The sequence below is a fragment of the Agelaius phoeniceus genome, chromosome 6 (assembly GCF_051311805.1).
Source record: "Agelaius phoeniceus isolate bAgePho1 chromosome 6, bAgePho1.hap1, whole genome shotgun sequence".
Taxonomy (NCBI): Eukaryota; Metazoa; Chordata; class Aves; order Passeriformes; family Icteridae; genus Agelaius; species Agelaius phoeniceus.
Window position 1 is genome coordinate 40989888 of NC_135270.1, and position 1146291 is coordinate 42136178.

General features: G+C 44.1%; 28 protein-coding genes and 6 long non-coding RNA genes across 78 annotated transcripts; 18 read left to right on the forward strand and 16 right to left on the reverse strand.

Annotated features, from left to right (window-relative positions):
• The first annotated feature begins 210 nt into the window (after window positions 1–210).
• On the forward strand, window positions 211–45845 carry YLPM1 (YLP motif containing 1). Of its 6 annotated transcripts, none has more exons than XM_077180488.1 (21): window positions 211–1295; window positions 6374–6610; window positions 7521–7715; window positions 8946–9688; window positions 11776–14091; window positions 16427–16532; window positions 18851–19328; window positions 20522–20614; window positions 20983–21157; window positions 21316–21461; window positions 21807–21994; window positions 22641–22703; window positions 22996–23115; window positions 23407–23583; window positions 23799–23882; window positions 24109–24192; window positions 25660–25746; window positions 28714–28765; window positions 33567–33697; window positions 35159–35338; window positions 35708–45845. In XM_077180488.1, exons 1-20 carry the CDS (start codon window positions 267–269, stop codon window positions 35303–35305), a joined length of 6651 nt encoding a protein of 2216 aa, XP_077036603.1. In that variant the 5' UTR covers window positions 211–266; the 3' UTR covers window positions 35306–35338; window positions 35708–45845. The 6 variants fall into 6 exon arrangements, 5 of the variants coding, with proteins under 5 accessions (XP_077036603.1, XP_077036605.1, XP_054490105.2 ...); XM_054634130.2 differs by having other exon boundaries at window positions 212–1295; window positions 19085–19328; XM_054634131.2 differs by having other exon boundaries at window positions 212–1295; window positions 19085–19328; window positions 21840–21994.
• Window positions 45846–50324: 4479 nt separating this feature from the next.
• On the reverse strand, window positions 50325–53136 carry LOC129121864 (prospero homeobox protein 2). The gene is made up of 3 exons (XM_054635374.2): window positions 52978–53136; window positions 52333–52527; window positions 50325–52233 (listed from the first exon to the last, which is right to left on the reverse strand). The coding sequence occupies exons 1-3, from the start codon at window positions 53134–53136 to the stop codon at window positions 52048–52050; spliced, it is 540 nt and encodes a 179-aa protein (XP_054491349.2). The 3' UTR covers window positions 50325–52047.
• Window positions 53137–53583: 447 nt separating this feature from the next.
• Window positions 53584–55318, reverse strand: LOC143694376 (prospero homeobox protein 2-like). The gene has a single exon (XM_077180494.1). The coding sequence runs from the start codon at window positions 55114–55116 to the stop codon at window positions 53587–53589; it is 1530 nt and encodes a 509-aa protein (XP_077036609.1). The 5' UTR covers window positions 55117–55318; the 3' UTR covers window positions 53584–53586.
• Window positions 55319–60113: 4795 nt separating this feature from the next.
• Window positions 60114–76143, forward strand: DLST (dihydrolipoamide S-succinyltransferase). The gene is made up of 15 exons (XM_054634339.2): window positions 60114–60267; window positions 64733–64766; window positions 65935–65983; window positions 67035–67090; window positions 67445–67519; window positions 67905–67960; window positions 68654–68765; window positions 69251–69406; window positions 69692–69777; window positions 70441–70538; window positions 72397–72527; window positions 73123–73196; window positions 74053–74136; window positions 74649–74816; window positions 75276–76143. The coding sequence occupies exons 1-15, from the start codon at window positions 60199–60201 to the stop codon at window positions 75408–75410; spliced, it is 1383 nt and encodes a 460-aa protein (XP_054490314.1). The 5' UTR covers window positions 60114–60198; the 3' UTR covers window positions 75411–76143.
• Window positions 76144–78526: 2383 nt separating this feature from the next.
• Window positions 78527–86625, reverse strand: RPS6KL1 (ribosomal protein S6 kinase like 1). Its single transcript, XM_054634338.2, has 10 exons — window positions 86191–86625; window positions 85798–85922; window positions 84844–84936; window positions 84023–84070; window positions 83129–83261; window positions 80870–81766; window positions 79954–80043; window positions 79718–79800; window positions 79338–79433; window positions 78527–79212 (listed from the first exon to the last, which is right to left on the reverse strand). The coding sequence occupies exons 1-10, from the start codon at window positions 86426–86428 to the stop codon at window positions 79102–79104; spliced, it is 1914 nt and encodes a 637-aa protein (XP_054490313.2). The 5' UTR covers window positions 86429–86625; the 3' UTR covers window positions 78527–79101.
• A 167-nt stretch (window positions 86626–86792) lies between these two features.
• Window positions 86793–97216, reverse strand: PGF (placental growth factor). The gene is made up of 7 exons (XM_054635375.2): window positions 97006–97216; window positions 96817–96856; window positions 95977–96173; window positions 94483–94559; window positions 92823–92852; window positions 92670–92732; window positions 86793–91968 (listed from the first exon to the last, which is right to left on the reverse strand). The coding sequence occupies exons 1-7, from the start codon at window positions 97069–97071 to the stop codon at window positions 91947–91949; spliced, it is 495 nt and encodes a 164-aa protein (XP_054491350.2). The 5' UTR covers window positions 97072–97216; the 3' UTR covers window positions 86793–91946.
• A 9491-nt stretch (window positions 97217–106707) lies between these two features.
• Window positions 106708–112660, forward strand: EIF2B2 (eukaryotic translation initiation factor 2B subunit beta). The gene is made up of 8 exons (XM_054634801.2): window positions 106708–106907; window positions 107527–107647; window positions 108166–108314; window positions 109026–109189; window positions 109462–109557; window positions 110417–110554; window positions 111200–111266; window positions 112169–112660. The coding sequence occupies exons 1-8, from the start codon at window positions 106745–106747 to the stop codon at window positions 112324–112326; spliced, it is 1056 nt and encodes a 351-aa protein (XP_054490776.2). The 5' UTR covers window positions 106708–106744; the 3' UTR covers window positions 112327–112660.
• Window positions 112661–113007: 347 nt separating this feature from the next.
• Window positions 113008–133376, reverse strand: MLH3 (mutL homolog 3). Of its 3 annotated transcripts, none has more exons than XM_054634798.2 (13): window positions 133258–133376; window positions 129143–132478; window positions 125551–125649; window positions 124815–124885; window positions 123734–123838; window positions 121641–121713; window positions 120926–120997; window positions 119847–119955; window positions 116587–116746; window positions 115919–115942; window positions 115640–115721; window positions 114203–114354; window positions 113008–113495 (listed from the first exon to the last, which is right to left on the reverse strand). In XM_054634798.2, exons 2-13 carry the CDS (start codon window positions 132417–132419, stop codon window positions 113418–113420), a joined length of 4302 nt encoding a protein of 1433 aa, XP_054490773.2. In that variant the 5' UTR covers window positions 132420–132478; window positions 133258–133376; the 3' UTR covers window positions 113008–113417. The 3 variants fall into 3 exon arrangements, with proteins under 3 accessions (XP_054490773.2, XP_077036612.1, XP_077036611.1); XM_077180497.1 differs by lacking the exon at window positions 133258–133376 and adding an exon at window positions 132992–133196; XM_077180496.1 differs by lacking the exon at window positions 125551–125649.
• A 172-nt stretch (window positions 133377–133548) lies between these two features.
• On the reverse strand, window positions 133549–134937 carry ACYP1 (acylphosphatase 1). The gene is given in 3 exon segments (XM_054634804.2): window positions 133549–134197; window positions 134554–134675; window positions 134678–134937. Coding segments are annotated over 3 exon segments (459 nt in total). The 5' UTR covers window positions 134799–134937; the 3' UTR covers window positions 133549–133981.
• A 133-nt stretch (window positions 134938–135070) lies between these two features.
• On the forward strand, window positions 135071–139233 carry ZC2HC1C (zinc finger C2HC-type containing 1C). 2 transcript variants are annotated; one of them, XM_054634800.2, is made up of 3 exons: window positions 135071–135209; window positions 135660–136899; window positions 137553–139233. In XM_054634800.2, the coding sequence occupies exons 2-3, from the start codon at window positions 135667–135669 to the stop codon at window positions 137817–137819; spliced, it is 1500 nt and encodes a 499-aa protein (XP_054490775.2). In that variant the 5' UTR covers window positions 135071–135209; window positions 135660–135666; the 3' UTR covers window positions 137820–139233. The 2 variants fall into 2 exon arrangements, with proteins under 2 accessions (XP_054490775.2, XP_077036615.1); XM_077180500.1 differs by having other exon boundaries at window positions 135075–135209; window positions 135648–136899.
• Window positions 139234–140035: 802 nt separating this feature from the next.
• Window positions 140036–167003, reverse strand: NEK9 (NIMA related kinase 9). 2 transcript variants are annotated; one of them, XM_077180499.1, is made up of 23 exons: window positions 166723–167003; window positions 166279–166308; window positions 165332–165509; window positions 162430–162485; window positions 161493–161563; window positions 157644–157749; window positions 154573–154704; window positions 153486–153596; window positions 152859–152923; window positions 151828–151878; window positions 150982–151174; window positions 149614–149758; window positions 148431–148631; window positions 148002–148048; window positions 147013–147168; window positions 146477–146585; window positions 145785–145946; window positions 145239–145409; window positions 144967–145026; window positions 144214–144404; window positions 143824–143988; window positions 142945–143157; window positions 140036–142546 (listed from the first exon to the last, which is right to left on the reverse strand). In XM_077180499.1, the coding sequence occupies exons 1-23, from the start codon at window positions 166909–166911 to the stop codon at window positions 142424–142426; spliced, it is 2925 nt and encodes a 974-aa protein (XP_077036614.1). In that variant the 5' UTR covers window positions 166912–167003; the 3' UTR covers window positions 140036–142423. The 2 variants fall into 2 exon arrangements, with proteins under 2 accessions (XP_077036614.1, XP_054490774.1); XM_054634799.2 differs by lacking the exon at window positions 166279–166308.
• A 4312-nt stretch (window positions 167004–171315) lies between these two features.
• TMED10 (transmembrane p24 trafficking protein 10) lies at window positions 171316–187180 on the reverse strand. The gene is made up of 5 exons (XM_054634803.2): window positions 186897–187180; window positions 182784–182904; window positions 178351–178424; window positions 174004–174130; window positions 171316–173561 (listed from the first exon to the last, which is right to left on the reverse strand). Exons 1-5 carry the CDS (start codon window positions 187122–187124, stop codon window positions 173440–173442), a joined length of 672 nt encoding a protein of 223 aa, XP_054490778.1. The 5' UTR covers window positions 187125–187180; the 3' UTR covers window positions 171316–173439.
• A 22928-nt stretch (window positions 187181–210108) lies between these two features.
• FOS (Fos proto-oncogene, AP-1 transcription factor subunit) lies at window positions 210109–212801 on the forward strand. The gene is made up of 4 exons (XM_054634753.2): window positions 210109–210417; window positions 210818–211066; window positions 211181–211288; window positions 211403–212801. Exons 1-4 carry the CDS (start codon window positions 210277–210279, stop codon window positions 212015–212017), a joined length of 1113 nt encoding a protein of 370 aa, XP_054490728.1. The 5' UTR covers window positions 210109–210276; the 3' UTR covers window positions 212018–212801.
• A 2569-nt stretch (window positions 212802–215370) lies between these two features.
• On the forward strand, window positions 215371–218270 carry LOC129121710 (uncharacterized). Its single transcript, XR_013182578.1, has 3 exons — window positions 215371–215737; window positions 215862–215913; window positions 217848–218270. It is a non-coding gene; the product is annotated as an uncharacterized LOC129121710 (long non-coding RNA).
• Window positions 218271–252121: 33851 nt separating this feature from the next.
• JDP2 (Jun dimerization protein 2) lies at window positions 252122–270202 on the forward strand. 2 transcript variants are annotated; one of them, XM_054635581.2, is made up of 4 exons: window positions 252299–252438; window positions 263511–263734; window positions 268202–268306; window positions 269150–270202. In XM_054635581.2, the coding sequence occupies exons 2-4, from the start codon at window positions 263534–263536 to the stop codon at window positions 269333–269335; spliced, it is 492 nt and encodes a 163-aa protein (XP_054491556.1). In that variant the 5' UTR covers window positions 252299–252438; window positions 263511–263533; the 3' UTR covers window positions 269336–270202. The 2 variants fall into 2 exon arrangements, with proteins under 2 accessions (XP_077036620.1, XP_054491556.1); XM_077180505.1 differs by lacking the exon at window positions 263511–263734 and having other exon boundaries at window positions 252122–252438.
• Window positions 270203–273432: 3230 nt separating this feature from the next.
• BATF (basic leucine zipper ATF-like transcription factor) lies at window positions 273433–290332 on the forward strand. 4 transcript variants are annotated; one of them, XM_077180502.1, is made up of 5 exons: window positions 273433–280340; window positions 281948–282050; window positions 283776–283869; window positions 287165–287269; window positions 289683–290332. In XM_077180502.1, the coding sequence occupies exons 1-5, from the start codon at window positions 280316–280318 to the stop codon at window positions 289887–289889; spliced, it is 534 nt and encodes a 177-aa protein (XP_077036617.1). In that variant the 5' UTR covers window positions 273433–280315; the 3' UTR covers window positions 289890–290332. The 4 variants fall into 4 exon arrangements, with proteins under 4 accessions (XP_077036617.1, XP_077036619.1, XP_077036618.1 ...); XM_077180503.1 differs by lacking the exons at window positions 273433–280340; window positions 281948–282050 and adding an exon at window positions 285025–285380 and having other exon boundaries at window positions 283761–283869; XM_077180504.1 differs by lacking the exons at window positions 281948–282050; window positions 283776–283869 and having other exon boundaries at window positions 274086–280340.
• A 9630-nt stretch (window positions 290333–299962) lies between these two features.
• On the forward strand, window positions 299963–334816 carry FLVCR2 (FLVCR choline and putative heme transporter 2). Of its 3 annotated transcripts, XM_077180506.1 has the most exons (12): window positions 299963–300597; window positions 311321–311462; window positions 312643–312783; window positions 317710–317777; window positions 318480–318583; window positions 325213–325323; window positions 325715–325820; window positions 326285–326396; window positions 327345–327400; window positions 328958–329054; window positions 332028–332046; window positions 333149–334816. In XM_077180506.1, exons 1-12 carry the CDS (start codon window positions 300085–300087, stop codon window positions 333180–333182), a joined length of 1503 nt encoding a protein of 500 aa, XP_077036621.1. In that variant the 5' UTR covers window positions 299963–300084; the 3' UTR covers window positions 333183–334816. The 3 variants fall into 3 exon arrangements, 2 of the variants coding, with proteins under 2 accessions (XP_077036621.1, XP_054491495.1); XR_013182843.1 differs by lacking the exon at window positions 333149–334816 and having other exon boundaries at window positions 327345–328802; XM_054635520.2 differs by lacking the exons at window positions 328958–329054; window positions 332028–332046 and having other exon boundaries at window positions 300002–300597.
• A 389-nt stretch (window positions 334817–335205) lies between these two features.
• On the reverse strand, window positions 335206–337748 carry ERG28 (ergosterol biosynthesis 28 homolog). The gene is made up of 4 exons (XM_054635137.2): window positions 337537–337748; window positions 337257–337347; window positions 335884–336002; window positions 335206–335736 (listed from the first exon to the last, which is right to left on the reverse strand). The coding sequence occupies exons 1-4, from the start codon at window positions 337667–337669 to the stop codon at window positions 335657–335659; spliced, it is 423 nt and encodes a 140-aa protein (XP_054491112.1). The 5' UTR covers window positions 337670–337748; the 3' UTR covers window positions 335206–335656.
• Window positions 337749–337945: 197 nt separating this feature from the next.
• On the forward strand, window positions 337946–461927 carry TTLL5 (tubulin tyrosine ligase like 5). Of its 7 annotated transcripts, XM_054634658.2 has the most exons (34): window positions 337946–338060; window positions 338584–338713; window positions 342390–342499; window positions 344300–344382; window positions 345158–345264; window positions 345838–345968; window positions 346530–346612; window positions 348946–349015; window positions 349317–349401; window positions 360013–360114; window positions 360226–360317; window positions 362343–362450; window positions 370381–370462; window positions 371349–371410; window positions 372121–372212; window positions 375052–375093; window positions 377912–378025; window positions 378395–378486; window positions 379098–379160; window positions 380109–380147; window positions 381081–381226; window positions 382185–382476; window positions 386470–386590; window positions 388162–388308; window positions 390479–390570; window positions 393398–393531; window positions 394147–394260; window positions 394630–395037; window positions 396467–396651; window positions 411495–411649; window positions 436668–436842; window positions 444412–444632; window positions 451663–451748; window positions 461362–461927. In XM_054634658.2, exons 2-34 carry the CDS (start codon window positions 338634–338636, stop codon window positions 461400–461402), a joined length of 3954 nt encoding a protein of 1317 aa, XP_054490633.2. In that variant the 5' UTR covers window positions 337946–338060; window positions 338584–338633; the 3' UTR covers window positions 461403–461927. The 7 variants fall into 7 exon arrangements, 5 of the variants coding, with proteins under 5 accessions (XP_054490633.2, XP_077036630.1, XP_077036633.1 ...); XR_013182845.1 differs by lacking the exon at window positions 444412–444632; XM_077180515.1 differs by lacking the exon at window positions 375052–375093.
• On the reverse strand, window positions 429483–899527 carry LOC143694378 (uncharacterized). 6 transcript variants are annotated; one of them, XR_013182847.1, is made up of 8 exons: window positions 899324–899505; window positions 895034–895153; window positions 891547–891694; window positions 865101–865292; window positions 861999–862104; window positions 845439–845502; window positions 825266–825380; window positions 789214–789560 (listed from the first exon to the last, which is right to left on the reverse strand). XR_013182847.1 is itself a non-coding variant. In XM_077180521.1 (7 exons), exons 4-7 carry the CDS (start codon window positions 865240–865242, stop codon window positions 776788–776790), a joined length of 417 nt encoding a protein of 138 aa, XP_077036636.1. In that variant the 5' UTR covers window positions 865243–865292; window positions 891547–891694; window positions 895034–895153; window positions 899324–899506; the 3' UTR covers window positions 776230–776787. The 6 variants fall into 6 exon arrangements, 1 of the variants encoding a protein (XP_077036636.1); XR_013182851.1 differs by lacking the exons at window positions 789214–789560; window positions 825266–825380; window positions 845439–845502 and adding exons at window positions 429483–429495; window positions 857615–861873 and having other exon boundaries at window positions 899324–899527; XM_077180521.1 differs by lacking the exons at window positions 825266–825380; window positions 861999–862104 and adding an exon at window positions 776230–776910 and having other exon boundaries at window positions 789473–789560; window positions 899324–899506.
• TGFB3 (transforming growth factor beta 3) lies at window positions 470589–488421 on the reverse strand. The gene is made up of 7 exons (XM_054634796.2): window positions 487394–488421; window positions 481866–482029; window positions 480457–480586; window positions 478854–478961; window positions 477903–478074; window positions 477296–477449; window positions 470589–474981 (listed from the first exon to the last, which is right to left on the reverse strand). Exons 1-7 carry the CDS (start codon window positions 488106–488108, stop codon window positions 474823–474825), a joined length of 1602 nt encoding a protein of 533 aa, XP_054490771.2. The 5' UTR covers window positions 488109–488421; the 3' UTR covers window positions 470589–474822.
• Window positions 493807–537944, forward strand: IFT43 (intraflagellar transport 43). Of its 2 annotated transcripts, XM_054634941.2 has the most exons (10): window positions 493809–493998; window positions 494372–494461; window positions 501026–501055; window positions 510403–510470; window positions 522838–522870; window positions 523343–523389; window positions 534847–534919; window positions 536341–536416; window positions 536757–536819; window positions 537606–537944. In XM_054634941.2, exons 1-10 carry the CDS (start codon window positions 493945–493947, stop codon window positions 537714–537716), a joined length of 645 nt encoding a protein of 214 aa, XP_054490916.2. In that variant the 5' UTR covers window positions 493809–493944; the 3' UTR covers window positions 537717–537944. The 2 variants fall into 2 exon arrangements, with proteins under 2 accessions (XP_054490918.2, XP_054490916.2); XM_054634943.2 differs by lacking the exon at window positions 501026–501055 and having other exon boundaries at window positions 493807–493998.
• GPATCH2L (G-patch domain containing 2 like) lies at window positions 537622–622163 on the forward strand. Of its 14 annotated transcripts, none has more exons than XR_008534553.2 (12): window positions 579555–579601; window positions 580076–580395; window positions 580501–581171; window positions 587369–587433; window positions 590793–590969; window positions 591342–591421; window positions 593505–593572; window positions 594394–594433; window positions 596572–596657; window positions 606114–606205; window positions 611189–611551; window positions 618380–622163. XR_008534553.2 is itself a non-coding variant. In XM_077180507.1 (11 exons), exons 3-11 carry the CDS (start codon window positions 580513–580515, stop codon window positions 611359–611361), a joined length of 1440 nt encoding a protein of 479 aa, XP_077036622.1. In that variant the 5' UTR covers window positions 579555–579601; window positions 580076–580395; window positions 580501–580512; the 3' UTR covers window positions 611362–622163. The 14 variants fall into 14 exon arrangements, 12 of the variants coding, with proteins under 12 accessions (XP_077036625.1, XP_077036626.1, XP_054491929.2 ...); XR_008534552.2 differs by having other exon boundaries at window positions 611189–613299; window positions 618380–618877; XM_077180507.1 differs by having other exon boundaries at window positions 611189–622163.
• Window positions 539955–568126, reverse strand: LOC143694377 (uncharacterized). Its single transcript, XR_013182844.1, has 3 exons — window positions 568062–568126; window positions 561229–561342; window positions 539955–540021 (listed from the first exon to the last, which is right to left on the reverse strand). It is a non-coding gene; the product is annotated as an uncharacterized LOC143694377 (long non-coding RNA).
• Window positions 662315–790137, forward strand: ESRRB (estrogen related receptor beta). Of its 3 annotated transcripts, none has more exons than XM_077180519.1 (7): window positions 662315–662504; window positions 748744–749153; window positions 758125–758241; window positions 772518–772628; window positions 773253–773414; window positions 779267–779536; window positions 785730–790137. In XM_077180519.1, coding segments are annotated over exons 1-7 (1317 nt in total). In that variant the 5' UTR covers window positions 662315–662502; the 3' UTR covers window positions 785975–790137. The 3 variants fall into 3 exon arrangements, with proteins under 3 accessions (XP_077036634.1, XP_077036635.1, XP_054489980.1); XM_077180520.1 differs by lacking the exon at window positions 662315–662504 and adding an exon at window positions 699541–699722; XM_054634005.2 differs by lacking the exon at window positions 662315–662504 and adding an exon at window positions 707281–707587.
• Window positions 899528–899942: 415 nt separating the features above from the next.
• On the forward strand, window positions 899943–915272 carry VASH1 (vasohibin 1). Its single transcript, XM_054634207.2, has 7 exons — window positions 899943–900452; window positions 905327–905415; window positions 906505–906561; window positions 907569–907643; window positions 908625–909006; window positions 909419–909531; window positions 910125–915272. The coding sequence occupies exons 1-7, from the start codon at window positions 900192–900194 to the stop codon at window positions 910195–910197; spliced, it is 1050 nt and encodes a 349-aa protein (XP_054490182.1). The 5' UTR covers window positions 899943–900191; the 3' UTR covers window positions 910198–915272.
• On the forward strand, window positions 900707–905019 carry LOC143694379 (uncharacterized). Its single transcript, XR_013182852.1, has 2 exons — window positions 900707–900778; window positions 901615–905019. It is a non-coding gene; the product is annotated as an uncharacterized LOC143694379 (long non-coding RNA).
• A 5185-nt stretch (window positions 915273–920457) lies between the features above and the next one.
• Window positions 920458–931322, reverse strand: ANGEL1 (angel homolog 1). Of its 2 annotated transcripts, none has more exons than XM_054634206.2 (10): window positions 931188–931322; window positions 928754–929353; window positions 928014–928240; window positions 927383–927452; window positions 926556–926989; window positions 925767–925893; window positions 924812–924922; window positions 923571–923640; window positions 922997–923154; window positions 920458–922158 (listed from the first exon to the last, which is right to left on the reverse strand). In XM_054634206.2, exons 2-10 carry the CDS (start codon window positions 929118–929120, stop codon window positions 921989–921991), a joined length of 1734 nt encoding a protein of 577 aa, XP_054490181.1. In that variant the 5' UTR covers window positions 929121–929353; window positions 931188–931322; the 3' UTR covers window positions 920458–921988. The 2 variants fall into 2 exon arrangements, with proteins under 2 accessions (XP_054490181.1, XP_054490178.1); XM_054634203.2 differs by lacking the exon at window positions 931188–931322 and adding an exon at window positions 931009–931158.
• A 17339-nt stretch (window positions 931323–948661) lies between these two features.
• LOC143694224 (uncharacterized) lies at window positions 948662–1104956 on the reverse strand. The gene is made up of 4 exons (XR_013182579.1): window positions 1104762–1104956; window positions 963420–963542; window positions 949814–949901; window positions 948662–948786 (listed from the first exon to the last, which is right to left on the reverse strand). It is a non-coding gene; the product is annotated as an uncharacterized LOC143694224 (long non-coding RNA).
• On the reverse strand, window positions 1049134–1052787 carry IRF2BPL (interferon regulatory factor 2 binding protein like). Its single transcript, XM_054635771.2, has one exon. The coding sequence runs from the start codon at window positions 1052082–1052084 to the stop codon at window positions 1049871–1049873; it is 2214 nt and encodes a 737-aa protein (XP_054491746.1). The 5' UTR covers window positions 1052085–1052787; the 3' UTR covers window positions 1049134–1049870.
• LOC143694380 (uncharacterized) lies at window positions 1059089–1094067 on the forward strand. The gene is made up of 3 exons (XR_013182853.1): window positions 1059089–1059276; window positions 1077560–1077736; window positions 1093175–1094067. It is a non-coding gene; the product is annotated as an uncharacterized LOC143694380 (long non-coding RNA).
• A 2142-nt stretch (window positions 1104957–1107098) lies between the features above and the next one.
• CIPC (CLOCK interacting pacemaker) lies at window positions 1107099–1116527 on the forward strand. Of its 2 annotated transcripts, none has more exons than XM_054634251.2 (4): window positions 1107099–1107221; window positions 1109110–1109284; window positions 1110189–1110358; window positions 1113853–1116527. In XM_054634251.2, the coding sequence occupies exons 1-4, from the start codon at window positions 1107105–1107107 to the stop codon at window positions 1114729–1114731; spliced, it is 1341 nt and encodes a 446-aa protein (XP_054490226.2). In that variant the 5' UTR covers window positions 1107099–1107104; the 3' UTR covers window positions 1114732–1116527. The 2 variants fall into 2 exon arrangements, with proteins under 2 accessions (XP_054490226.2, XP_054490227.1); XM_054634252.2 differs by lacking the exon at window positions 1107099–1107221 and adding an exon at window positions 1107267–1107606.
• Window positions 1116528–1129231: 12704 nt separating this feature from the next.
• Window positions 1129232–1136637, reverse strand: ZDHHC22 (zDHHC palmitoyltransferase 22). The gene is made up of 2 exons (XM_054635218.2): window positions 1135563–1136637; window positions 1129232–1131432 (listed from the first exon to the last, which is right to left on the reverse strand). The coding sequence occupies exons 1-2, from the start codon at window positions 1136119–1136121 to the stop codon at window positions 1131167–1131169; spliced, it is 825 nt and encodes a 274-aa protein (XP_054491193.1). The 5' UTR covers window positions 1136122–1136637; the 3' UTR covers window positions 1129232–1131166.
• Window positions 1136352–1138786, forward strand: LOC143694381 (uncharacterized). Its single transcript, XR_013182854.1, has 3 exons — window positions 1136352–1136491; window positions 1137252–1137621; window positions 1138204–1138786. It is a non-coding gene; the product is annotated as an uncharacterized LOC143694381 (long non-coding RNA).
• The last annotated feature ends 7505 nt before the right edge of the window (window positions 1138787–1146291 follow it).

Consider the following 1146291-nt stretch of genomic DNA (forward strand, 5'->3'; position numbering starts at 1 on the left):
TGTGGCCAGCCTCGTCCCGCCTCCTGCCCCGGGGAGCGGGGCGGGCGCGATATCTGTCTGTCTGTCTGTCTGTTTGTCTGTCTGTCGCTCCGGACTCGCCTCGGCCCCGCGCTGCAGGCAGCTGTCCGCCAGGCGGCGCTGCCACCCGCCCAGCGGGGCGCTCTGGCGCGGCGCTCACGCTCGACTGCCCGGCGGGGGTGGGGCCTCACCGCGCAGGCGCCGTGCGCCGCCCGCCGCCGCGGCCTGTGTCCGCTCCGCGCTCCGCCATGTACCCGGCCTGGGGCTTGTACGGGGCGGCCGGGCACTACCCGCCGCCCCCCACCTCCATCCCGCCCCCGCCGCTGCCCATCCCTCCCCCCAGCGTGCCGCCTCCCGCCGTTCCGCCGATGCCGCTCCCCAGCTACCCGCCGCCGGGGCCCGCGCCCCCCGCCGCCGCGCCGCCGCCCGCCGGTTCCTCGGGGTTCCTGAGCCTGCAGGAGCAGCACCTGGCCCAGCTGCAGCAGCTCCAGCAGATGCACCAGAAGCAGCTGCAGTCCGTACTCTTGGGTCCCCCGCCGCCGCCAGGCCCGCCCCCGCCGGGGCTGCCACCGCCGCCGCTGCCCGGCTCCTTCACCGACTGGCAGCAGCAGCCGCCGGTGCCGCCAGTGCCGCCGCCGGTCCGGAGCTACCAGAAGCAGTACGGCCACCGTGAGCCGCCGCCGCGCAAGCCGCCCCCCGCGGCCCGGGACCGTGACGGGCAGGAGCCGCCGGGCGGGCACGGCGACTGGGGCGAGCCGGTGCCCGCCGAGCCGGTGCCCATGGACATGGAGCTGTCCTCGCCGCCGCAGTCCCCGCAGCCCGGCGCCCAGCCCTACCTGCCCCCCGCCCAGCCCTACCTGCCGCCACCCCAGACCGAGCCTTACCTGCCCCCCGCCCAGCCGCCCCCCGCCCAGTCCCCGCCGCTCCAGCCCTACCTGCCCCGGGCGCAGCCCTCCCAGCCGCCCCCCTCCTTCTCCGAGCCCCCGCCCTCCTACCTGGAGCCCCCGACGGCCACCGCCTCCCAGCCCTACCTGCCGCCTCCTGCCCAGGGCTACATGGCACATGCCCAGCCCTACCTGCTCTCCTCCCAGGCCTCTCCTTCCCAGCCCGCCCTGGCCCCCTCCATCCCTCCCCCGGTGAAGCCATCGCAGGCTCATTTCCCCCCGCCCCAGACGTCCCTGCCCCCGCCCGCCGCTGCCCCGCCGGAGGCCGCGCAAGGTGCCGCCAAGGAGGGCGGTGGCACGGAGCAGCCGGACCCCTCCACCATGACTCCCCAGGTAAGGCCGCCCGGCTGGCAGCGGTGGCGATGAGCCGCTGGGTACTGAGTGTTGCAAAGGTCCCCGAGTAAGGGCAGTTAATAAACACACCGTATTTGCATAATATTGAAAGGATTTGGACGCAATCCGTGGAAGTGTGACAATGGCACAGCTCAGGGGAACCTTCATAAAGACTGATTTATCCAGTGGTGTTGGTAGGTTGGTGGTAGGTTGGTAGGGATGCAACAAATTGTCATTTCCCGAGAAAAATTGTTTAGGGAAAAATGTAAATCCTGGCTGGCTTTAATTTTCTTGAGCGTGCTTTAGTCTCTGGAGAATGTATTCCAAAGTACAGCGTGTGTGTGACCCGCCCCTAACCCCTGTTGGCTTTGTCTGGCCAGTTGTGAGATGCAGCAGTCTGTTTCCTTCTTGCAGGTTGCAGGATGTCACTTGCTTTTAAAGTGTTGAGTTGCAGTTGTCTGCCTGATCAGTGTAGAATGGTGACTATTTAGTCTTAGCACACACAGTTAAAGCTGCAAAAATGTTTCTGTTGCAGTACGTACTTGCCCTCTACTTACACTTAATCCCCCGTTTTGTGCTACATGTGTTTGATCTTCCAGTATAAAATTCCATAGGGCATTGGAGGGAAATGTTCTGCAATGCCTTGAAGTGAAAAATGTTATAGCTGTGTGATTTTTATGTGTACACTAGGGCCAAAATGCTGCAAAATGTTTGTGTGCTTCACTTCCTAAATGAGACCAGTTGCAGTGAACTTGATGGGACCATTCATCTGCATTGTCAGGGACAATCCAGGCTTGAGGTTCAGCATGCACAGTGAGGCACGAGTGTTGTGAGGCTCTCAGCTGTGTACATGGTCAGGCAGATTCACTTAGGCTTTTGCATGGGTTTAGAGTTATCTTATTGGCATCCACCTGCAAGAACAAAATTGAACTGCATTCTTTGAAATTCCTTTATTTAAATCTGTTTTTTTGGTAAATTGATCTTAGGGTTCTGATTTGAAGCTAGGTTTGCAAAAATCCTATTGTGTCATATTGAAGTCACTGACACTTTAAATTTGCTGATTGCTGGAATATGCCATTTTTACATTTGTACCATATAACTACTGCCTGGCAAAGTAGTGCTTTCAGTTCATTTCACTTACTTTTATGAAGGTTTTGGACAGTACTAATTGATCTTTTACAGTGGTAACAACAAGATTTAATTTTTTAATGACAAAAGCAAAACCTCAAAAAGTCATGTGTAGAAAGTGGTGTTAATTTGGTATTGAGTCAGCTTGTTGTCTTCTTAAATTATTGAGCTCAGTGATAAAATATCTCCAGAAGAGTTGCAAATAATACTTTATTGTGGTGCACACATGGAAGCAGCAGAACAGTGCTGAAGTTTACATTGTCTGGTTTATGAGTGTTTATACAAACAGCTTCTATTTTGAGTAGTTTGCTTGCTCTCATTCACAGTTCAGTGTTAATTCAAAAGGAATATATTTTCCTGGTCATAACTTTGTTATAACAGACTGATATAATTTTGGCTATCTTAGACTGTAAAATCAGACAAGATTTGGAGTAACAAGTTTTTACACTATAAGGAATAGGAAAGCTAAGTGTAGTGATGCTTTCATGCCTTTTAGTAATCTGAAAAGCCAAGCGAGGAAACAGCGTAATTTCTCATTGTAGTATCCTATTAAGCTGTTGTTTAAACTGGCAATTGAAAGCAATTATTTCTGTTCCTCATCCCACAGTAACAGTGGCTGCAGACAAATATATCAGTGTTTTTCTCTTAACTCAGAAGATATTATGCAATTTGCCATGAGTTGGTGTTTTATTATTTTCCTTTGCAGTCTAAGATACTGTTCTTTGCCTTGACAGTATCATGAGCTTAGTGTAGTTTCTTCCGTGGGTATATAGTTTGATTAAATTGCTGGATTCTTGTCAAATCTGGTTAAAATAACTGTGGTATTTCCTTAATGTTCCCTCTGATATTTGGGTAATGTGTGCTGCTATTTGTTTACCATATCACAGACTGGGTAAGGTTGGAAGGGAGCAGAGAGGGTCATCTGGTTCAACCTCCCTGCTCAAGCAGGTTCATCCCAGAGCACATGGCACAGAGTTGTGTATTCCAAACAGTTCTTGAATATCTTCAGTGAGAGACTCCACAGTCTCTCTGGGCAATCTGATACAGTGCTCAGTCACCTACATGTAAAAAATCTCATATTCAGGTGGAACTTCCTGTGCATCAGTTTCTGCCCATTGCCCCTTTCCTTGTCCCTTGGCACCACCAAGAGCCTTGGCACCCTCCCTTTAGATACTTTTGTACATTGACAAGGTCCCCTCTCAGTTGTCTTCTCATGGCTCACCAGTCCCAGCTCCCTCAGCCTGTTCTTATTAGAGAGAGATGCTCCACACCCTTGGCATCTTCCAGGAGTTCAAGTCTCTCTTGTGTTGAGGAGCCCAGAACTGGACACAGCACTCCAGGTGTGGCCTCACTAGGGCTGAACAGAGGGACAGGATCACCTCCCTCAACCTGCTGGCAATGCTCTTCCTACTCCAAGGATGCATGGGTATATCTGTACCCATAAATATGCATTAATCTACATCTGTTAAAGCTACCTCAGCTTTACAACCTCACCATTTAACAGACTGCTGCTCTCTTTAAACAGCCCCTTTGTTTTGTAGAAGGTGCTAAATCATTCTTTTGCAGTTTTCACCTGGAAAGGACATAGTATCCCCCAAAACAGGTATTATGTTATGGCCTAAGGTCACCTGTATTAGCTTTGGAGTAGTCCTTTGGTGTGGACTTCACATTAACTTATTTGGTGCCATGTCCTGTGGCCAGGAGCTGATAGTGGTGGTTTCATGTTCCTGTAAAATGCAACAGGCATTGTCTCTTGGTCAGCCAGAGATGGAAAAGGCCTCTGTTGATGCTCATGTTTTCCTTGGGCTAGAGGATTATAATTGGACTTGAAAGATGACAAGTCCAGTTGAATGACAAGTCATTGTGAGGAGGTGAGCACTCAATAACTGAATTCTTCATCATGAAAAATTTTCTACACTAGCACTTCTGTTTTGTTACAACTAAGCTGTAAAGATCTACCTTTCTGCTTTTCTTATACTTTCCAGATAGCACAGTAATAGATGTCACAGACTCATCTGCTGAAAATAATAGGTAATTATATTACCATAGCTCTGGAAAGCCCATGTCATGTTATGAGTTCTAGCCCTATGTCCAGTTGGTGGAACGAGGAGGAAACAAGATGGATCTGTGGAGACAATTTTGTGGCAGTAGAACATGTGCTCACCCATCATAGCACCGAGCACCATGATGACAAATCATCTTATAGTGAGTGCCTTTTGAGATGGATAATTGAATCAGGCTTTGTATAGCTGGGAAAGTATGCTCCTCCCTTGAGTTGCACTTATTTCAGCATGTTGTTGAATGTTTCTGACAGTCTGTGCTGCAGTGTAAATGCATATCTTCCACCCAAAACTATGGAACTCTTCTGAGACATATTCTTGTTAAAAAGATTCATGGCAGGAATAGTTGCATGATCAATTTAAAGTCTGTGAAGCATAGTCTCTCATTTCATTGACCTCATTTCCAAGTTACAGAAGTATTTTTAAAAAAAATACAGCTCCATATTTGTGTTACCTACCAAGAGAAAACATAATTTCTGATCTGAGCATGAGGTAGGTTTCTAGCAGAAAGTTACTCTTCTTCTAAACCTATTTAAGATGGGCAGAGTGATTAGCTTGTGAGAAATCTCATCAGACAGCACTTGCTGTTTTGATGTTGTCACACTTTTATTTTGAAATGCCTGCACCTTTGGATTCTTTTCTGACTGGGCTTTATATAGGTGTTTTTTCTTAACTGTGCATGCTTGGATGGAAAAGAAGAACAGAAGGTATAAAGAATGGAGATCAGTCACAGATTCTCAGAGGTAATGAAATTGAGAGCACAAGAATGGTTGCACTAGGTTAGACCAAAAATTAGAGTACTTTATCATTCTGTCTTTGATGGTGACTAAAAGCAGATGTTAAGAGAACAACTTAAAAATCAAGGGTATAGCAATACTTTCCTAGGATACAGGAGCTGCCTTAGCTGTAAATGGTGTATTTATTTTCAAACTATGTAGATTTTTCTGAGCTATGACTTGAATCCACAAAATTTTAGCCCTCGGAGAGATCTCTAGTAGGGACTCTGGTGGCACAAGACCATGTCAGGTGAAGAGTAGCCTCCCACAGATGTCTTTCTATTAATTTGATGACAGATATTTCTCATATTGGAAGAGAGATACAGAACTGTTGGTTCTTATTCATGCCTCTTTAAGACACTACTGCTTAAGTGTTGAGATACTTATCTCTAGTCTTGTTCTTTATGTTAGTGGCAGCTTACTTTTTGAAGCTTCTGTCATCTCCCTTGAGTACTCTTAATTCTACCCTGAAATATTTAAAACTGAAAGCTTATTATTTCTTAAACAGATCATTTTTTTGGGATGGAACCATATCCACTTCCCTCTTCAGCTGTTGAATGAGTCAGAATTAATGAGAATTCAGATTATACATAATCTTCAGTATATACTGGCTCTGATTCTTCTTTTTCTTTCCATAGCTTTGTTCAAATATCTTCACCCCAATTTCTCAGCTGCCATTTTCAGTCTACTTGATATCTGTGTTCTCTGTTCATCCTCTTCATCTCTTCCGTACATTTCCTTCTTTTTCTCTTTACTGTAGTTCTTAGTTATAAAAAGCTCTAAAACCAATAAACATGGTACTTATAGCTTGTCTGTAGTCATTTTGCTTATTATTGCCTGTGCTCCAGATTTTTGTTAGTATTGTTTGCTATAGTTAGAGAATAGTAAGCTTGTTGGGGTAAAAAGTAAATTCTGTTGTGGGTTCTGTGCATCACATAACGGTTTATGAATTTTGATTTAATTTTCTGACATCCATTGCAATACTGTTGCTGAAGAAGTGAGTTTTTCCTCAAAACAGTTTTAAAAACTTTTCTACAGTATGATTCTAATGGCTATCATTAATGATTTTCTATTGTTTTTCTTGTGAAACTTAGAAAATCTACATCTATTACAGGAACAGCAGCAATACTGGTACCAGCAGCACCTGCTTAGCCTGCAGCAAAGGGCAAAGGCCCATGCTCAGGGACAGCAGCAGATGAAAAGTCCAGTAGTGAAGGATGAGCAGAGAGCAAAGTCTGAAGAAGAGAAAATGAGTGCTTCAACTCAGCAGTCTGAACCTCCTGCTCTTAATGAATCCCTGCCTCCAGCATCCAAAGAAGAGGAGTCTTCTCTTACATCCACTGAAACTCAGGTAAGGCTTTGTAAAGTGATGCCACTCCATTTGTGTCCTAGTTGAGCCAAAACCCCAGGAAAATTAATGCCATCAAATTATCTTGTATACTTTGTAACAATAACTAAATGTTGTGAAGCAGTCTTAAAAAAGAACATTTGCTAAAGCTGCACCAATTAGAAAATACACTTCTTGTATATAAAATTACGTATTCACCCACACGTCACCAAGCAAGTCTGAGCTGACTCCCTTGCACCATCCACAACATTGTCTGTGAGAACACCTCATGATATCGAAGTGCAAAACCAGGTAGGTACTCAGTTCTTGAGGAATGCTATGTTTAAGACACTATTTTTTAATTTCTCTCTGGCACTTTGTGAATTCTGGCTCCCCTTCTCTCTGTGTGTTAGAGTTGGTCTGAAAGCCGAGAATTTTGCACAGAGGTTTTTTAATCAGCATGCTCAGTAACAGTTACTGTATAATAGATGGAGGTCATGATTGATGTTTGAACAGTGTGTGCTCCACTTTAACTTACAGCATGCAGGTTCCTACAAAGTGACAGAAATAATGCACTTGGAGTTACTTTATCTCATAATGAAAAACCAGTTTCCCATTGCATTTGCTGTGAGTGGCAGATAACAGATTTTCATTACTCTCTTTCCTGTAGGTAGTTTCTTTATGTATGAATAACTTAATTGCCATCAGCCTAGCCTTTAGATTAGACTGTTCACATTAAGAAACTATGTGTTCACATTCAGAAAAGGTGGGATAAAAATCAGCCTTCCAAAAGCTGTGGGTGGCTGGCACACTGAAATAGAGTGATAAAGTAAGGAACAGTGAGAAAGTTCCTGTAAAATGTGTAGTGACCTAGTGTATTTTTTTCTGACAGACGCAACTTTCCTTTGTTTATAGTATTTACCTTTTTCTGTAGCTCAATATTGAACCTCCTGATGACCCTGAGGAGGATTTGAGATTGCAGCAATTGCAAGCAGCAGCAGCTCAATGGCAGCAGCACCCCCATCAGCGGGTTGGGTTCCAATATCAGAGAATAATGCAGAAGCACGCTCAGCTGCAGCAGATAGTACAGCAGTATCAACAGATCATGCAACAGCCTCCACACTTAGAGGTGAGACACTAAGGAGGTGGTTTGATATACATCCTGGGTGACCCAGCACTCACATTCTGCTGAAAAATACATAGTTGAATAATTTGTAATAGTTGGCTCATTTGTCTGGCTAATTTGTCTGCTTGGGTAGAGGTTTATATCCTCTGCCCAAGGAGGTTTATAAATAAACCTATAAAGGTTTATAAATAAACCTATAGAGGTTTATTTTTTCCTACTGTCACTCAACTTCAGAATGAAAAAAACATTGGCAGATGGTGATGAAGCTTCAGTAGGATGAGAAATACAATGTTTTACACTTCTTGTGAGATTTTTTCGGATGTACCTAGGTGATACAGGAGCAAAGCTGAACACAATATTGAACTTACTCAGCTTTGAGTGTTTTGCCACTGGAGAAACAATTCAGAAAAGTCATGTAAACAGATGATTTCACAGAGTAATTTGGAAGCTGCTCTATTTTACAAAAATAAATATGTACAATTATAAATGTAGATGACAAAAATAGACAGGAAATGTAGTTTTAAAAATCAGTATCTCACATTATTTTTAACTCAAGTAATCAGTTGAAACCTTTTGTAACCTTTAAGCTTTTAAGTAGAAGTTGATTATTGTATTAGAGAGTTGAGTCAACTCTTATTGGGTTGGTGGAGTTTGTACATTAGACATTTCTTGGTAGGTTAGGCTGTCTGCGTTTGTTCTTGGTTTGGTTTTTTTTTAATCTCTTTGGGTAAACTTTAAAAATCTCAGGCAAAATCAAGCCTGATATCCTCACATAACGAAAGACAGAATTTGAAAGAAGCTTCATTTGTGCAAATAAGATCTGGCAAAGGCTTAGAGAAAAATAATGGCAGACAGCTGAGGCAATTCTGAGCAGATTAATAGCAAAAACTGAAACCTTGAGAAATAGACACATAATGTATATATGTGAAGATTGATTTGAGCTTTATCCATTGTTAGGATGCAGTAATAATACAGTTTATACAGATTATAGGTTTCTTCAGCTGTCCTGTTCAAGTCTTCTATACATAGATATAGACTATAGTCATAAAATATATAAATTTTCACAATGTCTTTAGATGTCACTGTTGGTGTTCACTTTTGTTTTGGTGTAGTTCTTCCTCAACCTTGCACCCAAGTCATCAGAAATTGTGATAAGTGATACTGAAATACTCGGCTCTGAGAGTAACTGACTATCTAAGGTATTTTGAACCTGTTCTTGTCATCTCATTGCAGACAATGTCAGTGGACATGCAGCTGCGACATTATGAGGCACAGCAAAAACAGTTCCAGCAGCTTCATAAAGATTGGGAGCGATCAATGAACCAGCAGTGGCAGCATCAGCTTCAAACCTACCCTCACAAAGACCAGCTTCAAGAGTATGAGAAACAGTGGAAAGCATGGGATGAACAGATGAAGGTTACTCAGTCACATCTGCAGGAAAAAGTGACCTCACTCCAAAATCTGAAGAATCAATATCCTGCAAATGTGTCGCTGCCACCTCCATTTATTCCATATTCCCAAACTGGTCAAGGTGGCATTCCTATTATGCCTCCAACTTTACCTTCAACTACACCTCCACTGGTTCCCCCGCCTCTCTCTTCTGTTTCTCAGTTATCCAATTCCTCTGTCCCTTCAGGATCCAGTTCTCAAAGCAGTCAAGCTACTGAAACACCAAGGCCAGCCCTCCTTCCCACCCCTGGTACCTATGCATCAAAAATAGCTAGTTCAACTAGCTATTCACCTTACCATTCTCAAGCAGGTTCATCCTTTGGCTCATCTGACCATGGAAAATCTCAAGGTCATCTTAGTAAACAAACTGTAAATATTTCATCTGAACAGCAGTGTGGGGAACTGAAAGGCACTTCTGCAGTGTCTTCGACACACACACCTGTTGTGCAGGATAAACCAGTGAGGTCAGGTGGATTGCTTCCAGATCCTCCCAGATCAGCACGTTTTGAAGGCCCTAGAGGCCCTAGGTAAGAAAGTTTTTGTTGATTTATACATATTCCAGGCTACAAGATTTTCAGAGATTTATTAAGAAATGAAATATATATCTTTTTCTCAAATCTTTGTGAGGTTGTGGGAAGTGTGTATTTCAGTGGAGGTTTTGTTTTTAATGTATGTACACCATACTCTCTGTATTTATATTTTTAAAGCAAGGATACATAGATGGCTTTCACCTGAGCATAATCTAGAGTACTTTGCTTTTTTTTGGGGGGGGGATAAAGTGCTTGAGGATGCTGCCCCTTTTTAGTCACAAAGACACAATGCTCCTTCTTTGAAAATAGGAAAGCTGTTGTAAATATTTTATGTCTTTGCTGATTTTATACCTGCTATATAATTTAATCCAAGATCTTGGTTTTTTGAGTGTTTTTCTTTAATACATGATACCAGGGTTTAAAAACAACATCTGTTCTATCTGCTGGTTAGTTCTAGATGGGTTGGTGTGATGTCTGCACAATCAAAGGGCAGTGGTGTTCTGCTCAATTGTTTCTATCCTTGCGTACTCTGCTAGACTTTACAGTAATATCTTTGTGGTTATTCCCCTTCTCTTTGCTTCCAAAGTGATCAATCATGAATAATAATTTGTGAATTGCTAGCAATGTACATGAGCTTTATATAAATGAAACATTTTTACCTCCTGGTAGTTTTTAAAAAGTGTTTCTGGTCTGAGGATTTGTTGGATGTACAGTTCTGAACAGACTGTTTTCATTACTTGCTAGTGCATGTCTTTTATGTGTGTTGGTTTAGAGCTCAGTGATATTCAATGATAGGCCCAGGTTGTCTTTCTGGGCTGTGAGCAGACATTTCTGGTTCATGTCCAGCTTTTCATCCACTGTAATCCCAAGTCCTTCTTGGCAGGGCTGCTCTCAATCCCATCACCCAGCCTATACTGAGACCAGGGGCTGCCCTGACCCTTGTACTTGGCCACATGAGGTTCCCTCATGTGTTCACATGGGCCTACTTCTCAAACTTTTCTAGGCACCTCTGGATGGCATCCTGTCCATCAGGCATGTCACCCACACCACTCGGTGTTTGGTGTCCTCTGCAAGCTTGCTGAAGGTGCACTCAGTGCCACTGTCTACGTCATTGATGAAGATAAAAAACAGTGTCCAGTCATCTGAGGGACACACTTATCACTGATCTGTGTCTGGACGTTGAGCCATTGTCCCCTATCCTCTAGATGCAACCATCCTGCCGGTTCCTCATCCACTAAATAGTCCCATCCATCAAATCCATCTCTTTAGAAAGAAGGATGTTTTGGGGGTGCACGGAAAAGGCCTTAAAAAAGTCCAGACAGATGACATCGATAGCCCTTCCTTTATCCATTAGTCAATCCATCATAGAAGGCCACTGGGTTGATCAGGCAGAACTTGCCCTTGATGAATCCGTGCTGGTTGTCTCCAATAACCTCCCTGTCCTCCATGTGCCTTGGCCTAGCTTCTTGTATGATCTTCCCAGGCAGAGGTGAGACTCACAGGTTAGTTTCCAGGGTCCTTCTTTCTACCGTCTTTTAAAACAGATGCAGTGTTTTCCTTCTCACAGTCACCAGGTACTTCACTGACTGTCGCCATTTTCTAGATATCATGGCTTGGCAAGTATGGTAGCAAATTCCCTGAGTATTCTGGGATGTATCTCATCAAGTCACATAGACTTACATATATTCAGGTTCTTCAGGTCATCATGAACCTGATCTTCTCTTACTGTGGGAGTGACTTTGCACCCTTAGTGCTTGTTTTGCAGTCCATCCACTCAGGAGGCATAGGGTTGTCAGTGAAGACTAAGGCAAAAAAGTTGTTGAGTATCTGAGTCTTTTCCTCATGCATTTTTACCAGTTTGCCAGTTGTGTTTATCCAAGGGGTGCACTTTCTGTGACCTTTCTTTTCTGGCTGATGGGCATGCTTTGGCCTTCCTGATTCGTCTAGTGATGTACAACTGTGAATCCCAGACATCTAAGCAACTTGACTTTAGACATGAGTTCTCTATTTTGTGTGAAATTAATCTATAGGACTTTAATATGACATGTTCATTTGAATAACATTTACTGTTGTGTCATCTGTAGATTTGATGGACCTCGAGGAAGAGGATATGACAAGTTTGAAGGCTCAAGGCAGAGAGGACCTCGTTTTGACTCCCAGCGCTCAGAAGGATACAGGTCACGTTTCGACCGACAGAATACAGATGGACAGTCTTCAAGTAGATGGGGCTCTATCCCACGAGGACCAGCAGGACAATTTTATACAGCAAATGCATCGCATGGACACGGTTCCCGACCTAGTGGTCCACGGTGGATGGGGCCCAGGCCTCATTTGGGACAGCAGCAGCAGCAGCAGCAGACACAGGTAGACTCACAGTCAGAAAGCAAAGAACCTTTTACAGACACAGCTGGTGATCAGCAGTCTGTAAGCAGAACTGAGTCTACTCCTGACGCACAGAGTACAGGTCCCATTGAGCCAAATGAGGACCTGACAAACACTCAACAGGAGCCATCCAAAGCTGAAGTCAAAGAACCTAGTTCAGACCCTCCTAAAAAGTGGACATGGAGTTCACATGATCCCAACCAGCAAGGAGAAGAGTCCAAGGCACCCTCCCCACCTATTCAGAACCAGAATACAGTACCCCCTGCAGAAGGAAATGAGGATTTGGATTCACCAGATGGCCAGCTGACTGCTTCAGATAGCACCCAGGGCCTACCTGGACCGGAAGGCAGAGGAAAAGGGCCATTCATGCATGAAGATAGAGGAAAGGGACCAGGAGGCAGAGGAAGGGGCCGTGGCAGAGGGCAGGGGGATGGCCGCGGCTGGGGAATGGGCCGTGGCCGGGGAATGGGAAGGATGGATGGTGGCCGGAGAATGGGAAGGATGGACGGTGGTTGGGGAATGGGCAGGATGGACGATGGCCATGGCCGGGGAATGGGCAGGATGGACGATGGCCGTGGTAGAGGATATGTATACAGAGGCAGGGGGCAGGCTAGGCAGCCATCCATCCGTGGCAGGGGAGCGTTCAGGAGGGCAGACAGCAGGGAGAGGATGCCAGATAGACGGTCAGGCAGCAGGGAGAGGATGCCAGATGGACAGTCAGGCAGCCGAGAGAGGGGGCTAGGTGGACGGTCAGATAGCCATGAGAGGGTATTCTCTAACCGAGACAGAGAGCCACCTGGACGGACAGGCAGCTGGGACAGGGGACGGGCAGGAAGCCGGGAGAGAGGCCCGGTGAGACGCGCCTCTAGCCGGGAAAGAGAGCCCATGCGGCGGGCAGGTAGCCGGGAGAGGGAGCCCATGCGGCGGGCGGGTAGCCGGGAGAGGGTCCCCGTCAGGCGGGCAGGTAGCCGGGAGAGGGTCCCCATCAGGCGGGCAGGTAGCCGGGAGAGGGACCTGGGCAGGCGGGCAGGTAGCCGGGAGAGATGTCCCATCAGAAGGGGAGATAGCCATGAGAGGGAAGCAGGAAGATCTGAAACAGGCAGTATGGGTAAACCCATTCACCTAGGAGATGACCCTGACAAATTGCCTCCGTACCATCGAGATGAAACATTCAGGGGTTCTTGGGGTCACGAAGATGATACAATGCAGGAGGAATTTCCTTTAGATAGTCAAGATGACCCGTCTTTGGAGCATGAGCAGTTGGATGAGTGGGAAAGAGAACAATACTGGAGAGATCATAACTCTGATTATCAGGATGATTCTGTACATGTGTATGACAGAGATGACAGGTTGCAATCCCACCATTCACTGCCCCCACTGTCTCCCCTACCACCACTACCTCCTTTATCATCTGATCACGACAGACGAGATTCGTGGTGGGATGACTGGAAAAGGCCAAGAGAAAGGGAACTGGAGAGAGATCTAGATAGAACTGGAAGATCCTCAGATATTTATGATCAAGATTTAGACAAAGAATGGGATAGAGACTGGGACATGAGACCTATGGATAACAGAGAAATGGGGAATCGTGACCTGGATATCCCCCCTCTACCACCATTACCACCCCTTCCACCTCTGGACAGGTATCGTGAAGATAGGTGGAGGGACGATAGGAACAGAGATCATTATGACAGAGATCTCCGAGACAGGGGCGAGCTTAGGATTCGAGAATATCCGGAGAGATATGACACGTGGCGGGAGAAGCAAGACTACCTTCCTGAAAGGACTGACTGGGAGAGGGAACGCTTGTCAGATAGGTGGTATCCAGATGATGGAGAGAGACTGAGGTCCCTGGATGACCACTCAGAGACATCCCTTCCTCCCCCTTCACATTCCTCTGATATGCTGGGAGCAGATTCAAACCTGGACTCTGACCAGTCCTTGGGAGGAGTGATGGTCCTAAGCCAAAGACAGCATGAGATAATTCTGAAGGCTGCCCAGGAGCTCAAAATGCTTCGGTGAGTTACCTGGTTCTGTGATTTTGAATAGGAATCCCATACTGTGGGATCCATTTGAATCAACACAGTAATGGCTTCATTTCTTTTACCTGCAGCAGGATAGTAGGAGCTCATGTGGAAGAAGTTATTTGGAGTACTTTTACCACAGTTTTTTAGATGGACTTTTTTCTTAAATAGATGATTGTCCCTTTCCCTGTGAGTATGGTGCTCCGTATGTTACGTTCCAGGAAGAGATCTTCCCATCATCTGACCAATCTTTTTGTTATCCTCAAATAAACTTGTGGATAATTGCTTTTCAGTATTTTTGGTAGTATCAGATGAGCTTAGTGATAATTGCTTTTTAGTACTTACCCCTCAAGACCTACATTAATGTAATTCTTAAGACCTAGTTTTTTCATATTGCTCACTTTTAAGTTAAAACATAGGTGGGTTTTTGTTCGTTTGTTTGGTTTTTTACAGAGCCTCCTCATTTGAAACCAAATATTGTCAGTGAACAATTTTCTCAAATTTGGTTGATCTTAAGTTCTGGGAATCAGCATAAAAGGAGTGATATAACAGTTAGGAAGATATGAATGCAAGAGTTTATCAAGACTGCATTTTTAGAAAGCAGCTACTAGACTTCCTAAGTGTTTATTATGAAATTGGTAATAGGAGAGATGGGGCTGTATGATGCTTTCAGCAACCTAATCTAGTGAAAGGAAGGCTGGAACTAGATGATTTTTAAAGTCCCATCTCAATCCATTTCATGATAGAGATGTTTTGCACTTTTCTTCAGACTGTTTTGTTTTCAGATTTGTAAGATTGCTGAGCACCTGTCCCATATAGAAGGTCTTAGATGCATGCCAAAATGCAAGAAAAATAATTTTTTTAAAGGGAGAACTTTTATTCTGAATAATTTAATAACTTACTACAGTCAGATTAATTCAATGGTGTTATTAACTGTGAAGTCTGTGTTATAAAGTAGTATTTGCTGAAAGTTTGGAGTAACATTATTTTCAGCTTCCTGACTTTCTCATTGCCTCAGTTGCCCAGCATATGTTTTGCTGTTTTTTGTGTCTAGCTGCAAGCCAGTCACTTAGGCTAAGGAACATAGTTTGAGAATCACTATGAGAGAAATTTATTAGGGCTTAAATAATTTAAAAATAGTCACTAAAATGTTTTATGTAAAAAGTGGTTACCTATGCATCTTTCAAAGCCAATAAAAAGGGGAAATATAAACATGATACTGATTTTTAATAGAATATGAGAGTAATCTTCATATTAGTTACACTGCTACTTCTCATTAGGTTCTTATGGGCAGATGATTTAAGTCTGAACAGTAGGAACAACTTTATGGAGATTACTTAGTAATTTTTATGGGGATTTTTTGAGCCAAGAGTTATACCAGTAGTGTGGTATATAATTGCTTTCATCTCCAAAACTAAAGCCTTCATCTGGCTTTGCTTTTATCGTGTGTAAAACAGCATGGTCTCAGCTGCAGCCTGCTCTGTATTTGTGATCTAGTGTAGTGCTCAGTTTACTCTTTTGTATTTACAAAATGCTGAGGATTCTTTTCTTTGAGCCAAGTTCCCCTTCTGCTGAACACTGAACTGGTGCATTACTGGTTAGTGTGGTTTCTGTTACGCCTTGTTACAGAGGTATCCCATTCCTAGCTGTCATTTTGAAACTGCTTCAATACACAGAGTTATTAGCAATTGAAAAACCTAGATTAAAAAATGCTAACAATAACTGAAGGGAAAGGAAATCATATTCACTAGAACTTTGTAATCCAGTGATTGTAGTACTCACAGCTGAACCTGTTCTCTGCTCTGTAGAGTATGTATTGGTTGTGTATTAAATAGCATTTTGATATATAAACCAAAGAAGCAAAAGTTAGACTCATTGTTTGGTTTTTTATATATTGGAATCTCTTGTGCTTTGTTGGCCTCAATCCTGTTACCATGTGAACCAGAGCAAGTAACTGAGAGCACTTAGATATGTGTTTCCAAGGGGTTTCTTGCTTGCAGAAGGTGTTGACAAAAACCAAAAATCAGCTTTTCTCTTTGCTGTTCAAATGGAGTGATTCTGGCAAAGCACAAAAGCATAACTACATGTCTCAGGAAACTTGTGATCAAAAAGCGTGCAGCTAATACACTGAATGCCTCCATGGTTAGGTGGATGTGAAACAGGGATTTCTGAATCACAGCATTGCCCATATAAAGCCTGCTGTGTCCTTTTCTTCTTTTGGTTTTGTCTCTGGTACTAGTGTAATACGTGTTCTCACCAAGAGCATTGATTTCTTTAATTTTTCATTTAAGCTATAGACTGATAACACTTTCTTATGATGCATGTGCAGGGAGCAAAAAGAACAGCTACAGAAGTTGAAGGAGTTCAAACCTGACATTTCCACCCAAGACTCTCCAAGATCACAGAGCACAAGCACAAGGCCAGGTGCCTTTCAGGTAAATTCATCTTACACTGATAACATGTTGGTAGGAATTACTGTTTATCTATGTTGAACCAGTTCTACACACTGATGGTCCAATTTCTCTCTGGAGTGCTTCCCCAGCAATCCTTACAACCTTAGCTGTCTTCTGTTGAGGCAAAACAACTTCTTTGTTTCTTTAAATTTTCCAAAGCATTTTCTGCTCAGTCTGTTGCAGCAGACCTCTCGTTAGGGGTTGAAATGAGCCAAGGCACGGACTCTCATTTAAAACCTGAAAAGGGTCCTGGTTTATTCTTCTTTACAGCTTAGCCATCCTGACTCTGACTACAGCAAACTCCTGCTGTTGCTTCTCTGACAGACTGACTGCTGGCTATTTCCTGCTGGAATAGGACTGCAAGTATTTCATTGCTGTCTCTGACTGCAGGCTTTTACCTAGCTCAGCTATGACTGCAGGCTCCAACAGTAGGCTCTAACTATCAAACCCAGACTGACCTCTCAGCAGATCTTTTGCAGCAGCAACTCTCTTCCTTGTTTTGTTCTTCTTTGTGTCTCTCTGGATCATTCCTTTTTCTTCAGGCCTTCTCTACCTCCTCAAGGTCCTCTTCCTCAAGGCTCTCCCTGACTGGCCAACCCATGCCTTCTATCACACTTACCTTTATTAGTCAGACCCCATTAAGGGCAAGGCTATTCTTCTTTGGTAATTAGTACAACTGTGACTTAGCAGGGGCGAGGACCCTTGTAATCCCTCCTTCTACACCTACAAGTCCACCATGTCTTCTGAGTATGACCCATCAGGGATGGTTGCACATAAAACAGTCTACATTGCTGTAGGATAATTTGTGAAAAGAGGCGAGCTCTCCCAAAACAGGGACGTAAGGTTCACAAGAAGACCCTGTTTTTCTTTGCTTAAGTTCTTTCAATTTGCACTGCTTTTCCTACTCCAGGAGCTATCTCCTCTTTGAAGTTGGGAAAACTTGAAGATACATCCATCAGAAATGGAGATATTTCAATGTAGCATGGGCATTGGCCTTCTGTTTGCTGTTTTTATTGGGAATTTTTATTACCTTCTAGAATATCATGAAGTGCCTGGAAACTCATGTTTGTGTACCTCCATCCTGTTGTGATGCAACTACTCCTCTACTGCTTAATTTCCTGTGCAGTTCTGGTAACTGTTCTCAGATGCTTATATTTGGCTTTTTTGATAATTCAGAAATCAACTGAACTTCTGCAGTCGTGCTAACTCAGGTTTATAAATCATTCCTAGAATGAGTAAACAGTTTCGTTAAATGTGTATTGGAGGAGACATCTGAGTTGATGCACCATCTTTGTTCTTCATCACATCTTAACCCCAAAGTTGCTTACACCAATAAATTTAGCCATAAGGTCTTCTGGCTCTGACATTTAGCCAGACCAACCTTTTTTTGTCCCTCCGTCCAGGGAAGTGTTATGCAGTGAATGAGGCACTGCAAGTTTTCTTTTTGCTTAGGTGACCTCTTCCTTGTTTACAGTGTCTGTAAAGTAAAATAATGGAGCTGGTTTGCTACCAAGATATGTTGATGCCTTTAGGAAGTTAGAAAATATCAAAATAAAATATCTCAGACTACTTCACTTGTCTGCCTAGAGGTTTTCAAACAACTTTTGTCTTTCTTGGAATTCTTCCTTCCAGATATTTCTGCCGTGACTTTGAGGTTGTTATTACAGAGCTCAGCTTTGTATCTACAACCTTCCTGCAATTTTTGTTGTATGTTGCTAATAAGGCTGTCTGTAACTTGGCATCTGCTCTGATGCTGAAAAGTCTTGTAATGTGGGGGGTTTCTTGTGGATGTTTGGTTTGGTTTGGTTTTCGACTAGGCAAGACCTTCCAATTTCTTATGTTCTTCTGATATTTATTTTATTAAGGTTTTTCCAGGTATTTCTGCTCTCTGAATTTTTCCAGTGGTTTCCACAAAGAAACTGGCTTTATCAATCCTTTTGCATCTCACCAAGCTGCCCTACTTTCAGATTTTCAGCCTTCACACAGACAGCAGGAATCTTTGCAGACAGCAGGAGTCTTTGGAAATAAACAGTAGACACATTTGAACTGAGATAGGCCTACTGGAGCTAAAATTGGTAAGGTTATTTTGAAGAAAATCAGTAGTGTTTAAGCCTTCACATAGTGAGCAAATGCAAAATTAAATCAGGCCGCCAGCTTTAAAAAATAGTCCTCCTACCTGTAGCACCTTGATGGAGGTTCTAGAAAATGTGTATGGTTTGACTACCAATTGCCATTGCACATACTGAGGATGAGAGAAGGTTAGTTTGCAGATCTACATTAAAAGTGCTTTCTGCATCTAGGTCTCTTCTCAGCTATCTTCAGAGGCACCAGTAGAAGCCCAAGCTATTAAGCCTTCTGCTGTTATTATAAAGCCTCCCGTGTTGTTCAGACAGTCCACCCCTGTGGCAAGACCAAGTGCCCCACTGGCAAGGCCTACTACACCTATGACAAAGCCACATGCTCCACTTTCTACTCCAACTACAACCCCAAGTCATGGTCAGTCTTTAAAACCATCACCTTCTACTGTGGAACAGGAACGCTGGGATGAGGACTCTTTCCACGGACTGTGGGACACAAATGAGGATAAAGGTGCCAATATGGAGTACGAGCTGTGTAAGCAGGAGTCCATGATGCCTCCCCCTGTCTCCTCACCCGTGAAGGTACCTGCTGTCCACACCTCCATTCCACCAGCTGTACCAGTGTCCCTTTCTCCGGTTATTCCAGCGGTTCCCAAAGCACCCATCATTCAGCAAACGGTGGATTATGGCCACGGGCGAGGTGGGTATCACAGTGCATTTGATATGTATCAAAGAGCTAATTAGTCCTCCTGATGTTTTGTTTTTTTTTTTTTTTAAGGAGTGTGCCATGCAAAGTATGCATGTTCTGCAGTTGATGTGTAGGCTTGTGTGCATTAATGATGTAATGCTGATCAGTTATAAGGAGTCTCTAACCTTTAACCAGTTATGACTCTGAGTTTAGTGTTTATCTTGATGCTTTTAGAAAGAGCTATTTCATGTTGGTGAACAGTGTATATTCTATGGTTACTATTCCATGAATGGTGTATAGCCATGGGTGCTTCTAGTAAGTACAGTGTTTATTATTGTACTTACTAGAAGCACCCATGTGCTTCTAGTTATGTTCTGTATTTAGGTTGATAGTGTTACTTTCCTTTAATCCCTTTGTAGGTGAGTATGGAAATAATTAGGCTAGAAGGTACTTCAGATGGTTAGAGTTCTTAGATGTGACTTAAAACAGAATGTGGCTGGTGTTTGCATTATTGATATACTGCATAATGGGTGTGAGGTACCCTCTAGGCAGAGGGGGAGGCAGAGTCTGGTTCTGAAGGGCATGCACCCTATACAGTTGTTTAACACATAGGTAAATAGTAGAGGGCTCTGCTCTTTACTATTGAGCTTACCAAGGCTAAAATTCAACACTAGTTTTTAATAGAATTGATCCCCCTCCTTTAAGAGGAGTGAAATCATGTCATAAAGAAGTTCTTAAATTGCGCATTGTCATTTAAAGACTGTTTTTTCTCTCTCTAAAGTACATAACAGGACTGGAAGCCATATCTGTTCCATTAAGTAGATGTTTTGCTAAAAGCTGTTTGAAAAATGTGATTGTTGTGAGACTTTCAGTTACTATTCTTGACATTACAGTAACTCTGTGAGTTATTAAAACTTACAGAGCATTTTAATGTTTAGAATTTTCTGACACTGCATGCTACCTGAACTCACCAGAAAAAGCAGAAGTCCCATTGCTAAGATAGAGTGGTTTACATACACACACACAGACCCACTTCATCCTTTAAAAACCATGGTGCTGTTTATTTATATAAAGCTCTTTTTGCATTTTCCACTAAAAGAAATTATGGTAGCTTGTTCTAGTCACTTTTGACTGATTACTTTTCAAGAGGAAAGAAAATACAAGACATGTGTTTTAAAACCTTAGGATTTTTTTTTTTCAACCAGATATAACCACGAGTAAAGTGGAACAGATTCCATATGGGGAGAGGGTAACCCTTCGTCCAGAACCTCTACCGGACAGGCAAACATTTCAAAAAGGTAGGAGGTGCTTGGCTAGCTTTCAAAGAGTTAGTTAGCTCTTAAGAAAAGTTGTAAGATGCTAAAAGCTTGTTCAAATTAAGTAGCTCTTGTTTAAGCTAGAACCACTTTATTTTCTTCAGAGGTCCATAAGAATAACAGTTTATATTTTCAAGAGGAGTACTGCAGTCAATAACCTAGCCACTTTAAAAACTCAGTTTGTAGCTTTAAGTAGGACTGCATGGTATGGTTGTCTCTTGTACAGTTTAGAAAAGAGTGTCTGATAAAGTGCATCCTAGCTCACATACCATATACTTTTTTTGCACTCTTACCTGTTGCCTTCTTTTTCCAAAACAGTAGTTTGGATTTCTATGGGTTTCTCCCTTCAGAGCATCCAGGTCGCTACAATAGAGAAAGAGATCGTGAGCCTTATTTTGAGCGTCAGGGTAATTCCAGCACAGATCATCGGGATTTCAAGAGGGAGCGGGAATTGCACAGAGACCGAGGCTCTGTGGACTACGAACGAGAGAGGTTTGACAAGGAGCGGCATCCCCGAGACGATAGGTACGTGGTTTTGGAACCCTATGGACACCAATACAGTTGAGGCTGTATTGTGTATCAGGCTGTCCATTTTGCCTGTGAAGTACATGTTCCTTTCACTCTGGAATCCACAGTGGAAATTCACAAAAATACACAAAATACACTAAATACTTTTTTGGCAGGGTTCTTCCTACCACACCTTCAAGGACTCAGTCTTACCGTGACAAGAAGGACCATCCATCCTCCAGGCGAGGTGGTTTTGACAGACCACCATATGAACGAAAGACAGATCGTCCAGCATATGATCATGGGCCTTCTATGTTTGGAGGTACAGTTTCTCTACCTTAAAGTCTTGCTAGAATATTATAAAAAATAATGGACTTGCAGAGGTGAAGATTAATTGGTAGAAGATTGATTTGCAGTATTTGTTTGTTCAAAATATATAATTCAGGAAAATCTCTTTAGGTGGTGGTATTTAGTTTTGTTTCTCTGTGGTGTTGAGATCATGAATGAAACCATTATATACTCTGCTAAAAACTGTCTTTGATTGCAGTAGGTTTAAGATTAGAAATTTTAATTATTTATGAGGACATATCTGTTAATTTAAGTTAAAATAATGAAGGTGTTTAAATCAGCTCAGAACATCCTAATTTTTTTATTTTACTGAACTAAGAAAATTCTTCTGTCCAAACACTGGAATTTGAAGGTGATCGTAGAAATTACCCTGAGGAAAGGATTCCTATTTCTGCTCCATCAATGCCTCGTCAGCCACCACCTGCTCCACGAGTAGAAAGGAAGCCAGAATCTAAAAATGTAGATGATATTTTAAAGCCACCAGGACGGGATAGCAGGCCAGAGAGGGTGAGTCTACATTCTGAAAGCAGCAATCAGTTTGAACAAGGTCTGTATTCAGATAGAATGCTGGTGGATGTACTATGTTGGGAACAAGTGTCCATTTGAGGAAGCTCTGGAAATTAGCTTGGTTCCTTTGCAAACACCTGGAGTGTTGTAGCATAGCTATTAGGAGTCCACAGAGGTGGTAAACTTCATTGGAATGCTCAAAGCAAATTGGTGTGTAATATTAAGGTATTTTGGCCTCTTCTGAGGTCTTCACTTTGGTTTTTGATGTATCAGGGGAAAAACTTGTTTTTACCCAGGGATTTGGCAATGCACCATATTATATAAGAAAGAACACAATTTAGGCTATAAAACATTTAGGTAAGTTTCATTCAGTTGAATGAAAGAAGTTAGTGAAACTGAGCCAGATCTATAGCATGCAGCCTAAACTGCTGTGGTGATTAACATCAAAAACTCTGAATTATGTGGAGCTACTACCATTTCTCACAGCCTGGTTTCTAAAACAGACAGTGAGTGCTTGATGATATGCAAAATTCTGGAGAATTATGTGTTGTGAGCCCACACGTAATTCTCCAGAAGAAAATATTTTCAAAAAAGAGTCTGTTAATATAGTACAGTATCATATCTGCTTACATGATCTTTGTTTCAGATTGTGATCATCATGAGAGGGTTACCTGGCAGTGGAAAGACACATGTAGCAAAACTCATCAGGGTATGTAAACAGGCACTCACTGTGTAGTGCTGCTTGTCTTTTACATGTGCTTCTACTGTTTGCTTTCTGTTTGCCTAGAATTCAAGTCTGTTGTTATTTCATGTTCCATGTCTTCATTTGCTATGTGAATCTCCACCAGTATTAGCAAGCAGGAGGGATACTTCTTGTTTTTACTATTGAGCAGGGAACTGCTGTTGACTAAAAATATTTTGAAGATTTTGAAGTATTTTGAAGTGTAGCAGAATGGAATTTTTACAGCAAATGTATATGCTTTTTTTTGCTTTCTTCCCAGGATAAGGAGGTAGAATGTGGAGGACCTGCACCAAGAGTGCTCAGCCTGGATGACTACTTTATCACTGAAGTGGAGAAAGAGGAGAGAGACCCAGATACAGGGAAAAAAGTTAAAAAGAAGGTAGTCTTAATTCTCTTGCTTTTCTTGACAAAGAAACAAGACATTCTGGAAAAACAGTGGCAATCAGAATTCCAGTCTGTGGGTTGGGAAGAGTGCAGAGGTCTCTGGGCTGTTTTTCAAAACAAGCCAATATAACTTAGGGTTATATTAGGGTGGTATGAGCAAATTCTTAAAAACTGTCCTGAAAGGTGTTTTTCCCACACCAGTGTACTTTGTGGTCATGCCATTCAGATGTTCAATTTAGCCATTTTATAGATGTCCTCTTTCTTAATGCTTTTGTCCTTGGTAAAGGTGATGGAGTATGAATATGAGGCTGATATGGAGGAGACCTACCGTACCAGCATGTTTAAAACTTTCAAAAAGACCTTGGACGACGGCTTCTTTCCCTTCATTATCCTTGATGCTATCAATGATAGAGTGCGACACTTTGAACAGTTTTGGAGTGCTGCAAAAACAAAGGGGTTTGAGGTAATGGAGCCTAAATAGCATTTGAACTTGCTGACAGCCATATGCTGATGTTTCTAAACTTTTGAATGGAAAAGTCTCCTACATTCAGGAAAAATGCTGTGGTTTACAGTTACAAATTTACCTTTCTTTAAGCGTACAAATGCAGGGTGTATCACAAGGTAGACAAAGAGCTCTAAAAATTGGTTTACAATATTTAATAGTCTTTTTCTTTCTAGGTGTACTTAGCTGAAATGAGTGCAGATAACCAGACGTGTTCCAAGAGGAATATTCATGGGCGCAAGCTAAAGGATATCAGCAGGGTAACTATATACATCTGGAGTCATACTGTGCTTTGGGGCTGCTGTTGTTTGAAAACTATAGACTACATAATGCTTACACTTTTCCTCTAAGAAATACTGGTAGTTATTTCATGGGATTGATTAAAATTACTGAAGTACAGATACATCCTGTTAGCAATCAGGAACCAAATTTTCCAATTAATCTGTTAGATTTTTAGAGGTGCTTCATTTTTGTGTGTTTTGTTAGATGTCTGATCACTGGGAGGCAGCACCACGCCACATGATGCGCCTGGACATTCGTTCTCTGTTGCAGGATGCTGCTATTGAAGAGGTGAGAATCTCTGTGCTTGTTAAAACTGCAGATTAGGTCAATGTGACTGTACTGAAAATATGAAGCTGACAAAGATGTGATCACAGCAAGGCACTTTAGAAAGCCAGAATCACTGTCAGGAAAGTGTATTTTGTTATTATGAATTACCCCAAACATGAATGTATATTTTTACCTTTTATCACCTTTTTGAAGCTCAGACTTGGGCATCTTTGAGCAAAAGTCACTTTGCTCTTAGCAACTGTTGAATATCAATTAAGGAGATTAAAGAGAAACTTTGTACTTTTAGATGAAGCTCAGCACTTTTTACAGGTTACTGAGTTATTTAGATCACATTTTGAGAAAGTAGTTGGAGAAAGTAAGATAAGGAAATAAACAAATTTTAACATGGTCCTTGTTTTGAGAAATACAGGTGTTTAGCAGAGAATGAAGAAATAAATAACATGTAGCAGAAGGCTGTAATTGCCTTTGCATTTCATTTGCAGTTTGCCATGACATGCATCTTTGGTGTATCAGCTTACTGTATTGTTGCCTTCTTCAGCAGTTGTGAGGAACTGTGGGCATAAATTAGTGTTTAGTTGTGTAGTCTTTGTGAATAAACCATATCTTTATATGTTTATTATGCTGTTAGAGCTGTTAGAACAGCTCCTGACACAGCCATAGAAACAGATGAACTGCTGAAGTAGACAGAGGGTCTTTGCAGGTTGTCACAATGTTAGCAAGTTATTATTACATCTTCAAATTCTTTGTACTGGAAAATAGTAATCTTCAAGAGGACAGCAAAAGGTTCCACTCTGAAGTAGGCTCAGAGAACAGCAGATTGGGATTTACAAGGTTTTGCAAATTATGTAAAGGACTGTACAGACTTGGGGAGTTCTACATATTCCAGAGTATATGCATGGGTCCCCAGTACAGCTGCGGAGCCCAGACAGTATTGCATTAGATGAGCAGAGTTAGATATTATGTCTTCATTCTTCTATTGTTATGCTGAACTCTGTGGTTACTATTATTCTTTACTGTGATTAAAAAAAAAAACATAAAAGATAAAGGCTCAGTAGTGGTGTTCTATGCAGAGGCAGCCATTCCAGGTATATACAAATGGCAAGTTTAAGAACTTTTTCTGAAACTGCAAGTTTTGAAATGTGATTGTGTGGGAAGCAAGAGAAGTATCTTGCTGTCACAGATAGTGGTAACACAATGAATGCATGTGAAGGAAGGAATGAAAAATTTTTGCTTTTCCCCAGAAAATCTTTGTAAAGAATATTCTTTGTCACTCTGTTGCTAGAAGAGAACATGCTTCTTACGAAAGCCAGAATGGATACAGGGTTCATATATATTGCATCACCATACTTTCAAAGATGAATACTTTCTTTTCAATTTGAATTTGGACATCTCTACTTATTCTGTTAAAAAGAAAATAATTAAAATCCAGACACTGCCCTGTAAGTCTGTGCATGTGCTTTGGAACAGGTGGAGATGGAGGATTTTGATGCAAATATTGAAGACCAGAAAGAAGAAGCAAAGAAGGACACAGCAGAGGAAGAAGAAAGTGAACTGGTAGGAGACACATCAGCCATCCCTAACAAATTGTTCATTAATGTGTCTGAGAGAGAATCTCAGTCTTACAAATGCCAACCCATTGCCGTTCTTAGGAGTGCGATCTTAACACACATGTTTCTAGCAGTTTTTTACTTAAACATTTCTAGGAGAACTTTAATGATAAATTCTATTATTTCTTCCTAATTTATTTCTAAGAATATGTGAGTATGTGCTACAAACAGTATTGTCTATAGAGCATGATAACATGCCTCATAGAGATATTTTAAAATGCAGTACATAATAGCGCTGTCTTCGAGATAATCTAAGAATGACACAAAGTAGAGGGATGGGAACAGTGGGCAAAGATTAATTTAGCTTATTTCCTTTCATGTGTCTAAAGAACTCTCCTCAACTGTCACAGTATATAGTAACAATTATGAAGACTGCTTTTTCTGCCACGGTTGACTGACTTTGTTTGTCAGGTGGTATTTCCAAGGTGAGGCATTAGGTCTCTTGGATAAATAAAGGTTACAGAATTGCCCTGAGGGCTGGCTTTTTTAGGTATGTATTTAAAAGGCTACGAAAGGCTTCCTGCTGTAACTTCTTGGTATGTGTTGGAGCTGCAACTGGTCTGTGCTTGATGAGCTGAATGTCTCAAATCTTGGTGCCCACAACCAAGCAGTTAAAGTTCAATAAACAGGAAGTAACCAAAAATGTTTGAGTTGAGCAAAGTGTTTTTCCTTGATGGAAATTTACTATTTGTCAGGAGTGGCAGGTCAGAAAGCAATTGAAATCAGAATTTTAAAAAGCTTAGGAAAAGTGGATTCTAATAAACATCTATTTCTTTCAACATGACTCATTTATTCTCTTTACTAAATTATTCTTTGGCGCAGAAAATGAGACTGCATAAAGTGTGGTTAGAACATTTCAAAGATGCATCCATGTTTACAAGAATATGGCTGCTAGTCCTGTTTCCATGAGCTATAGTTAAAAGAAAAAGTTGTCTTTAACTTTTGAGACATCTGTGCATAACTCTGTGTGTGTATGTGTGTGTTTATGGGTTCTGGAGAGTGTCCTAATGTACAGCACTTATAACAATAGGCCTTTTCTTTGGGACAAAGAGAAAGCAAATAGTAATCTGCATATACGAATGTGTTCTATTCAGATGCACAAGATATGAAAAAGAGCATTATCTGCTGTGGGTAATCTCTTGAATTCAGTCAGATGGCTAATCTCAGAGAATTATGTCAGACAGAAAGTGGAACAGGACACTGTATTCACTATCTCTTGCCCTTTTGAGAACATTTGATAAGGGTTATGCAATTCATTTTGCTGCATTTAATCCTGTGAGAAAAGGGAGGTCTGAAGCTCCTGCCATCTGGCAGATGTCTTTGAAATATCCAACTGTCTTGTACCAAAGGATAAAGTCTGAATCTTTGCTTATCCTATTTGAGAACCAGGATATTGTATAGATTCAGCACACAATAGGCCATTTCACACCATCAAAGTCACTCTTCTTGCTATTATCAACTCCCATAGGATTGTTTGTAGCATTCAGACAATTCCTGCTTTTCTGTGCTTGATGGTATGAATTACTGATACATTTAACTTAGTGTTCTCACCAGTGTATCCCACATCACTTTGTTTAATGCAGGCTTTTAGCTGTGGTGTAAACTCTCTGAGCAAGCTTTAAAGTGCAAGTTGGTTTAAATGTATAAACATATGTATATACATGAAGTTTATTTATTTGTTACAAGGAAACATTGCAGCACAAACTGTTTTGGTTTGCATTAATTACAAATTTGATTAAAACCAAGAAAATCCAGAGATCCGATAACCTCGAGTCACTGATATATGTTTGATAGAAAAAGGTCATTCAAGGATTTTTTAAGAGCAGTGCTGAATATAATCAAATGCAGTGTGGCTCTCTGGAATTTACTGGAATACACGAATTTAGTAACACATAGTATTAACAAATACACATATATTTTTACCACAGTGGAAGCAACCTATAAATAAAGCAGGAAAGAAGTTAGTGTAATAAAACTGGTTTGTGGATTGTTTTCTTCTTGAAATCTTCTAGAGTAGTTCTTTTCCCTCTCTGTTAAAAAACATTCTAAAAAATAATTAAATTCTCTTGGAGGGCTTCCATTTACTACCTTGAACTTTTTTATGTGGTTGCAGAGGAACATAAGTACTTTTATACCAAAACTGAACAGCTGAAATGAGGGTTGCTTAGTAACAATTTACTCGTCAAAGAATATAAAAAGAAAATACAACAAGAGGCTAACTAAAATAAATACCTTTTTGCCAAATTTATTTTCATTATGCTCATTTACAAAGAATAAACTGCTAAAGATCATTACACATGGTGACATTATTTGTAGGGCAGAATTGTTTTATAAGAATCATTGCACTAAGAGTACTATTTTAAAATGAAAAGTAATACTTAAATCCTAGTGGCTCAGCAGATTCTCTCATTTAAACAAAAAAAGTTGTTTAATTGTGGATTAACCACTCATACATTAATTTAGTATGTCCCTTCAAAAGGCGTAAGTGAAACTTGTGTGTACTAAATCTGGGAATGTGTTCATAAAAACTTATGGTAACGTTTTCATTTGTGTTTGTAAAGCTTTGAATATTCTTTATGCCTGAAAGTTGTGTGACTTTGCCACCTGGAATAATACAATACAGTAACTGCACACTTCAGTGTGCGTTTGCTGTCTGTCAGACTCATTCTGGAGTTCTGTGTTTGCAGAGGGCAGCACTCTTGTAATGATTTACAAGGGCTACTGAAATCACTGAATGGCAAGTGGATGCAGAAGTTCTGAAATACCGAGTAATTGGTCTCCATCTGATAATGAGACTTGTGCCTTACAAAAAGAAATACCTTGAACTCCCGTTGTAATGCTGTTTCCAGTTCAAAAGTGATATGCATGTGTGTCTCTCTCTAATCCTCCGAGCTTCTTTCTGTGTATGATTTAGGGTTACATTCCGAAAAGCAAATGGGAGATGGACACTTCTGAGGCAAAGCTAGGTGGGTATTTATTTTTTCCTGTTTCTTATAGTTGGTATCTAATGATATGTGCAAGACTTGAATTTTTGTTTTTACTGTGCCTCCTTGCAAATACAAATAAATGCGTTGATTTCATACATGTGTCTGAAACTGCAAAAGCGTCTATACAGAACAGGAATTCATCTTCTGCTAGAGGCAGGAGACTTTACTACTTTCTAATCATCACTATTATATATTCATTAATTGTTGTTTCATTTGGTCAAGGAAAGTACTTTGTCTTCAAATTTGAAAAAAACAGTATTTATATTCTTCATCTTTCTGTGTTTATTATTTTTATATAAGCAAAGAGTCAACTCACATCACACTGTACTCTCTTTCATATTGCATACCTTTTTTCCTAAGTGTCATCAGTAACTTCTTGCATTCTTGGAGACATGCCTCATAGCTGAACTGTATTGAAGATGCTTCTCACTTTTCAAAATTAACATCTGTGAGGACAAAGTAGTGGCATGCTTTGAAATTGGTTCTGAATGATTAGGTGTCAGTATATCTTTTCAGCATCTTAGGCATTGAAAAGTTTAAAGTTCATTATGCTTTGCAGTTCCAGGGGAGCAATAGAATTCTTCTTAGTAGCATGTAAAATGGACTTTCCAGGAGCACAAGGACACAATTTTTGCTGTACTTTTTTGTTCTCATAGTGCTGATATTAGGATTCTGTCAAAGTCAAAAGCAACTTTCAGGCAGAAATGCATGCACCACAGCTATGGTGAAAGGATTATTCATGGAAGGGGGTTTCTGGTCATTATGATCAGTTTTGTTGTGGGGTTTTTTTTTACTGAACAGTATAAGTTCTAAATGAAGGTTTTATCTAGGCAGTCTGCTTAGAACTGCTATTTTTGTATCATGTCCATGAGAAGTCACAAATAGCTAAATGGGACACAGCATTTCTTAACATTTTGTGGTTTGCTTCTTCATGTGTGGTACAGCCCTGTGCATCATAACTTTCCAATAACCAAAATCACAACTGCACCATAGAAATAGAGTTTGGAGGTCTAGTTTGCATAAAACAGCCTTTCACCTTTTGCTGTTAAGGGCTTAGCTACACCATCTCTTCTCCTGCTGTGCTCTCTTTTAAGTCATAGAAATAGTTGTGGATTATGTTGTTGATGTGGCACCTGCAGTACAAGCAGAGGCACCTTGTACTCTATGATTTTGGCATACCAAACAGCTAGGCAGTTAGACAATTAAGCTAGGATTGGTCTGCATTTTTCTTTTAAGCAATGATTTTTTTTAATAATGTAAAATTATTTCTGAAGTTCATGCTAAGAACTGTGTTATGTTTCCTTCCATAATGAAAACTCCATCATGTAAAAACCATGATTTTTATATGGTCTCCACTTAAATGTAAAATGGGGAGCAAGCAGCAGAGTCACTTTTATGCTAAAGTTACTTGACAAACTGTTGAAATAATCCTTTAACAGGCTGGATGTTAGCATACTGGAAGACAGATGCTAACAGATCCAGGTGCTGAGAAGGGCTTTCTATTAAATCCACATTTACAATTTTACTTTTATTACTACCCTCTAGATTCAGTTTCATATATATATATATAAGTCTATAGATTAAAAATAAATTCTGACAGAACTTAGGTTTTAAAAAAGCCAGGCATTCCTATGTAAAAAAATGCAGTTTCTTTGGAAAATTACTCTGCCAGGACAGTCAACATTTAGCTTAAGGAGTACATTAGAAGCACTTGCAGTCTGTGAATAAGAGTTACTATATTTAATTCACAATAAGGCTTCATTGTAGATGATCAATTATAATTATTTCTGGAAAGGCATGTAAGCTGTGGTGTGCATTACTTACTCCAAGACTGAGTTATTTCCTGGGAGGTGGCCTGCCCATTGGGTTTATTGCTTTAGTCCCAGAGGGCACACATTTGCAGAATGATGTACGTGCAGACTCCAAAAATTATGCTCTGAGTCTTGTTTTGCTTTTTTTTATTTTCTTTCTGAGTAGATGTTGTTTACAGGAGAGCACAGTAAGGTCTTGCTGATTGTAATAAACCTCAGAAAATGTCTGAAAAGTTTGAGTTCTAACTGCAAACACTGACTTGTGACAATTGCCAAGCATATGACCCAGAGCTCTCGCTTTAGCACAGACTTACTTTATTCTTACATTCCTCTTGAGTGCGTGTGTGATTTATCCTTTCCTTATATGCTGTGCACAGCCATAATTTCATTCTGAAAGTCTATTCATGGGTCTTCTCAGTGCATAATGCACAAAGGTTCTTATGTTGAAATTTAAAGTAATCGACTCTAATTTTTAAAATTTGACTGTAGTGTTTAGTGCAGTCCTTTGTTTCAAGGTGTGGCTTAGTGGCAAGTTCTACAAACTTTCAGGAATGGAGAAATGGGCTCTGGTGTACCTGAAACTTTGATACTGTTGTACAATTTGCTCTAGAATACAAATGAGATTCTACATAAAACTTCGTGGCTTTTGTATAACAAGGGCAAAATTTAACTGATTCATTTATTTAGATTTTGAAGGAGCTAATTAAATTAGTTGCTTTTATATGTTACTTTAAAAATTTTAAAGGTGAGTTTTTAAGTTTTGTGGGTTTTCAGAAATGCTTCTGCTTTGTTGTTTTTAAACATGAAATGATAAAATGATGTTCAGTAGTTTAACACTAAATAATCAACAGCCATAAATAATCATAAGCACCAGTGTTACAAAATGACACCTTGTCTCATTTTCAGAAAAGAACATTCTGAAATAATCCTTTGGGGCAGGTTTTTGACATTTGTGTAGTGTCTGCTGCACGACACATGTACCTTGAACTGCAATAGTATGGATGGAAGCAGACCTCTCTGGAAAAGCAATCCAGCTTCAAACATGAAAGGACATAACTTTTTAAAATAAATCCTGTGTAGCAGTAACAAAAAGGGACAGAGAGGAACTGCATATTCAGAACAGCTTCTGAGCTCTGTACTGACATTTGGGCATTACACATTTCTTGGCAATGTTTTCAGTTGTTTGGTGTGCAGCAGGGAGTGGGAAACTTAACTTACTTTCACATTGGTAATGAGGTGAGCTTGTATCATAGTTTCCTTCCAACAGGAATATGTCTGTCTACAGGTACTTGCCAACAGAGAACTCCTACGTTTTCACTTTTTCATGTTCCTAAATGCTCCTCAATGAGTTTGTTGATCTCCTTTTCAATGTTATTCTTTTCTGGAAAATGCTGAATGCCACAAATTATCTACACTTATTGAATGTAGCTGGAGTAATAGAGGAATATTGTATAAATCAATTTTGTCTTCTAGAGGGAGTGTCGCCTTTCTATGGAGATTGAGCATCAAATTTGGCAGATTTAACTTAGAGCAAAAGAAGAACCTTAACTAAATAATGTAATAGATACAAATATTCCGAACATTTTTCTTAAATGTTGGCTATTTTAAGAAGCAGGGGGATTATAATGTTTTATTAGAAGAAGTTCTGTATCTGTTCCAGGGAAATGGGGCAGAGGTGGAGTCTTTAAAAGGTTTTGAGGTGTGTGAGGGAGAAATAACTTCATTAGTTTATGGACTTTAAATTATACTAGCATGTCTACAGTACCATTGCCTCACATTATCTCCATTGTTACTCTTCTCTCTCCCATATTAAGTAAAAAAACTCATCTCTGAACTGAGTTTCTTTAAGTACATACCTTTGAATATCATCTTCTGCTATCCAAAAAATAATGCTGCCTTGTATTTGGTCTATTTCTGAGGCCTTTTTTGGGTGAATTTAATTACAACAGTGACTTCTGAAACAGTATTTCTAACATCACTGGTAATGGTTTAATGAATGTAATTGCCAAGAATAGTGTTCCTTCTACACATACTTGAATTGTTTGCTTATAAAGTGGTAGTTTACATCGACAGAAGTAACAGAATTTCCTTTGACTTGTAGAGCCGGTTTTCCTTTTCATGCTTTGTTGTTCATAATTTTCCAATGAATGTTTCATCTCCTTTCCAAAGACAGTTTGCCACATAATTTCAAGAAGGTGTTGTTTTCTTTACTGAGAATAAGTGTCTAAAGTGGAACAAAATTTTAGAAACTAGGAACGGAATTGTTCCTCCACATGTATCGGTTCAATAAGAAAAAGAAGAAAATGAGGACTGTTGGACAAATGTACTGTTCAAATATTCATGACTGACCTCTTACACCATGAAAGAAAAGATTCTGAGATATTTTTCTCCCAGTCCTGGAAGACTTTTTAAGTGGTTTGCCTTATGGGGAGAGAAAAAGAAAGGGGAGGATCAGGCTTTCTAAGGAGCGTTTTTGTTTAGCAGAAACAGTATCTCAAAAACTTGTCTTTGATGCATTAAGTTATATAATTGCCACTTGTTCCCTGAAACTGCATGTATGCAATGTTTGACACAGTATTGATCGCCAAATTTGGGAAAAATGCTACACCTTTTAGTATTGTGTTCAAATACAGAAAGATGGATCTGTGGTTCCCAGCTATTGTTGGCTATGTTGTACCTGTAAGGGCAGACTCCATGTAGATCTGGAAGAGCAAACCTTTTCTCCCTCATATAGAAAACAACACTGGGTGTTATTGCCACACAGTTAACATGAAAGATCAATAAAACTTGAAAACTGTGTTGAGTCTTCTTTAGTTTATTTCAACTCTCATCATTGCACCTATCAAGACAAGCTGGATGTACAAATTCTGCTGCTCGTTCTTTTAAAAACTTTTCCACTCTCGTCTTGTTTGTGTGAATAATAGAAAAAATAATCTCCCTTAACACTGAGGCTCTGTGTTTGTTCTCAGACAAACTGGATGGTTTGCGGACTGGCACTAAGAGAAAGCGTGACTGGGAAGCAATTGCCAGCAGAATAGAAGATTATCTGCAGCTTCCAGATGACTATGATACACGTGCTTCTGAACCTGGAAAGAAAAGGGTAATAAATTTTCAAATGACTTACTCTCTGTATATAACCCTTTAATGGTCTCTGTGAAAGAGAGCTTATATCAAGTCATTCATTGTCTGTGAATATGGGAATTTCATTGACTCCCTTTTCATTTTGCTGTTGCATTAGATTCTGTAAGAAATTATGCCTGCAAGTAGGGTCTTCCAGAGGTAAACATATTAGTTATAACAGAGCTAGGAATTGTAGATAATACAGATTAACTATGCATGACACGGTCTGAATACCAAGTGCTGCTGCATGTTTAAATTCTGTTGTGAAAAAAGGGGAAAATCATAGAGGGAGATGAAAGATGTCATAGAAGGAGGTGGTAATGTTTTTTTTTTTTCCCTCTCTGCGAAATAGAAAGACCAGCTTTTGCCACTAGCAGTAATCTGAATTAGCTGTCAGTGTTTGGGTATTGTTTTGCTCTGTAATGTCAAATAGAAAACTGATAGTACTTGATGTCTGAGAGAAATGGAGGTACTTAAGGCACTAGCAGAGGAGATGATGGTGGAGGAAAACTGACATTGCTTATCAGCAGAAATGTCAGGGGAAATCCAAGTAGACTGAGGATAGGGAGGTGCTGGCGGATAATTGATAAGGCTACATTTCCCAGTAACACACAGGCCTGAGTGAGACTAATCAGTGTGCAGAGAAGAGCTTTTCACTTACTGTTTTTTATTGTCCTGCAATAGTGTGTTTCAGCTGAGTTTCTAGCCTGGAGCCCTTCTTCATTGCACCTCTCCCCTCCCTCCTTCCTGTTGCTCTCCCTCCCATTGGTGTCTTGTTTTGGCAGTGTCACTGTGTATGTTAAGCAGGATAAATTAAAGGGATCTGCGTTGCCACGAAGAGGTGCAGTGCAGATAAGGAGATGTAAGATGGGGAAATAACTTATGTATGAAAAAGGTACTTAGTGTAAAGAAATAGTGGAAAATTTTAAATAGAAATATATCATGGAAGATAGATAAGAAAAACTATCCTTCATTCATTTATTCATTGCTGACTTGCTCTTTAACACTGTCTTTCTGTAGTTTCATAGTCATCTTCTAGACGTTTCCATTGTGCATTTGAAAGACAGATTTCCCAGAAAAATAAAACAGTAAATAATAATAAATAGTAACAGTAAATAAAACAGTCTTGGATAATTCTTCCCGCAGAAAGTGTTGCTTTGAACAGAGAAATTATTGTAGTAGTTACACTTCAACTCTCAGAGCTGTAGCACTGAAATGGAAAAAGCTTATCATCTATACCTTTTGTCTACTCTGTAGAACACCTGGTCCATTCAGTTAAAAATAATTTCCCTCTTTACCTATCAGAAAAAACATAATACTTACCTGTTCTAAGGAAAATGAGTAGAAATTAGTATTCTTGTATTCTTACTTGCAGTGGAAAGCCTAGATTCATACCTGGATTTCTTGGAAGATTATTGTACTGATAGGATGTTCTCCATAGGTACGATGGGCAGATCTAGAAGAAAAAAAAGATGCTGACAGGAAAAGGGCCATCGGTTTTGTTGTTGGACAGACTGACTGGGAGAAGATAACAGATGAAAGTGGTCACCTTGCCGAGAGAGCCCTCAACCGCACCAAGTATATATGAAAAAGTGGTTAAGTGGATTTTTGTGCCTTTAAGGTAAATATTCATCTTCCATTGTTCCATCAATGTTTGTAGCCTTGCTGTTTTTCAAGAGTTGAGGCTGAGTTCACCCCATTGTTAGGATTCTCCCAGACAAGGTTATTTGATTTGAAACTTGGTATAGTAGGTGTCAGCTGTGCCTATGTTGACATGCACCCTTCTGTACAGCACCTGACAATAAAGGGGGAAGGATTATCAGCTCTCAGATCTCCCAGCCTTATTACAGGAAGCTTGTGGTTCCATTTAGAGTAGTTTAGCTGTGTGCCTATTAGTCCTGTTGAGTTCAGATGTTGCTTATTATATCTTAATTCTAACCATGTTAATTGCTGGTTTACATGACATAACAAACTTTTCCTTTCTTTACAGGCCATTTGCTCTGCGGAGAAGTGAACCAAGGTGTCATGAGCATCTTGCATGGGTCATGTCACTCCCACCTTCACAGTTTTTCTTTGTTACTTTAATTTCAGCAATTTTCTTGAGATACTGGCAGATAACTGGCAGTGCCCTCAAAAAACTCATTGAATCCCACTATTCCTAAGTGAGAGAGAAAGTTTACTTTTTAATATTTTTGGAGGGGAGGGAGGGGGAGGGTCAGTAGTTTTAGCTGCTCCTTGTGGGATAAAGTGGAAGGATTAGACAGATGTTACCTCCACTGTACCATCACAGAATGTTTATCACCTTTGCTCTGTGGATGTTCTCGTTTTATACTGTATGTACCTTGTAGCTTATTGTATTAGGAAGCAGAACAATAAATTTCACTATAAACTCAGTGTTCTTGGTGGACCATGTAGTATGGTTTTTGTTTGACATTTTGAATGTGGTCTGTGTTCACATGTTAGTGCTCAGAACCATCCTTACCTGGAAGACATACTGTGCTCATATTCTGGAATGTGTCCTGTCTTCTAGGTTTTTCACCTGCTCTTCTTCTCATAGACAGATCCATTAAGACCTCTGGTCTTGCTGGCCTTTAGGAGTTCACGTTCCTGGAAAGCAGGAATATCATTATGTTTGGAACCTAGTTTCTCAGTTATGTCAAATTTTCGTTACTACGTGAGTATGAATTCTGTTGGGTGGTTTTGTAATGTTCAAGGTAGCAGTGTATGAAAAACTTGTCTTTAATGCTCTATATGAAAACAGGTACTATAGAATTTTCTGAGGGACAGCCTAGAAAATTTGGTCTTCTTATGTCTTTTATTCAACACTAATCCCTATCAGGGTATTTAATTCTATTCGTAAGTCTACTGAGTCATAATGATACATCATTAAAAGAAGTGACAAAGACCAGAAGTTATACCCTTCTTTTCCTTTGATAAATACGTTAAGCTTGATGCAAAAAAAGATGAGTGAATAACAGTCCACACTACTAAAAGTGGTACAGATTCTTCATAAATGCTTCTGCAGAGCATTGAGTTTGCTGGTGAAAACTTTCTTTTGTCCTCACAGGTTTCAAAGCAAATGCTTTGCATTTATGATGTCATAGCAGGAAGGATGTTTAAATTTGAAAATAATTGCTGTTTTAATATTGAATTGAATTTTTCTCCTGATCTTTCTGAGGAAAGAAAATGAAGTCCTGAATTTTCCTTCTCTGTTGTGTGATTACATTGTACTTTGCGTCTAGGTTGGTAAATCAGCTTGTTCTGGTGTGGTGGTATAGTTTAGGTTGTTAAAGGAGAGCATGGTTGTAATAGATGGCTTTGTTTGCCATTCTAATGTTTTGGTTTATTGGCTGCTTCTCAGCCTTCTCCATGGTGCATGATTAAAAGTTCTTCAGTAAACAAGGAGAATAGCTGAACTTGTATTATGCCCCAAATATGTTTAATACAAGAAAATTGAGCTCCCTGAATGCAGCATTTTTAAAATAGAAGGTATTAAATGTACATTTTCTGCATACATTTACTTTACATAGCATATATGCTTCTAAAATGTTGCTCAGTAAGTACTCTTTGAATTGTGACGGAGAATTGTTGACAAAAGAAAACTAATAGTTAACAAGAAATGAGTACTGTGTATTGCTGTGGAAATCAGGTGAGCTTCACTTTGGAGAAGTTACTCTCAGGTATGTGTAAAATGGGTTTCAGTCTATACTCAGTTTTTTATAACAAAACTGTAGTTCTTGTGGCACACTGTGAGTTGATGCTGCTTCTTGACTCTTAAGAACTGATAGTGATTTTATCTGTATTTTTGGTAATACAACTGTACCAGATCCTTTTCTAACATTTTTCTTTTCAGACTAAAGAGTACTTCTGGAGCATTCAAATGGATAGTGTCTGTCAGAAGTTATAATATTGTTTACTGGTTTTACAAATTTTGAAATTATTTTAGCAGATAATACTGAGAGGTTATGCCATGCTGTTTATTCTGTGGTGCATGTAGAACTAAAGAAAAATGAGCAGAGAATATACATAAAAATACACTTTACTCTGATGAGAATTGACAGAAAATATATCAGTCTTGAAGTTTAAAGCAAAATTCAGTTATGAAAACATACCATTGTGGACTGTTGTCAGACTGTTTGACCAGAAAAGGCTGAAGGGCTTGGATTTTGTTGTTTTCCTGAAGTTCAGTTGTTTTCCCCTTCTTTTGTACAGAAATAGCAATATATCTGTAATCTTTGCCATTTGTTTCAGTTGGTTTGAACGCTTAGCAAATCACTCTTCAACTTTTTGATGGGAAGTGGCTCTGAAAGAAAATAACTTATGCCAGAACAACAACCTATAGCAGATTCTACATACTCCAGACATTCAGTGACTGAAGAAATCAAGCAAAAAAAGAAAAATTCATCATTGCTGCTGGCAGAACTGAAATAGCTAGCTAGTTCCTTGCTTGGCTCCTAACCATAGGTTGGTGATTAGTGATTTTGCTTTTGTCTGGGAAGTCCTTAAGTACAGAATACATTGTCTTGATCCTGATTTAGCTCTTACTCTTATGCTCGCTGAAATTGTCAGTAGAACCTTTCACAGTACTGAGCAGAATGAATTCCAGCTTTCATTGATATCTAAATAGGAAGATATGCATCTAGCACTCTCATGTAGTGATCCGTCTTTGACCATGCATGCAACTGTGCTAACTCTAAGTTAGCTGTTTCTGTGCATCACATTGAAAAATTCAGCTCTGAAAAAAACATCAGCTACTGCAGAATGGAGTTGCTACCTTCTCAGCAAAGTTGACTGTTAAAACAGTATTTTCTGTGAATTATAGTTTCTTATGACGCTTCAGTTTTTTCAAGTCAGTTTGCTTTTTTAATATTGAAGCTACCTGTCTCATGAGAGAAGTACATGTGGTTTTTACAAGGCAATGTGCAACATGCTGTGCTATGTGAATAGAGCACTGTTGTCATCTTCAGTCACCTTGTGTTTTACTGTAGGATTGCTCATGGAGTGTGATGGTCGGACTAGGGAAGAAAGAGCGAAATAATAGCTGAGAGTATTAGGTCAGTTCTAGAAATTTGTTTTTCTGTTTCCTCAAGTGTTTACATCAACAAAGATAAATAACTTACCTTGCATTATTAGTTCCCAGTCTTTTGAAGGGAAGAATTGGTATTGGTACAAGTTAGTTTTACTTTTCACACACACGTCAAGTTGGGTTTGGCATTTTTTGGACTTTGCTTCAGTCATCTTTGTTAACCCTGTCCATTAGTTTTTCCGTGCTTGTCGATACATAGACTACATCACTGCTCTTTTCTCTTTGTAAGGCATTGTTTTAAATATTTTCAGAAGCCTTCTAATCTCTGAGCAACCGTTTAGGTAATAATGGGGATACTGAGAGGATTTCAGTAGAATCTTTTCTGAAATAGTTGAATTGGCAAAGTGGAATTGTAACATTACACTGAAATATATATGAACCTATCCCCAAAAAGCCCACTCTAATGCAGTTGAATAGTTAAAAACTATCATAGAACTGTAAGTTGCGAGTCATATTAGAAAGTGTGATTCCTACAGAAGTATAGTCTGTTGGTAGTGTGCTTTCAAGTGAGAGAGAAGAACATGACCTCACAGCCAAAATTACTTTTTCCCAATTTGAGATTTCAGCATCATTGGAACACTTTGAAAATCCTTTTGAAAAGAATGAAGTAATTCTGCCTGTGGGACGCCTTGCTGTCATCTAAACAAATTTATTATTACTAGAAGAAAAAATACTTTGTTCATTTATATAAATGCAGCTGTCATGGTGAATCTTTTTTTGCCCTTAGAACACATTTTCCCTTATCAGACTGGACCATCTCATGTTGCTGCCACCCACGCAATACTGGACAGACCTTGGGATTTGAGGAAATATGGTTGAGCTGGGTTTGGAAGCAAAATATGCTTTTTTGCTATGAAGTTCGTGGTGTCTCTGGCAGCATGCAGCTAGTTAGCTGTGAGCTGACTGAACTGAAGGCCTGGAGCTCTCCTGGGAGTATTGTAATTCAGCATTCGAGGACTGGAAAGGAGAAGCAATACTGCATTTTCTTTGCTTATGGAATGTTCGAATGGCATGCATCCTCAGGAAGCTAAATAGTGATGGATACATGGTGCTTTCTGTTATGTCTCACTTCACTGTTTAATGTTTCCCAGATTACTTATGGAAAATGAGTTCTAAATTCTGATCTTGGGTCCACTGACAATTTGTGATCAAACTGCAGCAGGACAACTTGCATACTATGAGGTAAAATATTTGAGGAGCAGACGTGACCATCTCACTTGAGATCTGTACACTTGGAGCATCAGCTATTCTTAAACTGTGGTTATACTTAGTTTTCTTGTCATAATAGAAATGAGAAGACAAAGAACAAAAGTTTCATAGAATTTAAAATATGAATGGCACATTTCTGGTTTTGAGCCTCTAGGGCAATCATCTTTATTCTCTTGTAAAACTTAAATCAAAATTGTTTTCTCTTCTGTTCATCTATTTCTACATGCGGGAGTCAGAATCCTTCAACAAACTAAAGGACTGTTTACTCTAAGGAACACTTATAATTTCTGCTCAAGATTAATCACTTACTTCTTCATGATGAAACTGCTTTGTTTTATTCTTACATCTGAAGTGTTCCAGCAACTGCGATTTCTCTTCCAAATTTGCATGGTACTGAGTCTGCAGCCTGGAGCCTTAAGTCTTCCTCTTGCTTGTAGATTGGAAAATTAGTAACAACAATATTCCATTCAGATGAATTATCACCTTCTAGCTCATTAATACTTTTTGGAAGAAGAATGTATTTTTATTCACAATTTTGCTTAAATCAGGTAAGCTGAAGTACTGTAACCAAACAAAGGCACAGCAAGTTAGTGCAAATGGAGAGGCAAAAGTGTTTTGAAGTTGCTTATATTTTCTATTCTGTGTCAGGTTTCTTGACAGGAGGCTCTAGTCTCTTTGAATTTAGGATTTAGTATTTCAATATGCAAAACCAAAGGTGTAAAGTTGTCTTGGTGGAAATGACACAGTTTCATTTTTTCCTAAGATTTTTCTACCTCATGGAACTCTCAGATTGAATCTTTTTGGGAGGGGAGACCTCTCCCTACGCCTTGTGCTCTGGAGTGTCTGTCAGTCAAATGTTTCTCTGTACTGTTTCCCTTGTACGTGTGTACAGGGACAACTTTTATTTCCATAACTGATCAATATACACCTGTGTGAATGGATGTTCAGCTTTACACAAGAAATTCCTTGTGCTGTGCTTTAGGAGGGCATCTGAACTGTCTGCTGGGACCAGTATATTCCTATATGAAGTTACTGTTTGAACAGTTAGTACTCTTAAAAATACCTGAAGACTGCAAGGTTGTCATCATCAATTCCTGTGATGTTGCTGTCTTTGGAGAGAAATTATAACTGCAGTGGTCCTTGGGGGGAAAAAACCAAACCCAAAGAAGGAAAAGGAGTTCAGGTAGTTTTACTCTAATTATCAGAGCTGGAATCTGTCTTGTGTGGGTAGAATGTGCTAGCAGCTCCACTGTCTGAGATGTCTGATTTAGCTACTGGCTGCAAATATGTTTATGGAGGAGAATCTTAAATTAATCCCTGCCATTTTTTGCCTGCAGGTCAAGAGTATAGTTGAGCAAGCTGATTTAGAAAGCAGTTTGTCTTGAAGAAGCTTTTTAAGGGTTACATGTAAACTGAAACATTACCAAAGGAAAGAAAAAAGTCTTTGAAATCTAAAATGTTTTGTGTTTAAATCTTGTAGGATGTTAATTCTCTGCAATTAGCACAGGACTGGAACAGAGCAGCAAGTCTTCCTGTGTCAGAGTGTAAATAGCTTTTAATTGCAGAAACTCAATATTTCTATTTAAAATTACTTCAGTGGTGACATACACTGTATGTGGATGACAAGATATCTTAAACAGCAGTTCAGGGGGTTTTTTTTCTGTTTTGGTAAGTTTGATGCAAATAGTAATAAAAGTTTTATTTGACTACTGTTACTGACCCAGGTACAAGCCTTTGTATGTATGTGGCTTCTGGTTTTTTGAGGAGACCGTATTACTGTTTGAAGGCCAGAAAACCTTGCTGACCAGCACCTACATTGTTTCAATGTATTCATCTGTGGATGCCCAAAACTCTCGTGCAAGTGATGAGTCTTTACTGCTATGCTTTGAGGTCCAATTTCCATTGAACTACAGTTGCCAAATTCTTTTCTTTGAAGGTGTGGACAGATCAACTAATCTGGTACCAGATCTCCTCAATTAGTCACACAGAAATCAAGAGTTTTCAGGTAATGACAATCAGATGGCACTAAAGCATTGAATTCATGTTAGGATTAAATTGGGGGAAAAAAACATTATATTGATTACACAATAATTTAATTTTTCTGGTTTCATATTGCCTGATACAGTTATAAACCAGTAACTTCTACTTCATGAGAGAAAGGCTACTTTTTAATGAAAAAAAAATCAGTGATGAACATTGTGCTGTTGTGTAGACTATCACTTGCAGGTCACAGTCAAGATTTTGTGCTTCATTGAACCTGCAGAGTATAAACATGGAACAAGATCTTTCTTCTGCTTTAGTGAGAGGCATCAAAATTAAATGGTCATATATATCCTCCTAAAAACCTTTACAACTGCTGACTTCTAATGGAAAATGGGTTTTAACTTTCTAATATCTGCTTTTGGAGTGTTAAGTCTTTAAATATACTGTAGTAAGAAATAATGCTTCTGAAGCCTTCCAGAGTTTCTTATTGCATCTTTTGTGGGTTTTGGTTTTGGATTTTTTCTTCTTGGAGTGAAGAAAAATAAGGATAAATATCCAAGCCAAAACACTAAGGATACTTCTTGTAGAAGAACCTGCTAATTTTTCTCTGCTAAGAAGGCTCAGAACTTCAGCTGGATCCAGAGGCACTACGGAGATCTGTCACAATGGAACAAACTTGCAGCTCTAATGGCAACTGTTTGTGCAAACCTATTCAATGTGCAGTATGAGTGCTGCACAGTTTGCAGGAGGTACTTTACAGTTAGGAGGAACATGAATATTCTTTTCCAAGAAGTTGGCAATCTACATGTTGCTTTATTAAGAATATAACTATCTGTATCTCCTTTCCCTTCTCTCAATAGCCAAAGAAAGTCTGCTGTAAGGCTGAAGGGATGGCCCTGAAGTTAACTTGGCCATAAACAGCCTCATTTTTACTCCAAAGCCTACCTGTTATAGTCTCGTTGCAGTGTATATGGTTCAGATGTAGCTTGAGAAGAATATTCAGGTGCCTTTAAAGCAATTCTTTTACTGATCTTTGGATCTCCCTCTTCCATTTTGCATTTGGGGGAATGCTCCATCTTTGTGCAGGATGGTGGATGATGTCTTGTCATTTGGAACTGTGTGGGATGTGGATTCATGTGCTGAGGCACACCCAGTGTCTGAAGGCATGGTATGGTCAAGTGTATTGATAACATAACTGTGTGCTCAATCTTATCAGTGCAGAAATCAGTTGTCATGCCAGGACACTTTCCCAGTGCTACAGCTGTGTTTAAATATCTTATGGGGAAAAACAGACATTGGAGAGGCAACTGCACAAAACCTTCCTCCCTGTTAATTCTCAGTGCTCCTTTATTTGTACCAGGATTTAGAGCTATCACATGTAGATTTTTCCCAGGTAGGACTGGATTTTTTGGAACGCCATACTTCCCTTGTCATTACTTCTACAGATTTCTGTTTTACACCTGCATGATATCTGAGTTACATCAACAGTACTTGCATTTCTCTATCCTCTCTACCTCCTTCTCCCCCAGATTTCTTAATTATTATTTTCTAAGTCTGAGAATCCTTTCTTGGCTTTAGCTTTCAGTGTGCTAGAGATGTTATGTTTTGGGTGTGGACTTGCAATTCTATGGTTTATTTCCCGTGGAAAAAGTCACCGAATGGTTGCAAATATATTCAATAATAGACTGAATTCCATTCAATAATAGACTGAATAAATACAATTGAACTGGCACAAAAGGCTTATAGGAACAGCTTTGAGAAATGGTGAACTGAGTTTTGTGAACTGCCAAAGCAGCAAGATCCTTGGATCATGGCTATGTCTCAGGGATGATGCAAGGCACAGTAAAATTTTCTGAAAAGGCCTTTGGGGCACTACATACTGCTTTTGGGTGATGTCAGTGCAATGCTCCCAAAGAATACCTCCCTCACTGGTTCCAGCATCGTTTACAATAAGAAGCTGCTCTGCCAAGGACTGCTACTGCCACTATTTGCCAGAGAACAGCCTCTGCAGAAAAAACAGTTGGATGGCCCTGAGGTGGATGGTTGGCTGTGGCTAACATAACAGGCCACACAGTAATATTAAGAGAGGTAAGATCTTGTATTGATAAATGTGGTTACTGACTGAGGCCTTGATACTCATTATTTGTCAAGTTAGAGTATTCCCACATAAGTGTTGGCCTGTGATTCATGACACAGTGAAGAGCTAAACTTGCTTTTCATTGGCAATAAATTTGGAGGCAAATCATCACCAATGGTGGTGTGGTGTTTGGAGTATATCAATACCACTAGTTACCAGGGAATGGGATAGTCATTGGTGTTGCTGAGGGTGTAAGGAAAGAAATTACTTTTTTTTTTTTTTTTTTGCTTGAAATACCCAAAGCAGTTTTATAGAAACAGCCTTACAGCAGCTCAAGAGACAGATGATTCTGTAGTTTTGTCTTTGCTATTCAAGAGTTCACACAACAACAATTTGTTCTGCACCAAGCAGATGCTCTGTGCCACTGCAATCTTCTCCAGTGTAGCTTGTCAAGAAACACCAATCCAAAGGTAATTCCTCCTAGCATGAGGTGGCCCCTTCTAAAAAATGACGTGCAGTCATCTTTATGAGTAAGCCCAGGACCTGCAAGGATTTTGTTTCCCTGGTTAGTATGAGTATTCAAATGCAGAAAACATTGCCAGCAGCATCCTGGTTACATTGCAGTTTGGAAGATGCTTACACAAGCAAGTCATACAGTGTTAATGGACATGTCTCCAGTTACATGGGTGAGTATGGTATTGTCACCTCTGTACATTTCAATAAATAATCAAAGCTCTGTGAAGTTTTTGAAGCAGAACATTTCTCACCAGATCACACACTCCCGCCTTGGCCTGGTCTGCTACAACTTCATTACAGCCAAGAACTGTGCCATGAATGCTGCCACTGACGAGACCGTTACCGAGATGATGTTTCTTACTTCCTGATCCGTCCAGTTCCTGTAAGAATTGCCCTGGTGTTTTGGATTACATTGCTTATTAAAAGTTTAGTCAGAAATGGAGGTGATTGCTGTGAAGCTCAGGGGTTAGATAGCTGCAGAATAAGTGGTTTGTTTGAAGTCACAGAAAAAATGTTTTGTTTGAAGTCACAGAGCAGTGGAGCTCTGACAGCAGCGGTGACTCTGGGTGCTACAGTGGAGCTTGTGCTTTCCCAAGAGGTTATTTGAAGAGCACTGCCAAGTAAAAAGCACCTGGTTTTCTGTGCTCAGAAGGAAATGCCATTGTATGGGCACAGCCTTCCAACAAACTGAAGATCTTTGGGCTCACAGCTGCAGCCTGAGACATTGGGAAACATGAACAGGTGATAGTTCAGCTTTATAATGATTGTGCAAGAGGGGCAAGCACTCTGGGTTTTAAAAATACCATTTTACAGCATTACCTCTTTGTAACTGTAGGTACTATCCCAAAAGCATTTTATCTAAAACCAGCCTTTGTAATTGTTTTTATTTCAACACAGGTTGCAATGCCAATAATAGGGACTCAGTACATGCAGAGATCTATAGGGCTGGCCTCATTTTTCCCTTGAGCCTGAATTCTTAGTGGCTTTTATTATTCTCCTTATGGTTACTTTTTCTTGAAACCCTGGAAACTAGACATAAAAAACAATTACTTAAGCTGTTGTATAGTCTGTGTTTGCTCTCTGAGAACCAAATGAGGAGAAGTTTTCTATTGAGATGTATAGATATATGTTTATATGTGTACATGTTAGGTAATTTTTTAAAAAATACGAAGTATTTTTATCATTTCTTTGTGAAAAGCTATGGGTGACACAAATGTGCTTTGGAAAATGCAGTAAAATATCTTCCTTGAAGTGTCACATTTTTTTCCTCTATTTGTAGTTTTCATATACTCACCTTTTCACTTCACCACTTAGTTTTACCTGCTTATTTTCTATGATTGCAGTAAGATAAAAATATTGAGCTGTTGGGTACAGACTGGCACATTTAAAAATTATCCTTTTAAATCTAGTAAAACAACTAGAGAGAAAGCAATAAACATGAGGAGGGAAGATGCCATTTCAGTTCATGCTAGTTGGACTTTATGCTGTGTCATTAAGAGTTGCTTAGTAGGTCATCTGTACTGCCTGTTTTATTGGATTAGCAAAACCAAGAACAGTGTTTAGCCCTTGTACATAAAGTGAAAATTACCCTATAAACTTTTAATCAAAAGCCTAGTGCCAAATAACATGACTAAATTTGGAAAGCCTGTAGAAATACTGCAGATGATGATGATGACAGAGGTGGGATTGCTTGCTGTAAAAATGCTAAACACTACCTAAAGGAAAGAAAAACAGAAATTTTCTCAAATTTTAGGTCTAAAGTTTGTATGTTACCAGAAAAAGGAAAAAATTGAACATCGGACTTCACCTTCCACTCAGCAACCCGTATCATTAGATAAGAAGGAATTAGTATATGAATATGAACTCTGTCCTCACAAGTGTTGAGTGCTGACTTAAATCTGCTTTTCCTTCAGATCTGTGCACAGCTCTCCCTGGTTTTACTTGAATAGCCATTCTCAATCCTTCTCTATCAGGCCTGCTTTTAAAAACTGATTTATTGGTTTGATGTATGTGTATGCATGGACATGTGTGCTTTTTCTCTCACAGCCTGTCTGTCCTCCCACCCCAGCCACCCCCGTCCAGGACAAGCACCAGCCTGTGGGGTTTGGGTGGTGGAGACAGCTTCCAGCAGAGGCTGGCTGTGCTCACTCCTTTGTGTGCCCTTGATCAGAGTATCTCCCTCAAAAGCCCCTGGGTTACAGGATGGCCTCCCTGTCATGGTGTCCAGCCTATGGTGTCATGTCTGGGCAAAGCTCCAGTCTCCCTTCTCCAGCATGCTCATCTCTGCACCTGAGCTTTTGTGCTTGCACCTGAGCTGCTACAGCAGGCTGATGAGCCAGGGCAGCCATGGCTCTGGGGCTCCTTTCCCACTGGCAAAACAGGGCTTTCATTGAGTAAGTCAAGGGAGAACAGCTCACCTGGCTGCTGCTCTGCCATGGCACCTGGCAGAGCCCCAGTTCACATGTCCTGGTCCATGGTTCAACTAATACATTATTTCTTGGTGTGCAAAAGGAAAAAGCTTTTGCTATCAGCTAGACATACCAGTCTGTCCTGAGTGACCGACAGCCTGTTTTATTCTCAGGACTGCTCTCCACAGTCTCTCCATGCATTGCTTCACCTTCTCCCCAGGTGGTGCTAGGTCTGCAGCACAGGCAGCACTGTGCTCAAGAGGCAGAGGAAGGGCTGTCTTCTCCAGTGAAAAGTCACATCTCTCAAATGTGGTAATTGTACACTGGATTAATCTGTCCTTCCAGTGCTTATAATGGGACAGCAAATACTGAGTTTTCATGAACATGGACCACTGGCTCACTAAGGGATATTTATGTGGAGAGCTGCCCTGATGTCAAATAAGAATCTGACATGTGTGTTCGAGGAAAGGACCCTTTCACAAACATTTTTTTATCTGGGACCTTCTAGGGCTGGTTCAGTCACTGTAGACACGTGCAAGTCATTAAACATATTTTTGTTTATTTCTTCTATTTTATTGTCAATTTCCCCCAAACTATTTTGGCATACAGGGCAAACATTCAGTAGGAACTTCTTCAAGCTCTACTTAGCTACACATGAGTAATAAGGGCTCTTATGGTAGGTATTAATATAGAGGAGTATATAAGGGCTCTCAGGCCCTTGCCAGCTTAGTCAGTGTGGTCACACCTCCGTCTTTCAGCAGCCACAGCCTGGAGGCAGGAATCAGTGATTTTAAATATTTAGCAGCCTTTGCTGCTGTATAGTTGTGTGGACTCGTGTGTTGTGGATGGGCTGGGAATGCAATTGGAAATGTAAAAGGATAGCCCTGAGGAATTATTCCCGGAGGAGATAGTTATGAGTGCCTGTGGGCTTTTTGCATATACCACAGAAATTTGGATAGAGGGAAGGAAAGGATTTTTTTATTTAAAGATGAAACTCAGCAGTAGTGACTGCACTACCCAAATTACTTCCTTGGCTAATTAGTGGGAAATGGTGAAGAAAGAGCCCAGCAAGCCTGGGAGTCATGACCATAGTCTCTGTGTGGGCAGCAGCTCTCCCTTCTCCCCTCAGCCCTCCAGGCAGACTCACTTTTTCAGTAGGACTCTCTCTGTGGTGGCATCCATTAGGCTTTGTTTGAAAACTAGCTTCTATGTCTTGGGTACAACTAGAACATAAATGATGTTACACATCACACCCTGCACAGCACAGGTAGTGAAACCTTCATTTCATAGAAGCACAGAATATGCTGAGTTGGAAAGGACTCATCAGGATCATCCCGTTCAACTCCCCTCTCTGCCCAGAACACCCCAAGAGTTACACCATGGCTGAGAGATTGTTCAAATAATTCTTGAACGCTGTTAAACCTGGGGCTGTGACCACTTCCCTTGGGAGTCTGTGTCAGTTTCCAACCACCCCCAGGGTAAAACACCTTTTCCTGATATCTAACCTAAACTGACTCAGCCTCATGCCATTTCCTCAAGTCCTGTCACTGGTCACCAGAGAAGAAATCAGTGCCTGCCCCTCTGCTTCACCTTCTGAGGATGGTGGAGACACACAACCAGGCTTACCCCATCCCAGGTGCAGAGTCCACCACTTGCCCTTGTTCAGCTTCATACAACTGGTGCCCATCTGTCTGATTTGTTGAGGTCTCTCTGCAGGACCTCTCTGCCCTCAAGGGGGTTAACATTGGCAAACTTAGTATTCTGAGTATTCTTTTGATCCTGAGTCTAAGTCATTGAGATGTTGAAGAGACTGGAGCCCTGCAGAACCCCACCAGTAACTGGACAGTGTTGGAATTCACGCCCTATTTCCCTCACTCTTCAGGCTCCATTGTCCCTAGAGTAATTCCAGCTTTCCCCACCTCCCAGCAGATGTACTGCCTTCTCCATATCAGTACTTTGTGACTCAGGTAGGAGGGAAGGCAGTGTGAGTTCCTTCTTTCTCAGCTGGCTGCTGCTCTCCAAGGCTCTCACAGGAGCACAAGGCTCTTTGATTCAGCTCACTCGGCTTCAGCAGCAGAGTTGTGCCTGTCTGAGTGCAACCCCCTTGCTTCCAAACAGACAAGTGGCCCTGGAGGAGACAGCTGCACTCCAGGCTCCCCAGGCAGGATCTCTGCTTGCAGGAGGACCACAGGGTGACAAAAAGATGGGCAGATTCTACCTCTGCACCTCTGACACTTCTGTGGTCTCTGTCGCACTTGGCTGAAGGTAGACAGAGGTTAAAAAGCTGCCAAAGAAGATGCCAGCCAATGGTTCAAGTGTCCTGTAATCTGAGTCCTTTGCAGTCTCTCTAGCCATGCTGGGGGCCTTTTTGTTTTGTTTTCTGGGGGTTTGTTTTGGTTTTGTTGTTGTTGTTTTGGGGGGGATGTTGTGGGGGTTTTTTGTCTATTTTGGGGTTTCTTGGGGTTTTTTTTAGCATCTTTGTTGGATGGGAAATCTACATGGGTAGAATTGAACCCATGGATACAAGTAGGGAGACCTCATCACAGGCAAAGGATAACTGGTGCCAGATGCTGTTTGTCGTGGTCATACTGGCCCACATTTCCCAAAAAACAGTGTAATACACAGCTCTTTAGTTCCCACTTGTAATTATAGGGCAACCAGTGGAGCAAAAATACTGCTGCAAATAGTCCAGTCCTGTTAAATGTCTTCATTAATGTGTGTTTGAGGGAAGGACCCTTTCACGAACATTCCCTCCTTAGAGACACTTAAAACCCCTCCTGACATGGTCCTGGGCAGCCATCTCAGTGGCCCTGCTAGAGCAGGGGGTTTGACAAAATGACCTCCAGACATCTCCTACAACCTCAGCCACTGCGTGACTGCGATTTGGGGCACTGTCTTGTCCTCAGTCCCCCATCTGCTGTTTTACTGACACTCCTGGACTTGCATGTTACCACAGGAAGCAAGAAACTGCTACCCCCACCAGGAACTCTGTGTGAAAGGCTTTGTGTCAGCAGGATGCCTCCAGTAAACCTGTACCTTATGTTCCCTAATTATTTAGCTTGAACAGATGAATTTGCTGACCCTTCCCTAAGCCAGCCATCATTCCCCTTTCCAGCAGCTTTGGTTTTGCCTATCCAAAGGATTACTTAAGCTCTGGGGTCATTATTGCCTGCAGGAATGGCACATTCATGGTACCACCAGCAGCATTTATCTGATGTTGTACATTTGAGTCCAGACCCTTAAGCTTTGGGATATGGCTCTGTGTGCCTCCAGCCCCCCTTCCTGATCCTCACAAGTTGCACTTCAGAGCAGACTAATCATGAGGCACTGGGGTGAGGGGGCAGGTTTAAAGGAGCTGGTGTTGGTTAGTGGGGCCTGCTTGACCCCACAGAGGTGCTGGCAGAAGGACTGCCCTTTTTCTGCAGTGTTATTTTTCCCAACAAAAAGCCAGAAATTTCTAGGATAACTCTTTAGAACAGACATCATCAAATAGGTCTTCAGGGATGTAAAGGGGTAGCTTAAACAATGTGTTTATTTTAAAAGGAATCATGTAAATTTGGTGTTGGTGTTGTAAAATATACAAACTTGGAGAAATAAATATACAAAAAGAAGCAGGAAATCTGCATGGCCACACTCGTAATGGGGGGAACCATTATCAAACTGCCCCTATTTCGGAGCTCCCCATTATGTCCTGATGTTTCCACTTCTTTACTCCTGGAGATGCATTGCCTGTGGATCACCCCATGCATTTGTCTGATGCTGGAGCTGTGATTCTTCTCTCAAGAGTCACTTGCTGCACTCTAGTACCAACTGACATCTTACAGCACACCCAAAATTAACTTGGCCTTTTCCCAGTCTTCTTCTCCCTGAGGGTTTTGTGTGAGTATCTTGTGGCTCATCACTGCCCTCCCGGTGCCCTCATGCCATGCCTCTGTCAGGACTCCCTCCTCTTCACAGCCTTTTCCTCTCCACTGCCACCACTGTCAGGATTAGAGAGCCCTTAACACAAAACACTTCTCCATCAGGTAGAAAAGTGGTCTCTAAGTCTTGGCCACAGGGTAAAGAAACTTCCTTGAGTTTACAGCCCTTACAGCAATGGGGTTGTAGATGTCAAGGCCCAGTTCTTCCCCAGCTTGTGTTAAACCCACAGGGACTAATGGATCTCAAATCACATTCTACTCTTTCACCAGGGGCAGAGTACAGAACAGAGATGCTTGGGGCAGCTTTGCAAGCAGGAGCACGGTGTGAGGGAACGTGGATGGGTGTTTAACATGGAGCTGTTCTCCCAGGTGATGAGCTGATGGAGGCTCTTTGGAGTGCCAAGCAGAGCTGGCTGTGCACCCTGCTCTGCTCCAGCATGCCAGAGAACACTGCTGGAGAGTACACACTGCTTGGCCACAGCACACAGCTGCACGGGGGGGTCTGGTCTAACAGCACAGGGGAGGTGGAGGAGACTGTTATTCTTGTTGGCTACAACAAACATAGTTTTTACATATCCCAGACAGGAACAGCTATCCCCATGGAGTGCTTGAAGCGCTGGAATTCACCAGCTGTTTTCTTTGGACACTGGTGTGTTGTATCTGGACAGAATCTGAGTCATGCTTTTGGACTCAGTACATCCGCTAGTCTGCTGTGCCAAGGAAACTTTGCCCACTACTAGGACCTCTTCCTGTTTTATAAACAGCAAGGCTGTTTGCCCTGGTATTTGACCCTCTGAAAGAGAGAATGAAGGCAGCTCAGTCAGGATCATAGGGAGAGCTGGGACAGGGCAACTTCTCAGGCTCCAACCTGATGGCTTCATCTCTGTCCCTCCCTTCTGGTGGTCCTCACCAGTTCTGAGCAGCAGAATAAAAGGCGCATAATGCAGCATATGCAATGCAGCATAAAATCCCAGCACATGAGGCAAGTGATAGGCCTCACCTAAGGAGCTGTCTTACAGAGAGTGCATGGCTCTCAGAGAGAGAATACCCCAAAAAACAGGTACTGTACAGAGTGCCCATGAGGTGCACATGGTGGCTGCACACACAACCCAGGGCTGCTTTCACAGAGACTCAGCTGTGGAGCAGTTCCTGGGAGCAGCCAGCAGCTTTGAACCCTTCTGGGATGTCACTGTCCAGTTTGGAAATGATTTTGTAAATGGGTTTCTTCCAGGAGGGGTCAGCATCCTTGCCTGCCCTGACGGCACTGAAGAACTCCTGCAGTGTCAGGCTGGCCACCTCCAGGAAGCGCCCTGGCACCTGCAGCAAGACAGGCATCAGCCAGTGACACCACCATGTCATGGTACCTCCTGATCCCCACAAACACCACCACCCCCTTTCCCCCATCCCCCTCCTCACCTCGAAGTCATTCCCCTTGTTGTAGTGCATGTTGAGGGCACGGAAGAGCTCTGAGTCCCGGGAGACCTGGAGAGTGCAAGCGTCCACAACACCCTCCAGCAGGGCCTGCCGGGCAAACTTCTCCACCTGGATGTAGTAAAACTCACGGAAGTTGCTGAACCACTTGATGAGCTGGGAGGTGATGCAGCGGCTGAACTGGTGGGGGGACAGCCAGAGGATGGTGTTAGGCCAGCTTGGATCCTCCCTCCCCACGAGCCCCTGCACACCCAACCAGGCACTGCTGGACTGGCCCAAACCCAGCCCTGCCCCAAGTTGGGGAAATGACATCAGCGTGTCCCAGGTGTTCTCCACACTGGGATTCGGATCCCAGCTGCCCTGCAGTGAGAAGGCACATTCATGGGGTGCTTTAATCTGAATAACTCGATTGCACAGAGTGAAGAGCTGACAGCCCATGTCTGCCACCACCCTGTGCACCTGCTCCTGGGCAGCCCATGCTGAAATAAATGGGTGCTGTCCCCCATCTCCTGCCAGCAGGGCAGGGGGACACAAGAGCAGCCCTTTCCTCATGGTTCCCAGGGAGGCAGGCTAGGTGCCACACCACATGGGAGCCCTGCCCAGCAGCAGTTCTGGCTGCTGCTCTTTTACCTGCACGTCAAGGAAGTAGGTCTTCAGCAGAGTGGAGCTGGGGTAGCGGGTGAAGAAAAACATCAGCTTGGCCTTCTTCAGGTGCCCGGGGGTCAGCGCCTCCTGTATCTGCCCTGGGGTCAAGGAAAGCCTGCACGTAGCCAATCCCGAGCTCGGCATGTCCCTGAGCACCACCCCTGACACACCATGCCCAGTGCCCTCAATAGCGCCTCATGGCCTGTAAGGGGGGCAGAGGGGGTTCATCCTTGGCTGGACAGCCTCTGTTTTTTTCCTTGAGAATCCCTGAGGAAGCTGATGCTCCCCACAGCACTTCACAGTCTTGTGAGAGCCAGAATTTCTATGAGACTCCTGCTCATGGTTTAAGATGACAGGACCCCCAGTACAGCCCAAGAGGAGGCTTGGTAGCTCCTGGCTTGTACCCACAGCTATGCTACAGCATCTGGCCAACCCTGAGGAGTGGCAGTGCCCCTCCATGGCTTAGGGCTCCTTTCCTGCCCACACCTGTTTAGCCCCTGTAGAGCAGCAGGGACCTTGGCCCTGTGGAGACCAGCAGGGGCAGTGCCAAGCTGTGGCTCCAGAGGACAAGGGGACCACATTCCCCAGGGACCTCTAGCTGCCCCCAAAGGATATGTGGGTCGAGGCAAAGGGTGTTCCATCATTTGCAGCTGGCAGCTCACCATGGCCATCCCTGCCAGCTGGCAGCAGTGCCAGGCTCTCCATGCTGGCAGGGCTCAGGGGCAGGGGATGGTGCTGCTGCTGTCTCGCAATCGATGACCTCAGTTTAACAGATCCCCAGGACAGCTTGAGGGGCTCTGGACAACCCCTCTCCAGAGCAGATGGGCTCTCACAAGAGTCGCTGCCCCAGGGGCTGTGCTGGCCATAGCCCAACAGCTGGCTCAGCAGCTGTCTGTGCTGGACAGGCGTGGCTGAGCCCAGGGAATAACCCATGCTGGGTACCCGAGAGGATTTTTTGACCCCCTTTGAGCTGAAGGAGGCAGCATAAGAACCCAGGCTCTTCCCCAAAGCTCCTGTCAGGGCCTCAGCCTGGGGTGAGCCCAGGGAGCCTGGTGCATTCATGGCAGATGGCTTAGCAAGTGGCTTTCTGCATTTCCCACCAGCAGAATACTCTCTCCTGGCATCTGGCCCCAGCATCGGAAGGCTGTGGAGCTGCTTCTGGATGTGGCTGTCTGCCTTTGGCCAGAGAGTCTTCAGGACAGAGTCCACTACCTGGCATGTCACCACAGACAGCTCATGCTTCAGTGCCTGTGAGAGTACCCTCACTGACGAGGGCAGGCCACCTGTGTCACCTCTGTCCTCAGCCTCCTCCAGCCCACACGCCTCCAGGACACTCCTCCTGAGAGGCACTCGGCGTGGGTTGCTGGTGGCAGTGGCACTGTCCTTGTTCAGTCTGTCTTCAGGCTTTCCAGGCAGTGGCTGCACTTTCTCTGAATCTTCCTGTGTTTGGGCAGCATCCTCAGAGTCACAGACTTGGTAGAACTTCTCCTGAAGCCACCTCAGCTGCTGCTCTAAGAAGCAGAGCTGCTCTTTCAGCTGCTGGCAGCCCTTGGCATGGGAGCTGCCCCCTGTGGGAGCCACTCTTCCAGCTGCCCCCATGCCCTGCTGGGGCACTCTTGGCTTCCTCTTGCTCTCCTGGGGCATTTCCCCACCCCTTTCCCTCTCATGCCCAAAAGCTGCCTCCAGGCTCATGTCAGATGCCTGCGGGGTTGGTGGGAGGCTCATGCCCTGGATGATGCTCTCCACCCTGGCCCGCTTGGCTCGTAGGTGCTGGTCACAGAGCTGCTCCTGTGGGTGCTGGTTGGAGAGCTCATCCCCACCACCAGCACAGGGCAGGGGAGCTGGGACACGGGTCCTGGGGAAAGCCAGGGCTTGTGCTTCTTCTCCAGGACATGCACCACATTTGTAGTCATGAGGCAGGGCCACTGCCTGAGAGGAAGGGAAAAGAATGGTGGGATCCATGTTCCTGCCAACCATTGTGTGGCTGAGGAGCTGTGGAATCAGGGATGCACTGGGGGAAGGCAGGAGAGAGTTAGTCTGGAAACAGGGCTCCAGTTTCAGCCCCTGGCCATGCCCTGAAGTGGCACGGTCTCTATCCCGCTCAAAGCCAGTCCTGCTGTCCATCGTATCTTCTTCCTGCCTGGACAGACTGGCAGGCTTCCAGATGTTTGATGTTTCAGCCTGCTAGTGCTGTGGAACTGGAGAAAGAGCAAGAAAGAAGACCTCATACAGAGCAGTTTTCCAAGCACAGGGCCAGAGATTTTTTTTTTTCTCCCAGATTTCCATGGCATCCCTGCTCCCCTGCAAAAACTATTTCACCAGGGAACGACTCAGACAGAAACCTCCAGGCACTGCAAAACCTGTGAGCAGACTGTCAGATGTCACACGCCAGCAGCAATGCCCTGGGCACCACCCCACCACCCACCTACCAGCCAGGCATTCATCGTGCCCAGAGTACATTTCACCTTGTGAAAAATGCATATTTTATTAATGGCTTTTCACAAATATTAAAATTAATATTATATGTATTGTGTTAGAAAGTAATGCTGTATTAATTCTTTTAAGTAGTGTGTTAAATATAGTTTTAGGTTATGAAAAAATGTTAGAATAGAAATTATGCTATGTAGGATACTTTTTTTTAAGAAAGGACTCGCAGCACGATAGCAGCCACAAGACACCTGAATCTTTCAGAGAAAAAGAATTTATTGCCCTCTTATCAGAAGAAATTATCTTCTTCCCACCTCAAAGGCACTGTTAGGATTCAGAGGAAGAAATTGACAATGACCAGACAGAATCCTCTATTTGAATGGAATTTATGCATCATGTATGGGGTGTATGAATATGCAACAGGTTATTGTTTTTAAGGGTTAATCCTTTGTCAACGAGGGTCCTTTTTTGGGCTTATGCTGCCCAGAAAAAGGTACCTGGATGTCCATAACTCTTTGTTTCTATTGTCTCATATTGTCCTAATCCAAATTGTCCAAATTATTATTACTCTAATTGTATTACTATTTTTATAACCATTTTATTACTATTAAACTTTTAAAATTTTAAAAACAAGTGATTGGTATTTTTCACAACCGGCTTTGGGCCCGGCAGTGCCTGGCAGCACAAACTTCCCACATCACCAGCTGCATCTGCACCAGAGGCATTTGGGGAGACTGCCCTCTGGGCTTGTGGACTCTGCTGTGAGGGCAGGGAGCAGCAGGCAGAGCCCTTTGCCACGTACACCTGGGCAAAGGGTGGGTTTGGTGCTCCTGGGTGCTGGCAGAGCGCAGAGGAGCAGCTGCATCCCTGGTGAAGGTATTGACACAGCCAGCTAGGCCATGGGTGCTGCCAGCTCTGCTGGCCCCAACACCCCCAGAGAGCCCCCAGGGCTCGGGGAAGGGTGGCAGCACCTGGGGCTGGGCGAGCACAAAGAGCCTGGTGGAGGAGGGCACAGAGAGGGTAAAAGTGCAGTGTGACCTGCTGTGAGCAAGATGCATCGAGATGTTCAGGCTAATGCAGCATGGGGTTCCTAAGGGCTTGGCAAAACACTGAATAAAATAAATGAGGATGGGGATTATCAGGGAAGAGAAAAAATACTGAGCCAGCAGCCTCAGGCTTAAAATTGTCATGCTGGCTCCAAGCAGGGATTCACCCCCTCCGCTCATTCCCCCCTTGCACAGCTTTGCAAAAGTGTAAAACATTGTATCCTAGGCGATTACACAGTAACCATCCCTGAGGGATGTTTCTTCCTTATCCACATTAATTAGCAGCAGCTTTGCACCGCTAAATTAGGACAGCTCTTGTCTTTTCCGGACACCTTTTAAAGTCTGAGATTCTTTTGCTGTTCCCAGAAATACCTGATCATTTTCAACACCATCAGTCTCCTGTCCCTGTAGCTGCTCCAGGCCAAGTCCTCCAGGCAGTGTAGAAAATGGGTTTCTTCTCAGGGGGTTTTAGCAGGTTGCCTTTCTTCAAACACCCTGAATTCCAGGCAGGTGCCTGGGAGACTCTACCTTTTGCAGAGCCATAGTCTTGACAAACCAAGTATTTTCTGGGTTATCTGACACCACATGTTGATCTGTGTTGCCTCCCCACCCATCCACACCATTAGGGTTTCATTTTCCTAAGAGTCTGGTGTAGGGCCTTTCAAACTGCTCAGTTTATCCTCAGCCAGCACAAGGGTGGGGTGCCAGCAGCTCTCACCATCCTGCCTTGCCCTTGTGTTACAAGCTTGACCATTGCCTGCAGCTGCCTCTCAGCCTGCCCTCTGCACCCAGCACAGTCACACAGCAAACACACTGCAGTCACAGATTCCATCCAGCCTTAATCCTTCCTCAGTGGTGTGGTCCTGTAACCTCACTGTTTTTCTACAGAAACACCTTATTTTGACACTTGCTCACAATTTCTCTCATCTGCTGTGCTCAACAGCAGGGTCAGTCAGGAGCTTGCCTGTCCCCTGGGCTGAGGTTTCCCAGTCCCCTGGAACCTGTGATACATCCCTTTTAAACAGATCAACTCAGAGCTGGCAAGGTGACCTCCACCTGCTTGAGATTTCCAGCATCGCGTTCTTTCTTCTGGAGATTTGGAGGGAGGGAGCAGAGCCTCCTGTCCCAGGCCACAGCAGCCTGCTGTGGGTGGCCCTGGCTCCCCCTCGCAGCATCCCTGGCACCGCCGGACCAGCAGGTGCTGCCCTAAGCAAACTCCTCCTGCTGATGCAGCTCTTTCCCCACGAAGTTAGCGGGTGCGTGCTTTGGTTCCCACTCTTACTGGCAGCTTTCACTAGTGCCACCCTCCAGAACACTAAAAAGCAGCCGAGACTCCTCCTACCTGAAGAAAAAGGAACGGAACGAAGATGCTCAGAAGACGAGGGCAGTGTGCCTTCTCCAAAATTGAAGCCGCCGCCCCTCGTGGGCTCCCTGAGTGCTCCTCGGTGGGACAGCCGTGCACGGAGCGGCGGGCTGTCCGTCCGGACGGAAATTCCCCGCAGCGCCTTCCCCGGCCGCCGCATGGCTCTGGCCGGGGGCACCGGTGCCCGAGCCGAGCCGCGGGCAGCCCCGGGAGCGCGGTGCCCGAGGGCAGCCCCGGGAGCGCGGTGCCCGAGGGCAGCCCCGGGAGCGCGGGGAGCGCGGTGCCCAAAAGCAGCCCCGGGAGCCCCGGAGGCGCGGTGCCCGAGGGCAGCCCCGGGAGCACCGGGAGCGCGGGGAGCGCGGTGCCCGAGGGCAGCCCCGGGAGCGCCGGGAGCCACAGAGGCAGTGCCGGCGCGTCCTCCCGCCGCGCTCAGGGCCTTTAAAGAGGGAGTGGGGAGGCCGGAGGCAGCCAACCAGCTGGAAACGACTTCTGAATATGCAGATGGACAGCCAGGAGGTCAGGTCCAACACCAGCGTCCGGCCACCTTCCCTGCTGTGTGCCGCAGTCGTAGCCCCTGGAGCCAGACAGGCAAGGGCTATCAGGTGCCGAGCTGCTGGCTGCCCAGGTGGGCAGAGGCCCAGAGGAGCAATTTTGGCCTGGAATTTGGCCGGAAGCCCCATTCAGGACCCAGGATAGTGAAATGTTAGTGAGACAATGCAAATACAGCAGGCTGACAAGCCGTGCCACAGGCAAGGAAGGAGCTGGCCCAGATCCCACCAGCTACCCATCTTCCATGGAAGGTGGCCAGGTATTTCCCACATCCCACACCATGCAGGCACGGAGGCAATTTGGCTGTCCTGGAGGTCTACAGCATAGGACATGGGCAAAAAATGGGACAACACAGGAGAAGCAGCAGCACGGAGTCCCTTGTTTGTCACAGGGTGCTTTACAGACAGCACCAGCAGAGCTGGCATCACTCCCAGCTGAGCACATCCTCGCCCCAGCCCCAGGGCAAACCCACCTGCCCCAGCAGCACACCAGTGGTTGTCAGACACTTCTCCTCATGCAGGAGCTGTGGGTGGGTAGGCAAAGCCTAGCCATGCATGCCACTCCTGGGGCTTCATCTACTGTGCTTCCACAGGCTAACTGAGCATGGCAATGCCTGGTGTATTCACTGGGGAGGCAGGAGGCTGTGGTTAAAGGCAGTTGACATCAGGTGGTCAATACTGTTCAAGGCAAGAACAACAAGATCTGTCTTCGAAAGATGGATCACAGAGAAATCCCTGGCAGAGAGCCTTTCTGGCTCAGTTACCTTTTATTAGAGCAGTCAGCTCATCCTCAAAGCCTCAGAGACTATCCCCTGTTGATTTTTATTCAACCTCTTTCCTTTGAAAATGATCTCATATTTTGAAGCTTGCAGTTAACCATTCATGTATTATTAAGCAGTGGCTAAATTAAGCACATGTGCATAACCCAGACTTGGCTCCTTGAGAGATGCCTGGCTGCCAGACAGCCCTTTGTAACTATCCTGAGCTGATTCTCAGAATCTGTAAATAGGTTCCTTGGGTTTTCCTCCACCTGTGGTTCCCTGCCTGGAAGCAGGCAGAAAACAGGAGCTAGCTGGGGAATTCTCAAATGTTTTCAACATACAGAGTGCAGCTGAAGAACAGGGCTTACTTGTGGGCTCATTTTCCTGTTTGCCATGGTGAATGACCTAATGAGGTCATTCTAACCATGCAGCATCCCACGGGGTGATGCCTGCGGCAATGTCACCACACACAGCGCCGCGGTTTGCCAAGGTGAGCAGGGAAAACACGGCCACAGCTGCCCTGCAGCGACCCAGGGCTGCTTCAGAGCACAGCGTCATGAAACGGCACTCTTCGTAATGCACGGGGTTATTTATTACACATATATATATGCCATTACGTATAATAACATCTATATGTACGCATACGTGTTTATATAAGCCTGTGTAATACAGAGATATATGTATGTCATCTATAAGTAATAGTATTCAATATCACATATATTATAAAGGATGTGTTAATACCTATATCATTACGTATATGGTAACACACAGCAATATTATGAGCAGGCCCCATCCCGCCTGGCCCTGCCCCGCAGCCCGGCCGTGCCCCACAGCCCGGCCCTGTTCCACAGCCCGGCCCCGCAGCCCAGCCCGGCCCCACAGCCCGGCCCCACGGCCCTGCTCCGCAGCCCCACAGCCCAGCCCCGCCGCGATGGTCCCGCCCCGGCTGCTCCCCCCGCTCTGGGCGCTTGGTCCGGCCCCCCGCGCTTCCGCCTCGCGCCGGGCCTGGTTCCGGTGTCCGCCCTGCGGCCCCTCCCGCCGCCGCCGCTGCCGCCGCCGCGATGGTGCCGCTGTGGCGGTCCCGCTGCCTCGGCCGCGCGCTGGGCCGCTCGCTGCGCGCCCTCCGACAGGTACGGCCCGCGGGCACCGGCCGCGGGGAGCGGGGCAGCGAGGGAGGGCGGCGGCCGGGCGGGCGAGGTCGGCGGCGCCAAGGGCACCGGGACGCGTCCCCTGCTGCCTGGCGCTGGGCACCGCCGCCCCGGGGACACGGCGGGGCCGGGCACGGGAAGGGGCGGCGAGGCTGTTCCGCAGCAGGGGCCGCGGTGAGCGCGGCGCTGCCCCTTCCCCGCGGGTGCCGCTGCCCCGCTGCCAGGCCCGGCCCCGCGGGAAGGGCGGTGGCGCCCGGCACCGGGCCGGGCTGACCCGCGGGAAGGGCGGCGGCGCCCGGCACCGGGCAGGGCTGACCCGCGGGAAAGGCTTCCGAAAGCCGCCGCTCTCGGGCTCTGCCGTCTCCGCCTGTCAGTGGCTGTCGCGTTCGGGGCCCTCGCTGCTGGCAGCCACCGGCCTGCGCTGGCAGAGACCCCCCCGGCCGGGGTGCGCCCGGTGCAGATCGGCCACAAACCGGTGTGCGGTTTGTTGTGTAAATTCTGTGCTCGGTTCTCAGGGCAGTCATTGAACCGCTGCAAAGGGTGGTAACCTCTGCTGCTGCAGCGGGGGCTGACAGAGCCGGGAGCTGCTTAACCCTGGGGCTGCCCTTGGCCAGCTGGGTCGTGTGTCCTGCCGCACACATCATCCGTTTGAACAGCAAACATGGCCAGCTCCATGTGCACACACATATGTGTGCATACCTTCGGGATGGGAAGGATCGCTTCTCTTCCCCTGACCAGCTGGAGCCTTTGAGCATGAGTCTTGATTTTAGACATCTTGCAAATGTAGGCGAGCAAGTGTTGACAACCGATCATAATGTAAAGACACCCTTGTGTTATAAATGTGTGCGTATACACGTAAAACTGTGTTATGAACAACTTACAAGTACCTATATAAGCTACAGTTTGAAATGTAGAGACAAATTGATTATAATGCAGTTTAAACAAGCTTATTAAAGTGGCATTTTAGTGATATTTGACCTTTGTCAGCTCTCAGTGGTGCTGTGTAATTATAAAGAACAGAAAGAAGTCAGGTGGAATATTCAAGCCTTTTACAAAACTAGTCTGAAAATCAGGAGGTTTTAGGATGAATGCTAGTTAACCTGTTAGATGTACTGGAAGAGTTATAGTAGTAGTTTGATCTCCATTTGAACAGTGATATAGGAAGTAAATTCTGATTATGATGTAATGCAGGCTTTTTGGAGAGATAGAAAGAAATTCCAGGACCTGGCAAACCTCTGATGGCAGATGTGAGCACAGTAGACATGTACAAAATTCAGAAGTGGAGGATTGAATTGGAGAAGAGTGGAGTCACTGAGGATGAGGAAAGGTTGGCTGGGTTTTGACTGACTGTAAAAGAAGAGGTCCTGAATTCATATCAAGTGGAAAACAATGAATGTGCATCAATAGCCTGTAGCACGTAAGAGTCAGGGCAGGGGTAGGCAGACCTTGAAGGCTACGTGAAAAAGTCCAGAGAAAAGCTAGTCTGGAAAAGATAGATTTGATCAGGAGCTGTGTAAAATGCTTTGAGAATCAAATTCTTCTGTTTATCTGGGCAGGAGTTTGTAAAGAACTTCTTCTTCCCTGTTTGATCCTCCCCTCATGCTGGAAGAGTTCTGAGCTTGTTAGTAACAGTATCCACCACTCAGCATTGTTATCTCCATCCCATCTCAGCATCTGCCCTCCGGTGCTGTATATAATGTTTTGATACCCATGAAAGCCATGCAGTGGGGGTTTTGTGTGTAGCAGGGCTTTGTGCTCATCCTTGTCGAAGCAGCAGCTGCTTTGCTCTCAAGAAGCCATGGCTGGAGAACCAATTGCTGCTGTGCTTGTTGTTGGAGCTGCACAGCACTGACCTTCTGGTGTGCCTCTGTTGAAATGAGCTGTACTGTCAAGTTCATCAGATTCCTTGCCTGAACTGGTCCCTACTGTTGGTATACAGGCTGTTGCTGTAGCTGATGTATTCCATCCTTTATTTCAGTGTGTAGTGACCTGCTGGAAGGTGATGGCTCCTTGAAAGGTGTGGCCTGGGCAGCGCATGCCAGGGTCACTTTGACATAATAACAGTTACAAAAACAATTCTGAGAAGTCATATGAAATGAGAGGGAAATATTAATCACTTGGTACATGAGTCACTGGCTAATTAGACCAAGACTTTTTTTCCCCAAATGAAGGCTGTCTTTTTAAACTGACCCAAAGTGCTAATGCCACGTGGCAAAACTGAAACATTTCCATTCTCGCTGAAAAAGCTCCAATAGAAGGCAGAGGGCAAATTTAGCCAAGTGATCCAGGAAGAGGTGCAATCAGAAGGATTCCTTCTGGGGCAAAAGGGAACAGGAAGCAGCCCTGTCCAGTGTCTCCTGAAGCTGCGTGTTCATCTGAGGTACTGTGGTTAAGATACAGACACACAGCAGTTCTGCAGAATGTAAGCCAGAGAAATCACAGTATCTTTTATTACTGGCTTCCTCATCACATTAAGCTCTTACCCTAATTTCTTAGTCTTAAAGGCAAAGGGTAGAGTGATACCATTTTTTTCTTTAATTTTGCTGCAGTTGTTGAACACAGACTTGACACCACTGGTGGAAGAGAGCTGCAGATGTTTTCTCACAGTGATTATTTTTAGGACAGACCTTCTAAACTTTTATTTTTGTTTTAACTCTACGGTAAACTGGTCCTGAGCAAATAAAATTGTCTGGTTTTGCATCAGCCTGAGGCTGTTCCTTTCTTAACAATTTATTGTCTGGCATGCAAGGAATGACTTTAACCACTTAAAGCACCCAGGGAAACATTAATGGATAAAGGGGAACTCAGGTTGCTTGATACTCAATTTGTGATTGACTCCATGCTATCTGGGACACTACAGAAAGTGGGAAAAATATGATCAATACAGAGTGCTGAGGATTGTGGTGCTCTAGAGAGCTGACCCAGTGGAGTTAAACTGGAGTTTGTCTTGCTGATCCTGGCTTAGAGCTGGCTTTACACAAACCAGATCTGAATTAGCAGGGTCAGTGCTGCACCAAGATTAGGCATTGTAGCATTCAAGATGACTCTACCAAGTCTGCACAGTGCTTCCTGCTTTCCCTTGCCCAGCCTGACTTGGGGCAGGGGCTCAGCAGGCCCTGCCACAAGCTGGTTTTGCAGCACTGTTGGTTCAGGATCACTGATCCCTGCAGTGAAGTGGCAAGCAGGGTGGCTGCATGGTGTTATGCTGGAGCTTAGCAGTAAGTCAGACTGGCTGCCTGCATCCTCAGCACAGCTAATTATAACCCTGTTGAATTGCCCATTGATCATTGAGTTGTCTCTGCGTTAATATCCAACAAGTCAAATCCATTTATAAGCTTGGATAATTAAACCAAGGGCTTGATTCCAGGCCTGTTAGTTTTGATACAAAGTGTTCATTGAATCTGTTTTTGTATGCTGCAGCACTCAGTCCTGTAGATGGTGTGCCAAGCTTAAGTATATTGTTGGTCTTTGGTCTCTGTTGTCTTGCCACACAGCTCCTCAAATTATTTTGATATTTAAGGTCAGTTATATCCCATCCTGCTTGCTTTGCTGAAGCTGAAATCAGGGCTTGTATGCAAACTTCAGATCCTGAAGGTATGAAGGAAATCTAACTTTTAACTTAGCTGCTGGATAAGGGTGCTTTGAGCTCTTGAGTTGCTGGTCATTCTAAGTCAGTAAAGTGCATTTCCATCATGGCTACAGTGCTATTTTCCAATTGCTTTTAAAGAGTTCTTATCTTCTCCAATCCTGCAGGTTTGATGTGAGAGAAATATGTAATAACAGTAGAGGGAAGTAATTGAATTTTTTGAAATTGAATATTTTGAAATGTCTTCTACTTTTGAGCTCTGTTATGCTGAGCTAGGAGTGCAGTCAATGATTACACAGGTATGAAGTGAAACATCAACACAGGTATGAAGTGAAACATCAAAGACTGTGGAATTCCTGACTAACTGACGGCAGTAGAAATTTTGCCACTGAGAGGAGTTCTGGTCTTTGGGAGTTCAAAGGCTCCATAGCTTTAGAAAAAAATTTTAAAACCCCTAGATGCTGCATTCATGACTGTAGGAGTAAACATCATGGGATGTTTTATCATCATATCCAGTAGGTATCCTTTATCTTCTCATTCAAAGCAAATTCTATTGGAAATCTGTTCCTTCTTAAAGAGGAAAGTGCATGAGAAGGTCAAAACTTCTGGACCAAGAACTGGAAGATGCAAGCACCAAATTTAACATCACTGCATCATAAAGCACCCTGGGAGGAGACAAAGGATAAAGAAGGGCATAGGTATTCTCCTGCTCTAGCACACTGTAGGAAAGTGGCATGCCTGCAGACTGGAGCATGGGAATGGTGGATCCTGTGTCTGATTCAGATCTCAGGGAAAAAACAAAGTCCTTCTAGGATGGGTTTGTCTTCTTGCAATACTGATACATCCTTTTCTCTCTGACAGGGGAACTGTACTCTGGCAAGATCCCCTCTGTCTGGTGAGTCTTACACTTTACCTAGAAAGAACAGAGCTGATGATGGAGGTTGGTAATAGGTCTGATTGGGGTTTGTTTCTGTCAGTCTGTAGTGAAGAAGGAGTGGAATGAGCTAAGTTTCCATGGGAGTGCCTCCCTTGCCTGAGGTACATGCTGCCTGATCCATTTGGCTCTGGTGAAGGTTTCACAGCAGCAGCAGCACAGTGTATTTCAGGCGTTGCAGTGCTCAAAGCACATGCTGTTGCAGAGCCATAGCTCTCTAAAAAGCTCCCTTGAAAATAATGGATGAATATTAAGTGACATGTCAGATCTGGTGTGCCTGTGAACTCCACTTCTATGCTTAAACTGTTTTTCCTTAGAGCTCTGTTTTTTTCTAGCTGTGCTGTAGAAATTGTGCTGCTTTTTTAAAAAATCAAGTGAGGAAATGGTTCTTCCCTCTGGCATTGTGTAATTTGAGATAATTATGTCCTCCAGTTACTACGCTGACTCTCTTTAAGATCAGTCTGGAAGACTGCCCAGTGCCCTGTGACAAAGGACAGGAGTCCAGCTCATAATAAAAAATGCAGTGTCAGGGCATACGAGCAGTGTGGGAAGGGGACAGTGGGGTATGTGAAACTGGGAAGCTGTGCAAATATTTCCCTATTGTGAGTTTTGGAAACTAATTTTCTCTGGACAGGGAGTGAGCAGAGAAGAGGGATGATGGTGGCTCAATTCTCTGCCCCACACTCTCTTTTCAGTCCTTTTTTTCCTCCTTAGCTGTCTCTGGGGCTGCGAGACTTTCTGGGGTGCCTCTTGCAGAGCTGATACCTTGCTCCATACTTCATATGGGTGTGGATACTCAGCAGTTCTGGAGGTGGTTCCTCATAGCTCTTTCCTGATTTTGCTCTGAATGCTCTGCTTCGTTTTCCCATTTCAATGTTATCATTATTATCTTTGTTGTCAAGCTATAACTGTTTTCCCCATCCCTATAAATCTAGATGAAGACAAAACCACTGTTCTTGGCAAGCTCTGGGCAGGTTTGATGGCACTGAGGTGTCTCAGCATGGATATATTCCCCATTTGGTCCCAAACTTCTTTCAGGATGGGCAACAGTGTCCTCTCCTTTCTTTTATCTGATGAGGATACTTGAGGGTTGGACAGCTGGATAATATAACTCCTTTCTCATTCACAGGTGTGTCTGGGAGCCAAGGACTGGCTTACACAAACAGCAGGAAGCTTATGTAAGTATCCACAGGAAAACTGTCATGTGGGGAGACTGGGGTTGCTCTTGCTCTAGCCATGATAAGATTTGAGGTCTGAGGAACAGAATATGGTTGGCTGTCATGAAATCCTTGTGCACATTGTAGTAGTATGGAGTTAGCCCTAAAAAAAATCTAGGTTTTGCAGGTTGGGAACTGAAAACAAGCTCTGTGTGCAACCAGGTACTGGGAAGGGACAGGAGTGAGGAAACCAGCGATAAATGGATTTCTACTCTGATTATCTGACTAGAGGTGTTGTTTGCTCTATGATGGTCTCCTGGTAGATCTTCTCTTGGGAGAAGTGGGGTCATTCACAGCACTGTTGTTCATATGTCAGGGTTTGCACTAATGAGGTGGTCTTATAAAATGTATTTGGGGAGATAACCTTAAGAGTACATGCATAAAAGCCTGAAATACTTTGAAATCCTTTGTTTGTTCAAAGTAGCCTGTGCTAGAGGAAATGCTAAAGCACATTCTTTTCAGTTTTGAAAATATGATGTCAGTAGATATAAAAATCATCCTTAGGATTGGGATTGCCAGCTCCCTGTGAAGAAACATGGTGGAGAGAAATAGCTAGTTTTTGGATGCATTGCCATAAGCAATTTATGGTGCTTTTCTTTTATTTTGGAGCAATCTAACAACTTCTGTAGAGATGACAGTCCTAATCTGGAGGTTTAACAAAAAAATTGTTGCTGCACTAGTCTTGGGCATTGTATGGGCTGGCCAGGTCACCCTTTAATCAGTATTTAAACTATGAGGGTTCTGTTGGGTTGTCTGTCTAAATGGAAATTCCATAAGTGTCAGTTCTCACTGAGTTTCTGAGACCAGAAGTGATGGTAGGATGTAATGCTTCCTTTCTGGCTGGATTGTTGCAGCTTGAATAGTAAATAGGAGTCCTTTGCACCAAATACATCAGAACAGCTGAGCAGCCTTTCACATCAGTTAAGCAAGTGTAAATTCTGTACTTGAGCTTGGTGCTGGCAGCCTGCAGAGGAATGTTCTGCTGTGTTCATACTTTTCTCTCTTTCTGCAGAGTAAATAGCTCCAGTGTCTTCACTGTCCGCTACTTCAGAACCACTGCGGTACATAGTAAGTAAGAAGGCAGGAATCAGCATGATGCTTCTTTTGCTACCTCTTGCTGTCCTGCCAGCAGCTACCTTCCATCCTTGGTCAAGGCTCACTGCTGTCCTGCCTGCATGGATGACTCAGGGTTTATATCCCCAGGGCCCTAAAGATTTTGTCTGGATTCCAGTCACATTGTGGCTTTCGGTCAGATATGAATTTCTCGGGTGATTAAATGTTGATCAGTGTTGAAGAAAGGAGATGGACAGCAATTGATGTCTGATGGCCTACCCCCTTTAGCAGAGTCGTGATGACAAGAATGAAGCAATACCATAAATTTTTAGCTCTGAAAGCAGTCAAGTCTGTTTGTCTCTCTCACAGGGGATGACGTGGTTACGGTGAACACACCAGCCTTTGCAGAGTCAGTCACAGAAGGAGATGTCAGGTGGGAGAAAGGTAAGCAATTGCCTGAAATTCTCATCGCTGTTACTGCTGTGTTGGACACCTTGGGGATGCATTACAGTTCACTGGCTGACATCCTGCTCTGTGCCTTTCAGTCTGTGACAAATGAGGCATTTAATTGCAGCTCTCCTAAGGGGTTAAGAATTGCAGTTACTGCCTCATCAACTCTTTGTCGGGGTAATGTTAGATGAAGGGAGATGTTTAAGCTGGAATCAGACTCTTAACTGTGCAGTAGATTGCTTGAGCTAGTCTTTTCTTTAGAAGTTGTGGAGAAGTGGGATGAAGAAGTTATGGGTTAGTGTGGGAAACTGCTGTGGGTAAAGAGGGGAGGCCAGAGCACACCTCCCTCCTCACAGTGGTCTTCATATCTGTCATTCAGCTGTTGGAGACACAGTGGCGGAAGATGAAGTGGTGTGTGAGATTGAAACAGACAAGGTAGGAGTTTCTGGACCAAAACTTTTTCTAGTTCTGTAGCAGGTACCCTGTATGGCTTCTCTCCTGCTAAGAGCTCCTAGAGCCTGCAGGGCCCTGACTGTGTCTCCTGCTCTCTTCATGGAGAAAAGCTTTTCTCATCTAGTATAAAACTTGCTGTGCCTTAAGTGAGAATTCTTGATAACCCTTATTCATCCATTTGATTAATCATCACTGGTGGTGTTTATTGGAGCTGTAATTTTACTTCTCCTTCCGATTTGAGTGCTTTGAGTTTTGAAACCTGTTTGTGCTTAAACAAAGGAGAAATCTGCCAGCCATAGGTTGTCTTCAGATCATTTAAAATTGAGGCTTTACATTCATCCACTCCTGAAAGGACTGTTAAGCCTTGAAGTTCTTGCTGAATTCTCTGCTGAGTTCTGTTTTCAGCTTTGCTGTCAGGAAGATGCTGGCAGTGGGTCAGTTCTTGACTGTATCCTGGAAATCAGGCTATACATTACACTGCCAGCATCTCCTAAAGCTTCTAACTATTGGCACAAAATCCTGGTGGAGGGTGTGAAAACTGGTGCAAATAGTGTGAGACACAGCTGCTGTCTGTGCCAAATTGCAATGTGTATCTGCACATATTGGCATCTTCTCTTGGGCACTTGGTCTCCAACTGATGTTTGGGAGAATTTCACTGACTTTCTTTTTTTTCAGACATCAGTGCAAGTTCCAGCCCCAGCAGCTGGTGTGATTGAAGCCCTTCTGGTACCTGATGGTGGCAAAGTGGAAGGGGGGACACCTCTATTCAAACTCAGGAAAACTGGAGGTAAGTCAGGCATGTGTAACTTGCATAGGCCTTGTGCTTCCATCAGTTTTTTTCTGAAGATTTAAGCATTTAGAATAAAATGCCTTTTAGCATTTAGCAAAGCATTGTAGAGGGATCCTGAGAAAATACTCCTATTCTGTTGTCCATTAGAAAAGCATAATTTTAGTCCTTCTGAGGGGGATCTTATCTTTTGTTCCCTCTGGAGGAGACTAAACTGTTAGCTATAACTAGTTGAGAATTCCCCTAACTCCCTTCTGTGCCCTCTTCTCTGTAGCATCCAGCCTCCTCCAGCGAGGAGGTCAAGGATGTTGATGAGTAAAACACTTTCACAATCACTTTCTCTTTTGGTGACTTCTGTCAGCTCAGTAGTGCTGAGAACATAAAGGCACTCTGCCTGAGGGTTTACTTTTGTTAGGTTGGTTGGACTCACAGATCTCTGCCAGTGGAAGCTGGTGCCCTTACCATGGTTCTTCCTTGTCTTTCAGCTGCTCCTGCCAAGGCTAAACCAGCAGCAGCCCCTCCTCCTCCTGCAGCCCCTGAACCTGCAGCTGCACCTGCTCCTCCCCCTGCTGCAGCACCAATTCCCACTACAATGCCACCAGTGCCGCCTGTGTCAACTCAGCCCATCGACAGCAAACCAGGTGAGGCAACAGCCATTTGTTCCTGTTCTTGAGTCTCTCTGCTTGGGGGGACAGTGTATAAGGTTAAAGACATCAAACAGAGGCATTTGTGGTGAAGGCCTCCTGCAGTACAGCCCTGCTTGCTCCAGACTAGACTGCTCAACTATGCCTAGAACCTTCCCAGCCTAATTCAAGGCTGCTTCCATGCTGCGTCACTTAAGCAAGGAGCTCAAATATGCTTTCTATTTCAGGGCTTTTTCTACCTGGCTTCTGTTTTTGACTGATGTGTTTTTCCCCTCCCCTCAGTGTCTGCTGTGAAGCCGGCTGCAGCCCCAGCGGCAGCCCCTCCTGGGGAGGCAGTGCCCACCAAAGGTGCCAGATCAGAGCATAGGGTAAGCTGTGGGAGCAGGGACCTTGCCAGCACTTCTGTTGCTAGGTGATAATCTGTTCTGGCTGGAGCTTGCCGGATGTGTCCATATCCACCTGTACACATCCAGCTCAGTAGGGCTGTGACAGGTGGGAAAATTCTCTACATGCAGGAACTGCTTACAGGTGGTGTGGAGGAAGAGCCTGGACCTATCTGGCATGGGTCTTTTCTAGGCAAAAGTCTTGTCTTGAGCTCTGCTGATTCGGGACAGAAGGACTCAGTGTGATCTGCTTGGTTTGTCCACAAGCCCTCAGCAAAGGGTTGAGGCTGCTGAAACTGCTTTGTGCATTCTTAAGAGAGCATGGTTGAGCAACCTTCTTTCTTAGCAGTCTTGCCCTTCTCACGTTAGCCACATGGACACCTATGCATGCTTGGAGGTGTTGAGGAATGCAGAGGTCAGAAGTAGCTGTACTGTGATGCATTTCAGCACTGCTTTTCAAGTGAACTGTGCGTTGAGCTGAGCAGTGAAATAAACTCCTCAGCCTATTGTCTCCTGACTTAGAGTGAAAACCTTGGCCCTAGGCATCCAGTCAATCAGATGGCAAGAGGAGAGCCTTTTGAGTTTCTTATGCATTTTGCCCTTAGATGAGCTTTAGGCAACTTCTGCTTATACCTTTTTAATTTGCAGGTGAAAATGAATAGGATGCGTCAGCGTATTGCTCAGCGGCTGAAAGAGGCTCAGAATACTTGTGCCATGCTGACCACTTTCAATGAGATTGATATGAGGTGAGGAGTAAACCTCTTTTTCCCTTTATGAGTAGAAACAGATTAAGGCAGTAATCTTTAAATAGCAGTCAAAACCTTGCAGGTTTTCTTTGGAGAGATTGGCAGCAAGTCTTTTGGGCCCTCTTTCTTAGGTATGTACCACAGTCTGTGCAGCTTCTTCAGAACCACATTGGTGTTGTGGTATGAGGGGCTACAGAGCTTCCTAATGGCCTGTTCCTTGGGAGTCACCTGCTACTTGTAATAGGGGTAGTTTCTGATTCCTTTTCTGTGGGCTTTTTGGTAGAAGACTGGTAAATGTTGAGCAGAAGACCAGAAGGGGCTAGTATCACTTGCATATAGTGGCTGTTAGAAGACAGCAAGATATAGCATCTGCTTTCTGCCACTCCACTAGGTTACTGCTTTTGGAGGTGTTTAACTTGCAGTGAGTTGGTTCTCCAGGGCTCATCAGCCTTTCAGGTGGGCATTGCTTAGGCCTAAGGCCTTTGCTGTCAGATGGTACAGCTTTCTAGAGACAGACCAGCACCCTTCCCCATCCTCTCAAGCAGGTGGGGGGCTCCTGACTCAAGTGCTTGCATGGACTGAGCACACTAATGTCTTTGGAGGGTGGGCAGCTTATGTTACAGTGCATTAAGGGGAAATTGTGCTCAAATCAAATTGCCTTGTGAAATCCTATGCTACTCCTTAAGAGAAAACATGTAAATATTTGGGTCTCAGAACAATAAGGCTGGCAAAATAATCTTGATTGGAGGGAAGTGCTGCAGCTTTATCTCCTCTCAGAGGCTCATTGAGGTGTCGCTTTACGCCAGCCTGGGGCTCTCATTGCATCTGGTAATGTGGTTTGGATTGATTACTGTGAAGTTGATTTGTGAAGACCTATGCTGGGGCCTCTTGCTTCCCACGGGGGTCAGTGTCTGAAAGGAGGAGGCCTTAATGAGGCAGTTCCATAGCAGGTTGTATTCTCATGGCTGCAGCCCTTGTGTCTTGGGAGGCACTAATGTCTTTGGGTCGTAATCCTAACTCTAAACAAGGTTAGACACAGGAAAACAAACACTCTAAACCATGGAAAATCCTGCTCCTTGGTGAAAATGTCTCTTCAAAGACTGAAGGTTTCTGAAGGGGGAAGGGATGAACTATGCAATTCCACAGCATCTGATGTTAGACTAGAATAGGCAGAGCTTTTTGCCACAGCTTGGTTGATGTTTTGTAAATGGCCTCAATTTTGATTAATAGAAACAGTGGGAAAACATGATTTGTCTGGTCAAGAGCTATGGGTGGACTGGCACCCACTACCATAAGCTCCTGGGAAAATTCCTTTAATGTTCGGTCAACTCCTAAAGCCAGAGAGTTGGGTACAAAAGTGGTGTTGTGCTGTCTGGTGCTGAATTTGCAGAGTGGTTGAGGTCTTTTCCTTTGATCACTTTGATTTTATTTCCTGCATGTTTACTGCTTTTGCCAAATTCTGGTTTTTCACCCTTCTGTGTCAGTCCAGCCACACCTGCATTTGCTGTCTGTGGTGCCACACTGGTATGAGCACTGTTGTCTCCAGAGAATAGGTGGCAGCATCAGGCCTAAGCAGGAAATATACCATGCCACACCTTACTTCTGTTCTTGGCAGTGTGGGCCTTGCAGGTTTACCCTGGCTGTGGAGCTCGTGGTCCAGGACCAGTTTCTGTTTGATCCTTTGGCAGGAACCTTAGATCCATGTTTATGTCACATGTGAAGGCTTTTGCAGCAGACTGGAGGTTTCCCATTTGGTGTGCAGATTTGCATCCTTGGGGCTGGCCCTGAAATCTGTTACTCAGAGGGAATGGTGTTTTCTTGGACTCCCGGTTTACCAGCGTTACTGTGTGTTTCACAGCAACATCCGGGAGATGAGAGCTGTACACAAGGATACCTTTCTGAAAAAGCACAACCTGAAGCTAGGTTTCATGTCAGCTTTTGTGAAAGCTGCAGCCTTTGCTCTGCAGGACCAGCCTGTTGTGAATGCAGGTGAGTGGTGACCCTTGCTGGTGACTTGCATATCTAGGGACCATTGCAAAATGGGGGAAAGGCAATGGCCAAGTCCATGGCAGGAGTAGTAGCTTGGAGAAGCAAGTCAAATGCACAGAAAGCATAGGGACAGTCCTGCATGCTGCTGCTGATTTTGCTAAAGCCACTTACATAGGTAGAGGTCAGCTTGCCAAGAGGGGCTCGATTAAGAAGGGGTGACCAGGGGTGAGGCTGGGGCCGTGCATATGCAGCCTGCAGAGGGCAGAGCCTGCTGGTTGTGTACAGGTGACTCCTGTAGGCACAGTGCAGTTCCTGGGCATGTCAGAGGTGCTTGCTGAAACAGAAGAACAGAATAACCAAGGGGAAAATAACTGAGGAGGACTGAGCAGTGTGGACTGTTTTCTTTCTGTCTGTCCTGGTGCCTCTCCCACAGGTACAGCAAGGAATCATTCTTCTCTGGAGTTATGTTTAAGCTAGATGTGAGCAAGTTGTTATGATTTTTTAGCTAGTCAAACCTTTGATCTTAGTTTCATATGAAGTTAAGTTGATCTTAGTTTCATGTGTCATATGTAACACAAGTTTTTTCTCTTTCTAGTGATTGATGACACGACCAAAGAGATTGTGTACAGGGACTATGTGGACATCAGTGTTGCTGTAGCAACTCCCCGGGTAGGTACCTTGGAGCTTTGTCCATGCTTCCTGCAGCCTTTCATATGGGATGATCATATACTTTGAGTCAGCCCAGCTTTGTGCTCTGCAGCAGCAGAAATTAACTGATAAGACTGATTCTGTAAATGAGACACCTGCTGCATTATGGACTGCTGAGATGGGTTTTGAGGGAACGTGGAGGACCAAGAATATTCTACCACTATATTCATCTTAATAAAAGATCTGGTAACTGGGTCAATATAGATCTCAGTTGTTAATGAATAGGGCCAGGTTAGGGAACCCCTTTGCTGTCATGAATCCATGACATAGGCAGTAAAAGCTTTGAACGTCCTGTCCTCTGGCTAACTTTGCTGTGCTGTTCCACAGAGATGTTTCTGTCCAGGGAGAGTATGGGATGGAGTTACAGATGTTGAATTAGTCAATTACCTTCTTGATTAGAAGGTTCTGCTATGAAGCAGAGGTTTGACAAGGACTGAAGTTCTGTCACTGTCTTCTCCCGAAGTCTAGGGGAGGCCCAGCAAAAAGAGGTGAGAGAAAGAGGTGCCAGCTGAAATCTCCCAGTGCCTTACCTGGGAATTTATCAATGTGGAGCTGGCTCCAGACAGACCTGGTTGATTTATGAGATAGGCTAGCAAAGGCAAAGATGATTGCTCAATTTACGGTGTCAGCCTTTGATGTGTGTCATGCCAGGTTTCCTGTCAGGCTACCAGGGTGTGAGGCAGCTCTGCCAACCAGCTGCTGTGGGCCAAGGAGGAGGCAGGAGCTCTCTGGGGCTGTGTCCAGATTCCTGCTGCATGACAGCTATCTGTGTGTTGCTGCACTGAATTTGCTATTCATGGACTTTGCTTCTCCCCAGGGTCTGGTGGTCCCTGTGGTTAGGAATGTAGAAAACATGAACTTTGCTGACATAGAGCGTGCTATCTACGAGTTGGGGGAGAAGGTAAGGAAAGTTTTCTGAAGAGGGTTGGGAGGAATGGAAAGAACTGGAAATGCTGGATCGGCATGTATTGATTTGGTCTCTATGTCATCATCTCTGACCCCTAACACACTGTGGGGAGTGATCCAGTTACATGGCTGGCTGTGCCTTTGCCTTCTAGGACAGCTCTACTCGTTGCCCATCCAGAAGACTGCAGTCTACATTAGGGACATGGTGTATCTTCACCTTTGTCTTTAGAGGCCAAGGCTGAACTGCCCTGGGGTAGAAGTCCCTGTGTCTGTCTCCTGCAAAAGCAGGAGTTGGAAGCAAAGGCGAGAGAATCCTTCCCCAAAGCCACTAGATGCTCACTCTAAAGACAGGATGCATTTTTGAGCAATTTGTGTTGGTTTTCAGCTGAACAAATCAATAAGCAAAGCTCTTGCAATCAGTATTCCTGGAAAGAGTGGATGTCCAAACCCTCGTTGTTTGCTCTGTGTGGTCTCTGTGGCTTTCTAAGACCTTATTTTTACTTCTAGGCACGGAAGAATGAACTGGCCATTGAAGACATGGATGGTGGCACTTTCACAATCAGCAATGGTGGGGTTTTTGGGTCACTCTTTGGAACACCTATCATTAACCCACCCCAGTCTGCCATCTTAGGCATGCATGCCATCTTTGACAGGCCTGTGGCTGTGGGAGGCAAGGTAGGTGGACCTGCACAGGAGGTTTTAGGGAACAAAGGACAGGGCTCAGCAGACTGAGGACCTTTTTCTAAGGGGTTGGTGTCACTTCTGAAACACTTCAGTGTGAAGAAGGAGCAGAGACTAATGGGTATAGGGCACCTTTGCTGGCCCTGGTACTTGCCTGAGCTGTGCAGGGGACTTTGTCCTATCTGTGAGTGGGCAAACTGGTTATAATCTTAAGTGTGGGAAGGAGGAGCTTGTAGCCTTTGTGATAGGGAGCAGTTCCAGGAAGAGCCCTTATCTTGTATGTGGCATGGACCCAGCCTGGGGTGGGTGGGTAGATAATTTTGCCATGAAGGACAAATCCAGGAGGGCCTGAACACAGGATTTGGGGTGGGAAAAAGCCAGGTCTTCCCTGAGTTCACAGGAGGGGAGCATGCAGGCAGGAGCACTGAGCTCACTAACCCTGTCCCTGCCCAGATCGAGGTGCGGCCGATGATGTACGTGGCGCTGACCTACGATCACCGGCTCATCGACGGCAGAGAGGCCGTCACCTTCCTGCGCAAGATCAAGGCAGCGGTGGAGGATCCCCGCGTGCTGCTGCTCGACCTGTAGGGCAGCCACACCCCCACACAACCCACCCAGGACAGGGCAGCACCAGCAGGGACGATGCAGGGCATTCAGGAACTGGCAGGGGTCATTCCAGTCTTTCTCCCTCCGCTGTGATTGGAGCTGTCCCAAAGGGAATTACGGGAATAGCTCCTACCTCCTTTCCTATTTTGTTTAATGAAGGTTTACTATCTCACGAGAACTTGCCGTGCAGTGGGCCAACCACTGAATGGCATTGCCTTTCCAGAGCCATCTGTGTGGCATCCTCTCCCTCACAGCACCAAACTCTCACCTCTAGCTTGTCCTATACCACTGGAAACTGCTTGCTGCTGCTGTGCTAGGGTACCCTTCCCTGCCCCTCCATGGCAGGTTCAGCTTTACTGCCTAGCACTGAGGTTCCTGGGAGGGAGAGGACAGGAAAGGCTACTGTCCTGTCCATGTTTTGCTTGAAAATATTTCACACTCATCAGCCTTGCAAGGGTCTGACCCCGAGGCCACTTGCAGGAAAAGTTTTGGTCAGAGCAGGGCTTGAGGTAGGTGTCATGCTTCTGGCAGTGCCCTGGTTACACTCCCTCCACAGACAGTAACACGGGGTGGCAGCTCCCCTACTTTCCCTTGGCGATTGTCTCTCACCAGCCCAGTCACGGTGGTGTGAATGTCCTTGTTGGGGTGGGCAGAGCCCGTGACCTCTGTGGAGGCAGCACTGTTCCTGGGGACAGCCCTTTCACCATTACATGCCCGACAGGGGGGTGAGAACCAGCCCCCAGCAGCTGTCCTTGGCACACAGCTCACTGGGTGTGACTGCTGGCTTCCTGCGTGCTCCCAGCCCACACCCAGCTGGGGGGCCAGGCCTTTCACTGAAATGTACATCCCAGCCCACGGGTGCTGGTTTGGGGGGAGGGGGGCAGTTCTGAATCCGATAGCGCACACATGAATTGAGGGGTGAGGGGGTTGCTAGTGCCTGCAGAGTCTATTACTCTTACCCCCTACACAGAACTTGTAACAAAAATATTTAACACAGCGGATTTTAAATGAAATAAAACTGTGCAACGACTGCAAGGTGGGGTGTGTTTGAGTGGGTGAGGACTCTGGCATCAGCAGCATCCTGAGTGTAGTGCAAGAGTCCTGTTATCTCGTGGTGAGAGAAAAGAGGCAATGGGAGCTGAGCCCATTGCTGGTGGTATTAAATTGAGTCTTCTCTGCCTGTGAACACTGGTGGCCTCAAACTCTCTGCCAAAGAATTAGCTTTTCCCAGCAAAGAGGAGGTTTTTAGGGCTGGAAGTCATCCTTTTTTAGCAACAGAACTGTAATAGATGGTGAGGAATTCCCAGTATTAGCTAAAGGGCATGATGGCCAAGAGAGAGACCTGAGACAGGCCCATAAAGTTTTTCAGAAGTTGAATTTTTACTGCTGCAATGGAAGAGTTGGAATTCATGCAAGTGTGGAAAGGCTGTTGCAGAGGGAGAAAGGAAGCAAGAACAAGGGACAGTGTAACCTGTCTGTGGTGCTGGGTGTTTCCCTAACAAGATGTCCTTGTTGGGACAACACAAAATCATTTCTGGATCATGGCAGGGTTTTCCCAGCTCTGACATCAACTTCAGAGATGGTTTACCCTTCCCAGCTACAGCTGAAGAGGGCAACCCCTTCTAACAGAAAATGACTGCGCTCACAGCTGCAAAGCAGATGAAAGGGAGAGCAGTTCCTGGTACTGGTGCCTTCATTTTCCTGGCAGCTAGGGACAAAGAGTGCAGAGTCAGCTTTTTTGCTTGGCCCTGGCTAAGGTAGATTAGGGGGAGAGGAAAAATCCCTTCCTTGTTCTGGGAAGGGTAGAGAGTCTAATTCTTGCACAAATAAGTTGAGTGAAAGAGAAGGTTTTGATTAAAAAATGCTGCTTGCACTCAGCCTCTCTGCTGGTTTAGGATACAGAGGGTCCACCTTGACTTTGTACATGAGCCTTTATTTTGTCTGGAGCTGCAATAAATGAAGCCTTCGAACCAATCAGGAAGGGAATATACAGTCAAACTCTTAAAATTATGCAAACTGCTTTATTTAATCTGCCCTGTCAAGGCTTGCTGTAAGAGAGTAGTGCTTGAAACTTCCTTTTGACTCTTTGGGTGACACCATGGCACTGAGTTGCAAGATGCCATGCTATGGCTTTGGACACAGGGTCCTTCCTCCTGAACCTCCCCTGAATCACAGGACTAGGACGCTGGTGGCCAGGAGTGCAAAGGTGCAGCTAAAGGGTTCAGCCAGTTCGGGCTGCCATGGCGAGGAAAAGCCCCAGGCTCAGCTGCTCCTGCTCAGTCCTCCAGTTTCTGCACAGCAATTGAGGTGTCCACCTTTGCTGGTGTAGATGAGTTTCTCCAGAGCTTTGCTTCCCTCTGGTGGATGAGCACTCCTGCTGCTGCCTGGGAGGGTGTCTGCTGTTGTGGGCAGGCAGGAGCTGGAACCAGCAGCCACAGAGACGTGTCTGTGGTACCAGTCATTCCTTGCTATGGGAGATAAGTGAGCAGTGTGAGGGGTGCTAGGAGAGGAGGGCCAGAACCAAACTGCTGCCATTGCCACCTCAGCCTTCAGCCTGTGGCTTTTACTTGCACCACTGAGCACAGCAGCCTCCACCTTGGGCTGTCAGCAGACACATGTGTTTGTGCTTTTTCTTTAATCCAGAATCTTTATACATGTAGCCTCCTTCCTTCTGTGCTGGCTCTCAGAGTTCCCCCTTTTAAACCCTCACTGTGTGGTCCACCAGCAGTGAGGGTGCTCAAAGCATGGTTGGCAGGGCTGCTGTCCTGCCAGGTGAAAGGAGGCCACATGTACAAAGATTCTGGAAGGCTGAAGGATGGAGCCCCAACACCTAACAATGACAAAGGGCTGGAAGACAACCCAGGCATTTCTCCCACGTCTGAGCTGCAGCCAAACAGCTGTGCAGACCTGGGAGGCTGTGAGGCAGGCAGCAGCACAAGGACAGAAGGCCAGGCACTCGCTGCCACCTTCTGGGGTTTGGCTGCAGGGTGCTCATGGCTGGGGGTGACACCAACCAGGGCGCCCAGGCAGGTTTCAGAAACACATCTGGGGCTCTCTGTCACTCAGCAGACTTGGCCTACACCCGGCTGATGCAGCTCAGAAAGAAAAGGACAATTCTCTAAGTGATACTGAGTAGTTTATTTTTTTCAGAGGGCCAGGGGGAGAAGAGCAGAGGGCTCCTTGTGTCACCCCTGCAGCAGGGATGACCCCCACACACACACATGCAATCAGGGAGGGGCAGAGACCGCAGGCTTGGGCTCCAGCCAGCAGGGCCCAGCGGGGCTGCATTTGAAAGCCACAAAACGTAACAGAGCAGGGGGGTCACTGTGGTAGCAGCAGAGATAAAAAACACAGGGAGGGAGTTCCAGGGCAGGGTGCTGAGCTGAAGAAGAGATGCCCCAAGAAGGGGAACACCACCACTTCCTGGAAGTGCACCCAGGTTCCTGTTCCCCCCAGGGAGGACCTGGAGAAGACAGGTCCAGCCTGACGCCTCCTCTTTGGAGATGGAGCAAACAGAAGCAGAGACAGAAGGACATGTAAGGCTGCAGAATCTCGAGTCCCCCAGCTCAGGGCAGCCCTTGAGGCAAGCCTTCCCCAGCAGGCAGTGCTGCCAGTGCCACAAGTGCCAGGGAAGTAGCCCAGGGCCCAGCTCCCTGGGGGAAGGAGAGCCTGCCTAGCCCACCAGCTTGTTCCAGGGGACTGTGCTGAAGAAGGAGTGAGACTTCAGCTTTGTTATGCCGCCTCCTCCAGAGCCCAAGCGTCGTTTGGGATTGTACTGCAGGAGCTGCAGAGAAAAGCAATGGGACAGGAGGATGGGGAGAGGAGGACACTGGAAATGGTTCCAGGCTGGACCCTGCCTTTCCCCAACCTCTATTCCCATTCTCCCCCCCATCCACCTGAGCCCCTCACCTCAGTGAGCAGCGATGTAGCAGCCAGGCTGAGGCCCTCTGGCAGATACAGCTGGGTGTGAGGCTGAATCCCTGATGGATGATTTTGGGAGAGTGGCTGCAGGAGGCAGAGGGTGATGGTAAGCAGAGGCACCAAGGAGAGTTGGAGCACCCTGTTGAATCTTCATTGCCACACAACCCCAGTTCTACACAGCAGCATTTAAGAGCCAGGGCCCTTAACACCCAGAGACCATGCACAGGCACTGGGAATCGCATGTCTAAAGGAACCTGGCCAAGAACCGAGGTGCCAGCAGGGCAAGGCACCCTCCCAGCCCCACACAGCAGGCAGCCCTTAAGCCTCCTCCTCCCCTGTCCTCCTTACAGAGCTCCTCAGCCTCTTACCACTCCTGTCAGCAACTCATACAGGAGAGAGCCAAAGCTCCAGCAGTCAGCTGCTTCAGTGGGCTCCACGATCCCCCCCACTTCTGCAGAAAGAGACAGAGAGGGGTTAGAGCTGGAGGCAGGGAGCACCAGTGACCACACTGTGCTGGACACATCTCACTGCCTGCAGAAGCCCCCTCTGTCTAATTGGAGCCACTGTGCAGCGAGCTGGAGAAGCCAGGGGACACATCCCTTACCTGGAGCACTGTACAGCTCTTCCCGTGCCTGGCTGCAGTACTGGGGCTCCACCTCTGTCCACTGGCCAAAGAAGGTGAGACGGACATGACCTGCAGAGCAGCACCAGAGTCAAAAGCAGGAGTATTAGGAAAGACTGGGGACTCTGGTCATAGCACAAAGCCAAGCCATATCCCTGCCCCTGGGAGCAGCCAGGGCACTGGGGCCCTGTCATGCCCTGAGCACAGAGGAACTGAGCATCCCCTGGCACCACACACCCTCTACTGGCCTCCCAGTGCTTGCCCCAGGTGCACAACAGGTAAGACTGCTTGGGCAGGCTCCAAGCTCCCAGATCTCAGTGCAGGCTGTGGTGAGGGAAGAAGAAGGCTTTAAAGGGGAAGGGGGGGAGAAGGTTAGCTTTCTCCTTGCACAACTCTCTGCATTTTTCTTTTCTTAAGCAATTTGTAGCTCTCCAATTTGTTCCAGATGCTGCCAGCTGAGCAGGGACTTGTACTGACAGCAAGACATGGCTCAGAGGGATGGGACAGCTCCAGAACATCCCCAGCAGGCAGTTACTATAAGCAGGGGAAAACTAACCCACTAGTCCCACTAACCTCAGACACTGTTCAGCTGGTCTCAGCTTCCCCAGACTGGGATTTCCCAGGCAGCCAACCCCCATGTGGGAGCAGGGGCAATGCATTTCTGTGGCTATGGCCCTTGACTCTCCTGCTGCAGAGCCATCTCTTGTAATAATTACTTGGAAAACCTAAGTGAGATCACACTTCCAATTTCAGAAATACTAAACCTTCCCAGACTCCCACCCTCCTCCAAAGCAAACACAAGAAAGTCCACATCTTCTGGAAATGGGTGAAGCAGCAGTCTCCCAGCTGGGAGACCAATTTCCTCCTCCTTGGGGCAGCAGCATAGGGCATTACCTACCAGCTGAATCAAGCAGCAGGTTCCTGGGGTTGAGGTCCCGACACAATACACCCTGTTGGTGAAGTCCCTCCAAGGCCAGGAGGATTTCTGCTGCCCACAGCTGCACCTGCTCTTCCTTCACAGCCCAGGCTCTCCGGCTGTGCCCATGGGAAGCCAAAGCCCTGCATTGTCCTGATGGTGGCTGTTTGCTGAGGCAGCCACAGGTCAGGCTTGCTCCCCAAGAGGGCTCCCACACGGCTGGGTCAGGCACACTGTGTTTGCCAGACCTGGACAGGGCAACTCCTGCAGGAAGCTGCCTCTCACCCAGGGTCAGGAGGGGCTGAGCCTGGGAGGCCTCAGACACTTTCTTAGTTGGCAGTTGCCCTGCCCCTGGCTGGCCCCCTCTCACAGTCTTTGGTACAGGGACAAGCCCCTGGGGAAGCCTGGGGCCTTGTTGGGAGGCTGTTCTCTCAGATATGCAGCCTGTGCTGCTGGTTAAATCATTCCATGGGTAGAGAGCCAGGCCCTGGCCAGGGCATTTGGCTGACGCTGCTGGAAAATGGTCCACACCACCAGACACAGTCTGTGTCACACTCAGATCCTGTCCTCCAGGTGCAGCCCCACTGCCACCAGCAGGAGCCAGGAGAAGCTGGCAGTGGTTCCCTGAGCCAGAGTCTGTGGGGCCAGGGGACTGCTCCTGAGGGAGTGAGGCATCAGTGTTTCCCAATACTTGGTAGTTGACAGAGCCTGGGAGGCCACTGCCTGTCCAAACAGGGAGGATGGATACTTGGCTGCCACCCTGGGACTTTCCCACACCATCCTCTGTGCCGTGGTGCTGGAGGGCTTGAATGGTGTTTGAACCGGCACAGTCCTGCTGGACACAGTACTTGGAGCGGAGGTGAGACCACAGTGTCCCCCCTGGAAAGCAGAAAGGAGAACAAGTGATGAGGCAGAAATTATCTCTGGTTCTCCCACTGCTGACATGGCCCAATCAGGGGCCCAGGCCAAAGTGGGGTCATGATGGAGCATCATAAATCTCCCCAGCAGCAAAGCTCAAGTCTATGCAGAATGCACCCCCGCCCTACAAGCACACCATGCCCAATGCCACAGTTTCCCTAGGACCTGGCACACCTAAGTCCCATTCCCTCCTCCTTTAGCAGCCCTCTCCCCATTCTACAGAGTCTCTTTGATCCCACCTCTGCCACTTCCATGTCACAGACAAGCAGCAAATACTCCTGACCCCACTGCCATCCCCACTTCCCCCTTAAAGCCTTTCCTTCCTGTGTGACAGAAATGCCAGAGAGCTCCCACAGCATGGCACAAGGCCATGGATCAGCAAGGAGCCAGAGCAGCAGACCCTGGTGCCGACAGCATGTTGCCAGGGCTTCCCAGCCTCACTATATTCAGTGCTGGCTTCTTTCTGCAAACTCAGCCTATAGCAGTGCACAAGGAGTTGAGCCTGTTCTCCACATCAGCCTCCATTTGTTGTTACTGGACTCCAGCTGCTGTTCCCTACACATCCATTCAACCAGCAGAGTAAATAAGCTCCATGGACAAGCCTCCACCTTGGCATACACTTCTTCACCAGGATCTGGGACAGCCTCAAGTAAGCCTCCTCAATGTACCAAACCCCAGTATGCTCACTGCCCTTTAAGCCCTAATTTTCCATTTCCTCTCTTTGGTATGATCTCAAAATCTAGTCTCACCTTTTGTAACCAAAAAAAAAAAAAAAAAAAAAAAAAAAAAAAAAAAAGTTTCATAAAGGTCTTGTCAAAAGATGGTTTTGTTCTACAAGTCAGGTGAACTACCTCACTTCGTTTTCCTTCTCCATCACCTTCCTGTTATGGTCAGACAATGCCAGTAAAATGGAGAGGTTTTTCTTTCCAAGATGCTGAATCACATCAACTTCATTACCCAAAGGCATGACTGCTCCTCCCATGAGGCACAGTGGCTCATCTCTCTAAAGACTGAGGCTGGTTTCTGTATAACACATCCACACACAATTTCTTTCTTCTTGTGGGTCTCCATAGGCCCATTTCTAGGTTACATCCCCAGCCAGTTCTTATCAAACCTCTGCAATTCACAGCTGAACTCCTCTGTTCACTAAGTCTCCAAGCCCTGGTACCCACCACCCTTCTGTGAAGAGGACAGCTTAAATTATCACCATAAAAAACAGTCCCAAAACAGGAGGAAAGCCCAAAACTTTGGGCTTTAAAGAAAGGACAGTTTGGGATAAATCAGGATGCTTCACAGATGGAAGGCAAGGCTGTCCTCACTCACCCTGCACGTGCTCCAGATGGAGGAAGATGGAGTCCTCGCTCACATAGTAGCACAACAGCTTGACCATGAAGGGGACCCCATGAGGGATGATGGTCTGTCGCGCACGGGTCTCAACATGGCATTTGGGGAGGCTCTGAGGAGGGACAGGCAGATGGGTATAGCATGGCAGGGACTTGGACTCTGTGCAGCCTAGCACCTGGCAGGGCTGGAGGCCAGGCAGAATGTGCCTTCTGCCAAGCCCCATGGCTGCTCCCAGGTCACCACCCCTGATGGAGCTCCCCCATCTGCACAAACTCGTGGCTCATACAGCTCTGTCAGTCCCCAGCACCCAGCTGTGAGAAGGCAGGGCTCTGCAAAGCTCTGCCAAGGTAGGGCACTCCCCATCTGCACTGTGGGACCCAGAGGGCACAGCTGCTCCAAAGGCACTGACTCCTCTGCAACCACCCTGCTCCCTTCAGGAAGGAACCTGCCATCCCAACCCTTTCTCCTCCTCTCCTGGAAATGATGCTTCTCCCTCTTGTGCCAGATCCTCCTTGTATAGTTAATGAAGTACTTCATTGTTAGTTCTGGGGCACTAAAAATACTGAAAAGGACACTGAAAAATACTCTAGGACTTGTAATGAGCACCTCTCACAACCTGTTTCAGGGGTTGACTCAGTTTCACACAGGCTTGAAGTGTTAAAAGTCAGAGAAATGGATGACCAAGGAGAACTACTTCCCTTTTGATCACAGAGGGTGGTTGAGGCAGCCAAAAGAAGATTTTTGAACCATGAACTTCATCCAGCCTCTGAGAGCTGCTATTTGTCATCCCCTCATCTGCCCCAGCCATCAGCTTGGACAAGGTGGCCCTAGCCTGAGAGGGAGAAGCAGGCAGATGGAACTGAAAACACCCACCTTGAGTATAAAGGTCTCACCAGTGGCTGGATCCTGGACAATCTGCACCTGGGGCAGTACATACAGAATGGTCAGAAGTGGTGACCCAACACACAGCCTACAGGAATGACCCAAGGGTCTCATCTCTGGAACTGTAACAAACTCCCACCCAACTGGAAGAGTTTTGTGAGGCTCAGACCCCTGTTTTTGAAAGGCAAAACACAGGTTATTGGCAAGGAGATAGCCATGCAACCAAGAAGCAGAAATTAAACCAAGAGGAGGCTTCCATGCCAGTTTTATTTCCTTCACACTGAAGGGTTTCACAGTGCTCTTTCTGGGCTGAAACTGGGCCTTGGCAGGACAGGAGGATCCCATCAGTCCTGACAAACTGAGATGTGTGAACAGTAGTGGAGAGCAATGTGCCGTGTGTGTGGATACAGTAAGTCTGGCACCTTCACTCCAAGATCATGAACTCCTAATTAGTTTATTTCCAGACAGTTCAGCTTTTGCTGAAGTCTAGATTATCCACAGGAGGCCACCATTGTGGCACCTGGGCACAAAACACAATTCCATATGTGGGAAAGAACGAGGTGCATAAACCTTCCTGTCAATATCTTGGGAGGTATGGTAAGCAAAAGTGATAGGAACATTAACAGATTTCCCAAATCAACTCCTTAAGAGGTCTTGAGTCCTCTCCTATGAATTTTTCTGGGTAGGAATGGTGTGGATGGATACCCCAACATCGCTTGATGGATGTGCTGAGGGCTGGCACCCCCATTCCAGCTGCTAGGACCCTCTGGTCCAGCCCCAGCCTCACCCCCCTCTCCAGGTGAAGTCATTACCTTATCAATCACTCCCACAACCTTGCACCGTCTCAGGTTCTCCACTGCTGAGCTCAGTGTCCTGATGGGCCGGAAGCGCAGGCTGCTGTAGCCCTGCAGGGTGGTAAGGGAAGAGGAGGTAGGACCTAGAAATGCTGTTGTTCATTACAGTGGCTGAAAAAAGCCCCTGCATTTTCCAGAGTACACAGAAATACTGTCCAGCTGGTCAACATGCAAAGAAAACACTCCTTGATGGAGTGTTTCTCCAATGGCCATGATTCATTTCTAACATCAGCTGAACTATTTTCTTGGCCAACCCCTGGATTTCTCTCTTTTCTAGGGAAAGCTTGCACTTGCAGCAGATTTAAAAATCACACCAAAATTTGAAGCTAGACCTGGACTGTTTCAACATTAAGGAGATCTGTGTGGAAGGTAGTTGTCTTTCTCCCTGCATTCTTCCCACCAGGCTCTGACCTTGCCCTGCCTCACTCCCCTCTCCCTTCTTTAACCACCTCCTTCCCACAATGCAGAAAGCAGCCACTGTGTTTGGTTTCCATGCAGATGGAAACAATGACAGATGGGAAGAGGACATTTCTAACATTTGACAGGATGGTTCCCTGCAGTGGCTTCAGTCTCCACAAAAATGTCCATACCCACTATGGTGGCAGCAAGCTAAGCATACACACTTTGGAGGGTGGGGTCCTGGAAGCACCCTGGGGAGCCTGGGCCCACCTCGGCTGCTTGATCCAGGCAGGGCGAAGAGCTGCCAGCTCCCTTGCAGCCACTGGCAGGCCAGGACCCTCGGCAGCTCCGTGTGCCTGCTGTTTTCTCCACACATCTTAGCGTGGTATCTGGCAGAGGCAGACGTGGAGGACCACTGGGGCTGCTTTATCTGCGTGTCCCCATCCCCACCCCGTTTCCCGGTGTCACAGCACCGCTGCCATCCCCCCGCGCGGCCCCACGCCAGCCCCTCACCGTGGCAGCGGTGCTGCCGCCCCCCGCCGCCCGCTGCAGGTGGCAATTGAAGATTTCCTCGGCGCGCCGCAGGTACTGGGTGATCTTCCGCTTCACGGCCTCCCGCCGCTCCTTGTTGGGGTCAACTGCGGCCGGTGCAAAGGGTGGCTGTGAGGGGCCTGGCTCGGCCCCGAAGGACTGGCCACAGTCCCCAGGGGATGTCCCAGCCCTCTCGCCCTTCTCCCGGTAGGGATGCACTCCCTGGACAGATGCCCCTAGCGGGATTTTCCCGTCCCCTCGTCATTCTCCCTGCAGGGATACCTTGGCCCTCTCACAGGTATGAATGCCCCAGTGCCCCGGCTGGTGTCCCCGGAGGGATGCCCCGGTCCGCTGCCCCCGGGAGGCCGCACACACCCTGCACGCCGCGGAGCAGCACGTCCACGCCGTTCTGGTAGTGGTTGAAGGCCTCCTCGTAGTCCTCGCTGACGTCGCGCTCCAGCGCCAGCCGCAGCTGCCGCGCCGCCTCCACCAGGTAATCCCGGCGCCCGCCGCCCTCGGGCCCCGCGGGCGCCACGCGGCCCCGCAGCTGCCCCAGGTAGACGCGGGCCTGCGCCAGCGCCCGGGAGCAGGGCTCGGCCTCCGCGCGGCTCATGGCCCCGCCGGGACACCGGCAGCGGGGCTGCGCGCTCCGCCGGGGAGCGACGCCCGCCCCGGCCCCGCCGCTTACCCGCGGTGCCCCCCCGGCACGGGCCCCGGTCCCCCAGCCCCGCCGTGCCGCGCCCGGGCAGCGCCGCCGCCAGCATCCCCCGGCGCCACCGGGCGGGGCGGCAGGGGCGCGGCAGGGGCGGGCGGTGCTGATTGGCCGCGGATGAGATCATCATCATCATCATCATCATCATCATCATCATCATCATCATCATCATCATCATCATCGCCCCCCGCGGGATCCGTGCCCGGGTCCCCCCGCCGGGGTCCCGCCCCCGCCAGAGGCAGGCGCTCCACCTCCCCGTTAACGCGCGGTAGGCGTCGCTCCACTAGCTTTATTATCATCCTTATTCACCATTAATTGCCCTTAATTAACCAAGCTCCCGTTCATTAAATTGTGCCTTCGCAGCCGTGTTTCCTTCCTCCCATAACGCTTAATTAGCTGTGCTTTAATTAGCCTTTGTTGCTGCCATCCACCCGACAGGTGCACCCATTCCAGCAGCTCCCCACTGCCACAGTTACAATGGTGAGTGTCTTGCTACTTCACCACGGCCAGCCCAGGGTACCCCTGGCTCTTCCCGATTTCTTCTTTCAAGTGAGTGCCATTGGCCCTGACACTGAGCTCTCAGCCAGACCTACCAGCTCTTGCAGACTCTTCGGGTTTTACCAACTTATTCTAAATCTACAGCACAGGGAAGATCAGCACAAGTGCATTACGGTGCAGCAAAATGACAGCGTAATCAATATCCCAGCTGGTTAACAAATGCTTTGTGTGTGAAAAATACCGGTCTTTGGCTTATTCTAGAAACATGTATTCCTGCCCTCCTGGCTGGCTTTTTGGAAGGCCAGAAGGCCTTGCAGGGCCTGCTAGATCATTGCACTTCTTAGTCAAGGAGATTTGCTGAACCTGGAGTGCTCAAGTGGTTACTACCAACTGGCCAGCTGGTTTGCTCTGTCTGTGGGATGGTTGGTCCCAGATTAAATAACTGCCTTACCACTGGCATGGCAGGGGACCTGCAAAGGGAGAAGGGCTGGAATGAAAGCTAAGGGATACCCTTGGAAAAACCGTTCTAAGATTGCCTGGGAAGAGGGAGGCCCCTGCATCTTTGTCCATCCCTTGCTAACCTATGTGCATGTCCCACTACAAGAGGAAAAGATCCTAAGATGGGGGTTTTCATTCTGTCAGGAGCTGGCCCTGTGCTGTGCCATCACAGCCACACCAGCCTGGTCAGTCACTGTGTCCAGCTCCTGCTGGACCTGGTACTTGCTGTGAAACTGGCAGAGGGGGCACCCCTTTGTGCCAGACCCGTGGTTACCTTGCACACACTTGTAGGGGATCTCCCTGGGCTCAGGTGCCCTGGGCAGCTCTTGTGCACAGCCCAGCCTGTTAACAACAGCACAGGGCAGTAAAGCCCGTGCCCACAGCTCAGCTCAGCATCCAGCACCAAACACTGTCTCTCTTACAAAGACCATTTCTTTGGGAGTATGAAAGTATTAACTGTTCCTCAGAGGCCAGGTCTAGGAGGATGCAAAGCCATCTGCTTTGTAAGACAACTCGCTGCCCAAACACGATTGATGTACTTGGTTCTTTGGTTTCTTCTCAAAACACTTCCAGGTTCCTTTTCCAGTCTCTGCCTAACAGAGACCAATTTTTTCTGCCCTATTTACACCCCACAGTCTTTGTGGTCTTTTAATTCCCACCAGAGACTGGAGGCTTCTCCTTGAAGTGAAAAGTCTGAGCAGGCAAGAAGTGAAGGAGAGCCAGGGATGAGAGCAGGGGTGCTGCTGGCACAACTCACCTGCCTGGCTTCAGCAGATCTGTGTGGGCCTGGAGAGGACAGAGCGCAGGAAAACCACAAAATCCAGCACAATCTATCTGTAGAGTGGTTTGGATATTGAGGTGATGGTGGCAGGGAGATGTGGGAAGAGGAGTCACCAGGAGGGTATAAAACTCAGTTAAGTTCTTCATTGAACATCTCTGGAGCAGCCAGAAGAGAGTGAGCCGAAGGCATCAGTGGGAAGTGCCTCAAGGATGCTCCTGTGAGGAAAAGCCTTGCAAGGGAAGAAGACTTGTACCAGCCCTGAGGCACAACTGCCTTTACCTGTGGGCTTCCAGGTTTCCATGTCAGTGCTGGACAGAGTACCTTAAATTTGGGGGATTACTTTTAGATTAACCTGTTGAAGAGCTTGTGCTCCTTGTTGGGAAGTGGGAACTGCCAAAGCAGAACCAGCACAGACAAAGAGCAGGGAGAGGAGTGAGAGCTGCCTTTTTTCTCACAAGCTAAAATTGACACATGAGAGCTGGTAAAAGCTTAAAATACGCCGAGACTGCAAACATCATTGGCTTCAACAGGCAGGATTATGCCAAATTTTGTGAGGGTGCAAAAGACTTGTAAGTCACAATCAAGAAGTTAGGACCTCAGTGTTTCTTTATTTGCATGGAGACATGCAGGAGACCTGCCTGGGCATGGCTGGAAGACACTGCTGGGCGGCAGAGCTCTGATGGCAGCTTGTGCTCAGGGACACCAGAGGTGACAGGGAAGCTTCAACATCAGGGCTTCATCAGCTACAATGCTACATCTCTGGGCCAATGCCCACATCACCTTTACAGTTACTTCCCAAAAAATGTAAAATATTTTTCCTGGTGCATGAGGCTGCTTTATGTTTTGTCTCCCTATAACTATCCTCCTAAACCATCTTGCTGCAGCTCCTAAAGCCTTATTAAACAAACCTTTGCCCTGTAAGGCTGGAAGACACAGGGAGCCCAGGGACACTGATAACCCAGTGGTGTGCTGTTCCTGGGCTCTGTGGAACAGCTGCAAGGGGTTCTCAGGCAGGGAAAGGATGAGGGATTTGGGAGCACTGGGGCTGGAACATGTTTACTGCCTGTCCATGGTGGATGCTGCTGTCTTTGGGGCTGGGATATGTCAGGGTCCCTTCACAAGGGCACCTACAGCCCTGCACTGTAGTACCTGGGGACATGGGGTTCTGTAGATGTAGCTGATCTTGTCAGAGTGCTCACACATCTGCTGTGGCCAAGGAGAGCTCCCAGGAGCTAGTGGTATAAAAAAAGCTACAAGTGGGACCACACAGAGGGACAGGCAGACAGTGGGGGGTCCCCTTGAGAGGAAACATGGGCATTGGACACAAGCCCTGAAGCCAGGAACCCCTCTGCCCCTCAGAGCAGCAGTCCCCCACCCTGATCCTCATCCTTCCATTGGGTGGGAGATCCTGCTGGCAGTCCCTGCCACCCTGGAGTGAGGAGGGTCTGAGGACTCTCCCCTCTGGCAGGGACAGGGAAAGGAGCTAGCACTCCCCTGGACATGTGATGCCTGCAGCAATCACAGGAACTTCATGGGCTAGGGCTCATTAGGTTCCTGTTACCTCCATGGAGCTGGAGGGAGCCCTGACAGCTGGAGCTGCAGCTCCCAAACCTCCTGTGTAAGTGATGTTTCCCCTTGCTCCAGACCTGCCCCAGCTATTCTGCTCATCATGGCTGCAGTGGGACAGCCATATCCCTCCCAGCACTCACATTTTTGCTATCCAACACCCCATGACACGGGAGGAGCAGGGGACAAGGCCACAAACAGCACCCAGGTGATGGAGGGAGAGAAGCAACACAGGGGTCTGTGCAAGGCAGAGGTCTGGCCCTGCCATGTCTGATGGGCAGAACTGCCTGGAATATCTCAGTGCCAGACAGTGGCCAAAGAGACACCAGGAACTGTGTACAGGAAAAGCCACTGTGTGTTAGTGTGTTTGAATTTGTTTTAATCCTAAGCATGAGTCTTGATAAACTTATTTTTATTAATTAACATACTTGATTTATGTAGCTTCCTTTTTTAAACATGTAATACTACCGGGGTATTAAAGACAATACAGAAACCATCACATACATCCTCAAGTGCTGCACTTGGTCCTCCTTGGCCTCAGAGCAGAGCCAGCCAGGCAGAAATGACACACAGTGGTAGGGAAAGCCTGTGTGGACCAGGCCAGCACATGGTCCACACAGACTTTGAGTGATATGGGAAGGGGAGCAGCGAGTTCCCCTCATCTGTGAGGTAGTGAAGGAGGAACTTCATGAGCTATTTTTGAGGCAAAGGCCATGTTGGCTGTGCTCCGGGACACTATGGATGCCTGGAAATGGGATCCAAAAGGGATCCAGCAAGCTCCTGAACAATATGCCTAGCTGCACAATTACAACTCACACAGTCCATTCCCTGCTATATGATGGCAGTATGCAGGTTCACTAACCTCAACACCCACCTCCAGCTTTCCCTGGCAGGTTTCTGCCCTGTCCCCATGTCCCCAGCCTCAGGCAACACCAGCATTATGGAGAGTCATAATGTAACCCCTATCACAGGCAGCCCTGTCAGGTGTGGCAAGGAGCCACCTTGGACCCCAGTTCTTGCTGTGTTAGGCTCCACTCTTGTTCCTCAGAGCAGGATAAACCACAGGTCCCATCATTTAAGGGTAACCTTGAAACCTTTGCAGATCTTGCCCTCCAGTCTTTTGTTTGAAGCTTTCAAACAAAAAAAGAGAAGGGGTGAGAACAGGATGGGCAGGGTGAACAGGGAGAGGTACCAGTCCCACACTGTGGTGTGGAGGGGAAGAGCAGCTCACCCAAGGGTCTCCCAGTACCCAGCTGAACTGCAGTACAAGAACAGCCCCCAGCCCAGGGAGCAACCTGCTGGTTGCCCATCTCCAGCAGCACACCAAGGGCAGTCCCTTGGTGCTGCAGGATTGGTGATGGGGACAAACCCTGGGTCACTGCCCTATTCCAGCCTGAGTGGGTGCCCATGGGGAAGTTCCCCTGCCTTGTTGGAAAGCAGACAGGAGCTGGCAGCTCCCATGTCTGACCAGCTTTTCTTGAGCAGGGCAAAGCTGAGATGCAGCTGTGAATACATGAGGAGCCCAGTTCCCTTCTGTTCCCAAGCAGAACAGCTTCCCAGGCAAGATCCCTGGCACCTGCCCGGGCTGCCCCGTGCCAAAACTGGGACGGATGCAGCCCTACAGCCTTGCCTGCCCCAGGTTTCCTTCCTCCCCAGCTGCAGAGTGCTGGCAGGACAGAGAGCTTTTGCAGGTGCAGCCTTGTGAGCCATCTCCACTCACTGCCACATCATGCTGTCCTCCCCAGCCAGTTCCAGCAGCACATGCACCAGCTTAGCTCCTCATTGTCCCTAGAATGTCCTCAAACACCAGCACACTGCTTGAGCTCCTCATCTTCAGCCCCAGGCTTGGTCACAAGTCCTTTTCTCTTGCTGCCAGTGGGGCAGATGGGGCAAGGGAGTCCTTGGTGCCAGGCTGTGCTCCCACCAGGGCCAAGCAAGAGTAACAGTCAGCTCTTCCGTGCTGGAGTCCTGCTCCCGCTGCAGCTTGGAGGGACACGACTCCACAGGTGCCCGCGCTGGGGACGAGGGCAGCTGGCTCAGCCCAGTGGTGGGAGCGGGGCTGGGGCAGGGCAGGGGCTACCTGCGGGGTGTGCCACATCTGCAAAGAGAGCAGGGCACGGGCTGAGCACTGCCAGCACGGGAGCCTCACCTGCTCTGCCCTGGGCCCCCCCTTTGTGCCTGGGACACATAACTGCAGGGGTAGGGCCTGCAGGCAGCCTCTTCGTGGGGAGCAGTGAGGGTGGTGGGGCTGGCACTGCTGAGCCCCCAACAGCAGCCTTCAGACAAAAGGGGGAAACGCTAGAGCAAACTGCTGGCCACAGGTGTCACACCTCAAAAGTGCCCACAATGAGTCCAGCCTGTGCTGTTACAGCAAGGAGTTTGAGAAAGTGAGATAAAGGATGGAAAGAGTAGAGTAACCCAAACAACAATCAGTCAAGGACAGCAGTAAGGACACAACTGGCAGCAAGATGAGGCTGAAACTGGAAATTCATGGATCCATGAAATCCAGCATGGTCTGTGATGGCAATAGAGCAAAACACCATCAAGTCACCAAGCCCATCCATCCCCATTCTGCCCAGCTTTGAGCTGCTGAGCCTGGAGACTACCAGGTACCTCCCGAGTCTTTGGCAGAAGGCCTGTTTCCCCACAGCCACTGTCCCCTCCTGCTTACTTCTGTGTCTGCTCTGCACAAACCCTTCACTGCTCACAGTGTCAGTAAAGATCTAAATGCTTAATGAAGACACATCTCAAGAAAATTAACCCAGAAGACACCACCCATACCTGCCCCTGCTCACTTACAGTTCACAGTCTTTCCGTCCCTTCTTGTCTTGTCTTCTCTTACCTCGGCCCTTGGACCTCCTCCTTCAGAAGGAAAGTACCACAAGAAGGGCTGATGAGTGGGAGATGAGACCCACAATCCCAGCCAGTAACAAAGCCCCTGGTGTCACTTACCTTCCCAGCCTCATCAGGTCCTGCCGGGGCCTGCAGAGTGGGAAAATGACAGAGAGAAGTGGTTATTGGGCAATGCTGCATGTTGAGCTGCAGGAGCTGGCCCCAGGACATGCCCCAATACACTGCACAATCTACCTGTCATCATTCATGTTTAAAACAGACAAAATATCTCTTCTCTTGACCTTATCAAGCCCTCAGTCAGGAGCTGGTTGCAGCAGGCAGAGAGCAGGCAGAGACAGCAAAGGGGCTGGTTGGCTTGGGATGTGACATTTTGCCAGTGAGGCTGGGGAGGGCAAGCTCAGCCTTAGCTGCTCCCAGTGGCAGGTTTCACATGCCATAGTGAAACAAGGTGGAGCATCCTGAGTGACAAACATGGGGGATTTGCTGCAAAGTTCTGGTAGTGGGTTCTCAGCCATGACCTACCTCCCCTGTGGGGGTCACAGCCAGGACATCTGCCACACCTACACTAACTACAAAAGGCAGCGATGTACAGGTGTGGAAAGCAGATTAGGAAGAAGCCAAAAACTGCTTCAGAGAGCAGCCTGCACAAGTGCTCATAGGAGATCCCCTGAAAGTTACCCTAGGGAGGAAAAGCACAAAAGGCTTAGGAAATTCCCTGCATGGGAAATAGCTGGAAGCAGAGAAGGAGGCAAGTAATATATCTGCTTCTTCCCATTCTCCCTTCTGCATCTACTGACAGAGACCATGTGGAGCTGGGTTTGCTCCAGTACAGCTACTCATAAAGCTGCAGGGGAATACCAATCTGGGAATCCTCAGAGTCTTCTTCCAGGAAAGGATCACGTCTAATGGCTGCCCAGCAGGACACTCATCCCCCAGTTTTCACAATACTGAATCACCCTTGGATCACAATGAAGAGTGATGACCAGGGCCCCCCATGCAGGCAGTACTGGAGTCTCTACGGCAAGGACCAGCTGCAGGCAGCACCAGAGCTGCTCCCACAGCACTGCAGAGGCCCCATCCTGCCCAGGCTTTCACCACTTTTGGGACACAGTGAGCACCCCAAGGGGTTGACAGGTGCCAGAAGCCTGCGGCAGGCAGGTGCTGTGCATCCATTCTAGGCCAGCACTGCATATCCAGGCCAGGCTGGCACTGTGTGTTTTAAGCTTTCATTTGTTGGCTTGGATGTAAACCTTTGCTGTACCCCCAGGTCTGTATGGGGTAGTCTTTCTTAAATGGTGGCCCCAAGACTCAGCTATTGAGCTTTCTCTTTGGGCCACAGTCACATCCAGGCATGCCAAGCCACGGAGCTCGCTGCAGAGCCACCACCTTGGACATGCTATCACACACCAAACTGCTGCCACAGAGCCACCAGCCTTGCTCCATTACAGAGGCAGATCCTTTGGCTAAAGGAGCATAGACCAGGCATGCCAAGGCAGCTGCAGGCTTGGGGAGCACAGCCCTGCAGACAGTGCATGGAGCCTGACCTGTGTTCACAATGGCACACACCCCGTTGTCTGCGGGGAGCAGGTGCAGAGATGTGCTGCAGCCTGCAGCTGGACAAGGGCCACAAGCACCAGCAAGCCCTAGTGCAAAGACAGCAAGAGGGGTGCCAGCCCAGCCAGGGTGCCCAGAGAGTGCCCCTGCTCCACACACAGGGTGAGCTGGCAGGCTTGCTCGTGCTGGAACCAGGAGTCCCTACCTGCACTCGCACTGCTTGTGCTCGGTGAACGCCATCTCCACATAGGGTGCCTCCCCGTTTGGCTTTATCTTCAGGAGCTGAAAGAAGAGCAAAGGTTACTTCTCAGGCAGTGGCAGGAGGGGGCTGGAAAGACTCCTGAGCCACTGCCTTGCCACCCTAGGCTCTTGGGAAGATGCATGTCTAACCTGTTCCTCGAGACCTCCAACAACAGAGTCCACCTCCACACGTAGGCAGCACTGGCCAGGCCCAGCTGCCCCGGCAGCTTGGGAGGCTCTGCCAGTGCCACCCCTTGTCTTCAGGGCTTTAATTTAAGTCCCATGGTCCTGGGAGTTCCCAGCCTTAGAAAAGATTTTTCAGTCTCTACCTTTCTGGATAATTTTCACATATCTGACCCCTTTGCACACCTCCCTTCTCTGACAGAAATATCCTCCCAGTTGTGTTTTTCAGGCCAATCCCACTGCTGCTGCCTCCTCCTGGACACTTTTCCTACAGCACTGAGTTGGAATTGACTGGAGTCAGTACCACAGTGCCTCCCCAGCCCAGGGGTACACATGTCACAGCCCAGCCTGAAGTTCAGGTTGGACATCCAAGGGCCTTACAGGATACATTCATCATTGCTGTGATCCACACTAGCCCCTGCGGAAGTGTCTGGCATTTCCACCCTGCACACAGCAGCAGGATCCCTCCCACAGAGGGAGACCTGTGCTTGGGGAGCTGCCTCCTGTTCACACCAGGCTTTTGATCCACCCCAGCCAAGAGCTTTTTGCCATCTTGCCTTCCAACACACTTTCAGCCTCTGAGACCAAAATCACTGGTGGTTTATTGCAGGCATTCCCTAGTCCATAATCCATGGCAAAGCAGAGCATTTCCCTGGTCCCTGCAGCATTGATCTCTGGCAGCTCAGTGCAGGGGCTGCAGTGTGAGGACAGCTGCTGTCTGGTACATGGGGAAGAGTTGAACATCCCAGGACCTCCCACCCTGCATCTCACAGCTCACACAGGGGTGACTGAAAACTCGGTTGGCTCAGCCCTTCATGCTCACCATGCCCCAGTGTGGGGGCATCCATGTCAGCACCACCCCGAGCATCACCTGACAGAGGAGAGCCTCACTCCTCCCTTGATTCAAGGGTAGTACCTGCTTTGTCCCAATAGGCAGCCACAGCTAACTGGAACACCCCCCCAGCCCCACCACAGGACAGGAAAGGTCTGGAAAAATGACAGCAATGAGTCAGAGAGACCACACAGAGAGAAGTCAGGGGAGGAGGGAGTGAGGCCAGTACCACCAGGGGTGACACCTGACCTCTGGGCCAAGCCCAAAGAGCAGGCAGAGGGACCCTACTGGCTTGGCTTGCATTTCAGCAGTTGTAAGCCCTCTCCCTTGCTAGCCACACTGCTACAATGCCTAGAGGATGCAAAGCTGCAAGTTCACTTCCCGGCGCTCGGTGAGCCCCGCTCCAGCTGTGCGGCCCGGCCCCGCCGCAGCAGCAGCTCGTACCTGCATGGTGACCGTGCTCGTCTCCACGGGCACGCAGCGAAGACCCTCGTCCCCACAACAGCCTCCGCAGCGCTGCAGGGAGACGCAGGAGGGTCTGAAAATGTACTCCACCTCGTTGGGAAATTCGGTAATGACGTCCACCAGCTGCTCCAGAGGCCGGCAGAAACTACGATTCCAGATCTCCCGAAAGGTAAGGACTGCAAGAGACAGGGACAGGGACTGTCAGGAGGCGCCCAGGGAGGCAGAGCCCAGCCGGGCCGCTGCCGGGCAGGTGCAGCAGCCGCGGGGGGGTCCTGCAGCCACCACGGAGCACAGGGAAGCAAAGGACCACTTTGTGCTCCCAGTAAGTCCGTCACTGTACTGTGCACATCACTGTGCGGGGGCTCACACAGCCGCCCCGACAAGCTCTTTCTCCCTCTATCCGCCAGCTCCGTCTCCTGCCCAGGCTCTCTGCTCACCCCCGAGCTCGGCCGCGAAGGGGCTCCCCCGCACCTCGCCCGGCCGGACAGCCGTCCCCTGGGGCTTTCCAGCAGGGAGAGCTGAAGCGGAGCTCTCTCGCCCGGCACCCCGCATGCCGGCAACGGAGGGGCTGCACTTTAGGGACTGGGCTGCGCTCCGCTCCGGCCCGCGGCGGTACCCGGTGCCCGAGGACGGCTGGGGGCGTCAGGTTGCTCCGAGCCTCGGCACAGCTCCCGGCTACCTTCCCGGCTGTCACCACGGGGCTCCAGAGGTAACACAGACCCGGGTAGTACCCAACGCGCCCCGGCCTTGCGCGAAGCCTTCCCTGGGTTGCTGCCCCCTCCCAGCCGGGGCACCGGCGGCCGCCCATTACCAACTCACCGGGAGACTCCGTGCTGGCGGTCCCCCGTTCCTCCGGGGCCTGCAGGAGGGAAAGGCGAGCTCTGGGGGGGCAGCACGGGGTGACCCGCTGCCGCCCCCCGCCCAGCGCCGGGAGGAGCCGTCCCGGCCTTCGCGGCCGCCCCGGGCGGCCCCCGTGCTCCGACCCCCCTCCCGCCCCTCGGGTCTCACCGGGGCGGGCGGTGCCCCCAGCGTCCCGGCCACCAGCAGCCGCAGGAAGGCGCCGAGCAGCCGCATCGCCGCTCCCGCCGCCCCGATACAGACTCGGCGCCGCCACTACCGCCCTGCCGCCCCCGGCATGCCGCCCCCGCCGCCGGGCCGCCGGCCCCGCCGTGCCGCCTCCGCCGCCGCCGGGCCATGGGAGCGCGCCCCGCTCCGCCGCCGTATTTCACCGCCACCGCCCCGCCGCCGCCCCGCCCCGGCCCCGCCGCGGGGCGGGAGCAGGTGCCCGGCCCCGGCGGCCGCGGGCACGGCCGGTGCTCCCGGACGCGGCGGAGCCCTCTCCTCCAGCGCTCCCGCACCGCCTCCGGTCACCGCTCCATCGGGCTCTCCCGGCGCTTCCATTCACCGTCCCGTGCCCGATGAATCCCCGGCCGGCGGGAACCACCGGGGCTGTGCTGGGCTTCTCGGCTTGCTGTTTTCGCTGCCCCATGCCCATCCACCGACGCGCCCACCTGGCTCCTGCCCCCATACAACAGCCCCTTTCCCACCATCCTCTTCATTCCTCTACTGATGCCCTGTTCCCACCCAAACTTCCCGTGCCTGTCCACCCACCCTCTTCCCCCTCAAGCTGCCCTGTGCCTGTTCCATCAGCCCCTGCCGTTGGACCCCTGCCAAAGGGTTTCCAGCCCCCCAGCCTCAGGGACAGCATCCTGGTTCTGGTCTACAGCTTGGAAGGGAAGGGGGCACAGCAGGTCTTGGGTCAAACCCTTCTGCCAACCCAAAGGAGCTCTGTTGGCCTTTTCTGTTCTATTTTTAAGCCCCAGAGGCCAGGGAAGCTGGAACTATGGGAGGTGTGATGAGATGCCGACAGGCAACACGATCCCCCACGGGCTGCAGGTCCCAGGGAAATAACGAGCTCTGTGTCCGTGCCAGGATTCACGTCCTCCTGGGAGAGTGGGGAGGCTGCTTCAGGGCTTCCCTACCTAACACCATGTGAGGTCTGTCCCTGCAGCATGAGGATGCCAGCGATCTGCTCCCAAGCCTGTGGGATCTGTCCCCAGGGGATGCAGGACATGCCAGCTGCCTGTCCTCAGCCCCACTGGGCCATGCAAGTGGCAGTGACTCAGGCATCAGCAGGAGCTGGGCTCAGTCAGGAGCTTCTAGGCATTGGTACCACTGAGTGTGTCACAAAGCTGCTGGAGCAAGGCCTGGCAAATTAGCATGGAGATGCTGCAGAGATAAGCACAGAGAACTCCCAGCCCCACCGCAGGGAGGGTGTGCTGCAGTTCATCACTCAGCACCAACTCAGCAGCTGCTGGGGCTGCTGTGGCAGTGTCAGTGCCTGTTCATGCTCCTTCTCCTGGCTGGGCAGCAAAAAGCAGGTAACATCCTTAAAGTGGTCACTGGAGCGTGCCTGTGGTCTCCCTCGGCCACCCTACAGACCCTCCTGGGCCAAGGGGACCCCCTTCCCACTTCCCCAGGGATGGTTGTGAGATGGGGTGAAGAGAGCATTTCCTCCCACCCGAGAGCAGAGGCCGCCCTGAGCAGCAGCTGCTGCCAACTCACTGGACAGACAGAATCCTGTTATTGCAAAGACTGTGACCACACGGGGCCTCATGCCTGTCCTTGCAGGAAGGTCCCTTGGGGCCACCTCTCAGACACAAGGCCAGCCTCTGGCGCTGGAGCAAAGGGCTCTCCCCCAGGAGCTGTGTGGCTGGGGAGACCAGCCCTTAATTGCTGAGTGCAGTCCTGTTCCTGGTCTGAAGCTATTTCCTCAGAGGCCTTGGGCAGAGTTTACATTCCTGGGATGAGCATCTACTTTCTAGGCAATGTGGAACAGAGACAGGAGAAGAGAAATAATATTTGGACACCGGTAACCTGTGATCAGCAACATCCTCCTGCATATGGGAGAAACATCAAGCTGGCTGGGGTCACAGCTGCTGGCTTTCCCCTCTGCCATGCTCCTCCCTGGGGGGCCAAATGTGCCCTTCCCCAGCTGCAGGACAGGGCTGGAGGTCGATGCTATAAATGCACGAGCATGTCCCTCACGCCGCCTCCCACTCGGCTCTGGGGAGCAGAGTTACGCATTTGGGAGCAAGGGACAGAGGAAGCTCAGGGAACCAGCCAGGGACATGAGGCAAACAGAGACATTTCCTTAAAGAGCAAATGCCTCCCTGCAGTGAGCCCCACGCAGTGGCTGCTGACTGGGAGCATCACCTCGAATATGGCACTGTCGGTGCCACCTCCCTGCCCTGCTCACCGAGCTGAGGAAGGAGGTGGGTGGGGAATGATGGAGTGTTCTTGCTGTGGGTGAGCCCTGGCTGTCAGGTGGGGAAGGCCAGCCCTGGTACTCAGCTGCAAGCATGCCATGGCACAGCCCTGCCAGGGAACAGGGTCACCTCCATGCCTCCTACACCTTCAGGGTGAGGGGCAAGAGCAGGGACCCTGGCTGCCCAGGGGCACTGAAGGAGCCCAGAGCAAGCAGCTGCTCTTCCCTGCAAACCCCACCCTGCTCATTGCCGGCAAGGTCCCTCCGAAGTAATCTTTTCCATGAAACAGCCCCATGTCAGCATCAGAGTTCTCTCACGGGCATCTTATGCTCTGCAAAATCCCACCTTTGGCATCTCACATGGAAAGAACCCAATAAAAGCTTGTCCCTGCATCATTCTTTAACTGACTGCAGCCAGGACCTCCTGCGTCACCCCTGAAGCCCTCGGAGAACACCTCTGAAATCCTCAGGGCATTATTTTTGTTCTGCTGCTATTTAGGACAGATAACTCAGTCTCGTCAAAGCTATAGGCTTCTACCAAGGGAAGGGCCAGTCCATCCATGATCCAGTGCCCAGCACAGTCACCCTCTTGTGTTTGACCCCAGTAGGCAAGAACCCCACCAGCAGCTCCCTATATCCTGCATTGTGACAGGACTCCTGAGGTCAAAGCAGCAGGAGGATGTAGGGCACTGGGCTCCTCACACCTGCCCATCATCCCAGAGCCCCCAGATCTCACCCTCGCTGTTTGATTGCTTTCTCTGCTTCTGTGATCTCTTCTCTGAGAGTCTCCTAAGCTCCTCTAGCACAGAGTCAGTCCATGCTAGCGCTGAGATAAACCAAGTCAATCATCTGCAGTTTGTATCTCCGCAGTGAGAATGAGGATGGGAATGGGCTGGCTGGGGCATCCCCAGCTCCAGCCTCTTGGCACAGGTAACCCAGGCCTCTCTCTCAGCTGACTGCTGCTGACTTCTGAGAAATGCAGGGATCTCCAATGCCCTTGCAGGCAAGCAGAGCTGCACCAATGACCCCTGAACAATCAGGGCTGCTCCTCAAGGAAACAGCTTGCAAACAACCTGCCTGGGCACCTGGGCCCCAAAGGACTCCTCAGAGCTGTGCTGCAGCAGCTCCAACTCCGAGATGCCCTCGGCAGCACATCCCCTGTCCCTGGCGGCTGCTGCGGTGGCGTCAGCGCCTGTCCCAGCCCAGGTGTGCAGGGGGATGTGTTTGCCGAGGGGGAGGCTGACAATAGGGGGAAATGGGCCGGGCTGTGCACCCCGATGGTGGCGGCCCCCAGCCCCGGCCCGCGGAAGCGTCCGGCCTTAGTCAGTGCCGGCCGCACGTGGCAGGAACTCTGCTGTTTGTTTTGGTTCCTGGGGAGGGGAGCTCAGCCTCCCTGGGGACCCACAACCAAACCTGCAGGCACCTGACAGTCCAGCTCCATGCCTGGGGACAGCAGGGTCTGTTCCCCATGGGTCACGGGCACTGCAGGCTGGCCTAGGTCAGATGTGAGTTTTGGAGGGACATGGGATGAGCACCAGGACTGCCTGAGAGCACTCCAGGCAAAGAACCAGAGCAAGGGGAATCCTTGGCAAGCCTGGGTCCTGCTTTCAGACACTAATCCCTCGTGGGGACGATGCTACCAAGAAGGGTGTCCCTGAGACTGCCAGACCCAAGCCCTGGGTTGGGCGTGTGCAGCCCTCGTCCAGCCAGCATTCCAGGAACAGATCAGCGTTGGCAGACCTAGTGCCACTCGGCTCAGTGCTCAGTGGCAGTGGCTGGGCAGCCCCACGCTGTGGGGACTGGCCAGGCCACGGGTGTTTGCAGAAAAGCACAGCCCTGGAGCAGGATGAGGCACTGGAGAGCCACACCACAGCCCCAAGCATACGTGGGCACCTACAGGTAAGCGTTCAGTCAGCAGCCCTGACAGCGAGAACAGTCACCGTGCCAAAACAGCAGCCCCATGCACACCAAGTGCCTGAGAGACCAGAGCAGGAAGCAGAGACAGTAATCACAGCACAGCTCACCCTGCTCTGCCCAAGCTCCTCTCCTGAAGCCCTGGGTGGGAGCTGCAGCTTCAAGTCCCAGAAAGCCTGCAGGAATTTCTCTCCAGCAGCTGTAGAGTGCTATGCTTGGGAAAAACAAGGCTGAGAGCAGAATGGACTGGTGCAGCAGTGTGCATGACCTTCTGCCACTGGCAGAGACAGAACACCCTGGGCTCGCACCGGCCGGAGGCACAGGGAATGGCAACCGTGGGAGGGGTGAGATTCTCCCAGCAGGAGCTGAACAGCCCTCTCCTCAGGAAAGACACAGAGGTTACTTTTCCACCAGAGAACCAAGCATATTCTGCACATTAATCACATTTCATCTACCCTGGGGAAAAGGCAGTGAGCACTGAACAAGGGGAGAGGCACACAGGCACAAACCGACTGCTGCTCTGCTGCTGCTGCCCCTGCTCTCCAGCTTTCCCAGCCCAGCCTGTCGGTGGGCAGGGGCTGCCAGGCGCTTTTCTCCCCTGCCAAACTGGAACCCAACCCACACCCAGCCCAGAGCCTCTGGCCGCTTATCATGTGGATGCAGTTCTCCTGCTTTTAGTTGTCATAATATTGACACAAAGCAAAATAATAGTGATGGCGAGACTCTGCCTGGCTCTGGAAGGCAAACAGGCAAGGAGACGGGGAGTAGCAGACTCCGCTATTGTGTGGGACAGGGCAGCAGCCAGGGCTGCTTCCCAGCTCTGCTCCTCAGCATCACTCCTGCTGATAAGAGGGGATGTGGGATGCGGGCGGAGGGGGAATATAAGCTCCACAGCACACCCTCCCTGCTGAGGAGAGTGGACGTGTGTATCGGCAGGGCTTCATCCCAGAGGCTTTCCTAGAATGTGGGTGGAGGAGTGGCTCATCTCTCCCTTTCCCCGAAACCTGGCAGCTGCTGAATAGCTGCCATCACCCGCAGCAGACAATGAGCAGAGGGAGCCCGGGGCCAGCTGCAGCGCCGGCAGCGCGGGAGCAGAGGAACTGCGGGGAGCTGGCTGGTGACCAGGAAGCAGCCCAGACTGCTGGTGTTACGGACCCCTTGGTGACCACACGGCGTCCGGGCTGCACTTTGTCTCGCTCCAAGGGCCCGGCTTCCTGCAGCCACACCAGGTTTGCTCCAGGGCTTCTCTGAAGCCAGCCCAGAGGGATGAGCCCCCAGCAGCACCTCCTCTGTGGCCCAGGCAGAGTGCCATGTGCCATGCACCCTCAAAGTGGTGGCAGGGCCACAGCCAACACCTGCATGGTGCCACTGGGTTTTCTGAGCACTTGCGCCTTTGGTGGCAGCGAAAAAAGCCAATGCCTTTTCAGGGTGTGAAGGTCCAGGACACTAATAGCAATGCTGAGGACAACAGCTCCCAGCCAGCTCTCTCATCCCTTGCTAGAGCTTGTTTTCCTACATGACATGCCGTGACTTCCCACACTTCCCTCACCTCTTCCTGACCAGCCTGGCCTTTGAACCAACTGCCTCCAGCTGCCTGTATCACGAGGGGAGACCTGGGCTACTGCCATAGATGAATGAGCCGATGAGTGAGGCTCCACATCCAGGGCAGGCATTGGGACGCCAGCTTCCCATGCCTCTCCCAGGGGCTGGGAAGAGCAAGAGGCCGCCCAGCCTGCTCTGGTTCCACAACAAGCCCTAGAAAAACCTTCATGCTTCCCAGCCTTGGTCTCTATTTTTAAGGCTCCTAAAAGGAGGGGGGCGCAAATTACAAACTTGCTGGCAGGAGAGACGGTCCCTGGGCCGGATTCAGAACCGCCTACTCATTTTCCATAGGGATTGTGGACTCCATTGGTACCACAAGGGTCTGGCTTTGGGCTTGGCCTGCCTGTATGTGCTGTGCTGACGTGAGGATGAGACAGCAGCCATTTTCCAGGCAGGGACAAGCGCACGTACATGCAGGCGGCCAAGCCAGGAGCTGCCCCATATCCTTTGCTAACCTGAGGTACTGAATCCATCCTGTCATTCCCCTTAGCAATCCCTGCCTGTTTCCCCTTGGCCACCCAGGCAGTCATGGCAGCCAGGCTTTCCTGAGGATGACCAGTTTGGAGACAGAGTGATCAGCGAGGACCTGCAGAACACATGCCCTGGTACCTGCAGTGTCAGACTGAATTTCAAGCATGCCAAAGCTGCCGATGACTCAGACAATGTGCGTGCGCCTGAACAGCCACAGAGCTCAGCCTTCCAGCTACTCACGTACCTGCAGTGGATCAGCAGCTGTTTGTTTGGGCTTTTTGTCTTCTTTCCCTGGAAGCTTGAGTTTTAAACATGCATTCCACACTCAGTTCAGCTTACCATTTCCATCCCCTTCACTTACTAAGTGCCCTGCTTTCTCCCCTATAGCACACAGAAAACACTGGTTTGGGCTCCCTTCAGCAGATTCATTCCTGCCTCTCCATCTGTGACTACAAAAGCTTTGGTCTTGCCTTGTTTTTGTCCCAGGCCTTTGAGTACAGGTTTTCTAAAGAGCAATCAAATCACACCAAAGATACCTTAGTGCATCCTTCCCTTTAGACTGTGCTTTGTGTTCTCCCCACACCCATGCACTGCGACCTCCTTAATTCAGTCACTTGTGCTCAGCAAGTGGCTTAGGCACCCAGCAGTAATGCTGCTTCTGCCCATGTCACCCACCCAGCCTTCACAGTCCATGCTGAGCTGACAGCCTGCCCTGCTGCTCCTGCTGGGCCATGGCTCAGCTGGCTCTCCTCTGCTGGCTCCTTCTCTTTGCCTGTGCTGAGCGTGAGCAGCTCACTTTGCAGATGAGTCCAATTACTGGAGTTCAGCAAACTGATTCTCCTCCCTGGCATTTTATCCAGCCCACTTATCCACTAAGAGTTTCTAATCCAAACAGCCTCCCAGCACATGATGTTCCAGTCCTCCCAGGCTCTACCCAGCCTCTGTCCTGCCTTGTCCTCTCTCACATGAGCACTTGGGGGATGACATTCAGCCCCCAGGGATGCAGAATTCCCTGGCAGAGGGAAGCAGTGTCTCCAGCAGTCAGCCCTGATGGCAGAGAGCAGGATGCCATCCTGGCTAGGCTGGCAGCTCTCCAAGGAGGTGAGACAGTTTTCAGCTCCCCTGCAGGCCCATAAAACGTGCTGCCATGCTCGGCTGGCCAGCTCATTCCCTGCTCAGCTCTTTTGTGCACATGACCAGCACTGTCTGCACTGTGCCAGCCTCCTCGCTTGCTTGTGCACCAGCTGGGGAGCTGCAGCCACCAGCTCTGCCCAGGGAAGGGAAGGGAAGGGAAGGGAAGGGAAGGGAAGGGAAGGGAAGGGAAGGGAAGGGAAGGGAAGGGAAGGGAAGGGAAGGGAAGGGAAGGAGGGTGGGCTGTGCAGGAGACAGCTCTCTGTGGCTATGGCAGCAGAGGGGGTCCTGCTCCATAACACCCAGCAGCTGTGGAGCAGCAGGTGAGTCTCCTTCCAGTTGTACAGGGCTGCACCTCCCCACCCCCCATCCCTTCTGCACCCTGCCACAGCCTCAAGGCAGTGGGATTTTAGCAGACTGCACCAGGGCACCAACATGCATCTTTCCTTCCCCACTTGCCCTACAGTCCCTGTGCTGTCTTTGCTGCCCATCCTCCTCCTCAATGCCTCCTTTTCAGTCCTGCTGGACAGTCCCTGTCTGACTCCTTGGGTCCTGGCAGCAGCACTGGCTGCTGACAGTTGGATATCTCGTAGCCATGGTCCCTGTGAGCAGCCTGAGATTTGCCTGCAGCTCTCCAGAGAGCCCCAGGCTTTGGCTCAGCTCAACTCTGCAGAGCTAACGGCTCTGAAATCCCCATTCAGAGGCTTTCATTCATGAAACACAGGGCAGCAGACCAAGCACAGGACTCTGTCCCTCAAGGGACACCAGACTGCCAGCTGCCTAAACTGGCTGTGGCAGCAGTGCCCAGCAGAAAGTGCTACAGGGGAAAGAACAGAAACAGCACAAACGGGAAAAACTCTTCAGCCTGGCAAAGCACTGGGAAAAAACTGTCCTGCAGTAGTTACTGGGACCAAAGCAGGGAATGTAAACAGCCCAGCATCCACAAGGAGGTCATAACCTCAGAGCCCTGTTTCCCTTCCTCTTCTTCATCCTGCCTAATCTCCAAGAGCTGCTCTGTTTACTAGCAAGATAAGTAAACAAACAAAGGAAAGTTCCAACGCAGTGATTTTTATTTTTCTGGCCAATCCACAGGTCCCAGTCCCTGGGTGCACATGTGGGAGCTGTTTCTGCACACCAAGGCAGCTGGCACACAGCCCTGCAGGACCAGCAGCAAGCAGCTGATGGGGACAGTGCATGCCAGTAAGTGGCTGTGCAGAGGGGCAAAGGGGGAATGGGGTTTCCCTGCACAAATGCAGAGCTGGGCAGACCTTGCTCCAGGGAGCCTCTGATTTACACACTGTGGAAGAAAACATACACCTAAATCTCGGGAGAAGGAGGAGACAATGCAGTGGGAACCAGGATGTGTCCAGCTGGGACAGTGGGGCCCAGCACAGTGGAGCCAATAGCTGGGCAAACCCTGTCACCCTCTACTGACTTTCTCCAGAGGCAAAGAATGGCACAAGCTCATCATGGAGTGAAGCTCTGACTTCAGCTGGGCTGCAGGGCTGCACTCCCCCAAGCACATCCAGCCAAACTCAGATGCGCGGCCTTTTGCCAGGCATTGGAGGCATGCAGCGAGCTCCCCCCGCCCCAGGCTGCTGGTCTCTCTGGCTTCCAGGCACACAAGGGCACTTGAAGAAGCAGGAGGAAAAGAGAGGCATGGAAGGACTCTCAGTCCCCTACAGGCTTTGGGTGACAAATCACCTGCATTAAGTGATCGGAGCCAGCACACCAGCTGTTGGTGTTTTGCTGGGGACCCAGCAGCCCTTGAACAGGAGCTGGCTGTAGGGTGAGTCCTAAGCTAACCAGACGAATGCAAAGATGTCATGAACATCCAAGACCCTACCGGCCTCGCCATGAAGCAATCACTGAAAGCTTCCAGCATAAACCTGTTCGCTTTTATTTCCTAATCTCAAACAACAGGACACAGACCAGAGCGATAGAGTAAAGCAGTACAGCAATGAGAATTATTCCATGGCTCCAGGAACTAGACACAAAGGAGCTACATTCCTGCCTTATCCAGGGCCGGTTCTGGCTCTGCCAGCAAGAACAATTGCGCTGCCAGGAACTGCGCCTTTCCCAGCCCGTTTGATTTGGCCCTTCGGAGGCCGGCACGGCGCGCTCCAAACCAAACTCTTCCGTGCGCGCTCCAAAGCGAACCCGCCCGTGCGCGCTGCCGAGCAGAGCAGAGCCGCCCGTGCGCGCTCCCACCACCCCAGGCACCGCCCGTCCCCGGCCGCGGCACCGCCCACCGCCGGACGCGCCTCTCATTGGCCGAGCCGCCGCCGGGGGGCGGGCACAGCTCCGCGATCTCCGCCAATGGAACGGCGGGAGGGCGGAGGAAGCGGAAGTGCTGCCGCCATGCCGGGCGCCGCGGAACGCGGCTCGGAGCTCTCCGAGCAGATCGAGGCCTTCGCCGCGCGGCTGCGGCGCGGTGGGGAGCGGCCGCGCTCCGAGGACACGGCGCGGCAGACGCTCTCGCTACTGCGGAAGATCGTCGGGCACGGGCGATGGAGCCGGGCCGGTGAGGGCCGGGCGGCGGCGGGCGGACGCAGAGCTTTCCCTGGGCGATTGCGGCTCCCCAGCTCCGGGAGCGAGGCGGCGGCGGGGTGAGCCGCGGGAGGGCGGCTGCGCCCCGGTCGCGGCTGTCGGGCGCGGAGGGATCCGCAGAGCCGGGGCGGGCCCGAGGCGGCGCCGCTGGCGCTGGGGCCTCGCTGTCAGCGCCCAGCGCGTTCGCAGTGGCTGCCCTGGCGCGGCGGAGCCCTTCCCGGGCCTGCCGTGCGCACGGCCGCGGTACCTGCGGAGCTGCCCTGCTCCAGCCGTGCTCTCCCCTCCGCGGCGGCAGTCCGCGCACGGGCCTTTCCAGCAGCACGCCGTTTCCTCTTTCAAAGGAAAGGCCAAATGCACTGCTGTTGGCCTTCTCTTAGGTCTGTGTTGTGTCCAAGCGTTTCAGACTACAAAACCCACCAGTGGAACCGGCTGCTTCGTGAGGGCTCTCTGCTTGCCCCTTCCTGGTGTTTCTTGGTGCTGTGGTCCTTGTGCTGGAGCAGCTGCTGGCCCTGGGCTATTGAGGGGGTGCACTGGTTTGATGCTCACATGGGCTTGCTCTGGGCAGCGCTAACCAAGGCCCTCCCCTCTTTTAGGGGAGCTCATGGATCTGATCCGGACAGAGGGCCAGAGGATGATAGCAGCTCAGCCGTCGGAGACAACAGTGGGCAACATGGTGCGACGGGTACTGAAGGTCATTCGTGAGGAATATGGCCGGTAAAGTGCCCGCTTGCTCCCTGTATCTCTCTGAAAACCCAGAACTGCTCTTTTAAGCTGCTTCTGTAAAACTCCTTAAGCTTCCACCACCCCCTTTTCCCTCCTCTCCTAGAGAGGTATTCAGGGAGTTTAACGCCAAAGGAAACCCTGTTGTTTCCACTGTAGGTGGTCACATTTCTTCTTTAGAAACCCCTTGGTGTATGTGTTGTGAGTGCATGACAAGTCTGTGCCCTGGCCTTGGGTTGTTCTCCCTCTCTGTACCTAGGGGGGTCCATCCCACTGGAGCAGTAGACTTGAGCCTGCTCCTTGTCTGTGGACAGCAGTGTTTGCACATGTCTTAAGAAGGCACTTTCTGGCAGAGATTTGGATGTTTTTCTGCCAAGGCAGCTATGGAGACTCTTTGGTGTGGCATGGTGTGCCTCCTGTGGGTGGTTTTCCTTCCTGTCTCTTCACATCCAGGTGTGCCAGCTCAGCCCTGTGCTCTTTCCTGAGGCTAAAGAGGCCACTTCTCTCCACAGGCTTCACGGGCGCAGTGAGGAAAGTGACCAGCAAGAATCCCTGCACAAACTCCTGACTTCTGGAGGACTGAGCGAAGATTTCAGAACCCCTTATCCCTCCCTCAGAGCTAATGTTATTGAAGCTATTAATGAGATGCTAATTGAGCTAGGTACGGATGGGTCTGAATTGCACCTGAGTGAAAATTCTTATGGGATGGGACTGATGCTTCCCCCTTCTCTATGTGAAATAAAACAATAAGGATCTGGGAAGCTTAATCTGAAGGAACCAAGGGACTGAAGCCCTGCTGCTCCCATAAATTAGTTTTAAGTCCTCTTTGGCTTATGGGGAGATGGGTAGATTGTGGAAGGAGCAATATGGGGGGCTGTAGGCTATGCTCTTGGTCTTCTGGGAAGTCTTGAGTCCTGTGAAGAAGAGTGTAAAATCCCTGTGCACATATAACCTGACCCTTGTCACAAAGAACTGTGATACAATTTTCTTTTTCTGTGATTCTTGTGACAAATCAGGCACCCAACTGACCTTCTGAGGCCCAAGTTGCCCCACTATTGAACTACAAAAATGTTGAAGTTTTGTGGGTCTCGTGGTTATCTGGAGCAGTGCTGACACAATCCACTCCCTCACAATGGAGTTTTCAGTACAGCTGTTGTTATATATAATGAGGGATAGCTAGGGAGCATGAGGCATTCAAGGGCCAGCTTCTTGGTTCCACTCCACTGGCAAAAAGAATGGATAGAAACACTGCTCCTGCTCTACCAGTGCTAATAACATTGCTTTAGTGAAAAATCTCTTGTAGGACAGTCCTAGCAGCACAAGTGTTGCTTTTGCTGGCTGCCTCTACACCCACGTGTTGCTTGTGTTCCAGAGGGCACGACTGATAACATTGCAATGCAGGCCCTGGAGCACATCCACTCCAATGAGGTGATCATGACCATTGGCTACTCGCGCACGGTCGAGGCCTTCCTGAAGGAAGCTGCTCGCAAGCGCAAGTTCCAGGTCATCGTGGCAGAGTGTGCGCCCTTCTGCCAGGTAAGGCCCAGGCTGGCTGGACCCTATGTCCCACATGTTCTTACTGAAGTCTTGTGTCTGGAATCAAGGTGAACATTATGGAAATTCCTCTGCAGTTGAGAGATTGGAGATAGCTCATTTTCCTACCCCAGCATCCTTGAGTTGAAGGGCCGTGTTCAGGTTTCATCACTTGGTATTTTTGTAGTTCAGACAAGAATTGAGTGCTGATACCTTTACAGTTATACTGCAGGAGCTATGTCACAGGGAACCAATTGGATTCTTCCTCTTTTTAGGGTCATGAAATGGCTGTCCGACTGTCTAAAGAGGGTATTGAAACTACTGTGATGAGTGATGCAGCTATTTTTGCTGTCATGTCTCGAGTCAACAAGGTAAGGAGGGCTCCATTGGGGGGAGGGATTTCATGGCAGATTGGGTGCTTAGGCCTCTCAAATCAGCTGCAAGTCCCAGCAGTGATGGAGGTGTCTCTTCACTGAAAACTCAGAATTGTAATTGTCCCTGTTCACTGCTGGGGTGGGGATTCAGTAGGAGCTCCAAGTCAGTGTGATGACTGACTGAATGATGACAGGTTTTTCTGGCTTAGTGGCTACACTTACAAGAGAGCCTCAAAGGATTAGCCTCAGTTTTCAAAGGAGATGGAATAAAAAGCAGCATTTCTAAAGGGAAGAAACACCCCTTTGCCAGAAACAGAAGATGACTGTTGAAGGGAATAATTAAGATTTGTCTTGTTAAACAGACATGTTCTGTATTTTTAGAGATGAAAACTTGGCACCCCAAAATGGGGAGAAAAAAAAGTACTTGTAACATATTAAAATGCAGCCACATTAGTTCTTATCTATATATTTTGAGCTGCTTTATATTACTCCCTCAAGCATAACGCAAGGGAATTTTTGCAGTGAGTAGTCAAGTTACTTGTACAAAGCTCACTTTGTAGGTTTTTAGAAAAGGGACCACAGCCCAGTTTCTGCTTGGTGTTCCTTGCAGTAGAACATACATTTCTTCTGAAGTTCTCCAGGCTGGAGTCATGCTCTTGTTAGTGAGGAACGTCTCAGTGCAGAGCCAGTGCCAGATGAAACAGATCAGGCATTCAGCTGCCCTAGAACTCCAGCTGCTGGCTGGCTCTACTGACACAGTCTTCCTCCAGCTCATCTGTCAGGGTCTGAGCCAGGAAGTGTTTCTTCCCCAGTTTGCTGTGGAACATGCTATCCAATTCTGATTTGCCCTTTTAAGGTCATCATTGGTACAAAGACAATCCTGGCCAATGGAGCCCTGATTGCTGTGAGTGGGACTCACACTCTGGCACTGGCAGCTAAACACCACTCCACTCCACTCATCGTGTGTGCCCCCATGTTCAAGCTTTCACCACAGGTAAGTACAGCAGCTCTTCAGGACTGCACCTGCAGGGGCTTTTGCTTGTAGGAGCTTAGGGTGGAGAACACCATCTGTCCCAAGGCCAGGTCAGTAAATGAGCCATCTCCCCCATCTAGCACTGTTACTTCAGAGAGGAGATCCTTACCCAAATGTGGCACACCTCAGGATCTCTGTGAAGCACCTCTGCAAAGCAGTACATTGGATATCAGGATGTAGACCACTGCCTAGACTGATGAGACTGGCATTGCCACACTTATTTTTCTTCAACCATGACAGATTTCAGTTTATACCATTAGTGTTGAAAGGCAGAGAATGTAGAATGAGACTCTTTCTTACACTCAGTACTTTTTTAATATTGTCAGTGTGAAGTTGCAGACTGAGGAAGTCACTCCTCCAGTTCACTAGGCTTTGGTAAGGGCAGCCACATCATAGAAGGCTCTGAAAGCTTTGAGGAAAACCTTCTACCCATAAATGTTAGAGAGGTTGTAGACACAAGCACTGTGTAGTTTTTGTAAAAGGAGTTAATATCACCTGGCAAGTCATCTTCCTCTGCATTAATTCCTTCCAGTGCCAGGATCTGTTTTCACAAGGATAAAAAGGTAGGGCTTTTTTCCTGATCTTCCTGTCCTCTTTCTCATTTAGTTCCCTAATGAAGAAGATTCATTCCACAAGTTTGTGTCACCACAGGAAGTGCTGCCATTCACAGAAGGTACTGGTTATTCTTTATACATCTGGTCAAGCTGGTTCAGGCTTTTTTTTTTTTTTTTTTGTAACTCATTTGTAACTCATACAAAAAATTAAACATCAGACCATGTTAAAACCCAAGACAGAAAATCCTTTTTTTACTGTCTTTGACAGAAAAGAGTGCTGTGAACCATTCAGTTTTATAACTGTATATTACGTTAAGTAGAGAAAAAGTATTTATTTTGAACACTGTCTTGGCAGTTTTGCTTCTTCTTTGAAACTGTTTTATTATAGGATGGTGATAATGATGCCAGGTAGGCAGCAGTTTCCTGTGGGACAGGGCAGATGCCCAACACCAAGGGCAGCTTCCATTCTTTCCTGTAACTCCTTGAAACTTTGTAACATGATACAGCTATTGAAACATCAGTGTCTCTGCCATGGGCTTCTCACAAGCACCATCTTTAGAAAGGCATCAGTGGCCAAGCCCATTTTCAGTTAGCAAAGTCTCTTTCAAAGCCCCATTTCTATGTGACAAAAAAGCAAGACAGCAGGCTTGGCAGCAGATTTTAGTTTTGTCCTTCTGAGCATTTCTTTAAATAATAACTTTGGCAGTATCAGGATTCTTGTCTTACATATTGGTAGGGTTTTTTGGCAGTTAGTCAGTCTACTACAGTCTACATCAGAGGGGATCTGGGGTTTCTACCAGCAAAAATGACCAGAAACAGAGTATTGCCATTCATTGAAGATTGCTGTATAGCTGTAATTTGATGACATCAGCGAAGAAGTTGGAAAGTATTCAGGATGTTCAGGTACTGACTTCAGGGTGGCATGTGCATATCCAGTTTGTTTAGGGACTCCAGAAGGTGTGCAAAAGACTAACTGTACTTTGAGTTGCTTTGACTGATATTGCTGCTATTCACTTTACAGGGGAGATCCTGGCAAAAATCAATGTTCACTGCCCAGTGTTTGACTACGTCCCTCCGGAGCTCATTACTCTCTTCATTTCTAACATTGGGGGTAACGCACCTTCCTACATCTACCGCCTGATGAGCGAGCTCTACCATCCCGATGACTATGAACTCTAATGCTGTGAAGCACATCACTGTTCAGGCTCTTTTATCTTTCTCTTTAGAGAGATACAACAGCTAATTAAAGTATATGTTGCAAAGACAAGTTGCTGTGGGGAGCCAGTGGGAATTTGCTCAGCAATGTCTTTTCTACCCAAAAGCATAAGAAGGCCGAGTTCTTGTACAGGTTTATATCACATGCTGTGTCAGAGACCATGTGGAGCTGCTAACACACTTTGATTTTGAAATAGTAAGGCATATGTGTAACTCTGGGGCAGCTAAGCTGTTACTTCAAAGTATGCTGCAATAAAGGCTGTTTACAGTGATCTCACTGTTAAGCACATTTTCCATATGCAGTCGTTATGTTTATTTAACTAGCAGGAGTTTTACCAGTGTAGTCAGTTGCCTGCACTCACTGCATGATGCAGTAGCTGGCTTTACAGTGTGCTTTCACATGTAAATGTGGTAGGAGTAGGAACCTATCAACAGTTGTCTTCAAAATGGATATTTAGCTAATCAGTTATTTCTGTGGGGCTAGGTGGGGATTTAGAATCTCTCACTCAAGAACACAAACTGCAAGGAGTTGGAAAAGGCAGCTGTGTGTGTCATTCATTGCCAAGTTAAGTGTTTCTTGAGTCTAAGTTGGCCTATATATACTATGAAGCTGGTCGATCCTCATTCCAACCACAGCCCAAGGAGTGAGTTGAGTGTGAACTTTATTAAGAAATACCTTCCAATTTTCAAAGTACTATAAAATACACTAATTAAAATTCTCATCTCTATTATGCAGAATTATGCTGTGCTTGCAGAAAAGAAGTGCTTTGCTTCAGTAGCTGCAAGTGGCTGCAACTCCTTATACCCAGCAGTGCAGCACTGACATAGCGCCCAGACTTCCAGTGCTATTCCTTAATGTTGAAGATGCTTCTCCAGGCTCCAAGGGTGGGCTCATCCTGCCATGTTCTCCTGGCTGGTCTCTGCTTCTTCGGTCAGTAGTCAGAGGAGAGCTTTGGTGACTGCAGTGGCTCAGAACTTGGCTCCACACAGGGTAGTCTAACCACAGGATCATGGATCATACCAATGCTTCTAGTGGTTGCACTTTAAACTTTTTTTTAAATAGGTTCTTTTTTTTTTCCAAATAGCTGCCATGCTCTTGCCATCTTCCTAAGTCTAGTCAAATTAGGTTTAGGCTGGAGGGAGAAAAATTAAGCACAAGTCATAACTAAGTAAATAAGTTTCAGTGTTTTCATACTCTTTGCCTTAATACAGTCATTCCTAAGTTAATATCTAATTCTAAGTCCCACCTGACTTTCAACAAAATCCAATTTAATAACAATAAAGTACAGTAAAAGCAAAAGGGAGGAATAATGATTTTGTTTTAAATTTGAATGTAACCTTATTTAGTGGAAGGTGTTTGTAGTCATGGCAACAAGATGATCGTTGAGGTCCCTTTCAACCCAAACCATTCTATGATTTTTCTAATAAATGTTGCTGTTCCTGTGCTTTATCCCCATTTTATAGCACCTTAAACTTTGGAAAAGTAAGCATTAGTTTAATTAGCATCTTTGCCACTAGCAGAATTTCAGAATTTCCATGTTTTCCAAATTTTACACTTCAAAACTGCAAGCACTTTAAATGTATGCTTAACCTTAAGGACACTATTCAAGTCAGTGTGACTATTCAAATACTATATGGTACGATCCTTGCTAAAGTATTTACAGGACAGATGGCTTTTGTCCTGAAGTTTCATTTTATTGATAACAATATGTAACAAGTCAAGTAATATAAGGCCAGTGGTGGTGGTTTCAAACGGGATGATCTTAGTTCTAGCACACATACGTGATGCGCCTCTGATAACCCAGAGCACGGATTAGCAGAGGTGTGTCCCACACAGTACCTGTTTTTCCTGCTGTAGATGGTCTATGTCTGCAAGAGGCAGCATTGAAGGTCTTCCATGAGCACACTGGAAGGGTAGCTTACAAGATGACAAAGCTTCAATAAGCCTGCAGCTCTCTTCCAAAGTCAAATGCTCATTAAACTTAATAGCTCCTGAAAAAGAGAGACACATTCTTGCCCCTGCTGCCAAAGAGGACTCCACTTCCTTCTACAGCTGTGGTTTTCAGTGAAAACTTTGCCCGAGATTAGCTGAGAGGCTGCAAAGTCAACCCACAGCCTGCAGTGTGGCAAACTTGAGGCTTGGCTCAGTTAAAGAGTCTGCTGTATAAGGAGATCAGCTTTTCATGGCTTAAACTTTAACATAGTCCAAGTCTGATGGACGGTAAGATTATTACATTTTGGCATTCCAGGTAATGTTGCAAGAGGCAAATGGGCTTTGTGTGTGTGTGTGTTACTGAAATTGGAAATAGCTGAAATTGGAAACAGTTCACAAATCAAGAAATATTAAACCAAGACAACAGTTAATAACAGTTTCACAGGCTTGAGTGGCTCTCCGTGGCTGCGAGGGACAGGTATCACTTCTGAAACCAAGTGCTAGCCCTGCCACTGAGTCCATTCTCACAAGTGAGCACTTAAAGGCGTCCAGAGGAAATTCAAGCAGAATATTGGGGAGTTATTCCAGAGGTGTTTGCAAACTTCAGCCTTCACAGATGCAAAAGACCATCTGCAATATGCTTTCAGCCTTGAGACTTTTTTAGACACAAAAACCCAAAACCTATTGACTGCCAATTGAAAACTGAGACACTGTTGAGAAAACAGATACTTCTGGTTCACATTTGCCCTTTCAGTGTGATCTTGTTGATACTGTATATGGCACAGGAATTGCAACAAGATGCTGGAGCTACTGCAGTCAAGACCAAAAAGGCCTGCTCATTGCCAGGTGCTGGAAAGCAACAGTTCCCTGAGATGTAAATTTTTACCACACTCCTTCCAAAAGTACTTGAAATGTTGCAGGCACACTTAAACTACCACTTGGGATACTTAAAATAAATTAAAAATTTGGAAACAGTGGCTAAGTGTTCTTTCCTGCATGATTTCAAGCAGATTCTAGCACCTTCCCCCTTGGCCCATCATAGAGCTGTTATTTGAATGGTTTAGAGCACACACAGATGAATGCATCTCAGAACTGTGTGTTTCACTTGAAGGCTGGGAAGTATGTTAGGCCCATACATGAATAAACTGGGGGAGTATTGCTTATCCCTTAGTGCTGTCCATGAGCATTACCTCCTCATCCCTAAGAAATAGTCTTTAACCCTACAATAGCTGCAAACACATCCAAACACTGCCCCAGGGAGGATGATGCGTAGATACAAAGGTTTGGGGGGGGGGAAAAAAAGCCAAAAAGAGACAGAATGAAAGAAAAGTACAGTTTCCCTACCATGACAGGCCTGGGAAGCTAGCACCTTCAGAAACGTCAGAGGCAGTGTCCCTCGCGCTCCTCCTCTTGTGGTCTGCAATAGCTAAAGGCAGTAAAGGAACATCATGTTACTTTCCATTTAATATGAGAAAAAAGAACTGTAACACAAACGAAACTAAAAATGAGGAAAAGCTAGGGGATTATTTAGTCCACTCTCATTTGAAGCTCAGCAGGCTCCCTTTGATTCACGCAGTAAGCATTGGATGTTCCAGTCAACTCTAGAAGTAGACAGCAACTCACCTCAACTTGTTCTTGAATAAGCTCCTAGAAGAAAAAAGGTAATGTCATCAGTTGCTATTTTTCCCTTCCATCCTCCTACCCTACTTTGTTTACATCTGTGTATAATTTACTGTGGACTGCCTGAATAAGAAAAGGTCATACGGTTTGTAGTACACTGACCACAGTGTGGAAGATCTAGGTGGAAGTCCTGACCTCCCACTGCAAGTAATCACTTCAGAAATTTCTCCCTCAAACTGCAGAACATCTGAAACAGTGGTTTTTAGAAAGCCCTACTGACCATGTTGAGATTTCATGGAAGCAACTTTAATGTTACTGATACATAAATATTATTTGTTATGACTTATTCATTTTACTGTTCCTTCATTTAATATTTTTTCTGTTCCTTCAAGCATTTACTGTTTATTCAAGCATCCATGTGCACTAAACTGTTAAAATATCTTTGCTATATACAGTTTTTCTTAGCTTCTCCTCTAGTCCGAATCTGAAACAGTCTTCTATCATTTCAGTTATAGTTCAGTGATTTCAGTTTGGGGACTATTTAGCTACTAAAAGGGACGGCATTCACATTTGCCACATGTGTCTCCTTCATAACAGAGAACCTGTCATACCCTGGGCCATGAATACAGAACAAGACCCACTATCATAACTTCACCATATGCACAGCTGACCTCCACAATACTTTTAGTGATAGGTTGTCTTTTCCGTCGTAATTCGTTGGCTTCTCTTTCTATAAAACACATTGGCACTTTCCTCACAAGAATCAAGGAGTTGTTTGTCTCAGGAAATGATAATTCAAGACCCAAGTCCTCCAAATTTTTGTAGCAGCATCTGAGGAAAAAAACCCAACAGAAATAAGACATCAACCACTGTATCTATGACTCCACAGTACATGTAAACATTTCTGTATTTCTGTCCACATACATGGTTTCTCATATCACTTCCTGTAACAGTTTCCCATCTCAAAATCCATGCCTCATGAAATTCCAAGTAATTTTGCCTTTTCAGCTTACATTCAGACATGGTTTTTTCACTCCAATAACCGTGCATTTTTCATGTTCCACAACTACAAGATCTAAGAGTTCCTGTGTTATATGATGAGAGGCTTTATTTCTAAATCTATAAATCTGCCTTTTCTGAAGATGTCTGGTTCAACATACAAACATTCCAAATATTGAAATTACACAGCATTAAGACTATTTTAAGTCTAATCTAAAAGAACTGTGATTTCAATTAACACATATTAGCAAATTCTTAAAATGGAAAAATATTTTAAGAAATTTAGGATGGTTTAATGAACTTTATATCCTGTTAAGCAAAGAGAATACAGGAAAGAACAACCTCTAGTTAATTATGACATATGTCAGCCTGTGGATGGAAAAATACACACAAAAATGAGACTTCACAGACAGATGAGAGCTTATCTCCAAAATGAAAACAACTGTAACAATATATACTTTATTAATTCAGGGAGTATTCACTTAAAACAAAGGTGGTAAAGGTTAGTTCTAGAAAAGAAATTCTTTGAGCAAAAAATAGAAAGAAGCAAATCTAAACTTCCTAAATCAATAAGGAAAATAGTACAATTATTAGCCTCCTTATGAACATGGCTTGTGAAATTCTATTTTAAAAAAAAGAAGACATGTATAGCCTTCAGCAGGCTATACAGAAAGAAAGACAAAAAGCCTATTGTGAATGAAATTACAAAATCTAAGCAGCTATTGAAATCAACTGGCCTTTTCTATTTTTTTAAATTATTATTAAAAGAAAAAATAAAGAAGGAAGTTCAAGAGAGTCAACAGAACAATGCATTACGACAATGCCTAGTAGATAAATAACAGAACCAAAGCTGCAGGTGAACCAGAAGTCCAGCTGAACAATTAAATTGCAAGCATAGCTGAAGTGAAAGGTCTTTTAGACAAGTTATTTTATTGTATTACACCAAACTTTACCACAGAATACAGTCACAGTCTGAGAGTAACAATAACAGTAGAATTTAGATTTTCACATAATACTTTTAATTCCTAATTTTTTAGTAATGATAGTCTCACAGAGCAATGGCCAAGGGATGAACTGCTAATACATACTGAAAAATTATTAAGTCACACAATAAAAGTACTAGTAAGCTAGCACTAGTGAGCTTCTTGCTGAAAATCACAACTGGCATCCCTCTGTACTGAATATTCAACCAGTGTCCTTAGAAGAAACACATGCCTTTTTGAGTTACTTCCTTACTCAGTTCTGTAGAATGTTTGTGATTTACCTGATGAAAATAGTAGCTCTCATAATTTATTAGCTCTTTCAAAAAGTCATGTCACCACTTAAAAGTAGATAAAAGAGGAAATGCAAAAGGTTGTCATGGATAGAGAAGGAACATCTATTATGATTTAGAGACTACGGAAGCAAGGTGTGCTGGCAACAGATGGTCAGTGTTCAACACGAGTCCTGATCTGTATCTTTGTGATTGTTTATTAATGATGTGGAAAAGAAGAAGCATGGTCAAGCAAGCAAATTTGTAGAAAGCACAAAATTATTTCGGTCAGCTGAGACTAGATAGAGACAAAGTTGAACTCAATCAGAATTTAAAACAAGTAGAAAAATAGAAGAAAAATAGATTAGAAATCAGTAGGATGAATGAAAAATGGGCAGAAAACCAGAATTTACTCCACCTAAAGACAAATAAATACAAATTATCAGAAGTAATTTAATCTATTTCTACTTTTGGCTGGCTTCTACATAAACAACAGAAATTCAAAAAATAACCTCCATTACTCTGTTTCTTTGCCTTGACCATCCACATAGAAGCAGCTTATGCAAGCAGCAGCAGACAAAAAAGGAGACAAAATATCAGGTGTGGATATAATAAACAGAAAACATGGGCACAGCTGCAAAGCTCCTGTACAAATCAATGGGATTCTCCCACTTGGAATATTGTATTCAATTTTAGCCGTCCATTCTCTAAAGTAGATCTATTAGAAATGAAAGACATTCATAGATGAGAGCAAAAATAAATCAAAGTTGAACAAGAGGCATTACAAATATTGTGATGTTAGCAACAACATCATTGAGACGTGGGAACAAAAAAAATCCCAATATTACTGAAATATGAACAACACTAAGCAAGTGTATCCCTGTACTAGGCAACAATCTTAATAAGGACTGAATCAGCAGCTGCTGAGCTTGCCACAGGAATCACAAAAAAGAAAAAAGAACAGTAATGAAGTAATACTGACAGAACTTCATCTAAAAATTCAGAACAATTCACTAAAAAACCTCAAAAATGAATGTGGCAGGCGACAGACAGGGATGTGGGGGGAAAGAAAGTTTGATGAGTGTCCAATAGGTCTGCAATAGTCCAACAAGAAATCTGTATCTAAACTCTTGAAGAACAAAAGTTAAATATCCTAATTGTAGCTAGGTCACCATTCTGAAACATCTGGGAAACAGTGTTCATTAGTTACTCTTGGCAGTCACCTAGGAAAAAGGAATGTGTTTTTGAAGGATTCACAATACAGACTTTCCATACCCCATCCTCCTCTTCTCAAAAAGTGTCTGTAAAGTCAGTACCTAGGTTGACAGTCTGGGCACTGCAGTCCTTTGTGCACTCCCAGGTCCTGAGCCCCAGACAGGAGGAACTGTTGGAAGCTGCTTTGGCAGTCTTCTGGCCCACACATGAAGGTTTACTTTCCCAGGGAAATCAGAGCACATTGCAAAGACACAAAAATGGCACACCCCAGGGTTTTGTCTTGAGATGTTGTAAGAATGTGCCTAAGAAGTGTATCTGTTTCCCTCAGTACAGACAGAGCCAACTGGGCTCTGCTCAGGAAAGAATCAACAATTTTTCTCCTGAGTTTCATGGTCACAATATATAGGTATCTTACTGATCAACAGAGCCATCCCCCAAAATTGAGAGCTATTTGTCACTACTAACCGTAGAAATCTTCTTTGTTCTTCAGTAACTTCAATCTCCAAAGGGGGAGAGATGGAGGATGACAGTATTTTCTTCTTGCCACATGCTGCAGCTTCCTTCTCATAGGAATCTGTGAATGAAACATTTAGAAGTAACCCTCTTAAAATATTTACGGAGGCATTACCCTTAATGACCCTCTGGTTTGGCATGTAATCCCCTGCTTGGATTAAAAAATGACCACAGAATGCCTTCTCTTGAAACTTGTGGAGGACTGGGAATGTCACAAACCAGACATCCAGTCTCTGGGGAAGGGTTGGTTAATGCCACTTTGTTTTTTCCCACCAGTTCCAAAAAAGAGTCACCCTAAATAGCAAAACAACCTACTGATATATTTGGTTCAACTCAGAGAGAACAATTTTTCCACAGAAAGTCAGATATAAATGGAGTTAAAATACTATTCATTAAGCATTTCTCCCTTCAGTCTTTACCTTTTTTCAGTACCTGACCAAAAGGAGCAGAGTTCCTGGAACACTCGGCAGGAACTGCGCAGTGTTTGTTGATGTAAGAGAAGGTCAATGATTTTTAAGTGCTTGATGGATGGCTATTGTGCTTTTTAACACTGAAACCAATGGCTAATGAGCTTACACAGAAGACTATTATCCCTTTGCAAACAGTCAGACTGTGGAAATTTTAGGCTTTAAGCACAGTATTTAGCTAAAAAGGAACCAAATGAACTAGAGTCTTTATTCAGCATCCCATGTCTTATTCTTCACAGTATAACCACACAAACTTATTGATGTTGTTTTATTTCCTCTTCATTGTTTTTCCTATCAGTCTTCCTGCTCTTTCATTATGTCAGGACTATTTTAGTTCAATAGTTCTGTGGGTAGGGAGCATATCTTTTATTTTTGGAAAGGCTGTAAGAATTTTCAGCTGCCAATATTATGATTGCTACAGATACTGAATGTCTGCACTCTTCTAGGGATCAGGATAAAGATGTTAAATGGATAGATATCCTATTGGTTCTGTACATCCCAGAGAGCTCATTTGTACTTTTCTGTGCACTGATGATCTGTTTCTTAGACCACCTGAATCCTCACCTGCAATCAGCTGCTCCAAGCGGATCCGTTCATGAGCTGCATGTTGGTCCACCAAAATCAAGAGGTTTCCATCTAAAAATGTACCACAACAGATGAGAAATAGGCAACTTTGTACCAGACAACTGCAGGGGTCAGAAAGAATAACCACTTCCCAGAGGCCACATTTAGAAGATAAGTATCAGCTTGTTTCACAGAAACAAAGTGAGGAGGAGGCTGTGTTGGCAGAACATAAAGTTACCACAGAACAGAAATTCAGTGGTCCAAAATGGTGGTTAAATTAGGTAACTAAATTGAGTCAGAAACTCTTGTCTATTGACATCTTCATCTAACTTCAGAATAGAGCTGAGATCACCTATAAACTGTTCTGCTTGACACTGTCTTTTAAAATGTTACAAAACCTACTGATTTTGAATGCCTTTTTTGTACAGCTTCAGAAAGCTTCAACAATGAATATGTCCAGACACTGTGAACAGAGACTGAAAGATATTAGCAATTTGAGTACATCTATTTTTATAACATTAATCTGAAGGCGGTAGGAACACTCAACAATGTCCAAAATAAAGATAAAGAAGATCCAAGAAATTTCAAGCAAAGACTAAGGTTTTCCTCTACTAACAATATCAGCCCAAGGCAAGAAGAGATTACAAATAGGACAGTGCTCCCTCTGCAGTCCACTTGACAGCCACCTCAACTTCATGCTATTAACCAGTCTTACCTGCCTTTTTTTCCATTCCGTTCCTAGTGTTAATTAAACAAGCGATAAATTTATTGTCCACTTGCTGAAGAACCTGTAAGATACTCATAAAACTCATTATAGGGCAGTACGATTATTTTTAAAATGAAGGCAAACAAAAGAAACAACAATAAAAATGGATCAAGACCAACAAATAGCTAGTATGATGACTAGAGGACTGGAAGCCACATCTTTCCTAACCCAAAAGGCCTAGCAAAACTGGACCAAGAAGCTAGATAGTTATTCTTTATCAATACAGTGGGGAACTAAATATGGAAAAAGCAGACATTATTTAAGCTAAAAGGTAATATTGGCAGAAGGTCAAATGACCATTAAATGGTCATGAAACAGTTTCGTCTGGATCTAAGAGAAAGTTTCAAAATATATTTTTAAAAATCTGGATAAACTTTTTCAAAGATAATAATAAGGGCATGAGTACTAACTGTTCTGAGGTGAATGAAATGGCCATGTAGAAACCTCCTTGAGCTGGGAATGAAAGCTGTGCACAGTGACTCTGAGTAATTGATCTGTTGCTATCAGCAAAAGAGAATGTAAACAACTTCTGTTTAACTTGCTAATCATCTGCAGAAGAAAGGAAGCAGTTTTTCCCTTCATTTTTTCATGTAGAATTTGCTTCTGTGACTTGATTCCACTTTCTCCTCAAGCATCAGAAATCAACCAGAGCAACATGCAATACTGAGATGAGGTGCACAATGCTTTCAGTATCTTATTGTTAGATTTCAAATATACAGATATGGTGTTATGGAGGAATTTCTCCCAATGTTACACAGACAGCTCACCCTCAATTCTCTGTTTCACAACATGTGCATTGTTCACCTGGTAGGTAAAAATTAATGGATGACTCTATTTCTTTGCAGGGATACAAGACTAATGATCCTTTTTATTCTTTTCCTGTTGCATGATACAACATTTTCTGCTTTTAATCTTTTGTAGAGATTCTCAAAATTGGTATAGGGTACTGAAGGCAGTATTTCGTTTTTCAGAGATAGGAAGTAGTAATTTCCTCTAGTATTGCCTTCTTAAAAACATAGAAAGGAAAACATGATACAGGTAATCACAGAAACATTCAGTAAGTTTTAATGAACAGTTCTTATTATGAGAAAACAGACAAATGGTACCTTCCATTCTCCATCTTTCCTCTCTTGGCTTTGTGAAACAAAAGAAGCTGTTCACAACAGTAACTTTATTTACTCCTATTATTTATGCACTCACAACATAAGTAAGGGAATCATTTGAATCCTTGTCCACTCTGGAGATGAACTCTCCACTCTGGAGATGAACATTACCATGCCTCACACAGCCAGAACCTGCAATCTCAAAGTGAGCAACCTGACTGCATAAGAGTAGTGCCAGCTGGACCTGTAGGCCTTTTGTCACTGGGATGCAGGAGAGGAAGAGAATCCACTCTGGCATTTCTACCCAAGCAAACTATCACATATGTAAGCTGAAGACTTATATTTACATTAGCTTTTAAGCTAACACTCAAAACATTTGATTAAAAAAAACAGTGAAATAATAAAACTTGATGTTATTATGCCACTATTAAAAATCACTTTTAAGTGCAGACATAAATTTTAGGGTGAAATTTCAAGTTTTCCATTAAATCTTGGATTTGATTTTGAAATCACTCTACTAAGGAATTGAATTTCTAAGGTAAGTAAAAAATTAAGATAAGGGCACAGATTTAATAGAAATATGAACTAAGAAAATGCTAAACGACAAATATAAAAACTGTATTTTGAACTATCATTTAGTTAATAATGTTTCTAAGCAGCAGTAACAGGGCTATCTCTTGATTTTGATCTAATCATACTAGTCAAGCAATTTTAGAGTCACTTGCAGATAGCTGGTTAACCATGAGATGATACTAGGATATGGATGACACACATGTCTGCTGGTATCACACATGACCAAGAATTCTGTTAGTGCTTGTGAAAATTAGGAATGTGAACTGTTTTCCTGGATATTTCTTTCCTACCAGGTAGAAACATCAGCAAATCCCATCTGCTGCCTAGGATTTCGGGGATGAAAGCAAGTAATAGATTATATTGTACCTGCATTGAATGAACCATGTCTTTGGTGAAACGATAAGGATACAAGATATTGTGAATTTTCACAGCCAGACTGTCAGCCTGACCGCTGGTCACATCAACTGCAATCTGTAAAAACAGGATTCCATGTCAAGGAAAGGCTCAACAATGCAGCAAAAAACCCCAAACACACAGAGCAAATACTCCCAATGAACCAGTTTTAACAAAAACTAGAAATAACTCTGCATTTCACAAACGCAGCTTTCCATACAAGAATAACAGCAACTAAAAAACCATCTGGCAATACCTGTGCTTTTACGCCCGCGTATCTTTCCCATCTGGCTATTACCTGCTAATTTCAATGCATCCAGCTAATTCCAAGTACCTATCAAAAGCTGAAGTTAATGATCAGCCTACGTGAGCTCTCAGGGGATGGTATTACAAAGGATGTATGACCCGAGAATGAGTCAGAGAACACGTCACTGCAAGGCTGAACAGAAGTGTTCCCTTCCAGAAACTCACCAGCAGGTGGTTTGCAGCTCCATGCCTATTGTTTGCAGGTGGAAATGGTTACATACATATGTTTACACACACACAACATGAGGATTAAAGATAATGCTGCCTCATGACAGCAAAGGAAGTTTTTCTAAAAGCTCCAACATTGTTTCCCTCTCACATGCTGTAATCCTGCCAGGCTTTAAAAACAGCTATGGTAAAATACATTTTTAAGACCTGTTCAAAGCTGGGTTATTTTATCTCTGTCCACAAAGCAGACAGACACTATATTACAATTTTGCCATTCGATAACTTTTAATTTTGAGATGACTATCTCTGTAGAGGGAAAGACAGTTTACAATGTTTTGGTTTTGGAATTATGTAAAATGAAAGATTAGCCTGATACCTGCCTCTCTTTGAATAAACCCACAACAATGACTTGCATCTAAACAGTCTGTAAAAACCAAAACTTCCAGGTCCATAGTGTAATATACCCTTGGATAACTTATATGCAACAATCATTATATTTGCAATTTTGGACCCAATGTCAGAAAATAACAAAAATCTAAAATTATTCCTACTTCAGCATGAGATGCAAGGTAATACTTACCTCTGGGCAGGGAACAAAAACAGGATTATCCCATTCCAAAAGCAACGACTGGAGGGACTCCCCTTCAGCATCTAGGAACGAGCACATAGAGGAACTACCACCATCTGTCAATAGACTGTTCACTGGGGACCTCAACCTCACACAAGTATTATTTCTTTTTTTTCCTTCACAAAAAGGGGAGAGTGTACAAATAAATAATGGAACATGGCACTAGGCTTCTGTACTGTTTACTTTAACCAGGTAGGGCAGTGTGCATCCTTCTGACTCCTAAAAATGCTGCAGCACTATTCAATAGGCCTGTCTAAGGGGTGGAGGGATGGTAGGGAAAGAAAGACTTGTTTAGCTACCCATTCCCTCTGGACAAAGTTACATACCAAAAAGATTATTTCATCCTTTCCACCGCAAAAAAAAAAAAAAAAAAAAAAAAAAAAAAAGTGTGAGGATTGAAGCTATTTTTCACATTCCAAGGCTGGAATAAGTACAAAGAAGGGAGTAGGTAATTATTCTTTAAACTCATGACATAATTCAACAAAGAACTGGGTATTTCATCCTGTAAATAAGTATTCTTTAACCTGCCTTCAACCCAAAAATTTTTTTCCAGTTCTAGATCTGAGATGACTCACACAGTCCCATTGTTAACAGACCTTGAGTAATTCTGGTTCCTGTTGGGACATCTGGGAGAATTTTTTGATTTGTTTTTACCACAGAACACTGTGTCCTGGAAAGCTGGCCCTACCTCTCAGATTCTGGCTTGTCTGTGTCTTCTCTTTTTGAGGTCTAGGAAGGAAGGGAAGCACAATCTCACTTCTAAAGGGATGGCATCTGAACTGAAACCCTAAACAAAGAAATAAATTTACTGCTGCATAATAAGCAGCATGCAAAATTAGTAAAAGCTATACATCTATTATATTTTTATGAAGGAGCATGTGCTCTGCCCTGGAAAATTTTGGTATCATGCAGATTTTGCAACCTAATATTGAGAAATAACAACACATATGTAAAAAGCTGAGAATTATCAGACATACACACCTTGGGAAATGTAAACATATTACCATGGTTTCTGCAGGACTGTATTTAAAAATTGGCTGCTACCTTAAACTTGTAACAATTATTTCCAGAATTAGTGCAACCAGAAGTGTTTTCCCCAAAGAGAAAGGATGCATATAGTAGTCTATCAGAGATCAAAACATTGTTGAATTCCCTCTGTTAAGGAGCAGCAAAACTGTCAGTCTATCACCATTCCTAGCAATACTTAATACAGTTATCAGGAATTTTTAAAACTGAAAACTACAAGTCAGTGAGCCCACATGAGGTAACAGAGTTAGTCCAACAATATGTTCTCACCCACCCAGAAATGATTTAATATTACAAACTTGTATTGTTATCAAGAATATTAAGAGAAGTGGCTCAGATTTCCAGCACATTGGTAAACATTTCACCCTTCCTTTGGTACAACTCAGTCTTCTATTCTTTGTGAAATAATAATGAATTAATAAAGTTCCTTTCTACCAAGAAATTAAGGGTGTGCATTCAGGAAAAGAGGCAGAGTGATAATGCCAAAGAAAACGAGCTGTGTGCTGATAAGCTCAGTGTGAAAAGGCTCTATAAAATCTTAGGCCAGTCCATAGACTCCTGACTGTTGGCTCCATTCCAGTGAGGACTAGTGACCCTGGGGACTGAGAATCCTTTCAAGAATCCAAATGGGCAGTCCAGCACTGGAGAGTACCTCAGCATCCCATTGTCACAAAACCCAGAGGAAAGGACAAAATGGCCTGATGTAGCTCCTGCTAAACTGTGGCAAATTGAAGAATGCTGCCTATTTCAGACTTTGGCAGAACTTTTATAACTATTGTCATGAAAAAACAATATCTCTCAAGTTCACAGAAGAATCTACCATCTGTAACAACCCAAGTCCAGTACTTTATACATGTAATAGACAAAGAGTCATCTCCCTGTTTTTTCTTGAAGGAAAAATCCTTGTTCAAGATATATATTGCTCAGAAAGTTAGGATTTACTTGCTCCAAGGCTGGTGAGACTTCAGACTTGGCAGAGATATTATTAATATTGATTCTTCTGGCAAGTAACATCAAAAAAGGTGGTGAAGATAGTAAGGTATACACTTCATGTAGGCAAACCCCATACAATTACCATACTTGAGCATTCATTTTCACTTGGCTCAGTTAGATCATGAAGATATTCCAGTGTAATGACACAGCATAATGTAAGGAACAAAAATTGCAAATATAGCTGGCATAACAACAAAGACCGGGTTGAGCTAGGATAGTTTCCTACTACAAATGCATTGTTAAAAAAGGTATCCAATGGTGAAATTAAGTTTGATGAATTTTCCTGTAGCAATCAGTTTAATCAGTATGAAGATGCCTGGGTCTGGCCTACAAAATCCAACATCTCTGTTGAGCATGTGGCTTGTGGCTGGAAAAGATGTCAGACAGCCACTGCTGTCATGAAAAAGAGGGTATGGATTATTCTTACCTACTTCCACCTATTGCTAAGCAGTGTAACTTCCCTAGAATTGTGTACAAGATGCTATTTTTAGAGGCTATGAAATTCTAAGTCAACACCATGGGGTTACTGACACTACTCTAAAAACCAAAATGAAAGCATACAAGTGAGGAAATTATTTTGCTCCCGGGTCGTAACAGCAGTCCAAAACAGTGCTCAACATTAAGAGACATGAATGCTGTGTTAGGACACAGTTATGTTTATTCCTATGGCTGAAAGGAGCAAACATCCTTTGCTTCAAAAACATATGAAAGAATGTGTTTGTTGAACTTTGAAAACCTAAGACTTACAGGATCTAGCCACAGTTCAAACACCTTGTGAAGATTTGGGAGGTCCAGCTCTTAACCTAAGTAAAGAATAAAATCAGACATGTTGCCAAAGAACTGGCAGAGTTAGAAAGACTGGCACCACTGATACAACGGAGAGTAACACCAATGCTAAGGCTAAGAACCATGCCATGGGAGGTAAAAAGATGCAATACAATACATGTCTTCAAAGCCTACAGACAGTACATCATCTGAAAGCATAAGAGTACATGAGGTATTATCTCTATAAACATGAATGCACTATCCAACATTTTGGATAGAAGGTCAAGTTCTGCATCTCAGGGCTTTTACTGGTTACTAAAGAGTACTGTGAGCAACAAAATTAGTATACCACAGAAACTAAAATGTTAGTCAAAAAGCGTATATTTGTGCTTGCAAGTAGTTTTGCTTAATAAAAACTTGCATCAAATTTTCTTCAGATAATTAGATAGATATTAAAAGCTTCTGGCATCAATTATTGTACATAAAGGGGAATAGCTCAACAACTGAAACACCTACTGCACCAGTGTCAAATGAGGAAGTAACAGACAAAAATGGAACAAACCAAAGGCCATGACAACTGATTACACAAACTTTTAACATGATAACTAGAAGGAAGTCCAAACTACTTTTTCAAAATAATTTATGTAGTAGAAAATAAAGTCTACACCAAGAATGGCTGCATCTTCATAAAATCTACCTACACACAGAATGAGCAACAACGAGAACACAGATATATCCCTAGAAGGGAAAATTATCAAAGACAGTACCAGACAGACAAACTAGATCAGGAATATAGAGTCAAAACCCAACAGACAGATCTGTGAAGACTCATGAACACTGTGCCCCTGAAAAAATAATACAATGCAGGATTCTTTCACTAGTGGAAAAGGTCCATCACCAAAACAGCAACAACGCTGTACAACATCTGCTATGAAGTGTGAAAGAACAGCCTGCCTTCTAAAATCCATGTACCAGAGACTACATATTCTCAATGAAGTTAGATTTTTTTATTCATCTTTCAAGGGTTGCTTTAAATTTTTTATGCAGTTTAAAAAAAGATCATTTTAATATAAGGTTCTCTTTGACTACACATTCTTAGAAACATAACTGTTTAGGACAAAATGGTAAAAAACACGGTATTTTTCTGGTACACTTCCTTTGAAGTATGTTCCTCATTTTATATGTGACAACAGTTATATGCAACTGTTGTCACAGAGAATGTCATGATGCCCATGAAAAGTAGGCAGCTATCAGTTAATTGTCATGCTGCTGACATTTATTTTTATAATTTTATTTAAAAAGATCTTTTAATATCTTTACTGTTATTGTTTTACTGTCTCCATAGTTCCCAACACTTTCTTGTTTTCCATGCAGCTATTAGCTATAAGGTAGTGACTAATGCAGTAAAAGCTCTCAGGTACTGCTAGCAAGATTATTTTATGCACGTAGAAGAACAGTTTTCCTCATCCCATTTTTACAACCACCACCCCTCTTACCATTCTCTGAAACAACATTCACAGCCATTGTTGTTATATCTTGAATGCAGGCAGTCTGAAATCCTTCACGAGGAGTGCCGTAGGTGCTGAGTCCAGTTGCTTTATTGATGTACACTGTCTTACCGGTTAAAGCATCAAAATCTTGGAGCCAGACAGAACATGAATCATTCCTGGGATTGCCTGTGCTTGTGTTGTCATCAGAGAATTCCAAGTTCCTTTGTAAAGTCACATGGGGAACTTCAGTATCTTTCATATTTTGTTCTGAGGATTGACCTAACGTACTTTTGTCTTTACAGATGATGTCAGTACAATCATTTTTAGCAGGTAATGCTAAAACTGAAGAGACTGTGTACTCTCCTTCTATACTGCTGAGTGGTGATGAGCTGACAGGACTCTTCACAGCCTCTGCTATCACACCATCTGATTGCGAGCACACAGCCTCCTTAGAAATGCTGGACTTACACTCCATTTTTTCCACTGAGGATTTATATGTTTGACAAACATTATACAAAAAATTATTATTTGAGGATTCACAATCAAAAGAATGGACATTTCTTCTATTTGAGTCTGTTTGGAACTGTTCACCAAATTGTTCTACTTCTTTGTGATCAGTTTTCATTCTGGACAGTTTGGATGATAATGATCCTGGAGATCTTCTACAACTTGTAGTTTTGTTACTGACCAGAGAGTAATCAGACAATGTCAAAGGACTCTGACAAAGGGCTCGTTTGTCCTGTGACATTTGTCCACTGCAAAATAAAGTCTTTTCCAAGGAACCAAAACCTTGGCTAATATTATTAGAATCATTATCTTCTGCAGGTGGAGTTTCATAACTGCCAAAGTTATCATGATTGCCATTCCCATCCTTTGAAAAGTCACAGTTAGTTTCTGAATTAAGAACTGGGAGACCACATTCATTTTGCTCTGATGTGGGTGTTGGCAGTGTAGACTTAACTCTCCCATAATACCTCCTGAACTTTTCTAATGATCCCAGCTGTGTGGACAAGCTCAGTTTCTTAGAGGGCTGCGATCTTGGCACAGCTATCTGTCTTGTAGTGTTTTTGATAACAATTTTCTTGTGAGGAATACCTGAAGAAGTTGCCAGTGGCAATTCTGCGCTGTTTGATGTTCCATAAGGTCGTTTATTGGTAGCAGCAGGCAGAGCTCTCTCATCCCTCACCCAATGTGATAAAGCTTTGTTCTCATGACCATCAGTCTTGCATACTTCTCTGGTAAGAGAAGTTGTATATTCTTTATTAGCATTACTGGAAATACCCTTAGCATTTGAAGACTGAATCACAACATTCACTTTATGGTCAAAAATATCCTTGGCACTGACAGGGCCTGGCCTACACTGTGTGTTTGATGCAAGATTTGTTTCTGTCTGTTCACAGTCATGTGGGGACTCATTTTGCATAACACTTTTTATGAGGCTTGTAAGGCACAACTTTAATGGCATTGAACTAACAGCCCCTCCTCTGGCATCATCTATCACTTCAGCTGTTCCCCTGTTTCTTCTTGCATTACACAGTCTTATTAATGAACTTCCAGAGACAGTTTCAGGTCCCACTGCTGTTTCAGTGGGGTCTTCTCTCTCAAGCAGTGACTGAATAACATCCTTATTTAAGACAAGAACCTTATTGCTTTCCTGCATTACTTGACCTTGATGGCTGCCCCCATCTTTTATATTATTCTCTGCACAATCCCCTAAGTCACCACAACCATCTATTTCCCTTATTTCTGATCTGGCTCCTCCACTGAAAGAGGAACAAAGATGTTCTGAAGGTTTCAGATGAGTATCAGATACTTTTTGGGAACTGTTAGTGTATTTTGACTTCTGTTCTGAGGTATTTGATTTAATTAAATCAGAAACTGTGTCATCTTTGCTTGACAATGGAATCTCTGCTTTATTGTTTCTACATGGATCAGATGATTCAGCAGTGTTTTGAACTGGGGCATTTTTAGTTTCCTGTACATTTTTACTTGACTCTGTAAGACTTGAACTTTTTTTCCCAGTAATGGATTTCCTCTTGACATCTTTTGATTGCAAGCTACATATTTCATAAGAATCCACAATTTCATTACATGCTTTCTTAAAGTTTTCCTGTATGCTCTTCTCATCAAGAATTGAAGGCTTCAGAACTGGAGCATTATGTAAACGAAAGTCATTGTGTTCATTAAATTCTCTGATGTCCTCACTACATGGTTCAATAAATAAATGCTCTCGTTTCAAAAATATTTTCACTCCTTCCTCTATGCAAGTTAGAAGAACATCCCAGTTCTGGAACTCAATCAGAGTCTTTGCAGGTTCCAGGCACACATCGTAGTCACTGTATGCACAGGTTACATTGAGAATAAAGATCCCATACAACTCTGGCCCACAGCGATGGCGACCGGGACTTGAATTAGCCTGTCGGCTTGCAGGGACACTCTTTGCCTTGCAAATTACACTTTCTTTTCTTAATAAAAAATCAATTAGTTTATGTAGTCTTGTCTTTAAAACAAGCCTCCTATTCACATACAAGAACTGCATATTCTTATTGTAATGTCCCTCAGTACTGATAAAACCACTTATCTCAAATCCCCCAGACTTGTGATTTATTTCTCGCAACTTCTGGGACCTGCCCAGTCCATAAATTTGACAAAACCGAGAGTACACATCTCTTGTCTTAGGGAGCTGAAGCACCATGGAACAAGAAACATCGTTTCTTAAAGAAAGAGAAACAGAAGGATGCATTAGCGAAACAGCCTCTACCTTCTGTCTCACTCTCTCAATTTCCAGTACAGGATCCATACACTTTCTCCTCACTGGTAACTGATGGAACAGATTGCACACGGTGACTGTAGTTCCGCCACTTGGTCTGTTCAACTCAGCTTCACATACTTCCAGTGCTTGCCCATTGTGAAACAGTTTCATAAATGTTTTTGCTGTCCTGCTGGTCTTAGATGAGATTTCCACTACACTGGCCATGTTGGCTATACTTGCCAAAGCCTCTCCTCTGAAGCCATAGAAAGTCAGGTTCTCCAAGTCTCTCACTGAGCTGCACTTGCTGGTGAAGTAGCGCTTTCCAACAGCTTTTAGGTCCTCCTTCCCCATCCCGGAGCCATTGTCCACCACCTGGATCTTGAAAGCTTCCAAATCCACCCTGATAGCTACACATGTTGCTTTGGCATCGATGCTATTGAGGACAAGCTCCTCAACACAGTGTCCGAGTGAGTTGACAGTGACTCCAGAACGCAGCCTGGCTCGCACATCTTCCACCAAACGTTTGATCATGTCAAAATCTGATAGATGAGAGCCACAAGAAACTGCAGGGAGCTCACTGCTCCATATTCCTTAAAACAGAGAGATAAAGGGGGACAAATTAAATAAATACAAATTAAAGACCTGAAAAGGCTTTGATTTATTTCATTCACCCTCACAGATACACTTTTCTTAGTTTTCTTGGCATTCAGAGGCTTTTTCTGTGATTACTTTCATGCTCGTGCTCTGACTACACATTGTCAGCGCCTTCAGGGTAGACGGCCAGAGCCTGAGCCTAAGCTCCTTACTAACAACATGCTGTGTTCTCAAACTTAACATATCCAAATCACACTCCTACCGTGTGAGACAAAACTCAAAGAACCTGCAAGCAAAAGGCTTCTACTGCAATTTTCATCAGAATTATAGAGTAAATATCACCAAGACCTGGGCAGAAAGATGCTTTTATCCTGTTTTTACATCCCCACAAAAATTGACAGTCCTGGTCAAATAGCATCTGCTGCTACTTACGCAGGAAAGGAGTAAAGCAAGCTTAGCAATGGGTGTCAGGCACAAAGAGAAAGCTGTTTATGCGAAAGGGAACCCACTGTTTTCAAGTCCTTGGCGCCTAGTGGTTTCCTAGTGGCATTCAAGGGGCCTGCTAGCCGTGCCTGGGGACGCGGTGCGGCCACTGGGACAGGTCTGCCGATGCTCCCTGGCCGCGGGGGCTGAGGAGGGCAGCGCGGACCCGCGGCTCAGCTCGCCAGCACACGATGTTCGTGCCCTCCCCTCACGGGCGGAGCGCCCTCTGCTTCCTCTCCCCGGCCGCCCCGGGCCCCGTTCCCGCCTCCCGCCCTGGCCCCTCAGCACCCACCGGACCGGGGCGGGCCCGCAACGGCCGCGGCGCGAGACCGCCGGGGCCGGGCCCCCGTGCTCCTCGCGCGGGCCGACGGCGCGTGCGCAGCCGCGAGCGGGCAGGGCCCGGCTAAGAGCACGCCGGGAATTGTAGTTCCCCCCCCCCCGACTGGGCCCAAGGAGGCCGGGGAAGGCGGGAGCTCGGCCCGGCTTCCCCCTGGCCATTCCCGCACAGCGGCACCGAGCGGGGAGACAGAGGGGCAGATCATCCACTCAGCCCCTCCATCTGACATCCATTCCACAGAGAAGGTGGAATCCAAGCAATTTTATTCTACAGCAAATATGAAGTTCTGGGATAAAATAAATTGTTTCTGAGACATTTAGTACACAGAAATAATGTTTTTAGTGATGTTTTCTAGTGGCACTGACCTTGTGATTTTCTTCACATGAGCACCACACTACAAATTTCAGTTTTATCTCATGTACAGCTCCCGAAACCACATACACTTGGAAACAGAGGTTCTGGCCCTGAACAGCCCTTTTAACAGAGACAACGTAGCTCTTCCTCTATCCACAGGAATTCTGCGAAAAGCTGAGCATCAAACTAACAAAACAATAAATTAGAAATTTAATAAAATAAAGTTCTCTAGAGCTGAACATTGGCTGACTGAACGAGTGAGGAAGAGGGGCAGTGTTCCGTGAGCACAGCTCACGCTCCAGAATTTGCTTCTTCCTGGACAAAGTCACTTCAAAATCTGGAATTCCTTGTGCTCCAGCGCCTGGATCTTCTTCTCATTGCTGAACTCTGCTCGGCTGATACGGGACTGGGGACTTCCTATCTTCTTGAGCCATTCCTGCAGCTCCCGCACCCTAGCAGTCGGACCCTGGATTTGCCCTTGAACAGTGCCGTGACTGGTATTCTGGACCCAGCCAACAAGCCCCAGCCTCTTAGCCTCTCCCTGAGAAGACAATGCAGAGCAAAATGAGGTTAATCCAAACTCTAAGAGAGCAATAGAACAGCATTCGCATACAGGAGCCAATTTTGTTGGCAAGATACAGACCTCCAAGGAAGTTCCTGTGGCTCAGGCAATAGGAAAGCAGCAGAGGATTCACTCCACTACTCAATATATTCTTTCACGCGAAAAACTGGGGCTGAAGCTCTCTCTTCAGTCATGCTTACATAACCCGGCCGGGCTGCCAGCAGCACCGCGATGCCGGCCCCCATTCAGCAGCAGCCGGAGCGCAGCCCTCGGCCGCGGGCTCGGCCCCTCCAAGGCGCCCACAGCGGGCACGCCCCCGGGACCGCGGCACGCACCTGAGTGTACTTGCGGAAGAACACGCCTTGCACCTTGCCGTGCACCTCGTAGTCCACGGACACCAAGCCCTCGCCGTCCGCCATGGCGGCACCACCGCCGCCGCCTCCCGCTCCTCCGGCTGCCGCAGCCGCCGCGCGCCCCGCTGCGCCTGCGCCGCGCGCCGGCCGCCGGGGGCGTGGCCTCCCTCCCTTGGCCAATGAAGAGCCGTAGCGGGGTCGGGCCGGTTCCTCATTCGCCGCCTCATGAATAATGCATATCCGACCGCCTCACGAATAATGCATATCGGATCGCCTCACGAATAATGCGTATCGGATCCCCTCACGAATAATGCATCTCGGACTACCTCATGAATAATGCCTCAGGGCCGCCCACGGGCGCCGCGCTCGTGCCGCGGTGGAACGGCCGCGCGGCCGGGAACGATCCAGGGGCGCGCGCCGGCCGGGGCGGCACCGGTCTCCCGGCAACAGTCGCCGGCAGCGCGAGGGCGGCGCGGCGGGCACGGCCTCGCGGCGGGCACAGCTCCGCGCCGGGGCCCCGGGAGCCGCGGGCAGCGGCAGCAGCAGAAGGGGTCGGGTCTCTCGGGCCGTGAGCGCAGCGTGCGGCGCGCAGCTTGCCGAGGAGGGCGGCCGGCGGAGCGCCGGGCGCAGCCCCGCAGGTAACCCCGCTCGCCCCGCCGCGCCTCGGGGGATGTGGTGGAACGAGCCACAGGAAGATCGTGCCGAGCTTGGTCGGACTCCTGCATGTCCGATGTGGGTGACAGAGTGAAGGGACACGTTATGGGAAACTGGCTGGGTACTATAACAGTTCCTCTGTCATTGCAGTATATTTCTGCTGCTACCATGGTAAGGAAGGGCTCAGACAGAAAGAGAAATAAAAGTGTGTCTTATTTCTGTCTGCATAAACGGTTGAGACTAGAAGAGGCAGCATGGAAACTCCCTAGATGGAAGGAATGTAAAGATTTATAGAAAGCAGGAAAGTTACAAAACCTTTACTAATACTTATTACCTCTGTCTGCAGTGTCCATAAACTGTTAGGAGAAGATTTGTCCAGTTTTGGATAAAATTGTTTGTAATGGCTTTGCTTCTAACCTCAGGCTCTTTCTCAGGCACTGAATGGATTTTTTTCCTCCGGTGGCTCCTGTGGTGGAAGCTACTAAGTTTTCTCCTGGTTCCCAACTGAAATACCAGAAGGACAACTTTCAGCGTGGATTCATACTTGACAAAGAGGAAAGTTTAAAATATCTCTATGCACAAAAGAACCAAAGATATTCCTACTCTATGTCTGCAGAAAGCACTCAGGACAAGCCCAGGCATGGAGGCTTTCAGTCAGGTGGACTAGAGAGCAAGTATCTCATCAACCAGACCTGTACTCTGTCAGCTAAATCCTTAGGCAGACATAAAGAAGGAGTGGACCGTGCATATCCCCTGCAACCAATTTCTCACCGCAAGAGTGCAAGCGATCCACTGCTCAGCACTGGAAGTTCCCCCCACGTGCAGGAAGCTCCAAATAGTAAATCAAGCTCAATAAGCAAAGAGATGGTTCCAGCTGGGAGATCTCAGTTAGCTGCAGTGCTCTGCCCTTGGACACGAGAGCCTGAACCATCAACTCTCTATCGCTACAGGAGAGAGCTGGCCTACATCCTAAAGCTGGAGGAAGATAGAAGGGACCTAGAAGAGGCAATTCAAAAGAAAAAGGCCCTTCTTGGAGAGAAGCTAAAGAGGACAGAGGAGACACTTAGGAGGATTCAAAGAGAGAAGGAGCTTATCAAGGTAGAGGAGAGAAGAGAAAGTGAAGTGGAGAGGACCCATGAGCAAAAGGCCACGAGGCACCCTGAAGAGAAAACTTTCAGAGCTGCAGACATGCCAGGTGTTGGGATCTTCAGCGGGACACAGTCTGCAGAGGACTCCATCCCCAAGTCTGGCACCACTCCCCACCCCCAAGAGCTGGCTGTGGGGAACCTCAAGGAGTGGCTGGGGGCCGCAAAACACAACAAAACAAACAACAGCAAAATACAAGACAACATCCCCATGGAGCATTTAGCTTCTTGTTCAAAACTGGTCCCCAAACAGAGCCCTTCTCTCTCTGCCCTCTCAGACCAAGATTCTGACGACCACCCATCTGCAGAGATGATTCACATGCAGGCTGCCAGTGCTGTGGAGCAAGAGGGCTTTGGACAGTGCAGCTTCTGCAAACGTAAGTTTCTCTGCACAAGGCTTGAGAAACACATGAGTATCTGTGGCAAGAACCAAGACTCCAAGAGGAAAGTGTTTGACTCTAGCAAGGCCAGAGCTAGGGGAACAGAACTGGAACAGTATCAGCAGCAGAAGAGCTCAAGGAGTCCTCAGGTAAAGTGCAGTCCCTTTGCCTCCCTGGATCCACATCTACTGTTCCCACTCCTTCCACTTCAACCTCTGACTGAGGTGCAAGCACCTTCCCATGTACATGGGGCCAAGGGATACAATGCAGCTATTGTCTCTGAAAGGTTCTTGCCAAATGGATAAATAGATCAATTTAAAATCTCATAGGTGGAGGCAGGACTCCTGACTTGGCTTTATAACGTGTCAAGGGTGTACTACTGGAGAAGGCTCACTTCCTTGCTGTAGTTAGGATGCAGAGTGGTTCTGCTGCAGTAAAGCTCTGTGACACCAGGAGCTGCAGGGAGCTGACTGAAAATCCAGATAATAGCACAGTCTGTTAATGAAGGCAGTGGAAACAGGCAGCTCTGTTCCTGCAAAGGAGATGTAGCAACCCTCTTTAGTTCCTTGGCCCTACTGCTTGCTTTTCTGGTTATCCTGAAGCTCTTTCTAAGTACTGATGTTTCCATCAGTATTTCCTTTACATCCTCCTTTGTGCTAGTCTTTCTGACTCCCTCTCAGGCTGGGTTTTATGTCAACAGGGAATGCACAGGACAGGTGACATGGGTGGGGCTCTGAGTGTAAGTTTGAGGATGGAGGCTGATGGTGGTCCCAGTTGCCCTGACTGCCTTTCCCTTCCACAGAGTAAAACACCACCCAGAAAGAACAACTGGAAACAGAAGCACGAGGCTCTCATCCACATCATGTCACAGGCCCGCCAGGTGGAGCAAACCCTCGCTAAGGGGAGTAAGGTCTCTGGCCTGCCCCCGCTGCCTCCCATCGACAATCCAGACTATGTTGCCTGCACCTACTGCGGACGAAAGTTTGCTCCCCGAGTAGCTGAGAGGCACATTCCCAAATGCAAAAACATAAGGAATAGGCCCCCACCTCCACCGCAGAGGAGGCGCTGATGAGGCAGTGCCAGCTGTATCTGCTGCTGTGATTCCCTGCCTGGTTTTTGCCAGATTCACAGTTATGCACATTTGTGTTTGTGTTGGCTGCAAGCTTCTATGTACAGCCAGTGAACAGCTCAGGATGAATTAGGTGAAAAACAGAAATTGTATACTTTGACCTGCACCCTAGGTTGCCCCACAAAAGATGCCCCTTTCCTCAGCATAAGAAGCTCAGGATCAGAAATTCCAGGGGTTAGAAAAGCTAGCAATAGCAGGCACTTGCTGTTTAAATCCTTATGTCAATTCATGTGCATAGAACAAGGATACTCTGAATCAGCCAGGCCCTTGAGGCAACAGAACAACCATAACAAACAGATTTTAAAAAATGGAGTTTTCTTCCTGCAGGCCAAGTTGCTAGGAACCTCTAAAAGCAAAGCTTTCACCCTTCCTGAAGTCATCTGCTTATTTCATCTTGGTTGCTGCAGTGGGAGGGAATTATGACAAAAATATATCCCTTGTTTTCTTCTCGAGATGCTATTTTTCTAGATTCTGATTATTAAATATATTAAACTAGTTATCTTGTGTAAAAGTTATTTTAAATGGTCACAGAGTGGTCTGTGTTCTCACAGTAAGAATGACTACTTTGTATGAGAAAGTTGCAACAAGAAGCGAACAAGGAATAAAAAAGCTCCAGAAGCTCCTTTTGCAAGTCCTCTGGTAGCAATAGCAGCAGCTCATGGGAACCTAGGGAAAGATCTAAAGCAACTAGATTAAGCTGGAATAGTCAGAAGCTGAATATGAAGAAATACTTCAGCTTTCAATGAGTGATCCAGCCACAATGACTGAACCTGACTCCTGAAAGAGGTTGGAGAGCTTCTGTCCTATGGATATGCGAGCAGAAATCTCAGTCCCTTGGCACACCCTGGAAAAGCATGAAGGTCCCAGAAAGGATCATTGCTGCACTGTGCCAGCCAACAACCCGTGTACAAACCTGAGAGAAAAAGCAGACTCAAAAGAAGGGAAAATAATTTACTGTATCCGAACTGATTGGAGAAGCAAGACCAATGCTTTAACTTGAGAGTTTTGAAAAACAGGATAGCAAGAGGTAGGAAAGGGGTAAATTGAAACCTTTATGCCAGCCTCCTTGAATTCATGAAAGGAACAAGTGATTTGAACACACTAGTTAAAAAATTCAGCACCACTGCCTGTCTTCTAATATTAACACTGTTTCCCTTGCACTGTGTTTTATTGACTATATTTAGTGGACCCTAAAGGTCAGCAGTGTAAATGGTGACATGTGGATACACACTAAAAAGCATTGATGCTGTAAAATAAACCCATGTTTTGGGGACTTCTCATAACTGACAGGCAAATGGCTGAGATTGAAAAGATTGACACTGTAGATTAAATAAAAGTTATTAAAATTAAATCACCAGGCTTCATTGTTACATGTTTTGGAGCTAAGATAGGCAGTTCACCCCTCCTTGCTATTGTTTCAGTATCCAGAAAGTCTCTGATAACTGGTTTAAAACTTAGTAACATGTCAGACCAAGTATCAGGGTCAGCACAGAGATTTAGGGTGCTGCTTTGCTATCATGGTTAGTTACCCTGACACTACTCAAGCTGTGTTACTCATGACAGCTCAGCTTCCTCTTTTGCTCCTGCAGTACAATCCCCCTCTCAGAGACATGCTGCATTTTCAGCATCCAAATCTCTAGTGGATTTTAAATCTTTAACTCTGCTCTGCCTGTCAAGATATTTTACAATTTAATACCATTTCTGATGAAAGTGACAGTGCGCAGGAACAGTTGGCTGAGCAGGTGTCAGGCAGGTTTTCCTTTCTGTAGGCCTTAATGATCAGTGAAGATATTCTGAGGAAAACAGGTACTTCTTCCCTTTAAGCCTCTCTTCCCATTACTTATTTCCCCACTTGGCATTCAAACTGTGGAAATAAACACACACACACAAGCTCCTGACGTCACTAGGAGGAGATGTAGCAGTATGAGAAAAGAATGGGTTTTTTGTTTGGTTGTTGTTGGTTTCTTTTAATGAAGGGACACAGAAACTGACTTTTTTTTTTTAACCAGAGCAAAGAATCTAAAAGCCCTTTCACCCTCTTTCTATAAGCAAAAGAAAATAACCAAAACCAGAATGCCAAAAAAACAGATGACTGTATGAATATTTCCCTTTCCTTTCTTGGAAAAAAAAAAAGAAAAGGAGTTCAAACACAGGAGTATGAGTTTAAACATTTATTTAAACAGAAATTCCAAACCACTCCACCCTTTAACCTTTCAAAGAAAGACAATGACAAACTAGTTTTCAGCCAGAGTGTCAGAGCAGGCATAAGTTGTGTTCCACTACAACAACTCAGTAGCAATACTAGCAGGAGACCAACACATATGGAGCTAGCACTGCAAGAAGGGGAGAAGTAAAAAGGGTTTGAAACTGCTCAAAGGCACTTCTGCCTGCCTGCCTTTCCATTTTCAGCCCAAGACAAAGGTGCTACCTTTAAACTGCTTTTTTTTTGTTGCATAGCTGGCTGGTGTGAAATCTGTGTTCTGTAACAGGCACAACCTGGATAGCGTGAATCCTCTAAGGCACATATGAGATTGTGGAGCACAGGGCATCCTCTGTCAGGAGCCCTAATCCTCCACTAGATCCAAGGGGAATCCAGTCTGTGCACCTAGCTTCCCAACTGCAGAGCATTGAGAAATGAGGATAGCAGTGCACTGCAGGAGAGCGACTCTCATCAGCTTGGTGCTTGCTTATTGGACATGGCTCAGGCTCAACGTTTCAGTCCTCAAAGGCACTGTTGCACTTGAACAACGACCCTCAAGCCAGGACCCTAACCTGAGAACTGGCTCCAATGCACGGGGGGGAAAGGAGAGCAGAGCCACAAGGGCAAACAAGCCTGGCTGTACCAGGGCACCTGATTCTCACTGCCTCCCAGGAGGGCTCTCCTCCTGCCCTGCTTCTGGTAGCAGTGGACAGGCACTCTGGAACGATTCTTGCCCTGGACACTGCATTGGGAAGACAGCACTTGATTCAGCTCCCAGATACTAGCAATAGGCACCAAATAAGTATTTAAGGAGCATTATGTTACGAGCAAATGGTTTGGCATCCACCTCTAGAGACAAATAGGGAATGCTGGATTCCCCAAAATAGTCTCTCAAAAGAAGCCTGTCAGAGGTGATATGATATTCACCTCCAGTAGACCTAAGGCAATTCTAGTAACATGCCATCAACGGGGATCATTTAAACCTGATGAAATCATAATCCCACTCTCACAGCAAAGGTGAGAGGAACTTAGGACTCCTTGGAGGCACCAAGGCAGGGGAGGCTAGCTGCTCCCGGGGATCCTACCAATCCCATAAGCTTTACTTCAAAGTCAGTTTGCTAATAAATTTAAGGGGAATAAAATTAACCTTGTTCTCTAACAGAAAATGAATAAATCTTGAGCATCAGACCATGCCTCTTCCCATCTCCAATTTTCTTGGGAAAAAGTCTCACTTCTTGAAAGAAGGTGAATTCCGGACTAAGATTTGATCATTCATGGTCTTTGGAGAAGGCTGCATCCTGAGACCACAGCAGTAGTGACCTATTCTGGGTAGGAAATGGCATTCCAGCTTCATCAGAACACTGAGTGGAAAAACACGGATTTTTCCCACACCCACACAGAGTGTAGGCACAGGGACTGAGCAGAAGAGAAGCCAAGCAGGGAGCAGCTACAGGCTTATGCCAAGAAACCAGAAACTCTGGCACCCAAACCAAGTTGAGCAGCTGGAGCAAGAAACAGGTAACTTAGTCTGAGGCCCAGATGCTTGGCATCTGGTTGGGAGACATGTGGTCTGAAACCAAGAAATACAGATCCAATCTCAGACAGTCCCCACTACTGCTACGGGAAACACCCGATTCACTCATCTTGGTGCATCGCCTGGAAGTTGGAAAGCCCTCAGCACCCAGAATAAAGCCTTCAAACTCTGTCTATACAGACCAGTGGACTCAGCCATATGGCCAGAAGCTATGCTTCGAGGCCAGGGACATGCTGTCTACCATGATCTCCCTAAGAGGAACAACTCCACTGCCTCCAGAATGACACATTCGCTGGTCCCTCTGCGCCTGAGCAGAGGGAAGCAGCCTCACTGCCGGGGCCTTACCACGTGGTAAGGAGAGGATCCTAGTCCTTCACCCCTCTGAAGTGAAGGTGGCAAGTCCTAGGCCTCAGCCAGCTTCAGTACAGAACATGTTTCCTCCTCTCATCTAGAGATGCAGTGATGAATACTGGGGTCCCAAAGGCAGCTCCCAGGAAACAGTGAAACAATGAAAGGGCCACAAGCTGCTACTGGAGCCATCGCCATAATGGGGCCGTTCTGCCTCACATGCAGAACTGACAGGTAAGGTACAAAGAGGAACTGCTGCTGCTTCAATCACTGAGCTGGCCTAGAGCTCAAGGGCCCTCCCCCTCTCAAACTCACTCCTAGTTCATATCAAACGTACATGGGTGCTGCTCTGGAGCCTCCGGCCTCGCTCCTTGTCCGCGAGTGACCTGACGCCAGAAAAGCCGCTCTCTGCATTCGGTTAGTGTGCTGTGAAGTTAGATGGATCCCAGTGGGCTCAGGAGACTAGAGGTTGGAGCGGCACGAGTCCGTTCCCAGGAGACACCAGGAATCTGAATCCACATCAGGTTTTGGATCCACTTCCATCTCCTCTTTGGTTGTCTGTGTTCCTTTGGAATGAACCTTCACCTGCCAAAACACACAGCAGTTACCCAAACAGTGCCAGGACAAGCTGCACAAAAGCTAGAAGCTGCACAAGGCCCAGTTTGTGTTCTCCACAGCCATTAGTTACTCTTTGCAACGTATGACTGACCATCACTTCTCATCAAGAGAAATAAAGGGAAATCCCAGGTCCTCAAAACAGTGCGCTGTCCTCAGAGAAACTCTTTCGGCTTCATTCCTGTTTTGCTACTATCAGAGCCTGCATCAGCAGCTTATAAAAGAAACAGGCATCTTTCTTAGTCCCACCAAATTCTGTTCTGATAGAGATGGCTGTTAAGAGTTGCTCTCTTCTGCACAGCCTCCACAATCTGCAGGAGCATGGTGAGCCCTGAGCACGGATGTGCACCCAAATGACGGATTCTCACCTGCTGCATTTCGTCCATTCTCCTGCAGAACCGCTGGAGTTGGGCACTCAGATGAATGGTTTCCTGCTGCAGCTTCTTCTGATCCTCCAGACACTGTAAAACCAGGCCTCGCAGGTGTGTCACCTCCACTTGCAGAGCACTGCACATGCAGCCTGCACCAGGAGATGCATCCTTCCCTTCACCACATGGTAAGGCTGGACTCAGGCAAGTAGGCTGCAGAGACATAGAAGGAAGTCAGGCCAGGTTTGAGTGCAAGGCCAGGAGCTGTATATGCCACAAGAAAAAAAACACACCCAGAGTGTTATCCCAGCTTGTTCCCTGACTTGCCAAATTTCTAGCAGGCAGGGTCAACAAGATGCTTCTCCTTCTGTCCTCTGTACAAAGCCACTAGCTTCCTTCTTTTCCTGGGAAGGCCATTCCTATCCTCCTAGCACCAAAATCCATACAGTTTACCCCCTTTCCCTAAGTGTAGGATCCATGCCTCCCTTGGGACAGAAAACTCCTGAAGTTAGGTAGTCTCACAGGTTGTAATTTCTCATTGATTTTCTGTATCAATTCTTCTTCCTATCTCTGCTTTCTAAATTTTTGTTTTCTGCTAGGCTTCTGAGCCCTCAGCTTCTCTTTTTTTCCAATTGCTTTATACACATTTTCCCACAGAACTGATCTCATTACTTTAAATCTGACCAAGAATCAGCTTTGTACTCCCAAAAAATCCTTGAGAATTTGCAGCATCATCTCTGATTATCACCAGCCCTCTCTTCCTCATCCAGATGAATTAGGCCTATCCAACAGTCTCTTCTCAGCTCTCCCCATAATTCAAACATTGCCATTTATGGTCCCCAAGAGCTTTTAGCCAAGCATTCACTTTGATAACATTACCCAGGGCTCTGTTTTGGGCTTGTTTAATCCAACGGGTTCCTCAGAGGCCACTTTGAGTCCTTGAAGTTTTTGGTAAGGAAGAGTCTCCTTCTCAGGCTCTGAAGATGCCATGCTCAGAGGAAAGGGGCTGTCAGGCATGGGGATGAATTCAGCGTTCTCCAGCTCCTGGATACACAAAAGAAGCTCTCTCAGGCCTGCCAACTTCCTGCAGGTCATTTAATCTCAATCGATGCACCAACACCCTCTTGTGGTTAAACTGGCAGCGAGGCCTTAAGGGCTCTGTGCAACACGGCTCTAAGAACCTACCAGAGTATCCCTCAAAGGTGGAAGGGGCCACCCAGCTTCCCCAGCCTAGATCCCCTTTAAGGCATTTCTGAGAAGCCACGTTACCTTCCGCAGCCAGCCAGGGCAGGAGCTGCTGTCAGCACTGTTGCCTCCTGTAGCTTCCGTGGTGCTGATCCAGCCCCCCAGCTCACGATCTGCTTCCATGGTTCCCCGAAAGCCTCCACTGGGATTGGGAGTTTCTGCTTCCTGTTCATGATCCTCTTCCTCTCCTCCCCCAGTTGTGCAGCTCTGAGGCACTAGCAAACAAAAAGGAAAACTTTATACTTTTCCCACCTCTGCTATTCCTGTTGCAAACCCCAGATGGAGCAGAGAAGATGCATAAATGTGTACTGTATGCCCATGGTGAGAGCACATGCTAGCATTATCCCCCTCAGCAGTTTAGCTCCTAACACTGCCTACAGGCCTCTCCACAAGGGCTTGTGTGCAGCAGTCTTTTGCAGTTTCTTGGCCCCAGCCCTCCCACAGGTCCAAGAAACTGGACTCCACCTCTCCAGCAACTATAGCCCCTTCTCATATCAGTTCCCTTCAGTGAATTCCTCTCAGCTTTTCCTTGTCAAATTGAAGTTCCTCAACAACAAAGGCCTCTCTGCACCCATGCTGTTTATCCTGTTTCACTTGTTGCTTTCTCGGGTTTAGGCCATCCCTTCCTGTGCATGGCACCAACCAGATTTCTTCCCTTTGAGCTCTTCAGTGAGGCCTTTCAAACACAGAGAAACCGTGCTGCAGGACCAAACTTCCTCCACTCAAACTAACCACTGAGTGGACTTAAACCAGAGCTCCTCAGGGCATGTTACTTACCAGTACCAATGGACAGACCACTGCTGTTGGATCGTATTGTTTTGGAGTTCAACACCTTTTCTGCAAGGAGAGAAGCGTGCTTTCAGTCAGAGTGCCATACAGAAAGCAGGATCACTCCTACAAAGCCAGTGTTGCAGGCCTATGGCTCAGAGCAGCTTGCCACATTTCCCCCAGAAATCTGACCTGTTCTCAGGCAAGATTTATACTCTCCTGGCAAAAGAATATATCATCATAAACAAGATCCCAAAACTACATCCTAAATTTACACTTACCAACAATGATGATGGTGTGCCAGCCACGGCATGACAGGTCTGGAACATGATGCAATGATCCAAATATTGGCCGAGGCCACGAGGTACAAATATCTGAGCCGTGAGTTCTCTCAGTTGAGGTCATTGCCAGACGCCCGTTCCCGCCATTACCCCAAGCAAAGATGTGGTTGTCTGAGGAGAGAGAAATTCAGGGGCTCAACTCCCTCCCTCCTTCTCAGCCTGCAGTTGCTGTAGGGATCAGTCTTTCTGCTGTAGCTGCTATCCCAAAGTATCTAATCCACCAGCTCCATTTTGACAGTGGGAGAACAAACCAGTAACAAACCTAACAGGCAGCCACCAAGTCAGTACTCTGCAGCCTTGGGGACAGCAATATCTTGGGCTGCACAGGGGCGATTAACACGGCAAGACAGCCCCAGGCCAGAAGGATTTCTTTATTTCAGGGCTGTGCTGCGGGGCTGGTAAAAGAAACAATCAGTAGGAGCCAGTTAACCCCTCTGCAGATTAAGTTTAAAGTAACCCACTGCAACTTGGCAAAGAGCCACTCACCGTCAGTAGCAGCTATGGTGAATTCATCTCCACATGAAACCCTGATCACCTGCTTACCCCCCAAGGGGCCTCCCAGCAGGTTTATTCCCAGGTGCTTCTTATAGTCCCCGACACCAAGCTGTCCACACTTGTTGGAGCCGAAGGTCAGCAGGCGGCCTCGCTCTGCAAGGAGGAAGGAGGAGGAGACAGTCACAGTGAGGGCCCAGCTCTGCCAGCAGCCATGAGACAGAGCACAGGCAACAACAGGAACAGCTCTGCTGAGCAGCCAGCCAGGCTGGAAGGGGACAGTGCCAACCAAAAGGAATGGGTTTAGCCTGGAAACACCTCCCCAATTCCTTTTCCCATTGCTTCCCTTTTCTGATGCTGGGGGCTGGGACTCCTCACAGTTCTCTGACTGATGTGGCTTGGGCAAAGCCTAAGTTGATCACAAATGATCCCTCTGCTAGCCCAGAGTATAATACTTCCCAAAACTTTTTTTTCTCCCCTCTAAAAAAACAGGAAGGCTGACATTGCTGCTTCAGCTGGCCAGGAAACAAGACTGCTGAGAAACAGGAATCCTGAGTTCCTGGAGCAGGCATGAACCTTGCTACCAAGAGCAAAATCCCCAGTGTCAAGGGCCAGGCTGAAAGGGCAAAGTTGATGTAATGTAATTCAGCAACCAGAATTCAGTTCTTACTGCACTAGGCTCTCACCATCAATAGAAGCTGTGTGTGTCTTCCCTGGAGAAATGGTACGGATCTTGTAGAAGGACAGCTGCTTGGCCAAAGTAAGGGAAGTGGCGTATGGCACCTCACAGTATGTCTGACAAAAGATGTGGGTAAGCACAGAGTGAAAAAATCACACATTCATCAGCTAAGACCTACTCAAGCGAGCTCATAGCTGACCACAATATTAAACTTAAAGTTTAGGTTTAATGGACATAAAGTCTACGTTTTAGGACCTAAAGACAGTCCTAAAACAAGTATGATAAAAAACTGCCAGAATCTGTATCACTGGATAAGCCACCAGAGCAGCTCACTCTGTTTCACCACCTCAGATCTGACATAAGCCCACAGGGCAGACAGAAAACTGAGGAACAAATTGCCCCTTCCCACAATCCCAGTATCCATTGTCTTGACTGGAATTAAAGCATTGGCAGGAAGCTAATGAGCACTTTGTCAGAGAACTTCCATTTCCCCATATACTACTGATTGCTGGGAGCTGGAGCCAGGCATCCAAACACACTCACATCATGATTGATTATCCCTGCTGTGCACTGATTCAGGCCCAGTTTGTTGAACTCGTTGAGTCCACATGCCAAGACTTTGCCTGTCTGGGTAAGCAGGAAAGTTCCATCACAGCCACAGTGAACGGACACAATGTTTAAGGTCTTCGGAACATCCACCTAGGTGGAAGAAATACATCCTAAGAAAATAAAAATCCCAGCACCTATTACATGGAAGCTGGCACATAGAAAACATATGAGGGTAGAGCATTGGCACAGCTAGTCTGGACAGACATTATCAATAGCCAACACAGTTACTTTGAATGAAGCTGTAAGAATACCATAAAGTCTGTAGCATATGGAAACTCTAGTCACAATGCAGATATTCAAGGCAGACACCAGTGACCAGCACAGGAACCTGAAATATGATGCATAGGCAACCTGGCCAGATGAGCTCTACAAAGAGCAAACAGTTAGGTGAGCAGGACTGGGTTTGTGTCTGTGCCATGTGGGTGTGATACTGTGTGATCACAGATACTTGGCTTCCAGGCACATCCTTATTTGTTTCTAACCCACAGTGGGTTGGAATACTGCAGTTACCTCAGCACTGTATTTCAAGAGGGTTCTACTTTCAACTAATCTTTAACTCATTATATTAGATTCAAAGACTCGCAGTAGTTGCACTGCTGTGAGTTTCCTCTACAGACCCAAGGTAAGCCATTTGGTATTTCTCACTATGATTTCTACAACATCTGGCATTTCCAGTTCCATCATGGAAATCAGTGCAATGAAGCTCTAAGCTATGATGCTGTCTGGTTTGTGAGTGGTATGACTCTGCCATGATTGCTAGGAGAGAAATGAAGCAAAATGAAGGGAAGAAGCAAAGTTAAAACCCTTGAAAATTCTATAATGTCTCAGAAAAAACACCTGAGCCTCAGAGAGATAGTATTTCCAAACAGCAACTAATTTGGATTTATGCCCTTGCAGATTTTAAGAAGTAGTCACAGCCCTACCTTCTGAGGGGTGTAGTGATCTTCTTCTGAATCCAAGCCCAAGCGTCCTGCATCAATGAAAAGACTGCAGTTAAAATGGCCTTCCCAAGTGCCCATATCTAAGAACTGGTGTTGCCTCTCCACAGTCTCAAAATAATCTCCCTACAGAACTAGAATCTCCCTGCTCCCCTACACCCATCATCGCCCACCAACCCCACTCACAGAACCATTGGGAAGCCAAGTGGCACCTTAGAGCTTTCCAAAGTTCTAAGGCTTCAGTCTCCAGTTCCCCATTTTTAAAGGAAAGAAAGTCCCAAATAAACAATGTTTTTTGCCCCCAGGGTATATACCAGGCAGCCCTCACCCAGGCCCTGCATTGCACACCTGCAGCAGGCCACTTTCCAGCAGGCACGTCCCAGTCCCTTTAGGGATCAGGGAGACCCCACTTACCGTACTCTCCACAGCCCCACGTGTAGACTTCTCTGTTCCTGGTCAGCACTGCCACATGGTTATCCCCACATGAGACCTGCTCCACAGCATTGGTAAGAAAGAAATCCAGCTGCAGGGGCTCAAGCACTTCAGAGCCATAAGCCTTGTCAACGCCAATGCATCCATAATAGTCTGAGCCAAAGGCATACACCTGGCCCTCATCTGAAGGACAGAAGGGAAGCTTGGTGAGCACACGGGGCTCCTGTTAGGCTGCATATTAACTTCTTAGGACATGGTCAGAGCAACTTCTTTTCTGCAATATTCTCCTTTAGTGCAGAAGAATGTCATCAGGAGACTATGGAGTCCTTTCTTGTTCATGTTAAGATGGATCTTACATGACAACCTGTAGCTACCTCTATGCCAAAAAACCTTTGTCTGAACCTGCCAATTTCTTTAACAGTAACGCACAAATTGATTCTGTGGCCATCTAAGTCACTCCTTCCTCAAAATGAATGAGCTTATCTCTGTCAAATTTCTGCCTTTTCAGCACTGGAAAAATAAGCTTTTTGAGAATAATTTCCATGGGTAAAGCAGAGTCAGATTCTTCTATAATAGACAACACCACACCTAACACATCCTTTAAAGAAGGAGCAGGGTTAGAACTAGAGACAGCTACCAGATGTCAAGCATTCCAAATTAAACAGTAAATCCTAGATACACATTCTTTTTCATCACTGGGTGATTCTTTCCCCACACAGTCCAAAGAGAGTTTCAAATATATCCGCATTCTTGATTTCAGGCTTCACTGTCTTTAGTGTGAGCATGAATGGAGGCAACACATGCACAGGTAAAAGCAGAAACTCTGTACAGACACGTAGATTTGTGGTCAACACCCAGCTTTATCACCAAAAAGTAGCACATCCTTAGCAAAACCCCATCCTTCTTGGGAGTCAATATCTTCCTCTGTGTAATAATGTTGAGCTATCTCAAATGTTGAGATACAATCTATCCCAAATGTAATAATGTTGGTACTATCCTCCAAATTGAGGGATGAGTAACATACGGGGCTTTCTCCTTTGTGCATGAAGCTGCTTTGCTAATCTCATGGCGAAGGCAAACACCTCCAACAGCTCAGCAAAGTGACAGGATTTGTCAATGCCTACATATCCTTAATAGTCTGAGCCAAAGGAGTTGCAGCTCTCACCTGTGATGCACACTGTGAAATCATCTCCACAGGACACCTGGCGAATGGCTTTGCCCTGAAGCTTCTCAACGTGCTTTGGCTGCCGGTAGGAAGCTCGGTCTCCATGTCCCAGCTGCCCGTGCAGCTTGGTGCCCCCCTGCATATTCTGCAAGACAGAAACCCCTGGTGAGGTTACATTCCCAGAATCCCACAGATGGTGTCAATAGTTAACAGTAAACAACAGAAGCAAACAACAGAAGGCAGCAAGGAGCAAGAGAAAATGTTCTGTCTGCTCTTGGGAAGAGACTGCCATCTCTGAACATACAGCAGGCAACAATCTCAGTCGCAGCACAGACTTTAGTGCAGTGATGCACTAACAAGGAGGGATCCAGCCTCAGGTCAGCACCTGGTGAGGAATCCCTGCTCCTTCCTCATCTGCCAGGCTACAGAATCTGCTCCCTGCTGCAGGACTGAAATTCATCCTTCAGCTTTTTGAACTACTTTTCTAAATCCTAATGGCTGCAAAGAAATGCACAACCTGAAACAAATGTCATTGACATGGCCTGACATAGCAATTATACAGGAAAATTATATAAAACAAGTACTGTTGAAACAAAAACTACTAAAAGCCAGCTGAAAGTTTTTAGTGGTTGTTCTTGCAGGAACATGCAGCAAATTAGTCCAAGTTGGTCTCCTCCTATTTGGATCTCTTTCCTTTCTTACTGACTTCTAACCTGTTTTAACAGACTCTGTATAATCAATATAAAAACCTATGGAAGCCAGGATATGACCTCCATGGGAGAGACCATCTCAACCAGAGAAGACTGAATTCAATTGTTTAAAATGCATTATATGCCAACATTTTTTATTCACTTTAAACTATTCCAGAATTTCCACTAATCATAAAAGGCAGAGCTGTTTAGCATGCCTTTGCTTTCAGATGGAAGTTGCCTTGCAGCTGACAACTGTATTACAAAAAGGTCACTCATCCCACCCATTCTGATCTTGAAAAACCTCCTAGAAAATACAAAAACTGAGAATCACTAAGTCTCCACTGCACGTCTAAGTAGTCAGGAATGGAATGAACATCTCAGGAAGAGATGTTTGACTCAGTGTTTGGGCATTCAAGACCACCATCTACAAACCTCAAGTGCACCGCAAGTCTCCAAGACACTTCCTGTCACAACAGAAAATGTCTCCCAGAAAAACCCTTGCCTTGGGAGACTTGTGTTTGCCCCAGCTCAGATGGCCTCAGTGTCCACTGTAGTTGGAATTCTCCCTTTCCAAGCTCCCTGCCCATCTGATTCAAACAAGCTCATGAACAGTCAGCAGTAGATGTGAACCCCCCTTTCCCACCCTGACACGCTTCCTGCAGCTTGTCTCACTTACCACCCAGGTGTAGAGCTCCTTCTCCACCGTCACCACAGCGAAGTGAGTGTTACCAGCACACACCTGGCGGGCACTGCAGCCACTTTTGATGGCATCCAGCTTCTGGGGGGTGGACTTGCCACCACCCCAAACATACACCTCACTAGTGCGGGAAGTCACCACGGCAATGGGAGCCTCGTTCACGGTACTTGACCTGCACAAGACCCCCCCCCACAAAACATACATGCTTTCATGAGTTTGCATTCCCTGTCATCATCCATTTTCCTGCTGTTGTCTAGCAGTTTCCTCTTCACAACCACTCATGGTTTTAATTTTCAAAAATAAAATTCAAAATAAAAACCAAATTCTATTTGATAAATAACAGACAACCAGCTATACATGTCACAGAAGCTAACTGCTTCACAGAGCAGCCCTGCTTACAGGATTGCTGGGAACTGTGCTGAAGCTATGCTATATCAGGTTTTATAGAAGATATTTATTTATATTAATGTAATATTCATCATTCAGACAGTCATGTTCCTCCTGCTGAAGGGAATCTGTGTGAAAGGAGAGATCTACATTACAACTCAGATATGTAGGCTGCAAAGATGACATCCTCAGTAGGACAGATTAGAGCAGGATGGGACCTGCTGAGGTACAGCTCCAGCCATACAAATAAGTAGGATATAAAAAGGCAGAGTAAAGCACAGGACAATAAACATGCTACTGCTGTGTCAAACTTCTAGCATTCAGGGATCCTCTAAACTACACTGTTCCATTAAGGTTGTCACAGGCTAACACTCTCAGTTCCTCTCTGGGGAGCTGTTCTCTCCATACTTCCTTTCAAGCACATGTCTAAATAATTACCTTGGTCGCTTATTTGGCCCATTAAGCAGCGTGACTTTCTCTTCCATCTCCCTGCCAAGGGAGAAAAAGGATTTTAGGAAACAGCAACATTGTCTATGCAATTTACTGACAAGCAGCACACACAGACTGTTTTCCTTTCCAATAAAATGCTGCTGCCTCTTGGAGGAAGCATGGCAGCTGTTTACCAGCTCGCAGCAATACACAGTAAGTAGGGCAGAAGTAATGTAGCACACAGCTAACAAACTTCTAGAGAGCTGAGGAAAACAAACTATGTCTGCATGAAAATGCAGCCAACCAATACCCATATTGCACAAGAATAACCTTAAAAGGCTAAATATTATCAGGATTTGGGCTTTTACCAATGCCTATAGTGAGACAAAACTCAAACTCCGCTGATTACCAAGCAAAAGAGTATTGCTATAAAGGACTAAGTCTGCTGTCCCCAAATAAATAAATGTGGAATAAAAACAGCCCAGAATTACTGTCTTGGTCATGACAAGATAGTGTGTGCAGGCTGATGGTCTAAACTAAGCTAACATGGGCCACTTTCAATGCAAGTCTCTCTCAAAGAGGGAGACAACAAAAGGAAAAAGTGGAGGTCTCTGTATATTGAAAGAATATATATCATTCTCTATACTGAATGATCCATATATTTTGAATATATATATTCAAAATGGCTTTTTCCAACGACTGCAAGAGGATCTCTGTGACTCTTCGTTCACAGAAATTTGAAGAGTAAGAAGAAGCATTCCTCAAACAGTGTCAGAATGGAATACCTCAAGGTTCTCAATACAAAAGCTTCTAAGGATGCAGACCTTTCCCACGCACCAACAGAACATCAGACCAGAAGACAAGACTGCAAAAATGCGCTTTTCCCCTAAAGAAAATGAAGTACTTAAATATCTGCCTCACATCAGTCTAAATTCACTTAAGAAGGTTACTATGAAAGCATAAACACCACCAGTCTGCACAACTCCTCCTGTGTTCCCTGTCAGCCATCCAGGTTTTCAGGCAAGACCATCTGAGATTACCTCCTGCGTTTGCTGAGGAGGGGATGTTCGAGCAATTCATCTGCAGTGGGTCTCTTTTCTGGGTCCTGAAAGAAGAAAGCAACAAGTAATTCTCTGGGAAATACTCATCATCTACAACAAAATCTTGGGCCAGAAGACTCATTCATGCCTGCATGGACTTCCTTCCTTGACTCCCTTCAGACCGAAAAGGAATCCATTCAAACATTTAGAGTGAACAGGGATAAATACTGCAGATGTGCAGGAGGGACTTGCATGCTCCAAAGGTATTAATACTATGTTTGCTCTCAATAAATTAATTCCCTACAGAAAGCCAGAGCCCTGAGAGACTGTACTGAGATGATGCTCCTACCTTCACAGCACTGCATTAAAAAATAATTGCTTCTACCAGCCCATTAAATACTTGTGATCACAGTAAACCCAGCACACCTCCAGAGCCTGCAGGACTGAGACAAAGTTTTCAGAGGACTGGAGAAAGCCCAACCTTAGTGATGCCTCAGGCCCCACAAAAATTACTCTGCATCAACAGCTCACATACTGAAACAGGCATGTCATTCCCCTTCACTCATGAATTCCATGGCTGAGACAGCTGGGAATGGGCATCTGAAAGTTATAAAATATTTCACCAACCTGATCAAGGCAGGAGTTCACCATCTGGATCAGCTCCCAGGAGTAGACAGTGGAATCCACCTCCATGGCACGATTTCCCTGTACAATCTTCACACAAAGGTTCAAGGGATTCTAGGCAGAAACCAGAAACCAGTCATAATGGAACCAAACTGGACAATGTGTCCAATGGGGAGAGATGCCACCACTACTTTCTTCCTCCATCTCTGATCAGGACACATCCCTCTTCTTCCCTTCCTAGCAGGTTCTCCAGAAATCTAATAACAATTCCTGCAGAAATGGTACCTCTGATAGATAGGACTTGGCAACATCCAGCCTTTCACCAAATTCTCTAACAGGGCAGGGAGATCAAGCTTCTCTTTGCATGAAATCTCCTCTGTGGTACATTGCCCTTAAACACAGCACAGCAGCAAAGCCTGGACTTGAGAGCCATCACTGGAGAAAGTCAGGAAAGGGTGGTATTTTCACATCTTCTCTTTCAGGGTTACAAAATCTTGCCTACAACAACTAGCAGCTTCTCCCATCATATGGCACAAACTAGCAAATCACATGTGTCAGCCAACAATGCTCCTTTCACCCTCCCCTAAGCCAACTTGACCAGGCTTCTCTTGCAGCCAAATTTTGAGAAAGAGTAACAGGATCTAATCCTATGAAATGTGAAGGCCAGAACCTTTTCCTACAGAATGCTACACAGAAAATTCACAGCTAGTAATGCTAAAAGGGCAAGAAGACTACACAGTCACAAACCTCCTCCTTGTAGTGAAAAGGACACTTCCTTCACAACCATGATACAAATTAGCACAGTTATTATTCTGCATCTAACAAACATGAGCTGCAGACAAGGGTGGGTTTGGCAGAAGCCAGGAAGGCTGCTGCATGAAGGCAGGAGGGAAATCTGCATGAAGGATAAGGGGAATCATGCAGACATTTTCTCTGGCTATAGCTGTCACTCTCAGGCCACTGTTTTTTTAATTAGCAGGTTTAAACAACAACAAAAGAAAAAAATGACTGAGGAAAACAATGAGCTGAGTGTGAATCTTAGAACAATAAAAAATAAGGTTATTCAGTCCATATTGGTTTGAAGACTTACAGTAGCATCAAAGGTCCTCTTCAGGGTAAGCAGCTCAAAGATGACACAGCCCACAGCCCAAATATCTGATTTGAAGTTGTATTTCACACCCTGGCAGAGTTCTGGGGACATGTAATATGGAGTTCCCACCAGCTAGGAAAAAAAAACATTTAAAAATCAGAAATGATCCAGCAGCTTTCAATTCAGGAACTCTGTACCCATTCTGTTCACACAGGACAGAGCTAGACACAGCACTGGTGATACACCTCCCTAATGTCCTGGAGGGATGGGAACAATAAGCACACTTTTTCTCCTGTCACCCACAAACCTGTCTGGCCTCGAGCTTCCTAAAAGATCCTAGACACCTCTCTTCTCATGTACCTGATATGGTACAGACTTCTCACTAAAGTAATAGTCACAAAAACACAGCAAGGACTTTCCCCTCTCATAAATATACATCATTTAGGGGTACTCAGGGCCTTATGTACTGACCAGGCATATGGAAACCATCACATGAGGCTGAAGAAAAAAGGATCTAGCAAAGCTTCTACATACAGATGCCAGACCTTGGCTATGGAGCCACGGTGATCACAAGATAGTGCCAGGACAAAGGCTGCTCTGTCTCAAAGAAAAAGAAGGGTTCCTTTTGGGTCAGTACGTAGAAAACTGGCTTGAGTCCCACCCAAAAGGCCTTCACTTCAGAAGTGGACTTTCCTGAACAATTCCTTTGTGTAGGACAAACACCCCCACCACACAAAAATCCAAACCCCTGCACATAAAAACAAAAGCCTCCCAGGTACTGCAGAAGCAGTGGCTTAGCTCAAAGTCACAACAAGGAGACACAGAACAAACGTGATAAAAGATGTAAGAATGAAGCTTCCAGATGAATGGAGCTCACTCCTTAGAAAGAAACTAGACAGCAAAACAAAGTAAGAGAGAATTTAGAAAAGGGAGAAATATTTATAGATGACCTCTTTTCAACTCTCTCAGCAAAGCTCCAAGGAGCTTTACAAAGCCTGCCCTTCATGAGGCTCTGCAAGTACACTGGATACCTAATGGGCACATTGAGAGTGTGCCATCTCCCTCCCATTTCCTGTCACAGAGCCTGACCACTGCAGAGCTACACAAATCCCTGCCATGGGAAGGTTCAGGAGCCCTGAGATTCTGAGTATCACATAGAGAACTGGGACATTGCACCTAAACCTTTTTTAAGCAAAGGATAATGTAAGCTTTCTCTAAGACAGATGTATTTTCTGTATCTTCTTTGGTAAATGGTAGAAAATGATAAATTAAGAAATCAGTGTTTAGTAAGAAAGATGTGAATATTCTACAAAATCACAATTTGACTGCTACAATTACAAATACTGATAATAACATGTTTTGCACTCATTTCCCAAAAAATTGCTTCCAGTCTGCCACTGGTCATTAGGTTACAGATTGAGCAACTAGACCAAAGGATAGCCAGCATGAAAAAATCAAAATATGGTTGAAGGTGTGTAGTTCAAAATTTTTCATAGGTGAAAAGGGAAAAAACAATGTTTGCAGGTCTAGTAGGTATAAATGAATACAGACAACACAGGCGAAAACAAACCTGGAAATTCACAGCACAGACTGAACTGCCTCTGAAAGTCAGGCCATGAAAAGTGTGAAAAACAGAAGTGACTCTACTGCAGTGCAGCCTAGTGAAGGCTTTATGCAGCAGCCTTGAGTCCCCACTTCCAGTGGAACTGCACAATAGTGCTCATGTTCTGGAAGGAGACTGGCAAGTATTTAACTACACATCCTAACAGAACACCAATGCCTGGCCTTAAATTGAATGATACAGGCTGGTAAGAGGAAGTGTGAGCTGGCTTGTGTCCCAAACTATAATAAAGGCTTTAGCAGACAGGAACCTCAGACAATGTCTCCCTTTCCAAGCCTAACACTCACCACAGATATTAATGGAGCTGAGAAATCCAAGCTGAACCTTGTAAGTGCCTGCAATACAGCTTACCCTGTGTCATAACTGGCTGCAAAAATGCTTTCTGGCGGGGTCTGGAACAAGACCAAGTTTGACAGTCTTCTGGCAGAATTAATCTCTCCTACAAAGTTTTGTCCCCCTTCAGGAACATTACCAATAAGCCATACATCTGGTTACCATAAGAAACACAAGTGCCTTTCTTGCTTCTTCACAATCCAGTTCAGAGCCTGAATATTAAAGAGATTTGAGACATGCCTGTGGCACAGTGCAATGTCAGGCACACACATCCAAGCTATCTCAGATCCACCTGAGGCAAAATTTACCTGTTAGCACAGCAGCATGACAAAATTACTGTAATTTGTTAAGCTGGCCTTAACTAGCCCAGAGGGAGAGCATTGCTCTGATGTGACTATAGTGCTGTCTCTGTCCTTCAGCTAACACTGCCTTCCTGTTACACAGACTCACCTTTAGAAGTACCGTGCCTAGGGGAAAGAAGAGCAGTGCTCTCTAGCATGGCTACACCAGCTCTGGTACAATTCTATTCCCATAGTGGCACCTATCTTTAGTCTGCTGCTGCTTTCCAGAGAGACAGACCTCCAAAAGGTAACCTGGAAGCAAGGATAACTGGAGGCTGCAACACATCAGCAAATATGGCAAAGTTAGTGAGACAAAGTTAGGAAGTAAAGTTGTAGCAAGGTGGGTGCCAGTCTCCAAGTAATAAGTGACAGGACAAGAAGAACTGGCCCCAAGTTGCACCAGAGGAGGTTTACATAAAATACTAGGAAAAATTTCTTCACTGAAAGGGTCAAGCATTGGAACAAGATGCCCAAAAAAGTAGTTGAGTCACCATTTCTGGAAGTGTTCAAAACAACCTGTGGATGTAGCACTTGGGGACATGGTTTAGTGATGAACAGAGCAGTGCTGCGTTAACAGTTGGACTAAATGATCTTAGAGGTCTTTTCCAGCCTTAATTCTATGATACCATAACACCAAGGGAAACTGAGGGGTGGGGGAAAGGAAAGTAACAGAAAACAAGCAGCAAGAACGTACAGCATCCCTGGTCTTCTGCAAGGCATGCAGAGATGAAAGAAAAACACAACTCAGTTTGCACACAAAGATGGCAGATACTCACAGTCTCAGCCATAGAGTACTCAGAGTTCAGCTTCTTTGCCAACCCATAGTCTCCCAATTTAATCAGGTTTGCCTTGGTTAGAAAGATATTTAATGTCTTTATGTCTCTGAAACGAGAAAAAGAAATTCAAACACTTGAATACGCTTACAGATTTCACGGTTTTTCACAGATTAATATATTTTCCCCCTAAAATGAGCTACTTGCTACTCTGCCAGCACTCTGTCACACATATGTACACAGAGTTCTCCAAAGGCAATTCTGCCCCAAGTACCAGGGCAGTAACTGCAGTTGTCCATGTTTTATCACATTCCCACACAAACACAACACAGTTGCAGAAGCTCAGGCTCAGACACCTATGTAAAGGCCACAGATCAAAGATAGTTCTTTCTCCCCTCTCAGTTTCTTCTCATATGAAGGTCATTGAGCAGGTCTTATTTTTGCTAGTTTTATAAATAGACCCAAGCCAGGAGACGCTGAGCTCACTAAAAACATAAGTGTAAGTATGAATATGTATGTATGCAAATATAAACACATACACAGAGGGTGTGAAACAGATGCCACTCTAGAACTTAAGCATAATGTCTTTACTCCTCAAGAAGAACTCTTTATAACATGACACAGGATTTTAGCCCATGAGTTGGCTGGGCTGACTGAGAAGGCTTAGTCTAGATTTGAAGGGGGAAGGGGGTAAGAGCAGGCTGGTTAAACAGGAGCCTGTGGGCTGCATGCCAGTGTTGGGGGTGAAATCCATAGCCCAGGTGAAGTGCATCTGCACCAACACACACAGCATGGGTAACAAACAGGAGGTCCTGGAAGCCACTGTGCAGCAGGGAAGCTGTGACACAGCTGCCACCATGGAAATGGGGTGGGGGGACCACTGGAGTGCTGCAGTGCAGCTCTTCATAAGGGACAGGCTGCAAGGACAGGCATGGGGTGGCTCTGAATGCTGGGGAGCGTTTTGACTGCACAGAGCCCAGGGTCAGAGACAATATGGCATGGTGCCTGGAGGTGAGAATCAGGGGGAGGATCACCCAGGCAGGATGAAGACCCAGATGAGATTCCACAAGCAGCTGGCTGATGTTTCATGATCACCAGTTTTTGTGGGAGATTTTACCCTGCTGCATGTCTGCTGGAAACTCAGCACAGCACAGAGGAGGCAGTCTGGGAGCTTCTTGGAGGATGGATGTGGAGATAACTTCCTGACACATCTGGTCAGAAAGCCTACTGGGGCAGTGCCTGCTGTTTCTGAACAGGGAAGGGCTGGTGGGAGATGTGGTGGCCAGAGGCCATCTTTGGTAGTGGCCACAAAATTAGTTTTCAATTCTTGGTGAAGTAAGGAAGGGGGTCAACCAAACCTCTACATCTTGGGAGTTCTGGAGGGCAGACTTTGGTCTTTTCAGGACACTGGTTCAGACAGACCCTTGGGAAACTGCTCTTAAAAACAAAGGAGTCTAGGAAGGCTGGACATACTTTAGGAAGGAAATTTTAGAGATGCAGGAGCAGGCTGTTGGAGAAGCTGGCAGCCCATGGCTTGTGTAAGTGCACTCTTTGCTGGGTTAAAAACTGCCTGGGTGGCCGGGCACAGAGCATGGTGGTGATGGGTGCCACATCCAGGTGTCAGTCAGTAACCAGTGGGGTTCCCCAGGGCACAGTGTTGGGCCAGTCCTGTTTAATACCTTTATCAATATTTTGGACGAGAGGATTAAGTGCACCCTCAGTTTGCAGACAACACCAAGCTGGGCAGGAGTGCAGATGGGTTGGATGGTAGGGTAGGTTCTAGAGTGGGATCTAGACAGGCTAGATCCATGGGCTGAGGCCAGTTGTAGAGGTTCAGTAAGGTGAAATGTCAGGTCCTGCACCTGGGCCACAACAGTGGCAGTGCTACAGGCTGGGGGCAGAATGGCTGGAAAGCTGCCCAGCAGAAAAGGACCTGGGGATGCTGGTTGACAGCAGCTAAACATGAGCCAGTGTGTGCCCAGGTCACCAAGAAGGCCAGTGGCATCCTGACCAGTATCAGAAGAAGCGTGCCTTCTTGTTTAAAACAAATAGGATTGTTCCTCTATTCTCGGCACTGGCAAGTCCACACTTCAAGTCCAGTTCTGGGCCCCTCACTGCATGAAAGACATTGAGGGGCTGGAGTGTGTCCTGAGAAGGGCAACACAGCTGATGAAGGGTCTGGAGCACAAGTCTGATGAGAAGCAACTGAGGGAGCTGGGGGTCTTTAGCCTGGAGAAAAGGAGGCTCAGGGGAGAACTTTCCACTCTCTACCACTGCCTGAAAGGAAGGTGCAGCAAGATGGAGGTCAGTCTCTTTTCCAAGGTAACTGATGACAGTTTTCACAAGAGGAAATTGCCTCAGGACACACTGGGAGAGGTTCAGGTTGGCTATCAGAAGAATTTCTTCACTGAAAGGGTTGTTAAGCATTGAATGGGCTGTCCAGGGAAGTGGTAAAACCATCATCTCTGGAAGCATTCAAGAAACAACTAGATATAGCACTTAGTGCTATGGTTTAGTTGACATGGTGATGTTCAGTTTGACTCTTGAGATCTTGAAGGTCTTTTTCAGCCCTAATGATACCATGATTCTAGGTACTATGACCAAGAGGTCGAAAGGCTGATGGCCAAAACTGATAGAAAACTCTCTCAGACAGAGTAATCCGTGTGTAGTTTCACAGATCAACACAAGAGGCTGGAAATAGAGAGGAAGCCCTGGCAGCATGATATGCTTTTCATGGCCAACACTTCTGAACACCCACTTTTCCTAATGTACCATCAACAACTTCCCAGTGTAGGTCAGGAAAACATCAAGTAAAGCAGCACTTTGCATTCATCCACTTGGGCCATCACAAAGCCCTGGGTCACTCTGACAATGTCTGCAGCAGAAAGAAATCACTGCAAACATTTAAATAATTGTTCAATTTGTTATTATGGAAGGATTTGGGGCCACACATGTTCAGAGGTGGTAAGCAGGAAATCACTGCAAAGCAGGAGAGACATGGCATTTGCTTCAGGCCAAAAACTTAGGCACTATTTGCTGAGTGTAGGCTACCAGCCCCTCATTAGCAAGGCTTGCCAATTACTAAAGATTCAGAATGGCAGCAGCCAGGATGCTATCCTACAGAAAACATCCTCACACAGCTAACCCCATAAGTTAGTGCAGCACATGATCCAACTGTGCTGGAGGTGGCTGTCTACATGTGCAGTATCCCCCGGAACATCATGGCCTCCTTGAAACACACATAAGATGTGAAATTTACTGCTCCCAAACAGAAAAGGGCAACAAAAAAAAAGTAATTAGCTACACATTAAAATCTCAGAATAACTGTCAAAATCACCACTACAAGCTAACAGACTGTCCTAGCTTCTTAAGTAACAGGCCACAGAAATAAGATTCAGACAAATGCAGGACAAATCTTCAGGTTATATTAGAGCAATGGACAAATGCAGAGTCTTCATCACCATTAGCCTCCAGGAATTACAGAATGATGTACACATTGGCTTGCAGCTATTAACTCTGGAACAGCTCAGAAGTACCTTTGCCCTGTGGTAAATGCTCTTCCTACCCACTTTAACAAACATCATTTATGTGCTATCGCAATAAAGGGCAAATTTACTTCCTTCCTATGTGGATAAACTCTTTGTTCATACAGCTGCAGTTCCAACTTCAAATACGAGATTTCCTGCACATTTATCACAAGATGGTTTCTAGCCCAATAAAAAAGGGATTCTTGACATCTAGGAGATCCTATTACACTGTGGAGAGAAGCTTGGTGCTTGCTTCAAACAAAAGAGCAAAGAAGTTCTTCACTGACCGCCATGAACTGCACTGGTTTCTGCATGCCACACTTACCTGTGAAGAATTCCAGCTCGATGAATGCAGCTCACAGCTGAGGCAATTTGAAAGAGATACCAAACCACCATCTGCACAGGGAGAAATATAAGTATAATGTGAGGCTTGAAAAAAATTAAAAAACCACAAAACCCTACACGTCCCTGTCCCACTGAGGCACAGCAAGATGGCCTGGCCATACCATTTAGATGCCCTTTCAGAAGTATGAAAATTTTAGAATTTTCTGGTTTGGAAATCTCTAAAACAGATATTTCCATAGGTAGATTGCTCTACTTCCATTCATAGTGTCTGTCCTGACAAGCATTAGAGATCCAATAAGTGAAAAGACTTCAGAATGACAACTAATGACCACTTGGGAAACACCTACAGTTGTGCTCTCCAAAATATGAACTGGGATCATTAAATACTCTCCATGAGCCAGAAAGCCTTAGAAGTCACTATATAAGACAAGTAAGTGTAATCTAAAACTAATCAGCTCAGCATGCAGTGAAAGCAGACGGCAAACAGTAAGTTTTAAATAAAATAAAGACAGAAAATGAGAAGATAGATTCAATGAAATTACTTGAAAAAAAATATGTACAAAATTGTTAAGAAGGGACAGAAACAGAGGGTCCACTAGGAAGAAACACAGAAAGAGGTTTAAAAGTTAAATGTTTGCCAAGATGATAAGGTGAAGAAAGCCAGCTCTCTTTCATTATTCCTCCCTTGGAACTATATACTGCTTATAGACAATTTAAAAGGAAAATAAGTTTCAGATAGTCCATAAATGCTTGCAATATTGAACAAGGAGGATACCAGCCCCCAGATAAACACAGAAATTCCCCACCATCACAATGAAAAAAATTTGAAGAAATACACAAATAATCCTACAGATTATTTGTGTATTTGCCAGAACATTAGGCCAGCCCCACTGCTCCCTCAAACCACTCCAAATTACCTCTTCTTCAAATAACTTGTCTTTCTGTCGCAGAATCTTATCGTAGAGGTTCCCTCCTGTAATTATAAGTGAGTGAGAAAGACAGAGATGTTCATCTTAGTTAATGGCAGCAGTTACTCTGCTCAAGTGCTGCTGGGAATACTCAACCCCCCTAAGAGATCTGATCCATCACTACAGCTCTCTCACAGCATTCTTCACTTAAACTCATCAGGCACTCACAAAATTAAGTTCTTCTTCCATCTAAGAACTTCAGTGTGTGTTTAAGCCTAAGCAGAGACAATTCTCTAACACCACCCTTTAATACTCTCTGAAAAGCAAACCAGTAAGCTCAGCCAGCAGTCCCTACTTTTTTTATTTATCTTTTTAAGTGTTTTCTTGGAGTATGTAAACATGTATTAGGTGTACACCAAATCACATGAGATTGTCCTGTTCAGCATTATATATACAAATAATACATTAAAAAAGAGAAAGAAAACAATTTTTAAGTCAGAGTAGTCCCTGAAAGCACAATTTACTGTCTTTCCCTACCTATTCCCTCTGGACTGGCCTCTCCTTTATCTGCCTTGCCAAATACACTGGTGCAGAATTCACAAAGCACTGACAACAACAGTACCACTAACAGAAGCCTGAAATCAGCAGAAATCTTTGGTGCACCCCATGACTTCAAGAGAGCAGACTGAAAATCAAGGAGAGCTAAAAGAAATCATGCTGAGGGCTGCAGGTATTTAAACTCTCTGTCAGATCAGCACCCAAACAGTAAATCCCAAAACTCTGATCACCTCCTGCTGTTATTCCAAATCCCAATTATCATATATTATATATATTTCTTCTCATTCAGCCTTGCTGTAACTTCTCAGCATTTCTTTTTTCTGCCTTATGTTCACATTTACAAATTAGCTACAAACCACTTTCACACTCACAATTTAACCAAAGTATTCACTTCTGCCTCTTCTTATGAATATCTTTTCTAACCATTCAAATTTTGCAGGTTTTTAGTCAATTGTGTTTTTCATCTCTCTTTTTTTCTCCCATCTTTTTTGCAGCTTTTTGGAACAAAAGAGCAGCATGATAGGTACTACATTGCCAAAATCCTACCCAAGGAGACAAGTTAGCTCTTGACTCATACAACCAGTACTTCTATGCACACATACAAAAACCAAATTAATTTTGTATTTGTTTCATCTACTCACATCTAACCTTCCAATGCAGGTTATTCTCTTTTCAATTACTGTATTTTATAGGATATTTCTTTCCAAATGTATTTCATTTGTATTCACTGATGTTATCCCATGGTAAATCCAAGTCTTACAGTACCACGATGTACACATGGAACCAAAAGCAAATAAATCAATAACTTGCCTTGCTCCTCTGTAAAACAGGGGCAACATTTACTGAAATTTGAAATTCTTTTCTAGATCTTCAGAAGAGACAAGCCAATTAAACAGTAAAAGCTTTGGATTCTGAGAAGTGTCTGAAAGTGACTAGTCCAGCTTTACTTTAAAAATTACTCACAAATTATCTTGGGCTTGTACACTGTAAAAAAAAGCCAAAGAAACAACTCTTTATGCATTGGCACAACCACTACGTGGAAGTCCAAAGAAGATTTCCTCTTTCTCATGTCCCTTGTTCTCTGCCATTCAGACACATTCAGGCAACACCAGCTATACACTCATCTCTTGGTTATTATCCCAAAGCCAACAGAGGCATTTACAAATGTGCACAGACATCAAGACTACACAGCTTTTCTCTATGCACTCCAACAAATTTATCATGGCCTCAAGCATGCAGTCTTTCCACGGCAAGTAAGCAATTGACACAGAGAGAGAACGCCTAAAATAAAAGGCGCCTCAAAGAGCTAACATTCCCCTATGCTTGCACTGGGCTCCGTCCTCCATAAGAACAAAAAGCAGAGAAGAAAAACCAGCTTTGGCCAAGCTGCCAACCATGATATCTGACACCCTTCTAAAGGACCTTGCACAACTCTGTGGTGCTCTCCAACCTGTTCCAGTGAAAGCAATCTGCTGTATAAGGTAATCACAACACGACTATACCCTTTTCCAGCAAAAAATGTTTCTACCAATGAGCCAAGGCTTAATGCAAGCCCTATACAAACACCAGATACTCTGCCTGGGGAGCTGTCCCACTCACCCAAACAGAAGCCACACTGCAGTTCCAGGCATGTATCCTGTTCCAGCAGTGTAAACTGTCTATGGGCTCCTCTTCCTGCCATCTAAGAGCAACAGCTGGTCACAGCCTCATTGCAAATCCTGCTCTCGCTCTATCTGAGCTAGGATTGCCTTCCCTACCAACTCCAAACACCATCATCTGAGCTACTCTTGGACAGAATTTCAAAACTTTCTCCACCACCAGAAGGACCAGGTTCGTTGTTTGGGGTTTTTTAATAGTAAATGTAAAAGCTGAAAGCAGAAATCAGGAAAAAGACCTGACTGCAGCGTACCACGACATTTTTAAGCTCTGATTTATAAATGCCAAATTATAAACCTTTTTAAGTAACAGTACTGAAAAAACAGCCCCATTCTACATGGCTAGAGATGCCCAGAGAGTCTCCCAGTCTTTTCCCACTGCCCTCCTAAAAGAACACAGCAAGATGCACTGGAAGTGTTTATCACCAGTAATCCAATCCTTTCAGCACACCAGCCATTCAGAAAACTCAAGAAATCATCAACTGCATAGACTGCCTCCACTAACTACTGGGCTTCTTTTTTTAGCATCTGAGACACAAATCAGAAGGGTTCTCAGTCTCCTCTTCAGGAGCTATGCAGCAGAATTCACCACCACTCCTTTGCTCTCCAGACCCCAGAAACACTTGCTGCAGGTTCTGCAGGAGAGTGACCCGGACACATGGCAGCTGCCTGTTCACAGATGGGAGTAGGGATCTCACCATTACAGTATTCCAGCTCAATCAGGAGCGTGGTGTTATCCATGAAGTGATTGTAGTATGCAATGATGTTCTCATGCTGCAACAGGGCCAGGATAACGATTTCATTCAGAGCATCACGACGCTCCTTTTCTGACAGCCGGGTCAGGTCCACCTCCTTCCACACTACAAGCGAGTCATCCTGAAACACAAAAACATCTTTCAATTAAAAAAACACTCTTATGAAGAGAACAGTATGTGCCTTTATACCAGGGAATAAAAATACTAGGAAAATTAAAAGACTTTCCTGTCTCTTACATATTTCAGAAAAATATTCCTCACAACTTAAGTTTTGAGGTTTGCAGTTTGTCATTAGAAATAGTAATGGCCTGAAGCCATCTTGCTAGCTGGCAAATACTCACTCTGGGGAAAAAAAAACCAAAACCAAACACCAAACCAAGGGAAAGACACAGGGTTTGTCTTATTTCAATAAAGACTAAACTTACTCGAGTAAAGGGAGAACACTGTACTTTTAGTGCTGTAACTGTAGGATATTGTACAAGAGCATAAGCTGTCACAAATATTCAAAGGAAAAAGCCTAAAGAAAAAAAAAAACAAAAAAAAACCAAAACAAAAAACCTCTCCAAAACAAGCCAATAAGGAAACCAGAATGAATTTAGATTTAGTTTGCCCTTGTTAGGCCCACACACGTTATCAGGCATGCTATGAGTGATCTCTCAAGTGAACAGTGTTCACTTATACCTGTGCAAGCCATGGCACCTCAAGGTGGCCAGAAAAAAATTGAAGAACTTTCCTTTGGAACTAAATCGAGCATTTTTCCTTGACAGCCACTAAAACCACAACTACAATTGAACTGGATGGTATTGAACGAGTTGGGAGCAACGGGAGGACTGGCTTCTCATCCAGTCACCCCAGATTACACTGAAATGCTGAGCATGTGAGACAGTTACCTGTATGAGATGACCCCATGTCCTCTGTAACTGGAACAAAACACAGAAAAATGAGTAGTCTACTAGCGTGGGAAGAACCTCCACATCTCCCTGCCAAACTTCAGGGGACCCAGAGACTGGCAGTGCCCAAACGCTACAAAGCCCAGACCCTGCACCCCCGGACACTGAGGGCTGAAGCTGTCACTTCGTATCCGGGCTGTTCCCAGAGCGGTGCCGGGGGATGTCACCCTGGGGGCTGTCAGTGCCCCCCTGGGGGCTGTCGGTCACCCCAGGGGCCGGGCCCAGCTGAGGCTCGTCGGCCACCAGCGCCTTCGAGGACCGGCCCCTGCCGACCGCCCCTCCGGCCCTGGCAGCGGCCCCCGCCCCTCTCGGAGCGGCCCCGGGGCCCCTGGGCGGGGGCGGCGGCACGGAGCCCTTCCGCCGCCGCCGGGGCCGCGCACCTACCTCGGTGCGGCGGTACAGGGTGGCCTCGCCGAAGGCGCCGCGGCCCAGGGTGCGGATGGGGATGTAGTGCAGCTCCTCCTGCTCGCCGGGCACGCCGCCGCCGCCGCGGGAGCCGCCCCTGCCCGAGGACTCGTTGCCGAAGTCGGAGCTGATGGAGTCGCAGTGCCGCTCGTACTCGCCCAGCGACATGGCGACGGCGGCCCCGCTCGGCCCGGCGCTCCCTCAGCGCGGCCCCGCGGGCTCCATGTCGGCTCCCGACGGCGACCCGGAACCGCTTCCCGCCGCTGCCGCCGCCGCGACCTCCGCGCTCCCGCCCCGCCGGGCCCGGCCCCCGCCCCGCCCGCCGCCGGGCTCGGGGCGCACGGAGCCGCCGCTGTGCGCCGGTTCCCTGCCCGAGGAGAAAAGCGTCCAGCGTTAGTTTCCTAGGAAGCTTTTAGAAATAAAAAACTGTCTGAAGTAACTGATTTATATAAAAAAGTAATTACTATTTCTTATTGTACAGTTGGTAATGTTTCTTTTTGCTTAGCCGTGCTATGCATAATATACATTATTGAAAAATAATTGACACAAGGGAGAACACACACATTGATAAACACCATGACTGTACCCCAAGCACAAAGATCTGCTGGGGCAGTGAGAGCACTTGCAGTGGATACACATTTCACACTGTTAATAAAGCATAGCCATCTCCCTTTCTGTGCCACTCACAGTTCATGGATTCTCTCTCTACTGAAAAAAATAAACTAAAAGCTTATAAATCGTAGACCTGAAGCTGCAATGGCTTCTCTGTCATGAAGAAGTATTTGCAATCCTACTCTTAGCTTTGAGATTCATTTTCTTCACAAATGATGCACACCATCATAATTTCAATGTTTTATTTTCAAGGTTCTGCAGTCACAACTACAGGTGAGAAAGCGGAGAACGTTCACTTCAGGACAGGTGATCCAATGCTTACAAGAGACCTCAGGAGATGAAGCACAAAGCCCTAAACCCAAACACAACAGAGCCCAGTCAGCTCTTATTTCACTACCTTGGGAAGATGCTTGAAGGAATGAGCAAAGCTCCTTGCAAGGTGCTGAAGGTTAAACAGCTGTTTGGCATTATATACACCTATTTGTAAGTTATACATCAACATCTATTTGTTGTGCATTGAAACTATTTCCACACAAAGATGATGTCCTTAGGAGCAGCAAAGACAGCATGTCAGTTTTAGGATAAAGAAGCTTGCAGTAATGGATGAAAAAGCTTGGATGTGTCTTGCTAAAGATCATTTGCTTCCTCCATTGGAAGGAGAGTACTTGGGAAAATGTCACCTGGCAAATAGTAATAGTTTTTTTTTAAATCTACATGACAAAAATCTCCTGAAAATGGGATTAAGGGATTTGGAACAGTTGTAGAAAATCGTAAGACTAATTGAAAAAGTCAGTCTTCATTTTTCCTATTTGAAAAGTAGAGCCATCTTGACCATTATTATCTACAGTATCTTACAAATTCTTCCACAAAATGCTTACAAGTAGTAGCTACAATCAAGTTTAGCCACCCCACAGCATTGCCTTTACTGCCCTTTAAGAAGCAGGCAATAATTCTCACAGCAAAATGCCCCCAAGGTAAGTAGCAGTCACAGTGCACATAGGTTTATTGGAATATGACTGAAGAATGCCTACCTGACTTTACACTGTATTTTTCACTCAAGCATTTAAAGAAATCAGACCATCAAGCCCCATCAAGGGGCAATGTGTCATTTTCTCTCTTGCAAAATGAGTACTGAAGGAAGAATTTGGGTAAGGGCAGAAAAACTGTCATTTAAACCAAATCATAGCAAGCATCTGCCTTACTTCAAAGATCTCATTCATGGTTTTCAGAGTCAAGGCAGTACATTAGTTATATTACTAAGGAAATAACAGTTCACATATTAAAGGAAAATCAGCCCATGCTGAGAAAGAAGTGACAGGGCATCTACATAGTTAATTATAGTTAAGGAGACAACACCATGAAAATCCTTTTGCATATATATAGCAAATACTTTATGTGTGAAGGAAGATTATTCAAACAAAGTACACTGGGGGAAAGAAAAGCCCAAGCAGCCTGGTATGGGTGAGAAAATGCTAGAGGGTAAAACTCTACAGCAGGTCAGACCAGAGCTGCCATGGGATATAGCAGGAAAACACAAGCACCTTGTCTCCTCTGCTTGCCTCATCTATTGGCCGCTGTAGAAACAGCATCCAGCAAACGACGAAGGAAAAATAAGTTCTTACCATTACAGTTCTAACAGAACATCTTGGTGCAGTTTATGCAAAGATCACATCATGCAATCAATTTAAAAACTCAGGGGAAAGCTACCTCAGGAATACCAGTTGTGAAAGGAATTTAAGTGACAGGAAACCATGGAAGTGAGAGAAAGCAATGTGAGCATGGTCATGTCATTGCTTTTTTGGGGGTTATGTGCACCCAAAGGAAGTTATTCAACATGTTCATTTTATTGCAGAAACTGAAGTGCTAGACAAATTAGTCCTTTAGGAGATAGCAGCTTTCTCCAACCATGAGCTAAATCAATGATCCTCACAGCAAAGATCACTGGGATGGACACCAAGAGATCACTGCTCCTCTGGCAGGCTGTGTCATCGAGCTGAAATACAAATGCTAATGCATTGAGTTTGAGGTGATGGACCTTTGGCAATAGAAGAACAGAACAGCAATCTGTTACTACAGTTTTGCAGAAAGTTTAAGGCACTTCAGCTGAACAGAGGAATTTCTAGCTCCTGACAATCCTTCTAGTGCAAAGCAAAATAGGATTTCTACAAACATTACTGAGCAAATACAAATGTTTTAGTGCAATGGCAAAGGCTTGGGGTCAGTTGTTTCAGGTTAACAAAAAGGTGCAAGAAAAGCCAACTCACAGTTTTTCTAATCCCTCTGCTCTTTCCAGGCTCCTCAGAGAAAGGTTACCTGGCTCTGGTCTGCCGAGCTACCACACCATCACATGCAGTGATTTGGGGGAAGAAAAAACAAGCACAAGTCTGACAAATTTTCCAGGTGGATAAGGGGCAGCAGAAAAAACCTGTCAACACAAAACTCCTGTAGTCTTCAACAGACCCAACCTTTTTTTTTCTTCTCTGAAAGATTTATCCATTTCAGGTTTGTGGTCTCTCTTTCCAATAAGACACCTTCAACTTAAAGAGTTTATTTCCCAAAGACTTTCTTCACTAAAATTATGGCTATCTCAGGCACCTGAAAGACAAGTACAGCATAAGGACACAACTAAAGATATGGGAGACAAAAATATACCACATGAATTGACAGAGGTAAAGAGAGGCCAAGCTACTTTCCCAAACTTCTGCCTCAGGACCCACCAAAAAGTACGGGCAGGAATCCCCTCATGATCTTGACAACCAGTTGCCAAACCAGTTTGAGTCAAATGTCTCTCAGCTGCCAGTCAGAAGATAACACAGATGTTGTACACTTGGGTTACTTCTCACATACCTGAGCAGCTTCTTGAAAATGAGCAAGTGTGTAAAATGCTCATCCCCTCCCACATGTAGGCAAACAGCAGCTGCAGTGGGCACCCGCTACGGGGTGCAGCCCACGCTGGCAGAGCACACAAAGATAAACCTTACTTGGGAATGCTCACGTGCTGAGTTAAGTACTGTGATAATTAAATCGTTAGTCACATTGACAAGTGGGTGGAAGAGGCTGCAAACGTCTGATGCAGTTTGCTACAGGCAATCACGGATTTACCACTGATGCATCTGTCACACACAAAGATGGGCTCAGACCCAAGCATCTGCAGCAGCTCAACTTTAGGCTATTTCCCAGAAGTGAAATGGAACGAAGACACCAGCCCTGCACCCCCAGTGCTGTAAAACCACCAAGACCCATTACCAACCTACCGCATGCAAGCAGCTGTATGATTTCACATACTGAAAATATTCATCCGGGGAAAGAACTTGCAGAGGCTAATCCTTATCGAGGGATCTGGGAATTTCCCTTCCTGAAATCCTCCCTGATAGTACTAACTAGTTATCCAGCATTTTTATGTCCCCAGTCTTGTTATGTGGCATATTTCACTTGGCTACTGCATAGCAAAAGGCTTGCAGGGTCAGCAGAGATCTGAAGAATTTCAGTAAATACCTAACCACCCTCTTCCCCTCTTCAGTATCTGCCACTCACATAATACCAACTCATCTTTGCAATAGTTTTCAATCTCCTCTGAAGTACAAAACTGAAAGTACTTCTGTTTGTCTTAATGAACAAAATTTTACGTGAGAGCTGCTGGTGAAAAATTGGATCTTGTACCCCAGAGCACCAGCCCTTGTTTCACTACCAGCCTCAAAATTCCTCCCCCTAGAGCAATATAATTAGAAAGGGGGGAGGGAGAAAGGCAAAAAATGGTAACCTGTACTGGGACACCTCACTTGCTGTGTTAGTCCCACTTCACAGAGAAGCCCGTGCACCATTCCCAAGCCTAGAATTAATTGTTACTAGAGAAGCCTAAGGCTTGTGGAGACTCTGTTTACTTGCTACTTCCTGCAACAGGTCAACTTTCAGGGAACAGCAGCCTGTAGGAACATGCACAAAGAGGACAAGACTCACAGCAACAAGGTGAGGTGGGTTGTTTTTCCCCCAAAAATTTTTATTTGAGAAAGCTGACAAAAGTCTCCCAACCAATCATTACAGGTAAATCCACACCAGTCCCCCGCACCTGCTCCCCAGTAACTACTCCACTACAGTGAAGATCAAAACATAACACCAGAACAATGAGAGTGTAACAGTCACCTGGGGAACTTAAGGCCTCACCATCATTTTTAAGATAACTTTGTACTCAGATAAGGATGGGGAGAGGATATCAAAACAGACAAGACCGGAAAAGACCCTTTTTTGTACTATCTTTTCAAGTTATATAAAAACAAAAGCAAAACCTTAACAGATCTACAGGCTTCAAACTGTAGGACCTAAAACTACCTTCAAATGACTTCTGTAATTCAGTCCTGTGGCACTGCTGCTGTTTCTGCACTGTAACAGCTTTCAAGAACATACAAGGATAAAATGGATACAAGGGCAAAGGAGCAGACTTAGGATCCTAATATGGCCTTATCAAAAACCAAACAAATTAAAAGCAATCAAAGTATTTGCAGTGGAATTAACAACTCCAGGAACTGGGAAATGGCAAAGAACTAATGTATTTAGATGACAGGAGATCATCTTTACATCCTCTTTTCCACTGCCTCACCCTGGACAACTGTTTCCTTCCAAGCAATAGATCAGACTCAGGTGAGAAATTATAAAACTATGCTTTTTTTGAAACTGCTAGGCTGGGTCCAGGGCCATGACAACCCCATCCCTACCCAGAAGTATCCAGACACAGGACACCAGAATGCTGTGCTGCTGAACCACTGCTCTGAAGGAATGTAGAGACGATGACAGAATTGTAATCACAGCCTAAAAACTGCAACAAGTCCAGGAAGTTAACCTGCCTGCTTTTTCTCAGCCTGGCTTTTTTAACATAGTGCCACATGGACAGCTGAGAAATGGTGAGAAGCTGCTGGCTCTTACTATTTAGTACTGCACAGGAAAATAACAGGTCTGTTGAGGGCACAGTACAGACTGCCCCCTCAGATGTCGAATTAGCCTATTCCCACCCTGTACTGCCTTTTTTCAGTTCATCCACATTCTTCCAACTCCTCTGCTACCCTGCACAGACTACTGTATACCCTCAGACCTCAATGCAGGGTACAGGCCCTCATACCTCATGTTGGCATCAGCTCACCCTGCTTTGAGGTCTCATGAAATGACATTCAGCCAGCTGCCTGGATAGATGAGAAGTCTCCTGCTTAATGTAAGAGCAAATTTCCTAGCATGACCTGCTCCCATCTGCTCTGTGACTGTATCTGACTGAGGCCTCCTGCACAAAAGGCTGTTCCTGACCAAGGTTTTCAGGAAAGCTGCTGCACCATTTCAAAACAAGAGAGGCAAATCCAAGACAAACATGTGGGGGAAGGGTGGGACCAAGGCTGGATAGCTTAATTGAGCAAAGCAGGCTTCTTTCCAAGCTCAAGTACACTTCCAAGCCTGCCTTAGAAGGTTCCCCTTCCTCCAGGCTGAATCACCATATGCTCAAGTGCCCTGACCTGTCAGCACAAAGACACCAGCTCCCACAGGGAGAAACACAGAGGTCCACAACAGGGACCAAACCTTGGAAGACCCTCTATTCTCAGGCCCTGCTGGAATGATGAATCCTATTGCTTTGCACTCATCTCCATTTGCTCGAGGCTTAGATCCCAGCTGGTGAGGACAGGGAATTGCCCTGCTCTGCCCCAGTGTGACCTGCATGCCACCTAAAGAGTGCAGCAGGGTCAGGTGGTTCTGAGTAACACTGCAGTCACAGACAGATGGGAGACATCATCAAGCCATGATTATAGAAGGAGAATAGACAGCGCAGAAAACTTGCTGCAGCTGTCATGGAAACATCTTTTTTTATTTAATCGCTGCCCCAGGAATACCCAAACCCAGCATGACCTCCCCCACCCTCAAGATCCAACAGGATTTCACAAGTCCCCCATTGCCTCCGATGTTCAGGCTCCCCTCCCCCTTTAAGGTCCAAGTTCCTCCAGAAAAGCTCCAGTCAGTGGGTATCCTCTGTGAGATCGCTCCAGGAGGCCATGGCTAGGTCCCAGCGGTGTCCAGCTGGGTCTGAGAGGAGGGGGAAGAAGATTTGCTCCTTTACTCAATCAGCTTCTTGGCCTTGAAGAAGCGACGCAGGTAGAAAACTTGCCAGGTGGCCAGGCCAATGAGACAGCACATGGAGAAGATGCTGAAGTACAGAACCCGTGTGTTTGTCGACTCTGAAACAGACAACAAACCATTGCACCTGAGGCTGGCATCGCAGGATGCACCCAAGACGGCAAAATTCCCAGGACTTCTTCTCCTCCCCCATGCAAAAGCAAGATAGCATGAAGGCAAGGGCACCTGAGAACCAGCAGCACTTGAGAATAAAAGCAGAGGGAACAACAAGAAGGATAATAAGAGGGAACAAGGTGAAGCTGTGGTTAATGGGCAGCATTGAATGGAACAGAGTAATTCCCATTAGGAATGGAGACAGAAAGAAATGATTTCTAGAGACAGAACAACAAGACTCAGTGACTGCTCCAGGTTTCCCTTACTAGGAACAGAACAGGCAGAGACCACCATAATTGCTTGATCTCCAAATGCTGCCCTAATAACACCTTTAACAGAAATGAGGGTTTTTAGAGTTCCATCCCTCTGAAGGGGCACACAGTCTCTCACCATTTGTGTCCCTCATCTCCTCTTCTCGTTTCTTCATATAGGCAAAGTCATTAACGATGGACTCTGAAAGATCTTCCAAACGTCTCAATTCTACTTCCAGGGGTTTCAACTTCTCCACTTTAGCAATCTAGAAAACAGGAGAGTCAAATCACTGAACCAAAACCAAAAGCTCCCACATGGGTTTTTACTGCCAGTTTGAACCACTCCTCCCCACGCGCTACAGATCTGGGGCATCCTTCCCCTCGGGAAATACCTCTACGAGCCAGAAACTACCATTGCATAAAACACTATCACTTCTCCCACCTGTTTTCTGAAACACACTTTCCTACTACTCCTCCTACACAATGGAGGAGCACAGCATGCATGCAAGCACACTTCTTCCTTATTCGGCTTCATGTTAGCTAATTCACAGTTGGCTTCTGAGGAGTGGGTAGAAGCTCTTGCCACATGACAAAACCTCCAGTGAGTGTAAGTCACAGACTGAGATACAGGTGACTAACTTACGTATGTATTCGATACAGTTCCGTAGGCACACAGCCCATTAGCACTGAGACTCCCTTCGCTAGTGCCCCAGAGAGCCCAGGCAGCCCGGTTCCCAGCAGCAGCGGCTTCATTATCCCACAAGAGCTCGGGGCTTTTATCCCTCAGACAGAACCTCTAGCTCCTGGCAGGGACCCCGAGCCGCCGGGTGGCGCTGCGGGGCCGCTGCGGGGCCCGGCTCTCGTCGGGAACAACGCGCTTCCTCCCCCGGAGCGCTGGGCCAGGCGGGACATCGCTGCTGTGCACAGCGCCCGGCCCGCGGCTCACGTGCTCGGCATCCAAAAACAAAAATCCGCTGCAAATTCAATTACAAAGGACGGCACACAACAGCAACTGTTCAAGTTGAATGTGCAGACGTGTCTCTGCCCCAGCTGTGGCTATAACCTTACACACGTGTTACATAAAACGTGCGACACAAGGACACTCAAAGGAAGCTAAATGCAATTCCTGACACTTCTCCAGGGTTTGGGTAACTGCGGTTCTTGAATAGAATTTGTCACTATTACCAAGAAGTGACAGGCCCCTGCTATGAAGGCTGGATGCTGTGCCCCCAAGTAATGCAGCAGAGGAAAAATTAGTTAGAGAAAACACACAAAGCACCTGCAGTTCACCACCAGTCTCAGCCTCACAGGATTATTCAGATATAAGCTGCATGATGGCCATCTCTCAGTGCTCCATGCTGACAGGCAGGCAAGAGGGCACCCAGCACGAAGGTATCCCCAAACTGCCACTTCCAGATGCAGCTGCCTGGGGATCAGAGCCAGAGCTGAAGAGATGCTCATGACCAAGCCAGTGCTAGCTAATCAGCCCTTCCACTGAAGGGTCTCCACATGACACGTATCCTGGCAAGCAGCAAGCCATCAAACAATCATCTGAGGGTTTTATGCTGAGGCAAGCTGTATATTATAGCTCTGCCAGCACAGCAGTGTTAGTTTGGAGTGTTTGAGAGGAGGGGTAGGAAGGAGTAGGTTAACCCCCTCCTGCTTTCTAGCCAATAGATTGTAATGAAAAAACCCTGTGGCCTGGCCACGTATCTGCCAGCAGAGACCTTTTCTGAAAAGCTAGCACCAGAGTTTGCATGCCTGCAGCCCAGACTCTGCTGACACTGCTAGAGCAGCAGGTCTGTAACACACACAGGGTCCTGGGCAGCTGTACTGACAAGCTAGCCTTGCACTGACCAGCTCCATTATCTTCCTTGAGGCCTCATTTCCTCATTCACATAAGGCTACAAGGGTTCCACTGGGAAAAATCAAGGTTTATCTGCTCCATCTGCATCCCATCAGCTGCTCTTAATAGGTGTAACTAGAATTTAATAGCTACTTTTAGTCCTGCATTATTCTAAGATGTGTATCCTGCATCATGGAATCAATTAGAGTGGAAAAGACCTCTTAGATCAAGTCCAACCTAAGACCTAACACCACCATGACAACTAGGCCATGGCACTAAGTACCATGTCCAGTCTTTGCTTAACCACAACCTTCCTGGGCAGTCCTGGAACCTTTTACCCCTAATGAACCCAATATGCACAGCTGCTCCAAGAGATTTTGTAAAAAAGCCCACCAGGCATCTGTGATAGTGGAACATCATCATCTTAGAAAGAACATCTGGAGTACCAGCACCAGGATAACAACTCCAATGAGCTTCCCAGTGGTCACTTAAAAGATTTGTCAAAGCCTAACTCTCTTCTAGCATAGAAAGAGATACACTATAGCCAAGAATTGATAAGAAGTAGTCAATGTGGAAAAAAACCTAGATCATCAAGCATGCTTAGTGCCACCAGAAATATATTCTTTTATAAATCTTCATTTCTACTTCTTGAATGGATAAAATTATTCCTCCCAAACTCAGATAATTAAGATATGACATTGCAGTTAGATTCTCTAATCTGGCTCACTATTCCAGCTGCTTTGCTCCAAGAATGTCTGGATCTATGAAAGTTTATGAAGCCAGACTTGGACAGTATCAGAGACCCTCATTAAACTCCCTGAATCAAGTCTCCTTGCAGCAATTCAACAAGAAGGACTAGGGCTGTACAACAGATCACTGTTACCCAACAACACATGAACATCACAAGCAAAAGGCTCAAAAAGACTGCAATTCCACAAGAGAAACCCAAGCAACATTCCTGCCCTCTGAGACCCTACAGCAACCTGTCAAGTCAAAACTCACAACTACTACAGCAAACTGAGAAGAGAGATGGTGAAAAAAAAAAACCACATTGCAAAGCAGTGTGGTTAAACATCTATAGCAGCTATATAAATAATAAGTCAGTTTGAGTCCTTTGTAGACATCAACAAGGCTCGATACAGTCTACAACTTTGAGAGGTCCTCACAAGTCAAGGATGATTGCCAGGGCTGCCAAGATCTGCATTTGGTATCAAGTGGGACTGCAAGTCTAAATTCTTCTTTTCTTGTATTTGTCCATGGACCTTTTCCCTCAATGAGCATAAGAGATGCATTTATTCCCAGACAGTTTTATCAGTACAGCCAGTGAGTATGTAGATACACAGGCATAAGAGAACCTTTCTGCACAGCAATGGTGCTTCTGGGTAGCACTACAGTAAATTAACTCTAGAGTATGCTGTGGGGTGGTATTTAAAGGGATTTTGTAAATATAGCAAACATAATCCTCCCAGCTATGCTCTCAGGGATTCACCCCACAAAATTTCAGCATCTTGCAATCCCTCAGTAGCAGGTTGACAAGCAGCTGGCCCTATGAGTGCTCCATTCTTCCCTGACCCCCAGCACATTTTTTACTCTCCATGTAGGATGTGCTCCCAACTGACTTAAGCTATGATTGCTCTGCTCTTCCCTGACCCCAAGCACCTCCTTACAGTCCACATAGGAAGTGCTCCCAGCCAACTTAAACCACACAAGACCAGACAGCCCAAAGTTTGAAAGGAAGGTGAAAACACCAGCATTATCATCTCAGATTTTTGTCAATTTTCTATCTGGAACCATGCACAGCCTCCTCTGCTACCCACTCTCCCCTCTATGGCATCTCCCATGCCCTTATGCACAGTGGACACAACAATCATCCGTGGGACTCTTTCTCCACCAATAATTCTCATTTTCTCAGGCACAGGCTCTGTACTGGGGGATGATTGATCCCAAATTCTAGTGAGCCAAAAGCATGATAGCTGCCATAAAAATTCAGCATCCAAACCAGTCAGGACTGTCTCAGCCACAAAATAACTGCTACTCTACAGCCAGCTCTTGGGCCTAAGCAAGCCATGTCCTCCTAAGATGGAAATGCTGAGGCTTTTATGCCTATTTCCAATGTCACGCCTTCAAACCAAATACCCATTTCACAGCAGCTACTACTCTGCCAAACACCTTTACACTGATACACTGCCAGTTCTTAGAAACACACAAGAGCCATTTCAGGCCTGCTGAGCCAGTACATCTTACAGGCAGGAAGGTAAGAATAGTAACATAGAAACTTGACCTTTAAGAGAGGGTCTGATATTAAATTCAGATGACCTCTGCTTCAGGGGCTGGGGAAACTTCACCTCTCAGTGTCTTGTTGCCTCTAAATACCTATGCCCAGAAGCTGGCTCATGCTGTCCTAGTGAAGAAATTCACACATTAGGCTCCAGTTCCCAGAGTACAGAATCAATTCTAGTTGATGTTTGTCTTTTTATTTTTTTCTCCTGTAACACACAAAGCTTCACTGCAATTGTAGTTTGCAGACAGGCTTTCATCACCACTGGGAAAACAGCTTCCCACCACGAGCCCAGATCTACAAAAGCATCACGTGAGTGCTGGGAAAGGGAAGCCTGCAGTGCAGGCAGCCAGGGGACATACCTCCTCATAGTTCTTTGCTTCAACGCCATGCTTCATATCCAGAGTCACGAGCTGGTCCGGCATCCTCCCTGTTCCTGGAAGCATAATGAAAGGATTCCTTGTGTGAAACAGTCAGCCTGCCAGGAAATCACCAGCTCTTCCCACCAGTGAGGAAGAACTCAAATCCCTCCCCTCCCCTCCCTCCATGTCTGCAGCTAACTGCGGAGGCAGCACAGTCCAGCCTAAAAATACAGAGACTCCACAATAAATCCTGGCTGAAGGAGAGCCTCCCAAATATAATGAGAACAAGCTGTAACCAAAAGCACTGAGCGTCTACAAGATGCAAATCACTGTAAAAACTGCAGAGGATTAGAACATGAGCACCAGCTGCTATGAGACAGCCTAGTGAAAGACAAGTCACCGGAGGGACAAATATTCAACTGGGAGGCCCACGTTCACAGGAAGTGAACAAGCAACTTGTCAAGGTTACTGGGGCTGTAAATGGCTTTAAATGGCTGTAAATGGCATTCAAAGGAGCAAATGATAAACTGCTCCAACTGAGGAACATGGCCTATGAGGCCTTACATACTGGAGAATCTACAGAAGCCAAGGCCATCCCTTCACCAACCATCTCAGATAGCCAAGAACCACACTGCTAATGCAAACCCTGAGAGAGCAAGAGGCTTCTGAAGCTGGGAAAACACTGCCCCAGAGAGCTGCCAGCTGGAGCCACACTAACAGCCAATAAGGCTGCAGTCACCAGCAGAGCAGGTATCTTTCAAGGCTGATACCCCCAGGCTAGGGAAACCTGTGGCTTATAGCTTCTTTCAACTGCTACAAACTGTCACATCTGAGAACATTCACAAGAGGGAAAAAAAATTATAAGATAGCCATATCAGATACTCTCAAAAATGCTGCACATCAGCTTATCTGAGTATCATTCTCTACCACCCACCAAGAAAATACGTCTGTATGTAACACATTTCCAAATCCCAGCATGTTAGGACATATAGCTGTCCTCAACTGGCTGCCAGCAAAACACAACATCTGAATTTACTTAAACTATGAATTTCAGAGTCTCTATCCAGGAGCATGTCCAATACTCACATTTTGTCTAAGAAGGCTGCCAGGTGGGCATTCCCTCAGTCCACAAACAAATTCAATGTACAGGTTATGCTGGGTCACTCCAGTTGGAGCTAGGAAGATATTCCAGACCTTTGATACAACATCCCCAATTTTTCTTTTACCCACTCACTGAACAGCTCTTCAACACCAGAGTAGAATCACCTTTTACTGCTAGCAGGACAATGAATAATCCACTGATAAAATGGATTATCAACTACTAAACCGCTTCCTAAGTTTCTTTATGGAAATGCACTAATAAGAGCCCAAAAATAAATTATGATTAGGATGGGATTTTGTCGTTTCCTTATAGAAGACTGGTTACTGTAAGAAACCCCTGAAGTCCCAGCACTGTTCTTTAACAGACAGGCTGTATACAACCCCCAGTACTCCTTTCCCCAACCAAAAGTTCTGACTGCTTATGCCACACACGTTACTGGCACGCATGGAGACAGGCAGGTAGGACAGACAACTGTAGCTGTAGAAAAAAAATTCACAGCACACAGTTCAATGAGAGGTTTTTTTTAACGGTGCTCAAATTATAGCAACTTGATTTCAGAGCTGAAGTTTGCAGGAAGACATGTGAAAGATGAAAAGACCAGTGAACAGAAGAACAGAGCTAGAAGAATTAATTTGCTAGACTGGAAGGGACAGCTGCCAAAAGGCAGTAAGAAACCAGAAACCTTAAAGCTGCCAGGTGCAAAGGGATGGAGAGCAGACATTTTGAAAGAGGTTAACATTGTCAGGAACTGGCATGGAAAAACTCAAGCCGCCCTCCTGTAAGTTCACTAAACTCAAGGCAGCTCCCTTCACAGACATCAAATCCTCAGAAACCCCTTGCTTCTGTGGCAGCCAAGGCTCACCAGAGCAAGCTGGATCAGCAGCAAAGAGAAAAACAGTCGAGATTCAGAGATCATGAACTAAACTGATGCCTACATTCCTGATACCTACACTCCTCAGGTCTTCAAGAGGTCATCTCACAAGAGCACTGAACTGTTTCCTGGGAAATTAGGGGAGCTCTTAATTTACAAAGTCAGTGGAAAAGCAGGATGGTTGAACTGAACATCAAAAAGTTTTCCCACAGGAATTCCAAAAGAAATGAGTCCTAACGCTCTTAAAAGTTTGGGAAGAGAAGGATTACAGAAGGAGGATGCAGTTAAAGATTAGCACACAGAAGAGCCCTAAAGGGAGAACGCAGTGAGGCCAGGCTGTTCACCTGAGATGGGAGAGTAAATGTGCCTGGGAGCAGAGCACTGGTCAGGAAGACAGGACTATACTGCCTGGAAGAGGGTAAAAAGCCCATCATGCAAATACCCACAGCTCCAAAAAGCACCCTAAGAACTCCTCCACTCTGATAAGGTGAACCCTCGATACAGGATCTCTCTCTCACTTCCTCTTCCTCATTTCTGTGGTTAGGGATTGAGAAATCCCAGTTGCTTGGACCCTTAAGATCCAACTGCTCTAGGTTTCCTCTACCAACAGTTTGTCTCTTTCAATACTCCACAAACATCCTCCTTGGCTGCTGCCCTAAGTCCTGATTACTTGCTCGATGAGACTGGGAAAAAGACCCTAATCTTTAAAGAGAAACATGGGAATTAAAGAGACTTGGTATGTTCCCCCACTCCCATGCTGACCTTAGAGAGAAAACAAGGTACTTCCTTGTGACGTGGTCACTTCTTTCCAAGTACCTTAACCAAGTCCTGCAGATGATCAAGCCTCACAGTGTCATGTCCCTTACTTTAATACTTCCTTGACTTCCAGCACAGACATGGGAGGTCTGGAAATACTCCAGGTGGAATTTGGGGCACCTGGGTCCAAAAAGAAAGCCTCCAGAAGAGGATCCAGTTGCTCAGTTGATGAGCTCTATATTTTGGCAGCTCAGTGCCCCACAGGTCATCAAGGTAGTAACTGCATTTAGAAATACTTACTCCTCAACCATATTGAAAGCTTTAAAACAAACTTGCAACAAGGGAGTCAGGGATCAAACATTTGCTACAATCAAAACAGTTGTAAGGGGCTTGGTCTAGGCAAGAAACCTCTACTCAAAAGCACTGAACTAAGAGTCTAGACACAACTAAAGAAAGAAACCTTTCCCACTTCAGTGTGTGATCACATGGAAGCTATGAAAAGGTCTGCAGGACTGTCTGGAGACTTCTCAAATACCCAGGTGTTGGAAAGTAAATAGCGTGAGTGACTCCCAGATGAGTCACTAGTGCCTGCATGTCTCAATGTGTTAGGGAACATTTGGAAGTCCTACCTTTGGAGTAAAATAAAAACATAATCCTGAGCATTTCGAATCACTATTTTATCTGTAAAATACCATAGAAGAGGTGTTACAAGCCAGATCCCTCCCAATCCCAGCAAAGAATACAGCCTTCTCTTTCTGTAAAGTTCTCTTCAACTTGCAAACTATTTACATCTTATATATGGAGCAGAAATAGCAAAACAGCAGCTGCCTTTCAACTGATTTGAGGAATGCTGCTAGTGAAAGCTCTGTGAAACACTCTGGGATCTTTTAGGGTAAGACCTAAGAAAAACCAGGCCCAAGGAGCAGAACTCTGACAGTAATCATGAAAATATGGAGCACCTCCAAACTTGCATGCACTCACAGCACCACTGATGAGACTTTTGCCCACACATTGGCCACTTTCAGCACGTTTGCCCTGAAGCTGAGCTCAGGCAATACATGCGTCACACTCACAGGAAACAAGCCTCAGCCCTCGTTAGGCAACCATCCTTGTAGCACAAATGCAAAGCTGACGTCCCTGTTCATTTCCCCTTCCCTTTACTGACCACTTAAAGAGCAGCTGTGGGTGCAAATCAAGGACACATTCCCTATACACACAAATCCAACCTCATTCAACAGCTGTCAACCTGGTAGCAGGATAGCTACCAAGAACACATTGTGCATAGATCACATTCTAACAAATGGGGAAGAAATGGCCTAGTGGGGTGAAAGAGAGGTCCTGGAGATGATAGCACCCAGCTCTGCCCTGTCTCAACTGCAAGACAGGGAGAAGCATGAACTGGCAAAAGAAGTGTGGTTTGCTCACTGGTACTGCCACTCACTGCAACTGTGGTGACCTCTGCAGGAGAATTGCCCAATTCCCCTTTCAGAGGAAACCCAACTGCTCTACACAACAACCACAGATGATTACTTCAAATGCAACACACAGAGCAGATGTTCTGCAGTGAGACTGGCCACAACCTCCTGAAAATCAGCTTTAAAAGTCAAAAGGTGTTCTGTGAACCACTTTACTCATATTCCTAATCCACACAGCTACACAAACTTGATCAGAAGCTAGAAACAGCCAGCACTTCATTTCACTTACCCACAGGAAGCTTGCTCTCAAAGCAGGCCTCAAACATATCATAGTCTTCAGTGGTGAAGGCAAACTTGCCCTTGCTGGCATCCTCCTTGGCATACAGGATGTGCCCAGCTGAGTCAGTTATCTGTAAGTGGAACAATGAAGGTAAGAAACACAGTACTTTGCTGCTGTGAGCTCATGCTGCCTGTGCAGCAAGAGTAATCCTAGCCTCCCCTTTGGATCTGCTGCTTTCTCCTTTCAACAGTTTCCTTCCTTCTTTGTGACTACATCAATTCCTCCCCTCCTTATCCACACACCAGGTGCTGACAAAGAGTGACTAAGAAGTAATTATTGACTCTTAGATCCAAAAACCACCAATCAACCAAAAAACAACACTCCCCCCCCCAAAAAAAACCAACAAAAAACCACCAAAAATCTATTGCCCAAAGAATCAAAAAAATCCCAAACTAAACCCCACTAATTTCTCTTCCTCCTATGAATCCCAAATATATACTACATGTAAGAATTGGAGCTGAACAAAACTGTCATTCATTGCCTTTATTTTGCAAGCAAAATTCATGAATTCCCATAGCAACAGAGAAAGGGAGAAGACTTATGGGACAAGAGTCACATTCCTCAGAAGATGAAATAGAGAAGGGTACATCTGTTGCTCTAGAAACGAACCATGAGTGTGGCCCTGAATTACACAAGGTTTGGGTGCCAAGATCCATAAAAGTGGCCACTTCAGAGGACAATTCAGACTACACAGACAGAATAATGACTGCTTTGCACTAAGTCTATAAAACTACTAAGAATAGGCAAAAACTGTGGAAGGTCTACAAAAATGCTTCAACAAAGAGTATAAAAAGAAAGGACACGAATTTCATGACGCAAACTTGAGAATAATTGTGCTCAATTAAAGGTTCCATCCAGCTGAAACACTGACTGGGGAGAGGGGTGAAAAAAAACCAAAGGTGTTACAACACTGCATGAAAACGAACAGTGTGCAATCCACTGGAGTGCTTGCCTTTTTCCCTCAATGCTAATTTATAACAGGTATGTCTGAAACAGCATGGACACTAAAGTTACTAGGGGTCTTTGAAACTCTTAAGAGACAAATAAAGTAAAAAGCTTGGGAAAAAATAATTTTAATAATAAGACCAAAGTACACAAAATAATTTGTGGCATGGAAAAGGTAAGTCAGACATTCTCTTTTATTCCAGTCTTTTCCCTGTACAAAGGTCATGCAAAAGGGCTATATACCCAGAACTATTCTACAGAAACACTCTTTATTCTTGTTAGAGCACTTAATTAACTCTGGCACTGGATTTGAAACAAGTGTGGACCTACCCATGGATGAGAGCTGCTGCACTAGGCAGGAAAAACAATCAACTATATAAACTCTCACACTTTATGGTCTAAACCATAGCAGGCAAGACTTTAGGAACAAGCTTCCTCTATATACACATTATCCCACAATGGCCTGTTAAGAGATTTGTTGTAGCTGCCCCTGCACCATATGCTGTCAAGTGTCTGAGAACAATGAGGAGCACTGTTCCCCATACAGCAGCTCAGAGCTGTACCTGTTTTCCAGTGGCAAGCAGATGAAAGCACACCTGCACAGCCAGGTGCAGGCAGCTGTGCTGCCATCTCCTTGCCACAAGCCACCAGCTACCTCCTGTCTGGAATTCACCAGGCACTGGGAAGCACTGGGCCCAAGTGAGCAGGCCGTTCTGCAGTAAAGGACTGTGTATGTTTCATGACATGGCATGTGCTGTTTTAGTGGAGGAGTCATAATTAACCAAGATGCCTCATCAGCATGACGTCACACATTCTGTACACCAGGTTCTCCATCACAAAAACTAGTTAGAACAACTTAGCTCTCAGATGCCCCTATTATTTTGAGCACTATTTTTGTATGCCTTTGTAAGCACCAGAGCTAATCTTTATGCAGCTTGGTCCACTTTTGCCCTTTGCAGCTCGTGAACAGCATTCTGGACAGTAAAAGCACTGCTATCCGCTTTCATCAAAACTGAATAGCATTACCCAAATCAGCCACATACACTGCCCATTCAGCCGGGGGTGCGAGGGCGGGAGAAGCTGCTAATAGCCCAGCCAGAACGCTTGTGGGGGAGCCGACCTGAAAGGAATTTTTCATGCTATTCTAACGTTATTTACGGTAAGGCAATCCCCTACAGACAGGGCATTGTTTGCCCTTGACAAACAGCCCGATAGGGTCGGGCTCCACAATGGGGCAGAGGCAGGCGGCTGCCAAGCAGCGCTCAGGCGCCCCACGCCCCCCGCAGCAGGCAGCGCCCGCGGGCTCCCCCAGAACAGAGGGTGCCGCTGTCAGCGCTGAGCTAGCACACACACAGATCCCAACTGAGCCGGGACACGGGTACCTACCGCCCTCCTCCCTCCTCTGTCCGCTGGCCCAATCCAAGGGGCCAGAGCAGACCATCCAGTGCAGAACAGAGAGTACCTGCAGGCATCATGCCCTGAACTGACCCTTCCCGCACAAACCACAGAGAAAGCAGGCACTATCAGAGAGGTTTCAGCACTTAGAACAAGCCCAGCATATTGGGAGGACACAGTATACCTGAACAATAAGAAGGAAAGCAAGAACTGCATTCATTATTTTTTCTCCTTTGCAGCTTTTCAAACTATTTCATTTTATGGTTTGAACAAAAAAGAACATCTGTAAGCAGTACCACCTGGATACCAGCTTCATCAGCAAAGCCAACCAAGGCTCAAACATGGGATTCATTGGTTCACCATCACCTCCCTAGATAAGTCCTGTGTCATAAAATTGAGTTTTGGAAGAGACCTTGGGGTCAACTGACCTATGAGTGGGGAACCTGAGAACAAGGAGGGTTGGTTACCAAGCACTAAGAGACAGATGGGAACACGGCACTCTGTCTCAAATACTTGTGCCTTACCAAGCAAATACTACATCCATATTTTAAAGCCTTAATGCTGCTTGGCTCTGCCTATACACAGATGAGTTTCCTCTAACAAATGAAGCAAGAACAGAACAACATGATTTTTTAAAAAGTAAGACTCCAGAAGAAGCCTTCCCCAGCCATAAGCAAGTACAACTGTCAATAATGCCAGCACCTTCAGGCATTGGTAGGCAGATGCTGGAAAGGCAACCTGGTTTCACGAGGTCTGAAATACTCAAGAACACCAAGTTCAGAAACTCCTGAGCAGACCAGTCTGTCTCTGGTTGTGTGCTTAGTATTGAAACCTTTGGGAATGCAGACAGAAATAAAAAAGGGGGAGGAAAGCTTGTAATGAACTAAGTAGCAACAGACCTTATTCGGCTAGGTTGGAATTTTGAAAAAAGCCTAGGAAAGGCAGACTGTGGGCAGAATTTAAGTGAAGTTGTTGAATTAAAGTGAAGCTGTTGAAGTTTTATAGCTGCATGTCACACATGTGTCATGAATATTCTGCCAATCCTGTACTTCCTGAAGATCCTTCAGGATCATTTTCTTCCCTGCAACAAATATCTGCCTACCTAAAAACCATGCAAGCCACGACACAGCAAGATGAGAATAGCCATTTTGGGTACCAGAATCTGGTACAGCAAAATGTTCTCAGCACCCATTGCACTGTGCCAGGATCCCGTTGTGCCAGGCCCTCCGCATGGAGGGAGCCCTCGGAAAGCCACGTCACCAGAACTCTTTCCTGCTCACACGGTGTCCGCAGCCTGGCTACAGCTTTATCGCAGCGGCCCATCTCGCCAGGCGCCGGATAATCTGCATCTGCGCGGATTAAATGGCAGACTGTGGGACGGGCCGCTGCAACCCCATCTTTGGGGAGAAAATGCTCCTATTTGGCTCCGGCTAAAACGCCGCCCTGGTCCCTCGCTGCCCAGCACCCGGAGCTCCTGGGCGGGCTGGTGGCCCCTCGCACAGGGCGAGTCCCGCGGTGCGGTGCGGTGCAGGCCGGGGCCGGGCGGCTGTCGGCTCACGCGTGGGCCGGTGTCACGCGTGGAACACGTCACCCCTCTCTTCCTTCCTTCCTTCCTTCCATCCTTCCATCCATCCATCCCCGCCCCGCATGGCCGGCGAGGGGAGGCGGGGCGGCGCCGCCCGCCCCGGCCACCCCCGCCCCCCCGGCCGGCCGGGGCCGCACCTTGAGGTTGGCCGAGGGTCCGCTGGAGGAGCCCGGCGGGGCGCTGATCTCGTACTCGCCCGTGACCAGCGTGTCGCGGTGGATCTCCTCCCGCAGGCACTTCCGCGCCTTGCCCGGCAGCTGGAAGGAGATGGGCCGCGCCGGGCCCACCAGCAGGAGCAGCAGGAGCAGCGGCAGGAGCGGGGCCCGCCCGAGGCGGGGGCGGCCGGGCAGCGGCGGCAGCGGCATGGCGGCGGCTCCGAGTGCGGCGGGCCGGGCCTGCCTCCGCCGCACGTGACCGCGCCGCCGCCGCCGCCGCTGCGTCACCGCGGGGCGGGGCCGCCTGACGGGGCGCGGGCCGCGGTGTGAGCTCCTCAGGGGGATGCTTGGTTATGAAACAAATGAGTAATGAAGTTCATCCAGTAATAACGGAGGGGAGCGAGTAATAATGATTTCGCTCGTTAAAGAATTGGAAAATTGGAGCAAAACCGAGCCGTGCTCTGAGGCACAGGAGCATTCTGGGGATCTCTGTGAGGCTGCCTGGTGGCTGAGGTCCTTCCCTGGGAGAGACGCTTGCTGTTTATTGTATGGGGGTTTTTTCCATTTTTTGAAGACTAACTTCCCTCTTGACTTCTTCACACAAGAAAATTCGGTTTTATCAGATGTCTCTCTTCTTTGCATCAATGCCTTGTAAATACCATTCAGTAGCAGTATCCAAGTGTTTTTAAAAGCAAATAAAATTATGATGATTTTTGAAGACAGAGCATTACTTTTTTTCTCTCCTTTTCCAGCACACGCTTAGATCTACTTTTTCTTTTTTTTTTTTTTTTCGCCTCTTGATACATTTTACTCTTTGGGAAGACAGCATTAAGTAGGCACTGACCAGCTTTGGGCTGCTGCTTCCCCTGGCACCACACCACCCCCATTCCCAGCCTCCTGGCCCGGCAGTGCAGCTGCCAGGAAGAACAGGCACAGGTGGGAGCAGTGACTGTTCTGTGGCATAACCTGCAAACAGCAAGGAGGAAAATTGCACACGTGTGTGGTTATGATCACCACGATTGCAGTCAGCTCCTGGGATCAGCTGCAAATATTTGGGTGTGCTAAGATGCAAGGAAAAGCAGGAAGAAATAAATGGATAGTAATATTGCTAGAAAGCAAAATATCTTTTTGATTTCTGTTCGCTTGAGTAAAAAATATTACACCATTGTTCCACTTTTATTCCTTGAACATCACCAGCTGTGTTCTCTCTCTGGTCAAAACATGTCTTTAATGACAAGCAATAACAAGGAGTCAGTACAAACTTTAATCTAAAGAGGCTTTAAGCGGCAAATTTCATGCTTGGATGTTCACCTGCAGAGCATTTTAAAGAACAGTTCAGCGCTTCTTGCCTGCTTGTGCTCACACTTACTGAGAAAATATGGTGAAGGTCTCCTGCAGAAACAGGCACTAAGCCCAAATGTACAGTGGTGGAGTGACCTCATTACTTGGAGAGAAATAAAAAAAACTTTCACCAAAAAATAATTCACTAAAAAGCCCCCTAAACAATAAAAACCTCCTAGCATTAGACCTTTGCCCTTACTTTACGCTCCAGTTTATTGTTTGAAGTGGGATTTTCAGTCACTTGATGGACATTTCAATACATTTTTAATTCTCTTATCAGTTCACAAACCTTCCCTTACTTGGACAATTAAATTATTTGGAAATGTAGCCATAATAAAATAAATATTTGGCTCTTTCTGCAATATGTCAAAGTATATTTGCAAATGAAAACATTCTTTCCATTGCAGCACTTAAGGCAGAAAGAACTATTTCACAAACTTTAAGAAACACAGATTGCTAGGATATGAAGATATGAAATGTTGTACCATAAAATTCCTGATAAAGCTGGCACAGCATGACAAATTTCTTCATGCAGGACATCCCTCAAACCAGTGATATGTATCCAGCCTTCTACATGTTTAAAACATTCAATACTGCCTTATTTTCCAGAGGAAGTGGCTCATCCATGTTAAAGTAGCCTCGTTTTCTAAAATCAAAGTGTGAACTCAACCACCAAAAAGCAAATATATGACTGACTACAATCCCTTTCTATTGTGGCCATTTTGTCACAGTACATTTTTAGATGAGTTACATTTATGACCAACAAATTTATCCCCTGCTTTCTGTTGTAGTCTCCTCCTGTGGATGCATTATTCTAGAAACTGCCACACAGGCAACTTCAGATCTAATTATAAAACCCCCTCAGAGATCCTTTAGTGCTTCAACGTGTTATGAAATAAAATGGTACAGAGCTGCTGTGAGTCTCTTCACAATCCCCAGCTTTTTTTAAAAGCACTTAAACATGCAATGGGGCAATTTCCCTTGAGTGTGCAAAGAAACTTAGAGCAGAGGGAAAGCATTTGAAGATCCTTTCAGCTGCAGGTTAGGAAATAACAATCTTGCAGGGACATGCCTTAATATTTCCACATAGTGGAGGCTAACAAAATGAAATGCTTCCTGTAATTCAAAAACCCTGAACAGAGGTGAAGGAGAGATTGATAACTTGTTACACAACTTTCCAGATGAAGCCATGACCTATTTTAGCTTAATCTGCTGTGTTAAGCGCTGTGGGAGCTTGGCAGTCAGCTGGAGGCAGGTATTCCTTCTCTCTACCACCAACCCATCAACAAATGGGTGTATCCCCAAAATAAACATTAATATCAGCTGCCAATCATGACACACTGACAAAATTCAAACCATTTTGTTCGTGTGATAAAAGATATCTTTTATATTTCCAAATATCCCTAATGCAGTTTTATCACTGTCTTGAAAGTGATGAAGAGCACAATGAATTATTCAGCTTTCAGTTCTGTTTTAGCAAAAGAGCAATGGAAACCTTTGGATTTCTAAATAGTCTGAGACAGCAAAGGCCATTGAAGAAAATGTGCCTTTTTTCACCAAATTTCTAATTTTTTCCCAACTGACAAAGTTCACAGAGTGTTAGCAGTAGTCAATTCCCGCCACACCAAAATGTATCTTTTATCTATGGTAAATGGCAGAAAGCAACACTAATTTGCTTTCTCCATGAAACAATGTGTATGAATGTGTATGAATTACGTAATTAGACTTTTTTTTTACTGCTTTTGCGTCAGCTGCTGTGGCATTTTTGCATTTTCTTCTTTTGGACAATAAAAAGTTGAAACAATGTTCCTCTTAAAAACTATTCTAGACTTACTTTTATGTTCTAATCCTTTAGCATTCTGCCTTGCACCTGGCAATCCACTACAAGCTACTGAGAAAATGCTGTAAAAATTACAAATGCTTTACAATGCTAATCAGTGTTTTTACTAACCATGCAAAATTATCCATCCACCGCTTCTAGAAAGTGCAAGGCCATTCCTTTTAAGGGGCTATATTTGAACTCATTGCTGGGATATAACTCTCACAGTCATCATTGTGATCACAATCCAGATAGAGATGCTATTCAACCAACTAAAAATAAATCAGTGCCTAAACAGCCATAGAACAGCATTGCACTGCTTTGTCTCTGCTGTAATCTGTCCCAGAGATGACATATTCTGTGTGCTGGCCATATAGATAAAATATATGGCATTTGGGGAAGAGGCATGGAACAAAACAACTTTAGATAGCCAGAATCATTCAGAGTTGAATCCTTTGAGGAGATGAACTACTGTTACAGTATATTTATATGTATCTGCTTCCATTTCACCAAGTGACTAAAGTTACTCCTACAAAGTACTTCAAAATCCTTCATGGATGTGAATTGCTTGAAATCAACTGTATGGGGCTCACTCTAAATTATGAGTTCATTTAGGGAAACAAAATATCCTTCATCACAGACAGCCCAGATTCAATCACAAACAAACTACTTTGAGGAAGCGAGCATTCATGACTCTTCTCTCATCTCTCCCCAGAGCTTTTCCTGCTGCCAGACAGGTTTTCAACTTTTAAGTAATAGCCTGACAGCCCTCCCATCTTTTTGAGGAAACCACCCACTTCACTTCCTAGCAACCTTCACCTACTGCCCTCCTGGAGTTCAAGGGAGGCCCATATCCCTTTCCATTCCCAATGGATGGCTCCAGGCAAAGCCCTGCTTCTCCCACAGCCCCAGCAGCTTGAACCATGTCCAGCAGAGGCCTGCTGGCCTTTCCTTCTCACCAGCAACACTGTTGGGATTAACTTTTCCAGCAAACACCAGTACAGAGTTCACCTAGATACCCCCAACCTCTGCAAGAAGCAGCTGGCTTGTTACCTCCTCTCAAGTGCCAGCCCTGTCCTCCTCTGACCTTTGTGATAAACATGCCTCTGCTCAGGGAAGGTAACAAATCACTGTTTGCACAGGCTTTCAAGAATCTCTGCAAAAGAGGTTTTGTTACCTAAGCCACAACTTTAAAAAAATAGAAGCTTGGGGTATTGTCTTGTCTCAATAGGCAAATTCTCCAGTGTTAAGTCATACCATTATTTTTCTTTCAGTTGTGAATCACAGTGCAGGCTCAAAACAAGGCACAAGAGAGTACATTTGATGTTTGGGGCGTAACTTTATAGTTACTTTTTCTTAAAAGATCGTAGCTGAGATCCATCTGATTAAATGCATATCTCTGCATCTCAAGGGCTGTGGGGGCTGCATTCCCTTACCAAGCAATGGGGAGAAATAAGTTCAGGTCTCCTCATCCTGAACCAGACATCTAAATCTGGTTAGATAAATCTCACTCTAGGTTTCTTCAAACTGAATTTATGCTGAAATCAAGGTCTAATCAGCACTTACCTTGTGTAGTGATGCTCTGCACGAGTCTGACTGTGCTGTCAGGCAGACAGCTGTCCTTGCCCAGTGCACAGCATCTTAAATAACAGCTGCTTGGCCAGGTCCACCTCAATGCAGCTCAGCTCCAGCCCTCACTCACCTCGTCCCTACCAACTGATGGGGACCCCCAGACCACTCAGACCAGCTCCTCCACTGTCCTCTCTCACTGATAAAGGCTACAGATGGATATGGCATAGGACAATGGAGAAGTCCACAGCAGAAAGACAGGATATATTTGCTCCAGCATCAAACAACTGTGAGTTAGACCTAACTGGAGGCTCTCAGAAGAAGACTTACTATCCTTTTTAAAACATACACTCATTTTTAAAAATCTGTATCTTTCTGCCAGCCATATAAATTTCAATGCTTTTTAATATTGCTGAACTCTCTAATCAGATGCTTTCCTGAGGTGCTGGCCAATGTCTGTAAAGGTATTTCCTTAGAATCAGTTTCAGATTTTGATAACTGCAATCCTGTCACAGAACCTATCCTCCAGTTGTACCTGATGGGAACATGGTTGATTTCACTCTCAAGAAAGGTGTCTGCCTAAGCTGCGAGGAGACAGCAACGGAGGGAAATAGATGAGGAAAAGTAACAGATCAGCTACCAGGAAAGGCTTGAGTATCAGTGTGTCTAAGGGCAGCTCTTCCAAATGATTCCCAGCTAAGACAAGCTGTGACTTCAGTGGTATTTTTAAAAGAAAAATTCTGAACTGAATTCTTAATGTAAACATCCAGAGAGACTTTCACATGTCAAAAGTAATGTGAAAAATATTCAGGAATTAAAAAAGTAAATGCTCTTGTGTAGGCTTTGCACATGATAGCAAGAAGCTTTTATTGTGTAGGAAGCCTGAAGTCTTTTTATTATTCTACGACAGTGATGATTAAATGTTGAAACATTTTGTTACTGGAGGCTGTATTTCTTCAAGGCCTAAGTTTAATTATTTTTTAACTATTCAGATATTTAGCATTTTTATCTGTCTGTTCTCAGACCTTTCCTTCTTATACATAGAGAGCAAGTGCAAGAACACTGGGGAGGAAATACCAAGGCAATAGAGAGTTGGAATTTCTAATTTGAAACACACAACTAATCTCAGCTGTAGCTATGGAGCCATGATTTCTGAATTATATTATCCTCATATCACCTGGTAAGAATAAAAAAAGACATCTATGCACAGCAATGATATCTATTTCAAAGATATCTTCATTCTAGATTTAATGGAGAGTATCAAGCTATGTTCCCCACTGAAGAGAATGCTTAATGAATTCTTCCAGACTCACATATTTTTTTCAACTCAGAACCACCTTGCTGATTATTTGAAGATTAGCATGAAGAACATTCCTTCCTGCAACTCATCAGAATGGCCAGCACCTAGCAAAAGCCATGATGAATATGAGCTCTTGTATATCAACAGCAGCGCAGCTGAATGCTGCTCAAGTCACCAGTTCTTGGGAGGAGGCTTGGCAGCAAAGGCAGCAGTTAGATGGGATGTTTATTGGATGTCTTCCACCAGCTGCACTGCGTGGTGGCTTGACTGTTGGATTATAAATATTTCCCCTTGTGAAAAAGGGAAGTTGGCTGTATGAACACTGATTCAGCAGGACATATTCATAGCCTCGACAGAGATTGGTGTGTAAGAAAGCAGGAATGGGAAGCATTGAATTAGGCCTGGGAAGTCCCCTCTCTCCACAGGCACATGAGCAGAGCACTTATCTCTGGAAGCTAGTCAGCATGGCACGTGGGCAATAGGAATATTAATAACTCCTCTAAAGCAAGATTTCTGGGGGCAGGATGGCTCACCCAAACCACAGCCTCCGTGGCCACTTGGTGCAGATGGGCAACTTCTGCATTGAGAAGTTCCTTCTGCAAAGGCAAAGTGAGCTGCTGGGCTGGGAGGGGGGGCAGGAGGCACCCCAAAACCCAGGGAAAAGGTACTTTGGAGATAGTGCTTTGCTCACTGTTGAACAAGGCACTGAGTCATTCCTAAGCACTGTATCCAAGGCCGGTGGGCCATGGGAGCCTTGCCAGCGTGGCTGTCTCAGTGAGCACCAAAGACCTGGCTGGCCACTGCAATGTCTGATACAGAGAGTATCAGGTGACAGCCCTTTGGAGAGCTGCACAAGGAGTGCATTCTAGCTGGAGGGAATGGAAAAACACACAGTGAGATGGATAGGATGTGTAATCACAGGTTCTCATCCATGCTGCAGCATGGCTATGAAGACTGATGAGGATCAATTGGTAAGAGCAAAGTGGAAATTTCCTTTGCCCCGCAGAAGCCTTTCCCAGAGGTGTCAGAGTGCTGGGATAGCTCTGGAGTTTGCCTCAGTGCTGGCTTTGTGCAAGTGGCTCTGACTCACCAGGGCAATTCTGGACCAGGGGGTTTTCCAGGAGGCAGGGGCTGAAATCCCCAGGGATGTTGGTCTAGACAGAGTGCTCTTCCCTTTGACCTCATTGAGGGCCTCAGCTTCCTCTTCATGCAAGTAACACCAGCTGCCAGGACAGGTTATTTTGAGCTACAGAACAGTTATGAAAGAGGAATATGCTGAGAGTTTGAGGAAAAAGATGCTCCTGTTATAAGTATCCTTTTCAAACCACAGTTGTGCCAGGATACTCATCGCTGCTGCTCACAGGAAACAATTTTTATTCCTGACATCTAAAGAGACTTAAACAGCCTGAGTATGGCGCTTTGCCTGACACTGGGCGAGAGCTGTAGAATGATCTCCATTTCCCCCAGGATAATCAGAGGGAAATCCCAGTCATTAAGTCTTCTGTCAAGTGTTGACGTAAGAGGGATTGCAAATGAATCCTGCTTCCCATTCATCTCATCCCAGCAGAGATCCCGCTAGTAAAACCCGTCCTCCAACAGCCTCGGGGAAATCCCAGACCATATCACAATGCTCTCCTGCCTTTTCCTGCAGCAAATACACCCTGATATTTCATGTGCATTTGTTACATCTTCCAATCCTCAAGAGCTGATTTGTAAGAGAAGGCACAGGCAAGGTGTGAGTGCAGTGGAAGCACAAAAGATTTACAATATTCTGGGCCATGGAGATGTGTGACCCTCTCCCCACTTTCCCAGCAGCTGGTCCCTGGCTGCCTCACCTACCTTTGGTGTCTCAAAACTCTTCAGCAAGAGCCAGCCTGGCCTGAGCAGGGCTGACTTGTGGCTTGTGGGGAAAGGACAGGTTTTGTGGCCCCTTCTGGCCTGTCCCATCCTTTCCACTTCTGTATACTCTGCTCTCTCAGAGGCTTTCTGCTACAAATACGCAATTTCAGTGGAGTCAAAGACCTGGCAACCTGGGCAGCCAGAAGATGGATGCCCCCTGCCTAGTGGCAGGAAGCACCAGGAGCTCTGCCTGCATGTGGGATGGGCAGTACTGGGCAGGAGCCACTGGGATTAGCATCACAGGGGTGTGAGGCTGCTCTGAGTTGTGCATTGAGGAGTTTGTGGCTGGGGGAGTCACCCAGACCTTGGTACCAACCCAGGAAAGCTGGATTTTGCTGTACAGCCCTTTGATTGCCAAACACACTTTCTGAACTGCCTCACTGATTACACAACACCAGTCTGTGCCACTCCAGGCATTCCATACCCTATTGCATTGTCATGGGCCAAAGGAGAAAAAGATAACAGAAGACATGAGGGACACACCAGGTGTTCTGCACTGTATGGTTGACATTTGGATTGCAGCAAGGCAATTCCTCAGAAACCAGTGAGATAACACTCATCAGTGGACACTCAGCAAACAATTTCCCCAAGGATACACAAGCAACTTCCAGCTGGCCTTGCCAAGCTGAGGGCAGGACTGAGTGAGCAGGGACATCACCATGTGACACGGATATTCCTCCTCTTATCCAGCCACTTCATTCCTGTTGAGCTTTCACCTCCAGGAACTCATGGAGAAGATGAACAGACTTTATTTGTTCTGAGTGGTTTGGGGTTTGAGTTTTTTTGAGCCCAGCATGAGGAACTGCTCCTGTGGCTGCCCCACTCACCTCTTGCTATGCTGCTATATTTGTGTATGTATATATATATATATATATATATATCAGTGATTCCTGTCTCCAGGATCTGTCTGGGATCCGAGCCATCTCTCCAAAAGGAGATGTATTCAGCACTGTCATATGACAGAGGTGGAGGGAGACGGTGGCAGAGGTCCAGGGGACGCAGCATATATTACCTTCACAAGCAGGCACATGCCCCTCAAGGTAGGAGAACAGTTTTTGTCTTTTGTTGTTGTTTTTCCATAAATAATGAAAAACACGGCCATTTTCTCCAGGGCTTTTCTCATCTTTAATTTATGACATTGCATTAACTTGCTCCCCTTCACAAGTCTTCAACATGTCAGTTAAATGAGGATAGAGAATATTAGCCCCAGAATTCAGGATGGGACACCAAAGCCCCTATACAGACACACAGACATCAGGTAAAGTTGTGCCCAAAGTCACAGACAAGAGCAATGTCACAGAATAACAGATTACCACATTCCTGGCTCCTCTCCTCTGTTCAGACTGGTAAACCAGGCAAAAAATATCAAAGCCAATACATCCAGAAGAGAAGTTAGACACCTTCATCTGTGTGTGCTTTGGACAATGATACTATTACTTTTACCTAGTAATCAGGAGCTTTGAGCAACTGAGACTTCTCATGTCAGCAGGGAAAGTCTCAGACCTAATCTATGTGTTTGTGCAGGAGTGTGAGTGATTGTTTTCCAGCTTGTTTCTAGGCTTTTCTCCTGGCTTTATTTCCCTGTTCTTTTTTCTTTCTTAAAAGGGTCTGAGTCTCCACACAGTGTTTTCAGAGTCAGCTTTTCACCTCCTTTCAGTACTACACAGCCTGTGGCTCTACCAGGTTGCAAAGTCAGCAGACAAGGGGACCTGGCCGGCTCTGCAGGTCACCTCCCAGGGGACAGCAGCAGCTCCACGTTCCAGCCCACAGAAACAAGTTTGCTAGAAAGCTCTGGCAGAAGTACTCCTATTCCAGTACTCCTCTGCTCGGGAGTTTGGCCTCAGACACGGTGAATCCAGAGCCTCCAGAGAAGCCCTGCTCCGCCCACGGTGGTGTCCACGCTGGAAAAGCGAGGGTCAGCGCAGCGCTGAAGCCCAGCTTGCGTGTGAGCGCTCAGCCTGCGTTCCCCAAAGGCAGCGATGAGGCATGGAGCCGTCCCCGTGAGCCTTCGGCAGCCGTGCTCCCCCCTGCCGCCTCCTCTTCCACACATCTATCCCCTGCGGCCACACACCAGCCTTGCTGACAGATCTTACTTGAAAGCTCTGGCAGGCTGTGCCACTAATGGCAGAGCCCTGAGCCGGCTCCCTCCGTCTCCCTGGAGTCCCTGCGCAGACGTAGGTGCACGTCACGGCCTGCTCTAATTTTATCCGTGTTTGATGGAAGAGACGAACTGAGCAGCAGGGAGGCAGCTATTTTGGTTTTCTCTGTGGCGGTGGGTTATATAAAGCATCTTGCCGTGACCCGCGTCGCTTGGGAGCTGCTTTGCTTTCAAACCCGAGGCTCGGAGGCTCGCTGCCGGCAGCCGAGACCTCCGTGCGGCAGCTGCGTGGGCCAGGTGTGCCGAGCGTGTGCCGTGTGTGCCGTGTGTGAGTGCGTACAGAGATGGAGAGAGAGGCAACGAGATTCAGGGGCGACCATCTATAGGGAGAGCCTGGCTCTCCTCCTTGCCGTGCGGTGTGGCATACACCCAGAGCCTTCACCGTTCCAGCGCCAGCCCATCATACGTGCTCCCCCGGCAGCGCAGCGGGCACAAGCGGCTGCGGGATGCCCGCGGTGGGCAAGCTCCGGCCGCCGCCGCAGAGCACTGCCGCTCTCATCTCACCCGGGCAAGAGGAGCGGCTCCATTAGGTGGCAGCAGCTGCAGCAGCCACAGCAGGAGGAAGCTGCTCTCCCGGTGGAACCTGTGCGGGTGTGCAGGAGGCCCACGGGGCCACAGATGTGCCTGGCACAGTCAGGCAAGCACCGGCACTGGGTGCTGGGCAGCTTGCTACCATGGGATGCAGGAGATGTGGACGGCTCTTGCCCTAGCTCCCTGTGGGTCCTGGTACTCGGGGATACCTCTGTCTGACTCTGGCCGAGCCGCTGTGCCACCCCAGGGGCCGCTCCCGGGGCTGCCCTCCGGCACGTAAGGCACCACGTGGTGAGCAGCCGCTGGGTGCTGCCCCTTGCTAGCTGAGCTGAGCGCAGCGCCCAGCCTCGGCGCGATGGCCATTTCCCAACCGCGGGGAGCGGAGGCATTACGCAGGGTTGCTTGCCCGTGTGGGCTGTGGCTCCTCCACGCCTGGCCCTCGCGGGTGGTGCATTCGTCAGAGATGCTCCGGTGCTTGGTCCCAGGCTAGCGAGGCAGGGCAACGAGCTTTGGGCTTGCCGGCTTGGGAATTTTTGGCAAGAGGCGGCATGACCAGGACTCCTTTCTGCGTCTGACATTGGAAGAGTCTGCCAACATCTGGGCAAGGTGCTAGAGCCCACTGCCTGGAGGGAGTTTTGGGGAATGTCTCTTGCTTTTGTTTCTTGTACAAGCAAGCAAATTTAATAGCACAAGCTAAAGTAATTAGGACGCGTCACGATGTTGATTGGCACCTCCCTGCTTCTCCAGTCTCTGGGTGCTGCTTACCCTGTGCTCAGCTCTCCTGCTGACTCATGTCAAAGCCGCCTTCTCCCTAATGACCAGGGGTCAGGCTAGGACCCAGCCTGCTCCGTGGCTCTCCTCGCTCCCACGCAGTTCCCGCTGGGCCTCCCGCCGTGGCACCGGCAGGACGCACCCACTTCCTAAAGAGTCACCTCCTGGGAACACCGCCGAGCCTCTGCGGTGGCCACGGCATCCGACTCCCTCCCCCTCCGGGCATGTGCCTGCCTGAATGCCCATACCTTCTGTCTGGCTGCTCCCGAGGAACTGCTGGGCGAGGGATAACCCGCAGGACAAGGGGGCTGCGGTCCTTGATCAACCACCACCCACCCGCCCAATCTGCGACTGGCTGGGGTGGGAGAACTACATCCTTGGGGTGTTCCCAACAGGACCCATATCTGTCTTGCTCATGCGTCCTCCACTGGCGCCAGGAGCCCCAGCCCCCTCAGCACACCACCGCATCCCCTTTGCTGGCATGATCCCCGGGGAAAGCGGCGGGCGCAAAAGGCATGCCGGAGGAGGGCCGGGTGTGCGTGCAGGAGCGTGCATATGTGCACGTCAGGGAGAAGGAAGCGGGGTTGTGAGCGCTGGAGGCGTTGTGAGCGCCAGGCACAGGCTGACAGGCAAAGGCTGCCGCTCCCGTAGGAAGATAAACTGTTTCACAACAGTCACGATCGCAGTGAGTAGTTCACTCCAGAGTGCTCCTTCTTGCTAGGGAGGGAGAGGATAATCAGAGCCGAGAGGAGGAGTGTAGGATGCGGGGGAGCATCCCAAAGATTATGCGAGTGTGTGTGGAGGGAGAGTATTTGTGTGGAGAGAGCAGCAGCTCTGTAAGCCCCTACACACGGGGTGCGGACACAGGAGAGGAGTAATGCTATTGCACAGTAATGCAGTAATGCAGCCCCCTCAACACTGATGTGGAATGCTGCCCGGGGGCAGAGGTCACTAAACCTGCCAAAACTGGCACCAGAGCAAACAAGAAAGGCACGAAAACTAAAATACTTCAGGGAGTGAAAATATTACAGACTTGGAATATACTGAAATGGGAGAGCAGCCAACTAGCCTCCTATCAGTTCTGCAGAGAAGTGCAAATATATTCAAATATTGTGTGAAAGGACAAGTCCTCCTGCAGGAGCTCAGATCCATCTCTCCTTTCCTAGTGCAGCAATTCAGTAAAGATGTCTCTGAGTCCCAGGCTTGGACTCAGAGACTCTGCTGATAACTGGAGCCCTGTCAGCTTGAAGTTGCCTCTGTGGCCATGCTTACCCTTTTTTGGTGCTGAGACTGTTTGAAGTGGTGTAAGCAATACCAATTCCACAGAGCTCACTCAGATCCTCCCTGTTGTGCCAGCACAACACTATACACAACTGCCTGGCAAACCAGATCCAGGAGCTGTTCTGGCAGAGGAGCCATCATCTTTTGTCTTTCTGGGGTTAGTTGTCTTCCAGCACAGCTCACTGTGAGGCTCCTGAGCAGCACCGGGCACCCCGGCTTTGCTCAGAAGGAGCTGGCTGTGCCTCCCAGATTTGAATCAGCTGATATGGAGGGAGTGGGGTGGCTGCCAGCACCACACCCTGTGTCGTGCCAGCACAGGTGAGTGCCCATGCACCCAAGTTGCAGCTCTGCAGCAATGCACACCAAGCTGTCGTGGGCTGGCTTTTCCCACTCCTCCTGGCATGGAAAGCCTTCTCCATGCACTAGCTGACTCTTGACTCTGCTCTCAATCACCACACCATGATAAAATGGCAGAGGACAGATTGACAAAAGACAGCAAAGAGTTTTCTCTTGGGCTAACAAAAGAGGGCAACTTACCACCCCGCAGCTGAGAACTGGACCTGGCAAGGAACGGGAATGAGGTCCCCCAGTGGTGAAGGTACCCTGACAGTTCAGCCCACGGCAAGCCTGAGCAGCAAGCGGCCTGAGCTGACCTTCAACCTGCTGAAATAAAGTGTTCTGTTTCCATCCAGGTCAGCTCTCTGAACTGGCTTGCCACATGTCTACATGCTCCTATGTCTAGTGCAAAGAAATGAAACATGTGACTTGAGCAGGAGGGGACTAGGAGCACCCAGGGCTACATTGCCCACCAACCTTCCATCTCTGGTGTCCAGCTGCTTGCTCTTGTCCCACAGCATCACTCAGCTGGGCCTGTGTGACACAGGACAGGAGAGATTTGGGATGGAGCAGCAGGAGCAGGGTTGGGCAGATGCACTTCTGGATGTTGAACTCTGTCCTCTGTACTGCCGGTCCTTCCCTGTCCTCTGCCCCACTGCTCCCTCCCTTTCTGCAGGTGAGGCCCCATAGCAGACAGGGTGGCAACCCAGTAGCAGCCCTGGCTGGCAGGATAGGGCACACTGAAAAGAGCCAGTTGATTGAGATGAGGCATGAGCAAATGAGGACACTGGGCTAATTGGTGTCTGTGACTCCCTGCAGCCCAGGAGCTGCGAGCGCCTGTGCAAGCAGCACCACTGTGGGTGCCCTGGGATGGGATGGGGCCAGAAGGCTGACAGCCTGTTTTGGGACAAGGGGAGCAGCAAGAATAATTGGTGTGATTAGTGGCATCTCTCCTTTCTCGTGCCAACGTCAAACACGGAGGAGAAGCCCTCACGCCATAGGCACCAGCTGCCTGGATGCATCAGACGCATCCCCCCTGTGTGTCAGTGGCAGGCACTGCCCGCGGCAAAGGCTGTGGGAGGCTACATGTCCTGGTGGGACATCCCTCCAGCCCTGGCGACTGGTGACTTTGGACACGCTCTGCATTGCGGCCCCGAACCCCAGGCGTGATCCCTGCCTTTGACCACCTACCCACACTTTCCCACACGGCCAGCGGTCTCCGGGAGCAGGTGACCGGCTACCCCCGGAATGCGGAACGCTGCCGTGACCGTGCGGATAGCCTTTTCTCACGCCCGCTGATTACCTTCCCAAACACCGGCACTTCAGGCTTGCCCTTGAGAAGCAAACACTAATTTCAGCCGCGCCCTTTCCTGCCCCGGGGCTGCAGGGCGAGGGTATCCTCAGCGTACGCCGTGTTCCCCACCGAGGGGTGTGGGACAGGAACCAGCCCTCGTAAAATCGCCCGGATTGAACCTGCTGCCCTCAGCCTGCCAAACTAAACAGAGCTGATGTAAAGCCAAGAGCAATGACAAGAGCCTGGCTGCTGGCGAGGGTTGGGCAAGCAGCTGGTTTCCAGTTTGCTGGCCTCAGCAGATGGCGGCGGCGGGAACAGTCGCTGGGAGTTCCCACCCCGCAGGCACCCGGCTCAGCGGCCGAGGCCGGGGCGGACCCGAGGTTCCCTCCTCTCCCGTCTGCCAGCAGCTCCTGCGCAACCCCCAGTGCAAAGACAGCTTTTGGGATTTCAAGGAGCCACCCAGCCGGCCCTGGCACGGGGAAACCGGGGATGCCGGTGGGTGGGTCCCTCCGCCAGCCGCTCTCTCCATGGGGTGTTTTACCTAGCAGGGCTCTGGCCGCCACACATTGTGAGGGAGGAAGCTGATGTCAGAGAAAAAGGCGCCCAAAGGAACACTCAAAGGTCGGCTGCCGGGGAGGAAACAATGTACGCGGAACAGGGCTCTTTGGAGCAGCCCCTGCTGCCCCGGAATGCAAGGAGAGCATTTGGTCTGTCTGGCCTCTGCTGGGCACTCCCGCTGCTGGTGACAAGAGTGTGGATGGCACTGGGCAGTCTGCTGGGCAACTTTGGCAGAGCAGGCTTTTCAGAGGATGCTGCTGGCAAAGGATGCTGAGGGATCAGGCCACTCTTTAAGAGATGGACCAGAAAACACTGCAACATCTGTGATTCACTTCTTAGTTTCTTTCCACTTATTTCAAGGCTAGATTTCTCAGGTTTGCTGGACATTCACTTTACATCCACACTCCACTCAGCAAGCTGGATGATGGGCACAGCAGACCTGTTCACATGTGCTGGGGGTGCTCAGCCAGTACCTGCAGCAGGGCAGGAGCTCATGTACACTTCTTTCAGAGCAGTGCCTGCACAATGGCCTCTGTGGCCTGTCCGTCCATCCATCCATCCAGCTCCGGGCTCTTCCTGCAGCTGGGCTGTTCGCACTGCCGGCCAGGGCAGAGGGCTGCACCGCTGTTCCCAGTTAAAAATAAACCCACCTTCTCAGCGGCATTATTTTTAATCTCGGGCCCATCTCCCTGCTCAGGTTACCAGCCCGCGCCCTCCCGGCGCACGGAGGAAGGGCGCCCAGCCGCCCGTGGGGCTGCCGGCTGGAGGGACCTCTGCTAACCCACAGGCCACACCGCTGCCTCCTGCCCTGGGGGGAACCCTGGCCTGCGGGGCTGCCCAGGCTCGGCCGGGCCGAGGTGCCCCGCCGGCAGCCGCGTGGGCAGGAGCCGGCGGGGGGGCCGGGGCCGCCGCAGGCCCCGCCCGGCCGGGCCACCGCCTCCCAAACAAACAACAGCCGCTCCCGCTGCCGTGGCGACCGCGCCCCGCCCACCGCCCGGCCCCGCCCCTCCCGCGCGGCTGACGCGCGCTCCGGCGGGGGGGTGGGAGGGGGAGGCGATGACGTCGCCATTCCGTTTCCACGGGAACCACGCGCCGACGTCACGGGTTTGTGTGTTGTCAACGTCCCGTCGTCTCCCGGGCAACGTCAGGCGCCGGGCCCGGCCCCGGCAACAGCGCCGCGATTGGCCGGGGGGCCGCGGGGCGGGGCCCGCGCGCGCAGCGACCGCCCCCTCGCCGGGCCGCGCCTGGGACCGGGCCGCGCCTGGGGTGGGCCCGGGACCGGGGGGCCCAGCGGCCACAGGAGGGACTGCTGGGGCTCAAGCCCGGGTGGAAGTCAAGCACCACGGCCTCTCGCTCAGCTCCCCTCTCTCCCTGCTATCCTAGTGAAATGGGGAGGAGGCAAGCTTGTAGGTTGAGATAAGAACAGTATAATAATTGAAAACAAAGTTACATGCAATAATAATGGCAAATAATGGTAGTAAAAGGGAAAGGAGGTAAAACCAAACAAATGATGCACAATATAAATGCTCACCACCCGCTGGCCAGTGCCAGACCCCAGCACATCACTGTTTTGTGTCTCTCTGGGGTTGCCAGGTTGGCACCACTGCTTTTTACAATATTTTACTGTTTTTTCTGGATTCTGCACTTGTCTGGGGATAAGGTACAGACACATTTTGTGTGTCCACTGCCCTGTGCACTTGCTCATACAATCCCACGCCCACTGCTGCCACTCTGAACCTGCAGGCTGTCAGGGTGGGGAGATCTGGAAGCCTGGCTGGGATGTTGACTTCAGCAAGCACCCCAAAACTCCAGTGCCTAGTCCAGGTGGGCCTGGCAGCCTGGAGAGTCCTGCACAGCTGTGCCCCATGGCAGGAGGGAGACACTGGGCCCTGTGGGGGTGGTGTGGGCTGGGTGGGGCCAAGTGCATGGTGCCCCATTTCAGCCGCAAGAGACCAAACTCACAGCTCCATACTCCAGTTCCTCTCCAGCACCACGCCATCTCCAGCTCCCTGGGAAATGCTGGGTTTGCTTGGAGAAGGCAGGAGGGAACCCCTGACTAGAGGAACCAGGGATGGAGACCCCTCCAGGCCACCTTACTGGGGCTCTGCTGGAGCACAGGGTGCCTTTCTCTCCAGGCTGGCGCCTGCCTACATCCACACTGGCACTCGGTGGGAGGCCAGCACCTTCCAGTGGTGTCTCACATGGGTGAGAGGTGCCAGATTTGCAGCCTGCTGAGCTCTACTGAGATCCTAAAGCAAACAGTGACAAAGCAAGTTAACCTGACCCCACTGGCTTGGCAGTTGTGCCCCTGGCAGGAAAGTACAGAGGACAGGTTCTCCATGTGCAATCACCAAGTGAAACAGTCCCAAACTGGACTGCTGTACCTCTTCTGTGGAAGGTCCTTGAGTTTCCAGGCCTAGACTCTCTGGCATGTTTATTGTCTACATGTTTAACATGTGACCTTGACAGGAAAGAAAATGGAGAGTCTGGTATGGGCCTGGATGATGGCAAGAGCTTTTCTCAGCTCGGGATGAGCTGGGAGCTGCTAGCAGTGAGCACGAGAGACTCTCCTCCAGACCCTGTTCACTGTGCCGAGCTGGAGCAGAGCACACAGATGATCTGTCAATGTCCTACTCCCAGGTCTCTCTGCACAGGCATATGCTTAACTCTGGCTGTGCAGATACTTAGGAATGAGTTAACACAAAAGATGTTTCCTCTTCCAGCAGCTATCCCTTGCCAAACCAAATTGCTTGGCAGATCTGGATGCATGGGGAGGATCAAAGCCTCGGGGCTGGGCTGGCAGTGCTCTGCACTGTTTACATGTTTACGTATTCATGGCACTGTTAACCCCAGACGATTTAATAATACTGAATTTTGTATTTGTTACATTTCTTAAATACCATCTAAGGAACCTCAGCTTCCTGGGGTATTCCCAATGTTTGTTCCTAGGGCAGAGAAGGCCAACTCACTGCGTAGCCATGGCCATGCCTTATTATTTATTCTCTTTCTCCATTCCTGGGGTCTCCATTCCTGCAGTAGCAGCATCTTAGCACTGAGCTGACTGCTCCCTTTGGCTCTGCCTTGAGTGCAGCCTCGCTGTCCAGCCAAAGGCATGGCTCAGTTGGAGAAGGGTGCAAACACCTTGCTTTCAAGTCTTGCCATTTCCTTTCAGCAGCAGCAACTGAATGTGACTTGATGGTGGGCCAGGGCAGGCTGAGTCTCTGTGAGTCCCTTGACAGCTCCATCACTACAAGAGTTGAGGACTCAAAAAGGGAGACCTTACTTGTGTTCATGACTGTCCTCCTGGGCAGCCAGCCCACCTGGCATGCTGGTGTCTGACACTGAATGGCACAGGAGAAAGGTGACCTGGGGACTATCTCCAGTGAAGCAGGGCTGTTTCTCCAGGCAGTGACAAAGGCTCAGGGTGTCTTTCTTCCTCCCAGACTATCCTTTGCGATCCTTTGTCTATCCTAAGTTGCCTTGAGCCTTTTTTCCCCAGAGCCTTCCCCAGTCACAACAACTAGAAGGTTTCTTTCTGTCCTGTGCAAAACAATCTTCAACATCCTGTCCCTTCACTTCAGCTGCTTTGTTCTCCATGTGTAACAAAATCTCCTTAGCTAAGCACAGTGGCATTTTCCTCCTTCTTCTCAGCACTTCCTCCTTTGCTACCTTTGACCCATTTTACTCAAGAGCCACTACACCAATAGAGGAGCAGGACCCCTATACCCAGCCCCAGTCCTTTTACCCAGCACAAGCATCAGTATTGCCCAACCACACAGGAAAGAGATAGCTTGTGCAAGGTGACCATTCAGCTCCTACCTCCAGAAAGCTCTTGGACACAACAGGAAGCCTAAGCTTTCACTTGATTGTGTGGGTTTTTATTGCAGGCATCTTGTAGGGTTCCATCAAGGAAATAAGTCACAGCTGTGCTTGCCTTGTTTGGATCTTGTCTGATAATCAGAAAAGTCCTGCATCATCCTGTCTGTCACTGGCCTTGAACATACTGCCTTTCACTGAGCATGTTTTCCTCTCCTCCCCTCCCAGCTGATCAGTGCCTAGGAACTATACCTGTGAGCATGCATAATACCCTGGGATGAGCCTGTGGTGCTGGAGCTGGTAAGAGGCTAGCTTGGCCATGGCACACATGGTACATTGGTGGTGGCAGCAGCAGGCGTTTTGGAGTTTTATCAGGAGAACTTTGTGCTTAAATTACTCAGGGTTATGAACCCTGGCTCGTGGGGTGACAGCTGCCAGCCTGGCCTTGGGCAAGAGGGCGCAGAGGAAATGCTGCGATGGGCGAAGCTCTTTCACACCTGCTGGCTGTGAGCAGTGCATGGGTTCCTCAGCGTGGGCAGCAAGGTCCAGCTGTGCCTGGTGAGTTTGTATCCACCATGGTGCAGGCAAAGAGTGGTGACAATGAGTGGGATGGCACAACAGCATCATTCACAGTAATTGGCGGCCCATGGCATGCGGCTGTGCGACCACGAGATGCCGGGATGTCTCTGCTCGTGGTGTTTATTCTTTAGGATGTCCCTGTCACACACCCAGCTGCTGTGATTATTAATTACTATTTATACTTTGCTTTGGGTATGCACTGTACCTTTAAGACCAGCAGAGGTGGGAACCCTGCCCTCCTGGAGGCTCCCAGGCTGGGTGGGAGGGTGACGGCTGCAGTGAGTCTTTGGGGGAGTTCAGGACACTTGGATAACATACTATGAGCCCTTCCTCCACCCTTTGCTCCCCAGCCACATCAACAGAGGGGCCAGGCTCCCACCACTGGGTTTTCAACCCCCTTTTCTGCTTCTCCATCCTGTTTTCTTCTAAGTCCTGCAGCCTCTGCCTGGCTTTAAAAGCCTCTCTGGGGCCAAGGGGAAGGATGGGATTCCTTGTGCTGAGAGTGAATGCATTGTGGGACAGCAGGAGCAGTGGGTGTGCAGGTGTGTGTGGGGAGAATTTCACAAATGCCTCTGGATCTTGCCCATAAAATCTGTACTGCAACAGGTGCTCAGGTTATTGATCATCTGTCAGTATAGGCAGGACGCTTCGCCAGGCAGTGATGACTTCTCAGTGCAGGGAGCTATTAATGGTGTCACAGCAGTGCCCCATGCATGCTAGTTCTGCTGCTGAACTCTGGCTGTCTGGTCTCCTTCCCAATGACCCCAACAGTCCCTGGTTAGCTGGAAGCAGATGCCCATCATGTTGTGTGTCTAGAGAGGGAATATGGAGCCATGCTGCAGTCAGTGCTGCTGACAGAGAGTAGGTTGAGGCAGTCATGTGACTACCAAAGGGCCATGTTGCTGGCATGAACTTTCCCCTGGTGCATGGCCAAATTTAGGCACAGCCATCTCTTGCCCCTGAAGTGGGTTTTGGCTGTGCAGTTGCACTGGCCCACACACCCCAGGTGCTTTTCTGCGGTGGTTTTGCAAGGCCGACCTGAGTTGCAAACATGGATGAAGGATGGCTGTGAAAGTAGGGCCAAGTTCCAGTGTTGCACTCTGAGGTTTAGGATCTCACTGTTCTGTTGTAAGCCTCAGAGCTGCAAGCTTTCCCATCTCCCTGCTTGATAGGAGGAAAAGTGGAGGCCAGTAAAGTGGAGAAGTTCTGTTGGTATGCAGGACAAGATCCTCACTGGATGGATGCTGTCCTTCTGCCCTGCCGGCACCATTGTGATGCCCAAGAAGGGCAGTGGGAATGGCCTCTTCTGTCTGGCCAGGCATCTGGGAAAAGCCATCTCCCTGCTGGTGACAGTCAGCAGCCACCTCCTCCTCACCAGCATGGGACCCAGAGGTTCAGTGGGCTTGTCTAAAGCAAGGGAATAGTCCCTGGAGGGGTGTGTCCCTGCAGATGAGGCCCGGTCAAGCACCACCAGAGCCTGGCAAAACCCTGCTGGCCCTGGTTGTACAGGTTTAATAATGTTGTAGTGTTCACTGAACTCATGGTCCACTCCACAGATCACACTAATTTATGAGGGTCTAGTGCCTCTTCCCATTCCCAGCTGGCAGGGGAGGTGAGGAACCTCCATCAGCCTGGCATGCTGGTGAGGGCAACCCTCACCCAGGCAGGAGGGTTCATGCTCTGACTCTGTTTTGTCACTGTGGTACCGCCTGCTTCCTTTTTTTGTTCTCACACATACTGTGGTAAAACGTGTGCACCCTGTGTTTGGAGCAAACAACAAACCCACGTCATGTGTTTTCGCTTTCTCTGTTTCGTTGCCTCCACGTGTTAGAGCTGTGCGGCATCCGTGCACTTTCCGTTTGGTACAAACAGATCATGCTTGGTCACCAGTGGAGATGGCAACAGGTGGTTTGCATGGGCACCACAAAAATATTGTGGGCTTTGGTGAGGTGGATTCCCCCCCTGATTTCCAGACACTTCTTTTGGGGAAAGTATTTTGGGTAGAGGAACCCTGGGGCAGTTTCTAGAGAGAAGGGATAAACTGTGTTTTTCTGAAATGTGCCTGGCAAATGTCTGAGACTGGAAACTGTGTCAGAGGCTCTTGCCCATGCTGGGCACCGATGTGTCGATCTAGGCCCTGTGGCTGCAGAGGTTTGGCCTTTTGCTCACTGCTGGCAGGGATGGCAGGGTCATGGCTTTGCTAATTTGCTGGCAATGCCTCCTCTGGGCATTGCTGAAGGTCTCCTCACCTGCAGCCTGGGGCTGCCAAAGAGACCATGCTTGCCCCACTGTTTCAGTAACTGGCATGAGGGGAGTGCTGGCCGGGGCAAAGAACCGGTGGCAACACAGGAACCTGGGCTGACAGATGCCTGCCCCGGGATGGACTGGCCCACGGGCCAGCACTGAGCTGCTGAGAGCAGCACGGGCCCCCACAGGTCCTTTTCCAGGGAGCGGCAGGGGCCGTGAGCTGCGGCAGTCCTTGGCTGTCCCCTCTGCTCTGACGGGCAGTTCAGAAATAGCAGCTGGCCCAGTTCTCCCGCCCCCGTGGCCCAGATCTCTAAGAACGGAGGTTGCTCGCGCAGCAACAGCAACAGCAGCAGCATCAAGCGCTGCATTTAGCCCATGAGCTCAAACAGAGGGAGCGGCTGCCAGCAGGATCCCAGCCTGGCTGGGTGACGCTCCTGCCTGGAGACTGCGCTGCAGGCTCTGTTTGTTGCTGTAAACACGCTCCCTGCTGCAGCTTCCCTGTTACTATCTATAGCCGCGATCTCTTGGCTCCCGTGCAAGGCGAGTCTGCGGTCTGGCTCCCACCTTAGCCTGACCTGAGCCAGGGCTGCCGACATCCCCGTCGTGGGTGGGTGTCTCCGGGCTTCGCTGCAACAAGGATCAAAACAAAACCCAAACTGGAGGAAAGGACGAGCCTCGCCCCTTTCTCTCCTCGTCGGTGGTTTCCCGGTGGCCTCCTGCCCATGCTCTTGGCGGCTATCCCAGTCCCCCCCCCCCACCATCCCGAGCACTGCTCCCAAGCTCTCCCAACCTTCTCGGAGGGCTGTGGCCCCCTCAGGCTTCCCTGGCAGGGCTTCCCATCGCCCTCTGCCATTACCCTCACTCTCGATAATTACAAATACACATAATAGGGAAGTCAATAGTGACACATGATCATAACGCGCTCCTCGCTGCAGGGACGGGTGTTAAGCTGAGCTTTCCCTGCGTGGGGCCCGCCGAGTACCTGTGCCCAGCTACGGGCAGACCCCGCTCAGTGCTGACGATGGGGCTTGACTTGCAGCGCAAAGCGCATCCCCGGCCCGCCGGGCCCCTTCTTCGCCGCCTTCCTTGGAGCACCTTGCTCCAAGGCTGCAAGGCTGTGCGGGGCTCCGCTGAGAGAGGGGATCACTTGCGGCCGGACGGCGCCCCCGGGGAGGGGGTCACCTGCTGCGAGACGGCATCCCCCATGGCGGTGCCCCCATGGCGGTGCCCCCATGGCGGTGCCCCCATGGCGGTGCCCCCGCAGGGTGTCGCCAAGCGAGGGGGGGAGGGGGAGGGGCCGTCGCGTCCCGAACCGTCCCGTCCCGTCCCGCGCGCCGCCCGCCCGCCCGCCGCACTTGGCTGCAGCCTGGAGCGCTTCCCGTCAGTCACGCCCCCTCGCACAGGATGTATCCCATATAAGGATATCTGCGTCAGTGGGTTCCCGAGCCCGGCCGTACCACTCCTCGCGGGGGGGGAAGCTCTATGGCCTCTCCCTCCTGCTCTGCCCTGGGACCCCCCCCGGCCCTGCCGCCACCCCCCGCCCCGTGCCGTGGGTCTCTTCCGCGGGGAGCGGGGGCAGACGGCGCGCGGGGCGACCCTTGAGAGGCGCGGGGCGGGCGCGGGGCGGGCGGCCCCCCCCAGAGGCGCGGGTGGCGCTTCCCCTGTGACGTCGCGGGAGGGTATAAAAGGGAGGCACGGCGCGGTACTCCAGCAGCTCAGGCAGCCCCGGCGGCGGAGCGGAGAGACGCGCGGCGCGGACCGGCACAGGGACGCACGCAGCCGACCCCTCCTCGCTTCATCCCCAAGGACGCTTCGCCACCGTCGCATCACTTCTCACTTTCGGCTTGCGCGCACCGAGCCGACATGATGTATCAGGGCTTCGCTGGAGAGTACGAGGCACCGTCCTCCCGCTGCAGCAGCGCTTCCCCGGCCGGGGACAGCCTCACCTATTACCCCTCTCCGGCGGACTCTTTCTCGAGCATGGGCTCGCCTGTCAACCCGCAGGTGAGTTGCTGAGCGTGCCGGCTGCGCTCTTGGCCGGGGCAGGAGCGCTTACGAGGGAATGGGATGGGAGCGGGTGGCGCGGGGCTGGCCGTGTCCGCGGAGGAGGTCAGGCTGGGGACTGGCATGGGGAGCGGCCCCGGTGCCGAGGCGGGGCGGTCGGGGGGTGCCGTAGCCCGGGCCGCGCTCTGCGGCGGGTGTGTAAAGCGGCTTCATTGATAAAACGCGAGTTCATTGAGGAGACTCCGGAGCGGCGTCTGCGTCAGCGCGGACGTCAGAGATATTTATAACAGGCCGCTCTCGTGTGGAGCCGGCGCTGGCAGCGCGGCGCCGCGGCCCCGGGGACGGCGGGGAGCGGCCCGGGCGCTCCGCTGACGGCAGCCCCCCTTTCTCTGACCTACAGGACTTCTGCACCGACCTGGCCGCCTCCAGCGCCAGCTTTGTGCCTACGGTGACGGCTATCTCCACCAGCCCCGACCTGCAGTGGCTGGTGCAGCCCACTCTCATCTCTTCAGTGGCCCCCTCCCAGAGCCGCGGGCACCCCTACGGCGTCTCGGCGGCCGCCCCCACCACCTCCTACTCCCGCCCCGCAGTGCTGAAGGCGCCGGGCGGCCGCGGACAGAGCATCGGCCGCCGGGGCAAAGTCGAACAGGTGAGTGCGGATCGAGTTGTTGGGGGGGATTGGGGAGACGCACCGCCGGCGGGTTGCCCTGGCCGGGGGGCATCGGGCTGGCAGCGGGACTGAGCTGTCTCTCTCTGCCCGCAGCTGTCCCCGGAGGAGGAGGAAAAGAGAAGGATTCGCCGGGAACGGAACAAGATGGCAGCGGCCAAGTGCCGCAACCGGCGGCGGGAGCTCACCGACACGCTGCAGGCGGTAAGTGCTGCCCGGGAGGTGGCGGGGGAAGTACCGGGGGCGGGGATGACAGGAGGAAGGGGACTCCAGCTGGGAGTGATGCCGGCCCTGGCTGACAGCCTGCTCTCTCTGCAGGAGACCGACCAGCTGGAGGAGGAGAAGTCCGCGCTGCAGGCGGAGATTGCTAACCTGCTGAAGGAGAAGGAGAAACTGGAGTTTATCCTGGCGGCCCACCGTCCCGCCTGCAAGATGCCCGAGGAGTTGTGCTTCTCCGAGGAGCTGGCAGCTGCCAGCGCCGCTACCGCGCTGGACCTGGGCACCCCCAGCCCCCCCATGACCGAGGAGGCTGCCTTTGCTCTGCCGCTGATGCCTGAAGCGCCGCCGGCCGTGCCGCCCAAGGAGACCGGCAGCAGCGGGCTGGAGCTCAAGGCTGAGCCCTTCGACGAGCTGCTCTTCTCCACGGGGCCGCGGGAGGCCTCCCGCTCTGTGCCCGACATGGACCTGCCTGGGGCCTCCTTCTACCCGTCGGACTGGGAGTCGCTGACTGCCGGGACCAGCGGTGAGCTGGAGCCCCTCTGCACCCCTGTGGTGACCTGCACTCCGTGCCCCAGCACCTACACCTCCACCTTCGTCTTCACCTACCCCGAGGCAGAGGCCTTCCCCAGCTGCGCTGCCGCGCACCGGAAGGGCAGCAGCAGCAACGAGCCCTCGTCCGACTCCCTCAGCTCCCCCACCCTGCTGGCTTTGTGAAGGGCTCCAGCACTGACTGACCTGCTGGGCCCCCTCCCCTGCCCACGCACCCCCACGGACTTGCAGCTGTGCCCCATGGGGCTCCCCAGGCCTGGGGAGGGCCCTGCCACCGCCACCCCCTGTCTGGCCTGGCGCCCCGGGGCCTGGCAGAGCGTCATGCACCGAGGTCTCTTACCTCTTCCAGAGATGTAGCAAATCGCATGGAGTTTGTCTTGTCCCCAGTGGCCCATCCATGAGAGCTGGTAGTCTGTAGCATGTCCCACATGGCTGGGTAGGTGACTCCCTCCCCTCCTTAGTATCACTAGCATTAACTAATTAATCTCTTGGTTTTAAATGATTGGAATTTAACCTGGTGCTGGGTATCTCCAACTCGTATCTAGTGCAGCTGATTAACAATAACTACTGTGTTCCTGGCAATATCGTGTTCTGATGACTTAGCAATGACCCATCTTATGTGGGGGGAAAGAGACTCTATTTTATTTTCTAGTAGGTAGATGAATAGCTATATCCATGTACTGTAGTTCTACATTGATGTTCATTGTAACTTTACTGATCATGCATTGTTGAGGTGGTCTGAATGTTCTGACATAAGTTTTCCATGAAAACGTTTTTATTGTGTTTTTAATTTATTTATTAAGACGGATTATCAGATATTTATATTTTTATTTTATTTTTTTCTACCTTGAGGTCTTTTTTGACATGTGGAAAGTGAATTTGGATGAAACTTAAGCATTGTTTGCTTATTATTGTTCAGAGACATTGTCAATAAAAGCATTTAAGTTGACTGCTGGAGCTGTCCTTGTGTTACCTTTTGCACCTGCTTCTCTGTGACCTCAAAGGCGTTCTCTAGCCTCTAATTTTGTCTGGGCTTTATAAACTGCAGACACCTGCAATCTGCCTGAGACTAAGGGTGCATAAGGGTGGCAATACCATTTAGGCCAGCCCTGTCCTTGTCCTGGTGCTAGTCAGGGCTGGCTGTGGTTACACCCATTCCAGCAGGCACCAAGGTCACGCCCTATGGCCTTTCCCAGCTGAGCTGTCTGGGTCTGGTCCCCTTCTGTATCTGTGTGTCACCTGCTGTGGCCTTTCACCAGCTAGCTGGAGGTCTTGCTGGAAAGTGCTGAAAGGGCATCTCTGGGGCCCACATGATCATTTCCATGTCCCTAACAGCTCAACTTCCTTGTCCCTGGATGTGGTCTGGTTCCTCTAGGAGTAACTGTGGCCTATCTTCTTTGGACATGAGGGGATGAGAAAGGCTTGTGCACTCCTCACTGTGGGGTGAGTGGTATAAAGGCAAACCACTGGCTCTACAGTTTCTATTAAAGCCAGCCCAGTCCTTGAATGAATGAGTTCTAGCAAATGGCACGCACGTTCTAGGAACATGCTGCCTCCTTGGGGTCTCTGGAAATGTGGTCTCTCCTGCTGAGTCAGTTAAGAAAGGCTGCTTCCCTCTGTCAGCCCTGCTGCTCGTGCAGTGAAATGTGCTCTGCTGGCAGGACAGCAGCTGGGCCAGGTTATCCCTGCTTGCAGAGCAGTGGTCTGCTCCCTCCCTGATGGCTGCACGTGAAGGGTCCCCTGAGAGTGGCAAGGCCTCCCTGACAGCCTCCAGCCCTGCCACTCCAACTTGAGAACTTTCTCAAAGTGAAAGCAAAGATGTCACCTGTGCTGGTATGTGTGTCCAGCTGAAGGCCATCCTGACACCATGGTCTCAGGGAATCACTGTAGGCTGCCATTCAGGGTCAGGTTTCTCTAAGTCCACATCTCCTGGTCACTGCAGCAGGCTTATTTCCACCCCTTCCCTAATGAGAACACACACAGGATCCATCTCATCTCAGCACTGAGTGTTGCAGCTTCATGACTTGCTCAACAAGGCCTGCCCTGTGTAAAAGCAAATATTACGAGTGCAGTTTCCCATCTTTCAACATTAATCTGTAGGCAGAGCTGACAAGTGATGAAGACTAATCCCACTTGCTACTAAGCAGCAGCTACTTTCACATAGCCACTTGAGTTTACACGGGCAACACCCAGCCACAGCAAATGCACAGCAGCACTGAACCATGACAGGAGAGTCAGACTTATGTGACAGGTAACCCTGTGAAGTCAGCAAATCTGGAATGACAATGTGATGTCTTGCTGAAACACCATCAAGTTCAGAGCTGAACAATTCAGGTCTCTGGGAGCCCATGCATGCTGCTGAAATCACCAGACGTTCAGCAGAGGCTGAAAGCAAACTGGTCCACAAAGTCCAAAAATACCACATGGTTCAAAAGTAGCTTCTACCTCAAATTAGGTAGAGTGATCCTGGCCCCATCATCTCTCATGATCATCGGACAGGCTAAAGCAAAATCTAGAGTTAAATTCAGAGAGCAGTCCTGCAGCCTAACCAAGGCTTCTCTTTTTAACAGAAATGATAGCAAGTGCCAAGTCTAAGCGACAGCTTTTGCATTTGTTATGCAAAGATGTCAGATTCAGGGGTGGCGCTACATGAGACACTTTATGTCTAACCCCAGGCTCCAGCCTTACTCCTTGCCTTCAGCCACAAACAATCCAGAATTCAGGATGTTTTACATAAAACTTATACTGTGTTATGAACATGATTTATCTGCTTCCTGGCATTTGAGAATTATATAGTGAAGTCGCACTTAAAACAGGGAGAATCTTGCCACTATCTTCAACTGAGGAATAATGCAGCAATCTCCGCCTGCAATGTGTTATAAGCATGTGCTTCAATTACAAGCTGTATCTGATCCATCACACAGATACCAGCACAAAGCTTTGTGAAACACAACAATGGAACGAGATAAGACACGTAGGGAACCCTCGTGTTATTTCTGACGCCTCCTGTGCTCCTGATCCCTCTGAGGGCGGTCGTGTAATTAATTCTTAGAAATGCAACTGCAACGCAACGCAAGGCACAGTGGAATTGTTAGGAATTTCAGAAAGCAGAGCTGTAAAACAACGTGAAGGTCCTTAAACGCGTTTATGGCAGAACACAGCAGGGCTGCCCAGCCCAGCAGCACGTCCTGCCCGGCCGCAGAAGGGTGCTGCGGCTCCAGGGCAGCTCCGGTGCAGACAGCAGCGGCAGTCCCGACACGCTGCTGAGCGCACGGCCCGCACCCCGCCTGCGGCTCGTGCCCCGGGGCCGGTACCTGCCATCAGCGCGGGGCTCCCGCGTCGCACCGGCCCCGCCGCAGCCCCGCCCCGCCTCTCTGCGCCTGCGCGCGCCCGTGTTTACTGTTTGGTTGCCGGGGCGCCGCGCGCGGGCGCGCCGGGGACGTGACGTGACGTCCCGCTCCCCGCGGGGACGCCGCGAGCCAGCGCCGTGACGCGCGCGCTTCCGGCCGTGCCCATATATGGCAAGGCGGCGGCGGGAAGGAGCCCGAGGGCGGGACGGGCACCGGGACGGGCGGCCGTGCTCCCCGGCCGTGGCCCCGCGGCCCGGGACACCGCTCCCTGCCTTGCCCCACCCGGCTCCTCGCAGGTGGAGCCCCCGGGTGGGCTGAGCAGGCAGCCCGGCCTCCGTTCCGCCGCCTCCGGCGCTCCCGTTGCCCTTGCAGGGTAAAGCGTCAGGAGAAGCCACGGGCATTTCAAGCAGCTGGGTGCTGAGTCCCGGGCGAGCTCACACGCGGCGGTTTGCAGCTCTCGCTGTCCCTAGCTAGGCTTCCGTGGCATCACCCCCTCCCGGAAATCTCCATAGCCATCAAGAATTGATCCGTGATGGTGGGAAAACAAAACGAAACAAACCACCCCAACCTCCCCCATAGCTGACAACTGGCTTTTATCTCCAGTAGGTGGAAGAATTACCTATTACTTTTTTTTTTTTTTTTTTTTTTTTTACCTGCAGTTGCAGCACGAGAGCACAAGAGCTGCCCTATGAACGTGGCTGCAGTTACCGGGTGAGCAGACACCCACATCCTCGCTCTGCTAGTCCTCCTGCCATCTGTCTTTTTGTTACTTTTTGTTACTATTTTGTTACAAAAATCCGACTCTACCGCTTTCCGTCAAAATAGAACAGAAAGTTTGCCAAAAGAGGTATCAGAGCCAGTGGACAGTCAAAATAAAAATGGATTATTCAGAGGAGATAAGGTTCTGGAGAAAAATTAAATTAAGATTTTGCTCTATGCTCATTGTAGAGGAACCTAAGAATATTCCCATACTTATACTTGATTTTATGAAAGATTTATCAGAGGATCTGTTTCAAACTGAAGGTCTGTAGAAAAGGTAGTGAAACAAATGGCTAAAACAAAAAGTGTTGAACAATTGGATTGCATTATATTCACCCAAGAGTTTTAAGAGAAGTCAAGACTGAAAAAGCTGAGCTGCTTACTAATGGTTTTTGTGTAACATTGCATTCAGAAGGGCTTTGGTAACAGAAACAGGGAAGATAGTTAATATGCCAATTAAAAAAAAAATACCAGCAGCCTGAAAAATTCTGTAGAGCTGCTGAGCAATGAGCCTGTTCTCTGTACCAGCCAAGTTAATAAAAACTTTAAAAAGTGAACTAGTGGATGCAGGGAGAAAATGAGGTACTGTGAAAGATGGCAGAGAGGAGTTCTAATGAGAACTCCTGGCCTCAGAGATTGTTTGGAGTCATGTGAGGAGTCAGCAAAGCATGTGGACAAGAGACATTGAGCTGGTATTTCCTACTTGGGTTTCTTAAAAGTATTCAACAAAATCTGTGAGCAAAACCTTCTGAAGGAACTGTAGAATAAGAGATGCTTTCATGTGGATAGATGACATTGCATTAAAGACAGGTCTCTGTAAGACAGAACAAAACTATTTCTCCATGGATTGAGCCAACATGCAAAGTTCCACAAGGATCTGAATTGGAGCTTGTGAACCGAGAGAAAATGTAGCAAAACATCACAATACAAAGTGAGTGGGTGGTACAATTTGATGTACATACATGTAAAGTGTTTTAAATGGGAGATTAACAGTCCATTTCAATCATACAGAAACAGCCTAGAAGCTGATTTATCACTTGGGAACAAGCTCTTGGCATAATAATAGTTCTGTGAAAACCCCAGTTCAAGGCTTGGTAAATGAACAAATCGAGTGTTAGGAGATAAGGAATTAGAGCAAGAGAATAAAAGCAAAGAGTGTCATCATGGCACAGGATAAATCCATGGTGTGCCAGTGCTTTGAATGTTGTGTACAGTTCTGATCTTTAGAAGCACAGAGAACATTGTAAGAGGTTCAGACAAATGTTAGGAAGTGTGGGACAGCTTCTAGGTCAGAAGCAGGTAAGGTAACTAGGACTCTTCAGCTTCACAGACACAAGTTGGGGGAGGTTTCTTTCAGTACAACAAGCAAAACTTGGGAAACGTGGAATAAAACCAGATTTGACAAGGTTGCTCATTCTGTGGGTACTTGTAGAAAACATTTTTGCCTGATTTTGTGGATACTACAAGGTATTTTGTTTTTTGGGGTTTTTTTTTGAGATGAAAACTCCAGAAAATGAACACAAATAAAAGCTAGTGAGGACTATTAAAGACACAAATATACCCATTGGCTGTGCAAGTCCTGATTTTGAAATTTCTGGGACCTTAGGGAATACTGTGGTGAGGCAGCACTACACACTGACCACTAATTTTGTCCTCACTACTTTCTTCAAGTGGTTGCTACCAGGTAATGTCAGAACACTGTGGTTGATAACAGAGAGGGGCAAAAGCTGTGCTTGATTTCATCAAATATGACTATTTCTATGTGGGTTTGTAGGGATTTAGCTGAACTTTTGCTTTTTCCTGTGCTTCCATATTATAATGGCGTTTGAATTGTTTAAATTACCAGAAGATGTGATCTCATATGTCCGTGCACCTTATCTGTTCAGATCTTTTGCTGATAAGGTTGTTCTTTGGAGCTGCATCCGGGAGCCTTTCCAGGCAGAGGTAGGCTGGTGACCCAGTGAGGGGCTGAAATGAAACCAACACCACCCATTCTTCTCATTTGGAAACAGCGGATGTTCACAAGGGACCTGGAATTATATCAACAGGATATCATGGGAAAACAAAAGAAGGCTGGAACTAGCATGTGGACAATGTAGCTTTATCATTTCCAATTAAGGAGCTCTTGTTCTGTGGAGTGGTGTCCTGTCCTCTGCCACTCCCTGGCATCTTTAGTCTGCACAACAACAGATTTTCAGGTCTCCTTTACTGATTAGATTTGAGCTCTGTTTTTATACAAATGTTTTGTATCTTGGTCTGTTGGCTATGGACAACCAGCTGCAACATTAAAGGACTAATTTTAATTCTGATTGCATTGCATCTTTCACTTGGTAAGGATTGAGTGCTTTTCAAATAGCCCATCTTGAATCTTCTCATGCTCGGGAAGAAGGGAAGAGAAACCAACTCATAATATAGTATTTATCTGGTTTTGTTCGCAAAATTAAATATTTTCCTTGAATAATGGTATTGCAAAGGCCATAAAATGCAGTAGCAGTGTTAATCCTAAAGCATATAATCTGAAAGGTACATGGAATTCAGATATTGTGAGGGTATTTGGGTTTTTAAATAAAACACTCTTTTGACACTGCTTTGAAGTATATTGGGTGCTTCAGCATGAGAGTGATGATATTCCTGTATGAAGCATTTGAATTCTAATGGTAGGAAAAATAACAGTTGCCAGTAGCACAGGGGAGAAGGACAAGCTCTGTTGCAGCATTTAGGCATGTGGTATGGCAGTCGAATTAAAATAGCAACGTAACCTAATGGTGATGTGTCACTAACCTCGAGGACACCAGGGAAGATAAAACAAAGTAATTTGCTGTCATTACATAAGAACTGAGTACAAAGCCAAGAATGGGGTTTCGGCACAGATAAGGATTCCACTCCAAGACTTTCAAAGAATTCAGCTCTTCAAAGCTTTAACTATCCACGGGCCTCTCAGATCCTCCCATCCTCTTCATTCTCTTCCCCCCTCCCCCCATGGCTGTGTTTTTTTGCTGCTATTTGTCAGCAATTTCCAGGTGCCACCAGCCTGGGTCCCTTGGCTATGCCTGTGCTGCTGAATCAAAGAGGGGAGGAATCAAGCTTGGGCATTTGACTCCTGCTTGTCCACTGTGCTCTGCCACACATTAATGATTCTGGTTTCTGAAACAGTCTTGGCATGTGTCAAGCAGCAATCTCCAAGATGATGGTTGGGGGTAGCTCAGAGGGTAGTATGTGTCCAGTGAGCAGTGAGCAAGACTCTGAGACTGGACCCCCTCCACTCTTTTGGGTGATACAGCAACATCCCAGCAGGTTTCATACTATCAAACACACCTCTGTGCTGTGGCACATGACAAGTCCTTTAGCTTCATGTTGTAAATCATCCCCCTGGGCTATGGCATAAGCTGTCTTTTATTAAAATCTGCCTGTTTGAAATAACACTCCTGAAATAATACTCATTTAAGACCACGTGTAGTTTGGAGGTGACCGCCAGCCAGGTGCTGTGTGGTGTGGATGGGTGAGTGACTGCCCAGCCCTTCCAGCACACAACAGTTCCTGGCCCAGCTTCACTTGGCATTGTAGATGCTGCCTGTGCCAGGCTATAAACAAGCTCTGGCAGGTTAGAGGATTTACCTTGTTGTAAGGGTTGTGTAACATGTTCAGCGCTCCAGAAGGAATCCCTATGACTGCAGTGTTTGATAAATTATCTCCAAATCATCCTAAATATGGAGTGGGATTAAAGGGAAACACGAACTGATGTTTTTCACTGAATGGCAGACACGTAGCTGTAACTGGTGGAAAACATGGTAAAATAACACACATGGAAACATGTTATTCTACCTGGATACATATTTTCAAGATCTTTGTTTCTGTCTGGGAGCTAAGCCAAGGGGCATGGCAAGCTGATGGGATGGTTTCCACCCTTTAAGAACCATGAAATAATAGTCACATGAGCTGCATCTCTCAGAAGGGATGATCCTGATGAGGATCATTTATTTGAGAAAAGTTTTATCCATATTCTACATATCTTTAGATTCCAAGGGCAAATGTTTCACTGGATCTTAGTCCTGACACATTTAGTCAGGACCTAATGAAATTCTTGTTGTTGTTGTTTTACTCCTTATTGCAGAAAGGCACTACAAGAATGCAAGACTCTTGCTCATCACACCAGAATAGTATTAACATGTCTTCTTCATAAACCTGCCATAGAGTTATATGTCATTTACATAAGTCAAGATTTGCCAAGAAAGCTTTAGCACTTCAGAATTGAGGGGGTTCTTTTCATATCTTTTAGAATGTATAATATGAGAAGGATTTTACTATGCAAGTATTTTCATGCCAAAATAAATGCATTTTTTTTTCTTATTCCTTATAGAGTAGGTAGGGATGGTTCTGGAACCAATGAGATGGTTCTGGAATGGTGATACTTCTGTGTTTGCGGTAAAAGTGCCAACCTATTCCATTTGCTGGATATATGGAATAGAGTGTAACTCCATGCAGTCAAACCAAGCAAAATCTCTCTTTTCCAAATCACTCTATGGCCAAAGTTGGCAATATTTTTCGACTCTGTGCCACTTTGTCACTTGTTGTTGTATCATCAGAGAGTAACTGTGGCTGAAGGCCTAAACATGGGTTGGGTGCATGTGAAAATGATTATCATAGCTAGCTTAAGGCACGTGTACTAGCACAGGGAATGACTTCACAGCTTCCAATCTTATAATAAATATAGCTTAATTACTGGATATTGCATGACAGCTTGTGCCCTGCAGGTGAGCAGGCACAGAATGTGGTAAGGACAGGCTCTGACTTCTAAGCAAAGGTTTGTATTTCCTTTTAAGATGCATTATGCACTGAAATAATCATCTGTGTTTAAGAGAATGAAGTATATATTATATAATGATTTCCACCTGAGGATCTTGGAACTCCTTATGGGCACTGATGATTGAAGGGTTCTGTTCTAGTTTGCAGCTTACCATGAACTATTCAAAGCAGCATCTGAACACTTTCCCATTAACCTCAAAAGTGACTAATACACAAATGTGTGGTTTGTTCCCCTCTCCTCTCCCCAGTGGATTTTGTGTTGCAATGTGTTTGTGCTACAGGTGTAAGCAGCAGAGCTTGCAGTCTGAATGGGCAGAAGGGTCCTTAGCCCTTGGGGAAGTCATTCTCCAAATTTTGGAAAATTGTGTCCCTTGCAAAGGTCAATATTACATTATTGCAGAGAAGCTACAGTTTCAGAAGATCTTCACGCATGTCATTCTGTTTTATTCTTGGCTTGTACACAGTTACTTGCCTGACCTCTCAATTAAATGGTCCAGGAAGTTACACTGGCACAATGAATGTATTTATGTGGTGGAGTTAGGCTGCACTGAATCCCTGACCAAAGTTACTGCAGAACCAGTCAAGTGCTGTAGCTGACAGAACTGTATAAACTCCTGTGGAACAGCATATCCAGGACCTAAGTGATTTGCCTAAGCTCAGTTTGGAGTGTTCAGTCTTCAGAGCATGTGCTAAAATCCTTATGTTTTACCATGAAAGTGGCCAAACACTGGAGCAGGTTGTGTGGAGAGGCTGTAGAACCTCCAGCCTTGGAGGTAATCAAAACTGGACTGGCTGAAGCCCTGAGCCACCCTCTGCTTTGAGGGGAAGGGTGGCCTTCAGAGACCCCTTCCAACTTTTGTTGATGCACTGAGTGCGTGAATGGCTGGATCAATTGTATCACAGAGAGCCAAGTAATGCCCTGGTGGTGTGTGTGAAAGCAGCTGAGTGGTAACACACAGGGTTTGTGGCAAGGAACTACTCCAGATGTATGAAATATCTCTATGTATATGTATGAGCATCTCTAAGATCTGGATGTCATGCTCTGACAGATCTAACTAGCAATTTAAAATACTATCTTTGCTGTCTACAGTGCGTTGCCAGCTCTCCTGGCTGACAGACTGTGCTGTACCCTTGCCCATGCCCAGAGCTATTAGCTAACCAAGTGACTGAGGAAAGGGGCTTGTGCAGAGCTCCCTGATGCCCAGTGACAAGGACTGATGTTCCCATTCTTCTTCTGCCTCCCCTGGAACAGGTGTGTTAGCCCAGGACAGGAGAGCAGGGTGGAGAGACTTAGATGGGAATGCCTGCAACCACCCTAGTCATAGTCATTCACCCCAGAGTTAAACCCCTGAGGCAGCATTTCTAAGCTCAGACACCTCTAAACCCAGACTTTTGGGGTCCCAGGACATCCATTTGCTGGGACTTCTTTTTGTCCTGTGTCTGATTTTCTGTAGGTGTCATTTGTGGATAAAGTTCTATAGTTTAAATCAACATGCTGTAATTTATACTGGAACTGAGAGCAGCATGCAAATATCTTTGTGGCCTTGGTGCTCATTTGCACAATGGATGTAAGCATTATCCTGACCTGTAGCAAAGCTGACCAGCAAAATGGTCAGTGTCTCTTGGATATTGGCAGGTCCGTTGTCAGTGGAAGAGCCTTGATGCTTCTTGGGATTTCATCATCGCAGTGCCTGGAGTCATGTGGTTATGTAAGAATTTAGATTTCGGTTTTTGTTAAGCATGTGTTTATATCTCGAGATCAAAGGGGACAGTTGGGCAATACGAACCTTGTAGCCCCAGACGCTTGAAGCAACAAGCACCGTCCAACGCTGACAGCAGCAATATCGGGAAGATCACCGCAGTTCTGGGGCTCAGGCTCGTGGGCTGGCACCCGTGGGTGCAGCCAGCTGGGCAGCCCCTCCGCCCGACCCTCCGGCTATAGGAAACACCCCCGGACTCTGCGTCCCTTGGCCAGGTCCCCGAGACAGTCGCCACCCGCGCTCCCGGCCGCCTGCTCGGCCCTCGCGTCCCCGCTCCCCGCCGGAGCTCCCGGCCCTGCCCGTGCCCGGGGGGCGCATTCCGCAATGCCCTTTCTTGGCCGGTGGCTGGCCGGGGCCCTTTCCCGCTTCCCTGGGCTGGGCATTCAGAACTTCAGCGCTGGGCGCTCCCGGCATGTCTGCAGCCTTGCAGGAATGCGGCTGGTCCGGTGGGTAAGTCTTCATTCCTCGCCTTTCACTGCTCCCTGCTGGTCTCCGGGAAGCTGAGCGCCGGAGGAGGAAAGCAGAGGCGGCCAGTCGCACTTGGGGAGTATTGAATCAGGGTGCTCTGACCCCAGAGGTGCCTACTCCAGCCACCGGCTGAAAGCAGGTCAAACGAGAGTGTTGCTCACTGTGCTGTCCAGTTGGATTTCAGATATCCCTGGGAATGGGGTTTCTACAACATTTATGGGCGACTTGATCTAGTGTTTGATCAGTCTTACGGTAAATAGTCAGGATCTTGGGGGCATGTATTGAAGAGTTAGTATTTCCTTGATGCTTTCCCAAACTTTTTTCAAATGCCAAACACTTTTTCAGTGGAGTGGCTCCTCAGCCAGGTGGCACTCAGTACTGTTTTATGGAGTTATTCTCTCCCAGGTGAGGGAGTTGCATTTGATTATTTTTTTCATGAAATTGTTATCAGCCATTCCTCCAGCCTATTTGGATTCCTCCAAGTGGAAGCACTGCTCTCTAACCATGTCAGACACTACCCCTGATTTGGTGCTGTGCACTAATTTGCTGTTTGTAAGCTTTGTCACACTCTTCAGAATGTTACTAAGGGCATCACAGAGTACTGACCCTTAAGAGGTACCACTAGAGTCCCCTGGTTGTCACTTGGGTTTTGTACCACTCACTGATGTTGAGTGTGGTGATCCAGACAGCTTCCAACCCACCTCATTATTCATGAGGCAAATATGTGCCTCACTAATTTGTCTCTAAACTTAGTTGTGGGGGTAAATGGCATTGTGAGCTTAATTAAAGTCAGTTATTGGCTCAATGAGAACAAGGAACTGATGCTCCATCTCCAGTGCAGCAGTCTGCTTTGCCAGGACCCTCTAGTCCTCTCCACAAAATCCCTTTCCTAGTCACTCACCTGATCCCATCTCCCATCTGCACTGACAGTGCTCTCAGGCTGCCCTCCTTCCTCTCACCAACCTGCTTTCCCACGACTGCCAAGCCTCACAAGGGACCTGGGGTGGGACCAAGTAGGCAGGTAGGCTTTTCATGGGATGGACAGGTGGTTGATACATGGCCAGACTTGTTCTCAGAGTCCTTTGCCTTGCTGTGTATCTGCTGTGCAGTCTGATAATTGAAATGCCTTTTGATGAATCTTGTTCTTAATCCTCTCAAATATGTACATGTGCTGATACTGAGTGTAGTTTATCTAATGAAGCTTTGGATAGAGTGGTATGTTCCTGTAAACACCATACAGACCAGGGGCCTGGCAACCTCTTATCGGATTTTGCCCTAGGAAATAGTAAAAAGTCAGAGAGACTGTAAAGTGGGATCTGACAGGGGCTGTGGGGCTGAGATCTGGCATTTGTGGGAAGTGCTGGGGGCTAAAGCACACCACACAAGGGGCTTGGACAGCACAGGCTGTGCTAGTCAGGGGAAGAGCCTTGCTTTTGTTTATTTTACTGTTTTTTGACTCTTTGAGCTGTGTTCTGCAGGAAGAACTTAGAGAGGTTTTGGGTTAAGCATGTCTTGGGCCAGTGAGAGAGCACAATACAGAAGTGTTGACAGGGACTAGAAGGGGTGTCTTGCTGTAATTACTGTGCTGGATGTTCAGGTGGCACTGAGGCTGAAGGGTTCACAGGAGGCTGTTGGGTCTGCAATTTCTAAGGCAGTTCCAGAAATAGTCATGCTTCTTGTTGTTTTTCTTTTCTTGCTCTCGTCTAGGAACATGTATAGGTTGAAGCTAATCTGATCTCTCAACTTCCCTTGTACCTAACAATCTGCCGTGTCCAGCTGCTCACCATGCCAGATCAGAGCACTAACCCCGAGTAATTTGAGATACAATCCCTTTGTTGCGCTTGTTTGGCTTGATTGGCTGTTTGTGTCCTGTCTCCAGAGAGGCCCATGGAGGTCCCTCTTCAAAACAACATAACCACTTTAATTATTTTATTTTCTTGCAAGGACCACCTTTCTTCACCCCTACCTGCTGACACTCTGCATGTTGATAGCAGAACAGCGTGAGCTCTGGTCATCGCAGTAAGACAACCATTGCAGTGGTTGCAGCCATGCGATAGAAATTGCCACTGTTGCACTTGTAGTGGTGAGTAAATACCTGAGCACTTATTCAGCTACAGAGTCTCACCTGTCTTACAATCTGCTATGTTCTCAAATCCTTCAGAATAAAAATGGAGGCATAGTGGAAAGTACAGGCAGTAACAAATGCTGCCTCTTGTTTTGTTGATGCTGGGAGCAGGGGCATTTTGCTGTGCTGAGTTTCCTTGTGAAGGTAATAGTCCTTGAGAAATTTCCTTCCTCTCCTGAGGAATGTCAGGCACATTCCTGACCTTCCCTTTTGGAGGCCTGCACTGGAGTTGCCAAGCTATGTATGTAGAATTACCCCAGTAATTCTGAAGGAGCTGGCTTTGTTGAGCAGGTTCAATAGCTGCAGTACCTAGGGAGGCTCCTCTGTTTGCTGACCCTGACAGGAAGGTCCTTCTGCTCCTGCTAATGGCCTCTGCCCAAATCCCTCCGTACATGAGCTAGCTCCTGTCAGAGCTGGAGAGCCTGGGTGAGTCCAGCCAGGTGTTTGGATAACGCTTTACATGGAGCAAGCTTTTCCTTTGCTTCCCTCTACCCTGCAAACCTTCTGCTGACAGGCAAGATATTAAAATAAAGACTGTGTGGCCCTTATTGATTCTACCCAAGGCTTTTCTTTTTTTTTTTTTTTTCCCTGTGCAAGCCTGACACGCAAAGTCTTGCACTGGGCTTTTTAAATCAGGCTCTGGATCAAGTCTTGCAAAGATTGTGTGCAGCTGCAAGACTGCTGGAGGGGTTTTTATCCTCACATCAGATAGAGCTGGGGCAAAAAAAAAAAGAAAAAAAGCCAAACCAAAACAAGGGTAAATCACAGAGCCAGCAACTTTCTTGGCATCTCTGGGATTGTGGCTCCTCCTGCCCCTCCAGCCTTCAGAAATGTACTTGGCAGAGCTGCCCACATAGAAAAACAAATGCTTCCCAAACCAAAACAGAGTTGGGTGTTGGTAGTGAATGGGCCAACACTGCGTGCTGGCGTCATCTCTGCCCACTGCCAGCATGTTGTCATAGGAACAGCTGGATTATTTTACAATCCAGCTGTGGAGCCAATTCTCCAAAGGAGTAGCCTGGAGGGTGGAGAGAGGGGCAGGCACTGCTGTATTTTCTGGTAACTGGAGGGAGGAGGATTATTAATGGAGAGAGGGAGGGAAGGGTTACCAGTGAGTGCCATCTTTCACAGCCTGAAACCACAACTAGTCATTTCCAGCTAACTGACTGCTTTTAGCTGCATCTGGGAATTACAGGCTGCCCTGTGAGAGAAGGGTGGTGAGGAAAACAGCAAATCTTTTTGTGTTGAGGCTGATAATGTGTCTCACAGCTTGCTGTCCTGCAGAGACCATGACTTGCCAACTGTGGGGAGTGCTGTGCACCTGTACAGGTTCCCACCACCCAGAAATTTGTAGCTGATCAATTAATGGGTCTCAGCTTACCACAAAAATGATTCATCACTGTTTCCCTTGCCCTCTTTGCAATGTTTGCTGCCCTCTTTCCTTCTGGAAGCTCCTTGAATCCTCTTTTGAGGCTGCAGAGCACTGAGGGCATTGTAGGTGCCTAAGCAGAGGTTTAGTCTTTGTGCTGGTGGAGGCTGTCACACAAAAGTGAACACACTTGGTCCGATGGAAGAATGTCTGCTCTTAAGTGAACTCCGGGCCTTGCGGTTTAGCAAATCACACTGGTTTGGGGCTTGATGAGTACCCACAATAAAGATTTGATGACAAAAGCCAGGAACCTGCAGCAGCTGCGAGAATAGAGCCCTTTACTCTGATACAGCGGGGGCTGCTGCTCTTCTGAAAGGGGAGGAATTTGTCTGCCGCCACGGTGCTCCTGGCGCAGGGAGAAGTGAGAGGAGGCAGGGAGGCTTGGCCGGAGCCGGTGGCGTTAGCAGGTCACTGCTGGGCCGTGTCCAGGCCGTGGATACACTCGTGGCGCCTGCAGTGAGGCGGCCCCATCCCGTTCCACGGTCCAAGTGCCGTGGCGCCGTCCCGGGACGAGGTGGCGAGGGCGGCGGGGGCTGCCGGCGAGCGTGGCCGGCAGAGGGCGCAGGCGGCGGCCCGGGAGCCCCGGCCCGGCCTGGGCTGGGCTGCTGCGGGCGGCCCGGGAGCTGCAGCTGCTGGGCACGGCCTGAGGGCCCCGGCACGGACAGACAGCCGCCCCGGCCCTGCGCTCCCGCTAGCCGGGGAAGCAGGGGCCGGCAGCCGCCTCTCAGCTCCGCCAGCGTGGTGCTCTGCAGCCTGGCTTGGCTCGAGGTCTCCTTCCATCAGTCACACGAAGGGATGTTCGAGCAAGAGCTGGCCGTGGGTCATTGCCCGGACAGGTGAATGAACCTTGATCTCCCTTGCCAAACGATGTGGCCGCTCTGATAGGCGTGACTGGTTTGGGGACCCCTTCCCTCTGTTTGCAGATGTCACCAGGCTGGGGGAGTGTTGGTTTGCTGGAGGTTGGGAAGGTGCTGCAAGGGGGATCTGAACAGGCCGGATTGATGGGCTGAGGCCAATGGTACGAGGTTTGACAAGGTCAAGTGCCAGGTCCTGCCCTTGGGTCACAACAACCCCTGCAGTGCTACAGGCTGAGGGCAGAATGACTGGAAAGCTGCCCAGGAGAAAAGGGCCTGGGGGTGCTGGTGTTGAGCTGCTGAACACGAGCCAGTGTGGGCCCAGGTGAGCAAGAGGGCCAGTGGCATCCTGGCTTGTGCCAGAAATAGTGTGGCCAGCAGGACTAGGGCAGGGATTGACTCCCTGTACTTGGCACTGGTAATGCCACACCTCAGATCCTGTGTCAGTTTTGGACCCCTCACAACAGGAAAGACATTGAGGTGCTCGAATGTACCCAGAGAAGGACAACAGAGCTGGGGAAGGGTCTGGAGCACAAGTCCTGTGAGGAGCACCTGAAGGAGCTGGGGTTGTTTAGCCTGGAGAAAAGGAGGCTCAAGGGAGACCTTTTTACTCTCTACAACAACCTGAAGGGAGGTCATAGTGAGCTGGGGATGAGTCTCCTCTCCCAAGTAACCAGCAACAAGGACAAGAGGAAACAACCTCAAGTTACACCATGGGAGATTTACATTGAGTATTGGGAAAATTTCTTCACTGAAAAGGTTGTCAAGCATTGGAACAGGCTGCTTAGGGAAATGTTAGAGTCACCATCCCTGGAGGTATTTATAAGACATGTAGATGCAGTTTTTAGGGACATGGCTTAGTGGTGGACTTGGCAGTGCTGGGTTTATAGTTGGACTCAATGATCTTAAGGGTCTTAATTATGCAGCCTGAATAATTCTGATTCTCACATGCAGTTTTTGCCAGAGCTGGAAGGCCAGGTCCAATTTTATTTCTTGATTTTAAAGTGTGACAGATAAGAACCATAGAATGCCAGTGATAAGAACCACATGCCAGAATGCCATGTGAGAAGACTCTCACATAGTGATTTGGCCCTTTGTCAGAGCTCAGAAAAGATACTGAGCCTTTTTCCATACTTCACTTGGCATTTTTGTTTATCTCATATAGGGGTTGATGCTGTATGTGCAGCCTAGGGTCTAGGAGAGATTTAAAAGGGCAATACCTGTCCTGTAACTTATTGGTTCTTAACATTTTAATTAAATACAAGTCAGATTTGCAAAGAAATATTTTAGGCATTGCAGTACCTTCTTCCATCCCTCCTTTCTCCATTCTTCTGGCTCCTCCCAGTGGTCTCTGTTGACCCCACCAGTGAAGACTTGCAGTCCCCTTTAGGGGCACAGTTGATAGGACCTTGAGTACTCACATCCAGCACACAGCTTTCAGCATATGTGCTTCTTTATCAACATCTCCAAACTTGTCAGAGAAGCTCTAGTGAGAACTGGCATCTTTAAATTATTTTCAGGATTTGAACTAGTGAAGGTACCTATTTGAAGAAAACGACTTCTGGGCCTTTTTAGTAGTGCAGTTCTGGACCTGGTTCCTGTTCTATAGGAGTTATTTGCAGATGAAAATAGCAGATAAAAATCTTGTAAAATATACAGAGAAAATGCTTTACATGGTATCCAAACTGCCACTCCAGTTAATTCCACATTTTTGAGGAGGTAGAGAGATTCCTCTTTTCTCATTTTATTTTTGGTCTCTACTGCTTTGAGGACATTTTTAAGGAGGCAAACTGCAGGCAGTGACTAATGAAGTGTCTCAGATGTCTTTCCATGATAAGACAGTCACCAGTGTGGAAAATTCTACACTTCTTCTGAGGGGAATTTTGCCTCTTGCTTTCTGCTATAAGGAACCCATTTTCCTGTTCTTCTTTATTTTAGGCTTCAGCAGAGAAGGAAGATTTAGGGGGTTTTAGGCAAGTCAGGAGGATGTTTTCTTCTAGAGTTTCAGCAGCTTCTCATCACTGTGGTGCTGAGGTAGACTTTCTTTTCCAAGTTATGCCAGTGTGAACTGTTACATATTTACCTTGCTTCATCTCCCATGCAGCCTGTCACCCTGGTGCTGTGCCATCGCTTGGTAAGCCTTGCCAGCTGTGTGGCTGTTGTGGATAATCTGTTGAGCTGAGTGATTTGGCCAGAGCAGTGGCACAGGTCAGTGCAGTGCAGCCCCAAGCCTGCTGATGTGCAGATAGGCAGCTGTTCCCAGATTGTGGATCAGCTCTTGTGATGTGTGTAATGAGGGCAGCAATTGCTGCTCCCCAAGTTTTACATGGATGCAATGCAGGATCTCTAGTTGCTTGTGGTATAGCTGTGTGGAGCTTTTACTTTCCAAAAGGTTGGTGTTGATAGATAACAGGACTACCCACCAGTAGAAATGACTGAATAGGAGATATGGAAGCTGGGGCAGAATATGGGAAGGAAGCAGAAAGAAGAAAATAAAATTGATACAGGGTAATTGTGGGAGGGAAGGGGAGGTGGGACACTGGCTTTTATGGGGAGTTATTAGTGTGGGTCCAGGGAGGAGTAGCTGAGAATTGTCCTGTGGAATTACTTAATCCATGTTGGCACTTTGAGGGTGCTATGTGGTGGCTGGACCCCAGCTCTGCTCCAGGAGTTCCCCAGCAATTCCAGGTCCCTGGTGGGTGAACCAAGACCTTTAAATGAGGCAATGTTCAGCACTCAGGCTGCTGTGCCCCTGCTCCTGCCAGTGGTGCTGGTGATGTCAGTGTGGGAAACACGCAGCAGTCAGAGTGTGCTGCTGCCAAGCTCCTTCTGCCTTTCAGGTTCTTTCTCTTCTTAAACGGTCCTGTGTGGTGTCCTTGTGGCCAGTGATGGATCCTGTACTTCATGCTGCATTCCCAGAAAATAAGCAATTCAGCAGTGAACCAGTGCTAAGCTGCACTCTCCGACAGAACTGCCCTTGCAAAAATGAGCAGTTCAGGCACTCCAGTGCATTGTTTGATTAGGGTTTCCCAGACTCCTGTGTTTGAGACTCTTGTAAGGTGTCCAAATGGTTTTCTTGAAAAGGGTCATCAACAGACAGTCCTGCAGAGCCCCTAAATGTGTTTGTTGTCTTGAACCCCAAACATAGATAGGTGTTTGATGTTGCTGGTATGATGTTGCTGGCTCTTGGCATTTGGTACCCATCCAAGCATCAAGTATACCATTGGCATTCAAGTTGCAAGGCATTAAAAAATAATAATATATCATGTCAGAGTTGATTCTTCTTTCTCTGACTCCAAGAATTTTTCTGCTTGCAAGCATTTCATTTTGCTAAGCTAGGCTTTTGGTTGTGGTGGGGGTTTTTTGTTTGGTTGGGTTTTTTTTTTGGTGTTTTTTTTTTTTTTTAAGTAAACATGCTCAGGTCAGTTTTGACCCTCTAATGTAGTCATTAGCTAGTAGCAAACTTATTGGAATACTTGATGATAAAAAAATAAGTTATCAAGTGAAGACTTCTAGACTTTTTCCAAAAAAATCAAGCATGCCTTTGCTCATCATGCTTACAATCTTGGTATTGCAGTAATGAAATCCTGTAAAAGAGAAAGGCTTAAAAGTATGGACAAATATGAAACGAATTAGCTTGCTGTCATTGTCCAAGCTGAATGAAGTGCTGAAAGAAAATAAACATTCACAGTGAAACACAGCATGGATCTAAACAAATTCTTTTAGCTTTAGTAATAATCTGTAGGGCTTCCTTACTAAACTAATGACTGGAGAATTTTTTATTTTAAAGCTGGGTTTGTGCTCTGACCCCATCAGCACTGAAGCTGTTCAGCATGGACCTGCTCTTGCCACAGAGGCGAGACTCTCTCCTGTCAAAGTGTTTCTTTTTGCAGGCAATCATGGTAGCTGCATGTGTCTTCTAAGCATGCAGCTGCACACAAAGATTTGATTTGGACTCTTGTCTTTGAAAGATCAGGCTATGAGTGATTATGGTTTTTAAATTTCCTTTGGAACTAGTACAATCCCTCAGATTGCCTTCATTTCCAGAAGTAGCTGGTCAATGGATTTTTCTTTAGATAAAGAAATTTCTATACTCTGGCCTGAGTGGAACTTGTCAGCTGCAGGAAGGATTGTAGCTGCAGTTGTGTGCTGTGAAGTTCCCAAGATTCCCATCGCCACCTTCGTTTAAACATCCCCCAGCCCTGCTATAAACAAGGGAGAGACACTCACCCTGCACCCTGGCTTTGAGCCAGGGATATCAGAGCTCTGGCTGGAGACAGAAGGGGAGAACAGAAAATAGTGTCAACTCATGAATCATCTCAGTGAGGACAGACACCCACCATGAGCAAAACCAGACAAACCTGGGGTTGCTGCTTAATAAGCAGTTTATTTCTTGCGCATGTTACAATGTGCAAGTGAGCTGCAAAGGCAGCAAAGCACCAGCTGCCTGTGCTCCATGCACAAAGAGCACCTTCTTGGCCAGTCCTGTTGCAGCAAGGTACCTGTAGGGCTGTGGATGTAGTGTATGAGGCTCTTGGCTGGTTTTGGATGGTTTCCTAAGATGACAAAGTTTATGTAATCATGCTGTTTACCGTGGGGCCCTTCTGGCAACTTTTGAACATGTGGAACAGTTTCAACCAAATTTGAGATAAGAGCAGAAATTCCCAAGGTTGTTACATTTCTACAGGTTTTGTGAGGTTCTGCAGGTGGATGGAAGAATCAGGCCTGGTTGAGTGCCAGGCCATGGAAAAGATGGAGAGTGCAGTTGGTTTGGACCCTGGTCTGGCAACCAGGGATGTACAGGCACCCTGTAAATGCAGGGTGTATGTGTTAGTACCACAGCCAGCACACACATGCATCAGAACTAGCCAGAACTGGGGATGGGAGAGGTGGGAAGAGGAAGCCAGGATCAATGTTGTGTGGCAGAGGCATTCAAAGGCAGGGGACACCAGTGTGGAAACTGGCTCACCTGCTTTCTTCTGTTCCAAGATCCTTATCTAGACTAGCTTGTGCTTCTTAATACTGGAGAGAAATCTTGACAGTCTGTGCTCACGAGTGAAGATTTAGATACACCTCTCTGCAGTTTCATGCACTTGAGAATAAGACTCTCTTGGTTGGCTGCATTTTCTAAGCTCTTCTTTAATCAGGCTTGAACCTTGAAAGCAGTGCCTGTATCCTGAGGGACTTTGCAGGGATTTAGGTGCAGCCCATCAGCTCTTGGCAAGTTTTCAAGGTGGCATGGCTTCCTTTTGTGGGAAGTCTTCACTGTCTGGTCTATATATGCTGTCCCCTTGCATCAGGTTTATGTGTCAAAAAGACTAGGAGGGTGCTGCACAGTAGCTGGAGTTCTTTTGGGTACTGCTTATAAACTTCAGGAACCATAGATTCTGCCTTATGGAGCACCTTACTACATTACTCTGGGAGGGCTGTAGCTCAGTTTTGCAAGTTGATCTGGTGTACAACTGTTACCACTGGATCCTTGAGATTATTTGCATACCTTGGGAGTTCCTCCTTCATCTGTGCCACACTGCAGTGGGTGTTATCTGAGCTGGTTTGCTGAGTTGGCCCAGTGCCTCTGGGGTCACCTTGACTGTCCACCCTCCTCTGTGGATCTGGAGTGCATGGCCTCCTGTCTGTGGTTCAAGGGTGTAGCCAGCCCCCTCTGGTTGCCATGCTCCCTCCTTCTGCAAGGTTATACAAGGAAAGCTGAAACTTTCTTGCCAGAGGCAGGGGAGCAAATTCAGTCTCTGGCAGACCTGGAACAATGAACAGCTTGGAGAAGGTGTGCTTCCAGGACACATGCCAGCACTGAACCAGCACCAGTGGCAGCTTTACAGAAATGCCACAGGCAAAACGAGAGCTCTGGCAATTCACAAGCTCCCCAGGTTTGACAGGCAATCATCCAGCCTCACCTCTTGTGTAAGACTGGCCCCTTCATTTCAAGCAGTTTCCTCTGTCCCACACCCAATAATATGGGTTTGCCAGCTTTTGGGAGGCTAAGCAGCCTCAGTGCAGAATGCAATGGAGACAGGGATCTACCCTGTGCAGGGATTGATCAGCCACACTCTACAAAGCAGTGCTTTAGTTCTAATCAAAGGTTGCCTGGCAATGGCATCCGGCTGTGGTTCCCATATTCCTTTCTTCAGGAGATTAAAGACTTTTTGAGTACTCCATGTTTACTCCCTGGGCTTACAGTGGAATAAAGACGCTTTCTTCTAAGCGTGCAAGATGCTAAAGAGGCTGAGCTTACTGTGGGGCAAATAGTGCAGCTCTCAGCCATTGCAGTCTCTCTTCCTCCTCCATTCCTCAGTGGTCAACATCCCTTTTAAAGTAGGGAAGTGATGCTTTTCCCAGAACTGTACACTAGCATCCATGTACTTTCTTTACCCCTACCCACTATGTTCTTCTCTGACTGTCTCCTGTGAGGACTCAGGCTGGTTTTTTATCCATAATCCCAATGGGAAGTGCTTGGAGCTATTTTATAGGATGCAAGGTGCATTTTAAATCAGAGAGGGATAAAACCAGCAGTAAAAGAAAATCTCTTCTGAGTTGTAAGGGCCAAAAGGAATTAATCACTGCAGGGAAATGGGCCCTCTTGTCTACACAGAGGGTGGGAGAGAGAGAAAAGGAAGTGCCTTAGAATGGAGAAAGGAAAGAAAGGTCCTTGCAGTGTCCCTGTCAGTACTAAAATAAATCTCTGAAGAGAGAGAAGGGGGAAACAATAGCAGCAGAAAGCTGCCAGAGTGATGGAAGAGCAGAGCTTTAGGAGCAGATCTCTTCCTGGTGAAAGGCTGCCAGCTCAGGACCTTTGTGGTTAGTTTGCTTTGGTGAACTGAGTAACTTCTGGCATGCGCTTGTCTTTCTCATCCGTGGACTGCTTGCTAAGTAGGCAGAGTGGTGATACTGAGGGCAATATCCTAGCAGGGATGTAGCTGAGCCATTGGATCAAATACTGGATTTGAACTAATCCAGTCTTGTTTTGGAACAACCAAACTGTCTGGTGGGCTGGAAAAACTCTGGGGAACCTTGACTAAGGTTGCTAGAGAGCAATGTAGCAGAGAGTTTCCATCCAAAAAGGATCCAGGCAACATGTCCTTACAGTAAACAGAAGAAAGCCTTGCAATTCTGTGATCCTTAAGCATAAGGGGGAGTGGATGAGGCTGCTGGGAGCAGGCTGACAGCCCTGGGATGTTTTATACTGACAGAGCACATCTGTAGAGCAGAGCTGCCAGGCTGTCGTGCAAACCCACTGGGGGACACTTCAAGCACATGCTGTCTGCAACTCTGGGGCTCCTCACACCTTCCTGGGCGTGACTGCAGCAGGGAAGCAGGTCAACCATCAGCATTATTAACAGCGAATCTGACATCTGTGCTGGCCAGTGGAACAGCCCAGGCATTTGGTTTGTTTATTTTTCTTCTGCCTTTGGCACTTTTTCTCTCTACAGAAGGCGCCCTGAGTGCGTTGCTAACACACTGCTTGGGGTAAGCACTAAACGAAACTTCCACTATTTTGAGGAACCCAGCTCAGGAATTTTTTAATGACGGCTGCTTTTTTGTGATTCTTGGACAAATTGAAACTAAAACCTCTTCGCTGACATGCTTTTTTTGTCTGTTCTGCTGGTAGGCTGCTCTGTGGCTGCAAATCTCCACCATACCCAGATTCTGCTCTTGGCCTAATTTGACACTCTGAGCTAATTTCATTAATGTCAAGGGAGACATTTCCTCTTTATGCTGGTGCAGAGCTAGTTTGGACATGAGCCCCACCATACCTAGAGGAGAACTGCAACTATCAAGACATGTGCAACAGAAGTTCTGGAGTGCAGAATGTGAGCACATAACTGCTGGGGACTACAAAGAGCTGCTCTCCTTCCTTCACCTTGCAAGTAGCTTTGCCAAGAGCAGGTTTTCAACTTTTGAGCTGTTAATTTGCCCAGGACTTGCTCTGCAGCTCTAGGGAAACAGACCTTTGCATTGACCTTGGCCTGGTTGGAGATATCCTTCAGAGGCACCTGCTATCCTCCCTCTTCCTATTTCCAAACCTACCTGTCAGCATCCTGGCATCATGAGCTACTTGCTTTCTTGGTCTTAAAAACAGTGGGACTCAGAATGTTAGGCTCTTTGGAGCAATTACAGTCTATTTTTAGCTGAGCAGACTTTGAGGGCATTTGCTTAGGTATAGGTACAGTGTTCAGGGATGAGGTCTTGGAGGCTTGTGACTGCTAAGATGCTGAACAGAGGTCTGGTGGGTCTGGCAGTGGGGGTTCACTGGTCTCTTTGGGGGTGTTGCAGGGAGGGGGCTGGGGTGGGTGTAGCTGGTCATATGTATCAGCAGCCAAAACCTGGTGTTGTAATGTCTGAGACGCTCTGAGTTTGGAAAAGGCCCCGATGATATCACCCTGCAGAACTGTTAATAATGCAGGAAAGGAAATGTTCACAAGGCTTTTCCAGATCTTTAATGGAGAGGAATTAATACACTCTCTTCCTATGCCCATTACTCTGTTTGGAAATGGCTTTCTCTCACTACCAGGCATCAAAAGGGATGGTTCTTTCCCTTTTTTTCCTTCTCCTTGCTGTTGCAATATCCCTACCACATGTAGCAGTGAGTGTTGAGGGCTAAGAGTGTGAGACCAGTAGCTTTTGTGCACGAGTTCCCTGTGAGGACACTGAACTCTGCATACCATCCTTCAGTTTTGCTTAATCCACTTCCAGAAGAGATAAACAAGCAATGGCGCTTTTAGTGCTGCTACAGAATATGCAAAAAAAGAGATTTAGTTCTGCAGCAGCTCTCCCATGCTACTTCTCCTTTGTGGCTCCTCTGTCCCTGCAGTTCTCCATACCCCACACCAGCCCAGCATGCCCACCAGCCCTCGTCAGAGCCCCTTTCAAATCCTGCAGTGGAGACCTGCTCGACTGCAAGATATTCCTTGTTCATTTTGGCTCTAGCCTGCTCCTTAAGAAAGCATCTCTTTCCTGGAAGTGGGGAGTGATACCATGCAGAGATTGCTTAGTTGCTTTCAGCTCTGCTTTTTTATCATGATCCACCCACTGTCACAAGATTCTTGGAAGAGTGGGAAGTAAAAGTCCAAAGCTGGAGCCAGTTAATGTGAATTAAGCGAGCAGTACCCCACATGGCACAAAGAGCATGAGGAATTATGTCAACCAGTGACTGCATGAACTAGGCAATTATCTCTTTGATTTTTCTCAACCAGAATGTGAAGAACTTAATGCAGTAAGACTTATAGACTGACTGAACTGGTGTGTTGTACTGAGAACAAGTGAAAATAAGCCCTTTAATCTGCTTTGCTGGGGGAGCTTTCTCTTGTAGCCAGTTGCTCATTGCCAATCATAGAGACTTGCTTCCCCCTTCCCTAGTGCATGGGCTGGTCTTCTTTCTGCCATCTGTGATGGATGAGATCAGTGTGGAGCTCCCGCCCTCCTGCATGCAAGAGAGACAAAGTTGTGGGCAATTTGAGAAAGGGGCAAAACAGATAACAACTGTGGCTTTCACAAAACTTCATGTCCTGGACTCATAGATTCCAGCATGGACTTGCCTGCCAACTGGCTGAAAAAGGACTCTGATAATTTGTTTATGCTTGTCAGCAGCAACTTGGAGCAGGCAAGGTCCTACCCTTACAGAAACAGAAAGATAGGAGAAGGAATTGACTTTCTAATAACTTTCATAATTTTTGGAGTGCAGCCCAAAGGACAGCAGTGGGGAGCAGGTCAGGCAGGGGGTCTGTGTTACGTTATGCTTGCGAGAAAGATGCCAGTGGGATTTTCCTCTTGAGGAGGGGAGTAAGGATCTCTCTTGAACAGTTTACCAAATATTGTGATCTGAACTGGGGGAAACTGAAGGTGTTGACAGGCAGGGGAGATAGATTGAACACAATGCTAACCAATTTAGCCAAAAGATGACATAGGTGGGGGAAGCATCGCTGTCTCCAAACATCTGTGAGGAGATGGAGATTGCGTTAGCAAAAGAGGAAAATTTAGACTTAGCATCAGGAAAGTACTTCCTAGAAGTGAGCTGTGTCTCCACAGGGAGGGGGTGGGAGTCCCATATCTGGCAAGATGGAAAGAGCAATAATAATGAATCTGATTACTTGCTATGTAATGATAACAAATAATGTAAAATGAGTCTTGATAAAGAGCTAGATTTCTCTGATAGCAACCAAATGCACTAGCCAGGGATGATCAGGGTGGGACTTGGCAGGAGTCTGATGCTGACAAGGGTGCATCTGGGAGTTCTGTTGACTTCTTTGAGCCACAAAGCCTGTATTTACGTTTTTGTTCACTTAATACTTCAGAGCAGAGAGAAGTTCAATTCCTGGCCCTTTCTCTGAGGTTTTTCATTTGAAGGAGAATTTTGGGACAGCAGTGATAGTTTGTGCTTTATTTGCTGGCAGTGGAATCCCAGAGACCTGCCCCCACCAGCTTGATTCATTCACATGCTGTTTGGAGTGGAAGGATGTCCCAGCAAAGAATGCAGAAAGGCAAATTTTTGGTTGGGGGCTGTTCTATGAGAAGAGCCAAGGGCTGGAGTGGAGTCTTAAATGGTCAATCACATCCAGAAATATGTGAGAATCATCTCTGAGATGTGGCCAAGATCCTAGACACCCTGGTAAAGGAAGCCCTGCCTACAGAGCAGGCAGAGTTGTAGGTGAGGAGAGCACCTTAGTCTATGGACCCAAGTGAGCCCCAGACACCCAGACTACAGAGCCAAGACCCCGGCTTTCTCTGCAGCTGCTTTCTTGGAAACAGACCAGCAGCAGTCTCCTATTAATACACCACTCAAAAAGATGGGGCTAAGTGCAGTGTTTGGGGGCTTTTGGTTTTGGTGACTGATGAGACCTTGATTTGCTTTGGTAACCCAGGAGCAAGATGGCAGCATTTCATTTTCCTCCAAAATTAAAGCCTTGGTTTTGTTTAGCATGGTTTATAGTGCCAGCCCTGGAGCGTTAAGATGTGAAAGGGGAATGCCCTTCACCTGTGCCCTTAGACCTGGTCTGCTGATGATAATGTCCTAAACAGTAGTCATAAAATAATAGGAAAATTATGACTGAGGAGGTGCTGGGAGAACTGTGCCACTCCTGGTGCATCACCTGCCCCATGAGTGGAAGAGGAAATGGGTGACTCAGGGCCTGGGAGCACAGCTGTGGCACTTGTTTTACAGGGTCTGGTCTCAGGGTGGCTGAATGCTCTCCATGGGGATCAGTCTCTGTCCACAACAAGCTGTGTGAGGGCTGAAGGAGAGGAGTTTCCAGCCCTGCATTATAGCAGCCCTGCAGCACAAAATTGTCAGACCAGAGGCACCTGACTGTGCAAATGTGAAGCATGGACAAACATGGGGAAAAGAAGACTAGAAAATGGGCTGGTGGTTGAAGACATTTTTTACCCTGAAGCACGATTGTTGGAGTACACAAAGAGTCCTCTCACAATCCACGGGAAAGCAAGCACAAAGGGAAAATAAACTCCAAGAATCAGGCATCTCAACAGCCAGATCAGCAGGCTGTTGTCCACAGTTCCCCCAAAATAGGCTGTGTCATTTCAGAGACACTTCCACTCCCCCTAGTCCTGCTGCCTTCATTCATGAGCAGCCTCCCAGTGTGCTCCTACCAGGTAATTGTTCAGCTGCAGTGTGGAGCTCGGGGGAGCTGAATGCAGAGGGGAAAGGGTGAAGAGTGAGTGCTGGCTTCAATGTGGTGGCCAGCCTGGGCAGGAGGAACACAGCATGCTTGCTTGGAGATCCCTCTGGATCTGTGGAGATCCAGCTGATGCAGGCTCTCGGCTTCCCCAGGATCTTATGGGATGGCTACAAACCATTGCTTCTAAGGATGCTTCCATCTTGCCCTGATGTGCAAACCATACCTCCTCTTCCTCTATGGCACTTCCTCAGCTAAAGGCTCTCTTTTTTGTGCTGTGAAGGGTTCAGCTCCCTGTGTCCTTGAGACTGAAATGATGAAAGTAATACCCAATGCTGTCAGGTCTGTTTTCCACCATAAGAAGCCATGTGGCTTACCCAGAGCAAGTGTGTAGAAATGGATCAAGAGGAGTGGCCAGTCATGAGACAGAGCCAGCCTGCAATGGCAGCATACCTCCAGTGCAAAATGTGGTGGTCAGCTTTTCTCTCAGGTGTGACAAGTGGGTAAAGAGAGCCCCAGCTGGCAGCATGCACACCATGTGCACTTTGGAAGGAGCCTCAAAGCTGTGTGAAATCCATTAGCAATGTCACCTGTCACTTGTGTCTGGCTTGTGGCTGAGAGCTGACCGATTGGTCCATCAGGTCCAGCTCTTTTTGGTGATAGTGGTATCTAAACCAAGCAAGCCCTGAGCTCACTTGTAGTGAAAGGTCTCCCCTGTCTGGCTCCTGAACTGGTGTGGCACTGCTCAGGAATGTTGCACAGTGGGAGGCCAAACTGATCTGTCACAAGAAGAGGAACCACCACAGCCAGCACAGCCAGCCTGGCTTTGTACACCACTCATGAGGGCAAGCACTTGGGGAATGGTCATCCCTCCACCCTCCTGCAAGTCTGCTGCTACAGCCTGGCCTGATTTAAAGGCTGGATACTAAAATGTCTAAGGAATGAATGGAGAATCCCATGAGGCCACCACTGGGAATGATCTGGAGTGCAAATTTCCCTCATTCCCTTCCTAAAGCAGACTTGCCCTGGGTGCCATAAGGGCCATGGAGAAGTTAACTCTGCAGCTGGGGAGACATCTGCAATTTGGTGAGGATAGGTTCTTTCCACAGAGGCTGCTAATTCTGCATGACCTAATCTGGGTTTTTTGCTTCTCTGCACTGTGAGTCACAGTGTGCACAGTCCTTTGGTCACTGTGGCAGGCTGCAGGACTTCACAGTGGCTTTTTGCTCTTCCTACAGACAATGACTGTCTTTGACTTGGCTGTCATATGCTGTTTGATGCTTTCCATTTATATCTAATAAGATCACCACAATCTGCAGCAACTGTAAGTTGTCATACTAAGACCTTCACAGCAACAAGTGATATATTAGCTGGTCAGGAGACACACTGGTCCAGAACAAAGCCTGTATGAAAAAAATTCCCCAAAGAAGCCACTGATAACTCTCAGGAATTGAAAGCCTTAGTGTGGCTGTCTTGTGAAGGTAAAGCTTTACAGAGCTGGGTGGAGGGGAAAAAACTTTTGGTTTAAAAATAAAGCAGAAGTTGATCATTCATTGAAAGGTGAGTGCTGTCTTCCTTATCAGCCTGCCCAGCAGTCATGGAAAAGCTGGTGCCATCAGTAAATCCAGCCTCTTGACCGGAGGGCTCTCTGCCCTACCCTGCACCTACTGGGACAGCTGAGCCCTGAAACTGCAGATTCCCAAGCTGCAAGCACTGGGACGTGGGTACCAGATTAGCTCTTTTTATTTCCTTTCATTTAGCAGGATCCTGCAGAGCTGGGTAGCTGCCAGTCAGTCTGTCAAGACGTGAACTATTTTGGGAGTTTTTATGATGGAACAATATTTTTTTGGTAAACAAACGGAAAGCTGTTAAACAGGGACCTTCACCTCACAGCTCCCGGTTCAGCTCCCTCACTGCTGCCATGCCACAGTGACTGTACTGTCCACTCTGCAGAGCTCCCTTCATGGCTCCTGCAGGGGCAAAACAAATAGCAGCTCTTTTTTTTTTTTTTTCTTTTTACTAACTCCTCAACAAAAAACCAGAAAAAATCCAAAAAGCCACAACCCCTGCTGCCAAAAAAACCCAACAACAAACAAACAACCCCCCCCCCCCCAAAAAAAAAAAGAACCAAAGAAAACCCAAACAAAACCAAAACCAACAAAAAAACCAAGAGAGAGAAGAAAAAGAGCAAATTTGGTTTAGGCAGCAGAAGCAGTTGCTTGGTGGACTTAACCCCTAACACACCTGAGGGCAAGCTCTATATTGTCTCTGTGTGTCATGTTATGTGACCATGTAGCAGCTAACCACATCCCAGGCTGGATTTCCTCAGGGCTACTGGTGACACATGAATCCAACCAGCAGTGACACAGGGCTGACTGTGTACAACAGGAAGACTTCCTTTTTCACAGTGCCTGTTAGTAGGAAACCCTGATGGAGTCACAGAGTGCACAGAGGAAGATTTTTGTCCGGAAGAATTGAGCAGGGAAAGAAAGGGCAGAAACATTTCCCGCTCTAAAATGGATGTAGTGTGCTCAGGAGAAAAACCCAAAGGGGCCAGTGAGTCCTTCCTGCTGCCATGAGCTAAAATTAGTTTTGCTATTCCTAGGTACTGGTGGCAGTGGAGAATCTAGTCTTACATGGGCTATATCTGCCCCAGCCTTTGGGGGAACTGATTGATGGCTATCAGTTGGAATGAGCCAAGCTTTTGTATGCTCCACATGTTTGTCCACGTCACAAAGGCAGTTTGTGGTTTTCCTCGGTTCCTGGAAAGTCCAGTCCAGTTTGTACAACAGTGCTGGCTCACACAGTCCCTACTGGGAGCCCATTAATTCCAGAGCAGGCAGATCGCTGAAGAATCTCAAGGGATGCCATTCTTCTTCTCTCTCTACCCCTTGATCCACTCTCAGACTTACCAAGGAGTTGGAGTTTGCCCCACAGACAACTCACACAATGGGATCTTTTGCTTACACCATGTTGATTCTGCCTTGGGATCTCTCCTTTAACTAACTATTCTTACTCTGACACTCTGCTACTAATGATTTTTGGAGGAGCCTTCAGTAAGTTGACTGTGGGCAAGGGCACCTTCTCCCTGGCCAGCTGTCTGCCCTTCTCTGTGGGCAGTTGCAACCCCTGCACTTCCCTCTCTCATTCTCCAGTTTCTAGGGATTTTTGTTTGCTTTTGCAGCCTCAGCAGGTCAGCTCTGGTCCTTAGCCTTCTCCATTTCATTCTGATACTTCCTGGGATTCTTCCTGTGTCCATGCATGTGCATGAGCCTCTTCTCACCTATAGGTCTTCAGCACCCTCCCAGGGCAGTTTCCCCAACCCGCTGTTCCTGCTCTTCCTGCCCTCTGCACGAAGTGCCTTCCTTGGCACTGTGGTTTGCTTTCTGCCATGTAGGAGCAGAATTCACCTGGCCCCACCATGAGAGTGCCTGTGCTGTACATGAGGTCTGAGAGTCCCAGGACTGCTGGGAGGACATAGGTTGAGCATCTTGGGAACTGCAGCAGCGATGCAGTGGCAGAGATGCACACCAGTCCTCAAGCTCTTTGGCATTTAAGGCACCCCCATTCTGCAGCTGAATGTACAGACACACATTTACTCAGGTCTTTTAGATTCCAAGCCTGCGTTTTAAGCAGATATCTAAGCTGTCAGGAGTCCTGCAGTTCATATATGCTGTGACTACAGCTTCTGCCTTCAGCTATTGGAATCTCACTCCTATTTCCTCTTTAATGGCTTCTCTGTCTTTACCCACTAGCATCCCCTCTCTTCATTGCACCCCACATTTAGCCCCATGTTTTGAACTTAAGTGTGCTTAGTTGGTCCATCTGCCCCACAGGGAACATACTTCATCATCAGTAAATAGCTCAGCTCTCTTCCTTTTGATCTCTTTTCTCCTGAACTGTGTGTGCTCTTCTGTGGGGCTTTATCTCTTAGCACTCAATGGCTTACCTGAATTGGTCGCTTATGTCTGTCACTCCTGCTCCTCCTGCTCAGCCTCATTCCTTCCTTAAAGAAGGCTTATGTTTCTGCTGTAATTTTATTTCTCCAGCTTTTCTTCATCTTGGTTTCCCCCAGGTTCAAGTGCACTTAGTTTTCTATGTAAGTTGGGGAGCTATGCTCCATAAGGATCACCACATGGGAGAGGGGACAATCCTACAAGTCATGGCAATCTAATGTGTTTTGCTTATGTTTATCTTGTGCTTCTTTGGGCCTTAGCCTATAATTGTCCAGCTCTGTTTTCTTTGTATCAGACCATCAGAGCCCGCTTTATGATCCCCTGCTTGGGTTTGAGCACTTGTCACATGGAGGTGCAGCAGAATGCATGGGTTTTGCCCCAGCAATGCCTCTGCTGTGACTTGTAGCTCTAGACCCAGGGCACCAGAAGGATGCTCTGCATCTCTGATTTTTATGGCTGTTCCTTCAGTCAGGTTGTAGATAAAGATACTCACAAAGCTGTAAGGCAACCTAGCCCCTCTGCAGCTGTGACAACATCCAGCTGTACTACATGGTCAGGGTGCCTTGTGCTTGGGGCAGCAGGGAAGAGGTTTCAGATGGTCACACTGGCAAAAGCAGCACCCTTGGCAAGAGCTCGGAGTCCTGCCTCATCAGTCCACCTTTGCCTTCGTGAAGGATGATCTTCCTCTCAGCTTCCAACCTGCAGGCATCTCCTGGTCCTCTCTTGTTTATAATAGTGCAATTTGTTGCCTTGGAAATAAGTGCTGGTTTATCCCAAACAGAGCCTACAGTTTCACAGCGCAGTCAAGGGAGAGGAGCAGATGGCTACCCCATCTCTTCTGTTGTGTTTCCCATTATCCTCATCCACAGTTGGATGACAGGAATCTCTGATTCAGTGCAAGTATCTGTGACCCAGCTGCATCTACCCATGTAAGCTGGGGAGCCATGTTTCTGCTGGGATATGACATGCCTTTGTGTCTAGCATCACTATTTTGGCTTCCTGCAAATGGAATTTGACCAAAAAGTAAAAAAAACCCCAATCTTCTTGCTTACTTCAGTGGTGTCTAGGATCAAGGGGCAGAAGGAAAGTTCAATACCTGCAGTTTCTGTTTCCCAGGGCTTTTTAGTATCTATCCTTAAGCGTTTGACCCTCTGCAACCTCATTTTACTGTTTTATATGTTGAACTTTGGACAATATACACCTTCTACTCTCCGTAGACACCAGCATTCTCCTTTCCTGCAGTTCTCCTGGGCTGAAGCTGCAATTTGGCAGCAGCTGTGCTAGGCAGGGCTCAGGGAACTGAATGGAGGCTAGATATTCATTCAAATGCTTTGCTTGGAAGCACCTTCCAAAAGAGCTGGTGGTCCAGAGACACAGTGGTGTCATGGTCCTAATATGCACTTGGAGAATGGAAGAGATGTGGGGACTCTACAGGGTTCAGGAGCCTTCAGGATCTGAAATGGCTGGGAGAATCAGCACTTCCAAGCCCAAGATTAATTGCTTTGCAAACAGTTCTGCTTTCATTCCTCAGTGCTATTCTTTGTGATTCAGTCTGATTTGTTTGAATTCTGTTCTGAGGCTTATGTCCTACCCAGCACTTTGCTGCATGAGTGCTGTCTTTCCTTGCCTGAGCAAATTTAGGATGGAGATTAATAGAATATTTTTTCCTTTCCAAGTAGTAAGGGCAGCTTTCTAGTGAGAACAGGGAGAGCAAAATTCCACTTGGTTTCAAGATTGAGCCTGGTTAGTTTATGAAGGGAATTATATAAGTTAGTCCTTATGGCTGGATTTAGTGATTTGGTGTCTCTTCTAGTTTACCTTTCTGGGAGACAGCTATGTTAAAAATTCATTTGAAGAAGGGAAAATTATCCTCCAGGTTGAAATATTCTGCATTAAAAATGGAAAATGGAGCAGAGGAGATTGAAAACTGGTTCTTGCCTAGCAGCAGACAGGCTACAGAGCCAGGTCAAGAAAGGAGGTTGGACTGTGGAAAGAAAGAGAATTGCTCTAGTTCAGTGTAGAGATGTGGCTTGGGGAGGGCCAGGCTGGGCCCTGGGGTGGGCAGTTGTGAGTGGTGAGGCCAGGCAGGAGGGCCAAGTGCATCACTGGAGTATGGGTGCAGGCCTGTGAGACACTGGAGGAGGAGAAGGGAAGAGAGTTGCTGCTGCTCCTTTCCTGCACAGGCCATATCTGGCTCTTTTGCTTATCACCGAGCTTATCCTTTCTGCAATGGGTAACTGACTAAGGCTCCTTGTGCTGCTCCATTAATCTGTGGCTTTCCATTAACAGGCAGGTGCTTGTACCCGGGGGACCACCGTGCTGACTGCCAGAGATTCCTGGCACTGGGTACTACAGAGTTAAGCAGCCAGGCTGGAGTGTGCAAACAAACAGTGAGACCTGTACTAACAGCCCTGCTTTGTGTTAGTGGGAAGCACAGGCTCCAACTTCTTCCGATTTCTCACCTGTCCAGACTGGTACAGAAAGAAAATGCCTCTTGGAGTTTCAGAGAAAACCACACCTATTTACAGTGGATTCCCCAGGGCCCTCCTGTGGGGTATTAACCCTTCATCCCCAGGCCCACAGCCTTTGGTAGGAAGAATTCCCCAATATCCCTGGGGAAGTCAGCCCTTCTACCTCCACTGCAGGGATTTCTCCTGCTTGTCCCCAGGGCATTGGCCCATCCACTCCCTAGAGCAAGTCCCTAGAGCAATTTCTGGTTTCTCCCATCTGTACAGTTATCCCTGTCCTTTGCACAGCTGTATACTGGGACTCTCTCTGTGTGAACTGGGCTTTCTAACCCAGCTCCTTCCCCAAGAAAGCAGAACTTGCTCTTTTGTGTTTGGGTTGGAGCTGTGATCGTGTCGTTGTGTTTGTCTCAAACCCCACAAAGTTTCCCTGAGATACCAGCTCATCCCTCCCCCTTGAAATATCCATGCTTTCTTTAGATTTCTTCCTGGTCTCACTGTTTGCTTTCCCTCCTTTCCCTGGTTTCTGAGTTTTCTCGGAAGGAATCCCGTGCTCTGGCCTCCTCAGGCTGGAGTGTTGTGTTGTTGTTTTTCCTTTCGTCGCTATGGGCAGGGATTTTGAGTACTGAGCCAAGGAGAGGGAGGGAAGAAGAGAGGCAGTGAAAAAAGGAGGGAGTAAAAGGGGGGGGGGGGGGGGGGGAGAATGAAGAAAGCCAGAAAAGTGAGAAAGCAAAGTGTTCAGGGGAGCAGGGTAAGGAAGAGATGGTGGAGAAATGAAATGGAGATGGAGGAGAGGGGGCACTGAGGAGAGAAAGAGTTTTGGATAAATATCAGATCTTTTTCATTGGTTCTTTTATTAATAATACTATTGCCATGGACAAAGATATCCAGAGGAAGGCAAGGAGCCCACACTTCTCCCTGCCCCAAACCCCTCTAGGACACAAAGCATGGGAGATCCTTCAGAAAATGAATGTTTAAATCTAAAGCAGCCAGTAGGTGCACAGGCTGCAGTAGGGAATATATTAGATGTGAACCTGGCAGGTAGGGAGAGAATGCAAAGCACAAAGACCCAGTAAAAATTATAGGATCTTCATTCAGCCTATTGAAAGTAGGAAGCCTGTGAGAGGACTGACACATTTTGGGAACAGGGAAAAAAGTAGAGTACCTAAGGAAGCTTAAGACACTGCAGAGAAGCTAAGTAATTCCTACACCTAAAAGGAAAAGAGACAAATCTCCCTAATAGTGCTTCTCAGTTGCTACAGAGAAGGCACCTTCAGGCAGCGAGAACTTCTAAAAGCAAGGGTGGTGTCTTAAGAAACAACAGATCTCAGGACTGGGCATAAGCACCTGAGGAGCAGAGTGCTAAAGAATGTGCAGCAATGGGGTAGGGCAGACAGAGCCAAGGAATTGCAGACTTAGGTCTTATTTCTATCCCAGGTAAATTGGTGGATGCTCATTATGGGTCTGCAGGCCCCCGTGTACCTGACTGGCTACATTGCAGCAAGAAATTTACAGTTCATTTTCTCTGCTAAGGAAAATCACACTCCTGGAGCTGCTAGAAGTTATGGAGTGTTTCCTGCTGTAGGAAATAACAGCAGGACATGGGTTTTCCAAAAGCTAGGAGCACTGTCTTTCACAAGAGCTTCTTGACAAGGCTAAGTGGCCACCAGGTGATTTGTGCTGGCACTGCTGAAATAGTACAGAGCAGAAACTGTGGGCCCTGAAGGCTCAGAGCAGTCTGCCTCTGGGAGACATGCAAGGGTGGCTTTATAGTAGAAAGGATACAAATTCAATAGTGAATTTGGGATAGACCTCCAGCTGGAATACTCTGTATGCTTCTCATCACCCATGTGGGGAAAAAAGGGGAAATAAGGTAGATAAAGAAAGTTAGTAAAAAGATGAAACTCCTTCCACATGAGCAGGGACTGCAAGGGATACAACATCAGTTTACAGAGAAGATAAATGGGGAAGGGATATGAATTAGATAGAACTGTAACTTTTTAAGGAGACATATATATTTCAAAGTTTAGGCCAATGTCTAACTGACAAAGATAAGAAAGAAATTCCTTTTTGAAGAGGTTATTCCACAACTGTCCAACACAAAGATTATTTCACTTAAGGATCTAGCACTGTCAGAGACAAGCTCTTGCACAGCATTTTCCAGCTCTGGTATCTAATCTAATCAGTCCTGTTTTTATAAACAAGCAATGTGGAGATCACTCAGCCAATCAGCCTGTGTGGCACTGTCTGATGACTGTGGTAGTGACCACTCAGACCTTAGCACTGCCACCAGCCCAGACACAGCTGCTTTCCCTCAGTGACTTAGGGGCAATTTACCATCCTCTCACTCCTACTGCTTGTGTGATTTTTCTTTTCTCCACCCAATTCTGAAAAATGACTGGAAGTAACGGGTTGTTTTTTTAATAAGACTAGAAATGAGTTAGGGATTAATGAAGGAAACAGTTAAATCAGAACTGAGTTGTGGCCAAGGGGTGGTGTGACATGTAGCCAGAGGTGGCCAAATGGCAGCTATGTTTTGTATCACCACCATTCTCTCCTGCAGGGTGAAGCAGATAGGTATTGTACTGTGGCTTACAGGAGTTTGAATGCTAAAAGTCCTAGGTCACATCCTTCAGTGAATGGTTTTCAGAACTGGCCATCAGGATTGCATACTAATACTTCAAACAAAGGTCAGGGAAAAGGGAAGCAGATTCATGAGGATTTGGATGATTAAAGTTGGTGGGTAACAGGTGAAATGCGCTGTTTCATATAGCAAATGTCGGATGGCAATTGTGTGAGCGAGAAGCAGGTCTGAGGAATCCCAGTTAGGCAGAGACACGGCACAGCTCTCTCAGCCTCAGTGGGTGGGAGATCATTAATCCTGTCAGCCTGCACTGAGAGGCAATGCCAGAGAGAATTTTACATGTAGGACATCAATATGGCTTTGTATCTGCCAGGCATGTCCCATGTGCATGTTGTTGTGCTAGTCAGCCCTGAAGAGATTGCAGAAGGGTGAACTGGAATGGCTAATGTCCTGATTAGACTTAGAATATTGATTAATTTCAAGCACATAGAACTCTGCTTGGTCATACAACAGAGATGTTTAGGTCTAGTGTATCATTTGCTTCCTGGCCAAGAATATCTCAGGGAGGTTACTGTGAGCTCATCACTACTGACAGTGGCATCAGGAGGGTGCAAAGGGCAAGCAAAGGACTACCATTGCTGGGGTCTGAAATATGGTCTCAGTGCATTTGGACAGGGCACATTAAATGTCAAGGACCCTCAGGAGCCTTGCCCATGCTGTGGCTCCTGTCGCTGTGTTCAGACAGGGCTGTAACAGGTTCCAGAGAGAAACCTGGCAGGAGGGACCAGAACTGACTCTGCCTCCCCTGCCCACCTTCAGATGACACGGGCCTGCCCCAGGGCAGTGTCCACTCCAGCTGTGAGAGGGCCACCAGACAATCCAGAAGAGGGTGGAAAACAGGGGTGGTTGTGGAGCTGTTTTGTGGTGGCCTGGCCGAGGCCTAAACGCAGCCGATGAGCGGCACAGTTCATCCGTGTGGAGAAGGCAGAGGAATGCAAGCTGGCAGGCCAAAAGCAAAGACTTTTCCTGAGGACTGAGAGCAGCTCCTTTGTAGTCAAACTTCTGTGCTGCAGCAGCTCTGTTTTGCTCTAGAGTTCTCTCTGTTCCTGATAACTTTCTGGCCCCATGTTGTGTTGCAGGGGCTGTGTTTCCACATCCATGAGCCTTCACCTTCCACACACTTTATTTTGGACAAAAATATGCAAATCATCCCTTTCATCTGAAGAGAAAGCCATCTGCCAAGCAGCAAGGTACTGACAGCTTTTTATGTTCTGTGCAGTGGAACTTTTGCTTTTTTTCTCAACAGCTCCTGTCTCCATTGCAAATGTTGCCATTCACATTTGATTAATTTGTCTTTGTCAGCACATGTTTCCACTGCAGTGGCAAGACTGACCAGCCCTGGTAGGGCCAGACGTGTTTATCTGCATCATTCAGCAAACAGACTGTTGTAGGTGACTTTTTTGTTCACTTTTACCCACTGAAGCCACAAATTCTCAATTAATTGTTACGTCTTTTCTAGCCAAAGTGAAACTATCTGAAAAGTAAACATATTTGGTGTTTACATGAGGCAAAACCCAGCTTGGGAAAAGAACAGCTCAAGCATAGGCGGCTGCAAGAGCAGGGAAAATTCCCCTGTGAGACAAGAGCTCCCAAGTCAAGGAAGAATGATGCAAGTTTGTCCCTTTAAACATGTGCGTAAGCACTGTCCCAGGCAAGGATTGCTTCCCTGGAAGTAGTTCTTCAATAGGTAACTTAAGTAAGTCCCAGTTAGGACTAACTTGCATTATTGTAATAATGGAGGCTCAGCTGTCTCCAGGACCTGCAGTGGGGAAACAGGGAAGGAAAAAAATTGTAGGCTGATGGGCTCTCCTTCCCATTTCCCAGCCTTCTTCAGCACAGTCTTGAAATCAGTACTGCAAACATGCTGCAAATGCAGCAGACCAGTGGATGTTGGATCCCTGCTCCCATCCTGTGGAGGCTGTCTGGGAGAGAAAGGGCCAATACTCAAGGCTGGGGCAATAGATGTCTGTGCTGCAATGAGATCTCCCAGCTCTGCCCACCAGTGAAAGGGAAATGAAAAAGGCAAAAACGGTGGAAGACAGAGCAGGGAGAGCCCTCCTTCTTCCAACCCCCTGCTAAGAAGGGGAAATGGCACTTTCCCACCTTCCCCAGGGTAGGGAAAGGCTGCAGGAGGAACTATGTGCTGGACAGGACCTTGCTTAACCAGGTCATCAGCCTCTTCTGAAATCCCTCTGGTTTGTCCTCTTCCCTTCCCTCAGGATGCAGCAGTTGAGAGGAAGCTGCCATGCCCTGAAGGCAACTTGTCTGATTTGCTAGAGAGAGATGTTGTTTGTCAACCCCACTGGGATACCTGGAGCTTAAAGCAATATAAAAGTCTGTCCTATCTGATGCTGGAAGGAATGCATATGGAAAAAATATATCTTGGCTGACATTTCTCCTTTCCCCCAAGATGAGGTGCCAAGATTAAGGAAATATTGGGGTTGGATGCAAAAGTGTATAAAAAGTATTCTGCCTCTCTGAAAACAAAACAAACAAACAAAAGAACAACAGCATAAGATGATTAGTAAGGAAGATATATGTGCAGTGTCCTGCCAAGCCAAGATGTTAGCTATTTCTGTAGGACAGCTTGGGCAGGTTATATCCTATTCTGAACACAGCATTTCTAATCCCATGTTCCTGCTCAGTCTCAGATCTCTCTGAATTCTTTCTCTTGCTGAGGTACAGATGAAGAGGACAAGGCTGGAACTGCTGATGGCAAGACCTTGTAGATGATGAATAGTGTGAATCCTCAGTTGTGAAAAGAAATTAAATTGGTGAATGCTGAAAAGAAACAATGACTGACAAGTCAGGGGAAGGAAAATGAGGTAGGGTGGATGATGCCTCTCTGTGGTGTTAGGTGGGTCAGAGAGGTGGCACTGTCACTTAGCCGGGTAGTGCTGCTCAGCCTGGTGGTTTTGTTAACTACTCTTAGAATGCTGTCTTTCCAAAGGAAAGGGAGCCTTTCTGTCCCAAAATGCTGTAGGAGCAACAGCCCTGGAGCATCCAGTACCTATGGCAGATCCAGCATGGTCCTCCAGCTGTGCAAAGCTTTGCTTCCCCAGAAGGGTTTGGCTGATGCAGCTGGGAAGAGGCCAATGTTAGAGAGAAAGAGGAAAGAAACAAACACAAATCAGTTATCAGGAAGGCCCCAGTCTGTCACCTGCTCCATGATTCCCATCCGACATCAAGGTGCTAGAACACTGGGCACCATGGGTGTACCTGTGCTTCTGGCAATGTCTCATCCTGACATCCCATTGATGATAAGGAAACAAAACAGCTGGGAAGAGGTGCCTTGAACCCCTCTGCTTCTGCCTGGTTACTCTCCAGGCCAAGAGTCAAGGGAGTGGTGGAGCTGGGGCTGACAGCCCTCAGCCCTTGTATGAGGGAGCCAGTGTTGTGTGGGGCATGAGCCGGCCAGGCTGGGGAGGGATGAGATGAGAGGGTTCTTGCCTCCCACAGGACAGTGGAGTGACCCTGCAGCCCTGAACCCCTGCCCCTGTGCCTTTGCTGCCCTGGGTGAGGTGTGCTTGATGCTTGGGAGCACTGGATAGTCTCTCTGGTCCTTTGCCTCTTTTTCCCAGGCTCGGGACTGAGGAACGGAGGCTCCGCACAAATCGGGCTAGCTCGGGCACGGCTGTGGCAGCTGCCCGGGACGGTGTCCAGGCGTGCGCCGGGGAACGAGAGCGACCGGAGGGAAGCAGAGAGTGTGCGGAGGGGCGCAATAGGAGCGCGGGGAAGATGCGCACCCAGTCGGGGTGCGAGGTCCGGAGGCGCCGTGGTGCGGAGGGGTCAAGAGCTGCGGGAGCGTGCGGGGATGCCGGCTGCGAGGGCAGAGGGTGGCCGAGGGGTGCCGGGTGCGGAGTCCCGGGGTGCAGGATGCGGAGATGCCGGGCCATGAGGTGTGGGACGCCTGGCCGTGGGGTGCGGGATGCCGAGGTGCGGGATGTCGAGGTGCCCGGGCTGGTCCCACCCCTGCGCGGCGCTCCCCGCCCCGCGGCCCCGCTCCCCCGCCCTCCCTGACGTGTGGCGCTGGCAGCCCGGCCGGTTCCGCATTCCCGACCCCTCCCCGCAGCCCAGGGGCCGCTATATAACCGGGGCTGATGCAACCCACCCCGCCGCCTGCCACAGCCTGCGGGAGGCGCGTACCGGGGCGGCGGGCGGTGGCGGGCCGAGGCGCCCCGGCGGCGGCCGGCACCCGGCACCCACATCGGCACCCGGCGGGGCCCGGGGGTCGGGGCAGCGGCGGAGGCGGCGGGGCTGAGCCTGCAGCCCGCGCCCGGCCCCTACGGCCGGGCCCCGCGGGCACCCCGGCAGCCCGGTCGCTCTGCACGGTGGGTACGGGCGCGGGCGGGGGACGCGCCGGGCGGGCCGGGACTGCGGCAGGGGCGGGCGGCGGCGCGGGGCTCCGCGGGGGTGGCGGACAGCGGCGGCGGGGGCTGGAGCGGGGGGCGCCCGGAGGAGCATCCCGTGTCCCGCGGCAGCGGGCAGGTTGCCGCTGTCCGGGCGGCCGGGCGCACGGCGGAGATGCCGGCAGACCCTGCGCGGGGGCGGGCACAGCCGCATGGGCGGCTCAGAGCCGGGCTGCTGCCCCCGCAGCCCGCGACGCGCGGGGGCTGGAGGTGCCGGGCTCGGGGCTGCTGCCGCACCGAGGAGCTGCGGGGCGGCGGGGGCGGCCTCCCCCGCTCCTCAGGCGCCGCTGCCTCCCTCCCTTCACCTGCCGGCTGGGCGCGCAGGTGAGGGGCGCGGGTCCCCGCCGCTGCCGGCCCTGCTGTCGCCAGCCGTGTCTCCAGCCCGGGAGGCCCGGGGAAGGAAAGGGGCCCTGGAGGTGCCCCCGCCGCGCGGTCCCAAGTCCGCTTTAGCAGTCAGGCATGGAGTTGAATGGAAGTTGCATTCTTTTGCACGCTCTGCTCCAGGAGGCACTTTTCTTTTTTCCATGGAAGGGAAATAGGTTTGAGAGCAAATTGGGGGAAAGGGAGAAATACCAGGGGAACGAGAGCTACATTATGTTTCCATTTTCCTTTAATGAAGGCCCTGTGGAGGTGTATTTGAAAACACAGAGTCTCCTATGCCTTCAAGGAGGGTGAGAACACTGTGCTGGCTGGTTCCAGGGCCATATGCAGCGTATGGTGGCCAATGAAACAGGGCCTGGCTCGTTCTCTTGCTTGTCTTGGCAGCCTGCTCCATGGCTTGCATTACCAGCCCTGGAACACAACCACTGCCAAACTGTGAGTGTGTGTGTGTGTGTGTGCTTGGACTCCAAGAACTCAGCAGAAGCAAATGCTTCTGCAGCTCAAACCAGGATTTTTTAGCTAGTTTTGGGAAAACTTGCATAAAAATCTGTGTGTGGAGGCTCTCTTGACAGAGTATGCCCTGGGAATTTGTTGCTAAAAGCTTGTGTGAGGGCATCTGTGAATGGCAGTCTTTGGAGTTCAGATTCTTAGTATTAGTCCTAGTGATTTAAAAATGCAAAAACCTGCCCATCTAGGGGATGAGTGTGTGGGTGCAGGAGCTGCCATCCACATCGTTACTGGATCATGCAGCAATTGGTTGCCCCTGGTGTCTGTGGAATTTACAAAATCTGCCGAATTAGTGTGCAGGTTATTGCCTCTGCTTCCTCATTGAGATGCCTATGGATGCTTTTTCTGCATCTTCACAGTTGAGTATTTCCCTCCTTACAGGATGCAGAGGTCCCTGTGCTACATTCCTTGCCAAGGAGGAGTAAATACTCCCTCAGACCTCTTGCCTCCTCCTGCCCTGTCCATCTGAGCAGTGTGTCCAACTGCTCAAGGAGCACTGAGCATCTGTTCTGTGGTCTCCTTCCCTGTGCTAGTGTTTGCTACTTCAGCTGCATTGCCTGGGCCAGGTTCTTGGCAGCATGCAGTGCCTTGAATGTGAAGCTGTAAGAGGCTCTTTTCACTGTAGTGGCTGTTCCTAGTGGGCCTGGCCTCAAGAGCAAGGGAGGCAGAGCCATGGTGAGGCGTGGGACCCCTTGCCAGCATGTGTACGTATCCTGCAGTGCCGTGCAGCTAGGAGGGGGCACTGCAAACCTGATGCCATCTGTCTTTGGCTGCATGTCTCAGTTGCTTGGACTGTCCAGAGCATCAGTCCAAACATTGCAGGCTATTTTAACATGCAGACAGAGAGCTGAAGGCACATACAGGCCTCTGAGCTGAGCAGTGCTGCTGCAAACTAGCCAGAGCTGGTCTTTATATGGATTAGAGGTCTTTGTGGATGACCCTGGCATTTAAGGCATAATTTTGAGGAGTTTGTAGGGGGTGTGGGGGCTGTCATCTCTGAGGCTGTCCTTGGCCCCTGAGGGCAGAGCTTTGTGCTGGAGCACGATTGTCTTCTTGAAGAAGGTTCTAGCCCTGACCACATGTGGTTATGGAAGGTCCTTGGTGATTTCAACAAGTCAGTTGTTAGGCTGCAGCTCAGACACTGAGGTTTTCTCAGACCAGGATATTCCTTCCTTCTCAAATCCCTTTGAGCTGCTTCAGGTACAAATAGTCTAACTTTTACCTTCCTGCTCTGCACTGCTGTCCAGTGGGTGGTGCAACCTCAAATAATTAATTGCAATCTTAATAATACTGTGATACGTAATGACATTTTTTTGCAGTTATTGCAATTAACTATGGCAGTAGGGGAGCCTTGCTATGGTAGGTGCTGTACAAAACCCTGCTGTCGCAGGTTGCTTGGAAGTCAATCGCTGCATTGCAGTGGTGGGAGCAGCTAAACTGGAGCTTTTTGCTGCCCTGTGAAGGTATGGAGGAAAATGCTCAGGGAGGAAGGGCTGTGAGCTGACTGCTTTGCTAATGGCAAATGGAGATTATTTCTAAGGCTGAGGACTGGAGAACCAGTATCCCCCCTCCTCACAAAAGGGACAAGAAGTCAAAGCATTAGACAGGCAGGTGTGGAGGCCTAATGGTGAGACTCAGCTGGACAAGGGCTGCAAAATGGCATTTCTGCCAAGGAGATGCTATCTGCTCTGGGCTGCCCCGTGTGCACATGTAGGAAGCTCTGAGCTTCCCTAATGGAAGAGAGGAGGGAGGGCAGCAGGGCTCTTTGCATTCCTGTTTTTAGAAAGCTTCTCATAGCCCTCTGTCTGTCAATGACTCGGATGATCCTCCTGCCAGCTAGAAGTGCAGGACTGAGCCAGAATGTTCCCACTCATGAAGTAGGTTTAGAATTCCACCTCCTGAGGAACAGTTCTTCATAGCTCCTCCTGTTCAGCATTGTGGCCCCCCACTCACTCTGAACTAGGGGTGGGAGGTTACATGTATGGGAGTTCACAAGCCCTGCAACTCTTCTCCCACCACGTGGGGTTGCCTGTGGGAGGAAAGGAACAGCAAGAATGACAGCTTGGAGTGTCTGTGGGAAGGGCACAGATGAGTCTTTGGACCTGCAATCCTAGAACCTGGTTGTAGGAGCTGTCTCTCCCTCCCGGGATGGAAAATGGGGTGTGGGGGCACTACAGTGAGTAGTGAGGTACTGCAGCATCCTGCATTCTGAGGTGCTGTGCTCTGCCTCAGTGCTCTTGATGGGCCATGCTGTGAGCATGCCTTTACCTGGCCTTTCAACAAGGGGGACTTCTGTGATGCCATAAAACAGTAAGTAATGTTAGGTGCTCAGTAGAGAGAGACATAGGCGTTTTTATCCCAGCTGGTGTCACTGCAGCTTTTCAGTATGCTATAGGTGGTGGGTTCCTTGGCATCAACAGGTTCAGCAACTGATTGAATGAATACACCATGGCTGTAGTTAAAGTCCATGTTTGCCAGAGCTACTGCATGGGGACCTGAAAAGACTGGTTACCCCCAAAGGGCTTGTCTGCTGCTGTGTTCTGATGTTTGGCAAATAACTTTGATCACTGGGGTGCTTGGCACTGGCCCTGCAAGTTTCTGTTTTTAACAGTGCAGAGCAGAAGCAGCTAGCCAGAAGGTATGACTGTAAGGTGCTACTCAAAATTAAATACCTCTAGAGCGGATAGAATTGTGTGGCAATGGGAGAGTCTCATGTTTTAGATAGCAGAAGAAAGCTCTAATTGCATGGGAAGGTACTTGTGGCACTGGGAATATGGGGTAGTGTCTTTCTGCCTTCATCTGTTCCCACTGGGGCCTGAACCTTGAAGTGGAAGTGGAAGAAGGTCTGTAGGCTTCAGATCATCAGCACTCTGCAGTCTCCTCAGAAGAGTCCAGATGGAAAAAAGCAAGTGGCTCAGAGCTTCAGAGAAAGAGTGGTAGACAACTGCCCTGTCTTTGTTTCAGAAGTTACATTCTTGGTTCATGAGAAGTTGGGTATGTCAGGAAAGGGCTTTCCTATAAATCATCCTTCTGCTCACAGAAGGAACTAGATAGATTCAATGTGTGACATACAGACTGAAGTAGCTTGATAGCCAGGAGTTAAAAAAAAATTTAAAATGGCAGCAAAGCAGAATAGAATCTAAGGAACTATATGCTAGTAGTGCTGCTTCTGATCTCCAAATCAGAATTATTGTTCCCTGTTGGCCAGGAGCAGATGAAAGGCCAGTTACTGTGACTTAGGTGCTCCAAGACAGTACATACAAATGGCAATGTTGTGCTAGGTGCTAACACACTGATGAAGAGTTCAAAGATTGCTTGTATGGGGCTTACAGACTCCAGCAGTGCTCTGATGCGTGGCAGCTGACAAGCAATGGCAGGCACCCAGGCTGAGCCTGCTGAGAGAATAGCAGGCAAGCATGGCCTTTATTCTGCAGGCAGCATGGAGAAGGGCTGGTAGGACAGACTATGCCTTAGTGCAGTGCTTAACATGGGCAAAAGAGAAACATGCTGGTAGGTACAGAGTGTCAGAATCTGCTGGCTGGCAATATTAGATGCTAGACTGGCTCTCTGAGCATCAAAAGGGTACTTGGATCAGCCATTATAAATGTCAGCACATGTGAAATAGCTTATGTTGTAAGAAACTGTGATTGTATTATAGACAGCAAAACTGATAATAAGGCTGCAAATAGTCCTCACTCTCACCAAGGAAGCTGACACCAGAGATAAGGCAGTAATGACAAGTTAAATTGAAGTGTGACTGTCAGAGCCTGCTTTGGGATGTCATGGCCATCTCTGCAGGATGATGCTCACGGTACAACAGTAGCAGCTGCATTTGGTTTTTAAAGAAACAAACAACACCTCTGGATGCATAGGATGATGGATACAAACTGAGGCAGTCTGTGTGCAGGGAATTGAATGCATGATTTCAACACAGGTAGGCATTCCTGTGCCAGTTTTAGTCTGGGTAAGAATAGCAGTGAGGAGGTGGCAGGAGGGGTGTGAATACAGGCTAGCAAGGGGAGCACAAGCTCCCTGGGCTATACGAATTATGCCTACACATGTTAGATTTATGCTGTAACTGCTGTGCAAACATCAGCTTCTTAAAAAAAAAAAACCAAACACAAACCCAAAGAGTCCCCTGAAAAAGCAGCAGACAAATCAGTATAGGAAGAGGAAAAAACCCAACCCATTAAAAAAAAAAAAGCCCAAGAACGTGAAGATTAGAACTGCAGGAGAAAGAATAGAAAGGTACGTGGGGGCAGTGTCACTGAGGAAGCTGGGCAACTGTATGGGACAGAAACAACTTGGTAAAGCTTCTTCCCTCTAGGCTGTGGTTTCCAGAAGATAACAGACTCTGGCAGTAGGAGAAAAACTAAGAGTAATGGGTGCTGCCTTTAAGAAATATTAAATCAACCAGTGTCACAGAATGCTGACCATAGGGACATAATTAGGGAACAAAGCATGCAAACACTTGAAACTGGTGGGAAAGATGCAGAAAAACCAAGGTGAGCAAAGAAAGCTGTACTGCTGTCAGCTTTTTGAGTATGAGACTGCTGATAAAATAACTGAGTTGATTAAGTCCACAGGAAGAACAGTGCCAAAGCAAGGATGCAAAAGTTACTGCAATTATCAGGAGGGTTTACAGACATTTCGGCAAGAGGTCAAGTCTTGTGTTACAGCATTTTAACCAGAATAAGGGAGTGTAGAGGCAAAGCTAAGAAATAAAAACTAAATTTTGACCAGTGAAATCATGTGTTGACCAGATTTTTGCTGCAAAGATGGTTGCTGAACAGAGCAATGAATGGTGTAAAGTATTAATCATTGAACTGAAGTTGTAAGAAAGCCTTCTCTCTCCTAATTCACTCTGGAGCATCTTGATGTCATGGCACAAAACAATGAATAGTGTTGGTGCAGAAGGCAGAGTAATAGTGAATGTAAACTCAAGAAGCTGGTGTCATGCTGATCCAATGGTCCTGTGCAAGACTGCACATTCTCTTTCCCCTTGATGTGTTGCTATTGGCTTCATTATGTGCAAAAGCATAGCTGTTACAATGCATACAAAAGAATTGTGGGGTTCAAATACAGGACAGCAGAAAGCTAGGTTGTACTGAAGACATGACATTTCCAAGCTCGTGTAAGGAGATGTTGAAACACCATCTGGCATTGAGGGAAAAAGGCTGTGTTATTTATCAGTTCTGAAAAGAAAAAAAAAATATAATAAGAATCCCAACTAAAGCACTATGTTAGAAAGAATGAATATAGAGGTGAGTTGGTTCATGTGCCTTAGAAATAGCAAATGCTGCAAGGGAATATCCAGAAACCAATTAAGAATTGGCAAGGCACCAGCTGTATTCACCCCATCCAGCCAGAGGTGGCTGTTGAAGAGCTGCAACTAAAAGATCAAACTCAGATCCTGAGCTTTAAAGTTCTGCCCTACCATGTGAACGTGGTACCAGTATGCTGGAGCTATAGGTAGGCATGTCCATGTCTGCCAGGATAACAGCTTTGGGAGGAAGATGAAAGTAATAAATAGAATTCCATACTCTGGCTTTTTTACGTTATCAACTTAGCTCTGGCACTCACCAGATAAGAATGGGAAAGTATCTGGGACTTGGGGTGAAAAGAAAGTTGTGCTTACATTAGGAAGAAGCAAAGGAGTGGAACAAACTTGGAGTTTGTTCGAGTCCTTTCAATCAGCAGCAGTGACAGTGCCTGGGGCTGAGGGCCCTCAAGAATTGGGGAGATGATCTGTTACTGCACCCCTGCTCTGCAGACAGGGATGGCACCTCTCCTCATTCCTTTCTATTTCCATGGTTATAGCCCTGCTGGGAATGGTGTTACGTTCCTCCCCAAGGCTTACCTCAGCTTGACTCTTGGCAGTTCTCAATGTGCTCCTGAGCTTTCTGGCCCCTGAGCAAGCTCTCACCTGTAGAAGACACTTTCCCCCCTTTCTACCTAGTTCTCAGCTCATCTTAATGTGCAGGTTTATGGTTATCCAGAAGGCTTCTGGCACTTTGGTTTGATGAGCTTAAAATTTAGTTTCCACTGATGCAGGTGTGATGTGGGCTTTGGCACTGCAGTCCCTGGATCCAGGATAAATTTTTAGAGCATATTGGATACTGGGCCAGCCCCTTCACTCTGACCTGTGTTGTGTGTTACACTGGTACAGAGGCTAATTCAAGGCCTATCAAGCTACCAGATCAAAGATGCAGAAGGAGAAGATGTGCTGGAGGAAAAAAAGTGGTTTCTCAAATCTTTAGCCACTTGTCCTCAGGGACCTGCCCCAGGCTCAGGAGTGCATGGGGAGGGTGCTCAGTGGTCAGGTTGGCCCACAGCCCAAAGAATGGGTTTCTCCTTGCTCCTTATTTCAAAAACTGCAGTGACCTTATATTCAGTCTGCCTGAGGACCTGGACTGTCTAGCCTGGGTGCTGTCAGCTGCATGTCATGATGGAAGAAAATTAAGCACAGCATGGCCAGCCAGTCAAGGGAGGGGATTGTCCTGCTCTGCTCCACACACATGTGGCCTTGCCTTGAATGCTGTGAGCAGTTTTGGGCACCACAATAGAGAAAAGAGGTGAAGCCATTAGAGGGCATCCAAAGGAGGGCCATGAGGATGGTGAAGGGCCTGGAGGAGAAACTGTATGAGGAGTGGCTGAGGTCACTTGGTCTGTTTAGCCTAGAGAAGAAGAGACTGAGGGGAGACCTCACTGCAGTTACAACTTCCCTGTGAGGGGAAGAGGAGGGGCAGGTACTCTTGTGACCAGTGACAGGACTTGAGGAAATGGCATGAAGCTGAGGCAGAGGAGGTTTAGGTTGGATATCAGAAAAAGGTTTTTCATCCAGAGGGTGGTTGGGTGCTAGAACAGGCTCCACAAGGAAGTAGTCACAGAACCAAGCCTGACAGAGTTCAGTAAGTGTCTGGACAACAGTCTAAGGCACATGGTGTGATTCTTGGGCTATCCTGTGCAGTGTCAGGAGCTGGACTCGATGATCCTGATGGGTCCCTCCAACTCAGCATATTCTGTGATTCTATGAATAAATTAAAACCAAGTCCTCCAAGTCCAGAACAGATTTTAGCATCCAGTGCTGGGTTCAAGTCAATTCTCATGCTGAAGCCTGTGAAAGGGTGGGTCAGGGCCCCAAATCAGTCTGTGAGAGACTTCAAGTGGCTGCTCATATACTTTTGCTACTGATTATTTTTCTATTTTATTTTTTTAAATTTTGACATAAACTGTTCAAGCTGGGGATGGACATCTGTGGGATTGCTGGCTTGGGCTCTGCTGCTGTTGGCAGGTGTCTTCCCCAGTGCCACAGCATGTCACCTTGGTGGCAGCATCAGGGAAATGGCCAGCTCTGTAGTGTATGCAGCTATCCCAAAATGGTAGACTGGATTTAACCCCATACAGCTCTGTCTTGTGTCAGGGGGTCCTGGGAAGAACCTCTGGATTCACCTCCCCTTTGTCATCCACCTCATTGACCAGGTGCCTTCCTGCTGTAGAGGGATGATCTCTGAGGAAGGTGGTTGGGATTTAGCCACATTCCCTAAATGACTTGTGTTTTCCTGTCTGGAGTGCAGCCTAAGGGTGTGATGGTACTTATTTCTGGAGCAGTGGAGCATCTTAGCCTTGTGTAGGCCTGAAAGGAAGGGGGAGGGAGGTATAGCTTGCAGCTTCAGAGCCCAGCTGCATTGGGCATCTCTGGGCACCTTAGAAGATGTTGGTGCAGATTCTGGTACAAGATGTCAGTACAAGATTGCACTGCAAATGTGGAATTACATTTTTCTAGTTTAGAGATCTCTGTGGAAGAATGAATACTTTGCATCAGCTTAGGTCCTTGCAGTCTCATGGAGTTGACTTGTAGTCTTTTTGGAGGTCAAGTATCATTACCAAGTATTTTGTCTTTCTTTTCTGTCACCAAATAGGCAAGAGTCCATTTCATCAGGGAGTATCTCTTCTCTTGGGAAGTTACTTGTCTGTCTTTCCTGTCTTCTCTTCAGGCTTTAATGACCTTATGCAGATCACCTCCTCCCTGCCCAGCTTCCTCTCCCCACAGCAGTGCTCCCAGCACTGCTGAACACTGGCTTGCTCTCCCCTTTTCTAGTCTCCTAAAGGATGACTGGAGCAGAGGGCTTGATTCCCCTTTATGGTTTCTGTCTTGCTGTGTCTGCTTTCCCTGCTCTTTCCCAAGTCTTCTTGGTCACAGCTGAGCAAACCCTGCCAGGGGACATCTCATGCTGACACCTGGACCTCTTCATTGGCAGATTAGACTGTTTGACAGCTCACTGCAGGTTGAAGACACTCTCTGCTGCAAATCAGTCTGCCTGTCACACCAATGCAGCTTGCAGAGCACCCGTGCTGGATGCTGTGGAGCTTGCATTAGCCTCTCTGCCCTTGACTAGCCTCTATGCTTGTTTTTCCTCTCCTTCTGCTGCTTATCTCTGGTTCCTTCACATTAACAAATATATTAAATAATCTCATGGGAAAAGGGATGTGCCAGTGCCAAGAAATCCTTAACTTCTCTGTTTGTCATGATTAACCCTGTTCAGCCTGCTCCCACTGACTCCACCTGAGCAGGGCAGTTGGACCAGGCAATCTCCAGAGATCCCTCCCAGCCTCAGCTGTTCTGTGATTCTGTGATCCAGCAGTTCTATCTCACATGCAGCTTTACTCAAGTCTTCAGCCTGGTACTGACATAGATTTGTCTCCCTAGGATGGCAAATGCTGAGCAGCTGTAGCAGCTGGCTTGGCTGAGTGTGTGTGAGTCTGCACAGCTCTACTGCCTGGGCCAGAAATCTGTATCTCCTGTTACCTGGTCCCTCAGGAGATGAGAGTGGATGCTTTGGAAAGAGCAGGGCAAGTGCCTGTTATCCCTCATTTAAGGCTCCTCCTTTCTCTGACACTTGGTGCTGTGAGAGCCTCCATGAGTTTCCCCAGCTGTTTGCTGAATCCTGCCTTCTGACTGGCTCTTGTGGTTGCAGGAAGCTGCACACAGAGATTATGGGTCCACTCCTTTAGTCTGTTTCTCTCCTGACATTGCTGGTCCCTGCTGTGTTGGTACCTCCTGCACAGGGGCAGAATGGGGTGGGTGCCTGGAGGCTCCTACAGTGTGCTAGGACTTCTCTGGGTGGGTAGGGCAAGGAGAGCAGTGCACACACACTGGGACGTGGTTGAGCAGTGCACACACACTGGGACGTGGTTGAGTTGAAGAAGAGGGGAAAATGGCAGCTGTGTGGACAGCAGTGAATGTTGTAAGTAGGTAACTTGTGAATGTCCCAGGCCAGTTGCACAGCAGGGATGTACCTGCATTGCAGCCAACAGCCATCTGCTCCAATGGCTTTTGGACTGATGTAACAGCTCCAGCTCTATGGACTTCCCATTTTAGGTTTAATTTTATTATATCTTTGCTGCTTGTTCTTCATAGTTATTGATAACTCCTTTTCATCAAAAAGGAGTAAAATAAGTGACTTGCTGAAGTTTGCCTTGATCCTATTCTCACTTTTTTTCTTTCATGATAGAAGAGGACTTTTGAACCTTGCACCATTTCCCTTCCCCTCCAGCCTTTGTTTCCTCATGTCTGTGCTGAGAGATGTTTGTACAGTGGCGGGTATTTTTTCTTGCAGTTTTATCTGTGGTCTTTGTGTGCTGTGTTCCAGCCCTGACCAGTGGCTGAGCCTGCCCAGAAAGAATCCAGCCTAGGGCATATTATAGTCCTATTTGTGCCATTTTCTTCTTGTACTAATAATCCACACATTAATTAATCAAAATTCAGCTAAAAGCAAACCTTGATCTCCTTTTCTCCAGAGAAAGGTGTCCATGGGATCACATCACTGTCATTGCAGCCAGCTCCTGTTCTTCTGGTGCTTTGCCTCTCAGGTCTCTTCCCTTCCTGATCTACACCCCAGTGGCCTATTCTTCCTCGCAGGATTCATATATTTGGTTTCTATAATACAGATTCTGCTTATTCTCTGCTGTTGCCCTTCCTGGGGGAGAATGTCGGCCTTGCTTCATACCCCTGTAGGTGATGGGACTGTAGGATGAGTTAGTCCTGTGCTGTGTGACGAGGCCCTGTCACTGGGTTGTAATGGGATGTGTCTGTCCCCCTGCAGCCCAGGAAGCCGCGTCCCCTGCTATGATGCCAGGGCAGATCCCCGACCCGTCGCTGACGGCCGGAGCGCTGCCTGGGCTGGGCCCCCTGACGGGGCTGCCGGGCACAGCCCTGACCGCCGAGGAGCTCAAGTGCGCCGACATCCGCAACATCGGGGCCATGATCTCGCCTCTCCAGTTCCTGGAGGTGAAGCTTGGCAAGAGACCCCAGCCTGTCAAAAGCGAGGTGAGTATTGGAGGCTGCTGGCTGCAGGTGGCCCTGCAGGGCTGGTATCTGTATTTGTGTGGGTTTCCCTCCTGCCTGTGCTTGGCTGTAGTAGCAGTGGCCAGCAGTGTGTTTTATAAGCTCCCTGTTTGGTGATGTGCATGCATGTTAGCAGCTGCTCCACTAGCTGCCTCTCCTCCCTGCCTGATTTCCTGTCCCTGGCTGGCAGTGGTGGCCTCAGCATCCCAGACCTGGTCCAGTGCAGCAATTGGCAGCCATCTGAACTCAAACTCTGCGTGTGGAATGGGGTCTGCTGCAGCCAACATGTCCCTAGGTTGGGGCATGCACCCAGAGTAGAAGTCACACAGCCTGTCACCCATGTCAACAAGCCCTTGGTGCTTCTGTCATTTGTGTTGCCTTTCCAGCAGGAATGGGGTGTGTGGAGCAGTGACTCAGCCTGTGCTGCAGGTGCTGCTGACTGGGAGCTGCCCCTGCCCCATTGCTTGAGGTGGGCCCTGGCTTCACCTTGATTTTCCTGGGATGGGGAAAATGGGTGGTTTCTGCTTGGTACCACAGGCTGCCATGTCAGAACCAGGCTGAAGGGACCAGGGAAATGCTTGGGCAGTGTTTTCCTTATGTCCCATGTGTTGGTTGTCTGGTCTTTGACTCTGGCTGAGCTGGTGGTGAGTGTTTGCACCTCCTACTGCCTGCAGATGGAGCTGGGAATGCACCATTTCGGAGGTCCCATGGTGGCGAAGGTGCTGGCTGCTGTTAGAAGGTCCAATATACAGCCTTCTGAACAGCATTTGCTCTGGGTGAGGTTACCTCAGATGATGACATATGAGGATGGGGTGATGTGTGTTCTCTAGCAGCATGAGCATGGAGGTGCTGGATGATGTGAAAAGCTGCCTGTGATGAGCTGAGAGCTGAAAGGAGTAAAATAGGAGTTCCAGGGGGTAACCTCCTCTCCAAATGGTGCTGACACTTGATTTAGCCCAATTTTTTAGCAGAAGCTCAGCAGCAGCCACCTGTGCAGAGCATCCCTGTTCTTTCCCCCCAGCTGTTTGAGGTGGACTCCTGTGGGTAGAACTGGTATGATGTAGCTCATCTGAGCACCTTGCACAGGAGCTCTGTGCCCAAGAGAGTGTCCAGTCAGCTTGTGCAGCCTGGAGGTTGCCTGGGAAGGGCTGGACAGCTCTGCAGAGGGAAGAGCTGAGGCTAGGATACTGTGGGAGGCCATTGTGAGGCCCTGGGCATGCTGATGGCTTTCGTTCCTCTGTGGGCAAAGCAGTCACGGATTTGCAGCTGAAGCCAAATTCTCTTCCAAGCTCTTGGCCTGGGTATTAATCTAGCAAATGGTCTGCAGTGCCTGCCTTGCTTCATGGCTTGGGGAAGAAAGAGGGTGACTCTGTGGCTATGCTGTCTTTCCAGGCTCAGCTCCTTTTCTGGGGCATTTTGGGCACCTCTGAGCTGGCCCTGCAGCCACTGCGTTTGCTTTTTGTGGGCATGGGTATGTGATGTCACTGGCATCTGTGTGACAGGGACAGGGCAGTTCTGCCCCACAGCAGGTACTGGAATTGCTGATTGTCCTCTGAGCCAGCTGTTGAGGCACAATGTGGAGGAAAGCTAAGAGAAAACCCAGACAGCCCTTGCTCAGCTACTTTCCATGCAGCTGGTTCCTCCCCTGCATGGCCCATGAAGCTGAGGAGTTGAAGACAGCAAATGGAGCTGCCCTTGGCAAGGCTTTGCAGCAAAAGCCTGAGGGAGCTGTTGCAGTAGCTGCTTATCCCATGAGTAGCCAAGAAGCTGCCCACGCACAGTTTTGCAATGCAGCCTGCAGCTGCTTTCCTCTTGCAGGGTGCTGGAGCCCAGGAATGCTGGGTGCTGGTGTGCCACTCTGTGGTGCCTGGCAGGACAGGCTGCCTGCCATGAGCCTGGCCAAGGCATCTCTCTCTGCTCTGCTGGGGGCACCAGCATCTCCTGGCATTGGGGTCTGTGTGCCTGGGGACACACACAAAACCCACCCAGTGCGTGTTGGGGGTCAGCTTCTCTGCAGGGTGATGGACAGCCCCACTGGGAAAGCTGCTCTCCTCTTGGACAGCTGTAGACAGATGCTGCTGGGCTCCTCCACCACTGAATCCCACCTGGGGTGCTCCTCTGGGACTGAGCCGTGCCCCTTAGGCAGATGATCACCTCAGTCTCTGAGGCTGCTGACTGAAGCAGTTCAGGAGGCATCCCCACAGGGACTTCTACCCACAGGGATCCATCCCCTGGAGATCAGCTGCTGGGAAGTGCTATTGGGTGACACATCATCACTGTCCCATGTGCCTCTCAATAACCTCCTAACCCTCAGCACCAGGGCTGTGTCACCTTTTTGAATTGAAATCAAGCAGAAGCAGATGGGAAAAAAACCTGCTGTCTTGAAAAGAGAACTTCTCAGCACTGAGAATTTGTGGATTCCTCATACCTGGAAGTGTTCAAGACTAGGCTGGACAGGGCTTTTAGCAACTGCTGTACTGGAAGAGGTCCCTGCCTATGGTAGGGGGGTTGACACTAAGTGATCTTTAAGATCTTATTCAAACCTTTCTATTTTCTATGAAGCTACAGGAGCTGTGCTCAAAATACAGAACCAAGGGTTCAAGCTTCTTCTGTCTGTGTTGAGCCACCTTCCTTGGACATCTGTATTCCATCTAAAGGACACAGACCTTTGCTGGGCCCTCTGTGGGGTGGAGGGTCATTTATTCTGTAATTCTGGTTGAATAGACCAACAGGGCATGGAAATGTCAGGCAGTTTCCAGGGCTGGTGCAGTTGCTGGTTGCTCTTCCAGTTGCTGTTAGGCCCCAAGATGTACTTTTGAAGCCAAGTTTGGGGGTGTTTTTTGAGCTTTGGAGCTGTGAGCACAAATGACTTCTATGCACTCTCCTAGTAATCCTGGAACTAACAGACCGGGAAGCTGTCTTAGGGGTAGATGAGTAGTTGGTAAATGTGCAGAGGGGAATTGCATCTACCCTGATGTCCACCTCCTCTTAATTTCTGTCAGGAACTTTTATAAGACCTGGAAGTCAAATGTAGAGTTAGTGCCTTCCAGATTACTCCTGCTAACCTGTCACATCTAATTTATGTGGGTGCAGTGTGAGCTGTCCATTTCTGACTGGACTTGGGCGTATCAGTGCAGTTCCCATTGTAGTTCTCACAGGTGTGGTACATTGGTGCCCCATGGCACTACGTGGCAGCCTGGCATTATGGAAGTCTGTGCATAGCTTGTGCTGGCTTTGCTTAATATTTTCACTGCAGCTGAAATAGCAACTGTGGTATAATGCTTGCAAAGCAAGGTAGAAAAGATGCAAAACTGTTAGTGCTGTAAAGCTCAGACATTGCCTTCTACAGCATGCTGTGTACAGGACATGCAGCTTGCTTAAGCCACCCCTTCATCCTGCCTCTGCTGAGTCCACATTTCTTCCAGTCCTTGTGCATCACACTGGGATGTTTTGATTAGTGGGTTTTGGAGTTGGTGACTGTTAGCAGTGTGCACAGTCTACTGTGGATGATGGCCCCTGCAGCCTTCATTGGCATCAGGCACTGCTGGTGTGTCTGCATGGGGGGTGATCTTGTGGTATCAGTCAATAGGAATGAGGCAGTTCAGTCTGACAGCTCAAATTTCAGACACCCAGGCCAAATGTGGATGAAGGCACTGGGGACCTTTTCTTCTCTATCCATGCTGCAAAGTATAACCTGACTTTGCAGGGCTTTCCAGCACTCAGATTTTTCTTGAAGGAGCATGTAGGCATGTAGGCCATTTACACAGGCCTTGCAGCATATATCAGTAAATACTTTGATTATGGTTTTCTGACTCATAGGGCCTATTGGCTTGGCCTGTGTGGTTTGAGTCAAAGAGCACAGAGAACTGAGTCATGGCAAACAGTGCAGGTAGTGCTGTGTCCTGCCCCCTCACAGGGCATGCAGGACCTGTCCCCACCTTACTGTGGTGGCCCTGTGACTCAGACAGTGCTGAAGATGCAGCAGACAGTCCCAGATACTGGAATGGGGCAGGCTCAGCTGGGATATCTTCTGGGTTTTTCTGCCTCTTGTCCTTGGCTCTGTGTGTGATGCTTTCAATGTCTGTGCTAACAGAGCTGAGCCTGTAGATGTCTGTGTGACAAACCACCCTTGTAGAAACAAGGAGGGAGCTCTATTCTGTCCCTTCCCTTTCTCAGGGAGGGAGCAGCCCTGTGAAGGGCTGTCTGTCCCCTACCAGCCATCTCCTCAGCTCTGGGTACAGGTCTCCCTCTCTGTGTTTGCACATGGAGGTAGAGGCTGTAGCAGCAGCATACCTGGTTCCATGAGGATTAAGTCGTGCTGCTGGTGGCCTGTGACCAGGTGGCTGCCACATTGCCCTGCCGTGGGTGGGGCTGCCACATGCTCACCCCTACCTCCTGCCCCATCCCACATCTGCTGGCTCTGATCTGGGTTTCTCTGTCTTGTTATAGCTGGATGAGGAAGAAGAGAGGAGGAAAAGGCGCCGGGAGAAAAACAAAGTAGCGGCAGCACGATGTCGTAACAAGAAGAAGGAGAGGACAGAGTTCCTGCAGCGGGTGGGTGTCCCAATCTATCCTAGGGCACAGCAGGGACCTCCCTAGAACAGTGCTCCAGCTACAGGAAGCATTGCCTCCTGAGCTTCCCCTCTGCCACCCCTTGCTCCAGTGCCTTTATCTGGGAAAATAGAGCTCCTGCTTTTGGTGAGGCTGTGAAGGTGGTGGCCATGTACATGCCCAGGCAGAGCTTACCCATGGTACCAGGGCTGGAGAAGGCTGGAGGTTGACTCCAGGCTTGTGGTGAGAGAGGAATAATAATGGCTCTGCCATGGTGCTGGAGCAGGAACACCCATATGAGTGTGGCACAGGACAGGGGCTGGCAGTGTGCTGGCCCCTTGACTGAAGTCCTAAAGATTTTCCCACTCAGAGGCCAGATGCCCACTCCATCTCTAACCCCAGGGCAGAAAATCTGTCACAGCACCTTGCTGTTTTTCTGCAAACAGTGGTGAGACATGGGTGGATGACACAACTTGGAAGGAGTCATTTCACAAGGGCAGATGCATACAGATGGGCTGGGTGAAAACTTAAGCATGGGTTTGTCCCCAAATACCTTACCAGAGCACGGAAAGCAGCCGGGCACAGGTTTTGCTGGGGTGCGGCAGAGACCTGCCCCAGCTGGTGGCTGTGTGTTTCTGTGTGATGGCACAAAGTGCCAAGCACGAGGCAGCAGGGCTGGGGATGAACTGCCTGGAGGGATGTGATGCCTTGGCAGGTCTTCAGCCTGCTCCCCTGCTGCAGGGGCTGAGGGACAGCACCGAGCAGAGGTGGCATGTTGGCCAAATTGTTTCTTGTGTCTTGTCCTGCTAGATAAAGTCACATGCGGTTGTGTTCCTGTCCTGCTAGGAGTCTGAGCGTCTAGAGCTCATGAATGCTGAGCTGAAGGCCCAGATAGAAGAGCTGAAACAGGAGAGGCAGCAGCTCATCCTGATGCTGAACCGGCACCGTCCCACCTGCATCGTGCGGACAGACAGCATCAAGACGCCTGAGAGCGAAGCCAACCCACTGCTGGAGCAGCTAGAGAAGAAGTGAAGGTGGCACGGGGCCACGAGGAGGAGACAGTGGCACAGGGTCTTCCAGGGTCTCTAATGTATGTACTGTATGAAGAACTGTACACCCAGGCCTGGTGCAGCCAGGACCCAGTGGGCTTCCTTGGGAACTATGGACCAAACATGGGAACAGAGAAGATCGGGAACCTGCCAACCATGTACTCTGAGGCTGAACCTGGGAGCAGGGCTGGTGGTACCAGTGAGGGCAGCCTCCCAGTGATACATCATCACAACCCTTCAGCCTGCTCTCAGCCCTGGGACCCACAAAGCCACAGCGTGTCCTGCAAGGAGCAGGCAGCCCGTGGGTAGCAGGGGCTGCAGGCTGAGGAGTGGCAGCTGGGCAGTGCCCACCAGCACGCTGCCCAGAGGCTGCTGCTGCTCCTGGCACGCTCCAGAGGGAAACCTAAACCCAAGAACCACAAACACTTGATGCAGCCCCATCTGGTGGGCAGGCCTGTCGGGGCTCGGTGGCGCAGGCGCCCCCCACAAGCACACTCAGTATAATGTTTACAGCCCAGCTGTCCGTGTCGGCCGTGCTTTTGAATGCACATTTTTACACTTTTTTAAAGTATTTTTTACAAAGTTTTTATACAGTGATCTCTATATGGATTTATATAATCACTAGATGTGATCCCATAGAAATGTATGTTATAATGGTCTGTTTGTTACAAACACATATGCCACAGTTATCTCCATTGTGTTACTTGTCCGGTAGCATCCAGCTCCTTTCCTGGCATGCTGGGAAGGGGGTGCAAGCTGCCCTCTGCAGTGGTGTTGCTGCCCTCTCCATCCATGTATGTCCTTCATAATACTCAGTTCTGTATCTCTCAGTAAATGTTACCTTTGCGTATGCTGTCCTCCTGTAGCTCTGTTTGGGTCAGCACTGCCGCAGCAGTGGGTTCCTGGCTGAGTGGCACAGTGGAGCAGATCCCAGAGCTGGTTTGATGATTGTGTTAGCAGCTGTGGGCCAGGAGAATTCACCCTAGAATGCTGGCAGCCTTGGAGGCAGCTCTGACTATTGTCAAGCAAGAAGTAGCTCATTGCTGCACCAAAGAGATTAGGTAGGCATGGCTTGCCACTTGGAAAGGTGGAGGGAGACCATGTCATCCTTAACTGGTCCTTTGTGTTTCAGTCCCAAATACAGCAGTTTGAACTCATTTCAGGGATGAGAAAGAGACAGGGCACCTGTCACAATGTCCTTGTGCTGGTGATCCCTTTATGTGCCTTTGTGCTTCCTTCTGCCCAGCCTGTGGAGTTCATGGCAAAGATCTGACCCATTCCTCAGCTGCTGTCAGGAGCCAATCTTCATTCTTTGAAAAACATGATACCTCTGCCTTTTATTAAGCTCTGCTGAAAAGATGGGCCTCCTTGTCTTTTCTCTTTATTTCCCTCTGCAAAGTGTACATGGTAATAAATTCCCTCTTTGGTAGTCAGTGGGAGCTCCTTGGGGATACCAGATGATCCAGGCATCTTGTCCACAGGCATCTTGTACTTTTTGCTCACCTGGATAGCCTGTGTGCTCATCTCCACTCCACTGGCAGTGCTGTGGGTGCAGGTGATGGCCTTTCTCTGATGAATAGCCACATTGCAGTAAAAATTTCTTCTATGGAAACAGCTGGCTTCGAAGAGAAGTAAAAGGTGCCCTTTGAAACCCAGCATGCTAGAAGCAGTGAGCAAAGGTAGCAGCAGAAGAGTGATGTATCTACATCAGTTTAATGCTCAGCTATTCCAGCCAAGGCTTGGGCAGGAACTGAATCCTAGCAAGGCCCGGGGTTGGAATGCAATTATCTTTAAGGTCCTTCCTAACCCAGTCCACTCCCTGATTCTGTCACCCAACCAACCTTCTGCTTTATTTCAGTCAGTACTAAGGTGTTTGACACTCAAAGTTTAGGGCATTTATTTTTCAGGTAACTTGTTTGGGCTGTAAAACAATAAAGTTAAAGCAGAGGGTTTGGGCCTCTTCCCCTTTATGCCACAGCCTGTGACTATTGAACAGAAAAGGTTCCATCTCTCTGCAGTGCAAAGTTCCATCTCTGTATACTGCAAACCCCTCCTGGTTCCTGTACAGGAGACCGGCTATTTGATGGTCTTTTCTTTGGTAGCATCCGTCCTCTCAAAACCCAGCTCCCACCTTCTCAGAATTAAAAATTTTACTATGGGAGAGATGGTCCACTGGACAGGCTTGTGCATTGCAGTGGCATCTCCTGTGCAGGAGTGGAAGGCACATGCCAGGCACAGCCTGTGTTGCCATGTGCCCGAACACGCTCCCAACCTAAAATGCAATGGTTCTGCCTATGGCAGCGTCCTTTCACTTGGATCCGCTTCATGCACGGACTGGTCGCGTGGATTTGCTTGGAAAAGTCAACTGACACTTTTCAAAGGCCAGGAAGCCCCCTCCTGGCCATCCCACACCACCCCACCCTGTCTCAGGTGCAGTGTGGACCACTACTGGAGCAGAGCTGAAGGGATCTCGTACTTCTGGGACAGGGCTTGGTGCCGGTGCTGCTGCAGCCGGTAGCCTGGGAGTTGTGGGGCTGTTGCCAGCCCCACGTCCTCGGTCCTGCCAGCCGTCGGGCTGCATCCCTCGTTCTGCTGGGCGCACACACGGATCCCTCCCGTGGGTAGCTGGAGCTGGCTGTAGAGCCGCAGTTGGCTCTGAAACGCAGAGAGCCCTGAGGACGGCCGTGGCTGCTGGCACACAGCTCTCGTCTCGCTCGCTGGCTGCTGCAGCCCGAGGCTCTCCCGTGCCCACCCAAACCGCACACGAGGCGTCAGCAGACGGATGCGGCATTGCGCGGGATGCGGCAGTGCGCGGGCACCGGGCAGGGGCGGCCGCTCCCTCTCCCTGCCGGCAGGAGGCGCCGCGCGGCCGCGGGAGCGCCGGGGCCGGGCCGGGCCGGGCTGGGCTGGGCTGGGCTGGGCTGGGCTGGGCTGTGCGGCCGGACGGTGCCGGCTCCGCTCCCGCCCGGTCACGGCCCTGCAGAATCATCTGTCCGCAGCAACGGGCAGAGGGAGGGAGCACCTCTGCTGTGAGAAAAGGCAGCGAGAGCTGGGGCTGCTCAGCCGGGAGGAGGGGGGACCTCAGAGCACCTTTCCAGTACCTAAAGGTCTCTGGGCAAGCTGGAGAGGGACATTTTACCAGGGCTTGTGGACAAGGAGCAAGTTTTAAATTGAAAGGGGATTTGGATTGTATATAAGAACATTTTAAAATGAGGGGAGTGAGGCACTGGAACAGGTTGTCCAGGGAAGTGATGAATGCCCCATCACTGGAACTCTTATTGGACAGGGCTCTGAGCAACCCAGTCTAGTGGAAGGAGTCCCTGCACATGGTAGGGGGTTGGAACTAGATGACCTTTAAAGATCCCATTCAATTCAAACCTTTCTGTCATTCTGTCGTTCATGGTGCCATCCCATGGTTCCATCAGATAGTTCTTGTTAAACATGTGAGCCCACCTGGCAACACTGGTGCTTCCTGGCTATTTCACCTGCAGGACTCTCTGCTTCTGAGATACCTGAGGTAGCTTAACAACCAGGACCACCAGCAGGAATTTCCAGGGTGCCAGCAAGCCTCCTCCAGGACATGCCCATCTTCTATTTTATGAGATCCCCATTCAGGTCATGGCTCTTGTGCTCCTTCTCACACTTGCTAGTAGTTCAGGCCAGAGCTCTCCCCAGAGTGGTGTGATACCATATTTTTCCTGAATCCCAGGTAGGTCAGCTGCATTACTTTTCCATTGTTTAGATGCTTGTAACAGCTCTCTGGTGCCCTTCACATATTATCCCCATTCCCTCTGCAAAGCCACCCTTTCCTCTTCACTCCTAAGGAAAGGTAGGTACCACTTTGCCCAAAATTACCAGGCCTGAGCCAGTGGGGGATAAACTGGCTGGGAGTCCAGCTACAGTAGTTTGGTGTGAGTGCTCTACACTGCATGCCTGACTATCTTCTTCTTGCTGGACCCCTGACAGGTGTCAGGACCCATGGGCAGTGAGAATTCTGTTTCCCCAGAAGTGTCTTGCCAGCTCCTCTCCCCTCTCTCCTGCAATCAGCTCACCCCAAAGAGGTTGAGCTCCCAAAGCTTCATTATGCCCCTCTTCCTTTCCTCCTCATCCTCTCCTGACCCACTCCCCCTATCCTCTTGTAGGCAAGATATGTATGCAGTGCTGGGGACGGGGTATCCAGCCCCTCCCTCCCTTGGCTTGCAGCAGAGGATGCTTGGGGGTCATTACTTTGCATTTTCATAGTATTGTTCTCACATTGTCTATGAAAAATGCCTCCTCTGCCCTTCTTGTCAGCAGCTGAGGGCAACTCCCTAGCTCTGTGGTAAGTGGTATTAACTAACCTTTGCCAGTGACCTGTCTGTCTTGTTTCATTTTGAGCCAAGGGCAACAGGTATTCATTTGTCTTTGTCCTTATTGGTTCTTCTACTCAACTTGCTGGAAAACAAGCCCCAGAAATCCCCAGCCTTGATATTTACCAAGAGTAATGGAAACTGCTTTGATTACCATGGGTGCCACACTCTGCTGAACGCTCCTGGTACCCGCACGGCCCATGGCTGGGTGCAGGACTGGAGCTGGGGAGAACTGTGCTGCCAGGATGCTCACAGAGAAATGAGAAAAACCAACTGCTGCTTCCCTGAGCCTGGAAGCATCACCTGGCTCCCCAGGACTTTGCACACTTTTTGCTTATTTGTGATCACTGGTTGCTGGCAGTTGAAGTGGGGGAGGGCAAGAGGGTGGGAGGTGGGCACAAGTGAAGGAAATGCGTCCATGTGCATCCCGTGCTCACATGGAGGCATCATGCTCCTGCTGGCTCAGGAAACTGCTCTGTGGGCAGAGCTGGGTGGGTCACTTGTCCCTGGTTAGGGGCATGAGTCTTCCCAAGCCATGCAGCTGGTGGGGTGGCCAGGGTCATCTCTCAGGTGGGTGATGGAGGCAGGCAGGGCAGCTGCTGTCAGGGGTGTAGCCAGCCCCACGGGCAGGGAGCTTGCTGTCAGCAGCTCTGTCACCAACCCTTTCCATACCAGGAAAAGATCCTTCCCTGCAGCCAGAAGGTCTTGCCGGTCAGGGACACCAGGAAGGGCTGGCACCCATGACATAATGGCTGGAGTTTTCCTTTTCTCCACATCTGAATCCTTGGGAGCACCTGTCAGCTCAGGCTGACTCCTCCACTGCAACAGAGTTGTAATTCCAGGCACAGCCAGTGCCTGTGATGCTTCCCCAAGCCTCAGCACCTATGACAGCCTCAGTGGCTCTGACTGCATGCAGCTGGTTCTCCTGCCCCGCACAGCTATTTCAGCTGCTCACCACTTGGGGAGAAGGTGGTGAAGGAGTTGGTGCTGAGGCTGACAGGGAGACACAGAGCAGCTCACAAAGGCCAGAACCAGGCTTTGCAGCCCATGCATCACCTAGGGCTGAGTTTAGGCTGAAGATGCAGTGTGTGCTTGTGGGATGAGAGAGCTTAATGATGTTGAGCCTTTGGTTTTATCTGTCAGGGTCAGCAAGAAGTTATTCCCAATAAGCTAAAGTGATGGGCTAATTTGGTGGTGAAAAGCCCTGCTCCAGATGCCTTGCTGTGGAGTTAAAGTGGGTTTTCTTTGGTTTGGTTTAAGTGGAGTAACCAACTCAAGTAGACTTCAGCCCAGGGATATATTTGGTAGAGCAGGCAGTGGTATGACTGCCTGGGCTGAAAATTTGTTTGTGAGCAAAACCTACCCAGGGGGCAGGGAGTGAGCCCAGTTGTACTAGGATGGCTTTAATGCTGATTGAGAACATCTGCCAAGGAGTTTGTTGACCTTCAGTCACTTCCAAGAAGGAAGGAAGGACTTTCCCCTCTCCAGTCCTGTGTCCTGCTGTGCTTGTGCAGAGTGTAAGTAAGTGGGGTGCCATGCGGATTGGAGAAAGGTTGGGCCCTGAGGAGAAGGAAAAGCTTTTGCTGCTCAAGGCAGGAGGTGGGTCACTGTGGGTGAGACTGACAGCTCTGCATCCCTGTGTAGTTCAAGGGACTCTGCTAGACAAAAAGGCCCTGTGTTAGCAAGGTGATGGACTTTTCCAGCCCTGGCCCCCAGCTTTGTGCCCTGGAGCTCCTAGGAAATACCAGCATGAAGCTACTTCCAGAAGCCCACATGTGTTTCAGCAGAAGCAGAGTTTGGGTCTGCTTGACAAAAGGGTTTCACAGCAGCCTGCCACGTCTCAGATGAAGCTTCAGGAACAGGATCGTTTGCCAGTAACTACCACCTTGTGCTGATGTTATCTAGTTTCTGCAGAATGAACTTGCTGAGTTGTCATGTGTGACTGTCAGGGGAAGTCCTGACTCCTGACGCTGCAGTTCCTGCCTCTGCTTTGCCATGGCCCCAATTCCAGCAGCATCATCTGGGCCGGTTGGATTTGCTGGATACCTGCTTGTGCTGAAATGTCATGGGGTTGTCAGAAAGAACTGGGCAGCAAGGCTGTGCTGCAGGGCTGTGGGCTCCCAAATCCAATGGAGACACCAGCAGGCTAGTATGTAGTTTCTGGCTGAGGATAAAATGGCTCCTGACAGCTCATCTATGCAAGGTGGTGCTGGGCACTCAGTGACTAGACAAGCAGCAAGAGGGGGTTTGCCCTAGAGCTAATGTGTGGGTATTGGCAAGTGCCTCTCAGTACGTGGGCTACTGACCTCTGTGACAGAGGCAAACTCCGTGGGTGCCAAGCAGAGGCACTGCTGCATTTTGCAGGTGTTTGCCAAGTGAGGCATCCCTTTTCTTCTGAGCAGACCTTCCTCAGAGGCAGTGACCTGTTTCACTCTCTAGCTCCAGACAGCAGGTAATGGATGAGTGGCTAAGGTAGTCAGGTGCTAGTGCATGCTGGCACTGCTGTATGAGTGGGCAGCACGATGGCACCCCATGCAGGCAGTGTAACAGGCTGGCAAAGCCATACTCACTGGTCCAAACAAACCCCTCAGCTGCAGATGCAGGGTGTTCTCCATGTCTGCAAAGTGGATGTAGGCAGCTGTTCCACTGTCTGTTCAAAACCTGCAGGTTGCTGGATCACGTGCACAAGTTTTAAGAGCAATGCAAGCAGCCAGTGTAGCCTGTGTGACATGGAGCCTCATTCAGGCAGGGCCTTGGAGCAGCACATTTCTTCATCTGACAGCAACCATCTGCTGTGGCTGCAAGGTCCCACACTGCTTGGCAGCTGAGTTTGCATGCTGGGGTAGCACCAGCTCTGCATTTCTCCCAGCCATGCTCGGGAGTGTGCCTAAGTGCCAGCTGGTACCTGGGTGGTTTGGATGTGAGTGTCAAAGGGTTCAAGGCTGTGCTCCAAATTCAAGATAGAGCTACCTGGTGGGTCCCTCTCACTGAGCAGCAGTGGGGAAAGGAGGAAGGCTGCATGAGGAATAGGATGAAGAAGAGTACATCCATCCTTTATAACTGTAATGCCATGGTAGATAGGGGGAAGCTTCCCTGGGCTACTCTGTGTGCTTCTGTCTTCCTTTCTGTGAAGTCAGTAGACATCCAAAGATGGGTGCTGACCTAAATGAGGGCTGCAGGAAAATTTCTCTATGCAGGGACTAAAAGTCCCAGTAGTTTAGAGTGGAAACTAGTGAAATGCCGCGTGATAGAGATGTGCAGAGCAATTCCTGGCTTAGAGATAAGTCTGTTCCTCTGCTCACCCCCTCACAAGATGTTCAAAGAAATGGAAAGACAACTCATTTCACACTGGTAAACTGACACACTTCTCACAGAGCCAGCAAACTGGTTTGTGCAGGTGGACAAGATGCCCTGCTGGCCAACAGTTTCAGATGGCTTACAAAGGATCAGGTATTGAGATGAAAAACAAGGATACCCAAAACTGAAGTAAAAAACTTCAGCTTAAATTAGATAGATGGCATGATTCTTGGACATCTACTTTGGGGTTCAGGTAAAGAATGGTGGCAAGGAGTTCCGATTTTCCTCTCCCTTCTTTGAAACCAATTTTGGCATTATTTGTGACACCAGGAGGACCAAGTCTTCAAATCAGGGCCTTGCACTATCACTGCTGGCATGGCTTAAGGTGTAGCACATCTCCGTTGTCCCACCTCCAAAGCACCATGAGGGATGAGGTGCCATGGGAGGCTGCAGGTCACCTGTGTCTGGGCACTGGTGTTGGCAGCCACATACAAAGCTGTAGGAAAAGTAGCCATGTCCCTGGAGGCTGATTACAGAACACCTCTCTTGCCAGGGTACCAAAATGCAAGAGTGGAAAGCACAGGATTGGTGATCATCCTTTTCCCTCCCTCCCTCCATCTGCTGCTCCGAGCCCCCAGAGGAAACCTGTGGGACTTTACAAGCCCTCTGAAATAGCCAGCACTAAGCAAGTCCTCCCTTGGTGTTTGGGTGTTTGACTGTGGGCCTCCTTCCTTGTGTTTCTCTCAAACAGGCATTGAAGGGCCCTGGCTGGGGGCTCTGGGGGATGGACCAGGTTTGGGTCAGGGGCTCAGCCCTGCCACTGCCTCCCTCAGCAGCCTGCTCTGAGGCTCTGGGTTGTCTCCCAGAGAGCTGGCAGTAGGCGAGAGCTGTGTGTGCCAGGGTGTGACAGTATGTGCCAGTGCTCTGTCCAGGCCGCTGGGGCTTATACCCATTTGTGTATTTTGGTAACTCTGCCAGCATGGTTCTGCCATTCAGTGCTACTTGCACAGGCACCAAGTGTGCCTTCTGCACAGCTCCCCTGTCCCCTCCTGCACAGTCACTCTGCCCCACACTGCCTCCAACAATGTGCTGGGCTCCAGCACTGCCTGTACAAGCACCACGCGTGCCTGGGCACAGGCTCACTGCATGTGAGCCCATCGGCACAGCTGCTTCTGCTGCACACCTCCTCCAGTCATGCTGCGTGAGCTGAAGGATTTGGGAAGCTCTTGTTCCTACCAAATGGGGTGAAGAGAAGGGAAAACTGGTGTACACACCCCCGTAATCCAAAAGTGAAGCAGATCCCAGTGGGGTGAAAGTACAGTGCTAGCATGAGTGTTGTTGACAGCCATCTCCTGCTGAGGTGGGAGTCTCAGAGTCTATCTGCAAGAACATGCCCTAAATAAGCTGTACTCAATCCTTGGGAGTCTTGAATATGTTTTGTGGTGATGGGTGGTGTTGAAGGACATTTTCCTCTGAATGGAGTCATGAAGCAGCAATGTAATACACTCAGGAGTCATATATTAATTTAAGAAACACCATCCACCCCATGCCATGGATCATGGCTTCAACCAGAGCCCTGTGAACATCAAATCCTCCATCAGGCATTGTTCATCCCCTGGGAGCACAATATTTGCTGCTTGGTTGCTGTAGTTGGATTCACTGCAGCAGCAGCAGAATCCCAAGGTTGAGTCCTGTGGCTGAATAGCCACGTGTGCCTCTCCTGCTCGTGCATCGCCTGGAAATGCACACACTGGGAAGCACAAAGGAAGCTGGGGCCACAGCCCCTTGCCATCACCAGTAAGTCTACCCCTGGGTGGATCAGCCCTTCTGGTTAAACGGGTCACTGCCCTTCCTCTTTGGGCCTTCCCCATCATCACTGAACGAGACTGCCAGCGAGATGAGTCAAACCGTCAGACACCATCTGTACCCTGCACACAGCACGTCCATGGATAGCTCACCTGGGGGGCTCAGCCCGGGCAGCGGAAGCACAGAAACCCTGGCTGACTGGGGGGTGTCTGGTAGCTGAACCTTTTCAGTGTCCCAGGCACAGCTGGGTGATCTGGTTCATTTCTGATCCCAGAAGGTAGGCAAGGCCTGTGAAGACAGCAGTGAGAGGAAGTTTGGCCTTGAATGGATGTACTCTACCAGGGTTTGAGATCTGCTGTCCTGAAGACTCTTGTAAGTGTACATCTGAGTACTTGCTTATGAGCTGCTAAGTCCTTGCCAGGAACAGATTAGAGGTTGCTCAACTAAATACACAACCAGTTGATCTGTACAGGACAGGAGAAGGAGAATGTGGTTCATCCCTTCAAAATAGCCTGGGGTGAACTCTAATGGTTGGTGTCTTGAGACTGAAACTCACCGATGTGCAGGAGGTCTGACCCTGCCAACCTCCTGTCAATCCCTCAGCTCTAGTCAAACTTGCTCTTCCTCTCCAGTGGGGTCAGATGGACCCATCTACCTGGATCTTGGTGTCCATGTCTGGAAAGCTAGCACATTCGGCATTTTCTTTCTACGGTTTCCTTCTTTTAAAATATGGACAAAAAATAAGAGCATTAGTAATGACATTCAAAAAACCCCACATAGAAGTGACAAAGCCAAATACCAAAGACCTAGAAATTGCCAGAAATGGGTTTGCCTAGGCAGCCTAGCTTCAGCTGTCTTGTGCATATGATCACTTCCTGCATTTTGCCCTGGATTGCCACCTCTTCAGCACCCAGGCTGGACCTTAGCTGGAGGGAGCAATAAGCTGGACAGCTAGGCTGCTTCCTTTCTTAGCAGGGCTGGGAAACTCCTATCAAGTTGGTGAAGCAAGAGACTGCAGAAAGAAAGGTGGTTCTCCTGGGTAGACAGCTGATGCCTCCCTGGAAAGCTTGGTCTGTGTCTACCCTGCCTTGAAGTTATTCTGTGAGTTGGTGAGCCACATGAGCAAGAGCTTTCACAGGAGCAGCCACGTCTTCCTCATTTCCCAAGCTGCTTTACAGAAGTGCTAAAGATTTGCAGATGCAGTCAGACATCAGGATCTGGGGTTTGACTAAACTAAGTGCTGTAGAGTGCCAAAACCATCAAAAAATTTAGATCCTAGTTGGTTCAAAATGTGTATCCAAAATGAATGAGTACTTATGACCTAAATCTCCTTTGTCTCTTATTTTGCACCTGTTAAATAGGTATAACTCCATTTCTTCATCCTCACCTCTGGACCTGAAAAGGTTCCTGAGAAAACAGCTTCATTAATAACCCTGAAGCAGTCACTCAGTGCTGAAGTGCCAAGCATTAGAAAGAGTCTGTGAAGAAATGGAAAAGCAGGATGTTGGAGCATGCTGACTGCAGGACAAGATGAAGGTAACATGGCCATCCCAGGGAATAAACCCTAGTGGATCATACAGCTACAGAGCACAGCATGTTACACAGCATGAGGGCGTAAATGCTGTGTGCTTTAGGGATTTAATTGTGGGATTTCCATACTTTTAAGTGCTTGACTTACAGCCCTTGTCATTTATCTGACATTCTGGGTGTAAAGTACCTGTTTTCCTGTACTTTGGCTGGTTGCACCCAGTAAGGACTGAAAGTGTTGGTGTTTGCTCTGTGCTAAGTGGGATGAATCTGGTGGGACTGTGCTTCAGCTCTCCTGGCACAACCTCACTCTCACACTCAGCTCAGTCAAGATGAAATAGCCCTGGTGACAGAGACTGGGGAAGCTGCACGCGTTGCAGACAGGACAACAGGTGCTGGCAGAACTGGACATGGCAGAAGCACCTGGCAGAGAGCAGGGACTTTGTTCAACACAGCCATTCTCAGCACTGATTTTTGCAAAAGTCTTCAAACTCATGAGGAATTATAAACAAGTCAGTGCAATTGTCCAAATATTGTAAGAAATTATTTGCATAAAATGCTACATTTGAAGCAGAAACAACCTCGGTGGTTTACAGGAGGCTGAAGTTGGTAACTGCTCTAGGTTGGATTTTTAAATAGCGCTCTGCACTGAATGGCCTTGCAAACGAGATGAGTGAGGCTGAGATGCTGTTTTGAATGTTGCTGTCATAAGCCTGCTGCAGGCAAGAGCTCTGGAGCAGCAGGTTTATAAGGAAACTCCAGCACTCACCTGTGCTGAGGAAGCTGGTTGCATAGGTGGGACATAGGGAGAGAGGCTTTGAAGCAAAGCTCGTTGAAAAATACCCCATGTGATCTCTTGGTTCTGAGGAACCCATCCTAGTAACACACTTTTTTCTACCCCCCCCCCCCTTTTTTTTTTTTCCTTTTTCCTTATTTAAAACCCTGGAAACATAATTCATAACATAATCCATCCCACAGAGGCAGGATTCAACTTGGATTTCTTTTGAGAGAGGTTTCTTCCCAGCCACTTCATATAAAGGGGCTTGAATAACTTTCCTGAATTGCCATCCCAAGGTCTTCCTAACCTCAACTTGCTTCGAATATCAGACCTCCACCTTTCCTGCTGCAGTTGGAGCCTGTTGGTTCTTACCCTGCTTTGGCTGCACAGAAACCAGCTGGCCACCCTTTCCATTACAACATATGAAGGACTGTTCCTTCCTCACCACCCACTTCCCACCCCCAAGACTTCTCTTTTCTAGGCTAAATGGGCACAATTTCTTCACTCCTTCTCTTAGGGCAATATTTTTGTGTGTTTATCCTTTGTATTTTCTTCCAGACTACTCCACTCCTTGGCCTGGGACTCTGAAAGTGTCCTGCACAGGCAGCACAAGGCAATCATCTCCTCCTCCCTGCCCAGAACTCCAAGTCAATACCTGACCCATTTGCTGCTAGCAAAACTTCAGTTTTCAGTGCTCTGCAACCCCTGGATTTTTGCCTCCTATTTTGCTGCCCCATGGGTTATTCCCCAGATCTTCTACCTACAGCTCGCTTCACTTTACATTTGCATTTGTTCTTGCTGACCTGCATCTTGCTGCTATCAAACCATTTCTCTGCAGATCACGCTGAGCCCAGGCCCCAAGTCCCTGCAGCCACTCTGTCCTGGGAGAACAAGACTTCCTTCAGCATTGCCTGCTGTAATTTACAAGGGACAAGTACAAGGTTGGTCCTGTCCTTCCCCTAAAAACCTTTGGAACCATCCTTTCTCCATCAAGCTGCTGGTATGGCAGTAGCCTAACACTGGTGAGTTTTCCCAGTGCCACTGACAGTGATTTCACAGCTCCTGTGATTAAGATCAAAGAAAACTAAATGATTCCAGAGAGGAAGTCAGGGAATGTTATTGACAGTGTAAATTTAGACACCTAAGTCATGTACAGAGATTAGGAGACTGACTCCTGAAGCTCTCCCTCATAGAGGGGGGGAGCCTGGGCAGGAAATCAGCTCCCCATGCTGTGCCTGCAGCAGGTGCCCAGATCAGTTCCCACAAAGCTGTGAGCAGATGCTGGTGGAGCCATACTGGTGGTTTCTGCTGCTCTGGGTTGGGGGAATCACATCTCTGACCAGAGAAATGGCAGGGGGCTCTCTCTGCCTATGAGGAGAAAACGTGGGTCCAGACGAGCCCAGAGAAGAATTGTGAAGGTTCTGCCCATCTTCCCAGCAGGAGACACTTGTCTCTCTTACAGATGTTCATAAGTGGCAGGAATTCATTGACATCCTAGCCAGTTCAAGAGAAAAGAGTGTGTTTGGACAAGGCAAGGAAAGGGATGCTCTCTTATTGCTGCTCAGAAAGACCGAGTGTCAGACCCTCTCCCATGCTGTTGCTCTCTCCTGAGATATCTTCATCAGCTGTTCATAATAGCCCAGCTCTGGGCAAATCAAGTTGCACTCAAAACCTTCCTCCTCCTCAAAGCACAGCCTTTGCCATAGCCACATTCTGGACAGTTTTGCACTGACTGTCCAGCTCCTGCCAGGACACTCAGCTTCCCTCTCTACCTTCTGCCAACAGCCCCACCACCTTCCCAACTGCCTCCCAGACGCTGGCCCTGCTGGGTACAAAAGGAATGAGTTCAGCTAATCTGTCAAATAATGGAACAAGGATATTTTTCTCTGAGGAGGGAGCTCCCTCCATCCAGCAGCCTGCAGAGCAGGACAGGCCAGGCAGTCTCTGAGAGCTGCTCACCAGCAGAGGAGTGTGGTTTCCTCGGGAGAGTGGGAATCCAGCAGTGTGCTTCCTGGAAAGGAGGTGCCACACAGGGTTGCAGAGTTCAGAGGAAGTGTAGTGATGCAGTGAGCTAATGGATCCTTCAAGGGTTGTGCTGCTAGCCAGTGCCTTGGGAGGCCTGAACTCAACACCTCTCACCTCACTGATCCCTTTGGCTACTCCATTTCTGGAGCCAGCTGCACCAGAAGAGCCCTGCGTGCTACAGGGGGGCTGCACTTCCAGGAAATTGGGTCCCTCAGTGTGGGTCATGCCAAGCAAACCCTTGCAGTCATGTTAAAAAGTGGTGGATCCTAGCAGATCCATACAGCACGTCAGGAGGAAAAATACACTCACTGCTGTGAAATGTTCCGATAAAAGGGCTAAGAGTAGAACACCAGTGGCACAGGATGTTTCTAAAAAGGGAAATGGGTCAAATGGAGTAGTTTTGCTATTGGAGCTAAATCAGGAGATTTCCCTGAGCCACCCAGCCTGCAGCAGTTCTTGATTTTGGCCATATTTGCTCCTCTGTTCGCTCCATGAGTGGCAGGGATGGGAAGAAATGCTGGCAGTGCCCATGCAAGTCTGCACTGTCTTCCAAGCTCATGCTTCTCTGCAAGTGTGTTTTCTGTGCTGCAATATAGAAATTATTTCCAATACTCTTTCCCAAACGATGACTGCATCTCAAGTGCCCTTACCTATGGCCTGCTGCTGAGACTTGCCAGCTGCTCCTGCCTGAGGCAGGAGAAACTCAACCAAAAGACCCACAGACAACAAAAAACAGTAAGTTGGGAACTGGGAATTGCTGTTTTCCACGGGAGTGAGTTACTGTACATGGGTTCATGCCTGTTTCTAGGTCTGCTCCTTATTGCACATGCAAGAACTTAATGCTGCACATGCAGCTCTGAAGTCGTGTGCTTCTGTCTGTGGATGGAGAGCCTGTTGGCATGTTGCTCACCCTGCTGGATCTGGTGACATGAGCAGATCAGAAAGCGAATGGTCCCTGCTTTGGCACTTCCTACTCCTGCATTGTCACCTCTAGAGCCACTAGCATGAAGTACTCTGAGGGTACCCCTGAAGCACTGCTGTCCTGGGGGCTGATTGAACATCTTTAGTCTTCTGAGACTCATACTAAGGGCAAAAGTAGTCCCAGGGAACACAGACTGGGGGACAAAGAAGGGGATCCAAAGGAGCTTCTCCTTGCTCCTGTCTGCATGGGCTGATCCATAGATTGTTACATTTCCAGCACTTTGTCTGCCAGGGCGGCTATTCCCTTATGGCCAGTGGTGACATACTAATGAATGTTTTAAAGTGCTAAATAGCTTTGCTTTACAGAAAATACTAGTCCTACCCAACCCAGTCCAAATGTTCTATGATCCTGAGCCTTTCTTCTTAACTGGGACTGGTGCTACATCGTGCCCACATGAGCCACCTGCACGAGCAGTGTTGATGTGGCAGCTGCCGAGGGTGCCCGTCCCCTCCCCGGGACCCGCGTCAGTGCTGTTGGGGGCGGCAGGAGGGGGTGGGTGGCTTGTGGGGACATGTGTGCCTGCTTGGGAATTTCCTCAGCTGTGCTGGGGCTCTGAGGTTGCCTGGAGCTGGACTGACCTCCTGCCTGCGTAGGGTTAGCATGGGACACAGTAGCCCTGGAATTTCTGGGGCTCCCAGTGTCACCTCCTCCGCACAGCCCTCCTCTGAGGGTCCAAGTTTCACAGCCAGAGCTGGGGCTTTTCTTCCTTTCCATCTCTGCTGTTTGTATCAGAGAAAACCCATCGTGCTGTTTTTCAACTGCCTGAAGGTGTTTTTCGGGGGTTTTTCAGGCTATTTTGAAGTTCGTTTTTCCCAGATGTGCTTTTTTTTCTTCTTCTTTTTTTTTTTTTTCTTAATTGGTTTAAAAAAAAAATTTCTTCTTCTGTAACTTTACTTCTTGTCTTAAAGTTTCCGGCCACGTGACTTTCAGCTTACATCCCTGAGGTTCTGTGAAACCACAGGAGGTTGAGACCTAAAGACCTAAAGGGAGGTGCAGAGGCTGTGAGAGGAGAGGCAGCGAAAGTGTCGGAGTGCTGGGCAGGAGGACAGAGAGCTCCTGGGACTGGGGAGAGTAGGAAGCCAAGGGCCACATCAGAGGTGACACAGGAGGACAGAGAGGCAGAGAAGCAAGACAGAGAGCAGGCACACCAAGAGCATAAAGGAAGCTGAAGAGACCCTGGGAGCCAGAAGCTGCAGCTATGCCCCACAGCTCTGACAGCAGTGATTCCAGCAGCTTCAGCCAGTCTCCCCCTCCCAGCAAGCAGGTAAAGCAGGGGCCCTTCCCCAGCTCTGCCCAGCTACTTCAGGGTGGGCCACGGGTGGGCAGGAAGTAGGGTGGCACCCACTGTCTGTGTTTTCACAGTGCAATGTGGCAGAGCTTTCTAAGAATGGCTGTAGGGAGAGAGATGCAGGGCTCAGCCAGGGGCCCTGGCAGAACTCCAGCCACTGAGCTGGATATGGGCAGAGAGAGATGACCTGGTTCCCTGGGGCTACACCAGGGGCAGCTGGGGGCCCAGGACCCCCTGGCATGGTGGATCCTGTGATACATGCCAGACAGGCAGGAAGTTTTAGTGTGACTTGGTGCTCTGGTGAGCAGCCTGAGCAGGCACCTCCTGGCTGTGGAGCAGGGCAGCTCAGGGGCAACCTGCCTGCTTCCTGCTTCTCTGGACAGCACCTGGGACCCAGAAAAGCTTTGCTACTTTGGATCTGCTTTCTTTACTGTTCAGCCTCAGCAGTTTTTCATGTCAGTGATGCTTCACAGAGGGATTTTGTTTTGTTGCATGGCATACCTTAATGGTAGGTCTTTTGCTGGCAGATACAGACACGAGTCTGAGGTATTCTCACTGCCTTTTCTGGCTAACCTTTATTTTATCTGTCATTTGCCATTTCTCTAGGGCTGGCAACAAGAGCAAGTGCCTGAGACTTTGCTCAGAAATCTTGGGGTTCATCAAAGCAGATGATTTTTTGGCTTCCAAACAAGGATGGGAATGCATCCTGGCTTGCATCCTAGTAAAGACAGGGATAAAGCACAAGGATTTCTAAAGGATAGGGACTGCACTTGATGCAGGATATGGGAGGTGCAATATCTGAGACGTTTTCAGGGTATTGAAGGCAAGGATAAAACGGTTAAGTTCAAAGAAAAATATCTTGGGTTTGGGGGAGGGGGGAGAGGATGTGGACAGATAAATGGGCTGGGAAGATAACTTTTGTGGCTGAGTTTTGTAGTCTTGTGGAGAAGTGGTGGTGTGAATGTTAAAGAGTCCACAAGAGGGGCAGTGCAATATGAAAATAGAAGATGAAAGTCTGTGTGACAGTTTCAACTGTCAGAAGGCAGCATTAGGACCAGATCTCAGCAGAGAATGGCTGGTGCATGAAGCCTGGAGACCTCTGTCCTCCCCTGCCTAAGGGGCTTGGGAGTGTTGCAGTCAGCACTGCAGGCATTGCTAACAGGGGACTCCAGAAAAGAGTAAGGACAGAGATAAGAGAGGTGGAGCAAATAAGATCTGTGTTAAAAACAAAAGCTCTGAGTCTGTCTCGTTGAACAAAGCAGGGGCCATATTGAGCAACAAATAAAGCCTGAGACAGAAGGGTGATGGAGAAGGGAGGGACCAACAGGGGTGAAAAGAGGAAAACACAGGCTGAATATCTGGGAAAATGGTATAGCCAAGGAGCTGGAATGTCTGCAGTGTCATTGCCCTGAAGAGAGACAGGAAAGGAAATGGTTTTCTGTATAAGAATTCAAATTGTCTTTTTCCAGAGGGAGGTCCTTACTCTGGTCCATCAAACTATATCCCAGGCCAGTGTGTTGGTCAAGAAAGAGTGGTCATTTCCCAGCTGTGCTGGGATCCCCAAGGATGTCAGATGTGCCCCTCCTGGCAACAGGGGTACTAAAGGCATCACATCCCCTGGCCCACAGCTTTGTACTGTTGTAGAGGGTGTGTCCTGTGCTTCAATGGTGTTATCTGCTGTGTCCCTTTCCCAACTACTGCCCTGCAGGAGGAGGGTAAGGGAGAGAATACCCAGTCATTTCCATGCTTTGTTTCCCTAGGACTCTTCTGATGACATGAGGAAAGTCCAAAGGAGGGAGAAGAATCGCATTGCTGCCCAGAAGAGCCGCCTGAGGCAGACCCAGAAAGCAGACACACTGCACTTGGTGAGCACTCCCACCCTTTCTCCTCCCTGGTGCTTAGGACTCATAGGAGATACCTGTGCTTTTCCCCTGGGACTCGGAGCAGAGATGCTCAGTGGAGTCAGGACAGGAGAAGTGAGGCCAGGGCAGGATGTAGGAGTCAGTGCTTGCAGTGAGAGCACACAGCCCAGGATGACTGCCACTGAAGCGTTTAGTTTTGCAACTAGTTTTGAATCCATCTTTATCTCTCAGTCTTTCATTAGTAATTTCCTTTCCCAGCCTCTTCTGACTGAGCTCTTTGAAAGCATAGTCTCACCTGGCTTAGCTCTCCCCAGGTTTGAGATTCATGCCACCACTTATGCAGAGGTGCAACAGCATACAAATATACTTTTCTGTGCCACTGTGGGCACCCCCAACAACTCTTCCCAGTGTGAGGGATTAGATATCTGCCTTTCAGGAGGGATGGTCACTTCTGGCTGTGTGTGTTTGGGCAGGTGTATGGGGTCAGTGCTTGAGTATAAGGGCTGGGATGCTCTGCATTTTGCACATGGATAAATGTGTCCCATGTATTTTGGGCCACTCATGGAAAGGATGAAGAACATGCAGCTTGCAGGGGCAGAAACCATCTTTATCCCTGTGCTGGGCCTGGCTGTCTTTTGAAAAGTGGTAGCTGAGCTCATGTTTGAAAATCATCCTTTAATTTAGCAGTCTCCATGTTCCCATAACTGGAAATAATTATTGAGAATCCATTTCTGAACCTTCCTCCTTACATAGTGCCCTTAGTCCACGGTTGGAGCTAGGTTTAAGGGAGAGATTTCACTCTTTTCTCAGTAGCTGATGAGCCTTCTTGAGCTGACATGGTTCTAGGCTGATTGCATTACATCAGCCTGCAGCAGTGGCTCTGGGCAGCTGTGTCTGAGAGAGGTGAGAAAATACCCTTTCCTTGGGGTCAGTGCTCTCTCTACAGTAATCCTAGAGGTAGGTATGGGCTCTGAGCTTCCTCCAGGAAAATCCTGCCTAGCTGTGCACCAAGCAGGACTGGGCTGCTTTTCTTAGAGCACTTGCTTATGAGATTACTGTTGCTCAGCTACCACTGATAGCACACAGTCCCTGCCTTCCCATTGGGATGGGGCAGTGGGGCTAAGTCCATTTTAGATCCCAACAGGCAGATGAAAAATGCAGGGAGGCAAGTAGATGATGGATGGTAAATTTCTGCTAGGTTCTTTTCAGTTCCAGTGGACAGTGACCCCCTGTTGCTCCTGGGTTCATTCCCTGAGCACCCTTTGCCTTTGGATGTTTCTGCATCAGGGACTTCGTTTCTCTGATGTGGTTTTTCACAGAAAAGCATGGCTCTTTTTGAGCTATGGTTGTATGAAAGGAGCCACCAGCTCCATCTGCCCCAGGGTTTTCTAGCTTGTGTTTTGAGGGGAATGAGTCATAGGAAAGCTGGGACTCCTGGCCCCTGGGTGATTCCCATCAGTTCCTGAGTTCAACAACAGTCATGATTTCCAAACCAGATGGTCTCCCCTGAGAGATGCTGTTTGCTGTGTGAGTTCCTGCTGTGGGAGCAGCTGTAATTGCTGGATGCATTTCAACCTGTGCACAGAGTGGGCACTATCTGGAATCAGCATGGCAGCAGAGGGGCAAGCAGAAAGTTTGCTTTGCAAAGGTGGTGGTGCAGCTTTCCAGAGCCTCCAAGTGCTGGGTCTTGCTTTAGCACTCTCAACTGAGTTTCCAATCCTCTGCTCCTGCCCAGGCTGCTGGCTTCATGGTCAGTTGATGCCTGCAATGCTTCAGCCTGGAGCTGGCTGCACTTCAGCAGAAGCAGAGGTATCAAAGGCTTTGATGCTCTCAGTATTGTTGAGACAAGGCTGAGCATCATTATTAACCCCTTTGTTGTTATTCTCATTCATACCAGTATTAATTCAGTTCTTCTGAGGCCTTAGTTTCTCTTTTCTTCTGACTCAAACGTCTCCTCTTCCTCCCCAAAGGCCGCTGCTTTCCTTGAGGCCAGCAGGAAGCAGTGAGTCTCTTCTTTCCAGGGCCATGACAGGTTTCCTGTGGCAGGTGGTTTTCTGGTTAAAGACGGCAGTTATTCAACGTGCTCTCCCCGGGGGCTGGGCTGCCCGGGAAGTGCCCGGAGATGTGTGTGTGCATGAGCGGGAGCGAGAAAGCCTGGGCGGGAGCAAGCCACAGGCACTTCTCGTAAGCCGGGCCCGGGGAGCGTGGCTGGGGCTGCCGGCATCGCACCCACACCCGGCCTGGCCAGCTGGGGGAGGAGGGTTTGCCCAGGCGTGGCTCTGTGATGAATTTACCAGAAATATATCGTTCTGGAAATTCTGTGGGGCAGAGAGGCGAAGGACCACAACTCTCATGTCCCTAGCTCATCCCTGTGGGTCCGCATACTGAGGAAGCCCCTGTGGTTTTGTCTTCTCAGGAGAGTGAAGACTTAGAGAGACAGAATGCTGCCCTGCGCCGGGAGATCAAGCAGCTGACAGAGGAAATGAAGCACTTCACCTCGATGCTGAGCTCCCATGAACCGTTCTGCTCCATCCTGACATCCCCTCCACCACCTCCAGAAGTGCTTTATGCCACACACTCTTTTCACCAGCCCCACATCAGCTCCCCACGCTTCCAGCACTGAGCCAGCCAGGAGGACAGCAGCCTGCCAGCTCCACTGATGGCAAGAAGTAACTTTGTGGGGCTTGCTTTCCCATCCAAGGGAAGGAATTGGACAGACAGACCTTCCTTCTTAAAGTATGTATTCTGAGTGATTTGCCTAAGACTTGCTCCCTGTGCAGAAATGGCAGAGCCACCATGAGGCATCTTTGGACAGTTTCCAGCTTGGATTCTGGGAGGAAGAGGCAGTCACAAAAGGGCACCATCCCCCTTCTCTGCTCCTTGTCTGGGGAGACTCACAGGAGTGTGCAGCTCTGGCAGCCTCCATAAGAGCAGCTGGCTGTGTCACGCAACAGCCAGACCTCCAGGAAGAGGAAAGGGAGCAGGGGTGGAGGGGAAGGTTGGGGGCCACAGAGTGTCAGGGCAAAACTGGTTTATTTTTGTAAAATAAAGATTGAAAATGCTTAACTCTTTGTTTCTAAAATAGGATTTGAGTTACTCCTAAGGCCTGGTGTGATACAGTGAAGACACAGGCAGCAGGATGGGATAACCTGGGGCCCAGAAAGCAGCCCTGTATGCACAGGAGTCTAACCCAGGGCCAGCAATCAGAGCCCCACTTTTAGAAGGGGGGCCCATGCACATAGGCTGGGCAGGCTGAGGAGCAATGGTTTGTGGGGTGATGAGGTCCCTGGGGAGGATGGGTCCCTCTTTGCTGCAGGGCTCAACCTGGCTAAAGAGTGTGCCATGCCATGTAGTACCACAGGTCTCTTCCCTGCTGACCCTCTCAGCTCCCTGCTGCTGGTGGCTATGCCTCCACATGCTCCCTTGCATGAGTTGAGGTGCACTGCCATGCCGTGTCAGCTTCCAGGTCTTGGTGGGCTGGTGGAGCCTTCAGTTAGGCCAGCAGCACAGCTGGGAAGGAGCACCATGGTATGAAGGGAGCTGGTGGTGTTTTTCTGGAGTGCATGGGAGAACACAGGACCTAGCAGGACTCTTGCTCCAAGGTACCCTGCTAAGGAATGTAGCTGCAGCCTACATTCTTTCCCCTTGCCCATCAGTTACAGCTCCACAAAAGGCTGCTGCACTATCTCATGCATTGAAACAGATGAAACCTGAAAGGTCACAGAGGAGTAGATTAGTACTCCTGAGTCTGATTTATTGGAAACATGAGCCAGTCCATACAGGCAGTCTCTGCACCTTAGCCCACAGCAGCCAGCAGCTCACTTATCAGCCTCACTCTGTACACAAGGCTGAAGCCCACCTACCAGTGGTTCTGTTGCTAACAGTGGCTCAGGACTGCTGCCATCTTCAAGGAGCACCAGCTGCAATCTTTTCAGCATAGAGTACCACAAGTAGTGCTGCTTAGGAAGGCTTTTAAATGAGGGAAATAGACCAAATTTGTAGATATCCTTCTTGCAGGCACAGAGAAGCAGCCTATTTCCAGATAGGTTTTGGCCCATCATCATAGCCCTCAAGAAGTGAAGTCTGTAATGTGCCATGCTGTGCATATTTTCTCTCTCTGGTTTGCAATAGCAAGATGATAACCAAATACTGTCTTGTCTCAGCAAGCTGTCCTCAGGATAGGTGCAGGTAGCACTGTGCTTTCTCCTGCCATGATCTGCTCAGAGGTTTGTGAGCTTCCTACCTCCAGTGTCTGTGCCAGCATGGGAGGCACTGTGGTCAGAGATGCCTGGTGCCAGCACACTGGCCTGGGTGCCACCACCTACAAAAGCAGTGCAGAGGCAATGGGTGATTGCACTGGCCTGTCTGTGTAGCTCTGGGATGAGGGATGAGCACATTCAGGGAAGGACATAGGGAATGATGGTGGTTATTCCAGCCAGGTAGCTAGGTTTCTGCATATATGACATGCAGAATACATCTACAGGAACAATTTCATTGTGTCTTACACCACCCCTCTCTGCTAGATCTCACACCAATAGGCTTCACTCTAACCATCAGTTCAACAAACACCTCCTGATTCCTTGCACAGCCTATGCTTTGAGCCAGTCAGGCTACACAGGCTCTGCTCAAGGTGCTTTTCTCTGGAATTTGTCCTTTTAAGCCTGAGAGAGACAACTGACTCCAGCTCTAGATGAGCTTGTCTTTATAGGCTCTGCTTCTGCTCCTTGAGCTTCTGGTGGATTTTCTCCCAGATTTTTCACTTTCACTTTTGCTGTTCCTTAGGGTTCTGATGCTCCCATGCTTCCTGGTTTACAGTCAGAGAAAAAAGCTACTGCTGCCTTGATTGGGTTTGCTGTGGAGGTCACTGCAGGCTCATGCTCTTCACTGGAGGATGCAAGAGAGTCCCATTGAAGCTTGCAGAGTTGCATACCTGAGAGATCCCCATCCTTGCTGTGACCTTTGTATTTTCTCCTGGCTATAAAATGCTAAGCTTTGTTTTAGCTGCAGATGGAGAAGGTCCTACTGTGAGGTATATGTGACCTATGCCCACATAGATACAGAGCCAATATTTCTGCTGCAAAGCTGCTGAAATCTAGATCCTTCAGGCTGGGTGGGGTTTCTGTGTAATGCCTGCAGAGTTGCTAGACCCAGCACTGGTAATGTCTCAGACATATTACTGCAACTCAGAACGAAAATAAACAGCCAGTGGTGACACCAGGAGACGAGTTTGCAACAACATCCTCTCCAAAACCTAAACAATACTCTTGGCATCATCAGTCAGTGTGTCCTCCCTCTGCACGGCTGACTGTGAGCTGGAAGGCCTCCTACCTGTGTTGTGCTCAGCCATTCTGGCCAAACCAAGCCATTCTGGTGTTTGCTGGTCCTAGGAGACACACCTTCCAATCTGACCTGGCTTTGCCCCAGTTTTTCCCACAAAAACCTGATCACATAACATGATCTGCATGGTTCAAGCCAGTTTTAACCTCTGGTTTTTTTTCTGTAATTGTGAGGTGTCTGGGGGGCAAGTCTCTCAGTTAGAAAGAATGGTTATCCTGGGAGAATACCCTTATCAGCCAAGCAGTAGGGGACAACATATCCTTTCTGCCATTTTAAACAGTGTAGGGAAAAAAAATATCTTTTCCTAAGGCTATTTCCAGAGCTGCACGAACTGCTTGCTCCAGCTGTGTGAGGCGATTCCTTCACTTCCGTACTGGTGCTGTCTCTTGCTTCTCCTTCCCGGGCTCCCGGCCCCTCCTCAAGGCTCCTCACACTTTTCATTTAATTCATCTGCTTTTCATTCCTGAGTAGGGACGTGCCTGTCCTCTGGTGTGGCCCTCACTGCTGTCCGCAAATGAACTGCAAACGATCCTAAACGAGGAGCAAGGTGCAGGGAGGTGGCCAGGGCAATCACTGCCGATTGCTTTCGATTGTCTGCTTCTCCCAGCAACGCAATTCCTGTAATTTTCATTTCCTTGGCATCTGGCATTTCTCAAGTGTTGTGTGCGTTATCTGGCCATGCCCAGCCTTCAGGAGCACTGAGTTGCTGGCTGCTCCAAGGGAAGGGGATGCTTCTGGGCACACAGCTGGATAAACCAGGTGATGTCCGGGCCTGTGGAAGCCTGTCCCTGCCCCAGCAGAATGTCAGCGCCTTTCTGCTGTGCTACAGAGCTTCTCACTGGAAACCTCTCTCAAAGCAGTACATAAACGAGGGCTCACAGGAGGCTGAGAGACTTCCCCAGCCGGGGAAGGGCGGACAGGAGAGACAGCTCAGCCCTGCAAGGGCAGCCTGCGAACACCGCGTGTGTGCTGGCCTCTGCTGGGCGAAGCTGAGCGCTCCCAGCCCGCTCCTGCGCTCCTCTCGGCACAGCCGCTTCGGCAAGGGACCGACTGAGCAGCTCTCTCGCCCATTTCGCTGTGGCTCCAAAGTACTTATGCACTTGTTTCACAAACCCCCTCCCAGAATTCACTTCTGTTAGAGCTGCCAGCCTGCATCAGCAAGAGGATAACCTCCTGCATGCTGAACCAAAGCAGCAGCCCACAGAAGGGACCCTCTCTCTGCTTCCTGCGATGATCATAGTGTACAAAGCAGCACTAGTCATACAAAAATGCTGCCTGGATGCTAATACTTCAGCACACAGAGATCCAAGAAGATCAGGAATCACTGCTAAGAGACAAAGTATTTTTATAAATCACAAGATGTCAAGAAGAGAAAAACCAAGGCAGGTCATGAAATGGCAAGAGTTTCTCTGAGTGAATAACCCTGCGCTCACTTTGTCTGTGTTCTGCTGTTTTTGCCACCTTATTGATTATTGATCTGGAGGATATTTGAGCAGTGAGGCAGAGTTATAGGTATCCATGAAGTTTTTTTAGGTTACTCAAAAACCCTACCCAACTAAATGTTAGGCAGTACATATTCATTGCTTGCCAGGGCAGGGCTACAATCAGTGTGTTAAGGTTAGAATATGAGACTATAATTTTTCAGCAGACATCAGCTCCTGAGAGTTCTTCTGCCTCAGAAACATCCACACAGTGACAACACACCTTCCCCCCAACTCTTGTACCACTTCTGTGCTTTTTGCTAAGACACAAGCAACTTTTCTCCCCTCACAACAGTGGTGGTTTGGTGCTGTGGTCCTCAGAACTTTTCCCAGGTTTGGTTTTATTGCTGCAGTGTGAGTGGGAGGAAGATGAGGGACATGCCTGAGTTCAGCAGTGAGGCTACGCACATTTCCAGCACTCTTTTGTTATTAATTAATGTCAGCTGCAAGCAATAGAAGATTAAAATCTTTTTCTCATGTCATTTCTCATGCCATGAACTAGTATGACCCGCTGAGATGGAGGCTGGAGGATGCTGAGTAAGAAGGGCTTATATACTTCAAGCTTTGACATTTGGGGTTAATCTGTGACCCTGATCTGGACTGGGTGTGGAAATCTAGACTATGGCTGAGTTTTTTGGCAAACTCAATCTTTTTTCACGTCTTTTATTCTGAGCTGAACAAAGAGAATTGTATCTCATGTGCATGCCTGGTGCACAGTAGAGGAGTGAGGTGTGTTTGCTCCAATAACAGAGCTCATGCACAGCTTTCCTTACAGCTGTCTATATCTCCACAGCTTTTCACAAGCAAAGGTTGAGAGCTGGGCTTAGATACGCAAGCAGCACAGCAGGCTAACCACAGCTACACAGTTTTTAGATTAGAGCCAGTTCTCATCCGGCCTGATCAGAGGATGGGGCAGAGCAGGTTGGTATGTTTGCAGAAGGCCATGCAGAGGTAGCACAAGCACCCTGTGCCCAGAGCGGGTGTGCACTAACCAGGAAAAGGCACCTTTGAGGTGCCTTGTGCCCAAGTGCTCTTCCATCCTGTGCACTCCTTCTACATCTTGTTCTTGCTGCAAGGAGGCAGCTGTGAATATTAGCACTTCAGCCATGCCCTCCCATCTACTCTTCACAGTTCAGACTTACAGGATCCACCCACACAAACATCATATCTGAACTGGACAGGGTTAAATTAAAGCCATTGCTCTGTTAAAGCCAGGCTTTGAATAGGGAGATTGGATTTGCAAAGTGATAAATTCAAGCTGCTCTTGGGCAAGCCCTTGCAGCCCAGGCTGGAGGGTGTCAAACTGGAAAAAAATCCTGCCCCTGGCAAGGCCACACAAACCACTATAACTCTTTGTGGCCCTGTAAAATAGACACAGATGATGCATCCTCGCCAAAGCTCCCAGAGAGTGAGAGCTACACATGAAATATGCTGAAGGGGAGCAAAACATTACTTCCTTCCCCTGAGTTGTACTTTTGAAAGGCTTAAAGCTTTGGACAGTACAGGTTTGGTGCTCAAAGTTAGCCCCTGCACAACTTTGGTTGTTCTGAGGTCTGCAGTCTTCTTCAGTTGAGATTTTAGACTGTGCAACTAAGCCATTGTGTTTTGTGTAGAGGAAGGTAATTTTTGCAAAATCTTGAGTGCTGCAGAGGTTGCCTGCTGCACTGTTTTGAATGGAGTTGTCCATGACTGTTCATGTACCCAGACCTTCATACTGAAAATGTAACAGGAAAGATTCTTAAGGGTTTAGGGTATCAAAATAACTGTGTATCTAAACTACAGTAATAAACGAATCCATTGCCTTTAGTAATAAACTAATCCACTGCCTTTATAAGATGTATTCTGGGTGGCTCTTGGGATGCAGAAAGCTCTGGATGCCAGCAGAGGGCTTGCAGGGTTCTCTGCTCCATCGGGGAACACCACTGGCTTTGTCCAGAGCAGCAGCCCTGCCAGCCCATGCTTCACCGTGTGTCTCCAGCTGAGCACTGCATCCAGGTGTGACCCCCAAATGAGGGCTCTGCCAGCTATTCGAGTCTTGTCATTTGGTCTGATGCTACAACTACCTAACCTCCAAAGAACTTCACTAAAGCAGTTTAGGTGCTGAACCCAAAAGAAAACCTTCTCTCTCCACTAACAAAGATCTTGTATTCTTTCCTACAATGTCTGTTGTGAAAAGTTGTGTGTGATATCTGCTGACAGTTCTTCTAGACCTAAATGCTATCAGTCAAAATGTGATAGGGCCACCTAAGAGGTAAGCTAGTTAGGCTTTGTAAGTGCAATGATGAAATTTAGAGGCACAAATAACAAGGCTGACAGGTTGAAAGCAAGGGACATCCTGTGATCCTTTCAGGTTAGATAGCTCCCATTTAAAGGGAACCTAAAGAACTGCATGGATGTAAGATTTGGCAGATCCTCGAGTACTTGCTTTTCCTTAGCAGTTTTCTTCTTTTGTTCACCTACTCCTGGGATCTCTGAACCAATGTGGAGAGAAAAGACACCAAGGAATTATACTTTCCAGAATAATTTTCTACAATACCTTTGTACACCCTCCAAGCTAATTTTCCTCATCCATTCATATCACCTTGCTTGTTATTGAGGCCTGTTGCCATCTGGATTATCATTGCTGTCACCATTCCTAGCATTTGTATTTATTGGGTGGACTTTGAGAATAGTAAGCTTGTTGCAAGGCTTTACATAACATAAAGGAACTAATTTAGTATGTACTAATTGGTCATAAAGGCAGCATATATTCCAAGACTGTCAGTGTTGGATTTCTTGAGATCAGTAGGGAAGCTTACAGAGGTTAGGTTCTACCTGATGGCCTGTATTCTAACACTTAATTTAGGTCCTGCTTTTTCCTCTGATTTTGTGCATTCCAATCTTCACAGATACTTTGGCACTTCTGTTAATCTCCATGTAAAGGAGATTTCCCTCTAGCTTTAAAATCCACTTCAAGGGGTTGTCCTGAAATATAAATAATTTTTCATGGCTAAGAAATTTTTATATAAATATGCTGTGATGAGGGAAATCCAAAAGCAGCTGCTCTGTTGCTTCAAGAAGGGAAAGAGGCATGTGAGTAGAAACAGATGCAGCAATAGAGGAGGAAATGCAAAGCACAGGGGTTTTATTTTAGTATTTTATAATTAGAAATTGGCAAATTATATAAAGGGGTGATTGAGTAGTTCACAGAGTTAGTAACAAAACAGCCCTGAAATCCAAGGACAGGAGTTCAAGGAAGTGTGGGCCTATGGGTATGAAAAACCCTTGTCTGAGTTGGCTTTGAGGAGCCAGTGTTGCTTCTCTGCCTGGCTCTTGTTCACTTGACAGGCTGTAGTCACCAGCAGCTGGGCACTGCTTTCATGCAACTCATTTCAGCAGAAGTCCTCATGTTATTTTCAGCAGAATCTGTGTTTTAGTCATTCTTGACTTCCCATTTGACTTTTCTGACAGGACTAAGACATGGGAACAAATGGCTCCTTGCTTGGCAGGCTCTGACTTCTTACAGATCTTATGTTGATGCTGAGTAAACCCAAGGATTTTTGAGAGAAATTTAGGAGCTGAAGGTGGAACAAAAACAAAACTCAGGATGACAGACTGTTTTAGACCCCAGTGTGGAGTACAGCTGGCAGGAGGCAAAGGACCCAATGTGTGTCTCAGTCATCTCCCATATATCTGATAATTTGTCTATTGTGTGTGTGTTCTTTTCTAAGTACTATATTAAGAAATTTAACTGTTCTCTATGTCCTTCTGGTGTGTGACAGTATCTCCTCAATTCCTAATTTATTTTCTTTATACTTTTTCTGCTTATTCTTTTTCTAAAAACCACATTCAGTCACTGATATCTTCCTCTTTCCTGCCCAGAGACCTTATGACAGCAGTTTGCCATACAGTACCTAATTCCATTATCCTGCATTTATCTGAGTTTACAAATTAAGGATGCCATGGACTATGATAATAGTTTCAGTTACAGACAGCTAAAGCTATAGTCCTAAAGTCATTCCAGCCTTAATACAACATGTAGGTGACATATTTAAGTTAGGCTTGACTAACTCAATAATGTCTTAACCATCTGCAAATTTTATTCCTTACAGCGCTAAAGGGATAATAAATGATGGTCCTCTGAACAAACCCAGATTGCCATCCTAAAAGTTGCCTGTACATTTATTTTCTTGACTTTGCTTTTCAACTGCTCTTTGATCAATGATAGTGATTACCTCTGTGTAATTTTGATTTCTGTATAATATTGTGGAGAATTTTATAAAGATATTTTCAAGTCTTATCAGCCCAGAAGTTAATCTTCTGTACTATCTCACTGTTTTATTGTTAGAGTTCTCAGACTAAGCAATTGCTGAACCATAATAGTCTTATTCCTGCTCCATTTCACCTCTGCCCTACCTGCACTGCTGTCACTCATTGCATTCCTAATAACATTTAGATTACAAATTTGTTATACCAAATTCCTCTGTTCATTCTGTTGTTTCAGTGCAGAGCTTCGAGTTAACTTTGGTTGCCTAATTTAGAAACAAATGGGATTGAAAACCTCTTTTCTGCTTTTGCTTCTGAATTTGCCTCTCTTACTATGTAAAAGGGCTACATTATGACTATGCTGTACTGTTGTGAGAAGCATCCCAGTTGAGGTTCGTTGGCAAAGCTGTGGGCTGTGGAGGGAGAGAGTAGGATGGTTTGCAGCTCTGCCCTGTGGAACTTTCAGCAGAGTACATAGGGAAGACTGCACTGGCTCTGCTCATCTCCAGCTCTGCTTCTGGCCACCGCTGGGAGTAGGAAACCCAAGCAGGTGACAAGAAACAAACTCTGTGAGGATACACAGCAAGAACCACTTAAACTGATATCTGTGCTCCTTGCAATAATTTGTGCAAAGCTTTTTTGTTTTGGGGTTTTGTTTGTTTTCTTTCATGGTAAATAAGAACATAAAGGCATCAAAGCTGTCTGTCTTTGCTCCTGACAGTAGATAACTCGGAGGACAGCAGCAACAACCTCTGACAGTGCTCCACCAAATGTGTAAAAGGGCTATGTTATGATGCAGCTATCAAGTAAATAGAAGCCAGAAAAACTTCACTTTTTCATACTCTGTATTCCTTTGTTTCAGGACTACAACATCCAAAAGACACGGCTCCCATTTTTCCAAATGAATTTTGACCTCTGTATTAAATGCTGAAAGAAATCTGAACACCAGCAAATTTGTATCCTTGTGCTGAGAAATCTTTATGCAATTTAGGTAACGTGATGCTAATTAAATGAATTGTAGGTCATAAATGATCTCCAGGCAGGCATCTCCCAGTGGTGTGTTGCTCAAGTAATGGGAAAACAAGCGCTGACTCATTAACTGCGAATTCCTCATGAGAATGGAAACAAACACCACTTTTGGCTCTTTTACTTCAGTGACGCCGAGATGTTTTAAATTTTCACTTCACTGGATATTTTCACTCTCTAGTGTGCCATGTTGTGAGAAAAACCGTCAGAGGCCAACCCAAACGAAACCCAAACCCGTTCCTCCTGCAGGACTCCACCTTGGCACCTCTGGCGGCGTCGGGCATTGCCCACAGGCTCACAGCCTCCCCCAGGTTCTGCTCAGCCCACGTCCCGTTCATCTTTGGCGGCCGAAGCCTCTCCTGCCCCCGGCCGTCGGAACGCCGGGGGGGCCTCTCGGCGGGGCCGGGCAGGGGCGGGGGGCGGCCGTGGGGAGGGGTGGCGGCCCCTCTGCTGCGGGGCGGGCAGGGCAGCGGCAGGACCCGGGCAGGGCAGCGGCCCCGTCAGTGCCCCGGCCCTATGGGTCGCGCTGCGCCCCCCGGGCGGCCCGAGCCCTCCCCGGCCTGGCGGCGGGGCGGGGCGGAGGGCGGGGAGGGCCGGGCCGGGGGCACCTCCCCGCGTGGCGGCCGCCAGTGAGCGCGGCGGGGGCGGGCGGCCGGCCGGGTGTTTTGGGCAGGTGGTGCCGGCGGGGAGCCGAGCCTGGCCGGGCCGGGTGCGGCCCGCGGTGCCGGCATGGTGTTGCAGGAGCCCGCCGGGACGCCGAGTCCGTTGACTGCGGCGGGAGGGGTGGGTGATGCCGCCGCCGAGGTGCAGCTGTCCCGGCTTCGCTGGGCCGTGCTGCTGCTCTTCAGCAGCTACTCCCTGTGCAACGCCTTCCAGTGGATCCAGTACGGCAGCATCAACAACGTCTTCGTGCGCTTCTACGGCGTGAACGCCTTCGCCATCGACTGGCTTTCCATGAGCTACATGCTCATCTACATCCCCCTGCTCTTCCCCGTCGCCTGGCTGCTGGACAAGAAGGGCCTGCGCCTCATCGCCCTGGCCGGCTCGGCCCTCAATGCCATTGGTGCCTGGGTGAAGCTGGGCAGCCTGAAGCCGCACCTCTTCCCCGTCACTGTCCTGGGACAGGTCATCTGTGGCCTGGCCCAGGTCTTCATCCTGGGCATGCCCTCACGCATCGCCTCGGTCTGGTTTGGCTCCCAGGAGGTCTCCACTGCCTGCTCCATTGCGGTCTTTGGGAACCAGGTAATGGGCAGCTGCACCCCGGCTGGCTGCGCTTGTGGGGCGGGCTGTCAGCTGCCTGGCCGGACTCTGGAAGTGCTGAGGGAGCAAACCAGGGAGGGGCGAGGGATGCACAGGGCCTGGAGGGCAGCCGCAGGGATAACACGAACTTACATGAAGTTCCCTCTGGAAAATGCATCTCGTATTTGGAAGGATGCCACTCGTGTTAGCCTGAGGGCTGATAGTGGGCAGAGGCAAATGGGACCTCCATCTACAAAGTTCAGGGCAGCATGCGGGTTAGGTATGATTCTGGCTTTGAGAGGTCTTTGGCTGAGGCTCTTCTCCAGTGCCCTCCACTTCCTGTGTGTGTGTGAGTCCCCAAGTCCAGGGCTCTGATTCAGTAGCCTGCGGGGGAAGGCGCAGTGCTGAGAAACTGCTTCAGGCAGAGTGCCTTTCAGACCTGCAGTTGCATCTGGACTTGACACTGCGATGTCCTCTTTCTGCCGACAACTAGATGGGACAAAGGAGATTAGCTCTCTGCTGAAAGCATTGTCATTGGGCTCTGGAGGAAAAGGACTTTAGCACTTTCATACCTCTTAAAAGTAGGTACAGTGCTTACACAAGCAGTTGCTCTGAGAAAAAGAAAAGTTCCATCAGGCCAGTGTGAGGTGAGCTCCCTGAACACTCTTTTATCAATACAGGTGTCTGAGGCCAGCGATCCACACTTGCTCAAGCTGTAAGTCTCTTCTTGTAGGCAGAGGAGATAATTTTTTACACAGCTTTGAAAGGATCAGGGAAATATCTTCTTGACCCTTGCACCGGAACACCTGCTCATTCAGCTGAATGAAGTAAATAAGCCAATACTGATGCAATGAGGCGTAAGTGAAGTGAGCCTGCCTCTGCAGCCCTGACCCAAAGAAGAGGAAAGTGAAATGTGGCATTGGCTGCTGGGCCTGTGCCCCTTACTTTGAGATGCAGTGTACTCCTCTGCATGTGACACTGTGCTCTACCCTGGACCGTTCAGCCTGTGAGTGCCATTCTGATTTGAATGGTTTTCAATTCAGGTAGCTTCTAGTGCAGACTGCTTCTTCCTGTGCTTCTGTATTTATCTAGATACTGCTGCAGTAAAAAGAGGTGATTACTTGGAGATGGTATTTGAGGAACAGAAGTTTGCAGAACAGCACTAGGGAATTAAGGGGACTGCTTTACATCTTCAGGAGAGAGAAAACATACTTCTCTTTACTTGAGTGCACCTAAGCTGTCCTTTTTGCTCTTATCATCCCTTCTAGTGGGCTGGTTTTTATGTGTTTTTAAATGAATCTTTAGAGTGGAAGGCATCTAACTTGGCATGAGCAAATAAGTAACTGAGCATTTTGCTGTCAGACTTCTAAAAAATTATTCAGGTGGAGTTACACAACAGTGTGGATTAGAAATCCAAACAATGAGGCTGTCTGCCTGTGCTATATGGCTGTGTGGAGTCATGAGCATCCCAAAAGGAGTGGCTTAGTGTAACGGTTGTGAAAAGCAAACTTTAGCTGCCCTTTTGGTGCTCCACACTGCTCTGGTGGTTGCACTGACACGACAATAAGACCTCAGTTCAGTACACAGACTTTGCTTTGTACGCCCAGACTTTCCTTTTAGAGAATCGGAGAAGTCAGAAATGGTAGTGACTAAAGACAGAGCATACTCCATAGGGAAGCCCTATGTATTCCCATAGTCAGGCATAATCCCCGTGAATGAAAACTAGCTATTTTGTTTATTGGTGAGGTTGGGCAGGGAGAAGAAATAGAGGCATACATTTTTTTCCTGACTGTAGTTAAAGACTGTAGTAGAGAGTGTTAGCAAAGGGTATAGTACAGTGGTTTTGTAATTGCAGTATGGTAAATTATTCCCTCTGCTCATTTCTCTACAACTGCATGGTCTTCCTTTCCTTGCCATGTCACTTAGTTTAATTATTATTATTATTGAATACCAAGCACTGTTGTCGCTCTCCATTAAGAATTGCAAACAACTGCATGAAGAAGTAGGGAAGTGTCACTGCTTCTTTAGTTGGTATACCTGCCCTCTTTCTGCTCTTGCTCTCTTGGCCTCAGGCTGCACGTCAGCAGTGCTGTCCTGAGGGAAGCTCTGGAAGCTCTGTCGGGTCTGCCAGGGCTGTGTTTGCTCAGGATACTGCCTCTGCTTGCTGACTGATGGTAACCTTCAAGTTCAAAGTTAGCCCTGAAGAGTAAATGATTGAATCAATCAGACCAGGTGTTAAATGCCCTTAAAAAAAAAAAACAAAACCAAACAATCCCTAGTAAGGTATTAGAATCACCTCACCTGTTTCTGGCCATATGTTGGCTGTGGTATCTGAAGTGCAAAAAAAGATTAGATTGAGGACTCTTGAATCAGTGCCAAGAGCTTCTAGAAGAGTGTGAACACCTGTGGACATGATCACATTCTCTTGTTTACCCCCTGCTGGTTTTCATGACATTTTACTTTTCCACATTTTAAGAGGAAGATACCTAGGTGTTTTTCCATTCTTTTTCCTTGTCGTGGAAGCTCATATGTAGGGAGGTATAGGATAAAGTTTGCCTATAAGATGCCTTGGCATTAATATATTAGTGTTATTGAAATACTACTGGCTTCTCATTGCTTGAAAGACTAGGAAAAATCTATATGAGGACTCTTCCTCATGCTGAAGATCTGGGGTAAAGAAGCAGAAGTGTTAAGGAGAGTTCACTAATGTTCTTCAGACATATTTTAATACTGTCAGGGATTTGTCTGACATGCTTAATATATAGCTGTCAGTAAATAGTGTTCCTGCTACATCAGCAGTGCTCCCTGTGGAGCACCTTGGTGCTGGATATCTGAAGTCCCACACACAGGTGGGTAGGAGAGAGCAGTCTGAGTAAGGCCATGCTGTTACCATTTAGTTGTATTGATTCATCATCTGTGTCCCTATTTGGGACTGTGTTTCACACCTGGCAGGCAGCAGCAAACAGGCTTCTGACCTTCTGTGCTGATGGCAGACTGTCCATCACTCTCGCTGGTGACAGGACTGCTGTGGGAAGGAGCCTGAGATAGTGGCATTTGCAGGAGTGTGTGCTTGCTGGAGCATCAGGTCTTGCCCCTTCATTGAGCACACTTGCTCTTCTGGAATGTGGGGATGAGGAAGCACGTGGTCCTTTGGCATGACAGAACTAACATGCTGGTGGGGATGTTTAGGTAGCGAGGGAAGTTTTCATGGCATTTTGAAATTGATAAGTGGGAGTCTGGTGGCCAGGTACCAGCTCTGTCCTTCAGCTGCCATGGTGCATGCTGAACTGCTGTGCCTGAGTTTTATGCATATCTCACTCTTACTAGTTTATTTTGTGTGAGATATACATAAAACCCAAGCACAGCAGTTTGTCACTTGATGGGCAAGGGGCATGGACAGCATTCAGAAAAGTATATAACTGTGTTGCACACAGACAAAGAACATTTGTGGATTTGATTTGTATTGCTTTGCTGCCAGTATTGGGTTTTTTGTTGGTTGAGAGAGACCTTGTTCCTGTTTCTTGCTGTTTTGACAAAGAAACAAGCCACTGATAGGCTTGGGAGTAAGGATGCGAGCCTGTTAAATTATCTTTTTGCAGTAATTTTGCCTTTTTTTCTATTTTTTTTAAGCATGACTTGAAAAAAAGTGATGTGATTTGGGAGGAAAGAAAACTTCAGCCTTATATTAAGCTCTGCTTTAGAGAAAAAAATCATGCAGCACCTTACTGATCTTAGGATCTGTCCCTATTTTGATATAGCTGCAATGTGACTTTAGATATTTAGGGCTTTCATAACAGAAACAGCCTGAGGCAGTAGTTTTAGGTGCTATCTGCAGCCTGCTGGGAGTGCCAGTCTTGAAGTGTTTAGGTGATGGCTTTTGAAATGGACAAACCTGGTGATAAGCTGTGAATTAAATTCATGGAAATGTTCTCTCTGTCACTCCTGGAGGGTCCTCTCATCTGTTTTGAATTGGGGGAAAGAGTCTGCCTGGGGTAGTGGCTGAGGTGGGTTTTGCCATGTAGTTGGGTCTGCAACATCTGAATAGCCATTGCTTTTGAGCTGGTGATCCTACATTGCTGTTTGTGCTGGGCATGTGCCATTATTTGATGCCTCACTGATAACTTTGTTCTGTATCTTTTGCCCTTCAGGGAAGGCAGCATCTTAAAGTCTAAGAAGCATTTTGGAAATGTATCATGTCCTGTGGAGTCCCTGTCTTCCAGTCTTTGAGTGGACTTCTAGATCTTCTTTGGCTGCTCTGTCTCTGCTGGAGGATTCCCATCCCTTCAAATGATTCCTTGTTAGAAATATGGACAGGATCTGTCTCACAGCTCTCTAGCTTGGCCCTGTATCTCTCAGTTTTAGCTATCAGAATAGAGAAGATTTTAGTGGCGGTAGCTAATGTTGGCGTAGTTGCTTGTAGTGATAGTATTAATGGTTGATATTCTCCAGCCTTGTCTCCTTTCCCTCCCTGACAAAAAAAGAGCAGGGTGGATCAGAGCACTTGGATCTCAAGGAGTGCTCTATGGCTAACTCTCCAAGATCCTGCATGTGGCTCAGTGTGGGAGGGTGTGCTGACCACATAGCAATGTGGCTTTTGCAGGAATGCCTCCGTTTCTATAAATGGACATGAGAGCCTTAAATGAACTTTTTCTACCCATTTCATCTGGTGCTCCCTTCCCAGACATACACCTAAGGCAGCTGTCCTTTCTCTCTCACAGAACTTGGCTTTTGGGTTAAGTTCTGCGTGGGAGTTTAAATGAATGTCTGCAGTGTTTCTGATGGGAGGCCCAGCAAGCACCCTCAGCACTTGCCCTGCAGGATATCCAGGATTGTCTGTGTTAGGTGACTGGAGTAGGTCCTTGACCAAAGCATATCCCCACTGAGGATTCAGGTAGCAGCTGAGATAGCTGTCAGAGCTGAAACCCCTCTGTTTTGTTCTCCCTCCTGTCTACTGCTGTTTTATTTGCTGTGTTGCATTTCTTTCCCAGCAGACTGGGGGAAGGTGCATTCAAGGCTGCCAGGCCCTGAATGACTTGCACAGGGGAATTCTGACCAGTCTTCACTGTACAGCATTGCACCATATGAAGCATTATGAGATGATGCCACAGAAGCAGAAGTGTGATGTGGAAGGGATTTTGCTGTGTTTGCACATGAGCTTTGGTTGTGCAAGTGTGGTTTGAAGAAGCAAAGTGTCTCCCACATTAGTGGGAAAGTAAATAGAGCTTAAGCCCTGTCTTTTCTCATCACAAGGCTCAATTACAATTTTTCCTTCCACAACTTGTGTTCTTCTTTACTTTTTCTTAAAACACTGCAAGAAAGTTATGCAAACTGTGCAAAAATGTACATTGGCTTCCCGACTATCTGGATTTCAATAGGCTCTTCTAATTTTGCTGTCAGTGGTATGGAAGAAGCATATTCTGAGCACCAATTCATACAGAAGTTTACTGTGTAGGAACTGGGAGTTTCTGCTTAAACAGCACCTCAGTTGGGCATTTTTAATTCTCCTGTAGCCTTTTATATGGCTGGGACCTGTGCTGATAGCAAAGTGTTGGGGAGCCAATGTGCAGTTGGGAGGCACAGGGTGTGAGAAGGGGATAGCTGTCTGTGCTCTGCAAGTCATGGTATATGAATTATAGGGTCAGAAGGTTCAGCTGCTCTGGTGAGATGTCATGGTTACAGTTTGAGGGGCACCTGTAGTTAGAAAAGGAGGGAGGGCCTAGGACAGAGCTTTGATACCCAGACAAGAATATAAGAGGATCCTGTGTTGTCCAGGAACACAGAGCTCTGGAACAAGCATCTCAAAGGAGTTTGACTGGGTGAATCCAGAGGGAATCTGGAGTGTATCCTACTCACTCTCCAAAGTCTTGGCTTGGGAACTTGCTAAGACCATACTGAAATCATGGTTTCTGAAAAGCCTGTTGTATTGGTGTTTATCAAAGCATAGATCTTTTGATTGCTACACTTTCTGTCCACTTGGCCAAACCAGCTGGCTGCTGGTTTCGGGATTTCCTGGGACTTCTGTTTATGCTGAGCCTCCTAAAAATTAGCATTACTTTTCTTTTCCTGCATTCCCAATTTGAATATTTGGTAACAGACCATTTGGTATGTTTGTGTGCAAGTAGTGTGGATTTTCTGTTGAGTTGTTCTTTTGAACTTGTAAATGAATACCAACTGGTCCCGATGCCTCATAGAAGAAATTAGTTTAAAAAAATTGAGTAATATCTTCCACTCATAAGGCATCATGTCATGAATGATGGTCCGAGACCTTTTCTTGAATCTACTCCTTCCACACTGATCATCTTTTGACCCTTCTGTCAGGTTTCCTGATTATGTTGTGTTTGAAGAGTTTTGACTTAGTTTGTAAAGCTGTTCTGGTGCCTCTTTTGGCCTAATTATGGTTTTGCTTTAGCTTGGTCCAGCTTCCTGTCATTTTTCTTTGCTTGAAGGAATAATGTCCAGTTTTAGAGATGGTGGTTTATGTTCTTGTTGGTGGTTTTTTTCTTTTTTTTTTTTGTGTTTTTTTGGGGGGGAGGTTTGTTTGTTGGGTTTTTTGTCTTTATTTTGTGCTTAATTGTGGTTCCTTTATTCTAAAATATTTTGCTAATATTCTCTAGGCTTACAGTGAGCCTCTGACTCAGTGTTTTTTCACAATCCTAGTGACACTTAAAAGCATTTAATTTCTTAGGATTTTCTTCTTCATTTCCATTGAACACACTTTTTTCCTTTTAGGCAGCTTCCTCTTTTGAGTTATATATTGCTGTAGTGTTTTGGAGGGTGTTTCCTTTTTTTCGTCACTGTTGCAAGGCAACTGAATTTTAGTCCAGTACAGAACCATTCTGTAATACTGATCATAGTCACACTGTGCTGTTCTGGGTTGAAATCACAAATTGTGCTGCCTCTTTTAAGTTTTCCTCAGAAGAGGGTATTTATGGAATCCAAAAATGCAGTCTCTGCATCATCCCTGTCATGACACTTATTTAGCTTGCAAGGGCATTGTCAAAATTTCTAACTGTTGTGTATTTTTGCTTTTGCAGCATCTCTCTGTCTTTTAACATTTTAATTGACCTTCTGTATTTGGTGGTCCCCTCTGTCAACATTTATACCTATAGGTAGGTATAAATGGTATATATGGAATTTTACAGGGCTTCTGTGTTCCTGTTGCTGACTTGTAGTTTTCTTTGAGGTGGAGGTCCACTCCTGCACTCCTCCATTGATCACTCATTTACAGTTTTTATGCTGATACACCACTGGTTATCTTCCATCAGGAGACTCTTGGCAGCTAACCTTAGACATGTCATTTTCTGTTTCAAGACTTTGGGCACATTTATACCACCTTCTTAGCTAGTTGCTCTTGGTTTTGTTGCCTGCTCTTGTGCACACTTAAATATTGAATATAATGTTGTTGTGACTGATCCTTCACAAATTTCAGGTAGGAAATACATTCCTTCTATCTTTTACTAGTCTCTAAAGAGTAAGTCATCTGAACAGTGCTCTCTGTTGTAGTTGTTGACTTTCCTGGTACTGTGTTTAAAAATTACCCCAAAGACTTATTAAAATAACGTGCCAGCAGCCTGATCTCCTGGAGAGATCCTCAGAGATCAGGACAGTGCTGGGTGTTTTGGGTGAGAGGATTCTGAGTGATGTACCAAATTTTGAGAACAAGCTTACCTGTATAGGCATTGGAGACCTATCTGCCTGTACAGAGGTTGGAGATGCAAATTAAGTAAGAAGGTCCCTTATGATCCCTTATTATGATCCCTTATGACTGATGGTGTCTGTGAGGAGGGTAGCATGGACTTTTACAGAACTATAACCTTATTTTTACATTGCTTTATTTTCCCTGATGTGCAAGGTGTGGAGAAGGGAGAGGTGATTTTTCCCTTTTTAAGGCATCTTCTAAATTTTCTGGTTAATTGGTTACAGTGTTTCTGTGGGCTGATGGTAATGTGCACACTAATCTGCTGAAAACCAGGCTAAAAATCTCCTTGTGAAAGGTAAAGTATATGCAGTGTAATAGTCATCATGTTGTTGTTGGGAGCTTGTCTTTGCTAAAAATGATATGAATAATCCAGGGTCTGTGAGTGTTCAGGAAATCTTCAGTTTTAGTCAAAGGCCCTTATCTTCATGGAATTAAGAGCATGAGTTGCTCTGAAATATAAAATGTAGCTCCTGTTGCTATGATTTTTTTGTCCATTCTGCTACCTGATTCTTATGAAAGGTATAATGAACTTCTAATGGATAAAAGTTGCTTCTTTTGGGGGGAGGAGAAGAGAAAGCACAAAACATCTGTTTGTGGTTAGAAAAGTTGTTCAGGAAAATCCTTCTGAAAAGGCCAACAAGTAGTTCAAGAAAGCTGGGCAAGTCTGTGGCCCATTGGGTAAGTGATGACTGTAGGACCTCCCAGAAAAAGATTTCTAAACAATTTGCAACACAGACTATCAATACCTTCTCTGCTAGGTAGATCAGATAGATCCTTTTTCAGGACTGAACAGCTGGAGGGAGACTGGAAAAGATTGAATCTCAACTGTGGTCCTGGAGAAACTTGTGTCAGAGGTCAGAATAAAGTATGGGTCTCTCCTCTCCTGTTGGTTTGCTCCTGTTCAGCAGCTCATGTGATTGCATGTGACTGCAGAGAGAAGGAAGCCAAGAAGTACCTAGCACAGGAATCCAGCTTAGTTCTTCCAAGAATGAAACAGTGGGAAGACAAAAGGTCAGTTTCCAGTAAGGTGTTTGTAAACTTTACTTGGGAAAGGGTGGGGGGCACATGGAAAACCTGATCTATGAGACTCAATAGGATTCTTCCCTCAGATGGAGAGGAGCAATATTGAGAGTCTCTTCCTCAAAGGTTAAATCTTCAGAAACGCTCTGGAGATAGGAGTGAAGCCCAGGCTGGCTGTGTCCTGGGCTGACCAGGCACACCAGAGGCACAGGCCTGCACTTGGCCACAAGGAGGGCAAAATAAATGTGCTGCAGAGGCAAGCAGGCTTCTGCCCTGTACCAGCCATCTCTGAGAGCTTCTGTGCTTGATGCCATTACCTTTTCTGTGCAGCTACAGGCTTGTGTAGGGAAGGGGAGGCATGCAGTTTGATGGAGATTAGAGCTTGAAGCCTCTAAACCATGATAGTTGTGCTCACTGTGGTCAGTGGGCAGTGCAGAGGAGGAGAGTCAGCCTGAGTCGCTGTGATGAGAGGCTGGGCATAGGTCATATCTGAGCAAAACTGGGCTCTGGCAAGTTTAGTCCTGTGTCAGAGTCTGTCTGTACCATGTGGGATTTAGGAAGGTTTATCCTTCCTAATGATCTTTGAAGTTTCCTCCTAAACTCAGTCCTTGACTTGCTATCTGCGATGGCACAGCTTGGGTTTGTCTTCAGTCTATGTAACCAAACCTCAAATGTTCTTATTCTTGACAGTGCCTTGAACTGGTGGGGCACATCTGAAATCTCTCAATGGCTCTTCTCACTAGCTCCCTGCAATGTCTGAGAGAATGAATGTAGTGTAGATATCTGTTGCTCATTCTGACCCAGGATATTCCAGGTCCCAGTGGAGGGTTATGTTTGACACAGAAGTTTGGCCAGACGTGGTTGAAAGTCACTTTTTTGTAAGCTAAATATGGTGCCTGAGGGCAGCAGATTGCTTAGGATTCAAACAGAGCTTTCTTCCTATCTGAAAGATACACCACCTGGATGGAGGGGTAGGGATTTTGTGGAGAGTTTTCTGGGGCTGGGGCGCACAAGCTGATTTTTAGCCAAAATATGCGATATGGCAACTGAAATATATTTGTTCTGAGATCTTTGTCTTGACCAGTAAGTCAAGTCTTCCAGAATGAGTCTATCAGCATCCCAGAAACACGGAGATATGTCTGAGAAAGCACAAGGAGGTTTTGCTAGAAGACAGCCTGGGAAAGTTGTCCAAGCTCATGCCTGGGTCACAGGGCTCTTGGGTCTTCTGCTCTGTGCTGACATGCTTCAGCGAGGTTTATGGGCTGCACAGAACTTATCTTCCTTAGTCCTTGCTTTCTGTACACTTCAGAGCAGTTTATGCAGGGACAGTTGCCAAGCTCCATTACTAAAACAACCTCGACATTGTCAACACTTCCTTTGCTTTCAACCCTGATGCTCTTCTAGGTTCTCCTGGTGGTCACAGGATGAGCCTTGTCCTGGGAGGCTGCTCATTTGAAACTGTATCAAAGTTGGCTGAAACAGATTAATATCTCAGTTATGTAGAGTGGTCAGGTGTCTCGGCCCTTGCAGTTATGTTGTTGGAAAACAAATTGGTTCAACTCATTAACCCAGCAAGTATTTTGGTTGGTTTTGACGGTCTTGTTTTCTGCTATTTTTAATGAGCAAAATTGGATTACCAGGTGATCAGGCCAGCTCTAGAGCAGGGGCAAGGTAAGGAATGGGATGTGTATGTGAACAGGAACATATATTTGTGGGGGAGGTCAGGGCAGGCAAGACCTCCTCTTTGATGAAGCCAAGTATTCATTCTTCTCAATTGTGTTGTAAAATCTTGCCTTGAATATCCTGACAGTTGTAATTGCAGTGGGGAAACCTCTCTTATGGCCTAATTGAAATGGGTATCTGACTTTTAATTGTTGGGTGGTAAAGAAGATTTTTATCTTGATTGTGAAATTGGATTAGGCTCAGTTGAGCCTGCACTGAGCTGTAGGGTAGTGGCACTGTTGTGGTTTCATGTCATCCCTCTGTTTATCCCCTCTCTGTCCTCAGCTTGGCATTGCTGCAGGCTTTCTGGTCCCTCCAGTTCTGATCCCTAATGTGGAGGATGTGGAGAAACTGGCCTACCACATCAGCATCATGTTCTTCATGACTGCAGGTGTGGCATCAGCCCTGTTCATCCTGGTCGTTATAGGTAAGGACGTGGGAGTGTGCACATGAAACCAGATGGGACTGAGATCAGTTGATGTGTGATGGGGGCCTGTGTGCCAGGAGATGGGCTGGGCAGGCCATCTGGGGAGGTGTCCTACTATGCAGCTGACAGGCTCATGCAATACTGTATCTGCTGCTTCAAACCCTTGATGAACAGCACATGTTGAAGGGAGGTTGTCAGCAAGCCTGCCAAATTGTTAGTTTTGTCCATTGCTTGCATAATAAATTCCAGGCATGAGTAAGTCCTTTAAAAACCAACAGAAATCTTTCATAGTCATCTTCCCTACAAACAGGGTTCTTGGGTTATGTCTGGGGCCTGCCTGCCTTCCCCTTAAGAGCAGAAAGATGCAGATTATATGGCATCACAGGAACAAGCTGCTCCCAGTTATGAGTGGAGAGAAAAAAGCATGAAGGACAGTAGCAGGACACAAGAGGTGCAATTCCCTGCTTAACACATGAAGTCGAAGCCAGATCTTTAGCATGAGAGACTGGCAGGCTCACTGGAGAGCTGAGTTTAGTTGCTGAATTCCATGCAATTTTTTTGATAGGCTCCTCTTGCCAGTTTGTTCATGTTGCTGATGGCTGAATCAGATGTAGCTTCAAATAGTGTGGGGCAGGGAATAGACAAGGTACAAAAATGCCTGCCTAGCACCTGGCACAGCAGTATGGCCTGTGACTGGGATTTCTGGATGCTACCTTAATGACAGTAAGGGGCAGCAGATGGCTTGGCCTGAAATAAAACCTGACAAAGGTTATTGTTCCTTGGGCACTGGCCACTGCACAACATTAGGCCACCTTTGTCAACTGACTTGTCCAGTTCTGCTTTGACATAACACTTTTGCACCTGGATGGTCATCCTTCTAGAGACAAAGACTGATAATAATCTTGAGAACTCTTTTGGTGCTGCTGGACACTGCCTACACAAAAATCTAATTGAAGGCAAGATGTTTCCCTTGGGAAGGTGACAGGAGCTACTGCTGGAAGAGAGTTGTTCTTTCCTTTTCCTGGATAAGTTCATGCATGGAGATCAAAGCTTAAGGAAAATGGTGTGTTTTGTACACTTGGTTCTAGGAGCCCCTCTGCCATTCCTCAAATGGCACAGTGTGTGCTCAGGCCCCTCAACTGCACCATTACAAACAGGTGTACTTTGTGTCTGCTTTCAGTCTTCAAAGAGAAACCCCCGAACCCTCCAAGCCGAGCTCAGGCCTTGATCCAGTCAAGACCAGCTGCAGAGTATTCCTACGTGCAGTCAATCCTCCGCCTGCTCCGCAATGCCAACTTTTTGCTGCTTATGGTCACTTACGGTAAGGTCTGGTCTCCTTTCTTCTTGTGAAGTTATCACAGCTTTTTCCTTCCTCTCTGTGCTCTGCTGAGGCAGTAACTGGCTTGAGTTGTTCTAGGGGAACATAAAGATAGCTCCCCTGTGCTGCCACAGACCAGGAATCCTTATAGCCCAGTACTCTTCAGCAGTGGATATCAGTGAATGCAGCAGGGAAGAACAAAAGGAAGGCAAGCACTCAGAGGATGATATGCCCCTATAACTGTTCTCCCAGTCTTTGACTGTTTGCTGTCTAGGGGATTTCCTTATCTGTTCTTTTTTTCTGGTAATTTAGCTAATTGCAGCAAACCAATCGAAATGCTTACATAAGAAATATATGGAAGTGTCTGAGTGCAAGTCATAGAACTGAGTGAAAGTCATTTCTGAAGGCAAGGACATGAATATGACTGCCAGGCATCTCTGTAGAGGTCATATAGAGTATGCAGATGTGCAGACTGTCAGCTTTCTAGGCGGTCCCGGTGAAGCAATTGGGAGGAAGGACTAGAGAATATCTTATGCCATCTGTCCTTGCATGCTGAATTTGCTGCTTGCTTCTCTTCAGTATTCTCAGTCTGTTTGTTTGAGGGCAGTGTGATGTGTTGAATCTATTCCCTGATGCTGAATTGGCATATGGAGAAATGTTTTTCTTACTAGCAGAAAGGCCATTGTGGTCTCTGCCTGGCTGCATAATAGGGTATACTGTAGCCAGTTAGTCTGTGGTTAGTTTTGTCCTCAGTCTTCCTACCAGCTTGCTATGGAAGCTTCTCAGGGGGACAGTTAAATATTGCTGAAAGTTCTGCACATTCTGCCAACAATTGTATCTGAAAGACCTTGTGGATGAGTGGGCAGGTTGGAGAGAGTCAGATGGTGGCTTTGTCCTTGCTGAGGATGCTAATGGTCTTTGGAGTTGCTGGAATCTCTGCTCCCTTCTTTCTCAGTGCAGTAGAAATGCCCCTCTCAGATTGCTCTTAAACTCTCCGGGTTTGCATTGCAGCTGCTGGGTTTGGCTTTTTTTCCCCATACTACATAATACCCTCTCAGAAAGTGAAGACAGAAAAATCTGTCAGGCAGACTGTGTCTAAAGTTGGATTGTATCATCTGCTCAGTTCACATTTACCCTTCAGGAAAAAGAAAGGGGAAAGCATTTGCTCTAACAGGTATAAACAAGTCCTAGAGGAGAGAGGAGGGCTCTCAGTACAAAGAACATGTTTAGAATCTGACCTTCCTGGGATAATTCTTTTCTGGCAGTCACAAAGAGTGTGGAAAATCTGTTCAGTGGCTCATAATACATTTTCTCTTGCTGCTGGTCTGTGCATTTTTTCTGTTCCTCTCTGTGTCAGCCTCCTGCCAATCTCCAGCTTGACTTGAGATGGTGACTGTTACTCAGAGAGGGAACTATGCTGTGAAACTTTTTTTTTTTTTATAGCCTGTCTGGGTTTAAAATGGTGACAGTTTTTCCTACTCAAGTCAAAAGTTACGTTGGCCGAGATTTAAGACATCTGCAGCCACATGAGTGCAACTGAGTCATCCTGCCTACCAAACACAAAGATATCTGCAGTGTGTTGGCTTTTGTGCTAGCATACTATGTATCAGGGGAGAGAGGGGCTAACCTGCTGCTTGTCCATCTCGCCTGGCTGTAGAAAGAATGAGGATCCTTCCACAATGACAGGTCAGAATACATCTGCAGACCTCTAAGGTCTTGGCATTACCAGCAGCCAATGATTCCTTTCTTGTGGCAAGACTTGCAGTGCTGGACACAGTGGTGTCACTGCTGCTGTGTCAGGTGCTCGTGAACTGATTTTCAGGAAACCCTCAGAGAACCTTTTCCCCAAGGCTGCTGACCTTGCTTCCATAAAACTGAGGTATAACATGGAATGGGCATTAAGGAATTCTAAGTCTATGGGGTTGGGCTTTGCATTGGAGAGCATGCTTCTAGTCAGAGGCAGGAAAAGGGTGAGAAATTCTGGGAAAGGGTAATAGAATGGGAGTCATGAGACAGTGTTAAAGAATCAGCATTTGGAATGGTGATGGGGCAGTGAGGAGGAGGCAGGGCAGTGGGACCTGCATAAGGAGCCATTGTTGGGGAGTATTACATGGGTGAACAAGAGAGAGTCTGGCAAGTAGGTAATAGGCTGCTTACCTGTGGGAGACCTGGGTTCTAGTCTCAGGCTTAATAAGGGCTCTGTTTGGAGCTGTAGGCAATAAACTTCCCTTTTCTGGCCTCTATAAAATAGAGGAGACACTGGGGTATCAAAAACATTATTCTACATTACAAGCAAACCATGATAACTAGCTAAAGAATCAGGTGGTGCTGGACCTTCAGATGTCCTGCTCCCTGCTACTAGTTCTGGTTTCCCTCATCTGGATGGGCAAATGGCCACTTTCCCGTTGGAAGCAACCATTACCTGTTTTATGGTCATTCAAACAGCTGTAATTCTCAGAGAAGCTTCACTGAGCAGCTGTGACATAAGAAGTGCCTACAACTTTTCTCAGCCCTCACATATGCAAATTTGACACATTGTCTTGATTCCTAGAATGTTTTACCTGACTCTGGTGCCAAGTGTTGCTGCCAACTCTTACTTTTTGCCCAGCTTGGGAGCAGAGGCTCTTCCCTGTCTTGGAAATCACAAGGATCACAGGGCTGCTGTAAAGCTGGTTTACTGACAGTGGTAGTTAACAGAGCAGCATCTGGCTGTCTTCACAAGGCTGCTGTCCTCTTGCCTGGGTGACAAATAGAGGTGCACAAATGAGTGGTTAATGCTTATGCCCAGCTTTGAAGTGAAGAAACAGAAGGACTGTGCTGATCTGCCATTCTCCCGTGTCTTTGCACTGCAGCTTGTGGTGTCGCCTAGTGGGCGGGGTGCTCTAGAGGTGGAGGTAGGATGAAGCTGATTTAGGGTGTGTTAGCTGTTTGCCATAGCCAAGTGTTGCAAAGAGACAGCTTTTAAGGCTGGAGGGCGCCTCCTTGCTGTGAGATCTCCAGTTGTTCTCCCCCATCCTTGGCTGCTGGCCCTGCTCAAGTTTCCAGTCTTTTGGGTAACTCTTAGTAAGGATTGGGTCGATTCTCCTGCCTAATGAGCATGTCACTCAATTTACTAGCCTCTCCTGTAATCTTCTGACAGAGAATTCTGAAGTGGGAAACATTGTCACAGGCAATATTTGGGATCACTTGCATAAGAGTCTTTGCCTGTTGTCTGTGCCATACAGCTGTGGAGTGAGCTTTGCTTAATCATGGAATGGTTTAGAATCATGAGAAGGGCTCTTAAAGATCATCTAGTTCTAACCGCCATGCCATGTGCCAGGACACCTTCCTCTAGACCTGATCACTCACAGTCCAGTCCAGCCTGGCCTTAAACATTTCCATCTGTCTTTGGGCAGCCTGTTCCAGTGCCTCACCACCCTCACAGTAAATTGTAATGTTGTCAGAGATGGTGTGTGAAGGTAGCACCCTCCAGCTTCCAATCTTGTGGCTGCTCATAGTGCTGTATACTGCAACAGACATCCAGTGCTCAGTGGAAGACTCGGCTAGGTGCAGGATTGCTAAGTACTTAAGGGGAGATAGGGGACTTCAGGGTTAGCAGATCTCAGAGCTTTGTTCACTCTGTCAGAGCTCTGCCTGCTAGACTGCACTTCTGTATCCTGTGTTGTTAGTTTTGTTAGTTTCTGCTTTTAGCTGAGGCTTAGAGAGGAAAAGTAGGAAGGGGGAACTTGACATGTATCTGTTTTGTCAGGATTTCAGGCATCTGTGCCAGACTTTAAAACCATGTCTCCTTTTGGAGCCTATGGATGTGTGAGCTGCAGTGGTAAAATCTGTCCCTTTCCCTCCACCCATCAGAATCACTGAAGCCTTGAAGAGAAACCAACTGCAAATGTAAATGACTTTCTGAGAAGAAAGTTAGATACTGACTGTTACAGACCTCATCAACCTGGGGAAGGTTTCTCAGTATCACCCAAGGTGAGAGTGGAGCCGTTGCAGTACTGCTGGTCCAGTGCACATGTGTATGTTGCTGCCTGCTGAACAAAGCTGTTGGGTTTTCTGCCCTTTGGGGAAGGCATTTAACCAATGAGAACTGCATGTAAGATGCAGCTGAGTGTCTGAATAGGGCTTGACCAGTATCACTCCGACAGTTTCATTCTCACCTTGGGTGATACTGAGAAACCTTCACCAGGTGGTTGATCCTTGTAACAGTTTAATGTAAGTTAAGTTCTCTTTCAGAAACACAATTACTTTCACGGGTTTTTTTTCAGGCCTCAGTGATAGCTTTTAAAATGCAAGACTTTTCCCATGCAGACACAAAGCCCAGGTGCCTGAGGGTAGTGCTGTCTGTGCTTCACCAATCAGCTTTGCTCCTACTTGTCTTCTGGCATTTCTTGCCTTGGAGAGAATGTTATTTACTGGCTGTCAGCAGGGAGAATGCTGACAGGCTCTTCTCTGGGAGGAAAATACACAGGTCAATGACACTGTTGTTAATTGAATCTCAGGTCCTTGTTCAAGGTATGATGCTGAGGCAGATGCTTTTCTAGTTTTCTGACTTGGCTGGGAGCAGAGGAGAAAATTGCAGTGCTAAAAGATGAATCTGGCTGCTCACAGCGTTGCTCAGAGGGTTGAAACTCTGTGAAGGAGTTGTAAGACCTTTCAGTACCAGAAATGTGCACAGCCCTTCCTCTACCTGCTTAGGTAGGAACCATTCTGAAACTGCAGGCTTCTTCCTTCTGCATGCTAAGGCCTGGATGTTGGTCTGCATTTCTTTCAGTATCCTCTATCTGCCAGTCTGGCTCACTCTCCTGAGACACTGCAGCCTTGTTCTGGGTTGATGGTCCCAAAGATTTCTCCCTCTGCGTTTCTACCATTTTGCAGCCCAGCAGGAGAGGAGCAGGCTCTGAATGTGCTGCATTTTTATCCCCTTCTCAGGTCTGAATGTAGGTTGTTTCTACGCCTTGTCCACTCTGCTGAACCGCATGGTGATCCATCACTACCCAGTAAGTGCATCCAACCCTCATGGCCCTCTCTGATGCTTGCTGCTGTCCAACACAAGTTGGCTGTTCTTTTTGCCTTTGCACCACCCCATGCAAAAGCTGATGAGCTCTAGAAAAGACAGCTCCTTTGCACCTTAATTGAAATCATTTACTTGTGACAAAATCTTCCAGTAATTTCTTCTCCTTGTTTCTAACTGTGATTTCTGCCGGGACATCTGTTCCAGGAGGTTGCCCATGCTCATGCTCTGGTGGCAGAAGGGTGGGGTGCTTCTGTACCTGAGCTATTGTACAGCTCACTGCTGGTGCTGCATGCCACAGAGCTCCTTTCTGTTCTGCCTTATAGTGAGTCCCAGTATTTCCTAGTCAATCTGGTCCAAATCCTAACAGCAAACTTCATAGAGTTTATGCTAACTCCTTTGAGACTCTCTGCTCACACTGGCCAGTACACACATTTTTCTCAGAGTTGGCTCAGACATAATTGCTACACCACTTTTTTTTTTTTTTTCATGGACCAGAAAGCACTGGCTCAAAATGGGCCCAAAAGTGTTCCTGCAAAGGCTAGTTCTGGTTAGTGTGTTACCAGCAGAAAGCATGTGAGAAGACTAACTTTGCTGGCTCTTCCTCTCTGGCTTTTGTGCACTTTGCTTTTTGTTGGCTATGAGTTAGCTCCTGCACTTGTGTGAGTGTGTATGTGTCTCACCACAGGGGGAGGAGGTGAATGCTGGCAGGATTGGACTCACCATTATACTGTCGGGGATGACTGGGGCTCTGATCTCCGGCATCTGGCTGGACAAAACCAAAACCTACAAGTAAGTCCCTTGTTTGCCCCTGTGCCCTGGTGACTGTGCTCTTCCTCCATACTGTGCAAGGAGGAACCCTGTGCAGTTGCAAGTTGCCACTGTAGAGACTGAATCATTGGGAGGATTTGTAAGGAAAAAAATAGGGTTCTTCAAAACCCAGTTGGTGTAAGGTGAAGTTTGGAGCTGCACATTAGCCAGCACTGGGCCCATACAAGATCTGGTGTTGGCAGTCCCTAGGGAGGCTCACAGAGAAGATGAGATGGCCCAATAACTGCTTTGTCAGGGATGAGAGAATTCTTGGCACAAGCAGAATCAAGACTGTACCAGACCATTTGTCAGCCCTTACAAACCAGCCTCTGTGAATTTTTGTCCAGTTAATGAAAGGCACATTGAATCCAGTACCCAGAGGCATTGTGTTGGTGGCGTGCTGCTGTATTTAGGGCAGGCATAAGGTTATTGGGGTTACGGGTGGATGAGTCTGTGTTTGTTGCCCTGTGAGTTGGGAAGGCAGATCTGGCCAGCATGCCTTGCCATCTGCAAAGGGACAGTTAAGAATTTTTGCTTGTCTTACAGTTCCTGGTCCTCAGAAACACCTCTGTAGAATATCCCAGGTGATACAGAGAGACTCTTGTGTATTATACTGGGGTCCATCCAGCTTTTTGATTTCTCTGCTGGCTTTGAGAACTGTGCTACAACCTCTTGTCTGAGCAGGTTGGGTGAGAGGGGGCTCTACTGGTGATGTGCTGGTAATGACTTGAAAGCAATTTCAGAGTTTTATTCCTTGCAGCAGCTTTTCATCTGGGGGAGTCCTACTGCCATTATCCTACCTTATATCTTGGGCCAGAAATGCACATTCTCATTGTAGACAGCTTAGATTAATCTGGCTGGCTGTGAGCTTGCAACTTCTGAAGTGGCCTCTGGCCCTAGCTCCCTGTGAAGTACAGGGATCAGAAATAGAAAACTGGCTTCTCTAATAAGAAAGAACAGTAGGTGAGGACTTCTGGGATTGGAAGGTTGTTTGTTGCTGTGTCTAGATGGTTGTGGCACTGAGTAGTACTCATATGGGAGTCCTGGGAAATAGAAATACAACTGTTAGAACTGCACTGCTTACCATGCAATGTCACTTCTCTCTTTCCAGCCCAGGTCTAGTGTTAAGGTAGCCTCAGCTGGCACTGCTAGACTGGATGATCTTCCTGGTTCTCCATAAGTGAGGTTAGGTTGCAGCATGAAGGCTTGAAGAACTCTGTGACTCACCATGCAGAACTGGGACTTGAAATTTGGGAGAATGGGAGAGAGACAAAAATCCACAAATTCCGTATTTGTTCTGTGTCCACTCCTTCCTTGGAGGGATTACATAGGTAGGCAAAGCTGGCTAACAGTGCAGAAGAATAGGACAATGTCATCCATGGAGTTTATTCTATAGACCCCCAGGACCTATTGGGAGATAGTTTTAGCCTTAGGTGAGGAAAAACCCTGCTAAGAATTTGTTCTCCATTACAGCCTACAAAATGGATTTCTGTGAAACTAGCACATTTTTTTTTCTGAGTGCTACATAGTCTTTATTTAGCCCCATTTAAAAGTCTATTTAAAAAAACTGTCAAGATGCCAGATGTTCTAGGTGGGTACCCTCCCCCTTCCCTCTGTTGCTGAGATAGTGTCAAGAATAAAATGGTAAGCACATGAAAATCAGGAAGGAAAGATATTAAGTCCTTTTTTTAGTCAGCTTGGAGAGAGAGGGAAGCAAATGAATGGGATCCAGCTGTGATTGAGGGGAGCAGGGGAAGGTTAATAACAGAAGGAATTGCAGAGCTCTACATGCATGTTTGATCTTTACTGTACCATCAGCAGTTCCTTGAAAGGGTGAGGCTCTGCTAAGTCAGGCTTTCCCCATCTGTCATGCTTGGGCACCAAATGGCCTTGCACTCTTGCTTTTATTTGGCAGGCAAGTCCCTGCACTGTTCTTGTTTTTGGAATAGCAGGTGCAAATTTGGTCCATTAAAATAAATACATGGGTTATGTAGTGATGAGCGAGCAGTGCAGGAATTGAGGTTGTCTTTGGTGGTATGGCTTGTTGAGAGCAGCCCATCTCTTTGAATCATAGAATCAGGAGAAGACCCTTATAGTTTTGACATCAAGTTCCTGGCTCAGAGGGCAGATGAAGTTGTGACACCTGGAGACTACTGGGTGCATTGGTGTTGGTAGGGTAGTCTGGCTCAGAATGAGGTGTTTGGGAACTGAATTAATCAGCACTTCTCTTTGGTTATGCTTTTCTCTAAAGTGCAGTGTTCACATGGCCTCAGATCAAGCTGGTTGCAGTCTGCACTCTCTGCTTTCATTGCTGCATCTCTATAAGGCAAGATGTCAGAAATATCCATCTCTCTCTCCATTGACTAGGCAGAAGACCCCAAGAGGTGTTTTAGGTCTGTACAGATGCAAAGTAGAAAAATTTGGGGGAGGGAGAAAAGATGGTGGAGGATGGGGCACTTGGCTCACTTCCAAGTGAGAAGGTGAGTGCTCTCTCAGCTTAGCCTGACCAGCAATTTGAGCCTTCTTATCATAGCCTGTTTTACACAAGGTTAGTCCTTGTGTAGTGGATATGTCTTCACTCTGTCCTGCCATATGTCTTATATAAATAATTTACCAAGACTGTCCTTTCTTCTGACCTTCATACAGGAAGAAAGTGGCATAAAACTGAATGCCAAAGGATAAGGGCATGGTGAAAACCAAAGCAGTCTTCTCCAATTCATCCCTTTCTCCAGCATCTGACACCTCTCTCTCTTCAGCAATGAGATCTCCTGGGAGTATAGGATCAAGGGCTTTGTTTGGGTTTGTGTGCAGCCTGGAATGTGCTGTCCTTATGGCAAAGCTGTGGAGGCCATCTGTCATCCTTTTCCATACAGGAGAGCATGCTGGAGCTGCACACAACATCCCTGTGAGCAGCTAAAACTGTTGTATGTGCCTGTGCCCCTCATCCCACCTCCTGCTCCCAGCTTGTTCATTTGTTGCCTCAGATGTTGCTTGACTTTATTGTTTTTGCAGCTGCAATCCCTTCGTGTCACTTGCTTTCTTTGTCCAAGTGACCTTGTGAGACAAGGCTGGGCTGGGCCATACCCATTCCTTACTCTGAGGCTTCTTCTGGAGCTGACTGAACAGCAGGAGATGTGTTCTTCATTTCAACCCTGTTCCCTGCTGGTGCTGGCCCTGCCTGGCTTTTTTCCCCCAAGGTCTCTTTTTTTCTCACAGTCCCTTGTGCGGGCTCTCTAATCTGCCTCTTCAGAAGGTTTGGGAGTGTGACTGGGAAGGCAGATGAATGTCAGGGCTGGTTAGGTTCATCTAAGTGACAAGTGTGTCAGGTCCTTCACAGATCTCCCCCTGGCTCTGCCACGGAGACTTGGCACTGGTGCCTTTGTAGCAATGCTTCCTTCCCAGAGCACAGGGTTGGGTTAATCTCAGTTTCTCTAAGGTAGTGTGGCAGGATGCCCAACTTCCAGCCTGTACTCACTGCACTAATCAGCCCGTTAAGTAGACAGTCTCTGTTCCCTGTTCCAGGCAATGAAAATTGTCAGTCCCTGTAGAGCCATCATGGGAGTAGGTTGCTAAAAACACCAGAATGCAGTGCTGATGGGCTCTGTGAATCTGCTTCTCCTCCTTTATGCTTTTCTCATTCCCATGAGATTTATGGCTATGATAAGAGGCTTATTAAGCTTATAAACCTGGGCATTTTTCCATGCCCTAGTGCCCCTAGGGCCACAGAGTATTCTTGTTCTCTAGTGAACAGGGTGTCAAAGGCCACTTCATGAGAACACTCTGCCTCTGTGCCTTTCCCCAGGGGATTTTGTTTCCCTGTGCACCAGTGTCTACCAGTATCTCAGTTAAAACCTATTCAAAATTTTGTGTCTTTCTTGGACTGCTGAGCTCTAAATCTCCTTTTCTTGTCATCAGTGGTATGCTCGGGAGAGCAGGGTTTTGCTGAAGTCTAAGTCTTAAGCCTTTCGGGTTTAGAAGTCTGCTTGTGTGATTAAGGCTGTTTCCTGCAGCAGGATTTGCATTCACTGCTCTCTGTTCAGATCCTGTGAGGGTGTGTGGTGAGCAGGCAGCAGTTCATGGCTTCAGGGTGCTTCCTGGTCTGTATTTCCCACAACATTCAAGCCTGTGGTCTTGTTCTTTTACAAAGGTCTGTTGATTAATTTTGTCCTTCTGCAGCCTAATGATTCAGGGAGGTCAGTGAGGAAAACTTGATAGATGAGGTACCCCTGGCAGGATCAGTTTTCTCCATTTTGTCCTCTACACAGTTCTGCACTTTCAGTGAAGAACACCTTCAAGAGTTTGCCTGCAGCTATGAGTCTGCCTGCTCTAGCTCTCTGTGGGGCACAGCACGTTCTGGGAACTGAACTCCTCTCTTGCAGCTTGACTAATGACATCGCATCAATGTGAAACAAAGTCTTGACCACATCTGGTCACTGTCTCATTCTTCACCTTTGCCTGGAGATGAAGGGCGAAGTGCAACACTTGGCAGCTGTCATGACACTGAATAAGATACAAATCCCTTGGAATACTTGAACCATAAGCCTAGAAAACTGAGTGAGATTTTGTGTGACTATCCTGACACCTCTGCACTGAGCCCAAACTGGCTGTGGTGAGAAAAAAATTATAAAACTCCAGTCACTGCTGGCAGTGACTAAACTTCAACCAAAGGCTGCAGCCACCTCTTGGAGGCCTGCACAGTATTTTAGCACTAACTGCTATGTAGTTTGGAGATTCCTGTTTATGGAAGGAGCACCCAGTTCAAACTTGGTTCATGTAGCCCAAGTACAGAACTGTAGTTCTAGCTTTGAGCTCCTTTCCTAATCATCTCTTATCTCCATGGCTGCTTCTCAGGGCATGAGAGGCATAAGAACTCATGGGACATACCTGAGGAGCCTGTATTGAGCAGAAAGAAGCTTTTACTTCCATCTCTTTCACTCTCTGGGGCTGCTCTTTGTTCAGTCAGTCTTTCAGCTCTTCTCCTTCTGCAGCCTCCAGGCACTGTGCCAACCATGTAGCAGCTCTCTGCAATGGATTATAACAGAAGTAAGCAGTCCCTTTACGCTGCCTTCACAGCTGAATTTTTCCTTCAGTGAAAACTTTGGAAAGAACATGCTCTAGAAATGATACAGCATTGGAGGTTAAGAGATTTAACTACTCCTTTGATACACAACAAAATTACAAAACAAAATACACAACATGCTCGCCACAGCATGTTGTTTAGTCTTTCAATATATTAAATGAGCTTGGTGAACCTTGTAAGTATGGATCAATAGCTGAAGGCTGAAATTAGCTTCTCAGGCCTGTGTTTGGGCAAGAATTGACATATGGGCATGAGCCCCACTGACTGCAGTCATTGCAGCAGTGAAGGAGGACAGAACCTTAGCTGGAACAGTCTGGATTTATCTGTAGTAATTCAGTGTACTGGAAACATTTTCTTACACGTTGTAATACTTACTGCCTACTTAGGTTAGATTTTTGACAGTGATCATTTACATTAAAAAGGAAAAGTGAAAATAGTTTGAGATTTAGTTTCTTCAGTGGAATTCTAGGAACTGATATCAAACACATTCCTTAATGGATTAAGACTTAAGTTTGGGAGAAAGTACACAAGTAGCTTGTGGTAATACATGTAACTTCTTCCTAAAAGATAGTGATCAAAAGGTTTTATCAACTCTGGTAACTGTTTTGCTTTCAAAATTGTGGTGGAATTTCAGTCAGGTAAAGTATTTACCTTTTCCTCCTTTCCCTCCTTTTCCTCATCAAAACTATGTACTGGGAAGACTTACTGCTGCCTCTTGTACTAAAAAGAGCCTTGGTTTTTTTAATGTGGGAAGGGTTTTCTTGGTGTGTAGTCAAGGATGACAATTGCTAAATGTTGTGGTGAAAGGTGGCCTGGGCTGCTGCCCGTGTTTCACAGTGCTGATCTCACTGATGATCCTTGCACAGCCTGGCTGCAGGTTTGGCTGTTCCCAGGGTGTTACTGGCATACTTCCTGAGCACAGGGTGTCTGTCTCCTCTGCACCCAGACAAGAGCTTGTGGCTCAGCTGCTGTTGGCTGGATGCTAAATGCTCATGTGGCTTGAGGGTGAGACTGTGAGGGCAACCTGGCTTGCATGTCACCTCTCCAAGTACAGCAGGTAGTTTAAACAACAGAAAGGAGCAGCAACGAAAGCTGTTTCAGACAGCACTGAAAAATATAGGCCCATAAGACTAGCAGTGTTGACATCTCTTTACTTTCCTGCTTGAGAGTGCTTGATCTCCTTGGCTCCTGCTTATAAGTAAGTATATTCAACTCACTATAGTACAGAGGATGCCCAAGAAAGATTAATGATCTCCTTAATTGGCTCTTGTTCTCTCCCTCAAGTGCCATGTACCATATATGACCAGGCACCTGTCAACCTGTGGTAGGATCTTTCTTCTTCTGCTGTGCTGCTCTGTGTGCAGGCCTTTCCATGCTGTCTGTCAGTCCAGTTCCTCTGTCTGTGTGTGAGTGCCCAGAGTGCAACTTTTAAACGCTTTTTTTTTTTACCCATGTGCTACAAGCTATACTAAGATCTGCGGGCAAAAAGGAAGACTGGATTAAATAAAACCCTGTTTGCTTTTTCTTGCAGGCAAACAACGCTAGTTGTCTATATCATGTCTCTGGTGGGAATGATAGTCTATACCTTCACTCTGAGCCTGGGCCACCTCTGGGTGGTCTTTGTGACTGCTGGGTTGCTGGGGTAAGTCCATGGTGCAGGCTGCTTTCCTCAGCATGTGATGGGAGGGGATAAGCAGGGAGGAAGAACTCCTGCTGTGGGAGGGACTTGGAAGAGCCATAGCATCTGAATGGCTCCTATTTGCCCTTCTCATCTCTCACTTGTATGTGTCTCATTTGAGTCAGGACATTATGGTGACCCTGCTCAGCTTAATTGTTCCAGGTAAGTGGAAGCTTTTGGGAAGCACGTGGTACCCACAGCTCCATAGATGACAGTGGACAAGAGTGAAAAGCTTGTGGGCTGGCATGGCTGTTTGTGCTGGGGGTGATGCTGCTTAGAGTTACAGTCTATATTGTTCCTCTTCAGTCTTCCTTTGGCAGTTGCTGAGTCTTCCTTTCTGTGTACTTCATTGCAGGTTTTTCATGACAGGATACCTTCCCCTGGGCTTTGAGTTTGCTGCAGAGTTGACATATCCAGAATCAGAAGGAACATCATCAGGGCTCCTTAATGTCTCGGCACAGGTAGGTGTGCTGTTTTTCCTTTGCTTGCCTCCTTTTAGGCAAAGAGATTCAATTGTAGTTCCAAGTCTGGAGTCCTATTTCTTGTCCATTATTGGTGTAATGTACTGCAGATCTAAGCAGCCTGGGACCTGTTTTTTTGAATGATGTTCCTCATGGCATTTCTGTAGTTGCACTCATTCTGTTTAAGAAAATACTTCAGGGTGCCAGTCATCCTTGCCTTTTCCAACATAGCTCTTAACAGTTCTGGTTTGTCTCCAGTGAGAGGTGAGATTCCACCCATCACGGTCATCTGTCACTCCATTAGCTGCAAGGAGATGCCCTGGATGTGTTTATAATCAAACTTCAGCCTGACTAGGCCAACTGTTTGACTGGCCTGTATGCTCTGATACTTTGGTAAAATTGGAAAGAGTTTGGGCTGCTTTATAATAGCAGTATAGCTTGACATTACCTTTGTTTGTTTGTAGATTTTTGGTATTGCCTTGACCATTGGCCAAGGGCAAATCATGGATCGCTTTGGGACAAAGGCAGGAAACCTCTTGCTTTGTTCTGTCCTGTTCCTCGGGACCATTATGACAGGTAATTAAGATTTTCAGTCTTCTGCTCTGACTTTGCCTTGGGCTTGACACATTTGTTGGAGGCTTTTGTGTGCAGTTGAGTCAAGAGGTTAAGTTAGAAATGTAGTTAGCAAAGATCATATGCTGTGATTAGAGCTTAACAAGGAAACCAACTGATACCGGGTGGGGATAACTGAAACAAGGTTGGGAATGACAGGTGATAAATGAAGTATTGTAAGAGTGCAGGAACCATAAATACCACTGGATTCTAAGAATGAGAGGAGGTTTGGACTGTGACCAGCAAGTCAAGGAGCCCTGCCCACTAGACACAGATTAAGAGTTTGCCATGAGGAAGATATCTTACTTCCTCCCCAGAGGGCCACTGACCCAATTAAAGAGGACAATCGCGCAGCTGTAATGGATGTTCAGCTAATTATAATACCAGGCAACCATCCTGGAAACCATTTGAGTATGTAAAACCTTTTTGGATAAATAGAGAGCAGGAGCTTGTGACTTTTTTGCACATGCCTTTGGAAATGATTCTGCACGTATCCAGTGCTGTAATAACGTACCCTTTTTTCAACTTAATTCATTGAAGAGTCATCTGTCTGTGCTTCACAGTGCCTGCAGGAAAGGGCAGAACCCACACAGCAGTCCCATAGCAGTGCTGTTCCTCTTTAAGCATCTGCTCTGCTTACAAAGAAGAGCCAAGGCTTTTTTCCCTGGCTCTGGCTGGGGTCTCAAAGTTGCATCTTCTACACACTGCAATAAAGAATCTCTATCCTGCCTGTTTCAGAAGTGTTCTCAGCCTTGTCCAGGAGACTGATTTCTCTTGCTCATTGTAATATGTTTCAATATGTTTCTGTCTCTTCTGGGGCTTCTGCTGCTCCTTTGAGTCCTGGGGAAATTGACTTGGGCCCTGCATGGTGACTTGACTGCCTTCACATTTCTCTTCCTCCCTCTGTTCCAGCATTCATTAAGGCTGATCTCCGAAGACAACAGGCCAATTTGGAAAATGAACAGACAGTGAGTAAACCCCCCTTCAATCCCTGCTGTGCCCCTGCTATTAGCTCAGGACAACACCCAACCTCTCTCCTTTCTAGGAAAAGGGGTGGCTTGTGGGGAAGCTCTTTGTTGGCATTTTCAAACTGGATGTAATCCCAGCTCTGCCAGCTGCTGGGGCCTCTATTTGCTCAGTGTTAATGTCATGCAGAATTTGTAGGCTCTGGGGTTCTGCAGGGTTTCACACATCTTCATACCAGCTAGGGCCAGATGTGGGGCAGTGCTGTGCTTGCTTCTCTCCCTTGACAATGTGTTGAGGCCTTCAGTGCTTTGCTCTTTTGTAGAGCTGAATAACTATTGTTCTAGGCCCCTAGGCTGTCAGGTTATTCCTCTTACTCCTTGCCCTTAGCTGCCAATTGGGGTTCAGTGTATGTGACTGGAGGAAGCTAAGGTGCCTAAGTGAGGACTTGAGCAACCTGGCTGCTCACACTTTGCATAGTGCTGCTGACAAGGCTGCTAGTTCATACTTGCACACCAGAGCTTGGGGTGTAATGTACTGTGCAATAAATGCAGTTGTTTGCACGTGGGTGAACTAATTGCAGTGGATACTGTCAGAAAATGCAGGGAAAGGGAGGGGACTGGTTGCTTGAGGCTATTTTCCGTATTACTCTGGGCTCCTCTTCTAGGATGTTAGCAGAGATATCCACTCAATGCTCAGGCAACCATCAGCAACCATGACTAGCAAAGTGTGAAAATCTCAGTTCTCTGCTGTCTTGAGTCAGCTCTATTCAGAAGACAGTGCTGCCCTTCTCCAATGCTGGTGGCACTGTGAGCTGAATTCATAACATGGATGTGGAAGGCCCAGGAAAGGGCCTGAGGTCCTTTGGCAGTGAAGGTGTGATGCCTTCTAGTAGTAGGTCCTTTCCTTTTGTCAGACATTTCTCTCATCAGATGAACTGTACATTTTTGCCTAAGCCCTTTTTAGTATAAATCCTTTTCAGTCTGAGTACTATTGTAAGAGCTTGCTGCTGCATGGGGAAGAGTGTTGCAACCAGAGCAAAGGTGGTGCAATGTCAATTTTATAATCCTCAAAGTCTCCAGAATTGACAGTAGTTAGAACCAGAGGGATGTGTGTGAGATAACAGGTCTCAGTCAGTCAAAAATTTCACTGGCAGCTCCTTCCCCCTGAGGAGACATGCTTGAAAGAAGTCATGTTGCACGCCCCACCAACACCCCCAAATGTGTCCTCCACATGGCTGAGCTCACCTGAGTATTCTCAAACTTAACAACCAACTGCAGGTGCTCAACTGACTGATGGTAGGCTGAATCTGGTATTCTGCATTAAGATGGAAGCCTCGGCCAGGGGATCAGCCAGCTGGGCTTGGGTGCTGTGTGCTGCTTTTGTGGAGAGCTCTGGCAAAGTCAGGTACTGGGGCTTTTCTATGTGGCACAGCTGCCTTACACATGCTTGGGTGATTTTACTGGTTTCTTCCATTGTCTGCTTCCCTTCCTTATTTTGCTCCGCTTTAATTTCTTTTCCTACTTGCCTCCATATTTTCTGACTTGTGACTGTCATTACAGAGACTCCAAGGCAATCAGATCATGGATTATGGGACTGTAGCTTGTAAATCTAACCCCATCAATTGCCACTCCTGCTCACTAGCTTATACATACCAAGGTAGGAGAATTGCACTAATCTACTTCTCTGAACGCTCACAGGCATGAAGCCAATGGCATTTCTGGGGTGACTGCAATGGCTGTAGAGTATCAAGAATCTTTCTGGTCTTCTCAGGTACTCAGCTGAGAGGAAAGACAAGACAGCCTCCAAGAACAGAGTGGAGATCCCCCTAGATTCATGTCAGACAGAGATGTAGGGATTCAGCTAGGTGCAGCAAAGCAAAGCCTGGTGCTGGAGCAGATTAAGAACTGAACTGTCAGTCATTTGTTAGGGAGAGGAGGTGCAGACATTTGGAGTCACTTCTCTGTCATTTTTACAGTCCAGATTCTTGGCTGGAGGTGATACTAGGAACCCTTTAAAGAACTGGTTTTGGGGTGGTATGCTTTACTACTCACTGTCCTCTGTGCCACAGGCTGGTCTACTAAGTTATCCATGCTACCCTTTGCTTTTCAAGGTGTGATAGACTGTGTGTGTATCATACAGTGCCACAGCCAACAGGACTAACAGGCAAAAAACAGAGCGAGTTGATTGGGAAAACCAGCCTTAACCTGCTAAGATTAGGGCATGTTCTGCAGGGACCATGAAGCTGCTATACTTTGATGGAAGTGTGAGGAAGGGTCCCATGGGCAGGGAGAGTGTTGGTAAATGGAGTTATATCCAGCTGGCATCAGGTCACCAGTGCTGTGCCCCTAGGCTCAGTATTGGGGGCAGTCCTGTTTAATGCCTTTGTTGACCTGTATGAGGGGATCAAGTCCACCCTTAGTCAGTTTGCAGACCAAACACCAAGTTGGGCAGGAGTGTTGTTGGAGGGTTGGAAGGCTCTGCAGAGGGACCTGGACAGGCTGGATCCATGGGTTGAGATCATTTATGAGGTTCAACAAGGTGAGTGCTGGGTCCTGCAGCTGGGTCACAACAGCCTCAAGCAGTGCTACAGGCTTGGAGAAGAGCAGCTGGAAAATTGCCCATTGGAAAAAGATCTGGAGGTGCTGGTCAGCAGCCACTGAACACGAGCCAGTGTGTGCCCAGGTAGCCAAGAGGGCCAGTGGCATCCTGGCTTATGTCAGAAATAGTGTGGCCAGCAGGACCAGGGAAGGGTTTGTCCACCTGTACTTGGTGAGGCTGCACCTCAAGTCCTGTATCCAATTTTGGGCCCCTCACTACAAGGAGGACATTGAGGTGCTGGGGCATATCCAGAGAAGGACAACAGAGCTGGGGAAGGGTCTGGAGCACAAGTCCTGTGAGGAGCACCTGAAGGAGCTGGGGTTGTTTAGCCTGGAGAAAAGGAGGCTCAAGGGAGACCTTTTTACTCTCTACAACAACCTGAAGGGAGGTCATAGTGAGCTGGGGATCAGTATCCTCTCCCAAGTAACCAGCAATAGGACAAGAGGAAACAACCTCAAGTTACACCATGGGAGATTTAGATTGGATATTAGGAAAATTTCTTCACTGAAAAGGTTGTCAAGCATTGGAACAGGCTGCTTAGGGAAATGTTAGAGTCACCATCCCTGGAGGTATTTATAAGACATGTAGATGCAGTTTTTAGGGACACGGTTTAGTGGTGGACTTGGCAGTGCTGGGTAAATGGTTGGACTTGGTGATCTTAAGAGTCTTCTTCAGCTTAAACAATTCTGTGGTTGTTGCAAGAAGAAGACTCAGTCAGAGTCAGTTGTGAGCTTCCCGAGCATGCAGAGCTGTGGAGTTGTGCAGATCTCACTTTCCATTGAAGCACTGTACCATTGGCTGTGTAGCAGTTTGTCTTCTATTGGTGCCCTCATCTGCTGTGGTTATAATTAAACAAGTGTTGCAGTTAGTAGATTAAATTAACCTAATGGCCTTGTGTACACCTTGTCCTCTATTAATTAAGCTGTAATGTGGTCCCAACAATCCTCCCCACTTTTGTCTCTGCCTCAGTTCCCAGAGCTCCATCTGGGTTAGCTTTCTGTATCTCTGGATACTTGGATCAAATGCCTGTTTTATGTGACAGCGAAGCTCTTTGTGTGCTGCCTTTGTTGTAAATCCATCTGAAGCTATTCCAGAGTTGTGCCTTAAGATTTCATAGTAGTGTCAGTTGATTCAGCACTCACATTATACTCGTGAATATGCTGTGTACTGCTTGTGCTCGTTTGCTTGTGATTTGTAGCATCCATGCAAACCTTTTTGTACTGTTCCTTTGCATTAAGAAAAAGTATCTTTGCTGATCTTCCATAGTTTGTTAGGACAAGTGTACACCCTCAGTAGCTTACTGGATTCTCAGTAGCTTTCTGGATACTGGAAGCTGCACCATGCTTAGCCTCTAGTGAAATACTGCCAATAAAAAAATGCTGGAATTTTGTGTAGTAGGCACAAACAATGTGTACCCATTCTCTGCTTCCCAAACTTTCCTACTCCATTTCCTGTTTACTGTGTGGCAAGCAGCCTCCTCCTGTCCCAAAGCCATAGGTAGACCATCTATATGCCCTTTTCCAGTACTGTGACTCACAGCTGTGAGAGAAGCTTTCCTTCCCCAAGGTGGTGGAGCCCTGCAGACTGTCTGATCTAAATCTCTGCTCCTATAGCTCCACAGCAGATGACTGGTGCTGAGACCCCAGAGGTGCTTGGGGAACCTGGTCTGAGTTGCTTGAGTGCTTCCATGGTGCATTCTGGTGGAGTTTCTGAAGTCTAAGTGCAGATTTCCCCTTATTCCTACCTCTTGCACCACTTCATGCACCCCCCCCTACCCTTCCGGCTTGTTGAAGTTCCCTCTTTGCACTTCCTGCCTTTTGCTTTCAGACATGTCTTTGGCACTTTCCTTATCTCACTCTCTGCTTTGGGATATTGCTGCTGACTTCTGTAAAACCTTTTCACCTACAGATTGTGTAAGAGCCTACTCAAAATGAGACTGTTTCGTATCTCTTCCTTCCATGCTGCCTGGATTTCTCTTGAACTGCACTGGGGATGTGAACCTCTTTCCTGTGCACCTGATTTCTGCCTCAGATATCAGTCTTGCCTTACAGTGAGTAAACTCAGAGCCCAGGCTGCAGGAGACTCTATATTAACCCTTACATGTGTGTTGTCTTGTGAATTGGTGACAGCTGGGCAGTCTCACTGTAAGCAGAATTAGAACTTGAGAAGTATGCTTTCCAAAATCCACTAGGGGAAGAAAAAGTCTCAAGTTTAATCCTAACACACCCCAGAAAGGCTCAGAAGCTGAGCTTGTCAAACTCCACCCAGGAAAGCTGAACTGGAATTAAAAGAGTTTGGCTGTTCCATGAAACTGAGGATGGGGTGGTAACTGGGCAGCAGTCTCCATTTTCCTTGCTTTTCCTCTGGGAAAAGCCCCCTCCATCTTAAGGCTCCAAAAAGTTAGGTTAGTTCTTTTACAGGATTTATGGAGAAAAAAATCTTTTGTATGTTTGCCTCTTATTTCTTACATCTCTTTAAGATACAAGTAGTGAACTTTGAAGAAGACACTGCTTTGTGGAATTATCTCAGCCATAAATCCAAGCTGGGGAAAGGGAAGAAGCAGGACAGAGGGGGCCAACACTTCAATGGGCAGTGGGGGTGGGGATGAAAAGACTTGGAAGAAGAGCAAGATAAGCAATGTGCCTGGGAGCTGAAGAGGCTTCAAACATGCTGGAGTAAGAACACAGGGGAACTAGTGGTTGTGCTGAGCCTCCTGAGGAGGTAAAGAAAGCAAGTTCTCTCTGGTGTTTGCACAGACACTGTACTGCCTGATGGCATGGAGTGCACTTTCCATTGCCCAGGGAACTGGCCCTGCAACTTCATGCTTGAAGCTGAGCTTGGGTCACAGTGAAATTTTGTTGGTGAGCTGGCTGTGGGTCTGATCCCTCTGATGGTATCAGCCCCACAGTGAATTATCAGACCACAGTAGTGGTCTGAAGACTACAGCAAGTAGCTTAAACAGTTGGATGTTGCACTGCCCCAGTGCCTTTTGCCTGGGCAGTGAAAGTGGCAAGAGAAGGAAGAGGGAACCAGCAGCACTCTCTGGGGATGGTGATTCTTCTTGGGGGATTTCTGCAGTAGTAGGGAGCTCTGAACTACCCAGGCTCTGGCCAGCCAGGATCCTAACCATACTGTTTTTCTCTGACTTGCAGAAAGTGTTGCCAGAAGCCTACACTAATCCCATAGTCCTTGAGGAATCACGGCTGTGAAATGAAGGGGTGGCAAACCTGGGAGATACAGCCCCCCTCATTCCCGTCTTTTCTACCTGCACCATCCTCCTGTCATGTGCATGCCATGGGAGGGGAGCAGCCTCAGGACAGGAGCCCTGTGAACTGCTTGTGGAAAGTGTGAAAGAGCAAAACAAGAGGGGGGGTTGCTTTCATCAGTTTTAGCCTTGCATCATGCTGTTTTGGTGTTTGGGAGGAAAAGTTGGGAAAATCTGCTGTGTCTCCCCAGTCCCACCATGTATGCTTGGAAAAAGCATATGTGCTGAGAGAAAAGCCACAGTACCAGCCTAACCCTGAGCATGATGGTGGCACCCTGCATGTGGCTGTGAGGTGGAAGGCAGAAGCTGGATCACACTTAACTCTGTGAGCAGCCCTGGAAGAGGTGGCTCTAGGGAAACGGGATTGCTCTGCTCTGGTTCCCATGGTGCTCTGTGTTGCACAGGTAGTAGTAGAGGCCTCAGTACATTACCAGCAAGTGCAAAGCAGTGCACCAGTTGCTGCCAGCTCTTCTTTTATTATTTGGCTTTCCCAGATGAAGCACTTTAGTCTGGATAAACTTCTACTCAGAATTCACTGGGGTTGCCCTGATGTTCCTACATATTAGGAGTAATTAAGAGATACCATTATGCCTCCTTCTAGCTCGAGGAAAGGACTAGTTCTGCAGCCTAAATCTAGCTCATCACTACATTAAGAACAAAAGTGAGTCAAACCACTATTTCCCTGGGCTGAGGACCATGTCTTCATCCTTAACAATAAGGTGCCTTTTGCATGTTTCAACATTACATGCAAACTTTTGTGAAGTGTTATATTGAGAAAACCAGCCAAGGCTGTGTTGCTCTTCACAGCCACAGAGAGGGGTATGATGGGAATCCAGCTTTGCTCCAGTATGGAAGCTTCTCACTTCATAATAGAGAAGAAGAGAAGGTGCCTACTCACCAGCATTTGTGTCTTATAGACACAGCCCATCTGAATGCTGTTTATCTTCTAAACACAGCTGTAGATCCTTTTATCACTTCTCCATCCTTTCCAGCATCCCACCCTTGCTGGAGACATCAAGTGTCCTAATATGCCTTAAATCATGCTGTTACTTAGGTATTATTTGAGGCAGGGGACAAAACCTGCACTGAGGTGAAATGGTTAAAAATATTCCTCTCTGACAAACTATTTTTGACAAAACATTTTTTTTTGCTGAAATTTTAACATTTTTTGATACACTACATTTTGATACAGCCCGAGTTCAGTAAGTGTTTAGACAACACTCTCAGGCACATGGTGTGATTCTTAGGGGTCCTGTGCAGGGCCAGGAGTTGGACTGTAATCCTGATAAATTCCTTCCCATTCAGCATATTCTATGATTGAAGTCCTATCTTTGCTAGTTTGGGATTGAGGATGGGGGTTTAGAATGATTTTCAATAGAAATTTTAATGTAAAATATAAACATTTGAAGTATACAATGAAATCTGACATATTCATATTAAATGACTGGAAACAGTCTACATGTGGCTCATTAAATGTTCTGCAGAATGGAAGAAACATCTTTCTGCCCAGTGCTACTGCTGTGTTCTTTTCCTTTGTTTAGTCTTTCTTCTGCATGTGAATTGTCTTACCAGCTAGGAGTTCCTGCTGTTTTTTTTCTGCATTCTGTGTGCTGCCCACTGTTTTGGGCATTATTTTCTCTAGATCTAAGGAACCCGTTCCTGTTTTCTCCATCTTCTGTAGTTACAACTTGCTATAAAGGAAGCTCAGTCCTCGCTCACAGATTCATAGTTTGAGTTTGCTGTCACCAGCATGCTGCAGAAAGAGAGCATCAACAACATGTGGTTATATGAGCAGTCAGACCTGGAACTCTGTGGCAAGGACTCAGGGAAAGGTAGGTTTGTGTAAAGAGAGATGATGTATTCTGCAGCATACAGTGGAAGAAGGTGCTGTTGGCTCTGTTCTTCTACCCACTGCTGTGTAGCAGAAAGACAAACATAGCCCACTGCAGTTTTTTGTCATTTATTAGAAATGGCCCCTGGGGAACACACACATGCAAGTTAGACAGCAATGCCAGGGGTAGCACCCATTCTCTCTTTCTGGTTGAAAGTGTTCAGCACATCCTGGATAGTTCTGCACCTTGTCCCCACAGGTACACTGGGAGAGAAGTCCTTAGTGCTCTGGGCATGCCAGAGGCTTTGCCTGCTACCCAGGGACTCAGTTACCAACTGCCTCCCATAAGCTTTGACACAAACTCCTCTGGGACTTGGTCTTTGACATCAGTCAGTTGGAATGTTGCCTGGACAAGACAAAAACAACTTGATAATGACAGTGATTGACAGAGTCCAACATTGACCCACCAGCGGGACTGGTGTCCTGGAGAAGTTCAGCTGAGCTTTCGTGGAAGTCTGGCAGTGAAGGTAGAAGATGACACTGACCCACTAAAAGCCCTCAACTTCAGTTTTTCTTCTTGTTTTGTGATAGTGCTTCTACCTCCAGGTACTGCAGTCCAATCAACATCCCCATAATAGAGAAACCTATGATAGAGATAGAGGATGAATTGTGTAGAAAATGCTGGACAAGAGATGAGGCATCCCCTCAGCCCATAGCTGCACAGGGAGTTTTTCTGGGCTGTCATAGCTCCAAGGAGAGTATGCAGGGGGAGGATGCAGAGCTCTACTTACTTGCTACCATGAGGGGTGCCATGACTCCAATTGTCAGGGCTGCAGTGTGGTATACGAAGACCTCAGAGAGGAAGTGAGCAAGGGCCAAGAAGAAGGTAAAGAGTGTGATGTGATAGAGGCTGTTGAAGAGCAGAAAAAAGCAGGTTATCATATCATACTATGGGCATGAATATGGCTGAGTGGGAAAAAGTGCAAATCTGCATGCTGCTGTATCTGATCTCACTGGCAGCACAGAGGGGACTTTGCCCCTTGCCTAGTGAGGTGCAAAATCTCCCTGGGCAACGGCTGAGAGGAGAATGGGGCAGCATGTTCAATGGTGCATTGAAAGTCACAGGCATTATCTGGCCTGAAGGAAGGTGAAGAGCATGAGTAGGGCACCAGTGAAATGAGAAGTATGTGCACACACAAAAAGAAGGTGAGAACTGGACGAGCAGAGAACTAGGTTGGCAGGACTTGGCTGACTTCAGGCTTCATCACCCACTGTCTTCCCACCTGTGCTCTGCTACCCTCTATGGGCCACGGCTGGTGAAAAGGAAGCAGGTTCAAGAGATGCAAGATAAAATTCCTCAACGAAACAACTGATCCTTTATACATGGCACTGCCACCACCCCCTAAAAACATATCATTTAGTCCCTGCACCTCCCTACCTCAGATAACCCTGGGCAACCCAAGCACCTACTGCCAGGTGAACAGTGACTTCTGCTGCAGGGCTGAGGGAAGCACTGACCAAAGCATTTTAGCAATCTCCAATAAAGGCTTTGTCTAGCACAGGCCTCAAGTCATCTTGCTTGGAAACCCCTCTCGGAAACCCCTCTCAGAAACCCCTCCCTTCTGTTAGCACAGGGAGAAATGGTGTGTCTCCCAGTCAGCATGAGGCTGCCCCTCAGGCCTTGTTGTCAGCCCCAGGTAAGTGTAGGAAAGAAAGCAACCGGTTCAGACCACTGCAATGGGGCACCTAAAACTGTCCCAGCCTTTAGCTGAGCTGTCATAGTAAAAAAAAAAACAAACAGTCACACCACAGCATTGGCAATTGCTTAATTAACAGAGCAGCAACGGCATTCAGAAAATGCTTTCCAAGCTGGAGCTCAGAAATTGGTGACAGTAAGAGAAGGAAGAGGTTCTCAGATCTACCCGTTTCTGACTGAGCTAAGAACAGAATTCAAACGCGCAGCCTGTCCCCACAGAGGAAGAAGGGGGCAGCAGCTACCGCACAAATCCCACACTGCTATTTGAGCTTCTTCAAGGCAATGCTGTCAACACTATCGAAAGTTCAGGAATAGCTTTTGATTCCCCACCTTCTCTGTGCTGCCCCCTAAGCTCAGGCTGTGCCTAGCAAGCAAACCAATGGATTTCTCGGGCGCTGCTTTACATACGTCCTGTTACGGATGTCGATTGCGCAGAGGCAGCGGATCACGGATGACAGGAGGGTCCAGACGCCGAAGGTCCGAGCCTGGAGCCCATTCACTGCGTAAAGAAGGAGGGAGCACATGGAGACCACGCATGGCCCTGCCTGCCACCCCCCGTCCCACCGTGGAGGCGCACTCCGGGGCAGTGGGCAGTTCCCGGGCCCCAGAGGTGGGACCCCGAGCACAGTCCAAGGCCCCCGGCTGGAAGGCGACCTCCAGGCGCCAGGGCGGCCAGCGCGGCCCTTACCGAGGCCGGGGCTGGCGGTGTACAGCTTCTCTGAGAGGAAGCCGTGATCGCGGAAGCTCTGGAGGGTGTTCCCGGCGGCAATGACCGACACCATCACCAGCCAGCTGCGCAGCACGTTCAGGAACCGGCTCATCCTCCCGGCCGGCTCCAAGCGCGCCCGCCGGGCCCAGGCCGAGTCCCCGCCCGCTACCGGCGGCGCTCCCGCCCGCGCCACCGCCCAGCGCTCCGATTGGCCGCTGCGCGCCTCTCCATGCGCGCGCCACGGCACGTAACACCGCCTCCCGCCAATCGGATCCTTCCTCGCGCGGGAGGCGTGCCCGCCCCGTCTCCGCCCACCTCGCTGGAGTAGGTGGGAGCGCCGGCAGGGGGCGGTGTCGAGCGCGCCTGCGCAGTGAGGCGGCGGGGGTGGCTGCGCGCCGGGGCGGGGCCGCCGCCCGTCGGTTGTTGTAGTAACGGGGAAGCGGCGGGAGGGGTCGGGGCTGCCTTGTGCGCCCGGCCCGGCGCGGCCCAGCGTGCGGGGGCAGGTACGGCTCGCACGGGGACCCGCTGCCTTGGGCGCTCCCCGCCGCTCTTGCTTCCTCTGGGGCCGCTGGAGGTCGCCGTGCTTAGCCTGGCGCGGGGTAGGCCGGGCCGCAGCCGCCCTCCACGGGCCGAGGGCCGCTCCTGCGCCGGTGGAGGCGTTACGGTGTCCCGCTGTCCCCGGGCGGCGGGCCGGGCTTGGCGGGCGGTTCCCGTTGGGCTGGGCCGGCCTGGCGTGGGTCTGCGGCCCGAGGCGAGGCAGGGCAGGGCAGGGCAGGGCGGGGCAGAGACGCGCGTTACCGGTAAGTGCCCGAGTGGTTCTCACGGGCAGGTGCGGAATGATCTGCTGGAAGGTGATGCTGCTTTCTGCACTCGCGTGGCTCGGAGGTGATGTTTAACAAATCGCAGATGTTTAACAGACTTGTTGATAGTATTGTGAGAAATACGTACTGGCAGGAGGTGGTAGTTACCTGATAGCTCTCGCTGTCCTGCTCATCTGTTCATTCCTGCTTTTAATCCTTATTGCAGGTAACTGCTCTTGCAACTAGGACTGGGCTGTATGAAAACTCCCAAAGGAAATGCCAGTTGGGATGGCTAAAGATCTGGAGGAAACTGGCTCATCCTCAGAGGAGGAAGAAGATCCTATAGATGCACTGGAGTAAGTAGGAAAAAACCTCTGAACTGTGTCTATGTCTCTGTGCTTTCTGGTGGATCTGTAGTAGTTTGAAAAGACAGATGCATTCCTTTCCTTCCTACCTATGAAGTAGAAGATGATCTGTTTGGGCCTTAAGCCTATGGGGAGGCTATCTACATCTGCAACCTAAAAGACCCCCACATTCATTGGGGTTGGATGTGCAGCTTTTCTTTGGCTGCTCTGAAGTCGATATTTTCATGGATTTCTTTTTGTCATGTTCCTAAAAGGGGAATGTTTTTGAGGATATTGTGGTTTTTGTAGCTTTTATTTTTTTAGTTTTTACTGCTGCAGAGATTAGAAATCTGCTGTACAGTAGATTGATATACAATGCTTTATACCCTGTCTTGTGGTAACTCATCTACTAGACTTCATATTTCTTACTTCTTCTTATTTCTTCTTAGTAGCAAGTCATAATGTTTGTTCCATCTTTGCTTGGTAACTTCTTTTAGCTTTGCTTGTGAAGGACTTGCTCCCTTATTCATTCCCATAGCAGAATCACTTTAGTTTCACCTGGACCTGCTTCACTGTGTCCTGTTAGGGTTTTTTTGGATGCACATTGTGACTGAGTGCTCAGCTGCAGACTAGAGTGACTTAAGACGTTTAGAGGATTGTTGCTTCATAGCAAGTGGTTGGCTTGGGTTTGCTAGATCCTCATGGCTGGAAAGATCCTGAACTAGCTTCACCTGGAACGTAGCTGTAACAGTATGTCTGCATCAAGTGACCAGGGGTCATCCTAGGAATGAATGACTGTCACCTGGAGGATTGAGCCTTGCTGCAAATCCTCACGACAGGCTTAGTATAAACTCCTGTCTTGTTGCCTCAGCTCATTTTCCACTTACATAAGGCTCTGGCCTGTAGTGTAAATTCTGGAGGCTTCTTGGGTCCCTCCCAATCTGAATAGCTAATTACACCCCAGTTGTAGATTTTTTTAAAAAATATTTTGTTAAGGTAGCAGAAGCAGGTAGGAGTGCTGTGAATTTAGTTTGTCTGGGTGATAATGGTAGTAGCTTCGTTAAGAAGACCAAGGCTACCCTTAAGAACCCTTGTCCTAGCATCAGAAAGTTGCCCTTCTATCTCTGTTCCTTTGTTCTGAGTGTTGGAGGTGTTTTGTCTTGTGTACCTTCTCCAAACCTTTGGCAGACAATGATCTTTCGTATTCTATAGACAAATGCTTTTGTATATTACTGTCAGTCTTTGTATTTCTTCTTGTTAGTGTAGGCATGTCTCTCCAACCCCTCAGTCTCTGTTTTCTCATGTTTTAAAAAAAAGTTAATTTTTTAATGTTTTTTATTTCCTTGTGCAGTGTTTATAAACAGCCCAAGTTTTATTTGCCTAGGGAAGTTGACAGTTTTTCTTTGTGTGATCCTAGAATTTGATATAACAGGTCTTGATTTTTTTTTTTTTTGTATGTCCTTAATTCCTCTGAGGAGATGATATTTTCCAGTCTCCTCTTGTTGTTTGGTACAGAACTGATCACTGCATCTCAGAGCCTGTAGCTTAAGTGGTGCACTGGGGGGCATTGTTCTTGAATTCTGGTCTTGCATTCCACTGTATCTTTAATATCCACAGGAATTAAAAAGGAAGAGTACACAGCTTTATCCATTCTGTTAAGCCAAGTCTGTTCTAGTCTCTCAAACTCTGCATTATTGCTTTTTCTGTGTACTTCAGACTCCAATATTACAGCCAGGCTGACTGCACTGATCTGCAGTTCTAAAATTGGAGGCTGGAACCTGCATTGCAAGGTCTGGTTGTGTGGATACCAGCAATTGTGGTTTATCATGAATTATAGATCTTGTTTTCAGGCTATAAATTCAGAGAACTGTAGCTGTGAAAGCTCACGAGGCCTCTCCTAAATTGTACCCACTAAAATAAATACAGAACTAAACAGGATTAAACAGAACTCAGACTGGCAAGACCAGCTCTAAAAGAGGGTGATCTGGAAGATTCCCTTTATAGCTGAGTGCCAAGGGTGCTGTATTGCCTTTGTGTGGCCAGGTTTTGGTAGTGGGAGGGCTGTGGTGGTGGGTTCTGTGAGAAGTTGCTAGAAGCTTCCTCTGTGTCTGACAGAGCCAGTGCTCCAATATGGACCTGCCACTGGTCAAGATGGAGTCCAGCAATGGTGGTAGAAACACCACTGTGATAACATATCTATGAAGAGAAAAAAAAAAAAAGATATTGTATGGGGGTAATAGTGCTCAGAAAAGAGAGGAGTGAGAATATGTGACAGCAGCCACTAAGATCAGAAGGCAAGGAGGTGCTCCAGGTGCCAGAGACGGCATTCCCTGCAGTCTGTGGTGAAGGCCGTGGTGAGGTAGTTGTGCCCCTGCAGTCCATGAATATCTGTGGGGGTGCAGAGATCCACCTACAGCTTGTGGAGGAGCCCCACACTGAAGCAGGTGTATGCTCAAAAGAAGGTTGGGATCCCAAGGAAAGCCTGCACTGGAACAGGCTCCTGGGAGGGACCTCCAGACCCATGGAGAGAGGAGCCTACCCTGGAGCAGATTTGCTGACAGGACTTGTAGCCCTGTGGGGGACCCATGCTGGAGCAGCCTTTTCTTTAAGTACTGCGCCCTGTGGAAAGGGATGCATGCTGAAGCAGTTCATGAAGAATTGTAGCCCATGGACAGGATTCACACTGGAGAAGTTTGTGAGGGACTGTCTGCTATGGGAGGGACCCCATGCTGGAGCAGGGTATGGGCTGTCCCTGAGGAGGAAGCAATGGCAGAAACAGCATGTGATGAACTGGCTGTACCCCCATTCCACATTTCCCTGCTCTGCTCAGGGGAAGGAGGTAGAGATTCAGGAGTAAAGTTAAGCTTGGGAAGGAGGGAGGGGTGGGGGGAAGCTGTTTTTAAGATTTTATCTACTTCTCATTATCCTGCTCTCATTTTGATTGGTAGTAAGTTCAGTTAGTTTCCACAAGTTGAGTCTCTTTTTCCTGTGACTGTAATTGGTGAGTGATCCCTCCCTGTCTGTAACTCGTGAGTCTTTTGGTAAATTTTTTCTCACCTGTCCAGTTTTGGTGGGTGCCTGGCATCTCGCCGGGGTGCAACCTGGAACCACCACAGATGCCTAGCATGTGTGTGTGTTGAGTCAGCACAGGCAGGGCTTAGGGACAAGTACACAAGACTGTGTCTGAAATGCAAAGAGTAAATTTCTTTTTGTTTCCTTGCTCACTGGGGGATCCCCAAAGCAGCAAGCAGAGGCAGTCACTGTGGAGCTTGGTCCTTGCTAGAGAATCACGGAAGCTGCTGCTCATTTTTCAGGGATTCTTGCAGGTGTATTTTACCACTGTGCTTTGACCTTGCCCACCGTAGGGCAGGAGTCTCAAGCATGTTTGATAGAGTGCCTTGAAGTCTGTTGCAGTGCTGTGCTATCTGACTTCAGAGGTTCTGCTTGTGAAACACACAAAGACAACAGTTAGTATGTCACCTGTATTATTCTACACCCAAGCTGTAAGTCACTCAGGCATGTTTACAGTCCTCCTCACCATCTTCCACTGTTTTCCCCAGCATGTTTGCTTATGTCCTGCCCACTGGCTAGGTGGGTAAGTATGGAGAAATGCTGTGTCATTGTTGTAACTAACTGCTGCATGTATGAGGCTCAGCAGTTGTTTATACTGACTGTCTTGTCATTGCAGGGGTCATCCATGTATCAAGTGGACAGGTGGTGGCTGCAGGCGGGTCCCTGTCTTGGTGTTTCATGCTGAAGCCATTCTGGCCAAGGACAGCTACCTCCGTCTAATTGGAGGTGGGTGCTACTACGTGCCAGCTTTTAAAAGGCTTGAAGGCTTGAGGTAAAAGTCTCTTACCTGATGGTCCCTTCACTTTGTGGTGGGAAGAGAAACATAGTAGGAAATTGGAATCCTCTCTAGTCTCTGACCACTGAGACATTCAGAAGTGCTTAATCTATTGATGAATGCTTATAATGTCTTTGGACTGTGGTAGTGTCTGTCCCTCCACTGGGTCCTGATGTGTTTTAAAATGGAACTGTCTGCTTGCAAATTGAACTTGGAGGCCATGCTAGAACTTAAAACCAGAATACAAATTCACCATTGCTAAGACCTTAAAATCAATCATTGTGGTGAGTTTTGAGAGCATTTGACTGGAAAATAAAGCAGCCAGCCCCACAGTTGAACAATAATAAGCTGTCGTAACAAATCTGAGTCTACAGCCTCACAACCCCTAGAAGGCCATAAACAAAATGGTTCATGGCAGTACTTGAGTTGGGAGACCAAACCTGTCTAGTGTCTAATACGGGAGAGCCTCTGAAGAGGCTGGGTTGTTATAAACAGTCACTTTGGATTTAAAAAGTTAGTACTTGTGGGTGTGTACAGCTGGGAGCTTGTTCTGGATGTGCTGAGTTGGAGAAAAGCTAAAGTGTATTCAGCTTCCTTTTGTGAAGGTGCTGACACTTCTTTCTTCTCTTGCTTTTCCTTTCTTAGGTAATTGGTGCTTTCATTTCTAATATCCTATCTAAGCAGAAATGCTTCTGGCTCGTTGGGGTAAGGGGTGGAGAAGGTGGTTTATATGTGGAAACTCCTGATCCGTTTCATGTGAGTTACAAACATACTTGGATGGTGCCAGAAGCTGATGGTAATTGTTACTCACATTTTTACTGCAGCGTGAGGTCTCTTCTGCTTTTTCTCACACAATTTAACAAGTTTATTGCTGAATAGTGAAACTTGTTAAATTTCCTCCAGCTTTGTCTTGTTCCTGATTATGATATTTCTTGCTTTTTTGATTTACTTTTGTTAGTAGAACATATTTCCAGAAGTTTAAATTAATCTTCACCCTTTTATACTCAGTTTGAATACATTTGTAAACTGCCTTTTCTAGGCAATTCTGTATTCTAGCGTTGCAATTTCTTTCTGTACTGTCTTTGAACTTTTTTTTTTGGATTACCACATCCTTTTATATTACAACTGACCTCTAGTCTTCCAACTTGCTTTTGTTTTATCTTATACCTCTGGGGCTGCTGATTGTCTTTGTTTTTATGACCTTCTACTTCCATAGTGAGTTTTTATTTCCTTGTACTATTTACTTCATTTCTTACTGTATTTCAGTTATTTGTTGGAAGATTGGTACAGGTGAATGAGATGTAAACAAAAATTCAGTGCTTTATTTTGGGTTTTCAGGATCTAAGAAGTGATCACATAAGCAAGCCATATCAGTGAGGGGTATTAGACATAATGACTTTTAGATAGAAATAGCAATATTGACTAGAGAAGAAAGCTGAAATAATGTTTGGAGTGTTCTCAAGCAGTCTGTATAATTGAACAGTTAAAAAAATCTGGGTATTTTTCAGGCTGTCCTGTGCTTTATTTTTATATGATGGGGTTCTGTGATGCTACTATATTATAGCTAAGGATTGATGTCAGTTCAGTGATGCTGATGTTGGCATTTCCTATCTCCCTTTGCCTGTTATGTGCTGCTACTCTCTGTGAATTAAGTGCAGCTGTACTGTCTGAGTCCTTTTCTTTGGTAGCATGACTTTGGTTTATTCTCCCAGGTGCAGACTCTAATCCTGTGTCTCTTTGCCTCCTCACAGAGCGCTTCCACATGTCCTATAAGATTGTGCGGACAGACAGCCGGCTGGTTCGGAGCATTCTGACTGCCCATGGATTCCATGAGGTGGGTGCAACAAACTTCTGTCTGTTTTTGTGCTGGGCTGGGAGGTGATGGTAATGTTTCTGGATTTTTTGTGTGTGGTTTTTTTTTTTTTTTTTTATTCTGCAGGGTTAGAACCAGGAAGTTGCTGTGGAAGTGGCCTCCCTTGAGATTTTTTGTTTTGTCTTTTAATGTACTCTGCTAGTCAGACTGAAAATAGGTCATTTTGCTCCCTCAAAGGAGAACCCATTAGTCTTAAGCCTTCAAAAATAGGAGAAAAGAAATGCTGGAGTTTGGTTATGTGATGCTTTTAAAGCATCACACCCTTGGGAAAATCTGAAGGATTTAATTTCTCAGCCTTTACAAGCTTTCAGAAGTATTGATGTAGTATTTCACACTTCTCTTCTAGCACCTGTCTTACTCTGAAGAGTGTCCTGTATGCAGCTAATGACAATTTGAGAGATGTGTAGGGTTGATTTTTTTTTTCAGAATAACAGCAACTTAAGGAATTGATCTGACAAGTTTCTGGCAGAGGTTAAAGCTGTTTTACAAACTGTGTTTAAACCATCTATGAAAATAACAGTCTTACAACTTTTTTTTAAAAATCTGACATGGTTATTTCCCAGCATGGGAATACCTTAGGGTAGCAGTTTGGCTGGAGTTGCCCTTATATTGGAGATAGTAGAGGAGATTGTCTTAGATTAGAGTTGCTTTGGCCTTGTAGATCTAGGGACAAGGTGGTATTGCTTTTCATTAGTTCAATGTTTTTGTATGTGGTGTTTTTTATGCTGCTTTTCAGGTTCACCCTAATAGCAATGATTATAATCTCATGTGGACAGGATCACACTTGAAGCCCTGCTTGCTGCGTTCCCTTACTGATGTTCAGAAAGTCAACCATTTCCCTAGGTAAGGCCTTGATACCACATTTTGTTGAACATCATTGTGGTGATTTGCAAAAATCTGAACATAGATACCCCCCAAAAAATAGAGCATGCATGGTACTGTAAAATCTCAACAGATTGGGCCAGTTCCACCTGCTGTCTCATTCTTAATGGTCTTGGGGGCTTTCAGGGAATAGTATATCAATGGAAATGTTGTTTGTAGCTCAAATATTGGATTTTTAATTTTATTTTCTTTATTTGATGATAAATTATTTGTGGCTTCAGTTTTTAGTTAGAGGGATGGTCCTATGTCCCCTGCTAGTTTATATACCACTGTTATAACCAGTTTGTTTATAGCCACCATTATAACAGGTTGCTGTGCTTCAGTCTGTCTTGGGAATTGCAAAAAGTGCCACAAGGGATATTAATACAGCCATAAGGTAGAGGCAGTAAAGCTTGAGAATCAGTTAGGGTTTAGACATCTGACAGGTTAGGGCTTAGACATCTAACAAAGCTACAGATACTTCAGTAACTAGGACAAAGGGTTGCTGTAATGTTGGGGAATAAATAGATACAGTCTCTTGTTTTGGGACTCCAGGTCGTATGAACTGACACGAAAGGACAGACTGTACAAGAATGTCTGCCGAATGCAGCTCACCCATGGGTTCAAGACATTCCATATCTTACCTCAGACCTTTATCCTCCCAACAGAGTACCAGGAGTTCTGCAGTAAGTGAACGGATGATGATGCCCAGACATAAAATAATGGGATGTGGGGGGAAAGAAATTATTTTTAATATACTAACCTTTTGATCATGCCAGTGGTTAAGGTAACAAAATTAGAGGAAGCTAGGGAAACAGTAGAAAAGGTCCACATGACTTCTTTATGTAATTTCTACTGTTCTGTTTACTCCATGCCTGTGTAAGTTTCCAAAAAGTTGATGTGGGGTTAAGATTCCAAAATGGAGGAGTTTTTATGTGCACAGTGTTGTTGATGATCAGCTTCACAATATTGCTGCCTAATGCCTGGGGGTGCTGAAGTGAGAAGTGCCAAAAGGAGGCGTAGGGCAGAAGAATGAATCAATCAGAGCACCGTGGGGGGCTTCAGGGAGGGGCTGTATTAATTGCAATAATTCCACAGGGGTGAAATAGCATATTTGAAAAGCAGACTTTGATCTCCCTATGGAGTTCTCTAAAGTGTTTACCATAGGCAGCATTCTTGACTCTTACTCCCCTGTTAATAAGCAAAATGGAAAATGTTGCAGACTTGTGCTGTTTTCTTTTAAACAGATACCTATTCTAAGGACAGAGGCCCATGGATAGTGAAGCCTGTGGCTTCTTCCAGAGGTCGGGGTGTCTACCTGATAAATAATGTAAGTGTTCACGGAAAGGACTGCTCTTCAGTATCAGTGCCTTCAAAACTATGTTGGCTTCCAGGCAAGAGGCATGGAGGCATCTAACTGGACACTGGCATTACTCTCAATTTCAGCCATATATTGGTGAGCAATTCAACAGCCCCGAGCAGCTTGGAAGGCCTGCCTGGGCCTGTGCTGTGTAACCAAAAGCAGTCTATCTCTTTGTATGCTGTGCTCATCTTGCAATCTACCTGCAAGTCTTAGCTTATTAGGAGCAGGTTTATACTCCCTGAGACAGTTTGGGAAGCTGTGCTGCTTCATGCTCTCTTTGTGGCTGACAGTAAGCTGACCTTGTGGAGATTTCCAGAACTCTCCTTAGTTGTTTCCCTGTGTGACCTAAACAGTTCTCAAACAGACCCCTTGTCTCACACGGCCCCGTGGAAAAGACCAGTTTAAACAAACCTTGATAGAGTAGCAGGTATATCAGTCTTAAAGCTATGTCATCTAAAAGCCAGTCTGTCCTTCCTGAGGTGTAATGGGGATTGTTCTTTGAAATCAATATGCAGGTTGTAGTGCCTTTTGCTGTTTGTGAGCTTTGCAGGGAGTTAGGTTGTCATAGGTAACAAATACATCTGAACTGGAGCCAAACACATGAGGGGATTCCAATAAATATGCTCAACAGCAAAATGACTGTTGAGTCATTTTGTTTTCACTCATTCAAACCCCTTTAGCCTTCCCTGCACTGAAGGGGTCATGCTGCCTCATCTGTTCTCTACTTGGATCATTTCCCATAAAATGAGGGAGCAATTTGCCAAGTGTATGAGGTAAGTATTTCCAGAGCTACACTCAGTTTTTTCTTTGCTTGAAAGGGAGGAATGAGCTAAGGCTCACATGGCAGTTGGCCATGACCTGGGGAAAATACCCTTCTGGGACCAATATCCCTTTGTGTATTTCTGTTTAAGAAACACTGCAGCTAGTTTGGCCCACAGGCCTTTTTCCTTCAGTGTGATGCCATTAAAAGAGTGTCTTTTAGAATCTCATCACAAAAGTTTTTGAACAACAATAACCCCTCCAAACAAATAACAAACTTTTGCATTTCCCTGATCCATATAGAACAGTGTGTTGCTTTTGTGTGATATTCTGAGGGAAGTTGAACTTGTTCTCTCTCACGTTCTATATAAACATTTTATATGCTTAGGTTTTCTGCTCATCGTGCTGGTGTTGTGGCTGAATGGATACAAAATTGAATAAAGGCAGAATCCTGTGATTCTCTTGCCTCTTCCGCAAACTGAGGGCAAGAAAGTGTTGTGCAAGAAACTGGTTACAAGAGAGCCTTGCATACAGCGAAAAGTAAAAGCTTTTTCAACAGATCCCATAACTTTGTGACATGTATTTGTCGTAGTTTGAGCTTTCTGTTCTTACCTACAAGTGTAGCTTCTTTTGGGTACAGGAGCTCCTGCTGTGAACTGAGACTCAGTATAAGGTGGGCAAAAACGTTGGATACCAGCCCAGGATGTAGTTATAAAGATCACAAGTTGAGTGATTTTCCTCACTTGTGGCTTCTTCACCATCTGTAGTTACATACTCCATCCTGGGTCTTGTAAACCTCTTCTCCACGTGTTTGGTTAAACCATTGAGAAGCAAACAGAGTAACAATTACTCCTTAGATGTGGGGTTTTTTTTCTCTGCCTATTTTACATCATTGCCCACGTGGCTGTTAAATCTGTATGCTACTCTGAGTATTTTACTGGAAAATTCAATGAGCAGGTTTTTTGGCAATGTAATCATTCTCTTTAGGATCTAAATACCTTAAATATGTTGTGACTGACAGTTCTGTGTAGGTACAGAGTTTGTGGTAATTGGGAGTGGGGCTGAGGCCAAGCCTCATCCCCAATGGGCTACAGCTGTGAGAAGCAGGTGAGCAGCATTGACAGCAAAGGGACATGGAGTGCCCAGGGGCACTAACCAGCCACCAAAGGAAACAGAGGGCACACAGGTGCAATGCATCAACATGAGGGGTATAAAAGGTTGGACTAGAGAACAAGAAGGGCCGATGTCTGGAGCCTTCTGATGTGGTAAGGTGTTGCTCTGTATGGGTTGAAGCCTTCTGATATTGTATGGTGATACTCTGTGTATGGTGGCTGTCTCAACTGTGGCATATGCTGTGATAGTTATGTTTTTTCATTTTGATTTTATTTCTTCCTTCCCCAGACATAGTTATTGGTACAAGGTGGCTGTACCAACCTCCTTTAGGAGGGAAAGGCAAGAAAAAAACGGTGGATTTAATCTAATTTCTTCTTATTTCTTACCTCTGCTGTTTTTTTCACTCTTAAATTTCTGTTCTTTTGCAGCCAAACCAAATTGTAGTGGAAGACAATATCTTGGTGTCTCGTTACATCAGCAATCCCTTGCTCATAGATGGTGAGTGTGCTTAGGAATTGCTTTTCTCCCTTCTCCTGGCCCTGCATGTGAGGATCTCTGTAACCTTTGGAGGAGTTTAGTTGAATAATTGAGTGGTCTAGCTTGGTCTAGCATCAGACTGTAACTAAATGTAACTAGAGAATTTATTAAAACCTGGAAGCTTTACAGCTGGGATAGATTGAGGAACCTATGTCAGCAGCAGGTAATGGTTTATTGCTCTTAGAGTCTGTTGAAATTCCTCAACTAGTTATGATGTCTGAAAGATATGTGCAGTCACTGACTCTTGACAACTCTATTTCAGATTTCAAGTTTGATGTGCGTCTCTATGTTCTGGTTACATCCTATGATCCCCTTGTTGTCTATCTCTACGAGGAAGGATTGGCCAGGTATGGAAGAAGTCTTTGTTTTTTGGTGTACCTGCATTTGGTGATCCAGACATTTCTTGGCTTGCCTCTCTACTCCTGAAACAATAGTAAAATGAGGAAAGTGCCAGTTAAGGAATTCTGCAGAGTTCAAATAGATGATACTTCACTGTGCAGTGTCCCATCAGGTTTCTTCATATAGATTATAAGACCTTGAGTGAGGGATTTTATTGTTTTTATATATAATTAATAAAGCAAGTTTTCAACTCTCAAGGGTTAAATCGCCAAACAGATTGTCACTGGCATGTTTATTCTCAAGGCTGAGTACTTCTTGAAGCTTGGGATTGTTGATACTGTAGAGCCTCTTATCCATCCTCTGAGGGGAAGGGAATCTAAGATTTCTTAAATTTGTCTTAAAAAAAAGCAGTTGCAGACCTGCTTTGAATGAATGAGCTCAGTGACTCATTCACTTCAATGACTCTTCTAAATTTTAGGTCAGCATTTTATTTTCTGCAATATCTACTAAATGGTTTTAGGCTAGTTCACTGTTTTTACTCTGCAAGATAACAATTTTCCTTTGCATGTAAGTCATGAAAGACACCTAGAATCAATACTCTTCTGCCAAAAATACCTGTTTTTCTTCATCCCAGAAGTTTAGCAAAATATTTGTCTGTAGTAACAAATGGATTTGAAGCAATCACCCCTCTGAATTCCCTACAGATCAGAATTTTAACTGTACTGCTGTTTGAGAAAAGAGCACCAGACAACTGTTTCAGCAACAGTTTTAAGTAATGCAGTGTCTTTCTTATAAGCATATTTGATTTATTCAGAATATCTCTAGGGTTCACACCTGACATAGCTCTGACTTGGGTAGATACTGAATCCAAATTCTTTGTCTCAAGAACATAGTGAATCCCAAAGAATACAGAAATAATGATCCCACAAGAAATATCCATTAAATTGATGAACACTCTTCAGGTGTGTTGTGATGTGCCTCTGCCTGCAAAGATAATGTGAATGTGTTTTTTCCCTAAAAGGAGGTAGAAAGGGGAAGCTCATCTTTGTAAGTGTAAAGCTTAACAACTATTTTCACTTTAGAAAGGGAGCCTTAAACATGCCAGTCATGCAAGACTTTTCTCTTGGGAACTGGCAGCTTAATGCTAGCTGCTAATAACTGCTTGTTTTTGGAAAGTGAAGAGGGAAACAAGATAGTGTAGAATTCCAGCATGTTCTCAGAATGGGCAGTACATAGCAGGCCTTCAAAAATAGGATTTGCACCATCATTAATATCTTAAAGATGGTTCTGCTGAACTTGTAACAAAGGAGTTTCAAGAGAGATTTCTGAGCTATGGGGAGTCGCTCTGGTTCTGTTAGTAAACATCAACAGCCCACTGAGCAGTTTCAGCTGAAGTGTCAGCTGTGGCTAAACACTTGTAGTTGAATGCTTTCACATGATAGCTGTACGTTTATTGCAGACAGTATCTTTAATTATCCTTGAGCTTTTCCCATCTACTGTGGCTGTTCAGCTGGTATGTTCATGCTGCAAGTGCTGGCAAGCTCTCCTTGGAGGACAAGGCTGAAGGTGAGCAGAGGCTGATAAAACTTTAGGTGGGCTGTTCTGGGTGGCCTCCAGATGGCACTAGTGGACTTCAGTTGGAGCGATTCAGGTTTTCCCTATACTCTGCATTTGCAGATTCAGTTGGTGAGAGGTAAAGAACCTGGAGTTACTGAATTATGGCTTCCTGTTTAGTTGTTTTGCCATTCATTTTCGTGGGAATTATGTGCCGGGAGACACCATTGTATTCCCTCACATAGCAAAATGCTTTGGTTTAAAGCTAGGACAAAAGTTTAGCTCTGCAGGGAGAGGGAAGTGTTTTAACCTTGGTGTGTAGAAGCTGCTTTTAATACTTTGCTTAAGGAATAAAAAATCCCATGCTGCTTAAGGGTAGAAACAATTTCTAGCAGAGAACCGGGAGGTAATGTTAGGGCCTGGAATCAAAGGTGGTATAGATGCAATCCAAGGTGAAAAATACCAGCAGAACAAAGCAATCTGGTTTTGGAACCTCAGCTAGTGCCTGTGGTGTGCTGTGGTGACTTCCATGTTTTGAATTTGCTTTCTGAAGGCAGATAGTCTGTGAAGTGTAGTAAGGATGACCTAGCTTAGTGTTTTAATTTTTTGTTTCTATTTTCTTAGTCTGTCTGAAAGGTCATGTTCCTCTCTAGTGTTATGCTTTGCATATTCCAAGAGGAACCTGACTGCTTTGGTAAATTTGGTGGCCTCTACCAGAAAAGGAGTGCTATGAGGAAACCATAAGATGTAATGATCTTTACAAGGAACAAACTTGGTATACCAAACATTTGTGATGTTTGACTAGATAGTTCCTTAGGCCTTGTTTCTTCTGGCACAGCTAGACTTGTCATGACATGATCTAGAGTGGAATTTGAAGCTTTAGAGCTGAGAAGAAGTAAGAGATTGTGGATCCAACATTTTTGTATCTTCTTTTCCACTTTCCAATTTTCATCTAAAGGAGATAGGAAGGGTATGTACCCAAGTGTGTGTAACAAGGCCTTCAGCTGTTGTGCTGGAAGTACTAAATAACTATTTGGTTTGCCTATGCCAAAGTTCTCTCTCTCTTTTTTTATTAATTTTTTTAAATGCAGTTTTTCAGGAAGATGATGACCTCAATGTTTATGTCAGGGTTGTTTTTGTTTTTTTTTTTTTTTTTTTTTTTTTGTGTGGCTTTTTGTTTTGTTTTATTTGGTTTTTTTGTTTAGGTTTTTTTTTGTTTATCCTCTGAAAGAATACTGAATAGAATGTAGGAAGCATTGATGTTGAGTAGGTTCTTTTTCTAGCTATTTCCACCCTGCTCATGTGGAATAAGCTGTATAAAGGGACAGAGCCTCAAGTGAGCAGAGTCAACTATCAGACTTCTGGAGAGTTTTTAAGAGTGGTATCAGTGAACATGCTGTGGCTTTATCTTTTGTTACAATTCAGCTTTTCTAGTCATGCCTTCTTCAAACTCTGTCAAAATTCCTTGCATGTTTTGTGCCTGGTGGACCTTTAGAAGGAATGCTGCTAATAGATTAATTTGGAGATATTCAATGATCTGTTTGGAGGGAGTGGAGTGGGGTGGGGATTTTCTTTTCTTACTTGAGGCTTGAAACAAGGCTGAAGCTGTGCATAAGACAAAGCAGCCCTGGGTGACTTAAGATCCTCCTGTTGGATTGAAAAGTGTGTTGAACACTTTTCTAGTACATATTAAAAAAAAGTAGACACAGTGTGCTGCCATACATCTGGTATATTGGCAGATATTTAGCAACTTCATACTGGAAAAGACAATTATAATCTAGATCTGTTGTCTGTGATCAGAGTCTGGAGGATTGTAGCTGGGACCCTTGCATTGAGGGTATAGGTTTGGAAAATGAGATGGTCATGGCAAGCTTGGTCCAGGTTTGCCTGAGGGTGTAACTCTGTCATCTGATCATACATTAAAAATCTTGGTAGTTTTATTTATCTGAGATTTCCAAAACAGACAGTGTAATATATTTATTGACATACCTTTTGTATCTTAGTTTGAATAAGAGGTACATTGTTAATAAACTACAGTCTTAATTAAAAACTTTTGACAGCGACTCACCAAGCCCAGTTATGTGGGAGTCCCAAGGCTTCACTTAGAGCCAGCTGCTGAATTGGTGCATTATGCTGGATTTTGGAGGGGCAGTCATGTAAGTGGGGAATAACAAGCCTGACTTGTGCCTGAAGTACAGCTGAAGAGAGCACAGGGCCAGGAATAGCTTGTGCTGTTTTTGAGCCTTCCCTGTTGTGCTGCTTCTCTCTCCTGTTGAACTTCCTCTTCTTCTGTGTGACAGAAAGGAGCCTGGTGGACCTTTCTTGCTTGGTGCCTGCAGGATGATGAGGGCTTGACACATAGTGTGGGGAATTCATAGTGAAACGGCTCCTTGTTTTGGGGAGACCTCTTGATTGACTGCTTTTTCTCCTGAACCATGTTTAGACAGCCCTGTTTCTGAGCTTGAATAGCTGGAAGGTTCATAGGCCATCAGGAACTTGCCATTCAGTTTTTCACTGAATTTGAGAAATAGATTAGAGAAAAAGAATCAAAACTGATCTGAAACCCAAACATTCTTGCAAAAGGCCCAAGGAGAGCAGCAGCTTGGGGGGACTTTCCAGTGAGACACAAGGGTTTGCTCTGGGCTTAGAATGCTGGGCTTTGCAGCACCTGCCACTAGCTGCCATGAGCCACCTGATCTCACACCACTCAGCCTTGTGACACCCTTCCTTCAGTAGCCTGGCTTCCTAATTGACACTAGCTCCTCTGGGATATTCACCATTTCTGTGCTGGATTCCTGTGGTTTCCAAAGAATTCAGGTATTTGTTTTGAGCCAAGGAATTCACATTAGCTCACAGGCTGTACTTAGGCCAGAGCTGGCTGAGGCAGCTGCAGCAGCCCCATCCCTCTTGCAGTAACCCCTGCCCAGCAGCTCTGCTGCTGAGGGAGTGCAGCTCATTTGTTTCTGCACCCCCCACCTGGGGGTAGGCTGCAGCCACTTCAGCTGACATTGCCCCATGCAGAAGCTGTGGAGCAGTGTTATTCACTAGATGTACCTGCTGGGCTTCAGGCCAGTGGATAGACTATCAAGCCACACAGCTTTATGTTGCTTCCTTACTTTTTAATGAAGATAATCAGATTCAGATCACTGAGGTGTGATCTGAACATGACCCTACTGTTGTGCTTAACAGACAGGCTACTAAGCAGTTGTTAAATTTGGTCAGCTCAGTTGTTAATGCTGCTGACAGTCTAAACAATGAGAAACCAGAGAATGTGAGAAAGAGAACATGAGAGGTTCACCAAATCACAGAGTAGCTGAGGTTGAAGGGATCTGGTCCAACCCCCTGCTCAAGTGGGACCATATAGGTCTGGTTGCCCAGGACCATGTCCAGATGGCTTTTGAGTATCTCCAAGGATGGAGACTTCACAACCTCCCAGGGAGGCCTGTGCCAGTGCTTTGTTATCCTCATGGTGTTTTCTTGTGCTCTGAAGGTTCAAAATCCCATTAATGTCAATGCATAAATTGAAAATATGCAAATTTGTTGTGAAAATATTTAAAAAGTCTTTAGTTTTTCTCCTGTTCCTGCAGACATCTGGTAACACTGCTTCTGGATCTTGTTCTTTGACACAGAACTGTTGGAGTAATTTTATTCAGCTTTGATTAGAGAAATTGCCATCATAGAGGTGTCACCAAAACTGCTTTTTATGTTTAGTAATTCTCTTACAAACTTTAGCTCCTGTTCATATTCGATTGCTAACTGACATATCAGGTGAATGATGTGAAACATATTAATGTTGGATGTAGGGGGATTGTGCTGGTCTTTAGACTTCTGTTTTCTGTCCTGTACTGTAAGGAGGAACTATGTTCCCTAAACAATGTGGCAGCTAATAGACTGACAGGGAAGCTAAAGTTTAATGCATGGGGGAGGAGTGAGGGACTGGGAAAGTGACTCCAAGCATAAAACGTGAGGAGCATGCTTGTAAAAGCACTACACTGATTATTTCCAGGACATTTATGCAGGAACTCTGTGTGCAGTCATGGAAAAGTCGATTATAATGCGTGCTTTTTTTGTAGAACTCATTTGAGAGAAGAGGGATTAACTATTCTTTCCTTCTTCCCACTCGAGTCTTTTCCCTTCTCCTCTTTTCCCAGGCTCCAACTAGATGCCTCAAATAAGCATTCCAGAGCTGTCAGGTTTCATGCAAAACCATGTAACATCTTCTGTAAATATTTAAGGATCCAGTTTACATGTTTCTGAAATGACTTGCAAACTTTACCTTGTGGTTAATTCATTTCCTGAAGTAATGCTGGAGATAAGGCAAAGAGCATTGTACAATCCCTTGGGTAATGTCCTGCCTAAAATTGTGACAGTAAAAGGGTAGTTGCTTAGGTTAAGGCAGTGTGGGGATGTGGGTTAGGGGCCAAAGTTTGGTGTGGTGGATTTGGGGACTTTTCAGTCTGAGCTCTGGCATGTTTTGTAGACTGCTAGCTGAGCAGGGAAAAAGCTTGCATGGCACTTGCAGAGAAGGTGACCTATAGCAGGTAGAGCTTAAGTGTGATTATTAGGCTTTTAATGAACTCTCACAAGAAAGGGAAGGAAGATTGGAATTTGTCAGTGTCTGAATACCAAAGATGAACCTGAGGCATGACAGAGAGGCAGGGAGCTGGGATGTCTCTGGATGTTATACTATGAGTCTGGAGGATTTTTCCCTTAATTTTCTTTTTGTACTGCCCAGGCTACCTGCTGCTGCTGTTGTCACCCTTCTGCTTGCTTTTGATTGTTCTTTCATCCTCTCTGATCCAAGACAAAGTACAGCCAGAGGGAAGGGAAATGTGCTGTTGGGGAAGGTGAGCAGTGTAGCAGTGCATAGTTGCTGGTAAGAGAATGGGTTGTTGCCTTCATCCAAGTTGCAATGTGCCTGTGTCACATGGCTGTGACCAGCTGAGACACGAGCAGAGGTATCAGAACAGTGGAATGCATGATTATCACTTCTCAGTTCTAAGCTTTGAATTCAGAAATGAAGGGCATCTCCTCTGTCCTGCTCGAGAAGGAGAAGCTGCAGTGAAAGGGAGGGAGGCTGCCAGGGCTGTTTCCAATATGAGTGCAGCTACTTCTGCCTGGGAGGCTGTATTACAGGCAGCATTTCATGTGGAAGCTGAACAATGCACAGCCAGCCTCAGTTTAACCTTTCCTCTTTCCAGCTGTAGTTTTGAGGTTGAAACTGTCCTATAATATTTCTGCTTAGAGGCTTTTGGAATCTAATCTCTTGTAGACTATGTTAGAATGTATCCTTAATTTTCTTAACTTAGCCCTTTCCTCAGACATTAAAATGACAAGATTCATTAGAAGGGGAGGATCTTAGGGAGGATGGGACTGTAGTAAGGCCAGGTAAACAAGTTAATGAAAGTGAGTATCTTTAGTATCACTTGGAGTTAATTTTCAACAGTGAATACAAGCAATACATAACATCAGGACATGGGAAGGTACTTTCTGTATTCCTGCTGCTGTGAACTGTGTTACCTCTGTTTAATACATATCTCAGAGATGACCCAAGTCAATGCTGTCAGAGAGGACCTTTCCTCCTGCATCATCTTCTCCTGCACCCTCTCCAAGTACATTGGCAGGTGAAAGAAGGTTCAGTCATTCAACTTTGAAAACTGGTGGTTAGAATTTATGTAACAGAGAAAGCAAATCTGTATTCAGGCCAAAACAGAGTTGATGTTCTTCTGATGGTGGATACAGAACAGACACTCATTCCTTTCTTGGCTACCTGTATAATATTTCACATTGTTAACAATAAGAAGAACTGCTGGTTTAGATGAAGTGGGGACAGAAGAATGCACTGAAGTGGCAGAAAACCTTCCTGTCTGACTAGTAGTGGAAAATTTTACCTTTTCCTAGGTTTTTTTCACTTGACAAGTCATATAGAAGAATTTAAAAGAATTAAGAATTAAAAGCAGTGTGAATCTCATTGTTGAACGACTCAGTCCATGCACACTTTATCAGCAATACCTGTTAATATGTTGGGTCTCTTCATTGCAAGGCCTATGAGGTAGTCCAGAACTTGGACAGGAACAGACCACAGTGGGGGGAAATGACAGTTGCTTGAAGCAGAGTAAGAAGAGATGGTATTAGTAAGCACAAGATAGTGTTTAGATGAGTTTGCCTTGATAAAATAGTTTTTTTTTTGGCTGAAGGGGGGCCCCCACGTGTGGACAGTCCAGCCTCTGGTTTAGGAGTACTCCTGGATTCCTGTGTGGTTGCAGGCTCCCACATAGCAGCATCCACGAGTAATGCTTTGGCTCAGAAGCAGTCCTGTCCTGGCAGATGGGGATCTGGACTCGTGTACTTGTGCCTTCATCACTCTTTGGCTGGATTATAGCAATATGAGACACCTGGGCATGAAGCCTTTAGTGTTTAGAAAAATAGTTCATGCAGAATATTGCAGCATATGCTTGTGGTAAGTTCTGTTACTAGGAAAACATGAGGCTTGCCCTTTATTTTCTGTCCCTGCTTAGCATATAGTTTTTGAATTGCTTTTAGGATCTTGGCCCTTATCTTTTGAGTAACATATATTCTATTCTTAGTAGTGGCCCAGAATGAAATTGGAAAAGAATGTTGCCCTTAAATGAAGTAATCTTCTAAAAGATTGTAAGATTCCTCAGGAGTTTATTCTAATTTCAGGTTAACACCAAGAAAAATTTTACAAGCACTGTTTTTCTATTTTTCACTATTACTGTAAGGCTTTTTCCTATGACCTTGGTTTCTCTAAAGTAAAAGTAAATTTCTGCTGAAGCAAGACAATCTGTAGCCTGCATGTCTCTTCTCCTTCCTGGAGAGAAAAAGTGTGGTGGATGAGCAGCATAGTTACTACAGGGGCAGAAAGATACAATAAAGTATACTCTGAAAAGCTGCAGAACTGAAGAGTACTGAAGGTAATTGTGACTGGTATTTCAGAGGTAGTAACACTCTTCCATCTCATGTGAGTGCAGAACACAGAAGTGTAGGGAGTGTGGGCTATTTGCTTGCACTGTACTTGTGATCTGTTACTACTTTGGCATCCAGAAGCTATTGATAGAAGCTCTAGAAATAGCTTGGATTTTCCATTTGCAGACTTGCACTTAGCATGAAGCTGGTCAAACCAGCTCTGGGTGAATGTATTAAACATTGGATTATGTTGTTTAAAGCTTGGGCTTTTTAGATAGTGGATATGAGTAATTTCGTGTTTTGGAGGTTTTTGGTGCATTGCTGAAGTTGCTTATGATGTCCTTCAAGATGATAGCATCCTAGCAAAAGAGAAAGCTTAGCTACTGGGAGCTCTAGAACACAGTGAGATATCTTCTGAATAGACAATCCCCATGGAAATGTAAAATTCTGAGCATGGAGCTCAGACCACCTAATAATTCAGGATGGTCTCTGTAGAAGGAAGTTAATGCAAGCATACATGAAGGTACAGAAACACTTTTGTTTAGAGTACTGTCTGTCTGCCAGGGGTTCCTATTCTTTTATTTGAGGATGAAAAATTAAAAGCATAAGCTGAAAAACATGGTGAACCTAATTGCCCTCTGCTTGGAAGTACCAAGGGAGACTTGAAATGGCTCTCTGATTGTGCTCAGTATCTTCCAGGATCTGGCTGAAAGTATATTTCAACAAATACTTCTGGTATGCTGCCAGTAAATGATTGTTAAGATGGAGATTATGAAATCATAAATAAGAACCAAATATATGACAGGGCTTTTGTCACTGTTTTCAAAACAGAAGTGCTAAATCCAGGAAACTTACAGTTAAACTGAAAAGAAATTCAAATACTTTAAGCTGTGGAAATATGTGGAAAGGGGATCCAACTTCCAAATGCTTTTGTTGCCAGCTGCTCTGAGTTTGTACGTAGTTTAAGCTGAGAAAAATATTTTTCCCTCTTTTAACCTTGCCACTCAAAATTAGTTATATCACGGGGGGTTTGTTTCCCCCTCCCCTGCTTCCACACATGTATTTAAGGATAAGTTTAAGCATTTTTGTGGATTTGCTGGTATAGTTCTTATGGCAATAGGTATTTCTCAAAATGGCTACCAAGTGAGGGCAGTAATGGCATAGTTTTAACTGAGAAATAAGGTCTTTGTTTTTTTGGCAGTTCTTTCTAAAGGAAGGATTATGGGGATTTTTGTCTTTGGTGATTGTTTGTTTGTTTGTTTGTTTTTGTAACGTGTTAGCTGTCTTTGTGTAGTTCAGCTTCTTCTGAGCTATGGGCAATAATTGGGGAAGGATGAAGAGAGATGACTATTAATGAAAAAAATTGGAGGTGCATTCTTTTCTGAACATTATTTCATTGCATAACCAGATGATCCAACTTTCTCTCACTCTTCCATTTTTCCAGAATCCTGTCTCCTTTTTCCTGTGTTGAGGCTTCCCCCATATCTACTCCCCTTTTTGTGCAGCTAGCCCTGCTGTGTTTGGTATATACTTTTCCTCTTGCTGGGGCTTGTTTGGGTAGCATGTGTTTGACTCTCCCCTCAGCCTTTCTTACTCCCCTTATCTCTTTTGAGACATTGGCATCTTAAGCTCTTGTGGTACAGGGGGATTGTCAGAGTGAAGGTGTTTTTTCTCTTGTTGGTTTTTTGAACTGGAGCATGCTTGCTGTTATGAGTGGTGGTGATTATCAGTGGCTCATACTGGTCATTCTACCTACCAGATGCTCTGGTTTCTGCCCTCAATTTTTTAAAATTGATTTTTCTCCACAGTCTGAGACCTAAATTATGTATTGAATCAGGATTACATGTGGTGTAAGAAAATTATTGCAGTTGGGCTAGATTACTGTTGTAGTTCCTTTCCAGCTGCAGCTATTCTATTGCATTATATTCACATTCTATGATATTATTTTTTCTTGATGTGTCCTTTGAGGATAAATGGTATTTTGCATTTGATGAAGTCTCATTACATCCATTCTCTCCCTGGGTGTTGCTGTTGAGTGGTCTCTATGGTGGTCTGTGATTTGTAATGACATGCTTGCTGAATTGAGCAAGAATGCCACTTGCTCAAGAAATACTGTGAATTTTTATTCCTCTTTACAGATTTGCAACAGTGAGGTATGACCAGGCATCCAAGAACATTAAAAACCAGTTCATGCATCTGACCAACTACAGTGTCAACAAGAAGAGTGGAGATTATGTCAGGTACTTGGCTGGAAAATAGAACCCATTCTTCAGAGGTTGGGTCAGTTTACCTGAGTTGTCTAATGCTGATCCATAGAGGTAGGCCAATCTCCTCCTTTCATTTATTTTTAGCTGTGATGATCCTGAAGTAGAGGATTATGGAAACAAATGGAGCATGAGTGCAATGCTGAGGTACTTAAAACAAGAGGGGAGAGACACTGCAGGTCAGTAAAAATCTTGTTCTGTTATTTCTTTGTTGGATCTTGATCATCTCAGTAGTGTGAATTCTAAGCAGTCAAGGAAGAGCCCCAGTGAGTCCCATTTAGCACCAGAGCAGGGTGGAGGGAAGCATTGTTCCTTACTCATGAGAGCTGTGCATTTATTCCCTATCCCCAGAGATAAGGCTTAACCCCTTCCTTTTTGCAACTAGTGTTCTGAGACTTTCTCAGGGTGTGTTTCTTAATATTTTACCTACATTTCCCCTTTCTTAAGGTCATTCCATTCCTTCTAAAAGCTTCCCTCCCTCTACTGCTCCCATGGCCTGTTCGGTCTGATGAGTGACCAACCTCTGGACAGCTGTGCCAGTTTGAATGACTCTTGGATGTGGTGTCATCTTTCCATGGCTCAGGTTTTTGCTGGGTGTTTTCATTTAGTCTGTGTTTCATATAAAAGAGCTCCCTCTTCCACACCTTTGCCAGGTCTGCTGGTAGTAACTGCATCTGCAGAGTAGAATCCAGGTATATCCTTTAAGGGATAATTTACCTGTGATACTGAGGCATCAGTAAAATTACTGATAGCAGCTATGGCCCATATTGCTAATGTTGCCAAGGAACACTCAATGTTGGAGAAAGGGGTTTGAATCTGGCTTTCAGATGGAAGTAGACTTTTTTTCCATCATGTGTGTGCATGGCAGTCCAATCGCTTGCACCATATGTGTTCAGCCAGCTGTGAATGTGCAGTTATTAATATTAATACATCTCCACACCTCACCCCAACCTCAAGTATAAAATATACTCTCTTAATAATTAAGCAAACTACTGAGCAATGCAAGCAGATTTCTTTAACTATCCATTACAAGACATGCACCTTTCTCTGATGCATCTGGTTCTGGCCATAGAGAGGCAGAATGCTGGCTGAAAAGTGCTGGCCTTGTCTGGGCTGGCAGGGTTTTTGTGCTCTGGGTTGTTTATGTGTGCTGGGATGTTTCCATGCTGTGTTGGTTCCACTTAGTTGTTTTCTGGTACAGAAGTTCACATCTGAATTTGCTTGCATGATCTTTCTGTAATTGTTCAGGTCCCTGCATGTCATCATGTGAGCATGAGAAATAGTAATTGTAGAACTAAAGTAAACTCTAGTCAAGTGGTTTCTAGAAGATACTCTTTGAAGTAGTGATTGCCAGATGTCTGTGTGGATTTGCTTGTGCTCCCTTTGAGGGGTGGGGAAGGCTGTCCTTTCATCTTTATTAACTTTTGAGACTATGAATCCAGTATTTGTTCACTTCTCCCTTCTCTCAGTTCTCTATTGCTTGTCCTTGAAAACAAAACCAGTGTGGTGTTCTTTCTATCACGTGACTCATCCCAAGTCCAGTGTAGAATCCAGGTCTATGTCTAATGTACATCTTTTCTTGCCTTTTGCTTCCTCTGTCTGCTTAGACTCCTGTTCCTGAGCTCTTCACAGGCTCATGCAGGAGCTGGAGAGCTTTCTTACTATAGGTCAGCAGGACTGGGAGCTGTCACCAGTCATAAAATTTTGAAAAGATTTATGAACTTTGGTATGGGAACAGCTGCTTTAGAGGAAGGTGCAGTGTCACAGAAGAGTTATCTCATAAAAGTTCACAAGAAACATTTTTATATCTCAGTGCTATGGCTTATTCTCTGTAGTTTGAGGGCTTATCTCACTAACCCACTCCTGTCTAACTTTTGTTTAATCCTTCCTATACTCTGAGTGGGCAGTGGTCAGACTCCAGCTGACTTGTGCTGGTGTGTTTGCCATATGTTCGTTTACCTGCACTTATCATTCTCACATTCTCATTTGTGAATATTTTTGCACTAAGATATGTATGCATGTCTATTTACTTAGGCTTGCATGGATTTCCAAGCATCATTGCTTTGTCATCCATAGGGTCTCATGTGCTTTGATTCACAAAGGTGTATCTACATTTGCATATTCTCATATTTTCCTGGATATTATGTGTTACTTCACAATCTACTTTTTTCCTTTTTCCTCCTCCCTCCCTCCCCTCCTTGCAGCACTGATGGCCAGCGTGGAGGACCTGATTATCAAGACTCTAGTTTCTGCTGAGCTGTCCATTGCATCAGCTTGTAAAAGTTTTCTTTCACATCGTGGCAGCTGCTTTGGTAAGACACTGGGGACATCTTTGCTGATTGCCTGTTGAATACTGTTTGGAACCTCCAGCTTTGTCATGCTAGAGAGAAAGTGCATTCCCTAGTGCAAGAAAGCTGAATGCTATTTTGGTTGGTTGGTTTGGTTGTTTTTTTGGTTTTTTTTTTTTTTTTTTTTTTTTTAGCATAAGCCTTGGTGAGGGCAAGGTGCATCAAATCTCAGTTGACCCTGTGTCAGCACCATTGATCAGAGAGAGTCTCATGCAAGAAAATGAAAATAGGATGATGAAAAAGGACTTGAAAGGGAACTTGGGGAAGTGCTGGAAAGTTGGTGATTTACCAGTGCCCTTGCAAAGAATGGCTGTGGGTGATTAAACACGTTTTTAGAGCATTTTCTATTTTCCCTTGAGCCACCTAGCAGTGTAGTTTTGCCTTTTCCTGGTGTGTGTGAGGATGGGAGAAGCCGTGTGCGGCAGGCAGTGCCTGCAGCGCCGCTGGCGGGGATGCAGCGAGTGCCGCGCGGGGGCGGCCGAGGCCGCTGCTGGCCGGAGCTGCGCTGGGCGCTGGCAGCGGCTCTGCAGAGCTCCCTGCCAGCACAGGCTGGGAGCAGCTCCAGAAAGCAGCGGCTGGTACCACAGTGTGCCTTCTCCCACTTTCCAGTGGCTGCTTCCCAACCTTCCCTAAAGAGGCCTCCTCCTGCTCCTAGCCGACCTTCACTCATGTGGATGCATGCACGAAGATGAAGTCTCAGTCAGTGCTTAAACCAAAGGCCAAGCTTGGCTTAGGCTATCCTGTGTTTAGGTATTGGGACTTATATTTAAACTAGCTGTGACAGGTCAAATCCCTTTATGTGGTCCTTGAGTTGCACTTAGATACTGACAATTCTGCAGCTTTCAACACTCCAGCATAAATGCATCTTTGGATATTTGAGAGTGATAAGACAGTCAGGAATCAAGGAGCCATGACTGATAGGTTGTTTAGTTACCTTCCAAAACTAGCTACCTCTCTGACCATAGTTTCTCCTGACTGACTCTGGTGCCTGTGTTGTAAGTTGAAGGACCTGGTCATACATGGGGATTTATGAGTTAGATAATAGTCTCAGTGAAATGGCACTTTATTGGCTAGTTGAAAAAAGACATGTCAAAACCACTTTAGCTGCCCCTTTTTTTGGTTTCTCTCTTTTCCTTCCTCAGTTGTGTCTCCAGAGCTGTGTATATGGAAACTAATGTTCCTAATGTACTTTCTGCTGGGCCTGGCTCTGAGGTTATCCCACTTCCTGCTGCCTCCCCAGGGCTGCACTAACCACCCTCTCAGATGCTCCCCCACAAATAAACTGTTTTGTTCCATTTATTTCAGTGTAAACATAAATTAAGAGCTTCCCAGGAAAGAGAGCTTAAGTAGGAGCCATACTGCTTCCCTAGGGAGACTTAGGCATTTCCAGAGCTCAGTACTTTCTGCCACCTTCCCCCCACAATTAAGTGTGGTCCTTGTCTCAAGGATTTGAACTTCCATCATGCTCTGTGTTTCATTTGTCATCTGTGTGTCTTGTTCTGACACTTTTGGGTTGTATGACTTCTAACCTTGTAAATTTTCAGTTTTTCTAGCTGGAAGTGTTCATAATGGTTCATAGTTGTTAGCATGAAGGAGAAAGCTGCAAACGAAGACTTCAAGGCAGTGTGTTGAGTCTCAGACAAGAGCCTTTTTAAATTTTTTTTTTCATTCTGAGCTCTGAACAATGAAACTGAGTGTGTGTCCTGAGGAGGGCTGATCATGTGAAAAGTATCTCAGACTTCAGAAACCTTTATCTGAAGTTCAGATGCAGAGATGGGTCTTGTTTGGAAAACTCCTAAAAAATATAACTAAGTTGTATTCTACTCTAGTGCTTGTAATGCTGTTATAGGGAATAGAACTCCTGTACAATTGCCATTTTCTTCCTAAAAAATTAAATCACAAGTACTTATTTGTCCAGATGAGGTTGCCCACTTTATTTCTCTAATTGTTTAGTACTGCACAACTGTAGTAAGTTTCTTTCACAAGTAAGTGTTTTTATACGTAGTGTACTTGATTCCAGGATTTAAAGGAAGAGAGTTTATTCATGGCTTCTTCATTTTCTGGGACTGGTGAGACAGGCTGATTCCTGCTACCAATGCATGCCTAGAAAGAGAGTGCTAGGTCAGGAGGGTCCTTTTTCTCATGTCAAAACAGAGTGCTGGTGACAGTTTGTGTAAAGAGTGAGTTCCATTTTGGCCATGTAATGTGAGCTATTTACTGCATTCTAGTAATAATCGGTTTCCAAAGGACTTGGGATGCTCAGTTTTGTTCCTCTGAAGTGCATCACAGAAGCACTGCAAGTACTACATGATTTTGTTGCCTTGTTCATGCACTGTTATTAACAAAGTTATCCCAGTCATCTGTTTTGTTCTTTGTAATTAGCTAATAATTCCTTATGTAAAATTAAGCTCCTAGTAATAATTGTTTCAACCAGTAAGTAATTCCAGAGGAGAGCATGCTGCAACTCTCCAGATCACTTCCCTGTCCTGAAGCTGGTCACTAGCTGAGTCAATGGTCACCTCTGGAGCCTTCTTTAAGAGAAAGATAGATAGATTTTACACTTATTTAAGGGATGTGACATCTCAGTGTGGGAACAGGAGGTACACATGCCCAAGATGATTACAGACTGCATTTTTCTCCCTCCTGAAGTAAGCATGTCTGGGTAGGCTAGAATAGGCAGTAAGGCCTGCTGTCAGGCAGAATGAAAAATCTCCCTGTGGGATTGGTTTAGTCGGGTAGGAAATGAAGGTGGCTGGGTGCAGCACATATTTTTGCCAGCAGCCAGGTAGCAGCATTTTCTGCACTCACTGAAATGTGAGCCTAAAGAAGCAACAGATTGAAGTCCTCTTGTTTCATTTACATTCTAGGAAGCCCAGCTGTGACACTGTTGAGCTTGTCTGCAATTAAGAAGGCAGGCCAGGATAGGGTAATGGGCATATTGATCCCACCAAAGCAATGAGTTTCTTATTTAGCTGCTTCTGTGTCTTAAGGCTGAATTGGTCAGGCTTTTGCTTCTAATCACATCTATATTGAGATAAAAGCAAACAATATGCTATTGTATGACTTGAGTGGTGGTGAGCTGGAGCTAAATGCTTTAAAAAGTCTTCATTTGTGCCAAATCATCAGTTTCTCAACTGCCTGTGTTGCTGTTCTTCATGAACATTTAGCTTTCTTAGTGGTGGCAGTTGACCTATTTAGGGGAAGCCTTTTGTGGTTTTGAACAGTGCTGACCTGCTCCATCATGAGTTTTCCAGGGCACTAAAAACTTGAGATTCTTAAGGAGTTTCTCTACACACTTACTTGATTTGAGGTGAGCCTATGCTTAGTGACTTAAGTCAACCATACACGTACCACACATATTTCCTATGTTTTTCTAGTTTCTTACATGACATGTGACAGAAAAAGAAAAGCTGAACAGGGATTTCCTTATTTCCTACCATTATCTTTTTTTTTTTTACGAAGCTTAATCCATTCTATTTTTATAGCATTAGCATCAGTCTTTGCTTTGAAGCCAGTATGTAAAGATGGCATTGGAATCTGAAAAAGGTTGTAGATTCCTCTGGCTACAAGCAGATTCAGGATGCCTATACCCTTCATGACAGGCGTTTTGATGATCTGATTGGCGAGGTAGATTTTATAATGTAACTATATCTTCAAATTTGACTAAACTGTCAGCTGAGTGTGAAGGGTAAAATGAGTTCAAGGGATAGGTCTTCTAGTCATAGCTTCTATAGGAACGGGGGGGTCTATCCCTGCACTGTTTTTCTTACGTGTCACTTCATGGCTTTAAGTGGTACCCGTCTGATATTGATGATTTAGTACCCAGAGCTTGGTTGAAAGACTCAAGATCCCTGTTGATGCAGAAACTTTCTGTTTCTTTAGGAAGTTGTTCTCAGCTTAGTAGCACCAGTTTTCTTCCTCAGAAGGCTGGAGCAGACCTAAAAAGCTTTTATGGCTGTTTTTGGGTCACTTAGGAAATGACCAGCACTGTCAATTTATCATCAATGGACTTGTGTTACCAAAGTCAGAATCAATCCTGGCTTCTCATTCTGTCTTCTACTGCCACTGATTCCCCTGGTGGCATTAGGGTCTTCACCAGATAGGTGACATCAAAGTGAGGAACACGAGTTTATTCTTGCCTCATGGCTTTCTTGGAGTGTAAGAGCTTGAAATTGGAACTAATGAGGTTGGGAAACATGCTCTCTTTGTCCTTCACTTCATGTATTCATCTAGAGAGTCAGATGGCTTTTATTGTAGTCTACCTGGTATTATATTTTGTTAATTTGTGCACTTGAGTTTGTTGAGGACCAAGTAGCCACATATCTACTCTTAAGTTCCTCAGTGCTGGAAGGGAAGTTAAGTGGTGTCCTCAAGTGGTTACTGGAATATTAACGTCTTTGCTCACTCTGGTATCACACACTGGGTTGAACAGTGTGTTTTATACCCTGTGGGTGATAATTTATTTACTCAGTAAGATTAGGATTGCAAAGGCAGCTGAATCTGCACCAAGACTCCTATTCTTTGATGTTAGCCTTGAAGCTACTTGTCCTCTCTTATTGGGTCCTTTTCTGTAATAAGATAGAGATAAAACCTTTTTCTGTTAAAATAAAGTTCTCTTAAAAAGAGAATTAATCCTTAATATAAAACCAGAATGAATAGGAAAGAAGAATGGAAGACTTGAATTTCAGTGGCAAAATTTCCTTGCATTAGAAATGTCTGTAACTATGCTCCTACATAAAATGAGGAGATAGGTTTTTATTGTGATATCAAGAAAGAGTTACGTGCTGTGCAATTTTCTTCCCACTGTTTGTGTCCCTTCATAACATCAGGTTATCTCCATTTAATTGTAGAGTATGTACTTTGCAGTAAAGCTTTTTTTTTTTTCTCTAGGGAACAAGCTGCAAAGAAAGACGAGAGTTACAGTGACCCTTTAGGAACTGAGCTTATTCATGCTGTGGAAAAACATGAAAAATTTCTTTATGCTACTGTGCTATCACTTGTAACTTAGTTTCTGTACTTAGAATAACAAATTCTTTGGGGATATTTTGTAAAAGAGAGTGCTGGTACAGTCTTGGAGAGGATTGTAAGATAAACTTGGAATACATGGGAGTTTACCAGAACCAAAAAGCCTGAGACTATCTCTCTAGCCTTTGTCTTAGTCTTAGATAATGTCATTGGCAAAAAAATCTCTGGCTGATCTGTTGCTGTTAGACTGCACACTGAAGCTAGGCCTTCTTTTGGGAGTGGGAAGCTCAGCCAGCAGTGAATTCTCTTTGGGCATTAGAGAAGGAACAGGCAGGCTGTTCCTGCTGAGTCTTGGAAACAGTTGGTACCTCCTGATATAATTCCAGTCTTTAGCAAACCTTAGGGGTGAAACATGCTATTGTGGATTCAAGTAGCAAGAGAAGGCACTATGGAAACTTGGTATCTTAGTTTCTTCTGTTCTTCCCTTATAACAGTAGTGGCACTAGGTGGCTTGTCATGAACCTAGCATTGCCACAGTATGAGACGTGCTTTGCTCTTTCAGTCGTTGTTCTCTTTACCCTCTCTGCAGAGGGAAATCGCAGCCTTGCTGAAGTTGGTAATTGCAGAGGATATACTTTTAATTTTCCTATTAATATCCTATCGTGTGACTCCACATCTTTGTCCTGCCTGTGTATTTATTTTTTCAAGTGGTAGTGGAGTTTCACAGTGGAAGGGGTACTGTGACTACTGTGTTTTATCTAGGAAGTACATTTTCCAGATGTGGAAGAGGGCCAGCAAGATATTTCTGAGTAAACTTTTGATTGTTCTGAGCAGATCTTTGTGCTAAGCCTTGCATGGAATCTGTGAGGCTTGATTCAATTGCTAGAACATGGATATTATGTAGCTCCTGATGCCGTGAGGCAAGCAGAGACATCTGTCTAGGGCTTGTAGACATGTCTCAGAATATGTGAAACTTGGGGCATTACAGAGCAACAATGGAGACTTCCTAGGAGACCCTAAGTCATTGCGAGTGGCTTTAGAATCTGTGTTTAACAATGGACTTGAGTCAACAGAGATACCCTGAAGAACTTATTGTCCTAATAAATAAGGCAGACACAAGGGAAAGGAATGTGAAGCTCCAGCAGCATGGTTAAAGCTAGCTGAGGTCAAAAGGTTTCCCATGTGTATTTGAAAAAATGGACAGAATGACTAACTGGGTGGGAAAGATGGAGCTTTAAAGAGCCAGCAATTTGCAAGAGAATTGTGTGGGAGAGGAGCACAAAGTCAGAGAAGCCAAAACACTAGGAAAGGGCCTCCAAGGGGCCAAGGAAGGGAATGGCCAGCAGCAAAAGAAGCAGGAGCTAGTCAAAACAAAATGCATTTCTTCCTGCCTGGGGCTGGGAGGCTGCAGACCAGCAGCTGCTGCAGACCCACTCAGTGCTTCTCTGCCTTGGGCACAAGCTGCTGAGTTTTCTGTGCTGTTAATAGTCATGGGTCTTCACCAAACCTGAGACTGTATTTTGAAATGTATTAAAGTAATTCGAAAGTTTCTCCTGGTCAAAATGCTTTGCTAATATTTACACTTAGTATCCCCACCTTCTCCTTTTCCCTCTACTGCAGCCATCCCTGTCTGGGGAGCAAGAGAGCAAAATGTAGATTCAACCTCATTTCTTTGGAGTGAACCAGTTCTTTAACTCTCTGCTGTTTTTGTTTCCCATTCAATGTCTGGCTACAGACTCTAGAAGAGTGAGCAGGCAATGCTCACTGTTCTGCCATTTCCCCCCTTCCAAGCCTCCCCCCTGACCCTAGCTCATTGACTTCCCATTTTAAGCTGCATGAGCTTTTGCACAGCTGCCTGCATAGGAAGATCTTGTCAAGCAGTCCAGCTCCCCAGAGCCAGCATCAACGTCAGGCAGGCGACAAAAGGCCAGGGCCAGAATTGAAGGAAAGAAACATGGCAAAGAAGTTCTCCTGCTTTTATTTCAGGCACTAGGGAACTGGTTAATTCCATGAAAATCCTTCTCTGCCAATACCCTGTTTTGTGGTGTTTAAAAAAAAAAGTTTAAGTTCCCTGATGATTACAAAGTCTATTTCTTAATGCTGAAGGAAGGAATTGCATTAATGCCAGCTTCTGATTTACACTCATCTTTGTGCATCCTTCTTGCAACTCTTTCCAAACTAGAGAAAACCTGTATAGAGAGTGAAATAGTAAAATCAGATTTGGAATGGGAAGCTGGCTCCCATCTGACCTGTGTAGAGCAGAACACATGTAGCAGATGTAATATGTTATGACTGTTTTAGAAACTAAGGAAAAAATATTTCTGTTGTGGTTTGCTTCAAAGTGGCAAGCTATCAATAAGCTAAAAAGTTATGGGAGGTTGTCCATGTAGATGGAGTTGCTGAGGAGAAGTCTGCTGTAACCCCATGGGATGTTGCAGAAAACAGACAAGAATAATTAAAAAGAAGCTGATGCTTGAAAGAAGCAAGATTTTCTCTAGCTGACTGGAACAATGAATAAAGGGATTAAAAAGTGGACAGGAGAATGAAATTTTGTTGTTTCCAGGATCCGGTGGAAGAAGTAGATTTAACCTGCTATTCTTGTGTCAATTCTATGTGAAAGCAAGTAGTAGAGTTCTGTATGAACTACAGCTTGTGAGCAGTAAAGAGATTTTTATTTTTCTACATAATACTTTCCTAATATTTTTGTTCCCCTGTTCCCCCCTGCCGCCAGGGCAGAATATACTTAAGTTTAATTCTGAGGATGTGAAATTGCCACTTGAGGAATGTTATTATTTGTTCACCCCTAGAGAGTTTACTGGATTTAACATATATAATTTAGATAGAAATGACCTGGTAGAAACTAATGTTGGACCTTATGTGAATGTTTAAAGATGCAGTGAGGTAAACTTAGTGTCTGCTGTGTTCTCAGAGCTCTATGGTTTTGATGTCCTTATTGATGACACTCTGAAACCCTGGCTGTTGGAAGTGAACCTGTCCCCATCATTGGCCTGGTAAGTGATTCCCAATTTAATATCAGGCAGGGACTGTTGCTGGAGATGGTTGTCTTGGAAACATGTGGTCCAAGGAGGGCATGGTTTCCTGATGCCTGCAGATCTTGTTCCACAGCTGATTGGCAGAGAGGATACTCCTTTGCTTTTTTTCCTTTGGATAAACAAACTTACCGCAGCAATAGGTTTTGAAAGAGCCCAGTTGGGTTTCCATTTACTTTTTAATTATTTCTTTTCCGTTGTCACTGTTAATGGTTCATAATCTCTCATTATAGATAAATTTTGGAGCTCTGTCAGACGATTGTGTTGGATTTCAATCTTCTTGGCTGATAGAAGCTTTTAGATTTTGGAGTCCAAGCAGAGTTCAATCAGTTACACTTTACTTGAGTATGTAGAGGAGTTCTTGGGCTCAGTCTAGTACTCTAATCAGATAAATTCTAAAGAGTGAGTGTTGACTTGGCCCTTATGCTGACCCTCATGCTCTAATGGAAATTGAGGATTTATTTTGGTAGGTCTCTCAGCTATAACTTTATGTGGAAGAGGCATAGTTAAGTGTGGTTTTTAAGACTTCTACAACAGTAATTTTTATCTACTTCATGAAATGTAACATACATACATTCAAAGAAAAAGTTTCTAGCCCTAAGAGTTAAACAAAGCTGTATGTGTCTGCATTAGGACACTACAAGCTGTGGAAAAAGGATAAACAGATCAAGCCATTGCTCTCTGATCTTTACCTATGTATGTGAAAATCACCTGATTTTCTTCTTGTTTTTACCTGTTTTAAGAAGGCAAGGAAACTATATTGAAATATATACTAAATGCTGATGCATTCCTCTCATTTAATGCCAGACAAATAATTCCTGTTATCCTCTGTTGCATGTGGGGACAGTGATGCTCCTTTGGACCTGAAGATCAAAGCTAGCATGCTTTCAGATATGTTCACTCTTGTAGGTGAGTGAAACAAAAAAATCTTTCAGTCCTTCCCTCATTTAAAACCAATTAAAGGTAGGTTTATGAGTTGCATGTTACTAGATGAGTATAATAGATGTGAACTCTAGTTAAGGAGAGCAGGTGTATTTAGCACTGAGAAGTGATATATGGACATTTCAACTTCAGAATAATCATCTGTTTGTGATGCTTAGGTGGTTTTAAGAGTCCCTAATTTGGTATTTGAAGACACTGCTCTCTTTAGCTTTCAGAGTTAGTATTCATGCATTTTTTAAGTTGAATGTATCGGTTTTGGTTGGGTGACTAGACTTGGAGTACTGTCTAGAGCACAGTGTCCCCTGCATCTTGATTAAGTTGCTTGATGCAGTTTGCCTTAGTAGTGAAAGAAGTAAAATTGTCATCAGGTATTCTGCTCAGCTGTTTAAAAAATCAAGTCTATCTCTGCTATTCAGTAACTGATTCAGTGCTGCTATTCAGTAACCCATTTATTGATTTAAGTACTTGGTCTTGAAGCAAGTTTTTGTTCAAAAAATGTAATGCAATTACAGTTTAGGATTAAACAAAGCAAGGTATAAAAAAGAAAAGGATCCTTATTGGTCCTTGGGCAGGGACAAGAAGGTCATGTATAGACTGAGATTGTGAACAGAAATGCTAGATTCATCTCTCAGGGTTTGTCTGTCTTCAAGTTCTCATGCAGCTCTTGGTGCCCATAGGCTTTGTATGCCAGGACCCAGGCCAGCGGTCAAGCCGGAGCATTTATCATTCGTCTGAATCTGTCAGAAGAAATCCATACCAGAAGCTGCAGGTAAGTGAATTTTACAGGCCCTGGCTGAGGAGCATAGGAGGAAGTCATTCTCATAGAATTTGACTCATGAGTGAGAGAGGCAGTGAGTGAGATTATCTGGATTTCTAGCATAACTATGGAAGATGAAATCTTTAACTGTGGGGGTGGTGGGGCACTGAAACGCGTTGCCCAAAGAGTTTGTGGACTCTGTATCCCTGGAGGTGTTCAAGACCAGGCTGTATGGGGCTTTGAGCACCTTGTTCTACTGGAAGCTTCCCTCCCTGTGGCAGGGGAGTTGGATCTAGATAATCTTTAAGGTCTTTCCAACCCAAACCATTCTGTGGTTCTCAGGGGACACACCTGTGTTCTGGGCTGTTCAACCACTTTGATTTTTGTTGTGGACAACAAGCTTACAGGACCCTGGAGCTTTATGCATGTCTCTCCAAGACCTTCTCCTAGGTAAAAAACTTGTTGCATTTGAAGTTTAAGGCTTCTTTCCCATTCTCTTTTGGAATCTCTCTTTCCCATGGATCATTGGACTGAGGCCTCATGTATCTTGCTGTCACTGCCCCATGTCTTTTCTGTTGAGGTAGTGCTTTCTCAGCACTGTAATGTGAAAGGACAGTTGTTCTCCATCTCTTTTTGTCTATGAAATGGATTCCATAGATATCTGTGGAAATAGAGCATTCACAAAGGGCAGGGAGATCTGTTACATCATTGGACTTTCAACTCATTTCTCCTCAGGCAAATAGGCAGATGGTGTTCTTTGACATCTCTGCAGCTGGTGGTGCTGTGATGGACATGCAACATGGCTGTGTAGCTCAAGTTCAGTTAGGAAATGACAAGGCATTTTTGTTCAGTGACAGTGTACCAAGACACTGTCCATTTTGGTATAGGGAAAGCTCACAGAAATTGCAATGTTTTGTCTCTTGTAAAACTCAAGAGTCTTTAGTCACTGAGAGAGGTGAATAGCTGGTACGATGAGATTTGAGTGTCTTTAGGATGCATGTCTGAGTCTGAAACTTCTAAGACAAATATAATAGTGCCTTGAATACAGATCACTCTGACTGTATAGGTGCTCTTTGTAGCAGACAAAGGGTATGTGAGATAAATTAGAAACCATTCAAAAGAATTACCCTTCTTAGAGTAATAGGATCCTGATGATTTGACAAAATTATACAAGACAGTCTCAGAAAATTATGCTGTTGTAAAGAATTGAATTTTAATGAGGCTTTCAACTTTGCTTTGCTTAACAAATACCCACAAAGAGATGTAAGGCTGGCCAGTTGAAAATTGCAAAGATTCATATGACAGTGCATTGATTATGAGACAGGATTAGGTGGTTCCCCTAACTTAACCTATGTTTAATAGGAGCAGGTTTGTAATGCAGTGATAGTTGTACAGCATTTTTTTTTCTTAAGTACCTAAGTGGAAATCCCATGGCTAGATAGGTGTTTAGATCTTTCCATGGTCCCAGAATGTTTTAGCTTGTTCTTTGCTGAATACGTTCTATCTCAGATTTTTGGATTTTCAATACCTGTTCCAATTTTCTATTGCAAAGGCTATATGTAATCTTTTGGTTTTTCCTACCACCTTCATGATGTCTTAAGTTTTGATCATTCACATAGGCCATTTTTAATCATTGTAAAAGTTGCTGCTTGAAAAACAACTGTTGGTGCCTGTACTCTTGAGAGTGCTCTTGAATAATTATCTTGAGATGGTTACTCTCTTTTCTGAGTTTCACCAGACTGGACTGCAAGTTTCTTGTGCAATTTCTTTGGTTTGGCTCTTTGAGCATTTCTCCCTCTAGGGAAATCAACAATTTTGCTGCTTCCTTTGTAACTTCTTGTGGATTTGGGTTGGAGCTCTTTCAGTTAATTGTAAGCAATGGAGGGACCTTGATCTGTTTTGAGTAGGCCAACTGTAGAGAGGAACTTGTCAGTACTACAGCTAGAAATGATAGATAGGTCTCCTGAGAATCCTTTCTTCCACCATTTTCTCCTCTTGGGTATTGGAAAAGAGGAAGACACACTGAATACCACTGAAGGCAAGAAAAATCTCAGCTCTGATGATTGTTTTCTTTTGAACCTGTCCTTAAACTGGTTTTACTTGTAGGCCTGATACCAGGTAAGTAATACAGGGTACTTCTTGACATTCTGATGTTTCTACACCTGTGTTAGAATGTTAAGTAGTATCTTTTTTCTCCACGAGAACTGGAATATTGTTGGTATATTTAAATGAAAGTACTTGCAAAACTACAGGATTTTTACTTTTTTCCTCCCTCTGTTCTGTGAACAATTTTACTTGACAGCATCTCTTTCTCCTTGATGTATAGCTGTTAAATATTTTTATATGGGTGACTCTTACTTTACAAAAATACGAATTTTGCTCATCATAGTTGAGTTCAGTGTGCTTTTGGAAACCATATGTCCAGGTGCATTCTGCACAGTTGAGCACATCTGAGCTTAGAATGAATGCTGTGTTTGGAATGGGGACAGGATACATTTGTGCAGGATATGAGGGAGATATAAGAGATGGTTAGCTTTATCTCTGGACTTCAGTTATCATAGAATCATAGAGTGCTTTGGATTGCAAAGTACTTTAAAGATTATCAAATTCCAACCTCCACTGCTTGGACAGGGACACCTTCCTCTAGACCAGGTTGTTCCAAGCCCCATCCACCTGTCTTTGAACAGTTCCAGGGCTGGCACAGCTTCTCTGATCAACTTGTTCCAGTGCCTCACCACCCTTTGCTTATACTGTTTTGTTTAGGGTACTTGCCAGTCCTCAACAAGTCAGGCAGGGATCATAGTGTCTTGGAGAACACAAGATTTTTATTCTCTTTGTGTGTCTCTTGCAGCGTCCTGTGTCTGCACAGTCACAAAGAGCAAACAGCAGATCAGTAAGTACCCTTCAGCTCCATCACCCATGTAAGGGCTACACTTTCAAATGTTATTGTGTGCAATGCTTTTGGCATTGTTAATCCCCAAATATATTTTACAGTTTGAGTAGCCTGGGGCAGGGGGATGGGGGTGAGAGGGAAGTCAACATGAGAAGAGGACATGGCACCAGCATGTTTCCATGCAGCAAAAACAAATGTTGAAAAAAAAAATATTTACATCGCTTCTAGTAGCTTAAAAAGAAAAGTAGGTGAAGCTTGCTGAGAGTCAAGATCAGCTTGATCAAGATCAAATCCCTCAAAGTTTTTAAGACTATAAGTCTGAATGATAAGGTAAGCACAGGAGAATCTGTGCTGACAAAATTCAGGTGGCCCTACAGGAGAAGTAATCATTTTCTTTGAGACAGTCCTCTGAAGGACACTGCAAAAGTTTGAGAGTGAACTGGGTCAAAATAGATGCAGAGAAAAGAAGGATTTCTTAAAGTTAATGGAAAAATATGGGACTATTTTTAGCCTAAGTGAGACTGATCTACCTTTCTAAGTATTATGTTTCTAACCCTTCTTGCAAGCCATATAGACAAATCAAAATTAGTTTACAATTCTAAGCTATTGGCCACGTGGAGACATGTTAGGCATTATTTTGCAGCTGGGCTTCCTGCACAAATGTAGTAGGAGTTATTATTATTTTTTTAATGGGGTTTCCCCATCAGGAAGAAAAAGTATATGGAATCATCTTGAGAACCTAATTCAGTCTATTCCCTGCTGTTTGTCATTCTGAGTAAGTTTAGCTGAGGCTCAGAGGAAAGAGTATTACTGAATTACAAGGTATTGTAGAGAATAGGAATGATCTTTGTGCCAACTGCTGTCAGTGCTTATTAAATTAGAATCATGATTTGGGAACCAAGGATACTTGCAGAATTGGAGATATACCAGAGTGGTTGGATTTATCTATACTTGTATAGATAAGCTGGGTCAGAGAGGAAACAAGATCTCTGAAGTTGGAGACATTTCTGTGCTACAGCCAGAGGGTATTCTGTAGTGAAACATGGAAAAAACTGTGCAGGAAGCCCAGCAAAGAGAGTTTTCTCTAGAATTTTGACAGCCATGTAGTTTTGCTCTCAGGGAGGAGTCAGAGCTTCCCAATACGTAGACATACATTTACTTTTGTATTTAATGTAATCATCTCTGTTGTGTTGAGACAATGGAAATGATTTCATTGAAGTGTTTCCTTTAGTAAAGCAGGTAATTTAATAGATTGAAGAATTTCCTGTAATATTCTCTTGGAACAGCAGTTCTCACATGATGATGGATTGTTATGGTAGTGCCAGGAAATGAGAAATGGTTTTTAAGAGAAGGTTACCGCTCAGGTTTTAGAGAAAGTTGTTAAGCAACATTTTTGAGCTGTGGATTAGAAATGGAAGGAAGCTTAGAAAGAAAGACTAAAAGTCTTTCTTTCTAAAACTTAGTGCCATCCAAAGCATCAAGCAAACCTGTTTGATTTCTGGCATTTTTATTTCTTCTACAGATGTTTGTGTCTCCTGCCTTCTCATCCAGATTGTCTTGTTTTATCTTATCTTTTTAATCAGTTAGACTTAACAAAATGTTACAGCTGGTACCTGCTATGTCTGTTTTTTCTTTGTATTTTTCTGTGCCAATCACTGCAGTATTACCTATTCTAGTGCAATGCCTGTTGCTTTTGCTGTTGCTTCATCTACAGATTCTGAGTAGCCGCTTCTCATTTCTATTGAAACAGAGAGAATGGAATTAAATTCCCCTAGTCTTTACAAATAAAGATGCTTCCTGATCTTGCCATGGAATTTTTTTTGTGTGTCTGAGCAGTATGGGATATTCCCCTGGACTTACCCACCTTAAGGTTTCTGTCATGTTTTTCTCTTCTTTCTAGATTAAGGCTTTCTGTGCATTCTTTGCTCAGTATAGAGCTAAAATAAACTTTTGAATTTAGTAAAAATGCTTGAGACCTTCTCAGTAGACTCTTTTAGTGCTGTTTTTGCAGAGGTGGTTTATCTAAACTGAGCCTAAGACCATCTTGAATGTACTTGAGAGCAAGTTCAAAGATTTTTCTTGCTTGGATTTTAAAATTTTATAATCCTGATGATTTGAAGACATTTTGAATTCCTATTCTTTTGTTAGAATTGGCCAGGACTACCCATCAGGTTGAAAATAAGCTTAGTGACACTGTCTGCAAATTATTGCTTATTTTTAAAAATTTGCATATGTATGCAAATTTGCATGATGTATCTGTGTATATCTGCAGAATGTGTCTGTTAAGTTTGAGAAGTAGCAAGTTGAAATTCAGCAGTATAGCAACAATAGAATAACAGGCAGTGAACTTTTCCCTGCAGCTTTTATCTCACCGGGGAATCACAGTTCTGCTGTTCTAGTATAGCAACACAGCTAGAACAGAGAATCATGGTTCTGTTACCATTGATGTGTGAATCCATTTGGTTCTTGTGAATGCTGACTCCAGTGCCCCTTGGGTGAGGATTTTCCTGTATGACATTCTGACTTTGCTGTTTTTTGTATGCCTCCTGTTTTTCCGGAAGGGGCCAGAGGTGTAAATACTGGCAGTGATGCCTGAATTGTGCCTGCTGTGCTAAAATCTAAGAATCTGAATACTCGCATGTAGTGACATTTAGGCTGTAGACTCTTCAACAGCTGGGGTATGGAATTGTGAATTCTGGCTGTAGTGCTCTGAAGTGTAGATCCTGCTACGAATGGGGTCCTGGAAGTTGAATGTAATTTTTTTAATATGAAAATTGAGAGAGGAAAAAAAAAATCTGGATTCACACTGTCTCTACAGCATACCCGTCCTCTGTCTGCCGGCGATGCTGAAGTGAAAAGCTCGATGCCCTTAGGCAGGGAAAAGGCAGCAGGAAGGCACAGCAGCTCTATGCTAGGCCTCTCCATGGAGGAGGTAAGGAGGCTATTAAATAGCTTTTATTTACCTTGGCTTTCATGCAGTATGTGGGGCTATTTGCTCAACAAATGGCAAGTGCATGTAAATGAAAAATGTGACAGAAGAAGAGTAATTTTTGAAGCAGCATTTGAGTTTTACTGCTCGTATTGCCCTTGCCCTCAATCATGCCAAGCAGAGATGTGCTTGAAGCAGTGATAGATTCCTTCCAAATTTAAGTGCAAGACAAAATTCCTTAAGGATATCATTATCTACTCAGTCCATTTGCAGGACTGAATAGTCTTTTTCTGAAATTCAGAGATTTTTGGAAGGTTTATTTTTCATTGTTATCTATTTTGCTGACTGTTCTCTATTTTTCTTTTTAATCAGATCAAAGTTCTTCGACGAGTGAGGGAGGAAAATGAGCGGAGAGGAGGCTTCATCCGGATATTCCCTACCCCATTAACATGGGACCTTTATGGGTAAGAATAAAAATCTGATAGGATGGCACTGATGCTCCATGTTGAGGAATATTCTGTGTTAGAAATGTGTAGATCAGCTATCTTGGCATTTAAAAAGAGGTATTAAAAGTTTTGGCAAAGTTTATTTTAGCCTTGAATATTGTTTTTTCTGATCCTTTGTCCAGAAAAAGGGATCAGCTGCTGCTTTGCATAACTGCACCCCATGAAAAGCTGTTGGACGTTATTTCTGGTACTGCTTTTCTGTTATAATAAAAATGTCTTCCTTTCAGATTTTTGCCATCTACTTTTACATCCTCAAGCTGTGCACTGTGTACTCTTGTCATTAGGCCATAAATGCCATATAGGACTCACTCCTTCTGAAAGTTATACTGTATTAGAGTTTTCTAAGTTTATTTTTCTAGTCTGTAATGTTTTCTCTCTCTCTTGCATCACCAGGAACTTCTGAAGAAATGATAGCTCTCCTCCTTTTGTCTTTTCTGTTGTGGTGCAGCATGTTGTCTGAATCCCCTTCTGGGATATTTTTTAGAGGCCATTTATTTCTGCACTGTACTGCCTTTCATTGAGTGGAGCTCTGTCTTGATAATCCTCTTTTTTTTTTTTCCTTTTCCTAGATCTTTTCTAGAGCATAAGACATCAATGAACTACATGCTGGCTACACGTCTGTTTAAGGACAGGTAGAAAGCTTCTCTGTTTGGGAGAGAGGTAAAGGGCACAAACAGTACAAAAAGGATTGCTTCCTCACTTATCCAATGTTATAAACACAAGTCTGGGATTTATAGGAGTGCTGATAATTGTGCATCTCTTCTCTAGTGTGCAAATGATTGTTGGTCATATGTGTTGGTCATATATTTATGTGTTGGTTTATGTGTTTTCTGAAACCAAGGGCAAAAAGGACAATACTCAAAAGGCATGGGAATCATTGGAGTACTAATATTACTATAGACATGAAAAAACTTCAAGCACATAGATGATTTTTTTCTCTATGAAAGGCTTATAGGTGTCCTTTTTTGTTTCAAATTTCAAATCACATTAAAGTTTGTCTTCATGTACAGTAAGCCCTGAAATTGACTTCTCCAGTGGTTTAGTATCCCTGTGTCTTGATCTGTGCAGTCATGATTTGATGATTCTTTTTCTGGGTGGTGGTTGGAACAGTTCATGCCACTAGCTGAGCTTCCACTGAGAGTCGTATGCAGTGTCTTTCACTGTGTCTTTAATGCCCTTCCTTATCAACATTTCTTCTTGTGCAAATTTGAAATCCACTATGAAGTAACTACCAAGTAAAGACAAGGTGACTGAGAAGGGAGATAGTATTTACAGAAGTTCTTCCAGCATCAGTGCTGTACAATTTTTTTCTCTGTGTATGTTCAGGGACGTGTATTAAGAGTTCTTCTAAATTATGCCTTCTCCAGCTTAAGCCAGACAAATGCAAGCATCAATTGTAGTACAGCTGCTCAGGGCTCCTCTTTTGGAGCACTTTTTTTTTCTTCTTCTTCTTTGAGATAGAACTCACGAGTAATCCTGTAAATACGGTCTTGACATTGTATATGTGAAAGACTAGGAAGGCTTTTTAATCAAGGCTGATCTGGTATGGAGAGTAATTTTTTACCTTTCTCTCTATGTAGGAGCAAGACAAAAAGAGACTTCATCACTGGAAGATCCCGGTAAATAGCTTCTTAATTAATAATTTGTGCTCTGTGGGATTTATTATAAATTTAGATTTCCTTAGCTTCGTCTTTCAAGTTGTGAGTCAACACCTTTCCTACCTGAAATCCATGAAAATAACTTCAGAAACATAAATACTGAAGTGCAAAAAGAATATACCCAGATGTGACAGCTCATGTTTTCATTGGATCTTAAAATTTCTCCTCATACACTTCTCACTTTGGTATTTCTACCATATAGATAAGGCTCATCATTGAGCTCTCTTGAAAGATCTTGTAATGCACAAGGATTTGGACTTCATATACTCATATATTCACTTTGTTAGAACTGAAAAGATAAATGAAACAATAAGCATTTTTTATGCTTGTTTACACTTATATCATGGGGAGCACTTTCCTGGATTTTTGTGCCCTGGCAGAAAATTGTTACTTTTGATGTTTCCGTTCTGGAATCTGGCAGGGCTCCTTATCCCTTGTCTTAGGTCGAACTTGTAGAAAGTTTGGCATTTTCCACTTTTATTATGTTAAAATGCTTATATCTGATCAGTGAAGAACAAGCTGTCTACATAAATGGTTCAGACAACCAGATTGATGTCAATATGCTCTCTTGCCATTCCCCTTCTCTATTTTGTACTCTTTCAATGTCCTCTGTTAATTGTGCCCTGAGATGTTGCATGGTGGGCAGAGGCTGCTCAGTCATGAAAGTGTTGACACTAGGTGAGTGTGTCTTGGAGCTTTGAGAGGTGATGTTCTGTGGGGTACATACAAGACTCTCTTCAAACATTTACAGGCTTAAGTAGAGTAGAGTTAGACTGATGGTAAATATTTTTTCTGTGTATCAGCAAGAATGTTTCTTCAAGTTTGGTCTCTAGTGTTATCAGGGAGAGAAAGATAAAGGGAGACTGAGGGATATCTGTGTACTGTGCTTCCCAGAGCAGGTCTCCATGGAAGGCTGGATAGGAGGATGGAAGTTGTGGGCTCTCATGCTCTCTTTTATGAGAGGAAGCTCGTTTCACTGGAGTTACGGAAACGGCGGCGGTACCATGGCAAGGTTGGAGCAGCACAGGCAAGAGCATTAGGTATGCATGGCTAGAGTTTTAAATGAGCAGCTGGTAAAAAAAAAAAAAGGCAAGCAAAGGACTTTTTCATTTGAAATGTGCGTGAATGGGGTTGTTCTGTTTCAAATGTTAATAGTTTTCACTTCATTCTAGTTCTGAGCTTCTTGTTTGTTTAGTGCCTTGAATTTCATTCCCACCTTCCCACACTCCCATGTGTATGATTAAAGGTAATCAGTGCTTATTTAGAGATGAGCTTGTTTGTTGCATTTTGGGTAAAGAATTCCACAGTATGTGTGCCTCTGTAATTCTTCAGCTTTTCAGAGAAAGATTGGATCTTTCAGACTGATTCTCCTAGACAGCTGTGACTCTTAAGCTGTTGGGAACAGGGGTACAGAGGTGACTGATCCCCACAAGTGACTCTTCCTGCCTTTATCTAAACTCTTTCTAATAGCTGTGTGATACTGACTGCAGTAGGAGAGATTGGATGTTATAAGATGGTTTTTGCTGCTGTGTTAAGCTCTATGATCTTTATTGGCTCATGTGGAAGTTTAGATTTTTGTAGCTTTGTTTTATTTGACACACAACATACAAAAATTTGTGTATATATATATATATATATATCAAGGATGGGTGTAGGTATGTCAGTATGTATGTAAGAATCAGGATAAAAATAGAGGAAAATGTCTTTACCTCTTTGATTTTGTGTGGGTATTCTTTTTTAATTTGTAAGGCTAAAACAAGAATCTTGGTGTTCTTCTATATTCTGTATTACTGGGAAAATGGGCTTCTCAACTGATGTACAAGATGAAAGACAGAATAATATAGAACAATCATACTTAAGATGGTGTTCTGAGATGGCAGTGTTCTGTCCTCCTAGCAGAAAAGAGTTTAGGGGTAAACCAAAGGGTATAAGCAGTAGACAGTCCTCTCCACTTCCTTTTTTTCTTAATCAGCATAAGTGATTTCTCCTCTACTACAGGCACATCAGAACCAACAAAGCTGTCCCTCAAGTCAGACACGGAAGGTGAGGAGGAAGAGGAGATGGATGAGGATGAAGATGAAGACGTAGATAGAAGTGTTTGCTCTCTTTCGGATACCCAGGTGAAAAACAAGCCAAAGCTCTCTGACTCGGTGAAAACTGCTTGTAAGGAGAGGTTACCAAAAAAACATAACAAAAAAACTGGAAATGGAGAAAAGCTGTTTCTGCAAAAACCAGACTCAAAATCTCAGTTTAACTTGCTTCAGATTCTTCAAAATCAAGGAAATTTGAGGTGAGAGTTTTCTGCATATTGCCTCTAGTTTTGACTTGAAGCTAATATGAGTTAAAACATGGAGGATGCACATTATGAATGTGAAGGGATAAGAAGGCCCTAGAGAAGGGCCTAGATTTTTGTCTAACTGTGGGCTGCCTTAACATCTTGTTGGCAGAGAAGGGAGACCATTGCAAAGTCTGACAGTTTACCCGAGTGCCTGACCCGTTGGATCAGTGTAAAGCATGACCCTATAGTTTCCATTGCTGTTCTTTAATCTGATGATGTAAGCTGTTCTTTGTCAGCTCAGGCTTCTAAAATGCCTCTTTGCCTTAATGCAGGATGTCTGCTACTGAATTCTAATATTTTTCTTCTCATTCTTTGCATTTGCCAAGAAGTGGTTATAAACATACGTTAAATTCTCCAGGAAGGGTTGGATAGGAGTATCTCAGTGCTGTCTCTCTGTAAAATTAGTTTTCTCATTTTGTGCTTTTATTTTTGATGATAGAATTTTTGCCTCTGGTAGTAATCTTTGCTCAAGGTCATTGCCTTCTGAGAGCAAAATTAGGAAGTAATTTGAGAATGACAAATTACTGAAACATCTCATTGCATGTTGTTGAGTAGGACGGTGTGGAATAGAGTTATGTTCTGATGCATGACTCTTTCTTAGAAAAAGGGAGGTACTGGAGGAGATTCTATAGAAAAACACCAAGCAAGGTTTTAACCAGATGTTTTGAAATATGATCCTCCCCTTGAATGTGGGTAGCAAAACTGTCTAATTGCAGATGGGCAGAAAGTACAAAAAGAAAGGATGATCATATATACCTGAGTAGGAAGACTTTACATCTTCTAGACAAGAAGCAGCATTATGTTCTCTGTGAAAAATAGAGGTAGAGAAAATGTTTCTTGTTGTTGCTTTCTTAGTTTAGTTTCTGGGAGAAACTATGAATTTTTTAACAGCTTTGGGGATTGTTCTGATGTCTAATTGTGGCAAGGACATTTGCTGCTGTGACAGGGAAGATTCTGAAACCTCTTTTGAGGATAAACATAGCAATGCTGCGTCTATATCTCTATATATATATATAGAACTGGCTCCTGCCAAGAACATAATCTCTGTCTGATGTTCCTGGCAGAATCTTGCTCAGCACCCAGCACTGTTGGGATTCCCCACAGAAGGGTATAAGGCTTGTGGTGACCTCTTGTTCTAAGATTGTGTTGGGCTTGGCCCCATCTGGGGTGTCATTGATGTAAGCTTTGCTTATGGGCTGAACAGGCAGAGGAGCTGAATAAAATTTTCATCCAAGAGAAACCAGGCCCATTCTAGTCAGTTTTTGTAAGTGGTAGGACTTTTCTCTCCTTTAGTCAGCCTGATGAGGAAATATCTACCTTCCACACTTTGGGCGTTACTGGTAAAGAAATGATAGTCAAAGAAAACATGTTCCCCCAACTCTGCCATTCCCAAGGAAGTAAAATAAAAAGGAAGTTACTTGTTTCTGAATTTAAGGCCTCAGGTTTCAATATCACCCCCACAAAAGGAGAGGCAGTGTTAAACAAAAGCCTTCTGTAGTTTTTAGTCATAGAAATTTCAGGTGCAGGCCAAGACTTGTATTATTGTGCTGATGTTGATAATGGGGGCTTCTTATCAAGCACAAATCTTTACCTGGTCATGAGATGTTTGAGTTGTACCTACACCAAAACTGGAGCTCTAGAAAGCCAAGGTGAGAGCTTTTTCTGATACATGGTGGCCTGATGTAGAGCATATCAGTTCTCAGCAGGGATTCAGAGAGTTCTCCCAGTGTTCCACACATGTAGAAAGAAAAGGTAGATGTAGTGATTAGTAGCATGCAGAGCTCAGAGGTGTTACAAGGCCTGCTGTGCATTCTGGAGTTCACTGAAGTTCCTCGAAGACAGAAATTGTAACCATGTATAGTTGCTGCAGTATAGCTATTAACAGGATGTGCACTTGTCATTGGCTTAGCCCTTCTCTGGCCCTGTGTGACCTTCCAAAAGCATCAAAAGTTGATGATTAAGCTGATACATGGATACTTCCAATGTATTTTATTTTAGCTTCAATTCTTACCTAAATGGATGCATTGATCTCTCTAAGTGTTGCTATGGTATGATTTCTGTGTAACACTAACATAATGTTCCTGAAATTTTTAGACCTATAAACCAGAAAGACTTAATTGCTGCACAGAGTTTTTAATAGCATTTCAAGGACTTGTGTACCTGGAGTCATAAGGACTATATAAGTATGTGAGAATATTTGTAAGGAGCAGAATACAAGTAGAAAAAAATATGGTGAGGTTCCTCAGGAATTGGTCTGAGGCTGATTATATAACCAATTCAATAATGACACAAAATGTACAAATGTGCTAATGAAATTTGCTGATAGAAAATATTTGGGAGTTATTACCATGAGAAAAAAGTAGTGGACTACATATGAGAAACTGGATGACCTTGAGGATATAAATAATATAACTAGGATGAAATTTGGTAGCACAAAGTACAACGGGATGCTTATAAGAACTAATAATTTACACCAGAAGTTCTGTCAGCTGGGTGTTCATCAACTAGAAATTAATTATAAGGAAAAATATCTTGCATGCTGGTTGATCAGAGGAAGTTTCTGAAGTCCTAGCTCATGCATGCATGAAAACACCAAATGTGTTCCAGGGCTTATCACTTGACATACTTCTGAGACTTGATGTGGAGTATTGTATCACCCATATTCATGGAAGGCAAATTGTGAGTGGAGCACAGGTGGAGGTGAGCTGCTGGTCTCATCATGTCACCATTGTGGGTGCTTTGTTAGAGGACACTGGCAAATGTGGATAGTTCACATTAATAAAAGGAAAACTATGAAAGGATGTAACTCAGTTAACAAAAACATTCAAGGTGGGAGATCTGTCAGGGATTATATTTAAGGTACAGGACAATGTTGGAGAAAGAAAAAGCAATTATAATCTGCTCATAAGTGAAGCTGCACTGGGCAGTCAGAGGAGATTCCTATTTATTAGAACAGTAAGTTCTGGAATAATATTTCAGGAAAGTAATGGGTTCAAAACTCTAGTTTATTTAAGATGAAACTTAAAATTCTACAGAGCATATTAGGACACTTCCTGTGATAGAAAGGGAAATCTGTTGCTGACACTAAGGCCAATCTGCTGCTATATCCTTATGAAAAGCTTCTAGCAACTGTGGGGAAAACAATGAGGAAGAGCAGAGGCTGGGAGAGCAGAATGTTTGAGGATAAGGTTTGGACCAAGAGGACAATGAACAGAATTAGGCAGAGCTTTCAGCAGTTTCTCTCACAACAGATGCATATACTAAAGTGCCTACTATTGTGAGGGAATGAGAAGCTGTGTCCCTCCCAGTCTTCTCCTCAGTTCATGCTTACAGCTTCCCAACATGTTCAGCCAGCTGCACAGCAGATTTTGCTGATGTTCCCTCATTCCTCAGTGGTGCCTTGCTCAATGAAATTTGGCTTGTATCCCTGAGCTAGCAGGGGAAGAGCTCACTTTCACAGATTTAATTCTTTCATTTCTAATGGGAATTGCAGGGCCTTTGTTATAGCTCTGGCACCAGTACCAAGCCTTTTGTTTATTTTGTGGTCTGTTGTTGTGGTGTTCAAAATGTTTGTGAAAACAGAGGCCCAGTAGAGCCTTGAATTTGTTTTAAAAATATGGTTTTGCTGATGTCCATGTTACTGGCTTTTGAGGAGAGTAACCAAGGCTGTAAAAGGCAGGAAGAACATTCCATTTTTAGAATTTATCTGAGAGAGTATGTATTATCTTTTGTACCTCCTGCAATACCTACCACCCCATCTTGGTGAACTGAAGGTCTGCTTGAAAATGCTGATGGGGTGAAGGGGTTCTCCTTTCTTTGAGCTTCAGCATTAGTGCACTTAGGAGGACCTTGCTGACTGTACTTTGGTTCCTAAGCTGTGCCTGACTGCTGTAACTCTTCCCATTCCTGTTCTGAAGACAACTGGTTGATTCTTTTTGTCCCCAGCAAAGTTCAAGCTCGTGCAGCTTTCTCTGCCTATCTACGGCACGTTCAGCTCCGACTGGTGAAGGAGGCTGGCGAACAGATCCAGAATCCTGCCTGGGCTGCCAAAGAGGATGAGCAAATGGTAAGAAGCTTTGTGTTGGCCAGACTGAGAAGCCAAGTTGGAATCTACCTTGAGAGTTTTGAAGTCAGTTCCTATCTTGCAAGTACAGAAGTCCAACTGAGATGATGGTTGTTCATCTTTGTCTAGCTGCCAGTGCTGTATTTTTAATATACCAATGTGGTAGGACTGCTAACAGACCTCAGAGCAATGATGGACAGCTCTTAATGACTAGATTCTGTTGACATTCAGGTTCCTCAGATCTCATGTTGAGATTTCTGAGCTTACCTGCTCTTGAATTCTTCTCTAGAAGATTCTTTGAGAGTACTTGTTAGGATCTGGTTTGTGCTGCATTAAGCAAAGCCTTTGTCTATTCAAATAGAGCAGGTACCCAGTTGAGCTTTTTCTCTTACGTACTGTTATAATATATCCAGACATCTGTGTTTATGAATCTTACTTGCATTCTAGATAGAGGAAATTAAAGTAAAAGCCACTGAGAAGAGAAGGCAAAAGTGATAGACTTTTCAAGGCAGTATTTTGAAGTCCTGTGTTTGATATGTATGCATTTTAAAAAGCACAGCTATCCCAGATCCTTTCACAAACCTTCCTAAAAGAGCTTTGTACAGTAGGCTCTAGAGCTTTCTGCATATATTCTCACTGAGTGTGTGTTGCAGGGAAAATGTAGTTCAGAGATAAAATTGTGTGTCAAGAATAATCATTCAACTCAGTGGAAAATGTTACCTCTGCTCTTTCCAAGTGGAAATTAAAACGGGCTTTTTGAGAGTCACTTTGTCTGCTGTACTGTAAAGAATAATGTTTAAAATAACAGATCAAACCAGCCTGGAGTAATGGCAGTGAGAGGCGAGCTGTGAAATCCAATAGTTTGGCTGTGAGGCTGCTCATTTATGCATTAGCAGAGCTCCTAAGCAAAAGCAAATCCAGAGGCGAGACAGAAAGGGTTCAAAACACCCACAGGATGCATCTTGCCTTAGGATCTGCCTTGCCATATGTTTCCCCCACCAGAGGTCAAACAGACATGGTGAGGGACTGGAATTACATGGCTGTAGATGTAGACGTCTAGTGCTATGGAGAGGATGTGGCAATAGCATATAGTTGAAAAATGATGAAATGGGGTTACCCACTGTAGTGGAGATATCTGACCAAGATCCCCTTTCCTGTGGTACTGCTGAGAGAGTTTTATGTCAGTGCACTTTCCACAGGCTGCCTTTAACACATTGCATGTGGGTTTTTGGAAACATTCTCCTAAGATACTGGACTTTACAGGTGTGTCACTGCATTTTGCTGATTGGTTATTTTTTCCTTTATCTGCTATACTTTTGAGACAAACACTTCCTAAGTGTTGAAAATTCTGACCCACTTCAGGCAAGATACACCACTGTTTTTCTCCCCCACATTGGATTTATAGGGCTGTATTAAAAGTGCATATTGCAGAATGCCTTTGCCTGCCAGTTTCAGCTCATTTTCTCAGGACAATGTGCATAGTTCCTGCCAGTCCTTAGCTGCTGTAGTATCTCTATTCTCTTCTCCCCACACCTTGCAGACAGCACGTTGTTAGCTCCATCTCTTGCTTGCAGGACCTCATCATCCGCTTTCTGAAGCGAGCTGCCAGCAACCTGCGTCCGTCTCTGAGGCTGCTGCTCCCCAGCCGTCACGTCGGACTGACGGACAGGCGGCGCATCCTGGCTCGCCAGCTGGGCGAGTTCATCATCTGCTACAACAAGGTGACTTACACTTTTTGAAATGGGTTTTCTGGTTCCTCTTTTCTGCTTACAAAGTGTTTTTTGCAGGCTGTTTCAAAGGCACTCTTCTATTATTTACATGATCTGCTTGCAGCTGTATATCCAACAATGGTACTTTGTTGAAATTGTCAGATAGACAACGATATTATTACATAATATATGCAGGCCAGTAATTATGTGCATAAAAAGAAGTGGTGAAATGAAGTGGAATTTAACTGGCAGTGTGCTTTTTCTTTGCCTTGTCTTTGATTCTAATGCTTTGTAATGCCTCTTCCCACTTCTTATTTATATGGGGCTTCTTTAAATATATTTTATTTTATACAGAACGGCATGAAATATGTATTTTACGATTTACTTGCTATACTGAGGGACTGCTACATATCTATAGTAATGTACTCTGCATGCTCAGTGTAAAGGAGTTGTGGGTCCTAATTTAAATAATTTTCACATCTTTAGATGTAGGTGGTGTTGTTCTTAGCATAGTGGTTTCAACCTAATCTTCCTCCTGCAAGGACAGCTTCCCCTTTGCTTTGCCCCCTAGCATTTCTTCAGTGTTAGAACAAGGGTAATTGAAATTCAGCTTTCAGGGCCAGCTGTGCAGAGGCCTTCAAGCTTCTACTCGTTAGGAGAGGATGTTCACTTACATTGCCTTGTCAGAACTGACATCTGGTAACTTGATCTGTCTAATCAGGGTTGGTATTGAACCAGGTCTGTTCCAGGGAGTGCCTTGTATGCCTAATGCTCACTGAAGTACTCTGTTAGGAGGAGCCACAAAGCACTTGGGTGGCTCTGTGGTGATTGAAGAATGCAGCTGCTTTGGATATAATTTCCACTCAAATTGTATTCAAACATTAGGATTTTCTGCTAACTCTTGAGTAAATTCACAAAATAAAGCTGTGTAGCTGGTAATAAATCAGTCCATAAACATATTTTCTCAGTTATAAAAAGTGAGAACATATCACTTGAGGTTTCAGGGCATATGTGTTTAATCCCTTGAGAAACTGTTAGGCTGTTGTGAGGCTTTTTGATTTTGGATTCCAGCATACAGACTTCTTTCATTGGCTTGTAACTTCAGATTTAATATGAGTAGATTTAATATATTGAACGGCAAATTTAATACTTGCTGTTGTATATCAGCTATAATGACACAGAATAATACAGCTCCAGCAAATTAAGTCAAACCCATCACATATTATCCAGACATTTACTTAAGTAGTAAATGGTAAAGATGTCCCAAACTGGCTTTAACTTCCCTGTCTTGAATTATGTTTTAAAATATGTACCTGACCCTTTTTTCCTGGGAATGCTCAGGGTAACAGCAGGAAGAAATGAAGTGGAGGTCAAGTCTGGTCAGATAAAGTTTTTAAACTGGTACTGGTATTTCAGACAGGTCTGAAGGTTTTTCTGATGAACAGATATGTTTGGATCAATCCAACATCTAGTGCCAGCCTGTTCTACTGGTGTAAAATAGACCGTTTGTATCTGAAAATTTGCTCCTGTTTTCACCCACAAAGGCTTATCATTTATTCCAGTAGATTTCAATGTATAAGCACATTTGCCATAGGCTGTACTGTTTTACTTTCTTAGTCTTTGCTAAAGCAGTGGGGTTTTGGTATGTGTATAAGCCCTCAATTTGCTGCTTGACAGAAGAAATTAACTCAAGAGAACTACTAGTTTATAGTAGAAAATCTGTTGATTTTTCTACAGACATCCTTCAGTTTCTTTAAGATTAATTTTATACTTTCTTCCTTCTATCTGTCTACTTCTGGGACAAATGCATTGATAAAAGCTGTTTGGAGGAGCTCTGTGGCAGGAACAACAAAATGGAGAGGGGACCCAATATCTGTAATGAATGATTTAAATTTTTTTTCCCTTCCATACTTCCTTATGTTCTAGCAAAGAGCGTAGTTGAAGGAACAGCACGCATTTTTGAAGACTTGATCTTTTCTCAGCAAATCATTTGTGTCAGGTGGAGGAATGGACTTTAGCGTATGCTTAGGATGCTGTCTCTGGGGCTCTCTATATTTATTCATGTTGTTGCATGTAGCAATGTTCTTTTTTTCTTAGCTCTTATGGAATGGGGTTTTGTGTTCCGGGAGCTGTAGCTATGCCATGGAACATAGAGACACTTACTGATGCTGCTTCTTAACAGGAAACAGAGCTGATGGTTCAGAAACAATCAAAAAAGGAAGAGGAGGAGGGAGTGAATCCTCAAGATTTTCAGAACTTCATTGCCAGAGCAAGGTAGGAATAGATTTTATTCCCCTTAATAAATGATCTTTTAGCCTTGAAGCATTGTTCTAAAGATGATTTGATTGATCTAAAGCCTCTACATACCTTTATTAACTGTAAGACCAATTCCTGCTGAGGGACAGAGAGCTTGTCTTCTCTTGTCTCTTCCAGCAACCAAACACTTGTAACATCAGCATGTGGTGCATAGGGAAGAACATACAATAGATGTTTTGACCATTAAGTTAACTTCCCAAAGGACAGCAGTGGTTGCCCTGGCCTGTGTAAATTTCCAACTGCTGCTGCTTAATGGTTTCCTCTCCTGTGATGCTGGACCAAATAAGGCAGTACTTCAGAAGGAGAGTGAAACTAGAACTGCTGCTCAGATGATCTGGAGCTGCTGTGGTTGAACAGTTGTTACAGCTCTGACTCAAGTTTCTGCCCTCAGAAACAAATCTCATGCTTGCTGCCTCTCTTCAGGAATTTTCCAGGTCTGGATTTTCTGAGATGAGCAAGGAAGGGAGTTAGGCCTCTTATTTGGCCTGCTAAGGCAGTTCAGTTCAAGCAGTTACTTTCACAATGGAAATGTAGCATTTTCTATCAGTGCACTCTATCTGCTTTAAACTTTAAAAAGTCTGCTAAGAAGCATATTTTGAAAATAGTTGAGTATTCCTTAGGGCCTGTAGCATTGTATGAAGAACAATGGTATTATAACTATCTAACTGTGGAGAGGTCTGAAATTATTCAGTGAACCACAATTATGTTCTCAAACTCTCCAATTCTTGAGGACAAAAAGCAATTCCTCTTGACTCCATTATTTGGTCAATATATGACATGCCTATATAGGCAAGAACCCCTGTCAATATCTGGACAGAGTTTACCTGCCTTTTCAATGTCCATCTTCTTTTTTTCTGTGAAGATTATGGATTATGGTCACTTCTTTTGTGTGACTGCTTATTAAAGTGTTCTTTCTTTTTCTCTTTGGATAGCAGTAATAGTGAATGATTAGAAGTGGGTGGTAGCCGAGGCATCCTAAGTTCAGGTGGTTTCACAGTCTGTCTTGATACGTTCTTATGAAAACAAGTATTTTACCTTTTGCTAATATAATTGATTGAGTCATTAGTGCAACAGATTTACAGGATTGCAGAAAAATCTTTATCTAAGATGCCTGACTGCCATACACCATAGGATCTACTGCTCTTGCTAGAAATGCATATTATGTGGGCCCAGGCTTTTGGGTCTCTGAACATTCTGGCCATGAAATATCTTTTGTGTCCCAGGCAGATAATTTTCCTTTTTGCAACAGAAATGAGAAGAGATAGCTGCATGGAACAGATCTGCAAATTCTCCTGTTTTGATATTATTGGCTACCATGCCATCATGGCCTGATGCACAGTCTAGGCTGGGGCTGGAGATTTTTGCTGGGTTGTGTGAGTGAGTGATATAGAATAGTTTGCCAATGATCAGACAATTTCTAGGGATGATCTTTCTGCTTCTTATGAAGTATGAGGTGTGTTTGAAAACTCTGATATCTGACACTACTTGTCATGGTGCTTCAGACTTAAATCAGTGAGCAAGTCATTTGGACCCAAGCAAAGGGGATAGATTTCCACTTCAAGTGTTCATTCTGCAGTACAGTGAATGCAGCAGTGGAGAAAATGGGTGATAAAGGTTGCTTCTTAATTGAGATGGTCTTATTGACTCTCTAACTTTGATATCACATGGATGTCATTGTGTTTAGTTGTATGTAGGCTATGGCCAGTGATTCTAAACGTCCTCAATGCATTGTAAAAACACATACATACTGGTAAATTCATTTAAAAGCTTAAAGCACCTTTCCACATACAACTTCTCATTCTTGTATTTCCTTTTCACTTTTCCTCCCAGAATAGCAGTGAAGTTTGGATCTTCAGGGCATGCTGCAAACTTCAGTGTATCAGCTTTAGACGTGGTTTTTACCAAAGCTTAAGCTAGCTAACGCTAGTTACAATTGTGATATTCAGAGGATATTTTGAAAGATTCTAACTGCTGCTCTGCTACTTTATACTCCTGTGTTACATTTTCTTGTAGTGTTGGTGGCACTACACTACTTGCTTTGGTGTTTGCCGTGCCACACAGCTACTTGCTGATGCTGAGGCAACACTATAAAGCAAAAGGAAAGCATTTTAGATACCAAACAACCAGAACTACAGCTTGCACAAGCTCTAATAGGAATGGCCAAGTAACTGATACTGGTTTGGGACTAATAGATGTTTAGGATATTGGGGCTGTCCCACTTTGTTCTTGTAAGGAAAATAAGAAACATAGGCAAGTTTTGTGAGTTTCCTAAAAATATTGACTGTTCTGGTTGTCCTGCAGTTTTGGCTAATTAACAAGCTTTTGCCTTCTTTCCCTTTCTCCCCCTACTGCTGAACAGAAACTACTAATGGTGACTATAAAACAGAGACTGAGCTGAATTCTCTCATGAGAAAATAGCTGCTCATTCTAAAGAGCACCTGCAGAAGATTGACAAATTTAGCTGTGAATGGAATCTCTCATGTTGAGCTAATCTCCCCAGATGTGTTCGAAGTATTCACTTGCTCTTTATCCTGGGAAGGCTCGTGAATTTCCTACTGCATAAGAAGACAATATTTTAGTGGGAATCTCAGGTTTAACCAGGGCATGTTGCCTTCCTTTTGCTCTTACCCTGTAGAACTGAGCAAATCATTAGCTTGTCTAGTGTCACCTTTTTTTTTCCCCACTCCACTCTTCAGTTTCCTTATCGTTTATTGCCTTTGATTGTTACACGAATGCAGAAAAGCTGTGTCCTCACTCTACATCCATTCTTCTCTCCTTATTGCAGTGAAAGTGACCTGGAGGAAGTACTGACTTTTTACACACAGAAAAACAAATCAGCAAGTGTCTTCCTAGGAACAAAATCCACAACCACAAAACACAGCAACAGCAGTCACCAGTTAGAGAAGCAGCCCCAAGGTGGTAAGTTTTGGAGGCAGTTCTGAGATGATGTTGTCCAGACAAATCTAGTTTAATTTATGTCTATGAAAAGAGAACAACCTCTCCACAATATTACTCAAGTTTTCTGAGGTTACGTATATTTTTGGTTTTTTTCTTCTTTTTAGCTCAGTCTTATGTGAAGACTAGAGTAGCTTCACTCCTGCCTTCTTTTCCTGAAGTGAAATAGGTTGAATTTAGACTGGTATTTATAAGGAGCTAGATATGGTAGTTCATGACTGAAATGAGAATGTGCAAACGAAGGCAATAAGAACTGAAATGAACAGAGAATCCTGAAATCAAAGTAAGGGATTAATGAAATCAAGATCTTAAATTTTGCTGCCTTCAGTGAGTGTATCCATTGGAGTGCAGAGAGTGTATATTTGAGCCTAATTAGGCATTCTATGGTAAGAAGAGTGTGCAAGCCATATGTATCTAGTAGTCCATACTACTATACATGACAGCATAATTGTCATCAATGAAGTTCTGTGGTCTACAGGAAGTATTAGCAATAAAGTCAATCACAGCAAGGGTAAATTCTGCAGCATTGTTCAAGTGATTTGCAATGTTCTACTTCCTAACTCCTTGATTTTGTTATAGAGCATCCTGAGACGGTGAAAAACATAAAAGGTGATCACTCCAAAAGTTCAGTTGCAGATTTGTCTGCAGAAGGAGCACTAAAAGGCTGTAAACCCAAAGAAGCTAAATCAAGCTGTAAGTGAACTGACTTAAATAATCATAAAAAAAAAAAAAATTGACTGCATATACTCTTTTAAAGAAAGGTTGGAACCTTTGGGTTCAAACGGAGATACAAATGCCCAGTTTGTACTTTTAAACACAAGAGAAGATACTGTAGAGTGGGTAGTGGGAAAGAGTTAGCTGCCCCTCCCTGGGGGGGATGATCTAGATATGGCAGGCTTTGAAAGAAGGTATTTATCATGTAGAGCCTCTTCTTGTCTCTGCTGGTAGATGAGGTCATTTTGGCTTCAGTGGGTCTGAGTGCAGGCATTTGATGTGTTGTTATTATCAAAGGACCTAAAAAGCAGATTTTCCTCATGTAGTATGTTTATTATCTTTGTATAGTTCCAGAAGGACTCACCTTCTCCTTAAATGCCGAAGTGAAATTACCTCAGTGCAGCCCTCCTGGTGCTTCTTCCTCTGTTCCTGGTGCCACGATGCAGAGAAGTACCAGTTCTTTGATGCCATCTCAGCCTGCAGCCTCTGAAAACCCAAAGGTGTCTGGTCAGCCTTCATTGCCGGCCCCTCCAGCTGGTCCCAGACTGATTCAGTCCCCACCCCCACTGCACTCCTTGCAGAGCACAGCTCCTGACAGCTCTTCTGTCCTCACAAACTCCGTGTCCACTGAGACTTGTAGCCTTGCAGGGTTACATCGTCGTTCTGGTAACTACACTATTGGCCCATTCTCATCTTTTCAGAGAGCTGTTCAAATCTACAGCCAAAGATTGTCCCAAATACCCTCTGCAAAAATAGGTGAGTGCTCTGGGATTCATAATAACCTGCTAGTTCAGTACAGAGACTGTGTAATTTCTGTTGTGGAGTAGGTAGAAATTTTACATTTCCAGAATTGAGTCTTGTTGGATGGTGCTAAATTTCTTACAGAAAGCAGGAGTACAGGATGCAGCACTTGATAGACAGATGCCCTTTTATTGACCAAATGAACAGGCAATCATACAATCATTTGGGTTCAAAAAGACCTTTCAGATCACCAGGTCAAACAATTGATGCTTCCAAGTCCAGCATTAACCAGATCCCTAAGAGCTCCATTTACTCCATGTCTTTTAAGTATCTTTGTGGTTTGTGACTCAGCCACTACCTAGCAGCCTGTTCCAGTGCTTGACAACCCTTTTTCCTAAAATTCAGTCTAAATCTTCCCTGGTACAACTTGAGGTCATTTCCTCTTGTCCTGTTGTTTGTTATTTGGGAGAGGAGGCTGACCCCTACCTCATAAAAACCTCTTTTTTGGTAGTTGTAGTGATAAGGTCTCCCCTCAGCCTTGTGCTTTGAACTCAGCCTTTGAACTTGTTCAAAAAGAGCTGTGAAATTAAGTATTGTATATTTTCTTTATTATGTTACTGAGCTCATCTATCTTTAGTGGGTTTAATGTTGTTTTCATTAGCAGAAGTCCTGTCTCAGTCTATGTGCTGTTCTTAGTACTCTGGTTGTCTATCAAACAGAGAAATACTGTAATGAAACTGCATAAGTGTTGAATACTTAAAGGTGTGTCAAGACCTCCAGAAAAGAAGGATCTGAATGAATCATTACAATATCTCATTCTCTAGGGTGTTTTAGCACTGCCATATCCAAGGGTATCCCAAAACCAAAATTTAGAGATCTATCATGCTGTCATAGTACTCACTTAAGCAATGCAGCTTTAGAGTGTAAAGAACCTGAAGCATAGTAGAAACAGTAGGAATTTGCATGCAGACTGTAGTCTATTGGGAATCTATTGTTGGGAACCACATAGAGGCTAACAGCTGTGATTCCTGATAATACTAATTTTGTATTTTGATGGTATGTATTTGTTCTAGGTTGTGTGTCAGGGTCAGCACATGTTTGCTAGGGTTGCTGTATATATATTGCCAACCCCTCAAGCATTAAAATACATCTTACTTCCCAACTGAGTAGCTTACTTAAAGAGATCCATTTGTTTTTAAGGAAAAACTACAGTTTTAACTTGGGTAACAGCTGCCAACACCTCTGGAATTGGGTGCTGTTAGATCCATTGTAATAAAGAGAATACGGGTTTGGAATTGCTAATTGTTCATTTGGGCAATACTCATGCAGAATATGTCTATTCTGTATTCTTCTTGGTGTCTTATCTGCTTTTGTGTGTCTGTGATCAGCAGGCTGAGGGTCTGACACCTTGCTCATGGAGCACATTGCAATGTTTGTTTGGTAGGTCTCCATCGCAGCTCCAGTGGGCCGTGTGTGGGCTCAGCCAGGATGCAGAAGGATGCAGAACACCCTGCCCAGGCCAAACGTCAGGGGCCCACTGTGGCAGCAGCAGAAGTGCAGCAGCTGGCAGAAAAACAAGCAGCCTGCCAGCATTCCCCACCAAGCCATGTCAGTCTCGTTACACAGCAGGTATGTAAGCACTGAAGTAGAGTCCCTGTGCAAGGGAGAAGTTCTGTGTGAGCACTAGGCTGGCTGAGATAGGCTGCATGCAGTAAATCTCATGAAAATTCATCTCTGTCCTGTTGTTTCAAAGTGTTTACAGCCACCAAAATTTTGATTTTTCTGTAAGTTGACAAGAATGTCTTAAAGTCATTTCATAGAAGAAAAGGCAGAGGATTACAAAATATGTTACAAAAAATGGAATCCATGCTTTCTTACTAGATAATAAACCAAAGTCTTCTCAGATTTGTGCTTCCATGCAGTTTGCTTCCTTGTTCCTCCAGTGTGTCATCACAATGTTGGCAATGAAAGTCTGCAGAATGGGTTCTGATGTAAATTCTATATTTCAATAACACTGTAAAGACAGAATGAAATACTTACTAGCATGATAATCCTTTTGTCAAACATAGTGATTACATGATTGAATTCTGGTAGCATTCCACTTGGTTTCTTGTTTCATGTTGAATTATGTCCTAAATGGCTACACAGAAATATTTTTTTTGCTTTATAATATGCTATAGTTGAACTCATCAAAGGTGTTCAAGTTGAGCATTTCTCAGTTAATTAAGATGCCAACTGCAGATTTTCTAGCATAGGCACTTTGCCTTGGACAGTAATTTTTTTTCTGTAACTTGCTGGAGACAGAGGATTTGAATGTCTTAGATTCTTGTATTTTGGAATTACTGTTTTAATGGTTATATTTTGCTGAGTTTTCTGAGGCATGTTTAATAGTTGCAACGGCTGCTGGTATTTGCTTCTCTTTGCTTCTTTCAATTTTATTATTATGTTTAGATTTTGAATAACTAGTTATGCTATTGGAAATATATTTCATAATGTGGACTACATTTATAACTTTAGAAAGCTGAATAGGTTTTTCTTTGCAGATAGGTCTTTAATTTTTAAAGGATATGTCAAATAATAAAGTCCCTTCTTGTTGATAGACTCAGGAGAGGCTGTGAGCACCAGCTGTACTGGTGATGCTGAGGTCTGCTCTAGCATAAGGCCAGATCCTATTTAGACAATTTGTTCTTGTCTAGTAATACTTAGAGCTATCAGTCTGGTTCTCAGCTGGTTTTAAGTGAGATATTGTCAGTAAAACTATTCAAAAACTTTGATGGTGAAACATTTTCATTCAGGAAATGCTGATTTGTTGAAAGCTAAATGTATGATGGAAACTACCTTCTTGGATAAAAGTTACTATCTAAACAACTACTTGGGGGGAAAAAAATTGAAACGTATCTATTTAATTTCAATCTTTCCAGAATAGAATTTTGAAAAATAAGTTCATAGACTTTTTTCCCTAAAATCATTCATTAGCCATTCTACTTCAACTTTGTTGTTTGTTAGGTCTGTCTGGAGAACCCAATGTGTCTTCTTGTAGCCATTTGTGTAGCTGCAAAAATGAAATTATTTTTAAACTCCTGTATTCCTACCATGGCTAGTTACTCCTAGATAAATTAGAAAGTATAAAAGGGGAGTTCAGAGGGGAATTCAGGAAGATCTGCATGGGAAGGCCATTGCAGTTTCCTGAGCACAGCTGTGTTGGGTGGCAAAGGAGCATACTCTGGTGGCAGCTGAAACCTGTTTAGCCAGCAGTCAGTCTCTATGGGTATACTCAGGAGTGAAAGTGGCTGTGAAGTGCATGGGTAGCCTGGAAATGTACTGGCTGCAGTAAATGTATCTGCATTGCTTTTGCTTCTGGGTTCTTCCAAGATACTTGCCCACAGAAGAGATGGGAATTGGATAGTAGGAAAATGATGGTGCTAATTTGCTTTGCAACAAGCAAACTCAGCTCCTACACACTGCTGATTTTCTCACTCTGCTGTCTTTTGTATTCAACTATGCAGTGTTTGCACAGACTTTGTTTCAGTAGTGAAATATAGAAACATGTGTTGGGTTATGTCTTTGTCATCTTCTGTCATCATGAAAAAGATCAGTGTAGAAAGGAATTCTTAAGCCAGTGAGAAGTTTAGAGCTGGAGTTCTATCTGACAAAGAGTTTCCTTCCTGAGCCTGTGTCCATTCAGTTTTAGACATCTGCTCTGTACTGTGATTTTTCTGGCCATGTTTTTTAAATAATGCCTTTGGAAAGATGAAATCTGAATCTGAAGTTTGCTTAGTATGAAAATTTGGATTTAGCTGAGAATAGTTTTTAAGGCAATCTGTTTCTTCAGTACTGAATCTATGGCACATAGCAATTTCTAAACTGAGACCATTATTTTTAAGCACACTTGAAACAGTGATGTTTTGGAAGGTTCAGATGTAGCTGCAAGGCCCAGTGTACAATAACTAAAGCATGCAGTTCCTACTTATGCTTTTTTTTTCTTTCACATGGACATATTTTGCTCTTCTGTCAGTCGTTAAAGAGTCATTTGGATTATTTTTTGATCCAGCCTGGATTTTAAATCCTGTCTTGCAAGAAGGGCCCAGGGGTTTTGTGAGAAGACAGGGCTGCCAAGACAACAAGGGCAGTAAGAGGTATCAGCATACAATAAAACACAATAGTAGGGCAGCAAGGCTTGGGCTTTTGTTGAGGGACCTGGAACCAGGATATCTGACTTTGAACTGCTAGGCATGGATGTAGGTTGGAAGCAGGGGCATTGAGTAAATAGAAGTGCAGGAATTGCAGAGTAGGCTGGCAGTTTGGAAAGTGATTTGCAGACCAACAGGTACTGTTGAAGCTACCTGGGTGTGCTACATGGTTTTAGATTTGGGCAGACCAGGATTTGGCCTGAACCAGGGAGGGGAAAGGCAAGGACAGATGAGACAGAGAAACAGGTGGGAGAGGATTTAGTAAACACCTGGAGAGAACTGGGAAGTCAAAGACTATTGGTATGAGATGAAAGAGGGAAAGGCTTGAGATGGGAGTGTTTGTGGGTTCTGGGTTATGAAACTGATTGCTTTAGGACAGGAGAATTAAGGGATGGAAAACTGAGAGGAGCGTAGAGAAAGGGCTCATATCAGGATCACTTAATTAAACAGAGCACTACTTTCCTATCCATTTCTAGACAGGAAACTCTGAATTATTTTCCCCCTTTTCACTTCTGTAAAACCACTTTAAAACACTTGAAATATGATAGTATTTTTTAAAAAGCAGTCTTAAATAAATTGGCATGAAGATTAGAACATTACTTATCTAATAATAAAAATAGTACATTTGTTTAAAGCCATTCCAGAAACTTGGAGTTAGTCTACCTTGCTGGAAAGTACCTGGCTGGTATGAAAAGGACTTGATATATGGATTTAATTATGTTTCATGATAAGATTAGGACCATTGATTTGGAGGGGGTATATGAAAGAGTGACTTGAAAATACTGGTGTTGCTGCGGACTGTATTTTTGTGGGGGTTTTTGGTTTGTGTGTTTTGGGTTTTTTTCCCCCAAGGGCAAGAACTTCTATGTGAGAGTTGAATGCATTGGTTCCCTGTGTTGCACCAAGCTGTGTCTTGTAGGCTGGGGTGCTCTGAATACATACCTCCTTCCAAGAGCAGCTGAGAAGCTTGTTTTCCATTCCTGTTTTTGTGAGAATTGCTTCTGGTATCCATACAGTAGTGTGGGTCTCTGGGGTTCCCAAGAATGTAGCCTCAGCAGCTGTGCTTGGAATGGTGTCATTCTAGTTGGGAATCCACCTCTGTCCCTCTCCAGTCCCTGCTGTTCTTCACTGTTTTCTACCCATGCCCAAAGCACCTGTTTTGTGTTTCCTCTTTTAAACTCTTGTTTTCTCGCCTCTGTATTAAATTAGTTTATTGTTGAGGTTTTTTTTATTGATATAATTTTATTGATATTATTGATACTACTTTATTATCTATTACTAAAATACTAATGTCCAAAGGGAAAATTTCAAGTATCTGATGAACTTTGAAAAAGATGTTTAAGATCTGTTCTCTGAAGAAAAGATTTTTGTGTTTACATCAGCTTTCTCTTTTGTCGGACCTTTTCATTCTTTTCTGCAAGATCAGAAAGGAACTTCACACTGATACTCATAACATATACAATTCTTAGCATATGAGAGATTGAGATGTAGGAAGGTAAGGCCTTACTGATGTGCAGTTTTTTTCTGTTGTACTCAGTTTTTAGTCCTCACAGACAGTCACACAAAGTGTGTAGGAACACTTTGCCTTTCATTAAGTTGTGTATTTCTACTATTTCTATTTTTTGTCTAATAAAAAAGCTCATTTTGAGATCATGACAGCAGTGGGAGTTAGGTACCTCTATCCATACTGTACATTTCAGACATTGCCTGATTTTTGCAGTATGTGCAGTCTAACTATAGTTACTCTACAGCATCCAAAAATAGAAGGATGTGCCTCTCATTAGCTACCCAATGTGTCTGGGAGCAAGCAACAGAGATCTCTATGGTAAATGTGCCTTTGAGGGTCCAGCATTAAACTGGTAAGGCAGGGGCTGAGTAGGCTAATAAGGAGGTATCTGATCTCCAATGGCCATAAGAAAGTGAATAATCTATTATGTCCTATCTATTAGAGTTCTTTGAACTGAGAAAAACAGCACTCAGTTTAGCTTGTTCATATTCAAACTTCCAAAAAGGTTTTTGACAAGCTTTCATCAAGTACTGTTAAGATGGACAGGTGTCTGTAGGATGACAAAGGAAGTTTTATTACAGATCAAAAAAAGGATAAAAAGCAAACAAAAAAATAGTCAGTTTGCCATAGCAGGGGGATAACTGAAGATACATAATACAGAATGTACACGATCCAGTGTAAAATTAAAGGTTTGAAAGAAGGAGGTTCATAAAGGTATTAATAAAGCATTTTATTACTTAAAGAATGAATTTAAAAGCAAGTTATTGCCAGGTAGTATAGGTGTGAATTTACAGTAGATTAACTACTCTGTAGTGTTCATCCGTGTTTGTGCAGCTCATTTTTACTACATGGGGTAATTTCTTGTTACCTTCAGTGTAATGTAGGCTGCAAGAGTCTCGTGTTCAGTTATAATGAAGTCAGGTGTGTGCTGTAAACTTAAACTTGAGCCTACCTCCTGGTAATTTGTCACTGTTTCCATTCTTTTTTTAATTATTATGAGTAAAACTAATAGAAATTTAAGAGCTGCCTTAATTAGGTGAGACACTGGCAGATGAAGTTCAGAGTTTATAATTAACTGACTATATGATAAGCAATAATTTTGACCTCTTGAATGATTAATCTAAACTTTATTTCTTTAGGGAAGGAAAAAAAAAATATTTCATTGAAAACTCAGTGCAGATACCTGTTTTGAGTTAAGCAGTAAAGTCAGCAAAGAAAAATGATTAGTGTGTTTAAGGAACAAGATAGCATATGTTATGTTTAGTGTAAGCACCAATTACAACCTCCCTCAAAACTGTTTTCACTTCTGGGTGACATTTCTGAAGTGAATTTAGGAAAAATAACTGTGTTTAAAATTATTGACTGCAAATGCTGTTTTAATGAGATGGTGAAAACAGAGTTTTTTGAGGGAGGAGATAAGTGTGAAGGAATTACATAGAGCAATCAAAGACAAGGTAAATAAGGTTTATTTTATTCATGTTTCTCGTAATACGAGGAGGATATTCAGTTTACCAGGAAGATATTGGAGTAAAAAGTTATAGTAAAAGTGAATAGTTATTGTCACAGGATTTATTTACCTTCTGAAACTTCCCAAAATGGGATACCATTAAGGCTGAAAAATTAATAGGCCATAGTTTCATCAGACAGAATAATGAGCATTTTGCAAAGGATAGATCCCTAGGTTTTACAGAAATAAAAAATTATTTGCCTTATCAGTAAGATGTTTGTTATATGCATGGAAACCAATATTGTTTTCATCTTCTGAAATATGTCAGACAGGATGGTGAGTTTGCTGGGCCATTGATCTGAATTGACCTTTTATGCTGAAGAGCATGTGCTGTGCTGCTGCTTCCATGTTTATGGGATTTTCTTTGTTCCATTTCTTTACTGTAGTCAGCCTTTTCGTTATGATAAGGGGGTTTCTGAGACACTTGTGAGGAACCAAGTATCTGAAACTGGCGATTTCCCTAGTTATGTCAATTGGATGCTAGCTAATTATTTTTACAGAGTGATTATGTCTTTGTCAATGTGTGCAGTGTAGTGGTTAATGGTGCATGGTAAAACAGTTTTTCAGTTTCCTGAAATGTTCTTGTTCAGTTTGCACATTGGCTCGCATGAGCCTAGGATGGTGACAGTAGTATTGGGGAAACAAGGCAGGTTTGTTGGTAGTGAGTTGGGGAAGGAGACCTGAGGGATACAGTTCAGCAAGCCCATTTCATTGGAGAGGAATTTTATTGCCTTTTTTGCCTTGATTTTATGATGTAGAGATCTTACTGACTACTTTGTGGCTTCTGCACAGCTGAACTAAGAGGGGTTTTTTACCTGTACCTAGCGTAACCCATTGGCCTTTCTTGATGGACAGATGGATGAAGGCTTATCCAGGCTTATCTACTTTTCCTTTTATACCAGGCTTTATTTCATGTGTGTTTAGCATAAAATATTTCCACGTGTTTGCATTGCAAGACTTTCTGCAGGGAGGACATGAAAATATACAGCATGTGTGTACATCCAGAGCCAGGTGGCTGGATCCTGGATGCATGTGAGTGTTTTTCTTTGTAAATAGCATGCTACTTCTTTCTGAAGCATGCTGTAAGGTAAAAATTCTTCTGCAAGGCTGTATCTGTGTGAGGTCCCTATCAGTGCCTGGTGATGGAAGGGAGCTGGAGTTGATATCTAGCAGGCTGTAGTACTTTGTGGTTATTAATGCTAGGGAGCTGAAGAATGTGTTGAATTGGCCAGCTTGACCAAGAGGAGGAGGAAGAGAAGGAGGGGAAACCTGATGGGAGCTCTGACTCTGTGTGTGTGGGAGAGTGAGCGATTTCAGGTCCCAGCTATCATCAGGAATAGCTCCAAATCTTGCAGCCGGGGAGTTTAATCACAGGGATAACATCAGACCACCCAGGCAAGGGCTATACAGAGCTGCCTCCTTCTGTGCTATGCAGCCAGTCAGTGCCCAAGATCCAGCAGCCAGGATTTCTGCAAACATGCTGACAGATCCAGTGGAGGATGGGGCACTTGTCTTATTCTACGTTTTTCATTTAGACAGAAGGTAGAAATGAGAAAGAAGCAGGTGAGTTTACTGAACCTTAGGACCAGGGAGAGGGAGTGAAGAAGAATTGAATGGAGCATTTTACAGTGTCCCAGAGGAACCCTGCATATGCTACGGGAATCCCAAAATAGTGAGCTTCATCTTGACATGAGCTACAGCAATATTGGAAGCCACACCACTCCTCATTTAACTGTTTTAGTTACACAGTGTGGTACCCTCACCTGCTTTGTCCTCGACACAGCAAAACTGCCAGTCTGCCAAAACACCCTGTACAGGTCCCAGTGGGCATCAGCTCCTTCCTGTCTAGACCTGAACAGCACAACAAGAGCATTAAATTTAGGGTGCAGCAAATATTTACAGAAATTCAGTGAGGGTGTTTTCCCCACTGAAGAGCTTTGGGTTTTTTCCAGTGATGTTCCCTTGGTTCGACTCAACCCACTTTATCTGAGTCTTAGTTTCAGTTTCCTTATGTGACTGTTTCTTTGGTTTTTACACTCCCACTGATGGAGAGAAAGGGAAGTGTAAAGAAAAAAGGCATCTTACTGTAACTAGTAAGAGAAGCAAGAAGCAGGCAATCACCTCTGAGGGGTATTTTTCTTTCCTCTCTCACACACTTCTGCACTGCTGCAGGGTCCCATCTTCTCCTCACTCAAGCTGTTCACTCAGGAGCTGGAATTACTTTTATTACTACTGGTTTAGCAGCATCAGTAATGTAACCAGTTGTCTCAGCAGAGGTTGTAGGAAGTGAAAATATCACTGTAGTTTCTGCAGTGCTTATGTTGAACTCCTTCTGCTCTGAGGCTCCACAGGGAATAGAAGCAGAGGGTTTTGTTATGATGCAGCAACATCTGCAGATAGTCACCAAACAGGCCAGGCTGAACAGCTAGGTCTCATGTTATGGGAAAGATTACACCCTGATCATCAAACTTTTGGCAGGATTGTGCCTTGTAAAAAGCACTCCCACTGGAAGTTTTGAGGCAGAGAGTGTCTAAATCAAAGCCTGACTTTTTCAGGAGAAGGAAGAAGGGGGAGTTCAACCATCCACAGCAGCAGCACTAACTTGAGTTTTCTTTTTTCATTGTTAAATGGATGCATATGCTGGAGACACTACAAAGGAATTTGTGAATTTGTCAGGTTTCCCAGGAATGTCTTTGGCAGGTCTTTGTCTGGAACATTTTCTGGAGACTGGAACACTTGTGCTCTGTATGCATATGTATATCCTGTAAGCTGGTAAGCTCAGAGAGCAAAGAAGGAATGTCACAGGCCTTTCTTTGGCCAGATCAGCCTTGGTGCACGCACAGATTTCACACTTCCTAGCCTGTTAGCCCCAGTTCTTCCCTCCGGGCCAGTTGTTACTGCAAATTCAAAGGTGCTTTAGTATGGAGTGTGGTCAGCAAGATGGCCTCTGGGTAACAGAAAGGTGGTTTTAGAAAAATCTGTTTGTATTGCATGATTTCCTCATGGAATTTGGAGTGGTACATTTTGTTACGCTGTTCACACAGTGGTTGTGTGTGTGTATGTCTTATTTGTGATTTGGGGTTTCCTTTGTCTCTGAAGAGGCATGTTAAGATAGTGTGATTTTTTAATTTTTTTATTTCTTTCCCCCCCTATGCTGGGATAGCCTGTTGGATTCCAGTATCTTGATGCATTAAGGAAGGCAAGGCAGCTGACTGCTTCCAGTAGTACTGGCAGACCTGCCAGTAAGCTGTTAGACCAAGTCATGGTAGCCTGTTCTGGATCTCAGATGTACCTGGGAGCTCTATGGTAAAGCTAGGAAAAAAGCAACACACTCTAGGGAGAGGACAGGTTAACAGTGAGTATTTATATTGTTGTAGTAGTCAGTCATCTCTGAAGGCTGAAGGAAGAAAAATAACTGAAAGAATACAGCAAAATTTCTTTCCTTTTTTTTTTTTTTTTCTCTTCTCTCATGGCAAGTTCTTAGCTCTTCCCTTCTGTTAAAGATTTCATGGATCTTGAAAGCCTTAGGGGTATCTCTGTTTGAGGAAGGCTTGGCAAGTGAAAATACTTGTGACTATGAAAGCCAGGTAATGAAAGAAAAAGCACATTTCATTTGCAAGCTGCTGGATAACATTGGCATTGCTGGATGAATAATAAGCAATAAAATGGAGGATTAGGGATTGACTGAAGGGTCGTGAAGGAGTCAAACTGGATAAACTTATGGATACATATACTTACAGAGCATATGGTATAAATAGATTGAAAGGCAAAGGAGAACACACTACAAATAATGAAATATTTTGCACATTTTCAGTTTTCAAGTGGAATGATTCCCTCTTTGGGCTCATGATACAGTGTCATCTTGTCCTGCCTGACTCATCAAAATTTAAAGATTCTGGTCTGATCCTAAGGCAGAGGAGTAGTAATCTTATGTGTATCTTATCATGATCTTGTCCAATCCTTCTTTAAACAAAAAGGTTTCTCATTAAACAGTTTATTCATGTATGCCTTTGTTGATAGGGTTTATTGTGCTGAAAACTGTCTCCTCCTGTTTCTGATTGTGAAAATTGTATCATTTTGAAGGGGTTTTTTGAAGAGACGGAGTAGGCGTATGGCTACTGCATTCTTTTGGCATATCTTTTATATGTGACATGTGAAATATAGCTTGAGCTCTGGACCCCTTTTCCTCCTCACCAGTCAGAAACATCCAAATGGAAATGTGAGATGTATATACTGCAGAGGATGCAGTGTGGCTCCAAGTAAGAGAAATGATCTTTAGACTTTGTAGATCCCCAAGCTCCACCACTTTTTAGGCAACATGACTGACTTCTGCCAGGAAAGTACTAAAACGGCCAACTGGAGAGGATCAAGTAGGTAATTTATAGTGTATTGCTTGTTGTAACATGTTGACCAGTGAAACTTTGGGTCTGCTGTTCAGGATGTTGGTAATGAAAATTTAAGTCACTTTTTCACTGCCTGCCAAGAGGGGCAGAGTAATAGCTTCTAGTGGTGATGTGTCCCTGTTCACCCTGGTTGACTCCTAGAAACTAGTAAGAGAAGCATTCAGGGCTTCAGGAGGCTGTTCCTTAAACCATGGAGGCTGATCTGCAACACTCATTATTATTGGGTTTTTTCCTGATTGTTATAATTGATGGCTTTAGCTTATTTCAGCCATTAGAGAAGATCAAAAAGAAAATATTAAATTTATTGTAGAAAAAAGATTATTGAGTATGATAATGGGCAAGTCCTGAAGAACTAGTATAATATGGATCAGAAAAGTGAAAGATATTAAACTCTTTTTCTGACTCTTGCTTGTGATTTCTTAGAAGTACTATACAATGGATCTTTGTCTGTAGGCTGCTATTAATTGGAAGCAAATTCTATCCTGAAGGTTTTATTCCTATCTGTACTTGGAGAGTTCATATTTCATATTGAATTTTAAAAGCAGATTAACAAAAACAAACCCCTCAACTCCCTATATTCAGCACTTTGGGATATCATTCTGTGTTGTGGCCCTGCTTTCAGTCTTAATTTTTCTTTTCAGAAATATATTTCTCTGAATAAGGCATGACCATAGAAATCAGTTCTGTTAAGCTTATGTCGCTCTGCTGGCAAGGCAAGTGTATTGCAGTCATAAACCTTCCTTGTAACATTTTAAAATAAAAATAAATGTAGAAAGGTACTTTGGCATTATGCAATAATTTGTCTTTTGGCTTATTAGCATTATATTGAAGTAAATGTAACAGTACATATAAGTACTGTTTTTAACAGGGGTCTCTATTGATATGGGTGTGACAACCCATATGTTCTTCTCCCCTCCCCCCATTTTTTCATGTTGTATCATAAATAGAAGTATATCAAGTGGGCTCTTTTCCTTCTGTGAAAGCTTTTAGGGATTTGCTGTATCATGGTGTTCTTCAGTCAGCATGTTCCTTTCAGCTTCTGACATCTTTGCTGTTCCAATCAGTTTAAAAATTGCAACAAAACTTTATGAATCCTTCTGTCATGAGAGATTAGGTGCCTATTGTCTTGCCTTTTGCAAGGTCCACAAAGAATGTGTAGATGTGACAAGAGAAGTTTGAAAATTGAGATGTTTGAAGTGTGCAGGGTAGGCCACACAGGTTTCCTGTCATACTGTCAGTGTCAGGAAAAATATTCTCAAGTCCATCACTGCTAATGAGAACCAGGAGTCTTACCAAGCAGGAGAGTTTGAGCAACTCAAATTGAAAACCATCTTAATTCTTATAGATACACACCAATAACCACCTTCTCTGTTGAGCTCCACTAGCCTTTCTTGGTTTTGGAGAGATTTTATTTTTTTTGGTTTTGCTCCATTAGTACTATTTCTGAAGCTACAAGCTTTTCTATATGGGTATTTTGGTCCAGGTGCTCTACATGACCTTTTACACCAAAGTACCAACTGATTTGCTGCTAAGTGTTTGCCTCTGTAAAGGGAAGAAGAATGCAGTTCCATCAGGTGCACAGGAAGATTAGAAAATGAAGCCACTGCTGAGCACAGATGTGTTGGGGGTGCCTCAGTAATCCTCCCAAACATCCTGGCCAGCTAATTATAGCAGCTGAGATGTCTCAAAGCATGGCATAGTAACAAGCAGTAACACCTGTCTGGGTGGGCTGGCTGCAGATAAACCTTGTATTCTTGCTGGTGTTCTCTCTCTCTTTCTGAATCCCTTGCCTGTTTTTAATCCTTCTGTAGTTTAAACACCTGTCTGTCTGGAATGTGTGAAATGTCACTATTATCCATGCTAAGCTATTTGCTCATCTGCTTAAAAAGACAGCTTTTAAATAAGCGATGATACATTGATACAATGATAATTAAAGAGGAAAGCATGTCACAGTAATAGAGTAGGATTGAGGTCGTAATTCATCAGACTAAGTGGTTCTTGGCATCAAGATAATGAGGAGAGAACATTGGATGAAGTCATTTTCATTTCACACATTGGATGTGTTAGCAACGTTGTGATCGCTGTTGCTGACAAGCTACGAATTGTATATAACCTGTTTTATTTACCATGTTGCCTTCTGTGTTTGCATCATTTACCATTCTTCCTTCTTTTCAGACAATAAATTCTTTGTGACCAGCAGCTGTCATTGTTAGGTATTTGTATAGCGCCTGGCACAATCAGAACTAAATCTAATTTGAAGCTTTCTGTTACTGCAATGAAGATGCTTTAAATTTTAATTAAATTCTATGGAACACAGCAATGTTAAGGGTGAGCTAGAGGCACCAAAATGTCACCTAATATTGTTTTTTGTATAAGGTGGATGGTGGATAACACTACCCATTGCTAAGCTTGCCTGATAATGCCCCACTGGAAGATCTTGTCTTAAATTGCTTACGGTGTTCTGGAACTTTATTTATTTGAATTAATTTTTTCTGTGCTTATTGTTCAATTTTCAGAACACTTCAGGCAAGGTGAGGTATTCTAGCCAAAACCAAGGCTAGATTAAACAAATATTTTGTGCATTTTAATATCTGTGGAACTTTTCTTTCAAATCTCTTCATCTCCCATGCTTTGAAATAGCAATTTGGAATTCAGAATTTTGTTGAAGCTTGATTGCAGAGTAACTATTGAAAAATCTTCAGGTGTAATGTACTTAGCAAGACCTGCTAGACCTTCTCAGCTTCCTGAAGGTTCCCTCCACACTGAAGATGCTGAATTGAATTTCTCTGTATTTGCACCTCTAAAATGTACTTTGGCTCAAGCTTCTGTTCTCCTGTGTTTTCAGTAACCTGGTCCATGCTGGACTGGGACCAGGTTATGCAGACAGGTCTGACTTGACTGCAGAATTAGTAGGAGTTCTGCCAGGTATGGAGAACAGCTAGGATATGGAGGCTGTGAAATTTGTATCTGGACATAATTTAGGAGAGGACACTGAGAGCCATTCAGACAGAAGAACAGAAATGGATGGAGTGGTAGTGTGGTAAATGTGGCCCAGTGAGCAGCCCACATTCAAGGACTGGATGAACAAAGAGGTTGGCAAAAGGAGTGGACTGGGGAGGGGAATAAAACCCTAACTACTAGCATAGAGGATGTGTGAGAAACCAAGAATGGAAGTGTGGAAAGACAGATCAAGTGGATTTCCACTCCTGTGGAAAGTTCCAGACCTGAGATAATGTGGGTCAGGTTCCAGATGTAGTGAGGAAGCTAGTGCTGGAGGTCTGTAGGAATGAAACTGTACTGAGGAAAACAAAGGAGAATGACATCTGAAATGTAGAAGCTGAGACTGACTGTGTGAGAAAAATGACACACAGATGAGGAGCAAGGATGGGAAAGATAAACCTGAGAAGGGATGAGGTAAAAGTGGCTGCTTTTGGAGAAGTGGGCAGAATCCTAGGGTATAGCCACTAGAATTTAATCCTGTCCAGAACTTGAAGCAGAAGTTCTGAACCTACAACATGCTTAGGTGCCTTGTACTACTAAAACACAGGGAGGGACTACCTACTGTGTAGTCCATGGCAATATTTATGGTCCAGAGTTCAGTGAGAGGACTGTCTGTAGTGCTGAACGAGCCCATTTTAAATATGAGTATATTGTATTGCAATGAAGGTGGTATGTACTTGTTTGAGTAATTGCACACCAATTCTGTTAGGAGAACATCGTTAAACTATACTTAAGTCACACTTGAAGTGTCTTAATAAGCATCCCCTTTGATATCTGGAGCAGATGCAGGGCTAGTTGTTAGACTCTTCTTTGTGTCCTATGTTTCATTGGACACATGCCTTCCAATTGCTACAGAAGTGAGGGCGGCCAGTACGGGTTCCCCTGACTATGATCCTAGGCATTGTGCAGGCCCCGATGTTTCTGTTGTTCCTAAAAAATAGCATATGATCATGTAATTTGAAGTAGTTGCATGTCAGAGCCTGACTAGGAGGCCTTTGCAAAGCTGGCTTTCCAACTTTTCTATTGTTTTGTTACTTTTTTTTTTGAAATGTAAACTGTTATACTGCTATAGTAGATCCATTGCATTATGTATTGCTTCAGTACATCAACAGATAGTGTCTACATGCAGAGTTTGATCTGTCAAGAGTATAAGCAGCACAGGAGGAGTGCTTGTAGAAAGAAACAATGGAATACATGTTATATGCTTAAAAACTTACAGGTTTTAGAGCTTGATATTGCAAATATACACCTAACATTATTTTTGTGCATTTACTTGTGTGAACATGGTATTTGTAGGTGGTTGTGTGAGCAGTTTCTTTAATGTTTGGTTGAGTTTTGGTTTGAATTTTATATCCAAGGTACTTATGCTTTGGGTTATGCCTGTATGTTTGTATGAAGAGAGGTAGAGACATGACAGGTGTGTATGGTTGGCTTACTGACACAGCTCACCATTACTGGAGAGGTACTCTGGTTCCTTGCTCAGTGTAATATAAGCTTCTAGCTTTTGATCAATGCATGTGGAGTTTGTTTTTCACATGGCAGGAACTTTCTTACTTTGGGATTTTTGCCCCATCTTTGTCCTTTTCCTCCTCTGTTCTGTGGCTGGAAGGGCTGTAATTTTCATGCTGGCCCCTGAATTCATATCAGGCACGGTGGATGCTGGTGTCATTGCTCACTGCTTTATGCAACTAGTACAGTGCTTTTGTATTTGAGTATTCCATATTCTAGCAATTTCACTTCTCGTGGTACATACTCTATCCCATTTACTTAGTGATGCCTTTTTCCCTTTTCTTAGCTTTTAATTGTCTCTGATAGTTTGGGTTTGTTTTTGTTTTGTTTCTTTTTTTTTTTTTTTGCCTCCTTAGTTAACAAACCTGGACTTGGCAAGTGGAGCTATAAGCAAGGGGAATGCAGCTGCCCCACAGAGCTACTGGTCACCACTCAAAAAAAGAGGGTCACTGTGGCCTGTTCAGTCAGACACTCATAGAGATGACAAAAGATCTGTCTCTTCAGCAGTCAGGTAAGTTAAAATTGCTGCTCTAGCTTTTTGGAGAAGAATGCAATGCACTGCACTCATTGGTCATTTGTAATTTGTGTTTGGCTTCTTGCTCAGATGCAGGGGTGTGTCCACAGAAGGGCAGTGGAGCTGGTGAAGGGTTGGGAGCCCAAGTCTGATGTGCAGCAGCTAAGGGAGCTGCTTAAGGGAGGTTGCTTATCCTAGAGAAAAGGAGTCTTGGGGAGTGGGGGGCACAATATTGCTCTGTACAACTCCTTCCAAGGAAGTTGTAGCAAGGTGCATGTTGTTCTCTTCTCCTAAATAACAAACTATAGGACATGAGGAAATGACCTCAAGTTGCATCTTGAGGAAGTTTAGATTAGATATTAGGAAAAATGTATTCACCAAAATTATTATAAAGTATTGAAACAGGCCACCTAGGGAGGCGGTGGAGTCACCTGAGGGTTTTTAATACATGTGTAGATGTGGTACTTAGGGACATGTTTTAATGGTGGACTTGGTAGAGTTAAGGTTAACAGCTGGACTTGAGGATCTTAAAAGGAGGATCCTTTCCAGCACTAAACAATTCTCTTTCTTAGGGCTTAGTAATGGTTCCTCTCAGGTCTAAAAACTAGCCCTGTGAAAATAGCTGTGTTCCCAGAACTGTCAGGTTCATGGTGAACTAAGGGCATAAATGAACATGGTGGATTAGAAGGAAATGTCTGTTTTTCCTTGATTATTTCCCATCCCTGTAAGTTCAGGTTTGCTGGCATTGAGACATATATGCAGAATGCAAACTTAGACCTTAAGGCATCTTCATGCTTTTTCCTTAAATATCAAGTGTAGATTGTTCAAAGATAGAACAGTGTTTATCAGAGTTTCTTTTTCAGATCTCTTCTTTATACCTTATATTAATTTTGGGCACTGGAATTTCTAGTTATGGCTTATACACTCCTGGGAATCAGGGCAGAGAACTGATTCTATGGTAAAACTATTTTTCCTGTGATTCAAAGAGCAGCAAGATTTACTTGCAGGAGTCTGAATCTTGGAAGCTAGGAACAAGGCAAACTTGCTGCAGTAACCAGGCAGGAATACAGGCTCAGGACTGCTGGAGATTTGAGTTCTTCCTTTGCCATTCCAGTAAATAATATTGAGTCCTTTGCCTAGGTTCATTTTTGTCTTCTAAAACCAGATAATAAAGCAGAGCTTCTCCAAGACATGAATTTAGGTCTGGAAAGCATTATGTACATGAAAATACTGATTTTTATCAGTGGTGCCTGAATGCTACTGCAAGATGGAGAGAAGTGAGAGAGGGAGAAACACAGTGCAGAAGGCATGTGATCTGAGGGGTGATCCTTTCCCAAATGGGTCCTTCAATAGAAAGATTGTAATGGGATTTGGAAAGCTCAAGTAAAATTGTTCTTATTTCATCAGTCACTACTTTTCATCCTGCCTCAAGAAGAGGAATGTGAGAAATGAATTCCTGGCCTCTTTCTGTTCCAGCACAATGCTTGCCTCAGGGGTTTAAAGTTATTGAGAGAAGTGGTGGTGATTCTGCTCTTGGACCCCATCCAGGCAAGCTATTACCTAGTCCAAATACAGAACCTATCCAACAGGTGTAAATTGCCTTCCCCTCCTACGTGCCTTGGAAGAGCAGCAGCATGCAGGCTGTCCTAGAGCTTTCATTCCCTTTTCAGCTGTTTGCACCTTTGCATGGGCTCACAGACAGAGCTGCAAACCCCACCACTAATGCCCAGAACTGCACTCTGAATGACATCCAGGGCGGTGCCTCATCTAGCATTGTGTGCATAGTTTAATTGTGCCTTTAGTTAGAGTTTGTGTTTTATTTTGTACAGTAATCTGAAAATACTTCGGAGTTTTCCAGTCACAACTGATAGAAGATTCCATCTTCAAACCTTTTATGAGTCATTTAGTCTTTCATTACTTCAGTTGCTCTGTTTTCTATCCTCAGAACAAGAGTCAGAAAGATGCCTTAAGACTCTCTATTGAATTATCTTCATGGCTGCTTTTATTGAATGGCCAAAATACTGGGAGTTAAGAGTTTTGTGTAAATCTGGAAATGGAAAAAAAATTCTTGAGGCAGTGCTGGATTACTTGGTCTGTGAACTTGTGTTTAATGAGAGAATTCCAAAAGGAATATCAAGGCCATGGTATATGGGGATGGCTATCTTGTATTGTAAATGCCTTTTTTGCTGCTTGATTTGTTACATTGGAGCAAGCAATTCATAGAGGGTCATCTATGGGTGTCAGCCTGTGCTCAGCACTGCATGACTGAAGAAAAGCTTCCTGTTTTGAGATTGAGATTCTTGTCTATGGGTTGCAGAATTCAGCAAGGATGGAATTGTTCTGTGAATGGATCTCTTATCTGGCTTGCACTTAGCTCCAGGTCAAGCATCTGTCTCTGAAGTACAGTTTTTGTATGGCTCACTCAGTTTTTGTATGGCTCTGTGCTGCTGAAGTTGGTTAGAAGATGCTCGCAAAGCTGTAGGATTTTTTGCCGCTTTCCATAAGCAATTGGCGCTGTTTCCACTCAAATGATGGCCTAGCCTGTTGCTGCACCTCAGACAAAGACACCTGCTGGGCTGCACAAGAGGTGAAATGTTCCAAATTGTATGTGGCCTTACTTCTGACTACTGTGATGTGACTGTCAGCCTCTGCCACGTTTGCTGCAGACCTGCCTTGTTGCCCTCTGTATATCAATGAAATTATGCCAAATCAAGAGCTGCTCTTGAAAAAGCATTCTTCTGAAAGCATTCTTGGTTTCATAATAAAGGTAAAAAATCAGGTGTTTAACAGCATGAAACTTGTTGATTCAGAACATAAACTGGCTTTGAAGTATCTGTTAGCAAATAGCTGTGTTATCCCTACTTGTGAGGACAGTAGATGGAGGTTGGTGGAGGTTTCTGGCATTGGAATTTGCAGCTGCTTTCCACTTGTATTTGAAAAAGACAATGGATTTTGTCACCAAGAATTACTTGGGCTCTGCAGGTCACAAAATCTTTAAGACCTGGACCAAAACTAGCAAGAAAGATTTCTTTCTAGCTGGTACAGATTTCTGTGTTTTCAGTGGGCACCTTGTATTCAGCAGCAGCCATCCTTGCTCATGTTCATCTCATAGGGGCAGTAAATTGGCAAGAATTCAGCAGTGAAAATGGTCAGTGTGTTCTCAGATCTGTTTTATTAGCTTCCTGCTCATTCATAACATCTATCCCAAACCTGAAGACTGACTTGACACTTCCAAACTGCTCAGCATATTTTTTTCCTTGGATTTTCTGACAGACTTATCTAATTTGGTTAGGGCAGGCAGGCAAGCTTCCTTGTCATCTGTCAGAGGGTAGAATGGCAGTTGAATTTATGTTAGCGAGCCTGTGAGGCGCTACTGCAGTCAGAGAAAAGGGATTCTCCTCTTTTCCTTGCTTGACATGTCTGAAATACTTTTTAGCTCATAATTTCTGCCAAGGTGCTCAGGTTCATCAAGAAATGTTTTGTTGGTAGACTTGTCTAATCTGGTTTAAATTTATATAAACACATGCTTTTTCAATTTTCTGATCTAAGGGGGTTTTAAGTATCATTTACTTTGGTATCACTCTCAGTGATAGTAATAGCAGCAGCTCTCAGGGCCTGACAGGCTGTGTTCATGTACCTGCTGTATGTCCAGGTTCCCAAACAATCTCTGCTTTGGCTATTTTTGTTTTTATTTTTCCTTCCTAGAAGTATAGACTAGGTGGAAAACCAGAAAAAGCTGTCTAGACTTTTATCATCTCAGATGCTTCTGGGTTGCATTTGCATATATTTACTGCTCATGTACAGATCAACAATGGAGGTGCAGGAAATCCAGTACTACTTAAAAAGCTTCCTGTGCCTGCTCTAATAGAAAATATGTATCAATTTACATCCCAAAAATTCTACAGCAAAATGATTGTACACTCTGCTCACTTGCACATTCCAGTTCACAAAAACAGTCTCCCAAATCAGGACCCTCCTTTCAATTGCTGGCCTTCCTTAGCCCTGGCTGGGTAGTGGGTAGTTTATATTCTGATTCCCCACCTAGTGCCTGCTGTTGCTTCATGCCAGTTTCTTTTACTGCTAGGGGTGCATGTACTATGTGTTCTAGGTTTGAGATGCTCTGATCACACCCAGTATATATCCTTTGGATTTATGAGGAAGAATCCCAGATCTCTTTGGAAGGTTTTCTCTGAGCTGGTATATTTGGCTTCTGTAGTTTCACTGCATCTTTGAGTTTTGTCAGAAAGACCCCAGACAGCAATCAGCAGCTAATTGTGGTTCATTGGTTTCAGTCCTTTGTGTCAGAGGGGCAGCTGGCTGTGTTTGACATGCAGGGAAGGTAAAAGTGGCTTTGTTATTTCCTTAGTTTTTATTTTCAATTTTGGAGCTGTGGAATGTGAAATAAAAAATTGTGCTTGGATCCTGACTAGACAGGCTCTGAAGAGCAATGAGAAAAGGGAGACTGAAATAGACAAAAGATGTGCAGGGTGATTCTTACAAGGATAGAAGGGTTGAGCACTTGATGGGACAGTCTTGCTTTTTGCAAGATTCTTGAGCTAGACTAGGGTGGGCTTAGCATGGCAGAAGCAGCATGGGTGTTGCAGTTGAGGCTGTGGGAAAGAGTTAACTATGTATGGGCTTGCAGCTAGAAGTAAAGACAAGAGAATTTCCTGGGATGTTTGTAGCTAGCACCAAGTTTTTATAAGAATAAATATCTTCTCTATGTGACATATGTGTTGCCTTGTAGTTCTGGCTTGATGGTAACTTTATTCTCTTCCAAATTGTTTTTTCAAGCTCCCTGCAGTTTTTTGCAAAGTGGAGACTACCTGACTGCTCTCCAGTGCTGCATTTGCCAAGTGTTCAGGGCCTATTTGTTTGCACAGCATCTAGGTGTAAGGTGATTTGGAGGCTCTGCTATGCTGCTGCCTGTGGAGGAAATGAAGGGATAAAGCGGCAAGCACTGAGGGTTACACAGTAGGTCCACAGTTCAGTCTGAGCAAACTGCAGTGACCTTAACACCTCCCTGGCTAAGCACTACACAAGTGCCAGAGCAGCAGCAGCCCAACAGCCCTGACTCCAGCCCTCTGCTAGCACAAGTCTGTTCCTTGTTCCCCACAGTGCTTGTTCTCTTTTCCCTTTACCTTGATGCCTGAATTAATTTGCTTCCTTTATTTGAGGTAGAGAAGTAATTCAGGGTGGGTTCAGTGATTTTTCTCTAATCTCTGCATTGCCTCAGTGGCTCTGTCATGCTGATTCTACCTGTGGGCCATGAGAGAGGCAGCATTTCTGAGAGCCCTGAATTTGGGGTTTATTACTTCCTGCTCAGAGGAGGGCAGGTGAAAAATAGAACTACTACCTGGGTAGCTGTACATTTTTACAAGTCTGTTTCCAGTTTGGGCATGTTCTTTTCCCTGTGCATCCATGCATATTTGTGCCTGTATTTCCTGCCTTAACAACCTCTTACCTTTAGTTGCATTTTTTTGTTTTTTTTTTTCTCCCCGTGCATGTCTCCCAGGGTCACCAGTGACAACTTGTTGAGTGTGGAAGTGAATTGTCTGACTTAAACTTCAGAAATACATGGCTCACCTTGTATTTTTTTTTTATATATATATATATTGGTCACACTAAGGAAAATTGTCAGGGCCAATTGCTCTCCATCCTGATTGGAAATTGCTCTGGGCCTCAGCACCATGGATTGGCAGTGTCCTCAAGGATCCCAGCTTCCCACAGCTAGGCCTTGGCTCTGTGTGTGTGGAGGCTGCAGAGAGGAAAGGCGCAGAGCTCGTGACTGGCCCAGACAGTCTGAGGCCTGGCCCCGCAGCTCAGCTCCCCAGACACTGTTGAGTCGGACTTGGCTGGCGGCCGCCGCGCTGTTCCTTTGCCGAGGTAATAAGTGAGATTAATCACAGGACCCTTTCCAGAGGCAGAGGAGGTTTGTGCTGCGTGCAGGGAGACCGTAGGAGCCAGTGCTGGGAGCTGGAGGCAAAATCTGAGGCCTCACAGCGGGGCAGAGCAGGGCACTGGTGAAGCTGTGCAAGTGCAGCCTCTCTCTCTGCTCAGCTGCTTCTGAGAAGCGCTGCTGGAGCTGCAGCCTGCTGCCTCCCCTGAGCACAGGGGGCTCAGCCACTGCATTGCCTTTGTCTGCTGGCCTTGGACAATTACATTTTCTGCAAATAACTCAGAATTTGAGGGGGAGCAAGCTTCTTTTTGACTGTGTGACTTCTAGAGGAGATAAGAGGATCTTTCCTGCTATTCCCTACAGCACACTGTGGAGAGCAAGCAGCCCATGTTGATAGATGGAGTGGAGGGGAGTGACAGGGATCTCCTACCTTCTCCCAAACTAATACTGCATAATGATTTTGGGTTTCCTTTTCAGCTGCCTCCACAAACTGACCTTACCCTGATGTAAACACAGGATTTGCTATCCTAGACTGGGCTGCTAATCTCTTCAGTACTCCCATCCTCTGCTTCAGAGCAACTATCTCCAACATCATCAGTACAAAAAATGTTCTGATGGGCAGCAGGGAAATTCCCTTTCTGAAGGGAAGATAGATTTCGCCCTCTAACTGTTAGCAGCTGGCATGTACTTCTTGCAATACTTTTTTCTGCATAGTCTAGTGTGGATATTGTCATTAATAATATTTTACCTTCTGCAGAAAATGTAGTCCCATTGAGTTGTAGCAATGAGTTCCATGGGTGGTGCATATTATGCAAAAGTTTCCTTTTTAATTTTTTCCCAAATTTTGCCAAAAGTCTGTGTACCTGTAACAAGATCACATGAAGGCAAACAGAAATGCTTGTTTTATTTTCTGTCCTATTTATTCTGTCTTTTTATCGTCTCCCTTCTTGTTTGTCTCTCCTAAACTAAACAGTTCCATTCTTTTCAAATTCTAAATGGAAATTGTCCTGGCCATCTAATAATTGTCTGGCTATCTTTACAGAGATGACAAGAGATGAAAACAGTACCTCAAGAAGGGGTAAAACATTAGTTTTATGTAAATAACACTAGTATATCTTTAATTTCTATCTCATTAGATATAGGAATATCTTGTTGGTTTCTGACCATGCTAAACACTGATTTTTTTTTTTTTATTAATATGCAGTTGTTTCTCTTTGATTCTTACAGTAAACGTTGAACTGAACAACAGGTATAAGTAGTTAATTTTTCCAGGGATTTTTTTTTTCTTTCCCCATTCCTAGGCAACTCTTCTTTTCCTGCACTGGTGGATTTTGTTGGCTGTGGTGGAAGTTGCTGGATCTTTTCTGTTCTGTTGAACACCTAATTCAATATGGAACAAGTTGCAATCTTCTTGTGTTTTGCCCTAGACTCAAAATGTTCCCCCAGTTTTCCCTGATCTCAGAGGTCTTTGAAATACACCGTATCAGTTCTAGATACTTCATGTTGCAAAGTGACCCGCACATCTTCCTTTCCTCTGCATTTATTTAACTCCCACTCACCATTAAAATAGTTGTTTTCTGGAGTGGTTTTCAGAGGGTTAATGTGCCTGTAGTTCTCATGGGGGAGATCTACTCTGCTCCTTACATTCTTGTAGGAATGAGGGGACCCTATATTCTGGTGCCCTGTAGGAGTGGCTCTGCCTCCAGCAGCCCTCCTCTCTGAAGGAGTTCTGAAAGGGTTACAAGGGAGCCTTGGCTGTTTCTTTGAGCTATTTGGAAAGGACTGGCCTCAGACAGCTTGGCAGGAACCTGAGGCCCTGTTTTTTCCAGCCCAGCCCTTCCTTCTGCACAGAGCTGTCAGGGAATCCCACGAATGTCTGGTTTTTCCCCCTTTCCTAATTCTTTTAACAATATTTTTATCCATCTGTGACTCTTCCTGACACAAGGATCTCAAATTTTATCCATTGATTTGCTTTGCACGTAGTGAAGTATAAATGAAAGCTGTGCTACCATGCCATAGCTGTTGGAATTGGTTCACAGTTATGCAGCTGAAAAGGGCATTGGGAAGTTTCCCAGAAGAATGTCCTTTCTGGCATTGATCTTAGGGCAGGTCCATCTGGACTAAGAACAGAGGGATTGAGTGGGCCCATCTTTGAACTGTGCTATTCCTGTGTGTTACAGTGAGGCACTCTGAAATCTTGGGGCTGCATGTTCTGTATCCTCCCTATCAGACATACAGAATGCTGCTTTGTAGAAATAGAAATCCCCTTTGTAAGCCAGGCTTATGAAAGACAAGATAGGGTTAGGGTTAGGGTTAGTGACTTTTCCTTCATTTGCCTCACTCTGTCCAGGACTGCCCTGAAGTTGAACACATTGTGACTATTTTGGAGATTTCCAAGTCTCCCTGTACCTTTTCACTTCAAGTAAATGGAAGTGTAGTGGGTAGTGTGAGAAGGGAAGTTTGGTTACTTGTGAGAGCAAAGGTCTTGAACAGCTGTATTGAAGACATTGGTGTTGCATAGCTGAGGAAGAGAAGTTGAATTGGGGTTATATGGCTATCTCAGTAGGCCCGTCCAGTGCTGGGAGTTGGGTGTGATCTGAGTTCCATGTAGAAAGACTTCCATTAGGCAGCCCTCCTGTGGGCCAGTCCCTGGACAACCCTACCAAGTCAGCAGCCAAAGAGCCTGGAATCAAGCTCAGTTAAGGGTTTCAGTGGCCAAGTACAAATGCCAGAGCAGGAGATAGCAAAAGGGGCCAAAGGGTTTTTTCTTCCTACTCGGCTTTGTTTTGGAGCTATCTTCCATTATATAGTGAGCTTTCCACCAGCAATGCACATTCATATTTTCTATCCAGACCAAGGTCATGCATTAGCTTGGCCTCCTCAACAGATGAACATTCTTCTTTTTGGTGTTTTGTACTGTGATATTAATGGGAAATCCCTGCAAAAGCACGAAGAAACCCCTTTCCTGTCCCTGAAAGTGTTAGTTGGCCTTTCCTGTGAAGATTCTGCTTTCACCTAATTTCCCCTAGCTTTGTGACTGGTAAAGTTTTGTGGCTGGCACCAGAGTTTGCAAATTGCACACTGTTGGCTCTAAGTCAGCCTGTTATTCTCTAGGGTTTCTCTGAGCTGCAGGTATCAAGCAGCAGCTGTTTGTGAACCATGCAGAGATCCAGTATTTAACAAGAATGTCTTTTGAAAATGGGGAAGGGAGAAATGTAAAAGTCAGGATTATTTCAGTTCCCCTATGTATGTGGTGACAGCTTTGCTTGGTGATCCTGTTCAGTAGGTCTGGGGTAGGTGTGTTTTACAATCTGAAGAAGATGCAGCAACCAGAACTCCACTGTGGAGCACGAACTTTGTGTAGGGATTAGTGTGGTTTATAATAATGAGTAACATTTTTGGTTACAGGTACTTTTTTAGTATCTACCTGGATACTATCAGCCATTGAGTAGCTTGACCAAAATGCCCTGGATAGGAGAACTTTGGTTGGTAATGAGCAAGAAAGCTCACTCAAAAAAACTTATTACTGGATTGTGCAGAACCAGTGCCAATTACAAGAATTTCTAAATGCTCTGTTAGGGCTGGACTGTGCAGTGTCAGGATGGAAATGTCAAGAATCCTTTATTACAAGCAGTTATTTCTAGGATTTCATTCTTAACAGTAGTTGAAAGATATATTCTTAAAAAAAGAAAAGGCGGAGGTGAGTGAGCTAAAAAGGCTAGGTAGTGCTAAAAGTTACCAGTTTCCAGACACCCTCCTATTGCACACATGGCATTTTTATGAATATTTCTTATCCAAGAACTGTTCACAGCAAACCAGGTGGGGAGATGCCAGGCCAGCCTGGCTGATTCAAATCTATTTAAAACTGGCACTTAGACAAGAACCTTTAGTGAAAGGAATTTAAAACTAAGAGAGCTCTGCTGGATGGTTGGGCATGTGAACAGGCTCCCCAGGGAAGTGGGGAGCCTGCCAGAGTGTTTGAACAATCCTCTTGGGCACACAGTGTTACGCTTGGGGTGTCCTGTACACAGCCAGGAGTTGGATGTCAATGATCCTTGTGGGTCCCTTCCAACTCAGGCTGTTCTATGATTCTGTGTTGCTTGGCTTCTTTGCTTGAATTTCAGATTGTGTCTGGCTCAGTACATGTCTTCCACTCCCCTTTCTATCTTTCTGCTCTCTGGCACATGGGACTTAACTGAAAAGTTAGTCAAGGAAGATCTGGCAGTGCTGCTATTGGCAGCTGTCTGTCAGGGATACTTTGCCTGGGCAAGATTCATTTAAAGCAAAAGGGCTGTGACTTTCTTGGTGCAAACCTTTTGTATGCATAAAGATTTCTCTATTTGCTTTCTACTGGGAAAAAAAAAAAAAAGAATCTTCCCTGTGAATAATGTAGCCAAGTTGGGCCATGAATGTCTTCAGCACTGAAAATTTGAGTTTTCTCAAAATTCAGCTGAGAAATTTTTCATGCTTGGTAGACTATCTAAAAAGGAGGAGGAAATCTCAAGTCTAGACCATCTGTTTCTTTTTTGATATTGAGATAAAGATGCTGGTGGGTAAAGAGGTGTCAACTTATCTTCATTTAGCATTTTGATAAGTTGAAGATGCAGAGACTTGAAATTGAGTAAGTTTAGGCATTACCATTTCTTGGTACTGGTAGTTCAGCAAAACTTTTCACAGTCAAATTCTGAATTTCAAATGAGAATTTTTCACTACTATTAAAGACAATGTACTCCTTAGTGAAGGGACTTATGCTTCCCATTACAGTTTCCTACAACTTTTCAAGCTGTGGTGTTAGAAACAGTGTGAAATAACTTGTTAGAAAGAATGTTCTGTTCAATAAATTTCTGATCTCAGCTCCACTAGACACTTGGGCGTGATTCTTTCACAGTCTCATAATGCTAAAGATTCTGGCTTCTCTGTAAATATCTTTGGATGGATCATAATTTGAGCAACAATTAAAGGCTTTCTGATTCAGGCAGTCGACATGGCAAAGAGAACAGAATCTCATCTTTTGTGAAGAAATCAGTAAATCAAGCAGTATATGTGAGAGATTTAAGCACAAGCACAAAAACTCAGCCCCAAAAGTGATTCTTCATCGACTTTGCTGTTCTTAAGATTCAGTCTTTTGATGAACACATTTCTTTCTAGTAAGGAACTGTGTATAATATCTCCAGGATATTCTCCAGGAGGGTGAGATTTGGATTTCTACTATTTGTGATCCCCCTAGCCTTCTGTTTTCACAGTTCCTTACCAGAAGTTCAAGGAAGTTTAGACTTATCCCTTAGGAGCAATTCCAGCAAAGGTTGCCAATTTGTCTTTCATAGAGATTGATTTTGCATATTGACAATTTGCTTATCTTTCTTCAAAGCTGAAAAACCTCAAGAAGGAGCTGTGTTTTAATGCAGAATTAGTTTTGCTAAAAAGTCAATGGGAATAATAACTTCTCTCTTATTGAAGTTCACAAATATCTTAATTTTTTATTTCAGTTTCTACAAGTAAGCACATATAATACATTTTAAAGTATTAACTAAAATGATTTTGAAGACCCAGTTTTAATAGTTGGATTATTCTGGTATATTTAAAGAAACTTGGATCCAGTCCATCTTTAGTCATTTAAATATTTTGTTTTTCTGTTCAGGACATTGTTTGCATAACTCATTTTGCTTTTTTCAAAGGTCAGAGTGGTGTTTTCATTTGTTTCTGAAGTCCCACTTTGCTGCTGCTGATAATAATGTGAATGATTTAAATATGAAAGTATCCTCCACTATAAAGAGAACAAAATATATACATCAATTCCTAGGTTGTTTTGTGGTGTAGGGCACAGACTATGGTTCATGTAGTGCAGAGGTTTTCTCTACTGATATTTTCTAAATAGAAAAAAAAAGAAAGGTTAACATTCTGTGTTCTCTAAAGAATTGCAAATCCTGAATATGAGTGTAGACATTACTGAGAGCATTTCTATGACAGGGAAAAGAGCTGTGATGCTGGGAGTTTTGCTGTTTGCATGTTCCTCTCTGAAATTACCTAAACTCCTGGTATCATGTAACACTATGAATTGTGAATTGTTAGCTTGTTGCTACACAAGGCATAGTTGTTTGTGTATTGTTTTTGGTGTTTATTGTTCGGTAGCAAAACCAGGTACTGACTACTCCTGTCATTTACTTTCAGGTTTTTTCTAACACTGTTACCTTTATGTGAGGGCTTGCTTATGGTCTTATACTCCAACTGGTCTCTAGAGCCTTAAACACTCTCAACATGAAAGTTAACCTCTTTGCAAGTGTTTCTGTGTTCACCTCAAGCCTTCTGGAGGCCTTGTTTGGACTCCTATCTGCCTGTACTGCAGATGAATTTTCTCTGAAATGTGCCAGTTATGGCCTTTGAGTCTGCTCTATTCAGAATATTTGCTGAAACGTCAAGAAAGGCATTGAGGCTAAAGAAGCAATATGTAATGGAGATTTCTTGATGGACACTGTTATTTTCCTTGCTTGATGTGTCCTGTCTATGATAGGAGGGAAGTCTTGAAAGGACATTGTTCCATGAATGGCAGGGGTATTTTAGCCTGCCCTTTTAAGGGATTAGCATCTGCATCTTTGTGTTCATGCTCAGAATTACATTCAATCACTTGGTGGAATTCCTGGGGTGGAGATTCCATGTTTCCCATCTGTGTTCTTGGGTCTGGGAGCTTCTGACTAATTATACCATTTTCTCTGTACTTGTAGGAAACAATTTCATTTTGGCTCTAGAAAAAGGGATTGGGTTGGAATGGAATATAGGATTGTGTAACTTTTTTCATGTTTAACCACAAATTCCAAAAATGAAAGCTATTGCACTTCCTCTGAAGATACCTACTCTTGGCTTTTGGTTTTCAGAGTCAGTAGAAATATTCAAACCCCATAAAGAGTCCAAAAAGACCTATCAATTGAAAGGCTTACCCAAAATCTGTCATTAATGAATCCAGCAAAATTGCATCTCTAAGGAAAGAGCACCATTCCTAGATGCCTATTCTCAATCCCCAGGTGGAAAAGATTGGTGTAGTATGCAGTTGGGATGACCAGCAGAACTGGCACAAATGCATCATAGACTTCTCTGTCCATGCTGGAGGAGAAAACATCACTAACACAGGTGTCTGGTCAAATGGAGATAGGAAAAAAGCTTTTAAGCTAAGTGTTGTAACAAAACTAGTGCTTAGTCTCTACCTCCTATCTTACAGTTGTAGGTAGAGACAGAAATCTCATGAAAAATGATTTAGGCAGTGGGTGATCAGGTAAGTTTTGTGCAGTGTGAATGTCTTCTGCAGACAGGATCTGACAGAGAGGGATCTTTCAATGAATACTGGACAAGTCTGGGAACTACATTTTAAAATGTGCTGTCTCATCTCTTGGTACTTTACAATATAATTATCTTAACATCCTTTTACTCATCTTCCTCTAATGACAGACTTTGTCTGTCATCAGATGTATCAGTTTCCTGGAGAAAGATTTTGTTGACCCAGTTTACCAAGATAAGCCTGAGCCTTTTCTGTAGTTTCAGAGATTTAATTACAAATCTCCTGTTCTCAATGCTTAATTGTTTTCTGTCAGCTGGCCTTCTTGGTCAGCATGTGTGTTGCTGCCTGCTGGGGCAAAGGAGATAAAGGAGATAACTGAATGATTTGGGGCTCTCCCATGATTTTCCACTGCACCACCTGTTTTGGAAGTGGTTGTAGAATTGCCAAACACGCTGAAGTGGTTACATGTACCAGCTCCTAAAGAAGCTGAATGGGAGGAGTGGTTCTTGCCTGATGGGTTTTCAAAGGGAGCTGAGACTTTGATGTTCTGTTTTAGCAGCTGCTAGATATAGTGCCTCAGCCCTGTGCAGCACTTGTGCCCCAGCCTTTAGGCATGGTATTCTTCTTTACACTGCCAGAATGGAGAGAAGAAAATAAAATAAACCAAGAGTGTGGGCATTACCAGGAGTGTTGCTTTGTTATATTTTACACTTCTAGTACCTTGTGTCTCATGCCAGGGAGTACCTTGGATTTAACTGGGTTTGTTAGAGTAAAAAATTTACTTCACTTCAGCTTTCTCTGCTTTTCTAATTGCTTCTTCCTCACCTCTTCTGTTTTATGTCTGCTTCTGAAATAATGGTAGTAATTTTAGTCTTTTGTTCTGTAACGGCCGCATAAAATAGGGGGAGATTTACATGTGTGGTGCACCAGAATTCCTTGCTTAGACTAGAGGGACTGGATCATCTTTCCCATAAGGATTGAGGGAGACAGAGCACTGTAATGGCTGAAACAAGCCACTACAGTTAAAGCAAGAACAGACAACACTCCACTGTATCTGCTGAAGGCAGTTCGCTGGGAATTTCCCTTTTACTCACTTAACTCTTCACTGCCAGAAATAAGATGCTGTAACTCAATTTATTCTATTAATATTGAACTTCTTTGTGGTAATGTGGACTCCTCTCTGATTTTGCTTGTTGAAATATTGGTTTACTGGAAACACTGGAGGCCGAGCTCTGTTGTCAGGTGAAGAGGCTGATAGATTCCATTTGTGGGAGTGGAAGGGGGACTGTATTCTGTGTAGTTTAAAACAGAGAGGCCAATATTGTGGTAAACTGGAATGGTCTCTTTTGGCAAGGCAATACACTTCTGTGGTATTTATCTCTGGAGGACAGAGTCCAAGAACATGTGGAGATTCTTGCTCTGCGGTACTCATTTTTCCAGGTAAGGCTGTATAAATAAATACAAGCCTTTCTAGTCTTTTCTTGCAGTTCTTTATAATACAATTCTGATGTGTCATCACCCAGGCAATAAGGGGGACAGATGTACAGAAGTTTTTGGGAAGGAAATGTCACTATTAGTTTTCTGTCTTTGTTCTAGTGCTGGCTATAGAATTTCTAAATTTTTTCTCTTCCCAATATTAAAAATCCATAACACCTAAATCAAAATGGAACCTACCATTCCATTCTCCATTCATTCCAAGAATTTTTTTCTTAGGCTGCATTTTAGCTATCAACAAAACTCAACATATTTGCTCTTTTCTGAAAAGTAGTTTCCTTCAAGTAGGGTGTCTCTTGAGGCTTCTCAGAAGGAGCACTACAGACCTGGAAAACTTCTGTCACTTTTGGCCTGAGAAAATTATTGCTAGGAATTTGTGCTATCTTGGTTGAAATAATAAACACTTTTATAAAGTATCTTCCATTTCCTCCAAGGACGTTGGGTGGAGTGAGGGAAAAATAGCACTTTTTACAATACAAAAACAGTGCTTTGTGGCCATCAATGAGGCTTGCAGTGATTAAAAAAAAAAAAAAAAAAGCTGTGAAAGAACTAGCATCACACCTCTGGTGTTGCTTTGGTGTCAGTGTGCTGTACTGCTCTTAGGATGGCTGAATGTCTATATCGTGATAGTATCCATCTGTGGTGTCTCTATAAGTAGCTTTTTTTTCTTATATTTTTTAGTTTCCTGCAATATGTGGGATAGGATGATCTTGCCTATGCAGCATATACAGTCACTGAGCCAGCTTCTTCAATAGATAACAACTCATGCTAGATTCTCTGTGTATCTGAGCATATTCCACCAACATCCCCTGATTATATTTTACCTAACTTTGTAACAGACTTTAGGAAGTGTGTGCTGTCAGATATAGTCACTTCCTCCTCCAGTCCATTGTTAAAAGTTCAGGGAGCCAGGGCAGGTGAGTCAATCTTTGTACAGGAGGTAGAAGTAGAAGAATTCTCCCTTAGCTCCAGCATAAATGAACTGCAAAAGGAGCCTGAGGAGGAAAAAAATTCAGTGTAACAGGTGGAATCACTCTCAGACACAGTCTATTTTGTATTATACCTTATTACCTTAGAAACCCCCTTGAGGGATAAGGAAAGCAGAAACTATGTATACATATGGAATTGAGTTTCTAACACTGGGCAGATAAGAATGCTAGAGGCACCACTTTGGCCAGCATGTGAATATTGTCAAGCTTAGGGGACTGTGCAATCTATCTTTTTATTGGCAAACTAACTCAGTTTTATTACATTGGATGTAGGTTGATAAAATTCAGTTGTTTAAGGGTAGAAGTCTCTTTAGGACCTTTACTTTGCACTTGTATCAGTGCTTGGGGAATTATTCAGAAACAAGAGACTTAACCACAAGCCCCCAGCCTCACAGCAAGGACCCAGATAAGTGACCTTCAGTTCTCATTTTGTATCTTTTGTCTTCTTTTACTTTATTTCAGCAGCTAGATATTATACAGCTTCAGTTGTGTTACTGAATGGTAGCACAGCAGATGCATCTTACTGGTGCCATGCTGTTTCTCTACCTCTTTTACCTGGAACATTTATATTAAGATAACTGTTGCCAGCTGGCTTTCAGGTGACACTTTCCACAATCCCTGATAAGGATGAATTTGTAGATGTTTGCTCAGTAAGTGCAGAACAGATTCTAGCCTTCCCTTTAGGTGTATGTAGATTATAAATGTAAAGTATTGCTTCTTTTGTGAAGTTTTTTTGTCTGGCTATAATTCTTGAAATATGCAGTCATGATGCCAGGCAACTGTATGCTTCAACTGCCATGTCCCCATAGACCATCTAAGCTGCCAGATTTATCAAATCTTCTCTAAGAGACACTCATAAGAGCTTTCAATTACCACATAACAAGGTGGAAGTTGTACTGGATGTCAAGCCAAGTTAGTTGACATCCACTTTAATTCCAGTGCAAACGTTGTGAAATCTAGGGGCTTGATGTGCTCTCTCTAGAGGTTTCAGTATACTAGGTCTTTAATATTTAGACAACAAAATAGCCAAAGTAAAGTGCATGAGATGTCTCTACTACTTGGTCACATGGCACTAAAAATTTGTTTGGGCCTCAAGTGGATTGATATCTGGACAGCACAACCCTTAGGAATCCTTAAGGCCCTCTAGTGTAACACCATCCTGTGCTATGTCTTTTGGGATACTGATGTGGCTGGGGCATTTAGCTCTGGGCAGGGGCAGGGCTTTGAGTACTCTTCCCCCATCTCATGAATCCTAACCCTGAAAAACTCAACAGCCTGTTTTTTGTTTGTTTGTTTATTCTTCTCAAGTGCTCTAGATTTCACCAGTTTAGCCCAATTGTAACTTTTCACTTGCCTCTTGGGATTTAAAGAGGAGCCTGAGCTGCTTTCTTCATTCCCCCTTTTCTTACTCATTGGGATCTTGCAGCTGCTGCTTGAGCACATATAGCAAAGAGCACCACACTCCAGGAAAGCTTACACAGGAGGAAGCTTAATGGAAAATATGAAAGGGAAAAAAATGTGTTTGATGGACTTTTAATATAAAAAGGGGGTAAGAAAAGAAAAGGAGGAGGGGGAGATTTATTTGCTGTAATAGGAACCAAATGTTGGCTGGGACAGCAGCAAGTCTCACTCTTTCCCTGTAAACTCTGTGAGCGGCTTTTCAAAGGCATTACGGGGTGCAGGGCTAATTTAGTGGTCCTGACTTAACCCCTGCCTCTCTAGAGAGAGGTAAGGAGTATGGGTTTTCAGGAGAGATTAGTGACTTTAATTCAGTCAAAAGCATATTCTAGACAGATAACAGTGCCCATTTATTGTTTTCATCCTTGTGTGCTACTTCTGCTATCCACCCATAAAATGCAAAATCTGCTTGCATAAAGCACTAAAAAAGGCTTTCTCTCTAGAAAAAAATAGAGTCTGTAAGTCTCTTTCAGTTTGGTTTTCAATAAACTTGTCTACAGTGAAAGAGAGAAAGTAGAAGAATGTCGTTACAACTCATCTTCATCAAGTTGGTCTAGAAGAATGTCGTTACAACTCATCTTCATCAAGTTGGTCCACTTGATTCATGCTAGGCTTTTGCAGTGGAACCTCCTCAGTGAGGAGTACCTTTCCCACCTCTAAGTTGTGCAATACTGCATCTAATTTTCTGGTACTTTGGATTCTGTGAAGTGTGTATATTCACACCAGGAAACTCTGCCTGGATTAGAATAATAGTCTGAATTACTTACTTTAATAAAAACAGATCCTGACAGTACAGTGAGGTAAATTAATTGGGTCCACCCTGCTCTGTCTGAACTTCCTTAATTAATTAAAACTGGGAGTAGGGTGTGTGGGACCACGCAACACACTTCAGGCCATTGCATGTCAGAGTTAAGCAGGTAATCCCCCCAAAACTCCCTTATGATAGCAAATGATACCAGGTTTCTATTTTAGACTTACTGTATATATGCCTTGCTGTTAAAATATTTTTGCAGGCTCTGTGTTTGTAGGTGTGGAAATGTGTGCAAGAAACATGAAGCCAGAAGAGCCTTCCACTCAGTAAAGCTCAACCCTGTGTTTGCACTTATTGAGGGTGGAAAGGCTTGTGATTTTGTTAGTCTCACTTGGAGGAGATATGCTCAGTTACCTTCCTTACCTTTCCAGTGACCTGATGAGCCACAATGGGATGAAGACACTGAACTTTCTAGTCAGCTGATTCAGCCTTTCTGCTAGTGAATTTCAGAGCTGCCGTGTGTAAAGAGGAAGAAAAACAAAAGTGTTGCTTGTTTACCTGCCAAGTATTCCCCAGACCAGAGAGACTTGACAGTATTTTGTAACAGGCACAAAGGGATGCTACTAGGGTCCCAACAAAAATTGTCTCCACTAAAGGGTAAAGATTAGATTTTATTTGCTGACACTAGCATGTTTAGGGCTTCTGACTGATAATGCCAGCTAAATCCAGGAGTAGCTGAGATAGGTTAGGCCTTTCCTGAAGAGGTTATCCAGTGCTCCATAATCTCGTTCTGCCCTTTCCCTCCTAGACTATCAGAAGGCTGTTTTGATGCGCCTCATTTCTAACATAGCAGGTTAGACACTTAGCACTCATGATCTTTCCTGTACATGGAGACCTAGGATGTAAAAGGCATTTAATTCCCAATCTCTATTGCCTTTGTTATAAGAAAATACTGATGTTCCAAAACCCAGGTTTATCAATGGCAAGGAAACAGCAAGAATAATTTTCAGAAGCGAGGGAGCAGGAAATAAATTATCCAGCAACATATACCAGAAAAGAAGGAAGCCTGTGGACTTTGATAGTTGTTGTAGAAAAAAGTGAAGAGCAAGAAGGCAGTGGGCTTTCCATATATAGCAATTGTGCATGCACATCTGGAATAATAAAGTGGAAAAAGTTCACGGAAAAACAATGTGCAATCAAGGCCAGAAGGGACTGAGTTGAGGAAAAAGAAGAGAGCTAAGTGTGCCAAGGCTGGCTGAGCTCAAAAGAGGCATGCATAGTTCTAGTAGTGAAGGCTTAGTCCTGAAATAAGAGGAATGTCATATACTAAAACAGTGAAAATGTAAGTTTAATTGGGAATGTTGGGGGAAATTCTTTACGCTGGATACGTACCTGCTTGTGGAGTTGTGCAGCTGAGTGTGACACATGGACTCCTACAGCTACTGAAACGTTTTGATCCTGCATCACAAGGAGATAAGCTGGATGCCTTTACTCACATATTTGTTTCTGAGTAAAATTCTTACAGCAATATCAGTTCTCTCAGCTGAAAGGGGGAAGTGCGAGAATAGCAGAGGGGGACTCTTGGCATTTGCTAGATATTATGCATATTAAAATGTTCTGGAATGCTTGAACTGTGCCTCTGGTAGCTCTTAGAGTTAACCTGTGAATGGATTTGGAAATTGCAGTTAAATGCACAAAACTTTTCATGTTTTTTGCCTAAACCAACTCAGTCCTCAGGTTTTGCACGTGAATATTATACATCTTCTGTTTTCTCATGACACAAATACACTGATGGTAAGAGCCCCTTCTGTAAGTAAAAGTAGCTTGAGCTACTTGGAAAAGAGGGAGAAGAACTAAGGCTGAAACTATTTCATGATGCCTTGTCAATAATAGAGGTAAGTTTGATTGATGGTCTGTGACAGAAACTCCCCTGCATCTCTGCACCAGGTCTACCATGGGAGACTGTGCTTTTCATTTTGAACTGGATTTGAACCCAAAATGGAGTTCTGCAGGTTTCTTGTGCCAATGCAACCTTAACAAGCCTCTCATTAACTTTAGAAGCTTTTCCTTAGCTTCTTTTGATGAGTACAAAAGTAGATTGCAGGTCAGGTGATGGCATCATCATTTTATACAGGCCAGCTGCTTCCTGCCCCTTCCCTGTCTCCAAGTACCTGTACCATGGGGAGTTCTGGACAGCTCACAGTGCCTCAGATCTCCAAAATCCCAGGCTTAGCTCTTACAGAAATATTCAAAATGCTTTGTTCACCCCTGGTGTTTTGTGAAACTGTTTTTCTTTACCTTTGTAAGACAGCTCATGCTATGTTACAAAGCAGGAGGTTTTTACAGGCTTGCATGTTCCAGCAAACAGAGCTCCAGTCCTTGCTAAAATGTAGACTATGCTGACTAAACTGCACCAAAGTCACTCTTTCATAGACACTCCTGATAACAGCAGAGGCCAGGAGCAAACCATTCTCAAAGACTTGGTGTTCTGTTTTACAGTTTTTAATTTATTGCTTTTGAAGCTGAGGGGAAGGAAAAAGGAAGAAAGACAAAGAAAGGCCTTGAGGCAAGTGAGAGGCCCAAAACTCCTGCATCCCAGCCAGGACCCCAGCGTCCTGGGCTTCATCCCACTCTGTTTATCATTGCTCTGTAGCCAGCCCCAATCTAGGACCTATTGTTAGGGATGGAAGAAGCACATAGTGTGCCAAAGAAAATGTTCTGTGTTTTTCTGAGTGCCTGAACATAAGTCAGCAGGATGCTGGGAGCTGCTGCACTAGACAAAATCATTAGTTACTATGCCAACTACTTTCTAGCAGCTGGTGCTCACCAAGGATTTGTACTGAAAACTTCCTAGACTTGTCATACCATCTGAATGCCCTGTGGGAAGGAAACTGCTGCCCAAGATTGTCTTGCATTCTGTGGCAAGGTGGGAGCACTGATTTATAAATGCACTGTGTTCCCTTATTGCCAGCAATGGCTCTTGTTCCTCCACAGCTCCAGTCTTTACAGGAAAGGATGCAAAGTAATTTCATTGTTTCCTTGCTTAGTAGGAAAAAAAAAACTTGTTTCCTTGTTTAGTAGGAAAGTAGTATTTTTCTCAATTTGCTAGACCTCCAGACATACTGATTTCTGCTGTGATCTTATCAGTTCTCCCAAACTAAGTAGGCTTAAACAGAGGAATATTCTTCATGAATGCTGAAGTTTCATTTACACAATAATTTAAGCCAGTTTGCACTGCCTTTCAATAGGATGTAGACACTTTTCAAGTATTTCAAAAGTGCCTGCTTAGTGAGTGATATATGGAGAACACCAGTGTACTTCATGAATTGGTATTGTTGCCTGCCACACAGGAATTGGTATCAAGCAAGTGCCCAGCTGTGCCATTGGAAGAAGGCTTCAGCTGAAATATAAATGTAAGCCTGATGTGTCATTCTTTTAGTACAGACTTGCTGTTTGTCCTATAGTTCTTTGTAACTATAAGATCCTCAGAGACTGGTGTTCTGGGGTCTGATCTTGTCTACAACTTCAGTCCTTGGAATTGCCTTCAAATTATTTTGAAATGGAAACAGAAGCCAGCTCTGTCCTCTCTTGTAAGAGCTGATACTCACATCCCTTCTGTATGGAGACTGGATTTCATAGAGATCTTTTTTTTCTGAAATCAGTGAAAAAATGCATTAACCTTTTGTTAGTATTTTAGTACACTAACATTAGATTCTAGTACAGGTGTAAATAGTTGATTACATAAAGGCTGCTTACATCAGAAAAAGGGCCAATGGATTGGAAAAGGGAACTAGAGTAGAAAGGGAGTTTGGAACCAGAAAACCTGGAGATGAATGTATGGTCTTCTAGCACTTTTGGACTGGATCCCAATCATAATCACATGGTGATTTGTTGAAAATGGTCTCACAAACAAACCTGTATCTTTTGTGGTACAAAAAACTGCAGCAGAGAGGTTTTATGCTGTCAGTAATTTGGAAGAGAGAATTCTGGCCCAGCCTTTATGAAAACTACAGTTGAAAGAAAGGAATACTGTGGGTTTCTTGCCAGTAATACTGAGTAGCCTGAAGAGCTGCTGGAAGGACAGAATCTTGCTTACAAAGGATGGGCCATAATGCCAAAGGCTGAGATTTCCTGTGCATAGTGAAGGCCTGAATCCTGGCCAGGTCTCTAAACTAAGCAACTCATAAATAATTCTGAGCAAGCTGTGAGAAGATTGTTCACAACCAGCCTGGCTGACAGAATGAAACCAAATCTTTTCTGGTGGCACAGTCAGGAATTTCTGTTTCCCATTTGCATGTGTGTGCATCTTTGCCTAAATCTGTTGTCTCTACATGTGAAGAAATGAATATTCAATCATTAGTGTTTAAGCAATAATCCTGAATTTGAAAACAAGCAGATCTGGGAGTACTGACTCTACAATTCTCATTTCCATTAGGGGTGTGGAGGTTTTTTCTGGTTATTTTTGGCTTTGCCTGAAACAGTGTAAGTTTTGAGAAAGCTTTTAATTCAGTTTGGGGTATTTATCCAGCCCTCTTAACAAGTGAACTCTTTAATATCCATTAAGGTGTGAGGTCCTCTACTGCTTTTTTGCAGCCTTCATTATGGTGCTGAAGCAGCTGTAATTTCCTTAAGCAGAACTAATTTCTGCTTCAGGATGCAGAAGTGTTGTCATGCTGTAATAAATCATCCAACAGGAGAGACTGAGGATAGGAGATGCTCCTTGATGCATTCCTGTGAGCATGGCAAATAGACTGAGAGCTGGAGCCTGTCTCTGGCAGCAGAGTATTGAGTCTCAGATCCTAAGCCTCTTCTGTAGCAGGGCAAACATCACCTTAGATGTAATATCAGCACTTGATAACATGTTATGTGGGGATTTAACAAAGCTGCAGATGAAGTATCTCTTTATGAAAGTGATCCCAAGACTGGCAAATACTGGCTTGCTGTTGTCAAGTATTGTATGTTTATATTATAGAAAGTTGAAGTTATGTTTTGCAACATAATACATAAATGCAGAATAATGCATTTACTTTGATTTCTGTCTGTAAATAAGGAAAACCCATAGAAGCCAACAGAAGAAGGATTCTGCAGGCCAGGAGGATAAAATCTGCTTAGGCAAGCAACAGTGTTTTCAATATAGTGTCTAGAAAAAAAGTAAGTGTTTTTTTGTTGTGTCATGTGGAGAGAAGGTATTGAAACTGCAGGGAGTTGTGTACGAGATTGTTGCCCAAAAAAATCTTAGCCAAAGTTTTGTAGTTTTGTTTGTTATTTTTAAATTTAGTTTTTCCTAAAGGTTTAATAATGGAGTTGCAACAGTGTTTTCCTGGTAATATAACCCAAGTTTACCTGGGCAATACTATGTCCATTGTATTGGTTGAAATTGAAAAAGTGAATTAAAGCAAGTTAGAAATCCTGTGAGAGAATTTGAGAGTTCATTGAATTGGACAAAGATTGGGGAAAGGCAGCAATCTTGGTGCATTTTTAATAAGTCATACTTAAGTATTTGTAATTCCATAAGTTAATCCTTTGCTAGATAGCTCAAAACAGAAGAAATGAGAATTAGGGAAATGTTACTAAAATGTTGCCATTTAGATAGTGGCCGACATAGTGCTGCAGTCATTGCACATTATCTTTGTGCCACAAAATCTGGCTATTGGCAGGTCCAGTTTTAGTGGAGTTGTCATTCATATCAGTTTTGTCTCCTCCATTTTGTTTTCACTGTTATATTTTGGAAGTAATCACTGAGTCCTGAGCTTCTTAAGCATTCTTTTGGATCAAAGGATGAATTTTAGGCATTGCAGGTTCTGAGCTGGAGGTAGATATGGGAGGAGTTGGAAGAGATATTAGTTTCTAGAATGAATAATATAACTTGAATAAATAGCTTAAAGACTGCTTGAGTGAATTCTTTCTGAATGTTTTAAGGGTTTGCTATGACAAAGCTTTTGAGGGAAGGAGCAACACATTCAAGGCAAGCTGAGATGTGTTTAAACAATCTAGGTTGTAAGTTGTGATAGGTTCCTGAAGCAAAGAGATTGCAGTGAACTCCCTTGCCAAAGCCATGACCTACACTCCAAACCGTGGCATGAAAGGCACCAATTATCTTTTATGTCCCTGTTACGTATGATGTAGATAGGGAATGCAAGGGAGGCCTGCCCTGGGAATCCAAAGGACATATTTGGGAGGGGTGGTGTAGAGAAATGTCTGAGATCAACAGACACTTTGGAAGTTCAGGCCTTGAGGCTTGAAGGTTATATTAGCCAGCGTGTCAGGATTCAGTGGGTCATACAACATCTGTGGTGTGAGCATAGAATGTGTGGATTGGCTGGGCTTCTGGAGCCTCTTCAGGACACCCCGTGGTCCTGTCAGTCCTGAGAGCCACCTGCTCTCTGCAAAGCCCCTCAGCCTTGTGTAGATGTGTGTTGGTGCTGCCTTCTCGCCAGGGCTTACAAACTTCAAAGCAAGCTAGTGAGCTTCTGTTGGTACTTATCATGTTGCAGCCACAGCTGAAATCCTACCATGTAAGCCTGGGCTGCTAGAGCTCCTGTCTCTTTGCAGGAGGCCTTTTGTCCTCTAAGAAAAGCTGGCATTTCTCTGAGGATGAAAGAAACGAGCCTATCTCGCTCCCCCCAAGCCTTTTGGATTGTAACTGTATGGAGTCAGTAGGTATCCTAGTTCCAACCTCACCCAACCAGTCCATTATCCTCTCTGGATGTTGTACTGCATGTCTGTTTCTATTCCATTGTCACTGCAGCATGGATGTGCTTAGTGTAAGCCTTGTGTTACTGTATTAAAGCCTCTACAAATCTAAATAAATAGTTATCTCATTAGGGATGGGAATCATCTTTTTTCCTGCTGCTATTCTCCCTGTCTTCAATGCTAATCAGCCACAGAAATGTTCTAGTTTAGCGTTCTTAATTTCCTTTCCTTTTTATTCCTCAAGAGAATGTCTAGTAATATAGTCCCTGCCTACAGTCAAGAAAGTGCTTAGCAGGAAGCAGTTGGCACATGACACCTCTAGCAGGTGTTGTGCTTGCTAAAGCCATGTAGTACAAATTCATAGCTGGCTAAATATTAAGAGATTTCTTTGAGGCAGTAGTGCCTTATAGGCAGGAGTCCTTAGATGCAGAGTAGTGAAAACTTGGTCTCTCTTCTTTCCTCAGGGCTCCAGAGAATCATCATTTTGCCTTGGAAGGAGAGATGGAGAACAGTGTTTACAAGGTGACACGGGGTCCTGTGGCACATCCCAGCTATCAGCTTCAGTTTGCTGTGCAGCAGCTTCAGCAACAGAAACTTCAGTCAAGACAGCTGGGGGAGCAAAACCAAGCACGGCAACAGGTAACTAAGAAAAATTCCTGCCTGGGATGTAGCAGTGCTGGCTGAGTCTTAGATGTGAAAACAAACTCAGAGACAGTACAGATGGCAGAGGTTTTGTCAAGGAAGTAGCTCTTAAAGTGGGTTGCAACAAAACCAGTATTACCTGCAGTGATTTTGATAGCATTTTGATACTATGTTTCCCAATAGCTTCTTCCATTTTGTTGACATCTTAAGAGCTGGAGAATATATGAAAAAGAGCTGGTATTATTGATGTTCTGGATGATTCCTAGGTCCCAAAGGTGGACCACTGTGTGTGGAACAGTATTTTCATTCTGCTGGGAGAAGCTTTCAATGTTATAATGACTTAATTGATACACTTGTTACCTTCCTTTGTTATTATGAAGAGAGAGAGATGTATTCTGAGTGATGTCCAAAATGCTTCCCTGCTAAAAGGAAGGAAGCCTTTGGGTGATCAAACCTTCATTCAAAACAACTTGGTCTCCAGTAGCAAGGAGCTACTTGTTAGCAGTCTGGCATGACTGGACTCCCATGACCAGACCTAACACATGGAGGTCTGGACACCCACCCTCCCTCCTGTGATGCTGATGAGTCATTAGTCAGGGCCCTTGGGAATAGGTTATAGGCAAATTGGGAGTAATCCTTTTCTGGGAGTATCTTGAAAGAGAGGCCTGCTTTTTGCTGCTTGCTCTCCTTCTTTCAAGGCCCTTACTTAGCCTTGTAGTTACCACCCTCAACTTCTCTCACCTACAGTCTTCTTGTTCTCACTTTATTTCATCTCTGTCCACTGGGCTCTGGGTGGGCAGATGTGGCTGCTCACAAGTTCAGGAAAGAGCCATAAACTGGCTTGTGCCTGTGAGGAGGCTGGAGCTGGCCATGGGGCCTGGCTGAGCCCTCTTCTAACTGCTGACATTGAGCTGATGTTATTCTTGGCCTGGGGCAGAGCCATTACTCAGGAGTTTCTGTTAAAATGATTCTTTGTTAAACCTCCTCTCACCCCCACAACGTCCCCCCTCCTTTCTCTCCCTCCCTTCTCCTTCTGAGCCAAGCATTTTGGAGTTGCTGTGTTGAGGCTATTGCCATGCTGCAGGACTCAGGCTGCACTGAATTTGATGTTACTGAAGAAAAATACTTGCTGAACATGGGAGCTTTCAGACTTTCTGTCATGAATAAAATGTCATCTTAAAATGATTGTCTCTCAGACACTTCCTGTCATGACATTGTATGGAGCCAGCCAACCCTCCTCTTCCAATAACAGTTGCATCAATCCTCTGATGCCCACCCTGCCAGTCATGACACTACCCTTGCCTTCCCTTGCACCCTCTCTAGCTTTCTATCACTGACCTTTTTGCTAGTTAGCTTCTCAGACTTTAGTCCTTTAACTTGGCCTTTATAAGAACTGCCTTCTCTTTTCTGCTGCTTATGCATTCTCTGACCTACATCTTCCCATTCACACTGCTTTGACTTTTGCACCATCCTTTCATGCTGACCCTCATTTGTCCTCCCCTTTTAGGCAGAGTTCATGTAGCTTTTCCTAGCCTGCATGGCTTTACCACATTTCCTTGTCAGTGTCACCTATGCTACCTATCTCCCATTGCCTGCTGTTTTGTTCTCTTCCTTCCCATGTATTGAGATCTACATCATCCTTTGTTGTCTTGCCATTTTACATTCAAATATGTCAGTCTCCCCTCAGCAGAAGAAATATATCCCCCAAGACTGAAGACCTATCACTTGAAAGAGTGTTGTCATCTCTCTACTTCAGGGAATGTGTGCAGGATATCCCTGAGACTGTTTCATCTGATTTTTCAGGTTCTTGTTATGGTTAGAAAGCAGACTAGCCATTTGTCAGTAGCTGAAGTACATCTATTCATGAATATATCTTGAGCTGCTCCCTGAGCGTGGTATGACCATGCAACATGACTAGGTGCCAGTCTTTTGTCTCTAGCAAAGGGACTAGTTACACATGTAACTACATATATGTGATCAAGTAACAGAAGCAGCATGATTAATAACACAGCAAATGCTTCTCCTGTACATTAACCTGCTCAGTATGTTGGAGATGAGATGGAAAGCATGGCTTTTTTAATCAAGTATTTGTGTCATAAGAATCCCTCCATTTACCAGGCAGTAGATCTGTCTTATCATGTGTGTTAACATGAAGGCTTGTTGTCTGCTTTGTTGCAGCACCCACTCTTGGTTGAACACTTTCCAGACACCTAAGAATGATGATGATTTCTCCAGGCATTTAACGATCTGTGGAATATCAAATACTGTGTGGGTGGAGGAAGAGGAATTCTAACAAGCAGTTTTCACTCACTGTATGCAGAAGCTAGTTCACACAGTGTAGTATGGTAGGAACAGACCTTTGATTGCAGAATAGGTACTTGATTACTTGGATTAAACTGGCTGGATGAGAATCTAACAAATAGGTGGAACGATATGGACCAGGAACAGACACAGTACAGACCTTGAGAAAAGTGAACAAAGATAGGAAGGGGAAGAGTTTGAAAGTAGAGACAAGAAGCTTAAATCTGGTATCAGTAAAACCAAGGAACAAGAATTAAACAAGAATTAACAAAGTCAAACCAAAAGACAAGAAAAACAGGCTTATAGCAGTATTTTTAATGTTTAAAGGAGACTTCATGTGACATGTTATGACCTAGATGTTATTATCACTGCTGCAGTTGGCAAGACAGTTAATATACCATCATTGTTTACTCTCTAATTGTTTCCTGTACTGGAAAGATGCCATCAGCTGTTAGGGAGGTTCCTTCTTTGTGTGGCTATGTTCTGTCTGCTTAGCCTAGCATCCACTGGATTTAAAATTTTATGCCAAACATTTCACATGGGAAAAAAGCTAAATTAAAGCAAGGGAAGTACAATTGTATGGTGGAATGATCCCTGTCAGTCCTGCTTACATCAAAAAGGCTCCTGTTAAGTAAGACATGAATCATGTTAATGAGTTGTGTGGGCAGTTGCATGATCACAGTTTCAATCACAAGTTTAAGTAGATTTTATGCTGTAGAAGATTAGGCTGAGTTAATATTAAATAATTCTCCTCTCAGTCATTTAAAAATTGTATATCCTCTGAAATATTCCTCATTTTACGAAGTTCAGCAAATTTTTTCTTTTCAATATTTCTGATTCCCTCCTGACATACTTATAATTTATTTAGATATGACTAGAAATGCTGAGTACTGTGAATAATATTGCTAGGGTTCCTAGAACTATATTATTTCTGCTTGAGGATACAGGGCATCTTTGAATGCAGCCTCATCATTAAACTGTTTTCTAAACTGTTGTATATTGAACTGCTGTCAGATTTGCAGGTCCTTCCTTCCTTCCTTCCTTCCTTCCTTCCTTCCTTCCTTCCTTCCTTCCTTCCTTCCTTCCTTCCTTCCTTCCTTCCTTCCTTCCTTCCTTCCTTCCTTCCTTCCTTCCTTCCTTCCTTCCTTCCTTCCTTCCTTCCTTCCTTCCTTCCTTCCTTCCTTCCTTCCTTCCTTCCTTCCTTCCTTCCTTCCTTCCTTCCTTCCTTCCTTCCTTCCTTCCTTCCTTCCTTCCTTCCTTCCTTCCTTCCTTCCTTCCTTCCTTCCTTCCTTCCTTCCTTCCTTCCTTCCTTCCTTCCTTCCTTCCTTCCTTCCTTCCTTCCTTCCTTCCTTCCTTCCTTCCTTCCTTCCTTCCTTCCTTCCTTCCTTCCTTCCTTCCTTCCTTCCTTCCTTCCTTCCTTCCTTCCTTCCTTCCTTCCTTCCTTCCTTCCTTCCTTCCTTCCTTCCTTCCTTCCTTCCTTCCGCAGCTTTCTCCCTCAGATTGTTTTCCCACTAAATGTGCTAACTGCCATTTTTCCTATTTGAGTCTTGTGATACTGATGACTCAAAGTCTCAGTGTAAGTAAAACAGAACAACGATTCTAAAAGCAGTAGTCTGAGCTGATTTACACCAGCTGAAATTTTGTCCCCATGTTTCTGATCCTGTCACTATTATTAGAATTTTGGTAACGCCCAGATATATTAACTGTCTTTCCAATACAATGATACAGCCCAATCCTTGCCCCAGAGAGCTAGCAGTACCAAGAGAAATAAAACAGAAGGCACCAAGTCAACTGAATAAAGTATATTTTTTTCTTGCTCTGAAGAATTTACCAAAGAGGACATGGTTCAGGACAGTCTGTGCATACCATATGCTTCTTCTTCTTTAAGACCTCAAGATACTCTTTTTAGTGCAGTTTAACACTGTGGTAGTTAATAGTACATTTTGAGCCTGTTCTTTATTGCCACTTTGTGAATTTTCAATTCAACCAACCGTTGTATCCAAACTGATTTAACTGAATGCATTAGTATGTGTTTAAAATAATTTCCGCTAAACAATTTATATGGCTGGAAAGGTCTTCCAAGGCTGTTAGTTCTCTATTTTTGCGATGTTATCTGAAACACAACTGCTTTTCTAAAAGTGGTTGCTTGTGTTTTGTTGGGGTTGCTTTTTCTTTTTTTAACTTAGAACCTCTTTATTGTTTATTGCTTGTAAACATCTCAGTTTGCAGTGTCAGGGATTTGGACTAGCTGCACAGATCTTTATGCAATACATGTGTGCGTGCATCTGTCTGTCAGTTCTCATACACTGCTGAGTCTCTCATCTTTTTCAGATTTGCTGATCCAATTGAATGTGAATGACTGTGGGATAGAAATCTCACAGCAATGTTTCATACAAATTACATTAAAATCCAGAGCCATATATCTGGGAAGGGGGTTTGACTACTATTAAGGCAATGGCTTCAGTATGAGACCACTCCTAATTAGACAGCACAAAATCCAATGCAAGAATGCCCAGACCCATGAAGGGAGGCATAATTTGGGGTATGCTTTATATTAGATACTGTAAGACAGATTTGCAGGAAATGAGCTTCATTACCTCCTCTGGTCACACAGTGAACGTGTTTTTGCTTGCAACATTTGTTCCATTACTGTGCTAGGGATGGGTGTTAGATACAGGGATGGTAAGTGCCAGGAACATTCTTTCTGTTTTTGAAGAGCATTAATATATCTGCTTTTCTTCAAAGTACTACACTACCTCTGCTTTTAATCACTAACAGCCCCAACTTAGCTACTACTAATACTCTTAGATGTTCATTGTCCTTACTGACAAGGTGTACACATTGAGATTTTCTAATTAAAAAATCATTTTTTTTTATACAAGGAATACTTTGTGTATGGTGTTGTAGATGTTGAAACAAGGAAATATTGCTTCAGTCTGTGATGTAGGGAAAAATACTTTCTGTCAGTTCTTTCTTCATGGGCAAGACAGGGTTAATGCTGTTCCTCCTCCCCAGAAAATTATGCACCAGAATTAACTCACTAATAATTTACAGAAATTTTAGCTAAAATGTCTTAGAGCTTTTTTAGTATTTTTCAGATTTGTAGCTCTAGAGACTTCTTAGGGTAGCAAATATCTCCTCAACACCAAGTTAAATCTGCCAGCTTGGGAAGTGTAATTGAAAGTTTTTCTCTTGAAGCAGCAATAGTTGTAGAGTGCTACATGATTCAGGACTGCATCTGTCAGGGTTTATCTAGGCTTCTGCTTTCCCTAGACCCTTAGTCTTCAGAATCATGAGTGATAAGGTCTGTCTCCTATGTTTTGGATGTGCTGAAAGCTTCCCAACCCTTCCTTTGTGTGGTCAGGCTCTGTTCTCCCCAGCTGTCCTCTTTATTTGCACAGAAGCTTCTCCTGGTTTCCTGTCCTGTCCCCATGGAGTTCACAGCAGGGCAGTATACTTTGTAGCTCAATCCAGAACCGTGGTCCTTGTCAGCTTCCAGTCTCCCCATCCTTGCTTGGAAGACAGCCAGAATCTCAGCACAGTGTGGAGACAAAGGCATTTTCAGAAGTCTGTAACTCCCAAGAAAACCTTTCTTTAGGCAGGTTTCAACACAGTTTTTGCTGATCAGGCTTCATTAGAGCATCCACGCTTGCTGTTTCTTCAGAGTCATGGATCTCCTTGCCAGTGCATATTAACTCAGGCAAAGGGTTATGACTGTATGTGTTGTGAACTCCAGGATCTTAGTGATTTTGGCAACAAGATAAAGAACTCCCAGGAAAAATGCATAATATCAAAATAACTTAAAGGAAAGATGGATAATATCATTTCACAGTGAAATGTCACTGCTGAATAAGAAGTGGGTGCAGTGACTTGAGGGTCTCCATCCCAACCCTACGACATGTCAGGCTCTGAGATGCAAGAGTCTGAGTTCCAAGTTCCATTGTAGTTTGTTTTTCTGGGGAGAGGTGGGGTGTGACTGCTATTTTCCAGACTACTGCACTTGTACTAGCTTCCTTATTGAGAATCTGGAAGCTGCAATCAAGGTAGGGCTTCAGGGAAGGGAGAGGTTAAGAAGGATTGGGAGCCCAAGGGCATCTTGTCAGTGAGCTCTAGTTAGGAAACAGGCCTGTTTTGGCTCCTGCACTTCCTTCTCTCCCTAGAGCTCTGCCTGTCAGCAACGCCTTCCCACACAGCACTGCTCTGCCATTTGCCAGAGAATTGCGGGGGAGAGGGGCTTTTCCTGTCTGTGTGCTGAGACTCAGCCAGCTCTCAGACTGTGGTTTGCTCTGGAGCCTGGAGCCCATTTGCTGTGGCTTTGTGTATTTTCCACCCGAGGAGAAACTGAGGATAAACTCAGTGAAGGGCACTGCTCCCAGGGTCACACAGAGGGCTCAGCTCTTCCACTTATCTCCTATCACTGACCTCTAGATGCCAAATTACAAGGTTATGGTATTGCCTCTGTTCTGGGAATCTGACTGACTTCGAGGAAAGACAAAGCAGAACTCCCAGCAGGTTGCTCCTTTCTGAAGAAAATTTAGCAGTCTGCAGAGCTCCCATAGTGGAAATATTGTCCACTCCCTGCTTTGCCCAGCCATTGCTCTGTTCTCCAGTGTCTCATAACATGCAGATCCTTTTGTTCCCAGTGTCACATCTCCAACAAGCTTACCCTCCCACATGCTATAGGAATAGAAATATTTTCTGTTCCCTAATATCACTGGGGTTTTCCTTTTTGTCAGTGGTGGAGTTAAAGTTCCCTTTTCAGAATAAGGTACCCTAGAGCTTTTCTATTACTCCAAGCACCTACACAGTTAGACCAAATAAGTAGCATTGTATCATCATCCCCATAACCTTTCTCTTTCCTAGAACTGTGTCTCAATCCTACCTCCCACATAAAGTATAATTTAGCAAGATAACACAGAAAGTCAATGTACTGAAATATTTACTTCTTTGTGGATGGAAGCCCACTGCAAGATTAGATGGAGTATTGGGCCTCTTGTTTTTTTAATCTGGAATAGTAGAATTCTGTGGCAGTAGTGAAGTTGTCTGCCTTCCTAGAAGCTACTCCTGGTTTCCAAGGGCATAAAATTCACTGACTTAAGAACTTAACTTTTTATGTGTGGGACTTTCCCTGGAGCCCTGGGATTGCCTTCACCAGGCAGATATTATCCCTCACAAAAGTGTCACCCACCTCCATCAGCATTCTCAGCGATGTTCACAGAGCTAATCACCAATTACTATGGGATTTTTTTCTTTTTTTTTACCCAGGCTGTTTTTGCCAACTACTCACAATCCAGCACCAGTCATATATCTATGCCAGCTGGCTCTGATGCCCGCAAGACATCAAATGCCACTTCTAGTATCCAGAAGGCAGCCAGTTTGCACAAAGTGATGCCATCCCAGAGTGCAGCTCCTCAGCTGGTTCCAAAGCCTCCAACAAACCACAGACAGGCAGTGATCAGAAAGGCTGCAGCCCAGAGGATATCCAAGTAAGTTTTGTCTCTTCCATCCACAATAGGGAGTTGGCACTGGTTCCCCTGAAAAATGAATATTGGAGAAGAAACTGTCTGCATCTGACTCTGACAGATCTTTTTGGCTGTGCTATCCAGGATAAATCTCAGAATAATCTGAGGTGTACATACTGAAATAAGCATTGCACTGTGCCGCAGTTGTGTGTTTCATAGGGGTATGGAAGGTAGCTGGTAGCTGTAACAGCGTACAAAGGTAAGGACATAGAAACTGTCATTCAGTAATGTAAATACAGGCTGCTAGTGGCAATTTGGATGCCCAGGGCTATTCCACCTGACTTTCAGCTGCTCTTCCAGATGAGTACAGGTCTTCTGAAGTTCTTGTGTTGTATCTGTCAGTCCCATGCAGATGTCTCAAATAACTTGAGAGCACCAATTAAGGTACATCTATGTTTAGCCACTTAAGTCACTCCCTCTGTCTAATCTTTGATGGGGGCTAGAATCTAGAAGAGGGTGCTAAAAAAACCCCAAAACTCAAAAAAAACCAAAACAAAGCAACAGAGCAGTTCAATACCTTTAACAAGATAATCTGCCCTTGAGCCAAGTTTTCACATAAATTTAACGCACCATGTTGGATTTAGGCCTTCAAGCATAAGTGTTTATTTCATTTGAAATGCTTATTTTGTGCCTGATGTAATGATAGCTTTTCTCATTAACTATAGAAATCCCTCTCTTTACTTTTAGTAAGCTTTTAGTTAAATAATGCTTGCTCTTCTAAGGTAAGTGGATGGATTTGACAGTTATCTTTAAAAACAAATGCTATCTTTAGAAACAAACAAAAATATTCACCGTGAAATTTTGCTTACTGATTATAAGTTTCCTTCCTTTCCATTTCTTGATATGTCTTCTCTTTTGTGCATTATGAGAAAATGTGAGCAAGACTTCTGGGTTTTCAGCCTCCTCAACTCTCTGTTTATCTCCTCTTAAATGGCAGAACTGCTTTAGTCTAAATCCTTCATCAGGTTTTTCCTCATATATCCTCAGACTTGTTTCATCCTGAAAAATTGATAACATAACTTCCTTCCTTGTACTTACTCTACAGCCAGAAGAGTTGTAAAGCTTTCAGAGCAAGCTCCTGTGAGGTTTCCTGATTCTGTTTTCACTTCCTGTTTAAAGAGAGAAGTTTTAGTTTTATGTTGCTGATGAAAGACACCTCATGAAGATGCAGTCACTGTGTGTGAATCAAATCTGGAACCGCAAGGCATATTTAAGGAACTTGGACAGAACTGCTTTGGGAAAGTTTGGGTATTTGCTGCTTGTACTCTTGCTATCTTAAGAGATAGCACACAGAGTTAATCCCCCAAAACTATTTCAAAAGAAAACAAGATGTTAGTAAATTTTGTCAGCTCAGCAAATGCAGATGTGAGCACCAGGTCTGTAAGGTATGCTCTGGTGGCTTTGCTATCTGATTTCTTTCATGTTGGGTGGCTCTTATTAGTACAGGTGACAGGCTGTGTCAGTGGGTTTCTCTGCTGGGCAGCAGGGATGTGTATTTGAAGATGCCGGTGTGCTGTGCTCACTTCTTGGCAGAGGAAATGTTTATCCTTGTGAGATGGAATTGCAGCTCCTTGGACAGACTTTACTTTGCTGCATTTTTGTGGTTTCTGCTCTGTGACAGGCAGGAGTGTGGGAAAACCGGAAAAAGTTCAGCACCAAAAATGCACAGAAGGGGGGAAAAGAGCAAAAGATTCCTTCAGAATTTCAGAAAACTAATCCAAGTATTGAAGGCTGCAAGGAGCCGCTCCGGAAATATTTTCCAAGTTGCCTTTCAGTCTCCAGCACAAGGCTCCAAACCCATTCTTGCCATTCATGGGATCTTGCAGTAACATTTTTTCACTTACATGGACAACAACAGTGCCTAGCTGTAGTTCCAGCGCACTGAGAGCTGATCCTTTGAAAACTGCTGTGTCTCAGACTAATTTAATCCATTCATTGTTGTCAGGATAAGACCAGATACACGTCTACAGAGGAGAGTGAATGGAGAAAAGCCTCTGTTTCAAAGGAACATGGACTAGAGGAAAAAAAGATGTCTTGCATGCTTCAGCCTGTTTTCTACAATCCCTGATAATTTGTACAGAGTATTTTCAGACACAGAGTAGTCTGCTTTCAAAAAAGTCTAGTGGTAGAAACTCTACTGCATGCTATAAAAATCTAGTTAGGAATCTAGACAACCTTTTAATCACCTAGTTTCTCCTGATGTGCTGAATTTTTCTTTTGAGTTCTTTTCTGAATTTTTCCTTTGTTTCATCCTGTTGTACCTTGTTCCTCCTTCCTGAACCTGAAACATTTTCTCATGTAAATACTTTCCATCTTTTGAATATTCTTTTACTTCTTGGAGTAACCTAATTTTGCTTAGACTTGTTGAGGTATGTTAACCTCAGATAGTAGTTCTACTTGCCAAGTCCTTAATTGTCTTGAATTTACTGTATTTTCCTCAGTTTGTCAGAGTGCTTTGGCTGTGGCACCCAAAATTGTACTTTTCCGGTGAGACTACCATGTCCTTAGGTTATGACATGGCAAATATCGCTCTCCATAACATCTTTTTGGCTGCTTCATTTGTCTGTCAGGTCACTTTTGATTTGCTGCCTTCTCTCACTCCCTAATACTTCTTGGATGTTTTTCTGATAGCTTTCCTCAAAGAGGATCTCAGGGCTATGTATTATTTACATGAGACTTCCCTGAAACTAATCCCATTCTGTTGTTAAAGCTCTCATGTCTCTTTCTCCCCCCCATATATTTCAGTAAGCCAGACTTTATTTCTGTGTGCTCTTGCACTGCCTGGCTTTTGTTTCACATCTTAATAAAGATAATATTTTTGAAGTTGTTTCTAGAATTTCTCCAGAGACAGGACTGTGATGACAAAACTAAAATCAACTTTGTCTCTTTGCTCTATCTCCTCCTTGCATGCGTTATCAATTCTCTCCCAGCCAGCACACGTGGCTTCCAGAAAAGGAAGAAACAAGTAGAAAACTCAACTACAAACAGAAAGAGATGCTAAAGATGAACATTACTGACTAATTCAAAAACTGTCTAGTAACTTGGACATTTTCCTGGTTGAAACATAAAGGAAAAAAGTAATGGAGCAGGCAGACAATTCAGTTTTGGCTTTTCAGTTCCTGGCTTCTCTTGTTTTTGTAGAAGGTGGTAGGTTGACTTTATAATGGACTGTGTCCAAAGCAGACTCCTTGCTTCAACTAACAGAGTGGAAAACTGGGGCCCGTATTAAGGTGTGGAAAAAGACTAACTGGGAGAGATGATTTAGTATGCAGCTCTATGCTGAAATACAGTGCCATAAAATGGTCTCACAGGGCTCCATAGTTTTGATCAAATGTGCTTGTATCACTAATAGATAGTTTTTGAACAGCTGATACAAGAAACTCTCTTTTCTTTCCCAGAGTCAGACTGGGTCTTTCCCACCGCTCATGTTGCCACTACTTTTGACAGGAGGTGGTTCTGTGAACCATGAAGAGACCTGCTGATATTTTGAGATAGAGATCACAGATACAGTATTTATAAGCAATGGAATGAAGCAGATGTTCCCTGGAAGCGGTATTTGGTATTATAGAGTCTTCACGTTACAGATGGCAGCATGCAAAGTAGAAAAATACATTAGCTCAACTGTTCACAAGAGTGAACTGGTGAGAGATGAAAAATCTTTCTGCTTTTAGGAATGGCTAAGTTGTAATAAATACACATTTCTGTGCTATCATTCACATAGTAACTTCTCAGAAACTTTCTCTCTGTGACAGTGTCAAGAAGAGTAAGGTTTGAACAACCTGTGAACAGAACCATCAGTCAAAGAAAACATCTCAGAAAAATTGATCTGTCAATATTAGACCACTGTATATTAGGAGAGGAAATGCTAGGTAGGGAAAGGGAGCATATTGTTCAAGGTGGTGTCAGAGAGACCAAGATCACCAAGTTTGCCAGTAGTAGACTGGAACATTACAAACTGTTGGGGATATTGATCAGCATGGCATAATTTCTTGTACTGAACATCTCTGTAAATGTCATAAAAACTCTATTCAGGAAGCCTTTCAAAATAAATATTCCTTTCAAGTCCCACCACCACAGAACAAAAATCTTTGTGTGTTCTCTTTTGTTTTACATGGTGCCAGCAGTAGAAGAGCCAAAGTTCTTCTCTATTGCAACTAGTACAGAAATAGGGTAGAGGGGGATCCATTTCTCTAGGGTTCAGGAAATCCATCCCAGAGTGGGGAGGAGTTCTGATTGCAGTTGGACACAGAAGTAGCCGGTTTTTCTAGGATCCACTGGCCAAGCCTAGCAAATGTGCCAAAAGCAGATGATGATCACAGAGCGAGCGAGGCCCTGTAAAACACTATGGCTCTGTTTTGTATCCTGTCTTGCCCATGTGTGAAGTGTCTTTAGTGAGCCAGGTACATCACACACTGAGACTGAGTGCCCACTGATAAGAGGACAGGCAGCAGAATACAGTTACTGGAACCCCTTTGACTGTTTTGCTGCTGCTGTACTGCAGCACACTTGTTTTTTCAGCTCCCGAATATCTGGGTTAATCAGGCTGCCTGACCCTTAGACGTTTTTGGCAGTAAAAGCAGTGCATCTGAGAGACATGCCTTGATTTAACACTCTGACACAGCTGGGCTCACTAGACCTGTAGCTCGTAGCCCTTGGCTAGCCTCAGATCATACACACAGATACACATGCAGGGTACCCCATCCAAGAACAACAAAGAGGAACAAGCTTCCCTGGCTCTGGGTCTTTACATCTGCTGCTGTCCTCTTGTCAAATCGGGACTTTTTGTGATGTGAATGTTAGTGTCAGATCTGTCTGGTTCCAGTGGACCTTTAGATGAATCTGTAGCATCCCAGAAATAAGTTGTTAAAACAAAGGTGTTCAAAATTCAGTCAAATATCTTTCACCTGTGGAACAGAATTTGCAGTCCAAGGCTGGGCAGCTGAATGGTAGTCTAGTACTTAAATTAAGGAAGCCAGTATCAGTTTTGAGGAGGAGTTAGCCATATAGGAGATAGAAAAGAGCAATGACAGATATTTAAATGGAGGGGACAGTTGGGACTGTTTTTGTTAATATTGAATAAGAAATGGAGAACATAACAATGGATTGCACTGGAGAAGTGGAAGCAAAAACAACAGAGACATTGACATTAGGAAACTGAGAAAAAGCAGTAGGATTTCAGCCAACCCGAGGAAAAAGAAAGTGGAAAGGGATTACCTCAGTTTAAACAGTGAATATGTTCTGGCACTGAAGCTTTCATCAGGACAGCACAGAGAGTATGAGGAAGTGATCTTAGCCTGGTGGGAGATCCCAGGAGCAGAGCTGAGAATGAGCTCTCAGAATGAGGTGACTGTTGAAAGTGCAAGAGTCAAGGTACCCAGTGTTGTGGGTAGGCAGAGAAGAAGGGTGAGTCTGTAGAGATAAAGAAGTTCTCTGAACAGTAAGGTAGAAGAGTGACTGTTTCCTGTTTTGCTTTTATATTGTTGTAGTACTTGCTGGCATTCTTGATTACTTTTTCAACTGCTAGTTTTGCATTCCAGGTACAGAAAGGTGAGCTGAATTTGGCTGTCAGTTGTGCTGTGTTAACAAAGTGGGCATGCTAATTATGAACATGGAACCTCAATGTAAGAAGCATAAAGATCCATTTAGATTCTCAGCTTCCAGAAGAAGCATGCAATATCAGCAAAAAACCCCCATAAATACAGATCCAAAATTCTCTCCAAGAGACAATAAACACAGAAACAGGCACCTCATTTGACAATAGCATTTCCAGTTAAGACTGACTGAATTAAGGGGTTGTGGTATGCAAATGTATCTGCATCTCTCTCCCTTCATGTGTATACTCCATTTCACTGAAATCCAGCTGAAATAAAACGCAGGAGTCCCTCACAGACCTCTTAGCTGTCAGAAACACCTGGTTTCTGGCAACTTGCTGACCTTGAAATCTGGAAGCAAAAGGTTTCAGATAAAACCATAGAAACTGCATGTGTTTGAACAGTGAATTACAATTTAAACAGTGAGTAACAGTCAGTTAGTTGTCAGGGCATCCCATGGGTATGGAGATCATGATGCTCTTCAGGGGAAGAGCTGACAGTAACTCTAACGCTGCAGAGCTGAAAGAGTGAAGAAGGACTCTGGCAGAGATGAGTGTACTCACAGAAAAGTCTGTAGTGATTGGAAATGAGTTGGGCCAGAAAGAAGACCAGCAAGGAAGAATAAGGGAGGAGAAGACAAATCAGGAATAAATTGTATAGGTTTTTAAGGACAGAATAGATGCTTGCAGCTGTATAGCTTGCCCTTCTCTTGTGAGTAGACCCACTTTTTCTGTATTACATGGTCTCAGTTTGGTAATTAATATTTTTGAGTCAAAATACAGTTGTAGTCTACAGAGTATAGTTTTGCTGTAACTCAAGTGCTGAGATCAATGCAGAAGGATTTGCATAAGGTATCTGCTTGAGGAATGGCACTGGATTACTGAAAATTAGATGCATCCCATGTGTTTCAGTTTGCAAGATAAGTGAGAAATCTTGGCTAAATGAGCTCTCTCTGCTGAGGCAAGATGCAAAGACTTAACTCTTGAATCTAGTATGTTTTGACAGTGTGTGCATTTCTGTGCAACAGTTGCTTAATCACTTTAATTCAAATCATTGGACTAAGATGACCACAGCATACACTAGTTGCAGTGTATGTTGGTGGCCCAATACCATTTACTATCTTCTTTATACTCCAGAATCAGCTTCCAGGGCATATGAGACAATTAAGTGTTTTAGCCACATCAAAGTTTCCCTGGTGGCTTGACTGTTCATTTGTCTTGCTTTGCTTTTTGGAGTCAGTTGCTGTCACTGCCTTTTTTGTATCACATTCAGGCACAGCTTCATAGTTACAGTCCCAGTGAGATTATGTAAACTAGGGGAATTCTCATTTTTTTTGTTTGAGACTTTCATTCTTCCTTGCTATATCACTTACCTCTGTCTAATTTTATGGTTTTACCTCTTAGGTTGACCTCCACTGAAAAGCAACTGAATGGATTCCAGAACAGCCTTCACAGTGCTACACCCTGTGAGCCAGGGACATGTTCCACAGGTGAGTGACAGTGCCAAAGACCGTGAAAGTGGGGGTGGGTATGCTGGGATGCTTTCATCTTTTTCAAGAACTGGCAGGGAAAAAGCTTATCAGCAAGAAGAAACACAGCTGCCTCCTCTACATGTAGTGGTTCCTAGGTAACAGTCTGGGTTCAGCTGTGCAGGGAATTTATACCCCCTGGGATTAAAAAAGACTAAACAGAAGGGAGCATAGGCTGAGTTTCATAGAATTAGAAGACCCCCTTAAAATGTGGCTGGGGAGGGAAAAAAAAAAACACCTTGGCTCCAGTGGTTCCTTTTTGCTTTAGACTTTGGCTCAAGATGCTCTCTTGTTTAAGCTTGGCCTGTAATAAAAGGCCAGAACATACTTTACATTTTTCTTTGGTCTTGCAGAAAAGGTCTTAGTGCAGAAAGACATAGCTGAGACTTGTGAATTAGCTGCATAATGAAGTCAAGTAGTAGACGTGAAAGTATCTGATAGAAAATCACTGAGAGTTACAGAATCAAATCTTTGTCCTTCCCTAGTGGCTAATTAATTCAAACAGGTTTATCTGCTGATAAGTTCTCAGCAAATGAAGACCCAGTCATTTTTGCAGACCTATTGGCAGGTAGAGCATAGTCTTGCAAACCCATACTACCTGTGGCTCACAGTAATTTGTGATAGTGTTATGGAATATGTGGATAGATTATGTTCCAGAATGCTTTGAAAAACTATGTTTCTGATCTTCTGTTTTGAAGTAGAACTGTGAATGACTTAAGTGTCACTAATGCAGTGATCTCTGTGTTTTCAGAGGCTGAAAGAAAAGTTTATGGAGGGGTTCATCTCTTGGATATTTCTCTGAAATTAAAATATGACATTTCCTTTATTTATGTCAGTGATTTTTTGCTGATCCTCTAGCACAAATATTCAGCCAATGCACTTAACATACAGTTCCAAACTGCTTCCCACACTTTACCACCTGCCAAAAACTCCAGTTATCCTATCAGAAATTTTATAGGGTGAATGGCCACAGTCAATATTGAACACCCTATGGTACATTGTAACATGACAGTGTACTCTAGCATATAATGGCATTTTCCAAACAAATAGAATTATGTCAGCTCTGTATTATGTGTATAGCTAAATGAAAAGTTTTGGTCTACTGTATAGTGCAATTTAGTACAGTATATAAAGCAAGGTTACAGATAAATTTAAAAGTAAATGTAAAAATGAAGTTCTCAATATATTGGCAAAATTGGTTTGTTGAGTGGACTAACATGAAGGTGTTTTGTGTGCTGGATTCTGCCTTCTTTTTCACATTTTAAAGAGTACTGTTATGGTTGCCACTCTGTAATTTTAACCTTTCCAAGAGAATCTTTCCATCTCCTCTGGATACTGTTGTTATGTGTGTCCATGATAACTGTAGGTAGCATTTTGCTGTCCTTCCCCATTTCTGTGAATACCTACACAATGCATGCATGAAGATGGGTGATAGTATTAATGATGGTATGCAACAGCCAGAGTTGGAGGAATAATAGAGGCTAGATAACAACAGTGAATAGTCACTCCTCTGTGAATACTTGTAATCCAGTGAGAATTGAGAACTTCAGCTCATGTTTCCTTCTGTAGAACTGGACTAGCTGCATTGTGCTAAACTACCCTTTCTGAAGCTGAAACAAAGGGTTAGCCTGCTATTTAACTGAGAGTATCAGGGCCTAGGTGTAAAGCCCGGGTTTGGCTAGGGGTAGGTTAGTAGAACCATGGTGGGTGGGTCACTCAAAGCTTCCTGCTGCTAAAAGAGGTCCATAGCTCCAAGAACAGTGCTAAATGTTGCCGTGATTAAACTAACTAGAGCAAAACGTTTGTTCTTTGAAACTGGGCGATGATATTTTCTTCAGCTTTGCACCAAGTTACTGGTATGTGTCAGAGGCTGTTGTGCCCAGTTTGTGTCTCAGAAACTACTCTGCAGCAGTAGTCCTTGCTGTGGGAACAGCTGTTTTTCTTCTTCACTCTCTCCATTGATTGCTTACACTAGGGCCCCAATTTCCCCTCAGCAGTTTACTTGGGGTTACTGTTTCACATGTATTTAGTATCTTAGATACCAACTGGAGAGGTTGGACACACAAGTCATAAAGCAAATCACAGAATAAACTGCAAGCATTTAAAGATGGAAGGCTGTGAAAAGCTGCAGACATAAAAGAGGAACCAGGCAGAACTTGTGTGTAAATCCATACACACAGATGATCAGAAATGTCTGAGAAGCTTGAATAGGCCTTCTCCTCTAACAGCTCATCTGAGAATAGTTATGGGGCTCTGTGAAGAAGCATAAAGGTGTCACGAGTGATCTTACCTCAAGCCAGGATGTTGCTCAATGGAAGAGAGAATCAGGCAGTATGGAAACTTTTAACTAGACTGTCCAGAAGACAGTTCATTAGTGGTTAGTGCTGCAACTGTAAAATAGCAGCTGTAGACACTGTTGTGCAGTGGGCTCAGGCTCCTGAGAACAGATCCTTTGAAATGAAAGGGAAAATGAAAGTCAGCATTTCTGCAAGGTAGCTCAGGATCCTGAAACAAACCACCACTACAATGAAAGCAGCCTCATCCTCATTTCACAGAGGCAGAAGATGTGGGAGCTGTCTGTCACTGGTGTAATGAGAGAGAAGGCAGAGAGCCTCATGACTCTATACAGACAGGAATCTAAATTTAAAAGATAGCAAATGGGGGTTATTTGTAGTGTTTGAAGAGACAGGTTCTTAGGAAAATTTGTGGAAGTTTAGCAGGATTTATTCTAATAAAGAAATACTAAGAATTGCTACTTCTAGGGAACACTTAAATTGCTGTGACCTGAGTTTTCACTGAACACCCAGCCACTAGTGAGTTTCTGAAAATACGGCATTATCACATTGCTTTTTTTATTCTGTGTTACTTTGAGCGTCCCTCAGCATGGCATTGATTGTTTCCTGTTTTGTGGAATTCAGCAATTCATTTAGTATTATTGAAAAAGGGTGATTTTGAATTAAGGAACCAGTTCTCTTTTCAAGTCTTCTTCAGAGTATAGCTTGCTGAGTAACAGCTAAGTACTGTAGCTGGTTGTTCAGGTCCAGGTTGTCTTTAGGAGCCTGTGCTTGGTATATGGAGGCTGTGCTTGAGTTCAGATGATGATCAGGCTGGTCATTTTTGTTTTACTATATATTTTAAGAATATAAGGTGTATGGAGACATTTTGCTATGTTTTGCTGGTTTATTTTCCTTTCCTCTCTAGTGGCATTAAATAAATAGTGTGGGAATTTGTTTTCTTCAGAAAGTGAAGGTCTAGTAAAAAAAAGTCATTTTTCCACCAGAATTTAGCTTTTGAACAAGCTGGCAAGAAATATCAAGGAATTTTTGCAGTTATGTGTTGATCTCAAAATTCGAAATTGTTTCTATTGATTATTTTTCATTTTTGAATATAGTAACAGAGAGGAGGTTTTGGGGGGACCAGAGGATGAAGAGCACTTTATGAAAATATAGCAGCATAGTCCCAAGCAGCTTCTCTGTTCCTGAATTGGATTCTTGTCTGCAAGAAGGAGATAGGAACAGTCTGAAAGTATAGTTAACCCCTCAGTACAGCTGTAGAGTAGATGCTCAAGTTGATTTTATTTGGTTTGGTTTGATATGCAAAGGTTAACAGCAACTGTTGAGTTGCTGTATGAATGACATCTGTGTTCTTTAGGCTTTTATCCTTCATTTGGTGCCAGCTTCTTTAGAGTTTGTGACATTTTTATTTTAAAAGCTTCAGAAGACAGAACACCTCTGGGGTTCTGTTTTGCTATGACAAAAACATAAGGTACTAATAAACTATATAATTGCAAACATGAATCATTAAAACTGTGCAAGACTTGATGGCTCCACCAAACTGACAAGACCTTCATCTTTCCTTTATCAGACTGATTAACAGTAATGCAGTTTTATTGTGCTGATATTTATATTACTAGTGTCCACATAACTTTTCCACTGTGTCTGCTGGGAGGAGAAAAAAACCATAAGAATTAGAGGTCAAAATTAATAATATGCATTTCAAGTTTGACAGTGAAGACCACTAATTCATGCAAAGTCTTGGATCTCTACCTAATCTGGTTGAAAACATGAGCCCAAAACTAATTTATTTGTATTTTAGTTCTCTGGAGAATACTTGAGGCAGAAAGTGAGTGTCAAAACTCAGTCTGAAACTAGGATGAAACTTCTTGAGCTAGTTGGTATAGACTGGATTATATTTCCCATGGTTCTCAGTTCTGTAGCTGTGCTTAGTTACAGAGTGATGAACAGTTGTCTGTTTATTTTAGACATTCACCTGCCCCTGTATCTGCATGAATGCCAAGTCCACAAAGTATGCAACTCTTTGAAATAAAGTGTGTTATCATCTGTAAGGGCTTAAAACTGCATCCCGAACTGCAAAGAGACTAGAAGAATATGGGGATTAATAAAATGGTTTGGATCTAATCCATATAGAAGATAGGCTGCTATTCTTAATTTTCTAGTGATACCCTTCTTTAGGCTTAGGTGGAGAGCAGTGTCTGAATGCCATCCAAATATGATGGGTGTGTAAGCAGTGTGGAGCAGTGAATGGAGCCTGCTTGTAAACCAGTGACAGTAATGAGCACTTTTGTACTCACTCACCATCTAGCATGCTCTAGATTTTTTTCATTTTACAGAAAATCTACAAGTAGACTGTCTATTTCTGAAGATTTTTTTTATCCAAGATTATTGTATGGACCTTCAAAACAAGGTCATATTGTTATATGTCGTTATTGGAGACCTGAAATTAGAGTTAGCATTGGAGGTGCTAAGTCTTGACTGACTGTTGCCTACTCACAGCTTGAACATTATTCTTGAAATGCAGCCTCTTTAGATTCATTTAACAGGTGTGCAAATGTACAAGCTTCTAAATTGTCCTGGTCCAGGAAAAAAAAGGGCAAGTAAACACAGCAGGCATATAAACAAGACACATACAATTACTTTATATTTTTTGCCAGATCTAAACAAACAAACAAAAAAACCACGTGGAATTTGGAGATTCTTTTATCAATGAGAATGTCTTAACTCTCTTGGAGCTAAAGGGTGGGGATGGGATGTAATGTGCACTGTTACCACTGTGCATGGCCTGTGTCAGTCTTCCAGCCATTTGTTACAGTGGGGTGGAATTCCCAGCTGCCCAGCCTTGTCCAGACTTCCTCAGCTTCTGCCAGGTTCCCTGCAGCCTTGGAAAGCAGCAGATTGTTGAGCACCAGTGTGTTTATTTTTATGTTGTTACCACATTCCCAGGAGGAACCTTAACTATGATTTCAGCTGGTCTCACCACACTGTCCAAATCCTTCATCAGGAGCAGCTGGGAATAGAAATCACTCAGGTTTCTACACAGCACATTGCTGGTACACTTCCTCCTTCTCAGTAATCCTGTTAATTCCAGTCTTCATTTGCCACCCTCCTGGTTCCCTGTGTTGTTGCTGTGACTGACTGCACAAATGGTCTTCAGTTCAAAAGATGACCTTCAAATGGGCACCTCAAGTAACCTCTACCTCAGACTGCTTTGAAGACCCAGGCACAAGGTATCTTATGACACAAAAGAGAAACTTGATGTCACTTCATTACTTATCCTAGTCCAGGAAGGGAGTCATGATGAGCTCTTCCACATAAATCCTTTCAGAACCACCTGTCTGGCTGAGAAGCTCTGGGTGGATCATTGAAGAGGGAGCTCCTGTGTGATATCCAGCACTTTGCATCAAACTTTTCTGGTGCAGTTTCTTGTCCTGCATATAGTCTTTGCTAACAGCAGCTCTGTCAGTATCTCTCTGTAATGCTGTCTCCATGCAGAGAAGTGATCATTGAGAAACAGAATTAGCCCCTTTTATCGTACTTTGGAAAGCTGGGCTTGAGTTGAATCCTACTATTGTGCCTCCCTTTTCAGGAGGGCAAAGAATCAGTTACAATGGAGGATATTTAGTTGCACATTTGTTCTTATAGTTATCTTCCTAAAGCCGTTGTTTTTTTAATGCATCACAAAAACATCCTGAATAATTTCTCTCCTTACCCTACTGACTTTCACAGTTTTATAAAGAGAGCACACAGGAAGGGAGTAAAAATAATTTCACTCCCTTCTTTAATTGATCAGTCAGTCTCAGGTCAGATAGTGACACACAAGCCTCTAGTACCAGATGGGCTGAAGGGAAAGGAGAATGGTAAAGAGGCTTTCTTATTACACCATTTCTTAGTACTCTTTGGAGGGGCAGGGAACCATTATCTTATGACTAACAATGAGCAAATATTGATGTTTTGAATCAGTACCTTTAAAATAGATACAAGTTATCAGCAGGACATGACTATGCTTGAGTTCTGAGAAAAGTGTATGTAAGTCTCATTAAGCCTCAGCAGAGTGTAAAGTGCTGCCAGAAGCAGCATTCCAGGCCCTTCTCAGATGAGAACATCCAACTCAGCCATCGCCTCTCAGATAGAACTGAGGGTCAATGTTCACTTCTAATCATCAGAAATTACATTTTTTCTTTAACTTGTGAGAGCAACCTGCCTCTCACATCTTTACTCAACCTTTTGCCTTTCCTTTGTGAAAGGAAGGGTTTTTTTTCCTGTTGCTGCTGATCTCATGCCACTGAAAGGACATTCCACATCTCAGGACTCTTCCTGAGAAGGCAGGAGAAAGTGGAAAGAACAGTCTTTAGAGTCAGCTTCCCTATCTAAGAGCTAGAACTCAGCTTGAATTTTAGAACTTTGCTTCTGACAAACTCAGAAGCAGGATAAGGGATGATTGTAGGCAATTGGGATTTTTGCCTGATGGGAGGCTTGGGCACTGCTTGTTCTCAGTAGTGAGGTGATGGCGAACTGCCTGTGTTTCCTTGCTGTGTTGGAAATGTCCTTCAATATCAGGTGTGCAAAGACACAGGAGAGGTTATATAATATTTTGGCTGCTTCTGTCTCACATCTGGTCCTTTGGCATTAAGCTACCTATAGAGGGAATGACTTTGCCCATCCAAATTGGATTTTGTTTTAATTTGGCATTGTTTTATTGAGGCTAAAAATAGAAGCCAAAATGTATGTGAATAGGCTAAAATGTGTATCTGAAGTTATAAAATGTGGGGAAGAGCCAAAGAAGAGGGAGCCACAGTGAACCAGGGAGTAGAGAGGTGAAATAAGAGAAATCAGAAAGAAAGCTGTCAAGTACAGAAGGGCATTAGCAGTTGGGATGAGTGTAACATGGGAAGTAGGAAGGCTCATGCTGACTTCCACTGGTCAGTGAGTCTGCTTGCTGCTTTTTTATGCAGGAATACTTCTCTGGAATACAGTTGTATATACTGTTCATGGCATACACATCACATTCCCCACACACACTCAGACATCCATACCTCCCCACCCCCCAAGAAAATTTTCATGACTTGGAGCTGCTGCTTTCCCTTTCCTGCCTGGTCCAACAAGTCAGGTTGAAATTGTGCCCAAAATATGGGGGAGGGAAGGCTGACTTTCTGTTGTCAGCTGGTCCTGGCCTGCTAGTGTCAGTCACCCATAGATATAAATAAACCCCATTTATTTATTGCCTTTCTTAGTTATCTTATGTATTATCAAGAGAATGCTGGGCATTATTCTAAGATCAGAAATTCACTCTGGGATAAAAAAAAAATCTGAATTTCTAGGATAATCTTAGCTTTTCAGGGAGAAAGAAAGCTCCTGCTTTCAACATTAGATTCAGGAGACTTCAATAAAGGTGCTCAGTTCTCCCAAAAACTTTCTGTGGGTAAGATGAAACTGTAAAACTAGCTGTAAAAAATATTAGCATGGGCTTCTGACTCAGTACTGTCACCTAGCCTTGTGCTTGTTTCTGTCTTATTCCTGCAGCTTGGAAGCAGACTAGATTAGGTGCTGGTTTGTGAGCAAGGCTATGTACATCTGTGCTGGGAAAGTCTATATGGCAATGAATTTCAGTGTGCAGATATCTCTTAAATGACTTCATGCAACTCCTTTGATTTTTTTGTGACTCAGAATCATATCCATAAAAGGGAGGTAATCCTTTTCTTCCCACTGTGACTGTTCTGAGTTTTTGAGGTGCAGTCATGGGTGACATAATAGTGTGTAAACATGTGGACAGACATATGGGCAGATACTTTGACACCTCATGGCAGGCAGAGAATAAAGGAGGTTCATGCTGTTGTATGTGGTGATTCATGGCAATGACTCTTTATCACTGGAGAGAATCAACCTTAATGTTGGCTTCTGTCAGCAATGAGCTGTTTTTCTGTTCCCACTACTCAACCAGAACCTCCAAATACTCAACTGCAAGGAGGTGGAATGCTCACCAATAGCTTTGAAAAACTTCAGAGCATTATATACATTCATATTTTTGAAATCAATGAATTGGCAATGAGCTCCACTCTTGATAGGAATGTCCATATTTACTTGTAGACACAGGAATGCCCCTCTCTGTGCTGAGTCCTCAAGGTACAAGAATGTCCAAGAACTCAAGGAAAGTGATTTTAACTCAGTTTGTGAGAAAAGACAAACTGTGCAATGCATTTCTCTAGAAATAGGAAGGCTCAAACATCTTCAAAACAGGAAAATGAGGTTGAAGTTGGCTGCCTTCTCTCATGGGCCTTTGTTTCCTTAATTTCAGCATATTGCCAAGGGATATGTTTCTGGACTGGTATCCTGTCTTAATGCACATGGTTGACAGTTTGGTTCCTACTTCAGTTTTCAAACTTTCTGTGTGGTGACATAGCTGGCAATTCCACTTTCTAAACATCTTTCCAGATCCTCTGTGCTCTGTGATGTTTGGCTGTATGCTGTATGTTTCAAGGAGAGTGACTGTATTTTCTTTAAATATAGCAATATTTTTAATAAACATCTCTCAACAAATGTCACTTATGTTTAGGAGCAAGCTGATGTGCCAAATACACAGGACAAGCTTTACCTACTAGATTAGCTGTAAAATGCAAGCTGTCCAAAATAAACTTGGTACATTTCTAGTGTTTTGGTTTTTTCTTTTTCAAGGGCTGTCTAAGTATGTTTAAGTAAAAGAAGTGAAGATGACATTGATGTTTTCCCATAATATGCCTAAATAGTAAAATGCTGCAGTATGTAGAAGTCAAAACTGTTTCTTTATAATAATTGGGTAGGGGAGGGGGCCACATTCCATATTCCAAATTTGTTTCTTTTTAAAGATCAACCTTTCACGCCCTTAGCTCTCCTGCAGCAAGGTCCTCAGCATGTGCTGGAGTGGGGAAGTAGACTCCCATGCAAGCAAATGAGTAAAAGACCCAGAGAAAGAGATAAAGCATACTGATATGGGAGAAAGATTTAGAGGAGGGTGCATATGAAGAGATGAGTCACATGAGTCAGAAGCAAGATTGAAGAAGGTATTCTGGTGCTTGAAAGGAATACCAAGAGTACTTTTTCACACAGTAGCTTACTAAGTTAGGTTTTGTTATTTATACTGGTCTCTGATGTCATCTGTTGTGGCAGAGAGGTTGTGTGGTAAGGACACTCAGGTTTCTGGTGATGGCTGAGATTTGCAGAGCAGGGCGTCAGTTTTCCCCGTTAAACAGTCCTCCATGATTACTCGAAATCTTTGAGTAAAAAAACTTTGGTTTTTTTCCCAGCTTCTGCTCGCAGAGAAGGATTAACGCAGAACTCCAGGTGAGGAATCCCAAGAGTTGCTTCAAGTATGGGACAACGGAAGAAGCAGCAGCAGTGACTTCACACCATCACGTTCCCATATCAGGCAAAAAAGAGAGAAGAGGAGGCCTTGGTGAGAGAACAACCCACTGAAAAGAGTATCTAAACATCTGTGAAAGCAGATTGTGGTGATACACCTGCAAGCTGAGATGAATGAATGCTTCTGGGAGCTTCTGCTGCTGAATCTTTGTCTCTTCAAAGGACAAATCACTAACTGTGAGATCTTTCTGTAAGACAAGAGATCTTTCCTGCAGCTATTCTTCCTAAAGTCCAGGTTTGAACACAAAGTCTCACTTGCTCAGCCATTTCAATCTGTTCTAGTCTGGTAATAGCCAAGATTCCATACTTTCATCACATGGCAACCATCAGCAGAGAAAAATATTAGAACATGTGACTGGAGATGTCTGTGTTGGTTGCTATCTTGAATTTTGGCACAGAGCTATAGAAATTAACAGTTTAAATAAAGTAATTTCATTTGTTTTGGTTATAATTTCAGTTACTAATTCACACGCCCAAAATATTTGCTGTTGTTATACTGGACAGGTTTTTAAATCTGTCTTTGTTTCACTGTAAGATACTTGTATTCTGTGTGGCTTATTTTGTATTTTGATTTCTGTTTGTTTAGACTTTGTAAACTTTTTAAATTGGCTGATGTTTTCAGACCCAGGCTTGAACCCTAAGGCCCAGGTGGCTCTTATCAGTTGCAATAGTGTCTTGGTGAAGGAGTCCAGTTAAAATTTGCCTAGTGTTATGAAAATTAGTTTGCTTATGTTAGAAAACAATGTCAGCAGCTGGAAATTGTATTGGAGAGAAGATCCATCCATCCTTAAAATGAACAGGAAGCAGCTTCAGCTCTGGCTCTTTGTTGGTGCCAAGTTAAAGGAAAACTCAGTATTTTGCAACTTCTGCCTTGTCCAACAGCAAGGGGTGTAATTGATAGTTCTCAAAGGTAAAAAATGTTCTATTGCTTGTATCAGAGTCTTCAGAGATTGGATTTGACATCCTGTTTGATCTCTTTTCTTACTCCACTTTCCTCTGTCTTTTGTAGTTTGTATAGTCAGCGTTAAGAGATCATTCAAATATGTTGACAAGTAGATAGTGATCAACCCAAAGGACTGACAAAAGAAACTGTGTCAGAGAGGGAAGGTGTTTTCTCTTGAAATGATTATGTTCATGTTCACTCTTGAATTCCACATATTTTGAGCAGACAAATTGTGAGAAGGTTAAATAATTATGTTCATACCTTATTAGTTTCACCATCACTCACTTCAGGCATGAATTAATAGGACAGAATATGCATTTTTCTATTTCTGGTACACTCACACATGTGACACACTGAATACTTCACTTGTCTGAAGTGCAGCTCTCTGATACAGCTGTTCCCTTCCTTAGCTTATCTTTCATTTCCATTAGACAGTCATGATCACGTTCACTTTCTTCACATTTTTGTTGGCTCATGATTAGTGAAAGTTTAGTTGCAGAAGCTATTTCAGACTAGTGCACATTCTTAGCAGCTGTGGGCTTCAGGACCGTAGGTCTGTCTTCTTATAGCCTGCTCTGCTATGCTGGTATTGGCTATTGCCTCCAGCTCGGCCGGAGGGGCTATTTCCATGTAAGATTGAGCTTCAGTAAATAACAATTCCATTCCTTTCTTCCTCCCAAAGGATCTGAGTTGTTTTTATTCTACTGGGTTTTATGTACAGGATTCAGTAGCTGTAGGATATACATCCTTACGGACCTCTCATCTCTGCTTTTGTTTTCTAGTTTGTTTGTTCAGGTTATCACAGCCACTACTGAAAATTGCAGAGAGGTTTGTAGGATAAAGACTTAGTTAGCTCAGGAAAGGTGATTGTCTTATAGGAATCTTTATCAGAAGCAACATTCTTACATCTTTGTCAAGAAAATTACCAATTAGTGCTGGCTTATTATGAACACGGGTGAATTGTTTTGTCAGTTTTGCCAGTCTCACACCCACTCATTTTGGGATAATGATTTGTACTTGGTTACAGACATTTTTCCTCAACTTCTTTGTATTGCATTTTAGATGTAGCCAACCCCCACATTTGTAACTGTGATGACTTAGTAGTAGCATATTAAATATCCTGTCTCTGAGATTTTTTAAATATTCAGGAAAATGCACAGTGCAGTCTAAGACCCTTATTTTGAAGGGATGAATTTTGTCAGGAGCAGTGAGGACTTGCATCCTTTTCCCTGAGAAGATTTTTCTCCTGCTTCAGACAAATGAGAAAAACAACCCAGGAGTATTACGACTGGTCCTTTACCTGAAGCCAAACACCTAGACCATGAATTCTTGTTTATTCTCAGGATGTGCTCAGCCAGAGCATCAAATGACATAGCAGTATTCCTTTGTCTTGAGCATCTGCTGATCCCATCTCTGAACACAAATGCTGATACACTGGGAACATGTGCAATAGAGAACAAATTGTGCGATTCCAGCCACATATTTTTTCCACCTCCCTGTATTCTTCAGCCTGGAGTCCATATGTCTGTGCCTGGTGGGTACTGTGTACTGAAGAGTAACATGTATTTTGTCTCTCTGCAGCTCTGCTACCTCCATGTCTGTCCCTTTCCATAAGCCTCTTAGTGCTGCAGTTAAGAGATTCAGTGGGGAAGCATAGGACTGTTTCCCACTCATCTTGGGAGAGAAGGCATTTTACAGGAAGTGTTTTCTTCTACAAGGGAGGGAAGTAGAATAGCAAACCATTTTGGATATATAATAGTTGCACAAGGAGAGTACAGGTATGTGTTCCTCAAGTCTGGTTTATTTTTTCTCTGTATTCATCAATGGTTCCATCAGAAGTGTCCTTCTTCACTGCAAGACAATTACTAATAGAAAACCCCAACAATCATTCAGCATCTATCTCAGTGGTGACAGTGAAAAATGTTATCAAAGGATCCCCCTCTTCTGTGATGTTTGTATCACTTCTGACTTACAGAGCCTGTTCTAGTGACAGAGAATCAGGCTTGAAAGCAGTAATGTGCACATCAGAGTCCTGGAGGCTGAGCTAATGAAGAGGTCATACAGCATTTGTGCTGTGTTTAGGTGATGAGCATACCATGACATAAAAATTAAGGGCAGGGTTATAAAATTCTCTTCCTTTCTGGAAGAGCTGACTTGTGCTCAATTCATGAAATATCAAGTTTCCTTTTCACATGTTTTATCTTGACCTTTAAAACAGCCTCACAAGGCATGTGAGTGCCATCAATGGGAAGATCATGTTGTGACCCTAAACAAACCACTTAGTCTTGGATGCCAACAAGATATACTGAAATTTCTATTCTCAAGACTAGGTATTTTTTCGCACAATCATGATTTCTTGGACATGCTCCTTACTATGATGCCTGCAAGGTCAACAGATATATCTCTGATGCTGTTCCACATTGTGGATGGAAGTTTTGGTGTCAAGACCTTTGTTTACTAGTAGGAATCCCAGTCCTGTGCCTTTTCCTCATAACAGACACTCTCCATTTGCATGGAGTTGAATGGCTCAGAGTGCTAGACCAGTCCTCTTTACCTGAGGAGCTCATTGATGTGCAGATGGCTTAACAGAACAGACTTGGATTCTCAGCATGCATCTCTAAGACCTGTCCCTTGTACTAATAAAACACTTCCTGTAATTTTGGATTATTTGCTGGAAACAAAAGTAGTCTGTCTTCCATTTTATTTTTTAAGATTTACTTGATAAAACTGCCAAAGACTTTTTACCTCAGTCAGTTCTATATTTGCTGATAGTCCTGGGCTCACTGTTTGAATCTGAATGGGTTATTTGCTGGTGTATAAATAGTTGGATTTTTTTGGTTGCAGTAAGTGGCTGATTGATCCTCTTCAAATTATTTCCTTTCTGAACACATTGTTCTCATGGTTCTGTCATAAGTTTCTTCCAAAAGAAGCTTCTGAGCTGTACTTAAATCTGGGGCTGGGCTTCTTTTTTTCTTCTAGAACCTCATGTTTCTAGAACTGAGACATCCTTGTTTACATCAAACGTCAGGAGAACCTTAATTTTACTTTGCAGAACTGAGATTGCTTATACCAACAGCTTAACATTCACAGTTTTCTTCATGCAGAAAGTGATTAATTGGAAAAGAGATGAGGAAGAGGTATGTAAGGGAGAAGTTGAGAAAGGAGCAATAGTTCACTATCATGCCCACTACAAGTAGGAGCATCAAATGAAACTAACAGATACAAGTTTCAAAGAAAAAAAAAATAAAGAAAGTGGAGGGAGATAGCAACTTTTTTGCACAGTATGTACTTGACCTATGGAATTTCTTTTTACAAGATGTGAATACAAAAAAGAGTATGTGGTTTGAAAAGACAAGTAGACAAATCCATGAAAAAGTAATCTGTTAGGGCATATGAAATATTAAAATTGAAAAATAGGAAGTTTCTAAGATATTTCAAATTACTATTCTGGGGAAGTCTTACAATGGGCTGTTCCAGTTTTTAACTTGTGCATCAGGCATGGGCAGTTGACCTCTGTGCAACAAGGGCTAAGCTAGGTGGTCTTGCAGTCTGACTTTGTATGGGTTTTTTACCTTGACAGTTGCAGTACAGACTACTAGAACAGCCAGGACAAAGCTTCTTTCCTGACAATGGCATGTTCACCAGCATTCATCCTGTGGTCCTTGAGTTTGCTCAAGAAAAGTGTCTGTTGCTGACATATGCCAAGTTGTCACATGCAACTTGTGTATGCTTTCATCTGGCTGGGCACTATATATTGCAGAGGCTTTCAGAAACTTTTAAAAGCACATAAGGGACACCGAGATCCACCTCTAGACAAACAGGGATTTTGGAGGAAAGTAGGTGGCTATATGAAAGTCATCCATACTAAAATCCTTGTAAATGGTTAATCATGTAAATATGGAAAAAAACTTTTCCACTAACTGAAGCTTTTAAGTTATCTTATTCATACACATTTTGCTTCTTGCTGTCTTTGTTTTCCAAAGAGCTCGAGTGCAGAGCACCTTCAAGGTGAATGTGCACAACCACAGCATGTCTTTAGGAACCTGGTAACTTGTTCATTCCCACTTTAGAACACTGCTGTCCTTTTCCAAAGAATTAAGATTCCCTGCTGACTTAGAGATGAGTAGTTAGGAAATGCAGACTGATCCCAAAATTGTTGGATTCTGAGTCTTCCTCTGCAGTTGTAATGCAAGAGGACAACTCCACTGAACTGAAGGTGACAAGTTAACACCATGTCTGCCCTGAAGAGTCTGCTCTATTAACTTACCAAAAAAGGATTTTATTGGCCCTCACTGAAAAGGAGTTTTCACTGCTGTTTTGAATTAAAAGGAAAGAATCACTGATCACTGTGGAGACCCTGGTATGAAGCCTTTGCCAGTGGTATTCAGTGAATCATCGTGGTTCCCAAGGGAAAAGACTGTACTTACCAAGGCCTCTTCTCTACAAGTCCACGCCTACAGCACAGACAGTGAGCTTGAGAAATCTTCTATTCTTTGAAAAGAAGTGGCTTCTTTATCTGACCTATCAGACAAATCAAATTTGCCTTAAAAAGATGAAATTGGATGCAGTTGTTAAGGATTTAGGGACTGTTAAAGATACGTCTTTTATTAACAAAATTTTTATCATTTGTTCGGGGCAGGTGAAAGAGGTGCTGTTATCTCTAAAAGCAATTTCCACGCTGTATTTTGACATTTTGGCTCTTGCTGTTCTGGGATGGGCAACAGAAGACAACTCCTGAACATTAATTCAATTTGGTGCCCCTGCAAGAATATTTTATAAAATCTTATTTCACCATAATTACAGTAATGGTAGTCTCCTTCCCCCACACAAAGGGGAGACAAGTTACAGTACTCAGTTATGTTCTAAAGTCATAAAATCTTCCCCAAAAATATTTTGGGGTTGTTGAGCTGATCCCTATATCTTGAGTATTATCATGTCAAAATTCAGGAGGGAATCTTTGAAAAGTTTCTTTACTGACAAGTCAAACTGCTTGACTGTCATCACTTCCTCATTCTACTGTAAAACTGTTTTTTTCTGAGTCTAGGGAAGAAAAATGGCAAGGGATTTTTTCCACACTGTTTCCAGTAATTATTGTATAGGATTTACCTCATGGTTTTCATGTGGTTTTGCCTTATTTATATGATCTTCTGAAAAAGTTGTGCTGTGTCAGATATATTTAATATAATATATTTAATACACCTAGGATGTCTTAATACACCATTCTTCAAGTGCAGATGGAGAGCTGTGAATCTGCTGGGAAGTTTTAGCATCCCACTGGTGCCAGTACTTACATTACTAATGCTTCCAGTTGCATGATGCTTCCCCCATTCTGCCTGGGCTTGTCTTCCTTCCTGAAAGTGTTTTCTTCACTATTTCTAAGTCCAGAAATTCTGTGTGGAATCCACTTTGTCTGTGATATCAGCCTGGATTTTTTTTTCCTTATACACAGACCTACAAAACTCATGTCTTCATACGTGTAGTAAAACTTCTTTTTGAAATTATCTAGGAATAAAGATTGGTGGCTCCCTCTGCCAAATTGTGCCCCAGGTGTTTTGAATGAAGGCAGGTAAAATTGACAAAAATGAAGACAATATAAAATGTGTATTCAGCACTATGTAAGTGCTGCCACACTATGCTTTCCTGAGATTTTATTGCCATCTCTTTTGTTTCTCTTTGTTTGTTCTGTTTGTTTTTTTCCAGTTCTTCAGATTAGCATGACAGAGCACTTAGCATGGTACTATCTCAAGAGATCTTCAGATCCTGAAGCATACTTAGAGATTTTTGTAGCAAGTCTCCTCTGAGGGGGCAGATGTCAAATTGTGTCATGCAAGGCAGCTTGTTGCAAGCTGGATGTCTTTCAGAGACTCTAGTTGTGAGTCAGACTGTCTGCTACTGCTTTCCTCTGCAAGTGGAGTTTCTTACAAATCCTTAAAAACAGTGGATTTCTCTCAAGCATCTAGTCAACCTGCAAGAGGATTTCAGCACTTCAAAAGGCCAAAATCTTGTTTCAAGAAAGGGCCAGAATATGGTTACCATGACATTCCCCAGTCATTACGCTACATGCATTGCACAAATCCTGTAAGATTTGCCCCTGGCTGCACAGCAAATCTTTGTTTTGTCTGCTTCCTGAAGAGGATAATAACTTAGGAGAAAAAATAAATCCTTCCTGAAAAACGTCAGGAAATATGGTTTGAGATGACACAGCTGGTTTCTTTCATCGAGTGATGTATATGGACTGGCCATGATATATTGTTATAATGCCTCATTTCTGAATCTGATGAGTGAATATCTAAACAGCTAGTGAGAAATGGCTGTGTGTTGGCAGACCAGAAAAAGGAAGTCTGCTTTGCTTTCTGCAACACACCTAATGCCTACATGTTGCTTTTTTTCTTCCTGTATTGGCCTCATGTGGACAGCAATGAGGCATCTTCTTCCTTTTCTTCTGTCACACCTGAAGGATGGGTTGCCATCCAGAGGGAGCTGGACAAACTCAAGAAGTGGGGCCATGGGAACCTCATGAGGTTTAACAGAGTCAAGTGCAAGGTGCTGTACCTGGGTCAGGCCAACCCTGGTACCAGCACAGGCTGGGGATGAACAGCCCCAGAGTAGCCCTGCCCAGAAGGACTTGGGGCTGCTGCTGGCTGAGAGGCTGCACATGAGCCAGCCCTGGGCACTGCCAGCCCAGAGAGCCAAACGTGTCCTGGGCTGCATCCAGAGCAGCGTGGGCAGCAGGGCCAGGGAGGGGATCCCTCTGCTCTGCTCTGCTCTGCTCTGCTCTGCTCTGCTCTGCTCTGCTCTGCTCTGGTGAGGGCCCACCTGCAGGGCTGCATCAGCTCTGGGCTCCCCAGAGCAGGGAACTGTTGGAGCGAGTGCAGAGGAGGGAAACCAAGATGATCAGAGGGACAGAGCACTTCTGTGAAGACAGAGTGAGAGAACTGGGTTTGTTCAACCTGGAAAAGAGATGGCTTAAGGGTGACCTAATTGGCCTTCCAGTACCTGAAGGGAGCCTACATGACAAAAAGACTTTTTACAACATCATGTAGTGACAGGACCAGAAGGAATGGATTCAAACTGAAAGAGTAACTTTAGATTAGATATTAGGAAGAAATTCTTTACTGTGAGGTTTGTGAGGCACTCAGGCTGCCCAGGGAAAACATGGATGCTGGAACCCTGGGGATGTTCAAGGCCAGGCTGGATGAAGCTCTGAGCAACATAGTCTAACAGGTGTCCCTATCCATGGTAGGGGGTTGAAACTACATTATCTTTAAGGTTCCTTCCAACCAAACCATTCTATGATCTTTCCTAGTCAACTAAGTGAAATGAGAGGCAAAGAATATCACCCTTTACAAAGATCACAAGCTTCCTGAAAGAGGGAGAAATAAGTCTTTGTCTTCAGAAGGTACCACTTGGTATTGCTTGGTTTAAATTAACAATAGCAGCATAAACCAGCCTAGGGGACAGAGTTTCTGCCTGGAAGCTGGTCACTAAGTTTGCAGGATGTGGGAAACCAATAATGGGGAGGGTGGAGGGAGAGGGGAGGAGGGAAAGAATGGTTTGCCATAAACCACAGCTGTAAAGAAACCATTATACCATTAGATAGGGATAAGGACCTTATCCCTAAGTGCATCTTTTATTAAATCATAGGCCAGTAGTGGAAAGGGCCCAGTTGCATGGTTGAATGCCTTTAGACCATCTCTCTATCTGTCTAAGAAACCTAGTCCTACATAGGGGTGTTATAAAGCAGCCAAGTTACTGAGATCTTTAATCTTGGAAGTTGTTCTTTCCTGGAAACACGCTGTGACATCCAAAGTGCCGTACCATATTCTTACTGTAATTATAAGTGGCATAAGTGGCCTCTCAAATGCATTACTGTCATTTAGAAAATGGCAATTATTAATTAACAGTTTTCATTTGCTGTATTTCTTCTTGATACACCAGAATTCATTTCTAAGACAATCTATTTCATAATGAGTAAACTGTCTCATCTCTTCTATGTTGACTTGTTACATGATAAAGGATCTTGCATTTGTGTATGAAGCCTCTCTTCAAGAGAGGACAAGAGACACTGAGGTTTGTTGTTTCCATCTTCACTTCTGGAACTGCATAAGAAGTTAACCAGGATTTAAGTTAATTCCCTATATGCAAAAGAAAATACTGGTAAAGCAGGAATCTGAAAGTCCAGGTTTTCTTTTACTAAACATAGTAATTTTATACAGCTTTTGACCAATATTTTCTACTGATTTTGAATGTAAAATATAATAGATATTATTTTTAAAGAATTAGAAGGCATATTTGCATCCTTGCACTAGATCCAAATTGCTGCTGTTACTCTAAACCACAATTAATGTAGATTATAGGCAGCCAGTAAGACCACAAAGTAATATAGTTTTCCAAGTGTGTAGATACCACACTGTTGACTCCATATGTATTGAAAACTGTATTTTCATGATTGACTTCATTGTCTTTTGATCACCTATTAGAGAAGACAAGCCAGTACTACAGAGATGCTCTTTTGTATGCCACTATAAACACTTGTAAGGAGGAAAAAACCTTTTCTGCACAGTGGAGCTGTCTCTAGAGTTGTGTTCTGGTCACTGTGATACTCAACCTGTCCTGCATTGGACTTGAGAACATATTGAAGACATGTGCCTCCTAAGACATTGCAATGGATCCTCTTCATGGGATGGCTGTAGTGATTGCATTTACAAAGAAACCTGAGCCAGACCTCCTGAATCTTTGCTCTGGTGAGGACATTCTAGTCACAGATAAGGAAAGCTTCAGAGCAGCACAGAAAGATAAGATAAGGATCTGTGAACTGAAAAAATGAAAATTTGATAGCCAAAGCAGAGATATGAGACATCCCAGGACCCAGCAGAACAGAGCTATGATATTGCCAGAGGAGTGGACAGGTATGTTTGTCTTTTATTACTTTTGGGCACAGTCCATCTTTCTCACTGAGGGTACTCATGTCTGTTGGTTATATGGAAAGGTGAAACACCAAGCAGCATATCCCAGTTCACACAGTGGTAATAGGGATGGGCTTTATGTAAGTGCAGTGGGATTGCTAAAGCCCATCCAATTCAAAGCCCAGGGGACAAAGACTCATTTAGTCTGCAAAGAGCATTCTTTGCTGAGTTAAAAATGTACGTTCTGTATTCACTGAAGCGGTGTTCCTCTCAGAGCTCTACAGTGCACTACAGCCTGAAAAACAAGGTGTTCAAGTTCAGGTCTAGGCCTTTTGCAAAACTGTAGTAGTTTGCCACAGAGAAACAACAGGGGCTGCACAGATGGTTGTTTGATCATCTGTGTAGGATCTGCCTTATGGCACTGCAGAATAGGGTTTTTTCACTCTTTCTAACCATTGATCTTTGTTAAAGAGACAAACTGTGCTGGGATTGTTTTCATCAGCTTTTGTTTGTTTCTGAAAACAACAAAAGGGAACTGTTGAGAGCTGTATTCAGTGTTGGCAATGAAGATCCCACTTTTTCTTTCCCATTGTCTTCTTCAATTTGCTAGCTAGTAACAGCACAGTAACTGCCCTCTGCCTTCTCACACAAGTGTCCTGAAACATTTTGGTACATTTGCACCCAGGAGCGTTACTCCTGTTCAATCTGTTACTAAGCCCCATGTAGCTAATATAGTTTGTTGCTGAATTATAGCTGAAACACCCCTAGAAAAGTTACTTCCATTTTAAAAAGAATTCAGAGCCTGTCTCACAAATCTAATTCTCAAATGTTGCTACAGAAATGGAAGGCTGAACAGAAAAGCAGTAACTGAAATGTGTTTGATTTAAAAAATTATTGTTCCCATGAGTATACCTGTGTCTATACTGGTTGGACACCCCAGGAGTCTTCACCCCTGATTTTCCATTGCCATTTTGTCTCCTTTGCCAAGAGGCAAAAGGCTTGGTCTTTCTGCCACCCCTTCCTGTCACTGAGGAGCAGCAGTGAACAAGGGCTAGTAAGACAGTCCCATTGCAAGGGGCTGCCAGGGTTAATCCTGGGTGGTTCTGATGTGCTCCAAGTGCCACACAGAACTTTGAGTGTGCAAGTGTTCTAGCTCAAGCCTTTGCAGCTCCCCCTCCTTGTTTCCCTGTTTATTAGCAAGGAAGCCAGCCCAGGGCTCAGGAGGAACAATGACCAAAGAACAGACTGCAGCTTGTAAACCAAAACCTCCCTTGAGGCTGCTACTAAAAGGAGATCAGAGAGAATTCCTATGCCAATAGGCATCTGGATTTCTCCCACACACACACACTCTCTTGTAGCTAGTAAATTTCTGGTGCTGTAGTCATAATGCATTTATTTGTTCCCTCCCTGGGCAGGTGGCAGGGAAGCCTGGGCATGGAGAGGTGCACAGGCACAGCAATACTGTTGTGCTGCAGGGCTGATCAGAGCTTTCATCATCACACCAATCACACATGTCAGGGAGTCCCAGAGATGAAAAGGATAAAGCACTGGGTAGTGCCTCTATCAGGGTATGTGGGCCCTGGCCAAAATGGCACACAGGTTGGCAGGCTGCCTTCAGTGACCCACCCTTGCTAACATCTACCAGCTGGTGATGGTTCAGGAAGGGCTGTTTATGGTTTATTAAGACATTTGAGTTTACACAGTTTGGCAGCCTCACATGAGCTATGTGGAAGCAGCCACTGTTGTGAAGGGCTTGATGGAAGAGCTGGATTCTGAGCTGGCTGTGGAGAGCCCTGGCCACAAGGGATTAACCAGCTAGGTGTCATTTTACACTCAGTTGCTGGGGAGCAGGAAATGGGAGGAGACAGGGACGAACCTCTGTGGTCTCTAGAACAGGACTTTCAGTAGCTGTGTTTTGGCAAGTCAGAGACAGCCTCTGAGTCTCATGTGGCATTCAGCACCAGAGATTTTTACCTCTGGGACTATCTATGGCTGCAAAAGCCCATTTAAAGGACTACATTGATTTCTTGCCTGGGCAGCATCTGTAATCTTTTTTATGAGCATGAAATCAGTACATGAGAGGAAGGGTGTGTTAAATACATGGATGTACAGGTCTGTACTGGCAGACCATATATATCTTCAAATGGACATACAACATTTGTCAGCTGAGGCAACTGCGTTGCCTTGGATATTTAAACAGTATTGTTGAAAGTGTTTTATGTTTGAGGGGAGCTTTATATGAATCTATCAAAAGCAGATGCCAGCAGTGATGTACATGTCTGAAGGACTAGGTTGGAACGGGGCTCATTTACGCCAGGTACAGTTTGAGGGTAATAAGAAAGTTCCATTTTGGAATTTTCTTGCTGACCTAAATTCTATCTGTTCTTTTGAAGAAACATTTTGGAAAGGGTAAAAATTTTAGACTGAGTATGCCACAGCAGTAGCAGTTTAAAACCAGCAAATCATCTTACCCTCCAACAAAAAACTTGCTTATGAAAAAGTTAGCATCTCCCCCCACCCCCCAAATATTTATTTTTTACAAAGTTTTTGAGATTACTATTTTTTTAGTCTTGGCAGGTGAGACCAAGTTCAGGTCATCATGCAGAACAGGTGCAGACACCCCAAAGCACCTCACAAACCACAACAGACAAGAGGTCCTCAGGGTGTGTCAGATCACAAATGAATAGGCCCAGTATTCAGGTACCCACAGATGCTCCTGCTCTGACCCCAAAATCATCTCTTAGAAACTCCAGGAAGCTAAAAGAGCTGAATGGAGACTTCAGTCACTCTGAAAATGGACTCAGCACCCTCTTTCCTTGTATTTGCCCACCCTCGGTAGGCTGACTGGGAGCCTTGCAGTTTGCATTTGGAACCCAATAGCCAGGATCTGTCAACTGAACTTAGAGGTTTTTGCAGACACAGTTTCAGTTGCAAGACTCCTGGAGCACAGCTCTGAGGAACAAAAGTCTTAAATTTATCTCTGAGCACTTCTCTTAGCAGCTTCCCTGCTTGGTGCATTTTCCTTCTCTAAGGAAACCTTCAAAAATTCCTCCTACAGGGAAAACCTTTAATACTTCAGGCTAATGGGGAGAGCTGAGGTCTTAAGATAGCTAAAGCAAGAATAGAAAACATCTCCCCTTTTCCATTCTTCCTTTCATCTGCTTTCTCATTCTCTTGCTTTCCCATCTCAACCACCTAGCATTCAAATACACTGCAGTTCTTCCACATTATCCTTTTCTTCTGCACCAACTGTCCAGCCATTTTGGAGAGTGTGGCCTTTGTGTCACCAAAGTACTTCCTAGAAGGAACATTACACTGCCAAGACGACCAAGGAGTGTTCCAGAAGAAATCCCCAAGGGCTGCCAGACTCTCAAGGTTTGGCACTTGGCCCTCAGCATGCGTAGTCTCTGACCCCCAGTTCTCTTTGTGTTAGCCTGGGAGCAGGAGAGTGGGTGCTGACAGTTTTTTCCTTGGCTTTGGGTGGGCCAGGGGTTCTTTCAGCTGCACTTGCAGGATTTCACCACCATGTTGGAGAGCTGCTCCACTTTGGGGGTCCTCCCAACATAGTACAAGATAGTGAGTGGCTCCAGGTCCTGGGGAACACAGCAGGGCGAAGCAGATGCCTCAGGGTTCAGCGTGTTATATAAACCCAGCACCTGCAGGAACAAAGGAAGTGTCGTGACAAGGTCAGGAATACATTTAAATTGGCTGAGGACAGGAAGGGGCTGCCAAGTCAACAAGTCTTGAGGTGTTTGCACTAGACTCATCAGAGGGTATTTCCCTGAGATGAGTAATACTCCCCTGTCACTTCCTGATCATGGCCTGCTTTTAAATGGTCTCACCTGCCCTGGCCTGACTCTTAGGAGTTTTTTGTTTTTTGTTTTTTTTCCTAATGGTAATACCCTTGCTCTCTGTGACTGATGCCTGAGGGTTGAAGGAGTGCAAGTAGTCTCCTTTCATCTCTAATTTGGTACAGCAGTGTGTCACAATTTTTGCTTTTAACAAGGTTGGGTGTAACCAGCCTGGGGCCATGCTGTCTTGGATTCTATTAAAGAAACCAGAAGAAAGACTATCAGTGCTGCTTATTTCAACCAACATCTCCAGATAGCACTGGATGGATGCCAGTCCTCTCAAGTATCCACAATTCCCTCCCAGCTTTGAACTGTCTGATGCTTTGTCCCTCCACTCCATCCTCCAAGTCATGACACTGTAAAACTGGAGCCAGAACAGTCCTGTGGGACCCCACTGGATTCCGCCTCCCAGCTGGCCCCAGCCCACAGATGACTCTACACTACAACCATGTAACCACTACAGAACAGCTGCCACCTTTCCTGCCAGAAGTGACCACTTCTCAGCAGTGAGCATGATCTCACCTGCACTAGTGTGGTCTCTTCAGTGCTTATCTGGTATAAATGACAGGGTCTGGCACATTCTATTTGAAGTACTTTACAGTCTTTGGAGATGAGAGGTGCTAAGGATACATCCTGTTCTATCATCTAGACCCACGGAATCACTATTTTTGTGGTAGAAACTCTCTGGGATCCTAAGCAAAGTAGCCCTGGCTGTACCACAGGGCTACATGTGCTCTGAGTCGCTACTCAACAGCAAGTTAGACTGGTGAGTTTTCCTAAGTGTTGCCTGCAAGCTGTCAGCAGCTATATTGTTCTAAAGTTTTCTTTGATCACTTCACTGACCTTAACGCTTGCTCATTTCCTTTTTTGTTTAAGATCATTAGGAGTCATTCTAAAGTCTCCTTTCTCTCACACTGATTCAGTCCAGTTACCTTCTGGAGAGCTTCTCAGGACAACCAGATGGTAAAGCTACATGCCCATTACCCTTTCAAAGCTGTTAATTCCCTTGCTTTGTCTTGTGGTTACTGCCCAGCATCTGTTCACTTCTTCATTCCCACAGATCAGCTGTTCCCACTGATATTAGTCCTTGAGCTTCATTGAACCTTACTGCTATGCAGACTGTCAAAAAAATGTTAGAATCTTTTCTGAAATATCATCCTTACCTAGTTATTTGTTCTTCAGCTGAATCTGTTTTTTCCAGTGACTTTTTTAGTGAAATCTGAAGTTAGTTTGCTAGTGAGCTGTTGCATTATCTGGATTGCTGCCTTTTGACTCTTGTGGGCAGAAGCACACAGGATTTTCCTCTGACTTTTCCTGCTTCAGCAGTGGACTGTCTGATCCTTAATCTGTCTCTCTCAATACTTCTCCCATGCCTGTGTTATTCTATTACTTTTATTTTTTTTCTGCTCTAGCCAGGCTCAGACTGCATTCTTCCCAAAGGCTGACCAGAGGTTGTGCTTAAGTTACCTAGAGACATTTGCTTTCTGCCAAGTTTTCACTCAAAAATCTCACTGCCTAGTCTCCTCCCTGCTGTAGGTCAGGTAGGATTTATGCAGCTGGAAAGGATACCTGTGAAAAAGGATATCCTACTGAGTGGCTGTATTTACTTCTGGAAATGGACATGGATTTCCCTACACTTTTGAGCTATAGCTGCCCCTTTAGGAGCAGATGGCAGGCATATGCCATTGCACAACAGTTTTTCATGACAACCTGGCACAGAGTGTAGAAAAATCCTCTGTCCAGTGCAAACTGCAGGAGAAATTTAGGAAGAAGATAATTACCAGAACTGATGTTTGATGTGAACAATTCAGTTAATACTATGGCCACTGCCAAGTAAGTACCCTAAAACCATCAGTTCTGCTCTTTCATATCTTATCTAAGAGACAACAGCATCTTCCTCATCAAGATTTGCCTGAAAGCAGACTCAGTACTGACTCCAAAGCAAGCACATTTTCCCTGCTGAACCACCCAGGCTTTTTTCTGCAGTTTCCTTGGAAGGTTTTTCACAAATACTGATCTGAACTGCTTATGCTGCTTTGAAAAGACTGGATATTGATCAGACTTAGGGAGGAAGGCAATCATAGCCACAAGCCCTGGCAGGATAATCTAGTGGATGTACCGTGCTGTGAGTGGTGTCTGCGCTGCGGAGGTACGGACAAGGGCCTGAACAAAAGTTAGCAAAGTAGCCCTTGGGCTCGTGGACCCATTTCCAGCCGAGGTCCTGTCGGAAGTCGATGTACAGAGGACGCACACAGCAGTTCTCCTCCAGGTTCCTGAAACACAGTAGTGAAGCACAGTGAATCTAAAGGGGGGCCTTACATGCAGTTGCGAGCTGCAGCTTCCTGAGCAGAAGGACTCGTAGCAGCAGTGCTGGTGGCATGTGGTGGCTGCGTGTGCCAAGCACCAGGAGCAGCACAGCCAGGCAGCGGTGGCGGCTCAGGGGCACTGCTGCTTTTCCCACCACCCCTGCCAGGCAGGACCCAGCTGCTCCAGCAACTGCCATGGGGCTGCTGCAGGTCCTGCTCAGCCTGTGCTCCTGGAAGCACAGCCTTGTGGATCTCTTTGAACCAGTGGCTCTGCCAGAAGCACAGAACAACTCTGCTGAGCTGGCCAGTGGCCCTTGTGACACAACCCCCTGGAGGGCTCTGCCTTTTCCGGTGGCATGGAGTCTCACCCGGCCTGCCTGCCCCAGGCATGGGGTCCCAGCAGGATCCCTTCTCACTTACCGGAAACAGTAGTTGGTATCCAGGGCCCGTTTCTTTCTTTGGCTTCCCAACACGGGACTCTCCAGTCGATGTGGGGGTAACATCATCAAGATGAGGTGGGGATTATGCAAGTCTTTCTGCTTCTTCAGGCGGCCCAGGTCCCCGCGGCCATAGTCATCCTCACTGTCAATGCCTTCAAAAAAGAGGATCCACAAAGAAGAAATCAGCAATGTTGCAAGAATGCAACAAGACCTTTCAATTTAACACTCTCATGCTTGCTCTTGAACCAGGTTCAGGCAGCATGTCTACTTCTTCCCTCACAGAGACCCCTTTATTTCTGGTAAATTTGACTGTTGCAGGCCTGAAATAGAGGCTTATGGGCCACCTGTTTTACCATTTGCAAACTGCTGGTGGGGCCATTAATCCATCCACTCACTCCTGGCTTGAATCCCAGGATAGGCAGGAAGATGAATGGTTTAAAGAAGATGTCAGATAATTGGCACTCTGCGGAACAGCCTCAGAAATGGAGCCTGTGGGGGCCAGTGGCTGCTGCCCAGGGCTGCAAGCCAGGAGGTTCCTAGTTCTTAGGCCAGCCAAGCCACTGAGTCTCTGAGCCACCTCACACAGGATGCCTAACTTCCTTGTGTTTCAGTCACTCTAACTGCAAAGTAGAGCCTCTGTGGAAATCTGAGAAGGCATCAAGTTGAACTTCCCAGAGAGACACTGAAATATAAAATTACTCCTTTCTGCAGACACTCATGCAAACCCACCCAGCCTGCCCTTACTTCTTTTTGTAACCTATGTATATAGTGGATATACCCATAGAATGAACACACAAACCCAGATATGTTTTAAGACAAATGTTACACAATGTGAAGTGCTTGAATACACAAAGCAAGACCTCATTTTTTTCTTTATATGCTTGAGGCTTTCCCTTCCCCAACAACCTCCCCTAACCCAGCTCTTTATCACCTTTGAACTTGATCTCCAGGACTTCATGCAAATTCTCCAAGATGTCCCCGTTGGACTGAAAAGTATGGCAAGGACAGTGTATGCTAATTTCCAGGCCAAGGTTGGACTCTGCAAAGAAGATGACTCTGTGAGAAACAGTCTTTCTCAGCTGGGACAGCTCCTGGCATAAAGAAGTTTTAAGGAAGTTTTACACAGCTGTGCTAACCCCTAGACAATGAGTTGGTCTCCAAGTCAGGAGTGTTATCAGATTTGAGGAACAGATGCTGCCTTGGGAAGAACAGAAAGAAAAATCCAGTAGCTTCAGCTTTGCCAAAAGCCTTGTTCTTGCTAAAGGGAACTTTCTGGAGAGGTAAGAAGGGTGCTTCTTGTTACTTTTTTTAGGCTATTCAGCATCCAAAAACATTTGTGAGCTTCAAGAAGCTTCCCTGGGAAAACAAGTATTTTGAAGAGCTGGCTTTTGGTATCTTAAATCAGTTTCACAATCCTCAGTACCTATTATCTGGCTTCTGCTTAGTGTCTGAAGGAGAAATCTGAAAATAAGCAAGTTGGATATGGACAAGTAATTTTACTGGAAGCATTCTTCTCAGCAGCTGCAACCTCCTGTTTTATTGAACTGCTAGCAGTCTCAATCACACAGACTTTCCAGAGGCAAATCTACTTTCATAATAACTTCCTGGACCAGTCATGCTGTGTGGGCCTGACTACAGGAACATAAGACTCTTATGAAAGCTCCTTTTTTATGTTGTGCCATGAATTAAAACATCTGGCTTCCTGGGGCATTGACAAGGTGCCTAGCACCATATATACTCTGTGATGTCTTGTCAGCTAGTGTGCCTGCCCAGAGCTTGCTGCAGTTCCAGCTCTGAGCTTCAGCCATCAGGGCACAACTTAGATTGCTTGAAATAGGAGGAGCCTGCAAGCTCACAGCTTACCCTTCCAGGGAGCAGCTGCTTGCCAGTACCTGCATTCCAGTCTTCAGTGGCACCTAGCTTCTATCTGTGTAGGCCAGTCCCGCTGTGAGTGGTGATGCTTTTTGCTCCAGCTGTGAATGGGGTCAGTGTTCTTGCTGGGAACTGCCCTGTAACTATCTGTTGGGCTGTCCAGCACTGGCAGAGGTGTGTTCTCTGCAGTGTTAAAGCCTCCAGCTGTCTAGGTGTGTCAGCCTCTGGTATTTCCTCACGTTTATACCTGACAAGCTGTACACAGCTAAATAAACCAGGATCCTTGCTGCTTTTTCCTATACTACATTTGCTCCAATTCACATCAAAATGTAAGCAAAGCATTTGTCATTTTCTATGATCATTTAGACAAGCAGAGGGGTCCCCTCTGGGCTTAGCTGTAAAGAATTTCCTCCAAGGAATAAATCCTTCTTCTGACTCAGCCCACACAGCTACATGGTGGGGCCTCCAGGAAAAGAGGCAGGAATATAGCAAATGTCAGACATTGAGGAAGCTCTCTGGAGGAAAGCTTGTTCTCAGACTGAAAGAACCTGTCCTCTCTGTGAACCAAGCTCCTGTAACAAGGGGAGCAGAAAGATACTTCTGTGAGCATTGATCCCCATTTCTGTGGATGCCTTGCCACACAGTGCAGCTAAGACCCCTACCTCTGTGCAGGAGCCACTCACGCACGGTCTCGGTGACATCGAAGGACAGCCACTCAGGGGAGCCCCGTGTCTGCACATTCCTGCCGCTGAGGTACCGCTGCTTCGCTATGTGCTCATCTGGCCGAAGGATCTGTGTCAGAAGGAGTGGTGGAAAAAATCAGCCAGTGCCATGCAGAAGGAAGGGATGGCCTTTAGTCTTTTTTTTTTCCCCTTAGCTTGCTAAAAACTAATTTAGAAAGTTGGTCTTGGCAAGTGAGACACCAGGAATACCCTGGGTCAGGTGAGAAGGACATGCTTCACAACCAACTTGAACTCCAGAGATCTACACAGTGCTTATTTCTGTATCCTAAGCAGCCCACCTCTCTCAATTGAGAATGGTTTAGGGACACATAGAGAGGCAGAAGCACGTGGCAATTCATTTAATGGATGGGTTTGTTTTTGTATGCAGCTGTGCAATATGGATCTGGATATCAGAGTAGAACCACCAGTGGTAAATGCAGCATCTGGCCACAAGTCACCTGCCCAGGAAGCCAATTTATCGAGTTCTCCCTTTGGCATTTTCAGGTGTCCTACATTCCAACTTTTGTCAAAACACAAAAGGGCTGTTCAGGTTTGGAGACCTCTGCCTCTGCTCTGACATCTCTTTCCACTTCCAGACAAACAACCACAGCACATTCAAGGTGTTCCTTCCTGCAGACCCACAGACCACTGAACCTATGGAGAAGCTCTGAGAACACCTCCTTGTCAGTTGTGTCATCTGGTAGAGAATTGCTCTGACCTTTGATGCTGGATTCCAGGAAGTCCTCAAGAAGTGCCACCCAAACACAATTTTAGCTGCACTCTTATGGAAAAGTGGACAGACATGAGCCTGTGGGAATGTGCTGCCTGGATGCTAAGCTGTATCATTAGGTGGTCCAGTTCAGCCTATTACCACTTCCAAGCCCGAACCATACCTTATTCTGTCAGTCCCTAGGTTAAAAAAAAATTCCAGATAAGTACAGGTGGCCTGAATTGTGCTTCTGGGGAGCTACTGCTGAAGGGAACATAGAAAGCAAGCACTATTTTTCTAGTAAATCAGTGACAAGACAGAGAGCTCCATCCATTGAATTAGCACCAACTGTCTGCAAAAGTCAAAGGAGTAAGACTGCCAAGGGTCCTACACAAGATGTGACAGAAGGGTCAGAGCTGCTCCACTGATGAGGGGCTCCCCTTCCAAGTGGGAAAAGGGCAGCACCACATTGTAAAAGGAAAGGAAGGTGACTGTATCACTGCATATGGTGGAAGAGGCCTGGGTTACAGCATGCACTTTCTTCTCTCTTCTATGGGCTTCCACATATCAGCTGAGACAACCATTAAGGAGCCAAGCTATTCTGGGCTCAGACACTGGGGAAGGTGATAAGAATACTCACCTGGAAGAGCTCAATGCGCTGCTCACTGCGTTTGGAGCTTGGGTTGGGCACGCGCAGCACCCGAAACTCAGCCCGGAATAGGTTGGTGCTGTTCTTCTCTGCTGACGACACATTAAAGCGGAACACATTGGAGGTGACACCTTTTGGACAAATGCCCAACTCATCTAGGAGAAAAAAAATAGAGAAACACTGAGAATCACATCTCTGAGGGGCAGGATCTCAAATAAGTATTGTTTGAGAAAGAGCTTTCCAGTAGAGACTTGTCATTCAAAAGTCTTGCCACCTGTGAAGCATGGCTACCTAGCTCAAGATAACACAGGATGAATTCACTCAAATTTGGTCTACATTGCAACATTTTGCAAACATTCCCCCTACTGCCATCATTACTTCAATGCTACAAGATGAAGAATCAGTAGAGATCAACCACAGTATGTTTATTATTATGTCTTCCAACTCTGCTCATCAAACGTTGCTAATACTCATCAGTTGGCTGCATCCAAAATGACAACCCCAGTCCAGGCAATGGGACAATCTCACTTGCAGTTAGTGGGGCCTATTCCCAACAGCTAGGATGCTGTTACTCTGCTCATGATGGAGACACGAAGCTACATACAAAGTGATCCCATTGCTGCTGAATCTTAGTTTTACAAATCTTGACATTGCCTCCTAGAATGGAAGCCACCCAGTGTCAAAAACCACAAAGCATGAGGTGTCAAAGACTCTTTATGGCATTGATTATCCAATGTGTACTGAAAGAACTGGGGTTTAAAATTGGTTCTCACTCATGAACTGGAGAAGGACTTCATTAATAGTACTGGGCCTGTGGAGATACACATGAGCAGGAAATAATACAGCAATTTTCTGCTTCCATGTGTGCCTGCTGAACAGAAAAACCCATTTCACAGATGCCTCAAAAGAGAGGAGGTAAAATCTTTAATGTCCAAAACAGAGTCCTCAATAGCAAGTAAGACTTTCTTCAAAGGGACCATTTTGGTCTCATGGAAGTCTTTGTTGTTGCTGTCATTTCTCTCCTATTGACCTTGTTAGCCTTCAAGTCTCTAGCATCGTGAAAGCTTCCTGCAAACAAGACACAGCAGTTCTTGCTCCATGTCCACATGCAGGTTTGTTTGCAGCCCTGCAGAGCCTTTCAGATGACCTCTGACTGTTGTCCAATGCAGCAGGAGGCTCTTATATCTGCTGATACTTAAGTTGCTTCTAAACAAATGAACAGAAAGAAACAGAAAGAAAAACTATCACCTGTTCCCAGGCATGGTTCCAGTCTTTGACAAATAGGCTAGAAGCCCTAGCTGGAACAACCTTCAAGTTACATTCCTGACGTCCTGCAGGCCCTTTTTTTGATCTCACCATAAGTATCTCCCCTGAGAAACAGCTTCTGAAAATGGGATAGTGTGAAACAGCACCTGACTGCAGAGGTTCACCTCCCATGCCAAATTCTGATTTCAGCAACACTGATGTACACTCATATCAATGGAGATTAAGGTCTTCCTCTTGTCTTACACACAAATTCAGCAAGCAGGACCCTGCCAGTTTTCAAGGATGTGTTTTTAGGGTGCTGAAATTTTACTCAGTAAGCTAATGACCAGATGCTGACACTGGGCTTTAATTGGAGGAGGTTTTGTCATTACTACTACTGAACAGATCAGCATTCCCACACAGGAAAGTCTCTAGCTGTTATTGAAGAGGTGGCTGTTCACACATCCCTGGAGACCAGATCCCACTGCAGGCACGAGCTGGCCTGCCCAGCCCAAAAACCCTGCAACACAAGGAGTACCCCAGCCACACACATACTCCTACTGTGGGGACTCCAGCCCTGTGACCAATTCAAGGTTTGATGCTGCAGAAAAGCCCAGCAAAAACCCAAGTTCTCATTAAGCGCCCAAAGACATGTTCTAGCTGAAGTATAACACTGATTACTGTTCTGTATCCTAGAGCTTGGCAGATACTGTGTTTCAATAGCCCCTGAAGCTGCTTTGCACATTTAGCCCTATTAATAGTGCTGTTAACAGCCTGCCCTTTCATTTCAGACCTGACTGCCTGGCCGTAAGGGGTGTCCCAATTATTGTTAGAAATGCCTTTTTGCATCAGACCACTGGTCAGTCCAGCTCAGTATGTTTCCTACAGCAGTGCTTTTTCTGACAATCTCTTTAGAAGCTGCAAATATGGTCCTACAGCACAGAGCTGATGAAAGACACCTAATGTGTTATCATCTCCTTAATGCTTTTGGCTAAATTAGACAGCCATGGTGATAAGACATTGCATCTATTGTAATTCACCTGCTGTGAAAGAAAGAGCCACATTGCTTTCTACCTGCTTCACTATCAAGGTGCTGCTCTTGGGAGACCTTCCCAATGAAAACAGTAATAGCTCTTTTCCCTTCCCTAAAAGTGTCATGTTCCCTTTGTACGCTGGGAACAAGCCCTCTGTGATGCAGAAATGGGGCTGTGTTCAGTGTTTCACTCCAAGCCCTGGGAGGCTGGAGTCTGTTTCTCTTAGCACGGGGCTCAGGATAGAGGTCTCACTCCAGGAAACTTGACAGCTTTGTGGCAAAGTGCTTTTTTGCACGAGGTCACAGGCAAAGGGAGCAAGGGGATTTTTCAGGGAATTTGGTCCAGACCCAGCTGAGGTGTGTTAATCACACTGGAATCCAGACCTGTTCACCACCAGCACAGAACAAAGCCTGGAGGCAATATTCCTGCAAGCTCTCCCAGTCCACAGCTCTCAGTGGCAGTAATCAAGCCTGGAGACCAGGACCCTGGACACCCTGTGCACCATGCCAGGCTGTCTGGTATGACACAGCCTCACAACTGGACCCAGCTATTACTGTGGAGTCACACCCAGAGCTGTTCACTGCACCAGTGATGAGACCAGCAGCCTCTTTGTGTGGATAATGTAATAGAGAGAGCAGGTTCTTTCGGGACCTTCCACCTTCCTACCACTGCTCTACATGAGGTGCAGGCTCACCACATGCTGCTGGATCCAGCAGAAACAGCTGCTGTTTCTGGCAAGCCCCAGGAAGGCTGATGGCTGTGCAGTTCGATGAGAAGGAAGGGTAGGCTGGCTGTGAGCAGGTATTGCCTCATGCTGTATTATACCTCTGAATCACCAAGGTGTTTCGTGCCAAAGCTGCATAACTTTAGAGAAAAAAGTTGATCCATCTGCAACTCTGCAGGTGGCAGGTTTGGAGGGAATAGATGCTTGGCCCTAGTGACCCATGACTTTAATTGCCTTGTCTCTCAAGCTGCCTTGGAAAATGGCATCTGTTTTTCCCTCAGGAAGGTAAGCAAAAAGCTATTTTCAGGACTGTTGCAGATGCTTCCCAAGCTTGAACATAACCAAGTCAGATCTGATCACGTGAGTTTTATGAGATCCCTGAAGTGAATGGCTGGTCAAAAGTAAGTTATTCTCTGAAAGAAAATCCCTTTAAATTGAGGCAGTGTACCTGAGAGGCACAGGGGAAAAGACCATTCTGTGAGTCACCAAGCAGCTCAGAGAAGGGATGGAGAACTTGGCTCTCTCATCTGCTATTTTTGCTCCTCAGCTCTCCTCACTTTTGGGCTTTGCATCTTTGAAAAGGATGACTTCTCTGAGCCAATATGACAGTTGACTAATAGGCTGGAGCTAGAACAGTTTGTGTGAGTGTGCACACATTTCAGACTTGTCTGTATCATCACTGCAGTTCCTTCAATGGAGTAGTGCTCCCCTTCCCCCCCCCTCCCCCCCCCCCCAGGAGACAGGCTTTGGCTCAGAGCATGCTCTTAGATCACCACCTGGCACAGTGACAGAGTCATGGGAAAGTTGAACATCAGCCACTTCTGAAGATGCGGGGCCAAATTCAGCCATGGTGTAAGCAATGAAACTCCCCAGGTTTCAAAAAGAGCATGTCTCTTGCCACCACAATCTGTCTGGAGCTAGTCTCCCCCGGTGGGACCAAATTACAAAGTTCCCTCTTTCTCTGGGTGGTGGCATCTACACTACCCACTCCCAGAAATTTAATCTCAGCACTACTTGGTCTTTTGAACCTAGTATCCTATGGGCACATGGCACAGGATCATTTCTACAGGAATTTTCCCAAAGCCACAATCCCTACTCATCACTCCTTTTCATGCACTGCTTCTTCATTCCACTTTCCCCTCAATTTTAGCCAAATCCACACCCCTAACTTCATTTGCCACTGTTGTGCTTTGTGTTTTCCCCACCTCCTTCCTCCCAAAATGCATAGTGTGGCTGTACTATTTTGCAGACACTTGGTTTTCCCATAATATATGTTTATAGTTTCACAAATGACACTTCAGTAGATCAAAACCGCTGAAATACAGGTAACCTTTGCCCTTTCTGTTCCTTGAATCTCAGTGTCTGCTGAGCTAAGAGCTAATCATATAACCATATGGAATGCAGTCTGCTAGAGATTAAGTAAAATTTGTTGCATTACCAAATTGTAGCTTATTCCAGCTCATCATACGTCAAGATTAACATAAACCTGGCAGAGTAACTGCATTCTGTGGCTGCCTCCACCAAGTCACAGCTCCTCCCCAAAACTGCTGGTGTTCAAATCTTGTCCCCGGGGTGGCACAACATCACAGGAGAACACCCTGGATAGTGGTATGACCGCATCTTCCAATTCTAAGGAATCCCAAACAAACCAAAATGACTGCTTGTGTCTACATGTGCTCAGCATCTGCAATCTGCTTTGAGTTCATGTCTGCTCAGTCTCTGTCTTTGTATCTGCTCAGCTTCTGCACCTGAATCTGTTTAGTGTCCACATCTGGGCTTGCTCATCATCTGCTTCACACCTGCTCAACATCTGTCATGTTTCCTCAGCGCCTGTGTTCCCTTGGGGGTCCCTTTGGCATCACTGTCTGCTTTACACCTGCTCTGCATCCCTGTTGTCTTCTGCTCGCTCTCTGAACGCTCACACTATCTGAGTAACACCTTCATCAGTGTCCTCCAAGCAGCAGTCTCTTCAGCAAGCACCTCTCCACCTTCTGACTGCCGGCGCGGGTGCTGCACGGACCGGGCAGTTGCCGGTATCTCTGCGGCAGTCGCTGGAGCTTCAGCGGGGAGGAGGCCGAATACCTGCTGTCACCCAAACAGCAGACCTGCGCTGTCTCCCCGCCCGGTGCGCAGCATTCACCCCGCCACCCGCACGGCTTGCCGCCTTGTCCTGATGTCAGGGCTCTAGGCACGGGCTTCTAGGCGCGGGCTCGGCTCGCCGCTGCCGCCGGGGCCTGGGCCGATGCCGCTCCGGGACCCCGCCACCCACCTTCCCCACTGCCGGCCAAGCCCCGCGCCGTGCCGAGCGCCCCCGGCCCCGCGGCTCCCGCTCACCTCCGTACCGAGCGCGGCCGGGCGGAGACGCGCCCTCCGCCCCGCCGGGGAAGCGGCCCCTTCGGCGGGGGCCCGGCGCCCCTCGGCCCCGGCTGGCCGTCCCTCCCCCGCGCCCGGGATCCCGGGCACTCTGCCCCGCGGGCGCGGCACCCCGGCCGGCACGGGGGGAGTCCCGCACTTACTGTGTTCGGGGAGGCCCTGGATCATGTCAAATTTATGAATCTCTTTGGCATAGTATTCTGACTCGGTGTTGTCCTGAGAGCAGCTTTCTTCCTTCTCCTCCTCCATCTCCTCCAGCAGCTCCCGAGTGCTGTTATAGAGGGCCAGGATCTGGTAGGGCACATGGGCCGGCCCCGCGGTCTCCGGCGGGCTGGTGAGCCGCAGCTTGCTCAGGATCTGCCCTCGGATGGCCTCTACCCTCTTCTTCTTGATGTGGTCCAGGTCCAAGGTGGTGCAGGACGACAGCGAGAGGCTCACGGTAGCGAAGCTCAGCAGGGAGAGCAGCACCAGAGCCCTTTGCACGTACATCTTCATGTGTGAGGAAGCGGCGGCGGGGGCCTCCGGGGGAGACCCCCGAGCGGCGGCGAGAGGGCGCGGGGAACCGGGCGGTGTGCTGGCGGCAGCCTCCCCAGAACCCGCGGGCTGAGGCTTGGCGAGGAGGTGCATGAACTCACTGCGCCGTGCGCGACTCAGGACTTCCAGGAAGAGCTGGCAGCGCTCCGCAAGGAGAAGCGGCAGGCGCCGTGCCTCGCCGCGCCGCGCTCCTTCCCCATGCGCCGCCCCGCGCCCCGCGGAGCAGGGGGCGCCCCGCCGCGCCGCGCCGCCGCACGTGTCAGCGGCCCGCACCGCCCCGCCGCCGCGGGGGGAGCGCCGCGCCCGCCCCTCTCGCTGCACCATTCATGCCCCCGCCGGGCCCCGCGCCCTACATCGCCCGGTGCCCGGCCCTTGGCGCCCGGGAGCGTGGCACCGCCGCGCTTCTCGCCCAGCCGAGAGCGCTGCCGCCGGGCCGTCCGCCGCGCCCGTGGGTTCCGCTGACCGTCGTGCCCCGGTCCGTACACCGACACCGCTCCACACCGGCCCGCCCGCGCACACTACCGCTCCCCCGGCCCCGACGCTGAAATTTTATACCTCCCTCCCATGACGTCCCCGGGACGGGGCTCGGGCGGGGGAGGGAGCTCCAAGCCCGGCCTTCGGCCGCGCCAGCCCCGCGCTAATGGCTCCAGCAGCCGCGCAGCCCCCGCCGCTCCCCCCCATCTCCCCACCCTCCGCCGCCCCCCGCGCTCGCCGGGGCCGCCTCGCCCCGCGCACCCCGGGCCCCTCGGCGCGGGGCGGCCCCGCGCGCCCTCCGACGTGGCCGCCGCACCGCCCCGGCGGCGGCGCGCTGGCGCCCCCTGCTGGCGGCACTCGCGCGGCGGCGGGCGGGCCCTTCGCGGTGGTCCGGGCGGCGCGGGGAGGCCCCTCCCGCTTCCAGCTGCGAAATCGCATTAAAAGCCGCTGAAAATACCCCGAATACTTTCCTGATGTGGTTTCTTTCCGAGGGAGGGAGGGGCCGAGCGGCGGGGTTCGGCCGCCGCTCTGCGGACGGGGGGCTGCGGCGGGACTGGCGGCAGGGTCAGGGCGATGCCCCTGGGCCCTGAAAGCAGGTGGCAGACGGAGCTCCGGGGGGTGTCCGGTCACGGCGGCCCTCGCTGCGGTGAAGGGGCTGCGTCGGGCATCCGACAGGCGGGAGACAAAGCACCGGCCGTGCACGGGGTTGTAATTCACAACCCGGGCCCATTCGGGTCTCTCTCCCGGGGCGTGCCCTCACTACGGCCACACCGGCCTCCCGCCTCAGTGCCGCGGGCTGGGCCGGAGAGACCAGAGAGGAGTCTCTTCTCTTGGCATTACCTGGACCCTCCCCCCAGCACCCAGCCCTTCTCCCGGAGCCAGCAGAGGGGCAGCCCCTGAGCCAGCGGCTTTGTGCCTCCCCAACCCGTGGCAGCCGCTAGCAGCACTGGCAGCGCTGCCGAAGGACAACCGCTGGGTTGGCGGTGCGTTAGAAAAGTGGGGCAGGGACAGCTCCTGCGAGGCTGTGAGCAAAGTGGGATGTGGGCAGAACTCTCTGTGGAAGCAAGTCCTCTTGCATAAAGCAAGATCTTTATGCTCTGGGAGAGATGGGGCCCCGGTGGCATGTGGCCCCTTGGAGCGGTGGTGTCCAGGAACAGCAGGCAACACTGCAGCTGGAAACACTGGGCATAGCTGCGGGGAGCCTTCCCTTACCTGCATGTTCGCGGGCCTTGGGCTGGGAGAGCACTGCAAGCTCAGAGGACAGTGGCTAACCCAAGACATGGAATGTGGAACAGGAAATCCACAGGCAGCTGGGGGTGCTGGATGCCCTGTGAGCCGTTTTGTGCAGCTCTGAGGAGATGTAAGGGTGAGCTGCTCACTGTTTGCTTGTGCTTTGCTTGGGGAAGAGGAATTAAGAGTTCTTTGATGGAGTGACAAAGATGTAACAAGATCTAGTAGCTTCAGGATGATGTCAGGCAAATTTTGACAAGAAGTAAGATGCAAATTCTGACTGTTGACATTAAGTATCCATGGAATATTATGTAGGTTGGGATGGATGTTTCTAGAGCTCCCCAGACACTTCTGAAATGAATTTTGGATGCTTTTCTACACTGAGATCTCTTCTACCCTGCTGCCAGGTTGGAGGTCCCACTAAATGCAGTCAAATTGATTGCTTTGGACTCCACTAATCCATTTGCTACAGTGCCACATGGTGAGTTATTAGTTGAGATGGAGATAAGTACAGAAATTATAAGAAATTACGAGAGTTTCCCAGAGGCTTGTCCTGGGCCCAGGTTTTATTAATTATCTTGGCATGCCAAAATGGATGTGCTAATCAAATTGGCTGCTTATCCAAAACTGGAGGCATTGTCAATATAGGGGAGGACTGGGATATCCTATACAAGGAGGTAGGATATTTTGAAGGGGGTAGCAATTTTGAAGGCTAATACAGGAGAAATGGGATGAAATACAATAGTACAAAATGCAAGGTTATATTGCTAATGGCTGAGATCAGACTTTTTTGTTACAAGCTGACAGCGGGAGCTTGCTGCTTGGAAGTAATATAGGAGAAGGATGTAGGTGTCCTGCTGGTTCCAGTACTGGGCCACTCACTTTCTGCTCCAAGTGTTGGTTTGTGAGTTGACAAGAGGTGAGGAAGCCCCATGGTCTGACATGCACTGGAAGCAATGCTGGTGGCTGTGAGCAGCAGTCATTAACAGGTTGCACATCTTGTACATGCTGTAATCCAGCTAGGCTGAGGGAGAGCCTGACAGGGCTACTGAACATGTATCATAGGAAATATTTCACACTTGGCAACTCTGGCTGGAGTTTGACAGTCTGAGCTGGAGCTGATGTAACACGAATAGCATCTGTTCTCATGGCGATCAAGACAGGCAAATGTGTGGGCCTTTGCTGCCTGTCAAAGCCGTTTCCACCTTCCAGAGGGAGGGATGTCTTGCTTGAAGCTTTTCAATTGTTAGGGGATTTTGTTCTGGAGCCTACAGAAATAAAAATATTTGCAGTTGTTTCCCTCCTCCAAAACCCCTTAGAGATTGGGAGGTGCGTGGAGGAAAAAAAACCTGCAGAAAAATTAAACTGAGATGCTTGGAGCTGCCAGCATGGGGCTAGTGTGGAGCAGGATACAGCAGCAGTCTTTGCTGAGTGCTTCGCTTCCCAGTGGAAGCCTAATGTTTTAATGAATTGGCCCATATCAAAATTGTGAGTCTGGCTGCCTGCCTGATGTGAAGATTGGGTGAGGAAGAAAGCACTGTGCTGTGTCACTTGTTGCTACTGGAATTGCCCTGCATCCCATAAATCCTACTGCTGTCAAAGACCTGCTTTAGAAAACCTTTGGCCACTCTGTAAAAGGTGGACATTGTGCAGCCATGTGGGCTTTCCACCATAGCTGTAGCTTTAACTACATGTGTGTGCCCTTGCTTTAAAGGGGGTCTAGGACCAGAAGCATATGGCAGGGCTCAAGTGTGATTGCTTTCCCAGACTTTCTCATGGATAGGAGGACCAGACACAAGCTCTATTCATATGTCTGCCAGTCAAGGAGAAATCAACAGTAAACAGCACTAGTAGGGGACTCTGTTAGTCCTATTCTGTGTGATCAGGTTTGTGTTGAAACCAGATGGAGGGAATCTGTGCTTAGATGTGAGAACTTGTCCGTGAAAGGAATGCTTGTGTGGTTCTCACTTGCTGTTCAGCTTAGAGGGGGTGGCAGCAGTGTGATTTACAGTGAGGGCAGAACCAAACAAGTAAGGCAGAGTGAGAGCTGAGAATACACCTGAAACTGTACACTGGGAAAGAGAAACCCTGGCACCGCAGACCTGAACTGGACAGAAAGCAAGCACTGAAAACAGCTTTGGACAACCACAGCAGCACCAAACCTGGTACCTGGCTCAGTTGGTTAAGTGGAGCCAATGTAGGGCAAGGGTCAAATACTGCCTGTGGAGTCACCAGTAAGACAGAGGAGAATGAAACCTTTCAGAAAATGTAACCCCAACACTTAAAGCAAGCAAAATCCACTTTGGCCACAACATGAAATGATGGATGAAAACTCTTTTGCTCCTGTTGCCCTCCCCAAGCAGGCAAAACTTTTAGGGGTAGGTGACAAACCCCATTCCAATAAGTGGAATTCAGAGGAACTAGAGGTAGGACAGATTTTAGGTTTTGTTCTTTCTGCACATCTGCTCCTCTCTCTCATTGAGAATCTCTGAATTCAGGAGTCAAAATTCTGAGGCAAGGCTCAGTTCCCCAAGTCTTTACATGTTTTCTTTCCTGCACATGGACTTCACCCTCCCTCAACTGGCCTGAGACTTCTCTCCCGGGGGTAGGCAGCAAGCAGCACAGAGTAGCTTGGGGGAAAATGGGAAGTACAGGTATACTGTCTGGGATGGGGACCCAGGGAAATTGTGAGGAGAAGCTTGGAGGGGGAGGGCAGTTCTACACAAGTAAATGCACTGCTGCTTCCTGATCTGTCTGTCCAGGATGGCACCTTGTATGGCTCTACCCTGGCTCTGGGAGGATCAACCTGCCAGCTACCTGTGTGGGAGCACAGCTGGCAATGTATTCCTACCCAAGGATTCCTGCCCCAGGGATGCCTTCCTGTTTTAGCAGCCATTGCTCTGGACGCTATCATGCTCCTCTTGGGATGCTCTATTTCTGATCAGAAGGTCAGCTGTAAGTGTATTGTAACCCCAGAGCTACAGTCCCATCTGTCTCCTGGCATCTGTGTAGCTGTGTTGCTGCAGCAGCTGTTTGGAGGAGCTGGGGAGAATTGAGAAATGCAGGGCCATATTCCCATGGGCTTCGTGGTGAAGCATGGAGCTAGGTGTAAACTCCTTCTCTACCTCATGAATGCTTGAATCTGGAATTAAAAGAGAAGAACAAAGTATATGGAAGATCATCATTTCATAAAGCCCAGTGAGCCTGGCTTCAAAAAAGGAAAATCATGTCTCACTTACTGAATTCCTTGAACATGTCAAGATTTGTAAAGGGAGATAATATCTTTTATTAGGCCAATTGATACAGCTGGAAAAAACACACAAGCTTTCAGGCACAGAAACCCTTATTTTATGTTTTCTTTTCCAGCTATATCAGTTGGTCTAATAAAAAGTTATAACCTCTGCCCACAAATCTTATTTCACTTAATCCTTAGATCATCACAGCACAAGTACTTCAACATGTCAGTAGGAATGGAAAAAAGGAGAATTATTTGATACTATTTATTTAGATGACTTAAAGTTCCTCAGCCAAAACATGAGCTTCTACAAAAGCCAAGCAGGTATAGAGTGAAATCTAGTGCCATTAGTAAAAGGTATTCCTAGGAGGCTTAAAAGTTTACTTAGAGAGTCAATTTTCATCATGGCAAAGTGTTAGCAGTGTAGTTTGTGGTGTGGTACAGTTCTCTATTGTAGCAGCAGAAGAAATTATTTAGGCTAATGAGGATAGGTGAAAATTGTGAGGAATGTGAGATAGGAGAAAAAAAAATATAGGCAAAGGGACAAAGTACTGGAAAACTGAATGTTTGTTAAACATGTGGAGCTAAAACCAGATTTATTTACAATTAATCTGTACATCTGTCCAGCCAAGAAACAGACTGGGGTCGTTTTATACAGCTCAGTGGAAATCTCTGCACAACTCACTTGTGAGAAGCATGTGTGCAATGGTCGCTGTGCTTACATTTGATCCTTGGCACCGCCTCCACCGTGGGCTCTGGGGACCGGCTGCCCCATCTGGAAAGCTGTGTTAGAGAGCCAGGGAGAATTGGGAAGAACATCAGGAGCCATCAGGAGACTTTGGCTAAAGCCTCTATCATGAGACAGATGTGTAAGGCTAGGATTTATCTGCCTTAGTGGGAACTTAAAAAGTGTCTTCGGCAAAAAGCTGGAGAAGGCAGAGCGTCAGACTGTTCCTGGCCTGCCGCACCGCAAGTGGAACTAGAATGGGCTAACAGAGTACCCGCATGAGATGCTGCAGCACAGGTGTCCCCCTCAGTCAGGCCAAGGTTTAACAGTGCTGCGGGGGTGGATGTCTCTGTGGCTGCCAGGCGCCGGGTGCTCGGCCCAGCCCGCGGGGCCGGGTGGCCGGGCGGTGCGGGGCTGCCGGCGGGGCCGTGCCCGCGGTTGCCGGGGCGGCGGGGCGGGCTGTCCGCCGGAAGCACCAGCGGCCGCGGCGGCGGATGGAGGCTGAGCCGGAGCGAGCGGAGGCGCCGCGGAGGGGCGGCGTCGCCGGGGTGAGCGGGCCCGGGGCCGGGGCGGGCCCAGCCTCTCCGAGCGCGGCCCCGGGGCCTTGGACCGCGGCCCGGAGGGGGCGCGGGGCCGGCGGCACGGCTGCCGTGGGGCACCGTGCAGCGGAAGGGCCGGGCCGGCCCGGGCCGGGCCGAGCGGCCGGCGGTAGGGCCGAGCAGCGCGGCTGGGCGGGCCGGGAGGGGCGGCGGGGCTCACACCTGCGGCGGGCGATGCCTCTGCGCTGTGAGGGCACCGCGCCTCGCTGCGGGGCGGGGCGCGGCGGCAGGGCCGTGCCTGGCGTTCCGCTCCCTGCCACGAATCGGCTCTTGTCAGTAACTGTGTGTCCTCTACTCCTTCGTGTTTCCCCCTGCACTACAGGTACTAAAGATGGGCCGTCGAGCCCGCCAGGACCTCTTTGCAGGTGAAAAACTCAGCACGAAGAATTCCCCGTCTGCTTCTCTTGGAGAGGTGGGTGTCCTGCCAGAAGGACTTATCTGTTGTCCTGCTGTTGTTTCCAGTGGAGAATTATTAATTTCTTCTGAAATTCCTTCCTGCATGGTGTGCTTTGCCCTTTGAATTTTGTCCTTAATTTGGGACTCATGTCACTGCCCTGTCCCTTTCCTGGTATTGCCCTTTGTATAAGAGTTTCCACACAGGAAACTATTGGACTATGGTTTCTTACATGTCAGGTATGGAGAGTAGTATCATACAGGACTTGGGGCCTCTCCATTCTGTGCATACGTATCTTCCTGATATTTTAATCTCTAGATTTAAAATGTGGACAGGCACATACTTTTGTGACCAGTTTTGCCACCATCTACGGTAGCAAGGCAGATAAATAGATGCCTTACTTTTGTGCTTTGCTTTGCTAGAGCCAGAGTACGTGACATGGTCTCTATCAAGTTTGTGTAGTAATGCTCTTTTTCATTTTCTCTGTGCACGGCTACAAAGGTCATGCTAGGAGCCAGCTTTGCAGCATCTGAGACTTTTCCTTGTGGGTAATAATGTGCAAACTCAGCTCCCACTTGTCTTTGGAGGAAAACTTTGGTTCAGAGGCTGTTCTATTAGTACATCTTCAAATGGTAGAAGGGGGTCAGGAACCCCTCTTTCTCAGGAGAGTGAGGCAACATCCTCAAGTATTCAGAAATAGATCTGAACTGTTTCAATGGATTTTTTTGCTTAGTGTTGCAGAATGCTGAAATTCTTCCTGGAAGCTTGCTGTTGGATGTTAGCACAGCTCCTCCGCAGACACCTCCTGCTAGAAGGAGCAGCTCTCAAGAAATGACATACCAGTTTTGCTCCCTGACACATATCAGATGGAAAAAATGTCATCTGACTTCCACCTTGTCGACAGCGATATTTGTTTAAATGAGGTGATGCTTACTGTTTTGCAATGCCAGTCAACGGTCTCCAGCATACCATATTCCTGGCTTCTTTAAACTGGAAATCATTTTGCCCTACTGGCCACCCTGGCACCAACTCTGCTTCAGGCTACTCTGCTCAGAGCCTTAGGACCTTCTGTCTTGGAGTGACTACTCCCTGATTCCCTGTGCAGTGACAAAACTTTCGTATTACACCGAGTAGCTGTGTCCCAGACAACTGTGCCAAAATGATTGTGGGGGGATTTTTCCTTTGAGACCCTGTGATGCTGTTGAAAATAGCACTATTACAGCTTAGCTTACAATAACACCTCATAGAGCAGACTTTTTTTCTGGAGAAAGTATGCGCTTTTCTTTTGGTAGGCACAATGGAGAATCATCTTCCACCTAGGGAATCTTCCCTTGGATATGCTGTAGGCATTCAGGATGGATTCTGTGAGGGAATATGCAGAAGATGCAATTTAAGAAATAGAAGTACCCATCGACCTCATAGGTAAAGAAAGTCTTAGGGGAACCAGCTGATGGTTTAAGGGGGTGTAATCATCAGCTGGCCTCCACATTAGGGTGGCTCACTGTCAGATTGTTCTCTTGTGGTTCTCTTGCTGGAACTGGCCATCCTAGTTCATGGTCTGATTCTCTGGTTTTAAAGAGACCAGGGCACTATGTAGAGGTACAGCTGATGGACTGTAACTTACTGCAGTTTGCTTGGGCTTACTGCTCACATCACAACCATTTCAATAGCTGGGAAGAGATCATAGGGGCTCCAGGACTTGGGCCAGTCCTGAGGAAGACTAAGAAATATTTACAGTGTTCTGTTTGAGAGCAGTGAGCTTTTCAGCAGCAGAAGGGTGAGGACTTACATGTCTTACAACATTCAAATATGTTAGCACTGGATCTTAACCACCAGGAAGAATAGTTTGTGTCAGTAGTCTCCCTTCAGACAGGTCTTTGTTGCTAAATGTTTGTGTTAATCAAGAACCTTGGAGGTACTGGAAGAAAGACAAAATCCACTGTAAATAATCCTCAGCCTTTTCCTTTCCTCCAAAATTGGAGGCTTTTTATACGTGACCAGACCACATTTGTTACCAAAATGAGTATTTAACAGAACTAATATTGTTTTTTCCTTCACCCTAGATTGGCAATCCACTTTTACTTTTCTGAAAGCTTGGCCTTGGCTTGCTTTTAAGTGGTGGGGTTACAATGGATGTCTCATTCAGCCCATTTTGAAACCTTTATAAGAAATATTCCTAAAAGAAATGCAAGATTAAAAAAAAACCAAACCCAGTCCTTTTTTTTTTCTGGAACTGGCAGTAGTGGATTAGGCACTATGTAATTAATTTTAGCATAGAAGGTTTTATTCTTATTACTGATTTTGAAGGCAAAGGGGTTTGTCTTAAACCTTTGCCATATTCACACCCTCATATGCATTTCACATTCAGATTAGTGATTTTGCCTTCAGAGCTTCCTCAGAGTTTTAAAACTGGTTTAATTCACCTTGACTCATTTTAATTCTTTTTAAAATTCCATGCCAATCCAACCAGTTTCCACCCATCTCAAATTTCTGGTTTGAACATACCATTTGTGCTATTGTTCGGGTCTTTTCATGACACTGAGAAGCATCCAGGAAGTGTTTTCCAGTCAGAGCAGCTTGAAGGAAGCTTGAAGGAAGCAAAAGGTACCTGTCTATCCATGTTTCAACATCTGGGCTTATTACAAGGAAATTCACTTAGAGGGTGGACAATTATTGTAATTAAAAAGATCTTTGTTTTGAAGTCAACAGGCAAATCACCTGACTTGGAGCATAGATCTTATCAGATTACTGCTGATCTCTGCTTGGCCTGGGCTCTCTCTCCCAAAAGACAGTGCAAACTGTGTGTTGCTGTATACAACAAATGTGTGTTAAAACCTCCTTCCCCAGGGCGTTGTTGCAATGTCTTATGCCTTGTAGCCTAATCTACTTCCCCCAAGCTCTATGAAAACACTATGATATCTTAGTATTTTTTCAGTACCTGTTGTGTGTATGTCTCTCCCACAAGAATATTCTTAACTACAGCAGCAAATCTCTAATTCCTCTGCCCAAATCTCTACTTCATAATTCCCATTCTGTGTGGAAGTACCTGCATTATCATCAAATGTAGACCTCCTCAAGGGGCTCATGAAAGGTCACAAAGCTCAGACTCTGCCCATGTGACATGTAGAGCATTCCTGCCTTTTCAGAAGTACAAGTACTAACAAACAACACTGCAGCTATGTGTTATTTCACCAGGCAAGATGGAACATGATTATTTGCTGTAATTGGTGCAGTTGGCAGCCTCCTGCAGCAAAGGCTGTGTGCGTTCCTGCCCTCCGAGCTCCTTGGCAATTCAGCAGGCACTTCTTGGGCACCCAGGGGAATATGCTGTAAGTGGGAATTCCTAGAGATAAATCTGCTTGCTGCATACCAGAACAACACATTTCAAACATTCATTTCAAAGGGGTAATGTATCTCTTTTTCCATTGAGAGGCCTTTCCCATCCCCTGGCTTGATGTGGTACATTTACTCATCTTGATGCTATCAGGTTTCTGACAGTATGGGAGAAAGTCAAGCTAGTTATTTTATTTGTATAATGAGATGGACAGATCATGCAATGAGATCTGTTGAAGATCTTTTCTATCCCATCCTAACAGGACTTCTGGACACTTTTACAGAATTAAAATCAAACCTTTTTCCTGGCTCTAACATCACTGCATCCAACAGCCTTCTGAATGCTGGCTTGATGACATCCATCAGAAGAAGTTGTTTGGCCAGGTTTGGAGCTCTTGATGAGATTGATTTGGAAAGCTGAGTGGAAAAGCCTTTTAAAAAAATGTATCAGCAGATTTTTCCTTTCCTGTTTCTTCTCTCAACAAGAGTGAGCTATTTGCTGTCCTGTAAGAAATCTGTACGCAAAACAATTTTAATGTTATCCTACTTCCACGGTCTATTTTCTCTTTATCCTACAGTGATGTGATTCCATGGGACCTTGCTCAAGAGTTCCCTGGTTTCTGCCTCTTGCAGTCTCAGTATGATTTTGCCAGCATGTCTCTGGCAGCACTCTGTAGATCCTTTGAATGGAGACTGCTTTACTAGGCAAAGGTCAGCCTAAAGGATGAAGGTTTTCCCTATTTTCAAAATATTCCCACACAGGTAGGACAAAATTACTTTATATCAGGGTTTGCCCAAAAATCAAGTTCTCTGCTGGTTGTCTCTGTCACATTTCACCACAGCCTGGGGAAAGGCTCTGTGTTTTCTCTTCTGAAAATATGTTCTCTTGTTGTCCTAGCTGGTATTTGTAAGCTTGCTTATTTAATTGTGGTCCTTGGGTGGTAGTTAGAAAGCAAGTAAGAATTGCTGAGGGTGAAACACATGTGAAAAATTGCTCCAAGAAGTGATTATTTAAATACTTTTCCAACATGTGCTGCCCAGCTGGATTTTCTTCCATGCTAGTGCAAGTCTTGTACCACTTGGGCTCTGTACATCCAGAGAAGCTTAGGTCATGTTGGACCCCACAGAAGCCTTTCTGCTTTTGGCTGTGGGAAGAAGCAGGCTGACAGATGCATGCTTCCAACAGATTTTTACCAGTTGGGCAAACCTGATTTCATTTGTGCTGCTCATTGGTAAGGACACCTTTGTACCCCAGCTGCTCTAACCTGCATGTAGCCCCCCTCTGCTCTTACTGTAGTAAGATGATAAGACCAGATGAGAGCAAAGACACAAAATGAACTCAGATACCAAACCACTTCCACGAGAGATACGTGCAATTTATTAATCACATGGATTCCATGTTCCACAGGAGAGATGATTTAATCCAGAACAAAAGTCAGGTGGGTTAGTGGAGTGTTTCCAGCCATCCTATGCATACTCCTGGTGTAGGGTCATAGATCAATCTAGGATATTCTAAATTCTCCTCCTGAGTACTTCTGAACACTGTGATTTCTAGAATAGCACAGAGATTATTGGATTCTTGATTACCTCTTTGCATTTGGTGCCTAATAGCTCTGGTTGCTGCAACTGCTGGTGCTGAGTCTGCTCATCTAAAAGGTTCTCATCCAGTTTGCAACTTTCAGAGTGATTAACAGGCTGGTTTTTTGAGTTCCTTATCTATATAACCAAGCTGCTCCCTTATAGTTTTAGCTTTAGATCATCTGGTGAAGCTAACACGTGTAGGGGGATAGAATATAAGAAAATAAAGGTAGTATAGTGTTGTAGTGCATTTTTATACTTTGTAATACTTTGAAGTAGTTTTGTTTTGTATCCCCTTTTTTTTCCCAAATGGTTTATCCCAGACTGTACCCCCCTCCCTTTACCTGTGTTATCCCTCTCCCAGGATGAGATCATCCCCAAACCCCCACCCTGGCTCTCTGTCAATCACTCAGCATCCCCTCCCCTCCATCCAGAAGTTTCCGTCCAGGTCGTCGAGTGATTAACCAGAGGTCAGCCCCCCAAGCCTTGCCCCATACGCTGTCCTAAATGTCTATCCCCCAGCATCCATCCCTTAGGGTCACTCATTGGTTGGTAAAATGTTATCTACTTTCGGTTTCCACCTCCCTTTAAATGTGACCTTGGCACATCTCCCGGGGCGCTCGGCAGGAGGCCCCTGAGGTGCAGGAGCTCCTTTGGGATCCTAATAAACCCTTGGATTGACCCCTGCTAAGAGTCGGCCCTTTCTCTTCTACCGGTGTCTCTGGTGTCTCTTGTGCTGCACAGGCACCCAGCCCAGGTGCCCTCAGCACCCTTGGGGCACACACAGAGAGTGTCTCCCCACTGTCGGCCATGTCGGGGCTGCTCCCCGGTGTCTGCTGACTCAGGACTGGCCCAGGGCTCCTGAGAGGCTTGCAGAGGGACAGAGACAGTATAGAAAGCAATCTTACCCCTAAGGAGTTGCAGCTGAGCTAATTATTAGCAATTAGGAACAGGCCTGACTTTGACAGGCCACAGCTGTAACCAGTGAGAAGAAGAGTACTATAAAAGAGTGGGTTGGTTGATTAAGAGGGGAACTGGAGTCAGTTGGCTACTGTGAGAAGGAAGAGTCAGTGCTTAGAGGAGATGCCCATGGGAAACATCAAGGAGGTACGGAACTCTTGCAATAAGGAGACAACAATATGGAACACTTGTAATGACAACAAACATGGATGGCAGCTATGCCTATTTTACACTAACTGCTACAGCCTGTGCTCTCAGGGGAGAATCTGAGGTTGCCTTGAGAAACAGTAGCTTCTGAAAAAAGGGCTGTAGCCTGCTACAGTGTATAACCCCTAGTATGACTGGTCCACCTTCAATTCTGGTCCCTGGCATGGCTGTAGTGACTCTCCATATGAATCTTTCTAGGATCCTACACAACTGAATAATTTGAGTTTTATCATGCTATAGGGAGAATGAACTAAGTCTGTTCTCTTCTTGCTCATGTTTGGGTTTTGTTTTTTTTTCTTAAGTATCACAGTTGGCATCTGCATAAATGGCTGGATATAAAATGTTATAATGTAGGATCAACTTTGTGGTTTGCTTAAGTGAATAAAGTTGCAAAGCACATGCTGCAGGACAGTCATAAATGTCAGTCTTCAAGCTGTTTTGTGCAGGCTTCCATAGTGCTTCCTTTTAACTTCTTTCTCTCTTTTTCCCTCCTGGCCCTCCAAGGATGAAGACCATCAGGAAAAGGTTGACCATGTAAGACTAGTGGCTTTCTAGGTAGATGCTGGCTCCTCTGAAGGGGACTAGTAGGATTAACCTATTATGTGTCTGGAGACTACCTTAAGAGGGTACTCTAGTACTGGAGAATAATATAAAGTTTGCTTTGGATGCAGTGCCTTTCCTGCATCCTCTGTTTCTGTTGCTGACAGATTTTTAATTATCTTTGAAATAGCTGCTCTTATCAGCTGCTGCATCTTGTTTTGAGGTTACAGATGTATATGTGGCCACTGAAAAGATACTCTATTTTCATTTAAAAGTCAGGACAGCAATTAGCTAATAGAGTACAAAGCCTGACTTAACCTAGATTGCTGTCCAGTATGGTTAGTTTGCTCTTATAGCATGAAAACTTCTCTTTAGGGATGATGAAGTCTTGCTAGTACCCCAGAGGAGAAGGCCAGGCAGGAGTAACAAGGACATGTGCCTTTAGATTTTCTATGTGTCTTTTCTTTTTATTGCACCAGCACTGAATGCCAGAATCAATAATAATGTCATTGTGCTTCTTCCCAGGCTCCTGTTAACACACAGAGAAGGAATACACATATCCTTTTTTGATCCTGCACCAAAGCTAAAATGCGCCTTAGCATTAATTTAGCATTAGAAACCAGGATAGTGCCATTCAGAACAACCTGAGAAGTTCTACCTGTTTCTGTTGAAGCCTCTGGGCTAATTGCCTTGCACTCTTCCTAACCATGGAAATGGTGTTGCCCAATTTTTCCTGCCTAGAGTTGCTCTGTTAGATAATTAAAACACCCTCTCCTGTGCTCTTAATTCCTTCTGCTGAAGGACCACTCCAGTACTGGTAGCACAGTAGATTAATCTGTGAAATTTAAAGCCCAGAAAAGAAACCCCTATCACCCATCTCATTAATTCTGGCCTCAGAAGGGTATGCTCATCACAAGGAGTCAAGACTATTCAGATTAGCTCAGTTTTCTCTTGGTAGTGCAAGAGATGATATTGTAAAAAAGATCCACTGGGTTTATTTGGCAGTGATGGATGGTTCAGGACTATGCCCAGAGCACTTTTCCATTTATCAGGCAAAGAGACCTCCCAGTGATGGGTATAGTTTTGGGGACTGGTTGCCTAATAGAAATTTTTACTGATAATTGATCTAATCTTCCCTGCCCCCCGCCTCGCTGGAACCAGTCCTTACAGTCATTTCACTGGAACTAATTCCACCTCCATACAGTGCCCTAAATGATTGATTCCCAAGGTCTGCTGTTGAGTGCTGACTGGTCACATGCCACAGGCGCCTTCTTGCTTCTGGCTGCTAAATTTCATTAAAATAACTTTACTGATGTGACTCTTCCACATGAGCAGTTGTTGCTTCAGGGATGTTATGCAATGGTGCCTGGCAAGGAGATTTTACTTAGTATGAGGGGTCCCTGCTTTGAAAACAGTTTTGTTTGGCTAATTCCTGTGTCCTTTATTCAAGCTTGTGCTCTTAAGTATGACAGTCACACTTTATAGTATTTTTCCATTTGAAAAAGTCTGTAAATGGTATAAAATGGTTAACTGAGTGTTCAGAAATCTGACTGATCAGTAAGCTGCTTGTAACTTACAGTACAGTATGCTTGCAGACTTCTGTTAATTGTATCATAAGTCTCTTCCAAATCAACTGTTAGTGGAACTTCATGTTATAAAGTGTGATTCAAATCTTATTTCACTATATTCCTCCCTTAGTCATTGCCTGGCCAATCTGAAATACTTGGCTTCTTGAATCATTTGTCCGAAGTTGGCTCCTTCGTCCCCCGGATGGCTCATATAACCTTTCTCTGAACTCCCTTTGGGCTTTGCTAAGTGTTACAATCTGAACTCTTCCTGGATTTGGTCCCTCTCCTCCTGCTGTGCTGAAGATAACTTTGTAGCTGCTTGAATACTAACAAACAACCTCATCAGGGTTGTCGATGTGAACGTACCTGCTGAAGTCCTGCCCTCCAGCCATCTGCCTGTTCTGAAACTTGTTTTGCATCCTTTGTTAAACCACTCATCTTGCATCTGAATTTTTGCCAGTTGAATCACTCATTTGGCATCACCTTCCAAGACTGCCTGGGATATTTAGCCAAAGGCTGTGAGGCTAATCAATGGTATAATAAAGGGTGTATCCTAATATTTCAGTTAATTTGCAGAGGCAGAATAAGCAGGAGTATGAATGTGGTTGTTAGCCAAGATTTTGCTGGGTTCTTTTGTGGCTTTGCCATAGATTTTCTTTGGGACCTTGAAGTCCTTCCACTAGTTTTCTTTAGTCCCTATCTAAAAGCAAAGCTAGATCTTTATGCAAAAGCACTGTGGGTATTCCCTGAATAGACCCACAGGGGGATTTAGATGCCTTATCCTCATAACAAAATCCATATCCTGCACTGGATGCCTTCATAGTACATAGATAATATCAGGATAGGCTGGTGGATCTGTTTGGATGGTAAAGAGTAGCTGAGAATGGCAGTGTGTCTGAAACCCTGTCCTTCTGTGGAGTTCTGGCCCCATTCTGTGAGCTCTGGGGGTGCATGTCCTTGCACTATCAGTGAGGGACCCTGATCCCCATCCTGTGTTTTCTAGCCTTTGGAAGTAGAGCAGGGCTTTTCCTTGCCTTCAGGGACCTCCAATTCCTGAGTAAGCAGATGTTCATTTCAGTGTTAGAACCTCATGCTTTAGATGTAGAGATTAAACTGGCCATCTCCTTTCGAAGCTGGAAAACACTGATTTTATTGTCCTCTTTCGTCTCTGAGAAAGATGTAGCAAGTAATGTTTACCACCTCCGTGGGGAATATTATATATCATGACAAGTCTATGAGCTGTTCTGTGTCTGAGAAGGCTCTCAGTCCTTTCTCCTGAAGCTGCTCTGCTTTGCAAATGGAACCAAAAGAATTTTGGTACTATAAGGAAGGACTCTTTAATGAAGGCAACAAGATTTGAGTGGGAGGACATCAGTTCCAATGGGTCCCTTGGGGACCTCATCCTCTAGTTGTGCTTTGGTAGATGTGCCATAGGTAGTCTCAAGGTCCTTCACAGACTAAAAACAGGGACAGCACCTGATTTCTGACCCTTATACAGGTGAATGCTGCCTCTGTGGCTCTATATCACTCAGTGTTTGAGTGACAACATGCTTTAAGGCAACAACTGGAAAGATAATTTGAAGATCTGACCTTTCCAGAGGGGGCATCAAAGTGCTTTTGTAGTTCTAGTTGCGAGTGCTTCTGAAACTTTTGGGTGGAAAAATAGGCTGTTGCTTTTTAGGTGAAGTCAGCATGCCAGGAGCAATTGTTTTCATTAAATGTTTGTTGGGAGAACAACTATAAAAAGAAGGTAAGTACCTGAAATATAAAGCCAGTTATGTTCTTAAATTGCTAGGTCACCCAATTGGGTGAGGTTGAGTGAGTGTATTTGCATTCTAAAATACAGTGCAGAATGATGTGGAGATCCCCTGGTGAGAAGCAACCTGCACTCTACTTGGGGAGGTACTAGCTTTGTTACCAGAAGTACCTAAAACAAGACAATTTCCAGACTTGGGCTGACTCATGAGGATCCTTGTGGATGCTTGCAGGTGTGTCTGCACCTGTGGTGTAGACATGGCCTGGGGCTTGATGTGATCAGGGCCTTTAATCAGAACGGTATTTTCCTGACCCAGTTCTTACCCTTGCACAGTGGTTGGCACCCAGCTCCAAACTCTCATTCCATTGTCTGGTCTGGTCTGGATCTGTGCAGCAGCCACCCCCCAGGTGCTCTCCCCTACGTTCCCTGAAACTAAAACATCCAAGTGAGGAACCCAGCACCAGCTGTACTCAGCTGAGTGTTGATCAGGGGACCTTATTTGTGTAAAAATAATCACAATGGTTTGGGCACTATCCTTCCACTCTGGTTTAGAGAGTTCATGACCTAGGAAGTCATAATTGTAATGCAGTCACAGTCATTTCTGTATCTACAATTTGCACTGCAATAAGATCTAGAGAGTGTTGGTGTATGGCTGGAACAAAAATTTCCTATTCCCAAAGACCTTACAGTCTTACTGCAATATTTTTCTCTAGCATCCTGTTCTCCCCTGTGATCTTCAGCTTGCAGAGGAGCCTTCAGCAGGGGTAGCAGCATTTTGTATATGGCATGTTGCCAGGGTTTTGCTTTCTTAGGCATGCAGTTGGGAGTAGGGTGAACTGGCAGTAGATAGCTCTTGAAGCAATTGGCATTTTTTGAGAACCTGGGAGGGTTCTCTGAGGCAGAATTTCCCATAGCTATTGCACACTGTGAATGCCCTCCCATTTACGTGGTCCTGGGCTGAGCTGCATTTGTCCCTCCATGTCGCAGAGTTTCTGTCATGTGTTGTGATTCTTGCATTATTCTAGTAAATACCCCCCACTGAAAGGATCCAGCATCCAAGGAAGCACTGGGTTTTTTACCTGCTTCCATTTTACAGGATTTGCATCTTTTTTTTTTTTTTTTCCCCCAGAGGTCTTCTGGTTGCGTGTAGAAGTGCTGGAGTCCCAGACTGTTCCTGGGGACCTCTCATCTGGAAGTTGGCCAGATTCTCCAGGAGGAATCTCAAAAATGCAGCTGAACTTTTGTTCCCTAATTAGGCCAACTTCCCCAGTGTGAGCCCTTGCACTGCACGGCCTGGAGTTCCCCAAGGCCTTGTGCAGCCTCTGTCCCGTGCACCCCGACTGGCTGACCGGCAGGGCAGTTATTTTCAGCTTTCTGAGCTTATCTCCTTGCCTTTTGATGACATCTTCTGAAATAGCATTTCTGGTCAGCCATGTTTCCCAGCCTTTCCAGTAGTATCCTGCCTGCTTGTCTACCTTGAAGTGGATTAGGGACAATCTCATTGAAAATAATTTTATTAAAAGCTTTTCCTTTTCCACACATTTATTTCATACTTTGAGTGCTTCTGGACCTACATCAAGGCAACAAAAGAACTGTTGGAGGTGGGAAGGTGGATGGGAAAATGTCTGACCCTAAGTAGCATAAAGTGATAGCAAATTGAGAAATGTTCATGCTTAGGAGGGCTGGAGAGGCACTTCCCTATGACTATGGATTGTGAGAGGATTCTACCTGGTGACCCCTTGTTCAGAGAATCAAATTGTTGTGTGCTGATTCACTATTTTCCTGCAGGGGAGAGCAGTAATTCCTCAGACAGGTTAAGGTGCCAAATGCTGCAAAGGTGACAGCTTTCCTCATGGGTGCATGTCAGCTGACAAATAGCTGGCCACTGTTTTGGGAAAGCAATTCCGGTAGCTGGTTAACAATATGAACTGCTCCTTTACCTGTGATAGATGGCAGAGAATATTTGAAGGCCCTCAAGAGCTTCTGTTTCAATAACACTTTCCCTAGTAAAGGAAAGCCAGTGACTGTGAAAAGAGGGGCAGTTTGTGGACGAAATACAAATCCAGTATTTTCTGCCCAGTATTTAAGACATGCAGAAGTCCTTGGAGGGTATTCATTAAAATCAGAGGCACTATTTGAACCGTCTATGGACATGATAAACAGAGCCAGCAGAGATGGGTTCTTTGCAAAAAGCCGAGGCTTGCATAGATCTTGGAATTGATGTGTTTTTGATATCATATATGCTCTGAGATCAGTATAGATGATTTTATGTGGCTGTTTAGGAGCAGTGGGGCTATTTGACTTACAGTTCCTTAAATGGCAGCAATCAAAACTAATTCATCAGGCCTGGTTGTGGAGATTTGCTTTTCTTCAGTCAAGGGAGCCTCTGGCATCATGCTGGAGAGGAGAATCCTTGATACTGCCCATACTTGTTTCTTTCCACTTCTTGGTCAATATTGGATAAAAACAAGACACCTACATACTGTGTAAAATCTCACAGTGTTTGTATATTGGAAAAACATAGATCCTACATATTTTAGGGGAAATATGACATAATAGAAGAATTGTGTGTCCTCTGTTGTGTGCTCTCAATGTCATTTGAGTCCCTGCATCCCTGCACAGAGTGCTCAGTGTTCCAAAGGAGTTGTCATGTTGATGAAGGTAAATTAATCCATATTTCCAGACCCACCTGAGAATCTGAGGGACTTAACATGCCCATAATCTGCCTCTGTTGTGGTTGGTCCTAAAAGAAACTTTGCTGGACCTTCAGGATTCAGAGATACACAGGATAGTTTCTTCCATGAGGGAAGCAGCATCCAACTGGCACCTTCAGAACTGTAGACGTGATCTGACAAGTAGCCTGGAAATTTCTGCTTTAATGGGAAAGTCAGATTAGAATTTGCATCTGTCTGATAAGAAAGGGCCTGAAAAACAATAAAGAAGAAGGTAGCGTTTCTACTTTGATGCAGGAGAGATGGAATTCAGGCCAGTCATTTTTTCCAAGGGAGAGATAAAATACTGCTTATGGATGTATCAAAGTGTTGGTATGGAAGGTGGCCTAAGAAGTACTGGAAAAATGCCTGAGCTAAATTTCTGAGGAAAAAAAAAAAACCAACCCACAAACAACAAAACAAAAAACTTGGACCATGGCTGTTTTCCTTGGGAAAGGGACAATCTGCAGAAACTCAAGTAGAGGAGATCTTCTGGAGATAAATAATGGACAAAACTGAAGTGGAAAGGAGAATTCCAGCAAGTAAGTGATTAGCTGATGCTGTGAAAGAGACTGAGCAGCAAGGGCTGAGAGACAACACAGTTGTCAGGAGCTGGTGGAATCTGTGTTTTGAGCACTAGACTCTTTGGATGTATAGCTTTGCATTTGGGAACATACATATAAATCTTGCCTAAGGTATAACAGTAGGTACCAACAAGTTCTAATCATTTAAATCCCCCAGTCTTTTTCACCAAAAAGGTACATTAAAAAGCACATTTGCTGCATTACAGAAGGCCAGTGTACTCTATTTCTGCTCTGATTCCTCTGGGGTTGACATTTGTCCCATTTTCTGTTTCAAGCTCTTGCTTGCAGCTGCAAAGTCCCTACCTGTCACCATATTATGGTAAAGCACAACATTGCATTCTCAATTGTAAATTATGCTAAGATTTTGGAACTGTGAAAGTATATGAAGGTAAGTTTATTTACTTGACAAAAGTGTATGTGGCATGTGACCTTATTGCAGCACTTTCCAGGCAGTTAACAAAGAAAAGCTATTTCTCCTCAGCTGACAGTTAACATTGCCTTTCCTGTTGCTAGTGTTCCTGTAGGCAATTCAGAAAGAATTACTTGATTTTTTGCAAGAGGAATAAAAGACCTGTAGGTGTATGTGAGGTGTTTTTCAGGATCTGACAGACATTCAGGGTTGCCTGGTGTGTATGATCAATGAGAACACAGTATAACATTGGGAAGACATTGGAATCAAACCCCTAGATGCCCGGGAGTCATGCCTTGTGCAAAGACTGGGCCAGACATTGTTATCACCCTCTGATCTGGTGTGCCCCACTTGAGTTATCTTTGATCTGAAGGCTAGTTTTGATGATGAGTAAATTAAATTGCAGGGACATTGATATGCCCTGGACTTGCTGCATTTTCCCTCAGCCTTATGGCCCAAGTTCTTTGTTGTCATTTTTGTATCCCCATGCACCTTTGTGAGGAGTTGTGAGGCTGTGTGTTGGAAACAGGCTTGCTGGCTATCAGAGGGATAGTGTAAGGGGAAAGGGGGTTATTTGCATGGGAAGCATCTGTGTGGGATTGAGTGTGGTTTTGGGTTAGGGGTGTATGTAATGGGAATAAGGATGTTTATGTGGGCATGCACGCCCATATGTGGTGCGTGTTCCCACTTTTTCTTGGGCTCTGGGTGTGTCCAGATCAACTGAATTCAAAATGCTCCTTTTTTGGCACTGTAGCCTCTTCTCTGGTTTGGCATCTTAAGAATCTGGGGGAATCATTTAAAGATCAGAAAACTCCATTCACTTGGGCCCCTGAAGGCTTCACATTCTGTGACATGGTCATTCCAGTCGACTGAGCTCTGTCCCCCACGGATGAGCCCATATAAGGAGTCTGTTTCCTGCGTTTCACGCTCCCTGCCTGTCCCTCTGCCCTCCTGTGCTCCCTTTGCCGAAGAAAGTTGGTATTTTGGGACTGCAGCTCCTGCCTCATTCCTGCTCCCTGTTTATTTTTGGAGGATGACTATTTTTGCTCCTATCAGAGAGCTATGCAGGGTCATACCCCCTCCCTGCAGCAGGCAGAGGCTGCCCCTGGCAGGGTCTCTTAATTTCCCACACTCACAAACAATGCTTCTACTTCAAGAAATAAACATGTGAGACCCCTACCATCAGGGGTTAGCGCGACCCTGTCCTCATCTGTGGCAAGAGGTGATTTGGCTTTGGCTCAGGGTTGACCCCACCACACATGCAAGGTCCTCTCTGCAGTCAAAACTCCTTGGGAGTCATCCCACTCATTCACTTCCTTAATAAAAGCTGTGGGAGCCACCTGTGCCCCCACCATTCCTTTGCAGTTAGCAGTTTTTCTCTGTTTTGGGACATCTTTCATGCAATTGCTCTTTCTCACAGTGGTCCATTCATGGGTCCCTGTAGTCCATCTTCCCTCAATGGGCACCATCAACTGGGAGCTATTGCCTCACCTTGCCTCTGCTTTCATCATTGCCTGCCATGCAGAACACTGAAGGCAGTGCTGTACAAAGTGCCTCAGGCTGGGGGAACCAAGCCCAAATCTGTAACTGGTAATGGGCAGCTTCCAGATGGTGGGGATTCATGGCCCCCATTTGACAATTCCATCATAAGCCCCAAGCTGAACTCCCATTTTCTCTTGCCATGTGGCAGAGTGCCACACAAGACAATGCAAGAAAATAGTAGGGAATGTCTTTAAGCTCCAGATGATCTTCCCCTTTGGATTTCAGTGGTGGCAGTGGTGGGATTCATCCCAACTAACTTTGGAAGAGTTTGGGTATGGATCACTGTGTCTGAACTTGGCATCTGTCATCCTATTCTAAGCAGTGGACAAAAGCAGACTCTTTAGGAATGATTCCTCATCTAAAACAAGATGTCTAAAACATGCTGTCTTGTACCCTAGGAAAGGCATAATGTGATACCTCCCACTGCTATGTGGGCAACAGTGATGAACAAGTTCCCAATGAACCCTATTTTGCCAGGAGAGCACACTCTCTGTGGATCAGTCAGCTACTGTACTGTGTGCCCTCAAAATGTCAAAGGCACATAAACCTGAAACTTGACAAGATACTGATTAGGGTGATGCATCTTTTGTTTACAGACAAGCTTAAAAACCTGTCCTGTAGTTTATGTCTTCCTTTTATTTTAGGATTAAAGAGCATTTTAAACACGACCTCTCCATTATTTGGTAAAGTGCTACATTAGTGTGTGTGGACCTGGTGTCTCAATTGGCTTGACCAGAGCTGTCTGTAACATGTCTGTTCTCTTTGTTAAAGGTTCCACCACCTAAACCCCCACGCCGGCAAGGAGGCTGGGCAGATGATCCTGTGCAGGCATCTACCAAGTGAGTCCTCACCTCTTTCCTTATTAAGAGGGATTTAGATGTGGAATAAAGGAACATCACTAGTTGGACCTTCCTGTCACAGACATTGGAACAATTTTCCTGGGTCTTTCAGATGGTCTTTCTTTCCAAAATCAATGTAACTTGTTCAAGCCATTTGAAGTATCGCTTTTGCTTGGTTCCATTGGCTAATTGACTTGGCGAGGTTTAGAACAGTGTACATGTCCCTGTTTGCCAGAGGCAGCATATTCCTTACCTGGTACAGTGCCTGGAAGGAGTCAAGAGCATAATAAGCATGCTAAACGCAGGAGCTGGGATGGGTTCTGTCCTTTCCAGGAGAGTGACACATGACAGCACCACACTGACAAGAGCGCAATGAATACATCAGGATTTAGTGATCAGCCTCGACAGTAAAGGTGAAATTTGTCAATGTTTATGTGTGTATGGGGTTATGGTATAATGGAGATGGATGGAGATGGTCAGCAAGAAGAGATGGGAGGAAAAAGTATACAAATTGTAGAATGTGTGTTGAGAAGCCCAATGCTTACATGAAGGACAAATAAGACAAAGTATCTGGACATGGTATTAGAATAGGTATGAAAACTAGAGGACAGTTCAGATTGGGAGGAGATTACTTGCTTTCAAATAGTTATGGTTTTCCAAGCTTAGAAGTTATGCTGGTGTTGTATTTCATATTCAGAGAGCTGAAGGGCTGAGCTGGGGAGTGATGTGAGATTGCTTGTGTACTTAAAGGCCTATAGTAAAAGTCTATATGTCTTAATATATACTTTGGAGGCACTCTGAGTTATGAAAAGTTATGTACTTTCTTGTCTGAAACTGAGAATGGATGAGGACATCCAGAAACCTGTTATACAGTCAGTATTTTTTGGGAGGGGAGAAAAGTGGTCTGTATTCTGGGGTAGCCTTTCCAAAAAACAGTACTTTTCTGGGAAAATTAGCACTCCATCTGTCTTTGAAAATAAATAGTCTGGAAATCTGGAGACTAGAATAAAGCAAGGGAATAAAGAACTCAGCCTGAACTCCTGTTGCTCTCCAGTTTAACCCTGATAATGGTTATTTTCATAGGCTGGCTGCACCTAGAAGTTGCCATTGCAAAGATATATCCACCTCAGGGTATTAAAAAAGTGCCATCAAAGATCCTGGATCTTTGTAGGACCAAGCAGAAGCTTTATGGAAATGTGACAGCAGACAAAAAGGTTCAATTTCATTGTTTAGTTAAGTAAGTTATGTAATTGTTGGTTAGGTGAGGGACTGGGTTGGAGGTAATACATATGCAATATATCTGTGCCTAATGTGCCCTGAAGGACAGTGAACAGGTTCCTAATGTAACAGTACTGTGCCATGTGCTATTTTACCATGTTTTCCATTGTTTGACGTTGCCCTATAGATTTGCAGCAGTAGCTGTAGGTGGTGCTCCCCCAGCATCTCCAGCTGTGTGGGTTACAAGACATTGTAGGTGTCTGGAGTAAAGGCTTCTGTGACACTGGATGTGGGTCAGCTGGAGAAGCAGAACAGGACACAGGGTTGCAGACCTTTCTTTCTCTGAGAATCTGCACACTGGGACGTGAGACCAAGATGTGTCCCTTGCTCAATTGTGCATGTGAAATGTCATATCTGACAGTGTTCATTTGTAAGAAGGGTTTTTATTGAGTAAATTTTATGAAGAAGTTTGTTCTGACTTTCTCCAGTCATACGAGGTACAAGGGTTTTGTACAAATAATTCCCCAGTCTTCCCTTTCCTGTGTATTATCCCCAAGCTGATCTCTCTTCTTCTCTCCCTTAAAAAAGTCTGAGCTGCTGGCCTGTAGGGCTTGCTTTTTGACATATCCCAGGGTAAAGCCTTCATGTGAAAAGTCTGAGTCATCGGCTGATGTCATACCAATGTTGCTGTAGCTTTGTTGTTTCTGTTTTCTCAGGCTCTATCTCCCCACAGCTTTTCTACCAATTTGACTCAGTTTGGAAGCCCATCAAGTTAACTTGCTCCAAGTTCACTAGTGTAGATGTAGTTAGAATAACATGCTTCTGTTGTTATATCTGATTTAGGTTTAAGCCCTTTTTTGACAGTATAACTGAACCCACACTTGGGAATCGTTCTGTTAGAAGTAATTTGATTTTCAGAACTGACAATGCTAAAATCTGATTTTTTTTTTCTTTCACTTAGAAAGGAAGGATGAGCAGAGTGGCTACAGTTAGATTTTCTGTGTTGTGTAAATATATTGTGGGTCAGATGGAATACTGTGGCCACTTGTGCAATGATCTTGTAGCTGTTTATGTTATTCTTTTTCTCCATTTGAAGTCTTAGCTTTTAGCTCTCTTTCTGACAGATTCAGTCAGTTATGACTGTATACGTGTTGCTTTTCCTGCAGGGATGCTTTTCTGCTATATTTCTAGTTCAGAATCTTATCAGTATGAAACAATCACTTGAAATTGTTCTTTTTATTTCCATTTGGCACATGTTAGAGTAGAATTTAGTTTGTAACCTGTTTTTCTACCTTTGTGCACTCTTTTAGTCCCTTACCTACCCAGCTCATGTCATGCTTATGTAGACTTGTAAATATTTTCACCATCTTGCTGATTATTTCCATCAGACTGCTGCTCTCCCAGACTGTTGCAAGATAGGAAGAGGAGGAGGATTCTTAAAGTTTTCCCACCTAAATTATTTTTTAAATTAATTGGCACAGATGGTGTGTGAGATACAGTATTTTATCATGAGTTCCCATAGCATTTGCAAGTGTCAGATTTTTAAATTGCTGAGAACTATCAAAATGATCTATTTTACTCATGTTTTCAAATGCCAAATGTGGGAAGATTACTTTGCACTCCCAGTACTCTTATAGAACAGTTGTCATTGCTAGGAGACCCATTTTGTAAATCTGGGTAATGATGAGGACCACTGGTAAGTGTCTGAGCAAACCCCCAGGTCCTTTGCAAACAGCAACTAAATGGTTCAAAGTAGTGTCAGAAAATTAATTCTTCCATACTACCAGGGCCATCTGTACCTGAATCTGCTGTATCTAGTTAAATCTATACTGAGAAGAATCATTCTCTCTGAGAAGAGGTGCTCTCATTGCTGCCCCAGCAATATTCTAGCCCCAGTATTAGCAGAAAGGGGACCAGCCAAGAACCTGGGCAGCCACTTGGGGCCTAGTAAACTGCTGAGATAAATAACAGTAATTACAGCTGGGTTTTCCTACAGAAACAGCTCTCCAGCCACTGGATGGAGCCCAAGTGCCATTCTGAAAGCTGTGCTGATGTCCCTAATGACATCAGTGCTGACACTTGTGACAAGCAAAGCAAGCTCTAATGTCAGGTTATCTCATGCATCAAAAGGAAGAAACACAAAGTGCCTGCCAGTGGGGGAAGGAAAAGGGAACTCAGTTTTGCATGCTGGTGAGGATTTGATAAAGGAGGGGCACCTCCATGATTCATTTAATTCCAACTTCTTTTGATCTTGTCTCTCTGACTTTCCTCATAGAATTTCTCTTTAGCAGTACTGTCATTTCTTTGTTTCTCAGGTCTCTTTCAATTTACTCGGGTGCTTGATCCCTTTGGTCTTGCAATGAGCCCCCTAAAATTCCTACAGCTCTGCAGGCAGCAGCAAGGGCTGTTAAGGAAATAAACACAGCTTGTTTCAGGTAGCCCTGCAAGCAAACACAAGTGCTGCTTTCAGTAGGAAGTCCCTTCCAGTGCCTGCACATGTACCTCATTTCTTCTACGTGGATGATGGCGGTTTAGCAACAGGTGCTTCAGCTACAAGTGAAATTTCCCCTTTCTGACTGATAGGCCACACAGAGTTAGAATAATCAAGGCTTGTTTAGGAAAATGACTGTGCCTGAAGTATTTTGGAACAGAAGTGGTACAGCGGTACAGTGTCCAGCAATGCATTTGTCAAGAAGGTGAATTTTAAGTGCATGTAGAAAGGAAGAGGATGCAGTTGGGGTGACCTTTAGAGGAGGGTAACCCAGCCCCTCTAATAGCATAGATATCATTTAAGGCTCTGAATGGTGGGCAGTGGTGAGATTGCACCCTGGAGCTGGAGGAAAGTTATTTAAGAGATTAAGGGGTTTTATGATTCAAGGTCTCTAGAGATAAGTAAAGTTAAAAACCTCCTGTTTCAAGAATATGGGCTTAAACTATCCTGTATTCTCTCTATAAGAAATGACCCCTGAGAGTGCCTGGTTTTAGAACCTCTAGCAATCCCTGTTGTGCCGGGAGTAGTAAAGTGCAGGGAGTAGTAAAGTGCTCGTGAATTTCTTGGTCTGGGACAGTGGGGGAAAGATGTGTCATTGATTTTGTTCTCTACTCCCAATCCAGCAGTGTTGTGGTGAGTCTCAGTCTGGACTTCTCTGTGACAGTGCCACGTTAGGAGCAGAGCCAGAGTCCTGGCTGCGTGGGAGATGTCAGCCTTGCTCTGCAGCTTGCAGTCATCTGTGGATGTCCTCAGTGAAGTGAGGAGTATAGGCAGAGAGGATCAAGGCTGCCAAGTGAGGGGGCACAACTTAGAAGGAGAAGAAAGAAAAGGAAGTCTGATTAAGTTTTGTCTTGAAGTGTCTGTTTTTGGGTTTGTCCCTGCATTGATCTGCAAGGGAATGAGGCAAGTAATGGCCCCTTGGGGACCTTCAGGACTTTCCTCTCAATGTCAGCCGTCATTTTCAATCACCCTCTCCCTCCCAGCCATTAATTTTGGCCCAGGATCATGGGGACTTGTCCATCTATCACTCCTAATTGACACTAAATGATCTGTCAGTTTATTGATGAACGGCAGGAGTGGAATTGTCACAATATATTTTACTTTCTAACAACTCCTCCTGACAATTTTACCTTGTCCATCTCACTCTCCTCACATAAATCTCCATTGGCCTCTCATTCCTTCTCTTGGGCTGATCTGGTGCCAGCCACCTCCATGCCATCGGCACGCATCAAGGACATCAAGATGGCGGTAAGCTGCACTGTGCAGGCCCAGGGGTGGGTTTTTTCCTCTCTCTCCCTGCCCCCTCCTCTTTTTTTTTTTTTTTTTTTTAAATAGGCTGGATGTTCCAGGAATGCTAACAAGCTCCTGTCCTCTTGTCCCTTCATGTCATTGCTGGGGTGAGCTCTCCTTGGTGTTTCTGTTTAGACTCAGTAAAGATAACTGGCAGAAAAAGAAAAGTCCCTAAAAGACAGAAGAGTCACCTGAGAATCTCTCAGTGCCCTGGCTGTCACAGGGGATTTTTATTCCTTTTAAACCTGCTTAGTGTGACTTGCAAGAATTTCCTGCAAGGGGAAAGTGTTAGACTTATGTCCATTTATGTCTTTGCAGTGCTCAGAGGAGCATGGAAAAAGACTTTTGCATCTTCTTTTTCCTTTTTTTCTCCCTTTTTTTCTTTTCAAGTTTTTTTCTTACCATTTTATCTTTGTTTCTTTTTTCTCTCTCTTATTTTTAACCTAGATTTCTGTTTAATTTTTCCCCATTAGTGATGTTTTCTTTTTTCTGGAAAGGTACTGGGGAATGGAAGGTCTAGTAGGATTGCAGACTCTTGCTCCCCTGGAAATGAAACTTGCACGACAAAAACAGAACAAAAGTGTCACATTTTTGGTAATGGTCCATGTAAGCTGCTGAAGTGGCAGAGTATTCTCAGGGTGAAGTGTGTCTGACTTGTTTTTTATGATTGAGGACAAAGCATCTTCCTTCCTTATTTCTCTTATCCGAGAAATTTTCCAGCAAATTTAGGGGATGCTATTATTGCTGTTCCACATATTTCTATTTTAAAATAGAAAAACCTTCTTGAAGAACATATGCAACTTACAACCCTTTTGTATCTGTCATGGCCAAGGCTAAAAGCTTGTCTGGCCATTGTAGGTCACTTGTATGTTGGCTGTGAAGTCTAGCTTAATGCAGTTTACCTGTTGAAAGGGACCTGAGATTGACTTGTTGTATTTGCTTGGCCCTATTTCCCCCTCTCCCAGCCCCCTTCTCCATAAAACCCCTCTACTATTCTCAAGTTCTTAATCCAAGTTCTTAAAATATCTTCATGCAGAAGCTGTTGCTCTCAGATGACAGAACAAGATACCATTCAGTAATAAACACCTAATTCTTTCTACTGTTTTTCATATAAATGTTTTCACTGAGGCCAGTCATAAGTGAAAGGTCTTTGAACCTCATAATCATGGGTTTGTTCTCTATTGTGAGATTTGGAAAAAACCCAAACAACCTTAAATACATTTTCTGTCTCCTTTAGCAGTCAGTTATTTCCTATAACCATGAGTGTGCTTTTTTCCTTTAAAAGGAAGCTAAAATGCTCCTGTAACCTCAAGAGTAATTTTTTGTGCGAGTTGGTCTTTATGCTTACTGGAGGCCAAGAACACGATCACTTGGATAGGAGCCCCTGTTCTCAGGGACCAAAGATATGTGGTGAATACCTCTAGAAACTGCAGCACTGCTTTCTGTTTTCCCACACAGCAGGAATTTGTATTGAGTGTTGTTGTTTTTTCTGTTGCTCAGTGGGAGCTCTGAACAGCTCTGCTGGTCAGTTCTCTACCAGAGAGCGAGAGGGGGAACCCTGGGAACATCTGCTTCAGGGATGATGCAGTCAGTGGGCTGAGGTTCAGGGATCCTCAGGAGCACTCTCTGGCAGCTTGTTCTTCTGTGCCAGTTCCTAAAGTCCTGCTTGCCAGAGCTTTCCTCCTTGGTTGTTTCTGTTAAGTAAGCTCACATATTAGGACATGAGGAGAAACAAAAACATTTCAGCTGGAGTTTAAGTGCCTCACAAGTCCATTTCAGCTGGAGCTGACTAGCAGCAGTGTCAGATCCCATCTCACAGAGCATGCCTGCTCATTGCTGCAACCATCCTCTTCCAGAGCCATGCTCTGGGGCAGTGTGTTCAGTATGCACTCTGACCAGCACAGGCAGCTTGGGAGGGGCCAGGAGGTGGATGGTAGGGCCATGACAGCTTTAAAACTTGTGTGTCCGCCCAAAACCCTGTTATAGTGATAGAAATAGCTGTGCGTGCCAGGACTAGGAGGTGGAGGGCTGTGAGGTGACATCCTGTGATGAAAATAAAGGCTCATAAGCTGAAATCAATGGCAAAACTTGCCTCGATTGTAGGAGATGTGAAGATTAAACTCCTTAATTTTGTAAAGGAAAACCTGGCTTTTCCAGGCTGCCACAGGCCAGGAAGAGAGGGTGGAAACTTAAAACAACAGATCAGAGCTCCAGAGAAGGTGCAGTGGAATAGCTGAGAAGGTACCTTGTGGTGCTTTCCAGCATGGGTAGCAGTTCTAATTTACAGTCAGCCTTGGTGAATGTGTCTTTTCCTGTGCCACAGCAAACAAGCATTGACTGAGACCCACCCTTGGAGAGCCCGGAGAACTATCAGCACTTGTGTGTCTACTGGATGTGTAACTTAGTTGTGCCTTAGGCTATTGAACAAGCTGCAACTCCTAGCTCACCACCCACTCACTGTGGTGATGGACACTTAAGGAACATTTGAGCAAGAAAATACAACGTCTTTTTAAAATATTTTTTCCCTCCTCCCTCAGGCCTAGACCTGAATTAGCGTCTTTGCCCGAGAGGCAAATGGCTTCATGCCTCCCTGTGGGCTGAGCCCAGCCTTCGGTGTTGAGGTGGGTCATGGTTTTGGATGGAAGGCAGAACGCCGGCTGCTGCCTTGCTTCCAGGGCACCCAGCCTGTCTCTGCCCACCCTTTGATCGCCCTACTGTCTCCAAACAAAATGCATCTCTGAACATCACAACCTTCTCCTTTTCCCCCCCATTTCATTCTTTCAGCAAGAGGGATGTTTGGAGCGGCTTTCTGGTTCCGCGTGATTCGTAGCAGTGGTTGAGGCATGCCAGTAAACAGGCCAGCACACACACACACACAGATGAGTTTCTCCCCGCTGCCCTGTAAGATGGGAGCAGCCCTCGGTGCGCGCTGCCGGCGGGGCCCGAGCCAGCCGCGCTGCGTTGCAGGCCGGCCCGGGCTCGCAGCGCCGCGCTTGCCCGGCAGGGGGCGGCCGCGGCCCGGCGATGCTGCGGCTGTGGCGGCGGCGCGGGCAGCGCGGCCCGGAGCGGGGCGGGCACAGCGACCAGCCCGGCCGGGACAGGCTGCCCACGCTCCCAGCCCTTTCTCCTCCTCCGCCGCGCCGTACTGGGCGTTCCTGTCCCGCCGCCTCCGAATGCGTTTTAGCAAGCTGCGGTAATTCCTTCCCTTCTCCTCAGCTGTGCTGCCCGCCCTCACACCTCCCCGGGCTGCATGAGAGAACCTCCGCTCCTGCACGGAGAACTCCTCGGAGCCTGGCTGTGGCGCGGTGCAGGACGCAAGTGTGTCTGGAGCTCTCATGAGCTGTGGACATTGAAAGATTTCAAGGACGTTGTTCTCCATTCATCCCAGTTATGTCCTCTGCTAAAATAGGTTAACGGTGTCTAATTAACCACTGCACATTGTTATGCTGCATAAAGATAGCATCCTGACTGTTCTCTGAGCCCAGCCACTTTATCTCCATTTAGATCTCCGTGGTAGTCCATTAAATGAGAAAGAAACAGTTTTAACAGAGATGATGTCTACATTGGAACTGCCTTTCACCCTTTAGCACAGAAACTGCAGGCAGCTCCGCTGTACATCAGGGCATTGTGTGGCAGCAAGGTCTCGGGTTTAGGTTTAACCCGTTCTCATTGATGTGGACGAAGGATTCCTCCTGGGCAGAACTGAGCAAAGACAACACTCAAGAGAGAGATCAGATCTACATCCTCTGCCGCAGGGCAGAGCTAGGAGACAAATAGGTATTCTGTACTGGGAGTGACATAACATGGGGTTACACAAGGACTGTCAGGGTCTTTCACCCAGATTCACAACTATTCAATACCCTGAAGTAGAGAGAGGATAAACAGCTGTCCAAAGCCAGAGGGAATATTCTGGGATTATGATTATGTTTAGGAGTGCTGATGGCCTCTCAGGGAAAGGGAGTTTAAAGGGAACTGTCCAGCGGGTGGAGTGAGTTCATGTTCTTTGCCCCTCCAGTTGTAATGGACTTGGGAACATAAGTGAAAAAACCAGATGTATCCCTGTCTCACAAAAATGGGGAGTGGCTGGTGTATAATACAGCAGATTGAATGTATTTCTGAGCACTGCTCCTGGGATGGTATTGCTTTGTTTATCTTTACTTGAGTGCCTGTATCTGTAGTTCACATTCAATTGCTCATTTTGTAGGTCCTTGTTGCTGCCCTCCCTGGGCTGTGCCTGCTGCTGCAGCAGACAAAGCAGGGTAGTGCACTTCATGTTGCTGAGAACATGAAAAAAGGGTAGGAAAGCTGTGTATGCTGGCTTGTCAGGTTCATTCCATGTCTGCTTTCACTCACCACTAGAAAGCTCATGAGATGAATGAAGAGGGTGCTGTTTACCTAGACCTGATATTCCTGAAGGAGGAAATATTGGTCTCAAGGTGTAGCAATTAGCATTGGTAAGATGAGACTATTCTTAGGAAAGGGTACTCCACAATCCTTAAAGCAATGTGATAACATCATTAAGAAATCCTCTATGCTGCCCCATAGTACTTGGGGAGCAAAGAGACAAGCAGTTGATTGGTTTTGCAGGAATACTATCTCTAGTCTGCCCTCAGCTAAGTTTATGGAATGGACAGAATTGAAGGTGGGGCACCTTTTGAAGATCTATTAATGATTTCTCTTGCTGCCTTGGAGGTTTTTAACCTTAGGACATAGGACAGAATTTGTCTTTCCTCTCAGAGTCACTTTGTTATGTAGATTTAGGTACTGCAGTTTTGCCAAAAAAGCAAAAGACTAGTTAAACCAAAAATGTTTTGTGATTTTTTCCCCCAATCTGAAATAAGAACTCAAAAAGTAATTTGGCACCAAACAAAATGAAAGGAAGACTTATTAAAAAAATAGAGGAAATAGCAGGTTGCGTGATACCTTCTTTGCTCGATCATTAGGGCCATGGAGAGCATAAAACATACGATTCCTTCCTGTGCTATAGAAGCTTCATACTATATTTTTGGGAGTTTCTACATGTGAGTTCATGACTTGAAATGCTAGTTTCATCAAATAATGCTGTCCCAAATCATATATTACCAAACATATGCAGTACAGGTGACTGGAAGCAGATTTATCTCTCCTAAACAGAAAAGCAGTCATTTCTAGCTCCTGCTCCAGTGCTGTTAGTATATAAATGCTCTGTATAAACTGCTGTACTGTCAGCATGACAGACTTGCCTCACCCAATGCCACCATTGGCACTGGTGGCACAGGGACTAAGGTGTTCTCCTGGGGCTGCTGACCATGGGGCTGTAACTTGCCCTGGGAAGAGGAAGGAATGGTCTTGTTTGATGCGAGAGTTCTAACACCTGGGCTCTGGTATCAAAGGGGCCAGTACTATTCCCCCCCTCCCTGCTGATGAGTTTGTTCCCCAGATTACTGTTTTCCAATATATAATGCAGCTGTTCCATAATGAGGTATTTGCTTTTTGTTGTGAATAAGTCCTTTCCTAACAACACAGAAAAGTTGAGAAAGCCTAAGTCTCACAACATAAGCAAAGCAGTCTCTGCCTCTAAGATTAACGTGACTGCCTTCCCTGTGGGCCACCTGCATATCAGTCATGACAGGGAGCTTAGGAAGAAGAAACAGAAATTGCTTACAGGGATAGTACTAGTGACCTTTTCTCCTGGGAAGTATGAACATGTGGAGTGTTTCATTCCTGCCTGGAGACAGGAGCAACGATGTAAGGAGTGTGAGTACTGAGGAAGAGAGTGTTACTTGGGGTTGGACAATCATCAAGAGTAATGGGATCATGCCAAGAAGATGGTAAATTGAACCCGCAGGAAATCATCTGTGCATGGCTGTGCAATGCCATCATTTGGCATGTTTCAGCATGGAAAAGGCAAGGCTGTGTGGAAACCAGTGAAGGCATCAAGGAGGAATAAAATAGAAGAAATCTTACATCATCTTTCTATCTCTATCTTCTCAGAGACTAAACGCCACTGGGTGCTGGTGGAGGGCTCTCTGAAGCCATCTATTTCTTTCTTCATAGTATCAAGAGGTTCACAAAAAGTGCTTTGTACTACCACTGGGAGAAGGATGGAGCTGGACAGTTCATCCTCACTGGAAGAGCTCTTTTCCCAATTATGTTCCATTTTTGCCTTTGAACAGAGGGTGCAGATATAGCTGAAAGCCCAGGTGCAGATGTCACCACACAGCTGCAGTTCTGATCATAGCAGTTGATATTACTGGGCTCAAATCACTGATTCAGACTGCAAGCTCCAGAGAGAGCAGTAGAGATCAAGGGCTTTCTTCTCCTTATACCTCTTCTCTGTATAGCTAGACATCCTCTCTGCCCTACTCCTTGCTCTTAGAAGAGTAGATTATTCACAGAAGAGCTAGATGAGGACTGTGACTTGCTAGAACAGAAAGCAGAGGAGGAGAGGCCTCTGCCATGTCATGAAGTGCTTTGAAAAGAGCAATGCAAGGCAGTGAAGCAACTTCTCTTACATCTTGGTGCGTCCTGGGACAATGCATATGATAGGGGAGAGCCCCATGTGTTCTTTGTCATGGCACCCTGACTTAGGGGACGGGAGAATATTTATTCCCAACACATAGACATGAAACTTCACTCTGCAAAATGGCCAAAGCAATCAGCGAGTGATGGAGTATCTGCTAAAAAGAAACCTGGCATTTAATTAACTTTTCAAAGTGCTGGTTCAGCAATCTCCATGTTTTACATTTTGAATATTGAACAAGCGTCCCTAATCGGGACTGAATTACTTCTGGGCTCGCTGGGGTGGAGAGCAAGGGAGCTGCCATTTGCCAGTCCCTCCCCACCATGTTATTGTTATGAACTCCTGTTAACTCAGCCTGATCAACCCTGTTTTTTTGCCACAACTGCATGTGTGACCTGAGCTTGGCCAGCTCAGGTGGGACTCCTAACTTGAAAGGCAACCAGAAAGTCTATGCTCAGCCATGGGGAGGAGGAAACTGCTGATGTCTCAGGAGTAGGTAGACAAAGTATAGCACCTTCTTCACTCCTTAATGTGCCAACCTCTCTACCCAGGTATGGCCAGCTTTACCTGCAGCTGATGGCAAAGGGGATAAAAAAGTATCTGAGAAACTAAAGAACCAGGGAGTATGGTTCCTGTCATATCTGGGTATGGCTGTCTTTTGGGCCCCAAGTGGTTTTGTTTCAGGCTGTTGCACTCAGGGACTTTTTGATACACTGGCTTCATAGTCACTCAGAACGCTCTAAGGTGTGATGTGTTGTATCAGACCTGATGCAGGAACTGTTTGCACAATAACAGTCATATGGGGGAAGGTGAAGTTTTTCATTTTTTCTAGCCTTTTCTAAACATAAGCCATCCTTGTCTTGCAGGTCAGGAAGAAAGCATGCAGAAGAAGTAGAAGAGTAAGTTCCCATTGTTGCTGAGACTTCTTCCACAACTTTTACATCTGATCTGATCGTCTAACCAGTACACCAAGATCTGAAAGTTGGGAAGGATGCAGAGCGTGTCAGGAATTCGTATCATGTGTCCTAGAATGGGGCAGTGCTGGTCATTCTATAGTTCCCTGGATATGGAGTAGATGATGGCTCTGTCACTCCCATAAAACAGAAAGAAGGAAAATGAGAAAGCCACTGCTTTCCTCCCAGACCCACCCCAGGCCCTACTGTCTTCAGCCTAGGGGTTTGTCTTAGGTACGTCCTGCTTAAGCTGAGACTTCTGCTGAGCCCAGCATTGAAGGCTAAGCATACTTGGAAACTCTCTCTTTGACAGCATACTAGGAAACTCTTCTCCTTTGAAGTTTGTGGGGAGGAAGGGGGCACAAGAAGATGTTTTTCTGGACTTGCAATTGAAATTCTTTCTTGTGCTTTGCTGCAGCTATCGTCTCAGACAGCAGAGCCTGGAGGCATCAGATGATGGAGGAGGTAAGGTACTTGACCACAAGAAGTGCCTTCATGCATGTCTAGGGGCTCTCCAGTAAAGTGAGCAGAGGCATCTTGTAAGAAATTGCAAGGAAATTAACCACTCTGGGGGTAAACAAATGTAAGAGCTGCTTAGGTCTCCCCAGATGAATGAGGGAGAAAGGGTAAAGGAGATGGAGAGGGAGGATGAGGAAGTAAACTTGTAGTCTAACTCTGGCTCTTCATGAACACAATTATAGAGGACCTTGGAAAGCAGGAAAGTGGCAAGGATGCACTTTTCTCTGTAATTACCTCCACGGAGAATAGTGGAGTGGGCAAAATGAGAGGTAAAAGAGGGTTAAGAATGGAGAAAGAGGTCCCTGCTCTCCTCTGGTTTAGGTGGTAGTAGGCTCTGCTAGAAGCATCTGTTATCTTTTGTAGCAATATCCATGTTGCCTGGGGTTTCTGTCATGATGGAATTCTTAATTTCAAAAATCTGCTTGCCCTAATCCAAGATCATAAATCATAAACTAAGCATAAACAATGGTGGGTAATCCCATTTCATCCCTTTACAGGCTGCTATGAAATCTATTGAACTCCTAACTTAGCACTAGTTTTCTTTATTGTGTATATTACCTGCTCTTCTAGGACTGGATGAGTCAAGAGAAATCTCAGGAAAAATCCACAGGATTAATTTCAAGACAAGCACTAGACAACTGTGGGGAGCACAGAAATTCATTAAAGCCTCTAGGAGGTACCTCAGTTTTCAAGGGCTAAGAATTTTATACAGTGTATATAAAGCTGCATCTGTAAAATACCACCAAGTGTCAGAAGAATTATCTGGAGTCACAAAGGATCAGATATCAGTATGGTTAATGAGACTAAATGAAGACTTATTTGGGTCTTCCAGACAGTTTAAGCATTGCAACATATGACTGCCAGAAGTGGCACCTTTATAGCATTGGCATCTTCAGAACAGACTAAATTTTCCCCCTGGGACGTTCCTTGGGCTTCTTAAATTTCAGCATTTGTCACTGAGGCTGGTAGTCTGTTCTGAACAGCTCTGTTTGCATACGTGCTGTACTTTTTGTTGAACCTTGGTCATGCACTTGGAGGATGACTGTCTTTGCTAACCAGGCATAAAAATGCTTGCCACATGTTTGTTTGCAGCATGTGACTTTCAGCACTCCAAGACCTTGGGTAATAAATATAGAATAGAATTGATGCAGAGTGTGGTATGAGGACATATTGAATCCTAATAGACTTCACTTCTTTATCTGTGTCTAACCTGTGGTTAGCAGCTGAATTTGGATTGTTTGCAAACTGGCAGTTGGCTTTGGATTAAATGTATGCATTACAAGAAAGATAGAGTATGGTTCCTACCCAGGCAGCTTCTGGTACAAATACACTGGCTTGTGGATCTACTTTGTACATAGAAAAATCTCTAAATGGATGGTGCATTGCATTGTTGTGTTCCTATTTTGACAGGGAGATTAGGCAAACTGCTCTGGGAGAGGAATTTTCCATGTGGGCTCAGCAATTGGAGTGAAGAAAAGTGACATATAAACAAACTCCAGAACATGAATAAAATTACTTTTTGGAATAAGCAGAGAGATACAAATAACTGCCTAGAGTAGAAGGCAAGGAGTAGCATGCAGTGGCTCTGGCTGTGCAGTAAATTGAGCTGTTCCAACCTTCCCTTTGCATAGAAGTGCACTTGAGTTTGTGTCCTTAACTGGAACAGTAAAACTCAGATTCTAAACAAACAAAAATCAAGACATTGGTGTATGGATCCCCAAGGATGGGTCACGGTTATTTTGTGCTGCATAATGTCTTAGCTTGTACAGCTTAATATGAACAGGCGCGGTTGCGTAATGATTGCTGCTGTCAAGCAATACATTTGGATCGCCTTCCTTTAACCTATTAAAAAGCTGAGCTGTACCATTCCATTAACATTGTTTGTCCCCCATCCAACCTTTTCATTAGAAGAATGAAGGACAAAACTATATGCCCTTAAAAAGGTGTTCTTGTGAATTTGAAATGTGCTCAGTTGTGATCGTTTATACATCACTAACAGCCAAGGGCTCTGAGTTTGGAGTCCATTTGAGAATGTGTTAAAAAAGTACAGGGGCTGTAGAGAACCAGTTTGGCAGGTGGAAGGTGGAAGGAAGTTTGTACAGCCAAGTGGAGACTTCTGGGATTGACAGGCCTTGTAGTTTCAGAAATAAAAGTAGAATTCTTTCACTGCTCCTGGCCTGTGTATGAAATAGCATCTGATTCCTTATCTCAGGGAGTGGGAGTCAGGGGGAGAAGGATGGACACTTCTCAGGCTGTGTGGAATGAGTGAAAGCATATGGGAGGTGGTAAGTGGGTGGACCAGACAGGGACGCGCATGGAATGATCTGCAGTTTCAGCCATTTGTTATGGTTGCACAGGGAAACCCAGAAGGTGGAAGACAGTTGTGAAAAAGTGCAGTGTCTCTCCAAAAGTAGCTCTGGATTATCTAGTTGATAGCTAGGTTGATTTCCTACAGCAGCCACTGCACTCTTAGTGCCAACCCTCCTGAGCACATGCTGGTACTCATGAGAACTCGGGCACAGCAAATGGATAATGCCTCTGTTCGTGGGTGTGTGCCCACTGGACCTTGTCATGGGGGACCAGGTCCTCTGCATGGTGAGAAACCTGCTTTAGCAGGATTTAATGCATCACACTTGAGGAATAATAAACCTTCACAAGCAACACAAAAGTGTTTAATTCCTAAAGGACAGGCCTAGTTAAGTCACTTTTGGCCAGGGGCAATTGGGGGCTTAATGCTTTGTATGTAGCAATCTGTGCAATCTGAGAGAGAGGAGTTTGAGGGTAATTGCTCAATTTTCTGTCCATGTCAACAGGGAAAATGAGCAGCAGTGACTGAGCTCTGTATGGCAGGGAAACTGCTTGAGATGGGAGATGTGAGACCCTCTGTGGAATTTAAAAGGTGCTATCTACAGCACACTGCTTCCTTTTCTGTAGCAGCTAAGAGCTTCTGCCACGTGCAGACTATCCTTTGTCATGAGGTGGGAGGAAAGATGGGACAATCAAGCTAAAGTTGAAGGGCTTTATCCTCCCTTTGCTCCTTTTCTCCAGCAGGACATAGAGGGCTTTACTCTGCTCATGTGTGTCTTTCTGGCACAGAGCTAGATAGGGCTGTTTTCTGTCAGGGAGAGAAATGCTAACATTCCTCCCCCACCTCAGCAATCTGATATGTCCTTTGGTTAGAAGTTTCTTTGTTTTTCCTTTCTTGTCCACCAGTTCGGCACTGCTGTGTTGTATTCCCTCTGATGTCTTTCTCCTTACTACTTTGCCCTTGGATTTTTTCTCCTCAGCACTTTATAGGAACTTATTAGCTAAGGTTGTTATTCCTCTCCCAGGTATTCCCACACAGACTATTGCCCCACCATCAGAAGTCCCTGTCTGCTTTCTCTCTGTTACTCTTGGGATGCATAGCTCCTAGAAAATGGCTTTTCTTGGAAGACTGGGATGTGATGTGTGATTTTCTGTCTGCAGGAACAACAGCTTGTTATTTTAAAGCAGATAGTGTGTGTGAATGAGACAGCTGATTGAAATGAAAGCCTGACTATGCTACACAGACAACTGGAACCTGACCTGCAGGTGAGGAAAGCTGCCAGGAGACAGTCACTGGATCTGTGCCCTCAAGGCAAAACCCTTTCCTGCCTGCTGGGAAGCCTCCTCAAGGAAGCAGAGCTGATGATTAGACCTTTCTATGCAATGTCAAACCTCTAGAAGGACTTACCTTTCTGGCATGTGCCAGCAGCTCCTTTGCATTTGAACAGGATGAGAGTCCAGACTTTGAATAACAGAGGGGAAGTGGGCAGATGCCATGGTCCCCAATCCTTCTGGGTAGTGATATCGGTCAGGTGGGAGATCTGGAATTCACAGCCATAAAATAACCAACACTTCTTGAGCTGCATGCAAATAAACACCAATGATGATATTGTTCCAAAGAGCTGAGAATAGAGCACAATGAGGGTTATTGTTGGCTCTGTCATTCCTGATCAGTTTTGCCAGTTGCTTCCCTGGTGAGCTGCTGTTTCTACAGAGCACACCCAGTGCTGGTGGATTCCAGAGGCCATGAGCTGCAAGGAAAGCTGCAGTGGCTGAGCATGAGGGTAACAGAGGGCAGAATCTGCAGGAACAGTCAGGGATATGGCAAGCCTTCGTAGGCTCAGAAGGCAGTGTTGGAATGGTTTGGGGAGAGCTAAATGGATAAAAAGTTCTGAGCGTCAGTGAAATGGAGACAGAGTTAAAGACATGCTGTTTTGGAAGTGGAATGATGGGCTGAATAGGTTTTGGGGCAGACGGTGTCAGTGGTTATTGGGTCTCTGTGACTCTGCATTTTGACTTCATGTATGGCTCTGTCAGCACACCAGAGCTCTCCCCTTTGCTGCTCCCCCACCCAATGCACTACTCTGAGTCCCCGTGCAAGGTCACTGAAGGGCAGACTCGGCCCAGCCTGATGGTTTCCACTGAGCTGTTGGTCCAGGCCAGTTTGAACTCCTCCAATAATTGCTGGCATAGTGATCTAGAGCCTGTGGTGCTGGAGGAAAGCTCTCTCTTGAGAGCCACAGTGGGCAGAGGAGAGCAGAGAGTATGTCCTGAGAGACTGTCTGAGGTTCTGTTTGAAGCAGCAGACCACTTGCCAAGGGTCAGTGGGCTCCTTAATTACAAGGAGCACACACAGCTTGTTGAGGGCTGAAAATGGCAGTCTGGGGAAGCATCTTCTGTTGCTAAATTCTGTGATACGGTGGATACACAATCATATTTGGTCTGTGATTGGTGAGTCCATAAATGTATTTGACGGACTAGGTTTACCTAAAATACCCTTTAAGAAAAAGCTCTTGAAAGATGATTACAGAATTGAGACACCATCATTTAAAACTGCCTGAGGCAAACTCCTTTGAAAATTGCAGCAGTGGAGGGACAGAGAGAGAACTGCGTAGCCCTTGATTGTAGTGTCGTTCCCTCAGGACCCGTCCCCCCTCCTCCTCAGTTTCTCATCTGATATGAGAGAAAGCAGCAGTAAGATTCCTCATCTGTCTTATGAAAATCCGATTCTGAGTGGCTCTGATCAAACCCAGCTGGCTGTCAGCAGTGGTGGCCTTGTGTGGAGGGAGGGAGGCTTCTGAGGAATTGCTGGATGTGGAGGTGTCATGGGTGCTGCCGATCAAAGAGGCATTTTTTAATAAATATATATAAGAAAAATAAAAAACCTAAGAATTTAGCATAAAAGAAATGTAGTTTGTCTTGTTTTTCCAGTGTAACATGAAGAGGATGAAATAGAATCAGGCACTCCTGCTCCTGAACATACTTCCACAGGAGCATCCTGAGAAGCTGCTTTCCCTGCCCCACTAATGCTCTAATGCAAAGTCCCTTATCTCCAGCGTTGTTGAAGAGGGTTTTGTGTTTCTGAGTTCACTAGACCCTCTCAGGACACTTCATACCTTCTCATCTGATGCCCCACTACCTTCTGAGTATGTTTTAGCAGGGGAGTAGTGCAAAGGAACAGGGAACAGCCTTTGAAAAGAGGAAAACACATGTTACTGGGAAGGAGGGCAGGTGTAGTGCTCTGTCAGGGGGCTGTTGGTAAGACTAGGAGCTGTGTTACCACTCTAAATGCTGATAACCTCAGGAGCATGGTGGACTCCAAGTCCTGGGCTTGGCCTCCAGTCTCTCCTGTCTTCTGCTGCTGCTGAAGAAACCTAAGCATTAAGAGATTCCTCAGCTTTAAAGCTGTCAGGGTCTGCCTCTACTTCTTGCATAAGTACAAGCCATGCTCTACTGCTTGTGAAGCCCTGCACTGAGCCCAGCAACTCATCTGACAGGGCTGTTCTGTGCCTCTCCTCACACTTCAAATGACTGAAACTGGGCAGAACCTTTGTGTCAGCAGCAGAAATGCCTGATGCCTGTCCCCTGCAATATGAACACACCACACTGTTGAGGCAAGTAGAATGTCACCCCCCAGGCAGTCATGCATCTAGCTGAGATGCAATATTATGCAAAGCAAATGTATAACCTTTTAACACAAGGCTGTAGGGTCAGTACTGAATCTGCTGTATGACCTTCCCTGCATCCTCTGACTCCTCTGGCACCTGCACACAGGGTGACTTTTCCCATCAGCTTGGCCAGGTTGTGCTGTTACCATCCTCTTCTCAGAAGGAGGCTTTGGGACATGGGACTCTCAGGTTATCTTCTGCTTATCTCAGCTTTTGAGACAGTGTCCTGGTAGCTGTGGTACTATCTGCTTTTCACTCTACTGTTTTCATCTCCCTGCTGGTTGATCAGGCAGGTATGCTGCTCCATGTTGGCCCACTAGTAGGGCAATTTCAGTCAGGGAAAGACATCCCTATGAAATTAATGTCCCAGCATCCAAAGAAGCATTCTTTATTCTCTCCATTTGCTTGCTGCTCTCCTGAGAAAGCTTCCAAGAGGCTTCAAGCTTGTTTGTGTGTTCAGCAGAAGCTGTGTCCCTTGTTCTTTATGTTTTTTTGATGATTTTTTTTGCCTGTTGCTTTCCACTTTTTACTTTTTTTCCTTTTTAATTCTCCATTTTCCACTTAGAAAAATTATTTATTGCATTGAGATGCACTAATTAAAGCCATTTTCTGGTATTTGGTTACTGAAGTGTTTGATGTCTCTCTGACAAGACCATGAAATGCACAGTGTGTCCACAGGGACAGAATTTGCTGAACACGGTGCTTTGTAAATGAGGGGACACAGTGTCGCAGCAGCTCATGAATATGAAACGCCCATGATGCTACCTCAGTGGACTTGGGAACACAGATGAATCCTGTCATGTGCTAAATGAGACCAATTTCTTTCACTTAACTTCATCTTCAATCAGACCTTCCATTTGCCTGTTTAAAATTCCCCAAACGTGATGCAGAAGGTAACAGCATTCAGTAAAACAAAGTTTTGCAGCAGCAGAGATATTGTAATTATTTCAGTTTTACATTTTATGAGCAAGCTACGTAAAATAGTTTCATTTTTATACCTACTTGGTGGTAGGAGACTGCCAGCTCCAGAAGCCACTGCCCCCTTTGTGTTCTCTGGATACGGTGGTGTGTGCACGGGGAGGGCAGCACAGTACCCACCACAAGAGTGTCCATTCTGAATGGCCTTTGAAACACTGACCTAGCTGGGGAAGTGGATCAGACTGTGTGAGATGGAGTCTTCTTTGTTACTGGGTGCCAGGATGGGGGCTGAGGGTACTCTTAGAGCAGCTTAGGGAGTAAGCAGCACACTCTGACTAACTGCAGCCTGAACTGGAGCACGGTTTCTAGATGCAGCTTTGCCAGTAATTTATTGCCTGACCTGGAAGAGGTTCTGTCTGTCCCTGTTTATGTGCCATCTTGTATCTAGCAGACAACTTAGTTCTTTGGGACAAGAAGAAGATCTTACTGGGAGTTTACAGCATTTTAAGAGACCCAGCCTGCAGGTGTTGCTACTAAACCAAAAATCAGCCCTGCTTGGGAGGGGAGGTGCAATTTACCAACTTTCAGGAGCAGCTGGGTATTGGATTGGTACAGATTCTCCCATCTCCCGCTTGTTGCTTTCTGTGGTTGTCTTCTTTGCCTGTCAGTAAGTTATTTGCTAAGAGGTAAAAAAGGTCATGTTTAGTACCTGTACTTTAATATGAACACATAAAGCCCTCCTTTCTGTATGACTTGAAAAGCTGCTGTTCCTTGCTTGTTGTTTGACTGTCTGCATGTAGCATGGGTTGCCTTCACTCCTTCTTCTCCATCTTCTCCTCCTCCCATTCACACACTTCTGTCTTATTGGTGCCTTGCCATAACTTAGTAATGAAGCTCTTTTTGTGTAAGACCTAGCTAAGTTCAGCTGTTCAAATAAAATATTATTCTTAATTATATTCTGGGACTTAGATGTTCTGGGACGATCAGTTTTGTGCAGTGACTTAACTCCCCAGTTAGCCAACGTTTGGTACTGGTATCTCCTGCCCCACCATAACTTCCATATGAGTAAGCTCATTTTGATTTCATTCTTTGTTCACTTGTTCATAACAATCTGGGAGGTGGAGGAGAGTTTGCATTTGTCATCTAGCATGTGGTGCTCCCTCATCTTTGCACAAGCCATTTGTTCATGTCATTGTTTACTACATTGAGCTGCTATCTGTGAAGGTGTGTCCTTTTTTGTAGTAATTTCTGAGGTTTGCCTACATGGGCATGAGACCCTGGCCAGTAAAGTATGTGTCAAAGTTCTGCACCAGAAGCACAGGTTTATGGCAAATTATCTGAAACCCCCACACTGAACAGGAGAGGAAAAATGTGGGTCACAGAGCAAAGCACACAGAGTGGGGGTTTGTCATACAACTGTGTTGTTGGAAAAAGATGCAGTGTGAGATTGGGAGGACATGGTCCTGTGAACATTTCTGCATGTACTAATGGTATATGTAAAGCCTCCCTGCAGCTAGTGGGAGTATTAAAAGTAGAGCATATGCCTACTCTCCTGCAGCACAACAGCCCGTGCTGTGCTATTCCCCCTGCAGCTGACACTGTGCCATAACTTAGCTGTGTTACCAGAGCTTATAGGAGAAAAAGATGTGAGTCTCAAGAAGAGCAACAAAAACAATTAAGAGGTTGGAGAATCAGTGGGGGTAAGGTTGGGTTCTTGGTGATAAGTGAGAGCTGAGACACTTTGCAAACTGTACAGAGAGAAGGGAGAGGGATTGTGCTGAAGTGGCACCATGGGAATTGGCAGAGGGAAGAGGCAGTTATGAGTAACAAATGAAATAAAGACCCAAATATTTCAGGAATTATTTGTCCCTGATAGCAGTTAGCCCAGGGACCTGATATTTTCTTAAAATCTGAGACATTTCTGTACTGTTTCCTGTCAGTCTCACAGTCCTAAAGGGCATTGCTTCTGCCTAGAAATGGGCAAGGCCATCTGCACTTTGCAGGAGGAACAAGCGTGCACTGACCTTGTTGGAGGGACTGGCAGGGGCCCCCAGAGCTTTTCCAGCTCTTCTGTATGAAATATTTTCAAAGTATCTATAAAATCTTGGAGCCTTGAATTTCTTTTGGAAAGAATTTCTAAGCGATCGCCTGAATTTTGCTAATACAGAGTGGAGGTTGCGCTCTGTGAGGGGTTTAGAAATCTCTCAATGGAATTCACTGGCAGTGAGATAAAATCAGCACTAGAGAACCAGGAGTCTTTGTGAACCTGCAAAATGGAAGGAACATCACTGAGCAGGGCCCTAAGTTTACAGATTTTTCTAGTGTAAAAAGAGATCAACAGAAACAAAAGAGAACTGGGAAGAGTAGATTCCTGAAATAGCTGCCAAAATGAGCACTGAGTGAAGAAATTCAGTTTCCTGCAAACACCTTTTACATTTCTGCTGTCAAAAGTGGATAAGGATCTGACCTTCTCCGGCTCTGTGGATGAAGACAGCTCTGTTCCCAGGTAGTTTTTAATTTACTTGTGCTTGCTGAGAAACGTTCACAGTCTCGTCATAAAAGGATAAATTAATTCAGGAGAAGTTAAACAGTTTCTCATTCCCATGCTCATTTTCCTGGACTTAACAGGGCACCTCTGCACAGAGCTTCATTCCCCACCTTGGACCAGTCTGTTCCCTCCTCGGTCCTTGTTGCTTATATACAGGGACTTTCTCCCATTATCCCTGAGCAGATTTTACCAGCTGCCTCCACATGTTGGTCTGTCTGTCCCTGGAGATGCTTTTGTCCCATAAGTGCATTTTGCTACAAGTTTTACCAAGAGCTGGGAGCCTCTGCAGGGAAGAGCCAGCAGGATAGCAGCTTCTACTAGGTATTGTCCTCACAAGCAGAGGTGGGGAGATCTCCCCCAAATGTCCAGCAATGCACAGGTGAGACATTCCTTACACTTGCCTCCTCTGCCTTAGGGCCAGCCTAGGGGCTGTTGCTGCAGTTTCCCTTTAAATGTCTTCGGGAAGTTTGCTGCAGTCGGAGAACCTCTTCACAGGCACCTGCTCCTTAGGAGCTAGAAGGCACAGCTCTGCTGAGGCCGGCCAAGCTGTCACCCCTCTCGCCGCGGCCATGCTCGTGACAGCCCCTGTCCCGCTCAGCCTTCCTCCAGGCAACCAATTAGCGAGAAATCCCACTGTGTGCCAGCTCCGGAGGGCCGCTGCGCCGGGGCCCGGCTGACCCGTGCCCTGCTGCAGCTGGGCCGGGGCCGCCTCCCGGCCAGCGGGCGGGGGCCCACGGCGGCCCTGCAGCACGGAGGGCAGCTGGGACCCTGCCGTCTGACAGGCCGCCGGACTCGGGGCTTCTCGGGAAGAGCCTGCCCACAGCCTCGGCACCATGGGTGGGAATGTCTCTCCAGCTCCTGAATATTCATCTCAGCCTGGGCTGAAAAACGGGGCGAAGCCAGGCTCAGCTGCCTGCTGCCATCCAGCAGTAGTGTTACTGTACTGCCGGCAGAGCTGGGAGCAGGCTGCTCGTTCCAGTGCTGAAGCGGCCAGCTCTGCCTGCTTACTGGGCAAGTGAAACCTTTTCCCTGAGCCAAATCAGCTCCTCCATGGTGTGAGGGCTTGGGGTCTCTGGAGAGCCTTTGTGGTCTTGAGTCTTTAAAGGAGCTCTGTATTGGTGTACTCGGTTCTTGCTTTGTGCCTCCAGTTACTTTGCCTTCTCTTTCTCCTTTTTTTTTGCACTAACTTTTTGCAGGGCTTTATCAAATGACAGACTGTGCAATGCTTTCAGGGCCTTGCTTCTTTAGTAGGATGCAAAGCACACTCAGTTCTTCCTCCTGTCCTCAATTCTTTTGTTTCTAGCATCCTTTTTAGTTGGAGTAGCAATTGTCCTTGTGCTGGGAATACCCAGTGACCTTCAGCCATTCCAGTATGACACTGGAAGTCATGGAAAAGTTTTGTGACACTACAAGACCTGTGTTCCCTAGTGTTTGTATCTACTGGACCACCAGCACTTCCTTCCTGAGGAAGGTCACAGGCCTCTGCACAGCCTGAGACCCCAAGAGCAGATCCTTCAACATGCAGTTCTATGTGGATTCTCTTAGTTTCTGCCCCATGTTTCATTTTTAACAGAGTCTAGGAGAATGGTGTCTGAATAAATGATAACACATAACAAGCAAATTCTTGTAAGTACATGATGGCAACATAGGCAGCAAGGTTTAGTACAGGTGGCTTCTTTCAGCTTTAAGGTTGCGTTCAGATGCATAGTCCATGGCCTTTAGAGCCATACCTGGATTAATCTGTTCCTCTTGCAAGATTTCTTGTGACTTCAGACTTCAAAGTTTTATTGCCTTGTTTAAATATTAAACAATATATTTTTAATTATTGCTAAATAACCATTTTGTGTTTCCCTCTAATAAGAAACAGGGTGCTTCATATCTGTGAAGCAAGGGAACCTTTGTCTTCAGTGAGAGGAGAGCACAACACTCCCCACTTACCGCTGCTGCTTTCTCTTGTTGCAGACATACCTGTGATCCCTGACTTGGAGGAAGTCCAGGAGGAAGATCTGGCCATGCAAGTGGCAGCTCCCCCCAGGTAAGAGCACTGCCAGGTGAGGCTCTCATCAGCAGTGCAAACTGGCTAGTGAAATTAAACCCATCTTACTCATGCTCTTTGGATGTCAGCAGCAGTGCTGTTCAGCAGGATTTGGTGTGGTCTTTTGTGACAGTAGTGCTGCAAGCTGAACAGTGAAAAATTCTTGTTTCCTATTACACAGAGAAAGCAATTGCTGCATATTCTCTCTCTATATAAAAACACCTACATTACAATAACATATTTGATGTTGCAAAATCAAACTCTCAAAAGCAGGGAATTTCTTGATTTAAGGTTGCCTGCATAACCCCAAATGTCTGCAATGCACATGCATTATCCCGCACGCTTTAATTTTGATGGTTGTAGGCTGCTTTGCCCTCCATGTGCTATCCTTCTTACTCAAGTGTGTAGTTAATTTGCAAAGTACAGTCCTGTTGTTTGAAGGGGCTGTTGCAGTAGCCTTGGAGTCAGCTCAAGGGAGACCAGAAAGTTTCAAGAAATGAAAGGTTTTGGAGTTTTGTCTTAAACATACCAGGAAAGTCTCCTGTCCTCTAATGGGCCTATTGCCAAGGTCACAGACTGGGATTTCTGTTGATTCTTATTTGGAGGGGTGGGATATCTTAATCCTGGCCACAGATGCTTCTCTCACAGGTGAGGAGTAGTTATTGTAATTACTATAATTATATTGTAATTATATCACTGTTAACAAAAATAATTGACAGTTTATGTAGTAAATTTAAAATTACTGTGTCTCTCACTGGAATGAATTTCTTTTTCTCTCTCTTTATTTTTTTAATAAAATGATCTGATCCTCCTATGTTCATAGTTTTCTTGCAGTAGAAAAGACAAGGGACTTTCGTGGACAAACACAATAAAATTCAATAAATAGAAGCCTTTTCTATAGTGTTGGATCACTTGTGAAGGCAGGTGGTACAACAGTGTATCACCCCACTAGACCATGTTTTTCTTGGAAGGCTACATTTTAGGAAGTCATATTTAATAGCTCTGATGCAGCTCAGACATAAAAAGCCTAAAATCCCTACTATTTTCTGGCTTGTATGGTGTTGCTCTCAGAGGCTCTTTGCTAAGGCTCTGGGGCTGTTTGAATGCTCACTATGGTCTTTTCTTTCTAGCCCTTGCACCTAGTCTGTGGATCTTCTTTTGGCATGCTGGTTTCTCTGAGGGAGTCCATGATTGTTCCACATCCTATTTTTATGCATGTGCACACCCTGGTACATAGATTTGTCAATGACTGTTCATTTGCTGACTGAGCTGTGCTTCTGTCTGGGTACATCCATGCTAAGAGTCTGCATGGGGGATGTGGACACTCGAGATGTCACCAGATGACCTGTTCATGCCCCCCTTCTCCTCACATGTGCTTCCACACTGATACAGGCTTGTTCTCTGACCCTTTCTGGCTGCAGTGTGCAGGTGAACCGAGTGCTGACCTACCATGACCTGGACAAAGATCTAATGAAATTTGCTGCCTTCCAGACTCTGGTAAGTGGATTTTGCTATGGGCTGGCCAATGTGAATCCCTCTTCTTCTAGGCTCATGTCATCCTTCACAGTGATACTTAGCTGCACAAAATATACAGCCTTATCATCCAGAGAACTTGCAGTCTCCCTGTAAGTCTGTTCCTTTCTGCAACATAGCTTTTGTACTTCTGTCTGTGAATGATGTGGATATGGTATCTGTTTCTCAGATGAGGTTCTTGCTGTTGTCCTGGACAAAGTGACCCTTATGAGGCAAATGTGGCGATGTCTAACAAATGTATCTGGTGAAATGATAGTGTTCGTTTTCCTAGTGTCTGTAAGACTGTGACTCTGTATGTTCATAGGATGGGGAGGTAGACCTGAAGCTCCTCACCAAAGTTTTGGCTCCAGAGCATGAGCTACGAGAGGTAAGTCTTTGTTTTGTGGAAACACCAACAAGATAAAAGTTTCTTGTGTGTCTCAGACTGTACTAGGAAAGGAAGTCTTGTCAGTGGGGGGGAGGAGATGTAAGGAGGAGCTTGTCCAAGCTATTGGAGGTTTGATTTCCCCAGCAGGTGATTTTTAAGATAGATAGTGCTTTCTTGGTATGAATTGATGGCATCACTATGATTGGCCAGTATAAAGTATGAAGGAGCTGGTCAGGAGAACATGCAAGGCCTAGTATGGTCAGAGATCCCTGCAGAAACAGTGCTTTGTCCTTTGGTGGCCACCATGAGCAACAGGTGGTTCCACAGAAAAGTACAGAGGGACAAATGCAGAAAGCATCTTGGGTTTGGGCAGGGGGTTTTTAAAGCAGGACAGAACAACCTCAATACAACTGGATGGGCAGGAGCTCAAGACTTGTAGCAAAGGATTTCTGCAGCTTTGAACTGCACATGCTTCAGCAGAAGTGCAGAAGAGTAGTGAAAGGACTTCTTTCTATGCCCTGCCTGGGAGTATCTAATATTAACATTATCATCAAATATGTCCTTTTTGGAATTTTAGAACATGAATAATTTTGTCAACATTTTAAAATTGTAGCAGATATTCACATTTCATTCTGGCTAGTATTCCTGCTCTAGACAGCTGAATCTGAGACTTCCCTGGTCAGGGCAGTTGCCTTTTGGTTTCTCTCTTTGCTATTCTGGCATTGTTCAGAGAACTTTGGTGGCACAGTAACATTTCAGCATGTTTGTCTTTTTTCTTCTTGGTAGGATGATGTCAGCTGGGATTGGGACCATCTCTTCACAGAGGTGTCATCAGAACTAGTGACTGAGTGGGACCTGGGACAGTCGGAGAGGGAGGACCACCTCAGTCTCCCATAGAGCTCTGACTCACCAGATGTCTCATACATCCATCTCCTGTAAATAGTTAAGCACCTAAATTTTCTATTCACTTGTATTTGAGAATTTATTTCAGACATGAAAAAATAGGACCTTGCTTCATAGAAAAATTGTCTTGGGAGAAGTTTGGGTTATTTTTTAATAAGAATTTTTGTTCTCAAAAGAAATTAAGAATTTTAACACAATAAAATATTTACTTATAAAGAGTCATTCCACCTCAATAGCACCTCTGCAGATAACACAATGGTTGATCTTTTCTCTATGGAAACGCTGCCTCTCTGGAGTGGACCATCATACAATGGAGTGTGGTTTGCACTCATGGCTATCAGAGAAGCTTGGGCTGATATGACTTGTTTTCACAGGACATCCAGGTTACCTTCTTCCTCACAACAGACACCTCAAGCTGTCAGGATATTTGATTTATATTTCATCCAGCAGCCTTCAGCCTTTCCTTGTTAGTTTAACCTCTCTCTTGGAACATTACCTCTGTATTGACTCAGGATGCAGCACCACCTATTAAACTGCCACTTCTTACAGCCCCTCTTTATACCTTGAGGTTTCCCAGCTAAATTCTGACCAGGCTTAACCTCACTTAGCTTTTGCAATCACATGAAACCACAGCCTGAATGGAGATCGCTTCAGGCATAGGTACTTTGCAAGGAAAATTCTTTCACATACATTTTTCCATGTATGTGAAAGAATGGAGCCTGGTGCTCTCAAATAAGATAACTCCCTGGTGGATGTCTCCTTGGAACCAAGTAACTCACTCTTATTGTCATCTAGCTAAAGAAAAACTCATTTTGCTGTTAATACCTTGTCCCTGTAGAACCATGGTCATTATTTGCAGGAAACAGAGACATTACTTCTAAACCAAAGTCCTTCAAAGCCTTGCCCTGTTGGAGAGTCTTGCTATAAACTTCTGGGGAGTGCAGGTGCTGGGAGGAAGCTCGCTGTGCTGCTTTTCTTTGCTTTTTGGTTGGTCTAACAGAGCACTGCATTCCCACTTTTGTGACAGCAGAACAGATCAAATAGCTCTCTGTGAATTCACTACTCTGCAGAATTTCAGGTGAGAGCTGACATGCCAAACAACTTTACCAACAAAAAAGAAGGAGTTGGGTCCCACTCTGGGGCCCCAAAAATAATGGGAGGCTTATCTGTCTTAAGGAAACTAAGCTTTTTACAACCAAGACATCTCTCCTGTAACTAAGAAAACTAAGTGAGGCATTAGCTTGGGAGGTCATTGTACAGAAGATAATCTGAAAGTCTTTCTCTGAGCAGAAAAACCTGTTTTGGTAGGAGCAGAAACTTCACAGCTGCACTAGCATCTACTTTGCTGTGACACTTATGATTCCTGGCCAAAGAGAATTTAGAATGCTTTGTACATCCAGGAAAAAAAAAATAATCAGGAAACCAAAATAGGTTAGTAAATCAGACAACAAACTAGTCAGAGGAAAAAAAAAGGGTGCTTTGGGCAGCTGGGGACCCTGGGCAGGGATACTCTGGAGTGGGAAGCAGGTGTGTGTGGGCCAGGCTTGTGCCCAGTCTGGGACCTTGGTAACCCAGAAAACACCTGAGTAGAGCTGGAGAGAAGGGCTTGAAAAAAAAAGCCAGCCTCATCTGTTTTATGTCAGGAAGAGGTATCTTTGGTATCTTTGCTATCTTTGATTATTTGGTCTGACCTGTTATAATATAGGCCATGGCAGAATCTTGTGAGAGGGGGCTGAGCTTTGCCTGTCTTTTAGAAAGGCAGACAACATACTTCAAACTCTTTCCTTGTTACTTTTTAATAGATGATTGCCCTTATGGTTTAAAATCTGCTTTATTTCTAGACTCAGTTTTTGAGTTTCATCTTTTGTTTCTTGAGCCTGCTTGATTTCACCTTTCCACAGCCATGCTGTCAGGTCTTTTCTCCTTGCTTCAGTATTTATGTGCACTGGGATCAAGTTGTCGCTTTAATTTTCTTAAATAAACTTAATAGACTGAGATTTGTTTCCATGTCTCTTCCATTCCTTGCACAGCTGCCGAGGGGAGGTGGGTGTCAGGCTCTTGGCCCTTCTCCAGTAAGCTGTTCCCACCCACCTTCCTTCCACAGTTGTGTTTTAGTTGCAGAGATGGGAAGATGAGTAAGACCTGTTGCTTCTTCTTTCTCAGGTCCTGGTGCTGTCGCACACGTTACTGTCCTTACTGAAGAGGGGCAGTGAGCTGCTCTTTCATGCCCAGGCTTTCATGCACCAGTGTGTATTGGCTATGACAAAGCTGCCTCAGGAACCCACATTTCTGACAAGTCCTGTGGAAAGAGCATACAGGAGAGGAAATGGCAGGTGTAACTTCTCCTTGTAGACTGCAAAGCAGTTGCTCTGGTTGATCCTCAGGTGAGGTAAGAAGAGGGAGCCATTGTCAAAACAGTGTCCCCAGTTCCTAGGAACTCAGATCAGCCCTCTGGGCTGTGCCTGGCCAAGGCATAGAGTAGTATTCCCTTGCTGGTCTCCACACACCTTGTGTTGCAGAGGGGTAATGCAAGGTACAATGGTCTGCTTAGGGCCACACAACAAATCTTTGGCAGAATCAGGGTTAGAAATTAAGAACCTCAAGTTCCGAATTCAAACATAGCTTTCGTATACCTGGCAATCATTTTCCATCTTTAGTTCAAACATGACAATTCAATGTAGAGCAGTTTTGCTTAGTCTTGGTTCTGCTGTGTACTTACATTGCTGAGGATGAGCTGCAAACCCATCAAGGTGTGTGTGTCAACAGCATGTTTGGCTCAGTGAACTGGCATGAGGTGTCTGCCCAGGGACTCACTGCGATTCCGGGTGGCTGTAAATATCTACCTGCAGATAGCTTCTGGCAGACTCAGAGTTCAGTAGAGCAATACTGGGCAAATGGTGAGGCTCATCACAGATAAAGTAAAAGAAGTGCATAAATGAAAAATTAAATCTAGGTTCTATTGGTTTTAGAAATCTCCGGTTTTGCTTGTAATAATACATATGATATTTATAGGCTTTCTTGGTGGAGATGCCTTACTAGAACACAGTTTGACGGGGGAATATTGGGGCTGAGAGCCTAGGAAACACTGGAAAAAATGGAGGAAATAAAAGCTGAAAAAATGCCAGACCCAGCAACTTTCCATTAAAGAACCTCTTAGAGGGACTCTGGCTGGCTGTTTTATTAAGTGTGATGAAGTGAGTGGAGGTGGGGGGGAGCTCCTATGTTAATAAGCTGGAAAGGCACTGCTGTTCTTCTCTCCAAAGCATCTCAGGGAAAGTGGAATTAATTCATGACATATGCTCCCAGCATCTGCCGCGGTGACCCGGAGTGGCGGGAGCCGAGTGCCAGGCAGTGCGAGCCAGGGCCTGTATCCCCTGCTGCTCTGCTGGGCCTTGTGCAGGGCTGCTGCTGCTGCTGCTGCTGCTTGTGGCTGCTCCAGTGGAGCTCACCCAGCTGCCAGCCTGCTGGCTGGCCTGTGACTGTCACAGCCCAGGCCACAGTATTTCTGCCTCTGGAGAAGGAGAGATGTTCTAGGCTTGGGGAGGGAGAAGGGGATGTTTGGATATAAAAGAGACCAGTTTGAATGAAAGCTAATCCAGTTTGTCTGAAACAGCCTAAATTCCTCCGACAGCATTCCCTGACCAAGATCTCCCTTCTCCAGCCATATGACTTGTTCTGTCTGGCCATGAGTTTTCCTCTTCCTTCTTTTCCACCATATCTTTACAGATGATTTCATCCTCTCCTTGAGAGAGAGAGCAGACATATTTGGTGTTAGATGGGATTTCATTCTCTGTTTAATGGCTTCTGGGAAATAACTTTTCACACCTTATTTCCCCTTGACTGACCCAAACCACTAGTACAGAGTGCTGTGGTAATCTTTGCCTGTGCTTCATGATCTGCCCATGAGCTTTCCCTCAGGAAAGGGCATCCAGAGCCAGCTCTCCAGGCTGCTCTTTCTGCAGCCACATCCTTCCACCTTTTTGGACAGCTTCGTGAGATACGGGACACTTTAATGGCCTGGAGAGCTGACAGAGCCAGGAGGAACTGGAGTGGTGGGTGATCCCCAGGCAGGGCAGAGATGGCCCATTCTGCCCACGTGCTCTTCCAGCAACTGCTCCTTGCAGTTTCCCCACTTGTGCTCCCTTTTGAAATGTGGTGCCCCAGTCCTGGGCTGTGCAGGGATGGGGTCTGTGCTGAGTGAGGGCCAAGGCAGGGCAGCATAGGGGATCCACAACTGAGTGCCCTGGTGAGACCAGTCTTCTCTGGGCTGTGCTTTATCCAGGGGGGGAACCTGCACTCCTGGAAGTCGCAGCCTAGGAAGGACCCTGATTGATTCAGTCATGAATGCTGTGTGGCATGGATGGCCAGAATTCCTGAGCCCACTAATCCCTCTGCCATGATCCCTGGGGAGATTTCCTCCTAGTGCCCTGTTACTTGCATCTGCCCCAGAAGGCTGCTCTGCACAGACCTCACTGGGGCCACAACAGCTCCATGCCATGGGCTCTCTTATCACACTCCATCTCCTGTCACTTTCAGGACCACTTCATTATCCTTTTATTAGCCCTCTTCTCCTGCTTATCATTATTAATAATCACACTGGATCAGCTGGAGTGCTGACAGCTGCCCCTTGTCTATTCTTTCTGTCTATTTTAATCCTGCCTGCTTATCTGAAATAAACCTGATCCTTTTTCTTTTAATTAAAGAAATTTGGTGAGCCAGCCCCTCCTCCATGCAGAGATAGGACTGATCACACCAGTGATACAGAGGGAGCAGGAAAAGGGGCAGATTACTGGGTGACAGTGTTTTCCACAGCCCAAAGATATGGGATGTCAGAATAGAGGCTGGAAGAGATTGAGGCACATGTGCTGTGAGAAGAAACGCAGCACTGGGTCATTGTGAGGTACTTATTTTGGGGTCTCTGTGTCTGATCCAATGTATTGATGCAGGGCTGTGTGACTACACTGCACTAGTGCAACACAAACAAGGGAGGTCTCTTCACCTCTCTCTCTTTAGGGTGGGTGGCAATAGCAATGCCAGGCTCAGAGCCAGTGTGAGTGGCCAGGGCTGCTGGGATCACTGCAGTTCCTACAGGGGTAGAGGAATTTGTTTTTCAGTGCTTTATAGTGCTGCCAGAAGATGCAAGTGCTGGTCTTCACAGTGATGCTCCTGCTTTGTGCTCCCACAGGCATTGCTTCCTGGGGCCACCAATCTCATTCTAGTCTCTTAAAAATGCCTCACTGGGCAGTTTGCTTGAGTTGAAATATTTGTGATGTCTGTAGAGACAGGTCACTCAAGGAAGGGCTGTGCAAATAGGCTGGGAGAAAATTGTTGTGCTAATTCACACTTTTATGAACCCATAAACTCAAATCTGCATTCATTGCTATCTGCAAAGTGACTGGAGTGTGGGCTGAAATGCTTAGAAAGTGTTAATCAGGGGTCCGTAACAAAGCAAAACGCTCTGAAGTGCAGCAGCAGGAGCTTGGCCATAAGCAGCAGGAGTATTCAACCTTAGTGCTAAACAGGCCAATTCCTTGGCTCTCCAACGCTTCATTTCAGATGCTCACGTTGCAGGCTGACTGAATGCGTATGTACCCTCTGTACAGAATATGGCAGCTGGCTCAGATTTGTGAGGCTGTTTCACCCGAGAGGCTGTGGGCCCAGGAAGGGTATAGGGCAGAACTTCCTGATGCTCAAGTGAGAGTGTAGCTTTGAAATCCTGTCAAGCAGAGCCATGCTGGCTTCTGTCCTTGTGCTTCTGTTGCTTGTGAGTATTGCAGCTGACTGGGATGAATGTTAACCTGCAATTCAGATGTTGGTGATGGAGCTGCCCCAGTACAAACCCATGTACGTGGCTTTGCTGATAATTTAAAAATATGTGATTCTCTAGCAGTCACAGGCAAGAATTGTGTATGGTGATATTTATGTTGTTGCTTCTATGTGAAATGTCCTGCTGCTTACAGAAAATCTCTTCATCATTACTTAATGTTGAACAAAATGTTTGGAAGATGAGAACATGCAGGATTCACTTGCCTAAACTGATATACTGTTAATTGATCAGCTTTTATTATCTAACCCTGTTCCTTCAGCAAAAATCACTCATGTTTTGGACCCAAGTAAGGAAAATTCTCAGGATGGTTTCTTGGCCCTGAAATGATGAGGAACACTGTATTTGGTGTTGTGGAACATTTTCAATCAGCCAAAAGAGATGGACTTGGTGTCCATATGATAGACTGAAGTCTTACTCTGGTCATTATCCTGATCAGCAAAACTACTCACAAAGCCAGGAAAATGCCTTGGGAAATTGCCAAAGAATTTGATCCAGTTCAAGCAACCTTCTGAGTGCCTGGAATTCCAAAGCCAAATTGGAGCTAAGCCCATGGCTCCCTGTGGCCTGCGAGGTTGTATGTGAGGATGGCTGTAGGCTTGGTGAATCAACCTCATGGGCAATAAATGGGCAATAATAGTTCAGGCTATGGTAGCTGTACCTGAGCTCATGCTCAGCTAGTCCAGATAGCAAACCCCATCTAACCCAGAGGGACAAGAAACAGCCTAGACTTGCCCTGCTGAGTGCTGTAAGTCCTCTTCTCTAGGACCTGAGCTAGTTCCTTTAAAGCCTCTCTAGTATTGGCCTCTGTATTGCTCTATGCCCCACAGAGATACTCTTACTCACTTCCATGGCTTTCAAACCATAGTCCCCAAGACTTAGGCTCCTGCATGTCCCTGTGCATAGGGGATTGGATGCTCTTCATTTCATACAGAGGGACCAGAATTGTAGGCTGATAATTCAAGTTCTCCAGCGTCCCACAGTGAGACTGTGACACAGCTAAGAACCAAATCAAGCACCTCTGAGCATCCATCCGGTTTCACAGCCACATTTCTTTGCTAACTGAAATTATGCACAAGGCCAATATATTTGTTTATTTTGATTTTCAGCCAAGAGCTGGTTTCAGGCTATGGATCTCCTTCCAGATGTTCATAAACACAAAGTAAATCAATATAGTCTCTGTACAAAACATCTTCCCCAGGAACAGCACCAGAACACTGCCCGCCTGGTAGTATGCCCACTAAGATAGGAAACTGTAATCATGTCCTGCAAAAACTGCTTTCTACCTTAAGGCTGCTCTGCTTATCCCAGAAATAGCCAGGGAAAGGGATGAGTTGTGAATGAGCCTGACTATTTTCCAGGGCAAACTCTGGAAGTCTGAAGCCATTAGGGCTCTTCAGCCTCCTGATGTCTCTCTCTACAGAGAGAGTTCTTCTGCTAAGTTCAGCAGAAGATGACCATAAAGTAGGGATGGAAAATCTCCACGCTGAAAGATGCATAGGCCATCAGTAAGGCTTTGGTAAGTCATACAGTGGCACACTGCCTTAAGGTTAACCAAGGAAATGCAGTGGGGTTTTTGTTTGGTTGTTTGGTCAGTTTCTTAAGTCACATGGTGGTCAAGAGCCTTTAACAAAACTATGGGCCCTGCCTGTTCCAGGGCCTGTATGCTCTGGGATACCCTTGTCAGAGGGTATCCTAGCCCCAGCATAGTCCTTAATCAAGTGAGACTGGTTGTGGCACTGTCTGTGACTGCTTCTTGTGACATAAAACAGGCAAAGAGAGAGCTCTATAAGATGTCTATGCATGACATGCAATTGAGTATGGAGTTTGGAGGATATTTGTTCAGTAAAGGCAACGTCACATTACTCAAATGTACCTGGAATAGTTGTGGGGGTCTAAAACATCCATCCTTAACTTGTCAGATAAACAGGGTTTTTTTTAATAAAGTGGACTTATATCTGTGTCATACTGCATACAGGCCTTTCCTTGGGTGGAGAGTGTCCCTGTGCCATATAGAGCATACCTATATCTCACCAGCTGAGCAGGTTCTGTTTTGTTGGGCCCAGGGATCTGTTTGTCTATCAGTATAAGGTGCATATGCACCAGTGATGGCTGGGGTTGGAAGTATTTATGGCAATTAAAATGTTTTGCCTGGAAGCTGTTTTGGGGCTTTTTTGAAGTGAGGATTTTCAGACTTCAAGGTGTTAACAGCCCCACTAAACGGTTTTGTTTTTTAATTGCAGCAAATGACTGCGGAGCCATTAAACATTCGCCTCTCTGCAGTTGTTTCTAAGCCCTTTCAGTCCTTCTTCTATTTATTCTGTTTAATTCAGTCAGGTAGCTTCGGGGCAGTGAAGATCAATACTTTACTTTGATAGAAAAGAGTCAGGTTTGAAACATAGAGATAAAACTGACACATTTTGTATAAATTTAATTAAAATGCACCTTTAGTGGGTTGTTGCAAGCACAAAGCCAGCCCTCCATCTAGCTATCGCTCTGTCTCACTCTCTGTCTCTCTCTTCCCTTTCTTGTTCCTAACAGGAAGATCTCTAAATCTCCCTCACCAACAAAGCACCTCGTTTTATGATTTTTGTCTTGAAAGTTTAGCACTGAGGGAGCAGGATAGAAGAGATGTGAAATTCTAAACAGACCTTCTGCTCTCTCTCTGGTCCCATTCCTTTTGGTGGTGGTGGCTGGGGGAACAGGGAAGGAGCCAGCTCCCCAGTGGAGAAAGGAGGGTGAAGAGGCAATTTTTTAATTTTTTTTTTTTAACCCAGCAGATTGGATACCCTGGGGCACTTTCTGTTTGGATCTGTAGCTTTCCTCCATTCCCGCCCCCTCTTCTTGCTTTGTTAAACTGAGAATTATTTTTCTGACTACATGTGCATCCCTGATCCCACTAGGACAGTGCTGGCTACACGTCAGTGTCTTTATTCTCTCTTTTTCCTGCCCTGCTCCCCCTCATTTCTTCCCTCTTCCTCTCTCCCTAACCCTGCTGCCAGTGGGCACATTTGTCTTGTGTTTTATAATATGGCCCCTTTCACCCCCTTTCCCTGCATCTCTCTCTCTCTCTCCCTCTCTCTCTCTCAATCCTGTTTGGCTCAGTTCATTTTTCACTTGAGTGCCTTTCCTCCCAGACTTCCCTCTGCTCCAGCCTCCCTCTGCTCAACACCAATAAAACACACACAACACAGGTAGAACAAGGTGCCAGGGCTCAGTGTGACAAACGACTCACACACCACTCAATAACCAGGGCTGTAAATTGCCCTCTCTTCATCCTCTGCCGCCTTCTGGGGACAGCAGCTTGGCTGGGCCCTTGCAAAATGGGCTGTCCTGATACAGCGTGGGATTGGGAAGCCCAATGGGAATTAGACACTGCCACCACCATGGCAGAGACTTTTCCGGTGCTGTCTTTTGGGGTTGTGGGATTTAGTGTCTTTTATTCACTCCCCATGGGGCCATGCAGCCCAAGGGGCTCCAGAGACTTGCTGGAAAATGGGGGTTGTGCCACTAAGGGGTGTGAATGACCTGCCTGGCCTACACACCACCTCTTTAAGTCATATTTTGTGGCCAAGAATTTCAAGATTTGTTCCATCCATACAAGCTTTGGGAGGGTTTTAAAGGGAAGGATGATTCCTGAGGGTCTCTGTTCCTGAGCTGGCAGCTCTGACTGAACACTTTCACCTCTGAGAGCCAAGCCTCCATGGCTGGCGTTCCCTGTGTTTGCACTAACCCATCTTAAGTACCTCAGACACCCACTCCCTACTTTTGAGCCATAGCCTGGCCTTCCCTGGGAAACAGCACTGCCCTGGCTGCACACTCACCTTGCACACTGTGCTGCTGCAGTGCTCACAGCTTGGAGCTGTGCACTTGTGTTCAAACAAACTTACAGGAGAGAGAAGTAAACCACCACCTGAGAAAAAGAGACCACCTGTCAAGGAACAGGCAAGGGCAAACAAAGGGTAAGAAAATAAATGTGAACAGCACCTCTCAGAAGCCATCAGCACCTGCAATTGGTTCTTCCTGTGTCTTTGAAAGCCCCATATGCTTGGTATATTATGGATGGTGTGGAGAAAGGGAGCGAGAGGACACTAATGATGTCACTGGGAGAGGCTGGACAGAAAGAAAGGAAAGGATCTAGAAGATAAGAAACTTGACCCTCATACACAGGCCAGGTGAGCTTCTGAAGAAAGCTGAAGGACAAAGAGGCACAGCTGCATATACTGAAGCAGCAGCAAAAATTAACCTGCATGATGGGGCAAAGGAGAGGTGGTGTCTGCTTGCCTTTCCACGACCCAGGTGATCTGAGTGTGTGTGTGGCTGTCTGTGGGTCAGCATGCAGGCAGTGCCCAGCTTGAGGCAAAGCAGGGGCTTTAAGGTCCAGCAGCAGAGAGTGATGTGCAGCTACTGCACAGAAATTTACTCTTTGAATTCCATTGTATCTGACTTTAGCTGTGAAACTACAGTTGCTGTGAATTTTACTTGAGAATCAGAAGATGCTGTTCAGGTTGTGCCGAGTTGTTTCACAAGATGCAGAGTGGGGTCCACGCCCAATGGATTTCAGGTGCCAACCCCTCTTGTCTTAAATAGTTGCCAACTCAGACAGGTGTGCATGTTTCCTGCTACTGGTTTCATTTGGCTCTGGGATGCCTCACCATCTCTCCCTGAGTTAATTTGTGGCAGTAATATATGTAGAACATCTAGCCTTCTACTTGCAGGAGGCTGCATTTCAGCTGTGAGTGAGGAGTGTATTTTGTAGTCTTTTACTAGTGCTTTAGCTTATCAGTGTAAAAGGAAAATACTCATCTTTGTATTGCCCTGTGCCTCAGCCTGTACTGGTGTCTCTGCCCTGCAGCTCAGGCTGCTCAGTTTTACCAGCAGTAAAAGCAGAGAGTCGCCTTGCTGAGCTAAAGCATGATGAGTTAACTCCGTCAGTTTGTCTACATAATACCGGCTGGAATACCAGTTCAGGTTCTCCTGAGTGATTCGTGGAGGTGAGTGCTGAGGGCTGGTGTCCCGGGGAATGCGCCGGGAAGGAGCGTGCCGCTCAGTGCGCGTCTGCAGACCGACAACTCTCGCGTCTGCTGCCTTTAATCATGGCAAATGAAAGTTTCTAAACAGCGGAAGGTGCCAGGCTTTGTGTTCTGCCACCGGAGCTGCCTCTGCGCCGCCGTCAGTGCCGGTAATTGCAGACAGAAGCTGCTTTGTGTTAAAGTGGCATCGGTAATTGAAACGGAATTCAGAATCAGGACCCTGCAGGCACCGCTCGGTGAAAGAAGAAATAAAGATCGTTTGGGTCACATCTTTTGTAATTTGCGTTTAATAATCGTACCAGGAGGTACATACAAAGGGAGAGGAGAGATAAGACACAGCCCACTCCCCCTCCTCGCTCTGCCTTGCAGCCTTCCCACGGAATGGAGGAGCCTGGTGGGAACCCCGCGCTCCCCCCGTCTGGGCTGGGTGGTGGGAGGGCTGCCGGCTCCCTCCCACCGCGGCTCCGGGCCGCTTGCGGAGGCCAAGCCAGAAGGAGAGAACGGCTCCTTGGGTTCCTGTTAAACTGGACGCTCAAGTTCTGGTCTTATGGTTAGGCTGAGGATTTATGGGCCCAGGTGCTGGCTCTTGCCAGTGGCTCTGGTTCAGCTCTGAGCATCAGAGGGCACTCCACTGGTTTGCAGTTTCTGAGTTTCCCACTGCAATGGGATCCTTTTGGTATCCTTTGATGGGCTTCTGCAGTTATGCCTAAACAAGTATATTCAAGAAAATGCAAGCTGTAGGATGTGGCTCATGCTGAAATGTCCCAAATTTCCCCCACCACAGCACAGCAAGGCCTTCTCTGTTCTTCTGCTTCTGAGAAATATTGCCTGTGCTCCCCACAAATTTCAGCCAGGCTGTGCCTGAGAAGGCACAAGGCTGGTGGGCACCAGCACTGTGCCAGGAGCCTGCCCATGCTGAAAAAGCCCTAGTACTAGAGCCTGTGCCCTCGAAAATGCGTTTGTGTGGATGCAGCCTTGTGGTTTCCTTCTTGACCTGTTTGGTGTGTGACTTTTGATCTCAGGATATTGGAATTACCAGGGAAAAGCCATGTAGTAATAAAAATATTGCAGAGGTGCTCAGGAGAGGACTGTGGTAGAAGACACAAAGATCCTGTCAAAGATTGTGAGGAAAATGTAGGTGCATGCTGAGTGTAGGTAACTTCTGTTCTTTTTGGCTTCATGCAGTGCTTAGCTGATGCTTGTTTTGCCCTAAAAGAAGACAGATGCAGTCTCTCCTTCATATCAAAGTGCACATCAGTGTTTCTGCTGTGGCCAGTGCTGTTCCCTGTCTGCCTTTTAGAGCAGGATAGTGGGTTGGATGGCCCTTTGGACTAAGCAGGTACAGCCTATTTCTCTCATGCTCCTGGCAGCTTGTCATGGTGTGCTTCTGCTGTGCTTACCATGCAGGCTGGGCTGAAGGCCCCAAAGAAGCCACAGCAGGGTGATGGTACGGACCTTCTCTTTCAGCCTCATACTGATCAGGCACATTCAGCTGTTCTGACAGTGCCCAAAGTATGCACTCATATGTTTCTGCTCTGAAGAAGCATCTTCATCATACAATACAGGGTTCTCCTTAACCTAAGGCCTTGTTCCTGAAGGAGCAAAACCTGTCAGATACCTCCACCAAAATCTCTGGGGTGGTCGAGACCTATGATGTGTCATCTAGAATATGAGAACCAAGATCTGGTTCTATGATCATATAGTCTACTGATCTGCCTCTGATTTCCCTTAGCTTTGGCTCTGTTGAGCCTTGCTGTAGTGCAAATATAACCCAAATTTCTTCTTCAGTAAAAAAACCCAGCAACACTTTTATTTCTTGTGCCAAATCCAACCACAGGAAACGCATACGTAAGAAATGGCAGTTTCCATTCACATATATTCCATTTTGGTCATTTTAAAACCCAGTGACAACCTGGGAGCTACTCTAAATCCAGATGAGATGAACACAGATGCAAGCAGAAACAGTCCATTCCACCCTTGAATAGTTGATCTCTTTACCAGAGATTTCTAGTCCATTATGGGGAACAAACTACTGCCTGGGCTTATTTCATGCGGTGTACGTTTTCTCTACCATTAGGCTTGGCTCATGGACAGGCTTCATTGTCACTTTTGAGGATACAAAGGAGACATTTCCAATGTCCAGCAACTCCCCTGTGCTCTGTATTGGTGCTGTAACCTCATGGTTTCCTTTGTACACAAACTCTGCATTTCTTCCTTAAGCTGCTTCTGGCAGCTCACCATTTCACAGTTCTTGCCTATGGCCAGGAAGAGCATCATCTGTCAGCTACATCTGGAGCTGCCATCCTGCCTTCTCCCAGGGAGCCCAAGGGGTCCTTTCCAGAGGGCCAGAACAGCAGTTGTGACAGGATAAATTTAGGTTGGGGAGAGGTACCTTGACTTCTGCTAGTTGTAATTGCAAGGAAGAATCTTGTTAAATTTTGAGCCAATATCCTGACTTTTGTTTAGCCTATAGAAGGCTAAACATGACTTGGTGTCCCCCTGCTCAAATGTTGTTAGTAAGTACTCAGAAGTAAATACCCAGACACCTGGAATCAGATGAGGGAGAGTATCTGAAAGAGGTAAAGGAAAAGAGTGGTGGAGAGAGTGTCCAAGCTCTGTGTAACTACATACAGACACCCAACCTTTCCTTCTGCCTGAGAAACTAAGGCTGAATTAGCCTTGGGTGCAGAGCGGAACTGCTGGGGATGTCCCTAATTGGCTGAGGCAATCCATACATGGAACTGTGGATGCTTTGGCCTTTTCTCTCCAAGCCTTCCTCTCACTTCATGCATGGCAAGGATTTAGCAAGCATCTCCACATTAATCCTGCTCCTTGCCAGCATTTCAGGAAATGACAGTGTCCCAGCCCTGCAAAGATACACAGGTGAGCTGCACTGCTGCATATGCATGGCCTTCTGGCTGGGCATGTATGTTCTACAGTGTCATCAGCCATGGTGAGGTGCTGTGGCAATACTGCCCTACTACTCTCTTTTCTCCTTGGTTCCGACTCAGATCCTCAGGTTTTGGCATCTCCACACTCTTCCTCAATGGAGAACTAGGGATCTGAGGTAGGTGGTCACACTTGGGTGATAGAGAGAAAACAGATCTTGAAGAAGAAATGGGCCCTTCAGGCCTTACCTGCTTTAGTAATGCTTTTGGGAGGCAGTTTTTGTGGACCTGCTGTTTGGCCCTCTGTCAGCTGTGTCTCCTTTATGCTGTTTGTTAGAGCTCCTTTAGTGTCTTGTAGAAGATGCCGTTAGGAGGAGGAGGCCACAAAACTGTTGAAAACATCTTTTCTGCACATCTTTCTCACGCACCCCTTCCATCACTATCCATCCCCACACAGGGATTACATCTGCACTTCCCACACACTCACCTGGGGACCCCATACACCCACACCTATGCACACTGACACAAATGCACCAGAGTCTTATTTTCTGTGTTCCCTGACCTTCCTTTCCTCTTCCCATCTGTTTGTTGAATAATTCCTGGCTAAATAACTTTCTCTGGGCAGCCCCTGGGCTGGGGCACAGGGACTTGCCCCCCTCTCCTGCCTGGCTGTCCAGGGGGCCTTTGAACATGTGTTTCTGGGAGGCAGACACCAGCTGGCTGGGTGACATTTGCATAGTCAGCTAAAAGCCCATGAGCTGAGCTGGGAATGTCTGGAGGAGCCCGTGGCAGGATGGAGGGAAGAGAGAAGCGCTGGTCAGCTCGAGGTCAGCTGGAACAGATTTCTCAACAAACAGACAGATGGTGAAAGGAGATGAGGGGTGGGGGGAGCATGCAAAGGCTCCTACATCAAATATGTTAGTCACTAAATGCAGTGTAAGTGACCAATCTGCCTATGGGCATGGAAGTCACCATGCTGCTTCCTTCCAATCCCATGGGGTGGATGTATCAGGTGAGCACAGGCTCTCATTGCTCTTTGTGCAAGGAAGGGGAACAGGGTGGGCCATGGAGCAGGGAATGGGCAGGGAGAGGCATGGGCCCCTATGGGGTCCCAATGCTGTGAAGCAGGAGCTGGAGGCTCCATGCAGCCTCCTGCAGTGAGCCAAAGGGGCCCTGTTGCCCAAGCTCCATCCAGGCACCAGCAGGGCTGCATGACTGTGAGGACTGACCCCCAGCTTGTCAGGCCACACTGAGCTCACAAAGCATCACCCAGCTGGGCAGGTTTGGGACTTGCATTTGCACAGTCCCAAGCACAAGGTACCCGCATCGTACAGATCTCCCCATCACTGTTGTTCCTGCCTGCTGTTTGCCTCACTTCCCCTCCCTACTCCAGCTAATTTCATTGGACTGAAAATAATAAAGCAATCTGTATGGTTTTGCTCCTACAAGGACATGTCTTTGCCATTCCAAAATAACAGCAAAACATATTTATGAGCCCCTGTGCTGCCTTTGCCCTCTCTGCTGATCACTGTTCCCGGCTGCCTGCCTGCTTTCATGCTCTTTTCCCTCTGCACAGCCCATTCCTCAGGACAGAAAGTACACTTTATTTTTTCATCCCACAGCACCTTTTGGAGCACTGGAGAAAAAAGCGCTCCCTTAGCATGGGAATTACTCAGGCAGAGAGAACTGGCTTTTGTCCCCAGTGCTTAGAGTGGCCACAATTGAATACTTCAGGATAAAAAGGCCAGGAAACGCTATAATGGACAGTTAGGGGCTAAGCTGCCCAGGGATTGCTGTTTTCCTCCTTCCAAGGTGTTTAGCAGTTGCCACATGTCCTTGACCAGAAAGGTTCAAAAATTACTTGTTCTCTTTAAAATCCTGGGCTTATATCCTCCATGTACCACTGGTAACTGCTAGAGGCTAGTTATGTGCTGTATTATGAGGTATTCCCATTACATATCCTGTTTTTTTTGTTTTTATTCTTTAGGAGAAATGGAAATGCAATGCATTTATGTAATTTTTAATGCACTTTGACTTTTACTTTTTTTCCCGAATGCTGTTGCCTAGATGGTGCTAAATCCTCTCCCGAGGGATGCAAACACATGTTACACATGTTCCCCAAGCAGACAGATGTTACAGGAATGTGTAAGGAAGTCTGTCACTCAGGCCAGCTAGAGCAGGGAAATTGCACATAAACTCCTTCTGTGTATGATCCCATCCCATGTAAAGTGGGTCTTCATGTTAAGCAAAATTAACGAGGCTCTGATGGCACCAATAAGCCTTAATTGACCTGGTCTCACCTGGGACCCACACCTGGGAGCTTCATTTAAGCTCAGCTTGGGCCACTCATCACCCTCCTGAGCTGTGCTATAGTTCTGCCTCTCTCTAGCTTGGCCTCGTTTCCTGACCTCAGCCCTAGGCTGCAGCAGTGTCTTCAGCCCTAGCTCTTGCTGCTCCTGATGGGACTCCCTGCATGAAGCCTGGGCCTGGTTCCTCACTTTGCCATGCTAGGGCCATGGGTGGGTCCTGTAACCAGCACTCAGCTTTGCCTCCAAGCACCTGCTCCAGTTCTGCAGGACCATGCCTTGATCGGTGAGGACACTGTCTGTGCTGGGATCATCCTTGGCTATGATCTCATGCCAGAATTTCCTTGTCACTTTTACCTTGTCCTGGCTTAGCTTCATCAGCAGCCTCTTTATGGTGACGGGTTTTTTTTTGGAAGTCCAAATAATGGTAAGTAATCTCTTTTCTCACAATTATATTCAGAGATTTCTAGCAGGCTAAGGATGGCTGATTTTCTTTTAGAAAAGCATTTCTGACTTTTCCTCAGTTTCCATTCCTTTTTGATCTTCCAGTTTGGTTTTTTCCCTGTAGCCTGGAGATACTGATGGGCAGAGGCCCCTAGAACAATCTAGACTGTTGTGGGCATTGGTCAATGGTATAATTCTCTGCACTCTGAGCAGTAAACACAGACATTCCCCAACTGCTCAAATCCTGCCTTCAACTTCTCCAGTTAACTGTAGAGCTTTTTAATGTAAGAACACCTATCTGGAAGAAATGGATCTTACCTTTCAACACTGCCTGAATTTCTAACCTATTCAGTACTTTTTTTAACCCATAGTTTCTTAAATAATTGACTCCACTGAAGTACCAGGTCATCTTAACTCACTTCAGCTCCCTTTGCATTTGATCTAGACGTCTTGTTCTGATACACTGGGAATGAGCAAGAGAGATGTCCTTTGCAGTCAGGAAAGTGTCATGCATGCCTGTTACAAGATAGAAATAGTAATTGTTATTAGAGCTCACTATATATGAAGCAAAAGGAAATGTACTGCCATTGTTTTTCTCAAAAAGTCTTGAATTTGGTCTTCAGGGCCTTATTTATCACTTGGAAATATTCACATGCCTGTTGGGATTTCATCAGAACATTTGCAAATCCCCCAAGTTTTCTGAATTCTCGCAGAGGAGGCTCTTCTGTCTTAGGTGTAAGTTATTCTGTTGTTCTGTGCCTCATGTTTGCCCTCTAAAGAGGGAAGTGTTCAGTGCAAGTGTCCCATGCAACCATCAGAAAGCTGCATTTGTGCTGTGTGGGGAAGTGTGGTGGGATGCAGCAGGGCAGAAAGGGGGCTCACCACACAGGCTGTTCTCACCTGCCACTTGTTCTTGTTTGGGTCAGATGTGCTCCTCAGTCTGAATGTACCTCTGCACTCCACTGCACTGTCTGAATTACCACCAATGAAGTATGCAGGGAAAGAGAAAGTGAGGTTGTGCCAGCTCTCTCTGCATACACACATGCACACCTTATCCCAAACCCTGCCAGCTCCTGGTAATCTGAGTGCTTTTGTACCTCAGAACTTAAATGTGTGCTTCCCACTCTATGGGCAGCTGCTGCCAAATGCCCAGCTCATGTTTTGTTTTATGAATCCCTTGCTTCTGTGAGGCTTTATTATTATTATTCTTTGAGCTAAAATGGATCCATGACCTTGTGGGACAAGGACACCAGCCTGGCTGGCAGTGTACATGCTTTCTTGTGCTTGCACTCTCCCTCCCCTCCACAATTACTCTTCATGCAGCACAGAAAATAAAGCATTCCAGCAAAATATGACTGCCCCTCTCAACGGGAGGTCACCAAGGCTTGGGCTAGCACAAGAAAAAGAAAGCCCAGGGAAAGAGCTGCTGCTTTTTGATTTACGTGCTGGCTGGGCAAAAGGAGAGACTGCTGAGTGCAAGGAAGGTACTACAGCAGCTGCTAATTGAGTAATCACAGCTCAGAGCTGTGGAGAAGGTGGCAGGAGCAGCCAGAGGGACCTTCTCTCCTGCCTGGCAGGAACCCTTGATTTCTCTTCTTGCCATGGGTTTGAGAGCAACAGGACAGGTCTATGTATCTGGTTTGTGACATTGCATAGCACAGTTGCTATGCCTCTGCCATAGCCAAGTCTGCCCCTGCATTTGCCTCTTTTCCTCATGCTTCCTTTAAAGCCTTTCTCACACCTGGAAACTTTTATGCACTAGTTGTATATCTGAATAAACAAACCCTTTTCTTGGCTCTGTGTCCAGCCCTTGGTGCAAAGAGTTGGGAAGTTGAATAGCTTGCCTTCTCCCTGTGCTGGACATAGGATGCTCATCATGAGCATGCCCTTATGCACACTCCACCATCTTTTCTGTTCACATCTGGACACTGGGGTTTTTGAGGCTGAATTCAGCAAAAACTAAAATCACTCCTTCCTGCAGCTGAGTGCAAGATGCTGCAGTTGCCAGGGTTGTGCAAGGGGGATATGACATCTCCTGGTATGACTGGGCTCAGACAGGGACCTGCTGTTCCTTGCTCCTGCCTCTGTCCACACTGAGCTGGCAGCCACTGAAGTTCCCGCCTGAATGTGAATTTCCAGGCACAAGTTCCACATTGCCACTGAGGTGAACATCATTTCCCAGCCCTGGTAATAATCCATTCCCTCCATGCTGAATCATATCTCTGATCCCAGGACCATGCTGGAGCTCAGATAGCTGCAACTGGAGAGGCAGGGTGTGGGCAAGACCAGACCTGAGCCCATGCCTTTGTCAGTTTTTCTGAACTCCACAAGTCTGGCATAATCATTCCCCTGAATCTGAATACCACTCCTCCACCTCCTCCATGGATGAGCAGATATTATTGTGATAAGCCTGTGTTTTTCTCATACTCTGGAGGAAGGCTATTACTGCACTAGTCAGAGCAACCAAGATATTTGTTTCTGGCTGTGAGGGATGCTCAGAGAGGGAGGACAGGCAGAATCCCTCCAGCATCACTAGAGGTCTCTCTTTATCTGTATGTGCTTGTCTGCAGGCCAATGGGAGAAAAATACACTTGCTCAGAATAATTTCTTTATCTGCTTCTTGACATGTCACAGCCCTGTAGAGCATGCAAGCCCAGGAAGTTATAGGGCTGAGTTCTCCTTGGTTCAGTTTCTCTGGAGAGTGTTTCTGTCTGTCATCAGTCTTCTGCTGCTCTTCTCTCCCAAGCCCTTCTCAGCTCTTCAGGGCTCTTCAGCTGGATGGCATCAATAGCCCTTTACCCTTAGTCAGCCCATCCCAGGCTCCAGAAATGATTTGCCAAAACCATGGTCTGAGCTTTCTAGGATCTAGTAAAGAGCTGGTCCTCTCCTGACTCCTCACCCTCTGGACCAGCTGTCAGCAGTGTCTCAGCTTGCCCTGCTGTTCTCATGCCTCTGTAACTCCTCTGTGTGCTTGATGGGTGTTGCAAAGTCCTCCAGCATCCCAGCAAAAAGCACCAGCAGCAAAATATTGATGTTGTTTGGAGTTGACAGCAGTGGAAGGAGGGAAACTCTGACTGGTGCTAAGATTTTTAGATCATTGTTGTCTGCTTTCCAATGTCTTGCTTCATTGCAACACTGGTGAACCACATTCTCAAACAAAAATTTGCTTTGCAGGCTACTTGGAGCACAAGGCCTTCTCAAGGAGCTAGAGTATCCACTTTTATGAGAAGCACTTTGGTCTGAACACTGTGGCTTGTCTTCCATGAACTGTTCAGTGGCAGGCAATGAGCCACAGCATGGTGACTTCAGGCACAAGCACTTCCCTTTGATGTGAAGGCCTGGGCCCAGCAATGTGATGAATCAAGCATCAACTGCTTTTTCAACATAGGAGGGAAGTTTGCTTCTATATTGTTTTCTTTTCCATATGGAGAGATATGGAGCAGCCATCACTATGGTGCAGGCAATGCCACAGCATCAGGACCCCTGCAGCAGTTCTGCAGAGTGATTTTGTCAAGGGCAAGAGTTACCCAGCCAGTAAGCAGACTCCTAGCAGGCAGTAGCTAGCCTGGCCTCGCAGGCACTGGACATACCAAAAGCAGCCTTTGGAGTGTGCAAGTAGACTTCATGTGGCTTCCACCTCTACCCTGCTGCATGCTGAGCATGTGTCCCCTAAATAAAATCACTAGTAGCAGGGGTGAAGGATGTGCTGCAACTTTTCCTAGCTCTGCCCAGCTCTTGGGCTCAGCTTGTTATGCAAGGTTCTCCGTTATTTTCTTCCTTCTATTTTTCTTTTTATTTTTTAAGGTGAGAAATGGATGAACCGTTTGGGCTTAAGTAAGACATATAAGCATGAGGTAGACTGCAAAGCCAGACTGCTTCTCAGGGCTCTGTCAGTGCTCCCACAGTCTCTTCTGAGACTCCCTTACTGCTGGTTTAGCCCTCTTCACTGACACAGGCTTGCAGCTCTGGAAGCCCAGACTAGCAGCCTTGCTGCCAGCCCCCAACATGACCTGTAGCCCTTGGTGGCAGTGATTCAGCAAGACAAGCCATGTGGATCTGGAAATCTAGGCCTGGTGGTGGGAAGTGAACTTAGAGAATCCCTGCCATGGCCTAGAAAGGTGAAAGTACTGTAGACACAGGTGGTGCAGTCTGCTTGCATGTAGCTAAAGATACTGATTTTGATATACTACTGGCCCTTTGGAAGTCTTTTAGATTAGATCTTTGTCTTGTTTTGTATTCATCAACTGCTCCCCCTGATATATCCTTGCTAAACTTCCACTGAGCAGAAAGATGGACAATACATGACATGGCATATGAGAGACTTGGGAAACATGAAGAAATAGAATGTCTGCAGCTTTCTTGTGATGCAATTTAACTTCTGAGCCCAGCAAGACAATGGTTGAAATGACTGGTTCATTCATCAATTGTTTCATTTTTTTACTATCTGCTCCTTTGCTCTCATGCTGTGCTAAATGCCAGAAAAACCAGTGAGAATGTAATATTCCATGCCAGGAATATTTTCTAAGAGGAGCTAACAAGTGCCTGTCTCTCATAGATAATAAAGGTAGACATACTGGAGTCCTGTTCCTCATGGTGAGGTCCTACCATCTGCTTCTCCTAGCTGCATGTGAATTGATTATTTTTATTCTATCCCTCTGGCAAATTTGCAAAATTGTTCACTGCTACCTTTGCATCCTGCTGTGGGTTCTTCTGTGAGGAGCACTGCAAGGTGAGATGGAGTGAGGTGTTCTGAATGCTGGAATCCTGTAAGTGTGTGAGGCCTGATGGTGACAGTGACACAGAAGCCTGCCTTAATGCACTGAAGAGGAGAGAAATGATGCAATAGCTGTGCACTGCTCCTCTGTGCTTGTTCCTGGAAGGTTGAGATGCAGTGGACCAGATTTGGTCTTGCTGGGTCTCTGCAGCTCAGAGAACTGCTCTGAATTAGGAGCAGAGTGGATGTTGAGATGTGCTACTGTCATTTGTCTTTCTGATAGATTTTTCTCTTGGATAATCTTTGTTTGAGAGAGCTCAAAAGGAGAAAAATGATTCCTAGGGCAGCGTTTCTTCTGCATACATGTAGCCTCACTCAGGTCAGCATTGGGCACGTTTGCAGAATCAGCCAGCTTAGTAAAGGCTAAGAACATAAAGTAGATCTGCAGAGGAGTGGGGTGCTTTGGTTTCCTGGGCAAGAATTCAGAGAGGCCACTGTGTAATAGCCAGTCCAAACATACCTCAAAAAGAACCTCTGGCAAAACATTGTCAGATGGTATCCTTCACTGTCCTGTGGATTCCAAATTTGGTGGTTTTTCCTACAGTATGCATGGTGAAAGAGTCAGTGCTTGAAATACAAAGATCATCTGAATTTGTGACTTGGGAAATGGACAGCTTCCCAAAGAGGGAGAAACCAGTACATTAACTGAGATCCAAGACCCAGAAAGGGTGGACACAAGGGATGTGTCACATCAATCCTTTTTAACATGGTGCACTGGTACATAAAACCTGGATATATTTATCCTGTGATCTCTCATCCACCAGGGAACTGGAAAAATTACCAGATATATTGTGAGCTGGGGAGAGGATTGTCACCCACAGAGCAGGCACTTGCCTTTCTTTACCTGCTTTCAGTGCCGTGTGGTTTATGCACAGGTGTATTAATGTACCTGTTATGTATGAGAGAAGCAGAAAGAGTGACGCCTGCTGCTGATTTCAGTGGGATTTAGGAGGCCTAAAAGCCTGGCTGTAGATATGTTTAACCCTACTCTGTTGTGTCCTTGCATCTCAGAGATTGCTGTACATGTTTGCAGGCACACAGGCAATTATCAGCCTGCATTTCACTGTGTGCTCATGTGTTGGTGGCATCTCCATGCGCCCAAGTCTCTGCCTGGGGGTACAGTACAGTGCTGTAACTAGGAATGTCCTGGAGCCAAAGCTGCTGTAGTAATTACAGCAGATAAACTGCTCTGCTTGAGGGTTGCTGTCCACACCAGACTGCAAGGCAGGCAGCCTGGCTTTACCACTGAAGTCTATTCATTTTAATAAGAGGGACACCCTGAGTTATTAAGAAGAGTGTTTATTACTGTCGCAGCACGCTGACAGCAGCTTCCATCATCGTTAAAAGGCAGATGTGGGGGAGGAGGGTAGGAAGAGACATGCTCCTGTCTCAGAGGGTAGGACCCAGCTGGTAAGGAGGCTGAGGGCTTCAGGGCTTTCCCCTCTGCCCAAAAGGAAGTTGCCAGTGGAGAAGAAGCCTTCAGGGAGGATGGAGAGGGAAGCTGTGGGGCCCTGTTCAGTCTAATCCTCAGGTTCCAGACTAAATAAAGTCTGTTCTGTGTGGGAGAGAGCCTTACCTGCCTCATGTTGTGCAGGGTCTGGGAGGCTGCAGGTAGTGGTAGGGAAACTGAGGAGAGCAGCAGCACTGGTACTTGCTGGGAGAGGAGGGTGTAGGATGCTGATGTGGCTGCTTGGTCCAGGAGAGAAGTCTCAGCACCTTTCTTGGCTCTCTTATTTAGTGGTGGCACCAGCACTGAGCTGTATGGTTTGTACAGCCCTGTCTGGGGCCCCTTACCTGTGACATGTGTGAGGATGTCTCAGTGTACAAAAGCAGGCTCTGACTCAGGGAATGGCACAAGCAGACCTTCACCCATCACTGTCTGGACACACCTTTCATTTTAGCAATTGTCTTATAGATGAGATATTTGGCATAATGCTGGAGTTTGTAGGTTTCAGGGAAGAGTAGGAGGAGTTGGTGAAGAGGTGGTGCTTACGCACAGAGTGAACAGCCAACATTAGTAGATGGCTTTGTTGATGTTTTCACTATGCAAATGAAACCTGAAGTTTAGAGGAGCCGCTGCCAGTGCAGGACAGGACACGTGGCACCAATGAAAAGGATCTGCACACTACGTTCCCACTCTGCCCCCAATGCTTTCACATTTCTGAGCACCCAAGACATGGTTGTTCTCAGATATAGATGTTTATGGAGCCAAATCCCTCCTGGTTACTGGGACTCACCTTTCTTATGTTCAGTCAGAAACAACTTCACCCAAAGCTGGAAAGGGGCTTCATTACTCTGTTCCATGATGTACAAAGAAAAGTCATCAAAGCTTTTGGCTTTCAGCTGACGAACTGTAATTTCAGATACTACTTTCAGTTTTTAAACAAAAGAAAGAAAATGTACTTAAAATTTCCCTGTATTCCTCCCACATGTTACCTCTCCCTAATTTATTCTCCACTATATTCAAAACTCCCCCAAGTCCTTCTCTCTGGGCTTCCTTCTCATTTCTACTCCTTCTGGATTAGAATTCCTGACTTCTAGGTTAAGTACTAGAAGAGTTACAGCACTACTGGGGACATCAGCTCTCCCATGCCACTTTCCCTCCTGAGGGATGAGGGGGACAAGATGACCTCGGTAGTGACTGTCATAGGATGGAGTTGATGATCCGTATGGATCTTCCTGGTGCCCTTTTTCTGCTGCAGCACCTGTCATAGGTGTTAGTGGAAAAACGCACTCCCTCCTGTGCTCCCTATAGAAGTTAAAGGTCTCTGCAGCCCCAAGAGGAGCAATTCTGTCCCAGCAAAGGTGTGATGGGGGACTAATCCTTGGTGGAAACTCCAGATGTCCTGTAACTTCATAATGGAAACAGCTGACTGGTGTACCCATGATTTTATCCCACCAAACGACGGTGAATGTGAGGGAGTAGATGGAAAAGAGATATATGGCAGGGCAGTCTGCAGGTGAGCAGAAGGCTGGTGGGAAGCTTGGAGGAATGTTCCAGTTAGGGAGAAGCCTGCATCCTGAGCCAATGGTGTGTGCTCTGATGTGCAAGTCCTGCTGCAACTGTGCTCAGTAGAGATGAAGAAGGGTCCTTGTTCTGTGTGACTTAGTGCCTTGCTGACTGCAGAAGCTTTTGCTGGTCAGATGCCTCTGGTGGCCGGGGACAGCTCTGGCTGCTCCCCTGGCCCTCACCCACCTCATTGAGGCTCTCCAGCCATGTGTGACATTAAGGCTCCTCTAGGTCTCGGCAGGTTTTGCAAGGTTGATTGGGACCAGCGCGTGTCACTCTCGGCCACTTCCTCATCACCATAACTCTGGGCTGAATAACAAGAGGCCGAGAATCTGCTAACGCAGGCCCCGGCAGAATGCCCCATCACTCTCTTTTATTCCTACTGGAGATTTATGCTGCCTATCTCCCTTCCCTTTGTCCACCAGCCGGGTCCTATAAGTCATGTTCCTGGGCTGACAGGTCACGTGTCCAGTGCTGCTGCCCTGTCACAGTGACTGATGCCAGGGGGTGATTAAAAGAGAGGAGGGGTGAGAGGTCAGCAGCAGGCAGCATGATGCGAGCGGGGGGATGTAATTATCACTCCTGTGACATACTGCTGAGGGCTTTCATGGATCGTCACCCGGGCTGGAGGTGGGGAGGGCGGTGCTGGAGAAGGGAGGGGGAGTGGATGGACACAAGGCAAGAGTGGGCAGTAGGGTTACGGGAGGCAGGGACTTTGTGCAACCAGAGAAACCAGAAAGTGTCAGCCCTCTGTTTGGAGAGGCTTTTGACCACTTAATAATGTTTTAAGTTCCCTCCATTGCTGCATCTCAACCCTGACAACAGACCATAGACAAAAGTGCCTTCAGAGATGTGTGCTTTTCCTGGTACGATTTAATGGAGAAACTGGCAGCCTCAGTAACCCACTGCCTTGTGCTGGCACTGCTCATCTCCTTCTGCAACTCCCTTGTCTGGAGCCTTTTATAGACAAGATGAGACTTTTTGGGTAAACCGTCTCCCAGATACACCATGCAGTCTTTGGATGTCCCCTTGGAGCCCCAAGGTAGAAATGGGATCTTCAGCAGAGCAAATAATGAGGAAAAAGTGGTTGAATACAAACTGAAAGGTAAATATCTCTGTCCTGGAAAAGAGGAGTTTAGATGGAACAGGAGAAAATGATCATAAAGCCATATAAATGAGAAAAATATTTGAGATTCTGACAATAGGAAGATTAAGAATGCTGACTGGCAGATATGGGCTGGAGAGTCTAAAACGGTGTTGAGAATTGTCTTAGCAGTGAGCAAAGTTTTAAGTATGGTTAGATTCCAGCACTGCTGAGCTTTGGGGCAAGAGTGAGAAGAGAGTTCACTGTTTCTGTCTCTAGTCTGACTTAGGTAATTCCAGGATACTAAAATTTTGCTATGCATTCTATTTGTGCTTTTGAAGGTTCCATTGCTTAAGCTTGAGTTTCTAGTTTGGTCTTGTAATGGGGAACCACTTCATCAAGGTGTTTCCTAAGCTAGGACTTAGATACTCTTAGCCTCCAAGAATGTATGAGACCACTTCCACTTCCCATGCTTTCAGTGACTCAAACTGTCATGGTGAGCCACAGATTAGCACAGGTATGCCTCATTATAAGCCTGAAGTTTAGCATTAGGCTCTTGGACTCTGCCTGGGAAGGTGGTGAAGAACATACAGTGCTGTCATGCCCTCAGAATTGCAAGAGGCAGGAATGCAAGTGTGGCTCAGGTAGGCCCACAGCCATCCTCTAACAGGAGCTGCCCTCTGTGAGCCACAGCAAGATTCATGAGACAGGCAGATGTGCCCCATCACTAAGATGTTCCCCTAAACTTCTGTAGTTGGATGATGGTGATGTGGACAGCTGTACCTGGTGCCATTTTGAGCCTTTGGTTACTGTTTTTGACAGTACAGGAAATGACATCTCTTTATGCTCAGGGGTGAGTATGTACATCAGCACTGCTCTAGTTGTCTCTCAGAGGCAGAGATGGAACTTTTTGGGGAAATTCATTAGCCATAAATAATTTATGTTTAGAGGAAAAATATCACTGAGTCAGCTAGGGTAAATATTATTCATGCAGTCTAAATTAAAAGATAAGTGTATTCTAAACATTGTCTTTCTTACTAGCTCTGGACAGAATTACTGTCACACCTCATTGAAGCTCAGAACTTAATTTATCATTAAATTACCTAAACTTAGAAAGAAACTCAGCAATATTTGCAGTAGGTAATCTTCAGGCTCCAAGTTGCCAGGCATCTTTGCCTTTCATTCAGAGAAATTAACATTTCCTTCAGACACATTTCCTCAGATTCTCAGCAGTATCATGGTACCTGTATAGTGTCTCTTCTATCTGCTTTGTTTCATCATAGCCATGCTGGGAGGCATAGACAGGGCTTTGTTAATGCCTCATATTATTATCATCATCATTCAGTGCTAGTGTGGCTCCACTATAGGTTTTCAGATAAGTGTTCATTTCTGGAAGGGACTATGGTTATGGGTAGCCTCTGTCACATTAACAGAATGTTGTCAATGTATTTACAGATTCGGAGAAAATATAGAAGGAAGAAATGCTAAAAATTAATCTAATCCAGCCAAAGTATACTTACATGATTCTTTCCAAATTCTTCCCTACCCTTGTCTTTAAGAAAAATTATACACTTTCTAACCAAATTATTTCTAAAATTTACTACATATACAACTAAAAAGGTATTTGAGCTTTCTGAATCTCCCTTGATGCAGTTTAAGGGTACAATTTTTTCCTACCTTCCAAAGACCCTGCCTCTTCAGCCTGCTATGGATTTGAAGATTGCCATCATGCCTCCTCCACTCTTTTTCTCTAGACTAAACAAACCTGGTTACAGTCTTTTCCCTGCAGGCCAGGTTTTCTAGATCTCCAACCATTATTTCTTAACTTCCCTGTGGCCTTATGGATTGTTTGCTTTTCTATTTGAACTTCAGTGAAGAGTGAAGAACAAGGAAGGGCCAAGAAGTCCAACATAGACCTTAGTAAAACTGAGAGCATAAGGATTAGAGGAAAATATTATACTTTACTGGAAATCAGCTCAGAAGATATTGAAAATTTGAAGGGTGGGAACTGGGAATTAAAAAGGATAAACCTAACCAATATGGTGTCCGCTGAGTCATCTCCTATTTGGTGATGCTGGAATAGATGCTTTTTTTAGTGTGGCTTAAAGAAATCTTGTCACTTAAAGTAGTAGTAGGGACTGAAAATGAATAGGCTTGGGAAATATGATACCAAAAGTGAAAGAGTAGAAGGTTACTTGGGTTGAAAAAATCTGTATGACTACATCCCAGATCTTTTGCAACTCTTAAATCTTAATAAAAAGTGTGATTCCTTGTGTTCCTTTTCCAAAAGAGTTCTAGGTGGTGACATTGGCAGGAAATGTTTGATGAACTGAAAATTTTAAATCAAGGAGGAGTTCCAGATATGAAATGTGAGTATTTGTGTTGGAAACCTGGGTTGTAGGGCTGATGTAGGTTATTACAGCATATGGACTAGAAAGACCTCTTCCATACCAAACAAATCAGTTGTAATCTTGCATGCTAAGTGCAAAATCCCTTTCTTCTTTAGTCTTCAAATGCAGATTCATTCCACAAAAACATTTGATGAATTTCAAACAGCAAATACACTTGAGAGAATTCAACTGCAACAAACAAGCTGTCAGTGGAGAAATGGGCTAAATTTGGCAAATAGAGTATTTGCTGGATATTGCTCACTTAGGTTTACAGGGGACTGGAAAGGACATGCCAAAACAGCTGTTCCTAGTCTTTGCACAAAAGATGTTTCTTGAAGAAGGCATTAGGAGTCTCTTATTCTAGAGGAGAAAAGACAAGTGAAAGGGAAAATTTACTGATGATGATGAGCTCTGGCAATAGTGATGGGAGGCAAAAGGATATGGTAGTTAACAGAGGGACTGGATGATGATAGGCAGGGAGAATGAGAGCAACAGATAGGAGTGGGAGACACCAGAGGGGTGGGAAGCATGGGGGAGGAGGTGAGGAAGTGAGCCAGGAGAAGACAGCGTGACTGTGTCTGATCTACACTGACGAGTACCAATGTTAACTGTCACCTCTCATCTCCAAACTAAATCACGCCTGGAATTGGAGGCAGCAAGGAGCTGATAGAGTCAGCCTTAGAGAGCCGACAAGTCAATCAGAGCGGAGATGCGTGGAGAGACACCAGCGTTATAGGGCTCGGTGCCTTCATTCATCGCAGGATTTACACCTGTCAGGCTCCCGCGGGGGGAGCGCGCCGGGACTCACTTTGGCACCATTTAAAATGGGACAACAGACACATTACTGCAATCACCCTCTGCTTTCCTGTCCTCTGGACGGTGTGTTTTATATTACAGGGAGCTCAGCTGCCTTTGTAAGTTGAATTTGAAGCTGAACACACCTCTTGCTATGCCATAAGGGATTCCCTGCATTTCAGCACCTGGAGGGCTATTGCCCATGTAAACCTGCAATGCCCCAGACCAAAGAGGGAAGGAGGGCTTCGCAGGGCAGGGGGAGATGATGAGGTAACTGTTCACTAACTAAAATGCTTCAGGAGCTATGTAGGCTGTGCAAACCTCAATACCTGAGTCTGACATAATATCTATTAGAAGAGGTCAATGGGGGCCAGAACAGGACATCGGCCTTCCTGTCTTCTTCCCAGCTCTTCTCAAATACCTGTGGTGCTCGATAAAGATTCTCCTCTCCTGTCAAAAGAGTGCCCAGATCAGAACTCTTCCCTGCTGGCTAAATCCTGGGTACCAAAGCTTGTGATACAGGCTTTGAGCTGCCTGATCTCTTAATCCAGCTGTGTGTATTCATTTGAAACTGAAAGCAGCTCCTTTTTGTCGTCTGCTTCTCAGCATTAACTTCTCTTTGATGTAATTCTTGCTTCCGATGCTCTCTCCCTTCATGGGGAAGATTAGTGTGAAATTGGCCTGCTTCTCCAGAGACTGCAGTGTTAAGCCTTCAACACTTGGTCCTTATTGGAAATCCTTAACCCACATCGAGAAGAGGGGGAGGGAAGGAAAGTGTAAGAGTTCCAGATTTGACTCTGCCAGAGCTCTGATGCCTCCTTTCCCTTCAATGTTTTGGGAGTGGGGAGCATGGATGTTGAAGGACTTAGGGATGTTCTCTGAATGATCCATGTATTTTAAAGCAGAGACTAAGATGCCATCCTAGCTGCTAGGCATATATGCTCTCAGGTTGAGAAGTGAGGATGGCAATGCAGGGGTAATCAGAGGGAACTGTGAGCATGCAAACAGTATGGCCAGGTTGGTCAGAGTGACACATTTTAGGAATTAAGCCACAAAATTGTTGCTAATCTGCTTTGAGGAAATACACTTTGAGATGAATTTCCTATGCCCATGTGGTGAGGATGGAGTGCAAGGGAGTGAATTTCTCTCTTCTTGGAGAGATGTGGGTGCAGGGTTGCCTTAGACTTCATGTAGAGCTTTTTCCTTATGAAAAGACTGATGGGTTCAGTGGGGAGAGACTTCAGTGAGCTCCAGTACTGTATTTCCTCAGTATCTATGCCTTAGACAAGTTGCTTGTGAGCATTTTCCCTTCCCCACAGTGACAGGACAACATTCCTTGCTCTCCCTTTCAGCCTGCTTCTTGCTCCTGCCTCCCCCTCTATGTCTGCTTTCTGCTTGTCTTCCATCATCCCACCGTTACATGAACTTGTACTTTAACTTCGCCAGCCACTTCCATCAGCCCTTGGACCTGTGCCTGCTCCTTCCTCCTCAATCAGTCTCTTTTGCACCCATTGTTCCTCCAGGTGCCTCTTCCCTACTCCCCACATTCTCAGGTCCTGACTTTTGCTGCATTCCAGCTCCACTATCCCCTCCTGCTTGGTCCTGCTCCATTGCCCTCCCCACAAACACATGGTGCCATTATCTAAGGAAGGGCCTTGAGCACCCCCCTTGGTTTAGCCTTGTGCTTCCTCTTGCTTGGTCACCCCCCTCCCCTACCCAGGTCTGCAAATCACTCCTTCCCATGTCAGCCAGCAAATTGGTTTATCCTCCCCCCATCCCAGCTTTCATTACCTTGCCGAAATGAAGCGATATCTCCTCGGCGGAGGCTTCCCGTCGCTGCAGCCAGTACCCAAATCATGAGAGCTGGCATAATAAATGAAGACAAAGTGCCGGCGGCCCGGGCCATCTCTCCCACTGCGCCACTAGCCGCTGCCAGCTTCATTATTCGCTTAAGTTGCCGGAGAAAATTACTTAACCCTGACCCGTGTATTAGGGCCCTGTATTAATGCTGCGACAGGCGTCTCTTACAGCAAAGAACAATTTATTAGAGCCGAAACAGGCTGCTTTTCTCTGTCATTTTTCCAATCTGAGCTTTGAACACACATCATTAAACTTGTCTGACTCTCTCCCCTTCTCCATCATTCCTTTTTTATTTTTTTAAACAGAAAGTGCTGTAGAGAATAGAGATTGTTCTGAACTCACTGAGTGCCTCAGACTTTGCCCCCTCCTTTCTCCCGTTATGCTCTTTCCTCCAATCACGTCTCCATCTCTCTCTGTCTAATTCACCCATACTCTTCTTCAAACTCTTCTTTCTGAAGTTCTCTCACATTCTCTGCTTGCTTACCTGTCCCTCTTTGTATGAGTGTCACACTTCTTTCACTCCCTAACTTTGACTAATCTCACTTTTTTCTCTGGGCCAAACTGGAAGAAATATGCTGGAAAGGCATGTTCCTAATGTCAGAATAGGGTCTGTCTTACTTTTGTTCTGGGATTTCCCGGAACAGCAGAGATCATCAGAGCATGGAGTTGCCTTATGAACTCATTTTCAGTACCACCATCCTTATCCCCCTCTCTCCAAGGGCTCACCTAACCATTGTTAGGGCCTCTACATCACCCAGCAGTCCCCAGGCAGTGTGAGCACCAGGAAGGCTTTCAGAGGACTAGCTTGCTAAAATATATGCAAATACTTTGGTGGCATTCAGTTGTGCTCTCTTCTTTAAATCTGACTCTAGTTATTGAATTGACAATGCATAGCCTTCAGTTGGGATAGATTTAGCTGGAGGCTAACCATGCAATCTCTCCCCTTCTCTATTTTCTGATGGGCTACAGAGGGAGAGAGACAAACAGAGGGCCAGAGAGGGAGAGATGAGAAGCAACCATACAAGCTCTTCCTCAGACCTCACTGGTGAAGCCTTGCAAAGTTGGTGACAGAATACTATCTGAGGAAGAAAACAGATAGTAGCAGAGGGTTTTTCAAATACTCGATCACGTTTTGTTTGATGCAAGGCCTAGATTTACTCAGCTGAAGAGAACCTGGGCAATGTGAGTGCAGAATGATAGCTCAGACTGGATATCCAAAGCTGGAGGCTACCAATTTATGGCAGTCTCAGTGGAGTCTCAGCTGTTTAAGGCTCGGTGAGAGTGTATTTGGGTTCAACTGTCAGGACTGTTCAGAGTGCTTAGCCCCTGGGTCAGACTGCCTATTGTGCTGTTGTAGTTTATCTCCAGAACCCCTCTGGCCAGAGGTCAGATTAGCTGAGGGGCTGGCAAGAAGCCTATGTTTGCCTTATTATCAATTTTATCAGTGCAGAGCTGCCTCTTAATAAAGAGGAAGATTCTGTATGAATGAGTTGACTGGTGATACTAGAAATTTTAGGCTAAGCCTTCAACATTGTTAGAAGGAGACAACATGAGCAATCCAGAATTTAAACACGCAAGCTATTTATGACAAACATTCTTCTCCATTTCCATTTTACTGGTGATTTGCACAAGAAAACAGCAAGAAATGTAAACTTTATTTAAAGAAGCTAAATATACAGACTTTCATAAATCATTCTGGTTTGAAAGGTGTCTAACTCTGGTTCTGGAGCTACTCTTAACTGTCTGCTAATAGTTTGCTCATTGCCAACAATTTTCTCATGGGAATATGTGCATGAAGAGAACCTGCTAATGATTGAATGGATCTTGGTGATGATCACCATGCCCTCCAGTTTGCTTTCCAAGAGACCATATATTCCTGGAGATGTCCTCTATTTGTCAGCAATGAAACTCGATGCTAAATGGGAGGCCTTGCCTCATGTGGAGGGTCTGCTTCTCTCTGCTTCTGTCTGGATGGCCCTGAGGAGCTGGAGATTACGAGAACTCAACACAGTCACGCATAGATGGGATTAAGCTAAGAAGGGGTAGGAGATCTGCCTGTTTGTGAGTTCGTGGAGATTATTTGTGCTACTGTGTGCAGAACTTTATACACTGTGACAGTGAGCACTTCTGTTTGCTTTTATGGTCTCCTGTGTGATCTAGGTGAGAAGTATTTCTGGTTTTACATCAATTTATTGTAAGTCTTATGCTGGATTGATTTTCCTGCAGCCTATAGGGGACAATCTGCCTCTCATCTTGAATCTAGAGGAATGGATTTGTCAAAGGAAGAGGGAAGTCCAGACTCCATAGTTTTTTTCAATCTGCAGCTGCTCAGTTGACACTCTGACTTCTCTGTTGCATCTTTTCTCTCCCATATGGACCTTGCCAAAGACCCTTTGTCATCTCAAAACCAGATTTTTTACCATTTCAAGTACATTATTGGCAAAAAATCATAATAACTACAGCATTAACTAATATTAACTGTGAGAGTAATAGGTTATATTAGTCTAATTTAGCTGGAATATTATTATCTTCCTGTCCACTCAAAATTTGTCTGGGATACCAAAGTTTTATATTGAAAAAGGAATGAAAATTGAAGTGATGGGGTTTTTTCATAGAATCATTCACATTCAAGGTGGGAGTTCAACTTTTTATCCTAGTCTCATCCCCTAGTGCTTATGTGGGCTGGATAAATTTTCAAGGCTGCTTACCTTCACAAAGAGGGAGAAAGTTATTTCTAGCAATGTCAGGAATCAAGGGGATTCTGTAGCTATTTGTCAGGGGAGTGATTGTGAGCTGAAGGACAGGAAATTCATGAAGACATAAACATGGTACATGAGATGGCTTGGGGGCTGGTGGGCTGTATCACAGTAGTGATACCTCTAGAATAGAGGAAATATCTCAGGAAGCACACACAGAAAGAGTGGTGCAAAAGCTGGATCACAGTACAGTATGGGGTAGTTTTCCTCCCCTTGTACATAATTTCTGTGAGTGATTCAGTCTAAGGTCCTAGTTTTTAGCCACCTGTTGAGGGATCAGCTAATGCAGGACACTCTGAATAGCCATGCATGACCTCCTCTTGTAGCTGGGAGGGAGGCCAACACTTCACATGTTCTTTGGCCATCAGGGAAAGGCATTTAAGATGAGCTGTGAGGTGGCCCTTTGGGAGCTGAACAGCTCCAGTGGGCTTTTGTTCAGAGTGTGCAGGCTCTGCCACCACATAAAGCATCTCTTCAGCCACTAAAACTGCTGATCTGTGGAACTTCTTCATTGCTTTTTCCTCAGATGTGATTAAGGGGTCACTGGTACTGACATGGAGAAGAGAGGTGGAGGAGATGGCAGTGAGGGTGAGAGGGGATGGTTGGTTGGTGTAGCTGCCCTTCTGCTGGGAGTCCCTCCCGAATTCCCTGCCACTCTCCTGCTTAGCCTGATAGCTCCTCCAAGTTCTCTAATCACCTTCTTGCTGTAATGAGCCTCTCATCTCACTGATGGAAATCAGGGTATTTGGTTATGAAAGGGACACTGTTAATAACACGATCTCTCTCTTCTCCACTCCATCCCCCACTCCCCCATCAACCCCCCTTCCAGTTCTCCACACAATTCTCTCAATTAATGATAGGCAGAAATTAATTTTTCCCCTGGACTGAAACAATTGCTTGGCAGAGGATTGCCAGCTCAGTTCCAGATAGGGACCTTTCCCAGCAGAGCCCAGAGAAAGGAGGAGAGACCGAGGCGATAAGCAGGGCCCTATCAGCAGCCACAGGACGCAGTAATACAAATGTTATCCTTAGAAATGTATTTAAAGAGGATATGTTTATAATTCGAAGGGGATTGTCAGGACTGCTCCCCTCCCCCTCCCCACAGATCCATGCTGCTGCGTTCTTCCTTACCACGAACTGCTCTCAACCCTCCGAAAGGCTTGGCAATGTCAGCACCCCAGGCTCCCCCAGCCCCAGTATGAGGTAGGAAAAGGGGATGCCTGGGTGCAGTGCTGGGAAGAGCTGTGGAAGGCCACAGCACCCAGCAGGCAAAAGCCAGAAAAGACAGGGAGGAGGAGCTTCTCCAGAGGTAGGGACTTGCAGCAGTTCTACTTGGATTTTGAGCAACAAGAGGCAAGGAGTCATAACTACCCTGTGCTGAAAGAAAGCAGTGGTAGAAGAATGAACAAGTACATGGAGATAAGGAAGGCAGCCCTAGCTGCCTGGAGGGTAGGAGAAGGTTAAGTACAGCCTGGGGCAGGGATGTAGTTGCTGTTGCATGTGACTCAGAAAATGCTGTCCTCTTGGCTGCTTTCTAAAATGACACATTGATAGATCCCATATGTAAAATAGCTCCATGTTTCAAAAAAGCTATCTGGCCCAACCCAACCTACCAGATGCCAGCCAATAAGTGTGCTCCTGGCTGAAAGTTCACACACCCATGGAACAGGGCACCTTTACCTTCCCCTCAAATAAGGAATAACAACACACTCAGTAAGGCCTTCTAGCAACCCCTGCCTGCCCACTTCCTGCAGATTTGTGACATGCCCCACAGCTCTATATAAGACCTGCTGTTCTTCTTTGTACCAGTTAATCTCACTGAAACAAACAGGCAGATAATCACAAGACACAAGGACAACAGGAGAGGAACAAACAAGAGAGGCCATAGAGGACTTTCAGGAAGCAAAACCTGCAATCATTATGACTGCAAAAGACATAATTCCAGCCTCCTCGAGGCTTTACCTGTCCTTGCAGGTGATGCCCACACTTGGCTGTGCTGGGTTGCTTTGAGGCCTATAGATTTTGAAACACCACTTGTTCTTGCTGAGGGCAAGCTAGCACTCAGTTCCTGCCCAACCACATTAACATCCACAATGCTCCAGCCCTCACCAGCATCACTGGTACCACTGCCTGCTCTCTGCTGCCATGACAAGTATACTTCTTTTCTGAACACTGAAGCATCCTCAGGGATTTAGTCAGGTCCCTGCAGCTGGCTGGTAGACTGCTAAGTGCCCCTCTAGGTGTCTCTGAGGCTGCTGTTTTTACACCAGTAATGGCAGGTAAACAGGCACTACAGTAACAGCCCAAATCATTCCAGTCCTATGAAGTCCTTGATCAACTGCCAAATAAAGCAAAATTATAAAATGAAACATGCTAGATAAGAGATGAGTAGCTTCATGACCAGACTTTCTGTTGCAAGATTAAGGGGAATCCCGCAATTAATTAGTAGTTCTTTAGTTCCTGCCTTGCTTGCCCTCTGTATCTCTTTTTGTTTAGTTCTTGCTTTCAAATTACAGCATTAACATCCTTCTTTCTGTCCTTTCCATGGAAGAATCCAAGTAAAGCTGATTCCATTTTATTAATTTCTTTCTGAAGGAACTCTGCATCTGTGACACTTTGTCTCTCACCTGTCACAGTAACAATCACATTTGTTTTATGTTGCCTCACACCTATATTTAGTGTACTCTTCACAGCAATCAGGAGCTTGATTTGGCCATATCAGCAGGTGTGGCACCTTGTCACAAGTCCCAACACTGGATCCTGCACATGATAATTGCTCAGCCAACTGCTAGCAGGGATGGAGTCCTCATGAATCCTCACTGAGGTAGGATCTGCATCGCTATTCAGTGCTCAGCACACAATACTGGAAGGAGGGTTCGTACACACCAGGTCCCACAAACCCCTTGGCTCCCCTCACTTCAACTCACTCTGTCTCCACCAGGCAGACTTTGTCGATCCACTGCCACATGTGTGAAGGCAGGCACCAGTCCCAGAAGGTCCAGAGCATCTACTGGGGCAGAAAGGGTGGAGGGGGATTTGGTAGACCCTATTGGCCTTCCAGTGCAGGGTAGCAGTGTTAGACCAGAGAAGATCTGATTCAGTGAGTCTGAAGAAAAGATACATGTTTTAAAACACAAAATCAATTTGTTGTTGTACAGTGTGAAAAACTCTTCCTTTTCCTGGGCACAAGTGAAGTCTTTTGGCCTCATGTAGAGGTGCTGTGGGAAAACAATAAAACCTAAAATCCAGACCACATTTAATGGAACTAGGCTGACTCACTGCAAGATTAAAATACAACTTTTGCAGACAAGCCAGCCCCACTTTCTGTATTACTTCATGTTCCTTTTTTGAAAGTTCTTTCAGACATCTCTGTGGAGTGTATTAGGGACACTGGAAATTAAACACAGGCCTGTCAAAGGATGTTGGAACACAGGTCATCCCTAATCATCAGGACTATCAGGAACCCTTAAAGTCCACATTAAATGGATACCAAAGATGCTGGCAGCCCAAATGTAGGCCTGAGTTTCACTGCACCCTCAAAGACACTTGGGAACCAGAGCATATTAGGGAAACACCACCTGATGCTTGTAGAACAATAACCAGAAATAAACTGACTCTGTCTGTTCCACAACTTCTGTTGGGCTTTTGGCCCAACATCGGGCAAGAGTCCTGATGTTGGGCCAAAAGCAAGAGCTTTGACTGTAGAGAAGAAAGTATTTACGGCTGTGGTCTGTAAAAGAATGCAGACTGGATATTTGCCCTGCAAATGACACCAAAAAGAGAAAACACCACATTTTTTTTTTCCCTACTGTCTCTCTGCACTTCTGTCCTGACTCCCTCAGCAGCTTGGTTTCTCCACCCATTCCCAGTGCTGCCAAACAACTCCCTCAGATCAGCACACAGTGATATTGGTGGTGTTGGGGTAACCTGTGTCACAGGAGCATGTGGTGACTCATTTTTCCAGGCCCATAGGAGTCACTAATTTGAACTGTTACTGGCTTCTTTGGCAACACCCATGGAATGATATGGGAATGTGAAGCTAGGATATGACCCACTCCGTAAGGGAAGGACACAGAGTTGTCTCTGCAATTGACTGATTTACTTGAGCTTCTGGATTGAAGTTCCTGGGTTCTCTGCATGTCATTTGTTCCCTTCCCTCAGTGTTTCTCACTGTTGCCAAATTGATAGTCCTCAGTGATGTGGTGTAGCCACCTATTCTGGTGACAGTGGAATTCTTCCCCTTTTTCATCATATTTGGTAGTACTAAAATATTCTTAATTGATAGTGGCTTGCCCAGTTACTCAGAAAGAGCTACCATGAGGTCCACCATTAAAGCTATCACTAGATCAGCTTGCATGGCCTTCACTAGCAGAAGTTTGAATGAACCCAGTGGTACAAAACACCAGGAAAGGAAGCTGAGCTCTGTGAGTGTGTTTGGATTGTCCTCCCTAGCTATGTTCTTGGGGCTGGTATTCAGTGATTGTTGCCTTACACATAGCCAGAGCCTCCATGACAGCCTCCTCCCCCTCCTTCCCATTTTCACCCAGCTTTTGACACTGGGCTGTCCATGCTGAGCCAGCCTGGCGTCACCTCACACAAATGTTGGTGGACTGGCACCTCCAGATGGGAGCAATCCAAGGCAGACTGTACCAGCTCCTAGGGAGAAGTTCCTAGAAGGGTCTTGACATGTGCAGAGCCTCCCAGTTACCATTTCTGTCACTTTTCGGTGCTGTTTCAACTTGGACTTGGGAAAATGTGCTTTGAAGGCATCTGAGGGAGTGTTCTTCCAAGACAAGTAGACAGTGCTGGTTAGTCACACCAAGCTGCTGGTGAGTGTTTGATGCACAGAGAAGGTCTCTCCCTCTGGCCAATGTACACCTATTTCTGGAAAGGATTGGATCTCTGAGAGTGGGTAGATCCCAGCACACCCACACAGCTGGACCAAACTGACAGCCCAAGATTTTCCAGAGGGCAACTTGCAACTTGACAGCCAAAGTCTTCAGAAACTCCTTCCAGGTGGTGGAGCAGGAAGGAAGCATGGCAGTACAGCCTTGTCCACCGTGCACTTCTCCCTCCCTCGCTCCCTCCCTCCCTTTCAGCCCTGTCCTTTCTCAATACCCAGGAAAGATTAACTCCTCTTTGCACACCAGAGAAAGTTATTATCATTAATGAAGAATTAAAAGAGAGTGATTAATAAAGGGCCCTTATCTGGCCATGAGGAGGAGGCTGGACAATGGAAGGAAGATGGAGAAAATGAAAAACAATAAATATGAAGCGTAAAAGGAGGCGAGCACTGCTCCCACTTGTTAGATCGCAGCTGCATCTCCTGAGGGGGGAAGGCTCCAAATTGCTAATTACTGCCTCTGAAAAGACCTCGCTCTGATATGTTTTCTGCTGAAAGGTTCCCATTAATGAAGCAGCGATGATGCTGTTTCCCTTTGACTTGCCTTCAATTCCCTCCCTGAGCTTCCTCCCAAGCCGGGAACAATGAGGCCCTGGGAGCTGGCGGCTCCCACAGGCCTCTCGGAGACTAGGCCGGGGGCAGCCGAGTGAGGGGAGCCGAGCCGGCTGTGAAATATGGAGGGGGGAGATAAGGCAAAGACAGAGGAAAGAGGCTCACTCCCAGGAGCCCAGGGAAAATTTGCAGTTATTATGAAGGAGATGAGACAGATTAAAAGCCCTTGTGTTCTGCGCTGCCCTTTTATTTAGTGGCTTCATCTCTGAGATGAAAGAAGTTGGAAATGACTTTCTCCGCATTTTGCTGCAAGAAGCTTCACGGCACATTTTTTGACTTTATTCCTCCCTTTGTCTCTTGTCCCCTTTCTGTCTCTCTTTTTCCTTTTAACCCCTGGAAGGTTTTGCTGTGAAATGTCATGGGATGAGGCAGAGCATTTGCTGGGGCAGAGCAATGACCCTGCTGCTCTCCCCATCCTACTGGGCTGTACGGCTCCCGCTGCCCAGCAAGGAGGGAGCTGGGCCAAGGTGCTGCCACGACAAGCAGAGAGCATCCAGCCAAGCTTCCTCTCCTGCTTGCCTCAGAAATGTCCCTCACCACTAACACACCCTCTCCTGCGTCCAGGCCCAGCAGCAGTTCAGCACTGGTGACCACAGCCTCTGAGCAGGAAAAAACCCATCCTTACAAAGCCCAGTGATGGATAAGAATCCATGTGGGGTAAGAGTGCTGAACATTTTGTATCCCTGGAGCATTTAATGAGCAAAACTAGTGCTGAGAAGTTGGGACAGTTCCCATTCAGGCAACTTACAAAGTGCACAGAGAGTAAACGATTTGCCAGGGATATGGGATGAAGTTGAATGCAGACAAGGATTCAAAATTAACTTTTGCTGACCCATGTCAGGGTGAACCTTGTAAGACTGGACAGAAATACCATAAACTGCTCAAAACCAGATTATCCCAACTGCCTCATTATATTTCTTGAACTCCTATTCCAAATTATATTCCTCATTATATTTCTTGAACTTCTATTCCAAATTTTTTTCCACATCAGTGCTCCTTTGTGGTACCCAGTTAGTTCTTGGGACCCTTGCAATTGCAAGAGCTCTTTCATCCTGTCTCTTGCTTTTGCCCTCTCTCACAGAAAACTGACCCTGTGTGCCAGTATGTTGTCTTTACTCAGGCCAAATGCTGGCAATATCTGCAGAAATTTGGGTTTGAGTGTTGAATGTGGAAAAAAATAATGGACGGGTGAATTACAATTTATACCAGTTGAAAAACATTTTGTTGACCTACAGAGAACAGAGAACTAGTTGGGAAATGAGGGGAAAATAAGAGAAATTAGAATGGGCATCTGCTGCCATCTCCCCAGGACATCTGAATACAGGATTTCTTGTACACAATTGTTTGTCTGGTTTGTTATCCTGCCTGGAACGGCAGCCAGTATTGAGTGCTTGAAATGAAGGGGTAAGAAGCTCTGAAGTGATGTTTACAGAATAACCTTCCCATCAGGGGAGTTTCTCTCTAACCCAGACATTTTGTAGCTGTTTTATATCCTGAAGCATGAAAAAGGATTGCAGCAGTGAAACAGGATTAGATTTTAGGAGGGATTTTCTCTCAGATCTGAGAGTAAAAAGAAAACCCCTGTACTGGAAATAGGAAACTGGCCAGGAAAACAAAATGCTGCTAACAAGTAAGGTGAGTTACTGCCCCAGAAAGGGTTAAAAAAATAAAAGGACAGAATTTTACAGGCAAATTTGTGCACATAAAGTAACTTTAATCAAGTAAGCAATTGGAAATGGGATAAAACAAAAATCTACCTATTGGCTGCTTTTCTTCTTTAAATATTAATTTTCCAAGGAAATAATAGAGAACTACAAGGAAATGAAAATGTTAACATGACAGCTCAGACTGGCACAAAGGACTGGTTAGATAAACAGCATGAAGAAAGTTCAGCAAAGCTAAATGAAGCTTGTCCTATTGGGGTGTAGGAACCAATGGCAAACTCAAGGATTCAGTCATTTTTGAAGTAGCTTGACAAACTAGGGAGGGTGCCAGAGGACTGAGGAAGAACAAACACAGCATTGGTCTTTTGTGGTGGGAGTAGGGAGGCAGCAGTGGTCTTGGCAAATATCACCCTTTCACAGTAACTTCTGTTCCTGGCAACGTGATGGAATAAACAGAAATGGGGGAAAAAGTAAGAATACAAAGGATTAGAGATCTGTGAGCAATAGGCAGTAGTATATATTTCCAGAGAATAAATCACATCTAAATAAATCTGATTACTTTCTTTTGATTTAATTTACAAAATTAGTGAAGAGAATAACTCAAACATAATATAGATATGGACTCTGGCAAAACTTTCAATATGCTGCACTGTAAAACATTACATGAAAAACAAACCAGTGTTGGCTTGAATGCGAGTGCAGCTATGTCAGTTAAGAAAACCCCAAACAACCTCCTGGAAAAAAAAAAAAAAACAACAAAAAAACCCCAGAAAAAACAAACCAAACCCAAACAAAAAACCCACTCTCAACCCCCACCCAAAACCAAACAAAAACCAAACGAACAAAACCCCCAAATAAACAATAACAACAAACTCCAAAAACCACCCAAACAACAACAACAAAAAAAACCAAACAGAAATAAAATTCCCGAAAATAAACCAAAACAAAACGACGATGAAAAAACCCCACTCAAAACCCTCTGAAGAAGCATCATGAAAGCTGAGAAGTAAACGGAATGTTATTCAAAACTGGATGGTGGCAGGTTCACACATGGCTTTATTCTGATGGCTGCTGGCGATGTGTAAGGGGGCACGATGGGAAAAGAGATGCAAGCCTTACGGAGAGGGTAGCAGCATTGTGAAGTTTAATTTAGGATGCACACAACTAGCGTGGCAGCAACGAAACGGAGGAGTTTGAGTACCAAGTTTATTTACTGCCCATTACAAATAAAATACGATAACCACGCAGCTACAGGTTACGTATAGGCAAGGGCTGCCCCGCTGGCAGGTGACGGCTCTGCAATGGCTCCAGCGGCGGCACCAGCCACGGCGTCAGCACACAGAGGAGCACGGAGCTCGGCAGCGGGCCGCGCTCGGGGGCGGGCCGGGCGGCGGGGCGGCGCTGGCCCGGCCGGGCCGTCAGGGCTCGGCGGCGGCGGCGCGGCGGCCCCGCCCGCGGGCGGGGCGGGCGGAGGAAGTGGCCCGGGGAGGCCGGAAGCGGCGCTGACGAGAGGCTGGCGGAGCGGGGCGCTGGCCGGTGAGCGGGGTCGCGGGCAGGTCCGGCAGGAGGCTGCGCGTCCGGGGCGGTGAGGGCAGTTTTCCCGGCGTTTCCCGGTGAAGCTGGGGGTTGTCGGGCAGAAGCAGCGGCGTCTCCCTAGAGGAGGGAGCCAGTGCGGCCGGGTCGCTGAGGAATAAGGGAGGCGGCCTGCGGCAGTGGGTAGTTCACCGGGCTGGAGGTGCGGGTGTTTCTGAGCCCGGTGGGAAGAGAAAGCCCACGACTGCAAGGCACGGGTAGGGAGAGGGGTGTTGTGAGATGAGGGATTTGGCCAGGACTTCAGGATTGGCACGCTGACAGCCCTGAGGTGTAGGAGTGGTATTTTTCAGCAGTAGGAGTTGGGGCTTGGTCTCATACACCCTGTTCTAAGGAGTCCAGCGTCCCGTGCGCCTTGCTTTACAGCTGAAGTGATGCTGGCTTGCAAACTACCTGTTTTACCATCTGTTTTACTCCCAGCTTTGCTGCTTGTCTACTTTTTGGAAGACTCAATCTTCTTGTCAAGCAGGCTGATCCTTCTCTGTTGCTTTACTGAGGCCGGTAGCAAAAACTAGTTGCCGGCTTCCGTACCCTTTGGGATGTGTAATTAAGCATGCTGCTTCAACACAAAAGATGAACCTTAAGGCCTTTTCAGACACAGAGCACTCAACCCAACTGCTGCAGTAGAGAGAGATCTGTGCCACCATGGCTAGAAGAGGGATTTAACCCTTGCAGAAAGGATTTAACCCTGCCAGGAAGTGGCAGTTGTCCTGCATTGGGTCCTCCCAGGTAACTTCGAAGTAAGTGTCCAACTCCTTTAATGTTACAAAGGGTATAGCATACTACAGTCCAGAGATGTGTTGGTAGCAGTATTTATGTCTGGTGCTAATTATTGTCATTTTTAGTAGGCATTGCCAATGGATGAACTGGTGCATGACTTGGCCTCAGCTTTAGAGCAGACTTCAGAGCAAAACAAACTGGATGAGCTATGGGAAGAGATGGCGCTAAGCCCACGGCAGCAGCGGCGTCAGCTTCGCAAGAGACGGGGTCGTAAGCGACGCTCAGACTTCACACATCAGGCAGAACATGCCTGCTGCTACAGCGAGGCCTCAGAGTCGAGCCTGGACGAAGCTGTCAAGGATTGCCGTGAGGTGCTGACAGCTAATTTCAGTGACTCTGATGACATGGCAGTGGTCAAACGGCATCCAGCTCTTAGTGCCACCCTGAGGAGCAAGCAACACTTGTGGCATGAGTCAGACTCATTTACAGAGAATGCGCCCTGCCGACCTCTCAGGCGCCGACGGAAAGTCAAACGTGTGACATCAGAGGTGGCTGCCAGTCTCCAGCAAAAGCTCAGGGTGTCAGAGTGGAACTATGAGAGGGGCTGCAGGTTCAAGTCAGCCAAGAAACAGCGTCTTTCACGCTGGAAAGAGAATGCCCCTTGGACATCATCCAGTCATGGCCTTTGCGAGTCAGGAGAGAACAGGCCCTTCCTCAGCAACGGAGGAAGGAAGGAGCGGATGGAGTGTGAAGCCGATGATCAGAAACAGGGTTCAGATGAAAACATGTCGGAATGGTGAGATCTCAGTTTCTTCCCTGTGCTAGTCAGATGGCTGCCTTGCTTGCAGCTGCTTGTAAATGCTGTGCCTTGCTTTTTGAAGTTCTTAAAATTATTCAATGCTGCTCTTTTTGTGAAGATGAGAAATATCTCAGCTGCTTCTAAAATGTGGATTTTTTCAAAGTCTTTCCTGTCAGTATTGTATGATGACCCAGAATGCTTCCTTGAGAAGTTGGCAAGCTGATAGGTTCTGGCTCCTGTTACACAAAGAGTCCTCTGAAATGTCAGTGGCCTTGCAGCATGCTTGTGGCCTGTGGTTCTGGGAGTAAACCCTCAACTGACACTTGTGTTGCGTGATTGGTACAAGCTGATCTCCGTTTCTTATTTTCAGCATTTAAGTAGTGGTAGATAACAGATCAGATCTCCCATCATTACTGCTGGCCCTCTGTGCAGGTTCTGTGTGAACCTCAGTCTAACCTTCCTTGCAGTTCTACATTTCTGCTCTTGATCTGATCGTTAAAGCCTAGCTATGGGAGAATGTGGTGAGAGGATGAAGAAGTTGAGGGCAACTTATGTTACTTACAGGATAAGCCTGTGCAAACAGTGGAGTCTGATGTCTTGGTGTCCAGTTTTGGAGAACTTAGATGAATTTGTGGCAGAATCACATACAGGGGATTAAAATAAGACATGTAAATGTCATGGTCTAAATTTGCGTTGCCCTTGGGAATTTTTTTCTCCAACTGTGACTTTTATGCTCTCTGTCTAAGGTTTAGGATCATAAAACTGCTTCTGTTGGAAGAGATTTTTCAGGTTAGAAAAGAGGCAGCTGCTGAGAATTAAATGGAGGAAATTTCTTAATGAATGGCATACAAAAAGCACATGTAATCACTGATTTTCTAATTATCATTGTGTAAGAACAGCAGACATTGAGGAGACATTTAAAACAAACAAAAAGTATTCTTTTTCATGAAGCCTGAGGTCTGGAACTCTCTACTGCAGGACATTTTAGAGGTCAAAATTTAAATATGTTCAAAAGGGAAATGTGGAGCATAGGCATATCAGGGACTGTTAAACATTACAGCCCAGATGAAAGATTCCACTCAGGAAGTCCTTAAACTGCTGACTTCTAAAAGGTAGAGGAACACAGAGAGAAATCTGTTTGTCACGTTCTCATGTTCTTTTCTCAAGCACTATAGTAGTCACTATCAGAGGAGAGTGGATTTGGAAAGTCTAACTCTTTGATACAGTATGATTGTTCATATGTTGAGGTTCAATTAAGTGTTGTGACAGTCTAGCTCCTGCAGTTTGTCAGAGTGGACAGGTGGCACTTCATTATTATGGCTTTGTGGATAATAGCTGGAATTGCAGACTTCTCAGTGCTATTTTCTGGGACCCTGTGAAAAGCTTAGGTTATAGTAAGTCCTCACTGTGGTCCAGGGAGCCACTATTGCATTTTTACTGGGTCAGTTGTGATTTGTAGCATGTAACTCTTACAGAGTGGTCACTTTTTTCTTTTAAGAGTGACTGTTGTTCCTAAAAAGTAGGTGTGAGGTGGGGCTTTACAAGAAACTTGTGGATGGAAACCTTTTGTTGCTAGTTGTTAAAGTAGTTTTATCTTCTTAGAGCTGTTTGCTAGTAGTCCAGGAAAAGAAGTGTGCTAAGTAGCTCCTGAATAGTGCATGTCAGTGGTGATGGACTGAGAGATATCCTTACTAGATGTGGCAGTGATGGACAGTGTTCCTTGAGTTGGTTTTTTTAACACCAGTCAGAGTCTGTTCCATCATGTCAGACTTGAACTTAAACCAGCAGGCTTTCATCCAGCCTTTATTTGTGCCAGCCTTGGAAAGAGTAAATAAAGAGCTATGTCCAGACTGTTACTTGAAGACCATGCTGGGAGATGGCTTTGTTCTGTCTCAGTTGTCCCTTGCTCTCAGACTAATTATTGTGCAAGTATATGCATCAAATGACACTTACCATCTGCTGCCAAATCCTTGGGATTCTCTCTGGAAAGCTAGTGCTTGGAATATTTGACCTCTCCAACACCACATGTGTGATCTGTGCTGTGACTCACTAGGGAGGGCCACAGTTGGAGGGAGTAATATATACAGCCCTCTTCACTGCAGAGTATCCCTCACAGCATTGAAGGATCATGCTTTGGTCTCTGCTGCTCTAAATATAGCCCTTTGCTGTGAAACTGGCTGTGTTTGCCTCACTCCCACTGTGCTCTAGCTGTTTTTTCTGGCACAGTAAGGGAAGTACTTTTCGCAGATGTATGACAAGGGCATATCCTGAGGAAAGAAGAAGAAAATTGGATGCCTGAGAGAGCAAATGGTGTGGTTGTCATCACAAGCTGATGGGATGAAAGGTGACTGATGCTGCTTGTGGGACTTGTAAGCAATCTGTGGTGATCTGGTGATTTACAAAACTTTCATACTGAACTGGTTCCACTACTGTTCACTCCTCTAACAATATGGAGCGTGACAAAATGAAATGGGTTTTCAGGCAAACTAAGTTCTGTATTCAGAATGGATTTTTTTTTTTTAATCTTATTTTTCCTCCAATACTGACAATTTCTTGGTTTGTTATGTAGGAATGAATCTGTAAATGCTGAAATATCCTGTATTTTCTCTGCTTTCTACAAGGCTTCCTATCCTAAGTCAGGTCAAAGACCTGTTTATTCAGTTGATAAACTCCCATTCACTGAAAAAGTCTTGGATATGGGTTCTTAACAAGGAAAAGGGTTCTTTTCTAGTTTGCTTGTGGGACTATGCCCAGTCCTTTCCTGGAGGAAGATGAGCTACAGTATTGTGATCCAAGTGTACATATAATGAAATCTTTGAAATTGTTTGCGAAACACAGCAAAAGATGAACATAAATTGAGAGAAGGATGGATGTGCAGGAACACAGTAAGGAAATGATGATGGTTCTGAATTGGGTAATGACATGACCCAATGCCTAATCTATAAATAACTGTGGAAACAACAAAGGAAACAAGTTTTAATTTAAGCAGTCATTTGTATATTTGTGCAAAGGTGACAATTAGCTGCTAAGACTGTTAGAAGTAATATGCCTTTCTGTCCCTAAATCTTTTGAGATTCCCTGCAGCCATAATAAAACAAAGGCAAATTATATATTGAGTGCTGAAGTTTTTTCTCTTGTTGATCTAAACTGGGTACTTCCAGAATGTACTGGGTTTGGTTTGAGGGCAGAACAAACCATATTACAAGAGCTGTCTAAAAATCACTTTGAGTAGTGTGTTTACTTGGGAAAAAATATGCAGTTGGTCTCATCTGTTTTCAAGAACCAAAACTCTGTGACTTTATCAAACTTGGGATTCTACTGACCCACCAATGCTGTGAGATTTCACTGGCTTAATGCTGATGTATTTGTCGTGGTTTAACCTGCATAGGCAGCTCAGCTCCATAAAGCCACCCACTCACTCCCCTGCAGGGATGAGGGAGAAAAATGGAAGACTAAAAGTGAAAAAACTCTTCAGCTTTAGGTAAAATTGATTTAGTAGGTAAAGCAAAAGCTATAGTGCGCAAGCAAAGCAAAATAAGGAATTCACTATTTCCTATCAGCAGGCAGGTGTTCAGCCATCTCCAGGAATGCAGAACTCCATTATTTGTAACATTATTTGGGAAGATAAACACCACAACTCCAAATGTCCCTTGTTTTATTCTTCTTTTTCCCAGCTTTTATTGCTAAGCATGACATTATATGATGTAGGATATCAGTGTGGTCAGCCAGGATCAGTTGTCCAGCCTGTGTACCTCCCATCTTCTTGTGCACCTCCATCCTGCTCACTGGCAGGGCAGTGTGAGAAAGCTTTGGCACTGTGTAAGCACTGCTCAGCAATAACTAAAACATCCCTGTGTTATCAACACTGATCACAAATCCAAAACATAGAACCAAAGTGCTGCTATGAGAAAAATTTAACTCTGTGCCAGCCAAAACCAGTACAATGTTCTGGCCTGAGAATGTGACCATCGCTCATCCTGAATGTGCAGTTAAGTTGCTTTACCCTTTGGAAGGGAGCTGCTTTGATGACAGTCTGCAGTTGCATTCATGAGTCTGGCTAAGCTGATGAATTGGAGGCCAGTCTCTCCATTTAAAAAAAAAAAAAAAAAAAAAAAAATCCTATCTTGGAAGGCAAGTGACAAAGACAGAGTGTTCCGCTTCCCCTCCTTTTCCAGCCCAGCCTGACCTTCTGCAGCCCCTCCGTGCCTCTTGTTTTCTTATTTTTATAGAAAATCAATATCCCTCCTGACACAAACAATAGCTCAGGCAAAAGAATAAATGGGGGAAACCTGAGATCTCTGTCCATCACCTCTCAGTTTAACTCCCCCAAACTATTTAATTATAAGCATGCTTTGCTTCAGGTGTTTGCGACAGTGAAATTGCTAAATGAGGACCATTTTAACCAAAGATTGGGTGATCAATAACATTCTATAGCAGTAGCTTGTCGGATCAATAGCATTCATTATTTCATGGTTAAGGTAAGTAGCCTCCTTTGCAAGTGGAGGTCATTAATCAGTGCTTACTGGACCTACAGAAAGGCCTGCATAGGAGTCTAGTTCATGTTCAGCCCTGCAGTGTAAAAGGGGTAGTGAAGAGGGTGAAATCCCTAAAAGTTTGCCTGTAAAGCACTGGCAGTGATGCTTATCTGTAAGGAACTAAAGAGCTTTCAGTGCAACAGGATGCTTATAAAGTACAGTTAATATGACCTGGATGCTTTTTCCTTTCTCAGGCACCTTTCCTCTGAGGATGCTAAAAACCTTATGAAGCAGTTACTCGGTCCTCACATCTGCAGCTTGTGAGGATTGTTTATCCAAGCTATCAAAAGGGAAAGCAGGCATGCCAAGGGATTGGCCCAGGGTCATACAGTTAGGTGGTAGGAGAGCTTGGGATGAAACAATTAATTCTTGGTTCTCAGTCCTTGACCTTAATTGCTGTGGTGTATATGTGGGAGGATGAATGCATGGCCCGGCTTAGTAATGGATTAATTTGGAATTTGATATTAACTTGCATGCTGTATAGATTGCTCATCCTTTAAGTATAAATGGCCTTTATACAATGATGAAGATGCAGAATTTTAGATATCCAGCATGATGAGTTGACTTGGCTGTACTTTAGAGTGTGTTTTCTAAGACCAACAATATGCTCTCAAAATAGAGTTTTATTCTGTGCCTGCAGTTCTTTGGAGTGAGGTATTTTGTGGTCCCTCATTATTCAGCCTTGTAAATCAGGGATTTCTGGTATGATCTCTAGGATGATCAAGTTTCCCTGGAAGAGTGGCATCCAGAGATACTTTCAAACAGCATTCCCTGATTGGAGACTGATTCTAGTGCTGACTTACACCTGGGGTTCACATCTAAGGTCTTAGTGCTCGGGGAGTAGGCAGTAAGTAGTTTCTGCTTGTCCTGGTATCTCTCAGCTAAATCAGAGAAGGTACTGCCTGAAGTGTCCGAGGAATGAGTTCAAGTCAGCGTTAAAGCCTTCAGATGCTTGGGACTGACATGAGCAGGTACTTCTGCTATAAATATTTGTCTAGCTTTGCAAGTCAATTAATAGCTTTCTACACATTATTTTCTAGCCCTGTTCTTTTGTTCAAGAATTAAATATTCTCTAACTGCTTCAGGAAATGCAAAGCAATGCAAAATGCTATGACAAGGTTGCATTCAGCAGGATCAAGTCATGCTGTGCTAAGGTATTTAGCTGGAGATTTGTAAATGTCACAGCTGCTCTTTACTTCACATAAAATAAAAGTTGGTGGGGGGGAGGCTGTGTGATAGTGTAACATTTTTGAGGAAAAGGAATCTGAAATAGAAAACTTAGGAGGGTTTTCAGTTACGTGACCCAAGGACAGTGTTTTTAACTGCATTTAATTTCCTGGTGAGTATTCCACATGATGCCATAGTTAGGTTAATTCTAATACCTGAGGCAAATGCCATTTTATTAATTACTTCTTGATAACTTAGAACTAAACTAGATACAGGATTCTACTCCTTTTCAAGTGATGCAGCATTGATAAGTTTTAACAGAAAGAAAGCAGTTACATTTTGTTCTAGAGCCAGTCATGTATCTGAAATTCAGTTTTTGTGAGACATGTAAAACATTTTGGTCTTGGAGAAGCTAGTAAGATGTAGTAGAGTGGTTTTTGTATTATGCCTATTGCAATTGTAACCATGTTTTTTTCTCTGTTTTTGTTCCAGTGAAACCAGCAGTGTTTGCAGCAGCAGTGATACTGGCCTCTTTACCAATGATGAAGGCCGCCAAGGTAACAGGTGTCCTGTGATTTTCCTCATGTGCTGCTAGGGAGTTCCTTACTTTCTTTACAAGTGCAAAGAAAGATCTATGTTTGAAGAGAGACAGAGAGGGAATTGTGTGAGGAAAAACCAGTGGCAGGGAGCAGCTAGAAGTTAACCAATGAGATGAGGGTTACAAATGTATGATTTTCTTAACACTACACTTTCTCTGATGAAATACTTTGTGTATCAGATCCATAATATTTGCAATATAAGAAGCTATTATTGTGGAAAGGCACAGACATACAAGAGGAATTTGAGAGCTCTTCATAATAAAAAAGCACAGCTTATGATTTGTTTCTGTAGGTGTTTTAATGGTTGTCTACATACCATTAGCACCTGAAATCTGTTAGTTGTTTTTTCTATGAGAAGAGAAGGAGAAGGAAGAGAAGATGGGAAAAAAAAATTACTTAATGCTGACAAGTTACCTAATAGACTGTGCTGAGAAGATGATGGTGATATGTGATAGGTCTCATTTCTTTAAATATGTATTCCTTCCTTGCTCTTTTGGGCATTAGTTGAACGTTGTATTTTCTATGTCTGTTGTAGAAATGGTATCTTAGGAGTTTTGAGTGTGAAGTGCAATCTGGTTTTATCAACCACGGCACAGTGTTCAGTTGATAGGGGATAGGGCAGAAGTGTGAAATATGTTGTAGTAGATGCGCTGGCATTGAGGACTGTTACATTTGGAGCATGTGGAATGTCACCCTAGAGACCTGCAATTCTGTGCACTCTGATTCTGTCATATTTCACAAGCTAAGATTTGGATGAGATCTCTTCTGGGAATATATGAGTGCTAAAGGAAGTAGCACCAGTCGCTCAATAGGATAAACTGCTTCCACTAGCTTGTTAATGGCCTGGGTACCTGTGTGAAGCAGCACAATGATAGCAAACATGCTTATGGGTTTTCTGATCGTATTTTAGGCTGTAGGACCAGTCTGTGATCTTAGGGGAGTATAATACTTTGCTTAAGAGTAGGGATTTCAAATATCAGCTTTGACTGTTGCTGAAAAATAACTGTTTCTAGACTCTGGTTCTTCAAAGACAAGAGAAAAGTAGAATCTTTTGCCCTCTCTTTTTATTGATAATTGTTCAGGGGGAGCTGAAATTAGTGAGCCCTTGTATATTAGATGACAAAGCAGAGTGGTGACTGAAGTGTTTTACTTCATCACCTGAGACAAGATTGATGGAGACTGGATAGTGTATATATATACTTGTCTATATGCTTGCCCTATATACTTGCCCTGATTTTGTACCCTGTTTTAGACAGGGGCTGCTACTGGAAGTAGGATGCTCAATATGCAGGAACATGTAGAAATATGACTTAGATGAATTAATAAAGTCCAATTACAGCCTTCCCTGTCTTGGTAAGAGAAGAGGTTTGGCATCCTTGTCATCAGGTCTCTCTCTGTTCAAAGAGTTGATACTGTGATAGCTTTCTGGCCAAGATGTTTTAGATTACAGTTACGTTAAAAGGGTTAAAAATATTGTTGCACTTTCAGACTAAATAAAAAATATCTCTTTTTCCTTTGTTTTCTTAACGATTCTTAGTCATAAAGTAAATAGTAAAACAACAGCTTTCTATGACAGTAAGATGGAGAGAATGCAAATTTTTTTTTGTCACAGATCATCACCTTATAAATAGTTTTCCAGCACAATTACAGGCTGAACAATGGGAAACTTAATCTGGCAGCATTCTTAAATAAATGCAGGGTTTTTCCCTCCTTATTTTGAGGTTGCATCATGTAAAATTTGTGCTGTTGCTAATTAAATAAATCATCTTTTCAACTGCACATACCAGCACACTTCAGTGAGCAGAGAATGATCCTAGTTCATAATTTGATTGTAAGGTGGGTTTTTTTGGTTTTATATTTGTTACATGCATTGGGATCTCTCACAGTGAAAATGACTGAATATTAGCATATGATGCTGATGGTTAAAGTTTGTCTTGTGGAAACAGTGATTTGAGGTAGACAGGGCACTATGCCCAAATTTCTAGGAGTAGTTTTGCACAAATTAAGATCTCTTAGAATAACTATTTAACATTACTTAGTTTTAATTTGCTATGAAGTGGAGATGGGATTTTTATACTTTAAGATAAAACTGGTAGGTCAACTTGGTGCATGGCAGAAAAAACGATGTCAGACTTTGGGATAAAGTGTTCTGGCTGTCCTCCCTGTTGCTGATCAGAGTTGGTTTTGTGTGTTGCTTCTTCTGTTATGTGCAAGATTGCAGCATTCTTATTAGGATGAGTTTTTTTTTTTACTTTCTTGTATTCTTTTTTTTCTTTTTTTCTTTCTTTTTTATTTTTTTTCCCAGCAAGACGTGTGAGTAGGCATAATGGACTTCGGTCAGGAATAATGTAAGTCAATGAGGAAAGGAGAGTTAGTGGGGATGCTTGAGTTGAGGCTTAGTGGTAGGCAAATGAGAATTTTCCCTAAGGTAGGTGTGTTAGTTTTTTAAGGCAAGATGAAAGACTTTGTAATTACATGGGACTATTTGTGAGTTGGGCTACTGAAATGCTACATGTATCAGGTTCTTTGCTCTCCTGCTTTTTTTTCGTACGCTGCTCATGTGCTACTGGTCTCAGGGAATTTCTGGCCAGACACATTTACTATGAACAGTGTCTGATGCAGTTCAGTTTTAGATTGCAACTGCATTAACTACAGCAACCCAGCTCCATGGAGACTTTGGTCGTGACTTCTGTTGCTGCTGCCTTAGTTTTCCAAAGGGTTTGTAGTTCTTAGAGATTCTAAGAAGTTGATTGAGAGCAACTCACATCATGGTTAGTACTTACACTCAGAGTGACCATTTCTGATAATTACGTGTTTTTGTCTTAGCTGCTGTCTTAGGAGACTAGGGGTCTTTCTCATCAGTATGTTTCTTTTGCTTACTCTGTGAGCCTGGTCTTCTCTTGTGAAACTTCTCCTGTGACAGCCTATAACATGTGCCAAATGATTGGCCTCTACCGGTGTCGCAGTAATTACTTCAGAGAAAGAGTTCTGCATAAGACATCACACAACATTGAACTAAGGTTGATGAGATGCAGTAGGTACAGAGTGCTAAACATGCCCTAGGCAGGTCTATAAAGAGGCTTTGTTCTATAGGGAAATTCTGGAGACTGATGAGTTGGATAGTTTAAAGTGTTTAGTGAGGCCCCATAGTTACTGAAGATCATTGAAACAGAATACAAATATAAGGCTCTCCAAGAATGAATTCTTAATGAGACTTCAACTGTTTCACATTCAGATATGCCTACTTGTAGTATTTTGAGGAACTGTCCCAGGGTACCTTGATGTTATTTGTGGCTAATTCCATCCTATTTCTTTAGGAGATGATGAGCAAAGTGATTGGTTTTATGAAGGAGAGTGTGTTCCAGGATTCACTGTCCCGAACCTTCTTTCCAAGTGGGGAGCGGATCACCGATCTGAAGTGGAGAGGATTGACTCAGGCCTGGACAAGCTCTCTGTTTCCACCTTCCTTTTGCCCTCACAGCCAGCTCAGAGAGGTGAGGTCCAAAGGAATTGTATTTGAGAACTTGTGATATGATGGCAAGAGTAGATTCTTTTCATAGGTGTTGCATTTAAACTGGTATTGGTGATCTGTTAGTTTTTTTTTTTTAAGATCCAGTTAAGAAAAAGCTGCACTATTGGCCAGTTTACTGAAATAGTCATACCAGCTGCCCATTGGCAGTCTTCCTTTTTTTAAATATAAGGACTTTATTTGATTTGTGAATAAACTGGCATATCTACATCTTCGAAACTGAAAAACAAGAGACAGACGATCTGATTTGATTACTGAACTAAGGAGTTTTCCTGGTGGCTTTGTCAGGAAGAATCTTCTATGTTCATTGCTCAGTTTTTCTGTATTTGGTTTTCAGGATTTCATGCTCGCCTGAATCGCCTTCCAGGAGCTGCTGCCCGTTGTCTCCGTAAAGGTCGGAGGAGGCTGGTTGGCAAGGTATGACCTTTTGAAAGATGATCATTTTGTATTTCAAATTCTGGTCAGCCCTGAAGTACTATTCTAAGATACCACGTAAATTGTTTTCTGCAGAATGGTCCTGTAAGTTTTTTGTTTCATGTGTTGTTTGATTTGTTTAACTGCTTTGACTGTCAGAAGATGATTGAGTGACTAAGTGGATTTTAAGGCACATTTGGAGTGGCAAAGGCAGCTGATCAGCGCTGAAAGCAGTATGAAAGGAGGCCTGAAGAAGAATGTCAGGGAGCATAAATATCAAGAAGATTTAGACAGAATATAGGGGAAAATGATGATGGCATGAGACTTGCGCATGCTCATCTGAGACTTCAAGGGCAGAGAGGTGTCTCAAAGGTGAAGGAAGGCCAAATTTTATATAGGGAAGAAGACTGATATGAATGGCAGCAAAGGAAGGTGGTTTTAGCAGTTGCATTTTTAGTGGGAAGAGAGGAGAGTAAAAAGGTATATGCAGTAAATGCAGACAAAGCTGCCCAAAGCTGTTGACCAGTTTTAATATATTAGGGCATACACCAAACAACATATCAGACCTTTTTCTAATAGAACAAACAATACTTTGCAGATGTCTGTCTACTTTGCGGATGTCTGTCAAAAAGAGAGGGGTACACCTGGTTGGGTCTGCATCATGGAATATTGAGCACTGCTGTTTGTTATAAAAGATGGTTCTGAGAAGGAAGGTGTTGGCTGTGTTTGGCTTTTCTTTTTATTGTGATTTCCTCTGTGCTTTTGAAAACATTGGCATAAGTTCTGAGCTGGCTGGCTGTAGTCTGCTAACAAGGTTGTGTTAGGGGGGCTTGGAGTCTGGAGGAGTGCGACAGCTGCCTTCTGTTCAGTCATACTTGAAAGATCCTTGTCTGCCCCTTCTTTCTTCCACTCACCTTGCTTAATTGTAACCGGCATTCAAAATATGAATCCTCAGCTGGCAAGAAACTGACTTTACGCAGGGTTCCTGAGGCCACCTGCAAGTGACTGGGCCTGGCGGCACACCTCTAATGATCCAAATGAGAAGGATAATATTTACTTGTTTAATTCATCTTCATCACCTTAAAGGGATCTTTGTCATTTGCAGTGGAGGTCACCGATCCCCCTTCCCCATCTCTCTCGAAATTGTAATCATAAATAATGAGTTTCATTCAGAGCTCCCCGGCAGCGAGTTGCTAATTACCAAAAGTACGGCTTGTAATTTACACAGTAATAAACTGTAAATTTAAACATTATAGCACTTTAGGTTAATAATTTTCCTGTAACAAATAGCTGTAACAAATAGCCCATCTTTCACCCCTGCTGCTACAGCTGCCCCCAAACTTTGAGTGTGTTTTGCCTATATACCTGGCACAAATCTTACCTGTGGATGACTTTTGCCCTCATCTTCAGCCCCTTGCTGAAAAGCATACTTCTTTCTTGGAGGCAGTTGCTATGCAGATGTGAACAGCTGGTGCATGTACGTGTATGCCAGCATTGAGCACATACACAGGTTAGCATCTTGCAGGAAGCAACATGCTCCCAGAGCAAGTCCTTTCTCCTAGGACCTGCCTTTTCTTCAGTTGCTGGAGGTCCTGCTGCTGAACTGCTGTTTTCAGAAATGGCAAAAGCATCATGCTTTTACTCCTTAATTTATTAATTGCTGGTTGGTGGATCTCCACTGTTAATAGAACAGTGTAGTGTCCTATCTCAGCCTGTTTGTAGCCCAACTGACCCCAGTAACATGGAAAGAAGCATTTTCCAGCTGTCTCCCCCGCTCTCATGCATCCTTGTGCTGCATACTTTGCTCTAGTTCAGTTTATGGTGTGCCCCTCTGCAAGCAAATATCATCACTAAAAATAAAAAACAAGCCTCATAAATAAAATTGAATTATTTTCTGCTATTCTAATTAGTTAAATCATCTCAGGTGAAGTTCTAAAAGGAAGGAGTGAACATGTTTAGCTGAGAGTGGGCTGGTAAGGAAAGGATGTGCCCCAGGGGAGTAATATCTGTTTTTACTGGCAGCAGCAAGCTATTTTCTGCTCACTGTGTGAGGGTTTGCAACCTTTTGCCTGTCTTTGTGTTTCAGGAGACCTCCATGAGCACTCTGGGCACCGAGAGGCTAGGTCACATTGTTAGTGATCCACGCCAGAAAGAGTAAGGCCCTTAACTGTTGTTATATAGAACTTTGGGAAGGGAAGAAGAGCTACAGGATCCTCTTCCCTTTCAGGGGGTGAAGAACATGAAGAACTGGGTGGACAATTAAGCATAACCTGTGGAATGGGAGACAGTATTCTACTGATAGCTTCTCTGTTTTCTTACTTGTAATTGCTGACTTCCCCTTTGTTATATATATATGTTTATATAAGGTTGCCCCAGTGTGTGGATGCTACTCAAATGCTCTTTTTTTACAGTCAGCTTTTTTTTTCATCCTCCCTTATAATGTGCCATTCCAGTAACTGCAGATCTTTTGGACATTAAGAGAAGACTGAGCCCCATATGTTCATTTTTTAAAATGCTTCTTTGTGGAGCTGTACTATGGGCGCATAACCAGACTGCAGAAATGATGCTGACAAGGCAGCTGTGAAATTACTTCTTCTTTCTTTGGTGTTATGTCTCCTTCCACAATTAGTGTATTTAAATTGTACTCAGCACTGGAAATAGTCTTGGTGCTTATCCTTTGGCATCTGTCTAATGCTGTTCTGGGGAATGGGTAGGTAAGGATGGCATGTCTTGACTGTAGTGCAGTGGGTCCAGCCTTCACCAGCTGTTAATACCTTATTTTCTTCCTTGGATATGAAATTCATTGTTTTTAATATGACTCCTGATGATGTTTAATCTTTTTCCTTCTCTCTCCATCTTTGTTCTTCCTTTCCCCTTCTTTTCTTATCCCAAACCCTCCCAAATCCCTTTTTCCTCCCCCATGTTCATTCCTTGGCATTGTGCCCACCTGTCCTTTCAACTCTGCCTCCTTCCAGTTTTTGGTTACCATCCATGGGGAAGAGAGACCGCCATCAGGTAAGGAGACTCTGCTTTCCTTTTTTATTTTCTTGGTTCCCTTCTCTCTAGAAAGAGAGTGCTGGCTTCTGATTTCTCACACACTGTGGCCTGTGTACTTGAGGTAAGGCAGTCCTGTCCCTTCTCATTTTGTTAACTGATGTCTTCTGGACTTTGAACACAACCCATTTCCTGGGCGTTGTATCGACTATTTAAACTGAATAGCACAGCTTGTACTTTTATTTATCTCCCTGTTTCAGGTTAGTGTTTGCCATCCTTTCTGACAGTGAGTGGGAGGGAAAATGCCTCTTGACAGGAGGAGCTTTGGCCTCTCAAAATTCCATAAGAATTGGAACCTTTTTCTCTTTTTAAATGCTTTGTTTTGCCTTGTTTGGCTCAGATTTCTACCTGATAGTCTCATCCACAGAGAAGGGAAAAAATGGTGAGCTTAAATTTTGTAGTTAAATAGCTGTAAAATGTACTTAAATAGCAGGAAAATGTAAGAGGTGATAAGCAAGAGAAATAGGCATTCTTGTAACTGAAACTCTTGTGTGTGCACTTTTATATTCTCCAGTAACTCTTTCTAAGCTTCAGTGATAGGAGATTTTTTTTCACTTTAAGATATAAAAGCTCAGGTTCTTGATAGCAAAGAGCAAAAAAAACATTCTTCTGTTTGAGCAGTCATATTGTAGCAGTGCTCCTGGCCATGCACACTCCTTTCTATTCCTGTATGAGTTGTTTTATGGTTGGTGAGCAGTAGGACTGATTTTTTTCCCTTTCAGGTGACTAAAAATGCATATATGGCAAGAAATAATTTTCAAACCTTTGTGCAATTGCATGTTTTCCATTAGTGAGAACATTTTACAGATTGCTTTCATATTGTTGTAATAATACTCTTATCTAAAGATAAGAGTAATTATATAAGCTTTAAAATGACCAAAAGTAACTTTTGTTTTTCTTAAATGAACTTGAATCAGCCATTCCAGTAACAGAGGGTTCCTGGTGATTCTCCCTACTGTGCAGTTGCAGTGTTACTGACAGTAACCAAGCAGTCCCACTTCAGGAGGAACTCCCTGATAGCAGCAGCTTTGTGGTGCATCTTCTTTCTCAGGAAGGTGGAGGGTAAAGGCCTAGTACTGAGTTCTGAAGTTGCAGACAGCTTGTATGAGGAGTCCAGCTACAGGTGTGGATTGTTCCTTTTTCCTTAATTAAAAATGCATCAGTAATCCTAGTAATACAAGAAAAGCATTCAGGAGATTGGTGTAGCACTTTGCAAAGCAGATGGAAATTAATTTTGTGCTTGAGGTGTGAATTATAAATAAAGAGGAAATAATAAATGGAAGTATAAAGCAGGTCCCTCAGAGAAACTACCAGTCTAAAGCTTCTGTTTACATATTGAGTAAAGTTTGTTCCATGCATTGATTGACCAGATTATTCCATTTCTGTCCTGACCATTAAAAATCCTGACCATTGCATTTTGTACAACAAACTGTCCTGCACAGGTTTGATGCCCTCAAGATTTGTCTAGTGTATGTCTAATGGAGTAGCTTAGAGTAGCCTGACCATGCATGTTTCAAAAATTTGTTTCAAGCAGTTTGCAAAGACAGCTTGTGAGGCTGGAGGAGAGTGAAGGAGCAACTCACTTGCCATGGAATGAATTGGGTGCTCATTGTGAGCTTAACCTGGTGGACCTGAGTCTTCTAGAGGTCTGTTTCAGTGATATACACAACCCTTGGGGATAAAGGAGCTTGCACAATTCATAACAGTGACTTTTTTCTCTGCAATGTGAAGGTAGACAAGAGGCTTTCTGAAAGAGAAGCAGATTTTTTTTCTCATGGCGTGCAGCAATAGAGCACTTATGCTCTTAATCAACCAGCATTTTTAATAATGCAAGTTGGAAGAGGTGTGTGCTGAAGCTGTCTGTTGTGAGAAGGTGGTTATGAGATTTGCTGTTTCACCCTTTGTGCTAGCCTTTTGTCTGAACTGAGAGTCTGTTCTCATCTAGTCTTACCTGTTGAGGTGCCCCAAAAGGTCTCCTTCTACTATGTGGACAGCTGAAAGTCTCCTTACACTGTGTGAACGGAACAGATCTGCGGAGCTTTATCTGGACACTATTTCTTTTAATGCTTTGCTTAAATAAAAATCTCTTGACTTTCCAGTTCAATCCATTATCTCCTCTCTACTCTCTGGATGTGCTTGCTGATGCTTCCCACCGAAGATGCTCACCAGCACACTGCACTGCCAGGTAACTCCCTTGCTCTGCTTTCTTGGGGTTGTCTCACTTCCCTCTCCTGGATGTCTTCAGTACTACTGTGTGATCTGAACAGGAATGGATCTGTAACTTAGCACACTTTTCCCTGGGAAGTCCAGATCCAAACTTAGCACAAAATGTAGCAATGCACTTTATTTGAGAATTTCAATGAACTAAGTGCTTACAGTATATGAAACAGTATATGACAGACAGGCAGAACATACTGTTCCTTTAGAAATAACTGCAATGTGTTTTGAAATGTGCAATCAGTTGCTGTAAGTCTGTTTTAAAGGTACAAATGGACATAGTATCATTGCCCACTATTAACATTGGAAGAAGATGAGAGGGAAAATGCTGACAAACTGGTGTAGGTGACATGCTGAAGCATTTTGCTATCCTCGGTATCTAAAATAGACCCTCTGAGCAGATTAAGAACTCACCTGAGGTGACCTCTAAAGCTTGATACCTCTCTGTAGCAATAGCTGAAACTTAGATCTGGTTTGGCCAGATGTTAGGTATATTTAAGTCTGCATAGTTTGGGTTAATATACTGTTCAGGCACCTTCTGCTGACTAATCTTAAATTAAATTCAAGTGTTGGCCTTAGAGGTGACTCCTGGTTTTGTGCTGCAGGTGAGTGTCTAAAGGTAAGGTGCCCTTGAGCTCTTTTTCCTGTGCAAGTAGAGAAGGCCTTGCTTTGGACATAATTCTGCTTATGTACTTGTACCAGGGGCCCAATCTTAAAGAAATGTCTGGACTTTTAGCTTCATGGCTTTCTTTCCCTTGTTAATTAGCAAATAGAGCATGAAAAATGTACTAAGGTTGTATGTGTCTGAACAGAAGCTTGGCACCCACCCAGCAAAGCCTCTCTTCCCACTAGCTTCTGCAGGGAATTCTGCGATGTCGCACCATGACCTCATGCTGCTGTAGCCAGCATGTTAAAGCTGGAAAAGGGGAGGGAGGAAGAAATCAGCTCTTAAATGTTCAACTGGATGAGAATGAAAGGAATTCAGAAGATTGTGCATCAGCAAATTGATTCCTTTCTGTGCTTTTGCCCCACTCTGGGGATGTTTTCTGCCTGGGAAGCAAGAAGATTGAATGGTCTCTTAATTTTCAGCTAGGATAGCCTTTCTTTTGTCTCCAGTGTTTTAATTGGTGCTTTGTAGAAGTTTGACTTCCAGAAACGTGAGCTGGACAAATCCTGTTTGCAAATTCAAACTGGGAAAAATTTCTACCTTTGTGATGGTCAGTGAAGGCCCTTTGCAAAGCCAAGCTCTTTGTAAGGGATTTCTAAACCTTGAGGGATTGTGTTTGCTAGGCTTTTCTGAGTGTATAGCCTAGGTAACCAGTTAATATAAATGCTTGGTTCCCTCCTTTAATGAACAGATGGCTGGTGTCCTGACAAACATAATCACTGATGAATTGTTACTGAATTGACAGAGAAATTGTGCCATCCCAGATGCAATTGTGTTTTTAAATGCCTGGAATTTGAGAAAATAGTTCCTATTTTAGTGTGAAATGTGCTCAAGAACCTTTATAGGAGAAAGAAATATGAAAAGAATGAATGTGTTTTGTGGCCCCACGTATGTGGGAAGGATTGAACACTTTGATACAAGGAACTTCCTTTATGTAAAGATGCTGCTAAGGGCACAGAAGGAGATTGTTCCTTCAGAGAAACATCTTAATAGTAGTTCTTCTTTAGCTTTACATGCTAAGCATACTTGTTAGTAGTCCATTTTCTTACAGGAGGTTCAGCTGATCTCTCTAAGCTCAGATAAGCTATTGCCCCAGTTAACATCTGCTTTTGCCATGTTTGGAATCAATTTCAGTAGTTTGTGCTTCAGGAAGCTTCTAACAGCTTCCACCTCATCCTGGAGAAATTCTGCACTGAAATTTGTTAGAATGGGATGTGCGTGTGTGTGGGAAGCAAATTCTCTCAAATAATATGAAATATATTGGAAAAGAAATGGTCTTGATGTTGTGGCCATCCAGTTTCTTCAACCTCATGCCTGCTGTGCCATGCAAAATCTCCTTTCTCTGCTTGGTTTTTGCTATGACAGAATGTGTCCAGTGGAGTATATTTAGAATGGAGTCTTTTCTCTGCTATGGAACTGTTTTCTTTGTCTCACTGGTAGATTTTGGTGCAGTTTATCTGGAATACTGGTAACCCAGTATTTTTGTTTAAGCAGAGCTGAAGGCCAGAATACTGAGTGCAGCTGAGGATTGTGAAGGAACCTCTTCCTTGACACTGACAAGCCCATGTGGAAGGTTCCTTGGGAAGTCTTATTTGAAAGGCAGTATAAATCGTACACTACCTTTCTTGATTTATGTCTATGATGAGAAGAGCTTTCATTCAAAGTGTATGCACAGCACTGGGAATTTCACACCCATCATTAGAAGCAGTTTTGTGTGTGTGGTGACTGTTATCATTAGTGGTATAATTTTATTTTGTGAAGCAAGGAGAGTTTTCTGCTTTCTTGCAGTCTTCCCAAGGGATGGCTGGTGTATTAATTTGCTGTATTGCCTCCTGGCTGTTCCCAGACTGTTTTTCCTCTTCATCATGGAATTTTTAATGGCCCGGCTGCCTCTCGGGAGGCATGCAAGGAAGAGTACCTCGGGGATCTCTTCTTTTTTCACATGCCTATAATTACTCTCCTTTAAGAGCACAAAACGTTTGCTAATCATGTCTTGTCTGTTAAGGTTTCGACTTCATGATGCAGACTGCTAAAAGCAAGCAAGTAGAGACTTAGACAGGCAACTCAAGGGATCCTTCCCTCTTTCCCCTCTGCCCGTTTGCCTCTCTGGGAGGAGCGGTCTGAGCAGAATTTTGTTGTTGAGCTTCTTCTACTTAAGAGGATTTTGTATAGGCTGAAGCTGAATATTTTATTAGATGTTGGTTATTCAATATTCTGTAGCTGAGATGATATTGTAGGTTGTTGTTTGATGGAATGCTATTCCTTTGAGGCAGGATAAGAGTTTCAGAAGAGCCTAGAACCAATGTTCCCTTTAATTTGAATAGCAAGCAGAATAAGAGAGAAAGGTAGAAGATAAATTGTCCCTAATGCCATTTATTATTTGCCTAGCCTTGAAAATAGGATTATGAGAAAAAAAGCAATTAAATGTTCCCACTGGAGGTCACAGGAAAAGTGGACCTTGGATGGCAGGCAGATGTTGAAGGTGGAGACTTGAAAAATTGTATTAGACCTTTGAACAACACATATAAAGAAATGCTTTGCATGTACTCTGTTAATACTAACTGTAAATCTAGAGTTTAATTTGATTTAGAAGCAACGCTGTCATCTTGCCTGGAACATGGGATAAAGATGTAAAGGTATGCATGATCTCCTCATTTACTGCCAGTTCCCCCATACTCTGGGTTTAGTGGTGCTGTTAAATTGAACAGACTTGAATGTCTCAAATTCGAGTTCTGGCTCTAGAAATACTGTTGTGAAAACAAATATTGTTCTGTCACTTCTGTGTCTGTACACAGAGATCTTGGTATTTCTGCTTCTTACCCCTGAGCATGTGGAAATCCAGGGATTGCCTGCAAGGTCAGGCCTTTTCTGAGGCAGCCAGAGGAGTGAACAGATGTCCACAATTTCATACTTTTCCCACTTGAGCAGGACAGTATCCAGTTCATTCTAGGCAACTTTTCTCTCTATTTTTTTTACTCATTTTCCATTTAGCTGGAGGTTTTCATGTCTTCCTTTGCTAAAGCCTGGCTAATATTCCAGTTGGGAATATAACTGAATTCTTCTGACAGGCATGCAATGAACAGCAGCTATCAACCTAGTGTCACATTCAGTTGACTGGGGCCTAATATTCCCATTTTGATGAATCCTAATTCTCTGGAGTGAAAGATAAATTCCCCTTGGCTTCAGAATTTTTTTGTTTTACTTGCTATTTCAAATCTATGTACTCAGCAGATCTGGCAAACAGTAGGAGTCTTTCTGGCACAGTTACAGTGTGATTCAGTGTGAAAATAGGGAATGTAATATATGGGATCACATCTCTGCTTAGAGTGCTTACATGGAAAACAAGAAGAAAATGCATTCACTTGCATTTGCCACATGCAGACTTTTAGGAATGAAATTGCCACATCATTATAATGCTTACTTGGGGAACAGACTGCTGCTGTTGAAGATCTATGAGATTTGGATGATTGAAGAAGTGAACTGACCTATTAGAGATTTTGGAATCTGAAAATGTGCTCTAGAAGCCTTCCCAGGAGGCTCTGCAGGGCATAGGAGACTGCTGTGCATCAGGAATATCTACACTGGGATGTGATAGCAAGAACCACTTGTGCGTGTGGGAGCTTTGCATGCAGATAGGATGAGCGACTTGTATTGATTTACACATGTTATGTGCAGATTAGACTGGTGCCCAGCTGGCTCTGTAGTCAAAGAGGAGGAAGAAGTCTGCTTTTACTATTAATTTTGTGAAGCCACCATCAACAGCCTCAGGTCACACCTCAGGGCTTAGAGCAAGAGCCTTTCATTTGGCTTGTGTTTGCTCTGAATAAAGCATCACAACAGCAACAGCTGGGTTGTGTGGAGATTTAGTAGCAGTATCTTTGTTAAAAGGCAGTCTCTATTAACATTCACTTTAACATGAGGATAATAACACCCCTTGTTTTTCTAGTAGTAGACTAATGACTGCCTCTCACTGTATAATGCACGTGCCTTGCTTCTTCTGAGAATAGGGTTAGAATAAAGAGTGTAAGCAGACAAGCTGGATGGTGTGAGATGACAGTGAGAGGCATACACCCACAAGTGTGCAGTGTGCCTCTTGCCTCCAAGAAGGCCACAGGTTGTCACATTTAGTTCTGTATGGCCCTTTCAGAGACCTTTGTTGCAAGATTGAGCTGGTTTTTACCCTGAATTTTCAAAGGTGGACTTCATGCTACAATTTAGATTTCACAGATAGTGAAGTTTTCAGGGTCCTGATGCTGTCCAGTAAGATTCTTTGTGGAATGGTGTCTGCTTGTGCTCTGTATTGTCTCCCACAGATTATATTGCCAATCCTAATTTTCTGTTGAAATACTGTGGTAGATGTGAAATAGTGGCAAGCTCCCGTGCATGGTCATCTCAAACTGCAGAAGTGAGATGGGAATCCTGTGTATGCAAGCACAGATCAATAAAAATCATGTAAATAAAGTCATAGAATAAATATGTGGAAAAGAAATGAAAGGAAGCATTACTTCTGACACATTAGAGACTACCATGAATTTAATCTTTCTGCATAACAAAGCCTGTTTTTTTCTCCAGCATGATCTGCATGCAGATCTGGGTACCATAAGTACTATGTTAAAAACAAAAGACAAAAAGTATTTTCTGAATAATTCCTTTAGTTTGTCATTACAAAAAATATTGTCACTGTCAAAAAGACACTATAGACTTTTCATATTGTTGAAAGCCATTTTTCCTATATTTGTGTAATTTTTCATTCACTAACTCCTGGCAGTGACTGCTGTGTGAGTTGAATATATTGCAGCCAACAAAACAGCCACATTTTTGATCCTGATTTGTTTCTCTAAGTGTGTTCTCCTTTTTCTCTTCCAGGGTTAGAATTTCTGTTATCTCTAGATTGTAAACTACGTTTTCATGTTAGTCTCTGGTCACCTGGCAGATCCATCTGTGACTAAGCACTGCAACTTTGGTTTTTTCTTATGATAAACCTATCATAGTCCAAAAGAAACCAGGGAATTATTTTCTCATTACTGTTTATGCAAAATTGAAGAAAGCATGGAGGCCTAGCAGAAGAGAGTGAAGACTAGTAAGGACAGTGTAAGTTCTATTTTACTTTGTAAATTTAGGCCCAGATCTTTCATCTTACAAAGTTCTGGTCTCAAACTTCTTCACAGAAGGCTGTGACAATGCACAATTATGCATTTTCTGTCAGCCTTTCCTGTTCTAGTCTACTTTAGAGTAATTTTTAACTGTTCGGAAGAGTTGTTAAAATTCAGCTTTGGAAGGAGAACTAATTCATCATTGCAACTTGTGATATTTTAATGTTTTATAATTCAGCCTATCACTGCTATGTTGGGTGCTGTGCGTATCCATGACCTGATTTTCCTAGTGGTGGTGTTTCTAGGAGTCTGCTTTTAAACTGAGATTCATGAATTCTGTTATTTCAATGATATAGACCTTCATGCAAGCTAGAGATTAGAAATTTACATTGAATAGTGTGCTATCTACCAAAAATCTCCATATTTCTTAAGTTATACCTCAGGCATCCTTTCTGTCCAGGCCTTAATGAGGACTATCATCCATGAATGGAGTCTTCTGCTCTTCTCTCTCCCAAGGTACTTACCACCTGGAGATTCCCTTCAGATTTATGGTGCCTGTAAAGTGCACCAGCCACTTGAAATGACACTTTTACCACTGGGTCAGTCAGAGCCAGTGAATAATCAATAGGTTCCTGATTTACTAACTGAAGTGTGGGTGATCAGTAAGGGATAAACCTGAAAGAAAAATATTGTACAGAGACAATTTATGACCTCTGAGCCTTTGTATCTTACTAGATACAGCTATTAGATAGAGCATTCTTGCTAGGAGTCTTCAAGTGAAGTATGATTTGTCTTTACATGCACTACAAGAAGGGATTTTGAGATTCTTCTAATTTCATTTTTCTTTTTTTTACCCCTTGTGTAATCATCAGGTAGGGGTAGATGTTCGGGTATGTAGCAGAGAGCCAGGAGCTTTTATGCAAAATCTAGCTGTAACATTTGTGAGCTGGGAAAAATTGCATAAAGTCTCTTGGAAATGATATTACATACTTCTTTCCTAGTCCGTAGTGCTTCTCCACCTAGAATCAACTGGCTAATGTTGGTGTAAGTTCATAAAATTAAAAAGGGAACATTTAAAATTTATTTTTGTTGTTACATTATTTAAAATTAATTGGATTATTACATACAATTATATAATAGTCTTGCAGTTAGTAATCTAATACTGTGTCACTGAATGCAAAATAAAAAACGGAATCTTTTCTTCAGGCTATGTGTGTTTAGATGTTTCAGAATACATGGTTAAAAGCTATGTTAAAACACTCTATAGCCACTATTATAGTCGTGTAGAAAAGCAGTTTTTAGCATTCACAGAGTTACTTAGAGGTGAGTCACTTTGGTGTACAGACATGAGATTTGAACGTGCGTTCTGTAGATGTGCCACTATTTTTGAAAGCTTTTTTACCTCCAGGGAAGGTTTCTCTAACCACTTCCCTGGGCAGCTCATTCCAATGTTTGACAACCCTTTCCTTGAAGAAAGTCCTTCTGATATCCAGCCTGAACCTCCCCTGGTGCAGCATGGGACTTTGTCTTCTCATTCTTCTGCCAGTTGACTGGGAGAAGAGATTGACCCCCACCTGGCTACACCCTGCTTTTAGGTAGTTGTAGAAAGCAATATGATCTTCTCTGAGCTTTCTTTCCTCTGGGCTAAACAACCCCAGCTTCCTCAGCTGCTCCTCACACGGCTTGTGCTCTGGACCCTTCCCCAGCTCCATTGCCCTTCTCTGGGCACACTCCAGCTGTGTCCTTTGTAGTGAGGGGCCCAGAACTGAACTTAGGACTTGAGGTGTGACCTCACCAAGTACAGGGGAATGACCCCTTCCCAGGTTCAACTGGCCACAATATTCTTGATCCAAGCAATGATGCCACTGGGCACACACTGGCTCATGTTCAGCTGCTGTTGATCAGCACCCCCAGGCCCTTTTCCTCTGGGCCGTTTTCCAACCACCCTTCCCCCAGCTTGCAGTGATGAATGGGATTGTTTTGGCCAAAGTGAAGGACCCAGCACTTGCTCTTGGTGAGTTTACTGAGAGTACACTCCATCCCCTCAGGAGACTTTGTCTGGTTGTATTCGTATGTGCTCCCACATTTGAAAAACTGGCTGGCTGTGAAACGTAGCACTATTTTAAAATTTTTGAAGCTGTTCTTCAATGTCAGATTCAGAGGACAGATCTTATAGACTTCTTGTAGAACTTTTGAATTTTAGTTGAGAAGATGGAACAGTAGGTGTTATCTTTTTTTTTTTTTGTGGTTGCACCTTTTTTTTTCAGGTAAATAGATAGACCCAGCAGCATTCAAACAACTTATAGACTGGACTAGCATAGGAATTTCTTTGTGGTCCCTGCGCTGTTCTGTATAAATACAAAAGCACAATTTGGTTTTGCACAAATTCAGCATCTAAAATGATACATATTGTAAATATGTGGGTTTGGTTTTTTAATAGATTTTTGTCATGAAAATAAAAACCCGTTAAGTTTTTCTTTTTTTTTTATATTTCAAAGGCTTTAGTATGTGATAAAAGTGTTTGTTAAACTTTCAGGATTATTTTTAAAGTCAAAGTAACAAGCTTTGAAGACACAGAAGCTTTTCAGCACTTAATCATCAAAACTTGTAGGGTTACAAATTTTACATCATGTAAGCTCCTCACAGTCTTTAACTGATTTTATTTGCACTGTAGTTCTGCATTTTGCACATCAGATCTCATTATAAGAGTGGCCAAGGAACTTGCCAAAGGAAGTCTGTTATACTGGACAAAGAAGGGATTTGAACCCAATGTCATTGCTGAATTATGCCTTTATATCCATTATGGATGGTATTTGAGGAAGTTCTCTAGTCTGCTGCAAAGACTGTTATATCTGAACTAAATTTCTCTGCTTCCTACAGGTACATGACTTGGAGGAGTTCTCAGCTCAAGTCAGTTCCACCCATACAGATTTCTTCTTAATTGGCAAATGGCTGCTTCTTAATTGGCAAATGATTAAACTGAAATAGCCATTAGTAGGCTTCAGACTTAACAGTTGATATTAACAGAACAGATTAAGGATTTGAGCCAGTTTAGAGGTGTAACAAGGCTGCCATAAGTCAGATTCAGCTGTTTGCACAGCACTTTAGTAAGGAAATAATGTTTTTAAAAACACATGAGACAGCTTTGTGTTCCTAACTTTATGAACTTACTACTGTAATGGAAACAACATGCGTGGACATTTGGCATTATAGGTACATTCTAAGATGACTCTACAGTACCAAATAGATTGCAAAATAATTTCTGACTAAGGAGCAAATATCATACAGTTTACATAAAGAGCAATCTTGCAGACATTTGTTATTCTTCCATAGAAGTAATGGTAGGACACATATCACATCACTGCTTGATTACGTCTTTATGTATGCAACAGTTAGTTTGGAATTAATTCAGAACCAGAAGGCTGAAGGCTTTAAAGGCTAAGGAATAATTATTCTTCTGAGAAGTTTATGTGTGAGCTCTTAAAGGAAGTGGGAGCATAATTTATATTGACAAAGAATGTGAGTAAAACTCCCTGAGAAACTTTTGGGTTGTGGTACTTACTAGTTAAGAAGCTGATGGGAAGGTAGGAGCTGGAGGTGACTGGTCAGTCTTACAGAAATGTGATATGGGAATTGAGTTTAATTTGTTTTATTTTCTCCATAGGCAAGCAAATGTCCATCTGGGACCACCATGTTCAAGGGACATCAAGAGGAAACGAAAGCCAGCTGCAGCCTCCATGTCTAGCCCAACATCAGGTAACCTCAAGCATTTTTATAGTCATGCCCCTTTTGAGCGAAGCACCACAGGCAAAGGTAGCATTACTTTGGTTTGAAACTAATCAAATGTGTTGAGAGGGCATATTGTGGTTTTGCATAGCATCAAAAGCTGCCTACTGAACAATTTTTTGGCAGTGTAGCAGTGGTAAGTTAATTTGCAGTGCTTCACCTTACTGTGAATAGTAATCTGCTTCTTCATAAGGTGTTATTTCCACTGTCCTAAAATATGCAGTTCATAATTGGCAGTTGATCAGTATGCACAGTGTTCCTTCAGTATTGGGCTGGCATTAGCTGGTGGCTCTGATGTCCTTTATCAGGGTATTTGTAGACACTTTCACAGGAGCAAAAATCTGGCAATTTTTGTGTAATCATTGGGTGAAACCACTTACTCCTTGGGGGTTGTCTTATTCTTTTGGATGAAAATAGTTTTTTCATGTTATGGGGATGTAGTCATTAAAATACTGGTCTATTTTCATGTGGCAGATTTCTGAAAAGTCATTGATTAGTCATCAGAATACGAAAAAGCTTTAATCTGGTGAACACGGTGGGTTTTAGCATGTTTCTTTCTGTCCTTTGACCTTACCCCATCTTGTGACTATCCGCTGATACGTGTTCTTCCAACTAGTTTATTAATAACTCTTGTAATCCAGTAACAAGGTAGTGGGTAAGATGATGGAAAAAATAGAGATGTAAAAACAGTGGGGAAGACCAAATAAACTGATGATTAATAGAGGGAAGTTTGTGTTTCTTCCTTGGGCTGGTGGATAGACAGAATAATGAAGTAGGGAAGAAAGCTGAGCTTTCTCTCCAGGCCACTGATCTGGATTGCAAATTGTTGGAAAGGTTCCTTACTAAAAAAAAAGAGACAAGAACATTATTAATCTGTTTTTCAGCAAAAGTCTCATCTATTATTGATTATTTATTTAGGTTATTCTTTCCTGGCTTTTGAGTATTCCATTTTGAGATGTTTGAACTTCTGTAGTAAAAGGGATAGTATCTGAAACCACAGAATCTTAGCACTGGAATACTAGATTTTAGTGGTATGAGTGCTAATGTCTCACTGTCCCCTGTTACCTGTCCATTTATTTATTATTCAGAAAGCTTCTGTTTCCATGCCTACGTGTTTCAAAGTACTATTTGAGTTGTACTTACCTGATAAGGCAAATTGTATAGTGAACAGTTTTTGAAGAGTTGAGAGTGCATCTGAAGTGGAACTTAGCTCTGGAAATAGCACAGGGGTTTGGAAAGCTTTCTTACTTATGGATGAGGGAGAGAGGATTGTTATGTATTACAAAATAAGGAAGAAGTGTAGTTAGTAGATTATGGGCAGCATGCTTAGGCTGATCATCAAGAGACAAGGTCTGCAAAGTCTTTAATGGTCAGAAATGGTAAAGATCCCTTCCTGAGATCCTGTTTAGAAATCTCTTCAGCCAAGTGAACAGCTGTGGGCAAGGTTTGCTGCAATACTGACTTGTAGAAAGAAACTTTTATGATTGGGTAACTGAAGTTGTGTCCTAAACAATGCTCTACTACAGATTCCCAATTACAGTTGAAGCACAACCTGGACAAGTAACTTGGAAACTTCTGGAATCTGATGTTATTTCTGTCAAAGGAGATTTTGTTACGGAATTGCTAATGTCTAAAAAGATACATAGTATTATTCTGCCATAATGTAGAATTAGCTGGACACTCTTACATTTGTTGGATATTGATGAGATAAAGATTTTTCTCCCTTGCCATGCATCTACTCACTCCCATATAAATGTCATATACTGGGGTTCACATGAGGAGTGCCTGAGGAGTCATGGCAGTCTCATTTTTTTCACTTCTGAGGCTTTTTATGTTTGTGGCATTTTACTTCTGCAAAAGGTGGAGCACTGGTAAATCAGAATACAGGCCATGCCTGTCATGCAGACACAGAGTGCTGGATTTCTTCACCTTTAAATAGCTCCTTCACTGAGTCCAACTGCTCTCGTCTCACTTGTTGACCAGGTCCTGCTTCAGTGATCTCCTTTTTTGCAACCTGAGTGCCCCGTGGAGGTGAAGGACACAGCCTGAGCTGGCTTCATCAGTCAGCAGAACAAATGGGCTTGCTCTGCCGAACATCGGGCCATCTCGGATTCCACCTCTTTTATAGAGATGAGTGATGAAGAGGGGCTCGTTCCGCTTTGCCGCTGTATTAATACACATCAGGGGCCAGCTCCCGGCACTAAATCACGCTACTGCATACATCTGTTATCGGACTCCTCACCAGTGTGATGAACAAGACTGCAGATAGAGGCTTCCTCGTGTCATTCTTTATAGGATTTTCCTAAAAGAATAAATAGCTCAAATCTCTGCCAACACTATCCCCTGTCATTGTGATGAATTTAGCTTCTTTCTTAAACATGCAGCTACAAATCTTCCGCTGTCGCCTCACCCCCCCACCATCCACAGAAAGTTTTGAGTTGAATTTGGCTGAAATCAGAAGATGCTAATAAAAGGCAGATGAGATGTGGGTGCTGTTTCCCTCCTCAGTGCAGGAATGAGAAAAGGCAGCTAGAGATAATATTTATTTGGGAACCAAGCAACTAAATTTATTCCATGTCTTCTCACATACTTTCAAGACTGTGAGTATTTATGAGTTCTGGTAAAGTATCTTTTCCCAGAGACCCTTGAATGAACATCAAAAAACTGCACTACTGTAGAAGTGCCTTGGGTCTCTATTGTATTGCTATAGTATTAAAGTTCTGGTATTAATCCTGCTCTTTGAGGCTAACTGGCCTAAATACCATAATTGAGCTGTTGAGAACAACAAAATTGGGTAGAAAATTCAGAATTAACTTGCACTTTAGGAAATTACTTTTATCAAAATTAAGTTGGGCAAACTTATGCAAATATTTAGAGAGACTGAAAATTAATGTTTTCCACATTACACAATTGAACAGTGTGAGCCCTAAAGCATGAGGCCTTTACCTCATAAGAGCAAAAATCTGGCTGGTGTAATTTGGCAGTAGAATAAGGAATTCTGGAGGAAGTTAAAGTTGACTGTACTGGATTAGACCAGAGATTCATCCAACTCAGTGACCAATAGCCAGTGCCTAGGGAGGAAGAAGATCTGTGGTGGTAAAGGCCCTTTGACCTTTCAGTGATCTGAGACTTGGAAGGCATGGATAGTGTCTTTGTGTTTAGTTACTTTCCATTGCAGTACAGTAGATTTGGAATGATATCCCCAGTGGCACAGTAGAGCTTGTCTGAGAAATACTGCATAAAATGTTATTCTCATGGAAGTTATTCTCTGGTTTGAAAGGAATCTCATGAAGACTGTCACGTCTCTCTTCATTTTGTCAGAATAGGCCACAAGTACAGATGGCTGTGTCATAAATGGTGAACAACTAACAATCTTTACACTGTTGTTTTTAATGTTTATATGGTTTAATCCTCTGTGTATGTATGTAGCAGTGCACATGGTAACTGGCATCCTAATCAGCTATTACATTGAGTCCAGGCTAAAAATCTGCATAAATTGATTTTTGTCTGCCTTGGCATGTATTCACACCTAGCTTGTAAAAAAGGTGACAGCAGCCTGTGAAACTGCTTATCAGAGAACAGTCTGATGAGTATTAGCAATTTGGTGAATTTTCCTTCTTCTGTTTCTTGCTAATTATTCATTCTTTGCCATACCCAGAAACAAGAAGCCAGTTTCAGTCTTTTCTTTTTCTTTTTTTATGAGGAAAGATGGAGAATCTGAGTGTGGAGGCTGCTAGCAAGGGGCACATAGTGTAGTATAGCTGGTGATTGTGAGTTTAAGGACTGACTTAGTTGTTGGGGTTTTTTTCACATTTCATATGACCTTCAGATGGAGGAAGATGATGGGCTGGATCTAAAATTGCAAGGTACTTTTGTCAGCTGTGTTGTAGCTGTATGGGAATGACTCACTGTTTTGGATTTACAGAAGCAGCATTGTTGGGGTTCCAGATCTACTGAATGTGGAACCTCAAGCATTGAACTGACTTTTTATTTAAACTTCAAAGCAATCTCCTCCAGCTGAGGCTTGCAGTGGCCTCTTTATCCTTCATCCACTACAGAGCAGCAGATGCAACTTGTAATTTAAACACATAAACAACTATTATCTGTTGTGAGACTACAATGAAGAAATATATTTTGTATTGAAGTAGTTACTTGTTTAAAAAATTCTGTTTGCTCCAAAGACTCCTATGGCAATTTCTCTTCTTTACCCGGCCCTGTTCTACTTGTGAGGATTGAGTGATTCGGGATACTGAGAATTGGAGAAAACTCTCATATCTCTAGGTTTTTGGCAATCCTTCTGGAAATTTGGGTGACTGTTGGGTTGAGCTATGGATCTGCGAATCTCTCTGGCTATTATAGCTTGTCCCATTTTGAAGCAGTGGTTGTATTGAGAAAATGAGAATGGATTTCAACCTAGTTTGGCAAGTAGTTTCTTGTCATAATATGCTGATTTACCATTTTGGATATATGTGTAGGTTCATGGTACTGCCCTTTCTGGATGAAGAGAAGTGTGTTTTCCTCTTTAGATGAGCTTAGCAACCTGAAATTTGCCACACCTTCAGAGACTTTGAAAGTCTCAAGTAGAGAGTTAATTGAGTCTTTGCGAGGAGTCTAAGTTATTTTAAGATGAATTATTGTGAATTGATTCACTTTAAATATGGGAGAGCTAAAACCTTGGATTTTCAACAGGAATTCTGACTAAGGGAACTAGTTAGTGGACTGGGAACTTAGAGTTTTGAATGTGTGAATCGTTAGAGCAAAATTGTTAATGCTATCAAGAACCTCTGTTTCAGAGGAATTTGGATGAACTTTTAGAAATTCAATAAATAATATCCTCATAAATGAAATTATATATATGAGGGGTTTGCCATGAAGTTAGTTGTTCTAACATTTTTTTATTGCCCTTTCTTACTGTCTTCCTCTGTTCCCCTTTCCTGCAATTTTATATTTCAGCAACTTTATCTGTCCACATGGATGCAGCAGAATCAGAGCTACCAGCAGCACCATCCTTGAGATCCCAGAACTCTGAGTGGACTGGGAAAACACCAGCAGCTGAGAAATCTACTATTGCTGCCTCCAGTAACTTTTTTAAAATGCCACCAGAGAAGAGCCCTGGATACAGCTAAAAGGGAAGCACTGCAACTGTAAAGGCTTGCTCGACTTTGGAAGTATTTGATTCTGGTGTTTGTCTGCACCAAACATCTTGTTTGGCAGTGTGGTATCTTCAGTATTGGTGCGTGGTGCGTGCCATCATCCAGGCTGATCTGTGTGCCTCACACACCTAAATCATGTTTGTGAATCTATGTTTAAGAAAAGGTAATCAGTGTTGGGACTGCAGTGGCTTTTAGAAATTTTCCTGCTATCACTGTATTTATTATGTATTCATCTCTTTCCCTGATTCCAGCTCATATGTAATGGGTCATGTGCAGGTTTTCTTTTGGGTTTTCAGATCCTTATTCACCCTCTGGACATGTTGCTTGTTTGTGTATTTGGCATTTTCAGGGTGAAAGTCCCACTGCCATTCAGTGAGGTAGGAGTCTCCCTCTGCTTGCTTCCAGACCAGAAGGATATCTTGGCTGGGGAATGAGGAGGGAATGCTAACACATTGAAACATGGAACCTGAATCCTGTATTAGCAGAATGTTTTCTGGCCATGTGCTAACAGACTCAAATTATGTTGATTCTGGCAAAGCAAATATGGTGCTTGTCTTTGTAGAAATTGCCATTAGCACACTGGCAGCATTGTCCATTCCACCTTTTCCTTCTCCCTTGTTCTGAATGTCTTCAGTCTTTATTGCATATTGCATGTTCATTCCTAAACCTGCTACTGGATAAGGATTTGGGAGAGCTACTTGGACTAAATGTGCAAGCTGGTGTCCTGGATAGAAACCTGGAGCCTTGAATGTTGTTGCAGTATAGTAGAAGATTATACAAAACATCCATATCTCAGTGTATAAATTAAAAAATGTCTGTTAGTGTTTCTAAAGGACGCTTGTTGACGTTAACATGCCATTGAACAAAAAGCCATTTAAAGTGTCACCTGAGTTCAGAGCATTATAGGTATAGATCAGACTCCTTGTGTATCATGCTTCCTCTTTCTTCATAAGTATTGTCTGGTATACCTACTGGAGGTGTCCCCACCTGCTGATAATTGCACATTACACTGCAGTGTACACTAAAGAGATTCTCTTCATAGAACTTCCACTTGGTCTGCTGTTACCTCCTGTGTTGCAGAATATATGAACAGGGATTTCTTCTCTCTCTGTAATAACTCTGGAGCATATCTTGGACTATGTTTTCAGAATATGTACTTGTGTAGCATGTACCAAGGAACAGGTGGCCTCACAGCTTCTTAAGTCCTTTAAGTCCTATCTTTAGGAATAGAACTTTTTGCTTTCCTTGTGTGGAGCTTTCAGACAGGACTGTTTAAACTTGTAAAATCTGTTTTGATTGTGGCAGTTCATCTAGCACTCTTAAGCAGACAGCAAAATTTGTGTGATTTTACTGATTTTGCAGTGTTCTGTTATCTTATGAATCAAATGACTGAGGGACAGATTTGATTGGGGGAATATGAAGCAATGACTTATATTAGCTGTGTATTAAAATGGGAAACAAACTGAATGACTGTAAATCATGATTGACAGATATAGTTAGTTATACTACATGCACACTGTGTCTGATCCCCTAATATCTACTTATTCTTGGGGAGACATTCAAATTGGATTTATATTTTGCAGCACAAGCAAACTGTCAGATCTGTCACTATAAATCCTTCTCAAAACTCTTTTTTTTTCCTTTTTTTTTTCTTTCTTTTTTTTATTTATTTGCATGGTACATTTAAGAAGTAATTAGAACGGGGAAACCCTTTTTACCTTAATGAAGGAATACAGAAGTCCATTTGGATTACAGGACAAGCTGTAACAGTTTATAAAGGAAGAAGTGTTCCTGTTTTAAAGTTGTCATGGCTTTTTCTTATTTGTAGCTATTTTGAACAATGATGCCTAAGGGGTAACACAGGAAGTTTCAGCACTGGAGGGCCTGTAATCTAAAACATCTGAAGAGAAGGTAAACCTGAAGAGTAGTAGTTTGACTGTCTAGTACTCATGAATACAGTAAATGGGAAAGGTGATAATGTTCTTCTGACAACTTGCAGATAAAATTTAGGATTTGAAGCCTTGTAATCTAAACTGCATGCTGCTCTAATGATAATGAATGGTTCCCTAAAAGAGCATTTGTGAAATTGACTGGTTTTGATCTTGTGGATATCCTCCACAACCTCTCTTAGTTTGAGTCTCTTCAAGAGATTTACTCAGATTACTGACCATTCAGCTTTATGCAATAAATACAATTTATTTTATTTACATACAATTTTAGCCATTGTATTCCCTTTTAAAAATCAGTTGTGCTATATATTGCTACATTCTAAGTATTGTCCAAATAGTTTTTTTCTCTTCTGTGATGTCAGGATGCTTTAAAAGCTTTTTCAAGAAAGGTGTTATGGAATCAAGAGCCTTCATCTCATTGTGGTGGTGGAGGGGTGGGTTGCAATGCTTCATGTGATTTTTCTCTGGGTGCAGGGAAAGAGAATTTATCATATTTTCCTATTGAGATCAGTAGCACTGTTATCTGGTTTAGCCCTTACTTAGGTTGTAAGCTCCTAGGAGGTATTTCTTGTCTTTAAAGGCAGATTGTACCCATGGCAGTACTGAAAAGCAACTGTGGCAGTGTCATGACAAACCATACTTCCTGCCATGGCAACTTTCTGAAAGTTCCAGGAGACTCCAATTATTGCAGCTGCCCTGCCTTTTCTATTTCTAGGTTAGAATGCATTTACAAATCAGTCAGATTCTCAACCAAATTCTACTGAGTGGTAGGCAACCTAAATGGATCATGTATCTTGTTACTCTAGGATATTTATCAAAATATATCTTCAGACTTCAGTAACTTGATACAGATTTTAGTACCTACAGCATTATTAGATGAATAAAATAAGTCCATTGATTTGCCTCTTTTTTTTCATCTAAGGCAGATTTCTTAGAACTCACTCTGTCACACTCTGTACTCAGTGTGAAGGATACTGCTTCCCATGTAGATTACTTGAGTAGAAAGGATTAATAACATGCCTTGCTTTAGTAGCTGTGCTTCTGCCAAGATGGTCCAGTATGTGATTATTACTCCGAAGATACTTAGCTCACTCGTATTTCACTTTTTATGCACCAGGACTTCCCAGTCTTTTTTCAGTTTTGTCTTCTCTCTAGTTGTCTTTCTCCTTGTCCTTATGGGACACTTCAACTTTGCAGACAGGACCTGGGAATACCATACTACTGTGACAAGCAACTCTGGGAAATTCCTGAAGTATGTTGAAGATAATTTGTAGTCACAAGTACTCAGCCAACTAGGAAAGATCCCCTCCTAAACCTGTTATTTATTAATGAAGAAGGATTTTTGAGAGATACGATAGTAGGTGGCTGCCTTTGCCACAGGATCGTGAAATAGGTAACTTTAAATCTTTGATGTAATGAGAAAAATGGTCAGCAAGGTTCCTACCCTGAATTTCAACAGAGCTAACTTTAGGCAACTCAGTGAGCTAGTTACTAGTGTACTGTTCCTTGAGTCTGGTCAGTTTTTAGGAATCACCTTTTAAAAGCACAAGAGCAGGTGATCTCTCTGTGTTGCAAGTCAAACAAGCCATGCAGAAGACCAGCTTAACAGGGAACTCCTCTTGAATCTCAGGAAGAGAAAGATTCTATGATCTCTAGAAACAAGGTCAAGCTTCACAGAAAAATTACAGAGCTGTAGTTCACGTATGTAGGGAGAAGATATGAAAGGCCAAAACTTAATTAGAGATGAAACTGGCCAGAATTGTTGTGTTAGACAAGCAAGGGTTTTTGAAGTACATAAATAGCAAGAGGAGGTCTAAGGAAAACATTTGACTGATATTTGTTGTAAATGATCACCTGACAAATTGGAGTGAAGAAAAAGTGGGGGGCATTCAGTACTTTTTTTTGCCTTGGTCTCATTATAATACTGACAGACCTTGGGCTGCTCTGTCTTCTGATTTGGAGGATCGTTACTGTGGGAATAGTGACTTTGTGCACATGGAGATTGTAAGGGACCAGTTGAATGTTTGTAAGTCTATAAGGCCAGGTGGGATTCATCCCAGAGTACTGAAGGAGCTAGTGGTTGTTGTAGCATGACCTCTCTCAATCCCTACTGAAGGTTTTGGGAGTCTGGGAAAGGTCTATCCTGACTAAAATCTACTCAGTGTTATTCTAGTTTACAAGAAGGGCATGAAGTGAGACCCAAGAAGCACAGACCTGCTAGTCTAGCCCCAGTACCTGGAAAAATTGTAGGGGAGATCATACTGGGTGCTACTGGAAGGCAATTAAAGTCCTTTAAATCATAGAATCATAGAATATCCTGAGTTGGAAGGGACTCACAGGGATCATCAAGTCCAACCAAACAGGTGTGGTGAATGATGTGGTGGTTGATGGTGAAGGTGATGATACATACCCCTTCTTGTCTCTGGGGACCTCGTGCAATTGCAACAGTTTTTCACCGATGGCAGTGACCAATCTTAAAGTGACATACTTCTGTGTGTAGGGAGAAGATGGACATTCAGTGAAAGAGAAATCAAACACTGAGAGAAGCACAGTTCCTAGTTGTTCTTTGCACATTTCCGGTAGTTCAGTGAGCTCTAGTCAGGATTAATGCCCAGCTTGGTAAGTACTGGAGAAGACTGAATTAAAAGAATGTAGTTTCTGTCATGATGGATTTATGATTTTAAGGTACAGTAACAAGTGGAGAAAGCAGCAAAACAGGAGCTGGAGAGAAACTTGTTAGAGGCTGGGACTAGTGCTACTGGATGATAGATTAGCTTTGTGATTGTGGTATGCAGAGGTGTGTCTTGCCAGCATCATTCTTGAATAATGACATTGAGTAGGTTAGTGCTGTCCTTCAAACTGTAGATGCTCTTGCTGTTATATTGTGGATGTTGCAGAGATCTGCTTAGTGGGCAGAGGATGAGAAGGGAAATTGTAGGAAGGGCAGCAAGAAGCATGATGGAGTGCCTCTTTTATTGTAACCCCTTCTGTACTGAAGAAGGAAGATGCTACAAAAAACATGTGTGCCTAGATACATTCAAAAAGTGTGTGCCTAGACATTGAAAAGAAATTATGTTAAGTGGATAGGAACTTTGCTTCATTGTCTTGAGGAACAGTTTGTAAACAGAGAATTTTTCAGTAAAGGAAAAGTGAAGGATACTACATTTGTTCAGAAAATGTATTTTAATGGTCTGTTAGGAAACTATCAAAGGAAGATGAACTTATGTTCTCATTGTGATGCTTCATTTCTGTGTCTTTGTTTCCTGTATTCTGTTCCAGTTTGTGTTTTGTGATTGCAATATCCTTTTTACCATCAAGTGGAGGAAAAATACTTTACAGTAATGCTTCTTAAGGCATGAAGCATAAGGGGACACTTGCTATTCAGGAGGTAAAAGATTATCTTAGGCCATTAACTTTACCCAGTATAAGGCTTGAACTCAGCACAGAGGACATAATGGCTTAATTATACCAAAGCATCTCTTTTTAAGAGAGTGAATAGTGCCACAGGCAGGTCAACTAAACTGGCAGCAGTGCCTGCAGACCCACGTGTGGCTGGGCCTCAGTCACTTGACATCTATACAGATTTACAATGTGGAGACAGAAGGAACTTTCAACATCGTTCTCAACTTTAATGTGGCGAGAATGCCTTCCCATGCAAGCATGGCTGTCACTGTGAGTCCAGCCAGCTGAAAAGATGTGCTCACTGGCATGCTACGTCAAGAGAATTCTTGTGCCAGCTTAAAGAATTGGTAAAACTGGAAAATGGACTGGTACAGCCTGTTATATCAGAGAAAGATGCAAAATATATATACTTGCAAACAATAATAAAAAAAAGTATTGCTGAGCCCTGGCTGTTATGAGCTAGGGTATTCAATGTCCTGAAGTAGAGATGCCAGTATTAGGATGATCAGGGTTTTGCAAAGCTGCCCTCTTGTCCTTGTAAACTCTGAAGGAAATGAGATGAACAGCATGAAAATGCTGTACTGTGTCAGACCAAAGGTCTGCTTGTCTTGGTAGTCTGTCTCTCACAGTGACCTGGTTTGCCTGCCTGGGGTGTACTGTAAAGATAAAGCAGTAATATAGGGATACTTTTTTTTAGTGTTCTCTTAGCCCAGTGTCCTGCCTCAAAAAAGATGTACAAACTTTTTTTGAGGCTGGAGAAAACATTTTTGAACTTTTGGTTATAGTATTTATCCTGCAATGGGATTTAAATATATTTTTACAAGGACATATCCTGATGATGAAAACATCAAGTAAGGATTAGCATATCTTTGTTTGTAGTCAGTTTTCTTATTAATTACTGTCTTTATAAGTAAAAGCATCTTCTCTTGGAATATTTTTTTCTTAATATCAACATCATGACATTGTTTCTTACCATGCTTTTTTTTCAGCAAAGGTGAAAAGTCTTGTTCTTTCTTTTCAGTGAGGCTTTTTTGACATGTATTTGTACGCCCTGTCTACAAGTCCTATGTAATCCACTAACCCATATAAATCATTTTTCATAAGCTTCATACCGTAAAACTTGTCATTTAACCTTTAATTGTGCTCCTGCATGAAAATCCCCAGTATTCCACATCCATATGCATTCAGTTCTAGTGTCTATACTTAAAGTATTCTTCAGAGTTACAGAGTAACTGTTAAAAGTCACTTATGGTACTCCTCATAGAGTGTTCTAGTATTGCTATTCAGGCTTCCTATACTCATATAGCCAAATATGCTGCCAGTCTTTGCTGCCCAAATGCTGCCATCACACTACAGCAGGAGGTGGTATTCAGGCAGTCGAACCTAAAGTTCTTACCACTGCTTTTCAATGTACAAGGTCCTAGAAAGTAAGAATTTTTTTTTTAATTCAAAAATCTATTGCATTTCCTTTAGCAGTATTATAGTCCAATTTTGTACCAATCGTATTTATAGTTTGCAATACTTAAGAGCTCAGTCTGTTTAATTTTATCAGAAGAAGATCAAAGGTGTCATGCCTGTGTGGTAGAAAACCCTTTATGGCATTGGAAATTCTAAGTAATAAAGCATCTTTTTTCTTGCAGGTGGCATATAAATTAACTTGGAGCTAAAGCCTAGGCTGCCTAGATTGATGCATGTGAGATTTCATTGCTGGAGGCATTTCTAAGAGGGCCATGATCTGAGACTGGTCTGGCCTGACCAGAGTCCTTGGGCACTGCTGAAGTCCTTGAATTTTCCCTCAGGTTTCGACAACACCAGATAGTGACCATCAGTTGCATTTCAGCTTCCTCCTGCTGTCAAAGAGGGCTCTCCTAGACATAGCTCACAAAAAGGTCTACTCAGAGTCTGTGAAGAGCTGCCTTGTGCATGTCCCACATATTTTATGAGGTCATAAGATTTAGCTGTTTGATAGGGGTTGGACTCTGGGTTCTTGGGACTTTATTTTAAGGGTAACATGTAAATAAGAAAGATTCCTGCTTGTATTCCTCTGTTTTAAATAAGATGTGTATTCTCTGAATGAGGCTCTTGCAGAATCTCTGTTCTGATTATAGAAACTGGAAATAAATCAATATATGAAAGAAGTGTTTTATCTGATATAAAGGAACTGAGTTGAGATGGGGGAAGTTTTGCTGACATCTGCCTAGATTTACAGTATTGGGCTCTCCATTAATCTGCATGCTTCCTTGACCGTTTCCGTAAGTATAAAGTATAAACTGTAATCTGAAGGTCTGTAGGGAGTTGCTATGCTTTTCTTGCTTTGAATTGCAAACCTGAGTGAAGGATTTGAGGTAATTTATCATGTCCGTTCTTTGGAGTTTTTTTGTAATGATTTTGTTTCCCAGTTTGTCAGGACATTGTCTCTAGACAAGTGAGATGCTCCCTGTTTGGAATTTGAAACAATTCCAGAGTTTCTTAAATAGCCTTTCATTTCTAAGCCACTGCTTCAGATCTGCCCAGTTCCAAATGGGATGTCATTTAAATGAGCAGGTCAGTTTCAATTGATAGTTTAATGGATATCAATTCATTTTGCCAACACTAACATCCTTTTAAGATAGATTGGCATCATTCTTTTTTACCATGATAACACGACTTCAAAGATCAGAGGACTTCTAATTTTCTTTTGCCTATGCCTGTGTCCCAGTATTAATAGCTATGCATATTTGTGGTAGGAGCAACATGGGAATCCCTTTACCTTAACTGTTCCAATAAATAAACTCTAAAAATTAGATCCCAAGTGGACTAAATGTTTTTAAACAAAAAGATCAAGATCCTTTGGAAATGGCTTCAAGTTTTTAACACCATATTGGCAGTAGAGGGTTGTGCATTTTTTAAAAGTGGTTATTTTCCTCTCTCATCTACAAGCTGCACCTGTGAGAATTGTGAAATGTTCCCTGTGAAATATGCTGATTTTTTTTAGGTATAAGTAGTTGGAACAAGGAGCAATAGATTGCCTTCTGGGAAGGGCTCAGATTTGGCAAACTACTGGTAATGTCAAAAATTTCAGATGTCTAAAAATTAGCTGTTTCAGTCTTACACCTACTTGCAATTTTGTAATTTTAAAATTTTTAATAATTAGGCATTTAATCTGATAATTGGATTGATTTCTATTTAAAAAGGAAAAGCTGAATGGTGCTTTTTTACATGTTTTTAATTTTACATCCCAGGGCTGAGAATTTTCTCAGTTCAGTTTGAACAACTGGTGGTAAGTTTGATAACAGGGCTGACTATGATGGCATTTATCAATTTTGATATTTTTCAAACCATGAAACCTTTCTTCGTGCTTTTTCAGCTCATAAAAATCAACTGAAACTACAGGTGAATGCAGGTAGACTTGCTATATTCTAATGGAGAACTTCTCACATATAAATAAAAGGGTATTTCCAATCTGGGGTACAAATTTTGTTCTCTACTGGCATGGAGCAATTTCCCGGTAAGAACAGATACATACATTCTTTTTTAAAATTAAATACAGTACAGGTTTTCAAAGTGGTAAACTATGTTAATTTAATTCATTTTTGGTGGGGGAGTGACAGAGAGGTGTCTAAATATGAGAATGTGAGCGGATCTTAGGAGTTGCTGCAATAGGGCAGATGTAGCACACAGAGTTTTCAAAACACACTTTAAAAATTGTACTGGAGGTTGGAGAATTGTACCTAAAGATTGGAGAAATCTTCCTCTGAGAAGTGTCATCACTCACAGACTGCCTGCAGGTGCAGTGATGGCAGACCAGTGGTTCTGATAAACTAATGCCAGCACTGACACTGATGCTTCCCTTGTAATTTTGACACCAGCTTCCTGAGAGGTTCACCAGTGTTGCCTTAGGGCTCTTCTTCATCCTGCTTCACAAAATAATTTGCAAATGCTTGGACTCACCTAGCCCTCCTCCATGGGGAAACACAAGTTCCCATTTTGAGCTGGAAACTCCTGCTGCTGAATGTTATATGGTGAGTGAAAGAAGTCCTGCGTTTTCTTTCTTGGTCATCCAGTGAACAGCAAGGGGAGCTGTCATGAATCTTTTATCCCTTACTGCTCCTATCAGATACTGTGGAGACAGGAAGGAGGGAATTAGACATGCAGGGTTTGATTCCTGGGTGGGGAGAGGGGGCCATGAGGTGTGGCTGTTCTGCACTCAAACAATGCAGGAGCTGCCTGGGGAAGGTGACAATTCACCCTTCTCCCCACACTGATAGGCTGCACAACTCTAAACCAGGGGCTTCATCTGCGTACATATGTATTTAGACATTTAAACAAGACTCTTCTTCAGCACCCCCACCCACCCCTCAAGTAACAAATAAAACAAACCAGAAAATTTGTGTTCTGATGACAAAGCTGCAATTTGAGTGGCCCATGTTGCTGTAATCAGTGCCCTTCTGCATGTGCAGTGCAATGCAATCAGGCACTTGCATGATTTGTTGTTGGGTTTGAGTGTTGTGTGTCTCAGTCTGTTCATCTGCCCCCTTCACATGAGATTCCTGCCTTAGTGTAGGACAGTTGAGACTCTCTGAATGTACAGCTGCTGGCTTGGATTTTTTTTCTCCCCCTTACTTAGGCTGACTTCAAGCTGTATTTACTGCACAGCATCCAGACTCCACTCTGAAGAGGAAAGGTATTTGTTAGTATCTTCAGGGTACTTCCTGCTATGACAGCTTAGAATGTTAATGATTTTGTGTGCTGAGCATTTGGATGTTACTGTCACCCTTATTGCCTATGGGAAGAATTTGAGACTGAAGCAAAACCCTTTTTTTTTTTAATTTGAAGGGCCTAAGATGAGATACACAGACAGTGGCAATTTGCAGGGACTGACTTTGTACCCTTTTGTGGGTTCAAATCACATTTCCTACCAACTTCCTTAGCAGCTATAAGTGCTCAGAGCTTCTTCACATCCAGCCACAATTACTGATGAAGGTGAGGAGCACTGTCCTTATTGCTGAAGTCTTTCTATGACTTAACTAAGAGAGAGATGGCAGCAGGCAGGCATCTCTCCAGGGCTGATGGTCAGTTGCTTTCATCGTGAGAACTTGGAAAGCGTCCTGCTTTGTCCTTTCTGTCATTGGGTCTGACTCATTTCTGCTCATCTCCTTCAGTTTTCGCCCTTTGCCTCTCTGGAGGCATGCCTTCTATGGCTCTGTATAAAAAGTCTCAAAAATAAACTGTGTAATCATTTGATTTAGCATTATTGTAAAGGGTATGGACTAAGGGACAACTTAGGATTGCAGAAAAGGGATATCTTCCTTTTTGAGTATTTTTATCTGTAACCAGATATATGTATATCTGTGTGTATATATTTTATTTATTTTTGAGCTAGGACTTGGTATGTATTCACTTTGTATTGGAGTTTCCTTATAAAGGTATTTTAATTTCCCCAAATATATTTTGTCTCTGGAAATACTATGATTCCTGGACTTCAAAGGAATTGAAAGATCAGCCCCAAATGCATAGTATTGTAGAGAATCTGCTGTGGAGTAACTTGTCTACTACATCTCAAGAAAGAGAATATGTAGGTGAAAACTTGCTATGGAACAATCACACTTTATATACTTTTACCTGAACATCATAGGATTACATGAATTTTAACTCATGTCTGGCAGAGATATTTCAAGTATTGTCCTCTTGATTGTTTTCTCTAAACTACAGAGTAATGATTGTCTAGTGAAAAAAAAACCTGACTGTTGTTTAACAAATGATAGGCTGCCTTCTAATGCCCAATTCAGCAAAGTTTTAAAAGAAGTAAATCTTAGTGTATATTTTGGGAAGAATGCCCTTGGAACCAGAATCAATCATCTGACTGAGCTGTATTAGAAAAAAGGAAAAAAATTAGACAAAAAGAAAACGATACTGACTATTGTCTTTATTATCCTAAGTCTTGTTCTGTTCTCTCCATGGACTCTTGGTTTACATCTTCTGGAGAAATTAGTGCATCTTGAAAAAAACCAAAAAGACAAAGACAAACAACCTCCCTCTACAAGCTTTTTTGTGTTCATTTGTTAGATGTGGGTTGGCAGGCTCTGTTTGCAATCTGAATACCCATTTTCTTATTTAAAGAGATTCCATTAAGCTGAAAGATGAAAATCAAAATGTTTGAATTTCTGTTAATACCATTTTGGGACTGGACAGATAGCTGCAATTGTGATTTTCTTATCCTTGCAGTAAAGTACTGCAGTCCACATAATTCCTTGCTCACACATTACACATCACACCTGTGCTAAGTGAGCATTTTGTGAGGAAAGTGCACTGTTTGCTCAACAGAAGCATAAAAGATGACACATGGTAAGTTGCTGTACACCTTATCTTCTCTCTGCTAATCGCTGTGGATAAAGTGATGATGGTGCACTACCATATGAGTCAGAAACAACTTTGCTGAAAACCACAAATTTATTTCAGGTAAGTTACATCCCATGTGTATGTATACTTAAATGTAACTGTGTAATTGTCCCTGGGAAGAGCCCAAATGCTTGTCACAAATAACTGAAAACCAGAAGCATCAGAGCTGGTCTATTTAGAATATGTCTACTTTGTCATTCTGCAAGTACCTCAAGTGTTTAGGATATGGATGAGTACAACTTCTACTGCTTGTCACTGAACTACTGCTGGTAATTGAAAATTGGAATGCAGTGTTCCCTGGAGAGTTTGTCATGGAGCTCAAGAGGTTAATATGTAGTTATGTGATGATACTATAATTTTATATGCATCTGCAGATACTGCTAATAGACATTAAAGTGGGCATTTACATCCTTATTATGGGTCAGTACTTGATGTCATAATAAAAAAGTCACATCAGAAAAGTACAGGATAAAAATCTGATTATGCACATTTTGGAATGTAAATGGCTTTAAAATTCAAATTGTCACCTGGTGGGAGGATCAGGAAGGAGTCAGAACAAGGGCAAAGGGGCAAAGCTGTGAGACACAAGGGGCAAGATAAAGGAGGAAGAAGAGACAGGCAGGAGTAGGCCTTTGCTTGGATAGTTTATATCCATATGAATACTATACCCCATTACTTAAGCCCTTCATGTCATCTCATTAAACATAAGCTTGAGTGAAAAGTGGACTTTGTAATGGAGTGTGAAGGTCAGTAAACTCCAGATCTTCTGTCTTTCCACAGATTTCAAATCTGCTCAGTGTTGTTAAGGCTAAAACATCATGTAGGTTAATGCAAGGTGTGCATTTGTAAAGCAACATCAAAGCTAATGAAGTTTTCAAGGCACAACAACAGCTGAAACTGTCTCATAAGTCTGCCCTAAGTAAATATACTGGCAAAGCTGTAACTACTGGCCCCCGAGCTTGAAGAGGGGAGGGTACTGAGGAGACAGACTTTGAGTTCTGAAGGGCTGTTTAAAATAGCTTAAAATAAGTGGAGAAGTACCATGAGGACTAGAGTAGCATGTGTGATGTATCTGCAGCTGGATACATCAGGATACAGTGAGTTCAGTTGCAGATGCACTGAAAGGGTTTCCAACATCACCTTGAGTGTCTGTGGGAGCTGAAACCCTAAAGCATGTAGAAATTTGGAAGGGTGTTGACTTTCCATTTCTGCGCTACTTTTCCATCCAAGCACGTCCTAAAGCACTCTAAAAAGTCTGCAGTTGACTGAAATGTTAGGGATTTTTTGGTTGGAAATACAGGATGCAAGGCCATGAAGTGAGGTAAACGGTTTGTTACTGATGGAAGGAAAAGCTTTGTCCTTCCATCTCCACTGCATTGTTTCTTCATGCTTGGCTGTAAGCTCCTGCTATTTCCTTTCCCTCCTTTGACTCCTCTGAGTCACATAAACCACTTCAACTGCAAAAATTGACTTGGTTTCTGCTGGTTTAGTCAGTTGATTTGGCTTGATTGATGTGCACGAGGAGTGCTAGAGGCAGCCCAGGGCATGATGGCAGGACTGGGACTGGGGGCTTGGATGGGCCGGGAGAAAGTCCTGGGAATAATGGTTTGAATGAGGAAGACTCACACAACTGGCAAGCACTAAGGTTTTAACTTTGGCTCAATTGTTTACAGATCTGTGCCCACCACCCCATGGTCTCCAGGGATTCAGCAGCTCATAGAAAATGCACACAGTGCAAGGCTGCAAGAGGGGCTTTGAGGGGGTGCTAAAGTCACATGGCCCTAAACTGCATATACCTCTTCTCCCAAGTGCCCCTTAAAGGTTTTGACTCTATCTTTAGCTGAGGAGAGAAGAGACATTTCCTGTGACATAACTGCATATGCTTCCTAAATAGGGATTATGGCTGAAAGGGTCTTGGCTGCTCTAGAGAGCCCAAAGTGTAGTTTACATGGGTGTCTTCTCTTTTAGGGTCTGATTTATCTATGAAGCACAATGAATGATGGGGCAAAATTATTGAAAATACTTGGTCTCTCTACTCCATGTTTCTTGTGATGAGAACCAGCTTTTCTGGTAAATGAAAATGTTGTTAAAAATGCCATCTATTGTTTGCAGCAGCTTTCAGTAAAAATACTGAAACATTGAGGCCCACAAACAGCCTGTTCTGCTGTTTTGGGATCTGATATAAGGCAATTTTGGGATCTGATAAAAGGCAATGTTTTGGGATCTGATATAAGGCAATTTTCTCAGGAAAATGGGAGGCATAGAGAGAAGTTAAAATTTTGCAAGGATTATAGGGCAGATCTGTAGCAGACCTGAAAGGCTTTGGAAATTGCATGACTAGAGGCCTTATATTTCTGTGTGCCTACACTAATGAGGTGAAATAAAACTCCAACTCCACTCCATTCAGTGGATCAGTGAGACACCAAGCAGGCTGGTGGCAATCAGTCAGCTACTGAGTCATTTAGTGATTAATGGATCCTTCTTTGTGAATGGGCATGTCCCTTGGCTGAGATTGCTTTAGGCTGCTGAGAGAACAGGAATGGAGGAGTCCATCCCCCTGTTTGCAATTAGTGTTTGTTATTAAATGCTGACAGTGTGTTCTCTCCTCTCATGTATCTCATCTTTGTTTATGTACTGGATGTTGGCACAGGCTTCTGTGCTGTAATGTCTTGAATTAGCTGCTGTTGAAAGGAGTCCAAGGAGCAGTGTGCTCTGAGGAGGACAGGAGGGTGGGAGAGTGGCTTGGCACCAAAAGAGCAGGAGCAATTCTGAGGGAAGGATGAAAATGGGTTTAGTTAAGTGGGAGGCTGGCAAGGAGTAGCAATGAGTCCGTGCACATCTCTGCTCTCATATATGAGGCCAAACACTGTGATGGGAATAAGGAGCTGCATAGGAAGTGTAACCAATGGCAGGAAGGGGAGATAGCCTTGGAAATGGTTTGGTAGAAGGGGATTTTGGCAGACATGGTATCTTTGGGGAGATAGATGGTTGAGTTAGGAAGCATGGGACCTAAGAGGGGGAGACTGCAATCACTGGAGATAGGGATAGAAATATATAGAGAAATAGTAACAAAACTCAAGCTGTCTGTGGAGCATGAGGAAGAGACTAAAAGCAGAGGGAAGAATGGAGAAAAAAAATACTGTCATCTCTGAACCCCCAGCTGATTTGAAGGGCATCACTAGGTGTGTAGGATAACACAGTGGCCTCAGCCCTCTGACTGGGAGAGCAGACTTATTCCAATCTGTGGGTTTTACACAGCACCTAGGAGGTTTAAGATGCAACATCTGGGCTAAATACTAAGGCAAGTGCAATGGCTGAAGCTCTCTGCCCTTGCCTGTGATGCTGCAGCAGTGTGTGACATAACAAGCAGAATTGGCCATTTTATAAGTCAGGTCTTTCATGTGTTTGTGTGATGAGAAAAAATGTAGCAGGATCTACAAGGAAGCAGTATAGTTCGGTTATAAGAGGCCAGGACTTTGAGCTCTGTCTCCTGCAGCCCATCTGCTCAGAGTGGCTACAACAGGTTAGTTTAAGATGAGAGGTAAACCCAAAGTGAGTTGATTTTTCTTTCTCTAGGAGTTAGATACCATCTCTGTCACTCCTCTCCCGCTTTCTTCAATAGGGGGATGAAATGTTAAATAGGAATAAACAATTCATCTTGTTGGAGTGCTACTTGATTATAACACTTACCATGTTTCTTTGCACAGTGGAAATAGACAGGGAAGGTAGCATGTGGACAGGTTTGCCTCCATTGGATGCATTCACTCACTGTCAGCCTGTGACCTGACTGGTTACAGAATTGTTTGGTCCATCTGAGTCCAGGTAGCTTTGGCAGTTGTGCCAACTAGAGCCTTGATATTCATTGGTCACCTGGAGTGGAGTGGGACAAACACTGGTTTATTGATCACCTGGTGATCTGTGTGTAACTGCCCCTCTGTGTTTTGTGGTTTTGTCCTCCAAATATTTTGCTCTAGTCTCTGCAAACTTTGCCCCAGAGTATCTTTGACAGCACAACTGACTGCTTCTAGTTACTTCAGATATTTTGGATGCACAGCTCTGTTAATCCAGAGCTCATTTGTTGGAGCAAATTGAGGTCCACATCACCAGAAGGATACCTTGCTCCAATCAGTACTTACCTAGCCCAATTAGAGTGAGCATCTTTATCTTTTCCTATCTCTTACTTAGTCTTTCCTGGTCTTCCCCTCCCTCTGATGCTGCTCTGCCACTGCTTCTCCCCCACAGCCCACATTCAGGTGTGGCTCCTTAAAAGCAATCTCTGTCAATATTTGTCATTAATCTGTTTCCATTTTTATTTATAAAAGAAAGAGAGAGAGTGAGAACAGAACAGCAGCAGTAGCAGGGCAATTGCAGATGAATAATGAAAGGATTCATCACAGCCATACCAGGATATATATATTTTTTGCAGCCAAGCGAGACGGATTCCCATCACAGCTCGGGGACTCGTTCCACACAACCACTCATCTTTCATGCCAGGGGGAAGGGAAAGGTGGAGACAGTATCATTATGGATGTAACAGGGCTCTGAAGTGACTGGTCAAGGTTGCTGCTTCAGTCACAAGGAATCTGCTTACAGGAATTTTCTTTCCAGCAGGTGTTATTGCCTGGTAAAGTGGCCTTCTACAGCAGCCTGCCACTCGTGAAAGGGAGGCTTAGGCTTTGCTAACAGGGATGCTTGCTAGGTGTTCGAGTCACCAAGGAAGGACACAATGTCCAAGTGAGGATTTCACAGGAGTGGCAGACTTGTCTTGCGGAGGGATAGAGTGTAAGAAAATAAAGATAGTGCAGAAGGCAGTCTCACACCTGAGGAGTTGCAGCTGCACTAATCACCAAAGATTAGGAACAGGCCTGCCCTTAACAGGCCACAGCTGTGTCCAATAAGAAGAGTGATACAAAAGAGTGGGTTAGCTGGGCGAGGAGAGAGTTGGAGTTTGTTGGCTGTGCTGTGAGGAAGAAGGAGTCAGTGCTGTGAGGCGATGCCCGTGAGAAATCACCGAGAAGGTATGGAACTTTTGAAATAAGATGACAACATTGTCTGAGACCAAATGAGGGACATGCTGGACAATGCAGGAGTTTTTCTCACATTTTTGTCACTTGAGCCCACTCTCAAGTTCTCTGTCATATCAACAAACATCTCTCAATTTGCCCTGTACCAACTTTACAAATCCATCTGTCCTGTTGAACACAAATGTTTTGTTCTTCTTGTTCCCTTTTAGCAGCTTAGGTAGATGAAGATTTGTCAGATGGGAGTGTTGAAGCATTCTGGGGTCTGGAAGGACTCTGTGAAGCCAGAGGGGAAAGAACTGCCATTTAATAAATTATGAAAAAACCCCAACAACAACCAAACAACCAAGCCCAAAAAACTACTCCGCAAACAAACAACAAATGCCTAAAATATGCCTGATTGATTGGGATGTGCACTCAAATCCAGAAAGATCTCTGTTTTCTTCCTTCTCCCAGGTCCAGGGTAGCAGTGTCACTGCTTCAATGCTGTTTGACTCTGTGTGCTTGGGTGCACACAGATGTAGTGGTTATATTCTTCCACAGCTGAAGAGGTAGTCTGACTCTCCAGCCCTCTTGTGCTTGTAGTGAGGCAATCCAGGCAATGCAATTTCCATTCTGAGGCAGAGATGAGCTGTGCTGAGCAATTCTCAGATGCAGAAGTGCAGTTACTGTCTGCTCCTGGGGCTTGGAGGGTCTGAGTTTAAGGAAAGAGCATAACATGTGACTATTTTTCCATCTAGGAAAGCATAAAGGAGGTTGATTTAAAGGGCAGGATGGCCTTATTTTCAGGTGCTGCAATGACATGTATTGCTGGTTATCTGTTCTACCTTTGGAGACTGCATCAGCCCATAAAAAGCATAAAAGACCTTGTCCCAAGGGACTGTATATTTGTCAGGCCTCTTGGCATCCTGGAGCACTTAATGTATCTCTGACAAGGCATTAGATCCATAACATCAGGGTATTCCTGGATTAAATACTATTTCCTCTTAATTAAAGCTATTGGAGGCAATCTCAGTTGGATGGGAGGGTCCAATGAAATGCTACAGCTGAAGTGATCCTTGAAAGAGTAAGACAAGCAAATATGGTGCTTTGGGGGACTTTTAGGACTGTCGTCTTGGCAGGGAGAAGAGTTGTGACCCATTCTATTCCAGACCCTGCTAGTGCTCAGTTTTTCCTGTATAAAATCACAGCTTTGCCTGCTGTAGGGGGATCAGGGAAAAGTGACCTGTTTGTCAAGTAGCACCTTCATTTCCCCTTTGTACCCAGGGAATGCAATGCAGTGTTTAGACTCAGTTTGTAATTTTTACCATTCTGGCTCTAACATGTGTCTCCCTTTGGGTAACCATTTGGTCCATTTCCCCATATTCTGGCACAGGTTTATGACATGTCATTATGAACTGGATGTCATCCATTTTGGCTACATGATCTAGCTCCATTTATACATCCTACCAGGTCTCCGTTTCCATCCCTAGATAAGGACTCTTGGTTGCTCAGCATTAGGAAAGATTTTCTGTTGAATTTGGAAATTCTCAGGCTATACAAGAGGAGGAAGCCTCTATATGGGCTGTTTGCTTATTTTAAAAAAAGACAAAAAGAGTGCTTCAGCCATGATAGGTCTCATTGTTGTACAGCTGCAGATGTAGATTTTTTTTTTTTTTTGTATCCCCATAGGATCAGGGCCCTGAAAGTGTTTAAGAAGCTGTTATTGCCCATGGTCACCTCCTGACCTTGGTTGGATATAGCCAAGTGTTTGGACATTAAAGGAAAACAAAAACACTCATCAGCTTACTTGTGCTTACAAAACTGGGTTTCATGGGCAGGTTAGAATCTTGAGTAGTTCTGGAAATGCTGTGCTCCTTCTGTTTTTCTTGGTGGCATTATGGATATTAATAGAAAGCTTGCTTTGTCACAGCCTGGGAGATTGCCTTGCTTCTAGCTGGTGCTTTCCAGGTAGATATAAACTTGATGTGTAATAAATGAGTAGTAACGTGTTTGTGGAGGAGAAGGTTCTCTTCTGATTCCTACCAGTGGATTGTTTATGGCATCTCATCCCTCTGGTCCCTTTGTCCCAGTGATACTCTGACTGAATTATTTTGTTTCAAGTTTTTAGTGGCTACATGCAATGACTAACTTAGGGCATTCATTATTGGTTTCCATGTCTATTCTGTCTAGACCCCTCCTCTTCCTCCAAACACTCCCAACCAAACCAGTAGCTGGTGGCTGCATTCTGTTGAAGGTCCCAGTTTCTAGGGCTTCTTGCTGTGTACCCACTGACACAGGCAGCAGCACCATGGCACAAGGTGATGACCAATTCTCTGTTGAAGGGTATCACTGAGTTCTATATCCCTGTTTTGCATTTAAGTAACAAAGATAGATTTTCTTTAGCCTTGAACAATCTGTAAAATATTGCATGTAAGAAAATTGTCTTGCCAAAGGCTTGTGGTGCAGCAGCACTCAGTTTTTTTACTGAAGATGTCTCCTCCCAGACATGTAGGCTCTTCTCAATTGGAAATATTTAACACCCTATTAGTTTCTGATGTGTGCTTTAATATATTGGTGATCTCAATGTTCCCTGAGAGGCTTCGAATTATGAGGCTATAACAGGTGCAGGTTTGCATAACCTTCTTTGAAATGCTTCACTCCATCTGATCCAAACTTAGGTTATTTTAGTGTGAGGGTGCTGAAAAATCTGCACGGTATCATGTCAGTGGTGGATCAAGAGTTCTAAACTCCTCCAAAAAGGGTTGTATAAAGAAAATTGACCAGTTAGTCTTCTGGAAAAGCAGTGCTTCAAAGAATCTGAGGACCAAGGTGCCCTGAGCTACTGCTGTAGCCTGTGAGATCTGTGTAAACTCAGTCTTTCCTTTCTTTCTGTAGTCCTATAGTCCCTAGAAGGTTTTGGTCAATATTGAAGTCCATCTTCCTCCAAGGCTCTACAGACTTTGAATAGGAGCATTTACTGTTCAGAGAACATACTGTGGGGTGTAGCCCACAAGTGGTAAAGGTGAGGAAGGGCAGGATGATACATGATCTGTTATGGCATCAGTGGGAAATTAAATGGCAAAAAAGAGATGCTGCTGAACTCTTGATTGCTGAATTAGTTTTCTTTAACCTTCAGGACCTGGGCCAGGGCATCTCAGGATGCTAGCTAAAGCACACTGGAAGTCATCAGGGAAGATACATGTATGAAGATAAGAGGTAGATGTGTTTTAAATAGAGATCTAGCTGGAGCTTACATTTTGGAGATGTTAATGGAGAAATATGGTTTCGGTTGAAAGCTGAGCAATTTTTTGTACCTTGTATCATAACCTATTGTCAACCTTCTTTGGGATTTTTAATTTTGAAAGCCAGACTGCCCTGCTGACTGTGTGCATGCATTTAATTCTGTGTATGCCCTACCAATGCAGTGGGAGCCAGCTAGAGAATGGTGTGTGCCTGTCCCTAGGCTTCCTTCCTTGTGTTCTTTCTTTCTGGTGAAGGAGGCACAAGAGGTGACCCACACTCAGTATAGATCCATCTCAGGTTTGAGGCCTGAGCTGGGAAGCTGCTTTGCTGGTGACAGTGGCATGGTGATAAGTGCTCTTCTGTTTTCTGCAGTCTCCATTATTTGCATTTCACAACTGCTTTCAATGAAAAGGTGCCTCTTTCTAAGGGCAGTGTCAGAGGCCAAACTGTTACCTGTGGGAATAGTGTTTTCTGGGCCAGTGCTATCGAGTGGCAGCAGCTCAGCAGTGTCTTCCCTGAAGAGGTCAGTCACCCCAGTTGTTGCTTTGCCAGGGTTGTTCTCAGGTGATTCCTTCTTGTGTCTGATGGCATGAAGGCAAAGCAAATCTCTTGCTGATTCCTGCAGCAGTGAGAAGAATTGAGGAGTTGTAATGATTTCAGCCAGTTTCTGCTGTGTATTTCTGGTTAAGGACCTAAAGGCAGTGCTGGCATCAAGGGCATGAAGCTGTTGAATCCTACTCTGCCTGGGTCTGAAAAGTTGTAAAACAATGAATAGGGCTGTTTCAGCTATGGTGGCTGATGGGCTCAGCTTAGCTAGGGCAGAGACTTTGGGTTCTATCTGAGGAAGCATTTGAACTCAAGAAGCTTTATAAGGACTGAAAGTCTGGCAAATGGGCCAGGCCCTCCCAGACTGTTTTATGTCTTATTCAAGAGCAGATATCCCAGGTGCAGAGATAGGTTTTTTGGTTTTTTTTTTTTTTCAAACAAGTTACCAAGAAAACACAGACAGTTTTTCTAATACTTTTAAAGTGAATACACAACATCAAAGCAATATTAGCACCTCAATTCAGAAAGTCAAGGAGAGATGAAAAGCTATTTTTCCCCAATTGCTATTAATGGAAGTTACCCTCATTCATTACCCCTTTCCTCTTGCAAATCACTGGAGTAAAGAAGATGATTCAGTGGCAGGGTTCTGGATGTCTCATCAAAAGCCAAAGCATGACTGGGACAGTGAGACTGGATCATCCTAGCACAAGATGAAGAGCGACTCAAAGGCATCTGATCCGTGTCCCTTTTGAGGATAGGTAGAGTTTCACCCTTTGTATTTGGAATTTTTCAGAGGTGCTAAATTTCCATTGAAATTGCAGGGTGTCTTTTCTAGACTCTTACCAAATACTCTAGCTCTCCTAAATAAGGCTGATGTCTTGCTGATCTGTGCCCAGATCCAGAGGCTGCAAGGAGCATGTGTAAACAAAGTGTCCCAATGTGTTATATGTCAGTCCCTGAATTTCTATGTTTGCCTCAGGAAAGTGGTGAAGAGAAGCTGGGCTGCTCAGTTTGACTTTGCTTTTTAGTTTTTTCCCTGTTTTTTGGTTTGTTTGTGTGTGCATGGTTGTGGTTTTTGTTTGTTTTTCTCTTTGCACGTGCCTCTAATTGATCTTGAAAAGAAGGGACAGTTAAAGAAGATGTTAAGGTGAAATGAAGCCGTAACTGTGACTGGAGACTTTTATTAAGTGTGGCAAAATTCCCTGGGCTGCGTATAAATTGTTTATTGATTTTGGTATGGCTGGATGCTCTGGAGTAATCACCTGCAGAACCACTAGAGAGCGAGCAGAGAGGAGAGTGCTTTGCTAAGTCTCTGCTGCTTCCTGCCCCTGTCTGCTCTTCCTCCTGCCTGTGCTGGTGGTCTCCTCTTTAACCTGTAAATGAGCAGCCCCAGCGGGATGACTCTTGCAGCCCAGAGGGGGGCTCTGCCCTGCTGTTCCAGAAATGGCTGGTGAAAGAATATAGTAAGGGAAGAGATGGCTTTGGAGGATGTATCATACAAGTAATGGTATTGCTGAGACTTAAACTGCCCTTTGGCTCCTCCGCCTGTTGGTTGCTACAGAGAGAAACCTGTCTGTGATACTCAGCAAAGTCAGTCATCTCTGGGCCTGCCTAACCATGGGGCAGGTCAGTTTTGTGACAGGGCAGAGATGAACATATTCATGTTTTTCAATAGTTTCAGTGTTGTCAAGTTTTGCCCCAGTACCCCCTTCTTGCTCTCACATGCCCTTCTCCTCTGCCAAAGCTGCAGGATGCTGCGTGCAGTGAGCCAGCCTGCCTCCCCTGTGCCAGTCTGTAAGGCCAGGAAAACTTCAGCCCCTCCTGATTTTTTCTTTGCTTTTTGTTACAACATTAGGGTGGATTTACTGCTCTATTTCAGTAAACTACTTTATACAAAGATTTTTTTCTCATCCCATCTGAGAAGCCTGTCCTGGTAGAACTGGAGTTTCTGTTTTGTTCACTTCCCATGGAGGTGCTGCACACTTTCCATGTTACTTTTGTGCAAAGGCAATGAAGTCCTTAATTGATCCTTATCCACAGTGCTATGACTAATGTGTATTCCTCAAATATACTGTCTTTTCAGGTCCAAGGACCATATAAAAATGGAAGCAATATTTTTTTTGACATTTGATTAGGAAAGTGAGTGAATTTTCTGACACCTGTTGCATAGTTGATACCCCCATCTTCTCCTACAGGAGAGGTGCTGGTTGTTGGTGGGAGGTTTTATTTTCTGTCTCTGTCATTCAGAGTCCATATTTTTATCACCTGGTAGCATAGATTGGTTTAATTTCCTTTCTTCTGTGGAGGAAGGACTTCTGAGGCCAGTAGTACTGTGGCCATTAAGTGAATGATACTCAGATGTAAGTCTCTCTGTGGAGAGAAAAAAAAGACTTTTCCACCTGTTAGGCCCCTTAAAGTTGGCCGTGCTTTACTACAAGTGTCAGAAATTCTGTTTTTAGAAGATGCAGCAACAAACTCTGTTCCTTTCTTAATCATCTAATCTATATATGAGAGTGGGAATATGAAGCCAGAGTAAAGGTAAGATCCTCTTTTGCATCACTGGGCAAAATTTTCAGGAGATCATGTAGATTCGATTCTTCATGTTTTATGTAAAAAAAAATGTTTTTTTGCTTTGCATGTACATAATGTTTCTTTAATGAAAAAGAAGGGTAAATGTGTATTAGTTTAAAATTTCATTTTCTGGAGGGCATAATGTTAATTGCAGGGAAAATATCTCTAAAGTGTTGGCAATTTAACTCTAAGGTTTTGAAATGGGGTAAAATAATCTAAATACAAATTTGCATCTACCTAGAGAATTCTCTGACAAAAACGGCACATGAACATTAGTGCTAGGAACAGCAGTAACTATCAGAGCAGTAACTCTGATATTTTTGTTTTTTTTTTTTTTTACCCCTGTCATAAAGGTCAAAATTTTAACTTACTGTCAGATAGGGACAGTGAATTATGCTGATGTTGGTCAGTATACTTTGGCTAGGAGATGTGGATGCTGTAACTGCATCTGCATTAATCTGCCCTGGTATTTCAAAGCATTTTCTGTGTATGTACATCACGTAAAGTTTTGTAATGCTTAGTTGCTTGAATGAACTAAGATGATTGATTTATTCCCTCTCACTGAAAAAAACCCTCATAGTTAAAGCTGCAAAACTTTTTGCCATGGCTTGTGTTCCCTGACTACAAGGTCTTTCTCACAACTGCTGTAGATTTCTGATTCAGTTGCTTGTCTTGGTGATTTTTGAACCCCCACCCTTGGGAAGAACAGCCTGGCTTTAAATTCCTCAGTCCTGTGCTTCAGACTGAAGGAGTTATTTTTAACCTGTCTTGACCTCTGCCTGAGCAAGAATGAAATAGGGATTGGGCAGAGTATGACACAAATCAATAGGTTATCCCAACAGATATGATCTTTGGCACCGTTTTGCCTTGGACACTTGCTGCAGTAACAAAGATAAATGGTGATTTGTTAACATTGTGATCTAGGGACTGGGTGGCTCAGTGGATCCTGTGGTGGCCTCTGACCTCTGGGTCTCCAAGCTCTGAACATCAAGATGAAATCTCATTCTGATAGTAGGAAGGAAAAAAAGGTCCACAAGGGTTGGACAATTTTGGTTCAGAGCTGATCACAGTGCTCCAAAAAAACATCCCAACAAGGACTGAATAGACAATACCTCCTAACAAAAGGGAGTATGGGGAAATAGGATGGGAACTGTTGCAACAGAGAGCTGGTGATCAGTTACTGCAGGCTAAGATTTCAGTGCTTTTATGGAGTGGTACTAGAGCACTCAAAGCTACTTTGTCTCCTTGCCTACCTATCAAAGAGGACTTGCATCACAGACAATTTGTGATGACTTCAAGTAAAAATTAAATTTGTTTTATTAAACAGCTTTCACTTAATTTTCTGGGACAGGATCTGCATGTCCTTTGATTACTGAAGGCTAGTGATGAGTGGTCTCTTGGGGAGCTGAAGTATTGGAAACCTCAGATACACTTGTGATCCAGTCATGTCTCTACTAATCTTGTGTGATCTGTTCCATATCTCTAGAGTCCTGTTGCAGGTCCTCTGTTGATAGCTGGCTTTTAATATGTTCTCAGATGCATGCAGTTTGTCTTTCAGCAGTCCAAGATATTGTATTCTCATCAGGTGAAAATAGAGTCCTGCAACAGAATTTCTTCCAGGACATCTGCAAGGATTGGTAAGCAGTGTCTGAAGACTATTCTATGTTCTAACTTATCTCATGTAAACAGGTGGAAGCCACAGAAAAGTGAGTTAATTCTCTTCTCTCTTGGCTGGTGTATAATTCCCCCTGCCATTAGGAGGCACTATGGCAGTATTTCATTCTGAACTGAATCCAGCAGCTTCAGCCTTTTGGCTCTGTATCTCTTTACAGTTCTTTCTACAAGACTGGCACTGTGCTCTCAGGTGCTTTGCCATGGCAAGCACATTCTCTGTCTTGACTAGTCAAGGGGACAAAATCTTGCACCTGTGGGGAACAAGGGCTCTAGCAACTGCTTCATTGATGTAAGCAAGATGTTTACATAGTGCTTTTAATCTTTCCCATGTTGTAGATCCTAGGGTTACATGAGAGCTCATGCTGTGCTTGGGAGCCCCAAATTTATCTCTATGGTAGCCCCCTGCAGCATCTGTCCCTCCAACTTTGTATTTTACCCTGGGCTATGCATTGCTGGGTTATAGAGAATGATGTGAGTTTTGTCATTGAGAGCAGCCTCTTTTCCATGTTTTAACCCACCCCATCCATCTGTAGGTAGTACCAATACCAACAATGAGCTGGAATTGCATAGAGGGTCAGTGCAGACCTCTGCTCGTGTCTGTGTGTAATGTCATCCTACTGTTGGCAATTGCTCTTGAATCTCAAATGGGGAGCCTGTTTTTAATCCATGGATTACATACCCAATAGGTTGCTTGCATTCATTACTTGAGTGTCACAGAAGGAAGTTTGAGACAAAGAATCTGGTCCTGCATGTTCCTCTCCTCATGAGGTTCCTGAAAACTCAGCCCAGTGTCTTCCTTGTCCCAGACCAAGGCACATTTTTGTATCCTGCCCACATTTCTGTTCTGTGTCACATTGCTCCAAGTCTGTCATGATAATTGTTTCTCCAGAGACAGGGGCTGCAGCCTGCCCATAACCAGAAACCTCCAGCTCTATCCTTTCCTTCCATGGGAACATAGATTGCCCTGCCATTCTTGCATGTCAGTCTTTGACTGAGTGCTCTGCTGCCCAGAGCCTGTCACGGCTCCAGGATGTGCAGAGCAAAGTGCACTGAGCAGACTGAGTGAAAGCAGCATGTCCAGTGCTTTCCCCTGCAGCCAGCGTGCCACTGCCATCAGGCTGCCACTACTGCTTTCCTGTGTACAGAGGACAGTACACAGGAAGGAACTGAGCTTGGTGCATGCACTGAACAGGGTGGGTTTTGGGCCAGGAATATGTTAGGACCTGCATAATGCATGTGAAATGACACCTGAAGTGGCCATGGCTGTAGCCTTGCTGTAGATATCCAGGTATTCTGCATTAGCACAGCTGTCTTTGCCTACCAGGCCTGCATTCAAAAAAAAAAAGGTGGGAAAAAAACCCAACCAACAAAAAAAAAGAAAGAACTGGAGAGAGAGACTAACAGCCTAGCAAGACCTACTTTTCACTATATTTTTAGCCTCTGATTTTATTTTTCCCAGTATAATTCTGGGTTAACTGTTTCGTTGTTTGTCCAGGTTGACATCAAGTTTAACTGATCTAGAATTCTCTGACACAATCCCCTTCATCCTTTTCAAAATACAGGATTTTCCCTATCATCATTACTTCAGTCATGTTTCATGTTGAGTGGTTTTTTTGGTTTTGTTTTTATAAAGGCGTTAAGTGACATCACAAGTGAGTTCTTGGGAGTTCTCTGAGTTGTTCCAATTGAAAGTTTTACTTTTGAAAGATATTTCCTCGTGTCTTGAATATAAAAAAACAAAGATGGCTTGAGCCATCTTGTGTTCTTTGGGTTTTAGAGAGAATTAGTAGCTACAGGTTTCTGCCACCTCTCCAACTATCTTGGCCTAGACAAGGATATTCGTTCTACCACAATATCTGGTTTTATAAGGAGACAGGTCTATGTTTGTGTTGCTGGGAAATAACATTTATTTAAAGATGTGAAGGTAAGAAAGAAACTGTTCAAACTTCTTTGTGATGCAGCTCTTCCTGAGGCCCAGTTTACTTTGCCCTCATGGAAATAACTTTGCATATTTCTTGGTACAAATAGCCTTTTAGGAGTTTTCTTCTGAAAGATTTTATTCTTATGGAGAAGTTGATATTGTACAGCATGCTGCATTCAGACCACTGCTGTTGCTGGCAGAGTGGTCAGTGGTGCCTCTGATAAGGATGGGCAAGTCCCTCATTGGAACTAGAAAAGATGGCTGTAGTTTGATGGGTTTGGGAGTGGCCAGGGTCAGGTCATCATCTTAGAGCAGCTCTTTTCCTTTCTGGCCCATCTATTCATGGGTGCCATGAGAAGAGCTGGTGTCCAGGGGCAGTAATTGCAGAGGTGTGGGAAGTAGCAGGCAGGTCATGTTGCTTCCTTACCTGCTCCTACTCCAGAAACACCTCGGCAACAAATTAATGTCTTCTGCAATCTGTTTGTAGAATCATTGAATTACAAAATAATTCAGATTAGAAGAGATTTCAGGACAGTCCCTTGCTTAAGGCAGGATCAACACTGAAATTTAGATTTGGTTGCTCAGGTCTTTATGGAGTTAGATCATGAAAGCCTACAAAAATTAATGTTGTACAGCCTGTCTGTGCAGCTCATTTCAATGCTTGGTTGACCTCAAGCTGGAAAAGCTTTTTCTTCTGCTCAGTTTGAGCCTCTCCTGTTTCCATTTGTATTTGTTATGTACTGCCAGTGCAGGACCCACTGTAAAGAGCCTGTCTCTGTGTTCTTGATAAGGTGCTTATTGAAGCCTGCTGTTAGGTCCCTCTAAAACCTTCTCCAGGCTCAGCAAACCTGGGTCCCTCAGTCTCTCATGACAGGGCAAATGCTCTGAACTGCTGATCCCCTCGCTCACCCTCCTTTTCTTGGACCAGTTTATCAATCTTTCTGTTGTGAGGGGGTATCTAATCTAGACAACATATTCTAGATGGAGTTTGGCAAGTGCCAGGTGAAGTGGAATAACCACATCCTTGGGACCTGTGTGGCCATGGTCCTGTGAGTACATGCAGGGCTGTTTTTGCTGCCAGGGTGCACTGCTGGCTCATATTCAGCTTAAGACCCATCAGGCCCCCAGGTCCTCTTCAGCAGAGCTGCTACCCAGGCAGGCAGACCCTAGTATGTACTGTCACAGTGGATTATTTCTTCCAAGGGCTTTTGTATTTGTCCTTGCTGAATTTTGTAAGGTTCATGTTAGCCCTGCAGCCTCTCTAGGGCATTTTGGATGGCAACCCTGCCTTAAGCATATCAGCTGGTCTCCCCAGTTTGGTGTCAAGCGCAAGCTTGATAAAAGTGTGCTTTGTTGTGTCCTCTAGGTCATGGATACAGATGTTAAACAGGACAGGTCCCCTGCATGTATCTTGTTACTGGCCTACAGGTAGGGTATAAACATGGCCCTCTGAGCTACATCATCCAACCTGTTTTTAACTCATCTGATAGTCCACTCATAATGGTTTACTGTCAGTCTTGAGGCATTCTGGGAAACAGTGCTGAATGTTTTGCTGAAGTCAAGGTAAATGCCTTCCATGCCTCTCCCCTTGTCCACAAGGGCTATCATTTTATCATAGGAGAGAATCAGGTTGGTCAGGCATGATTTATTCTTGGAATATCCACTCTGACTGTTCCTAATCACCTTCTTCTCCTTTGTGTGCCCAAAATACATTCTGAGGGGACTAACTACATGATTTTCCCAAGGACACATGTGAGGGTGATTGACCCTAATTTATTGGATTTTGGACCTCTTGAAAATGGATCAGAAGGAAATTATAGGTCAGAGAGAAACCCATAGTGTGTAAAGTCAGCTACTTTCAGCTACTTTTTCCTTGGTCAGCTCACAGCCAGCACAGACTTTCCTTTCACCATCTTCATGGCCCTCCTTAAGAGACTCTCTAATAGCTTTATAACCTTCTGATATTGTGACACCCAGAACTGCCCCCAGCACTGGAGGTGAGGCTGCCCCAGAGCAGAGCAGAGCAGGACAATCCCCTCCCTTGCCTGGCTGGTGATGCTGTGCCTGATGCACCCCAGGACAGGGCTGGCCCTCCTGGCTGCCAGGGCACTGCTGGCTCAGGTTCAACTTGCCATCAACCAGGACTCCCAGGTCCCTTTCTGCAGCACTGCTTTCCAGCAGCTCATTTTCCAGTCTGTACTTACATCCAGGGTGGGCCCTCCCCAGGTGCAGAACCTGGCATTTGTCTTTGTTAAACTTTGTATGGCTGATGATTGCCCATCTCCATCAATTTCAAGGTCTCTTTGCAGAGCCCTCTCTGCCTTCAAGGGAGTCAACAGTTCCTCACAGTCCTGTACCTTCAGCATTCTGAAGATGTCAAAGAACTGGACCAAGGTTGGAGCCCTGTGAAACCCCACTAGTGACCAGTCACCAGTCTGATATCATCTCATTTGCTATAACCCTTTATGGTTCACCCATGAACCAGTTGTTTACCTGTCTCATCACTTGTTTATCCAGCTGTGTGCTAGACATTTTGTCCAGAAGGATACTGTGAGAGACAGTATCTAAAACTTTACTGAAATCCAAAAAGATTACATGGAGTGGCTTCCCTTGATCAACTAGGTAGGTTGCCTCTTCATAAAAGGAAATCAGATTTGGCAAGCAGGACTTTCCTCTCATGAAGCCATGCTGGCTGTGACCAATGACTGCATTGTATTTCAGGTGGTTTTCAGCACTTTCCAGAATAATCTTCTCCATAATTTCACCAGTCACTGCAGTGAGACTGACAGACCTGTAGTTTCCACCATCATCCTCTTTGCCCTACTTAAAAATTGCTATGATGTTAGCCAGCTTCCAGTCAACTGGAAGATTCCCAAGACCATTCAAAAATCTTTGAGAGAGGCTCTGCAATGACATCAAGCTACTGTTTGAGTGTTCTCAAGGAATCCTGTCAGGCCCTATAGACTTACAGGGATACAGCTGGAACAGCAGATCCCACACAAGTTCAAAGTCAGCTGGAAGCTGATTGTTTTCACAGTCATGGTTCTCCAGCTCAGGGCACTGTGTCTCCCTTAGCCAATCATCAGTGCTGAAGATAAACAAAAATGGCCTTGAAAACCTCTGTCTTGTCTCTGTCCCTGTTTGTGAGGTGACCATCCTCATCCTGTAATTGTTCAGTGTTATTTCTGCTCTGCCTTTTGTATATTTGTAATTAACATACTTTGAAAACCTTTTTATTTTAACCCACAGTAAGAGAACATCCACAAGAGAAATGGGTTCAAGAGAGGGTAGACAGGGGATAGGGATCATTGATAGGGGCGGTGGAAGGATTTGGATTCTTGCAGTGGAGATACCTCCTTGTAAACTGAAGTGTAAAAGAAATAGGAGTAATGTAGAACACATTGGGGGCAGGTAGTGGCATCTGCAAAGATAGCAAACTACATTGGGAAAGTGCTCTCGGCTTTTGGGTGTTGTTACTTATTCATATGTTTTCATTTACTAATACTTTACAGGAATCTGATCACTGGTGAAGCATTTGATTCAACTATATGAAACCCCATGAGCAATATGTGGGTGTTCCCCAGATAAGAGGAGGAAGGGAGACTTTAAAATGATCCAAGTGTGATGATGGTTGTAAAATAATTACATAAGCTTGAGATAGAAAGATCTGGTCTTTGCAATTGCAAAGCTGGCTGGCCAGTGAGGTGGGACAGGAATCACCATTCAAGCTGGTATGATTAATCCTTTTTATTAGACCTATGGAAGAGGTGGTAAGGTGACCATTAATTAAATGTGCAGGATACTAAATTAAAGGATACTACATTTGGAGCACTGTAACCAATGCCTGCAGTGTGGAGATGCTAAGGGATTTGGAATTAGAAGCAAAAGTAAGAAAGAAAGGCCCCTGTAGCCAGCACATGTGGAAGTAAAAGAAAGCTACATTGAACATGATGTGTGGAGATGAGAAACTGAAAAAAACATGGTAGCAGAAGATGATGCAGCTATGTCAGAGTATTTATTTGGTGTCTGGAAGCTGGTAAGTTGCTGTCCATTGGAGGAAATCTGAGACTCTGCTCCATGGAGAGAGAAAAAGGAGGCTGCCTCATTATTTGAGGAAGACAATGGAAAACCTCCCAGAGGTTTGGTTATGGCCTGTAGGCTTTGTCTGGGTGCTGATGAGTGAGCCAGTGGGAGAGTGCTCAGAAACACTGTGTGCACCCAACTGAGTCAGTGCTCGTGCTTTGCATCAGGGGACCCATGGCCTTTGTAAAGAGCCTCACCTTTAGGGTGTCTAAGGGGAAAGTGCCTAATCACAGAGCCAGAAGGGATCTGAATGGGAGGCAGGAGTAGGAGCAGAAGGATTGTGCTACAATGCAGGAGCTGAATGACAAGGAGGAAAATGAGTGATATCAATGGTCAAATGCACTTTACCCGACTTGCTCTGGCCTTCTCCAGTGCTCCCCTCCCAGCATCTCCAGGGAGCTGTGCAAGCCTCCTAGTCAATACTGTACCCAGGGTAACCTTTGGTGGAGAAACAGAGGAGCAGGGAAGTGATGAGATAAATAGCAGGGACCTATTTAGCCAACTCAGGCCTGGCAGTCCCAGGATTTTGTTGTGGCATTAGAGTGTCATTCTCTGTGTTTTGTCCATTGATCATTGGAGAGAGAAAAGAGAACAGCATAGATCCTGGAGGTTAGCTTTCACCCTTTGTGTTGTTGGGGAATCTGCCTCATTGTCAGCCTAGACTGCTTTGAGCCCTTGCTGCAGGATGTTCTCTCCCTTATGTCCCTGGCTTTCCTGTTCAGCAGGGACATGTGGTAAACATGCTGCTACATCTCCCACCAGCTGTAGGTGGCAGATTGGGTCAGTCAGGCAGGTGATGTGAGAGGACTCTGAAAATCCACCCCTTGAAGAACAATTCTGCATGTCTCTCTCTCGTGGCTGGGTACCTTGAGTGCTCTGCATCTCTGTGTGTGGGCTTTCCTGTGAGCAGCATCATGGATGCTCCCAGAGGTGCTCACAGCACTGACAAAATCTCTACATAGCCTTTGTAGTGCTCAGGAGAGGCTGACAGAGGCTGAGTGGAAGCAAATGAGCTTTCCTTGGGGTTAGTTGTACCATGCATCTTACCAGTCTTGACAGGTTCTGCTGTGGAGCAGGAAGAAGTGGGAAGATTAAATAGAATATATATTAAAACTGTTTTGTAGAGTAGCATTGATCCTGACAGACTCAAGAATCACTTTTAGAAAAAGCTTTGAACAAGGTATTGCTACTCAGTTTAGATGCTGGAACTGGCTGATCCTGGGCTCTTACAGAATGTGGGAAATGCTCTCTGCAGGAGGGGGATTTCAGCAGTGGTGGGTTGCCAGTCTGTAAAGGTCATGCAAGGGTGAGGCAGAGATGGGAAATGTAACAAGGGAAGCCTATCAATTTTGCCTTTGATGGCTCTTTCTACCCTGCAATGCTTTCCAGCCTCTGCAAGTGGTTCTAGTGGCCAGTACAGTGGTTCTGCCCCTGGGTAACGTGGCAGACTTACCTTGGCACACCTTTCTCCTCCTCTAGAGAGACAAAGGAGGGAGCTCTAGACATAAGAAGGTACAGGGCAGTTTCACAGAAAAGACGCATCCAGCACTTGACATAAAGCTAGGTGGGGTGACATGTAGAAGTATGGAAGTTTTCATGCCAATTTGTACCAATTATCTCCCTGCTCCTGAGTCCTGTTTCCCAGCCTGGCTGATGCTTCAGAAGAGTCCAGTTTGGGGGAAAGGTGTTTTTCTCTGTCTGCTGGTCAGAGGTTGGCTTCAGCCTCCAATTTTGGATATTTTTTGGCTTTTCTCCAAGAAGGTGGGTCCAGCTGGTAGCACATTGGCAAGCTCAGGGGACATCTTTTATGTTGTCATCTCTTTTTGTAAGAACTTAGATATAGAAACAGCTAATGTCAGTACACAAATCACCACTTAAGCCAAAGAACTGCCACCCAATTTATCTATAAAGTTTGTGGAATATTCCCTCAGGTGGCATCCAGTCACTGATGTGGGCTTGGGTGCAGTGTTACTGATGTTAAGAGTTTTACCAGCTCATGGGTTTTAGCTGATTCTCTGACTGTCACGATGATAATTTTATGTGAAGAGGCAGATTGTTCTAAACTACTATGATATTCTTGCTGCAAGTTTTGGCTGCTGTCAGTGAGGAGGACTGAAGAACCTGTATAGATCACACTATAATTCAAATATCTATCTGATAAAATTTTTAATCCTGCTTAAGCTGTGCTGTTTAACTCAGTACTACTTGGTGGGATAAGTCCCATGAGTTAATGTGGTTTCATATGTTCTGTATTCTCCAGAAACTTTTCTCTCTCAGCTTTGCATTCTTGTTTGTGCTCTCTTCCAGAGAAGAGATGAGAGAACAGGAGAAACATTGCTGTTCCTCCAACAGGATGGAGAACAGCAGTGTTTCTCCTGAGAGATTCCCCATGCATACTACTGCAGACAGTGCTACTGTACTGCACAGAACACAGGTACAAAAATTCCTGTCTGTTATCACTTAGTATTTCCTTCCTGGTATATCTGAATAAGTGGTGGATTTTTTTTCCCTGCTCTTTTTTTTCCCCTTGCCACCTTTGTGGAGTGAAAGGTCATTTCCATTTAACTATGTTTCCTGTGTTCCTTTGGAACTTCCAGGTGTATTGAAGTGCTCTCTGAGGGCAATCAGCATTGCCTGGCTTTGGCTGATGCTGAATTTCACCAACAGTTTTCTGCTTTTCTATCCAGCTTTGTCACTGCGAGGTTCTTCTTGGTCCACTTTTATCTTGATTAATTTAAATGGATCTGTCATCTGCATTTGTCTACTACCTGTTCTCAGTTTCCAGGTCACACACTGTTTACCTCAGTAGCCCTAGCCAGACCCTGGTGTGACTAAGTTTTTGAACTGTACGCATTCTGAAGAGTATCTTTTCATTATTTTCATTCTATACTAACATTTTCAGTTTAATCCATTTTCTCATTTGTAAGATGTTGGCTTTCCAAGAATGTCTCTGAAAAAGTGTTACCTGAAGGTCTAGATTGTCAGCTGGTTACCTCAAAGCTGTTGCAGAGGTACTTTTAAAGAAGTCCACTAAACAAAGGACCAACTCTTGTCAGAAGTGAGAGCACTGACTAAATTAGTGCTGTAAGTTAAGTATTTGTATAGCGTTATGTGTAGTTTATACAGTTTTAATTCTTTAAGCTCATAATTCTAACTCCAATGTCCATGGGTTCAGACCATTGAATCAGGGAATTGGGGAACTTCCCTTCAGTGTGGATTTACTCTTCCCTCACATCCTTCATGGTGAGCTCAGTCATTTGTTTTAGAGAGCCATTCAGGGACTCACTGGGAAAGGTGTGACATACAGAGAAATGGCAAATTCTTCTTGAGCATTAAGTCATGTTCAGATGCTCTGACACCAGTCATAGTGAAGTCAGAGGCTGATGGGATGTGAAAAATGACACTGAGTGGTTATTGAAGAGAATTACATGTGCAGTCTTTCCCCTTGAAGAGTGTCCTTTGGCTAATTTCTAGGAGAGGGAAAGGAGCACTGAGGAGTAAGTAGGAGGCTGGTTTTGAGGGACATCCACCCCTGAGAAATCATTGTGGAACCAAGGTTTTCTCAGGACTTATGGATGGATGCCCTTGGTCTATTTCATTATCCAATGCTTGACTCTCCCTTCGTTCTGGTGTTCCTGGTTCCCTGCAGTACTGAGCCTTACAATACTGCTGCTATTCTCTGCTCACTGGCATGTGCTTCCCAGGTGCTCATACCCTCCTGCTTCTGAGGCTGACCCTGTGCTGACAGCTGCCTGGCTGCCTATCAAAGGTTCCATTTAGAGTTAGCCCAAGAGCAGACAGAAGGCTGCAGTGTTACACCCCGAAATCTGACACAGTGTGGCTTGCCTGCTTTTCAGTGGGTCCTTGACAGCCTTTCAGCTCATGTCTGTCAGACCCCTGCCAGGCACACAAGTTCACTTCCATCTTGGAAGAAGGGGAGAGAGAAGTGACATTTCACCGAGCGGTGGGCACGCCAGGGGATGTAGGGAGATAAGGCAGGATCACAGAAGCAACTGAAATCCCCAGCGGATATTGCGTTGCTGGCTGGAGTGACAGGTTAAATGTGCTGCTGGGACAAGTATCCCTGCTCCCTCTGTCCCAGAGCACTGTGCACTGAGAACAGCGCTCAATCCTAATGAATCTTGTCCTACGCCAGGACCAGTTCTGTCGTAGCCTGGCAGGAGGATGTTCATGGAGAATTTGTTTCCAAATTTCAACATGAGCTACCAATAGAACAGCTTTTTAAATAAAAAAGTTCACTTAGCAAACAGCAGCAGTAAATGAACAGAAACACTGATGTGGCCAGGGATGAAATATTAGCATTTTTCAAATCCGTTTAGTGAAGACAGCCCCTGGGCACTGGTTCAGGTCCTTGTGTTAGGGGGCTGTTTGCAAAGCACTCAGCCAACTTACAGCCAAAACCTGCCAGCTTCTTCCTGGAGCACAGGAGGGCAAAACTTGTCTGACTTATTGACAAACTAAGTCTGGTCTAAAAACTTAATAGCTTTGCATTTCTTTCATCTCAAGGTACTTAGGATACACCAGTCAAGAGCACAAGCTGCAGGTAGAGTTTTGGCTGCTCCAGACTTTAGGCAAGGAAAAGGAAACAGTTTTGTTCAAGAGCGAAGTGAGGTGATTTGTTTGAAGAGCACCACTTCAGTGACTACAGATGACAGGGATGTACTGAAAGGCCTCCCTGTTGCATCAGAGCAGTGAGCAGCAGGTTCAAATGGTCCTGGCTCAGAGAACCTTCCTGCACAGTTCTGAACTGCTCCTGCCCATGGCTGAATTTTCCAGGGAATTTATTTGTACAAATGCTAATCTAGCCTTGACTAGTTCACCAGCTCTGGTGGATTGCTGCACAGGATGGCATGGCTGGAGGTTATTGTCAAGCAGAAGTTTTCCACTCTTCCACGCTATCCTTGGGTGTGGTGAAAGTTGTATGGGGAGCCTTTTCTTTCAGGTTATTTGTTCCTACCTGATCTTCACCAATAAAGCTGTGCCAGCTGTATCATGTGAGTGATAGTTTCAGTCCTGCACCCACTACAGAAAATCCCTTGTACAGAAGCTAAGTCTAGGGCTCCTGAACTGGGGAAGATGGTGTTCTCAGGAAACAGGATGTCAGCAAATGGATGTCAGAATGGAATGAGGGTCTTCCCAAGGAATTTTCTGTGTAGTCAGAGGGGAAACACTGGTGACTGACTAGTGCATGACTCAAATTCTTACCTGTAGGTCCCAGACCAGGGCACTGTCCAGGCAAGTGAGTGTGTTTCAGGAGAGGGGGAGAGTGCTGGGGGATGCAGGGGGGCATCTGTCCTGCTGGATCAGCAGTAATGAACTAAGCCAATACAGTAGAGTCAGGGGATCAAAGGGCTGTGAGGAAGATGCCTAAGGCCATGTGGTTTGCAAGGACAGGGAGAGGAGGTGCACAATGCCTGGGGGTGTAATACCTGGCAGACTGGTTGATACAGCAGTGGGGCAGTGATGCGCTATCATCCTGCAGCCAGTGTGGGAAAATTGCACCAAGGCACTGTGTGCCCTGCTAGCTGGCCTCTCCACATCACTCTCCATTCCCTGCCCACTCCTGTACTTGGCAATGGAGGCACTGCTGTTGTTTTGTGCTGTCATCTGTGTCCTTTCTTCCAGGTACCACGATGACCCTGCAGTACCTCCTGCCTGTTGTTAATGCCCAGACTATTCAGCCCCATATCTAGGGTGTATTGTCCATTTCCTTCCCTCCCTTGTTCCACAGCCACAGTCCCATTTTGCAGCCCTATTGCTCAGTTCTGTGTGCAGCAGTGCCTACCAAGAGTTTAATAAAGATCTACTGCCTTTAGCTTTTATAAAGCAAAAAATGCAAACAGCTTGTAAGCAGCATTCATTACCTTGCACGCCTTCAGCTGCTTATTGGATATACATCCCCCTCCCTCCAGCATCTCTCTCTTTTTTTAATATGTTTTTTTTTAATTTGTTTTGATGAATGAGTGACAACCCTGACACCCGATTCGCTGAGATTAATAGAAACGACACAATATTTACGTCGCGCCGACGAGCAATTATCCTGCCATCTATCTTTGAGATTATCTTTCTGATTGAAAACTACTCATCCGTGTAATCGGAATTATTTGGAATTAGAAGGGAATTTATGGCCCCTCTCACTCTCCCTCCTATTTGCCTCTGTCTCCATCCTTCTTCCCCCTTCTTTAAGAGGGATCTTTTCTTCCTTCGTTCCTTCCTTCTTTCAGCCTTGTGGATGGACACATGTGCTTTGCTGTACAAGGAGGGTTGTTTCTGGAGGTGGGGGAGACTGGGCCATGCTGTGGCCAAGCAGGCACTGGGGACAGTGAGAATGCACTGAGGCTTGGGCAGCAGCTGGGGGATGAAAGGCTCTTCAGAAGAAGGCTGGCATGGGAAGTGGATACGTGGAGGATGTGACACTGTGAAGGCTGAGCAGGCAGCACTGCTGTGACAGAATAACTGAGGGCACCTCACTTATCTTCATTTTCTCTGTTTTTCTCTTCCTTCCTTATTATTCTGTTTTGAAGATGCCTTTCAGTGGCCCTCTGCTTCTTAAATGTGCTCCTTGTACATTTCTTTTATCTAAGTATTTTTCTGGAAGTATTTTTCCAGGTCACTCTGTACAGGAGAAGGACCTGTTCTTGTGGGTATCTTCCTGCATAGTGTGAACCTTTCTGTAGCTGCTGCTGGTGTTTCTGCATCTTCAACAGTCCCTGGAGACAGTCTGTTGTCCTCCAGTGTATGTGATGGAGAATGGCAGTCTTTGCTTCAATACTGTGTCCCCTAACACAAAGCTGTTTGTACAGGGCTTCTAGGAAATACTCTTGCTTAATTGTCATACCTTTAAGGAGCTGATAGATGGTAAAGGACCTGTATTGTTTTTCTTACTGGGAAGAGCTCTGTCTTTTGCATTTTTTTCAGAAGCACAAGTGTTTCTCACACTTTATTAGATTTTTTTTTTTTTTTTTTTTTTTTTTTTTTGTGGTCTGTGATGCAAAGGAAGCAAGTAGTCATGTTGTGTCTGGTCCCCTCCAGAGGCAGAAGGCACAACTCTCCCTTGTTGATGATTCTGAGACAGCAGAGGAGCTGAGGACAGCAAAATTCTCATATGCTTTACCTCTTCTCTGGAAGCCCATTTCTGAGCACAGTCCTTAATGAAGCATTTAGTACCTTTCCCCTCTCCTGGGTGAAGAAAGGACTGGGACTATCCTAGTACCTCTGGAGAAAAACATCTGTGCTCTAGCTCAGTCAACACTGAGAACTACTCCTTCTCTGCAGAATACTTCAAAAACAGAGCTTGATTTATTTTTTTTTTAATTTTAATTTTTTTTTTGCAAGTGGTTGTGGCAGAAACAGAGACAGGGCAGTGCGTGTCAGGGGAAGTCAGGCAGCAAAGACATTTAAAATGGATACAGTAGTGTCTGTGTCCTTTGAGAACCACAGCATGCAAAGGTCCTTGGCTCATGTGAATCCTGATGGAGATGAGAGAAGGGAAGCACTGTAGGTTTCTGAACAAGTGCCATGTGCTAAATGAGAGGCACAGTCTGAGTGCTGAAGGAACTCAGTTGCAGAGATACCAGCTAACACAGGAGCCAGGCTGCAAAGATGTTTGATACTGAGAACAGTGTAAACAGTTAATAACACAAGGATTTGGAAAAGGAAATGTGCTCTGAGGTACAGTTGCTCCTTCAGCTCGAGAGATCTAGGCCCAGATGGGAATCCCAGATCCTTCCGCCCAGAACTACCCGATGTTGTTATTAATTAGTATGGAAATATTTTCCTTTCTTGAGAGAGGGCTGTTGAATTGCCAGCGGGATACTGGGGGGATGGGTGTGTGCATGTGTGGGGTAGCCTATCAAGAAACTATTAATTAGGTTACTTCCCACTGCTGTTGATATGCAGGAGAAGGGGGCTGTTTGTGGGCCAAAATAAAAAGAGAAACTGAAAGACTGGGATCAAGCATGGAAAGGAGATGGGTTGGACAAAGCACACAGGCTGAAAGAGGTGTGTGTAAAAAGACATTCCCAAGATTCCCAAAGCAGGAGATGAGAAAAAATGAAAAACCAGGATATGGTTAGAATCAAAGGGGGAACTCCTTTGAGACCGCAGCAGCACGGGTTGGACACAGCCACAAAAGGACTGACTGATCCTCTCCTGCCTTGTTTCTGGTTTTGTTGTTCATGCTTCCACAAACTTGGCACCAAGGCTTCTGCATGTCAGAGCAGTGATATTTTGTGCCAACTGTCACTATGAAACAGGAGAGAATTTAGATGAGAAACTTCTTTGGTTGTAGATTACCTTCCTTTGCTGGCTGGCTCTTTTACCTCCCTTCCTTTGGAATGGGATCTTTATCAGCTTTGATGAATAATCATAAAAATATTCATTGGAAGGTTTGATTGGCTTTCTATACAACATTCAGCCACTTTCTACTTTTATCAAGGTCTTTTTGCAGTCTCTAGCTCTGTACTTCTGGTCATGTATTTCTGGTTCAGCCCTGGGAGAGGGCTGAATGCAAGAAAACCCCAGCAGAAAGACTTAGTGTAGCCCTGTATGTAAGCAGTAGGTGTTGCATTTGCAGTTCTGAGAGCGTGCCAGAACAGAAAGAGATGAGAAATGTATGTGAGATTATGGGTTAGAATAAGTGAGGGATCTATTCACAGAGGGGAAAGAAAACAGAGCAAGTGGGTTACCTAAAAATATCAGTGCAGGCTCCTGGCTCCCTTGCAGAGGGAAGAAATCAGTGCATTTGTGATTATTCAGAGAAAGTGTTTTGGGTCTGCAAAGTGGGAGGGATGGAGTAATAGACAAAGACATAGAATTGATACCTCATATGGGACCAACACAATCCAGATCTATTTATCCTGTGATCTGCCTCTAGAGAATGTAGCTGTCTGCTGCATTTTCTTCCAAGAAACCTGTCTACTGTTGGAACATGCACAGGATCTACCCACCCTCCTTGGAGTAATAGAGCACAGAAGGAAAACAGCAATGCAGATTGCAGCCTACCATCACCACTTGCAATCCTCAAGTTCCCCAAGAGATCTAGTGTGAACAGGGGTGGTTCAAAACAGAGAAGCTGGCAAAAAGAGGCACTAAATCTGGAAGAATAATTTGGCTTTCAATTTCAGATGTTTGTGCACAATCGTGACAATTTATCAGCCCGTGAAAGATTGTTCTTAGTCTATGCACATCTCGGGGGCCAAGGAAACTGTTAGCCCTAAATCTGCCACCAATTACAGAATCCAGGAGTGCTCATGAAGCCCTTGCCTACTCTCTTCCTATGGTTCATGTAAGGCAGTCTGGGGTTGAGGGGGGATGATGCTCATCACCAAGGAGCGATATGGCAGCACCAGAAGAGTGAAGCAGGAGGAAGCTGAGCGCTGCAGAGGTGAGGGCTGCTGGTTCCACATCCAGCTCTTTTTGGCCTTGGTTCCTTGTGAGTGTCACTTGTCTGTCTGGTTTTGTTTTGTTTTAAAAGAAAATTAAATACAGATAATTGTGTTCCTTAGAAAAATTCCCTGTCAGTTTAATTTGAATTTATTGTTAGGCCTGCTTTTCTAAGGGAATACTGAGTATGTGATTACACTGGTTAAGTCTGTATAGCTTTTTAATCTGTTATCTAATTTCAAATGCATTTTACACCCAGTCAGAGTCTGAAAGGTATTAAGTTCAGACAAGTTTCATGAAATAGGTGACAGGTAGAGACCTTATTATTATACCTTAGGGAAAGATGAGCTCATACTTATTAGAGTCCAGGAAATCCACATGGGACAGGCCCTGTCCAAATGCCCCAATTACAGAAGAGTTCAGTTGAGGCTCACATCTTACTGTGAGTGCATCAGAGGATCCATTTTTTGGTCAGTGTCTTGTAGATTCTCTAGTGAATAGTAAGGCATGAGCTTCCTTCTTTTTGGACATTCATAATCCTGCTAATTCATGTGGAATTTACTAATTCCCTGGAATTTAGTAAGAGGTGAGTAACAGTGCAGCCTTAGTGTAATAGAGTTAAAAAGCCAGTCAAACACAACAGAGAAGGCTATTGCAAACAAGGCATCTTTGTTTCAGATAGAAGATTCTTTAAGAAGTTAAGTTGAAGTGCAGATATAAAATTGCTGATGTCTTTACTGACTGTATCCTCTGCCCTCCACTTATGTGTGCCCCAGTTTTCATCAGACTGAGTACTGGTTTCACTGTGATTTTGGATCCCAGTATAGTCAACCTGGTCCAGTTCTGGCATTAATATTACTTTGGTCCGACATACTTAGTTCAGCACGGGTTCTTTGGAGATGTAAGCTAGACTAACACAAATGTGGTTATAGTTACATAACTTTTTTTCAGTGAAATATTCTTGTAAAATCATTCCTGTAAATTGGGAATAGTTACATTTGCACAAAAATGATGCAGACCAGGCCTCAAATTACAAAGTATTTGCAGTAAAGACCATATTTGCATATTTACATACATGTGGTGCTAAGTGTCAAAGGACCACAGGTTCTGAATACTGCTTATAATAATAACAATAATAATAAGACAAATAACCTAAAAGTCTGTCTGGGGAGTCACCACAGCATGTCTGTAATTAGTTGAAGTAAAAATTATCATTTATGAGGCATCTGGAAACATTAAGTCTCAGAGATGAACAGTACCTATGTAGTCATCTCTGTCAGGGCACAACCTTAATGACATTTTTGTCTGAGAACTTCCTTACTTTTGCCTGCTCTGAACACTAAATTAAGGTAATGGCTGAAGAGCTTTTGTTTGCAATTTTGCCATTACGTAGACCACTGAGGCTGTCCGTGACTCACTTAACTATGTTTGCAAAGGTAACAGGCAACATTTTGCAAACATAATGTAGCAATGCAGATGCAGTTTCTCTGCACAGTCTCACACATTCTGAAGAAGGAACTGAATAAGTGTTTGCATTTATGGAGAACCTGGCTGAAGAAAAGACCTTTGAAGGAGGGAATCAATGAGCAGTTCAGGGCAAGGAACTGCTTCCTTGTGGCTTTGGGAGTCAAGTCTTGTTTGCTTGTTTGCTCTTTGATTAAGCTTTTCTAGAGTGAGTAACAATTTCTCCAAGTTACTGCCACAACTCAGAACAATAGTAGTTAACACAGAAGACTTGAAAATTATTCTTTAAAAAATTGAGTGTTTTGTTAAATTTCGTGAGAGAACCACAGAGATTTAGGAAAGTATTTTCTTGAGGAATTTGCTAATACTGTCAAGAAATATGAAATGCCCCATGATTACAAAGAGCAGTCCATGTGTCTCTAGAGTCTCATTTTCTGCCTAATGACCAGGGAGAAAATGAAAAATAAATTAAATTTTTTTTTTCTAAGCATGAATTGTTTTCTTTGAAAACTTAAGAATGAGTCATGAAAACATTTCCACAGGCTTATATGTTTTCTAATACCACATTTTTACAAATTTAAAAATGTGAATTATGTCATCTGATAAAGTAGCAAAAAGAAATTTCTTTGGGAGAATGACACATATGTAGCTCAACAGCTTTGGAGAACAGGCTTCCAAAGAGAAGGTAGTCTGTCCTTCAAGTTTCCATGGGGTTTCACTAGGTAAATGAATCCCAGGATCTCATGGCAAGGCACAAAGTACATTCAAGAAAGAGAGGTTCTGTTCTTGTCTATATTAAGGTATATTAACTCAGTGATAACTCAGCCTAGATACAATCTCATGGTGCTTTGCATTTGAATTAATATAGCCTAGATCTCATCTGGATATAAAGTCCAAATGAATGAGGCTGTCTTTCTGCTGAAATCCAAACCAGCTTGTTAGGAACATGCTCAAATAGGCCTATATAGCTTTATTTTGTTAATGTACCTTTATTTGCTGTGTGGCATTAAATGGGCCTTCTCCTGGAGCTCCTGTTACCTGGCTGCAAAGTGACACTGCTGCCCAGCCTCGACAGCGTGCACGGGGTGGGATCCAATGCCTCTGGCACAAAGCTTATTGCTGCACAGAGGTGATAAAGGAAGGTGGTGATTTCATAGAGGGCTTTTTCCCCAAGCTTGTAAGCACAGGACAGTTGTGTGGTACGTGATGGGTCAGGGAAGAAGCTGCTATGAGTGCTTTAGGTCTTCCTCCCTGTGCTCAGTGGGCAGTCACACAAGGCAGTGGATGAGTGTGTGAGGCCATGTCTGTGACACATTCCTTAAGGGAGGGAACAGGAGAGGAGCTGGGCCTCACCTCCCAACAGCAGCAGGGCCCTAGGCAGAAGGATGGAAGGGACTGGTTATTCCAGGTGAGGACAGGTCCAGGTGTGGCAAGAGCACAGACTAAAGCCAACAGCAAGAGACTGAGCAACCAAATGTCTGCATCTGGAACACGAGCTCCACAGAAACCTTCCTCAAGCAGCTGTTTCCAAGGGGCTTTGGGTAAATCCACTTGAAGTTAATAATTTGACAGATGTTTTTTTCTCCCCTTCTCACTGTTAAGCCTTGGTGAATGTGACATCTTTTCACAGGGGGTAGGTGGGGATGGGGAGGAGGAGGGGAGTATGGAGGGCAGTATAGTTGGCTATGGACTGTGCTGTACCTGATCTCCAGCTCAGGTTCCAGCAGCTCGGAATACCTGTGAGGAACTGCAGAACAGCTTTGTGCCCAGAAGTGGCCCATGGCCCTTCCAGGGGCACAGAAGGGGAGGCGGAGTGGGGAAGGCCACAGAGACATTACAAGGGGTTTGCTCTCTGTGCCACATGCCCAGATTGTCTGCAGAGAAAGTGCTGGTGTTTTGGCTCTTTCTCAGTCTCACATTCTGTTGCTGGCAGCACGTGGCTCTTTCGGGCTATGGGGACAGCTGTGGTGCACTTGTCTGAGCACCTGGCACTGCCACCTCTCTGCTGGGCCCACGTGTGTGTCCCTTCTTTCACATTCTCTCAGTGCAAAGCATCTTCAGGCCAAATCCTAAGTGTCTGATTTCCAAGCAGTAAAGCTGTGCAGCTGCACTGACTTCCCCTGCAGCTTGTCCCCTCTGTGTGCTGTAGCCTTGCTCCTTCATGTGGGATGAACTCCATGCTGAGTAGCTGAGTTGCTGGCTGCCTGGAGGGTAGAGGAAAGGAATGCTAAATCCTTCTGTGAAGCTCTTCTTTCTGGCATATATGGGTAACTACATTTAAAGAAAAGGCTCTTGCCATTTTCCCCTTCTCTCTCTCTCCACTCTCTTAAAGAGGAAATGCTCTGAGTTTTGAGGTGCTCCAGGCTGCAGAGCAGTAAGGGTCCAGGTTGGAAGAGTTTCAGAAGCGACTGGCAACTTTGAGATGAAAAATGACTTGAAGTGATGGAATGAGGAGGCAAAGGAGGCTGCAACAGAATTGTAGTGAAGAGGAAGAAACCACCTCACTTACTGCTAAGAGGAAGCTGAGCCAAAGTTCAGCAGAACTTGCTATAGTTAGCCTAAAGACAGAAAGAGATAGAAAGGAGAGAAGGGTACCCAGGTACCTGGGTCTGTACCTGTTCAACATTTTAAAAGGGCTTAGAGCTCTCTGCCAAAGGCCTGGCAGCCATAAAGTGGGCTCAGAAGTGCTTTTAGATGGCACAGAGAAGCTGAAGGGCCTTAGCTGGAAATGCAGATTCCTGTTCCCATAGAGGTGCAAGGCAACCTTGTTGTACCTTTATGTGCTAGGGAGATTTCTGTGGGGGTAATGCTTAGCCAGACATTTTGTGTTTGATTTACCCACAGTGAGGGGGTTATTATGGTGGCAGAATTTCACTGCCAGCAATGGAATTGAAGCAGGCATCTGCATAAACTTTGCTGTGTCTCTGGAAGTCGTGTGTGCCCTCAAGTGCCTCCCAAACAATTGTTTCATTTCCTCATCAGTCAGGAATTGTAGGTAGGGGTTTCGTGTGATCTGTGTGGGAGAATAGGCTCTCCCATAATATCAAACAGTTTCTAGTACTGTTCAGGGTTAATTTTGGTTGCCTGTCCTCTCCTACCTGTCCCTGTGGTGTATCCAGCCTGACACAAAACCCCTACGAACATCACCCAGAGATCACCTGGTCAGGAGCACTTGTTTGACCAGGGCTGGAATACAGAGGGAGAGCTACTGAAGGAAGCAGATTTTTTTCTATCTATTGTGACACACTGTGGTGGGCTGACCTTGGCCAGCTGAGCTGCAGTTCCATCAGGAAATATCCACCTCCTGCATCATGCCCTCAGCAGGGCATGGGGGCACTGTCTGCTTCAGCACCTCGAGTGCCTCCTCCCCTCCTGCTCTGACCTGAGTCCTGGGGGGCCATCTCTCACTCCTCACTGCCTGGGCAGTGTTTTCTGCCTTTTCTTAAACATGTTTTCCCCTGGGCACCACCATCTTGTCCAAGGGGCTCAGCTGTGCCCTGTGGTGGGCGGGTTGGAGCCATTTGGAACTGGCATGGGATAGCCCCAGCTTCTCTTCACTATGGCTGCCCTGCAGCCACCCCACAGCCAGCGCCTGGCCACAGACACCCGGTGTGGGTATGCTGAATGACACCTGGCTGACAGGGGGAAAAGCTGAACCTTCTCCTTAGACTGGTGAGAGTCCCACCCCCAGGGCAGAGATAAGGGCTCTTTCTGACACAGTTAATGTGGCTGGGAGGTCACTGAGATCAATGGTGTCGCTTTGGAGTGGATCATGTAGGACCCACTGCAGAATAGGTCTTTCCTCACTTTAGAAGCTGCAGGATTTGCACAGCACCTCACTTTTGAGACTCTGCTGAGTTGTGCCAGCCTGCTGGCATGTCCTCAGTGGGAATGGGGGCAGGTGAAACCCCTCAGCTTGCAGGCAGAGGGCTTCTCCTGGAAAAGCTTATTCCTCATCTGGTGTCTGCAGGCAGAATATCCTCTTCCTCTGAGGAACTTCATCAGTTACTTCTCATCATTCTCATTTTTAGAAATTTACCTTTTAATCAAGCAAGACACACAAAGAGTATGGAGCCTTTTTCCAGAGAGGAGAAGAGAGCACTAACAGCTCCCCGACACACAAATTTGGAGGATGGTGATGCTTTTTCAAGGGAGCTGAGCTAACAGTCTGGCTGTAAGAAGTTTAGATCTGGAGCCAGACATCATAGTTAGGCCTGTCTGTGGTTATAATCTATGTAGTTGTTTGGGTTTTGTAGAAGCTGTCTGATGGAATCTGAACTAAGAACAAAACAAAAACCCAAGGGGAGCTGTTCCTGGTCTCTATTTGATCTGGTAGCAGAGCTGGCTTAAATCTCACTTTGTCCTCCTTATCCTGATATCAGAATTGGTACCAGCTCTGTTATGACAGTCACCATGCTTCCTCTCCCTCCCCACCATGCCAAGGTCGCGGAGAGCATGAAACACTATCTGCTGCCTGAAGCCGACCCTGGTAGGCTGCTGGGCTGCTTTGAGCTTTGTCTGAGTGCACAGCCCATGCCCTGCCAGCACAGGTGTGGACTTGCTGGTGCTAAACAAGGTTCTGAGCAAGTGGTGGAACAACAGTGGTGAGCTTCTGCAAGGCATCTGCAGCAAAAAAAAAAGTGCAGAAGGAGCTTGCCCCAGATGATGCAATGGAGAGCCCACCGCTGGAGGAATGCATTGCAGCGTGCTGCTGGAAGAGGATAGTGGTGCTTTCCAGTGAGTGAATATCATGGTTGCATAATTTAGGCAGGAGTACATCCAAGAATTCTTATTCTGTTTTTTTTTTTTTTTTTTTTTTTAATTTTTATTTTTTTATGGGTGTGGACACAGAAGCCCTTTTAGGCAAAAGCTGTGTAGTAGTAGTGAAAGTTTAGAATGGATCTAAGCGAGGTAAGGGTGGAAGAGACTGTATTATCATACTGTGTGTGATAGACTGACAAAGGCTGTGTAATTAAATGTAATGCAGCCTATGATTGTCTTAGTGCTTGCAGGCTTTAGTTAAATCCTTACAGATTTTATTTCAGTGTGTAGATGTAGAGCTGAATGCTTGCTCTGGATAGTTTCTGAACACACTCTGGTATGTGTTTTGTTGCTCAGGCCAAGCTAGTTTTCATTAGTGCATTGTTATTACTGATGGACTGAGAAAAATGAAAAATTAAAAAATATATAGGAACTAAAGAAGGAGCAAAGTTTGCAAGAGTATTAGAACAGTGTGACTTTCACTGCTGATGACAGGGAGTTGACATGGCAACATGGCATGAAGCATCCTGGAGGGTACATGGAAAACAACTGGATGCAAGCATATGAACTTTGTGTTCAATGTTGGCCGTTGGTTGAACAGAAAAAGAATATTGAAGCATTATGAAGTTTATGGCATTAAAATTTATTAAGGAATTAAAAAATCACTAATCTTGCAATAATATCAGCATTTCCCTCTTGAACAATTGCTGTTTTTCAGACTATTTTGTATCAAAATGCATAGTATATTTAACTTCCTATTAGATCTAAGAGTCATACTGTGTGTGCCAAGCATACAGAAGAGAGTTGCTATTCAAACTTTTTCTTTCTTTCTTTTATCTTCTTGTCATGTAATTTTCAGTCTTGGAACAGGTTTGTTAGTTTGGGTTTTTTACATTTTCTTTTATGTAAACAAACAAACAAAAAAACTTAAAACCATATTTTCGGTGTAAGTAGTCCCTGCCTGAAATCTGTGTAATTCACACCTCACTTAATCCAGCAGGGCACTAACACAGCTGTTTAGAAATTTTGGGTTTGTGAGGCTCTTTCAAAGTAACATGACTCTGATGAAGATACTTTTTATTGTGTGTTATAATTAGTCTTCATAGTTTGTGACTGGCCTTGGAAACTGCAAAGCTGACTTTCAGTCTGTCTTTTAATACTTGTATTTATACCTGCATTTCCTGATATAAAAGCAGGAAGTGACTCTGAGCTCTAAACTTACAACATGTAAATCAGATTTGTACCATTTCAGGCACACAGGAGAAGGGACAAAGATTATCTGTGTAGTTTAATGTACAGGTGGAGGCAACTGGAAGATTACATGGATTGGACTAGTATTTTCAAGCTTAAACTGTTTTTGCTTTGGCCCTATCTAAAAAAAGGTATCTGTGAATTTTTGGTTTTGTGTTTAAAAGGAAAGTATATTTTGCATTCCTCTATAATAACTTGCATGCAGCTGAGCAAATTCTGCCCAGTTTATATGTGCAAGACTCAAAGTCTGTGTCTGAAGGAAAATAAGCTCTGAAATTTTACCTCCACTGTAGAATTGAGGATCTGAGACTGAAATACAGGTGCATGATCAAAATGGCCCTAGCAGGAAGCATTTTAAAAAAATACCTTCCCAAGCAACAAGTAGAAAATACTTCACTTGCACTTTACAATGGGTAAAAGGTACCTCAAGACCACATTGTACTTGGGTACCTCAAGGAAAGGGGTGAGCTTTTCTAGAGTCTACAAGTCACTAATTTTTATCTTTGTACATTTTTTTGTTTTTAATGTATCTGCTTTTGAAATCTTCTGGCTTTGTTTGTGCAGTGTTTTGAGTGGGCATTCAGTCTTATGGCCTCCACTCTTGGATTCTTTCCCTGCCTTGCCCTGAGTCTGGAGTCTGGAATTAAGTGCTGTTTATGCACAAGGGTGCTGGCAGAGGGGGTGGGGAAGTTGTGTTTGAAGTTTTATCTGAAGCAGATCTGCTCTGGATTGCTGGGTACCCCACTGGGGTGCAATTAAAGTCATACATCCTGCTGTCTAAAGGCAGAGAGGAAGGATGGAGGCATTCTGACTCCACTCAAAGTTCATTCATGCTAGTTAACAGTGCTGTGCTGTCAAGACCTCCTCCCTTCACCCTTCAAGCAGAAAGTGGAAGAATGGGGTACTAGTGTATGCCCAGGACCTCTTCTGCTGTGTAGAGAATGGGATGCTAGAGATAACCCTGGACATGGACCTAAGAACTGAATAGAACTTCCTAGCACAGCTTCCTAGCTGTGCTTGAGACATACCCAAAAAGCTCTTGTGGTTTAGACTACATCATGGGTATTCCCCCCAGAGCATCAGCCCATGACAATGGGCTAAACTGGGCAGGGATGATGCCTTTCCATTCAACACAAAGCTTGACAGAATAGTATTTGAAGAATTTTAGATGTCAGCAATATATAACAGCAAAGATCAGTCTGACAGTTAGAGCTGAGTTTTTCAAAAGTGACTTTTGGATTTTGGTTTTGGGACCTCCATCTGCCATGCCTCAGCCTGCTTATTCTGTGTACTGAGTGTCTAAAATTCCTTCTGATGGCAGTGTAAAAGGTTTTGCAGCTCTCAGTATTAAAGCCCAAAATATCTTGTACTAGCCAGCCCAAATGAGAGGGCAAAAATAAAATTTTTCATTGTTTATCAGGTAATTTTTGATCTGGGATCTGATTCGACTAGGTGAAGGACCAGATTCCAGCAGGCAATTGAGGCTGTGTTTCCATGCTGGAGCTCAGCCTGTCAGATACCTTTTTCCCCCTCTTCATTTGTAGGTCTTCATCTGTAGATATCAAAGTGCTTTAAAGCACAGTGTTAAGTATTGTTATCTCTGGTTTTTTGAAGCTGAGGGATATGCAGCTGTGCTAAAGTGACAAGCCAGACTTCACACAGGACAGTAGCTCAACTGAGGGAAATGGCTAATCCTCATGAGTCTTTGCCCAGTGCTTCACCAGATCCCTCTCCAGTGAACACAGTGGTTTTTTGTAAAATCCTTGACTAAGTCCTGCCAGCTTAGACACAAAGGACACTGGCACGAGGTGAATTAAGCATGCAGAAGGATTTGGCCAAAAGAGAGGAAAGGACTCTATCTTCCTATATAATCAATAGCTGAAATTGAATGAGACCTTGGCTCTGATGTGGTGGGTCCTTGCCTTGATTTGGGATAGCTGTTCTTGTTGAACTAACTTTCTTTACTCCAGTAACAGCAGCAGCTGCAGTGCGGTGTAGACGTGCCCAAACTAGCTTAAATAGCTCAGGTACTGCTAGCCACTGAGCCAAAGAACCATGGAGTTCAGCATGGGCTTGGTGCCTGAGGATTTTCTCCTGTTCTTTGAGTTTAGCATTTCTTTACCATCTCAACTCCAGCAAGCCTTGCAATATGTTGAAAAGAAGGCTGGTGGGTCTGGTACCCTGTCTGCTCTGGTACTTTTTCCAGCAGAAGTAGCGTGGTACAAGGGTTCATTGTAGGAGATGTTGACAAAGACAGCAGTGTCATGAAATCTGTTTTGCCTCTCTCTGCCTACTATTCTCCCTCTTCTTCCCTACTCTTCCACTGGTCTTCATCATTAGCTGCCTTGCCTTTGATTCCATTTGCTATGAAGCTCCCAAGCCACTAAGGCTCTGCTGGAGATCATGAATGTCTGGGAGCTGGCAAAGGCTTGGAGAAACAGCTGCCTGCTGGAAACATTACTGGCCTTGCCTGACTGTGGCTCTAACAGGAGAATCTGTAGGGACTAAATATGGGAAAATCCAGGACCATTCCCTCTGTGTCAGGTAATAAGGACCAGAAGCATTTGTGATGTGTTCTCTCAAGTCACTCTCTGGATGGTGGGCTCCTAGCTCAGCCTCTGTAAGAGAGCTTTGTTGATATCTGTAACTCATCACTTTCTCCTGACAGCCAAGGACTTAAGCAGAAAAGAGGGTTCAGGTCCTTGAGAGCTAAGTAACTTCTGCTGAGTCAATAGGGAGGTACCATCACTGCCTTCAGTTTTGTTTGCAGGAACAGCCTCATCAAATAGTGTTTGTGGGCAGAGACCCTAAGTAGACTGCCGAGCTGTTAAATTGCCAACCTGCCCACTGGTTTATTCTGCAGCAGAAATACAAGCATGCCTGGACCAACCCCCAGAACTCAGCTCTGAACTCGTCTCTCATTCTGTCAGAATTCCCAGCCTGTTTTGAAAATGGAATTTATTTTTGTTAAATTGCAAAAGAGTTGGATGCAATCTGCTAGTTGTGTTTTGCCTCTCCTTCTTTGTGCAGTGAATTTTGTTCATTCACTTTACATGCCTCAAGTTGCTGTAATGCTGCTGGGAAAGTAATTGCCTTGCACTTTCTCTTTCTGATGCCCACGGGTGACTGTGGGGGACTCCTCCCTGGGCACAGTGCAGAGTTAAAAGCCCAGCTTTTGCTGCCTTGCTTAAGACCTGGTTATTTCTTTCTTGCTTTTTTTTTCTTTTCTTTTTTTTTTTTTTTTTTTTTTTGTCAGCTGCCTGTTATATCAATCACAGAGCTGGGATCTATTTATAGGTTGGGACTCGGAGTACTGTGTCCTAGTCACAAAGAGAGGCAGAGACGCAGAGGGGACTGTCGGCTGGTGCAGGCAGAACCAAAAGATATTTAATCAGCAATTAGAAACACCTGAGGGCAAGGGAAATTCTACTCCAGCCTCAAGCCTCATCTCTCAGCCTGCAGCATGTAAGTAGCGAACTTCTATCTTTTATTGCGTTTATGGGCTTGTGTTTTGTTTCTTTTTTTATTTTTATTTTTTTAATCCAAGCATTGCTCTGCACAAATCCTTTTATCTGGTCTAAAAATTATGGCAGCATCTCAATACAGTTAAAGGTAATATTTTTTTGTTTTTCACTCTGTCAGAGGAAGGTCAGTGCGACCCACAAGGAGAGGAGTTGGTTCAGAACTTTGTAGAAATCTGGCGGTTTCACTATTTGAGTGTGGCTTTTTCCTCTGGAAATAAGTAAATGAAAGTTTGAGTGGAACAGTTTTGTTTTGGGAATAGAAACAGTCAGGTTTGCTGGCATTCCAAAAAGGTCAATGTATAACGTAACTCTGTTTAAGGGCTTACCAAGGACAGGTGCTATTTATCCCATGCTGGTAAAGGCAAACCTGGGAACTTTAGCAGTCCTGTCTTAAAAGAACTAAGTGACAACCTTCCCTCTATTAAAAAACCCAAAACCAATACCCCCCCCATCTGCAAATCAAATCTTTTCTTATCAGAAACATGCAATGAAATTTTGCTTTTACTGAAGGCATTTAGCATGAAGCAGTTGATGTTTCTTTAATTTTAAAAGTCCCAAAGAAACTGAAGAATCTTCAGTGACAAAAGAGGGGTGCAAGTCTTTGCAAAGTTGGCACGGTGATAATCAAAGAAGGAACTTACTCTCTCATCAGCAATGAGATGTTTGCTTTAAAGCAGCCAAGATGTAAAATGTTTGACGAATTATATATTTCTGGAATATTTTTATTAACAGAAATTTGAAGAGAGGGAGAACAATGATTAGTCAGATTTTTTTTTTTATTAATAGCTTTCAGTAGAAATATGAAGAGAGGGAGAAAAATAATTACTCTGAATTTTTTAGTTAATAGCTTTTAGTATATTTTTTGTCAAAATATTGGAGGCTTTTCTTGTTTCAGTTTTGCTTCAGAGGTTTGTGTTACATCTTTTTACAAAATTTAGGGTTAATATTTATTTCTAAGCATAGGAAAGTAACCTTGCTGTATCTACCCACCAAAATCTCAATATTACTATTTTAATTTTAGTATGTCAAGTTTTTAGCATAATTTTCTCACTAAATATATGTTCTAGAAAACTTTTTTACCCCCAAAATGTATCATTTTTGAAGGTAACAAAATATGAAATGAAGCTAAACTTAAAATAATTTGGAGGGAAAAATGTCTAATAGAAACAGAAAAATAAAACCTGAGCTGCCTCACAGTTAAAACATCAGATTTTGAGAAATACTTGAGAGACAAATTTCTTGGAATGACTATAGAAGGGTGACTAATAGGCTTCTTCTTTAGTTCTTTATTTTGCATTTCTTCAAAATACATTTTATCATGCTTAGAACATTGAGCTTAAGTACTAGGAATATTAAAATATTGACTACATATTAATGCTCTCTAAGTTTTTAACCATTGATATGAATACTCCAGCATTCAGCTAGAATTCTGATATAAGGAAGGCTTTTATGAGGATATAGATAAGGTGAATATATAAATAAGGTGAAATAATATGCCCAAATAATGCCCCAAAAGATCATTACAACACATTCCCTGCTATGAACCTTTTTTCTCACAAATAAAACCGTGATTGTTGTCATCATATGAAGCTTCATTTTGATTATTAAAGCTTTCTGCTTTACTTAAAAATGAACATATTTAAATTATTTAAGTCTTTTTCTGTTTGTTTTGCCATGGTATTACATTTATTGCTTCTCTCTAATAATGCAATGTTATTTTGTAATAAAAGAAGCAGATTTTTCTGAAAAGCATTAAAGGACTAAAATTGCTGACTCTGTAACCAACAAAGAATCTATCACATAGCTGGTATGAGGTCCCACTAAGAATTAAAAACCAGGATACATTGCTGAAAAAAGAATTATTTTCTTCCCTACACAAAACCAGTATTAGCATGATTGTGCTTGGAAATTACTGCAACCCCTCCCCACCCCATTTACCATACATTTTTGCAGAAATCTGAGAAATTAAAGAAGTTTTCTGAGTACAAAGCTATAAAAGGTTCAGTATTAAGAATTTATTTGGACTATTCTATAGTTGTGTCCACCTAATTGCTGGACTTTATTCTTCTCTTTCAACCACATGTGAGTATTTTGCCCTGTTACCTGACATATCTTGTTATTACTGCTTTGGAAGAAAAATAACCAAGCACCTACTGTCCTTTGGGATAATGATCAATGCTTTATAGGACCACTATTATTTGGAGGGAAGGCATTACCAGTGGTTAAAGGGAAGGCCAATGCATTATGTAGCAGAAAGAGTTTGTTATTTAGTTTCTGCTTCACTAATGATTCACGTTTTGTGGACTAAGCACCTATCAACCTCTGAACTGTCTTACTGTACATATGCTATTGCATGGGGTTTTTTTCATTCCTTAAAAACCCAACAAACATCTTTTGTTTTATCCCAGTTTATTTGTTTCTTTGACTGTAAAGTAATGATTGACATGCAGATTCTCTTTTCCATGCCTCTCCTTTCATTGCTGAGTATGACATCTCTAGGGAATTATAAATAAAACCTGTGCCAGATCTGCTGCACAGGTGTCTGGAGTACAGCATGCTCAGGTGCCTCACTGTAAATCCCTGAGAATATGAAGTAAACACAAGCAGAATAAAAATACTCTTTCTGAAACAATTCTGTGTTTTGAGGGGCCTTCTGCATAAACCCCCCAAAGCCAGCAGCCAGTTATTAAAGACTGTGTAGCTTTCTCTCTCTCCTACCTTTTTTATCGCTTTACCTGTACATCTGTCCATCTATTTCTCATCTATTTTTACATTTCATTATGCTGTGCTTGCTCTCCAGCTCTCTTCTTTTCCTTTCCTGAAGACACATTTCTATCTGGCACAGAAAATAAACTCAGATTGCGGGTAGTTATGTTAATCTAATTCAATCCTCTGTGGGCTAGGAGTGAAATTCTAATAGTGGAGCTGTTGAGGGCTTTTTTGTTAATGGCTTGGGGATTACATTGAGTTAAAGGCTCATTTCCTAATCAAACAGAGAGGGAGAGAGTGACTCCGAATATTTATGAGTCTCCCAGCGAGAGTTAAACATTGAACTCCAAAAGCAGGATTTCAGTGCTGCAAGAAAGAGTTAAAACCCCTCAGGGCTGCTGTGGAGAGGGAAAAAAAAAAGGAAACCAGTTAAGCCATCAGCATTTTCAACTGCTGTATAACTTCAGTTTGAGAGAAAATAATCATCTCACGAGCTAAAATGGAAACTGTAGCAAGATATTTAAAACAAAGTCAAGTGATGCTTCAAAAAGGCTCTTCTTCAGTGAAGCAGGATGCATGCAGTGCATGCAGCCGCCTAACAGAAACTCCAAATAAATACTCCTCTAAATGAGAAGGATTGGAGGGTGGGTTGCCTTTTTATTATTAATGCCTGGAAGACATAATTTAATTTTCTAATGCTTTTTATTTTTGTTTCTACTTAACTCTTGGGTCACCTTTTCTTTAAAAAAGAAAAAAATAAAAAGGAAGTATGGATGGGTCAATATCTAAATTGTCCTCCTTCTGTTCTGCAGATTGGTACCTTTTGAGGTATTTTTTCTCCTTCAGTTTAGCTGGAGTCTTGTATCAAACAGTCTAGTTGAAGAACTGTATTTGCTGTGACAGGAATGATTGACCAAATTAATGGCTGATTGCTTTTGTGATGAGTTCATCATACATGCATGGGCAGCTTGAGTAGACCTTTCTGTTGCTGCAAAAGAGCAAGCCCAGGACCTCTGTGCTGCTAAGGGCTGGTGTGCTGTGAACTAGCCAGCAGTAAGCTTTTTTGCTCTGAGCTGGGACTCAGAAAATTTGTCTGCAGCAGGTGAACTGCACAAAATCAAGACTGTGCCATGATCCTGCCTCTCTTCTGAAAAGAGGCGCTGGAAAGGAATGGGGATGGAAACCTGTTGTTTTCTGACACATGGCTGAGACAGTTCTCTGTGTTCCTCAGTTTCCCTATTTATAAAATGATATGTGACTGCCATCAAAATAACTCCAAGATCTGCAAAGAACAATCCTATATAAATCCCAAGTGGCTGATTTGCCCGTGGGAAAAACTGTGAATCACCCCCTTGTTTTCAACTATGCATAGGTGCATAGTTGAAAACAAGAGGGTTTGTGCTGGGAACAAGAGTTGCCCCCCTTCACTTTATTTGTTGTTGTTGTTTGGTAGGGGTTTTGGTTTGTTTGGTTACAGTTTTTTTAATACATTTTGTACTAGCCACCAATAAGGTTTTCTGATTTTGGCATAACTAGGAAATAGGAAATAGAAGACTAACGTACTTCTCGTGTAACATTCAGTGGTGTTGTCCTATACACTAGGTCTGAGTTTAGTCTTAGTGACCCTTGCTGAGATGAAGCTCCAGGTTTATTGCCCAAAAGTGGTAAATTCTTGTTAAAAAAGTCACTGTTTCATCTGGAGCCATGTGTATCAATGGTCATCCTGTATGCACCAAACTTGGCATTTTTGCTGACATGTCTATTTGGATGTAGCACCTTGAGGTAAGATTTGGCATCTTGCCCTAGTTTTAAAATTATTTAAAACTGCGACCTGATGTGAATGCCTGAGGCCCCTTTCTCTTTGTGCTCTGTGCCTGGACCTGCTGAGGAGAGCACCATCAGCTAGGGTGTACTTTATTAAATGCATTTGAAATACATATTAACTGTGTTCTTTCCCTAATCACTGGAATATACCGCAGATCACTTTGAAACAAAAGCTTTTTGTGGCTGAGCTGAAAACTGTGTAACATTTCTTTCCTGCCTTCTCCTTCCTGTCGTGGTTTCCTTTCTTTTTGCCTCAACCTTTTCCTCTCCTGCACTATTCTGCTGTGGCCAGTTCATACTTAGATTTTCCCTGCCGACCTTTCAGGCAGAATACACTTCCTTCTTCTCTTTTTGTCCTTTCCAGTGCTATGCTGAATCTTACGAATGACTTGCTACTGTTTACCCTGAAGGTGGCTGCATTTCAGTGAAGCTTTGCCTGGGATATATACATTTTGATGAAGAAGTGGGAAACTGAAAAGTGCTCTTCAACTTTCCCAAGAAAGCTACTTCGTTCTTGCATGCTACAACTACTTTAAAAAATATAGTAGCATAGGAATTTCAAGGAAGGAAATACTGCAAGTATAAAACTTTAAAATACATAGTTTGATTGACATTATGTCTTCAAAGTAACAACAGTTCTGAAGTCTCAGCACTCTTGAAAATCTCTAGAAAAAGTGCTGCACCTTCAGGGGAAATTTCTTTTTTTAGAGGGATAAATCTTACAACTACATCTTGCTGTTTGGATACTGGAGAGCATATGCCCAGCATATATGAGAAGGAAGCATAAGTGGCTATTTTTATTCATTAAGGAGTTGCTGCCCTTTCCTTTCCCCCAACCATGTGAGATGCGAATGATCCTGCTCACAAGAGTTTCACACTGCTCTCAGAATGGATTCTCTTTTTCTTCATAATTGTGTTTGCTGCATCAGCAGGAAATGTACTCCATAAGTTCTTCCCCCAGTCTTCTGTGATCACCTCTTTGTAGTAGGCCTGAACAAATGACTGGTAGCTGTGTACTAAAACAGGCATTTAATTCACATCCCCTTAAAGCTCACAGGACCTAGAGGGTAACTTTCTGGGTGAGAAGAGGATATGTCTGCCACCAGGCTTGCCTTTCTTTTTGTTTGCTTTTTTATTCATCCTTAGACCTTTTTTTTTCCCCACAGCCTTCTTGAACTTTTTAAAATTGCAGTTACTGTCACTGGCAGATTTTTCTACTTCTTCCCTTTAAATAAGAAATTCTTTCCTGTGGCGTCATGTCCCCATGGCCTGGTACAGGGGGTTCCAACCTTTCCCTGTTGGGGATGTGAACTCAAGTAGATTGGTGAAGAGCTCATGTGAATAGGATTTTCTCAGTGATACTTTTTTTGATCTACAGTCTGTAGCACTGAGAGTGTGGTAACACTCAAGTTATAAATATTGGTGAATGCTATCTTTGCATGGAAGAGGGAGACAAGGATTTTCTGAGTGCCACATTGGCTAGGAAGAGATTGCTTGCATCAGCATTCTCTCTAGTGCTCAGAAAGACATTCGAGGAGCCTATCTCAAGTCCCACTGCTTTTTAGGTGGAAACTGGTGTGTACAGCTTTAAGCATGTTCATGCCAATCTTTAGACCAAGATGTTTGTATCACTGCTGTTCTTCCATTCTAGCTCTAACAGGCTCCCTGTTCAGTTCAAGCTGAGTCTCTTCACTGATAAGATGTCTTTTGCCCATCTCTTAACTGGGTTCCTCCTTCCCCATTCTCAATTCTCTGTGGAGAATTGCATAATCCCAGCAAAATGCTCTGTGTTACTGCAAGCTTTGAGTATGGTCCTGTTTTGCCCCCCATAATTTCTATTATCTTTTTCACATTGCAGATAATCACATGATCCTTCTGTTCTTCCTGACTTTTCTTCCCATCCTTCTTACTCTCTTTTTGCTGCATAGGATTGAACCTCACTCTTGTGTATCTCTAAATAGGCTCTACTCTTGTCACTCTCTGTAATGACTGTTTATGCCATCTACTGCCTGTGCAGCCCTTTCTGCGAGTGTCAGCTGGTGCTCTGCCTTACACTCCCTGCACAGAGAAGTAGTTGGGGATAGAGAGCTACAGTTTCTTTGGGCTCTCTGTCCTGTAGAAAGAAATCAGATGTGAGGATGCTTCCATGTGCTCCAAGTATTTATAGACATGTTACTACTGTGCTGAAGTGATGGGCCATACCTCTGGGTAATACCATGTTGACCTGGATACAGCAGTTCTAGCTCTGTAATCTCTCCTGGCACATGGGTTTGGGAAATGTGTGTTTAAGGAGGACAGAATTAATGGGGCTGCTGCTATGTTTGTGAAGAGTTAAATGATGGGGGGTGAGAGTCACAGCTTCTCCTGGGGAATAAGGACTAGCCAGAAGAATTGATTGTCTTGGCTTATTGATCCTTCAGGAAACAGCACTGAAGTGATAATGCTGTTCCTGCCACTTTGAGGCACTTTGTACCAGCAACAACCTCTGTTTACCTAGGCTAGTGCAAAGGAAGAGCTGCACTGTTGCTAACTCATTCCAGAAAAAAACCATGCCAGACATGTTGAGTTTGCCATTTGTTTGTCTGCTCCCAGGGAGAGGTGACTGAGCAGCAGTAGCTCAGAACCTGTTTGTATTTTATAGTGCTTAATGGAGATTGGCTGCAAATGGTAGCTTGTGAAATGCCACGCTGAATCTTTGCTGCCAGTGTCTTGGTCTGAAGCGTTGGTTGGATTAGATGGTCTTTAAGGTCCTTTCCAACCCAAACTGTTCTGTGATTCTACAAAGTCTCAGGCTGTCATGTCACAGGATATCCATCTCTCCCCTCCCTTTCCGTCCCTTCACCTTTCTGGTCAATTGGCAGTCTCCACTCAACTGGTCTTGCTTGACCAACTTGTTGAACCAGGGTGGTCCAAGTGCTTTTTATCCTGTAATCCCAATGCCACTTCCTAGCCAGGAGCCAGCCCACTTGTGTGGGCTGATGGGAAGTGGATGATGAAACATCCCACCTCCTTTGCACTGAAGCACATGCCCTGGGAAGTCAGGTATTTTGTTCTGGCCTCAGGGTGGCAGAAGGAGAAACACCCACCTGGTGCAGGGGCTGCTGGAGGAGCAGTGCTTCCCATCACTCAGCTGCACCACCCCTGTGTGTGCTCAAAACTTGTTCAAGGAGCACAGCACTGCAGAGTGTCAGCCCTGAGCTTCTGTTGGGTGCTTCTACAACCATGGGCCTGTGAGAAGTGGAGGCCCTGATTGTGTCTGGGCTCTCAGTTGTCCAGTAGCACAGTGGGCTGGGGAAGCCCTTGCACTGTTGCCCCTGAGGCATCAGCTGCAAGCAGCTGATGAACTGGGCTTGGCTCACACCGTATGCTGGACTGCTGCTACAAGTTTTGGACTCTCACCTTTGGTAACTACAAGTTTTGGACTCTCACCTGTAGAAATAAATGAGGAGATTGCTCATGATGCTCCCTATATCCTTTTGTCTCTGCTTTGTACTTCAACAGGTTCTGCACCATTTCTCTTTTTGGATGCGTTGTGTTTTGATGAATCTCAGGCAGGTCTCTGCAGCTTCCCATTGCAAGGTCAGAAGGCCAAGAAATCTTGGGGCCACTTGAAGCACATTGCAAAATCTTGCACAAAGCTAGGAGGGCCAAAAAGCTACTGTGAAATGCTTCTTTGTTGAGTCAGGCCAGCTTATATATAGAGATATGCAAATAAAATACAGAGCCATTTAATTACCCTACATATCATTTCTATACTTCATCCTCTTTGATGTTGCCAACAACTTTATTGCAGCACTTGATGTTTGACTTTACATCTCAACCATGTGAAACGAGATGATGAGAAAAATTGCAGGTTTTTTTTAAAGAAGAAAAGTGTCTATACCACAAGATTTCAGGGAACAACTAAAAAGTAATGCCAGCTATATTCTTTTTTTAAAAAAGAGATGATATTAATAACCACCAATGCATAATAGAATATATAATTATGTTTCTTTTGGGACTTGATCAGTAGCTGAACATTCAAGGCTCAAAATAATGAATTTAATATAGTATGCAACATCATATGTTATGTAATGTAAAATTATCTACTACTTAATAAATCTCATGCTGTGACTGTTCTACTTCTTCTTAACTAGCTCTCAGACTATAGTGATGAGTTCTACTGGCAGCTTTGGATGTTGCTTCTGTTTTGTTCTTGTTTGTATCATGATGCATTCCCTACAGCTGGGGCTGCTGCATTTAGCCATGAGACAGCTTCTGTCTGAAAGAGCTTCCAATTTGATTCAAAACAAGAAACTACTAGGGGTAGAGTCAGTCAGGAAGTCTGTGGCTAGAGGAAAGATGAGGGCAGCTGAGATGGGAATTTGTGGTAATATATTGCTGAAAGTGTGGCTTCTTGGGAGTACAGGTGACTTCGCTTGATATGGACTTAACAAAAAGATACCAAAAAGAGCATAGGCCTCTATTTTCCTGTGTAACACTCGTCTAATTCTTTGCTTTGCAAAATTAGCACCTCCACTTTCTTAGCTGAGAAGAGAGCTCTGCTACATGTTCTCAGTATCTTTACATACCTGATTCTTTTCCTTACTTTCTTCAATGAGGTAGTCATCTTTCTTTTTATAAAGAAGTGCTTTAAATAAAACAAATAAAATACTGTATCACATAAAATTAGTTTTGGGTTTTTTCCTGTGTCATTCAGTGACAAAGTTATGGATGGATTCAAAAAGATATCCCCATAAAGGCATTTAGTAGACATGCGGACTCAATAGTGGCAAGTACATGTTATGGTCTAGAGGGAGCTGTCTAAGCCACAGGCTGCCAACATACTGATGATGAGGTCTTCAAAGGTTCAACAAGGTTAAGAACAGGGGGAAAACACTCCTTTCTTATAGTCTTTCCCTGAGCACATAGTAGTGTTTGATATCAGAGGCAGAATATGGGACAAAGTGACAACTTGACCCGGCATAGCTCTGCTAATAACTTTTCTTGCAACTGAATTAAGTGTTGTCACTTTCTGCAGTTAGTTGTTTATATGATACTCTGTTATAGATATGTAGAATCTACATTTTGGGATGCTTACCCTGAATGTTTTTCTCCCGCTGTTGGTAGTGTTTCTAAAGCTGCTGAAGTCCCTAGGATAGAAAACTATGCCAATTTAAAAGTAGCAGTGAAGAGAAGATTGCAGCCATGGAGCAAGACTGATCTAAGCAGAAATTACTCTTCCTGAATTTACCCTTTCTGTATGGTACTGTGCTCCTTCCCACTGACTGCATAGTTCTTGAGGTAACGTTTTCAGGGCAGAAGTTAGGCCCAAAGGGAAAGAGGCAGTGGGTTAGAGGACCCTTTCAGGTATTTATGCTTAAGGCCACATTATGCAGCAGCTGTGAGTTTGTTTCCATGTATCCCATCCTTTGCTCTGTAATGCTGAGCTCTGCAGAAGGTTTCGTCACCTGATGGGTTTTGGTTTGGTGGCGTGTTGAGGCAGAGAAGCTTTGCATTGCTGTATCATCAGCTGGCAAAGGTTTCTTGAAGCAAATGGTCACTGCATTAGAACAGCCAGCAGGGCCCTTGTCTTGCTGGTACTCACTCCTTGTAACTTTGTCAATGGCTTCTGGCTTTGACTTCCCCATCTGTGAGTCAGAGGGAGTGATATGCCCTCTGTACCTTCTTTCTGCAGTGCAGCACATGGGAACACCTTCCCAGGTTTTACCTGACAGAGGAGGAATTTGGAGAAGAAGATATTTTGCTTTTAAGATGAGAGTACAGTGTGAGAAAGAGGAAGGACCACAAATATCTTGCACTCAGTGGTTATATGGTGAAGCTTCTTGTACAACACCTATCCTGTGAGCCCGGAGTACTGAAAATGTGCCCTCTTATTTGCTGAAAACTGTGCTTTGGTCTTTTGGCTTCCCCCCCCCCCCCCCCCCCCCCCCCAGGATTTCTTGGGCTGTTACCAAAGCTGCCATCTGTAAATTTGTAAGTGTAAACCTGTGTAAGCTTGGAAGTTCATGTAGTTTCATGTAATTTTGCTGCTGTATGTCTTCAGTAAGATGTGAAATGACTTCAGGCTTCTGAGCACATTTACTTTCATGGGCCAGAACTCACCTCTGCAGTGAGAGGACAGCTGTGCTTTACTTTTTGGGAGCTAGAAGAGGTAAGGCAAGGGGCAGCAGTGCCTCCTATCCTGCTTCACATGTAGATTGTAATCTTTTGCATATTTCAGTACTTTGCACTGGTGGGTACTGACGAGCATGGGAATCAACCCAAAATTTTCATATTGAAGTCAGATAAGCCTTCAGACCTGGAAAACTTGTGACAGGCTTGAAGTGTTGGGGAACCATGCTAGGTTTAGCTCTCCAACCCGCCCAGAAATATTCCAGACTTCCTTTTATTTTTTGGAGCCCATCAATAATGTGGGGCAATTATGCGACTATGAAGAATGATTTGATATTGTACAAACATCTTTTTGTATCATTTTCTATTTAAAAGCGGAGCTAAGCAGGAATTTTTGCTGCTGGTTTCCCATTCATCTGGGAAACGCTGCAACTTTAGTCAAGGCACATTTCTGTGGAGAGGACTCGAGCTGCTAATTTGACTGTAGGAGTTTATTTCTGGAATGCAGCAGTGTTTCACCAACGGAGCAGCTGTCCTGGAAACACTTACCACATGGGGTCATTTTCCTCTCTATGTGTAATCAACAAAGCCACCCCAGTTAATCTGAATCCTTTTAAGTCTCCTAAACTAGACCATAGGGAGTGCACAGAGGTCTATAGGACTCTGACCTCCTTCACTTCCTTCTCCTATCATTAGGGAAGAAAAGAAAGTCCCATACTTAAATGTGCCTTAAAGGGGAAGCCTAAGCATGGAAAACTGTTTCTTAACAGTGACATACCACTGATATTGTGGGGAGGTGTTGGTCCTCTGTTTTCTGTGTGTGTTTTGTGACAGTAGCTACAAATCTCCTAAGTTTACCCAATATTCCAGGTTGCGAGATAACAACAGTCAGAGGTGGAAAAGCTTCTTGGGTTTATTCCATTCTTTTTGTTCTCTTCAGTTTGCTTTGCTTGCATAAGCAAACCTCTGTTCACTTCTGGATGACAGTTGTGCCGGTAAATTCCTTCTACTACCAGTGAAATTTTCATTGTTACACAGTTGAAACTATTTTCTAATTTTTTTTTCTCCCTAGTACTCTCTCATGTTGCCCAGTTCCTTCCTCACTGTTTACACTCTTCGATATTTTTGGACTTAAGTCCTGTCTCTAAATGCTCTTTGCCTCCAGTAGAGTCTGTGGGGTTGTTTTTTGCCCCCTGCTACAACCTTGCATCGGTCTCTGGAACTGCTGTATAATCTTTATTGTGGTTCTATTAAGAATGTTTTACTCTTTGAGTTTAGTGACTCCTTTCTCTGTTTTAAACCTGTCTTCAAGGCCGGTCAAAGGTAGCAGCTCTTTGTGTGTAGGAGGACATTCTCTCTCAAGCCTGGACAAGGACTTTTCCAAGAGGCTTCCACCTGACAAGTCCTGCACCTGTGGTCTGGGCCAGCCTTGCTGCAGCCCTCATGGGTGCCTCACTGGAGCTCTATAAGGGAAATCTGCATCTGCCAGGATTCAGGGACTGCTTCTTCAGTCAGGTACTTGAAACTGAGACCACAAATTACTTTGATGGTTGCTGTCTCCTCTCTCCCCAAGCTGTGCTAGTGTGGCCTTTCAGATTATTAAGTATGACTTGGGCTTCCTAAAGATTAACAGTATCATCAAGGACTTTTGCTCCTACAATGAGTTGTTTCAGAAAGTGTTTTCAAAAGATACCTCACTGAATTCAGCCAGACTATTCAATAGTTTCATGTTAGAGTAAACAAAACTCTAAAAAATATTCAATACATGTAAAGTATCTTTTCCGAAGTTCTTTGCCTTTCCTGATGAGGTGAACATACTTTTTCCTGGGTCATCCTTATGAAAAGATAGAATCCAGGAGGATGAGAAGGCTGGTGTGATCCCTTTAGAGAAAAGGCAATATAGTTTTTCCTTGCTGTGAGCCAAGGGGCAGTAAGTTGTAGTAGGAAAGCAAGGTTGATTTTTGAGAGATGTTGCAGAGGGAACAGGTGATCAGTTTTTGAACACAGCCTGCAATGATGCAAATCAGAGGGAGCTGGAGAACAACAGTGTGGGCCTTTGAGAAGCTTTCAGTAGGCAATAAAGTAATAAATGAACATGTAATGGAGAAGAATAGAACAATGTTTTCCCCAGTATTATGAAAGAGTCTGAATGAAATGATGGATTTGTTTTATCTGCCAAAACTAGAGCCATGTTTAGTTAGCCAGAATATGTGAGAAATTGGAAGAACAGTTTTTCAAAAGCTCTCTTGTTTATGAGCTTGTGTTACAGCAGTTCTCAGCTTGACTTCAGTGCACCCACACTGAAAATGAGTACTGTAGTAGTGTAGGCAAACCTTGATACAAGGCAAACGTATTGGGCTTGACTGATTGACAAGCACATCTCTTCACCCTTTTGCAACCATGATGTGATGAATTTATAGTATCTGTTCTCATTGGCAACTTGCTCTATGAAGCTTGAACTAAATTTCAAAACAGTGAAAGAGATTTTAAATAAAATTAAATCTTATTTTTTTCACCTCTAACCAACACAAAGATTACTGAATTCAAGACATGGACAAATTTAACTGACCACTTTTCCTGTTTAAGATTTGTGCACTGCACAGCATTTGCCTTTAGCCTTTCCTTGTATATGCTTTATGCTTTCTGGTAGATAAAACATACATCCTCTGGCAAAAATGTGTAATTTTTCATAGCAGGATTACTATAATGTATAAGAAATTGCCTTATGAAAGCCATGTATTACTTGTCACAATTGAAGCTTATTGGGGATAAACAAGTACTGGACAAACAGCTCAAACACTTAGTGAACATCTTAGGCAAAGCAGAAGCTGTCTTGGAATGCTTGTCTTGTTTTCTACAGCTCTTAGAGAACCACGAGAAGTCTCAACAGATTTTAAGGCAGACCCATGCCACTCATGCTTTAGGCCTAACTGCATTAAAAGCTAAAATCCACCTAGCAACTCCTGCACTTGTCTGGGCAGTTTCTCAACATCAACATCTTCTAGAGAGACATACAACCTTGATTTAGAGACATTGTATAAAATAACCAGCATGCCTCATGACAAGTGGTCCCAATGGCTGGGTCTGGCTGTTTAAAAATGTCTTTACAGCTAAGTGAAATTTGTCTAGTTTCAGATACCAAGAATAATCTTGTCTTATATTCTTTTAAAGCTAGATTAAAGAACTTTCCACGATTAATTTTCCCCCCACTTACAATTAGATCAGGTCAACCCTTAGCCTATTCTTGGAATTAAATTTATTATGCTTCTCAGATCTGTCATTGGATAGGTTTTGTTTCAAGCAGGTATTAGTTTGACAGCATCATGTTTTTCAGTTCAGTAACTTATGTCTTTCTATCTCATTCTGTCTCAACCATGTCATCATTTATCTACACAAATGGGGACATTTTCCAAGAAAAATACCCCATATATGAATGTTTTTAAGAAACCCTTTGACATTGCTAATGGTTTCACAACTTTCCCAACTGCTGCAAGTCATATGCCATGTACAGGTGTTTGTGTTCAGCTGGACTGCCAATAATCCTGCATATGGTCAGTTTGAATTAAGCTAACCTTTTGGAATTTTTAACCCAGACCAGCTCCTCAATCTGAGCTGTACAAACCCATGTGTTAACATGAAGGAGGAGGCAGGACAAATGTGGCTCAGTTGAGAAGCATGGTAAGATCTCAGCTTTCTGCAACAGAAATGCATTAAAGAGCTTAAGTAGTGGGACTTCATTTTTCTACAATTGAATTTGTAAAAGTTAAACTCCTAAAGGAAACAAAAAGCAGGAACAATGTAGTTTTATGTTCTGTGAATGTAGCACATACTTGTGTCAAATTAAGGGAAATTCTACACTTCTGCAGAGGGCAGGAAGGGATGTGATTCATTGGTATTTTAAAATACAAAATCTTACACTTAAATCCACTAGAGAAAGGAATTTGATACACTCCAAAAGCGTTTGGAGTTTGCCCATACTCTATGTGGCAAAATGTGGTTATGTTGCTTCAGGAAAAATTTGGGGAAGAAGTTCTGGTTTGGGTGCTTTTATGTTCATATTTCCCAGCTTTACACAGGAATGAATATTGAGAACACAGTTACTTCAAGGAAGTTGGGCTCTGAAAGAGAGTGAGTTTCACATGAGGACAGAACCAGTAGTGTGTTACTAAGGGCACAATAGAATCAGTCTAAGAGACAATGGGCTTTCTTCTGTCCTTCAGGATTTTAGAACATTTGATTATTTCTTCCAACATGTCCCCCTGCCCTGCCTGCTATAATGCCAAGCAAAGGCCACTTTCTTTCATTCCCCTTTGCTAGGATATTTAGGCTAGTCAAAATCAGACCCTGTGAATGCATGTAGTAATGAGGCCTGTTCATCAGTCTCAAATGCAGGTGGCCTGTCCATCCATAATTTTACCATGAGTTTTATCCTCTTCTGTTAAATAAGAATTTGATTATCAAGAGTGCAATGATAAGTGCTTTACCAAAGAATTCCTGCACCAATTGGTAGGTATATTGAATTGCTTGGACATTCAGTATAGCTGTATCCCTACAATGTAAATGCTTGGATTGTGAAATCAAGGTAGAGGCTTCATACATCACAGTAACAGCTGCTGCAGTGAAATATACTCTTCTTTGTACTTTCTCTGACTCTGATTGTTTGTGATATGGGCAATCTAAGACTTATGGAAGTACCTTCTCAGCTGGTGTAAACTGGTACAGCTGCAGTGAAAGCAAATGAGCTCTGCCACTGTACACCACATGACTAGTTGGCTTCTGGTGTCACTAGGTAGATGTTTCCTTGCTTTTAAGTGGTCAGGTTTTATGCATGCAGCAGGTAACTACAGGGTTTTCAGCAACCTAAAACAACCCTAAGCATGGTTTTAGCACAGGGCTTTACTTTCTGACTGTATTCCTACACAAGGAGAAACACTCCCATCAGGTAAGTGGAGCACTGGTGAAAAGTGAGTGAAAGAGTCTGGGGGAATGGTAGTGACAGCCAAGTCTCATCTGTGTTGGCAATGCAGCATGATAGGCCAAGGGAGCAGAGTGGGCAGGGGCAGACATTGGCCTTTGTATGAGGCTGGATTGTGCTGTGTGCAGGCAGGACACCAGAAAACAGTGAGGGGTGTTCTGGTGAGATGTTCAGCTCTGGGCACTAGCAGCAAAAACATGCAGAGGAAACTTGGAAGGTAGTAAGAGAAGAACAACAAAAATGATAACAGAGCTGGAGGGGTTGTTTTTATGAGGGAAGATCAAAAGAACTAAATATGTGAAGCTTGGCTAAGTGATGACTAAGAAGGGAACGTGAAAACCACCTACAACTGTTTGAAAGGATATAAACACTAGAGGTGAGCAAACAGTGGGGACAAATAGTCTGTGAATTTGAAAGTCATTTTCAGTTCGGCTGTGTTTCTGCCTTTAGTAATCACTTTCTGTTAAGACTTGTGCTTTACTGAAAATATTTTCAGGGAATATTACACTTGTACATTCAAGTGCTTCAGTATCTGCAAGGGAATTCTGAAATGTAAATTCAGTCTTCAAATTTGAAATTTGCTTTGGTTTACATAAATCGCTTAGTGTATAGTGTATACATTGCACTTATCAACAGTATGCAAATTTTTTGCATGGCAAGTCAAATATATGGTTGAAAACTGTATTTTCTGTTTTAATACGGTATTTGTATGCTCCTCTGATGCAATTACTTACTTAACCAAGTAATGCAGGATAGGTTTCAACTGCTTTCTATCAGCTTTATACAAAAAGGTGAGACATTTGCTTTTGTTGACAGGCTGTATTTTATAAATGGTGAGATTTACATGTTGAAATGTTGGGGGAGATATTTTTTTCTTTGACAAGAGTTAAAAGTCACTTGACCCCAACACCACAGCATACTATGTGTATAAGGGCTGTTGGTGCAGTTTTGTGAAGTCATCAAGGTGTGCTTGTGCACTGTGAGGGAGGTATTTTCTAATTTTTTGGTGCACAGTTTATCGATGAGAAAGGTGAATTTAGCTCCTGTGACCCTCCATGGGCATTTAGAGCAATTGAATTAAAAAGAAATTTCACGATGAGTACAAGAAAATATTGTGTTAACGGTGAAATTTTCTCCTCCTGGAGGTCCACTTGTCATTTAAAGCCCTTGGGCCAAGCAGTGGAAGTGGTTCCTGGGCAAGCCTCAGGTGAACTGACTAATTCGGTAAGTCATTTCCAACTTTGGTGATTTGTGAATCAGGCATTAAAATTCCATGTTAATACTCCTCAACAGGCTTTTCTAAGCAGCATCTTTCCCTGTTAAAGCAGGATTGATGCTTGCTGCCCAGTGAATAACAAGAGAGATGTGGTCAGCTGTGTAGATACCCACAGCTGTTTCCAGAGGCGTTTTCTTCAAAAGCGTATGCACGCACGCATGCGCCGGTGCATACTGTACACAAAAACTACAGGCTTTGACCTATGCAAACACACACCAGATTATTGCTTTCTATAAACAAATTAGCATACTTTAAAAGGTGAAAATCTCTATAAAATTGTCTGCCCTGTTGTTTATGGTGTGAGTAGAGGATGCACTACATTACAGAGGGGCTCACATTTCTCTCTTCTCCCCCCTCTCTAAATGGACGTGTGCTCCGTCCGTTTCACCATTGTTCCTGCCAGCCCGATCCCAGCAGGGGTTCCCTAATTAGCAATCTCTTCATTTCCAATCAAAGCACAAAGCGGCCCCAAAAGCCTCTCTTTATGAGGGAGCTGAGTGGTGGCTGGGGACGTGGAGTGGGATAATTGCCTTCGCCACTGGCAGCAGTAAGCAGCCTGGCTAATTCATTATTGTAATAACTTTGCTTGTCCTTGGGGAGGGGGGGCTAGGGTGAGGAGGACTGAGCCTGGCAGTGCTAGCTGAGGACAGGGGGAAGGGGGAATCCAGCCAGAACTGAGGTAGAAGATGGGAAAAATTGGCAGGAAAGAAGAAACCTTTCAATATTTTTCTGCCTGCCTCCCCCCCCTTAAATAAATTGAGGGTTAAATTAATTTGCGGCATGGTAGCCAGTGCTCCCTGAGCAAGGCTGCCACGAGCACCCTCTGCTCTGCCCTTGTCATGGTCACAGAGAGGGATGTCTAGAAAGGCATGTAAGCTGGCCCCAGGAATGCTGGGGAGGCTGGGGCTTTTGTAGGATCAGGAAAACTCAGGAGTTTCCTCTCAGTTCAGGTAGGAAAAGCTGACACTCAAGCATTGATAGAAGGCTGAATGACTGAGGTACCCACAGTTTGTGGCTTTCAGTGATTCACAAGAAGCCACTGATCCTTGTGTGGAGATTGAATGTTGTATATCTTCAAAAGAGTCCAGAGCTGACAAATTGTATAGCAGAGCTTTGTTCTTATCTATCGTCTCTTTAAAATACATTTAATGTTTGTAAGACTTGCCTCTCTTTCTGTGGGCTGCAGATTTGTGTTTGCTGGAGCTCTGTTGGCTTTCAGGAGCCATCAAGGCTCTGCCCTTGTGAACAGAGTGCTAAGCTGAGATGCCAGTGACTGACTGAGCTGCCAAAGGGAACAGGCAGAGGTGGTGGCTTCTTCCTCTTCCTTGAAGGGAAATGTCTGTGCTGTGGCACAGTAAATTTATTAGGATTTTGGTTTTGAAAAGTGTACATATTTTAAGTAGGTAAGACCAGTCATATACTTTCAGACCTTCTGGTTCTTCTTTTATTTCTTTGTGCTTATCTCAAATAAGTGTGGCAGGGTTTTGTTTATTCCATCTCACTGATGGGACAGCTCCTTTTCTGAATTCCTTTGAGCTGATACTGCTATGTACGTTCATGAGGCCTGTCACTTTGAGATGGTCACCATTCATGTTTTTGCACTGACGTGGCTGGTAATGAAGCTATGTGTTTTACTGTCAGAGTTTTTTTCATTGATAATTATTATTTCTGACATAAAACATAACTAAAGAAACAGTGACATCAAAATGCAAGTGCCAAACATGCAAATTTGTGTGTGGCAGGAGCAGTTTAAAATTAAATCTTGCCCTTGTGATAATTAGCCAACACTTAATTCTGGAGATACTTGTATTGTATTTGTGTTGTGAAGAGGGACAGGAAGCAAGTCCTCAGTCTGGGGGGCATTTCAGTGATATGTAACAGATCTTTGAGTCCCAAACAGTTTATGCACCTAAGATGCAAAATGTTTACTGGGAGGAGATGTTTTTGAAGTAGTTGAGTAAGGCGATGGAGAATTAACAGCTATTTGGAGCAGAATTTATAGGTGTTGTTGTCCAGACTCTGGTGAGCAGTGATGTTTTCCCAGCTGCCTTATGCTAGGTGCTGGCCTGCAGGTTTCTCCACTTCTCAAGCAGATGTTCAACCTCTTGGACGCTGCAGCACACAGCCAAAAGAATTTCACCAAGAACAAACTTCCTCTGCCAGGTACCAATGTCCATAGAGATGATGCTAATGTCCCAGTGGAAAACATGCCTATTCATTTTTATTTTTCCATAATCAGTGCTGTAGTCCTGTTTGTGTTGTGCTTTTTGCTGTCTAATGTAAACACGATACAGGAAGGTACATTCAAATAGGCCAATGAGTGCATACAATGAGACTTATGGGGGATTTCAATCACTTGCTCTGTGTCCTGTGCCATTTCTATGCTTCTGGATCCTTTTTGTCAAAGGATCATTTTAGTGATGGGGGATGTGCACGTCTCCTAGTTTGCCCAGTTAATAAGTTGCAGCAGTAGCAGCACATAGGATTGATATGAGCTCCTGTAGATAACTCTGCTAGATAAGAAAATATCTCCCTTTGAACATTTGTGGGATTCTCCATCATGTGCTATGTCCTACCTTTGCTTTGCATTTATCTCTCCAACCCGTTTATAGTACTTTAACTGTGTGGAAAGTGTGGTGACCAAGAGTTAAAAGCAGGAGTGGATAGATGCTTTGAATTAATTGTTTCCTTTCCTTGTGTTTCCATCTGCTTGGGAATGAGAATAATCTTGAATCCTGTTTCTGATGGTTTAAGATGATATGGATCCTAAGAGCTTTTGGTAGATAAACTGGGGAAAGGCAGTTCAAAGGGTCAAAAGACAGCTGACATGCAGCACATTGGTCTAAGTTTGATGGCATGCCAGGGTATGGACAAAGGTTGATGAATTGGAGTAACAATAGACATTTTAGTCCTGACTTCACTTTTAGTCTGAGACCCTCAATTGTTGCATTGTTAGCAATTGCTTGTGGAGAGGTAAGAAATTGTGGCAATGGGCATGAGAAGGAATATTAATGATCCAATTTCCAGCTGAGTTCCACTCCAAGGCCTCGCTGGGTGATGTGCATTTTTAATCATAACAAACCAGAACGAGAAGGAGCTGCTTGCAGCAAGGCAGGCCTGTGTGTGGAGCCACAGTGTGTGACACCATCTCAGACCCTTGCCTGCTGCTCAGGGGAGACACAAGCCTGCTCTGCTTGCTTGAGTGCCACCACAAACTAGGTTGGACTGTGACAGTAAAACATGGATCACCACTAGAAGTGGAACCAAGGAAGAGGTATAGTAACTGTCTTGAATAGCCCAAAGCTCTTGACTGGAAGAAATCACTGAATTCAACTGGAATTTTGGGCCAAAATTGGCCCTGAATCAAAAGGGATAGAAATATAATTTCTAGATGCTTGACGGCATTGCGCTATAGCCATGCTGAATTTCCTGCTAGCTATTTTTGCAGTCTTGATGGTTTCTATGATAGGGTCTTCTCACTTGTTTGTGTTTCTGGAAAGTGTTTTCTTTGGCTTTTGAAGCCATGCAGTCTGTCTGAGCGATATTCCCAACAGTTGCTTTGATCTCTCAGATACACAGAATTTTGGAGAACCCTGGAGGTTTTCTTTTCTTCTGAGGTGCTTTTCATTCCAAACTTTCAGCTACAGACAGCTTTGCAATTCTGCCTTGGGAGCCCATCATCATAGTGCTCAAGTGGCCAGTAGGAGTTGCTGATGAGAGATGTGCAGGCCTCCTTATCTGGGGATAAGTATTCTATGATCCTTTAACAGTGGGACATGCAGCTCTGTGCTTGATACATGTTTGGGAATGTGCCAGCTGCATTCCATAACTTACCTGCTTAGCTTCAAGCTCCAGGTCTCAGGACAGCTCCCTCTTTACTTGTTCTTGAAATTTTACTCTGCTTGGTGACTTTGTAACTTCTTTGCCTTTAGGGCTAAATAGCTGGTAGTCACTTGCCCAGGGTTTCAGCTCCACAGTTGTCTGTGTTTGTGAGAATGTGGTGCAGAAGGACAGCAGAGGTGTCTGATACATCTCAGGGGCAGAAGAAGCAGCAGCCTTTCTTTCTCAATACAGGCTGAGGGCCAAGAGAAGCTGTGAACTTCCTGGTGACAGTGCTTCTACCACCACTGCCATGGGACCTCTCATCTGCTGCCCCTCTCTGTTCGTCTTTTCCAATGGACTCCCCAAAACCCCTTAGTAGTGGCATTCCTGAGCTTTTAACATTGAGTCCACTGCTTCTGCTTCTGTTAGCATTTTGTTTCAGTGCACGCTAAGCAGAACAGTCATTCCACCTAGCAGAAGGCAGGGGTGCCACACTCTCTCACTGCAGTACAGGAGTTATGGGAGGAAGAAACAGTTGTCTCACATCCCTTCAAGTGTATACTAAGGCCAGAAATTAGAACTGATTTTCCTCTTAGAGTTTTCAGCAGCCATTCAGTTGCTTCTCTGTAGGGGCAAAGGGCTGAAGTACTGCATGACCAGCCTTTGTAGCATCATGTTTTGGGTATCTGGCAGAGAAAAGGTATCTGGTGTTTGATATCCCAGTACTCTTGCTCATTATTTTCAAGTAAACAAGATGAATCTGAAGGAGATACGGGAAAACTCCTGTCCTGCTTTTTATGCCATTAAACTGAGAGCTAGCATTCTCTGGGATGGTCTGTGCTGATGCAGCTATCTGTATTATGCAAGCAAGGGTTAGAGAATCGCTGCAGAAAGATGGAATGCTTTCTTTCATAGGAGGAGTTTCTGAAAGAACACACACACCCCTGCAAAATACAGACCAGCCAGGCCACCAGGGCCTGCCACAGTGCCAGAGAAAATGCCAGCAGCTTTAAACTTCTGTTTCACTAAGGAATAAATGTTACATGATTTGTGCACGAGGGAGGGAATTCACTGAAATGGTTGAGGAGGGAGTGAAGAGGGGATGGGAGGAGGTGCCTTTCACCATACAGTAGACGTTGCCTCTGGCACGAGTGCAGGACAGTGAGCAGTTTATACATGTTGTGTTCATGCAGCAAGTCTGGCCCTGAGAGAGGCACCTTTCTACTTGGCAAAGCTGCCTTGCTGCTGCTGGACACCCAAGCAGCTAATATGCCTCCTTCACGAAAGGCTCTGGCTTTCTAAATGTTTAAACCTGCAATTCTCTTGGGCAATGGCCCCCTCCTGGCAGAGGGAGAGGGCTGCCAAATAGGTATAGTTTACTGTGATTTTAAAAATCTTTTGGAGAGAAGATGGTTTCCATTTGCTGAGATAGGTGTTTGTTGCCCAGGCAAAACTCCCAGTGTATTTACAGCAGCTCTGCAAGATCTGTGTGTGTGGTAGGTGTGTGTGTGCATGTACATGCTTGTGTATGCCTTTATTTCCATGCTCCGGCTGCCTGCCTCTGATTTAAGGGCAGGTTTTATTCCCCAGCTGCCTCAGGGCTCCTCTTTTCTGATTGCATTAAAGTCTCCGTAATTCTCCCCTCATTAATGATTGGCATATTTTTACCTCTCACTAAAGGAGCTTGGAGGCAACTCCCGTGGGGCCCTGCTCGCCAAATGAAACAATTTCATCCTGCTCCAGAAACGCATTAAAAAGGGTTTGTCAGGATCTTATCGCTAGTTAGGGAAAGCTAATCAAATTACTTCTATTTATTAGCTGCTGCAGCAATGTGTCATTCCATCAAGCACAGGTAGTGGGACAGGCAGGGACTGCGTGCTGGGCTCTGTGCATCCAGCACTGCTACCCTGATCTGCACAACAGCATCTCTTGCCAGGGGAGGCTGAGGGCCAAGAGAAGCTGTGAACTTCCTGGTGACAGTGCTTCTGCCACCATTGCCATGGGACCCCTCATCTGCTGCCCCTCTCTGTTCGTCTTTTCCAATGGACTCCCCAAAACCCCTTAGTAGTGGCATTCCTGAGCTTTTAACATTGAGTCCACTGCTTCTGTATTTCCCTGATCACTTCTTGCTGTTGCTGATTGTATTTTGCTACTATTTGTTTTGAGATGGTTTGGGTTTTTTGGCAAGTTTAATTTAGTGGCAAACCAGTCTAGGAATGATTTGTTCCTTTTCCTTGAACCTGGCATGACAAGGAGGACAGTGGGGAGAGATTATGGCAATTGTAACAGAAATAAATAATTTTTTACTTCATGAGACTTTAATGAAATATATTTTTCTCAAGCTATCTTTTTCATTCTTTTTCATTCTTTTTCTTTTTTCTTTCTTTTTTCTTTCTTTTTTCTTTCTTTTTTCTTTCTTTTTTCTTTTTTCTTTCTTTTTCTTTCTTTTTTCCTTTTCTCATCCTTTTTTCTTTTTTTTCTTTTTTTTTCTTTTGTTTTCTTTTTTCCCAGTACATGTGGTCTGTAAAACTAATTACAATTGAGGAAATGGGAAAGTAAGTGACTGAGTCTGTTGAATAAACTGCATACAAGGACTTAGATGAGACTCTGAAAAGGGAACCAACTATTGCTGGACTGTTGCTGATTGCATGAAGAGTAGTGGTTTGTGAGGCAAGAGGTGTGAATTCAGAATAAAGCTCACTCTTTTATTGATTTCACATGTGGAATGTGCATGTCCTTCATGCACATACACTGTGCACTTGTATTTGCAAGCATGTATGCACTCTCACTCTTGCACATGATCTGAATTCCCAAGGTGCTGTACCTCCTGTGAGTTTGCTGCTGTCTCAGAAGGGACGTGGAAGCAGGTGCCTCACATGTGCTTTCAAACTTTAGAAAGTATAGATCTGCTCCATCTTTTTACTGTTCCTTTTATCTTCAAACTAAGAGCAAGGAAATCTCTGGTGTTGAGATAAATATGAATTGGACAGTGAAAATGGCTCATTTCCAGGTAAAGCTGATCTCACATTAAAAAACTCCCACATGAATAAAACCATGTAGTGGATATATTTGCATGAAGTGAAGTGTGTCTAAATATAGTTATAGTGACTCACAATGACGATATTGCTGTGCACGTGTGTAAACCTTTGCTCTTTCATTTTGTGTGCACCAACATTTTCCCTCTAGCACTAAATCCTGGGACAGCAGTGAAACCACAGCCTCCTCATGTAAAAGCAGACATGCAAACCCACCGGTGTGCACATTGTGTGTGCTGCTGGTTTTGCTGGGAAGGTCTGTGCTGGCCCTCAGGATTTTGCCCTTGTATGTAACACCACCGATGCATGTTCCACGTTTGCACAGAACTGATGGAGTGCCTAGAGGTTTGACGGGGTTCTGGCACTACAAGCAATGATTCCTGGCGTGGTGGGGGGCAGGCAGGTGCCCCCGCTGTTATAACAGTGGATTCACGGTATGGTGGGAGTGGCTGCCGAGGTGGGGGCCCTGAGCGCGTTCCTGGGAGCGGCGGTGGAGCAGGATCGGGAGGCCCCGGCCCCATCAGCCCCATGCAGCGAGCCACGCTCCAGCATCCTCATTATCCACACAGTTCAAAAAGCAGTCCTGAGCGGAGCAGCACGCTCCACAAAAGGCTGTATCGATTGGGCTGTCGGAGCATTTCCCGGGGTCCTTTATATCTCTTTGCCTCCTCGTCAGTAATGAAGAGGCCGAGCGCAGAGAGAGTCAGCAGACTCCCAGCTGCTGGGATTTCTTCATCTTCTCATCAGGATTTTAATTAGACACGTCCGAGAGGGCAGCACCGTGTGAGGGCAGGCGGGAGCTTTATCAAGCAGGCCACTTCTTTAATTACTGTTTACTGACAGATAACAAGGGAGGGGAGGTGGCAGCAGATTGTTGTAGGGGGAAGCGGGGAAAGGACGGCAGTCCCCAGAGTGTGTACTCAGCAAAGAAAGCCTCTGCTAGGGATCGAGTGGAAATTGCTCTGCTCTCCCCACCCTGACATATTGTTTACCTGTTGCCGGAGTGGGAAAGGTTCCCCTTGCCCCTTTCCTAGAGGGCAGAAGATAGATCTGAAAGGTGTTAAGGACTAGAGACCCAAGGAATGAAACATACATTTGGTTAGAGAAAAATGAGAGAACTGGCTCTTCTAAGCTACCAGGATCCTCACGTGACTGGTCCTGTGCCTTCCCAGCCCTGGGCTTCCCTGTGGATTTTCTGGCACTGCACAGTAGGAATCAAAATTATTTTCTTCTCCTTCTGCCTCGAACTGTCAGCCCCTCTCCCTCCCACTACCACCATGGCTGTTTTGTCTGAAATACTTCTTCTGTCTTTCCATGTGTCTTCAGCACTGGTAGTATGAGGGTAGTCTGCTCTGTGGTTGCTTCTGACATGGCCTTGATCCCTGCTGTCTTTTGGGCCAATTCTGGGCCTGGTATGAATACTAGCTTCAGCCAATCCTCTTCTGCTCAGCCCCAGAATACACATACCCCTCTCATCTTCTGTCACCTTCCCCTTAAGGTGTTTTTTGGTCATCATTTGTATCCCAGCTGCTGTGTCCTGCTGGATCACAGCCCTGTTTTCAGTTTCATGGAGCTACTTTTTGATTGTTTTGTGTTATGACAGGGGAATGGTGTTCACAGTCCCCCACAGAGCAAGAGGCTGGGTAGATCACTGCTCCCTGGCACAACCAGCCCCTTGGGACAGACAGTGCCTGCAGTGGAGTGCAGCAGCTGGCATCCATGAGAACAGTCCTATGGTGGACTAAACTCAGCAGAAATGTTCTCTGAAGACCATGCCACAGTCTTGGCTGCATTTTTATCCACTGTAAGGCAGTCTGACGCTTCCAAAATACTGTTGCCATCCTAAAATGGAAGATGGCATGTGCCAGAGCTTGGTTTCCATTGTTGCCAATAAAATCCCACTGCTCTGAGCAGAACAAGATCTGGAGGATGTGCTTGGGATCAGCAAGGACTTGGTAATTGGACTGTTGTTCTTTCATTTTGCTACGCAGTAGCGAGCAGATTATAGAGCCCACACATTATAGATTTCCTGTCATCCCTCATGAATCAAGCTCCACCGTCTTATTTACTGTCGGCCAAGGCCTGTGAATAACATCACCCAGGGATATGCTCCAGGGATACGTTGTGCAAACACACAGTGCAGAGCCATTGCTTGTGCCTTTGAGCTGCCAGCTCACCTTCCCCCATCACAACATCTATGGCAGAGAAGAGTCCTCTGCTTCCTGTCTCCATGGAATGGCTCCTGGCTGCCCTGGGAGCTCACAGGTTGTAACACTGGAGGCAAACTTGTGTTATCTAATTAATATTGAATCCCACATTTTTAAGTTTATGACATTTCTGGTCACAGTTCTGGCCGTTGTGTACACTCATACTTACGTGCACCAAGGATGTGAACTTCCAGTTTCCAGGGAGCTGTTTTATATTACATCTGTCTGGTTTGTACTCAAGCCACAGCACTGGATGTAAGGACACAGGAACAGCTCTCAGCCTCATGAAAGACTGCTAAGAAATTCTGCTGTTCTACATAGAGAATGTAACATATGATAGACTTGATTTATCAGAATATATCTTCTCAAGTTTCCCAAAATTCCAGATCAAGATTTTGAAAATGTGTGAGAAATTGAATCCAGGTGGGAGATAGGCCTCAGTGAAGGACTGAGACTCTCACATTCCCCACCCCTCTCCCTTTTTTGTTTTTTTATAAACTACAGTGAGTTTCCCAGGAGGTGAGGGGAAATTTGGTTTGTCTACTGCAAGCCAGCAGGCCAGTGGCAACCTAGTGTCTTGTTCTGGATGTTCCTATAAACTCTCTGGCCTTCCAAGTGATAAAATTGGATGCCCAGGAATTAAGTTAAAGGGACTGAAGTGCTAATTTGTTTCTGTTGGGCAGGTTAGTATTTCTGTCTTGGAAATCTAGATGTTAGGCAAGATCTGGGGAATGAATCTTCAAATAGTAAGAGGCTTTGTCCAACAGGAAGTGATTAAAGTCATTTGCTATGTCTGATGTTGACAGAGGTGGAAGTAAATGGGCTTTGATTGCAATGTGGGAGATTTCAGTTTGATGTTAGAAACTGGTGCTGATACAGAAGCATTAGAACAGACTGTCTGAGAGGGGATAAAACTTTTGTCAGATATTTTTCTAGCCTGTTTTGAAAGAATAAGGCTGCTATAGCATTATCCATTGGGATGGAAGGATGCACCTCACACCTGACCTGGTCCTAGCCCTCTTTTTTGTAACTGTGAGGTGTTAAGACATGTATGTCCAGCTGATGCAAGCTTGAGATGTGTTCAGGTGCCTATATCAAGTAAGCACAAGCATCTGTAAGGTGTCAGGATAATTTACAAAGGAGTACAAGTGCTCCACATTCCTTCAAAGGCCTGCCATCCAAATGCTGATATACCCAACCAGGTAAGTCTTCAAAAGAGATGGCAGCAGCACTCTTTCTTGCTTAACCAACTCCCTTAGTTTTTATCTTTCTTTCCACTGCTTTATACAACTGACAGACTAGTAGCACCATCTTTTTTCTTTGCTGGTTCATCCAGTGGGGTTTCATTTCAGTTGATCATACCACTGTCACTTTCCATTATTTGTGGAAATTTTTGCAGAAATTATTATCCAAAACAGCACTTTTTATATTTTAGAGAAAACATCCTTCCTTCCATTTAGAAACAAATCAAGAAGATTCCTCTTTGCTAAGCTCTAAATCAGCTAGTGTCCATAAGTGGGGCCACCAAACAGGAATGGAAAGACAGTGCACGGGGGGCTGGGCAAAAAGGAGAGGAGGGGAAGCAAATAGCTCTAAGCAGTTGATGAAGAAGAGGCTAAGGCTGTGGAGTGTGGGGGAATAGTGTTTGGAAGGGTGAGATGAGGGCAAAGGAATGGCTTAGCATGGGAAGGCAGAGATAGTGAGAAGAAAATGGGCTGGGGTGGGTTAGAGAGGAGAGAGACATGACTTGGATTGAATGGTTGGAGGAGCCTCTGTATCATGACTTCTCAGCTGTCACCAGGGTCTGAAATTCATTCAGTGTTTCATGCTCCTCATGACAGTTTTCACAAGGGAGGATGAGCTACCTTTGCAGCCCGTTTACTCTGTTATCTTGGTTGTAGTGGCCCAAGTGAAGGATTCATCCCTTCTGATAATCCACAAAAGTGTCATTTTGATGCTTCCTGACAGAATTTCTTTGCTGTAAAAGTAACAGCAAACTCTAAAAATGGCTTTTTAAATGGTACTAATGCAAAAACTGGACGATGGAAAAAGACCAGTTATCCTCTTCAAGCACTTCTGCCTCCCTGACTGTGTGTCTTACACAACTCGTGTTTGAGCTACATCACTGTGTGCTGTTTCCTTCGCAGGACCCCTGCCTCGTTCACTGCATGTGATGGACCTGCTCTGAGGTAAATCAGAGTTACACAGTGAAAGACACCATCTGTAGGACCCCTGCCTCATTTGTCAGGTGTGTACTGAGTGAGACAAGGGACTGTAGGAGAGAAAGGGAAGCTTTTATGGCTGAGGCAGTGAAACTCTGACCTGACAGTTGACTTCTTTTCTGTACGTGACCATTTCTATATGATAGTTTTTGGGGTTTTTTGAAGCAGCTGCTATGCCAGGGGTTGTTTAATTGTGTGCTCCTTATTTTATAGGGGACCTTTTGGTCCCAAAGGGCCTGCTTTACAGAAACACTGAGTGCTTAAAGCTGCAAATTAACTGAATGAGAATCCACTAAACCCAAGATCCTATATAAGCACAGATCAGTAAGGTTGTTGGTGTCTTGGAGTAGGCACCCAGAATTAGCAGATATGTTTTAACACCATGTTCAGTCATTCATCCATAAAATGGGAATAAAAATACCCTCTCCTCTCACAGAGGTATGTGGAAATAAATGATCTTGGGGTAGTGAAGCTCTTGGACAGTATAATGACAAACACATAGAAAAACACATAAGGAAATTAATAAATCTCTAGAGCCAGGTTTGAATAATGTGCAGTAAATAAGGCCTGGGGCCACACCCTGAACAATGAGCAGAAACCAGCATCTCAAGCAGCTGCTCATTACATAGGAAAAATCCCTTCTGAGTGCAGTCTGACACGAGGTACTGTGAAAAAAATATCCTGTAATTATGGACTCTAAAATAATGCATATGTACTTGAGGGTTAAGAGTATTTTTCACAAGTAAATACAATTGTAGTTTTTCTTAACTCTTGACTTCACTTGTAGTCCACTCTATTTAATACACAGTTTTTGTCTTTTTTTCTTGAGTCTTGTCAAGTTTTGAAGATCTATGAGTTTAAGATTGTTTTGTCCCAGCCTCTCCATTTGGATTAAGTGCTGCCATTTCATGTAGTTGCAGGTCAACTAAATGCAGGAAGTTAAAACCTGCTCGTTTCTATATTATGTATTCCACATGTTGTAATCTCCACCGAGGTGCAGATTTGTGTGAGTGAAAAAGGCAGATCTGATCCTGTAATTTTCCATCATGAGCAAAACTGACACCCAGATGCTCTTGTTTTTAACAGTGAAGGAATTTGGGATATTTGAGAACTTACAGCCTACTAACAGTAATTAAAACAATAAGTTCCCCAGCAGCAATATGCAAGAGGACAATGTCACTAGGGCTAGGAAATTTCTTTAGAAGTCTTTGCTGTCACGTGTGCAGGAAGAATGGCAAGGCTTAAGGAATTGCTGAAAGTATGGAGAAATATAACATTCAAAGTACATTATTTTAAATGACCACAATTTTGATGACTACTTATGTGCTTGTTTAGGAACAAATATAAGAGGGACATTTTATGAAGGGGTGTAGCAATAAGACAAGGGGGAAATTGCTTCAAAGTGAAAGAGGGTAGATTTACATTAGATTTTAGGAAGAAATTTTTACTGTGAGGGTGGTGAGGCACTGGAACAGGTTGCCCAGAGAAGTTGTGGCTGCCTCATCCTTGGAATGGATGGGGCTTGAAGCCACCTGGTCTAATGGAAAGTGTCCCTGTCCATAGCAGGGGGTTGGAATTAAGTGATCTTCAAGGTCCTTTCCAACCCAAACCATTCTTTGATTCTATGAAGTGTGTAGTGACTGTAATGCAGAAGTGTTAAACTGTATCAAGTTGAGAAGTAAAAGGTTAATGGTGTTCAGATGAGAAGTGTACACACCTAATGCTGGTTAATCTTTCCATGCCATGTCTGAGATTTGCTGTAATTTGAAGAGAGAATGTTATGAATGGTAGAGGAAGTAGACCTTTGTCATCTATCCCTGACATTTTGTTTGTAAGGATTAGAGTTGTCTATTGCAGATGTCTAAGATGTCTAAAAATGTGCTGTAAAATATTTTTCTCTTATATTTTCCCCCTTTTCTCTCTTAATAACTATCTCAAATACTTGAAGAAATCATTGGCCTATTTGGGCTGTAGAATGTGATGCTTCTCTCAAGGATGATTAGTATTGCTGTTGGCTGGTTTATGACTTGGAAAGCACTGGTTCCCACATGTGCTACAGATGATGGTTCATTCAGGAAATAAAGTGAGCCAAACCTATCAAACATATTTTAACCTGTGTAAGAGACTGAATGAGTGTCATTTGCAGTGGCTTAACTGCTCAGTGTTAACAGTTTCATTAGATAAATGTATTGTGTGGTTTAAAGACAACACACGAAAAAGTGATGCCAGGGTACCAAGTGCAGGAGCTCTCACAAAAATCCCCTTAGGCAGGGCCTGGCATTACTGGCAAAAGGAGAGCAAAGAACAATTTAAAAAATATAACAATCTGTCTTGTAGGGGTCAGACAGCAAGAGGCAGCACATGTGCTGGGTGGGAGCCATCAATGAGAGCTGGTTTCCCCATGGGATATACAGACCTGGACTATCAAAGTAAGCTGGGGCTAGGACAAACAGATGTTATGCCAGACACGTCAGCAGAGCTAGTCTGTTTTGCATAGGTGTCTGATCTTACTTGGCATGCTTTAAGCTCTCTTCTGGGTGGACTATAACCATTATGATTTCATCCTAACTGCTCTGTTCTCCACATATGATGCAACTCTTGGGTATTACTTCTAACCTATGCAAGCAGGAAGCTGAGGCACAGGGTGATGTGCTGCCAGGTGCACAGCTCAGGAATGTACAACCCCAGTCACACACCTCTGCTTCCCTTCAGTGAGAGAAGGAGGGAGCCTGTGGGTCAGTGCATTACCAAAGTAAACAGTCTTTGCCTACAGGTGTTTTATTGATGGAGTTAGGCATTGTTAGTGCCCCCAAACTGATGTTTTAAAACACCATCCTGAAGCATCCCTGCACAACAGGCACTCTGCTCTCTGGAAAACTAGCTTAGGACAGAGTGGGGTAAATGAACCTGAACATAAGGGCTAGTGGCCCTCACACCATTGCGGCAGAGGCAATTCAGGCACAGGTCAGACCTTCATTTGCAAAAACTGTGTTTGACCAGAGGCTATGATCCTAACCTTGCCCAGGGGCAGGAAGTTGGAGTCTCACTCTTACAGACCTGCCAAGCAGAAAGTGTTTATTTCCTGCTCTGGATCCACGATCCAGGAGGAATGAATAAAAGTGATTTAATCTTCAGTGTGAGGAAAATCACCTGACTGAGCAGGACACAGAGGACAAATGGGACAGGGGGGCCTTAGCTTGCCCTGCCAGGAGGGATGGGAAAACAGAAGCGAGGCACAGGATTGAAATCGCTAATTGTTATTTATTATTAATTTTCTAATTTTTCCCTTGCTCAGATTCCACGATTGCTGGAAATCAGGGCTCCTCTGGCTGGCTGGGTGCATCTGTGACATTGACTCTGTCTTTGAGATGGGGAGCACCCTCTGGTGGTTAAGGATAATCTGACATTTCCTGGGATAGGCGCCCATCATCCCTACAAGCTGCCAGTTAAGGTGGATGCGAGGCAATGCTGGCATACTGTCACTTTTGGGAAGGGTATTTGGGGTGCAGATATTCACTCTGACTCACTAGCCCAGGAATCTGATTCTCAGGAACCATTTTAGGGCAGTGAAAAGCGTGTAAGGTGTGTTTGTTCTCCCTACCATGCTGTTGTGTAAAAGCCCACTTACATGCCCTTCTTGCTTTCTCCCAATGAGAGGGCAAGTAAAATTCAATTTACTTCATTAATTCCCAGTGGACACAAGATCCTGCCCTGACTGTCTCCCTAGGGACTGTGGTTTCCAGCCTGGGCTCTTGCTCCTGTCTCCCAAAAGCTCTAGGCTTGCACTCAGAGCTTTCCGTGGCCCATCTCTGGCTGGATTTGCTCTGCCTAGAGTGCTAAAGCCAGGACAGTAGAGTCCCTTGCAGGGAACAGAGGAATTCAGCTCAGGTTTCCCTTCTCCTTCCCTAAGTGGATTAACAGGCTGAAGGGATGTCTCTGCCTGCCTGCCTCAATCTTCATTAGCTGACGTGTTTGGCCAGCCGCAGTCACATCCTGGGCCGGAGAGCTGTTTGACAGGAAGGGATTCTGCCCCAGCCTCTCCCAAAGGCTCTGGCATCTTCTGAGAGGTTTTTCTTCATAACAGGGCTCTGTGGGCTGCCCTGCATGGCAGGGACGGAGGGCAGGAGTGCTGCCAGATGTACATTATTGCTCTGTCCACAGCTCTCTTTACAAGAACTAATCTGCATCCTCTGCTGGCTGCAACCCTGCACCTCTGTGTAATGCATGTGCTGCATGAGCAGCAGAAAACATTCCAAAGCAGCACCCACATGTGCTTTTTTTTTCTTTTCCCCTCCTGTTTCCCAGGCAAGGGAGGATCCTGAATATACTGGGATGTCTCTGAAACTTTTGTTACCTGGCTGTCACTTCTGGATGCTCTTTCTTGGGTGCTTGTAGGCAGTCAATTTGAATGCAGTATTTCCTAACAGGCTGTGTGCAAGAAAGTGACCTTACCTCCCCTGCTACTTCTTCCTGTTGCTTTGTAGAAGTCACTAATGGGTGTTGCACTCTTGGACAGGCAGTCATTTATTCCACCAGTGCTGTTGTTTCCTCAGTTCAGAGAATATCTTTTCTATACAAGTAAGATGTACACTTTAAATTGCATTGATTTTGGAACAATCCATTTAAACTACTGAAAATCCCAATTATGGATGCTCTCCTGCCAGTTTGAGGATGTTTCATTTTTGCTCATTGGTTGTCTAAACAGATTAAGTTTCGATAGTAATGAGTGCCTCTTGCACTAGTTTAAGTTAATCTATTTCAAATTGTACTTTGAATTATACTGTGGTAACGTTCTCATGCAAAGAAAGCCTGAAATGAGAGGATGTGAACACTGGGCATCACTAATACTATCAGGGGCTGCCTGTGCCCAGGGAACAGGGAGGGAAATGTTCTTATTTAGGTTTTGTAATCTGACCATTGTGGCAGGGAAAGTTGGTGTGCCAACCCAAAAGCAAGGTCAAGTGGCCAGGAACAGAATCAAAATGGATTTTTTTTTTTTTTTAATTTTATTTTAGCAAGTTGGAAGGGAAATAAAAAAGGCATATGAGCATGAAGGGGTAAAGGACACTACAGACTCTGAAGGATTTTAGAACCTAAAGCTGTATTTAGCAAAGTAAGGGATTAATTGAATTTCCCAAACAACATATGTTAAAGCACACAAATTAAAAACCCCAGCCCTTATGAACTAGAAGTGTATTTGGTTTGGCCCTGTAAAGCCACAAGTCAATGGTCAAAGCAGAACAGCTCCCCAGAGAGCCCTAGCTTGGAGAGGCTTGCTGGTTCTAGCTCCCTGGGGGATGCAACCACCTCTGGAGCACTCCCCTCTCAGGGCTATGTAGCTGTCAGTGCTTAATGATGTGCTTCCCAGAGTGGGAAACAAAGGTTACACAACTCTAAAAACATAACCTGTCTCTGAATGGGCAGCAGAAGAATTTTCCTTTGAGAGGCCAAGTAAGACCTGTTTTATTGAAAGGAAAACAGATCCCTTTTTTACTGCCCTTTGTTTGGAGGAATATAAACTGTAAGAACAAATCTGGTTTTATATATTTACAAGTAGCAGAAATCCCTTTAAGTGTGGGGAGGAGCAGACTGGGGAGGAGGCAGTTAGGACTTGCTGAAATACCCTCATGGTTAGATTTTGTGCTTTTTTGATGTTGAGGTTGCCTTGGGTCACTGATCTTAACAGAGATGATACTCTCTTGCTCTTTAGTCCTCTCCCTTTCAAAGGTTTCCCAAAGCATAATGAGTGATTTTGCTACCACAACTGCCTTTGCAGTAGCTTTAATGGCACAAAACAATGTACTGATTTGAGACCAGAGCTGAGAAAAAGCATCACTGGTGTGGAGTAATGCAAGGTATACTAGCAGAGGCCGAGCAGAAATAAACTGGGGTAGTTGAATGAGATGTGTCTAAAGCAGTAGATTGCCATCTGCTCCTGCCCTTTTCATCTCAATCTCTGGCATTTCATCAGTGTATGATTTGGAATTGCAAGCAGACATGAATTGACACAGTGCAGGCTGTACCTCTCTCATAATCTGTTCAATCCCCATCAGTGACCCTCCTGTAACACTAGTTCTGCAACATCTTCTAGTGAAAGACTCTGGCAGTGGTTGGTGGCTTCCACCCCTTGTACCCTTCTCTGACCCTCTGACCAAGGCCAGAACAAGAAGATAGTTACCAGATCTGACTGACTGGGCAGATCTGTCTGTCTCTACAGCTTTTTTTAGTTTGTTTTGAAGGGTCATCTCTGACTGCTGAAGTGTGTTCTTTTAGGGAACAGTTGATAGAAGACTATCAACTGTGATTTTAGGGAATAACTCCTCCTCATCCTCCAGCTTTGGGAAACAGTAAGAAATTGCATTGAGAAAGACAATATTGCATCTTGGAAAGGAATTCTTAATACAATATCAATAACTCTGTATTTCCATGCTGACCTTTTTCAGTTCACATATTTCTTCGTGTTTACTCTGCTAGTCTTTCCCCCCCCTTAAGTCTAAAATGTTCAGCTGAGCTTTGGATACAGACTAGACTGACATGCTTTCTGTGCAGTTAGAATCTGGTTGCATGTAACTTCAGGGTTGCTTTCTCAGATGTGGACTGAATTGAGGATGTCTGTTGGGAGTTTCAGGTCTTGGTTTTCTCATTGGAGGTCCTTCTATCAGGCAGGTCTGTTAAATGCTTGCTGGCTCCCTAGAGACACTTGATCTGTGTTTAAAGGGAAGCAGCTGAACCACAAGAAGAGAGAAATGTCTGTGTACTCAAGCACTATTGCTCTAAAGGGATCTTGCTGAAAGCTGTGCAAAGCCTGCATGGCAGTCTGGGTGCCTGGGGCTCTCCATGTGCTTCATCCCAGCAGAGATCTGTGTGATGCTCTTGCTTGCCTTTCCTGCTCTGAGAAAGATAAGTTGTGGCTCCAGGATGCTTTGGGCATGAACTGTGTTTAACTCTCCTGAGGCCCAGACCAGGAAAATCTCTGGAGGACTCCAAGAAGCACCTGCCTTCTGCTCCCCACTCCTCTTAAAGCTTCCCCAGTGGAGAGATCCGCTCAGGGAGAGCAGGAAGTCCATAAATAAATAATTCCCTCCGTCTCTCCTGATCAGCCCAAGCAGCTGTGATTGCTCCTGAATGCCTAGGTTGCTTTCTTCTTAATGGCTTTTAAACCAATTTTGCCCTCATCTGATGACCCAGCTTCTCCTAGTTTTAGAGGAACAATTTCTTCTTTTAGAGAGAGGGGTTTGGGGGATATTTATGTTGTGTCAAGGGTTTTGGCTGGGTGAAATAGTATAGCAGTGCCAGCAAAGCCATAGTTCTCTGGTTCTCTCAGGCTGCCCCATACCTTATTTTGACAAATCTCTACAGGACACCTCCAAGGGTATTGCAGATAGCATTGATCCTTGCTTGAGAGCACTGGACACCTGTGATGTTCACAGACATCCCACAACATTTAATAGCTCTTACATCATTCTTAAGACACTATATTTTTGGTATGTGTTTTACTGTTGGGAGAGCTAATCACTGAGACATCTGAGTGTTTATCCTTTGCTCCACGTGTGTAGGTAGAAGTCTGGGAACATAAGTTAGGAGTGTAAGCTCTCACTTTTCAGTTCAGCTGACTTACAGCATCTCATTAATGGGCATTTGACAGCTTGACAAATATTTAGACCTTATATTGTTGCTTTTGTACCTTGTGTGTATGAACTGTAGTAGATTAAAAAAAAAGTGCTCCTTAAATAGCAAGTGGACAGTCAAATCTAAATGTTGTTGGTTTGTATCCTAGTGCAGCCCTTGGAGATACTTATTGCTCCTCTGATGGGTGTGATCTAGGTTTGGCTGTAGAGAAGTATCAGCACCACCTCCACCAGCAGAACCTACCTGCCTGGCAGTAGGACATGCAAGGCACGATCTGAGCACCTTACAGTGCTGGCCAGCTGATCCTGTGGGATGTGTACTAGCACAGCCTGTGTCGTGTTGCAGGCTGATGGCCCCCATCCCCACAGTGCCTTTGGAAGAGGCACTGGTCTGTCTGGGGGGAACGCAGCTGCCCTGCCTATGGTTACAGGGCCAAATGGGCTGATTCAGTGCCCAAATGGTTGATGGCTAATGACTCATGCTTTTTGCTGGTGTTAACATCCCCCTTGACCAGTCACTTCAGTGAGTATCCTCATGAAATGAGCCTCTAGAAACAAAGTTACATCTCAAGGTGGTATTGTTGCCTAGAACCTTCTATTTCATTAGCAAGGCAGGGCCCACTGGGTGCTGCACCATCAGTGATTCAGTGGACCTCTGTATCTGGAGCAGTGACAGTCTTTCCTACTGTCTTCCTTCTCTTCTGTTTCTGTCTAACTTCTCGCTACTCTGGAAAAGCAATGGGTTTAACAAAGAGAAGTGCTGTCCCTAGACTGTATGGTTGACAAAACAAACCTTGTAGCACCAAATTCTGGAAGTTACATCACAAAAGCCTACACATTACTGTGTTGCTGACTGCAGTGGTTATGAAATACTGCCAAATGGTGAGGGGCAAGGTCTAAAAAATGAGTTGAGCACTACTGAGTTCAGCTGACTGGAAATGTTTAATGGAAGATTGCTATGTTCAACAGAGGAACAGAGAGGGGAAGCACTGGTAGTTGTTGATCACCACTAAAATAAAGGTGTTTGAGAGATTAGCAAAAGACCAATACTGAATTTTCTTTTGTAAGCAATGTGGAGACCAAGAGGACCTGTTGCTAGGAGGCTGCAGCACCAAAGTCACCCTCCAACCACATGGGACTGAGATTTGAGTTTGCCTTAACAATGAAAGAGAAAAGTAATCCTTTCTACTGCTGCCATAGGAACAGTGAAGCTGGCAACATGTGACTATGAATGATGAAGGTATTTTTGCTGAAATCCAGTGACACATGTTCGGGTCTGTCAGGAGAAGATTTTACTGCTGCCCACAACTGCCTCTGTGCTGGGATCGCCGAGAAATTTTAAGACTAGTAAGTCATTCAACAAGAGCTTTTCAAAGATGTCCAGGGGCTTGTACTTCCACACATTGAGAAAGATCGCTGTCTTTTAGAATACATAGAGCAGCACAACAGAATTAGAACTGAGCTGGTGAAACTTCTCATTTCCTTTGCAAAGAAGAGCTTTTTTATCTGGTAACCAGCATCTGTCTCTTCATAACTGGCTACTCTCTCGACACTGTATGTTCATATATTGTGTAGGTATGGTCCTGAATTGCACTGCCTCTTCTAAGTGATGCTTTGTGGTATCAGCAAGGATTATTCTTCTTGTTATTTTTTCTCTTTATTTTTGAAAATGTACTGCAAAAACTTGATCATTCATGGTGTGTAGGCATAGTGTTTGAATGTTAATGAGTTGTAGACAGAACAGTGGTTTCCTAATGCACTTTACTTGAAGGTGTCTGAATGCAATGCAGATATGTAACTCATGATGGTGCTTAAAAGTACCTTAAGCTTGGGATGGGGTTTGTTGGCAAAGCTATCTAATCAAATAATCTACCACAGCAATTTGCTTTTGTCCAACAAGTGAAATAAATGTTATTCAAGTAATAAATAAACTCAAGAGGGAGCTGTGTAAAAAATCTGCATAGTTCTTCAAACACTCAAGTTAGTACAGAACAAATCTTTAAAAAGTTCATGTACTTAACTGAGCTGTTTGGAGATTCAGAGCAGAGGGGAGTTGAGGTTGGTGTGCTGCTGATACAGCATATCAGAATGAAGCTGGCCTGTCATGTGTGGTTCTAGCCAAAACCTGTAGTCCATTACTATTAGAAACTGGAGTATTCTGAGGCTGGAGATGATGACCAGAAGAGCAGTCCTGATCATCTGATATCTCTGCTTTTTCCAGACAGAAACTCTATCAAGTTTGCTAATGTCACTTGGGACCTGCAGGTTCATCTCACTGTTAAATACTTTTGTATAGATCCACTGTTGGTGAGCTCCTCTGTATTTGGCCTGACTGGCCTGGTGAAGTCAATAGTCTTCTATCAACTGTGCCCAGATGAGGCCAGATGGAGGCTCCTGCAGGGAAAGGAAGGTCTTTCTCCTTGCTTTCTTCATCCCTTACACCCTGGGAAGAAAAGTTCTTTCACTGCTTTTCTTCTTTATAACGGCCTACCTCATGTTCTAAAATAACTCTGTTACCTACCCAGAGAACCCAGCTAAGAGGAACCTGCACACTTATCCACTGTTTTTTGTCACATCATTGCATTCAAACTGCAGCCACCTCATTGCTGTTGCTGGGAAATAAGTTGTCTTGCATGTGTTTCCATCACAGACTTGGAAAAATTACCCTCTGCCCTCCCTGCCTGACCCTCAGTAGGCATACTTTCTTAACCAAAATTTTTCAGAGTTACTATTGGTAAGCCCCACTCCTTTTCTGGGTTAAGATGCTCGACACTATCAATGCACGTGCCTAAAGTGTTTTCATTTTTGGCATGCAGCATAAGAGTAAATAACCATTATTTCTCCTGACAAGACAGACATTTCTTTTGATTGGTCCAGTGAGTAAGGTGGTACTGTGAATATTAGGGTCCTAGGGTGATAAGAATGGATGGGCTTGGAGTGCATGGGCTTGGAGAGGAAACCAGCTAATCATCTCCCCAAATCAGAGCAATGAACAAGCACCCCCTGTTCTACTGACCATCCTCCTTGGCCTTCTGCAATACCAGACTTGAAGCTAGTGTAATTTTAGGAAAGCTAAAGTTGAAAAGATGCTCTTTGGCTTTATGTCCCATCTGACAGGATGAACCACCATTCTAGGAAGGCCACACTTGTGATGGAGGATTTGCAACAGCTAAGCAGAGGTAAAGATTCCTTGATGCCTTGTGTTCTCTCCTTCCTCCTGGTAGCTGAGCAAGTAGCTACTGCCCTGTGGACGCCTAGGATCATGGAGGGGGAAGGATTAATTTCTGCTTTGCTGGAATTGAAAGAGTATAGGAAGTAGCAGTTACTGTGCTAGTAAATTATGTGTAGGTGTAAGTGTGAATAAAAATCCCTTTCCAGTCAAGGTCGTGGCCATGTTCTGCCTGACTACAGTAACCCAGCTGAGGATTAGTGTAATATACCATGGAAAAAAGATCACCAATAGATCCAAATTTGGAGCTGTATCACAGCTCTCTATTGTATTCTTCTAAGCATACAAGATCAACCTACCTCTCTAATTACCTGTCTTTTCTGAGGAAGGTTTCTGTCCACTTACTTAAACAACAGTTAGGCAGAGACTGACTGAGGAGTAGGTTGCCAAAACATGAAGAAGATACACTGCTGGATTTCTGGGCAAATAGGATAGAAGTTCTTATGAAATACCCCAGTTAACTGATGATGCAAGGAAGAGCAGAAGGCATAATCCCAGCTACATAATTTCCTCTCCTGCCTCTGTCTGTGTTTCTTATTACAAATTCTTCCATAAGCTGGAAAGAAATGTCTCTCTTCTGATTGTCTTTATTCTTTCCCATTTGGTAAAATACTCTGCACCTGCCTCTTACTCTGATGCTCTGTTTTAATTTTACAAAAGTTAGATTTCCTTTGTCTAGTTTGTCTTTGTGTTTCTGCAGTGAACTTTCATTTAAGATGTCAGCAGGAACATGTTCTGCTGTGGAACTGAGTCCTGCTATTAACACTGCAAAGACAAAAATGGGTGTACAACCACACAAAACATCACTGGCCATATATGAAAAAAAAAGTTATAAATGGTTATTAAAAGAAAACCTTGACTTTTCCCTGGCAATGTAGAGACTATGTTTGTCTTAACTCAGGGCTCCTAAAAGTGTTAGGACTGTGTTACACTGTAGCACAGAGCTCCTAGCACCATATCCAAGCACAGAATTTAAGGTCACAGTTTTGGGACAGAGAATTCTTTTTAAAGCAAGACAGTAAGGGTTAAGACACTTATATTCAGACTGTTGTGCTACAGACTGATCTGGGGCAAGCCACACAACCTCTTTATGGTAGGATTGGGCAGTCTATAAGTTGTGAATTGTAACACATTCTAAAGACTAGGTAACGTTTGAAGCACATCTAAGAATGTTCAGATGGGTGTTCATTGTTTGAAAATCACAACATGAAAACTGATTTCTGTTTAAATAGATGTTGAGCTTCATCATGATACCTTTAGATGGAAGCATATTGTTTGCAAGACCAATTTGATCTTTACAGAAAAAAAATCTATTGGAGTTTGGTAGAAAAGAAGACATTGCTTTTTTCTGGGGAGAACAAACTCTCTTGTTTGGGTAAGAGAAAATAGACTAGAGCCTTAAATAAAGAAGACTGGTCTGCAAGAGCCTACAAGCCATCAGGGACCTGTGTTTAGAGTACCTAAGTTTCTCTTTAGGGCTAATAGCCCTGCAAAGCAAAGGGATCAGGGCATGTAACAGCGACTTGTGAGAGGTCAGGCAGTTCTGTTGGCCTCAAAGGTGTGAAAGGCTTGTCTTCTGAATTCAACCCAATGACCCCCCTGTAACTTAAATGAGACACAGGCTGGGAAAGATTTCGTGTCATCAATCTCCTCCTTCTCCAGCAGACAAGATAAAAAAGTGTATACACAAAACTGCTCAGCCCAGTTCAGATCTCCTAATTATCTTTTTTTTGCCCTGTACAGACAGCCTTTCACTCACTTTCTTGTGAAAATACAATAATAGAACCTTCATAAAAGGGAAAAACACGATCCCAAACCCTAAAAGTAACTAGATCTCTTCCTCTTCTGCATTTTCCTTAGTAAAAAAAAAAAAAAAGGCACCTTATCAGCAAGTGAAATCAAGTTTGTCTGGCATGATTTCCAGGTTGCTCCTATATTAGACCAAATGAAATTTCTGTCAATCAATCAGTCAACTTGCTGGAAAGTTGATCATTATTTTATGATAAAAGTTTTTTTTAAGAAGTAAAACATCAGTTTATCAAAACCAGATTGGTCCTTAAAGGCTGGAGAAAACTCTTCAAAGAAAGTCTCTATCCATTATATCTTGGAAGAGCCGGGAAAATTGGAGACATATATCACAATTCTTTTTTCTTTTTCTTTTTCTTTTTCTTTTTCTTTTTCTTTTTCTTTTTCTTTTTCTTTTTCTTTTTCTTTTTCTTTTTCTTTTTCTTTTTCTTTTTCTTTTTCTTTCTTTCCATACTGCATGTCTCAAAGAACTGATAGTGTCTATCACTCCATCAGCGTGTCGTGCTCTGATTGTGATCTGTCCAAGGCTAATATTGATGGAGTGTTGTTGCTGTGCACTGGGACAGTGAGGAGAACAGGTGACCCCAAAAGCCAGAGGCTGCCTTATGAAAGTCATCCCAAAGGGTAGTGCTTACCAGAGCACCTCTGGGTAGGCTCTGCTCAGAGCCACAGACAGAGTTGGCTGGGATGGTTCCCTGCCCCTCCTGCAGTGAGAGAGCAGCAATTCCAGGGGAGGATTTGATCAGGGCAGCAAACAAAGGCTGTGCTCACAAACCAAGCCTGGTACTTCTGTTCTGTGTGGAGTTCTGCCTTGGATCTACCCTAAGAGAGCTCTTTTGCTTCCAGATCTACCAGATTAATCTCACAATCCTTTCTAACTTTGTCTTGGAACTTGTTTTAAAACCCACACATATCTGAAGGATAGCCATGTTGAGATCAGTGTTTCCTTCTTAATTCTGTGGAGGAAGAAAATTGGCCAAAGCTGTGAGAAGAGCTCAGCTGTGTGTGGAGGTTTGCAAAGGATGAAGCCTTCTGGATTTCCAAAACCAGGCTGCAGGACTCTTGTTCTCTTTCTTAGTGAATTCAGGTTGGCAGATCAAGCCCAGCCAGCAGAGACTATTCCTTTCTATCATTCTCAGAAAGGAAGGGCCAGACCTCTGCACAGGCTACTCTCAAGGCAGAGGAAGCTCAATTTGTCCATTTGCACTGGGTCAGAAGAGATTAATATTACATTTCTGCACCACTCTGCAAATGCCCACCTCACCCAGGTAGTCCTCTGTCAGCAACAGCCCATTTCCAGTGTACAAACCCACTATTGTACTGTTTATATCAGTTAATTCAGCCCTGAGGACCTTGTGCCAGGCAATCTCATGGCTCCCTGCTTGCATCACCTCAGCCTGGATAAAAGTTAAAGTGCAAAATTAAAACATCAGCTATTGGGAGAGCAGGACCCACCTGCCAAGCCATTCCCACTCTGGCCTCCCATTCGCTGAGGGCCTACACCAGAGTTAATCTCTGCACAGTCAGGATCCAGTCAGGGTGCACCTTTCTGAAGAAAATTGTTTTCTGTCAAAATCAGCTCACTGCAAACACCCTGACTGCTCTTGAACTGTAGTCTGCCTAAACCCTTACCCTGTGCACCTCCTCCTGCCTCTCACCCTACTGCATAACAGGAATCTTTGTTATGGGGCAACTAAGTCATCAGTCAGTCCCTCTCTGGCCTCAGCTTTCTGTTGGAAACACAAAGGTGCTGGTTTTGTCCTTGCCTCTACTTGGTCAGGTGTTCTCCGAGGTGGTTAGTGAGATTCCGTACAACCTTGGGCCCTACTAATGCTAATGCCTTATTAAAGCTTGTCTCTTGTCTCTGCAACATTTAAAGCATCATAGAGTTTCTGCTGTGATGATATATCACTGAAGTGTACAAAGGTCTATGTGTATATGTTTCATTAATTCTGAGGTTGAGGAAAAATTTATAATCTGAATTGTGCCACCTGCAACATTCAGGTAATCTGATTCTGCTGTACTTTAAAACCAGATATGTCTTCCCTCTGTCTCCATTTATTAAACTAACCTGTTTTCTGTGCTCTCTTCATGTGTACCTTTTACCATAAAAGACCTCTGTCTTGACATCCTTTAAAGGTAGGTGATCAGAATCACCCAACTTGTCCTCACACGGCCTGGGGACAAGTTAGGGCACTCCATTATTTTATATGCATTTAAGATCTCTGGTAGAGGAGATAGTTACACTGGCTTTGAATTCCCACATCCCTCTTTTCCAAATATTCTCAAGTTTCTACAAATACTGATTGTATGAAAAGTTGTAGCCTCATTTATCCTGTGTTTATTGCTTAGAGCTGAGCCACATTGCATTTTCTTTTATTCTTTTTATTTTCTTTTATTCAGTATTACCTCCATCATCCAAAAAGCTGTAGTCTGCCCTTCGCTTCTCCTGGTGTTGTACATCTTTGCCTCAAATTAGATTCTGGGTTTTATATTTAGAAATACCCTCCTGGTTTCTACTTTTTAAAAAAAATTTTGTTTGCCTGGTATAAGAGCATGAAGCTTTTATCCAGGTATAGTTGTATGTATTTTTTGTTTCAGAAAGGCCTCTGGTTTTTGTCTACCTCTTAAGGATATTTTTATATATTTGAGCAGCAAACATCTAAACATTAACTAGAAGCGTAGGAGAGATACAAGTAAGGTTTGTGAGTGCAGTTTGAAAGGTAGATAGTAGGTAGCAAGGGGCAAACAGAACCTTTGGTGCAGCTCCGTGTGAGTCAGGCATTCATTGCAGGACTGCGTGTGGTAGGCACATGCCAGAGAGGCTCCTGTGCTTTGTGGAGAGGGACCTTCAGAGAGGTGCTGGTGTGGTGCTGTAAATATGCAGTGCAGTTGTGTGAGTGTGAAGGTGCGTGCTGGAACTGTGAAAGGACACAGACTCTAGCAGCAGTCAGTACATATGCAGAGCTTTGAAAATGTGTCCTTCGTGAAATTAGTTGTATGTGCCAATTTTGATGTTTGTGAAGACTTCTGAGGGTTTGTAGCTATGTTTTTGTGCCTGGGAATGTGTGCTATTATCCTGAATGCCCGATTCTGATCTCACATGCCACAACTTATTCCAGCGTGGTTTCATAAATTGCACTGAAGTGACATCTGAATTACACTGCTTTGAAACGGGATTCGGGAACTCTTCTGCACACGTTTGTGGCAATGGATATCGGTATGGGAAAAGAGATGGTTCCGAGTGCAGCGCTGTGGACGCGCTGAGACGCGGGTCTGCATGCGCACGAAGTGTTTGTGGAGCCGTGTGTTCGCATGTAACACGCCCGGGACACGCGTGTTCCAGCGGCGCGCTGGTGCCCTGTGCCCAGCACGGGGGTGCTGTGTGGGCGCACGGCCGCCCGCCCGCAGCTCGTGTCCGCAGCCACGGGGCACCCTTTACCTCAAGTTTTTGCATAACCCTAAACTCGGCAGCCGCTGCCCACAGGCACGGACCGCTGGGTGAGAGGGAAGGGGCGTGTGCGCTGCCGCGGCGGGACCGAGCGGAGCCGCTATCCCGTGTCACCCGCGTCACCCGTGTCACCCGTGTCACCCGCGCCAGGGGCAGCCCGGCTGCCGGCCCGCACTGCGCCCCGACTCCTGCGGCCCCGGACCGGGGGTCCCCTCCCCGTCCCGGCGGAGCGCAGCGGTGCCGGGCCGGGGCTGCGCGGTGCCGGCGGCCGCGCTGCGGTGCCGGGTCCGGTGGCCCCCCCGGCCGTGCCTCCCCCAGCCGCCGTCCAAGCCCAGCCCCTGCGCGGGAGCCAATAGCCGCCCTGCCGTCTCCATCCGTCTCCCGGCGTTAAAGCTACAGCGGGGTTCGGGGCGGCGAAATCCCCCGTGGCCGTGTCCTGCGCGCCGCCCGCCTCCTGCCGCCGTCAGTGTGTCCGCACGCGGGTGCGGGAGCGGAGCGGAGCGGCGCTGCCTCCCGCCGCCCCTGCCCCGCCGCCGGGCTCGGGCCGGCTCCTCTTCCCGGCGCTCCCCACCTTCCCAGCCCGCCGCAGTTTAGTTGTTATCTTGTGTTTTTTCTTTCTTTCTTCTTTTTTTTTTTTTTTTTTTCTCCTCCAACTGGGAATGCTCAAACTGGACTGATGGACATTTCCGAGCTGTGCATCTCCGACCCGCTCGGCTACCACAACCAGTGAGTGTGCCGTGCCGGGGCCGGGCGGGTCGGGGGCGGGCTGGGGCCGGCGTTGCGTCCCGCTGCGGGTGGGATGGGGCAGCGACCCCGCAGTCCCGCTGCCTCCGTGCCGCAGAGCCGCCGCCGCCGCCCACCCCCGCGGGGCACGGCTGTGCCGGGGGTCTCGGAGCGGCGGACAGGACAGGGCAGGGCAGGGCGCACCTCCGCGCCGGCAGGCGCGGAAGAGTCCGCGGAACAGCACTTGGGGGTGTAGGCGTGCTGGTGTGTTTCTTTCTTGCCGTGTAACTTCTCCCTCTAATGCTTCATCTCCTAGGAACAGGCAGCTAACAGTGAGCACTGACAGTCCTCTCTGCGCAGTTTTACTTTCCGTCTGTGCTAGGATTTTTATTAGATGAATTACTAGGTGCCTATAAAGAGATGTGCATATAAAATTATACGAACCCGATCAATTAAAGCACCGTCTTTTATTTTAAAAGTCTGTTTTTCATCTGAAATGCACTATGGAAATTCAGTTTCCCACAGACTACTGTTTTGGATAGCCTGCCCGGGAAAAGAGTGAAGTGAGTCGGAGGGCTAGCAAACAGACATCCCAAGCTGGGACTGGTGGCTGATACCTTAGCACCTGCTACTGCTCTTTGTATTCCGAAGTGGGCTGTGCCTGGTAATGCTGTGTTTAAAATCACTTTAGCGTGTTAAGTTTGGTTCGATCCTGTTGGGGAAGTTAGGAAACAAGGCAAAACCTTTTCAGCGTTTACATCCAGCTGACTGGAACAATTAATTTTAAATGCATTTCTCTGATAAATCCCACCCTGAGCAGAGTGTCCTCTTTTGTGTGTTTGCATGTTAATCCGTGTGTCACCTATGCAGGTTTTGTGTCATCAGAGGTGGGAATTAAGTAATTTTGCCTATTTCATTGCTTTTGTCATAAGAATACATTGTATTTAGTACAATTAAAATAATTAAAGTCAAACAAATCATCCCCAAGTACCCCTCTTTCCTCATTTCGGCTTTTATTTGTCTTTCTGTACCTTGTTTTCTGATATTCCATCTGTCTTTACACTCATTTCTCTTTCCTTTAATCCCCAGCTTCCAGCAGTTTCATTAAAATGAGACTTCGTATTGTTAATAGAAATTAATAATCTAACCCATGTGGCTTTCTTTTCCCCACTGGTGCTACACTTGTGGCTGCTCCACTTTGAATTAAAAATAAACAAACAGTTTCTTAAGGGAAATGTATTCTGTATGCTGCTGGGAATCTTAATATTTAGGCAAAAATAGAAGATGTATTTACCTTCAGAAAAAAAAGAAAATAACAAAATGCCACAATGAAAACCTAGATCTTCATCACTTACTATGTAGTCTCTTAACTTTTTTCCTTTTATTTTTTTGTACTTTTGGAATTGAGAAAAAGGAACTCAAACAACATGAAAATAGTAAGAAGTAATCTGCATGTTGTATTGCTGTTCACCCTTTTTACTTTTTCATGGGCTTTCAGTCAGCTCTCAAAAATGTCAAGTGCACCTTACCCATATGCATAACTCCTTGGCTGCTAAATAGACAGATGAAGGTGGCCCTGGGGGAAGTGACACCGAGCCCCTATGGCTTTACTGAAGACAGAGAGTGCTGCTTTTTGAGATGAGAAACTGTTGGAGAGCTCTTTGTTTTAAGAGGTGCTTGGTTCTGTGTGCCAACTGACCTTCTCTTTAACATTGTTGAGGTTTGGTAAAATAGAGAAATATAATTTAAAATATTTCAACCTCAATTTTTTCAATGTTTTTAATTTAAAGGAGTATGATGGTGTAGGGAAGTCTGAAAAAAGTTACTGAGAGAAGTAAGATATGAGCAGCTTTAAAAATACAATATATAAAAAGGTATATGTGCAGTGTGTCTGGTACTGATTTGATTTACATTCTGGTTTTATTAAGGCTAGATTTCATGTTATATTCCTGTAGCTGAGGATGAGTTGGCCCATCTATATCTGTTTAACCATCTTTTTCTCCCACTGTAGCACAGTTGCCCTGTGAACATACAAAGTAAATACAGGTGTTGTATTTGTGCCTGTATCCCTAACTAGTGGTGTGAGCATATTATTCTTACTGTACTGATTTATTCTTTTGACTGCTAGCTATTGAAATGATTTTAAATTATTTTCCTGCTTTTTTTTTTTTCCTAAATACCACTTGTAATTCTGTGGATGGCAATTTTTGTCACATTAAACCTTAAATTAGGAGCTAATTTAAAAATATTGCAAACTGCTTCTTCTTGTTTAGTTACTTGTTAAGCTATAGGAAAAAATATGAGGAAGGCTAAAATGTTGGGAGAGAAGTGGATGTGGTCACTCAATATATGATCCATACAGTTCCCTGGAAACTGTATTTCACCTCATAATTATTGAAACAGAGGGAAGGAGCAAGGCAAAGGAGAGGAGAGGTGACTCCTTTCACCTTGGAGTTTGATGAGATCTTAATTTTTGTAACAGTCAGACTCAAAAGGAGTCTGAACAAAACCTAAGGAAAGGAATTCCTTTCCTTTAATTTGTTCTTCAGGTTTTGTATTTATCTTGCTCAAGCAGTGAAAATTCCTTTTCTATTGCCTGTGTATGCTGATCTAAGCGATTGCACCAGGAACCTGTGGAAGTTCTGGTTAGCAGGTGTGTGGTTTCTCTCAGTGCAGAATCTTTCAGGAGGAGTAAGAAAATGCTTCTTCCTAATTTTGATCCTCTGTGCATGTACTCTAAGGCCATGTATGTTTTATTTTCTTACACAGAAATCCACTCTTTAGCAACCGCTTACTACATTTTGGTACTGACCTCTGGGAAAATTGTTCCTGGGGTAGATGATGCAGGTCCAAGAAAGAATCTTTTGTAAGAATTGGAATTTGTTTAAAGCATTTTCAAATTAGGAAATTAACAAAGGCAGTGATTTGTACCTGCAGTTTGTCTCTCAGGTGAGGGCATATGGTGAGAATACATTAGTTAAACTGTACTGACAGCGCCTGTCTGCAGTACGGCGGGAAGGGAACGCGTGTGCAGACACCACTAATGTACACACTGCCATATAAAATATGTCATTAGAGTCACACACAAGCACATGTGTGCATCTGTAAATATTTGTGTGTTGGTATACACACATACATATGTATGGTCATGTGGAGTACTGGTGTATCTCCCTCACGTGCAAACCTAAGGCTGTTTCAGTAGAGAGTAAATACGGCATTTTTAGTTTCCCGTATTAACTTCGAAATCTCAGAGAATTTTGTTTTCTGCCTCATTATAGTTGCCACTAGAAATGTCGACAGGACTACAAAATTGCCATTTCTGTTTCTTATTAATATTCTACATGGCAGACAGAAAGTGACCAAGGAGCCATTATGAAGGTAAAATAAAAATCACTGGCAAATGACAGCATCCTGCCAGATGCTATGTCTCTTACACTGTTTCCTCTGAGGTAAAAGAAAGAAAGGTGAGTCACTGATGTAATAAAAATAAAAAATATTTTATGAAGATTAGGAAAAAGTTGAAAGGAATAAATTACATATTTGATAGAGAGGTGAAATGGTATAATGTTGGAATTTTAAGGCAATGAAGGAGCAAATTCCAGACCATGAGGGCAAATTAACAAAGTTGCTGTCACTGACCCTAATGCATAGACTGAAGTAATGTGACTTGATTTTAGAGGTTACTGGAAATCTCCATATTCTGTGAATGGGAAGAAATCTGAGTAAGAGAATCTGAATGCAACTGTCTGCTCTGAATATGCCTCAGAGGCTGGAATTGGAAGTAGTTGTTAATTGGAGAGAATAGGATGGAGTTGTTTGTTTCGTAGACAGAATAAAATGAGAAACCTCTATAAGGAATTGGGGTAGTTACTGGGTTTCTGACAGGGTTCCCATCATAAAATGGGGTCTCAGTACACTGAGCTTAGTGAGCGGAGGGCTGATGAGGAAATCAGTACCTTTAGAGTATTTGTATTAACTTTTCCCTCCTCTTCTAATTCCACTTGTAAAAGTAAACATGATCTAATCATTATCAATTATTGAGAAATATGGAAAGATCAATATATTTAAAAAATAGGATTTTTTCATTGTATTGATTTGAAGTAATCAATAAATATTGCATTTAGCCTGAGAGGGGAAAGACTTTGGAGAGATTGCATCAGAGAAAGTTGCTGTGATAGAGGTTTCATATCCCGTTTTCTTCCTCTCCAAGAGAATGTTGCTCTACTCTCTGTGCCCTTTCCGTTGTTATTTTCTAGCCCTGTTTCTGCACTGTCACTACTGCTCTGAATTTCATGTTGTTTGAAAATACCTGTATTCTTCAAATTATTTCAGCTCAATAAGAAGTTTTGTGCATTGTGTTAGTGGGTCTCTTATACAAAATTTCCCATAGCTTGAAGGATTCAAATTCTCTTAAGGAACAGAAACAGGGAGAAGGTAACAAGGTTTAAACCTGAGTGTAGATGAAATTTACGGGTTCTGTCAGGAGCAAGGTAGAATTTCTCCACAGAGTGTGAAGTGTCTAAGAGAGATTTAATTAAGGAAAGAAATAGTAAAAGTAGAAAAACATGATGAGAAATCAAAAATCCTTTCCCCATCTTCTTATTCTAACTTGTGCTCCTTGGTTTAAGAGTTGGGGGTCATAGAGATGCACATCAGCAATTCCAGTGTAGACTGCAGAGATGAGGAGATTCTTCCCAGTCAGACCTGTTCTTTATTCTGTGGAGCTACTGGCAGTGACATTACAGCCAGGGAGCACAAACAGAATTTTTAGTCTGCGCAGTGTGAGCAAGTAAATATAGCATCTGCCCCAAACCCAGCAGTGAGCATCTTAGGTAATGCCGCTGTAGAAACTGGGGGGAAAAGGGGGAAAGATCAGAGTTTCTGTGACAAACTATGAATCAGAATGGTTGTTTGTTTAGTGAAGGAACTTAATAAAGAAGATATTAGCAGCAGATAGTTATGGTGACCTTGCCTAAAAATAAAGGAAACACTTGGTTTCTTTCTGTCTTTGCAGTATTAGCTGCATTTGAGTTTTGAATGTAGTAATTTCTATGTAGCTTGCATGTGTAAAGTGCTTTGTGCATGTCATTGGGAACAGAACACAATTTAGTATTTCTTCTTAGTAATAGCTACTGACTTGGCAAGTTTTGCTTCTTAGAAATTAAATTGTAATAACTTACTCTTTGCATTTGTTTCCATCCTTGTTATGCTGCCTCTCTCTAAAGCCTTGCCCCGCCTCTTCAGAGCAATAGAGATGCCCACAAAAAAATGATGTTTGCAGCTGGAGCACAGTGCACTTTGATTCTTCCAGTGCTTGAGAGTCTGGCTGCTGGCAATGACTGTCCGTGAGGAGAAACATGTCTGCTCAAGGTGGAACACACTGTATAATAATATATTTGTCATGTTTGTAATTGCAAATGTAATTAGCAAACAAGCTCTGGGGGATTGAGGACTTGAAACTTTCACGGCACATCATTTGACCCTATCTTGACTGGACTGGAGCTTACATGTCACTGTTAACCCTTGCCGTTCTTGCACAGAAATGCTCAGTCAAATGTGACTGCTGCTAAGTTCCCTGTCTTCTCCCTCTCCCTGGCCCCCACCTCACTCCCTCCCCCTTTTTTTTTGGCTATGAGAAGCATTTTACCTGTATTTGCTTATACCTTCTTTTATTGTGATAGCAAGCACTTATGTTCCTTCTGTGACACATGCACCAATATTTCCTTTCCTAGCACTTCTGACACAGCCTGGAAAGCATTCTGCAATGCCCTTTGTGAAGAGCACTGTGTACCAGTAAGTGCTTTTGCATACTGAGCTGTTCAGTGCATTCCTATCACCACAGGCAACGTTACTACTCAGTGCCCCTTGCACTTCGCAGAGACAACTTGCGAAAAGCAGGTGGCAAGCTGTTATCACACAACCTGCGATGGCTCTCTGTCCCTGCTGAGCTGGAATTTTCTTGCACTCCCTTTCTGAATGGGGGAGGAATAAATATCTAGCAAATCCTATTTGCTTTATGGAATCCTGGCAAATCTCAGTCTAGTCACCCTTAGGATGACTTTTTTTGTCCTACAAAAGATATCCCTGGTCCATATGGATTTAGTGAACAGCACAGAATCAGTTCATAAAGTCACTAACTTATGTGTGCATAGGAAGCAAAAAGGGGCTGCTTTGCTTTTTCATATTAATAGTCTATTTTTTCTGTTTTGTTTTCAAGATAAGACTTAAATTGCAATAAAATTTGTGATAGCATTGCTCTTGTTTTGGACGGAGTTCTATTTATTCTTGCATTTTCATATACATAAAAGGAAATCCATTAAATGTAGAGAGGGGTGGCTGTTTTTATACAATTTTTGTAATTACAGTAAAGGCATGTCCAAATATTGCATTTATTGAAGGCTTGGAAGGAAAAGGAAACCTGTTCTAGCTTCTTCTTGGTAGGATAAGAGCGTTTGACGAGGACCCCTTCTTTCTGTCCAAATTTTCTTTTCTATTCCTGGAAATTGTCTTTGCTTTAACATGTATTGTAAGAGTCATATATTTTCCTTAAATTAGCATAGCCTGTAATGTGGGTGATGGAAGTGGGACCTTCAGCTTAGAGTATCCTGCATAACAGGAGAAAATTTCTTATAGCACCTTTGGTTTTGAATTGATTGTCTGTGTTTTACTGCAGATCTTTTTACAAGAAGATTTTTTCTTGCTGTAGGTCTGCTGGTCTGAAAGGCTGTTTGTGCATATGGCATATTAGGAAGTGTTATTTTCTAGGTTTTTTCCCCCTTTTTCTCATGTCACTTTAAAGTTCCCTTTTGTAATAATGGCCCTCAATCTCCGGTGATGGAGCCGTCACTGTGAACAATGCTGGTGAGTGTATTGTCTCGCTGTCCTTTCACTCAAGACAAAGGTCAAAAGAACAGCTTAAAAAAATGTTCAATTCTCCAATTATGACTTTGCATAGGAAGATAATTTTAAGATTGTATAAGCACTTGGGTGAAAATAAAACAGAAATACAATTTTCCGTCAGTTTCCACAAGTACTTTTTTTAATGTACTGACATGAATAATTAGAAACCAAATTTCTCAGTGAGATTTACATCATTTTAAGTATTAAAAAATTGAAGAGCTGAAGGACACTAAAGAATTATTCTTCAACAGATTTTATTTTTCCAAAGACTTCTGTGTTGTTTTTGTTCAGGTCAAACTGACTAGTTTCTCTATCTCAAACATATTTGTTTCATGATTTAAGAAATTACACTTATCAGGATGAATTTTTCACATATGTGGCAATATAGTGGTGAAGAACATAGGACGTTACTGATTTCGGGGATTTGGTGTAAAATTTATTTTTCCTGCACATAACCAGAATTAACAGATACACTTTTTCAATTTGTACATTTTTTTACATGCTTCGCTTATAACTTTTAAAACCATTTATAATTAACACGTTAATTTTAAGGACTTGCTGTTGTTTTATTTTTCTTTGTTTCACAACTGTGTATGGCATGTGATTACCATCTAGTTTTAACAGTTCAGAAAGTGCTGTAGAAGGAGAGCGATTTAATTCTTTAGATGAATTAAGATAAATTCAGTACGGCTTCAGTTCCTTTCCAAACATATATGATATTGCTTCTGTTTTTATCTTTAAGAGTTTAATTCCGTTTCTTCATAGTTTTTGTATTTCTGTTGATGAGGTGATGAGGGCGGTTTGTTTTTTTTTTTTTGATAATTTTTGTAGGCTAAGGGGGTAATGGTACAGTGAGACACTGAAAAAATTCTAAAACCATCAGTGCCTATTGCCCAACACTCTGTAGTAGGTAATATTTGTTATCAGTTTCATCAGTAGTGCAGAGGTATCTGGCTGGATGAGGGCTCTCCTCACCCGTGTTACACAGCGACTTTGAGCAATGATGTGCAGCCTAACCAGGGACTGCGACAGGGAGGAGGCCACAGCTGTCTGGTACAATCGAAACTCTCCTTCAAAGCCAAGCAAATCCCCACACAGGAACTTGCATTTTTTGTGCTTGGCCATCGTGAAGGACGATGACTTCACCTTCTGTGGGTTTTCTTTGCCTTAATAGGTTGTTGCAGATATGACTTTATGAAAACGATGTTTAAGTGTATGATGCATTCATAGGTATTATTTTACATCGATGATGCCAGATGCATCTCCTTTGAAATAATTTATACAAGTTGTGTAGGGACACCAAGCTCGCTGTGAAGGACTAGAATGTGCCAGAGTAGGACAGAAAAGAGTTTTCTTGCATGCAGAGATCTGTGAGTGCATGGATGGATGTCTGTCAGGGGTGTATGTACACACCTAATTTTATGTAATTGTGCACATGCTATAATTTAACAGAACACACATGTGTATAAATGATACAATTTTATATATAATCAAGTGTTCATTTGATGTTGCATAATGAACTATTTTACTTATCCATCCAATGTCTTTTTGGATGTATACGCAAGACTTTCTGCATGTGGTTACGTATTTCTGCGTGTATTATTGTATAAATGTAAAGAAAGAAATAAGGGTAGGTCTGTCTGTCTTCATCACAAGATTGTTCTCAATCTTTAGTAATTCAAGCTTGTAAATCTGTTCATGGCCTTACATAGAAGGTGTTTTGTAAATGTAAAATGCTGTACAAATATACCATACAGAACATTTGCACTGAAAAAAATTGGGTGTTTCTCTGGGAATATATATTATTATGGATTATATAGGATTAGGTGCTACTAAATAACTGCAGTTAGATTTCCTGTTTATAAATCAATGAACTGGTGTTTTTTAAAGAGGAACAGAAATTTTCTTTAAATGGAGTATCAGAGAGTAATTTGAAAAACAGTATGCAGAACATAGATCCAACTATAACATTGTCAAGATAAAGATGGGCTCGAATGCCATAGCCATAAAAGTCAGCTATTTGGAATTTATTTTATCTGTTTATTTATTTTTTGATGGTTTTAGAAATTTTCTTTTTCTTTTTTTAATGTGATCTTGGTTTAGTAAGCCACAAAATATAGTGTGCTTCCCCTTATAGAATAACTTAAAAGGTTATTTGATTATGGAATATTTTGGGGTTTTTTTTAAATTTCATCACCTACAGTGTATCTGACAATTGTCTTTTTATTATTTTTTAAAGTGTTTTTTATTTTCCTACAGAGCAATTTCTTTTTTCCTAGCAGTTACAGTTAGGGGACTGTCATTACAGAGCAACTATAAGCCCTAATCACTGCCCATGATCATTACTTCTCTAATAATATGGACTGCCTCTGTTGAAATTTCCCTTCTTGATTTCCTAGTCTAACATGGACTTGTTTCTTAAAATACTAACAAATTTAATTCCACGGCCTTTTTTAAATAACATAATTATGAAACAAAAACAAAAGCTCTCACAGAACAGTGATGTGCTCTCTATATATGTTTCAATGTGCTAATTTTCCCTAGAATTTTCCCTTGGGTGTTTAGGGAAAAACAGATTCAGCCCTCTTAACTGTTCATTGAAAGAAGAAAAAATACCTGCTTTTGGCTGGTTTACTTTCTTAACATACTGTTACTTTCCTTCGGTCTCTGCAAAATGTTATAGATTCAATTCCCCTGCTGGACCAAGAGTTAAAAATTAATTCACGAATAATAAAAGCCAATCAGTCTTGTTGAGTTTAAGAAGGATTAGAATAAAGGTTTTTGTACAGAAGCAGTTATATATCTTGGTTGTGATATTGTTGGACTAATAGACATTGTACTAGGTCCCACTGGTTATCTGGTAAAGGTAGCTGATTTGCAAACAGGATTGTTATCCTGATGACTAACGAGTCTAATATTGGATGGGTTAAAAGAGAATGGGCAGCTGGTGTCTATTATAAGTTCTTGACTCCCTCTTAGAAGACAATTACTTGATTCAGATGGATAGATTGGAAAGAGACCAGGTAAATATAAACTATGAAGAAATGGTTCCCGCTATCATACTGTATCTGGAATTTTCAAGCAGAGTGATCTGACTTGGGCACTGAATTCCACTGAGTGTCAGTGTGCCTGTGGCTGGGAGCTGTCCATGATTGTTGAGAGACCTGCATAGACATCAGGCTACCCTGTGTTCAAAGCATGTCACTGATACAAGGTGGACACAGAAAAGCTCACAAATCCCTTGAGACAGAGGAAGGATTTACACACAAAATTTTGTGATGCAAAACCCCCTGTCCCTGCACAGATCTGCTGTGTAACACTGGAGAGGGGAGAAGGAAGTAGGAGACATGGCTTTGGAGGAAGGACGGCATCCAAAGTGACAGAGATCTCAATTTTATTTTTTTTTAAGGATTCATTGCTAAAGGTAGAGTTTAAGGGAAAGGCGGTGGATGAAGGTGGCTTGTTTTATGAACAGTGCTTGAGCCTGACATGCGATATAAGAAGAAGGCTGCAAGCCCTTCAGCTCAGTTAGGTCAAGTCTGGGGAAGGGACAAAGAGGATGTGGCTGCCGTGGGCAAGACAAGAATGGAAACTTCTTTTCAAATATCTGCTCCATAAGAGCTTCTTAGGACTACAGACCCTTGTTATGAAAAGCATCTTGAGCGATAAATTGTTCTTGTGTGTGGGGAGTTCACTGTCACATACGAGAGCCACAGCATCTCTGTCTTTCAGCTGTGTCATGGGAAAACCTGTAAATGGAGGATCTTTGTGGGGTTAAAGACAGTGACATTCAGCCTGCAGGCCACTGGCTGTTACATTTGGGTAGAAATAAAGGCAGCATGGAGAGGTGTCCATCTTTTGAAAGGAGAACAATTTTGCTTCCTTCAGTGCAGGGCTGGCCGGTGTCCTTGCCTCCAAGTGCCCATTGCCGTAGCGCAGGTAGGCGCTGGAAGAGCTCTGCAGCCATCTGCAGGGCTCCGCTGACAGTGCGCCGGGCTGCACAGGGGCTGCACGGGGGCTGGCCTGCAGAGCAGCCCCTGCACCTTTGTTTCCACAGGCCAGATCCTTGAAAATGGTCAAATTACTCTGTCCTCCTCTAAAAGTACGTGCAGGTTTCTCCTGGGCATCTTGGCTCTCAGTATTGCATTGAGAGAGCATTTCCATGTTCATGGACCTGATGGAGCTTCAGAGAGATTCTCTGTCATCCCTGCTGTGCAGTCCCTTCAGCATCTTACTAGTGTAAGTTTGGATGCCTGAAGGGCGATTCCACAGTCTATGGAAATCTCATGGTAAGGAAGCTTGATGGGGAAAGAGAAACTTTAGTGTTTTGCATATGAGTTTCAAGTATTATTTGAGAAATACATTAATCTTCATGACTGCATAATTTGAGTTTATGTACACTTTTTCCAAAGTGGAGCTAACTCTTGCTTTCTCACAGAATCACAGAACTGCTGAGGTTGGAATGGACCTTTGGAGGTCATCTGGTCCAACCTTGTGCTCAAGCAGGACCATCTAAGGCTGGTTGCTCAGAACCAGGTCCAGACTGCTCTTGAATATCTCCAAGACAGGGGACACCACAACATCTCTGAGCAAACTGTGCAAGTGCTTGGTCACCCATAGCAGTCACAAAGTGTTGGCTAATGTTCAGAAAGACCCTACTGTATTTCCGTTCATGGCCTCATGTGTCCTTTGAGGGTTTTTATCTCCTACTTGAGTTTGCCCAGTCATTTTATGGTGTCTTAAAACTCTTTCTAGTTTGTCAGTCACTGTCTAATAAAGTGGCACACAGAAATTTTAGATCCTTTTAGGCTAAATGTACCTGGAAGAGAAGTGTCCCCTACCTGGTTCCTTGGGAATAAAACTGTCATTGAGATCATTGAGACCTTAATTGTTGGGCTCTGGCAACCTGAGCTAAGAATGACAGGTATGTTGTCTTAAAATTACAATTGGTTCACCAAAAGCATCTATTATGTCTCATGAGGATATACAGGAATTTCTCATCTATTTTAGAATATAGGTTATCCCCATCACAATATGAATATATAGAGGTATTTGTTTTAGATATCCTCTATTTTTTTTTTTTTTTTTACTCAGCTGGTTTATCATCTTATCAGCTACCCGGTCTTGTCTTAACAGGGTAAATGAATAGCAGTGAGCAGCAATTAAATGCAAATTTAACCAGGAACAGTCCATTCATTTGGCAGTTCCCATTAGTTCCCATTATTGTGACTGCTGTTCTCAATCCTCAATGCCTCTGGTTTCTTTTGGAAGAATGCCATCCAAGTGGTAGCTTTTGTACATCACCAATGTGAGAGTTAGGACATGAATGTAGTCCACTGTTCATAATGTGGGCTACTGAACCAGGGAAAAAACCTTGAATAGCCATAGAGAAAAATCTTGGAGGAGAATGCCATATTAAAATTACTTCTACCATGATAGAAAACCTTCTGCCTGTAATAATGTAGTCAGTACTTGCAGCCTTCTAGAAGTGACTACTGTGCTAACAGGTTCTCTTGCACTCACAGCAATAGGTAATTTATATCAGGTTACTTCATCTTCTGAGAGCAGCTAACAACCATGAAATGCTGTCACTGCTGTTGAACAAAGAAGCTGATGTTGAAAATTTATATGGGAAACTAGATAAGCAGAAACCACAAGATGAAGAAGCCATCTACAACCTTTGAACATGCTTGGGGACTTTCTTTTTATAACTGTCTTCCAAGGTACTTTAAATATGAATCTGTTGTCATTTTTGCTACTGTAAATGACAAGGAACTCTGAAAATCAGATTGGTTACACCAATGTAAAATTGGTACAAGATTAATATCGGGCCATTCAGTTCAACATCACAGTAGAAGAAGAAATATGCAGAAGCCATATAAAAAATCATATTGAAGTGAGGGGGCAGGAATCAACTAAAGCTTTGTATGGGAGTGGCAGAAACAAGCAATTTTCTTTCCATAAAACTCTGCCAGGTGTTATTAGTGCCTCAGATCACTGGCAGATTCTTTCAGAGTTCAGGTTTCATGCTTCTAATGCATGAAATGATTCTTTCACCCCTTTGGGAATAATTTGGAGTATGTTGGAGAAGGCAGCCTAAGTGGTGATTGGGGAGCAGTTTGATGCATTGCTAAAATGCACAGAGGACAAAATGCCAAATGAGGTGTGAGAGCAGGTGAAGTGTGAACTCGCTGAAGTTGCAAAGAATATTATCCAGATAAAAACACACCAGAGGTGAGTAAAGGAGGACTCCAAATAAGCATTCCAGCATTTGGAGAATTCCAGAGATCTCCAGAGGAGAATGCCCTTTGCCAAATTTATGAAGATGAAACCCATGGAGTATGGATGAAACCCATCTCCTGTGCAAAGGAGAAGACTGCAACAGGATAGCTGGGAAGAAGAGACTCAGCTCTGGTTTTAAGCTTCTTGTAAGGTATCTATATATATAATGCCATCAAGTTGAGTAGAAATTTTATCTTTATAGCAATAGATAAAATCAAGATAAAGGCAAATGTAACAAATCATGCCTTAAGCAAAAGCTCCCTGTGGGTAGGAAGTCTAAGTTTAGTGCCATCTGATTCTGTAGTATCCTGAGAACTCTGATGCTGCAAGGAAATGCAAGATGCAGTGTCAGACAATATTCTACTGCTCTGCACAAGATCCAAAGGAGAGTTGATCATTCAGAATTATCTTGATTTTGGATTGTAAACAGTGTACTTCCACTGAACACTGTTGGAGCTGTGTTTGATTGGAGAGGCTGCACTGGGGAAGGACAAGCAAGGGTAGAACCTGTGCCATGGAGCCTGAGGTCACACTGGGACAGAGAAATGGTGGCCGAAGAGCCAACAGCAAGGTCCTGTCACTGTGGCTGAATTTTGGCTTGTGATTAAGGTTTTTGTGTGAGATGTGGTAGAAAATAGCTGTTCCTCACACCTTTTCTCATTTAACTTTCCTGAAGATCCTCTGAAAACACACAACCATTACTTTCTGGAAAAAGATGGAATTAGAATACAACAGCTTTAGGAGAAAGAGAGATCACAGCAGAAGAAGAAAGATTCTGCTAGCATGTGCATGGGTTTCTGTTGTTAAAATTGAATGAGAATTGTCTTAAAAACTGGGGTCAAACCTTACAAAACTACTGCTTTGTTTCTCTCCCAGCTTTCTAATTCAGTGTGCACCATTTGGCTGTTGCACTGGGATAGGACTTTCCTTCACACTTGCTGACTGTCTTGTTTTGTCTTTCTGCTGCAAGGTGAAAGTAGTGATCAGCATCCTTGTGAGGTGAGGAAGAGGTACCCGTGGAAAGCCTGCCCACACAAGCACACAGGTTCCTTCTGCCTGATAGCCCTGTCATGACCCTGTCACTGGCTGAAAGCACAGCCTACCCCCGTGGTGGGGAATCTGAAAGCTGGGTGGTGATGGGAGCAAACTGCCCTGTGCTAAGACATAAAGCAGCAGGATCTTTCAGAGGGAAGAGGAGCATTGAAATGGAGCTTCTCACATCGGGAAGAGCTGCTGTGTATAATATCATGGGGCCTGAAGAAGGAGAACTGCTCCCTTGGGATGAGGAGATTTATTGCAGTGTGTTTAGCGCCCCTGCAGCTAGAGAAGAAAGATACACATTAGCAGCTGGTAGGAGGCCTGTGCTGCACTTCTTCTCCAGTGGAAAAGGCAGGAATGACACATTGCTGTGAGGTGGGATGGGAGTGGAGCTCTGCACATGGGCTGGGGCAAATTAGAGGAATGCTGACTTGGTGTGGAAGAAGGAAAATCTTAACTGATGTTTTTCATGGGGATAGAGATACTGCAGGATATCCCCCAGAAAAAAAGCTCAGTCAGTGAGCTGGATGAGAGAACTTGGGACCACTAATCAGTTCTAAAAAATTTTCTGGCGTGTTCTATTGGCCACTGCTGGGTTTTAATATGGTTTCAAGTGTTCATGCTGTGTTGCAGGATTACAGGTTGCTTACCTTTTGGCTTTTGCAGTGTGGTACAAGAGAGGGTTTCACTTTTCCCCAACTTTTACCTGAAGTCCTTCCTGCTGAGTGGGATGGAGGGAACAGAGAACAGCACATGGAAAACCTCTTCTACTTGAGAAGTTCATGAGCTGATGCAGTTCCTGTTCTGGCAGCTCTTTACAGTTGTGCAGTGCTTGCACTAGAAATTGTACACAGAGATGGGGAAGGAATGGAGGGTTCTGTGTTTTACAGGAATACTTTGCATTGTTATTCATATAAATACTTCATATACCAATGAACATAAGGAGAGTAGCATGCTGTCTGTCTTCTACTTCTTGGTGTAAATCAATTTGCTGCCTCGCCTATGTGCCTTATGCATTCACTGTCTGCACACCTCCTGTGTGTCTCCAGCTATGCTAAAGCAAGCAAGGATATCTTCTGTGAAGCTCTCTCTCTGTTGCAGGAGATGCTTCTCACTGAACTGAGTCTCAGAGTACCTCCTTGGCTTAAGGAAGGTGCAGTAGGGATGGCTTCTGTAAAGGCAGTACATAAAACAACATAACAGGAGTGTGAACATATCAAATCCATGAGAGAATTCCAGGAGGAGTTTGAGATTTGGGGCCAGGCTTTTTGAGCAAACACTCACTTAAAGTGTCATCAGGACTAAAAGGTACTTTGTGGAGGTCAGTTGAATAGCATTTGTTCTGAGGAGCTACAGTTTTAATGGACAGGGAACAATATAGTGCTGGACAAGAGAGTCTACCACCTGAAAAATTAGTTTTGAAAAAGGCAGTTGTAACATCTTGCTTAAACAGTATTGTTGCCTACCTCCTGCTTTCTGGAAGGATTTAAAGGAGCAAAGTGGATGAACTTCACAGGAGTTGGAGCTAGGGCTGAGCCATGTTTGCATGCAGTGGTGCTGAGCCTCTATCAGATATGTCCTTTTCATGATGTGCATTTCCTTATCATTTCCTTATCATCTGGGGAGCAAGGATGCATCTTTTGCCTCCAGCAGCCCAGCTGTCAGGATAGAGTAAATATTGCTTTGTGGCCAAAGGGTCCTGTTAGCCTCCAGGAGACACAAACCAGCAGCACTCAGAAAAATTAACAGCAGTAAAAGTACATTATACAATTCATCGATCTTTTGTTTTCAACACTGAAGCAATGCTACTTGGGGCACACAGGTTACACCAGGGTCAGCACTTTCATTAGGAGATCCCTGGTCCTCCAGCCTCACCCCAGCACCCTGGATGGGTGCCTGCAGTAGGTGCAGGCACTTGCCTGGCATGCATGGGTGAGGCTGGGAGCAGCCACTCAGTTCTAGGCAGCGTGAAAAATCAGAGGCAGTTAGGTACGAGTGAAAATATTATAAGTTTCCCTGGTGTCAGCACAGGCCAGTTCTGATTTTAAAAATGAAATATGGCAGCTAATTAATCTAGATCACAGCTTAATCGCCTGTGGTGGGTTTAAAAAAAAACATTTTTGTGTGAATTTAGCACTTATGAAAGTGAGAGGCTGGAATTACTGCATAGACCAAAGCACAGCATGGATAAGCTGTCTCCTGCTGGCTCTGCTCATGCTCCCCTGTGGTGGCCTGCAGTAGCCTCTGCTATTTCCTGCAGTGTGCCTTTCACAGCCTCCCTTGCAGCAGCATCCGTGCAGCCAGTGTGGCACACACCTCCCCTGTGCCTCCGCAGCTCCTCCTGGGAGCACTCCCAGAGCTCCAGAGGCAGCAGATCTGCAGGTTCCCCCCGGAATACAGGGAACGCCCCTTGCCAGGGCCCAGGCTGCGGTACACTCCCAGTATTGGGGGTGTGGTGAAACACGGTACTGCCCTGGAAGGTGTGGTGAGAATAGGGAAAGGAAAGGCATCAGCAGAGAAGGCACCAAGGCAGAGGTTAGGAAGCTCCAGAGATGAAGGATTTGACAGCTCTGTTCTTTCCCTCAGACCAGCAGCAGGCCTATGCTGGGGAAAAGAAAAACAGTCTGTCCAGTTTTACAGACTGCGTTTATGTTTTGTACAGATTTCAGAAAGACGAAGCATGAATCCTTCATTGCGCATCTCACCCATCGTTGGTGAGCTGCTTTCTGCCAGTGTTTCAGCAGATGTAGGTCTTGTGGAGAGGGGCATTGCAGGCACTGTCTGCAGGACATCAGCCAGTTAGCTGAGTGAAGTGAGGGGCAGCATGGGGAATGCAGGTGCGTAATTGAGAAACGAGCAAAACAGATGGACCAAGCTGAGTGCATGTGATGGATCACAGAGAGGACCAGGACAATATGAGACATGACTGTCTGTTTTTTGTGGAATTACCAAAATAATCTGTCAGCAAATGGACAATTTTCTACTCTGTTCAGTCAACTTTTTTAGTAAGAGTCTCTGCAATTAGGAGTAAACCATTTCCTTTTTCCTTCCTCTTTTATTCACACTTATGCTAAATTGTGATCCTGAGTGTTCTTGCAGGTTAGCAAAGCTGAGCAGGAGCCAAGCAAGCAAATGTGGAAGGCAGGGCAAGAGTTGGTGTTGCTGACCAAAAATTCTTTGCTTTGAGAGCTGGCACCTCAACCTGGGATCAGGATTGTTCTGTGTCCCTGGTGCCCATCTTGGCACTGCAGTATTGATTATTTGGTGGATTCCAGTGTACTGATTAAATTTCAGCTCAGATGTTTACATTTTTCCTTATTTTCCATTATAGTTTTAATGGGACAAACAATTCTTTTTTTTGCTTCAGAAGCTCAGGCTGTACACAGCAGAAGAGCTGCTGTATTAGGCTTCAGAGATGGGATGAGTGAAATGGCCTCCTATTGTGCATATAATTTTGAGTAGCCTTGTGGATGAAATATACTGCATGTTGCTTATTATTCACTGTAAATCATAATTTCTAATGTATTTTTTTACAGTGACCTGAGCAGATAGAAAAGGAACTCTTCCATTTCGTGAAGTAATAACTGTAACCTAGGTGAAATAAAGTCCAAAGCCAAAAGCTTTATACAAGAATGGATTGTTAATGTTAATAAAATACAATGATACTGTTTTATACTGTAACATTCAGCAATTATCCTGACTTAAGTAGGAGCAAATACTTGGTGATTAATTTGAATAAAAATGTTATTTCTTCTTTCATCATTTAGATGGATTGAGAAGATGAAGCAGTCATATTTGCTGAGGGTGTGGGGATGGTGAGGCCAGAGGACAAGAGCGATCTGGAGAATACAGTACTCATTCAGTCAATATTTTGACCAGCAAAGAATGTCCTGTCCTAGCATAGTAAGTAGGGAACAACATGATCTTCAGCTTCAAAATGCAATATTAGTGAATTGGTTTTTGTTGTGTAATATTTGATCCGTGAGGGCCCTGTGGCTGGAAGCCTGTAAAGCAATTTGAAAAATGTAAGGAATGTGTAACAAGGTAAGAAGTAAGAGAAGAGGCAAAGAATTTACAACAGTTTGGAATGGGTTGTAGCAGGGAATAAAAGGGAGAAATGCACATATCAGAAAGCACTTGAAAAAGATTCAGGATAGACACATGTCCACTAGGTCAGAAAAAATGAGAATTGGGTTTGTCCTCTTCAGTGTAACATTGTTATTATGCAGTACATACCCCCACAACATCTCAAACCTCAGGTTTTGTCTGAGGAAGAGTAACAGATACATGTGTTTTTGGATATATCTGTGATTTGTTCTTGCAAAACAGGACTTTGAGAAGCCTGTGGGCACAAAATTAACTCATTTTAATTCAGCCCTTGTGGGAAAGGGTCGGGGTCTCTCACTCTGTCTCTTTGAAATTGCTTTGTATCTCCTACATGGTTAGTTAGCATCGACTGAGCATCAGCCATGGAGGCTTGGTGAATAATCCCACTCTGCATTAGAAGAGGAGAGAAATTGGACAGGGTGAAACAGCAATGATCAGTTAGCTTTAGTGCAGCCTGCGGATGCATGTGGTCTAGGCGGGATTTATTTGGCTTTCCCAATTTTAACTTCTGTGTTTCTCTGTGAGCTAGTCAAGACCAGGCAGCCAGCAATCCCAGAGGTAAATGAGCAGAGCTAAATGAGATATCTCATTTTTCTCTTCCTTATTTTTTGTGGAAATTTCCCCCTTTTTGTTTTCCTTCGTTTGCAATTTTGGGTCATGGAAAGGTGAGAGCATCCCTGAAGATGGCAGCACAGGCTCCCCAAATCCTGCAGTGCTCACAAAGTGTGGAGTTAATGCTTTCTGGCCTGGCAGAGGGAACCTTTCCCTGTTTCCTTCCTTCCTTTCCTTGCAGACAGTCAAGTGGATGTTTCTCCTGCCCAGGACTTTCTTCTGTTGTCTGGTTCATGTTCTCAGCGAGTGGAGATTATCTCTACAACATTTTGGGTGTTTTTTCCTAACTTCCTTAAGGTAGTGCTAAAATTTTAGCTGGAGAAAATTGATTTTTTTTTCCTAGCTGTGCTGAAGCAAAACTATGTCTCTGCGTTGTTGTCAGTTCTGAGTGAAAATGATCTTTCTCTTCAAATAACTGAAGAAAAATCAAACATACATCATGAAGGAAAACAAATCCTGAAAACTGTTCTAACATATTTATAATGGAAGTTTTGGAGCAAATCAAAAAGTTTTTGCAGATTTTTTTTTGTTATTTTTTGTCGTTATTGTTAAAAAAAGATTATTTTTTTCCTGAGGTATTCTGTCCCTACCAATAAATGAAATACATACATCACTCTTGGAAGGCCACAAAGTAGGCACATTTCTTATTTCTGCAAAACATCCTCCTTGGTGAGGAGATCTCTGTGTGTTGCAGTGTGTGCGTAAGCACTAATTTCAGAGACCTTTTAATCTTGGCAGCATCTGTATCACACTGTCTGTGTCCTGTGTCTATTCATACTCTGTGCCAAAGTCATAAATGACAAAATGTTTTTCTTGCTTCTCCTGCTAACCTGTTGGCTTTCTCCTTTTGAGGTGTATCCGCTTCAGTCTGATCCAGACTGCCTTTTACTTAAAGTTATTGGAACTTATTTTTCTGTTTCTGACAGATTTTAGAGTTTTCAGAGTTAATTTCTCTTCTACATCCATTTCACTCCCCATGATTCCCATCTTCCTCACATTTTCTGTGTCTCACTAGTTAAATTGGCTTCCCAAGACTGCATCACATGCCTGTTCGAGCCACTCAAGGTTCACTTCTCCTCTCACCTCAGCCAGGCCTCCCCCTCATCTGCAGTGTTGCTTTGCCCCAGACTGGATGAGTTAAAATGTTTGAATTCTACCAGTGTGAATTATATATTCTGCTATATACTCTGCTATTCTGGGAAACTTTGTAACCTGAAGAAGCCAATATTGATGGTTTAATTATTTCCCAGGTCAGTGAGGAGGGCAAAGCTACTACTTAGGCTTATCTCCTGGGCAGTTCTGCAGTGTCGCCCTTTACTTGTCAAATTTAGCTCCCCCCTGGCCAATGGCTCTTTTAACAGGAAATTCTAATAAGGAGACTCTCCTTGGTTCCAGCACCAGAGGAGGCAGCCTGTGGATGGCTGACACTGGCAGTCTCTGTACTGTGAGGCTTCAACAAGTTCACCATCTGTTTGCCTGATGTGCCCTGCAATCATATGGCTCTGTTCAGACCCAAGCAACATATAATGGTCTCCACAACAGAAATGTTACTTCCTAGTTCCTTCCTTCCCCACCTAATGGCTGTGATTTAAACACTAACATTGCATCTTCACCTGTCTGGAGACTGCTGCCTTGGCAGCACTTACCTTTTTGTGACAGGGTGCTATTCAGCAGCCTACCCTCAATTTCCCAGGAAAATGGGACCACACATCACTGACCCTGAAGTGCAGCAGTGAGAGTATGATGCTTGTTTGGGATTGTAGGAGATCCTTTTCCATGTGTTGGATTCAGTTCTAGCTGTCCTGAAATATTCACTGGAGCTAAAATGTGACAAACAGTTTCTGTAATGACAGGAGAGAGGAAATTGCTCTTTAAGAACTGAGACATCACTGAACTTGTCAGATATGAGAATTCTTGTTGTCCCTTCTTGTGCAGAAGTCTAGGTTTCCTCAATTTGTCTTTTCTGTAGTCTAAAGTTCCAAAGAAATCAATGATTCCTATCCAAAGATTGTCATCTTGTGTAACAGTAGGCTCCAGACTGACCTCCAGGTGAAGTAGATATTACTGGATGTCACTCAGAATGTGTATAGCCCTACATTGTTAAAGACGTTAGCAATAATTAATTTTTTTCCAAATGTATTTCCATATGTGTGTTCTGTCTCCTGCACTGTTTCTTCTGCCTTTGAATATTGCGGTACCGTGGGAGGTTTGTGCTGTTCCATGAGGTCTGCACACAAAGCAGGGAAGACTCCCCATGTAAGGTGCACATGGACAATGCATCTCAAAGCTCCTAAGGCCAGCTGGCTGGCAGCATTTCTTTCTTTGTTTTCCAATGAGTGAGTGTACAAAACGGAACTAGAGTTTCATGTAGGACATTAAACCAAGTGCTGAATATATCCCTGCTATATACTTTTCACACTGGAACACTGAAAATATACGCTGGGTATTTGACAAAAATACAGCAACAATTTGTAAAAGACAGTGAGGAAGGTGTGAGAAAATAATTATTGTTTTGTTTCTTAATGCAAATTTTTCCCTCAGCATTAGAAGGAAGTTTGGTACCACAGCTTAAGAGCATGAAACAAACACAGAAGACAAAAATTACTTTTTTAATGTGCATTATTTTTTGCTTTTAATGCCATTTTAATTATTTTAACAGTATAATTTGGATTCTAATATTTTGGATGCTTAAGTTTGGTGACACCTCTGTGGCAGGTTGGAAATTAATGAAGTATGGTGGACTGAGCACTGCAGGGTAAATCTCAATAGCCACTCTTAAAGTCACATGTAAATGTGGGTCTGATTTGTAGTTCTCTGGAACTGCAAGGCTAAAATGTCTATGGGCTGTGTTGGCAGGAAGGCTTGATGTAGCACTCAAAGGTACCCATTCCTCCCTCCCTCCCATGCAGTGTGTGTTTGTGGCTGTATCCCATAATACCAGATTTACATCCCACCCCTTTTCTTCCCTCACCACTTCTCAAAGTTCAACAGCTAGAAAGGAAAGAAGGGACTCATAAGTATCAGCCCTTAGAGTACAGCAGTTGTCCCCCACCCTTGGGAGGGCTGTTATTCCTTTCTTTTCCCAGCTGGAGAAAAAACCAGCACAAAAACTTGAGGCTCCATCCCAGATCTGGTTCTCTCCAAGTCACAGGGTAGTGTCAGTCCTGGAGTGGTCCATTTGCTTTCCCACCTGAGGAACTTTCCTCTTTCTCCCAGCTGTGTGCTTCTGCTGCCCAGGGTATGTTCCTGGAAGAACGCTGCCTGTGACACAGCACATCAATGGGCACAGACCCAAGTCCCTGCTCCCAAGGATCAATATGATGTTGGAGTACAACACTGGGGTTGGCATTGCCTACTCCTTTCAGGTCTGGCATCAATTAGCTGCAGCCTGCAAATAGAAGGGGAGCAGTAACACTCTGCAACCTCGATAACCTGTCCTGAGGAGCCTGCCAGAGTCAAGGGGCTCCTTGCTGCCACTGCAGCCAATAGACCCATTTCATTAGGCTGGAAAGGTAAATTGCATTGAAAACTGGCATCATCCTCAGCACATGATCATTGTAGAACTCCACAGTGGTGTGAGTCCTGAAGCTGTCTCAAGGAAGCCCCTTTGAGCTCTGAGAAAATTTTCTCAGCAAGGCTTCTGTGCAGAGCATTCAGTCCCCTATCTGTCACAGTTCTCTTGTTAAGGTCCCTTTACTTTGCTTAGAGAAAGCTGGTGAATCTCAAATTTTCCATTGATTTTAATTTTTTTTTAAATACAGACTTTCTGTTACCTTAGCAAGCATCCTCTTGCCCTTTTGTTAGAAATGGCATCCTAGAAAGCAAGTAAAGTCTAATGTTGGGGTCTGAGATTTGGCTTTCTAATTTGTCTGAAATGTTTTGAGATATTTTTACTGAAAATATTAAAACAAAGCAGAAGATTATTCCATGATCTGACACAGAGAACCTGGCATAACCAGAGTATTCAGAGATAGCCTTATTCTCTGGTTAGTGGTGACTGAGCAATAGCTGGTCTATTAAATATTTAGTTGCAGCTTCTTTAATAAGCCCTTCTATCTCCCTTTCATCATCCCCTTCTGTGAGCCACCTTAGGCAACATTATTTTTCACGTCAGAATGTTGGTTTCAGAGAGGGAAGCCTGCTGCCATAGATGAGAACTTCCACTGCTAAACAGAGAGATGAGGACAGGATGTGAAGATGCTGGGCATATAGAGCAGCTGCTCTCTGAAGGGATCCTTTAGCACACACTTAGTCACATCTTTCTCAGGATGTGGCTGTTGTGGCATCTCAGTTGTATGTGCCCTGCACCAGGTCAGTGCCTAACATCTTGAGTGTAACTGCAGGGCACCTGTGTTGAAGTAGGAGCTCTCCTTGAAGCTGGTCAGCTGATTTTTCACCTTGCCCACTTCTTACAGATCCATGTGACAGGCCTAAAAGGGTTCATGTGTTCTCATTATGTCTAATTCTTAACATGCATCATGGCTGTGTGGCGCCCCTGTCTCCTCTGCCCTCTTTGCAGGGACCTTCTGCAGCCATTTGACAGGAAGTGAATGAAAGATTCATTCACTTGAATGAAAGGGATTTAAAGGTCTGAAGCAGGAAGAGGAGAGGAGGATGTGAGGGAACATGTCAGGTTTGGGAGAGCTGTTTTGTATTTTGAGGTGCTCTTCCAGTGTGCACAGGGTTCTGGGTGGGAAGGGCACAGTGGAGAGCTTTCTCTTTAATACAGTGTGTGTTTTATCTCCGCAGACTTCTTGCAGACTTAGTTTAAAGATCTTAGCTCAATACCATTAGTGTATCTCTGCTGAAGGCCCTTTATAAAATTGATTAGAAAGTGGGCTTTTGCATGTGTGTGTGTGGGCTCTAATCTGATTTGAGTCCGAGATGGTATCTTTAATTCAGTGCATCGCCGCAACTAACTCACGAACTTCACCGAGAGTCAGAGCCCCTAATTTGGTTTGAGAATACATTAGCAAAACGAGCTCAGAAGGCCCCTTTTCGGGGAGAGAAGGAGGGGGTGTCGTGAGGGGGGCCTTGGGGGAAGGACTGGAAGAATTGGCTTGACAGAGAGGAGTCGTGGATTTAAACAAGATCCTGGGCATGATATTCCTGCAGTGGGTCCCAGGAAAAAAAAAGGAGGAAAGAGAGAAGATTGATTGATTGATTGATTGATTGATTGATTGATGGCCTTGCACAACCATGGAGAACAAAGTGAACCTCAAAGCAGGCTTAGTCCCTTCTTCCCATGCAAACAGAACTTGACATGCTTTTTATATAGAATTGTCTTTTCTTCTTCTCATTCCTTCATCCTGCTCTGTGGGCTGCTGCTCAAAGCAGACACTAACATTGCAGAAGTAATAGTATGGTTTTGCTCTGGCAAATGATCCACACTATCAAAACTTTTCACAACTGATCCAACTTGAGGTAAAATATTAAACCATGTGTATCTCCTTCCTTCCTCCTTACTTCCTGAAATAGGAGGGGAAAAAGTTAGAAAGAAATAGATCAGCACAGCTGGTCTTTGCAGTGGGACAGTGAAGGCAGCTCTTTGCTCCAGGTGATATGTAAAAGCCAGTCCTGGGGGCTGTTAGACTTCATTCTTCAGATCCCATATTCCTGTATGATACGTAGTGGGGGTTGTGGAGCAACCAATTGGAGGGGGAACAGGGAGGGGAAGAAACTCTCCAGATTCTCATTGACCCTTTTAAAATAAAGATTTTTTTTATATTTATGAAATTGTTAATATAAATGGAGAAGCAACTCATCTTAGATTCTGTTTGGTGCTATAGAAATACTCAAGATCGAAATATTTAATTTAAAAATGTAATTAGTTAGCTGTTAAACACAATATGTTTGCTGCATTATTTTGTTTTATGGCTGAAATCTTGCACACACTGATGTCAGAAAACTCCAAGTTCTGCCTCCTTCAGTAGCAGTATTGTATTCCCTCTGCAGCTGGGTACAATTTCTTCTTGCCAGAAATATAGTGTTCTAGGAGTTGCTGCCCTAAATTTTTTAACTAGTACAATTCCACTTTTTGCAAGGAAGCTTTACAGGGTTATACCCATTCTGGCCATTGTTATCATGTCTGTCTTTTGTTTTCAGTGGAGGCTCTTAATTTGTGTTTGCAAAGTATTTACAAGATGTCCATTTGATTGCATAGGCAAGGGACTCCTGGACACAAATGGCCAATATAATTGCACCTATGTGTTTGTGAGTGAAGTTGACCGAGCCATTGGTTTTGCAGTAGAAGTGCATGTTTTGTAGTTACAATGCAGTATTTGTGTTTGTGACTCTCTCTGTGCAATGGCATGTTAAGGTTGGGGTTAGGCAGAGTAACACCAGATCTCCTGACTTTAGAATATAGCAAAATGTTCAGTAGAGAGGTCCTTTGTGATACATGCTTCAGTTGCATTCCTTGAGAATAAAATCAGCCTCAACCACAGCTACACAGAGGACACAACGTTTCCAGAGACAGTTTGAGACCCTTCCTCTCAGGAAGTGCATTTTTGGAGAGGGAGCTGACTGGGCTTTCGGGAATGAGGAATCAAAACCAGATACCTCAGAAATGGAAGACTTTGGCTGTAGGTCTTTTTGCTCTTATTTGGATATACAACTGGATTGATTCAATGTCAGAGCTCAGCCATTGAGCCACCTTCAAGTAACTATTTTAGTTAGTCTTTGTGCTCTACAGATCATCTACCATATGCATAGTTGAGATTCCTTTTTCCACCTCCTTTGATGAACTGATGAGGTCAGCAATTTTATTTCAGCAGCCTACACTGATGAACTTTACTTCTACATCCAGATGACACTGCAGTGCAGAGAAATAATCCAATTTTACTTGATTATTAATAATTACTCTCAGCTACTATTTTTTCAGTTGATTGATTAGAATAAACACTGCTCTGATGGGATACACCAGAATCCATAACTCCTCTTCCTTTTTTACTGATACTTTAGCACAGGCTTCTCCAGGCACAATGTGAAGCAGGGGTTTGTAATGCAAAGTGGCATTTTAAAACGTGCTTTCTTGCTGTTTTTTAACTAGGTGTGACCAAAATTCATTTGTCTGGATTGGTGAAAGACTACAGGCCCTTAATATTGGCTCTGGTTTGCAAACCAGTGCTTTTGCTAAACCCATCTTTTCCCCTGTTCAACGTTAAAGCTGGACAAAACAACTCCTGTTTTTGTTTTAGTCTTCCAAACTGATCAAAGACTATAGGTTTGCAGGAAATGTCCTTCCCACTTATGATCTGGTCCCTTATCCAACAGGTTGTGTATCCTTCCAGGAGGGTTTCAGGCCATAAGTCTCTTTGGACAGATCTCACCTTGTAGTTGAGTGAGGTTTTTGCTGTACCAAATTTGACAGTTGTTTTTTGTTTGGGTTTTTTTTTTTTTTTTTGGAGGACCATATTACAAGGCACTCTCACCAACTCGTGGCCTGAAACCCTATCCAGCAGTTCTGCAGGGACAGAGGAACTTTAAAGTGTTTGCAGATTTGTCAAGAACTTAAACACCTCAGCTAAATTATGCACAAAAAAAATAGGAAGACTAACATTGAAGTTCATGTTTTCACCAGCTTAGTGCACAGTCAGGAACAACCTCTCCTAGCACTGCAATCCAGTAGCTCCCTTGCTGATTCAGCCTGTTTTGTACCATATGCTGTCAATGCCAAGAGGTGAACAGCACTGCAGCCAGTACCTCAGAAAGTCAGAATAGGCAGCTGAGGTGTAGCTAGGAGGAGCAGTGATTTTCCTACAACTGCTATTAACCCTGTGGACTGGCATTCTCTCTGTGAAGGTGCTTGGTACAGCATGGGAGACGATTTAGCTACTTGTAACTGTTTTTCTTTGAATTTTGGGTTCCTTAAAAACATTGAGAATAATGGTTTGAGAATAATGTTATAATGTTATTATTTAAGGCTGGAAAAGTGGGAAGTGAGAAGATTGCTTTAACATGAACAGAATTTGCCTCCTCTTTGCAAGCAGAGAAGTTGTCAGAGGCATTTAGAGTTTTGATATACCTGCTTAGGATAAATCCAAGGAAATAAACTAATCCATATTAGATGTTTTTAAGAAGCCTGTTATTGTTGAATTTCCTCTCTGAAGTGAACTGATCAGAGTGGAGAAGCCTGTTAGAACTGGCAGCACATGATGTCCAAGAGATGCTCAAGCCAATGAATGTCTCCTGGAGATGGAGATGTATGAATGGATGCACTGTACCCTGTGATTTGCCATGTGTGGGTGGGGCCATCAATCTGCAGTGTGACTGGCAGGAGAAGAGTGTTTGTTAGTGTAAATGGGAATTTCAGAGAAAGTCCTCTATTGGGAAAAGTTTGCCTTCCTTTCCTTCACCCGAACATTTGAAATAAAAGCGTGTTTGGAGAAGGAGTAGTTAGACACTGGAAAGCAATCTCCAGAAATGCATTAAAGGTCATGGGATAACTTCAGTGTTGGACATTCAGATGGCTTTTCAGATCCTGAGACTGGTTTGTGTTCAGATCATTAGGAATTACTATTTGATTTCAATAGGAGTTGGATCAAGGCTTAAATGAAGAGCCAGGATACTATAACAAGTACTTCTAATTTATTTCCCTTGTAGCTAGAAAATTCTGGGTAAGGTTTAGGTGCCAGGTAAGATACTTATACTCAATTCCAACACTTTTTCCTCAGCGAGCTGTAAAAGAAAGCATTTTTTGTGGGTCACAGAGATGCTAAGAAGTAGCGCTCCTTACCAGGACTGAATGAGAAAGAAGTTTCATTCAGGCTCTCATCAAAGTGGATAGAATGTCCAGGTCAATTTTTGTAAACTGATAGGCAGCCAGGGTTTCAGAGCTTCTGATCACATGCCAGCAGTGATTTCATTGTGATGCAGAAGGATTGGGGTAAAGCTTAAATGGCACCAGATGGAAAAGTGGAACTGTGTTTCTCCAACAGCACTCAGCTTTCAAATCAGAGGGATTGATTTTTGGCTGCAGGATGCTCCTTGACACATGGTTAATCTCTGAGTAATACAGGATAACCATTTTATATGAGTTGATGGCCCAGATTTTGTGGTACTCTTGAATTTCCAGAACTTTTATGTAGAATTCCACCTTTTCAGATGATGTAAATGCAATTTGCTTCCCAGTCTCAATCTCTCTATATTGCCTGGGTAAAGAAGATAGCATGAAGTATCAAAACATTTCTGTGTACATGAGAACATAGATATTTCTGAATGTATATAAGAAGAGAAAAGAGACTTACTGAGTGAAGCATGAGCAGGGCTGTGTGGAAAACACAGGGAGGTGAACTGCATGGACATTAGTCCCTTGGTTCAAGAATACTTGTTGTTTGACAATGTTATTTCATCACAAATCTGACCGCAACCTAAACTTCTAGGCAAAGTAGAAATTCCAATAACATTTATTTTGAAGAAAGTTCCAATATTTTGTTTCATTATGTTCCTGAAACTGTGTGTGATTAGTTCATCAAACAACAGAAGAAAACACATGGCAGGCTAAACAAAGTGCTAGGAGCAAAACAAAGTTAAACATCTAATTTTTTACAGTTGTTTTGAAAATTCTGCAGTAAAAACATTGCCAAAATTGACTTAGTTCTGTAATGAAACAGAGTAGCATTTTTAAACAAAAATGCATTTTTGATGAAAAACTTGAAGTGTAATTGCAAAGGAGAATAGAAAAATGGGTAGAATGGAGGTGTGATCAGGAGGCAGCTGGTGTGTGAAATAGCATGTGGGGAGATGGAGATAGGATTAGGCAGTATTAGAGATTAGGTTATTGTGTAGACTGGGTCACAGGGGTCTGGGCTTAAAGTATGGTGAGGTGTAGAAGGAGGTCAGAATTGGTGTGTATTAAATAAACAGATTTGCAAAGCCAGTGTTTTCTTCCTCTGGCTGGCTTGCATGCAGGAAAACACTAGCTACTCACACTGCTTAACACAGGCAAACTGGAGAGCTGTGGTGCTGCAGAAGGATGTTCAAATTCTGCTGAAGGCCTGGAGCAGGGGACACCATGTGAGCATAGAATTTATCTGTCCGTTGTTCTGGTTATGACACTCATCTGCACGCTCCATTCTTTCAATCTGTTGCTGTTTGACTCTCAAGGTGTTCCTGAGAGGTAGATCCTCCAGGACCATGTCAGCTGGAGGAAGCAGTGTCCTGGAGAGCTGCAATGATTTGCTGATGTCTATAAGAAAAGCAGCGTTGAGGTTGGAATCAGACTTTGAGACATTTTGGCTGCATTTGAAGGGCGAGTACATTTTACTTCACTGCCCCACGTTGTAGCACAGAGCCAGTGACTAGGAGTCACAAGATGTGTGTGGGTCCTTGGGCTGTGTTTGGGGCACGGCTACCTAGTGGTGATTGACATGTGGAATGAGTCCCAAAACTCTGCTCCTAAGAGTGGGCACAGAGAAAGGTTGGGCACAGAGGCAGGTCTGGGAGGGTAAGGTCTACAGTATAGACTGGTTAGAGAGAGATGGGTGTGGGACATTGGCTTAGTTTGCCAAGGGCAGAGGGAACTGGAAGGCTGGGCACACAGAGCAGATGAAGTGTGAGTGTGTGGAGTTATAGATCCTGTCTTTATGCATCACATTGATCTCATTCAGTGTGTTATACTTAGCATTTTGTTTATATAATCTCAGGGTGTTACAGGGTTTTGTTTATTTTTAACTCCTGGATGACTGGCAGTTTCAGTCTGAATCCTGTCTGTTTATGAATGGGAGAAATTTGTCCAGACCTAGCAAGAGGTCTTTGACAAAGGCTTTCTGGAAATTGGGAGAAATGCATTTACTTGACTTATATTATCTTGTCAGCTGGGAGCAAAAGCCAGACAGGCGATCTGTGCATGGGGTGGTGAAAGCCCTGACCGCTATTGGTTTGCAATGGTAAATGATTGTGTCACTTTGTTACATTTCCTTTAGGAGTTTATATAGGAAAAAGAAAGGGGGTAAGGTACATTCTGCATGATGCAGGAGTCTGGTCCACCTGGTGAAGTATGTCAGATGACCAGAAGAGTTTGGGACTAGAAGGTGTCTCATAACCACGTGGTCATGCCTGATCTCAGTGCTGGTGGCTGCTCGCTGACTTAGTATTTGTGTTCTGTTTCTTGTTGTAGACAGGGTTTGAGTGAAACCAGTCTGTGGATTTGGCACAGGATTCCCTGATGCAAACAGAGTGCTGAATTATTAGAGATCAACACGTACCAGAGATTTTAGTAACATGTCTGGATGCCCCTTTCTTCCTGTTTCACCACCAGATTCTCCAGAGGCAGTCATATTTCCCAGAAGAGTCCAGCAAGGATTAAGAGCGTTTTCTCCCTGCAAGTTTAGATACAGAATGCTGTGTGTATCTCTAGGGCCTACTGAACCCTGGTGGAGCTAGGCTTCAGAACTTGCTTTAGAATTGACCCTGTTTGCCCTGATGGGTTGCAGTGCTCACTGCTGGCTGGTCAGCAGACATCGATTTCTATTTCCCATTGCTGTGAACTCTTGCATGGCTCACACACAGAGAGCTCAGTCTATCTGCTATGAGCTGCTGGGGTTGTTCACTGGAGGGAAAGTCTTTAGCTTCCAAGATCTCTCACTGTCAAAATATCTGGTAAAGCTGTCTTGTTGCCTCTCTCTACCCCTTGGCCAGGTTGCTCACACCTTCTGTTCTGCGTGTCTGTTCCCCTTCAGCCCTCTCCTGTCTGTTCATCATCCTCTCTCTCTGTGCATCTAATGGAAGTTGGTAATCCCGTTAGGTGCTTGCAGCGGGTGCTGCCGAATTTGCTTGCAACCGCCTGTGCCAGGTCGAGTGTCATTGCCAGCAGCACTCTTGGCGGGATGAAGGTTGCATTAGCGAACAGTAATTGAAATGCAAAATAACATTTTGATCGAGCGAGCAGGCTGTTTATTTATCAGATCAATAGCCAAAATGCCCCATCTGGAGAAGTCAGCGTGATAACAAGTGATAGCATTCCAAGGGCAAAGGGAACAAGCTCAGCGGGGAGGACATGCCGTCAGGGTGGGCTGGTTTCACTTGGGTCACACCAGGCCGTCAGTTGCTGAAATTTGCTTCTTTTTGGGTCCCTACTTGGAAGAGGGCAGGCTCCCTCCTAGTTGCATCAGCAAAGGTTTCCTGACCTCTGGAGAGAGAACAAGTTTAAATATGGGCTAGGACAGATTGCAGACGCGTAAAACCATGTGAGGTCTTCTTCCTCCCATGCTCTGATAGACTGAGGAGTGTGCCTCAAGGTGCAGACTGCAGATGATATGGCTTGGTTAGGCAGTGGTTTTTGCTTGTTTGTTTTTGCTTTACTGCATTATGTTTGCTATAAAGGTCTGACCACTCACAGTGATGATCAGGAAGTATGAAGTCATCGTTTGGCTCCTGTAGCAAAGCCACTGGAATGGTATCTAGGTGCATGCACATGATGAGGAAAGGAGAGATATGAGAGAAGGGAATTATGTGTATTTGCATAATAAATTTATGCATACACAGATATCCTCCAGAATGAAGCTATGTAACATTTCAAGCTATCTCAGAAAGGTACTATATGAAAGTGTAGAAGCAGCTGTATAGCTTCTTTGCTGGTGTTTGTCTGCCTGTCTGTCTGCTTTGCTATGTCTGTGTTATCTTCTGCTTAACCATTAGCAGGGATGCTAAAGAATGGAAGAGGAAGAGAAACCAAGTTTAAGGAGCTTGCAAGCTTGTGTTCCTTTCTTTCATATCCAGAAAAAGTAACAGAGAAAAGTGAAAACTTAATGGGATGAGAAAATAATCTATTGATGATGATAAAAGGATTATTTCTGTGGGGTTTTTGTAATCACATTTAGTTAAATTTTCCTACAGTGATTCCAATTTGTGAGGAAAATCTAAGTAATTAAAAGTATTTTGCTTCAGAATTTGTTTTGACCGAACTGAGATTTTTAGGGGGTTTTTGTTTGGTTGGTTTTTTTTTTTTTGTTGGTTTTTTTTTTTTTTTCTTTTTAATCTAGGGAAAGGAACGTGTAAGTTTTGCAGAGTATTGGGGAAAACGATGTGTTAATCTGCTATACATTTTCTGTCTAGTGAGCAGTTTGTTGATCTCATCTCTTGGTTCAGGCAAGTAAGAATGTGGGCCTCAGGTAAGATCAGACTTGAGTGGATGGGAAGCTGCTTTGTCAGTCAGAGGAAATGGGGACAGTCCGTGAGATGGATGAATGAAACGGATTTACAGTAAGTTATGGGGACCAGAAGCTGGAATTTGGGTCAGATACATCTGCCTACTTAATATATGCAGTGTATGCTAAGAGATCTAAATACTTACCAAAGGTGAGAGTTTAGAGACTCAGCAAAACTGAACCATGAGGTTATTCTAAATAGGTAGCTAAGGATAATCCTGTATGTTAGAGCAGTGTAAGGTGTGCAGAAGGAAGCCACTGTTTCTGTGTAACCTGTTCTCCTTGCACCTGTGGTACTCATTAGGAGAAAAAGAGCCTGCTCTACAGTTACTCACAATCACCTTGCTTTGCCACTATATCATCTTAGAAATACTTTCTGAATAGTCAGGGTTAAAAAAAAAAAATCAGATTAAAAAGCACTAATTTCCCTTTGTTATTTCCTATGCTGTAATTTATGAGGAACTAATTTCAGTTAGTTTTTCAAGATCTGACAGGTTTTGAGCAATGTTCTAATGATGAGGCACTTAGTAATAGATTTCTCTCAGAGCTACAGGTGGAGTCTAGGCAAAGCCCATCTAATCTATCTGCATTGTCTTGGCCAGGGTGGGAGAAGGAGGCAGAATCCCACTACAACACTAGTAGTGTGTAGTTTAAGCATAAGAAAGAGAAACCTTCCCAACAATTATTACCAGCTCAAACCCAGAGAATTTCTAAATGCATCCAGGTTGAATAACATTCAAGTTCATATTTCGTCTTGATAAACCCAAAGTCCTCCTTTTCAGTAAGCTAGTGTTCCTAAAGAAATGTAAATTACTAAGTCTCTTTGCACATTTATTTCTAGGCTGATGTCTTTGATATGTATCTCCCATCCTAACTCCTTCCCCAAACACTTAGAAAAATTAAGCAATTCTTCTGGGTCTCTCTTTTTTCATACCACTGTTCACCATGAATTGTAGGCAAGGTTGAAGGGGGATGTCTTCAATTAATATCTTGAAATGCAAGGAAGGGCAGGCTGACAAATTTGTACTGGTGGCAGATTTCTCTCAGAAATGCTGAGAGGATACTGAGTCAAAGGTCTCTGAGAGATGAGATGTTGGATCAGGCTGCAATGCAAAAGTAAGTGTGAGATGAATGGCAGTGCTAGAAGTTCTCCTTTCCTTGCTCATCTGAGAAGGTGGAAGAAAAATTCTGATGTATAAGTGTTTGAAATGTGCTCTACTGAGCCTCCTGTGTATGGATCTCATTCACAAGTGTCTGAAGGACACTGAAGGTGCTTAGAGAGATACAGATTATAAGTACTCTAGATAGGCAGAGTACAAAGAAAGACACTCAAGAAGAAATGAAGGTCTAGCTGAGCATTTCAACAGGGATTGAGTTGCAGCTTTGCTGTATGCAGGCAAACTGTTGAACTGCTGTGAATGTAGGAATAGTGGGGTAAGTGGAAATGTGAAGCACAGAATGATAATGTTGGGGGAAAAGGGTGGTGGTAGAATTTGGATAAATAGTGAATAGCAAGTCAACCCTGTCCTTGTTCTGCTGTGCTATCAGCAGTAAGTATAAGCAAGAGGCATTAGCTCAAGTGCTAGAGCACTTCTGGAGGAAGTGCCATTTAGTACACCAGAGGGCAAGATACCTTCAAAAGGCAGTGTGTTAATAAGAGAGTGAACTGATAATATGTGTCACACCTCCAGATTAATTGTCACTTCATCTGTGTAATACTTTTTACCGTTTACTAACAAGACTGTTGTCGTAAGTGTGAAGAGAAATTACAGTAATGAGGAGAGGGATGAAGGCTAGTGGGAAATCCATAATGTCTTCTGCCCATGAGAGCCTTTTTTATTTATTAAGCAGCCTCCAGACATTTTGCTGTGGCAGCTTTTTTCAGCATGAGCTAACTTGGGCTAGAGAAGATCTACTGATATGTAACTGGGCTCTGGTTATGCAATGGGTCAAAGGGATAAAATATCTTCTGAGCATTAGACAAGCAAGTACTATTTGTGTAATAGCCAGAATGTGAGCACTAGCTTGTCCAAAGACAAGTATGTAGTATTAGGAGGGTGGGGAGGCATATTATGGACAAATGCCTTGAAAACTGGCTGCCTGGGTTTCCACAACAGAATAGGAGCATAACCCATGCAAACCAAAGGGGGCCATCACTAGGAAACATGGCAGAACTCTTAAAAATTAGATCTGTACTCCAGAAAAAAATAGTTAAATTGAGCTGAGTTCTGACTCTTGTCCTTTATAGCAATGCAAAATACTGTGATTGAAACAAAAATCACTAAAGCACATGCACTGGTGTATTTATGTTTATGATCATGCCCATCATGCTGGTACTACCCAAGCTCTTGCCTATGCTCAGAGAGAAATTAAGTTTGTCCTGGGAACAGAGTATGTTCCTGTGTGATAGACTAAGCCCAGAAAAGATTCCTGATATGACTCAGTTACCCACAGTTATCCACTGTACAGGAGTAAAGTGGCACATTGACAGATCCCATTATTCTTGGACTGTTGAATGGAGAAAAGCTGTCAATATAGATAGTCTCTAAATGATGGCTCTCTCATTTGAAGTCCACATGGAGTAAAAGAGCATGAGAAAGTAGTGTGGGCACTGATCCCTTTCCTCCCTAGCACTTTGGTGGGTGTTCTCAGTGAGGCAAGAGTGGGAGTGTGTCTGTGAGCTGTCCATGGTAAAAGCAGGTTGACCAACAGGTGTGGCTGAGCTCTGTGACATTAACTCTTTGCATAAGTGGCCTAAAATTACACTGGCAGTTATTGCAGCTGTCACATCTAGCCTGACACTTGGAAAACGTTATTTATTTCTGTCTTCTGTATCTAAAAAAAACACCTGACAAAATTTGGCTTGTTGGAGTTGCAGCCAGTGTTTGAGAAGCTGACCTACATTGTTTGTCACTCCACTGTGGATTGCAAAGCTCTCTCATGTGGCTCACAAAAGACACAGAATCTATGTTGCCCATGATGTGCAATCCCGTTTACATGCAGCGCATTGCATTAATTGCATTGCATGTAATGCAAGTTTGTGTCATCTGAACTGACAAATACTGAGAGCAGAAATAGGTCACTACCAGAGAAGAGAATGGATGTTTTATCTCTCTTATCATTGGTGTTTCTGCAGATTAAAGCTACTTTCATCTTCCATGACTGGTTTAAAAATTTCTGTGCAATCCAAAGTGTGCTTTTGTCACAAGCTGGTGCCTGAACTGAGCAGCTTTTACTGGCAGATTTCTCAGGTTTTGTCAGTTCAATAATTTTGTTATTTAAGTATAACTTAAATCTACTGTGAGAACTTCAGGACTGAAGTACAGTTTCACAAGTACAGCCATATGGCTCCTGGAAGTCACGAGCTCTCCCCATCCTTCCTGCAGGGTTTTCCAGTTTATGGAACTTTGGAAAATCAAGATTTCATTCTGTCTGGAATCCATATCCAGTGTGAGAGCCATCCAAAAAAAAGTCCATTTCTGACCTTTTACATTTCTCATTGTGCCCAGAATAGGGACGATCTTTCCTGAGGAGGGGCTGAGTGTTTTCTATTTCTCCCCTCCATAAGCTGATACTAGTTCTACAGCTGTATTTCAGTACCCATTTTAATTATAATTTCAGTCTTTTTGTGGAAAATCTCCAACATGCTGAGTTGGTGACTTGATGACTAATCCAGAAAATACTGGTGAAGGTGCTGGACTACATGGCAGAATGTATGCCCATTCCTTACTTTCTTCAGGAAACTGGAGTATAGAACTGATCTATCCTTGCATTTCCTGTTGAAGATGAGGTTTCAGACACTAAGGAATCTTAGCAGTGTTGTCACTAAACTTTTTTTGATCCAGTTTTGGAATAGCAAGTGGTACTTGGAGAATGTAGAAGGTCAAATACTTACGTTTGCATGTCAATGCTCAGATGGTATTAAGTTACTGAATTGTCTATACCTTTAGCTGATAAAAAGTTCCCCTGGAGGGGAGAAGTTACCTTCTGTTACAAAGCGGGGTGTTCTGGCTGTCCTGCTAAGCAGGTGTGAGTGGTGGACATTTTTTTTCTCACTTATACACAAAGACTACTGAATTATTGTCATTTCCAAATCCATAAGTGGGGTAAAGAGCTGAATGTAGGTACAAATTACTATTTCAGGCAAAAATAACCCAGAAGGATGTGCAATAAAATAGCCTTACCTGCGTCAATCCCAAACTTTAAATCCTTGATGTTTAAAAGAATGAAAATCAGGGGTACTACTGCCTTAATTTTATAACTCCAGTCTTCTGTCCCTTTCTGTTCCTCCCTATCTAGCAATTTTTCCTTCTCTTATTATTGCTGTTGTTCTCAAAAGATCATTAAACTCATAAGCCTGTAATGGCTAAATACCAACCATTGCAGAGAAATAGCAAAAGATGAAAGGCTGGAGAAGAATTGAGGAAACTTGTAATATTAACCAACATTGCTGCCCAAAGGAGAGAACGCTGATGGATAAAAACCTAAAGCACAGTCCTGACTTGGTCTAAACTTGTATATTTACATCCAGAATCACTGAGGTCAGAGCATGCTCCTCTGAGGGCAGTTACGAGCACATAAAGGCTAAGAACACTGTTAGTGATAAACAGCAGTGGGTTTATGAAACAGGAGTACAGCAGACAATAACCCTTCTTGATGCAATTAGATAATTAGTGGGCAAAAGGAATGCAGTGAATAGACTGACTCTGGACCATGCATGAGCTTTTGACACAAAGCTGTGCAAAATCTTATTAGGCAAATTAGATCAAATTGGTTTTGATACAAATCCTGTGAAATGAATAATGGATTTAATGACAGAATGTAAACAGAAGGGTTAGAGATATTCTTTATCCTTCTGCAAAGATGATGTCCAAAAGGACAATGCTTTGACTGTAAATACTCATTGGTTACCTGGAAGGAATGTAAAAGTGATCACTCTCAAATTTGCAGTTGACAGAACCAAAAAATACTAAAAAAAATCAGCGTAGAAAAAAATAAGAGCTAGGCTGAAAAAATGATCATTGTGAATGGGCTTTGGTAAAACAAGTGATAATTAGCACTGGGTAGTTCAAAGATGATACTGAGTCTACTTTGGAACAAGGAGAATCTCCAAATTTCGTGTTGTGCAGAGCATGGTGGCCAAAGTAGCTTATGCTCAGAGAGGTCCCAATGAGACAGGCTATCAAATTGTGTGAGCTGATGTGCATCCTGATGTCTGGCAAAGCTACTGCTCCGTTGGTCCATATGTCTTCCTGGCTGTGTGCTCTCCAGAGTGACTCTCCCCTGTAGTGCTGCAGCATTGCACTGTGCAGTTCAGGGCACCTTGCTGCAACAGAGACCCAGGGAAGTTGGAACAAATCCAGAGAAGGACCACAAAGATGCTAAAGGGATTAGAAGAAATGACCTATGATGAGGAAAGGTGAAAAGAACGAAATGTTTAGAACCTCTAAGCCTGTTACATGGGCACAGAAATAGTAACGGAGTTTCCTGTGCCAGCACGGAGGAGAGTTGGATCAAGTCTCTCTCCTTTTACATTCCTATTAAGGTAACTAGAGCCAAGCAAAATGGCTGTTCATCACTTTGAACTCTTTGCAAAAAACATTTAGCTGTTCTTCTTGAAGTTCAAGATGTTGTATCTCATTGCCAGGGGACACTCTGACTATTTAAAAATCAGCATGGGATTTCCATGAGACTTGCAGAAAGTCAGAAGCCAGAAAAGAAAAGCACATGCTCTGGAATGGCTGGAGTCACCTTAGCTGTAATCTTTGATCTCTCTTCGTGTTTAGGGCTTTAGCTCTCAAGCATGCATTCACAGCCAACCAGAACTTGCTATGTACTGCTGCCTGCTGGAAGGGAGCAGGAGGGTCCTCAGTTGTAAGGATGTAGGGGGCTTGTTTCTTGATTCACCCTCAAACACTCACTGTTTGCATGCCTTGGGGGAAGAAGGCTCCTTATTTCCCCAGGTTTTCTTTTTTCTTTTTCTTTTTCTTTTTCTTTTTCTTTTTCTTTTTCTTTTTCTTTTTCTTTTTCTTTTTCTTTTTCTTTTTCTTTTTCTTTTTCTTTTTCTTTTTCTTTTTCTTTTTCCTTTTCCTTTTTTCTTTTTCTTTTTTTTTTCTTTCTTTTTCTTCTTTTTCTTCTTCTTTTTCTTCTTCTTCTAAAATTTATTTTATCTTTTTGCTTTGTTTGTTTTATTTTTTGTTTTCTCTTCACTGCAGGAAAGTACCTTGGTAAGCGCTGTTGAGGTCATCTGTGAATGTTGGGCTATTTAAGTAACAGAAGTTGGGATTTGGGCTCCACTGATGGAATTTGCCAGTACAGGTCATCTCCCTATCATTCCTGTTTGATAGTGCTTTCCTCTGTCTATCTTGAAAATTACAACTCCAGCTCCTCTTACTGTGGAGTTCCACAGTGCAGAACAGTGTTTTATGGTTATTTTGCCTTCCATTTTAACCTTAATGTCATGTTGCTGTGTCCAGTGATCTTCATTTCTTTACGACAGATGCACTTCTCAGGTAGGGAGAGGTTCTAGAGCCTGCACAGCAGGTTTCAGCTTTGCTGTGAGATGTTAAAATCTAGTCTCAGCTAGCAAAGGTTCATCTTCCTTCACACGGTCAGCTGTCATTGGACCAGATCTGCAATATGTCTAGGTGCCCTGTGGGAATAGAGATGGATGCACCTGCAGTGATTTCTGTAACTGCTCCATGACCTCTAGTTCATTGTGGCCCTCTGGGCAAAGCATGGGCATTTATCAACTCATCACACTGTCTCTGAGAGGGCCCAAACCCTGGATTCCTCTCAAGTAACACCAGGCAAAGCAGCTGAGGAACGTGAGATGCCTGCCCATATTCTCAAGGTCAACAGTCTTGCCAAAAAACAAACTTGGCTGATCGATCCCAGAGATAGGAGATGAGGTCAAACTTTGAGGATGAAACAGAGAAGGGAAAATTAGGAGATACTTAGGTCAAATGAGATCATAAGGATGCAGGACCGTGAATTTACTGCATATCAAACATCTATATTCCTATCATCAGACTCACAGATGTGATACATAAAAGTGTGCACTCCAGCTTTGCTGATTCGCAGAATGTTTTGTCCTGTCCCCTGATGGATTTGAATCCTTGGGAGAAGGAGTTGCCACAAATAACAGGTAAATAGGCTGAAACTGAAATAGAAATTACCCACATGACCATGGTGTGGAAACTTTAAAACAAGCAGAGGTTCCAAGAAGAAAAGTCAAGCATCTCAAGTCAGTCAGAATTCTTTGCCATGTCATTAGGAAAATGCATGTTTAGTTTTTCTTAAAGCCTTTGACAAATTGTCTTGCTGAAGGGAAAATTTAACCTCTCAGGTTAATACTATTATCAATTAAAAGGTGTCAAAGACCCTACTCAGAAAAGAAAGAGAAGTCAATTTTCAGCATGATAAAGGTTAACATGCATTACCCACAAAGATCAGTATTGTGGTGTTTGAGCCATGTGTTAATGATCTGGGAAGTGGGTGAACAATGAGACTGCAGATGAAATCAAATTACCAAGGAAGAGTGAAGAACTCCGGAGGATCCTAATAAAGCTGGCTGTGTGGCCTGCACAGCATAGTAGCACATGAAATACACTGTTGACTATTAAAAAAACATTGCACACCAGAACGGTTAATTTGATTTTTTCATACATCTTAAATGATTCTAAATTAACTGTAGCAACTCAGGAATAAGATGGAGTGTTGCACTAAATAACTTCCTAATGCTATTTGTTGAAGAAATGGTAACAATTCAGGTTTTCATTTAAAGAGGGGAAAAAAGCAAACAGTGCAAGGAGTTACATAATATGTAGACTGAAAATAACTTCGAAAATATTGTAACGTCACTAGGTAATGGCGTGTCTTTGCCTTGACTACTGTCCAGACCTTCAGCTGGAGAAGTGATGGAACAGTGCCAGTTCCATGCTGCTGAGGAGCTGGCTCATTGAACTCTGTTCTGGACTGAACAGAAATAGCCAGACTACAGGAAGTTCAGAGATGGATGATGAAGCAGATAAGAGATCTGCAAAATCTTCTGCATGGAGAGCAATCATATAGATAATGAAGAGCTGAATGAGGAGAACATGGCAAAACTACATTTCCTGAGAAGGAGAGTCAGGAGATGTTCAGGGATCCTGACAGACTGTGAATATATTATAGGCAAATAAAACTGGGATTTGTTCATACACCGCACAAGTAATCCCTGAAACTCATTGCTGTAAATATCATAACATTTAGCAATCTTCCAAAAAAAGACTGAACACTTTTAAAAGGAATAAGACTATCTGTGATGAAAATAAATACAAAATGCTTGAAAAGTTCTTTCCTGAACTGAAATGGTGACGTTCTTTCCGTAAATTTTAGAGTATAACCCCTCTTTAAGAAGTGGGAATTTGTGTGGCCATGCAAAAGCTCAATACTAGTAAATAGAAGAAAGATTAAGATTTAAGACTGAGCAGATGATTTTTTGAGCAGATGATTTTTCCTTCTGTTTTGAAGCTCCTCTTTTAGTGATGATAGTGCAGCAGGGCAGGGTAAAGGGTGAGATGCAGTGAGAGAAGGAGTTAAACTTGAAAATTAATCAAAGACTTCTTTATTACAAATGAAAAAATGAAAATCCAATCTGAGCCAGTCCTTTCTGCAGAATATGCTACTGAACATTTTGCATAAAGCTAGGACAGCCCATTCTCTACCAAACACCTTTTTCACCTGGTCTGCCACAGAGAAGCTTGTTTCCTTCTGCTGTCTCAGGGTAGATGGTGCTCTGGGTAGACTGTGCTTCATCAGCACTCATGCTCCTTCCCAGCACTGCAGCCTGTGAAGAGCCTGAAATTATGATCTACACGAAGAGCTTTGTCTTTAGTGTGAGTCTGTGGGGAGCAGGTGGGCTGGTCTTAGTCAATTGTACCAATATTCCTCAAGAAGAGCCTGCATGGGGTTGAACTTCCTGAGCCAACTGGAGTTGGACTGAGGTGGCAAAAGGAGGGCTCTCTTTTGAGTAAACCTGGAATGGGGTTTGGCCAGGCGGTTGCTGAGTGCTTTGCTCTCTCCCCGCAGGCTGCTCGGCAGAATGGCCACGGAGGAGCGGCACCTCTCCTCCAGCTGTGGGTCCTTCATCAAGACCGAGCCCTCCAGCCCCTCTTCTGGCATCGACGCCATCAGCCACCACAGCCCAAGCGGCTCCTCCGACGCCAGCGGTGGCTACGGGATGGCCATGGGGGGCCACCCCAATGGCCTGGACTCGCCACCCATGTTCAACGGCACGGGCATCGGCGGCGGGTCCTGCCGCAAGCGCTACGATGACTGCGCCAGCGCCATCATGGAGGACTCGCCCACCAAGTGCGAGTACATGCTCAATGCCATCCCCAAGCGGCTGTGCCTGGTGTGCGGGGACATTGCTTCGGGGTACCACTACGGCGTGGCTTCCTGTGAGGCATGTAAAGCCTTCTTCAAGAGGACTATTCAAGGTATGGCGGGAAGGAATGCGAACTGAGGCATTCACTCCATAGAAATAAAGGGACATGGCCCCAGATGTTGCTGAGATTGTGGTGTCGTATAAAAGGGGGAAAGGGAGAATGAATGTAATGCACCTAACTCTCCATCCTTTTGTATGCTTCCTCTCTCCTCCTGCTCAGTTCTGGTCCTTCCAAATCAACATGGACATGGAGTTAGACTATGTGATGGTAGGAACCTTTGCTAAATTCCATGCCTGACTGGCTACCAGATTTGGGTATGTGGACTTGTGGATCTTCTTGCCTCTTCTAGTGGCACTGATACTATGAGAATGTGGCAGCTAGTGGAGTAGGGCCTGGACAGGAAGTGCTTTGCCTTCTAATGGTGTTTTAAGGCCCATTTGAAGAGTAGATGCTTCTGCCAAGAGATGGAATTTATGTAGACATATCTGTACCCTGAGGTGAAAGCTCCAGCATTACAAGAGTAGAGAAATTCTACTGTCCTACTAGTCCTGATAGGTAGCAATGAAATCCATACAAACCTCAGCACAAATCTGGACAGAGAACTTTTGTGATAGTCAGTCTTTTTCTCCTTTTTCCAGTTTCACCAACCTTTTTCATTAAGATGCATATTCTTTGAAGATAAAAAAAACTAGGCACTGAAGAAGATCAAGTTTTTGTCAGCCCCACTAAGGACGAGCAATTCCTCAGGTGATTTTGAAAACCTCAATGCACGCATGTGTAGATGAATTGCGGTGCGTTGCTCCTTCATGTATAGTTCACATATGAGGAGCATGGCTGTGTCCTGACTGCCAAAAGTGTGCTTGCAGATGTGCACATGTGCAGCTACAATATAATCAAAAGCAGGAGTGCATCCAAACAACTTCCAATATCCGTGGATGCTTGGGTATACTTATATACACATGGCCCATGTGAGCAAACATGCCTGGAAGTACAGATACTCCCTTTATTTCCTCCACTAACTGGAAAAAGGACAGGATCATTCACCTGCCAGTGGGAAGTGTATTGGGTTTGCCCAAATATGGAATGCTGACTGAAGGCAGCTCTACAGTTAGCAGGCAACTGTGCATGTACTTGGCTGCTGGCTAGGGTTAGTCCACCACATCAATACTTCCTTGCCTCCTGTGAAATGAAAGAAATGCACATGTGGAGAGACCACTCACTTTGTTAATTGAATGGATCTGATTACACTATGTTGCTGGGGATGTTCAACTCTTGAGCAGTACAGGGTGCAGTTTATCCCAGGTCTCCTCAAAAGTCACTATATCTGTCTTGTTTTCATAGATTTCAGATATCTCTCCTTAATGTGGAAATCTAGCTGTGGAAATAATTACTCTGCCCCACTGATACTTCCTTCTTTATTATACCATGGCCATCTCAACAGGCCTAGCATTGGCCTGTTCCCTGGCAGGGTTTCTGTGATTTGTCACTGCTGAATCTCTGTGATTGAATGTGAACTTTTACTTGCATTTCTGTCAGCACTGACTCCATCCTTTCTCCAGCCCTTGGATCCTTCCTAGTGTTTCTTTTAGGCACATTCAGGTGCTCAGGCAGGGACAAGGTAGCACTCTGAAGCAAAGTCCTGGTGTCTTCTAATACAGGGAAAGACCAGATAATTAACCCTTCATGGAAGTGATACTGGAGGACTCTGTGGCAGAGGAGAAGAGATCTTGAGAAGGAGAAAAAGACATAGGAACTTTCTCTCTGAAAACTCTTCAAAAGTAAATAATGCATGGTAGCAGAACATGGAGCCTGTATCAGCCAGGTGATATGCCAGTTTACTGAATCCCAACAGGGGAGAGTGCTTCCCTCCATCTTCCTTTCCCTAGCAGAGCCATATTCTTTCTCCCTGTGGTTCCCTAATTGATTGCCTGTTAACATGTAGCAGATGTGGGGCGGGGAAAGGAATAAGTGGAAATTTCTCTCACCCTGTCATCAGCTTGGGCTGGCAACTGAGGTACCAAAATGCTTTTATTTCTCAGAGAGATTCAAGTGTGCTGTGCCTGAAGGTGAGCAATTTCAGCTAGGGTGCTGAAGGCTGAGCCCAAGGAAGTGGGCAGCAAACAGGTCTGCAGAATTTGGTAGAGTCAAGAAAATGCACTGTTCCCAGGGCTCTGCTGCTGTGGGAGTGATATCCAAGTATAGCCCTGGGTGTGCAGAGGAAAGGATTTAAGGATCAAATGAAAGAGGAGGCGAGTGGCAAGAGCATTTCCAAAAGGAAAGCATTTCCATTATCCTGCAACTTTATTATATTCAGTAGCTGTTTGAAGCATCTAACAGACAAAGTGAAACATCTTCATCCAGGCTGCCTAACACTGATGTGGGCTCTGCAGAAAGGATGCAGATGTGTATGTTGTATAACTGCTTTCCCAGTGTCCTAGTACCAAAATCTTGCCATGATTCAGTATGCGGGAGTGGCATTGACTCAATGGTTTGAGCACTGAGGTGGAGCAATGAGCCCAGGACTTCCCAGATGCTCAAGAGATGGAATAGGTAAACTCATCATCAGGCTTTTGTGGTCTTGGACAAGCCACTTCCCTTCTCTGTGCTTGAGTACTGACAGGTGAAAAACTCATGAATACTATGACAGTACTTACTCTGCTGGCCTTACACGAGTGTGCTGCCATAAAATGGGTCTGAATCTGTGCTGAGTTACTAAACTACTGCTGCCCTATCTAGACACCCCTGATCATGAAGCAGAGCTTCATATCAGGTCCCACTGCCCACTAGCCCTGCCCTCTCCCCCCGCTACAAATTACCTCGTGCCTATTACAGTTTTTTAAGCTGCATTAACTCACATAAAACCTGCATATCTTGAGGCAAGAGTATCTTGCAATGGCCTTTTGACTCTCTCTGCTGCTCTAGCAGCAGCAGAAAGAAGGGACATCCAAGCTGCAGGCCTTCTGTAAGCATGATGACTTTTTTGCAGCTGACTTTCACTTGGCCAGGTGAGGCCAGGTTGTCATGGACAGCACAAGGGCTGCTGCTTTTCAAATGATGGGGAGAAGATAGACTGAGAGCCAGCATGGACATGGCTGAATATCTCTGAGGTCACTAATATTGCTGTGTGGGAATTTTCTGTCAGTAGGATTTTTCGAAAGAAAAGTGGAATTTTTATCAAGTCAGATTTCCTCAAGAAAAATTTTGATGATAGGAGAAAAAAAAAGTAGGCAGGAGAATCCAAACCATTGATTCCCTTCTAGCTGAAATGGAGTGTTTGGTTTTCCTGAGCTAGGACAGGAAGACAGGATCACCCAACACACCCTTAACGTGTCCCACAGATTATGGGGAAGTGTCACACCTCTGTCCTTTCTTATGTTGTGTTACATTGCCCAAGGATCAAGGCCTGGAAACCCGTGTGGCATTTCCACTTTGCAGTGTTGGCAATGCTTGAGACAGAAAAATGAAAACCTGAGGTGAGATGAGAGAACACATCCCTGGGCTGCAGGTCTTTCTCTCTGAACATGATATTTTGAACCCCAGGATTATATTTCCCATGCTTTGAAGCAGTCAGAAATCCTAAACTGACCTGAAGCATTTTCAGTCTCAGCTAGGCTGACAAAATTTTAATCCTGTTTCTCTATCATTGTACTGTTTCATGGGATTATATTCTAGTAGCAGTTTGCATTTACCTCACCTGACTGTGAATATTGTGGAATGTGCAATCTAGTGCAGATAGGAGAGAATCTGAGTTCAGACATGTTTAAGTGTGCTGCCATTGGTGCTCAAGAGATGTCTGATTTGAAATGAAAGATTTCATACTAGTTGAATGTAAAGGAATGAGTCTGTTACATAAAATATAGTTCTGGATGTTTATAAATAAAAGCTTTTTTAATTTCGGTTTCATGGAAATCCTAAGGAATCCTTTCATCCAAATTTAGACAAAGGCAAATACTGGATTTTTTTGCAGGATAGAAATTCTCAATCAAAGTCTATTCCTTCTCTTAATAGTTTGCTCAGTAAGTAGAGCATTATGTATCAGTCAAATATATTGTCATTCTCTTTTGTTCATTAATTGTTACAACTAGTAGGTAGTTTTGCCTACTTTGAATATTGACTAATAAGAGTGCGGTGTAACAATATGAGTCCTTTATTATTCAATATACTCATGACTGTAACTACCTTGCATCTATTTTTCATCTTCAAATGGTGAAAATAAAGGCTATTTCTAAAATGACCCAATATTATAGAATAAAAACTCAAAGCTCAGCAAAACATTGGAGATTCAAAGAGACACATTTACCATCATCTTCTGGATAGGAAAATTGTGTTAGGCAAAGTGTCTGCATCTGTGGATTTTCAGCTTGAGTCTTGCAAGCTTCAAGCTGAGTGTAGCAACAGAACTGCTGTGTTGGGATTTCTTTACACCAATAAGGGGCTTAAAAGGTGGATATTGCAGCTCAGAAGACTTGTAGGGATTTATAACAGGCTTGTAATAAAGTCTTCTAGGGCTTTCTGGTTCTTGTTGTGGTGCTTGGAGTGGCTCCTAGGAAGAGGAGTGGTTGACAGAGGTTTTCCTGAGCAGAAGAGTGTTGCAATCCACACTCACAAAGGAGGTTTTGTGTCCCTACAGTAGCATCCACATCAGCTGGGCACTGTCCTGTCCTGTCCTTCTCAGAAATGTCCCTGCTACTTTTCAGGTGGGAGTTCACAGCTTTCCAAAAACTTCTAAAGCTTACCCAGGGTAAGTGCAGTATTTCATGATCTGGTGCTTGGCTGCTGCTTACTATTCACAGATCAGTTGAATCTAAAAAACCATCTTCAGTGCAACCTCAGCTGTATTAACCTAGTGTTTTCTGTTTGCCTCAGTACATCTGTAGAGCGAGCTCTGTGCAGAAGGATCTTTTCTGTGGAAGTTCTGTAAAATATTTCTGTGCCTGAAACCCTATAGACAAATTTGCTGCTGATAGGGAGCCCCAGAACCCCCATCCTGCATGCTTGTGCAAGCAGGAGGCTGATTTGAGTGAGGTTTTGTGAAATGTCCAAGCCTTCTTTTGTGAGCAGGAGGCAGGTGTGCCACCCTGAGGAGGCAAACAGTGCTGGTGTTACACCTATATGTATCCTGTTTTCCTTGTAGCATCATTTGAATCCTTTTATTTGAAAGCTGAGGCTTAAAAAATAACCCTTCTTACCTCATGCATATCACTGAGAGATACTCCTCTGATTTTCACAAAGTACCTCTCCTCACACCAGGGCTTGAGCTGTGATGCCTCAGCTAGAAGGACTAATTGAAGTGAAGAGCAATGAAGAAGAAACAAGAAAAAGCAAGATGGGCTTTTTTTAGCAAACAGAAGCTGAAAATTATTTAAGGACTTTATTGGCTATTTTTATCCAGTCTTTCCTGGGTTTCCTTGCACAAAAGCTTTCTAGAAAGGTAGAACCAGCAACAGGGAGTGGCTTGTGTCCCCAGTGCTGTACTGATTTCAAGCTCTGTTCCCCTGAGACCCCTATCCCTAATTTAAGCAGGAGATGGGTGGGATTTTCTGTGCTCCCCAAGCTCAAGGAGGCATTCTTGTCTTCCCAGTCCATCCTGTTCCAGAGAGGTAGGGTAAATGTAGGGTCTCTTGAAGTTTTGGTGTACAGTTTTTTCAGGTGCTACTGATTATATGTGCACTAAAAAATACATTCCAAATTGTTTAACAGTCAGAGGTCTAATTTTGCAGACAATAGGGCAGTTTTGCAGTTCTCCAGCATAAAGAAGCATGATCTATCACTTTAATAGTCCTTTGCTGTTTTGTAGCATCTCTCATCTAAGGGCTTTAAAGTACAGTTACACCTTATTGAATAAAGACTCACAGTCTCTCCAGAAGGTAGGTTTGGTGTTCATTTCATTTTGCAGATGAGCAAACTAGGACATGGTGAGGAAGTGATTTGACCTCCAAGGTGATATATGAAGGCTACAAGAAATCCAAACTCTGATCTGTTCACCTACCACTTGATTACCATTTTTAAGGTAAATCTTGTGCCATAGCATTGCTGAGGTTCTACCATTTTTTAAGATCAAATGTAACTATTTTCTAAGTAAAGGAAATCTCTCTAATAAGCAACAGCTCAAAGCAAGGCCTTGTCTATTGAATTATCCCCCTTTTCCCCCCCATTTCCTTCTGGGGCACATAATTTACAGTTCATGACACACAGAGACTTCACTCATGTTTTGTAGTTGCATACAGAGTTGTCCATGTCTGTGTGCACCTTTGTGTGCTGACACTCTTCTGCAGGACTTTGCAGCATGCCCAGCTGCTGCAGTGAAGGGAAGCTCTCTCTGAGGGCCCTGTGCTGGCAGCTGGGCTGGTGATGTGACTGCCAGCCACTGGGAGACTGTTGGAATTTCGATGAGTTAATCTCATCACTTTATCACAGGGCACTTACAGAAATTACAGGGAGCTGTGAGCAACTCACTGTGCTGGCAGCCAGCCCCAGGACCCATAAAAGAAATTGAGACACAAAAAAAAAAAAAAAAAAAAAAAAAAACCCCAAAAAAACCCCCGAGAACTCTGGTAAACTTTGGAAATGGCAGGTTTTTTTCTGGTCAAGTTCTGCTTGGGTAATGCTGATTGTGCCTTCCCTAGTGATGCCCCTGCTTTCTGCAGTAATGGCAGGCATTGCCCCCAGCTGTGGCTCTCAATCTCTGCAGTGCACAGCATCTTTTGGGGCCTGAGATAAAACTCCCAGTGCTCAGGCTCCTCTGAGGCTCCTTTAGCAATCACGATCCCAGCACAGACGCGTGTTTGAGAGCTGCTTATTCGAGCTGCACATGGAGTGTGTACAGGGTAACCAGTGCCTACACATCTCTGACACTCTCCCAATTAGTTGTGGTGTAGGATTTGTAGACTCCTTCCAGTCTATGCTTGCCAAAGGATCCAGGGAATAGAGGCATGGGGAAGCCTGGGGATCTGCTTGACGCTATGGAGGGACCTTGAGCTTCCAGATGAGAGCTGTCACTGTCTCCCACTGCTATAAAGGCTCAGCGTCCTTACTGTAGTGTCACTGTGTTAGGGGGCAAATTTTTGGCTTTTGGACCACAAAACATGAAATCTAGTATCTCTCCAGAGCTCTGATCATGTCTTTGGTCAGAAAGGTTGGCATTCAAACAAAGGCAAAAAAAAAAAGTGAGACTGTGTCTGAGATTTTTCCCAGGTTTGCTCCTGCTCTGTTCCTTCCTGTGCGGGGCATGGCAAGTATCTGATCATGAGATCAAGGCCACCATACTCATGGGTCTGTAATGTGCTGGAGCTCTGTGTCTAGAACAGGAATTGGTTTATTACCTTGAGATCTAGCTTGAATCTCAATTTCCAGCTCTCTGAGAATGTTGATACATGGCTGGCTATTGAAATTCAGATGCTGCACAATGACGAAATACAGCCTGAGTGGAAGCAACTTGTGCAGCACACTCTGTTCTTGCTGACAAACTGCATTTGGGGGCAGATGAGCAGTGGTGAGAGGAATGGGGTGGCTGGGCTGAAGCTTAGGGGAAGTTGCAAGTCTTATGACAAAACAAGAAGCAAGAAGAAGAATGTTTATAGCTAGTAGGCTGACCACCTTTAGGCTTTGGGAGTTGGGTGCTCCTGGGGTTTCACTCAGCATGGGCCAAGAATAATGAGATAAATCAAATGGTGCTTTCTTTCTTTTGATTCTGTGCTTTGTTTTTCCACTCAGAAATCCAAGGGGCTTTCCAATAGCTTAATGAACCCCAAGGTCTATTAACCACTCCCAGAGATTGATATGTTTCAGATTGTTGATCTTTATTTAGAGGAGGGAAGGTCTTGCACAAAACACAAAAATCCATTAGAAAAGTAGGAATAGAAATCAAGTCTTGTCCCAGTATTACTAAACTGTAAACTATACTTCTAATCTGATGCTATACAAAGTCCATATTGTGTGTTCTCTCAGCTCTTACCTACACTTCTCCCTACAGGTCTGATTGAACTCTCAAACCTCAGTTTCCTACTCTAAATCATTAAACCAGCTTTTCTATTGTTCCACCCATGTAGAGCTTAGGTACCTTTTTCAGTGCTGCCTGATTTACCAGTAACTAGACTGCCTTAAATGTGTTGTCATTGTCAATGCATCAGTGCCAAGTTTAGATTTCCAGTCCAGCTCCTCAGCAAACATTGCCCAGCCCTCTTCAGAAACATCAGCTCAAAGTGAATGGCAGGATTCTGTTTGTTGTCTTCTAGTACTAAATAATTGTTGTCTTATACTGTGATCCAGCATAATTCCACTTACATCCTTTTATCAGACCCTTGCATCCCTGTTTTGGTTATATTTTGGCTTATAATAAAATATGATGTGATTAAAAATAAATTTGGGGTGCTTCTTTCTAGTTTTGTCTTATAGGCAGTGTTGAGGGGTGATCATAAATAAAAGGGAATGAGGAAAGTGGGAAGGGGGAAAGAATCCTGTGCAGAGGATGACAGCAGGTACACAAGGACTAATAAAATAAAAATGTAAAGATTGCACAGAGAACCCATGTTCATTTTACAGGCCATGTTACCCACCTCTCTCAATGCAGACCTATTGCTTCCTTGCTACCTGTAGTATGCCAGCTGGCAGGAGGAAGCAAAGGAGAAAATGCTGTCTCTGAGCTCCCTGGTTGCCCAAGCAGGACAAGAAAGGGCAGGTGACATCCATCCCACAGACATGGAGCAAGACTGGCAGCAAGGGAAATTCTAGTAATGACTGAACTGCTCCCACTCTCATCCCTGGACTTCAGGGAGCAGCCCAGGTTTCAAGGGGTGCAGCACAAGGGATGATGACATGCCTGGAGGACACGTGCCTGAAAGCCCAGCACTGCTGTCATCCCCTTGGCTGGGTCAGCAGGGTAGAGTCCCAGAGGATGTGTGTGTAAGTGAATGAGCAAACATGCAACATTTACAGACTGATGGTGATGGAAATATCTGGGCACTGCAGCCTATCCATGGGGAGAACATGATTCCTGGGTGACCATGTCTGTGTTTGCTTTCAGGGAATATTGAGTACAGCTGCCCGGCCACCAATGAGTGTGAGATCACGAAACGGAGGCGCAAGTCCTGTCAGGCCTGTCGCTTCATGAAATGCCTCAAAGTGGGGATGCTAAAAGAAGGTAAGACAGAGACAGAATGAAAATTTTCTCTGTCCCAACAGTGTCTGGGATTCCAGACCTTGCAGAATCTCCCAGGCTAACTACATGCTTGCCCTCTTTGTGTTTCTGAATGTATCTTTCTACAGGCTTTGTTAGAGAGTCAGGATGGGCAGTGACCAAGGGGGCAGTCCAGAGAGGACAGTGGTTCTAGTCAGGGCTCTCGTGCTCTGTTATTAAACAACTGGAAACTGGTGGTGCCAGGCCCTTTCCTTTCCCAAAGGAACCCTGGGCTGGAGGGTGTTTCTCTTCTTGCACTCTCGTAATTTTTTGGTGTTGAGGAGGAGAGGCTCTCATTACTGGGTTGGCAGCTCTTCATAAGGGAAGGATGGAGTTAATTCATAGCTGTGCCACAGTGTGCAATGAAAGTCTGCCTGTATTACCACTCAGGAGACTTTCTGAAGATGGTTGGTAGCACAGGTTTGTCTGGGAGCTGTGGGTCCCCTGCTCTGCATACTCAGGCTGTGTTTTGCTCAGCCTATTGATCTGTTCAGCACTCTTTGAGCAGTGTTCAGCTTCTCTCCTGTGCTGTTTTTCCTCCCACACCCTCCTTTTCAATCCTTGTCCATTCAAGAGGAACCACAGGGAATTCAGTGGCAATTAAACACATTCTTATGGATTGACTTTAAAGGTTTGTTTCCCTTGGGTCCCTCTGGGAAAGGCAGTGAGGGGAGGAGGGGAAAGAAGGAGAAACACTGCACATAGCCCTCTGCATCACTGTGTCAGCAGAGCGAGGTCCTCTCAGCTTAACCACAAGAAGCAGCTGTGGTTATGCACGAGTCCTGTATGCTGGAGCCAAGATGCCAGCATACAACTTTCTTCCAGGTCATAACATCACAGCAGCTGGTAATAAATTGTACAATGTCAGTTGAGTGTGTATTGCTTCTCACTAGAGCTCTCTCATTTCTTGAGAGGCAGGTTGATGGCAGCCAGTGTTGTTAAGAATGTAGATTAGACTTAAACCCATTTTGTTCTTTGATGGATGTGTAGTTTCTGAGGTTAAATATCTTTCTTCTAGAGCATACCAGTTACCACGGGAGGAGATGCAAGCTTCTGCAGTTCGGCCCTTCCTGACCTAGGTGTAGAGGTGGTGGGCTCAGAGCATCTTGATCTCCTACTGGGAGGGAGGCACCTGCTTTGTAGTTAGAGACCACTGGAAACCTGCTTCTCTTCATGTGGTAGTTCAGGGAGGGGGTGTATCCCACTACCCACTAAAGCCAATATACACTGGTGACACTGGCTTTAGTGGCAGTGCAGGCTGTTAATGCACTGTAGCCTATTCATATGAATCCCACAAACAACCTTAAATGCCTGTAGTGGCTCCAGGCATTCTGCAGAGCAGCTGCACAGGTTCAGGCTTGCTGGCTGCCAGTGTCTGTGCTGTCCTGCTTCTGAGCAGTTGAGCCTCTTGGAGCTGGCAGCTAGGGGAGCAGTCACAGGGGCAGTGCTGGTGTGCTGGCATCTCTGCTTCCAGTTCTGGGAGTTCAGCACTGTTCAGAGTAGGGTCCTGTGAAGGGTTTTATGTCTTAGCCTCCAAGTTCTGTGAAAACAGTTAACTCCTTCCAGACCAGAGTTAGTCTGGAAAGCAGTGTAAATTCACTCGTACCACATTGTGCCTGAACTCCCAAACCCTGTGGGATACTACCCGTGGCAAACTGAAATTTGACTCTATGGCTGCTTTTGTGCTGAAGTGTATTAAGTTATTCATATAGGGATTGATCAGGCATCATTAAAGTCACTGGGGAAGAGTGGTTTGCTATTGATGTTAGTGTATCTATGATCCTGCCCATAATATTTAGAGCTGTGGAAAATACAGCATAAAGATTTATTGATAGCAATGGGATACAAGAGCACATGATAATATCAAGAAGAGCAGAGGAGACTACCCTAGCAATCTGCAAATAGGGGTCCTGTGTCCTAACAGAGAGTGGTCAAGTGATGTTGGGCAGGCATCTTTTTTTCTTTCTTTTGCTCAGTATCCCAAGCTGAGAAATAAGGGTCATACTGCTTTGCTTTGCAAGATAATTGTGAGGACCAATTAGTTAACTTTATGTGAAGCTTGGTGGAAGCACAAAGTATTAGTATACAGAACTCAATCAATATACATCTTTAAAAGCCAAATCCAAGAAGGGAGAAAAATGGTGTCACATGATTTGGTCTCCACAGAGCCAAGATTTTCTAGAAAGAACAAATCCATAATTGTTTGAATTGCTCAAAATGCAGAATTGACAAGGGATTTCAGATTAGAAAAGGTTCAATGGTCTTTTCCATCTCTGATCTGTCGTCCTATTAGCTCATCCATCCTTTTTCTCTGCCAAGGCACGAGTGCTCCCAACTGTACCATTCTAGTAGTTTAACTGTTTTTAAGAATCCCTGATGTTTCGGTTTCCCCAGAGAGCCTATTCTGTAGTCTCCAAACTCTCATTAAGACAAGAGGTCTCTTGATATTTGGATTATGATTATTTTCCCTTTTAATAGATCCCCTTTCTACTTTTCCTTGGTGTACCTCTCTCATCATCCCTGGGTTCATGCATGGCAGAAGGTTGCTAAGCCATGATCTCTGTCCTGCTTGATTATCAAAAGCTTGGAGAAAAGCAGTCTTTTGGTTAAAGGCAAGATCTAGAAATCAGTTCTTCTCTTCAGTTTTCTCCTTAATGTCCTTGGGCAAGCCACTGGGCTAGTAACTCAGTGGGGATAAGGAAGGGGGGATAAATTTTCTGGGTAAAGAAACTATGCTTTTGCTCAAGAAGAATATGATATTCCATTAGTAATTAGTTAAGGGCTTCATGATTTTTTCTCATTTTCCTGATTATTGTTGCCATACATGATGCCATCTCCTGCCTGTTGGGCATGTGGCTTTACCTTGTTCTAGAAGCAGAAGGCAACAGTACTCAAAGATGGCAAAAAACAAATAACCGTGACTTCAAGGTCTGCTTTGCACTTGAAATGCTCAGCTTGATGCTGCAGGAGACTTGAATCCTCCACTTGGGGCCTGCATATAAGGGTCACCAGACATCTCTTCTCCCTGTGCAGGCTGCAGCTGCGCAGAAAGCTGTGAATGCAGCCCTTTAAGATCCAGGGAGACTGGCCCTGACATAGACATGCAGGTTATTCAGGCAATGCTGAGTGAATGAGGATCAGGGCAGGAAGAGAGCCAATGGAGCAATCAATAGGTGTCTCAGATATCCAGGCCACTTTCTTTAAGAGAGCTCTGATCAATGTATTGCAACAAGGGAACTGCACGGACACCAGAGCTTTGCTGTCTCAGGTTCTCCTGGTGTGGTGCTGCAGAGCAGGCAAGACTCACTGGGGAAAGTGGCAAGCAGAAAGCTCTGCCCATGGAGCCCAGCTGGCTCAGATGTCTGAAGTGTTGGCCTGTCTGGCTGTCTGTCTCTCACTTTCCCCTTCCATCTGGAGGGTGCCCCAAGGGAGCATTAATTAGCCCAGCAGGCTCTATAGGAACCTGCTGAATCTCAAGTCCAGCATTCCAGCAGACTCCAGTCCCAGTGTTCTTGTAGGGATGCACTGTCCCCTGAAAATCTGTGCTCTGCTGCTCTTTGCCTTGCTGCACCACCAGCCTGCAGGCAGTGGAGATGGGCATCTTCACAGCTTTGTCTAGTAGAATTGCATATCCCTCTGCTCTGCAAAAATCAGGGAAACCAGTGATACTGCTCACCCCAAATGGGGAAGATTATGTCTGGTGTGGGGGGATGGCCAGTGCAGGAGAAGTGTGCCCTGCAGCTTGCAGTGGAGAGGCATTGTTCAGAGGTGGGAATCCTGGGGTTGGTCCAGCCCATGGCCTCTCTTTGCTCCCATCGCTGTGTCTCTTGTGCCTCCAATGACTAAGTGTAGTTCTTTTACTGTGGGCCCTACAGAGTAGATGTAGACCTTCCTGGATTTCTGGAATGATAGACTGAGAAATTTCAGCAGTTTGGCTGCTCAAAACTCTTTTAAAAACTCAATATACCTTGTCAGTGTTAGGAAGAATATACCGTTGTCATTCATGCTCTAGCCACCCATAAACTTTCTGTTGTACAGCAATTTGTTTGTCTTCAAGAGGCAGATGTAATTTCAGATGGCATGGTGCTTGTGTATGTGGGCTTAGAGGATTCATTTTGGACTTTGGTTGGCTGGTTAAATATGATGTCATAACTTTGCCCTCCACACCTCTGCTGCCTCTCTGAACCTGGGGCACCCCAAGTCCTCCAGAATCTGTGGCAACTCCTCTTCTCTGACCTTGGTATCTGTAGGCCTGTTTCTTCTGTATTTTCTCATGCCTCTCTCTCAGCTTCTACCCCTTCTTGAATTTGTTATCACAGAGGCACCACCAGCATTGCTGAGCTTTGGGCAGTGGTGGGTCCATTTTGGAGCTGTCTGGAGTGGACATAGGGGCAGTTTCTGATGTCTTCTCACAGAAACCACCCCTGCAGTCTCCTGCTACAAAAACCTCGTTACATAGATGAAGTACTGCCCATGAAAGGAAAATGTTCTGAGATCATCAGAAGAGGGATGGGGATAACAGGTGAATTGCAATGAATCAAGGCCTCTCATTATAGAACTCATCTTTGGCTGGAAATGACAGACAGGCAAGTGGAGGAGAGGCAGCCACACCAAAGAGAATAGACTGGCTGTTGTCTGGCTGTTTGGCCCTTTCTCTTGTGGAAGCTCTGCAGAACTTTTTCTTCAAAGGATTGTATTGTTTCTAAAGCTGTGTTGTTCCCTGTTCTGTGCTGGCACATCTGCAGAGACCCAAATAGAGCATAAACAGTTCTGAAAAGGAAGCAAAGCTGGGTCATGAAATGCTTTTCATGAAGTGCATGCACATGCTATTGTGTCACATCACAGCAGAAAACCACACAGCAAAGAAAATGTCTGTTAAAAAAAATCTCATCCAGGCATTGAAAAGCATTGATTATTCCCCCAGCCTTTGAGTCTTCTTTTCCTTCTTAATGGAAGTAATGTATACTATGTTGCTAAAGTTGTCCTCTGCTCCCTGCCAGGGCTGAGACTTGTCTCCTCAGAGTCCTGCTCATGACTGAGTCCCAAGTGCAACTTTCTGGGATGTATGAGTGGCTTCTGCCCAGTTTCTTGCAAACATCACTGACTGGCTTCCAAGAAAGAGAGCAAAGACTGAAAGGACCCTGGGGATGTGTCCAGTGATAGACCAGATATACCTTATTTCAGAAAGTAGAAGATAGGAGTTTGCAGGAGTACATGCACTGCACGTGCTAAAAGCAGGAGAGGGGGTTCCTCAGGTAGGAAACCTGCCCTGTATGAGGTGTTTTACCCCACTCTGAATGTCTTTGAAGGTAAGTTGTCCTCAGGCCTTGCCTCCTGGCTCTCAAGAATCACCTTTGTGTGGTGAGGGTGAAGTCTACAAATAAAAGGAAGGAAGGTAGAAGGATATGTAATCTTGATCTGGGTGCACAAAAGGGAGGCTTTTTAACAGCAAGAGAGAAGTTAGGCAATTATCCAGTAAAGACATGTGATTTATCTCATCTGCATGGCTCTCTTTCCTCCCAAAACTGTTATGCTGTAGTAAGCTCAGGTACAACTGTTCCTTGCCCAGGTTTTGTTCCTTTGCTCCCAATGCATTTCAATAAGAAACGCTAGAGAACATTCAAAAATTGAATTCAACGGGGAACCCAAATTCTATGCTACAAATCTCCCAAGCTCTTGGACTTCTATGTGTCTAATATAATTTCTGATGTAAAGTTTGCTGGAATGTGCGGATACTGACACTGCAGCACTAGGCAGTGAAACAGGCAAGAGAAGTCTACAGAAGAGTCACAAAGTTCATTCAGCTCATCTTCCTGTTCCCTTTTCCTTCGTCTCCCTGGTGTCTTTGGGAATACCCTGCCTCCCAGAAACTTGCAATAACCTGGTAACCCTTGTGTTATCTAGTGCCTGCATCTCTGTGAATGCTGGAGGTAATCCTCCACTTCCAAGATTGTGAGACTGTAATCTCCAAATTTCAGAAGCAGCTATCTCTTAAATCCATTTCCTCTTCAAGACCCTGGCTGATTAGGAAACCCTGTACTCAGTGGAATTGCCCTGGTGTTTATTCCTAACTCTTCAGTTTCCCTTACCGGCTGCTGATGTCATAAATTTTTCACAAGGAATAAAATCTGTCATCCTGGACAGACTTGGCTGTGTGATGTTGTAAATTTGATGTGGTCATGTCATATCTGAGCAAGGGGTTCCAAGCACTGGTGACTTCAAACCGCTTCCACTTACAACTTTGCCTTCATCTTCTACTAAATTCCAGATAACTGAATCAACAGCAGCGCTCCTTTTCAGCAATGTAACCAAATGGAGGGCGTTTAATTTCTGTTTTCAAGTGAAAGAATCTCTCAATGGAGCAAAGTGCTTCCAGCAGCCTCTCCCTCCTGCCCCCATTCCCTCTTCCAGACCATGTGTTCTCAAAAAGATATTTGATTTCAGTGAAAGCTCAGCTGACATCCCTGCAATATGCTTGGGCTCCTGCTTTGTGCTTCCTGGGAAGGATGAGGGCTCCTCCGGGGACCCTGGGTAATTGGGTTAGTGGCCAGCTCATGTCAGGAAATTAAAAGGTAGCCCCGATCAGGTTGCTGCTGTGTGCAATTTAATGGCTTTGTATTTATAGAGTGCTCTGCCTCCAGCCGCTGCCAGATATATCACTATTGGAGGTACCCAAATGAAAAACGAGAATGAAAAAATGATTTTTCTTTCTCTAAAATGTCTTTGTGCTTAAAAACAGACAGGCAACCCCCTGTCCTTTGAAATGGGATCTCTGGGAGCAGTGAGTGGCATCTTGATGACTCTATCTTCCACACCCAACTATTTTCCAAGGCATAAATTGAGCATTTGCAATGTGGCTGGAGCTGAGTTGTGACAGAGAGCATGTGCTGCCTTTGGCAGGTTGATGGTAATTCTCCAAAGAGGAGGCTTCCAGCAGATGGGCTGTTCACAAATTGTACATTGGGCTGAGTGCACTTGGTGTCTGTTTTCTGGACATAAAAATGGCACGTCCAGGACCATCCCTACACCTTCTCCCTTATCTAATGGATTATGAATCTGTTCAATTTGGTTCCTCTCATTCATTTTAATTTTGTGGTTCTTACCACACCTAACTAGATCTCCATTCTTTTAAACATTGAAGTCCAGGTTCCATCAATATACATCTAGGTGGGTTCAGAGAGGCATCACCTCTACATAGGTTTATAATAAATACTTTGTGTATTCTGTCACCAAAACTGTGCTTAGTGCTCTTATAATATGCACAGAAAAGAGAAAGGGGATACAAACTGCAACAACCATCCTGGGATTTTTAGAACCCAGCCATTGTTCTAGAGGCTTTTAAGCAGTTTTGACAACATAGCAGGTAAGATTCTTCAATGTAAGCAAGAATGGAATGGGACTGAATATATGCCTCAATGCTCTACAGTAGCTTTGGGCATATGCCTCTGATAACCTGTGTGCACCAGTGACTCAGCTCTGCTGAGATTCTCAATCCCTTTCCCTGACTCACCTTTGAAGACTGTGCCAGCTCTTGACCTGCAGGGTATCCTGAGAGGATCTTTATTCAGGACTTCCTGGCTCAACTGTGCCAATCTAAGAATTCAATAAGTGGACAGTAGTTCTTAGCATTAGAAAAACCACTGCTGGGGTGAGGACTTGAGGAGATGCTTCAAGGCTCAAGCAGAGCAGCTGTTAGAGGCTGGACAAAGCAGAACATGCTGTGTAGGTGGGTCTAACTCCTGTCCTCTGTGGATCTCCATAACAAGTAGACCTCTCTCCATGTCATGGTGGGGTTTCTCCATTGTGTCACATATAAAAAATTGTTGTTCTTGATCCATACTTATGCTCCTCTAGCTGTTCTAAAATCTGCTCCACTGAAATACATGAGACAGAAAACTGGACTAGAGGTAGCACTGGTTTCACCCTACAGGGTTTCTCTTGGTAGTCAGTGAAGAGAAGTATCTGTCATGATGCCTCCTCAGGTAAGTGTCTGGCCAGTGAGCTGCATGTGGAGGTGCCCTTTTCTCTGTTGTGGGTCAAGGGAGCCCAGATGCACAGAAGGAGCTATCAAAGTCTAAAGTAAGGTGAGTTAAATCACACCTAGGGCAGCAGGTTCCTCTAGGCAGCAAACACTGCTTTGGGGCTTTATTTCTGAGTTCTACCTCTTGGAAAATCAGTGGGACTGAGGCTTTGTCTTCTTTTAGGTCCTGTTGTGAAAGGCAGCCTTGGTCTTTTCCTAGCAGGCATGTGCCTGCATCTGTTGCTTTTGCACAGTGCCCCTCAGCCCTCTGCTGTGCAGGCAGGTATTGTGGTATTGTGGCCATGGGTGACATAACCAATACAGCTGCTGACCTGCTTCAGACTGTTTGGAGGGCTGGGAGGGAAGCAGTCAGAGGAGAACATTTGCATGGACCATGGATACAGGGTGAACATGTGGGTGTGGGGCTTATTACAGAGAGGTGTTGCAGAGAACAAGGTACTGAGGTATTCTTTATTCCCATTTGCCCTTGAGGCCCTTTTTAGTTCCTGAGTTTCCAGAGGGAGCAAAGGTGAGGGAGCAAAGTGAGAGGGGCTCAGCAGGAGAAAAAAGACATTTGAGAGACAGCAGTGGCTGGTGCTGCAGGCAGCCCTGCAGAGCTGGCAGCCATGCAGCTGGCACTGGCAGAGGAGAAGGACTGGTCTGAAGCTGTGTGGGTTCCACCTGACTCTGTATGCTTTGGACCAACCGTTTGGGACATTCTGCTTGTGTTTCTGTGGGTGAGGAGCTGACACCTTGTGTCCTGCTCCAAGGCATCTGGGAGCCTCTGGCACCAGGTATCATCAGGTATCATCAGGTATCACAGGGCTAACCTGTCTCTCTGCATCCAGGGACTCTTCAGTCAGCCTGACGGTGAAGAAACTTTCCTACCTGACTAACACAACCCTGAAACCATCAAAGGTGGAAGAGGCTGCAGCATCCTACTTGAACTGATCTAATTTCTCTGTAGGCTCTTGAAACACAGGAGGTGGATTTTCATCTCCACTTCCCCTCATCCCCAGGACAGTTCTTCACCCTCTCTTTCCAAGTGTAATTTCCAGGTTTGGTCACCAGCACCAGGCTAGTCACTAGGTTCTTCTGGTGGTGCTGATTTGTGACCCTCAAGTTGCTTTCCTGTATTTCAGATGAGTTGGGTAATCACATCAGTCACCTACCAAAAGACTCTCTAGGGGCTGGCCTCTTTTTGCCCCAATGTTAGAGCCTAATAGTATAAAGGGATCTTTTCTCATTCCCAAGCTGGAATCTGAGTAACAGAAGAGAGCCTAGTCAGTTTGCAGCCTCTCCATTCCTGTTAGGCAGAGATGCTTTTCCCTGTAGTCTATTTCTTTCTCCATCTTGGCAGACCTGACTTTTAATGGTCATCTCTGCTTGCTGTTTCCTTGATAGGCTTCCTCCTGGCTCACTCATCCCATTACCACATGCTGTTGTCTCTCCTGAAGTTCTGAGCAGAAAGGAAGAGGGAAATTTCGTAGGAGACACTTTGGATACAACCCTTCTCCCTTCCTTTCTTCTCTGCTTTTAGCCCATACTGGCTTCCTTGGCCAGTACTAACCCATGTACTGCAGCTCCTGGAGACAGGTGCTCTGCTAGCTACAGAGCACCACCCCAGCTCAGACCCTGGGAGAGCAGTGTGGAAACTGCAGCTCAAGGATTAGGTGGGCAGTGGACACAGAACCTGGCTAGTGGATCAGGGAAGCTCAGCAAAATCTGAGCATGCCCTTTTGCTTCCTGGCCAGCACTTGCCCTGTGTTCCCTTTGGTTGTGTCCTTCTTGGTCTAGACACATATTGTACCATGCATACCCTGTAGCTTGGCTCCTCTGTTAGCTCTTTTGGCAAGATAGATCTTTCTGTTCCTATCAATCCATGGCCATGTGATAGGACTCGATGGAAAGTGAGGTGAGGCTGGTAATTTGACACGACAGCTGATATTGGGCCTTGACTGCATTTCCCACTGGCCAGGGCTTAGCTTCACAGAGCTTTTAAGGGTATTTTTAGTCCCCAGAAAATAAAAGAGAAACTAAACCTGACTCTGTGTGCTGTCGCCTCTGCCTACTCGGCTATTTTTACTTCCGACAGTCTCGGCCTGGGTCCAGCTTTTAAAAAAAGATGGAATTATTTTACTTCCATTAAGAAAAAAACCCCAAGGCCTGATGTTATCAAGTCGGTAAGGGGACATCTGATCCCAAAGTTGTCGGGCAGACGTCTCTCCAAGGGGCATGTCAGAGAAGTGCAGGGAGCTGAACGATCAGCAGATCAGCTCTCCTTCTGCAGAGGCTTGGTGCTGGCACAGACCTCTCTGCCAGAGTGCTTGGAACACGAGTGGCACCCACAGGACACTTAGAAAACTGACATCCCTGCCCCGGCAGGATGCTGAGCTGAGAAGTCCTGCACAAGTCCTGGCCCTGCCCTCCTCCCTGCAAGGTCAGAGGGGCTTGGGCAGGCAGGGGAGCAGAGAACAAGCTGTGGGGGAGCTGGAACTCAACTCCTGGGGCATACACCAGGGTCAGCTCCATAGCTAGGTCAGATGAAGAGGACTTTTATGCAGCGTTTCTCAAAAGGTAACAAAATTGAATAAACAGCAGCAGTTTATTGCCATACAGGGGAATGGGAGGATAGGGCATGTGTCCAGAACAGAGAGCCTTAATTTGAAGGAACTGCCATCAAGATAAGTTATCAAAGGGTGGTGCTTTCCAAACTTTGTCCTATACTGTTGATCTCAACTCCTTGCTGACACAAAGGGGGGTCCAGGAGTGCCTGTGGCCGTGACATTTTTGTAGGATTAGTGTCTTCTCTCCTTTGAACTGGCCAGTTGTGATTGATGTGAGCATAGGGTTTGTGCAGGAGCTTTATTTTGCTGCTGTCTTGTTGTGAGGCTGCAGTACCAAATCCTGTGTAAGTCTTCAGTGTGGACAGCTGCATTTCATGCGTGGCTGCTGCACCTTGCAGTTAAGGCTCAGGTGGCTGCACATGTGGTGTTTAACCTGCCCTTGTGATTACAGTGTACATGCCCCTCAGCTTTGCTCCAGCCCTCTCTCTTTCATCTTCCTTTTCCTTACATTCTCTCACTTCCATTCATATCCCAGCTTACATTCCCCTCCATTTCTTCTCTGCTTAGTGTTTTCCTTCATGCTGCTTCTCTGGGCTCACCCCCCACACCTCCCCACTCCATTTTAATGTCTGTCCTTTAGTGTCCCTCTCAGAGCTGCACTGTAACCAGCCTGTCTGTCTTAAAATCAGCCACAGAGGAAATCGAGCAGAGCAGCAGGCATTAACCTGAGTACCTAGATACCACAGGTACTGATTTTTGGCCATGCCCTTTCCTTCCATCTAGTTATGACTCATTAGGCTGTCAGATCTTTAGAAAAAGGATTTTACCATTATGCTTATGCCTGGAGTGTCGCAGTCAGGGACTTGGAGGGTTGAAATGCTTTTGTTTACTGTAGTACCTGTCACTGTAGACTACAGAACCTGTCGTCACTTCACTCAGCAGCTGGACCTGGCATGTGCTGTGTGGGGCTCAGCCTGTTCACCAGCTCTGCGGTTGGAGCAATGATGACAGGCTAGAATTGTGGCTCTGCAAGTGCTGATTGAAAATGTTTGCCTCAAGGAGTGTCACAAGGGAAGGGGAACAAGAGGAGGACAAACAGTTGTTCAAAATTAACAAGCTGAAGTCCTTGGGCAAACAGACCTCTATCTGCTCAGTGAGGGAAGGAGGGATGGAGGGTAAATCTCTCTGCGTCTTTCTTATCTTTTTTTAATGCACTTAAGTCCCTTGTGTCCTTATAATCTGATTGAGGGTCCCTAATACTGCTGCAACCTGTGCAGCCATCCCTCTGCCAAGCACTGGAAGATGGCATTCTCCTTGGGAGGAGGAGACAGGCTCCTTCCCCCTTTCCTCCCTACTCCTCCTCGTTCCCGCTCCCGCTGCTTAGCAAACTGCACAGCAAAAGCATCCTGGAGAGCTGTGTGGTGGTTTCTGTCAGCCGAGAATGGCATCTCCCTCTTTCCCTCCCCTGACCACTGGTGTGAGGGAATGCACCCAGCTATGATCCTTATCTGGGAGGGTCCTGGGAAGATGCGATTCAGTCCTGAATCTTGGCAGCCTGTTCCTCTATAATCTTCCAACAGTATATTCCTGATTCTTTTCTTTTTCATACCTGGTTATTTGGTTTACTGGCAGTTCCAGAAATTTGTGTCCCTCCCTTGTTTCTGGGCTTATAGGTAGCTGTCATTCATTCAGCAAAGCATGGAATAGAGTCTTATTTCTTAAGAAACCAGGGCATGTTTATAGAGGGAAAGAAATCATGGATGGAAGTGAAAATGTCCTGCTTCACCCAGGATTTTATTACTGCTGTTCCTTAGGGATCTCCCTAGATAACCTCAGGTTTGGGATTCCCTGGCTGTCCTTTTTAAAATTGCTCTCTGAAGTGTGTTTGGGCTCCCAGGAAGGAGTCTTGCCCACAGGCTATCTGCCACGGGAAATGGAAGTAGAAGAAGCAATAGGCATCATTTTCAGAAACAATACCATGTAATGGAAGAGAAAGGTGGTACTTAGGGATGTCCGTAAATTCTCTATACGGAGTAAGAAATAGAAAATGGGACAGGGGAAAGAAATTACTCAGTGTGACCTGAGCTCACCTACATCAGCTTCATACCTTTCTCTCCATCTTCTCCAACACCTGCTGTCCTCCCATAGCAGTCCCCCACAGCAGCAGCTCCCTTGCTGTGCAGAGCGTCACACCTGCTCATTCCTCCTTCTCCTGCTCAGTGTAAGATCCTGCTGCCAGACTGAGTGTTGTTGGCCTGGTATTCTTGTTGCTTAGGGGGCAATTGGTAGTCAAATTGTTTTGGTGCTCTAGCCAGGAAGAATATCAGGATCCAGACGTTGTTGCAAGTAGTGGTTTCAGGTGGTGCAGGTGTGGCTGGTTGTGAGCGTCACAGTAAAAACTTTATCTTTTCCCGGACAGAGTAAGCAAACATGGCATTGAAAGGCAGTGTGACAGACATGCCTCCTTCTAGGGTAGAATATTTGCCAGCTGACTGCAGATTTTTTCAGGTGTATTGGTTGTTCAAAAAGTGTCACTTCAAAACTGATGTGGAGTGTTTGCTTTTAGTTGTTTGTGTTTATGTAGTGGTATGATTGCAAAATATTAATGACTTAATGTGATTAGTAAGTGTATCATTTAATTGGTTCCCATGATCAGACTAGGTAAACTCCTGTGTGTTTCTAAGGAAGTACTTGTATAGTGTAAATTCAAAATTTTATTCTAATCAAATGGTCCTACATTTACCTTGAAAGAATTTTTTCCCAAAGCTGTTTCTCCCAGCAAGACTGAGTTACCCCAATTTCACAGAGTGACTATCAGAGTCCATATGGCTGCTAAGAAAATAACAGACAACTGCATAAATATCTGTAGGGTTTTTTTCACAGTTTCTTTTTAACATCGTATTTTGTACTAATGTGACAACTTAGTTGTTCCTGGTCTATTGATGATGCTATGGTTTTTTTGCCTGGTGACAATCACTGGTACTTCCCAGTCACTGGGAGTTTTTTCACTGTACTCTGAAAGAGCTGCAACAAATTCTTCAGTGTCTCCCTACTTTGTCTTTATCATTGCTTTATTGTAGTCAAGGTTGTTTCTATTTATTTGGATTCTACTTTTATTACAGTTGCCTTACTTGATTGAGGCTGAAACACCTTTGTTGAATTCATAGTTCATTATCTGTTTGCTGTAGGTCACTTTTTTCAAATATAAACAGTGAGAGGTCACAGAACATTTAACTTCTCATTTTTAAGAACAATCTAAAAGCTTATTTTTATAACTGCTGGCTTGATTGACACTTAAAGTCTTTCTTTTTAAAAGCAGGATCATGTAGAGGGCATTGAGTTCTGAAGCTTTTCATTTTCCCATCAGATTTATAGCAATTCAAGAGTTTGAATGGGTTAATTTCTGTGGCCATTAATGTTTTAAATAAAAGTAAAGCTCAGAGCAGCATGCTTAGAGCTGGAGGTAGTCTAGCTGGTATTGAGATTTATGAGTTCAGCTGAGATCTCAAGTGAGATCTCTGAGATCTTATCTCAAGGGAGAGGGAAGCTCCCTGGAGTGTGGGGAACATCCTACTTAGCAAATTTTAGTATTTGCATGCCAAGGTTTCGTAAGGCACTAAGGAATCATGAGGACTTTTTGGTTTTACCTGCAGGTGTTCGTCTGGATCGAGTCCGTGGAGGTCGTCAGAAATACAAAAGGAGACTGGATTCTGAGAGCAGCACTTACCTGAGCTTACAGATCCCTCCCCCAGCTAAAAAGCCATGTATGTATTGGTCTTGAATTGTGATCCTCTGAGCTGCCACTATATTTCTTCTCACTGGTCTCCCAAAAGTACAGTGTAGCAATTAGCAATTGTCACTTCCAATTCCTCTATCAGTCAACAGTACAGGAATTTTTTCTCACGATTGTATTGTAGAAGTAACTAGACAGGCCTAGGTACAGCTCAGGTACTGTATTCATGGTACCTAAGGTTAAATACCAGACCTTTCCCAGGAGATTACGTAAATCCATTTAGTGATATTCTGATCTTTTCCTTTACCCAAGCCATGTTAACAAAACCAGTCCCATGCTGATTACTCTCTTCACTACTACCCATAGCTCTTTAAACTTTTCCACATCCTACTGACTTTTTGTTTATACCTCCTTCTCCCCTCAGAGGACCTGCCTGAGACAATGACAACATTACAGCAGCTTCCTGCTTTTGTCATCCCTGTGCAGAGCTGGTTTGTCACAGGCAGACCACTACAGCTTGCGTAGCTGCAGTGTGGTTTTCTGTTGTGACCAAAACCATTACCGAGGTCCTAGGGGCTCTATAGTCATGTCTTATCCCAGGAGGGTTCACCTTATCTCACAAGAGATACAACAGCTTCTCCTTTGAAATGTGCAGTGACTAAGATCGTCTCCCACTTGCTGGTGGCTGAGCCAGAGAAGATTTATGCCATGCCTGATCCAACCATGCCGGAGAGTGACATCAAAGCCCTGACAACCCTCTGTGACCTGGCAGACAGGGAATTGGTGGTGATCATTGGCTGGGCAAAGCACATCCCAGGTAAATGGGGAATTACAAGGATGTAAGCATGAACAGCAGAGGGAGCTATTATTTATCTATGTGCCTATCCATTTTAGTCTCAACGAGGACTTTTTCCTATAGTGATGGGTGGAAAATACTGCTAGTGATGGGCTCTCATTGGTAACAAACTCCAGTGCAGCCTATGATGGAGGTGCATAAATTGATCACTGTACATGTCTGTATGCAGAAGGCTTTGATATGATACAATGAAGTTCTCTGTTGCATTGAGTGGCCCAGTGGAAGCACATGGGAGACAGCCTTACAGATGGTATGGTAGACTTGCGTAGTTTTGCACTACATCAACATGACCTAGCTCTGTTGTGTTCATAGCTGAATAAATACTATGGCAGTGACTGGACTTTACTGCTAAATAACAAGGCAGATACACACCTTCTCAGCAGTGGGCATTCTTGTCCAGACTCAGGAAATCTTGTCCTAATGGATTTATGACAGAACAAATCCCATTGAGATGGACGATGTGCTATTGCCAGTGAATCTCAAAGCTTCTTTGTTGACAAATAATGAGGACAACTTATTGGCAGTGTGACTGCCTTGGAAGACTCACTGACTATGCAGTGTGTGTCTGTGTGACTGAGTGACATAGCAAGTGTCCCACACTTGCAGGTAGGGTGGACCAAGGCTGAAGGAGCAGATACGGCCCTCAGGGTTGAGTTATGGGTTCTTCCCAGATTTGGATTGGGAAGGGAAAATGCTCCCCTCTCTCTAGTCTCTCTCCAGCCTCACCAGAAACAGGTTGGATTTGTGTGTGGAGAAGGCTAGCCAGGGAACTTAGAGGATAGCCGTGGGATTTACAAGGCTGCTTTCCAAAGATTGCTTCAGAAATTCACTATGAACAGCTCACTAAAGCTGTTTATAAACAGCTCACTTCAGTTATCTCCTGCCTTCTGTTCCCCTTCCTTTTGTCAGGAGAATATATGAGGCTCTGATACAGGATCACAGGATTTACTGCATGCTGACTATGTCTTCCACTGCATGGGCTCTGTGTTGTTTTGTTTTGCTTCTTGGCTTTCTTCTTTTTTTTTTTTTTTTTTTTGATGAAGCATCTTAACATATGTGATCAGACAGTTTAGTTTTCCCATGTATTTTGTTTCTTTCTGTTGCTTCTCATTTGGCTTTTTGGCAGCTGCTTCTCTTTTTCTGTAATGTGTTTCTCCTGGGACCCAAGAGTTAATGGTTTTATGGGCTATATGGAATATGGATTGTTATGAGATGGGACTCTGAAGTCTGAAGAAACATTTTCAGGACAGTATTTCTGAGAAGAGGTTAATCTTGGTGATGCCCTTCTTACATGAGATCTGCCATATCTGAAGGGATTATAACCATCACTAGTGCTGGAATCCATCTGGGGCTGATTCATCACAAGTGGGGTTACAGTGGTGATTAGAGAACTCAGCCTGGATTGCTCTACTAACCCAATACCTGGCGTGTTATAGGAATGGATTTAATGCAATGCAATTAGGTGCTGTGGCTGTCCAGTGAGGTGCTGTTGTACATCCCTCTAACCTTGGCTATATCTGTTCACACAGTGTGCCCTACTGTAGTTCCCTATCTTGTGGGAAGAGCCGAATTCCTACAGAGTTTTCCATCCTGGCAATACTGTCCCAGAACAGGAGTATAGTAGAGATTGCTCCTGCACTATGAAAGGGGCTCTTCCTCTCCTTTCTGAAATCAGGACATACCAGCCATCATCTCAAATTTCTCTATTTTCCTCTCCTATCAAAGGCCCTACAACACAGTAACAGCCACAGTAATCAGCCTGGCACAGTTCAGACCAGCAGGAGTATTTTATAACAGGACTGTGCACAGGTGAGAGCTCAAGAATTGTTACGTAAGAGAGCAGTACTGAGAAAAAAAGATAATAAAAGACAGTTCATAATAATGAAACAAAAACTCTGTAGTTCTGCAACAAATATGAAGCATACTGAGTTATGCAGCAAGGGGGCAGAGCAGGGCAGGGTCAGGAGTCTGCCAGGTGTCTAAATTATCTATGCCCTGTATTTCTGCCTTCCAAAAATTTTGAGTAAAACATGGCATTGCTTCCTTTGTGCATAAACTATTCATCAGAGAAGGATGGAGAAAGGAGAAAAAGTCACACTTTCCTGCCTTGGATTCACACTGGAATTAGTAAAGAAGGATGTGACATTAAAGTCATACCAGCCCTGAAGGATCCCAAGTGTCAACACAACCTTCTATCCCACAGTATTAGCAAATAAAATCAGTAAAACTTAAACACACTTTCCTATAATAACAATAAAACATGTTTAATCATGTTTAAATGTTATTAGCTCAATAGCCTTATCAGCTGTGAGCTCAAAAGCCACACTTAGCCAATGTGGGGTTGTTCCCTTCTGTATGAGGCCCCCTCCCCACTACTCACTCTCCCCCCATGGAAATTGTCTTGGAACAACATCCTCCTTTTCTTCTTGCTTTGATGCAGGGTGACAGGACTTCTCTTGAGGGGTGACGATGAAGGCTCTCCCAGGGTAGCTGTTGTGCTGTTCTCACCAGGAAGACATTAGTACTAGCACAGAATGAAATATGGCTAGTGGAGTGACAGCAGCTGTGTCTGGAGTGGCCTCAGATCCTATAATTACATCTCCTTTTATTACCTCTGCTAATGGCCCTCCAGGATGACAGAAATGATAATAAATTAACAGATTATGAACTCCACTTGCCACAAATTATGTGATTTTTTTTTTTTATTCTGGGAGCTCCCACTGCCAAACCACTGAAATAATAATAAAAAAAATTGAAATTAAAAAAAAATCCCCAACCTGAATGTCACATCAGCTGTTGCAAATAAAGCAGCTTTTCTCAAAGGGCACCTGGGAAGGAGGGAAACATGCATGCAGCTCTGTGCTAGAGCCAGGGGCTCTCTTTTGGGGCAGTGGTGGATTAGGCACCTTTCAGGGTCAGACTTGAGAAAAGCAGCATGAAACGGATCACGAAGGGCATTTTGTGGATGCTGAGCCATCAACAGCTGAAGAATGCAAAGCAGTTGTGTTTTAGCAATTCCTGGGAGCTGTAAGATGACAGATAATTTCACAACTAGAGGTTCCCCAGTGTTACAATCCTATAATAAATAGCAAGCCTGTGATTTTGGCCAGGTGAAATTAACATTTACTTTCCCTGATCTCAACTCTTACAGCATGAAGAGAGTCATATGATTTCCCCTTTACTTCAGTGATTCAGGGCCAGTTCTTTAGCCCTTGCACTCCCCATGTGTGAACACTGGAGGAAAAGGGTCCCAGTTCTGTCAGACATTTCAAGTCCAGGCTTGACACCATAGCGCTCCCTCTTCCCACTCGCCTGCTGGAGCTGGAGTTGTTGGCTACCTGGGAGTGCTTCTGGCCAGGGGCTTTCCCAGGTGGGTGGGGCAATTGCAGCTGGCTCTTCTGTTCTTCTTGGCAAAGGGTAAAATATGGTATCTCCTGTTCTTACTTGTCACAACAGCCTGTGGGAAAGGGCAATTAATAGAGATGCTGTGTGTACAGGCTACTGCTGGAGTTAAATCAATTTTTCTGCTTTATTCTGTAGCAGAAAAGTACAAGCCATGCCTGTCCTGGATCCTCTCACTCTGCTATGTGACTGTTTCTCAGTCTTAAAGAAATGTTGTTGGCAGACTGCAATGAGGCAATGGCCTAATGCCCTTTGTAATCCAGGTGGGGATGAAGATGCAGAAAGGCCTTGTGACTGATCCAGAAAATGGACTTAAGGCAGCAGCCTAAATGCTGGACTTATCTCCATGGTCAGAGCTAGGAGAGGGATGACCAAAGGAGAGATCTCAGGTTCTAAAGAGTGGAACAGTGGCTGTGCAACTTTACTCTAATCTCAGGGTTACCCTCATCAGTTCCCTGTCCATCAGACAGAGCTGTGGAGACAGGATCCCCAGCACTGGAGCTGCAGCAGCCTGCACTTGGACTGAGTCAGGAGGGCTGCATTCCAGAGCAGCACAGTTCTGAGTGCAGGGCATGAGGGGCAGAAGATGAGGTAAAGGACAAGGCCAGCCCAAGCAAGAGGTGGGATTCATCAGAGCTCTGTGGAGCACAGGCTGTGCTGTACAGGAATCACTCTCACAGTCATGGAGCTGGATTTGCAGCTCTTCTCGCCAGTAGCCTGGACGCCTCTTTAGCTGTTCCCTCTGGCACTCCTCCCCAATGGTTTATTGATTCTTCCCTCCCACCCACTGCTCCCCTCAGACCTTGCACACACAGCACGTGACAGCTGATTGGTATCTGTTAATTAATGTGGCCTGGGGCCTCTTTTCTATTCAGTGGCCTGATAAGGGAAATTGGATGTCCAAGGGCTGCCAGGCCATTATCACCCTTTGCTTCCCCTGGCAACACAAACACAAAACATGGCGTAGAGATAAATAAAATACCACTAACCCACCCTTCTGCCTTCCCTTCCCCAGCTGAGATAGTGCAGATAGAAAAAGAGATCCCACAGTCAGTCAATATAGCAATCATCAGCTCTTTTGTTAATTGCCAACTTGATAACAAGAGAAAATCAAATGATCATCATGGTGGCTGTCTACATAAGCCCCGATGTGGGGCCAAGAGCTGTGAGCAGGGTGGGGTGTGGGATGAAGAAGCCCAGCTGAGCCTTGCATGCAGCCAGTGGAGCTGGGAGGCTTCTGCATGGAGGCTCATGAGTTCACAGGTCTTTGGTGATCCCCAAGGCTTCATATGCACCTGGGGGGAAAACTGCCTGGAGAGGTCTCACCCTTCCAGCTGAGGCATGCCTGGGTGTCCCATTCTATCACAGCCCTAGGAACCATTGGAAGCAAGGGGCTGCCAAAAAAAGTGCAATTTCTGTCTGTCCATGGTGGGCAAAAGCTGCCTAGAGAGGACCAGCACACTGTGTTTGACATTGCTGTTTGTAATGACTGTTAGAGTGCCCATCTCCCAGGATCTTTCATGGTCTGGCCTTCAAGGATACCAGGTATGGAAGGCATAACAGACAGGTTTCCTTCCCATGCACTTTTTTTTCCCTGCCTTGAGGTGGACATTGCCTCTGTTTTTTGTCCTCTCCACTCTCTCAAGTGGATTCTGGGGCTGTCATGGTCAGGCTGTCAGACTCTATTTGGCAAGAATATTTGGTTCATAGGGGCTTGTCCCATTGCTACCAGGTTTGGCTATGATTTAGGTACTTCAGTGTCCCCACAAAGGTATTTTTATCTCTGGGTAGGGTTGTAGGCAGAGCTGCTGGTATGGAAATCAGAGTGGGGTGACGAATAGAGGAGAATTCTGTTCACAAAGATATTCATTTTTGAACACATTTTGGTGCTTTGTTGTGGCAGGACTTTTTCCCATCTTTGCCAAAATATGAGACTGTAGTATACTTCTAATTCAGGCCTGTGTCATTCCCTCCTATCCCATCAGAAGCCCTCTTTTCTGTCATCTGGAGCTCTTCTCTGCTCATTTTTCAGCTGGGACAGACTAAATGGGCTGCAATACAGACCTACTGAGGAAGAGAGGAAAGGCAATGTGGTACAAAAGAGTTGCTGCTATGAAAGAAGCAGTGGTCATTGAAAAGAGGTTGTCACCAACCTTGGACTCCCATAAATGCAATCAGAGCATCAGAATTCCTGTTTGAGGCTGTGGGTGGGCATAGGAGCAAAGAGAAGGGTAAGGTCCATGTATGCTCATTGCTACAGAGTCACTTTAGTGAGTTGTTTGGGGTATTTTTAAAGCAGCAGGTCAGTAGGGAAGAGTGTGTGGTTTGGATCTCAGGGAAACTAAGGACCCTAGTCTCCTAGAGGCTTTGCTGCACACCCATTTGACCCTGCTTGTCTTTTGCCCTGATAGGGTTCTCCAACCTCTCCCTTGGAGACCAGATGAGCCTTCTGCAGAGTGCCTGGATGGAAATTCTCATCCTGGGCATTGTGTACCGCTCCCTGCCATACGAGGACAAGCTGGTCTATGCTGAGGACTACATCATGGATGAAGAGCACTCTCGTCTGACAGGGCTGCTGGAGCTCTACCTGGCCATCCTACAACTGGTGCGCCGCTATAAGAAGCTCAAGGTGGAAAAGGAGGAGTTTGTCACACTCAAAGCTCTGGCCCTTGCCAACTCAGGTACAGCCCTGGTCCATCCAGTCTTGCACCCAGCCAGTCCAGGCTCACGCTATTATTTTACCTGGTAGGAAACTAGAGCCTACTGCCTAAGAATTTCTGCCTGTGTCATGCAATATTCTCAAAGCTCCACTCTAAGCTGGAAAGCAGGGAGAAATGAGGCTTATTGTTGCTAGAGCCCCAGCTGTGCTCTGACCCTGTAGTAGGGAGTGGAACAGACAGGGATGGACTGGTTGCTGGTTTCAGGCAGTAAAAGGGTCTGTGGAGGCCTTTTCCACTAGCAAGCTAACTCCAGTGCCATGGGCTCAGAAAAGGGAGCCACACTTGCATCCACCTCCATAGCGTTGGTGAGATACAGCAAATGGGGAAACTCTCATCCCAATTTCAAAAAGCTGCGGGGCTGGGGCTGCCTGACCCTGTCCTGGAGATGTTGAGGTACCAGGGACACTGAATCCCCCTTTAACTAGGAGACAGCGTGGATGTAGATTGCAGCTCTCAATCCAGCAAGGCTGCATTGTATCAAAGCCAGCCAGACACAGACTTGCTCAGGAGTCCCATCGGAAAGGGAAACTGCTAAAGCTACTGCGTAACAAGGGCTCCCTCTACATCCCCTGAGTCTCATTGTTTCACATCAGATCCCTTTGCCAAATTTGCATCATGTATGTCACAGAATTCACCATTGCAGCCCAGCCCTGAAACCAGTATCTGTGTTTGGCTAAAGCCACTTTACAGAAAAACACCCAGTGTGAAACTGGGAGGATTAAAAGAGGGGGAATCTTCATCTTGCTTGGCAGCTGACTCTAATAATTACTCATTCTCTCAGTTTAAAAAAACAAAAAACAAAAGGCATCATGTCTTAATGTTTGTTTGCTTGAGCTCAGCCTTGAAAGAATGATCTTTGTTGAGTTGGATCCTATGACTCTGGGTCTTTTTATATCTGACATCTTGACATGATAAACTTCCTGTTCCATAGTCATGTTCCTTGGCTATGGATATATTATTTCAAGTGTAAGGATGTGGTCCAGGACTCTGTGAGGCTGCCTCACCATTTTACACCATTCTGTCCCTGTTTGCCATCCATCCACTCCTTAGCAATAGCAATATAAAATAAAAAAAAATTCCTTACAGCTCATTGATAAAAATGTTGAGCAGCAGCTGATTTTTCTACTGATCCCTGGGGATTTCCATGAGAAAACTCCTTCTTCAGGGATGATTCATCACTGATAGCTACTGTGAGATCTGTCATCTATCCAGTTACTAATCAATTGAAAGTGTTCTTTATTGATATTGCATAGTGCTAATTTTTTAATGAGAATGTCCTGTGGTCCTAAGCCAAGTGCTTTATAAAAACCTAAGTCTATTATATCTGTGCAGTTAACTTTATCAACCAAACTTGTAATCTCATCAGAGAATGAAATCAAGTTTGTTTGACAAGACCTCTCTTCTCAAGTATCATGTTGACTGGCAGTAAAATCACAGAATCATTTATGATGGAAAAAACCTTTAAGACCACCACTTCCAACTGTTAACCCAGCACTGCCAAGTCCAACACAAAACTATGTCCTTAAGTGCCACATTTACATGTCTTATAAAAGCCATCTTATTAGTCTTAATTGAATGTCACCTTTATTTTTTCCTTTCTTTTGCCCTGGTTCACATCAAGCTAGCATAGAAATTATCAGGTAAGACCTAGGAAAATGTGTGCATCATTAGAACACTTCCATTCATCTTGAATTTTGTAAAAATACCAAGACTTACTAATCATTAATCTGCCCTGGATGACCCCCAGCCAGCAATTTTAGAACTCTTAAAGCCAAGTTATCCAGCTCTGCTGATTTCTGTGAAGTTTGTCCTAATAGTTCTAATATCTTCTTGCATAAACAACAGATTATGAAGTCTTTATCACCTTTGTATAACACAGGTATATAATGCTTCTCTTTTCCAAATAAGACAGAAATACTCACAGAGGACTTCTATCTACTCTGCACTGCTATTAATAGGTTAATAATCTCCAGTTGAAAAGATCCCCCCTACAAATGATCATTTTTCTTCTATTCCTTAAATATTTATAAAACTTCTTTACTGTCCTTAGCCCTTCTAGACATTGCTTTTCCTCCTATGTCCTTCATTTCCCTTATGGTTTTTCTGCACTTCATAACTTTGTTCCCTTTTTTAATTTTTCATATAGTGCTTTTTTAGTTTTAATTGCTGCCTTCACTTTGCCAGTGAACCAGGATGGGCAGATGGCCAAGGCTAGCCTCTCTCCTCTGTGCAATGGTGGCTATGGGTGATATAATCAACTTGTTAAAGAACCTGTCTGCCAGGAGGGTCACAGGACTAAACAGGGAGAAGGGCTCCTCAGAGAGGCTGAAGTCTAAGGTAGCAGTTGTGACAGGAGAAGTGGCACACTGGGACATTTACCTGGCCCGTGCTCTGGACACTGCTGTCAAGTTCTTCACAGTGCAACAGAAGCACTCTCTGCTGTTGCTGCTCACTTTAGTCCTGAAAGCACTCCTGTGCTTTCAGGACTAAGCCCAGAGTAAACCTTATGAGACAGTCTCCACAGGAGTGGAGTAACACTGAGCAAAGACAGAGCAGAACAACCAACACTCATCAGATGCTTTGGGGTTCCATTTCCAGTGCTGTGGAATAAAGAAACCAAGGTAAGGGTCAGGAGGCACAGGCCAAAGCATGTTCTCAGCTGGATGGAAAAAATGACTCTGACTTCACTAGTGCAGCTAGAAGTGTAGCTATGTAGAAGCATAATGCACAAAAGTCCTGTTTTGTTATTTGTATTGAAATATGGGAAAGTGAAGCATGGGGATTTTGTTTTTCATATAATTAAAGCTTCTCATGACACACAGGTAAGGAAGCTGGAATAGGGCAAGTGTATTTTTCTGTTGTAACTTAACATTGAACCTTCACATTCTTTTAATGCCAGTTCTTTTTCTTAGTGTATTTTTGACAGGGATAAACTTACAGAGCCTGCATGTGTGTGCTTGCATGCAAACAGCCAATTCCTAAAACGGGAGGAAAGCAGTTTGGGCCAGGCTTCAGCTCCCTTGGATCAGAGATAGGGCTTAAAGATGAACACCAGATTCATCTTTAAGATTAGAACTTGTGCTGCCTAAAATTGCTTTCTGCCTTCCTTCCCACACAGATAAATTCTGGGTGTAATTGCTCATGCAATCCAAGTTCTAGGGACTTAGGCAGCCCTGTGTGTACTTGACCCTTTGGTTCTAGGAATTAAAACAAATGAAAATAGAAGTGGGAGCTCACTCACTTTTTACTAGAGAAGAAGCTGACAGTAGGCTGATCTCTGAGTCCTTGGTGTGACACACCAACAACACACCTGCTGGGATTGGCAAAGATAATTCCAGGGATCTCCGTTTAGTAAGTGCATTCTAGAGAGCTGAGGGATGAATTCTTAATTCCCAGAGCAGCAGGCAAGTCCCAGACAATATGATCACCCACTTTTTGACAGAGTAGAGGTGATGTAGACCTAATTTGTTACCCTTCAGAGTCAGCAGTCCATTTTTAAGCATTCCTAGGTCCTCTTTCCTTAGGAAAAAAAAAAAAAGATCAACCTATGTATTGAGGAGCCCTCTAGGTTAGCATACAGCAGACATTCATTTTAGGACATCCCAGAGCAGCCGAAATTTATTTCCCCTTTTCTCTTTCTGCAATGCATTTTAATGCTAAAATGGAGTGAGCAATATCTGGACCTGGCAAAGGGATGCATAGCAAATTCTGTACTAATGGGTCCTCTTCCTGTCAGAAGCTGCAAGAACAGAGGTGAGGAAGCAGTGGGCCTTGTCCATTCTCACACCTGCCCTGTACCCCATGCCAGCAGTGCTGGAGAAGGGCTCCTGGTATGAAGCCCAGCTTCTAGGCCAGCTGACCCTCAGGGACATGGTCAGGCAGCCTGCCCCCACCTCAGTGCTCCAATAGCTGTAAAAATTCATAGCTATTGATTTCGTAATTAACAGTTTATCAATGCCATTGACACCAGTTCACTGATGGATTGCAAGGAAATTAATCCTGCAATGCTGTTTTATTTTTTGCAGTCAGCTGCCAATTTTGAGCTTCTTTCAGCAGTGTGGTGGTGGTAGGGCAGGCTTTGAGCTTTATTTCCCCAGTTTCTCTCACTGTATACACTTATTTACTGCTGTTAAGTCTTGTCACCTTACAGAAGCAGAGGGCAGTTTTGGGATTCTGTCTAGTGTACAGCAGCATCAGTACCCAAAAGCAGAGCACCCACTTTACCCTGAAACATGGCTCATTGCATGGTAATTCTAGCACCCGCTGGGAACTGCAAACTCTGACAGGCTGTGATTACTTCTCTCCTTTGTGCCCCTAGCCAGAAGGACATTAAACAGAAAGGATAGAAGACATTCCAGCTTTTGATACTTCCAGTCTTCAAAATGACCTCTGTGACTTGGCAGGAAACAGATCACACTCACTTCTCTTGGATTGTGTATGGAAATTTTTCAGAGGTGCTACCTGGCTGGGAGAAGTTGCCAGACTGACTTGGCAACATGCTTCTTCCTCCTTGCTTTTCAGAATCAACCTCTGTGTCTAGCTTAGGTCACTGTGATGACCTAGCAGCTCTCTTCTGAGCTTCTTTGCCTGGTCTCTTGGATAAGAAGTGTAAATGTATCAAGAGTTGTTCTTCAGTAGGCTTCTTGGGAATACTTCCCTTTAATACTTTAATACTTTCCCTTTAATACTTTCTTAATTAGTGCATTCCTTCTGAACAGCTTCTTAAACAGCTTTCTTGCTAGACATAATATTTTCCCAACTGTTGTAATACTTTATAAATCATGCATCATAAATAGCATTTTTACCATAAATGAATTATACAAAATTCACAGTCTCTAATTTGTGTTGTGCTCTCCATAAAGATGACACATGTTTCTAGAGAGATTTTGGCACTTCAGTCAGCTTTCCTCCTCTTCACTGCTGTCACTCTGGGGAACCCATGTCCTCACATTTGTGTTTGTGTGTAGGCTGAGACTACACTGAGACTATTTTGCCACAAAGCAAAGCCCAGGCTGTGATGGTAGGCGGTGCAATTACATGTGTGCATGTGTGCTTGCCATACTGTCTCTTTGGCATTGCTTCTGGATTTGTTGCCTTGTGGCAGGAACCTTTATCAATAGGTTCAGTATTGATTAAAAGTCTCTAAACAATGAAGAGGAGGCATCAGTGTCTCCAGCTCTGTCACAATTGTAAGAAAGAAGCACGTATCAGCAAGATGAAAAGGGAGAAAACCTTTGGTGATGCTGTGCCTCTCTGCTTTGGTGCTGCCCTCTCATACCATGACTTACCCACAAGTTTAGCAGTCTCTGTCCAGTCTGGCTCTCTGTCTCAGCCCTGGACTGAGTCCTTACCAGCTAGCTACCTTCACTTCACAGACACATCAGGAGCCTTGCAAACCCTGTAGCCCCTCCAACAGCTCATAGAAATCTGACTGGCAGCCTAAGGGAAGAGGCCTTGCTGGAGGCATGGGATTCCTTTATTTCAGCAGGAAGCTCCTTGAGCAGCTGCTGCAGTCTCTGAAAGCAGGGGCATATGCACAAAGGTGGGTCTGGCAACACCCCTGGGCACACTGGTTGTGACCTGTGGGGCTTTTCTGTCTTGCTGATACCCTTAGCAGCTGCACAGCAATTAGGCAGTTTAGACAGATGAAGCACTGTAGCAGCGTTAATTATTCTTAATGAGATTGCTCCCAAGCGGCAGAACAGCAGCTGCTGCCCCTTGCAGGGTGACTCTCCCCATAAGGAGCATGGAGGGCAAGTGAAAGTGCAAATCACAAAGGCCCCTGCCTGACCCCTGCATTGCATTGGGGTGGCTGGCAAAATGGGCAGCACACAGGGCACGTGTGTCACCCACCTACCCCTGGCAACCCTACTGTCCCTGCACTGCTAGGGCCAACACACTGGGCTGCTGCCAAACTTCATGCAGCAGCACAACACCTGCCAGCTAGCTGGTTTTTTTCTGCTTAAGAAAAAGCCAAACAACACCCCTCACCCCCTGCCTGGGTGGGTTGGGGGGGGGAACGACAAAAACAACTTAAAAAATCCCCACAAGAACAGATAAGAAGGAAAGAAAACATCATTAGCTTCAGAACCATAAAGGATTTCCTTTCTCACATCTGACTTGTCTGTTTGCTGTCTTTTCTCCCTCACCCCAGACTCCATGCACATAGAGGACATGGATGCAGTGCAGAAACTCCAGGACCTTCTCCACGAAGCCCTGCAGGACTACGAGCTGAGTCAGCGCAATGAGGAGCCCCGGCGAGCAGGCAAGCTGCTCCTGACCTTGCCCCTCCTGCGGCAGACGGCTGCTAAAGCTGTGCAGCACTTCTACAGCATCAAACTGCAGGGCAAGGTTCCCATGCATAAACTCTTCCTAGAAATGCTAGAGGCAAAGGTCTGACAGCCCCAGCACCAGCCCACAGTGGCCGGGGAACAAACTAGAAACAAAGACGCAGACAACGGAGCAATCCAAACAGCAGCAGCAGCCACCGCCGGCTTTTATCTCCAATCATTTATTACGGAAGAATTATTTAATGTCTATCTGTCGGTGTGACTGCAGAATCTTGTGTACAGGAGGGGGGAAACTTTTAATCAGTCACCTGTTTCTCTTTTTTTCATTGTTTTCTCTGTGGGAAATACCAGATTATGCTCTTGCACTTGTTGAGGCATCGTGGGGGCTCAGCCTCTCTGATCAGTGATGCTCTCAGCGCTGTCCAGGCTGCCTGCTTCCCAGCACCCTCTGCCAGTTCTGGAGGGGAGCGGGGACAGAAGCAGGAAGAGAGAAAGAATAGAGTAAATATAAACTTTATCTGCTGGTGTTATGAGGGGTCAGTTAGAAAGGGAAGCAGCCATGGTTCTTCTTTTTGACACCTTTCTTCCTCTTACCATAGAGTAGATGCTCCTTTGGAGAACAATGCTGCTGGACCTCTCCTGAACAAAAAGGCTGCCTCCCAGACTCCTCTAACACTTGTACATACAGGCCCCACTTCTTACTGGGAAAGCTGCTCCTAACTGTGTAAGATATTCTGCGACCTTGTACAGTGTGTCATTACGCCTGGCTAGTCCCTCCTGTGTACAATCCCTGCAGGCCCCTGAAGAGGTAGGATGTATGTCCCTGAGAAAATGCAAGTCTTTCCCAAATGGCAAGAGAGAAGAGCCTGATGTTATACTTCAGTGCTGGGTTGACTTGATAATCTCTGCATCCTCTCCTATGTGGTGCTAACTACAATTCTTCCACACTTTTCACCCCATAGTGTATCACACCTGCCTCTTCAGCTCAGCTGAGTGCCATTCCCCACCTGTTCCTTGTGGCAGAGAACACAAGGCTTTGTCTGCATGGTTACTGCCCAAGTAAAAATACACCCCAAACCAGATCTTTCCTAGACTTCATTAGAGCTCTTTGGCTCCACAGAGACTAGGCTTATTGCCAAATTCTAGTTAGGAATCAAGGGCACTGCTTTTCAGAGGAGGCAGCTCTAGAGCCTGAGAGATTGCTTTATTGTGGCAGGCTAGGGAAATAAATTAGAGGATGGCATGAAACCCCTGATACTCCAACTACTGTCTTCCCCTGCCTCATCCCATTATCCTCAACAGCAGGAAAAGAGCTAGCATAGATTATACCTGGGGCTGGTAGGAGGTTCTCTTGCTGATCAGAAAGCAAATACCTGACCTTGGGGTGGTGGGAGAAGAACAGGGGGAGTGTTTATTTACTCTTTTATAACCAGGTTCCTACTGTCTCCAAGACCTGGTTTAGATCTGCGGCCTAAGCCATAACTGCTGCATTCCCAGTAGCCAGAGGGGAATGTAGGTGACTGACAAAACTGACTGTTGGTGTTCTCTGAAACTTTATTTTCTAGGTCACTTAGTTTTAAGCCATCCTGAGCTGACAAAACCTGAATGTATTCTCTTTTTTTGTGGTCAACAGCATGACGCTTGTGGTGAGAAAAAACCTCTGATCTACGTTTGAGACACCACTAACTCTACTGTGTCTGTTCTCCTCAAGCTTCCACCCCTTCCTAGCTTCCCCAGGAGAAAGGTGGTGTGTAAGAGGAGTAAATTGCCCTCAGGAGGAAGTCTTCCAAACCAGGGTTGAGGTGTGTGATCAGAAACACTGGGTGCTTGTTTTCTGCTGGAGCAGAATGTGTCCCAGCAGGGCTGTCAATACTGCAGACCCCTGCCCTGGCAGGCTCAGACACAGAGGGGCTGGCATGGTGACCTCTCAGCTCTCATAGCCAGCCCACACCTTGAACTTAAGTTAGTTCCATTTCATCTCCTTTGACTTCTTCCTATGTTACACAGTCACTCATTTTGTACTCACTTGATAAAGGAATTGTCTTACTTCAGGCATATTAGTAAACCACCAGAGACCTTGGGGGCAGAAGGCAATTTGGAATTGGGACTCCTTCTTTGCTCACAGCAGTAGCAATTACACAGTATCCTTGTGCTTCAAGAGGATACCTGTGCTTCTCTTTCCTGCTCCCTCCCAAAGGCAGCTGGGGAGAAAATGAGAGGCTTTTGGTTGCACTCATGATCCCTGTACCTATCTGTGACTGAGGGACCAAAGTGAAATGCATGCCACCATTACAGAGCCAGCTTGCCATATGCTGCACTCTGGCAACTCTTTCTGGCTGTGGCAGAATTGCTTTCACAGATGTGCTGGGTTGCATTATCACCTGTAAGTTTGACTCACTCGAGCACTGCTCCAATGCTGCCAAGTGCCACTCAGCTGAGCTGCTGCACATTGTGTCCCAGCCTGCTGTGCAAAGGTAGCTGGCCCAAAATGGGCTGAAAAGATCCTAAGAAGCAATTCTTACTCTGTTGGGCCCTGCCAGAAAGGTCACTACTCACACGCCAACACACCCACCTAATCTCCCCTCTCAAAAACCCCCAAAACTACCCAAAAACAACCCCAAAAGGCTCTTCTAGCTTTGTTGTATTTGAACTCAGGCCTGCTCTCCATAACAGGAAACTATCTACAAAACATGATTATGGAGAGCTGCCGAGTTAGCTTCTAGCTCACAGAGACTGCTGGCTATTTAGATTAGGGCTATGGGATGGAGGCAACTCCTGCCTTGGCATAGCAATATGAAGATACCAAATACATTTTTTCCAGGAACTTCTTTCTCCATTAAAGCTGCATAATGTTGGACCCCATCCAAATACTCTCCATTGCTTGAAGATAATATGCAGGGAAGTGTTTGCATTTCTTCTGAAATAGGATGGGAAGTGAAGCAGACAGTACTTAGGATATATTAAACTCTCTAACCAAGGAATGCAAACTCTTTCCCAGGAAATGGGACACAAACACCTGTCTAGATTTAACCCTTAAAAGACTTGTACCATCCTAAATTGGGAAGCAGATCAGGTCTCTTGAGCCCTTCAAACAAGTGCAGGAATCACAATAATCTCCTTCCAGTTACTCTCATCTGCTGTGCATCACTAGTACTATCACACTGACACAGCTGAGGAGCATTTCCAGCTACACAATGGGCTGGGATTGCAGAGAAGGGTAACAGTGTAGTCCCCCCAATGCACTTTGAAGTAGGAAATGAAGCTTCAGCAACTGCTTAGGTCTTTGAATGCTCACAGTCTCTTACAAAAAGGTCTGGGGATGTGGAAGGTGAGACATGAACTAGGAGATGGGTTTTAGGTCAGTAGTCTTTATGTTGCTCATTTGTAATATAGGATTCACAGAGTCAGTGTCATACAGCTGTCCTTCTTCATGGGGCAAAAGATGATGGAGCTTGAGCCTCGGGACACAGATGGGCTCTGTGACTTAAAGAAAAGAGAAGCAGTAGAGGTAAGTATAGCAGTGACAGTGAATAAATCAACACCAGCAACTATGGTAAAAGCAGCTCCAGCCCCTGATTTGCATGTGTGGATAACAGAAACCATATACCTGCCAGCTACTACAAAAGGCAGTTCTTCCCAAGTGACCAGCTCTTCTGTTTTGGGCACATTCTTCTCTGGGAACAGCAGTGTCTGACCTGTAATGCAAAACAAATTTCATGGGGATCAATTAAAAGGTAAATTACCACTCTGAATTTAGGTTTCTAGGGAAACTTGGGCATTACACCTCGCAGCAAAACTGTGAAGCTACAAGAAACATCCCCACAACAATCAGAACCTTGCAGTATTGCTCATGCTAAGGGGGCATTATTTTTCTCTTTGTAAGCTATATCATCTTTTTTTTAAAACTATTATAAATATATAAAATAAAACATGCTTCACCAGAAACATGTAAGCAGCTATTAGAGGGGCAACTAATTGAGAAAGACCCTAGAATGTAACATGTTGAGCTTTTATTACCAATCGGAGCTATAATCAATCATATGGCCAAAGGCTGCTCTGTTGTTCTTGTGGCTGGGTTACATGGAGAAGCCAGAGAGAGACAGAGGCTGTGAGAATGATGCAGGTAGTCATAGACAGTCAGTGAAATAAACAGTATCTACTTAACTATTATCTGCTCCTAAAAAAATAACAACCTGTTAAATAAATTGTATTCCTGTGGTACAGGTCATTTCAAACAAAACAAGAAATAAAACAAAGAAATGTAAAAACTAATGCAGACAGAGTAATGTTTATTGTGTTAGGAGCTGCTCTGTTCTGTCCCCCAGGAGGCACATGGCTCCACAGAAAAGGCCAGTGGGGGGAAAGTGTGATCTGTCTGTATTTGCTATGGAAGAGCAGGAAACCCCCAGCCCTCTCACTTAGAAATGCTCATTTCATGTTTTCCCATATATAAAAAAAATTCTCAGCAAGCTTCTGAGTTTTTGTGAGATGAGCTTTGCTGAGAACTTTTAAGACAGGCACCGTTGTCAGTCTCTGCCACAGACCAGTTTATTTCTCCCCCTCACTCCCTTTCTTTCCATGTTCTACACTTCAGTGGTGCAAGGGATAAACAGGAGCTAGAGATGAAAAAATCTTGAAGTTGTTCCAGTGAAGAAACACCTCTAATCATAAAATAGACCACTGGCTTAAACCCAGCAGTGACATCATGAGTGTTGCAAGCATTACAGCAGCTGTCCAGTGCTTATGAAGTGGATGCAAGTGCTAAAGTTGTGGCATTGGCATTGATTGCTGGTCAGGCAGCACAAGAGGGAAGGCTCATAGCTGCTTGAGAAAGCAGAAGGAAATGCACTCTGCTAATTGGGGCAGAGATGTGAGAAACAAGGACCCCAGTTTTTTGTTCTACCTCTGATTCTATCAGGTACCAGACACCATCCCAACCTGTTTAAGCACCTCCAACACACCTCAGCCAACACTGCTAATGTCCTAATGATGCATCAAACCAGGCAATCAAGAGGCTGCTCAGCCTGCCCTCTGAAGAGGAGGTGGTGGCTGAATTAGTGGTGGCCAGTGGGAAAGGCCACGGGCTAAAAATGAGCCTGAATGAAAAAACAAGATGAGCACAGAGCTGCAGTGGGACATGAAGTGTGAGAAGCTTTTTCTACATTGGAAACAGCTACCCCCAGCCCCACATCAGCAGTACCCTGACTGTGACAGATGCAGTCTTGGAACCAACACAATCCCCTTCCAAGTTCACATAGCAGCCCACAGTCACACACAGCCCTCCTACATTCTGTGCATAAGTCCTCTCAATGTTGTAGCCATTCGCAGAAGGTTTGGATTTGGCCACCTCAGTAGGACTTTAAAATGGATCCTACTTCAGATTAAATATAGCAAAGGGAGGTAAATGTGTGGCTTTTGGGGTTCTGAAAAGTTCCTTGGCACTGGAGCTGATGGTGTCAAGAGATTGGTAAGGATAGCTGGCAGACTACAGAGAGTTTGAACATCACTCTTCAAACACGATTTAAGGACTGTTTGCATTCCTCAGTCCCTTACTTTAAAGTTGTGGCTGCCTTACTGGCATTTCCTGGGCATCCTTCTTTGTCTAGGTTTGTTTGAGGCTTTCCTTGCTTTGCTTACTAGTGTTCACTCACGCTGGAATTAAAGAAGGAAAGAGGAGGGGATTGTCTTCATAGTAAGCCCATGTAGCATTGAGAGAAACTGAGGCCAACCCTCCTATAGATGAGCTTCACAGGAAATACTAGGAAAATACTCTAATTTCTCTGATTAGCTGGAGAGGGAAACAGCTTTCTTTACTAATCAATGTTGAGTTCTCTAAACACATTTCTCACACCAAAATCAAGGGCATGCTTAACTCTTGGGATATGTGCTTAAATTTCAGATGTTAAAACATGAGTGCAGTAGTTTTTTGTGGCTACCTACACACAAAATAAAAGGAAAACTTGCAAGAGAACTGTCCCTTCCAACTCAGGCCATTCTATCATTCTATGATGATTTTTCTCTTTCAGGCCAAGGTATTACACAGGAAATCAAAGCGAACTTTGGCTAAGGTACAGAAAACTTTAATGTTCAACTTCCAGTAATGGAAAGCTGGAGAGCTTACACTGTGTGCCTGGCTTTCTTTAGAAAGACATTTTCTCTCACTGCAGCATTTTTGAAATGACACCATGGGAAAAGCAGAACACCTGTGCCTGGGGAGCAGGAGGGCTAACCTAGCCGTGTGCTGAGAGCAGCAGCATACAAATAATTATAAGTAGAAGTGAAGTCACAGGAAAGATCAGAACTGGCTAGAGGCTCAAAACATCTTGTGCAAGAAAAACAGAAGAAAGAAAACAGCTACCAGTGACATATCACAGATTTGCTAAAGACTTCAGTGCTTCACAGAGTCCTTCATAAATATAATGAGTCACATGCCTACTGCAACCATCTCTTGGCAGCACACAGAGCACATGCAGGAACACCTGGCTTGGTTCAGACCACAGACCCATTTATCCCACCACCTCTCTCTGCTAACACGGCCAGCAGCAGATGACCAGAGAAGAATGTAAAAACATGGCAAAGAGGTATAATTAAGTCTTCCAGCAATTTAAGGATCAAAGATCCTGCTCAATTTTCCTTACCATTCACAATCTTCTAGGTGTCTTGTTTTCACCCGCAGTCATTTCTTCTCAGGGAGGAAGTATGGCTGCCAGCCTTACACCTTCCCTGGGTACACTCAGCACCAATTAAGTTAGGAAAATGTGACAACGAGAAAGGCAAATGGCTGCCTTCCATCACTTGATCTTGATGTTTTAAAGACAAGTACAAAAATCTAATCCCTATCTGAGATCCACAGACATATAGAGACCTCTCTTGCTGTAGCTAGCTACACACAAATGTACACACCCGTTGATTATTAAGTTATGTGCTCATTCACAGCACTACTGGAGCTCACAATTGCCTTCAAAGTAACTTAGAAATAAGATTAGCCTATTTAAATCACATTTCCCTAATAATAGCAACAATAACAGGTTGGAATCCTTCTTCCTTTATATGGATGTAGTCTTTTCCTCAATCTCTTTTTCATCTACCTGAAAAACAGAGAAAATAAGGCACTCTTTCTGATGTAATCCTTTTATTATAATACAAATTACTATTTTAAACCCTGCATATTTTAAGGCATTCCTTGACATATTGAACAAAATAATTTTAATTTATTTCTTCCTATTGCACAGTGAGAAGTTGATTTCTGTCTAGAAGTCCCAGCTTGCTTAATTCAGAAATACCTACCTCTTACTTCTTTTAGTACTTAAATTCAGCACATTTACCATTTCATAAAAAGGCTCAGAAACAAGTTCATTATTTTGATGAATGAAATTATTACACATTTTTTTCTGATTTTAAGAAACTGGCATTATATTTTCAATAAGCCTTATCATATATCCCTGACATAACTGCAATTGTTAAATTATAAAAAGCAGGGCAGTGATCAGATAAAGAGAAGCCAGGACAGTGTAAACTCAAATCACTTTGTCTAAATTGGCAAGAATTGACATAAAACAAAGCTGCATTTAATAGATCAGTTAGAACAAAGCACATAAATCATGTTTTTGAGAGGGGTTAATTTGCACCATATGCCAATTAATTCAAGTGCAATACCTAAGTTATAAATAATCGCATTGGAGTAGAGAGTGTTATACTTGGAATGAAAATTCTTTAGCTGAAGCCAAAATTATAATCACCTTCAATAACTGCATTTCCAGCATTGCAAATTCTTTTCTCTTGCAGCACTGAAAGCAGTCAATGCTGCAAATAATTTTCTATCACTATTTACATTATTAAACTCAAACAAACACATCAACCAAACCCTTGGTTTTTTGGGTTTTTTTTGTCCATAGTTAATGCTACTACAAATCAATGATCCTCTGGGTCAGCCTTAGGAACTATGGTTTCATCAGATATTTTTTGACCTAATGAACCCTTGTAACCAAGACTCGGGTAATCACTTATGTGCCCCATTGGTTTCATCATTACACCACAAAAATTCGGCAGTGTCCTAAGGGAGTGATGCTTCCAGCATTGGCACAGACATCAGCTTTGAGGGGTGCTACACCCAGCTCTTCTGCTGTCTTGAGCTCTTCTAGCTCAGACTCTCTTTTTCTAGCTGCAGAAAACCCTAAATCACTCCTTTGCACATTTCTTCTTTTCATCACAGCTCTAAGATTTCTCATCACAAGGTTCCTGCTTTGATCCAGCCTCTTTCCCTGGCTAGCTTGGATTTGTTTGTTTGTTTGTTTGTTTGTTTTTACACTACTAGACAGTCTCTTTTTCTCTTGGCTCTCTCCTCCTGTCCTGTTTTTGGCACCTTGCCAGAAACATGTGGATGAGGAGGCCATGAGTGGCATCCCCTGTGGCAGCCAATCACACTGAACTCCAGACCTCTGGTGGGATAGACTGTTCCAGCTTCCTTAGAAACACAGTCCCTGTGTCTGGCAGCCAGGTCACTGCTCTGAACACATTCCACTTGAAAAGAGAGTCACCCCAGCTAACAGTGTTTATTGTTCCCCATTGCTGAAGCTTTCCTCAGATGTCCTGGTTTTCCAGTGCTGCAAGAAATGCAATGTCACCCAAACGTCATTCTCCAAACCAAAGGAAGAACTACAGGAGGATATTTGTAAAATTACACCTTTGATGCACTTTAGGTCATGCTATCCTTTCCTATCATTCTCAAACTTATGTCCATAGCCAGATTAGATCACAGTAGATGCTGCAGCAGCTCTAGTTAATTGGACAAATCAGAGAAATACCACATTCACCTCAGGCTCCACTGCACAACTCAAGAGAACCTCAAAATCCTGCCAGTATAAGCCAGTGAGGCCATGCAGCAGCACACAGCCACATGTGGGGTTGCCAGTGCTTTAACTAGAACAGTTGCATTCCCATGATGCTGTGTTTCCTTTGCAAATAGTTATTAATCCAAACTGAGCTATAGCAATTATAGAAACACTATGAAATTCACACTAAATGATCACAGAAAATAAAAACCTTTCATAAATAAATCCCAGACACCTTCTAAATGTGCCTAGAAATGTAAACATGAGAGAAACAATGTGCAAAAGAACAAAGTGCAAAAGAACAAAGACTGCCTGGACATACATTAGGCTCTGTTTCTCAATTTGCTTGAATAAAGAGACCACTCCACCTTTTTAAAAGAAAAAGAAAATGCCTGGACAACCTTAGGACTGGGTACTGGCATCTGTAAATCAGTAAGGGATAAACAAAACCTCCAAAGACAGGCAAATAAAATGTTTTGAGTTTACCAGAATTATAATGTTATTATCATAACTATAAAAATACTAAGTAGAATTTTAATTGCTAGATAAGCAAATGTGACACCATTTTGCAGATCTCCTTTGAGCCCACCAGCCTGTGCTGCAAGCAGAGTAAAAGTTTGTGAGAGGAATATACCCTGAGTGTGTTCTGAGCTCTGTAAGAGAGATTGCAGCTGGATAGGACCTCTGCCCAGCACACTGAGCCATTATAGCTCAGCACTTCCTTCTGCCATCCATTGCCTATTGCAAGCATTTTGGGCAGGGTCCTTTTCCTTCCATGGCTGCTCAGCACAGCAGGCCCCTGGCTCACCTCTTCTTCCCCAGGGAATGGGGCTTGTAAATAAGTAAAAAGTGACTGAAAACCTAACATAGAAGATGCCTGGGACCTCTCAAATTCTGGGAAACCTAATCACTGTGTTGGCTGAATTAGCTTGGACTCGGACTAACAATTGTTTTTGGGTATTGCTTTCACGTGGAGCACATTCACAAAAGTCTGCAACAATGACTCATTCTGGAGCTTGTGATTGCTGTGTGTCCTAGAGCCTGTTGCTGAGCTGCTCCTGTCAATCCTCTGGACATTTTCACAAGGAAAGGTATCTCCACAAGCAGGCTACCTACAGCCGCCTGCTGTGTGTGCTGTTTGTTCCAATACAAGGAATAAATAACCTACCCCCAAGTTGTCAGTGATGTCATGCTAAGTGCTGATGCTGTCACCTCCTTAGTAGCAGGTCCCATACTCTGCTTATTACATTAATTCTCACACAGGTCATCACAGCAAATGCCCTTTTCACTGAATCTGGCTCTGCACCCTCCATGGCACAAATTGTTCATCTGTCAGACTCAAAAAAGTCAAAGAACAGAAACTTCAACAGAAACTGTCTGGGCTATGTCTATGAATAGTTGCAATTCACCTTCTAGATGCCAAGGGAGAGCAGCTAATCTGCACTGGGGCAATGCTTCACAAGGTGAGCAGACCTGGCTAGATGTCCTTCACAAAAGAATCTGCATGACCTCCTACCCATGATGGAGAAATGAATAATCATTTCTTCCATGAGCACTCATCAGGTAACCAGCAACCCAGCAAGTCAGGAACACATAGTAACTCTGAAACAAACAGGAGAGAAAAATATATAATTATAACACAAAGGGAGCATTAAGCAGTACCACAGCCTCTCTGTGCTTCAGACTTTGCTGAGGAATCAATCATCCTTTGCAGATAACTTTATGCTTCACAGCTACTGCTGCTAAGCAGGTTAAATAAATAAATAATCAATCCCTCTTCTGTTACTTCTCCCCTTCACAGTCCCCAGCCTCCACTTCTTAATGGGAGTAGGGAGACATGGGCACAATATTATTTTCTGTTGGATCAAAGAATCAAAGAATGGTTTGAGTTGGAAGGGGACTGTGAAGATCACCTAGTTCAAACCCCTCTGCCATGTGCAGGGACACTTCTACCAGATCAGGTTGCTTTAAAGTCCCATCTAGCCTGGTCATAAACACTTCCAGGGATGTGGCAGGCACAGCTTCTCTGAGCAGCCTGGTCCAGTGCTTCATCACCCACCCAGCAAAGAATTTCTTCTTAATATCTAATCTTCCAAATATCTAATCATTTCTTTGTCTGAAAACCAGAATTTAACCTATTACCCCAAATCTGTGTTTTGACAGCCAGGAGCAAAGAATCCAAAGAGGGAGTGAGGAGTGTTAGAAATTCTGGGACTGCTTCCCAGCAGCAAAAATTGCAGCTGCTGAAATGCAGCTCAACTCATACACATTTGTGAGAGACACAGAGTGTCTCCTGCTCCCACATTCATGTGGTTCCCTAGTGCTCTTTTTTTGTGGAGAAGGTTGAGTCTCTTCAGCACACAAGAAAGAGAAGCAGGCCTTAAAGACAAGGACTTGCCCAGACATCAGAAGATGGCGCTCCTCTGTGCCAGACTGCACCAGAGAGAGAGACCCACTGGAGAGACATCTCTCCTAGAATTACCCTTTCCAAGTAATGAAGATGAGACACCTTCTGAGTCAAAAGTGTCAGAAGATAAGATGTTGGAACAAGCTGCTAAATAACAGATAAATCACCAGCACACTGCATCATGTACATCCAAGAGATCTGTAGGAGTTTTGAATGGAAGTGGCTGAGCTGCTGAAGACATGAATTCTCTCATTAAAGTCATCTGTTATACTGGAGTAATGAAGGGTAGCAAATGCTGTAAGTTGTTCTAAAAAAGGCATTTGGGATGATCTGGCAAGTCACAGACCACTGAACTTTACTCTGAATCAGGTAAATTGGTTGAAATATCAAGTAAAATTAGAATCACAGGGAAGGACTGTCACAAAGAATTCATTTAGTTTTGCTCCAGTGTCCTTGCCCTCTTTCCACTGTTTCTCACTACTTTAAAAATCCTGTTGATTCTTCTGAATTCTCCTGCTTAGGTTATTCCTCTTTACTTTTTGTGCATTTGGCTATGTCCTGCAGAAATAAAAGGCTTTTCTTCTTCCTTCTTTCCACCCAATTCTGTCCAGGGGAAAACTGCATGAGGAAATATTTGTATTTATTCATGTCATAACTCTATTGCCATTGTGGGTACTACAGAGAAAAGTGGCAATAGCAGAAATCCTACCTGATGTACCAGTGATCCATCATCAGTCTCTCACTTGCCCCAGCCCTAACAGACAAGAACTATATATTCTTGGAGGACAAGTGCTTAAACCACTGCAAACTGTGCTTTACCATTTTAAGACCATGCAACCACCTGTAAGAACATTCTAGCAAAGAGTTTTCTACACAAACCCTTATATGATTCCTGATCCAGATGGAGTCTTAAGATGAAATGAAAGGCCAGATCACCTCTTCAGTTTCCTTAGTAAGATACACTGAAGAGAATGATCCAGCAGGTGTCTCAGTTCTGTGCCTGACTTAGGATTTGCTTTTGCATTGCAGCACAACACTTTTTTCTGAACAAGTCGTGGGAGGTAGCAGTGACCTATGAAAGATGCTGGCCAAGCCATGGCCAGGCTGTTGAGGGCACAGCCAGGAGGTGACGAGTCAGGAGCAGAGCATGTGACAGATACAGAGCGTGTTCCACTTGAGGAACTGGGAGCAGGGCAGATTGAGGCAGAAGACAGAAACCAGCATGGGCTCCTTCTGGGACAGCCAGGCAATATGCTAGGTTCTCACCCATGGGAAACATCAGAGGCTAGAGGCAGAGTGGTAGAAGATCATAATCAGAAAACTCAAGAGCACAGGTATGTGTCCTGCAAAAATCTAAGCTGGAGGCACGCAGGCACCCAGCCTGCAGTGGACATGCCCTGAAAGAGCACAGACAGGCACTATTACAGTTTTTCATTTTCTGTTTAGATCTTTGCACCATGAGTATTTGCAAACCTACCCTATCTTGAGGAGCCATTGTTGACTTAGATTAATTTAAGCTTATATAGAGCCTAATAAACACTCATTAATTTTGCAGGTTTGCTTCTCGTACTGCAATTGCTACATAAAATCACATTTACTTAAGCAGAAATGAAAGAAGCTACCACTTTTAACAGCTGTAATTGTTCAAGCAGAGCAGATAGGATTTTCCCTAACACCTCTTCATGCAGTTCTGTGTCTGGAAATACCACCCTGAAGAACACATAAAAGAATCATGTTGATCCCATACCACTTTAGCTATTTTGCATATTCATTTTCTAATTACTTAATATTTCTAACACTTAATTCTGTAAGCCTCAAATGTCACTAAGTAGTGACATTAATGAACATGTTAGACTCTAATTCATACTAATAACCCCTATTACTTGGGTCAAACTAACTTCAGTGTTTATTTGGACAGTACCATAGTTAAATTGTTATTATAATCTCACTCCACATTTTGATAAGCATTCTGACTTAACAACTTTCATAACTATCATGACTTTGATTTTATTTCGAACTACTAAATGAGGGTTCTAGAATTTTTCTGACTAGACGTTAGCTTCCGTGCATCCACATGATGGCAATGCAATTCACTTTCAAACTCCTAAGGTCTAAATTTCTCTGTTTGGACTTATGGAAAATTAGAATGCTCTCTGCAAGGTCACTGCAATGCTTCCTGTTCACTGTACTCCAAAGTCTAAGTGGACATCAGGATTTCTAAAGATTATGACCTTTATGGCTTGGGAACTGGACCATCTCTATTCTTGCCTCTCAGTCACCATGCACCTGATGCCTCACTAATCCCCAAGAGGTTTGATGTACCACAGCACAGAACAGCTATAATTACTCCTGGAAGCCAGCTGCCACTCAAGTGACAAAACAGTCTGCAGAGCCATTCCCCCAGCCCACATTGCTGAGCACTTGGACCGTTTGAATATAATATTAAATAGAACAAGACATGGGCAATATGTTATTTTTGCAAAGCTGAGCTTGTCACATTTGCAAAATTAATACCGTGTGGCAGGAGATGAAAGGGCCACCTTCACTGTGGAGCTCCCATGTCTACAGAGCCAGACAGTGTGAGCTCAATGGTGAAGTGCCTGGTTTTGCACAACCATGAAGTTGGGAATTAGCAGCACATGGCAAGTCCTTTAAGATAAGCACAAAGATGATAAAATAATGACAGGAATGAGTGAAAATAGGTATTTCCTACTAAACCTTATCAAAACTCTTCTGGGCCTCACTGGAACACTGTGTCAGCAGGCCTCTGAGTTTTGTTGAAGGTGTTAAACTCTCACAGTGCAGCTGGCAATATGCAAGGCAAAGAGCACTGGGCCTCTAGAGCCATTCTTTCTGGGACTACTAGACAGTTGATGGAAGTGATATTTGTTAATTTAGCCTCCATAGCGATCCGTGCACCCCAGGGACAAAGGGGAGGACTGAGTGCCTGCTCCAAGGGACTCACAGACCCAACTACAGATAAGTCTCTGCTGCTGTTCAAAGGGGTTTACTTTCCAGGCAAATTTACTTCTGTTTTGAAAGAAAGGAAACACTTAGGATATAGTAAAGAGGATTAAAAAAACTGCCACTTCGCAAAGCAATCTGTGATACCAGCAGTATCACCACAGATTTTTTTTTTTTTGTTCCTTTTGTCCTTCTTTCAAACAGAAGTTAAACACACCCATTTCCTCCCTTGTACATTTTTCTCTTCAGAGATACGGCTTAGGACACCTCCCTCCAAATTAGAATTTCACTTGGATACACCCAGCTTAAAAATCCACAGTAAAAGCTGTAATAAAGTATGGCACCTGTTGCTTCTTTGGACAATTTGCAAGATGGATTTTTCTATATACATATATATGGGGGAGGGGTGTACACATATAATATGTACACATAATACATACATATAATATGAAAAATGCTTGTGGATAACACACACAATTCATTCAGTGCTCCATGGTGCAGTCAGCTCATGTATTCCCAAGACAGAGACAATGGTGAATATGGTGGGAGCGTACTTTGAGCCTGAAATCTGACAAGGAAAGACTGAAGGAAACTCAGGACGCTTCAGGCTATGTACTCCACATGAGCTTGACCTTCTTGGTGAAAGTCTACCAACTGTGTGACATTGACCCCACAGCCCAGAACTCTCCACAAGCCACATCACAAGACAGGACACACAACAGGTTTTAGTGTCATGCGCTCAAACATAAGGTGGGGTCAGTGACCTTCTCCTCATCCTGCTGCAGTGACCTCTGAGAAGGAGAGGCCATTTCAAGAAAGAGTAGGTACTTCCTATACTGGTACTGGGAATCCCACAGAGTGACAGAGAGCAGCTCTACAGCAATTGCTTTGTTTAAAATGCAAAATGTGGATTTGTTTAGAGGAGGTACCAGCATCAATCACTGCATGCAAACACAGCCTGTGGAGAAGAGCTTCCCCTGTAAGTCACTCCTCACTGCCCTAATCGAGTTAGCACTAGTGACTGAGGGCATGTTGAACGCTGATGGGCCGCTGATAGTGCTGTCCCAGGAGAAGATTAATAAAAGGCAGCAGGAGTACTTAGCCCCAGGTGGGCACAAAGTCAGGGAGGGAGGTGAGGGGGGAGGACAAGGGTTTCTTTCAGTCTAGCAGCTGTTGCCCATTACCACAGACACACAAAAAAGCAAAACTTGCAGCCTTCTCCCACAATCATTATCATACTTGTGGAGGAAGGTCAGTGCAGACCACATGCATTGACTTGAACAGATGACATTGCTGACTTGTCATTTGTAGTCACAGGGGAACATGAGTCCATGAAAGAGAGGTAAAAAACCATGCAACTCCACCGTTGTTAAGCTTATATGGACCTAAAACAGGGGTCTGCATCAAGCCTAGGGACCCACAAACTGACACAAGAAACTAGAGTTGCATAGAAACAATTATTTGTTTAGCATGTCATGAAGGAGGAGCGAAACACATCGTACACAGAGCCCAAGAGTCACTAGGGAAAAAACACCACAACTCTCATTGTACCCACTACAGGTGAACTTCAGCCCTGGTCCCATTCTGGCAGACAAACTGTAAGTACTGCTACTGAAGTCATTGACATAATTTCCTCTCTTTCTCAGCAACCAGAGCAGTAGAAAGAGAGTGGGAAGGGTGCAGAAGTTCTCGATCTTCTCAGTGCTGAGAGCAGAAAAGGAATGGAGCACTGCTTGCTAGGCTGGTTTTAATCCGTTCATCAGTAGCAGTTTTACTGACCCCTAGCTCCCCTTATCTTACTAGTCAAGTCCTAAGACTTCTATCTTGCCACCTTCTCTCAGCTTTTCTCATCATGTCCCTGGCCACATCACCCACACCTGCTTTCTGCACCAAATTGTTGCCAATATCTCCCCTCTTCTCACAGCCTCCTGTCGCAGACTTCTGCTCTGAGCTCTTCTTGCACTGGTAGCCCTCCTCAGAGCATGAGTTATTGTCCCATCTCTCCAATATATATGAGATACTGTCAACATCTTGAAGGGAGAGAATCTTCTCTTTTATGTATCTGCAAAATGCTCAGAACCTTTATATTGTTCTATAAATAAGGATAGTAAGAGTCTAATGCTGGCAACTCTGGCAGATGTATAGGAAAAGGATGATGGCCTGCCCATGGAATGAAATCATTCTGCTTACAGGAAGACTTTATATCAAAATGGGCTTCTGCATGAGGTCCAATACCTATCAAAATCCTTCTCCATCTAGCAAGAGCAAAGCTAGTGCTGTGTTAGGAAGCCAATTTGATGCAACAATTCCCACAAGTGCACGTCTGGCTGCCAAGCAACACGGAATTACAAAGAGTTCACATGAGAAGTAATGTCCAGCAACACCAGACAGTGAAAAGTAACATCTGCTTTCCTAGAAAGTTTAGGCCACTCTGGTCCATGAAGAGCTTGACATCAGAGAAGGTGCCACCATCCCAGCTGCAGATTTGTGATGTATGCTCCTCTAAATCACAAGGAAGACACCAGACCCCATCCTCCTACATAGGAGTTCCTATCATTAACTTCACAGAGCTGGTCCTTCTGCAAGCAGTCTGGCTTGGCTCATCCCAGCCTAGCTCTGCAAGGTGAGTGAGGAATCCCGTACAGTACACAACATTTCTAGAAACATAGTACAATGTTTGTAGGCTTCTAGAGATGAGACTTATCATTACTGCTGAACCAGGAGTGAGACAGGGAAGGGAGGAGAAATACATCCTTCAGCATAGTCCATGTTAACACCACAAACAGTAGCAGTGTGCTGCCTACCTCTAGTCCCAAACTACATTTTTGTAGGTTTCAGGCTGTTGCTATCTGAAAACATTGCCAGAGAGAATGAAGGGATTAATGGTAAGTCTCCTTCCTTCACCCTGTCATCTCCAAGTCCTATAAGATATTTCTGCTTCCTTCTAAATATTTCAGCTTATCCACAGAAATTGATGTACTGTTGATCTGCAGTTAGAGGGCTGCCTGTGCATTATTTGGGGACATGCATACGAGACAGAAGATGGCAGGATGCTCTTTCAGTCACCTGTTAGCCCCACATATTCCACAGCTCTGACACATGCATGCTATAGCCCAAGCAGCTTTGAGATACTTACTCAGCAGAAGGACAGGGATTTTACACACTGCCTCCCCTTCACCATCACTAACATTTGAATGATTATGTCCTTCCACAGGCATCAGCTGTAGAAGAGTGCCCTGGATTCAGGACCAACTACCATCTTTATGGGATAAAATAAGGTTACTATCAGCTCTCCACTCCATGACTGGAGCTGCTCCTCCAAAACCCAAGAGCTGAAACCCATTCGAACCATCACCATTTATCACAACAGTGATTTCAGGGAGCAAAAAGGATCCTGTGTCTTTTCTAGTACCCAGTGGACAGACAGTTTGTTTCTGGCATACAAGCAGTTTCTCAACCAGGGCAGGAGTGGAGGGGGAGCAGAAAACCTAACATAGAGGGAGGAAGGGGGAGCAGCAGGTTCTGACTTTACAAGAGGATGATAAATGACAACAGCATTAGGAACAAACCAAACATCTTTCATGCTGTCAGAGCAGTGAAACCAGCAAGCACCAAGACGTGGGCACAGGGCAGTGTGGTCATTTTCCAGAGAAGCACACAACGATCAAGTTACTTCTGCTCTGAATCAACAGACCAATTCATCTTCTCCAGGTTCCTGCAGAAAAGGGCAGGGGAGAAAGAGGCAATCATTTCTCTTCAGTTAGCTAAGAACTTCAGCTGCTCCATAGAGCATTGAATTCAATAGACAGGGTCAGGACAGCACTGGATGCCAGTGCAGAAGACCTGTTAAAGGATGTGGATCACAGAGCTCTAGATAATCATTTCTCACACTGCCCTAGTAAGTATCAAAGGGTACTATGGGACACTGCTGTGAGACAGATTGGGAAAAGTACTACAGAAGATGAGTATCACAGTGTCCAATACCATTCAGTGCTCCCCCAGATTCAGACTCCACACAAAGCTTTGCTTTCCTGCAGGGGAGCATAAAAATCCCTTCCTGAGACTTACCTCATCTTACCATCCTCTCACAGGAGGAGGTCACCAGGGCCATGGCAGTAACTAGTGAATGCAAGGCTTCCAAAGCAATCACCTCTGTAAGGCATCCTGAGGACCAGGTTTGGTGAATAAGTGCTCTGCTCAGTGTAGCTGCCCTCGTTGTAGTCCAAGGCTTGGCAGTGAGGTAAAGGTTACTGGCCAGCACAGAATTAAGAATGGAATGGGGTATCATGCCCAGTTTTGCCTTTACCAGCTCTCTATTGTCTCCTTCTATGACCCAAGTTGGCCCTGTTCCCACACTGAATCAAACAGAAAACATGACACCCAGTGAAGCTGTGTGCCTGAGCCAGGAATGACTTTCAAGCACTACTGTTCTGACAGATTGTTCCTCTCAATATTAGGGGGCACTGGAAAGTAATTCCTGCTAAACTCCAGTGAAAGTATATCCTGCTAAAGTCCCAATTCTCTTTAACAGAACAGCAACAATACTCAGTGATTCTTCCGCTGGCAAGCACATCTCATTTTACTCCACTAATGGCAAGAGACACAGACAGCTGTTACTGTTCTTAGCCTGCATCTGGGGAAACTGAGACTCTGCAAGAGAAGGGAGCTTCCAAGGCCAAACACAGCAAGGATTCATATACAAGCTTTCTCAACTCCCTATTCTCCATACTGTTTCTAATCTCCTTCTTTAGCAGATGCTCTCTCTCAAGCTGACCTAAAACTTTTAGCAGCTGTCATGATTTAACACCGGCCAGCGATCCAGCCCCAAGCAGCCACTCACTCACTCCCCCAGGTGTGATCAGGGACAAATCAGATGAGGAAAAGTGAGATAACTCATGGATTGAGATAAAAACAGTTTAATAGGAAAAGCAAAGCCACACACGCAAGCAAAGCAAAACAAGGAATAGATTCACTGTTTCCCATGGCAGGCAGGTGTTCAGCGTCTCCAGGACAGCAGGGCCCCAACACCTGTAACAGTGACTCAGAAAGACAAGTGTCATCACTCTAAACATTCCTCTTTCCTCTTTCTTCCCTCAGTTTCAAATACTGAGCATGATGCCACATGGTCTGGAATATCCCTTTGATCAGTTGGTGTCATCTGTCCCCGCTGAGTCTCCCCCCAGCTTCCTCACCAGCTTAGCAGTACAGAAAGCAGAAAAGGCCTTGGCTCTGTGCAAGCCCTGCCCAGCCCTAACAAAAACATCTCTCTATTATCAACCCTGCATTCAGCACAAATCCCAAACTCAGCCACGTAACAGCCACTGTGAAGAAAATTAGCTCTATTTAGCTCTATTGCAGCCCAAACCAGCACAGCCAACCACATATTTAACTGTCCACAAACTAGGTAGACACTTTCATCTCACTGCAGACAACAACTCTGTAAGGCCCCATCAAGCAGGAAGGTTCTGCCACACCAGCTTGGACTTGTCTTCTTTAGGATCCGAGCACTGCTGGATACTTCCCCTCCTGCTGTGAAGGATGACCACGGACACAGACACTTAAACAGAATGCACTGCTAAAGACACCCTATGATTAAGAGCTCAAGAAAAATGGGAAAAGTATTAGTATTCAGTGGAAAAGGCAAGTTCAGCATAGAAGAAAGCAATAGAAAGAAACATACAAATTCACACAGCAGGTAGAACTCAACTGAGCATGTATGGGGAATCCTGAAAGCACCTACTGAACCCATTTCAAGTAGTTTTGTGAGCAGGGGGATGAATGAATCCCAGCTTCCTAGAGATTTTTGTCTTGTGTTGAATTTACTATGCTGCATATAAAACAGGTAAACTCCAGTCAGAGTTTTCCCCACAACTAAGATGTTCATGCACCCCCTTTGCAGGACTTTTTGTCTCTCTAGCAAGTGGTGAGATTAGGAATCTTTCACTCAGAGCTGATACTGAAAAACTGTCATTTCTGTCCAGGGAAATTGATGGGACCTAGCACATTTAAGATCCTTGCATCTCTTTCAGGTGTATTTATTTCTGGGTGAGAGGTTCAATTCAAAACTTATTGTGAGGAATGAGTGAAATAGATAGATAAAGACTGTCATGGACAGACAGTATGATCTCTTAAGCCTTGTTTCCTTTGGAAGTTGGGCTTTAGAGGAATTTAAATCTTTTCTGTATCCACTGGAGATAGAAATTTTACCAGAAAACTGGTGGTTCTTAAATTATGAAATTTGAATTATAAGAGGGAGCTTAAGGAAGACAATCACACTGTAAGAAAACAGCACTATTTCTTTTGCAACAAAAATTTTGAGAAGAGATTGAACTTGGAATTATTATTTTCAGATGATAATGGTGAAGCATGGAAACAGCAAGACTCACAGAAGGAAGAACTTGGGGAAAAAAATTCTAAAGCAACAATCCCCCAAGATTTTTTGTCATTTGTTTGAGACCCTTAAAGAAAATGAAAAATAGAACTGCATTGCTACTGAGACAAAACACAATATAGAAAAAGAATTTGCTACTCTACAGAGTGAATTCCAGCCACCTACCCAAGCTCTACAAAACTGTAAAAATGAAAAACCTCAAATTATGGGGGCAAAATCAGGCCATTCCAAAGAGAGAAGAGCTTCCTCTGGAAGCCTAGCTAGTGATGTTCAGTATGCCTGTGCATTTTAAACTGTTGAATACATGCCCATTCGTCTAAGCCCTACTGGTCTTATTCCAAGTAAGGATGAAGAACAATGAAGATATTCCCCTCTTTTGGAGACCTGAAGCTTTGAGTTCCTTTTTCCAGCCAAGCTTGGTCCTCTTTTTCTCTCACACACCAGCTGTCTTTTCTGCATCCTTCATGGCTTAGTCTAGCTCCTGCTTTGGGGATATGATTTCTCCCCATGTTGAAGTGGATGATTCCAGCCCTGTGCCTGACATGGAAAGCCATGTAAGTGTACACCAACATAAGTTCCCAATATGATCGCACACTGAAGAGCTTAGTGAGCTCTTAAACTGGAAAACAGCAAGAAAGAGAGGAACTGGAGAGTAAAGAATACTGACTCTGTGGAAGTATGAGGTGACCCACTGGCCCTCTTACTATGATAGTAAATAAAACAACATCTGTGATAGGAGTTGAAATCTGGGATGAAACAGGTTTTTGTAGAACTAAGAAAAATCATCCATCTGTGTCTGAGCAAAATCTAGGATGCACAAATCTGAAGCCATAAGCGAAAAGCCTATGCCACAAACAAAAAAGATGTCCTATCTCTCAATAATGACCTTGTGAAAGCATCCTGTATCAAAGCACCAGTGCTTCTGTGCAGGGAATGTGGTTCCTCATTGGTCTACAGTCCACACTGCTATTTCCATGTCATTGCAGCCTAGATAGTTGTGCAATGCCACAACACCTCTATGGCCAAGTATTCAGATCATCTAGTGCCTGCCTACCTCTCAATCCAACTCTGGACCTTTCTTACCACATAAAATGGATTTTTAAAATGCATCTTTAACTTAATGGAATTTATATGCCACTGAGGAGAAATTCACACCCTCCCCTGAAATGAAAGAAGGAAGAAATATAAAATCCTGTCCTTGACATAACCTTTTACATGCACATCTCATCAAGGATGGAATTCATTCAGCAGTGGTTCATTGTAAGTTTATTTCTATATCACAAGTGACCAGTGCCTGATCCATGAGCCAGCTATAGCCTCCAAAACTGTACATCAGTATGGGATAAGCTGGTGACTCTTTTGCCACTCAAATAGTTTCCAATGGTTCCTTCTAAAGGTCCCAATGTCCAGTATCCAATTTTAGTTCTGTGGAGCACCACAAGGTTTGCTGTGTAGTTTTCCTGGATTGTATCTCTTTGTTCTGACAGGGAGTATCTTTAATTTGTTACACTGGACCCTATCACCAATGTTTTCACTAGAAAAGTAGTGGGTTACAGTTCCAGCTATCAGCAAGGTCCACATCTGCAAGGTCCACAACTGCAAGGTCTCCTTTAAGTGTTGTTCTCACAGGAGGTCCTGGGTACCCCATAGGAGCATACACAGGGTTAACATTCTTGAATTTCTTTCCAGACAAATGGTTTGTGTTGAGGAACTGCTGCTGGGAAGGAAGAAAAAAAACTCACCCTTTTTTATTATTCCAAGGTGCATTTTAATTTGCACAAGCGACATTGTGTCTGTGATGGATTACACGAAGGGAAACATTACAGCCCAGCAAGCTTGGCAAGGAAAAAAAATAGGGAGATACGGGGAGGATTAAAAACAACCTGTTGCAGTGCAGAATTTTGATAAGGGATCCATGGCGCCTTCAGAGCAGGAGCAGGTGGAGCTCAGGGTACCAAGGAAGAGAAGTGGCACAGTGTAGGATGAGGAAAGGGGAGTGGAGTGGGAGTACAGATTGAAAGACACTCCTTGGTCATGTAGACTACTCTCTTCCATTACAGAAGACCTTTCATAAAAGATCAAGCTCTATCTTAAAATTTATTCTGCTCCTTTTCCCTTGGAAGTCTTTTACAGAATCTCACTTCCCTTTCTGATGGCTAGAAACCTTTGTTTAATTTCCAGGCTAATTTATTCTCAGCCAGTTTATACCCATTTTTTCTTGTGCCAACATTTCCTTAAGCTTAAATAGCTGTTCTCTCTCTTGAGGGTTTTGCAGTTTGATGTATTGATAGAAATCATATCCCCTCTTTCCTCATTTTGCCTGGCTGAACTAGCAAATTTCTTATTATCTTGCAAAACACATTCTCCATATTATTGGTCATCCCAGTACCTTTCTCTGCTCAGTTCCCTTTGTTACTCATCCCTCTGGGGTGGTGGTGACTGGAATTGCATGTGCTGCTTCAGGAGTGGTCATAACAGGCTTTTGGACTATTGCACAATAACTCCATTTCTATACTGGAAGCATCTCTATGCTGAAAATGCCTCTTGGCTTTGGACCTTTCCTCATGGCCATGTTGATCATTCGTCCAAGGCCAATGGTGAAGAGAAGATCAGTTCTGAGAAAAATTCCTTTCAGCATAATATTTTGACTTTCAGCAGCACCTGTTGCTGTCCCCCAACTCAGTCACCCCTATGATTCCTCCACTAATCACCTTGTGCCACCTTATCTAAAGATTTTCTGAGCTCATGATAAACAAGCTCTAGCCAGTTATCTTATCAAAGCCAGCTATCTCCTTGCTTTTTATCCCATCTTCTGTTTTGCTCTTGTGCAGGTCCTTTTCCTTTAAGTGTACAAAACTACTGTGTAAGCTAAAGAAAAATCCCTATTGCCAGCTAATGGTATATGTTTTACAGCACAATATTAGGCAATTCTGTCCCCTTTTTGGGGTGACCAGTGGTGATGTGCAGTGGTCTCTTTATCATAATGTTCTATTTTCTTACACACTCTTGGGGATTCAGCTGCATAACCAGACTCTTCATGCTTCTCAATTTTTTTTTATCTAGCCTTTTCTTGTTTTGACTTAATATAAAAAAGAATTTCTCCAGAGATATTAGTGTCTTGAATTAAAGGAGATAGATTTCTAGCACTTAGGGATGAAGGCATTTAACAATAATAAAAACTCTGCTTGATAGGTAGCCTGAGAAATGCCCTCCCACAGCAGGAGAGACTTGAGAAAGCTGAATTAGGCAGGCTATTGGTTTACAAAGCATCACATTACTGTACTGTGAACCATGGGGAAATTTTGAAGTGACCACAAGAAACATTTATCTGTTAGTTTACAGGACACGTCTTCTTATAAAAATCCAGTCATGTTTATAGAAAGGAATAACAAATCTCCACCCAGAACATCCTCATTAATAAGGACATAAATAAAAAGAGCTAGGCTACCCCAAAGTCTAGCCAAGCTTCAAATCAGAATAGCACTGAGCACCTGGAAGCACCAGCTACTTCACTAAAAGCTGCACAAGCTCTTAATCTTTCCTAATCAGAAGTTGAAAGCTTATTACCAAAAACCCTGGAGGCTTTTCCTCCAGAAGAAATAGATGAGGCCTGTAGAACCTCTAAGGTCATATAGCCATAGCTGGCCTCTGGTGCACCACATGACTGGTTTCTGTTGAAAACTTCTGGCCACCAGTGCATGCTGCAATGCATGCACACAGCTATTTATCTCTCCTGTACTTCTACAAATAAATGGTGGTTAGACCCATATGGGAAGGTGTGAGTACTTGAAGCCTAATGACTTCAAAACTGATGTGCTTGTTTTCATAAAGCTGTCATTACTTGTCATGAGTAAACTTAATCAAGTCTCACAAAATCATTCTGTACTCTGATTCCTTGTGCCTTGTCAGTAAGAAATGCTCTACTGCATGTGTCTGGCTCTGACTAAAGCTGCAGGCACAATGCAACTGTTCCCCTGCCTCCCTCCATGTCTGCTCTGGGAAGTCACAGATTCAATAGAAACATGCATCCTATCCTCCTGACTAGATCAAACTACAATTAAAATATCACAAATGCTTCTTTTTGCTTCCAAAACTACATAACTGCTAACAAGGAGGTAACACATTCAAAGACAGATTTCAGAAATGTGCTTTCCATTTTCCCTATTATCTGTGGCTGTGGTATCCCAGTACCCTCTGTTAATGAAGACTTGAATGTTAACACTGCTCACAACACAGCTAAATTCTGCTGCTCTAAGACTACAGACAGGTCAGTGTTACATCTCTGGTTGTCATTAGAAATACCAGAGTCAATTTCTAGAAAATGCTAAATGAAAAATTTTCATGGTGTATTACTTCTGAAATACATTTGTCTCTCTATACCTTGCTGTCCTTCTGACTAAAGTTTTTGCAAGCAGGAATATTGCTGTATGCTTGAAGAAACTGTGTTCCTCTCCTCATAGCACACATAAACTCCATTTCTTCCTCTGCGGGAGTAAAATGGGCTTCGTTAAGAAAATTCATTGAAAATTATTCAGAAAATCATTCAAAAAATTAATAAGTATACAGTGTTATTTGGAAAATTCAATGTCAGATAATTAGAAAATGGCAGATAAGTGTTGGAGTAGGAAGAGACTGAATGCATTAGATGAGTCATTCAAGCTATGCTTTAGGCAGATCAAGTTCTAAGTCTTGTCCCTTTACAGTGTTACTGTCACTGAAAACCAAGAGAAATAAAAGGGGTATTTTTTTCTAGGTAAGGAGTCTGAAATAGAGCCATTTTCCTCTATCCCAGTGTATCCCTAATCTTATCAGCTCCTTTCTTTCCTAAGTGATGGTTAGGCAAGCAGGCAGTAAGGCCTAATTGGTTTTTCTTTGTTGTGATGGACATAAGAGGGGATCGGTTAAAGAGCTCCATTATAACCTTCCTCAGTGAGATTTGTTTTCAAGACAAGATGGATGTGGCAGGTAGTATTAGCCTGAAGATATCTCAATATGGGAAGGGCTCATTCTCACAGTGACGATATCATAAACATTCAGTCACCTATGAAACTAACAGGAAGTTCTCAACCCCCTTCTTGATGTATAAACACTCACCCAGCTGAGATGGGAGGGACAAATCTTCTGTCTAGGATTTTGAGCAAAGTATTCTCACTGGAAGGTGACTGTACTGAGAACAGAAAGCCAGGAGAAGCATGATGGCTGTTACTTCTGCCACAGTTGCTCTGCAGAGAAAGCCTCAGGCACTTCTATGACCTCACATCAAATCTAGGTTTCAAAAAAAATGTTCCACCTCAAATTGAATGGTTTTCTACCAGTGAAACTCTCAGATTTGCTCTTGCTGCCAACCAGCTGAGTCAGTGCATTTTGAAGTGGAGAGTGGACAGCTGGTGTCACACAAAAGGGATGGGGACCCTGGGAAAGCTCCCTGTCAGATCCAAAGGAAGGTGAGATGAGGTGGGAGGCAGTCCATGCAAGCCCAGCTGTCTCTTACTGCAGTCTTAGGTAGCTCTACCAGGTTTCAGATTATGCAACACAACTGTTGGCTTGGCCACAAAGCCTGCATGTTTACTGCCTTGATACTGCATCAGTGTTGTCCTAGAAAAACACAAGCTGCAGGAAGGAAACAGATTTCTAGCAGCCAAATCTTCATAAAAAACAAAAAAGAACTCTTTTAAGAGTTCTTTCCTTGGCAAATTTCATAAGACCATAAAACAGCGTACCTGTCGGAGCATCTAATACACATAAGTTTAAGAATGCTTGATTCAAGGCAAACTAAGGTCACTCTCTTTTTCTCTAGGATGAGACTGCTGTGAAATAGTAAGGATTTCTGGGGGAAACTCTGAACATTAAATCACACACAGAGTTTTCAACAATGAGCAAAGCAAGGTAGTGGATCTGTCATGTCAGTGTTCAGTACATGCCAGGTCCTTGGGAGGAGCCAGCTGAAAGATTAATCTACTATCAAACTACCTTTTAAAATTATGTTCAAAATATATCGGTAAAGATTCAAGGATCTTTGTCAAAAAGAGACAGTCAGTGACACATGCTGGTGAGGGCCTGCTGGTGTGTCAGATGTTAATCCATGTGCCCAAGTAGAGTGAATCTCACTTGCTCTACAAGTCATGAAACACCTTATGGGCTAATACCATGTGTAATGGATGACTTTTTCAAGATTCGGTCAAATGTTTTACATTATTAAAAACAACAGTGTCAGGCTACAATTACTAAAAAAGTATCAAGCCACCAAGTCTTTAGACATTATATTGAAAACTTTTAAGATTTCTTGTCCATGGACAACTGTCCTGAAAAGATTAGTTTGAAGGACTTCTGTCCTGAAAAAATTACTTCAAAGACTTGCTCTCATTAACCCTTTGGTGACTTCTAGCACCTCCTAGAGAGCTGCATAAGCTCTACTTTTGCTGCACTTTTCAGGAAATTTGACATGTTGTAAACACCTTGCACAAGTGACATTTGTGTATCTTCCCCTCCTGATTCTTTGCCAACAACTTTCTGCCACAGTTCTATCAAAACAGGATCACCAGTGGCATCTTCATGCTTACACAGGCCATGCACACTAGAATACTCCCAAGTCAGGAATAATTCAATTTACTTTAGTACAATTTCCACTGTGATGCTAGCCCAGTATTGAACACCTGAAAATATCTTGGAGTGCATTAGGAAGAGCATTGCCAGCAGTTGAGGGAGGTGATCCTATCCCTCTGCTCTGGTGAGGCCACAGCTGGAGTGCTGTGTCCAGTTCTGGGCTCCTCAGTACAAGAGAGACATGGACCAGATCCAGGGGAGGGCAACAAAGATGGTTAAGAGAGAGAAGCATCTCTCTTTACAAGGAAAGACTGAGGTAGCTGGACCTGTTAAGGCCTTGAGAAGAAACGACTGAAAGGGGCTCTCATCAATGTCTGTAAGTATCTGAAGGGAGGGTGCCAAGAGGATGGAGCTAGACTCTTCTTGATGGCACCAAGGAACAGGCAGAAACTGATGCACAGAAATTCCACCTGAAAATGTGCAGGATAATTTTTCTTACTGTGTGGGTGACTATGCACTGGAACAGGTTGTCCAGAGAGATTGTGGAGTCTCCCTCACTGGAGATATTACAGAAATGTCTGGATACAACCCTGTGCCATGTGCTCTAGGATGACCCTGCTAGAGCAGGGAGGTTGGACCAAATGACCCACTGTGGTCCTTTTCAACCTTACCCAGTCTGTGATTCTGTGATTCTTCTCTCTTCAGCAAACACAGCTTTTTATAAAACAATACCAACAACATCTTTCTTCATTATGCTTTTAATGATAATAAAGTCTTGTTATTAAAGACAGCTAAACAGAACGTACCTCATCCTGACAAGTCTTGACCTGGAGCCAGCAACTGTCCCTGCATGTCAGAAGCATGGTGCTCTTTTTGGCTCTGTTTTCATGCACACAGTCAATAGAAGAATTAAGAATTACCTTGTATTGCTCCTAAAGGAAAAGGATTTCACATAGAAAGTGCACCTCTGCACACTTTTTGGGTGCACTTAAAGTACACAACATAATCTTGTCTTTTGGATCGCAGGAAGTTGCTGTAGGATGAAGCCAAATTTCCACCATCTCCAAGTAACTCTTTTTTATGCAGGGATTTCCCAGGTCAGAGTATACTAAACTCAGACTATCACTGGTCTTTAGGGTGATGTGGAGCAGTATTATTGATTACTGAGTTATATAGTGAATGCCAGCAGCCATTCTTTGCCTGACAGGACAGAGGGACTACATATGTATCATGTGGGATAGGAATGACTTTGAGTCATGCTTGGTTAGCTTCTCTATTTCTTTATTGAAAGATTCCTGCAAGAATCCTTGGTCAGAAAAATAACACTTATGGCTTTAAAGAATGTGAATAAAGACAAGATGAGAATAAAAGGGGGAAATGAGAACAGAGAGGATTTCCTCAACTCTTTCCCTGAAGAGAAAAAGATAAACTGTCCAATAAACATGAACTGATGTATTCCCTTTGCCATTCTTGTTTTGCTGTACAAGTCTTATGTCAAGAAACTGCACTATAACTCCTGTTTTGTGTTACTGTTTGTGCATAAAGGCTGTGGCTCCTTAGATGGAGATGGTAATACCCACTGCAGAGCGTGCCAGCTATTTTCTTGCTCATGGGTTCTGGCACCAGCCAATTCTTTTTTGTGATTTATCACTTGGTAATCCATCTCCTCCATCCATTATCCTGCACAAAAATCAGCTCTGGACAGCCGCTTTCTCTGCAGCAGAGCAGGCAGAGCTGTCACTTTGCCTACCCTGTTCTCAGCAGGGCAAGGGAATTTTCTCCTTGCAGATTCAGTAAGTCTCATGGCAATTTCATTGAATGTCTTACAGGTGGAAATAACAGCTCTGTGCACATTAGACCAGACTGATGGCCTGCATAAATATTTCCCTTCAGTTGGGATGGCTCTTCCAACTTAGCAGCTGCCAGCATCAACTAGATTCATGCAAGTTAGCCCTCCTGAACACAGGCTATTTAAGTCTCAATTAATGAAGCATCCAGAAACTATTTTGCTAGAATCAAACAGAACTGTTGAGTCTATCTATGCTGAACTCATAAATGTGACATACTGTGATTTTGTACACTCTAATTGCAGCCTGGGCAAACATTCAGAAATAATTCATGTTGTGAAAAGAAAATGTATAGAAGTAAAATAATACATTATTGTATGCCAGTTCTTTGATGTTTGAAATCTCTTTCTAGGATTTTTATATATGCAATCCAAGTGCATACATATGCAGCATCTGAATAATGCACCAGACTTATGATACACTAGATTACCATTCATTAGCAGCATCAAAGGATTTTATATTAGAAAGGTGTAGCTATATCAATAAATTCAACACAAGCTCCTAAAGTAGATATTTGCTAATTAGTACAACTTTAGTTTAAGTTGATTTCATGTATGGAGTCATTGAAGCCAACAAAAGGTTCTTGTGTGAGCCTTTTCTAAATTATCAGGGTTTTGGTACAGATCAGTCCTCCTGCATTTGTATGACAGCTATCTAGAAGTACTCCAGAGTAAATATTAGCAGTGGTGAAGCATACACAGAAAAAATGCACAATACAATATAAATTAAAATTCTTCTGCCTGCAGCTGTGCAGCTCACAAAATATCTCTGTTCTGCAAAAAGTTCTGTGTACAATAAAGAAAAGGGAAAAAAGGAAAAAAACCCTATATTTTCCTTCAAAGATTCAACGAAAAGCAGCATATCCTTTCAAGAACAAGTCTTTCACCTTTGATACAGCTGTACTGGATCTAGAATTCATCATGTGCTTAGGGAGAAGACTCACAAACTCAAAGAGAGTTCAGGTTTGGGAAAATAATTAATTTCTATTCCTCTCCTTCAGCTCAGTCAACCTCATGGGGGGAGGTGCCAGAAAACATTACTGCCCTCCCTTTCTTCAAATTAAAAAAAAAAAAGTAGATGAAAAGGGAAAGGGAAAACAAAGATACAGAGGGAAACTGGGGAGGGGAGGAGTAGGGACAGGGAGCTGAGAAGCAAGAAGGAAAAAGCATTTGTAAAATTAAAAGGCAGGGGCCCATCAGATTGTGTCGGGCAGGGGAAAGCGTGTCGTAGGCAGGAGTAATTGGTAATCGGAGCAGAAGTGAAGAAGGGGATGATTTATGGGAGCATGGAGACAGGGGTGGAATAATTTTTGGAGCAGAACGGGGAACTTACTGAACGCCTGAAACTCAGCTACTTATCCACTCGTTCCCGTGATAAATTAGCTCTTGTTTAAAGTAACCAGAGCTCCATTTTTCATTCTGATTACTACACTTGATATCTCTCTCTCTCCTTCTGTTTCTCTCTGACCACTGCCCCTTAGCAGGTTCTCTGAGCTGAGGCAATGGGTTTATGGAAACTCTTCACCCCTCCATTACACTGTTTCTCCCCTCTCCCTCACAATTACTGTAGGGTTAACTCTTTAGGTTGTTGTGTGTTTCTCCAAGCTGCCTAAACTGGGTTTGACCTGGGAGCATATGGAACATGATCCTCCATTTATGCTATGGAAGGGAGAAGGTGGGGGGCTTGGGGGTGCCCAAGGCTTGCAGGTGTACAGAATGAGCACAGTGCTACGTCATATTTCACTGTGTGCCTGCCATGTTTGGAAGGCAGCACCAGGTCTGGCCTAGAGCACATAATTAGTAGGAATGATTTATTTTATGGTACCATACCACTCAAAGCCACTGCACCTCCCTCAAGCACAAGGTCTCACTGTTCAGTTTACTGCTTAAATCCATGTGAAAACTCAGTTGAAGAACAACATGCCAGACTGAAACAGGTGGCAGAAAGAAGGTGGCCTACAGTGACAGACTCACCAGAAGCAAGAGTAGATGACTTTTAAGAAAAAAGAATTTTAAAATATGCTTTTAATATAAAATTGTAAGACAAATACATACTAATAAATACCAAGTTCCTTACTGACATTAGAACCAGTTATTTTGCTAAAAGCATCAAAATACTGAAGTGGATCACAAGAAAAGATTTGAAGAATGAAGTGGTTTTGCCAGTCATTTCAGGGAATACAAAAGAAGCAGTATAAAGGACACCAATGACAGATCAGCTAAGTTTCCCTCTGAGTTAGAAACATGAAGTGCAAATTGCTGAGGATATTGAGGAATAAATAACAGGAAAAGAAAAGCTAAGAGTTGTTATTTCCATTAGTTTAAACTAGAGTATAAAAGGAAGAAGGGGACATTCACTGCAATGAAAAGATGACAAAGTAATATTTCCAAACACAAATAATTTGTGCAATCTTCACCTCATTTGCTATTAATGCCAGGAGCTTGGCACAACTGAAAAACGTAAGGCAGGTCCAAGGATAGATCTAGACCTATGTTGGTGTGGAGACCAATAGCTGAGCCCCTGCACAAATTCTGCATATACAGTCTCAGTATATGTGACCTTATAGTCCAGTGGTTCCCTAACTTTCCACCTGCCTGGAGTCCTTGCACCTTCTCAGCTGATTTTGCATTAGTCACAACAAAAGAGAAGGAACCTTTAGCAAAGGATAACCTCCCATCTAGGGCAGCACAGTCATAAAGCCTTGTGGAACAAGCAGGCTGCCTGCCTAACAGCTCACACTCAGGGAAAACTCTATCACATACAACAGGACACAGCACTGATTAAACTGCACATTCCATTCTAGCTCTTGGGAAGGAACCCTGTTCTGATGAGTCTTGGTCTGTCTGATTTGCTGCTGCTCTCTGCCCTGTGACATTTCCCATACTGCCAGGCCAAACACACTCTTCTAGGTACAGATCTGTCACTTACAGCTAAATCACAATGAGTTACATTCAAAACTGAGCTAAGTCAGTAAAGCTTAACTCAGAATTTCTCTTATATTTTGAGAGCCAGCAGGTAATACAGCCATGCATCACCATATTTTTGCTAGAAAATGCTAATTTTATGGATAGGTACTTCTGGACCTCAACAAAAATATATTCATACCATTGTCTCTCAATACAAGGCTTCTTCGTATGGGCTTTCAATGCCTTGATTTCCAAGTTCAAGCAGAGCCCCTTCTCCATCACCTCCTTATTCATACCAACACAGAGCTGTGTGTTAATGAACAACATGGGAGCACTGAACTCCTGCTTTTACCTATGTTAGTGTGAGAGGCATTCTTTGAATAAGAAATTACAGCTTGAGTTATGAGATGTCTAGGAGAAAAGTCTAGGTAAAGTAAAAAGTTAGGGAAAAGCTATAAGCCTTGTCATTACCAAAACCAGCAGGTGGGCACGTTGCTTGGAAACAGTGATGGAGCCTCTGCCTTTGGAGGAGTTACAGACAGCAAATGAGCCCAGACCCCATGAACACGTATTTACACGTTCACAGCCTGATGTGGTTCTCACAAAGCTCACTAGAAAGGTATCTTTGGAAGATAAATGAGACCACCAGGTATTACACCATCAGTATTTTACCAGTGATGTCAATATTGCTACATTGCACAGACAGGGACTAGAGACTGAGGCCCAGAGTAAAAGGCAGCTGCAAGAGAGGCAACAGACAAGGACAAGGTGTGCAATAAAAGGTGAAGATAATGACCATGAATTTACTTTGAGGTGAGTATACTGCACATCCTCTAACCTTGGAAGATCCCAAGGGGTTTTGGAAGGGAGATGAGGGTGGTTCTCAGTTGTTAATACATTTTTATTATATATCTTATTATATTAAGTAGAGGGCAAACTGATCACTATGACCAGACAAGGACAGGGAGATTAGCCTTACTACAGTGATGGGCAGTTTTTTACTTGGAAACCAGAGAGCTAATCTACCCACCATGTTTCAGACAGCACTCGCTTTATCTGTACATGGGAGCCCAATCCCATTTCTCTTTGCTACCTTTGATAGCAAGCAGCTAGATTATCAGAGATTTCAAAAAGCCAAAGTATATGAAGCAAATTAAGGCTCGGAAAGTTTTGCTTTTATATGCAGCAATTTCAATGCATGTGTATCTAACATAGTTTCATGGATGAAGAGTTACACCTGAGAATCCAAATTGATCTGCTTAAATGTACTTAAAATTTGCCATTTTGAGGCAAATAATTAGAAATCTGTATTTTCAAAGAGAGAGTCCTCAGAGCTGTGGAATAGGAAATTACGCTTATTTAAATAATTAATTTTTTTTAAAGGAATTAGGATTCCTTTCAGGATTAGCCCAGAACCAAAACTTCAGATTTCATTGGAGAAGCCAAAAATCAGTAAAACAAAATGTCTGCTCCTGAAATTTCTGTATAAGGCACTAATCCAAGGGAACAGAACTGGTGGATTTCAAAGAATGGTGCTAGCTTTCCCTCACCCTGATCAGTGCTGCTTCACAGGCATATATGTTTCACAAAATAGAGACCAGCAGCTTTCACAAGGTTTGGAATACTTCAAGTAGAACAGGATGAAGAAAGTATGTACAGTTTTACTCTGGAGAGACCAGTTTGTTGCAGACACAAAAGGCAGTGGTCTTGCACCCCCTACCACAGCTCATAAGAGGACAACTAGAAAAATAATCTTTTTCTTTTTCTCCAATGCAGAAGTAATGATCTTATGCTTTCTTTAAGGAAGGGAATTAGATGGGTCCTAAATTAGCTATATGGCTCAAATCTAACCTGTGTGAAATTTGGTGTGCCTGTAGTTTAGGCTGGCATCTAGAGCAGCTTGCGTTTTGAAAAACAAACATTTTCTCCTGAAAGACTCTTAAGTGGTGAAAACTTACTTGGCAGGTCTTGCTAAGTGACCATATGGAGGGAATGATTCCTTTGATAGACTGTTTTATTTTGCCTTGTGATTATTTTCTAAATGACCACTGTCATGGTGGATAACAGCCATGGCTCCTTTCTTCTAGAACTACCTGAACAACATAATATTAAGATACTTTATGGACAAACCAGAAGCAGCTGAGTGTAAAATGCTGTACTAGTTACCTCCGGCACCTCACTGCTTTTTACTGCCTTGGCTCCAACCTAGTCAACAAACTGAAGGATCAGAACCAATCAACTGAGCAACTCTCCTTCATGTGCTGGCAAACTCATCCTGTTTAGCCTGGGAGCTCAGATGAGCATGCAAGCAGGTGTTATCTTTGCAGCCATTGCCTTCCTGCACAACCAGCCTCCAGGGGAACAGCCAGCACTCGGTGGAAGGGGCTATCTGAAATATTCAGATGGTGTCAAGACATCTCTTCCTTATAAAGAATGTATTCATTTATTGGACAGAATCAAAACTCCATGCCTCTGCTTTCTGGCCCTCTCAAGAGTCAGAGAAATTACTGTTACTCAGTGGACAACAAAAATTTCTCCCTAGTTATTTCCAGTGCCAATTTAGTGGATAAAAAGTTTAGTGTACATTTTTTTGAAGAAAACTAAAAGTTCTTAGAGCTTCTTCTATTTCTGTTGGCTTTCTAGACCATACTGGTATTCATATAACATATCTGATTTATTTGGAGGACTGTAAAATATCACAGGTAGAAGGGAGAGGAAGGTGGAGAAAAGAATTCTAAGATACAATGGATATATTTATTTTTTTAAGAACTATTGTTGCTCTCTTCTATGCCCCCTCCCCTGGCAAAGGTGAACTGCATATCTTTAGTTAATAATTAACTTGTCATGAGCTCCATCAATATCCCATCATCTAAGTGACAGAGGGAAGGGAGGCGATGGGGGAGGTGATCAGCACGACGTGCCAGCTCTGCCCGCAGCCTGCGATCTCGTCTCGGCCATAATAAATAGGATGAAATGCGCTCCTGATAAATGCCCATGTCATGGAGAGATTTTACCTTCACTCAGAAACAATGTAATATCTCAGCTATTACCCAAAATAATTTATCAATGTGTAATAGCTTTGTGCAGAGCTCAGATAGGAGGGGAGCAGCACTGCCCGAGATGGATGGATCCTACCTTCTGCTTTTAATTTTTAATGCTCGTAGGCAGCTTCACATTAAAGGCCAGGTGTCATATATAGACTTAATGTAAGAATGGAGTTCATGAATTCTAATCAGGAGAGAATCTCCCTCTCTCTTCTCTTGCTTTAGTCACTTCTCTTTTTTTTATTTATCAATTTTCCTCTCTTTCTGTACTCCCATATTCTTTGCTTCTCTCTTTTAGTCCATTTCTTCTTCCCTGTTCTTCAGCTATGTCTTACTCCCTGTCTCTGCAACATAACTATTTGGGTAGCTATTTGCTACTTTCAAAAACTGTACCACCACTTAAGGATGAACTACTTCTACCTTGGTCCTGGTGTCATGATTTTTACATAGAAAAACAAACTCAACACAGGTACCAGGTCAGAATGTTAGAATTTTATATCCAGGCAAAAACCCCAGGACAATAGTGATCAAGTGTGGAAAAATCACAACTGAGTTCATCCAAATTCATTGTGGAATAATGTCCCTAAAAAGATCCTGTTTTGAAGGGCCAGTGGAGAAGGCATATCCCATAAACTAGCCAAATCACATAGCCTTGCAAAGAAACGTGTTTCTTCAACTGGCAAGAATACAGTACTGGGGTGTGTGGATCCAAAATCTACCAAATCACAAGGTCTCATTTTCCCAGTATTTCCAGTCTCCTTATAGCCATGCCAGCCACATAAATGTTCTCTTCACATTCAACACTACACACATAAATCCAGCTGAGCTGAGACACATCTCCCCTGGTGCTCTGCATCAGAGGAATCTATCCAAGGGCCTCTGTAGCAGTATATAAGACAACAGGATAATGCCAAGAAGTGTCATTCAAAACACACCATTAGGAGTCCCATTAAGAAATACCATTATTGTATCCATACACTACATCAAAGCATGATGTACTGGTCTGGGTGAGACACACCTGAAAGCACCAGCAGTGCATGACAGCACTCTCAGCTCTGCACAAAGAATGGAGCCACAGGAAGGAAGGGGGGAGCACCACTTACTGGCCAGAACCTGCAGCCAGGGACATGCTTCATACTAACAGCAGACACAAAGATCAAAGAAGTGCCACAGGCTGCAGAGGAAAAGATCAACTGTTTGGAATTTGTTTGCACTCAAAACGAAGGAAAAGAAAAGCACATCAATGTGATACTGCCCACGGGAGGAGCACTGCCAGAGCTGCCAACCCGTTTACAACCACTTTGCTGACTTGCAAGCTACAAGGACACCAGTGTTGAGAGGAGCTTGGGCTTGATTTCCTGCCTTCTATTAACAGAGGTCATGTTAACTGCTCCATTTGTTGGTAGACCATGCAGGGACCACAGACTGAATGATTCTTGGGAAGTCAGTCAAAACAAAAGATTTCTCTTGTGCCTAAAAACCAGGATGATATAAAAAGACTTGGCTGGTGCTGCTTCCATGTCCTTTTCCAGATAAGCAGAGGACAACCGTCCTTTGGGGTTGCATTGTCAGTTAACTACTTTCTTTCCCTCTTCACTCAGAAATCTTTCTTTCTAGAACATGAAGAATTTAGCCTGCCAGAGCAACACAATTTCATAAGAAACTTTCTTTTAATGTTTCTTACATTCCACAAGGAATCTTCTGTGAACATTCTTTTATTTCCACCTTACTCCTTCCCAGCACTGCATGTCACACAGTTCAGAGAGTCAGATCTGACCCAGCTAAAACAAGTACCACATGCAAAACTAGATTGGCTTCACATGGCTCTTCAATGGTTGATTAAGGGTAAAGAAAGAATTTGTCACAGTGGGACACCATCCTTTCTGCACAGAAATAAGCTATCTCTATAAAAGACGTTAAAATCAAGTTCTAAGAAAAAGTGATTGCATAATTGATAAAAGCTAATACTTATCTTTGTGAATGACAGAATAAGAGACTGGAAATCTTTGAACAGTGTGGTACCAGGGTACAGGGAACATGTGGTTGTTTGTGGGCAGAAGCCCTGGAAACTTCACACTGTCTAAAAAGATCACCAAGACTGCCTTAACAAGCATATTTTGCTCCTCTAAGCCTGTGTGTAAATGTATTACTGCAAAGGCAGGACACCAGCATCCCCTGGTGCAGCAGGCTTAGAACACCCTCTCTGATACACAATTATCTGAACTAATAAGGAAGAGAGCTGTTGTTTGAAGAGGACAGAAAGATCGGGTTACCTCCCCTGAACACCACTCACTTAGTAGCTGTGGCCTGGCTCCAGGCCAGGAGGAGAGCAGCATGCCCTTGTGTTGAATGAAAGCCCATTGCCTGCTGCCAAACAGCCTCAGGCAGACAGACAGTGATTCCAAGAACTGAACTAAGAGCTCTAAACTCATTCATTCATGGTCCAAGAACTTTTCTAACTCCAGGAGAAGTGATAGAGAAAAAAAGAAAGGTAACAGGCAACAGTGCCCCAGGTAACCATCTCTTGCACCATGCAGCCAAAGTCTAATCAGGGTCTATTGCTGTCTTATTCCATTGCTAACATTCTGACTCTAACTGCCGTGTACTACAAATTAATTCGTTCCTTCAGGCCTTGCTGTTCAGTAACTGGCTGTCACAGCAATCTCCCGAGGAGCTAATTGAGAGTTGTGATCCGTGCAGTATTTCCATTAGTGCTGTAATGACAGGCAGCCAGACACACACATGCATGCTCACACACAGAGCACAGGTTCCTCTGTACCCACAATGAGGAACAGATAACAAGCCAGTGCCATCTCAAGTGTTCAGCAGCAGCTGGGAAAAAGGGAAAACAAGAGGAACAATATCCATGATTCAGACTGAGGTAATCTAAACTTGCCCTGAAAGAGAGCAACTTGCTCTCAAGACAAGCTCCTAATTTACTACAGGAGAGTAAAATCCTTCACACATTCTTCTTCTGTCCAGTGGCACTGTTCCCAGAGACTACAAATTCCACCAACAAGTCACCTCTATTTCAGTGCCCTCTCCATTGCAAGGTGGGACCATGCAATGTAATCTCCTTAGAGATGCTTCTTGAGTAAGGGTGATTGCAGATGTAGCTGTATGTAGTACTGTAGAAGATGCTAATTTAAGAGTCTTACAGGTTCTGCTTAACAAACTAGAAGATATGCTAATCTGGGAAGAATGTTTTTGATTGGTATGATGTGGTTCATTCAGGAACCTGGATGGCTCAGGGGTGAAGTCTCTTTTTGAACTTAGTCTCTTTTCAATTTTTCCTTTCATTTGTAGTTTCAAGCAGATCAACAGGAAAACACTACATGCAGCACCCCTTATAGTTGTGCCACCTGCAAGTAAAGACAGCCATCATAAAGAACATGTTTTTAGGTCCCTTCTGGACTACAGCCTCATGGCTCTCACCTAGAAAGCAGAGTGATTCAGACTAGTTCAGTAGGTACTTCTCACTGAGTGCTTTATTACTTCCAAAGTTATGAGTGGTTTCTTTATAAATGAAAGGCGGTCTCAAAGTCCAGTAACAATGGGAAACAAAATCACAGCAATTATTATCTATATATATTATTATATTATATATAATAATTATAATATTATAAATTTTTAAATTATGTATTTGCCAATGAATTAATTCAAAGTGATCTGTGTGGTTATTGTAGTTGCCAAACAGATTGAAGTCAACAATTTTAGTCACCCTTAAGTTGAGATTGTTGCAATGGTAGAAATAACTCAGCCATGGGTATGGAAGTAGTTCATGCTGGGAAGCTATCAGTAACTAGGTGAAGGTAATGTTGGTTGGGACAGGGCTACCCACACAGTCACAGATTTCCAAAACCAGCTTTTTGTAAGGAAATGAGCTGCAGATTCTTCAGTGCATTCCAAAGAGCAGACTCTGCTACTCTGACGGGCAGTGCAGTCTGGCTTCAGGGGAATAGGGAAGCTGCCCATTCAAAGTACACAAACAACCTTTAGGCCCCAAATAGAGGATTAAGTTACTGAGCCTTAAGAAGTTGTGGCATATAATCCTAGCTTCATAATTGAGCATGTGCATGCTTCTGGCGTGTGATAAATGCAAGGTCATTTGACTTAACCTAGGAGAAGACAGCGTTAAGTGGAATTACTCCATGTCTGCTGCAGGCTAGTTGTGCACACAGCTGTTACCACAGCTCAGCTGATACACAGCAATTTGTTCAGTTGTGCTAAATGTTACTGCATGTACAAACCCCGATTCTGCCCTCTTGTGACAACACTACAGGAAAATTCAGTTATTTTAAAAGTCAGATGAATTTGATAATGGAAGCACAAATTATTAAAAACTTCTACAACTGCAAAGGGTCCCTGGAAATTGGGTTAACATAGGATGTATCCATGTAGACCTATACTGCAATATGTTTGACTCTCCCATGTATAACTGTAATTACAATTTTCAATTGGACATACCTGCAATAGATAGGATCCCATGGGGACAGAGCAGACGTTAACAGATCAGGTATATCTACCTCTTCTACAGGTAATGAGGCTGAAAGCTCATGCCACACCAAGAACATGTGAGCTTCTGAAAAAAGGCAAGAAGATAACAGTGAAGAAAGTTCCAAAAGCCCAGGGTCAGAGGAAGTCTTGGAACAGGCCATGCAGTCCACTAGGGTGTGGCGTGTCCTGTGACTCCATTTTAAGGATTGATTGGGGCATGTCCAAGGTGGGCATAAAACTTATCTCTGTAATAATGTTGAGAAAGCTGTGGTATAAATGGAAAAGGTCCTGAGTTCTGATCAATAACTTCTTAACAACAGATAACAATTTACGATGTGCCACGGAATAGCTTTGGATTCTGTGCAAAGAGCTAAGTCATGCTTTTTCTCTTCAAATGTGTTACAAGGTGGTTTCCAGCTGAGGGGTGAGGGTGGAATATGTACATACAAGGAGTGATTTTTTCCAGACTATTTTGAGCTGATTACTTGAAGTTATGGTTACTGATTTAGTGAGCATGTCATGTATTTCAGAACAAACTGATCTCTTCATCAGTCTGCCATGCCAGCACACATATAGTTACATAGCACAGCAAGATCACCCCAAACAGCCTGAAGCCAATCCTGTGGCCACAATATGTTAAAGAAGCCCCTGTTCATGTCAGCATTTGACATTCCCATAATCTCCATGCACAGCATAATTTTGAGGGCTGACTGTTTTGCTACCTCCAAGTCTCAACGTCTGTGTTTCCTGAAACATAATTTTGTCAATATTTGCACAAGTTTGGGTTTGTGGTTTTTTTTGCCATGGCTCACCAATCTTGAATTGATCCATTTTCTAAACAGAGGAAGATGTCAAGCCTGACAATCTTTCAGTGCTCACTGCACTGTTCAGTTAAATCACTCAATCGCATTTCCATCGCCTTCCTTTGAATGTTCTTGCAATAAGCAATGCAGTCACAAGCAGAAGAGCACTTGCACATGTGCTTTCCCACAGCTCAGTAATAGGCAGGGATGGGCTGAAGGGAAAGCACACTTGGATTCAGTGCACAGGCACACAGAGAGCACTTGTGCACACAGCTTCAGGAGAGTCTGGGAAGTTCTTGCATGGTGCAGTAGAAACTAATTTCTAAAAAGATATTTTTGGGTTAGTGCAACACGGAGAACTCTGGGATGTTCCTCCAGAGATCCTAGTGTGAAGCCTGGGTAAGCACTCAGCCAGCAAGTGCACAGCTACTGCACAAAAGCAAAACAATGGAATAGGTCTGTGATATAGTAAGTGGTTTCATATTCACTGTTGGGTCCAGCAATGTGAGGTCAGCCAGTCTCCATGGTTTTGTCTATCAAACTCAAGAAGATCAGGAGAATATGTCTGTTTGCAGACTTGGTAATACACCACTGCTGTGAAGCTCTTCCTAACAATTAAGTTTTGATAATCCAGGCAATGACTTGTGAAACTTTTTCATCCATACAAACCTAGTGATGAAGTCTTGAAAATAAGACACAAACACTTGTATATATGAAAAGGGTTTACCAGTTCAACCAAAACTGCACTTTAAACCAGTTCTCTACCTTCACCAGCCAAAACACCAGGAACTGCTCTCACCCTCAGACAAGAATGTTGAAGTGGAACCAACATTGATTTTGCTAGCAGACATAGAGGTCATCTGTCAGTTTAGTTAGTTGTCTCCAACAGGCCTTAGTCATCCCATTAAATATTATACCTTGCAGCAGGGCTTGAGAGTGCTGCAAGCGTCATCAATTGTCTGTTAGGCTGGGTGAACCATGGGTCCTTCATAGTCTTCTTGATCTCCAGGAGAGAATGGGTTATTGCTCCCCACAACAGTTTGATCTTTGCAGGGTTGTTCTAAGCTTGAGGCCAAAAACTCCAGAGTGAAGTGGAAGAAAGGGCTGAGCTGTGCAAGGTTATGAGAAGCATACACTGATTTCTCTAGCAATTCCCAAGGCTGCTGCTGGCTCCATGACTCTGACACATAGAGTGAGAACATGGAGGGAAGCTGATGTGGAGATGCAGCAAGCCAGAATTTTCCCAGAAAAAAACAGATACAGCACCTAAAACACCTTCACACCACACCTTCTCCAGCAAACCCAGGCCAGCCCCAAGGTGCAACACAGTCCACCTGTCTCATCTCAAGCTGTCCTTGCAGCATTGTTTGATACAAGATAACTGGCTACTCTATGAACATATCTGCTCTTCCTGTGAGAACAGGAGTCTTGAGAGAGAAGGAATCATCACGATGCAGTGACCTCATCAAATCATTTGGAGGGAAGCTTTGGGGAAGATCTAGTCCAGTCTGAAGTGGGACGTCTACCACCACTAGAACTTGTCAGCTGTGCCTTTGTCTAGCTGAGTCTTGGAAACTTCCAAGGATTGAACTTCCATCATATCTATGGGTAATGTTTTTCACTGCAGCACAGGCTCCCTAGGAAAGTTTTCCCTATGCCTGCTTTGCATATGCCAAGACACAGGATACATTGGTGGCCACAACTTGCAGAAGATCAAGTCCTACCCAGACTACTTTAAAGATGGTAAGCAAAACATGAATAAAAATAAGCAAACATTTGGAAACAGATTCACTAAGAGAGTACAAATGCATTTCTCATACTACCTGAAACTTAGCACTAACTAGAGGAATTCCTTCAGGATTTCTGTTTTCAAAAGCTCTCTCAGTCAGCAGAACTGAAGAAAGATTATGGTACTCTGATACTCCCTCTGACAGAATAAAGCAGCACGAAAACAATCAAGAAGACATTAAACAATGTCTGAATGCAAGCCTAACTTTCATGGCATACTCTGTTCAGTAGGGTGTTTTACAGAGCAGGGATTTCAAGCTCTGATTATGATCCCTCATTTATGCTACTCAGTTCTCTAAGGTAGTTATCAAGCACAAATAAATTCACAGGGGCACACTTGTCCCCTCTGGTTCTAATTAATGCCACTGAAACTCATCATTAGCTAGGTGTATGAGGGCAGCTCATACATGTGCAACCATCCATCAAGAAAAACCCATTGTATAATACCAAATAAAGCATGTTTTGACTTCAGGGAGCCTTTTCTTCAGGATATTCTTCTGATTCAGTTCAAGAGAAGACTAAAAAACCAAAACTCATGTACATAATTCAGCTCTTTATCCACTTCTCTGGCTAATGCAAAGAACTAGTTTTAGTCCATGTTTCAACTTGGCTCACTGCATAATTTAGTGTAGTTGTCTTATAAATCACACTTAGAATCACAAAATTAGGATTGGGAAGGAACCCTAGAGGTCTTCTGATCTCAAGCTGTGCTCAAAGCAGGCCCAGCTTCAGACTTAGATCAGACTGCTCAGGGCGAACTGAGTCTTTTCTGAAGAGGACAACCACTCCCATTACGAAGAACTTTTTCCTTAGAGCTATTGTAACTCCCCTATTGCAGGCTGTATTCATTGCCTCATTCTTTCTCTGGGACTCTCTCTGTCTTTAACTATTGATTAGGCAGTTGAAGACTACAATTAGACCTCTTTTAGCTTTTTCTTCCTAGCTGAATAAACTCAGGTCTTCCAGTGTCTCATTTTATATCATGTACTCCAGTCCTCTAACCACCTTTGTCATTGTTGGGCTTGCTCTTCTTTGTCAACATCTTACCTATACCAAGAAGCCCAAAAATGAAGACAGGACTACAGGTACTGTCCTGTGATTGCCAAAAAGAGGGGAATAATCGCTCCTTGAGTTGCTGGATAAAATTGCATTGATGCAACCTAGTATGTGCTCAGCTTTCACTACCTCAGTCACACTGCTGATTGATCTTCAACTTGTGTATCTGACCCCCCAGGTCCTTTACTGCAGAGCTGCTCTCTAACCACATGGATTCTAACCCACACTTCTTGCAAAAATTACACACACATTTTGATATGCCTTAGCAACACCACAAAATCAACATGTGATTTGTAATTCAAGGTCAGAAAATACACCTCATGTGCAGAACAGAAAACATATATAAGGGCAGCTGAATTTGTTTGCAACTGACAATTTAGGGCATATTTAGGAATAATTTACAAATTGTATTCCCTCACCTCCTACTTTACTTTTTTCCTAGTGCAGTATCTGAAGTATCTGACCCTGAAATGGTTGTATCAGACACCACAACTTTTGCCTTCTCTGAGGCCACATGGACCAGATGTAGCAGGACAACCTGATCACCTGTGTCTCACTGGAAAGAGGGAACAAGGTCCAAATGTTTGTTAGCAGAGTCAAAGGAAACAAAACGGACACATCTTTGAACCACAACCTCTAGCCTGTGGGCAAAAGAAAGGTCCCTGGTTCACAGTATCTAGCTAAGGCTGGGGAGTGAGGGGTGGAGGAAAGGTCAGGACTTCAGCATTCCCCTCATCTTCTCACTCTGAGTTTAAATGAACAGAGAGAGAAGGAGAAGAAAGATGGCCTATCTTGTCAAAGCAATCGAAAACAGTCTAGGTCTCCAGAGAGGGCACCACAATATGAAGTAGTGAGGACAAGCAGGCCTTTTCCACTTGTCTTCCCTACAGTCATACTTCTGATGGGATGTTGAATTGTGTTAGCAGCACCCCTGGTACAGAAGGGTAGTCTAAGACACTGTATCTAGTGTCCATCTAGTGATTTCAGAACATGTCAGCTGCAAGCCTGTACAAGAGATGAAGATAGCTGCAGGCAACAATATAGGGCACTATAGACTATACGCAATCTGAGCACCTTGGTGGTCATGGCAGTAGAAGAGCTGAATGGGAATTTCCCATTCTTCATAAGCTGATCAGTGGTAAGACGGATTTTATGAAATGGGATCCTTCATATTTCTTATTTCAGTTTTCACTTCCTTCCTTTCTATTTTATAAAAGCTCAATCTCTCTTAGGTACAAACAAACAGCAAATGAGAGTACATTATATCCATGGCATCACAGCAGTCTGAGACAGGCGCATCACCACAACCAAAAGGAGGAGGAGAGGAAGTTCATACAAAGTACTGCCTTGCCTCAGAAGGCAAATATACAGACAGAAAGAACTCCAGCACAAGTGAAGAAAGCCTTCAGTTTGCTTGGCTCTTGAAGCAGAGGACTGGAGCAGCCTACATTTTGACTTAATTGCCACAAAACAGTGCACACGACAGCAGTCAGTATCTTCCAGGATAAGCACTAGAAACAGATTATATATGCTGCCATGGATGTGCATGTTGCATTGCCAGAGCCACAGATGCTACATCTGACAACCAAGTTTAGGTAACAACACTAGGTGCCTGGACTACAACTTGATGCAAAAAATGAACATCTCTGTGGCGCATTGTAGAACAAAAGCTAACACTTTCTTTACAAAACCATTTTCTGTTTCATTTCCCAAATGGAAAGCCAATTCTGAAAAGCATAGGTACGTTTTCTTATCTAGCTGTAGGTTTACATGGTGTACTGCTGGTAAGGAATCTTTCCTTCCTGTGCTAACACTCTGGCATCAACTCTACTGCTCAGGAAAAGCCCAGTCTTCCTGACTGAGATCACTATTTATACTGGATGCCCATTAATTGCATTGCTTGAAATGATTTGCTGTGGGTTTTCTTTTTTATTCTAGCTGCATTATGTCATGATCTGATGACTGATTGGGTCCTGTGAGCAATCATGAGCCCAAGCCTATTGCTTCTAGCTTGATAGAGTGTATATCTCTATTTCATATTCAATAATGATGAATGGTCATGGCTTACATTTATATAGGGCCTTTCATCCAGAAAGATCCCAAAGCACTTTACAAATTGATTTACTGTGCAAACTATGGGGTTTATTCTCTGCTTCATAAGCTCGTATAAATCCCATTGAGTTACTTGCACTTCATCACAGTACTTGGTATTGCCCAAACAAAGCACAAGCAATACACCCAGCAGAGAGTCAGGGAATACTTATGAAAATATGAAAGAGTTCATAACTTCAGTTCTATGTCTTATCCAAAAGGCAGAATCTTTAGCAGGAGAGCATCCACCTAACCCTAGAAAAGTACAACTTTCTGCACTACTTCTAATAAGGCTTCTTGCAGTAAAGCATTCCTTGGAGAGGACATGACCCAGAGGTGAGTCTGCCTGCTCACATGACTGCACCCTCAGATAGTAGCTGCTAAAAACCATCAGTTCCTTCTGTTTTAAAAAATACTATTAAACAGAAAACTACTAGCAATGAAACATCAGTAGCCATCAATATAGGTTCCTTGTGCTTCTTAAGGGTTGCAAAAAAAATTAAACAAGAGGAATACTCAGGGAAACTTCCTGGCAAGAATTTTGAGCAAATACTGAGCACAATATGATGCTCTGCACTAAAATTTTGAAGCAAATCATCCAGTTCCCTTCTCCTCTGTTTAACTTGGAGTGGGAAAGGAAATGCACCAGGTGTGTGCCTGGGTTGATCAGCTGCTGTTGTTCCCCACCAAAAGGGAATCCCAGATCTGGGATCTAGCCTTTACATTTCCAAACCTAAGACATACAGAGTGAAGCCGGGAACTCATGACTGAGATGATAGGTAATCAACTTAAATATTTTCTCCACCCAGTCTAAAAGTTTTAAAGGAGCAACACCATCTCTACCTCCATGACTTTGTCAGAGAATTAAGTGAGGTGCATTAAAAACCAAACCAAAACAAAAACAAAAAAAACCCAGAGATTCTCTAATAAATATGGTGCCTGTGAAAGTGTGAGGCCAACAGTGACTCTTAGCAGACATGGCTCTTGCCATGGTGTAAGCTGAGTACCTACCTCTTCTCCACCATATCACTTCTGAAATGGCTGCAGTACAAATGCTGGCTCTAATCTGACCAAAGACCAAGTCATGCCAAATTATCCAAAGTGGGTGAGAGACCCAGGTCCTCAGGGATTTTGACCAAAATTTGTTCTCTTGAAACCCAAAAAGAAATAGCTCACAGATATTTGAATATAAAAGGTAATCATCTAGTCCTAGAATTACATAAAACTTCCAGTTGTTGACCATTGTCTTTTTTTTCTTGGCCTCTCAGAATTAGCTGATATATTGCAAGAATAAGTACAGTCAAAAATAAAAAGAGAAAAAAATCTTTCCCTCCTTTATTACAATATGGACTGTTTGCCATATTGTTTATTAGTACCAGAGCTAAAAAGAAATATGGCACAGGTTAAGACAGGGCAAAAAATCCTTCTAGAGAATTGACAGCATCAGCCTGAAAGGTCCCATGTAACATGTATTCCTGGGGCAGGTGGAAAACATAGGGGGATTTATCCAGCAGTTTCTTGATAGGTAAAGGCCAATGCAGCTGCTGTCAGTCCCCAAGTTATGCATGTCCCATCTCTATTTTGGTCAGCCAGAGCAGCTTGCCCAATACCTTACATAATACAAAAAGATGTAAAATCTTCTGGACATCAAAAAGAGGTTTTAAGGAGTAGGTACAGAAGCCTTCCATCCTTAGAGGCCTTCATGGTCCAGTCTTATCTTTCCCACACACATTCCTCTGCCCATCCAGCACTTTTGCCCGAGCTCCTCCCTCCTCATTTTACTTCCTCTGTATCTTATGTTCTGCATGACAGTGGCTCCTTATTCTCCTTCTGGCTTTGATGCCAGTATGAGAGGAAAGACTATAAGAGCAAAGCTTCCAGTTGTGGTCTGTAAGATGACAGTGCCCTTCAGATGTTTGGAAAAACAATGACATAGAAGACCAGATCAAGGCCCACTGACCTAAGATAAAGCATATATTTGCATCAATAGAAGAACATAGGAGTAATCCATAATGAGGGCTTGTTACAGAGAGCACTATGAGAATTTAGCTGCCAAACACTAGCAAGAAGTTATTGGTCTCATAGGAGTTACAGAAAAAAAATCTCAGTAAGTTACCTACATTTTATAATGCAGGGATACTGAAGAAAGTATAATAATGGCCCTTTGCCTTACTGTAAATCATAGAATCATGGAATGGTTTGGATTGGAAGGGATATTAAAGATCATCTAGTTTCAACTCCCTGCCTTGGGCAGGGACACCTTCCACTAGACCAGCTTGCTCAGAGCCCCATCCAACCTTACTATGAACTTCCAGGGATGGAGTATCCACAATTTCTCTGCTCAACCTGTTTCAGTGGGTCACCACCCTCACAGCAGAGATTTGCTTTCTAATATCCAATCTAAACCTGCTCTCTTTCACTTCAAAGCCCTTCTCCCTTGTTCTATCAGTACATCCCTTTGTAAAAAGTCCCTCTTGAGCTTTCTTGTAGCCGCCTGTAGGTACTGGAAGGCTGCTCTAAGGTCTCCCCAAAGCTTTCTCTTCTCCAGACTGAACAACCCCAACTCTTTCAGCCCATCTTTATAGGGGAGGTGCTCCTTCCTTTTCAACCTCTTTGTGGCCCTCCTCTGGGCTCTCTCTAACCAGTCTGCATCTTTCTTGTGCAGAGGACCCCAGAGCTGGATGCAGGACTCCCAGTAGGGTTCCAGGAGAGCAGAGTAGAAGAGTACTGGGCACACTGCCTTTGATGCAGCCCAGGTTACGTTTGGCTTTCTGGGGTGCAAGTGCATGTTGTTAGATCATGTCAAGCTTCTCAGTTTGACATCCTTACCTCATTACCTTCACACTGCAGAGATAAAAGGGTTCCTTAGCCAATAATGAAAGTGTTATTATACGGACAAAATATTTAATGCTGGCATACGTTCTACAACCTGGTCAAGTTTTTCTGGATGGCCCCAGAGTGACACCACCAGAGCAGGGCACCAAAAGGTAACATAAGGCCAAAACAGGAGGCTCCCCACCACAGCCGCACTAGGAATATTTAGACACTGAAGACCACCACTAAAAAACTACAAATAAACTACAAAAGCTACAACAACTTACCTCTGAGCCAAGGCTGTCTACAGTTTTAGAGTTTTAGGAATCCTGAAAGATTACCAAGTACAGCAAAAGGACCTCCATGTGAGGAGACACCATGTTCAATCTAACTGTTCAGCAAGTAGCTGTAAAGACTTTAGGGGTTTTTTTACCCTTAGAAAACTTGTCAACAATGACAGGACCATTTCATCAACACTGAAGAGCAAGTGACATGAAAATGACAAAGTAATTGTAAATTAAGGATATCACATAAAATTAATTAAACAGGGATTTCCCAGCAAAATTGAAGAAAAAATGCCTTACAAGAAATGACAGCCAAAATGACAGAGATTAGATTTTATTGGCACTCAGCTATAAAGCCAAGGACCAAACACATGCTGGAGACTGAGATTCTCCTGAAGTAGGACAATCATGACCTTCCATAGCAGGTGACACATTCACAGGGGCAGGGATACTAAGGAAGCCTGCAACACTTTCCAAAGCTTTGTTTATCCTAGGGATAAGAAGATTCTCACAGTCCTCCATGTGCACCAGTCTATTTAGGTTCAACAGCACTGAGCTCATGTGATATCATCACAGCAAAAAATGAAGTAGACACCATTTTTGGGAATGGAAACAAATACTTCCAAAAGTCTTTTAAGAAGAAAATATGACTGGAAGACAACCTTAAGTTTTATATACACAAATAAGAATAAAGCAATATGATACAAAGTTTCTTGGCCTTTGCAGGCAGATCCGTTTGGACAGAATAGAACAGTGTCCAGCACAGTGCATACTAAATATCTCAGTGTCCAGTTTCATGAGCCTGAAACATTATTGTATCTCCCTGTAGTATCTCCCATTTAGCCAACAAACTTTTCCTCCTCAGAGATGGCATGGCATCTGGATGCCCACAACAGCCAGAGATGGATGCCTGGTAAAGCCTCCTATCTGAACAGGACATGATAGCACCCAGATCATCACTAAAGCAGGAAGGGAGTTCAAAAATACCTGAACTGAGGACTGAGAAAACTGTTTTACAGAAGCTTGTTGCAAAAGCAAATGGAGAGCTACAGGGCTCCTGAGGTTTTTCCTTCCCAAAGCAAGCAAGTGCCAGAAAGCGCAAGTCCTGTTTGTCTTCAGACTCCCAGTGTGGAGAAGCATGTTGAACCACACCATACCCCTGCAGCCCTCCCTCCCTCTCTCTCATCCACCGTAGATATACAAGGCTAAGTTGATGAGCTGTTCAGCTTAGTGTGAAATGTGTTACATTTTCCCCCCAGCTGCTTCCTGATTGCAGTATTTACTTTTAATCTCCTCTGCCTCAATGCCCGATAAAAACTTTGTCACATTAGATGGTGACAGATGGGAAAGAGAAGGGGGGGATCACTGCAAGGGAACGTCCTGGCTTCCCAATAATTTTTCACAACGCCAATTATGTCCTTCAGTGCTTCCCGGCATGTGCACCCATGTCAGCAAAGAAGGAAATAGAAAGGCATAAATAAAGACAAAACCAGGCACTGCGTGGCTTTAATCTGCAGAATAACATTTCTCATTTGGGTGAAATATTGTTGGATTCTCTCCTGTGCTGGAAATGGAGACACACACACGCAAGATATACACAGAGACACAGATGCGCAGAGTTCACAGCTGCTTTCCTCATGCATGGGTACTGCCATCCTCACAAGCAGCTCTCAGCATTGTGATCAGGAAAGTGCAGTGTCTCCTGCTTTCTGAAAGGTATCCATGTACAGCAAGCCAAATCTTATGCCCTCCAACCCAGCTACCATTGAGCAAGTAGGAGTAATGTGAAGATTCTCATCTTTAGGGTTTCACAATGGTTCTTAGAAAGTTTCAGATCATTTGATGTTTTACTTGAGGCTCCTTGCAAACTCCAAGCCTAATCCTGCATGCCACTACATTTGCCTTGCTTAGATGTTCCATCCAAGATGAGGGGCTAGAAAGGATAATCCTTGGAATCTGAGTCACTTTTGCTTAGATTGCCCGGAGAAATGAAATGTAACAGCAACCACCTATATTTGTGGACATGTTTATAGTAGCAGATGAAGGTAGTCATGGAAGCAAAGAGAGACAGCTTCAGGAGGAAGGTGAGAGACAACTTCGACTCAGGCTGGGATTTATCCAGTCATACCAGTGCAAAAAAAACCCTGTTTGTTTGCCTTTATGTACCTTATTTGTAAACAAGAAAAAGAAAATAAAAACCAACATTTTCCCAGACATCTTTTCCTTTGAACTAAGAGAATCATGTGCTTTGGATCACGGCTACTATTGTCTTGACAATTTTGGTGATCAATACCGACATGATGGAGAGGAGCCTCAGCTGGAACAGAGAGAAGGGGTAACTGTTCTAACAAGTGAAACCTGTCATGAGGGTGTACATAAATGGTCACAGGTAGGGCATTCATGCATCTTCCATCAGGCCAGAACTTGGCCTGCAGGACTCTTGGTAAAAACCAAGACAGTGTCCTTGTCTACATTACATATGAAATAAGATATGTAAATATGTTAAAAAGCAAGTATTCCCAAAACAGGAGATTTCCAGGTAGCTACAAACTGGGCATCAGCCAAGGAGTTACTCATTCAGTTTCTAGGGGGAAAAAAATATGAATGAGAAGCCTCTGGGCTCAGGGCTAGAAGATTTAGTAGATATCAGACAAAGGACTGTGAGCCACAGAAATTATAAATGGACTCTGCTGTATTAGCATCCAGGGAACAAACAGCTGGAGCTGGAACAGAAAAGATAAGGGAGAAGACTGCCAGTAAGTTCTTCATCTGTGTTCTTCAATTGCAGATTTGTTCCACAGAAAGTAGCTAACTAGTAACAGAAACATTATGCTCTCAGAGCATCCTTATGACCTTATAGGTGTCACTGCTAAAATCTGGTTTGCATTACCAGATTTTAGCAGTGACACCTATATTTACATGCCCGTCACTTTGGATGTATTACAGGCAGGTTTACAGAACTGTTTATGTCAATGGAACTCCTCCAGAAGCTCAACTACAGCATATTACAGTGGCGGTGAAAAATGCCCTTTTCCCTACAGACAGAATGAGTGAGGTCCCTGAAGAACTTGTTGAATGAGAAAGGCACAAATTAGCAGCCCCAGGCCAGCTAGACCTCAATGGATGTAGGAACAAGAACAGCCATTTACAAGAGAAAATTAGTATGAAGCAAAAAGAAATGTCAAGGCAAAAAGATTTAAGAAGGGTAAAACTCAGATATGAATAATATTTAAAACCCTGTTGCCCTTCTGAATTATGACAGTTGAAGGCTGAGATCTGTGCATGGGCCATACAAAGATCCTCTGCAAGGTATCTGTGATAGAGCTGCTAAAAACAAAGCATCATGTTTGCAAGCAGATAAAGCAGACAACTGCCTCAGGGTGGAACCATGCTCTAGGATGACATTTCGTTTTTATAAATATATTGAGTCCAATTACTTGTGGTTCACTAACTGAGGAAAAATCTAAAAAATAAAATGTAGGTACATCGAAGTTATTTGTTTTCATCTATCCTCCAAATTAGTTACTTAGCAAGTAATATGCTCAGTTCTTCATGGCAGTATTTTTGGAAATCAAATAAAGGTACTTTCTACAATGAAAGAAAAGAAGCAGCTATCTATTGTTCTAATGTAATTTGATCTAGAAATGTCTTTTTCTCAAGCAGAAGAACTGAATCATATTTTCTTTCTCTGATTCTTTTGAGAGATTGTCAACTAGTATTACTTGAATCTGTTCTCATTTGCAAATTACGTTAAAGGAGCGGGACTGTCCTAGGAATCGAAGGCAGAAGAATTATATTCCTACTCACATTTTTATTTCCTTTTAAGTGAGAAGGATAAGAAACCCAAATGCAAAAGGCTCTTCCATCCCAAGTTTATCAAGCAATACCCATCCCACAGTTTCTCCTCAGTTCAGCTGTGTTACCTTCCACACTTTAATACATGATCAAAGAATTTTTTACCCACCTATCTTAGAGCTTAACCTCAGACTGAGACTAAAGCACTGTGAGCAAGACTTAGAGAATTCTTATGTTTTTCCTGTCATGAAATACGTGCATTTATATGTCTCTCCCCCCACAAAAAAAAAAACCCAAAAACAAAAACAAAACCAAAAAACAACTATTAGACTTTCCTTCATTTAGACACAATGAGCTTCCTACCTAATGATAGGAGGAGAACAACTGGCAGACATTCAGTGACTGTTGCTGTTCACCAAGGGGACTTCACATGCTACCCCACTAACTTCAGTCTCTAGAGGACAGACAGAAACCCAGCTTCAATATGTGCTCAACTTTGCCCTGCCCCCACTTTTCTTAATCAATATCACCAGTTGCTCAGTGGAAAACTCCAGCCCTTGAAAATAAGAGAAAATTCATTTGTTTTCCTCTAACCATATGGTCTAGCACAGTAATGTAAGGAAGAAATTTAAGCTAAACTTCCACATCAAAGATCTGTCTCTCTGTTCAACACAAAGCATTGAAGGCTATATGGACAAAATGGTCACTATATAACCTGCCCTTCACAAGGAAGTATATGCAGGTTAAAAGAGTTCGTGATACTTTACTCAGCTGGTACTTTTAAAGGTATTGAATAAAGTAAATAATAATTACTGTCAAAGAAGAGAAGGCAACATTGTTCCTGCCCTATAAGGCACTGAAATTAAATACTGGTATACCTGCATCATCCATACTAAGTTCTCAGGCTATGTTGCAGAGTACCTCGATTCCTAAAAATATTCACAAAAGAATCACAAGAGATTTCCACAGGAATCAAACCCATTGTCAGGAGGCTCAGTGGAAATATAAAGGAACCCACAAATTCAGGACATACTGTTTCGAAAGTCCAAACACTTGTAAATTCTCTTGATTTAAGGGACAATAATATGTGTTTACAAAGCAGCAGTATTAATTTGTTTAAAAGCAGGCTTTTTAAAACTATCTAAAAAGATAATGAAACTTATTTAGAAAACAATCACAGTGATATTTCATGCATTTATCATTCAAACTCTATGACAAAATAGCATATTTTCAAGATTAGCATATTTTTACCTTCCATTCTGCAGAAATTTACACATATTTTTCTTTACACTAAAAAAAAATACAACAGAAACCACGAAATTTCTTTAGAGAGCAGTGATTCAGGAGAAAGCCCACAGGATAAACAAGATACCAAATTGTTAGAGAGCAAAAAGGATGATTTTAAAACAAATGACATTTTATTATTCATTTACATACACACCTTTTCTGAGACATGTAGGTCAGGGCTCTTTAACTGCTCTGCCTACAGTTAAGGTTGAGCCTAGGGTTAGGGTTTTGAAAACCACAAAGCCCAGAGCTCCAGGCGCACTGCAGCTGCAAAAGGCCTCCCAAGGGGAACACAAAACTGCCACAACGTGACTTCCTCCACAGCTTTTTTCTTGGAACCAGCCTTAGCCAAGGCTGCTTTTATTGCTGACACTGGTTCCTCGTAATTCAACTTAAGTGAGCAACGTTAGAGCAATATTTATTTTTGCCCTGTTGGATGTCACGAGATCACAGAATGTTAAGTTATTTTAATGGACTGTAAAGATGATCAAGTCCCCACCACTCCCTGCCTGGTCAGGGACATCACTAGATCAGGTTGCTCAAGGCCTTATCCAACCTGGCCTTGAACACTGCTGTGACTGAGGCATCCACAGCCTCCAAAGGCACCCTCTTCCAATGTCTCATTGCCTTAACAGTAAAGAATTTCTTCCAAGATCTAATCTTCCCTCTTTCAGTCTGTACCCATGGTCTATCACTGCAGTTCCTGATGAAGAGTCCTTCTCTGGTTTTCCTGTAGGCCCCCTTCAGATACTGGAAGTTTGCTGTGAAGTCTCTACATAACCTGCTCTTCTCCAGGCTGAACTGCCCCATATTTCTCAGCCTGTCTTCATAGGCACCAGTCCTCTCATCAACTTTATGGCCCTGGTCTGGACTTGCTCCAATAAGTCCACATCCTTCTTACATCAGAACACAGGAAAATCAGAGAGACCTCAAGCAAGATCTTGGAAGGATTTAGCTAGACAACTCCAAGCCATTCAACATGGAGTAGAAGTATTATGGAAACATACCATAACTGTGACCAGGACAACAGAGGAAAAATGAAAAAGCTAAAATAAAGCCCAAACAAACAAAACACACACACACACAACAAAAATAAATAAACTAATTAATTAATAAATAATAATAATTGTTGTTGTTGTTGTTGTTGTTGTTGTTGTTATTAGTATAAGAATGGTGGTGGTAGTAGTCGTAGCATACCACAGAAAATCAATTATATTGTTAATTATTCTGATGGAATGGCCCAAACTGATATGAAGAAACAACCCCAGCTGTAACCAGTGGTCCTCAGATGACATCAGCAGACAGAAGCATCAGGACTGGGCCTGTGCACAACTCCTCACCTCATACTGAAACAGGAGGAAACAGCACAGGAAACTACTGGATAAAGTCTGTGGATTTTAGGCAACCAGTGAACCACAGCTGAAGAGGGGGCTTATCTTAAAGCCTGCACCCTCCTCCCACAGAATCAATGAGCAGCAACTCCAAAGGCAGGATATAGAAGTGAATTAACTCAGATGAGCGGAACTGCAGCTTTAACATTAGGACTTAGGATCTCCACACATTCAGGTGAAAAAAAACCCCTCTCCTCTTTAAATAAGTTTCAAAAATAAGTTTCAACCACACATACTTGTCCACAGCTAGTTAAGGTGCAATTTTGAGCCCTGTGAAAGCAGAACAGGGACCCTATTTGCTTCTCAGTGTTTGTGAAGGCGAGGATAGAGGGTTTCAGAAAGATTATCTCACAGTTCAAACTCGTTAATGAAAGAAATAAATTAACCAAGCTCATTTTTCAGGGAATTCTTGTGTAAACTGGAAATTTTCCAGTCTGTGAGCCCCGCGCTGCGCTAACCCATAAATCACAGCAAGCAGGTTGTCTGTATAGTGAGAGCAGCACGTTTGGAGATGGAGGGGCGGGGGCTGGGGGGAGAAACCAGCATATGTTCATGGAGAAAAAAAACATAAAATCCAAATAGGAAAAAAAATACCTCCCTTGCCCACCACTGGAACAAAATGAAAGGCTTGGCCTCAGGCATTGGAACATACGCTGTCTGCAAAGAGCCCCCCAAACCAGGGGAAGGCACCTGAAACAGGTCATCTTTTAATTGAATACAATATTAATTACCACGTGCACCATTAACGGTTTGTGGGATTTGACTAATTAATGTAATAGTTTCTGAGTCACGCTCATTAAATATGAAAATTACGCTGGTGAAAGGTATCGGTTTCATTATCAATCTTGTATGGACAGGAGGGGGGGGTGGGGAGAGGGTGCAGTGGAAAGATTCCCACCCCATATTATTTGTTGTTAACTCTCTTCTCTTGGATTTTGTTCAGGTGAACAGATGGAAGAGCCAAAGTGAAAAAGAAAGAGACAAGGAGAAGAGGAAGCATTGCCTAATGTCATGAGCTAGTGGCTGCAAGTCAGAACCCAAAAGCTATCCAGCTCAGAGTGAATGTGCCCTTTCATTTAGTGGAAAGAGCTGTGTGGTCTGCATTAGGCTACAAGTTGTTGTCAATTCACATCATAATGCTTAGTTTACTTCATTCCCCTGGAACAAACATAATGAGAGAGACTGATGTCACATGGGGTACTCAATTCATTAACCCATGTAAAGCATGTGGTGGCTCCTTATTGGAAAACAACAGGGAAGGTAATTATCGCTGTTAAAACTCAGCTCCAGAGCAAATTATGCACCAAGGATATGCTGAGATATACTGCCATGGGACACATCCGTCACAAGGGGCAAAACTGTTACAAAAGGAGGATCAGAGATGTTATACTTCCTGCTCCTATCCAGCAGCCCAGGTAGGGGCAACTCAGACTTATTCAAGAGAGAAGTGTCTTCAGTTCTGTATGGGAAGAATACTCACCTGCATGCAGGATGTCTGGGATGCAACAGAACAAAATGCAGAGGCCACCATCGAGATTGAAATTTGAGAATAAGTACACAGTTGGGAGCGTGTGTGAGTGTGTGTGATTCATATCCTACACCAAAGAAACAAGACCTCTTCTGGACTGAAATAATGCTCCATACAGATTGTATTTTCCAGTCCTACCTTCTTCCCGGTCACAGGGTTTCATTTAACTCCTTCCCATTTATTTTAAAGATGAACTTTTCTCTTTTGAGTTCATCAAAATAGCCAGGGCACTGTTGCCCTACAACAACCTCTATACTTGAGTAAAGGTATTTTGGTTTCACTTCTGAGTATATTTCAAGTATCAAAGAAGATCCAAGTTACACAGCTCTCCTTCTTGCTTTGCTGAATGTAGTTCATCACGGCAGTTAATAGGAAACTTTTGGCTCAGGAAGCCCAAATGCTAGATTTCCAAATGCTACTGTTCTTCTCAAAGTATGCAGTAGTGTCATCATCAAACAGGATACCAAGCAACATGAATTCTTGTTGAAACATTTACTGCTGCTTCATATTGCCAAAGTTCCCATGGATTTTGTCAATGTGAATAGAGAGGACAAAGATGGAAATTTTCCCAACCAACAGCAGAGTAAAGACATTCTTCTCTAGGAAGCACTCTGAGCAGCCATGCTCAGCCCATTGCTTCTCATTAGCACTACAACAGCTTTTATCAGCTTACACTCATTTTTACCTCCACTGACAGTATCCTCTACAGACTAATTTAATCCTTTTCAGTTCCTCTCATTCTCCACTGGGTTTTTTTCATACATCTATGCTGATGAAACAGAGAGGACTTTCCAAACTTGAGTTTGGCCATTATTCTATGTACAAAAGTCCTGATTGGAAAAAGAAAACTCACACCCAACCAACAGCAGTTTGTGTTAGGGGAAAAGCCTTTGCACCTAGAAAAATATCCAGGTGGCAGCTATGTAATCAATATATATTATGGCCTCCTGTATCTTCCATAACTTTACTAATGAGTGCACAGTGTTTAATTAATTTAGCACTATAGTGGTGAGATATGCTGTCACTGCCCGCCTGTTATCTCTTTCTATTTAATTTTAAATGTTTCTGTAGCTCAAGTGTATCTCTGAATGAAAGTCAGTGTTCCCAAAAGAATATGGCAGTAGAAAGTAGACACTTTCAACTTCAGCTACAAGAAGACAGTGGAGTAAGAACATGAAGGATAATACTCAGTTAAACTCTAAAGTGGGTAAGCACAGCTATGCTGAAGCTGCAGCACATTAAATTTACTGAAGTGCCAGTTAGATGAGTGCAACAGCATTGCCCTTCAGATATATAATGTTCCATCAAACATCTGAAATGAACCTCCAAAGGTGAGGAGGAGTTGATGGTTTTGTTACGTGATTTTGGTTTTCAATGTTTTGGGGTTTTTTAAGACATATCTTTCACCCAATCACACATCACAAGTCTAGGTATGTCCACACCTGCTAACAAATATATTTAGGAGGCAACACCTAATTACTGCCAGTAGCTAATTAAATTGTTAAAACTGCACAGACCTTACTTCTGATACCTCAACAGAGTGGCACTTATCTAAGCAAAGTTATAAGTACTTTATTATGACCTCAGTACCAGGTCTGAATGAATAAATTCATACTGCCTTAGATTCACCCTTAAAACACCATTTTGTGCTTCTCGGTATTAAAAGATGACATGAATTTGTCAATGTAACACACAAAGAAAAGTATAGTAAAGCTAAGGCAATAAACAGCTTTTTTCCTATTGTAAGGATTTTCAGGTTTAAAACAAGTGTCAAAATTATTCTGCTGAAAGCTTTATAAGAAGGAAAGTTGATTTTTAATTTTTTTAAACAATAAGATATTAAGAAATCAACAAAGGGATTTTTAAGTTTCTGCTTTACCTTTTAGCCAAGCAGTTTATTCACAAAACATTCTTTGGGTGGTTCATCCTGCCTAAAGACTTTGGAGTGGTTTCAGAAGTATTGCTGTTCTATCAAAAGTACAGGACAGAGACCAATAGTGATTTCCCCAGAGCACAGGAGTTGACGGCAGAATTAAGAATACAAGCCCACAGCTGTGACATTAAACTTAAAATAAATACATCATTCTAAACATTAGGATAAAAATAATGTCCTACTGCTGAACAATGGTTCATAAGCAGAAACACATCATAATTACTGCTTTAGAGACTTTACAGTGCCAGCATCTGTGCCAAAATCCCCTGAAACAGCATATTGATAGACACAACAGGATTTGAAGTGTATATGTACCAAGTTTAGCCTCCTACTTTCTTGGAGAAGCTGATTAGCAAAATTTCAATATGGAAGGGATGTATTGATCACATCAGGCATTCTGTGATTTATGAATTTATGCAAAGAACATTCTGTCCTAGCAAGAGCAGACAGCAGTGTGTAAAGCAGTGAACTCTATCTAAGCCAGGTCCCTGGAGAGGAGGAGTCTTCTCACTGCACAAACATGAAGTGTGAAAAGAAATTTAAGACAAGGAAGCAAGCCAAAGCCAATGGGTCTGCAGTCAGATCAGTTTGCTGTTCCATTTGAAGCCAGACAAATAACCATTCATCTTCTAACTGTAAGCAGCATAATAAAAGAAAGAGTTTATTTGTATCCAGCAGCTTCCTGTGTTGTTGGGGAAACCTAAGGTAGCAGCTGTCAGCAGAGCTAATGCATGAGGAAAAAACTGGAGTCTCTTTCAAATGTTTCACTTTTCTGTAATGTTGTTTTCAATCATCCAGGCTCATGTATAACCCTTTCCCTAGTAGTATTCAGTATCTGGACAGAAAATTAAGAGAGAGAATATTCCTTTCCAAGTTCAAAGTCCTTGCATAGGGTTGACTGGCAGCACTCCCTGAACTTATCATCCAGCTGGAGTAATGAGTTCTCATATTTGGGACATACATTTTCTACCAAACTGAAAAGACAGCCTTAGGAAAGACTCCAAGAATTAGGGGGTAGCCTCCCTTACCAGGCACAAGGCAGTACTTTAGTAAACAGAAGAAGAGCACACAGTACCTTATAACCCAGTCTATGCCTACTCCTGACAGTAGCTATGTGATGAGCCTCTCTCTTGAGGAGCTTTCTGTCAAGTCAGCTCTGTATCCCACAGACTCACAAATAGACTTGGCCCATATGGAACATCTTCAGAGACCAACAGAAGGGTGAGAAGACATTAAGTTCTTCTAGATCTTGTTGCCTGTTCCATAGAGTTTCTCTCTACTCAAGATAGATGGTGATGCTATCTTTATTCCTTCATACAAAAATGGGAAAAAAGCACAAAGAATGGAACTGACCTGTTCTGCAGCACTCTCACCTGCATTTTGCTTCCACAGCCATTCCTACTTCATCTCTTTCAACAACCCCACCTCCAAAGCTTCCTACAGGAAATAAGAATATGGCACATCATTACAGGTATCTGCAGGAATATATCTTCACATGTAGAATCCAAAAAGCTCTCCTGCAAATCATAGAGGGCATATAGAGGGCATATGCTTCTACCAGCTGCATATATTCTAGATATTTGTCCACTCTTGTTTTATATTTACGTCAAGCACCACAGGTGCTGTTACTTGTCTTGAGAAATTGTTTCTTATGCTGTTTTGGTTCAGATAGTTTCTCCTCACATCACCCCACCAGCAAGAAGTCTGGGCATGCAGAAGGAGTTAGACACAGCTAGGACAGCTGACCTCAACTGATCAAAGGGACGTCACATATCATATTGGCATCATGTTCAACATATAAGGGGGGGAGGGAGAAGAAGAAAGGGGGGGGATGTTCAGAATTATGGTATTTGTCTTCCAAAGTAATCATTACAGATGATGGAGCTCTGCTTTCCTGGAGATGGCTGAACACCTGCCTGACCTTGGGAAGTGGTGAATGAATTCCTTGTTTTGCTTTCCTTGTGTGCATGGCTTTTTCTTGACCTATTAAACTGTCTTTATCACAGCCCACAAGTTTTCTCACTTTTACCCTTCTGATTCTCATCCTTTCTCCCCTCATCCTGTTATGGGGAATACGAGAGCATATGGATGGTGTTTCACTGCCAGCTGGGGTTAAGGCATTACATTTTTTCATCTCTGGTCCAAGATTTTTCTTTAGTTCCAGTATCCCTCCAAAGACTTGGCAAAAAAGATCAGATGCTACTGAGAGCTTAAAACATTCAGTCTGTTTTCAGATTGAATGCACCTTCTCTCTCCAGGCCACTAATAAGTTCTTAGACTTCTCACTTGGACATACTGAGTTTCTTGATCTGGAGAAGGAAGAGTTACATCTACACAGAGACAAGAGGGAGAAATAGTAGCAGCCATCCAGGAAAGCAGTCATGTAAGGCATTTTATTGATCTGAAAATGTTCTGAGGAATATCCCTTTCCCCTGTCCACACAACAGTATTATCATTATAGTAACTTATAATAGCATTTCTGCATCCAGCCAGGTGTGCTCTGCTTGGATTCAGCCATCTGGTCTTGCCAACGCTCAAACTATGAGGGAAAACACTGCATGTCTGTACTACTCTTCTGGAGAAATGCTCAAGAATACTTCTCTGCTTTGCCTCCCATTTACTGAATTACAGACTCCATGCCCAAAATGACAGCCTTTACCCATCAGGAGCCTTTCTGAGTAGCAACAAAAGGCTTTACTGACTGTGAGCTGCTATACAAAGATTGTGGATCATTAACACAAGCAAGCCTCCAGCTTCACCATTCATCACTAGCTGGCTTGACACCTGCTTTCTGGTGACAGCCTTCACTGGAGAAAGTTTGCAGCTGGCCCAGCTCTTACTGAGCTTCCTCACACCCACCAACTATCTTCACTCTCCATTTGTCAATTGTGATAATTTCTATTCAATCTGATACATATTATAAGAATATAAACAAATGCCTCTGGCTGTATCATAGCTGCAATCACTTCCCTTTATAGCCATCATTTATTACAGGCGGACAGGTGGCCGTCCGGTGGAATGCCGAAGAGGCTATCTTCTGGACAATCATGGGGAAACACAGCCACATTTACATTCTTCCCAAGCAGACACAGAGGTGTGTGATTTCTGAAAAACTTCACTATGCTCAAAAATTTCTTCCTTTCCCAGCCATGTAAGTCACAGAAACAAACCTGAATGTTACAAGCCTAGCCCACAAATGAACACCAGATTTCAAATGTAAACTTATTTAAGCCTTTTGAAAATCAGGAAGGGATCTGAGAAGCCTTGTGCCCAGTTGCTTCATTTATGTCTTACACGTTTGATGCAGGATACATGCTTTTCTTAATACTGGCCATTTGACTTCTCAAAAGTATACCAAACACTGAGATGGCATCAGCTTTGTTGCTCAATTGGCATTTGAAAAAAGGCTTATAATGTACTAGGCACATGTAGTGTTTCATTTCAAAAAGAGCTTGGAATAATTTCACTTTGCTTGAAAACACTGACACCTGTAAACCAGATATATGTCAGGCTACTTCACAACACAGGCAGCAAAAGTCAGGACAGAAAGTGATCAGTATGGCTGTAACAGCACTTAGAGAACACAGAATATAATTAACATATTTGTAAAAGTCTAGAACAACAATGTTTAACATTAGCTCATGTATCAACACAAAAGGATCTCAAACTGCTTCTGAAACACGGCAATTTCATGAGCACAGCATAGTAGGAGATGAGTATGACTTATGTAATCACAGATTGAGCAAGTCCCTACCACCAGTTCTGATAGCAAAACCTATGGTACCTGATACTTATCAACTTAGAGTGGAGAACTGGGCTTTTGCATAGAGTGCTGCAAGGAGAGAGCAAGGAATATTGAAGTGGAAGAGTTGCTGTAGGACCTTGTCATAGCTTTTAATATTACTAACTATCCATCATTCTCAAGACCACAGCTTATATTGATTGTCATAGCAAAATGTGCATTTTGAAGTTCATAAGAGCAGACAGACTAAAGGTCCATCACACCAAATATCCTGTCTCACCAACAGCTGGTGCCAGGTGTTTGGGAAAGTGTCTACATACTCTTCTAGTACCCAGTCCTTTAGGGAGTTAATAAAGCCAAAGGCTGTATTAAAACCATTCCATTTATTACCCATCAATGGACTTGAATACCTAATATCATTTATATTTTTGGTCACCTACAACATCCAGTGAGAAAAAATTCAACTGCTAAATTCAACTTGATACTTCAGAGTGCTTCCTTCTTCTCATCTTCATGTACCCAGCACTCAGTGAAACCTAGAGACTTATTCGCCAGTCTGTACAACCTTCCCATCATGCACACTCCAGTGCCATCCTCCCAAGAAGTACAAGATGAGAGTATGTTTATTACTACCAAGCATAGCAAAGTTACTATTTAGGGATTCCCAAGCCATCAGCAATTTAACCAAATTCTGAGGCACAAATAAAAGCACCAGACTTCAGATGTCAATGCCTAGTGACTTTATCTGCAGTCACTGGGTAATCCTGAGCAAAAGCCTTTGCCTTCTTCCACCTTTACTCTCCTTCCCTCAAGTTAGACATAACACTTTCTTATTTTAGGAGCAGGATCTGAAAATGCACTGTAAATGCCTGCAAAGCACTTTATGAATATGAATAAATGTAACTATAAATATATTAAACATAACTCCCAAATTTCCCCATTGTGTCCTATGAAAGGTTATTCTGAGAAGAGCTGTGTACAGCTGCAAGACATTCCTTTGGAAAGAGAGAATAAATACAGCAAACACCTTTACTACTTCAGGATATGACCTGGAAATGGAATCAAGTGTCTTAAAGCAGAGCTTCACATAAGCACATGGAACATGACTTGCAGCATCACAGCTTCAAAGGCATTGCAATAATATTTCTGCATTAACAACATAGTTGTTCTCAACATTTTGGGATGATCCTAGGAAACAAGCTTCTAGGATAAGCGTGAAGCATGAACAGGTACCACCTGTGATCATGTCACCCAGCTGAGAATCACTGCTGCCAGCATGTTCCAGTAGAGCCTACTCCACATCAGTGCTCATTGCTGAAGTGGCTTCAGAAGAATAAGAAGAGGCAGAAAGCACACAGCCTGTCCCAACATCCTGAGCCACAGAACAAGCTCCAGCCTTGGTGCACACATAGCACTGCTGAAGATGTTTTTTCATGGGCTTATGTTGTTGGTGTCCATTCAGTTTCATCCACCAGCCAACCTGGGATATGTTAAGGAAAATTAAAGCACATAAATAATAATGTCAGTCAATATCACCCTGAGGAAACAATTCACCGAGTGCTACACCCACCTCAGAGCCAGCAGAGGCATTTACTTTCACATAAAACCCATGTAGGCCACTGGGATCACAAGCTTTTCTGGTAATTCTGCCCACAGGTCACCTCATGTTTAGTCCTGTCACACCAGTTTTCTGTCATACACAACACTCCAAAACAAAGCAAGCTGAGCAGAACCATGTACCATCTCTTCTAATTCCATCTTTGCAGCTCCTTTCTTCCTTCAGAACTGTAACATTCAGCAGTACTTCCCCAAGTTCTCTTTGGCACCAATTTAATTAGTCTGTTATCCACAAATTTGCTCAGTTCCTCTTTAAACAGCCTAGTGCTCTCAGGTGCCACAGCCTCCAGCAGCCAAGCACAGAAGTTTATCTACTTTAAACCAACCTCCTGTCAGGATTGTGGAGCTCTGCCTTGTTCTAGTACAGTAGAATTTAGCATGTAACTGTTCTCCATTTCCCCTATGTATTATCTTATTTCATAAAGGCACCTTTTGAAAGCACTCCTGCAGAGCTTTTTCCAGAGGCTACCAAATATTTGCCACCTTTGCTGTGAGAGATGCTGTCCCCGGATTGTACTTTTTACTACAGGCGCCCTAAAAATAGGATCAGGTACGTACAACCAAGAGGAAGAAATGAGCCTACTCCATTCCAGTAGGCTCATTTGCCAGTCTGTCAGCTGCATGCCTCAGCCCTTGCCCTGCAAGAAGGAGCTGAATTCCTTTCCCCAAAGGAAAAAGCTGGGACAGTGAAGTCAGGTGACTTGACTGCACTGAAGAGGGACTTGTGTCTTTAGACAGGGACTTTCAGTTTAATAGTTAGACTAATAGATGAGACTGTCCCCTGTGCAGAGGTCTGTGTCTATGACCAAAAACACTCTAGTTTCTTACCAGAAGAATCAGGTTAGAAAGATTCATAGAATGGGACTGAAGATGTAGACATTTGCATGACAGAATAAAGGCACTGCTGATGCCACCTTTATGGTGGTAGATTGCTGAGGCCATCTTGCTACAAAGAACTGGAATCCAGAGGCCAGTTGGCAGCAAACTGGGGAGAAATTACAGTGGCTTTGGCCCTGGCAGCCAGTTAATATATGTTTGGATACTATACCAACAATTTCACTATTAAACTAAAGGGTAGGACTCCTCTTTTCCTGTAGATCTTCCAAATAAGGAGGCTTCAGCTCTCAAGGTAAGCAGGGACCAGTGGCACTGTAGAGAGAGCTGCTCATGGATCACAGGGGTAAGTGTACTGCCTGTTGTGTACAGTGCATGGAAGGATCTCTACACAGGGACACACTAAAACTAGACTGATTTTAAAGTGCTGGGGAAGCTTTTGGTAAAGACACCTACAACACAGCTGATGCTCCATTGGCTTTTTAACAAAGCACTGCCCCAGACCACCTTAGTCCCAGTTTGAATTTGGACTTTGAAGGCAGGAAACCGAGCCAGGATCAGACCCTCTTTTGGGGATAGTGACAACAGAGAATACACAACTGTAATTAACCTAACTACTGAAAGGAACCTAACTGTAATTAACCCAAACATAACACTGAACAGAAATTAGTGCTGGTAGTTGATAAACAGTGAGTGGAGTTAACGGGCAGTGATGTGTAGACTCCACTGATGTCTCTGTGTCTCCCTGGGATTCCTGTCACAAGCAGCAGTGAAGCACGTTCTCACCTCTCCCCTTTTTCCCACATGACAGTTTTCCAAGCAGCTGAACTGTGTGCATGACTATAGACTGTCTGCCTCCCTGGCTCTCCCCAGCTCACAGGATAGGAAAGAGAGGGATCCAGGAAAGGCAGGACAACAGGCCAGAAAAGGGAGTCCCTACCAAAACAATCCAGCCCAAATGCTCATAGATCAGGCAAGCTCACAACAGCATCTTGGAAAGGTCACTGTTTTGGTTGACTGGTTCATTGTCAAATTCCCTCATTACCCATCCAAGCTGTCTTTCCCATGTACTACCTGTGATACGCCTATTTCTACGACAGTACTTTCAGTGCAGGACAAAGCACTCTAACTCCATCTGAGAACTGCTTTGTCAAAAGACAGCAAATGGTAGAAGTCATCCATTACCCCAATTTGTACAGCTGTTTGATTTCCCCCTCAAGGGTTTTGTATCTGTCCCTTCCCAAATTTATTTTTCCCTACCGATAAAGCACAGTAAGAATTCATGTACTATGTACTATGACGATTATTATTTTATACACTGACAAACTAAAGTTCTTGCAAGCTTTCCTCCAAATTAATTACCTGTGACATAATTACAATTTTGGGGAAAGTTTCTGCTTCCTGTAGAAACTTCATACATTTTGTTTGAAAAAATCTGCCACAGTGCTCTGTAGTAGTGGCCTAAGTCCTCACAGAAGTTTCTTAGTGGAGCAGTCAAGGTGCATCAAAGGAGACAGAGTCCACCAAAAAAGCCCAGCCTAATGAGAAGAACAGCAAGAGAACCACACAAGTTGTGATTTCAGGAAATGAAAATTTAGCAGTTCAAATCCACATAATTAGTTAAAATTTATTTCATTTTGTGTGAAAAATTAAACTCTTCCCTCACATTATCACTACAGATAAACAGCTTGTTTTTCCAAACAACTTATCCTGCTCTTTACCTAGCTCTGGAATTCTTCTGTTTCTGCTGTAGTCTGTGACAGAGGTGACCAGAACAGAACACAATACCCTTAGGCTACCACACTACCATTTTTGTGCTACCTATAGTCTATACATTTTTGATTCTGTACTTAAACATTGGCTCATGGAAAGTCAGGTGCTCTGAACTTCTAGTTGAAAAACTCAAACAGTTTAAAACATAAACTAACATACAAATGGAATTCCAAGATTGTTTGTTGGTTTTGTTGTTTTGGAGGCTCTTTTTTTGCCTTTTTTTTTTTTTTTTTGCCTGAGGTAATGTTTTTTGCAGAGCAAAATATTTGGATGTGCAATGCCCCAGTTCATAAAGCTGCAGAGCAAAACTGGGAAAATATTTAGCTCTCCCCATAACAAAATAAGTCTCACTTAGGATAGTCCAAGAACTGAAGGTCAAAAAAGACAAGCTCTGACAGCAATTTGGTACACAGTTTGACATCACATTGCAGATTCATCCACAAGTCCACAAACTCTCTCTTATTTGCAGGCATTTTTCCCACTGGGGAAAAGATATTGGATGAGAATATACATATACACCCTATTTTTCACATATTTAAATGCAATGTGTTTCACTTTGAACAGGCCACCTGGATTAAATTGAAGTTAATTAAAACAATCCCTCACTTTTTGGTGTTTTAAACTGAAGACTGGGTAAAGGAGGGGTAAAACAGGACTTTTTATTACTCTTAGATGGTGCTAAGAGGACCCATAAATACATCTCTTCTTCCTGTGATCCCATTCATCTTGCTGCCTTTCCTACTCCTCTTTGCCAACAATCAGATCCCAGTAAACAACCTCAAGTGAAATTTGCAACTGTCAGATAAACATTAAAAATGCTTCTCTTGTCCTTTCCCATTGATAGTCCCATTAATATTGTAATAGAACAAAAAGTTATGAAAATGAACGCATGCTGGGTTTGGAAGTGAATTATGCAGACAGCAGCTGTGAAATATATACACTTGAATATGCATAGACACAGAGATACAGTGCACCCACAAAGAAGCATGTATACACTTACATGTAATATTTTATGATACAGCACTTGGTTCTAACCTTGTGCTACTGTACACTGTGCAGCAACTCCACTGACTTTCATCTGGTGTAAATTCAACACAAAAAAAGTCAAGATTAAACTACCACAGGGTTTATTTAGGTGAAAAATATCCTATTTATAGGATTTTTCTATGCTCTTTTTTTTCCCAATCTTTATTTGTAGTCAGAGTCCAACAGTACAATCTGCTTTTGCCTATTTAGTACTTCTTCTCAGGATGCAAATCTCTGGTTGTACGTCTACAGTAATTAAAAAAAATCTCTACCTCAAACTATAATGATGGAGTGTGAAAAAAATTCTAACCTTAAAAGTCAAGCTTTTTTTTCAAACTTGCCCTTTAGACACTTATTAATTCAAATAGTATCCATTAGGAGTCTCAAAAAAGGAGTATTTCAGTCCTTCCAATACCACAATGAAAATATTGTTCCTGATGTCCTGTCCATCTGAACCTTCACTGAGATCATTGACTGTTTTGCTAAATGAAAGACTTCAAGTGTGAGTTGGTTTCCAAAATAATCTCCCAAATGTCTTAAAACATCACAAGGTACTGTTGACTGTTACATATATGTATACACACATATACACACACATCCATATACAAGTATAATATTTTCCTGTCAGGCTTTTACATTTTCTGAGCCATTAATATTCTACCATTTCAAGCTTTTTTGAAGAGATGAAAGCTTTGCAGGCTTTAATAAAGTAAGAATTCTTCAAGGGAAAGCAGGATTTCAGGGACTGGAGTTTTAGAAATACTCCCAGGTAGAGAAGAAGCTGTGATGGGTCAGTAACCACAAAGGAAGACTCCACAGAGACAAAGTCTGCCTGAGAGGCTTTCCCTGCTTGAACAAGACCTTAGCTCTCTGAACAAAAACATGCTGCCAGTTATATTGTTCTAATTCCCAATTTAGTGAAATTTTGCTGGGTCATTTCATAATGTCAGGCTGCATTCAGATGCTCCCAGTCATCTATTTCTGAATTCCCTTAATGGTACATACCCAGCATTCTCTCTCTTCTGAACCTCGTGCTTTTGAAATACAAGTCCTACAGGCTTATATCTCTATATGCAAGCCAAAAGATACTGAACTGGTAATACCATCTGGATCTTTCCAACTCATGGTTCTCCACTGTTCAGGACACCTGCCATTTTGCACAGAAATCATTCCTTAGTTGAATTATGGTTATATTAAGCAAATATTAAACAAAATTACAACAAATAGAAAGTTAATTTTATAGTGTTTCCTACCTTCATAGAAATAGTCAACATTTCTGAGTTGCCAACAATCTTGAAATATAGTATCTTTTTTACCTGTTCTGGAACATCATACATAAAGCAAAATTGATTTTTGATGTTCTCATCAAAGTCACAAAAAAGGTCAGTCAGTCTTTAGTCTATCAGATTTCAATTCATCTAGTGCATTTTGAGCAAAATTGTGTCACATTCATCCACTTTGAAATACTGATTATGGAAAAATTCCACTTTAGATTTCTGCAATTTTACTGAGATCACCAGAAAATCAACTTCTGGAATAAATATTAATTTTTTTCTGAGTGGCAGTCAGGTTAGGTATTAGCACTTCAGCTGGATGAAATTAAAAACTCATACGAGATTGTCTATGTTGCAAACTTTAAAGTAGCTAAAAGCAAGGACTGTCTCACAGATGCACAGTGTGGATACTCAAGAGGTACTGTGTGTCCTTCCACAGACAGCAATTTAACACAAATACAATGACACAATTGGTCTCATTGAAAGGGTATTTCCCCAAACACTTCATAGGAAATGGTCACCATGTTCCTGGTGTTTTGCCTTGTAATTTATTGCCCTATAATCTTTGGGCTGACAGTGCACTGCTCTTCAGACCAGAACCTGGTCTTACAAACTTTACTGGCTACCTTTCACAAGTCACCTATGGGTACCACATTTCAACAGCAACATTTACTGGAAGAGTGTATACAAAGATGTCAACTTTGTTAAAATATTTTTGGTAATAGTTGGTTCACAAAACAACTTTTTTCTTCTAATTTTTTTTAGTCAGATTTGTGACAAATTGTACCAAGTGCTTACTTGTGTTTATTAATTTAGGGTTTGCATAACAGATTTTGTTCCTGTATGGTTAAGTCTCTAAATTTTGTACAACTTGTTACCATTCTTACAAAAACATTACTATTGGAATGTTACTATTGTCATGGAAATGTCTTCCCTGGTAAGGAAAAAGGTTCACTGCTTGCTCTGGCATCTTGCACAGCTACCCCACACTTCACTACCAACTGACTCCAGCTCCAAAATTACTTTCTGTTCAAACATCGACTGAAGCAGGTCAATTGAAGTGTCATGGAGGACAGGATGAAAGACCTTTCCACTGACTTGCCCTCGTGCTGTTATTTGCACAATGGGCTATGAAGAGTTCCTCTCCCCAAATGGGATTCTGTGCCTATATAGTGTTGGTGCAAACAGGAAAAAGACAAATTAGGAACAGTCTGCACATGCCCAGGAATAATAACCATGAGACCCTGCCATGGAGGTCTTGGACAAGCAAAGGATTCCCCATGCCTTTGTGAAGATGGAAATGTAGCCCACAGCACCAACACAAAGTTCAGTCTGGATCTGACACTCTGCTCGGGGTTGGTGTTTTCTCAAGCCTCAGGGAAACAAGTGTGACAGAGCAGAGGCAGAGTGTAGGGCAGAGCTGGAAACCTTCTCCCACTTACCAAAGCCTCATCAGAGAGCAAGCATCAAGGAAAATAAGCATTAAGGTGATCCATGTATTAACTTCCTGCCCTCCAGGGTCAGCATTTCTTAAATCATACAGGACATTACATTCTCTGCATAGTCTTCAGACATTTAGCAATGGATGGCAAAGGAAGTTAGAGCTCTAATGGGATGAAGTGTCAAAGAGAGCTTTTTATTTAAAGAACTAAAGAAAAGAAAAGAAAATGGATATTTTAACTTTTATCTTGGAGTTAGTTAATATTCACACTTAACTGCTGAACTGGCTAAATTCTTTTCTTTTCTTAAGGACCTTTATAAATTTCATCATTAATAAAATCAGACATTCAATTAGCAGGGAATTTCTGATTGCTAACTGAGATTTCCCCCCAACAGTTTCTCTTTTTCACTCTTTCTAGTCTCTCTTTCTATTTTCTCTTCCTACCAAAGTCCCCCCTTCCCTGAAAAACCAGGGGAAAGTGAAAACTGACTCCATTAACCTCTGTCATTACCTAAATCCATCTCTTAATTAATATGAGTTAATATGATTAATCAAAATAATGAGACAAACCTATTAAATTAGGGTGTTTAAATTACAAATGGAAGTGGTAAAGGCAAAGGGACTGATAACGAATAGCTGCAGTCAGAGATGGGGCTAGCTCTTGAAATGATATGTGACAAACAGCAGAGAGAATCAAGAATGAGGGGAATCAGCAAGATTCATGTGAGAAAAATATTCTACATGCATACCTGTTTGAACTACAGTCCTGAAATCTGTTTAACTCCCCTGTTAAAAGCCACAAATTAAAGTGAAAATAATGTCTCTGTCACAGGTCACTGTAACAACAAAAGTGATATTCATTTTGGGAGGCGATTCTATCTGGAGTGTGAAGTCTTCCCTACAGAAATCCGTTAGCAGTTTCTGTATCAGTCAAAACCATCAGTAAAGGAAATAAATGTAGCACAGGACTGATGCAGAGAGAAAAGTGCACTACAAACTACTGCTGAAACAGCTCAACATTATAATTAACATGAGTATCCTAACCTTTAATTCCAAATAAATTTTGGGCCTGTCAGTCAGGTCTCCCTCTGGATTAGGGCTTCTGCATATTACCAGACAGTAATAAGGTGCTTAGTTTCTTCATACAGATTCTGGCTATGAAATGGTGCTAACACAGCACAGGCAAAGGCTCTGATTTTGAAGACAAAGTCTTAAAACACTCTCCACCAAAGCCTCATTAAAGGCCATTCAGACAGGCTGTTTCTGACTAGCAACTTCCTATTTTATCACACTTTATCTGAGGACCTGCAAACAATAGACACAAACACCTCTGATTTAGGAATGTCTTTATTAAGAGGAATATTTACAGAAAATCCAGCTTCAATTACAGTGTTAATTTCAAACTTCTCTAAGTGTGTAGGCCCAGCTATGAATCTTGTTCACTTTCACAGGAGAGCAAGAGGGCAGAGGGGAAATGGAAAAGATTGAGATTTCTCACTAGAAGTACCAGCAAAATAAAAAAGGTTGAAAACAGATGCTATGATCAATTCCCATTCCCTTTATTTCCTTAGAACAACAACTTTGATGTCAGATTCTCAGACTTATAAAACTCTCCACTCTTTTGTGCTCAGCCTGGAGAAGAGAGAAAAGATATCTTAAAGTTCAGCTTACACTTTAGAACTATACTCTCTCTGATTCCTCAACTAGCAATAGAAAACTCTACAACTGAAACATTTAACCATCATATGGATGGTAAACAAGCCACAGAAAGATCCAGGCCTGTCTTCTAAAAACCTCCTGGCTTTGCAAGCCCCCTAGGAGACATAGCAGTTGCATGTCAACAAAAGCTTGCCATACACACTGGGGTTTGTGTCAGAGAAAACAAAACATTTTTAGAGCCACTATTACTCCTTACTTATTATGGGCTTACTTATACTTGGACTTATGGACTTACTACTTCTATGAGTACAAGAGGACCCTCTGCATCCATTTCTTTAGGATCTTTAATTGCAAGGCACTGGAGTAGATTCTAATTATCTAATGGTCTGTTCAACTCCTGACTTCTTTGCCAAGACTACTGTCAAGGGGGCTGGTCAATGCCAGCCGTGACTCTGATCCAGATGTCCACTGGCAATAGACTGAGACTGTCTCATTCCAAAGGCCAAGCAGTTTTTAGAGAATGCTTTACAAGCAGTAGTGGAGCTGGATGAAAACCAGTGCTGTAGAAGTGACCTTGCACTTACATGATGCAATACCAAGGGTCTGGAGAGAACACATCCTTCCAGTTACAAGCAAGCACAACAATAATTCTAGGAAGGGTAAGGTGGTGAATTAAAGACGTACTCAGATGTCTTTTGATAGCACTGATTCATAGCCCCAGTCCAACTGGGCACAAAGAAGAAGCAGCTATGAATCTGAAATAAACAGTCCTAGGAACTACTCCAAAACAGCACTGAAAACAGGAAAAGTAGAGCAAACATAATGGTAGGATTTGTTTCCATACGTGCTAAAATCCCAAAGTTCATGCCTGCACATAAAAGCACCACACATCAAAACACAGCTCCATTCCTATTGGCAAAGGAAAGGGAATATGGTATTTTGCAGGCATAGACTGCATAGAGAATGATTTAAACCTCCCAATCTTCCCTATGATTCCAAATAAAGTTGGAATCATAAAGTTCATTTGCCATATGCTGCAGCCCAAACACAAAAGACAGTTGTAAGAACTCAAAAGAAAGACATGGGTTAAGCAGTTGCCACAAGTCTGCCCATGCTTGGGCAACTATCTAATTATCTCTCTTAACATCTTCATCTCCAGAGGGAGATGTTAAGAGAGATAATTAGATAGTTGCCCAAGCATCTCATCCACAAAACTGCTTATGGGCTGTGGAGTTCTTTTCCTTGTGTCTTTGGCATAACCAGTTTTGTTATGAGTTTGTTTGAATTGACATGTTTTGGCTCCCCAATTTTGCATTGGGCAGCACAGAAGCCTGCATGTAGAAGGAGACCTACATCAAATATAAGGGATTCGGGCTTGAGTTCCTGGTCTACTTTTCTGGACCTGAAACTTTACTTTAGCTCCTCCTTTAGCTAAATACTTTGAATAGTGCAATTTCTCCTTCTGAGAACAGTCTCTCCTGTTGGAACTTTTCATTCTGTGTGAATTAGTCAGTGCTTCTTTGGCAAGGGATCGGTCCTACAGCTGCTACGGTCCTACAGCTGCTACAGTCCTACAGCTGCACTAGCCTGTGGAAAAGTCCAGTTCAGATTTGCTGCAGTAAATATTTGCAGTATCCCACATAAGAATGCTGACCAGCTCAATACTGTCTATCCTACAAGCCAAATATTTTTCTCTTCCTCTGAAAAAGCTTTACAGAGTGCTGATTTAACCACACATGGAACAGAAAAAAATGTGACTCACAAAATAATTCATTGGATTTGAGAACATGAAACATACCTGAGAAAAAGTCTTGGTCCACAGAGACACTGGCAGGCTTTGCTCTGTGCCACAGACACAGCGCTTTCATTGCCACCTGCAAAGCTGCTCTAGGCAGGTTCATTAGCAAAAAACAAGAAAAGCTGCCATTTCTTCCAGCCAAATTAAGATAAAAGAAGGCCAGTTGAAGTAGAATGATCTGAGAGAGCCTCAAACATTAATGCTATTAAATCAGTGGTAGTGCCATTACAGAGAATGAAGGCAAGGGTAAAGGGCACACAGCTGTTGCAAAGGTCACTAACCCTGGCCACAGCCACTGTGGGAACACAGGGGTACTGCCAGGAACACAGCATCCATATCTACAACAGGATCAGCTGTTACCTGAACTCAGCAAACCCAACTCCACAGGAAGCACAAAACAGGAGGAGAGGACACATGCCCATGTCCATTATGAGAAAGAAGCAGGATGGTGTTGCAGTTCTTTCATGAGACGGACACATAAGCCTCTGGGTGATCAAAACTGCAGCTTTGGGTGCAAACAATTTTTCTTATTCTCCTGAAACTTTCTAATAAAAAAAAAATTTAGAAAGACCTCCTGTCAGCCTCCTCATACGGTTCTTTCTGCTTCCTCTATCTCATATCTTTGTGTGCCTGTTACCATCTTTGCTTATTAATTTTTTGTCCAATGCCTCTGGGTATTTCTAATATTGCCTCTCCCCTAGATCTGCAGACTCATGGGTGCAAAGAAAGGGGACAGAACAGAGCAATTCCTTACTTGTACCTACTGAGACTTCCTTAGTTTTTCACAGCTCCCCACATTGATGCCTAACAGTAGAGAAGGCCAGAAACAGCCTACCTGAACTCTAGGTTGAGGAAGAGGGAAATAGAGCAGTATGGACCAAACAAAGTTTTCAGAACAGTCAAAAGCTCTCCGTGTAGTTGAAGGGTCCAGAAAACAAGACTGGAACACAGCAGGCTACCTGACTTGGCAAGATGACTGAAGGCAGCAGGTTGGAAATGCAGCCTAAGCTGTTAGCAACAGAAGGCTTTTACTCACTCGTGGCTTGGGAGCACAAGATGGAAGAACAATGGATTTTTGCAAGTTATATACAGATATAGAGTGTGTGTATATGTATCCAGAATACATCACCTGGTCATGTGGTTTGTTCTTTTTGAATATGGGCACAGTGAAACACTGCAGTGTTGCCTATGACCTCATATGATGCAAAGACAAACATGATGCTTAGCCAACAGGAAACTTTAGCACCGTGTTCATTTCATAGATTCATACTTAAGGGAGTGAAGTCCATGTGGATGCCCTCCTGTACATTTCAGACCACAAAATTACACTTTGATCTGAATGAGTTAAAATTACTCTTTTGTTAACGCACTGGAGAGATGCTAAGGATATGCAAAACAAAAAGCATCCTTTTAAGTCTTTCTAATATTTGTTCACTCTTCTATTGAAAGAAATGTACCTTATTTTAATATAAATTTCTCTAGCAATTTTAATACAAACTGTTTTAGGTTCCAGATGTTGGTTCCTGTTGTCCTGAAAGGGTCCTCTAATCATGGGGTGGGGGGCAGGTAAAAGTGCACCTGGCATTTTTTCTCCATTAAGGTATTTCTGCACTACCATTCTCAATTTTTTTGAAACTAGCTGAGATCTAGATTTTCTCATTCCAAATCATCTTGGTTCCTCTGCTTTGATCTCTTAAGTTTTTCTACTTTCCTTTAAAAACTACAAACTGAGGTATATGGAGCATTCTACTAGCAGTCTGCCAGTGCCATATACGGAAGTTACAGAGCACTCCCACCTCCTGATCCTGTGGTCAACTCAAAGGAATGCAATAACTTTTTTTTTTAATATAAAGCTACAGAATGGAGGACTGAAAGATACTTGCTCCCAAGTGTATTACTTTAAACACGACTGCTAATACACATTTGGGTAGAATTAACCTTCCTTGTGATGCTAATCACTTTATATTATAGTTTTTCTCATTATTTATCACCCTATCTTGTGACATTGCAAAACTTAACACTCAGCTAGGGTTGATAGTTACTTCCAAATCATAGACAAACCTGTTGAATAGCACTGAACTTGATATCAGTTCTTGCCAAATCCCCTGGACACTCTCTCATTCAGTGATACTTCCCACAGATGATGCCTTTGAGCTCTCTCCACTAACCAGTTCCTAATCCATTTAACAGGCACTTCACTGATATCATGTAATACTAAAATTTTAGCCAGACTATCACGCAGTACTAAGCCAAATGCTTTATGAAAGTATAAGTACCTCACATCTATACAATTGCCTTTAACAATCCATTCTTTGAGATTACATTATTGAGATCAAGTTTGTTTGACAAGACCTAGTTTCCATAAAACTATGTCGACTGGCATTAATTATATCCTTATTCTTTAGCAACTTCTATATCAGATTTCCTATTACTCCCTTGTTCTTTTTTGACTTCTGGCATACAAAGGCAGGGCATGATGCAGTCACAGCATGGCTGGGAAAGGGAGAAGTGCAAGAGAAGAGATATGCAGTGACACTGTCTTTCCCAAAGGCACCACCAAACAGTACTAATAGGAAATTGTAGCCTCCTCAGCTGTCTTCCATTCCATATCCAGGGTGAATCTTCTCCAGGTGATCTTACAGTCCTTGAAACAGTAAAGAAATACCCAAATGGAACAAAAGCTAGTATCAGTAATTCAGAGATTTCCTAAGACCCACGACTTGCTTATTTAAAATTATTTTCTCATTTTTAATGTTGTTTAACACTCACTTGTGGTAACGAATGGACCAGAAGCACCAATGGATCCTCACACGGTTCACAAGCACACTGTTCTTTTCAGACATAGGACAAAACCATTTTCTGCATGTGTCAGGTTCTGCAGAGGTTAAATAAATACACAGAACTCAGCAGGATTTTTGTCTAGCATGTACAGCTTTGGAAGCCTCCTCCCACCATGAGTTAGATTATGTGATCTACAAACAGAAAAGGCTACCCATAGGAGATTTAATAGGTTTACATTTAAATAAATAAAGGCAAAAATCACAGAGACAGAGAATTGAAAGGGGATTTAAGCTCTGAAGCTTTATAAAACCTTTAAAGCTTTAAGCCAGCAAATGGGAGCTAATAACCTAGTATGACCTTGCAACAATCCTGTAACCTAGTTCTATGCCTTGGCCCCCATCAGTCAGTTAGGACTTTAAACTCTGGACCAACTAATAGGACAGTGAAGCATTTAAAAACATAGCTAAGTACTTTGGGGTGCTCTGAGAAAGTTACTACAGGATTGCAGGATATCAGGGTTCATGCACCAGACAGCAAGAGTTTTCTGCAAGATTTATCCCCTGAATAGAAATCTATACTCTGGAATTCAATCTCTCAGCATGTTTCTCAGTTTCCTGGAGGGACTCAAAACTGTATAGACTGGTGTCATCAGGTAGCTCCTGTAAGAAGCTTGAAGCCCCAGACTGCCCTTCCCACTCCTCACTGCTATAGTCTCTGCAGCTTTTGGAATTTACATCAAGAGATGAAGGAATTCTACTACTCTGCTGCATCTGAACACTCAGCATTTCCATGACCATCTGTTACCAAATGGCTATACAGCAAGGATTTGGGAACAAAACCTTCCATTGAGACAGAAAGCAGGACAGACAGAGGGCAGTGGTGCTTGGACAAGTTACAGGAAGCCACTCACAGCCTTGCTTGAGCTATCAACCACTATGCAAGCAAGTATGAGTACACGCTCTTCAACACCACAACTGCTAAGCTGCTTTCTCACTAACATGCCATTTATTTTTTACACTTTCCACTGGTGCCCAGGGATGTGTTTGTTCCCAGGTGCTTCCACACTCCCTCACAATCCACAGAGCAACTTAGGTCTGAGAAGCTAAAGAATACACTGGGCTAAAGCCGGCTCTGAGCTCAGCCTGTTTGCCTGCACCAGCAGGAACATCGATGTTCTGAGCTGCACCATCTGGGCAGTGTCACTGGAGACAGAACTTGTGGGCTTGGGACTTGTGGAACATGAGCACCAACACTTTTCATGCAATAGAATGACCTTTTATCAATACATTTTATGTTAGCTTGTCTTCTGTTCAACCTCCCTCAGATGCAGAGGCCTGATCAGTTCTCTACCACAGCTACACACAGGACCAAACTATAATCAAAGATTCCCTTGCCACCTTGCCCTACATGACCATCCACCAGCACCTCCTCGTGCCTCACCACCAAGCTAGCTGCTGTACACTGAACTGATGGCAACAGGCACACTAGAGCTTCCCTACATCTCTGTTTAGCAAAACAACAGCATTTAATGGAGGGAAACAATAAAACAGCGATTTTCAAAGATGTCCACTGTACTTTCCAGTGTGCAGTGGTCCCCAAAGTAGCCAACATTCATGTGCTCTATCTATTCAGACATCATGCAGAATCAGGCTCTCCCAGCTGTCTTCCCATAGAGCTACAGGAGTAACCTGGGCCAGATTTATACCATGTATATTTCTATGAGTCTGTGCCATAATCAACATGAAATGGTTGCATTGTTGTTTCACACCCTTGGGATCCTGGACTGGTCTTCACTAAGTGTCTGCCAATCTCAGATGAAAAGGAAGATTGTTTAAAGATATTACTTTGGAAAGTTTTTCCAGATTTCTGAGTAATTTTTAAATGTGGCATCGAAACACAATGCAGAAGAGATTGGCAGGTGGTTGGTACGCTGAGAGATGGTGGTGGCTGAAGGCAGCACCTGAATACTGTGTGGGGCGACGTGACAAGCCTCCCAGGGCAGACACGCTATCCTATTCGGCTTTTCTCTGCCCAGCCGCCGGGTAACAAATGCAGGGCTGCAGACGGAGCTCGCAGCATTCCCTTACCCCGGGTTCGACGGCTGCGACGCCGCAGGGATTAGAGCAGGGAGCAGAGCAGGGAGCAGAGCAGGGCAGCCGCAGAACCGCCGCGCCAGGGAGCGGCGAAAGCCCAGCGCTCGGGCCACCAGCGGCTCCCTGATGGTGTCCTCTCCTGCAGCGCTGCCCCCGGGCCGCCCCTCGGCAGGGAGAGCAGGCCTCCACTGAGGGCACAGGGAACCCCGGGCCTGCCCCCGGGCCGCGCCTCGGCGGGGAGAGCGGGGCTCCAATGAGGGCACAGGGAACGCCGGGCCTGCCCCCGGGCCGCGCCTCGGCAGGGAGAGCGGGGCTCCACTGAGGGCACAGGGAACCCCGGGCCTGCCCGCGGCTCTCCGGGGGCTCCGCGGCCCCACCACGCCAAGCGCGGTGCTCTGGCGCCGCCCCGTGGGCAGAGGCCGAGCGGCAGCCCCGGAGCGGCCCGCGGGAGCTCCGCGCCCTCGCTCTGAGGAGCCCTGGAACGGGGCTCAGCCCCTTCCCGCTTCTCCTCGGCAGCGGAAGCACACGGCTGTAACTTTGCCCTGCTTCTAAGCAGCAGTGAAAAACGCAGTAAAGAGTTTTTGTTGGCTAGGATAAAAAGGCTTCAACAACTCTAATATTAAGGATGGTGAAAACTCCCTGTTTTCGACCTCTCCAAAGAGCCCTCCGGTAGGAAACCTAGCAAAGGATGCAGGCTTTTTTTCTGGGAGTAGGGAGAGAGGGCAAGGAACACGTTTTTTGTTTTCTTGTTGTTACTGGTTTTTTGTGAATGAGAGACATTTATTCATCATAAAAAGAGCAAGAGTCACCATCCTGATTCCCTTCAAACCACACTTTAAACACACCTACGGGAAAAACTTCAGGGAAAGCAGTATGTAGTCATAACTTTTGCTGACTGAATAGCTGACTGAAAAGAGCTCCAGGCATTAAATGAGAGAATTCAAAGGGAGCTGTGGGGGAAAAAAAAAACCAAACAAAATCAATGTTACATACTCACCCGGGGTACTCAGCCTGAAAGCAGGAAGGCTCCCTGGACAAAAGTGGAGCCCAGAAGGAAGGAAGAGGGGGTTCACAGTACAAAGCAGGTACCCCAGGTACAGAGGTACAGACATTCCAGTGTGAAACAGAGGGACAGCCATTCATCTCCTGGGATTACTCCACAATACTCACGGCTGGGTCCTGCTGTCAACTGTTTGGGCAGTAGAAATTTATAAAGAGAGAGAGAAAAAACCTAAATTCAGCTAGCAGTATTACAACAATGCAAGAGGATGGCCTTACAGGAGACAAAAAGCAAAGAATGATGCAGGCTGCATTTTAAGAAAACCTGAACATAGCCTCTCTTTGAATGAACGCGATTCATCTCCATAGAATAGCTGAAGAGACACTGGAATGGTCAGTCTAGGGCTGATTTTACAAGTCAGGATTTGTACCATTCAGTACCTCAATATCTTCACCCTAATTCTAATCTAATTTTTGGCCAAACCAAGGCTTTCAGTATGTAATGGGCTTCCTTAATCTATTTGCATGCTCCACAATGAAGAGGGGAAAAAAACAACTAGAATAAGCTTGGAAGAAAGCACACTCACCGGTAGGCAGAAAGAATATAATGAAATTATGAACACCTATCTTCCAGCAGTAGTGGGAGGGAGATTACATTTTTACTGTTTTCAGTGTAATAGGTATACATGTAACCCACTCAGTACCTGCTCCTTTATCAGCCACTGCTGCTGTCATGGACATGCAGGAAACATTACAAATATAGGTCATTTAAACTTCTGTTGGACTGTGAACCAAAGCATCTGAAGTGCAGAAGTATATTCCCTTTGGGGTTTTTCTTCAATACCTGCTTAAAAATCAACTTGAAAAGAGCAAGTAGTACAGGTTCTCAGTTGGCACTTTAAACCAAACCACTAAATCCACATAATCCACTGTCCAAACTTCGAGATTCATGGCTTATTAATAGATAGGAATCTTATTTTGACAACTTTTTTCTTAGTATAGGGAAATGTTTTGGTTTATTCAACTAGTTCAGTTCAAAGACTTGTTCACTGAAAGCTGAAAAATCAACTGGGAGCTGAAAAGCCAGGAAAGTTTATTTTTCTTTTACAAAATATTAAGAAAAATAACATGTGAGAGTGGAAATTAAGCTAGTTTAAAATACCAAAAGACATGAACAAACAGAAACAACCTGTTCAATTCCCTAAGTATAGACAGAGTTTTAATGCTCAATTTTCAGTAAAAAATATTTTCTAAAGCTTTAAGTAAAACTACCACCAACAGTCTGGATAGGTAACAAGAATAAAACATCTAAAACTATTTGTGCATTGTAATTGAATTCCAATTTTAATTCAATTAGATCTTGACACAAATTAATCTTCTGATAAAAAAATGAACCCATTATTTTTTTTAGTATAATAAAATGCAAAAATTAGGATCCTAAATGGGTGCACATTAAATTGCACTATTGCTTGACTCAGACTGGTATAGGTATAATCTATCCTCTTGGTCAGGGGAACTATCATACAGAGTATATCAGCATGTATGTTCAATGGTGAACACCAAAATAAAATCAGTATTTCCACAGAAATTCAAAATGTAAAATCACACAACAAGATTAAAAGAGACTTGAGATCTTATTTTCTGTTCCTCAGTTTAAGTCTTCAATCTTTTTGAATGTTGAATCCATATCACCTTGCAAACTCCTGGAGTGGACATAAAATTGGACTAAGAAATTAGATTTTAGCTGAATTTGTTAATCCAAAGAACGAAAGAATGGATCTGATGGATTACATTAATCTTCCTGGAATTACATGTTGCTTAACAGTGAGAAAACTCTTGATTTGCAATGGATTTTTAAACTTCTACTCAGGAAAACAGAAGTCAATTAAGAAGAACAAATGCAGAGGCCATTTCGTTCTTTACTCCAGACAACTGAGAAGTCTTGCTAGGTACTAACATTCTTCCTGATCCCTGGCACACAGGAAAAATAAGAAAAAAGGGGCCTATGCATGTAAACACACTGGAAATTAAACTTTTGCTAGCTGACGGGCTGATCTCCCAGATTGCTACAGCTAAAAAGGAGTCATTTAAATCACTTAGATGTGTCTTTCAGATAGCTGGCAGTTAAAATGAAATCACATTATCACCAAACATTAAATATACCATCACATAACTCAAAAATACATTAATTTTATTAAACAGAGAAAAAAACCATGAAGAACTGCATTTTTCAAATCATACTGAAAAATCATAAATTATATATGTCTAAGACTAGAACAGTCTATAGAGAGAAAATTCCAGCTTCCAGAAATGTCTTGATTGTGTATCTTAAACTGTCAAGCTTTTAATAGTCAACAGGTTGAATGATTTAGTATTTTAGATCAAAAATAAGTGTTCTAATGAAAGGTTTGGTACCTCATTTATAGCCAGATGGAAATGGTTATTTTTGTGTCCAAACTGTTATCTGTTAGAATAAATAATATTCTTTCTTCCATAGACTGCAAGAACAGTGAAAATGCTTCCCAGCAAACATCCACCCAAAAAATGGCAGGGTACTCTGAGAGCAATGGGTATCAAAGCACTGAAAGCTGAATTTTCTCTGGAGACATCAATCTTACTAGTTTACTTTTCTTCCCTAGTGTCTCCCTTGGCCTTATGGTGTCTCCAGCAGAGTGTGGTCCATCCTGGGTTTCATCCCTGCTGAAGCAAGGGGTGTGCATCAGCTAAGAAAATCAGGCAACTCCTTCAGAGCTTAGCAGATTCAGGAGCTAACTCCAAGGGCCCAGGCTTTGTGGAGCATGCTCAATTTTTTTTTATTGATAGGTATGGCAGAACAAAACCATTTGAAGATGAGTGCTCTGTAAAAACAGACCCTCAGAATCCCTCACTGGAGCCATTCACTTTTACTGCAGACCCCAGATTCTTCACCTAGAGATCCCATTGTCCATATTATCTATGTGCAAGCACTACCTGATGCTCAAATAAAACCTAAATATATTTGTCTGTGCTACTTTATTAGCAGTTACATTGATTGTTGGGAACTTTTTCCTGTCTTTTGTGTGTGAGACTGATCTCACATTGTTAGTCTTAAAGAAGTCTTTGTCTCTTTGATGCTTTATCCATGTGACTTGAAAAAAATGTAGTGATACCCTCAGATAATATAATCCTTCTAATCTACTGAAGAATCTACTCTTCCCTTCCCTGGTAACTTCCTTACAGTATAAGTAGGTATATTTCCCTCCCACTCTTTACCTCAATTCTATTTGTTTATGAGCCTCATCTTTTCACTACATGTTTCAGAATCTCTTTCTTCATTTTTGGCTTAAGCGTGTGAGCAGATTTCTGTTGGGCATTTTATGTTCCTTTGTACTCTCCTCTCTCAGGCTCACTGATCTATCCAGTCTTAATTTGACAGGTCTGTAGGATTCTGTTGACTCATTTACAGATAACTTGGTGGTACTTCTCACCGTGTCGGCACTACATTTTTTTCAGTCCACATATTTTTATTTCTGTAACCACATTCCAATGAACTGATGACAGGAACAGAATCAGTCAAGGAAATGAGCCATAGACAGTTTGGGAATAGTAGGGTTTATCTTGTTGCACAAGCTAGAAGAGGTGCATCTACCCAAGATGAATTTGTTGGTTATGATGAGTTGGGAGCTCAAGAACTGATTTTGCATGACATAGTTATATTTGTATCAAGGCCAGAAGGCTTCATCTGTGGTCAGGTCTACTAACATTTTATGGCCTTTCTGATTGATGTGCATTTTCTGTTTCCCAGAAAGAGCAGATACTCTCTTGGGGTAGTGGTTCTGGTTATAATCCATTTTGGACACCTGCCAGCTGCTGTATTGGAGAAAATTTCTTTCTGAGGTTTCAAGCAAGTGAACAGAACATGCATGAGAACAAGAAATCTTTTTTTGTTCCTTATTGCAATGCAGGAATCATTGAAGATAGGGCAGTCATTGTAAACAGCCAGACAGATTCTGGCAATAATCTTGGGCTATCATGGTCTTCCCTTAGGTTCTGGGAGGAGAATAGGAAGTACAGCCAGCCTGTCATTTCACTGACCACACATTCCCCTCTGAAACCAAATCAATAATTACAGATTGATTAAATGAATTTGCAAACTCCCTATTTCAGAATTCAGCTTGGGACATGACAATATTCTCAGATGGCAACATCCCATGCAGAAAAATAAAAATCAATGGATATGACCCTTCTGGCCTGTATTAAGAATACTGTCTTGCTGCATCTGCATTTTAAATTTCATTTTGCAACAAATTTAATTTTTTAATGGCTTTCCTTCTGAAACTATGGGAAATAATGGAACTACTTTGCTTATGCTTCCTTAACTACCATGGTATAAATAATTTCTCACAATCAGGCCCTAGTAATCACCCAAGGTTTTGCACAACTGGGCATTATAGTCTTCATTGATAATTTCATATATCTTACAGAGCTGGAAGAATCTTCAAGTATTTCAAATACTTTGTGACAAATCATCATTTTCTCCTAAGAACCAACTCAGTTACATATAAACTATAACAGCCTTAGGGTAAGGGTCAATCTGGTTTGTGCTTCTGTAGTGACTGTAGTACTGTAGTGGATCCATGTGGTCATGGCTCATCTCTACCTCCTCTGCATGAGTAAGTAAATCAAAAGAATAACTAACACACACACACATTTCCACCTCACTGGATGTGTACAACCCAATTAGCTTGCTGTTCTAAAAACAAGCAGGAAGCACAGCTTTAACAATTGTTTAAAACACAGGTTGATAGGAATGGCAGCAAAGCAAAAGCTCCACAGATCTATTTCAAAACTCCAAGATAACCTGGTATCCTCCACATCCTGTCATGAAAGACTCACCACTGAGTTCCCTGTCTGCCTCCTGCCTGCTCAATGCCAACCCTCCTTGGAAGGCAAAGTACCATAACATAAAGGGGCTTCCCATACATCCTGCAGTTCCAGCCTAATAAGGCACAGATACTACTGAGCCTTGGGAATGGGCTCCCCCCATGGCAGCAGCTGGTGAGAAGTGGTACATCACAGCTGTACAACAGCCATCCACAGCCATGTTAAGCAAAGCCATAGCTGTAGCAGCACTGCTGGAGAAGTAAATTAGGTCTCTTCTCAGTGAGGAGAAAACTGCCTGAAACACCCATCACATACTTTAGAGGCAGAAAAATACCATGATGATAATTTCTACATTTCCTTGCCCAGATTTTTCTTTTTATTTTCAAAGAGGAAACAGAAAAGCATGGAAAGTACATCCCTTTCTGTTATGTTCTCTTACATATTGATAGGTACATAACAGTGTATTCCCCACTGCCTTCCTTACTGAGAGAATATTAGCTGGTTCCTGCTTTACAAGGTTGCTAGTTTACAAGGATCCACAAGAGTGTGACCTGCACATCAGAGAACAGGTACCAATTTCTCTGGGTTCTTTGACTTGGGAAGGAGGATGTCCAGCAGCTCACTTCCTGTGGAAGCTGGCTTGGAAGATGAAACAGTGTAGAGCATTATGGCAGAGACAGATTTCCTTTTTTAGGTAATCCGCATCAGCTTCATCAAAAGCATATGCTTAGATTCCAGTGACTTCTCAACAAACACTGGGAGTCATACTCTATATGAAGTGAATAAACAAATTTTAGCACAGAAGCAGGAAGGGAAATAAGGCAGAGGAAGTCCAAATATCTGGTGCAGTTAGCAGTTAGCAGACTTGGTCAAAAAGCCCCATCCCTCCATTGCTACAGATGGTATTTCTTCTACACAGGGCACAAATAAAATGCCTGTGTAGTGTGGGCATGCACAGGGTTATCATTATCTGTTCCTGTAGCACATACATTAATAATACCTTAGGTGTCTTTCAAAGGTGCATGCTTGTGTCCTCCACCGCTTGTGTTTCATTTCATAGGGGAAATGCCACATTCTGAACAATGCACAATACCTTAAATAATAACAGTTTTCAACTCTAAAACAGTGTAAGTCTCCCCTCTGTTTGGGATTCAGTATAATTTCCATTGCCCTGTCTATAGAGGTCACCTCCTTGTTATCAGTTCTGGCTAATTAAAAGATTAGGAGATCAGGAAAGTCACCCTGAGGAATCAGTTATTACTAGAACTAAAAACAGCTGGCAAAGTAGTAGAGACATGTGACTAAATGTCCTAAACCCCTTCCCTTTACACAGCTTTCAAGTTTATCAGAAACTGCCAGGAACTGGGACCAATACTTAGCATGATTGGTTTTCATTCTGTGGTCTATGGAAATCATTTCTGCTCTCCTGGTGAATTCGCTGCTAATGATGTTTCATCAAGAACTCCTTTCCAGATGACTGGTGTATGCCAGACCATATTCCCAGCAGCAACCTGTGTTGCAAGCTCATGTTTCCAGTAGTGCACTAAAAAATCTATAAACTCAGTTAAATCATCAGATGCACACACACGTGCAAGATGAAGGCCACTTCTAGCTAAGTCCTAGGTCACTGTAGTACATTTTTTTCTTTGCTTTTTCAAGGGAGCACTAGCTACTCTGCCTTTAGGCTTCATGGCTTCAATGCCATGATGGCAATGCCATCTGTTGTTCTTAGGGCCATAAGGGTCTTCACAGGCCTCTGGCTGTTGCATCCTTTAGGTTGAAGAGGTCCTGGTGTGCTGATGCTATTGTTCCCCGCTATTGAACTGTGTCTCTCCTATCTAGCCTTGCAACTGTTTCATTGATGATTCACAGTAGGGAGCAATAGCCAGAGTTTAGACATTAACTAAGAGCTAGGACTCCTGGAGCAAAATCAGTTTATTTGGAGCAAATGAGTACCATGTGCAGTGCAGCTTAATTAATCATCTGAGGAGCTGAGCCTCATCTTTTTCCTAACCAACTTTCCTCTCTGTATTTCTCAGTCAGCTCGCCCTGCTCAATATTCTGTGATTCTGTGAGTTTATTCCATGCAAAACAGCTGCCCCTGTGTTAAAGGCTTCTCACAGCATTAACCTTTCTTGAAAGTGCTTTGAGAGCCATAGATAATAAGTACTATGAATTGCAAAATACATTAAGTGTCTTGGAATCATTTCCACATGACTTAGTTCATAGTGGGCCTTCTCTCAGGCACCCACTGTAAAACACTCCTAGTCACAGCCTATCTCAAACTCATTTCTAACATGAAACATCCTGTAACATTTCATGTTTCCCCCACCCTCACTCACAATTACAGAAACATTATAGCAGTGATATATATATGGCAAAATAAAGCAGTTTTCCCAGCTACATTATGAGTGGTAAATTCTAATGCTCTCAGTAGCTGTGAAGAGATTTCTGAAAACCCCTCCAGACAATGACTACCTAATACCAAGAAACCTGCTAGAGGCTGAAGTTTGTCAACCTGACATGGGAGAAGTTCCAAGTGCTCCAAATGGAACTATTTATAACAGAGCAGAGCTTAGCCTGCCCAGCCATCTCCTGAGGCACCTGAAACAGGGCAGTGTCTTAAAACCTCCTGGCAAATTCTTGAAATCAGAATCCTCCTGGGAGACCTGAAATACAATTTGAAGACCTACACAAAGCAATTTTGACAGTTTGCATACAGGATGCACTCTGAACAAAAAAAGTGTGGTTTTTTTGAAGAAGATCAAGGAAGTGCTGAAGAATCCTAACTTGTAATCCAGCAATATCCAAGATCAGATATGACATTGCATGGTTACTTGAAGTATGGACATTATAGGAAGTGGAATTTTACTGCTCAGCCAAGATCCTCTGTAGGCTAAGCTCACAGCAATGGGGAGAAGATTAAAAAGGATGCAAAAAGTAATGGAGGCAAAGCAGAAATTGCCAGTGACACAATGCAGGGAGCCTACCTTGAAACAATAGCAATAACAATGGAACAACAAAATTGTGAGAGGCCCCAAAATGCCTCCTTCTGCCTGCTCGACACCAGCAGAGAAAAGAGAATGTTATCATAGCAATAGAAAAATAATGAACAGTCTCGAGCAGGTAAGTATGCTCTATAGTCTAATAAAGTGAAGACAGATAGGCTTCCACTGGAATTTTAATAATAATAATAATAATAATAATAATACTAATAATAATAATATAATTCGAGTTTATAAATCCAAAGATAACTAAATCCTCTCCCTCCATTTTGCTACAAACAATCAGAAACATAAATAGTTTAGCACAATTATTTCTGTCACTGTCCATGGTTGATTTTATTGTGCTCAATTTAAAGGTCTTTGAAACATCCAGATCTAAAGATGACCAGATTGCTCATCTTCCACAAACTAAGAGGACTGGCTGAGAGGTTTCTTGGTAAAAAGACTGACAGTCTTCTATAATAAAGCCTTTATGTCTGGATCCCTAAATTAATAGCTGCAGCCACTGGATCAAAAGAATTTTATTCTAGTAAAAACTGTCAAACTGATAACTCTGGATACTGAGGAGTCTCATTTATTCATAGAGCAATTAAATTATAGAAGGCACTGGGCAGATTCTTCACAACTACACCTTTCAGTTGTTACTCAAATAAAATCTCTGTTCTGAGGCATCTCTGCTGCGGTGAGGGTGGCAGTTAGCACAAATCCTGGACTGCAGATGTGCAGTGGGAAACACCTGTCTCAGAAGGAAAGAGTGACATCCAGACACTTTGCAAAAGCCAAAGAACAAGCAACAGATGGCAACAATTTTCATTCACTAGTGACTGCCTTGGACTCCTTTCTGGTTAACAAGTGTGAATGGCTTAATTATCTGTCCAGTTCTCTCAGACCTCTGCATCTATCTAAAGCTGAGAAAACTGCACACTTGGTGACAGCTGTTTTTTAAATTACCTAATAAAACCAAGCTAGTAACAATACTCAATTCCCAGGTGCTTAGCTGCTCACAGGCTCTGCCTCTGCCTCTTGTCCAGGGGCCAGAATGGTGACATACATGCTCAATTAAAAGGCCCAGGTTTTTCAGTGGGGTCTTCACTTTCTGCCATGAGTCTGACAGAGGTACAAAGAGACCAACCAGACGATTCAGGCCCTACCAAAAATGCAGAAAATTCTTTATTCCTTATTTTGTGCACCTGTAATTAGCACATCCTATGCCTGGAAACATGGAAAAAGGCACATAAACATATGAGCACTCTCTCTATGAATTGCTAAAACTGTCCCAAGTCCACAGAGCCAGACAAAGAAACGTTTAGGATTCCTGGCAACTACTCCTCTCCCAGCACATGCTAAACAAAACCCTGCTATCTAACAGGGGGAGAGGATGAATTAACATAACCACTTCTCCATACAGCAATTAGCAAATGAAATCAAAACAAAGGAAGTGTCCTCCATTAATCTTTCCCTGCCAAAGAGCAACTGACTGCCATATAATCCACAGCAATTAGCCCAATAATGGGAGCGCAAGAGATTTATCTTGAAGCAGGAATTAGGGAGGGCACGATTAATGTGCTGTACATCAAGAGTGCAGGCAAAAGCTCGTGATCCCTAAGTGCAGGGTTGTTTGAGGAAACTGAAAACCTTAGCAGCCTGGAACCAGGTTGCAGCACATATCCCCCAATATTCCCCTCTAACACACCCTGAAAGAGTCTGGCAGGCAGTCACTGCATATGGGAGGATGAGAGCTCATGCCCAAATGTACACAAGCAAACTTTCAAGCCAGAGAAGACTGAAGCTTATACATGGCTGTTCCTGAATAGCAGTGGGTTTTGTATGTTCACTGCATGAGAAGATTCCAAGATGCCAAGGAGTTTAGGTGACATGGCCCCTGAGGATGCAAAGATCCAAAGGAGTACTGAGAGATCTGCCACCATTTATCACCATGTCCCCCCAGCTCTACACACTGGGGGAGATGAAGCCATGGAAGCTCCAGAATAGCCACTGTTTGTAGGAACAAAACTTGATAACACAGTGAAATCTCCCACATTCCATTTTCTTTCCTGCTATTTAGATTTTTTGAAATCACAATGCTCTGCTGCTTTTCACTTTGAGTTCTCACCTGTTGTTTTTTCTGCCTGTTTAACTTGATATTTTAGTGGGGATCTAGCTCAAGCAAACCTGGAAAGCAACTGGAAATGAAAGAAGCTTGAGTAGTACAAAGCTAGAAAAAAAATGCAACGTCCTCTGCTGCAGGACAGGATCGGGTAAGAGAAGTCTTAACACACAAAATACAATTCATGCCTTTAGGTGAATATTTCTGAAATTAGAAGATGCTAAAGATTGTCTTTCTTCATTTTCCCTTCTCCAGATTAACATGAAAAGTGAATAGCAAACATGGAATAGCTTACAGGGACACTACAAAACTCTTGCTTACATATGCATCAGAAATAGAAGAAAGAAAATTAAGAGGAAATACTAATTATCTGAAGACAATCTTTGTTCTAAGCACCATTATTAGGCATCAGAAGCTTAAAGGACTATGCTTATTTTAATATAGCACATGATAAGACATTTAAGGAGTTTTACAAAGATTAGGAGCTCTGCCATAAATATCTGTGCCAAAATTTTACCATGAGACAGTAAACAATTTATAGTCCTGTCACATTAAGTGTAATAGGACACAAGGTAGTAACTGTATTCAACAAAATTCTTGTTTCAAGGATATGTGAACACAACAGAAAAGGAGATTTTAAACAAGTGGAATAGGAGAAGTACAGACTCTGCACACTACTAAAATCAACGCTGAAGTGGTGTGCAAATACCTTCTTGTCATCAACTGAAATATGGACTTACTAGACAAACCAACAGAGAATTTGTGTTGGCAACTGGTCCCATAGCTGTTGCATCTACTGGGGCTTTTAGGTATTCAGTCAACTGAAGAGGAATTCTGAGAGCTCTGTAATGAGATGTGTTTTGAAATCATCAGATTTAGCCGTAGACACTCTACAGGAAGCTTGGTAACAGATTTAGCCCTTCTCCACTTAGAATAAATGGCTTTAGAGTTTCCATCCACTGCTGTACCACTGTACCCTGTCTGTGCTCCAGAACTGAGTCTGATGTCTTTTCACACAGCAAATATAAGAGAAATAAATACAGAAATTGAGACAGGTTGAACCCACAAGTCATTTCTGAAAAACCTTGGATGAACTCACATTTCTAATCCTATAATTTTGCAGTTGATTTGTTTCAATAGAGCAGAGAATTTGCTTCTAAAATCCAAAGTTTGACCCTTAGTCCCCATGTGTCATACTCCTAATAGGAAAAAATCATGTACCTTTCTGCTAAAGAATACTGCCTGTAAGTGAGAAAAGGATTTATAATTGTTCATCTAGAGTTACTAAAATATCAGACAAGGGTTAAGAGCAATTTGAAAGACTACTCAGTAACAATGATTCAGTTTAACTTTCTTTCCAGTTCCTCTTTAGGTTTTATTTCTTCTCTTTCTCCTTCCTCTCCTTCCTACACCCTCCCTCTCTTCCTGCTCAGAAAATCTGCAAATCTTTTCTCTGTTATCATGTCCCTTAAGCTTCTCAAGGAGGACATGTTCACTCCTGGAATATAATATATAGATTTCCTGCATGTGCTTAGCATACTCAAAATGGGGGAATGAGGTGGCAAAAGTAAAAAAAGTAAGGAACCAGCTCCAGTGAGACAGTTACAGTTATACACACCAACATGAAGCTTCAGCTCTCTTGAAGTGCTCAGAGATTTAATCCTTCTCACTTCCCTGAACCTTCATCAACTTTCCCAGCAGGGTCACTTTCCCTGGTTGTGGCAATCTGAGGTGGTCTCCCACAAAATCAGTTGAGCTGTTTCTCTAGCTCATGTAACACCATGTTTAGCATTGCTCCCATGGGTCTCTTTCCTTTTTCTCTTTTTTTAACTGTTAATTTACTGCACTTCATCAATGTTTTTACAAAGAACAAAACAGAGGATACAGTTTCTGGGGTCCTCCTTCCAGCATACAGCAGTTGCTTCCCAGGAACTGAAAAGTAATGCATCTGGAACTGTTTGCTATTCTACAAAAGCATCAGCATGTCTTGCCATCTCACACTGATAATCTAGACCTAAATATGCATGAGAAGACAACACCAGCTGGCCCTTAGTGCTGCCTTCTGGGGAATCCTTAATAGTAGCAACACCAATAGATTGTGCCAGAGAAATCAGTTCTTAGGCAGAAATTCCACCATCTCCCATAGTCTGTATCCTGCCCATTACAGCTGATACATTCCCATGACACAGAGATCACCACAGACCTGCCAGCATAGCCCACAACAAGCTACAGCTGCATCTCCATCCATCCACTTACAGCAGTCTTTCTGACAGCATTTCTGTCAAGGGTGAAAAAAGGGTGGCATTCAGCCAGTTTTCCTGCCCACTGCCTTACAAAATGGAAATGGAGGGCAGAACATCAGAGGTGAGCTCGTGGCTGCATGGCTAGTCTCCTAGTTGTTTTCCTTTGGTGGACAGATTGTAAAGAAATTATTATTTGTCACCAAGTTTTAGTCGCTGGGGTAATAGCAGCCTTCTCTCTTGATGCATTCATAATTCATATTTTTAGTATCTTATCACCTACACATGGAGAAATGCTGGAAGCCATAAGAGCATGGCCTGGCAGAATTCAGTCTGGTCTAGACTGAACAAAGCTATAGCCACACAGGGCATTCTCAATCATCCACACTTTTCCCCTAAGCAGGGACACTGTTGTACCTTAATTTGACAGCAAGAAAATAAACAGTGGTTTAAAATGAAAGGTGTTAGTCAAGGATTTCATCATAACAGACAGATTTGGAAAGAACAAAGTTCTCGTTATACTGACTGTTGAGATTCTCCTTTGTGAAACTGTGACAAATCTAATAGTGCATGGGGGGGATATTTTTTAATAGAGTCAACAGGCAGATGGATGAGATTTTAGACAGGCAGAGACAGAAGTGTATAAACTTCAGCCAAACACAAAGAAAGAGAAACTGCCTGGGAAAATGTAACTGAGAGTAGCTCAGCATGGCTTGGTGTTGGGAGCTGAACGTGCAGCTTTGACAAGGCTGACTTTAAGGCGACCTTCAGTGAAGCTCTTTAACAGTGTATGCTGGGCAATCGCTGGTAAATCTTTATTAATTTTAATTGGCGGCACCCATTTATAAGAACCATTAAAAAGGATAAATTGAGCCCATCCGGCGTAATGTCTTTTGTTAATTAGTTTGTCAGCACTGTTTTAATATCCCCTAATGACTTCATATTTCAGGCCTGACATTAAAGGAGACACTGTGAGAAAGGAAATGGTCTTATCACCGTGTACATTTTTTTCTTTTTTTGAACAAAAAGTGTCCTTCCAGGCCTGACCAAGGTTAGGTGTCATTTAACTCAGATAGACAGGTACCACAAGACTTGGAAGGACCCTATCACCCTATCCAAACCTTACCTCGGTACTGAACAACATGCTCTGCTAAGATTTTCTCTTTTTACAGGCCCACACAACAGCAGAAGGAATTGAAAGTCATTACTCACCAAATTCCCATCCTCCATTGCTCATCATGGACTTGTCTTGAGTGTCAAAACACAATCATGTGGGAAAAATACAGGAAAAACCTGGTACACAATTGCAGCCATGCCTCCCTTAAGCAAAACAGGTTAAACCCCACAGAGCTGAAGGTCTTTTGAATCACAAGGACACACACAACACCAATATTCTGATCTGTCTTGGGGACCACAAACTTACAAATGAGAAGTTAATAGACTAAGAGCATCAACAAAGAATGCTTTGTGTATGGATTTAATTTGTAAAAGAAGACGAGAGAGAAATTATTTCTCTGGGGATGATGCTTGGTGTGGAACAAAGGTAAGTGAGCAAATCTGTGATTTTGGTGTCAACAGTTTTCTTCTTGTGCTCATTCTGTATTTCTTGTAATAGCACACTCAAAGTTTTATCCTGGAAGATGAAGAACTTGAATTCACTTACGAATGTTGGAAAAGCACTTCTTATGAGTACAGTATTTTAGACCTTTACATCTCAAATAGGTTAAGATTTTAAATTAGCTAATAAAATCAATTTGGAACATTCTACCCCTTTTCCTTAATATGTATGCACTTGATAATTTTTATTCAAGGAGGAAGTGAATTCAAGGAAGGGTCAGGAGAAGGATCAGCTGTAGCCATCACAGAAGATAACACAACCCATTGTTGTGTGAGAACTCCCTTTTGTGGTGAACCTTGTGCACTTAGACACCTTGTTTCTCTCCTCACACATCTGCCACACACATCTTTGAGCTCATGAACACTGGAATTATTCATCCAGGGAAGCATTTCCTCACTATGAGGTCTGCAGCAAATTTTGTTTCCACTCAGTTTCCTACAGCGACTTGTTCAATCAAGGGGAAGATCCTGAATTAACACTGACTTTTTGTCAGTGAAGGGTTGTCTCATGAGCTGGATTCTATTAGGTGTTTTCATTTAAGATTACAGGAGGTGAGCAATATGAGGCAAATAGCATCCCCCAGTAGTTAATATTACATTTGATGCTTTGGTGCCTAATGTTGGATTAATTCACATGATGGTGAAGTGAATAAGTGAGACACAGCTAATAGAAAAATTAGCTTTTTTTCTGCCTTACATAGCTTTGCAAATCATGAATATTTTCAGTAATTGTAAGGTGCTTACATTTATGCTGTAATAGTAAAAGGAAAATTAAATCTTTAGCTAATAAAATAGCATATTTTTTTCTTTTAAATTTTAGATTTACCCATACATGGCTTTTCAAAGGCATCATACTGAGAATTGCAGAGACATGTTCCGCTTTGCTAGACCACCTTTCAGCAAAACATAAACAAGTAATTACTGTAGCAACTGAATCAGTTAACAGTTTTATTACTGAGCAAAATCCTTGCCTCAAAGTCAATTGAAATCTCACTGTAAGGGTTGGAGAACTAACAGGTTTTGCTTTTTCCATTAAAATTTAAGGTTAATGATTTTATGAGTTTTTTTTTTTTACGGATACAGTCACAGCATTTGAATATTAAAAGCTGCTCTTTGATCTCCTGAAAGCCATGCTACCATCATTGCAAGCTTGTGCCATGTTTCATGCAGATTTGAAATTTTCAGAGGACTGCTAAAACTATGCCCTATTGTGAAGCACACAGTAAAAGCATGCCTAGGGTGAAATAGATATTCCCAGCAGTCTGAACACCTCTTTGAATGAACAGCCTTTGCAGGGAATAAAAGTCTTGAGTTTTTTTCTCCAACCAGCCTGTCTCTTGTGCACTGGTGTGCTCTACAGAACTCAGCCTTTCATAATCAAAGATCTGTATAACACTGGCAGCAGAGCTGGTACTTAGTCTCCATTTTGCAGCTCTGACAAATATGAATTTACATAATAGTCTTTCATTCCTATAAACCATAGTTATTCGTGACAAGCATATTTCCAGTCTTCACCACAGAACAAAACCTTGTGTTTTCATTGTTCCAGTACTTCCAGCTCTCGTTGTACAAAAAAAATTGTGCCTTAATTGCTATTGCTAGCTGGAAAGTGAAAAAAGACCATTTTCATCAGATGCATTAACTCAATGACAGTTGAAATTCACGTGGGAAGTGAAAAAGAAGGAAACTAATATACCTGTTTCCAGTCACATCTAAGAGCCAGAGAGAAGAGAGTGGCATCTACCACTAGCCCTTCCAGTCTAGTCCCCTATATATTCTAACACTATTTTCATCTGTTGATGTCCTTCCTTCTTTCATATAAAATTTCCTGTCCTCCAGCATGTCACTGTTAATTCTGCTCTTCAGGATTTAGTTATCTAATAAGGAAATGTCCAAATACTAATAAAATGCCTGTAAATAAAATTTAATTAAATAAAAATTAAATTTAAAAAATAATTAAATAAATTAAAATAAAAATTTAATAATTTTAAAGTTAGTGAATGTGCCTAACATATTCCACACACTTTAATAAAATTTTAATGCTTTATTGCCAACTTTTAATAAATTGTAGTTTTTATCCAAAATCCAGCTTGACAAATTAAAACAAAACAAAACAAAAACAACACAAAAAAAAAACCCCACAGAAAAAATCCCCACCAACCCACCCACATCTTAGTACCCAAGAAATGTGGCACCCAGAAAAATAACCTGACCAGTCTATATAAGTCTGTATAATTAATTTTACAAATGTGAACAGCATTACAGGAAGGCCCCGTCCATGACACACAGACCGTGTATGTGTCAGCTGAAGTACCCTGAGTGGTCCTCCAGGCATGTTCTGATCCCATTACCTGCCCGAAATCACTAAGGAACTTAGGCAAATGTATCTGTGTGCCTGGATTACTCACTGCATAGGTTGAAAATATCAAGCTGAAGCAAGAAAAACATCACAACCCATATTTACAAGAATACTCTTTTTTTCAATAAAGCTGTTGTTAATAATAAAATTGAACTGTTAATTTCAATAACAGATAACTACATGCAATATATTCCCTTCAAAAAGCTCACAACAAAACATTAACTGGTAGTTCCCAGAGTGGAGCAACAGCTGGGAGGACAACATCAGCCATTCCACCAGAAACAGAAAATTGTACTGATACAACAAGGGCTGGCAGGGGTTCTGACAGTGTTTCAAGTGATCCCTTAGCTGGTATTGAACCTGAAGTTGCTTTCTGCAGAGAGCAGCCACCACTGCCTCAGTCACCATGTGAGTTTGGCATCCCAGTGTTGATCCTGATGTTTGCTGGAGGCCTGGTGGCCTTCAACAAATGTGTCTGCCTCACATGCTAATATATCCATGCTTATGGATGCAACAGCATTACTGACTCCAGAGTTAAGCAGGTTTTGAGAGACTTTCAGACATGCTCTTTTGCCCTCTCTGACTCACTCTCTTCTGGTGTCCCTTTCTACCCCCCATACATAAATACCAATGGAATCCATTCACACCCACACAGAAGAGGCCTTTCCAACATACACACATCTGGGAAAGAGCAGAGCTGTTAGGTGGTACCATGTGAACTGTACCCCTATGTGCAGTGGTTCTAGAAGTGATGTCAACAGGCCTGTGAAAGTCAGAGTAAAAGCTACAAATATACTTGTTTACAGCGAATATAATTTTTCTTAAAAAACCATTAAGAACTATAAAGGTAAAACAAATGTGAAGTTATTCAATCGGTTTTTATTTAGCATATTGTTTAAATAATAGATTAAAACCAAGTTCAAAATCACCTGCTTTGATCAATCATCAAGAGATCATAGTCTATTTTTTCATCAGAATCAGCTTTGTAGCTTATTGTAGCAGCACTGGAAAAATAATTGCCTGATTTTCTCCCATGGGAAAGAAATATAAAAGGAAACAGAAAAAATGACATAAATTTATGCAAAATCAGAAATGTCACTGTTTGTGTCATATGCTCCTATGTCCTTACAACCATTTAGCCAGCAGCTTGTTAGTCCTGCATCATAGTGAGCATCCAGCACCAAAGGAGAGTAGTGCTGTGTTAGCCTGCACTTACTGGTGCAGATCTCAAATCACTGCCCAATACCTTTATCCTCATTGTGCAAAGAAGAAACTGATACACAAAGAAAAAGTGCTTGATATTGATGGCAGAATCAGGATACGTCTGGTAATACTTTTTTCTGGAAAAATACTTTTCTTTTTTCCTTAGTATGGAGGACCACAAAGTTGAGGCTGCATATTTCTCAGCTCTTCTTTGACAAGAAACCTATTAATCTTCCCAAATTCCCATATTTTCTTCAGTATTGCCCTCTCTGTAACTTCTCACAAACCAATTCCTGGTCACAAGTGGTCAGAATTGATAGAAACCTTCAGTACCAGTAGTTTCAATGAACAATTCCCTCTTTGGCTTCATACTCCACACACTTTAATATGGCTTCAGACCTGTCACTTATAATCTCACCATTTTCTCTTAATCCACTGTTTCCCGTAATGAAAACAGTCACAACTCTAATGAAAATAGTTTTGAAAATAAAATAGGTTTATAATGTAGTTCAAAAAGGAATAAAAACATGCAGAAGTCAATTAATAGAAGTACCATCACCTTATTCACAAGACTACACTAAACTTTTTTTACAGAAGAGAAAATAACCAAAATCAAGCAGACATGAAGATAAATTTCACCTTAGTGAACTGTCTCCAAACATTTGATAGCTCACCCCTGTCCTCTGTTACCCAATTATATTTAAATAAAACAATCCACTGAATAATCCATATGGATAATCTTGATCTGGAACCTATGTACAATGACTTCCTTACCTGTGTTTTGTAACACACATAATGTTGCTTCCATTCTCCAGCCAAAAATAATGCAGTTTTGGAATAAATTTCTTGCCAAGAAGCTCCATTTTTGCTTTGTGGGACCATTCCACATTAAATTCACTATTTCTAACGAGATCTTTCAGTCAACCTATTCACAACCACACAGTTTCATGGAATCATAGAATGGTTTGGGTTGGAATGGACCTTAAAGTCATCTAGTCCACCCTCCTTGCCATGGACAGAGAATCTTCCACTAGAAAGTGGTTTCAAAATCAACAAAAGTACACTGAAAAGGCAGGTACAGTTCAGTTTTTATATTAGTAATCCAGAGCTACTCTCAGTATTTGCCTGCCTTTATGGAGGGGTGAGGCAATCACAAGAATAGATCAGCATCCACTCAAGCAATTCCAATAACTTTTTCATTGTCTTCTCCATTAGTACCAAGCACTGTGTACATAGGCAGGCCCTACATATCCATAGAGAAAGCGGAGAAGTGGTAAAAAGGAAGCTGGTTACAGGTGCTTAAACCAGTGGGTACTAGAGGTGGTCAGGTCAGAGCCTACTGAAGGGTTACCAGGCTGAATTCTGCTTGGGGAGAACACAGAATTATCCCTGGGAGCAATTGTACTGACTCACAAGACATGTGGAGCCTGGTCTAAGCCCAAGCCTAGCCTTGAGTACTGCAAGCACCAGTCTCTAATTGCTGGTTCCTCTACCCAGCCTGGGCGGCAGGAGTAGAGCAAGAAAGGCTACCTGCAGAGCAGCACCTGGTGGCAGCTGGAACAGCAGCACTGCTTCTGGATTCCTCCTGCCTGTGCACATCAGCCTCTTGGCAGAGCTCACAATGCAGCTGCTCACTGCAGGCTTTCACAGATCAGGTCCACTAAGTTCTCACTGTGTCTGACAGCAACTAATGCCTGAAATCACATTGGTCTTAAAAACAAAGACTGTCCAGAGTTGCAATATTCAAGCACAGTCCTTTTCCAAAACCAGAATCTCTTAGCATAAGGCTTATCTCAGAGCCAACTGCATTGCATCAGCCTCCTGGAAGTACTTTGAAAGGTTTTGACCTTTTTTTCCATTTAGGGACAAAAGTGTTTCAATCATATCATCCAACACCTAAACAGGAATAGATTCTCACTCCCAAGTTTGAGAATCAGAAGTAACACTTTAAAATAGCAAGCAGCAATCTTCATAACAGTGAAAAATTCACTTGGAAAGCATCAAAGTGTGTGGAGACCTCACACAGTTTGGAGGAGCTGTTTTTTTGAGATCTAGCTGTGGATCAGTTAGATGGGTCCCAGAAACAGCTCTTGATTCCCCCCACACAAGAGATTAGGATATCAAACAAGTGCTCTCAGAAAGGGCACTGATTCTCTTTCTGCTATTATTCTGTATAGAGATCTCATGCAAAACTCTCTGCCCTCCAGGTGACACAGTAATATGAGTCCATTCACATCAGCTCACTCATGATCTGACCTGACAAAAAGGACAATTGTTGAAAATAAAACTATTTTTAAAGTTGAGGGAAATCCTCACACGGTTTATTTGATTAATATTGTTCACACAGTTTTCTACACACAACACATATAACTAAATAATTTATATAACTGAATTCACACTTTCACTGAATCATCTATGCAGTGAATAGTGATCAATTCACTCTTTGCAACAAAATTAACCTGACACTGCTCTCAGCCATGAAAAAATAACAAAGCAGGAGTTGTGAATTTCTCCATTACCTGAAAATCAAACAAATGCAGCAGAAACACTTTGCTGCTGTCTAGCCAATAAAAATGTTATATATCTTCGAAGAACAGATTCAATTTCCTATTCATACTTGGCAATTGTTAGCTAACTCTGTGAAATTCCTCAGAAGGTGATGAAGCATGGGCTGGATAAATGGGTTGTAAGGTGGAAAACCTACTGAACTGTCAAGGGGTTCAAAGGGTTGTGATCAATGGCTGGAGGCCAGTCACTAATAGTGTACATCAGGGGTTGATACTGGGGCCAGTAGTATTTTACATCTTCATTAATGGCCTGGCTAATGGGACAGAGTGCACCCTCTGCAATTTTGCAGATGGTACAAAACTGGGAGGAGTGGTTGACACACCAGAGATTAGTGCTGCCATCAGAAGGACCCTGGTCAATAGGTCATGAAAATTAACAGAGCAAAATGCCAAATGCTGTATCAAGGGTTAAATAACCCCACACACCAGTGCAACATGGGGCTGAGTAGCTGGAAAGATGCTCTGAAGAAAGGGATCTAGAGATACTGAACATGAGCCAGCAATGTGCCCTTGTGGCAAAGAAGGCAAATAGCCTCCAGAACTGGATAAGCATTGCCAGCAGATTGAGGAAGGTGTTCCTTCCATTCTGCTTAGCACTGCTGAGGTCCTACCTGGAGTGCTGTGTCCAGGTCTGAGCTTCCCAGAACAAGAGACATGAATATAGTGTAGCAAGCCCAGCATGAGAGCCACAAAGATGATTTAGGGTCTGAAACCCCTATCATACAAGGAGAGGTTGAGAGAGGTGAAATTGTTTAACATGGAGAAAAGGAGATGCAAGGAGAATTTTACAAATGTGCAAAAATGCCTATTCAGAAAGAGGAAAGAAGACAGAACAAGATTCTTCTCAGTGGCACCCAGTGACAGGGCAGGAGGCAATGTGCACACAGTGAAACACAGGAAGCTCCATTTAAATGTAAGAAAAGTTAAGTGTGATGGGGGGCAAACACTCAAACACACTATTTCAACATAACTTTAATCAATGGCTGTGGATTCCATGCATTTGTGTGCTCTGGCTGACACCTCCCCATATATTTTTACACGTATATAACCATTCAGCAATGTTTCAGATTCAACTTTTTAAGCCATCACAACCTTGTACTCCCAGAGTGTCAGAATATGAAACATCCAAATAACATTGACATCTAGCTAAGTTTATGTCAGTTCTGAACTCATTGCACTCTTGAAGGTTATTCAGAAACAGAAGAAGTAGATACAATAATAAAGGAATTTTTATATCAGACTGTAGTTTGCAAATTGGGTAGAAATATCTCTTGAGCTACTTTGACATTATTTTACCCCTCTAAATCTAAAAGAAAACAACATAGTTTTCACTACCTGATCTTTAAATTTTTCTACATCTTCACTTTTTACATTTCCAGCAAACACAGCACTATACCAAGCAAAAATGCAGAAAACTCAAACCACCTACAAGTTAAGTGTCTCCTTGGCCTGATATCACAGGTCTTCTTGCTAATCACTTATTCAAGTACACATATCCTCAGTGCCTGTCTTTGTGAGATAATTTTTTATTATCAGTGGACTCAATTCAGTATTTGTTTAATTTTCTGTCCATAGAATGTAAAAACCCCAGCAATACAACAGGGGAGGTGAATAAAAACAGAGAGTGGATCTTTACTTGTCACAGATACAATCTACCTCTGGGCAAACTTTTCATACCTGTAAAAGCCAGATGCAAAGACTATGGCCATGTCAATGCAAATAAAGAAGCAAAATGTCTGGTGACTACAAAGAAAATGTTCATTGAGATGGGTCTTGAAATGACACATTTCTCTTCTTTGGCTATACCTTTGGCTAGCCCTCAGCTGACCTACAAGGTATTTGGCAAAGTTTACCCAACAGAGAGAACAGAGATAGAAGATACAAGAACTGTTCTGGGTCAGACCAAAGGCCAGTCTACCTGATAACTTGTCTCCTACACTACCTCACAGTCACTGAAGGTGCAATCCCAGAGCAGAATCAACTCTGGAACAGTCAGCCTGAATAGAGGCATGTAAAGAGTTCATCTTGCTGTCTGTGCTACTGTGAACAGAGACCAAAGATGGATATCAAGGGAAAGGCATAAGAATAAGGTAGTCCTACATCCTGTGCATATGAGAGGAGCCTGCTTTAAAACTTTCAAAGTAACCAGCTGTGGCTTGTGGAAGAAGATATTCCAGTGAGGCTGTATTGCACTGTGATTTTTAAGGCATTAACTTCAAAGACAAGCATTGCCGTATTTAAAACAAATCAAAAAACAGCACCAATACCTTCTCCCATTCCAGATCCCATTATGATCATAAGCCAAGTAGAACATGATAAATATACAGTGCCTGTACACCTGTGAGGAGTCTCCAGCCTGCAGTGGAAACTGGACATCTGTCAACAAGAGGACACATGAGCCCCAGTGGCCTTCTCTGATGAAGAGACAACATCAGTGGACAAGGGAAGAGCTACGGTTGTTATCTGGACATTTGTAAGGCCTTTGACACAGCCCCTCACAACACCCTTCTCTCTAAATTGGAGAGATATGGATTTGATGGATGGACTGTTTGGCAGATGAGAAATTGGCTGAAGTGGACAATGGCTCAATGTCCAGACAGAGATCAGTGACAAGTGGTGTCCAGATGACTGGGATGAGCACAGGTTTTTATCTTCATCAATAACATAGACAGTGGCACTGAGTGCACCTTCAGCAAGCTGGAGTACAAGAACCACACTGAGTGGTACAGGTGACATGCCAGGGGGACAGACTGCCATCCAGAGGGACCTGGACAAACTCAAGAAGCAGGTCCATGGGAACCTCATGAAACCAAGTGCAAGGTGCTCCACCTGGGCTGAGGCAATCCCCCATATTAACACAGACTGGGGGATGAAGGAATTGAGAATGGCTGAGAAAGAAAAGGAATTGAGGGTGCTGGTGGCTGAGAGGCTGCACATGAACTGACAACACTCACTTGCAGTCCAGAGAGCCAAACATATCCCAGGCAGCATCAAAGGCAGTGTGGCCAGCAGGCTGAAGACATTTCTACTATGCACAAGGTACCAACACCCAGCAACACAACTGTGTCACAGGAAAAGCAAAGTTGAATGACTACTGCAAGTGCAGAGCTTCTGGCAGGAGAATTGTACAGCAGAGGGAGCAATTGCCCTTCATCACAGAAGCAACTGAGTCACTTTTATTCCTTACAGCATTAGCATTGCTTAGCTGCAAATTATTCTAAGATGAGTTTGTTCACCAACATAGTAGCTCTTATTAGATGAAACATGAGAACTGAAAGAAAAAACAAAAACAACCCTGCAAGATCAAAAATCCTCTGAGTACAGCTGAGGACAAGAACTCTGCATTGACTTTGATAGGCATTGGTAAAGCATCCAAAAAGCAGCTGGTCTCTCTGTGTTCAGGAAAAGAGAGAGATAATTGCTAGTGTGAAATAGTGAGAGTTTGTGAGAAGGGAAATTATCATTTGTTATAATAACTATGCTGAGTCTACAGTTGATAGTGACAAGTTTTATATTCTAAGATATAGAAGGTGTTTTGAGAACAAAAGACATGAGATCAGGGGTAAACCAACTGCGTATGTGTTTATTCTTTGCTAGTTTTCTGTGAGAGTTTATTCTGGTATGTAGTCATTTCTTAGCTTGACCTACAAAGCTTCCAGGACACCATTTGGTGCAAAGGCTGAACAAGGTTACATTCTTGGCAGGGAGAATGTAGCAGCTAGAGACACGGGAGATGGACTCTGGGATGTATTATTCATATTAACAAACAGGAAGACACTCCAATTCAGAATACATCTAGAAAATGTGCTGCAGGTTGCACAGCACTGTGTTTACAGAACCTCACAGAGAGGATGTGTCTCATGCCTTACACAATTAGGGTCACTGCAATGCAAGACATTGTAGCTCACACTGTTGACACATGAATATGGCAAAATCAGTGATGAGAGCAGGTGGGCACATTCAGTGATTTGTATTCATATCCAAAAGCAATACTTGTTCCCATTCCATTCTTTAAATCTTTACTTTTCTAAAAGAGAAAAAATACAGCAAATTTCCACTTGCAGTCTTCTGTCTCCCAGACTAGTCATGGTTATACCAAGTGTTAGTTTTAGCTATCTTTTCTTTTGCACCATTTGATTCCCACTAATATAATAAAATTTAACATTTTGGCCTTCCCTTTGCTATTCAGTCGAATCAGTTACAGGATCTAAAACTGAGAAACTGACCTTTCCTCTGCATGGGTTCCCAAGAAGAGCTCTCATCTCAGAAGGTTCCCAACTCAGTCATCAATGAAAGAAATAACTCATCAATTTATTAAAATTGATTGATTAAAAAATATTTGGGTTATTTTCAATAAAGACATCTTAAGATGTCTCAAGACATCTTAATATAAAATAAACTGCCAGAAGTCAAGAATGATAACATATAATAACCAGTTTTATCATAACCACACCACTGGAAGGTAACTTCCACCCTTTCCAGGGACCAGTGAACTGATAAATGCTGCCTGCAGCACCAACTTCCTCCAAAGGTCCACTTCTCAGGATAGAGAGCATCAATGTCCTGGATGAAATCAGTGCAAGTGCCTCCAAGTCTGGCTGCTACATGTATCTGCCCTGCAGCTGACTACGTTCTCGCTGTGGATATCCCATCACATACAGCAAGTGTACTAACCACCAAGAAGCTGAAGTTACTTTACTTGTTCAGCACTGAGACCAGCAGGAACCACCACAAAAAGTACAAATGGCTGTCTGGCCAGCACCATAACCCAAATGACCAGAAACTCCACAAGCAACTAGTGAGGATCTGGCCCTTTGTAACAGTTGGTTTCAGGCCAAGAAAAAGCTGAACATCCGTAGGGATGGCTGTAAATTGGCCAGGCTCCACCTACAAACAGAGAAAGCTGCTGCCATTCATCCCACAAGTGTTCTTGGAATTTGCTTGCTACAGCTTTAAAAAGGTCAGATAGAAGGTGCTCAAAAAAGAGTTATGTTGTGATCACTCTAGCTGTTTTAACTGGGCAGCCAGTTCTGCCTTGTGACAGACAGCTGGGACATGCAGCAACTGAGAGACTGAATTGTATCCACATTTAAGCACTCATGTTTCATCGAGCACATAAATTGTACAGCAGGAATTTAGGGGACGGAGCAGCTGCATTATGAGGAGAGATTTCTCTCCCTAATTTGAAGACATGCAGGCTGAGTGGGATACAACTGAGAACTGCAAAATCATGAAGGTAGTTGAGGAGGTGAGAGCAGATTGTTAGCTATCAAACCTTGTAATACTACAAGTATGGGCACTCACTCAAACTGCATGCAAGATAGGTTTCAAACAAGCAAAAAAAATTTATTTTGCAAACACAACTGTAGTGAAATTTTGGTCATATGGTACTAGGAGACAAGCAGGCTACAAAAAGAGAATTTTTTATGGACAGCCATTCCAAAATAGGTAAGGGAGTGGCCACAGGTGTACCTCCTAGAGATTTTAATCCAGTGACTGTGGATGCTGAGGGAGAATGAGAGGAATGCACAAATTAATGGCCAGGATCATGTCCCAGCTCCATTTAGTATTTCCTGCTGTTACTGTCCAAGGCAAAGATACCTGTCTAGGTGTGCCTTAGGTTTGACAAAATAAGGTATTTCTTACACTTTTATGCATGAAGCCATGACTGGAGAAAATCATTGCCACTTTAGGCCTAAGAGCCCAGACTCACAGCTGGCATGGGTTCCCCTGGAATCTCTGTCAGACCCTATGTATTTTAGAAACCTATGCAAGAAGTTATAATGCAATGGGCATACACATTGAAGAACTGCTTCTGCCCCAAAGAGCATTGAAGCTAAATTCAAAATTGTTTCTATTATATCCTGGTAGCTATAACTACTGAAGTTCTGCAAAAATTCCCTTGCTGTTTTTCCTTACATGCAGCTCCTGTCCATACTACTCCCTGCTCCAGAGGAACTCAGCAATGGCACCAGGCTTTATCCCTGTTACAGTATGAATTTCTCCCCAAAACTTGCAACCAAACAAGTAAGCTCAAATTACAGCTTAATAAAGGTGGTATCTAATAATGGCATGCCTGTCCCACTCTCACAATATGAGAGAAGAGAATTTTAAAGAAAAAAATCTGTCATTTGCTAGCACTCAAACACACGCTGGCTTCCTCTGAGCACAACAGATTTCACCTGCTTCCTTCCTTTTCCTTTCAGCTCCCACAGCTGTGATGGATATGTTACTAACACACACAGCACATGTGCCACATGTCCTTTATCCTCCTCTCTCCATTTCTACACCCCTGAAGTACTGAGAGGAAATTGAGCTGGCCAGAGTTATGTGGATGTATGCAAGGCTCAATCAAAGAGTTGTGACACCAGATGGATTGACAATAGCTACTGCTCCTCTTATGTATTAAATGCCACCTCTTTTCCCAGAATTTTCCATAACATATGCAGTGGGCACTAGTCTAAACTTGACTAAATAACTTACCCAGTTTCATACTATAGTGGATGGGTGGGTGGATTTCTGAATATGCTTGTGACTTCCCAGGAAGCCACAAGAAAGATGGATATAATTTTAGTGGAGCCCACTCCTTTCTCAAGTTTGAGGAAAAATCTGTTTCCATTTTCTCTGAAACCTGCAAGGCAAGTAGGAAGGCACAACATTTTCATCATTGAAATCTAAAAAATATGACCATACATTAGCTCATTTCTCAGCATTCCAAATATAACTGGAAAGCATAGTGTTGTATAACACAAGAAGACAAGCACTGCCCTACAGTGATAGAAATTTTATCTAGCTCCCATTTCAACAGCAACTGGCCAGCTGGAATTTGTTCATAAGTATTTATTTGATAGCAAGATGAGTTACACTAGTCCAGTTGCCTAGACAAGAAATCATTGGAAATTACAAGAGGAAACAAACTATTAAAGCCATCCATTTCCTCCACCAGGCATCATAAAGGTATAATCCACTCTGTACCCTTAGACAGATTTGATTTGACAAGGCTGAGATAGCAGAGAACTGGACTAGAATCCTTCCCAGTGGAAGTGAACAGTGGACAGTGTCAACTCTTCTAAAACTGGGAGTAACAAATAAGACAATTGGGTTCTCAGCAGTACAAAACTGCAGATCTTTACCAAGATCAGATTCTCACAACTGCAGTATTAATGAGATCACTTCTCTCCAATGGCCTAAAAAAATTTAATAATCAGAAAACTCTAGGATCCTAAAGTCATTCTGGTTGTGGCAAAGAAGGGTCATGTAAAAATATTCTTAAAACCAAACAAGCAATGAAATGGGAAAGAGACATGAGAGGACACTAGAATGGGCTGAAAGTAACCAGGCCCTGGCACCAGATATCAAAGCCATTCCTTAGCATCAGACACCATTCAGGAAAGTTACTGCTGACAGAGGCAGAAAGAAGAAGTTGCATTTATTGGAAATGTTCTCTAAATTTCAGGTTTTATAGATTCTAAGTTAATCCCAGTCCATTTTTAGGAATTGCTTTACTTTTCATTGTCCTGAAGGAAGAAGACTTGATGCTACACATTTTCATTCTTAACCACTAGATGTCACTCAACCCATTTCTCTCCCATGCCTACCACCTCGGTAATTTACTCCCAAGGGAAATAAAACGTCAAAAAAAATCAAAACAAAATTAAAAACCAAAACAAAACAAAAAAAAAAAAAAACCACAAAAAAAAAAAAAAACAGCCAAACAAAAAAAAGCACTAAAGAATCGCTTCGGACAAAAACAGAACATGTCCCATAGGGCACAAAGTTTTCCCAAACACAGTTTCTTTGTAAGCCTGAAGTAGCTTTGAAATACACATAGGTAAAGACGTTTTGAAGCTGAGACAGATTCAGCACCACTTTCAGGTGGAGAGGGTAAAAAGATCAACTCCACAGTTACGGGCACAGACTTATTAACTGTTCAATTTATCAACTTATCAACTGTCCAATTCAAACAGCAACAAAGTGAAAAACTTGGGTGGAAAGAATCACCTCTTAAGCTTCTGCAAAGTTCACTATATTCCCAAAGTGTGAGCCTTGACCCCTGCAGTATATTCCTAATAACAGAATCTTAAAATGGTTTGAGCAGGAATAGACATTAGACATCATCCAGTTCCAGCCTCCTGCCATGGGCAGGGACACCTTCCACTAGAACAGGCTGCTCAGTGCCCCTTCCACCCTGGCTTTCTTTAAACACTTTTGTGAAGGGGGCAGCCACAACTCATAATAAAGAATTTCTTCTTAGTGAAGCAGAGTAGAAATAGTATCTAAACCTACCAGCTGTCTCTCTCCACATACCTTATAAGATATTCCCTTGGAAAAGATATCATTTTAGTTTACAGCCAGTTTAAAAAATGAATTCAGCTCTTTGTACTATACCTTAACTTTCATGAAACCCCAGCCCTACCTGCAAAACCTGCAATGATAAATTCTCTCCCCTGTATAAACAGACGTCACTGTAGGGCATTAAGAACATTTCATAGGATGCCTAACAAAATGTAATGCAAAACTGAATGTGAAAGTGTAATTATTAGATTAGCAAGTCTTGGCAAACTAGGGAACATATGAGAAGACTATGAAACAGGAAGAGGGAAGGAGGGGAAATCAAGAGCCAGGAGATTAACACTGATGAAAACAATGTGCCATTTGTTAATAGTGGCAGATCCTTTTTTTTTCATGAAACTTTTTATTCATACTCTTCTAATACATTCCTCAATGTATTAGAATATTAACAAATTGCTATCTTCTTTTCAGTTTATGACATAACAGAGCAGACCAGTATAGTTCTACTGATCTATGCATTTCTACTTTAACATCAATAAAGCATTTCCAACAGTGACAATAAACTATTTCTTTAGCATAGCTAATCCTTTGGTAATCAGTCCTCTCCAGTCCCTCAAACCTACCATGCTATAGGAATTAACCTACTTCCAAAAAATATTGAAGTCTTTCCACATGCACAGAATTTTCATTCACTTACAATTTATGTAGCCTAGAAACCAAAATAAAGAAGGTTGGCTTGCTGCTTAGGACAAAACTCACATTATGTCCCTGGTCTGCCACTGCCTTCCTGCAGGATCATGGGGAAGCCATTCAGGACATGTTTACAGTTCACAGCAGAGAACAATGCAGAGAGCTCTGAGCTGCAGATTCCCAAGCCAGGAAACACACATGGCACAGCACTGCTGAACCTGTATGAACCAGTCAGTACTGGTACATTAAGGTGTCATTGCATGGAGGTGGTTGCCTGGCTCATGACATCAGTGATCACACATCCTGCTCAGGTGTCTTTTCACCAACAATAAAAGCACTTGCTGGTTCTTTATTGCTTTTCTCCATTTGAAGAGTGAGAAGAGTAGCACTTCCATGTTTTGCAAATATGCTGCAGGCATACAAACAAGAAAACTAGGGAAGTGCAGAGAGAACTGAGTACCAGAGAGGAGGGAATGCATACAGAACTCTAAAACCCATGCAGCACTTGAAAGTTGCTTTCCTGCAATGATTTTATCTTAGGTATCAGGGGGGAAAAAAATTAAAAATCTATTACTTCTAAATGATAAAGTTAGAACCAGAGACACTAAGGACCAAGCTGTGGAGAGAAAACTGATCAGTATCAATTTGACTTGGAAAATGATAAAAAAATGTCAGCACCAATTCTACAATGTACTTACAATCTGCAGCATTAATGATTATACAGAAGTTCAAACTGCATGCACGAGACTTGGCATGGGGAATTAAACCTATGGCTCCACATAAGTTCCTGACCTAGCTAATACAGAAGTGGTATCTTTTTCATGTGCAACTGAATGGTCACTGTAACCCCTGTAAGAAAGGCTCACATGCTAGACCAAGCTCAGCACATTAGTTTGGAGCTGAGGAACGTTACATTTAGATTTCTGTTTCACACAAAGCATTGTTGGGATTTGAAAGCAGTTCTTTCAAAAAATAAAAAAATAAATACCCTGTTTGTTGGTGTATTCATCATTCTGTTTCCAGTTAAATCTTTCAGAAGTGTCTGTTCTGTATCAGTGTAGAGCAGGAAAAATGTTTTATGGGATAGGAGCCCATTTCCTCTCCATCTCTAGAAAATAATATCAGGCAGACAAAAAGGAAATTAGGAATTTGATTATAAAATTCTACCTTTATTCAAAAGCTCACTGGAGAAGTTAATGAACTTTAAAGCAGGTACAAGTTTTTGCAATTCCACAGTCCCTTCAGAAAAAAAGCCCTTTTCCTTCCCAGCTAAGTACAGTACTTTATACCTGGTATATTTATAGCCATATTCATTTCAGTAAAGTTTAATGTGCAATCATATCGGCCTGTGGTCTTTCCTGTAGACCCACTTTCAGTATGCAAAGCTGGAGTGACTACAAGAGATCTGGAGAAGACTTTTTTACAAATGCTTGTAGTGACAAGATAAGGGGAATGGTTTCAAACTGATAGGGGGTAGGTTTAGATCAGATATTAGGGAAAAATTCTTTACTGTGAGAGTGGTGAGGCACTGGAACAGATTGCCCAGAGAAGTCGTGGACGCCCCATCCATGTTCAAGACCAGGCTGGATGGGTCTCTGAACAACCTGATCTAGTGGAAGGTGCCCCTGTCCATGGCAGGGGAATTGAACTAAATTATCTTTATGGTCCCTTCCAACCCAAACCATTCTATAATTCTATGACAAATTCAGAAGTCTCATAAATATTTGCTGGCATTTTAAAGCTTGACTGGATCTAAGTCTCCTCTTAGGTGTGATCAACACATGAAAAGAAATCAGAATGACTGCACCTGAATGAAGAGAAAAATGTGTGGAGTCACTATATCAGTCTCTGTTGAAGTCATTCCTAGCTGCCAACAAAACAGGGCTATTCTGGCACTGCTCTGCTGGTTGATCTCCCAGACAGACTAAATATTACATGTGCTGTAATCAAAAAACAAAAGCTTTGCTGTTTTCTGCATAGGTAGTCCTGCTTAGAGCCAAGGCAAGAACAACTTTAGGGGCAAAGGTAGAATTCCTGCTCAGGGCAAAGGTCTACTGCAGCATATGCAAACGGCTCAGCAGCACAGTGATCTCAGCAGGCTTCTGCACAGCAGAGAATTTCACTGTTCATAAAGACATTTGTGTGAATAGGCTAAAGGGAGTACTGTGAGTTGGAGAAAACTAAACACAGGGGAAGAAAACACATCAATAAACACCATTTAGACAATGAGTTTCAAACCTCTATCTTCAACTGAAAAGTTAAAAAAAAGGAAGGGGGAAGGAAGGGGGAAGGAAGGGGGAAGGAAGGGGGAAGGAAGGGGGAAGGAAGGGGGAAGGAAGGGGGAAGGAAGGGGGAAGGAAGGGGGAAGGAAGGAGTCTCAAAGCTAAGTACTCTGGGAAATAAATTCAGAAATATGCTGATTTGTCACATGAGGTTTTTCACAGAGCTCTTTCAGGAATACAGAAAAGGGAACCCAGTCCAAAACAGTTACAGAAGAAGGAAGTTAGTGCCACAGAGAACCTTAGATGACAAAAAGTTAGGCCAAGTTGGGTAAAGACAGCACAATCCCTACTCTATGAATGATGCTCTAAGCAACATTCAGTGTTACCCTGAATCATGTACTTTGGGAAAAACCTTTAAGATCATTGCAATGTTCCAGTTCACACTAAGAAAATGTAACTAAACAGTGGCCTAAAACTGCCATTAAGAAGAAATCTCTGCTAAGTGTTTTAAATGGTCTTATGCAAGATCACAAAGACACTGTATTTGAAGACAAAAAAAAAACCAACAACCAAACAAACAAAAAAAACCAAAACAAAATGAAAACTACACCATAAGAACAAATGATTGTCAGAAGTAAAAATAATTCAATGTTAACAAAGTCTAGAAGACATTATAAAAGAAAGGGAACAATATAATTCACTATCCATATAGTCCATGTTCCCAGAAACTAATATCAGATCCTCTCTAATAGAGACAAAATTCCCACCTCAGAGAACAGAGCAAAGAATTTAGTTCTCAAATGGTTTGTATGCCACTTGCATACTTTTATCAAATATTTTATATCTTAAAAAATAACTTATATAATCCAATAATTTCTGCCTTTATTTCAATCCTTTATCAATGTTTTTTATTTTTTCACTGACAGCAAAACTTAACTCTGTCTTAACAAAGTTTCACCCATTTAAACCATTCTCAGAGCACTTGCACAGTCTTCCTCTACAGAGCACAGGTAAATGAACAATTCATGTTGTTATTAAACAGAAATTGCATGCCTTCTGGTCCCTCATCATCCTAGCCAGTGTGCTGCCAGAAGTGAAAGGCAGTGTTTAATGCACATTACACACCCTGCACTGCAGGCAGCAGCCCCCCATAGCACGGAAGCACAAGCTGTGCAGAAGGGGAAGTGAATCTCTGTCCTCTGCTGTCACCTCAGTTGTGTCCAGTCCCCACTGCAGGGACTGGCTCTCTTGGCATGGCCCTGTTCTATCCATTTTCAGCTAGGCAAAGCTTAGTGCCATGGTACTAACTTAAAATACAGATCTCCTGCTACAGACCGATTATTTAAGTGATGGTCAGAATGGAGGGATGCTGCCTTATAATTATCCAATACAAACAAAAATCCCTTGATAAGCTTATTTTGAGGTCTGTTGATACTTATCAGCTACATTTCCTCCAGCTGAGATTTGAGAATTTATTTTAAGACATGAAACATACAAGAATTGTATTTCACTTCTACTACAACTATTTTTACGTTTAAGAAAGAATAGTTGTTAATGTGCCAAAAATGCCAACTAATCTTTACAAAATCTCTGGCTGCAAGTCAGGGTTATTAGCATTTCCCTCTAACAGGTGGAAAAGCTGAGGTACAGAAGGCCATATGAACTACCAGCCCTGAATTAGTGCTGGAGCTCAGAATCAAAACAAGCATCCTTGCCTCTATGGACAGCTGTGCCTAATTTCAGCCAGGGGAGGCAATACCGCTCTAAAAGAAGCATTTAAACTTCTTGCTCCCTGTCCTTTCCTCTGTGCTGTTACTGGAAATACACCTGCCCCTCAAGCAAAATGCAGATTATGCCCCCAATGGGCCTCTGCCATTTCAGGACTGGCACACTCCCAATCCCATGTCTCTAGAGGGACTGAGGACATGGGAAGTTATGAACTGTTCTTGTGTCCATTCAGGGGCTGTGGAGTGATTCCTGTCACAGGCTTTGCTGCCTCTTTAGATATAAGGGGGCAAATTCAACCAACCATCAACTGCTCACAAGTAAAAGGCAAAGGCAATAAAAATGATAAAAACTTTACAGAGGTGATAAATCTGCAATGCTTAAGGTCCCCATTCAAAAGAAATCCTTATTCAGTGACGTATATGTTTAAGTATTACAGAAGTTAATGTAGGCTCTGTGAAGTGATGCTGGTGATTTGTTTGGAAGGCAGAAGCAGGGATACACATTTAGCCTAATTTTCCTTAAAAAAAAATTAACCTTTCAGCATTTTGGGCAATGTTGAGTTCAACAAAAAACTGTGTTCAAGTATTGTGCCTTCAGAAATTATCTCATGTGAGCAACAGCCTACAGAGCACCACAGAAGAAGTGGAATTTCTCTCTGAAATCCTCTACCCAGCTCTGTAAATGCTATAGCCTGTTCTCAGGGCACAACAAATTCCATGGCAACCGGCATGTATTTCCCCACACTGATGCTGAACCACAGCCTTTTGTTTGGAGTGCTAAATGCAAGTATTTTGAGATGCCCTTCAGAGGGTACCTCAGCAGCTGACCCGGTAATTTGTACACATTTCTTGTACTTGGTGCTTAAATTACAGAATGCTTATATGTTAGAGCTTTCAACATGGATTAATACTGCAGGGTGGTGAGAAAACACAGCCAGCGTTAGAGACACAACCTGGCTCTTATAGATGAGGACACAACCATTGCAGCAGGTACACAGTGGAGAACATGCTCAAAAATCTCCTGCAGCATGTGGAGAACCTCCCATGAGAGTTCACACTTCTCAGTACAAGAGAGCTGAAACAAAACCAGATGATGAAGCAGAGCAAAACACTCAGTCTTCTACTTGTGGTGCATCTCCAGACCTTAGATACGGTGTATTTTGCCTCTCGCCAGGCAGAAGAGCCCTGGTGGGCGCCTCCCTTGAGGGGGACTGGCTATGTGTAGCACAACCCTAGATAAGCGGGCGGTTCCACAAGAGCCCATCCTTCACCATTGCTTTGTGCTACAGGAGCATCAGAATACGGCCTCCATCCCCCACTGCTCCCTACCTGGAAAGCTCATCCCAGCTCTTCCGTTCCTCAAAGCTATGTCAACACGGACACCTGCCCCTGGCTCCCAGCAGTGTTTTATGGCCTGCGGGGCCGCCCAGCCCAGCCCAGCCCAGCCCGGCCCGGCCCGGCCCGGCCCGGCCCGGCCCGGCCGGTCCCTCACGCCCCCGCAGCCCGAGCACAGACCCCGGCGTGGCCGCCGCTGCCCCTCACCGCGACCCCTCAGCAGCCGCTTCACGGCCCCGCCCCAGCCCTCCCGGGCCCGCTCCCGCCCTCCGCCCCGCCTCCTTATCACCCGGCCGCAGCCGCCTCCCTTATCGTTCCTATCTGCCTTATCGCCCGCGGGCAGCGACACCGCTGCTCGCCCGGCCGCGCCCCGCCAGCGGCAGCCCGGCCCCGCTACGGCGGTGGGCGCACGCTGAGAGCCGGCCCAGGGCGGAGCAGGGCGGAGGGGAGCGGCGCCCGGCCCCGCCCGGCCCAGCCCCGCCCCGCCCCGCCCTGCGCGGGGCTTTGTTCCCCCGCATGCAGCCCCCGCCCGGGAGGCGGCCGTGCCCGCCTGCCCCGCGGAGCGCCCGGGAGGCGGCGCGGCGGGGGCGCCCCGGCGGCAGGCCCGCCCCGCGCGGTGCCCGCCGTCACTGCCGCGGGCGCTTGGGCCGCCGGCGCCTCCCCCGCCGCGGCGGCGGCCTGATGCGGCACCCGGCACCGCCCCGCCCGGCTTTTTCTCCCCTTCTCGCGGCGAACCCTCCGCTCTGATATCTTTGGGGGCGAGGCGGGGGCGGTGACGCCCCATGCCCGGAGCGCCGGCCATGCGGGGCGCGGCCCCCGGCGGCCCGGCGGCGGGCGGCAGGCGCTGAGTGCGGGCGCGGCGATGCCGATGCCGGGGGGCGACGGGGCCGCGGCGGCCAGGCAGCCCCCGTCCGGCGAGGCGGCGGCACCGCGGGACGAGGAGCAGCAGGAGGAGGAGGGCGAGGAGGATCTTCGCGACGGCGGCGTCCCATTCTTCGTCAACCGCGGCGGGCTGCCCGTGGATGAGCCCACCTGGGAGCGGATGTGGCGGCATGTGGGCAGGATCCACCCCGAGGGGGAGCGGGTGGCGCAGAGGATCCGGGGCGCCGCCGACCTGCCCAAGGTGAGACCCCCCCACCCCACCCCGGGGCTGGTGCGGCGCGGGGTCCCAGCGGAAGCGCCCGGAGCGGACCGTCCCCCGCCGGGCGGACGAAGGGAAGGGGGAAACGGCGGCATCCCGCTGGGAGGAGGCGCCCGCCTGTGCCCTTAGGAGGCCGGTCTCCCCGGCTCGGGAGCGATCCCTGGGAAAACGGGCCCCGGGACTGCACTTGCTGGAAGCAAAGCCACACTTTAACTTGGAGTGTGAGAGGGTATCTGCGGGGCTCTGCCCTGTCTGGTGTGCCAGCAGCACCCTCTTCTTCTGCGGCCTTGCTGGAAAACGGACTTCAGGTAGCTAATGTGTGAGCAGCCTGCAGGGTAAAGGGGGGGAATGGGCAGTGGCTGAAGGGAAAGACTGGATAAATGATGAAAAGATGAAGAGAGTTAAATTTAGAAGAGCCCAAATACTGGAGGCGGGGGATTGAGACAGACAGAGGTGAGACTTCGCACCTGAAGAAATTTGGTTTGGGTACAGTTTCTCACACCAAAAGGCATTCTGGAACAGAACTGTGTCTGTCAGAAAAGACTTTTGATGCCAAGCCTTTTAAGAGGAGTTAGCAAGCGCTTGCAGAGCTTATTGCTGGTATAGGGTCAGGTGTGATTTCCAAGCACGTTCCTGGCCTTGTTGCAGAGAACTCTATGAAAAGAGGAACCACTGACCATTTCATTGAGCCTTGTACCATACTGAAACATTTCAGTGTGAATTCTTGTGATTGTTGCTATCTGTATTGCATCTTAGCTGGAGAAAAATCTCTCCCTTTTATTGGCATACTGTGAACAAAAGACACTGCAAACATTTGGTGTGTTGCTCCATTGGTGGGTTATAAGAGTATTCCCATCACTCTAATAGGGGAAATTCAGATACAAAAAGATGATGCTTTTTCACCTCAGGCTTTTTTAGCAAGGACTTACCTCCTTGGGAAGGTAATTTGAAGTATGGAAGAACATGCTATTATATACTACACAGACAATCCATACTGCTTTCCATGAGGAATTCTGGAGAAGCATGTAATACAACATCCTTTGTGCAGTAGAGTCAGAGGCATCAGTGGCAGCAGCTGGAACAAATCCTGAGTCCTGATTACAGTCCCTATTCTAACTCCATTAGACTTTTCCTTCCTTTTCAGATTTCCTTCTTTTCCTGTGACTTTGTCCTGAGCCTAGGTGAAGGCTGAAAACATGTTTCAGATCAGTCAGAACACACACTACCTAATTTCCTAACCATAAGGATTGATTTGGCCAAAAATGGTGAAGGAAATGGAAGAAAGAAGGTGACAAACAAGACTCCAGTGAATGATGGGTGGGGAAATACAGTGTTCAGTCCCTTGTTTTGGTCTTATGTGAAGAAGTTCCCCTGTTCTCACTTTAGAGTCTTCATCCAGAGGGTTACAGTTAGGGGACACCAGTGGTCTGAGGTCTTGTGGTAAGAGGCAAATTTGGGCTGTTTTGTTTTGAGGATTGTTGGGTTTGGGGTTGTTGAGGGGTTTTTTGCATCTGCTAGCACCCCTGGGAAATAGATCTGACAACTGCATTCAGCACTCTGCTGTCTGAGATGCCATTCCCAAGCTCACTCAGCATATATAGTTGGGAGGATACTGGAATTCAGGAAACCACAAGGATGGATGAGCTCTGTTTCCTTAGCTCCTTCTCCCCTGTAGGGATGTATTTTTTTCTTTGAGCGGTGCTTATGGCTACTTGTCTCTGTGCCATCAATTTTCTTTGAAAGGCTGGTGCAACAGATGAGAATCAGGGCAGTAAGTGTACTCTGCAAGTCTAGCTCCTTTGAAAAGCCAGGTAGCCAGGTTCTCTCCACGCTGGAGGGTGAATAGTCCTTTTTAAGTGTTGAGAATGGCACAGTGACTTACCTGCTCCAAAATTTTGGCCATGGACCGTAACCAGCATTGGTTGTTGGGGAAAACAGCTCTCAAAAAAGCTGTCAATAAACTAAAATACTATAAAATGATGACCAGAGGAGGCTGTAATTAGACACATGTTTACAGATCAGCTTCAGGGGCTGTGTCTCTCACTGGAGTCTGAGAGCTCAGAGGGCTCCTCTAGTCTCTATTTCCTTCCAGTAGACTTGGGGTGACTGCCACTCTCCTGTAGGTTGTGTTCTTTCCAGCAACAGGGTGGGGTATTGCCTTGCTTCAGGCTGCTGGAACCATCAAATGGGTCCAAGCTAGAAGTACAAAGTGATGTATGCTTGGCTCATAAAGAAATCATGGATTTTAAATGAGATGGTTATGAGGGCAAAGACAGGAAGAGTTGCATCTAATGGATTCAGAACAAGAGAGCCAAAAAATAATCTGTTTTTTTTCAGTCAGGCTCTCAACCAAGGCTGATACTGCTCCTGTGTTATTTGCAGAAGGAAGAGTAGGGAGGAGCTTGGATACACATGAGTACCATAAAAGAAACTGTTGCTAAACTAGGCTGGCCAGAAGAGCACCTCTGTGATCCCGATAAGGGTGGAGCTTTGCCTGTGCCTCGCTCCCATCTGCCTTTCCTCATATACAGCATGGCACGCTTGCACATGAAAATCTTGGTTGTTCTTAGAATCCCCTTTCTAAAAGCAGAGTGCCAATCCCATGCATATAGACAGCCTGCCAGGTGCAGGAATCTAGGAGTGGGGTGATGTAGCTCCTCCACACAAGTGATGAGGGATCAAGGGTGTGTTCATTTGGTCTGCTAAGCCTGGCAGAGGTTATATACTTTGGGAAATCTGGGCTCTCTTCAGCTTTCATAATAGCTAAAGGGAAGTCAAAATAGATCTGATTGCCTATTTTTTTCTGTTATAAATAAATTCTCTCTGCTTTCTGAAGGACTGTGAAAGCTAACTAATATTTATAGCTCTTTGGAGATATGCCCTAGATGATGCTGGGGAAGAAAAATATATAAGGATCTCTTCCTGTCAATGTGGAATTGAGGGATGGAGAACTTATTCTTCTACTTCTGCTTCTATTGTCCTATTAAAATGCTATAGACCTGATGCAAAAAGAAACTGTAGCCCAGTCTGGGCTGCAGGCCCAGATCTGAGAGAGTGCACAGTGTACTTTCATCAGTTTAATTACTTGAGGTGCAGGAGGCTCTTCCACATTAACTAGTCCCCTGCTGAACTGATTGCCATTATGCTGTCTCAGTGTTGTGCAGTCCTTTGAGGAAAAAGAGACTGGGGGTCTGTACTAGTAAAGGGAGGAGGAACTACCCAGAATCATTAGTCTCTGTTGTCAACATGCACTTAATGTCTGTCTCCGCTGAGAAGCATTAAAGTCTCCATGCTGAAGAAAAAAGCCAAAATTAAATAGTCAGCCTGCCCTGATTGTTACCTCTTTCGTTGTTTCTGCCTGGAAATTATTTCCTATGACTCAGTGTATCAGCTCACAGCATCCAAACTGACTCAGCTCATGCACTACCAGAGATGGCTCCATTCCTGTGCCACTCTCTGGAGCCTTCCCTGCTCCTGCTGCAGCTGAACAAACCCAGTTTCACATCTGCTCCCACCGTGCCTGTGCTGCCCCCTGCGAGTGAGGCAGCCGGTGCTTCTGCATGATGTGAGAGGCAGCACCTCAAGGTTAAGAGGTCTCTGGTCCTTGTACCGTGGGGGAGCACAAGCAGAGTGCAACCATGTGGCCAGCCAGGAAAGGGAACTGATCTGGCTGAAAACTACCCATGCTTGCTGGCTCAGCTTTCAGCTGCTCCAGGTGCTTGACCTGGTTCACCAGTCACTTGTACCAACACACAGGAGAGAAGAAGGAGGTGTATGGAAATGAGTGGCCACAGAAATACATGTGAAGGGTGCACTAAGCAGTACCACTGGCTATGAAACCATGTCCAGCAGAGGCAGTTGTGCACAGCAGACTGGAAGGCTCAAAGGAAGAACTAGCTCTGACTCACTCTTTCATAGCTGTGGATAGGACAGCTCTGGGGGAAGTCTGAGGAGGAACTGAAATGTTAAAAGCCAAACAACTGAGAAACGATGCAGTCTGATATTAGCAAGGTGCATACAAGGCATGAGCTATCTTTCAGAGAGAAAATATTGGGCTGTTTCTCTAAGCCAAGATCAGTCATCCCAAACTTGTGTCTTTTTTTTATTTGTCCTGTGGAACAGGTCCCTTCTCTTTCCTTAGAAAGGCTGTGTTCTGGGAATGAGATTTTCTCAGCTACTGACAAGACTATGGTTATCCCGTGCAGAGCAAATGGTGAAAATGGTGAGGAAAATCTGATGGACCCATAAGGCTGAGGTCTCAGAATGGGACCGCAGTCTGAAAGGTGAACATCCAGAAGTCGTTCTCTGACCATGTAATTCAAAACACCAGACACTGCAGGGCAGGGAGTCATGCTGTCAAGCCTGTGTCCTAGTCAGTGCCAACTCATCTGAAATGCCAGGAAGCAGTGAAGGACCTTTCTACCCTTGCTTGCAGGACTGTTCCACCTTCTGGTGATATTGGAAAACTCATTGTCCGTTTTTGCCTCTTTCTTTTATTTTTGTTTTGTGCCTTTCAGTTTCAATACTCAGATGAGGCCACGCTCCCTCAGATGATTGCTTTCCTGTCTTGTATCTTGCCTTGTCAGTTAATTCTATCTATTTTGTCCAATGTAACATTGCATAAATGCAAGACCTTTTCACATAGTTTCTCTTGCAGCTCTGTGGTGATAACTCATTCTGAATCCCTTCCCAATTTCCATTGTGGAAATAGAGGAATGTTTCTTCTGTGGTCACTTTGGGCAGCAAAAAGGGTCTGGTTTCAGAGGAACATGCTCCCTATAGCTATGTGCCACTGAGTTCAGCAAGAAGCTGGAAAGGTTTGGAAGAAGTGAATTATGTTCTGCTCCTCATTTCAGATTCCCATACCAAGTGTGCCTGTGTTCCAGCCATCCACCCCCATCCCTGAGCGCCTGGAAGCTGTGCAGCGCTACATCAGGGAGCTTCAGTATCCTTTGCTGTTACCTTACTCACTGGTGTGATAACCCAGAAGAAAGAGCAAGAGGACTTTCTTTCCCTGTGACAAACAGAAAAGCTCCTCCTGCTGTAGCTGGAGGAGAACTGAAACTTGTTCCTTGAAAACAGGAAGCTGGACTTGGGATAATGTTTTGTTTTTCTGCTCCATTTCTTTTTTTACCCAAGTTACCTTCTGGTTCTGTTCATTGCATGTAACAAATGAGCATGTTGTCAAAGGCCTTTCCCCACAACCCACTCTTCTAGGTCAGTGGCTTTACAGTGGTATTTCATTAAAAACACACATATCTGAGATCCTGACAGCCAAGTGTCAGATGTACTGCAAACTGCATCACCTCATTGTTAAGGTGTGGGTGAGTTGTGATGGGCAAACCTTCTCAGGTCATCCTCCTCAATCACTCTTCTCTGTCTAAACAACACTCAGCCACCCTGCTTTTATGCATCTGTGATATGCTGCCCCTTTATATGCAGAGCTGCCTGTGTGGCTGTGTTCTGGGAATGAGATTTCTCCATCCCTGTTGTGCTGAAGAGCAGGTATATGCCATGCAAACACAGTCTAATCTCACTGATGAGATACAGATCTATCTCTGGCTTCAGCCCTAATTCAAGGTAAGAAGGCTGACCTTTTGGCACCTCTCACCCATCCAGGGTGGTTGTGCTCTGGATTGGATCCCAGTCAATCTTAGAATAAGATTGAATGTTTCATTGCTCCATGTATTATGTGCAGATTGGAGCAGGAAGAGGTTTATCAAACTGTTCTGCCCTGGTAACTGGAAAGCTGAGCAGAGCATGTGCTGTCAGCATAAACCTTTGGGAATTGGAGTGGAAACCCGTGTGTGGGTATGAGGAAGAGAAGAATTGACAAGGAAATACAGCGGAAATAAGGAGGACATGTAAGTGGGGGAAATGCAGGAAAGTGAGGTAGGGATTTTCTTGTGTTGCTGCCACATTTGTGGGATCATGACTCTGCTGTGAGAATAGTAAATAACATGAACATCTTTCAGACAAGTTTTCTTCAAACTCTACTTTCCAAGCTGCCAAGCCCTTAACTTCTTGCTGCCAGGTACAATCACACTGGGACACAATTCTTTGAGATTAAGAAGAGCAGACCTCTGACTGGGTAAGTGCTGGCAGCCTCTACAACATTTAATCCTTTCTTTGTTGTTGGAGCCCTGCTATACACACTGCTTTTTCTCCATCCCCTGCCCAAGGTCTAGTGGCACTTAGGGCTTTCATTAATGCAGCTGCATCCTGCTTCGGGTAACTTTATTGTCTGTTGCCTGGGGCATAGTTGTGTCTGGTCTTTCTCAAGAGTAGAGTATTTTTGTCATGAATCAGTAAATCGAGTGGACCAAAAATAATATATTGCAAAAATGTGCATATTCTGCCTGCTTCTAATTGAAATGTAACTATATGAAGTTCGGAGGGATTCTGAAATTAGGTCCTACTCTACAAAAACTTTGTTAAAGCCAACTATCTTTAGTGGTCTGATTTCATAGCTCCTGTGAGTGCTTTTGCAGAACCTAGGCTCACTAAGCTTTTGGTGACTCATACTTGGAATGAGAAAGGGTATTCTCCTTGTTGAAGATTTTGGGAACTGCTGTGCCCCAGAAGTTGCTGGCAATAAGCACCTGATGTTCATTGACTCTCTTGAAGAGCATATGGAGAATCTCCCAAGACTGACTTACTATTGGTCTAGTCCATAGATTTATGTGGGTCTAAAGTCCTAGTAATCAATGCAATGTCTCCTCCATGGTACTTACTGAATAGAGACTAGGGTTAATGCTCGAGAAAAAGGCCTTATTGTCCTTGAGCCTTGTGTGGCAAACACTTTGAGGGTTTTACTTGTGGAGACATTGGTTCTGTGGTCTCCCTGAGAACCCGGGTTGGCCAGTAAGTAGTTTTGCTGCAACTCACTGAAGTGAATTCCTTGGAAGTAACAACAGCATGTGGCAGAGACCTGGTTTGGATTTAATATCTTCTTAAAGATATTTGTTCTGTTCCCTATCCTCTGTGGGCCACCCTCTCTCCTGGAAACCTACCTATAGTACAAAAGGGCTGAACTGGTCACAGTACATAGCACAAGCCCTCTAACTGTCCTCATCTTTCCCTTGTCCTACTCTGCAGGCTGATGGACCTGGCCAAAGAAATGACCAAAGAGGCCCTGCCAATAAAATGCCTGGAAGCTGTGATCCTGGGAATGTATCCTTTCCTCTTGGAGTTTTGCATGTCTGCCCATCCTTGTGTTTTTGCCTCTGCTCTCTTGCTTGTGATGCTTTGAGGGTGGTGATACTATTGTCACCAAGCCCCACATTCCTTTTTTTTTCCTCCCCTGTTCTCCCACAAAAGACCACCAATGAAATCCAAATCCAAGCAATTCTCTAAAGTATCAGAGTAACTTTGGAGTTGCTCCTCCTTCACCAAGAAGGGTGGTGCTGCTCTGGTCAGCCATATAAGATTATAAAGGACAAAAGAGCATCTAAAGAGGAGCAAAAACACTAGCTAGAGTTAAGTCAAGAAATCCTTTGTGGATAGCATCATTCCCTTACTGCCTCTATGTGTTCTGCATTAACATAACTTATGGATCCTCCCCAACTTCTAATTATGGTGTATGTCACTTACTAGCTTAGGCAATACCTTTATTAGATCTAGATGTGTGTTATTTTTAAGTATACATCTTTCCTAGCTATCTTCCAGATTTAGTTTGTGGTACTTGGGCTGTAGGTTCTTCATGCACCTGGAGGGGCAGAGATGGTGAGAGAATGGTTCAAAAGTAGAGGTTGGTGAGTTTTTATCCTGAAGGTGTATGAAACAGTAGCTAGTGAAACAGATTAAAACACACCAAGGAATAATGCTGCAGTGTTAACAGTTTGGGAGGTATGGAATACAGTACACTTAAGGTGCTAGCATTGCAACTTCTGCATCACAGAACTGCATCAAAATTAGCTTCTCTTTGTTGACTGTCTCCTTGAAGAGGCCAAGTCTGTTTTCTCTGTAACCCAGATGAAAGTAGGGCAGCTTGCAATGAGCTGGGCTCTTGACCTGGAGAACAAATCCTGTCTATGTGATTCCTGAATCAATGGGGAATCTGCTAAGCAGGCTGGGAGGGTCTGGAGCAGGTAGGACGTGTCTTGTCAGGAAACTGTTACCACCAGTTATTTCCTGAATAATGGCTGCTGTCAGTTACCTCACCAACAACATGACCACACTGGACCGTTTCCCCATCAGCTTCAAAACCCACTTCTCAGGGAACTACTTCCGACACATCGTGCTGGGGGTGAACTTTGGCGGCCGCTATGGGGCACTGGGCATCAGCCGCCGCGAGGAGCTGATGTACAAAGCACCTGTCTTCCGCACACTGAGCGAACTCATCTTTGACTTCGAGGAGGCCTATCGCCGCTGCTGGCACACTCTGAAAAAGGTGAAGCTGGGCCACTGCGTGTCCCATGACCCACACAGTGTGGAGCAGATTGAGTGGAAGCACTCCATCCTGGATCTAGACAAGCTAACACGGGAAGACTTTCGCAAAGAGCTCGAGAGACATGCCCGTGATATGAGGCTGAAGGTAAGCAGCAAGGATGGAGTAACTCACTGCTACATCCACTGCCTTGCCTGGCTGCTTGGTGTACTAGGGGAATGCAGTGACCGAAAACTTTCTACTTCTAGATGTGTGGAGTGGAAAGTGAATTGGAGGCTGGGGCCTCTTTCTTACTGGATGCCACCCACTTTATACAGGCTGGTCCCCTAATGGATCCTTGTGCAGTGCTGCAGTTGTGATTAGGTTGGACTGTATACAGTCCTTGGAGCCATAGTTGTCACTGTAACTTGTTTTTTCTGGCTTTTGCATTTTTGATGCACTTGCCTTGCCTTTTTGTCTTTTTTTTTCTGCATATAATAAATAATTGTTAGGTTTTGTAGGCTTTGTTACTCACATTGACTTTCTGCTCATACAGCTTTTAATTTTATTTTTCTGGCAGATTGGGAAAGGAACTGGACCGCCATCTCCCACCAAGGACAGAAAGAAAGATGTCTCCTCCCCACAAAGAGGTCAGGCCAGCCCCCATCGGCGAAACAGCCGTGGGGACCGACGGTGAGTGAGGCTGCTGGGCAGGAGACCTATCTAGACTATCTGTTTTACTCAGACTCCACCTTGCCATTTGGTTTTGGATCCTTCTGATGTCCTACTGGGTTTCTTTAGAACAGTGGATATTTCTCTGACCTGCAGTAGCATTCTTCCCTAGTCAGTACCATTGTGAGTTTATCATTGCATAGGGATTTGAGGAGACAGCTGGGGTGTTTTGCTTGCTTGTTTTGGCAGGGAGGAGGAGGTAGCTCAAACAGACAGCGATGTTGGTAGCTGACTTTTAACCTTATGCATGGGTCTGAGCTCCAGTGTCTCACAGACCTGTGCCTCAAAGAGATTCCAAAAATTATTCTGCTGTCAACAAGGTTGTTTTCCTGATAATAACCTGGGGTTCCAGAGTGGACCTCCTACTTCCTAACTTGCATTCTGTTCTGTTGAGATCATTGGGAGAATTACTGGAGGCTGCAGAATAATCCTGTCCTCAGTAGTGCAGAATCAGTATGAAGCTCTGTGTACCTTTTCCTGTGCTGCCATCTCTATGTGCAGCATCACCTGACAGAAAACAGTTTCTGAAGAGCTGTTACCTTCTTTGCTCACAGGCCATCTGGTGAGAAGAAGCCTGCCGATTCCAAAGCCATGCCAGACCTTAATGGGTACCAGATCCGGGTATGAAGAGAGCTGTGCCTTGTGTGCCTGGCTCCATGGACTTCTTGCTGGCCACAGTTGGGACCTGGATCCACCTGCAGTGATTCTGACAAATGGAACAGGGGAGTGGGAGCAAAAGAGAGTGCTGATTTTCCCAGGTGCTTACTAGTGGGCCAGTCCCAGAGCTGGATCCCATGGGTCCCAGAGGATTCGCCTGCCTGTTTCTGGGAGAGGTGACCATCTTAATTCATTTAAGTATTTTTAAAAAAAAAAAAGGAAAAAAAGAAAAAAATAAGTACATTAGTGGGAGTTCACTTCAGGAAGAATATTAAGTGAGTGGGGTCAGTGGACTTGCTATCTTTGCCTTGACAGCAAGTAGATGGAGCATCTTGTCAACAGTACTTCTTCCCTGTGTGCACAGTTTTCAACCCCTGCAAGGCCTGCAGGGCTGAGGGAGAAGTGATGCTGGAACGGGATGGCCCCTGAATCTTGTACAAAAACTCCTGGTTTTGTCATTATGAACACTTTGTTTATCATTGCTCTTGTGAGAGTAGGTCTGAATTTGCTCAGCCTGATTTATTGACCATACAAAGTCTTCTGATCCAGAAAAAACACATCTTGTATGTTTAGTCCTGCCTATTTCAAAGTATTTCATTGTCTCTGAGGGGGTAGACAGTGGAATGCTAGTGAACTGTTGCTGTAGGCCCTTTGGTGGTTGAGTGGATCAGGATATGCCTATACCACTGCTACATAAAAACAGGCATAGAGAGCTCAATTGTTCTAGCAATGGAGATGGGGTGGGTGGGGGCTGGTGGAGAACCTGAACTTCACATCATCTGTTCATCAGCCTTCTCTTTACTAACTTCTGATGGCTGCTACTCAGAAAGCTTGTGGCAGGCACTTCAGTCACTGAGGTACAAGTTTTAAGAGTAAAAAGTTAAAGAAGAATGTAATAATGTGAACAGGTTTTACAAGCATTTTTTCCTTTCCACAAGGCTCTTGCTCCTTCCTCCCTATTGTGTTAGTGCCAGAGTTGCATACACCTGTTTGTGAGAAGCTCTGCTCAAGGAAATTGCAGCTGCTTTCCTGACAGCTCACTTTGGAACCTCCTGAAAGCAGTTTCCCACCCCAGTGCCAGAGCTGTGCTTGTGTTCTGGCTCTTTGGATAGCTGCAGTATGTAATAGCACCACTTATACTAACCTTTCCCAAAGGGCTGGGCTGGGCCTTTCTGCCACTTGTGGCCTTTACTTCCTATGCTTCTTTTGGGGGAGTGTTGTACTACTGATTCAGCAGTGTAATGCTTGTCAGAAATCTGGAGTATTGTCAGGATCTCTCTGTTTGAGGCCTAGGCCATGGGAACAGTGGGATTTCCAGAATCAGAACAGCATGGTCTTAAAGTGATTTGGATGCATGGATCTGGGGGATGAATAAACTGAGCTTGGGAGTGGGAGTATCCTGGAGAGAAACAGTCTTGTTTTATCACAGCACTGACAAGGAGCTACACTTTCTGAAATACCACATATTTAATTTTGTTAGAACTGAGATTATTCTTTCCTTTTTTTCTTTGTTAGAAACATGATGGAGCTTAGCTCTACTAGTTTTTTTGTTACAGTATTCCTGTGCCACATCCTCATAATAAGTAGAGCTATTTTGGTGGCAGAGAATGGGTTCTTAACCCCAAACAAATCAGCTCTTCTGCCTAGTTAAAGCAGTTAATCCTTGAAGCACCACCCACAAGCGATTTAACTCAGACCTTACAGGTTCCTAATTGTACATTCTTAACTGTGATGTAACTTGCAAGATGTATCCATACCACTGCACTCAGTCCTTCCAATCTCCCTTTGTAGTCTGTACTTTTCTGCTGTGCTGTACAACCAAGAGGAAAATCTGTAAGAAGGTGGCAGAACTTGCTGCTGAGCCAAGAGAAGGTTAATCCAGAAGAGGATGCCAGTTTCCACAGTACAGTGCAACATCTGTCCCCTCCCTCATATTACAGCTACATGCAACAACTGAAGTTAACAGCAGCAGTGACCCAAGCACCCATTTGAACGTGTCCTCTAGTCATTTTTGTGTGGCTGTAAATTAACATATTTAGTGTCTGGATGCTAACAATGATGTTAGCTGTAAAGGCTACATCATTGTTAGCATCCAGACACTAAATATGTCAAAAGATACCTGTAAATAATATGGGCCACTTGGAAGCCACAAACTGCCTTTGCATAATGTTTACTATGCAGCAGACTGAAAGTTCAGATGCCACTGTGAATCATATGATAAATACAAGCAGCAGTCAACAAGGGGAAACTGACTGTCAGGTTTTATTTTAAAGTGGATGAAATCCAGAATTTAAAGAAAATTATAAAAGATGCCTAGAATACATCTTAACTATGACTTTGTTTATTCAATTGGTTAGTTAATTCAGAGTAACTGGAGAGCTCTTGAGAGTAATTAGTAGTTTAATACAGAGAATATTGAATAACTGGACAGACTTGAGCTATTTTAGATGGAAAGGGGAAATGTGGGGGTGGGAAGAAGACTTTACAACAGATGAAACAAGTGAGGGGTCAGCTGCAAGTTAATGATGCTTTCTTGGGAGCAGGGCAACAGGGGTGTTCAGCAGTGTTAGATCACCAGGACAGAATGGCTTAAAACAAAATGCTTTGTTTGACTTTGTAATTAAGAGCTTTCCTGCAGGATGTAACTGAGGCCAATAGCTTAGAAAAAGCTATTAGCTTAGAAAAAGCAAAGGAAATGGATGTTTAAGATATGAATGACAGGTAGAGTTCAATGTCTCTTAATCCTCAGCTGCAGCTAGACAAGAACATCCTCTTTCAAGATCTAGTTGCACAATTATATGTTAGGAAGTATTTAATTCTTTGCTTGTATCTAATGTTGATTAACATCTCAAGATGGATACAGGCAGAGACAGGGTTACCATTTCAAGCCTTCTACTGTGTTTCTGTGTAGAATTCATGCTCCTTACTGTTTCTGTAGCTCCACTTCAGGAGATGGTACAAGAAACTGGAAAAGGACCATAGAGTTCTCCCCTTCTTGCTCTTGCTCTCCCCCCATCTTTGTAACGGATGAATCACTTCAATACAAAGCTTTGCTTCCTTCCTAACAAACAAAACCATATCCTTCCATGACAGAGAGGATTAATGCAATCTAGCTTTATGCTGTAAGAAAGCTGAGGGTACAGTGCAAGACAAAGTTTAGCACTTCGACTTCTTTCCTCCCCCACCTACTTGGTCTGGTTTCTGGTCTGTCTGCCTTTAACCATAAGGAAAAAAGGCTGGTGATGAGAGTCTTTTTCACTTCTGCAGGCTTTAGAGCTACACAGAAGGAAAGATAATGTAAGTCATACTCCTTTAGTGCCTGCAGAACAAGGAAGATGGATCTCAAGGAGTCCTATTAATTTTTTAATGTTAAATATTAATAGGGTCGCTCATGTAGCTCTGTGATCTAAATTTCACTGTTCAGTAGGTCTCACATGATATCTGTTCTGCAGTACAAGCCCTGTGAGCTCTGTGGAAAGGAACTGTGTTTGTACACTAGGAATGGATAGACACTGCCTGCTTTGTAAGTGAAGCTGAGGTGAGCTTCGAAAGACTTCAACAAATGCTGACCTATTACTAGCAAAACTTTTCTAAATATAATGCAAACCTTGAAATAAGAGCCCCTCTTTATACTTTTATGTAGACAAGTCCCTTAATACCTGGCCAACTGCAATTTTTTTAATGGACAGATTCATTAATTGAGCAAAACTTTCTGCTACAGCATCACTCTGATACAAACTTTGTACATTAAAGAGCAGGGTTGGGTGTCCATCAGTCTGTGACATACTAACCTTTTTTTTTTTACTGGTAGAAGCTAAAGGAGTCTTTAGGAAATTGGTGTGTGTTAGCAAGTGTTTTAGGTGGGAGTGGAGTGCTTTTTTTCAGTTACTATTTTATTTGTGGGCCAGGGTATGGGTCAGTACTGTTTCCTTGGATCTATCAGAATAAATGAATCCAGAACTGTAGTCGAAACATAGTTTCTGTTCAAATAGTAGTTGTATTGCTGTTTTCAAATCTGCTTAACAGGATGAATTTTCTTTTAAGTATTTCAGGTGAAAGCCTTAATGAGGTGCCTGCCCCCTAAGGCAGACTCATGTGTGGTGTGGTATAGACTGGAATATGACTGTCCTTAAAATTTCAGAGTTTAAGAAACCATAATGAACAGAAGAAAGCTCCTGTTAGCCAAAGGGCAAGAGTCTGGATTAGACTGGCTTGACCTTGCTCCAGTGGCTCTGGCTAGTCACTTCAGGTGGTTGCTTTAGCTACCTGCTTCTTCTGAGTGAAGTATTTCAAGTGGTCCTGATGATCAAACTGTAGGTATAGGCAGGGGGTGTCCCAGGTGTATTGTGTGTGCAAGTCTGGCTGAAATAACACCACACATCCCAGTGGCCTTGCACTGTTGTCCTGACAACATTTAGGCCTGCATTATGGATTTATAACTTTACTTAACAAAGCAAGTGCTATTCTGGCTTGATGTTTGCTCTCCCAGAGAAAGGTGGAGATGGCCCCTCTACGGCCAAGCTGAACTCCTTAGGGAATTTAGTATTTTTGTGTGTCTTCTGAGCAGGTGTTTACTTGTATCACAGCCACTCTCCTTCAGTGGTGCCCTGGTCCTTTCTGCTCCAGAGCAACTCAGTTTAGGCTCAGAAGGTTCCTGAATCCTCCATAATCTCTGCAGAGCAGAGTTTCCCTCCAGGTCAGGGTTGAGATGGTGCTAGTGGGACCAGAGCAGTCCCCTTCCATGCACACCAGTATTCTACTCCAGCACTGATAGGTGCTGCAAAACCATTTACATCTTTATCACTGGTACAGCTCAGAACTAAGAAATTGAAAGTTTCTTTCTTTAGGAACAGTATCATGTGTGTCTTTTTGTAATTAATCAGTGTGGTTCTGTGTTCTTATGTAGCCAACACAGAATTTTTATTTAGATTTAGGTTTTTACTGCACTTCCCATGGCCTTCATGTTGATACTTCTTCCATCTTCCTTTGACACTTAGACAATAAAATTGCCTCTGTACTGCTCTCAGCTTGTGCAGAGAAAACAAGTTGTCCGTACTCTCCTTCTTTTTGTTTTAAACCTTCCCATTACATGTCAGCAGGAAGTCAAAGGGACAGCCTTGAGTGATGGTATCAGGCAAATTATGTGAAGATGTCCTTTACTTGCTACACTAGTGGACATGGAAGAACCCTCATCCTCCTTTAATCATCTGAATAGGTGAGTATGTCTGTGCACACAGAGGCAGTTGCCAGAGTAAGTACGTATGTGGCTGTTTAGCAAAGGAATTCAAGTTTTCCCTCTTGAACTGCCATCAGTCAGGCTGGATGGGAAAAAAAAATCAGCGCAGGCAGCATCAAAAATTTCACTCTTACAATACTGTACCAAACAATGCCGTAAGTGTTAATACAAACCTCTTCTTGCACTGCTCAACTTGTCAATGTACAATTCAGTCTCCCTTCCGGGCCTGGAAAGCAATTCTCCTCAAAGTCTGCTTAGTGACCTTCCAGACTAATGACCTCACCAGGACTTCTCAAGACAAATGCTGGGTTAATAAAGGACAGTCAGCTGCAAGATTCAGTGCAAGGATCCCCAGCAAGGGGATCCAACTTTATTCAGGCTATCATCTTTCAGGCATAACATACCGCTTCTCTCTAGGGAAATGAGTAATAGCTGGGACCAAGGCCAGTATGTAGGCAAGCCTACAGTGTGTATAGGAAAGGAATAAACATTCTCTGACCTGTTATTCCAAAGAGAAAGGCGCATGCAATAGTCCATCTTAGCCAAGTTAATTACATGAACTGCTTCTGCCCTGAAGGAAAGCAATTGCACAGTTCTAAGCATCTACTTCAGATGCTTGCTTGAAAACACCCTCTGCTCCATGCCTTATAGATTTTGTTTTAAATCAGGTAACTCCTATATCCCCCATGGATGTATAGATCAGGGTGGAGTGAGAACAGCAAAACAGTGAGGCAGCCACAGACTTTCTGCTCCCTCTTACATCAGGCTTTTCCCCTGTGACTGGTTGTTCCTGCAGTTTTAGTTTTCAAGTCAGTCAGAGATTATGCTGCTTGGACCTTAAGTGGAAAATCTTTCTTGTGGGAAGGGTAAACAATATGTTGAAGCAGAAAATAAATTATGAACCCCAAGAAACAAAAAAACCACACCCTGTCAGTTTTTACACTGAGAGGCCCAAGACTTAAGGTTCTCACATGTCTAAAAGCACACAGAAATTCATCCACTGAGCCTTAAGAGCACCATTCATGCAGCAACTGCAGGACTATGGCACGCAAAGGCATATGACATGCTGTGGATAGCAGGCCATTACAGAATTAAGTTAACTCAACCAGGTTTGTTTTCCTGGATTATATTTTTATTTTGGCAAAGAGGGAGTGCTATCTTATCTCTAACCTCATTTTAAGGGAGGAAAGGAGGAGAGAAATAACTATAGAATAACTACTGCATTCATCTACTCCCAGTTCAAGAGCAGCTCCAGGCACTGGCCAATAACTAAATATATAGAATAAATATAGGGCTTTGCATCCAGAAAGAAAATAACAAAAAACTGAATAAAATTGCTAAGGTCTGAAGCCAAGGGTTTTTTGGGTTTTGTTTTTTGGTGGTTTTTTGGTCTTTGGTTTGGTGGGGGGTTTTTTTTGTTCTTTTTCTGGTGTATAGAAATTAAAGACTGGATGGAACAAATACATCTTTTGTTGTAGCATAAGCCAGTGTCTAGCTTAGTCCTCCCATTTGCCAGACTTGGACCTTGAAAGCTGCTGTGTTTGTCTTATCAAAGTTATAAAAAAATTTTCCAGCTATTATACAAGAGCACAGAATGTACAGTCTAAATCTGAAAGAAAATAAATAAATTTTAAAATAAATAAATAGAAAAATAGCTTCAAGACTAGAATGACATTTTCAGTGGAAGCAGGAGGACAACTTGTCTTGACAGGGGATGCCAAACACTTACAGCTGACAAAAGGAGTTACAGGCATGCCAGCTGTTTAATCTGTCATCCTGGTTATCATTGCAACAGGTGAGTTCCCTTCAGAAACTCAGTATCATGGTTAGAAACACAACGCAGAATATTCAATTCAGCTTGTGCATTTCAGCATGACAGTGCTATGGGAAGCACTACAGGCCAGGCAGCTACAGTCTGGTAAGAAGCAGGTCACAGCCAGCAATTAGTCTGCACAACAGGAAGCCTGAAAGGAGATGGTATCCCACTAAGGCTTGTGTGCTCCCCCTTGAGGTAAGCAACAAAAGGGTTCATTTGGATGACCCATGGATATGTCTGCAAATATCTAAACAGTATATCCAATAAATCTTCAATACTGAGGTGGTGGCATTGGGAGCAGTTATTGGACTGCAGCAACACCCTGCTTTGCAGACTGTTTGCCAACACCATCATCAACACATCGTTAAGAGCAGGACTCATACCTTGATCTGCTGAGATGCTGAACTTCTTACGACCTCTTGGAGACTCCTCAGAGCAGACAAACTAAGGTCAAGTATATTTCAGAGCTCTGCCTTCACAAAGCAGGTGGCGTACAGAGCACTAACAATAAATCTGAAACTCCAGTTTTGTTGTTTTATATAACAAGTATTACTCCCACCTATGTGTTGGTTCCAGAGCTCCCAATCCTCCCACTTAATTTTTCAGGGCTGAGGAAACCCACTATCTTACATCTTGACACCATTTATATGTTGCATTTATAATAACACTTAGCCCTAGAGAATTGCACCCATGACTTTTAACTGAAGAAATACAGCTGCAGAAAAAATAAACATCAGTAACTCAGAAAGATAACTGGATAGAGTAGTCATGGGAAAACAGCTGCTGGAGAGATAGCTCATAAGAAAAAGGCATGGAGAAAGAAGACCTCAAACAGCAGCCAAGTTTCATTTATTACGAAGAGGAAAGAAGATAGAGCAATTATATTGTTTACCACTCCTCCCATCCCATGTAATTGGGGAAACTGGTTATGAAGGGCAACCTCCTGAAGCACTGAACTTAAAACTGAGAAAATGAAGGAAGTCCAACTTCTATCTAAATAGAATAACTAAATACAGCCTAGCAGCTGTGGTGCAAATTAAACTGTTTTTTAGTAAAGATACTTAGTGAAATACTTGATTGTCTCAACAGCTGCATGCTCCTGCAGCTTAGGAGGCTGCTAAGAGGGAATGTACACACACTGCCAGCAGTCTCTGGCATCACTTCCCCTAAGCACCAGTCTCCCTGAACTCTACATCACTACTAAGGTCATGTAGCTGGTAATTACCTCTGTGACACCTTCCCTTTCTGAGCATTGCAGATACTGCTGTTCTACTTTCATAACCATTTACAGATCCTTCTGTAATTCATCAGAAAGTTGTGTTAATGAAAACTCATCATGCATTTAGGTCCAGAAACAGTTTTAAGAGCTACATCTGGAATCTCAGTTCTGCATCCCATTACAATGCTCATTACCACAGGCTCTGATTGTATGTGTGGGTGCTATCCTTAAAGCATCACAAAACACATTATTTTTCTCCCAACAACTATATGCTGGTTGCAATTTTACAGTTCGGAACTTTCTACCAACCCCACCTCCAAACCTCTCCTATAATCCCACACAGTCAAGAGGCACTCACAGGTCTCCAGATCCATTTGATATTAACTCCAAATTGCTCTAGAACACAGGGGTTTTTATTTTCCTGAAACAGACCACGTCCATAAGAGTCCATACCAGAGCTCCTGTGACAGTGGTCAAAATAAACACAGAGATGAAGTTTTCAACTCTGCCTTTGTGTCTCTATACAGTCACTAGCCATGGTCCTGTATTTCTGCCATAGTTTCAGCTATGAGTGCCCAACAAATCATGAGTAAGCCAGGGCTTTGAGAGCTGCAAGTCACCCTGGGAACACTATAACCTCCAGAAAGAAGAATAAGGGGACTAGTAGGCATTGTCCTGGTGTTTCTCTGCACATGACTCGATCTCCAGTGTTCAAAAACTTAACAATTCCAAGTGCATACCACATTATTTCATGCATGGAAAGAAAAAGCATTAGTTTGACCTGTGCAACATTAGATTTTCCAGCAAAATATAGCTGTAACCTTAAAAGCTCCCTGAGATGCTTCCATGCAATTTGCCCACAAGTCAAGGTTTTGGTTTACATAAAATGGAAAGAGCACTTGTGATACTGGAACACAGGTCCTCCACCTGAGTTGTATCACAGGACTGGCAGGGTGCTTCAGGCAGTGCAGGTGCAACCAGTTCATCTGCTGGTGTATGGTGCACACCTTATGGGTCTCAAGAGAGCTGGAGCTGAGTCTGGCTCTCTTATGGGCAGCTTTCATACATACACACACACACACACCCCTCCTCACCAATTGACCTCAGACTCAGGATAGCTAAAGTTCTAAGTGCCAACACTATGTGTCACAAAATTTTTTGTGGTGCTTTTGGTTGGTTGCTGTTAAACCTTTAGTGTCTTCTAAGGTTCCTATTACAATGTTAACAGCAGGAGGGAGTCATGTGCAACCAGGCTGCCTTCTGGCAACCTTTTTGAGCCAGATAGAAAACAAAGCTCTCAGTTCACCCTTTTCTTCCCTCCCTTTATAAATACAACTACTTACAAAGTCAGAGTACTTGCAGAAATCATTCAAACTGTGAAATAAACATAGTCATATAAATGCACATCTCTGCATCCATCCATCCCCCCATGTACCAGTGCCATGCCAGATCTATTACCTAAGGGCAAAATTATTCACACTCCCCCAAGACTGCTGTTCACTTACAGAAACTCACAAATGGTAGCAAAAGCCATCCACACATCACCAGACAAATACCACACCATCTGGCAGGGCAAGAGGGGAATATGCAGCCCCTACATGCTCACAAGGGCACAGAACGTAACTCCCTACCCCCCCACACACCTTGTTTTTGTAGTTTACAGAAGTGAGCTGTAAAAGATCAGCAGTATTCCTTTCTTAGGGAGGAGGGCAAGGGTTCCTGAATGCAAATCTTTCGGGGGGGAGGTAGGGGATGGAAGGAGCAAGGCGAGCCCAATGCCAAAGAAGCCACCTCTGGGATTTAGGGATGTCTTGGCTCATTTCTTCCCTCTCTTCAACCCTCATTACTTTCTTGTGTAGTCAATTTGCCCTCTTTGCAGCCAGCAAAACCTTGCAGCCAGCAAAACCTTGTCCAGAAAGTCTTCAGAGGTTCAGCAGCCAGAAATACAAGGTGCCACAGTTACTTTGTGGTATTTTCTTAGATTACAGTATTTTATTTTTCATTAAGGAAAGTAACATTTAAAATATCAAAGTCCCTCAATATAGAGCATGAAGAACAAACAATGTTTCAAATCTCCTGCACCTTCCTGCAAAAACCTGAGGTGGGACTGGATTTCCTGCCTTGTTTGTGAACAGAGGATTCATAATGTTTCTGCCAATATTGGTTTCTGCCAAGACTGGTTTCATCTCTTAGGGAAAAACTGAGCACCAAATGTCAGGTTGAACTGGGGAATTTACTCTAGGAACAGGTACAGCTCAACTGCTTTTGTACTGGACAAAAAGCAGGACACCAAAGGTACACTGGGATCCAAGAGACTGCAGTCTGGCTCCAAGTTACACAACCCTCCCCATCCTCCCAATGCATGTCAAGAGTCAGGAGTTGATCCTAAGGGTTCTATCTACACCTAAACATGGCTGGGTGCAGAAGGATGCAGCATGGACTTCAGTCTGGCGCAGGAGATGGATACTACAGGTTGGCTATTGACCCCTGGCAGGCTGACTGCAATAGGGAGTGCACAAAGAACAGGGCAAGTGACAAGACCAGCTCTTCCATCTGATGGCTCTGCTGACTCTCACATGCCTTCCATCTTCATCTCTCTTTTGGGACAACCAGAGTTATAGCCTTCTGGGGTTATCATGCCTTACAGGGTAATTTTTTCCACAGGATATTCACTGCGAGGTCCCTAAATATTTTTGCTAAAAATGACATATTAGGTACCATTCTGAGACTGCTAGAAAGGAAGGAAGCCTTCCCCAAGGCTTCTAGGCTTTTGCTGCAGCTGAAAGAGCTGCTGTGAGTGGCTCTGTAGAACCACTGGTTCCATTCCTGGCAATCCCATTCCCTGGTCCATTAGTCACAGCAAGCAGTTTCTTGTAGAAACTGTTACACCACACAAACCCTTCTGTCAGCAAGTCAGACCTTACAGATTATTAAGTAAAAGACATTTCTAAGCAGTTAGCAGATCCAATCTAAAAGGCAACACAACAACTAGCCCTGAAAGTACTGAACTATTACTGAGAAATTAAAAGAACGAAAAGAATTTGTTTTGGTGTAAAAGAGTATTAGCATACACATTCCATGCTCCTTGGTAGCAATTAAACTAACCAAAAGCAGATATAGCATTGCTCCTCTCTTTTCCAGCTCCTTGAAAATCTTACAAAGGGACAATTAATCATGGGTGTTATGTTGGTTCCTGCAGCACAAAAACACCTGCTAACCAAGGCAGTGGAACAAGGATCTCTTAAAGAGATGCTAATGCCTGAATACACCTATCAGCCCACTGGGAACACAGCTCAGGTTTGCAGAGATGCAGAAAATACCAATGCAAAAAGTGCTCCAACTCTCCCATCCCTGCATTTAGTGAGGGTGTGAGGGGATAAAAGGACTTTTAGGGCATGACAAGGAAAAGGGTTTTCTTGCAAGCAGGTTGTGCAATCCAGAGGCTCAACTGCTGTATTCAGAACTTTTCTTTAGGGAAAGGGAACCAACACTAACTCTCTCTGAGGCTGGAGATCTCCAAGCCAAAGCTAGCCAGCAGGCAGAGATGATCAGATGAACAAAAAGGATTTGGTAAGCCATTTGCCATCAAGAGGACATCTTCAGAGAGAAGAGAAAGACGGCCAAGCAGCTTCAGGGCTCCGTCCTTGTACAGCCTGCGACCTGACAAAGAAAATGGGAAGAAACATCAACCAGAGACTGGCACCACAGATTAACTCTACACACTCACAGAGGGATGCTTGTCAATCCTCTCCCGTTCTTTCCCTGATAAATGAAGACTGCCTGCACAAACACTACATGCACCCTTGAGCCTAGATGTGAAAGCAGAGAGTACCCTACAATACTGCTGTTCATGGTTTCATATACTTGCAGGCATAGGAAGCAAGAATACACTAAATTCACCAGGTAGCTGCTTACATGAAAAGTTCCTTTCTTGAACTGTGGCCTAGCAATAGCTTCAGATTCTCCCCTGAGGAGGAATTAATCTCTTCATTCCTAACTGGTTCCCCAAACTTGATTCTGACATGACCCAAATCAGCTCCAAGAGAGTTCCTGGATGCATTTACATGCAGTCGTTCATGAACAAAACTCCTGTTTCAGGCAACAGAGAGAAGGTGCCACTGTAAAAGAATCAAAGTCACCTCCTTCCAAGAACAGCAAGCATGTCGTCTCAGACTGACCAGAACTCCAAGCCTTGAACTCAGGACCCAGCACTGCCTGTTATCAGGAGCACAAGTAAGATATTTATACAGAAGAAAAGAATCTATTCTGTTCTAGCTTCCTCAAAAGTCTACACGAACATAAGCAGCCTCATTTTTTTCACAGCAAAGATAAAACAGTGTCTTCTCATGGTACATGAGCAAATATTACTTCCACCTTGTGTATTATTTCAAAGACAGATCCTGTAGATCCACCAGCTAATGAAATGCACTGCCCATCTGGCCTGTCTCACAGTCCTCTTCCAATGTCACAGGGATAAGCCCTGCACTGCCACACTCACCCGCCTTGTTCTCCACAGGCTCTGCTGAGTAGAAAATGTAATCAACAGTGGCTCCAAGCCCCATGGGCATTGTTGTGACCTCTGGGCGTCCCCTCTGTGGCAAGAAGTGGCTGTAGACAGAGGTCAGGTTGAGGCCATGCTGGATAACACCTGAACACCTGCACACAAACAGTCACCAAGAAAGGAAAGAGAATTATGCCTTTTTGGTACTGCAGTCACAGCTGAATGTTCCCTTGCTGATGCAACTGTCTGAACTATTCCTATTTTATGAGCACATAAAATCTTTCAGAACTATTCGCTCCACTTGCTCCAAAGCAAGACAGACTCTGAATTTCCTTTGCCTTCAATACCCAGTCCTGTATATGCCTATGCCCTTCATTCTCAATCTCACCAACATAAAGCTGACAGAACAGCATCCTGCTGCTGGGACAATCCTGGGTGGACCTAGCTCTTCCAGATAGCCCTCCTTACCCTCTTTCACCCTCACATTTACTTCAGCCTTTCCTTCAGGCAGATTTTCAGGAAAACAAGGCTGAGTTTGAAGACTGTGGTCATTGAAGGTGCACCAAGTTACCTTGGGACGAATGGCTGAGGATCTGGGTCTTTCACTGTGGCAGCAGGCTTGGGCCAGTGTGCAGGGCGGTCTGCAAAGGAGAAAAGAGATTCCAGCCAGACCTACACAGATCCCAGAACAGGCTGCTCATCCCAAGTCTGAGAAGCTTCTCCTGAAACCAAATGAATCTTTTTGCCCAAGAAGAGCAGATAGCTTGGAGTCATGAATATCATAAAGGAAAATATGCAGAGAAAACACAAGCTGTAAGACTAACAGGAACATCTCTAGAGCAGATCAGTGCAAACAACTGAGAACTCATATTCTGTCCTGCTGAGTACATGTCCTTAAAGCATTCAATATTACCAAAGTCCAGGGTATTTCAACATTTGCTCTCAAAAGAAAGTTTGCTTGTCTTAGCCTACAGCTTACTCAAAGGGTGTCTAGAAAGGCAGAACAGAAATGGAGAAAGCAGAACTAGCCATGCCACAAGGCCCAGAGGTGCAGGAATGTCTACTGGGTACCAGCTTCCAGAGACATCTCTTTTGGGACCATCGTGTATCATTACAGTCTTCAGGTTGTTCTCTGCCACCAAAGTCTTGAAGCAGAAAAAAGAAATATACATATCTGTTTCAGCTTAAAAGTTTAGAAGAAAGAGCTTCAAGAAGCTGAATATCAGTGCATCTCAAGGAACACAGTCAGTGTGTATGAGGGAGGAAAGCGTACTTCTCTGAGCTCTCATGAAATCTAATCATGGTCACAGAAGGCACCCTTCTGCCTTTCCCTTTTCTCACCAGGCATTACCTCCACCTCATGTTTTCCTTGAAATCATAGAATCATACAGTTACAGAATGGTCTGGGCTGGAAGAAGTCTTAAAGATCATCTAGTTCCATCCCTCCATCCCATGGGTAAATATGTCACCCACTGTATCAGGCTGCCCAGGGCCCCATACAACCTGGCCTTGAACATTTTCCAGGGGTGTGGCATCCACAACTTCTCAGGGCAACCTGGCCCAGTGCCTTACTACCCTCTGTGTAGAGAATTTTAGGAAATTTAAAACCATTCCCCTTGTCCCATCACTATATGCTTGTGTAAATAGTCACTCTCCCTCATTTTTTTATTAGCCCACTTTTAGTACTAGAAGGCCACAATGAGGCCTCAGTGGAGCCTTCTCTTCTCCAGTCCAAACTCTCTCAGTCTGTCCTCAGAAGAAAGGCTCCACTGAGCGAGGAGAGTGACAAGTTGCAAAGTCTCCCGTTAATACCTGGTTTAGCATCTGTCACACCTTCCAGGAGCACCAGCTCCGGCGGTCGTTCACAGGCAGCATCACAAAAGCGGAACTGCAGCAGGAAGTCCCGGCTGTATTCGCGTCTCCCTGCAGAGAAAAGCACAAATTAAAAGAAGAAAGTAACTGCAGCAAAGTCATACCTCCAGGGAACACCTACCTATATTTCAGACCTTTGGGCCTCTTAGAGCTCTTTAGTTTGAGAGGCTTTTGTTTGTTCCCAAGCACTCTGATACCATGTGACTAGAAATCACCTGATAACCTACATGTAGAACAGATGTGTAAAAGTAGAAGAACAGAGCACACCTATTCCTATCCCTCAGATGCAACAGTCATTGTCAGCACAAAGTAAGAATGTCCTCTCTGAGACACCAAAAGTTCAAGGGACTTTCAAGCAGATCAGTTAGTGTGCAACTCCAGGAAATGTCTGCTGAGAAAAACATTTCTGGAGATCAGGCTGAATACAAGTTCTACATTCACAATTTCAACAAAAGCTATTTTGTGTGGGCTCCATTTTTTTAATCCTCTCAATGGATGCAGAGAACAGACATGATTGTAACTGGATCTTAGGAATGATTTCTTTACAGTGGTTTGCAAATACTATTCAAAACTACACCCCAAACACCCGGAGATTAAAGCAATGCCTGCTGAACATAGTTTACAACTGCACAAAAGTGTAAGTCTGGGAATATAAAAGAGACATAGAGCAAGTGTTACTGGTAGAGGGACATTCTGCTCCTCACTAGGGAAAGAAAATGGCAGAAATCCAATAGGTTCTGGAAAAAATTGTATTTAACTCATATACAAAGTAGAAGGAGAGAATCTTTGTCAAGTTCCTCATGCAGCACATGCCCAAGCTACTCAGAGAGACATCAAGGCCCACAAACTGCCCATCTTCAGCAAACTCATATTGTCAGTGAATACTGGAGCTCACCAGGTTTCTTTGGCTGGCACAGGGTGACATACTGGCACTTGTCTGTTACACCCAGTGAGCTTGGCCACAGTGGGGCCAGCAGCTTTCGTGAATACAATTGCTGGGAAAAGTCTTCCTGACCAGACACCTGCAAGAAGGCCAGGAAAGGAGAGCAACCATCAGTGACAGACAGCAGATGTGAAAGCTATAGACAATGTACATATATACACTTGCCAGGAGCAAGACAGGAGAATGCTCTCTTAGAAAGGCATGAGCTAAGCTATTCAGAGTATGGTAAAGATATAGTAAACCTTCAGCTGTAGGGGACAGATATAATTAGCTAAAAGTCACCTGACAAGATACTTTACAGGTATCTTATTGAAGTGATGATTTAACTTGAATGATAACCATATATTTGATCACAGACACACAGTAAGACAACCACAAGAGACCCACTTTGAACTTTTTTAGAACAAAAAATTTTAGTAAGTCTTGGTGGAGTTGCATTTCCCTACACTTCCAGACACACAGGAACAAAAATTCCACAGGAAAAGAAAAAAAAAGACTTTATATTAAGTGATCTATTATCACAAGTGTGCCTCAAGAGAAACCAGAAGAGCAGTGATGGAAACAACATGCACGCACTTGTCCGTTTCTTTCCCCTGCAGCGCTGGAGACACTGGGGAAGACTGCTGAATAATTCAATTCAGTATTAAGACTATTTCCTCACAAGAGGAAGAATGCAGCCATGCATTTCTCTAGCAGCAGACAATAAAGAGCTATCCAATCCCAATTCTGGCTGGCAACTACCTTCCAGGCTGGCATCCCATGGTAGGAAAGTTCACCATTCCGGATGAATTTGTAGAGTGGAGAATCAGGTACAGAGTTCAGGTCTCCACACAAGATGACAGGATAGTAGCTGCCTTCAGTAGTTCTTGCAATTTTGTCAATCTCTGCTAGCAGCAATGCCACCTGGGCCAGTTTGATATCTCCTCGACGGGGATTGAACAACACATGAGTGTTGGCCACACACAAAGGACTGACTGCATTCAGACCTAGACCTTCTGGGAGCACAGGCTGCAGCAGCAGCACTAAGCCCACATTATCCCGGTTGAGGATGTCCAGGCCAGGTCGGAAGTATTCTATGGGGCTGAGACTGATCAGCTGGAACCTGCTGCGCTTATAGCACACTGCACATCCATCTGTCTTCGTCCCGGTTCTCCGTTTATAGAAGCAAGCAAAGCCTGAAAAGAAACCATCACCTATTAAAAGGTTTATCCACTCACTACTTCAGGCTCAGCAAGTCTGTATAGAAAAGGTTCCTACTACATTTGGATACAGCAATATACCCAATTCTTTTCCAATAACCACCCTTTATTATTAATTATTGGGGGTATTTTCTCTCTCCTTGTCCTTCTAGGGCCCTCTGTTTTGTTACTCTGATCTTTCAACTCAGAGACATCAATTGCAAAAGAAAGGACAAAGGTCTAGGCAGATAGCTCAGAAGTAGGGCCAGCAGCCACCTGGCAAACAGGAAGAGGTCTCTTGAAACTGAGTGTATAGAAGATGTTAAGCAGGAAGCACTGCTTGGCCAGTTCCATGAGCTGGATGTACAGACCCACAAAAGCAGGACATACCCATCTCCTTGAATGTTGGTTCCAGTTGCTCCCAGTAATGGTTCTCTTGCACCTCCTGGAGACACAGAACCTGGAAGGAAGGCAGAGACCTCACTTGCTCCACAAGTATTTGCTAGTTACCTTATTTTGTGGAAGGAAGAAAGTGGAAAAGTGCATTCACACACCAACCCTCCAAACAGAAATGTCATCACTTCATCTGTACTTTCCAGATGAAAAGCAGTAACTTTCTGGGTCACAGTAGCATATCATTCAGTTTTTCAGCAATGAGATAAAAGATCCTTCATCCCATAGAGAGGACTCAAAGAATAAGAAATTCATGGAGTCCTCTTCTATGCAGGCTTCCCCTCCTGTACTGCCTTAGAAGACAGGTCCTTCTTCCTCTACTTCTGCTGTTTATAAAAGTTAAGCCCTGCTATCAAAGTATGACTAGTTTCTACAATCAAAGCAAGACATACACCAAAAACACAGTCTGTGAAAGTCCACATTCTCAGACCAATCAGTGTCCAGTTACCAAGCAGGCAGTATCTTCCTAGGACTTGCCCCCATCTTTTTCTTTTCTTAATACTGTTAGATCAAACAAGGAATTCAAATTCTGGTGACACTGATGTAGAGAGGGCTTAGTCATACTTACATCAGGATCCCAATGCTGAATCTCCTGCAAAAGGTTTGGAAGGCGGTAGTTCCAGTTCAGGATGTCTGGATGACAGTGTACATAGAGATCAAAGCCCTGCTCCACCAGGTCCTGGGCAAGGATGTTGTAAGACATGACTCGAAATTCAAAGAGGGGAGTGTTTTTTGAGACCTGCTCTAAGACACAGGGCTGGACAGAAAGATCCTCCCAGTCTCTCCATAAGATCTCTATATGCAAGAGACAAAAAGCAAAGTTACAGCTGCACTGGGTACCTTGCTGATACTTTGGTTCCCCTGGGACCCAGAGAACAGCCATTCTCATTCCCCAAGCTAGGGCACTCTAGCCTCTGAGCAAACCCACACCCACTCTGGTTTTCAGGTGCTCTTTCTGGATATCTATGGATAGTTATCTGTAGGGATGGCATAACACATGACCAGAGTCAAGCATACTGAAACACCAGACCCACTTTTCAGTGCTTCCTAGAGTACAAAGCCAGCATTTGAGAACAGTAAGGAACATATATTGATATTCAGATCTGACAGTCTCACAGCACAGAAACCACTAGCTGTGACCAGCCCTCCTCAGCAAAAACTCACTTTACAGTTTTCACTAGCAGATCCTGTCAACTCTGCAGGGGCAACCAATGTCTTGCTGACAGCAAGCCCAAACACAATAACCTGACCACATTCACTACAAATGCCAATCCCAAACTAAACATTAGATTAAGAGCCATCACTGACCATGGTAGGGCACCTCCGATGAGACAGGATAAAATGGCACCGCTTCCTGAATGGGCTGGGCTGGGAGCACTGGTGGCACTGCCTCTGCATCACATGCTAAACTCCAGGCCAGCACAGCTGGGTCATCATTCAGCACCTCCACATTGATACCAGCACAGCCAGATGTCTGGTGATCTGTCTGTGGGACCACAGCTGCCCAAGGAGCACTGCCTGCTACAGTCACTGTTTCCTCGGATGGTAATCTGGCCAGTTCAGCCACTGCATGATCCTGCAGGTCTGAAGAAGCCAAGGCATTTAGCTCCAAGTGCTGCTGATCAGTACACTGGGTGAGTTCCGGAGACGTATTCAGGTCACTGAGGCTGGACATCAATAGTTCTGAACCTTCTAACCAGTCACTAGTGAGTGTAACTGATACTTTCCTCACTGTTGGAACACTCTCACTGGCTGGCAAATTCCCTGCTCCTTCCTCCAGCCACTGCTGGAGAAGGGCTTCTTGCTCTTCTGGAACTGATCTTCCTCTGGTTGCAGCAAAGACACCTTCTATCTGGGTGGACGGGCTCTTCGCCAGAAGCACATTCTTTCGATAGGTAAAGAAAGCATCTGTCATTTAAAAACAAAATCAAAATCAAACAGCCAGAAATGCTTTCTTACTCATTATTTTCTTATTCCAACACATTTGCTATAACTCTGTGCAATACAACCATTCAGTATAGTAACCCAAACAAATTATTTCTCTGAGGGAAAAAAGTTACAGTCTAAATAACTTCCCCTGCCTCCTCCAGAATGCTAAGCCACAGTCCAAATCCAGTCATATTAGTCCAAGCCACTGAAACTGCATACAATAGCAATGGCTTTATCAAATCTAGAGAATGCAATTCTAACTCATGCAGCAGCACAGAGAGTCAGCCAAGCTGAAAGGCCTTGTGGAAATATCAGCTCTCAGCAACATATGTAAAGGCAGTCTCTAAAAGTTAGTTGATCGTGCATGGGCTAAGAAGCTAAGAGACCATCTTTTGGAGCAAGTTTCATTCCAGGGACTGAGCAAGAAATAGCAATCAGCTAAGAGAGTAAAATACATCACAAGAATGCATTGTAGAAGAAAAACCATTCTGTTACTAAGAGATGAAAAATGAAGACACATAGGGACCAACATATGCCTCATTAGAGAGAGTATATGCACAGAAGAAATCCTGATAAGAATTACAGATCACCTGATGACTGACATGTGGCAAAAAAACCCCACTTTATACTGTTTTAATGTAACATTGAATACGGTAATATTTGTGCAGTAAAGTAGAAAAAGACAGAGATTCTTTTCACTTGCATCTATACAAGAGATGGCATTTACGCTTCACTATGAATTCTGCACAGACACTTGTCCCTACTGTTAACTAGCAATTACTGTTGATTACAAATCACTTTTTTCTCTGCATCCCTGTCAGTCAGCCAGAGCAGTAACATAGAGGAGTCAGCAACATTCATGTATAGTTTTACTATATCTTTTGTGTCAAAGTTTTCTGTATGTGTCAGAAATGGAGCTTTAAGAACCATACTCCTCTCTGTCAGTTTGTAATTAAGTTCATTAATGTCAGAAACACCAACACACCAAGGTAATGTTTCCACACGCCCCTGATCAGGCACGATGAGTGCCTGCAAAAGCCTGTTAATACACAATAGGAGCTGAATTTGAGAGGAGTCAGCTCGCTGCTCACTATGAAAAAAGACAGGGTGCCAGCCCAGTAGTTGCTACAGGCCCAGGGACAGGTTCAGGCTGGAAGGTGGCTTTACATGAGCTCAGTAATCACAGACTGTGAAGTAGCAGCAGGATCTAGGGAAACTAAGTGAAATAGCGATGCACACAAAACATAAGTCCATCCACGAAGTCACCCGCAGGTCCTTGGGGGATCACAGATCTCTGAGCTGCCTATCTCCAAGCATCTCCCCAAGCCTAGAGAGCAGGTTGGCGGCAGGAGCTGGAGCCCCGGCGCAAAGTGCACTCTGCCTCTGCAGCACAACAGCCGGCAGCTGTTCCCTCCACACACGCAGCTCCCCGCTGCGGCCCGGCCCAGCAGCCCCACGCCCCATCTGCCTAGAGCCGGAGCCTTGGGAGCTCCGGGGCAGCTGCACCGACCCCAGCCGCCGGGCCGCACCACCCTCAGGCCAGGGCGGGGGACGGCGAGGGACATCCCCGCCCCTCCGGGCCACCCCCGGCAGCTCCCCGTGCCCCCGCCGCCGCCCGCCCGGGGCCGGGTTACCTCGGAGGGCCTGGAGGAGCCGCGCCGCCGGCAGCAGCACGTAGCAGAGCACAGTGCCGATCATGCCGCCCGGCCCGGCCTCCACCGCCCCCAGCCCGGCCCCGCCGCCGCGCCGGCCCCGCCTCAGCTACGGCCTCACGGCGCGGGCTCGCCGGCGCCTGGCGTGCCCAGGCACTCACCGCGTCGGGCCCCCGGGGCTCGCAGCGGCTCGGGCCTGGCCCTCCCCGGGCGCCGGTCCAGGGCCGCCCGCTCCCGGGAGGCCGCGGCCCGTGGTGGGACGGCCCCGGCCGGGGTGGGGCCCTGCCTGCCCCGCTGTAGGGCAGGAGCGCAGCCTGCGGAGGGGCCCGGCAGCCGTGCTGTGCCTGAGGGGTCAGAAGCTGTGACCCTGGGCTGAGTGAAGGTTGCTTTATGGCTCCGCAACCCTGAAATTTGTGGTTTCAAACAAAAATTTTCACCCCCTGTTCTCCAGAAATACAAACAGGAAAATTTCCACGATTTTTTGTCCCCAGGGAAGCCACCCTTTGCTCCAGATGTTGCACAGGCTTTTAGAACAGCACTGATAATTGCTAAGGTTTTGCAAAGCACAACCTCTATGCGGCAGTGGCGATGGGGTGGGGGAGACAGCAGAGCAGGAGTGTGCCCTCACTTGGGGCTGCTGAGAGGTCATCAGAGGCTGGCAAAATCAGTCCTCACCCGGCTATGAGTACTCTGGCATTTGCAAGTTGAGATCCATCATGTACTGAAATCAGGCAGTTGTATATGAAAAGCGAAGTCCTGGTTGAAGTCCAGAATTTCAATGTTTGCTTCACTCCACAATCACATGTTTTCAACATCTGAAGGCAAACAGATTGAGCTGAGCACACTACAGCTTTTTAACACCAAATACACATTTCTGACTTGAAATCTCAGTAGCCTTCTTCTAAACTCTGAGTACCTGCGATGAAGTCAAGATTCATATTATCCCTGCCTTTTGCACTGATGAGTGCTGCCAAAATGCCCCCTTCATGGTGACCAGCTGCCATCTCATGGGTCATAATTAAATGAAACACTTACTCATGTGCAGAAAATCACATTGTGAAAAGCCAGTGTCCACAAAAGAGACAGAGGAATCTTGCAACTTTGAGTAAAGGGATGGAGTCCACTTGGCCATACTCCAATGGGGTCTCTCAAATTTTTGGAGGATACAGCCTCCTTTTCTCCTAAACTCATGGCTGCAGGTTGCCCTCTTCCTTTCCCCATTAGCTAAGGCACTAGGAAGGTACAGACTTCCCGAACCACGTACTACATATTGCCTTAAAGTTTAGAAACTCAAATTATCTAGCTTCTTCAAAAAATGCGGCTTAATATTCATTAAGACATTATGGACCATTTCTAAGACGTTAACACCTGTTTCTTGTAAAATCCCCACAGCCATTCTTCCAGAACTTGATTGGTTCTTTCAGCTGGAGTTGTTTGTGAAGACATTGTGACCCATTTCTCCCATTAGTAATTAGCACAATGAGTGTCCACAGCTAGGATCTGAGACTATGTTATAATGTATATAAATAATAATCCTACCACTCTTTTTCAAATCCCCATTTACAGAACACCACAGACCATCAAAGAAGGGACTTGTCTCAAATCCCACAGATGTCTCTGGGAAAGCACTGGACTGTGGTATCCCATCTCCTGTTGCGGTAACCAATCCATCATTGGTTTCTAGTCAGAGAATGTAGGATGTTCTCCAGAGGAAGGATCTGCAACATTAGGAGCTCGTGATTGGGTCATTTAATACCAGCTTGTTCCTTGAAAGGAAAGATCTAAGAAAAGATCTTCAGACCCAACCCACATCAGAATACTCAGACTGAAATCAGAGAAGAATGTTAGCTGATGCTACAAACAAGCAAGCAGCTATGGCCAAATAGCCACAGTTGTTTGGCCTACACTAGAAAAATATTTTCAAATTTTGGCAATACAAACAAAGCTAACAATGGTCACCTGCTTCAGGGTCAAGCCTTCCACTGGATTTTGTGGTATTTTAGTTTTTATCCAAATGTAATCCTTCCACAGTCTCTAATGACTGGACAGTTTGAGAGGTCTAGAACCCAAGGGAATAAAGCCACAAAATTTGTCCTATTATTTTGGGAAATAAAAATATTTTTAAGTCTATAAATTATTTCTGCTCAACCTTTATCAGAAAGCCTCTTCTGTTACAGTTTTAGTTTTATCACCTTAGGAAAAGTCACAAAGTCCTCGGTAAAAAAGATGTAAAATAATAAGCACTGAACCACTTTTGGCACCAACAGTAGTTGGTGGAATGAGTGAGTACTTGATTCAAGGCCCCATTAACTGCTGACATGTTTACAAGCCACACTTTATTACTGAACATACTGGGAATTTGGCAGTAGGGAAGTCTGAATCTGTTCCAGACTAAAAAGGTGAATGCATTCCTATCTTCATCTCATTTAACACTATAACTGCCACAGTCTGACTTTATCATGAAATTGTACAAACTGGAACATGAACTTAAAGGAGACAAGAACATTTAGCAATGGCCTCACGTGACTTTTTGATACATTTGGGAGGAAAGGGGGAAGGTCCACAGCCAAAACCATAGCTATTCGCAGTTATTGTGAGCTGACTAGATCCCAGAATGATGGGGTTTCTGGCACTGAATGTCACCCTTAGGAGTCAGAAGGTGCAGGCAAGGTTACATAAGGGTGATATGGCAGCACAGAGCAACCACAGGCTCTGCAGGGCTTTCTCACAACACCGGGAAAGCACATAGGATTCTCCTGTTTATAAGCAGCATAAATCAAGAACTCAGGTCTTACAAGTGGCACCATTCCTCCTGGAGATGTTTTAACACCAAGCAGCTGTGCTTTTACTGTGTAGGTGTGAGAAACATACAGGACCTAGGAGGTGGCTGTGAACTCTTTATTTACAGAAGAGAAAAAGCAAATGAACCTGTGACTCACTAGTGGTGACACTGAGAATGAGTCTGAGAAGGATGCAGGTGCAGGGCTTACTTACTAGCAAACTCACTCCAGAAATTCTCAGAAATTGCCAAAGAAAAATCAGCAGCAGCTAAGAGGGACTGTGGTTGCACCAGGCTGATCACCTGTTGGGAAGGCTTCTCTCCTGAGGCCAGGCAGCAATGAGAAGAAGGGTGGCGAACAGGGATCCAGAGTACCAGTGGCCAGAGGTGGGAGCTGCCATCTGGGAGCACTTGGAAAAAGCAAAATGAATCATTAGAGGACTTTGGCAGTACCACCGAGCCGCCCCTACTGCCTCTGAGATGTCAGAGCTCAGCATCTTTTGAGACCAGATCTTGTCTGAGCTCTTCATTGTCTAGAAGGACAGACAGGGCATGGGGGCAGCAGGGTTTTCTGAACCTGCTGCTCTCAGGCTCTGCTTGTACACAGCAGAGTCAGGTGCCAGGGCTGCTCACAGCTCTTTGGCCTGACTTCCTAACTTAGCATTACAGTTCCCCTCAAAGTTCTAAACCTCCTTTGGCCTGTCATTTAGTCATTACATGTTAATTTCTTATTTTCCTTTGTTGCTATGTATGCAATTGTTTCTTAATGCAATTACTGTAAGGCATGGGGGACCACTCTTCTAGGCTTGTTTTTTCTATATTTAAATAGCTCATAATGCAATTTATGAAGTGCCAAAATGATTTCTAAATCTACCTCAGAAGGCTCAATCCACACTCCGTGGGACTGACTAATGTACTGGGCACATGACTTGTCTCATGACTTTTTTACATGGGATTTAAGCCTATTTTTACCCTTCCTTTTGTCTTTCTCACACTACAGTAATGTAAGTAAACCCATCATTTGACAAATAAAATCTGGCAGAAGGAAAGGGTCTTAATAAAGGAGATGCAGCTGCAGAGCTGGTTGAAGTGTGGTGATGTGGGTGCCAGCTGGCCAGTCTTTTCCCCTTATAGATCTGAATGAATAGCTGAACTGCTCCACATTCCACATCAGTGCTAGGTGACACCCAGGAAGGGTACAAAATTACAGGTTAATAACCTGGAGCTCTAAAGGGCAATAGAGAGTAAGGGGGAAAGGTAGTAAAAGCAGTGACAGGGACTGAAAAGGAAGATTCATGTTAGAAAAAAAAATGTATTAAACTATTAGCCAGAAATTATTTTGGCAAAATAACACTTCATAATTTTTTCATGCATTTAGTCCCCTTAAAAGGGAATTTTCCAAATTCTCTTTCTCTATAACTATAAAATAAACTATGAATTGTGGACAAGAGAAGCTGTATCACTTCCAGTGAGTCTGCTTACACTCAATCCCAATATACAATGGCATTCAAATGCTTTTTCATCTGCCATGCAGCACAAGTATACTACAAAGCATTCCCAGAGTCTGATCACAGAGTCAGCCCCTATGCCTGGGGAGCTGTCAGTCAGTTCAAGAGAGGTAGGAGCAGCTGGTATGGTTTTGGCTTGCATGTTTGTGGGGAAATGGGACGAAGATAAAAAATTGCTTTGCCTGGTGGGCTCAGAAATTGAGAAAGGGGAGAAAGGTAGCTTGTGAAGGAATAAGAACCTAATGTGGGAGAACTGTGAGTTCCCTGCACATGGCCTGAAGAACTTGAGGAAAGCTTAGCCCCAGAGTTAGCCCTTCCCCACACTGGAGCCAGCACCACATGCATGTAGTGCACAGGGAGTGCTGGGCACAAAGCAGAGTTGCAGGAGTACATCTCCAGCATGTTGAAGAGGGGCTTCAGTATGACGAATGGAAGATCTGTCACATCCAGGGAGTCACATGTCTGCTAGGCTTGCATTGACAAACTGAATCTGCTTCATGACAGACCAGAATGAAATGTCCAAAATGAGTGAGCCTCAGGAGTCTGTCTTGCTGGCTGGTGCCTCAGCAGAGAAGGCAATGCAAGCTCCTGACACTGACCTAGGAGTTGAAACTGAATGGTTTCTGACCATCTGCACTCACTAGCCTTTCCATACTGACAGAATGGTACCTACCAACTGGTATGTATCCAAAAAGGAGCCAAGGGCATGATCCTGCCAGAATTCTAACAGCCACATGTAATCTGGCTATTGATAAAGGCAGGGGGGGAGAGGGGGAGAATGGGAATTTCCATTTAAGAGCTCTCCCTTTGACATTAAACATCTTTCTTCAACTACTTTCTACACACCAGGGCTATTTATTTGTTCTCTATTGTCTCCTCTAGTTGTTAACAGAGCAGCAGGAGGAGCTAGCTGAAACCAGGAATGGGACTGCATCCCTGTTTGTGCACTCCTGATGAAACACTGGAGCTAGCACTTGCGGTCTGCACACCATGGGTTTGCCACAAGCCTTCTAGTCTTTTCTGGTGGCTCTCCTCTATTTTCTGCCTTGTGAAATCAGTCATCTGATAAAACAAGTCTTGCGATCATTTTTGTAACAGTAAGATTTATCCATGATTTAGGAAGATAACTTTCTAACTTGTTATAAATGGAAGGAAAGTCAAAAAACATAATAACACAAGAACAAAGACTATCTTGTTGAAGGCTACAGACTGAACTGGAAAATGACTTTGTTGAGAGGGAAATTTGTCTTGAGGTTAGACTGCTGAATGCATATAGCAGCATGGAGAAATATGATCTCCAAGTATGGGGTTTGATGAAGGAATTCCAAATGACAGGTTTTTGTGGAAATACAGCCTCCAGATGCACTGATATGTCTCACTGCAGCTGTGTCAACAACACCAAGATGAAAATGCTGGCATTCTTTCTGCTGGTTGTAAGCCAGAACGTTCTGAGCTGCCCTACCTCTGCTGGCAATATCAGCTGCATGTTTAAATTAAGGGAAAAAAAAAGTTTTTACCTGATGTCAAAAGTTCTCAGTTACACAAAAAAAAAAAAAAAAAAAAAAAAAAAAAAAAAAAAAAAAAAAAAAATCAGTCATGTTGCAGACTGGTGAGTGGTGAGAAGCTGCAGCAAGTCACTGGAAAACAAGTGGATAAGAAAGGAAGATACATTTACTCCTGAAAGTCTGGGATAAAGGCATGGGGAGAACCAGGGGATGATAATGCATAAGGAGTAAAACTGTGCTGTTGTTGCATAGTGTTACTTAATTTTATTAAGTAGTTTAATTTATTTAATAGAGATGGGGGACACAATGCACCACTCATCAATATGCTTTTTCTCTGTAGATCCTGAGAAGGCCTTTGCTGACATTATAGGCACAGAGCCCATATACTTGGAAGCACACAAGCTGATGGAAGTGGTGCCTGCCTCACACTTGATTCAAAATTTGGCTAAGCCTTACATAAATCTGAACCACCATGGTCTAGGACCTAAAGGTGTCAAAAACATTGTTAGTGGTGGTGAGTAGCCAGTAATGGTGGGGCCAGTGTTCTCAAGAACAATAGGAATTTTAGGCCCCTCTCAGGCCTGGAAGTCATCAATGAGTACACAGTGTGGGAGTAAAAAAACATAGGAATCCAGGGCATCCCTAATGTTTCTCATCCTCTGCACATGAAAGTTTTGTGTGGCAACTGATGTCCTTTAATGGAGTTACCTCCAAAATCAACTGATGCTCTTCCATGGAACACAAGCCCTCAGTGCTTCTAACCCCTACAGGGCCACAGATAGGGCTGGAGGGACTCCTGTATGTCTTTGTTTATCTTTCTGTCTTCCCAGTCCAACACAACCATTACACAATTAGAGTTTGAAGACAGCTGCATTTTGGTAGAAGGAGCTATATGCATAGGAGAGATGTTGTGAGAGAATTCATCCCTTCAAGACTTGTACCTGATCTGACATAATTTGTAGTCAAAATTATTGCTCATCAAATTCAATCTTCTGAAAGAAAACAAATTTTAACCAAACAACTGTTGTTCCCAGGCAAAAACATTCAAATCCTGAAATTCATTATATTTTCTGCTGCAATACTTTTATAATGTACAAGCTTCTGAAAAGCAGAAGTGTGCATGTAGTGGCAGTCTGGTGAGTCTGGAACTGTTATCTTCATTAGCAGATGTGACAGTAATTACCGTAACTAAGTCATTGTAGTTTATGCTTGGCCAACAGAAAACATGTTTTTGTTAGAAAATTTCATTCTCCAACATGACATGGAGAAACTTTTCTAAATAGATTAAGGGAATAATGCTAAATGTTCAGATATGAACTGGTGGAAATGTTCCTTCAGTTTGAAACTGGGATATACAAAATGCATTTTGTTAGGCCATGGGATCTGTGTTACACTGAAAGAAAAGAGTCTTGGCAAAATGCCTCTTGGCTCACTGAAGACAAAGATCTATGTGAAACTGATGACTCTAGGGCTTTATTTGTGTTAGGAAGGATACAGGGTTAAATACACCTATAACCTACACATTAATTACTGTCTGGCTAACATTTCTTATGTTGCTCATCTTATATTATTCCCTTGGTATCCTGGGCACTAAGAAGACAGTAAAACCACTACAGTCTTTGGACCCATCCTTCTTATACTCCCTTCTTTTCTTCCAGAACATCTCTAATAAGAACCTAGACACATCAGGAGATAAAGCCATTGCCAGTTTGCTTTTGGTTAATTTGTCCTACCTCAATGCTTTTCAGCTCTTGAGAGCTGTGTGCACACAAACACTGATGGCAGTAGAAGTGAAGTAACATGTGTTTCATTCCAGTCTCTCACCCTGAAAATACTACTCAGACTATGGGCAAAATCAATCTCTCAGCTATGTCTCTGATGGGAACCCAGATTAATAGTGGAAAGCTAGACTTAAATAATTAAATATTTGACCTGCTCAATTTCCAGCATCTCTGAAAACCAGTCCCTCAAGAGGAACTTAGTTAATTTCTGGAGCATCTCCCACATCTTTGGGTAATTCCACTCCACAGAGCAAAGTAGTAAAGTGACAAACTTCCCTATCAGGTTTGGCTGAGGTAGAGTTAATTGTCCCCATAGCAGCCCTCATATTCTGTGATTTGTATTGGTCGCTAGAAAGGTGTTGATAAACATAGGAAAATTTTGGCTCCCAAAGCATCAATCAGTGTCTCTCAAACATCCCCCCTCTTCACCACTTGGCTGGTGGTAAGCAAGACCTTAGGAGGGAACATAGCTAGGACAGCTGATCCAATCTCACCAAAGGGATATTCCATACCATATGACATCTCCTCAGCAATAAAAGCTAAGAGAAAGGCAGGGGGTAAAGGGAAGGGAGGATGGGAATCTGCAGCACATTTGTTATTATAATGTTTGTCTCCTGGACCACTATGTGTATGCACCACTATATAACACCATATGTACTAAAGCCTGACTTTCTGGGAAGTGATGGGAAATAGAGAATAAATATTTTTTTTTCCTTTGCTTTAGTGTGTGACCTTTTCTTTTGCCTAATTAAACTGCCTTTATCTTGATTCAAAATGGCTTTTTCTATCTTATTTTCTCCCCCATTCTGCAAAGGAGGGGAGTGACAGGCTTGGTGAGCACCTGATGTACAGCCAAGGTCAACCCACCACAACTTCTTACAGCCAGATATGGACTGTGATGGACTGGAGGTTTTACCTAAAAGCACATCTTTCTGCAGACCCAGCACAGCCCCACAGGAGAGATCAGTGCATTATTAACATACTTTTCTTCCCCGAGAAACAACTTTGGAGAGGAGACTGCACCATACTTTGCTGAGGCATGAATAGTGAATTACCTGAAATCCAAGGTCATCTGCAGCCCTTTCTTGGCATGATTTCACTTGGCAATGCCCACATGATTTCCTGGCATAATTCTGCTAAGTGCTTAGTACAGAAATAAGAGAGGCTAAGAGGACACAGTGTTGGATGAACTGCATCAACATTTTTTCAGAACAGCTGAAAAACAAACCTTCAAAACCTTCAGTTGTGTAAGAGAACACACCTTCATAAAGTTGTGTTCATAAATACCTGGTGGATAGTACAAAACACAGGGCATCCAGATCCAGAGCTTTCTGGCTGGCTCACAGGCTCACCCTCATCCCCACAGGTGACTGTAGCAACTATGAGCTGTGTATGGGAACACACATGCAGCATGAGAAACCACAGTAACAGAGCAGTCTGTCAGAGAGGAAGGAGCTGAAAGAGCAGTCCCTCAGGGTTTATAAAGCAGAAAATTACTAAAATCCCAGAGGATTTGAGCCATTGTTTGTTTTGATTGCAAAGTTTCAGGAGCTACTTCAGTTTTTCATAAGTAGCCCAAACATAATGGTTTTAGCCATTGGACAGTAAGCAGCAAGAGACACAGACTAGAAAGGAATAAAATAAAGCTGCCTAATCTGTCTGTTCAGGGAGAGAAGCTGAGTGTGCTAGTAGTCCTTCAGAGGAAAAGCAAAAAAACAATTAGTATTTCAGTAATCTCAGATGCTGTTACTACACTGTGAAAGACTTGCATGAATATCTGAATGCCCTTCTTCCCTCAGTATGTTCCACACACCTGCTACCATGATGGCGACAAGCATGTGGTGTGAGCATCCAGTGTTCCTTGAGCATCTCAATAATGCAATGCCTTCTGTTTCATGAACACCTTCCTTCTCCTGGTTCAGTATTTCCACTGATATGTTATCTCTTTCTAATAAAAGCCTGTATATTTAAAATATGGTACAATTACAACTGAAGCGAGGGCAAGGCAATGTGCTCCTGCCTTGAAAAAGCCTGCAGGCAACACAGAGATCAGTACTAAAACTTTTGACCTTCCTAGTCCAGAAAAATGCCTCTCCAAAATTCAAGGTTTTACATCTCTTCTCTCCTTCAGCTCACTTGAAGCAGGAGCAGCAGAGATTACTGCAGAATCTGTTTCTTTCTGTTTTGTTTCTAAAATGAATATTTTTAAGTCAGCTAAATTCACCATCTGCCTCCATCCAACCTTCCATACATGGAAAATTTGGATGAGAAATTCCCCCTGAGAATGCGAAGCAAGTGTTGGCAGCAAGTCCTATCCCTCCCAGTGTCACAGCAGACATAAATGAATTCACACATACCCTGCTCTAAGTAGAACTTACACCTTGAGGTGTGTGATGCATGTGAATTGGCACTGGCACTTGTACAGCTGGGCACAGCTATCATGTGAAGCTGAATTCCTCTCCTCTGATAATCAAATATAAGTAGAGTGAGTCTTGATATTTTAGATGTTGCAAGGAGAATCTTGACATTTTTCACAAAACCCAGGCAGTGTCTATTAATATAAGAAATCCTCCCTCTCTCTACCTTTCTCCTTCACAATGTAAATGATTTGCTAAGAATTTATTCAAGCACAGGATAAGCTGTCTTTGCCACGCAGGGCAATGCCACGGCACTACCTAAAATAGAGGAGTATTACCAAGCCCTGGCAAAAGAAAGCCCTGGCAAAAGAAAGCCAAAACTGTCTTCTAGTAAGACAGGGGTCAATAATCCCTGAAAAGGCAAAACTGAATAACCAGCTAAGATTTCTCCAGAGGTGAGAATTGAGAGCTAACACACCTTCTCAATCCAAGATCAGACTCTAGGAATTCAGCTGAGAAAAGCCAGCTTGCTTACAGAATGCTTACAAGCTGCATTCTCAGCTAGATCTAGCATCACCATCCCGAGAGCCCACAAATGACACTATGGTGGTTGAGAGAGAGACATCTTTAAAGCTGTTAATGTATGCCTGTCTCTGGACACCCTGTCTTTGTAAATCACTGCACCCCCCCCAGTCTTTGGGCCTGCTGTTTCAGATTACGTAAATAAACGTGTCTGTGTGCCTTGCTCTTAACCTGGCTTGAGGTAAAGTCACTAGCTCACCCAGAGGCATTCCCTTCTCTCTCTGTAGCCATTCAGATTGTCTTAGGAGCTGATAGCACAAAGGACCTAAACAAGAACGTGTCTTCTTCTAGCCAACATTAACAAAGAAACTTTTCTTTCTAATTGCAGGAATGGGGACTGCACATGAGGTCCAAGGTGGGGGAGAGATGCTGTTCATGCACTCAGAGAGGCACACAGCAGTGTAATGCCAGATAGCCAGACCTTGTAGCAGGCAGACTACCAGCCTGAGCTCTGATCTGCTGTGCTACCAAGAGCAGCCAAGCGAATGGGAAATGTCCCAAGGGGCACAATCCCATCCAGAGGGGCCCTATAGCAAGTACCCATTCAAAGGCAGCCCATTGCCTCAGCCTTCCCCCATCACATGACTGAATATGATGCACATCACATCCCTCTACATGACAGATGGATATATGGACCTGATACATGGAATTTCACACTAGGAGACAGAAAGAAACCAAGAAGGTAACTCCCCTTGACTTGGAAGCTTGCAGACTTTTGTGGGACAGAGACAAGATATGATGAGATAACAGAAAAACCCATTCAAAGGGACCACAGTTTTCCACATGCCTGCTGAAGAATGGGAAGAAAGGGTCATCCTTGAGGTTACAGCATGCCTTCTGCTAGACATGATATCCTCATTCTTACCATGTCTAGATCTATATCTCTTCTTTTACAGATGGTCAGTAATCCCCTGACCACAGAAGATGCCACTGCACTAGTCACAACCATCAGAAAGAACAGATCTCCCTCCAAATTCAAGACTCCAGGACCATACACCATGCATTTTTATGAAGTGGGTGGATCACAGAAGTGCCCCTTTCAGAGACTGTTTTGCCACTTGCTGTATCTTTCATTTATGCACAGTCATTAATAAAAAAAGGCTAGTATTTGACAACTCCTCCAGAAGCCATGCAGAATCTGGATTTAGTCTAGCTCTGGAGAGGTGCTTGTAGTTTTACCACATTTCACTCACTTCCATTTTCTAACAGCAGAACTAGAACAAAGAGTGAAATACCACTGGAGGATGAATTCTGTTCATCCCCTGAGCTGTCTTTCTCCAGGGCAGCCTAAGATGCTAGATACTGTGAAGTACTTTGATACTCCATCACTATGTCTGGGGAATAGAAGATGGATGCTTCAAGGCATTGAAAGCAAAGCAGTCCTATTTTTAAAAATGCAAATAAAACATTAAAAGGCTGGTAGGAAGGAAAAAGAAACCAAAGAGACCAAATCTTAGTATACTCTGTAGGAAGGTGGGAGCGTGACACATATTGTTGTAACTTCATGTGCTGCCTCTATTGATTCTAAAATAGGAGACTGAGAAATGCTCCTAAGTTCCTGAGTGAGAGCAGAGGTTATATTGCAGACCAGCATGGGGTAGACACCTGGGTATATATTAGTCCAGTCCTGGCCTTCCCATCCATCCACTGGTTCTTCATGGCAGTAGTTACAGAAGGTGTCAGGGGCCTCAGGGCCCTCCATCCACATTTGGGAGCATCATGATTAAAGGAGAGTTTTCACAAAAACTAGATTTGGGACTTGGAATGTAAACACTTGAAACAAGCTAAAAATAAAGCTGATGGGCACTCATGTAATGGGTTGTACCTAAGTTATATTTGCATGTGTTTCTTTGTTACTATGTTAATGAAAGAAACTAAAAATAAGCAGAATAAGTAATATTAATCCATAATCATTCCTGAGAGTATCAAGAGCTTTCAGCAGAGATAATCTGAAGAACAAGCATTCCTCTAGGGTAAAGATTTTTTCCTGCATAAATTAAGATCAAAGAGAATTATTTTCCAAGTCTGCAAGAAATCAGGCCTCATTCTGCAAAGGAAAACTAAAACAGGCTGTATGGGTGTAAAGGACTGCATTGCAATAGACATGCTCCTACTAGTTTTATTACTAATAACCTAAACAATTAATAAAATTGGAAATAATAATAAATTTTTGCTAAATTCCAAGAAATTAAAAGAGATTATTGAAATGCATTTATTTAAAAGGAAACACTTAAGAAACTTTGAGGCAAGGAATTAATCTTCAACCTACATCTCATTATGAATCTGCTTTTTAGGGTTAACAGTTGTTCTCTTCACCTCACTCTTGCAAAAATCTAAATTACCTGGCATTTCACAAGAGAAATAGTCAATGGCATAAATTTAGAATGACATTTCAGTATCCCAGTCAAATGCTTGTAAGCAAACATCTAATCTATCTGACAGATTTCATTCCACCTGTGATGTGGGGGGATACTGAGGCTGCACTGGCAGTTCACCAGCTTTGGCATGGGCTTAAGCCCATGGGTTGTCAGCCCTAGAGAGAGCCAGCAGCCTTAAAAGCAGCTCGAGCTTCCTGCACTGCATTCCCAGGAGAAGGTCACTCTGCTGCTGTCCATAGTGCAAGGATGTGTGAATGGCTTCATCAGAGAGCCACCCCACATCCATCAAACCCTTCGTGCTGAATGAAAGCTAATAAACCCAGCTGCACCCTGACTGGTTCAAGACTGGATTTGAGTAGTAACAGTCAAGAGCTTATTGCGCAATAGATGATTAGCTTGTAGATGGATCTGCAGAACAGTGGGTCTTAAGTTTCCAAAAAGAAGCTGTAAGAATGCATTGGCAAACTATAAATAAACTTTAGGGGAAAATACAGTGCTTTAACCTTTCACAATGACAGAAACAAAAGCTTTCATAAATTTCCTGAGCTGCCTTGACACTTTGAACAATGAAGTATATAACTAACATAATACGTGAACAATTCCCCTGTCATCATGGGTATGAACAAAATCATGTCTTTAAGAGCTCAATCAATGCAAAGTAAAATTTAGAGGAATAATTTACAGTGGCATCAATAATATTTGCATTGACAGGTTACTTTCTAACATTCCAAACCCCTGAATCAGGACACTGTGCTACTGCCCATTCAGTATATGTTAAAACATAAAACTTGCAACATGAACTCGGAAATGCTGAGCTGTCACTATCCTGTTTGAAATTCTTAGGAAAAAACAAATGTCTTCTGCTGACTGGAACTTCTTAGGATTACACAAAGAAGTAAAGAGCTTTCCCAAAAGTTCTGATCATCTGGAGACACCCAGCCCCTTCCCAGAGAGGATCATCTTTCTTGTGGACTATAAAGCTCCATTGCTGGAGATACTAATCCTTTAAGGTCTTGGGTGATTCTGATTTTTATTTTTCAGAACTCTATAGCACATTGTGGCCATAAAATGTTCAACTTGCAGTCTGTGTCTTAATACAATGAAGAGGAGACCTGTCTAGGACTGTCTCAGGGATGAACATGAATCACTTGAATGGCCAAAAATAAGAGGTCTTTGGTGAAGACATTTACTAATGAACACCTACCTTGCACTAAGCTAATTTCTACACAAATTAGTAGATCCTTTTCTGTCTCAAACATGGAAAAAGAGAAAGATGAACACTTATTTACGGTTGGCTCTCCAGGGGTTTCCTGAAAGTGAAGAGCAGAGATAGCAGAAGGCACCATCCTTAGGAGAGGCTGGCTAATGTATTTATGAACACAAGATAGGCTTTGTTGTTCTCTGGGTGTCCACACTGACTTCACTTTCCTTGCCCTGTGTAGCACAATGAGTTGATGAATGAAACTTTCGTCAAGTTGCAGGATTTGATGTGTCAAATGCATCCTGAACTAGCTGCCATCTACAGTAAGGTCAAAGGCTGTATCACCAAGATCCCAATCCAAATCCCATGGAAGTGATTCAGGCAAGCTAGTGAATTGTGTTCTTAGCTCCCTGTACACAGTACACACGCTGTGGACACTTGGAGGGATGGAGGTTCAAAGGGGTAAGTTTTTCTTCAAGTGAGAAATTCAGCCAAATTCCTTCAGAAAAGTAAATGCACAAAGAGAATCACAATGTTCACACATCTCAGAACACACAGACTGACTAAGCAAAGCCTTTGATCTTCTGGAGAAGGTATTTCCTCGGGATCTTAGAGCACTGAGGGGAAAAAAAGGAACGTGAATAGATATCTGCTCGCTGTGTAAAACAAATGGATTGATTTCAGCTATGATCCAAATGAGTGTCCATCCTCATTACAAGCCCATCCCAGTAGCTGACTTTCATAAAACACTTCTCTGACAGTTTTGCTTTAGCATCAAAATTAATGTGCTTCATAAAAGTAGGATATGGCATTACAAGAACAAGGTATTTTCCATCTGAAACAGATATTGCTCAGCTTTTCAAGGTCTGCAGTTTCCATGGATAGCAGGAGATGGTGCTGTCCTCCTTTCTGGAAGCCAACACAAGCAATTGATGCTTGCTGAGCTAAATAACACTTTTTGCACTACCAGCTTCACTGTGTTTCTTAACTGCTGTGCAGATTTTCAGCTAATTGGGTGAGAATTAGCTCTGGATAAGGCTTCAGATGAACTTAAGCAAAGGCTTGGGCTGTTAGCTCACATCAAACAATGCTGCTGTGCTTCACAGCTAGTGACACTTGCACTACTATGCTTTGCAGTTTTTAATAGCCATTCAGGTATTCAGGTATTCTCATTCAAACGGAAGCAGAATTCAGAGAAGAGTAACTAAAGTGATCAAAGATCTGGGGGACAGAACTGTCTTGATTAGACAGCCTAGCCAAGCAGTGGCTGCTGGGATGAGGACCAAATAAGCATTTGCAATTATAAGGAAAAAAAAGCCAGGTTTATTACTGAGTCTTGTTTCAAGGCAGGGGGAGAAGGAGATATAACTGAGAAGAATGGAATTAACCTGAACAAAAGTCCTTTGTTCTGACAAAAGTCTGACTGCACAAGAAGTTGAGAACTCATATCTCTCAGTGATGGGCTGAATAAAAGCAGGGTGATGGAAGAATAAGAGGAGAGCTGGAGGCAGGTATCAGTGGCTGTTTCATGGTCATGCCCATGTTTTATCTCTGCTTCCAATAGAACTCTTTGAAAGAGCACAACCTACAACTCTGAGAACTTCTTTGGGAATATTGATAAGGATGGAAATATAAAGATTCCTCTGGCAGCCTTCTGGAAAGCCATGATGCAAGTGTGCTTCTGAAAGCATGGCCAGAATGCTCTTCTGGTAGGGTACTGCTCTAGGGAAACCTCTCTGCTGCAGCACAGCCACCAGCCAGCTTTGCTGGTGACATCACCACACTTCTGGGTCCCTTCCAACTCAGACTATTCTGTGATTGTTAAGGCTAAAAGGCAAAATTCACTCATAGCAAATGTTGAGCCTAGAATGACACCAACAGAAATGCCATGACACCAAATAAATAGTGTAGATAGCATCAATGATAATAGACCAACTTTAGAATATCACATACAGCCACTGTTTGTATAGGATATACAGGATATTGATAGATTCTTATGTCTTACTGCTACAGGCAAGTGAAAAATAGGCATCTAAACCCTCAGCTACACAATGGAGTAGACAGTTGTCTTCCTGCCAAAACCACTGTGGTGCTTGGGATCAGTAGCAATGGTAAGCCAGACATGATGATCTTTTGCAAAAACCACAACAGCAACAACAACAATAATAATAATAATAATTTTTAAAAAAAGATTTTTAAAAATGCTTAAATTGCCTTCCCGCCACCATTCTGCATTTTTTCTGTCTCTCTTCCTCCATGCACCAGGCTATCTGCTCACCTATTAGAAGACAGCCAGGCCCCACTCTGATATGGAGAATTTTTCTGCTTAAAATTATCCAGGTTTCCTAGCACTTCCCCTCTTACCAACAAAGCATCCCACTGAACTGAGTCCAAACTGGTGAACTAGTGCACAATCTAGACTGGAATCAGATAGCAGTTGTGCATTACAGGTGAATGACTCCTGGTTTGTCTTTTTTTCTTTCATTCAGCTTGACACCAAATAAACATAACCTTATTCATCTGAGGATGTGAAGGGACCTATGTTTTTGGCCACTCCACTACTTATGCAAATAAAAGGTAAATGAAAAAACACCTTGTATGCTTAGAAGTTCTGTTGACTCAAACTACAAGTCTTATTTTCCAATTTGATAAACTTGCCATGAGAATCTTGCAGGAATCTCAGGGCTGAATGGCATTTTCATTCATCCTAAACCTATGATGAGAAGCATCAGCTCAACACTATCCCCCCTGCAGCCAAAGTAAGATTTGCAAAGACAGCATATCTGTGCTGTCAGAACTTTTCTTCCATCCTCAGGGACTCTTGGTTTTTTTCCTTCTCTCTGATTTCTCTTCTTAGGAGACCTACTTTTCCCTGGAAATCCACCTTCACACTACAGAACTTTTCATTCTCTTGAAAGTGCCTCTTCTTTAGTGCCTGTAGCAATCATGTCCAAGTTCTGAGAGCTGAGCATTCAGCAGCAAACTCCTATGAGGTTGTCAGTTGCTGCAGGCTAAACCACTTGTCATTGGACCCAAAGCCCCCCTAGATTTTCAGTCAGTTCTGACACGTGACTCATCAGCTGAAAGCCCTGTTAGTCATGCCCAAATATTCCCATCCCTCAGCACATATATGCTGTAGTCTAGTTTTAAAGCTAGAAGCAATGGGTCGGTTTTACTCTTAGCCTCCTAATGTTTTCAAAGAGAAACAAATTAATTTGTTGGGTCCAGTCTTTATTCCTTCACAAATAGCAGTACCACACTAAAAGCATCCATGTTCAGATGCTAGATGTGCTATAGCCTGGTTAACTTCAGTCAGAGGTTACATAGGATTCCCAGCACTTCAGGCACAACTTACAGAACTGTGGTTAAGCAGATAAAAATGTTGAAACCCAGTGGCCAGAAAAGACTTCATCTGGTGTCCTTAACATGGCAGAGTTGACATAAGGGGGAAAATAGATATGGATATAGATATATATATACCCCTTATCTAGCTTCTTGATGCATTTTAGCACTGTAGCATGTGTGAAATTGTAATATTCACCTTGCATCTCCTCAAGATCCTCTCAGCAGCTTGAAGATATCTGACAGAGAAGGTTCACTTTACTAGAATAATACTCATTCACTTCTTTTCAATCAGTCACTTAAAAGACCAGGAGACAGCACAGAAGCCTGTGGAAGGGGAAATAGAGGAGGAAGAAAGGGAAGAGACATAAAAATGAAGCAAGGAAGCAGGTCAGACAATGCAAGAGTGTATGAGAAACACTGAAAGATATCTCAGAGTGGCTCTGGGCTTGGGGAGGCCCAACACTGAGGATCTGTGATAGTCTAAGTTAATGAATGTAAAAATAAAGCTGATGTTCCATTACACAGCAGGTCCCTATACAGTTTGGTCTTTTTCCATTAAGGAAGGATTGGTCCTTTGAACCTGGTTACCAAATCTGTCTTGCTCTGTATGCTAACAGTGATGAAATTACTTACAAAGATGAAGGCAAAAAGTGGGAATTGGGAAATAAAACCACTCATATATTGTTATTATCTCCTTTTGAGGTAAAGCACATGGACAAGCACTGAGGTAAGGGCCACCAGTCATCCCCTGCCACCTTAGCAGAACTGACACAGGGACCTTTGCAAGAGAAAAAAAAAAAATTTATGAGAAACTACAGCTGATGTTTCTTGAAAAGTTATGGGTGATAGAAATTTTCTTTAATGTCTCCCTGGAAAAAAATATGTTAGAAAGATGGGAGACATAACAGATTGGCTTAGACACCATACTTTTTTTAAACCAACAATTAAAAAGTACATTTTACAGTTCTTAAGAAGGAATTAAAGCCTTGAGTATATTAATATTTATTTTAAAATAGAATCTAGAAAATGTTAATTTGTACAGGAAATACATTTTGCCATGCGACCAACTGCCAACATAGACTTTACAACAAAAATCTTGATAAACTGGGAAATGTTGGCCACTTTGGGAAGATCAGCTTTTGGTGGAAAGGAAAGAAGCTAGTTGCAATCTGATAAGTCTCTCTTTCCCAATGGAATTCCTATGTAGAAAAAAAAATCTTTGAAATATTTTGAAACCTTTGATAGAGTTTAGGTGGCTCCAGTGCCTAATCAGAGGTCAAGATGATGGTTGGCATGATGGCATTGGTGGTATCTGCTCAGGAGTCACCTTCAGAAGGCTTTAGCTCATTACCCCAGCAGGTCTGTGTCCTCTGATGCCTCTTCCTCCTCTGGTGACTCTTCCAGGTTTGCCTTGCAATTGCAGTCAGTGCCACCTTCACCTATGGAATATGTGGGGGTTTGAGATGAAGAATCAGAGCAGCATTTGAAATGCTGGCCAGTTTGCACATGCAGGGTTATAAGATTAGGGGGTTTTCTGTTCTTTTCCTAATCATTCCTGAAAAGTCATTGCCGATTCTTGACCACTGCTAAACACTGAGGTACATTTTCATAGAAGCTGTTGTGGTTAGGGTTGGCATGGACCCCAGCCAGCAATCAAGCCCCAAGCAGCAACGTGCTCACTCCCCCACTAGTGCAGTCAGGGAGAGAACTGGAAGGGTAAAAAGCTAGAAAGCTTGGGGGTTGAAATAAAGACAGTTCAATAGGGAAACCAAATGCTACACATGTAAGCAAAGCAAAACAAGGAATAGATTCACTGCTTCCCATGGCAGGCAGGTGTTCAGCGTCTCCAGGACAGCAGGGCCCCATCACATGTAACAGTGACTTGGGAAGACAAACTCCATCACTCCAAACATCCCTCACCTCCTCCCACTTCCCTCCACTCTCTATACTGAGCATGATGCCGCATGGTCTGGAATATCCCTTTGATCAGTTGGTGTCATCTGTCCCTGCTGAGTCTCCTCCCAGCTTCCTCACCAGCTTAGCAGTACGGAAAGCAGAAAAGGCCTTGGCTCTGTGCAAGCCCTGCCCAGCAATAACAAAAACATCTCTCTATTATCAACCCTGCGTCCAGCACAAATCCAAAGAACAGCCCCTTGGAAGAAAATTAACTCTATCCCACGCCTAAGGAACACAGAAGCGCACACCAACCCTGCACTGGGGCTCGGGGAGGGCGGGAGCGGTCGGTGCCCGTCCCGGGGCCGTCCGAGCCCTCAGCCCCCAGCAGGCCCCGGCGCGCCGCCCTCGGGCCCCGGGCTGTGCAGTGCCCGCGCCGGCCGCCAGGTGTCAGCACAGCCCCGGCCGTGCCGCCGGCGGGCCCGGCGCAGCGCGGCACGGAGGCCTCGCCCAGAGCCCGTTCTCATGGAATCATGGAATGGCCTGGGTGGGAAACGAGCTGAAACATCATCTACTTCCATTCCCCCGTCGCTGAAAGGCACATCTTCCACTACATCACTTTGCTTAGAGCTGCATTCAACCTGGCCTTAAACACTTCCATGGATGAGGCATGCACAACTGCTCTGGGCAACCTATTCCAGTATCTCACCACCCTCACAGCAAAGAATTTTTTACTGATTTCTAATCTGAACCTATTCTCTCTCTGCTTGACATCATTTCCCCTTGTCCCATCACTACATAATCTTACAAGATGTCTCTCTCCAGTAGGTTCCCTTCACAACTGGGTCACCCTAATGCCCTCTCTTTTCCAAGCTGAGCAGTCCCAATTCTTTTAGCCTTTTCTCAAAGGAAAGGTGCTCCATCCCACTAATTAACTTGGTGGCCTTCGTTTGGACTCACTCCAACAGGTCCGTGATCTTCCTGTGCTGTGGAGCCCAGATCTGGATGCAGGTGGGGTCTCACCAGAGCCGTTCTTCCCCCAAGTACCTCAGTGCTGCTGTGCTGTGAAGAGCTGCCAGCAGGAGTATCACTGTGGCTGTTGTTCCATGTTCCTCCAGCACCCTGCTCCAGAGGCTGGTGGGTCAGCAGTGGCTGTGGCTCATTTTGTGCTGGACTCATTGGGGCTGTGGTTGAGGGACTAAAGATACCTGACAACTGGTCCATACCGGTGTGACAACTCTGCCATTGCTTGCTGGCCCACATGTGTGATGTGTCACTGCTGCAGGACAGTCTTAGTATCTCTTGGACCCACTGAAGTTACTGCAGCTGATTCACAGACCTGAGTGTAGATACTCTGCCTTTCTGGGGCTATTGTTTAAAACAGGTCATGTCCGAGGATGTTCTTCAGTGGCTCCAAGTCTGTTGACCAACGTTCACCATTCCCTGGCTATGCTGGTGAAAAATATCTGTACCTCTCTCCCCCTCAGTTCCAAGAAATCTTTTTTTAAATCTTTTTTTTCCAGCCTAAGAGGCATAAAATGAAATACCAACATATGCAGACTCAGAATTAAAGCCTGAGAGTTGTGAACATCTAAGGATTTTATATTTGCACCAAAAAAAAAAAAAAAAAGTGTTTTGGGTTTGGTTTTGTTTTTTTTTTTTTTTTGCATGACACACAATTATTGTTACATAACAGAAAACAAGATTTGCAGCATCCCAGATTTTCCTTTGAAATGAGCCTCCTGGCTTATCAGCAGGCAGATGATCTAAGGTCATTTAATCTGGATCAGGAGTGAGAAGTTTCTCACGTGCTTCCAGAGTGGAAAACATGGAAGAGAGAACAATGGGATCTCATGGTACCTGATGTCAGGGAGTGAAGGTCCTGCTTCACTGTCCTTACAGTACTGTTTGTTGTATAGGAAAAGGGTGAACTCTGGAGTAGAGGAGTAGCTCATACATCCTCTGTTCAATATCTTTGGTGTTTTCTTCCCACAGTGTCTTGGGCTTGCATATGTTACACTTGGATCTTTATCTTATGCAAAGAGCTGTTGTGTATTAGTCACGCATTACTATTCCACTTAGGTTTGCACAGAATCAGATGCTCAACTAAACTGATTTGTTCAATTATCACACTTAAGTTCTAGATTAGCTACAGCCATCAAAAATCTTCTGTAAGAAAACAACATAATCAAATAGAGATGGGAACTGGCCTGCGGCAGGTGTCACTTTTATTTATCTGAGTGGCACTTAAACTCCAGAGCAACAACAATGTGGCAGCTAGATTGTACCTTTATAGCAGGAAAAATCTGCAGGGAGATTGGATGGTTTCTTTCAGCTGAAGAGTTTGAGACCACATTTTCCTTCCAGAAGAGCTTGATAAATAAAAATTATTTATTTTGCTAAACACAAAATCAAGAGATTGAAACTCTGGGAAGGAACTAGATGCAACCTTCTGTCCTACTATGTGGCCTGATGCAACTAAAATTGAGAGTGAAGATTTTGGTCACATGCAAGCAGTGTGGTAGAGGGATGTAGTTGCAGTTTGTATTGTGCAGATCTCTGAACATTCTCAGATCAATAAAGCTTTTTTAAGCTTGGTGGCAGCATTTGTCCCCTTGCTGGGAATTCAGGTAAGACACTGAGCAGGGGCAGTCAGGGAATGGAACATGAATTGCTCTGCTGATACTGCACCTGTGAAATGGCGCACAAGGAAATGGTTTGCTAGCATAAATTAAGGCAGCTCTGAGACTCATCTAACATACCTCAGGAATTCAGCCTGCCAGCACAAAATTAGACAGTGTAAAAAGCTGGCTGAACTCTACATATCTTCCATAGCTTCTGAGAGTGACACAGCCAAGTGACATTGTCAGAGCTCTTCAATATCAGAAAGAAAATAACACTGTTTAAGTAATATGTTTTGAAAACACAACGTGCACACCAGGGTATTTAATGTGTTAGCTAGTTTAGATGAACCTTTGGCTATCTTGCAAGGAAAACAATCTTTTTGTAATGAATCCCATCCAGCAGAAAGAGATCCAATTCAGACTAATTTCCTAGGCACCATCACAATGCTTAGGACAACATCACTAATTAGAATCTTTGGAAATCTCAGAGTAAGTATAAAGACTAATCTTTTATGACAAACTATCTCAGCTTGTTCACAGTGAAGACCTTTGATCTGTCTAGCTGAACTGGCCTAAGGGTTTTTGGCTTTTAGTTGCAAAGGAGAAAACTCACAGGCGGCCGAAGTGGGTACACTGATCCCAGTCTTCCTCTTTTAAACTTAGATCAATAGTTCTTTGTTCCAGTAGCCTCCCATCCACATAGGGAGTGTTCAGTGTGCATCAGTGGACATGTGCCCTGTTCAAAAGGGTGTCTTGCAGCCATGCACAAAATCAAGCATCATAGGACTGGGAGCATGCCATGTACAAGGTACTGGTCGGTGCAACTAAGATGCTTCAGGCCCCTCACCTGTTACAGCAAAGTCACAGAATCTGAAGAGATGATGGAGTGAAAATTTGCAAGGGCAAAATTTAATTTTTCTGCATGAAGCAGCAGATTCAAGTTAATTGACTGGTGCTAATGGTTTTTACAAGACACTGGTAAAGGTCAAGATCATAATAGACATTTCAGCTCCTGAAGATTTATGTTATAGTTGTTCTTCTTAAGAGGGTGAGTCCTTATCTGTCAACAATACTGATGCTCTTCCATAGTTTCTTAATCCAGAAAGCTCAACCAAAAAGATTTCATTCTGAATTTAGCACAACAGAAAATTCAATCAAGCCATAGTTTGTGCCTTGCCACCCTCTTTCTTGTAGGCTGCTGAGATGGCAGCCAGATACATGCTACAGACCTGACAGATTGCTCTGGTAGCCCTCTCTTCCAGACGTTTTGTGAAGACCTTAGTTATTACCTCACTGACATGCAATTAGCTGTGCAACTCTCAAGGGACAAATATGCCAGCTTTCACAGCCTTATGGGAAGGGGATACCTGATCATGTTACAGGAGGACAAGAAAATAATGTTCTGCCATGTAACCTTATTCACAGGATTGCCCTTTTAGGAAACAGAGTATGTGCATTCCATGGTGGTCTGTGTTTCCATCTGGGGACACAGGATAAAATGGTCATATAACGGAGAAGGTCTTCAGGATATGATCCTCCATAAGGGACTGAGACTAGATCTAACTATGATCTTCCCCTGCAAGGGAAGATCAAGCCATTTCAACCGTCTTCTTTGCCAGTGGTTTCTCCCCACCCCATCTTTTTGTGGCTCTGCAGTGGGAGCCAGTATACGGGCTACGGTCGCTGAGGACTGGAGCAGCGAGCGCAGTTCGAGCCCAGGGCGTTGCAGAGCGCTGAGCGCCGCCACCGGCCCTCCCTCGAGTCACCGCGGGGGCACGGACGTGTCCCTGCACAGGCTCCTGCGGGCAAGTGGCTGCGCCTCGGCAGCAGCAGGAAACTTGCTGCTCCGCCCTAGAGCTGCACCTTTGCCTGCTTTCCCCCCTCCCCAGCGAGCAGAGGGCGCTCCGCCCTCAGAAGTGGGACCTCGGCACATTCCTGGGATGTAGCTAAACCACACGCACACATGCACACCCTAGGAGACAAAAAACCCGAGCTCAAAACTGCGAGCTGGGAAGGGATGGTTGAAAGCCTCGGGAAGGCAGGCAGGCAGCAGCCGGCGAGGCGGGCAGGGTGCGGGATGTGCGGGATGTGCGGGCGCTGCGCCGCCGAGGGCAGCCCGTGCCCGGTGCCCGCACCGCCCGGCGGGACACACCCGCGCCCACCGCATTGTGCGGCGCAGCGCAGGAGCCACAACGCGAGCTGCCCTCTGGGGGGATGGGGGTGGGAGGTGGGGGTGGAGACAGACACAGGCGGAGTCAGGGCTCAAATTCTTGAACCTTTCACATCCTTTCTGTAATTTGAAACATACTTGTTCCCATGCCAGAACATTTTTTCTTTCTTTCTTTTTTTTTTTTTTTCCTTTTTCTTTTTTAAATTCCTTCCTTGAGGCTGTGGAAATACATTCAGAGAAAAAAAAAAAAAAAAAAGAAAAAGAAAAAGAAAGTAAGAAAAGAAACGAAGGGAAAAAGCAAGCCCACTACTTATCCGAGGCTCCAAAACAAAACAGAGAAACGTGAGAGCCCGGCCCTCCCCAGGCACAACTGCTCGCGGGCTCAGATTTCCTTTCGGAGGGGTCATGGCTGCTGCAGTCACGGGTTTGGAACGCAGCTGGTCCTGCCTGCAATAAGGAGAAAAAAATGCCTGCTCTTCTGCAAACGGCATTTGTCTCCTTTCGCTTCACCAGCTCATTGTGCTCAGACGAAAAGAAGCCATTTGCAAAACGCTTGGGGCACTGGATCCCCGTCATCTTCAGTGTGTCATTCCCCCTCACCACTTGCCCAGCCCCTTCCACCTTCCCAGCTGGTCTGGGAGGGAAGGGACACATGTATGTCCCTCTCGTGTGCACTTCAGGTCACATACCTATAAGCACTTCAGTTTATCTCAGACAGTACCCGTGATTAGCGTGGGGTATGCACATACGACAGAGGAAAACTGGCTAAGATACTGTCTGAAACATTTTGCATGTCCCTAACCACCCAAAAGGCACAAAGCAGCATGGAGTAGCACAGAGCACTCTCTTGCATCAGCTGGGCCGTATGCCCACCCCTTTCCCCCTGGGCAAACCACAGCAGGTGATTGTGCTGGTGCAGCAGGTATTTTTGTTTGCTTTGTGTAAGGAAGTAACAATTACCAGTGACAATAAATGCCTCCTCGAGTCAGAAGTGACCTGAAGTTCTGGAGTTGCATACAAGCAGTTGCAGTGCAGCTGCCTTGCCACTGATGAAGCAGGGCCGCTAAACTGACAGAAGCACCTACCCCTCTTTCCTCCACTCAGGGAGTCACACCCTGATCTTTCAAACCAGAAAAACAAGGATGAGGAAAGAAGCTTTCATGTTTCCCTGCCATTATCATAGGTCATAACTGTGTTAATGTGCTATCATGCTGTTTACATGTGTATGTATACGGATGGATGTGAACAACCCTTAAGAAGGCATGTGATTTTCCAGGGGAGACTCAAGTGGGCACACGGACATCACCTGAAGCAGCTGGATGAGTGCCTCACCAGGAGTCACCTCTGTACATGGGGGAGAAGCCATCCAGAGGGAAGGGCAGCCCATGTCCACAGGATACAGTCCTTACTTGCTGTACTACTTTGCAACAGCCCCTGGTCTGCAGACCTGAGGCCAGCTGGGGAACTTGGAGAGTATTTATGTGTTCCTCAGGTGTATAGCCAGAGAAGAAGGTATAGTACTCTCTAAAAGACAGAGAAGGGGCAGATACATTTATTTTATTGGAAGGGACAGTGTGACATTTCAGGGTTTCCCCATAGCCTTTCAGCCATGTGCCGCAGGTAGGACAGCAATTAGGTTATGCCCACTGGGGAACTCCTCTCCTTAGTCCAGCTCCTGGCACTACAAGACACCACACTGATACTGTGCAGATTGGCAGGAAACACCATGAAGCCCATGTGTGCTTAAATACTTCACATTACACAGCAAATGCTGCTCTGGCTGCCTGAAACACTGCAGCATTTGGGCTCTCTCTCTCTCTCTCTGAGAAAATAAAGCATCCTCATAGCTTAGCTGTGTTTGTCCTGAAACCCTCAAGACAGTCTTTGTCTCTGAGCTGGTCATTTGGAGCTCACAGCTTCTTCTGAATGTTGCCCTCACATGGAAGCCATAGTACTCAGGGTATCCCTACCACCACTTTGTGTCCATCCTTTGCTCTCAGCCCACATTCCAGCTTTTTAGCAATACAACTGTAGCTGAGTGTCTCGGTAATCACATTTCTATCACTTTGCAAATAAGCCTTGGCTACAAACACAAATGCTCTGCTGATTTTTTCTTAGGCATCATGGATACTAAAGGGTTATTAGTGCTCTATTCAAGCCTATGTTGGCAGTCCCCACCCTTCTCTAGATTGTTATGCAAGCCCAGTTGGAGTTGCTATTAAATATGAAACAAGACCTCAGTTAAATATGTATTAAGTTACAGATTTCTAGGGTGTTACCAACTTTCTAGAGATACCACATGTGACTCACTGAACTAGATGACAGACTATGAAATAAGTTATTTCAGCTGGTCATATTTATCAGAACAGGTTTGTCCTGCCTTTTTTTACAGGGATCACTGTCTCATAGGTAGCAAGCAGGTGAAATGAAATCTGTCCTTACAGGTATTGCTTTCTGCAGTTCATTTTTACTGTATTCCAGTCCTACATACCAGATCATACCCTGGTTAGCTGACATGAAACAATTCAGTCCCCTAAGATGCAAAAATTTTGGAGGAAGACACCTAGATTTCTTTTGGTCATTATTTAGTGGACAAATTCTGTAGATAGGACTCCTATCCTAATCCAAATGGTGTGTTAAATTAAGAAGAAAAATCAGCACTTGTCATTTTTCTAGAAAACAAAATGTCCTGGAGCATGCTTTTCCTCCCTGGTTGCTTCCCTGTACCCATCACAAGTCCCAGGCACCGTCTGTGAACCTCTGCCAGAGCTCCTGCCCTAAAACAAACAGCATGCCAAAGGTAAGTGGGCCAGAGCCTTAGTCTGCAGCTTGTCACTGTTTGGGCACCTCTAAAAGGATAGTAAGTCCTTCAAAAAGGTAGCTGAAAATTCTCCTTACATGGGGAAATCTCTGTCAGATGCTAGCCAAGAGAGGCATCCCACCCATCTGGCTGTACTGCAGAAACAGGTGGCATTTAAGCCATAAGCCAAGAGCTCCTTAGCTGTTCAAACTGGGGACCAAGACTGAAGGCAAGTAAGAGAAGCTCTTATCTTTCTTTGTCCCTGTATCAGATCCTAGTCTTAGGGCATGTGTCTGGGATAGACATGCCAATAGCTGCAGGCAGAAGAAACCTTCTGTTTTATAAATACCAGCTTCCACCCAACTGTCTTTTACATACTAGGCTGGTTTTTCATTGGTGAAGTGAGTTTGAAGAAGGGAATAGTAAGAAAATGCAGCCCAGAGTCAGAGGCAGTGAAGTAAAGACTAATATGACCTCAAAGAAAACAGTGAGACTCTGCTGACAGAACTTTGCAGGGCTTGAGAGGGGACAGGTTATAACAGGCTGGCTGGAGTCACAGAAGTGCTGGGAGATAGAGGGGTGCAAACTTGGGAGCATATGCTCTTCAATTACTTCAGCCTGTGCAAAGGAGTGTGCACAGCTTCATGAGGGGTGAATGCAGGGGACTGCTGTAGTAGACTTAGCTTCTCTGCTAACCTCTAGAAATTGGTTCCTTTAGAAGAGATAAGAGCACATAGGCAGACTTGAAATGAGGACAGGAATCCTGAACTCAGCATGACTTCTAATTGCTTGTTCCAGACACAGCCTGTGACTCCATTCCAGGCTCTGGGAAGACCAAAGGACAATTTAGCCACACAGGAGGGATCCTCCTGAATCCTTGCATAACACAGAAGCAAGGTGGTCTCTGGGTGACAGCATGGCTCAGGATGGCAGGGATTCTTGACCCTTTAACACTGATTTGCAATTAAACATTTTGGCTCATAAGTTTGTTTCTCCCTCTGATTTTATCTTCTCTTTTAGAAAATGATGCAAATAAAGCTAAACCACCTCGTAGCTTGTGGATATCTGCACTATACTAAACAGCCCCCAAGGAGAGGGGTAAAAAAGGGTAAAGGACTAATATGAGTCTTTGCAAGGACCTGTGTCCATGCCAGGAAAAAGTATGATCCTCAGCTCCAGATCAATTCCCCAGCCTGTTCCAGTCAACTGTGACTTTTTTTAATGCCTGTCCTGGGGCTAGAAGAAGGGAAGGCCAACAGTTCAGTTTGCTTTGACAGGACTGAGCCCTGCTTGAAAACACTAGGAAACCTCCTGAGTCAGCAGCTCACTTGCTCCTACTCTTGGAATAGCTGAGATTCCCGGACACAGTAACTTGACTCTACTTCTGGCTCAGGGCAGCCACAAGCTGAAAGGCAAAAAAAAATCCCCTCCTGGCCCATTAACGAGGCCTATTCTGGGTTCAGGAGAAACCAGTCTGACTGATGAACTCCCCTGGCTCAGGGGCTCTGGCTGGGGCTGGGAGAGTTATTCTTTCCTTATTCAGCAGACAGGAGGATGTTAATGGAGAGCATATGGGAGGGGAGGGAGTACTGTGGATATTGCTGGAGGACAGCCAGACTGCATCAAAGCCCCAAGAAGCCTATTCTCCATCCGGGCAATGCTAAAACAGGCCATGGAGAGACGAGAAATCCAGCTGTGATACGGGGGAGTTAGGAAAAAAGCTCTCTGCCTTCCCCAGCTTTTTTACTCCCACTCCTGATGGGACAATGGGGCAGTGTTGTCCCATAGTCCTGTAGGCATGGTGTTCATAGTGGAAGCCTTTCTGGGGAAGAGCACACTTCAGCCAGGCACCCTGTCCTGAGAGTCATGCCACTTCAGGGAAGTAAGAACTGCCTCTGTGCTTGCAAAGTGCCATATAATTTATGGGGCTATAGAAATGATGAATTACAACAGTCCTGCAGTACAGAAATGGAAAAGCTCACCTCCAGCCCATCTCCCAGAGCTGATGCAGTACTGTTGCCTCTCACACACTTCCTGTGTTTGTCTGGACATGTTTAGAACAAGCAAGCAACTGAGGTTCATTTATTTTTCACTTCTTAATTCTACTTTAAAAATAACCCCCAATGTGATTAAGGTAGTGTGGATTACCCAGATACTTGGACATGTCAAGAAGGATGGAACAGGGTTCATCAAAGGTAGCTCACATCTGCCTTACCTTACAGATAAAATGGAGGACTGGCTATTGAAGACTTGGTCACAGTTTGAAGTAAGAAACTTGCCATTAAGTAGGAGGGCAGCTAGAACCAACTCAGGTAAAAATTAGGTGTGTCCTTTTTGGTTCCTGACAATCTTAATGTAGCCCTGACGAGGCAGATTTTGGGCATCCATGATGCTTGGCCTTGCATCATTCACTAGATCTTAATTAACTAAGGAGCCTGGCTTGTTTAGCCTAGTGAAGGGGTATATAATTGCAATCTATAAATAAATACTTCAGGGGATGAACACATGGGGAGGAGAAAAAAACTTTTTAAAGATAAAGGACAATGCTGGCACAAGAACAAATGGGTATGAAGTAGCCATTTAGGCTGGGATTGTCAGGTTTCTAATGCTGAACACATTGATGCTCTGTGAAGGCCAATTAAAGGGTTTAGTAAGGCCAAAAGTCAAGCTGGTTTTAAGAAGCAGCTAAACACATTTCGTCAGCTGATTGTACAAAGTGGCTGGCTATGCAAGGAAAGGAGCTGGACTTGGGAAACCCAGAAGGAACATCCTGAGGCATTTTGGGCTGCAGTAAGTACAGGATGAGTTCTGGTTAACCAGCTGCAGGACCCAGTAGGAGCAAGGTGGGAAAAAACTATTAGAAGACTAATAAAACCTGAAAAAGTTCAACTGCACATACATACTGCCTTCCAGTCCCTGAAAGGGCCTCCAATAGAAATGGAGGGGGACCTTTTACAAAGTAATGTAGTGACAGGACAAGCGGCAACAGTTTTAAAGTGCAAGAGGGTAGGTTTAGATTGCCTATAAGGAAGAAACTTTTTACAAAGAGAGTAGTGAGGCAAGGGAACAGGTGCCCAGAGAAGATGTGGATGCCCAATCCCTGGCAGAGTTCAAGGACAGGTTGGAACAACCTGGTCTAGTGGAAGGCATCACTGCCCATAGCGGTGAAAAGCAAAATAAATGAATAAATTTATTAGTTAATAAAGGGGGATTGGAATTAGATTATTTTTAAGGTGCCTTCCAACCCAAACCAATTCTATGATTCCATGATGATTCTATAAAGCAGGCAGATTATAAATCCAGGTAGCACTGAAAACTGAAACTAACCCCTCTCCAATGAGTAGGCTGGCTGGCTTGGTTTAGAGAAGTTTATGGGGACAGGAGGAGATTACGAACAACAGGCAGGAAAAAGTATCTGTGATTTGTTTGTGTGAAAACCTAGGCAAGAGAAAAGAAGAAAAATAATAATGATTGGTTTTCCTGTGAGCAGTTGAGGTAGGGAAGCCCTTAAATTTTATTTTACCATCCTCAAAGGCAAAAAGATCTCCTGAGCCAGAAAACCTTAAGCCATGAGAACATCTTGTCATGTTCTCCAGTGAAGTAACAGCTCAGCCTGACCTCAGGCTGAGACCAATACATGGTCTGCATGCAGTAATCCATTTCTGTGAAGTCATTTGCCAAACAGACAGTGGGTGTCTTTCCCCATTGCTTTCCTGCAAAACAGAATATGAGAGACCTTGACCCTTGACTAATGCATGCTGGAGAGGCAGATGTCCAAATCTTAGCTGTCTTATCCAACTGGAAGCTATAACAATAAATCACATACTCCAGTTTACACCACCAGTGCAAACAAGATAATGGACCTTATACCAGAGAAAGATCTGTTGTAATATAGCATTTTGTTTCATCCTGCTCCTGCTGAGAGTAGACGGACAGGCAGTGGAGAAGACACAGCTATACAACTGGCACAGACCTCTTGTACTGAGGGAGTTTTCCTGTGGGAATCTCCTGCCTGTTTGAGTTCTCTCTATGCTCTATAACCAGTGCAAAGCAAATTTAGCAGAGAGCAGAGAATCCATCTTAAAATGCCTTAGGGGGGACAGAGAATACGGTATAAATGGAACTGCAGCGATGTCTCTTCTAATTCTTGTAATCTGTCACCTAGCTGTGGCAGTGATAGGTACTTTAGAAACCCACAGACAGTCTGAGTATGATTTGATCACATTAGTGGTGGCCTATGCATCAAGAGATTCTGAGGTTTTATTCAGAAAGGCATTAAAATAAAGATGGTTGTGCTTTCAAATCTCTTTTGTCTGGAAAGAGGTTATCTCCTAAGGCTGGCTTTACTCCTGACATTTCTCATTCTTTGCTTTTCTTTACAGATCAGAAATAGAACATGAAATGCCTTGTCTTGCTATTTTCATCATTCTGCAGTCAGTCTCAGCATGAATCTGAGGCTATGAGGGTGGGAGGTGATGAGCTGAGTCAAGTCTGAAATATGGTTCCTTGCACTAGAAGGATATAGATGTGGTTTCTGTGTAAGTCACCAGTTCAGGTCTTCTTGGTACTGAAAGGTGATGACTGTTATGCTCTGTGAAAGCTGTTGTGCTCTCTTGAATTGAGGTAAAGGGTTTCCATCCAATTACCAGGTAATTTTATGCAGTAGTCTAGGAAGCTGAGAATTGTGTGAATGAAAGCACCAAAGTGTTTGCTGGGGAAGAGCACACAGGGGAAGTTTGTCCTGTCACTACTTCCATTTTCCTGGCTGAATGAAGCTTTGATATTTTTCATCTCCCATGTTTAAAGTTCTTGGCCTGGTAACCCTCATCAAGTTAAATCAACTATAAAGATAGAAGAGAAGATGAAAAATTATTTTCCTTTGAGGGAGGGTTTTTATTTTAGATGCAAACCAACAGATTTTTTTCCTCTGACCTCCAAAAACCAATGAGAATTTATTGGCCGTTTTCACATTTTAAACTGACATTTTAATTTTCTTCACAAAAACATTTCAAACATTGAGGACCTCAGTAAATCTCTAAAGCACATGGTGAAAAGTGTTCATGCAGACCATAAAATTGTAACTCTGGATTTGTACAATTCGTTCTTATGGTCAGTCATTGCAAGGTTTAAAGAATCTACCACTTCAGCCATCACGAAAAGGCAGTAAATCTGGATTATGCATTGAAAGTGCTTAGGGAGTCTGGGTATTTATACCAATGAAATGCCAAAATATTTTACTGACACGCTCCATTTTTTACATTCTTTTACTAGCAGTTAATTTTTTTTTATGTGTACATATATATTTTAATGCTGACAGTTAAATTTTGGCTATTATTAGTTTGCAACTGGTTAGGCCTTCTCTCATCAAAACAGGAGTCTGAACAATTTCACATACATGGCACCTTGGGCAGAAGATAGTGGAAACCTTACAGATATGTGCATGGCCTGGGCTGAATATAGTTTGAGATACCTCTTTGGAAGCTCCCCAGATGTCATCCACAGAATTCTTGGCTGTTTCCATAGCAGTGTTTCCCTGGGGTGCTGCTGCTAAAGAACCTCTGTCAGCCCCTGGTGTCTTCACACAGGACCAGAGCTGTGAAAACATGAAGGAGAAAGGGGTGACTCAGTAGGGAATCTTTCTCTGCATCAGAAGCACTTTAAACCACCAGAGAGATGCAGGCAGCTAGAAATATAAACTGGAGTGTCTGTGGGGTGTCCATCACATGGTGTCATTAAGAGAGGTCCAAGTCTATCCTAGTACCCAAAGCAATGCAAGTCATGTTAACATAGCCCAGCTGGGCTCCTTATCCTCTATTTTAAATGTATGCACTGCACATAGATACACTTATTTCCTGACCCAAATTAGGTCTCTTACTAATTTTGGGCACCTCTGTATGATACTGCTTCGTGCTATACAGGCACTTTCTACTTTCTAGTAGAAAATGTGCCAGGAGCACATTTTATTTACAATAGGAAATCACTAAGAAGAGGCCCTATTCATTTTGGATTGACAAAACTGTGTATAAAAGACACAAAACTGGTGCATAAAAGATTTAATTATACATAACTAACTCAGACCAAGCTCACTAAGGCTAAAGAAAGAGTGGAAACATGCTCATGGAGTTCAGATCCAGCCTCAGCCACTTGGTGACCCCACACTAGAAAAATGGTATGGAATTTCTGATGCTGTTTTTAAACAGTTCACAGTGTTTCAATCCTGAGTGCCAGGGCTGGAATACCCTCACCTGGGTCTCCCCTCACTCTGCCCACAGCCCAGGATCCCATTTCAGGCCCTAACCAGCAACATCACGGGACACTGGTCTCCAGCTTCCATGGGGGAGCTGACATGGCAGCCCAGCCTTGGCCTGCCCCCATTCCCAGGGAGGTGCCCAATGCCCAGGGCTGGGACTGCCTTGGTGCCCTTGGCTGGGGTAGTGGGGTGAGCCTGGGCTGGCAGGCTCTGCCCTGCTGCCCTGTGGCTTTCCCTGAAGCTCCCTACCCCCATCCCCAGGGGGCCACCAGCCCTTGCTGTCCCCGGGTCTGATTCCTCTATGCTCAGTAGCTGCTGCCAGGCTCTTTCCTACAAGTCGGGATGTTAAGAAGAAAGGTCAAGCTCCAAAGATAATCAGTTAATGCTGCAAATCAGAACCAAACTAATGATCATAACCATGGTCCCCTCCTCCTCCTCACAGCCCAGACTACATACTTAAAGGCATAATTGAATATAAAACATATACTTTAATTCCTGGCAGAAAGAGAAACTGCTTTTGGATTTGAAAGCCCAACTACCCTCTTACTCTATGAGGAAGGTTTGGTTTTATTGTATTGTCTGTTCTCTCCTCTAAACAGCTCTCACTTCCCACTTTGAGTCCTTCTGGCAAGTATTGATATGCTTCTTTCTTGCTAGGAAAAGGATACCATGAACCTGTCATCCTTCAAACTGTTTCTCAGCTCACTTTTGCTGTGGTGTCTCTGTGAGTATGAACTCTAATAATTTAAAGATAGTTAATCCATTACGGTTTGTTGAACTTCGTAAATATTTACAAATATTTGGCAGAGCAAGTGAGAAAAACTCAAACAAATTACATTCCTGGCTTTGCATCCTTCTCCAAGTATAATATGGTAGTTATGGATGACTTGACTACTAAACCCCAGGGAACAGTCTAGGTATCAAGGAGTTTTAGAAAAAAAAAACCCAGAAACTCAGAGATTAGAGAACATTTGAAAAGTCAACTCCTGCCAGATTATGGCACTAGAGGCCATGCAGTGAACCCTTCCTTGCTCTTTGTCCTTGACTGCTCCCTCAAGTCCAAAATGCTGAAATGGATCAGCAGATCAAATGGCAGATCATAACTGAGATCCTTTTTCCAGGCAGAGGAGGCCCAGGCAAAGCTGGCCAGGTTTAAAGGGAGGCTTCAGATTTGCCCTGAAGATCTTTCAGTACAATGCTGGGCCTTGCCATTCAAAAGCCAGAGGGACATTATGTCTACTTAATGTTATTTTAAAGCAGATGCAGATGGAAGACAACTGTGTTCAAGACCTGCAGTATTACACAAATGTTTGAATCATGTGCTGCTGACCCTGATGACAAGAAGTCTGCTCTGGCAACAAGAAAGCCACTAATTCTTAGGTGCTGTAGTAACATCAACATCAACAGGCTTATGCTGTGGGAAGACAGCCTTGTGTCATATCTCAGGGCACTCTGTGGGGCATTAAAAAAATCCATACTGTAGCAATGGTATGGAACATAAGGGTGCTTGTAAGGGATCTTTCTTTATTTTCAGGCCATAGCCATACAATTTGAGCCAATACAGATGGCACATATAGCCATGTGGAAGATTTCATTCTTTCCAGCTGGTCCTCATTACCATTTGCTTTCAGTAATTTCAAGGAATACTGTAGCTCCCATTTCCAAGTCTCTGTCAGACTTTCTTCCAGAGAGAGGGATTCAGGCAGCTTTTTTTTTTTTTTTCACAAAGAAATCAGACTTCTTCTCATACAGTGTAATAAGGGCACTATATCCCCAGGAGGGACTACTCCTCATTTCCTGGCTCAACACTGGGGGTAGGTAACTTACAGAAATAATTCTGCAATCTGCGACTACTGTTGCACTCTGGATCTGGCACTCTTAGGAGAAGGTTTGGAAATGAATTGCCTGTTTACAAAGGAAGCCCAGTGTAGTCAGGACTGGCTTGTTCTCTAAAGAATACAGCAGGACTCCCACAGCACTACTAAAATAATAGGAAGAGTAACATAGATTGCTACAGGAATGAGTCATAGGTGTGCAGAAAGCCCAAAGGAGGCACTGATTTTGTCAGATGCACAGAGGTAGCTGTCACCTCCTCCCAACGGCCACTCAGGGAGCGGATGGCGAGCAATGCACAGACAGCCATCTTGTTTCTAGTCAGACTCAAAAATCCTTGTTTGCAAAGTAAGAAGGAACAAAGATGTGTTGAGCAAAAGATTTAATTTCTCGGTGTCTATGGGGAAATCAACAGACAATGGGAAGCAACACAAAAAGCACATACATGAAAGACTGTTATTTAAAACCAGTTGACATAGTCATTTTCAGTGGAATCTGGCTGGCTGTAGCCAGTACTTAATTCAAAAATTCTTCAGGAATGAAGGTCTTTTGCAGGCCAGCTTTATTTGGCTGGGCTTGGGTTTTGCTTTTTCCCACATCCCGCCTGCTGAAGTTAGAGGCTGATGGCAGGGAGCCCGATTCCTCTGCCTCTTCCTGCGCCAGACACAGCCAGCCAGCATCACCTCTTTGTTAAATTGTCTGCTAGAACTGCTGTATTCAAGAAAGGCTGGTGTGAGGCAGGGAAGGAACAGGATCACCTGATCTCCTTCCTGAGAACAGAGCAAAAAATTATCTGAATGATGATTCATAAGGAGTTGAAGAAGTTAAAGAAACCACATACAGTGGGCTATGTATGGTCCCATGGCAGTAAAGGCTTTCCTGTTTGATAACCCAAAAGAGGCTTTCTTGCACAGCAGACAACAGCAGCAAAACACTTGCTTCTAGAACTAGACATGGAAAGTGAAAATAATGACAATTCTAAAGAACCTTTTTGAAGCGCTAACCCAAAAAAAAATTACATAATAATTTTCTATCCCATAAGAAAAGTACAGTTGAACTAAGGGCACTTAGAAACTCTGCCTTTACAAATGAGGGACACAAAAATTAGTCCTGCTGAAATGTTCAGCAACCCATAGCAGGTAGAAAATAGAAAATACACAGCAGGCTGGTGTGGTTGAGCTACTCCCATGCAAAGCCCCTAACATGAAAACAGTAAGGTAACCAACCCAAAACTATCCTTAAATCAATAATACACTCCACTACAGTCCTCTCTCTTGTACACCTCACTTGCTTTCATTCTGTCTCCTGGGATGTTCAGCACAGGTCTGCTAAAACTGAGGTATTGTCTCTTGTTGACTCTGGCAGGCAGGGGGGCAGGGAGCAGCTGATATGGCAACTCCAGATGTGCTTTTTCTATTCTTTGAAACTGTTCATCAGAGAAACAAAAAGCTCTCAGTTGCCATGGAGACAGTATCTCTGGCACTGATGTACGCAGTGGGCGGCAGCAGCTTCCCGGCTGTAGGGACGCCCAAGACTTGGTGCTTTAGCATGCCACTCACTGCTGAGCATGCTCTGGAGCACAGGGTTCAAGCTTGGATGACAGGTAGGACTTACCTGAGGTGGCCAAGAAAATGAGAAAGTGGAGGATCTAAGAATTTGTTCAGGATTTTGCACCTGAAAAAAAAGTCAAAGTGATGTTAAAGTGAATTTGGAGTCAAATCCCTGAGAGGCAGTGCACAGAGAAAGCTGGTAGCCTCTTTTGAGATGAAAACATTTCCAGAGATTTGAATTATTGTGTCTATAGAGATAATACTAGGAACAGTGGAGAAAATAAGCAAGATCTTTTTGCAGATAGAGATTTTTTTTTTCCAGGAAAGCAGTGAAAAGACTCTATCTTTTGAATCACTTAGAACTTATATCTGCACACAGTAAAGGAAACGATCCTCTGTTGGTTCCCAGGAGACACATGAAATGAGACCAATTAGGATTTCTCCAGCTATAAATACAAGGACTGTGCAAAGACATATTTTACCCTTATTATGTTTGAAAATGAAAATGAATAGTGTGTTCCCCAGCTGAATTAAAATCAGGGCTTGCATTATGTAAAAAAACAAAGAAGATGATCTGTTCTGTCCTTAAAATCTCTGAAAACATGACCAAAACTGATCAACTGGGAATACCTGTTATGGAGGCCAGTCTTAACAGTGTCCAGTTGATGGTATCTCAGAGGACAGTGAGAATAGCAGATAACCCATCTGGCCATGAGTACATTGCATTCTACAGGGAAAGAAATTTCACTGAACCAGGGATGTAATCCCAAAAATATGAAACTTCTGCCTCTTGTGTAAACTGTATTTACCATATCTGATTACCACTCTTTTCCCAGGCAGATGCTGCTAGTGATCAGATATTATCCAGACTATTTTATAGCCCAGATCTTATAAATGGGCCACTTTCATTTCTGGTGTAAAATGGTACATCCTAACTGAACTCACAGAAATTACTTGAATTATAACAATATTACTCTCTTTGGCTCTGAAGTGGGCAGTAGGACAAGGATCCACAAAATGTACATAGTAACCTCACTAATAAAGATTTGGCCATGGGATTGCTAGAAGAATTGAGTTCTGGTTTGTCCCATGACACAGAAATAGATGTGACCAGCTGGATGTGCTCTCAAGAACACTGGAAAAGGTCTGGAGTTCTGCCCACTCTCATCTACATTTTTCTTCCCAAGCCAGTTTTGCTTCATTACTGTTCAAGAAACTGAGAAGGGCTGTGGATAGGAAGAAGCCCTATTAGCAGAGACACCCTCCTGGAGGTGGTGAGGAATAGACATTAGGCTGCTGTCTAAACCATGCAGCAGTCCAGCTGGCCAGGGCTTATTCCTCCTGACATCTGCTTTCTGAGGTACTGCCATCCATATTAGATTCTGTCAAAAACCATTTTGCCACCAAGCTGAGGAGCTTCCTGGGACGTGTGTCGCTGCAGGGGGTCCACCACGTCCCATCCTTTGTCCTGGAGAGATGACATCCTCCCTAGCAGCAGGGCCTGGTGGGGGTTATAATGCCTTTGTCCAGAAGCATTGGAGATCATTCCCCCATGGAGATACTCTGCATTTGGCTGGCTGAAATGGAACAAATCAATAATTTGCCAGAGTTAGAGTTAGAAATGCAGACACTCAGGATGTTTGCTCTGAAGCAATCTAACTCAGGAGAGTGTTCCCATCAGGGCTCAGACACAGAGGTGTCTGAGTGGATGATACCTTTTTAGATCAGTCCAAGGGAAATATATGCCACAGAATGGGGCATGAGAATTCAGCAGGTGGTAAGAAGTGCAAAACCAGTGCTGTCTTGGGCACATGATATAGCCAGAAGACTCACCTGGTTTTCAAAACTGAAATTCCTTTTCTGAACCTAAAATAATACATGGCTCTATTGGAGAACCGTGTGTTAATTGGTATTTCAATCTGACCAATTTAATTTTGCTTCCTAAATTTTCCATATCATAGATGGTTGGATGCAGCATCCTGCTACTTCAAATGTTGCACAGCATTGCTATGCTCTGTTAAATAACTTCCTTCTTCCTTGCCAGAAATAGCTACGTTTCAATGGTAAGCAAAGAGATCTTAACATTTATAGTTTCTAGAGCTTCTAGTTGGGATTGCTGAAATGTATAAACATAAACCTTTTTCAAATTTGCTTTCTGGAGAAGCTGCTGTTAATAGGGAGGAGCATCCAGTATGGTCAGTTTAGCCAGTCCACCAGAACCTGTCAGATAAAGGACATTTCTGCCCAGCTCCTCTCTTCTCTATGCTTTCTGCTGATCTCTGTATTTAGATGACCTGGAAGACACTGCTCTGGAGCCTGAGGAAGACAGGATTCTTCACTAGTGCTGTTGTAAACTATGTTTTAGGCTCTGTGACAGAATATTGAGTTGGTTTAGACCTTGAGCAAGCTGATGGTGTTTGCTTTTCTTAGGAGTCAGCCCACTCAATAACAATGGAGGCTGAGGGAGCAGTCAGAGTCTCTGGCAGGGTGACCAGGAGGGTATTGCTGCTGGCATGAGTGTCTGAAGCAGTGAATGTGCCCAGCATGCCAGTGAGCTGTGTTCACTCATCCAAGGGGCTGATTTAGCTCAGAGGTGGTTCATGAGACCTTGGCCCCTCTCCAGCTCTAGCCTTTCCCCTTCTCTCAGGAATAATAGCATGGGTTAAAAGCAGAAGGACTGAAGAAAGCACAGCCTTACTTAACCACACATGGAAATAAAGAAATGTCTACAGCAATATGGGGAATTAAGGGAGAGGAGATAAAAGGAAGTAGGGAGATAGAAGAGGGAGGGAAGGAGAGGATGGCAGGGGATCTTTTCCAGCCCTGCTTACAAGGTGCGGTATAATTCATGGCCCTTGTTTACACTGCTCCACACCACATCACAGACATTCCTGGTTAATGGCTTCCATCTGGAGCAGCCATGTGCTGCCCAGCCTCCCCCTCACCATGCTGCCAGCAGAGGAGTGTCTCCCTCCAGACCTTCCAACCCAACTACCTCTCAGACTGCCATCACTGAGGGGATTGGTGCATGCATGGTCTGCCCCTGAGACATTACTGTCACGTTTCCGTGACCTAAGACAGGGGGCTGGGATACACCTCAGACAGCTGAAAGACCCGTTAACGTGGGGCCCACAGGATGTGCTGGAAATGCAATGCAGGGACACCCAGTCATTCTGCACAAGCTCAGCCTAAGTCCAGCAGGGATTATTAGCTCTGGCTCAGCATCAACCCTGCTGGCCCTGGGCTGCTTCCCAACAGGACCGCTCAAGTGTCTCCATATTGCACCTCCCAGCACTCTGGATTTGGGAGGGTTTATTAGCTTGGGCACAGTGCCAGACATGAGCTGCCTTTCTGCATCTCCATAGTGCTTGAACTAAGTGAGTTTCACTGTGCTCAGAGCACAGTGGAAAGACACCTGCTTGGCTCTAAGGGAGTCCAGCTCTGGTCAGGCGGGTACTAAGCCAGCCCTGGTGAATCCAGCAGGATTTGTGTGAATTCTTTTATGTGTCTTTGCACCATGGTTCCCAGCCCTCACAACCCCAGCAGCAGGGTCCTGAAAAAACCCCACTGGTTCTACCTGGGCCAGGTTTATCAGGTTGGGATCTACATTTGGCAGAAGTGGCATGGCTGCTCAGAGATCTGAACCAGATCTGGAAGCAGCAAGGCCACAGTCACACACTGCAACACAAATCCTCCCTTTCCAAGTCCTACCAGACCTGGTCTGGCTCAACTTTCTCTGCATCTGCAGCAAAGACTGAAGTGCAGAGGCAGAGCTGTGTGTGGGCTCCACAACCAGAACAGAGAGGATGGTGGAAGTCAAAGGTGCACAGTGGAACTGGAATGGTCAAAGGAGACAGTAGCAGAATCTGCTGCAGATCTGAGTGAGCTGCATCCAGAGGATCCAGCCTTCAGCTGACCCACAAGACAGCAAATGCAGCCTGCAAACCGAATTTAGGCTATCATGACATGCAAAATATTCAGTGAAGTTGGAATCAGTTACAATATCAGTTACAAGTTAATTTATTTATTGAGTGTCCTACAAGGTCTTGGAGGTGTGATCATGGGTTAAAGGGAGAGACATGGGAAGATCAGTTTCTCACTCTGCTCTCTTTGTTTGTGTCATGCTCCCTCTCAAACTCATTCTCTCGGCTAAGCAATACATTCCCAGCATCTGTCGAGTTTGATCTGTTCTAAACTCCAATGAGAGGCAAAAGAGGAGCTGAGATGGGAATGAAACAGAATCCCAGTCTGTGACGAGGCATTGAGACTCCTCACTGCGCCCCATGCGGGTTGCCCTGTCATAAATCATCATTTGTCAAATTCAATAAGCATCCTTAACACAAAAATGATGCTATCTCCTGGGAGCTCAAGTGCCTGAAATTTTGCACAGATGTGGAGATACAAAAGTATAAGGGAAGAGGGGAGGATGGGGGGAGGAGGAAGGAGGACAGATTTTGCATGGCAAAAAGGGTGTTCTCTACCCTCTGCTCCATTCCCATCCTGTTGCCCTCCACCTCACTGCCACACATGCAGCCACGTATGCTGTGTTCCTGGGAACGCTGCAAACCCGGCTCCTGGCACATCTTTTGCATACTCTGAAAGGAGAAAGCAGGCTGTGTATGCAATATGGAAAATCCATCTACTTTGGGGGTCACAAGCCCACCACAAAGTTTCCCTGCTAGCCCAGAGACGTGGATGGCAGGAGGCCCCTGGGGGCAGCATCCTGCTTTGGACAGAAGAGGTCATGGGGCACTTTCATTAGAAATCATGCTGCTGCCATTTCCACTCCCTGCTAGCAACATGAGAGCTGTAGCTTTGGTTAGACATCCCATCCCTTATTGTGCAACAACAGGAGGCTGGAGAATAGGGCCACTTTGGGGGGTTCAGCTGTGAAATCTCACTCCTCAGTGGAATGTGCTGCATGCTGGCCAGAGCCAGGGACCAGCACTGTTGTAAGGAAAGGCTGAGTGCAGGCTGCTGTGACCACTGAAGCTTGAAAGCAGGCTCCATTTATGCACATACAGGTTGCATTGCACCGTACATTATCTATGCTTAAAAGCCACATATAAAAAGGAATATATGCAAGCACCCACAACAGTCATTCTGTCTCCCCCTCAGGACTACAGTGCCCGTCTCCAAAATACAGAGAGAGTCTCTGAAGCTGCTTGAGTTGAAGTAGCAGAGAGAGGTGACAGATCAGCATCCTCTGCAGATCAGGCAACCATGGGACACAGATCATGACATACTGTCATGACGAGCTGAAGCTTAGTCCAGCTGCTCGAAAGGCATCCCAGACAGGATCCTGCTTATGTGACACCCACCATCATGACTGACATCTGGGCCAGGGAGGATAAAGCAGCCACACTCTGGGGCTTCTGCAAATGAGATTTGGGCACAGGGAGACAGTACAGTGCTCCTTGGTTCGATGGCATGCTTACAAACAGGCCAAACTGCAGAGCTTACTTTGCACTTGCTCACACACCCTTGTTGTCAATGAATCATTGAGGTCACTGCAGACAAATCTCTAACCACCTATCACCATTTATCCTTCTAAGATATGTGTGCTACAGAGCCACCATTTTAGAAAGAGTGTGAAGATTTCTGAAAGCTTTTCCAGAGGGTATTTTGAATGCCTCTAGTTGTTGAGCCACACAGATACTCTGGTACCACAAACAAATTGCTGAAGTAGCAGAGGGAAAATATAAAACCACATTAAAATTCCAAATAAATAAGAAAAATACCTTCAGTAGATAAATATGCCTTGACTTTGAAGGTCAGAGTATTGATCCATCTGAAGGCTAGAAGCAAGTACTTTGTGCTGCATTTGTGATCCTCCAGTTGCAGTTATTATTATTATTGGCATTATTGTTGCAGTAGCAGCACCTCAAGGACCTATTCAGGATCCAGATGCCATTACAAAAAGGACACTGAATTCAAATGAAGAGATTTGTGATGAACCGTCTGATTCAAAACAAAACCAAACTCTACATGACAAAGCAAACACAGCAAATCTTTGTGAATCAAGCAGAGTGCCACTGCAGCCAGACTGCTCCCAGCACCCAAGCCAGGATGTTACAGGAGCTGTAGGGTCTCTGTACTGTACCACAGTCCCTTCTGGGACTGGAGTGTTTATACACCCAGGGATTAAGCCCATAGAGTAAGCAGCACATAAATCACAGATCTGTGCACTTGAACTACCTTTGGGGATGCTCCTCTTTTCCATCAAAAAGTTCTGCACAAGGAAAAAGGGAGGAACAAGGATATTTGGAACAGGCACCAGCCTCCTGATGCCACCACAGCTCTGACAATACTCCTGATGCCAGGTGGTCCCCAGCAAACAGCCACTTCAGCCACAGGCAGGTGGAAGGTCCGTGCCTGTGCACTCAGCGCAGGCATGCACAGATGGAGGGGCGTGCCCTGAGCCATCGCTCCAGGCAGGCACAATGAGAGGCCCCGTGCAGCCTCTGCAGGCGTGGAAGGTGCGGTGTGCCTGGCTGGGTGCTGCCCCTGCCACCCCGTGCTCAACACACTCACCCTGCATGGACCTGCCCTCTCCCTGGCGGCTGCAGAACGGGACCTGCAGCCAAAGGCAAACACATTTCTGCCCAGAAATGCAAGAGGACTCATTTTAACCTAGTGCACATAAAGAGGAGGAAAGGGGAAGCACAGAGAGATGGGTTGCAGCAGAAGCAGCAGGAATTCCTGGGAATGGGGTATTTGTTGAGGCTGATCACATATCTCCAACAGCAGTGGGTTAACCTGAGTTAACGCAAGGAAAGCTAGCTTGGGTGTGCCTCTGTGTTCTGCAAATACACTCCACAAATCCAGTTAGAAGAGTATGCCCAGAGAAACCTCCTAAAAGACAGACTATGCTATTATATAGGTCAGTTATTTCAGACATGGAAATTATTAGCCAAAACTGGGGGAAACTAATCTTAAATAATAAATCTAATCAACTCTTTCTCCCACCATAATTCCTTGAAAATAGCTTTCCAACAAGATAAAGCTGTCTTTTTCTTTTTTTTTTTTTACACCTGCAGGGAGATACCAAACTCAATGACTACTGGTGTTACAGGTCTGAATCTTGCTTAAGTCTTAAGCCAAGTAAATTCTGTTTGGTAAAAGAAGTAGATATTTTTCTTTAGACTACCTTTCAAGGAAAGAAAGCCTATGTGAGTGTGCTGCCTACACACCTCTCTCCTTGTTACCCTTTTAACACTGTGATTAGTTGCAGTACAATTCACAGAACCCTCAGGCAATTAAATCCCAGGAAAAACCTCATGCAATAAGTTTCAAGAAAATGAATGGCTGGATCAAGTACTGCAACCCAAATTTGTGCCTCCACAGAGTTCTGGAAGGGGGGCAAAATCTAACTGCAGCACACTCTGTTAGCAGCCAGCTGACCAGTGAGCCTGTACTGGTGCCCAGCTGGAACACAGGCTACTTTTGTATGTGCAGTCTCCTACCCAAGTGGGATGTTGTAAAGATGTAGAGATTACATGGGCTACTGTACAAACTAGGGAGTTGTAGGCAATGAGTCAACAGGAGATGAAGCATCATTCATTTACAGAAGATTCCATCAGAGGCACCCATTCAAAGTTATTTGAAGGTCTGCACTGCCAGAGCAGTCTAATAAAGACTAATTGATAAATTACAGAGTGTCTGTAACTCTGATATCAATGCAGGAGGTGAAAGGAAAAGATGTATGTAAATATTTTTCACACATTCTTCCACAATTCATGAACACAATAGTCATACCATACATATACCCATATATCTCTGTTCATATTCTTCATTTATCCTAAGCCCCTAGGGTACCCATAGCAAAAGTTCACAAACACAAAGCAAAGGTCATGAGCTGACAAGATATCTTTATTGCTAGACAACTCCTCAACCCACCCATGATAAATTAAGGCCCTTATTCCTGCTTAACCCATAACCTTTGTAGTAGACCCTGAAGGTCAGCCATGGCAAGTTTTCCAACCTGGGGATGGGGGCAGATATGAGATCCACACTCAGAGGTCCCTTCTCTTCCTATCCAATGTGCAAATCAGTTCACAGAGCCTCAGCTGTATATCCATACCTCCACACACAACACAGACACACAGGATACTTGCACAAATGCACTGCAGTGGAGATAAAGCTAATCGTTTACATGCAAACACACGCCCAGACATGTGCTCCTTCCTGGAGATGCCCCCTCCCCCTCACGCTTTACACATTATATAAGAATTTTATTCTGTAGTATGCTCTGAGGAAGGCGGCATTTTGCCAGATTTCAAAATGGCCTCATTTATCACCTAAATCCCCTACGAAAGCTAGGGAATAGGGTTTGTAAAACAGCCCAGATTAATGAGGCTGCATCTACATCTTAATAGCTTTTGTGTGTGCACAGTACTTCAAGCTGCGCTTGTGAGCAGTGTGTATTTCTGCGGTTTATGGACTTTCTTTCTTCATCTTACCAGGTATGTCTCTGTGTGCTGCTGTTCCTGACTAATGCTGTGTGCCTGCACTGCCTGTGCCCAGCACATAAAACCTCCTTCCCTGGCTGTAGCTGGTTATGCTGCATGCAGGTGGAATTCTCCCTGTGAGCACCTCCCAATTTGCAAATGTGATCTGTGTAGGGAACCTATTTATGCCAGGGCTTTGATATCCATCAGTTTACTTTTGTGCATGTTAAAGTTACCACTTCAGTGCTGGCTCCTTAGGCAACAGAGGCCTACATTTCTTCTCTGTGTTAGGGGAATTTCATTTTGATGCTATATATAAGAATTCTGGTGAAGTAATTAACAGAAGCCTCCAGAGGATTCATTATGAAAACAAGGCGCCATGTGCCAGATTCAGAGGAACCTTGTTCTCCTTGCAAACTCCTCCAGGCAAGGAAGATATTGCAGCTTCAAAGGAAACATAACCCAGGACAGGGAACAGCAAGCACCAATGAGGTCCGTTTCTCAGTCCTTGAAAACAGCTTTAGCAGAAAGCTGGAAAATGCAGCAAATTGAAAAAGAACGTTCCAGATGGGATCACAAAAGAAAAGGGCATCAGTTCCATTGACAGTGAAGAATAATTTTTAAATTACATACCAAAAAACTCTTCCAAGAGCATTTGACCTGTGTCAATCTAGTGTCTCCAATCATCCCTTATGTAGGACAGAGGGAACACTTGGAAATTCCCCTTACAGAGTTTATCCTACGGCTCTTTCTTAGCTCCTTCTCCCTGGATTTTTTTTCATCCTCTCCTTATCCATTTCTCCTTCCATTTCTCTGATGAGAAACTGCTGCTGCTCCCTTCCCTCCCCCCTCCCTCCCCCTGTCTGCTGTCAGCCATTTCACTTGGCTTTTTCTGCTCTTGCATTCACCAGAGCTGAATTCAGTGACAGCCTCTTGGCAATTTCCCTTTGCTGGTGACTCAGGTAATTGGATCTGGTGCCTTGGGGAGCTGCCAAGCATGATGTCACAGCTCTGCAGAAAAAAATACCCGATGTAATTGCTTGATACACTAGCTAATGTCTCATCCCAGCGGAGGGAAGAACTCTGAGTTTGGGAGTTGCCAAGATTTCAGAGACTTGGGACTCTGGTTGAAGTGAATAAAGAATTACCAGTATTTTTTTGTTTACACACGTTCTTGCTTGTTTACTATGTGCTTATTAACTCTCCTCCAACCAGGGAATCTCAATGTTCATAATAAATACTGCAGTCCCTTTACGAAAAGGGAAGGACTGCAAACCTTTCATTAAACAAAAGAAAATAGGAATGAAACATCAATACAGTACAAGAACAAACAGCTTTATGCACAATGGTGTAAGCCTGCATCAGGGTTTATTCTGTCCTTTAATAACATTTGCATACCAGCACTTAAATGCACTTGGATCCTTGATTTCTTCCAAGATTGCAGGAAGACACCTGTCTTTCCCAAGCTGCAAGGAATGGATTTGGAGGACAGGTTAGGGATCAGAAGGGATCAGTGTTAGTCTCAGGGTAGATATGAGAATGTATCTGAAATCCATTAAGTGAAGCAGCAAGATGAGAATGAGCTAATGGGTGATTCTTGCTAACACACTAATAAAATAGAACTGAAAGTTTCTGGCTCTTCCCTAAACTGCCCCATCTTGTTTGGAAAAGAAACCCTTGGGAATTTAGTATTCAGAAGAAGCTGACTGTTCCAAGTTCTGCTTTTCAGATGTTTTATGTTGATCTTCCTTCTTTTGTAGACTTAAGGAATCCAGCCAGCAAGGATCTGGCATAGTGAGATTTTTGGACCTCAGCTCTCTTCCCACAGTTCATCTGCAAGGCTGAATCCATTGCTAGAGGTATTGATTGCTGTGCCAAGAGGAGGGAATGGGAGTATGAGAACTCAGAAAGGAAATCTTTGATTCTCTTCACTGCATGAAACCTTTTCCCCAAGTAAAATAGAACCTGGCTTTGCTTTTAAATGCCCCAAAAGACCTCACAAGAAAATTGAAGCCTTGTGTAAGATATTATCTGCTCTAGATCTCCAGTATGAACAAAGGTTAACTGCAAGAGTGGTTTTGTCCTCTCCACTACTGCAACTGGAGTGATGTTGAACAACCTGGAAGACTTGGCAAGTCCTGAGTAACAATCAATCATTTTTTGATAGGTCCCATTTTCCAACTAGAAAAGATCTGTCCTGACTTTCCATCATGCTCTGGCCATTTCAGCAGATGATAATTACTATTCCACTGAGCTGGTTCTCACACAAGCACAAATATCATATTCCTCAGCTCTCTGTCATATTTGTTCAGGCAGGTCACCAAATTTGGGTTAAGTCTCCTGCTGTGTTCTCTAACACCCTTCTATTTCTAATCCTGCCAGTCTAGGCCTTCCCTGGACTTTTGTGGCTTTGATGAAGGGATGAAGTTTCCAAACTTTGCTGCATTAGTCCAGCCCTCCTGGAGTGACTCACGAGTTTAGTTTCCCCTATAGGTGTGAGACCTGTGCAGTATTGCAGCTGTTCTGGGTGGCTTGGAAATTATTTGGGGGGAGTCTGGAATAAAGGCAAGAGGGTTTCAGTTCCCATTTTTCCAGACTCTTGCCTCCTCCCACTCTGTCTTCGGATGGCATGCTGTTATATAGGGATCTAAACGGTACCACAGCTGCAGAAACCTGCCATACAGATTTCCATTTCTGGAAAAGGTGTTGGAGGTCTTGCTGGGGAGAAGAGGCCACACCTATCTAGTCTCTCTTTAGGGCCTCACATATCTACAATATATTTAGCTGGCTTGTCCCAGTGACACCCCTCAGACTTTGCCAGCACAGCTGATATCAGCAGGACACAGTTCAGATACCTAGAAGGATTGTCAAATGGAAACCTCTTCAACTGGCAAGGAACTAGCAATGGCCTTAGAATGACTTTTTAAAAAAGGGGGGTGGAAATACAAATTTTCATCACTTCTCTTTTTAGGGCAATTTAAGTACTAAGTGGAGAAGCAATATGCTATAGAGAAGCCATTTGCTGAGAAGTTTCCCTCTGTCCCTCAAGGACAAGCCTCCCTCACAGCTGCACAGGGATGTCCACTGTCATTTCCAGAACTACACATGCAACTGGTTGTGTATCTCCTCAAAAATAAAAAAATGCACAAGCATGTATGATTTGTGACATGAAACACAAATCCATACCATTTTAGCCTCTCAGATTTCCTCCTTGGATCAGCTGAGATGTTCAGTCTAGTCATTCAGATATTTATTGCTTCTGATTTCTCCACTTGAAATTCCCAGCCAACCAATAGAAGTTGTGTATGGATATAAGGACCTGGAAATAACAAGTGACCTGTGAGTAACATTCATTGGTGCAAAAAAACCCACTGCTGTATCATGACAAGACATCAGCACAACAGGAAAATATGAATACCTTATTTGGGAGCTGTGTTCACACAGAGAAAGATAACACTAGCAGTAGAGCATACAAGGGAAAACAAGCTATTCCCAGTGAAAGGAGTGGATCCAAAGACAGCCTGGCTAACTGCCCTCAAAACCACTTAAGGAGACTCCAGTCTGCCAGTCTGAAGACAGGGTGAACATAAGAATGGGGCACCAAGATCAAATCAACAGATACAGCCAAAAAGAGCAAGCTGACTACATACTCAGCCCTAGGGTGGAACACAATTACAGCAGCTGACTGCCTCGGCAAGCCCAGAGATCAAAGCATTATTAAATACTGCCATTATAATCATTAGCATAGTGCCCAGTAGTTCTGGTCAAGGACCAGTACCTCACTGTGTTAGCCAGTGTGCAAACAGAGAAGAAAAGAATGGGCCCTGCCCAAGGAATGCTGAGTTTCAATATTAAATGTGAGACAGCTAAAAAAAGGAATGAAGGGGAAAAGGAGCAATAGTGTTAGAAGATAGTGATAGAAGACAGAGGAAAGATGCTTGGAATCCAGACCAACAACTTGGCTACCAGAATGGCAGCCTCTCAATTACCTGGAAACAAGCAGGTGGCTTAAAGGTCTTTACAATGCACTCTGGTTCTTTTAATTCACTGAGATGGTTTATAGAGGTGCCAGATAGCCATGGTTTGTCTCTTGAAACAGCAGCTGAAGGCATGTTTTGGTTAGTCAGAGTAAAGAGAGGAGAATGAATCACCTGGGAAAAGGCTGATTGGACACTGCAGATGCTCTGCAATGTCTCTCCATGCTTTCCTGCATGTGCTGCCTGTTCCAATGCTGCCCACAAGACAGAGACCACGAGTAATGGCCCCCTGCAAGCAGGGAAATTGCACTACCTGTTCTCAGAGTGGTTCACACGGTTCTCACCTTCCAAAAGCCGCATCACACCTGGCACTTCTTCCTCTCAAAGGAGGAAGGCTGAAAAGCCTATTCATCCTTGGGTGGTCCAGGACCGGTCCGAGGCACAGCTGGACCTCACAACTGATTCTTAAAAAAGAGGATACCAGGTACTACTCGCCAGCACTGCAGGGATCAGACGAGTGATATGCCCCTGCACTGGAAAAACTGTCCCTGTGTCACTTCTCTGTCTTTCATCACGGACAACATCCATTCTAGTTTTAAAATAACAGCAGTTCATGATCTTCCAAATGTTTCTAGTCAATGTTGTGACTAACAAATCGTGGTATTTTTGATCTTCTTCTAGTGCACCCCCATGAAGAGCTTACAATGTTTCAGACATCAGTTAGTGTAATCTCCCCATCTGTAATCTCTCATCTCCCTGTCATGGTCCATTACCCCTGTGTCACCAGTGGAGACAATGGTGCCTCATACACAGAACGACCTACTCAGAGCCACACAACCAGCCAATGATGACTTTGGAGTTTGAAAGGAGAAAAGACATGTCTGTCCACACTGGGTCTTCCAGCTCTAGGCAGTATTCTCCCACTCCCATGTGATTCCTGTATAACCACATCTGTGAAAATGTCCTGCTTAAAGCTTCCTTTTAATCTTTCTTCTGATGTTTCCACATTCTTATTTTGTAATGGTCATGCTCACATTTTGCTCATTTTCCTAGTGCTCTCATAACCTCCTCAGATGAATTTTTTTTCCCCTTTAAAAAGAGATTCCAGCCACTTCTTGGAACCCTCTGTATTTTATATATCTCTAGATCAGACTGTTAAATAGAGCCTATTCCTCAGTATCTGAGTATCTCATAATCTTATATTCATAATGACAATATCCCATGAAGGAGACAGATACCACTTTCCAGATTTTAAAGGAAGCAGAGGCACAGAGCACAGAGCAACTAACTAACCACTAGCCAGTGCTAAGCATTCACTGCAACAAAAGTCAAGAACTAGAACAAGACAATTTCAAATTCTAATATTGCTGTTCATTTTCTAAGACTGCTTTCTGAAATTGTTAAAGCGTCAATTCTTCTATCTTTTATGTGCTGTCATGAGGTTGTGTCCATGTAACAAAGCTTGAAAGTACAGAGACTCATTACTCCAGGAACAACAGCCTAAAGAACAACTGCACAAAAAACCACTGTACCTGTGCTTCCAAAATTTCCAAAATGAGATATCCTAACAGCAAGTAGGAGGATAATTGCCTTAGTATTATTCTCCCCCCACCGGCTCACAAGGAACCAGATTTGGATGTAAGGGCAATGCTGATTTGTGTAATATCTCTTTTGATCAAATACTCATGCTTTCCCCAAATACAGTCTCCAGCTGGCGCTGCTGGAATTAGAAAACTCACCAAGGTGAATCAATAATCTGACCCAGCAAGACATTTCTTACACTGATACAAAGGTCTGGAAAAGAAATCAGCTTACAAAAAAAAATATTAATCAGAAAATTCTCATTTCAGTCATACAGTCAGGTAAATAGAAAGTAAAGACATGTAGAACCATAAGGGCTGTCAAAGATTGCTCTTGTTCTATGGCAGTCTATCTTAAGTATTCATTGAACTCTGTCTAATCTATGACACAAAAAAAAGGGTACTTTTACTGAACAAGGTTTTGGCCATTTCTTCATTTACCATAAACTTACAAATTCTGATTTTTGAGTAGGACCAGCACAGACCTGGGGGCTTCTTTTAAAATCCTAGCCACCCCTTTGATAGCAAACAGCTTACTGAGAACTTCTCCTTCAAAGTGCAGTGCCACAAATTGTGCTTCTATTTAATGATGATTTAGTTTACCTCACATTTCTGCCATGACCTAAGAAGGTTAGATGAGACATTGAAATCCTTACTGAAATCCAGATATAAATACCTATTATTTTACCATTCACTATTAGGCAGTTACTCTGTCAAAAAGGGATTTTGATTGCTTCGACATTATTTGTTCTTAACAACTGAAGCCAGGTTATTCTAGATTACCTGGATATCCTTTAGGTGCTTATGAATTGATTATTTGATAACTTATTCCAGTGTTCTTTCAGATATTGAAGCTAGCTGACTCGCTTACAATGTCAAAGTGTGCTTTTACCCCTTTTTAAGATGGCTGCTTCCTGGCTCTCTATTAATTCTCTTTAACCTTTCCACACAAGTATTAATGCTGAGAAAGTGATTAAGTACTCTGCTTAACAGTGATGTGATCAACCAGCATCTCATGACCCACTCTGAATCCCATACTAATACTTTTCTGACTTGGAGCCCTGTTGTTACTTGAACCCTGTGAGTTACTCCAGAACAATACTGAAGGTTTTCAAATTTTTCTCTACATGTAATGCAATATGGTCTGTAAAACTAGAATTTGCTAATGCTAGAATCTACCAAGGCACTTTGCAGTTGAACCCTTTCTCAGAAATGGGGATGCACCCTGATTTTGCAAGTGGACTACTTTAAATACGGAAGAGAGAAAGAAGTTTTAGGTGGACTGTAATATAGAATAGCAGAAACAGAAAGAGATGGTTCTACCATAGATGGAATAAAACCTGCTGGTAGTTTATACAAAGAAGATCTAGGGAAGTATTTGTCTGTTGGTAAGGCTGAAGTGCTACAAACAGCACTATCGGGCTTGGTCTGTGTCAGAAGAAAGCTCAAGAACGGAATGTAACAGCGACTGAGATATCATTAAAGATTTGCACTATAAAATGATAGTAGATATGTGTGTTTTATTTAGATTTTTATGTTTTAATTGTAATTGATGTATTTTAGTATCACAAACCAATTAATGATTAACTACACTTTTTTAAACTTTTATGACACTGACACCAAAGCATGACACTTGCATGAATTACAATCCTATTACAATCCTATTGAGTCTCTTGGACTAAAGGTTTGTGGGCCTTCAAAAGCATGCACAAGGGAGTGGGGATTTCTCTCCCCATGACAGACTCCTTACACTGACATTGATATAAACTCACAGTGGTCCTGAGATTGCTCAGTATCTGTAGATATTGGAGTTGTTTACTTTTGGTGACCTTCAGATGAGTGTATTACTACAGTAATTTTAAAGCTTCAGGATAGAAATATCAGAAGAGATAAAACTTACATGCCATAAAAAGATTATGATTTGGGGTGAAATGCCACATGGATCCCTGCTGCCATCAAGTCAAATGCTCTCATGGATGACATTAGAAAACAGCTGCAAAGCCCTTGGTATAGGACTTTGTTTTGTTAATGTACTGCACAGAGCTAGACTGGCCTAAGCTGTATAAGCAGACACATCACCTATATAGGCATCTCTCTTTGTACTGCATGGAATTCCTTTCTCCATATGCTCATAAACTCTCTCTCTAAAGTATCTAAGAGCAGAACAATGCATGGCATCCCACTGGGCTGATTTTCTTTCCCACGTCTCAGGAAAGGTAAAACCTTTTTCTTCATTGTAACTGATTTAATTGTATTTTCAAGCTGCTTCTTTCCTCACTCCCTCTCTCTCACTGTTTTAGCTCTTTTCAATTGTGCTTTCTTTTCATCTCTTTTTTCTTTCACCTTCTTGTCTTTTCTCTGCTGTTTTCAGATCTGTCTTCAGTAAAGCCAGAGAAAGGAGATTTATATCTTCAAGCAGAGTGATCTGTAAAGCCATGACCCTGCTTACAGAATGCCTTGTCTTTCATTATCCTAAGGTTCAGAAGAACAGTGCTATCAACATGCAAAGAAAGAGGCTTTTCTAACATATTCTTGAACAGTTTCACAGGCAGCCTTGAAAATAAACATAAAGACCTAGAATTGATGTAGAATGTAGTGGGGGAAGGCTGAAGCCTTCTGGGGCTCTTCACATTACTTCTTTGAAGGCAGAAGAAGCAGCAATCCTTGTCCATATCATATGAACAAACATTTTTATAAGCAGAAATGATCAATTTCAGAGGCTCTGTAACTATCACTAGGGTCTGGAGAAAGAAAGTTTTGCAGAGGCGAGCTGGAGCTAGAAGATAGCACTGCAGGCTAGCCCAGGAGAATGAATACAGAGCTGCCAGCACCCTCTATGCAACAACCAAACCTGAACCTCTGCTGAGGCCTGTCCTGGATTTCAGTGACAGATAGGTACACAGGAGCATTTCTTCATGAGCCACTTTACTGTCTTGTTTGAATGTGAGAGGTTCAACACCAATCATTACCTTGGAAGATCTGACTGCTCCAGAGATGGTATTGAGAGGACTGGCTGAACAACAGTATGACTCAGAATGGACTGGAGATGGACCTCTTCTTCAAAGCTAGCGTTAAGATTTCCTGTCATCTGCAGCTTAAGCTACTCCTGGGCATCCCTTGCCATCCATCCCAGCCACAGCAGATATGTGTCTCAAATATAAGTGGCGGCTGATGCTTTACAACAGATCTAAGGGTTCTTAAGATATCAAAATGCCCTAAATTGGAGAATGGGGGATGTTGTATAGCATCTTACATCAGAGTGTACTCTCTCACTGTGATGTTGGTGATGAGCTTCTGCAAGCAATGCCCAAGAGACTTCCCTGTACTCTGAAGCACTAGTCACTCTAGGGGCATAAAACCACTCTTGGTCAACAAAAAGAGTGATTCAGATGTTGTAACTGCAGAATTTTTCAAGCACAGCATGCCTGTAACTGCATGGAGTGGAAAGATGAGCTTCATCATACATGTCTTTCACCACTCATGCAGACATACTGTCAGGCCACAAGCCAAAAGCAGCTTCTGAGTCTGCATATGCAAGTAATTAGAAATTTTGTGTGTGTGTGTGTGTGTGTGTGTGTGTGTGTAGTGCTTTCTTCCCCTCTGTCTTCTACAATACCTAAACCACTGTATAAATTAAAGCTGGAAAAATTGTATCTAATCCCATTTAAACTGTTCCTTTATAGTCAACATTGAGTGGCTTCTTCCAGTCCCCAAGCACTTTTTTCCTAGTGGTTTTGTTGTGTGCCTCAGGCTTTTCTTGCATTTGGTGCGATGGAGATTGCCCACATCCACTTTCAGCAATTTAGACTTAATTGTTTCTGTATTGGTATGTATATGATTTCTTATCATCTTTCTCAATACACTTAATAGGTAAGTTTACCCATGTCTGCATTTGGCTACACCTTACATTTGTCTCCATAAACAAACTTCATATGCTGAGGGACCACCTCAGTGTTGACTTGGCTAGAGGTAGATTCAAATGTGCTACTGACCTTATGCAATAGTTAAAGCTCCTTCTTGGAAACAGTCATAGGTGCCTATCTTCTCCTCCAAAAAGGAGTTGAAAACTGTCTTTTTAAGGATCTCAGAAAATCTCTCCTTCCTGACCTGAAACTGCCCTAAAATTCAGTTGGTTTACTTGCTTGTGAAAAACACCTCCTGCCATGCTGGCCAAAACCAAATAATTTCCCTGTCTATCTCTGCCCACTGTTGGTCTCTTGTTTTATTATTAGACTGTGAACACTTTGGGGCAGAGACCCATTTTTTAGTATCATGGTATATAGTGATCTTGGACCATGGTTAGGACTCCAAGGTGACCACAAAACTCAAGTGCTCTGCATCCTCATTTGGCAATTTGTAATTCTGAGTTTGGCACCTCAACAAACACTCAACAGAGGGAAGGAGACTGGGCTCTGGAATCATTAGTTTTACTATTAAATGTTAGTATGATTAGTTATTCCTTTGAAATCAGTGATGTGTCTAATGTCAGAGAGAGAAGACAGGTCCTATACCCTTAGGCTTTAACAACCTAAATGTGATTATATAGCGTGAGATTTGAAAGCCTGAGTTCGTGTAGTTTGTTGAGTGTCAAATGTGGATCAGGAAACAAGGGTAACTGCAGCATCTGAGGGAGGCAAGTACCGCAGGCAGATAAAAAACAGGAGAAAAAAAATTAAAATATATTAAATTGGGAGAAGGAAAATGCAGGATGCTCATGAACAAGCATTCCCTTCCTGTGCAGTGTGTGAAACTGCAGAATACTCTGAAACCTCACAGAGCTTAGTAAGAAATATCACCAGTTTCAGTCGTGGGCCCTAGAACTGGAAAGTGCTCACTTTACTTGCCTGCTGACTGAACATATTTATTTACTGCATGACGAGAATGACCGAAGAGTGACCCTGCAAGGAATGCACTGCACAGATTTTAAGCATGTCTCTACCTCTAAATGCGGGGGCGGGGGGGAATACGGTGAAACGTACACGTATAAACAGAAAGAAAACTTTGTACAGAATCACTGCCTGGACTGTTTGAATTTTGAAATGCCTCCATGAATGGGAGGCAGACGGAGCTTCCAGGGAACGAGGTAGCTCTGTGCCTGCAGAAGGAGCCCCGAGCAGCAGCGCAGCGGCTCCCGCGGGGCACGAAGTCCCGCACAGCCACCGAGCCTGGCCGCGCACGGCCAGCAGGCTGTGTGCTCGCCCCAGCTGCTGCTCCTTGCTCCTTTGACGTGCGTGCGTGTGTGTGTGTGTGTGTGTGTGTGTGTGTGTGTGTGTGTGTGTGTGTGTGTGTGTTACATGACTATAGAAGGAGCAATCAGTCAGCTCCCAGGAATCTTAGCAACAGCCGCGTCCCCAGAAAAGGCTTGTAGCAGCTGGAGCGGTGATGACTCAGCAGCATGGTCTTTCTGGCCTCTTGCTGATCCCTGGCAAGGACTGCAGCCCAAGTTCTGGCTCCCTTGTTTGGGTCAGTGCTTTCTTGCTGGCACCAGTAGATGAATTCCTGGTTCCTGCTGGCCTTGGCATCCGAAAGCAACCAAAAATTAGCTGATAGCTGCAGCCAAGGAAGTTTTTTTTTTGTTCTCTTTTTTAACGACAAATTTAAAAAAAAAAAAAAACCACCAAATCAAAACAAAAGAAAACTGAACAAAACCCGCAGAATCCTGTTAGTACACTGTAACAGGAGACAAATGGCAGAGTTCATCTGTGGCAGATGTGTAGGGGAAGATAGTCACATGCCAGGAGACCCACGTCCCTTTGGTCCCTTGGGGAATGAAACAGATGGGTGGGTTGGGGCTGGGCTGGAGACTACAAAACATCACTAGAAGGTTTGTTTATTTTCTGTACCGAGAGTTTGAGGCTGTGGTATTGAGTAATTCTGTCGACATTTCACCTAGTTCAAGTCACTAGTGCAATGAATCTATTTGGCCTCTAGTTGTTTTCTGCTCCGAGGATGTTAATGTCACAGCCTCCGTCCACCCTCCTGCAGTAATTCCATAGACGACCGAGAAGAAATATTGGGATTAAGGAGTCAGGGGTCAGGACTGCAGCGTGTTTGCACAGCGGGAGGAACCCTATGCTGAGGCAGTGAAGGGACTCAGGTGTGGGTGAGCAAGAGGTCCCCGGGCAGTGCTGCCCCCGGGAAAGGGACCCCTGAGGAGCCGAGGGGGAAGAGAGCGGACAATAAGGGGCCACAGGAGCCGGGGCGGGGGGCTGGACGTCTGGATTCTTTTGAGAGAGGGCTGCCGGGAAGCTTGCTGGTCCTGTGCCAGGCTCCAGCGAGCTCCGCTTAGTCCCTCCCTTTCGCGAGCACTAAAAATTCATCCTGAAACAAAAACATCCATGTGCGTGTGTGTGTATGTGCGTGTGTTTAACAATCTGCATTCTCAGCGGCACCACCGCCACCCGGCATCGCTGGCCTCATTACTGGGAGCAGGAAATGAGTAAAACACAAATGGCTGGGGAGGAGGCAGGAGGGGCCGCCCCGCTCCCGGCCATGGGGGCTGCTGGGAGCTGCCGCGTCTTGGTGCAGATGTCGCAGACCTCAAATGTCTGCCGGAAATTACAGCTCATGTCGGGCGGGGAGACGTGCGCTTCCCCGGCTGGGGAGCCCAGCGGGAGCCCCCCTACCCCGGGCCGCCCTCCCCGCGCTGGGGCCGGCAACTCCTGCCCTCGCCAAACCCAGCTCGTAAATTAGCTCGACTGAAGAAAAATGCACGTAGGAAAATGTCTCGGAGAAGGAAAAGAGGAAAAAAATGAAGGAAAGGGAAAAAAAAAAAAAGTAAAAAAATAAAACCAAAAAAACCAAGCTCCCTTCGCCTGGAGAGGGTCGTGGCAGGGCCGGGCCTGCTGGGCGGGCAGTCCAGCGGGGACGCTGCCGCTGCGGCCATTGCAGGAAGGCGGGGAGGAGCGAGGCGGTGCCCCCAATCCCACGCAGGCCGGAAAGCTACCGGGAGAGGCCGCCCCCCTTCGCTCAGCAGCCCGGAGCGTTTCCCAGATAATCGCCGCAGCCAGGGCCCTGCATCGTGAGGGCGGCGGGGACCGTCCTGCTGCACAGCCGCCGCAGGGGGAAGGCCGGTGTGCCGCGCTCGGATCCCCAGACCTCATAGCGGCGACCGCCGGCAAAAGGCTGGGAACGTGGGAAAGTGAGCGGGTGTGCGCAGCGAAACAGGTTACAGGAGGGTGTGTAAGTGTAGCAGAGCTTAAGTGCATTCGGATGCCATGGGGAATGTCTGCCAGAACAGCAAGAGCAACACCTCAACTGCCTCGAACAGCAAAGAGCAGGATGCCTCATGGTGTGATTCCAGCATTACTCACCCCAAGGATCAGGCGCTTCCCCACCCAGTTACATATGACCAGGAAATTACAGGCTGCGCTGCTCCCCGCCTGCCTGAGCGGCTGCCATATCATATGATACACACCAGAACGGCGTGTCTGATGAAACAGCACAGCAGCGTGTGCTTAGTGAAACGCCAATGTTTTGTGGAAAAGACAGGCTGGGCTGGGTCAGACTGTCATTTGGTATCCTGAATGCATGCTCCCTCTTGCACATCTTGCCATTAATTAAAATACTGGATAAAAATTAAATCCTAATCTTTCTTGCTCTTGCTGCTCACTGATTTTCTTCTGGTAGACTCCACAGCCAACCCCGTGTGGCTTAGGTGTTTTAATTCCTGTCTCTCTCATACTTCAACCATCCAATTTGTGGACAAACTATTTTTCTTCACACACAATGTTCACAAGATCTTTGTTCCTATAGCCATTATATCAAGGGCCCTGTATCTCTCATCTTTATTACAATAGCATTCATATGCCAGATCAGACGCGCACCTCTCCTCTCTGCAGTACACAGCAAATGGAGCTAGAAAGGTCATCTCTGCAGCACACTGTCACGTCCCTGGCTTGAATTTATCTACTACTTCCTACTTAACTGAGTTTAAGGAACTTGTTACAGTGAAAGTCACCTGTGCAAGACTGCGCATTCATCTTTTCCAGTATGCTTCTCCCTGTCTCCTTCACTAATAATGTGAGCTTTTGCTAGCCCTGTCAGTCTCCTCACGCCCTTTCATGCCGTTCTCTAATACCACTCTGCTCCACCTTTTGCAGCAGCATCTCTACTCAGGTCAGCTTTCTGCAGCTAAGTTAGTCTGATCTCCTACGGTTTTGCGTTCTATTGATTCCAAACACCAGTTAAAGGCTCTTTCTTCCATGTGTTTTTAAGAGCTGCAGCCTGTGTGAATTTCCTGAAGTCTGAGAAAATAAAAAGTCTTGTTGCAACCTACTTCCAAGCTGAGGAGAAGGGTCTTCTCTTGGTTTTTTGTTTTAATGAAATTAAGTGTATCTGAACCAGCTTCTCACCCATCTAATTTGCTTTTAGTTGACCAGTGTATCAAAAATCATACATGCATCTGGACAGACCTATGATGTCATACATTCTCCCCCCACCAAAGATCTTGTGACCACACAAGCCTTTCTTTGCAAAACCAGACATAAATTGTGACTGCATAACCCTGTGCTGCTTCTCATTACACCCCTTCTATATTAATTGTTTTCCCTTCACTTTTGGTCTGTGCTTGCCTTTTTAGATCTTCTGCTCCTGAGGGCAGGGTCTGGGCTCTTTTCTGTTCCTGTAGAGTGTTAAGTGCCTTACGGGCACAACAATTTCATTAGTTAACAACTACTAACAATTTGCATTAGTATCATAGTCCTGCCGTGTCACATCAGACCACTGCTCCAGCCAGTCAAACGTGTACCTCTATCTCATGGTGCTCTGAATCAATTGTCCCCCATTGAGGTGGGGTCCTCACGTGGGGTAGTGGTTGGACACCCAATTCCAGTCTCATTTTGCAGAGTCTGTCCAGGACTTGCTCGTTCTCAATGAATCCATAGCCCAGCCAATCGTGGATCTGAGCTCCTGCATGAAGGGACACTCTAGGCTAGTTGAACTTGGTAGTGTATCTGACAGAGTGACAGTAGCCAAACTGTTCAGAGGCAAGGATGATGGCTCTGTAATGCTCCCAGTGTGGCAGTAATCTTGGGTAGACAAAACACAAGGATTAAGCAGGACTTCTCACTGGCCCCAGTCCTTCTGTGCCTCCCAGCACTAGGGGCTGGAACTTCCCTTCACCCAATTCCCAATGCCTTTCTGTTTCTTAGAGATGTCTCTCTTTTCTTTAAAACACAGTATTTGCTTCCCTAATATGATGCAGTAGCAATTTCCACAGTTTATCCTATAATGCTTTGCTTCAAGGAGAGATAATATGTTCTTGATAACATCAACTGATTTTTTACATCCTGTATCAATCATACTGAATTATGAGGAAAACTGGGAGTCTTCTGGGAGGGTTTGATGGCTTTACAGTGGAAAGAATCAGGAATGTCAGACTTGGGTGAAGAATTTCAATTAAAAGGAAGCCAGGAAGACTTTTGAGACAGGGTGGACACCTGTATTATATTCTAAGAAATATTTTTTGTTTGTATATCTTACATTTCATATCCTGCACAAAGCCTTTTTCAGCAGAGAATCCTATACTGAGAATCAGCAGATGGATGATTCAGCACAAAAAATAACACACTCAGGAGGGAGGAAATGAGTTACTCCTTGAACGTTGTTCATTTATCTACTGTTTGGTCTTTGCAGCATGACTGTCATCCTGCCTAGGAATGGGAAGGCAGTTTCAGGCAGTGAAAGCAGTATGAGAAAAGAGATGGGACAAGACTGCATTGCCACTTGGGAAGATTGCAAGGATGATTGAAGTGCTGTTGAACTGGGAAGAGACAGAAACTGAACTGCTCATTGTATGCAGCTGGAAGCCATGGTGAACATTCTGCAAAGCCTTCTACTGGGAGATGACTCTGGTCACTGTTCCTTCCATAGCAGCTGGTCCCTGTAAGACACCGTACCCTCAACACCCCTTACAAATGTGGCTGAAGACCTGAAAGAAATGCTGGTACACCTGATGTTTATGATATACTGTCCCAGGAGTCTTGTGAGATTAACAGCTTGTAAATGATGGCATACCTGGAATAAGTTCTCTGTTGGCACTCTTGGGCAATATATAAGAAGAAAATGTGAATCTTAGTACAGGCACACTTAAACCATATGAAGGAAACCTGTATTTTTGGAACGACAGGTCCTCCTCCATGTCTGGAGCATGACCTAGTTGGTGACTGAGATATCTGTTGTTTATGGGCAATGATTCCTCAGAAACAAATCAACTAAATGAACAAACTGGGTGATAAAGTAGAACCGAGAACTGCATTGTCCTCCTCAGAGTCATAAAAATTCATCCCTTTTACAACTGCTGAGTGCTTTGCCAATATCATGCCAAGGTGAGAGCAGTGGGGGGAAGGGAAGGATATTGAAAAGGAAAATAAATAGGCCAGGTAAACAGTGCTGCTGCTGCAGCAGCCGTGGTTGCCATGGCAACCGGGGTGAAGAGGAGGAGGAGGAGGGGGGAGGTGGATTGATCGATAGTCCTGTGCTGGCTCATCTGGCTTCCATCCACGTGCTACTACAGAGGGAGAGAAAATCAAAGAGCCACACGCAGGATGGCCAGGTCTCCAATTCAATACATGGCAGCAGCTTGATCAATAACTAGTTGGAAGGTGGGTAATTGACTCCCCTTCTACCCAGGAGAAAGCGGTGCAGTGACAGAGATGTGTTCGTTAGCTACTGATTCTCAGCTCTACTTTATTACCCAGCTTGTTCATTTAGGTGATTTGTTTGTTTGCTTGCTTGAGATCCCTCTTCAGTCTGATTTCTCCCTGTACCTGTCAAAGATGAGCACCAGCTGCTGGAGCAGAGCCAGAACTGCCCCCAAGTTTCTGAGTTGCTTTCCCTCTCTTCTCCTTTATCATTTCTTTGCTCATACTGGGGTTTTTATCTCACACTGGCAAAGGTTTTTACAGGGAAAGCTGGAAACAGGGACAACCTTTTCTTCTGGCATTTCTTGAGCTTCCTTTCCTGGAGTCTGGAGTAACATGATTATGGCTCATCTAAACACAGAGGAGCACAGTAGCCCCTCAAATAATTAAATAATTAGGTATATTTTTGCACCTCACAAGCCAAGTGAATTATAGGGAGAGATTTACAACTATTATTTTTGTATGTCTGCCCTTCTCCAGAGGAATTATCTGCAGAGGGTGACTAGGTGATGCTATCAGAAAAGACAAAAATCAAAGAGAGGTATCAAAGGAAAGGACAGGAAATCAGGGCATGCTGAGGAAAAAAAAAAGGAAGGTGCAGAAAAAGAGACATTTCTGAGGAAAGCACACACTCATGAAATACTGAGATAGTGTAGGCTAATTCTCCACTGCTACCTAGAGCAGGGCAGGGAGCCTTGGCACAAGGTACCAATTTGACCTTGAGGCAGGCAATGCTGCATTTTGTAAACAAGCCTGTATGATACAACTAAGTTCATCCTCGTGCTGAATAAACTTCTGCAGGTGTTTTCCATCCAAACATAGTGAAATTTGAGTGGCAAAACCAGGACTTAATGTTTCATCTTTTCTGTCAAAGCAAGAAGCTTAAACCTCCCTATCACCTTCTTGGGGCACTAGGAACATAAGTGACTTCAACAGGAAAAAAAAATGCCCCTTTTTGTGGTGCAACACCCATCAGCAAACTGAGCATAAAATGGTAAATCTAGACTCTGAGATGCTCTGGACAGCAAGGGTCATCTCTTTTGTTCTATACTTGTCTGTCTTCCAGCTTGCTGGACTTCTGGACAATGAGCACATAGGCATATAGTAATAATAAGAGCAGTAGTCCATTGCTGGGTAACTGATACTGCTTTGTAGAACAACCAGCCCCTTAGGGTATAGCTAAGAAGAGGCAAACACACAAGAAATATCACTTCCTTCATTTCCCTGGATTTTTCTTGGAGCTAGCCCATCTAAATGCACTGATGTTCAATTTTATTTAGCTTCTGAATTAAAAATGAAAACTCGGTTGGAATTCTGCTTCCCTTAAGTTAGTTGGCTGCAGTCCAGTTCTCAAGGCTTGTGCTTTTAGAGCTTGATCCAATCTCAAACAAGTCACTGAAAATTGCTCCACTGATTTTAATGAGTCAAACTACTGCATGAGGAGTAAGCTATAAGTATAATCTCTCAAGGCTTTTTTTTTATTATTTCTTCTATATGCTTTGAAGCACCAGCTGGTGTATCTTGCAGACACTGGATGTAAATCACAGTGGGAAGAGGGGGCTGGATGAGCACAACTGCTCCCTGTTGTATAACCTAGAAGATGCAGGTTAATTCAGGCAATGCTTACAAGGTAGAGACTACAGCTCTTTTCATTCCCCAGTATATCTGCCTCTGGAAATATTTACAAACCACACAAAGATGCCTCTGTGCCCTGCCGAATATTTTCCTTTGGTTCCTTTGTGAGTGGGAAAATAAGAGCATCCTAACCTCTGGGCATAATTTATGGCAGAAATAAATAGCACAATGATAGAACAGCTCTAAAGTAAATTACTGAAAATATTCACCTGCCAGCTCTCCAGAGAAAGCAGGCAGGTGGGTGAGCCAGGATCAAGTCAGACTAAAAGCCTTAGAGGAATAGAGTAGATTCTTCTAGTCATAAAGGAACAAAAAGTGTTTGCAGCACCTGCAGGCTGTTTCCTCTCTTGAAGGAAGCTGGGAGGTTGAACAAAATATTATAGTGACAATGGAACAGTCTGTAGTCAAATTTGTACTAGGGCAAGATAAATAAAAGGACATATAATATTCAACATTGCAAATACCTGCACTACCTGCCAACAAGAAGCATGTGTATTTGCTGAGTCATCATGCCTGACACAGACTGAAAAAGGAGTGGGGTACATGGAAAGGCCTTGAAACAAGGATCATGCAGCAAACCTAGGAGTGTCTAGCACAGAGCTGTCTGACTGGTGATCTGTGTGCTGTGATCAAGCCATGACATTTTCCTTTGAATACTATCTTGGCAACACAAGAGATAGGAAAAGCTGATTAAGGAATCCCTTGAAGGCCATTTTTAGTTCATTCCTGCAAACTCGAGCCACAGGCTCTTCCATTGCTTTTGTGTCCAGCTAGGAGGGGGAGGATAGTCTGGAAAGCTGCTTCTCACTGTACCTGCAAATCATCACAGCATCCACAAGGCATCTGAGAGAAGACAGTGCTGACTTTGGGTCTTTGAGCACTGGAAAAACTGGATACCTTGGTAGGAACATGACAAACTGTTCTAGGGAAAACACAGAGAACAAAGAGTGCATAAGATGATCATCTGCTTTTAGAAGAGCAGCCAGTGGACATGAGAGACTGAGGCCCTGGTCTTTGTAAGGACCTGCTTAAACTGATATAGACTGGGACAATGCTTAGGAGGGTCATTGCAGCCTTCAAATCCACAAAGTGTGACAGTGGCTTTATTCTCTTTCCCTCAGCCCCAAGAGTGACTTGTGACCTGCAGCACTCAGCATGCTCAGCTGAAAGTCTGTTCTTGTGCCTGAACAAGCAGCTGTCTACATCCTGGGTGTCCTACATTACACCCAAAATGTGAATGGAGCCTGAAGTCTCTGACTTGACCTCAGAGCACCCTCAACCTGAGAAGCTGGGCCAATGCTCATCAGTACTGTAACTTGAATTCTAAGCTCTTGTGCTGCCGAGATGCATTGTTGTATGATTAATGGATGCCATTAAACTAGAGAGACTCTTCAGCCAGCAGTGAAAACTCAAGAGAAATACCAGACAGTCAGCCACAGTCGGAGGAGCTGAACTGAAAAAAAAAAAGCTTGTGGTTTAAGAAAACTGACTTTCAGTCTTTTCAGGATTGCTCCATTCTAAATTGTTAATACACACTGATCCACTTTAAGAAAGTTGCTAGGGCCACCTCGTGCCCATGAAGCTCCCGAGGCAGGAGGAATGGTGTGAGTCCCAGCAAGGACAGGCCATGACAGAGGAGTCAGTCAACACTGGTGCTACCCTGACTCCTGTTCCCAGTGGGAAGCCAAAGCCTGGACATTTGGCTGATGCTACCTCAGGTTTATTTGAGATGTAACTGGTTACACAGAGAGTTGATATGAAGAAGAGGAAAGTAGCATGCAGCTGGTAATAACTTCAGCTACATCAGTGCACTTGCTCCACTAGTGATGGAATCCTACATATGCAAGTATTTGCACTAAGTGGGCCAAGCAAAGTTAACTTCTAATTGTAGTCAAAATGCACTTCAGTTAGCTCATCTGAACCAAATGTTGGTGATAATTTGAGGGTTTATATTGCTGATAACCTTATCACCAGTTACAGACACTTGAGTAAAGACTGTACTTGAATACAGACAGGAAGTACCACATATACTTTTTTGGCACAGCACAGAACAGAGTGAAAACTGTGTGTATTAAACAATTAAAATTCCAGTTACTTGTGAATTTGGACCATCTCTTATGGGTTAGCATTTGATGATTTCTCATGCTACACAAGAGGCCAGCTGTTTACACCAGTGAAAATTCTGAACCAGGGAGGATGTGACAGACAGAGCCAAAGGAGTGGACAGAAATGCAGCTCAAAGTCCTGGGAACCTGGAGAAAAGCAGGCAGCAGGTAACAGAAGTGTGTGAGGAGCGTGCACCCCTAAGCAGGCAGGATTGCAGGTGCCTCCATCCCTGCACTGCCACATGGATGGTTTTAAAGCAGAGCCAGTTACCATGGCAACAGCACCTATCAGAGCTGCCAGCCAGCAGGATGCAGCTCCCAAGGAAGGTAAAGAACCAGGCTGACCTACCTCCATGCTAACCCCGCCCGCAGCACAAAGCCCTGTCCTAGGCCAGCTGTGCAGCTCCCAGGCCAGAGCTTTCCCTATAAGGAGCAAGGCCAAGAGCTCTTCACTCAAGCTCCCAGTGAAAGCTGGATCAGCTGAACAGCAGCTCCTGATTTGCAGCCATGCTCAACTGATTTTTGGATTCCCAGGAATCCAAAACTGAGCTAAATCTTGTGGTGTTGAGGGACAGGTCAGAGGATAGGAGAACATGCAAAAGAATCCTCAGCAGAAAATAACAGAGGGATCTCCTTTTTCTCACATACTTCCAGACAAGTGTTTTTCACTCCCCTTGCACCTGCCTTTCCATCTTGCTTTTAACTACTACTGCCTCTCTGCTGATGCTTTTTGTTCATACCCTCCCTTCCACTGCTCCAGCAAAATCTTCTGCTTTGTAGGCATGATGCCAATGAAAACTGATGTTTACCAGCTCTAGTAGGGTTCATTTTCTTGCTTACACAGTTCACACTTTCTCCCAGAGAGAAAGAAGTCGTGAAAGAGGGAGGCTGCCATTAGCAGGATTAAATGTCAGATACCTGAGAAAGCTGACACTGAAGAATTGATGGAGTCAGTTCTTCATTAACAGGTGGCTACATCATAAAAGCTCTTACACTTGATAGTGCCCAGCCCCAAGCTGGCAGCCTTGGTAGAAGGGCCAGTGGCCAAATGGGTCAGAGACCTCTCATTCCAGGCAGGCTTCTTCTAGGTCTGGACTGGACTGTAGTGCAATGACTGAGTCTATGCTCTCACCAATGCCTGCTTCTGCTCCTTCTCTGTTGTCTTACCTGGGCTGTGAATCTTACATCTTTCAGCAGTATAGAATTAATCTTAGAATTAATCCCCTGAACACCAGGGATAAAAAATACAGGGAAATTGTTAGGCTCTGATAAACAAACATTTTCAGGAACAATTTCATCTTACTGACTGTGGAAATTTGTGACAGTTCTGAGCTCAGGCAAATCAAGCAAACTGTTCATTCTGATACTGTGAGAGAAAGCAGCAGCAGCCAGAGAAATGGAAAGATCGACAGTTAATTGGAAATGTTACATCTGCTGTTTATGCAAAAGGCATAAATATTTATATCCTGAAGGCTGACTTTTGGGTTTGCTCCTCAGCAGGAAGATATTTACATTTTGAATAAAGACTTTTTTTCTTTCTCCTTCTCAGTAAACGTGAGCAGTTTATTATCCCTTTAAACAGAAATCTGTAGCCAAGTCCTCCAGTCCTGTTGGTTACATGCATGCAGATTCCCTTAGCTTCAGTGGAAATTACAGGTGTGTGCAGATTGTAGCACCCATCTCCCTCTTTATTATAGACAGAAAGAGAGTAGTGGGACTGAAATGAAGGGGCAGGAACTGAGATCACAAAATGAAAAGGCAGAAAACACAGTGACAATTCAAAGGCACCTGAGATAATATATTGCTTTTGGTAGGAAAATAATCAAAGTTTGCACCTTGAAAGATTTAATAACATTAGCTGTATAGAGCAAGGAAAGAAATACTTGAAAAATTCAAGTACAACACTACATTGAGCTGCCTTCACCACTGTGTGATGAGTGAACCAGCTAACAAAAGTATTTACATATGCAGTGATTCTAGAAAAGCCAGGGAAATATGCTGAACTACAGCAATATTAAGAAAACCAATCAAAAGTCTGTTACCCTGCAAACCATTTTGTGCCCTACCTGGCCTCCACATCTTCTGTTTCTCTTTGCTTTTCCTTGCTCCTATATGTACCGAGCCAGGCTTCATCTCCATCCTTGTCCTGTCCATGTTGCTGTGCCAGCTGCATTGCCTTCAGCTTGCTCACCCTCCTATCCTGTGGTCTCCCATCCTGCTCCACTCTGTATCCTTATCTCTGCCTGCTTCCATCCTTGCTCTCTCTCTCAAACTTCACCTGCTGTCCTACTCACCTCTCAGTGCATTTTTTTTTACCACATGTGGCTCCAGCCTCCTCTGTCATCCCTATCATTTCCCAATTTGAGGCCCTCCTCCCTCACCTTTCCCTATTACTCAATCTACTCTTGTCATCTTCTCTCTCCATCTGCTTTCTTCTCTTAGCCCAGTCCCAGTGACAGCCCTTCTGTCCTGACAGCCCTATTACATTCTCAGAAGACCTCAAACCCACACATCTCTGTGTGAATGCTGTAGCTGTTTGTCTTAGTCTCTTCTACAGCATCATTCATTTCTCATTTTAATCATTCCCTCTGATTAGCTGTAACTTTAAAGCTAAAAAAGAGTTACAGATAAACAATAACAAAACGCTTTGATGAGATGTAGGATGTTGTGGATTATTCTCTTTAGTACTTATCAAACACACTCGTCCACCCCTGAAGGCCAGAGCACACATTGCAGTGCTGCCAGGTATCCAGCCATTGCTTGAGGCTCCCAGACTTAGGCCTTGGACATCTCAAGGGGGTGTCTTGCCCCCTATTTAATGATAAAAACCATGCTTCCTTCAGGGACTAGAGATTCTGCAGAGATATGATGTCATTATTTGGAAGTACTTGTATGAAACATGGTTAGGTTTGTAGAAGGAGAGCCTGCTGTGAACAAGACAGATACCTGACAGGAGTACTGATTTGTGGCACAGAGCTACCAAAAAAAAAAATGCAGAGCATTCAGATTCCCAAAGGATCAGCAGACCAGGCCAAAGGTATGGTGGAATTTACTTTCACCTCCTTTCTAGCAATCACTGGATCATTTTCAATGACTTCTCCCTTGCCTCTCACCAAAAAAGGAAAAAAAAGAAAAAAAAAAAAATGGGGGGTGCATCAAGATCATGAGAGGATGTTGGCATTCCCCTCTGGTTTGCCCCTTGTTTCTGAGATCCTAGAATCTCACAGCAAGATTTTATTTTCATTTAAGGGAATTTTTGTGTGTGTTTTAAAATGCTTTGTCCTCTGGGACTACTTTTTCTGGCTCACATCGTTTCTGTTTCCATGGCAACTACAGCTGGCTCAGATGTGCAGTTGCCATGGCAACTGTCTGGTCCTCCATTCAAACGATGCATTGAAACAGGAATGATATTTGCATCCCCAATGCTGTATGGAACAAATCTCTTTCACCACACATGGGGAAGACATAAGACAACTGTATAAAATCAGCACAAAATCCAATTTAAATCCTCTCACAGAGGGTTTTAGACAGCTGGCAATATGAGAGAATTGCAAAGAAATTGGGCTTTTCCATTGAAGGGCTTAGGGGGAGGCTGGCACTTGACTGGCATTTTCAAAGTCTGTTCTAGGCAAAGCAGTATGCTTGGAAATACCCACATGGGAAGAACACAAGATATTCCAGGAATAGCTAATTCATGTAAAAGCTACCACATCTTACTTTCTGTAAGGTCTCAAGATAAATTATTATGTGTTAATAAATACATTATAAAATATACCTTAGTATTTCATTCTAAAGAACAGATCAAAGCTTGCATTACTCATGATTGTATCTTAATATGACTACAGTTAGGATGCCTGTGACCCTCTTAGGTATGTTATAGATTTGCAGAACAATAACACAAATCCAACTCATGTCCCCCTCTCTGCATGTGTAGCCCTCCAGACATGAGGTTGGAAGTGCCCTGTAGATGCATGACAACACCACAAGGCACCATAGCTCTGCCTGCTCATCACAAGACATAGTACCAGAGGTGTATTTCTCTTCTGTGACACTAGACAAAGGGTGACAATGATAGGATTTATTGTGTGGCATGTGTAAGGGCTTTGTCTTTAACTTCCTAGTGTCATCTACATGTGCCTGCATTCACCTTGTTTTTTGTCTTCTTTGTTTTTCTTTTTTTTTTTTTTATCTTGTTGCTACTGTTAGGACAAATTGTGAAGAAAGGCATAGGCAGGTCTCTCTGCAAGGCTCTGCTGGTTCTGTCCTCTTCACTTGTCTTCTGTAGCTTCCCTAAGGATTTTGATGTTCAGAACAGGTTAACAAAAGACAACAGCTGTGCAATGGAGTACTGTGGGGAAAATGTGCATTTCCTTGGGGAAGCAAGGAGTTGGCACCTTTCTTTTATACCATCAGCAGCTGTCCCTGTGCTGTCTTGGGCTTTGTCATGCTGCTGGGCTGAACATGATTCTCCTTGGAGGGGTGCAGTTGAATCTGAATGTTTTGCTTTCCAGATGGGCACTGTCCTGGCTGCCTCACTTGCAATAGTCACAGTCCAAAAGACCAAATTCCTGAATTAGTGCATGGTTTTGAGGTGGGGTAACTTTGGTATCTTTCTCATCAGCCAAAGCAATTTAAAAACAGTGCTGTTAGTAGAAAGGAGTAGGAAAGAGCAGGAATAATAAAAGAGCAAAAATTACCACAGGGTCCAGGCGGCTGCTGCTAATTACTTATCTGCAGTGTACAGGCCTAGCTTCTCTTAGGGCACAGGGCTTATACAGTACACCTTATTTTTAAACATATTTGCCCTATAATGTTTCATCAACTCCTGCTGTTGTCTCCAGAACTTACTTGGTCCCATTAACCAACAGAACATTGTAGACAGTCATGAACAAATTTATTCTACTGTCTAATGTCAGAGGAAGATCATTAGCCTTACTGGATAAACAAGACACATAAGAGCCAAGAAACTTGCCTAAATCAGGTGGTCTACAAGAGCATAGGGACTGGAACTCAGGAGGCCCTCTACTTAGGTATTACATCCCTTCAGTGAAAGCATGGTTCCTTTGCACTTCATTTGTGCCCAGAGCTTTTAAGCAGTAACACCTCTGCCATCTGAGTACAGTAAAAGCCTTCATGTGAAAATAACAGGTCAAAATAAATTTCTGAATAAGGTGCTAAATTTTGCATGGCTTTCCTTCCTCATTTTGGGGATTTTCAGCAAAACTCACCTTTCACTCAAGTGTGATTGAATCAATATGTTTTTCCATCTTTTATGTTGGAAGGAGCACCATAATACAACACTCCTTCAATTACAGAAGATGGAATCAATACATTTCACCTCCATTTATGTGGTTAAGGTCTAAGTCAGCATGGCCCACCCTGTATTTATGGGGGTGGCCTTAATACAGCTCACTTCCATTTAATGGGGAGGAACTAATATGTCTTCTTTCACTTCCAGGGGGTGGGAAGAAAAGAATCAATAAATCCACCATCATTTATTGGGAGGGATCTATAGATCTCACCTTGATTTACCAGGGAGATCAATATCTCAACCTTCATTAAAGGGGGTGCTCTGTTGGACTAAATAAGGTTCATCTGCTTTTAGAGCAAATTGACAGAATATGTCTCTCCATGTATGAGGAGATAATTCAGTATGGCCTTCATATAGATATATATATGAGGATGGGACACCATATGGTTCACCACCTAACAGAGGGATACATGCATTTCAGCTCATCAATAGGACTGGGAAAACAAGGGCACGTTCAATACAGTGGGAGTGTGGGCTCTGTATGGTAGAGCTTCTGACTTAGAAATCTGTTTATGCTTTCCCATTTATGAAAGACAAAGACTCAGTTTGTACTAGAGTGTGTGGAAGCCTCTGGATTCAGTGTAATATATCTTTCTCTAAAGAAGACACTCTAAAGGCAGTTCTTCATTTATGCAGATGTAGATTTGGTGGGCGCCCTAATTAACAAAAGCTGAATTCACTGTTCCTTATCTTAATAGGGAGCTAATATGAACTGTACATTAATTGTAGAAGCAGAGAAAGGGGTATGATGAGTTCCAGGATGACAACATTGTGGCAGGCTATCTAAATCTCTGAGAAGGAAATGCTTTACAGCTCCTCAGAGCACCGTGAAGCAAGCTTAGTGGGTATATGGCCATGAAGAAAAGGGAAGATGCACAAGAACCTAACCTACTTTTACATCAGACCTGTTACTGGCATGATTTTTCTCTGCTGCATCGCACAGTCTGCAGAAAAAGCTGATCTCACTGCATATTCGAGCTCCTACTTCAGGCTGCTTCAGGTTTCTTGCCTTTGTCTCCAAAAGACATTAATCGCCACCCTTCCTATCATCCTCCCTCAAAACACCTCAAAGCACAGCTGAAAAGAGTGTGACTTGTCCTTTAATCACCTATTAAGCATCTAACACCACAGGACTCTTGTGGACACCACAGCAGGGAGCCTTTCAAATTTAGGCTACTGATTTGATAGAAGCTCAGATTACCAGTGAGTGACTAGAAATAAATGCTAGTTGATGCAACCAGGGGGCTTGCATGATATGAGTTAGGGGGCATCAGTACAATTCCCAGAGGAGATATGTCAGAACAACTTAGTAAAAAATATCAACCCAAATGCCCACCTTGTTGGATTTCTCAGCGGGAAGCCTGTGGACTGAAAGGACCCCAGAGATTGAACTGCCCTGTCACTTTTCATTATGTGCAATAGCTGCACAGCATACAAGCACCTGCAGCTCCCATTTCAAGGTGAAAAGATGAAAAGCAGATAGACAGCACTGTAATATTACCATAAAAATACAGAGTATTGAAAACATTGCAATCCCTGCTGACCTCGCCTTTTTACCAGGCAAAAAGAGGAAATGGACAAGCATGAGGTGAGGAACCAAAAGCAGACTGAATTTGACTCAAGCTAGCTGCTTCTTTTGGCTGGTGAAAGGGTGCAGCAGATTTCCAGGAGGCAGATGGGATGTGCCTTTTCTATCCCTGAAGTAGCAAGAATGCTTATTTTCATCACTGCATTGCATCAGCATCACTGCTTCTCCATCCCAGCTGCTTCTAGTGCCATACTTATAACTGTGTGTGTCCCTGTGCAAAAGGACTTCTCACAGTCTGCCTTTTTATAAAATGATACTGGGTTAACTAGGTAGACAGACAGAATGTGAGAATGCCTATTTGCACATAGTATTTCTATTACAAACAGGATAAAATCCACAGTGTGTCCTCCTCTTCCAAGGCTCTCATGCTACCTTATTCTCTTGTCCTCAGAGACACTACCACTTCCCTTTTTTTGTTTCTTTTAAATCCAAAATATAACACCAGTGCTTCTGAATCTCCCTTACCTTATGCCCTGATGTCCTGGCTTTGCCCCTGCCTTCCTTCTGTTTCTCTCTGGAGTCTTTCTTTAAGACGCCCTTCCTTAGACCTCCAGGTAAGCTTCTCAATATTGCCAAAAAATATAAACATCCTCCAGTCACTTCTAGAAACCTATGCAATGTTATATCTCTTCCTAATCTAATAAAATGATAAATTAGAGAGAGAGAGTTTTTCAGTATGCCACCTTTTTTTCTTAAAGCTTTCTGAGAAATCTTCAGCAGTTATGGATGGATGTGTGAGTTCTGATGCTACTGAATTCTTAAGGCACACAATACAGGCAGAGTCTCCCATGACTACTCAGATGAACTCCTGGAATGTGATTTGGAAAAGGACCAGCCATGTGGATGGGATCCAACAGGCTACCTCAGAAATTATTGCAAATTCCATCCAGAACTGGAATAAAGCAAGGGAAGGAATAAGAATATCCTCCTTTGGGCAGAAGTGCGCCTTAATTACAGAATATAAGAGACCACACGGTATGATGATGGGCTTGTTAGAAGAATCTGAATTAATATCTAGCTCTTACATGCTGCTTTTTGTTAGAAGAATTCAAAGTGCATCACCAGTGGCACAAAAATGATCATATTTTGCCAAAACCAGCCAGTGGCAGGACCACAAATGGAAACCAGCTGTCCCAAGCATCCTGGGAGAGTGTGCTAGTTCCTAACCATACTTTCTCCCATAAAAGGAATAAGAAATGAGTTCAGTTTCTTGCATGTACCAACTGTAAATAAGCAGAAGGACACGTGAATTCTTTCACATAAACATACCTGTTTTCTGTGGTTCTACAAACCCTTCTCTCAGGAGTGCATAGTAAAGACTGCATGACAGAGGTACTCAGCATATGTTCTCCCCCATGTTTCTTCCTTTGTCTACCATAGCAGCCAGTGCAGCTTGGGCATAATTTAGAGCAAGCCTAACCTGCAGGGAAGTCATTGCAGTTCTAACTTAAAGCAGCATCAACTTCTCTTTGTCTTGGTATGAGCAGATGAGCAAATTCAGAGCAGTTATTGAGAAGTGGTATTTTGTGGCCCACAATGTATTTTAACACCTTTTCATCATGAGATGACCATGCAGGCTTTTTGAACTCTTTCTGTATCTATTTGATTGTGCTTTCAGTAGCTGTAAACAGGGACACAGTAACAGTCTTCTGTCTGCACAGAGTCTTGTTCTGCATTATTCATACATTGCCTTCCTATTTCACACACTTATGTCAGTCCTCACTCAAGCAAAATTCATGCTAAATGATTCACGCTCTCTTTCTCTGTGTGTGTCTTTCTCTTTTTCTCTTTGAAATGGGAATGAGAAAAAAAATGTAAAAAACTGGTAATCTGCGCTTCTATCTCTCCCTTTTCCCTTCTTCCCTCCTCAGATACACCCCAATTCCCAGTGACATCCATATCTGGTCTCTTGATTTAGTGTGTCTGATGCAAAGAAAACGGAGCAGAGAAGCCACCATTGTTAAAAAGTCTCATCAGTATTGTGCTGTTATGCACTGATTAATTCTAATTTCTGAGATTAAAGAAAGAATTCCCCCCCCCCATCTACAGATCCTTATGATCGCACTGCTGCCAGAGATTGATCTCTTTCTCCTTTCCCTGCCCTGCCCTCAGGAAATTTGCCCTAAGAAGCTTCCACACGTATTCTAGCAGCATACTAGTTGCTTCAGGGCACTTGCTGGGTGTTATGCAGTTCTGTTTTGCTACTTTCATTACTTGAAATTCATATGGGATTAATAAAGGGCCAGCAAGAAGGCACACGTTGTGTCATTCTGTCTACAGGGATGAATCCCAGCTTTGTGGTTAGTCTTTTTCTACTTGCATATATGATGCAGCTGAATGACTTAACCTGCAGTTGCCTGACTGAAAGTCTCCAACACTACATCAAGAGATGACTGAGGTGCTGGTGATGGGTTGAAGAAAGCAACCAAGAATGCTGGAGCCAGTTTTCACAGTTCACCCCACAGGGAAGATATCAAAGCCAGAATGATTTTAGATTACCATACATGCCAGTGTCCAAAACTGCATTTTTCTATCTTAATATGGCTAAAGGGTTGCAGTCATTCCCCTCAGAGCAGAAATCCCTACTGTCATCTGTGATTTACGTCATGCTCAATGCACTCTAAAGCACTGCATCAGGGATGTACTCTCAGTGCACTAAGAAACTGAAACTGCTGTTGAATGCAGATGACTGCCAGCTGAATAGACTTTCTCACTGGGAATTACCAGTGCTTGCCAAGCTGCAGTGGGTGGCCATTGCTTTTCTTGGGGAATGTGAAAGGTTCCTTTGGTTCCTTAGAGCCCTCAGTAAGACCAGTGTAACTGAGAGATACCTACCTCCCACTGAGATCCTGCAGTGCCATAGTCAGCAGAGACACTTCTGCTGATGCCCTGCCTGCAGTGACAAACAGGCTGAGTGCTTCTGACAGGCCAAACCGCATAAAAGAGTCTTAGTTTAGGGGTTTTTTTCTCCTTATGGTCCTGAAATATATTTTTATTTTACATCTCATCTGTTGCATTTTAGTGTCTGCTACAAAAGCCACCTACTTTACTGGACCTGTGGAGCATGAGCTTTCCTTCTGGTATCAACCAGTTAAGTCCAGTTATCCTGTTACCTTTCTCTGAAACTGGCCCGTGTCAGAGGATTATGGGGAAGGTGGAGACAGACCATTGATGACAGATGGTTTGAATACAAGGATTATTGCAGTAATACAGTATTTTTCAATTACAGAATCGTGCTATATGGGGACTTTGTAATGTTGCTGAGAAATTATCCTTTGTAAGGATTTATATTTCTTATCTAGAAATGAAGCAGGTGTGGCTTTTTGCATTAAGAAAATTAGGGAATAAAGCAAGCAAAAAGGACTTACTTGAATTAGTTTTTTTCTGATATTGATAGTAAAGGCTCTTTCATCTTTCTTATATTCTTCCTGGTTAAAGGCTGTTGAAACAAGGTGTACATTTTTTGTGGTCTTTACAGTTTAGATGCCTGTAAGCACATCACAGTGCTTTTCCACATTAGCAGATTTTTCTAGCAACATCAGCCAAAGGAAGCTGTCTGCTGCCAAGGAAGCTCTGCAATTGCGAAACTGTGAAGAAAGACACACCAAGAGGACTGGGAATTGTTTTATCCCTTCACACACCAAGACAAAGGAAAATTGTTTTATCCCCTCCAAAACCTGCCCCATTCTGTGCAACCTCATTTTCAGAGCAATGATTATCCTGACATCTGGGTATGCTCAGTTGGGTTCGCTCTTGCTGGACTATATCAATCAGACCTAGCCTCTGTTGCTAGTGATGCAATTTCTGAGTGGCTTCTTGGCTCAGTTCACGGGTGGGATCCTCTTTTTTTGGGTTAGGACCAGCTTCATCCTGGCCTCCAACAATGGGTGGAACAGTTTCCTTGCCCTGCCTTTCTCTGCAATCCCTTCATCTGACTGTTTCTTTGGGGTGAAGAGGGAATGCTGACATTTTTGATGCTTTGTTTCCCACCCCGCCTTTTTTTTGCATCCAGAAGTCCTCCAGAGACCCAAATCCATCTTCCACAAAGTGAAGTAATGCTGGGGAAGAGGAGGGGAAGGACTGCAGACTGATTTCCAGGGGACTGCACTGCTCAGCAGAGGGACGGTATCCAGGCAACCTGCTTCCCTGCCTGAGACAAGGACACACAGCTGGGACTTTGGAAAACTAAGAAAAAGCTACTGTAAAGAGTGGGCTACATGGGGGCAGCAGGGGAAATGGTGCAGGGGAGAGCCATGTTATTTTGAGCAGGTTATTTCTGCCCTGGCATCTTCATGACACTGGACCCGGCTGCAGTAGCCAGCTGAGCCACCCAGCTGCTCCTTTCCAGGTCCCCACCGAGAGATGGGGAAAGGGAGCGGATTCTTCATTCTCAAACCTGAGGGCTTGCCTGGGGAAAGGGCTTGTCCTGCCTTTTGCAGGAGCCATTCCCCAGCTTTTGAGCAAAGAGTATTGTACACTATAATCCTGCCTCCTGGGACACAGTGAGAAAAAGCCCTATATTGCTTGGAAAGCTCAAATCCTGCACCATGATGGATGGACAGACAAAACAACATAGAAACAAAACAGACAAAACAATGCAGGCAAAAGATGCTGTGAGACATCAGAGCGTCCCATGCTGAGACAAGCACCTCAGGATTAAAACCTCCTTTATTGCATTGCTTTCTACCTCACCTGGTGCAGGTGTCTTAGATTCTGCATGCCTGCTTTGACCAAGGTCCTAGGATTTGGGCCCAACTTCAGACCTCATCTGTTGCTTTACCAGCCAGGAGTAAGAGTGGGCGGCCAACAGCTCTGCAAAGCACAGGGAAAGCCTCTCCACAATGACTGTCTCATTCTCCCCCTAAAGGCAAAGATCTGACTTTCTCCAGGACCCAGCACCTTCTTGCTTGTCAGCTGTTCATCGTTCACTGGCAAGTCCCATCTAATGGCAAGGTAAAAGGTGTGTCCTTCAGGTGGAGCTGCCTACATGTCCTCTCCTCACGCCTCTGGAGGTCTGGTTTTTAGGGATATTTAGGGACTCCGCTGGGGATGAGGAGGCCCATCACCCTTTGGCTAGAGATCCTCCAAGCTTCCAAACGGAGGAAAGTAAAATTGCTCTTCGTTCCTCTTTCGTGCTCAAACAGTGCTATTGTCCTTCACCTCAATTAGTCCCCTTTGTTTACAACAACTCTATTTTATCTCCCTGTCTCTCTTCCTACTCTTCCTTTACTGTCTCCTCTTCCCTCCTTCATATGGTTTTTCAGATCTGAGCCCCATCATCCTGTCTGCCTGGGCTGGCAAGACTGCTTATTAAGCAGAGCTAAGCTAGGAGGGGCTCCTACCCACGGCTCAGGCATTTCCTGACCTTTCAAGTGCCTCTCTCGGAGGAGTACCTCCGTTGCCTGCCCTTTGACTTTTTTCAGTGCTTTTTAACCTGTGACTGAGTAGCTCACAAAGTGCCGTTTGCCAAGAGGAGAGAAATGAACTGGGGGGAGGAAAGGGAGGGGCAGGGGGCTTGGAAAGAACATTAAGGAGCTAAAAATAACCATGGGTCAACTCTGAATGAGCCTGAGGCACTTCTCCTCCCCCTGCCCCCAGCTGATGCCGCAGTCAAAGAGAGGACAAGCAGCCATGAAGTATTCTGTCTTCAGAAGCGGCTCCTCTCCCTTCCCTCAGGGCGTGCCTGCTGCCAGGACGGTGATTGCTACACTGCTATAGAAAGAGGAAAACAAAATAAATTAAAAGGATTGTGCCCCAAAATAACCCCTCTGTCTCTTGGCACCACGTCAGTCACAGAAAATTTCGTGAACCACAGATGTTAGGCAGGAAAATACCTATTAGTTCCCATCTACTCTCCAACCAGGAGGTGGGAGAAGGAGAAGTTAGTGCCAGATTATCCCCCCCAGTCAAGTATATCAGACAAGAAATTCTCTTCAGAGACAACAGAGACACAGCTCTCCACAGCCTCCACTTTGAACACGGTGACTCCCCTTCAGGTACCCATCCAGGTCTGATTCAGAATGGCTTCATAGGGATGAAACAAAGAAGATTATAAAGCCCCATGACATAACATCTGGTGTTTGGTAAGATCTAACTAAGAACTAAAAAGAAAGTTTTGATTGTCCTAACCCGTGACTTGCATGAGGAAGTTTCACCAGCTTGCATGAGAATTAAGGGTTAAGAAACACAAAGCAGAGGCAAGTGTTTCTAATGTGTCTGGAGAAAGTAGTCACACTACACATTGTATTTTAAAAGACTACATACAAGTGTAGAGATAGCAGAGGCCAGCAGAGGTAAGAAATGCACGTGCAGCAATCCAGCCTTTAATTCTCATTTCCCTTCTTTTAGATCCCTGCCTATTCAGTATACCAGACATCTTAAAGTATTCAGCAAATGAGGACATCATCAGCCTTCCTTCCTTCCTTCCAGTCCAGTGAATTGAACCAAACTCAGATTTCAATGTCTGGTTTCCCTCCCCAGTCTTCTTACAGCCTGAGCTTATGCACAAGAGATGTAGGACTACTAGCAGGCTTGATGTTTTTTCAAATGCCTGTCCTACTAAAGAAAGTGATGCACATCTTGCCAGCAGATTTCACAGCTGCAAGCTGACAGATGAGAAATATCAGTATATAATGAATTCTCAACCAAATTCCATAGGAGAGTGCTTTATGATTGTTTATTCTTTTCCCAGCTTCATCAGTGTTCCTGTGACCTTTCTGCTGTCACTCATATGCTTCCCCATTCTTTCTGTCTTCTACACCATCTTCTTGTCTGTCCCTGCCATCCAACTTCTGCTCCTCTCGTGCTTTGAAATTTGAGAGAGAACTAAAGACAGGAACCAAATGATACCAGCCAGGTATGGATGCTGCAGGCAATAGTGATGAGAAGCATGACCACACAGATTTGTCACGTACAGTGCTACACCCTGGGATTAACTCAAAGGCCTGTGGAGCTTTCCTTCTCTAACTATTTACAGTATAAAACAAAAACAAATGAGCAGCTCTGCAGTGGAGAGGGGAAGTGGGCAAGATCCTCACAAATTTTGTGAATTTCCCTCCCTTTGACAATAAAATGAGAAATAATAAAATTGGCTACAGAACTGGCTACTTCCCATTTGTCATCAGCCTGCAAAGTACAAAGTACAGTCCAAGGAAAACATGAAGTTCAGCCAAGCTGAGACTTCCCAGCTCTCAGACTGAGGACATTCCCACTGTGTTCCCTGAACTCTTCTGCAGGGGCCCTGCTGACACCTGTGCACATTCACTGATGTAACACAAAGGTGGGGGAAACTGAATTAAATACATCCAGGGACTTGTGAACACATAACCCAGCTAGTTACCTCTTCAAGCAGGACTAGCTCATGCAGAGCACAAAAAAGGGAAAAACAGCCCAAGAGTCGTGGTGAGAGAGATGGGAAACTTACAGTGTACAGGCCTGAAGGACCTAAGAGGCACTTGTCACAAAGCCCTAGGAACAATCCATCTAACATTTGCCATGAATACTATCCTGTGGGGAATAAGGGGATGAATGGAATTATCTAATCCTACCTTCCAATCCTGTGACCAACCTAACTAATCTCAGACATTGGTTTAAAAAGTAGTCTGCAGGATGCTCTTACAAGATGCTTCCTGAAGTCATTTTTTTTTTGTGTTGTGAAAGTAGCCTTCTAGCTTTAAGAAGGTACTGCTTGACATGGCTAGGGAAGTGCAGAGCTGAAGCTGAGTCTGTGAGAAAACCCCTACTCAGCAGCACCTTTAAGTTCCCAGCACCTGACACTGGAAGGCTGCCATTCTACACTGGAAGGCTGCCATTCTCCTCTAATCCCAGAAAACAAACCAGACTAGCCTTTTCCCACTGCAAGCTGCCTTAAGATACCATCATTGCCTTTTCTCAGAAAGGCAACCTGGACTGTATCAATGAGCGGTCTGGAGTCCAGCAGAGAAGTGTGACTCATTCTTTCTTTGTCACAGTCACAAAAGCCACAATAGAACATGTTGCCCCTGATGGCAGGGGACAGGAGAGGATGACCCAGAAGGTCATCCATGAAAACCCTTTCTTCCAGTCCTGCATTGCTTGCCCAGTGAAACTGAGAGAGAAACAATGCTTTCAATGTTGAGAGAGAGGATCAAGAGACTTTAATTTGTCCCTGCCTTGCCACTGACTGTGAAGGGTTTAATGTATCCCTTCTATTACTTTACCTGTAAAACACGGGCACTAAAACACACTAAACACAAGAAAAGTGTAGAATTCAATGAATGGATAATTGTGTATCTTGGGAACAAAGTATGCATTTCCAATTAACTGAAAATATTCTCTATTGCCACCAGCCTTTGTAAAGCACCTTCATTGCTCAGGAAGAAATATGTAATACACAGTACACATTATTAAATTAGTCATTCACCCTACAATTCTATATGCCAGCATATTTATAATGTGCCTGGTGGTTTGGTTTCTAGGTGAGGAATGCACAATATTGAACTCAAATTAATGAAATCAAATACTTCACATATTTCTGATTAGAAATGCTACAGATGATTTCCAAAATTATGTTGTTAACAGAACAACATACAGCTTGCCATGTCCAGGAGGTATTTATTGCTGCAGTTGGTGATATAATTTGGGATCCCCAGACAAAAGATGTTACATAAATACCAATGCAAAAGTATTTCAACAGTTTCTCGCCAACAAAACCCCAATGGCTTTCTGCATACTTTGCATGGTTGCTAATTACTATTACTATTTTTATTATAACTTTTTTTAAAGCCAAGTAATATAATATATTAATTAGGGTTGTAACTATTATTCTCTGATAGGTGCTCTGATGTATTTCCTTTCAGATGGGACCAGAATCCCAGTGATTCCTAATGCTGTGTCCCAGTTTGGGCAGTTCTATCTTCTACTTCTATTCAGTTTCAGCTCGATATAATCTGATTCCTTCCAGAAGAGATGATGGAAGTGCTACTCTGTACTGTTAAATAATTGTCATGTCTAGCCCTAAGAATGACTGCATTTCAACAATGGGATAAGCAATTTCTGTATTTTATCTGTAAACCCTTGGCATATTTCAAATTTAAATGCTTACCTAAAGAGTTAATTTCAAATATTTGTGCTTAGTGATCTTTATCCCTTCTCTTTTAATTTCTTTCTAGTCCAGATCCCCCGGTCTAAGTGGGAGGGAGGATTACAGAACTCAAAGTGTCTTTAAGCTACTTAAATACTTCTACAGTAATTCTGGGGCTAGTGGCAGGTCAGTTTAGCTCCTAGGGATCATGCCAATGGCATCACCTGCTCAAACAAGACAGAGCTAGAAGATGGGACCTGCAGATCTGAGCATTCATGGGCCAGATGAAGAGAAATCATACACCTAGGATGGGGAAGCACAGCTGCAGGATGAAAGGGCAGCAGCTGTAAGAACTGAAGATTTCCTGAGGGAGTTTTTAACCAGTGGTTTGAGAATCAGCTGTGATTTCAACAGCCACATCTACCCAACTGGACTGAACCACCTCCAGCACAGAAAAAGCCTCAGGGAGAAGATGAAAGTTTAATTAATTAATGCTTGTAAAATGCTTTGAGACCCTCAGATGGAACACACTAGAGAAGTAGAAAGACTTAATTATTTTTACCACTGATATTATGGGGGGCATTGATAATATCTTATTTAGATGCTATAGTCCTTTCATTCTTTTTAGGCTGGATCTGATCTGCATGTGGTATCTGAGACCTAAGAACAGCTAGCAGAAATGGTGAAATGATAATCTCAAGCATTTGGTTTGTAAAAATCAAATATCCCTTTTCAGGGATATATGCTCAACATTTTGTCAGACCTGCTGCTAAAAAGCAATCAGCCTACAGCATGAACACACCTTAAACCAGCCACTGAATGGGGCCTTTGTCTCCTGCCACAGCAGTTCTTTTTCCCTTATTTCCCTTTACATGATTTTGCAACAGGAAATGTAGCTATTAGCTAAATGGCAGCAAAATATTCATACTGCCATTATCAAAGTTAACGTGCTGAATCAGCACGAGGAGATACTGGCTAGTTTAGCAGGACAGGAAAACAGACTCCCAATCCTTTCACCTCCATGTCACCAGGTCCAGCCCAGTCTAGATTGATAATTCTAGACTGGGTGTCAAATGCCATTTGACACCTTTTTGGCACGCTGGACAAAATGAACTGGGCAAGGGAAGGATGGAAAATCCCAGCCCAAGTCCCACTGGGACAAGTGTCAACACTACAAATGGCACTGCTTGCCAGGTCAGAAAAGAGGCCATTGCATTCCTCAGGCACATTACTTCCAGGAGGGCAGGAGGAATAATGTCAAGACCATGTTAAAGAAACATGCCCTGTCCTGCATGTACCTTTTAGACTCCAAAATTAACTGAGTGCCTTCCATCATAAAAAATACCCACATTAAAGAGCAGAGGCGAGAAAGTGGGTATCAGTCAGACAGGGAGTGTTATTTGCTGGCACTTTCCCAAAAGTAGCTGTTTTAGGAATGTGCTTCAGGAAAGAAATGGCAATCTGGGAATTACTGTTAGTAACACTCTGTTGTAACTCCATGTTACTAAAATACACCTGCACTCCTGCACTGTATGCATCCCTGGTTTGTTTGCTGCAGGAAGCATAGCTCATTTGGAATGAAATTCACTGGAATGAGTGGCTGACTCTCAAAGTTACGGTACCTTAGACACCCTTGAGTCTTTGCTATAACACGTAGGCCCTAGCTTGTCACTAACATATTTTTCATTATGATACCCCTTCAGATGTTCTTGTAAATGCTGCAGTCAGCATGGATCTTACTGCAGTTGCACATGCACCTCACATGAACAAGTCTGGATTTTTTAAGCAACTGTGTTTGGCATAACACAGAATTATAGAAAGCTAAGTGCTGTAAATTATGGAACTAAAACTGAGGGCCTGAATTTGCAGCAAAGCTACCCTGAACTTTCTCTCTTGTGATAAAGAGATAAATCACTTTCTGACACTCACAAGGAAGGTTAACAGAGAGACGATTCGGCTGATCTTTGTCCATGGTTCCTTATGGGATGCATATATGATAAATTATGTGTGTTACATGGAATAGATAGCCATGAGTTTTTCTATATGGTGCAAGACTTATGGAGTTTCTTGGTACTGCAGAAGTCCAAAGACAAGCAATGAGGACTCACTATTTTTGTGCATCTGTAGTGGTTTAAATTCTGGATGAAATGGGTTTACTCCTTGTAACTCCCTGTCCTGGCTGACAGGATGAGAAAATCCATAGGTTAAAGTTTTGAAGCTCAGGCACAGCAGCATAACCGAAGTGCTGTGTAACCCCTGCCATGACAGCATGAGCAGAAGGAAGGCCCCAGCTACATTCCTTGAGAGGAGAACAGGAACACCCCGATGGCCACAGCTCCTCCACAGCCCCATTCATTTGCAGATGTACAACCCTGACCCAAGCCCAAACTACAGTTAGACCTTTTTAAGGGATGAAGAATTGAAGCATGAGGAAGGGACACCCAGATTCAAAAGCTATTTAGACACCTGATAATACAGATAGATGCCAGCTAGTATTTTCAGAAAACATTGTTCAGCAGTTAAGAGATCAGTAAAAATCTGTCCCAAATCAGCCTACAGCCAAGCAGAAAATCACAGGGGTCAAAGACAGAGAGGTCACCATAGGAACAGCAAGCTGCTGAGTGTCAGCTGCTCTGCAGGAAGCACCTTGGTGCATACTCCTCTCCTTTGGTAAAGGTGAAGTAGTGTGAGACTACTGTGGCTTCTGTTGTCTGTCAACAGAAAGGAATTACCTGTCTCAGGTTTAGTGTGGCATAAAGGTGTGTAAATGGATATGGCACTGATAGTCTCTTGATACAGAGGCAACTTACAGAGGCAGAGCATTACTGTTCCTAGAAAGAAATCCAACAAACTCAGAAAATAAAACATTCTGACCTACTTTCACATCCACTAACCTAGTCCTTCCTTAAAAGCTTACGTAGATACGTTCACTTGTTGCTAGGCTCTCAGCAGCAGGATTTGAAGTCCAGGGATTCCACTTATGCTTAGCAAAGGAGCATGCAGTGATGCCCAGAATACATTGTCTATCACCCCCATTCTCACATATAGGAGGAATGATAGCTTGAATGCTTTTGCAGCTCTCAGTTGAGCTCAGCTATTGTGAAAGCCTGTAAACAGAGAGATGGGTCTCAGAGCACCCAGAACAAAGCCCACTAAACCTTCACGGGTCACAGCAAGGCCTTTCACAGCTGGGGTCACCACTGAACTTTGGCTAAATCACTCTGACCAGTTTATCGTAAATGAGGATGATAACATGGTAGGGTCTGTCTTACCAGGGACATGGATATGCAATGAGTGAAGGTGAGGCTAAAAAACCAGATGTACTTGACCTTTCATCTTGGGTCTCTGAGGACTTGCAACTCACACCCTGTCTGAGAGCACTGGTGACCTCGCCTCAGAGATGGAAGACAAGAGGCGATGCGGAGGATTTTAACAACAAAGTGTGTTTGTAGTTCCACCAGAGCTGAATCCAGGAAATTTCATTGTTCACAGCATGGGCCATGACCGCTGCAGCCTGCTTTGGAGGCAGTGACCTCTGCCAAATGGTGACAGAACTCAGCTCCTATGTTCAGCTTAATCCTGACCTGCAGCTCCACCTTTTAGCCCCTGGCTTCCCAAATCGCTTTGACAAGACACTGAACTCCTGACCTACAGAATCCTCTTTTAGTCCAGTCCTTATCCCCCTCTGTCTCTATCATTTCATCACCCTGAGCTCTGCCAAAGCCTCTCACTCTGGATCTGTGACACCTTTCTTACTCCCATACTGAATATACTGGCAATGCAGTTCTCAACAGTAAACTCTTCTGCCCAGCCCTTGCCAACACTCCTTGACTCTTACAGTACCAGTTTTGTTAGCCACACTGATGGGTTAAACTGAACCCCTCACAATTTGTAGTGCCCTCTGCTACCACAATTCAGGGCTCACCCTTCCTCCAGCTGTGTTGATGCACCTCCCTCTTAAGAGGCTCTCAGCATACTTTATTCTTAATGGCTACAGCCTGCAAAGATGCTGAAACAGGAAGCCAAATGAATGCTGTGCAGCCTTGGGAACGCAAATTCCATGTGTTTGTGAAGTCAAGGGGAGCCATTTCCTTCCCCAGTCCCTCCTCCCTTCACAGGCGTGCAAGCCGCAGCTAATAGGAAAACACACAGGCACACACAAAGCTTTGTCCATGCTAATTGCCAGGAGCTGAGGCCCAGTCATCCTGTTGACTAATTTGTCAGCCGCTGCTGACTCAGCAATCTGGGGGGGGCAGTTTCTCTCAAGCGCTTAAGTGCATTGGGAAGTAAATGGCTCTTATTGTTCTTTCCTTCCCTTCACTCTGGTGTCTGTATTTGTGGACAATTCTTGCCCCGGGCTTGACCTTGGCTGCAGCAGTGACTGGAGGGCTGGGATTGCCACGGCTAGTGGGCCTCTCATTAAACCCTAATGGAAAGAACAGGCTCGAGAGTGGTAGGACAAGGAAAGGGGGGAATGTGACCTCATCTGGAAATAGCATGTACTCCAGCAGGGCAGGACAGAGAGGAGAGTGAGGAAAGAGCTGACCTGAATTCTGTGCCTTGCATGAGTTAAAAACAAGTGAGATCAACGAACTGGGCCGTCTGGAACAAACATGCCTAAAACAGCCTGAAACATGCGAGACTTCCTCACTGAGTGTTTCCTCTGCCCTTTGCTTGAACAACAGATCTGGGCATAAGCCCAGGCAAAAGTCCCCAGGCCAAAGGGAGAAACTGCTGCTGGTGAACTGCAGATGACACAGGAAGAGGCAGAGGCATCCTTGGGCTGATGCTGCAGGCAGGACTGACACCTGCAGCCACTCCATGCAGCAGTATGCAGTTCTGAACAGCCGTGCATGAGGGCCATCCCGTATCCTGGCTGTGTAAGGAACTGTTTGCAGAAAAGCTTACTGGAAAGTGAGAGACCAAGTAGAGGAGGAGACAGAAAACAAAGTCCTATGGAATTCCCTTTACCCCAGACTGTTCATGGAGATCAGTGCCCCAAGGGGCACAGGTAGGACAGCCCATAGGCACATCTACCCCAACACACAGTGGCCATGAACATGTATTTGTACCACAGCTTTTAAAGCACACTAACCTATGTGAGGGAGAAACACTACCACACGCTAAACAGGTGTCTCGTATGTGCCTTGTATTTGTATGTGAGGCTCCTGTTCGGGCACAGCCCTGGGGTACCCCTCTCCTGAGCATACCCGCAAGCCCAGCTCTGCCCATAGGCCTGACTGTCCATCCAGTCCATCCCTGACTGAGTAGTTCTGTCAGTACTGTGAAACTTTGACTCAGCTGACAGCAGCAGAGTCAAATCCTCTCCTGGAGACTGGCATTTCTGCAGTCACTGCGAGGGAGTGCTGTGAATGCACAAGACTTGTTGGCAGAACAGTACAGACAGGGATTCTGTTGGAGTTTCGTCTGGAGGTGATTAAATAATTCATTATCAATAATATTGAGAATTTTGGCAATATTTTCACTGAAAAAATATTGACAAATATGTTTCCATTATTTAGCTAGCTTTGGCTCTGTTACATTCCATTTCATATGCAGCTCTACCAGACTTTGTTTCCAGGTAGGAAAATAAGCTGGAGTATGTAAGATGTGTGGATCCCAGTAAGTTTCAGCCAGTTTTGCAATCAGCAGGTGGCATTTATCTAATTGTCTCTTTGTGAGAAAGGGCTTTGCTATGCAAGATTTTCTTTAGCAGTCTGGGAATCCCAAAAGTGTTTATTAAGAGACTTAGGCATTTATAGTATGTGCAACTTCTGTCTGCATTTTCTTTAAATTCTTTTGTTTGTGAATTCTTAGAAATACCAGATTTGCTGTTTTCCCCTTTGACCTGTATGCCCTGTTTATTGTATTTTAAAGAAATTATTCTTCTTTTGGAGAGTATTCTGCATATCAGTAAGATGAGTAGGTCCTCTGAGGGTAACAGGCATGTTTTTTTCAGGGTCACTGTTTTGAGAAAGCCTTAGAAAACAAACCTTCTTCTATCTTTCTCTGGCTGCCAAACCAGATATGAAACAAATCTTTGCAGGTTAGTCCTGTGGGTTTTTTCCTAAACATCCACAGTATAGCCTGCTCTGTTCCTGAGTTTCAGGAGTCTAGATCATTGTTAGGCTGTTAAAGTATTTGCTTTTATTCCAGGCTTTCTGAATTTTACTTTTCCCATCTCTTTCTGTCCATCTCAGTTTAGTTACAAATCTCTCTCCTCCTGGGAATTTTTCTGCTATGCTAGTGAGTCTGCATCCTTTTATATGGCTCATAAAGAGCTCGTGGACTCCTGGGAGGTTCAGAAGACTATAATGAATAACTCAAAAAAAAAAAATCATTTCACAATGTAGAAATACTGAGAGGCTCTAATTTCTATTGAGGACAAATCATACAAATGTGGCCCTTCTAAGCCAAACCGATTTTAAAATAGAATATTCCAACAATCACTGGAAGACTTTTCATAGATAAAAAACTTCTCGCTGTCCAGACATCACCTTTATTAAATGCCTCATCTAATTCACTGGAATCTCTCCATATTAGGCATAATACCAAATGCTAAAATATATCAAGTAGAGAGAAAGATGAGAGTGATGAGAGTGATGAAGTTGGGACCTGAATTGTCACAGAAAATTACTTCATAATGTTAAATTGGACTCATGGCCACAGTCCCATAGAAGTGGGTATTTATCACAGAAAGAGACAGATTCTTATTCTTGGCTGTACTTTATGTATGTATTAAGTTCAAGGTGAGGTGATCTTTAACTCTATTTAAGAGGTGATCTTAAACCATCCTTGGTGTCACCAGTCATAATGTGCCGGGTTCTCTGATGTAAATTAGAGCAAGCAAATGAGTCTTACTAAAGGGGTTTGATTTTTTTTTTTTTTTTTTTAGATATTGGAAATCAGTCACAGGCACAAAGACCCTTTGCCGTGGATGGGTTCACAAAGCCTGGCAGTAAAATGTGCCTCAGTACTTCTCTCTGTCTGGAGAAGTGAGACCCTCTAGCAGCCTAGGACCTATACTAGAGCCCCATTTATTCACCAGCACCACACTGCAACCTGCACCTCTTGACCAGCTTCACAGCGTGAAAGCAAAAAGCTCTTTGGACTTCTTTGTAAATCAAGAGTTAGAGTGGACTAGGCCTGTACTATCTTTTATTCCTGCTGCAAAGTGTTTTCCAAATAAATGTTTGCTTTTCTTTCCTTTCCTGAGAATGGGGACGTTTCTCCAATGTATGAAAAACTCATAGAAAAGGAAAATCCTGCCCTTTTTATTTTAATGGGGGTATTTTTATTTTATCTATGAGAGAATATAGTTTCTTCACCCATCAGCTTCTCAAGTGAAAATTGTGATTTCTATTAAAAAATGTGAAGCCAAATAGAAAGAGATGAAAACATGATCCTGAAATACTACAGTCTGTTTCTGTTTCCCCTTTTCCCTTTTTCTTCCTTCTTCTTCCTTTTTCTTCCTTTTTCTTCCTTTTTCTTCCTGTTTCTTCCTTTTTCTTCCTTTTTCCTCTGCCTGCTAGTCCAATACTCTCTACCTTCTCTGAAGCACGAATGAATGATTTCAGTAACACAAGTTTGAGCACTGAGGACATCTGTAAAAGCTGGGTAGTTTGGAGCCAGGGCTCTATACCTCGCCCTGTGCTTCTATTTTAGTTACTTCTGACATATCCTTCAATCACAGCATGGGATTAAGCACACAGGTTACCAGACAATTTTGTCCCCTCAGTATAAAACTGCATCACTGGGTTCCCACCCTTTTTCTTCCACTTCAGTGAGCTGCAGCATTTCCCTCCTCCTATTTCCACTTGTGATAGCTTATGCCAAGAACATTAAGTAGTGCATTGCACCCTCCCCATCCCCATCCCCATCCTCCCAGCCCCAACCCCCACCCTTGAGGAATGAAATTGCTGAATTGTATTCATAGGTCCCATTCTACTCTGACTGTATAAATTAAAGGTTTACAAAATCCAGTTCTGCTGCTGTTGCCGTGGTATCTGGGAAAGTCTTGAGAAGCACAGGCAATAGCAAATCAGGCTTACCTTTGTATAAGGGACTTCTCTGAAGGAGGGAAGAGGAACCAGTGCAACCTCTGTGGATTTAGGAAACAAGTAAGCAGCTTCTCATGAAAGGACACAAGCAATTTCCCTGGAAATTGCAAGGCACTGGTCACCTTTCCAATACCTTGGCTTGAACGAAGAATCCCTCAGTCTCTCCTGCCACATCCCAATGGGGCCTAGATGAATTACAAAAAAGCAACAGCATATTTCTCCTTAGGGTGATCATGCTTGGGTAGTGCAATGCTGGGGAAGGCTGAAGGGACAGCAGGGAGCTCCCATGTGTCACTTCTGGGTGACAGTACTGAAGTAGGACAGCCAGGCTTCACTGCAGAACTGACTCATTTGTTCCACACCAACTATCAGCATTTTGGAGGGACTTGTCTAGCAACATTAGCAACATAAAAACATGGGCTAAATTGGTCCCTAAGCCCCTTTCCCCATCCGTATTTTCTGAGGGATGGAATTTTTATCCTAATTTCATCTTCCTCTCTTGCTGCCCTCCCTGTGTTCCCATCTGCCCTGATCTCTGTGGGAGCTTGGACAGCTCTCTCTGCCTCCAGTTTGACATCTGGGATGAGCAACACCAACCTCTGTTCCAGAGAGATAGGCTTATGGGGTGATGTTTGGTGAATTCATGTGTGCAAGCACTTTGAGGCCTCTTACAGTCTCACTACAGAAAATGACTATTTTTGATTGCTGCTGTCTCTCCCACAGGCCAGTTCTTGGGCTCAGATCAGCATGATACCCTGCTTAAAGCTCTCGTGCCCTTTATACAGGGACATGACAGTTCCTGAGCAGAGCCTCTTTCACACAGGTTATTTCTGTATCAGAGTTGCTGCACACTAGGCTGCCTAATACCGGTGCAATCCAGGAAGAGGTGATTCCTCCTCTGCCTGTCCTGCTCACAGTGTGGTGTCACCTACTCTGTGAACCAGGCCAGATGCTCTGCTGCAGCTTTGCTTTTACTTGGGGAATTACATGCTAAGATGGTTCCTCCTTACCATCCCCCATATCTCCAGCCACAAAAACAAGCAAATGCTTGTGAGCTAATCCTGTGCAGAGACTTTATTAAATAAACACAACTGGTACTGGTGACTTGTTTGTTTGGGGTTGCTTTTTTTCTTTTGTTTTGCATTTGCTATCTTTGGAAAGCTAATCCTCTGGAGTCCACCCAGCTATTTCAGTCACCTCCAAATAACACTTACTAATAATCTTAATAAATCCATCTCCTAAGCAGCAGTCACTACTGCCTGCCACTGAATTACACAGAACACCTCAGAAGCTCTGCTTCAGCTGACGCCCTTGTTTATCTTGATCATAAGTGAAATGGAGCACTTGCTCCATACATTCTCAAGCCCCTCAAATGGCTCTTTTGGGCAGTGTGACTGCACACATCAATGAAGAGGAAGGCAGTTAGGAGGATGTGACTTGCAGGCTTCCTCTTTTCCTCTACCCTGCTCCAAACCAGCTCCTGAGCACTTCTCACAAGGTAGCTTATATCTGGCTTATTCTACACATAAAATGTATGTGTAGCCATAAACAGAGAAACTGTTTGATTTCTAGGGAAAAATTAAAGCTCATGAATAAAATAATGGTCTTAATCAAAGCAGGGAAACTTTAGGATATATTCTTCACACTTTTGGTGACTGGTCTAAGTACTCATGGCAAGAGATGGGGTGTCAGGACATAGACATTCTATTCTCATCTATTTTCTTAGTTTTGTGAAGTTAAGACAAGTAATAAAAGCAGAGGTCCATCAGGCACCATGGCTGGATCATAAGCACTGCATGTGTCTCAGTTCAAACTGCAAACCTAGCTCTTCCTAGGTTCCACAGCCTAATTTAAGGTCCCTGAAAACTGCAGAGCTCCTGTTTTTAACATTGTCTTTCCCCTGGTACTTGTAGACCTTCATGATTTCTATGATGATCTCATGCTGAACATGCTTCCTCCACTTTGCTCCTGAAGAACTTCAGACTGGCACGCAAATTCACACAAAGACTCCTTCAGTAAGTCTCCATTTCCTTCAAAACAACTCTATAAGAGGCACTGCTTTGCTTAGGTATTATTAACTCCTGGTGGTACTGATAGGAAAATGAAAGATCCGTGTGAAATGACTAGCTTAGAGCAGTGGCAAACCAGGTACCAAGGCAGAAAGAAGACTGGAGATTTCTTGCGTTCAGATCCTCAGTCTACACAGCCAGACCCCTTTGAAGTTTTTAGTTTAATGATTTAATCACAGCTTATTATATGCTCTGAAATATCTGGATGACAGACATTATGCATATTACCACTTTAACTTGTCTGTATGTCTCCTTTAGAGTGGCTGACACTACAGGCAGCTTCCTTATTATACCACTGGTGAAATCCAATGCTTGCTACAGTCTGGCTCTACTTTTTCTGACTGGTTTTCAGTATTCTCTGTTTCACAGGGAGAAGAAAGCTCTTGGGAAAGACGCCAGGGTCTTGGCTTCGATTACACTAATTGAGAAGTGAGGCAGTTCCAAACCTCTACCAGCAGAAACTGATAGAGAATTTTGTAGCACGGATGCCCTGTGATACTGGAACTGGCACAGACAGAAAGAGAGAATCCTATTTCTAATACAAGCTCATCCTTACTTACCACCATCTCTTCAGTGTCAAGGCAAAGTTAAGCCAAACACTAAGAGAATTAAGGGGTTTGCAGTTTTTATCCTACATTAACCATTTGGCCTCACCCCTCCAACCACCCTCTAAGGATTTTATCAGCTAAACCTTCTTCCAAGACCTCTTTGAGCCATTGGGGAACTACAGATTTTGGAGAGTTTATTTTTGTTCTGCTTCCCTGTGTTGTGCTCTCTGAGATTCTGAGTGCCATAAGCAGAGGCCATATGAAGGGGAGAGATACCAAACCAAACTGCATACAGGAATTCGCTGTGTTAAGGACTGCTATGAGCTGTTAAAAAAAAAAAAAAAAAAGGATTACTGTACAAGAAACATGCTATGAAAAAGGGGAAAAGAGGCTGACTGTACAGGCAGGATAGATAACATTTAAAACATTTGTTATGGGAACAGGACTTTGCAGTGTGATGGGGGAAAAGGGAGAGAAAAGAAAATACATGACTGGGAAGATAAGGCAGAAGACTGTAGACAAAAGAGAAAGAAAGGAAAAGAAATAGTCTCATTTATTTTCTTTTTCATTCATATTTCTCAATTGTGAAGCATTTTCTTGACAAAGACATAAACAAAATGCAAGCTCTCCCTACATTTCTTTTCCCCTTAGTGTATAGCACAGGAAAACTCATCTGTGCACAGAAAATAAATGCAACTCCAACACTTAAAAGGGAAAAGACTGAGCAATGCAGACACAGAATGACAGATAAATATGGAGATGCACAGATACATATGGGCAGAGAGCCACAGATACACAGCACCCGCAGACATGAGAAAGAAACAACATGATACCATGTGCATGCAACAGACCCCACATGCACACACATCCTGAATAAAAGCAATAAAATGCTTGTAATTACTAGAATTTTGCACTACCAGAATGGCTTCACTATTAAGCAAACAAAAAGCTCTCTTGTCAGAGCTGCACTCCGTGTGTCTGCCAGCCCGGCATGGCAGCATGCAAATCCTGCCGCATGCTCTCCCTCTTCCACCAGCCTAGAGTGCAGACACCCAGCTCAGCCAAGGTCTCTCTCTGCTCTCAGAACTTTTTATGTGGTACTAAAAAACTCAGCAAGTTTCAGATGGCTAAAACGCTGAAATCACCGCCTCTGACTAATCTTCATTTTCTATCTAAGCTGCCCTTCCCCCGCCCCACCTCTTTCTGACTGCGTGCTGATTGCATGCAGCATTTCCAGGCACAAAAGCGAACTGTGTTTTAGCTATGTGTACACGACTGTACAATCTCCCGACCGGACCAGCATGTGCTTTTCTCGATGACAACGTTGAGACAGATCCCGAGTGTCGGGTGGCAAAAGCTGCAGCCAGTTTCCCATAAGTCTATTTCTGGTGCAACGCAAGTGCAGGAGCACGGGGCTGGATGTATATTTAACTCCACATGCTTTAATCCAAAGAGGTCAGGAAATAGGAGCATGAATGCTCTTGTTGTGGCAGATGGGAATGTGTTGGATTGCCCACATTGTCAGGCAAGGGGCCCTGGGCCTGGAGGTAGTGCTGACATCATTGTCTCTCTCTGGGTTTTGCCTGGAGCTCCAGACACAGAGAGCTGTGCAGACAGTAACCCTTTCCTGCCCGAGCGCCCAGCTAGCAGTTCTGCCACAATCTCCTCTTTGTCACTGTATCCGCAGTCGCAGCCAAGGCAGCCTTCAAAGAAAATTGCTTTGGGCCTGCTACAGCTCTGATATTTCCCTTCCAAAAGAAATAAATTGTATCAACTCTTGGGGGAGAAGGTTAAACTTAATGGGAATGTGTCACCTTGTCTGTGGAAAAACACAGGGCCCCAAAGAAAGCCTTGGCATTTATCATCATACAAGTACACAGATAGGAGTGCACAAGGACACAAACCTTCTGCTGTAAACACCCGAACCTAAGTAAATTTAGGAACTACATAAAAACTTGACATTTAAATACCCTTGATTTCAGGCAATCATATAAAATCTGGAAAAGGAACAAGCTCCAACCTCTGCTTCTTCAGTGCTTCCAGTGGTTTTCAGACCTTTAGGAGATGGCTGAGGCTCAACTAGTCCAGTTGTCACTTTGCTGTGCCCCACAGACACTCCTGTTTCTGATCTCATGCTCCCATTTCTCCACCCACACAACCTGTCCCTGACGCCTCAGCAGGTACCCCACAACGTCAACAGCTCCCAGGGGACTCAGCATAACAGGGGATCAAGTGTTAGGTCTGCAGAGAGGCTCTGGCAATGCCAAAGGAGTATGCAATAAATCCTATAAATCAAAAAAGAGCGCACACATATCTATCACTATGCTTCCACACATTGCTCCATTGCTTTTAAGCTCTCTTACAGTTTTATCTCCACCATCCAGACTGATGTAACAGCAATTTGGAGAATGTGAAACAGCAACACCCAATCAGTAGCTCTTGGGAATCTTTAAAAGTACCTTTCCTTGTATATCATTTTCTTCACCATTCTTCTCCATGGTGGCATGGAAACAAGCCATGAAAAAAAGAATTTTGCAGGAAAACAATTTCATTCTGTGTTTGCACTTTTCCACAGACAGCAATCCCCTTATGATTTGGGGTCATTTTCTCTTGCTGTTCCTTTTTATTCTAGCAACATTAAAAAAAAATTCTTAAAAAAATACTGACTCACTGTTCAAATAACAGAGAAGGACTAACTTCCCTTGCCCCAGTAATGCCACAGAATCCCACAAAGCACACTGACCTCTCCTTCGCTCCCCCCTGCTCTGCCCAGGGATTACAGCAGTCTCAATACAGGCTTGTCCATGCATGGGCTGTGATTTCCAACCACTTCATGATCTTTTATGAATGTAATTTCAGCCTTATCCGTATTTCCTGACTTCTTTGTATTCCCATCAGACTTTTGATGTAAAAAGTTAACATTGTTAACACTTCAGAGCAGGAATTTTGCATTTTTACCTGTATGTAAATGACCCTGCAGCAATACTGTGTCATAAAAAAACCCAATTTGGTGATGTGTATCTGTGCATGCATTAAACTGCAGAGGGGAGTATGAGAAAGAAGACAGCAGTGGTTTGGAACAAAACATATTTAGGCTCTTGTATCAGGGTTTGTGAAACTGAAAAATGAGACAAGTCTTCAGTCTCACCTGCAGCTTCTCTGCAGTATAAATTAACCCCTGCTTGAACACAGGGCTAGGAATTTACTTTTCACACACACATAATCCTCAGCTTCATGTGGGAAAAAAAGGCAAAGGCAGAGCATATTCTGCTACCTGTTCTCTGGGCAGCATTGCTGCTGTGGCTGTGGCAAACAAAAACCCGTTCAGACATAGTATGTCACTTCAGCTCCTCTTCTGCTGGGACCCACATTAGCCCACAGGGAGGTCAGAATTAGAGGAGGAAAAAAGTGAGGGCCACTTTCTGCCCCTGTTTTCCTAAACTGCAGATAACTATTGATTGTCCACATTCACTGCCTGAGGCAATGCAGTAGAAGACAATGAGGAGATGTTTAAAGTTCCTGGACTGCAAAGAAGTGTGAGGCAGAAAGGAAGTGTTAAACTTGCACTCATCGTCTGACTTGATAAGTCTCCATTAGATGACAATGGCAAAACCTTGTAAACATTAAGGATCCCCTGCTAGCTACCAAAAAACCCCACAAAATTCTGTGGTGAGTATGAGCTCAAAGTCTTCCTTTCTAAGCTCCTGTCTTAAAAAGTTGACAAGTACCACTCCACAAACCTTGGATTTGGACTGCCAGCCTTATTCAGTTGCCTTTCAGTTGCTTCATGTGGTGCCAGTTTAACCCGTCCCGCGGGCTCCCGGCCGAGGCTGTGCCCGCACAGCCCCGGTGAGTCAGCAGTCCCGGAGCACCCTGCCAGGGCTGCCTGGCTCTGCCTACGAGAAGAGGAGAAACCCGCCATTCCCGCACAGTGCGTGTGCACATGCTTGGGGCCGCGCTGGGCGGGTAATTTGCCTCAATGTACATGGTGCGGGTTTATTGTGTGGGAATTTACACACATGAGAAAGGAGTTTCGGCTGGGATCACTAGAGGGATTTATTTTTTTTTCCTGCTAGGAAAGGGTTAACCGGAGTGCCCTTGCTGAGCTCCGAGCCTTCTTGCATTCCAGGGTAAATGGTGTTTTGCAGAGCCCGGTTACCTATGGCAACAGCGGAGAGGAATACTGCAGGCGATCTTCTGAATCACAGGATTTACAGCCCGTATGTTTATTCTGCAGAGAAACACTTCCAGCCCTGCTTCTGATGTGAGCTGGGAACCGCGAGAGGGCTTTACAGAGCCATTTAAAAGGCAATGTGAGCTGGAAGCGAGGCATTTTTAATCAAAGGCCAGGTTCAAAAAAGAAAAACATAGCCGAATCAGAGGAGTCTCCAGAATGAGCTCCAGTGTCACCAAGTACCTGCAGCCACACGCGCCGCCATTGATAACCTCCTCACAACTTCATGGCTGCTCCCCGAGCCCTTGCACAGCCACCCTGGGCCGATCGGCAGCACGCAGCCGGCACGGCCGGGGCACGGCATCCTCGGCCGGAGCCAGAGCGGGATCTCCGGGGCCTCGAAGGCGCCGTGCTCCCGCTGGAGCAGTACCTGGGCTGGGCACTGCCCCGGCGGCAGCAAGAGCGCAAGAAAGCATCTGCTTTCATTCTGTGCACGTACTACTGACTTACTGACCACTGCGTGGGCAGTTTTCCTTATGGCATGATAAACATTTGAACAGGATTTTAAAAAATCATCACAACTGGAGAGAGTATTTTGAGCCTGTTAAGAATTAAGCATATTTAAGACAACATTTGAAAAACAAGACTACAAATACATACTTTTACATATAATTTGGAAATGCCACTGGGTTTGCTGAACTAACTGCATTTCACCTCATCCCTTCTGAGAAAATAAGCAGTTCCAGGCCTGGCTAAGCTGTGGTGGGAAGTCATCTGGGAATTCAGGAAGCTAACGGCACAAGCCAAGGCACTGTGGTTGAATGCTTGAGCAAAGATTCATTCCACCTAACTCTAACCTTCAGAAAGTCTGGAATCTGCTTTTGGCTGCCTCTGTAGTAAGCAGAGATAGATTCAGTTGCTCAAAGACAACTCATCACACCTAGAAGAAATACCTGTGTGGCTGAGTGTGTGCTTGCAGGTACATCTTGCAGTACTGGAGACAGTAATGCAATCTTGGTACAATCAGGGCAGGTCACTGTAAACACAGATAGACAGACACATCAGACCGAACCCATATGGAAACGTCCAATTTATACTCTTCTTTCTGGAACTTGAATGCTCCCATATGTTACTACTTTTTTCCTAAGAAATTTGCCATATATGCTACATATTAATCAAGCTATCTCAAAGCTTGAGAGGAAAACATTATCCTAGCTGAATGAGGAGATGGATGTTTTGCAGGAATCTGCTGCTCGTTTCTGAAAGCATAGAGACAGGTCATTCCAAACTGTACTTGCTGTAACCTAGGAGGAATTTGCCTTGCTGATAAATATTTCACAGTCACAAAGGACTTATCTGCTAGTCCTTGTATGGACACTCTTTCAGTGGGTTCAAAGCAGTACACACAATTTTTCAGGGTTGCAGTTCCAAGTACACTTTTTTTTTCAGGAATGGAAAGGAAAATCAAAAGTAAGATACAAAACAGTTGAATCATAGGGCTTCTGAGTGAGCCCTAAGAATCAGAAATAGGCATATGCATTTAATTCAGATTTTTGTTCCATTTAGCTAAAAAGAAAACATTTACTTAGTCTTACTATTTTTCTTTCCCTCAATTTGGAAGAAAAAACAGAATCTGAATTTATCGATCCATTGAAATTTATTTGGGAAATTGCTTTGCAGGCTGGACTAAGATAAACAGTAATTCATAATATATGCAGCAAATGATCATGCAAATCACAGAAAAAGAGAGAGTAGAAGAGAGTGGGAGGAAGAATTCATCCCTTAGATGGAAAATGAATGGGTCTTTAAAACAGGAGAACTGGCGGGGAATCTGCTGCCTAACTGTACATTGCTTTCTCAATGTACCCATCTATTGTATACAAACATTAAATACACAATTAAATCTTGAGTTCAGTTTGCCTATTCATCATACCCAGGTTCATCTTTTTTGTTTGTTTGTGACTTGTATTTAAGCTTTCTTTACAGAAGGGAGATCTAAAGGGCTGCAGGCTTTGTATTGTGCAGTGAAATCACTCAGATTTCAGATGATTTTGGTCAGATGGAGGGAGGGGTCTTTCTTTTTCCCTACAAATCAACCCTGGAATTTGCTTTGCATCTGGCAGAGGTTGTAAGGTTTTAGAAAAAGAACTGGCAATTCTGCTAGCAGGAGGAATTTTGCGTGGTTAAAGAATGGAGTTAAAGCAATCTTTCCTGCAAAAGCATGTGTGCACGCTTGTGTTAGTTTCTCATTCTCCACCATTTCCTGAAAACAGGGCTTGGGGAAAAAAAGCACATAGACACATAGCATTTTTCCATTAGCAGAGCAAGCGGGGGAAGGTAATGGTTTGGGGGGAGGGGGTGGTAATCAGAGATCTGCTTAGTCTTCATAGAAAGAAAAATGCCTGGGCGCCTGCTTTGCCATAAATTGCATCTGGTGGTTGGAGCTACAGCAAGTTATTAAAGTGACTGCATTAAAGTCATAATTCAGCAGGTCAGCAGCATGGTCTGCAACCCCTCCTCCATCACTCCTCCCAGCCCCAGTTGCTGAAGGGACAGAACACCCGTTGCTGTTGCGCTTGGTGGCTTTTTCCCTGGGAGGGGAAGCAGAGGAGAGGAAAAGAAGGCGAGCTCATGCTACTGAGTTATTCTGCTTTGCAGGGCCAATTGGAGATGGTGCTGCACACCCAGGCCTCGGCAATATAGGAAAAATCTCACTTCCCAAATGTAGCCTTCCCCCCACAGCAGCAGGGTGACTCCCTGGCTCCAGGCCTGCTGGTTCTCAGTAAATTGTTCTCCCAGCTTACTCGCTGGGCTGCGAGAGGTGGAGGAGGGGATGAAATCAAGATGTCAGCATACCTCAGGGTCGGGGTGAAGGCAGAGGAATATATGTTGCTTGTGCCCGATCAGATGGAGGGATGGGAACAAAAACAACATCCCACAAACCTCAAGATGGATGCCGGAGCGGGGGCTGTAAACAGCCAGCTTAGCGGAAGGCGCGCACTGTCGAGGTCAGATGCTGGCTCGGAGGAGGCAACATTTGTCTCACATTTTGTCTTATTATACTTGAGCTGCTCCCTGCCTCACTGCTATGATGAAAGCTGCCTTCAGATAATAGCTTCCATTTTGTTTTCGTCAGTGAAAAATCAGGCACATAGTACATTAGAACAAAAAGGTTCAGCCATCCCCAGCAGCTTTTCTGACAACACAGTGCATATGTGACTAAAAAGAGACTTGTAGGGGGAAACCCCAAATTAAAGGGAAAGCAGATTTTCATCTCAGTCTCCCAATCTAAACCCCATTATTTATTACAAAACAAGATTTTTCTAAAGTCAATCACCTTGCAAAGACCCTATTAAACATACTCAAATGCAGAAGGTCATCATGACTAGTGCTGGGTCACTTTTTGTAGATGTGACCCATTTCTCCTGTTTCAAGGGAACAGAAGTGCCCTGGAGTCACCCTTGCACCCTCAGAAAGTGCTCTGGGGCTCTGTTTTTATTGGCCTGGCTGTAGGGAGCACAGCAGGCCACAGGGTGCTTCCTTTCTTCTGATGCTAAATATTTTCTTAATGAATCTAAGGAAGAACAGTGAAGCTGAAACTGCTGAGATGACAAATAGGTGTATGAGGTCATCCAGCAGTGCCAACTCAAGAAAAATGCCAGCTTTTCAGTACATGTTCATAGAACATGGAAAACAGCACACAAGAGGAAAAAAGCATGCACCCTGCTATTCTCTTAGCAGCAAAGATTACTTGCTTAAAATCAACATGCAAATGTGTATTTTTCTGCAGATTACACGTGTTAGAGACACTCTCATTTTTCCTTCTGTTTTTCACTAGCAGTATAAATATATACCTCACAGTGATTCCAGCAGAACACTGGGGGATGGGTTTCTTCTGATACACAGGCTCCACAAAATTGTCACACAGCTCCCTTGATCCACAGCCACACTTACACCCACGACTATGGAGGACAAGTAGAACATGCCACTGTCTTCTGGGTCAGGGTTTTTTGTTCCCATTGAGATTTTATTATAGGCTTGAGATCCTCTGAGAATTAAATCCACTGCTTGTCTACAGAATAGATAATGGCAGGGCAACCTTCCCACATCACTGCCTCCCACCAATGTGGCTCAGCCCTGACCTGGCTACCATTCATGCCTGGACAGAGTAGAGTTCGTTCTCTGTATTCCATTCATAGCCACTGGTCTTTGCAAACAAGGAGCAATTTAGAATCAAATTTGATTTTTTTTTTTCAGAAGAGAAATCAACCAGCAAACCAAGCAGGAACTGAGCTGCAAGCCACAAAAATTATTTCAAATAAATTTCATGAATGTAATGTGAATGACAACAATGTCAGAGTGCTAGTGATCTAAGGAAAGTAAAGAATTAATAATACAAAATTAAAATAAAGAATCTCCCATGGCCATAGAGAGCTGCTTCAAGCTTTGTGTGTGTGGCATTTAGCGGGGCTGCTTCAAAACCACTCAGTGACTTTAGTCTCAGTCTCTATTATTTACTAAAGCAGTAGTCACGATGCCCTAAGCACATCAGAAAAGTAAGCATGTGGGAAAAGCAAGCATGATGGGAAAGCTTGTATGGCTGAAAGCTCATTTTGCAAGACTAAGAAATTGAAAAGATATATTGCCTCTGCCTACAATCCTCTCTTGAGCTTGCCCCTCAGTCGTGTTTGTGCTTCCGAGTATGCGGCAGTTCAGAGAAGCGCTAGGCGCTATAGCTGCGATTGCCGTATTTGTTATTCCGGATGCCACAGCAATGAGACAGACATTCCTATGTGAGGTCTGCGATTTTCCCCCAAATGTGAGGATATTAGTCAAGCTCCCATCACAACGCGAAAACAGTGCGCGTATTTCCAGTGTTATTTCCAGCAACAAGAGGGCAGCAGGGAGCCTCCAGCAGAGCTCGGGATCCAGCAAGAGCAGACGGGTGTCAGCTCCTGATTTCCAGTCTCCTTCGGGCAGCGATCATAGATTCATAGAATCGTTTAGGTTGGAAAATGGAGGAAAGCCCACTTCTTGCAGAGTATAATACAGCCAAACCCCAAGCGAATACACGGGGTCTTACCGTGTTTCTCAAAGAGACGGACTCTGGGGTATCCTGCCCAGGCTCTTTGGGGTATCTCCTACTTGTTTCTAAAAAATCTGATGGTACAAATTAATTTTCTTCATCAAGCGTTTATGCTGTTTCACTGGACTTGTAAGGGACAAGCTGGGCTTCTCAAAATTTAGATTTTCAAGAAGTCAGTTGCTGATGTTTCATATATATAATTTAACTTGGTAAATGTACTGGATCTCACAATTAAAGAGGGTTTTGAGGTTGAAACCACCATTTCAGGTGAATCTGCAGGTGAATCTTCACCAGTGGGACAGAAGGAGCATGTAATTTCATTTCTTACAGGATTCACCATGGGGAGTATCCCTAGCAGATTCTCACCCCTCTGGCTGGCTGTCCACCTCCCTCATAGCCAGGTGTGCAGAAATCCACCCATGGCCATGTCTCCACATTCTCCCCTGAAATGCCCTGTACAGAAACTACCTGTGAAATGTCCCTAATATTTTGGAAGCATTTAGTGTGCACAGCTGCAAAAAAACTACTTGCAGAGGCATTATAGACATGTTAGGGAAAATCACAAATCAAAGGCAGAATGTGATTATTCTTACTGTTCAGACAAAAATGTAGAGTAATAATTGTGAAGAAATCTGAGAGCAGCTTCACCAAGCAAACCACAGTTTAGCCAGACCCAGAGCTGCTGTCATTCCCTGTGACAGGCTTCTCAGAAAATCACAGCAGCTGTCCCTCTAGTGCCAGCAGTAGCCGGGAACACAAGGAACCATTTCTTCTCTTTCCAGTGCAGAAGCAACACAGGAAAGTCACAGAGCAGCACTGAGTCAGGGCTCTGCGGCACAGTAAATTTCTGAGGCTGCCTGGTATTCTAGGCACATCCTTACAGCAATAAACTCCTCAGCATCATATCCCAGCCAGGAGAGAATCTGGAGCAGCTAAAAATATAGCCTCTGCATCTCAAATGCTTGCACACAGCAAACTACTGCCTGTGACCTCCACACCCTCCTCTCCCAGCACACACACACCCGAGGCAGGTGGGGATTGGCCCCAGTCCACAAGGCAAGGACAAGAGACAGCACTCACTCTACATTGTGATGGGCATTACACACAAATTTAGGAATAAAACTGGGCATCTTGAAGGAAGAATTTCTTCTTTCTTGGTACATGAGAAAAATCAGGTAGGGTCTGCATTGCCTTGGTCTTTGAGGCATTTTGCTTAGCACAGTGAAACACCCCAAAGATTCTGGCATTAGCAGGCACTATAAATCTTGAGGACGCCACATGTGTGACCTGATTATATATAGCTCTGCTTTCACATTACCAACTCCAAAACACCACACAAAGAAGATAATGAAATATCCACCTCTCCAGCCGTCGCTCTCTAATCTGAAACGGCATTTCCAGGAGCCATTTTCACTCAACCACGGAGTCTAGGAACAAACACGTTCTCACCCTCCCCCGCACTGTCAGACAGCCCCACAACTGGCACACATGTACACAATCACACACATATTCATTCTCTACATTTCTTACCAAGAGATACAAAAAGTCTCATGTATTTGCAGTTTATCGCATGCAAACATACACATCTCTCCCCTTTCAGTCATGCAAATACACAATCGAAAACGCATTCTGGGTTAAATTCTATTTTCACTTATGCTATGCAAATATAAAAGCTGAATACTTCCATTAAGATAACAGATTTACGACTATGTAACTGAGATCAGAATATGGTGTTGACTCTCTCATACATAAATTTCCATAGTTGCTCCTGAATTTGTCTTTTTCCTCAGCCGCCTCTCTGTGCATTAATCATTCAACATTTAAATCAGCCATCCACTTGCTTCTTTTTGCTTTGTCAATGAAAATTGTTCAGCATTAATTATAAAACTCATTCTCTGCTGAGGTTTTCTTGGCTTTTTTTCATTAGTGGGTGGAAGTGTCAATTTACAGTCATCTTGTTCTGTCTTCAAAAATACCCTGTGTACTAGCTATACTGCAGAATACATTCTCTGTGTGAGAGTGCCTGTAAATGTGTGTCTGAGCCAGTGAATGTGCGAGCTTGTAAATGTATATGCAAGATTAGGAATGCATGTGCATACATGTGTGCATGTAGAAAAGATATGGAGATAGTATTTGAATTAGCAAGGCTGAACGTTTCTCAGGCTTTATTTTCCAGTTTGAATTTTAACCATTTTCTGAATTTGAAGATTTTAATCATAGTGGTACAGATGATTTCAGCTTACAAAGCAGAGTTTATGGCAACTGTAAATGTGTTTGAAATCAGATATCTTTGACGACAACAACACAATACAGATCTAATTTTTGTGCCAGTAAGACCTCTCCAGATTTGCTTTCATATTTTGTAATCAAAAGGATTGGACATACTTGGTCCAGCATCCTATGCAATTTTGCAGTACAGGACTAATGCAAGTGCCACAATGCACATGGTAAGATAATAAACCAGTATGCTGTAGCCAACAGCATGCCATAAGGTAATAAAACACAAGGGCAAGAGAATTTGGTTCAAATGAGAAACATTTTAATGTATGGATGAAATACAGTAAAGATGGAGGCTGACTAAACTTGTCTTTTCAGGTATGATATTCACAACTGTGAATGTCTTACTCTGTTACTACAAAGCAGAAAATACTCCAGTGTGTAAATGTTTTCCAATCTTTTCATTATACTGGAATGCTGCAACCTATATTTAACCCAAGGGGAGGGATGTTCTCTAAAAACAATTCACTCCTTGGCAATAATTTCTGCTACCAGTTACATAAAATGTTAGACCACTTCAGCTGCCAAGCAGGGATTACAAAAAAAGAGGGCTAAAAGGCAACCAGGAAAAAGCTATATCTCTTTGAAAAAATTTGCTACGAAGCAACATAAGATCTGAGTCAAGACACTACAGTAATCTCCCAGGCAACAACAAGGTGAACAGTGCAAGTGCAAATGCTCTTCTTCTGGGATTCTGGTATGAGTTTGTCCTGTCCTAGTGTATTTACAGTGTCATGCCCCTCATGGGGGCCCCTGTTTTGTGAAAAAAAGATGGTTCAGGCAACCAGGTATGTTATGTGCTGACTTCCCTTCCCTTCCCTTCCCTTCCCTTCCCTTCCCTTCCCTTCCCTTCCCTTCCCTTCCCTTCCCTTCCCTTCCCTTCCCTTCCCTTCCCTTCCCTTCCCTTCCCTTCCCTTCCCAGGCTGGTGGCCATTGCAATGTGGTGCCTGTTCTGTACGGTCTGCTGCTGAAACAGGGTTGCAGTTTCAGCTCAGTTTCACAGGACTGATGCCCACCCCAAAATCCTGCATTGCAACAGGCAGCAATTGCCTCAATTGCAGAAAGCATACAAAGTGAGACTCAGAATAGAGATCAAGAATGGAATCAGACCTGAACACTAAACTGAGGAGGAACAAGAAGCTGTTGAGAGAAGGAAGTTAATACTACCCAAGGTATATCCATTCTGTGAAAAAACAAGAAACCTTCAATCTCCAAGGCTATCAGGCAGTGCTTTTCACTCATACTGAAAAACTGGAAAATAGATAGTGTCTTTTTACTCTATGATGAAATGATAATAAGTAGAAAGAACAGTCTTTAGTTAAACAACAGAGCACATCTCCAACAGAAGTTCTGCTTTAGCTAAACACTCAGAGAGTGAACTGGGAATACAGCCCAGGGTTTGGGTTTATTTTTTTTTTGTACAGATCTCTGCATGTTTGTATGATAACTGATGAGGTTATCATACAAACAAAGAGTAAGACAACTAGTCAAGCAGTGTTTTCTCTCCCACTGATAGAACAGGAGGAAAAAGGCGAGTTTGATTCTCATTTAAATCAAAACCATTTTGTATGCCCAGGAGCAAAAAAAAAAATGAGCTCAAAGTCAAGTCTGCATTAAGGAGCACTTTTCTGGGGTAGGTGACCTGTGAAAACACCACAAATATGCTTCTACAGGTGAGCCATGCTTTTGTGCATGGAACAGACTCACTAGGTAAGGAGACTAAAAGAGCTGTGGCCCAGCTCTCACATGGCTTCCCACCCAGAGCACAAGCTTCCAGACACACCATGCTAAAGTGCTTGACAACCTTCCTTACCTTCCCCTCCATGCTTGCTGCTGTGTATTCCTACAGAAAGTAAGATGTACTCCATCTTGTCTCCTTGTCTCAAGTAAAATAACCTCTTCCAAGAAAGATATGTCTTTGTCATTCTAAACACATTGACACTAGAAATTTATTACCAAAGCTACACTGGTCAGAAATAATCTGAACCATACTCATGTCAGCAGGGCTAGGATAGACCAGCCCTTAGAAGGACAGAAAAGAATTTTGTGCCAAATTCTAATCTACACGCATAATTTTTTAGAGTTCTTGCCAGCACGAAGGAGCATTGGAAGAAGCATATATCATACCTGTTTTGACCCTGCTTGCACTTCTTACTAGTGTGAATGAGAATTTGGAACTGTGAGTCCATATGTGCCTTTAAATTGCTTCCAATTTTTCTACATGCTTATTTTAGCAATAGCTGTCACCCATGTGTATGCAAATTGAGCTTGCAGAGGAGCTCTGAGTAATAGGGAGAAAACAGCCTACCACTGTATTAGACTACAGCTGATGCCACAGTAAAAAATGCTGTTGGTAATTTTAGTTTCCCTCCTCAGGGACACTTCCTGCTCTTCCACATCATTATGAAAACTGCTGGTGACAACGAATCCGATCCCAGTACTGGGAGCTCCTCAGAAGGACTCATAACAAAACAGGCTCTTGAGCCTGGAGTTTTTTTTTCTGCAAATCTTCCAAGTCTGGATCTTCTTTATCTTCCAGATCAGAGGTGAAATGCATGGCATGGCAGAACAAATGAGGCTTTTCTATCCTTTGCCCATAGACCTCCTTCCTTCTCCTAAAGTCACAGAACTTCATTCACAAGAACTGTCAGCTCAATTCCTTTCATAGCCATAGCACTACCTGAAAGAGTTTTAATGCACTCAGGTTTTAGTATTGTATTTTCACACTTTTCATCTTAGGTTTAATTGTCTGATAAATCATCCAAGACTTTGAAAGCCACATTTTCTTTTGAGTGATTCTGTCGTCTTCTACTTGGCAAGTGTCACATTTTTTTGTGATTTTCTTATAGCATTTAAAGCAACAGGAACATTTTTATTTACTTCTCTCACTGGGCATACACATAATTCCTCGTTTCTCTAGAAAAATTTACAACTCTGGGGTTGCTGCACCTGCAAAATCATCCAAAGAAGGCCATCTACTTTGTCTGACCTCCAAAGCTAGTGGCAAACTTTGGTTTTTATTTAAGTGAAAATTCTGAGTTATTCAGATACATAGATTCAAGTTTTCAGCCACTTTACATATTAGGCATATACTAAATTTGAATTAAATCATTTGCACATGTGCAACCTACATTTATGCATGCAAATCAGGCAATTAGGTACAAAATTACCTGATTTGCATACATAATGCTAGAACTGAGCAAGTAATATGCAACAAAAAACATATTCTATTAATATTATTTTCTTCTCTTCTGAAATTAGCTGCAACTGGATTAGAAAATACTCAAGATTTTCATCACTCAAAATGATTATCTGATGAACATTTTTAGGTCTACTGATATGCTGGCTAATTACACATCTCAAATGATACCGATTTTGTATCATGTTTGGTAACCTAGCATGAAGTTTATAACAAAATGTGCAATACTACCTTTTTCATGTTTAGAATTCAACTTAAAATTCATTTGTATGAATAAATTTTGAGTGCATGAATATTAAAGCATAGCAACACAAGTCCACTAAAATTTGCTTTTGAATTCAAACTGAAATTTTTGCTGTTTGTGCAATGCAGCTGCTTTTCCACACGCACAAACATGGAGCTACTGTAAAAGCATCTGAATATGCAGAAAAAGTCAGTGTAAATCATTTGTGGAGTCTGGAGGGTGTTTCCTACAGTACTGCAGTTGTAAGCAGACAGGTCACACCTCATAGATGAAACAAGAAGCTTTTCCTCACCACAGCAACACTAGAGGGGCCTGCCTTACTGAAAGGTAAGTGCATACCTTGGGAGGGCTCTGGTGATACCTTTGACCCTGAGCTCTCCTCTCTGGTGGCTCTTTCTGCCTCCTACTGCCTCCCTGCTCTGCACATGTACCAACACACTTCTTTTGGTTTGCTTCCTTTTGCTGTGCTCTGTCTTGCTCGGAAGGCAAACTCCTCAGGCACAGACCTGTCCTATTTGTCTGCAAAGTCTTATGCATACTAAGGGGCTTTAGCTGTAGAATAAACAAACAATAACTGCACTTCTGCTGTAGCGCAGAGACATTTTTGCATGTCTCTAACTGTTCTCATGGGCTTATCTCCAAAGCCCTTTAAGCAGTTCATTATCATTTTTAAGATGGGGTCACCAATACTTTTTCAGGTAAGGGCAGATCTTGCTTCCTGTCATGGCAGTATGAAGCTCCACATAGCATCCAGCACTTCATTCCTCATGCATCCTGGCATTCGCTTTCTGATCAGATGCCCATTTTACAGACAGCTTCCAATAACTTATCCAGTGGCAATCAGACCTTCCCCACAAACACTGGGGTACCTTTAATAAAACCAGGCAATACACTTAGGAAAATTATTTCCTCACAGCATGCATGGCTGCATATGCCATAAACATAACCTGCTACTGCCTGGATCATTCACCTATCAGCAGTGTGCCAAGTCCTACTGGTTTGATTCTTTTATGCTCAAATAGCATTTTCAAACATTTCAACTTCCCCTCTTGGTTCTTCTCCTTTAGTATTTAAATCACAAGTATTTCTAAGACAACCATGTCTTTGTCTTCTAAAAACTGTTGCACATCTTTGGCTAACACAAGAATATAACAATTATGACCACCAAAGTATTTGACAAGATCCACATTTAAGAACCATCATCTTGTGACAACCATGTTTCTCATTATCTATTGCTTCTCATTTCAGAAACTTCTTTGTTCCTTATTCATTGACAAATTGGTAATGAGGGACTCTTCACCTCACAACCTATTGGTCAACTATAATTAATTTAATTTCCAGTGCCTCCGCTGCTCTGCAAAGTTTTGCTGCTCATAACTATGCAATCATTTGGCTTTTATTTGTCTGTCTATCACAACAGCTTCAGAGCATCTCTCAAGCATTTAAATCCAGAAAACTCTGCATGTCTCCCTTTCCTTTTCATCCCCACCTGCAGAAGGACAGAGTTTCTATAATTTTCCTTTCTTGCCTTTGCCACAGGCACTTGTTCTTACTTCATCCTCTATTTCAGGTTAAGGGTCTCCAGTTCTCCTTGACACATGTTCCAAAGAGGTATATTTCCATTTCTTGCTCTTTCCTGACAACAACCTTCTCTTTCAACACTCAGCAATTCCATTTCTAGAAGGGAATATATACAAAGGCAATTCAGCACCATCTCTGTAAGCTCAGGAATTTGTAAGAGTCACTGGAAAGTCCTGCAGGCCAAGAATGGAAGTGTATCTGTAAGTGATAGCTCAGTTGGTTAGGTTACAATGCTAATAGCACTGAGGTTGTGGGATTGATCCCTGTATGGGCCATTCACTTAAGAGCTGGACTGGATGATCCTTGTGAGTCCCTTCCAACTCAGAATATTTTCTAAACTCTGTGATACATATTTCAAGCTCTGAAGGTAAAAAACAACAGTAGTTCTTCTGCCCCAAGTAAGGTGCACTTCATTCTAATCCTGACATCTATCACACTTTCAAGTGAACAATGACTCATGGCCTTTCATCATTCGTATTTGTCACACAAATCTAATTTAACCTCATTAATTCCCAAAGAGAAAAAAAATGTTTTGTAGGAGTTGCTATGCTTATACCACAAATAACATTGCTACAAACAAATTGCTAAATGTAACCTGCCTCTCGTAAGGACCCGTGATCCTGAAGCAAACCAATTATGTAAAATCATCAAACCCAGCAGAGAAGGAGCCAGAGGAATTACAGAAAGGACTTAGTAGTGGGAGCAAATTAAATGGATGAATTTGTGTGGTTTGCCTTGCTGCAGCAAGCAGATATACACAAAGGGGGAGAAACTGCTGACTGAATGGACTTGGGACCCTGAGACAGAGAAATCCTTGGGGAAAGTAAACCAGAAGTTTGTGCACCATGAAGCACATTGACGGACAAATGGACTGTATCACTTACAGAAAAACAGAGCAACTACATAAAAGATATTGGCAAAACCAATAGGTAGATTTATCTCAATGGACTCTTGTGCTGTGAGGGGGAAAGACAGCAATGTCATTTATGTGCTGGTGAAAAACCAATAGCAGACCAGGCACTCCTCCTGCAGAGTCAACAAAAGCAACAGGAACTGCAGCTTGCACTTCAGCAGGAGAGACTGTTGCAATGTACACTGACCTGGGGCCTGGGGAGTACTGCAGGACTGGCAGAAGGTGGTTTGGGCCAACTTAGCTCAGGGCTGATGGAGTTCAAATACACATGCACACCTGTATCTCTGGATGCCTAATGCTGCTGCTGCAGAGGGTTAAAACTGAGTAGCTACAGAAAACCTCCCCTCAACAAAGGAAGGCCACACAGCATAGGAAGTGTTGAGCTATTTGGCTCTTGTTCTGGTCAGCCTGAGACTGGCTCCAGAAGCATACTCTCATGGCTTCTGGGGTGCATTATATTAATGGGGAATGTGCTCATTTACACCCAGGGAACAACACTACCTGCTGAAGAAAGAGATGAAAATGGCCTTGGAATTACTTCCACAGGGTGTGCTGCTAGAGCTTAAATGGACTGCCACCCTGAGAATTCCTCTGTCAGTAACATGACGGAGGAAGTGGTGTGGAGGAAATGAATTCATGTTAGACTATAGCATTTTGCTACAAGAGGCAAAGAAGAATTATTAGTCCTACACCAGCTTACAGAAGGTTCTTCTGAGAGCAGGGATACTCCAATGATACACAGCTGACATGCAAACTTGCACAAGGGAAGGGATTGCTCACTGGAGCATATACAGGCATGCGCCCATCATATACAGATAAGTGTGCCATTTGAGACATGGAGCTGTTCAACAGAGCAGTTGGAGAAACTCCTGTGTGGTGAGTGCTATAACGTTGAATTGAGACCAAATGGTCTTAAATTGTGTGGGAACTCCACTGTGAACCAAATGAAAAACCAAGAGAAGTCTGGTAACTACATTGCCAGGATTCCTTAGGGAACAACAGCCAAAAAGGCTTAAGAAGATTAGTAAAAGAGCTATCCAGACCCAGACATCTTTAGGCATCAAAGAAAGTTGGCGTATCAGTACACAGATATTACAGCCCTGAAATAGAACATCATTGAGAAGTCTGTGTGGTAATGGGATGGGTCTCCATCAAACTGTACAACTTAGTTTGGACAAGAGCCTCAGTAAGGATGTGTGTGCTGCCAAGGACTGGTGCCTTAAATGCCTGCAGTAAGTAATATAAATATGGTGACTCTCAGAGTGCTGGGAAGGAATCAGGCAACTCTACAAAGCTCATCTGAGGAGGAAATGGTTTGGAGCAGGTGACAGCCTACAGTTCCCACAGACTCAGACTAAGATAAGAGCACGAAGGGCCTGCTTCAAGCAGGGAAATAACCTTGCTCTAATCTGATCCCTTGCTTCTAAGGTTTGAAGAATTTTACTGGCTTTAAGCATCTTTCATCTTTTCTGAGCTGAAGGACATATCTGACAGCTACATATGTGCTGGTCAAGTGAGGAAGAATACAACTGTATTTACATGTTCTATGCTGGAAGGATTATTTTCCTTCAAATATTAGAAAATAAATCTTTTATTTTACCTCAGTCCTCATTTACAATAACAGAAGGGAATTCTGGGAGGTTTTAAAGTGACTTTAACCTGATGTTGTTGTTTTCAATAGAGGAGCTATTAAGAACTTTCATTGTTATATAGTTCATGTTGTAAATTATTTCCATAGCAACCCGATCGTGTCATATATTCTGGGCTATAACTCAGAGGGAGAGGGGATGGGAAAAGCACAAAATAGAGACCACAGAGCAAAACCTGTCCCAAATATTACCTGAATCTTGAATGTTCTTTTTAGTCCAATTTGTTTAAGCAGTGTTTATTTGCAGGCAATGTTGAGGATCCAGCCAGGCTGCACCTGCCTTCCCAGGCATGCTCAAACACAGCCTAGGATTGCACATCTTCAAGGGAGAGCAGGGTGGGGTTCCTTCAAATGACAGAACCTTCTGCAAGGAGGAAGCTTCAAGCTGTAACTTGCAAAATATGTACTGTAAAAATCCAGCTATCAGAACACAGAAGATCTATGCAGAGACCTGCAACTAATCACGCAAAAACCTGAAAGGAGCTGCTCTTTGTATTAAGCATGTGCAGTGCGGTTCTCAAGAAATGCTGTCATCAGTTCTAGCATGAGGAAAGACAGGTACAAAAGAGCATGAGAATTTCTGCATTGCTTCCTGGTATTTAACTGTCACACAAGCCACTAGACATTCTATCAAGGCTGCTAATTGTTAGCAGAATGTGACTAGATATCCACAGATCACACAACTGATACTGTCCTTGATGCCCACACCTCTTGCTGCCTCCCCTCCAGCAGAAATGGTGCAGTGAGCACAGCTGAATGAGTTCAGTTGGATTAACAGAAAAGCTGACTGCTGGATGGGAGGGTGATGAGCTGTGTGTTGGAGTCAGAGAACCACTCAAAACCACAGCAAATGTTTGCCAAAAATGAGTATATACACTTAGCAAGGTACAGCTCTTGAAAGGCTGCATCTTTTTGATAAGATACACAGTATAATCTTTAATTGCAGGAGATGGGATACAATAAATGTGCCAACTGGCCTTTCTTATCAATGCAGTCTGAATTCTTCAGGGAGGAATTATCTTTACATGTCACAGGGAGTCAAGAACATCAACAATACTTGAGCAAGTTATAAAAAATACTCCAAAATTTACTACTGCAGGAAGACAAGAGCTCTTTTCAGCTGTTTTAATCTCAGATGTTTTATACCTTGTCTTTTTATTTTACAGAAATCAATTATAGACATTGAGTGAGTTCCAAGACAAAATGTCTAGCATATTTGTCTAGATCAAATAAACTTTCAACATCTACAAGTCAGTGGCCTATATTTTCCAGTAGCAGACCAGATATTCAGGCTTCCCACTCCCTCCCTAATTTTGCCCCTAGCTCTTACATACATCAAACCTACAAAAGTGTATTGCCCTTACTCCAACAGTGTGCCAGTCTGGACACGTTCGAATGAAAACCTGAGCTCCACTATGATCTTGTCTCTTGTTGCCATGATGTGTGCAGTGAAGAGGAAGATTGCCTCAGATAATCCGGAATATAGCAATTCAAAGCAACCCCGTCCTGTCTTTGATTTGGACGTGGTGTGCTTTCCATCATAGCCAAAGGGGAGCTCCTACCTCTGACACACAGGTATGCACTCTTCTTCACCCCAGCCCTCTGGATGTTGCATCAGCAAGAACAGCAACAGCCTCCAGCCTTGGAGCTATCAGAGTGAAGGGCGCAAGCACGCTACAGGCAACTGGCCTGGCACTGAGCATTGTTGTTCCCGAACACCTGTGTCACACAAGTGCTTTTCAGTTCAGCTGTGCAGTTGTTGTAACAACATGTTTTTATTCCAGAGGAAGGGAGATTGGCATTTGGGGCAGTAACCAATGGCTGTGGTCTCCCTTGTTCTCATAGGAGTTTGCTGTGTGACCCTGGCTCAAACACTTGAGATTACCCATCTGCAAAATGGATAAACTAATGTGGTAACTTGAGGAGTAGCTTCACCCTTTCCTAGGCACAGTTCTCAAATATGGTTAGCAAAGTCCCAGGCAGCTTTGCATAAAAAACACTCGCTTAAGGAAAGGTAAAACACTGGTTTGGCTTCGACCCTACTCGGGGCTGTCCCCCCTGGAGAAGCCCCCTACACCTCGCCAGTTTGGCAGCCCAGAAGCAGAAGCAGGCTGCTAAATCAGTGGTTTGCCTGAGGAGCGAGCGGAGGCTTGCAGCAGCATGGCTGCTTTCTCTGCACATTCCTCTGGTGACGCTGCTTATTACCCAGCATGCAGATAACCCTGAGTCAAGGCTTTGGTATGAGCGGCGCTGCCAGGAGCTGCGTGCTTGGAATAGAGGGTTACAGTTTAAACCGAGGTGAAGCGCCGTCCCCAGCCAGCTGCACCCTGCCTGCCTCTCCTGCTCGGCTGGAGCCAGCCACCCCTTCACCTATTTGCAGAAAAGGAGCTTTCCAGTCCCTCCCCTCCACCCCATCGCTCACCCAGGGATCATTCCCATTGAGAAGCTCTCAGTCTAATAGTAATCCCGACGAATTTAGCTGCTGCTAATAAATCCCACCCTCTGCCCCTCCCAACCTGCCTCCATGCAAATCCATTTGTAGGTTACTTGAACAATAGCGGAGCTGTAATCAGCCCTCCTCACTGGGAGCCTGCAGGGAGGGAGGGGAGGAGGATGATGACAGTGGGGAATTCTGCACGGCTCCTTGAAGCTGCACAGACATGTTTCATGTCCCCGTTCCCATCCCCTGCGCAGAGGCGGGCAGGCAGGAGGGCAGGCAGGCAATCACATGGCTGTCTAGGTCGGCCCAACCCAGCGGTAACTGCATGCCCTGGCGACCCTCCCCAGCCCAGCCCGGTTTGATTCAGTTCGGTTCAGTCCCTGCCTAAGCTGCCATGCCGCAGCAGTGCCAAGCCGCTCCGCGCTGCGGTGCAGTTGCCAGGCTCAGCCTCCACTCCCTAAACAAAGTAAAAGGCCTTTGCGCTGGCCAAAAAAGAAATAGAAAGATACCCCAGTGAAGCAGACTTGAGCGAACGGGTGGCCTGGCACACCCAGTACTGCCGAGAGAGCAGTGCCAGCCAGAGAGAAAGGCACAGCTCTCCATTGTAGGGTCTTCGGGGACGACAAAAAAACAGAGTCTTCTCACTGTTAACGATGATGGTGCAGGAAAGGGGAAAGGGAAATTCCCTGAAAATAATTTGCAACTTGCAGCAGTTCACATTTTAAAGGTTTCTTTGCAAAGGGTCATAAAAGCAGCAGCGAGTGCATATGGCCGAGCAGAGCTACGGGGGAGGGGGGTGGGGCGGGGAGGGCTGCGAGCGGATGACAAATCAGCTGAAACCTAAGAAGCTTGACCTTCCTCACCTCCACCCCTGCTCCCACCGCCTCCAAAAAACCTTGCAAGGGCGCTTCGGGAAGGCAAAGCACACAGTAGCGAGGAGAATGCAGGCTCAACCCGGCAACAGGCAGGGCTGTGCTGCTGTGTCAGTGAAGGGGGAGAGAGGACACTTCAGGGTAGCTGTGTCCCCTCTCAGCAATGCAGACTTATACCAGCATGGTTCATTGCATCCAGCCAAACAGTCAGACCTTGGAATCTTGAACCTACCTAGCCCAAGTAGCTCAGCCAGTCTAACCAGTCACAGACTGTTCCGGCCAGACAGACTTTTGGTGAGCATCCTCCCCCTCCCATTCACATGTCTAACTGCTCCCTTCTGCTGCTCACCCTACAGTTCCCTGAATGGCTGAAAGAGAGTGGGTTTGCTGTCAAAAACTTGAAATGACATGTACTCTCCCATGTTTCTTCTCATGGAGTTAGGCAAGTCAATTCCCAGGGAGAAGAACTGGATTCCTGCAGAGCCTCCCAGTCAGGGGTGGCAGCGTGGGGCTGGGCTGCCCTGTGGCAAACACGTGGAGACAGAGATGTTTGTCTGGCTCATCAGAGGAGCCCTGTGGTAGCCTCAGTCAGTGCACACATGACTAATTCTTTTAATACATCCATCTGGGAAAAGACCTTGTATGCCATTCTTTTCACATCACCCATCAGCAGAGGCATTTCCCTTACCAAACTGAAGTAGAGGTTTTAAGGCAGGGGCTGAAACAGCAGAAGCTTAGTTACATGGTTTTCAGACACCTTGAAGATAAACCCAGCAGTGCATGTTTCTATACAGGAAGGTATAACCATGCCCTCTGCATCTTCTGGGGGATGGTTGTAAAGACAGCTCTGTAGGTACAGATATGTTTTGGGTAGAAAATGTGTGCTGTAATGGATTCTGATGGCTGAACGCCAAGGGGGAAGCTGTTCTGCTTCAAGAATAGCCTTACAAGAGTCAGCACTACAGTGACAGTTCAGTACTCTGCTGCAGATCTACAGGATGTGTCACTTTGGCAGAGAAAGAAGTTGCTAATGCACAACACAATCCATCCTACAATGAATGGAGAATGACTGCATACAAAAAAAAAAAAAAAAAAAAAAAAAAAAGAAAGAAAAAAGAAAAAAAAAGAAAACGGCAAGACTTAGGAAAAAGGGAAGCTGCAAGGCAACTACTGCATAGTAAGCTGGGAACCTGAGAGCTCTGAAGACAAAGCCCTTTCCCTTGAGGGGAAGAAAATCTCAGCTCACAAGACACATAAAGAAGCAGACAACCCTTTTTCCAGTGACTGCTGCAACCCTGCAAAGCTGTGCTGGCAGCCAGCCTATTTGACGAGATTGCAGTTTCAAAACGATGTTAGTCCTGACTAGTTCAGGGAGGTGAGCATGCTCATATGCACAACATTGCTAAGCAAATAAAAAAGATAACAAGGTTTGTATTAAATTATACCAGTTACCATTGGTAAACTCAAGTTCCTGTTGGAACTGTGTAGTATTTCCCCCAAATGGACATAGCAGCTCTTCACTGCATAAACACATCTATCTCCAACTCACACACAGCTGCCAATGCTTAAAAAACAAACATCCAGTGACACACATGTTCTAACCCATTTCTAAGAAAATAGGCTACAAGGCTATTAAAAGAAATGTCAAGAATAACCTAACTGGGGAAAAAAAAAAAAAAAACAACAAAAAACCAACCAAAAAGGCAAAACACAACAACCCTCCCTGGGAAAATAAACCATTTAAATACTTCTCCATTACAAGAAGGAATGAAAGCACAATAAATGACCATCTGGACAAATAAATTAACTTACACCATTTATTCAAGCAAACATTGGGCTGTACCTTAAATAACTGGCAAGTATGGGGGATGGGAGCATTACTGTAAAATACAGAAATAAGCTGAATCTCTGTACACGAGACTCACTCGACAGCTCCCCTTTCCTCCTCGAAAAAAGGTTACAACTTGTTTGTCAGCTGTGGACATCTTCAGAAAGATAAAAACCTATGGAGTCGGTTCAAAGAAATGCTGGCTAATATGCCCAGACTGGCTGCTTAATGAGCCAGAGTAAAAGAAAAGGTCACATGGTTACAAAAAACCTCAATACAACAAACACCCCGTAGCTATGGTTAACTTTAATTAACTGCAGTATAACAATTCACTTCAAGCTTATTTTCCACCAATGTTTACTGCACCTTACCTTTCCTTTGCCTGCTGATCAAAAAATCAAACTGATTAGTCTCATAAGTGGGCTTATGTTTCAAAAAATAAGAGCTTTTCAAAAATGATCTGAAATTTTAAAAATCCACCAAATGGGTCTCTTTCTAGCTATAACTACTTATGAATGATTTCAAGATTACAGGAGTAGTTCTGTTTATATAAATCAGGGTATTCACACTTCTGTGATACAATTAAATGTTAAATAGCCAGTAGTTGTTATCTTTTAATAGCAGTTGCAATTCACATATGAATATTACTTCTCCTTAAGTTTAAACTTGAATTTCAACCATGTGTACAATTTTTTTCTCTGCCAGTCATGAGCTTACAATGTTAGTCTCCCTATCTCATGATTTAAAAATAAACTGCTGTGTGAGAATTGCATGCTTAGAAATAACTGAAAATAGGACCAGTACAAATCTATACTCTAAAAAACATGTAAGTTGTTTCCAGCAATTAACTCAAAACATTCTTTTTCTGCATTACTTCTTTGATCCATTGCATAAGAACAATATGTTTGGAGATTTTTAAGCACTGATATATCACTTGGCAGAAAAAAATATATATATATACACAGACAAAGTCATTGTATGAAATCACAGATATAGTGATGCCAAATACTAAATCTCAGAGCACAACAAACCCCACCCCCTCCCCACACACATGAAACAGCCAGAGTGTATCTATACAAGACTGCAAAGATCTGTAGGCACACTAAGAATATAGTCTCAAGGTTTCTACCATCCTTCCCACCAGGAATATAAATCAAGTATGTATTAAGACCAAGCAGATACCAAATGCCATCCAGACTTTCCTTTATACAACTATGGGGCTTTGGTGGGTGGGGATCCTTACTATTCAATAACCTAAGAGCTCACAACCTATGATACTGTTGCATTTGGAACAGCTCTATATTCTGCTGGTCAAACTGCAAAGGATTTCTGCAGTGCTGCTGGGTTTTTTTCAAGTTTCCCCCTCTTTCCTCCATTTGCCTCACTGGAAAGGACAAAGTTCACATTAGGTTTGTTTGCATTTTCTAGCTAGCATGAGGCCTATGTATTTACTTAGCCTGTTGATCACTTAACAGGTATTACACTGCTCCTCTATCTCCAGAAAATGCCAATGTCACACAGAATTGTTAATTATGCAAAGAATCACATATAGTCATTGCCAAAAAGAAAGTGTTCACTTCAGTGCTTAAAGGAAGCTTCCTTGCCTGAAAACACGATAAAGGCCCTGAACTGCTCATCAATTCAAGTTATGAAAATCCAATGCCTACATGGGGTAGCAACCCACCAGCTGCAACACCAACTGTAGAAGCTGTTATTTCATGCTACCCTTTCTGTATTCTGTTCCACTACAGTCCTGCCTTACCATGAGTTTGTGCCTAATGTCAAACTTTGACAACCACTCTTAAAATCAACTAAAATTATTAACTATGGGATGCTGGATTTTTGTTTGGTTTTTTTTTTCGTGAAAATAAGGCTTCATTTTAAATCTCAAGCCTTACTAAATTGCACAGGCAATGTATGCATCCTGTATTGCAAACAGCTTGCAGCTGGAGAGCTAGTGGGGGGGAGGAGAAGGGAGGAGGAAATGAGATGCAGGAACAGTAAATAGAAAATGCTTAGTCAGCAACCGTTACTGCAACATTAAAGGTGAAATGTAAATAGGCACAGTGCCAAGATTTAAGTAAGTTTGATAACACCATCAACATCACCATCTTACTACATATAAGTGAAAATGTGCATACAAGTGCCACGATTATCACAACGAACTGCAGACTCTTGGTATAATGGAGACCTTTAAAAAGCCAACACGGCTTGCACATACTGCCTAAGCTTAGAGAAAAATAAAACTTGCTACTCAAGAAGTATTAATATCAATTGAATTTATTACAATTTACTAAGCTCCAAGGCACATTACAGTGTTCTGTTAACTACAGAAATGTATAAAGGACAAACAGAGCATGTTTCTCATGTACAGCATTTTGCTCTACTGTTCAAAAGCATCCGTGCATCAATAAAAGCAAAAACAAAAAACACATGAAGATTAAAAAACGTTCAGATCAATAGAAACAAACTGAAACATTTTCCTTACAAACTTGCAACAAAAAAACACCCTCCCCCCACAGCCACCCCACCGTTTTGCAACAAAAAAAACAAAAACGAAAAAAAAAGGTGAAAGACTAACACTCAGGGCTTGTAAAACATAAGCTGTCACCATTTTTGTAGCAATTTTTTAGGCATCAACACTGGCCTTGGCAAAAAAATTTTTTTTTGTCTTTTGTGTTTTTCTTCTTCTTTCAGAGAAGTGCATACATTTACAAAAATACACACCAGCAGCAGGTAATCGCTAAGGGCTATTAACTTTGTACCTAGCCAACACACTGCCAAAGAAATGAGAACAGGTATTATGTAGTAACCAAACAATATTATATTCTGTTTAACAAAAACCAGCTCTATCCTTCAAATGAAGAAGAGTACATACCTTTGTTTCAAAATATAGAAACATACGACGAAAATAATGTCTATACATAAGACTAACTTTTGCAGTTTGTTATATTCACAATTCTACATCTTCAGGAGTCTGAAGGGATTGGATTTCTTACTTAAGGGTCTCTCTCCTTTTTCACTTTAACGTCCCCAGCTAAAATGGTCGCGATCTCGCCCTGCATAAATGCCCAAGGCACATTGGAACCGACTAGGGGGCATTTCTCTCCACTGGGGCAGTAGACTTCACCAGTCGCCCCTTGGGCCTTGATGCTCTCTCTGGAACAAGGGAAGCAGAACTTGTGGCTGGGCACAGAGGGGCACTGAACAAAGTGGGTGTCCTCCAAGCGTTCGTGGCAAATGGTGCAGCACAGGGGCCCACTGTTGGCCATGGGGGAGTCCGGAATGTTTTGGGGGTGCACTTGGTCCATGGCGGGGTGGGTGCTGGGGGGAGGAGGGGCCACTTGCAGGTTCATGTCCCCGTTGCGGGAGGCCAGACGGCGCTGGCCCGGCACCGAGGCCGGCGACACGGGGCTGCTGCTGTTCCTGCGGGTGGACGTGGTGGAGTGCACCGAGCTGCCGTCCTTGGGCGAGTGGGCATTGCCCAGCGTGTCGGCCACCGACATGAGCGCGGCCATGGGGGACTGTCCGTTCTGGGGGGCGGACTCGGGTGGCGTGGTCCGGTTGGAGTGAGGGCCGAGGGGCGGCGGCGGCGGGGGGCCACCGCCGTGCACCGCCCCGAAGCCCCCGGCCGACATGGTGAGCTTGAGCGCTTCGCTCTGGCTGGCCATCCACTGCTGCCGCTGCTGCTCGTCGCTGAGCTTCAGAGCCCCCTCGGCCGAATCCGAGGGTTCAGGAGAAGCTTTCCTCTTGCGCATCGCCCCGCCGCCGCCACCGCCGCCGCCACCGCCAGGTCCCCTAGAGGCGGCGGCCGTGCCCTGCGCCCCGCCGGCCCCGGCCCCCGGCCGCGGGAGACTCACCAGCGCCGTGGGCAGCATGGGGCAGCTGGCGTCCAGGTAGGGCTGCGGCAGCATGTCGGCGCCCACCAGCTCCTTGAAGAAGCGCACAGACTCGGGCAGCAGGTCTCCCAGGAGCCGCCAGTCGCCAGAGCCGTGCTTCTTCTCGTATTCCAGGTATTTGAAACCCGAGGAGAGGCCGCGACCGAAGTCCTTCATACAGTCCTGGTACATCTGCTTGGCCACGCCGGAGGCGCTGGAGAAGACGGTGCCGGAGCCGCTAGGGTACTCGATGAAGAGCTTCAGCTCATAGTCCATGCCCGGCTTGGAGACGGCGTCGAAGGCGAAGACGCGGCCCAGCAGGGCGTGATCCTTCTTGAAGCGCACCTCGTAGGGGGTGCAGCCGGCCAGAGTGAGCAGCGTGTCCCTCACGATCTTGGGCTTGCTGGCCCACTCCTCGGCCCGATTCCGCAAACTCTCGCTGAGCTCGGCCAGCGCCTCCGCGTTGCGCTGCTTCTCCTTCAGCTCCCGCTCTTGGTCACTGCTGGAAACCGAGCCCGGCCGCTTGCCGCAGGCCTCGGAGGACGAGCCGCCGCCTCCCCCGGCACCACCGCCGCAGGTGCCCCCTTGGGAAGAGGCGGAGGGAGCGGGGGGACCCCCGCCGCCGCGGCCGCTCAGGCCCCCGTGCGGCGGAGGCAGCGCCACGCCGGAGGCAGCGGGGCCGTTCAGCAGCGTCTGCGGCAGCAGGTTGGGGGGCACATTCATCTGAGCGCCGGCAGCCCCCGGGGGCAGGCCAGACACGAGCCCCCCGTGCGCCCCGCGACGGGAGGAGGAAGAGGAGGAGGAGGAGTTGGGGCTTTGCCGGTTCAGCTCCGGTGGCCCGTCCTCAGGCTGCTTGGGGAAGCCATTGGGCCCCCCCAGTCCGTTGGGCAGGCGGGCGCCATGGCTGCTGCCCAGGCTGCCCGGCGGCGGCGGGTACTCGAAGCGGCTGCGCTGCTCCGCCGCGGCGGCGCTGAGCCCGTAGCGGTCCAGGCTGGACTGGGTCAGCCCCGCTGAGGCCGCCTTGGAAGTGGCATCCACATGGTTGAGCTGCTGCTGGGCCGCCGCCGCCGCCGCTTCTTTGGCGGAGAGCGTCACTGCCTTTACGCCGACCGGCGGCGGGGGGCCCGGGGAGCGACCGTCCTGGAAGCAGCCGTGCGCCCGCTTCAACTGCCGGGCCGTCTCGATCACGAACTCGATGCGGTCGGCGCCCTCATAATTAACGCAGCCCCGGCAGACGGGCTCTGTGAAGTCCCAGATCATGGCCCAGGGCATGCGGGGCAGATCGCATAGATAGCATGACTGCCTCCGCGACGAGGACACCTGCGCGGCGGACATGGTGCTGCTGGCTAGGGAGCTGCTGCCGCTGCCACCGGGGTAGGGGCTGGCTCAGTCTTCCCCCCCGGGCTGCAGGGGCGGGGGGTGGCTCTCCGTACCTGATCCTGTTGCCCGTTTCAGCAAGGGGGATCGTCTGCTTTTAGTTCGCTCCTGCTGCCGGAGATGGCTTCTTCTACCTGGTCCTGCCGCTGCTGCCCCGGTGGGGTGGGAAACGATTCCACTGCTCCTCCGGGGGGCTGGCTGGGTGGGGGTCGCTTTCTAGCCGCTTCTGTTTCCCTGCGCTCTCTAGCTCTCCGCTGGCTGCTGCTCCTCCTCCGGGAGGAGGCGGAGGTGCACGGAGGAAGATGGGGGGGGGGTCACCTTCCACCCGCCACGGCTGCCTCGTGAGCTTGCAGTTCGGTACGTGCTGATCCACCGCCGTGAGCAAGACAGGGGCACCCGCACGGAGCTGTTTGGTCCCGGTAGCGGCGGCTTCCCTGAGCGCTGGCGGAGCTGTGGCAGTCCGGGAGCAGCGGCGGCGGCAGCAGCGTGGCGAGCGGCGCCGCCTGCTCCTCACTCACATCCTCGCCGCTACTCGCAGTCCGAGCGCGGGGTGCTGCGCGCCGCCGCGTGTGGCTGCGCGCCCCCTCCGCCGCGCCGCGCTCCCCCCGCGCCGCGACGCCCCTCCCCTTCTCCGCGCCGTGCTCCCGGCTCGGCTGCACCCGGGCGGGGCACCGCGTCACCGCCGAGCGCCCGCGCCCCGCTCCCCTCCCCCCGGCCGCCGGCGCGGAGCCCACTTGTTGCGCGGGGCGCGCATGCCCGGCGCGCTGCCCGCGCCCTCCCCGGCGCGGCCGCAGCTGGAGCGCGGCGGGGCGCGGGCAGCCTGCGCTGCCGGCTATGTTTGGAAACTTGAACGCCAGATCGCGCCCTCACCCTCCTCCCGGCCGCGCTGCCGGCCCCCCGCCGCGGCACCGCGGCCAGGGCGCGCATGCACAGTCGTCGTCGTCGTGGTCGTCGTGGTGGTGGGTGGCGGGGCTTTTTTTTTGTTTGCTTGGTTGGTTTTTTTCCCTGACTGCGCTTTCTAAGTTCAGATGTCTCGCTTTCGGGATTTTGTAAACCCGCGGTTCGCCCCGCTTTGCTTTCGTGACGACTGCGCGGCTTTCCGCCGCCGCGACTGTCGGTGGGATTCCCGTGCGCTCCGGCTGCTGAGGCAAATGGGGGATCCCGCCTTAATATCCGATTTCGTGTTTCTCTTTCAGTGATCCCAGTGACAGAATGACACAGTTTTTGTAAGCCTGTGACTGCATCAGAAGCTCTTCCACTTTTGATTTGTTTAAAACAGCCATGTTTGCCAAGTGTTTAAGGTTGGGCTGGGAAAGATAGTGCTGTGCATTGCTCAAGGGTGTAGGAGAGGCCAGGCAGGTGAGTAATCGCTATGATCTCATCTCGCTAATGCAAAGGGACATAGGATTTCCCCGGTGTTGTGAGAACACACGGCTTTTTTTTTTTTTCTTCTATTTCCCCCTTTAAATAGCTAGCTAACATTTGCATAACACTGTTAACAGGCAAATTACTTAAAACAACCTCGGTTCATGCAAATAAGCCAAGAATTCATTTCGCTGGGAGGAAAACAAAATAAACCCCCCCGAAGCTTTCCTTCTCCCGCCCGCGATCCCCAAAGTTGCCCGCTCCCCGCCCGGCCCCGCGGCCACGCCGGTGCCCGTGCTGGCCAGGAGGGGCTCTGCAGAACCCGCTTTTGCTCTCGTTGTAGTCGGCGGCTGTTTTTGCAAACATCGACATCTCTGCCTGCGTCCAAAGAATAATAAACTGTCACTGCGGGGACGCGGTTCGGCCGGGACCCGGCGCGGGCGGCCACCGGCATCGCGTCACTGGCGCGCAGCCGGGCGCACGGTGCCCGCGGAGACAGCGCGCAGCGGGGGAGGGCGGAGGGCGGGGGGGAAGCGGCCGCACGCTCGGCGAACGCGGAACCTCTCCCAGCTGGGCTGTGTTGGGTGGATTTCTTTCTTTCAGTACCTCTTCCTGATTCCTTTGTTGCTACAAACGCCGAAATTCCCGTCCATTGCGGGTTTCTCTCTGTGTTTTAAAAGAACTTAGTGTTTCTATGGCGGGGTGCCACGGCTCCCTTACACCGGCACGCTCAGCAGCCATGCAGCACCGACGGGGAAAGATACCTTCTATTCGATTAATAACGTTTTGGAACTCACATGACAAAAAACCGTTCCTTTAAATATTTCATTTCATATCACCAATATGTGTAATTTTCATTTTTAGTGGTCTAAAGCCTTTTATATATGTCCGGTTCTAGTCTAGAAAGCTGGCAAATGAATTTGATTATATGTCTGTGGAATTATTTTATAGGGAAGGCTTAATGAAATGCACACATTGAAGTTACAGAAATGGTAGGACCAGATAAAATACAGTTAGAAAATCAATTGTGACAAAGTGACTCTTTTTCAGGGGAAGCTCGTAGAAGTAGTAAGTAGAGATAGAAAAGTCTTTGAATTATGTGAGTCTCATGTATGCAAATTGGCTGAAGAAGATGCGCTAAAGGGGAGTAGATTTCACACTTAAAAATTTCACACCTAAACTGTGGACATTACAAAAGCTTCGAAGAAGTATGGCAGATGAAAGCTGGTCAAAGTAAAAGTCTTTGCTTCCAGCCACAGTGATTTAGTGATGGCTACAGGATTTCTACACTAATATGTCTTTACTTCACTAAATAAGCATGTGTTCCCTCTGATTCATACTGGAATGTCAGTTCCTTTCCTATCCTTTTACTGCCTCACGTTGATCTTCATAAGAGGACCAGAACTGGGCTGTGATAAAAGGTCAGCCTCTGCTTTAAAAGCTTTCCCTTCATCCCGCATGTCTAAGAATGCAGAACTGCAACATATCCTGACTGTATTTCAGTCCCTGGGTTACACAAATCCAACCATGACAAGGCACTCCATGTGCTTGAACTACCCCTCACCCTGGATCCTCGATCCACTGAATCCTCCTGCAAGAAACCCCTTTTTTGGTAAACTCACCTCACAGGAACAGACTTCTTGGCTCACAAGAGCAGTCTTTATAGTGGGTGTAAATAATAATCACCTTAGATATGATCTAGCCTTAGAAAACCATTTACAGGTGCTGTCAACTCCCTTTATAGTTTGTGAATAGAAAAAGAGAGAGATTAGCATCCGTGACCCGACCAAACTGCCTTTACTCTTACTTGCAGGATACACAGTTGCAGAAATATGTTTGTCTTTCCATAATGATTAAACTTTGATTTAAACTTTGGTCATGGGCACGCACTGTACCATTACGCAAGCAGCACTTAAGGATGAAGTGTCAGCATAGCAACAATATGGCCAGCAGCAGCAGTGATCTCTGCAAAGCTGATTGATGAAGAGAACTGCAATGTAAATGCAAATAAATGCCACGCTGTGGCACCTTCACAGGGAACGACTTGTCAGTATCAATCTAATCTGGGTAGGGAAAAATAGATTGAACGGTAGCAATGTAACAAGCTTCCTATCTATGGCAGCACTGTCCTTGCAAGGGTAGCAGCAAGCTTTCCCCCTCACCTCCTGCCTTTTCTCTTTGCCATGCGAGTGACGGGACAGGAGCAATCCAGATTGGTCTTTCTGGATTTATACTAAATATGCCTGGTGTTTATTTAGCTCTGAAATAATCCAGGAATTAATATTACTTTTGGAGGAAGCAAAGAGGAAGCCCAAACAATTAATCCATTCAGGTGTCTAATCTGGCTAACTGAAATAAAGAAGTGAGCAAACAAAAAATAGCGTAAGAACCCCAAACAGTAGATTGTTTAGGGAGATGAAGGGGAGTGCAAGGAGGAATGGACCTGTGGCTGAGAACAATTGCTACCCAGCTACTGTTGTCTGTGCAGGAACACAAGTCAGCACTGTGGATGTAGCATTAGGGATTCTGCAGAGATCGCCCAAAGTTTATGACCTGCCAGTAGTCCCAAGGGACAAGGACTATAATTTTCACAATCAGAAGTGAAATCTACTAATTCCTTCCTTTCAGTCCTAGATAAATACTGCCATCTGATAATCCCTTTTCCTTTATTCCTATTACCATCTTTATTTGAAAGTACACACATGCACATATGGGTCTGTGTAACAATAAAACAGCACGTGAAGCATTGATTTAAATGAAGGAATCAAAATGATCATACAAAATACAGTGGGCAGGAGCTGGCCACTACCTTTCCTAGATCCACCAGCAGGTATGGAAAGCAGAGGGTGCAACACACCATGAAGGACAAAGTGACAAAACCCAGGTGGCCTGGCTGCACCCCAGGCACTACGCTGTGCCACTCCCAGACATGAGCTCCCAAAACACGGCGGTTACTGTGGATCTGGATGAGAGAGGAGTACTGTGGATTATCGATCAGCTGTGCACTGTTAATTATGCAGAATATAGGACAGCCCCAAAGTTTGCAAGCGACAATAATTAGGAGCCCATGATCTCAGCAGCTTGGGAATGAACAGTCTGGTCTGGCTCTAAATGCTCACAGCCTGGGAATATGTTTAACTCTTTCCTGTTTGCTTTACAAAGTTTTGGCACTGATCACTGCAGCCGTCAGAGCAGCTGGCTCTTCTGCAGGCACTCATAGAAATGGCTCTTTCTTTACTGATCCAAACAGCAGCTACAGCTGGAAAAAAATACAAGAAGGAGAAGGGTAGTGCACTCCAGAAAGTGTAATTTACATGGATTTACCTCAGAATAGCAAATAAAATCCGTCACAATCAAATGACTGGCTTCAAAACAATGCAGAGATTAGCAGTGAACAGAGCACTTGGTGGTAAAGAGAGTGTGTTCAGCAAATCAAAACACAAACACTTCAGGAAGAAGTTGCATAATTTTGTCAAATTAAAAGTTAAACAACATTGTCTTCTACTAGAAGCTGCCAGGAAGTGTCAAAACACTCAGTTACAAAGAATAGGAGTAGTTACATGTTTCTGTTTATCATTTCAGTTCTCATCTCATTATAATTCTGGTTTTTTCCTACCATTTTTCAGGTAGTGAGCCTTGCTGACATACAGAGTTTATTGCGTTCCCACCTAGGAACTCTTAAGACATATTTCTTAACGGAGGTTGCCTCTTGTTTCCTCTGCTTTTCCCGGTGCCATTTCCACTTCGGTGCTGGAGCAGGGAGCCGAGGGCACAGCGGGGCGGGGGCTGCCCTGCCCGCAGCCGGGCCGCAGCCCCCCGTGCAGCCGCAGTCCCCCGACACAGCCTCTCGCTTCTGCCCCGGGAAGCACTGGGGGGGGCAAGGGGGTCTCCTCTTTGAGACCCACCCTACACCGATTTTACTACAGCTGTCTTTAAGGTTTGAAAACCTGCCTGGGAGCCTAGATTTCCACACATTAACCTTTGCCAAATCTTACAGTGCAAAATAAGACACCTATAATTAATTCTGCTCACTCTGCAAGGGACTAGCGATCGGGCAGTGTGTTTTAGGCTGGGATATGCAGAGCTGGGGCCTCTGCTGTTGTTATTTTTACTTTTTCCTGGACTGTTTTCATCTTACATCCTGTGGACGTAGTAAACAATCAACAACAATGAATCAACTGAATCAGTACATTTTTAAGGCTATTCCCACTGAGAGCCACTTGCACTTTCGTGACAGTTAAGAATCTGCCAAACATTAACTTAGTTACCAGCAAGACAGGCTCCTCCCTCCCTTCACCCCATACACAGATTGTTTATCAAAACGTGCTGCCAAGAAAAATATCCCTGCTTTTGGCCTCCACCAGTGATTAATAACACTTGAGAACTGAACAGAACTTTACTGTGTTTTCCAAAAAATGAGGGAGGTGGGAAAGGGGGGAAGAAAAGAAAGGAAAATAAAGAAAAAGAAAAGAAAAAAGAAAAGAAAAGAAAAGAAAAGAAAAGAAAAGAAAAGAAAAGAAAAGAAAAGAAAAGAAAAGAAAAGAAAAGAAAAGAAAAGAAAAAAGAAAAGAAAAGAAAAGAAAGACTCTGACACTTTTTAAAGTTATTTCACTTGGCATAACCTCCTTTTCCTCTCTAACTAGGCCATCTGAAAAGACCAAACCCATTTTTTCTCCAAGACCATGTTACAAATGCTGATTAATATTGTTATTGAAAGAAGGATGATATGGACAGAGGATAATGGTGAGAACAGAAAGGGGGGTTGAGGGCAGTTTCTTTTATTAGCACATATCAAGATGAGCCATGGGGAGAAACCAAGAGGAAAAAAAAGATCATTTACTTTCTTTACAAAGACTGTTGGTAAAATTCCTAAGGGAGACTAAGTGCCAAAATTAACTGTCTTGGTGTATTACTTTTAGACACTACTGCCTGGGTGAATTAAGTCAAATCTTCAAGCAGCAGCCAAAGATAGCTGCAAGGTGAAAAAGAGGCTCTACATTTCCTTGGTTTTTTTGGTGAAACTCACAAATTTGTGGAGATTGTCTTTGCTCCGAGGTTTTTCATCTCTCTCTCTCTCTCTCTCTTTTGCCTTCTGGGCTATTTTTACTATTTTATATTTGGCATTATAAATGTGTTTTGTAATGGGAAGGCAAGGTAAGAAACAAGCAATTGTTTAGAAAAAAAGACAAGTAAAAAAAAAAGAGAGAATACAGCCTTATATACCATATCTATTTATGCGTATACATACATGTGAGAGTATACATGTGTATGTAAGTAATATGTATGTAAGTAATATCAGGTATTTTTCATTACTCTGTTCTCCAAAAAACATGATTTAGTAAAAGATAATAAACAGCTCTTGAACAGTGGGATAGAGACTAGTGAAAACAGTTTACTGAAATTAATGATGCTGGATTGAACCAAACCTTCCTCCCTTTGGAATTAGTGCCAGACATAGTTTTCCTGAACCCTGTCCAACTGCCTGAGCGACAGACAATTTTCATTCTATTTGTGCTAAAGGCTTATGACTAGTGCTGGAAAATGAAGCCCTTGCCCTTGATCTCAGTGCAGATTAAAAAAAAAAAAAAAGCAAAAAAAAAAAAGGCAGAACTGTGCCAATTTGTTTCCTCTGCCAGTAGAAGCCCTTGTGCTTTGGGTAATGCAAAACAATAAAAAGTTCACATGAAAACTCTCCACTGAAAGGAAACCCACCAAAAGGCATGTATCTGTGCTACGCTCATCAGCCGATTTCTGAGATTCTCACAATGTCATCAAAATGCAGAAGGTAAGGGCAAAAAATAGTTACCAGCCAGCAATAGTGTCTTATTTTACTGTTTCACATTTCACTGCTATGCATTTGATAATGACTGCTAAAAATCACTCCACTGTAAATAACCACCCTCTCCTTTCTGCTAACACCAATCTTCCCATATTCAGGTAGTGCATGGAGATTTAGGGCTGTGCAGCCCCTGGTGTCTGAGCTCATTTTATTTCTAAGGGATGAAATACACATTTGACATACACCCCCCGAATTATAAACAGTGGCTATACCATAGTGCTGTCAGGCAGTTAATCTCTGATTGCTTTTTCCTAGATTATTAATAAAATTAGAATCCCAAGCAGAAGGCGTTTGCTTTCATTGTACAGTCTGCACTTGTGACATGGTACATGTGGAAAATTTTGAGTGCACTGCAGTGAATGGTCTGGGGGTTAGTTTTTAGCTTCCGCTAAGTACCTGGCAGGCTGCCATGCTGAAGGATTCTGGGAACTGAAAGGCTCCCAAGTACAAACTGCCAGCATTAAGCAGTCCTGACAGCTCTGCTCCTTCCACACTTGGCAGCAGTTCAAAGTGCTCTTTCATTTGAAAGGCTGGAAGGCTGCCATGTGCAATGCAGATTTGCTGTGCCTGCTCTCATAAGGAACTGATAAATGCCGTTGCTGTTGCCATGGGGACAGGAGGCTATCAGAATGGCCTTGTGATCTGCAGCCTCTCAGCTCTGCAGGTTTGGGTTTGGGGGTTTTTTGGGTTTTGGGGCTTTTTCTGTTGGGTTTTTTTTTTCTTGTGTGTGCGTTTTTTTTGGTTTTTTGGGGTTTTTTTTTTCTTCTCTCTGAGATCGTGAAATAAATGCTCTAGAGAAGGTTAACTCTTGAAGGACAGGAAGGACTGATTTCAAAGGACAGGGTGAGCCTCTGTGCGTGGCTCCTCCGAAGTGCTGGGAACAAGATTAACACATACCTGCCAACTGTCCTTATTCGGGAAGGATTGACCCCTGGGTTTTTTGAGGGTTTTTTTTGCTTTTTTTTGCGGTTTTTTTTTTGAAGGCCGGGAGGGTGGGAGGGAGGAATTGAGAAGGAAAGACCTCCTTCTCCCCACTCAGTCCCTTTAGATTTCTCTTCTAGCTCAGGATCTCCCAACATAATTAAAAAGCCATCCTCTTTCTTCCCCTCCTTACCCCCACACAGAGTTTTCAGATGCTGTGGAAAAGAATTAATTTACCACTGGATGTTGTAGCATGCCCGACGTCTTTAGATCTCATTAACATCAGTGGACAGCTAGCAGGATTAGACCCATTATGTGCACTCCACGTGTGGTTAGTGTGAATAAAAAGAATGAGCAGTATGATATAAGACTGCATGTTTAAGAGCAATCTTAGTGATGATGCAAGTCCTAAGAGTGAATCTCAGCTTGTCCTAGTTTCCAAGATTAAAATAAACACATCTTTGAGCTATGCACAGTATGAGTGTGCGTATAGATGAGTGTGCATATCTACTTCTGTAAAGGTGTAGAGAAAAATATAGGCAGCAAATATTTTAGTCAGAATTTATACTCATTCCCCTATGTTGTCTTTTTTTTGTTGTTTTTCACATTGTTTCTTTCCATCTCTGCTACAGCAATAGATCTGTCTTCCCTAAAGACATTTTGCTGCAGAGCAGTAAACTGAATTCTGTTTAACCAAGGCGAAGTCTGAGCATGACATCATAGCAGGGAACAATGGAGTGCATCACTGCTCCCCCTGACCACGCAGCAAACTTCAGGGCAGCATTTAAAAAGATCAATATGGGCATGCATCTATGTTCACAGGCACATGTAAAATGCAATGTGCATTCAGATAGTGGCACAAAACACTAGGAAAGAAAAAGCACTGGGGGAATTTTGTTTGTATACTCAAGTGTTAACAGTCTGAGAGCTTTGTTCAAACCTGGGGAAAAAAGTCAACCACCCCCATGTGAACAAATCCTCCCTTCTGTCTCTAAACATGGATTTCTGCCTTTCAGAACTGCATACTTCTATCTTTCCAATATATGTGAACAGTGTTACATGAAATGAAATATTAAAACAGAATGCCAAGCCATACATAACAGATAACCCGGTTAACTACCTGCTGGTTAACCTGTAGCATTTTTAAATAAACATCACCACTCTTACTTATTTGACTTTCACTCCACTTTGGTTTTACTTATTTTTTTACTGTATTCAGTTTTAAAGCTTTTTGGTTGTGTGTTAATCAAAGATTTGAATGAAGAAAGTAGTAATTTGAAAAACATACAAGAGAGAATTTTTAAGGAATAACAGAGAAATACACATTATAAGTGTGTGTACACACACATACCCACACACCCCCTCTACCTTTTCTGAATTCTCTTTCAGCTTATATTTTCAAGCAAATAAAAGCATATGTAATTTTGAATTTTGTATCTGACATTAGATTCTGATGATTAAAACAATCAGTATATTCAAATCAAGATAAATGTTGCTTGTATACATTTACCAAGCAATTTCACAATTACAAACAAGGCTGTATTTCACAAGTCTTTTCACCACAATGAGCTAGGCCAAAGGAAATATTTCTTCCTGATTGCTTGGGCTTATTATTTAAAAAAAAAAATAAAATGTGAAGTTAATTGTAATTCTACTGTAATATCTTTACCTGATTCTCTCTGGGTTCTTGCCTATGGTTGTCATGGTAATTTGATAATTCTGGCTTGTTCTCTACACATTCTGTTTGTCTCACTGGATTTCCTGATTATTCAGAAAACTCTTTTAAAAAATCCTCCTGTCTCTCTCCCTCTGCCCCCATTCTGACTCAGTCCTGCTTTTTTCATTCATTTAGCATACAGGAATGTGTACTATTTTGCTACTAATCTGCTAGGGCAAAGTTGTTTGCTGCACTTACCCAAAAATGGAAATAATGAGCATACATACTAGAGCTCTTCTTAAATTATCTTCCATAGTCTATGATAGAGGATAGAGAGGAAATGTGGAAAGATTACTGCATATAGATTTCTTGTAGAGTACTTGGATCTTAATCCTATAGATATTATTTAGGGTTTAACTGCTGCATTTCTGACAGCAGAAACAAGTATTTAACTGTTGCCTTTTCAAATGTGACAGACACATTTGTACCTAGAGCAAGAGTCAGAATATATTCTCTCTATACGACAGAGTAGAAGCAATATTTTTATTCAGGGGTTCAGGTGACAATTTATGCCAAAAGAAACAAACTGATCATGTTCTGAATGCACCAGTGAAACTTAAAGAAAAATGCACACTGCTAAGTAATATTTAGCTCAGGTGTGTACTTACAAAAGGTTTATGTCATTGATATGTGCATTTTTAAAAGCACTTGGCATTAAATTATGTATACAAAATATATATGTACATATTATAGATGTATACATAATATATATGTATGAAGGTACATAAAATTGGTTTTTTGGGGGCTGGGGTTCTTCCCCAGGCAGTAAAGGATTTTGTGATAAAAGCATGGACTACCATTTGTACCTATGGTTACTCTGAATAATTTGCTTGAACCTTGCATCTCATGTTATTACCTTTCATAGCCCTTGTACATTTAGCCTCTACACTCTTCAAGAAAGAGGATGTATTTTATTTTGCTGGTCAGTACCTTATACAACTACAACCTGAAATCCTAAAAATCTCAAAGAATTATTTCAAGGCAAGTAATTCACCATCATTATTAGTCACTATTGAATCTATGGCCCAATTTATTACAATTTTGATACAGTCATTTCCACTTTACACTGTCTTTACAATGTATCAATGGAATTTGCTGTCCCTCTGAATTAAAAGTATCTAGTATCAACTAAAAGTACCTGTATCAATGAAAGATACAAATTCTTCTGTGTGGCTGCCTTTGCTTCCTTCTTCTCTTTCTTGTACTGTAAAGCACATTTGGGATTTAAGTCCTTTTGATGGCAACATGCTGCAAAAACTACTAAACTCAGCAGTCCAGCTGTGACAGCCCCTTTATCCCAACCTATTGCCATAATCTATGACATCAGTGACATCATCTCACAGTCTGTGACATCAGTCTGTGAATCACAAGACTAGTAAAGGTTGCTGCTGGTGTCACAGATGGTATTTGTCATGTGAGTGCAATATTCACACTCGATTTTAACTGTGAAAATGCTGTTAAAATAACCCCTTGTACCTATAAATTTATTTGGAATTTTTCAACTGTAAAAATCCTATCTTCTTCTTTGATTTTCAAATTTTTATTGTCAGTAAAATAAAAATTACCTATTTTATCCAATTTCTACGTAATGCGATAAAGCGGTAATGAACACATTTTCTTTTACATGCTAAAAACTGCCTATCTCTGCTACTGAGCAGAAAAGGTTTCAGTAAATCACATGGAGGGCATCAAATATTAAAATGTTCTTAAATTCACTTTAAATTCCTATTTATTCATGTATTTCCACAATGTAGACACTGCAGAAACTCAATAGACCATACACTTCATACTTACCACAAAACTTGTGGCTCTTTATTTCTGAAAAGAAGACTGAGCAGGTCAATGGTCTATTTTACATTCTGCTAACACCTAATTATTTTTATGAAACATATCCAGTAGCATTTATTATTTGAGCAATCACAAATATTTACAAAGAAAATATAGTCTTGAAAGCAACCTACATGATGATGCCTTTTTTCTTTTCCTAGAATGTTGTTTGTTTGCATACCTGCTAGTTGTTAAAATTCAGTAATCTGTAGTTATCTTACTTTTATTTGTATAAATAAAGACTACTATTTTTGTAGTCTTGCTGCACAAATTATGAAGGCTTTGTCATGCAAGTGTACTAGGCTAAGCTATTTCATTTAAAAGTCAGTGTGCTCCAGTCCAATTTTTTATTACTGTTATCTTTAGTTCTGTGAAGCCTTGGAACATTTCCCAGTCTGGATCTACAGAAAGTTTCCCAGGAAAATGTATAAAGAGCCTGTGTTCTGCTTTACTCTGCAGTGCCTATGTGCTTTTGGTGAGCTAGGTCTTTGAAAACCCAGCCCATGCATGGAGTCCAGTCAGGCTGAAAAATTTAGCAATTGAGATATTTTACAATCCAAAATCTCTTTTAAACAAAGGTGTGGTTTAGCAGGACTGGCTGCTTCTGACCTCTTTCAGCCTCTTATTATTGCAGCTGCTATGATGTAAGGCTGAGTAGGGTAAAGCTAAAGTAGCTGAGGCTCAGGGAGAAATGCTGAGAACAGCTGTTTTACTGTAAACATTAACAAGGGTTTGACTTCATTTGCAAGCTGGGAGCATTCACAGTTTCTGCACAAATAATACTTCAGAAATTTGTTCTAGATGTTCACAGCACACACAAAAAAATTATCCCTTCTATACGTTACTGCAGCTTTGAAAGAAGCAAATTCTCTGCAGAGAAATGCATTCCATTAAAATCAACAGGGAATTTTTCACATTAATACACAGCTTCACACAGACGATACAGACATACACACAGGGAAAGAAGCAATATTTATCTGCTTTAGCTATTTCTAAGGCTCCTATCACATTAGTATCTAAGTACCAATTAGGTACCAAAAATACTCAGTTGTAGCAGACACTGATGTCTGCTGATTATTACAGAGCTACAAACAGAATTCTATCCAAGAGGGCAGAGAGGGATTTGAATGCTTTCCCCCTAGCTTGGTGCTGCAATTCATGGATGTTAGGAAACAAATTTCAGACCTAATTTCCTTCATTACATTCTCGAGGCTGCTTTATTCTGAAGCAAATGAAAAGTCTCAGACAAAGTGACCTTTGCAGGGAGCAGGGGACATTCAGTGACATCACATGCATCTGCATATGCACACACAGGCATACGCAGGGCCAGATCCTCCAGACACTGAAAGCTGTTTTTTTGCCACATTATCACTGCAATGGAGTCTCTGAGGCAGCTCAGCCAGCTACTTGCACATCAGCCAGTGCAGAAATGACAAAGCCTCAGCTGGTTTGCAGCCACTGCAGAGACTGCAATGGCTCTCCCTTCCCTGAGTCCCTTGAAACACATACAGTTTAGAAATGGCTGGGCCAAGCCTATTTCTCATGGATTCCCAGTTACCAGAGTAGTTTATTTGGTACAGTGGTAGCTCCTGCAAAATTCAGTAGCTCTGCTGGTGTTACAGTTTACACAAGGGACCACGCTGGCAGGGAGACAGCCCTGGGATGATGTAAGGATGGCTTAAAGCTGCATTTTCACCACCCTCTCTGAAGCCTGCCAAGAACTGCTTGGCCAAAGCTTGGAGCCTGGGCAACAGTCCCTACTTACAAACTCTTTCTAGAAACTCCCTATATTAAATATAAAGCTGTATAAATCTTCACTATCTTCCTCATTTGCTACTATTACAGTTCCCAGTTAAGCAGCATAAAGTCTGCTGAGCCCTTTGATAAAAGACCAAGGCAAACTTGGAATCCAGAAAGGCTTGTTAAAATTCATCACTTCATCGTAAAGTTGTGCCCATGCTGTTGGACAAGGAACCCTTCAAATGAGAAATAAAATTACCAATTGGACATGTGATCTTTTTAATGTTCCCAGGACATTTCCCACAAATCTGGAAGTATTGAATTTAGTATATCTCTAAAATTCAAAGCTAGTTGACTATATTACATTCTTAGAGTGTTTGTGTTTAAGCAGGATAAGGGGAGGTTTTTGGTGTCTGTCCTGTTTTATAGAGGTAATGTCTTGTGCAGTGAAACAGCTATTGTCTCCTCCTCCAGAGTGGCTGTGTTTCATCAGATCATTATTTGTTTTTATATTTTGGGATGAAACAACACAAAACTCTGTCTACCTGGTACAGCTGCAAATAGTGCTTCTCTTGCATCCCTGTATATAGTGGAAAATAAAAATATTCTGGGTGCCATTTCTTCCTGAGCTCAGGTATCTTTAAATCTCCAATTAGAGTTTCACCATCCATGTGTGACAATGGAGGCTTTGAAATGCACCTGGAAATATATCTCTCTTTTTTTCCTCCTTCTGTCCTTCCCTCTGACAGGATTTCAGACCTCTGGAATCACATCTGTTGTGAGTTACCTTTCCCTAGTCATACTTTTTATTGTACAAATGTTAAAAAAAATGCTCAGTTGTTTGCCTAGATCTTGTAACCAAAACAAGGCCCCAGCCTGTCTTCCTCCACTGCCCATTCCTATAATTTCTTCTCAAGCTGAATGCTGAATGGGGATAAAGCCAGCATACTATTATGTTTGGAACCAGGTTCAACCCAGGAAAATGATACAAACGAACCTGGGAAATATGCTGCAGCTTGAGAAAGTAATAAAGCATGTTAGAGTGCTCATATGTAACTGGAGATGGAGGAGTTGCTTCCAGAGCAGGGACTGGAAAGGACATACTGGCACCTGTGTAATTTGTGAACCACTGAAGTCAAATTCTTTCCTCTGTGTCTTGGCAAGTCCAGTGATCAGATGAGATGCCGTGGCCTGGCCAAAAGAGAGAATGCCCTGGCACTACAGAAAACTCTTCTACAGCAAATTTTTCCTGTGCTAGTAGCTCCTCTCACCACCTCAAAAATGCTTCCTGAAGCACCAGCCCAAGCTCACTTTCTGCAACTCAATAAACATCTGTCACCACCATTAGAAACATTCAAAGTGTGATGAGGCACCTCACAGCACTGGCCAGCAAAGAATAACCCTGCTCAAGGCTGGCAGCACACATTCAGGCTGCTTTATCAAGGCATGGGGATTCTGAAGGGCATTGAATGCTCTTTGCCAAAGCTTCCTGAGAAAACCAAGTCCAAAAGTTTTGGTGTTATATTGAAATTCCTATTAAACATCCCTGTAAGTTGAAAAGTTTGGTCTTGTTGTCTGTTCCCATTTATTAATCTCACCTAGAACCCTTCTTGCCTACAAGCATGCCAGACACACACATCTGTCCACCAGAAAGCAGATGAAACCAACAAATTGGGTAACTCACAGAACTAGCCCACACTGTTTTTCCACTGTTAAAAACAGGACTGTTAAGGTATTTAGAGACCTGAGAGAGGTTGACCTCTACACCTACAATGCAATGCTATTGACTCAAAATACAAATTATAAATACTTTTTAAAAAATTCACCCATTCCTTGATTCATCAGAAATAAAACCTCATTTCTTAAGTAAGTGTATTTGAAAATCAGTCTGCCATTTCTTGTCCTCACTGCTGTCCTGCAAGTCATATGTCACCACTATAGCTCATTTCCAAATGTTCTTCATGCCAGTGAGACACCTCTGGTCATGAAGAACTGCACATATATCCCTTCCTAGTGCTCCCTTTCAGAATGCTGAACCAGTCAGGTTTAAGGAAATCACTGCAAAACTGTAGAAGTTTACGTCAGAAACTGAACCCCCAAAAAGCCAATCATATTGCTCACATTGCTTACATGAATGTTCTAGTTTAAAAAAAGGGGGGGTGGGGAATGGGTGGACCAGGAAAAGATTCCTGTGATTTTCCTCAGACATTTTTGAAAGTCAGTTTTTCTCCAAATATAATCCAAAATTTAATCTGTAAGGGTGTGTATTTATTCCAATCCAGGCAGTGTTTGGGGGAAATGCATAAAACCAAACTGTATCACAAACATTTTTGATTAGAAAAACAACTCCAATCTTGCTTGTTATCTGAAAACGGGCATAGTCAAGCTTCTGTAGTGGGAAAATGGCTGCATTCTGCAACAGGTCAAAACAAAAATGTACCCTAGTCAAAGATAAAGTCTGACCTGATTTTTGACACTTTTCATTTTAAAGCTATCCAGAAGAGCCAAAGGAATAATGGAGCACTTGTAAGAAGGGATACAAAAGAACCATCCGTGCCAAATACACTGGGAAGGGAAATATCATGGAGACTGAATCTCTGAAGCAGACTTCTGAGGCGATACCCTGAGGATCAGGTCCAATATGGGAATTAGTTACACAGAACTTCAACCCCACAGTGCCAAAGAGAAAGGTACTGGGTTCCCAGAGGGGAGTTCAGAACCTCTTGTTCCGTGTCTAGATTTCCTATATAGAGCATGGGAAAAATTAGGCACCTCTGAGTACGGTATTCAAAACATCTGTTTCTGCATTTTAGCCAGGGACTATTTATATGAAATATTTAAGAAGCAGGCCAGGAAGAGAATCTAAGGCTTTATCTGTCAGACGGGTGCCTTAACCAGAACAGTCATGCTTTCTCTTACGCTTTCTCTACTCCTTGTGACCCCCCTTCTCTTTCTCTGGACCAATGAACTTAAATTATTTTCTGCAGCATGGCACAGTTTCAATAGGAAGGGTGGAGACTGCCTGCCTCCAAAACAGCCTGCAATCTGGTGGTCAGACTGCTCTCCTGGGACATGTGAGCTGGAGTCTCCTCACGCACAGAACATTCCTGTGCTCAGAGACAGGAAACAGTGAGGGTGCACTTGAGAACTCACCTTTTTTTTTTTCTTTTTTTTTTGGTAAGTTGAAGCTGCTATGATACAGATAATAAAAGGAAATATTTAACAATAACCATGAGAATTAACAACACTTATAGACATCTTTAATCTTTGAGATTCCAAAACAAACAATGGACTATGCTGAAGCAACTTTGCCCTTTGGACTTAGCAGAAGCACCCAAGAATGTAGAAACAGGCTTTGCTGTACTTCTTAAAATGTTGTAATGCATGTTTTTTTGTGAGCTAGATCAACTCTGTAGCCTGAGTCAGAAAAAAATTCTGCTTGCATAGTATCCTTTTTTATCCACTCTGTGAAGACTTGCTAATATAATTTCAGCTTTTACCTTCTTCAGCTCCTTCTGCTCTTCTTGAGCAAAACTACAGCAGTTGTATTTTAGCACTGTGCAAGATCTCAGAGGGGTCTTACCCACAGGTATGTACATTTGAATCACATGGCTTCCTATGAGTTGGTCATCTCCTGGGGCATCATGCAAGCAACAGTGCTCAAGACATAAAGAAAGCTACTTCAGCTTGTTACTGGAAGTTCAGGAAAGAGCTTAAAGGAAGCAGAAAATAAAGCATGTTGGATTTTGTCCCAGACAGTAAGAATTAATAACCTGACTTCCATTAGCACACCATGGGATCTACTGCAGCTACAGCTATGGCCAGTTGACTGCCAGGTTGTCAGTTTCACATGGATTTGACAGTTTTGCAGTTTGATCCACTTTGAATCTACTTTAATTCCTACTCCATTTAAACAAAAGAAAAAGAGGAGGAACTTCTCAGTCTGCACAGCACAGTTCCTGCTGGCAAAACTCCACAGAGCTCACAGAACAGTAGGAAGGGAACTTTCCAGAAAATGGATAGCTCTTTTTCCAGCCAAAGCAACACTTGCTGTTCAGATAATGACAGCCAGTCAGTCCCAGGCTGTCTCTGTGCTGCAACCAGCCAGGAGTCTTAGCAGTGCAGGTCCTATTTCCAGGGCTACTCCATCATCACTCCAGCTCCTGCACTTACATGAGATACAGCTATGATGGCCCCTTGCGGTGCCTTCATTTGAGTCAGCCTTTCTGTGCCAATTGCTGTGCAGACCTTGTATACTGAAGAACATGAGCCAAACCTATCTCCATTTCTAGTTTTTTGACTCAAGAAGTTTATGTAATGCAGGAAGTTATGGTTTCCCAAGTCTTTTCCATAAATAGTGTCTTTGGTGATCATTTTGCTCCTCTATGACTCAATCGAATCATGGGCAGTTAGACTGCCCGTAAATAACTTCATGTCTGTATTTAAATGTTTTGCTGAATACAGGCCTAAGTAAGATGTATTCAAAGATGAAAAGATTCATAAAATTATGGTTTGGGAAACTATGTGCATATCTTAAAAAAATAAGAACTAGTGACATTTTTCTAATAGCTTCAACAACATTCTACACCAATTCCTTCTTTTTCCTATTTAAATGTAGATTATTTAAGACTTGTGAAATATGTGCTTTTACTTTAGAGTTTGACGTAATTTTTGCTTTTTTATTTTTTTGCCATACAAACATATGTGGTTTTCAATGTTATGCATTCGGGATGATCAGTTTTGGCTATGATAAAGGAGGACTTCCTTTAAAAGACCTCACTTTACAGACAGAAAATCTCTAGCACACGACAGGGGAGAAAAATGAATGTCACCTATTCTGTATATTCAGCCAAGATAACATCCTAAAACCCTTGCATGTATTCTTTTTTCCCAATTCACACAAATTCCTACTGCTATATCTTATTATGGCTTTAAATATTTTGAATAATGTAGACCCTGAATACCACACAGTTTGTCTCTCACAAGCAAACACACAGAGACATACAGATGCAGTAATATATTCTCACCACTTGCAATTACGAGCCTTTATCATAACAATGGCTACACTGGGAAACACATATTCTCACTGCACCTTTGTTAGACACGTCATTTTATTTACCTGGGCATGTGACATGGGCTGCACACACTATTCCAATCTGAGGCCCTTTTGAGAAGGCAAGACATGCCCACACTTTCTGAGCATACACTGAATAAGCAGATAAGAGCAACAGCACAAGAGCTGTGCTCTGGCTGTGCCTCCCAGTATCACCAGTCCCTGCAGTACATGCTCCACTCTCACTCATTTGTGTCACACAGCCTCTGTGTATGCAAACAGGACTTCAGCCAGCACTGTCCATCATCTTCTGCTTTGCAACTTTGATACATACACATGGTGCCTCTTGCTGCATCTTCTGCTCCTGCTGCTATCAGTTTGGATGGGATCAGACTTTGAGGAACTAACTTGGACACAGTAGGATGGGACACAAGGGTTCTCAATGACTAGAGTCTGGGGCTGCAGGACTCTTCCTCATGCTAGACAAAGAGAAATGGTTCTGTTCAGAAAAGAACACCTCTGCTACTTATCATCTAGCTTACTCCTATAGCAGAGCCTATAGGAGTAGCTCTATATGCACATCTCTTCAGCAAATGCACATCTCTTCAGCAAATGGAGGATGGGAGAAGGTGAGCATGCAATGGAGGACTGCTTCACATTCTACAGAGAGAGGGTGGACAGTGACTCCACCACTTTAGATAAGGAGTCACTTTGTGCAAACAATTGGAGCCTGCCCAGCACGATGATGGGCTTCATCCTCATCTCCATAAGCACAGAGATCTGTTCACAAAGCCTGGACATTCCTGATTCCTGCAACCAGCTTTGCAGCAGCAGAAAAATTGTCAGCTAGTCAGCTCAAATGTGCTCAGGTCCCCCATACCCAAATGGTGCTGCCCTGAGATCTGTCGTGGTTTGACACTGGCCAAACGCCAGGCACCCATGAAAGCTGCTCACTCACCCTCTCCTGTCACAGCTGGACAGAGAAGAATTTAACAAAGGGTTCATGAGTGGAGATAAGGACCAGAACAAAACACTCCAAGGGCAAAACAGGCTAAACCTAGAGATACAAGGTGAGTTTATTACTAACAAAACCAGAGGAAGATAATGAGAAGTAAAACAAGCCCTTAAAAACACTTTTTCTTCCTGCAACTCCTCCCTGCTTCCCACTGACAGTGCAGGGACACAGGGGGTGGGGGTCATGGTCACTTTGTCACCCAAGGTTTGCTTCCAACACCCAGGAGAGAAGTCCTTCTCCTGTGAGAGTGTGGGGTCCCTCCCACGGGAGACAGTTCTCTGTGAACTTTTCAGACATGGGCCCAATCTCATGAGCAGCTGTTCTCCCAAAACTGCTGCTACCCGAGTCCCTCCCATGGCCGGACAGTCCTCCCAAAACAGCTGTGGCATGGGTTACTCCTGCATGGGGTTCAGTCTTCCAAGGACAGGCTGCTCCAGCCTGGAAGCAAGGACCCTCTCTCTCCCCCGGGTCTCCCACTGGATCACAGCCTCCAGGCATCCACCTGCTCCAGCCTGGGCACCTCCCCCATGGGCTGTGGGTGGATCTCTGCATCCCCTGTGGATCCATGGGCTGCAGGGGCACAGCTGCTTCACCATGGTCTGCACCACAGCCTGCAGGGGAATCTTTGCTCCTGAGCCTGGAGCACCTCCTCCCCCTCCTTTACTGACCTTGAAGTCTCCATGCTGTTTCCCTCACATATTCTCACCTCCACCTCTTGTCTGGAATTAAAACTGTGACACTACTTTTGTTTTGATTTCTTCTTAAATATATAATCACAAAGGCATTACCATCATCTCTAAGTGACCCAGCCTTGGCCAGCGGTATGTCCATCAGGACTGGCTCTACCAGACAAGGTGGAAGCTTCTAGCAGCTTCACACAGAAGCCACCTCTGTGGCCCACCCCCCGCTACCAAAAACCAGGCTGTGCAAAACCAACACAAGACCATAAGACAGTTACCCAGAAAGTATGCTCAGAGGGAAAGGGGCCAAGGGATTAGCTAATTGTACCTGGTGCAGAGGGCCTTCCACAAAGTTATTCAGAAAAGACTTCACTTCCTGACCCATAGAACCTTGCTGAGCACAAGGAAGAATACAAGGACATCATGACACAATGTAAGCACTGAACATAAGATTCCTGTATTTTCTGCATTAGGATATTGATTACAGTTTGATCAGTGCTATCTATCTTGTGCTCTCCTGGTCATGCTGTCCTACCAGACAGGGAGGCAAACATGAGTATTTCATCAAGCACTAGACTCCTGATGGGTAGAGAATAAATGAGCTTTCGATCAACTCATCAAGGTTACCATGTCCTCCAAAACTTCTACACTGGGGCCCATGAGAGCCTTTCCATTCAGAATGGATGCTGCAAATAGAGTCCTACCTAGCAACATCTTAAAAGCACCAGAGCAGGCAGTGAGTCTAGCTTCCTAATGGGGAGACAAGTCAGAATTAATTTTGCAACAGAACTCATAGCATGCTCAGAAAGCACAAATATGTGAGTAAATGGCCACCACCAGTGGTCATTTCTCTTCCCCATTTCTTGTAGCCACTATTTTCACTCCATGATTTCCCTCATGACCCAGCCCTTCAGCCTCTCATGAGTGATGTCTTATTCTCCAGGAATGTCCATGGGCTCCAGCCCCTCAAAGGAAGCCAAAAGCTAATTAGTGTGATTTTCTAGTCACTGTGTTTATGGCCATTTGGTGGGGGCTCCTTCCTACTATGCTAGAAAATATTTTCTCCTGTCAATGCAGTGTCTCTCTGGCACTCCCTCTACACAAGATGCCTATTTTGGCACAAACACAAAGCCCAGGAAGGTGAGGAGAACATACCATAAAGAAAATGACAGCACCTAAAAATTCTGAAAAACATAAGAGGTCACATTACTGTAGGGCAGTATTCATTTTACAATTATTGCATTACTCTGCAAAAAGCCCAAAGAGAGCAATAAACTATTTATCCTCAGCAAACAAATAATTGAGGATTTGGGCACTAATAAGAATATAGCAGAAGGTATGGGAGGAAGTTATGTAGAGACTTATTAACATGACAAAAAGGGACAGAAATACCTTTACATTTTGCTACCTCTCCTCCCATCAATTCCTGCTTCTCATTGCCCACCAGCAAGACACCAAGTTTTGCAAGGAACCATCTGGACTTGCAAAGCCAGGATGCTTGTCAGGATTTCTCTGGAGACCTGAAACTTGATAATGTCTAGCACAGGTTGAAACTTTACTGTTTGCCTATAAATCAAAGCAAGTTTTTCCTGCCCCAAGATCTATTAGCTTCCCCTTTAGTAGAAAACCTTGGCATAAATTAAGCTTGTAATTTGTAAAGATGGGTGAGGGATGAGGTCAGCATGAAACAGGGGTTGATGGTGTACAGATACACACAAAATAGAATAGGGCATCTCTAACTTTAGCATGGTCTCGTAAACTATGTTCTTGCCTGAGTCAGGTAAACTATAATGTCCCAGGTTAAGCCTAGTACTTTTCAAAAATACCATTAAATGTCCAGATCTTCCTTTTCAAACAACTATCACATTAACTGGCAGATCATCCATTTCTGATGTAGTAGTCCAGTGTTGATACAGCTAGAAAAGTAATTATACTTCTAATTAGGGGATATATGGTAACTGTATTAAATTAGAACTTCTGATCTAAGACAGAACATAAGTTAGTATTTTGTTCAAAATTTAGAACTTTTGAAAATCTCACCTAATATGGATAATAATACTGTATACTGCAACAGAGATGCCAATTAGCTTTTAATATAAAAAAGGAGTTGCCACTATATCTATTTTTAAAATTCAGTTATTTTAATGTCTCTGAATAAATTGACAATAAAACACTTAATGATCAACAGCACTACATAAATGCTAGTGAACTACAGAAGACAGAAACTGATAGAAATAGCAAGATAAAATGATTCCATTTTACACTTGCCATATGTGGGTTTGTTTCCAGCCAACTACCAAAATAAGTAAATTGTTTTGTTATGAGACTATGCTTCATACAAAGGTCTTCAGAAATGTCACAGTTTATAGTGACTAAAAATGCTGAAAGGAGATGATCAAGATAAATTTTTCTATTTTGAACTCCCTTGCTAACAAATTCTATTATACTGAATCCAAAACCCTGTTAAAATATTATTTTGCAGCAATTAGTCTGCTTAGTTTGTTTATTGATTTCCCTAAATACTGGCAGTGAAACAAAGCTGATCTCTGTCAGGGTTGTTTTTAATCAGTTGTGCTTTCTGAGTCCCATGTATTGATGCATATGCATCCTCCCTATTACAGTCTCACATCTTACTAGGAAAGTTTTCCATTTGTCAAGATCTGGTTAAACAGAGTGTTAGTTACCTAACACTTGATGTTATGAGGCCTTGGTTTAGTTGCTTGTAGCTGCCAAACTAGTCATTTGAACTTAAATTTTCTGTGCCATTGCACCTCAGGCTGATACATTTTACAATGTCAGCATAGATATCTCTGTCTTTTCTGATTAATAACTTACAGACAATGATATTGTTTTGTCAATGCTAAAAAAAATCTTACACTTATTTGCAGAAGGTTCAGTACCCTGACCCTTCAGAATTGCACACCAAAGTTTGATTATAATTTCTTTGATGTTGTTTTCATCTTACTATTGAACAGACTAGCCATTCAGATTATCACAGTAAATTTTCCAAAATCAAAACCTGGGTTCTTTTTCTAATAAAATACTCTTTGAAATAATCCACTGTCTTCCAACAACATAAAGAGGTACATATTGAAACAACTCATTTTATTTGACTGACCCTTAAGGATTAAGTACCTTAGCTTTCTGTACTATGCCAGCAGAAAATTAAATGCCCCAATCAGTATCTCAAAAAGGATTAGTGGTGAGCAGCACAACAATGCATAAGGGGAGTGAAATGTGAAATGCTCTTGAACCCAGGGCTTGCATCTTAAAGGTGAGAACTCAGAGTACCAGGTTAGTGAGTCCTGCCCCTTCTTTTCTGCCATTTTCCTGGAACCATAAATCTTGTGCTCCTTTCAGTACAGAGGCTTAGGGCCAACAGGAAGAAAAGCAGTGTCCCTGCCTCAACCAGTTAGTTAACTGTTAGGGTAGGTTCTCAGGGAGGAAGAAGATGGCATAATTGAACTTTCTTAAGCAAACCACTGGCTTAGAGGGTAAGACAAGAGCTCTAGCACAAGGTAAGATAACTACCATAAAAAAGGTGATTACACCATACAATCTCATTCGAAGAAGAAATTAGTTATGATGCCTTTTGTAGTTTTCAGTCCTGAAACTATTGTATAGTATAAAAATTCATTGTTAAACAGCTGCAATATTCCTACCCAGAAGTGGCAGTATTTCAGTCATGAATAAGCAGCCACCTGGGACATATGTAACTGGAAAAAGGGGAGAAGATCTGATTATTTATGAAATATTTTTCTATCACCAGGATGAATGACAACAGCCAAAGGTAGTATTTTTTTCCCATAGTTTCCTATGCTGCCTAAAAAAACCTAGGTAAGTCATAATAATACCTTTCCATAACTTCTTTGTTCTTTCCCTTATGAGCAAATGCAGACATTTACAATGGGCTTAGCTTTGCTATCTTGACAGGAAGCCATCTCCCCAACAAGAAAACACAAAAATTATCAAGAGTGGATTTTTACTTGGTGTTACAATGCTTTTCATATTAAAGTCATAAGCTCTCCCTTAAAAGAGTCCATAATAAACTCAACAGGTAATTTATGTTGGAAGTTTGGCTTCTTCCCTTGTGACCATTTTTAACAGACACTTGCTTTTAAATTAAGCAGAGGAATGACTGGCAGCTAATATAGAACCAGATACATTCTCTTACTCGATATTACCAGATACTTTATACCATTTTTTAATATCTGAAAATGCAGTGGTTTTTTTCTTCCACTTTTTTTTTCCATTTCACTTGCATTCTCTTTTCTATGAGCCATAATAATCAGAGGAGTGGATTGAGAGCTGTCGCATAGAGACAGCCTCCCTCAGTACCTGCCCTGCATACTAATGAAGTGCTTCCAGTCTGCAGGCTGGGACATGGATTCAGTCTTACAAGTCAGCCCAAGGCTGAAAATGAAAATGAAAAGCTATAAACCTCACTCAGCAGAATGGGAAGCATAAGGTTGCTGGGATCTTGTATTGTGCAAGTTACATTCATGAATACAGTGAAAAGGACTAAAAGAATCTGCTGTGATAAAAAATGCAATGGATCAGGGAGATTTCTTAGGAGAGCTGGGTATGAATTCCAGATACTGATATGCTTTCATTTAATCTGCAGTATCTGCCATCTCATTGTTCACTCCCCCTTTTATAAGTAACTGTTCAATATAATACATGCAATAGGAGTAGTTAGTATCATACCTTGTGGCCCCCCACTATTAACCTTTTGTCATGTGGAAAATCTAACAGTTCTGCATTTTAATCTGCATCTAATTCATAAAAGTATTACCTGATATCTGGGATTTTAATAGCCTTAATAACTTAGTCTGAAGCTTTGCCTGTGAGATTCATGATTAGTGAAGGTATAACTCCTTTGCTCTATAGTATCCATTCCCACTCTAAACCAGCAGACACCCAATGGGAAGACTGAAAACATCAGGCAGCCAGGAGTTTCCTGTGCAATTTCTGTGCAAAGAAGCTCAGACTAAGCAAAGTTAAAGCTGATTGTTGAGCTGAGTGGAGAATGAAACCAGGGAGAGGTAAGGCACTGTTGTCAAATCCTGGTTCTTCTCATAGCTTGGTTATGAGTTTGCTTCCTTGTTCAGAATCTTAGAAGGAGTGAGAGATTTTGGTTATTTACACTTTGTTTCTGTTGTGTCTGTCTCTTGAACCTGGAAAATAAGCTCTAGCTTCTCTATTTTGCAAGCAGAAGCAGCTTGGGGTTCAAGTATTCTCTTGAAGTAAAAGAAGATGACATCTTTTCCTTCCAGCAATAAATGTGGAAGAGCTCTGTTAATGTGCATATTTACCACACATCCAGAAGACATAAATCTCATTTGATGAGCTGTTGGCAAACCAGAGCTATGGTAGAAACATCCTCCCACCTTTGCAGTGGAAAGATGCTGTGGATGTCACAATTTCTAGGGGCTCTTCTGGGCACAAATCTGGTAAGTGAACTGCCCTGGAATGAGAGATACCATCTGGATAAGCCTGTTCTAATGATGTTTGATTCCTAAAGCTCAGGATTGGATGTCCTCAAATTTTTTTTTCTTTAAAGAGAAAAACTCTGTGAGAATGAACACATTTTACCATGAAACTGATGCTGTAAGATCTTTCTGGTGCACAAAGGAGCACTGTAGCCTGGCTGACAGAAATGGGAGCTGGTTAATGTAAATGGTAGCCATAGAGTACTGATTGCAAAGTTTTCTCTATGTTGGCATTTTTCTCCTAAGAAACATGGAAGTTTAAAAACAGTTCATTACTCTTTAAAGTAGGGGGAGTAGGGAGAGCAATACCCCCCTTGGCTTATCTGAGAGCTTCTCGGTCTGCTCAAAGCCAAAAGAGAAGCATATAAAGAGATGGAAAAAAACCCACCCATTGAGAACTACAAAAGCATTTCCAGCGTGTGCAGAGGTGCTGTTAGAAAAGCAAAACCTTAGCTCAAATTGAAATTGCCCAGAAATGTCAAAAAACACAAGACAGTGTTCTTCAGGTATGTAAACAATAAGCAGAAATAGATGGAAGATATTGGCCCATTGTTAAACAGAAGAGGTGAATCTGTCAGCAACAACACTGAAAAGGAAGAGGTTCCTCAATGCTTTATTCACGTCTGTCTTTACCAGCACTGTTGGGGTGCATGTCTTGGGAACAAAAATCCAGGTTGATGCAAACACAAACCTACCATCAGTAAAGAAAGAGTTGGTATGTCAGCTATTACAGGTGCTTGATCCCCACAAATTGATAGACCCTGCCAATAATCACCCCAGGGTAAGAGAGCTGGTTGATATCATTGCAAGGCTGTTCTCCAAATCTCTGAGAAGTCATGGAGACCATGAGACATCCCAGAAGACTGGAAGAAGGCTAATGTCACCCTCATATACAGGAAGGGCTTAAAGGAGGATCCAGGAAGTTATAGGCCCATCAGTCTTACTTCAGTCCCTGGGAAAGTTATGAAAGAAATTATCATGGGGGATATCACAAGTCAGATGAAACATGTGATTGGGAAAAGCCAGCACGGATTCACCAAGGGCAAGTCATACTTGGCAACCCTGATCACCTTCAATGACAAAGTAACCTGTTTGGCTGTTGTGGGGTGAGCAGTGGACATTGTCTACCTGGATTTTTCCAAGGCTTTTGAAATGGTTTCCCACAGCCTCCTCCTAGAGAAACTGGTGTGATCCTGTGTGGTGGGTGGGGAACTAGCCAACAGGCGACACCCAGAGGCTGGTGGTGATTAGCTCCTTTTCAAACCAGCAACCTGTCACAAGTGGGTTCCCCTGGGATTGATATTAGACCAAACACTGTTTAATATCTCCATAAGACATCTGAAAGATGGGATCAAGAGTACTCTGCCAAAGTTTGCCAATGATACCAAACTGATCGGGGAAGTGGAGAGCCAACCCTGCAGGAAGATCTGGATGGGCTGGAAAAGTGGGTTAACAAGAACCTTAGAAAGTTCAGCAAGGACAAGTGCAAGGTCTTGCACTTGGAAAACATAATCCAGGAGTGCAGCACAGGCTGGTATCTACTGGGCTGGGGAGCAGCTCTGTCAAAGGGGTCTGGGAGTCCTGGCGGACAAGAAGCTCAATCTGAAAGAAGAGTGTGCTGCTACAGCAAAGAAAGCCAACAGGATGCTGGGTTGCATCAAAAAGGGCATCAGCAGCAGAGATAAAGAAGTCATTCATTATCCCACTCCACTCAGTGTTTGTCAGGACACACCTGGAACACTGTTTAGTTTTGGTCCCTGCTATTCAAAATAAAGATGCGGACAGGCTGGAGAGGGTCCAGAGAAGGGAAGGGCCACAAAGATGAACAAAGGGCTGGGAAGCTTTCTATGTGAGGAAACTCTAAAAGAGGTGGGTTTGTTCAGCACAAGAAAAGAAGGCTGAGAGGAGACTTTATCATCATGTGCCAGTATTTACAGGGCAAAGAAGACGGAGACTCCTTTTATTTCAAGGGGTTCCATGGAAAAGATGAGGGTTAATGGGTACAAGTTAATCCTGGGGAGATTTCTGTACAATACAAGAGGAAAGTTTTCACAATTGAACAATCAACCATTGGAATAGTCTCCCCAGGGAAGTTGTGGACTTGCCAGTGTTGGACAGTTTAAGATTTAGCTAACAGAGTGCTGGGCTGTTGTAGCAAACCCCATAGAGCTTGGGAAAGCTCCATGGAGGATTGAGGCTTAACAGTCGGAACTGCTGAGTCATGATGAGACAGCAAAATAAGTCCCTGTCTCTGACCAAAGCTTATCTCTGTAACCCCATAGGTCACTTTTCCCTAACCCCTACTATTGGACAAGTTTGGATCCCCCTTTACCCTATAAAAGGGGGTTTTTTAGCCCATTCGACAGAAGAAGAGCTGTCGCTGGGACTCTTCACAGACCTCCCAATAAACCATCGCTGTGGAACCCCCAGAACTTCTCCTCCTCTCTCGCGTCTGCTTCAAGCCTCAGCCAAGGGCAGCCTAGCAAGCAAGCAAAGAGCTGAGATCCTAAGAGAGCTGATCATCGCTAATGAGCTGACAATCACTGAGCTTGCTAAGGGTAGCCACGGCTGCAAGCTGCCTGGGCATTCGGGCTCTCTGTCTCCCAGAGGGACGGGGCTCCTGGACCATCCTTGCATCGCTCGATAACAAGGCCAAGATCAAGGCTTTATTATAGGCCATTTTGTCTAGACTGTCCTTTTGCCAAAAAAGGTTGGGCCAGATGATCCTCAAGGTGCCCTTCCAACTTGGTATTCTATGATTCTATTATTTAAGAGTTGCTCGGGTTTTTTTCATTGGAAACTAATCATGACTTTTGGAACAGGCTAAAAGAAGAACACATTCATCAAAGTATATTTGGTCAGTACTGGATCCAGTCTTTGATGTGTTGATGGAAAATGCATCAAGTCTAAACTTCAATTGCTTATTTTGTACTTCAAGCAAAATTACTTATTTTGTACTTCAAATTCTCTTTCTCTCATATAGATCATATCCAAAGTGCATATGACTCTTCAGTATAAAATTAACAAAATAATGTAACCTGTGTATTCTGTTGTGGACATAGCTTGATCTTCTGTCTACACTAAATTTTAGAAGCTGTCTAAGCACATGTAAACTAGAGCCCTTTTGAGACTCCAAGTGGCCTCTGTCAAAGAAAGAATCTGAAAGGGGGCAAAAGAAAGCCTTTTTTGACAGAGATTCTGAAAGTAATGTTTCCCAGAAGGCATGAACTGCCCTACTGTAAAAATGATTTCTAATAAGCAAGTCCTCTAGATTTCTACCTGCAGACATTAACAACAAAGATAAGATAGAACCATTGCCAAGCATTTAATGATAGTCTAAGGACTAATGAAGATCTGAAGGATTGCAACTCAAAGGCAATGGTCACAGCCCACTGAGAACATGATGTACTTTCTCATCTTACTGAGAAATAGGTGGAGATGATTCAGAAGCCTAGAGACCCAAATTCATCCTCAGTACTGAAAGAATGCATTACTGTTCTCTAGTAAAACATGCAGAATTTCCCTCTACTGAGGTATTTGTCCTAATTGCAGAAATTTAAATCCAGTGTGTATATATATATATATATATATATATATATATATATATATATATGTATACACACTGGATTTATAGTGTGTGTGCACGAATACAGGAATTATTGAAACTCCTTCTCCTGGAAATGTCTTCTATGATTGATATTTTCACAATGGTCATGTATAACTCTTCATGGGTTTTTTTCACAGATTAAGGCATCATCACAGAATATTCTGAATTGGGTAGGATGAGGATAATTGAATGCAACTTTTACATGAAAGGCCCATACAGGGATCAAACCCACTACCCTGGCATTATTAGTACCATGTTCTAATGAACTGAGCTAATCTCAAGGGTTTCATGAAAAAAATACCTGAAGCAGAAGGGGACAAGACTTTGGTTCTGTTTCTAGTCAGAACCCTTACTCTTTTGAACCTTTCAAAACAAATGACTTAAAGAAAAGGCAAGAAAAGGAATCATCAGGAGAGAAATAAAACCATCTCCTCTCTGGCTTTAGATCTCACTCATAATAATAAATACAAATATATCTAAATTCAACTTTGTCTTTAACTTTGGATATCAGGAGCAATTTTGATTTATTTTAGAAGGGGCAAGAAGAGAGAGAATGGCAAGAGGGTTTGTATTTTGCATTCTCTCTTGATTTGGTCTGACAGATTCTTGCTGTCTTTGAAAGTAGCCAGTTTCTAAAAGAGGACTGCTAACTACTGTTAATCCCAGAACTGGAAAGATTTCCTGCAACAGCCAAGTCTCATTCAAGCCCTGAAAACAGGCTGTGAACTCAATGGCTTTCAGCTCTTCCTAAAAGTTGCCTGCCTTGGGCTGAAGAGATCTCAGTGAATCCAGTCTCTCACATGAACAGAAAAGGAATTCTCATTTCTCTATTTAAGTCCTTATACTAGCCCAGTCTCTGAGATATGAGTCAGAAATGACTTCTGAAAGAAACCATCATGTCTAAAGGCCATTAGCAGCACAAAATATCAAAGGAACATTGAGGAAATGTTTGGACACTTCCCTGGATTTCATTGAAAAATTCCAGATACTTCTGAACCCGAGAGCCAGCCATGAACCACAGTTAGTCTGTCTGACCATAACTACTCAATAATTGGCAGCTACAAGTATGAGAGAGCCAAAGAATAAACCATTCCTCCAAACATGTTCAATTGTTTGGACACTGTCTCTAGGGGCTGATGACACTTCACTCAGTTTTAGACTTGCAATCTTACCAAAACCACAACAAGACAGGATAGGATTCAGGAAATAAATCAGATGCCACCCTTCTCTGGAAATTATTTTTCTGCAGCTATTTGGTAACATTTTTAGGTTTGTGGACCGGAAGGTTGTTAGACTGAACAACTCAGGAGACAGGGAAAGGAACAAATTTCATCATTGGAATTGCTATGCATTCCTGCTCATCTCCTCCCACCCAGTTTAATATCTATTATCTCTCCTTTAAGGCTTTTTAAAATTTGTCTTTGAAAAAGCTACACAAATGGTTGAGTGAAGAGACAGTACTGGATATCTGTGCTACCACATTTAGATGAATCTTTAATGAACGAGATTTTCAATGATTCTTTGTTTAGAATATGAACTAAGATTCCTGTTAACATTTTCTTCCCCAAAGTAGTGTGCCTTGCTCTCTCACAAATTCTTTTCTGGTCTTTCCTATCTTCCTTATGTTTTGCTTTCTGTCTAAAGAAGGTTTGATGCAGGCAGCCACAACAATCCTTAATTTGCACAATGCTCCCTGAACCCGTGACCAGAAAGTGGTGCCTTAAACAAATCAAAACTAGGAAAAGTCTGTCTAAGAAGAATGCTGAACCTGCCATTTCCCAAAAATTACTCTGTGTGCTGTGACACAAATGAAAGTCACACTCACCCTCTATGCTATTTTTTTCCCACAGATCCACATTTTTTTAATTGATAAAGTAAACCAATGAACAAACCAAAACAAGGCATCTGATGCCAGCACGTCAATTCCACCTATATAATTCTTTCTACTTGTCCACTTTTTTGTTTTCTAGAGCGCAAACTTAATACCACTTTTAAAGCTTTAAACAGAATGATTAAACTTAACAGTACACACCTGGTGGACAAAATAAAGACCTTGCTTTTGATTCTTTTTTTCCCCATGTCAAAACTCTTTCCCCCATTTTCTGTATCTAAGGAAAAATGAAAAGGTTTTAATTGATCACTTGCTGTGACGTATACCTGACTATAAATATACTTGCAAGGATTTCTATGCACTGACAGGTAGGCACAAGGTTTCCTGCCAGAGGAATGGGTGATAGATGAGTAGAATCTTAGCACCAATAGCCCATGCTACAGAATGCCTGGAAGAAAATTGAAGTCAGAAGGTGAACTCCAGAGCTACCTGAACGATCCACAATGGCTTCAAAGGTTTCCTCTTGGTCCTCAACTCTGAGGGGTTTATGACAGCAAGATGGGATCTATCCATTTCAGAAACTTGGTGACCTAAAGTTGTCTTTGAACTTTGACTTCCCTTACACAAAGCAGTAATTTTCCTGGACTCTCATTTAGTCCAAAGAAAATGCTTCCTAGAGATGATAAGGTAGCAGTAACTGATTATTTGGCATTTCCTTCATAAGTACCTCAAGAGACACCAGCTGATGGTATCTTGGCCAGGCCAGGTTAAGTGGCACATTGCTATAGATGAATGATCCAGTCAGCCTAGATGCAAGAAGCTTTTGTCCCTGAGATTGTTGACTAAACAGATCAACAGATCCAACAGACTGTTGGAGCACCTTCTCTTCCTTTCTTTGCTCCTATTACAGGAGTTACTTTCCTTCATTTCTTCTGACAAAATCAAAACTTCTGCCACTGGAAACCCCTTAACAGTTCAGTGTCAGGGATAACACACATAAACCCCTTCCTGGTTCACTTTGCATTTAAATTCTCCCACTGTGTGAGAACAGGAAAGTAGCTCCTTCATGCTGCTTGAACTAACAGCTGTGACTTGTTAGACTACTAGTAGGAAGAGCTCTTTCTCTTCTTAGTAGGAGAGTCTATAAAATAGCAAATCAGGGGTAGAGGGCAGAAGGAGTACATTCCTCTCAGGGAAGGGAGCAAGAAACTAAAAATGAAACCTATAAGCCAAGGAGGTGGCCATGGCCTCCCTATGGCTTGTTCTAGTCTTACTTTATAAGAGAATTCCTCCTTTGAAAGATCCCATGAAAAACACTGTATCGGACAAACCTACATCCTATCTTTTTTAGAATCCTATCTTTTTAGATTTAAGTGGAGAGGCTTGAAAGACAAAGTTCTTAAGCTAAGAACTGTATCCCTGAATACAACATATTCTGGATCCCTTAGGGAAAGGTTTTCAACACCATATCCCATTAACAGTTTTTAATGGCATAAAGACAATATCTGTGTCCTGGAACAACAAACACCAGGAATGCATCTGCCACCTGAGAAAGGTCAGAATGTCAAGAACCTACCCTCAAGAATTTTTTTTTAAATAACTTTTAATCTCACAAATTTCTTTCTTCCATAAGAAAGGTTTCTTCTGAATACCAATGTCTAGTTTGACTATCTGAAAATAAAGTCTCTGATAAATAAATTGGTTTAATTGCATCTAGATTGTAAATTCTGTATCCTTCACAGCAGCATTTATAAATAGGTACAATACTTACCTCTATGCAAATGTTTGGAATATTGTGGTAACATATTTGAGATTTTTAAAAATAGACTGAATATCTTATTAGTAGCTCAGTTACTTCAAGAACTCTATAAAAGCTAGAAAGTGGTAGAAGGTAATATTTTTGTTCCATTAGAATTGCTCATCTATCCTTTAAATTCGTCCTTACACCTGGTACTTGGGCTGCATTTTTCTTTTCTGGAGATAAAAATACTCATCTGTCTTAAATTACCACGTGAACTACTTCACTTAATGTTTTTCTTTACTATTTGTCTGGTTTGGATTTTAATCATTACAATCCCTTCTAAGGCAGGATATGTTTTTATACTTGATATCATATTTAATAGCAAAGTCATAATAATTTAATAAAAATCTAAGATGATAAATGTTAATGTCTCAGCACAATGTGTCTTAGAAACTGCTCTCAGCAAGACAGCGTGAAAAGGATTATAAATTTATCTGTCCCATAATTTAAATGCATCCAAACTCTCAAATGCAGAAAAACATCCAGCAGTACTAAACAGCAGCTCAGGGAGTGATGAAGTATATCATGCCTAGTTCAAACTTTAGAGGGAATGCAGTCAGTCAGCTGGTAACTCATCAAAAAGCTGTAGTTAGAAATTCAATTCTTGAGAAAGATTCTACCAAACTGTAATAAAATCAAACAAGAACTTGGTTTTATACTTCATCAATAAAACAGTATTTCTGAATCATATCAATATCAGGTGTCAGTTCAATCCTGGAACACCGAATGGAGAAGTACACTACAAGCACAAGAACGTGCACAGTCTCCATCTTCCAGAAGTCACTTCTGAGGCCCCTATAATGACAGGAGTTTTGTTAGGTTGAACTCAAATGACACTAAAGTGAAACACTCTTCATACAAGGAAAGGCACCCTCCACTCCATTCTGCTCCCTCAAGAAGATCCTTGCCAGCTTGACCACTAAAACAAATTTTATTCTGACTTGAAATCAGTGCAGCAAAACTAGAATCCAATCAAAGCTCATTTCATGGCCAATCTCATCAGAGAAAGTTGGGAGAGTGAAAAGTATTTCAAAAATGAAATTACACTACCAGAAAGAAGTGAAGAAAACAATACATTTTTCTCCTCTTCCTCAGGCAATGAGTGGAAACTCAGAAGCATATGACACATTAATTAAATACAACAATTAAATACAATTACTACTGAAAGCTCATGATCCAGCAAGAGATAAAGAACCTTATATAATAAGTGGGTATGGGTGGGCTCAATCCTCTGTCCTTGCACATATGAGCCATAGAAGCCCTTGGAGCCCATATTGAAACCTGGGCTTGAACAGACAGTTGCTTTGTTTTCCTGGATGTGCCTGATATCCACAGGACAGAAACCATGCCAGTACTTAGCTTTTCCTTTTGCCTCTGCCTTTGTATCTCATTGCCAGCTTTTCTGGCTTTATTCTCTTTTACTTAATAATTTTACAGCAAAGCTTGTGGCACTAAACACTTCCTGACACAGCTGTACATGGAGAGCAAACCTTCCTTTAGTGCTCTCAAAAGAATGACAGAAAACCAAATGCACAAAGCCTCATTTCATAAGCTTTGCTTTTGAACTTCATGACCATCTCTAGACTGCTCTAAATTTACAAAAGCTTCACCTTGTAAGCCATTAAGACTCCTTGCACCCATTACTGTGCCTGGGAGACAGTTCCAGAAGTTCATTTTTCTGATGGCTTGAGAACTTCTTTCAACTTCCTATCTAAATGCATTATTGATTAATCCATATCCATCTGATGTTATATTTTAACTTTAATTGTTCTTCTCCCTACTTGCTATTTACCCCCAAATGTATTTCTAGAAAGTAATCATATCTTCTTTGAATCTTCCTCTTGGTCAGCCAAACCAAGCCATGTTCTTGTAATCTCCTCTCAACAGACTTTTTACCATTCCATTAAAAGTCCTGAAAGACCTTTCCTGGGTTCGTTCCAGTTAAAATTCACTTTTTTTTCCAGTACAGAAAATCAGTCTGATACCAGTAATCCATATGAGATGTAACAGTATTTTGTCTTAATTGTATCACTATTTTCCAATATCCAAGGAGAAATCTAGGCTTGACATTTACAAGGCCTTCTTCATGGCTGAAGAATGCTACCGGCATTTATCTTATTAAACACAGAGGTTTAACTTCTTACATGCCTGCTGACCAATGAGCCTCCAGCTCACAGCAGAAGGTCCAAAATGCATGACTTTGCAGTATTAATTTTTTTTCTCATTGTGATGATTCCTGCTGACTGTCATGTCATTTTTCCTATCTCATAGGCAGATCCTCCTCAATATTATTAACACCTTCTAACTTCCTATTATCTGCAAATTTCATGAGCACAAACTGGGTTTTAAATTAGGGTCATTAATTAATGTGAAATGAGTAAAGAGAATCAGCAACAAGATGAATTTTGAAAAATACGATAAATCAATCCTCTGTATTTTTGCAACCTCTCTTTCAAAAAACTTCACTGTAAATATTCAGATAGTTTTTTTTATTCCAAATTGTGTCCTCTTCTGCTTAAATAAAGATTTCCATTAACACAGTTTCAAATGTTTTGCTTAAAGCCAAATATATTGGGCTTTACTACACTGCAGGTTTTGAAGAAAACTCTTATCCTGTCAGAGAAAGATGAGGTTTGTCTGACATGATCTACTTTTGCTAAAACCACCTCATATTTTATCCCATTCTCTATTTACGTCCACTTCCATAATCTTGATTGCTCCTTCCTTTAAAACATTTTCTAAGACCTTGCACACCATGAAGGTTAAAACAACAATCCTGTAGCTTTTTCCTCTCTTTTTAAAAACAAACAGATTTTGATATATGCCAATCCCATTGTACCACCCTAGACTGAAAGATTAATTAAAAATCCTTGCTAGTGGAGTTGCAACTTCAAGTGCCAGTTCTTTCTGGCACATAATACAGGTTTCCTATTTTCTCAGGTAAGAAGTCTAAATTTTCTATATTCTTAAACACTGGCAATAGTAATTTCTATTATTATTCCCATTGAATATACTATCCTTGTCCTCTGAATGTAATTACCTTTGTTCTCCATTTAATTCTCAAATCATGAAGACCACAATTGCACCTTATAAAACCTCTTTTAATATTTAAATACAGTAGGTCACCGAAACAACAGAAGTACATATCTTATATTAGCACTGTGGTTAATGTGATATAAGAAATGGTCAATATAGTATAAAAGAGTATAAAGGAAACTCCATGAACCTAATTTGGCTCAGTGATATTAGAAGAGTATCACTGAAATCAGGAAAACATTCACAAGAAGATGTAATTCCCACCACTGCTTCCTACTAGAGGCACCAAGATTTTGCAATTTTCTCATGTAGTGTGAATAAAAGTTATTACATTGGTTTCATTTCTTATTTCATGAAAGGAGGATGAGGAGAAAGATGTTGCAAAGGGAAATTAACATCTAAGTTTTATGCCATGAAATTTTATCAAAAAATGTATACCACATATAAAATGCAAGTTTATAGACTGTAAACAGAAGACCACATGGATTCACTAGTTTGTTACATTTGATTCTTATTTTGTATCAGTTTCTTTTTACTATTACTATTCCATGAGAAAAAACCATTTAAGTTCTTCCTGAGGCAGCATATGTCAGAAAAAAGCCATCCCTATGCCATTATATGCATCTAAGAACAGGGAAAAATCACTAAAAGTAAGTTCTTATTCTCTTTTTATCCAGGGAGTTATGACATTTCTTCTATCTGCATTTTCAGCGTACAAAAATAAAATGTAGAAATGTAGAACTCTCACAGCTCTTCAGTCACAGTTTTCCATCATCCTTGAGACTGAAGAACCATGTACAAAATTCAGAGAAATGGCATCTCTTTTCTTTCATTCTAGCATCTCCAGACTCCCGTCAAGCTCTGCTCAGCCAACTTAGTATGCTTAGACAAACAAGTAACGATCAATCTGACAATTAGTTAAACAAAATACCCTTTAAGATTTCTTCCAAGTTAATCTAAAACAGAAAAAGTGAAAAGAGGAACTGGGTCTACATAATTCTTTTGAATGCAGAAACAGACCCTAAAAGAGGGATTTTTCTTCCACAATACTTTTAAAGCACTCTATAGCCATCTCAGAGAGACCTGCCTTCAGGATACTTTCTTCCTATTTAACTGCCCTGGCCTCTTTCTCATTCCCTTTGATCTCACTGTTCCCATTAAAGGGTCATGGATGTTACAGATACAAGCTTGTAAATAACAGCAGTAGTTTTGTTCATGTACATTCCTTAGAATAAGTTTATAATTGCATGACCACATAGTATTTCCATGGTTCTATTCCACTGCTCTATCCAGGCAGTGCCTTTTTACACATTATCAGTTTTCCACATGACTTTGAACATCTAAGAACATGTAATTGGACTATTTCATAACAGTTGGAGAAAATTTGTTCAGGAAGCCTACATTCTGTTTTGCTTCTTCTGAATGCATGACTTAGAACTTTAAAATTATTTTTACATATTTTTGTTAGTAAAATGCTTTTTATTTTTCTCTAAAGTCATAGGTCAGATAAGGCTTTTAAAATCCTTTAGTGAGATCTCTAGCATATCACAGTCTATTAAATTTTATCTCATACTAAGGCTACTTACTTATTTATCACAGATGCAAGAAAACAACCCCCAGTCCTGTTTTGATCTGAAGGTTATTCATATTTTTTTAGAGAAACTTTCAAGTCTTCATCTTAGAGGTTGAAGAATCTCCATCTTCCTCTGTAGTTCAGTCCATCTCTGTTAAAAAAAATTTGACTTTTCTTCCTAATGTGGATTTATTTGGATCCAGGTCCAAAACCAAAGGGTGCTACTGTACTATGCCTTTCTTCCCTAAAATGAATAGCCCTTTAGAATGTCAGATTTTCTCTACAGGAAAGTATTTATACATTGTAATCAAATCACTTCTGAACAATTTCTCTCTCCCTTCTCTTAAAAAAAATGAAATAGGCAGACTGGGCTCTTCAGTTTTCAAACTACAAAGTAATTCTCCACAATTATTTCTGTGGCTATCTGCTCAAAATGCTCACCATTCTCTTTAAAATGCAAGTCTCATATTTAGTCAGGATTCCAGCACCAATTCCATATGCAAAATTTAAATGACTTCTCAAGTGGTTCATTTCCAATTCAATTTACCTATTTTTGCCAAATCGTTTCAGTAGGAACCCATGTTGACTCATTTGTCCACTGTGACCTTGAAATCTTTTTCAGAATCTCTTTTCTAGGAAACAACTCCTCTTCCTATAGATGAACAGACAGCATGTTTCCTGCTCATAAAGACATGATCTTGCTTTTGTCAGGGTTACAAGATAACTTCCTTTGAATGGCCATAACTTACTCAATCAGTCCAAGTGGTCCCGTAAGACTTCCCTGGCATCATTCACTATTCACTATTTCTCCTATTTTTATATTATCTCCAAATGTTACCAAATGCCCTTAGTACCATTTATTTGCTAAAATAATGGGGAAAATAGGGATTATCATTAGCCATGCACCAGCCTACTAATAACACATGTCAATCCTTGTGCAAGGTAAACTCTGTTCATGATTAACATTAACAAGTCTCAATTAACATTAACAACTCTCAATTAACAACTGCTTTTTTGTCTTCCAAGTCCTTCAACCAGAACTGCATGTGCTTTGTTAACACTGTATAAGGTTCATTCTTGAATTAGGTTTTTTGTTAGTCACCGTTCAGCTGCCTTATAAGAATCTATATATATTTTCTTTTTAAATTTGTAAACATATAAATGTCAAACAGACTGACTAGACTGATTTTCTGTACATCAACGTTGCCTGGCATTCATTGTATTTCCATTATTTAATTCTTTTTTTAAAAAAAAATCGTAATAACTTTCTATTGTATTGGCATTGATTGATGCCAGGGTAATAGATCTATAATTACTTGGGACAGTCTGCTTACCTCCTAGAATGCAAGCATAACCTTATTGCTCTCCCAGTGTCATGGAACAAATAATTAATTAGGGGTGAATGCAAATTCCATCATGTGGACCTATGTTGATATTCTGTAATAATAGGGTTCTAATCTTTAAATTCTTAGTACATGTTGCTGTCAGAGTCAGACTGCACTAATAAAATCCCCAGTATAAATGCAATATAGGCCAGAGCTTTAGAAGCGAGTAAGACGCACTTTGCCAGTAGGTATCTGATATATTTTATGATAGCAAAAGAACACCAAGACTCAGGTTTAATTACATGTTCTGCTCATTAAAGAACTTCCTTCCCTCCTCTTCTGTTTACCAAGCCCAGCTGGTGCTGTGCTTTTTTTGTCCTAACAAATATTGTGCCTCTACCTGACCCATGACTATGCTTTCTACCTCATTCTGTTTTAAGTCAGGCAGCTTGTCTTATCTACTCTATTCCCACTCTTAGCAAGTGGAAGCAGCTTTAAAATGCAAGGAAAAAGGTTTTACCAGTTTTCCCTCTGGTACCCACAGCACTCCAGAATAACAGTGTCTAGAAAAATCATGGTCCATGTTAAACTGTTCAGAGAGTTTTTGGAAATGGACCATTTCTTCTCCCTTTATAAAGGAGATTCAGCAGGAGGAAGGAAGATGAGTAGAGGCAGAGAATGCTCAGGGTATTTGGCAGCTGGATTTTGACAAGCCATTCCAGAATACTGAAAAACTGTTTTTCAGAGATTACTGTTCAACCAAATAAATCTGAATCACCAGACACATACTGAGCTTGCTGAACAGAACTGTATATATTTTGCAAAACTGACATCTGTCAGATTATGAGTATCTATTCACTGTGATTCATCTCCCAAATTTCAGTCTTTTGACATAAATTGTGGCATCACTTCTTCCCATACATGTCATGTACAAAGCCTGTTAGTCTTAAAAGAAGGAAGAAAAGTAGGCTTAGAGTCTACATTCCACATTTCTGCAACTTTTTCCTAATTTAGGCAAAAAAACAGGCAACTGTATGAATAATCAATGATGCTGACTAAATAACATTTCTAATAACAAAAAAATCTAGAAATAATCAAAGAATATTTTTTTCTCCGTGTGGTTCTAGCTGTTAGTTAGATGTGCCATTTTTCTTCCCAATGACCATGGTTGTAGACTTGCAGGTCCATTTTCTATCTGCCAAACCCACATTGTAATAGCTTTTATAAATGTAACATGTCTGTAAAAAAAAAACCAACAAAAAAACACAACAGTAAAGTCTGTTGTGTTTTGACCACACTTTGGCTCAACAAAAATTTGAAAGCCTGTGTTTTTTCTTATCAAAGTATAGAGAGCTTTTAGATCTGATCTCCTTTGACCAAAAAATGACATAGTAATGCTTGGATGCGGCAAAATGGACTTAGAGGTGTTTTTAGGTCACTCTGTGCTATGCAAGTCATCTTTCTGTAAATTAAAATCAGGTCCAAAATTTTGCACAGAGTTCCTCTGAATGTTGCTGAGAAGGTGCAGCATCAATCCTCTTTTTTTTAATCAAACAAATATGACATAGATGGTTGCAGGAAAATCTTTGAACTCCCAAAATATGCCATATGATGGTGTGAAATGTTCCATTATTTCACAACTGTACTATCAATGTATGATGGTGTGAAATGTTCCATTATTTAACAACTGTACTATCAATGTATACTGAACACCTACCACAGAAATGTTTAAAGTGATTTTTAATGTAAATAGCTTTATTCTCCTGATTTCCATCATTAGAACAAATGAAAAATCCCTCCTCTGGTTTTCCTTTGAACTAGTAGGCAACATCTATACCAACCTGGACACAATATTCTTTGCTTTTCTTTTCAGACACAAAATCAATAGCATTAAGTAGGAACCCCTTTTTCTCTATGGATACTTGTATCCATTATTGGATCATTTCTCATGTGCAATGAACCATCTGCCTTAATGTCAAAGTTGATTCTTTTAGATGTTCCTTTAATTTTTCTCCTCTGTCTCTTCACTTGTAGTATCTAATATGAAACCACAAATTTAAATCTGTCTGAATGAGAGTATTCAGGGCAAAGTGCTTCAATCACTTTCAAATTGCTCATTTTGGGCTACACTGAAGATGATGTTTTTAGAAGAAAAGAAGATTGCAACTTTCTAACAAGTTCAAGACTTTGACTTAATTTCTTTCTTTTCTTCCTTTTTTTTTTAAGGTGCAGTCACCAATTGATCTGTCATATTGTGGTTTTCAAAGATAAACTGAGAATGCTCTGAAAGGAACTTGCAGCTGAAGAGCTGCAGGAAGACCTCGGGTAGGGAATTACATTTTCATTGTGGCTAACTTTCAATGACACTGAAGATGTCTCACTTGGAAGATCATCAAACCCATGTTTTCTCTTCTACTTCAACAGACAACGCTTCATTCATTTGATGTAGAAACTCTGAAGAAACTAATTTTCATTTTGAAATAAGTGTGAATTCTTTTTATCTTGAGATTTAACAACTCTTGACAATGCTTACATTTTACTTCAGAAAAATGAGCTGTTTTCATAACTTCAGTCTTTCCAATCAGTTTTTCCCACCAAGTTTTTTAGTATTCCCTTTCTCAAACCAGGTTAAAAGAAATGGAATTTTAGTTATAATTACGTCTAATAACTATTTTTTGTATTAATAAAAAAAATATCCCATTTACTAAAAATAAAATAAAAATAACACTCTAAAGAATGGAAACAAGATTTGCTAATCACAATCTTCATTGATTTACATTCCATTCATTTCTAGCAGATCAAATCCATCCTTGATTACCTGATACTCTTGCCAATTTTCTTCTTCACTATATCTAACATTTAGCTCCATCTCTGTTCTCCTGTGGCTAAGAATATAATAAATTCCACCCATAAGGCTTCCAGTTCCATAACTATCTTTAGTACAAATATTTTTTTTTGCTTTATAATATTTATTTCACAAAGATTTAATGTGCAAAAATGGAGACAATAATAAAAGCAAAACAAGGCCTAACTTCTGAAAAAGTATATTATTTGGTTCTTTCTTTTTCTAAGAATGCTGATGTTTTTCAAGTCACTGTAGATCTGAAAGTTGTTTTTTATTAAACAGTTCACACACTGTTCTGTGACTTACCATGTTACTGGGCAATGACAATAATGCTCTAAGTTCTTATTTTGTAAATAGGGCAGTGCTAAGGCCTTGTGATGTCCTTTGGTGAGATTATACTTTATAACAATTTTTACCTGAACTACAGGTATGACTTTCAGAATTTTGTTAGGTGAAGCCAAAAATTTCTAAGTAAATTACAAGCCAATTTGAAGCTCCTAAAACAGTATTTTAAAAAGCTTGTGGAGGAAAAACATTGGAAAAGGAAAAATGAAGATGGCTTATAGTTGGTGGGTGACTTTTCACTGAAAATGTGTAAGCAATTTTTGGTTTAAATATCAACTGCATATAAGCCTAATAGTTTCTGCCCCTAACTTTACATGGATACAGAGAAGCTCTTTCTGACAGTTGTATTACAAAAATCAGAATACCTCTTTCCTTTTCACAAAATGTTATTGAAGTGAATGCTGAAAGTGAATGCTGAAAAGTGCTTGGTTGCCATCACCATTGTCTAAAAGGTGTTTGACACAGACACAAGATTGAGACAGCCAAAGTTGGAGAATGGCAAATTTTTCACATAAGATGCTACTGGAAAGTACCTTGAAAGCTCATCTCATCTATTTACTGTCCTGATGCAGGGCAAAAGTATCAGTAACATTCTGAGCACAGGTAATGTGAATATAACAAACCCCAGTAACAGAAATTTGACAACATCTCTCCACAAAATATGCCTGTGCTTCATTATTTCTACTTATTCCTCCCAATATCTAACCTGAATTTCTCTGGCTGCATTTTAAAACTTTTATTTCTTGTCCTGTCTATGCTGAACATGGAGAAAAATTATTCTCCTTTCTGGGGTAGTTTAGAAGTCCTATCTAAAGACATGTTTCACCTCAGACTTTTCACATAGAATAAACACCATCAGTTCTTCAAATTTCCTCATAAATCAAGCTTTCCTGCTTTGCTCAGGAAAATGTGGCGCATATATGCTATGTAAAGATGGTCAGAAAATCTGCTGGGGTCAAGATACAAAACATTTATTATTGTCCTTCTGTTCACAGATCTATTGGCCCAAAGCACAAGGAAAACAGATTGGTTTGATGAGGGCTGCTCTCAACAGATCCATTCTGTATGTCAGCCATTTCTTTGCTATCTTCCAGATGTTTACATATAATTCATTTTATTATTTGTCCATTTTATTTGTTTTAGCATTTTTTTAGGAATTGCAGTCAAAGTGGCTGATGAAAAATTCCATGGCTTCTTTTTTATCCTTTTAGCACTACATTTTTCCTTTTTCAATCTCTTTGAGCTTTAGCAAGCATCTCCTATGTTATCAGAGATGCCTGCTGACAGCTTTAAGTAGTTCTGGCCAGTGCTCTAAATAACATAGAGTCAATTTTATTAGTCTGTAAGATCATGGTCCTTAGTTTTTCATAATAATTATATTAGCCACACGATTACAGCAGACTTCTGTAGTGAATACTGAAACAAAAAAGGCATTTAATTGATCTGAGATATTACTAGTTTTCTCTCTCAGTTTAGTATGGAATGGTTTCTCCATCTTTCTCTTATTCCTTACAGAAACTCCATAGTCATAAACTGTGATGTCCTTAAAAAAAACAGATTTTTTTTCAGTTGGTTACCTATAAAAGGTTTCTTGCTCCTCCTAATTATAACTTCTTCTGTGCTTTTTTCTTTTTGATTTATGTCCCCACATACTTATGCATTCCTTTATATTAATCCTAGTAATCTCACATAATTTTCATTTCCTGTATGACTCACATATTTGAGGTCAATGTATATGATTTAACCAGATGACTTCTTGCTATATACTTGCTATTCTTTCCTTGCATTGGGATCATTAAATTCCAAAGAGTATGCTTTCTGTCAGGAAGTGCTTAATTCCTATAGTCCTTTAAATTTCTCTTCTATGACATGTGATCTCCCAGTATCCTGAGTTTGCTGAAGTCTGCTTTCTTGAAATTCTTTTTCTTCTGCTTTGCTGTTTTCCCTCCTTTCCTTCAAAAGGATCATGGATACTTTCATTTCATGTTCACACAAATTCTCTTTCACTCTCATGTTCTCATCCACATCCTATTTAGCACAAAGCTGCTATTCTAATATCTCTAGTTGCTTCCTCTACTTTTCTGCTTTCTGTATCAAGGCTGACACTATATATAAATATGTATTTATTTATTTATTTATTTATTTACTTGCTCTCTCACTGTAAGCTGTTATATTCCTTTCCAGTTGAAGTCTACATACACTTTTCCTCCCTGTTTTTATGAAATTTCACACCCTACAGCATTTGGCTAGTTTCTCAAAGAAAGCAAAAAACGCCCCAAAAAAGTGTTACCCCTCAAAATCCAAAACTGAATTCAAGCTTATACAATAGGTATTTCTAGCTTGGGATGGCAATGGAAAGCTCCCTGTTTTTTCCTCAGGTGTATGTTTCCTCTTTCTGGACAAGCCACCATGTGTGCCCTCGTATTTCCATTAAATGAGCCATTTTAACAATCCATTACTATGTTAGTTGAGTAGGAGTTTCATATTAAGAATCCCAGCTTTTCTATTTTACTATTTTCTGTTCCCAATTTCTATGTGTGAAGAAACATTTCTAGATTTGAAAGGTGAACAGATCACTCAGGTTTCAGATTGACTGCATAGCCAGTCATCAAAGGAAAACACCCATTCTTAAGGAACTGTTCATATTAGTTTTTTTCAATGAAAACCCCAAACTTTTCCCAATGCTCATTCACCATTTGGGGTTTTTTCTGCTGACTCTCAGTCTGACATGTGGAGTTTGCTTCTATACACTATAAGAGAAAGAGAATGGCACCTATACTCCAGATTTAGGAGCATTTATATACAGAAGAAAAATAGGAAGAATATTTGGTCTTAAAACTGGAAAAGAGATTAGAAATCCCAAGTTATTTTCTCAGTCTCCTACTTATGCAGATATTGTGTTTATTAAGAAGAACATGCCCTTTAAATAAAGTACAGGTACTATCCTAGTGAAGACAAGAGAGCTATAGCATGAATCCACATTAATTGAAGTAAATTCTAAGATTAAAAACTTCTTCTGATGGTGACAGTGCCCTGGTGTGTGAACTTTGGCAACTCATTTATCTGTCCTTTAATTTTTGGTTCCCCAAGTGTAAAATGACTATGTCAAGAGTTAACAAATTCATACAGTGTTTGTCTTAGAGTATATCTATAAGCCCAAAAAGGTCCCTACATGATAAATGCTACAGAAAGCACAGGATTTTTATTAATGATGCCCACTCAGAATGACACTTGTATCTTAGTGATACCTTCATCCCTAAAATCACTAAAAAAAGCTTACAGAAAATGTTGAAATGAGGCAAATTTTCTCTCATCTCTGTAGAGCAGCAGCATTGAGAGCTCCAGCACACATCTGTCATCTGGAGGCCAAGTAGGCATTCCACAATTCCAGGAAATCAATTCCAAAGACTGTAGATTGTCAGTTGCTTGTACACTGGAGGCCATCCAGGCAGCAGATTAAATTGTATGAGAAAATTGTAGCAGGCTCTAGACTGCATGTAATGGAGACCCTCAATGACCTTTCTGAGGACTTGGGAAATATGCATTGAAATTGCCAGTGGGCCCTTTTGTAGCACCAAAACTGCATACTGAATTTCTCTTACTTATCACACAGGGTCATTCAGAACTGAGCTGTTTCTGAAGAGGAAAAACAAATGCAAAACGGAACAAACAGAAAATGTAATCACCATCTTTTCTTCTTTCAGAAAATGTACAAGGTTACCAGAGATGCTTTATCTGTATAATCACAAAAAGAAAAAAAAAAAGGTTGGTATTTGTGAAAGCCACAGTCTTCACCAGCATTTAATGGGGCTACTGCTCCTGAATCTTTCACCCCTGAGAGATAGTGGCAGAATACACAAAACATTGGCCAGAATGATTGCTGATTGTAGAAGGTTGATTTAGACAAGTAATATTTTAGTTTTGTTGTTTTATTCAGACTGTTAACCGCCTCCTGGTTATTAGGTTTTGTTTTTTCTAGAGTAGACCTCGACCATTCAAACTGCAAATGTGACCCTTTCAGCGCTGCTGACCTGCGGGTTCAAGCTACAGTATGCAACTCTCCTTGTCATGAACAGAAAAGCTGAACATACACAAAGAATGTAAACCCCTTAAAAAAATAGATGAGCCACATGAAATCCTGTTTCCTACTTCTGACAAGCCCGTGGTTTCAAAAGTGGGGAGTTAACATCCCTGACTTCTACTTTCCCATTTATGAGCGGCAAGGTGGGCTGGTCATTTTATCTCACTCCTTAATAGTAGTTCTACTCTTTAGAAAACCTGCATGGTTTAACATATATTTGTATTTTTTAAAATCGATTAAAATAGATTTTCAGGGCATTTTAAGCAGATGGAATAAGTAGATTTATTGGTGTGGAGCGCAGTTGTGCTTCTCTAAATAGCTCCTTTACCTTCACTATGACATATAAACATGTCCTTTTGCTTTGCTAAAAGATCATATGGAATCATATCCCAAGCTGCCCATAACTTAAGAGTTTTGTGTTTAGCTTCAAAGCAGCTTTTAGGGCATCAGACTAAGCAAGTTTTTGGTCTGACAGCAAGGCTCTACAATCTCTGTAAGGCACATGATCAGAGAGGGAAGTGGTGAACAGGAACTGCCCTTACTACTCTCATGTTTTGTTGACTCTGTCACAGATTTCCTATATGACCTTGACCAAGTTTTTAAAACTATTTCCTAATTCCCTGTACAGTATTCTGGGGTAATAATTCTCCATGTCAGAAGTATCTGAATATATTTTTTTTGCTAAATGTCTTCCATGCTAAGACTTCTAAGTAATATACTCTTTCAAAGAAAATTAACTTTCTGCTAAAGAAGCAGTTGGTCTACTGATTATAAACAAACATTGTTTATATTTTTAACCTTGCTTTATCAGACATCTTGCTCTGATATGTCTGTATGTTGTATCCTATGCTTTCACCTACACATCAGTACTTTTCTGCCCCTTATATTAGATATTTTTACAAACATTTTGATCAGCTATAGCACGTTTGGTGCTAGCTACTGTAGAATTAGACCTCCTATGTTCTGGGAAGAAAAGATGGGGAGAAAGGAATGGAGCAGCAATCCTTGTACACACACAAAAAGGAAATCTATGGGCTAAATAACTGAAGAATGGAATGAAAGGCATATGAATATAAAGAGCAGACTTTCAAAGACTGTTTTAGCCACAGGCCTTTTCATGTCAAATATCTGGTGTATCCAGGCTGTAAAAAGCAAAGCAGGAATTTCTAGGATTGATTTTCATCTCTTTAACTCATCCCTTTCCTTTGCCCATTTGCTCTCATAAGACAGGTCCAGAGTGTGCAACAGGAAACCAAGCAAAAACAATACAAGAAAAACGCATTTTAATTTTAGCCACACAGCTGCTTCTGGGTTCTTTAAATACACTCCTCTCTAAGTGCTTCCATACACCAAGATATCCAAGTGCTCTAGACAGGCTGAGTCTCAACTGCAAACTCATTCCACAACTAATCTCTGTCTGGCATTGTTACAGCAATCAAATCAAGTTGGTCAAATGCCTAGTTGGGGTAAACTGGGTGCTTATCCAAGGGCTCTCTGCTATGTGACTTGAAATGATGAGCCACAGACTCCAAGTTCTTTGGGCAGAGACAGGTTTGTGGACAGGAATTAAAGACAACTTAATTTTTTCCTTATCCTCTCCCTCTGCACATTTATATACAGCATAAGAAACCAAAAATATCTTTTGAAGAAATGCCTGTGAGTGACACTGTGCCCTAGTATAATGTGACAGGTGACCTATTCTCCTTGTTCCAGTCTGCATGTAGCCTTGCTGTCTGGAAAACTATCTGGGGAATTTAAGGCCTACCAAGAGAAAAATGGCAAATCTAAAAGCTCAGTCACATACTCAGTTCTTCATCTTGGGTTGTTTTTCTCCCTATAGCTTTTGAAGGTGAAACACGCCACCTCTGAATTCCAGAGGTTTTTTACTGCCATCATGTGGAGAATTTCCTTTAAAAAAGAGAAAAACTGGCTTCCCTGACAAGATATGATTTTTCCTGCCCTTGGCAAAACTGAAAGAATCTAATTCAGTCTTACATCTACACAGAGCTAGTCCTGGAGTCTCAAATGCCATAACATCTGGTAAATATTCAACTGTCCTTAGTACATTTTGCTTTTGCCCTATTGAAACAGTTTATTTGGTGGCACAGCAGAGCTGGACAAGATTGTGACAGCCAGGGTATGCCTGTCATTTCTGATATTCCATTATAGGCTTCTTTCTCTGGTCTGCAGAAACATACAAGCACTTAATATCAATGCTGTGTCTCTCCATGTAGCAATGCTACAAAGAAAAACAATATTACAGCAGGGTATCACAGATCCAATTACATAAATTATCTTGGGATCAGAAATACACATTTTTCAGGAATTCCTATTCCCACTATGCAATCCTCCATTTTATCTGACCACTATAACAATCACACTTGAGAAATCTGATAAACAAAAAAACTGTTCCAGGAGGTTGGAAATTTAGAGGGCTATACTAATTTTAATAAAAGAAGAGTATTTCTACATTCCAGGAAAGTCCAAGATTTCAAAAGTTTTCAACAAAAACCAATTACTGTATTTCAATTAGGAATGTCACCACATTTTATACCTATTTTATTACTTTTTAATTCTGTACTGTACTGATTAATATTGTATTCACAAGGAAACTATTTTTCAATTTTTCAGTGAGCTTTTCAGAGATATTGACAGATATTCCTTAAGGGTTCTCCCTCTATTAAGTCAATACAATCTGAAAGACAATTACTGTCAGAATATTTCATAGAAACTCTGTTATTTTCCCAAAGACATACAAAAAGAGGTCCCATTTTCAAAACTGGTGAGCCCCCAGTAGCTCCTCATAAATTCAGCACAACAGAAATCAGCCTTGCATATAGATTAGAAATCAAATTTATATCTTCTGTCCATTCTGCTATATCACTTTAAATAAAAACTGGGTTGTAGTTTCTCCCTGACCATAAGCTGCAAACAGTAATTAGGGACCTCAGCAGGGTCCATAAATGACTCCAGAACAAAAGCACATTTTAATTGATAGTGACATTCCCCTAACAAGACTTCAGAAGATTTTCCACACCCACCAAGTTTAAAAAGTTAAAAGACCTTTTTAAAAGGTCTGAAGATCTGTGAAGTACTACCACCATGGCATCGCCTTTTTCTAGTGTCATAAAAATCTGTTCAGATTTGGCTACATTATAACAGTCACTGTAGAAATCAGCACTTAGCAGATTTTTCTCGATCTGCTCCCATAAGCCCTCACAATTCCTGTAGCACTGGACACAAACTGTTCAGAGTTTTGCTGTGCTAGTCAGTACAGTGCAGGTTTCTAAGTTAAAGGTAAAATATATCCCACTACTGTTCCCTATAATAGGGGAACATACTTTGCCCTGCAAACCAAGAGGCAGTTCTATATTTGGCTTTCAGATGGTTCTAGTAATTCTGAATGTTTCACAATCATACTGTTAGGCAAAGCTTCAACCACTACTAAGAGAACCCCCAGACACCAGATTAGCTCGGGTATTTAACATAACAAGCCCACAGGGAAAGCAACTGAGTCACAGTGGCATCTGAGCTTCTCAGAAAGCCTCCATCCAGTCTATATGCCAGGCTCATGTGTCCATAGTGTGAGGCACAGCACAGGGCTGGATCAGTGTTACCACATCATATGATCTCCTACTGACTGGGCTGTAGGAAATGTAATCCTTCTATGTGCAACTAATATGGTTGGTCTTTAATCCTCTGCAGCACAGGTCTGTACCAAAGGTTCAACATTCAAGTTTTCTTCTGCATGAAGTCCATTTTTTATCCTTGTATATAAAGTTACAAATTCATGCCTTTTCATTTGCTTGCAAAAATAATGAAAATATCAGGCCAAAATCTTTACCAAAATCATAATCTCAAACACAGCCATGTCAAATATACTTCCCAAAAATTAGGAAAATACCGATTTGAGATCACCAATTCATCCTTGGTTCTGCTATGTTATACATTTATGATACCAAGATTTCTTTAATTACCTACTGATATCTTAGTGTTTTTCTGCAAACAAAGTGTCATTCAGTTGAATGACTAAACGGTAATGGGAATAAAACATGTAGAGAATTAGGCTGTTGTTTGTAGTATTCCTATCTCATATTAGTTGCCCTTGGTACATAAATAAAGAATCACAGACTCACAGAATATTTTGAATTGGAAGGAGTCTACAAGGATCATCAAAGTCCAGCTACTGTCCCTGCACAGGACAGCCCCAAGAATCACACATTTACCTAAACAAATTACATTATTTTAAAGTAAGATTTGGGACTCCTTATTGTAATCCTATGTAAATTAGACAACGGCCTTTTCACCCGAAAAAAAAAAGATCATAGGCAGTCCTTGATTGGACTAAATTTGTCCTTCTCGATGTCCTGTAATCCAAAGAGACTTACGACACCCAGTGGTTATTACAAGAAACGCAGGCATACAGAAGCCATGCAGAATGTGAAGATGCTTATCTCAGTGCTCAGGTTGACAAAATTGAGATGCAACTAGAAAAATGAAGACACTGGACAAGTTACAATCCATACTAAAGAGTCTGTAGAGATGGTCTTAGAAAACTCAACACTTACCAAAAAAAAACTCCCAAAGCCACCATCAACATCTGAAATACAAACCCAAAAATTTTTTTGAACACCAGGAAAACATGACATCTAGCCTGCTTTGGAACAAATAGTAGCTCTTCCATGGCAACAGTTTTAATCCTGTAGATCCTTCCCCCAGAAAAAAAAACCTACTATAATGAGGAGATCTCCCTGAGAGCACTGCACTGATTAAGTAAAGGTATCCTTCAACACCCTGTAGCTTTCCACACACTGTATTGAAGAGTAGACAGAGAGGATGACTGTGCTGGGGAGGTGAGGGAACACAGAAGGCCTTGCTGCTCTCCAGAGCACTCTGGACTGCTGCAATGCTCTGATGCTGCAAGGGTTAAATGCAGCCACTGGGGCTGCTCTCTTGCACTGCTTCCCCAAATCCTCAGTTGGCCCAAAGTCTAGAAGTTGTAAAGGGAATATTAAATCCACCTTTGTTCTCCTCCAACATAAAACAGTGTAGAAGAGTGTAAGAGCATCAAAAGTGCTTTATTATTGATATGCCTACTTTGTTAATCGTTTGTTATTTTTAAATTACCTTCATTCTGCCTTGTCTTTAATTGGATATATTTATGGTAAAGATGAAGCTGCAGATGGATATAACAATATGAAAGATTTGTACTTTGAAAAGAATACATACCTAAAGTTGAAATTTAGAAGAAAAGGAGCCATTACTAAAGTACTTTCATTAGAGAAAAATCTTGCTAAGTCAACTTCTGGGTGAAATTCTATGATCTGTGACAGACTGCAGGTGAGAGCACATGATCACACAATGTTTCCTGGTTTGATATTTATGAAAAGATATTAATTATTAACAAAATACATACGTGGAATGTCCTTTCAAAAAGATTTTGAGCTTTAATATTGTTTAATGTCCAACAACACACTTTGTCTGGATGAATTAATTCTTTTGTTGAGACCATGAAAATTTATGAGGCATCATTTAAACAATATTCTTCTATTTATGTATTAAAATTACAGAAGTAACAAAGATACATGTATTAAAATATCATAAAAATTAGACAGGTTCAATGAAGTGAGGTGAATAAAGCTATTTATTTGTAAACTAACTTAATACAATATAGCACTTGTTAAATTGTATTTTGTCTGTGATAGCAAAACAAAGCAGAGTATATGAAGAAAAAAGATTGAGTACATGGTGTTTTCAGACCTAACCTTTCCAGTTCAGACAGTGTAATATGAAACTACATTCTTCTGATCTGGCTATGCTTTACTTCCTAAGTTTGCCAAACATTTCTTTCTACCGCTGTGTTAGGACAAAAGATTCTTTGTCCCACATGCATTTATGAAGTCTATGCATCAACACCTTTATTAATTGTTCAGTAAGCAGACATTATTTAACCACCTAATAAGATAAAAACTTGCCTTTGTCACTCTTAAGCCATGACAGATGATTTCTGCATCTTCTCCTGAAAGAAGATATTCAACACCTTTTTTTAATAAGTGTTGAAACACCTACACAGAATAAACATGCAGTCATACTTCACTCACATTCTTTTCACTCTTTTCCTGTTGTATGACCAGAATAAACAGGGAAGTGAACAAAAAGTTAATTCTTATTCGTCAAAACACTCACCTTTAGCATAAACAAATCAACCACTGTATAACATAAGGAAAAAGGAAAACATCCTGTTGCCACTGACTGTAATCACTGAACTCACACAGTAAATGAGACCTTGGATCAGTGAAGAATCAAATAAAATGAAAAGGGAGAGAAGAGGCAGTGACAGAAATATTATTTAAACTACAAAACCAGCATATTTGGAGGAGGAAGAATTTAGATGATGTTCAAGATAAACCTAAGGTTTAAGTCAACTTAATTCAGGGACAATTTGGGTGATAAGATTTCATTCATTTAGAACAGAGGTTTACCTTGACTATCCAAGAAAACTTTTCTATTAAACAGTAATAACAGTATTTCAGTTATCCTACCTGTTGCCCCTTGGAGGAAGGCCTGGTATCACACATTCCAAATCTGTTCTGAATCACCGGAACTGAACAGCAGGCTGTCTGTCCCAAACACAGGCCACTTGCTCTCTGGTGAGCTGTTTTCACTGAGCACCCACACATACTCCTTATCCCGAGAAATCCAGCCTCTGGAGAGGACAGTAAGGGTTGTTTCTGGGTACAAGGCAACCCAGGACCATGCCTGTACAAATAAGATGATACAACAGCATTCTTAGCATGCTTTTCCTCAGAACTCAAACTCCTGAACAGTAAGGCATCCAAATCCAGACTCTAGAGATCACACATCTCACACTACAGCTTAGATGCAATCAGCATTAAGTGCTCAAAAATACATCCTAAGAGTCACTAGTGTTCTCTCACAGCATTTCAGATTGGTAGGACTGGAACCCAGCAGTGCCATATTTTTTAAAATGACGGTGTCATTTCACGCAACATCGGACATTTTTGTGTTGCATTTGGCAAGTTGTTTATGAGACTATGCTGAGATTAAAGGTCTTTCTCTTTCTCATTCAGGAATTTCTTAGATCTTGTTGACCTCTTTAATCAGCACATTTCAGGTTCTTTAACAAGACCATCATAACAATGAAAGTGTTTCTTTCCATTTCTATTTAAGGAATTAATTTTGTATTTGCTCAGGTCTTCCACACAGCCTTTTCAGTTTTCTCTAATGAAATGGCTTTCATATCCAAATGCAAAATACTCTGACAGATTTCTGGGTGCTGGTAGCATTTATGGAGTTCTCAGAACAAGAATAGCTACTCTAGTTTTTTCATTGAACCAGGGACTCACTTCCTCCTATTTATTTGCCCTTGGTTTATATGCAGTCCATGTAAACAAAATCCATGTATTTTATACTTCCCAGCCATGTAAAAGTTGGTTGGTTTTTTGTTTTCACTCATAACAGGAAAAAGTGATTCCTCCTCTGTACTCGGCATTGATGAAACCATACCTTGAATTCCGTGTCCAATTCTATGTCCCTCCTGTGAAAAACGCCAATCATTTGTTTTTAAAATTTTTAAAGTTTAATAGTAATAAAATGGTTATAAAAATAGCAATACAATTAGAGTAATAATAATTTGGACAAATTGAATTAGGACAATATGAGACAATAAAGGCAAAGAGTTACGGACGTCTGGGTACCTTTTTCTGGGCAGCACGAGCCTGAACAAAGGATTAACCCTTAAAAACAATAGCTTGTTGCATATTCATACACGTCATACATGATGCATAAATTCCATTCAAATACAGGATTCTGTCTGGTCATCATCAACTTCTTCCTCTGAATCCTAACAGTGCCTTCGAGGCGGGAAGAAGTTCATTTCTTCTGATAAGAGGGCAATAAATTCTTCTTCTCTGAAAGATTTAGGTGTCCTGTGGCTGCTATCGTGCTGCGAGTCCTTTCTTTTTAAAAAAAGTATCCTACATAGCATCGTTTCTATTTTAACAATTTTTATAACCTAAAACTATATTTTACACAGTACTTAAGAGAATTAATACAGCATTACTTTCTAACACAACACATATAATATTCATTTTAATATTTGGAAAAAGCCAATCATAAAATACATGCATTTTTCACACCTCCCTTCAGGAAAAGACACTGAGGTGCTAGAGTGAGTCAGGAGAAGGGTGATGAAGGTGGTGAAGGATCTAGAGCACAAGTTCTGTGAGGAGCAGAAGGGGGTGTTCAGCCCAGAAAAAAGGAGACTCCGGGGTGACCCTATCACTATCACAAGGAGGCTGACAGGAGGCTGTAGGCACACAGGGTTTGGCCTACTCTCCCAGCAACCAGAGACAGGACAAGAGGACAGTCTCAAGCTGTGCCAGAGGAGGTTCAGGTTGGAGATGAGAAGGAATTCCTTCACAAAAAGGATTATTAGACATTGGAACAGGATGCCCAAGGAGGTGATGGAGTCACCGTACCTGAAGTATCTAAGATTGGATGTAGCACTTGGTCGAGTTGACACGGTGGTGTTAGGTCATAGGTTGGACTCGATGACCCAAGGTCTTTTACAACCTAACTGATTCTGTGATTCCTTTTTTCGCCCTGTTTTCCCTCACTGAGACAAGTTTGAGACCTCTCTGATGCTGTTTCCTTCATATTTCCTCTCACATTTACGGACTGAGAGAGGCTTCACCAACACCTAACCTTCTGTGTGGGGAAGAATCGTACTTTTTTGTACAGCATTCGGGAGGCGCAGCGCCATCCCGAACGCCGGGCTCCGCTCAGCCCGCCCGGCTCCCTCACGGCCGCGGCTGCAGCACGGAGCCGCCTCACGGCCCGCTCTCCGGCCGGCCACTCTGCGCATGCGCGCTCGGGGCGCGGCGGCCGTGCTCTTCGTCGGTGGCCGTGAGGGCGGGGCGTGCCCGGAGCGGGTGCGGCGCATGCGCGTTGCGGCTGAGCTGTGGCGGCCCCGCGCCCAGGTGAGGGGCAGCCCGGCCCGGCCCGGCCTGTCCTGGCCTGGCCTGGCCTGGCGGGAGGCGGCGGCCGCGGCCGCGGCCGTGAGCGAGTAGTGGCGGCCCTGGGGCCCCGGGACTGTGCTGTACCTGGTGCGCCTCGCCCTGTGGCGGGGCGGTGGCTCGGGACCGGCAGCCGAGTGGCTCGGCCCGACTGCGCGGGCTCTCCTCGTGCCGCAGGAGTCTGGCGTGCGGGCCCGGGAGGCGGTTGGGTGGGATCAGCGGCACGGACAGCCCCGGACGACGGTGTGGGCGCCCGGTTGTAAGGGCGGTGCGCGGCCCAGGTCCTGCTCTGGCCCGGGGATGAGCAGGAGGTTTCTCACGCGCGTGCCTCGGGGGAGTGGCACTTCTGGTTTGTTTATTTTCGGTTGTGGTTGTGGTGTTTTGCCTTTTTCTGTGAGAGAAGATGGTGTGTCAGCCCTTCCTAAAGCTTCGCTTAATGCAAAGCTGGCAGATGAGGTGTTCTTACTTTATTTTTAGTCCTCTTTCTTGTTTTGTTTTGAGGTGGTCTTGGTTTTTTGGGGTTTTATTTTAGATTAGCATTTCTGCTTATCACTTTCTTAAAAAATACATTTGTTTTGGAAAGGGTTAAGTGATGAAAGCGTGGATCAGGTCTTAAACTACTTCTTCCATTGCAAGGATAGCATCTAGGTTGTGCTTGTGTAACCATGTTTGTTCCATACCTGTTAGCAGGCAGGCAGGTGTGACTGAAGATGGAAAGTAAAAGTGATGCAAGTGGCTACTTGAGGAAATTTTCTTCTGCTGACCATAATTCTATCATTCCTGTAATAGACAGTCATATTCCCATTTCAGAACTCAGTACTGGTGCTAAGACTCGGTATTTTGGAGCACGCTTCTAGTGAAGGTGGCAGGGCCTGAGGAAGAAACTTGGATTTTGGTGTAGATTATTTCAGAATGTCTGTTGCAATGTCATTTGAAGCAGCTTGTACTGCATGTTGCTGCTGATGGACTGCTGGCCTGAGTATGATGCAGACTCTAGAGTTCCTGTTTTTGTAATTTAAATATAAAACTTAACATTGAGCCATAACTTCAGTGGGTTACTTTATAGGAAAATAATTTCTACAAATAATAGTAGAAATTATTTCTGGACTTAATTCTGTCAGTTTTCTGTTAGCCAGTTTCTCAATTACCTTCTTTAAGAGAAGCAGAAACTTAGTCTTACTGGATGCTGCCTACCTTCAGAAAGCACCTGAAGGTTGTGACAAGTATGTAGCGTGAGAGGCCATAATGTTACTATGTTTTTCTGATTTTCATAGCTTTTAGTTTCAGCCTTTCAGTGTTCTCATTCTGGGTGTGAGCATTTCTAAGGTTCTGTCTCCCCTAGGAGTGTATTGCAGTATGTGTTGCTCTTTTAGCAGCAGATTTCTTTAGCCCCCAGTGTGTTCACTGGTCACTCATTCTTTTCTCTGATGACTTACTCTACTCTTGAGAATGAAACAAACTGTATTTGCAAAACCACAGCTTTGCAGGTTCAGCTGTATTTACTGTAAGAGCTTCACCCAGCACAATTGTCTTGTTTTGCAATTCAGCCCTTGGAACAACAAAGTAAGATAAATAATGCCCTGAGTAATTCCCGTTCTTGAAATAAATGTTGTTTATGAATAGCCTTTAATTTTTAGTTTGTTTTACCTTTTTGGGGTGGAAAGACATGTCCAGTACATTAGCTTTTGATCTGAATTTCATTCTTTCAGCATTTTGAGATATTTCTTAAAGTCTGCAGTTAGATCACTGGCAGTATAAAGGGAGATATGCAGCTATCCTCCATTGTTACCTTATAGTGATGGAACTTTAGATTCAGATAAAGTCCTTTTATTGTTCTTAACTGTTTTTGTAGTTCCTCAATGGAAAAGGTGTTGAAAACTGTCCACGGCACCATGGAAACACTCAGACAAAACAGTCATCTACTGACACTGGAGAGGAATTGTTGGGCAGAGTGAGGGAAATGAAGAGCTTCAACCATCGCTCCAGTATGGCAGCAGCAGAATCTGACAAAGACTCCGGATATTCAGGTTTAGAAGAACACTGTGTTACCTTTTTTGTGTGTTACCATGCTGAGGCTATGCTTTAATTGGTGATGTTTAACAAATCTGAGTAACCCCTTCCAGTTTGTGTCTCATTACCTTGGAGGGCCTTTCTATGCAAGATAGGTTTCACCTGCAATCAGCTTACCACCAAAGTTTTATGAAGTGGAACATTACCAAATTACAAAGTTCATCCTGTGAATTTGAATGGCATGGGAATTTAGAATTAATGGAATAATCTTAGACTCTAGAGTCTAGAAGTGGAGATGTCAAAATTACTTTTTCTTTGCAGTGATGAATGAATTGTTGGATTATGCTGCCCAGTGTTTCTCATGATCTGACCATATTGTCAGTAGAGCCTGATAAACCAGAGGGTAATGGTTATAACATCAGTAAAATAATAGACACGATGTGCCATTTTAGTACTCAACAAAACTGTGCAAAAATGACCTTTAAACATGAAAAAAAAGTACTTTCTATGAAAGTTACCTGCTTCACTGAGTTTTAGATAAAATTTCAAGACACCAAATGCCTGCGTCGCAAACTGTGGATGTGGCAATGCTGGGGCCTGTAGTGCTTTCCTGTATCAGTTTTTAGACTAATGCAGCCTTCATGATACTATGCAGTCCCTTGGAGACCAAGTACAAAAGAGCAGAAAGTAATAGATTTTTGGGGTAGAAAATGTCTGTATAAGAACTGACCTGAAATACAAAGCCTTTTATTAGAGGCTGCCTGACAGCTGTCATAGCAGCTTTAATTTTGTTGATATTACAGAACTAACCTTTATTGTTCTTTATGGCAACTTGGTTGAAGGAGGCAGAATATTAGAACTGAAAGGCATGTAAGCATGTTGCATGTGGAACAACTAACAGCTGAATTCTGCATCTGGCAGATGGAAGTTCAGAATGCCCAAGTGCTATGGAGCAGACAGACTCGGAGGATGTGCTGAATGCGCTGTGTTGGAATGCAGAGGATGGACCTTGGCAATGCCCGAGGACCACAAGCAGCTCCCTTCCTGCCCTATCTCCTATGGTTGTTATGAAAAATGTGTTGGTTAAGCAGGTAGGGAAGACATAATGTCTTGAAAAATATTGCATGTTCTTAATTTTTTTAAAAAACATTTTTCCTTTCAAAAAAGATTTTGTAATGTTGTTGCAGTCCAGGAAAAAAAACTGGTAATTTAAGAAGTTGTAGTATGATTGTCTGTTCTTTGGAAAGGCAGCTGGAATCACTAAAATGAAATGTGAAATAGAGATACTCTGCTGAGTCTCCTAAACCTCTTTGTCTCAAAGGAATCCCACCAAAGCACATCTTCATAGCACCAAAGATTAAATAGCACCTGAATAGCACCAAAGATTAAACAGAAAAGGGTGATTTGCTTTTGAAAGCTGCTGTTGTTTTATTATTCAAAAAAGATGATGAAGTAGGATGATAGGTTTGTTGCCTCATTCTTAGATTCTAGAAGTGCTTCAATGGAAAACACAAATCCAGAATGTTATAAATGAAAAAGTTAAATCCTTATCTGAAATCCTTATCTGTGGTATTTCTGCTTTAATAGTTTTTCACTTAATTGCATATGATGGCTCACATTGCACCAATTACAGCCCCTATTTATGTTCTTCAGTATTCTTGTGATGTTTAGTTCCTCCAGCACATCTGTGAGACCCCCTGTGTAACTTTAACATTTTAACACAAGGTCTGAGAAGTACGGTCGTATTATGAGACCTCGTGCTCTGTGCTCACTCATTTTTGGAGCAGAGCAAAAGTTCTTCAATGCTTTTTACTAAAGTACTTCTGAGAATACAGTGGGAAGGGGAAAAAAGAATATAAATCCTGATTCTTTTTCTACTGAACCCATTATGACAACAAGCAAGACCTAATATTCCCTGTTAGTATTTAACAGATTTTGCAGTTGTGGGGGAGGTGATTCTGCTTTCTAAGCATCGTGCTTTATCTTGACAAGAAACAATTTTATTTTATAGTCACATTCCTAGATGTGTGGACAAATTACTGTGTAAAGAAATGCTGAAGTTTTTATTTGTAAAGTCAGGAATAGCCAAACTTCACCAAAGGCTGATAGCCTTTGGCCCAGAGCACAAAAATTAAGACATTACCTGCACTGATTCCAGTGTTAAACTCCAAGTTGTGTTGCAAATAAGAAAAAGCAGCTCCTAATAATAAGTAGCTTATAGAGAGAGAGATACAAAAAAATACAACCACATATATATATATAACCCTGGTAGTATAGGAGAAAGGAAATTTGGCAAGGAAGACTTGGAGATGGATAAAATGTCCACACTTGGTTCTCTTGAGCAGTGCATCGTAATATCTAACTACATATGATTAAAGACAATAATGTCAAATTGAAAAATGTTAACTACAATACTACAATAAAGGAAAGCAACAAGTCTAGGTCAGAATAATAATGAAATGTCTTTCTGCCTTTTTTCATTATGCCTAGTTAGTTCAGATGGTCATCTTTTTAAAATGGTCTTTTCAACACAGCGCTCAGTTGGGCCTGCTGGACCAAAAAAAGAAAAATAGCAGCATCCAGTTACTGCTGTTTATTTCTTCCAGTTTCAGTTTCCACCAGCATCATCCTTCCATCTTGGAACCACTGTGATCCTCTACAGTGGTTGTTACCTGCTGGCCCAATTTCACAATGTAAACAGCTAACAGTAATGATGCTAAAAAAAAAAAGTCAGGTGGTGATTAATGCCAGTGCTGATTGTGGTAAGGTTTCTGTAAGTCTTGTAAAAGTCTTTAATAAGTGGGAAGGCTTTTTAGGCAAGTGACAGTGATACATCAAGAAGTTAGCTTTCACTAAAAAATGCAACAAAACACACAATTTTCAGAGTTAGTAAAATCAAAGTGGCCTTCTCTACTGAAAATGAGAGTTTGAGTAGGAGAGCTAGAGCAGAGTGCTATGTGAGAAGGAAAAGGAGAAAAAACAGAGATAGGAAGAAACCCAAGAGCAAGATAAACAGTTACCACAGCTCTTTTGGCCTCAATGATTATGGGGCTCTGGTGTGTTAGGTGCTGTTCAGCAGTGCAGTTAATGGCAACTTTTGGCTCCAAACCCTTGCTTCTTAAGGCTACTTGTTCTGTCCTGTGTCTGTATGGCTACAGTATTTATATGCTTCCTCACTCCTTACATATCCAGATATTTTTCTTTTGAATGTTCTTTCTTCTGTGTTAAGGTAGTAATATTTATTTTTACAGGTAGCTGTTCTGTACCCCTATTCCATAAGCATCTTGCCCACTGAACCAAAGAAACATTGTGTCAGAGTAGGTAATTGAATCTTATCTCCAAGTCTCAGTGTCCTAATCAGTGGGTAGTACCTGCTTTTGGTAAGTTCCAAGTCCTTTACTGGGGGAATGGACTTTAGCAAAGCATGTTAGCGTTTGCCAGTTTAAAACTTATGAGACTGGTGGAAAGGATATGGATTTCAGATGACTTAATATAGACTAAAAATAATAATACATACTTGTGGTAGCTAAAAACTGTGCCTTCAGAGCCGGCCTGCCAGTTGTGTTCCAAGTTGTAAGGAATTGGAAAAGCAGCTGACAAAAATATATTAGTATAATTGTAGCAGTGATGGCTTAAATAGATTAAGTAGTGAGATTTTGCTTTAGACAGAAATAATGTCTCTTACTGGACCATTTGATGTCTTTGGAGAAAAGCAGTCATGTTTTTGGCCAGAAGGTCTCATGAAGATCTGTAGTAAGGTGTTGGAGGAAAAAGAGGTAATGTCTTGTAAAAATGGATGTTTTCCCCTATATTCCAGAGTATGGCTTGTGGGAGGGAATAAAGCCTTGGGCGTTGTTCTTGAAATAAAATGCTTTTAAGGTTTATCAGTGCACACTGTTTCCCCAGAGGTAAGAAGTTAAACTCCTCTGGGCTTACCGCAGGCTTTTCTCCTTGCATTGGTTGATATTCAGCCTTTTTTTTTTTCTGTTTTATAGTTTTAAATTTACTGAAACTGTGTATTGTACTTCAGATTACAAGGCTTCCTGAACAGCTGTTGTGTATCTTAAATAACCATTTCAAAATCTTGCTATAAGAATAGATTTGAGAAGATTTGAGTTGCTACCTTTCAAGAAAGAGGGAGCCTGATTTGTTCCTAAAATGTCTGTGCAATCTTTCCTTGACTCTTAAGATATTTCATAACAGAAAGCTTAATTATTTTTTCAGCTTTCCTGTGCAGTTGTAGTTTGACCCCAAGTCTGGGTCGAACTTTTAATGAACATTTTACAATTTAAGCTTGCACTGTAATCCTCACTTAGGAAAGCATATATAAATTGAATTGTTTTTAAATACATCTGCTATTGCATAGTAAAAGGATTATGGATTACAGCTTTATTTCCAGCGTTACACTCCACTGTCAGAAAAAGAGAAGGATGAGTTTGATAGAAAACTCTTTACACATTAATTGGATAGTACATATCAAATGTAGAAAAATGGCACAGTCCACCTGTTTTGTTTAAATTTGTTTTTATCGTCTTCTATGACACTTCTGTAAGACTTGTGGTTTTTCCCTGTTTGTGCTTCTCAGGGGAGTTCATCACAGCTCCAGTCTTGGACTGTGCAGCCATCCTTTGAAGTGATTCCAGCTCAGCCACAGCTAGTGTTTCTTCGTCCATCAATCCCACCTCCCATTAATCCTCACCCTGTTGGAAAAAAGAGAAATGACTCCACTAATTACCTGCCCATCCTGAATTCTTATCCCAAAATAGCACCACAGCCCTGCAAAAGAGATCACTCCTTTGATCTAGAAAAATGTCAGGAAACCACTTGCCATAAACGACTCTGCACAGAAGCACCCAAGATGGAGACTTCTCCTGGACTGATGAGCACAGGCTTGCCTACTAGCTCTTTTTCCCACCTACCAGTTAGCTTTAAGACCCCTCAGGATTCTAGCCAGCAAAGTTCTTCAGCACTGGTGACAAGTGGAAAACTGTCAGCTCTTCCTGGTTTTCATCGCGTTTCCAGCGATGCTCAGAAAGTGCCAGGTTTGACTCCCATTTTGCCTTTTGGAACTCTGCAGGCAGCAAAGTGCACCCTTCATGAGAGCGAGAGTGCATCACAGACTGCGGTGCCTTCTGCAGCGTGGAGCCCTCCGTTGATACCAGAAGAGATTTGCAGCACCCCTGAGCTGCTCTTGCAGCAGCAAAGCAAGTGCAGGCGCTTTCAGAACACGCTTGTTGTGCTACGCAGGTCGGGACTGCTGGAGATCACCTTAAAAACCAAGGAGCTCATTCATCAGAACCAGGTGACGCAGGCTGAGCTGGACCAGCTGAAGCACCAAACACAGCTTTTCATAGAGGCAATAAAGAACAATGCTCCACAGTCATGGGCAGAGCTAGAAGCATCCCTAACAGGATCTGATAAAGCTGATAGCAACCTCGAAGACCCCACTTATCCCAACATGTAGTAAAAATGTGCATAGCTGTTGGTCAAGTTACTTCTGTGCCTCCTTTTTCCTGTCTTGGACTTCTACTTGAGCATTTTTTGAGTCCAAGATTTGTAAAGTTGCATTGCCATTAACAATTTGTCTTCAGAGCCAGCTGTGGGACTGGAATAGCATGGTGGGTTCCAGGCAGAATGGTTACTTAGTACTGCAGCGTGACCTTGAATTTCATGCTAACTCTGTGTAATTTGTTGGTCTGAATAGCATGGTGGGTTCCAGACAGAATGGTTACTTAGTACTGCAGCGTGACCTTGAATTTCATGCTAACTCTGTGTAATTTGTTGGTCTGAAGAAGTTTGTATATGTTCTGCTGGCATGTTCCCGTTCTTGAAGTGAATACAGTCATTTGCAGTATTCTGCAAGCATCTTCTTATTCCCATCTTCAGATAGTTGTTTCTGAGAGTGCAGCAGCAGAACAGGCCCCACTGTTGGGCCATCATCAGTTCCAAGTAGGTGAAGGGAGTTGGTGTGAGGTGAAAGAAGTCCTTCTCCCATCCCCTTCCTTATTTTTTTTATTTAGAGAAATTGAATAGAGAGGAGAATTTGAAGTTCAGAATATGTATTTTTAGGAAGCGGTTGCCCTAGAAAACAAGATGATGGGCTCAGGGTACGTAGAGATGAAAGGGAGGCAGAAAAAATGAAGTCCAGTCGTAGCTGTTTGAGACAAGGAAAAATGAGTCTACCAGTGACCTTCTCCATTCTATTTCCACTGCTCTAATAGAGTGTAAAGGAATGAAAAACTTGCTTTGCAGGGCAGTACCCTCTGACTTAGGGAGACTTAGCTGGTAGAAATCTCTCGTAGTCCTTATAGTACCACATGGACTTTTTCTCTGACAGTATGGAGGGTGGGCTGAAGTGGGTGTGCTTACAGCTAATGGGCCTTTATGCTGGTGTAATTTGTATAAATATATATTCAATAAATCTGTGAATAAAGTTCAGCAGCTGGTTAGAAATCTCCTACTGGGCATCAGTCCAGACTTAAATAGTATTTACTGAACTAGAAAAATCCACTCTGGAACTCATACTTAAATCTGGGGCTCCTTAGGAAGCATATCCCTGGATAATGGGAAACCCTAACTCAACATCTATAAAAAAATAAGGATGTTGAAGGTCTCTGGTGATAAATGTGTCATCAGGTACCACTCTGTTCCGTTTTCTTAGCTGCCTTTATTCCTGGGAGCCCTGATAAAGCTTTAAAACAATAAGGGCTTTCCTTTCTTGGCTGCAATGTAATAAAATAGGTTAGCTTGGAAATGCATTTGGAAAATTAGTTGTCTACATCAGGGCCAGGATAAGTCCAGATTCTGGGCAGGATCTGAAAGTGGTCCAGTAAATTTGAACAGAAGTGTTAGCCTCTGAATGGAAGCTGTAAGCAGTGAACTCACAGTTGCTTTTGATCCTCAAAGCAGCAAGATTTAGTATTAAGAAGTTAGCTGAAGAAGTCTTTGTCTAATCAATCATATGGCCTGCTGCAGCTTCAGCTGTTGCTAACAACTTACAAGTGGGGTAGCTTGATGTGTCAGACAGACTGGTTTTTGTATTAAGTTTTAATAAATGTTGGTATTTTTGATTACTTTTACTATGTCTTTTTGAAATTCTACTGTTCTAGTTGGAATGTAGGTATTTTCTGTACTTTCAAAGCCCGTTGCTAGCTCTGAATACAGTAGCCTAACACCTCTGTTATAGAACATGACCTTTTTGCTAAAACTTTACAGAAATTGACTGTGAAATATGAATGAAATAAAGTATGTACTTGAAAAGTTTGTGGATTATTTAGTGCTGTTGAACTGCAAAGTCCCTGGCTCCAAAGCGTGCTTTAAATACAGCTCCACAGCAGCATGTTGCCCATGTGGGAAAGTGCAGATACAAAAGTGATACTATGATGTATCTCTCTGAAGAGAGTCATGTGAGCTTTAACAGTATCTATGAATTAAAGGGTCTTTGGGAGGAGCATGCATAGAAATGGGCTGTACAGAGCTCTAAAAATATATTGTCGTGGGTGACCACTGCCATAGATCTGTCATGAACAACCTGGAAGGATTTTTCCATCTGAGCTGTTGTCTCCATGATGACTGTACATTATGCTCACCGTCTGTGCAGGGTGAACTCCTACGCTGTGTCTTAATCCTGTCAGCTGGGTATGTAGAAGTTTGAAATTGTGAAGTAAGAATCTTGGCTACTGAAAGAATTACTGGAGTAAAAAATGTTACACCCTTCTCTTGAAGAAAATTCTCCCAACTAAATCTGTATACCAGCTTCTCACCAACACACATTACTTCAAAACGTGGCCATCTTTATGTGATCTTTGTTTTGTTCAAACATGACTTGCAGGGAGAACTAGGTAGTCATGCTCAAAACATCCAGCAGCCTCGTGTCATGAGATCTTTTCCTAAGATACAAGAGCTTCTATTCAAAGCTCTTACTTGACACCAGACAAGACAACTTGAATCTCATTGCCTTATATGCAAAAAGGAGTGCCATCAATTGGAATAATTTTATTTCCTGAGATTAGAAACTCAGTGTTTGCAAATTTTATGTTCACGAAAGTATGGATACAATTCAAGCAGGAAATTCTCAGGTTTCTGTCTCTTCTGACTACCTTTTCCTTTACATGATTAAGTTTATCTGCAGTGTGTCAGGCATCTTCACCTTTATTTCACCAAGGCTAAAAAGGTGAATTTCTTCTTTCGGGTGTATTGCATCTCTCTTATTTTTCTTTCTCATGTTAAAAACAGTCTGAAAGAAACAGTACCCCTGTAGGCTTGGGCTGAGCAATCTCCTGGCATGCAAAATTTCTGGCATCCACTACATTGAACAGAGTATGCTGTTCCTGCTTTCATTTTCATAATTTCTAGTACAAAAATGAGGGTCTCTCCCTACCTACACAATTTTACACCCTTGCTGTACCTAGGTGATGCTTCTTTCAGGCTGTGCTGTTATGCATCCATATAGTCCCCACTGTATTGCATGATCCTGTTTGTCCAAAATGCTCATGCCCACTTCTCTTCCCTCCTTTGAGGTATTTCCATGAGAAAAATTTAACAGTTCCAGTGTAATCTGATTCAGAAGGCAGAAGGAAACAACACCATGTGTTCAGTCTGTTCTCTTGCTGAGCAGTTTCCAAGACTTCCTCAAATTCTTGTTTGAACTAAAGCTGTTCTTAGAAGTATCCTGCATTGATTTGAAAGCTCCTACAATTAAGAATCCACCCAAATTGTTTAAAGTATAATTACTTACTATTAAACACATGCCTCTTACATTGAGCCTGAATTTGTCATCTTTCCATATCCAGCTGTCAGATCTTTTGTCTTTTGTCTGCCAAACTGAAGTGCATGGTATGACATTGCTGTTTTCGCTGTAGGCATTTTCAAACTGAACAAGTCACTCTTCAACTTTCTTTTTAAAAGTAAGTAAATAGACTCAAGTCTTCTGGATCCTGTGTTCATGGCACTCTCCTTTGGATCCTTTACAATAATTTAAATGCATTTTTAATTCGAGCACTAATAGCAAAGCAGGACTGCTAAAAAAATTGTATCAACTCTATTGCTCCTCTACCTCATTTTTATAACAGTCTTGGCTGTGACATCAGATTTGAAATATAAATAGTCCCTGTGCCTATTGCTTCTGTGGTCGGTGAAGCCCTATATGTTTCTACATTCCTTTGAATGCAGTTCGCAGCCAGGAAACAAAGCAAGCTGGTTGTAGGAAGTGGCCAGTTGTATTCACTCGTTTTCTCTGCTTCTCTCCTTTGAAACTTTTTCATCTTTAGATGAGATTTGAAAGGTAATTTCATCTTGTATTTCAATTATTGAAAATAATGTTAAATAATGTTATAGTAAAGAAGCAATTTTTAAAATAAGAACAGACAATTATGCTTAATGGATGTCTGTATACAATTCAGAAACCTTAGTTGCAACGTATTTCATACCAGAACAGTTAATTTTGTATAAATCTGGCTTCAGTCTGTCACATGGCACACTTTTAAATGCCCATCAGTAATAGAAATACTACATGTGTGTTGGCTTTGTCTTCAACCAATTTTGAATTCTAGCTGATCAATATAAGGAGTCAGTTTTATCTGACCAGCTCTATTTCTTGTAAGCTTTATTAATTTCAATTAGTTTTGCTTTCTATGTCCTGGAATGATCAAAAATTATGGGTTATTCCATTATTTCCTTCCCTTTTCCTGCTATGTCAATTTAAATCAGTCTACCTACTTACTGAAAAGCTGATGCTGTCTTAGTTCTTTCCTCACCTCAGTCCTCTGAAATCTTTCCTAGAAGTGGCAAATTTAAATAATATTGGTGGTCCAGAGAGCTTCTTGATTAGCTCTGTCAAATTTTCAGTCACAACTTGCTCAGACTTGCTTAATTTAAAATGCATAACTGTTGTTTGAAATGATCTGAATTACTTTTTGAAGTTAAAATCAAGCTACTCTTATGATCTGAGAGGAATAATATATCTTTTTTCTAATTGCTCAACAGGAATTTTTGTGAAATGCTTTTGCCATTGTGCACTGCAGCATTATAATTTTTATCTTGAACTGAAGCCCTGCCAGCAAAGATTTCTTCTGCATCTCATACATATTAAGAATTGGAGGAAATGGACTTTTCAAGGCCAAAAGGGGAGTTTCATCAACTTCTTGTTTTCTTCATGTTATTATTGTGATTAAATTAATTTAGTTAATGGGAACTGAAATTCTTCTTACCATGCTCACTGAACACAAACTTACTTTTTTTCCATAGCAGTAGTATGGATTTTTTTTATGCCATGTACTTAGACCAGGACTAAGAAATCCAGTAACAGACAGAAAACCAATCCTTCGTGGTTTTTAACAAATAGCACTGCTTGAAAAATATGTATGTTTTCAGTGAAAAACTCAGGTGTTTTTTCTTGAAAATGAAAAAGTCTTTTCTGAAAAACACTTAAGCTTTCTGAAAGCTTAAGTGTTTTTCAGTGTTAGTCATAGCATTCATTTTTCAGTGAATCTCAAGCACTATGGAAGTAAGTGTGGACTGTGGGAAAGGGGGAAGATCTTATTTCTCTAAAGAAATGAGGTAAACCTTCGTTTCCTTCACCTGCATTGTTTTGGGTTGTACAAGAAACACGACTCCAACTTTGATGAGTAGTTCCACCACCTCAGGCTGATGATGCAGAATCCCACGTAGCCAATCAAAACTGCTTAGTTGTTTGCAGTGGCAGAAGAGACTAATAGATCCCAAGTAAGTGAGGATGAAACAGCATCTCCTGAGAAGATTGCTGGCTTAATGAGTACAAATGCCATATTTTCACCTTAAAAATTCTAGCTTAAAAAAAAATAAAACAGTGGTTTTGTTTGGCATAAGACATTATGGTTCTGGATAGGTCCTGTTCTACATTTGCCAGAGGCATAGTTCAGTGCAGTGAAATGAGCAGCGTTTAGTGTGCAAAGTGTGAAATACGACTGGACAGTGACAAAGCTGTTTTACCCAGGGTGAATGTTAGCAGTGCCTATTGTTTTGTGTTCTTGCTAAATATTATCTCTCATGCAAATGATAATGTTATACCTATCCAAACATGCTCCAAAGTCAGAATAAGATAGTCTGTATCAAAGTGAAAATGGTTTTCACTGTTCAACATCCTATCATTAACCATGCTTGTAGAACACTTACACATTAATGCTTTTTTAGAACATTCTGAAAGGGGGTTGCTGAGATTAGTTGCGTGATAAATGGCCAGAAAGCATTCCAAAATATTTGATTGCAAACTGATCCTTATTGTGTAAGGATGAAAGTCTGAACTTGATGGTAATCATCTAAATAGTGAAACGCCTCCAGATGCATAACGGGAGCTGCAGCCAACCCAAACTGGGACAGAAGAAAGCAAGTAACTGCACTGAGGTCTGTTGCTGTAGTGCTCCTGGTCCTGTGCAGTAGCAGCGTTTGGGTAGAGAACGTTGAGAGACTGTAGTTAAGACAGATGTTGACATTGAGAGTGAGATGTTGGTGCACAGATAAACCAATGGTCCTGACTACCTTTTAGCAGTTCAGAAACAAGATGGGCAGTCTGAACACACACCTCATGGCCAAAGCCTCTATTCCTTTGAAAGACTGGGATGCAAAGGTCAAACTTGCCTGCATGTTAAAATTGTTACCCTGTTCAATTTTTTCCACAGCCAAACTTAAAGCAGTGGTGTTAGGAGAAGCAGAGTGATGAACTGCCTCTACCTGATCCTGGAGCCACTGGAGTTATGGGAAGGATAATTGCAGTTTCTAAGGCTTGTTGTTTTTCAAATTCCACTGCTTCTTCAGCACCTACCAGCCTGAGACACTAGAGCCATCTGATGTGGCATGTGTATCAGTGAGCTTTGTTGGGTGAGTGGAAGAAGATGGATGCCTTCCATTCCAGGGGGCCAGGGATGTCTTGATACCACTTTTCTGTTTCCACATGATGACATCTGATCATCTGCAGATGAATGCCTCAGAGGAGTGCCACATTCTTGCTTCATCTCACTGCTCTGGCAGTCAGCTCAGTAACAACCAAGGGCTCAGTAGCCATGCAGACATTCACTATTTCATAAAATATAATGACAATAAAAAGTCACTGCCTACTTCTCATATTATTATGGGGAAGGGAGGAAAACACTCCGTTGTCCTCCACAGCTTAGATTATCTTTGGGCATGCTTTTGAATTTTTTTTATCACACCCTGTTCTGATGTAAGATCAGTCCTTAACACATCATTTTTCAGTAAATGGGCTATTGCATCCATCTTAGGCCCCTTCAAAATATAAATATAATTAAAAATAAGCCTCAATTTTCCTGAGATTGTTTTCTGTTTGGGATGAGAACAAGTATAGCAGCACTCAATTCTTTTTGGATCTTCATACATTTCCATGGCACCCAAGCTCCAGGTGAGAACTTCTCTAACTTAAGCAGACACAACAGCATGAAATTGATACTGGCAATTGTGTTCACACTTAATGTCCTACAAGTGCCAAGAGCATTGACTGTCTAACATATGCTTTTGAACTTCTTCCTTATTTTGAGATTTGCCCCAGTCTCTTTCTAGTCAACTCAAAAAAGATCTTGATGAAAATGCAATATTTACAATGTGTAGCATCAGCTCTCAGTCTTGCTTTAGAGATTACTATTAATGTTCCATATTTCCTTGGCATGATAAAGTATTTGTTTTAAATCACACACTGTTGTCAATGCACTGTAATTTTCCATTGCTTTTCTACAGTCTAAATTGTCACATCAGGTAGAAGATAAAATAAGAGAACTTTGAGTGAGGGACTGGTTGCCATATGGCTGATACCTAAAATCTCGGCAATTTGGCAAGAAGAAAGTGGAAAAAGATGAAGTAAATTCCACAAAATTAATGCCATAAGTAGGTGGCAGCTGTTAGTAAAGAAGAACAAAGGCAAGGGAAAGGAAAAGAATACTGAACACGAATGCTACCAAAGATTTTTCTCACAGATGTGTGAAAATAGTTTTCAATGTAAGTGTCCACACAGTAGATCAGTTTCCCAGGTTTCCTTTTAAAAATCTATTTTTAAGCACAAAGATTTTTTTGCCCATTTGATTTAGATACATAAGCTGAAATGTATCCTGGTGGTGAAGAGGAACTAACTTGCTGCTTTCATTGAGTGCTTCTTCCTCTCTTCCTGCCAAAAAATATGCTGTAGTCTTAAATTTGTCACTTTAATCCCACAAATCACACCCACCTCAAAAGCACTTGGCACTGGCATTGGTACTGCTGCATTAAATAATTCAAACAATAACATATGGCTGGAATTGACATGGCCCCAGGCTCAGTTTCTTGCTTCCCCTTGTAGAAGACACTTTTATCTTCTCAGCTGTAAAATGAGAAAAGCAAAACTTATTCCCATTTGAAAGTGCTTCAAGCTCCTTGTATAAGAATTGGAACACCAAGTCATGGCTGTGAGCTACCATGGTTCTGATGCTAGATTTTCTAAGGGCTGAGTGTGTAGTTATACTAACCTACATTTTGTTTCATGTTAATAGATTAAACTACATACTCACTGGGTTAATTTCCCTAATGTAATTCCACAAGAGACTGTTTTCTTACGGTTTGGAAAACTGAAAGGAAAAAATATAGCTGACTAAAATCTCTACTTCTATGCCTATGCAGGGAAACTTTTATAAATATCTCAAGGTTGATAAGGCTAGAGGAAGGGATAGAGTGATAGCTGGCTGTGTTGTGACACTAACAAAACCTTTTGTGGTGTAAACAGACATCTCTTGTGCCCCTCCATCATGTGTCCATTTATGCCCATGCATGTAATTTTCCTTTCCAGCATGTAAACCTCTTCATGTAATAATGCAATATATGAAACTGGGGTCAGAAGTCTGGAGACTTATCAGATGTCACATTATTCTATCTAAAAAGATACAATATTTGAAGTCAGAAAAATGCCCTCAATGCAGTCCTGGAAGTCATTGATTACTGCAGTCTAATCAGCATACCTGGAAAACACATTAATAAAATGAAGGGTGTGAGTAGTGCAGCTGCAGTTATGGGATTATGTCTATGCTAGAAGCTAAGAATATGCTCATATCTTTTCTCAAGGACTGGGATACAGTTCTCTGCTACCTGTAGGACTGAGTGTTTTCATTATTGTCTTCATCTATGAAGCTTCTGTCCTGCTTGCTTTCATGTGTTTACATAGTTTGCACAATTTTATTGGAGAGATGCTGGGATTTGTCAGAGCCTAAGGTAAACAGGATCAGGACTTCTAAGTACTGACTTTTGAGACGGTATATTTTTTTTAAATAATCTCAGGTGGCTTCTAATCTATCATAGTTCATTAATGAATGGAATTTTTGCATGCCTTGAAGAGTCTTTAGGGGCACAGCCTTGCCTCTATTGCCCCTGCCTTGCCTCTTGTGAAGTGAACTGAGCAACATATTCCATTTATTTTTAATTGATAACTCCGGAATAATTATTAAGGTGACTGGCAACATGTTAAATGAAGCACTGTGCAAACAGTGTATGACACTGTATATTGAGTCTGCATGACCAGGTTTTGGTAGTGGAGAGGCTACAGGGTGGCTTCTGTGAGACACTGCCAGAAGCTTCCTCCATGTCCAGCAGAGTCAATGCCAGGTGGCTCCAAGATGTATGTGCTGCTGACCAAGGCTGGTCAGCAGCCAATTCCAATCAGGAATTATAGTAACATCTCTGTGATAACATATTTGAGAAGAGAAAAAGTTGTTGAGCACATGTAATTGCAGCCGGAGAAGTGTGGGGTGAAAACACATGACAAGAATGACTCTGCAGGACACCCAGTGGAGCAGATGGAGGAAGTGTTCCAGGTGCCAGAGCCAAGATTGCCCTGTAGCCCATGTGAAGACCATGGTGAGGCAGCTGTCACCCTCTAGCCCACAGAGGGCCACAGGGCTATAGGGATCCACCTGCAGCCTGTGGCAGAGACCCACAGCAGAGCAGGTGGATGCCTGAGAGGAGGCTGTGAACCTGTGGGAGGCCTGTGCTGGGACAGGCTCCTGGCAGGGACCTGCAGACACATGGAGAGAGGAGCCCACGTTGGAGCAGGTTTCCTGGTAGGACTTGAGACCTCATGGGGACCCAGCTGTAGCAGGCTGTGCTTAAAGAACTATATCCCATGGAAGAGTGACCCCAGTTCATGGAAAACTGTTGCCCATAGGATGGACTTATATTGGAGAAGTTTGTGGGGGACTGTATCCCATGAGAGGGACCCCACATTGCAGCAGGGGAGGGACTCCTGTCCCTGCTGGCAGCAGAAATAACGAGTGCTGAACTGACCATAACCCCCATTCCCCATCTCCTTGCACTGCTCTGGGGGAGAGGAGGTGGCTCTCAGGAAGGAGGGGAAAGAGGGGTGGGGAGAAGGTGTTTTTAAATTTCATTTTACTTCTTACCATCCCACTCTGATTTTGTTAGTCATAAATTCAATTAATTTCCCAAATTTGAATGTCTTTTACCCAAGACAGTATTTGGTGAGTGATCTCTCCAAGTCCTTATCTTAACCCATGAACCCTTCCTTAGTTATATTTTCTCTCCCCTGTCCAGATGCAGAGAGAAGTAATAGAGGGGCTTTGGTTGGTGCCTGGTGTCCACCCAGAGTCAACCCACTACACACTTGAGAACTTAAAATTTTATTTGTAAACATCTGTGGAGACTAGCAAATCTGACTTCAAAAAACTTAAGGGACACGGGACTGGCATGCTGGAGCTCTGACATCACTTGCTGGTTAGATTCAGCAGGACAACCAATGCTAAAAGCTTTTTTGGTGTAATGAAGACAAGGCTGCTGCCAGGACGCCTCCATAAGAGGACTGAAGCACTCTTTGGTCCATGTTTGCTGACTTTTGGTGTAATCTCCAAGGATTCTTTATTCCCCTGGCTTTCCAGAAAAGAGATGGAAAATCAAAAAACCCACATCTAGATATGTCATTATTAAAGACCATCTTGCTGTTTGTTGTCCAACACGTTTCCATAGGTTTAAGTATCAAGCAGAGACCCCACATAGGTTTAAATTTTCTTCTCCCTTCATTTGTATTGCACAAGTAGGTCATTGCTTTACTCCAACTATGATAGCTCTGTCTTGTCTTTAAATAACTCAAAGAGAACTATATGGGCTCTGCTGTTGCTGCTTATGGTTTCTATCCATGCATCTCCTTGTAATATAATTTTCTGTTCAAGAAAGAAAAACCCTTTTGGCTTTCCTGGGGCTTTGAGGTTTTTTGAGCAGAAAGTGATTAGCAATGAGTTTTTTTAACTTTCTTTATGTCCATTCAGCCAACAATCAATGAAGTTAACTTGAAATTGTTGTCATACCTCATACTGCCTGATGGCTCTCATCATCCCTACACACACCAAATCACTTCTGCTCTCACTGGGGCCACTTTCTCTGATTGCTTTCGACCTCAGCTTTTCTTTCAGTCCAGGACTGCTTGTCCTCCTCCAGCTGTATCCTTACAGTTAATGAGTCTTCTCATTCATTCAGTCTGTCTCCTTGAAAGTATTTTTAGACTGTGATCATCTCCCTTGAGCTGGCTATTTCTTAAGATAAATGCTATTTCACGTCATCTTTTCTCCTATGTTCCCCGTGCCTTATTACTTTTACATTTTAACTCTACATCCTCTGAGGATATCTAATGCAGACCTTGTGGCATGCAGGCCTTCAGGGCTGCCCAGCAGTGCAGTATGGAGAGGAACACCGTGCACTACTTACTTTTTATGAAATTCTTACTGTACATAAGAACTGATTTCTGGTTTACTTCAGAGTTGCATCCCCTCATTTCCTCTAAACTGCCATTGCAAAGACTCCTGAGACCTTAGAGGTGACACCATTTTTTCAGATAATCCCACTTAAAATAGACAAGCCACTAAGCAAATGTCTGTGGTTTCTGTGCAAGGTCTTTAGCAACAGGGAGCTTTTACTTCAGCCACTAGCATTACTAGAGAAGAAATATGGTGGTCATCTGATTTTCCAAAGCCAGAGAAGCCTAAGTGCTTTATTTTTAAAACCTTTGCAAGTATTTAGACATTGTCACAAGAAATCATGTTCCAAAATATATTTGCTATTGCAGCTGCTATGTTATGAAATGCAAATAGTAAGTAATGACTCTTAAAGTACAGAAGATGAGAAGCTTTTATTATTTATCCTTAGAAAACTTTAGAGTCATTGAACAGATTTAGAATTTGCGACATTGCCTTTGAGCTCAGCCTTCATTTAATAAATCATGGCTAAGAGCGAAGGTTCTATTCACAGCTGTTGACCCCTGTTACACTTTCTTGCCAAGGATTTATGTAAGTATAGAGAAGTATGACAAGGAAGGGATGTCAGGGCAGCTGACTAATTTTAAAAAGTACTCTTAACTGTTCCTGAAGGACCACTACCCCAAGGAGGGCAGTTTGCACACTTTGGAATAAGGAGAGTAATAAGCCAATATACAGGGTCGGTCTAGTGCTACATTTTTATAGCTCTTTCCATCCCAGAGGATATTAACTGTAAAATCTGTGGCCATCTGAAAGTCCCACCACAACTGCTGAAATCCAGTAGTTTGCTGCAAATGAACCATTTAGCTGCGTAAAATGGTGATGCAGCAATTTCCAGCCAGTAACACAGGTGTCTGACACAAAGAATAGCTGTGCTTGACTGTGCTGCAGTGACTCAAACTGGGATCTATCTGTGCTTCTGCAAGGGCTGAAATTTTGTGGTAAGGGCAAACAGCTGTAACCTGACACGGGCCAGGTATGATCCAGCCCTGATGTGAAGAGGCAGCAGGCTTCATGAGCAACTAATGCTGTACGGGATGGATTCTGTCCTTGCAGAGTGGCCCACTGAAACCTGAGTTGTTTTGCCCTTCTCAGTGTGCAGCCCTAAGGAGCTTTAAAGTCCGAGGCACTGTGGCAGCAGGTGCCAAGTGCCATAAGCTGCCCAAGACTGCAGTGTCCCTCAAAAGCCAAAAGCAGAGGGCAGAGATGTCAAACCATAATTTCTGCAGGTGGGAGGTGGCTTCTAGCTGAAATGTTGAAAGCCTATTGTCATTAAGTCTACAAAAGTGGAGAAGTTGGATCAGCAAGTCTGTGGAATAACAGAATAATCCTGAAGAATAATCCTTCCAAGACAAAGTGTATGGCATGAGACTCTGGCTCTGGTTCCAGTGTCTAGGTGACTGTCTGCTCACCTTGACATCATTTGCCAGGAAGGAAAAATTTATGCCGAGATGCTGTTTGTGGGTGATGATAATAGCTTAATTTTCCCATAGCTTTGAGTTGACAAGGCATGAGTTTGGTAGTGTAATTTGTAAATAGAAATTAGAATGGGTCTACAAATTGGTTATTAGATGCATTTTTAGATTGGTCATTACATTAAAGTAGGGAGGATGAAAGGACTTGTCAAAAATCACATGATGAATTACTGGCAAAGTGTCATGGTTTGACACTGGCACAATGCCAGTGCCTCCATGAGAATACTCTCTCCCTGGTTTCTGCTGTGAGATGTGACCAGGAATAAGCAAAGCAGGCTCCCACTTAGGGAAAAAGAAAAATTTATTAACTAAACTACAAGGGAAAAGAAAAAAAAGAAACACACAAGGAAAATGAAAACTTCACAAATACATCTCCTCCTCCTCCCCACCAAATTCCCAATACAATACATCCCCCAAATCATCGACTCTCGGTCCAGCACCCTTCAGAACACTCAATCCTCAGTTCATCAAGAGGAGAAGGAGTCCTTCTTGTGCCAATGGTGACCTCTTCCTTTCATGTCCAGCACTCTCACCACTGAACACGGACCAGAGCTGCTTCTAGGGTTGACTTTTAAGGATGCTTCGTCCCACTCCAAAAAGGCACAGTCTCAACTTTGGGACATCTGTCCCCCCCCATATTTTTCACCCCCTGGGGCTGAGGGGTACCCACACCGAACCCTCTTGGTCCTGAGGCACTGCCTCCCACTGGAATGCAGTCCCTGTATCCCAAGGAAACATGGCTCTGTTCATGGCTACACAAAAAGAGTCCAGCATAAGCTACTCCATCATCTCTTCCACCTGAGTTCTTCTCTATTTCTCTCGTGGCCCATTTCCTCTTATCTCATCTATATCTCTCTTCTCATTCAGCTCCAGGAGGATTAGCATTTGTAAGGTTTCCATCATCCAAGAAAAGGGTTAAAAATCTGAGGGTCTGTCTGTCCAGAACTCCCACGGCTGCCCTGCCAGGCACCTTCTCGCACCCCTCCTTCTCCTTCTCAGCTGGCCAAGCACAGGCACAGGCTCTCTCTCTGTCTCTCCTGGGTGGGGGGTGGCTGCCCGATGCCTCTCAGTGCTCCTCCACCCTTCCATCCTGCAGGGGCCTTCCCCTCCCTTCTGGCCAGGGCCCGGCCTACCTCACCCGGCCCCATGGCTGCCTCTGGGCCTACCTCACCCGGCCTCATGGCTGCCCCTGGGCCTACCTCACCCGGCCCCATGGCTGCCCCTGGGCCTACCTCACCCGGCCGCATGGCTGCCCCTGGGCCTACCTCACCCGGCCCCATGGCTGCCCCTGGGCCTACCTCACCCGGCCCCATGGCTGCCCCTGGGCCTACCTCACCCGGCCCCATGGCTGCCCCTGGGCCTACCTCACCCGGCCCCATGGCTGCCCCTGCCCCGCCCAGCCCGCAGCCAGGCAGGGGAGCTCTGAACCTTTCACTGACCAGAACCCAAGAGAGCCTCCCAGGGGAGAGCTCTGCTTTAACCCCGTGTGCTCAGAGGCAGATCCAATGTCCCAATGGCCACATTAGGTGCCAATATTAAAATCTGAGCATCCATTGGCCTAACCACAGCATATATACAGAAAACATATTTCCTGTCAAACTACCACACAAAGCCAATAAACAAATCTTAATTTCTTCCTTTGACACATCTCTGTGTATGCTGTAACAAATGTATAGAGACAGCTAATGACAGCTAACTGTCAAAAAGCACAATACAGCTCATGTAAAAAATCAGAATACCTTTTATTGTTCACTGTTAGAGAAAATACATCATATTACCCACAGAAACAATTGTGTGTTCATGCGAACACACACAGTGTGGAAGGATGTATCTTCCATGTTTTAGTTATCAAGCTAAGGGTTTTTCCAGTATATTTTCAAGGTTACTCTGCTCATCACAATATACTTTGTTTGTTAGAGATTCAAACGTGTATTCAAGTGTAAAGTGGTCAAAGATGGTTACAAAGCCTGTAGGAATGAGTAACTCCATTCTGGCCTATGAGAAACTCAAGGATAAAAGCAAGGGGCATTCCACTATCAGGAACGCACCAAGAGCCTTTCTGAGGAAGAAATAACATTTTTCATGGCTTGTCAGCATACTCCCAGCCTATTAAAGAGAAGCAATGGATTCCTACCCAGCCCACATAAGCTGATGCAGTTTGCCAAAGCAGAGGCTTCTCTCTTGCAGCTGCTGGGGAATCCAGTGCTATGACCCTGGTAGAGATGTTGTGGTATCCTTTGTTAAGACATCTGTAAGCACAGGATCTCAGCACTGATCTAATGGGCTGCTGCTGTGGCTAAAAAGCAATGGACACATGAAGCTGATTAATCCCTGTAGTAATTCTATTAACACCCTTAATGGAGTTATAACATGGATGATTTTACCCCTCTGCTGCAATGCGAGAGGGAATTGCCCTGGAGAGCCTGTAACTAAAGTGTGGCAGGGATGTCTGAGAAAAGCATTTTTCTGTTTGTTTTAGTGCAAAATGAAGTGCCCTGATGGGCTGGAAAACTGCCTTGTTTTCTGGAATTTTGAACTCTTCACAGCCCTAATGGTGCAGGTGTTCCCTGTGAGAGGGTGATGCATCAGGGCTCTGACACAGCAGCAATGCTCTTGACACCCTCCCAAGTGCTTGCTGTGTGGCCACACTTCCTTCTGTCTCTCTCACAGGTATGCATAGCCTGTCTCATCACACAGCTTCTCGAACAAAGCATTTTCATTCACCTTTGTGGTTTCCTGTCCTTGTCCCTCGATCTGACCATGATTTATCTGCTTGCTGCTCCCTGTCAGAAGGGCAGCTTTGCCTGCACTCTGCCATTGGACAAAGGATTGCTAAAAATAAGCAGCAGAGCTACAGTCTTGACCTATCATTGTATAGGGAACAGATCAATAACAGAAATGAGAAATTCTAAATTTCTTTTTGTTTTCCTCCTGTGATTTTGTTTTCCTCCTGATTTTCTAGCCTGTGGAGAGAAGGTTTATCTGATGCATTAACCATGTTCATAGCCTGTTCCTAGGACAGCTTGATTGCATTGCAGTTCTATCATTAAGGGCTTGTCAGTATTATGAATCAAGAATCATATCTTGAGATGGAAGGGACCCACAAGGATCATTGAAATCCGACTCCTTGCCCTGAATAGGACAATCCCAAGAATGACACCATGTACCTGAGATCATTGTCCAAAAAATTCTGGAATGATGCTCTCGTGTGAAGCTCTCATGTATATAAGTGCCAAAGAGCCACTCCACAAAAACCTCCCTAAGACTAGACACCATTTTTACAATCTTCCGTAACAGCCCAGGCTCCTGATGCAGTTTTTAAAGACTATATAGGGTAACTAATAGTGCTGGGGACTGAGGGGTTCAGACAGGAAGCCACAGGAGGGTCTGACTAAGTTTTCTGCTAGTTCAAAGGCTGTTGCCACCTATGCAGGCGCAGTGATGTGACTACTAAGCTGGAGTATCTCATCTACATGGTTTGTGATTTCCATGTAAATATGCTTAATTTATTCTGTTTGATAGCTCATCCTTTCCTCCTACAGTGGCTGCAATCCCAAAAGATGGAGTAGCCCAGCTCTGTAGTGATCCAGGAGACAGTGGGAGAGAGCAGGGAAGGTGCTGTGTGCGTGGGATGCACACACACACACACACGGGGATTTTATTTCTCTTTCTGCCTACGGTAGCTACTCTCCACGTTCTGCATGGGGATGAGAAGTCCAAGCAGCCACTTCTTGCCAAAGACTTCTTGCAGGTTGTCCCTCCAGGGCCGGGCTCTCACCAGCATTCCCTTCCGCACCTGGTACCGCGTCTGCCCGCGCAGGATCAGCAGCAGCTGGTGGCAGCAGAAGCCGGCGCAAGCCAGTCCAATCCCAAGCCAGAGGTAGAGCATGAGGATGACAAACATCTCAGAGCTAAGGAGAGCTCCTGAAAACCAGGAGGGAGGGAGGACAAGAAAAGAAAGTGCTTAGACACACCCTACAAGCAGTTAACACAGCCCCAGGAACCAACAAACCAGCTGTTTTCTCTGGCCACAAGTGGGGAGGTAGGAACAAGACAGGCTGGTTGCTCTAACTGTATTAAATTATTTCCTTCATAGTGTCTGATGAATGGACCAGCTGCAGAAATACTAAAATGACAGTGGTCACTTGTACGCTTCTTCTTTTGCTGTTTATGTGGGGATCTAGATTACAGGGACAAATTCAACCAGAAGTAAAGCATATCTGTAAGACTTCAGCACTATTCTGAACAATGATTAATTTATTTGAGGATTTACCTGCTCATCAGAGAATCCTAGAATCTAAGATTTCTAGGATTTTGAAAATACAAGTGGACCCTACAGCATGTAGATCCTTCTAAGAAGCCTTACTGTTTGTATTAACACAAGGCAGAAATATTTTGTATTTCTTTTTCTCTCTATATATAAAATGTTAAAATAGAAAAATAAATCAATAATGGCTTTCCTACCTTTGGAACAAGGCAGTTTTCATGTGAATACAAGAAAGAAACAGAAACCTTTCTAAAATACATTCCAAATTCCTTTCATTAGCTGCTGCTAGAATACTCAAAATACTTTGAATATCTGAAGCTCCTCATTCAACTGGGGGGTTTTAGTATATGTTGGTGATGAATATATTTGAATAAAAATATTCTGTAGGCCCTTTCCTCTACAATGATTTTAGAACTCCTTCTGGAAAATATTAGTATAACAGCAGGTGTCACTGAGTGACCTTTCAGTGTGTAAACAGAGCTAAACCCATTAATATAAAATTCTCTGTGTTCCCATATGATGTTTATGCACGTATTTTGTGCATATTGGTATATTATCAAACACCCATATTTACACACAGGCATATTTACACAAAGGAAATGAAATGTGTGTCAATACTGGTATAAATAGCTGATATCTTTTCAGTGGTTCCTATAAGGTTTAGAAATAAAAAACTCTCACATGCTTTTGTTCCTCTGGAAGACCATGAGCCTTACAAGACCAGCTGTGATAGAGCAGGGATTGCATGGACAATAGAGGTGTGCTGCCTAAAAGAGGTACATGGGTGCTTCAGGTTTTAAGTTCAACAGAAGGGTCATGGGATATGCACCTCTCGTGTCCCTTATGCAGAAGGCTGGATTAGGGGGTATCACCTGGTTTTGCAATCTGTGAATCCCATCTTTTCCACCTGGCAGTGCTGTAAGTGAGAGACTGGGGCAGGCTCCTCTGAGGATAATTTGTAAGGACACTGACTACAGCCTCAAGCTTTCAGAGACTGTCTTCACTTGAAAAAGGTGCAGGAATCATTCCATTTTCTTCCTAAATGCAATGTCATCTTTCCCTTCTTATTAGATCCCATTCAGCTCAGTGGGCTCTGTATGCAACACAGCGAGAGAAGAACAAGCCCCTTAGGATAATGACAAATCCTCATACCAATTCTGTCAGAATAACTTAATCTACCAGGTAAGAAGCCCAGAGCCAAGTACTGGATTTTTTGTTCGTCTTTTACTGGACCAGAGTGTGACAGATATTTATTTTTTCCTACAGCTGATACTGAGATGGGATATGGGGAGAGACCTTTTCTTTAGATCCTTTGCAAGGCACCTGTAGGCTTTATTTATCTGACTTGATGAAATTCAACATTCAGGAAGTAATTACCCTTGTTTCCCCTTGAAAATATTAAGTATCTCTGAGCCATCCTTTCCAGATGCAGCATTTTTTAAAACCTTTTCTTCAGGTTTCCTACATAAAGCATTTTCTATAATTTATTTTGTGTGGTCCAATATGATGTGTTTACAATAATGCTCTCCATTTGCCCCTGATCCCCCCAGTCTCTTTTAGCCTTGGATTCTTTTTGTCTCTAAGTGACCCAGTGTGATCTCAAGGTTATATTGCCATATATTATCCATGCCAGAAAAGCTGTATTGTAGGCTGTAGTTATCGACTTTGGGTCAGAATCTGAAATCCATGCCTGAGTACAGTCTGGGCAGAATGAGCCAGCTGAAAACTTGCCCAGCACGAAAGCAGGAACACTTAGTTGACATAAGACCAGCAGATTAACCCTTCATCCTCCTTTACTACTTCTGCAGTACAGTGGGCATGATGGAGAAGAAGAAAGATAAAGTTTTTTCCCTGCTATCACAGTTCTCTGTTTGGATGATACAACAACCCTTAGGTAACAGTTACATTAGCTGAAAATTACTGTGTGAGCAACCCTTCCAGGTAACCATTCAAGACTGTGTCTTTCTCTCCTGAAATGGAGGTTAAAGGTACTGGCAGAAACCCAGTAGGCCTTTCCTCCCAAGCAATCAAGACAACACATGCCTGTATCTTGCTGTGTGAGGCAGCAGTTCTCTTCTCAGCAGAACTAGAGGTTTGGTGGGAGCTGCTGGAAGCTGCTGCCTCTCAAGGGTGTTCTGGCTCTTAGCTCTGCATCCAGACCCATTGTGTCCCACTCAAACACTGGCCACATGCTGTATTGGTATCACAGTTGCTTCCACCAGAGCTGGTGTCTCTGCAAATATGTGCCAGGACCCATCACTGTGCAGACAAGCCCTCAGAGTCAGAGAGAACTAATTCCTTGATAATCTCCTCCCATATCCCTGCTCCCCCTCCCAGAGTGCTGTGCTGAGCAGAGCTTAGGCACAGGGGAAAATCATTCCCAGTGTTTTTAGTGCTAGTAAAGCTCATGCAATATTATTTACAAAAAATTCTTCTAGTTGGAAAAATTATTCCATAAAAATGTCATGGCAGGATTTCATGTTTATTGTCTTTCAGTAATTACCATGACAAATCTGCAAATTTGCCAAGCAGGGAGATATTTGTTTGTTTTCAGATGGCATTCCAGCCTGGAATCTGAAAAGCAAGATAGGGCCTCTCTGGCTCCTGTATTCCCAGCAGTGGAATCTCCACACTCAGATCTTAATCAACACTTCTGGTGACAATGCACAAGCCAAAACAGACTCCCTTCTTACTGAGTTCAGCTGAAGCTGCAAAGCTAAAATATATGGGCTACCTATTTTAGTCTAGTAAAAGCTGATGTAAGTGCATGAGGCTGGAGCTCATAGTGGGGAGATGGCAATTTTCTGCAGCCACTCTCAGGGCAGAGTAGCAGTCTAGGCTGTCTGCATAATCCCTTCTCTGAGGTCAGGATCTGTCTAACTCTTGGGTTTGGACAGAGAAAGGGTTGAGGTTGGAGAGTTTGAGGGTGTGTGAAAGGTGAAGAGCCAAGACTTCTTGCTCTGCAAGAACAGAGGATGAGTTATGGGAGCAAAATCAGGAGAGGGAAGGAGAAGGGTTGTGGAGATTTACAGAAAGGCAGGGAGAGAGGGGTAAGAAGTAGAAAGAAGGGTAAGGAATGGAAGCAAGGAGAAGGATGTATTTGCTTTTGGTGTGGAGCTTTTGCAAAAAGCAGCACAGAGAATTTCCCATGGTTCTCTGTGGACTTGTGTCCCAGACTGGGGTCACAAGACAGGTACCTAATCATGTCACATCAACTCCTCTCTCGGTTTCTGTTGCCTGAACCCCAATTCTCCTGTGCTGGAAGGATGAAAAGATCTCAGTAAGTTTGCACTCCCAGGAGGCAGGAGGTGAGTGACAATGGAGGGAGTGAGTAGACCTGGATAAGATATACCTGCTGGGATATGGGGAACCTGCAGATTTGTAGGGCACAAAAGCCTACAGGACCACCCCCACGTCTACCTATAGGACAGGCAAAAGATCCCTCATACCTGCAGTGAAATCCATCTCCTCTGTCTAATTACAATACATGTCCTGCACCACAGATAGCTCTATTCTATCACCACCAAGCTGGTTACGGGGCATATTCCAGAGCCTAATGCATTGGAAATGTAGCTATGGACATAACCTGGAGTGGGTCCCAGCTTCTATTTCAGGTGAAGTCTTTTGGAAAGGCTGGCTGTAGCCTCCAAAGAAGGCCAATTACCCCTCTGGCCCATTTCCATACCACACCTCCGCACAGATGACTATCCAAGGAAGATCAGGTCCCCCCATCCCAGGAGTCCTGGAGGAGGAACATGCTCCTCATCTCTGAGCAAGGAGTCCTTACCTGAGAAGAACTGGCTGATGGAGTGAGGCAGAAGAGTGAGGAAGGCCAGTGGGTCCGCAAAGGACATGGAAAGTGTAGCAGAAATGTAAGCCATGCCTGCCACCAGAGAGTCAAGGCAAGCCAGGGAGGTGTAGAGGCAGAACATGATGAAGTTTCGCATGTTCCTGCTCCCGATGCAGTTCCCTGTGAAGAAACAGTGGTGGTCATGCCTCTGGGTGACTCTGGAACACAGTCTACAGAAGTGAGTGCCGGGCAAGGCTGAGCCAGGGGACCTGCTTCCATCCAGCCAGTCTGCCACTTCGGCTCCTTTGCCCAAGTTAAAGTCCTTGCCCAAGTCCTCGGGGGAGTTCTGGATCACAAGGACGTAGTTGCCCAGGGCATTAGCTGAGAGGAAGAGGAAGAGGGCCCCATGCAGCAGAGCAGGCGAGAAAAGTGGGGTGGTGGAAGGGTCTCTGAACATGCTGGGGATGAAGACAAAGATCTGGAGGACGAAGGTCACTAGGGAGATGCACAAGAAGTAGGCTGGAGCGACAACATTGAGCAACCTGAGAACTAGCATTGCGGATTACGTTCCTGCGGGGGAAAGCAAGGAGAGAAGGAACATCACCGCTCCGGCTGCACACTTCATCCTTCCATTTCCTGCCGGGTCCCGGCCCCGCTGCCTTCGGGAAATGCCCTCCGGGGGCCGCTCTCCCTCGCCGCCGCCCCACGGCCCCCCCCCCGGGCCGAGGCAAAGGGACAGCCCGTGGGCAGCGGCCGCTCCCCGGCTCCCGGAGGAGACACCCCGGCCCCGGCGCCAGCCTCCGGGGAACTTGCAGCAGCGGTGCCCCGGAGGGGCTGCAGCGGCTGGAAGGGGAGAGGCGGCTCCCGCGGTGTGCTGGCGATGCGAGCACTGCTCTGTTCGCCTAGCAGTCTCTCTGCCAGGCAGGGTCAGTTTTGGTATTGCATGAGAGGAAAAAAGGTGGTGCTGGAGGAGGGGGGAGTGAATTGGAAAGGAGGGGTGGGAGGAGGAGAAGGGGAGGGGGGAGAGGTTGCTCTAATCCACTGCAATACGGATCAAATCCAGTGCTCTAATTTATCCCTTAAAGCCACGGATCTACAGATTACCTCTATGACCGCTGCCCCGCTCTGCACGAAATTAGAAAATATACAAAACAGCTGGTCAAGTGCTGTCCGGATGCAACCTGCGGCGCTCGGCTACCGAGCCGGAGCAGCCCCGCAGCTGCAGCCGCAGCTGTGGCCGGGCAGGACGCATCCCCGCCGGGCAGGCGGTCACCCCCGGCCCCGCGGCTCAGCCTGCATGGTCGGGGCACAGGACAGCCCGGGGGGCACACGCGGCGGGCAGCGAGCTGGGTGGCGGTGCGGGTGCTCCGAGCACACCCGCGCCGGCAGCCTCAAGGAGTCCCCAGCGCCGGTGTCTGCAGAGCCCCGGCGGCCCCGACCCGGCTCGGCGCTGCGGGCTGCCCGCTGCCACCTTGCAGTCCCCTTGTCCCCAGGCGCGCCGGGAGCCGCCCGGTACCGGCGTGTCTGGCGCCGGCGGAGCCGCTCCTACAGCCGGCCATGCCGAGATCCCCGCGGCACCCGAGCCGGAGTGCACCCGGAGTCTGACGTGTTCTTCCTCTCCCTTCCTGCCCTGTTCCTGTCCCTCTTTTCTCTGCCCCTGCCCTCTGTCTGTCTCTCTCCGTCCAGTGCCTTGTGTCCCTCCCTGTTCCTGTCCTTGTCCCTGGGCTTTTCACCCACGGACTTCTCCTTCTCCCTCCCTCCCCATATCTCCCTCCCGCGTCCTGCTCCTGTCCGGTGGTCTCCCTTCCCGACCCTCCCCGTGCTCCTGCCCCGGCCCGGCTCCCCGTAGCTGTCCCTTCAGCACCAGCCGCACCTGCAGCAGCTCCGTCTCCGCCTCCCACCGAGCACAACCCGCCCCAGGAGAAAAGAGAGGTGTTCTTGGGCCTCTGAGGTCCTGACAACTCCCACGGGGAGAGCAGAAGGGTGGGAAGAGGCATTCTGCCCCTCCAGCCTGCAGAGCACCATTCCTTCCCACAGTGTGGGTGAGGGAGGCAAGGTGAGTTTTCTGTGTGTCCCCGTGCCTCCCCAAAGCTGCCCCTGTTGGAACCAGCACTGGAGGCAAGGGGAAATGTGGGGGAGAGTCGTTGCAGGTTCAAAGCCTCCCTTAACACAAGCAGGAAAGGCTTTGATCTGGGCAGGTGGTGCCTGGGCAGTAGCCTCGTGCTGGTAGAAGTTTTGCAGACACGTGTTTGCTCTCTGACAGCTACACACCCTCATCCCCCCTGCCCACCCACGCTCTCCTTGTACTGTCTACACAGGCTCTGTGCACGGCCTCTCCTTCTCCTACACACCTACGTGCTGCACCCTCCCAGCTCTCATGAACAGCATCCCTGTCTCCCTCCACAGATGAGCCCCCCATGACAGGAGAAGGGGAGAGAAGAGGGCTATTGGCCTGCAGCTGTGTCCCTGGAGACAGTCAAACTCTGCACTGGTGAAAAGTCAAAGAAAAATGCATTTTACACAATCTTAGGTCCTAGGTTTACTGGCCAGTCCCTCAGCACAGACTCTGCAAATCCACAGGAGACTCTCCCTTTGCCTGAAGGTTCAGAGCAAAATGAAAGCGTGTTTCATGTCTCAGCTTCTAGGGAGAGAAGACTGGAGAAGAGAGCGGCTGTGCTTGTCTCCTGCACGTGCACTAGCGTGGACGGTGATGACAGCAACCAAGTGTTCAAGGGCTCTTCATTAGAAATAACTTTTCTCCCAGGTAACCTTAATGGTTCGACATTTCTGAGAAAAGCAGTGGCAATAACACAAGCAAGTGCAAACCAATCCCGTAGGCACTGGATCTGCAGTGATGAGCAGCTAAGAGACACCTCTGGCAGAACTGAAGGGGAAGCTGCTCAGAGCAGATCTAGTTTTCACTCCCACCTCCCTCATTCTCCTGTCACGACTACTGAGAATAAAAATCCTCCAATATTCCCTCAACTCATCAATTTAAAGTAGACTGAGCCTTGCAATAGAGATACATGACCCAGTCTAGGTTTTATCTTTAAATAATCAGACAGTGTTTTCTCCATATTTTAACAGCTTACATCAAAATAATAATAAAAAAAGAAAATTACAGAGAAGTCTTTTCATGTCATGAAAGACTCTCGACTGAGGGGACTGCATCTCATGAAAGACATTAAGCCTGCCTGCATAAGGAACATCAAAAGCTGTAGCCAAAACGGGGGAAGGGAAGGGAAGGGAAGGGAAGGGAAGGGAAGGGAAGGGAAGGGAAGGGAAGGGAAGGGAAGGGAAGGGAAGGGAAGGGAAGGGAAGGGAAGGGAAGGGAAGGGAAGGGAAGGGAAGGGAAGGGAAGGGAAGGGAAGGGAAGGGAAGGGAAGGGAAGGGAAGGGAAGGGAAGGGAAGGGAAGGGGAAATCTGGTTTCCACTGGAATGGAAGATGTGAGGCAGATTATTCCCCACACTCTCATTAAAATTCTTCTGCACATTGATGCTTATGATTTGGCAAAATAGTGGATTCATATTTAACAATATAGCAAAATATCCTCTTTCAGTGCTGTTGTGTTGATATTATGAGCTGTTTGCAGAATGGGGGAGAAGTTGACTGGGGATGAATTTGCCTATGTATATGCATGTGTATATAAGAGAGGGATGGGTAAATAAGGAGATTAGCACAGGAAGTAAGCAAAAAATGGGAACAGTAGTTAATTTGGAGCAAGCATTTAAAAGTAACAACATGTACTGCATGAATTGGGTTTTCTCCTGCTGTAAAATCAACACATGAGACAACTTGGCTGTGTGACACTCAAAAATATTTTCTCCCTTTTTCTTCTCTGGGTCTGGTTGTGACCCAGGAGATGGATTCCCCATCCCCATTTCCCCATTCTGCTTTTCAACGGTAAGTAAAATCACTTCACTCATGTGTCAAGGTTTTCTTGTCTTTTGAGTATGGCAAGGGTTATGCTATCTGCCTTTGTCTGGAAGAACTTGGCAGCTGGGCATAAGAAACACATGTGAGAACAGTTTATTGTTCTCATTACCTACTGTGCAGATGTTCTCCAGAAATTAGCACAGCATACCACAGCCAGACCCTCTCGCACCCCAGCCTTGGTGATTCTGTGTCACCACTCCACTCTTCCCTGATGGCCAATTGTGTGCAGGGCCCTCCCCCTACTATGGACTCTTTCTCAATATGTCCCTTTGGCAAGTAGGGTAGGAAACCACTGACAGAATCTATCAGTTGTCAGCCAGATGGTGATTCCATCCTCCCATTCAATCATCTGGGCTACACTTGATAATGACTGGAAGATGACAGTTTTCATAGCTTTGTACCCAGATCTTCTAATTCCTTGTGCTCAGAGATTTCAAACAGAATAAAATACTGTTCCAGTTGATGCCATGCTCTGGTACAGTCTGCCCAACATTTTTGAAGGTTTCACTTTAAATTGCATCCCAAATTATGTATAATTTCTTCCATCTCAAAGGGTGCATTGCCTTAGCCTGCACCATTAGTTTATTTTTCAAGATACAGTCTGATGGTGATTTTTCTCTGGAATGAGTAACTTAACCTCTGCTATTTGTTGTGACATTTTCAAAGAAATGAATTCTCTCTGTGGTAAACCAGGTGCTGCTTGATTTAAATTATCACTTAACTGCAAGTTTTATGAAGTAGTTTCTGGTTTGATTTTTCTTTTTCTGGGTAGTTAGCCTTCAAAATCTGAATACCCACAGTGTCTGGAGAGGTTTTCTCTTTGATTAGGTAAAGCTGAATGGCTAAGAAAAGTAACAGGGTCAGCCTAATGTCTTCAGTTTAGCAACAAAATAAATACAGCATGCCTTTATGCTGACCAGCTTCAAATCTGCCTAGGTGGAGGCGTGAATGCTGAGAGCAAAAGGGTGCTCAGCCCTTTCCTCATTCAGTTCTGGGTTATACAACATAGGTTGTCAGGATCTGATCTTCCATAAACACAAATCTAACGCTAAGCTTCTACTCAGAGTGAGAAATGGCCTTCAGAGGCCAACTCAATCATCTTTCCCAATTTTCCATACCCTTGTTTCAAGTTCACCTGTCCTTTGCAGACAAAGTCTGATAAAGTCCTGAAGATCTCAGATGATGGAGATTCTCCACCACCTCCAGGCATTCCATTCAGCTACTTCTTATTCATTCAGATTTCTTCTTATTCATTCTATGCATAATGTGGCACTCCCTTGCAGCAGTCTAAGGTCTTAGTCCTTATCCCAGTAGGTTCAGAGAAAGATAGATCCTTTCCTCACTGCAGTCTCTTACATACTTGAAAGTGGCTATCATGTCTTCCCTGGATGAAGCCATCCAAGTCCTTAAATACTACGCCTTGGATTGTGTTCAAAAACCCCTGAAAGAAAGAGCAAGGGTCCTGGGGCATTGTTCCTGCTGTACAAGCACCTGAGAGGGGCATCCAGCACTGAGGTCAGTCAGACCAACAGTGTAGTTTTAGGCAGCTGGGTTTTAAATTACGTAGATTGCTCATTGAGCTGCTTCAATTGTGCTGAGGGAGGATGTTTATTAACAAAGGAAGAGATGGTAACACATTTCCAAGGAGTTGGGATACCACATTGTTCATGATGCTCTGGTCCATTCTAGCTGGCCCATGCAATGGAGAAACAGCCTGTGTGAAAAAAGGGCTCTAAGCCACAATTTATGGTGTGCCCTGCTGTGTCAGGAAAGCTGTTGCAAAAATCAACATTTCATTTATTTGCTGCTTGTTGGTGGTGTCAGGAAACAAATTTTTGCAGTCAAGTAAATTTCAGTGTGCCAGAGCACAACAGCAGGAAGAGAAAATGTTGATGATAGGTGGGAAGGGAGTGTTGTGGGAGGGAAGGCACTCTTGGGCCCAAGCTCAGGCCAGGGTTGTTGTCCCTGACTGTGGTCCACTCTCTCCTCCATCCCCCTGGCCTTGCAAATGCCCCTGAACCCTGTCCTCATAATGGTGTGGGAATTCTTCCCCTAAGAGACTCAAGATTCTTCCCTTCCAGTGCCTACAGCTGCTCCCTTCATCAAACCCTGCCCATAATACTGTCTCAGCACCAGAGGAATTGCTGAATGCTGTGGCAAAACACCCTATGGAAAAGCTCCAGTAGTGGAAAGGAAAAGAAGGACAAGAGAGGGGGAAGTACTTCAGGCATTTTGTTCCTGCAAAGCTCTGAGCATCCTCTCCAGGTGTCAGGGTGGTCTCGAATTCCCGACATCCTCAGCAGGCCTCAACACCAGATGTTATATCCTGACAACAAGGTGTCATGGTGCCACTTGATGGGACTCTTCTTGCTTTCAAGATACTTTGACTATCAGGTAAAGTACACAATAAAACATCTCTAAAAACATTTGTCTCAGCTGACTGATTTGGAGCTCCTGAGCCATAATGCTCAAGCCAACTGAGCAGACCCATCACTCCCAGGTAACTGTTATGGAAAGTTATTGGAGCAAGGTTCCTGACATTCTGCATCATTTCCAGGCAGGACATTGCAGGAGCAGAGCTCTTAAGGAGTAGAAAATTAAATTAATAAATGTAAATGGTGTTCATTGCAAGGGAGGATTAAGCCCCAAACTAACAGGCATTAATATGTGAGGATGGCCTTCTGAAGCAATCTGCTGTCAGTAGAAGCAGCTACTGCTCCAGAAATTGTTCACTGCCCTTTTTCACAGGTCTGGCATCTTCCTTCTCACCCCCAGCTGGCTGTCCAACCCTCGTCTGCCATCACTGGATGCTTTGAGCATTGTGTCAAATTTATACTGGGCACATCAAGATGCAGGAGCCCTGGTCTTCCTTTCTGCTTGTGAAGTGCCAAGCACACCTAGGGAATCCTATAATAATAAATAACAATAACACATGCACATATTCATAACCAAGTCATTGTTTAAGTAGTGAATATTCAGCACACACCAGATGGTTCTTCTTTCACTGCCTCCAAAATGGAAATGACCAGTTACTAAAGATAAAATATTCCTTCCCTCTGCTGCTTCCCTAGGGCTCCTACTTGTTGTTCTCTTGTAGAACTGCTCCTCCCTAGAGAAAAAAGCCTTTCAGCCTTGGAAACATTGAAATCAGATCTGAAATATGAAATGTTTCAGCAGAAGCTGCAGATAAATGAACACAGTCTTAAATCAATTCCAGAAAATAGACTTGGATTAATCCTCCTGCCTGCTGCAGCAGTGCTCTTGGGAGAAGAAATCTCTCTCCCCACTGTCACATGGCTGCTGCCTCTGCTATCAAGATGTCCCTCCACTGGATCTGTAAAAGCAGTTCCTAAATTATTTTTGCTCTTCAAAAATGGTAGCTAGCAGCCAGTGCACTAGGTGTACTGCACATGACCACCACCCGGCCACACTGCAGGTGGCAATGATTTTAACTGACTGATTTTTACTGATGCTACACAGAGGGCCAGACTCTGCCTGCTTCATTTCCACCCATCCCAGTGGCAGCAGTTTTCATTTATGATCTCTTACAAAAGATGCACTAACAGCACTGGGAGCAGATACAGGTCCTCAGCCACTCGATGCCAAGTCAAACCATCTTGCTTCTTGGCTTTCTTTGTCCCCATGCGCAACACATAAACTTGCCCAGCTCCATTGAAGGAGATGGTCCCATCCCATCCCATCCCATCCCATCCCATCCCATCCCATCCCATCCCATCCCATCCCATCCCATTCTTTGGTATGAAAGACACTGGGTTAAAACCATGGCAGATTTAGGAGGACTTGAGCCCAGGCACTTCACTTTCCAAGCACAAATTTAAGCCCCAGATTTGGTGCAGAAGAAGGGCCATTATCTCTGCCAGTCAGGTGTCCATAAGGAGGGGATTCCCACTCTGATCCCCTAGTCCCGGTGCATTCTGTGCAGCTCTGAGCTAGATACTTGTTCAGTGCCATCAACAGCCAGGGCATGCTCTGGGCAGCTCTCTGTCCCTCTGGTGAGGAATAGCATCTTTCCCTGGAGCCAATCTGCTTGCTTTAAGAGAAGAAATTCAAAGTACTGTTTAGGAAGAAGAGGCAGAACTATGTCCTCTTCTGAGGAGGCTGGAGGCAGCCCCATGCTCACCTTTCCCCAGCCCCCATGTGACCAGGACTTTCAGGGGAGGCAACTCTTTCTCTGTGCCAGAATGATGGGGGTAGGGGTGGGGCTGGGCAAGCTATCCCTACAAATGTTGGGAGCAAACCCCAGGCCCCTGAGGCCAATATCACCTCTGGGCTAGGCAGGGCTGCAGGGTAAACCTTGTTCTAGGAATATCAACTGCCTAGATGAGCCAAGGAAAAATAATTGAGATGTGACTTTCTTTTCTCAGCTGTAGGAAAAGAAAGCCATGATTTGATCATGGGTTTGGCAGTTTCCAGGAATCACCTGGTGTATTCAGTATCAAACTAATGAAGACCTTAGCACTGCTTTGAGTAAGACTAAGGTTAAGCTAATGGCACTGCAACAAGCTCAGCTTCATATGAGTCTGCCAGAAGAAAGAGCATGCATGTGTCAGATGGTCAGGTGGTCATTTCTCTTATTCCCAAGCTTCAAGACACCTCCAAAGGCCAATGGTACTCCAAGGACTTCAGAGCCACTGTGGTGTCTCCTGTGGAACAGCACCTTCAGTCACATTCTCCCTCCTTGCAGAGGTAGTGACTGAATGAGGAAAACCAGAGGACTTCACTGGAGAAGCAGTGGCTCTCCTCAGGGGAGGACTGTAGGGGATAACTACTGAGGATCACAGTGTAAATAGCAAGAAGAAGGGTGAATTATACCCACCGGAGACCCACTGAGGCGCTCAGGGAGGAAATAGAAAAATGAGGAGTAAATATAAGGGAGAAGTTCCATAACAGTGAGACTTGGACGTTCTCCAGACTTGTCTTCACTTGCTTCTCTCAGATTCCTGTCTGGTGGATTTGGGGTAAGCACAGCCAGTAGCTAGGTTTCCAAAATGCATGCCAGAAGCAGAAGCCAGAATCTGCTTCATTCACAGCTTGGGAAAGGGAACTATCCCAAAGAATTGGAGCGGGTAGAGGCATCTTCTGCTATGGGAGCAGAGGAAGCAGTGGTTGTATACTGGACAGCAAGGACACTTTTTCCGGGGTTCAAGGGGACCAGGGCCAAGAAGAGCCCTGTGGAGAGCTCAGGCAGAGAAATTCTGGCATGAGGTGGAGGACAGAATGTAAAGGAGCTGGGAAACAAGAATGGAAGAGATGAAGGTGCGGGGATGGAGGGGATTTCGGTGTGATGTGAAAGCTGGAAAGAACATGGGCGGCTGGAGTCAGAATGATCCAGCAGAGAGGCTGGAGTGATGGCCGGGATGAGAGGGTCAGGGGGCACTGCTTCCCAGGCACTGCTTCCCAGGCGCCCTTCCGGCACCGACCCTCCTCGCCAAACCTCCTCGGGCACCCGGCGCCTGCCCGGCTTTCCAGCTGCTGCTGGCCCCGCTCCGACACAGCCAAGGAGGAGCTGCGGGGCCACGGGTGGCAGGTGAGTCTGTCACATCCCGGGGAACGACCGGCGGGGTGCTGGGGACAGACTGGCGCATGGAGACACAGCTGCACGCCCCGGCCCGGCCCGGCACGGCTCGGCTCTGGGCGTGGCAGGGATGCCGGGCCGGGCCGGCAGATGGCGCCGGGAACCCGCCGGGAGCTGCGGGAGGAGGGAGCGGAGGAAGGAGATGCCCGAGGGGAGGAGTGCGTGGCGGTCTCAGCGGTCTCACCGGGCGAGGACGTTTGTGGATGTGGGGTGGGAGCTGTACACCTGTTTCGTGCCATCACCAGCCATCCATCCATCCATCACCACCCAAGAGAAATCTCTGCCCTGTCTCCCTCTCCAGCTCCGCTGGGGAGCCCCCAGCCCTGCAGCTGGGATCAACCTTGAGAGGACAGCTCTTTCTTCCCAAGCAGGACCCACACGCAGAGCAGCATCCCCCAGGCACAGCTCCCCAAATTGCCACTGGTCAGGATTGCCATCCTCAGTACAGAAGGGTAAAAGATACATCAGATGTGAATCCTACCTGCTGCAGTGGGATGTTCTTTTGCAACATGGCTAAATGTGCTCCAGGAGTCCTCCAAGCTTTTGCCTGGGAGGTGCAGTGCTTTCTCCTTGTTTGTTATGCCACATACTATATTGGTCACCAACAGAGAGCAGAAGAGCTGCTGCATCTGCCTTGTCCCAGTGTGGTGGAGCTCTCCCTGTGACACTAGCAGATCTGCTGAAGCAGTGGCAGAGCTGCCAGTTGCTGAGCTACCTGCGAAGGTGGATGAGGGACCAGAGAGATGTAGGGCTGTGATCAGCAGTGACCACCAATGTTTTCCTTGTCGTGGGGTGGCTTTATTAGCCATAAATTGTTTGTCATTCACTCACATCTCCCTTCTGGTTTCAGTTCAGTTAAGCATTCCCAGCTTCTCCCACGTGTAACTCCAGCCTGATAAACTCCATATTATCTCCACCTGAGTGGTCTCTTCATTTCAGTGCATGTGGAAAAGAAGGGAGGGATAAAAGAGGTGCAAAGAATAGAACCACAGAATCAGAGTGGTTTGGGTTGGAAGGAATTTTCTACATTACCTAGTTCCAATGTCCTGCCATCAGCAGAGACACCTTCCACTACAACAGTGATCAAAGCCACACCCAGCCTTGGCCTTGAGCATTTTCAGAGATGGGGCCACCACAATTTCTCTGCTCAACTTGGTCCAGTGCCTCACTACTCTCACAGTAAAAAAATTCTT

Excerpts from the sequence above, each read along its gene's own strand:
- LOC129121864 (XM_054635374.2), bottom strand. The coding sequence starts at position 53,136 with ATGCCGAGCTCGGGATTGGCTACGTGCAGGCTTTCCTTGACCCCAGGG. Across the intron at positions 52,528-52,977 it reads CCTACTTCCTTGACGTGCAG|TTCAGCCGCTGCATCACCTC; the intron begins GTAAAAGAGCAG and ends TCCCCCCACCAG. Across the intron at positions 52,234-52,332 it reads ACAAGGGGAATGACTTCGAG|GTGCCAGGGCGCTTCCTGGA; the intron begins GTGAGGAGGGGG and ends GTCTTGCTGCAG.
- DLST (XM_054634339.2), top strand. The coding sequence starts at position 60,199 with ATGGTGCCGCTGTGGCGGTCCCGCTGCCTCGGCCGCGCGCTGGGCCGC. Across the intron at positions 67,520-67,904 it reads AGATGTCAGGTGGGAGAAAG|CTGTTGGAGACACAGTGGCG; the intron begins GTAAGCAATTGC and ends TCTGTCATTCAG. Across the intron at positions 70,539-72,396 it reads TTCAATGAGATTGATATGAG|CAACATCCGGGAGATGAGAG; the intron begins GTGAGGAGTAAA and ends TGTGTTTCACAG.
- GPATCH2L (XM_077180510.1), top strand. The coding sequence starts at position 580,513 with ATGGATGAACTGGTGCATGACTTGGCCTCAGCTTTAGAGCAGACTTCA. Across the intron at positions 594,434-596,571 it reads GGAAGAGAGACCGCCATCAG|TTCAATCCATTATCTCCTCT; the intron begins GTAAGGAGACTC and ends TTGACTTTCCAG. Across the intron at positions 606,206-611,188 it reads CATGTCTAGCCCAACATCAG|CAACTTTATCTGTCCACATG; the intron begins GTAACCTCAAGC and ends TTTATATTTCAG.
- ZC2HC1C (XM_054634800.2), top strand. The coding sequence starts at position 135,667 with ATGGATTTTTTTCCTCCGGTGGCTCCTGTGGTGGAAGCTACTAAGTTT. Across the intron at positions 136,900-137,552 it reads AGAGCTCAAGGAGTCCTCAG|AGTAAAACACCACCCAGAAA; the intron begins GTAAAGTGCAGT and ends TCCCTTCCACAG.
- TMED10 (XM_054634803.2), bottom strand. The coding sequence starts at position 187,124 with ATGCCGCTGCCGCCGCTGCCCGGCCGCCCCCGCCTCGGGCGGGCCCCG. Across the intron at positions 182,905-186,896 it reads GACCCTCGGCCAACCTCAAG|ATAACTGACTCAGCTGGGCA; the intron begins GTGCGGCCCCGG and ends TTCCACTTACAG. Across the intron at positions 174,131-178,350 it reads AAGCAAAGAACTATGAGGAG|ATTGCTAAAGTGGAGAAGTT; the intron begins GTATGTCCCCTG and ends CCTGTTTTCTAG.
- EIF2B2 (XM_054634801.2), top strand. The coding sequence starts at position 106,745 with ATGCCGGGCGCCGCGGAACGCGGCTCGGAGCTCTCCGAGCAGATCGAG. Across the intron at positions 106,908-107,526 it reads CGGGCGATGGAGCCGGGCCG|GGGAGCTCATGGATCTGATC; the intron begins GTGAGGGCCGGG and ends CCCCTCTTTTAG. Across the intron at positions 110,555-111,199 it reads TGTTCAAGCTTTCACCACAG|TTCCCTAATGAAGAAGATTC; the intron begins GTAAGTACAGCA and ends TTTCTCATTTAG.
- LOC143694378 (XM_077180521.1), bottom strand. The coding sequence starts at position 865,242 with ATGGCTGTCCCTCTGTTTCACACTGGAATGTCTGTACCTCTGTACCTG. Across the intron at positions 845,503-865,100 it reads TTTCAGGCTGAGTACCCCGG|GAAGCTTTGGAGGTGGGGTT; the intron begins GTGAGTATGTAA and ends TATTTCCTGTAG. Across the intron at positions 789,561-845,438 it reads GCTGTGGAAGCAAAATGCAG|GTCAGACACTGCTGTTCCCA; the intron begins GTGAGAGTGCTG and ends TTTGCATTACAG.
- TGFB3 (XM_054634796.2), bottom strand. The coding sequence starts at position 488,108 with ATGGTGCAGCGAGAGGGGCGGGCGCGGCGCTCCCCCCGCGGCGGCGGG. Across the intron at positions 478,962-480,456 it reads TGAGTGGCTCCTGCACAGAG|AGTCCAACCTTGGCCTGGAA; the intron begins GTAGGGGTCTTA and ends TCTTCTTTGCAG. Across the intron at positions 477,450-477,902 it reads GATACCAACTACTGTTTCCG|GAACCTGGAGGAGAACTGCT; the intron begins GTAAGTGAGAAG and ends ACTGTGTTTCAG.
- IFT43 (XM_054634941.2), top strand. The coding sequence starts at position 493,945 with ATGGAGGCTGAGCCGGAGCGAGCGGAGGCGCCGCGGAGGGGCGGCGTC. Across the intron at positions 494,462-501,025 it reads CGTCTGCTTCTCTTGGAGAG|GATGAAGACCATCAGGAAAA; the intron begins GTGGGTGTCCTG and ends TGGCCCTCCAAG. Across the intron at positions 536,417-536,756 it reads TTGCTGCCTTCCAGACTCTG|GATGGGGAGGTAGACCTGAA; the intron begins GTAAGTGGATTT and ends GTATGTTCATAG.
- CIPC (XM_054634251.2), top strand. The coding sequence starts at position 1,107,105 with ATGCGCGCTCGGGGCGCGGCGGCCGTGCTCTTCGTCGGTGGCCGTGAG. Across the intron at positions 1,107,222-1,109,109 it reads TGTGGCGGCCCCGCGCCCAG|TTCCTCAATGGAAAAGGTGT; the intron begins GTGAGGGGCAGC and ends CTGTTTTTGTAG. Across the intron at positions 1,110,359-1,113,852 it reads AAAATGTGTTGGTTAAGCAG|GGGAGTTCATCACAGCTCCA; the intron begins GTAGGGAAGACA and ends TGTGCTTCTCAG.
- LOC143694376 (XM_077180494.1), bottom strand. The coding sequence starts at position 55,116 with ATGGACAGCAGGACTGGCTTTGAGCGGGATAGAGACCGTGCCACTTCA.
- NEK9 (XM_077180499.1), bottom strand. The coding sequence starts at position 166,911 with ATGTCGCTGGGCGAGTACGAGCGGCACTGCGACTCCATCAGCTCCGAC. Across the intron at positions 162,486-165,331 it reads TGAGCTGGAATACTGTAATG|GAGGGAACCTCTACGATAAG; the intron begins GTGAGATCCCTA and ends TTATAATTACAG. Across the intron at positions 153,597-154,572 it reads AGAGGACCTTTGATGCTACT|AATCCCTTGAACCTTTGTGT; the intron begins GTAAGTCTTCAA and ends GTTTCTGCCTAG.
- ANGEL1 (XM_054634203.2), bottom strand. The coding sequence starts at position 931,072 with ATGATCGGCACTGTGCTCTGCTACGTGCTGCTGCCGGCGGCGCGGCTC. Across the intron at positions 925,894-926,555 it reads ATGGGATGCCAGCCTGGAAG|GTGTCTGGTCAGGAAGACTT; the intron begins GTAGTTGCCAGC and ends GCCTTCTTGCAG. Across the intron at positions 923,641-924,811 it reads TGTGACAGATGCTAAACCAG|ACCGCCCTGCACACTGGCCC; the intron begins GTATTAACGGGA and ends TCTCCTTTGCAG.
- JDP2 (XM_077180505.1), top strand. The coding sequence starts at position 252,208 with ATGCAACCCACCCCGCCGCCTGCCACAGCCTGCGGGAGGCGCGTACCG. Across the intron at positions 252,439-268,201 it reads CAGCCCGGTCGCTCTGCACG|CTGGATGAGGAAGAAGAGAG; the intron begins GTGGGTACGGGC and ends GTCTTGTTATAG. Across the intron at positions 268,307-269,149 it reads GGACAGAGTTCCTGCAGCGG|GAGTCTGAGCGTCTAGAGCT; the intron begins GTGGGTGTCCCA and ends CTGTCCTGCTAG.
- MLH3 (XM_054634798.2), bottom strand. The coding sequence starts at position 132,419 with ATGATCAAACGTTTGGTGGAAGATGTGCGAGCCAGGCTGCGTTCTGGA. Across the intron at positions 120,998-121,640 it reads CGGAATGGAAAAAAAGGCAG|ATGGAAACCTCTTGATTTTG; the intron begins GTAAGACTGGTT and ends GTACATTTTTAG. Across the intron at positions 116,747-119,846 it reads GAACAAAGAAGATTTCTACG|ATGCTGCTACAAAAATTTGG; the intron begins GTTAGTAGTGAC and ends TTTTTTCCTCAG.
- FLVCR2 (XM_077180506.1), top strand. The coding sequence starts at position 300,085 with ATGGTGTTGCAGGAGCCCGCCGGGACGCCGAGTCCGTTGACTGCGGCG. Across the intron at positions 317,778-318,479 it reads TGGTGATCCATCACTACCCA|GGGGAGGAGGTGAATGCTGG; the intron begins GTAAGTGCATCC and ends GTCTCACCACAG. Across the intron at positions 325,324-325,714 it reads GTGACTGCTGGGTTGCTGGG|GTTTTTCATGACAGGATACC; the intron begins GTAAGTCCATGG and ends ACTTCATTGCAG.
- RPS6KL1 (XM_054634338.2), bottom strand. The coding sequence starts at position 86,428 with ATGAGCCGCGCGGAGGCCGAGCCCTGCTCCCGGGCGCTGGCGCAGGCC. Across the intron at positions 81,767-83,128 it reads CCATCTGGAGCACGTGCAGG|GGGGGACACTGTGGTCTCAC; the intron begins GTGAGTGAGGAC and ends TCTGCTTTCCAG. Across the intron at positions 79,801-79,953 it reads AGAGCTGTACAGTGCTCCAG|AAGTGGGGGGGATCGTGGAG; the intron begins GTAAGGGATGTG and ends CTCTTTCTGCAG.
- ZDHHC22 (XM_054635218.2), bottom strand. The coding sequence starts at position 1,136,121 with ATGCTAGTTCTCAGGTTGCTCAATGTTGTCGCTCCAGCCTACTTCTTG. Across the intron at positions 1,131,433-1,135,562 it reads CATCAGCCAGTTCTTCTCAG|GAGCTCTCCTTAGCTCTGAG; the intron begins GTAAGGACTCCT and ends CCTGGTTTTCAG.
- TTLL5 (XM_054634658.2), top strand. The coding sequence starts at position 338,634 with ATGCCAGTTGGGATGGCTAAAGATCTGGAGGAAACTGGCTCATCCTCA. Across the intron at positions 344,383-345,157 it reads CTGCCCATGGATTCCATGAG|GTTCACCCTAATAGCAATGA; the intron begins GTGGGTGCAACA and ends GCTGCTTTTCAG. Across the intron at positions 394,261-394,629 it reads CAAAGAAGCTAAATCAAGCT|TTCCAGAAGGACTCACCTTC; the intron begins GTAAGTGAACTG and ends ATCTTTGTATAG.
- FOS (XM_054634753.2), top strand. The coding sequence starts at position 210,277 with ATGATGTATCAGGGCTTCGCTGGAGAGTACGAGGCACCGTCCTCCCGC. Across the intron at positions 211,067-211,180 it reads GCCGGGGCAAAGTCGAACAG|CTGTCCCCGGAGGAGGAGGA; the intron begins GTGAGTGCGGAT and ends CTCTGCCCGCAG. Across the intron at positions 211,289-211,402 it reads TCACCGACACGCTGCAGGCG|GAGACCGACCAGCTGGAGGA; the intron begins GTAAGTGCTGCC and ends CTCTCTCTGCAG.
- YLPM1 (XM_077180488.1), top strand. The coding sequence starts at position 267 with ATGTACCCGGCCTGGGGCTTGTACGGGGCGGCCGGGCACTACCCGCCG. Across the intron at positions 1,296-6,373 it reads CCTCCACCATGACTCCCCAG|GAACAGCAGCAATACTGGTA; the intron begins GTAAGGCCGCCC and ends CATCTATTACAG. Across the intron at positions 14,092-16,426 it reads CAGGAGCTCAAAATGCTTCG|GGAGCAAAAAGAACAGCTAC; the intron begins GTGAGTTACCTG and ends ATGCATGTGCAG.
- IRF2BPL (XM_054635771.2), bottom strand. The coding sequence starts at position 1,052,084 with ATGTCCGCCGCGCAGGTGTCCTCGTCGCGGAGGCAGTCATGCTATCTA.
- PGF (XM_054635375.2), bottom strand. The coding sequence starts at position 97,071 with ATGCGGCTGCTCGGCGCCTTCCTGCGGCTGCTGGTGGCCGGGACGCTG. Across the intron at positions 94,560-95,976 it reads CGAGCACGGTCACCATGCAG|CTCCTGAAGATAAAGCCAAA; the intron begins GTACGAGCTGCT and ends CTCTTCTTTCAG. Across the intron at positions 92,733-92,822 it reads GACCTGATGAGGCTGGGAAG|GAGGAGGTCCAAGGGCCGAG; the intron begins GTAAGTGACACC and ends TTCCTTCTGAAG.
- VASH1 (XM_054634207.2), top strand. The coding sequence starts at position 900,192 with ATGCCGATGCCGGGGGGCGACGGGGCCGCGGCGGCCAGGCAGCCCCCG. Across the intron at positions 906,562-907,568 it reads AAGAGCAGACCTCTGACTGG|GCTGATGGACCTGGCCAAAG; the intron begins GTAAGTGCTGGC and ends CCTACTCTGCAG. Across the intron at positions 907,644-908,624 it reads GAAGCTGTGATCCTGGGAAT|TTACCTCACCAACAACATGA; the intron begins GTATCCTTTCCT and ends GGCTGCTGTCAG.
- BATF (XM_077180502.1), top strand. The coding sequence starts at position 280,316 with ATGCTGACTGCAGGACAAGATGAAG. Across the intron at positions 282,051-283,775 it reads TTACAAGGGACAAGTACAAG|TGCCCTTACCTATGGCCTGC; the intron begins GTTGGTCCTGTC and ends CTGCATCTCAAG. Across the intron at positions 287,270-289,682 it reads AAGCAGACACACTGCACTTG|GAGAGTGAAGACTTAGAGAG; the intron begins GTGAGCACTCCC and ends TTGTCTTCTCAG.
- ERG28 (XM_054635137.2), bottom strand. The coding sequence starts at position 337,669 with ATGAGCCGGTTCCTGAACGTGCTGCGCAGCTGGCTGGTGATGGTGTCG. Across the intron at positions 337,348-337,536 it reads CACCGCCAGCCCCGGCCTCG|TGAATGGGCTCCAGGCTCGG; the intron begins GTAAGGGCCGCG and ends TTCTTTACGCAG. Across the intron at positions 335,737-335,883 it reads GGCACCCCTCATGGTAGCAA|GTTTCTCTATTATGGGGATG; the intron begins GTAAGTAGAGCT and ends TCTCTATCATAG.
- ESRRB (XM_054634005.2), top strand. The coding sequence starts at position 707,538 with ATGGACATTTCCGAGCTGTGCATCTCCGACCCGCTCGGCTACCACAAC. Across the intron at positions 749,154-758,124 it reads CTTCAAGAGGACTATTCAAG|GGAATATTGAGTACAGCTGC; the intron begins GTATGGCGGGAA and ends GTTTGCTTTCAG. Across the intron at positions 773,415-779,266 it reads CTGGGCAAAGCACATCCCAG|GGTTCTCCAACCTCTCCCTT; the intron begins GTAAATGGGGAA and ends TTGCCCTGATAG.